This window comes from Neofelis nebulosa, chromosome 5, assembly GCF_028018385.1.
Source record: "Neofelis nebulosa isolate mNeoNeb1 chromosome 5, mNeoNeb1.pri, whole genome shotgun sequence".
NCBI lineage: Eukaryota > Metazoa > Chordata > Mammalia > Carnivora > Felidae > Neofelis > Neofelis nebulosa.
Genome location: NC_080786.1, coordinates 132,129,914 through 133,103,284, shown reverse-complemented (window position 1 = coordinate 133,103,284; position 973,371 = coordinate 132,129,914). Strand labels below are relative to the sequence as shown.

At 36.0% G+C, this 973,371-nt stretch overlaps 1 protein-coding gene, 1 long non-coding RNA gene, 1 other non-coding gene and 3 pseudogenes across 4 annotated transcripts; 3 read left to right on the top strand and 3 right to left on the bottom strand.

Moving 5' to 3' along the window:
* Positions 1 to 16,195: 16,195 nt before the first annotated feature.
* Positions 16,196 to 450,498, top strand: LOC131513198 (uncharacterized). The gene is made up of 6 exons (XM_058732542.1): positions 16,196 to 16,697; positions 24,365 to 24,529; positions 234,997 to 235,060; positions 368,577 to 368,718; positions 442,271 to 442,331; positions 450,092 to 450,498. Exons 1-4 carry the CDS (start codon positions 16,196 to 16,198, stop codon positions 368,692 to 368,694), a joined length of 849 nt encoding a protein of 282 aa, XP_058588525.1. The 3' UTR covers positions 368,695 to 368,718; positions 442,271 to 442,331; positions 450,092 to 450,498.
* On the bottom strand, positions 52,946 to 88,385 carry LOC131513024 (ribose-phosphate pyrophosphokinase 2-like; annotated as a pseudogene).
* LOC131513260 (U6 spliceosomal RNA) lies at positions 177,547 to 177,650 on the bottom strand. Its single transcript, XR_009262491.1, has one exon. It is a non-coding gene; the product is annotated as a U6 spliceosomal RNA (small nuclear RNA).
* Positions 353,833 to 354,665, top strand: LOC131513023 (nuclear ubiquitous casein and cyclin-dependent kinase substrate 1-like; annotated as a pseudogene).
* Positions 450,499 to 454,748: 4,250 nt separating the features above from the next.
* Positions 454,749 to 933,049, bottom strand: LOC131512712 (uncharacterized). Of its 2 annotated transcripts, XR_009262261.1 has the most exons (7): positions 931,876 to 933,049; positions 816,844 to 816,892; positions 750,199 to 750,278; positions 680,588 to 680,632; positions 627,391 to 627,451; positions 573,790 to 573,904; positions 548,678 to 550,155 (listed from the first exon to the last, which is right to left on the bottom strand). It is a non-coding gene; the product is annotated as an uncharacterized LOC131512712 (long non-coding RNA). The 2 variants fall into 2 exon arrangements; XR_009262262.1 differs by lacking the exons at positions 548,678 to 550,155; positions 573,790 to 573,904 and adding an exon at positions 454,749 to 454,802.
* On the top strand, positions 753,511 to 754,268 carry LOC131512711 (gametocyte-specific factor 1-like; annotated as a pseudogene).
* Positions 933,050 to 973,371: the final 40,322 nt, after the last annotated feature.

Genomic DNA, 973,371 nt, shown 5'->3' with positions numbered 1-973,371 from the left:
GTGATTCTGGGACTGAAGTAATAGCATCATGGTATAGCTTTAAAAAGTTCCTAGAATAATCTTAGTCAAACTTGTCCATTTAAAATGTCAGTTTCAGGATAAGTTAAATTAGAGGTTGCCTACATGATATTATTTTAAGGGGTGTTTTTCCTTATATCTCCTCAATCAAATGTCATGATCTTTGGAAACTTATTCCTTTTGATTCTTATTTTGTTTTCCTGCTGATTGGAATGTTCAGTGCAAATGCTCCTCAGAACATTAGCAGCTTTGACCCACAGCTCTGGCTCTCAACCCTTTCTCCACCTGTTCTGGGGCATTAAGTGAAGAACAGAGTTTTAGTGGACAATGAATTAAGAGAAGGAGCCTTCTTGCTTTAAGACCAATGACATCTGTTTGGAAATGATAGAAAAGGGTGCGTAATTCTGATGGCAAAAGGAGGCATCACCTCTGGTAATATCTGCAAATCCTTGCCTAGTAAAAGAGAAACTCAGCTCAGACAAGTTCAGAGATATCATTCTTGTGGGTATGCTCCTGTCTCAAACTTGAAAAGAGAATGAAAATATAATTATTAGCTTGAAAATTAATTAATGCTGGTAGCTCTTATTAGGCGTAACATGCTCTATATTCCCAAGATTAACAATACTGAGCGATTTTGGAAATGATTTATCTCCAAAATCTCTGTGGCATTTGACAGAGTTGATCACACTATTCATAATGAGAACTTTTTCTCATCTGATTTTTTTTAATATTATCTTGGCTCTCTATCTCTGAATATTAATTTTGTGTTTATCGCTTTGCTGTCTGTCTTTTCTGTGCCCTTTTCTTCTTACAACATCAAATTTCTTTCCTCATACCATCCCCCATACACAATTTGTTTGTATCCAATTCTCACCATTGGAGATTGTAGCAGCTTTTTATTGCTCTTGTAAATCATTCCAGGTTCTACTGCCCTGCTCCCTGACTTTGCTAAAAAACTCTAGCTACACATTTCCAGCTGCCTGCTAGACATCATTATTTGCATGTTCTACAGTTTCCATCAACTAAAAATTTCTCAAACCAGATTTATCACCTTTCTCCACAAAACAACTCATTGTTCCTAAATTTCCAATTTCTGCCAATTATAATACTTTTCTCCCATTGACTAAACATGAAAAATATGGAGTTTTCTTGAAGTCCTTTGTTTCTGTCTAACAGACATCCCCTTCCTTCCAGAATTTTTTTAATTCTGCTGAATTGTAGCAGAATGTGCCACCCCAAAATATGGCTCTTTGATGTAAGGATTATTTTGAGTTGATTATTTTTGAGAAAGAGCAGACACACAAGAAGTTCCACAAACAATTTACTCTTTTGTAAGGGAAATTTACATTTATAAGAGAAATCTCCATTTGTAAGGGTATCTCCCTCTCAGTACCAGGAAGAGAAGAATGACTCCAGATCACAAAAACTCTTTATCAGTGGAAAGGCCCTGGTTTAAATCTGCATAACAACTAACCCTTGTCACCTTTGTTACTGTGCTTTTCCTGGTAATTTCAAGTAACTGGCGTCTGCCACCTCAACCTCCAACATCTTTTTGTCTTTAGCTGAAGATGCTATTTAAGGTCGTGGCTTGGGCCATTCTGAATTTTATTCAGTTCTCCTGGGCATCTTCCATGTATACAGGAGGCATACACGTTACTAAACTTCTGTTTGTTTTTTTCCTGTAAATCTTTTATTACAAAAAGTCTCAGCCAAGGATAATGATGAAGAGAAAAATATATTTTTTCTCCTTTACACTGCCTATCACTACTTTAGTTCACAGCTTCGGATTCCTTCCCCTCTTGAGTTTAGGTGTTATTTTAAGGTCTGTTTGTACACTCAATTGACCCACATCAGGAGATTTATTTAGAACCTATTGTTAACCTTAAAATTAAAACGGCCAGTTATTTTGCTAGTAAAACATGGGTTTATTCTGGAATAAAAGAGAATTGCAATCTGGGACAATTATGTTGTGGCAAAACTGATGTGGGAAACAAAGGCAAATGAAAAACTAAATTTCCTTATAACTTCCAGCCCATTGACAAGTCCTTGACACAGGCAGAGTGACCTTCACCTGGAGCTCCATTGCCTCAATGATGACACATTGCTAAGGGGCAAAGAGAATCTTAGCTTAGCCTTATCCTGATCCACCAGGATCCTGTAAGTCTACTTTAACATATAAAAATTCCTTTGGAAACTTCCTTTATTCAACCACCGCCTCCCCCCATTCTCCCCCCCCCCCCCCCCCCGCTTTCCCCCAAGATGTATGTTGGCACCATACTCCAAGCTTATGGACCCCTGATATACATCTGAAGGGTCTCATGACTAAGTGTTTACTATACAGTAATAAATGACCTTTTCTTAACAGCAACTAGCCCCTCAAGGTCTTGGAAACCTTGTTTCTGAAATACCGTAGAAACTTACACTATCCCTAACCCCCTCCCAACCTGAAAGTATATAATCAGTCACTCATCACAATCCCAGTGCTGCTCTTTCTGCCCATGGTCCTGTCCCCATGCTTTAATAAAACCATCTTTTTGCACTGAAGATGTCTCAAGAATTCTTTCTTGGCCATTGGCTCTGAACCCCAACACTCCAAACCACATAAAAAATCATAGGCAAGCTCAGGGAACAAAGAAGAAGTACACTTTTTTTTTTTTTTAAGAGAAAAGGGGTAAATTGGGAAGGCAGTTATGATCTAAAAGTCCATTGGAGTAAACTGGGAGTCCAAAGTATGGTGGCTTTTCATTGGATGAGCTATTTGGTGGTGAGGAGAAGAGAAAGGAAGTATCTTTTCTTCTGGCTAGAGTTGTATAGGAGTATCAACGTGCAAGGCCAAGTCCATGTAAGGTCAAGTGTGTCTCTTCATGTTGGGTTTGCAATTGACTACAAGTGGTAAGGTGGAGAGCTCCTCCTGCTGAAACTTCCTGACTCTATTTTAGTGGGGTTTCTCAATTAATAATTTTCACACTATATAGTAAGAATTACAACTTCCTGCTTCTTAAGTCTGAGACACAATAGGATAGTATCTTAGGCCTAGAAGGTGCTTAGTAGATATTTGTTTAATTAATTATTTTATTATTATGAACTCCATATTATAGAATTAATAAAAAAGTAAAACATGAAAATAATGCCCAAACTTGGTCATGAAAAGAAAACATCAGAACAAAGCAAATATGAGTTTACTGGTTTGATTTGGGAGAGAGCCTTTGCTAGTCAATGTAAGTTCAAATTTACATCGGAATTTCTTTAAATTACTTGCCTACTGTGTGACAAATCCTGTCTCACAAGATTGACTTTAATAATTTAAATGTTTCTTTGGATTTTAGACTTGAAAGCTAAGTGTATGTGGGTGGAAAAGGATGATTCTGACTTGAATTGATAGGATTAAGAAACAACCCAGCTGAGTAAGCTTTTGTGGCTCCAATTCACTTAAAATGCAAAGGGTAGATAGTTGTATAACTAATGCTAGAGAAAGAGAATAATGTTAAATATAGAAGAGGGTTTTAGACTACTAAATAGCACCTTGCTTTTAGGCAGTCAAAAATAATTTCACTTTTCTTCTAAGCAAGAATTGGAAATGGCATTAGCTTTAAAGTAGCCAGTAAAACTAGTACAATGATCAAGTATCTTTGTTTTCCATCTAAATAAAAATCATATGACAAACTGGGATGGAAAAAAATGGATGGAAAGGCTTTGGGTTTTCAAATTGCCAAGACATGGGCTTCTTAATATTCTGGTCAGCTTTTGCATCTGGCAATAGTTTACTGTCAGCCCCTGTCTTCCCCAGTATTGATCCTCTAAAGTCAGAGAGTTCCAACATTTTTTGGTCCAGCATTATCCAGTTATGGAGCCAATTCTAGACCAGGCTGGCTGAACATTGATAGCTTGTGATCATCCATAGGAGGGAATTACTGAAGCCCAGTCTGTCTTGTGTCCTTTTCCTAATCAATATCTCTTCCCAGTCTTCATTTTTCTTCCTATCCAGCTTAGATTCCATGTATTAATAATTGTTTAAAATATTTTTTCTGCCTCTCGGCTAAATGGAGATGGAGAGTAGAATCAAGTTTGATTAGAGAAAAATAGAATGTTCTATTATTCTTCACAAATAACATACCTACACCAATTTTAATACCTCTCTGAAAATAGCAAAATTGCTTTGCCATCACATCTTTCTGGCAAAACACCTACTCTGCATCAAACTAAATATTGGCTTTCGTTAAGCATGCACATGAGCAAATGAGCATTACTAAAGAATATCATGAACTCAGCAGATTGCTTCCCACATAAATTCATTAGTTCCTTACTTAAAATTTTTTAATGTTTATTTTTGAAAGAGAGAGAGAGAGGCAGAGCGCTAGCAGGGGAGGGGAATAGAGAAGGAGACACAGAATATGAGGCAGACTTCAGGCTCTGAGTTGTCAGCACAGAGCCCAACGGGGGGCTCAAACCCACGAACCATGAGATCATGACTGAGCCGAGGTCGGAGGCTTAACTGACTGAGCCACCCAGGTGCCCCTTAAAATTTTATTTTTAGAGAAAGAGAGAAAGAAAGCCAGTGGGGGAGAGGAGCAGAGGGAGGGAGAGAGAGAGAGACAGAGACAGACAGAGAGAGAGAGAGAGAGAGAGAGAGAGAGAGAATATTAAGTAGGCTCCACATTCACATGGAGCCTGATGTGCGGCTTGATTGCATGACCCTGGGATCACGACCCAAGCTAAAGTCAAGAGTCAGACACTCAACCAATTGAGCCAGCCAGACGCCTCAGTCATAGTTTTTATTGTATTGTATTGTATTGTATTGTATTGTATTGTATTGTATTTATTTATTTATTTTTAAAAACAATGTCATTTTAAAATTTATTTATTTTGAGAGAGAAGGGGAGTGAGAGAGAGAGAAAAAACATGAGTGGGGGAGGGGCTGAGAAAGAGAGAGAGAAGAATCCCAAGTAGGCTGTGTACCATCAGTGCAGGACCCAATGCAGGGCTTGAACTCATGGACTATGAGACCATGACCTGAGCCAAAACCAAGAGTTGGACACCTAACTAACTGAGCCATCTGGGTGCCCCAGTCATAGCTTTTTAAATATCTGTTCAAGTGAAAAATTGTTTTTCTTTAAAATAAAAGAAAAATACCCTCATGCTTAAACAATTATAATGGCCTTTAATTAGTATGTGTAAATTAATAAATAATGAGTCAACATAATATAGATTAGCACACACTTTTTAATGTAATTGTAAACATTCTTTATTAACTGGGTCATATTTTTTTTTTCCAGAAAATAACATTGTCTTTACATTCCAAAGAGATAAATTTTCTTTCTTTTTTATTTTTTTAGTTAAAAAAATTTTTTAACTTTTATTTATTTTTGAGAGAGAGAGAGAGACAGAGCATGAGTGGGGAGGGGCAGAGAGAGAGGGAGACACAGAATCCAAAGCAGGCTCCAGGCTCTGAGCTGTCAGCACAGAGCCTGACGTGGGGCTCGAACTCACAAACTGAGAAATCATGACCTGAGCCGAAGTTGGACGCTAACCGACTGAGCCACCCAGGTGCCCCAAGATTAATTTTCTTTCAAATAGATAAACGATTTAGTTTTCTTTCCTAGTATTTGTGGATTTTCAAACACATTCAAGACTTTAGTCATGTTTGAAGATCTCAGCTAATGGGATACCACTTTTTCAATTATTATTAAATTATATTCATTTTCAGTTTAGTGTCAGAATGACTTTTACTTAAAGAATGCTTTTATTTAAAGAATTTATTTTACTAAAACAAATATTTGCAGGTGGGTTTACTAAACATGTATTTCTATAATTATAGTACTATGGAAACTGGGTTTTTACAGCTTGATAGAAGATCTCATTTTTGCTGCCTAATGGAAGAACAATTTTTAGAATATTTAAAAGAATTTTCTTCAGTTTATGTCATACAAATTCAATCTCTTCTTGCACAGATTTTTCTGTGACACAACCAATGATTATGCAAGGCCATTTATGTATGTGAATTGCTCAGTGATATTATCAGCCAAAATTGTAGGTTGAGGTCAAGTGATGTCAAGTCATTATTTAAAGAAACAAAGGCAAAAGGAAAAAGACAGATTGTAGAGCAGAAATTTAATACATTTTGGCAACATAAGTAGGAAGGTCAGTAAAGGACATGAAGCTAGAGTGATGTCATTATAATTGGCTGTAGTTCAGAAGTGGCAGGGTGGCAGTTAGCCAAAAAGGCACTTTGATGTTGTTTGTTTATATATTGCTATTTAGCTATCCATATCCAGAAGTATGGAGATTACAGCAGATAATTTTATGGTGGATGATGAATATTGTGGTTACTGCCTTATTTTAAATTTTGTTTCTAAAATGCAATGACTATAGCTTATTTAAAGCTTTCATTTTTAAGATGCATTTCCTCTGTACATGCCTGTCTCTAGAATCCTCTACAATCTCGACAGGTCAAACTTCTGCAGAGGTATTTGTTGAAGTGAGAAGGATAGAGATTTTGAGTTTGGACAAGCATTTAGGGAAGATTCCCATGATGTTTTAAAATTATGAAATAATCAGATCTCTGCTGTATTCAGTCCTGGCTTCATGGGTGGTATTTATGCCACACTTATAAAGAGGGAAAAAGGAGTCAGCTGGAAGGATATTTTCCTTTTTCAGTTTCTCATTAGATTGTAATTTTCCCCGTGCACACCATGGTTGCCTAACTCTTACTCCATTGGCTAAATCACAGTATTTAGCAACTGATGGCTTTCTATTGGTTAGAGATATTTATTTATTTATATATCTATCTATTTTTTTATTTTATTTTATTTTATTTTATTTTATTTTATTTTATTTTATTTTATTTTTATTTATTTTTTAATTTACATCCAAGTTAGCTAGCTTATAGTGCAATAATGATTTCAGGAAGATATTCCAGTGATTCATCCCCTATGTATAATACCCAGTGCTAATCCCAACAAGTGTCTTTCTTTAATGCCCCTTTCTCATTTAGTCCCTCCCCCAACCCACAGCTCCTCCAGCAACCCTCAGTTTGTTCTCTGTATTTAAGAGTCTCTTATGTTTTGTCCCCCTTTATGTTTTTATATTATTTTTGATACCCTTCCCTTATGTTCATCTGTTTTGTATCTTAAAGTCCTCACATGAGTAAAGTCATATGATATTTGTCTTTCTTTGACTGACTAGTTTCGCTTAGCACAATACCCTCTAGATATATCCACATAGTTGCAAATGGTAAGTTTTCATTCTTTTTGATTGCTGAGTAATATCTATATCTATCTATCTATCTATCTATCTATCTATATCTATCTATCTATCTATCTACCATATCTTCTTTATCCATTTATCCATTGATGGACATTTGGGCTCTTTCCATACTTTGGCTATTGTTGATAGTGCTGCTATAAACATTGGGGGTGCATGTACCCCTTTGAAACAGCACACCTGTATCCCATGAATAAATGCCTAGTAGTGCAATTGCTGGGTCCTAGGGTAGTTCTATTTTTAGTTTTTTGAGGAACCTCCATACTGTTTTCTAGAGTGGCTGCACCAGCTTTCATTCCCACCAACAATGCAAAAGAGATCCTCTCTGCATCCTCACCATCTGTTGTTGCCTGAGTTGTTAATGTTAGCCATTCTGACAGGTGTGAGGTGGTATCTCATTGCAGTTTTGATTTGAATTTGCCTGATGATAAGTGATGTTGAGCACTTTTTCATGTGTCTGTTAGCCATCTGGATGTCTTCTTTGGAGAAGTGTCTATTCATGTCTTTTGCCCATTTCTTCACTGGATTATTTGCTTTTTGTGTGTTGAGTTTCGTAAGTTCATTATAAATTTTGGATACTAACCCTTTCTCTGATATGTCATTTGCAAATATCTTCTCCCATTCTGTTGGTTGCCTTTTAGTTTTGCTGATTGTTTCCTTTGCTGTGCAGAAGCTTTTTATTTTGATGAGGTCCCAATAGTTCATTTAGTGGTTACAGATTTTAGATGCAATTTTTGTTGCATGCAGATATTTTAAAGGAAAACTGTCAAACAGAAATATAATGCAAGCCATAAATATGAGTCATATAGGTTATTTTACATTTTAAATAGCCATATTGAAAAAATTAAAATTAACTTAATGATATATTTTCTTTAATATATGTCCAAAGTAGTACCATTTTTTTTGGTTGTTGTTTGTTTTGAGAGAGAGGGTGCAAGTGAGCGAGGGGCAGAGAGAGAGAGAGAGAGACAGAATCCCACAAGGGGCAGAGAGAGAGAAGCAGAGCTCACCCAAAAGAAGGCTCATGCTCACTCAGAGAGGTGCTTGTGCTCACCCAAAGTGGGGCTTGTGCTCACCCGAAGTGGGGTTCGGGCTCACCTGATGTGGGACTCGAACTCATGAACTGTCAGATCATGACCTGAGCTGAAGTCAGATGCTGAACGACTCAGCTACCCAGGCTCCCAGTAGTACTATTTTGCAAAAGTAATCTCTATATCCAACATGGGGTTTGAACTCATGACCTCCAGATCAAGAGCCAGGTGCCTCAAAGTATTATTATTTAAATATGTAATTGGCACGCCTGGCTGGCTTGGTTCATAAAGCATGTGACTTGATCTTGGGGTTGTGAGTTCGAACCCACATTGGGCACAGAGCTTACTTAAAAAAAATAAATATAAGTAAAAAATAAAAAAAAAATAACTTTGAAGCCAAGACTACACTGTGTGTAAACCAACTTGAGAATAGAAAACATAAAATATGTAATAAAAAACTGCCCAATGCTGCAGCTGGTCTTGAGAGACTACAACTGATACTTACTATTCTACTCCTCTTCTACCCATTATAGATTCTCTTCACCTTTGGTTAAACACTTTTGCTAGTCTAAGTGGTTTATCTGATGGGTGATCCTGACCATCCATACCTTTCTCAGGACAGGCGGCAGCCTAACTACTTACTGTCAGATCCGGACACAGGCATTCACTTGGTCATTCCCACTGGCTCTTACCTTCAAAGTTCAAGCCACCAACCTAGAGTAAGGGTAGGAGTTTGCTAAATACCACGTATGTCTATTCCAATATCACACGAAGGATAGAGGGAATGATTACAGGGTTGCTTTGAGGGTCCTGTTGTACCTGTCGGAAACTGGACCCAGTGAATTTATTTTTACCCTGTGCACTCACTCTGACATGGAATCTTAGATGACTTTGCATTCCTGAATAATAACTATGACCTTGAAATTCCTAGGAATTGTCTTTCTCCAGTGTACAGTTGCCTGAGAAAATGGGCATAGGTTTCTGCAAGGAAGAACTGGTTGAATTATTACCATATAATGTTGCCTTGGTATTGCATGGTGATTTCTCATAGATTCTTGACCTCTTCTTCAGTTGCTGGAGGCCCATAGGGGATTTGGGGTGGATCTTGAGAAGGACACGTATTGTCTTGAGATGCAGAAATCTCTCTATTGTCTTCAAGTAAGGGGTGGGGGGAATGCTTTTTAGCAAGGAAGAATGGAGCACTTCTGATGGGTCAAAAGGGTCAAGAGAACCTGAGTATTCAAGATTTTTGAGTGCAAAGAGCTAGATATTTCCATTTCCAGGTTTACTAATCCAGGTCCTGATCTTAGCATTGTGGAATTGCCTATTGTAGAATTTAACCTTCTCTGGAGTTTTGCTAATTTTATGATTCAGTTCTGGGAAAAAAAATAAAACCCCTCAGCTTTCTTTGCCTTTCAGCTACAGCAGAGCAGAGATTCTTTATGTGCTGCCAAGGAATCCCTCTGGCTTTCACACTTTACCTTAAATTGGTGATTAATTATCTCTAGTTTTTCATTTTTTCTCCAGTGAATTGATAGCCCTCAGCAACAGCTACCCTTTCCACAGTCCATATAATTACTAATTCCCCCAAATCTCTCGAATGCTTGAGATGTTGCCTGTAGCTAATGCTTTCTCTTCCCATTCTGTTCACCCCAGGTGAAAGTCTTAACAATTGTATTGCTAAGTATGCCAGAGGTGGTTAGCACTCCACCTATCACCAGTGATAGAGTCTTCATTGCTAGCCATCAGCAGGTGATTCAGCATCAAACTCCCATTTTAGAATCTGCTTCTTAGGACCACTCCTGACTTTTGCTTTAGGTCAATATTCCTAGAAACCGACTTTGAGATGTAGATTTGCATGTAGGCATTTTATTGGTGAATGCTTTCAAATCTGATACTGCTGAATTGGATTTGAAGGCATTAAAAGAAGTAGGATTATGCAGAAGGAGAGATTGACAACTGTCTTGTAGTTGTAATAGTGAAGCTCTGGCTTTATATGGCTTTCTAAAGTTGTTCCTAATTAAGGCATGGGGGACTAGCCCTTTTATTTCCTATCCACACCATCCTAGTTAACCAGTCATTGGATGTGGACTGCCCTTGGGGAGAAGCACGACCTTGGGTTTGGTGGCTCCCAGATTTCAGGAGAGGAATTCAGCTACGAGATCTTAGTAGCCTATACTCCCAGAAGCTGGGATGTGAGTGCCTTGGTCTAGAAGGGTGCTTGTGGGTGGCACATGCCAGATCTATTCCATTGGATGCTAGGCATAGAGTAATCAACTTCTATGTAAAACACTTATATAAAACATTAGAGTGCTCAGAACAATACTCTCAGCCCTTCTTCTCAAGGTAGGGGGTAGGAAACTCCTTTTGGAGGCAACATCTGGAAAGTTAAGATCCAGACTTTGCATCTTGAACCCCTTTCCTCAACATGGATGGTAAGGGTGAAATTCCCAACAATTACTAAAATTCTCTTCTAATCACAGGGGAAGTTATGTTTCTGCAAAGTTACACTTTCATGACCTGAAGGCCCTTTCCCATTACAGTACCTGAAGGCTAGCATAGTTCATGCTGAGCATGTGGGCAGTCACTGACATATTTCTGTAAATAAATGGTGAAAACATCTCAGTGGAGACTAAGTATTCAAACATATGTGTAAAATTTATGGTAGGGTCATCACCCAGAAAATAGAAGCCTTACAGACCAGGCATCCCATTCAGTAACAGCTGTACATAAAGAACTTAATCAAACATATAGTGATTTACAGAGATAGATATATTGCATGCCCATTAGACTATCCCTGCAAACACAATATCACTCTGTACAAATAACTCTATGTTCAAAGAAAAATGAGATCATAGGCTAGATCAAAGATGAGACCCAATGATTCCATTTATTGTATGATTAAAATTGCTATCTCATTTTGTGATATACTTAGGTGCAATCTTCTGGCACAGACTTCGGTTATTTATATAACTTAAGTCCAATTTCTTTTGAACATGAGGCCATATTAACCAGAAAGTTCTGAAATTTCTGATGGAGTTTTGCTGATAGTAAGACATTTTAATGTTAGAAACAAGTAATTATTTGATATAAAATCTCAGTACCAAAGTATTTCATTTTTTTTTCCCACATCAGTTTCTTCTCCTCCTGTTTTGCTGTCTCATTTATTGAGTACAAATAGCTGTTGGAGAGCATGGACTAGTGTACAATAAACTGTAACACAAATGGGCACTGTCCTGTTTGTAACTTTTTGATGAAAGTAATGAACACTGAGGAGTCATGCATTTAAACCCAGATATAGTTTTGTTCATTAACTGCTAATGTATTATATAGTTGTCCCATAATTTTTAATAGCTGAATAAATATATTTGATGTTATTCAAATATGCATAACATAGAATAAATAAACTCTATGTTAAGTTCCTAGGATGTTTAGACACAGTTTTTTTTTTTCTTCCTTAACCAGTATTAGGCAAGGTCTCAAGTCATTGACAGCACAACAGACTTGTTGATTTAGGACTCTTTCTTCTTCTCTTCTCTTCTCTTTTCTCTCTTTGGCTTCAGGGAACATATTGTAATGGCCTCTTTTCTGTCTTTATCCTATGTTTTCCTCTGAAGAATTTGCCTGTGTTGATTGTTCTCTCTTTATAATGATTTCCCCCTCTCTTAGTTTTTCTTCAATCCTGGTCTCTGTATTACCCTCCAATCTGTCTGTTTCTTTTTTGTTTCTTCCAGTAATTTTTCCTCTATCCTTTAAATATGGATGTTACCCATGGTTCTGCCTTTTCCTCCTATGTTATTCTCCACTTTCTGCCTTTGCTGCTTCATCTACGTCCAAATGACTTCCAAATCTCTCTGTAAACATAGAGGGCCATCTTCACAAAGATGTCCTACAGGCGCCTCCATTCTACCCCAAATTGAATCACTATGCACATGGTGAAGTTCAGTTTGAATAGTCACAAACTGGGAGGCATAAATGTAACTTTATGTTCTATAGTATTTCATTTACCTCCCAAGAGATAGCATACTTATTTAGAAGACAGTAGGTTCTCAAGATCATAAAAGCCATATATAAAAGACCCACCGCTAATATCATCCCCAATGGAGGAAAACTGAGAGATTTCCCCCTAAGGTCGGGAACAAGACAGGGATGTCCACTCTCACCACTGTTATTCAACATAGTATTGGAAGTCTTAGCCTCAGCAATCAGACAACAGAAAGAAATAAAAGGCATCCAGATCATCCAGGAGGAGGTCAAACTTTCACTCTTCGCAGATGACATGATACTCTATGTGGAAAACCCAAAAGATTCCACCAAAAAAACTGCTAGAACTGATTTATGAATTCAGCAAAGTCACGGGATATAAAATCAATGTACAAATTGGTTGCATTCCTATACACCAACAATGAAGCAACAGAAAGTGAAATCACGGAATTGATCCTATTTACAATTGCACCAAAACCCATAAAATACCTAGGAACAAATCTAACCAAAGAGGTGAAAAATCTATATACTGAAAACTATAGAAAACTTATGAAAGAAATTGAAGAAGACACACACACACACACACACACACACACACACACACACACACACAAAAGGAAAAAGATTCCATGCTCCTGGATAGGAAGAACAAATATTGTTAAAATGTCAATACTCCCAAAGCAATGTACATATTCAATGCAATCCCTATCAAAATAACACCAGTATTCTTCACAGAGCTAGAACAAACATCTTAAAATTTGTATGGAACCAGAAAAGACCCTGAATAGCCAAAGCAATCTTGAAAAAGAAAACAAAAGCAGGAGGCATCACAAACCCGGATTTCAAGATGTATTACAAAGCTGTAATCATCAAGACAGTATGGTATTAGCACAAAAACAGGCACTCAGATCAATGGAACAGAATAGAGAACCCAGAAATGGACCCACAAACATATGGCCAACTAATCTTTGACAAAGCAGGAAAGAATATCCAGTGGAATAAAGAGTCTCTTCAGCAAGTGGTGTTGGGAAAACTGGACAGCGACATGCAGAGGAATGAACCTGGACCACTTTCTTACACCAGACACAAAAATAAACTCAAAATGGATGAAAGACCTAAATGTAAGACAGGAAGCCATCAAAATCTTCAAGGAAAAAGCAGGCAAAAACCTCTTTGATCTTGGCCACAGCAACTTCTTACTCAACACGTCTCCAGAGGCAAGGGAAACCAAAGTAAAAATGAACTATTGGGACCCCATCAAAATAAAAAGCTTCTGAACAGCAAAGGAAACAATCAGAAAAACTAATACTAAATTCCCGATGGAATGGGAGAAGACATTCGCAAATAGCACATCAGATAAAGGGTTAGTATCCAAAATCTATAAAGAACTTATCAAACTCAACACCCAAAAAACAAATAATCCAGTGAAGAAATGGGCAAAAGACATGAATAGACACTTCTCCAAAGAAGACATCCAGATGACCAACACATGAAAAAATGCTCAACATCACTAATCATCCGGAAATACAAATCAAAACCACATTGATATACCACCTCACACCTGTCAGAAGGGCTAACATTAACAACTCAGGCAACAACAGATGTTGGTGAGGATGTGGAGAAAGAGGATCTCTTGTGCACTGCTGGTGGGAATGCAAAGTGGTGCAGCCACTCTGGAAAACAGTATGGAGATTCCTCAAAAAATTAAAAATAGAACTACCTTACAACCCAGCAATTTTACTGCTAGGTATTTATCCAAGGGATACGGGTATGCTGTTTAGAAGGGACACATGCACCCCAATGTTTATAGCAGCACTATCAACAATGGCCAAAGTATGGAAGGAACCCAAATGTCCATCAATGGGTAAATGGATAAAGAAGATATGGTATATACATACAATGGAGTATTACCCGGCAATCAAAAAGAATGAAATCTTGCCATTTGCAACTATGTGGATGGAACTAGAGGGTATTGTGTTAAACGAAATTAGTCAGAGAAAGGCAAATATCATATGACTTCACTCATATGAGGACTTTAAGATACAAAACAGATGAACATAAGGCAAGCAAAAAGAATATAAAAACAGGGAAGGAGACAAAATGTAAGAGACTCTCAAATATAGAGAACAGAGGGTTGATGGATGGGTTGTGGGAGGGGAGATGGGCTAAATGGGTAAGGGATATTAAGGAACCTACTCCTGAAATCATTGTTGTACCATATGCTAACTAACTTGGATGTAAATTATAAAAAAAAGAAAAAGATAAACATTTCCAGGCACCATGAACCCCTTTACACAGTCAATCCTCACTATCCCAGAGGAAGCTACTATTAGGATTTCTATCACCACAGTTTAGCTTTGCCTAGCTTTGAATTTCATATATTTCATATAAACATGAGGTTCAGGGGGCGCCCAGGTGGCTTAGTCCATTAAACGGCTGACTCTTGATTGGGGCTCAGGTCATGATCTCTCTGTTGTGAGATGAAGCCTTCTGTTGGGCTCACTGCTCAGCATTGGTGGAGCCTGCTTGAGATTCTCTCTCTCCCTCTCCCTCTCCCCTGCTTGCACACACAATCTGTCTCTCTTGAAAAACAAAACAAAACAAAAACAGAAAACAAAAACCTGAGAGTCGTTCTAGCTGTTGAGAGGATCAATAGTTTGTTTTTTCTTATTGCTGAGGGTATTCCATTGTATAGATACATCATAATTTGTTTACCCATTCTCTTGTTGATGGGCATTTGGATTATTTCCAGTTTGGGTTATTTTGAATAAAGTGTCTATAAAATTTATATACAAAAAAAAAAAAAAGGAAGACAATAGGTTCAAAATTACCTCCCAAACTCAGAATTTATGGGCCATGGTACACACCCTAAGTAAATGAGTGAGGTCTTCATTAATTGTTCATTCGTTAAATAAATTGTAAGTTAACTGATTATGTAGGGTAATGTTTTTCCACATTTCTGTGATAAGAATCATTTGGAGAGCTGGAGATTAATTCCACTAATTACAACAGGGCCTAGTATGGGCCAGTAACTTGAAAATTTTTATATTTTCAAATATCCCAAGATGATTATCATGATCAAGGAAATGTGGGAAAACTGGCTTGTAACCTGCTTTTCAGCCTTTCGATTTTAAGTCTTGAACTACTATTCCCTGAATGACCAAAGGAAAAGTCTTGTCCAGTCCACTTTTAGGAAAGCAAAGTAAGTTTTCTAAACATTTGGTTTGATAAACTCTCCTCTTTGGAAGCATCCCAAATACTTTATTCCAGTTGTTTCCTAAAAGACACTATTTCTCATTTCCATTTTTAACCCAGCTCTTCTCAATCCCGTTTTCCTTGGAGGCTCACCCCTTGAGTTGAGATAGCAATCCAATCAAATCATTGTTAAAAATTAGTTTCTTATTACACGATTGTCAACTTAAGTACCTTTGCTTGCTTCTGTCTTGCTCCCTTATATCCAAAAACTTAACAAGTTAGGGTGCTTTGTATGGACTTAATACCTTTCCACCTTAAATCTCATATTAACAGCCCCATGTATGTCAGCCTGAATTTCAGCTTTTTTTTTTTTTTTTTTTTTTTTTTTTTTTTTATGAGTTCAATTCCCCTTTGGCATCCTGGTCCAGATAATGCCTACTTCTTCTATGGTCATTATCTTAGAAACATTGCTGATGATGTAGAAAATGGTAAAAATCATGGAGGATGTCACACCCTCCTGCCTGAGTTTGCCATTGACCTTCAGCCAGAGTTTAGGTTGTGAGGGTCAGAGATTTTCTCTTTGGGCACAATCATGCGGATGGCGCTGAAGAGCATGAAGCTCTTGGCAAGAATCAGGGAAGCCTCTTCTTCCACACGTCCTGCATATCGCTGATGGTCATATCCACGCACAGGGCACACAGCTGGCCATGCAGTCTATGGCTGCGGCCTCTGGGAAGACGCAGCCACTTTCGTCCCTCACCACACTCACCCAGTTTGAGCTTAAGGTGCAGGTTGTGGACGTAGTTGGGGAAGAGGATGACCGAGCCCTCGCGCGTGTAGGTGGTGGACAGCTTCAGGAAGAGCACCTGTCCTGCGCTGAACTACTCTCTGCAGCTCCAAGGTGTGGTCCGCATAGTTCCCGCCCACAAACACGGTATTCTTCCCCAACTCCTGGAAGCCGGACAGCTGCCCACCTGCTGCCAGGGCTCTTGGCGGTTGCCCATGGAATCAGACGGATTTTGCAGGGCCAGTCACCTGACGCCTACGGCTACCGGGAGAGGACGAACTACCTAGGCGTCTTGCTTGGCGTTCTGCCGGCTGGCACCGCCCCGGCGCTCAGCCTTCTGGGAGCCACTCTCCGGCGATGTCAGCACTTGGGCCTGGTCCATGGAGAGGTGGAGGTTCTAGAATATCTCCGTTTGTTCTCAGGTTTGAGGGCGGGTATTATGTTCTTATGCTTTTTAGACGTATAAATCAGTCTGTTCTGAGTATTAGTCTTTTTTTTTTTTTTTTTTTTTTTTGTAATTTCTCAGTCTCTCAAATTTTCCTCCTACTCTCAAGGATTCTCTTTTCCCTTTCCTCTTTCCCAAGAGGGCATTTGGGTGCAGAAGGAAGCTTTTATAACCTCACAGCAGTGGGGGAGGGGCATCCGGATCATAGCTCTTTTCCACTCTCTCTTGTGATGTCCAGCCCACTTCAGCAGGTCTTTGGTACCCGTCTGTGTCTTTTGCACATAGAATGGCTTGTTTACCTGGTCTGTTAACTCTCCTGAGCTGGTCTCCACTGAGGTGTGAATTGTCCCACTGTGGTTTGGAGGTGTGTTCTCTTGGTGATTTCTTTCTTCACCACTGCCTCTAATGGTGTGGTTGCCCTTGCAACATTTCTGGTCTCCTCTATAGCTCATCCTTTCTGCACCTATCATGCAGAGGCATAGTCACCTCGGATTGTTATACCCAGAATTCATGATCCCCAAAGACCACTAGGGAGCTGAGTCCGATGCAAAAGCAAAAGAGCCTTTATTCGAGCTAGCTCGAGCTCAATCCCTACCTGCACCAACGCAGCGGTGAGATACCAGGGAGAGAGAGCGAGTTTCAAAAGCACAATTATAGGGGTCTAGGGGCAATTGGTGAGGTAATGGCTGTGGCCTCAGCCAATTGGCTGGGGAAGGGTCGTGGCCTTGGCCGATTGGCTGGGGAAGGGTTGGAGTCCTGTTACGCAGGTCGCTGGGCGTGTTTTGATCAGGAAGTTTGAACAGGTGAGCGGGAGGTTACTCAAGGGAAAGAGGCGCTGTCAGAGGTTTCTGCGATTTTCCCGGAAAAGGGGTCATGTCGGGGACATAGTCACTCAAGGTGGAGGACACAGAACAAGATGGAGTCGGCCGGTGTAGGCCCGCCCTTTCTCCCCTCCCCTTGTCATGTAGCTTAGGGACCCAATCATGGGACCGACTGCATTTTTGGTGACAAGGGGAACAGAATTTGGAGGTTTACGCAAAGTTCTGGGAAGCAAGTGTCCCTGGGGTGGCTCTGGGAGGTCTGATTAAGTATTGTCCCCGAGCTGGTGTCTATGATCTGCCAGGTGATGTTTTGGGGGGGCGCAGGGACTCCCGGCAGCATGAGCAATGACAAGCAGAGTTAACAGAGTTACCAATATTAGGTGGGTCAAATGCGCTGTAGCTTGAGCTTGAGCGGGTTGTGTTGGTCTCGACTGATGGCCCATCGTGTGACGAAGTCCTTCCGGATCGAGGAGGGGTCCGCTGGCCGAATGTGGGTGTGATGGACCCAGGTCGCGATGCCGTCTACTTTGAGAGCGGTGGGGGTTGTCAGCACCACGATGTAGGGTCCCTTCCAGTGCGGCTCGAGGGTCTCTCGGTGGTGCCTCTTGACATAGATCCAGTCTCCCGGCCTGTACTGATGAGGTGTCGGGGTAGGGCCAGCCTCGTAGATGGCACGGAGGTGCGGCCAAATGTCCTCGTGCGCCCTCTGGAGCCCTCTCAAGGAAAGAAAAAGTTCTTGATCTTTAAACTCAGCAATAAGTTCAGCTCAAAGGCTGGGAATAACAGGGGGTGGCCTGCCAAACATGGGAGTAAGGAGTAGGGAGTAGGGAGTAAAACCCAGAGTATAAGGAGTGTTTCTAACCCGGTAAAGGGCGTACGGTAGGAGAGTCGCCCAGTCCCCACCAGTCTCCATGGTTAATTTGGTAAGGGTCTCTTTTAGGGTTCTATTCATTCTTTCTACCTGTCCTGAGCTCTGGGGCCTATAAGCACAATGTAATTTCCAGTTTGCCCCCACTGCCTTGGCTACTGCCTGTGTTACCTGCGAGATAAAAGCTGGTCCATTGTCTGATCCTACCATGGCAGGAAAACCATACCTGGGTAAGATGTCTTCTAGTAGCTTCTTAGCCACCGTCTGAGCCGTTTCATGCTTGGTTGGGTATGCCTCCACCCAGCCAGAGAAGGTGTCTATAAATACTAAAAGATATTTATAACCATACTTTCCTGGTTTGACTTCAGTGAAGTCGACTTCCCACTGGGCTCCCGGTCTGGTGCCTCTGAGCCTGGTTCCTTTTTTATTTGATGTGGCTCTTGCGTTGGTGAGTTGGCAGGTCTTGCAGGCAGATACAACTTGCTCTATTTTGGTGTCCTGTTGGTGAATCTTGATTCCAGCATGTCGGATTAAGTCTTTTAATTTTCGGGCCCCCATGTGAGTAGACCGATGCATGTGCTCTAATATTGAGACTCCGAGCCGGTCTGGCAGCACGAGCTCCTTGTTAGGTGTATACCGCCATCCCTTTATCTCCTGGGCCATGGGGAGTTTCTTGATCCGCTGTAACTCCTCCTGGGGGTATTTGGGCTGGTCTGGTAAAACTGGGTCTCCCGGGTCCGGTAGTTGTATGGTCATGGTGGGGACTGAAGTAAGGGCTACTGCCTTGGCTGCCTGGTCAGCCTTTCGATTACCTCTAGCTACTGGGTTATCAGCTTTTTGGTGCCCTTGGCAGTGGATATGGCTAGCTTGGCAGGAAGCCATAAGGCCGTAAGCAGGTTAAGTATCTCCTGCTTATTTTTTATAGTCCGTCCTTCTGCCGTCAGTAACCCCCTCTCCTGATAAATTGCCCCATGAATATGAGCTGTGGCAAATACATAACGGCTGTCTGTGTAGATGTTAAGCCATTTTCCAGCTCCCAGCATCAGCGCCTTGGTGAGGGCTATGAGCTCTGCTCACTGGGCTGACGTTCCAGAGGGTAGAGCCTCCGCCCATACGGTGTCTGTTTCGGTGACCACCGCTGCACCCGCATACCTGTGTCCGTCTCGCACAAAGCTGCTGCCATCAGTGAACCAAGTAGCCTTGGCATCGGGGAGGGGCCGGTCGGTCAGGTCCATCCGGAATCCATGTACTTGTTCCAGGATTCCCGCACAGTCATGTAGTGGAGCACCTAGGTCAGGGTCGGGCAGCAGGGTTGCAGGATTGAGGGCTGCACTAGGGTGGAACCGCACTCGTGGAGGGTTGAGTAGGAGGCTCTGGTAATGAATCACACGTATGTTGCTCATCCATCTATCAGGAGGCTGTTTTAGGACCCCTTCAATGGCGTGTGGGGTCGTGATCCAGATCTCCTGTCCTAGGGTCAGTTTGTCTGCATCCTTGACTAGGAGTGCTGTCGCTGCAATAATTCTTAGGCATGGCGGCCAGCTGGCAGCCACTGGGTCTAGTTTCTTGGACAGGTAAGCCACTGGGCGGTTCCAGGAGCCTAAGGCTTGAGTTAGAACCCCTTTTGCTATTCCCTTATGTTCGTCTACAAAGAGGTGGAAGGGCTTCGTAATGTCTGGTAGGCCCAGGGCTGGGGCACTTAGGAGGCCCTTTTTTTTAACTGATTAAAGGTAGTTTCTTCTTTTTCAGCCCATTTAAATGTTTTCCCTTCTTTGGTAGCTTCATATAGGGGCCTGGAAATCTCAGCAAAACCTGGAACCCAGAGGCGGCAGTAGCCAGCTGATCCTAGGAATTCCCTCACTTCTCTTCGGGAGGTGGGAGTAGGGATCTTTAGGACAGTTTCTTTTCTGGCATCTGATAACCGCCGCTGTCCACCCTCCAGGATATATCCCAGGTAACTTACCCTCTCCCTGCATATCTGAGCCTTCTTCTCGGATGCCTGGTACCCTAAGGCCCCCAGGGTAGCCAGCAGGTCCTGGGTCCCTTGCTCAGTCTTTGGCCGTGTCAGCAGCAATCAGGATGTCATCTACGTACTGTAGAAGGGTGAGGCCAGGGTGCTCCCTTCTGTACTCACCCAGGTCCTCGTGTAGTGCCTCGTCGAAGATGGTGGGTGAATTTTTGAATCCCTGAGGTAGCCGTGTCCAGGTGAGTTGCCCACTGTAGCCCTCCTCCGGATCATGCCACTCGAAGCGAACAAGGGTTGGCTCTGGGGTGCCAGCGGCAGACTGAAGAAGGCGTCCTTTAAATCTAGTACAGTATACCAGACCCTGGAGGGCGCCAAGGAGCTCAAGAGAGTATATGGGTTGGGAACAGTTGGGTGTATGTCCGCGACCCTCTTATTTACTTCCCGGAGGTCTTGTACCGGTCGGTAGTCATTTGTGTGAGGCTTTTTGACTGGCAGTAGGGGGGTGTTCCAGGCAGACTGGCAAGGAACTAGTACCCCTAGGCTTCGTAGTCTCCGGATGTGTGGCTGGATCCCCTTCCGGGCCTCCTGAGACATGGGGTATTGTTTGATCCTTACCGGACTCTCTCCTGGCTTGAGCTCTACCAGGACTGGGGTCCTGTGAGCGGCTAGTCCCATTCTCCTTGTCTCTGCCCAAACCGAGGGGAATTCTTGTAGCCATCTGTCTATATTATCCTCTCTCGGGAGCGCCTCCTGGTGGAGACGGTATTCATCCTCCAGTTTCATGGTCAGTACCTGGATGGGGTGGCCCTTGCCATCGGTGACCTGAGGCCCCCCTTGTCTGAAAGTTATCTGAGCTCCAATCTTGGTCAGTAAGTCCCGTCCTAACAGCGGGTAGGGGCATTCTGGTATTACCATAAAAGAGTGGGATACCCGGCCCGTTCCCAAATCTACTGTTCTTTGGGTAGTCCATAAATACTGGCTCATACCAGTTGCCACTTGTACCCAGGACTTCTTGCTGGCTAGTTTTCCTTGTGGGGTGCGGAGGACCGAATGTTGTGCTCTGGTGTCGACAAGGAAGGCAACAGGGGTCCCCTCCACCTTAAGAGTTACCCTGGGTTCGGGGAGAGGGTCCGAACCCCGACTCCTCTAATCACTTAGTTCATCTAGCTCTAGGACTTTTACTCGATCAGTCTTGCTTCTCTTCCTGCCGGCCCTTTTTGGACAATCTCGGGCCCAGTGCCCTATCTCCTTGCAGTATGCGCACTGATCCTTCTGCAGCCTCTGCTTTCCCCCCTTGGTAGTTCCTTTACCTTTTCTTGCATTGTCTGCCAGCTGCCGGAGATGGCGGTCTCGTTCCTCGGGGAAGTCAGCAGTGGTAGCTAGTAGTATTCTGGCCAGGTCTCGAGTCTGCTTACTGCTGGCAGCCGCCATGGCGCGAGCCTGCTTGTCCTCAGGAGGCTCCTGGTTATTATATACCTTTTCGGCTACCACCAGTAAGTCCTGCAGACTTTTTTCTCCTAGTCTGTTTTCTGTAATTTTCTCCTAATGTCTATGGCCGATTGGTTTACAAAGGCCATGATAACAGCTGCCTTGCTTTCCGGAGCCTCTGGATCCATGGGGTTATAGGTACGGAATGCCTCCATGATCCGTTCTAAAAAGGCAGCCGGAGATTCATCTTTTCCCTGTTGTACATTTCCTACCTTGGCCAAATTGGTTGACTTTCTAGCAGCCATTTGGAGACCCCCCATTAGAGTCTGGCGGTAGACCCGGAGCCTCTCCTTACCTTCTGCCGTGTTGAAATCCCACTGGGGCCGAGTTAAGGGGAAGGAGGCATCTATCTGAGCCTGGTTGGTGGTGCGATTCCCGTCTGCGCCCGGAACTAGTTTTCAGGCCCCATTGAGGATTCTTTCTCTTTCTTCAGTCGTGAACAGGACCTGCAAAAGCTGCTGGCAATCGTCCCACGTGGGCTAATGGGTAAAAAGAACAGAGTCTAATAAATCAATAAGCCCTGCCGGTTTCTCGGAAAACTTAGGATTCTGAGCTTTCCAATTGTAGGTCACTAGTGGCGAAAGGCCAATAGTGATGGGCTGATTCCCCTCCGCGTCTGGGGGTCCGGTGGCTCGCAGGGGCAGAATAGTGGAGTTGGCGGCGGAGGCGGATTGCTCCCTCTGAGCCCTTTGTCTGGTAAAGGGTGGGCTTCCCACTGGAGCGTTTCCGCCTCCCGCTCTCAGAACAGCGTCTGCCTCCCCCGGGGGGGGGGGGGGTAGGATGGTGTTCTTCCGCCATCCTACAGGGGTTATACGGGGGAGGAAAAATTAATTCTTCTTCAGTACACCCCTGTAAGACAGGGTAGAGGGGTGCTGAAGGCTGGATAAGACTTTTCTTCTTCTTTGTCCCCTGCAAAGCAAGAATGGGTTTTGGCTCCGGAGGGAGCAGGGCTAGGAAGGGCTTAAGCCAAGAGGGCGGGTCTTCTACAAGGTCCTGCCAAGTGATAATGTAAGGGAGCTGATCAAGATGGCCCATCTTAGGCCGAGAGATGATACTCCTGACTCGGTGGATGGTAGGGAGGTCGAAGGTCCCCTCTGGTGGCCATCCGACATTGAAAGTTGGCCACTCGCTAGAACAAAAAAACTGCCACCTACCCTTTCGGACTTCCACACTGAGGTTATTAGCTCTTCCCCTCACATCCTTAAAGTGATCAATCATAATACTTAGAGGAGTAGTCTGAGTCTGTCCCATAACGTCTGTCCAGTAAGTCCACAGAACAAAACAGAGAAACACAAAAACAGACAAACGGAGGGCCCCTAGAAAGTCTTCCAACTCCATAGAAGCAAAACTGAAAGCTAGCTTAGACCTTTGAGGGGATTCCACATCCCTCCAAAACCGATGAGGGGATTCCACGTCCCTCCCAAGACGACAGCCTCACGCCGACCAGCGGGAGCGACCCGCCTCGTCTCAGACCTTTGAGGGGATTCCACGTCCCTCCAGAAGGGAGAATCGGAACATCTTGCGAAACTCCTGGCCCGTGGTCCTCCAGTGCGTCCACTTAGACTGCGTCAGGCACTACCAGAATTCCAGAAATGAGCTCACACAGAAAAGACAGAACAAACAGACAGACACTAACCGTGGCCAGTCAGGCTCTCCAAGTCGGGGGTCCCTCATGGGTCTTGGGGATCCCGGACGAGCCCCCAAATGTTATGCCCAGAATTCGTGATCCCCAAAGACCACTAGGGAGCTGAGTCCGATGCAAAAGCAAAAGAGCCTTTATTCAAGCTAGCTCGAGCTCAATCCCCTACCTGCACCGATGCAGCGGTGAGATACCAGGGATAGAGAGCGAGTTTCAGAAGCACAAAGGTTTTATAGGGGTCCAGGGGCAATTGGTGAGGTGATGGCTGTGGTCTCAGCCGATTGGCTGGGGAAGGGTCGTGGCCTTGGCCGATTGGCTGGGGAAGGGTTGGAGTCCTGTTACGCAGGTCGCTGGGCGTGTTTTGATCAGGAAGTTTGAACGGGTGAGCGGGAGGTTACTCAAGGGGAGGAGGCGCGGTCTGAGGTTTCTGCGATTTTCCTGGAAAAGGGGTCACCCCTTTTAACTGCGATTCCCCAGACTAGGCCCGGGGAAGAATCAGCTCCAAGATTTTTAGATCTATCCTTTCCCTCCCCACAATGTATCCAGGTGTGTTTCTATCATGTCTTCTCCTCCTAGAGGGTCTTGGTTCCAGAACAAATCAGTCTTCAGTGTGTCATTCAGGGTCTTGGAAGATCCAGAGATGGCATACTTAAATTCGGCAATTTCAGAAGAGTTTAGCAGAGGGACTGTTTAGTAACGTGTGAGGAGACCACAGGGGACAGACAGTGAAGGACTCAGGTTAGAAACCGCAGGATGGCCAGGCAGAAGTTGGGTATCCTTGGTAGATGAAGACAGCCTGTGACAATCCCACAAGGAAGGAGATAGTATCTTGACTCCCTTTTCTCCCTGTGATCTTTTCTAGATGCTCCTCATTTGCTGAATTCAATAAGAAGCCAGGGGGACAGGAGCCTGTTAAATGCAGCCTATCCTTTGATAGAATCCAGCCAGTCTCTTGGGCCGTGGAGCAGGTGGAGAATGGATCTGAAGGGTCAAGTGGAACATACCCAGCTGACTCGGCTTCCTGGAGGTACAGAGAAGATGTGTGTGTGTGTGTGTGTGTGTGTGTGTGTGTGTGTGTGTATGCACGAGTGTGACAGAGAGAGAGAGGAAGAGAGAGGAATGTTCAGAGAAATCATTGACTATAAAGAAATGTTACTGATGGAACAGTTGTTTTTCGTGTAAGTTGTATCTTGGAAGAAAGAAAAGGCTGAGGCCACCTCACAAGATCCCATAGCTATATGACGACTATAGCTTGTCCTTTGTAGGTCTTATTCTCAGCACTTGTCATGGTAGCTAGCACACAGGAAATCTTCAGTAAGTATTTATTAATGTCTTTTTGTACTAGGGAAACAAATCTGAACTCAGGATGTGTTTACACAATGTGATGGTTAATTTCATGTGTCAACCTAATTGGCTAAGCGTTGCCTAAATATCTGGGGAAACATTTGTAGGTGTGTCTGTGTGGGTGTTTTTGGAAGAGATTAGCATTTGAATCTGTAGACTGAGTAAAGATCTGCCCTTATGAACTAATAATGGTGAGGAGCCAATCTGTTGAAGGCAGAGAGAGGCAGAAGGGTGAAATCTCTCTCTTCTTGAGCTGGGACTTCCACCTTCTCCTGCCCTCTCACATTGGAGCTCTGAGTTCTCAGCCCTTCTGATTGTGGGACTTGCACTATCATCTCCCCTCTTGTCTCACACGGCTTTGGCCTTGGACTGAATTATACTTTCTTGCTTCTCCAGCTTGCAGACGGCAGATCAGGGAACTTCTAGACTTTCATAACCATCCCAGTTAAATGCTATAATAAATCTCCTATGTGTATCTCTGTGTATCCTATTGGTACTATTTCTCTGAAGTCTAATACACACAGTTTGCTTAGTTGAATGTGATCCCTAAGTTGGGCTGATGACTCTTGGAAATCGTCTTTCAGCAGTGATTAATTATCCTTGCTTGAATAACCTGATTGCTTATTTAATCAAAGAGGAGTGTCTTTAAGAATGTTGCCCTAAAATTTGCTTTTACTTTGTTCTTTCTTTAGCAGAATTTGTCTGTTTACAACTCTTATTTTACAAACAAACTTTTTTTCTTTTCTTTCCTTTTAGAGAGAGAGAGAGAGAGCAGGAGCAGGGGAGAGGAGCAGAGGGGGAGAGAATCTCAAGCAGGTTCCATGCTCAGAGCGGAGCATGACATGTGGCTCAATTCCATTACTCTGAGATCATGACCTGAGATAAAATCAAGAGTCTGACTCTCAACCAGTGAGCCACCCAGGTGCCCTTTTGTTTTCTTTAAAAGTTTGCCTTTCCTGGGGTGTCTTGGTGGCTCAGTTGGTTAAGTGTTTGACTCTTGATCTTGGCTCAGGTCATGATCTCACAGTTCATGGGATTGACCCCAGTGTCGGTCACTGTGCTGAGAGCTCGGAGCCTGCTTGAAATTCTCTCTCTCCCCCTCTGTCTGCCTCTCCCCTGCTCACTCGTGTGCTCTCTCTCTCTCTTGCAAAATAAATAAATGAAACTTAAACAATTTTTTCCCCTCCTCTCCTGTTTCCAGAGCTCTCCCTGGCTGACTTAAATAAAAAGTCGCACTGCTTATGCCCATCCTTTTCCATCTTTAGAAACAGCCACATGATGATTCTGTAGTCTTCCTTGGAGATAATCTCCATGATCAGGCTTTCTCTTCTAACCTCTACTGATCTTGGTGGCCATCCTGGGAACCCTCCTCATTTTCCCTGTCAGCCTGTTTCTGGTCTAGATGGGTATTAAGGATGTGGGATGATTATACACCCTAATGCCTAATCCATAGCTATCGTATTACAGAGCTTGCTTTTAAAATCTGTCATGGGATATTATTTCTGGTATATTTTTTTCATTTCTTTCCTTGCCTAAGTATACACATCTTTTTTTTTTAAGTTCTATTAAAATACATCTTATTTCAATCTGTATGTCCAACTTACTTTATACCTGTAAAGATAATATTATTTCTTATGTAAAGCAGCAAACTCAGTTACTGTGAAGGTCAGTCAGGGAACCATACTGTGTAAAGCTGCCAGATCAGAGAAAGTGCGTGATGTTAGGACTCTGGAAAGAGGAGTACATGGTTTACCTAAAGGTATGAAAATTTAACTTAAAAACAAAAATGCCTTTCTGGGAAAAATCAGTTTAAAAGTTGTCTACAGGCCTGATTCCATCTCTGACCTAAATCATTGACCAAAATATTAATAACACGGAGGCTCTATTGACATTCTTGCTCATTTATTCATTTAACAAATATTTATATTGAATGCTGCAGAGTCCCACGCACCCATTTAGAATGTTGCCCCTCTAGGGACGCCTGGGTGGCTCAGTCATTTGGGTGTCCGAGTTTGGCTTAGGTCATGATCTCATGGTTTGTGGGTTTGAGCCCCGCATCAGCCTCTGTGCTGACAGCTCAGAGCCTGGAGCCTGCTTCGGATTCTGTGTCTCCCTCTCTCTCTCTGCCCTTCCCCTGCTCATGCTCTGTCTCTCTCTGTCTCTCAAAAATAAATGTGAAAAAATTTGTTTAGAATGTTGCACCTCTAAATATGAATATGAATACTAACACTAATAATGATACTAAGAATTTGTTTTTGGCTCTCAGGTTTTCTGGGTCTAGGAAAACAGGTGGAAAACTAAGTGTCTAGTTATAGAACCATATCATGGGCTTCCAGAGAGCTTGGGAACCTAAAAGAGGGATTGGGTGACAGTCGAGGACTTAATGCTTAACAGAAGAGCCAGTTTGTGGTATATGTTATGCAACCCTAGAAGTGTATATTCCAAAAAGTTAAAGTACTCATATTTTGCTCCCAAGGTATACACTATTATTTTTTTAAAGTTTTTAAGGGGTGCCTGGGTGATTTAGTTGGTTGAGCGTCTGACTCTTGATTTTGGCTCAGGTCATGATCTCATGGTTCATGAGATGCAGCCCCACTACGGGCTTCACGCTGACAGCACGGAGCCTGCTTGGGATTCTCTCTCTCCTCTCTCTGCCCTTCTCCCAGCTTGCACGTGCATGTGCTCTTTCTCAAAATAAATAAATAAGTGAACTTAAAAAAGATTTTTTATTTTGAGGCACTTGGGTGGCTTGGTTGGTTGAGCGTCCGACTCTTGATTTCAGCTCAGGTCATGATCTCAGGGTTGTGGGATCGAGCCCTGCTTTGGTCTCCCCTCTGACAGTGCAGAGCCTGCTTGGGATTCTCTCTGCCCCTCCCCTGCTTGTGCTTTCTCTTTAAAATAAAAAAAAAAACAAGTTTTTATTTATTTATTTTTAACGATTTATTTATTTTTGAGAGAGAGAGAGAGAGAGCATGAACGGAGGAGAGGCAGAGAAAGAGAGAGAGCAACACAGAATCCATAGCAGGTTCCAGATTCTGAGCTGTCAGCATAGAGCCTGATACAGACCTTGAACCCATGAACTATGAGACAATGACCTGAGCTGAAGTCAGATGCTCAACTGACTGAGCCACCCAGGCATCCCTAAAAAAAAGTTTAAAAATTTTAATTCCAGAATAGTTAACATGTAGTGTTATATTAGTTTTAGGTGTACAATATAGTCATTCATCAATTTTATACCTTACTTAATGCTCATCATAAGTGTACTCTTTAATACCCATCACCTAGTTTACCCATCCCCTACCTACCTCCCCTCTGGTAACCATCAGTTTCTTCTCTGTAGTTAAGAGTCTGTTTCTAGGTTTGTTTCTCTTTTTTCCCCCTTATTAATTAGTTTTGTTTCTTAAATTCTACATACAAATGAAATCAAATGGTGTCTTTTTCTGACTTATTTCACTTAGCATAATACTCTCTAGCTCCATCCATTTGTTACAAGTAGCAAAATTTCATTTTCTTTTGTGGCTGAATAATATTCCATTGTATATATAGAGAGAGACCATGTCTTTATTCATTCATCTATTGATGTATACACTTGGGCTGCTTCCATAATTTGGCAATAAATAATGCTGCAATAAACATAGAGGTGCATATGTCCTTTTAAATTAGTGGTTTTGTATTCTTTGGGTAAATACCCAGTAGCACCGTTACTAGATCATAGAGTAGTTCTATTTTTAACTTATTGAGGAACTTCTGTAGTGTTTTCCACAGTTTGCATTCCTACCAAATGCGTGAGGGTTCTTTTCCTCCACATCCTTGCAAACACTTGTTGTTTTCTTGTATTTTTGATTTTAACCATTCTGGCACATGTGAGGTTTTGATTTACATTTCCCTGATGATGAGTGATGTTGAACATCTTTCCATGTGTGTGTCTATTGGCCATCTGTATGTTTTCTATATTATTATATTTTTGAGTTAACATGTCTACTAGGTTGAGAATGGAATTAAAATGCTGCTTTATTTTACCAGGAGTCCTATTCTTTCCATATTAGAAGAAATTTCAGGTACTAAGGAGTTGTGAATGAAGACAGAGATGATGTAATCTAGTGATCCCCAACATTTTCACCCCTGGAACAAACATCAAGGATGATTATGTTGTACTCAGAACACTGTCATCCACATATTCTGATTTGAGAAATGCCAAAGAGTTTTGCAGGAAATAAAGCACATAGAACTATAGACTATTTTTTTAAAACCCCATCTAGCTTTCTCTTTTTTCTTTTAAAAACATATACATAGAAAAAGTCACTAAGAAATTTTCAGTTAGAAAAGTATAATTTATGAGAATTACAATAATTTGTAATCACCCAACTCCTAAGGGTAAATAAAGGCTATTATATGATATAAAGTAGCCTGTGTGTTATGAGCAATTTCATCTTTGTTGTCTGAAATGCTACTTCATTTACTCCACCTCAAAAGCAAGTGAAGTGCCAGTGACTGATTTTGACGTTATAATGGGGACAACCTTGGAACAGCTATACATTTTTAGAAGAAAATTATCTGTAAATCTTGATAATTTAACTATTACTAGGTTGAACTGCCTGTGACACATTGCCCAGTTGCTTGTGATACAACAGTATGTCATGACATTGGGGTTGTGAGTTAATGCTCTAGTTCAGCTCTATTCTTCTGTCAGAGGTTAAAACCGAGACCTAAAGAGTAACTTATAGAAGACCTCATGGTGCACTAATAACAGGACTGGGGCCAGGGGAGGGGAGTAAATCAATATAGAGTGCATGCTGTGCACCTGGTGTTGTCCGAGGCATTTTCTACACATTTTCCCCAATTTTCACAACTCTTCAAGGTAGATGTTAATTTTATCACTGTACAGAGGAGATAATAGATTCTCAGACAGTTTAACAGCTTGTTTAATAATATACAGCAGATAAGTCACCCAGCAGGGATTTAACACAGGTCTAAATCTCCTATTACGCTGCTATGCTTAAAAATAGAACCCATGTCTCAACTTCAGTTGTATGCTGTAAACTGCATTAAATAGCCTCTTTTTTTTTTTTTAAGTTTTAAAAAGGCAAATCTGTGCACTATTCTGGTATTGTCAGGTTGTATTCCCGCTTGCATAGACTTGTATTTGTCTCCATATTTTGTTACATATTTTGCTGATTGTTTTCAGATCAGAGTGGCACTCCCCTACGTGTTTGAGTCAACTATTGGTGTCTATTGACAAAAAATACTTGGATTGATAAAAAAGAGTCAGGAATGCTAGCAAAATCACTGAAAAATGACTTATCATATATTTAAGCACACCTAGTTGACAATTTTCTTTAATACTAGTTCAACTTAATTGTGATTTTGGAACTTTGTTGTATTAGCCTTAATTTAATCATCGAAAAACTGATTATTGAGATAATTTAAGTAAAATTGCCTTTAGTGAATGGCATGAGGTTTAAATGAAATCTTTTTTTTAAGTTTTTTTTAATGTAAGTGAAATCTTAAAAAAAACCCTAATACTTTACCTACATACTCAGTTACTCAGCCATACACATTATTTTGTCTATATAGTCTTTATAATAAATGTGAATTAAAACTGCAATGATAATAGATTTCTTTTTCTGTCATATCTCCATATAAGCAGCCATTAAATAATTTATTTTGAAAGATGAATGGCAAGCTATGACCTTTGTAGTTCAAAAGTTGTGTTCAATTACGTTGTTTTTACAATATCAAGAGTTATGGTCAGAGGTGTTAGAATGATTTTAATTTTGCTTATTTCATGTGTAAACCTTCTTTTGTGCTATTAGCATCCAATTTGTTTAGACCACAAATAGTTACATTATTTTATAAAGGATTCACCTTTATAAAAAAGTAGTGGAAAATTTATGTGTCATATACAAAATTGAATGAAATTTTCTGAGTTTTTTGAACAGTTATAATCTAGTGCAGCTTTAGCCAGGCTGAACTTGGTGGAAGTTGGAGCCTTTATTTCTGAATCCCATACTACACACAAAACAGGAGTTTGTTTGCTTAGTTGCTTTTACTGTCTGAATCAACCATTTATTTTTCATGTATGTGTTATATCTATAATTTATCTATCCATTCATCCATCTCTTATACAAACATATCTGTAAATAGTAGTTGATTTGTTGCAGTGATCCACACTTTACTCTATAAAATTCACTTCAGAAAGTTTAGTGAATTTGAAATCATAAGAGACTTCAGTGTATCTCTGTATAAAATAGAGGTGAAGTTATATTCCAAAAGAAAATTCAGATTTTCCTTAGGAATTAGTTTGATGCTATTGAACTAACAGAAACTTGTAAAGCAAAATTCTGAGTCCAGCTGCTGTAGACCATGTCAATTAAAGATTAAAATGTTTTGAATGATTCCAACTAAATATAATTTGTATATTTTTTTCTTCAGAATCAAATTATAAGTAATTAAAGTGAACACTGTTGTAAGGAAGGAAGAAACATATGGCTAATGACTGTGTTTCCTATAAGGCACACTACAGCATCGTCAAATCCTTTGTGGATTTGTCTAATTAGAAGGAAGAAAGGAAGGTAGGAAGGAAGGGAAAAATACATGAATGTGCTATAGTAAACCTCCTCACAGAGTGACTTGATACTCCACAGGAGTGCTTTCAAAGACTCTGTGGAGGTGTGAAGGCAGCAGGATTAGGAGAGGGAGAAGTTGAGCTGGGGTGCATTTGTAATAGAGATCTCAGCTCCTCTATGGGGAGATCTGGAAGTGTAAGGATTTCTAATTGAGTCAAAGGGCTTGGGTCTTTATACCACTGCATCATTCATTGGTTATAGGCTGCCCCTGAGGAGGGGTTATGACATAAGGCCTTCGTCTAAGGACATTTCCTGGAGAGGGACTCATGGGCAAGCTGTCTGCAGTCAACACTCCCAGGAGCTAAGGGAGTGACTGGGTGCTTAGAGTCAGACTTAGGCAGCACACAGTATTATCTACTAGAATGGAAGACTCTCTTGACATAAGCGTGTCTTGTCTTTTTAAAAGACTCTTTAATATAAACACCCTATTAGAGATAATTCAGTAATTCCCCTGGTCTCCTCTACAGTGAGAGCCCTATCTAAATTGATGTTGGATCTATTGCCTAGGAACCTGCTTAGATCTTTTGGATGTCTGCCCCAGGCCAATCTTTGTCACCTCTTTTAATAGGATGCAGGCTGGTCCTGCTTAAGAGGGAACAGTATCTGGCAATGACTGCTCACCTGACTTCTAATCATTGCCGATGTCTGTCTCTGTGAACTCCTAGATGCCCTGCTACTGGGTACCAAATAGATGAATGGGTACAAACAGTATAGTAAGAAAGGGACAAGAGATGTGATACTCTCATGCCTTCAACACCTTGCTAGACGTTTGACTGCCTGCTTCACTGTTAGCTGGTTATTCACCAGGTCTGGCCCTGCGACAGTGAGCTTTTTCTTTGGGACTTAGTTTACTTCCTGGTCTAAGGTAGTATTCAGACTAATTCTGACTTAGCCCTAGACTTTCTCTACAGCATTAAAACAATGGAAATATCCTGTGTACTGCTCTTACTATTCATCTGTAATGTCAAGTTGTAAGAATTTTGCAAGGCAAATTTTGAGCAGTGGAAAATTTATGTGTCATATATAAAATTGAATGAAATTTTCTGCGTTTTTTGAACAGTTATAATCTAGTGCAGCTTTAGCCAGGCTGACCTTAGTGGAGGTTGGAGCCTTTATTTCTGAATCCCATACTACACCCAATTAATTTTGCATACATTGAGAGTTTACAGCTGTATGGAAAATGAATGATTTGTTAGATTTAACACACTATGATTCTAAGTCAAAAGAAGAGAACTACTTTGATTCATTAAAGGACTCTACTTGTTACTGTCTTGATTTCTGCTCAGCTACATCATTCATAGAAAAGAAGGAAGGGGATATGTTAATTTGTTGATTCTTTTCTCTATTTTATTCCCAAGTTGATGGTTTATACCTCTCTGTTTCTGTCTCTCTCTCTCCCTTTTTTAAATTCTAGGTTTAGGCTCAGTCTACCACTTAAAGGGCAATAAGTTCAAGACAAAAGGCAATGCCTGTATTTCCCAATCAGATGTCCAATAATGATGTCATAATAGAGGTATACTTTAGAGGAACAAAACTATAATCTATATGTCAAATAAAAATTATTTGGTTGAATGTACATGACGAAGCTGGATTCCACCAAAAAACATTTTCTTTTAGTGATAGATGGTGAGACTTTAAGTACCTGAAGTATATAAAATAAAAAAAAAAAATTAAATGTTTATTTTTGAGAGAGAGAGAGAGAGAGAGAGAGCAAGCAGGGGAGGGACAGAGAGAGAGGGAGATAGAATCTGAAGCAGGCTCCAAACTGTCAGCACAGAGCCAGATGTAGGACTCAAACTCACAAACTGCGAGATCATGACCTGAGTAGAAGTGGGATGCTTAACTGACTGAGCCACCCAGGTGCCCCTAAAATTTTTAAACTGGCTTAAGTGCCAGTTGATTCAAAGCCAAATTATCAAAGTCTTGAATTCTGAAGTCTCAAATACATGAATATACTAAAAAAATTTTTTTTAATGTTAATTTTTGAGACAGAGCATGAGCGGAGGAGAGGCAGAAAGAGAGGGAGACATAGAATCTGAAGCAGGCTCCAGGCTCTGAGCTGTCAGCACAAAGCCCAACGAGGGGCTCGAACTCACAATCTGTGAGATCATGACCTGAGCCAAAGTTGGATGCTCAGCTGACTGAGCCACCCAGGAGCCCTTCTTTTTCTTTCTTTTTTTTTTTTTTTTAAAGTTTATTTATTAATTTTGAGAGGGAGAGAGAGTGTGAGTGGTGGAGGGGCAGAGAGAGAGAGGGAGAGAGCATCCCAAGCAGCCTCTAGGGAGCCTGACGTGGGGCTCGATCCCACAGCTGCAAGATTATAACCTGAGCCAATATCAAGCTTAACCGACTGAGTCACCCAGGGGCCCCTCAAATACATGAATATACTTTTTTTATTTTTTTATTTTTTTATTTTATTTATTTATTTATTTTTTTTTTTTAAATTTTTTTTCAACATTTTTTTATTTATTTTTGGGACAGAGAGAGACAGAGCATGAACGGGGGAGGGGCAGAGAGAGAGGGAGACACAGAATCGGAAACAGGCTCCAGGCTCCGAGCCATCAGCCCAGAGCCTGACGCGGGGCTCGAACTCACGGACCGCGAGATCGTGACCTGGCTGAAGTCGGACGCTTAACCGACTGCGCCACCCAGGCGCCCCTACATGAATATACTTTGACAGAACTATATCCTAAATTTATTCACTCAACAGATATTTAGCAAACACCCAATATTAATATACCATCAACATAGAAGTAATGTGTTTCTGAGAGGGATGTCAGCAACGTGGCTGAATGAGACGTCTCTAATCATGTTCTCCCCTCAACAAAAACAATTTGGTATCCATCCGTGGACAAAAACGCCTTTGTGGGCGCTGTGGCAGCCAGTATCATGTGCCAGGGGACCCAGATGGAGTCTTGTCCCCCTGTGCATTTGGTATTAGGCATAAAGACCCCCGTCTCAGCTGTGGACCCTGCAGTGGCCTGTGAACTGGCTATACTTCTAGGACGATCACCTACAGGTGCGAAAAATGAAAGGAAGCCACTTTGCCCTTTATGTGTCCTTGCTTCACTTTATTAATATTTTAAACACAAATTCTGTAATCTCTCTAGTTTCTGCCAAAACTTTACTAAATCTTGAGAATTTCTTGCCATGTTACTGTTACATGATACAAAAAGAATTCTTTTGTTTCTTTTCTTCTCCTTCATGACCTTCCCTTTCTCCTTCACGATTTTCTTCTTTTTCTGTCTCCTTTTTCTTCTTCATGAGATTTACCATTTTCATCATCTTTTCTTCATTTTTTCCTATTTTCTTTCTGTTCTTTTTTTCCATTTTTGTTTTTTTAGAGAGAGGGAGAGAGAGAGCACATGCAAGTGTGCACACAAGCAGGCAAGGAGCGGAGAGGGAGAGAGAATCTTAAGCAGACTCCACCTTCAGTCAGCACTTGAGCCCGATGCTTGATCCCATTACCCTGGGATCATGACCTGAGCTGAAATTAAAAGTTGGATGCTCAACTGACTGAGCCACCTAGCCTCCCCCATTTTTTTCTTTATTGAGCATGTATCATATGTAGGACGCTGCTGTGTATTGTAAGGTACACAAAGATAATAAAAATAATATATTGCCCTCAACCACCTCATATTCTTGAATGGTAACATTTATTACCAATAACTTTCACTGGAATTAAAAACCCCAGAGTTATGTCAAAAGAAAATTTATAACATTTCTACCTAGACAACAAATAAATTATATTATTTTGAATAATACTAGATATCTTTTAGAAAAGCAGAATCATTTTGTGTTCATTTTTAATGTCATATCTATATATCAAAATGGTTTAAATTCATTTTGAGAACTCTGAATTATGGCACTATTTGACATTCTGTGGACTGCTTAAAATCAAATACCCAGTTCTACTAAAAGTTAAGTTTAATGGATTTTTATCAATTTCATTTTCTATTTTGTTCTATCATATAAAAGAGCCACATCTTTTTTTATTCACATGTTGTTATTTAGAAATCTTTTGTTTCTACTCTCTAATACAATAGGTTGTCAAGAACTGTGACGATCCTAAGATTTTATCCTCCTTGCAAGATAAGAAGTTAGCCTACTGTAGTTTTGTGGATGTTGTCAGAAGATGCTAGACTCCTGGGTCGAAGTTTATTATTCACAGAAATAACAGAAATAGCAATAGCCAGAGGACCGTCAACATCCCATATCAGAATCATTTCTTTGAGACTAGGTCAAACTGGTTAGATGGGAAGGATTATTACCCTTACCTGAATTTTACAGGAAGAAAAGTTTCAGTGGCCATTGCTGATGGCCAACTTTCTGAAAAGAGCACTGAAATAATATGTTGGTTAACTGAAGTTTCCTATTCTCCATAAGGGAGGCCACGTTCTAGACAGAATCTTAGTAGTATCTTTGAAAAGGAGAGATTGAGGGCAGATATCTATAGGGATGCCTGGCTGGCTCAGTCGGTTAAGTGTCCAACTTTGGCTTAGGTCATGATCTCATGGTCCATGAGTTCGAGCCCCGCATTGGGCTCTGTGCTGACAGCTCAGAGCCTGGAACCTGCTTCAGATTCTGTGTAACCCCCTCTGCCCTTCCCCACTCATGCTCTGTCTCTTTCTGTCTTAAAAATAAATAAACATTAAAAAAATTTAAAAAGGGCAGATATTTATAAGAATCTGGGGTCTGGAGGTCTTTCAATGATTTGGCTAATTAGGACTGAACAGTCCTCATGATATAATAATTTAAGCTTAGTGAGCACAGCAAGGTGAGGATTTTGAATTAAGTTTTGATACATAGAGAGTCATTTAATAACCAAGTAATTTGTCCTTTTGAGTTATGTGTTGACCACAGGAGGAGCTATTTATTCTGATGAGCAATCTATTGTTTTGAGAGGGGCTAATTGAATAGTTGGCTATTTGGATAAGTGGATTTTCTTCAGGATTTTCTGCAACTTTATCTTACTGCACAAGAATTTCCCGCAATAGTAAAGTCATGTTCATATGCACAGTCTTAGTTCTTAATCCTATTAAGATGTTAGTTGTAGGCAGCTTGTTCTCTCAAGGCATTAATTCATTAGTCCAAGAAGATTATTTAATTTATTAAATGGAAGAAAATTCATGGGCAGGAGAGAAGATGTAATCTGGAAAAAGAAGAGATACAGGCCAAGCTGAGAGGTGCAGGCAAGGGTGCGATGGTGGAAGAACCAGCCTATTTGATGAATCATAAGGTGTCGAGCAAATAGAGTGAGCCTCAAAATCGGAACAGGTAGGTAGGATAGGATAGTTCAGGGCATTGAACCCTAGACAACAGAAAGTGTGGGAGTAGCTTGTGTGGCTACTCAAAGGCACCAGAACCAGCTAGACATGTGTGGTACAATAAAAAAAGTTGTCTGGTCTTTGTCCTGTGTTCCTGGCATGGAGCTCCTAAAAACCCTTGGAATCTCCTGAGTAATAGGACTATATTATGCTGAGGTGACTCATGGTGGGCCCCTAAATAGCTTCAGGATGGAGGTTGGTCACCAGAAAAACCAACCATGTGATTAGAAGGTTGTAACTTTGGGTTAGCCTGACTTCAGGGGAGAAGAGGATAGCTGGAGATTGGGTCCAATCATGTGGCCAATATTTAATCCATCATACCTGTGTAAAGAAAACCCAATAAAAACTTGCAACATTGAAGCCTAGTGGAGTTTCTTGGTTGGTGAACACATAGAGGTACCAGGAGGGTGATGTGCCCTGACTCCATGAGGGATAGCATGGAAACTCTGCATGTCCTTCTAGGCTTTGCTCCATGAATCTCTTCATCTGGTCCTCATATGTGTATTCTTTATTCTAAAATTATGGGGTGCCTGAGTGGCTCAGATAGTTGAGTGTCCAACTCTTGATTTCGGCTCAGGTCATGATCTCACAGTTTGTGAGTTCAAGCCCCACATCAGGCTCTGCGGTGACAATGCAGAGCTTACTTGGGATTCTTTCTCTCTCTCCCTCTCTCTTTTAATGCTTATTTATTTTTGAGAGAGACAGAGAGAGAGACAGAGTGTGAGTGGGGGAGGGGCAGAGAGAAAGGGAGACACAGAATCAGAACCAGGCTCCAGGCTCTGAGCTGTCGGTACAGAGTCAGACACGGGGCTTGAACCCATAGACCATGAGATCATGATCTGAGCCGAAGTTGGACACTCAACCGACTGAACCATGCAGGTGCTCCCCCCTGCTTGATCTCTTACTCTCTCTCTAAATGAATAAACAAACATTAAGAAAAGTGGTAATCATAAGTATAGCACTTTCCTGAGTTCTATGAGTTGTTCTAGTGAATTATTAAACCTGAGGGGGATTGTAGGGACCTCCTAAATTGGTAGCCAGTTGGTCAGAAGTGCAGGTGCCTGGGTGGCCCTCAGACTTGCAGCTGGCCTCTGAAGTGAGAGCAGTCTTGTGGAAAAACTTAAACTGTGAAGTCTGATGCTAACTTGGTGTCATAAATGAATTGCAGTGCACCCAGTTGGTGTTAGACCATTTGAGGTGGAAACAAGATAGTATACCACTGAGTAAATAATTTTCCCAGATTAAAGTGGGAAGAAGTTTTCAGTTGCCTTGGGTGTAGGAAGCAGGAACTGAGAAATAATTTCTTAGTAAAGGTAAGAAAAATAAAGAAAAGAGAATATAAATAATTTTTCTCCTTTTTTATAGTTTTTTTTTAAATCACTAAAGTCTACTTCATTTCCTTAAGAGTTATCACACTACTTTCAAATTCAGAAATATGTAATATGATCTTCGTTTTTTTTGCGGTTTTGCTTCTCTGATTGTTTCAGCCTTTTAATAATGACTAATAGAACTTTATAGTAGTGTAAAGCTTTATTATTATTTTTGTGACTAAGGATGTATTATAAATATAACAGAACAGTTCATAATTAACTTAATTTCCCCAGGTATTTTGATGCTTAAAAGGAAGGAGGAAGAGGAGAGAAGCAGAAGATGCATATTTAAAAATCCTATTAGGATACTGACAGCAGCCTTAATCACTGGAGGAATTTTACTTCTTTTTACACCTGCAGCTATATAAAGCAGTAGTTCCCTGGCTAATTGAAATAAAATGATACTGAAATTGCTAGAGGTGAAATGTTCAAATTGCATGCTTTTTTTTTTTTTGCTAAAAACATATCAGTAACATTTGAGATATTTTTTCTATTTTATTTTTATTTCTATAGTCAAGAGAAATACCAGCTCTCACAGATAGCAAGAAGAATGGAAGATAAACATACAACCAAGATTCTTTGCTTCTGTCTCACCTCATAAAATGTATAGAAATTGAGGAACTTTTTATATGCATTCTTGTCATTATCACAAAATCTTGGAAAACATTGTAAAAAAGCATCTTTCACTGTTGATTCTTGGGAATATGCATCTCTGTTGTTTGTGAAATGACTTGAAACAGAGACCTAAGCTATTTTCCAGACTAGATCACGACTTCTGAATAACCTCTATATAATTGCCAGAATTTTTCATTTGTATCAAGGTCTTCCCTAGAGAATGTGACCATGTCTTTGTAGTTCACCATACTTTTATCAGAACTGCTGCGCATTACAAGAGTTCACCAGGTTGAATTGGGGTGAGAAATATCAGCAAGCTTAAAATTATAAGACTAAGAATGCTAGTAGCTTTAATAAAATACGAAATATATAAAATGTATAAAAGAGTATAAAACATGTTTTAGAATCAATTACTGATTTTTGCCTGATTAAATTATGATATGGTTGCAAATGATCATTTTCTTTTTTTTTCTTATTTTCTTTTTAATGTTTTTATTTATTTTTGAGCAGGGGAGAATGAGCAGGGGAGGGGCAGACAGAGAGGGAGACACAGAATCCGAAGCAGGCTCCAGGCTCTGAGCTGTAAGCACAGAGCCTGACGCGGGGCTCAAACCCACGAACTGTGAGATCATGACCTGAGCCGAAGTCGGGCACTTAACCGACTGAGCCACCCAGGCGCCCCTGATCGTTTTTCTGGTTACCACACTTACTTTGTATTTTTTATCTGGCATCCTTTGCCAAATGAGAGGCTTCTCTCTCCAGTTTCTTTCTCTCTTTCTCCTTTTTATTGTTTTTTATTTTATTAATTTTTTAAATGTTTATTTTTGAGAGAGAGAGAGAGTGCAAGTGGGGGAGGAGCAGAGAGAGAGGGAGACAGAGACTCTGAGGCAGGCTTTGTGCTGTCAGTGCCCCCTCCGATGTGGAGCTTGAACTCATGAACTGTGAGATCATGATCTGAGCTGAAGTGGTTGTGGTGCTCAAATTTTCACCAATTTGTGTCTCAATCCTGTTAACAGCGTTATTGAGATATAATTGGCATATAGTATACTGCACATTTTTTTATTGGAGCAGAATTGACCTCCAATATCATATGAGATTCAGTTGTACATTATAGTTGATGCAGTATTTTTATACTTTATGAGACAATCCTCAGAATAAATCTGGTTACTGTCTGTCACCATAAAATTATTGCAGTATTATTGACTATATTCCCTGTGCTATACATTACATCCCCATGAATTATTTATTTATTTAAATTAAAAAAATTTTATGTTTATTTTTGAGAGAGAGAGAGAGACAGAGTGTGAGTGGGGGAGGGGCAGAGAGAGAGGGAGACACAGAATCCAAAGCAGGCTCCAGGCTCTGAGCCATCAGCACAGAGCCGACGTGGGGCTTGAACTCATGAACTGTGAGATCATGACCAAAGCTGAAGTTGGACGCTTAACCGTTGAGCCACCCAGGCGCCCCTTAATTTTTTGTTAATGTTTATTTATTTTTGAGAGAGAAGGAGAGAGAGCATGAATAGGGGAGGGTAGAGAGAGAGGGAGAAAGAATCTGAAGCAGGCTTTAGACTCTGAGCTATCAGCACAAAGCCTGACATGGAGCTCAAACCCACAAACCGTGAGATCATGACCTGAGCCAAAATCAGGACTTGGGTGCTCAACTGACTGAACCACCCACGTGCCCCGTCCATGACTTGTTTATTTTATAACTGGAAGTATCAACCTCTTAGTTCCCTTCACCTGTTTCTCCCATTCCTCCAATCTCTTCCACTTCTGGTAACCAGTAGTTTCCTATATCTGTTAGTCTGTTTTTGTTTTGTTTGTTCATTTTTGTTTTGTTTTTCAGATTCCACATATAAGTGAAGTCATAGTTGTCTTTCTCTAACTTATTTCAATTAGCACAATACCCTCTAAGTCTACTTAGTGTTGTTGCAAATGGAAAGATTTCATTCTTTTTATGGCTGAGTAATATGCCTTAGATTGCTTCCACATCTTGGCGCTATTGCAAACAACGCAGCAGTGATCATAAGGGTGCATATATCTCTTCAAATTAGTGTTCTTGAGATAGTTACCCAGATGTGGAATTGCTGTATTGTACACTGGCTCTCCTTTTAATTTTTTGAGGAAGCTCCATATGCTTTTCCGTAGTGGCTATACCAATTTACATTCCTACCAACTGTATAGGAGGGTTCCCTTTATTCCATGTCCTTACCAACACTTGTTATTAAAAAAAATCTTTTTGATAATAGCCAATCTGACAGATATGAAGTGATATCTTTTCATGGGTTTGGTTTGCATTTCCCTGATGGTTAGTGATGTTGAGCATTCTTTCATGGGTCTGTTTGCCACCTGTCTGTCTTCTTTGGAAAATGTCTATTCAAGTCCTGTGGCCATTCTTTTTAAATTCTACCTTGAATTATTTTTTTTTAAAGTTTTTAATTGTTAGATTCCAGTATGATTAAAATACAGTGCTATATTAGTTTCAGGTGTGCAATATAGCGATTCAGCAATTCCATACATTACTCAGTGCTCATCACAGTAAGTGCACTCTTAATCCCCTTTACCTATTTCACCCATGCCCTCACCCACCTAGCTTCTGGTAACTGCGTTTATTCTTTATATTTAAGGCTCCTTTTTGTTTGTTTGTCTCTTTTTCCTCTGTTTTGTTTCTTAGATTCTACATATGAATGAAACCATATGATATTTGTCTTGTTTTGACTGACTTATTTCACTTAGCATTATACCCTCTAGATCCATCCATGTTGTTGCAAATGGCAAGATTTCATTCTTTTTTATGGCTGAATAATCTTCCATTATTATTCCCTATTCCTCATATCTTTCTTATCCATTCATCTGTCGATGGACACTTGGGCTGCTTCCATAATTTGGTATTGTAGATAATGCTGCTATAAACAGGGGTGCATATATTTTTTGAAATTAGTGTTTTCATTTTCTTTGGGCAAATACCCAGGAGTGGAATTACTGGATCATATGGTAATTCTTTTTTAATTTTTGGGGGAACCTCCATATTTTCCACAGTGGTCGAACCAGTTTGCATTCCTACCAACAGTGAATGAGTATTCTTTTTTCTCCCTACTCAGGTCCCCTGCCCATTTTTTAATCAGATTATTTGTTATTTGGTGTTGAGTTGTATAAATTCTTTATATATTTTGGATATTAGCCCTTTATAAGATACATCATTTACAAATATCTTCTCACATTCAGTATGTTCTCTCTTTGTTTTTTTGATGGTTTCCTTTGAAGTGCAAAGCTTTTTTTATTTTGGTATAGTCCCAATGGTTTGATTTTGCATTTGTTTCCCTTGTCTTAGGAGACACATCTAGAAAACTGTTGCTATGTATAGCTGATGTCAGAGAAATTACTGCCTGTGTTCTCTTTTAGGATTTTTATGGCTTCAGGTCTTATATTTAAGTCTTCAACACACTTTGAGTTTATTCTTGTGTATGGTGTTACAAAGTAGTCTAGTTTTATTCTTTTACATGTAGCTGTCCAGTTTTCCCAGTACCATTTATTGAAAAGACCATAGCTTCCCCATTGTATATTCGTCTCCTTTGTCATAGATAAATTAACCATATAATTATAAATTTATTTATGGGGTCTCTATTCTGTTACATTGATCTATGTGTCTGTTTTTGTGCCAGTACCATACCGTTTGGATTACTATAGCTTTATAGTATATCTTGAAATCCAGAATTGTGATACCTCCAGCTTTGTTCTTATTTTTCAAGATTGTTTTGACTATTCAAGATCTTCTGTGGTTCTCTATAAGTTTTAATATCATTTATTCTAGTGTTGTGAAATATGCTATTGGAATATTGAAAGCAGTTGCATTGAATTTGTGGACTGCTTTGGGTAATATGGACATTTTGTCAATATTAAGTTTTCCAGTACATGAGTGTGGAATATTTTTCCATTTGTTTGTGTCATCTTTAATTTCTTTTATCAGTGTTTTATAATTTTCACAGTAGAGGTCTTTTACCTCTTTGATTAAGTTTATTCCTTGGTATTTTGTTGTTTTTAATGCAATTAAAATTGTTTTGTTTTCTAAATTTTTCTTTCTGTGACTTCACTGTTAGTGTATAGAAATGCTACTGATTTCTTGGTATTAATATCATGTCCTGCTTCTTTACTGCATTCATTTATTACTTCTAGTAGTTTTTTGGTGGAGTCTTTAGGATTTTCTGTGTATAGTATCATGTCATCTACAAATAGTAACTGTTTAACTTCTTTACCAATATGGATAACTTTTTTTTTCTTTTCCTGCCTAATTGCTGTGGCTAGGACTTCCAGTATTATGTTCAATAAAAATGGCAAGAGTGGACATCCTTGTCATGTTACTGACTTTCAAGGAAAAGCTCTCAGTTTTTCACCATTGAGTTTGTTGTTACCTGTGGGTTTTTCAGATAAGGCCTTTATTATGTTGAGGTATGTTCCCTCTAACCCCACTTTGTTGAGAGTTTTTACCATGAATGGATGTTGAATCTTATCAAGTGCTTTTTCTGTATCTTTTGAAATGATCATATGATTAAAACAATGTTTATTTATTTTGAGAGAGAGAGAAAAAGAGCATGAGTGGGGGAAGGGCAGAGAGAGGAGGAAAGAGAATCCCAAGCAGGCTCCGTGCTGTCAGAGCAGAGTTCCATGCGGGGCTTGATCCCATGAATTGTGAGATCATGACCTGAGCCAAAATCAAAAGTCAGATGCTCAACTGACTGACTGCCACCTGACTGCCACCCAGGCACCCTTGATCATATGATTTTTGTGCTTTGTTTTATTGATGTGGTGTATGATATTGATTGATTTGTGAATATTAAACCATCCTTATATCCTGGGCATAAATCCCACCTGTTCATGGTGAGTGATATTTTTAATTCTTCCAACCCATTAGCATGGAGTATCTTCCCATTCATTTGTGCTCCCCACCCCCCCCACCCCCTAAATTCTTTCATTAGTATTTTATATTTTTTAGTGTTCAGATATTTTACCTCCTTAGTTAAATTTATTGATAGGTATTTTATTCTTTTACGTATAATTGTCAGTGGAATTATTTTCTTACTTTCCCCTTTTCATAGTTTATTTTTAGTGTATATAAATGTAACATATTTTGTATATTGATTTTGTATCCTACAAATTTATTGCATTTATTTATTCTGTTTCTTGGTGGAGTCTTTAGAAATTTCTATATATAAAATCATGTCATCCTTCACTCATATGAGGATTTTAAGATGTACATAAGGGAAGGGAAGCAAAAATAATATAAAAACATGGAAGAGGACAAAATATAAGAGACCCTTAAATATAGAGAACAAACAGAGGGTTACTGGAGGGGTTGTGGGAGGGGGGTGGGCTAAATGGGTAAGGGGCATTAAGGAATCTACTCCTGAAATCATTGTTGCATTATATGCTAACTTGGATGTAAATTTAAAAATAAAAAAATTGAAAAAATAAAATCATGTCATCTACATTTTTCCCCCTTAGTCTATGTAAAGTTTTGCCAGTTTTGTTTATTTTTCATGGAACCAGCTGTTGGCTTCATTGATTGTTCTGTTGTCTTTTTATTCTGTATTTCATTTATTTCTGCTTTGATCCTTGTTATTTCTTTCCTTCTAATAACTTTGGGCTTCATTCTTTTTCTAGTTCCTTGGAATGTACAATTAGATTATTTATTTGAGATTCTTTTTTCTTGAGGTAGACCTGTATTGCTCTGAACTTCCCTCTAAAACTGCTTTTGCTGTATCCTATAACTTTTGGTATGTTGTGTTTTTCTCAAGATATTTTTTGGTTTCTCCTTTCATTTCTTCACTGTTCAGTAGCATGTTGATCAAATCTCCATATATTTGTGATTTTTCCAGTTTCTTTTTTGTAATTGATTTCTAGTTTTATACCATTATTTTTGGAAAAGTTGTTTGATATGATTTCAGTTTTCTTAAACTTACTAAGTCTTGTTTTGTAGCCTAACGTATGATCTATCCTGAGACTGTTCTATTTGGAATTGAGTAATGTGTATTCTGCTGCTTTTGGATGGAATGTTCTGTATATATCTATTATGTACATCTAGTCTAGTGTGTTGTTTAAGGCTGATGTTTCCTTGTTGATTTTCTGTCTGGATGATCAACCCATTGATGTAAGTGGGGTGTAAAGACCCCGACTATTATTATATTGCTGTCCACCTCTCCCTTTAGGTCTGCTAATATTTGCATTATATATTTTGGTGGTCTTCTTTTGGGTGTATAAATATTCATAAATGTTATATTCTCTTGTTGGTTTGACCCCTTTATCATTATGTAATGTTTTTTGTCTTACATTATAGATTTTGTTTTAAAGTCTATTTTGTCTGATATAAGTTTAGTTATCTTAGCTTTCTTTTTGTTTTCATTTACATGGAATATATTTTTTCACCCCTAATTTTTAATCTGTTTGAATCCTTACATTTGGAGTGAGTCTTTTGTAGATAGCATAGCACAGGGTCTTTTTTTTTTTTTTTTTTTAATCCATTTAGCTATACTTTGTCTTTTTGATTGGGGTATTTCATTCATTTACATTTAAAGTAAGTATTGATAGGCATGTACTTATTGCTATTTTGCTAACTTTTTTTGTTACTGTCTTGTAGTTCATCTCTGTTCCTTCTTCTCTTGTTCTCTTCTGTTAGAGTTTGATGACTTTCATTAGTGTCATGGTTAGATTTCTTTTTCATTAATTTTTGTGTGTCTAATGTATGTTTTTGCTCTTGGCTACCATAGTTCTTTCATGTAACAAACTCTATAACAGTCTATTTTACGTTGATGACAAGTTGAACACATTCTAAAACTCTACATTTTTATTCTTTTATGTTTTTGATGTCACATTTTTACATATTACATGTATTTTTAACTAATTATTGTAGTTATAATTTTACTAATTTTGTCTTTCAACCTTCTTAGTAGCTTTATATGTGATTAAACCACCTTCTTTACTGTATATTTACCTTTTACCCGTGTGATTTATATTTTCACATATTTTCTTATTACTAATTAAAGCCCTTTGTTTTCATTCTTAAAAAGTTCCCTTTGGATTTCTTGTAAGGCTGGTTTAGTGGTGATGAACTTCTTCAGTTTTTGCTTGTCTAGAAAACTTTATTTCCCCTTCAATTCTGAATGACAGTTTTGCCGGGTTGAGTATTCTTGGTTGCAAGTTTTTTCATTTCAGTGCTTTGAGTATTTCATGCCACCTCCTTCTGGCCTGAAAAATTTCTGTGAAAAATCTGATAGCCTTTTGGGGGTTATTTTGTAACTAAAACATTGTTTTTCTCTTGCTCTCACTTTTGACATTTTAATTGTAAAACGTCATGCTGTAGATTTCTTTGGGTTCATCTTATCTGGAACTTCCTTTGCTTTCTGAAGTGTTTGGTCCCTTCCCCAGGTTGAAGAAGTTTTCAGCCATTATTTATTCAAGTAAATTTTTTGTCTCTTTCTCTTCTTCTGGGACCCTGAAAATGTGAATGTTGTTCAGCTTGATATTGATATCTTCACTTTTTAAAATTGTTTCTTTTTGCTGTTCTGTTTAGATGAGTTCCACTGCCCTGTCTTTGAGATCACTGATCCTTTCTTCTGCTTTAAGTAATCTATTGAATCTCTCTAGTGTATTTTTCAATTCATTTATTATATTGTTTAGCTCTGTGAGTTCTGTTTGATATGTTCATTATATTTCCTATCTTTTTTCTTTTCAAATTTTTACTTAAATTCTAGTTAGTTGACATATAGTGTAATATTGGTTTCAGGAGCAGAATTCATTGATTTATTACTTACAGACAACATCCGTTGCTCATCGTAATAAGTGCCCTCCTGAATACCCATCACTCATCTAGCTCATCCCCTAGCCACCTCCCTCCATCAACTCTGTTTGTTCTATAACTTTAAGAGTCTCTCATGGCTTTTTTTCCCCCTCTCTCCCCCACCTTGCAATAATATGTTCATCTGTTTTGTTTCTTAACACATATGAGTGAAATCATATTTGCCTTTCTCTGACTTATTTTGCTCAGCATAATATACTCTAGCTCCATCCATGGTGTTACAAATGGCAAGACTTCATTCTTTCTTCATTCTTTTTGACGGGTGAGTGATAGTCTATTTTATGTATATATATGTATATATATATACATATATACACACATATTGTATATATATATATGTATATACACACACACGCATATATACATATATATATATATATGTGTGTGTATACACACACACACACACCACATCTTTATTTGGGCTCTCTCCATAGTTTGGCTATTGTTGATAATGCCACCATAAACATTGGGGTGCATGTACCCCTTCAAATCTGTATTTCTGTATCCTTTGGATAAATGCCTATTAATGCAATTGCTGGATCATAGAGTAGTTGTATTTTTAACTTTTGGAGGAACCTCCATTTTGTTCTCCAGAGTGTCTGCACCAGTTTGCTATTTTCTGCTTTTTGTTGAAGTTCTCACTGTTTATCCATTCTTCTTCCAAGTTTGGTGAGCATCTTTATGACTGTTACTTTGAACTCTTAGGTGAATTACTTATCTATGTTTCATTAAGGTTTTTTTTTTTCCCTGAGGTTTTATCTTGTTCTTTTGTTCAGAACATATTTCTCTGTTTCTTCATTTTACTTGACTCTTTTTTTGTGTTTTTTTCCCTCTGTATTAGGTGAAGCAGCTATTTCTCCCAGTCTTTCAGGAATGTACTCCTGTAGAAGATGAACCTTATTGTTTAACTTTGTCCTAGCTTTTGATTGTTTCTTGAATCTTTGTCTTTGTCCAAGCAGCCTGATTTATTTTTAATAGCTTCAGTTGTTGAGAATGTGCCAGCATCTAGTTTCAGGCTGATTGGAAGCCAGACCCTTAGGCAGCAGCTTTTAGTATGTAATATGTACAATCCTGTGGGACTGCCATTGTAGATCCTGCTGGCTTCTAGCTAGACTAGGAAGTCAGGTGTTGTCCCCTTTGCAACCGTTGCAAAAATTGGGCTCCAGAGGAGGGTATAAGCCCCTTTCTGGGAAGTACAGGTGAACTGTAATAAGGCAGAGGGAGAGTATAAAAATGATGTCCCCTCACCTACATTCCCTGAGAGTACCTCTGTAGCCTCAAGGAAATCTTGAAACCTGCCCCTCAGGCTAAAGCTCCAGGATAATAAATAGTCCTCTTACAGAGAAAGTCTGGGAGTGTGTTTTAGTGTGCTGGCTGTGCAGTGCTCTGCGGGTGGTGGCCTGCCAAGAACTGTCTCTCCGATTGTTATAGTCCCATGGGTCCCAGGGACTCAAGCTGTCTTGGTGATCCAGGAACATTTCTGTGTGGCTGCTGCAAATATTGGGGTACCAAATGTAAAACCTGGGATACCAAACACAAATAAGAACTCCCTTCCAAGAGACATTGGTTTCTGGAATGTGGTAGAGGGGGAGCATGAAGATAGGGCCCATCTTCTCTCTTGAAAGGTTTACAGTCAACTCTTAGATATGTATTTAATTAGAAGCCTACTTTTTAGGCTGTAGCTATGGCGATAAGCTTATAGGTACTTTTTGTGGAGAGACTCAGCTCCTGGTCTATTGCTTCTTGCTGTGTGCTGAGGGTGGTAGCTATTTGAAAACTCTTACTTTGTTGGTTATAGTCTTGTGGGATGCATAAATGTAAGACCTGCTGGCCTTCAGAGTCAGGTGATGAAGAGGTGTTCCTTGGCAGCAACTGCAAAAATCAAGGTGCCAGACAAGAGTACAAACTCCTTCTTGGGGATATCGGCAAGCTGGTGTGAGGCAGAGGCCTGCATCCCTTGGCCCCGTTCCCTGAGAGTACCTCGGTAGGCCGCTAAGAGTTTGCCAGACCAGGAGCCTGCTCATCAGGCCAGTGCTCCTGGGCAGACAAATAGGCCCCCTTCTCAGAAAGATGCAGTGTTTCAGTTTTTGATCTGAATACTGCCCTGGAGGTGGTACTCTGCCTCTCTGATTGTTATAGTCCCTTGGGACTCAAGAATGCAAGCCACTGTAGCCTCCAGAGCCAAGTGCTCAAGAGGCATCTCCTGGGCTTCCATTGTAAAAACTTGGATACAAGATGTAAAAAAATACTAGGGCATTAGATGTATGTAAAAGTTCCCCTCCAGGAGACACGGGCACTGTGGATCATGGCAGAGAGAAAACAGGTATGGCATGCATCTGTCAGCTTTAGCAAGGCAGAGAGCAAGTGCAGGGATGTTGCACGCCCCCCACTTTTAGTGAGGCAGGGGGAGAAGGGATGGCATGTGCCCACTGGCTATCGCAAGGGAGAGGGAGAGTGCAAAAATGGTGCCCACCAGTGTCTCCATCCTTGGAGAGATTCCCAACAGGTCTCTGCCCTTTTCAGTTGATGCTTGGAGATTAACAGATTAATCTGGGTACTTTCCAAACTGCTGGCTTTGCACTGGGCCCTGGGTCAAGTGAGTATATGAGTCCTTTAAGAGCAGTCTTTCAGTTTGCTACAGACTCCCAGGTTTTGTGAATGCAAGCCTTGTTGGTTTTCAAAGGCAGCTATTTTAGGAGCTTGTCTCTCAGGTACAGGTCTTTAGGATTGGAGTGCTTGATGTGGGTTACAAACTTTCATTCCTCTGGGAGAAGCTCGATTTGTGAGATCCCTCTCAATTGTGGTTTACCATGCCAGGGGCAGTAAATTTTTGGCATGTCTTAGCCTCTCCTATCCACCTTGATATGGCCCTTTTCTCATTTGATGTGAGGCAACTGTTCAGCCAGTTTTCAGGTCTTTTTTTCAGAGGGTATTGTTCTACATGTAGTTGTGGATTCAGTGTGTCCATGGGAAAGAATGAGTTCAGGGTCTTTCTGCATCGCCATCTTCTATTTCAAAGGATTTTCTAAACAATTACATTGTGAATAAAGATAGTTTTCCTTCCTCCTTTATAATCTGGATGGCTTTTATTTCCCTTTCTTGCCTAACTGCCATGGCTAGAAACTCTAGTACAATATTGAATAGAAGAGGTGGGAGTGGACACCCTTGTCTTGTCCCTAATTTGGGGTATAGCATTCATTTTGCCACAATTAAGTGTGATGTTAGCTTAAATTTTTCATAGATTCTCTTTATCAGGTTGAGAAAGTTTCCTTCTATTACTTGTTTTCTGCAAGTTTTTATTAGGAATAGAAATTGGATCTCTTCAAATGATTTTTTCTGCATGTATTGAGTTTGCGTTTTTTAGTTTAATGTGATGCATTACATTGATTTGCTTTCAGATATTAAACTAATCTTGCATTTCTTTGATGAACGCTTCTTGAACATAATGTATTATCATTTTTATATAGTCACAGCTTTTTTTCCTAAAATTTGATTAGAATTTTTAAAATCCAAATTAACAAGGGATATTGGGTAGTTTTATTTTCTTTTAATGTGTTTGTTTTTTTTTTAATGAAAGAAGTAACACGATTTTATTTAAATGTGTTAGTACAGTGTTAGACAATCTTAAAAGCTATATTCTTTTTTTTTTAATTGTTTAATATTGAGAGAAGGAGAGAGAGAGAGAGGCAGAGAGAGAGAGTGAGACAGAGAATCTGAAGTGGGCTCTGTGCTGACTGCAGAGAACCTGATATGGGGCTTGGACTCATGAATGCTGAGATTATGACCCGAGCTGAAGTTGGATGCTTAATCCAGGTGCCCCCAAAGCCTATATCCTAAACTAATACAAGCATTGAAAATTATCTATTTCTGAATCTAGTTGACATCTAAAAAGGAAAGTTCTAATATGAATATCTGTAAGTTGATTAGTATAATTTAAGTTGGAAGATGAGCAGCTTTGGTATATTTGTATTTCTCTGGCTCCCCTTTTTGACTGGATGTACATGAATCCAACCCCATATAGCGGAGTTGGGTGGGACTAATGTATTTGGTGGTTTCACTTAAATATTTCCACACAAGCAGCAAGGGATATGCACGTTCTGGGACTGCGCTGCTCGTAGGGCCACCTTCATCATCTTTCTTGAACTGAAACCATCAGATAGTTAAGGTCTGCACTGCCACTGTGTATAGCCAAGTCTAGTCTAATTAGTTAATATATCAGAAATATATTAGTTATATTATATATTAGTTATATAATATAATTAGTTAATATATCAGAAATCCTTGAAAGTAATAAAATTTAAGGTTAAATTATAGAAACAATCAGTTCTGAATTCAGAAAATGACAATAGATTTTTCAATTTTTTATCTGAAGATTATTTTAAAACTAGCTCTGTATCTTAGAATCAATCTTAACTTGAAATGATTACCTTTAAGTAAACTTCTATGAGTCATGTGAACATGTATGCCAAGACTGTCTTCCTATGTGTGTTCATAGCTACATTTTCATTTGTCTATGTATAGAAACTCCAAGAAAGAGATATCACTCATTTATTAAAACAAAAAAGTATACCTAAATAGGCTCTTTATATATCTTAAGTCAACTCTTTGTAGGTATAGACAATCTATATTGCATAGGGGGCTCTACAAAGCTACATAATACCATTTTTTTTTCCCTCAAAAGTCATTTTAAGGTATAGCAAAATGCTAGTTTCTGCAGTGACTGAAATGAACTTTTAACTTCAACCTCTGCTGTGGTGAAGTTTGAAACCTTAAAGATTGCCACTGAAATTTGTTAATGACTTAAAGATTTGATTTTTCTACCTGCAGAATGTAGATCAGAGAATTTCCTCTCTTAAAGTTTTAAGAGTCAGAAGAAGGGAGAGATTATTATTCTAAGGCTTTGTCTCTGTAGACAAATTCTCTTCTTTGGGGGCTGAAGAACTCAGTTGTTTGCACACAAGTGTGCGTATAACAAAGCTCACAGGGAGCCAGCGCTTGCCTTCTGCCGCAGGCAGGAATGCACCTCCCTGTGGAGGGTGTTGTCAAGGGCCATCTTGTGGAGAAAGCATTCTTGGCTTCCATGATTACTCTTGGGCCACCATTTGAACATTATCTTACTGGATCAAAAATTAATGCTTACTGATTTGTACTTTTTTCATAGGCTTGACTTGCCCACGTTTTTCATCTAACAGTTTTACTTAAAATAATCAGTTGCCTAAGAGACTTGCTACTTCTGATTACAAAAGGCAAAAGAATATGACATCAAAACTAAAGAAATAATGTTTAAATATGATTTAGGTGGCACTCACAAAAATTCAAATCAAAATATGTCCAAATTTTTTTTTGTCCAAATCAAAATAATGATCAGACTAGTAAACTTGAGGGGATTTAGGGGAGTCTTTATTTTGGTGGAAATCCACAACATGAAATTATTGCAAAAAAGGCAAAGTAAAGGCTAGAGCTAAAAATAGACCATAAAACTAGATGGCAGGACAGGAGGAGACACTCAAAGAGCTGTCTTCCTGGGATAGTCAGAGCACAGCAGGAATGGACCAGTGAGCCTGTAGAGTCTTTCTCTAAACATTTTCTCAGTCAGTCTATTGCTAAAGATAATTTTGAAATTTTAGAACATGACATTTCAGGTGAGTAATAGTTACATTTTTTAGAAGTTGCAGTAAAAAAAATAATGAACTACATTGCCTCTGATATGTCTAATGTTTATCAGAAAGTAAACATGTCAGTGGCCATCTTAAAGCCACATAAAATTTGGTCAGATTAAGCACAATAACCACAATGGTTTATTTGAAACCTGGTTACTGAAAAAAAAATTCAAAATTCAGGGTATTATAAATTTTCCAAGGTTCACTCAGTATAATTCTGTATACAGGGTTTTACCCAAATGTCCATTGACATTATTATTTACACAGAAAGCTTTAATCTGAAGTCATCTCTGGCACCTTCAGAATATATAAACTATGAATTTCTGCAATGTAATTATATACTTGAAACTTGTGGCCTCAAAGTACTGATAAAACAAAGAAAAAGGTCACCTATCCGACAAGTCAGGATGATGAAACATGTATCACTAACAGCAGGTCACTTAGAAAAATCAAATAACCACTACCCTCCCCTCAAGCTGAAAATAAATGGACTTGAGCTTGAGGAGAGGGAAACAATGGGTCTTGGGGTATACAAAGATTGGGTGCTTTTGCATTATCCTGTAATTGCTGAGTCCTGAAACTAAAAAGTCAGAAAAACTCTGGCAATTCAGAGGCCAAAGTGGGCTTCATTCATACCTTACATCTGGGATCTATAGTGGTATGTGGCTGAACAGGTAAAACACAGATTCACCATTGTGTGCCCTTTGGATTACCTCAGCCAAGATCATCAAGATATCAATAACCTGAATCTTGGAACAGTGTCTCCTTTTGACCCCATATGGAATGGTGTTTGTGACAACAGCTTCAAAGGCAGCATTATTCTGGAAATAGCTGGCCCAGAGAAGATCCTGTGGGTAAAGGACAGCATAAATTTTGGTGGCTTCTGCTGAGAGTAGCTGGTTGGAAGCACAGCAGATAGTGCCACGCATGTCAGCCATGTTGTCCACAAGGATAGCCATGTGGTCCCTCATGTGGCCCACAAGAACCATCCGGTCCACTTCATTTGCATTCTTTTTCTATTTGTGAATCAAGGCAAATTCCACATTTACCTTGTCTGCAATTGATGTGACCCTTTTAGCTCCTCTGGCATCAGGTGAACCGATAATACAGTTCCTCCACTTGGCGGTGTTCTCCTGAATCCACTGCAGGACTACAGGCTCTGCGTACAGATTATCCACTGGAATGTCAAAGACTCACTGGGTCTGAGAGGCATGCAGGTCCATGGTGAGGATGTGGTCTGCCCCAGCAACCAAGAACATATATGCCGCAAGTTTCACAGACATCAGAGCATGGCTCTTGTCCTTTTTACCTTGTCGAGAGTATGGAAAACCTGGGGTCATGGCAGTTACACTGGATGATGGACGACGTGATCTTGCAGGCGTTGATCACAATGAGGAGCTCCTTCAGGCTGTAGGTTTCTCCACGCCACCCTGGATGTTATAGACATCTTTGGCTTCGCGCTTTCACCGATCTTGACTCTGGTATCCCGGTTGCTGAACTTCTTAGTGACCACCTTGCCCAGCTTCAGGCCCAGCCAGTCAGCCACACACAGGGACAGGTCCTAGTGTGAGCTGCCGCTGAAGAGCATGTGACTGGGCGTGGCAGAGATGGCCGCGGCTCGGGAGCAGGAAAGCACGCTGTCCCTGTCCGGTGTTGATGTCAGGGTGAATCTGGCATTATATAATTGTCTGTGAATTATTTATTTCTTTTTAACTTTTTAGGAGCATATGTGCGGAAATGGTATTATTTTTTTCCTTGAATTTTGGGAGAAATGATCTGTAAAACTATTTGTGCCTGGAATTTTTGTTTTTGTGGGAAAGTTAACTACAATTAATATTTTTCATAGATAAAACTTTTATATCTTTTGTAGCCATTAGAAGTTGTGGCTTTTGAGGAATTTGTCCATTTCCTCTAAGTTGCCAAATTTATTGCCATAAAGATGTTCAAAATGTTCCTTTATTATCTTTTAAATATTCTTAGAATGTATAGTTATGTTACTTCCCTTACTCCTGATATTGGGAGAACTAGTGTCTACTCTCCTTTATTCTCTCCTAATAGACTGGTTAGAATGTATGTCAATTTTATCTTTGTTATTAAAGAACCAGTTTTTGGTTTCATTGTTTTTTTGTTTTTGTTTTTAATTCTGATTTTTAGATAATTTAGGCTCTGAAGTTTATTGTATTTCTTTTTTCTACTTTGGAAGCTGATGTCAGTGACTTGAGATGATTCTCATTTTCCAGTATTAAGCAATAAGTGCTTTAAATTTCTCCCTAGGTACTGTTTTTTAGTGGCATCCCACACGTTTTGATATGTCATATTAGTTTCATAGGGCTGCCGTACCAAAGTGTTATAAACTGGGTGACTTAAAACAAAAGAAATTTTATTCTCTCACAGTTCTTGAGGCTAGATGTCATGAATCAAGGTGTCAGCAAGACCATGCTCCCTCTGGGACTCTTGGTACGGTCCTCCTTACCCCTTCCTGGATTCTGATGGTAGCAGTGATCCTTGGTGTACGTTGGCTTGCGGGTGCATTATACTGGTCTCTGCGCCTGTCATCATGTGATGTCTTTTCTTTGTGTGTCTCTTCTCTTCTTGTAAGGGCACTAGTCATATTGGATTAGGGCCATCCAGTATTATCCAGTTTAATATTATAATATCTAGTATTATCTCATTTTGAGTTAACTAATTATATCTGTAATGACTCTATTCTCAAATAAGGTCACATTCAGAGATGCTGGGGGGTTTAGAACTTGAATATAATTTTGGAGGAAAACAATTTAACCCATAATAATTGATTGTATTTTCATTCTGTTTAAAATACATTCTAATTTTTCTTTCTACTTTTTTTTTGACCTGTGGATTATTTAAAATTATGTTTCTTAGTTTTTAAATATTAGAGATTCTTTCAATTTAATTAAAAAAAATTTTTTAATGTTTATTTTTGAGGGATAGAGACACTGTACGAGCGAGGGAGGGGCAGAGAGAGAGGGAGACACAGAATCCCAAGCAGGCTCCAGGCTCTGCACTGTCAGCACAGAGCCTGGCTCGGGCCTCGAACCCACAAACCATGAGATCATGGCCTGAGCTGAAGTTGGACACTTAACTGACTAAGCCATGATTTGGGTTTAAAAAACAATTTTCATGTCTTAATTTTTGAATATGTGGAATATATTTATAATAATAGTTTTTTTTAAGTTTATTTTATTTTTGAGAGAGAGAAAGAAAGCGAGCGCACAAGCGGGGGTAGGGCAGAGAGAGAGAGAGAGAGAGAGGGAGACACAGAATCCAAAGCGGGCTCCAGGCTCTGAGCTGTCAGCATAGAGCCCAATGTGGGGCTTGAACCCACGAACCGTGAGATCATGACCTGAGCCGATCATGACTGAGCCACCCAGCACGCTTATAATAACAGTTCTAATGTATTTGTCTCCTAATTCTAACAGTGGCTCTGGTTCAGTTTATATTGATTTATTTATTTTCTCAGTGTGACTCATATTTTCCTAGTTTTTCAGTGCCTGGTAATTGTTTTTCAGTTTTATTGAGGTATTATTGACTTATAAGAACTATACATATTTAAGATATCCAATGTGATTGGATACATATATATACACTATGAAATGATTGTTGTAATCAAGTTAATTAACATACCCATCATATAATTTTTATCTTTAAAGTTTGATTTGGGTTTAAAAAAATCTTCCTTAACTTATGGACACATGGAATATATTTGTAGTAACAGTTCATTCTTTCAGTTATCCCCTTTTTTGGGTAAGAAATCTTAGCAAGTTTCAAATACACAACACATTACCACTAATTATAGTATCCATGCTGTACATTGGGTCTCCAGAACTTCTTCATCTTATAGCTGAGAGTTTGTACCCTTTGACCAACATCTTCCCATTTACCCCCACATCCTCAACCCTTGATAACTACCATTTTACTCTCTGCTTTTATGAGTTTGGCTGTTTTCGATTTCACATATACATGAGATCATGCAGTATTTGTCTATTTCTGTCTGGTTTATTTCACTTAGCATAATGTCCTTAACGTTCTTTTATGTGGTCACAAATGGCAGGGTTTCCTTCTGCTTTAAGGCAGAATTAACATCACACTGTATAAACATACCACATTTTTCTTTATCCATTCCTCCATTAATAGCTATATAGGTTGCTTCCATAGGGCTACTGTGAATAATGCTGCAACAAACATGAGAGTGTAAATATCTCTTCAAGATAGTGATTTTATTTCCTTTGAGTATATACATAGAAATAGGATTGATGGATTATATGGTAATTCTGTTTTTTCATTTTTCTGAGGAAACTCCATACTGTTTTCCCTAAAGGCTGTACCAATTTACATTACCATTAACAGTGTACAAGAGTTCCCTTTCACCACATCCTCATCAACACTTGTTATCTTTTGGTATTTTGATAATAGCCATACTAATGGGTATGAGGTGTTATTTCATTATGGTTTTGATTTGCATTTCCTGGATATTAAACCGTCTTATCACACACATACACACACGAATAAATAAGTAGGGTGGGAGGCAACTTTTGGAGGTGACGATATGTTTATGAGATTGATTATGGTGATGACTTCATGGGCATATGTTCATCTTCAAACTCATAAAGTAGTATGTATTAAATATGTGCAACTTTTTGTATGTCAGTCATAGCTCAATAAAGTGGTTTTTATTTAAAAATACTTTACTAAAAGCATACTTTACTATAGTTTTAGTAGGGTTCCAGAAAATATTGTAATTAGATGCATATGCTCGGTCTACCATATTGAAATAGAGTCAACATTAGTAACTATTAGCTATTTTTTTTAACTTTATTTTTTTTTAATTTATATCCAAATTAGTTAGCAAGTAACTATTAACATTCTTGTAAGTATTCTCAGGATAAAAAGATATTCTCAAAATGTAGACTTGTAAAACTTCAAATTCAAAGTTAGTTCTTTTCCCTTTTTCAACTGAAAATAAGGAAAAGTCATCATTATTGAAATTAGGTTTCTCAATTTCTCACATTCTTCTAGAACAGAGGCACATTCAGAGAGGATTGATTATATGGGGACTTTCCTGTGCATTATCATTTTGAAAATGGTTTGGGTTATAGAGTTCTTCTAGAACTCATTCAAGAACTCAAAATATATAAAGAGAATGTTGAAAGTAGGTAGTGTAGTTCTTCAAACATTAATCTGTAATTCCTGGACTCATTCCTTTGTAGACTCAAATGCGTGCTCAATCAGCTTAGCCCTATTTTGTTCCAGGACAGGTATGCTAAATACTATGAAATTGGTCCCTGCCAATGACCTTTCTAGTGTGAGCTTGAAATGCTCCCTCCCTAATGTACATTAGTCTCCATGGAATTTTTCATTTAAAAGCAAGTCTTATCTATTTGTACTAACCTGGATAAAATGTTCTCATCATTATTTTGTAGTGTTGTTTACATTTTCCAGTACCAGCCTGATCAAGTTTACAAAGTTTTGGCGCTCTTTGTAGTGACAACCACTTAAGAAAGGAAATCAGTGTTGTATTACAAATTCTTCATTTCAAATATCCTCTTTCTTTCTTCTGACAAAAGTGCAATCAAACAAAAAAGATTGCTCTTAAGAATTAGGGATTAGAATAGTGGAAATTTGTAACTCTTAAAAGTTGTACCAATTGTAGTTTAATTTTTATTGATATTATAGGAAAGTGCTCACATTTTGTCTTTGATGCAAGGTTTCATTTGGAACGTCCAGACATGCACCAGTGAGCCTAGATGGATTTGCTATTTTGTTGTCTGGAAACAGTTTGGCTATTTTTGTTGAAATAACATTGACTTTTTTTTTTTCCCTTGTGGATATTTTTACTATGTGTTGCCAAGCACCAAAAAGATAGGCACTTTCAAAGTCCATGATAATATATACTCACTGTACAGATGACTGTTCCCCCTCATCTTTACCCTAATTCAGGGGACTAAAACATCATTTGTTAAGTTATTATTGGGAGAAATAACTTCTACATTCTTTGTAAGCCCACTAGGAGAAAGGACTTTTTATTTCTCCCTTTAATTAAAATATACAACTGACTTCTCAAAACACATATGAATCTAATATAATTTTCTAACAAAAAGGAGGAGCTGCAAGGGAGATTTTATATATGGTTTCTAAAACTGCTTAGAAATAAAAAGCAAATGCTATCTTCCTTGGGCACTTATTCCATGAAACTTTGTGAGTTTAAAAGAGTAAAGAATCAGAACAAATTAAAAACTAAATGTAGGGTGGAGTTACTTTTTGAAGCACTGCCATGGGTTTCCTGGCTCAGCTGGTGGGAGATGTCAAACAATAAACTGAAATAAATGAACACAATAACCAAATAAGAACCATAACTTACACAAGGATGTGTTTTAAGTTTGGGAGAAATAGTTGTTGCTTTGGCTGACAAGGCCCTGTTGTTCAATTTTGTTTATTAAATTAGAGCAGATATATTGACATGTACTTCGTCATACATGTATAGCTCTTCAAAGTGACTCTTCCTAATATTGGAAATTCTTGGCTACTTTTCAGTCTAAGGAGAGGTTAGCCAAAGACTAAAGGTTTATTAAGACCACCCAAAATACCAGACTCCACCCCTTCTCTGAATCTGTGCCACTGTAATACAAATGGAGAAAACTTAAAGGGATGGAGGGTGAAGTGGAGGGCAGATGGGAGAGAGGAAGGGAAAAGGGAGGCAAAAGAAAATGCAAGTTTTCATCAGATGAATTTAGTTCTCTTTTCTTTCTGCTTTCTGAATAGATGAAAAGACACAAAACCATTACATCAATTCCTTTATTTTATTTTATTTTATTTTATTTTATTTTATTTTATTTTATTTAGCGCAAGCAGGGAGGGGGCAGAGAGAGAGAAAGAGAGAGAGAGAGAGAGAATCTTAAGTGAGTTCTATGCTTGGCATGGAGCCCAATACAGGGCTTGATCCCACAACTCTGGGATCATGACCTGAGCTGAAATTGACTCAGGTATGCAGGCACCCCAATTCTTTCTTATCATAGATATTTTGTGTTTGTTGTGTGAGCAAGAAGAACACATTGTGATTTTCTATAATATTCATATGATGCCAACTGCAATGGGTGTTTTGGGTATTTCTCAGATTTTATTTTAAAGCATATACAATATTGAGGCACCTGGATGGCTCCGTTGGTTGAGTATTCTACTCTTGATTTTGGCTCAGGTCATGACCTCATGATTCGTGAGTTTGAGCCCTACATTGGGCTCTGCACTAACAATGCAGAGTCTGTTTTGGATTTTCTCTCTCCCTCTCTTTCTGCTCCTCCTCTGCTCGCCTGCTGTCTCTCTCTCTCTAAATAAATAAATAAACTTAAAAAAATAAAGCATATGGAATTTTATTTATTTATTTATTTATTTATTTATTATTTATTTTTAATGTTTATTTATTTTTGAGACGAGACAGAGTGTGAACAGGGGAGCGTTGGAGAGAGAGGGAGACACAGAATCCAAAGCAGGCCCCAGGCTCTGAGCTGTCAGCATAGAGCCCGATGCGGCTCTCGAACTCATGAACCATGAGATCATGACCTGAGCTGAAGTCAGACGTTTAATGGACTGAGACACCCAGGCGCCCCAAGCATATATAATGTTTTTTAGAATGTCTGTTTTAGAACATTAGTTATAATGTTATCTCTAAATTTATACTACAATATTTTGCATGGCAGGCAACTATAGAAATTCATTGCATGGTATCTTGAAGTTTTATGGAAAATTCTTGCTCATTTTAATGAATCTTTTTGTTTGAAGGTTTTTGGGTCAAGATGCTTGTCCAACTGAGATTTAGCTGAACAAAATTGCTTTAAAAGATTCCCACAAATGTTTGTTAGAATCAGTCAAGTAATTATATACTTCTCAGCAAAACATTCTTAACTGTCCTTTCCAAAGCTGTATCAATTCCTTTCCAGTGAGTCTCCTCAAAAAAAAAGTTTTTTTACAGTTAAATGGAGCAGCACAGTGAATAGAAATGGTAAGTAGTTTCATGTGCTGTACAGGAGGAGCTCAGTTACTTTTAAACATTTTTTTAAATTTATTTTTTGAGAGAGAGAGAGGTGGGGGAAGGGCAGAGAGAGAATCCCAAGCAGGCTCCATGCTATCAGCACAGAGCCCTGATGTGGAGCTCAGTCTCACAAACCATGAGATCATGACCTGAGCTGAAATCAAGAGTTGGATGCTTAACTGATTGAGCCACCCAGATGCCCCAAGAACTCAGTTATTTTTTTTTAACTAGCCATGAAATGAATGTGAAATGGAGAAGTACATCAGAAAATATTCCAGGAGATCAAGGCAGATCAAATTTAAGAGAAAGATTCAAGAAAGCAATTAAATAAGAGACAATGTGAAGAAAGTATTATGATGGGATATTAAAAAGAAAAGAACAGTGAAGGGAGGCCAGGCATGAAGTGTGAAGATTTGAACAAGAGAACTGGATAACTGTGTTCTCTGGAAGACACGGAAGATCCATGCCAATAAAAGAGGGATGGGTAGAAGTTGCAAGACTAACAACAAGAAGGAAGAGATTGAACATAATGATTGTGTCTTACACATGGTTCTCTTATAACTCTCCATGTGTGCTCCTCAGCTTTTACACTGCAACATTCAGTGCATAGAACTGGTTTATTCATTCCTGTGACTTATTGCTAATTTCATATAAACATCCCCCTAGTGGTTTAAATATGTCTGGAAGCAATTACGTTTCTTAGAAGTAACTCTGTGCTTTCTAATTAAGATACTATGAAAAATGTTGCCAGTCTTAAAAGTCAGACATTTTTTGTTGTTGTGAAGGATCCTAAAATTCTCATGAAGAAATTGTTGTCCATAGACCCAGGATCTTGGAAACTTCTACATGTATACATCTAAATATCTATCCACTCATCTATCTAAACAAATAGATACATGTGTTTTTAGATGCTCCCATTCTGTTATGAATATATGCATACTCACAAAAACTGGCCTTCATAAATTCATTTCTCAACATTCTGAACTTGGAAAAAAAATTAAAAAGACTTTTATTTTTTTCAAACAAAGTAGGTTTGAGTTAGAATATTTTACAAACAACAAACACTTCAAATGTCCAAATTTGAAAGATGAATTAAAAGACAAAAAATCCACCACTTTGAAGATCTATCATTTAAAATTGTGCATCTTATAACTACACAGTTAAGTTCACAATTTTAATCCTCAATTCATTGACAATGCATATTATTTGCCAGCATTTGGAAGTCAAACAGGGTGAGAGGGGAGAGCCTTTACATATTCCAGGTTTAATATCTAAGCACCAGATGGAAACAATTCTACAATGAAAGAAAGAAATCTGTTAGGATATTTTGGAGATCTGTTCAGTTCAGCAGCACGTCACTGGTTATGGAGGCCAATTTCTCAGAGGACTTATTTGAATTGCAGATACTGAAGTAGTGCACTAATTTAACCCAGAAAATGCTGAATTTTGGACTTATTTCAATTTTAATAGTTGTTAGGTTAGAAAAGTGCCCATTTTTATTTCAATAATGATTCTTGTATACCTGGAGCAAAGTATTTTGGGGCAGATAAGCCAGACGAGAAGGAGTGATTTTCATTGAAATTGAAATAATACAAAAATTGAAATAATAAAAAGTTTTATTGTTAATACATACAACTATGACCATTTTAAGGGAATTGTAAAATCATCTATATTAATTTTTGCTGTGAAAATCTTTATCCAGAACAATTTATGACATTTAATAATAAGGGATTTGAAACAGTTAACAACAATTAAAACTAGGCTATGGATCTTTCAAAGGGTGATTTTTAAGTGAATCTGAGCAGAAACAAAGAGCAAAAAAATCTGCTTGGTAAATAATGGATGGCTGAGCTTTGACAGTGAAAGACTGGGGACTAGTGGGATATTAAGCAATAAATCTCTGAGGGGGCCTCTTTCATATTCATACCTGTGTTTTCTGGCAAAATAAGTGTCAAAATTTGCAGCCATATGACAGCAAAATTATGCATTACATGGTGAATTATAGATTTTGGATGAAGTCCAACTCAAATACTTTCATAAGAACTTGACATGATAAACAAAACACATTGCTTTTCCAAATTGCAGCTTGTTTAAAATTAAAAAAAAAACAACAAAATATTACTATTATAATAGATGATCAGAATGTCAATGCTCCTCACTCCCACTACTAGGTTTTTATTTTATGAAAAATTGTGAGAGGACTGTACCTATATACAAAGTGCCAAGAGCTGAAAAGAAATGAGGATTGAACTAATGGAAAGCAGGCAGTAAGTGAAAAGCTTGTTCATATACTTTGTTGGGTGCAGAGAACAGGGAGAATCTTTATGGGGAGCAAAGAGAATTGAAAATTCAATCTTCACCTCTCTGATTTGTCCTAATCTCTCTGCTGTATATTTGGACTTTTTGGTAGAGAGATGGAAAGGAGAAATGGAAAGGAGTTCAGGAACAGCAAAGAGGAACAGAAGAGAAATGTTATAAGGGAATAATGGTGAAGAAATTCTTATTCTCTTGAATCATCCACAATGTTGAGTTCTTGGTTCTTAGGTAAAGGACATTATTCAGTGTTCATCTTCCAATGAGTCATGTCTTTGAGACAGTTAACCTACCTTTGTAGTATTACATTTAGGGAAAAATCTGAGACTGACAGGAAAACAGATTTCGTGGTGCTGGGGTTCTATCTGAGCAATTTAGAGGCTCAGGAGGAGTAATTTAAACTTCCTCATCTGGACTCTACTTCTAGGCTGCGTACTTTGTATTGTTAAAAAAGGACAAGTTTCTCAAACAATTTGCATTTGCTCTGAAGACATGGGAGCTAAAACTGCAAAAGGACAACTGGTCCATGAATAAAGAAACATGCATTCAGGCCCCACATCTGCAGCTAACTGTGAGCTAATCATATGTGTTTTTTTCTTTGCACTATACTTTTCTAGCCTGTAAAACACTGAGGTTGATTTGTTTGATTTCTGAGGTGTCTTCAAACTCTGAAAATCATTGTATGTTTGCTTTATTCTAAGACTGAAACACCTGTACTCTCAGTGTCCTGAATAGAATAAATAGCTGGCAGAGGCCTGTGAATATTTAAGTGCCCTTTCCCTCTTACCAGGCTGGCTGGCTGGCTTTCTTTCTTTCTTTCTTTCTTTCTTTCTTTCTTTCTTTCTTTCTTTCTTTCTTTCTTTCTTTCTTTCTTTTGTCTTTCTCCTTCCTTCCTTCCTTCCTTCCTTCCTTCCTTCCTTCCTTCCTTCCTTCCTTCCTTCCTTCCTTCCTTCCTCCTATTCCTTCCTTCTCCCTCCCTCCCTCCTTTCTTTCTTTCTTTCTTTCTTTCTTTCTTTCTTTCTTTCTTTCTTTCTTTCTTTCTTTCTTCCTTCCTTCCTTCCTTCCTTCCTTCCTTCCTTCCTTCCTTCCTTCCTTCCTTCCTTCCTGACCTTAGGGGGAAATCTTTCAGTTTTTCCCCATTGAGGATGATATTAGCAGTGGGTCTTTTGTATATGGCTTTTATGATCTTGAGGTGTGATCCTTCTATCCCTACTGTCTTGAGGGTTTTTATCAAGAAAGGATGCTGTATTTTGTCAGATGCCTTCTCTGCATCTGTTGAGAGGATCGTATGGTTCTTGTCCTTTCTTTTATTGATGTTATCACATTGATTGTTTTGCGGATATTGAACCAGCCCTCCATCCCAGGTATAAATCCCACTTGGTTGTGGTGAATAATTTTTTTAATGCATTGTTCAATCCAGTTGGCTAATATCTTGTTGAGGATTTTTGCATCCATGTTCATCAGGGAAATTGGTCTATAGTTCTCCTTTTTAGTGGGGTCTCTGTCTGGTTTTGGACTCAAGGTAATGCTGGCCTCATAGAAAGAGTTTGGAAGTTTTCCTTCCATTTCTATTTTTTGGAACATCTTCAAGAGAATAGATGTTAACTCTTCCTTAAATGTTTGGTAGAATTCCCCTGGAAAGCCATCTGGCCCTGGACTCTTGCTTTTTGGGAGATTTTTGATTACTAATTTGGTTTCTTTACTGGTTATGGGTCTGTTCAAATTTTCTATTTCTTCCTGTTTCAGTTTTTGTAGTGTATGTGTTTCTAGGAATTTGCCCATTTCTTCCAGATTACCCATTTTATTGGTGTATAATTGCTCATAATATTCTCTTATTATTGTTTTTATTTCTACTCTTTTGGTTGTGATCTCTCTTCTTTAATTCTCGATTTTATTTATTTGGGTCCTTTTTCTTTTTGATCAAACTGGTTGTGGTTTATCAATTTTGCTAATTCTTTCAAAGAGTCAGCTTCTGGTTTCATTCTGTTCTACTGTTTTTTGGTTTTGATAGCATCAATTTCTGCTCTAATATTTATTATTTCCTGTCTTCTGCTGGATTTGGGTTTTATTTGCTGTTCTTTTTCCAGCTCTTTAAGGTGTAAGATTAGGTTGTGTATCTGAGACCTTTCTTTCTTCTTTAGGGCCTGGATTTCTATAGCCTTTTTTGCGTCCCAGAGGTTTTAGGTTGTGGTCTTATCATTTTGATTGGCTTCCGTGTACTTTCTGATTTATTCTTTAACTTCTTGGTTGGCCCATTCATTCTTTAATAGGATGTTCTTTGGTCTCCAAGTATTTGTTACCTTTCCAAATTTTTTCTTGTGGTTGATTTCGAGCTTCATAGCATTGTGGTCTGAAAATATGCATCGTATGATCTCGATCTTTTTGTCCTTCTTGAGGGCTGATTTGTGTCCCAGTATGTGGTCTATTCTGGAGAATGTTCCATGTGCACTGCTTTTGGATGAAATGTTCTGAATATATCTGTTAAGTCCATCTGGTCCAGTGTGTCATTCAAAGCCAATGTTTCCTTGTGGATTTTCTGAGTAGATGATCTATCCATTGTCGTAAGTGGGGTGTTGAAGTCCCCTACTATTATGGTATTATTATCAATGAGTTTCTTTGTGTTTGTGATTAATTGATTTATATATTTGGGTGCTCTCACATTTGGCACATAAATGTTTACAATTGTTAGGTCTTCTTGGTGGATAGACCCCTTAATTAGGATATAATGCCCTTCTTTATCTCTTGTTACAGTCTTTGTTTTAAAGTCTAAATTGTCTGATATAAGTATGGCCACTCTGGCTTTCTTTTGTTGACCATTAGTATGATAGATGGTTCTCCATCCCTTTACTTTCAATCTGAAGGTGTCTTTAGGTCTAAAGTGGGTCTCTTGTAAACAGCATATAGATGGATCTTGTTTTATTATCCATTCTGTTACCCTGTGTCTTTTGATTGGAGCATTGAGTCCATTGATGTTTAGAGTGAGTACTGAAAGATATGAATTTATTGCCATTATGCTGCTTGTAGAGTCGGAGTTTCTTATGGTGTTCTCTGGTCCTTTCTAGTCTTTGTTTGTTTGTTTATTTATTTATTTATTTATTTATTTATTTATTTATTTAATCTTGTCTCCTCTCAGAGAGTTGCCCTTAAAATTTCTCTCAGGACTGGTTTAATGGTCACAAACTCCTTTAATTTTTGTTTTCCTGGGAAACTTTTAATCTCTCCTTCTAGTTTGAATGACATCCTTGCTGGATAAAGAATTTTTGGCTGCATATTTTTCTGATTCAGCACATTGAATATATCCTGCCACTCCTTTCTGGCTTGCCAAGTTTCTGTGGATAGGTCTGCTGCAAACCTGATCTGTCTTCCTTGTAGGTTAAGGACTTTTTTCCCTTGCTACTATCATGAATCTTCCCTTGCCTGGGTAATTTGTGAATTTGACTATGATATCCTTTGTTGATGGTCAGTTTTTTGTTGAATCTAACGGGAGTCCTCTGTGCTTCCTGGATTTTGATGTCTGTGTCTTCCCCCAGGTTAGGAAAGTTTTCCACTATGATTTGTTCACATAACCCTTGTACCCCTTTTCTCTCTCTTCCTCTTCTGGGACCCCTATAATTCTGATGTTATTCCCTTTTAGTGAGTCACTGATTTCTCTAATTCTTAAATCACGCTCGTTTGCCTTAGTCTCTTACTTTTTTCCTGCTTCATTCTTCTCCATAAGTTTGTCCTCTATGTTGCTGATTCTCTACTCTGCCTCACCCATCCTTGCTGCCGTGGCATCCATTTGAGATTGCAGCTCTGTTACAGCATTTTTTATTTCATCCTGACTTGCTTTTACTTCTTTTATCTCTGCAGAAAGGGATTCTAATCTATTTTTGACTCCAATTAGTATTCTTATTGTGATTCTAAATTCTGGCTCAGACATCTTGCTTGTATCTGTGTTGTTTAAGTCTCTGGCTGTTGTTTCTTCCTGATCTTTCTTTGGGGTGAATTCCTTCATTTCATCATTTTGAAGGGAGAAAAAGAATTAATGAGGTAGAAAAAAATTAAAGTAAAAACATAAATTAAAAAATTAAAAACAACACACACACACACACAAAAAAAATCAAATAAATGATGCTAGATCCTAGGTGTGTTTTGGTCTGGGTGTTGAAAGGGGCTTGATAGATTGGACAAAAAGGGGAAAAAAAAAGGAAATCATTTGAAAATATGAAAAAATGAATCCACTGAAATAGAATAAAATGAAATGATGGAAGTAAAATAGAATTTGAAAAAGTTTACACAAAAGTAAAAAATATAGTAGAAAAAAATTAAAGAAAAATATTTTTAATAAAAATTGAAAATAAAAAAAATATTTTCTTTAGTATTCAAGAAAATGAAAAGAAACTAAAAAGAGAGGGAAAAAAAAGAAAGTTGAATGGATGGACCAGTGAACAGACTTTAATATAATTGAAATTACTTCATTTTCCCCTGCAGGTCAAACTATGAAGTGCTTTATAGCCCATAAACTAAGCAGGCAGAGACTTGTGTTCCTGAAGAGGGAAGTTGGCCCAGTTGGGCAGGGCTTAGTGTAATGGCTCCATTCTCCACTAGATGGCTCTGCTTAGCTTACTGGGGTGGATTTTTGTGGTGCTGGTAGGTGTGTATGCATATGTGCAGGAGTGGTGAAAATGGCATCACCCAGCTACCCAGTTTTAGTATCAGAACTCTGTTCTCCCTGGTCAGCAATCACCCATTCCTCCTTTGTCTTCAGCTTCCATCCACTCCCTGCTTTTACACTGTCCATGACCAAGTCCCAGGCAGCACCTCCTTCCTGCGTTTTGTCTCAGATGTGGCTGTTTGTTCCGACCCCTTACTCCTGAGGGACTGCATCTTTGACCCGTTCTGCCCCTATGTGGGAGGGTCTCACAGAGCAATGGCCAGGTGCCGGCAGCACCCAGGAATGTTCATGGGACCATGCTGCTGCCAATGCCCAGAGACTGTGGCTGGGTGCCAGCCCGCCCCAGAAAAAGTTCATGCTATTGTGTAGCAGCAGCGTTTCAGGGATTATGGCAAATCACAACACACATCTGGTACCAGGCTTTACCCCCAATGACCTTGTTCCATCACCAGCGAATGTGGCTGTTCTCCTGGGTCCACTGGGGCCTTTGCCTTTGGGGGAGCCACACAGCCTCTACCAGATGTCCTCCCAGTAGGGGGACTGCCTCTCCTCATGTGGCTCAAAGACTGCTGGACTTCACTCTGCTTCTGGGGATTCGCCCTTCTCACCAGAGCATCGCCAGGTTATTGGGCTGCAGAGTTTCAGACTCTGTTTATAGATTCTTAATGGAATTTAAGCTTTCTCCTTTCTCCCTTTTTAGTTCAGTCCCTGCGGCTGTTTCCACTTTTCCACTTTCTCTCCAGCTGCTTTTGGGGGTGGTGCTTTTCCCGTATTCTCCCCATACCCCATCTCCATCCTCTCTCCCCATGCAAAAACAGCTGCCTGCCCTCCATGGCTTCTCTCTCTTCCCCAGTTCACCTCTCCACACCACATACCTGTTGAGTTCTGTGGTTCAGGTTGTGCAGATTGTTGTGTTAATCCTCAAATCAGTTTTCTAGGTGTGCAGGATGGTTTAGTGTTGATCTGGCTGTATTTCAGGGATGTGAGACACAAAAAAACTTCCATGTTGTTCCTCCATCCTGGTCCTTCCTCCCAGGCTTTCTTATTTCTGTTCTCTGTTCTGTAGAATTGTAGAAATCTGTGCCTTATAGATTTTGCATTTGGGAAACATTGATTGGACATCTCAGTTTTTACTACTTGACCTGTTGATTGACTTGATTGTTGAACATAGTTTTTTCTGGAATCATGGAGATACTTTTGTGAGGCAGATTGTAGAAGTGTTTGATGGAGTAGGGAGTTTTATTTGTGAAGGCTAATAATATGCAGTGTTGAAAAGTGGGGTACTAGTGACTAAGGTATGAATAGAGGAGTTAGGTCAATAGTGGCCAGTCTTATATATTGGAGGGAATTGTTTTTCCAGGGTTGAGGGGTGGGGAGGTATTTTCTTTTAAGCTGAGAACTACTCGTCAATGTGAGTTCAGAGAGTTAGCTCTTGATTCTGATTTTACCTTAAAGTCACTGGGGTCTGTTATTCCTGGTACCCACTTTGTTCCTTATTAGTAAGGTATAAACCTATACAACCTTTTTTGCACTAAACCATAGAATTCAGGAATTTTAGAGACGGTGTACCTCTTTTTGGTGATCTTTTCCAATTTACTGCTTAGATATGGCTATAGCATAGTAAAATGGTTATTAAAATGGGTTTATAATAGAAATAGTGTATTTCCCAGCTTCTTTGCCTTTTAGCTGGTGACTTTAGGCACTTTTTTGGTAATCCAGCTCTCTTTTATTTATTTATTAAAAGCTTTAAAATACTTTATTGAGATATAATTCACATGTAAAATTCACCCTTTGAAGTTGAGTAGCCATCATCAGTATCCAATTTTAGAGTATTTTCATCACTGCAAAGAGGAAAGCCCATGCCTAGTGTCAGTTCTCTCCATATTTCCCTACTCCACAGACTTTCTTTGATGTAGTGTTAACTTTTCAAGGTCATCCATGTTGTAGCATGTGTCAGTATTTCATTCCTTTTTGTTACTGAATAATATTCCATTTTGTGGATATGACACATTGTATTTATTCATTCATCAGTCAGTGGGCATTTGGATTGTTTCTACTTTGTGGCCATTGTGAATAGCTGCTGTGACATTCCTGTTCATTCCTGTAATGCTGCTGTGACATTCCTGTGCAAGTTCAGTTGTCTTGGTTATATATTTAGAAGTGCAACTGCTGGATCAAGTGGTAACTTTATGTTTTGTTTTGAGATATTTCGGAACCATTTTCCAAAGTGACTGTGTAATTTTAAATTTCTACCAGCATTGTATGAGGGCTCTAATCATTCCACAGTCCCACTAACCCTTGTTGTTGTTTGTGTTTTTTATTATAGCCATCCTAGTGTGTGTGAATTGATACCACATTGTGGTTTTGATTTGCATTTCTCTAATGACTAATGATGTTGGGTATTTTTTCCTGTGCTTATTGGGATATTTGTATAAATTCAGAAATATCTTGAAATGCTTTATTTTTAAATTGGTTTGATTATCTTTTTGTTGCCAACTTGTAAGAATTCTTTAAATATTCTGAATACAGGTCCCTTATGAGATACATGATTTGCAAATATTTCTTTCATTCAGTTTTTTTTTTTTCATTTTCTTGTTGGTGGACTTTGAAGCAGAAAGCATTTTAATTTTGATGAAGTGTAATTTATCTGTTTTTGTTGTTGTTGTTTGTGATTTTGATGTCACATCTAGGAAATCATTGTCTAATCTCAGGTCATGAAATTTGACTCTTATGTTAATTTCTTTTTTTTTTTAAAGTTTATGTATTTAATTTGAGAAAGAGAGAGAGAGAGAGAGAGAGAGAGAGAATGAGCAGGAGAGGGGCACAGAGAGAGGGAGAGAGAGAATCCTAAGCAGCCTCTGCACTGTCAGTGCAAAGCATCATGTGGGGCTTGAACTCACAAACGGTGAGATCATGACCTGAGCTGGAATCAAGAGTTGGATGCTTAACTGGCTGAGCCACGCAGCCGCCCCTCCTGTGTTTATTTTTAAGAGTTTTATTGTTTTAGATTTTACATTTAATTCTGTGATTCATCTTGAATTAACGTTTGTATATTGTATGAGGTAAGGATCTAACTTCATTCTTAGGCATATAGATATCCAGTTGGCTCAGAATTCTTTTTAAAAAGATTTTTTTTTTTTTACCTGTTGAATTGCTTTGGCACCCTTGTGAAAATTGATTGACCATAAGCAGAAAGTGTATGTTTGGAATTACAGTTCTATTCCATTCAGTACATACAGTACATTCAGTACATTCCATACAGTACCGTACTGTATTAATCACTGGAACTTTGTGGTTAAGTTTTGAACTTATAAGTGTGAATCCTCCAACTTTATCCTTCCTTTTAGAGATTGTTTTGGCTTGTCTGGGTTCCTTGCAGCCATATGAATTTTAAGATCTTCTTGCCAACTTTTTGTGAAAAGGGCAGCTGACATGGAGATAATGAGTATATTGAATCTAGATTAATTTGGTAAGTATAGCTCTCTTAATATTAAGTCTCAATCCATGAACAACATATGATACCTTTCCACTTTAGAGGGAAAGTGTGAATGGGGGAGAGGAGCAGAAGGAGAGAGAGAGAGAGAGAGAGAGAGAATCTTAAGCAGGCTCCATGCTCAGTGAGCAGCCCAGTGTGGGGCTCAATCCCCCAACCCTGGGATCATGACCTGAAATCAAGAGTCAGACACTCAACTGACTGAGCCTCCCAGGTGCTCCTCCATGTACAAGTCTTATACATTCTCTTGTTATATCTGTTCCTAAGTATTTTATTTTTTGATGCTATTTGAATAGAGTTGTTTTCTTAATTTCTTTTTCAGATATTATTGCTAGTGTGTAGAAGTATAACCAATTTTATGTATTGAATTTGTATCCTGTAACCTTGCTATACTTTTTTTTTTTGTGGATTTTTTTTAAGGATTTCTTAATCCTAGGTAAGATTATGTTTCCTGTGAATGGAGATCATCTTTTTTCATTTTAATCCGAATGCTTTTTATTTTTTTTTCTTTCCAATTGCCATAGCTAGGACCTCCAGTACAACATAGAAGTGTGAGTAGACATCTTTATCTTGTTCCTGATCTTAGAAAGAAGCATTCAGTCTTTTACAATTAAGTATGAGGTTAACTGTTGCCATTTTATAGATGGCCTTTATCCAGTTAAGGAAGCTCCTTTCTGTTTCATGTTTGCTATGTTTTTATTATGAAAGGGTGTTGAATTGTTTCATGTGCTTCATCCATCAAGATGATCATGTGCTTTTTATTCTTTATTGTGTTAATGTGGTATATCACATTGATTGTCATTTGTGGAAACTACTTTTCATTCCTGTGATAAATACTACTTAGTAGTATGATATATAATCTTTTATAATCATGATATAATCATGATATGGAATCATGGTATATAATCTTTTATTTTTTTATGTTACTCGATTTTGTTTGCTGCTATTTTGTGGAGGATTTTGCGTTTATATTTATAAAGGTCACTGGTCTGTAGTTGTCTTTTGTTATGGTTTCTTTGGTTTTAGTATCATGGTAGATGGTAAAATAGAATGTATTGGGAAGTGTTTCATCATCTTGTGTTATTTGGAAGAATTTGTGAAGGATTGATACTAATTCTTATAACACTTTTAACAAGTGAAGCTATCTGAGTCTTGGCTTTTCTGTGTGGGACTTTTTTGATTACTAATTCAATCTTTTTTACTTATTATAGGTCTGTTATGATTTTCTGTTTTTTCTAAAGTAAGTTTTTGTAGTTTGTATCTTTCCAGGATTTTGTTCATTTCCTCTAGTTTATCCAGTTTGTTAGTGTACTGTTGTTTTTAGCATTCCTTTTAAATTTTTTTTTTAATTCTGTAAGTTTGAAATTGATGTCCCTTCTTTTACTCCTTATTTTAGTAATTTTAATCTCTTGTTTTCCTTGGTCAGTTTAGCTAAAGTCTTGATATTTTCAATCATTTTTTGTTGATTTTTTTCTATTGCTTATTTTCTGTTTTCTATTTCATTTATTTCTGCTCTAACCTTTATTATTTCCTTCCTTCCACTTGCTTTGGTTTTGGTTTGCTTTTCTTTTTCTAGCTTCTTTTTTAAAAAAAATTTTTTTTTAACGTTTTATTTATTTTTGAGACAGGGAAAGACAGAGCATGAACAGGGGAGGGTCAGAGAGAGGGAGACACAGAATCTGAAACAGGCTCCAGGCTCTGAGCTGTCAGCACAGAGCCCGACGCGGGGCTCAAACTCATGGACCGTGAAATCATGACCTGAGCCGAAGTCGGCCGCTTAACCGACTGAGCCACCCAGGCGCCCTTAAGAAGCTCTTTTTCTAGCTTCTTAAGGTCAAAGTCTTGTATTATTGATTTGAGAACTTCATTTTTTTAATATAGACATTTACATCCATAACATTTCCTTTAAGCACTTTGTTAGCAGCATCTGCAAATATTAATGATGTTTTATTTTTTCATTCACTTCAAAGTATTTTCTAATTTGTCTTATGATTTTTTTGTTCCTTTTTTTTTAGGAAGGTGTTTAATTTTCATATTTGCAAATTTCCCAAATTTCCTCCTGTTACTGATTTCTAACTGTATTCCATCATAGTTGAAGATTATACTTTGTATGATTTAAATTCTTTTTAAATTTATTGAGGCTTGATTATGACCTAACATATGGTCTGTTGTGGAAAATGTTCCATGTATACTTGAGTAGAATGTGTAGTCTGCTATTATTGGATAGTATTCTATAGATTTCTTAGATATAATTGTTTTATAGTGTTGTTCAGATTTCTGTTTTCTTCCTGATACTCTGCCTAGTTGTTCTATTCATTATTGAAAGTGGGGTACTGAAGACTGTTTTGTTGAAGTGTTCATTTTTCCATTCAATACTGTCATGTTTTTGCTTCATGCATTTTGGAGCTCTTTTGTTAAATGTATATACATTTATAATTGTATGTCTTTCTAAAGAATTGCTCTCTTTATCATTATAATATGTCCTTCCTGGTCTCTGATTTCATTTTTTCTCTTAAACATTTGTCTCATGTATTTTTTACAATTTATTTACTTTGAGAGACACAGAGAAAGCATGAGTGGGGCAGGGGCAGAGAGAGAGGGAGACAGAGAATCCCAAGCAGGCTTCTCACTGCCAGTGTGGAGCCTTATGTGGGGCTCAAACTCATGAAACTGTGAGATCATGACCTGAGCCAAAACCAAGAGTCAGAGGCTTAACCAAATGAGCCACCCAGGTGCACTGCATTTTGTCTCATATTAATATGGTCACTCCAATTCTCTTTTTGCTTACTATTCACATGGTATATCTTTTTTCATTCTTTACTTTTGATTTATGTCTTTGAATTTAAAATGTGTCTCTTGTAGAGTGTCATTTTTCTTTTTATTCATTTTGCCAATTTCTGTCTTTTGATTGGAGTGTGTATTATATTTGCATTTAATGTCATTACTGATAAAGATGGATTTATGTCTACCATGTCCGTATTTGTTTTCTTTATGTGTTATGTTGTATTTTATTCCTCCATTTCTCTATTATTACCTTCTTTTTAAAAAACAGACATTTTCTAGTATATCATTTTCATTTCCTTATTGCTTCTTTTATTGTATTTTTGAGTTATTTTGTTATTAGTTGCTCCAGAGATTCTTCTTGCTATCTTAACTTCAAATATTATAGTTTGGATTAATACCAACTTGAGTTCAATATTATACAGATACTTTGCACCATTGTAGTTCCATTCCCTCACCCCTTGTGTTAATATTGTTGTAAACATTATAAAAGTATTTTTATTTTTATTAAATTTTTTTTAATGTTTTATTTATTTTTCAGAGAGCAGCAGGGTATGAGTGGGGGAGGGGCAGAGAGAGAGGGAGACACAGAATCTGAAGCAGGCTCCAGGCTCTGAGCTGTCAGCACAGAGCCTGATGTGAGGCTCGAACTCATGAGCTGAGATATCATGAACCGACCTGAGCCGAAGTTGGATGCTTAACCAACTGAGGAACCCAGGCGCCCCTAAAAGTATTTTTAAACTTTGGTCTCCTCACCTGGAAAAAATAGACATAACCGTAATTCTGATCCCAAGGTGTTACTGTTATTACTAAATGACACAATCCATATGATGCTAACATAGCACAGTTCCTGGTCTGGATTCAACAAAAATGTTTTATAAATTTGGTGAGGTATGCACCACTTAAAAAAATTCTTTAAATAAAGGGCCACTTGGTTGTACACTTTTTAAAATACTCTAAGTGAAGGGTGATTCCCCACCTAAGAGAGGTTTTTTTCCCCATTGTTAAACAGCCTTGTTTTCACATTCTCATTCAGATCCTTGTGTTTTCTACATATTGATTCTAGACTGATCTCCTGGAACAATAAAAATGAAGTTTCTCTGCCCCTGCTGCCTGGCAATGCTTCACTTGTCTTCTCTAAACTAAAATACTCAGTTTATCAGCTCTTCCACAATGGGCATAGTCCTTAGAATTCTCTCTCTCCTGATTATTTTCTTCCGTGTTGATCCAACTTTCAATGTATCCTATAAATATGAAGCTTAAAACTAGTTCTATTATAAAATATTATAAATATTATAAAATATTATATTTATATTATTATATTTATATTTATTTATTTATTTATAAATTATAATTATAAATATTTATAAATTATTTATAAATTATATTTATAATTATATATATATAAATATATATATAAATATTTATAAATTATAAATTATATTTATATATTTATTTATAAATATAAATATATATTTATAATATTTATAAAATATTATAAAAGTTTAAACTGGGACACTCAGAAGGTGTTTATGAGATTTCATACCCCCAAATCCCATGGACAGATATAAAAATAGACACTGAATAGAGCATGCATCATTCTGTAACCCTTGAAACTCCATGTATTTGTTCTTTCTCTGTCTCTACTGTATGGTTTCAGTTAAAAAAAAACCCACCTCAGAGATTATTGAAAATGTGTTCTGAGAACCTTGAGAGAAACTCATATACTAGACATCCATAGTAAAATAAGAGAGTGCATGTTTCATTGAGGCATAAAATTTATTAGTCATTCCCCTTCACAGATATAACTCATATTAACCCTATTTGAAAGTTATTACTTTTCTCTCTCGTGATTTTTTTATACACACAATATATCTCTATAATTTTCTTTTTAGCCTTGGAAAGCTACACTGAAAAGCACCCAATACTCTCCCCTTTATAGGTGGAAAAGGTGTTTATATTCAATTATATGTTAGAAGTCAGAATTCATAGAACTTTACCCATAAGTGAAATCTCACATCATTCCCTCTACTTACATTTTCTCTACCACATTCTTCATAGTTTACAGGAACCCTGGAATCCTGCAAATCCAACCAGTATTGGTGAATTTCCCCACATGGCTCCCCAACTTTCAGAGACTCCAGTGGTCTCATGGCTTTATGAAAATGAAAGTGGGTGCTTCTAGCACTTACACATGCTCAGAAAAGAGTGAAGGAAGGCTGCATTTTAACGTTACCAAATAGTGAACATTTTCATCAGATTCTAAAATCATGGAAACCAGGGACCATCTATGAGGCTCCAGAGGTTAGGCAAGTATCTGGCCTAAAAAAAGTGTTTAAAAAATTATTGTTGACAAAGCCAAGAATGGAAGGCTGTGAGTAGAAAGTCTAAAACCAAGGACACAAAAACAAAATCTACAGCAGCAGTTAGAATTGGCTGAGAATATGGGAAGGGATATAAGAGACAATCTTTTGTTAAGATTGGAAGACAATCTTTCAATGGCCTTTGCTTAATTAAATAGATGCAGTGTGGATTAAAAAAAAGAATAGCCTTTTTTTGTTAAAAGGTCCCTAAATTTAAGCCTTGCCATTTTCTAGGCATTTGAACATGGACATAGTAACACAGTGAGGAGTAGCAATTATGAATAAAAAGGAATAATGACCGTTTTCTAGACAAGTACTGGTAGTCCTTGATTTTTAAAATTCTACATAACAGAGTTCCACATTTATTTTTTAGGTGGAGTTCCCTGGAGTTCTGTTATAATGGATCACTGTTTTTTATAATTACAAGGCTGGCATGTCAAGTGAATACAGAGCTTTGTGGTTAGCAGATAGAATGTAGTAACCAACATGGCCTTAGACACTAGAGCAAGCTAAAACAATTGTAAGTATAGATCTGTGAGGTAAGACTGTTAATATAGTTTGTTTTAGGAATAGTTCAAAGTGAGATCTGTATTCATCTCACTCTTTATTTGACAAGTGTTTTAGAGGCCATTGATTTCATGACATGTACCATACAGAGAAATAAGACTGGATAGAGCAGTACTATGTAACTGATGCATTTTTTATGGTGTGCTTACTATGGGCACTAAAACCTTGACTTAACCATTAGAAGGTATATAGATCTCATTCAAAGTAGGTATCTGATAGTACTTATAGTAACCACAGATTTCTTTAATTTGTGATTCAAAAAAAACAAGTTTATGTATTTACTTTTGAGAGAGAGAGAGAAAAGGAGAGAGAGAGAGAGAGGCAGAGAGAGAGAGAGGAGAGAGAATCCCAACCAGGCTGTTAGCACAGAGCCTGATGTGGGGCTTGATCCCATGAGATAATGACCTGAGCTGTAATCAAGAGTGGGATGCTTAACTGACTGAGCCACCCAGGTGCACTTTAATTTGTGACTTTTTGCAGAATGCAAATGAAATCCTGTATTATGTGATTAATTGAAGCCTAATTATAAACAACAACTATAATTAATATATCTTAGGGTTCTGATAAAATTTGTAATTTATTTTAAGAGACATGAAAGTCATTTTCTAAATTTGATTCTGGTCTTGTTTGAATATCTTTTTCTTCTCTTGGTTTACTTCAGCCTTCTGAACTGGTTTTGTTCTACTCCCTTATATATTGTGATGTTAACAGTTTTTATTTTTTACCTGGGCTCTAATTTTCAGTCTCTACTAATGGACATACTCAAAGTGCACCCTTTATCACTTTTGTGAATTGCTAGAGATGATTGCCTTCTTCTCTAAGTTTGCTAGAATTCTTGTTTCTAGTGTATATACTGTCAAAATGAATTTCCTCTCTGCTCACATGGCACCCTCTTTTTCTCTATTCTGACCAGTATAGTCTTTATATGTGCTGCATTCTTTGCTGTACTACACTTAGGAGAGGTATTTTGAACATTTGAAAATGTTCTTTTCATTTTCCTGATTGGGGTCCAAGATGCAAAAGCATTCCTTTATTTGCCTAAGAATTACTTCTTTCTGTTGACATCATTACTCATACCCAAAATACAGCAGATCAGAGGATGCTTCTGTGAAAATTTTTTCTAATTAGTATTGTGAAAGTTGTACTCACTATAAGTAAGCCACCATAGGCTAGATTATACTGCATTGCAAATGAATCTCAGTGGCTTAAATTAATAAATGCTATATATCCATTCTTGTTGACCAGGGGCTCTCCTCTTTCTAGTTACTTAGAGCTACTGGCTGACAGAAGCACCATTTAAATAATGCTTTTGTAATTGCCAAGTTAGGAAGGAAATGTTGCAGATTGCATGCTGACACTTAAAATTTCTGCTTCAAAGTATTGCATGCCACTTCTATTTGTATTTTGCTGCCCAAAGCCAGTCACCTGACCACTTGGCCACTTCATATCAAGGAGCAAGTAAGGTAGGATCCACAAGTTGTGTAGAAGTGGGGAGAACCAGATAGTAAAAATTATAACCCTAACAGCAGATGAGAGATCGAAAGCCTAGTGGGCTTACCCCTAGAGGGTAAGCAACATACTCAAGATCATCCAGCTATATTAATTATCTCAGCAGCAGTGACAGGACAGGATCTTGAATGAAAATTTCTCGTGGCACACAACTTATGTACTTCGTGACTGAAATGGGCCTGATAAAGTCACCTGCTTCTTAAATGGTGAGCTGGAGGAGAACAATAACAACCCAAAATAATAGTTCAGGGATGCAGTGATATTCAATAATGTAGTCAAATAACATGCTATAACTGTGGCTTGCTGGAAAACAAGTAGCAAATGGGCTAGTTTGCACACAATATCCAAAGATGAGTAGAGGTTTCTGAACAAAACTTTTAGCTGTCCATAATACTCACAGGGAGAAGCCAAAAGACGACATGTGATGCAAAAAGCAGGTGCAGTGGGCTATCACAGAATTGTTTTCAAACGAATAGTAAATAAGAATGACTCTATGTTATGCCTCTTTTTTCCATGACCCCACCAGTCCCTCCATAGTAATCAGGAACCACTGTTCAGAATCCACTGCACTTTCCCTGAGGAAGAAGGATCACAGTCTATAGAGACTGTCTTTAACATATTGCCAGGAGCACACATTCCTCATAATGATACCATTAGAAAAGATCATGTAACAATGAGTATAACCTTAATTAAAATCTTTCCTGTTGTTAATTCTATAGTCAAAATGCAAAAATTAATAGCATTTTCTGTCACTTTTAATGATCTTTAGAATCTTTCCAAATTCTTCCTTCCTTCCTTCCTTCCTTCCTTCCTTCCTTCCTTCCTTCCTTCCTTCCTTCCTTCCTTCCTTCTTTTCTTTTCTTCTTTCTTTCTTTCTTTCTTTCTTTCTTTCTTTCTTTCTTTCTCTCTCTCTCTCTCTCTCTCTCTCTCTCTGATGATGATGAATCAGATTAGACTTGCTAAAGTAGAAATGTTTACATTTCCTAAGAAGCTGTATGTTTCCCTCAGTATTGGATGTGACATACTTGCCCTATAATATATTCAGGTGGAATTGAATTCAAACTTGAAATGTGTTTACTTTTATATTCATTACAGAAGCCTTAAAGAAGTTTGGCATCCACAAGAGTGCATTTTCATCTCACTAGATGGAGAAAAATTATTCCTAAAAAATGTCACCTCCTCTGCTTGATTTGAAATCACACCTTTCAGAAGTTCAGTTTAAGTTCATAATTATCAATGGATATTTTAAAAAAGTAGCCAGTTGATTTGGCTAGGAATTGAGTCTTTCTAATTTACTTACTCATTACTATTTTTACACACGCTTAAGTTTTTAATTTTTAAGTGTTTATAGAAACTGGAGATTTTTTTTTCATGGTACAAAGATTATTTAGATAAAAGCTGAAACATTTAAAATTGTAATATACTCAAGCATATCATTTGTATCACACTTATTCATGTTTAAAATGCTCTGACATCGTGATGATTTTTCTAACAAAGTTAAACTGAATAATATTTATATCCATACATTTAAGTTTAGACGAGGAATAGTGGGAGGTCTGCCTTCTTTTTGTCTGAAAACTTCTGTGCCTTTTTATATGTTAATACAAAATGTACTTTACTATAGATGATGCAGTTTTGTAATAGTCATTTGTAAAGCGATTCCAGTTGGTCTATTTCAGAGTATACAGCATCAGTTTTCTCTGTTCTTTCAAGATCAGTTTTGAGCACTCTTTTAATTACGCATTGCTGTGCTATAAACCACCTTAAAACTTAGTGGCTTAAAACAACAAACATTTTATTATTTATGATTCTGTGGATCAGAAATTCAGGTGGAGCCCAGTGGGGATGTCTTGTCTCTGTATCACTTGGTGTTGGCTCAGGTAGTTCAGCTGGTGTTAAAGGATCCAAGATGGCCTCAGTTAGATATCTTGGACCTTGGTGCCGAATGTTGGCAGGGCATCTCAATTCTTTTCTGGATGTCTTGCCTCTTTATGTCTCTCATCTCTCATCTTTAGTTGTTTTGCCTGAGTTTCTTCACTTGAAAGGTGAATTCTTAAGGAACAAAAACAAAAGTTCCAAGACCTTTTAAGACTTAACACTCCTCATTGCAAAGTCACTTGCACCATATTCTCCTGGTCAAGCAAATCATGAAGATATCCTAAATTGAAAGAGAGTAGAAATAGATTCTACTGCTTGATGGGAGGGGTGGCATAGTCTCATTGCAAAGGGGCACATGGGAAAGGAGCAGTTGTAGCCATTTTGGGAAACAATACACCACAAACAGAAATGAATGAGTTACATTTTTAAGGCTACTACTGTATACTCCTTTGCCCAAATTAGAACCTTTATTATTTGCTGTATGAATGTCTATATCTTTGTATTTCTGTTTGGGAGCTTTTGAATGTCTCATGTCTCAGTAAATTGAAGTGAACACTTTATCATCCTCTCTTTCGAATCTTTGGCAGTTTGATGTGATTTGGAGTATGCTTTATAAAATGGATGAGTGTAGGGACATGATTAGCAGTATCAGAGACGTTCTTTCACCAGATACATCTTGAATACTCTCTGTGGTTAAGTTGCAATTCCAGACATTGTATATACAAATAAAGATGGATAAGAGATGTTTTTTATTGCATGGTATTTGACTTATTGGTCACAGCTTTTCACTCCCTTGAATTGATTCTATGCATTCAAAGCCTTGTCTGGGGCTGATAGGGGTGGGATGTATTTCCCCGGCCCTCTGAATTTGAGTTTGTCTATGTGACTTGCTTTTAGTAAAAGGAAGAAAGTATAGTGCTTTCTATACTTGTGTAGTGGGGCTTGACTTATTTATTTTTCTTCCATGATTATGAGTAGAAACTGGACCTCAGAAGTAATACACACACATCTAGCAAGGATTCAGGCCCAGCTGAATCCATGGCTTGAAGCAGAACTGGCCAGTGGAGCAAGGCCCCATCAGCCAACTACCAGGTGACCCACAGATCTGCAGAAACATGGTTACTGTTGTATACCTTTGACAATTTGTGGTTGTTTTTCTATATACAAAAGCTTCTTGAAACAAATAATGTGCCATTTTGTAGGGAAGACACATAAACAGAGAATTGTACTACAATGCAGTACATGTAGCAATAGAAATCGCTATGGAAGTATACCTACTCCATTTTTTTCGGGGAATGTGTGGGTAGTAGGGAGGCATGAGGAAGATGTCCTGGAAGGAGGGGACACAAAGCTGAGCCTTAAAGAATAAAAGAAGGGATATGTAAGAGTTTACCAAGGAGGAGAAAACATCGTAGGCCAAAACTGAGCGTGAGCAAAGGGATAGGGTAAACCTCCAACATGGTGTGAAGACAGCTATAAAAGCAATTCATTGTAACTGTAAGCTTAGTAATTGGGACAACCCTATTTGCCGAGAGACCCAAACCCTTGAATTGGCTTTGCAATGGATTTTCATTCTGAGAGATTTACAGACTGCTAGTAACTAGGAGTGACATGAGCTTTGTTATTCTGGCTAAACATTGTAGAGTACATGCTCTACTAAAATTAATATGAGTAAAGTTTCATTGTTTCTGCCTTTACAAATAATGAATTTGTAATTTCAGTCAAGTATTTCAAATGCACGCTCAGTAGAGGCACAGATGGTAATTGTAGACATGACTTAAAGGAGGAAAATGGCCAATTGAATATTAACAAGTAACTTTACTGTTGGTATTTTATATACAAATTATAGGTAGTCCTCCTTTCAAATAGTAGTTTAAAAAAAAGTTTGTAAGTAACTATGTTGGATATCATTATAAAGTTATACCAGCAGGGAACAGTTTTTAGACCTATGGGTAATACGTTTGTTTCATAGGTAAAGTTGTCACATGATGCTTTTTTTATTAAATTAAAAAATATTTATTTATTTTTGGGAGAGAGAGAGAGTAGGGGAGGGATAGAGAGTGAGAGGAAGACACAGAATCCGGAGGAGGCTCCAGGCTCTGAGCTGTCAGCACAGAGCCCAACACACGGCATAAACTCATGGACTGCGAGATCATGACCTGAGCCAAAGTCAGATGCTTGAACGGACTGAGCCATCCTAGCGCCCCAATTCCTCTTTTAATTTTAGAATTGAAGGGGCCTTTCAACATCTTTTATTGATAATTTAGACCTTAATATTCTGGCCCTGCCATTTTTTAAATGTTTTTATATTTTAGAGAGAGAGAGAGAGAGAGAGAGAGAGAGAGAGAGAGAGAGAGAGAATGAGCGGGGGAGGGGCAGAGACAGAGGGAGACACAGAATCCAAAGCAGACTCAAGGCTCTGAGCTGTCAGCAGAGTCCGACGCAGGGCTTGAACCCACCAATGGTGGGATCATGACCTGAGCCAAAGTCTGACGCTCAACCGACTGACCACCCAAGCACCCCTGGCTCTGCCATTTATTAGCTATGAGAATTTGGGCAAGTTTCTAACCCTGTCTGTACTTCGTCAGTAAAATGGGAAAACAGTTCTTACTGTATATAGAGTTCTTCTGATGACTAAATGAGATCTTATAACATGCTCTGTAACATATACCAAGCACCCTATAAATGTTAGCTACTGTTATTTTCATAATCACAATAATAACATAATTAATAATTACTATTGTTAATTAATCTTATGGTTGAAGAAAGGAGAGGCCTGGAGAGTTTCAAGAACTTGGACAAAGGTGTATGCTTAGCAGCTTCAGAGCCTGAAAGAGATTTTGGTCACTGACTCCCATGTAGTGCTTTTCCCTGAAGGAGGCTGCCCTTCATACAAGGTTCTCAAGAAGTTCATGGTGAAGGTGAAGAGTGATGTGGAAAACCACCACACTGGTGAAACTAACTGCCTTTCAACTGAAAGGACATGAATTACTAAATGTCGATATCAAAAGGATTGGTAATTGTCCCCAAATGTATATATGTAATCAAACACAAACACACTAATTCAAATAATTGCATTATGATTAAACTTTTCTTTCTGGGAATTCTCCATTTACGATAAGCAATTTCACTTGCAATTTCAAAGGTTTTGGTCAAATTCCAACAAAAGAGGTAGAAAATTTTCACATCAGACTATCGGACCCCTTATTAAAGTTAAACAAAAAGAGCTGCTATTTAGTTTAAAGAATGTAGCTGTTTGGCACTTTCAATTTTATCCAAACGACTGCATGCAGCCCTACTTCAATTTCGTTATAAAAGCAAAATTAGAAAAGCTAAACATTAAATCTTATAAAGAAATATAATTTGATTCAGTGTCATTAGAAGCCAGTATAAAATAGAGGAGAATGTGGAGTTGGCTTAACTGCTTCCATGCTGAATAAAACATCAGCTCTTAAACCATTCACCTACACGCTCCCAGCTGTACCTGTCGAGACTCACTTTTACTCATTAGCTCAGTCATTTCATGGTATACCATTTAAGGATACATATGTCTCCTATTAGCAATAATGAAATAATGGGGAATGTGTGGTAATATGATAGCAAAATTCAGTAAAAATTCTATTTGAACTTAATTCTGTGGGATATGAACATAACCCACAAAGGAGTACTCTGATCTACAGTGAAGAATAATTTGCCTACCGCTCTGGTTTGCAATTAATGAAAAGTCCTCAGGAAATCCCAATTTCTGATTAAAGAGAGTTGATTATGATTAATGTATCCAAATTAACTGCCAAAAAGGAAGCCACCTCATAATTATCTACATTGTTCCTTCAGTTTTAAATTCCTAAGGCTACTCATATATGTGCTTTTTTCTTTAATCCTTAAAGATGTATATTTGGTTTTTAACTTTTTGATTAGCAAGACAACAATTGCCCTTTGTTTCTGTAGAAAATATTCAAGGTCTCATGAATTTTTTCTCCCCTTTCCATCCTTCTCTAGAAAATAGTGTAACTGGAGTTTTCAGCAAGTTTCCATAAACCAAGATGTCAACTTCAAATGTACTTGGTCTAACCTCACAAGCACAACTTCACTTGAGAGTACTTATTTTTCGCCATTGCACTGTGCTTCTTTCCATGGTACTTTGTTGAATGTTGGTGGAACAAAAGACATATTTCCAGACAGATATTGTAGGGAGGGCTACTATTTCATTTTTCAATCTAGTTCCCTAAGTAAATAAGTAAGTAAATTCATGCAGACCACATTTTTGTAGCATTATGTTTTTGCATTTTTCAGGGTATTTGCAAATATATATGTGGGAAATTTAGACACATTGGACCAAGGTCTGTTAACTGGATACTGTTTTAAGCTGGAAGCTTTCCAAGTATAGTATTTATGAAAGGGTCTATTTCTATTGAAATTACACACGTATTTTATTTTATTATTTCTTAATGATTATTTTGAGAGAGAGAGAGAGAGAGAGAGAGAGAGAGAGAGAGAGAGAGAGAACATGCACAAGTGGGGGAGAAGGAGAGAGAGAATTCTAAGCAGGCTCCAAACCATCAGCACATAGCCCCGTGGGGGCTTGAAGTAGAATTGTGAGATCATGACCTGAGCCAAGATGAAGCATTGGACCCTTAACTGACTGTGCCACACAGGTGCCCCTTGTAGACTACATTTAAAAATGTTATGGTATATATTGGATTTTTGCATAGCAATGAAAATATATCTATATATTTATTTTAGTGGCTGTATAGTATTGTCTTGCATAAAAGTACCATTCTTTATCTTGGTTCCATTGTTTTTGTGATTATAAGTAGAATTGTAAAGGACATCAGTATATAAACTGTCATGTAATTAAGTAATTATTTCCTTAGAAAATGTTTTAAAAATTGAATTTCTAAGTCACAAGATGTGCTTTAAAAATATTTGTAATGGAAAAATGTTTCTGAAAAAGGATGTCCTAGTGGGTATGACCAACAGTAGTATATGAGTCTCCACTTTTTTTTTTTTTTTTTTTTTTTTTGAATGAGAGCATGAGCAGGGAAGAGGGGCAAAGGGAGAGAGGGAATCTTAAGCAGGCTCCACGCTCAAGTGCAAGTCTCCATTTCTTTCTTTTTTTATTTTAATTTTTTTAATGTTTATTTTTGAGAGAGACAGAGACAGAATGAGTAGGTTGGGGGCAGAGAAAGAGGGAGACACAGAATCCAAAGCAGGCTCTAGGCTCCGAGGTGTCAGCACAGAGCCCAACGAGGGGCTCGAACTCACAAGCTGTGAGATCATGACCTGAGCTGAAGTTGGATGCTCAGCTGACTGAGCCACCCAGGCACCCTTCTTTTTTTTTTTTTTTTTTAAGTTTATTTATTTATTTTGAGAGGAAGAGAAAGTGCGAGTGGTGGAGGGGCAGAGAGAGAGGGAGAGAGAATCCCAAGCAGCCTCTGTGCTCAGCATGGAGCCCGATATGGGGCTCGATCCCACAGCTGCAAGATTATAATCTGAGCCAAGATTATAACCTGAGCCAATGTCAAGTTTAACCAACTGAGTCACCCAGGTGCCCCAAGTGTCCATTTCTTACTAGCCTTACTAATAATTGAGATTATTTCAAACATTTGACAGTTTTTTAGGTTTGACATCTCTTTGTTGCTTTAATTATCATTCAGCTGATTATAGGTTTACTATTCCCTTATTACTTTGCAAGAGATCTTTACTTTCCCCTTGTCTTTTATAATATTGTAAATACTTTTTCAGTTTGATGTTTATTTAAAATTTGTGTTTCTATTGTTTTCTGCCATCAGTATTTATTTTATTTTTTAAAAGCTTTCATTTTTATTTATTTTGAGAGAGAGAGAGAGAGAGAGAGAGAGAGAGAGAGCACATATGTGCATGAGCAGCAGAGGGGCAGAAAGAGAGAAAGAGAGAGAATTCCAAGCAGGTTCTGTGCTGCCAGCACAGAGCCTGACGTGGGGCTCATTCTCACGAATTGTGAGATCATGCCATGAGCTGGAATCAAGAGTCAGACATTTAACCAACTGAACCACCTAGGTGCCCTTCTGCCATCAGTATTTAAAATGCTTGCATTCTCAAGTCTACCAGCTATTTCTAGTTATCTTCAAAAAATTTTTTTTAACGTTTATTTATTTTTGAGACAGAGACAGAGCATGAACGGGGGAGGGTCAGAGAGAGAGAGAGACACAGAATCTGAAACAGGCTCCAGGCTCCAAGCTGTCAGCACAGAGCCCGACGTGGGGCTTGAACTCACGGACCATGAGATCATGATCTGAGCCAAAGTCCGACGCCCACCCGATGGAGCCATCTAGTGGCTTAATCTTAAAAGTTTAATATTGATGAAAACTATAAACTTAAGTGTAAGCTCTAAGCATTCATAGTTAGAGAAACTCAAAATGTTACATCATTTGAATTAGAAGCTGATCCCAGAAAGTGATTACAGTGGAAATGGCAAGCGGTGTGGCACAACAAGGAAGACTATTGGATGAAGAAGACAGATCTGAACGAGAGCAGGATAGAAGCATCATGCTTAGCTGTTCTTGGCAAGTGTTTCACCTGTTTCCTGAATGGAACCTGAGTAAAAAACAACACGCATGCAGAATATAGTATGTTAAATCTACTGTATTTACAATGTTTTTATTTCCTAGTTCATAAATGATACCATTTTTAGTCCAAGATATCCAGTATCCAATATTTTATTCCAGATATCCAGTGATTCTTAATTACTTTATCTTTTTTTTTTTTTTTTAACATTTACTTATTTTGAGAGACAGAGCATGAGCAGGGGAGGGGCAGAGAGAGAGAGAGAGAGAGAGAGAGAGAGAGAAGACACAGAATCCAAAGCAGGCTCCAGGCTCTGAGCTGTCAGCACAGAGCCCAACGCTGGACTCAAACCCACGAACCATGAGATCATGACCTGAGCTGAAGTTGGATGCTTAACCAGCTGAGCCACCCAGTGACCAACAAATTATTTTATCTTGATTAACTCTGTCTTAAAGAATGCCTCTGAGTATTATTACGCTATAAATATCTAGGAGGACCCCACCTGTTATTAGAACTTGTATTTTGGTGCCCAGAGTTTGTTAAATCAGTAAAAAGCACCAATTATAGAAGTCTGTTTCTGCCAGGGTGGGCTGTATGTGGCATAAGCACAGAGTTAAGTATCTGAGGAACAAATGCAAACAACGTTTAATGCGTATTTATTCACATTTTATTTTCCATGTTATGATTTGGAGATGCACCATTCACATATCCGTAAAATACTGAAGACTGTCAGGAATAGCTAATGTACACCCTGAAGATGTGATTTTGTCACCCAATAAAGTGCTTGCTATTATGTCCCCAGAATTGCCATTATTTCTAAAATTTTAGAAATCAATCTGGTATTGATGATTACTTCTCAAAAAAAGTGGATAGTCATAAATAAATTATTCCACTACTAGAATTAATTGGATGATAATGAATAATGGGTAATTTCAAAGTCTGCTTTGTAATGTATTCACTGAATCAGTGTTACATCTGTTACCGAAATAAGCTAGAAATATCTACTTAATGTAGCCACCTATTTTTTCCTGTTTTTATCTTATTTTATTTGGAGAAGGAAAATGTCAATGAATAAACATCTGTAGCCTCATTAACGAGTCACTGTCACCAGAGCTTACTGAAGAGGAAATGCGGGAACCTTTCTTTGCCTCAGTTTCTTCTGTAAAAATGGGAATAATAATACCAACCTTATAGGATTGTAATAAGGATGAAAGTGCTTGTAATGTTGATGGACACTTAGCAAATACCAAAAATATTAGTTACTATTTTCTTTGTCATCGTTGGCATTGTTGTCATCATCGTTGTCATCATCGTCATCATCATCATCACTTTTATTATGGTTCTTCATAAAGCAGACCTGAAACTAAAGGTTAAGAGTGAGCACTCAGTTGGGGTGTGTGACCCCAGAGATACAGGCAAGAGTGACAGGGAAAGGAAGCAGAGGCAGTACAAGGATATCTTATCAAGTTGACTACTGCTACAGGAGATCGGTTCCTTGATCCTACAAGACAACCTGGGAAGCAGTATAAGCTGTGCCTTGATATTCTCTGTAGGCAGGGGAGGGGATAGAGAGCATATCTTACTGTCTTCCACTCTTGATTGGTTAATGTGTGCCCTGAGAGAGTTGTTAACCACCATATACTTCCACCTTGTATGAATGTGGGCAACGAGCAGATTTCAGTGGGATCGCACCAACTGAAGCCCTTGGGTAAGGAGGGAGGAGACATATATAGACCTGAGACAAGGTGCTGTCAGGATGCACCTACAGGAGACTGGACAGAGTTTATACAGGCTGTTGCTGCCCAGGGCATAAAACCCAGATGAGACCAAGACAATTCTCTGTGATCCCTAGGAAATTGTTGATAAAATCATCGTCATCGTCATCATCATCATCATCATCATTGTCATTGTCATTGTCTTGATCATCATATACAACCATCACCTACTTCTAATTACCAGAATTTACCATTGTTTAAGAAAGAATCACAATGGATGAAAGACCAAATTGGCTTAGGTCAGTTTTTTTAGCAAAACAAATTGCTTTTGATGACATACTCTTCTTTGCTCTTAAAACATCTGGATGGTCCTGTCCTTTCTCGCTTCTCAAGTTGCCTTTCTTATCTGTCTTCTTTCTCAGAGCCACCATTCTGGTGCCAGAATCTATTACATCATATTTCAGACATGTTTATCCTTCCTGAGTTCTCTCTGCCCACGGTGCCTCTGGTAGTTAATTCTGTTATACTGTCACTCAATTGCATTTCCTAAAATACAGATTTTTTCAATTAAACAAGATGCAGTTGACCCTTGAACACTTGAACAACATGGAGGTTAGGAGCAGCAACCCCCCCGCAGTTGAAAATCCACATAGAAATTTTGACTCCCCAAAAACTTAGCTACTGTTGACTAGAAGGCTTACCGATAACTGATGAACACGTTTTGTATGTTGTATGTATTATATACTGTATTCTTACAATAAAGTGAGCTAGAGAAGAGGAAATGTTATTAAGAAAATCATAAGGAAAAGAAAATACATTTGTAGTACTGTAACATAAAAAAATCTTCTTGTAAGTGGACCTATGCAGTTTAGACCCATGTTGTTCAAGGGTCAGCTGAGACTATCTACCACCTGGCCTTAAATTGCTTACCAGCCTTGGTAGTTTTTCTGGTTAAGCAATGGAATATAAACCCTTTGTTCTCTGGAACACTTGTGAATTTCCCAGAATAAAGCATTGATGTATGCTGTTCCATCTGTCACATGACTTATGGTTCTGTGAGGAAATAAGTCCTAACTTATTTTGTCTGAGAACACCTTGGATCTTGCCTTGTTCACAAAATATCTAATTTTTCCCAGGCCAACTTCTGCTCTCCAATCTATAAAAATCTATAAACTGCTCAGAGCACTTACTGTTGGTATCATTTATTTCACATTCATAGACATACTGATTTATGGCATATCTTTTGTTATTATTTGAGCTATTAATTTAATAGCTATTCTTATATTGAAAGGTAATGAATTTAGTTTTTTCTTCATGGATAAGGGCCCGTGACTTAATTTTCTTAGTAACTCCCACAACATAACATAGTGCTTCTGTGTAAAATTTGGTATTTCTCATGTCAGTGGGCTTCAGAATTTCTCAGCCTTGACACTATTGATATTTTGTGCTGGATAAATCTTTGTTATAGAGGGATGTGCTGTGCATTCATTATAGGACAGTTAGCAACACCCCTGGCCTCTGGTTTCAAGATCCGGGGACATGCCCCCAGTTTATGATAGCCAAAATGTTTTCAGACATTGCCAAATGCCCTTTGGGGGGCAGTATTTGCTCCTCGTTGAAAACCAGTGGGTTACATGAAAAAATAGTGAAATTAGCATAATGTGGGGTTGGTCCAAGAGAAGCAGTATTTATTCCATTTAGAGATGAGTTGACTGTACTTCTCTTAGTAAGATTTTATCAGGGTGTTAGTGCCTTTTCTGTCTTTAATCTTCTACACAAGATTGAATGGTTGTCATTTCTGTTCTTTCCCAGGTTCTCTTCTTTTCTCTGGATCACCTAAGTTGTCTTCATCAAGCTGTTTCATCTTAATTAAAATTGCCTATCACCTACACCAATCTGTTCCCTAGCAGCTTTGTTGGAAATGGATTTGAAGGGAATATAAAACCAATGTATCATAGTGTGTTATATTATTTGTTATACCTCACATCTAACCAGTCATCAAGTTCTAGTAGTTTTATTTCCTAAATCTCTTTCAAATCTTTTAACTTCATTGTTATCAAATTGCTCTATTTCAGTCTACCATCATGTCTCATTGAGATTGTTGCCCTACTTTTTGGCCCTGGTACTTCTGTATGGGAACAATAATCAGATATTATCCATCAGGAAGAAGAGGTATCTGGGGGGCTTGTCTTAAAGCTGCACTTTCTTAAATTTTTATTTACATTTTAAATTAGAGATATAAATATAGAGATGTTTTCCAGAGAGGTATTTACTAAAAATTTACTAGGAAAGTATCAATTGTCTGCATAAAAGATTATTATTAGTAGTATTTGTGACAATGGTAATAACAGGTAATAGTTGTAAAATCTAGATAACAACTGGATAATAGTTGAAGTAACTTTATTTAAAGTGAATAGTGGGAACAAAGGGTTGATGGAAATCAGCTACTCCTTGGTGTCACCATGGATGATTTGCCTTCCAAACTGCCATTTGAATGTCCACATCCACCTTATCATTCACTCCTTATTTCTCAGTTCTGGCCCTTTGGAGGGCTTAGAGGGGATGGGAGTCATGCCGTTTTGCCTGGGAGACCCCCCCCCCCCCCAACAAATGTGAAAGTAGATCGTCATCACACTAGTCTTATTACGAGATGCAATGACCTGGGGTGCTCTGTGAATTTTTTAATGAGTTTTATAATATATTTTGAATAGCACTATTTTATGCAGTTGATCTTTTTATAAGTGTGTGAAAGTGTTGATATTTTTAATGGAAATATTTATTTACTTAATTGAAGCATAGTTGACACACAATGTTACATTAGTTTCAGATGTACAACATAGTGACTTGACAACTCTATGCATTATGCTGTACTCACCACAAGTGCATCTACCATCTGTCATCATGCAAAGCTATTATAATACCACTGACTGTATCTCTTGTTGTACCTTTTATCCCCATGATTTAGGATTATTCCATAACTGGAAACCTGTATCTCCCACTCCTCTTCACCTGCTTTGTCCATCTCCCTGTCTCCTTTCCTTCTGGCAACTACCAGTTCGTTCTCGGTATTTATGGGTTTCTGCTTTTTGTTTGTTTATCCACTTGTTTTGTCTTTTAGATTCCACATATAAGTGGAACCATATGGTATTTATATATCTCTTATGAGTTATTTCACTTAGCATAATATCATCTAGGTCCATCCATGTTGTTGCTAATGGCAAGATCTCATCTGTTTTTCATCTTGTGTGTGTGTGTGTGTGTGTGTGTGTGTGTGTACCCCATATCTTCTTTATCTTTAATGGAAATATTTAAAAGCATGCCCCATCTTTTCTAAAAATGTTTGGTATTTAAAAAATATTCTCTTATATGCTATTAACAGGAGATGTGCCTTATTAGAAATGGCTGCATTCAATGTTAGAGGTATTTCTCTGTAGAATTTATTGCGTGACACAGTGGTGATGGTTCTGATCTTTTCATATCTCTGAAATCATGATGGGCCTCCCATCTCAATTTTCCTCCATCTGTGTATCCTATAATTTTTAGTCTACTCTTCCAGGCTGTTTTAGCTGTAGTGCCCCCTAAAGCAGAGCTTCACATGAGAGCTTGTATATAGGCAGTTTATTTTGGAACGTGATCCCAAGAAACAGAGCTAAGGACTGGAAAGAGTAAAACAGGGGAAGAGAGAAAGTCTGTCCAAGCATGCTTCACTGATCTAATCACCTCTGTGGGCAACTGGAACTAAGTCCTCCTGGGGACCTTTGAGGAACTGTGTCAGATCAACCTTAAACCTATTCAGCTGAGACATGACAGAGGGAGTGTCAGGGAGTGTTCATCTACCAGTTTCCTTCTTTCCTCATTGGTCAAGGATTGACCTTGTAGTGTTAGTGCCTTCATACCTCAGGTTTGTGCATGTGTCAGATGGCTTAGTGGGTGGCAGCAGTAATGCCCCAGGGACAGAAATGAAGGATACAAGAGGTAGCTGAATCATTGGCTGTCAGGTTACAAATGCTTGCAGCTGATTGTTTAGAAATGACTGGAGTAAAAAGATGGGTTGTAAGAACGTAAGATGAGGCCTCTTCGGTATCCATGACACAGGCCTTAGCCATGATCATGATCTTCATAACATCAAAGAAGTAAACAGATTGACTGTTATCATTCACACTTGGAAAGCACTTACTTTACTGTAACTTGTTGATGGTCCTTAAAGAGAAAAATATTAACATCATCGTTTTTCTACAGTAATGGATTTGTGAATTTATGTAAATTTATAATTTAATATGAAATGTTTGTCAGCAATCAAAGATATAGTAATCTGGCATTGTTTGGAGTTTTAGTAAGGGAAGAATGCAGTATAAGGAACCTCCCCAAACAGAAAAAAAATAGAAGTAGAATTCCACTCTCAGTTAGCTTGCAGTAGACCAAAAGAGACCATTACTCTGTTGTCATGGGACAACATTGACTAAACTAAGAGGTCATATTTTTTCCATAAAATTATCAAAGAGTTGTGGAAGCAGAAATATCTAAATGTGATAAAATGCAGAGAAGACTGGCCCCTTCTTAAGTGAGCAGAGAATGGGAGCTACTTTCACCCTTAGCATATTTATTGCATCTGGGTACCCAGGCAGTCTGAAGAATATGCTTGACATAGGTAGAGAAGCTTTGCTGGGAGAAGAAAAATCTGTTCAGACTTTTATTAGGTGCACATGGGCTGGCATGTGGCTTAGAATCTGGAAGAGTCCCAGGCTTAGGGATCCCCAGACTCAGGAATTCCTGAATCCCTACAAAATGGTGATATGATTATGTTTTTTTCTCTGCTTAAAGTAATTCAACTCAAACTCCCAACACTTAGATTATAATGCCCTTTTATATTTGACCCCTTCTTACTTCTCCATGTTTACACTCACATTTCTTACCCCAACTATAATGAACTGCAACTAGATGAGACATGTCCTATGATACATATCCTGTGGAGTGCACAGCTCAAGAGAAAAGAAGCCCATGTGGGCTATAATGTCGGAGATTCTCCCCAGAGATGCAATATGGAAGCCCTGACTTTAGATTTATAAACATGTCTCTTTGCTCTCTCTGGTATGGTGTCAGTGACTTCTCTCCATCTGGAGCTTATTACCCTTCTTTGGCCAATTCTTATTCATATTTTAGAGCAATGTATAAATCTCTTCTTCAGGGGTATTTTTTTTTTCAACGTTTTTATTTATTTTTGGGACAGAGAGAGACAGAGCATGAATGGGGGAGGGGCAGAGAGAGAGGGAGACACAGAATCAGAAACAGGCTCCAGGCTCTGAGCCATCAGCCCAGAGCCTGACGCGGGGCTCGAACTCACAGACCGCGAGATCGTGACCTGGCTGAAGTCGGACGCCTAACCGACTGCGCCACCCAGGCGCCCCATTCAGGGGTATTTTTAACACTTTAAATCAGGATTAAATATTTATTTATGTGTTTCTACATACCCTGAATGCCCCCATCATAGTCCTTAGACTATTGTTTTTTTGTTTTTGTTTTTTTTTTTAATTTTTTTTAGCGTTTATTTATTTTTGAGACAGAGACAGAGCACGAACAGGGGAGGGTCAGAGAGAGAGGGAGACACAGAGTCTGAAACAGGCTCCAGGCTCTGAGCTGTCAGCACAGAGCCCGACGTGGGGCTCGAACTCACGGACCGCGAGATCATGACCTGAGCTGAAGTCAGACGCTTAGCTGACTAAGCCACCCAGGCGCCCCTAGACTATTGTTTATATAAATGTTTGCCCTTCTGTTTTCCACCAACCCCTGAGCTCTGTAAATATAGAATAGATATCTTTCTAATCACTGTTGTAGGTGAAGAACTTAGCATGGTACCTAACAAATCTTAGGGGATCAGTAAATACTTCCTAAATAAATGTATGAATGAATCTTGTGATCACATTTGGTACACTGAAGTTCATAGATGAAAAATAGAATAAATTACAAAGACATGCCATACAAGTTTTCCCCAATAATCACATTTTAAATTAATATGAAATAATATAGATCATAGACAATTGGAGCTCAGTGTTTGGAAATCTATGAGGACAACATTAGGATTCTACAGAGGGGACTCCCCCCGCCTCCATGTTCCAAGGTTAATGCATTATTAAGCTTATACTCGACAGAAATAGTTCTAGAGCTTACATTTTCTGGTTCTTGGTTTAATGGTTTTGAACTGTGATTTGTATCAGCTTGTGCAGTTTATAGTTCCAAGGATGAAGTAGGGCCCACGGTGACTTGTTGCCTTTTTTTTTGACCTGGAGGCAGAAGAGCAAATATGGAAGAGAAAATGAGGATAGCAATTTTATTCTTTTCTTTCTCATATTAGGGAAAAATTGCTTTAATACTGTTTTGTATTTGAATTTTCTGGAGTGTCTCTAGCTAAGGGAATAAAAAAAGATGGTTTTCCAAAGTTAAGAAGGTTTCAAAACACCCTATTAACCACTAAAATAGTTTCTTTTTGTTGTTACCAAAGGTTTAGCACTAGCCTTTGCTCCCACACTATTTCTTCTTCCTCTTCCAGACATTTTCCCTCCTTCCTCTCCCTCCATCCTTCCCTCTTCCTTCCTTCCTTCCTTCCTTCCTTCCTTCCTTCCTTCCTTCCTTCCTTCCTTCCTCATTTTCTTTATAGTTAGGGTTACCTGTTTTAAGTAACACTAAATTGGATCCATGGGTCATTTTCTAGTTTTTAAATTGTTGCTATAGTTTTTGTTAAAGACTTTGTTCTTTGGACTCTTGTTATCCTAAGAAGCTGCTAGTAGTGTGTCTTCTAATGTAGAAGAATGTAGAGAATGTAGAGAATGTAACCTAATATAAAATTTCCCATATTGTTTAAATCTGTTTTCTAAAAGTTTTGGTTTGTATCTCTCTCAAAAAGAAACGTTTGAGCAAATATTCATCTTGTAATATAAATACATTTAAAAGTTAATAACATGTACCTTGTAAATCTAAATATCAAATATTAATAAAGCTTGATTACTGACTTTTAGATAAATATTAGAAGTTTTAATATATTCTTCACATACCTCATGGCCTCTCTTGCATATCTTCTGGGGTGTGTGCCTCACATTGGATTTAGAAGCTGGTGTACTTTCACTTACAGTTTAGTTGTTGATTTTTCCTTCTGATAATACTGTGTGTAGAATGATGAGGAGAATTCCTATGTAACACCCTTTTCTACTTTATTGCCTATTAAAACACTTGATATAACTTGGTACATCAGATGATTCTAGCATTGAGGTGAAATTACATAGAGGGTTTGAGTAAAAATCTCACCATTCTGAGTTGCTTCAAAATAAATTCAAGATTTTTCTTAAATATCCATGAAACAATTAGAAATGGCAGAACTTTTTAAATGTTCATAACAATGTTTTAGAACCTCTGCTTCTATTAATACCATTAGGGAGCTGTGGCAATGTATAGCTTTCCTTGATAGACACATTTTTCTGGCTGGGAGAGCTGGAAATATTCCAGCATAATGATTTTCATATCTGTAGCATCCACCACTCAAGAATTAAAAAGAGAGGAGACAGAGAGAGAGAGAGAGAGAGAGAGAGAGAGAGAGAGACAGAGAGAGAGAGATAAAAGGATAATTATTACAACATGTGTTTCAGATTTTAAAGACAATTAGCTGGAGACCTCAGGCTTTACTTTCACATTCAGCACACACAATTTTAAAATAATGCTTCATATTGGATAAGCATTTTATACTTTATGAAGAACATGAATATTCATTGTTTCATTTGATGTTTACACCAATCATGTGAAGTAGCCAGGAATCATTATCTCAATTTTTCACTTGAAAGAATTGATAAAGAGGAGATAAATGACTTAAGGTTCATCCAGCAGATCTAGGTGGAACATACCCTCTAGTGCTCTGAGTTTTCCTTTTTTACAAAATTTATTTTCTTGCTTGGTAGCCTTTTAATTTGTGTGATTTATATGCCTATTTATGTAAATAAGATTTTCATAATGTTAATTATAATCATGAAAAAATTCTTAGCATACAAACTACTCTGTGTACAGGTGGAATAAATATTATCTGTAAGTCTGGGGCTGAGATGATTCTCCATTATGAGGACCAAAGAGTTAAAAGGAAACTTACTATTGTTTCTCTGAGTTCTGACTATAGTTACACCTTTTTGCATATCCACCTCTTAAAACTCACTTAGGGTGAAAGCCCCATGAAGCTTTGCTCAATATTCCTTCTGTATTTTAATAACAATAGAATGTAAATTTAAAACTAACAATTTGTTAAAATTTTTTCAATGTAATGATGACATTATAATATGTAACAAATAATGTTAAAGTGTGAAGTTGAATAGAAAAGTTTTATATCATCAAAAACTCAAGATGGTATTCTGGCTGGTACTCTAATTTGCCTGCCTTTGCAAAAGTAGAACCTTCTCCATAATAAAATCCTTAATTCATGGTCTACCTCAAACACAGTTGCAAGTGCATTTGAAGTCTAGAAAAATTATTTACTACCATGCATTTAGAATTGGTTAAATCCTTAAGGATTTATTGTATTCTATGTCATCATCCAGAATATGTATTCACTTATATGTGTTTTCCTTTATTAGGTAGATCAGATAATTTAGTTTCTTCAGTACTTATTATGAGAATTGCAATAATATTGAATCTTTTTTTCAAGGATGCATAAAATATGCCTGTCAATTCTTTTAGTGAATTTTATTTATTAGCTTGTGATAGTGATTAGAATATATAGTAAGTGCTGGTCCAGTTCATAGGTATGAGAATAATGTTAAAGGGAGAGTCTTCTGGTAGAGTGATGGGGGAAAAAGCTAAATTTCAGTAGAACCATGAAGTGTTGTCAGCATTTTAAGTCAAAATTTGATGAGTACCAGCTTCAGGAGAAAGTATGAAAATGAGAAAGAGCAGGTGAATTGGAGATAATGAGTAGTGTCTTTTTCTCTTCTAAATAATATTTTAAACCTCTTAAAATAGGCCTATCCAATTTAGGTTTTTAGCCACACTTTCACAGAGTTTCTTTGTGTTACCTTTGCTAACTGTTCATTATGTAAACTATTACTCTTAATCCTCAAGGGAGGAAAATGTGAACTGTCCCTATGATTAGGGGCAATTGTGGGACTACTACAAAGCCCCACAAGTCTGTGTTCTGTGTGCACCTGGGAACTGAAAGAAAATGTCAGGTTTTAAAAATGTTATTTATTTATTTTGAGGGAGAGACAGAGACAGAGACAGAGACAGAGACAGAATCCCAAGCAAGCTCCATGGTCAGTGCAGAGTTCATCACAGGGCTTGATCCCAAAACCCCAGGATCATGAACTGAACCAAAATGAAGAGTTGGTTGCTTAATGGACTGAGCCCCCCTGGCGCCCCCACCCCCAGATGTCATTCTTATACACTAAGAGCCGTGTTACATTTTATGAGCTATTTTTCCTATGTAGTATCATATTATTATGTTAAAGTTCTGCAATTATTTATTTTTTCTTTTTCTTAATGTTTTATTTATTTTTTAGAGAGAGAGAGGGAGAGACAGCGCAGGTGAGGGCGGAACAGAGAGAGAGAGGGAGACACAGAATCTGAAGCAGGCTCCAGGCTCTGAGCTATCAGCACAGAGCCCAACAGAGGGCGTAAGCTCATGAATTTAGAGATCATGACCTGAGCGGAAGTCAAATGTTTAACTGACTGAGCCACCCAGGTGCCCCTGCAATTATTTGCTTTGACAAAGGGATCCTGAAATTGTTGAATACGGTGTATTATATTCCTTTTGACAAAAATTATTATTATTTTTCATCACTAACACATTTCCACTATTAAAAATATAGAAGGAACCAGATTTGTTTTCTGGATTTTATTGCTGAAATAGGAAAACAGCAGTTTTATAGTGTGTAGTGTGCTGGTTCGCGGGGTAGCTGGTGCTTTCCTGAGAGTAATTACTATCTGGCCACAAAATAGGGATCCTCTGGGTACTGCCAAAATACTGCGTGGACATGGGATGCCCTTGACAGGTGGGAGCCTTCCTCGCTAAGGCTCAATCAGAAGAGTCAGTGATTGGAGAAGAGTTTGAAGCTCTACGCTTTTTAGGTTTAGGTAACATTAGTGGAGATAGTGGGAGAATTTCAGAAAGACAGATGGATAGGTCTTTGCTATATTTGAAAGTTGCCTTAAGCGTGTTAGGCATAAAGGCTTGAAAGAGCTCAGCCCGGGGAAGTATTTTCCTTTTTATTCAATGTGTGTCCTCCTCATAGTCAGGTCCCTGAAATGACCTGTGAAATGTGGTTTGTCAGTATCATTAACTTCCATGATTGTGATATGGGTGGAACAGAAAGAATATTTGTAATCTTTGGTAAACTTCATTGGTCTTCCATGAATGGAAAGCATCCTCACTTGGGTTGATCCATGTTTGTCTCTTTTATTGTTGCTTTATGACTACATTTAAAACTGATGCCTGGGGAAGGAGGATGGTGGGGAATGAGGAGGATTTTGAGTCTATTTTGTGGGCCCAAACCTGTAGGATGAGCAAAGTTTCGGTAATTGTGGTCCACTTTCCTTTTGGCTTGAAGTCCAGATCTCCAGTGGGTTTTTGTGGTATTCATTTAGGGTCAGAGTGACCTTGTTCTAAGATGGCTTCTGACATATTACATTTGACACCATGTCTTGTACTTGGCAATTTTTCACCTGCCATGAAAAGCTCTGCCTTCATGCCAACGCCGGACCTTGAGTTTCAAACCAACGGGATAACGGTTGGCAGCGGCTATAGTGACAAGCCAATTGTCTGCTTTGCAGAAGGTTGTCAAGAACTCTGATGACTAAGGGCTGGTCTGGAAATAGCTAGCATTGGCCATGGGCTCATTATAAGAATCACATCTTTGGAGGATTTCAGTGGCCTAGAAGTTCCCTGCAAGCATGCTTTTTCCTTCATCAGAGCAAAACAAGTCAAAAGATATGAGCAAGGCACATGTGAGTAATACTCAGAAAGCAAAACAGGTTAATGTGTAAAACACTCCTGGAAAAGAAAAAAAAATCCAACTCTTTATCTTTTATAGCACATAAAAACATTTTCCACTTGGCAAATTGTGTTTCTTTAAAAATAGCATGGGCTCCTGTGGTATGAAATTAGAAAAGAAAGAGGAAAGTAGTCTAGCATGCTTTCAGAAACTTATGAATTGAATTTTGCCTGTATGCTGAATCTGAAAATAGTTGTGTTTTTTCTCACTAATGAAAAGGCATTATAATTGCTTGTCCCAACAATTCTTTTAAATAAAAAAACTATCCCTAAAAGAAATTAGGACAAAGTTTTGGCAAGAAGCAGTTGCTCCACTTTGTTGTTCTGTTTCTCAGAATGTATTGTTTTTCTATTAGAATAATGTCAACAAAAATACTGTCACTGCCTTACATCAGTCCTTTCCTGCCATCTCTGTAACAATTTCTTTTCACTGGCTTTTTTAGTGATCATGATAGTAAATTTTAAATAGTGTTAAAAGGCTTTTTATTATGGGAAATGTTAAACACAGAAGTAAAGAGGGTAGTAGAATGAATCTGCATTATCCATCTTCAGAGTTTTCCACTCGTGGTCAACCTAGTCTCATCTGAAGTCAGACCTTCTACCTCTATTGGGTTGTTGGATTATTTTGAAATAATCCCCAAGTATAAAATTCTTTACTCCGTATTTATTTCAGTGTATGTATCCATAGAAGACACAGACTATTTAAAAATCCAACCACAATATAAATATCACACTTTAAATATTCTAAATATGAAATATCCACTCAATGTGCACATTTCCCCACTTAAAATTTTAAATTGGTGTCTGAATCAGTATTCAAATGAAATCAACACATTATATTTCCGAATATACACATTGCTATGTCCCTTAAATCTTGTATTAATTTCTAGGTTTCCTTGTTCTGTCTCTTTATTTCCCTTAGAGTTTATTTTTTGAAGATACTGAATCACTTTGTCCTTTGGAGTTTGCCACATTCTAGATGATGTTAATTGTATTCCTGTTGTGTCACATAATCTGTTCCTGTGTCTCCTATAATTTCTGAAAACTTGTAGTTATGTCTAGAGCCTTATTTTGATTCAGGTTTGATTTCCTGGCAAGACTCCTTCAGAGGTGGTATAGTGTCCTTACATCATGTACAGGAGGCATGTAATTCTGATGGTTCGTCTTTGCATTACTAGCAGCCATTAATATTAATTTCTTAGACTCATTATAGATGGGTCATCTAATTTTATCAATGCCACTAAGTTTCTGGATATGTATGAAGATAGACATGGTAACATTTCCAATTGTTTGGATGTGTGAGGTCTGAGAAAAAGTAGGAATTAATGATGACTTCAAGGATTGGGCCTGAATAGGATTGAAGAAGAATAGCGTTGCCATCAACCAAGATGAGAAAGGTTTGTAGGTTGAGCAAGTTTTGTGGAGGGTGAGAGTGGAGTCTGGAGTTTAGTTGTGGACTTGTTGACTTGGAGATGGCCGTTAGATATCTGTATCATTCAGGGTTCAAGCAGAGAAGCAGAAACCATGTGTATATATTATATATATTATATATATATATAATATATACACACTGGGAAATACAGTATATATATATACACACACTGGGAAATACAGTGTACTGTAGCCGGAATAGATAGATAGATAGATAGATGTCCAGTAATGAGATACATGAAGGGATTTTCATCTCTCTCTGTATATATATGTACGTGTGTGCATATATACACACACGTACATATACTGGATATAAATATACTGGATATAAATTCAGTAAATGAGATATACTCTACTTTATTTCTGGATATGGACCAAAGGTAGACACATAAGCTAGAGATATACAAAATAGAGATACACAGATCCCTTCATATATCTCATTATACTGGATATAGTTCTAGTATATATAGAGATAGAAATGTATGAAGGGACTTGTTAGACTTGACATTACACAACTGTAGGTGCTGTTTAAACAGTCTCTGTGTGGCTCCTGTCTTTGTGTCCTGTACTGAAGCTCGAAGTCCACAGGGTAGGCAGATTGGAGGTAAAGAAGGATGAAAGGTTGAAGAGTACAAAGAATAGCATATACTGGAATATATAAGCAAGGTCAGTTTATGGTACCTTTGACCTTGATGGTATGGCCTCCTGAAGAAGCCAGGGCCCTTTGTCAGAGAGGTAAACATAGACACTTGGCCCTGGGATCTAAGCAGCTAAAAGATATTTCAGGAGCTAGTAGAGTGCATCTGCCTGATGCACACATGGAGAACCAGCAGATACATAAAAACAGGTGGGAATTAGAAAATGGCTGCTGCGTCACTTCGGCCCTCCCAGTATTTCCTAAGAATCTATCTTGAGACCCAGCCAAATGAGAAATATCTGGAAAAGGAATTCTGGGAAATACAGTGTAGTGTAGCTGGATTGGTACATGACAAAACCACCACAACATCCAAATAGAAATGTTCAGTAGGTAGTTGAATGTATGCATCTGGAGTTTGGGAAGAATAAATATGGAAGTTGTTAGTATATATGCATGGTTTTTAAAGATTTGAGACTGAATGCAGTCACCGAGGGCATGAGAGTAGAAAGAGAAGGGAATACATCCAGGGACTTAGGTCTAGTGCTCTCCAATTTTAGGAGATTGAGGGGAAGAGAGAATATGAGAATAAGCACTGAGAAAGATGATGAGTAGGAGTGGTCTAGTAGCGAAATCAGGAGAGTAGGGTATTTTGGAAGCTTTGTGAAGAAATATGACAAGGAGGAAAGAGAGGCTAATTGCATCAAATTCTGCTGATGGAACAAATGTGATAGAGACTGTCATTGACTTTTGATGACCTAAGGAGAGTATGGAGAGAGATCGAGGACTGGTCAAGTGGATCCAAGTGGTCACTTCCACATTAAGAGGTTGAGTAGAAGAGGAAGAAGACTGGGAAGGCATGGCATGTATGGTAAGAGGAAAACCAGATGTGTAATGTCAAAAAAGTCAAGAGAAGAAAGTGTTTGAAGAAGAAATGGCAGTGAAGAAAAGCATACAATATGGTGTGCTAGCTTTGATTCCCCTGAAAAAAAAGCTGAAGATGAGAACTTGGGTGCAGTTAGTTTATTTTTAGGAGGTAATTCCAAGAAGTTGGATCTAAAGAGTGAGGGAAAAGCCAGGGAAGGGTAAAAATTAATAAAATTGTGCATTATTGAACTGGTTATCACTCCAGGACTCCATTTAGAAGATTCTTTAGAATCTTTCCTCCATAGAAATGGAGACTGTATGGAATATTGCCCTGGTTAGGTAAGAATTGTCACCAGATGGTGTATTACTTTGCTAGGGCTGATTATAACAATGTACCACAGACTGAATGGCTTAACCAACAAAAATGTATTTTTTCACAGTTTTGGAGGCTAGAAGGGTGAGATCAAGAGGTGTTGGCAGCATTCATTTCTTCTGAGGACTGCGAGGGAAGGATCTGTTTCTCCTTGTCTTGTGGAAGGCCGTCTTCTCTCTGTGTCCTCACATCGTCTTCCGTTTGCACATATTTGTATCCAAATTACTTCTTCTTATAAAGACACCAGCCATACTGGATTAGGGCCCATCATAATGAACTTATTTTATTTTTTTAAATGTTTATTTATTTTTGAAGGGAGGGGGAGGGGCAGTGAGAGATGGAGACAAAGGATCCAAAGCAGGCTCTGTGCTGTCAGCATGAAGGCTGATAGGGGCCCCGATCTCACAAACCGTGAGATTGTGACCTGAGGCCAAAGTCAGATGTTTAACTGACTGAGCCACCAAGGTGCCCCTGAACTTATCTTACCTTAATTATGTCTGTAAAGATCCTGTTTCCAAATATGGTCACATTCTGGAGTACTGGGGATTAGGACTTCACATATGAATTTACGGTGGACACAATTCAGCCCATAACCAGTGGTGTTAACTTTCCCATCCTTCTGTGATACCTCATGCTAGGGTTGAGCAAATTCCATGAATTAGTGAAACAGTTGTGGAAGACTATCTGGGTGGCTCAGTAGGCCCTTGAGGTGGTGTTCTGTGAGAGTGTGGAGAATTGTTTGCCACAAATGCAGGTGAATTACAAGTAAGCCAAGGTGATATGGTACAGGGCACCTAGAATATCTCTCAGATGTACTGGGATGCCCCGAAGTCATGATCACTAACCTGAAGTGGTCTTGCTGCCTGGAAGACTTGGCTACTCATTGTACGTTTTTCTACCACTGCTGAGCACCTATTTCATGTCTTCTCTCCTTGAACTCCTAGCATGTCTTTCTTCACCTTTAATCCTAGTTGATGAACTTGCTGTCAGTTTCACTGAGAGAATCACGTAATTCAAAGAAGACTTTCACAGGTGCATCCACCTCCTGTCATAGTGCCCACACCCCGTACCTTCTCTTCTGTTATATGGATGTCAGTGCTGCTAGCTGTGGCTACCCCATCCTCTGACTCTCACCTCCTCTTCCCCAGTCAAGGATATTTCTTTAGTTCTGCTTCCTCACACCCTCACTTTTTTGACATCAGTTTTCTACATTTAAAAATATGTCTAGAACCCAGATGCTTTTTACTGCTTTCACATCACCGTGCTTTCCATGCTACCATCATCTCTTTCTTGGATCACTTGTAATTGTACCCTCAGGCCTCCCTTATTTTGCATTTACTCCTCTACAGCTTATTCACAACACAGTAGCTGGAGTGTTTCTGTTAAATACAGATCAGATCCAATCTGTCCACTGCTTAAAATCTTCCAGTAGGCTTTCGTCTCACTTAGAATAAAAGCCAAGAAGAATTTCTTATGATCTGGCCTCAGTTTCCTCACTGACATCATCTCTTGCATCCTCTCTCCATCTTGCTCACTCTTCCCACAGTGACATTCTTGCTTTTGCTTAAACATGCCTGCCACACTTATGCCTCAGATCCTTAACAATTGCTGTTCCCCACTCCTTCTGCCTGCAATGATCTTTTCTTACACAAAGCAATGTCTTACTTTGGGTTTTTGCTCTAATGTCACCTTTCGGAAAGGCCTTTCTTGATCTTTCTAACATTTCAAGTCCCCTTTCCATATTTCATATTCCTCTTTTTCTACTTTATATTTCTTCTTGACTTTCATTACAATCTAGCATAGGATATACTTATTTATATTGCTTATTTTTGTCTTCCTAAGAGTGCACGCTTCCCACAGGACAGTGGTATTTGTCTTTTATTTTTCTTCCTAGCACCACCTCTTTGCCATCATAAAACTCCAAGCTCGAGCCTTCCCTGTTCTTTGAAGCCATGTTTGAATCAGCCTGAGAGACATGCTCTGCTCTTCCCTACAAGTCTCATTATCTAAGTGATACATTTTTATATACCTTGTTGGCATATGTGTGCAATCATTAGACTTTATACCAAAATCAAATTTTGAGGTCTATCTTGAGTGACACAAGAGTGTGGATACAGTGTACATGTGAATAAATGCAACCATTTGTGTAATCTATTACAGTCAGCATTTGCTACTGTGTATTAGTCACAAACAACACTCCCCCAACATGTCCCCCCCTCAAATCTCAGTAGCTTATAAAGATACATTTCTTACTGATGTTACAATGTCTTATTATGTGGTAGGCTTCATTCTAGTCCTGTTGGCTGTGACTGTGGCTATGGCTACCGATGTCACCACAGTAAGCTACTAGCTGCTATCAACATGGCTTCTTTGCATTCTGGAACCAAGCTGATGGAACAGCCTTCATCTGGGACATGCAGTTCTGATGTCAGAGGAAAAGAACAAAAGGGCTTTGACAAAAACATAATGGCTCTTAAAGTTTCTATTTGAATGTAGTATAGGTCATACTTTCTTATATGCACTTGGCCAAAGCAAGAAATATATCATGCTCAGTGACAATGGAACAAAAATAAAAACGTTTTCCACACAAGGCATTACAAATCACATGGCAATAGATGAATAATCCTTCATGGAAGGGAGGAGTGTAATTTGGAACAATAATATAATCTACCCAGGAACTTGTACAAAAAGATCAAAAGCTTTAAATTTTTCCTTAGTTTTCATCCACAAATTGTTTAGAAATTCAACCCAAGCAGACAAGATGTTTGAAAGTGAGGTGAATCATCATAGTCTTGTAGAAGAGACAATTTAATCAGTAGTGAATTTGTTACTATATTGTGATATGATATTGTTTATTCATTAAAATGATACTATAGAAGAATACTTAACAATGTAGAAAAATGTTCATAATATTGTTGTGGTAAAAGTTTATATACAGAGTATATACCAAGAGGCTAGTACATTTTTAAAAGTTTTAATGGTGGTACAAAAAACAAAACAAAACAAAACAAAACCAAAAACACAACCATACAATTTATTATCTTGACCATTTTTAAGTGTTTCAACTTATTTATTTTTAAGAAAACAATTATTTATATAACTGTGTATTGGGAAAATACCAGAAGGAAAGACACTTAAACATTTACAGAAATATCTCTGTGTGTTAGGTAAATTCTACTACCTTTTTCTACTTCTAATTTACTTTTATTAACTAAAATCTTAAAAGAACATGTGGCTTTTGCAATATAAAAGTATAAAAAACAAGAAGTGAATATTTGGAGATCTTTCATGTAAAGAAATATGGAAATTCAAATTTTTATTCAAGAATACCAGGGGAAAATAGGTAATAAAGTATGAAGTATGCAGTGCTTATGCAGGCTGAATTTGACCCCCGGATTATGATCTTTTAAAAATGTTGTTTAATGGATTAGTGATTTTTTTTCTCAGTTGGCACTGATTTGGATAACACTCATCAAAATGTCCCAAAGCATGCAGTGGGAATACCTCCAAATGATAGAGTTTAGACTGTCATTATCCTGTGAGGTGGAAAGGAATGTATGATCATTCTAGGGTCTAGATTTTTAAAATATGGACTATTTCCCCAAGAAGTAGAAGAAAAAAAGTGTAAAACACTTTTGGCTTATTGACATCAGTTGGATTTATAATATCTGGCTAGTTAGAAAACTCCCCTTTCGTGCATCAGCAGTTGGAAAGCAGGGGCTTTAATAAACTTGAATACACTGTATCAGAAGCCTTGACTGGGTCTGCATCCCTGAGGTTTGGGTGCCTGTGACTGACTGATGGCCAAGAGCTCTGCCAGGCTGTAGTAAAAGAGACCAGCAACTGCCTTAAAAAGTGTATGTTAAACAGCACATAAATTTAATTTTCAAACTGCTTTGTCAATAGTTAGGGGCTTCTTAAAGTTAATTCCCACATTTATTCCATAGAACCTACATTATTTGACTGCATCTAATACCTGAGGCACAGAGTAATTAAGTGGGATGTTTGGATTGGAATTGCAGGGCTTTGCAAATTATTTCTCCCCCTTAAATGCTAAAACAATGTAGTTTTCAATTAGTAAACTAAATAATAGTAAATTTCCAATAAATTAAGGGTAGGTATGATGCTATTCCACTAGACAGGAGGAAAAGGTAGAATAGAGACACTAACTTAATATTACAGTTTATGCTTTTGGGGGGGGTCCTTTTAGTGTAAGGGGCAGATGGCCTACAATGTACAGTGTTTTCTGGGCCATCAATATATTATATTTCATTCCCAGGATTCTAATATGAAGGTTAAGAGTCTCCATTTAAGAACAAAGGAGTATAAAATGCATAATTTAAAATGATCTATCAGTGGTGATCTCATGAAAAATAATTGCTAATATAAATAATTTTTTATTTAGAGAATTCTTCATATTTTATCTTTGGTTTCTTTTGTCTTAAAAAGTTCAGATTATTCTGTGAAGTGATGGGGGGAGAGTTTTGCTGTTTGCTGTTTTTCCCTTTAAGCCTCAGAATGATTTCTTCAAACAAAAGCTTATGTGAAAGTCTAGTTTATTACACGGAGCTGCAGTGGTGTAGGAAAGAGGTTTGGAGTCCTGTTCAACTGGCTTCCTTGACCCAGTGCTTTTTGTAGGCCCTGATGCAACTCCGGAGATCTCCGAAGCTCCAGGAAAAGCCAGTTTGAACCATTAAATTCAAGTATAAAGCAACACAGCTTTGCTCTCAGAAGCAAATCACCATATTATCCCTCCCACCATCAACACTTTAAAAGATAGCTCCCCTAAAACACTGCAAGCTTATAAACTGTGGTCAGCTTTCAGGAGTTTACAATTTCCACCAAGGAAATATTTGAATTTCAACATTTCCATTAAAATGATTGAACTGTATCACATTTTCATAGGGAACATCTGTTGGAGTTAAATTTAACATGGTCTTACCTGTAATTAAGGCCACAAAAGATTTATTCAGACACTTGCACACAGGGTTCAGCATGCCACACACACCAGCCTCTTATTTTAATGCGAGAGGATAATCTGTAGCTTGGTAATATGGAGCCAGAGGTTACAGAGTCCAGGTAACATGAGGAATAGAAGACATAATTTTTTTATGTATGGAAAGAGGCAGATTACCTAGAGTTTTAAGGCAGAACAAAGAAAGCTTTGAGACTTGCATAAATCACTTATTACAGGAATCACTGAATGTTTAGAATTAAGCCATGTTCAGGAGAAGACAACAGAAATGTGTTTGAATTCCTTCAAGGTTTTGATCTTCATGCAGCCCAATTCTGGATCAATTATTTTGTGCTCAAACCAGCAGCTCATAGGTGTGCAGGGCCATACATAATTTGTGGGGTCCAGTGCAAAATGAAAATGTGAGGCCCCGTGTTCAAAAAGCAGAAAAAAAAGTCTTGCTAAAGGCACTAACATATAAAGTTTTTTCCTTTCTTTCATGGTTTCTCTCTGACTTACCGTGATGAGTTTTATCTGCTATTTAATGTCATTCTAAGTAAAGAGAAATTAAAATTTTAAATCATTGGTATGAATTTTACTATTCATCTTTATCTTGTGAAATACCACTTTTTTGCAAATTTAAGAGCACTTAACTCTTAAGGAGAATCATCAAAATTATACAATTCATATTTTGTATCACATACATGCATGCATGTTTTATTCCTACCAGAACAGTGGAAACCCTACCCAAACTAGCTCAACTATTTCTTTATCATTTTTTAAAAATATTTTTATTTATTTTTGAGAAAGACAGACAGACAGAGAGAGAGAGAGAGAGAGAGAGAGAGACCATGAGTGGGGGAGGGGCAGAGAGCGAGAGGAAGACACAGAATCTGAAGCAAGCTCCAGGCTCTGAGCTGCCAGCCTAGAGCCTGATGTGGGGCTTGAACTCGTGAACTGTGAGATCATAACCTGAGCCAAAGTTGGATGCTTAACCGACTGAGCCACCCAGGCTCCCTCTTTATCACTTTTTGATAAGCCACACATTCTACCAATACCCTCTCCCTTCACTTACTGATAAGAAAGGATTGAAAGGAAAAGTCCTATGGATTTGACCATCTTCCCCTTCTATAAGATCACTGTCAGCTTAAGTGGTTGGTTAACACAGGGAAGCAATAGGAGGGAAGAATATTATGGGGTTCCTTTGCTATTTCTGTGTCTGAGAACACTATTGCCTTCTTCGTATGAAATATGTTCTAGTTTGAAGGGATAGCATGGCTTCCTGGAACTTGACATTTCCACTTAGTCGTAAAGGTAACACACTCTTTTGGATTCTCACTGAATCTTAACCGATCTCCCACACACCTCGGGTCTACCAGAATTCTCTGCTCAGGGGTATTGTGAACACTATTTACAAATGACAAAGAGGCCTAAGTAATAATTACCTGGGTAGTTGTTGTTACTATTACTAGTTATTATTGTTATTGTTTGGTGATTGGCTTAGTCTGTTTGGGCTGCTATAACAAAATGCCATAGACTGGGTGGGTTATAAACAGCAAACATTAAACAAATTTTTTTTTGGAATTAGGTAATCTCTATGCCCAATGTGGGGTTTGAACTCATGACCTCAAGATCAAGAGTTGCATGGTCTACCAACTGAGCCAGCCAGGAACCTCAAAGTAGCAAACATTTATTTCTTCTAATTTTGGAGGCTTGGGAGTCCAAGATCATGGTGCTGGCAGATTCAGTGTCTGGTGATAGTTTACTTCCTGGCTTCTAGATGGCCATCTTTTCACTGTGTACTCATGTGGTGGAAGGGGCAAAGGAGCTTTCTCTGTCCTCTTTTATAAGGGCACCAATTCTGTCCTTGAGGTCTCTACCCTCATGACCTGATCATCTCCCAAAGGCCCCACCTCCCAATACTATCACCTTGGATGTTAGGATTTCAACTTCCAAAGTGAGTTTTTGGGGGACATGAACATTCAGACCATAGAGTGATAGAATTTCCCCACTATGGATTGGCTATGTCTTCAAATACTTTTCATCATGGACCTGTCCATGCCTTCTGTTTCTTTTCTGCTCAGCACTGTCTATTTTGTTATCATGTCCAGTGGTTTTCATCCTAGCTGATTTTTTTTGGTCAAAGAAGAAAGCAGAATCAATGGGAAGTGCTAGATGCAGCTTGTCTAGAAATATTTCCCCTCCTTCTCCTCCCTCTCGTAGATTTCTTTTCGTCCTGCTACTTAGCATATTTAGGTTTTTCCATCCTGTTTAGAGTTTTTCCATCACCTAGAGAACTATTAGTTGTGATTAAGCTTTTTGTTTTCTCAAGATTTTAGATTTTAATATTCTTTGGATTAACCTCTTAGAGTAGGCTGTATAATAGTCCTCTCAAAGATGCCCATGTTCTGATTCCTAGAACCCGTGAATGTGTTACTTTACAGGGTAAAAAAAGGACTTTGTAACACTCAAAGTAAGAATCTTGACAATGGGGAGATTATCCTGGGATTATCTGAGTGGGACCACTCTAACCACACAGATCCTTATAAAAGGGAGGCAGCAAGATCAGAGAGAGAAAGTGAGAGAAGAAAAGATGGAAACAAGTCAGAGAAGAGGGAAAATACTTCACTGCTGACTTTGAAAGTGAAGGAAGGAGACCTGCACCAAAGAGTATAGTTGCCTCTAGAAGCTTGAAAGGATGAGGTAAATTCTGTCCTAGAGTCTCCAGAAAGAAATAGCCCTGATGATACCTTGATTTTAGATAATGAAACTGATATTGGACTTCTGACCTCTAGAACTGTAAGATAAATTTGTGTTTGTGTTTTTTTTTAAGCCACTGAATTTGTGGTGAGATGTTGGAGCAGTAATAGGAAGCTAAAACACCTCTTTTGATGATTTGGTAATTAAAAGATTTCCCCTCAGTGATGGATTATTTTTACTTAATAAATCCTAGTGTTATGATACTAACAGGAGAATTTTGATCTTAGTATATAGGCTGAGTATCTCTAGAAGGGTCTGAAGATTCTTTGTTACTATCTTTGTCTAATGGAATTATATGAAATAAGATCAATTTCACTAAATCCTTCAAAAAATTGCAAAACACAGTTGATGAAAGTGTGGAATTCGTTTTAGTCTGTTACCTAATGTTAACATATTTGATTATAAACTATGACCAAGAAGATGTGTATGATACAAAGAGAAATACTTGTCCTCATGTAGTTTATAATCTACTAGTAAAATAGAACAGTACACAAACAACTGCAGTACAAGTCAAAATATAAATGTCATGAGAGAGATACAATATGATATTGGATCTTAATGCAGGAAAATAATGTATTCTGGGTGACAGAATGGGAATGTTACCAGGTTGGATATCATGATATAGTTGTTACTTGCATTGACATTTTAGGTAGTGAATAGGGATTTGTTAGGTGGAGTTGGAGGAAATAGTGAGAGAAAAGTGTGTTTCAGGTGAGATGAGTGATGTGAACTGAAAGGTGGAAGTAAAATAAAATAGGTATTAATTTAGGAACAGAGTAAAAATAGTCTCTTCCAGAGAAGAAATAGATGGGCCTTTCTGGAATGTGGTATGTATAAAAGGACCTAACAGGAGCTAGTGTGGAAAGGTGAAGAGTAGTGAGTTCAGAAAACACTGAACACTGTTTTTAGAAGTTTTGGACTTGGGTTCTACAGGCAAAGCAGTTTGATGAGTTTGCAGAGCCAAAGGGAAACATAGGTAGAGATTTTTCAGTGGGGGTTAAACATGTGTACCTGAAAAGTAGGATACAAGAGAGACTTAGAGTCAAAAACCTAACATTTATTTCTGATTATAGAATAATCAAACTTGGATAAACCTTTTCTTGGTTTGCTCATTTGTAAAGCTATTGTTCTGAAATGGATTGGTGGATGAGATTACTTATAGGTTTTATAATCTCTGACTCTTTGATACTGGGATTAATTTTGGGGTCATGCAGAGATGCCATAGTTTAAATTGTGGGGATAATTGAGACTGTAAAGGAGTTGATGTAGAAATGAAAGGGAAAGTCTCAAAGGATAGAACATCCTGGAATATATAGATATATGGGAAGTATAGGAAATGGAATGGGAGAAGGTTACAAATGAGATGTCAGGGAAGCAAGAGAAGAGTTTGGGGTCAAGGAAGCCATTAGAGAGAAGGATGCCAAAAAAGGGCAAAGGTAAGGAAGTTTTAGCTAAATTTTGGAGTTGAAATAAAGGTGAATTTTAAATAACTAATAATAATAATAATAATAATAATAATAAAAAGAACTGAGGAAAGATTTCATATGGGGCAGGATTTTCCAAAGAGATGGAATAAATAAAACCAAGGATGCTGTGGTGAAGTTAGATATAGAAAGAAGGAGGTACTCTTCCTCTTTACAGAAGAGGAGAAAGAGACAAGGTAAGGATTGAGAGACACCTTCAGGAGGAACCTGGGAAAGTGAAGAATTTCAGGGTGAACAACTTCCATATTCTCAACAATGCTGACTAAGGTGATTGAATATACTGAGGGTGAAAAGAGTTGTTGAATGGTAGAGGGTTTGAAGGAAGAGGGAAACTGAGCCATCAGTGCTGTAAGTCCAAGGAGTTAATAAAATTAAAACTAATTTTAATTAATTAAAACTAAAGTAGTATAATTAACTAACAAATAATGACAATTTCGAAAGTGGTTTGCAAAGAAGAATAATGAGGAAAAATGTGTTTGATTAAATATTAAAACATGTTCTAAGGTTGCAGTGATTAAAACATTGTGGGTTTGCAGCAAAACCAGGCTGAGTGATATGTGGATTAAAATATGTAGTCCAGAAATAGAGTTGAGTAGATATAACTAGTTAGCTTATGATAAGGAAGATATTAAGAATCAGCAGGAGGAGGGATGGATTTTTCAATGTGTAATGTTGAATCAGTCTTATCAAATAGTTAACATTTTACATTTGTTAAAAACCAAGCTAACTTTGTAAAAACAATGAAGTCTAATTTTTCCTTCCTCTACATGCCCCAAGTTATAAACGACCCAGGATTAAAGTGTGAAAACAAAATTATAAAAATGAAGGAAACAAAAATGAATATTTGAATAACTCTTGAGTGTAGGTAGTTATAAGCATGAAAACATATTCAAATTTTAATGGAAAGATTGATAGATTTGATTCTCTCCAAAATATTTTTTAAAAGGTGGAGAGTGAGAATCATAAATACAGAAAAAAAAAGCTCGTGGTTTCCAGAAGGGAGGAGAGTGGGGGTATTGGCAGAATGGGTAAAGAGATTAAGAGGTAGAATCTTCCAATAATAAATAAGTCACGGGGATGAAAAGTAAATATAGTCAATAATATTGTAATAATGTTGTATGGTGAAAGGTGGTAACAGCACTTGCCACAGTGAGCACAATTTTATGTATAGAATTGTCGAATCACTATATTGTAACCCTGAAACTAGCGTAACACTGTATGTCGACTGTATTTCAGTAAAACAAGGAAAAAAGTGGAGGGTGAGAGAGATGGAAGAACTTTAACCAAAATGTTAATAATTCTCTCTGGATAGTGGGATTTGGGGTCATTTTTACTCACATTTGTATACTTTTCTGTATTTTCTCCAGAATAGGAATTCTTACTTGTAAACTAATGTTTAATCTTGGCAAAAGATAAATTAAAACTGTTCACTATTTGGAAGTGTTTGGAATGCAAGAACTTGAGGCGAAATGAGTCATTATTTGGTACTGCTTTGGCAGTCTAATCTGTTGAAGTGGGAAAGTAAGCTGTGAAATATTCTGAATATTAGGGGCTGAATAAAGTTGGTAGGTGATATATGGGCTTTTAAGATGTTGGTGAGAAACTGGTTACAGGGGCAGAATAGGAGAGAAAGCAGTGAGAGAGACAGAGTGACTAGGAGCCCAGAGAGTGGAGTCAATGGAGCCTGTGAGGGCAAAGGACAGGAGATTCATTGGAATGGACCTGATGGCCGGATAGGGAGATTCTGAGTTGTAGATTTCAGAAATGAAAAAATTCAGAGTGATGGTCAGGTACAAGGAATAAATGTGTTTTTTTTTAAATTTTTAAGTTTTTATTTATTTTTGAGAGAGAGAGAGAGACAGACAGAGTGTGAGTGGGAGAGGGGCAGAGAGCAAGGGAGACACAGAATCAGAAGCAGGCTCCAGGCTCTGAGCTGTCGGCACAGAGTTGGACATGGGCTCAAACTCACTAACAGCAAGATAATGACCTGAGCCAAAGTCCAACACTTAATCAACTGAGCCACCCAGGTGCCCCAGGAATAAATGTTTCTTGTAAGGAGTTGACGTAGCTTGGAAATGAATTTCATTTGAGTTGCATAGGGTAAGCTCTTGTCACCCAATGTTTTCATAGAAAGGAAGGATTTGCTGAAGAAAAAACTAAGTTTGCTCCTAAAAGCATAAAGAATTGGAATACCATGTTTTTTAGATTATTTGTTTATATCAATGATGTAATTATTTTAAAAAGGCAATGGCATTAATACAATATAAGCCATTGCACAAACTCTGTATGTACATAATTTGTGCATTTTGTAAACAGTCTGATTTTTTTCATCCTTTAATTTTGCATCTTCTCCACATTTCCTATTTCTTAAACTGCATTTAACATTCCTTCTGGACTCCTTTAGCAATACTGTTTTATTTGCAGAAACATCTATGCAGTTTATAAAAATAAATTAAGGGAGTGCCTGGGTGGCTCAGTCGGTTAAGCGTCCAACTTTGGCTCAGGTCATGATCTCACGGTTTGTGGGTTTGAGACCCGCGTCGGGCTCTGTGCTGACAGCTCAGAGCCTGGAGCCTGCTTCGGATTCTGTGTCTCCCTCTCTGTCTGCCCACCCCTCCCTGCTCATGCTCTGTCTCTCTCTGTCTCTCAATAATAAATAATTGTTAAAAATTTTTTTATAAAAATAAATTAAGTTATGCAATCTTCACACATGTCCGATGTATTTTAAATTGATTAATTTTAATATGATCAGCACTATCCCTATATTAGTTGACCTCTATGATTTATATTCATTGAAATAGAGTTGTATGATTTAATAAAGGATCCACTGAAAGGAATCTGAATTGAATGATTGAATTTGTTTACACATCTACAGTAGAGAAGAGTGTAAATGTATCTTGCAAAAATTAACAACCTTTCTCTGTTGATGGTTCATCATTCCTGCCAACCCCTCATAAAACTCAACTTTTATATTGTAGGGATCTTTATCTTCTGAAGTCAGCTTTCATCACATTTTATATGATTGCCTATTTACTACCCACTTTCAAATATTATTCTCTGTTAAAGGTGAAAAGTCTATCTTATTATCTTTTATGCACATAATGAAATTGAAGCTTGGTGAAGTTCACTGATTAGAACAAGGATACACAAAAAATGATAGTTATGTGCCTAGAGTTAAAAGTGTAACATAGGTTCATTGCACAGAACCACATTTTGAAAATGCTTCACACATAAATGTAAATATAGTTTTTCCTAATTTCTGTTGAGTCAAGATGCTTAATGAAAGGTCAAATGAAGAATAAGCCACAGATCTCTAAAGGCAAATAATTTTATTGACATAATTTCTTTAGTTTGATGAGGAGTATATTCTAATTCTTAATATCAGTTTTTACTTGGAATTTTTCTGTCTTTTAAATTTAATGATAATCAAGACTTAGCATATTCTGCAAAAAACTTGAAACATTTAATTGAAGCAATATAGGCAGTGTTCTAAATTTTCTATTCAAAGCTTTCTATTACAATTTTAAAATAAGCTTGAATCAAAGAAGATTTCTATAGTTACAGAAGTTTTTCATACTTAAGACTCTTTAAATGCCACTGTTGGGGAGTAAGTATACCTGTCTCTTTCAAGATCCTTCTAGCCAGACTAAGAGTAAAATTGACATGAAGAAAATCAAATTTAATTTCATACACATGGGGAATCCACACAGGCATGGAATTTCCAAAGACAGTAGGACAAAATGAGGTACATATGTCATTCTGAACTAAGAAAGAGCAGGGCAAAGATCTGGGACTTCAAAAGGATGGAATGCAGTTTATAGGAAGATGTAAAACAGTAAATGTTTAGTAAACAAATGTTTGCTGGGACACTAAGAAACAATGGGGCAAAGAGAGGATTTTGATCAAATAGGCCCTGCATAAGTTCCTCCCTTTCTACTATACCTAGTCCATAGTATAGTGTAATTATCTGTGGTGATAGCTGTCTCCCTGGAGCAGGTCTTCTATTTAAATTTTTTTGGGGGGCACCTGGGTGGCTCAGTTGGTTAAGTGTCCACCTCTTAATATCAGCTCAGGTCATGGTCTCATGATTTGTGAGATCTAGCCCTGCTATGTCTCTGTGCTGACAGTGCAGAGCCTGCTTGGGATTCTCTCTCCCCCTCTCTCTCAAAATAAATAAATAAACATTAAAAAATAAACTTTTTTAGGCAGTTGTCAGGGAGGTAAAGAGCTTTCCCTAAATCTTCTGGGTTTTGATTGCTGTTTGTTTATTTATTTATTCATTCATTCATTTATTTATGAGCGCATGAAAGCATGAATGCAGGAGGGTCAGAGGAAGAGGGAGAGAGAATCTCAAGCAGGCTCTAGGCCCAGCACAGAGCCTGTCAAGGGCTTGATCCCATGACCTTGAGATCATGACCTGAGCTGAAATCAAGAGTTGGATCCTCAACTGAGTGAGCCACCCAGGTGCCCTTTGATTGCTTTTAAGTCAAAATAATCTTCATGCCAAAGTGGTCAATCTGGGGGAGACTGCCCTTAGCCCCTACACTGCATGTAGGTTTCATAGTGTTGTTCCTTCTTACTTTTGCTTGCTAATTATTTTCAAATTGTAAATCTGAATTGCTAAGACACTGTAACAGGACTGTAGTGATGTTCACTGTTTTGGGCTGCATTTTGTCCTCCCCCAATTCATATGTTGAAGTCTCAACTCCCAGTACCTCTGAATATAACTACATTTGGATGTAGGACCTTTCAAGAGGTACTTAAAGTTAAGTGAGGTCAGATGCGTAGGCCCTAATCTATGTGACTGTATTTGGAGATTGGGCCTTTAAAAAGAAGTGATTAAGTTAAAATGAAGCCAGTAGGGTGAGACCATTATCCAATATGACTGGTGTTATATATAAGAAGAGAAAGAGACAGTAGTTATGCATACACACAGAGAAAAGATCATGTGAAGGCATCAGGAGAAGGAGAGAGGCTTCAGGAGAAACCAGACCTGCTGACACCTTAATATTGGACTTCCACAAGTCCAGTATCAAAACTATGAGAAGTAAATTTATGGTTGTTTAAGCCACCTGATGTGTGAAATTTTGTTACGGCAGTGCTAGCTGACTAATATATCCACTAGTAGATGACTTTCCCCCCCAGGTCATTCTGTAAGATTGCAGCTTCAGGTTCTGTAAATGAATGAGGGCTTCACTGTGTCACTGCTCTGAAGCAAATGGAAATTTGAATTTGCTGGACCCTTTGTGGATGGAGGGCCTGTGTTAATTGTTCTGGAGGATTTAATTGTTGGTGCAAGAATCTCCAGAATTCCTTCTGCCCAGGTGATTGTGGAAACATGAGGTAGGATTGCTCCCTAACTCACCTTAGTTTGTATAAAGTTTGATTCTGTGAAGTCACTGAGATCAGGAAGGATGGGGGTCACTGTTTGTTACCACACATTTATCCTTTACTTTATCCATTCTGATACAGCTCTGTGTTCTATTTGTTACACAAATGAGTGATAGCTAACTAATATTTTCCTGCAGTTAAAGAAGACATCCAAAAAAAAAATCAAGTATCAGCTTGTGGATACATGACCAGCAAAAACATTCCAATACCTTTGTTTATGCAAATTATTGTATCCACAGATAATTTGATCATTCCTATTCATCTCTGTGGAACAAGGTTAAAAATACTTTATCCATATCAGGGGAAGAATATTTGGGAGATTAAAGGCCTAGAGCTGGCAAATGTGATACTTCACTGTTTATAGAACAGTATTGGCAAGATTCCTAAACATCACCATTTATAAAATCATAAAAACCCCCTATTCAACATGAAACACAGCCAAAGTTCCTTTGCACAGTTTTGCTGCTGTAATTGAAACCACTTAGGGCTGTTTATTGTTCTAAGACCAGAAACAATAAAGATAGCATAAACAAGAAACTGACCCAGTGTGATGCTATCGGATGAATCAAAGAAAAACAACGAAGTTTTTACATACACAGTTGAGCTCACTCTCTTCCTGACTGTGATTAACATGCCAGCACGATGCTTTATATTATCTTTTTTGAAATTGGGGATGAGGGAAAGGGCAAGCCTGCGGTGGTTATAAAGATAGCTCTGTCTCAGTATGTTTCTCCTCTCTTCTTTTTAATTTATACACTGTAACATAAATCTGACGAGGGAGAAAATAAAGCTAATATTTCAGCGCAGCCAGTCATTCTGTACTTCATAAAGAAAAGACAGAACGTTTATCTCTTTATTTAAAAAGTTTGGTTAAGGAGTTGAATGGGCCTTACATAAAGAAATATATATTAAGAAATACAACAAAGACCCAAAGTTAAAGTGAACAGATTCCCAAATGTTCAAACTCCTAGCAAACTGGAACAGAGCTCATAAATTGAGAAGGCAAGGGAGGCCAACTGCGTGGTTTTTAGCCTTCCAAAGAAGACACGGGGCCATTACTTCTGCTTTGTTTTCAGCGCTTGTGTTGGTAAAATTTCAAATTCAATTCTGTTGATTTGTGTGACTAAGACTCAGGTAAGAGAAAAAGGAAGGCAGAAGGAGAAAGTGGTTTTAGGGTGACCTCCTCTAAATGGTTACAGAAGGTACCCATCTAGATATCCAGATGCCACTAAATGTATTACTTGGATAAAGCCATCAGCTGAATTCGTCAAGAGGCAACATTAGATATGGTCACCTGTAGTTAGATTCAGGAGAGAGGAGACTAGAGGTTCTACCAGCTGCGACTTCAGATGGGGATGTAGCCAGCTGTCTAGGACCCTGACCAGAGCAGCATCCAGTGCCAGACAAGAGCAAAGACCCGAAAGGGAAGTTGGGGGGGGGGGCAATGAGTGGGCCTTTCCTCCATCTGGACATACTGTTTCTTTGTTTTGTTTTTGTTTTATGTTTTTAAGGTTGGGGAAATTACTGCAGGTCTAGAATTTATAGTCTGGGTTTATTTGAAAGAGAATGTTTCATAATGGAAGGGGGTATGGTGATTATTTGCACTATTATTGTTACTCGTACTATTTCCTGTGATACCAGGGGAAGGTCAGCTCATGGATGATAACATTCAGACCCGTTTTGTAAATCAGAGAAGCAACAGACTTTTGCACAAGTAGAAGTGTATTGTGTACATTATTGTTCCTTCTACAAATGCGTGTTAATATTTGCTATGACTAAGATACTAGGCTAGTCATATTATTCATTAGTCATGTTAACTAAGAGATTTTTATGGTTAACTTTTTCAGTACACCATTAGGTGTAGGTTGCTCTTTTTACTGTTGTATTAAAAGTACATATGTTTACTTAGGTTTAATTTAAGATGAAAAGTATAATTTGCTATCTCTGTCAGGGAATATGTTCTATCTTTAGTGGTTTATCAGCGTAATGTGTTTTCACTTCTTGTTTTATCTCCATTACTATATAGTCCATGGCAGAATATCTGTTTGACATCCCTCTCCCCTTAAATATATTGCGCCTATTTTAATGTCAGCAATGTCATAGGTACCCCATAAATATTTGGTGAGTGAATGAGTGAATATATAATTGTTTATGTGAAGAAAGGCTGCAAATACTATATAACCCAGAACATACTCTACAATTCAGAGTAATCTTTAAAAAAAAAATAGGTTTTGATGACATATTGATAAATGTTAATTGTAGAAAATTAAAAAGTACAAGTGTCCACTTTCAGACAAGCAAAATATATATAAGTGTCCAATTTGTGTTGTCACCAACACACTTAATCATATTTTCACTTAGTCTTTTTATAGTGGTAAGAGACGTATACAATATTAGGTGATAATAGCTAAGACATAACTGTCCCTGGGAATACTTATAAAAAGCAATTTTTGGAGTCACAGTATCTCCAGGAGCCCATGAAATGATAGTGGGACAAAGGCTGTTGGATTCATATTTTGAGATGGGATTAAATAGTTACGAGAAGATAGAATATATACTGAATTGTATTGTTGCTGCATTTAAATATACTCTCTCCCAACTGATTTAACTTTTGTTTTCCACAAATATGCTCATATTGCAAATAAAGGAAATAAAAGTTCAAGTTTAATCTAAAAGACCAGCTGTTACTAAGAGACACTGTGGTATAGTGGTTCTCTAGAACCTGAAGGCCTGAATTCCAAGCCTAGTTCTGCTACTTACTAGATGAATAATCTTAGGCAAATTACTTAACCTTTCCATGCTCACCAGCAAAATTGCTAAAATGCTAGACTTGGCCTCATTGAGCTGTTGTGAGGATTAAATGGGTTAATAAATGTCAAGAGTTCAGAATAGTTAACTAATATTAGGACATCTAATCACTTCAGATTTGGAAACAGTCTTGGAGGAGAAGGATTCAGAGAAGAGCAATTGAAATAATTTACAAAATAAAAGAATCTTAAAAGGGAAAATAAAGGGTATAAAATATGCATCGCCTGGTGAAAGGACAAAGAGGGGAGGGAACATAATAACCACCTACTCATCTTTGAAAGATTCCAGTAGCAGAGAGGATTATTTAACATGGTATAAAGGAATAAAACTATAATGAATAAATCTAAGTCTAGAAAGAAAAACATTTTGACTACACATCAGGAAAGTGAAAAAAGAGGCACTTCTTCCAAATGAGAACAATGTAATTGTGGGCAGCCTCCCAAGAAAGGTGAGTGAAGCCTTGCTGGTGAAAGCATTTTGATACTCCAGTGTGTGAGATAATGTAAAAGGTCACTGTCCTGTTCAGTTTGGAAGAGGAACTCGGGCAGCTTTCAACATGCCAAATGTAAACCTTGTCTTCTTTCTTTCTGCTATGGCAGAGAGAAACTAGTTCATCAGTTGGAATATCAGACCTCTGTGCTCTTTATTATATCTGCAGGACCCAAACATTTAGTTCATGGCAAGAATAGACATGGTTAAATAAAGTAAAAAATGAAAATGAAAATGCACTTCCTTCCTAGACAAATACTGTAGTAACTCCAATCCCATAGGCTACAGGAGAGCCAGATCACCATCCTTTGGTCCTGAGTGTTGCTGTGGGTCTCGTACCTCTAGGCCAGCTCGGCATCCTGTCCTGCCTTCACACAGATAGCACATGTGTTGGCCTGCCTTTGTTTGTGTTTAACATGTATAATGAGAGAGACCAAGCTTTATTCTTGGATACTTGCTGTTCTTTTATATTGTTAGAAAAGGTGAAGCTAAATTTCCATGTCTTGTAAGAAAATTCAATAAACAAAACCAGAGATCCAAGTCAATATATATGGCTTCTAGAAAATGAGAACAATGGGAAACTTGTTTCCAATATACAATATATCAAGTGAAAAAGCAAAATAAAAAGCAAAGAGCAGACCAGAACTGAAAATGAAATACAACATATATTACCTGCTATAATAATATTTTTAGGTAATTTGATTACTTCTTTGGAAGTATCCATAAGGATTTGCTTCTAATACTCAGATAGAAAAAATATTTTAGATTTGTTTGCTTTTCTTCCTAGAGTTGACCATGTATAGATTCTAACAAAAGCAATGTAGTAAGCCACTAGTGCGGTTGGAACTTTGAAAAGAAAAACCTGGATGGCAATAGTTAATCTTCAGATGTTTTGGTTTAGTGCAGTTCAATAATAATATCTTACATGCTTATAGCATTTTTAAATTTTCAAGTGAATTCATGAATTTTTTTTTCATTTGATCATTTGATCATTTTTATTTATAATTTGGAGAGTTCAATTATGGTTTGGGAGGGAAGTCCAGTCCATGGGTAAGAAATACATAGATTTTGTTTCTACATGAATATATTATACAGAGATTTCTGTGCTTAAAAAATTAGAAAAAATTCCAGGGAAGAATATTAGTAATTGTATTTATTTTAATGCTTGTATTCCCAAAGCTAATTCAGTAAGTGATTTTAACCATTTGAAAGTGAAGGCCAAGAAAAGCTATTTTAAATTTATAAATCTTGTCTTCACACTATAAGTCAGAGTTCTCAAATATTTATATGTGCTAAAATCTGATCAGAGCCAGAGCATTAATTATACATAATGATTAATAAAAACAATTCAATATCTTCAAAAAATAAAATTACTTCTGTTGAAATTGATTTTAGTTATATCATGGTATTTTGCATGAAAACAAAAATGAAACTCAATCCAAAATAACTAATCTAGTCCAGGTGAAATTGTACTTGATAAATAAAAATAAACTACTACTGTGCTATTGATAATATTTAATATTAATTCACCCAAATAATTGTTTAAGCAGAATAATGTACATTTAAAGTTTATCTTTTATTTTTTAAATATAATTTATTGTCAAATTGCCTTCCATACACCAAACACCCAGTGCTTATCCCAAGTGCCCTCCTCAATGCCCATCACCCGCTTTCCCCTCTTCCCCAACCCCCATCAACCCTCCGTTTGTTCTCCGTACTCAAGAGTCTCCTGTGTTTGCCTCCTTCCTTCTCTGTAACTTTTCCCCCTCCCCTCCCCCATGATCTTCTGTTAAGTTTCTCAAGATCCACATATGAGTGAAAAAACATATGGTATCTATTTTTCTGTAACTTATTTCACTTAGCATAGTACCCTCCAGTTCCATCCACATTGCTGCAAATTGCCAGATTTCATTCTTTCTCGTTGCCAGGTAGTATTCCATTCTATATATAAACCACATCTTCTTTATCTAATCATCAGTTGATGGACATTTAGGCTCTTTCCATAATTTGGCTTTGTTGAAAGTGCTTCTGTAAATATTGGGGTACATGTACCCTTCTGCATCAGCACTCCTGTATCCCTTGGGTAAATTCCTAGCAGTGCTATTGCAGGGTCATAGGGTATTTCCATTTTTAATTTTTTGAGGAAGTTCCACACTGTTTTCCAGAGTGGCTGCACCAGTTTGCATTCCCACCAACAGTACAAGAGGGTTGACCTCAGCCACAGCAATTACTTATTTGACACATCCCCAAAGGCAAGGGAATTAAAAGCAAAAATGAACTATTGGGACCTCATCAAGATAAAAAACTTCTGCACTGCAAAGGAAACAATCAACAAAACTAAAAGGCAACTGACAGAATGGGAAACAGTATTTGCAAATGACATACCGGATAAAGGGCTAGTATCCAAAATCTATAAACTCACCAAACTCCACACCCCAAAAGCAAATAATCCAGTGAAGAAATGGGCAGAAGACATGAATAGACACTTTTCCAAAGAAGACATCCAGATGGCCAACAGACACATGAAAACGATGCTCAATGTCACTCATCATCAGGGAAATACAAATCAAAGCCACACTAAAATTTACTTTTTTAATGTTTATGTGTTTTTTTTGAGAGATAAAGAGAGACAGAGCATGAGTGGGGAGGGGTAGAGAGAGAGGGAGACACAGAATCTGAAGCAGGCTCCACGCTCTGAGCTGTTAGGACAGCACAGAACCCAACCGGCGCTTGAACTCATGGATGGTGAAATCATGACCTGAGCCAAAGTTGGACGCTTAACCGACTGAGTCACCCAGGCGCCTCATATACATTTTAAATAGAATTAGAAGTTATTGCTAATTTTAGTTATTGCTAATTCTGGTCTTTGGGAAGACCACATTTGCTAGTTGGCCTTCCCGGCTATAGTTTTTCCATGTTTGGCTATAGTTACATTGCACATGGAAGATGCAAGATACTAAGAAGTGGTTCTATAGCATTCCAACCCTCTTCTTGCCTCTTATGCTGGAGTTAACCTCTTAAACAAAGGGATCCCTAGGCACTAAGATTTCCTGTTTGAACACAGAGGAGTGGCACTTCACTGAAATAGCTTATTCAAATAATGCCAAACCAGAATAGTTTTGTTCTTTTTTCTCAAGCACTTCAGTGTTATAATCCCTCCTATGACCAGCCACTTATGGTACAGGTATTGTCTCACTCTACAATAATTGAGGGCAGTGAAGGGCAGCCTACAGCAAGGAGAGATTTACTCCTGTGATCTGGCCTATGGTGGAGGTCAGAAAAGCTTTACAGGAAGGTGCATTTGGTCTAAGTCTTGACGGAAGAGGAGAACTTAGTTCTATAGGAGGACAAGGAGGCATAATGATGTCTAAATGGTATAAAGCACGGTGTTTGGGGCCTTGGGTTGCCAAATAAGTAATTTCATGAGCTTAGGTACAAGTGGTGGGTCCATATGGTGTGTAGGCTTATGCAGGCTTGTTAGGTCAGTGGGTCACAGCAGAGTAGTAGTCCGTTGGAATTCAGAATTTAACTTAAATGTGTGTGTGTGTGTGTGTGTGTGTGTGTGTGTGTGTGTGATTTATTTTATTTTTTTTAATGTTTATTTATTTTTGAGACAGAGAGAGACAGAGCATGAACGGGGGAGGGTCAGAGAGGGAGACACAGAATCTGAAACAGGCTCCAGGCTCTGAGCCATCAGCACAGAGCCCGACGCGGGGCTCGAACCCACAGACCGCGAGATCATGACCTGAGCCGAAGTCGGACGCTCAACCGACTGAGCCACCCAGGCGCCCCGTGTGTGTGATTTTAGTATGCAATAGGAGTTATACTGGGCACTGGGGACACAGAGAAGAATTAGAGAGCATTGCCCTTAAGAATCCTGTAGTCTACTAGGCACGAATTGCCTCCTGTACACATTAAGTCCCTCAGTGTGTCCTGACAGATTGGATGAGAACATTCAGAGAAGAAAAGCAAAGGGAATTGGTACAAAATCATCCAACTTTGGAGAAATTGAATAGCAAGTATCTTATTCTGATGGCTGACCTGCAGCACCAACTTTTTAAAAAAATTTTTTTTTCAATATATGAAATTTATTGTCAAATTGGTTTCCATACAACACCCAGTGCTCATCCCAAAAGGTGCCCTCCTCAATACCCATCACCCACCCTCCTCTCCCTCCCACCCCCCATCAACCCTCAGTTTGTTCTGTTTTTAAGAGTCTCTTATGCTTTGGCTCTCTCCCACTCTAACCTCTTTTTTTTTCCTTCCCCTCCCCCATGGGTTTCTGTTAAGTTTCTCAGGATCCACCTAAGAGTGGAAACATATGGTATCTGTCTTTCTCTGTATGGCTTATTTCACTTAGCATCACACTCTCCAGTTCCATCAATGTTGCTACAAAGGGCCATATTTCATTCTTTCTCATTGCCATGTAGTATTCCATTGTGTATATAAACCACAATTTCTTATGCATTCATTAGTTGATGGACATTTAGGCTCTTTCCATAATTTGGCTATTGTTGACAGTGCTGCTATAAACATTGGGGTACAAGTGCCCCTATGCATCAGTACTCCTGTATCCCTTGGGTAAATTCCTAACAGTGCTACTGCTGGGTCATAGGGTAGATATATTTTTAATTTTTTGAGGAACCTCCACACTGTTTTCCAGAGTGGCTGCACCAATTCGCATTCCCGGCAACAGTGCAAGAGGGTTCCCATTTCTCCACATCCTCTCCAGCATCTATAGTCTCCTGATTTGTTCATTTTGGCCACTCTGACTGGCGTGAGGTGATATCTGAGTGTGGTTTTGATTTGTATTTCCCTGATGAGGAGTGACGTTGAGCATCTTTTCATGTGCAGCACCAACTTTTTATATGAAGAACAGTTCAGTAGATCTGAGGAACTAGTTTATGAAATAACAGTAAAGAGATTCCTTTAAGCTTGACTTGAGTCTCTGCGTTTTAATTTTTTTGTTTGTTTGTTTTTGTTTTTTGTCTTGGAGTAGCTCCTGTCAGACCATTGTGGTTCTTGTCCAACACAATGTGATGGAAGGGTACTGTTACTGGGGTCAAGGCCCAAGGGCCTGATTCCTTTTCTGTTACTTTCTACATGTCTGCACATGGGTCATTGATTTCCATTTCCCCATTGGTAACAGCAACATCCCTATCTTCTCCTGCCTCAGACTTGTGAGGATAAAATAAGATGATTGATATAAAGAAGTACATAAATTGCAAAACAAACAAACAAACAAACAAACAAACAAACAAACAAACAAAAAACCCCAAACCAAAAAATGCACACCAAACTGTATAGATATGACGAATTAGGGTACAGCTCAGACGTAGGGTATTTGCTTTAAAAAGTGGCAGTTAACCACAGTTATCACCTTCATTGTGGTGGATAGACATTTATAAACTGAGTCTAACAGTGACTTCTATGACTCCATCAGGTCATTGAGGAAATGGTCTGCACTATCTAAATACAAAAGTACCCAGATTATGAAGAAATACTATGTTTTAATAAGTTATCTTTCTTCAAGTATTTAGATAACATTTTGAGGGCCTCTGTTTTATTAACCTTCTCAGTGGATAAAGAATTGAGAATTACATTCCTGTGCTGGATGAGGAATTTCACTTTATCAACATCTGACATGACTTTAGAAAATGCTGATGATTCTAAAAGAATTTGTTGCTCAGTGTGTCTTCCATCACTGAAAGCATTAGAGACCCTTATCAAATAAGAATTGATTAAACTTACAGCTTCCCAGAAAGGCTATTAATGCAGATTAATGAGTTTCTGAGAGATTAGAGTTAGGGAGTTTTGATATTAAACATGTACCAAAATTAGTAGAATGCCATGTCAGGGAAGAACAAAGGAAAAATGACATTTAAAACACTCAATCTGATCATCTAGTCTTCATGTAGTATGCAGCTATAAGTATGCATACTTTAAACAGTGATGATGTTAAAATATCATTAATACTGTTTTAAAAACTAATTTTCTAATGAGTATAGATATATAATGTTACCCTTCAAGATGAGAAACTTTGGTTATCTTCTAAGTAAGCTGAACTCTATATATTGAAGATTGCTGCAATTTGCACTGAACTAAGAAACCAAAGCCTCCAAATCGTATCCTTCAATTTATTTCAACGTCTCTGCCTTTTATTGCATTTTTTTGGAAGAAGTTACCAACTACTCAAAGAGCGTAGGGTAAGATTCCCCAACTAATACTCCACTAAAAACTTTAGAGTCTGATGAACAAATTCCCCAAATACTGATGATGATTTTAAAACTTGGGTTATTTAAAATTTACTGGTAATTTTAAGAAAGAATCAATAATTCTTATTTATGAAGTAAGTATATCCATGAATATTAAATATCTTTTTATTAGGTTTTCTTTTAGGCCATTTTTAAGGAATGTTTAACATTTTCTCTTCAATTAGGTTTCTATAAATGTTTTATTAGATTAATTCCTGGATACTTTGCAGTTTGTTTTGTGTTGTAAATGGCATCTCATTTTTTATAATAGTTTCTCACTAGTTATTGTGGTAGTATTAGAGGTGGCTTTCTTTTTTTTTTCTTTTTTCTTTTTATTTATTTATTTTTTAAATATATGAAATTTATTGTCAAATTGGTTTCCATACAACACCCAGTGCTCATCCCAAAAGGTGCCCTCTAGAGGTGGCTTTCTTTACAGTCTTAGTACTGACATTTTGGGGTGGATAGTTCCTTGTTTGGGGAGGCTGTTCTGTGCATTGTGGGATGTTTAACAGCATCTCTGGCCTCTACCCACTAGATGCTAGTTGCACATTCTCTCCACACCCTGCAATTACGACAACAAAAATATCTCCATCTATGGTGAAATGTCTGCTGGCAGGCACAGTCCCCCATTTGAGAATGACTGGTGTGGAGGAATGCTTAATTTTTTTTGCATGTTAATCTTATATTTAACAAGCTTCATGAACAGTCTTAATAGTTCTAAGGGTTTGAGGATCCTCTTGCTTGTTATGTTTAAGAATTATTTACCAACAGCATGTATAAAAATATTTTTGTCTCTTCCTTTCCAATCCTAATTATTTTTTTCTCATACAGTGGGTTAAGCTAGGATTTTTTAAAAAATATTATTGCCTTAACTAGTTAGTACCGAACATCCTTGTCTAATTTCAGACTTTATAGGGAATTGCCTGAAGTTTTTCCATCGAGTATATTTGCTGCAGTGTATTATAATCTTGTTTTTCTCTTTTTTTTAATTTCTTTTTAAAAAATTTACATTCAAGTTAGCATATAGTGCAATAATGATTTCTTTTTTTCTCTTTTTTTATTTTTTTAAATGATAAACTTTATCAAAGCAGGGAGATGTCTGCTTTTAGTTTTCTAAAAGTTCTCCTCTTTTTCTCATAATCGTAAGTAGGCATTAAATATTCTTATATAATTTTTTTTTGCATTTGTTCAGAAGATGGCCTATTTTTCTCCTTTATTTCATTCTTGTGGTAGTAAATTACTTTGCATGTATGAGATTAAATCATCCTTGCATTGTTGGAAAAATTTCTGCTTGACTATCAATTTATATATCTATATACCTGCATATAAAATTTTGTGGATTTGGATTAACTTTTATATTATGTCCTATTCCATACTTAGTTGAAGTGGCAAGATTATACCAACTTCAGAAATGAGATGACAGATTTATTTTCCTATTTTCTTAAAAAAACATCATTGAATAGGTATTATCTGTCTTATCCATTTACTTTGCTTTTAAATGTTTATTGTCTTTTTTGCTTCATACTTATACTTCTCAGATATCTTTTATCATCCGTCCCTCTGGGTTGTCCTTGTCCTAGTGGCCATATTCACTAGAAAAGCATATCTGGTTGTTGTGTGGGGAGGTGTATAACCAAGTTATAGTTTGTTCTTTTGCAGATAATTTTTTGTTTTGTTTTGTTTTATTTTTTTAATTTAATTTTTTATTTTTTAAATTTACATCCAAATTAGTTAGCATATAGTACAACAATGATTTCAGGAGTAGATTCCTTAGTGCCCCTTACCCATTTAGCCCATCTCCCCCTCCCACAACCCCTCCCGTAACCCTCAGTTTGTTCCCCATATTTAGGAGGCTCTTCTGTTTTGTCCCCCTCCCTGTTTTTATATTATTTTTGTTTCCCTTCCCTTATGTTCATCTGTTTTGTTTCTTAAAAAGTTCTCACTTGAGTGAAGTCATATGATACTTGTCTTTCTCTGACTGACTAATTTCACTTAGCATAATACCCTCCAGTTCCATCCATGCAGTTGCAAATGGCAAGATTTCATTCTTTTTTGATTGCCGAGTAATACTCCCTTGTATATATCTACCACATCTTCTTTATCCATTCATCCATTGATGGACATTTGTGCTCTTTCCATACTTTGGCTATTGTTGATAGTGCTGCTATAAACATGGGGGTGCATGTGTCCCTTGGAAACAGTACACCTGTATCCCTTGGATGAACGCCTAGTAGTGCAATTACTGGGTTGTAGGGTAGTTCTATTTTTAGTTTTTTGAGGAACCTCCATACTGTTTTCCAGAGTGGCTGCACCAGCTTGCATTCCCATCTTGCAGGTAATTTTAAGGTGTTTGGGGACAGGTTTAGGGCAAAGAGCCTCCCGCAGAGCACACTGGGTTCAATTAGACCTCATTCACCTCATTCACAGGCTAAGCTCTTGTGGTGCTGAACACACATTGGGGTTAACTGCTGAGCCAATCATGTAAAATCTATGGAGTTTTTTCCTTTGCAATCTGTCTTTGAGGGATATTTCACTTTTAGTATTTCACTTTATAAATATTTTACTATTTTTTGGTTTATTTCCTGAAGAGAGATTCTGGAATTCTGATTTATTTCAATAATTTGCTCAAAAGGTTTATTGGTTTATTTGTATTATTGTGGGGAGGGGCAGTTATCACACACATTTTCTTAATTTCTGCAGGTAGTAAGGTGGTTTTTCCTGTCATGGGAATAGATCAGGGTCATGTCCAGACCCAGATTTTGAGTTCCTTTTAATTTCTAATAGCAATAAACAAGAAACTATGCAACATTAGGTAACTTCATGCAATAATAAAAAATTTTAAGTATAAATTAATGCTTTTATTAAATGTGGCACACAATCCTGTTAATATGACATATATTTATAATATGCACAATGATTATTGTACACATGAAGATTAACCAAATTTTAAGACAACAATCATTAAAGGATGCCATTAATCTATTTTTTTGTGTAACCAAACTAGGTTTGGAGTATGTTTATTTCATTATTGATCACAGCACTTAACTGGACATTTATCTCTGCTAAAGAAAAAAGTCCAGGTCAAAATGTACTATAGCCATGGTTCCCTCTTCTGCCATACACTGTTGGCACCCCCTTCCATTCACCTCTACCCAGATATAGGGTGAACTAGAATTCTTCACTGACTTTCAAAAGAGACTTTCATTTTACTTTTTGTACTGTCTCTCTTCAAAAGTCTTTCAGGCAGGATATCTAACTCTCCATCCACCACATGAAAGGACCAGGCACTGCCCTCTAGCTACTTTTGGTGGCATGAGCTAACAGAAACTTCAGGACTAGGTTCATGGATTCTGTCAAATGTTCAAAAGCACTGTTAGATTTGAGTAAAGATTTGCCTAGATGAAGCTGAAGTCCTAGGTATTGAGGGTTCCTTGGCAAGATGCTATTGCTTGGGAGAAAATACCTGACTTCCCAGTTTCCTCTGGGTTTAGTGGTGGTGCTGAGTATACACCATAGTTTGTATGCACTGAGGTTTTGGGCACGTGCTCTTATTTTCTGTTGTCATAAATACTCACTGGAATTGCTTTGGAACCAAAATAAGAGCTAAAGAAGAAGGAAAAACATTAGGTTCTGGTGGAAATCTGAAATTTTATGATTGCTCATTGTCCTCATTATACTAGCCTTGGTCTTGCCTCTAAGACCTTGTTTGTGTTTCTTCTTCTCTAACACACGTTTTGAAGATATTTCTCCTACCTACTTCAATCCTACCCACTTTCTAAATCTGTTTTACCTAATCCATTAACCTTTCCCTGCTAATTCCTGACTAAATTAGTCTCTCTCTTCTCTAACTTTCTTCAAAAAGTTTGAGTCCATGCTCTGGAATTCAAACTTAATGGTATATCCTTATACATAGATAATTCTTTTTCATTTTTATTATTTTCACCTTTTCAAATAACACATTGGTTCCTAGATTGGTGGTTGCCAGAGGCAGAGGGTAGCAAGTGGGTGAAATGGGTGAAGGTGGTCAAAGAGTGCAAACTTCTAGTTATAAAATAAATAAGTCACAGGGATGTACAGTGTGGTGACTATTACATATTTGAAAGTTGCTAAGAGTGTAGATCTTAAAAGTTCTTATCGCAAGAGAAACATATTTTGTAGCTATGGTGAATCATATTAACTAGAATTACTGTGGTGATCATTTTGCAATATGTACAAATGTTGAATAACTGTGTTGTACACATGAAACTTATGTTATATGTCAATTATATCTCAATAAAAAAGTAAAATGCTAAAAAAATGTTGGTTCCTGAATATGGAATTTGCCTAAACTTTTTTATACTCCCCACTACACTTAGTAGTAAATAAAAGGTGCAGTACATGCTAAATAAACACTCAGTGACAGTTGTTACTAATACATAGATAACTAGTTAGAAGATGTCACTCACTTTCTTGACATTTTCCAAAGGATACAAATTTTGGGGGAGGCCTCTTATGATTCAGTGTTTCAATTCAGTAGCATCAAAAACAAAGATATGTTTTGTTTTGTTTTTGCTTTTTAATATTAATTATTTTGAGATACAATTGACATACAACTATTAATTATTTTTTGAAGAGAATTTGTTTCTCAAGTTATTAATTTTTGCCCTTTGATGCTGGGAAAAGGGGTTTGCACACCTTCCTGTGTATTAGTATCTTACCTTAATACTCAACATCTTCCCATCTTCTCTCTTCTTTGACCTTCCTGCACATTAAAACAAGTGATTTGATTGGAATTCAAAGGAAGCACAGGGATTTATTCTTTTTCTTTGTCCTCTAGCTATGTCTTGTGACAAACTTGAATTCATTCAGGTGAAGAAATGCTTATAAAATGAGTCTATTTTAAAAATAGAACCATGGGGTGCTTGGGAAGGCTCAATTGGTTAAGTGTCCAACTTTGGCTCAGGTCATGATCTCACAGTTGGTGAGTTTGAGCCTCGCATCTGGCTCTCTGCTGTTAATACAGAGTTCACTCAGGATCCTCTATCCCCACCTTTCTCTGCCCCTCCTCTGCTCATGCACAAGCATGTGCACTCTCTCTGTCTCTCAAAAATAAATATTAAAAAAATAGAAAAGCAGAACTATGGATGATGTCAGTTCAACTTTATCATTGTAGAGGGGTAGGAACTAAGTCCTAGGGAGGTGGTTATTTTTCTAAAATCATCAAATTTGTTAGACATATTTAGCCTTGGAGCCCAGGTCTCCATTGATTGCATCTGAAACAGTGGTCATCACATTTATGTGTTTCAGAGTTGCGTTTAATTGGTGTATGTGTTGCGTAAAACTCTTCATAATGTAGTATGGAGATTATATCACTAAAGGTGAAAATACTTTAAACTGACTCATGCTCATTACCTTTCCTCCTACTGAAAAAGTTCCCTTTGATGGCTTTGACCTTCACTTGCTTTCTCTTTTCTGCATTATCTTCTGTAAGAGAAAAAGAGGTAAATGAAACAGCAATGCCCTTTTTTTAAAAAACGGTACTAAGCCAAGGATGCTAGTATTTAAATATATTTGCTCCTTTAATGTTGTTATTTTTATAACAATAGTTTTGGTAGAATATTCTTTTTTTAAATTTATTTTTATTTTTAATTTTTTATTTTAGAGAGAGAGCTAGTGCAAGCAGGGGAGAGGGGCAGAGGGAGAGAGAGAAGCTCAAGCAGGCTCCATGCTCAGCATGGAGCTGAAATCAAGAGTTGGACACGCAACTGATAGAGCCACCCAGGTGCCCCATGGTAGAATATTCTAAGACAAGTCTACACTTAGAACTTAAACTTATTCTGTACATTTTAATTTGGTTTCTAGACTGTTTTGTCCAGCTCTTTAGCATTAGGCTGTGTGATCAAAACCTCATAGTGGTCTCTTTGTAAGCAGCTTCTTAGAATGAGTGGTACCTCAGCCTTGAAAGGATAGTGTCCTGGGTATCTTTGGAAAGGCACCAAATATTAAGCATTTTTAACCATATATACAGGCAAAGAGATAGTAATTATTTTAGTAGAGCAAAATATTACTTAGAGCATAAGAATGTAAGTATTCTGATACAAATTCAGTGGATTAGCACACTTTCCCCCAACTCCTTGAAACTTATAACCTTATTTGTTCTCCTCTCTCAGTGATTTTGTCCTTTACTAAGTATTGATTATTTTTTTCCCATAGGTCTCCACTATGTATTGTAAAGCAATGCTGCCCTGTAGAAACTGATCCTCTCCTGGTCCTGTCTCAAGGTTCTTCTTGCCTTGTTGATCTATTCTACTTATGTCTACTAGAAAATTCTGCCCCATATATTACTTCAGTCATGTTATATCCCTGATAAGTAATCTGTAGGGGCTTTAATTTGCCAATTACTTCATTATCTTCAGTCTGGTTTCAGGACCCTTAAGAAATTCTGTCTGTTTTTTTTTTTTTTTTTTTTTTTTAAATGTCAATTTGAATTGAATGTATGTCAATTTGAATTTTCTCTCATGAATTTTTCACTCATGAACTTACATACAGTTTCTTTTTCCTTTCTCTGCAGATTGATATTTTACTCTGGAATTTTTTTTTATGTTTTATTTAAATTTTTGTGTGTGTGGGCTTCAGATTACCTACTATTTATAGGTTGGTAATTCATTCTTTGTTTTCCAATTCTATCATTTTCTCATTAGCATTTCCATTTCTTTTTTTATTTTCATATCTTGGAGTAGCTTCACAGATTTTTGCTTTCTGCAGCATCAGCTATGCTCTGACAGTATCCAGTGAGAGAAGATCATGTCGTTGGGGCTTTTTCTGAAAATTTTTTTTTGCGTTTTCTGTATATCATCTATCGTGGTTTTCCCTCATCTATTTCATCTCCATCTTTCCTTGTTCTTTGTGTTTATGTTGGGTGTTTGTTTGACTCTCAGACAATATGTTTACTTTCACTCTTTTCAGAATGGCAATTTTTTTTAAACTTCCTAACTCCTTAATTAAATTATTCTCAGAAAATATACTTTTCCTGTAAATATTCTAAGTGCTATCCCTTTCTTCTTATTCTGAAGTACCTCACTTGGTAAAGCCAAATGACTTTTTTTTTAATCTTTTAGTTTATCTTTAAGATGAGTTTTTTTTAATGTTTATTTATTTTTTGAGACAGAGAGAGACACAGCATGAACAGGGGAGGGTCAGAGAGAGAGGGAAACACAGAATATGAACAGGCTCCAGGCTCTGAGCTGTCAGCACAGAGCCCAATGCGGGGATCAAACTCATGGACCGCGAGATCATGACCTGATCCGAAGTCACACACTCAACCGACTGAGCCACCCAGGCACCCCTAATTAAGATGAGTTCTGTTCCAACTTCGCATTTACCTTCGGAGTTGATTGCATTTCAGTCCGATTGCAGCAGTTGGACTTCAGCCTCAGATAGTCAATGCAGATGGAGATGTAACATGCTCACCATGATTTCTGATTTCTACTTAGCTGTTACCAAGCAGACTTGTGTTACTTTGCTATTGTTAAAGTAAGACACCATAAAAAACAAAACAAAACAAAAAACCCAAAACCCCACAAAATCATAGTGGCATAGAACAATAAGCATTTCTTTCTCCTGTGGGTATTCTGAGCTATCCCATTGATGTTATTGGGGTTTGTTCATATGTCTGTATGTAGACTCAGAGTCCGCTCCATTCCACATGTCTCTCATCTATTTATACCAGTGGGATAGCCAGGGATTTTCTGCTCTTGGCAATGACAGAAGCCAAAGAGAATAGGTAGAAAACAGACATCCTGACACATTCACCTCATTTAATTGGCTAAAGCAAGTCACATGTTCAAATCCAAAGCCCAAACACAGTAAAATATACTTTTCTCCTTTAGTAAGGGAAACTAAAAAGCCACATGAGAAGGGTGAATATTAAGGGAAGCATGAAAAATAAAGGCAAATGTAGTTTGCAATATTTGTTTTTCCATTATTTACAGTATCAAGCCTTGCCTAGCTGAGCTAATGTAGTAAAAGAGTAACTCCAGCTATTGTAGTGGAATTTTATCAGGAATACAATAGTTTTTGCTAATATAAACAGTGCTTAACCTAAACCAGTTATTTAAAATGTTTTATTGCATTATTTCATGTAACATACATAGAACTTCTAACATGTAGGTATTACTACTGTTGGCAGTTTTACAGATGAGTCATTCCATTCAATTTATCAAATATTTAAGAAGCAACTACTCTTTCTGGGCACTGTTTTGGACTTGGGGATTACAACAGTGAACAAATAGACAAGATCCCTGTTCAGCCCTTGAGGTGTAATGGGAAGACAGATAAGCAAACTAAGAAGATAATTTCTGGAAAGAATATGGGTTTCTTTCTTTTTTTTCTTTTGTTAAGTTTTTATTTAAATTCAAGTTAGTTAACACACAGTGTAATATTAGTTTCAGGTGTAGAATTTAGTGATTTGAGACTTTCATACAATACCTGGTGCTCACCACAAGTGCCCTCCTTAATCCCCATCACCTATTTCACCCACTTCCCCACCCATCTCCCCTCTGATAACCATCAGTTTGTTCTCTATAGTTAAGAGTCTGTTTCTTGGTTTGCCTCTCTCTCTCTCTTTTCCCTTTGCTTGCTTGTTTTGTTTCTTAAATTCCACATTTGAGTGAGGTAATATGGTATTTGTCTTTCTCTGACTGACTTATTTCGCTTAGTATAATAGTCTCTAGCTCCATCTTTGTTGTTGCAAATGGCAGGATTTCATTCTTTTTTTATGGCTGAATAATATTTCTGTGTGTGTGTGTGTGTGTGTGTGTGTGTTTATGTGTACATGGTGTTCATTTTTTTAATTTTATTTTTAATTTTTTTTAATTTACATCCAAATTAGTTAGCATAAAGTGCAACAATATCTTCAGGAATAGATTCCTTAGTGCCCCTTACCCATTTAGCCCATCCCCCCTCCCATACCCCTTCCAGTAACCCTCTGTTTGTTCTCCATATTTAGGAGGCTCTTCTGTTTTGTCCCTCTCCCTGTTTTTATATTATTTTTGTTTCCCTTCCCTTATGTTCATCTGTTTTGTTTCTTAAAGTTCTCACTTGAGTGAAGTTATATGATACTTGTCTTTCTCTGACTGACTAATTTCACTTAGCATAATACCCTCCAGTTTCATCCACGTAGTTGCAAATGGCAAGATTTCATTCTTTTTGATTGCCAAGTAATACTCCATTGTATATATCTACCACATCTTCTTTATCCGTTCATCCATCAATGGACATTTGTGCTCTTTCCATACTTTGGCTATTGTTGATAGTGCTGATAAAAACAAGGGGGTGCATGTGTCCCTTTGAAACAGCACACCTGTATCCCTTGGATAAATGCCTAGTAGTGCAATTGCTGGGTCGTAAGGTAGTTCTATTTTTAGTTTTTTGAGGCACGGCATTCATCTTTAACCATTATTCAATCATTCTGTGGGCCCTGGGGCTGTTTCCATAATTTGACTACTGTAGATAATGCTGCTACAAATATTGGGATGCATGTATCCCTTTGAATTAGTGTTTTTGTATTCTTTGGGTAAACCTAGTAGTGCAATTGCTGGTTGTAGGGTAGTTCTATTTTTAAATTTTTGAGGAACTTTCATACTGTTTTCTTGAGTGGCTACACCAGTTTTTATTCCCGTCAACAGTGCAAGTAGGTTTCTTTTTCTCTACATCCTCGCCAATACCTATTGTTTTTTGTGTTGTTGATTTTAGCCATTCTGGCAGGTGTGAGGTGGTATCTCATTGTAGTTTTGATTTGTATTTTGGTAATGATCGGTGATATTGGGTATCTTTTCATGTGTCTATTGGCTGTCTGTATGTATTCTCTGGAAAAATATCTTTTCACGTCTTCTGCCCATTTTTTTAATGGGATTATGTATTTTTTGAGTGGTGAGTTTTAGAAGTTCTTTATAGATTTTGGATACTAACCCTTTATCAGATATGTCATTTGCAAATATCTTCTCCCATTCCATAAGTTGCCTTTTAGTTTTGCTGATTATTTCTTTTGTTGTGCACAAGCTTTTTATTTTGATGAAGTCCCAGTAGTTCATTTTTGCTATTGTTTCCCTTGCCGCATAAAGGACTAGTTCTTGACCAGCTTCTGGGAGATAACCTTTAAGTTCTTGGAATATATTTCCTGAGAGGAGTATCTTTGTATACCTGGGGCTTTAGGGCCCAGACAGTTCATGCTTACTCTGACTTATGGTAGATGTCTGCTTTCTTTGGTCCTGGTCCAAGATGTATCAGTTTCACTTCTGCAGGGGCTGGAGATAGAATAGTTAAGTTCTATACATATGTGACTGTGCTCTGGTAATTATGCTGGATGACAAGGCTTGGGCAAATTTTACTGGTTGGCAATATTTCATAGATGTTGTCAAACATTTTGTTAATGGGAACAGTAATTGCATATAGCTTTTATGGGTTGTTATAATGATTAAATGAAATAATACACATGATATGCTTAGAATAGGTACTGATCTTCTTCTAACAATAAAAGCTATGTAAGGTCTTGATAAATAACACTAAGGAGTGAGTCCAGGAAAGCCAGGGTTTAGAACCTGAAAACAGATATCAAATATCATATTTGAGGTGATAACGTTAGAGGAAACCACCAAGGGGACGAGCGGTAAGGAGACCTGGAGCAAAAATACACACAAATGCATACAAGTATGAAGTAGATTGAGGGCAATTGGTTTGGTTTAAGATATAAACCCTCATCCTAAGTAAGAGTTCTAGAACTCCATCTTGTTAGGTTCGGACCTATAGAGAAGTGAGATTAAAAGTATACAGCTTGGAATAGAAATTCCTCCTACGTCTTCCTTGCACTTCATTTTGCAAAAAAAATTTATGAAGCAGGGGCAACATCAGTGGTGACTTTGGTGAAGAGAGTGCTGTTCTTCTCTGCAAAGCCATGTTAAATGCCTATGATTTTTATGTGAGTACATGATCTAGTTGTACAAAATCAGCTTCAGAAGAAGTTCCCTATTTTTCTTCCCTCTAATAATCTTTTCCACTCCAATCCTTCCTATATATAAGTTCTGGAGCTTTTACCATTTGGTAACATAGTATGATAAGACATGATGGTCCCTAAATTTGTTGTAGAGTTCATTTTGTCATTAAGTCTTACTAATGTTAAAGCAGGAATATTTTCAAAATTTAAGGAAAGCATAGTTTCTTTTGTGCAACAGTTGGGCTAGGCAGGTCTTCAAGTCTCAATTCATTCAAAGTGTCTAAGAAATTGCTAGACATTAAAAATTTTTTCTGGTCTATCGGTATCATTATCTCATTATGTAGCAGCTGCAAATTTTGCAGGTAAGCTCTGTATCTAGCTGATCATTGGCTCCTTTCCTACCTTATTGGATATGTGTTCACCCTTTTTACTTGCTAAATATTTATAATAATGTATATGTATCAGCTCCTGATTGCTCTAGTCTATGACTTTGGGTCTCTCATTTCCTCCAGGTGGTTAAATCACGCTTCTTCCAAAATCCCTGGGGCTTTTCTGTGAGTAGGGGGGGAAGAAAAAAGGAGTAAGTTCAAAGTAAAACTGACAGTTACCTATAGTCAGCTACAAAAAGTAGAGAATAGAGAGCATAGAATATTTTAACACTTCATCTCATAGTAAGAGTAAGAACAGAGGCTGTGTCTTGTGTGTGTTCTGTTTGTGTCCTTCAGACCATCAAGTGATCTGAAACTGTTTCTGCATGGAAAGTATTTACTCTCTGAAGACCAGGAAAGGGACACAAAGGCCCACAGTCTAGTAAAGTATAGGAACTGAACAGATGGAAATTTCGTTCATTTAATTGGATTCACAGGCTCTGAGGGGAGGCAGAAAAAGTAATTTGAAGGAGGTCAACCTGGGAGGAAATCAGTTTCATGGTTAGTGGGAATGAATTTACCATGTAAGAAACATCATAAATATAAGAAATATACCCTAAGAAATACTATCTAGTGTCAGTAATATCAGTTATGTCTCATAGCATTCAAGAGGAACAAAAATTCCCTTGAATTCAGGAAGTCTTTGTTTGAGATTCTATTCTTTAAATCTGTGGAGTTATGGTTCAGATGGGATCTGTGGTAGCCATAAAGTGTGTACCACATAAGGAGGCATCTACTTAGGGTGATAGATTGTGATGTTGAACTTGAAGAGAATGGCTTCTGCAGTTCTATAGCCAATCTCTTATAGATCTGCTTATGGAAATCAAATTATGGGGGGTGGGGAGGGAGAAAACCATATGTCTTGGAATGGCAGATGTAAAGATTATGAGTTAGAGTCCTATTCTTTACCAAAAGATTGCTCTGTGCCTTTGGACAGGCTGCCTAATTGTTAGTGACTTCCAATTTCTCACCTATAAAATTTGAGATCCAAATTCATAATCCAAATGCATAATCCAAATGCATAACATATCTTAGAAATCTAATGATGAAATGGTCCTTGCAGTGCTGTTGAGGTTTGAGATGAGAATCACTCACTCACTGTCATGGAAACCACTAAAAATTATAAAGTATATAAATAAGAATTAAATTCTAGCCTCTAAGTGTACTAGTACCTAACATCTTCATTGAGTTATTTTAGATTTCCTTTGAGGGAAATTCTGATTCTAGATGGTAATGAAACATATTTGCCTGGTTCATTCCTTTGGTATTTTAATTTTAAAAGTTGGATTTCCTAGTGAAAATACTTGACATAAAGTTTAGAAATGTTTTCTGAGGAGTGCTTGAAAAAACAGATAATCTCACAAAACAAAGAAGGTTAAATGTTTATAATGCCACTTTAAGAGAGAGTTAAAAGTATATGAAGTCTTTAATACATCATTGGTTAAAAACAAATTATTTTTAGGCTAACTGAAGTTACCATGTTTCAATTTTAAGTGTATCTCATTTAAATCATTTTATTTTTTTAATGTTTATTTATTTATTTTGAGGGAGAGAGAGAGAGAGGGGAGAGAGAGAGAGAGAGAGAGAGAGAGAGAGAGAGAGAGAGAATGAATATGCACACAAGTTGGGGAGGGTCAGAGAGAGAGGGAGAATCCCATGCAGGCTTTGAGCTGTCAGCACAGAGCCTGACATGGGGCTTGAACTCATGAACTGTGAGATCATGATTTGAGCCAAAATCGAGTTGGACGCTTAACCAACTGAGCCACCCAGATCCCCTAAATTATTTTAAAACAAAATGTTTTTGAAATGAATGGCACTCCCTACATTCTATGTTGAAGTATACTGAGCATTATTTAATTGCTTTTTGATGACTTTTGTTATTGCTATAAACCTAAGTTATGCTCATGCTCTAATGCAGAGATGCTGTGAGACTTCTGGAAGATTTCTTGATCTTATTTATATAAATAGCCAGGTTCCTAAGCTTATTGTCTCAAGTCTGCTTTTTGTTATTTTTTGTTTCTGCCCTTACTGATGGCCATCATCATTAGATGTTACTTCTTACTGCCATAGTGTACCTTCTTGTACTCTCCATTCCTTTCCAATTTATTACTTTTAAAACTTGATAGCCCACGAATCCCAAAGTTAATGAAACTGTAGACTGAAATTTACAAAAATTTTAGACTTAAAATTCAAGATGAGGAAGACGAACATTAAGGCGTGAACCATGATGAAATGGATTCTGACACATAGAAATAAAGAGTAGCGGGGCGCCTGGGTGGCGCAGTCGGTTAAGCGTCCGACTTCAGCCAGGTCACGATCTCGCGGTCCGTGAGTTCGAGCCCCGCGTCAGGCTCTGGGCTGATGGCTCGGAGCCTGGAGCCTGTTTCCGATTCTGTGTCTCCCTCTCTCTCTGCCCCTCCCCCGTTCATGCTCTGTCTCTCTCTGTCCCAAAAATAAATAAAAAACGTTGAAAAAAAAATTAAAAAAAAAAAAAGAAATAAAGAGTAGCAGTAAGGGGTGACAGCATAAATCAGGGGGTAAAGAATCTTTCCCAAATGACATGCTAAGGTTGCCACCTCAAGGGCAATACCAATAATTAAAAGGCAAAGTGGTTTGTATTTGAGGAACGCAGTAGTTGCTCTCAAACTGCAACTGGAGTTACCTAGTGTATTGTATCACTTGCAGAAATTAAAAAGATAACTAGATCCTGTTCTGTGTGAGTAGCCCAGAATCCTCTTCAAATGTAAGTAAATATAGAAGAGGGGCGCCTGGGTGGCTCAGTCAGTTGAACATCTGACTTCGGCTCAGGTCATGATCTCACAGTTCGTGAGTTCGAGCCCCACGTCGGGCCCTGTGTTGACAGCTCAGAGCCTGGAGCCTGCTTCCGATTCTGTGTCTTCCCTCTCTCTCTGCCCCTCCCCTTCTCATGCTCTGTCTCTCTCTCTGTCTCAAAAATAAATAAAACATTAAAAAATTAAAAAAAAAAAGTAAATATAGAAGAAGTAATTAAGAGATGCTGGGGTGAATTCTCCATACATTCACCAACAACTCTTTGCTTAGTGTCTGCTGTGGATAAGGCACTCTGGTAAGCCTCAGGGATAACAGCAGTGAATGAGGCAGGTCTATTCCCTGCCCACCTGAAACTTACTGCTTTCTTGCGCACTTTGAACAATGTTTACGGACGTTAACATTAGGGGGAGCTAACTGAAGAATATATGGAATCTCTGACTGTTTTTGAAACTCTTTTATGGAAGTCTAGAATTTGTTTAGAAGGAAAAAAAATAATAGTAGTATAAGGAATGGACCTGTGATGCAGGCCAGCACTGGTGTTTGGGTGAAACTGACTGACACTCAGGGTAGCCAGACCATGGGGAATGAGGGGGTGAAGAGATGGTCTACTTGGCCATCTCCATCCTGGGTCAATGCTGTCATGACAAGGATGTTGGTAGCAAGGTTCTTGGAAAAGTGGAGCTGCTAATTCTTAACATGTAATTTTGGTCTGATCCTTTTTCCTTTCCTTTCAAATTATGTATTGAGTTATTGATGCAAAGCAGCTGCTAAGCCAAGGTTTACATTACACTTTACCTACTTCCCTTCTCATATAGCTAATAACTAGATTTTGCCAACAGAATGTGAGGCTATAGGGAATTGGAACTACAAGATATTAGAAGCCTGAGTCTCTAAATTACCACATGGAAGATACGCTCTTATCAACAAGGAACACTTGCATTAAACTTTGACTGGGTTAAGCCATTAACCTTTTGCATTTATTTATTACAGTAGCTACAGTTGCCTTAACCACCAGACATATTAAAACAGAGATACTTAAAACTTTTGGGGTTTAGTGTTGATTGTGAAGTTTCCAGAACATTAAACAACCCTGCTGTATGAATCTTGGCTCTTATTCCTTTACGCATGCTTTATTCTTTGTTTTAACTTAACCAAGTATTTGTTAAGTATCAACTATAAGCAAAACAGGCAACATAGCAAAGGAGAAATAGCCCTGCATTAGGGATGGGATGAATAGCATTCAGGGCCTTTTACTTATTGCTGACTAAGTGATACTAGATAGTATACTTATCCTGAGTTTCTCTTGGTATGTTGTGAATAGTAAGTAGACTCAGTATAGTTCTTTAGGTCTATTCAAATAGTTGTTTACATTTATTTCTTTTAAATATATGTATTCCTAAGTTTATTTATATTGAGAGAGACGAGACTGTGTGGGGGAGGGGCAGAGAGCGAGGAAGTCAGAGAATCCCAAGCAGGCTCCATGCTGTCAGCACAGAGTCCAATGCGGGGCTCCATCTCACAAGACTGTGAGATCATGACCTGAGCTGACACCAAGAGTTGGAAGCTTAATTGACTGAGCCACCCAGGCACCCTTATTTCATTTATTTCTTAAAAGAACTACTTATTTGAAGTAAATATTATCACCCTCTATCTTCTTTCACTGTCACTATTTTGTAAATAAGAAAGCTCTGATTGGTGATATCAAGCAATTTTTTTAACATTATAAGGCTGATAAATAATGTAGCCATGATCTTAATACATGTTTCCTGAGTCAAAATCCCATGCTCATTCTTCTTCCTCATCTCATCACCTACGGAATGTGAAAATAACATCAGGGAGGAAAAGAATTATATGAAAAATGACCTGATGTTCATTATTTTCTTTTCTGAGTTTTTAGCTTCACTTTCTATTGGCCTTCATCTCATATAATCATGCTCAAAAGCAAATGTATACTCAAGCCTCTTGATGTGCCTGTAATTTATAGGAAATGCAGTTGCAAGAGAGACAAGAAGCTGGGTGATGGGTACATGAGGTTCATTGTACTAGTTTCTACTTACTATGTAATTGAGAATTTCATTATAGAAAGGTAAGAAAAAGGCAAATACTAAAGGTAACAAAACCCATGTACATGCCATAGATATATCTGCATCCTTTACTTCTCAGCTAAACTTGCATGTACAGTTGTATCACTACCTCATTTTCCACTGTCTGTGCACACATCTTCAGTCTCCTACTGCCACTAGACCTTTGAAGCTGCAAAAAGATCACGAATAAACTCCAAATTCATAATACTACAAGATGAGTTAAGTTCTGGAGATCTGCTGTATGACATAATGCCCACAGTTAAGAACAAGGTACTATGCTCTTGAAAATTTGTGAGGAGGGTAGATCTCATGTTAAGTGTTCTGCCATAAACAACAACAACATAACAACAACAACAGCAACAACAACAAAAAGCAAAAGGACATGTGGAAACTTTTGGAGGTGATGGATAATTTCATTACCTTGGTTATGGTGATAGTAACAAGAATGTATACATACATCCAAGTTCACCAAATTGTGTACGTTAATTATGTGCAGTTCTTTTGTATAACAATTATACCTCAGTAAAGTTAGAAAAAAAAGAGAAGGTGCATGGAGATTCAGTAAGGATAAAATATCCTATAAAAAGAGTTTGGAGGAGATTTTCATTTTTATTTTGATGAAAAGCAAGAAAAGAAGTGATAGTGAGCAGTTACCATGAGATGTGGTAGAACTTTAGGGAGAGAATGAATAACAAGAAATTTTAGGAAGGCTCTGCATATGTTGTACAATATAACTTTTCCTTTGCTGTCTCCTCATGTGACATTCAGTTAAGACTATCTTACTTGAAAAAAAAGGAAAAAATTCAGGTATAACCCAAATCCTTACTTTATTTGATATTTTCTTGGCATTTTTTATTGTTGTCCAATGTCAAGGCATTCAGTATTTTCTGAACAAATACAATTTTTTCTCTTGGATTTTATGACAGGAAATTCTTCTCAGCCCCATTGACTGGCTCTTTCACTGTTTTTGCCTTTAATGGAGATATCCCCCAGACATCTATATTTGCCCCTGTTTTCTTCTCAGCCTTCACACAGAATGATTTCATTCTTGTCCACTATTTCCACCAGTCACAGCCTCCAGTTCTACAAATAGCTGATAATTCCCAAATGTGCATTTTTAGATCAAGATTCTGAACTTTAGACTAGCTACTGGATATTTCCATCAGTGTATCCCTCAAGAAAATGAAACTCAACATGTCTGTGATGGTTTTAAAATGCATCCACACTTCCTTTGGTATTGCTCATTTCTGGAGTTGGAGCTTAATTCCTTACCCTTCAAGGGTAGGCTGGACTTAGTAATTCACTTCTAATGAATAGAATATGGCAAAGGATAGTGATGACTTCTGAGATTAGGTCATAACAGGTATAGCTACTTCCTTCTTACTCTCTTGCATCACTTGCTTTGGGGCAGGCTTGCCACCATATTGTCAGGACATTCAGCCCCATGGAGAAGACCATGAGATGAGGAACTGAGGCCTCCTGCTAATAGCCACGAGTGAGTTTGAAAGGGATTCTTCAGTCTCAGTCAATTCTTCAGGTGCCTACAGCCCTAGCCAACATCTTGATTGCAATTTCATGAGAGATGGTGAGCCAGAATCACTCTGTGAAGCACCCCTGAAGGGTTTCTGGGGAGAAACCATGAAATAATAAAAATTTACTGTTTCAAGTCACTGTTTTGAGCCAATTTATGCTGAAACAAGAGATAATTATAAAGTGTCTGGAACTGAACTCAGTATTGTTTCTACATCACACCTGTCTGTTTTTCTTGATTTTTATAGCCCAAAGACAGAAGAAACATCCATTTCCCTCACTTTCCATACACAGCCAGTAAATCTTGCCAATGTAACATCCATATTGTAGATGCTTCATCACTGCTGCTACTAGTGAGGACCATATTACAGGTCCTCATCATCTGTCATTTATCATCTAGACTGTTTTGAGATTGGTCTCTTCACTAGTGGTCTTCTTACTCCTTACCGAAATAGTTTGGTCCTTACCAAAATTTTGGGCTCTGAAGATTCTTAGCTAAAATGTCAAATAGGTTAGCTGCTTCCATGCTTAAAATTCTTTAATATCTACCATCATTTTCAATCACTTATAATAATGGGTATCAAACATTGTGAACAAATGGCACAAGAAAATTTGAGATATTTTGGTAAGTTTTATTCTAAAATCTAAATTCAGCATAAAGGATCATCTTTTAAAGGATATAATCTTGTATACTTTTAGTATTTTAAGAAATGTTTTTATTGTAGATGTTTTCAGTGTCCTTATGTAGCAATATGAAGAATAACTCCAATTTAAGAGAACAAATTTTTGGTTCATAATGTCCAATAAAATTAAATTGTGTACCTGATCTTTCACCATTCCCACAAATGATTGCTATGTAGTAGAGAAAAAAAACCAATTCTAGTCTCTAAACATAAGGAGCTATTCCATGCCTTTATGCCTTTGAGTGTTTTAGTTCTTCTACTTGGAATAATTTTGCCCTGGCTTACTTGGGAAGGTATTATTCCTCAGGATCCAGCCCCATTGACCTCTCCTCTGTGAAACTCTACCCAACTGGAATTGATTACTGTCTGTGTGATTATATCTAACTTATTTCTATTACTATGATTATTTTGTTCTTTTGATATTTGTTTATACACCTATGTCTCATCCTAGACTGATGGCAGTTTAATTGCAGACTCATGTGCATGTGCAGGGTTAATACGTTATGAGGAAGATAAGGTTGAATAAGACATGTCTCTTTGTTCAGGGAAATATCACCTGTTAAGGAAGATAACATATGTATTTAAAAGCTGTAACACAAATGAATATCATGTTGGTGGAACAAAACATGTAATTCAGAGGGAATTTCTAGCTAAGAAGATTGGGAAAGGCGTTATGAAGAAGTTTGTCCAGGAACTGGATGTTGAAGAATATTCAGAATTTTTGAGATCAGGGAAGATATTCCATGTGGTAGGAAGGACCAAATGTGTCTTGGAGTTTGAAAGAATGTTGAGTCTTCTTTTGATTATGTACAGTGTTGGTGCTATAGAACAGTGTGAAACAACAGTTTAGAAATATAAATGGGCCAAGTGTGGAGACTTTTAATGCTAGGCTGAGAATTCAGTTGAGAATAGGGAGCTATAGAAACCTTTGTGCAGAAGGAAATGACTGATCAGAGCATGAGATAAGAAGATTAATTTGGAGGCAGTAGTGGGTTTGTGAAGAGCAAATCAGGGTGGGATGAGATTATAGAGGGGCATGTTAAAGCAGTCCAGGCAAGAATCAGGTAAGTTCTGAGATACAGTGAAAACAGTGGGAATAGAAATGGGCCCAGGATGCTGAAGACTGAAGAAATTGGCAACTAATCCAATATAGAAAATGTAGAATAAAAAGAAAGAGGGAAATCATATTTGGAAGTTTTGAAACTGTACTGTTTGAAGAAACAGAGAAAAATCATGAGGTGTTATGAGAGTAAAGGTGTCTTCATCTGACTTATAAATCTTGTATAATTAAAAAAAAAAAAAAGAAAGCTGTTGAGCAACAGTGAGAAGACCAAGATGGGATAAAATGTGTCAAAATATCTCATTTAAAAATAAATTAATTTAACCATAGTACATAATAGTGTAAGCTTTAAATTGCTCGTGTGTTTTCTTTTTATATCTAAAATGTCTATCACTGCCTCCCTACCCACCCTAGTTTCGCCAGGAATTATTATTGTTTTTTGCCAAATGGCAAGACATGTGGATGAGACCATCTGGGACTAGGCAGTCCATAGTTGACCTTGAAAATATCACAGGTACATGGTCAAGCCCAGGCCAGATTATTGAAATCTGGCCCAGACCAGCAAGGGCCCATTAGAAATGTGGGTTAACTAACTGGTTGTTGTTTAAAGTACTAAGTATTGGGAGAGATGACTGATACAGTCATCTTATTTCTTATTGTATTATAAGACTTGCTTAGTTTTATCCATGACATTGCCCTGAGGACAAGGATTGTCCTTTCTCAGTCTTTGTCTAAATGGGACAGATGGTTGATAGACATTGACTGGTACTTTTTGTCACCTAATTTTTTCAAAAAGATTCCCATTTGTCAGAATTTGAGCTAATATATTTTCCCATTACAAAATCATATCTCAACTCTTAGTCCAATTTTTTATAGATTTACCTTTTGGCTCTCATGTAAAGTAAAAGTTTTCTAAAAGGCACGGCACTATATTTAATAGCTAGTGCTAGGCAGAGGCAACCAGAGCATTACTGAAATCAAATTAATTGGCCAGAAGGGACTGAGCCTGGAAGCATTTTGGATTAAAACTGTTCTCTTCACTGCTGTCTGGCACAATATATTTCAAATAAAACTGCTTTACATAAAAATTCTGTTGCAATTCAATTCTATAGAGATTTTTCCCTTCTCACAAAACATCTAGAGTATTTTTTCAATAAAAAACAGTGAGTTGGGATTCTGTCTTATCTTCTTTCACATTAACTTTACATATTTCCCATGATAAAATTAAAAATAGCTCACCTGTTTTATGCATTGTGTTAGAGTGCTTTTATATAAGTACATTATAAGGGTCTACAGGTATATATGTGCATATATTTTAATATATGAGCCTATAACTAACTAGGACATTTGTGAGACGAGAGAGCGCTTTAAATAGCAAAGAAAGAAAAATCTTGGAGGTTATACATACTTGTTAAAATTTACTTGAGTTCTACTGAAATGTTATTGTGGCAGAAAATGCACTAGATAATGCAGATCTTTACCTTTGAAATAATTGAAAACGTGAAATTGCGAGAGAATGTTTTGAAGATTGCATGCATATCTAGTCACTTAAAGCTTTATCAATATGTATATATTATTTCGATGTATTTTGTCAGTAAGAATTATAGTGAAGCCTGTAAATGTAGAAAATGAGAGACACATTCCTTAAATGACTGTAGCTCTTTAGAAAGTGATAGCAGAGAAGGCTGCCACTCATTTCAAACCAGGCATTAAAGTGGTTTTTTTTAGGTCCTACTAGATGGACTTTGAGCCTCGTCTGTGTTCTTAGCTTCCGTTTTCTCCTAATCCTTCTGAAGATGGCTGATACAGAACTTTAATTTTTTACTTTTGTTTTCTTCAAAACAGTTTTGATTAGTGATCCTGATGGAATGAGGTGATGAGAAGGGAGAAAATACTGCTCAGAAAAGGGAAGTAAAGGCAAAGCTTTTCTTAAAATGATTTTTTTTAATACCAAAGAAGTTAAAGGCCTCGCCTTCTTTTCAGCCAGTGGAAGTAGTCTCTTTAAACTTAAAATATGTCAAAAGGAGACATTTAGTGAAAATTACTAGGGTTGAGATTTTATTTTGAAAGTTGTAGGAACTTGTCAGGGTGAAAATGACTATTTAAAAAAAAAGACTTGGAATGGAGTCATGGAGATTAGTTAAAATAAGTATGGTATTGTATTTTCTCTTAAAAATCATTTGCTTTTAATACTGAAAGGAAAAAGTTGGTGTGATGAAGGCCAAAATTAGAATTCAAAACAGTTAAATTTTATGAACATTGACCTTACTAAAAGGGCATTTGCAGATATTGAATCAGGACTTGGGTGAAACTTTGGAATTTCTCTCTCCATTATTTTGAAAAAAAAAAATGAAACCGATAGAAAAATTGAAAGTATAATGTTACAAATACCCATATATAACACTTACCTTGATTCACCAATTGTGAACATTTTGCCACATCTCTCTCTCCATGTGCTTTTTAAAAAAGAACTTTTGAGGGGTGCCTGGGTGGCTCAGTTGGTTGAGCGTCCGACTTCAGTTCAGGTCATGATCTCACAGTTTGTGGGTTTGAGCCCCGCATCAGGCTCTGTGCTGACAGCTCAGAGCCTGGAGCCAACTTCGGATTCTGTGTCTCCTTCTCTCTCTGCCCCTCCCTGCCCACACTTTGTCTCACTCTGTTTCTCAAAAATAAATAAATGTAAAAAAAAATTAAAAAAACAAAAAGAATGATCACACTCAATAAATTTAACATTGAGGGGTGCCTGGGTGGCTCAGTTGGCTAAGTGTCCAGTTTTGGCTCAGGTCATGATCTCACGGCTCATCGGTTCAAGCCCCACACCAGGCTCTATGCTGGAAGCTCAGAAGGAGCCTGGAGCCTGCTCCACATTCTGTCCAGTGCTCTCTGCCCCTCTCCTGCTCACACGCGCTCTCTCTCTCTCTGTCTCTCCCTTGCTCTCGCTCTTGCTCTCTTTCTGTCTCAAATATAAACAAACATTAAAAAAATCTGAAAAAAAGAAATTTAATATTGATACAATAATATATCATATACTCCTATTTTCCCAAAGGAACCCAGAATGTCCTTTTTAGCATTTTAGTTTTCAATTCAGGATCTGGTTAACAATCTTACCATATATTTGTTTGTCATATTTCTTTAGAGTCTTGATTTAGGACAATCCCCTTACAGTTTCATTTTTCATGATTGTGATATTTTTGAGGAATTCAGTCTAGTGGTCTCATAAACTATCTCACAGTCTGGATTTGTCTAGTTTCTTCCTTATGATTAGATCAAGTTAAACATTTTGTCAAGAATAATACATAGATGATGCTTTATACTTCCCATTGCATAAAATCAAAGGCCTTTTTTTTCTCTTATTTGTGGTATCAAGTTTCATCACTTGGTTAAGTTGATATTACAAGATCTCCCCATTGTAAAGGTGGTTTTATCCCTTGATAATTAATGTGCATACTTTTAAATTGTGTGAATATCCTGATCCTCAACAAGTTTTCAGCCAATATTTTTTAGCAACTGTTGATAACTCAGTCATTACAATGATATTTGAAATGATCTTTTAATTCTGTCATTCTGCATTAATTAACTAGCATTATTCTACAAAGAAAAGCTTCTGCCCACTTACCTTTTTAGTTTAGCTATGGCCTCTTGGATTCTTTTTTGTTCAGTACCTTAAAAAATGTTATCATTATTATTCTTTTTGGTATTTGCTTTAGCCCCAGATCAGCCAGTGGGATAGCTTACAGTCAGTCTGGTACCAGTGTCCTTTGACATGTCTCTGTCAGTACTTAATCCTTCAGTAATGGATGCTAATCTTTGTCACCCAGATCCCCACTTTTGGACTAATGGATTTATCACCAGTTATTCCAAAGATTGAGGGCTGACTCTCAGCTGTCCACTCTCTCTGGGAATTGTTCTTGACTGAAGATAGCTGCCTTATTTAAGATCACACTCCCTTTCTGGAGAAGGGTGTCTGTGTGTGTGAGAGAGCTGAGAATCTGCATCCAGTGAGTAAGTCAATGGAGGCATATAAAAGCCTTGCCCTTTCTCTTCAATTCAGGACAGTTCTGAAGAGCCATGCTAGTTTCAGAGCTCCCTGTGAATTTGGGTTGGGGCTTGTTGTGACTCCAACATAAGCTAAATTCTCCCTGTACCCAAATTTGCTTTTGTTCCCTTCTCCCACAGTTTTTGATTCCAAAGCATTCCTTAATGAACTTCCAATTTGCTAATTTTCATCCCAGAGTCTACTTCTTGCACAACCAACCTGTTTCAGTTGTTCTGACAATGGTCTGAGAGAACAAATGCTAAAATGGGATTTTGGAGCTGGATCATCCAGTGCTTAGTGAACAGTGAGATGGAAAACAAAGAGCCCCTGGTACAAGGTGGCAATTACAAAGCATTCACCGTAGGTAAAGTGAGGTGCACTATATTAAACATTTGAGATATGTGTGAGAGATAGTGATTATAAGGGCAATGGTATTGAATAGTGCCTCCTGGGGGAAATTGATGTTTTGGGAAGAGAGAATACAAGACTGAAAATTAACCATTGATAAAGGCTAAATGGGAAAGTCAGAGGGCCTCTTTGGAATCACATGAAGAGATTCTCATCTCCTGTAGCATGAGGACAGAAAAGGCTGAGGAACAGGCCTGAGACTTAAGGATAGCAGAGCTCTAGAGAAAGTTAAATTTTCCAACTAGTTAGGTCTGTCTGCCATGGCAGTGCTTTGGCCCTGATTGGCAAAGAATGAGACCCAAAGATATCAGATGATAACCTTTGCTTGTTGTACTTGAAAATCTTCAATCCTCAGATTCCTGAGGACCTTCTGAGCCTGCAGAAATAGCCCACCACTCTTGTGGAGAAAAATATATTTCCTCTAAAAATAGGGTGTGGCTTATCAATATTAAATTAAAAGCTAACTTTGAAATGTAAAAATTGGCTTTGATATAAATTTAATACATATGAAGGAAAATAGGCTTTGATGGGAGGGAACAAGTAACATATCATTGATTCAAACATTTAGAGCAATGTAAAACACAGGAAATTTAAGTAGAATTTCTATAATTCTCATGAGATAATAACTTGCTTGGGGTAGGAAAAAGAAGATGTTGCAAAGCATAAAATAATTCATTGGTATTAGGGTTTTCAAAGTATTTGGGGGGAAGTTTGCTTTGACATTTAAGTTCAGAGAAACATCTATTTATTATTAAAGTTGCCAAGTACTGTAACATATATAAGAATCATAAAAGAAGTAGAAAATATTTTATCTAAAGGAAAGATGTGCATGATACTTACAAGTGTATTTTGGGGGGGGGGATAATAATATATATTGATCAGTTTTAACGCTCAGCTTTCACTGGAAGGCATTTGGGCTTCACTGAAAAGTAATAAAAAAGTCAAGTGAGAGGTTGTATATCTGTCTCATTGCTTGACTAGATTAAAGCAGGCACAATATTATAAGGCTGTTGGCTCTAAACCTGAATTTTTCACGATTAAGGTTGATGGTTGTTTTATATAGAGCCAAAATTCATTATCTCTAGAAACAATATGTATGTCTTCTTCAATTATGGAAATTCAACATGATCCTGGATATGGTATTTCATAGAAAGTGCTAAGTTCATTTGTTAATCATTTACCTTAATGTGGCAAACTGATTAAGAAGAAAAGAGATTCTGACTAAAAAGAGGCAATGGTTAGGCAGCTGATATCCTGTACAAAGGCACAGAAATGCAAAAAGCAGATATTTTGACTTATGAGCAAGAGCACTACTAGTCTACAATTTCATCTGAACAAAAGCTCCACATTTAGAGTTTCCACTAAATAGCAGCCCCATGTAGAGACAGGACACTCCCCAACTCTTACACCTGCTCATGCACACTGCCCTCCCTTCCCTTCAAGCTGGTGTGGATGGGATCTGAAACAAACACATGGACGTAGGCCTGCCAGAATCCTCTTGCATGAGCTTGTATACACATTGAGCTGGGGTGATCATTTTCTCTTAAGAATTTGAATACAGAAGCAGAGAGGAAAATTTGACTGTTATTTTCCATATTTCCTTGGAAGTGGTGTAAGATTTCAGTTTGAGGAGAATAGAATCATTGTTCACAAGGAAATTGGTAGAATCAGAGGTGTAGACCTTGGAATGAGTGTAGAAACTGAGGGTGAAGGGAAAAGGAAAGAAAAGGAGGGATACAAAAGGGCTGACCTGATTGGAGCAGAGAATTATATATGGTGCCAAGTGAAAAATAAGACATTGTAGAATATATGAGCTCAGGTGACTGCCCGTTGAGCAGTATGAACTCTTCCCAGCAAGCAATAATTGAAGATAGTTCCAAACCATAAAGTAAGAGAGTGGCATATTCAGAGCATATTCAGGCATGAAGTAGTAGTGACATGCTGGAGAGCGGGGGAGAGAGGTACCTGCAGGAAGACCATCCTGGGGGTGAGGGTGATGAGCATCTGACCAGGAAAACCACCCTACAAAACAGAACCTCAATTTGACGTGTTTATGGTTGCCTTCTCATTATTTCATTTCTTCATTCCTTCTTCCTGAATTAATTCTACTCTTCCATGTTCCAGACTTTCTCTTATCCTGTTGTACTTCTTACAGCTGTTACTTTGTGGTCATGTTTTTTTATTTTTTTTAATTTTTTTAACGTTTATTTATTTTTGAGACAAAGAGAGATAGAGCATGAGCAGGGGAGGGGCAGAGAGAGAGGGAGACACAGAATCTGAAGCAGGCTCCAGGCTCTGAGCTGTCAGCACAGAGCTTGATGTGGGGCTCGAACTCATGGACTGCGAGATCATGACCTGAGCTAAAGTCAGATGCTCAACCAACTAAGCCACCCAGGCACCCCAGTTTGTGGTCGTGTTTTAAGCAGTATTCACTGTTGCAGAATTTCTCCCCTCTCCTAAATTGCTATTTCTAACTTCACTAGATGGGTTTTTCTGAAATAATTATCTGCAAATATTTTTTTTCAGAAGAATTCATATTAGTGTAAAATATGGGAGGTTAGTGTTTTTTCTCATATATAGAAATTTCATAAATTTTAAAAAATCATTAGGCTGTAAGAAAGTCAGCTCAATTTTCCAAACTTATTTTGACCCTGCTTGTATTTTCTCATCCATAAACATGCTTATCAACTTTGCTGCTTCATGTGTCAGTAGACTGAAGAATATTGAAAAATATATAAGCATCTGCTTGTAATAAGTAGAAACCAATATTAGAGAAGCCAAACCATAAATAAGATAAAAAATTAATAATAAAATAAGGGCAAGAAAATAAAGATATATTTAACTCTTAGAAAGCTCACTCTTTGATGTGTGTAAGTGAGTCTTAGAATTATGGCGGGATTATTCTAATGATTCCTCTGCAGGAATCCAATTGAAAAATAATAAGAAATGAAAACAAAAATCACTGATATTTTAATGAGTACACTGGAAATACAGAAATGGTTTACCAAAATTTTTTCGACTCATAGCTTGTTAGCACTTCTTTTGGGTGAGTTCAAGAACAAAGTTTATATTCATTTAATTTATCCACTGTGTAGACCTGCTTCATTTTCTTGGTTATGGAGCACATGGATGAGGCTGATTTTTATGATGGGGTGGTTAGTGGAGGAATTTTATTATGGGATTAAAGGAAAGTTATTTATCATTCTCAGTTCATCTATATCCTAGTTAGTAGTTATGAGCTTGCTTTTCTCAAAGTATCTTGCCAGTAAACTAACTGGCAAGGGACAGTTAAGGGACAGAGTGTTGTTAGTTGGTATCTCACCAGTCAGAGCTCCAGCTAAGTCATTTTGATGCCCACCACCTCACTTGCTTCATATAACTCTGAGGACTTTCAATTCTGTCTCCAGTGGGTCTCCCCTGTGAAACTGTACATGGGTTTTTGATTTCAGGAGTGGCTGTGGAGGGATTACATTGGCAAAGATGTTACCAGATTCATACTCAGAGGACCACTATAAAAACTTGAAACAGTATCAACAAACTGTAAAGTTGAGTTTATGCCTTTTATATTTTTTTCTTCTTTGTTCCCTGTGATTTTGTCTTAGCACGTTTTTAAAAGTTTGTTTGTTTGTTTGTTTGTTTGTTTGTTTGTTTGTTGAGAGGGTGAGCATAGGAGGGGCAGAGCGAGAAGGTGAGAGAGAGAATCCCAAGCAGACTCTGTGCTGTCAGCACGGAGCCCCATGTAGGGCTTGAACTCAGGAATCATGAGATCATGACCTGAGCTAAAATCAAGAGTCAGATGCTTAACCGACTGAGCCATCCAAGCGTTCCTGTCTTAGCACTTGTAAGACTTGCAGTTAATGTTGAATATGATTTTCATATTGTGCATTTTTTCTATTTTGTATGCCAATCCTTATCCTTCATCCTTGTCAAAACTCATCTCAAAATTAATTTCTTAGAAGAAGTTATTTATGACTATTTCATTTGATATTCATGATAACTTTATTGCTATAGTATCCAGAAAGGAATTTTTGAGCTGTATTAAGCTATTATTAATAGCTTAAAAGTGTATTAAATTCCCTTACATGTTATCCTCTCATGCGTACTGCAGTTATTGTTTTAGGTGTAGTAGTTCCTATGTGTATAAATAGTTTCATCAAGAGTCCCTGAAGTCAAGGACTGTGCCAAAGATTTATTATACCCTCCTGTGTCTCTGTAATGTCCTTTTCTCAATAAAGAAACATTGCTGGCTAATGGCCTGGGACCACAACACAGCAGCCTCTTTACAGAAATGACTCTTAATAAGATAAAGGTGCTTTAGAGAACCCTGGGGTTTGCTTGGGATTCCCCTAGAGGTCTCCTTCAGTCCTGCACTTGATTCTGCTGAATGCCATATTAGATGCTCACCTGACTATGCCAGTGGCTAGCCATTGAGGATGTCCTGGAAATTCTGAGCTCTGATTGTTTTGCTTTTTCTGCCTTTGCTTCAGTAGCAGAGCTCACACTGCTGATGATTTCCATAATATGACAGTTTGTGAATGTTAATATTATTCTAATTAAAATGCCTGTCTGTTTTTTGGTGCCTAATCCTCACTGATCCCCTGCAGAGTCCAACAACTGGGCTGTGAAAAGTCCCCCAAATTGTGCAGCTGTTTAATGGCTCTCACTTATTCACTTCAGCACTCGTGAATGACAGATCACAGAAAATCAGAAACCCAGATGTCAAAACAGACATTGAAAATTCTGTGAAAATCCAAAGGGCCAGAACCTTCCTGACTTTTGTTCTCTTAACTGCATCATTGAAAAGACAGCGTGATTTACCTGGACCACCACAAAAATAAAAGTGAGCATGAACTTGAAAATCCTCAAGAGAGCTTTTCTGAAATTGGCTAATGAAAATACTAGGGGAGACTGTGAGGTTCAGTCAAATCCTTCTTGATCATCTAATCCTATGCACCAGGCACTGTATTGGGCACTTTCATAGAATTGTCTAATTTATTAAATCAATTCTCTGTATATCCAAAATTTGTTTTTTCATTTTTCATCTGGGCCTCATCTTTTCCTGAGGGAGTAACCAGAGCTGTTTGTTGAGAAGAAATGCTTTAGGATCCTCAGAGGAGGTTCATGTACAAATACAATTGAGAATAACAGTATCCGTAGGGTGCAGTTAATGAGTGACAGCTGTTTAAGAGGAACGATACCAGACATAATAAACTTTTGAGAGAATTCTTGCACCATAAATGGTATATTTTACATATATGATTTATTTTTTAAAAATCCTCTTTATTACAGAATTAAACAACACATTTGTAAAGAATGTGAAGCAAAAGTGAGAAATTAAAAAGCATGTCAACACAGCGACTGCCGTGTTCAACAGTATATAGGCAGCTATTGCTATCCAACATGCACTCTGAAAGTGGGAGGTTTAAAAGAAGAATCATTTAAATTCACTCATATGTCTGCCAGCTAGCTTGGAGTGAAATGGTCTAGGCAGGACCTGGGTGGGTTCCAGACCTCAGGTCTGTGGGCTGAATGGGTGGCGCTCCTCCACATGTCTTTCATTTTCCTTGGAGCAGTGGGGAAGTCAGGGCATGATCATCTCATTGCACTGCAGAGGTGCAAGTGGCCAACAGGCAAGCACATTTCAAGTGTTTTCTTGAATCACTTCTCACATCCCATAAGTCAGAGTTAATTATATGGGCAATTCTGAAATCAATAGAACAGTGAAATATTATAGTGGGAAGGAACTGGGAAGGTCAGATTTCCTGAACAATAGTCCAGGGTATTTCTGCATATATATAGGCTTTTCTCTGTTTTATGGATAATACAAATATTATAAGGCAAACTATTTACTTGGATTTGGTAATTTGGTAATTTAGTTAAATGCATTTTCTAGGCTCCTACCCTTTCCCCTGCAGCGCCCTAGCTGACTAAATTCTACTTATATCTCAAAATTTCCTTAACATTATTTTAATCAGGAAGATTGAACTAAGTGTCTGTCCTATTTTTAATGTAGCTCTTAGCATATTATTTTTAAATACTCTAATTACATATTTGTTTCCTGTGATTGAAAAGTAAGCTTCTACAGGGTAAGTTTCAGGTCTTAATTCTAGATACTTAGTAAATTTTTTTGTGAATTGAAATAAAAGTGTATGTCCTATGTATGTTCTTTCCTTGTTTTGCTGTGACCTATAACCATTTTCCAAGTGATATAAGGGAACACACACGTAATATTCTAGTAATAATAAAGATAATGCCTCCCAAATTCATAGGGCTTTAGACTTTATAAAGTGCATCGATAGTCATATAATTTGAGACAAGAAACCTCTCTCTATTCTCAATTCTCATAGTTTTATTCCTGTCTATAATTTTCTTCTATTAATCTTTTTTTAAACTTCATTGTGTATGTTTTTATGTTTTAGTCTTTGATTCTAGCATTGACAAGTGATGCTGGAAAAATCACAAAACAGTGAGTACGTCGGGTTTTTAATTTTAGTTGGACTCTGGAAGAAAGGCATTTGACAGTCTTATCTTGTCAACAGTCTCTTCCAGTCTTCTTAGCCACTCCTATAATTCTTTGTAGCAATTTTAGTCTTCTAACTCATATACTAACCCATTTTTTCCCCCAAACAATTAGTAGTTGCCTGTAGAAACAAATTATAGGAATTACCTGTGTTGTCCTTATCAGAAGAATGTATGTAGTTGCTCAGACACACCATTTCTTCTTGTCCCTGGTGCATTGGCACTTTATCTTCTTAGTCTTCAGAATGTGATGCCTATCTTCTCTCTGAGGTGTTCTTCATCTACTATTCATTCGCCTTATTTTCTTTCTAAATATAATACTTTTGAAACACTCATGTCTGTGAATTATGATCACTTCTTCACATGTTACCCATTAGAAAATGAGTACCTGGGTGTGATAATTTTAGGACCTGCAGTACAGGTTACATTATAGTCTTATATCCATCCCCTAGCAGTGGCCTCTATTGCCCCAATCAAGATGGGGTCTGGAGTGAGATGGAGTGGTAATCCCTTGCTCAGCATTGAGTACCTGACCAGAGAATGAGATAAGCAGCAAGAGCGGAGATGGAGAACTATGTCTATTCAGGGTTTGAAGGCAGAGGTGCCTATGCTAAAGTTCAGATCAAGGGGTTGATAGTTGCAAAGGACAGATAAAAAGTATGGTAGGGTGCACTGGATTATCAGACCAGTTGTTGGTGAGTGTTTGAGGACCATTGCCCATGTGTGGGGTACTAGGTATTTCTTTTGTCAGCGTGTATGCAAGTATTATTATCCATTACTAGACAAGGCTCAGTTAGAATGTACAATGAGTAGTGCATAATAAAGACTTTGACTGATTGTGTGAATTGGGTATTACAGGTATTCTTTCTTTTTTAAAAAATGAATAAATTACTTTATTATGGGAGTCAAAACTAGGACATGGAAGGGCCTACACTCAAACCCAAGTCTTTATTCAAACTATTTTTTTCCATCTCATTTGGGACTAAGTTTTGAATTTATTTCAGAGAAGACTCTTGTCAGTTAGATGCAACTCTGTATCATCCTCCGTTCCCACTTTATACTCTTTCCACAAATATTTTATTGTCTTCTTAAATATATTGTGATAGGCACATTTCAAGAATAGTAAGATGTGTTTATGAGAAATTCCAGTCTTACAAAAATTTCACAATAGACACAAAAATATATAGCCATGTATTCTGACCTGGCTTTAGACCCATCTTGCTTTAGAATGAATTTTGAACTTTCTCCCACTGACAGATATAGATATACAATTTCAAAGCTAAGTTGCTTTTGTTTTATCTACCTGATGTCTTCTAAGAGGACTGTTTCTTTTCCTTCTTTATTTCTCTTTTGTTGACTTAGTTCTTTTTTAGTTGTAAGTATCTCCATTAAGAGTTATTTTTGATCACTCTACTCATTTTTTGGAAAAGATGTAGTGATATAATTTGACTTACATTCAATTTTAAGAAAGCAGAATTAACTCTATGTTGTTTACTCAAACTTTTCCTTTTTCCTGAAATGCTGTATCAATCTGAGACATTTCACAAAATTTCATTCAATTTTTATTCATATGATTTCTCTCCTTTCCCATTCAAGTAATCTCTACTCCTTTTATTCAAACCACCATTTCTGTAGTCTTCATATTGCATTGAACTAAATCATATATTTATCTGTTTCCCGAATAGATTGTGCTTTCTTTCAAAATGTCATGCCATGGCTTTGTATAGCCAGCACTTATTATATTTATGCTAAATAAATGGATGAAGGTGTAAGTCTCAAAAGGATTATTAAGAAATAGGTGCAAGAGGGAGGATCTTTGATGAAAACCAACTAACATCCATAGTAAATTTGTACGCCGTATATGATCACAAGCCATCATTGTTAGGAGCCTGGGAAAAATAAAAAGAACCTGAATGAACACATTGGTTTTCTTCCTGAAGTGATCACATGCTGATTGCACTATTCTGGAAAAATGAGTAAAAAAATCAATTTTGAGTTAATGTGCTGAAGATAGGGGTGGAGAACAATGTTCATTTCAGTCCCTGAGGCTGATTGAGGGTATGATCAGTGCTCATGGCAGAAAATTACTTCAAATTACCTGAAAACTTATTATTATCCAAGCCCAAAATAAGGCCTAGTTTAATGCAATAGGAAGGAAGTACATTTCAAATAGATTCGTTTATCTATCCATCTGCCTCAATCTAATTTACAATTTGCAATTATAAGCATTTCATTAATCAGTGAACAAGGCATATTTATAAGACACATTAATTCATAGGTTACACCAGTAAACTGACTTATTTTAAAGCCAACCTTGGTATTTTAGCAAGGAAAAGCTAATGTTGTTTATTCCAGTGCTTGGTTTTATATTCAAGTGTTAGATTGGGAATTAGGTTTAAGATTTAAATCAACCATTATGTTAATAAATACTTTAGTTTATTATTAATAGTTTAAAGAGGTGAATTGTTGATTGAGCCTGGATAATATATGATAGATACAACATGAATATCAACATTTCAAAAATACAGGCAATGGAAGAACATGATTAAAGAACTAATCTTTCATTTGGCATGTTGGCTTCCTGTCTTTGTCATCTCTGTGAAATGTGATTGTAATATCTTTGTTATTTTTCAGGGTCAAGTTTTAAAACACATAATCAGGGGAAGTGATAGAATTTTTAAGTCCTTAGAGGCATTTATAGTCAGCTATTCTATAATATTTAAGTTACTGAATAAGCATTTTGGAAAAGATAATGTAATCCTGGTTTCCTGCACTTTTGAAATATAGGTCTAAAGTGTGTGACTGAAGATGAATAATTATCTCAGGCAAATGTATACTCTTCCAGTTTAATAACATATAAGCTTTCTTTTCTTGGTCTGAAGGTCTGCTGATACAATAATTTTGAATCTCTGTATTAGTATATGAGTTTCTCTTCAAGTTCTCATTCATTAAATTGAACCAAAAGCCAGATTTTAGTCTCTTGGACAGTTTCTATTATTATATTTTTCACCTTTCTGAGTCAAAATAGAGTTCTCAGTTACTCTCTTACCTAATCTGACATTGACCATCTCATTATGTGTGAAAAATTTTATCAGAGGCATAATCAATGTTTGCTAAAACTCCCATCTCCTAACAGTTAATCCAAAGCCTAATGGTTCAATAGCAGATATTACCTGATAATTATAACCCTACTACCATTTTAAAGGAAGCCAGAAACATGTAAATCTGATTTTATATTTTCCATCCATCAGTGTTGCATATGATTAGCTTCTTTGTGCCTGAAGCTTTAACAAAAAGTATTGATTAGCTTTCAAATAATGCTACTGGTAGTAAAATGTTGAATTTTGCTGCAGGTGAAATGTGTCCTGTCATATAATAATCAACAGCAAATTCATGTGTGTATTTGAGAAGAGAATTCACATTTGGCAGGTCATAAACCAACATAGACATTAATATTGATTTGAGTATTCTTACTAGTTTTGGACACTTACCACACGCATTCTTAGCAACATCTTGGCTATGGATGTTTATTCATATTAATATTACTATATGCATTTCTTCAATTAAAAGCTTCACTAAAAATTATCATGTCCATACCATTCAATTTCTCACCTATGGAAAATAGCCATGTTTTAAAGCTGTACTGCATGTATTATTAAGTCCACATAGTATCTATGGAAGAATGTTTAGACATTATCTCAGAGGCTGCAGCTTGAGTGGGAGGTCACTGGGAAAAGAACTGTCACCTGAATCTGGATTCAGGCAATGAACAGGCTTGGGACTTCAGGGATGTCACTTTGCCTGTCTGAATTTCAGTCACTGCAAAGTGAGGAGTAATTTCCAGTTCCAAGAAAAAAAAATAATTTTCAAAACCAATATATTCTAATTTTCAAGCCATTAGACTCCTCCTCACTTTTTTCTCTTAATTATTTGCTGTGTTTTAGAAATTGCAATGTAATTAGTTGTTAAAGTGATTACTGTACTCCCTGGTTGACTTGATTATGACAACCTATTCTTTGTGAACTTTTCTTAACATAAGCAAGACATAAGCAGATTCCATGTGTTACATAAGGGAATGAATATGTGAATAAACTGAACAAAAAATATCTAGGACTCATAATTAAGACCTCTTCTCAGAAAAGCAAAGTTGTGCCTCAAGGTTCTGTTTTGATAATTCAGAAACGTGGAGAGTGATGGATAGCAGGAGGATTCAGATAGCTACACAATTAAGTCACATACCATAACCAAGTTGGAGCCTTCATTTTTCAAAAAGCTTTTGAGTAAAGGTCTGAATTGCTACCATTTTACCCCTAGAGAACAGAATACTTTCTTAATATTCTAAGCTATTTCATTAAATAGCACTTAATACCTACAATAAACTATATTGCAAATGACTAAGCAAAGGATATATATAGATTTAGGGCAGCTTATGACCCAGTCATTATCAGGTACAAAGGAAGAAGGCAATTTCTTTGTGTATAATTGCATTTAAATTTTATGCCATAACAGTTGAAATGAGAATTGTTAGCCATTTAAAGAGGCAGTTTAAAGATTAATTTAATGACACATACTTTGGCTCCTTAAAGAGGACTAAAGAATAATAAAAGGGCATTTTATTTGGAAAAATCCCTCACTTCTTTGCAATCCATCTCAGAATCTGTTACTTTAGCCTTGTAGTGAATGAATAGGTTTGTGTGGGTGGCAGGAGGGAGCTGGCTTTTTCCCAGAGGCCTTTCCATTTTCAAAAATTGAAGATCCTCTCTGTCACCAAGAGTTTAATTTAAATAATTTAGTATCAAATATCTAAAAACAATAACTAAATTGAAAAGGGGGGAAAAGACAAAGAGAGTAAGAAAAAGTGGCAAAGAGCTGAAAATCCCTTCTAAAACAAATAAACAAAAACCAACTGGACCCATAAAGCTCTTTAGGTAGTGTGTTAGTAATTTAGGTTGTTACTCATGCGTAGCCAACTCCAAATTACAAGGTGCACTTGGACAGCACCCTGCCTCAGGGTTATGGAACCACATCTCTTCCCTTTGGTTCTGCTGCTGACTTTCTGAGAGACCTGGAGCAAACTTCAAGGAAATTTACAAGGGCAACAGTTGGTGGGGTTGGTAAGATGAGGAGGGAAAAGGAAGGATGGGAGGTTACGGAAGGTTGGGGGGTAAGGGAAAATTTGCATAGTACAGAGAAGATCTGAGAGGAGAGAGAGAGAAAAACTGGGAAGTTGTGGCATAATTGAGAAAAAGGAAAAGTGATTCATATGCTTTTGGGTTCTTGACATTTGTACACTCCAGAAAATTTAGAAAAGAAAGCAACAGTGAGAGTCAATGAGTTAAGCAATTTCTTCCTAGAGAGAATTTGCCAATCTTAAAACCAGGAAATTAGGCTTACTTTGAAGTTACCATTATTATTTTGCTGGCAATGTGAGACCCTACTATGACTTGTTTATGGTGTATAAATACTGTTTTCAACATCACAGGTTTTGGCTACTTCCATTTAGTGAAAACTGCATTATTAGGACATTGTAAACTATAAGGGATTTGAAATGAAATAATTTGTCACTTCAATAGGAGTTTAATACTGTTTGTGTGTTAACCTCATTATCTGAATTTAAACACTCAGAATTAATTATCATGCTTTGTTTTAAAGCAATATAGTAACAGAACGTTCACACTCTATTGACTTTGAATTGGTAACACATGAATAACCTCGGCTCAAGTTTACCTTTGCAAAGCAAGTCATTTCTTTGTAAGTATTACTAATTCAATGGGGCAAAAACTTTGGTAAGGAAGATTTTTACATGCTAAGATAATTTTCTCCGGAAGTACCAAAGCACTTCACAGGTAGCCACTCCACTAAGAACAAGCATTATGCTAGTTAGAGATAACTTATATTTATTTTTCATGTAGGTTTCTAAAGGTCTTACTGAATCCTCTGTTAGCCTAGTTGAGTTGTGTATATGGCAGTAGGGAATACTTTTGCTACCCTTTAAATAGGTTACTATGGCAAATGCTGTTATTTGCTCACTTGGTATCTATTTTTCTCTTCTTACTGTTAACAAAACAAGAGTTTTGTTTGATGCAGCAATAACTCTAGGCATATACTCTCTTTCCCAATTTCCTTTGCAGCTAGATTTGGCCACATAACATAGTTCTAATGACTTAGAAGGTTAAAATGTAGCCAATGAGATCCAAGTGAAGGTCTACAAGGGTTTCTGGGAAAGCTTTTATGTTTCTTGGTGAAAGGGCAAAGCAAGCATGTACCGCTGTCCATATTTTCTTTTCTTTTATAGTGTTGATGTGATTTCTGGGGTTCCAGCCATTGGCTGGATCTTGTAACCAAGAGGTGACAAGCAAGAAGATAAAGTCAAAACCATTAAAATGGTAGATGATGAGGAGAATGGAAAAAGCCTGGGTCCCTGATGGTATCTCAGAATAGCTAAACTAATCCTAGAAAATGCCTATCTTTGGTTTTCTTATTATGTAAGAAAAATACATTTTATTTGTTTAAGTCATTCTTAGGTGATTTGTCATGTTGTCAAATCCACTCATGATACATTAAATGTTAAGAAGTGTGTGATTGTGTACATGAATATATATATTAGTTTGCCCTTCCATTTTATATGAATATGAGGTTTATTTAAATAGATAATGTTCATCTACCTTTCCATTAAGGGAAAAATGAGAGAAAGAAACAGCAAAAAGAAAAAAAAGAAGAGCTTGTGGGAAAGAATGATAGGAGAGGTTATCATGAAAGAAAAATAAGGGGTAAATTTTAAAAAGAAGCAAATTAAAAATACCACAGCAAACTTGAAAATGTAATATAATTATTTGCATTAGTTTCTGTGTACCTTATTTTATTAAAAAAGTTTTTAAATGACACATTGATTTACAAAGATACAGGTATTTGTTTCAGGAAGAAAGTGATGGGGTTCAGAGGAGTGAAGTCACATCTGATGACTGGGGGATGCATGTTTCCACAGGATGAGTCTGCCCACTCAGTGGAAGAGGCTCTCTTGAGCATTCTCAGCCAAATCAAGTGTTTCTCCAGTTTGTTAAAGGGAATCGTGTATGTAAAAGAAAAATCGTTCTTGAAGTGAACATGGTGAAATGAGGGGACTTAAGAACTCAGATGATACCAGCATGAAATATGGAGCCATGTGCCCTGTGGGATGTGCTATACAGTGTCTCAGAACTGTCTCTTCCTTCCCTGGTGCCAGGATGGGACAGGCCTGGTGACCAATGTGTACCTACCTCATAAAAGAAAAATACAACTGAATTGTGCATTTATTTGTTAGTGACAATTAGTTTTTATTCTCAGAGCATTTATAACTCTAAGAGATTTAAGTAGTACTTGAAAAGACTCTAAGGAGATTTAAATAGTACGCAACCAATCTTGTACTCACTTTCAGAAAAAATATGGTTCCCACTACTTCCTTCCTTCCCACATATTCCCACTCTTACACCTCTAGGTGGAGTATACTCTGAACACTCTTTTAGTGGGTATATACAAAAATATATAATTATTGCCCGAAGACAGAAATGTATTTTTAAAATTTTACCTATCCTCTCACTATTCAGAAGAATACACTGGAGATATTTGGGTATATTTCCTTTCAATCAGCTATCTCTGTGTCCATTTATATGTCTTTTCTCATTCTCACAAAATCGTATCCTACTGTAATTATGTTTTTATATCAGAGCTTATTTTTTGTAACTTTGCATCATGATCATATGCTTAGAGAAGTGTATTTTCATAGATTCAGGAGTGTTTTCTGGGGAATGAAGTAATGAGGAGCCCACCACCCCCCAGTAAATAAATAGAAGGAGGAGACAGACATATAGAAGGATGCATGTTCAGTGTAGAAATCATAAATGATTGAATGATGCTGGTGATAAACAAGGTTAGAAGTCACTAGTCTAGACTAGGACTTGCCAACTGATGGCTGTTAGCACATCTGGCCTGCAGATGTTTTTTTGGTTTAGGTCATAGAGCTGTTTTTTTGTTTTTTGGTTTTTTTTGTCCGAATTGAATTATGGCCAACATTTATAAATTGATAGATTTTACATTAAAAAATTTGATGTTACATTTTTATTTTTTAATTTATTTTTAGGGTTTTATTATTTATTTTTGAGAGAGACAGAGTGTAACCAGGGGAGGGGCAGAGAGAGGGGAAGACCCAGTATCCAAAGCAGCTCCAGGCCCTGAGCCAGTCAGCACAGAGCCCAATGCGGGGCTTGAAGCCACAAGCTGTGAGATCATGACCTGAGCCGAAGTTGGATGATGCTCAACCGACTGAGCCACCTAGGCGCCCCTGATGTTACATTTTTAAAAAGCCAAAATTGGCAAATCAAGGGTCACATTTCTACAAATGTCTAGAGTAGTGGATACTCAGTAAGGTGGAGCGTGTGTTCTCGAGTCTACTTATTGCCTCACAGTCAACCCAGTTTCTACAGGCCTTTGAATTTACAAAACTAGGGGCAAGTCTAGATAATTCCTTCATAATTATTTACCGGTTATCATTATTTTTGTGTGTGAGAGAGCATAACCTCTCACTGAGCTCAACCAGATATGGCAGAGAAGGTGTCATGGTCTTTTTCTGTATAGCTGTCCTGTCTTGTTGATGTACATTAGATTCTTAGTAAATATTTGAAAATTGGCCGTAGTTTTTGATGGACGGAAAAGTTTAGTCTAAAATATTTTAGCATAGGATATGATAAATTAAAACTCTATTTAAAAAATACCGTATTCACAGATAAGCAACATAGTAGCAAAATAGGCTATAGCTTCCATCAAGTTTCCGTACACATTAATTGAACTAACAAGAGGCCTCATTGAAAATAATTTTCATTTAAACAAAAACTTTAGTGTTTTATATTCAACCTGCCAGAAGAACAGGTCTTCTTTTCATGCTAGGTGTATGTGGGTGATGGGGGTAAAGAGTAAGGCAGAAGGGCTATTAAAAATTGTAATTTGTAAGCAATATAGCAGTGGTGACCTTTGTATCAAATGTTACATCTAGTCCTTCTGAGATGAAGATCATATTCCCAAGTAAATAAAGGTATTCATCAGAATGAACTATAGAGTTTCAGTACTGCTTTATAACATCCAAACAAAGGAGGAATGTAGGATATAAGACCAAAGAATGCCCTATGGAGCCTTAGAAATTAAAAACAATCTCATAGGAGTAATGATTTTTAAAATCCACATATGGATAATGATTTGGAATAGTTGAAACTTTCTCACGTCTTACAGCCCTCTTGACTCATTCTAAAGTTTCATGCCCTCGTTGTGGAGGAAGAGCGAACTGAGGGAGAAAGGGATTTTCTTTATATTCAGATCATCCATTTTAAATGCATACAATATGTTTTCCATTTCCCATTTCATGAAATCTACCTTTTTTTTTTTTTAGCTGTCTTTTTCTTTTAAGGAGAAACATAAAGGGGCTTTCTTTGGGACCACTGGCCTTGACTTTCTGGTTATTTGGGTCTTTGCTAAGTACCATTTGTCTATTGTGATAAAGCTAAGCAAAAACTATCCAACAATGATATATTTTTGACAAGATACATAGAAAAATCATTTGTTAAAATTATAATGGAGTACTTGTTAACCTCAAAATATCTCTATATAGATCTATATCTTGGAAGAAAATACCATCATAAGCAAGATTTCAAGAAATGCAGTATATGGGCATGGATTAATGTCTTTTTCTATGTTTTATCTCAATGTTTTAATTTAAGATCAATTTCTTCTCCACAAAGTTTACTTTCAAAGCTTAATTATGATGGCTTCAAACTGCTCCCAATTTGATGTTTAGAAGCCTTCAGCTTCTTACAATCAGAAGCCTTCATGAGCATATATACTCTTTTTTTTTTTTTTTTTTTGAGGGGGAGAGAGTGTGAGTGGGGAGCGCAGAGGGACAGGGAGAGAGAGTATCTTAAGCAGGCTCCCCATCTAGCGCAGAGCCCTATGCAGATTTCAATCCCACGACTATGAGATCATGACCTGAGCTGAAATCAAGAGTTGGTTGCTTAACTGACCAAGCTTCCCAGGCACTGCCCCCCACCACTTTTTTGACACATATGTATGACTCTAAGCAACCTCAGTACTGTTTTGAACAAAAGAATGACTTGAAATGATGTCAAAATTCGTTTCTCAGCTAACACCATTCCAACCAGCTGACTCCAACCTTTGGATATAGGGTAACAAGCTTGTTAATCAGCTAGCTTTATCTGAAAGAAGAGACATAAACTCTTCATCAGGGAGAGCTTTCTGTTATCCTGCCTTATGGTAAGCTTCCAAACTTAAATGATTGTTTTTTAAAAATCAGGACATAATTTTCTGAGTCTCATGTATTATGCACCACAAATGCTTATCAAGGTTTTGTAAAATCACCAGATAGGAAAATAGATGGAGTCTTCTGCTTTGGCCTCAGTGCTGGTTAGGAGATACAAGTTGGAGTAGAGTTGGGAGGTGGGCAACGGAAGGCAGAGAGAAAGAGACATGAACCAGGAGGGAATTGGGAATCAAGGTTGCTTCTGGGGTTTGGGTTCCTCAGGTAAATATTTCTGTAGGTATCTGTATAATTGATTTTATTACACATGTGTTACAAAATTCATGGTTCCATGTAAAGAATAGTGATTATGAATGATGGTTTAAAATAATAGAGTTGGGAAGAAGTACTTAAGTATTTGTTTATTGTTTAATTGGTACATGAGAAGATTCATTATAGGGTCCACGCATCATCTTTTTAAATTCAGATCTAGGAACCATCTCTTTATGTTCCTGGTGGTCAAATGCATCATTCTTGGTTAATTTTATTTCTCCCACCATGAGAAAAGGATAGCAATGCTGTTATTACTCAAAAGTATCATGGCTCTTTGGAATATGTTTGTATTGAATCAATGTCCTCATGCCCCTTATTTACTGTGGAGTAATACCACTTATGGTGCTGCATCATACGTCACGCTGCTCATAAATGCTAGCCTCTGCTGCCTCTGTTGAAAGTTTTACTGTGCTTTGTTGATGATGACCACAAATGCAAATCTTTCCCAGAGAATTCAGCAAACTGTAAATGGTTACTTGTTTTCTGGTCATGTTATATGTGCCATTTGGAATTTAATTGTGTAATCGTGGATCAACTTATCTTCCAGTGAGTGATGGTCACTCAAACTCCGTGTGCCAGCATTATTATGTCTGTCCAATTTCATACAATTATGCAAACAACAACAACAACAACAACAACAACAACAACAACAAAAATAACACAACCTTACCACTCTGGTGATCCACTTTCCATGCTGCACTTCTGGAACTATCACCTGGATGGGGCCTAGTGCCAAGTCTATAGGCAACAAACCCTAGAACTCCTTATGACATCTGGTCTACCCCGCTGTTTAGAAGCTTGGAAAGTACTCCCAAGAGGATTTCAGGCTCAGGTGCCCTCTTAAAAAGCACTACAATCCCATGCACAGGAGGGAGACTTGGGAAATTTCAAGGATGGCACTCTAAAACATAGAACTCCCTTAGTCCAAGGCTGGGGCAAAGTCTTGGATTGCCTGGATGACAAACTCTGTAGGTGATTCTTATGCATTTGAGAACCACTGATCCACAGTGGAAATGGAAATAAGATCTTAGAGACATGTTTAAAGTAAATAGAAATAACAAACAAGGCATTAGTCTTGTAATTATGTTGACAATGAGGAACACAATTTAAAATATATATTTTTCTGTAATTTGAGGTATACCCTCTTCATTTCTTTGTGGTCTGTATGTTTTCTTTCAAGCACAAATATAGAGCAAGGACTCCCAGGAGAGATGACCGAACTCAGTTAGAATAAAGGCTTCTTTGCAACATCAGTGAATAGATACAAGTATTTATAATTATTTTTAATTATATGGAGTTGCTTTATTTTTGTATTTCCTTTACAAAATAAAACCTATCAGGAATAACTTGCTGATTTTCATGATGCTCCTCTCTCTGGAACCTGATATTTTATTATGTCCTTACATTATCCTACCAAAGAAGGGCCTCCCAACCCCCTAACTCTGTTGCTGTAACAGTCAGATTTCACTTTTGCTTTCACTCTTAGGTCTTCATTTTGTGTTGGTTTGTAGTGCTCTGGCTCTGTTGATCATTAACCGACACAAATCTTTTTAAGCACCTATAGCAACACTTTACATGACTAATAGCTGAAGTCCATTCAGTGTTAAATTAAAAATTGCTCAGTGGTGGCTGTTTAGGAGGTTTTGAAATCTAATAAATGCTGAGAAATATGGTGTGCTTTAATGCTTTTACTGCTGTCATGCTGCTGTGCACAAGGGCCATGTGGCACACTTGTAGGTTCTGAACCTACGTGTCAGTCAGGAGGCAGAGGAAAACTTTCAGAAAACAGGGACTTATGTGCATGGAATTCAATTACTGCTTGGGGAAATAAGTATAATTTATATTTTGTGTATAAAGTAATGGTATCTTGAAAATATTCAAAGAGAGGCATAAAATAAAGAACTCAGGAGATTCTTAAGGAATAACTTGGTGGGGAAGAAAAAAAGTCTGAACTTCATAGCATGTATGAATGTTCAGATACTTTCTAAAATATTATTCTGATATATTCTGATACATTCCATTCTATTCCATCCTATTCTTTGGTTTCTAAAATTATTGTTAAAATTAGCTTTATAATTCACTAATACTGTTTTTTTCCCCTCACAATATAAAATACACTGTTCTAGAAATTAAAGATTCCACAGAGAAATCATGGGGCATAATAGTGGAGACCTCTTTGGAAGGAGATCAAGACAGGCCTTGAAAGGCAGTCAGAGGACACCTTTAAAAAGCAGTCTAAGTTATTATTAGGCAATTGTTAGGCAGTAACTTAGGAGTCACCATAGGTTTTTGAGTTGATGTAGCATTATTACTGCTTAGTTTTAGAAAGACAGTTACCGCGGCAAATGTGTAGACAGTATTGGTGAGTTTGTTAGCATGATATAGTGATAGTATAGATAAGAAATCTCCATTAGAGTTGATATAGAGAGTAGGGAAAAGTGTCACAGTAGCATTTACAGAAAATGTATTTGGATGGAAAGAGGAAAAAAAAAGAAAGGAGTCAAAAGGACTTTGAGTTTTGGGTGATTAGAATTTTGTGGTAGTTATGGGTTTGATCGTGTTCTCCAAAAATTCGCGTTGAAGTCCCCCCAGTACTTCACATTATGACGCTATTTGGAGATAGGACCTTTACAAAGGTAATTAAATTAAACTGAAGCCATTAGGGTGGGCCCTAATCCAGTACAATTTGTGTCCTGTAAGAAGAGGAGATTAGACGGGGGTGTAGGGGAGGACTATATATAGAGAAAGAAAATCAATGACCACTCAGTGCCCACTCAGACATAAACAGCCATGGGAACTTTGACTTCAGGCCTGAGCTGATTGTGTAAAATGTGGAATGCAATCCACACAAAATGTATTAAAAAATAAATGTTGTGAGTCAGTAATAAAGTTTATCCAAGGGATTCGTTTCTTTAAAGCATGCTCAGAAAATACATATTTTTCTTTCTTCTTTTTCTTTTTTTCCCTCCAAATTAGAAAAATACATTTTTAAAAATAATACTTTTAAATTTTTATTCAAGTCTGCCAGTGTTGAACACTCATAGTTGAACGAGGAACACTTAGCTACCACCATGTAGAAACGTAAGGAAAACAAGTGTGGGACTCTACGTTTTTCCTATGGTTGTAGCAATCATAGTACTTATTGTCATAGTATCCAAATTTGAATAGATATACTTAGTGGGGCACATCTTTATGTGCTGAAATTTAAAAAATTATGTTATAAAATGACAGTGAATGTCACAACTGATATAAACAGAGCATAATTGGATAGCTAAATATATTTTAGGAAACTAGGTATTATATCCATAAACCAAGAATAAGTAATTTCTAAAACTTATCTACAAATTTTAAAAAATACATACTTAAAAAAATTTCTCACTAAAAACTTATGTATTTCTATAATGTGTTCCATTCAAGTCTATGCACACACTTCAGGTTATTTTACAAAGCCAATGGAAATATGGAAAGGAAATTAGATGGAGTGTATTTGTATTGAGTAACAAAATCAAACAAGTAAACAGAAAAACCCCACCTCCAGAAAATATTAAGTTAAACAAACTACAGAAAAAAAGCCCAAGACTCAAAAAAAGTTCAAAGATTTAAATTTAATTGAATTTGAGACTTAAAGGAGTGAATTCTCATTTTTTTATAAATTTAAATGAACAGGTAGGCCTGTTTTCTAAAGTTAAGGATGGTTAGTCTTTGGAGGAATAAACATAATTATAGGTTTTATTTCATGACTGTTCTTTATTTAAGAGGAACCAGCTGAAAACGTAGATGTTTCCACCTATGGCTAGCTAATATAATTTTTCCCATAAAATCTTGCATTTGTGTAGTTTAGTTCAATGGGCACATTAGGCAAGGGGACAAGTTAGTGCAAGCTTCTATGAAATCACCATTTCCATAAATTTTGGAGTCCAACTTATCCAGTGAATGGGCCTTTAGATTTTAAAGACGCTTAGATTGTTTTATTGTAATTGGCACTTGACTCCGTATAGAAATTCAAATAGATATTCATCGCTAGGAGAAGAGCTCACCTCTAGTTCCTGAGGCAGAAATGAGTTTGCTGTAATTCCTTCCTATGTATTAACTGCCTATACAAAGTCTGAGGACCAAAAATAAACAAATGAACTGTGCCTCTTATAATTTATTTAAAGATAGGGGGTTATTAAATAATTTAATGTCATTAATCTGTCAACTACTGTTTTCTTTATTAAAGACAGCACTATTTGTTACAGCAACTTCATGGTTTAAAAGCAATTATATGCACAAATGGTTGCAGGAAAAGAAAGATAATGAGAAAATGTGGAACTCCTAGAAGTAAATCAACAAAAGAATTAAAACAAAGCGATATGCCAAGTTATCTCACACCTTTCATAAATTAGAGGTTCAATAGCTTGATACTATGTATGAAGATAGATGGTCAAGTACATTCTAATCCACTCTTTTCATCTAGGCCGAATACCTGGCACAAGGTGAGCAAAAGATTAGGGACTTATTTCTCTTACTCCTTGTTCACTCATTTACCAAACAAGTATTTTTTGATGCAACACATGGGAGATAAAAAAGGAAACCTGGATCATACTTCTGGGCTCAAAAGGTTTTTGATGATGTTGAACATGTGGTAGGTCAAAAGAGAAGAGTAGGGGATTTGCAACAGCCTGGTGATTTGGATCCTTAGAGCTAGTTTCTCTAAAACATTTGAGACAAAATCTAAGTGTTGTTGTTTCCTAACCCAACTACTTTGTGAATAACCTGAGTGGAGATGACATCAGTGAAGGAAGACGTAATAGTAGAATTTTCAGAATTGATGATATAAAAACAACCATTCCTTCTTTGAGAGTATCTTCATTTACAAAAAAGTCAATAATAAGTAATACAAACTGTAGAGAAGTCAAGAGAAACTCTGTTACTTTAATTCTGTTAACAGACTTTATCATTAATGTCATTTGATGCCTGTTTCTTTGTAACATAAGACATGGCAATTAGACATTTTAAAAGAAAAATATTTATTAATTTTTTATGTAGGATTAAAAAAATTATTTTTAATGTTTATTTTTTGAGAGACAGAGACAGAATGTGAGTGGGGGAGGGACAGAGAGAGGAGTCACAGAAATTGAAGCAGTCTTCAGGCTCTGAGCTGTCAGCACAGAGCCCATTGCAGGGCGTGAACCCACAAACCGCAAGATCATAACCTGAGCCAAAGTCGGATGCTTAACCAACTGAGCCACCCAGGCGCCCCTGTAGGATTTTAATTTAAGTATAATGAAAAGAAAAATTAAAACATTTTGAAACTATTTGGTCATTGTTGCTTTTAAATGAATAAAAGCTAATTTGGAGAAAATATTATATGTATTTTTGACTCTATAAATTTTTCACTACCTGTTTTTGTTTTTGTATCCTCTCCTGTACATAGACATGACAGAATATCTTTATCTCATCCTTATTATTCTATATACTTTGCTGCTACTAATACTCAAAATGTTGTCATCTATTCTGTGTCTGTTCTGTGAAGCTTTGAAATCTTCCTAAACTGCCCAGTTGTCAAGTCTAAAGGCTGCTTGAGCCAGGGGTTCATTCTGGCTTGTATTGCTATTTATACATCCAATATTGAATTTGCAGTCATGGCCCTGTGATATGTACTTGTTAATACCCACTGTTATCCTTCAGTTGCTGACAGTTCCTTCCTTAACTCTTCTCTGACTGCTTCCAAACTATTATTATCAAACTTGAATCCTTTGATGTCTTGGAATTTTGGTCCTGTCCATTCATGTGTAGTTCAAACATGGTATTAGGTGATTAACGTGACTATTGCAACCTAATGCAATAATACTCTCTTGGAAATCCTTACTTTAAACCTGGGATACAGTGGGTATTCTTTATGAATTTTTCATACACATAGAAACCAAGTCTATTTCTAAGAAAATGTATTAGAATCAAAAGCTCCAGGCAAGCTGTAACTCATTCCAGAGAAGTGTTTTTCTTTTTCTTTTCTTTTTTTTTAAATTCTAAGTTTAAATAGATTATCTACTTTTCAGGTTTTTTTTTTTTTTTGAGTTATTGCAACCATCCATTTATATTTTCATCACTCAGTCAATGTATCAAATATTGTCTGACCATCAGTCATTGTCTCAGATATTTTGGGGAAGAGTTAATAAATAATATCGAGGGGCGCCTGGGTGGCGCAGTCGGTTAAGCGTCCGACTTCAGCCAGGTCACGATCTCGCGGTCCGTGAGTTCGAGCCCCGCGTCAGGCTCTGGGCTGATGGCTCAGAGCCTGGAGCCTGTTTCCGATTCTGTGTCTCCCTCTCTCTCTGCCCCTTCCCCGTTCATGCTCTGTCTCTCTCTGTCCCAAGAATAAATAAAAAACGTTGAAAAAAAATTAAAAAAAAATAAATAATATCGATATTCTTATTACCTTTGGAGAGCTTGGAGTTTAATTAGCAATATGGATAAATATTGAAGATATTTAAAATTATCTGTGTGTGTGTGTGTGTGTGTGTGTGTGTGTGTGTGTCAAGGGTTTTGAGAGCAGAAGAAAAAGGTTCTTTGGCAATATGTAGGAGAGGCAACTATCTCTGAGGATTCAGAGAAAGCTTCTTGAAAGGACTATTTAAAGTGAACTCTGAGGTTAGAGTAGGTGACAGTGAGAGTGGGCTAGGGTAATGTTGCATTCAGAGAAAGCTGCATAGACATTTGAGGAACTGAACGCAGTTTGCATGGTGTGAGGTGGAACTAGGGAAGTAGGGAAAGAAGCAGGAAAGTAGACTGGAATATTAAGTGGGACCCTAATTAGGAAAGACCCTATAGGCAAAATTAAATCATTTGGATCTCAAACTAATAACAAAAGGGAATCATTAAAATGTCTTGAATTAGTAATGATGAGATAGAATAGAGAACAACTGCAGGGAGAAGGCATGGAGATGTGGGGACCTAGAAGGGGCTATTTTAGAAATCTAGGTAAGAGATAATGATGGTTTGAAGTAGGATGGTAGTTCTATGGATGGATAGAAGTTGATGAATTTGCGAAGGTTTTTTAGGAGGTATGCTGAGAATTAAGGAATGCCTTAATATTGGAGGTGAGGGTTAAATTGATTCTAATGACTGTTGTCTTGAGTAGACAATGGTGATACCATGTACTGAGAGAATATAGAGTATAAGGAGTTAGGGGAAGAGGACATGGTAGATAATTCTGGGACTTTTTGACTTGTATATGTGAGTGGCGCTGCAAAGTGGAAATACCAATTAAGTAGGATAGTATCTCCAAGCTCAGGAGAGAGCCCTAGACAACAGATAGTAGCTAGTAAAGCCTATAGAAGTTAAGGTAATCACACAGTGAGAGTAACATACAATGAAAAGAATTTGCTTAACTGAACTTTAAGGACAATAACATTTAAGGACAGGATAAGAATCTCTCTCTCTCTCTCTCTCTCTCTCTCTCTCTCTCTCTCTCTCTCACATACACACACACACACACACACACACACACACACACACCAAGAAGAGGCAAGAAAGGCGGGAAGAAAACCAGCAAAATGAAATGTGATGAATGAAAAGGAAGAAAGTGTTTTAAAAAGGGAGGAATAGATAATGTGTCAGATACTTCCAAGAAATGAAGTAAAATAATAGGTGCGTGCCTACTGGTTGAGGTAGACCATTATTGACTTTGGAGGAGTAATTGGGGCAGAACCAAATTACTATGAATGAGAAGTGGAAAATAAAGAGGTAGAAACAGTGAATATAACTGTGGATTAAGATTAGCTGTGAATGGGAATAAAGAGTTAGTAGGAAAGTGGCTAGATTAGGTTGCAAGACTATGGAGGAAACTTGAGTATAGTTGACCCTTGAACAACACGAGGGTTAGAGGTGTCAAGCCCCACACAGTTTAAAATCTGCATATAACTTTGCCCCCCAAACTTAACTATTAATAGCCTACTGTTGACTGGAAGCCTTATTGATAACATAAAGTCTATTAACACATATTTTGCATGTTACATATATTATATACTGTATTTTTTCAATAAAGTAAGCTAGAGAAAAGAAAATGTTAAGAAAATCATCAGAGAAAATGTATTTATGGTATTGTATTTATCAAAGAAAAATCCACATAGGTGGATCAATGCATTTCAAACTTGTGTTGTTCAAGGGTAACTATTGTTTATATTCTGATAAGAAATGGTTTCATAGATAATTATAGCATTTTAATTTTTGTAATAAATGAGTAAGGATGACAAGTTTCTTCAGACTAAATCTTCTTAGCACTACACTGTAGTGGGCATTGCCAAGGTCCATGGTCTGGTTATCAGTTACGTTCCAAAATTAATCTTACTTATATTAAAGTATGTGCCAATGGGTTAGTCAGAATATTAATTTTTAATTAATAGATTATTTTTAGAAAGGTTTTAGATTTACAGAAAGATTTAATGGATAGTACAGAGGGTTCCCATACATCCTTCTCCCACACCCAACCCCACACACAGTTTCCCCTATGGTTAATATCTTACATCAGCATAATCTATTTGTTAAAATTAATGAACGAATATTGGTACATTATTATTAACTGGAGTCCATAATTTATTCAGACTTCCTTAGCCTTCACCTCATTCCTCCTTTCTGTTCTGGGATCCTGTCTCCTTAATCTCCTCTAGGTTTTGATAATTTCTGAGATTTTCCTTGTTTTTGATGACCTTGAAATTTTGGGGAGTACTCAGCAAATGTATTGTAGGGTGAACATCTACTGGAATCGGATGTTTTTCTCATGCATTAGACTGGAGTTATGGGTTTAAGGAAGGAAGATCATAAAAGTAAAGTGTGTCATTTTTATCATATCTTATCAAGGGCACATACAATCTACATGATTTGTGACCATTGATGTTGACCTTGGTCAATAGGCAGAAGTAATGTTTTCCAGATTTTGTTACTGTTACTTTCTCCCTATTTTCTTTCTTTTTTTTTTTAAAAAAAATGTTTATTTTGTGTGAGAGAGAGAGCACATGGGTAGGTGAGAGGCAGAGAGAGAGAGAGAGAGAGAGAGAGAGAGAGAGAATCCCAAGCAGGCTCCACACTCTAAGTGCAGAGCCCAATGTGGGACTCAAACCCATGAACCATGAGATTATGACCTGATTCAAAACCAAGAGTCAGATGCTTAACCAACTGAGCTACACAGGCAGCCTTCTCCCTCCTATTTTCATACTTGGAAGGAAGTCACCATGTACAGCCTGCACTTAAGGATGGGGAGTTGTTCTCTGCCTTTAGGATGGAGTATCTAAATAATTTATGTGGAATTCTTCTGAGATTTGTCTCTTCTGTCTCATTTGTTAATTTATTTAATCATTTGTTTATATCAGTATGGACTCATGGATACTTACTTTAACCTTCGAGTTGCAATCCAATACTACTTTATTTTATTGCCCCAATTGTTCCAGCTTTGACCTTTGGGGATCTTTTAGTTGGCTCCTATGTCACTTTAACCTTTATCAGCTATTTTTTAAATTAAATTAAAAAAAATTGACCTCTGTGCTTTACCATTCATTCCTTTCACCCCTGAGCCCTAGAAACCATTGATTATTTATCTGTCACTCTAGTTTTATCTTTTCCAGAATGTATGTAATTGGAATCATGTACTATGTAGCATCATGTGGGCTAACTTCATTCACTTACAATATGCATTTAAGGTTCCTTCACATCCTTTATGGCTTAATAGATCATCTCTTTGTATCCTTGAATAATATTCTGCTTTTCTCATATAAATGCTGTACATATTTTGTTAGATTTATATCTGAATATTACATTATTTTCTTTTTCCTTTTTTATATGGAATACTTTGAAAATTTGTGTGTCATCCTTGCACAGGGGCCATGCTAATCTCTGTATTATTCCAACTTTTGTATGTGTGCCATTGAAGTGAGCACTATTACATTGTTTTTGGTGCCAATGTAAATAATATTGTGTTTTAAAGTTCAAATTTCATTTTTTTCATCATCAGTATAGAGGAAAGCAGTTGCTTCTGTATCTTAACCTTCTATTCTGCACTTCTGCGATGATCACTTATTTATTCCAGGAATTTTTTGTTGATTCTTTGTGATTTTCTACATAGACAATCATGCCATCTCTAGACAAGGACAATTTTATTTCTTACTTCAAAGACTGTATGCATTTTATTATTTTTTTTTGTCTTAATGTGTTAGGATTTATAGTGTAATGTTGAATAGGAGTTATGAGAGGGAATATCCTTTCCTTGTTTTCAGTCTTAGTGGTAAGCCTCTAGTTTCCCACCATTGAGTGTGATTTTAAATGTGGGTTCTTTATAGAAGTTATTTTTTATTAAAATTTTTTTTAACATTTATTTATTATTTAGAAACAGAGAGAGACAGAGAATGAGCATGGTAGGGGCAGAGAGAGGGGGGAGACACGGAATCCAAAGCAGGCTCCAGGCTCTGAGCTGTCAGCACAGAGCCCGACGCGGGGCTCGAACTCACAGACCATGAGATAATGTCCTGAGCCGAAGTCGGACGCTTAACCAACTGAGCCACCCAGGCACCCCCCCCCTTATATACATTCTTTATCAAGTTGAGGAAGTTCCTCTTCATTCTTAGTTTCCTGAGAGTTTTTATCATGGATTAGTGTTAGATGTTAGGATGTGTCAAATATATATTTTTAATATCAATTGATATGATCATGTAAATTTTCTTCATTAGTCTGTTTATATGATTGATTACAATAATTGATTAATATTTGTTGAACCTGTCTTATATACCTGGAATAAATCCCACTTAGTCATGGTATATAATTCTTTTTATATATTGTTGGATTTGATAATACTCTGTTGAGGATTCTTCCATCTATGTTTATGAGAAATACTGGTCTGTAGTTTTCCTTTCTTGTAATTAATGTTTTCATTTGGTTTTGGTATTAATTAAAAACATTTTTTTTAATGTTTATTTTATTTTTGAGAAAGAGAGACAGAGAAGAGACAGAGTGCAAGGAGGGGAGGGGCAGAGAAAGAGGGAGATACAGAATCTGAAGCAGGCTCCAGGCTCTGAGCTGTCAGCACAGAGCCAGATGTGGGGCTTGAAACCATGAACCATGAGATCATGACCTGAGCCAAAGTCAGACACCTAGCTGACTGAGCCACCCAGGCACCCCAGTTTAGGTATTGATTTTTAATGAAGATATTCCTGGTTTTTGAGTTAGGATTTGTAGCAGTACAATAACACCTATTTTATTCCTTCCAATTAAATTAAATTTGATTTATTTCAATTTGATTCAATTAATTCAATTCAGTACCGTTATTAAGTAATATGTAAGGCACTCAGCTATGTACTGCAGTGGATGATAAATAAACAGGTTCCAGCTCTTGGGTCTGACAATCAATGAACACGTTCCCTTAAGAGAACAAATTCTAGGTTGAATTAGTTGGTAATAGAAGAAGGAAGTTCTTTAAAAACAGTTTAATAAAACTTTGGTAGAGAAATGAATTTATGTATCTATCCTAGAATATTTGCTCCTGAAGATCATGGATTTTACCTGTTTTTGCTTTTGTGGTATCCACAGAGCCTAGAGAGACTTTTGGAATAGAATAAATACTAAATACATTTTTATTAAATAAAGAAATTGTTGGTATAATTCTGAATGATGATCTGCAACTGGCATTCTAAATCTAGGTATCTTCAACTGTCCTATAAATGTTTTTAAGTGCTTAATATGAGTGCTATCCTTGACAATTTTATTTATAATATTCATAGTAACATTTTATTTTCTTGTCACAGCATCTTAACATCATTGCAGGTGCCAGTTGTGAAAAATTTTTAAATTATGTTTTGATATATTTTTGATTGATTGCTTAGGAGGATATAAAGAAAAAAATTTCATTTTAAAATTAACCCATCTCCAAATCACATAAACAAGTTAATTCTTATTTTGATGATATTCTCACTTCACTACACACAGTGCCTACTGTCTGTCCTTCCCCTTTGCAGGGAAGTTACCTATAGAGTGTTCAATACAATGATAATGTTCATTACCATGTGTCAGAAGGAATATCTCTTCATTGACCCATGTACAAATTTTTCTTGTCTTAAACCTCTACTTTGCTCTTAGTTTTTGTGCTATATGATATGGTATACTGACCACATGTTCTTACTTAGCATTGAAATGTGGTTAGCGCCACAAGATAAAACTATATTTTTTATATATTGGGTTAAATAAAATGTATTAATAAATGAATTGTACCTATTTCTTTTGTTTAACATATCTACTTGGAGATTGAAAATTATGTGTGTTGTTTACATTATATTTCTATTGGGCAGTGTTGGAGATTGTTAAGGATATGTGGGGTTGCTATTTATTTGTCACTGGGAAGAAACTAATTGTGATTTTTAAATTGTGTATCATGCATCTACTGATTTTTTAGATGCCCAGAGAAAAGCACAAGCAACTTGCCACCTAAACGTTGATGTTTCCAATGGCTTTTCCAGTGGTGGGAAGCTGGTAACAAATTGGTTGAGTCCAATATTTATGAAAGAAGATGACCCTGATGGGTCAAATGACATATCTAGATAATCTGGGGGAATTATTGTTGGATCTCTAATTATGTGGTTTTATCTGGTTTTATTTATACATGAGTATTAATATTGTATTAGAGTTTATTCTTAAGGCTTTACCTGCTTTGGATCCCTAGACCACATTCCAATTAGTGTTGTTTCTCTGCTACTTTTTCAATAGGGGAGGGAGCTTCTGTTTTACTCTGAACATTCTCATTATCCATACTACTGACCCTTGAATCATACCAAGTTATTTCTCTAGCCTTGAGGTCTGTGCCTTTCATATTCTGCAGACCATCACACAATTTCCCCCATTATTTTTCTTAGCAAATTTGTCTCGGGTAATTTATACTTCATTTGTATTTCCACATGAGTAAAACGATCTAGCTCATTCATCATTTTGATTGCTATCCTTTGGAACATTTCCTATATTTAAACTATTCTGGATTAGAGAAATATCAGTACTTTTCTTTCCTGAAAATAAGTGCAATCTCCACTTCATGAACAGGTAATGTTCCAAAAGAGCAGGAATCATCACGGCTGGAGTTTCAGTCCCAAGGCTAGCTCACCAATCACAGTGTATACCAAAAGTATTGTGTCAATAATGCTATGAAATTTAACACTGCATACTAAAATATCCCTATGCAAAAATATACATTTTCAATTTGGGATGGCAATAGTGCATCATCTTTTACTGTGATGGAATTACAGAAGTCTCCCCAAAACACTCCTATCTTTTAGCAAGAAGAAGGGGAAATCTTTCTAAATTAATTGTTATGGGTACCACCAGAGCCAGTTTAGTAATTTAAGCAGCTGAAATGTTGGGGAGAAAACTCACTCTTTGGCACTGGATTCTGACTTTAATTTCTTCCCTTCCCTTCCCTTTTCCTTCCCTTCCCTTCCCTTGTCTCCTCCCTCCCTTCCTTCCTTTCTCTCTCTCTCTCTCTCTCTCTCTCTATATATATATATATATATATCTATATATAGATATATATATATAGATATACATATATCTATATATAGATATATGTATATATATATACATATATCTGTATATAGATATATGTATATCTATATACATATATCTGTATATAGATATATATAGATATATGTATATATATATACATATATCTATATATAGATATATATAGATATATTTCATTTTTCACATACTTTCTTTCACAGATCCATCCATGGCTTAGAAGTAGTTTCTGTTCATCATGGTTTAATACAGAAGAAAAATAGTGTTTTTTTCTTTGTTGTCCATTTCTAAAACACACTAGTGTTCTTTCTCATTATTTATTTGCCATTTGTAGAAATAAGGCAATAGCAATCTTTTCTATGTGACATCACCCGGCTCCTTTCACTTAGTGATTTTAGGGTGATTTTAGATTTTAAAGAACATCAATCCATGTTTCGGTGGTAGGCCATGCTGGAGCTTCAACAAAGGCACTGGCTATGGGATGAGAGAAGCTCTTATTACGGGCTCTAGAATAAAAGCTGAGAAGGACAGTGCAGTGCGAATGACCAGGTCTAGGGGAGGAGCAGAGTGGAGGTGTGGCAGCTTCTGAGACTTTAGCACTTCTTTTTTTAGATTTTTTTCTCTTCTGATCTTAAGATTTGTTCTCCTTGAAGAGCTTTGAATATCCTTTGTATCATCAACAGCTCCTCTCCTCCTTTAAAAGATACCTTACATATGTCATGGTTTGTACTCAGTCAACTCTGTGCTTATAGAATTCAACTTTAAGTTCATGGAAATGATATCCATTGGATGGTGACGTATAGTAGGTACCATTTCAGAACCTTAAGTAGGCCAAGGTATTTAAACTGGGGTTCTTGGAGTTCATGAACTTGTAATCCATATTAAAAAGCACGCTCCTTGGAATAGTCACTACAGGTGGAAAAAAACCGAAAGTGACCTGAGGTCACTTCTGATGCATATGAATAAGAAAGCTTATTTGCTGCAGAATTTTACTGATTTCTTGACATGATACACATATTGTAACTCTCCAAAAGGGAGATGCAGTGTTCATCATTCAATGATATTATTAGCCAGAGAATTCTTTTTAAAACACTACTTCCAAGAACTAGGATGTTTTGGAATACAATATGTGAAATGCTGAACTATATTTCATTTTGGTATCATTTTTCCACATGTTTTAAGGCTAGGCCTTTTCTAAAACATAAATCTGAGAGCTCAAGGAAAAAAAATCTTTATTTTTTTGGTGTTTGTCATGCTGCAATTTTATCAGCATTACTTATTTGAGATCAACTGAAGAATTTATTTGGAAAAAAGGAGTTCTATAAAAAAACAAAATATGATAACCACTAATCTAGCCAAGTGCCTTATTTTTGTAAGTTAGAAAACTCAGGGCCAGACATTCCTTGAAGTGATTTATTATAGATCGTATAACAAGCTAAAGCTCAGAACCCTATTCCAGTGTTCTTTTGTATTCCCCAAACTACAGTGAATACGTCCAGTAAAGCTCAAATATAATAAAAATGGGCTATATACAGACCCCACTCAGTGACAACAAAATTTAGTTCTTCCCAACCTATTCCTCAAGAGTATTTGATTATTTATTTCATGCATATAAATTTTTTCTCATGGTAAATTAAGGTATTTCACCAACATCTTACTCTTACACAAATTGTACTTCATTAGACTAATAAATATGCAATAATATTTTATTAAATTCGGTAATATTTTCTTTTTCTTTTTCAATTAAAGTGATTACACTAATGTATGTTAAGTAACTATTTTTGCTGCATATTCCAATTGTTCTTTGTTTCTTATGGCTCCATTTTCTCATTCTTGGCTTAAAATTCTTAGCTGCCAGTCATTGTGATGAAGGAGCATGATTATGGGCTTTGGAGTTAATCACAGCTATTCTTGAATTCCATCTCCATCATTTACTAGGTGTGTGACCTTGGGCAGATCACAAAACTTCTGTGAGCCTAAATTTTCTCAACAGAAATATGGTATGATGTCAGCTTCATGGGTTACAGTTCGCAGATTGTTCTGTTCAGATCTTGGACAAAGTCTTAAACCCCATGTCCATTCTTTTTGCTTCTGGTCCTGGAGTCTGCTTTTCTTTCTCTCCTTCCCTTCCTTCTTCTTTCTCTCCATCCCTCCCTACCTCTCTTTCTGCCCCTCCTCCCACATTGTAGCAAATAAAACCTAAAATATCCATTGGTGGTATTGTGGGTTGCTTTTGGAGATGTCTTTCCCCAACTTGCATTGAATTAGACACAGGTTCTTGAGCTATTAATCTATTTTTAGACATTTTAGACCTAAAATGACAAAGCTTTTTTTTTTTTTTTTTTTTTTTGGTTTAAAGCTAGTCACTTCATTAAAGTAGACGAGAAATTACAAATAAAAAAGGCCGTAGGAACATTGGAAAGCTTAAAAAATGTTATTTTGTCATAGTTTTTGTGCCTCTTCTAGAGATACCAACTCATTTCCTTTCCTGCTATCTTGAAGTCCATATTAGACTTCTGTTTTCAGCTTTCATTTCTAAAGGTAGGATTGATCAGATTGCACTCCCTTCCTTAATTCTACTCCAGGAATGAAACAGATTTTCAAACCCATCGTATTAGAAGTATACAGGTAAATCATCGGTTACTTCTTACTTCTAATGGGGAATAGACATTCTTGATAATCTCTGTACATTGTATCTTCCACCTCGACAGACCATTCCAAAGCATCCTTACCTTTTGATGAGGGAGCATAACGCAAACTGAGGGCAAAGTACAAGCTAGCACCGTCCTTCCCACCCCTCTGGGTGGAATATATGTGATATTTCTTGGACACTCCTGGCTACCCAAGAACAAAGGAAAGGGGTTTAAGTGCTTGCCATGGTGGTGTGGGAAACTAGGGCAAATGAAAAATTAAATTTCCTTACTGCCTACAGTCCAGCGATAAGTCCTTGAAACAGGCAGAGTGGCCTCCTTCTAGGAACTCAGCTGCCTCAATGATGACACTTTGCTAGGGGCAAAAGGGAATCTTGGCTTAACATTATCCTGACCCCTCAGGATCTTATAAGTCTACTTTATTTTATTAATTTTTTTTTAATGTTTATTCACTTTTTGAGAGACAGAGACAGTGTGAGCAAGGCAGGGGGCAGAGAGAGAGGGAGACACAGAATCTGAAGCAGGCTCCAGGCTCTGAGCTGTCAGCACGGAGCCCAACACGGGGCTTGAACTCACAGACTGTGAGATCATGACCTGAGCTGAAGTCTGACACTCAACCGACTGAGCCACCCAGGCACCCGATAAGTCTACTTTAATATATAAAAATTCCTTTGGAAACTTCCTTTATCTTAGCTCCCCCAAGATGTATGCTGGCAATTATACTCTAGGCTTATGGCCCCCTGAAGGGTCTCATACATCTGAAGGGTCTCATGACTAAATGGTAATAAGTGGTGTTTTCTGAACAACAGCTAGCCCTTCAAGGTCTTGGAAACCTTGCTTCCAAAATGTCTTAGAGACTTATGCTGTCCCTAACCCTCTCCCAACCTGAGGGTATATAATCAGTTACCTGTCACAACCCCAGTGCAGCTGTTTCTGCCCATGGGTCCTGTCCCTGTGCTTTAATAAAAACACCTATTTGCACCAAAGATGTTTTCAAGAATTCTTTCTCGGCAGTAGCTTCCAAACCCCACTGTCACCCCAAAACCCCATCATCTTTCATCATTATGAGGGGTGAACAACACAGCATGTTGTCTGTATGGCATTTTGCCAGGCTTGTGGTATGTTATTGGGAAGTATTAGTTTTCCCTTTATCCTTTTTCCTTCAGGGAGTTATGCCAAAGTGGGAAGGAGAACAGAGGCTGTCAACAATTCCGTGTAAAGAAAACTATTAGTGACTAATTCCATGAACTCATTTATATCATAATTTAATTTAGCTTTCTTACCACTTTTTCATGTGCTTCTGACTGCTCTGATTTAGGTTTTTGCTACCTCTGCTTTTTGGGAAGCTTACTGCTAGCACCTTCCCTTACATACATTTTTTATTCACTTTTTTCTCTTCTTCATGTTTTTTTCTGTTTGAAGTTGTCATTTGACTTTGCCTTTTACTCTCTCATTTATATAGTCTTCCAAGATGCAACTTTGCCTGAAACGTCAATTTTGTGATTTGCCAGTCCATAGTCCTTGTATATATATGAGTTCTCCATGATTCTTCTGTCCTCATCTTTTTTTTAATATAATTTGTCAAATTGGTTTCCATACAACACCCAGTGCTCATCCCAACAAGTGCTGTCCTCAATGCCTGTCACCCACTTTCCCTTCTCCCTCACCCCCCTATCATGCAGAAGAATGAATCTTCTATCCTCATCTTAATGCAGTCTCTCTTAGGTTTTTCTTTTTTTAATTTTTTTAATGTTTATTTATTTTTGAGATAGAGACAGAGCATGAACGGGGGAGGGGCAGAGAGTGAGGGAGACATAGAATCTGAAGCAGGCTCCAGGCTCCAAGCTATCAGCACAGAGCCCAATGCGGGGCTTGAACTCACAGGCTGTGAGATCATGACCTGAGCCGAAGTCGGACACTCAATGGACTCAGCCACCCAGGCGCCCCATCTCTCTTGGGTTTTATAAACCAGAAACAGCTGAATCACATCAACCCATATGAAAAGCAGGGGTTCTTTATCAACTTTCCTTTATAGATTCTCCCACAATTGCCCAAGATGCTATATGTCAAGCAGGTAGAGTCACAGAGCCCTAACAAGAGTAGTTATACCCACATCTTTCAAAGCTAAGCAGGTGTGTTATATTCAAACTCTACTACATATAAATGAGAAAACTTGCATCTGGACACTTGTCTATGTTGTGCTTCCAGGGAGTGTCTAAATATCCAACTCTTTGCTCATTACGAAGACATTCTGCCTTTAAAAACATTTAGATAGGAAAATTTTGCTGCAGCTATTACAAAAGTTGAAATTGAAGCCAAAATATTCAAGCCAACATTTATGCAAGTGTATCCTTTGCTGTACAGTTAGAATTTGGAATAATTACATCACTCATGAAAGATAGTTTAGTATGTCCCAAATGGCACTGTTTAAATTTCCATTTGCTATTGTGTAGAATCAGCTAAATAATGTAGTTAAAATTGAGCAAGTAAGCAAAATTAAACATAGGGTGACCATAACATTGTTAAAGCATTTTGGCACTTTAAATCCTAAATTTTTGTGTTCCCCTAGCAGCAGAGATCACTGGCATTATGACATTTTCTTTTGTCCTCTTGGGTTGTTGCTGCTATCAAAATTGCATCCTTTTAAAGTGTGCTAACTAAGTAGCTGAGGAGATCAACAAATAACTTGCAGTTTCTTCCACTGTTATCACATGTTGAGGTGAAAATCAGTTCTTTGTGTCAAATTTTCTGGTATGAGAAGAAGAAAAAAATTTTCTTTTGTCAAAATACTAAAAGAATCACTAAGGAGCCTATATAGCTTTAGTCTTACTAGGCATTCGTTTTGTTACCTTTAGTAGGATTCAGAAAGTAACAGAAAATGTTCAAGCCTATTTATATAAACTCTGGTCCCTCAGAGGGAGGTTGGCACTTTATATTAGGAAGAGAAGTCTGGCTATCACTTTATGTATTCTTAGAAACTTAAAAAATGTAGGACAGGACTACTGAAAAATCTTGACATTCTAGAATTTGGATAGAAGAGGAAGTATATCTGTGAAGTATCTGGAATTCTTCCATGTTCAATAAATGCCTTAAGGACCAGTGGTGAAGAGAAAGCAATACAGATTCAGTGGTCCATAGCATTCTGGAATTTCTGTTCTTCAGCATGCTCCATTTCTCTGTATTCCTTCAACTATTGTTTTTCAGTGCTTCCATTATTGTTAGAATTTTGTCCTAGAGATGAAGGCACTAGAATTCTACAAAAATTTAAGCTATCCTAGGTCAAATCTTTTTTTTTTCCATATATTTTTTTGAGAATAAAACTAAGGCATTTATGTTGAGCCTGGTAACTGAGCTTTATAATACAGGTATAAAAGGCTCAGGAGTACAACTAAAATTTACAAACCTATTTTACTAACTTCTGTTGCTTGTAATTATCTTAAGGTAATAATCCACATCCATCCAGGGCATAGACTATTTTCTACTTCTTGGAGTCATGAATATCACAGATGTACTATATACACTTTGAAAAAATATTTTTTTCTTTTTATTGACTCATTAATCCTGCCCCCTTCAAATATCAAGTGACATCTAAGTCCAATATTTTAAGACTTTCTGCATACTTTATTTTTTTATTCTAGCTACCTTTTAAAAATGTATTTACATTTTCAGATAACGTTATCTAAATTTTCCATCCTTAAATAGAAGTTCTTCACTTATTCATTGTGAATGCCTTTCTATGAACACACCTAACTTGGCTCCTTTTTTCCTGAGGTATAGATTCCAGACCTGCCAAAGTCAAGTGCTTATGTTGTTACACAAGCAAAAAATACCCTTCCTTATTAGGCTGTCTTCTAGGAGCAGTCTATATGATCTATGATTCATGATAATCACAGATAGAGTATTTTTCATTCTTTTAAATGGAAGCTCATCTACCACTTTTCTACCTTCTCATTGAGCTTAGTAAGATTTTTGTGTGTGTGCAACTTGTGATTTTTTTGTGTGTAAGAAAAGCTTATTGTTAACTGAAAATTGGGAGGTTTCCCAGAGTCTCCCCTCCTTGTCACTTACAACTATATTCCCTAAGGCCTTATCATCATTGGTATCTGTGGAAAAAAATCTACTTCTATTGTGATTCATTGCTATCTCTCAAGGCCATTTATGAGACAGAAACAAACATGATTTTATATTTATACAAAACTTGTAATAGAAAATGTAAAAGTGTGAAACCAACAATAAATCTTCCACGAACCTATTTTTAGCCCACCCATGAATCTTAAAATTAAAATGTACCCCCTGGTTCATGATGAGCACTGAGTAATGTATAGACTTGTTGAATCACTACATTGTACACCTGAAACTAATATAACACTGTATGTTAAATATACTGGAATTAAATTAAAAAACTTAGTAATAAAAAAAAAAGATGTATCCTCTTCCCCTTCCCGAGTGCACAATCGTGGGAACTTTGTAGTCATAAAGACTAGCAAAATAAATGTGTTCATGATCCCTTCTTGGTGGTGCTGTATGAAATAAACCTGTAAGTCTTTTGAGATTTCCTTTTTTTTTTTTTTTAAAGTTGCTGGTTTGGAGTTTTGACAGTTGGTGTGAAAATTCCCAATCTACATGTGAATACTTGATAGATAATGACTATATATACTACAAGAGCAGACATAAAGTAGGATTCCATCTAAATCTGTCAACTTAGACCATAATTAGTATAATTCTATATTGTTTTAGTTGCATTACATCATTCGGTTTTAAAGCAAACAAATATTTCATCAGAAGAAAAATGTGTAAATGTTGAGTCAGCAGAGCCTAGAGCAATTTCCTGTGCCTTAACATCAAGGAAATCTTGCAGAGACAAGTGTTTTAGCAATTTCTGAAATAAAGCTAAAATAACAAGGGCAAATGTCACATTGTTTCATTCAATTGAAATAAAAGTGAAGAACTCTTTTTATAGATTGTAGCAAAAAAAGAGACATCATGGCAAGATGTATATATTTCAATGAATGTCTGTAGCCTGCTAGACATATTTGGAGCATGCAACATGTAGCATCAAAGATGAGGTTAGGAACTATAGGAATTTGACTTTTTGGATTACTTTGCAGTGCTTTTCATTTTCAAAAAAGAAACAGACAATGTGTTTCCAGGGAATTCTTGTCTCTCTTGGATGGTATTTGGTGTGGATTCTCAAATATGTCATCACTATCCCTTGGTAAAGAAGTATGTCTTTTAAAGCAAAGGGCAAACTTCTGCAGCCAGATAACCATATATTTTTCTTTGCATACTGATTTTGGGGTAGGTGCAAGGATGGCCACTTTATCCTCTGAGACTGGCTGTGTTCTTTCGGATTCTCCCACACTCTGGGAATTGTCCTTAGGCAACTTTGGATGGATCCATGCTGGGCTTTTGAGGGTAGAGTTTTAAAGCTCAGAAGAGGAGGTTGAAAAACAATCTTTTTCATCTACAAATGAAAATGCAGAGTTTTTTTTTTTTTTTGAACAGAATGTAATTAGCCCAAGTGGAATTGGGCCAAGAAAGAAGCATTAACAGGCTAAACATGCCCCCAGTTCTTAGAGGATTCCAAAGATGGGCTCATTCTCAGCTGTCATGAGGGAAAGGTGAAGCATCTACAAAAGTCTAAAATAGGTAAATGGGAGACATGAAAAGAGAGAAACAATTCAATTTTCTCACAAATTAAAGATGACAACTGCAGCTAGCCACCCACTCCCCAATCTAAAAATCCATGTGACTAATTTTTCTAAACAGCCACTGGAATGTTCCTGCTGGGAACAGGACAGATAATATATGTAGCTGGCACTGTCAACTGAGAGAAACTATTGTTCCAGTTGGGGAATGGAGGCCAACTCCCTTTAAGATTTCAAGACAAGCTAATGTAGGACACATCTGAAGTAACTGAAATGAGAAAGGGGGGGGACCTCAAATTAACTGTGCAGTGTGCCAGCTGACCAAATATAAAAACGAAACAAAACAATACAAAACAAAATAATCTCCTTCCCTCAAACTAAAAGAGAAGAAGAAAAAGGAACATTTGCTTTGTGCTTGCTCTGTGCTCATTTTGGCTTGCTTCAGATACTTTTCCAAGTTTAAATTTGAAAGTTGATGACTCCCAGGAGCAGCAGTGTTCTTTTCTAGGTGTCATTTTTATCTATTTCTGTCAAAGCCCTTTAATAAGAAATCAAGGAGAACCGTCATTTAAGAAAAAGAAAAAAAAAAAAGAAAAAAGGGTACAATAGATGGCTGACTCCAGAATGAAAAGTAGTAGAGATATAGTAAATTTACCTAAAAAAGAGGGATTTCTTTAGTTAGTAGAAAGAAGTCTGAGAGCAATGCCTTTCAAAATATGACATCTGGAACTCACTAGAATTAACTACTTGCTGGGGAAAAAAAATCCTCTCCAGATTAAAAAAAATCCTCCTACCCAGAAGTTTGTTTTTTTTTTTTTTTTTCTTTTTTAAAAACAAAACTGCTTGCCATTTCATTTAGGTGAAAAGACCGTAGAAGTTTTGGAGATAAAGATGTGTTTATGCACTTTTGTAACTCAAAGGCAATTTTGACTTTAATATCAAACTCCTTCAGATTTTGGCTCCTCATGAGAGCAAATGCCCCAGAGTGTTTGTTTTAGCCTTTAACTGAACCGCTTATATGTGAAACTTGAAAGAGATCTTTAGTGTCTCTTGCAAGGACATTTTATACATGCAATATGGGTTGGTAAGCTGAAAGTTGAAAGAACAGGATTTGAATCCCCCTGCTGAGTAATGCTGGATAAATTATAAAACTGTTTGGAAAATGGTGATAATCATACTTGAATTCTTATATCATAGATTTATAGAAAAGATTACATGAAATAATGAATGTGAAAACACACTAAGATCTACAAAAACTTCTATAAAGTAAAGCACTCTTTTCCTTAGAGTGTGTTCTTTTATCAGTGCACTTGCTTTGTATTAGGAGTTTCTCTTCAAATCTTTATTTCCATCTCATCTCTTTGAGTCATACTTATATTACTGTAAGTTGACTTAAAAAGAATTAAATGGGCAGTTGTTTACATGGTTAAGTTTTTTTGTCTTCATATATTTTTGTCAGTTTCCTGAGTTCATTTCAGAGATTTTGACTCAAGTCAGGATACTAATTCTCTGAAACCACCTTTTGTCCCACTTGACCACAATGCACAAGAGTCCTGGATAGAAATGGAGGCAAGGGAGCCCAATATAATTTAAAGGGATTACATACACTTAACATTTTCTATGAGAATATGAACATATATGCGTAAGTGTGGGGAGAATACAAAGGAGGGGAATACTAGAGGAAAATACATGTATGAAAAATGGTAGCAGCTCCAGTCGAAAATATGCAGTGACATGGACTGTGGAATCAGAATCCAAGGGTATTTTAGAATTATCTAGTAATACCCAGGGCATGATAAAGGAAATCCTTTAAATTACATTTCTGATGAGGACTATTTGTATTGACTTTTACTTTTCAATTGAACCAAAGCTGTTGTCTCTTGAACCATGTTTCTTAAACGTTAATGTGCATGTAAGTCACCTGGAGACCTTATTCTGATCAAAAGCTCTGGGGTGGTGGCTGGGATATTGGAAGAATTCAGTGTTTCTGACAAGCTCTTGGTAAGTGCCAAAACTGCTGCTTCTCAGACAACAATATGAGTAGTCAGGCTGAATGTCACTATAATTATTTTTCCCTTACAAGTAACACTCCAAAAATATATCTATGGAGAAATTGTGGCTATGGAAATATTGTTCCAGAAAAGTTTCCGTGTTTTGTATGGCTTTATTGAGGTGAAATTGATGTACAACAAAGTGGCATTTTTAAGTGTAAAATCTGATGAGTTTTGTCAGATGGTATATAACCATGAAATCATTACAGCAGTCAAGATAATGAACATTTCTCTCACTCAGAAGTTCTTCATGCCCCTTTGTAATTGTTCCTTTATTTTCTGTCTCTACATCCCATGTACCCACTAATCTGCCTTCTGTCACTTTAGATTATTTTCCATTTTCTAGAATTTTACATAAAAATATTATACAATATATGTATTTTTTTATTGTCTAGTTTTCATTTCCTTCACTCAGCATAAATATTATGAGACTCATCCATTTTCCCATTTTTGAAAATTGGATTTTTTGTCTCATTATTGAGTTGCATGTACTCTGTTTATTCATGAGTAGTAGGTCATTGAATATATGTACCACAATGTTTTTATTCATCCAGCTGCTGATAGACATCTGCGTCATTTCTGGTTTGGGGCTGTAACATTGGACTCTTATGGATGTTCATAAACATATCTTTGAATGGACATACTTTATTTCTTTAGGAGAAGAATGACTGAGTTGTATAGCATGTGTATGTTTAGCTTTTTAAAGAAATGTATCAAAAGTGATAGTAGATAGACATTCCCACCAGCAATGTCTGAGGATTCTATTTGCTCCCTCCCCACTCGCTTAGTTGGCATGAATGATCTTTAATTTTAGCCATTCTGTGGTTTAATGGTGGCTTATCATCATGGTTTTAATTTGCATTTTTCTAATCACTAATGATGTTAAGGTTTTCATGTTTATTTACATTCATATATCTTCATTAGTCAAGTTCAAATCTCCCATTTTTGAAAATTGGAAGTTTATCTTGGTATGCTGCACAAGTTCTTTAGATCAGGGATTGGCAAATATTTTCTTTAAAGGGTCAGAGAATGAATATTTTAGGCTTTATGGGCCATGTGATTTTTGTTGCAACAATTTCAACTCTGGCCTTGTATCATGAAAACAACATATAAGACCTAAGTGGATGAATATGGCTGTGTGTCAGTAAAACTTTATTTACAAAAACAAATGACTGGTCAGAGTTGGCCAGTGGGTCTTGTTTTGCTGATTCTTGTTCTAGATGAGAGCTCTTTTTCAGATATAAGCTTTGCAAATATATTTTCTCTGGTTGTATCTTGTCCTTATATTACCTTAACATTGTCTTATAAAAAGCAAAGACTTTACATTTTGATGAAATCTAGTAGTTTATGATATTTTTATAGTTCATGATTTTTGTGTTTTATTTAGGAATCTTTATGTAACCCAAGATTTACTCCTAAATGTTTTTGCCAAGCTAGGGACTGTTGCTTTTTTTCTTAGTCCAAATGGATACCTACATTGTTCCAACACTATTTGTTAAAAGATTATCCTATCTGTGTGGAATTGCCTTGGCATCTTTGTGGAACTCAACTAACCATGTATGTATGGGTGTTTTTGAGGTCCTCCTTTATAGTTCCAATCATGTATATATCTAGCTTTACACTAATCCTGTAGTAACTTGATTATTGGACATTGAAAATAAGTCTTCAAATCAGGTAGTATAAGTCTTTCAATTTTATTCTTCTTTCTCAGACTTTAGCTACATTAGGACTTTTGTATTTCCAAATAAATTTCCATAATAAAACCTGCTGGGATTTTTGTTGGGATTCATTGAATCTGTACCAAGAGTTTGGGAACTATAGCCCATGTGCAGATCCAGCTCACAGTCTGTTTTTGTGCTGCCTTCAACCTAAGAATTTTTTTTTTTTTGACATGTCAGTCTGGGAAGAATTTTTACTTTATGTTTAATTTTCTGATTTCTGAGCATGCTCTATCTCTCCACTTTTATAAATCTTCTTTGAGGTTTATGTATTTATTGGGGTGAGGGGCAGAGAGAGAGAGAGAGGAATGGAGAGAATCCCAAGCAGGCTCCATGCTGAGTACAACTTGGGGCTCCAACCCACGAACCATGAGATCATGACCTGAGCTGAAACTTAAAAGTTGGACACTTAACTGACTGAGCTACCCAGATACCCCTGTAGTCTTCTTTAATTTTGTGAATATGCTATAGATTTTAGCATACAAATAGTCTCCATCTTTGTTAGGTTTATTTCTAAGAATTTAATATGTTTGATGCTCTTGTATATGGTATTTTTTTCGTTTCATTTTCTGGGGTTTTTTTGCTATATATTTTAATTTTTAAATATTGAGGTTGAGTCATGTGCTTTTGCTAAACTTATAATAGTAGCTGTTTTAAAGATTCTCTAGGATTTTCTATCTAAACCTACTTCTGTCAATAGTGTTACTTCTTTTTCTATTATTATAGTTTTTACCTTTTTTCTTCCTTTATTGAACTGAATAGTGTCCGTAGCATAATGTTGCATTGAAATGGTAAGAGTGAACAACCTTGTCTTGTTCCCAATCTTAAGGGAAAAGTATTCAGTCTTTCATCATTAGGTGTGATGTTAGTTGTTGGTTTTTCTTAGATGCCCTTTATTAAGTTAAAGAAGTTCATTTCTGTATTAATTTCTTAAGGCTGCTCTAACATACTATTATAAACTTGGTGGCTTACATAACACATGTTTATTCTCTTACAGTTATTCAGGCCAGAAGTCTGAAATCAGTTACACTGGGCCCAAACCAAGGTATCATCAGTGTCCAGAGGCTCTAGGCGAGAATCAATTTTCTTGCCTTTTCCAGCTTCTAAAATTCCATTCCTTGTTTTCTCCATTTGTAAAACCTGTGACATAGAATCTTTAATTCTCTGAGGTCATCACAAAACCTTCTTTCTTCTGTAGTAGAATTTTCAAACTGCTTCCTTCTTATATTAGCATTTGTGATTGCATTTGGGGCTCACCCAGGTAATCCGAGATAATCTCATTTCAAGATCATTGACCTGATCTTGCCTGCAAAGTACTCTTGCCATATGAAATGACATTGACAGGTTCCAGTGATTTGGAAGCAATTATTCAATCTATCACAACTTCTATTTCTAGTTTACTGAGTTTTACAATCATAAATGGATATTAAATTTTGTCAAACTTTTTTTTTTTTTTGCAACTGTTGAGAATAGCAAATGATGCTTCTATTTGATTCTGTATTATGGTGAATTATATTGTTTGATTTTCAAATGTTAAATACAACTTTCATTCCTGAGATTAATCACATTTAGCTATTATGTATGATCCTTTTTATATATAGTTGAATTTCATTTTCTAAAATGAGATTAAGAATTTTTTATCTGTGTTCATGGGGGTCATTAGTATGTAGTTTTGTTTGTTTGGTAATCTCTTTGGTTTTGGTCTTACTTTGCCTGGGGTTTGTTTGTCAGGAAAATTATTAAGTACAGATTCAGTTTAAAATAGATATAGGGCTATTCATTTGTCTATTTCTTCTTGAGTGAGCTTTGGTAGTTTTTTTTTTTTAAAGGAATTTTGTTCATCTAAGTTATTGAAGTAATCGTAATGTAACTTTTCATAATATTCCTTTATTCTTTTATTGTCTATAGCATCTGTAGTGAGCATCCTTTTCCTATTTGTGATATTGGTAATATGTATCTGACCAAAAGTTTATCAATTTTATTTATCTTCTCAAATAACCTGCTTTTACTTTCATTGATTTCCTCTCTGTTTCTCTTTTTCTCTGTATTTTATCCTCTTTCCCTGTCTCACTGTCTCTATATATACACGTATGTATATGTAACTTTATTCTTTTATTGACTTATGCTCTTTATTTACTTTCTTCTGCTTACTTTGAGTATTATTTGCTCTTCTTTTTCTAATTTCTCATTGTGGAAGCTTAGTATATTGATTTAAGACTCTTCTGTTTTTCTTACATAAGCATTTAAAGCTCTGTCATCTATGAACTATTTTACTTGGTTTTCACAAATTTTGACATATTATGTTTTCATTTTTGTTTAGTTCATATATATCCTAATTTTCTTTTTGATTTCTTCTTTGACTCATCAATGATTTACAAGCACATTAAAAAAAATTTTTTTTAAATGTTTATTTATTTTTGGGAGAGAGACACACACAGAGTGCAAGTGGGGGAGGGGCAGAGAGAGGGAGACACAGAATCGGAAGCAGGCTCCAGGCTCTGAGCTATCAGCACAGAGCCTGAAGCGGGGCTTGAAGTGACCAACTGTGAGATCATGACCTGAGCCAAAGTCAGATGCTTAACCAACAGAGCCACCAAGGCATCCCACATGTTTTTTTGTTTAAAAATTTTCTAGATTTTCTATATATTTTTCTGTTATTGGTTTCTTATCCAATTTAATTGTCATCAAACATCAGAGTTTTAATATTTTAAAAACTTTTGTATTCATTGAAACTTGTTTTATGGCACAAAATATTTTGGGAAATGTTCAAAAAAGTGTGTATTTTGTTGTATTTTTTATCTTTAGATATTTTATTAGTCTTAAAAAATTTTTTTCCATGTCTTTTCTTATTCCTACTTTTATCTACTTTCCTGAACATATGGAACATATTTATGACGACTTTTCTAACATTCTGATCTAACTTTTTCGTGGATGTGTATTATTTTTGAGTCTGTTTGTACTGATTGATGTTTTCCTGCACTTCTTTGCATGCCTGATATTATTATTTTTGATTGGATATTACATTGTGAGTTTTATATGTGGTATGCTAGAGTATTTACATTCCTTTTAGTATTTTTGGACTTTATTCTGGAAAGCATTAAGTTGCTTCAAAACAAATTGATCCTTTCTAGGTATGGCTTAAAGCAATACCCTTCTAAGGACTCTACCCAGTGCTCATGATGAAGGCTCAAAGGGAGCCCATTGCAGACTTCTGGTATCCTGTCTTGTGTAGCTGTCTTTGTGCCTTGCAGTTTCAAGGTATCTTGGCCTCTCTGAACTCTGAACTTGTCTTTCAACTCAAGAACACCTGCAGGCTCTCTTTGGGTCCCTTTTCCCTGTGCTATATTCTGGAAACTTCTTAGACAGCAGAATGGGTAAACTGTAGGACTTACTTTGTTTTTTCGCTTTGTCTCAGAGGTCATTGTTCTGTAACAGAGGAGTAAAGATGGAGGCAAAAGTAAGCAGATCACTTTTTAAATGGTATTTCCGCCCTAGACAAATTGAGACATCTGTTTCAGGTGGGTTCAGATTTTGAAAATGTCAAGTGACCAATTATTTTTAATACTATTGTGTATACCTTCGACTCAGTTTGAAGTTTTTTTTTTTTGTTTGTTTGTTTGTTTTCTGTTTTACCTATTTTAGGAGACAGTAACCCAGGTTAAAACCAACTTGCTGGCTACTTAGTATCTTCACCTGTGCAGTTAAACATTACTGGGAAAAACTACAAATGGAACAACTATTTCCCCTTAAAATCCATAATCATTGCCAAGTATCTATTCAGGTAGAATACTAATATTAAGGTTGTTAAAGAAAATAAAACAGTTAACATAATAATTTGAAGGGTCTTATATAATCTTTATCTTTGTAACTGTATGTAGTAAACTTTTCAGAAGTGAATCTAGTATATAGTTCCTTTCAAACCTGTGCATTTGCAAAGGAGCCTTCATGTAGGAGGTATTTCCTTAGTTGTGGAACCTGATTCAGGCACATGGAGCTGTGGGACAGACAGATAGAACTTACTTTGGCATATGGGATCCTGACTAGAGGGAAGGATTGAACTGAACTGGTGGGCAGCATTAAATCTACTGCTGCCACTGGCAGAATTTGTTAGAAGTGTGAGATCAAAACCTAGCTATTGGGCAAAATCTCATAGAACTATTACCTGTTAAAAGGGGAAAAAAGAAAAGAAAATGGACTGTGTTACAAAAAAAAGGCCTTTATTAAACTTTTTTTTTATGTTAAGATTTTACCGAGAATAGTAGACAGCATTTTATATTAATATATTAACTGCATTTCATTTCAAGTGGGATTGTACATTAACTTGTACAAAATAAATGTGAACATGCACATTATACTCCTTTTTTCTTATTCTCTAATTCTGACATTGACAGCTGAGTGTAAAATAATGCTAAGAAATGCACTTCTAGGAAGTGTATGAACTTCTGACATCTGTTTAAAATGAAACAAAACAAATATGTTATTGAGGGTAAAAATGGACTCTAGATTTAGAGCCCATAAATGGTGATTTTTGAAAAGTGCTTGCTTTTTTTTAGGTTACAGTGTTTCATACAAGCCTAATTTAACCAATACAACTATACATTTGAGTTATATTAGGGAAGAGAATAAATATTGCAAATTCAAGCAACAGTGATAATATCTTATGACGTATACTTACTAAAAACGGGAAGTTTTAGCACCATTTTCTGTTCCAATTTCTATCATATTGGATAAGATCTTTGATCATTGGTGCCTCAACTCGGACAATATTGTAAAGTTCTCTTGAGGCAAAGGTTTATTAGAGAATCCAAGGAATTTTCATGGATCAAGTAACATTAAGGTGGGTCCAGAGTGGAACAGCAGCAGGAGGTCTCTTTTGTCCACTAAGAGATATGAGCTATGATTTGCTACTTCTCCCCATCTAAGGAATTTGAAGTTATATGCAATATGATCTCATCCATCACTGTAATGTCTGGCAGGTAATGCTGTTAAAACATAACTGACCAATAACATAATTTCTGCTAAATAAATATATTGCAGCTGCAAAAAGTTTAGTGACTTTTTGCCTACGGTCAGTTACTGAGTCAGCATAGGGCCAGGAATAGAAATAGAAAATTCAATAACTTATATACCTTCAATATTTTTGCAGCACACAGAAAAATAGTCCCTAAGACGAATGACATACAACATGCTGAGTCTTTGTTCCTCCCACTAAATTGCATTAGCTTACCTTCATTGGTTTTTGCCCCAAGTTAATTTTACTTATTAGGTCTGTGAAAAACATGGCCATGTCCTTGGGGCCTCTGGACATGCACACCGAAACAAATCAATTATTTGAAATGCCACAGAATAAATACTATCAGAATAAGCTCCTTGGGAGAAGAAAGGTGTCATATAATTCAAAGCAATTTATAAATATCTACTTTCAGACACAGCGTGAGACCTGATCCAAACTTCTTTGAAGGAGATTTAAACAGAGCTGCTGATATTATGATTACATTTTCTCTTGTTTCATGCCTAGAGTAATATTAAAGCAACAGAGTTCAAGTATTTTCTCTAATATTGGTAGAACAGTGTAAAAAATAATGTATTTACTTATGAAGGGACATATATAGAAAATTACTTTGATTTAGATAGCTCCAGCTTGTAAAGTAGAGATTTATTCCCACTGGGATAGTGGAATCCTTGTTGAGATTTCAATGCTGTTCTTTTGAGTATTGAAAATATTTATAAAATAAAATTCTAAAGCAAGTGCCTTTTAGATATTATCTGGATAAGATCAAAGTTATAATATGTTGCCACCAAAAATGATGAGGATTCAGGGAAGGGAATTCTGAGTCAATATAATAGCAGTTACAAAGAAGACTTCTATGAAAATGAATATTAAAGAAGTGGAATAAAAATATTAATTAAAATATGTTTACATAGGTATTAAGGAAACTGTAATTATGTAGTTTTGGAATTAAAACACCCATCTGCACAAACATAAGAAGGAAAAGAAAATAATTTGAACTCCAATTATCCTGAAAAGTAACATAGTTTAGTATTAAGATGATTATATAAATCAGTCATTACAATTAGAAACTTGACATAAAGTATCTGACTTTCAACAATTTTTAAATTTGTTTTTAAGTTTTAATTTAAATTCCAGTTAGTAAACATATAGTGTAATGTTAGTTTCAGGTGGACAATATGGTAATTCATCACCTTCATACCACATCCGGTGCTCATCACAAGTGTACTCCTTAAAGTGCACCACCTCCACTGTGATAACCATCGGTTTGTTCTCTACACTTAAGAGTCTGTTTCTTGGTTTGCCCCCGGTCTTTTTCTCCCCTCTTTGCTCATATACTTCTTAAATTCCATATGTGAGTGAAATCATATGGCATTTGTCTTTCTCTGACTTATTTTACTGAACATAGTACTCTCTGGCTCCATCACTGAGCATCAGGGAAATACAAATCAAAACTACAACAAGATATCACTTCACACCTGTCAGAATGGCTAAAATGAAAAACACAAGAAATAACAGGTGCTGGCGAGGATGTGGAGAAGGGGGGAACCTCTTGCCCTGTTGGTGGGAATGCAAACTGGTGCAGCCACTCTGGAAAACAGTATGGAGGTTTTCAAAAAGTTAAAAATAGAACTACCCTACGATCCAGCAATTGTGTACTAGGTATTTACCCAAAGAATAATAAAAAAAAAAAACTAATTCAAAGGGATACATATATCCCTATGTTTATAGCAGCATTATCTGCAATAGTCAAATTGTGTAAACAGCCCAGTGTCCATCCACTGATGTGTATATGCACAATGGAATACTACTCAACTACAACAAGAATAAAATATCCAACTTTCAGTGTTAACATTGTACTATGTGCTACGCACATTAGGATCACACATCTCTATCCTAAAGGAGATCAACATTCACAACCTAGTGAGAAAATGGGCAAGAAGATAATTACAATAAAGTAGAATAAAAATATTTTTTTCTGATAGAAGTATGTAAAGAATTCTATGGGTCTCAGAAGAAATCATCAAATCTAGATTAGTTTGGAGATGAGAGATCTTTGGAGAGTCTTGATATGAAATGTATCTAGAAAAACATGCAGGAATTACAACAAAAAATGTGCCTCACCTGGCATATTAAAAATAAATCATATTCTTAATTTTAGTATTGTTATTATTATTATCAGCTAAAGAAAATGAGAACAAGGACAGTCTACTGAGGGTAAGTCACATGTATAAAGTATGACAAATAGGAGACGTCATGACACAGTTGAAATACATAAACTATTCTGTATGGAGGGTAGGGTATGAAGAAGGCAGGGGCAAAAGATGAGGTTGGAGAGAAACATCAATTTGTATTCTGAAGGCAGAGGTTAGATTTTATACCCAAATCATGTAAGAAACATTGAAGAAATGATATGAAGGGAATCATATTTTATTTGCCTAGTATTTAATTAAAAAAATAACATATTGGGGCACCTGGGAGGCTGTCAGTTAAGCACCTGACTTTGGCTCAGGTCATGATCTTGAGGTTTGTGATTTCAAGCCCTGCGTCAGGCTCTGAGCTGACAGCTTGGAGCCTGGATCCTGCTTCCGATTCTGTGTCTCCTTCCTCTCTGCCCCTCCCCAACTAATGCTCTGTCTCTCTCTCTCTCTCTCTCTCTCTGTCTCTCTCAAAAACAAAATAAACATTAACAAAATAACATATTCACGTGATTAAGAATAGCCATATCTGGGGCAACTGGGTGGCTCAGTCAGTTAAGTGGGTTAAGTGGGTTAAGTGTTGGACTCTTGATCTCAGCTCAGGTTGTAATGAATGAGGAAGGAAACACAGATGTCTTTTATTATGTTAATGAGGTGACAGTTGGACCTCACCTGAGGATGGGGGCTGGTTGCCAGAGGAACCAACAATGTGATTAGAGGGTTGGTACTTTTAGTCCCATCCCTTCCCCACCTCCAGGGAGAAGGGGGCTGGAGATTGAATTCAATCACCAATGATCAATGATTAGTCAATCATGCATAAGTAATGAAGCCTCCATAAAAACCCAAAAGCAAGGGCTTTGAAGAGCTTCCGGGTTTGTGAACAGGAGGGAGTACAGGGACACTGACACTCCTGGAAAGGGTATGGAAGCTCTGTGTTCTTTTCCACATACCTTATTCTATGCATCTCTTCCATCTGGATGTTCATCTGTATCCTTTTATAATAAACTGGTAAACAGTAAGTAAACAGTTTTCCTGAGTTCTCTGAACCACTCTAGCAAATTAATTGAACCCTGGGAGGGGGCTGTGGGAACTTCAGATTTATAGCCAATGTGTCAGAAGCACAGGTGACAAACTAGACTTGTGATTGGCGTCTGAAGGAAGGAGAGGGAGCAGTTTTGTGGGAATGTGCCCTTAACCTGTGGGATCTGACAGTTGTCTCCAGATAGTGTCAGAATTGAGTTAAATTGTGGGACACCAAGCTAGTATTGCAAAGAACTGCTTGTTATGGGGAAAAATCTCTACACATGTGGTGTCAGAAGTGTTGTGAGTGTTGGAAGTAGTGTGAAAGTAAAATAGGCACACAGAAGCAACACACTGAAGGAGGAAGCACTGGTTTTTTATTTTACCTGCACAGGAGTGAAGAATTGTCATGAGTTCAAGCCCCATGTTGGGCTCTGTGCTGAGCATGAAACTGACTTAAAAAAAAAAAAAAAGAATAACCATATCTATCATTCAAAAGGATATAAAATGAAAATTAAATCTCTTCCTCCTTATTGCTATCCTACATCTTAGTCCATATTCCCATTTAAAAACACTTTTAGTTGATTCCCTTTTAGGTTTCTTGAAGGTTATACAGACTTCTTTTGTATAATACTTTAAAACATCTCAGCCCCAGCCACTGCTCTGGCAATCCATTCTGTGCAGGTTTCTAACAACCTTATGCAGATATAACCTGAGAGCATTTCACTTCAGCCCTGTGTTTAATTGTCCCTTCCTGTGCCAAAGCTTACTGATGCTAACAGAGAACCCATCCAACATGGACATGTGTGGAACATGGATGTGTGGGTACTCCAAGCCCATAGGACCACTCTTTGGCCAACACTGGTTGGGAGTCAGTGCCTAATGACTCATTTCATAAGACTTGTCAGATCTTCTGGCAAGAAATGACACTCGCATGGGGCGCCTGGGTGGCGCAGTCGGTTAAGCGTCCGACTTCAGCCAGGTCTCGATCTCGCGGTCCGTGAGTTCGAGCCCCGCGTCAGGCTCTGGGCTGATGGCTCGGAGCCTGGAGCATGTTTCCGATTCTGTGTCTTCCTCTCTCTCTGCCCCTCCCCCGTTCATGCTCTGTCTCTCTCTGTCCCAAAAATAAATAAAAAACGTTGAAAAAAAAAATTAAAAAAAAAAAAAAAAGAAATGACACTCGCTTGCAGGAAAGCCAAATCCATTGTTCATTTTTTGTATTAACTTTATTTACTCCCCTCTTTCACAAACCCTATACTGAACTCCTACTTCCTGGGCTTACTTCACAAATAAATTCCTTGCACACACCTCTGTCCTAGACTGTGATTTGTGGAGAACCCATGCTAAAACAACTGGTTCTGGGAGTATCCTTTTAAAGAACACATTCTGGATGGGATTTTGGAGTGGTATCGTATGCTGGTAAAAAAGTAATAATCCTGTTCCTGGTATTAAGAGGATGGATATATCTTCTGCCCTTTAGTGGTATAAAAGTAGAGTCTCATCTGTGTTAGTCAGGATTCTCCAGAGAAACAACAAATAGGATGTATGTATGCCTATAGAAAGATATTTATTTTGAAGAATTGGCTTATATGGTTATGGGGGCTGGCAAGGCTAATTCTTATAAGCTAGTTCTAGTGGTGGAAAATTCTCTGGGTTTTTGTTTATGTGGTAAGATATTATCTCTCCTTCATTTTTGAAGGACAGTTTCATTGTGTATAGTATTCTTGGTTGGCATTTTTTTCTTTCAGTTCTTTAAATGTATCATCCCACTCTTTCCTTGTCTGTAGCATTTCTCTTGAGAAATCTGCTAATAGTCTCATGAGGATTCTCGTGAATGTAATGAATCACTTTCCCCTTGCTCTTTTCAGAATTTTCTCTTTATCTTTGATTTTTGATAATTTAATTATAATGTGTTTTGGCATAGACCTCTTCAGGTTCACCCTATTTGAAAACTTTCAGGCTTTGTGAATCTGGTTGTTCATTGCCCTCTGGAGATTTGGGAAGTTTTTAGTCATTATTTCTTTGAAAAGACTTTCTTCCTTTTTTACCTCTTCTTTCTTCTAGGACTCCCAGAATAGGTATATTGCTTCTTTTAATGATGTTCTATACATTTTGTAGGCTTCTATTTTTATTTTTCTTCCTTTTTTTCTCTTGCTTCTCTGACCAGATAATTTCAAATGAATTATTTTTGGGTTCATGAATTCTTTCTTGTAATTGACTGAGTTTGATGTTGAAGCTCTGTATTGAATTTCTAAGTTCTGTCACTGCATTCTTCAGCTCTAGGATTTCTGTTTGTTTGTTTGTTTGTTCTTTTGGCTTTTGTTTATTTGTTGAACTTCTCATTTTGTTCATATATTGTTTTCCTGATTTCAGTTAGTTGTTTATCTGTGTTCTCTTGTAGTTCATGCAACTTCTTTTTGATATCAGTTAGTTTATATATCTTCATATATGTAGGGCTAATTACTGAAGCTTTATTAGTTTCCTTTGGTGGTGTCATGCTTTCCTGATTCTTCATGATCCTTGTATCCTTGCACTGGTATTTGTACATTTAAAGATATGGTCACTGTTTCTTGTCTTTACAGGCTGGCTTTAGCAGAGAAAGGCATTCACCAGTCACCTGGCTTAGGATTCTAGATGAGCCAGTTGTGGTGTCCATAATCACATGGAACCTTTTACTGGAGGCCATGAACAGATAAATAGGGCCTGCTGATGGAGTCCAAGTTTGTGCAGGATCCTTTGTCAGCATCTGTGGTCAGATGGATTATCAGTGTTCCATGGTTGGGCAGGCCTGCTGCTGGGGCCCCACAGTCAGGAGAGGCTGGCTAGAGAGGCTTTTCAGTTAGGCAAGGCCATTGGCAGGGATTCACAGTGTAGTGAGTCTATTGATGGGTTTTGTTAGTTGGGCAGGACCAGCAGTAGGGCTCCACAGTCATACTGGTAGGGTTCCAAGGTGGGACAAAGCTACTGATGGGGCTCCTTGGTAGCGCTGGTAGGAAGGTTCCTGGGTCAGGTGAAGGTTTTATAATGGGGCCAGGCTCTTTATGGGACTACACGGTTGGAAGAGCCTAACAGGGCTTTGTGATTGGGCAAGGTTAGTAGAGAGGGCTCTTCAGTTGCAAGGCAGCTGGCAGGGCTCCCCAGTGGGACAGAGACTTCTGACAGCCTCCATCTTTGGATAGAGTGTCTTGTGGAGCTCTTGATCTTATGACGTTTGCAGAGCCAGGGGAGGCTCCGTGGCTGGGAAAAGCTGGTAAAAACCTGGGGGGCAGCAGTTACACAGTCCCTGTAAAGCCACTGGTGGAGGTCAAGAGGTCAAAGAGCTAGTGCCAAGATATGCACTTGCTGGCATCTAGAAGTTCTGTTCCTTTTATTCACTCCTAGCTGCTCCTAGGTGGTCAGCCATAATTCCCCCAATGTTCTTCATAAGTTGAGGCAGAAATGGGTCCACTAAGTCAGTGTCAAATGATGAGGAAGTTGGATGTTCATCTTGGTCTCTTTTTCCCTTATATAAGAAATTGTGGGCCTAGGGGATCCTTCTTGATTCTGTGCCATGGTGTCCTGAGGGATAGGTGAAATGGATAAAGTATTCCTCTTACCCATTTTAGTGTGGTTTTCTCGTTTATTTTGCTGTAATGTTGCCCTGAGTTTTAAAATTTTCACAAAGATACTCTCATTCACAGGTAGTTGCTTAATCAGTGGTTCTGTTGGTGGAGGTAGTGGGAGACTAGAGATGGGGACCTCCTATTTTTCTCTTTCTGACATCCTAAAGTGGTCCAGTTCAAAATATACAGGGTGGGCTAGCATATTGGAGACCCAGGAAGAACTAATGCTGCCGTTTAAGTCCAAAAGTTGTCAGGATAGAGACATAGGAATATCTAGGCTTGCAGTTCAAGTCCAAAGGCTGCCTGTTGATAGAATCATTTTTGCTTGAAGGAGCTCAGTCATTTGCTCTGATTGGATGAAACTCACTCACATTATTCAGGGCAACCCTTTTTACTCAAGGTCATCAATTTAAATGTTAATCTCACCCCAAAACACCTTCATAGAAACATCTAGAAGAATGTTTGACCACATATCTGTGCATCATGACCCATCAAGTTGATACATAAGACTAACCATCATACACCTATGAAGAAGGTAAATGAAGGTATGGGGGAAGAAAAGGTGTTGAGTTATGCCAAAACTGTTACACTTGAATGGGAAGAGACAATGAAAATTTTAAGGATTGTGGAGTTGTCTGGCTATTGTAAACTGCTTTGGATACACTGAAAAAAGAAAATGACTAGTTCAGTTTTGGTAATGATCAATTCAAGGCATACTGTCAAAACCAAAGGTGTTATGTGGCAGCTTCTAAGGAAATTTTCACCTATGTTTGCAAATTACATTATTCTGGAATGAGACCCAACATCTAATTGTAAGTGTAGCAGACCAATAAAGGATGTATAGCCTTAACAGTTCCCTATGTCAGAGACAAGATCTTCATAAGAGACTATAAGCCTGAGACTTAGGATGGAGATATTAGGACTGGCAAACTTGGCACTCTTGAAGAATCAGATTTCCCCAAATTCTCTGTGCCAGCAAAGAATCTGCATACTAGAGGAAAAAAGACTATTCTTGCTTGGAGAGCCTATGAAAACCCCAATCAAGACCAGTGACTTAAAACACGATGCTTTGTAGTCCACCACTTCTGCTCTTTCCATTCTCCATTTCTTCCACTCCACATTATGATATAAGGGCTCAACACAGCCTGAGCTAGAAGATCAAATTCTCTCTATCATAAGATTTGGCTAACGTGTGCCATCATGAACCAGAGGAAAGTGTGTAGGATCTTGAGGATGTTAGAATTCAAGGGATAAATTTTAAGCCTGGGTAGGAAAAAAACCTATTGACATGGGGATCAAGTTTTAATCTTTTGGTGAGTCTAACCTCTTCAAGGATGCCTCTGGGTTGGCTCCTCATAGATTGGATATAACAATGAACCACAATAATAGAGATATTGGTACTGCTTTGACATTGTAGTAAGGAAGGGGCAATGATAAAGTCTGAATGGTTTTATTATGTAAGACCAAAGAACCTATCCATTAACTGTTTCCCAGGAGGTCCCAGAGGACATTCCTTTACAATAAGAAATGCACACTGAAAAATATACTAGCATCTTAGAGAATCTCAGTGGTAGTTACCATCTGTACATTGGTATGAAAGGGTACAAGAAGATGCCATCAAACTGGGTTCCTTAGCATCAATGAGATAATGGGAATAAACAAGGCTAGATACCATCTTGAAACACATGACTTGCAGAGACAAATTAGATATAATTACTCAAAATATGCAGCAGAATTAAAAATATTGAATACCCAGATTTTCCTAAATTGTCTGTGCTGGCAGAGAGTCAGCATGCTAGAGGAAAGCAATCAGGGTGTTTTGTTCCATAATTTCTGGGCATAACTAATAGATATGGTGTCCCACAGTATATGATAGATGATCAACCAAATATAGTAGTATCTTATTTGTATTACCAACAACAATAACAAAAACAGAAATACAACATCAATTGAGCAAAAGTCTGAAGTTAGACTCTGCATTGGAAAAATTCTGTTGCTTCACTCAGTTTTCAGATATAAATTCACACACCACCACCCATTGCTTGAAAAAAGGCCAGATTCCACTGACAAAGATCTTTGCAATATCAACTCATAAATTTATGAGGGAAATTCAGAATTTCCCAGGTAGCTGTGTTATTTACAAAGGTAACTATTCTGGGGAAAAGAAAAACTAGACTATGAGCATTGTTTGGATAAATATTTGAGATTGCACAGATACCAAAGGACATAAAATACCATTATGGTCTTCTGGATAAAGTAGGGGCTTATGGAGTCCAGGATTTAAACAGAACTCTGGCCCAAGTCAGTTTCTTCTCTTTTCTTTTCTTTTCTTTTCTTTTCTTTTCTTTTCTTTTCTTTTCTTTTCTTTTCTTTTCTTTTCTTTTCTTTTCTTTTCTTTTCTTTCTTTCTTTCTTTCTTTCTTTCTTTCTTTCTTTCTTTCTTTCTTTCTTTCAAGGATATATATTTTTTAATGCTTATTTTTGAGAGAGAGAGAGAGCAACCTGGAGAGGGGCAGAGAAAGAGGGAGACAGGATCTGAAGCGCACTCTGTGCTGTCAGCATAGAGCCTGATGTGGGGCTCAAACTCATGAACTGTGGGATCATGACCCGAGCTGAAGATGGACGCTTAACCGACTGAGCCACCCAGGCGCCCCTCAAGTCAGTTTCTTGATGAATTCTATGGTCCATGTATCTACTCTGAGGGTATTTCCCACTGAGTGGATATTTTGTGACTGGCGAAACTCTAAAATTATTTTCCTGACTGTGTAATAAGGGGCTATCATTGTAGGAAGGCTCATGGGATGCTTCTTAATTTACTCCCTCATTCCTAGCAAAAACTGAAATTCAGAAGCAAAGTACAACCCCAGAGAAAGTGTCCAGCTTAGTGCCACCATGAAAGATTTAAAGGACTGAAAGATTTAAAGATTTACAAGGAGAGAGAACTTGTAATCATATTCCTGTTTAATTTGCCTCTGTGGCCACTGTAAACACAAATTGATTGTGACAGATTATGACACAGTAAATACAGTTAAACAAATGATACTCAACTCTCAGTTCTTTTCTTGGATATGGTATCTTGATTAGAAAATATAAACACAGTCTAGTAGTCAGTGCAGGAGAGGGAAAATTCTGCTAGGGGAAACTGATGAGGTATTTTGCCTTCTACATTTTTGATTGGTATAGTTTATGAAGAAAGACTAACTTTGCCTTCCCTTTTTTGTGTTTAGTCTGAGAGGGAATGCAAGAAAACAAGTCTTAGGAGGAAAACTGCTTTCATGATCTCATGTGTAAGCCACTAACAGGCTTTTCTGATAAAAGCTTCAAAGCTTAAAGAGATAAGAAAGACAAGCATGTATTTCATTAAACATTTCAATAAATATGCAAAAAAATCAGCAATTATGAACATGATTTTTGTATACTTGCAAATACAACTATTTTAATGCTTTGAATATTTTATCCTGATAGGAGTTTTAAGGATATTTTGTTCTAGAAGATGTAAGTTTTACTTACATACACATGCTCACACACACTATATATATATATATATATATATATATATATATATATATATATATATATAAAATCAGGAATTCTCTGTATGATTAACATTCTGGACTGTCCTAACTGGCAAACAAGAAGGCAAACATGATCACATCTGCATTACAAAGATAGCACTGAGAAGGAATAGTGGGAGAATGAATCACTGTTGTCTTTGTTTTATGCTCACTGCTTTTGATAAGTTCAGTAGATGATTGTAAAAACAGCAGTGGCTTGTTTGTGTTTCCAAATAGCCAGACCCTTCATGCTGGCTCTCCACCAATTACACAAGTGCTAGGTATTCAACAAAAGGCTGCAGATGACCTTTACTTCTCCCTGTCCCTTTACCAAACCTCTACTTCACTTATGACATTACTTGTTAAATTTTGCATTTCCGAAATATAGAGGTAAACACAAATTTGCAATTTTCACTTAACAGAATAAATTTTACTGTAGATAAAACAGTTAAATTCTCACAACACAAACCTTAGTTTTAATATTCATTAAAGCATTTTAGAATTACTCAAACATGAAAATTGGAAATGTGTATGCTTATTTGGGAGTGTGAAAAGCTGAGTGTGTATGTGCTTGTTCAGAGTCAGGACATTATAACAGGTGAGTTGTAGTAGTAAAGAAGGAACGAGAGATCCCTATTTAGAAATTATGCTTTGAATTCATTAGTTAGTACATCTTTTATTCTATTACTGTTTGGGTATAAACCAAAGTTTTTAAAATATCCATAGAGGTATATACCCTTATAAAACAACAATTTTCCAGTGTATCATCTATCATACAAGAATTGTTATGAGGGAAAAAAGTCTACACTTTCCATGAGTGATAGTTATGTCCTTTTGGTTCTATTATTAATTAAAACCCTGGTGCTCATGGAGACCCACTGTTAAGATTCTACAGTCTGTGGGATTGTATCACACTGATACGGGAAGCTTTTAGACAAGAAGTCATAGAAAGAACTGAAGGCACCAGGCCATGTTAACAGGTTATTTTGTGCAATTATTTGCTGAATAATGCCCATAATTATAAAGAATATATATAATATGTGATAAAGTAGCTAACTTGGGGGGTGTATATAGTAACCAGAAATATTTAGCCTGTCTACTGTCCTGTGATTCATGTTTTCTGGCAGAGAGAATAGAGAATGGGAAGAGGAAAAGACATTATCACCTAGAACATAATATCTTCTTAAAATATATTTTTTATTTTTTAATTGTTAAAATTTTAAAAAAATGTTTTATTTATCTTTGAGCAAGAGTGAGAGAGAGAGAGAGAAAATGAGAGAGAATGAGCAGCGGAGGGGCAGAGAGATAGGGAGACACAGAATCCCAAGCAGGCTCCAGGCTCCACACTGTCAGAACAGAGCCAGCCTTGAAATCACCAACCGTGAGATCATGACCTGAGCTGAAGTCCGATGCTTAACTGACTGAGCCACACAGGCACCCCTCAAAATAATTTTTAAATGAATGTGTAGTGAATCCAGCTTTCAGCATGATGTGTTTGCAGTTCATGACACGTCTAGATGGAATATTTAGCTATCATTTTAAACTGGTTATTTGAGAATTTGAATAATTCGTTTGAAAACTAAATGGAAGAAATTCCAGCCATGTAACAAAATCTTTGATTCAATTTTACTTTAGCATGGTATCTCATATCTTTTGTGTATGTATTTTTGTTCACCCTCAGTTTGTACTTCAAATTTTCAGGGCTTATTGAATCTGAGAACATGAGTTTTATTGGTCTTATGATGTCAGTGCCCTTCTCTAGCACATCAGGCGAATTCTAAGATAATACTGTCTCCTACCACCATACTCGGGCTTTGAGGTGAATATGTGTTCCTCAAAATTGGATATAAGACAGTTGTTTTCTTTGTATAGCTTTCTTTTTGCTATTTCTCTGGACTCCTTTAAGTTAGCTGATATTTGTAGATTTATTGGCAAAGAGGAGAAGGAGAAAGTGCATGGATTTGCTTAAATTATGATTTTTTAATTGTATTTTTATTCCAAAATTTCCTGAGGGTAAAAATTATTTTTTGCCATATGAAAGTGTAACAGTTATTAATTTGTTGTCTTTGTATTGTTTCAGATTTTGTCACAGGTCACATAAGAAAAACACAACACCGGTGTGGTTATCACCACTCACTGAACAAAATGTTCATATTTTTTTCTTCAGGTATTATACTAACAGTTCTGGGGGCAACAAGTAGTCAGTTTACAATCAGTATTTAAATAGGTGAAAAATATTCTCGTTAATATTTTATTAAGCTTTTATCCCTTTTTCCTAGATTTTAGCAGGATTCTGTTATGGCGCTCTCAGAGTATGTACATCACGTCAATATGACTGATGACAAACCACTCAATGTGTGTTATCTGTTTCCCCCGCAGTCTCTGGCAGTTTGTTATCTTGAACCACATTTGTAAGCTTCAAAATACAGAAATAGCAAAAGCATGCCTGATATTATTTATCTATTTTTTTTATTTCATAAAAATTAAAATGAAGCTAACGTGTGAAAGGCATTAAGGAAAACATGCCCTTAAAGATATTATGGGGATCAGGAAGGAAAAGAACCAATAGAGGATGGAATTGCAAAAATAATTTTTCTTTTTTTAATAAAATAGGTGAAAGGAAACAGTAATTTAAATGTTTGCTGTTTTGTAGAGGTATATGGTAACGTTTGCCTGTTAAAATTATTTAAACATTAATGCAATATGGACAATATATTCAAGCAAAAACAGTTATCCTTTTGGAAATATGTTGCTTTTGTCATTTTTCAATACTAGAACACACAAAAAAGTGAAATATCTCATTAGATCATCAGATTTCTAGTCTTATATAATATCTAATTTAATTATAAAATACAAATGCATATGATAGGTTTTTACAAACATAATAGTTGCATTGTTCTTCTGTGTTGTGCAGTGCAGTTTTTCCTGTATTCAGAGTACATGGCAACAAAATTAGTCTTAAGATATTTACTCTGCTTAGATATATCTTCTGCCTCTATATGTGCTATGCTGTGTGTTTGAAGGTAAGCAGTGAGACAGCTGTTATGTTTCTAAAGCGGTGGAATCTTCATCTAGCCATTGCAATTCAGGATAAGGGTCTCAGCTCTGTAGTCTTAGAAATATGAGAGTTAATACATGTAGCAATTAGAGGGCTTTGGGGCTTAACTGACTAACGTCATAATAACCAAATATATAAAACAATGCTAATTTTAAAATTTATAATGAATATCTGGACAGAGATCAGGATTCACTAGTTAGTATACTCTCCCTAAAAGCAAATCACATGCAAACCAAAAGATAATTAGAAAATTGGTGGTGGGAATAGAATCAGAAGAAGGTGAATTGGTCAGATGATTTTAATGGCTAGTGTTAAGGAAGTATGGAGTGGTCACTAGTATCAGATGAATCCTTTCATGGTCCAGGACATTCTTTTCCTTGAAGAGTGCTGTCCTATATATTGGCAATTCCCTTTTTGTTGGCATTCCACCTTCTATAATAATAATAGCCACCCCCCTTTGGAATAATAATAATTATTTATTTACTATGATAAAACTTTCCATTGAATTCCTGTGAAGTCTTCAGAAATCATTTGTATGATTTGGCATATCTCTTCTCTGATCTTTGTAAGTATAAGCAATCTTATATCTCTCTTTTAAAATTCTTGGGAAGGCACCTCATTATTGCATTTATTATAATACACAGCTTCTTACTTGGTCTCTTATATGAATTATTCTGCATTTTCTCATGAGTATGTTCTTTCCAAACACAAATTTAAAATTTATTTCCCTTCTAGTTTTAGATTGTTTTTTTTCTCTATTGATGCAACTCCCATATTCACTAACAGTGACTTCCCATTGTTTGTAGCAAAAATAATATGTACATACTATGTCATGTTGCTCTTTTATCAAAACTCCCTTTCTTATGAAGTCTGAATTTGGTCTCAGACGATCTTTGTTAGTATAGTTTATCAGAATTGGCATTAGAGCTGATATCAATTTACCATCTCTCTGGTCTACTGGATAAAATCTTAGTTTTTTAGCATCAACACAATTTACATTCTACTCCTAATCTGACTGTACCATTAAGAACAATGTTAGCTGTAGATTTTTTTTCTGATATACTATAACTTTTATTTATTTTTTACTGAAGGATAGTTGACACACAGTCACTAGTTTCAGGTGTACAACATAGTAATTTGGGACAACTCTATACATTATGCTGTGCTCACTGCAGGTATAGCTACTAACTGTCAACTTAAACTGTCATTACAATATCATTGACAGTGCTGTGCCTTTTATTCCTATGAATTATTCATTTCATTATTGGAAGCCTGTATCTCTCAATCCCCTTCACCTGTTTTGTCTATCCTCCACCCTAGCTGTAGGTTTTTCTTTTTTAAAATAAATTTTATATTTATTTATTTGAGAGAGAGAGAGAGAGAGAGAGCGCAAGAGTGAGAGTGAGAGTGAGTGTGGGCTGGGGAACGCAAATAGGGAGAGAGCAATCCCAAGCAGGCTCTGCCCTTTCAGCACAGAGTATGACATGGGGCTTGAACATCATGTACCTTAGATCATGACCTGAGCTGAAACCAAGAGTCAGAGTTGGAGGCTTAACCGACTGAGCCACCCAGCCACTCCTGTAGATTTTTCATAGATGCTTGTTACCAGTTTGAGGAAATTCCCTTCCATCACTAGTATTAATAGCTTTTTGTCAGGAATGGATGTTGAAATTTATCAAATGCTTTCTCTTCATCTATAAAGATGGTCATATGTTATTTTTTTTAAGATTATTAATGTGAATTACATGGGTTGATATTTTTTAAATATAAAGCCAGCCTTGCATTCCAGGGTTAAGCACAACGTGGTCATGATATATTATCACCTTCATATACTGTTGGATTTGATTTGCTAAAATTTTGTTTAGAATATTTGTGTCCATGCTTAGGGAGGATATATTATTTTGTGTGTGTTTTTAAAATTTACTTATTTAAATTCAAGTTAATTAACATACAGTGTAGTATTGGTTTCAGGAATACAACCCAGTGATTCACCACCTACCTACAACACCCAGTGCTCATCCCAATAAGTGCCCTCCTTAATGTCTATCCCATCTTGTGATGCCTTTGTTTAGTTTTGGCATCAGAGTAATCTTGGTTTTACAGGATAAGCTTAGGAATATTTTATCTTCAGTTTTCTAGAAGAGTTCATGAGAATTGGTGTTAATTCCTCTTTAATTATAGGATAGAATTCACCAGTGAAGACATCTGGGACTAGGTTTTTCTTTGGGGGAAGAGTGTTAGCTAAGATTTCACTTTATTTACTATATAGGACTATCCAGGTTTATGTGTTATTTGATACCCTGATTTAAATATTTTTGAATGTGCAGCTGTAAGTGGATTGCTAGGTCATATGGTAGTTTTGTTTTTCCTTTTTGTCAAATCTCCATACTATTTTCTATAGCAATTGCACTATTTTACAATGTAATCAATAGTGCAAAGTGTTCCAATTTCTCTGTGTCTTCATCAACACTTGTTATTTTCTTTCTTTTTTCTTTCCTTCTATCTATCATCTATCTATCTATCTATCTATCTATCTATCTATCTATCATCACCCTCATGGATGTGAGGTATTATCATGGTTTTGATTTGCATTTCTCTAATGATTAGTGACATTTAACTTCTTTTCATATGCTTGCTCACCATGTATGTCATCTTTGGAGAAATGTACTTTTCCCATTTTAAACTGGATTATTTGATTTTTGTTGTTGTTGAGTTATAGGACTTTTTTTATGTTCTGGTTATTAACTCCTTATCACATATATGACTTTCAAATATTTTCTCCCATTCCATAGGTTGCTTTTTTACTCTATTGGTAGTGTCCTCTGATATACATTTCTAAGTTGCATACAGTCTCATTTGTCTATTTTTGCATTTGTTGCCTGTACTTTCAGTGGTATATCCAATAAACCATTGCCAAATCCAATGTCATGAATTTTTTCACCTAATTTTTATTTTTTATTTTTAAAGTTTATTTATTTTAAGAGAGCACATATATGCATGTGATAGTTGGGGTAGGGCAGAGAGAGAGGGAGAGAGAGAATCCCAAGCAGTCTCTGCACTGTCAGCACAGAGTTTTATGTTGGGGCTCAATCGCAGGAGCCGTGAGATCATTACCTGAGCTGAAATCAAAAGTCAAGTGCTCAACCGACTGAGCCACCCAGATGCCCCACTCACTTTTTTTCTTTTAGGGGTTTTATAGTTTTAGGTCTTACATTTAGGTCTTTAATCCATTTTGAGTTAATTTTTGTATGTGGTGCAAGGTAAACCAACTTCATTTTTCTGCATGTGGATATTCAGTTTTCCCAATACCATTTGTTGACTGTCCTTTCTCTATTGAGTGGTCTTAGAATCTTTGTTGAAGATCATTTGATTACATACACAAGTGTTTATTTCTGGGCTCTATCTGATTTCATTGGTTTATTTGTCTTTATGCCAGTACTATACTGTTTGATTACTATGGTTTAAAGTCATTCATTTTCACAAGTTTCATATATATTCTGACAATGTTTTTATTGTAAAAATGTCTTAGTTTATAAATTTTCATAAATGGTCCTATTCTATAATCTCATTCTGTTTTTACTATAATTTTAAGATCTCTCCTTGTTACTTCTGCCTACTGCATGATATTCTCAAGTATATATCTGAGGTAAGTTAATTCATGATTTATTTAGGAAAAAACAGCTAGTTTATCTCTTTCTATTAATTTCTATCTAATTTCTTGGTGAAAATTGTTGTATATGTCCTCTCATAGACATGTACAATAATTTTTAGTATGTATTTACCTAAGAATGGGATCATTGTATTATAGGTCAAAAACATAATTAATTAAACAAATTCCAGATGCTTTTGACAGTGATTGTCATTTTATAATCTCACTGGTTGTGCATAAAAGTTCCCATCTCCTCATATCCTTAATGGTACTTGGTATTATTACCAAGGTATTAATTAGGGTTTATTTGTTGCCATTTTGGTAGATGTCAAGTGACAAGTTAATTAATGTTCTTTTTAATTTTTATTTTTATGATTATTAGCGATTTTGAACATCTTTTAATATGCTTGGACATCTCTTATGAATGGCCTATTTATATCCCTTGTCTATAATTTCTATTGGGTTTTCTACCATTTTTGATTTTTTTTCAGGAGTTCTTGGTATATTTCAGCTGTTAACTCATTGTCAGTTATAGATATTGCATACATTATCCCCAGTCTATAATCTGTGTATTTCATCTGTGATGACCTTATTTTGAGTACAAAATTTAAATTTCAATATGGTCAAATTAGGCTTTCTTTATCATTTGTGCTTCCTGAAGTCTTTGTTCAGCCATAGATCACAAAGGTGTTCTCCTATATTTTCATCTATTGGTTCTATAAATTTGCCTTTTACATGTAGCTCAGATAATTCTTTTTGAATTTTTCTTTGTACATAGTATATAAAGCATAAGTTCAGTTTTATTTTCTCCTTAGAGTATGCCAGCTCTCCTAAAGTTATCTGTATAAAACTTTATTCTTTTCTTGCTCTGTGGTTTACTTTTACCATGTGTCAATTCCTTGTACATACATGGTTTTATTTCTGACCTCTGTATTATATTTTAGTGGTCTGCTTATCTGTTCTACAATGTCATATTATTTTAATTATTTTGGATTTTAGTTTTATCAATTTGTTAATATCTGTCCCGATTCTTTGCTTTAGTTTTTCAAAGATGATTAAAACTTTACCAGTAATTATTTTTATGGCAATACAGTTTTTCCAAATTCCCCTAAAGTTCTTTTGAGATTTAGAGTGGAATATATTTAATTTAATTTATGGAGAATGTTTATTAATATCATTTGTAAACATATATGTTTCTCTATTTACTGATGTTATATTTTCTATCTTTTATTTAAAATTCTTCTGGGGGCACCTGGGTGACTCTTGATTTTGCCTCAGGTCAGGTCATGAGATTGAGCCCCATTTGGGTTCTGTGCTGAGCATGGAACCTGCTTAAGATTCTCTTTCTGCCTTCCTTGCCCCCACCTACTCCTCTCTCTCTCAAAAAATAAACAAAAAAATTAAAAAAATTAAATTCTTCTGTAATTCTTATGCATTCTTTGATTGGTTACTCCTTAGATTTTTGTTTGTTTGTTTGTTTATGAATTCACTGTAAGAATAGATTGCTATTTTTTCCTATATATTTTCTATGTTCGTTGGGGACACAAGGGAGTGTTCTAGATAGATGATCTTATCCTGTGAAAATGACAGTTTTACAGATTCCTTGCCAATCTTTAGAGCACCTATGCATTTTTCTTTCTTACAGGATTATCTGAGCATTGGGTCTTCCATTTATCAGTTTTCTCACTTCAGGTATAACCAAGAGTTAGAAACGACAAAATAATTTGAAGAAGAAATAATTGATATAAAGAATTATTAACAAGGGATTGGAATAACAGGAGATCGACTACTGAGGAGTAAAATACTTTAAAGAGTAAGGGATAGCAAGTGTAAGAAACAACCACCATCCATCAGCATAAGAAAGAACATCCAAGGAAGGAATAAATCTAGAAGACCCCTATACCCTGGGAAAGATCCAAACCTCATTGGAGGGAGTGCAGCCATGGCTTACTGGATGGCAGAGATGTTTGCTGAGGCTGCAGGGCTATCCAGGAGTGTTCTGGTTGGATTCCAGGGGAAGCCATCACAGGGAGTTGGCAGTGTTTGCTGGGAAACCATTCCGTAGCATGCCAGGGGAAGCTGCCCCGGAGATAAGCTACAGCTTAGAACTCTGTGTGAAGGTGCTCCTTGGGTACGCCTGGCAAAGCGCTTTACCAGGAAGCTGTTGGTTCACAACTCTCTTGGGGACTTCCCTGGTGTAAGAAACTGGCCCCTCTATAGCTGGGCATAGAGAGACTGAAGAAAGAGGCAGGTCACTCCACGTTGGTAGGTGACAATTTTAATAAGCAGAGGGAACTTACATCTGAGACTTGTCTTGGGTGGCAACAGGACAAATGGCTCTGCAAACTCGCCTGCCAAATCTTAAAAGTTTACAAAGAGGCCTTAACTGGGTTCAGTCATGTATATCATGCAGATGTTCTCCATGCCACATAGTTATGTGTCCTTGGAGTAGCCTCTGGAAACAGGAAAGGTAAGTGGAACTCACATTCCAAGGACGGGGAAGGGGGTGAGGAGCCCTCACTGTTGAGGTCCAGCTCAAGGGTCAACTGGCGGTCCCTTTTTTTTAGCGATCTTCCCCAACAGAAGCCCTGGGTTAGAAGCATTCTGAACCCCCCCGAGAGGATGCCTAGAGAAGCTGCTCACAGCGGCTGTCATACTGGTGACTCTTCACTAGAAAGCCCCCAAAGAAGAAGCTGTCCATAGGGAATTGCCATGTGCTGCTGCCTCGTGGGTGCTGGTGGAACCAGGTGCTGTAGAAGCCACATATGCTCCACGAGTCTGGTACCACCGAAGCCTGTTTAGAGTAGCACGTCAGAACCAGGAGGAGAAACCCCTCCCCTCCAGTATGCCATCAGCGCTTTTTACTGAAAAAGCTTAATACCTTACAGGCTGCACAGAAGAAATATTTACAGGGTGATACGGGTAGAATTGTGCTTTCCCAAGTTCATCTGTTGGACTAAGTCCTAACCCCTAGTACCTTAGAATTGATTGTATTTGAAGCCAGAGTCTTTAAATGGGTAACAAAGGTTAAATAAGGTCATTAGGATGGGCCCTAATCCAATATTTCTGGTGATCTTATAAGAAGAGGTTAGGATACAGACACGTACAGAAGACATGTGAAGGCAAAAGCTGAAGATGACCGATTGCAAGCCAAGGAGAGAGGCCTCAGAATGAAGCCAGCTCTGCTGACGCTTTATCTCAGACTTCTTGCCTTCAGAACTATGAGGAAAGAAATTTCTGTTGATTAGGCAGCCCAGTCTGTGGTACTTTATTGTGGCAGCCCCAGCAAACTAGCCCCAGACAAACACAGCGTCTGTTTCTGTTACTGAATAGTGGGCACTGAAGAGTGGATTTGAAGCAGAAACATTACAAATTGATAACTGACACATTAGGGTTATAGGCTCAGAAAGTTAAAAACATTCTCTAAACCTGTTTTCTTAAAAATGGAATCCTTGCCAAAATTGAAAGCTTTTTTCAAATTCCTAAAAGTTACTTCCATTTTCTCCCTATCAACCACCTAGAGGACTTTCTTATTCATAGAATTTCAGGTAGAGCCTAACCTTTGGAATCAGAAAAACTCACTCATTTTGGCACTTACAGGCTTTGTGACTTTGGCGAAGTTACTTAACTCTGTGAACCTCACTTTATTTATATGGAAATTGAAGGTTATAATACTTACCACATAATGATGTAAGGATGAAATGAGAAAATATATAGATATAAAACCCTTAGCTCTGTGCACGGCACATAGTAAGTCCTGGTTAAATTGCAGAGTGTTATTATCTTTGTCACTCCAGTATCTAACAGAATGGCTCTTAATAATCTGTGAAGCATGTATTTGTTGCTGAACAAACTGAGCTGTACTGAACAGATTTTCAATGGGAGAGCTACAGACATAATCACTGGCAGTGTAGGCCCCTGTGGGGGGTTGTATGTTTAGGTAGAGTAAGTTTTTACCTAGTACTTTTAAACCTCATAAAAATGTCTGTGATTACCTGTAGTGAATTAGGTGTGGATGGTCACACAGGAGCATGTTGCCATTCTAGTGTTACAGGGTATAATAGATCTCCCTGAATAGCCAGGAAAGAAAATAACAACAACAAACCCCAAACAAAAAACAAACCTCCTGAAACAAACACAGAAATGATTTAAAGATGTCATTCCCAAAGAGTGAAAAATAGATTTTAAATATCTGAGAGAGGAACTAGACAAAGAAAACCCCACAAAAACAAAAAACTAGAAACACATCAAGCCTCAACTTGTTTTCACAAAGTCCCTAATTAAATCATGAAGGTGAAATCCAGCAGGTACAAAATAAATCTGATTTTAATAGCTATCAACCTCTTAGCTTTTGTTTTGGGAGAACTTTAATAAGGGCACCCCACTGTCTCATATTTTAGAATCTTTCCCTTAAGATAACATGGCAGGAATCAATACGTTTATTTTAAATCTTACATCTAAAACAAGGTCAGGCAAGGTCTTATGTCTTCAATAAAGTGATTGTTTCAAGCTGAACTTGTGTATTCATGCCGAGGCGTGAACAAACATAGGATTTTTCAACACCAGGGCAGGAAGAGAAACACACGATTAGATGTTGAGATTTCTAATGCTAAATGAACAGAACTGATAGTTTTAAAATTAAAAATGTGGCTGCTAATTTTTGCTCTCAAGGTACAAACACTCACACACATAATTACAAGATTTACTGCTTAATATCCTCTTAACCACTGAAAGTGATTCTGTTTATGTTAGGAAAAAGAAGCCAAGTAGAAAGGTCATTATGTTGTGTCTGCAGTTCTCAGTCCTAATATGTGAGTCTCATTTATAAGTAGAGGAAAAAATCAATAACCCTTTTAAGTTGCCTTGGCTTCCAAGTGGAAAATGCTTTAACCCGCTGCACTGTGGTGACTTAGAGGCACTGTGAGATATTATGCAATGTTGTTTCACCAAGGATCCCAGCTCACTTCAATAGCTCTTAATTGCATTGTTGAGTCTGTCTTGTCTGGTGAAGAAAATGAATACTGTCACTGCTTCCCAAAAGTTTAACTCGTTTATTCATCAGTTGTTCTTTATCTTCTTGAAAGTTAATTTTGCTTTTATAGAAGTTACCTGGAAGATTAAAGTAGTTTCAGAAACACAGTTCCAGCAGCCCAGGAATGAAAACCTTCAAGCTCTTAATTTAATTATGTTCCACTAGTATTTACTAAGTCTTCCATACCAGGTAGAGTGGATGACAAGAAGTGAGTAAGACAGTTCCTGTTTTCAACAAGCTTTAATTAGCCATGGAGAATGAATTAAGAAACTAAATGCCTACAATTTGATGTTCTACGTAAACGCCATATGAAAAGAGGAAAAAAAACTATATCTAGTTCAGAGGTTCAGAGGAGCTTTGTCCTACACACATCTTGTTAAAGCAAAGTAAAGGCTTCGGGAGCCTTGAAGGATAGATGAAGTTTGGAGTGAAGAAGCAAGGAGATTGCCATGTAGGGGCATGACAATTTAAAAATGAAGGCATTCAGACCAGACCTTTTCCAAGTTGTAGCCCAGGCAATAGAAGCAGATGAATTTGGAGTGGAGTCCAAGTTGCGAAGGTTTAAATATGGTGCTTTCTTGAAAAAATAGTAGCATGATCCAGGCAAAAGGTCAGAAGGAAGATTTCCCTGGTAGTAGAGAAAGATTAGTCTAGTAAGTATTGGAAACAGAGAAAAAGGCAAGTAAAGACATAAAATAGACTAGATACGAGATGCTTTTGAAATATACAGAAAATAGATGTTGATTAATTAAAGGTATAACTAGTCTCCTGGAACAAGTTCTGAATCTTTGCACCCAAAACATGGGTTCTAAAGCCACTTTCCATGAAATGTGTGAGTTTCGTTAGAGTGTGGCAATGCGTACACATGTATGTACATGCCAACTGTGTGCAGACACTGTACTGGATACTCTACATGTTTCATCTCTAACATCCACAGCAATTCTCTGGATATACAGCAATGGCTTCATTGTACAAATTTAGGAACTAAGGCAGAGTTCAGGGAACTTGCCAAATGTCAAAGAATGAAATAGCAGAGTTGAGATTTGAGCCAAGTATTTCTAACCAAAGCCTATGCTCATCCAACTATAGGTTTGAATCAGTTCCTTCCTGCCTTGCCTTGACTCTACATCTTTTTGCATTTTGCATATTACTCAATATCTTAGTTTCTTTATCAATAAATTAGGGTCATAATTTCGAATATGCTGGGTTGTTTAAATTAAAATGACTGTATCATGTTCCATAAACTTACGTTTTGAAGGAGCATGAAATTAAGGAGACTCTAAAGAAGAATCTATAAAACTTGTTTAAATGATGATTCTTCCTTCTCTCCAAATTAAATATTACTATTTACCAGTGATTTAAAAAAAGACAAAAAAATATACTTTTATTTGAGTTCTTGTAGCCACTCCAATAACCCCTCTTTAGTTTTTATTATTTTGTTATCCCAGATTCCTTTTGATTTTAATTTCTATATCTCACACTGTATGTTGCAGATCAAGCAACTTCCCTACAAAATTCCTAAACGTGAACATGTGAATGTGCTAAGCATGTGTACTATAAGCACACTTAAAGTACTTCATTAATGTAACATACCATATATACCTTACTTTAATCTCAATTAGTGAGAGATTAGATGACCCTGAATTGATTTGCCTTTTATTTGTTTTCCCGTATACTTTGCAAATAAGAGAAGGAGGTAATGGTGAGTATTTCCAGGTGGTTCTGGGAGAAAATTTTATGCACACTATGGAACAATGTGTTAAATGTATACACATCAATAAAGATGTATTTTTTTAAATGTAGTGTTCACAAAAAATAAAAAGAATATGATATGAAACAAAACATAATTTATATAAATTAAAAATATGTGTGCACAAGAAAGAAGCATTTTGAAAGAACACATACCAACAAAACTGTGTTAAACCCATTAGAATGTTTGCCTTTGGTAGGAGGGGGAAGGGCCTGGGTTATGGGAATATAATGGAATGATAAATAAAGCATGTGTGGGTTTGTGTGGGCCAGTGCTGATAATGTACCATGAAATGAGTGCTATGATTAGTCAACACTCTGCACCAGAAGTGCTTTCAAAATTAGTTGAAGAATGGACTTCTGATGAACTTTCAAAGAGGAGGGTATGTAAGCTTGAGTCAAAGAAATTATCCTACACCAAAAAAGTGGGTAATATTTAAAAAGGTAGTTTTAGATGTCATAGGGATAAATAAGAAATCGCAGAATGGAGATTAAAATATAAGGCTATATCTGGGCAGTCTCCACAAAAACCTTACTTTTTTTTTTTTTTTAAATAAGCTACTTTCTGAGTTTAACTCTACCCATTGGAAGCATCAGGGTTCAGGAAGAGAACAAAGATCTTTGGAATCAAGAATTGTTTGATTTAAATTCCAAACTCTGTCACTTATTGTGAAGACCAGAACATGGTACCCAATCTTTTAAAATTTGAGCATCTTCATACATAAAAGTAGCTACTGTGTTGATGCAAAAAATAAATGATAAAAATACTTAACTCTCTAGCACAGGGCTAGGTTCAAGGTAAAACACACTATCGGTGGTAATTCCTGTGTGCTTCATTTTTCCCAGATGTTGCTACTTCTGCATTCGTTCAACAAACATTGACTGAGACACTACTGTGGTTTATGCACTGGAATATACAAAAATGGAGGAGACATACCTGTGCTTTCAAAATACTTGTAGTCTAGTGAAAGAAACCAGAGTTAAACCAAAAATTATATTATAGGCTGAGAAATACAATGATGAAGGCATTTGCTGGGTGGTAGAAGAACAGACAGAAAGGGACTCCAAATCAGATAACGTTTCTTGGAAGAGAAGATAACTTGAGGTCTGTCATGTAGATTTAGTGAGAGACAGTAAGGAAGCACAATTCCAGAAGAAGACTTTTGCATGAAGAAAAATCTCTAAACTCTAGTTCATGGCCATTCTAGGGTTTAGAACTGGTAACTGTATATTTTAGTAGGTCTTCCATTATAAGATTTTACTCTCTAGTAAATTAACTTGTAGTTCCTGAAATATTTAACTGTGTGATAAATTGCCTACTAGGCTTCCCAAACTGACCCATTTCCACAAAACTTTTCCTTAAGTTACTTATTTCACTATGCTTTGCTAAGAAACTCAATGGGACAGTGTGGAGCTAATCTTGTTTTCCGTAAGGTTTAGAAAACTGTTTTTTAGAGCTTTGAAAACCCTGCGAACTATTTTTCTAAACTCTGGTTTAATCCATATGTATTTGCTCAGTGTTTGTGTTTCATGCTTATTTTTGTTAAGTGAACATTATTTTAAACATACACTCATACATTTGTATACATTTATACCTTGCTCCCCATATATACGCATCATTTTCCTTAAAAAGAGAAAACAAGAAAGACTATGTTTGGAGAGGGCGCTATAAACTCAATATATGATAGTGATGTCAAAATTTTTTCCTTTACAACTTCTATTGAAATGGCAAGACTTTCTTGAAACAACATTCAGTGTTTGTTTTTAAAACAAACCCATGGGTTTACTTTGTAAAAACTCATGAATGTTTTTTTATTCATCCCATATCCTTTTCAGAGTCGCTCCATGCCAAAGGAAATATGATTAAGGCAGCTCGGGAAGAGTTTTGGTCGGCAATAGGACACAATGGATATATGTTGTGGCAGATTCAAAAGGGAGAATGGGAAAATCTGCATGGATATCCTTGGTGGAGGATATCTTTGCCCTCAAACTGATAGCAGTAACTTAAATTTAGCTCCATAGCTTCTGTTAAAAAAAAAACAAAAAAAAAAACCAAAAAAAACCCACAACCAACTACTAAGTCCTAAAATTTTTATAAAGCCCAGTGGTAATACTAAAGCTGATATTGACAAAACACTTAAATAGATCTATTCTGTGTGTGTTCACTTTCGTGGTTTAGATAGTTTTAAGATGTGGTTTACTCTGGGAATTTTTCTCTCCTTGCCTTAAATATTGACTGAGTTTGAAATAAAATATGTTTATGATGAAACCTGTGAGAAAAGAGTTCTATTGAAGGCTGCCTCTCTATCCCCAGACTGAAGAATGCATCAGGGTTTAGAGCTTGTTTTGATGTCAGTAGAAATGCCATATTCTGCAGAGAGAGATGTGGGCATAGAGTGAATGTGGTTGGGAAAAGAAAGTGTTGGTGCCAAGGATGGTTATTTAGCTTCAAAAATTTTAAGGTACAGGGGCGCTCAGGTGGCTCATTTGGTTAAGCCTCCGACTTCAGCTCAGGGCGTGATCTCACTGCTCCTGACTTCCGAGCCCCGCCCGCATCAGGCTCTGTCCTGATAGCCTGGAACCTGCTTCAGATTCTGTCTCCAACTCTCTGCCCCTCCCCTGCTTGCGCTCTGTCTCTCTCTCTTTCAACTATAAAAAATAAAATGTAAAAAAAGTTATATATATGTGTGTGTGTGTGTGTGTGTGTGTGTGTGTGTGGAGTATTACTCGGCAATCAAAAAAGAATGAAATCTTGCCATTTGCAACTACGTGGATGAAACTAGAAGGTATTATGCTAAGTGAAATTAGTCAATCAGAGAAAGGCAAATATCATATGACTTCACTCATATGAGGACATTAAGACACAGAACAGATGACCACAAGGGAAGGGAATAAAAAATAACATAAAAATGGAGGGGGACAAGAATAAGAGACTCTTAAATATGGGTTTAAAAAACAGAGGGTTACTGGAGGGGTTGTGGGTAAGGGGCACTAAGGAATCTACCCCTGAAATCAGTGTTGCACTATATGCTAACTAACTTGGATGTAAATTAAAAAAATAAAATTAAATTAAAAAGTTTTAAGGTACAAATGACATAGAATAAATACACTCTCCAAAATATATTCAAAACCATGTAAATCATAAAGATTCACATATTCCACCTTCTCTTTGGAAACCTAATGGTACACGTCCATTGTGAATATAACGAGTACCACATCCGACTTGGATTCTGCAGATATCTATTTCAATAGCTCAGTTGATGTGAACCAGTCAATTTTATTAACTGATTAAATACAGTAAAAAAGGAAGTTAATGGAAAAGTGGAACAGATTAGTTTGAAAAGTCTCTGTTGTAGTTTGAATATATTGTCTCTTTAAACTGGATTTGTAAGAGAAAGCAGATGTTATTTGTAAATTTTTGTGGCTTTGCAAGAAAATAAACATTAATGATGTTCGCTACCTCAAGTAAAGAACATTAAGAATACCTTTCTCTGTGTATGTGTATTTGTTTCAGGCAAACTATAAAGTTCACACATTCTCTGGAATGTCTGGAGGCCTACCTAGTGCCTGGCAATTTTTCAAAGAATGCTTGGTAACATGCTTTTACCTTGGCTTTGTATGTGCCTTCTTCATGTGTGCCAGAGTTCAACTTTGGTCTCAGTGATTGGCCACAAATATTTCATCAGCCTTGGGTTCGCTTCAGTATTTGTGAAACCAAATAGTGTATGCTTAATTCCATGTCATTTTTTTCATCTCCAATTAATATGTTATCAATTATCATTTGCTCACAGAGGTTATCATCACTTTCAGTTAATTTCAGGAGCACAAGCAGGTATATCATTTAAATTTATTTTTGACATCTTAATATGCATATTTAGATGGCTAAAACATTCTAGAGGTCAGTTGGAGTGGCAAATACCCTTAAATGTTTTCTATGTTGAAAATCCATTAATCATTGAAATGTATAGATATTATTTTGGAGTTAAAGTACATATAAAGTTTTATATTCATAAAGTGATTGAGAACTTCAAGTAATTAAAGTAAGGAAATAGCATTTACATCATTAAACTACTTTAATAATATTTTTGATTTTAAACTACTTACAATTAGGACATTAATTAGGACACGAGTTTTTCAAGAAAAAGTTCTTGTTAATTCTTTACATCTTGTGAAAATGAATTATAAGTAGGTCCAACCATAACTAGTTGGTTCTCATTAATTAAACCTCAAAACAATAGACTCTAAACAAATGGTTTAAGAAGATAATTCCTTCTAGATCTGAATATATAGAGGCTAAACATTTAATCAAGAGTTTGTCAAAATTATTGCTGTAAAGTGCTCACCATTTTCAGCAGTGAAGATAAAGAAATTCTGAGATTTGCCTAAGCTGTGGATCTTAGCTACAAAGTTCCACAAGAAAATTAAGGGAAAAGGTCTTCCAGAATTATATTCTGCTCTGCACAAAATCATTAGGAATATTATTAAAATTGTTGTTTATACCTTACGTATGGGACAGGGAAAAGTGACTAGCTTTTTTTGCCTTTTTTAAAAAAGAACTCAACAGCAGAATTAAGTAATGATGAATTCTATGCTTCTAGTTTACTCATTGATTAGGGATTTCTGAATCTTACAGAGGTTACATTGCACTGTACTATGACTAAAAATATATTTCCAGAATGGAAAACCGTTATAGAAAGTGTCAGGAGTTTGTCACTGACAGTGTAGCAAGCATGAGAATTTATGTGTGTGTTCACATTCATTAATTACATGTTCACAGAGTGATTGTTACCTATCATAAAATAATCAGATAACTGACATTAAGCCAAAGACAAGCTATGTGAAATACTGGAGGTGCAGATGGTCTCCAAGTGGTTCAACTTTTGATTTTTTGACTTTATAGTGGTGCAAAAGCCATATACATTCAATAGAAATCATACTTTGAATTTTAAATTTTGTTATTTTCCCAAGGTAGTAATATGCAATATGATAATCTTTTATGAATCTGGGCAGTGGCAGCAAGCTGAGTTCCCAGCCAGTCACATGATCATGAGGGGAAACAACTAGTCTGTACCCATACAACTGTTCTATTTTTCATTTTCAGTTTAATATTCAATAAAATTCATGAGATATTAAATGGTTTATTATAAAATAGGCTTTGTGTTAGATGATTTTGCTTGGCTGCAGGTGTTCTGAACACATTAAGTAGGCTAGGCTAAGCTGTGATGTTCAGTTGATAAGGTTTATTAAATGCATTTCAACTTACAGTATTTTCAACTTATGACAGATATATCAGGACATAACCCCATTGTAAGTTTAGGAAGATCTTTTTCAATGACTTTTAAGATATTATTTATGTATTATAAATACATGCCAACAAATTGGATAACCTAGAAGAAATGGATAAATTCCTGGAAACATATAATTTTCTAAGACTGAATCATGAAGAAGGAGAAAATCTGAACAGTAGTGGGAAGATTGAATCAGTAATCAAAAACCTCCCAACAAATAAAAGTCCAGGACCAGAGAGCTTTGCTGATGAATTCTACCAAGCATTCGAAAGAATTAAAACTAATCCTCAAACTCTTCCAAAAAGTAGAAGAGGAGAAAACACTTCCAAACTTATTTTACAAGGCCAGCGTCCCTGATTCCAAAACCAGACAAGGACACAAGAAAATTGCCGGCCAATATCCCCGATGAACATAGATGCAAAAGTCTTCAACAAAAGATTAGCCAACTGAACTTAAAAATACATTAGGGGCAGCTGGGTGGCTCAGTTGGTTAAACGTCCAACTTCAGCTCAGGTCATGATCTCATGGTCTGTGAGTTCAAGCCCTGCATCAGGCTTTGTGCTGACAGTTTGGAGCCTGGATCCTACTTCAGATTCTGTGTCTCCCTCTCTCTCTGCCCCTCCCCCTCTCACACTCTGTCTCTCTCTCTCTCAAATAAATAAACATTAAAAAACATTTTAAAAATACATTAAAAGGACCATACACCATAATCAAGTGGTTTTTATTCCAGGGATGCAAAGATGATTAAAGATCTGCATATTAATCAGTGTGATACACCACATTAACAAAATGAAGGATAAAAATTACATGATCAATAGACGCATAAAAAGTAGCTGACAAAAATCCACATCCATTTATGATAAAAATTATCAGCAAAGTGGGCATGGAGGAAATGTACCTCAACATAACAAAGGCCATTTATGGCAAGCCTGCAGCTAACATTATACTCAATGGTGAAAAGCTATAAGCTTTTCTTCTAAAATCAGAAGGCAAGGATGTCCACTCTCACCAGTTTTATTTAACATAGAATTGGAAATTCTAGTTATAGAAATTAGGAAAGAAAAAGAATTAAAAAGTATCTAAATTGGAAAAGAAGAAGTAAATTTGTGACTATTTGAGATGACATGATATTATAGAAAACCCTGAAGACTCCACCCAAAATTTGTTACAACCAATAAAAAATTCAGTAAAGTTGCACGATATAAAATTAGTATACAGAGATATGTTGCATCTTTATGCACTAATAATGAACTATCAGAAACTAAGAAATTAATCCCATTTACAATTGCATTAAAAAATACCTAGGAATAAATTTAACCAAGGAAGTGAAAGACCTATGTACTGATTACTGTAAGACATTGATGAAAGAAATTAAATAAGACACAAATAAATGGAAAGATATTTTGCACTCATGGATTGGAAGAATAACTGTTGTTAAAATCTCTCTTCTACCCAAAGCAATCTACGGATTCAGTGTAATGCCTATCAAAATGCCAATGGTAGTTTTTTGTTTTGTTTTGTTTTGTTTTAAGGAAGTAGAACAAACAATCCAAAAATTTCTATGGAGCCACAAAAGGCCCCAAGTAGCCAAAGCAATCTTGGGAAGAAAAGAAAAAAAAAAAAACTGGAGGCATGACACTCCTTGATTTCATACCCTATTACAAAGCTGTAGTAATCAAAACAGTCTGGCACTGACATAAAAACAGATACATAGATCAATGGAATAGAATAGAGGTCCCAGAAGTAAACCTACAATAATGGGTTTATTAATTTATAACAATTAAATTAATTTATAACAAAGTAGGCAAGAATATACAATGCAGACAGGACAGTCTCTTCAATAAACGATGTTGGGAAAACTGGTTAGCCACATGCAAAACAATGAAACTGGACCACTATCTTATGCTATACATGAAAATTAATCCAAAATGGATTAAAGACTTGAATGTAAGACCTGAAATTATAAAACTACTGGAAGAAAACATAGGTGATAAGATCCTCAACATCTGCCTCGTTTTTGAGTTTTTGGATCTGACTCAAAAAGCAAAGGCAACAAAAGCAAAAACCAACAAGTGGAACCACATCAAACTAAACTATAAAGCTTCTGCACTGTAAGGAAAACCAGCAACAAAATGAGTAGGTAACCTACAAATGGGAGAGAATATTTGTAAATTATGTATCTGATAATGGACTAATATCTAAAATATACAAAGTACTCCTACAACTCAATTGCAAAAAAAAATCTGATTAAAAAATGGGCAGAGGATCTGAATAGACATTTTTGCAAAGAAGATATACAGATAGGCAACAGGTGCATGAAAAGATACTTTACATCTCTAAACATCAGGGAAATGCAAATCTAAGCTACAATGAATGATCACCTTATACCTGTTAGATTGGCTATTATCACAAAGGTAAGAGATAACAAATGATCATGAGGATGTAGAGAAAAGGGAGCCCTTATGAACTGTTGGAGGGAATGGAAATTGGTGCAGCCACTGTGGAAAAAAGTATGGAAGTTCCTCAAAAAATTAAAAATACAATTATCATATGATCCAGGAATTCCACTTCTGGGTATTTATCTGAGGAAAGTGAAAACACTAACTTGAAAAGGATATATGCATCCCCATGTTTATTGCAGCATTATTTATAATAGCCAAGATATGGAAACAACCTAAGTGTCATTGATGAATGAATGGATAAAGAAAAGGTGGTATATATATGTAGGATAGAATATTATTCAGCCACAAAAAAGAATGAAATCTTGCCATTTGCAACAACATGAGTGGATACTGAGGGCATTATACTGAATGAAATAGGTCAAAGACAAATACCACATGATATCACTTACATGTGAAAAACAAAACAAAACAAAAAACAAAACAAGACAGTAGGCTCACAGGTACTGAAAGCAGATTGGTGGTTGCCCGAGGTGGGAGATGGGGAGTGGGTGAAATGAGTGCAGGGAGTCAGAAGGCACAAGCTTTCTGTTTAAAATAAATAAGTAATGGGGATGTAATGTATAGTATTCTGACTATAGTTAATAAACTGTATTGATACTTGAAAGTTGCTAAGAGAGCAGATCTTAAAAGTTCCCATCACAAGAAAAAGAAAATTCTGTAGTTACGTATGGTGATAGATGTTGGCTAGACTTATTGGGTGATCATTTAACAATATATACAAATATCAATTACATTGTAAACCTGAAAAGAATACATTGTTACATATGAATTATACCTTGGTAATTTTTTTTTTAATCTAGCTTGAACCAAGGAAATATTACATTATACATTGTAGTTAACATTATCAATATAGCAACACATAACCAACCAATAGTTGCCCACAGAGTACCATGGCTGGAACTTGCTTGTGAAGTAACAAGAGTGTCAATGTTTCTTACATGGTACCTGCAGTGAGGATCACCTTACTAGTTCTTTCTAGGATGGATGCTAAAATTGGTGTATAGGTAAGGAAAACTAAGCTAGAGAAAGATATTCTGATGATTTTGTTTTCTTGAAATCCAAGATTTCAAGATGTGGCCTGTTTCAGGACACATTTCCAGATCTAAGATTTAAGAGCAGAATTTCCTCAAGGGATAATTATGAGGCCACATGTTCATTTAAAAAGTATTAGAAATAAAAATGTAAGTGAGGGCTATAATTTTTTTGAAATTTTCTTTTTTAACAGCGTTATTGAGATATAATTCACATATCATGTCATTCACCCGCTTCAAGTGTATGCTTCAGTGGCTTTCAGTACAATTTTAGAACATTTTCATTATCCCAGCAAGAAACCCTGCACCCTTAGCTGTCATTCTCCAACCTCCCAACCTTCCCCCCACCCCCAGACCCAGGTAACTTCTAATCTAGTCTTTGTATATAGATTTTCCTATTCTGAACATTTCCTCTAAATAGGATCATATAAGTGGCCTTTTATAATGGATTTCTTTTACTTAGCATAATGTTTTCAGGGTTTATTTGTGTTATAGCATGAATCAGTTCTTCATTTTTAAAAAAACAGCAAATACTATTCCATTGTATAGGTATAGCATGTTTTGTTTATTCATTATTTGGTTGTTTCCACTCTTGGGCCATTATGCATAATGATGCTATGAACATTTGATTACAAGCTTTTGTGTGGATATATTTTCATTTTTCTTGGGTGCATACCTAGAAGCAGAGCTGTTGGTCATAGGTAATTCTACATTAATATTTTGAGAAGCTGCCAAAATGTTTTCTGAAGTGGCTACAATTTTGTTTCCACCAGCAACTAGGGGAGTTCTGATTTCTTTACATCCTTACCAAAACTCATTCTCTGTTTGTCTTTTTTATTTTAGCCATCTTTGTTGGTGGAAAGTGGAAGCTCATGTGGTTTTTTGTTTGCATTTCAACAATGACAATTGATGTTGAGCATCTTTTGATGTGTTTATTGAGTATTTGTATACATTCTTGGGAGAACTGTCTATCCAAATCCTTCATCCATTATTCTAATTGGTTCATTTGTCTCTGTATTGAATTGTAAGTGATTTTTTGTATATTCTGGATGCAGGTTCTTTATCATACATATAATTTGCAAATATTTTCTCACATTTTGTGGAGTGTCTTACTTTATTGATGATATTCTTTGACATCAATAATATTGTATTGTAATTATCAAACTTGCTAAGAGACTAGATTTTAATTATTCCAACCACTAAAAAGAGATGATAAGTATGTCATGTGATAAAGGTGCTAATTATCACTGCAATGGCAATCCTATTAAAATATAAATGCAACAAATTTACGTGTTGTACACTTTATTTTTTTTTTTTTTTGCAGAAGCACATATGCATTTAATTTTATGTGAATAGAGTTTTTTTGAAGAATAATATAGTATATTCACTTACACACAACTATAATCTTTACTTGTAATATTTATTTGAATACAGCTATATTGGGTAAGATACTGTTCTTTAAGAAATATCCAGAAAAATAGCCATCATCCCACCCCAAAATTTAACAAATTAAAATGCTGATGGAGGATAGCAAAGTAATTATGTTATTAAACGTGTACATCTAAATGTTCTATGTCAAATATATTTCAGTAAATAATAAATAACAAATTTAAGAAAATTAAAAGATGTTTTTTGAGGTACATGAATTTTTAATTTTGATGTTGCTTATACAACATCAAAGGTTTTGGGGTTGGGGCGCCTGGGTGGCGCAGTCGGTTAAGCGTCCGACTTCAGCCAGGTCACGATCTCGCAGTCCGTGAGTTCGAGCCCCGCGTCAGGCTCTGGGCTGATGGCTCGGAGCCTGGAGCCTGTTTCCGATTCTGTGTCTCCCTCTCTCTCTGCCCCTCCCCCGTTCATGCTCTGTCTCTCTCTGTCCCAAAAATAAATTTAAAAAAATGTTGAAAAAAAAAAAATTAAAAAAAAAAAAAAGGTTTTGGGGTGATGGTGGGGTGGTCCAGAGCCAACGGCCAAGAAAGAACTCTTGAAGATGTCTTTGGCACAAAAAGGTGACTTTATTAAAGCATGGGGACAGGACCTGTGGGCAGGCAATGCTGCATGGGGTGGTGACTGGTAACTCAATATATACCCTCAGGTTGGGAGAGGGTCAGGGATGGAGGAAGTCTCTAAGGAATTTTGGAAGCAAGGTTTCCAGGACCTTGAGAGGCTGGCTGTTGCTAGGGAAACACCATTATTACCCTTTAGTAAAACCTCAGTCCTGAGACCCTTCAGATGTATATGGCAGTGGGTGGGGGTGGGGGCATAAGCCTGGAGTATGACTGCCAGCATATATCTTGGGGCAGTTGAGATAAAGGAAGTAGACTACAGGATCCTTGAGGTTGGGATAACCTTAAGCTAAGATTCTCTTTCGCCCCTAGTAAAGTGTCATCTTCCAGTCAGCTGAGCTCCTGGAGGGAGGTCACTCTGCTGGTTTCAAGGACTTGTCAATGGGCTGTAGGCAGCAAGGGAACTTAATTTTTCATTTGCCTTAGTTTCCCACATCATCATGGCAAGCATTTAAACCTTTTTCCTTTGTTCTTGGGTAGCCAGGAATGTCAGAGGAATATCACACATATTCCACTGTGGGGGGATGGGGGAGGGGAGTGTGTGTATGCCAGCCTGTATTTTGCCCTCAGCCTGCCCCACATTCCCTCATCACTTACACTTCTGAAGTCATATCTAAGAAACTGTTGCTTAATACACGGTAACAAAGATTTATTTCTGTTCTTTTCTGAGTTTTATAGTTTTAGCTATTATATTAATGTGTATAATCCATTTTGAATGTATTTTTGTGTGTGGTGTGAGGTATTCTACTTTTCCATGTGGATATCCAGTTATCCCGGCATCAGTAATTGAAAATATTCTCCTCATTAAATTGTCGTGGTACCCATGTCAAAAATCAATTGAAAATAAATGTAAATTGTTAAACCTAACAAAATGGGTTTATTTTGGACTGTCAATCCTATTCCTTTTATATATTTGATATATAGACACATTATATATGTTTTATATATTCATGCCTGGACCACACTCTCTTGCTTATTATAATTTTGTAGTAAGTTTTAAACCAGGAGGAATGAGTGCTTCAACTTTTTTTTTCTCCAAGATTGTTTCGCCTATTCTAGGGCTTTTGCATTTCCATCTGAATTTAAGGATTAGCTTTTCAGTTTCTGCAAAAAAACACAGTTGGGATTTTGATAGGTATTGTGTTGAAACTATAGATGAATTTGAGGAGTATTGTTATCTTCACACTACCTCTTCCAATTTATGAACATGATGTCTTCCCATTTATTGAGATCTTTTACTTCAACAGTATTTTGTGGTTTTTGGTGTACCTGTCTCATGCTTCTTTTGTTAAAGTTATTTGTAAGTACTTTGTTCTTTTTGATGCTATTGTAAATGGCATTGCTTCTTAATTTCACATCTGGGGTATTCATTGCTAGTGTAGAGGAATGCAGTTGATGTTTGTATATTGATCCTGCAACTTACCTGAACTCATTTATTAGTTCTAACAGCATTTGTGTGTGTGTGCATGTGTTTGTAAATTCCTTAGGATTTTCTTTTCTTTCATACAAGATCGTATTATCAGTGAATAGAGATAGTTTTACTTCTTTCCTTTCAACTTGAATGTCTTCTTATTGCTTTTAATTACCTAATTGCCTACATTTTTCTTTCATGGCTTTTGGTCAGTTTTTGGTTTGCCCCAGTTGGTACTGCTGTTTCAGGCAGCTGTGATGTTATAAAATTGCCCAAGTTTTTTTTTTTTTTTTTTTGGTTTGGTTTGGTTTTTAAAGAAATGCCCTGGAGAAAGTGCTTTACACACTGAGGGGGGTCTTTCACAGCGAGGGGGCTCTTGTCAGTCAAGTCAAAGGAAGAGAAGCCCTATAAATGGGATTTTTCAGGGAGTTACCTGATAGGTCAAACACTGAAAGTTCTCTGATGGTGCAGCCTTGGGGAAGATTCCAAACCCCTTCTGCACTGACCCCATTGAGTGTTAATCTGTTGTTTTTCACAGCTCGCATGTTGGAGAGTCTTGCTGATTTCCAAGCATGGAATTGGAGAAAGGAGACTGGGATTGGGTAAGTGAAGGTGCCACAGACCTCATCATTGTTCTTACCAAGATTCAGCCTTTTTTTTTTTTCTTGATAAATGCTCCTTGGATTATTGTAAGCATTTGGTAAATTTCTAGATTCCTAAAAAAGTTGATTTTGACAATTCATCCAGTGTTTTTCTTGCTTATATAAAGGAATCAATTTTTGAAGTTCTTTCCTCTGCCGTTCTAGAATTGGTTGTCTTTGAGAGCTGTTATTTTAAATCTACTTCCGAAAATAATCAGAAGGCATCCTCGATATTGCAGAAAGCTTTAATTGGACGGATTGTGCTGGTGATGTTTCATCACTATCATCAACCAAATGTTTGAGTCCAGAAATGAAAAATAAGATTCATTATTTCATATGGAAAGAAAGTAATGCTGAATAACCTGGGGCGACCTCATCATCAGCAGTAACATATATAGTAACAGAGTGAGCCAAAAACTGTCTTGTTTTTCCGGTGACTCAGTTGAAAGTGAGCATATGCTTAGCTTCATAATGCACATTACTGTGCCTACAGGAGCGATCTAACTGTTCAGTATGCTGAAAAATCACCATTCTTGCATGGTCAAATCAAAATTCAGAACTCTAACTAGTAAAAGTTGAATAACAAATGATAATAACAACTGATTGTAATAAATTTCTGATTTTTTTTTTTACTCGGAGTTTATCCTATGTTGTTATTAATTGACTTTGGCTTTATCTTCAATCAAATATTGACTTTAATACTTGGTCGTTAAGCATTTTTCCAAGTTATTTTTCATTATACCTCAACTTTCTAAGAGTAGCTGCAAAATGTCATAACCAGGTAGTTGGTGTTTTTTGGATTTTACAGATTTATATACTTGTTTTATATAATCACTAAGACAATGGCAAGTGTTCTCATGTGACAATGTACATCTTGTGAGAACTCTGTGTCTGAGTTTTTTATTTTACTTCCTTACTTCAAAAAGAGCTATGTGTAAAGGTAGAAAAGAAAGGTTGTCTACAAGGTTTCCTGGCATGTGTTTTACAAACCCATAAGCCCTTAGGATAATGAAGAGGAACGGTTCAGGAGGTTAAAGAGAGATAGGGTTTCAAGATAAAGCAATAGCAGTATTTGGCATTAACTTTTAATTTTAAAGTAATTTAAACTGTTCATAAGAACAGTACAAAGAACTTCAGTACAACCTTATGAAGGTCAACTTTGTGTCAAGTTGACTGGGCTAAGAGATGCCCAGATAGCTGGTAACCATTATTTCTGGGTTTGTCTGTGAGAGTATTTCTGGAAGAGATTAGCGTTTGAATCAATGGACTGAGTAAAGAGATCTGCCTTCACCAGTTTAGTGGTAGACATCATCCAAGCTGGTGACTGCCTAAAAAGAACAAAAAAGAGGAAGAAGGTTAAACTCACTCTGTCTTAAGCTGGGACATCCACTTACTCTTGCTCTGGACATGAGAGCTCCTGGTTCTTGGGCCTTTGAACCAGGACTGGAAACTATACCATTGGTTCCTCTGGTTTTTGGACCTTCATTTTTTTTTTTTAATTCAAGATTTTATTTAAATTCCAGTTAGTTAACATATAGCATAAGATTAGTTTCAGGAGTAGAATTTAGTCTTGGGCCTTGAAACTTGTACTGAATTATACCACTGATTTTCTTGGTGCTCCAGTTTATAGATGGCATATTGTGACATATCTCAGCCTCCGTAATCATGTAGGCCAATTTCCATAATAAATCTCCTCTTTTATATCTCTTTATATCCTATTGGTTCTATTTCTCTAAAGAATCCTGACTAATACACTAATTCACTTCACTTGTATTTCACAATTTTTAGCACTTTACATTTCCTTCTGTCTCTTTCTGTCTTGAGCCATTTGTGAGTAAGTTGTAGATACAATGACCTGAATTCCTAAAATTTTCAGTGTTTTCTAAAAGGAAGGGATGCTGTCCTTCATAACTCTGGTATACCCAATAAAGTAAGGAAATTAACATGAGTAAAATACTATCGTCTGATCCCCAGGCATACAAATTTTACCAGTTTTTCTGATAATGCCCTTTATAGAGTAAAATAACTACTCCCCCTTTTATTTATTTCTTTTCTGGTCCATAAACCAATCCAGATTACACATTGCATTTGGAGGCCATGTGTCTTTAGACTCTTTCAGTCTTTCTTTATCTTTCATGTCCTTAACTTTTTTTTTAATTTTAAGGTGTATGTATTCTATTATGTTTTCTTATAATTTGTTTCCAGCTGTGCATTTTAGAGTAGGAATACCACACAAGTAATGTAGTGTTCTTCTTAGTGTCTTATTAGAGGACAACTGTCCTACAGTTGGTGAGGTTAATTTTACCAGTTGTTTAAAGTTGTGTCTGCCAGATTTTCCCCTCCTAGTGTTAATCAATAAGTTTCTTGTAATTATAAATAAATAAAAAATAGTTTGTGGGGAGGTACTTTGAGACTATGTAGATCCTGTTTCACATCAAACATTGATCTATTAATTTTAACATCCATTGGCAGTTCTTTCCTGAATCGATTATTATGATGATTGCGAAATGGTGATTTCCTAATTTCACTATTCCTTCTATATTTGTTAGTTGGTATTCTACTATAAGGTAGAGATTTTTCTCCCATTTTTAATTTTCAATGGGCTACAATAGATTATTATTATTATTTATTTTGATATTAAATTTTTCCCAGGTTTAACCAGTGAGGCAGCCTTAAGGTCAACTGCTCTATTTTTTTGAAATGGCCCTATTAATCTTTGACTAAGCTCTTTTAGTTTCTTTCATGACAGAATGGTTTAGGTTAATCTTATATTTTCCCAACTGAAGCCGGGCAACTTTGTTTTTGTTGTTGTTTTTTTAATTGGAGAATGGATTTAGAAATCCTAGTCTGGGAACCAGATGTGTGTTCATGACTTCCAGGGTGACACTCAAAGTCACTATACATGTACCTGTATTTCTTTATATGTAAAAGCCATGTGTTTACACGGACAGCTCAGATTTGCTCTAGTCTTTCTCCCCTTTCATATTTGTACCTTCTTTATCCAACCATAGAACCCTAACACCTATGATTCTGAACAGATTTACTTATGTGTTCAATTCTCTTGTCTTTAGCTAATCCGTCAATTCTCTGGGCCATTTCCTTAGTGTCAGTCAGCCTTGGGAAACTCAAAAGTCAGTGACTCATGCTGTAGAGCAGCTGGGTCTCCACAGGAAAAGAGAAGGGAAGGAGCTAGCTAGAGCATTTTGAAGAGGCATTTTTCTCACAGACTTATACAATTATGACATTAATGAAGTGAGAAGAAGAAAGCTGACTATTTGATAATTCTAGTAAAAAGAACCAAAGACAGCCTTTCAAAGTGACTGGGTCCCAATCAAGGCATGGTAGTTGAAGAGAATTGATGGTCCTGAAGTGGCCATGTGGTCAGGATTAAGAGATGTCTATGAAGAGAAATAATTGGTGAATAAGGAGTAACCCCTCCTATAATGCCTTGTGCTAAATCAAGATATTACAACCATAGAAAGGCCTTAAGTATGGGAGAAAAGCTGAGCATCTGTAGGAAAAGGGACTTAGAATCAGAAATAACATTGAGTTACAGAAAATAAAGCACTATTTCTTGAGCACTCAAGTTTAGGGTTGAGATTTATAGCTACTGCATATGGAAATGACATAAGATAACCACACAAATATAAAATAAGGAGTTAAATAATAATATGTAACTTGCAATGCTCTTAAAAATAATATGACTAGATTTTCTATGGTGAACTATGGAGTTAATGAAATTATTACATACTTGGCATAACCTGGTGAAACTGGAAGATATTTTTTACCTCAACTTCCTTAAAAAATTTTTTTTATATATAATTTTAAAGCATCCACTTTTTAGGATAGCTTGTCAAGTTTTGTGAAAAATTTAAGAAATTCCATTATGAAAAATTTAAATGATAGATTTTCTTTTTTGTAATGACCTACACATTCAGAAGTCTTTCTTTACCCTTTGTAAATCATAATCCTAGACTGAGTTCCCAGGTGGGAACTGCTATTCTTTGACATCACCTTGATAAATGCTCTATATTATGCACATCTCCTCTGCCTCTGTCAACATCAGGAACAGGCACTGGACTGTAGAATCTATTTTTGTCAAACAAGCTTCTCATTTGCTTTGCTTGTCACAGCAGGCTATCTTGGACTTCTTTTTGCTGACTCTGCCTTTTCCTTCTTGTTCTGCATAATGTACACACAATATGTCCCAGACACTTTAGCAGTTACAGAATTTGAATCACAAAACAATATGAAAAAGGGTGTTCCTATCCTGTTGCTTTGACCTAACCTTGCAGATTTGTTCCTGCTGTTCTAAATATCCACCTTGCTTCCTAAAACCTACCTTCTTTGTTCATGTAATTCCCTCACTAACTCTGAAATTTTGATTGTCAGTGCTTCAACTGTTAAGACTCTCTTTAAATTCTATTTTCTGAGAGGACGTTCCAGGTCCTTTCCATGTAAATTATTATTATTTTTTCCCGTTTGTGGTTCTTTTACCAGAATTTGTACCACTCATGGATTATAATTACTTGGATAAATACAACTATGGGGGGACAAATTCCAAAGTTTCAGAGAGAAACCAGGTATGATTTCGTGACTTTAGACTTTGACAAGGAAGACTGATTTTTGTGTACTTTCAAAAATGGCTTTGATGAAGAGGAATTTTCCAGAAAGGACCTAAAGAAACAAATATGATAAGCACAAATTCAAGAGTCTAGAATAAGGGTCAGCAAACTTCTCCACTAAAGAGTCAGATAGTAACATTTTTGCCTTTGCAGCTCATATAATATAGCTCTGCTATAACTACTAAATTCTACCATTGTAGTGTAAAAGCAGTCATAGACAATATATATAAATCAGTGGGTATGACTGTGTTTCAATAAAACTTTATTTATGTTTATACAAAAGCAGGTGATGGGCAGAATTTGATCTATGGGCTTACTTTCCTGACCCCCAGGACTAGAAGACCTCCCTAAAGAGGAAAAGAGAGCTTCAGTTGACTTTCTCATAAGAATGATTCCAGTATTGGTGTAACCAGTTTTAATCTTTCTCAGACATCTGGATCCATTTCCATTTTCTCACTGTATATTCTGTTACATGCCCTGTAGCCACTTCATATTTACCTTGCCTAAAACTAAACTGATTTTCTTACCCAGGAAAAGGGTCTCCATCTTTTACATCAAAATTACATTATTTTACTAACAATATAACTTCTTACATTATTTTACTAACAATATAACTTCTAAACAATATAACTTCTAATAACTTTTTGTTTATTCATATTTATTAAATACCTGAGTGCCCTAAGTTATAAATACCTATTAATTATTGTTGGGAGATAATTCTCCATGGGTGTCTCATTTGTATACCTGCAAGCAGAGGGATTCAGTTTTTTTAAGACTGTCTTTTTCAGGAGGTATGGATAGCAAAACAGCCTTCAAGGTAGAGGAAGAGTCTTTTCTATAGAGCAGAGGACAGTTTTCTTTGTTGCCAAGTATAATAAAGATAATGCATCTCTCCAAAGGGGAAAGGTGGAGCAGGATTTCTTGTACCCCATTGCAAAGAATTTGAGATTCCTAAAATCAGTTTCTCAGCTGTGACTGAATCAAGTATGGATGATTCATCCTGAGGTAAAATTCATCTCCAGCTGTGAACCTATAACCAGTGAAACCATAATCCACATATTGTATTATGTCCTTACAAAACACAAGCTTGTGACAGGCATAGGATAGACATTCCCATTCCAAAAGGGGTTAATTACAGCAAAGAATCTAGTCACAGGGGTGCCTGGGTGGCTCAGTTGGTTAAGCGTCCGACTTCAGCTCAGGTCAGGATCTCATGGTCTGTGAGTTTGAGCCCCGCCAGCTCAGAGCCTGGAGCCTGCTTCAGATTCTGTGTCTCTCTCTCTCTCTCTCTCTGCCCCTCCCCTGTTCATGCTCTGTCTCTCTCTGTCTCAAAAATAGATAAATTAATTAAAATAAAAAAAATTAAAAATAAAATTAAAAAAAGAATCTAGTCACAGTTTCCAAACAAGTCCAAAACCTAGCGGGGAAAATTTCTTTAGCTTTTAAGCCTTAAGATAATCCTCTTTGGTTCAGTGCTCTGTCCTGAGGCCCACAAGGGTGGTGGTCTCATCTACTGAACCCACAGGGATGGCAGTGTTGCCCCCTCAGCTCCAGGCAACTGTCCTGCCCTGCTGAAGCCAAGGAAGAGACCATGTTGTCCATAGGCCTGTATCCTCTGCCCCCATGGTGGCAGTGGCACCCTACTGATTTCTGCATCACCTTCTTGGTCATTCTTCCCTTTTCTTTAAGGATAATGTATATGCACAGGCAGATAACTCTGTTGTCCTGTCCTTTCTATTCTGACAGTTTTCCTTTCTTTCATTACCTCTTTGTTCTTTAGTTTAAGCTGGCAGTGTTTCTACTGGTATCACCATTCCTTTCTTCTGCTGAGATGTCCTATTGGATACAGCCATATAAGAGTCATATATGACTCACACATAAGACTCCTATAGGTCATACCCATAATCTCTTTATCAAACTATTGTTCAGCCACACCCTTGGTGTTCTCAGAATATACTTTTTCAGTTTTTAAAGTATGGATAGGCTGAGAATTTTTCAAAGCTTCAAGTTCTGCTTCCTTTTTGTTTAATATTTCCTTCAGTTCATTTCTTTCTTGCATTTTACTATAAACTGTAAGGAGAAATCAGACTATACCTTTAACATTTTGCTTAGATAGTGCCTCAGTTAAACATTAAATTTCATTTGTCACAAATTCTACCTTCCACAAAAACTAGAACACAGTTCAGAAAAGTTCTTTATAATAGGAATTGCCCATCCATCAGTGTCCAGTAACATGTTCCTCATTTCCATTGAATGACTTGACCAAATACATCTTTTATATTTTTATCAACCATCTCTTTTTTAAAGCAATTGTGGCTTTTTCTTTTCTTTTTTAATTTTTTAAAATTATGTTTATTTATTTTGAGAGAAAGAGGGGGGTGGAGAGCATGAGCAGGGGAGGGCAGAGAGAGGGGGAAACAGGATCTGAAGCAGGCTCCAGGCTTTGAGCTATCAGCGCAGAGCCCAATGTGGGGCTCGAACCCACAAGCCATGAGATCATGACCTGAGCCTAAGTTGATGCTTAGGCACCTAGGGCCCCAGTTGTGGCTTTTTCTAATGTGCAACTCAAAACTCTTCCACTGACCCATTACTCTGTTTTAAAGCCACTTCTACATTTTAAAACATTTTTTACAGCAGCACCCAACTTCTCAGGAACAAAATCTGTATTAATTGGCTCGGGTTGCCATAACACAATACCACCAATAAGGTGGCTTAAACAACAGAAAATTTATTTTCTTTCTGTTATGAATAGAAGTTGAAAATCAAGGTGTTAACAAATTTAGCTTCTCCTGAGGCCTCTCTTCTTGGATTGCAAATGGCTACCTTTTTGCTGTGTCCTTACATGGTGTTTCTTCTATGTGCATCATCACTAATATGTCTTTGTGTGCTCCAATTTTCTCTCTTATAAGGACACCAGTCAGACTGGAGTAAAGCCCACCCTAATGACTTCATTTTAACTTAATCACCTCTTTCAAGGCCCTATCTCCACACAAATCACATTCTGAAATATGGGACATTTTAGAGCTTCACAATATGAATTTTATGAGGATACAATTCAGCTCATAAAAAGGAATATTGACATTCAATGAAAACACTAATTTTGAAGAACACAGTTGTTGAAGCAATCTGGTATTACTCTATAAAAGCATTGACCCTCACAGTATTTCACTTTTGTTGTTGAAAACGGAGAAAAAGCCACCTGTGGCTCCATCAGGTATAGTTTTCATTTTTACCCCTATTTTTGGATAATGACTGTATAAATAAGTATTTTTGAGCATAAAAGACAATGATATGGATAGTACTTTAATTCATTAACATTTTCTCTATATTATTCTACAGATTGTGAATTTTATTTCTCCAATATAAGACTTCAGATTATCTGAAAGCTAGGTTGCTTATTGCTGTATTATAATTAACAGAGAATAAAATTTATTTTTTAATGCCTTTAAAATTTTCTTTCCTAACTTTACACACTAGGCTAATTTATTTCTCTCCTTTTTTTGGTTTAGCTTCTTGCTATTGCAGGTTGGTAGAGAAAATTAACCACAGGTTGAATGTAGGTTATTCTATTTAATATTTGTCAACCTTTTTATTCTTGGTCAATAATGCTTTAGTTATCACTAGATTCTTATATTCCCTATGTAATGTGTTTCTGGTATCTCTAAGTACTTCTATTCTGCTATGTTACCTTCATTATTCAGACAATAAGGTTATCTAGTAGCACAACCTTATTTTCCCATTTTATTGAGATAATAAAAGCTGTTGTGAGAAACTTCTCTGTTCTACATTGTATCGTAGAAGTGTTTTATATCCTTACTTTTGTTTTTAATTTCTTAGAGAAAGATACGTGGAGTATTTTTTCTCACCCTGGTTTTTCTCTCATTTATATACAAAATTAATTTTTTCTTTTGGGAACTTATTCCTTCATATATTCATTTTCTTGCATATAGTGGCCAATCTCAGCCTTCTACAAGTTCCTTCCCATTTGGAAGCAGTCAGGCTCAATCTCTTTATATCTCGTATCTCTCCATCCATCTAATGTCTATCTGTAATGTACATATTCATGATTCTGATATTTCTTATAGTATGATCTAATAAGAATATAAAAATATTTTCTTTCATGGGGCGCCTGGGTGGCTCAGTCGGTTGAGCTTCCGACTTAAGCTCAGGTCATGGTCTCACAGCTCATGGGTTCAAGCCCCGCATTGGGCTCTGTGCTGATAGCTCGGAACCTAGAGCCTGCTTCAGATTCTGTGTCTCCCTCTCTCTCTGCCCCTAACCCACTTGCATCTGTCTCTGTCTCTCTCAAAAATAAATAAAAAAAACATTAAAATATTATTTTCTTTCATTCAGATATAAGCTTCCTAAAGACCTGATCTAATGTTTTGAATTCTTCCTCATTTAATTTTAACCCCTGGGAATAGCAGCAATTAAATCCCAAACCCAAAAGATATTAGCTAAGAATAAAATCTACACAATGTGTTCTCGTATTAACTGACAAAGGTAAGCTGTCATGTAAGTAACTGATTCCATGAAAAAAATACATAAATAGGTAAGTAACTGATTCCATGGAAAAAATACATAAATAGGTGACTGAGGAGAGAGATCCTGGATATCCATTTTCAGTCAAAGTTTTTTCAGAAAATTTGGAAATTGTAACAGAAAATTAAATTTAACCAAGTTAGTTAACTGCTGTCAAAAAGAAGAACATATAAACAGAAGGGCAGTCATTAGCTTTAGTTTTCGAAAGGTAGAGCCTGAAACATCACAAGGATTTGCCAGGATGTCTCTAGCACTATCTAGGAGAAAGAGTAGCTACTTAGTGGGTGGATTTCTTCCAGGATTCAGGCTGTTCCCAAGCTTTATATGTTTTCCTTAGCTCCCCAGTTAACTCCAGGCTAAAGTATAAATTTCTTAGCATGTAAAAGCCTTGCCTTGATTTTGTTCCTGGCTATATGGCTGTTCTCATCCCTTGTCACACCCATAACACATACATCCCAGACATAATAGAGCAACTTGAAATTTTCTGTGTAGTCCGTACTACTTTTACATATAAAGTTGTTTCTGCTAAATATATTTATCATCCTTTTTTCCTAGTTAACACCTACTAATCCTTAACACTCAGCACAGGTAATTCCTACTGAGAAACTTCTTTGATCCATTAGTCTATGTAAGTGCCTTTGCTTGGTGTCTCATGCACTTTGTGTTTACCTCTGACATAGCACTTATGGTGAATTATATTCTCTGTGACTACTTTTTTTCACTGGAATATGAGCTCCTTGAAGACATGGGCAGAATTTAAAACCTTATTTTTTTTTAAAAAAAGGAAGAAGAATGTCACTAGTGAAGATGAGTTACATCAGGTCATTATAACTTTGGTGTTAATAACCATTGAATTCATCTAATGGACATACTTGTTCTTACTTCTTTTTTCATTAAGCACATTTCTGATTATAATTTCTCTTCCCTTCCTGTGGTAATTTGTCTTCCAATAGAAAATACTCTTCCAAGGACTTAAGCTTCTCCTACTCGTGGCACTTATATTTTTCATTGTATCCTAGATATTGAATTGTGATGTGCTGCATAGTTATGTTTTCCCTTCGAAATGTATTCTCCACTTGATTCTTTGTCTCAAGTGACTGATTTAAATAATAAACATCATTGAGTTCTTTTGTCCATTAGTTTATTGCTGTATTCGGCCAATGGGAGACCCTTAAATGTAGGTAAGAGGGTGTGACGGTTAAGGGGTCAGAGTATTTATTCCTACCTATGCTTATGACTTTCTGTGACACTTAGCTGAAAGTTATTAATTCTTTCAAGGTGGTCTTGTCTGTAACACTCTCCACTTCTGGATTCTGATAATAACTCTACCTGCCCTCCTTTTTCCTGTCCTGATGTGTTAACAGTCCCACTGTTACTAGGCCTGGGGTAATGCAGTGTTTCCTTATAGTTTCACTTTATCCAGGTTTTTGCAAAATACCCTAGGTAGAGTATGCCTTACTGGGACCATAGTGAAGATTAGATTAGCCATATTTGGTCTTGACTAATGCAGTAATTGCTTAAGGAAATAGCTCCAGGAAACAGATTTTCAAAATGGAATTCTAGAATGGAATCATTCATGTATGCAAAAACAAAAAAACAAAACAAACAAACAAAAAAGGATAGGGATAATAACTCTTTGCTAAGTGGGATGGGGCCTGGGTGATCCATGGCATAGCGTGGCACTATAGCTAATCAAATCAAATCAAATTGTTAGATGAAACACAGATGGAGGGAGATCAAGTGGCTGTGGCACTTAGTAGTTATGGCAACAATAGTGATTATACGATTGTTGGGTTTCTTGGATTTGGTTTATAACCTTAGAGATGTATGTATAGGAAAAACAAAAATATCATCTATGAACAGACAATTATGAACACCTGTGGAGATCTAGAAGGCCTGTTGGCAGTTTTGAAGGAATCCTTCATCTTATGAATTCATAGGGGATGTAAGATTGAAGACCAACAGCGTTTGATTGTAAACATCAATTAAATACTCAGCCTTGCTAATTATTTCACACTAAGATAAGGACCATAAGGAGGAAAGGGTAAGACTTCTATGTGTGGAATAGGGATATTTACATAGTAGGACAAAAGTGTACTTATCCTGTTTTGCCTCAAGGCTGTGTAAATCCACTCTCTTACGTGCTCTACTCTGGGGCAGTGATTCTCAGATTTTATTGTACATGTGAATCACCTGGGAATCCTTTTAAAATTTAGATTCTGGGGGCGTGAGCTGGGTGCTGCCTGAAAATAATCTCAATTCTTTACATCAAACACATTGTGCTAATTGAAAATGGTGAACAAGAAGTAACAAGCACTATAAATGTTTGAGTAAGCTCAACCAGAGCCAGAGAACGAGGAATAAATGCTTGAAAAGTTCAGTGGTGTGCCATACCAGTGAGATTCTTAGGGGTTCATGGTAAGATAAGCTTTCTAAACAACGAGACAAATTATTCCCCCTAACCTAGTGAAGGAAACATGGCTTGGGTGGGCCTCTTTGGATTTTGGAGGCAATATATTCTACATCATCTTCTTTCTTCAACCCATTTACTTCTCCAGACCAGTAAAGGTGCTAGTATTGATTCATATCTTGAATAACAAAGAGCTCTGAAACAAGAGTGGTTTTGGCTTAAGAGATCTTATAATTTGGGTCTAATAACCTAACATGTCCCAATGACTTTTTCAAGTATTTGTGACAGACACTGTTGTATGAGATGTTTCTAAATTCAAATAAGAGAAATCACAGATCAGGCACCTAGAGTTTAGGACTGATGCAATGCTCTCCATATTCTTCTGTCAACGATTTCTAGCTTGTTACTGGACTCTGGTAGAAAGTAGGTGCTTGGCTTTCTAAAATCCTGTAATTATGTGAATCAAATTGTCCAAGATGAACTGTATGTTATCAAATCAGCCCAGCTATAAAAGTGGATATGCACAGAAGCATTACCTTATACAAGAGGTGGTATATAATAGACTAAGCCCAAGCCAAGCTACTCTGGTAGACACAGTAAACGGCAACATGGATGAATCAGTTTACATGGTACCTGCTTTACTTCTTTGCCACCATGGAGAAGGAAAAAGAATGAATCTGGTTTACTGGTAGATCAGATTGTTATATCAGCACTAACTAGAAGTAGACAGTAGCTCTCAAGATGGCCCTGAAAGACAGTGGCTATCGTAGATGTCATGGTCCAATGACTGTCCTCTAAGACTGAAGTTTTCATTTCCTCTGCTCTTAGCAGTCTTGGCAATCAACTATTCTCAACTGAGGTCTTGTCCAAGACTTTGTCTTAGCTAAAGAGATTCTACCCATATAAAGTCGTGTCCCCTTTCTAGAGACACCTCAATTCAATAATTGATTATACAGAGGCATTAAGTGTGGCTCCCATGCCACAATATAGAACATCTCTAAAGCACTGTCTCAGCTCCAAAGTTAGCTATAGAATCAGCTAAGGTCTTTGTATGACTACACCACTATTTAAATTCTTCCTCTGCCCATTTCTCTTTCTTCACTTCATAGCTGTTGACATTGAACATGTCCAAGTAAACTTCCTGCATATAAATCTTGATCTCAGAGCTTGTTTTCAAGAGTATTCAATCTGTGACAATATGTGTCAAGAGTGGCTTGAGCTGAGTTGCTGACAGAGTGAAGGGGAATATGGAATAGGTTGTGAGGCAAACTATTATGTATAGTAACTCAGGGCTTTTAATGAGCTATAGGAGCAGAACGTTGCAGCCATTTCAATGTTAAATTACCCCTCCATTTACCTCCTTCAATTTTTAAAATGAAGAATATGAGTTTTAGTTAATATTTTAGGTTTCAGTTTGGATATATGGCCAAATTAATATCACCACAATGAAATGGTACTTGATGGTATCTGTATGTCTCCTTGCGTGGAATAAAACTTCAAACAGGAAGGATCAGAGTGGATTCTAAGTGGAGAAAGGATGTATCTTTTTTCTCCACTAGATTTACTCTCTATCCTCTCTACCCTAATCTATGTCCTGAGAGGATAATTCATGTGGACTACATCAGTGAGCTCTCTTGTCCTCTGGTTTATGATTGCTTTTATCCAATGGGAGTCTCACAAAAACATGAGGGAAGAGAAGGAGTTAAGTTTATTTAATTCCCTGGATTTATTCCTCTGTGTTCCTTTGGGCTGTTTCTCTCTACCAAAAACTCTTCTTTTCAAGGCAGCTCCTTGAACCTAGGCGTGTTAAGAGCCTCTGCCTTAAGGTACTGCATTCTTGTTATTTCCTACATTGTCTTCATTTTCAGCTTGGGTTTTCATTTTCCTGTGCAATCTGGTTGAACTGATAAATAATACTTAATTTTTAAATTTTGTGTAAAACTTCTTCTCACTTTATTATCTGTTAAGTTAATAATCTGATCTTGATTTTTCTAGTGTAAGTAATAATGATATTTAAAAATGTATATTCTACATGTTTGGCCTTTTTTTTTTTTTTTGAGAGAGAGTGCGAGCAGGGGAGGGGCTGTTGGGGGAGAGAGAGAGAGAGTGAGAGAGTCCCAGGCAGGCTCCACCCTCATTGCAGAGCCCAACATGGGGCTCCATCCCATGCTTGAACGTGACCTGAGCTGAAATCAAGAGTCGGATGCTTAACTGACTGAGCCACCCAGGAACCCTGTGTTTGGCCATTTTAACATTAATTTTGAAATGAATTGTACTAAATCAGAAGATTTCTATGATTTTCTGTAATCATTGAGCTTTTAAAAGCATCATTATGATCAGCTAATTATTGGCCAAATAACATATTGTATTTTTATTTTTTTTAACGTTAATTTATTATTGAGAGACAGAGCATGAGAATGGGAGGGGCAGAGAGAAGGGGAGACAAAGGATCTGAATCAGGCTCCAGGCTCTGAGCTGTCAACACAGAGCCCGACGTGGGCTTGAATTCACAAACCGGGAGATCATGACCTGAGCCGAAGTCGGATGCTTAACCGACTGAGCCACCCAGGCACCCCCAAATAACATATTCTTTAAGTACATTATATTATACTTTAGTGTTTATTTATATTTGCTTAATACTATTGATCATTTGCTAATTTTTGGCCCCTTTTATTTTAGTTCTCATAATGAATGTATGCTTTTTTTTTTTTCCTGTGTTAGTGAAGTTTCATATTCTAATTGAAAACCAAAGTGTTTCCAGTAAGAAGTTCAGACAAAATGAGTCTTAAAAATTGGTTGCAAAACATTTGAAAACAACCTGAAATGGGACATTGAACTCCATATTTCCTTACTTCATTTGAAATAATTTTGGTATTTAATAAGATATTAAATTTTCTACTGTGTTCATCCAAAAGTCTGCTCATCAGACTTTGAATCAGATCATGTTCAGAGAGAGCTGTTCTCATACCATGAGAGTGATGAGGTAGGCATTTTCCAGAATCATAATCAAATAAGCATAAAAACTAGGGGTTTTGTTTTTCTTTTCTCAATTCCTTGTTTTTGTGAATTTAATCTGTTATCTTCTAAATAGCAGGCCAGAGTTGTATTTGTTGCACATCTGATATGAAAATTCTTTCTCAGCCTCATTGTTTTGATCAGCAATAAAGTCTTTATTAAATAGAAAATTTTGTTTAACCTGTTCCCGGGAATCTGATAAAAATAATGATATTGCTAGTTCCCATTGTTTGGAGCAGTAATGATAGCTTTTTAATGATAATTTTTTAAAATAAAAATTTTGTAATGTTCTGTTTATAAGTTTTATGTAAATCATGCTCTGCAGAAGTCAGCTCCTTCTTGTTATTTCCTGTTTTTAAAAATCTGAGCAATCCTCTTCTTAGAAGATTTTTCTATTTCTTTTTATCTTTTTGTATTTTTATCTTTTTTAAGCTCTGCTTTTCTGTTTTATATTTCTGTCAAAGTATCAACTTGTACTGATTCTCAGTATGAAGGAGACAAAAAAATTAAATTCAATTATGATAAAAATTTATAAAATTTGAATATATCTTAATAAAAGTATTAAACACACATAAGAATAAAATATTAAAATTATTTTTCATGTATATTAAATGTCTATTCTAAAGTAAAAACCTGAGTGTGAAAAGAAAGTTGTAAGTTAATATGTATGAACATTTTAAGGAAAAATATTTAAATGTAATAATTTTGTTTTCATATTTTGGAAAATTTAATTAAATTATAATTTTTTTTATAAAAACACTTCGTAAAAATGCAGCTATTAACCATTCTAGAATTCAGTGTCTAGCTGGAAATATGAAAATCAGTATTACTGTTGAAGCATATTAGTTTTATACCAATGTATATGTAAGTTTAAGAGCAGTATAAATTGTAAAATATTGTCAAATGTTCCTTAATTACTGTTACAACTGCTGCAGATACATTAATTTATAAGTACCGCATACAAATTGTAATATAAAGCAGGAAATGGATATTTGGCATCACTAGGAAACCACATTTTGTAATGGAAGAATTTATTGCATTCATGAGATCTGAGAAGAATGATTTGAAAAGTTAATTAATTCAATGTGATTTTTCCTTTCCTAAACTCTTCTGTCATTCAGCTCCTCCCTGCATCCCATCCCATCTTTGGTAGTAGCACAACCCATTGACTTTGACGACACTGGGGTTCACTTGCCTATGTTTAGAGTGCATACAGCTATAATCAGAAATGTTTTGGGGTTATTAAAACTAATGTTGGGGGGGTACTGATCTTATCTTTATGGAACTGAGAGCCAAATCCTAAGAGAAGGAGTTGCCCGTGTGTTCTTTATTACAGTGTTATGTGAATGTGCTTGTGGTACAAAGGGTTGTATAGTGGTGTGAGAGGCCCTGCCTACCTAGATCTAAAGGTAGTACTCCCAATAATATCCTCATTGACAAATCCAATGGCATGTCTGTGTATTTTATTTCTTCAACCTCTCTGTTTATAAGGAAATGTACCTTGATTACCTCTGCATTCTTGAAAATCTCATTTCATCATGCTCTTCTATTTCATTATTATTTTTTTCTATTAACTCTTACTCTTACTAGATCATATACACATTCTAACAAATTTGTCTCCTTGGCTCTTTGTTTTTATACTCTCATTAACTTCAAATAATATCTGTAAGGGGATGACACCCAAAGGTATATCCTGAACTTGAGTATTTACAGTTGTCTGTCAGGCACCTCTTGTTCGATATCACATGAACCCCAAAGAACCCCAAAGTGGTACTTCTAAAATTGACTATACTATGCTCCCCAACATACTTTTATTTGTTGTGAACTTTATATCTGTTAAAGGTATCACTAACCTCCCAGTCACCTAGAGCTGAAAAGTCTGACAGCTTTGGCTCCTACCTGTCCAGTCACTTTCTATGATAAGTAGTGATGGGGCTGGCATCAGAGAGGAAACCATGCCATGGAGGATGGGAATACCAGATGGCTTGGGTTGAGAGCAAGGGTTAGTGTTAAGCAGACATATTTGGAGTGATACGTTTGGAAATGTTGAGGTGAGGGCTTTAAAACTGAGATTAGCAATTTACATTTTATTCTTTTTGCAGTGGAATTCACTAAAGGATATTAAGAAGAGGAAGATATCAAAGATTCTACTTTAAGTCAGTTTCGTTTATGGCGGTGGTTAGGTCAGAAATCTAATCTTCTTTGGGCATTACTAGAAATTCGAAAAATTAGGAATAGATGTTACTGTAAAAATTTGTTTTAAAATCCATACAAAAACATTATTTTTAAACAAAATGAAGATAATAGAGTTTAAATGTCAGTTCGTTATGATTTTAAAGATTTGCTAAAAGATTAAAGGTAACTTTTTTCTTGAATTTATTTCACTAGCTATCAAACCTCATCTAGCTGGAGTTAGCATGTATATGTCAACATTACACTTGATGCTGTGCTGAACAACCATTTATCCTCTACCCTACTTGCCATATCTTTTACTTGTTATGAAATAAATTCTTGGACAGGGCTTAGTTTCTATTCTGTGGATTTCAACTTCTCTGAAATTTAGTAAAAAAAATATAATTCAGATGGTTTGTATATAAACTAGATGTACATGGGTAACTGTGTGTGAATAATTCTTTCACACTTCCTTTATTATACTGTACATTTCTGTGTTCTCTCTTAAAATTTTTATTACATAAGAAAATTTGTCAATTTGTGCATATATGAATTCAGAAACTAAACCAAAGGCCATAGAAAAGGAAGTCATGACTGGAGGCAAAAAACGAATTGCACTGCAGGATTTGAACGTCTCTTATTAATCTATGGCATTTCAGAATGACATGTTGTACTATTTTAGAGTAGTTGTTTGACAAGGGCATTAGAAAGAAATGACACTCTCTCCTGATTTAAATAACATTCTTGTTTCACATTGAAAGATTTAGACATTTTAAAAATTCTGAATAAAAATGGGAAACAACTGCTTTGGCATTTAATGATGAGTTGTCCATTATATGCATATTTGCAAAAGTGTCCAGGTCATAAGAATTAGTGTAAACATCTTTCAAATAAATTCCTTTTAATTCCTGAGCGTTAATAACAGAAAAAGCTAAGAAAAGACTATTAATGTTTATATTTCTTCTGTCTCATTAAGTATTATAGCAACACACATTTCCTAATTCCAGCAATATTATAAGATATAATAGTGATTATTTGACTACAAATAGGTTGTTCTTCAAATTTTTCTGTCAACATACAAGAATCCATGCTTACTTAAAAGAAGGAAAAAGGTAAAAGAATCCAACTTAACCTATATATTTTTATCAGCAGTTCTCTTATTTTCTGTTAAATTTTGCTTCCTGTCCATTTCGTACTCAGAAGAAAAAATTATTCCTTTAATGTATGTTTTGAAAATGGCTGCTCATAGAGAAGAAACTCAGTTCTTTATATGACCTCAATCCAGTTAAGAAAGTAGATACAAAATGTATATAAATGGCAGCAGTACAAATTACTTCTTGCAATGACCTATTTGGTTAATCTGATTATTTAATATTACCAAATAAAATCCTGTAGTTAAATTTTTGCTCACTTTATTTGCTCATTAAAACCCGAGTGGATTATGTTGAATGCTTTCCAACAAATAAACATAGCATTTCATATTGCTGCTCTTGGCTCCAGATTTGCATGATGAGTTGACAGTTTATAGCCAATAGTTTTATTCAAACCTTCATAGTTATATTTCAACAAAGGGGCTCTTTGGTGATTTATTCATTCAGTCACAATTCTCAAGTCACCTTTATATCATTTATTTTTACTTTCAAGGTGAACTTATATTGTACAATAAGAAGTGTGGAGATGGGAGGTAGAAAAGTAAAATAATGAGAAAATGAAAATAAGATATTATGTTGAGAATTCTTCTAAAATATTATGAAAAAATTTCCTTGGCAAGGCATTTTAATATTCAGATTCACTGAAGCTATTTCTATATTTTTGAAGAAATGATCTATATCCATCATTCATGGATATAATGAAGAACTTTGTTTGCTACAATATAGTTTATCTCCAAATGTTCTTCTAAAGTCTTAGAAGGTACACTTTCTAATAATTCGTTATCTTATTATGTATCATTGCTATATTCATGTTATATGGTCAAATGTATTAGTATTATGATTTATATTTTCTATATGTTTATAGTACTTTGATTTTTCTATCATCAATATGGCTAGTACACTTTTATGTGGCTTCAACTGTAATTTTTAAGTTGTAAATGTTTTAAAGGTTTTAGAGATTTATATAATATATCCTTGCTTTATGAAATAATGTTCAATATGCATCAATAATGCACTCTATCTCTAACAGCTTTTATTATTCAAAAATAAAAGGAGGAAAATAAATAAGTATTCACCTTAGGAATTTGGAAAATTAATACTTAGAAGGAAGTGAGTAATAAAGATAACAATAGCATCAGAAAACATCGAAGAGGAGAATTCTAAATCTAAGTAAATTGTGAATTGTTAAGTAAGCAAATTCAACAGTCAGTTCTAAAAAAAAGTCAGTTAAATATACTGTTGCAATCAGGTAAAAAAAAAATAATGAAGGCAACTCATCACCACCCTCTGCAAAATTTGAAAATCAGACAGCGCATATGGAAACTGAAGAGGAGATTAAAAATACACATTGGATAATTTCCTTGAATTGGATAGGTTATGGATAAAGGTGTATTTTAAAATTAAGCCAAGGAGGAGTAGATAACTAAATATAACAATAACCTTGGGAAAAGTTTTAAAAATTTGTCAATTACCTCCACAAAAGGTTGTGGACTCAGTGTTGTAGAAAATTATACTCAAACTTTAATTGCAGTGCCCTTTAAATTGCTTTATATAGACACACAGACACACACACATCCCAATAGAGAGGTTTCCACATTGTTTTTACAAAGCTAATATAACCTAATATCAAAACTTGCCAAAGAATGTTCAAAACAAGAGAACTCTATAATCACACTTACAGAGAATAGAATAATCCTAAATACTTTGGACTGCAACCTGAATTTCACTTCCTCCAAAAGCATTCCTTGAGATAAGCGGTTGTATCTATTTAGAGAAGTATTTTTAAAAAACATTATCCCAAGTATGTAAAAATAAATGCAGCAAATATATGTAAATTATATATGTAAAGATTTAAAAAGGTATACAAAGTAATAAAGTATGTCATGTATGCATTTAATTGTAAGAAAAATCAAAATACTAACACTGTGATTTATCTGTAAAGTGGGATTGTAGGTGATTTCATTTTTCATTCACATTTGAAATTCTTTTTAATTCTTATTTATTTCTGTTATTATAAAAATACATAATTCAGATTCAAATTATGATGTCTGTCTCATGGAAGAGTATAATCCATAGTGTTACATGATTTCTAGGAACTCACAAGTGATAAAAATTATTACCCACAAGTTAGGTTTTGTTTGTTCTTGTTTTGTATTTTGCCTCTCTGAGGAAGAGTTATTGCTAACCGACCTTCCAAAAACTCTTTGTGCTACTTCTGTGCCTCAGGGTTCCTTCAAGGGAGAGGGAAAGTCTACCAGGGAAAAGTGGAATTACCAGTGTTGGAAGTAGATGCCAACACAGCAGGTCCTGATCATGTTGCCCTCTGGCTGTTCATTGACAGTTGAAACCAGCAATGGTATTTTCAGCTTCCGATGGCTGTTTGAGGAAGAATTCACTGACAGCTTTTTTATTTCACACTCCCTTGCTTCTTACTGTCTCCATTTAATATGGTTTTTTTTTCAGTTTCCAGATATTACTATTTAAAAAAATTTTTTTTAATCTTTATTTTTGAGAGAGAGAGAGAGAGAGAGAGAGAGAGAGAGAGATACAGAATGCGAGTGAGGGAGGAGCAGAGAGAGAGGGAGACACAGAATCTGAAGCAGGCTCCAGGCTCTTAGCTGTCAGCACAGAGCCCGACGCAGGGTTCAAACTCACAAACTGTGAGATGATGACCTGACCTGAGCTGAAGTTGGACGCTTAACCAACCGAGCCACCCAGGCACCCCACTATTTTTTAATTTAAATTGCTAACACATATGTATAGTAAAAACGAAAAGAAATAAAAACCTACCAAATGACATATTGTGTACAAGAATGTTGTCCTTAACCTGTATCTAAGTCCATCATACATCTTCGCAGAGGTAACCTTGCTTTCTAGTTTTCTATACATCATTCCAGAGATGTTCTCTGCACATATAAGAATGGGTGTATATATCTTTGTTAGATATAATTTTCTGAGAAAATTAATGTTACCATGTTATGCACACTATTGGACACTTTTTCCCCATTTTTAAAAATCGAAATATAGTTGATACACAATGTTACATCAGTTTCAGGTGTACAGCATAGTGATTTGACAAGTCTGGACTGTGCTATGCTCACCATAAGTGTAGCTACCATCAGCCACTATACAATATGATTATGATACCACTGCTGTACCTTTTATCCCTGTTACTTATTCATTCCATAACTGGAAGCCTGTATCTCCCACGCCTCTTCACCCTTTTTGCCAATTTGACATATTCTTAAAAATTTAACTGTATAAGGGTGCCTGGGTGGCTCAGCCAGTGAGGTGTCTGACTCTTGACTTTGGCTCAGGTCATGATCTCACGGTTTGTGGGTTTGAGTCCTGCGTCAGGCTATTCATTGACAGTGCTGAGCCTGCTTGGGATTCTTTTTCTCTCCCTCCCCCATTCTCTATCTCTCTTTCTCAAAATAAATAAATAAACTTTAAAAAAATTTACCTGTATGTATTGGAGGTTTTCTCATATTAGGTCATGTAGCATTCCATGACTTTTAGTAATAGCAGCCTATTATTTTATTAAATGGCTACAAAATAATATATTTAATTAGTCCTTTATGATGGACATTTAGAAGAATGGGCAAAGGATATGAAAAATAATCAGATGTCATGAAATAAAGGAAAATAGGTCAGCCACTCATGATGAGAGAAAATATACTGGGTTAATGTGAATTTGTGAATGTTTGGTGCGTTAACAAGTACTCTCATATATTGTTGCTGGAAATATAAATAGGTGAAACTTTCATAGATGTTTTGACTATAATTAACATGATCGTAACTTTTTACCCAAAACTTCCCTCTTTAGCACACAGCTTAGAGAAAAACTTACACAAGGAGGTTTATAAATAGTTACTCATTGTAGCATAATTGGTAAGACAAAAGAGTAAAATCATTTTCAATGGTTTTTAGGCTATATTTATAGACCAAATGATAGAACAAGGGAAGGAGAAGCTAAAGAAGACAACACAACTTTCTAGTTAGTAACTTTTACTTAGTGAAAGTTTTTATGATGAGAGTTTAGCAGAACAAAAAGTCAACAGTGTAAAAGAAAAACAATTTGGATTGGATTGAAGGGGAAATTGATATATACTTTCCTATTTCTTAAAATCCATTAGCTTCCAAACGTATCTACCTAACCAGTTTGGAGGTATGTACTTCTGGCTTTATTCCCACCCAGAGAATTGGAAAGTCTTTCCATTGGAAGACTTGTAGTCATATTGGATGTGATATATAGAGAGGACATGTCCATAACCAACAAAGATATTGAATCAGTTATCAAAAATCTCCCAACAAAGAAGAGTTCTGAGCCAGATGGCTTCTCAGAGGAATTCTACCAGACATCTAAAGAAGAGTTCTTCTCAAACTGTTCCAGAAAATAGAAATGGAATGAAAGCTTCCAAGTTGATTCTATGAAGCCAGCATTACCAAAACCAGACAAAGACCCCACTAAAAAAAGAATTATGGGCCAATATCCCTGATGAACCTGGATGCAAAAATTCTCAACAAGATGATAGCAAATCGAATTCAATATTACATTAAAAGAATTATTCACCAGGACCAAGTGGGATTTACTCCAGGGCTGCAGGGCTGGTTCAATATTCATAAATCAATTAATGTGATACACCACATTAATAAAAGAAGGATAAAAAGGATATTATCCTTTCAATAGATACAGAAAAAGCATTTGACAAAATACAGCATCCTTTCTTGATAAAAATCCGGAAGAAAGTAGTGATAGAATGAACATACCTCAACATTATAAAAGACATATATGAAAGGCCCACAGCTAATATCATCATCAGTGGGGAAAAACTGAGAACTTTCCCCCTAAGGAACACAACGAGAAGTCTACTCTGACCACTGTTGTTCAATATAGTACTGGAAGTTTCAGTAATTAGGCAACAAAAAAATAAAAGGCATACAAATTGACAAAGAAGAAGTCAAACTTTCACTCTTCACAGATGACATGATACTCTACATGGAAAACCCGAAAGACTCCACCAAAAAAACTGCTAGAACTGACACATGAATTCAGCAATATTTATTCATAGGATATAAAGTCAATGTACAGAAATCAATTTCATTTCTATACACCACTAATGAAGCAGCAGAAAGAGAAATCAAGGAATCTACTCATTTATAATTGCACCAAAACCCATAAGATTCCTATGAAGAAACCTAACAAAAGAGGTAAAAGAACTGTACACTGAAAACTATAGAAAACTTATGAAAGAAATTGAAGAATACACAAAGAAATGGAAAACATTCCATGATCATGGATTGGAAGAACAAATATTGTTAAAATGTCTATACTAAGGACATTAGGAGCAATCTAATGGAACAGAATAGAGAACCCAGAAATGGGCCCTCAAATTTATGGCCAACAAATCTTTGACAAAGCAGGAAAGTGTATCCAATGTAAAAAAGACAGTGTCTTCAGCAAATGGTGCTGGAAAACTTGGACAGTGACATGCAGAAGAATGAAACGGGACCACTTTCTTAAACCATACACAAAAATAAATTCAACATGAATGAAAGACCTAAATGTGAGACAGGACACCATTAAAATCGTAGGGGAGAAAACAGGTAGTAACCTCTTTGACCTCAGCTGCAGCAGCTTCTTACTAGACATGTCTCTGGAGGTACAGAAAATAAAAACAAAAATGAACTATTAGGACCTCATCAAGATAAAAAGCTTCTGCACAGTGAAGGAAACAATCAACAAAATTGCAGTCAACCCATGGAATGGGAGAAGATATTTGCCAACGACATATTGGATAAAGGGTAAGTATATAAAATCTATAAAGAACTTACCAAGCTCAATATCCACAAAACAAATAATCCAGTGAAGAAATGGACAGAAGACATAAATACTTTTCCAAAGAAAACATCCAGATGGCTAACAGACACATGAAAATATGCTCAGCATCACTCATCATCAGGGAAATACAAATCAAAACCACAATGAGATACCACTTCACAAATGGCTAAAATGAGCAACTCAGGAAACAATAAATGTTGGCAAGGATGCAGAGAAAGAGGAACTGTTTTGCACTGCTGGTGGGAATGCAAAGTGGTGCAGCCACTCTGGAAAACAGTGTGGAGTTTCCTCAGAAAGTTAAAGATAGAATTATCCTACAACCCAGCAATTGCATTACTACGTATTTATCTAATGGATACAACAATACTGATTCCAAGGGGTACATGCACCTCAATGTTTATAGCAACACTATCAACAATAGCCAAATTATGGGAGGAGTCCAAATGTACGTCAACTGGTGAATGGATAAAGAAGGTGTATATACATACATACAATGGAATGCTACTTGGCAATCAAAAAGAATGAAATCTTGTTATTTGCAAAAACGTGGATGGAACTAGAGTGTGCTATGCTAAGTGAAATAAGTCAGTCAGAGAAAGACAAATATATGATTCAACTCATCTGGAACTTAAACAACAACAGATGAACATGGGGGAGAGGGAAGGAAAAATGAGTTAAAAACAGAGGGAGGCAAACTGTAAGAGACTCTTAAATGTAGGGAACAAACTGAGGGTTGCTAGAAGGGAGGCGGGTAAGGGGATGGGCTAAATGGGTGATGGGCATTAAGGAGGGCACTTGTTGGGATGAGCACTGGGTGTTATATGTAAATGATGAATCACTGGGTTCTACTCTTGAAACCAGTACCACCGTGTATGTGAACTAACTTGAATTTAAATTAATTAAGTTTAAAAAAAAGATCTGAAAAATCTAAGGCTAAGCTTGCACCACCCAAAAAAGTAATTATTCACCATATTTGGCTATCAAGCAATTGAAATGTGGCCAGTCTGAAGCTGTTAATATAAAATTATTATTGGATCTCAAAGATTTAGTATGAAAAAAGGATATTGTATACTGTATTAATAATTTTTATTGATTGCTTATTGAAATGTTTTGGATATTTTAAATAAAATGTGATATTAAATTTTTAAAAAAGAGAAAATAAAGAAATGCTACTTTTTAAAAGAAACTCAGTTTTGTCATTGGTTCAGTCTTCACAACTGTTCAACTCCCAGTCACTCCCACCAAGAGGGCCTATTCCAAACCTGGTGACTCCTTATTCTCAGTACCTGAGGTCTACTTGAAAATCCCTCTCCTGGAATTCCTAAGGAATCTTGTTCCTTCTTTGCCCCTTATTACCTGTGTGATATAGAGCAGCTCCCTAAACTTTTTAGGTTCATAGTTTGCTCATTTCTAAAACATAACTGTATGGTCAATTAATCTTTGACAAAGCAGGAAAGAACATCCATGGGAAAAAGATAGTTTCTTCAACAAGTGGTGTTGGGAAAACTGGACAGCAACATGCAAAATAATGAAACTGGACCACTTTCTTACACCATACACAAAAATAAATTCAAAATGGATTAAAGACCTAAATGTGAGACATAAAAATCCTAGAGGAGAACACAGGCAGTAACCTATTTGACATTGGCCATAGCAGCTTCTTTCCAGATATGTCTCTTGAAGCAAGGAAAACAAAAGCAAAAATAAACTATTAGGACTTCATCAAAATAAAAAGCTTCTGCATAGTGAAGGAAGTAATCAACAAAACTAAAAGGCCGCCTGTGGAATGGGAGATAATATTTGCAAATTACATATATAATAAACAGTATCCAAAATATATAAAGAATTTGTAAAACTCAACACTCAAAAAACTGAATAATCCTATTTAAAAATGGGCAGAAGACATGAATAGAGAAAAGAAGACATACAGATGACCAACAGACACATGAAAAGATGCTTGACATCACTGGTTACCAGGGAAATACAAATCAAAACTACATTGATACATCACCTCACACCTGTCAGAATGACTAAAATCACATAATACAGTAACAGGTGTCAGCAAGGATGTGGAGAAAGAGTAGCCCTCTTGCACTGTTGGTGGGAATGCAAACTGTTGCGGGCACTCTGGAAAACAGTATGGAAGTTCCTCAAAGAGTATAAAAATGGAAATACTCTATGATCCAGCAACTGCACTACTAGACATTTACCCAAAGAATACAAAAACACTAATTCAAAGGAATACCTGCACCCCTGTGTTTATAGCAGCATTATCTACAATAGCCAAATTATGGAAACAGCACAAGTTCCTGCTGACTGATGAATGTATAAAGAAGGTGTGGTATATATATATATACAATGGAATGTTACTCAGCCATCAAAAGTAATGAACTCTTGTCATTTGTAGTGGCATGGATGGAGCTCGAGAGTATTATGCTAAGTGAAATCAGAGAAAGACAAATACCATATGATTTCATTCTTTTGTGGAATTGAAAAAACAAAACAAATGAGCAAAGGGAATAAAAGAGAGAGAGGTAAACCAAGAAACAGACTCTTCTATAGAGAGCAAACTGATGGTTACCAGAGAGAGGTGCGTGAGTAGATGGGTTAAATAGGTGATGGGGGTTAAGGAATCCGCTTGTGATGAGCACTGGTGTTGTATGGAAATGTTGAATCACCATAGTTATTGTATACATGGGATTATTGTTACCTGTATATTAGCTAACTGTAATTTGAATAAAAATTAAAAAAATAAAATGAAGTCTAGAGGACCACTAACTTTTCTTTCAGATTTGATCTTTCCTGATTCTGGCTTCTCACTTTTAAGGGGATGCAAGTCCTAAGGGGGATAATTATATCCACTGCATAAACAAATGTTGGTTGTACTGAAACAATTTGAGATTATGTCTTCTGCATGCCCTTGGATTCTAGATAAGAGAGAAACCCTAAAATATGACTACCTCAACACACATTTTCACTTTAGTTTAAGGTCATTAACCAAATGTAAATCAACCAATATCCAAAATAAATGACATTTATGCATGTTTCATAGTTTAATTTAAAAAGCTATCTTTAGGGAAAGCCATAGAATTGAGGCAGATTACACAGCAAATACCCACCTACTTGAGGATCCAGAAATAGCTCAGGAGCTTTCTTTGATAGTTTAGTCTGATGCTGTTTTATGTATATCCCTCTATTTCATTCCCATGTTGATTGTTTGCTGGCCTAACTTCAAATAGATGTCTAGGTTCAAATCAGGTCTCATTTAATTTTGCTATGTCCCTAAGGCAATCTAATTGTATTTTCACAGATTCAGGCTTTGGGTACTGAAATTTCAGACAATAATTTATATCATAAGAGATCACTATTATTAAGTGTTCTATGTTATAGGCAGGACACAGTGTACAGAAACACTATATTAGAAGGTTTCCTCACTGTTCATGATGATCAAAAAAGAGTTCAAAATGAGAATTAAATTCGTAATACATATCTAAAAAGAAGATAGGAAAGGATAAACAATTCTTTTCCCTTTTTATGTTCTATTGTTTTTGAAATGAATTGAACTTGAGTAAGTGTAAAATAACAGAAATTAACCAAAAGCTTCAAGTTTTTGTAATACACTCATCTATTTTCCATAAACATCCTATGGATCACCAACACAGTTCTTTAATTTGTTCTAGTCTTGAGAATGTACTGCTTTTATTCTGAGAAGGAGGTTTGCTGGACCTTTATGGTATCTGCATTCTGGGATTCTAATAAATTTGGCTGTGTGGGTAGACATGATATGTGTCATTCCAGAATGTTATTTTTTTTTAATTAAAAAAAATTTTTTCTTTCCAAGATTTTATGTAAATTCAAGTTAGTTAACATATAGTGTAGTATTGGTTTCAGGCGTAGAATCTACTAATTCATCACTCACATGTAACACCCAGTGCTCATCCCAAGTGCCTCCTTAATGCCCATCACTCATTTAGCCCATCTCCCACCCATCTCCTCTCCATCAACCCTTAGTTTGTTCTCTATAGTAATAGTCTCTTATGGATTGCCTCCATTTTCACTTTTACCTTATTTTATTTTTCCTTTCCTTCCCATATTTTCATCTGTTTTGTTTCTTAAATTCCACAAATGAGTGAAATCATATATTTGGCTTTCTCTGACTGACTTATTTTGCTTAGCGTAATACACTCTAGTTCCATCTGTGTCATTGCAAATGGCAAGACTTCATTATTTTTGATGGCTGAGTAATATTCCATTGTGTTTGTATATGTGTGTGTGTGTGTGTGTGCACGCGCGCGTGTGTGTATGTATATATATATATGTATACATATATATATACACACATATATGTATATATATATATGTATATATACGTATATATACACACATATATGTATATATATATATATATGTATATATATATGTATATATACATATATATATATATACACACACTTTTGCACTAAACGTTCTTTGTCCATTCATGAGTCGATAGACATTTGGGCTCTTTCTGTAATTTGGCTGTTGTCAATAGTGCTGCTATAAACATTGGGGTGCATGTGCCCCTTTGAATCGTTATTTTTATATCCTTTGGATAAATACCTTGTAGTGCATTTTCTGAGTCTTGGGATAATTCTATCTTTTACTTTCTGAGGAACCCCTATATTGTTTTCCAGAGTGGCTGCACCACTTTGCATTCCCACCAACAGTGTAAGAGGGTTCCCCTTTTCCCACATCCTCACCAACATCTGTTGTCTGCTGAGTTGTTAATTTTAGCATGTATGTGTGTGTATTTGACCCTTTGGGTGCACATGCCACCTGAGTGCAGACTTACTAGCAGAGAAGCGGCAGGCAGAGCACATGATATGCCTCAAAAAGGACTGCAATCAACTCTTTGCTCACATGGCATTGAACATATTTAAACATGAAGAATAATGACTATGTTTTTAGTGCAAAACCTGTGCTTCAGCTAACCTGTTATTTTGGAACTATGACAAAGTCTACCTCCATTTCTTTTGTTTATGTAATTATTTTCTTACCTCCAAGAATTTTTGGCCTCTTCTTCTTGGCTTCTAATAACATCTTGAATCTTATTTTTAAATCTCTAGGCTCAGGAATCTCTACTCTAAATCAGATACTACATGCCACTCCTTTGTTAGAATTGTTGGTAAAATGTTATATTATAATTTTCATCAATTTTATTCATACATTGATGTGTAACTGAGCATTTTGCTTTTGTGTCCACGTATGTGTGTATGTGTCTGTATATCTAGAAAGGTGGTAAACTTGCAGGGGAAGCAACTACAATTCCCACCTATGTGTAAAACCCTCTAATATTGGAACCTGGTATGGAGGAGGAACAGGGCAGGAATTTGTAATTCCCCTAAAAAGGATTCAGTTATTCATGATGTGGGTTTCCAGTTTATGCCTCAAACTTTCCAGAACCCCACACATAACCATTGATTCAACAGACATTTATTTAGTCTTTACTTTGGACCAAGCACTGCTGTGGATACTAGAGATATCACTGTAAACAAAATAGAAGCCTGTATGGAGTATATATTTTAGTGTGATATCACTAATACAGGCATCATTTTTTCTTTACCTATCTAAACATTCTCCTAATATTCCTAATATCTCTGGCCAAATGTATTAAATGCAGCAACTTAAGATTACTCAGTAATTATAGAATTCTGTGCTTAGTACTCTACATGTTACAAAAGTATAAAGCATGATCTTTATAATTAAAAACTGAACAATCAAGGGGAAAAACAAATACATGAATAAAAAGTTAAATAACCACAATTTAAAACTATATAAGATAGCAAAAAAAATCATGATGATTTGAAATTGACTGTTAACACTTATTGAGCCCTTGCTAAGTGCCAGGCAAATTCTAAATTATTTATACACAGTATCATGGCTCCCTCACAAAAGTGCTTAGGAGGTTGATTGTGGTGCCTTTTTTTCTGTGTCACCTTAGGTGGAAGCTGGAAGGGCATTTCTCTAAACGCCCTTCGGGTATGTTCCCAGGTTACAGTGGGCCCAAGAGCAATTTGCGCAGAGATTTTGAAGGTGGAAGCGAATCGGCAGACTCTCCTTTCTGAGTCAGTGCGGGGCACCAGATGGTACTGCAGCATCCTCATGTTGTGACTCTTCTAGCTCATCTTGTTGATCAGTAGCAGCACCAGGCTGACAAGCCTGTCCTTTCCCCCCACCCCCCAGATCTTACTGGATCTTCCGCTTCAGTATTTCCAAACTCTGGAGCCAAGTACATTAGCAACTCTGTGACATACGGCACCAGGTTCCTCTGCAGGTCCTTTATGCCAGGTTAGAGGCTGTGAAAACTAGATTTGAGTTCTCCTTTATCTTTGTGGGTTCCACTTGTTTATCCTTACTCCCTCCCACTCTGTCCAGTGCAGCTTTCCTTTCTAACCACTGGCCTTGATAACCAGCAGTGACTTCAGGCACAACATCTGACCCAGGGGACAGGCTTTTCCATGGCCTTCCTCACAAACTCTCATCATTGTGTAAAATCTAATCCTTATAATAAATTCCTTATTCCATGTGGTTCTATTTCTCTGATCAAACCCTCGCTGATTCAAGTTTCAAATTCATTTTAAGCTGAATTCCTTAAGTACTGTTTCTAATAATATTTCTATTGTCTTGTACCATTAATTTACTTCTCTGTATTACTTGTAGGTTTTTAATCTTAAATAGTTAAGACTATCTTGTTATCCCTGTAAGTTATAAATAGAAGATATTAATTATACTTTGAAATTATTTCATATGTTTTCCATTGTTCTAAACATAGGAAGAATAAATAATTATTAATTTTCGTAAGTAAACTAGGCCCTACTCAATAATAACTAATATGGAAATTAATATATTATTCCTTATAAAAGACCAGGCTACAGTGAAACACTAGACAAGGCTTGAGTGTATTAGAGTGTCAGAGAATAAAATAAAAAACCAAAGAACTGGAAAGAAAAAAAGAAAACAAAATGAAACAGCAAGATAAAGATGAAAAGAAATTGTCCCCAAATCTGGAGTTAGATCTAATGAGATTAGAATTCTGCATTGGTCTTCCTCCCCTCATGTTTCTGACAGCAGTCATCTTATGCCATCATCTCTATTCTTTATCCTGATCAACTCATGACCCTTTGTTTTATTCTTCACCAACTTAACTCTACCTCAGATCAAACACACATATACACACAATTACATTCAGGGGGATTTTAAAGTTTAGGGAAAATAAAAAGCTATTAATAGAGTGGTAATTCTCCTTTGTCTCTACTTCTGACACTTTTATATATTAATAACTTTTAATATATTTGTCCCTAAAGTTGTATATCAGTTTGTGGAGGACTTTTAGGGACAAGGTCTTCAAAATAAAATTGTACAGTTGTCAAGCTTTGTATACTCCACTGACTCAGCCCCCCAAAATGCAAGTTTACGCCAGTGAAGATAAAGAATTTTTCAAAAATCGCTAAGTCAGAATGATTTGGGGTAGAGTAGGTCTAGGTTAAATGGATCAATAAAACATGAAAGCAGAGAAACTTCTTTCTTAGCACCAATGTAGAATCAGTATGTTAAAAATAGAAAAGCAACACCCATTCTAGATTTAAAGAGAAGGAATAACAAGAAGGGGATGGATGAGGAGAGTCAGAGTTAGAGGAATAGGGAAAACACAGCTATGAGCAGTCAGACTACTAAATCATGTTCATTTATTCATATATGTAAAATGCTTCATTCATCCTAAGTACCATCATGGGTTGAGGCTACTAATCAAAATAAAATTCATGCAAATATATGTACATGATTTGCAGATGAGCCATGGCCTCCAGGTTTCTGGAAAGTTGCCAGTATTGTCCTTGATAAAGCAAAGTTTAGGCCTCTCCAAAGCTCTGAAATTGTCTCTTCTTTGTTAGAAATGCAGAGCTCTCGAAGAGTGATAAGGGGAGACAGTGAAGTAGGAATGAGGGATGTTAACCCAGCCACAATCTTTCAAAGAAGTATGCACCCAGATATTCTTTATACCACAGAAGAGTTCTGAGCTCCGGAATATTTATTATTTCCAGATATGGAAAAAGATCACATTCAAAACAAAATCAGTGTGAAAGAGTATGTTATTAAACTAGGTTTTTAAATTATATCTGCTTAGAGAATGTGATTTTTAGAATTTCTAAGTATAAAAACAATTTTATGATTTAAAATTTATCTCATCCATTCTTTGGGATAATGTCAGTTAGAACTGGGATTTTTTGCTCAAATGAAGGGCAGGTGCTACACAGCAATGATTGTGTGTCATTGGTTCCATATTGTTCTGGATTATTTGGAGATCTTGAAGGTGGTGACACTGTCTTAGAGAAATAGCGTAGTATATTTCTCAGGGAGAATATAAAGTAACTAAGTAGGAGTTAAGAGGAAGGAATTAATAAAGTTTTAAAAAACTCAATAAAAAGTTCATGAGTATAGGGTATATTTTTCATTCAACCCTTCATTCATCCATCAAGTATTATTAAATACTTATTGAGGTATGGTGCTAGGAATATAGCGATAAAATGAGACAGTTATTACCTTAAAAGTATTAAAAGTCTATGGGGTGCCTGGGTGACTCAGTAGGTTAAATGGCTAACTTCAGCTCAGGTCGTGATCTTATGGTTCATGGGTTTGAGCCCCCACATTGGGCTCCATCCTGACAGCTCAGAGCCTGGAGCCTGCTTCAGATTCTGTGTTTCTTTTTCTCTCTCTGCCCCTCCCCTGCTTGCACTTTGTCTCTCTCTCTCTCCCTCTCAAAAATAAATAATAATTTAAAAAAATAAAAAAAATAAAGTACTAAAAGTCTAGTAGAAAAGATAATCAAATTGTAGGGGCATGCAGTGAAAGCCATAACAAAGGCACAGGGTGCCTGTAGCTCTTCAAAGGAAAGAGCAAATCCTTTTACATGATCTCTAAAGATGGCTACTATCATTTTCTTCCTTCCTTGCATATATATATATACTTGGTGTTCCATCCTTCAAGAGGTGGAGTATCTTTTCCCCTCCTGCAGTCATTTACTCAGCAGCAATCAGTTTGGAGGCTTGAACTAGTCAGGATTTTCCAGAGAAACATAATGAATAGGATATATATGTATATATACGTATATATGTGTATATATATATATATGTATATGTATATATACGTATATATGTATATATATAGTATGTATATGTATGTATGTATCTGTCTATACATGTATATATATATGTATATATATGTATATATAGACAGATAGATATAGATATAGATATAGATATAGATAGATATAAAATAAGTCTTTTGGTCACATATGTCACTAAAAGATTTATTTATTTTAAAGGACACTTGAAGAATGCCACTTAGAGGAAGCCTGAAGAATGAGAAAGATCCAGTTTGACAGAGACTGAAATGAGTACTTCAGACAAAGGAATGGCAAATGCAAAGGTCCTCAGGTGGAAAACTTGGCAAAAACAATGGGAAAATGTCTGTGTTGCTTGAGCTGAGTAACCAGTCTCACTAAAGAGGTTTATTATAGGGAATTGGCTTATGTGAATAGGGTGTCTGTAAGTCTCAAGATCTGCATGGTGAATCAGCAAGCTAGAGACTCAGGAGAGCTAATAGTTTAGTTTCAGTATGAAGATCAGTAGGTTCAAGACCCAAGGAGAGCTGATGTTTCAGTTTGAGTCTGAAAGCAGGAAAAAAAAAGTTGATGTCCCATTTGAAAGGCAGTCAGGCAGGGAGAATCTGTTCTTACTCATGAGAGAGTCAGACTTTTTGTTCTATTCTGAGGACTTTCAACTGATTGGATGAGGCCCATTCACATTAGGAAGGGTAATCTGCTTTACTCAGTTAAGTGTTAATCTCATCTGAACATACATTCACAAAAACACCCGGAATAATGTTTGATCAAATTTCTAGGTATCCTGTGGCCCATTCAAGTTGACACATAAAATTAACCATCACACCTCCCTTTAAATTTGTTACTTGCTTTGGCCAACAGAAAGTGTCATGATGCCAATCCATTCTGGGTCTAGATTTTAAGAGACTCGGTATGTTTCATGTTCTCTCTTGAAACAGCTGCCCCATAGCATAGAACTAGCCTGAAACCTTCTGCTGTGAGAAGGCCCTTGCTAATCACACTGAATGGCCATCTGAAACAGGGCCAAATCACTAGACATTTGAGTAAGGCTTTATTTGTCCGGTTAGCCCCAGGCCAGCCATCAGGCCTCCAAGCTGATTGCTGCTGAGTGAATGACTGCACATTCAGCAAAGAACCACCCAGCTGAGCCTAATAAAATCAAGACACTTGAGAAGTAATGAATTTTAGTTGTTTTAAGCCACTGAGGTGCAGCAATAGGTAACCAACGCAGGACTGAAGACTACTAGTTAGCAAAAGTTTCCCAAAGAAGATCATATTTAAATTAAGTGTAAAGACTGGGTTGGAATTGTTTGGACAAGCAAAGAGAACAAATAGAGTGAATAGTATGTTCCAAAGGCACGCACACAAGAGTGAACACGATATTTTGAGAACTGCAAGTCATTTGGTGTTGGTGAAGTACTCTACTTATTCCCTTCAATAATTACAGAGCTTTCCATGTGTGTAGGACTCTATTTTAGGTTTTAGGGACTCAACAGAGAGCAAGTTTGTTTCCAATTTTGTGGAGCTTATATACAACTGGGGGTGAGAGATAATGGTAAACTAACAAATAAGATTACATCGAAGAATAGTGAATGTAATAAAGGAATAACAAGGATAGAGGGAGAACTGTGTGTGCACGTGTGTGTGTGTGTGTGTGTGTGTGTGTGTGTGAGTTACTTATTTTAATAGGGTAGTCACAGAGGTCTTTTGGGAAGGTGACTCAACCCATGATTTGAAAAATGAGGAAAGAACCAGTCTGACAAAGAGTAGGAAAATGAGCATTCTGGATAAAGGAGTGGTAAGTGTAAAGGCTTTCAGGTAGAAGACCCTGTCAAGTTCAAAGAATTGAGAGAATGTCAATGTTGCCTGACTAGAGTAACCAAAGAGAAGAGTGTCAAGGTGACATGAGAGAGGAAGGAGAGGCTTGTTTATGTAATTTCTTTTAGGGCTTGAGAAAGAGTCTGGCTTTTATTCTAAAGGCTATTAGAAATAAAGGGAGTGTATTAAGGTTCTATAGCTGCTATAATAAATTATCACAAATGAATTCTTAAAAGAGTACACGTTCATTATCTTAACAGTTCTTGAGATCTGAAGTCTGAAACGAGCTTCACTGGGGTAAAATCAAAATATCTGGGGGAGGCTGTGATCCGTTCTGGAGTCTCTTTGGGAGAATCTGTTTCCTTGACTTTTCCAGCTTCCAGAGGCCACCTGTATTTCTTGCCTATAGCTGCTTCTTCCACCTTCAAAGTCAGTAAGGTAGCACCTTCAAATATCTCTCTGACTCTGACTCTTCTTTCTCCCACATGTGATTACACTGGGCCACTCAGATAACGCAGGAGAATCTCCTCATCTCAAGGTCAGCTGATTAGCAACCTTAATCCCATCTATAAGGTAAACATCTTGAAAGGATTTTTTTTTTTTTTTTTTCCAAATTTTTGTTTGCCTTTTTATTTATTTTTGGGACAGAGAGAGACAGAGCATGAACGGGGGAAGGGGCAGAGAGAGAGGGAGACACAGAATCGGAAACAGGCTCCAGGCTCCGAGCCATCAGCCCAGAGCCTGACGCGGGGCTCGAACTCACGGACCGCGAGATCGTGACCTGGCTGAAGTCGGACGCTTAACCGACTGCGCCACCCAGGCGCCCCAATTGAAAGGATTTTTTTAATGCATTACTTCCACACTGTCCTTCTTATTTAATTGTGGACTTGCTGCTACAACTAATTAAATAAAATTTGCCTTTAAATGTGATGTTTCTTACATATTTTGTTTATTCAGTTCTAACCTGGTAAGAAGTAAGTATTTAGTTATGCAGCTATACAAATAGCCGTATCATACAATGAGCCAATAAACTCAGTAAAGGCATTTTGAATGCCTTTGGACATTGTACTGAACAATTTTCTAGACAAAACTGTAGGTACTATTATTATACAATACATTTGTGTTATTATCCTGCACATACCCTATATAGGGTTATAATCTATATTAAGACTTTTTGTAGACTATCTTTCTCGAATTCTTAGTGGTCAGTTAGAAGTTACAATGATAAAAATCTTCATTCCAGTTTGTACAAATTTATTTCTAAAATGAAGGTTAGATATAAGTGAAAAGAAAAGAAAAGGGTTTTTTTCTGTATAACCACCAGAATTTGGAACATATAAACAGTGCCATCCAATTTTTAATGAAAAAATACCAATTAGACTTCCCTTACCAGTTTTATTTAGTCTTGCCTAATTAATGTTTATCACATCAGAACTTGAGTTGGCAGTCTGCTTGTAGGAAGTCATCAGCTCCTGGTCCAAAGGTGTTTCGGAAATCCTGATGGAGTTCTCTGACACTCTCTGGCAGCTATCTGCTTGTACACTGGGAATACTGTAAACATAAATCTATTCATTTCAGTACCAAGTGTTAATGAAAACTAATGTAATCTTTTACTGAGACAATCATCCTTTTGAAGCTTTTTCTAAAACAAAACAAAACAAAACAAAAACAAAAAAAACCCAGCAACAACAACAACCAGAGTTTCTTTTCTACAGTTTGTATAGAATGTCCTTTAGGCAAGCATGTGTATGGAGGTGGGTAGCATGGACCACTTGATGATGATAAGACTGAATAGTATTGATTAATTTTGTAACAGTCACAAAACTATGAGAACTGAGAACATTGGAATTGCCTGTTTGGGCATCACTCACAATTCCTTAGAATCAAAAGAATGATTACCCTGAGTATGCAAGCATATTATGAACACTGACAGCGTTGAAAAATCTTCAGAGCCTCTGAGCCATCTAGCAAAATGTGTGTTATATGTGCCACCAGCTGAGAAGGGGTATTATAAATGTAGAAACAAAATATTTAAAGAATCAATTTGTTCTAGTAACCTGTGCCAGGCTTTGCAGAAGAACATGAGAATGCTTCAATTCATCCTGAAAGCATATATGATTGTGGAAACATGTTCATATTAATAATATCTTACTTGTACATAATTGACCCAGACACGGCTCAGCTTCTCTTTTGCTTTGACAGCTCTTCCTGTACTGTTAGTTTGACAAATAGAGTGGCTCTCTCTCACACAATGGTGTTGAGCTAATTAACATATAGAGAATACCAAACCTACCTAATTATTTCTAGCCACTTCTCTTTTAGAAAGTGAAAAAAAATGTTATTCCACAAGAGAGTGGGGGCTTAAAAGACATCCAAACAGTTTTATAATTTTCAGCTTGGCAAAGGCAATATCAAAAAGATTAATGAGAGGACTTTGACCATTATATGAAAATATGAGCATAAAAATTATTACAGTCTTGATTACTATTAATCAGAGTGACAATATATTCAAATAACATAGCAGAAGATAACTTAATAAGTAGCTTTAGTTCTTTCAGAAGTGAGAAACTTTTGTTTATTATCAAATTTTTTAAAGTATGATGAGAAAACAAGATCTCAGGTGAGAGAATTCTGTTGAGTTAAGGAAGCTGCTACCTGGATAGAATACGGAGACTAATTTATTATCTTTTAAAGAAAAGATTAAATCCTTCAAGACCAATTTTGAATTAACAGTCTTCTATTTTTTATCATAAGAAATCTTTATCTAATGGTTTGGATGTAAGTCTAAATAAAACTGAGCTGGCCAGGTGCCCCCAGAATTTTATTCTTATGATGAGAACTTTTACTTTGTGATGAGAAGATTTACTTTCTTTGCCACTTTCAAATGTGCAATACAGTATTACTAACTATAGTTGCCGTGTTGTACTTTACATCATGTACATTACATGACTTAATTATTTTATAACTGGAAGATTGTACCTTTTGACTCCTTCACCCATTCAAGAAGATTTTTGCACCTCTGTGTTTATTGCAGCATTTTCAATAGCCAAAATATGAAAGCAACCCAAATGTCCACAGATAGATGAATAGATTAAGAAAATGTCCATGATGGAATATTACAGCCATAAAAAAGAATAAACTCTTGCCATTTGCAATAATATGGATGAACTTAGAGGTTATTATGCTAAGTGAAATAAGTCAGACAGAGAAAGAGACCATACTATTTCACTTATATGTGTGGAACAACCCCCCCCCCCCCCCACACACACACCCCAAACCCAAACAGACACTTAATACAAAGGACAAAAGTGTTGCCAAAAGGGAAGTAGGTGGGGGCTGGGCAAAATAGATGGTAGAGATTAAGAGGTACAAACTTCCAGTTATAAAATAAATCACTCAGATAAAAAGTAAAGCATAGGGAATCAATAATAATAATCAATAATATTGTAATAACATTGTATGGTGACAGAAGGTGACTACACTTATCATGGTGAGCACTGAATAATATATAGAATTGTCAAATCACTATGCTGTACACCTAAAACTAAAACAATAAAAGTAAACTTAAATTTGAGGGCATTAAAAAACAACAACTCAGAGATACAGAGAATACGTTGGTGGTTACCAGAGGCTAGGAGTCAGGGGTGGGCAAAAAAAGCTTTTTTGATTCCAAGATCACCATTCAATTTACTGTGATGCATTGTCTAGTAAGCGGTTATGTGGCATTCCGGTGGCTGCTAAGTTCCAAGGTTGCTCTGTAACCACCATGGCCCAGTGTAAACCCTGGGAGAATAATACTCATTCTCCTTTTAGGTTTCTAGAATAGAGTTTCTCTGGTTTTCATTTCCTTTTAGAGAAATCACATTATTTTTGATACTCTTGCATTGTTTCCACTAGAATGCTTCAGTCCCAGCACTGATTTATTCCCATCAACGTGGCAAGAAAAAGTAGATCACAATGGTTAAGAAAGTTTTACATGTAAAATGAGTTACTGAAAGTTTTCCTAACAAGAAGGGGAAATTTGTTTCAAACTTACATCATTTTTTAAATTTAATATGCTCTATTAATGAAGTTAAAGTTTTTAAATAATTTAAATTCTGTCAAAATGTATATAATCCAGTCCTGATTTGGTTTGGGGGATAGACTTAATTTAATTATAATTGATGTAGACTTTGACGTGTGGGGGTTTTCTTTCCTTCTTTGTTTTGTTTTGTTTGCTTTTTGGGAAGCATGACTTTACTTAAAAAATGCAACTATTATTCAGTTGTTTTTTAATTTTATTTTTCATTTTTTAAAATACATCCAAATCAGTTAGCATATAGTACAACAATGATTTCAGGAGTAGATTCCTTAATGCCCCTTACCCATTTAGCCAATCCCCCCTCCCACAACCCCTCCTGTAACCCGCAGTTTGTTCTCCATATTTAGGAGGCTCTTCTGTTTTGTCTCCTTCCCTGTTTTTATATTATTTTTATTTCCCTTCCCTTACATTAACCTGTTTTGTCTCTTAAAGTCCTCATATGAATGAAGTCATATGATTTTTGTCTTTCTGTGACTGACTAATTTCACTTAGCATAATATCCTCCAGTTCCATCCATGTAGTTGCAAATAGCAAGGTTTCATTCTTTTTGATTGTCAAGTAATACTCCATTGTATATTGTATATGTATATAATATATATATTATATATATATATAAAATGTATTGTATTGTATGTATATTGTGTGTATATATATATATATATATATATATATATATCACATCTTCTTTATCCATTCATCCATCGATGGACATTGGGGCTCTTTCCATACTTTGGCCATTGTTGATAGTGCTGCTATGAACATGGGGGTGCATGTGTTCCTTTGAAACAGCACACCTGTGTCCCTTGGATAAATGCCTAGTAGTATAATTGCTGGGTCGTAGGGTAGTTCTATTTTTAGCTTTTTGAGGAACCTCCATACTGTTTTCCAGAGTGGCTGCACCAGCTTGCATTCCCATATTATTCAGTTTTGAAGTGTGTTTAAAACTCTAAAAGCTTTAGAATATTAGCAGTTGATTTCATTTCACAGTGAATGAACAAATGTGAGTTTCACAGTTACTTAGATGTTTAGGGCTTATTTTCTGGCTAGGATATTAGTGGTGAGTTGAATGTCCTATATAGTTAATTCTTTCCTAACTCTTATATTTTCAGTATATCATCTCATTAAAATAGTGTCACTTTTCAACAGTAGAAAGTGCTAATTCCTCAGTATGAATTGTGATGATGTTCTTGTGTTAATACCCTACCTTATTTTCAGGCACCAATAAAGAAATCATGCACATGTATTCACTACTGAAATGTAGCATACATCTAAACCCAAAAGCAACTTTTATTTTTCTTAACCTTCAACCTCTGAATGAGAAAGGCGGAAAAAAAGAGGTATTTTTCCGTAGCAGAGTACGCTCCAGAAACAAATATGCTACATCTGTTTTAGCTGGCATGGACGGGGCCCTGCAGGGTAATGCATTGCTTTAGATTTCAAAACTGACTGTCTTCAGACTGGTAATCCTCCATGTTGCAAAGCAGCGATCTCCACACGCAGAGATTTTATTTTCCAGCGACATTTACTTAGGATTTTTCACTGGGTGAACTGAGCTTGCCAGTTTATGAACTCTATTGAAGCAATTATCTCCCTAACTCAGAAGGAGCCGTTGGAATTCCTCATGTCAGTACCATGCAGCCAGCAGATTCCCTCACCACAGACCAACACAGAAGGCATTTTTTATGGTTTATTTGGAAGGCATTTTTATGCTAAATCCCATTTTTCAATACTTTGCAACTTCTTCAAAAGCTTTCATTAGCTTTAATGTGGAGTTAAGAGCAATTTATCCATTCTTTGAGAGATTGATGTACGAGAGAAAGTGTGCCTAGGGTATTTGGTGATGGGATAATATCAAATTAGGCCATGATAAGATACAGTCAAAGCCCAGCATTTGAAATTGAAGAACCATATGAAAGTATTAAATTCAGATATTTAGATGCTGAACAACACACAGGGAATATTTTACATTTACAAAGGATCTTCTTTTTAACCCCCCCCTTTCCTTATATCATCCACTCCCCAAATACAAACATGCACACATTCTTTTGAAGTATGTGAAGGTGAAATCATAGCAGGCATGCCCCACAGTCTGTGCCTGTGGGCATGATTTTAAACAGAAGCCTTGAGGGGGTTTATTTCTGTTAAAATGCATAGACAGGACCACGATTTTTTTGTTTTTTTTGTTTTAAATTTGCAGCACAAAAACTCAATAAAAGCAGAGTCAGTACATGTTTATATGTATGTACAAACATATTCAGGAGCGTAAAATATAAATATATAATATATTTATGCTACTGGCAGAGATGGGCAATTAAACAATGTGCAATTGGGTGTGTAAAAACTCAGGTCCAGTCAACAGATGTGAGTGTATTTGAGGGTAAAGCTGCCAACTCGTGCTATAACACAATATGCTTATCCTCAGAAAATTCATCTTACATGAAAGAAACAAAAGAAAAGTGTGCTTTCTTTGTTCTGTTTCAAAAGGAGATTGGTTTTTGCTATTGTTTTCCTTGCAGAAGAAAAAGCAATAATGATCTAATTGCCAGAAAACATGCATACAACATGAGACTTGGGAATCTGAGTTCCTGAAAGCCATATCCAGAGATTTTCTCAAATACCTTTATTTTCTGAGTATCTTTCCCCAAGGGAACAAAATAGTTCTATAGCCTTTATCTCATTAATCCTCACATGATCATTGTTAGGGAGTCAGGCAAGCAAGGACTTCTGTAGATTCCACTAGTGAAACAGACAGACAATGGCTGCTAGAGAGACTTGATTGAAATTATAGAACAAGTCGGGGGCACAGCTGGTGAAAAGATCTGGGTCTGCTGTTTGCCAGAGCTTTCTTTTACCCGACAGAACATATTGCCTAAAGCTGAGAATCCCACAGTGTCCTTGATTACGTATTTTCAAATTATAGTTCACTTTAGAGATTCCTATTAAAAATCAGATATGGCAGCCGGCCTGGAAATCATTTAGAAAACCCCAGGTATCAAGCAAGTGAGAGATTCAAGAAGAGCCGGAGGGATTGAATATCTACAACGTAGATGGGGATGGAATGTCTAAATGGCTATCTACTGTCTCTTGCAACATGGAGAGCATCATGCTAGGTGCTATGCTGGTAATCAAAAAAATACAGAAGTTATTCCCTAGCATGCATGTATGTGTATATGTATGTATTTACTTTTAAAAGTGGCTTCTTGTGAAGGTTTCTACTTTTAAGATGCTGGAGAAGGCAGATTAAGAATAGCAAGAAATATAGCAATTTTAGAAGCCCAAAGGGAACTTGAAATGAATTCCCTCATAAAGTGGAGGGAAGGGCTTCTCTCCTGGGAGAAATTCAGGAGGCTCCCTCTTGTCTCACTAGGATTTTTTAAGACATAGTCTAGTAGGGATAGACTTTTCCCTCATGAATTATTGATACTCTAAAGCAGTTTTAATTGTTTTTCCTTTCAGTGCTATATAGAGAAACCCAGTAATGATTCTTACTGCAATATTAGCATGTATTTTAAGCGTGCCATAATACCAAGGGAAAGCATCTAATTTTCCTGAAACAATATGCTTCTTTAACTTCGAGAAATATGATTTAAATTAGTAATAAAGATGAGAAGTAATCTAACTTAGGTTATGAAATTGCTTTCTGTGATGAAATATTCTGTAGGAAAATAAGAAAAAAATACATTTATGTAAGATTTAATTTAATCATTGAAAAACATGATTAAACATTGAAATATGGGATTTGAGGTAAACGATAAATTTCACTACAATATGACAGTCTCTTTGTCACAAATAAAAAAAATTAAGGAAAAACAGAATATAGAAATATTTGAAACACTAAATGCTTGTTAAGTATTTAGTAAATTTATTAATTAATATTTATTTAATGTTATTTATTAATTTTATTAAAATTAATATTATATTCAATATTTTTATATTTATTTAGCTAATACTATTTTCCTAATAGGAACAGAGCTTAAAAACATATAAGGTAAACATTCTTTAATAAAGCAGTTTTCAAACTTATGACCTTAAGACCCATTTTAAGTTGTTAAAAACTATTAAAAACTATTGAGGACCCCAAAGTACATTTATGTGGGCAAACCCATTAATATTTACTACATTAGAAATTAAAACTGAGAAAATTTTGAAATGTTTGCTGATTTATTAAAATAAAAATAATGAACATTGCATGTTGACATGAATACAATTTTGGGGAAAAGTATGTGTGTGTTTACAAAAGTACATGTTATCGAGGAGAGTGATATTGCTTTACATTTTGTAAATATCTTTATTGTCTAGCTTAATTGTCTGGCTGTATTTGCATACCTGCTTTTGCTCAATCTGTTCTGAAGTCATACACAATGTAGCCTCTGGAAAACTACTGCAAACTTGTGACAGAATGAGGGTGAAAAAGACAAAGAACATGTTGATATTACTATGGAATGAGTTTTGACCTTGTGGATTCTGGCAAAGGCCTCATGGATCCTTAGATAACACTTTGAGATCAGCTGAAGAAAAAAGCTCCAGAATGGGGTGTTTCTATTTCTGGTGCTATCATCGGCCAGAATTTTCTCTTTGGGCTGAATGTTCTTATCCGCAAAATGAAGCTGTTAGATCAGATTACCTCTCAGGTCACTTCTATACTCCCATCGTCCTCAAAAAATTGTTTTCATCATCATGTTAATCCATATCCACAAATACATTTTTTGTATGTGAGATTATAGTTTTGATTAAGGTGAAAAAAAGAAGCTTATAAGTAAATACTGATCTGTTAAATACTAGTCATTATTTCTATGTGGGTGCTTATATGGATTCTGCTGTAGATGCAGCTTGTTTAATTGAAGAAGTGAAAACAAATGGCAGATCTCTACCTCATTTAGCCACTGAGGTAATCCTCAGGAAGTGGATGATTCTCACTCTCCCCGTACTTGTGTCCTGAATATGAGAGCCCTCTCTGGAATTAAATATGTTTGCACACACATCCCAGCTCTCCTATTTAGTAGTTGTGTGATATTGGTCAAGGAACATAACCTCTCTAAGCTTCATGATTGCCAATTGTTAAAAGCTGATATAATAGCTGGTGGGAATGCAAAATAGTATAGCCACTTTGAAAGATAGTTGGAGATGTCTTAACAAAACTAAATATTCCCTTACTATATGATCCAGCAATCACACTCCTTGGTAGTTGAAAACGTGTCCACACAAAAATCTGCACATGGATGTTTATATCAGCTTTATTCATAATCATCAGAACTTAAAGCAACCAACATGGCCTTCAGTAGGTGAATGGATAAACAAACTGTAGTACATCTAGGCAATGAAATATTACTGCACAAGCCATGAAAAGACAGGGAACGACAATAAATGCATATTACTAAGTGATAGAAGAAAAAGGTGACATACTGTAGTTCCACTTATATCACATTCTGGAAAAGGCAAAGCTATGGAGACCATAGAAAGATCAGAGGTTGCTGGAGGTTGGGAGCAGTGAGGGATAAATAGGGGAAGCGCAGAGAATTTTTTGGGCAGTGGAAATATTCTGTATAGTACTATGACGATGGATACATGTCATTATACATTTATCCAAACCCACAGAGTGTACAACAGGAAGAGTGAACCATAATGTAAACAATGGACTTTGAGTGATTATGGTGTGTCAATGAGACTCATCAGTTGTAACAAATGTACTGCTCTGGTAGAGGATGTTGATCAAAGGGGAGGCTACGCAGGGTGGAGGTAGGAGGAATATGGAAAATCTCTGGATCTTCCTCTCAATTTTGCGGTGAGCCTAAAAGTACTCTAAAAAATAAAGTCTTAGTACATCTTTTTTAACTCAAAAAGATAGTAATAGTCCCATTTTATATGATTTTTATAAGAATTACATGAGAGAATCCACATAAAACACCTGGCATAACATAGCACTCAACGATTACAATGCTATTGTCACAAAATTTTCCCCCTACCTATTCTTTGTTGCTATTGTTTAGTGTATTATTATTATTTTCCATTTCAGTGCTTCAGTTAACTTTTTTTCAACCATGATTATATTCAATGTAGTAAACCTTTACCACAAAACAAAGAAAAAAAAGCTCAGAAACATCTATATTCACACTGTCAAGGAGTAAACATACAGTATTTGGATGTATACTTGTACTCTTTTATTTTATGTTTACATTTAATTTTAAATAGTATTTATTACACCTATTTTATAGTCTGCTTCTCCTTCTTATTAGTATGTTATCAACAATTTTTCATGCTAAATAATTCTACTGTAATGGGATTTTTATACTCTTAATTGAAATATATCACAAGGATGTTCATAATTTACTCAATTTTTTTCAGAAAAATTTAGGTAAATCACTCCCCCCCCCTTTTTTTTTTTACTATTGAGAAAAACATGCCAATGTTGACTGATCCTAGTAGATGTTTCTCATCGCCCATAGAATTCCTTTGAGTATGTCAGTGTCTTAAATAAAAATATAAAAGCATATAAATACTTGGCCTTCTGTGAGTTTATGTCAAATCATTTCTTAGGGCTCAGTTTTAAGCCTCATTGTGGTCTCTCCTTAAACTCTGTCCTTGAGTGATCTCATGTATTCTGTTATCTATTAACTCTCCCAAATTTATATAGCCAGCCCTGAACTTTCTCCTGAGATCCAGACTCATATATCCATCTCCCTACTTGATATCTCTATTTGGATGTATCACAAGCATTTAAAATGTAACTGATTCTTCATTTTCCTCTTCCCTTAAATCTTTTTCCTCCTTCATTTTCCCTTCCCATAAATAACAGCAGCATTTTCTTCTAAGTTGCCAAAGTCAAGAATATGGGAATCATTTTTGGTTCTTACCTTTCTCTGCCTACTATAACCATCTATTGTGGGTTGCCAAATGCTATTATTTCTGTTTGTTGTTGCTTATTACTAAGAAAATCCTCTCTCTCATCTTTATAGGAGAAAGGACTTTAGCTTCACACAATCCAAGATCAGTAATTGTACCTCATTTAGCAAATCTCATTTTATTTTGGAAGTATTCTTAAAAGTTTATAGATGATAAGAATCTCATTTTTATGTAATTCAGGAATATCTAGTTAAAACAGTTTTGGGGTGCCTGGGAAGCTCAGTCGGTTAAGCTTCCAACTTTGACTCGGGTCATGATCTCATGGTTCATAGGTTGGAGCTGGTCCAGCTGTGGGCTGACAGCTCAGAGCCTGGAGCCTGCTTCAGATTCTGTGTCTCCCACTCTCTCTACCTCTCCCCTGTTTGCACTCTGTCTCTGTGTCTCAAAAAAATGAATAAACATTTAAAAATTTTAAAAGAAGTTCTGTTGTTGAGGTGCCCAATGGGCTCAGTTGGAAGAGCATGTGACTTGATCTCGGGGTGGTGAGTTCAAGCCCCACGTTAGGTGTAGAGATTATTTAAAAATAAAATCTTAAAAAAAAAACAGTTCTATTGTCAAAAGAATGGAAAGGTTTATAAATAAAGAAATAGAAGCAGACTTGGCATGGCTTAGAGAGCAATGGGTCTTGTTTTGATTTTAACATTTAGTTGAAGCAGCCTGAAAAGTGTGTGACAGAAGAAGGTAGATGGAATAGAAATGATCTGCTGGCTTGTATGAAGTTTCATGATCTTCTGTTGAGCATTACTGTTAATTACTACTCAAGATATCTGTAAAAGTCTTTAATTTTCTCTCTTTTATATGGAAAAAATAGGTAGAAATATTCTTTAACCATAAACTCCATACCCCACAGTTCACTGGCTTATACAATCCAATCCAGTCTCAATATCCAAGGTTTAATGCCAAGAAAAATGACATATTCTGGAGGGAATAGGCACCATAAAATTTCCCTGGCTTGATCAAAAGTTTGATAAGATTCTTTCATTGTATGAATGTTAAATATTTCCTGAGAAAACAAATTGGTATACCTTTGCCTTCCTCAGGAGGGGATTAATAAATTATATTATATGATTTCTGAAATTTAAAGGAGACAAATTAAAAACTGAATATATATGTTTTAAATACGCTGTCCCTTAAAGAAAAAGAATCCTTCTCTGCATGTTCAAGAGAAGTCAAACTGTGATGCTACACGTTGATTTCTAGACATGAAATATTACTTTTATATTAACATTAAACCAATAACTAATACTCATTAAATAGGCCAGTGAAACCTTCTTTGAAATATTTAATATTTGCTAAATAAATATGGGAGAGTTGTAAGTATCCTCATTTGTGTAATATTTCTTTTATTCAAGGTAAATCTTTCTATGAATTCTATTGGCTTGTTGATTTTGGCTTAAAGGAACTGTGTATCTTTTTAATCTTGTCAGAGTGAGGAATATAGTCTATCAGCTATTAATGGATTGCGAACTACCTCAACAGTTAGTGGTTTCAAACAACAATAATTTTATTATTTCTTGTGAAATAATGGATTAGCTGAGTAGCTTTTGTTTCTCTGGCCTCTCAGCTGAAGGAGGATGGTGTAGGATGGCTTCAGCCAGTTAGCTTAACAATGTTATCTGGAGTGATGGAGGTGATTTTGCTGTCACCAACCAGCAGGCTAGCTGGGGTTGCATACATGGTGGTAATTGCAAAGTTTCAACTACACAGCAGATAGGAGCAAGTACCAATGTGCAAGTCCTTTAGACCTTCTGCTAGTGTCATATTTGTTAATGTCTCATTGGCCAAAGCAAGTCACATTACCAAGCCCATATTCAAGGACTGGATTCAAGAAATAAACTCTACCCCTTGGTGAGAGAAACAATAAAATTAATTGTAGGGATATGTTAAACAGATGAAATATTTGTAGCAATTGTTGTAATCCTCCACAGACTGCCTTCTAACCACAAATTATCCTTCCTACGTGTAAAATATGCTCACCCTTCCCAAATGCCAAAAGTCACTCCCATTTATGGCATCTGGCTTGAAGTCTAGGTTCTCATGATCTGCTTCTAGCCTAGATATGGATATGGCTCATTGGATGCATGTGCTCTGCACCCAGACAACTGTGAATTAAAAACATAAACTGTCTGCTGCCAATCGACCAAACATAAAAGAGTGAGATGGGAACAAAAGAACCACAATAGTTGCTTCTACTAAAAAATGAGAGGAATGGGAGGCACAGAGCAGTCACTGGTTTGTACCAATTCTGAAATCCATCCAGACACACATTAAAAGTTTCTCCTACTCTGGTTCTGGGAACGTTCTGTGATTAGAGTCCATGTGTGCTGCCTGAGCGTGATTTTCTTGTCCACTATTCTCTGAGTCTCTTGGATCCACCTCTGGATTTTCATATCTTTACATAAGAAGTGGTTATGGGGCACCTGGGTGGCTCAGTCAGTTAAGTGTCTGACTCTTGATTTCGGTTCAGTCCATGATCTTACAGTTCGTGAGATCAAAACCTGGGTTGGGATTCTCTCTCTCCCTCTCTTTCTGCCCCTACTCCGCTTGCTCGCATACTTATGTGAGCACAACACGCTCTGTCTCTTAAAAAAGAAAAAAAGTTGTAACTATGTATTGTGATGGATGTTAAGTAGACTTGTATCGCTTTTGTGATAATAAATATACTAAACACAAAATAAAATCTTAACATTTATTGGGTGCTCACTAGGAACTGAGCCCTCTGCCAATTGTGGTACATGTATTACAACCTGTAATACTTGGAACGGGCTGATGTGGCAGGTACTATTATAATTCCCACTTTAGTGATGAGGAAATCAAGTTCAGAGATGAAAGTAGATTTGCAGCTATTTTTATTAAAGCTGGGTTCAAGACCCTTAATAACCTCCAGATTGCACTGCCTCTTTGAAGGCTCCAGGATGCACATTCTGCACCGGAAGAGCACACATGGCAAACAACTATGAAATCTTAAAAAAGGGTCTTCATTTTGGTACAAAGATGAAAGAGAACAATTTGCACCTTATTTAAGGTAAAACTAATGCATATTCTTTCTACATCTATCTACAGGTAGTATTATTCTACTTACTGATTTATTATTCTATTTATCAGGGAAATCACTTGGTGAATATTTCAGAACTATAATAGTTATATCACACTGTGATGGGCTAAAATGTCAGCCTCTGCCTTGTGATGTCCCTGGATTTTAGAAAATTTTAATTTGGAGTTATATATGACTTTATAATTTTTCCTGACTGACAATGAAAACGTAATTTCCTACTACATTATCTGAGTGATGGGTAAGGGGGAGAAGAGGCTATGACTTGTAAAGACAGTCACTTACCAGGGTCACACCAAGAGGTTCTCATCTCAGAGTGGATGCTATACATGACAGTGAGACAGTTTGATCATTGTGTTGGATTTGCTCTGATTAGAATATTAATCTGTTTTGTGACCCTTTATAACAGGGATTCATTTCATGAACAAAATGACAGTATACAAATCGATTTTTTATAATTTTAAATTAGCAGTTAATAAATACCACAAAATTGGTATTTATCAAGTATATAAAAATAGACCATGGATTTTTCTTTAACTCCAATGGGAAATTCAAGATTAAAGGTTTATACCCCAGTGATCTGCATTTTTTGGTCCTAATTTTGATGCAACAGGTTATGATCCACCACTATCTTTTAATATTTGCATTCCCTTCCCCCAAATAAGTGTTAATAGTTTATAAGTTATAGCCATCCAATCATTCTAATATTATTCTTTCCTCTAGTGGAAAAGAACCAAAACCAATCTTTGCTTTTATTAAAAACACTTTTTTATGTTTATTTACTTAGAGAGAGACAGAGAGAGAGAGAGAGAGAGAGAGAGAGAGAGAGAGCACAAAAAGGAAAGGGTCAGAGAGAGAGGGAGACACAGAATCTAAAGCAGGCTCCAGGCTCTGAGTTGTCAGCACAAAGCCCGACATAGACCTTGAACTCACGAACCATGAGATCATGACCTGAGCTGAAGCTGGATGCTTAACCAACTGAGCCACCCCGGCGCCCCTACTTTTAACTTTAAAAACCAGAAATAGGAACTTCATCTTGCTATGTGCTTTGACAGTTGACTTGACTCTTTGGACTCTTCTTACAGAGTGTGCTCGATGTATCCTATGGATGATCTCCATACTCAACCCAACACCCCCGTACAATTTCACTGATTTCTGTGCAGCTTGTTTTATACTTGGGAGAGGGAAGGCATGGACACTCAGTGGAGAATCCCTGGGATGATAGCCTACTAACAGTAGATATATCAAATAATTTTGCCAGTTTCTTGAGGATTAGGAAAACAGACAAAATAAAAGTAACATCAGCATTCCCAAAGGTCAATAATGGTTAATTCATGGCAGGTAGAATAAAAAGAAAAATTGGGAGAGTGAATTCTGAGGAAAAATATATCAAATCACATGGCATATGTATGACCACTGTCTGAGAATCAGTCATCTCAGAGCAACTATTATGAGATGGCCCACAATCATTTTTTATAGAAATCATATTTCACAATCAATTCACCTGTGCTGGATGCCAAGGTCAGCCAGCCACCTAGGATAAACATTTACTGTTCTATAATTCAAAAATATATATGTATATATATTCATTCATTCATATATATACATATATATTCACTCATATGTATATATTCATTACCTGGACTATATATACAATTATATATATAATTCAACTTTGATTCAGTCAGGTCTCTGATTTTTCTGCATTGCTTGTTACAAAGTTTAAATTTTTCCCATCTCCTACTCCAGTCTATCTAATTATAGACCTTTTAAGAAATCTTTACTCTAGAAAGTTTAATCATAGTAAGCTAGAAAAGGCACTCCTACCTGATAATTAAGAAACCTGGATTTTATTCCCCATATCGACATGGGCCAGCCATCACTTTGGAGCAAAGCATTTAACCTCTTCAAACTTCAACTTCCTCATCTGTAAAATAGGTGGACTGAAACAATTACTTTTTAAGCTCTACCCTTCTGTGGTGATGGGTAGAGCTTTCCCTTCTATAGCAATTAGGTCATGGAAGCCCTAACCTTGTAAAGCCTACAAGGAATGAATAGAGATCTAGAAAAGTTAGTGAGTTGATATGTAAAGGGTGTTGAACCTTAAGCAAAGTGTTAATTTCCTTGGTGTCCTGGGGATATTCTTACTGGTTTTGTCAACTGTTTGTGAGCATCTCTCTGAGTATTTGATATTTTAACTCCTTAGTCTTCTTTAAACATTGAAGGTTACAAATACCAGAATGTTAATGAAGATGTCCTTGAGAAAAGACCAAGAAAACTAGTTCATGAGGTACCATTATTTGAAGCCATCATTCCTAATTTCAAACTAAATGAGCATCAAGAGAAAAAATTCTTTCTTGAAATACATTTGACTTATATTTCAAAAATTTTTATCATGTGAAGCATATTGCTTATGTTTGTGTCAGGGTTGCCCTTATTATGCCCAATTATTTTTCAACTGCATTTGGCTGAGCATTACTGTAGAATAACACAGTTCTAAAGTTATATGTTTGCATATGGTTCCTTCAGGAGGGATTCAAATGATACGTTTATTGTGTTTATAGAGAAGACAACTGTCTGTTTCCCCCAAGTCCAAATATGTTTTTCTAAATGCACCTCAAAATCAGTGCCTATTTCTACACAAGTAAACTACAGGTCTTTCTCAGTCCAATATTATATTGGAACTGGAGGCACTGTTTGGACACATAATCATGCTACTACTGACTGTCGATATAAAAGTGAAGTTTAATCTCTGCACAATTTCCATTGCTTTTCCTTTGAAATCTGGTGTTTATTGCAACAGAATTTTAGATTTTGCAACATGAGAGTCTGAAAGAGAGGCCAACACAGGCGGCGCTTTGAAAACAAGAGACCTGGTATTTCCAACAGCCAAAAAACTGGCCAAACACCAGGAAGAGGGGAAAGACAGATCAGGTAGGTTGTGTTGAGTCCCCAGACCTCTTTTGATTATTTGCTAGAGGGTTTCTTTTGACAAAGCATGGATACTTTTTTTTTTTTTTTTCTCTCTTTTTGGTTGTTCTGTGTTTCTGTTAACCATACTCTCCTGGAAGAGACTTTGGCCATCTGGATGTGGTTTTCATTTCTGTGAGAAGTAACTTTTGTGTCCTTGACATGCCACTAGCAAAAATAAATGTTCAATGAAAAGAACATGGATTAAGATGCTATATATTTCCAGGTCACTTTAGGACAACTACTACAAATTATTTGGTATATACAATTAAGCATGTAAGCATGTGAACATGAAAAAATGCACTTATTACAGATATACTTACAGATGTTTCAGAATAACTTGACAGCTAGTTTGGGACAGTCATAGTAAACATAACGTCTGCACACAACATGGTCATCTGTAGGATAAAAGGCAGCTAAGCATGTGTCCACGCACTATATAAATGAGTGAGAATTTTGTAATTTTATTTCAGGAGATCTTGATATGCTTGTTTCATTATAAAAACAATTATGTATTTAAGATACAGATTTTAAATTTGTAGCAAACTGTGGCAAAAATGATAAGGCAAATCAAAGAATAATGTTTGGGGAGCATATAATTTTTCTATTCTTTACCCTTTACCGGCAATTCCTTTGCCATAACTCATCTTCATATATTGCTGAGTGCTTTATCTAGGCAGTAAGGGTTTACTTTTTTTTCTTCTGAATTTGGAAATTAAACAGCTGGTGAGGGAGACTCCTCAATTAAATCAAATTATACATATTAATGTTGACACTGGTAAATACAGCTTTGTTTATTCTATACTTGAAATAAAGATCATTTTTCTGGATTGGGTGTTATTTTTACTCAGGTACTTATTTCTGTATCTTTGTTCTAAAGACCTAACTCTCTGTTGCATATGATGAAGTATGATCTCTTCTAGGTCTGTGTGTAAAATGATTTTGCTTTCTGAAGCTATGACTTTGGAGACAATGGCCACCAGGCTTCTCTGTCATTAAAGTTTTGCATTTCCCTGCCTGGGAGAGTGAGATATTATTGTAGCCCTTAACTCTGTTTTTGTGCTATATACCTTCCGTTACTTCACTCACTAATGAGTCTTGGATGGCATTAGAACTAGTTGTGTCTTTGCCATATTTTGTGAATTAAAGTCCCATTTTGAAGCATCACCATCTAAAGCCATACAAATCTTTTTAAAATTCTACCGTTGTTAAGTAGGGAATTATTTAGGGGCTTCTGGGTGGCTCAGTCAGTTGAGCGTCTGACTTCAGCTCAGGTCATGATCTCACAGTTTGTGGGTTTGAGCCCCGCGTGGGGCTCTGTGCTGACAGCTCAGAGACTGGACCCTGCTTCAGATTCTATGTCTCTCTCTGCCCCTCCCCTGCTCATGCTCTGTCTCTGTCTCAAAAATAAATATAACCATTAAAAAAAGGTAGGGAATTATTTAATCCATCTAGTTCATATAAAATATGGCTACTTTTTGTTACAAGTGGAAATATTCTGGATCACATAATTATGTAAAATCTAACAAATGTGTACTGAAAATTCCCATAAGGGAGTTGTTTTTGTTTTTGTTTTTGTTTTTAAGGTTCTGCATATTTAAAGAGTTTGCTTATAATTCTGGAGTTCTTAATCACAGACAACGTAGTTAGTTCTGTCCTCAAATACTAGGACTTTATAAGCACAACAACATACCTTTGAAATTAGTGTGAAAACAGGGTGTGCTGCACTTGAAGGGGATTCTGGTCTAGTCAATGTGTTTGATCACCTAGTTTGGATACACAGGTTATATCTCATATTAGAAAAGGTTTTGGAAATTAGAACAGAAGTTATAATTAGGTTTTACTTGAATGCCATGCACTGTGGGGTTATAAAACAATGAGCTAGATAAATGAGATTACATTTCCAGTTTTATTCTAAATATCAGTATTAGGCATTTATCATGAGACCCCTTTAAAGCCCCAACTTTTAAAATAGACATGGTGATGGATGACTTAAATCCAGACAATAGCAGACCATAAACAAGATAAACCACAAGGAATTACTTTCTTCCAGTTTAAGAAAGCTTGGACCTCTTAACAAATCAGTACGTGACGTATTATAATGACTTTTATATTAATATCTAGTTCTACCACTTGAACTGGTTGCATCATTTATAAAACAAAAATAGAAATGTATTTATCTAAAGCTTTATCTAAAGGTTGTTCAGTAGCATCTTGTTAAAAGACAGTGAGCCAACCCTTTTGTTATTTGTTACGCCAGTTAGGAATTGTTCAGGAATAAATGTAGCCTTGATGAGTTATGTTGCACATAAACAGTATATTCATGGCAAGACAATAATATTAGGCCTAATCTAAGTTTAGCCCTTTATTACTTATAATCTGCCACCGGGAATGTTTTTACTCTTCTTTAGTAAGCTCTGCTACAAATCATCAGAGTGATTATTATATAACAGAAAGTTCTGTAGCTGATAGTCTCATATTTTCCTTTCCACACCAGAGGAATAGGGAAATTCTATATGCTAAAAACAAACAAACAAACAAACAAACAAACAAACAAACACACAACAAAAGCCAACAAAGAAAATAAACCTCTGAATATAAGGGTGTTAAAACTTTAAGGACAGTAAAACACAGATTATTATACTCCACATGGATATATTACCTTATATGGGTTTATCAACATTGATGTATACTGAGGAACTGCACCCTACTTACCAGGTACTTTTCATTCAGGGATTTCTGTGTCAAGAGTTTCATTACCTGGACTTTTGGGCTGCATCGGGACAGAAGCAATTGTGGTGGCAGATGGTTGTGCTAAAAATGTACTAGTTACGTGAAAGTGGGGTGTAGGCTGGCAAGTAGCCTAAAAAGTCTTGAAATGCAAAGGACCACTTCAGTGAGGTAGGCCAAGGGAAAAATGAGTCTTCTGATTTTGTGGGTCTGGATAAGGAGGGAGTAAACTCTATAGACTTGAACCTTGAATTGGTAGATGATATATTATAATGATTTCATGTTAATATACTATTCTTATCATATTAATCTGGAACCTACTGTAATGCAATCATGAAAAAACTACAGAAAAGGAATTTCAGGCAGAGTATTGGAGCATAAAAAAGTGAATAGTTTAGTTTGGAGGATTTGAATAACAGGTGCATAATACAACTGTGAAAAAAAATTATTTGACACAGTGATACCCTTTTATTTATTGTTCAGTATTAGGCCTGTTGAGTGGGGATTGTCCATGCATTGGCTGTAGCTGTTTTATTGCCATTTGAGTTTATTAATATAATTATTTATTATTAGAACTTTTCTTCAGAGTACTGCTTTAGCTCTAACCTTAAGACTTTGATATATGGTATCTTCACTACAGTGATGGCAGTAATGAATAGTAGATCATCAGTGAGTGTGCTGACAAAGTATTTGATAAAATTTAACACCCATTTAAATAGAAACACTTGATAAAATATAATAGATGAATATTATACTCCTCCATTTAAAATGGTAAAATGTATCTTCCTCAACCTAAAATACAAAATTATTCCCGAATAAGTTAAGGAAAAGAAGGATTCAATATTATGGCTGTTCCTTAACCTTCACTGGCAATATGTGAAAGTACTTGTTTTTCTACGTCCTTATTAAAAGAACACAAAACTGTTAGGTTGCGAATTGTAGGGTAGTTTTAATTTGTAATTATCATGTGGAAAGTGATACTGAGATTTTTCATATTTAGAGTAATTTTCTTTTCTGTGAACTATATCCTCACAACTTTTGCCCATTTTTCTACTCAGTTGTTGAACTTCTTGATTTGTAAGAGCTCTTTAATGAACTTAAGATAAGTTTATCAGTTTTAAATCTGTCCCATGACTTTGTGGTAGTTTTGGCATCCTAACTTATTTTGGTATTGAAATTTATCAATTATATTTTTAATGACTTCTGGGTGTTTTCTGTTTACTTTTAAAAAATTTTTGTTTTTAGGGGCGCCTGGGTGGCGCAGTCGGTTAAGCGTCCGACTTCAGCCAGGTCACGATCTCGCGGTCCGTGAGTTCGAGCCCCGCGTCGGGCTCTGGGCTGATGGCTCGGAGCCTGGAGCCTGCTTCCAATTCTGTGTCTCCCTCTCTCTCTGCCCCTCCCCCATTCATGCTCTGTCTCTCTCTGTCCCAAAAATAAATAAAAAAACGTTGAAAAAAAAAATTTATAAAAAAAAATTTTTGTTTTTGCTTTGAAAGGGCATCCACACCTCAGAAGTACTAGTTAATTGAAATAGAAAACATGACAATAATACAAATATAACATTTTTGAAGAGAATGTAAAATTATTATATTATTTGTTGACTTTAATATTTTATACTTGGAGAATCTTGAAGAAACAACTAAACAAGTACAGATTTAAAGAATTCAGAAATGTATCTGAAATATAAAATTAGTATATAGAAATAAATACCAATAATACATATAATACACTAATTAGAAGCTATAACAAAAAATTCCATACTGAAATTAACCACTAAATAAATTTTTTTAAAAGTGGGAATAGCAAGAAATATGCAAGATGTATATAAAAAACTTAAAATGGTCCTCTGGGATGCAAAATGTGTCATAAATAAATGGCAATGGTGGACCACGTCCTTGAGAGGAAGCCTCAACATAGAGTCATAAAATGGGTTAAATGCCCCTAAATTAATCTATATATCTAAAGCAATCTCAATAGAAATATTAGAAACTTAAAACTTTTATTATAAAGTTTAGAAAAAGTAAATTGGAAAATTGAGAGAAAAAGACCAATGAGCTGTGAACACTCCTGTTATACATTTTTAATTTACTATAAAGCTACTGTTATTGAAAATGGAGTCAGGGTGTTGAAATAGATATATACCAATGGAAAGGAATATAAAGTTTAAAAATAGGTCTATATACACTTGAGAAATTAATATATGATAAGCTATCATTTCTATTAGTAGAGATTGGATTATCAAAAATTGATGTTGGATAATGAGGTGGCAATCCTTAAAAAACAAAAAGTTGGTGCTAAGCCTTAGATCTTGCACCAAATGAACTCCGAATTGAAATATTTACGTTTACTAAAGGGAATCATAAGAATTCTAGGGAAAAAAGGGAAAAATACTGATGGAATATAGTTTTCAAAGCAAAAAATAAATAAATGAATGAATTTCCTATAAAAAGTTTTGCTTAGCAATAACCACCCAAAAGAAAGTCAAAAGACATTAAAAACTGACGAAGGATATTTTGACTCATTGATGTGTTCTTGCAAATCAAGAAAAAAAAACCCAATACCCAAGAAAAAAATGGGCAAAAAATGTGAGCAGAAGAGAAATTACAAATGATTTTTAAGCATAAAAACATTCTCAGTGTTACACTTGTCATAGGATAATCACAAATTAGAACTGTTCTGTTGTGCTATTTGCATGTAGAAGTTTGGCAAATACCCAAAATCTTATTCATCTATTATGCTGGCAAAAATGTGAAAAAAAAAAAAAAAAACAACCAAGCATTTTCATGCATTATTTGTGAAGGTTGAAGTTGGTATAACTCCTTAGAAGGCTAGCTTGTCAATATCTAGCAAAGTTAAACATGTATGTATTTTTTTTTATCCCAGCAATTCCACCTCTAGGGCTTTCTGCTATGCATAAGTGTGTTTATAGGCAAAATTATATATGTACCAAGCTATTCAGTGAATAACTTTTTTCCAAAGGTCAAAGACTTAAAACAATTTAAAGTCCATTCATAGAGAATGGACTAAAAACATTACACATATTCAAAAAGCTACTTAAAAAAAAACGGGAAAATTTTTTCTCTGTAATAGTGATACATGAAGAACTCCAACATTTGTTATTACCTAATAGTTTAGTGTAGAGATCGTATTCTATAATTCATGTAAAAAGGCAAAAGTAAGTAATATCTTTTGAATTTTGAAATGTGAATAACTATTCAAACAGTAAAACAAAAATTTAAGGTTAATATAAATATTAGACATTACTATTCTTTAAAATAGTTGAAATTTTCTTCTTCTGAGACCCAACTTCCTGCTCTGTCCTCCTTTCCTCTTCCAAATATGCAGTCTTTACTGTCTGAGTGGTCTGGGGTTAAAACATATGGCATGACACACCGCTTCTGTTACTTTTTTACAATAAGGCATTCAACTCTAAATCTATATTACAGAGTAGCCTTTGGATCTAACTTTGAACCTCAGTAAAACATTTATTAAGGTGATGTATTAAACTGTGTGTAAACATTACTCCTTTTATCTCTCTTAGTATTTTTAAAGAAGAGTTTTAAAAATTATCATTCCAAAATATGGCCTTTTGTAGCAACGTGGATGGAACTGGAGAGTGTGATGCTAAGTGAAATAAGCCATACAGAGAAAGACAGATACCATATGGTTTCACTCTTAGGTGGATCCTGAGAAACTTAACAGAAACCCATGGGGGAGGGGAAGGAAAAAAAAAAAAAAGAGGTTAGAGTGGGAGAGAGCCAAAGCATAAGAGACTGTTAAAAACTGAGAACAAACTGAGGGTTGATGGGGGGTGGGAGGGAGGGGAGGGTGGGTGATGGGTATTGAGGAGGGCACCTTTTGGGATGAGCACTGGGTGTTGTATGGAAACCAATTTGACAATAAATTTCATTTATTAAAAAAAAATTATCGGGGCGCCTGGGTGGCGCAGTCGGTTAAGCGTCCGACTTCAGCCAGGTCACGATCTCGCGGTCTGTGAGTTCGAGCCCCGCGTCAGGCTCTGGGCTGATGGCTCGGAGCCTGGAGCCTGTTTCCGATTCTGTGTCTCCCTCTCTCTCTGCCCCTCCCCCGTTCATGCTCTGTCTCTCTCTGTCCCAAAAATAAATAAAAAACGTTGAAAAAAAAAATTAAAAAAAAAAAATTATCATTCCAAATGTGGGCCAAATAATTGCATTTTAAGAATTTTCTATCCCATTTAACAGAGGGCCATTAAAAAAAATGTTCCTGTTATATTACTTCTAGTTCTGGATTCCGTAACATTGATTAGTAATTACACAATACATTTAGGTTAATTTTAGAAAATACTTTCTCCAACTGTACCAATCTGTTCTTTTTTTTTCTTCATCAAATGCCAACTCTTGCCATTAGGTGATCCTATCATTAGTGTTGCATTTAGGTGAACACTGTTGAATCCTACACAAATGTGATTTTCCTACCTTCTCCACTGACTCTTCTACTTACCATCTGAAGCCTAGTAGGAGTAAAAGAGAAGGAGTGTGAGGATTTATAGCATAGTTCCAGTTTGGGCTTTTAAAAATTGAAATCTTTAATTATAGTTACCCAAGGATGGAAGACAAAAAAGACTCAAACTAGAAAACAGAATGGGAGTAGGTGGTATACATAGTAGGCATATTTTAAGCAGAGAAGTATAATGGAAGAGCTGAGCAACCTTCCAAATGATAAATTATCAGTTTGAAATGTTATGAATTCCCGGAATAAGTTCGTACATAAACGTAAAAGAAACCTCACACTTCAAAGTTAAATACAAATTGTGACTAATACACTTCAATTATCAATAGATAAACTACAGCAAGCTACGTATTATAAACTAATAGGCGTATGAGCTGATGTATCTGAAAGCTTTTGTTAAGCCCTAATGTCATCTACTAATGCTAATTATGTTTTTATTCTAATGATTAAAGTCATTGTTACAACAGTCAGTGGCTCAGCAACATTCATTGAGCCTTTCCTTTGTCTTGGAGCTCTGTTATAGGAGGTGTGGTGATAAGATAGAAATAGATCCTCTGATAAGTTATCTGGATAACACCGATGTCAAAACATGCATTCCTGCAACACACACACACACACACATACACACACACATGCACACACACACACACACACACACACAGTGTGTAGAGAAATACAAAAAGTTATTTTTGTATATGGTTTATTACAACTTCACAAAGCCTATTTACATTTTTCTCTTTTCTTGACTTAAACTAAATTTTTGCCTTTTTATGTATCTTCTGTGGGCCATATAGGAGTAGATCACCTTATAAATAAATAGTTACCTTCTTATTGAAAAAGTAACATAATGAGAATACTTCCATATTTAAAGTCTTCAATATTTGAATAGCTTTTCATGCTATTGCAGTATCAGAACTTATTTGAAAAACAAGTAATTTTTACAAAATAAATGATAAAGTTAAAAAATAACTATTTTTAAAAGGGATCATTTGATGATAGAATCCTTCCTTATTTTCAAAATATCTCCACAATATGAAGTCTTATCCAAAACATCATTAAGAATGGAAGGGACAACAAAGCCAGAGATGTCAGAGGAACAGGGAAACAATTACATACAGAGGATGAATAAAAGCCAAACCCTGGGGATGTTCAGGCACACATAGATTTCTGTGTTATATGTAGCTGGATAGCTTTTCTGTGTAGTCATTATGCCATTTATGAATTTGCTAGAATTTCCATGTTTTTAATTTAAAAGACTGATTTGTTTTTTTCTTTACTAAGACTGTGGAAAGCCATCCTTTAGTTTGTAACCATTACAATTATTCACAGAGCTTGGTTGTCTTGTCATATTCATGTGTTTTTACAAGAATAACCCCTCCTACTGTGTTTGCTACACATCAAGTTGAGTCTTTTTTTGCAGCTTCCCAAGGCTACCCTGCTGCTGAGGTTCCGCTTTCACTATCTCCCCATAATGTATCCCTAGACTCAAAATTTCCCTTATTTAGCAGACTCATTTTATACAGATTATTTAAAAAGTAGACTTTATTTTTTTAAATATTTTTAATGCTTATTTATTTTTTGAGGGAGAGAGAGAGAGAGAGAGAGCACAAGTGGGGGAGGAGCAGAGAGAGACGGAGACACAGAACCTGAAGCAGGCTCCAGGTTCTGAGCTGTCAGCACAGAGCCTGATGCAGGACTTGAGCTCTTGAACTGTGAGCTCATGATCTGAACCGAAGTCAGACGCTTAACTGACTGAGTCACCCAGACGCCCTAGACTTTATTTTTTAGAACAGTTTTGGATTTACGACAAGACTGAAAGGTACAGAGAATTACCATATACATACTGCCCCCAAACCTGCATTACCTCCACCACTACCTACACCTTTCACAGAATGGTTGGTTTGTGACAATCAATTAACCTATAATGACACATTACTGTCACCCAAAGTCCATAGTTTACATTAGGGTTTATTCATGGTGTTTGTAGATTCTATGGGTTTTGACAAATGATTAAAGATGCATCATTACAGTATCATCTAGAATAGTTTCACTGCCCTAAATTTTTTCTGTGCTCTATTTATTTCTCCCTCCCCACTTACCCCTGGTAACTACTTATCTTTTACTGTCTCCATAGCTTTGCCTTTTTTGGAATAGCATATAGTTTGAATCATACAGTACATAGCCTTTTAGACCGCTTGTTTCACTTAATATGTAATATGTGTTTAAGGTTCTTTCCTGTCTTTTCATGGCTCAGTATGTTAGCTCATTTCTTTTTAGCACCTCATGTCTGGAATTACACAGTTTATTATTTATCCATTTAGATATTCAGGGACATTTGGTGTTGTCAGTGTTCTGGATCTTTGCCATTCTAATAGAGGTGTAGTGGCATATCATTGTTAGTTTAATTGCAATTCCTAATGAAATATGATGTTGAACATTTTTTCATATGCTTATGTGTCATCTGTATTCTATAATGAGGTCTCTGTTGAAGTCTTTTCCTCATCTTTTAATCAGGTTGCTCATTTTCTTTTTGTTGTGTTATAGTTCTTTGATATTTTATTTATTTATTTATTTATTTTTAAATTTTTTTTTTCAACATTTTTTTATTTATTTTTGGGACAGAGAGAGACAGAGCATGAACGGGGGAGGGGCAGAGAGAGAGGGAGACACAGAATCGGAAACAGGCTCCAGGTTCCAAGCCATCAGCCCAGAGCCTGACGCGGGGCTCGAACTCACAGACCGCGAGATTGTGACCTGGCTGAAGTCGGACGCTTAACCGACTGCGCCACCCAGGCGCCCCTATTTATTTATTTATTTTTAAACTTTTATAATTTTTTTTTTTTTTTTTTTTGGGAGAGAGAGAGGCAGAGCATGAGTGGGGGACAGGCTGAGAGAGAGACGGAGATACAGGATCTGAAGCAGGCTCCATGCTCTGAGTTGTCCACACAGAGCCTGATGTAGGGCTCAAACTCACGAATTGTGAGATCGTGACCTAAGCCAAAGTCAGACGCTTAACTGACTGAGCCACCCCGGTGCCCCATGTTCTTTGTGTATTTTAAGAACAGTCCTTTATCAGATATTTGAAAATATTTGCAAATGTTTTCTCCTAGACTGTGGTTTGCCTTCTAATTCTCTTGAAAGTGTATTTTGCGGGAAAGAAATTTTTGATTTTAATACAATGCAGCTTATCAATGATCTCCTTCATGAATTGTGCCTTTGGTGTTGTATCTAAAGAGTCATCACAAAACCCAAGATCATCTAGATTTTCTCTTAGGTTATCTTCCAGGAGTTTTACAGTTTTGAATTTTACATTGGGGTCTGTGATCCATTTTGAGCTAATTTTTGTGAAGGTTGCAAGGTCTGTATCTGGATTTTTTTTTTTTGCATGTGTATGTCTAGTTGTTCAAGCCCCATTTGTGGGAAAGACCATCTTTGCTCTACTATATTACATATTATCAAAGATTAGTTTTCCATGTTTGTGTGAATTTCTATTCTCTTCTATTGATGTATATCTCTTTTCTTTCACCAATACCATACTGTATTGATTACTATAGCTTAATAGTAAGTTCTGAAGTCAGATAGTGTCAATTTTCCAACTTTGTTCTTCTGTAGTATTGCACTGACTATTCTGGGTCTTTTGACTCTCCTTATAAATTTTATCATTTATTTATTTATGAAAATGTTTATTTTTGAGAGAGAGGGAGGGGAAGGGGTAGAGAGATAGAGAGACAGGATCTGAAGTGGGCTCTATGCTGTCAGCAGGGGCTCCAACTCACAAACTGTGAGATCATGATCTGAGCCAAAGTCAGATGCTTAATGGACTGACCCAGGTGCCTCATCTTACAAATTTTATAATCAGTTTCTCAATATCCACAAAATAACTTGCTGAGATTTTGGTTGGGATTTTGTTGAATCTAAAGATCAAGTTGGGAAGAACTGACATTTGGCAATATTGAGTCTTTTTCTCCATGACTATGGAATATCCCTCCATTTATTTAGTTCTTTAATTTCTTTTATCAGAGTTTTTTCGTTTTCTTCATGTGAATCTTGTATATAGTTTGTTAGATTTGTACCTAAGTATTTCATTTTTGGCAGTATTAATGCAAATGGTATTGCAAATTTAGCCTTTTCATTGCTGGTATATAGGAAAGTGGTTGACCTGTATATCAACCTTATATCCTGCAACTTTGCCCTAATTCCTTATTAGTTTTTGTTTGGATTTGTCTGATTTTTTTTTTTCTACCTGTGCAATTATGTCATTTGCAAACAAAGACAATTTTATTTCTTCCTTTCAAATCTGTATACCTTTTATTTTCTTTTCTTGTCCTATTTCATGAACTAGGACTTCCAGTATAATGTTGAAAAGAAGTAGTGAAATGGGATATCCTTGCCTTGTTTCTAACCTTAGCAGGAAAGCTTCTAGTTTCTCACCAATAAGTAGAATGTGAGCTGTGAAATTTTTAAACATGTTCCTTGTCAAGTTAAGAATATTTCCTTAAATTCCTAGTTTGCTGAGAATTTTTATACGGAATAAGTGTTGAATTTTGTTAAATGCTTTTTGTGTATCTTTTGAGGATATATGATTTTTCCCCTTTAGTCTCTTGCTGTGATGGATGACATTAACTGATTTTCACATGTTGAACCAGCCTTGAATTCCCGGGATAAATACTGCTTAGTCATAGTATGTAATTCTTTTTATACATTTTTTGGTTTTGATTTGTTAATATTTTGTTGAGAATTTTTGCATTTATGTTTATGACAGGTATTGATCAATAGTTTTCCTTTTTTTTTCTTTTTTTTAGTTTTCTTTTCTTGTAATTTTTATCAGTTTTAGTATTAAGGTAGTGCTGGCTTCATAGAATGAGTTAGGGAGAATTTTGTTTTTAATGTTTATTTTTTTTATTTTTTAGAGAGACAGAGCATGAGTTGGGAAGGGGCAAAGAGAGGAGACACAGGATGGGAAGCAGGCTCCAGGAGCTGAGCTGTCAGCACAGAACCTGACGTGGGGCTTGAACTCATGAACTGAGATCACAACCTGAGTCAAAATCGGCGCTTAACCTATTGAGCCACTCAGGTGGCCCAGGAGTGTTTTCTCTGCTTCTATCTTCCAGAAGAGATTGTAGGGAATTGATGTAATTTCTTCCTTAGATGTTTGGTAGAATTCACAAAACTCAGAATCACTTCTCTGGGCCTGATGCTTTTTGTTTGGTAAGGTTGTTAATTATTGGTTCAATTTCTTTAATAGATATATTCCTAGTCAATTATCTATTTCTTTTTGTGTGAGTTTTGACAGATTGTGTTTTTCAAGAAATTGGTCCATTTCATGTAGGTTATCAAATTTGTGTGCACAGAGTTATTCATAGTATTTCTTTCTCCATCTCTTTACTTTTAATCTATGTGTCTTTATATTTTAAGTGGGTCTTTTGTAGATAACATAGTTGCGGCTGATTTTTGATCCACCCTGATAATCTCTGCCTTCTAATTTGTACGTCTAGATCATTGACATTTAAAGTGATTAAACATAGAGTTGGATCAATTCATTTGCCTTGTTTTTTATTTCTATTTTCTTCCTTTTGTGATTTTAATTGATTATTTAATTTTATTTTTCCCCTTTCTTAGCACAACAATTTTTTCTAAATTTTTTAGTAATTGCCCTAGAATTTGTAATAAACACAACTATTCCAAGTCTACTTGTAAATAAACCATGCCACTTCCTGGGTAGGGCATGTACCTTAGAATAACAAAATATTTCTAAAGTCTCCCTGCTTATGTTATTGTGGTTATTCATGTCACTTATACATAATTTATAGTCAGCAAATGCGTTGTTACTATTATTACCGTTATTATTTTGAACTGTTATCTGTTAGATCAATTAAGAATAAGAAAAATAAAAGTTTTTATTTACTTCCATCAATTCCTGCTCTAATGCTCCTCCTTTCTTTATGTAGATCTGTGTTTGCAACTTGTATCATTTTCCTTTTCTCTAAAGAACTTTTTTTTTTTTTTTAACTGTTCTTACAAGGCCGGTGTACAGGCAAAAAATTCCCTCAATTTTTGTTTGTCTAAGAAAGTCTTAATTTCTCCTTCACTTCTGAAAGATAATTTCATAGGATGCAGTTTTCTAGGCTGGTGAAATTTTTGTCTCAGCACTTTAAATATTTCACTTCACTCTGTTCTTGCTTGTATGGTTTCAGAGGAGAAATTAGATATAATTCTTATCTCTCTTCTTCTGTAGGTGAGGTTTTTTTCCGCCCTCTGGTATCTTCCAAGGTTTTTTCTTTACCTTTGATTTTCTGGCATTTGATTATGATATGCCTACATGGAGTTTCTTCAGCATTTTTCTTGCTTTGTGTTCTCTGAGCTTCCTGGATCTGTGGTTTGGTATATGACATTAACTTTGGGGAAATTCTCAGTAATCTTTGCCTCAAAAATTTTTTCTTTTCCTTTCTTCCTTCTCCTTCTGGTATTCCCATTATCCATATGTTATACCTTTTGTACTTGTTCCATAGTTCTAGATTCTGTTCCATTTGTTTAGTCTTTTTCCCCTTCGTGTTTTGTGTTTGAATTCTCTATTGACCTATTCTCAAGATCAGAGATTTTTTTCCTAAGCTGTATCCAGACTATTAATGAACACTTTCAAAGGGATTCTTCATTTCTGTTACAGTGTTTTTGATCTATAGCATTTCTTTTTGATTCTGTTTTAAAATTTTGTTTTAATGTTTATTTTTGAGAGAGACAGAGAGACAGAGTGTGAGTGGGGGAGGTGCAGAGAGAGAAGGAGACACAGAATCCAAAGCAGGCTCCAGGCTCTGAGCTGTCAGCACACAGCCCCGACACGGGGCTCGAACTCATGGACCGTGAGATCATGACCTGAGCTGAAGTCGGATGTTCAACCAACTGAGCCACCCAGGCACCCCATTTTTGGTTCTGTTTTAGAACGTTTATCTCTTTTCTTACATTACCCATCTGTTCTTGCATGTTGTCTACTCTCTGTTAGAGCCATTAACATATTAATCATAATTATTTTAAATTCTGGCTCAATAATTCAACATCTCTGCTATATCTATATCTGAGTCTGTTTCTAATACTTGCTCAATCTCTTCTAATTTTTTTTTTTTCTTTTTAGTATGCCTTACAATTTTTCGTTGAAAGCCAGACATGGTATATTTGGTAAAAAGAACTCTGGTAAAAAAGCCTTCAGTAAGGTGGTAAGGGGGGGGGAGGAGGGGAAGTGTTCTACTGTACTGTGAGTAGGTCTCAATCATATGCTGAGCATGTGTTTATGAGCTGTGAACTTCACAAGTGCTTCTTGGTTTCTCCCCATCCTCCACCCCTCTGGTGGGACAGGATGGCTAGAAAGGGCTAGAGTTGGATGTTTCCCTTCTGCCAGGTTGGTAAAGCTCTGATAAAACTCCAGTGGGTTAGGCTGTGGTGAAATAGTTTCTCCTGAGTATAGGGCTTGTTATAAAAACCAGAATGCTCTGGCTTATTAAAATGATTACTTTTCCCCTCCCCTGCCTGAAATATGAGGAGATTTTCTCAGATATTCACTGTAAGGACTTGGTAGATCTTCTGGAGGTAAAACTCATAAAAGTGTGATATCCTTCCACCCCCCCACCCCAAGACTGAGTCCCCTGGAGTTCTTAACTTTCAGACTTGTACACACTGGGCCTCCAGCAATTTTATGGCAGTTCAGGTTTCCTACCTTAGTTCTGGTTCCCATAGATGTTTCTGCTGGTAGGTTTCTGCTCAGATAAATTGTGCTTGTATCTGCCTGTCTATCCAGTTTTGTGGATAGCAGTTAGCCCTGTGACCTCACTCTGATGGATCTAAGAAGAGTTGTTCATTTTTTATTTTATTTAGCATTTTAGTTTTCATTAGGATGAAATGACAACCTCTAAGTTCCTTATATGTCAGACAGGAAATCCAGATTTTATTTTACTCCATGGATGTAATCATGTCTGAATTTTTGTATCAGGCCCATATTTGAAACCACCAAAACAGACTTTTTTGCATTGTTGAATGAGTTTCTGAATTTTCGTATCAGGCCCATATTTGAAACCATCAAAACACACTTTTTGCATTGTTGAATGAGTTTCCATTGGATTCTGTTGTTAAGTATGCTTTCTACCCCATGGGCGAAAATCAGGCCTAATCCTCAGTGGCCTACATACTTAATTATTTTATTAAAAAGCATACAAATCATATTGTCCCTATGACATGATTGCTTACCTTAAATTACTTAGGAGGAAATCAGAAAAGGAAAAAGGGATTGCTGAGTGTTTTGTTTAAAGCAGTTTTATTTTGGGGGCACCTGGGTGGCTCATTCAGTTGGGTGTCCAACTTCAGCTCAGGTCATGATCTCATGGGTCATGGGTTCAAGCCCGGTGTGGGCTCTGTGCTAACAGCTCAGAGCCTGGAGCCTGATTCAGATTCTGTGTCTCCCTCTCTTTCTGCCCCTCCTCTGCACTCTCTCTCTCTCTCTCTGTCTCAAAATAGAAATAAACATTTAAAAAAAGCAATTTTATCTTTTGCCTTTGTAGAAATAATTATTGCCCCTCCTTGGATAATGGACATTATGAGACTAAAGCTACAAACTCTTCCTCTAGAACCAAAGTTATGAAAACACAAAATTTTGTAGAAAATTTTAATATTTTTATACATGTGACAAAGCTTATGAAACCCAGGTAAAATGTCTTGATTTAATGTCTTCTTTCTTCCTGAATTTGCAAATAATCACCATAATTTCTAGTATTTATAGTAGGTATTTTCTTCATAACATGTTATTCAGTTAAATATTGCTAATTAGCTATTAGAACCTTTTCATATATGATTTTAAAAGTTACCAGTTTTTCCTAAGTGTAAATATATGATAAAAAATCTTTTCTCATTTGAGGTATATCTAAATCTCTATTTTTAATGGGAAATATCATGCAATTTATAAAATTCAGTTTTATATATATTTACATTTTTCAATCTAGATAAATTTAATTAAGACAGCTTTATACATAGGTTCAAATTCTCCCTTTCCTGTTCACTATCTTTACCAACTTTGGGCAAATTATTTTACCTTTTTTAGTCGTGATTTTACCTTTAGTAATAGGGAGAGATTAGAATGTGTACTTCATGCAATGGTTATAAGAGCGAGGTACTTAGCTTAAAGACTTCTCCTAGAGACTATTCCAAAGAATGCTCTCAGGAATTTTGAGCTTTTTATTCCATTTCCTTTCCTTATGGCTACTCCAGGTTTTGTTATCTGATATGAATATCTGGTGCCTCTCACTGGCAGCACGTAGCAGTGGGTAGAATTACAATCTTGTAGGATCTAATTGCAATTGATCCCACAGTGCCAAATAATGTCAAATTATGCTCATAGCTGACCTGTCTGAAATGCCCCTCAAACTGATGTTGACATTTGTGAATAGTCTCAGACTTAGAGCCATGGAAAGGTTGAGCTCTATGACCTCCCTGAAGACCTTTACAATGTCTGAAACTAAATGCTTCATGTAAGTAGCAGAAAAATTCTTAGCACAGAGTAAGTGAATAGGGAGCCCTGGCTTCTTGATAAATGTAAAATTTTTCTAAGTCAAATATGAAAAGAAGGTAAGACCAGAGAATTTCAGTGTTCTACTTTACAGAAAACAGAGGAAGAGGTGAAGGTACAGAAACAATGTGAAAACAAACAATATTATGATTTATCAAGTACTTGGCACATATTATCTCCTTTGAAACTCATAGAATTGTCACCTAGTAAAACAATAGATATCTGTAGCTCCTACATATGAGGAAGGAATGTCAGAGTAGCTTAGAGACTCACTGAGTATATATGACTCACGGACGGAGCCTCCCACTATTTTGTTCTTCTCCATAAAATTTAGAAATTTCAATTATAATAACATAATTTCTTATCTAATTTGTTTCCTGCTGTACTGTCACTTACTAGTTTTCAATTGTTTCTCATTGGTGCTTTTCTGAGAGATTTTTAAAAAATGTTCTAGTCTAGGAGACTATGGCCTATGCGGATGTCTATGAGAGCTTCTTCATTCTTTTTGCACATTTGGTGACGCTACTCTTTCCTTCTCCACTTTTATCCTCTGAGTTACCGCCTAGCACTAGCAAAAGACCGCTGAAGAATGGAGCCAGCACTAATCTCTTTACTTTTATATGTTCTGAGGATGGTCCTGATAATAATATTTTCTTAGACTGACATGTTTCCTTTAGAAAAATAACACCTTTTTCCTCCTCTCCTGTAAAATGTTCACTTTATTTTACGTAGGAAATAAATGCCTGTGCTTAAATGAAAACTCCTAGTTTCTTTGTACATAGGATGAAGATTTTATAATGTCAGATACAAACATTGTTGTTAGAAAATAAGAGAGAAGTTTAGGTTTTTTTTTTTTTTTTTAATTTTTTTTCAACGTTTTTAATTTATTTTTGGGACAGAGAGAGACAGAGCATGAACAGGGGAGGTGCAGAGAGAGGGAGACACAGAATCGGAAACAGGCTCCAGGCTCCGAGCCATCAGCCCAGAGCCTGACGCGGGGCTCAAACTCACGGACCGCGAGATCGTGACCTGGCTGAAGTCGGACGCTTAACCGACTGCGCCACCCAGGCGCCCCATGAAGTTTAGGTTTTAATAGCATAAATTTAATATATGTGCATTAGTACTCTATTCATTTTTAAACATAAGATCTTTATCACACTACCTATATCCATTTTCTGTTTAAAATTTATATGGATTCCCAGCTAGGCGTTATAAATTTCCTTTCATTATCCAGTGATCTAAAGAAGTGGACATAAATAAAATGCATCCAACCAGTCTTTTATAACAGGCAACAGAACTAGTGCTCATGGAGTGCCTACTATAAGCAGGACTCATTATTCAAATTTTACTTATTTAAGTTACACAAAATCTCCATAAAGTGTATCATCTTCCCTACGAAAATAACAATCAAAGAGGTCACAAAGGTAATGTGGCCAAATATAACCTACAGTCTAGGTTTTTCTGACTGTTTTTGAATTCCAAGCAAATCATTATCTTATGTAGAAATCCTAGTGTAGAATTTTTATATCTCAATGATAACAGCTGAAGTGTCTTCCCTTCCCTTCCCCTCCCCTTCCCTCCCTTCCCTTCCCTTCCCTTCCCTTCCCTTCCCTTCCCTTCCCTTTCCTTCCCCTTCCCCTTCCCCTTCCCCTTCCCCTTCCCTTTCCTTCTTTTCTCCTTCTTTTGCCTTCTAAGGAATCAACAACACAGTTTTCATTGCCTAATTTGCAGTTGTACTTCAAAGCCCACACAGTTTCCACTACAACTTTATTCTACACTGACCTCAGCTGCCATGCTACTTTTGATAAAATTTCTATGCCTTTAGATAGGGTTGGCCTAGTCCTTCACTTGGCTCTACAGCTGGGACAATGATGGAATCTGTAGATGAGTACCAATTGTAAAGAAACCTAACCCACTTTCATTCTTGTAGTTAGGCCTATTAGTAGTATAACACAAAGGGCACAACAGGGGAATTCAGACTTGCAATAGGAGTTTGAGAAGTGATGTCAGGGTCACACTAGCAATTTATGTAGCTATGTACAAAGAGAAAGGAAATATGTAGACCAAAGGAATAGAGGCTCTTTCTTTGCATGATGAAACTTCAAAAGTCCTATATTTTGATCAGACATTTGGTTTGCTATTTTATATGGGTTGGAAGGATATGTAGCCATATCTCCACAAAGCATCTTTCACAACTTTCAAGGTTCAATATACTTACTCATATTTTAGAAAAATGGTTGCATTTTGCTCATATGCTATCTTAGTTTGACATTAAATCCAAGTGTAATTGAGTCCAAATTATATTCAGTTGGTGATTATTGTAGGGATTTTAGTGTTTACTATGAACCCAGTGAAATTTAGTCAACTCCAAGATTCATATATTTACTTTATACTTTACTTCTGCAGTTATTCCCACTTGGTTTGGAAAATGATCTTATGTTTTATTAGATACTTTTTAAAGTTATTATTGTAAAGGCATTATATACTCAATGCAAAGTAAATCACCACACACACACACACACACACGCACACACACACACTCACATGGATGTAAAGCCTCCAGTTTATATCTCAATTTAAAGTTGGGTATCATCTCATGCATTTTAATTCCATCCAACATGGATCTTATCTCTCTCATTTACCTAGTTTTCTGTGATGCAGGCTAGTCTGCAAATCTAATAATATTAAACCTTTTGTGTAAAGTCTTCCAGAAAAACACAATGAAACTAAACTACACTCTGAGCTAATATACACAGAGTAATCTCTGTATTGCTCTTTAAATGTCCTTGTTAAGGCTATGGAACTCACTTTCAATCTTTATGATCTCCAGCTTCTCAATTTTTAAGACATTTTCCCTTAGGAAAAATTATTTCTCCCATTTTGGATCTGCTCCTATGTATTTTCTAGCCATTCGTAGGTTCACCATGTTTTATATCTCCTAAGCAAATCAACAGGACCTGTGAAATTGAATCCTTCCCAAGACAGATTCTTCCATCTCACCTCACTATTCCAAGTTCAATTCATACAATCCTTTGCAATTGATCCTTTCTTAAGATCAGGCAGTGTTTGAATATGAATAGTTCACAATGGCCTCAATTCTTCCTTTTCTAACCTTGTGGGCCTAGAGGAAAAAGGGAGGAAAGTGAGAAGCACCACCTCAACTTGCATAATGTGTCCTTACCTTGGGCCTGCTGTTTCTTGATTCTCTTGGGAGTAAGCATGCCACACTGGGAAATACCAACCTTAATTGTTCAGTGGACAAGTCCCTGTAGAGCATAAATATTTAAGTATATTTGTAAATATATATAGTATATAAATATACAATATATTTTATAGATATTTATGAATTCTTGTAAATATTTTTATAAGGGCCTTGAAGATGGGTACAGGAAATCAGGAAAGATACCAGGACATACTTCATGACCATGAGCTCTCCAGCTTTATTCTTTTTATGCTTCCTTAATCTAGGGTTGCACTGGCAGGTATATGCAGGTAGAACAAACATATTCAAAATTTTATCCTAACGTTTTCCCTAAAGGTGGAGGTGGGGTGCCATCAGACAAAATCAGGCTAAAGCTGCAGTCTTTATTGTGAGGGAGCCTATCAAAATGGGTTGGTCCTTTGGGAATTGGTCCAAGGCTTTCTGTAGCATTTTTTCCTCTGTCTTATTATTATCAGGAGCTGTCCTAACCAATTTAATACTTAAAATAACACACCAAAGCAGGTATTACCATTATCTTAATTTTATACATGTTGAAACTGACGCTCAGGAAAGTTAAGTAATTTGTTCAAGGTCATAAACCTAATATGTGGTTGAGCCAGGATTCAAACAAAGGCAACAAGATACCAGAACCTGGGCTTTTAAACCTCACATGTTACCTTCTCTAATATTGGATACTGACATACCATATTTTCAGTGTATGGTCTTCTTGTACTTTGGATGACATAGTTAGTGTTAATGTGAATCTGTGAAATGAAAATTGTATTATTGTGTTTCCAAAATTAACAGGTCAGTAGTGTTGTAGATGCTCTATAGAAAATAGAACAAACTGTAATTGATAATGCAAGCATCGCTGTGTGGGAAGTATTAAAGAAAAGAGCTTAGGGGCTTCTGGTACATTGTACAGGATATGAACAAAAAAGAGGGTATTGCAGGTGGATAATATGGAGAGTAATTTTATTTTCTAGAAAATTCATATTAAGGATCTGCCTTTACCCTTTTTCTTGCAGTATCCAATGGACTGAGCAGTATCTTGATTCACTAATCTGCTGGTTCCAGGTGTCCTCAGTTTGGGTCTTGTCTTTGCTGTCTGTCTAGGAGCTCTGAGCCCAGCTGCAGAGGAAGGGAGCTTGCTCACTAGCAAAGGTCTAATGGGGTATATGGCAAGTCTACAGTGGATTATTAACTATAATATGAAGCCATGTGGGCTCCCTTGACCTCATTGCATTTAGAGATAAAAAGGAGACCAGAAAGATTTGTATGACTCTAGTCTTTCATTTTTCTGTCAGATACATTTCTTTTAAAAGGAGAAGGTGTGATTGAAAACAGCTAATACAGACTAACTTAGGATGTAATCACTGTCTCCATGTTGTTCTATTCTTTAAAAAAAATTTTTTTTAATGTTTATTTAGTTTTGAGAGAGAGAGAGAGAGAGAGAGAGAGACAGAGCATGAGTAGGGGAAGGGCAGAGAGAGAGGGAGACACAGAATCCAAAGCAGGCCCCAGGCTCTGAGCTGTCAGCACAGAGCCCGAGGCGGGGTTCAAACCCACAAACCGTGAGGTCATGACCTGAGCCAAAGTTGGACATTTAACCGACTGAGCCACCCAGGCGCCCCCCTGTTGTTCCATTCTTCCTCCTCCCAAAACATGACTTTGCCATATTTTCTCATCAATATATTTTCTTTCTAAATGCAGATTGTTTACCTTCTTACATCTCGCATACAGACTCCTTAGAAATAGAGGTGAGGGCAATGAGAAAGGAACAGAAAAGGAGGCAGAAGACAAACTCCATATACTTTGAAGTTCTATGCTGAAATTCTGCTCTATTCGTAAACCATTATGGTTTTATTGTAGTGCTGCCCAAATCATTTTGGCAGCTATTAGATATTGTGCTGGCTGTATAAAGCAATTCATCCTTGTAAATCCTTAAGCACAGCAATAAATCAAGGCAATAAGAGCAAGGGAACCTGATGGGCAAGTGCATTGGTGGTAACATAGAGGGGAAATTTAAGAACATAAGGAGATCCATTTTGCCTGAAAGTAATCTACTTCGTGCAGCTACCAAGTAGTTGATCACCCACCACATTTCCACTTTCAGCTGGAAATACTCCTAGGCAGAAAAAGCACATTAGGTCTCTTAAAGCATACCGTGAATAGTGGCAGGGACTATGAACTTAGTAGTATCTGGAACAGGTAAGGCAAAGTGGTTGAAAGAAGATATATCATTGAAACTGTAAAACTTCTATAAGAAATCATGGGGGAAAAGACTCATGACACTGGTCTTGGCAGTAGTTTCTTGGATATTATACCAAAAGCACAAGCAACAAAAGCAAAATAGACAAGGGGGACTACATCAAACCAAAAGGCTTCTGCACAGCAAAAATAAATAATCAAAAAAATGAAAAGGCAATTTGTGGAATGTGAGAAAGTATTTGAAAACCATATGTCTGATAAGGGGTTAATATTCAAAATATATAGGGAACTCCTACAACTTAATAATAAGAAAAATAACTTGATTTTAAAATTAATCATCATGGAAATGCAAATCAAAACTTCAGTGAAACATCACTTCACACCTGTTAGGATGGCTATTATTAAAAAACAAAAGATAATAAATATTAGTGAAGATGTGGAGAAATTGGAGCTCTTGTACTCTGTTGGTAGGAATGTAAAATATTATAGCCACTCTAGAAAATGGTATGGAAAATCTTCAAAAAAATAAAAAACTAGAACTGCCGTATATAATCAAACAATCCCATTTCTGGGTGTATAGTCAAAATAATTGAAAACAGGATATTGAAGAGATATCTGAAATCCCTTGTTCATTACAGCATTATGTGCAATAGCCAAGAGATAGAAACAAGATAAATACCCAGCACCAAATGAATGGATAAAGCAAATGTGGTATGCACATACAATGGAATATTACTTAGCTTTAAAAAAGGAAATCCTGCCATAATTGACAACATGGATGAACCTAGAGGGTATTATGCTAACTGGAATAAGTCAGATATAGAAGGATAAATACTGTATGATTCCAATTATGTGAAGTATCTAAAATAGCCAAACTCCTAGAGACAGAGTAGAATGGTGTTTGCCAGGGATTAGAGGTAGGGGGAAATGGGGAACTTGCTGTCCAATGGGTATAAAAAGTTTTAGTTGTGCAGAATGAATAAATTCTAGAGATCACTATACAACACTGTACTTACAGTTAACAACACTGTAATGTGCACTTAAAATTTTGTCAAGAGGAAACTCTTATGTGATGTTATTACCACAATTAAATTTTTATTAACATTTATTCATTTTTGAGAGAAAGAGAGACAGAGTGCAGAGAAAGAATGAGACAGAATCTGAAGCAGGCTCCTGGCTTTGAGCTTTCAGCACAGAGCCCAACTTGGTGCTGGAACCCACAAACTCCAGGATCATGACCTAAGCCAAAGTCACTTAACCAACTGAGCCACCCAGATGCCCCTGTTACCAACTTAAAAGAAAGGTGATGTATCAGCATTCTGAATTCAAAGTTAAAGTCAGCATTCTGAATTGAAATGAGGCTCACTCTGGTAAAATTCTGGAAGCTATTTACAGAGCAGAGTTAAAGGGGACAGCAAGAGATATTCAGGTACTCAGGGACTAACACAGTGGGAGGTCATTACTGCCTAGGCCTGAAAAAGCAAGCAGAGGAAACTGTTACTGAAGTGGTTGAAGGTGAAGAGAGGGAGAAGCATGGCCTAACCAGATTGCAGTCGTAAGAGGGACTATGGCTAAACCTTGGGAGTGAAGCATGAAGGGAATGGGGAGAGAAATGCCCTGGGGGACTCTCTGCTGATGTCCTCTCCACCCCTATCATAAGGCACCATAGTTGTACCTCGTTTACCACTGAAGCATGCAGAGATTTGCTTGGAAACCAAATTATGTTTAGGCATTCTCCCTTCAAAGTTTAAGAGTAGTTGTATAGATAGAGTTGTTCATATGATGAAGGGAGCGGGTCACTCTTGTCTCTAGAGGAGGAATATTTTGTGTTTGATTGTTTTGAACAAAAAGGTGGGAATGTAGATGAGGTATTTTTGAGAAAGCTAAATTTCAGGTATCAAATCTTAAAAAATGTACTTAGTTTTAAAGATATTAGTATAAGAAATGCTGAAGATAACTTCATAGCAATTATGAAATTCTTTGTTGCTTTCACATACTTTTAGCTATGTGTGGGGGGACCATTTTTAATAGAAGTTTATGGAAAAAAGCATAATACTTGATTATTTAACTGAATATAAAATATAGCTTAAAATTTCAGCTTACATTTTCAAGCATTAAAGATTGTTCTTTTTTTTAAGTTTATTTATATTGAGAGAGAGAGTTGCTAGTGGGGGAGGATCAGAGAGAGAGGGAGAGAGAGAATCCCAAGCAGACTCTATACTGGCAGCACAGAGCCCAACATGGGGCTCAGTCTTAAGAACTGTGAGATCATGACCTGAGCTGAAATCAAGAGTCAGACACTTAACCAACTGAGCCACCCAGGAACCCCAACTTTAAAGATGGTTCTTACTTTTTTTTGATTAAGCAAAACTCAATTTATTTGTATGAAATAAGAGAACACCATATTGAAAGATTCTTAGTAGAGTTTCAGAAGGATGAAATGAGGGAATGATAGTTATAGATCTTGTGGCTAGGTTGAGTGTTTTTTTAATTATAATTCTTCCTATTTTTAATTTTTTGAGTACTAATTAGCTCCATAAATGTTCAATTATTGAGTTAGAGCTGTGAGACATAAAGTTGAGTATTAAGGAAAAGTCAGTATCAGTGTTCCAGAAGGAAGCAGATCACATGCTAAAAATGGGATAATATAAATGAGGCAACGTTGGGAAGGCTTTATCACCACTTCTGAGACTAACGGGAAGAAGAGGGAGCAGTTATTAAAAGTCTATGAGAGTGATAATTCTAGGCAAGGTACATCTGCCAAGAAATGTCTTTTAATTAGAGGAACACAGCCTCTGATAACTCTCAGCCATGCATGGAGGGAGCTAGGAGAATAAATACTCCTACTTTTCTCTCCTTTCACTTCCCTTGTCTCCCATAGCTGAACCAACTGGAAGTGCAAAGTAAAGGAACCAGAATGATGTAATCTATAGAGATCATCTGGGCATAGAATAAGGTAAAAACAAAAGCTGGAAAACTATAGAAAATTGAACTAGAGGGGATAGATCAAATTGTACAGCACAAGATGCCTGCTTAGAAGAAAAGGGACTCTATGGTTCTGATAACATCTGCTAGAGTTAAAGTCTTTGCATGAGGATATGTCTCAGAATGGAGATGACCACCAGTATTTGTAGTAAGGCAAGCAGTAAGGAATGAATACGTTTTCAAATTGAGCCAGAGTTTCAAAGTGTTATCTTTGGCTCTACATTGAAGAGAGATACAGTTTCCCATAGATAATTATTACTTCATAAAAAATGGAAATAAAGCGGAGTGGTCACCATGGGTTAATGCTCTGTTAAGAAACAAATGGGCAGCAGAGCCATAAGTCAATATCAAACATTACTTTTTTAGTGTAATTGCCAACAGGGCTTCAGAAATTTAGAGCAAGTAGTATCTGGAGATCAGCTTCATTAGAAAAAAGTTGATGGAAAAGGAATACCATCAAGAAAAGAAGTCAAGGAAAGAAATTAGGAAAATATTTTACGAGGTAAATATTTCAAGGAGAAAGAGTCTGAAAATAAAGCAATCTTTGATTCAAATCAACTTCAAATAAAATATCAATATAAAGAATCAACCCATTTCTGTTGCTATTATTTTCATTTCTGTTCAAGGAATCCCTGACATTTTGAGTTGTGTATTTTTGTGTTCGTGTGTGCACGCACACACATTCATGTGTGTAACTATATCTGGAACACAGAACAGTTCCTTTCATCAAGCAATAACTAGCCATTGGTCTGTGTCATTTAAGTAAAACTTTTTACCTTCATACAGACCAATGCAATGTGAAAATATCAAATTCAGTCAAGCACCTGTGAAAATTTCACACCCTCGTTTTATAATCCAGACACTGCATCTTACTGGCAAGAAATAACAACTGTGATAAACCAAAAAAAAAAAAAAAATTCAGGTTTAGGTTTTGGGAATCTCTAAGAAAAAAAAAATAAAGGAGTCTATCTTGAAGCTACAAATAGAGCTTGAAGTTCTTGATTACGAATAAAGAGCCAAAGTAAATGGTACAGAAAATATAATAAAAGCTTTTGGAATTCAGAAGAAGCAGGGAAGATTAGAGTGAACAGAAGAGCCTGGGGAAGGAGTTAGAAGGGCAGCAGATCATGCCCCAGATGTCAAGTTGTGTGAAGGTTTGGAGTGTGATGAGTGTGGCTATCTAGAATTTTAAGGCATTCCAGGAAGAATGCTCTCAATATAGCAATTTCCAGGAAACCGATGCGTTACTGAGGATTTTCCATGGGGGATGTCTATGCTAAAAGTGCTTGTGTAGAAAGGGTGGTCAGCAGAAGGAAGGTGAAGTTTTATAGGATTGTTCCTAGGCTTTTCCTTGAACTCAGACTTTTACATATTATTACCATTCCCTCCTAGTTGAAAATAAGAAGGCCTGTTCTAGGACATTGTTGAAAAGAGTAAATAAATTAACACACATGCAAGCAATTAGCATAATGCTTGGATCTCAACCAGCAAACATTAGTTATGGAACTTCTTTTCTTTGAGACTGAGATCAGGAAGATAGAGCAGACAATGACAAAGGAAGGCAGCAAAAGAGAAGTTCCAGACTTGGACAACGGATACTGGCAGTAAAATTTTTGTGAAGATACTAATGGACAATTGCTGCTCCTGCTAGGAATCTCTGTAAACCCCACAGAAAGGAAGAAGATAATTGGCTTCATTTTTAATTTGGAAAGGCTCCAAATTTAATGGAGGAACCTAATCTGTGATTTGGAATTTGCTTAATCCCTGCTGCATTTTATATACATCCCTTAGCAGTCTACTTTTCCTTGCTTGTTTTCTAGGAAGGTGCCATAGGACAATCCAGAAACTGAGAACTGAAACTTTATCTAGCATTTGGCACATCGCTGTCACAGCCCAGAATTTCTTTCCTCTCTTGTGTCAATGGCTTATGATGGTTTGACTTAGGTGTAAACTAAAAGGAACAGTCCACCATGACTGTTTTATCTCAATTGTTGGCTACACCAGCTAAAAGAGAGAAGGATGGGACACAGGGTAACTGCTGACAGAAGCATGTGGAACTGTACTAAACAAGGGAAATGAAGAAGATGGGAAAAGACCCAGATTAAGGTGTGAGGGTCTTCTGCTAATTACAGTATAAGAAAAGAGGGCCACCAATATAGAGCATAAAATAAGCAAGTGAAGTCATTTAACTGGAGTACCCATCCTCAGAAATATAATCATGTTTTTGTTTTTGTTATTGTTTTGTTTTTCCTGTAAGGGCTGCAACTGTATATGGGGCACAGTTTATTCTTGGGAATTATAATGCTTCTCAGATCTAGTGCTTACTAATAAATTCTGTCAAATTATCAATTTTTGTTTTTCCTTTTCTTCTCTGACAGGTTCTTTGTTGCTCTTTCATTTTCTTTCCCTTGCTTAAAGTTTCTTGTCAGATAGAAAGCCCTTTTATCACCTTGTCCAACCGTCTTACAGTCTGTTCTTTCCTGCTATCCTCTACTGTCCTGTATTTTCTTATTCTGTAACCACTCTTTTTTCTTCCAGTTGGTAATGGATCATTTGCTAATTCTGGAATATGCTTGTGTTTAATCAGTCATCAAGTATCCTTTAGCTGGTGCTCAGGAATATGTCTAAATGAATTCTTTTTTATTTGTTTTCCCTTTCCAAAAATTATTCTCATCTTTTTAATTGTTTTCATTCACATTCCAGCCAGTCCCTAAGCCAATTTCCAAATGTTATTTTCTAAAATTCTCTGAGGGATAAGAGTGTTTGTTTTCAGCCATTTTGAATAAAGTTCATTGTTCTTTCGTTAAGATATCAGACTACTTTTAATATCCATATTTGTTGGCTTAGATTGGTGTAAAAAGTGATATATATATATATATATATATATATATATATATATATTTGTCAAAACATGAGACTTCTTTAAATTAAACTGTTAATTGAAAGCCATCACCTGTTTTTTTAAAACAACTGTTGCTTAAAAAATTACAATTCACTTTATGTAAGAAGTAATAAGAGAATGTAGTCAAAGACATGTTCTCTTGGAAGTAATGAATTCTAGATGGATCAACACAGATTCTTATTCTGGGTCAGTCATTGTCCAAGTAATTTAACATGCCTTCATTTCTGTAAAATGGGTATGCTAATGCTGTTTCCTTACATGTTACAATTTTTAATTAATGATTATGTGCTTTTGCATAATGTGCATTCATATATTATTAGGTTAATAATGTGCATTCTCAATGTACTTTAATAAAGGACATTGGGAACTAATTAAAAGGAATGTAATTTGTGCTTTTGGGAAGAAAAGTGTTATCGAAGTGTAAATTAGGGAGGGAAGTGGCAGTTAAATCTATACAACATGTCTATTACCACACATTTGAGGCTTAACTCTAATTACAGATAGGACATGTGAGCAAACAGCATCTGGGAGACTTCCACTCATTTCAGAAGGTCCTTCTTCACCTCTATAAAAGAAGGCTATTCATTTAATAGCCAAGATTATTAATAAGCCACTTTCTGTTCGGAACAAAAGGTTAGAGGGAAAAGACCTCTTTCAGAGTCAGCGTATCAACAGTATTTATTGTTCTCTTTTGTAGACAATATCTGCCCAACAAATGTCATGAGAAAGGGGTTTGTTATTCAGTCCTTTAGACAAGAGGAAAGCATTTTTGTGGATTGATAACGCTACCCAGAAAGGGCATTTACACCTGATGGAAGAGGAGAATTCTGTAGACAGATCTGTGCCTGTCTTCAAACCTTTCAACCATCTGAGTAACCCCTGAGGTTAAATTGCTGGTAGACATCTGTAGGCAGAAGTAAGAGAAATGAGATCATCAAGGAACGGTATCGTGCTTACAACATGTGGTGAAATGAGTGGCTCTTCACCATCTGTTATTTGTGTGTGTATTTTATTATGTAAATGTTCGTACACACTGCATTCTAAACAAAGGAACATTACTTCCACTTTGTTGGTGCTGCCAAGCTTGCGTATGTGTCCTGGAAAAAGAAAGTGGCAGACAGAAAATTCAGGGTTCATCTAGCCACTTGGGTCCCCACTCCTTTCACCAAGAGGGTGAGAGACTCTAAGTAGTTGGATTCCTTTTCTGCATCCTGCTAACAAATACAAAGCTCGACTGTGAAGGGAAAACAATGTCTTAAATACTACAGTTATGGTCTGAAGCTTCTTTTGCCGGGGTCCACAGGACAAAGATACTGGAAGCTGGGGTGCCCTGGGATGGTTCCAGCGTAGACTAGTGATAAATCCAAGCTCGAAAATAAATTTGGACAGAGAAAACAGGCTCTGTTCAATTTTCTCTCATCTGCTTAATTCCTGGCACATATCTCTGGGTCATGGGAAGGTTCTGGTGGGCTCCTGTCATTGTCTCCCCCAAAACAAGAGGGGTGTGTGTATGCATGTTTGGGAGGAATGAAAGTGAGGAGATTTGGGTGACACATATTCTGGTTTAAATTTTCAGAAAATTACCAATTTAAATTGAAATGTAATTATCCTAACTGGCATCTTTTTGGCAGCAGCTTAAAAAAAAATCCCTCGGCTTTACTGTACCAAGCAAAAGCCCAGAGGAGTCCTGACACTGGCCTTTAATCAAAAGCTGAAAAGACACAAAAGCTTTCAGATAATCTATGCCAAGCTATCTTGGACAGCACGGAATTGCCTGGAGCACCCTTCTGGTGGCATTTAAAACACCTGGTGCCCTTAGAAAAAAAATACATCTGCGTCTGCAATTTCTCCTTCTGTAATTCCCTCAAATCTCTCTATCTCAACCCATTCTCCTGTCTTTATAAGTAGGGATGCTACAGTGACAGGAAAATAAAGCGATTTTATTTACCAAGAGAATGACACTTGTCATTGGCTCTGCCTGGAGGTGACAGACTCAGGTGCCCATCTGCACAAACACTTCCTCACTGTTTATTTCATGTGGTTTAATATAATTAAACTATCATTGTGCTCATTGATTCAGCTCAAATTTTAATTTGATAATTGGGGAAAAGGTGTGCATTTGAAATGGAGGCAATTAATTGACACTTTAAATGCACTGGAACAGAAATAATTTAAGTTACACCATACTTAGCGGTGACTTATACTGTTGTGTTTATGCAGATTCTTTTATTTAGCTCCTGTCATTAATGGATAGAGGTAAATAACGCTTCTCGGCCTACGTCCTTTCTAAACAGGCGGTCTGATTCTGCAATTTGGACATATTTTTGCCGCCACAGACAATCCCATTCATTCTGTAGTCATTGGCTTTTCTAAAATAAAGACGTTCTAACTTTGAACAACAATCTAATCATTCATAACTAGTCTCACATATATGCAACATAATTATGCAGATTGTCACATAATTTTATCAATAGACAGCCTGATCCTCATCCTAACAAATATCTTGCACAAGGAAATAATGAGAATAACAAAGATACAATTTCTCAACTTACAATGCCCATCTCTCCCACGATTTGAATAAAAAGAAGGGAAATAACCAGTTCTTACTTATTTACTTTTTCTCCAAGACGAGTTTTACTTTAATTTGCTTCAAGGGAATTTATATATTTTGGTGAACTTGCTGAAACCTAAGAAGCAACCATATTTATGGATAAAGCATTTTTTTGTGTTAATTATCTTCCATCTGGAAACAAATATGCTTTCATATTTTTTAAGAATCAAGAACAAAAGCTAGTTTGTTTTAGCAACTTACAAAATCTTCCTCATTTTTACTGGAGCTCTTTTATTCACAGAGCCTGAATAAATACTTTTAATCAAAACTGAAGCAAGTTCAATTTTGCAAAACGCTAACCACCACAAATTATACCTGTAGTAAATAATGTTACTTATTAAGAATTATTGGTTGTTTCTACATATGCCCTGAGACAATTTGTTCTTAATATAAAGGATTGGAGCAGCCACTCTGCCTTTTAGATGAAAGCTTATGCTCTTGCTTCAATCTATTATTCAATATTTTTAATATTCAGTGTAGCCATGGATGAACCTAAGAAAGTTTTGGCAGGTCATTTCAGTTAAGCAACCACACTCTTTTTATTAAAGCTGGAAACCTCATTAAAATAGGCTCTGTGAAGATTTTGTAAACTCCAGCTTCAAATCAAGGTTGGCAATAATGCTCCAAAAAAATCTTTTTATATAAATGTGGTTCTTTTGGCACTTGAAAGCAAGAAATGCTAAAAAGCAGAAAAGGGAAGAAACAAAGCAAACAAACAAAAAACACATGAAATGCACACACAAAACACACATACTCATGTACATAAGTGTGGGTGATGGGTGACCCCAAAACAAATCTATTTCTCGTATCTTCTTTTTCTGTTATCTACTTTCAGACAAAATTCTCCGAAAAACATTTTTGCTCTCTGAGCTAATGTAATCGTCATAAAGAAAGGAAAACACTATCCTTACCATAACCTCTCACCATAATTAAAAAGAGTCCTTGGTTACCAAGCCGAATTGAAGTCTTCTGAAAGATCAGAGTTTTAAGGCTAAAAGGGACCTGATGGATCAACTGATGAGATAAGTCAGTAACAGCAACAGATTATGGACCAGAGATTAAAGACCACAAACTGAACAACTGGTTAGTTGATGGGAGCAGGGTTGTAAAACAGATCTTCAGAATGCTCATTCTGTATGATGCTGTTTGTCATTTCAGTATTCCTGGTTGAAATGTTACCGATTTGACACACTCTGACATCGAGATGAGTAAATCCATTCATGATTAGTACAGTTTTTATTATTTATTTATTTGTTTATTTGCAGAAAACCCAAAGTTCAAAAATCTAATTCCTTGCTTCCTAAAATATCCTAACTTTCATTAATTAACTCCTTAAACATTAAGAACATTGATACGGTGGTACAAATATTCTTTACAATTTGAATTCACAACTTTAATCATTTTTCCTAATCTATGTTGTTTGTTAACTAACCCCCAGAAAGATTCTTTTGTTATTCTCCAGGATTTTCTCCCCAGTATGGAGAACCTTTTTTGAAAGTTTATCAATCACATAGAAATACTATTTAGGTAGGTGAAGATATTAAGTCCTTAACTCACAAATGATAGCTAGGTAATTAATAGGCAATTTTCCTTTGGTTCAGGCTCAGTATCTCATTAAAATAATTCTTCTTTTTAAAAATGGAGTATCAAGTCGAGTGATCAATATTTTCTGTTAATGCTTATTTAAATGGCAAAGACCATAGCTTATGAATGAAACCCAAAACTCCTCAGTTTGATGTTAGTTCAGCTCAACAGAATTAGTATCCGGCCCTGGTCTGGACTTTTAGGGGGGAAAAAACCAACCACGTATGGTAGTGTTACTCATCTAAAATTAGTTGAGCCGTTCATGCACATACACAAAACCTGCCATAACATTCAAGAAAGGTACAAGATAGAAATAAAAGGGGTTAAGTGTGCGGTGCCAGTAACAGTAGGTATTAAACTGATTAATATAGTCTTATCTGTTGAATAACTCGGTATGTTTTGCGTTAATTTTTTTTTTCATTCTAAATATCAAAATAAATTGTGTGAGGAATGTAGCTTCTGGTTCTGTTAAAAAAAACACTTTTTCTGGGACCACGATTAGCCATGAATGGTATTAGTTGAATAAAACAATGAGTTTGTGCAAGGAACCTACAACCTACAGTTTTAACTGTGATAGGGTGAAAAACTAAGAGCTGAGTCACTCATATTGTGTGGGGATAATTGAGGAAGGTATTTTGGGGCTATGAGGATATTTGGAAATGAGTGAGGAGTAGATAGAAATGAGTTAACATAAATTCAGTGCCTAGATCAAGACAGAGTTATCAAACAAGTCACAAATTACTTGTTGATATCAGTAATAGTTGCACATTGGCTACTATTTTACGTGTACATACAGTATTTCTCAGTTTGGGGGAATGTTTGGATTTTTTTCTAAAACTGGAACACATGGCAGTTTCTCAGAAACCCTAACCTTATTTACCAAATTATTTATTCAATTTAGTTAAAAAAAAAAAAAAAAAGTAAAATTGATGCATTCAGCAAATTGCAATCTTAATTTTCAGTGTTAAAAATAACCTGAAGGTAAGTTGAAAGAACTCACTGTGGCCACTAAAAGATAATTGGTACTCATGGAAACATTCCCTTAAATTTTCAAAACCTTGACATTAAAACAGCAGCTTCACTTAGTTATACTATCTTCTCCTCTCTCTGCGTATTAACGTTGGCCTGCTGTTTTAACAGGCTTTCCAAGTGTGCAGGAAATTTGGCTGAGTTAGCAGTTTTGTTTTAATATATTCCTGGAAATTTTATCTTCAGCAGTTCTGTGTGCTTTCAGCAAGTGGCTAAAATGGATGCAGGTTTTCTAAGTCCGACAAGGTCATGAGTAATAACACTGTCAGTTGCAAGAAAACTCATGTAACAGCAGGTTCTGATGGCATACGAGAAATGGCATGTGGGTCAACTTGCCATTTTCCCGCCACTTTTTTTTTTTTTTACATTAGTTTCATTGTAATAAAATCAAGGAGAAGATCTCAGGGTGCTGAAGCTACTCGTGCCACTTTTGAAAGCCTTAATAATTGTACTGGCAGCTCAGAGCCCTTATTAAACCAAGAGATGTAATGCGTGCATGACTCCCTTTCTAAAGGATTGCCAGTGGCAAAGACAGACACTCTGGAAAGCATCACACAGAGAGCGGTGAAACTCCTCTAATCAAGTGTTTGTCCATTTACCAGCGTTGCTCTCATTACCAGAATATGTTTACATGCAATCTCAAGGATGGCTTCTCTGAATGAATGCGAGGGTAACACTCACTTTGCAGGCTACAAGCTGCGTTTGGGTATCAAGTGTGCTGCCCTCTAATTTCCATGTTCAGTATCCAGTTCAGAGTTGACGTGGCTTTCCACAACACTGCAAGATTAGAGCCGTTTATGCCTTATAGTCCTCACAAGACAATTTCCAGGCCGACGAAGTTGGCCCTCAGTGAAGAATCTAGCAGCCTCCCTCAATTCTGCCTCCGCAGCCCAGGTATTGAACAACCTACTGAACACCCTCAAGTATTGGCTTATGTCCAGGTGGGAAGGTATTGTGTTGGCCGTGTCATTAGAGGAAAGACTCCCAAAGTTCCCACTTGAGTTGAAAGTATGAACAGCTGAAGCCGACCTGCAATTTAAATTTTATTCCCAAAGAGTTTAGGTTTAGTATGTTTTATACTGAGAGACAGAGTACTCTGAGATGAAAGCTATTGTTTTATGTGTTAATAAGGATAAGAGTGGGTTTTCTGTAGCTAATAACACTCCTCTGAATCACTGCCTTATTTACAGTGGAAGAATGTCATAGGTATCATATTTCATCACCAGTGATGGCTTGAATATGTTCCGCGAATAATTACAGTATCTTTTCATCTCTCTTTTGTTATAGGAAACCTTTATAGTAAAGGCTTTTAAAATATGCAGTGGGAGTGTGTAATCCAAGTATCAAGTCTAACGAGAAATTGTTTTGGCAAGTTCAGAACCCTCTCAAAATTCATGGGTTTGGAGTTTCATATCTAATTGGAACCTTTTAATGTTGGAATAGGTTTGCTCTTAGGAAAACAGTGTAAAGCTTTTAAGCAAGTGGGGGGGGGGAAGAAATCTTTGAGAAATACTCAGCAGGATTCTGTGACATTCAAATTATGTTTATTTAAAACAGAAACTCCTGTGTTCTGGTGTCTTAACATAAAGAGAATCAAAAATGGGAATTATACACACGTCTATAAGAATTACAAGGCATTAAAAAATTGCTTGTGCAAAAGGCTTTGTGAGTTGCTATTGAGCCAAATAACTGAAAAATATCTTTAGAGTGTCAGAGGTATAATGGGGGATTCTGTTCAATATGTTGCCATTTGCCAGAAATCTTCTCTCGAGTACGTGCTAGCTGTGTAAGACCTAACTCACATTGTCACTCTCCTAATATTAACTTAGACCATCCTGAGATCATTTAGTGATACATTCCTAGGTTTTCCAGTGAGGAGAACAACCTTCTCCCCTTTTTGGAAAATGGTTTCTAGCCCTCACTTTTGAGCTTTCATCTGTACCGCAAGGTAGGCACATTGGTCATGCTAAGTAGTCAAATAAAGGGAACTAGGAAATCTCTCCTTCCTTGTGTCCTTCCAGTCTCTGTATGTTCAGTGCAAATGATTCCCATATGGTTTCACCTTAGTCAGGATGTTCTGTGTATTGCACGTAAAGTGTCATTTCTAAACATCAATCTTAGAAAGAAGTTGTCAATATAAAATAAAATGTACAGGCAAACCTAGACCAAGAAACATTACTTCTTGTCAGTAACAAGCAAAACACTTTGGAAGCATCTATCAAATTGGGGTTTTGGAAAACTGGACCTCAAAGAAAGAATTACAAAAAAAGCCTGGGGTGGGGCAGCTCCACGGTTATACAGACAGGTTCTTGATGCCCATTCTGGGGCTTTATGTTTTAATTTTGATAAAGTTTAACTTATAAAAAAATGGTTCAAGCATTTTGCATTCTATCAAAGATATGTTTACCTATCTCAAAGATACAAAGACGTTCTTCCCATGTTTCTTTTAGAAGTTTTCTAGTTTTCATACTTAGGTCTAGAAATCCTTTCAGGTTAAGTAAGTGTCGTATATGGTTTTAGGTAAAGATCAATGTTTACTTGTTTTCCCAAATTAATATCCAGTTTTTGCAACATTATTTTGGAAAAAGACATTTCTTTTCCTCCCTGAAAGGCCCTTTTTACTTGAAAAAAATCATTCTGCCCATTTTGTTTGAATCTATTTCTGGACTCTACTCTTCCATTTATCTATACATCTCTTTTTCCTGCCCTACTACATTCTCTCAATTACTGTATATTTATAGTAAGTCATGAAATCAGAACATTTAAGTTTTCCAATTTTTTCTGCTGCTTCAAAAATTGCTTTGGCTATTCTTGTTCATTTGCATTTCCATAAAAAATTTAGAATCAGCTTGTCAACTTCTGTGAAAACACGCGGGGATTTTGATTGGGATTGCATTGAAATTACAAACTTAGTGAAAACACATTTCTTAACAATATATGCATAACCACATATAATTAGCAAAATCATAATATTAGCATTGGTAAGATGCTATCGGCTAATTTATAGAACTTATTCAAATTTTATCAACTATTCTACTAATGTCCTCTTTCTGGACCACAATGAAATGCAGGGTCACACATTGCAGTCAGTTGTCATGTCTCTTCAGTGTCTCTCCTTCTGGAACAGCCTTCAGTCTTTGTCATTCATGCCCTTTTCACCTTTGAAGGGTACTGTTATTTTGTAGACTAACTGCCAGTTTTGGTTTGTCTGATATTTCCTCATGATTAAATTCAGGGTATTCATTTCCAGAAGGAAAACCATAGAAGTGGTGCTACACTCTTCTCAGTGTATCGTGGTAAGAGGTAGATGTTTCACTGTGTCTTATTAATGACAGTGTCACTCTATCACTTGGTTGAAGTGGTGTCTGCCATTTTCTCCACTATAAAGTGATTTTTTCTTTTCTTGTAAATTAATAAGTATGTTATACAGGATATTATTTCTTGAAATTGGATGCATTCTAATAATATGTTTTCAAATTTACTGACCTTTTTAGCTCTATTTCTCTTAAGCCTATCCAGTGGATTTTTTATGTCAAGTACTGAAAATTTCAGTTCTAAAACTTCTAACTTTCAATATTTTTAGAGATACCTTATGGTTTCATTCATTACAAGTTTAGTTTTCTTTATGTCATGGAGTGTAATTATGTTTCCTTAAAGAACTTGTCTTAATAATCCCAACATCTGCTAACCTCAGGGTTGGCATCTGTTTAAAGCCTTTTCCCTTGAGACTCCATCACATTTTGCTGGTTATTTTTATGTGAGTAATATTGGACTTTATCCTGAACTTTCAGAATATTAGGTTGTGGAGAATCTGGATTCTGTTATATTGCTCCAAGAAGTGTTGATGCTTTTGTTTTAGCAGGTAATTAACTTGGTAAGACTCAAAGTGCAAACAGGCATGTCTGTGGTGGGCAGCAGCTTAGATCTCAGATCAGTTCCTTAAACCATAGCTGTGAGCTGCTTTCCATTTGTCCCATTCAATAAGTGGTTTAGTGGTCAGCCAGAGACTTGGGTTGAGTTTAAGCACAGAGATTGGGATCTGCTTTCTCTGGCTCTCTCCTTTCAATTCTCCTCTTACTCCCTGGTAACTCCAGTTGCCCTGTGCTTCTTACCTTATTTCCTTCAGCCAGTAAGCCAGTGGGATTTCTATCCATATTTGAACCATCCCTATACACACTATTGCCACTGGGACTGAGGCTTCTCTCAGAACAAAACTGCAAAAAATGAAGGAGCTCAATCTGTTTGATTGCTTTCCCCAAGGTTTGGCTCTCCTTCAGAATCTTTGGTCTCCAGAACGCTCAGGTAGTTAGGTTTGGAATTTTTTTCAGCTTATCAGTATTGTTTCTAGGATTGCTTTGTGAGATGGTCATTTCTCCATTAACATGAAGACTTAAGAGATGGTTTGGAAACTAGATTTTGAATGGTGAAAAGGTGTCCTAAAAATTATAGTGAATATAAAGAGCAAAGTAATTGAGAAGGAGACTCTCAGATAAAACTTCACTTCTATAATACAGCAAACTCCTTTGGGTATTGCCCAACTCATAATAAATCACTTAATTACTCTCGCCTACTTCAGACCTCTTCATACTCATACTGTTAGCATGTGGCAGCCATATTTATATAATGGCACCTTGAGTCTCTGGCCAGAATTAATTGAAAATGATTGGATATCCCACTTGGTCTGGGACCCAGACATGTTCTTGGGAATTAGGAATTAGGATCAAGGGAGTCTGTCTTTCTGATATGGCTTGAATTCTACCATGTATAGTTGTGTCTGTTGTGCTCTCCCACTATCATGTGACTTGAACTGGAGAAAAAACAGTCTGCCAAAAAAGAGAGATAAAAATGCACAGAGAGAAGCAGAATGAAGAGATGGTCAGAGGATGATCCCAGTAGCCACTAAGCATCTAGTGATCCTTCCAGTCCTACCTGACATCTGGCTACATTATTTTTTAAATTACTATTAAAGATCCCTGCATCCTAATAAGTCCTCCCTTTTTCCTTAAGCTGGCCTTTGTAATTTGCAACTTTAAGAATCTTGACTAATCCACACACTTTCCTTATGAGAAGGTTTACATAACTATAATGATGAGTATACACAGAAAAATGTGTCGAGGATATTAAAGTGGAAAGAAACAAGCTGATATTTCTTAGTATTTAAAGTGAAATAATTTTTAAATCATTATGTTAAAATTATAAAGTAAGTCCTAGGACAAAGATCTTGTTCATTTGAATGTAACCAAAAGAAAATAGGGGCCAAAAATACACACACACACACACACACACACACACACACACACTGTGGATTTTCCCCCCTTATTGAAGTAAATGCTAAATAGGATAATGTTGTTAGTTACAAACTCTGTAAATGCAATGTTTGTGTCCTGTCCTGGTGCTCATTCCCTTCTTCTGGGTCAATCCCATTACTGTAATTAAGTTTCTCTTTAATCAATTTTATTTCTGTACTTAATAAAAAGAGGCGATTTTTCTAGATGTCCTGTTTTTCCAATTATATAACCACTAAGAAATCAATTGCTTAACAAAAGTTAAAGTAATATGATTTGAACATGAATTACTCTCTAACAGAAGGACATAATGAGCCGGATGAAAAATCAGAACCTGTCTCCCCATCCCCTCAAATAAATAAATAAATTTCAGCAAAAGCAAATCTTGGGATTCTTTGGATTTGTCAAACATTTCATGGATCTTCCAAAACATTTTGGCAGGATAATTCCCTAAAGTGATTCATTATCCATCAATTCATATTTCAGTGTCACTTAATATTTGTTGAATATTCACAACATGCTAGCATTGCACAGCTGCTGAGAACATGATTCTGTCTTTCAACCTCACACTGCATGTTTTTTTAAAGATGAAAAAATAACATATATTTTAAAATTTGTCAAGAAGATAAGAGAAAATTGGTCTAAAAACAAATCAACACACATACCCTTCAAGAATTAATCTCATACCCTTATTAGGAAGGTTGTTATTGGTTCTGAAAGCACAAAAATATGCTCCTTATATCTATATATGTATAATAAATATATGTGTTATATTCCTTATTTTTATTTAGACAAATAAATGTATATACATACATTTATATATATATAGAAATTTTACTTAACTTTGATATTACATTTTTTGTATTTATGTATACTTTAATTCTACTATTACTTCTATAAAAATTTGTTTTATCCACAATGTAATTTTTATCCACAACCTAATCTTTAAATCTCTATTTAGATCTATGAATATTCCCATTTCTTAACAAATACTGAAATTTCCTTTTACCTGTTCCTTTTTTGTATTTGCTCCCTAATTTGAAAATGATTACATATATACTACTGTATTTTTTTTGGTTCTCATAAGAAGAAGCTCATAATCTCCATTTGCCCCATAAAATAACAAACTTCATTCCCTTACTTGAGTCAAGTATCTGCTTAGAAAGGCCTTTTCAGATTACGCTATCAAAAATAACATATACAGAGCGCCTGGTGTAGTTTTTCTAATATTTTGGTGGATTCTAAAAAGTTTCACTTAAGATAAAATACCAAACCAAAAAAAAAAAGGTTTTTTTTAAATTCTCATATAAAATCTCTTTTGATTTGAAAGAATGTTAATGTGTTTTTACATTTCATTGACCTAAGGGAGTCATAAGGGGATATAACAATATTATTAGCGACTATGTGGTGAAGTAACTGTTATTTTTTTCATAATAAAAGTAGAGACTCATAAAGAGCATGAAACTCTACAAGAAGGCCAAAATGTTGGCATGGGAAAATATAATTACATTTATTTACTGTAGTGATTTTATGAGATAAACTGATTCAGTATGGCTCTAGAACATCCCATTCACTGTTGTTTCTACCCCAGAATAACAGACTGCTTCTTCCTTCCAAAACAAAAGGAAATTATGTTGTGGCATCTGTTTTTTCTCCTTTTGTTTATTTCAAATAAAATAGTATGGATTTCAGCCCAAAGTTTCCTTAAAATGTTGTATTTACCAGTACACTTTACAGTGACTAGTATATTTTAAATTAACATTAAAAGGAAAAAATAGTGATGAGCCTTCTAATTATTTATTAATAGCCCAAACGACTGCCTGACTTTTTATTTTGTTCTTGCATGGAATTTCTTTTCATATTTCAAAGAGGGAAAGTGTGCAAAATAAGCTATTTGGTTGAAGCTATGTGTGTTTTCTGAAAATAGAGATGTAAATCATATTAGCTGGAAGTTTAGAAAACAGATTTTTTACCCTGTTGCCTTTTTCTGAGAACAGAGTATTATGTCCCAATAGCCTTTTTTTTTTGTTTTCCTGTTAGAAACAAGTTAAGGTGATGGTAGTTTTGGTGTCATCTACATAGATACCTGCCTATTTTTTTTATTAATTTCTTGACCCGAAGGTCTATGTGATATGTGATAATTTGACTACAGATAAATACTGCTGCTGTATATTCTCACAGCATCTTATTTGTACCCCTATCTCAGCACCTTCCTTATTTCAATTGCATTGATCTATTTATAAATTACCTTCTCATTAGACCATGTGCTCTTAGAGGGCAAAGTTTATGGTCACATAAACTTTCACACCAACCATAAGAACAGAATCTATATTACAAAACAGCCTGCTGGATGAGGCTTACCTGTTTCCTCCCAGGTACCTAGAGAATAAGTGGGTACAGTTAAATGAGAAGTTTTATATCAGAAATTTAACTGACATATAAGTTACTCCAAGAGGTTTGCAACCATAGCCAACCATTTATGTCTCTTGCATTTGAATTCTCACTACTTCAATGCAACAGATTAGAGTTCATGTCTAAATTACCTCTCTCTGGTAAAATAACATCATGACCTTAGAAACCACCATCTTCCATGGATGATGATGATGATGATGATGATGATAAAATTACCTTATTCTGTATCTCATTTTGTCTTTATAAATCATATGTAGTTGGCCTTGCAAAATTAAACAGGGTAATTTTACTTGTGATTATAGTAAAGGTTCAAAAATAGAAACTCAGTATTAATCAGTTAGGAACTATTGTTTATTGAGTGCCTCAGTGATAAGGACTTTTATATTTTCCCCTCATAATTACCAGTTTGAGATAGGTATTAGCGTTATTTTAACTGTAGAATTGGAAACCAAGACTCAGAAAGGTGCAAGACATTGTCTACATTTCCAAGGTTGTATATCATGAAGATGTTGAAGCAGGGATTAAATCCAGCGATTGTTTTTTTATTTTCTCAAATTAGAAAGGAAAAATGTAAGGCAATGACTTAAATCTGTGTCAGATGTGATTTAGTGTAGAATCAATTATATATCACAAAACTATCCCATAAATCAGCAATGGGAGTCATTCAAAATTTAAAACATGAAAGCGAAAAGCTCCTAAAAAGTGAATTTTGACAGTGTCAGAAGGAAATATTTTTCCAGCCTTTGTTGTCATTATTATTACAAACGTCAAAACTGGTGCCAACTCTGCCACTCACACTTTTACCTTTAATTTGGGATTCCTTAGAGATCATTGTGTCTATGATTTCATGTGCATTTTTTACCGAACTCTTTTCATGAGGTCTTCACTTTATAGCCTCTCATTCCTGAAAAATACTGGAGGTAGCAGTCATCTCAACAGAAGTAATTTTAGGGGCCCCTGGGTGGCTCAGTCGGTTAAGCATCTGACTTCGGCTCAGGTCATGATCTCGCGGTTCGTGAGTTCAAGCCCCGCGTCGGGCTCTGTGCTGACAGCTCGGAGCCTGGAGCCTGTTTCAGATTCTGTGTCTCCCTCTCTCTCTCTGACCCTCCCCCGTTCATGCTCTGTCTCTCTCTGTCTCAAAAATAAATAAACGTTAAAAAAAAGTAATTTTATAGCTATATAAATATACAGAGGTAAGATAAAATTTCTTAGAGAAAGATGAATGAAGAGAAATTCTTAAGAGGTAAACTTGACCAGAAATTTCTGTGCTCTTTTAAGAGTTACATTTCTATTGGTGATTGTGGAGATATAATAAAACCAAATTGTCCCTTTCTCCTGTGTTATTCCACAGCTTATATGCAGACATTGAATAAGAAAATAGCAGGGTTGATCCAGGATGAGGGTTTGGGCAGGTAGATGTAATAAAGCGATAGAGGTACAGAAAATTGAGGTGATTGGCAGGAATATTTAAGGAGAAAATGAAGGAGACTAAAGTAAAAGCAGAGAAGACTGAGAGATAATGAAAAGGACAAATATAAACATAAGAACATAATCATAGTAGAAATAGTTTGAAAAGTAAGCGCCTAGAGGAGAGGCGTTTGTGAAAGAGCTGGCACTTGAATCTACAATCTTGGAGGTGGAACATTTTGGATATGAAAAGTTCTAGGTCATGACCATAGGAATGTGTGATAAAGGGAGAGCTGGGGAGTCATATGAAGAACACAGGGAAGCAAGAGGCCTTGTTATTGGTTAGATGATCAGCCACATGGAATTTTGAAGTCACCCAAGATGGAAGAACTGGGGAAGAGGCATCATGTAAACCAGGGGCAGAAGTCTTCAGTGAATGAGAAGTGATTTGGAAGGTCGGTAGATGATAGAGATGACAGGGCCTGAGGCTGAAAGAATGACAGGGGTAACAAAAGGGTGGGGGGCTAATCGTCTGGGAGTCACAGTGTGGGATATCGAGGGAATGGCCTCACTTTTGGGCCTTGAAACACCTCGCTTGTGAAAGAATATATAGCCTTTACTTGTAAGGGGTTCAGGGAGAGTGCCTTTAGGAAATCAAGACTCAGCCAAGATCTACTGAGTTCAAAGATCTAGTGAGAACTCATGTGAAGATGAGCATCAAGACTGAGGAGCAGAGCAGACAAGCACCACAAATGTGCTCTGCCTGACCTCTTTGCGAGAAATGAGCAAGCTTCACAGTCACAAGGTCCCAGGGGCATGAAGTCTATCATTTCACATTTCGTCTAGTACCCACCAGCTTTAGTGTCTACCGACAGTCTAGTGCCTACCTATCAAGTAGGCCTGAGAATTCCACATTCGTGTTATCTACTAAAGACTTACAAATACTTCCTATGTGACATTTGCAACATTGCATTTGCATGTGACTAGATAAAAAATATGGTCTGCAGCAACTAAAAGCATCTCCCCTTGCTTTTCTTATTGTCCTTTTAAAAATGTACTGGGGCGCCTGGGTGGCTCAGTCGGTTAAGCGGCCGACTTCGGCTCAGGTCATGAACTCACGGTCCGTGGGTTCGAGCCCCGCGTCAGGCTCTGTGCTGAAAGCTCAGAGCCTGGAATCTGTTTCAGATTCTGTGTCTCCCTCTTTCTGACCCTCCCCCATTCATGCTCTGTCTCTCTCTGTCTCAAAAATAAATAAATGTTAAAAAAAAAAATTTAAAAATGTACTTCGTGGCACCTGGGTGGCTCAGTCACCTGAGTATCTGACTCTTGATTTCAGCTCAGGTGATGATCTCGGCTCAGGTGATGATCTCACGGTTTGTGGGTTCGAACCGTAGGTGGGGCTCTGCACTGACAGCATGTAGTCTGCTTGGGATTCTCTCTCTCCTTCTTTCTCTATCCCTCCCTCATGCACTCTCTCTCTCTCTCTCTCTCTCAAAATAAATAAACATTTTAAAAAAATGTACCTCAACCCCTCATGTGGAAGGAAAGGGAACAGAAAACAATTTTGTCTATGGACAAAGAAAGTTTTGAACAGCAATAAAGGCCTCCAAAGATGGACTGTGTCTCTCTAATGCTTTTTTTTTTCAATGTTTATTTATTTTTGGGAGAGAGAGCACAAGCAGGAGAGGGGCAGAGAGACAGGGGAATAGAAGATCCGAAGCAGGCTCTGCACTGAAAGCTGAGAGCCTGATGTGGGGCTTGAACTCACAAACCATGAGATCATCACCTGAGCCAAAGTCAGACGCTTTACCAACTGAGTCACCCTGGTACCCCTCTAATGATTTTAATTAAAAGTCAGATGTCACTGAGCTTTAAGGAGTGGTAAAATAATAAAGTACAGATTTTAAATAAAAACTATAAGAAAAATTCTTACTGCTTAAAAACTGCATTTAAAAAATCTTAACCTGGTTCTTTAGAATGGCTTTATCATTTTACATTTTCTTTTTTAGACCACAAGTTCTGCTGTATTCTTACCCATTCACTCACACACACTTACCATCATCTATCAATCAATATAATAAAGTAACATCAAATATATACATTACCACATGGGATCAGTGATTTTCTGTTGCAAGCCTGTCAGCAAAAAAATAAAGTCAGTTTCTTTTTAGAGTCAGTTTTTCTAAACAGACCATGACCATTGTAAATGACAGTAAGGCATCTTAAGTGCTTAGCAGAGAGGCTAAACTTTTGGCTCACTGGTTGCTTTTATAATCTACACTTGCTATCATCATGAGGTCTAGTTTAGGTTGCCTCAAGAATTACCTAACTCAGTGGGTAAGTAAATTATGCTGTTATAAATTATGAATACAGTGCAAAACTATACAGGCATTTTAATGAGACAGATATTTATATACTGACTAGAAAGATGCTCATGATGTGATGTCTTAAGGGAGGTTCCCAGGAAACACACTCTGGGAGAAGGAGAGACGTGTGCAGAATGTTTACTGGGGAGTGAGGAAGTGAGAAAGGAAGGGAGAAGGAGAATCTGACCTGTAATGGGATTATAACTGACACCTTAATTGATACGACAGAAAAATTTGACCTGAGATGGTCCTTCAAGAGTTACACCAAAATGTGGCAAAGCAAGGATGAGGATTGTGTTTCTGCATTTCTCAGTCATTGGTCATGACCTTCCTTGAAAGGGATCACAAACTTCAGGTAAGGGAAATCCCTGTGGCCGAGGGTAGCTCCTAGTTTGAAGTAGAGCTAAAACTGTCAGCAGCTGTCATCCCCAACTTCCATAAGTGACTCATTTAGCCCTGATGTACCATACTATTTACCACAGTCACGTTGCATTTCTCAGATTGGCTTCCTTTTTAGTTCACCCCGTTTGGGAAATGCTTCTTCAAGACTATGGCTGGTCAAATTTCCTAGGAAAAGTTAGAAAAGGAGAGTTAGTTGGATGGGTTACAAGCCCTCAATGAAGCTATGGATCTATATGTCATAACTGAAATCATCACACCCATTTCGAGAATCCGTTCTATATTGCCTTCACTCTTGGCAAGCATCTCTGCTATAGAGGTGTCTTACCTGGAGGGATGGCCCAGACCTATAATCATGAGCCACTATTAACAAATGCTTTTTGCACTGTGATTCTTTACTTGTGCCTTTAGCATTAAAACCAGACCTGGAGGGGCCCCTGGGTGGCTCAGTCAGTTAAGTGTCTGACTTCAGCTCAGGTCATGATCTTGCAGTCCATGGGTTTGAGCGCCTTGTCAGGCTCTGTGCTGACGGCTCAGAACCTGGAGCCTGCTTCCGATTCTAGGTCTCTCTCTCTCTCTCTCTCTGCTCCTCCCCCTCCCCCTCCCTCCCTCCTCCCCCCTCTCAAAAATAAATATTAGGGGCGCCTGGGTGGCTCAGTCGGTTAAGCGTCCGACGTCAACTCAGGTCACGATCTCGCGGTCCGTGAGTTCGAGCCCCGCATCGGGCTCTGGGCTGATGGCTCAGAGCCTGGAGCCTGCTTCGGATTCTGTGTCTCCCTCTCTCTCTGCCCGCCCCCCCACCCACCCCGTTCATGCTCTGTCTCTCTCTGTCTCAAAAATAAACGTTAAAAAAAAAATTAAAAAAATATATTAATTTTTTTTTTAAACCAGTCCTGGAAGCACTCAGAAGACCTACCTCCTCCTTACTGTTAGAATTAATTACTCCCATGAGCATGGTGACTCCTCTTTTTGTCTGCTAGTCTCTTAGAGCATGGAGCACAAAGTAACTGGGCGGCAGTCATAGTATCAGGTTGGATGATACTCTTATTGCCTCCCATGTATGAGGACCTCTGGAAGTGCAGAGTTTCCGTTTGCATAACAGGGGAAAAATTTCCCCAGTGGGTCGTTGGGAATGCTGATGCTAAACAGTGCCACTTCTGCTTCTGTACTTACATATTTCACCTACTAGAGAGACAGCACCATATTGTGGTCATTGATTTAAGTCGTACTCCACATCTTCTCAGGTTATCATCTTATGCTAGATCCTTACGTGTGTGTGTATTTCCCAGTTGATTGACACATAACATATCTAAGTTTAAGGTATACAGTGTGATGATTTGATACATGTATATATTGCAAAATGCTTATCACAATAAGGTTAGTTAACATATCCTCTGTTTTGTTGCTCACATAATTACTGTTCTGTTGCTTTTGTTTTGGTGAGAACATTAAAACTCCATACTCACAGCAAATTGCAAGTATACCACTACTATTGTTAGCTATATTTACCATGCACTACACTAGATCCCCAGAACTCAATTGTCTTGTAACTGAAAGTTTGTACCCTTTGACCAATATCGTTCCATTCCCCTCACTCCTTAGGCCCTGACAACCGCCATTCTACTCTTTGTTTCTATGAGTTCGATGTGTTTAGACTCCATATGTAAATGATACACTTATTTTATGTAGCAAAATGGCCTCAAATTCCATCCATGTTGCTGCACATGGCAGGATTTTCTTCTCTTTTTTATGGCTGAATCATATTCTGTTGTAAGTCCCTGGCTTACTTTTTTACCTTTATGATGGTGTGAAAGCAATACACATATGGTAGAAACCGTACTTCAAATCTTGAATTTTGATCTTTTGAGCTAACGATATGTGGTACTTTCCTATCTCATGAATCTGGGCAGTTGCAGCGAGCTGCAGCTCCCAGTCAGTCACAGGATCATGAGGGGAAACAATGGATCCACTGACAACCATTCTGTGTTTTGCTCTCATTACAGTATTCAATAAATTACACAAGATATTGAATAGTTTATTATAAAGTGGGCTTTTGTGTTAGATGATTTTGCCAAACTGTAAGTGTTCTGAGCACATTTAAGATAGACTAGGTTAAGCTATTTGTTTGGTAGTTTAGATGTATTTTTGACTTACAATATTTTCAGTTGATGATGAGTTGATCAGGATATAATTCCCATCATAAGTCAAGGAAAATTTATGTGTTTGTGTGTATATCTATAGGCCACATTTTCTTTTTCCATTTATTCATCACTGGACACTTAGGTTGTTTCCAGATCTTAGCTGTTGTGAATAGTGCTAAGCTGTGCTTTTAAGGATCCAACGTGCCAAGATATCAGGCTGACAAATTCTGGGTGGTGCAATACATGATATAATAAGTGGATCTCACAGCTGTGTCCATTTACACACCACTTTTAGCTTAAAGTAGTTTCTTTATTCTGAAACAATATTATATAATATTTCATGTTGGCGGATCAAATATGCCGCAAGTGCTCAAAAATGTTAGTCGTGGTTTTCTTAGGGGTAAAGGCAAATATATATTACAAAGAATATTTATCAGTACCAGGCAAAATGATTTCCTTTCCCTTTCAGGGTAGTTAACAGTAAGTTTTTTGAGTTCTAGAGGACTTAGAGACATTTTCCGCAGGGTAAAAGATAAAAGATTGCTTCTCAAAACCCCTGCTGCTGGAAAGCAACACAGTAATTGACAAGCCCCTTTGTATTCTGAAGGCAGCAAATTTAACAATTTGGAATACTGTTTCAACCCATTTACAAGGTGACATAAAAGATTGCTGGTACTGAGTGGACTCTGGGCAAAAAGGTGTCTGTAGCGGAAAGATATATATCTTTGGAATATATATATTTTTGGAACACCAGTTTATAACAGTGGTTACTATTAGAGACCAAGACTGGAGGGCTAAAATAAAAGATTTCTTTTTACTTATTAATCTTTAAACTTTAGGAATAATTAGTCTTTTTTTTTTTTAAGAGTCAATCAAAACAGAATTATTCAACTCAAATTTAGATTGTATCTGTCACTTGGCTACTGGCACACCCTCCCTCACTTAGTTCATCCAGGGCAAAGATATATTTCAGATATTGGAAAAATTTTTATACCAGTTCCCCCAAAGTTTTATATTTTGATTCTAAAATCTCTTTCTCTCTCTCTCCTTTTTTTTTTTTTTTTACATTTTATCAGACATTCTTATTTCAACTCTGAGTTTTCTACCTGCAGAGATTTTATTTATTTATGACCTCCTGTATTTATGGCATGATTCACTGTCACTAGTTTTCATTTTTCCACGTGAACTAATCTGTACATGGATATAGGTCATATGGATTTAACTTCTTTAGCAGTGAGGAGATCGGTTGCAGTGCCATCATGATGTCTTTTTCTCCATGGAATTTGTGTATATATATATTTTTTTTTTTTTAATTTTTTTTTTCAACGTTTTTTATTTATTTTTGGGACAGAGAGAGACAGAGCATGAACGGGGGAGGGGCAGAGAGAGAGGGAGACACAGAATCGGAAACAGGCTCCAGGCTCCGAGCCATCGGCCCAGAGCCTGACGCGGGGCTCGAACTCACGGACTGCGAGATCGTGACCTGGCTGAAGTCGGACGCTTAACCGACTGCGCCACCCAGGCGCCCCTGAATTTGTGTATATTTTGAATGACTGCACCTGCCCACAGTGGGGGTGAGGGACTTCTTTGCAGGGGCTTTGGGCTTATTACTCCTGACTCTCTTCAGGAGGACTAAGGGGAGTTGTCGAAGCAGTAGGAGAGCAGGTGACAGCTCTCTGTAGTTGCGGGCTAGCTGAGAGTGTGCCCGCCAGTTACAAACTAAAACAAACCAGATCTTTTCAGTTTACTACTTATCTACTTGACCTTGCTGACAGCTCATAATCACAGGATCCCATCTTTGAAAATTATGTGCATATGATGTCTATGATCTCACTTCCTCCTCCCTTTTTTCTCTGTTACTTAAATTGTTGCTTCCTGTCTTCTGTGCTTCACTAAGCCCATTAATTTTTCCCTCTGTAGAAAGGTAACACTGTGTCACCCTAACTGTCTCAGAAGAGGGAATGCCAAGGCAAACCAGAGCTGGAGAAGGAGAACATGATCGACTTCGATGGCAGAGAAATATCCCAGGCCTCTGAATTTAACTTAATGTGTGTCATTGGGGTTTCAAAGATCAGAATAATTAATCACTTTGCAAAAAATCTTACAAAGAAGGATTGTAAATTATTGAATCAGGAATTGATGTTGGTAACTGTCTAGTCTATTCACATCACAGATGAGAAAAGAAATGTAAAAATATTAACCACATTTCTTATGGCCAAGCAATCCTACAAGTAAAAAGTTCTGTGATCTGGAGCATACGTAAAATAGAATTGAAGGCTGGCATAGAAGCTGTAAGGTCAGGCTCTCAGAGTGACTTTTGGTGCCTAAGATACATAGGCCACTGAGTCAGAGGCTCTCCAGTATCCTGGATGGATCTATAGGTCAGAAAACCCTTTTAAGTCCATCTTTAGGGCCACAGGCTTGTCTGTCCACACTTCTGGAACTTCATGATCGATAATGACATTAGGCCCTATCTTCCCAGACTTAATCCTAACATTAAAGAAAACATCCTATGCCACACAAAATTCTTCTGACTCTTCATTAGAAAGCACTTGTTTTTATTCAGGGTTCCATCTTTGGGGTAGGGGTGGAGCAGAGAGAGAAAGAGAAGAAGAAGAAAAAAAGAGACCCTTGGTTCATGGGCAGTTCATTTTCAGGATATTCCCATAAAGAAGGTACGTGAAAATTATCCAAAGGACTTTGTCAGACTACATATAATTTGCTCATAGTTGAGCTTGATTCTCCTCCAATAATGTTTCTCAACCCTGGCTGTGTTTTAGACTGAGACAGAGAGTTCTAAAATAACACCTATGGCCAGGCCCTACCCCAGCCGAATTAAATCGGATGCCCTCAGGATGAGCTCTAGACATCAGTATTTAATATCAAAGAGATTCTCATGTGTAACCACAGTTGAGAATTTGAGAACCCCTTCCTGGAACAACATGTGTCTAATGCCCCTGCTATCCCATTGAAAATCCCAGTGATTTTGAGCCATGGTTACTAATTGAAGAAAGTTGAAGCAGAAAAAATGTCTGAGGACCATCACTCTCACTGTTTTGTTAAGGATGGGGCAAGAGCCTGATTTGAAGCTAATACGATGATGGAATTAAAAATATAATTTACCTCATAATCACTATTATTGCAGAGCATATTAATGACTAATTATTTCTCTCACATTTGTTAGAAACAAGATAAGTATTTTGCCATTTTATTTTAATAGCTAGATTTATTTTTGTGGGAAAGTGGTATCTTTACAAGTGAAAATTTTAGTTTCTTGAGGCTAACATCACTATTGACATTAAGTGATATAAATGAAAAATTGTAAAGAATTTAAAGAGACAGGGAAGCTATTTTTAAATTTATATAAAATTGGAAATCGAAACATTAAAATTTATAGTTACATATGAAAATAAGATTATTTAAAATTTACCTCTTTATATTATGAGGTCTCATAATGTAGAGAAACTACTTTGTTTAAAGGAGCAAATGTACAAATAGGTGCCAATTACTGTTGGAAATAGATTGCTTAGATGAGACTCATCCTTATAAATATTTTCTAAAAACATAAAATTTGAAAATATATTCCTAAAATTTAATATAGAAAATGATCAAGAAATGAAAATTATGTATTTTTGGTATTACTTTCTGTTTCTATTTTTTAAAAGCAAGATTTGGACTTCTCCCTCTTGTGTTATCCTATCTATATCAGCAGTTCAAAACTGGGTACAATTTTGTGTTCTCCCCAGGAGACATTTGGCAATATCTGAAGACAGTTTTGACTGTCACACTGAGGGAAAACAGAGCAACTGGCATTTTGTAGGTCAAAGCCACATGTGCTGCTAAATATCCCATAATATGAGCAGTCTCGCAAAGAGAGAAAAAGATCTGGCCCAAAGTGTAAATAGCATGAGGCTTAATTGTTTTGCTTTTTTAAAATTTCTTTTGTTTAATGTTCATTTATTTATTTTGAGAGGGAGAGAGAGAGAGAGAGCGAGCTTGAGTAGGGGAGGGGCAGAGAGAGAAGGAGAACCTCAAACAAGCTTTGGGCTGCCAGTACAGAGTCCGACGCAGGGCTTGAACTCATAAACTGTGAGATATGACCTGAGCCTAAATCAAGAGTTGGACGCATAACTGACTGAGCCACCCAGGCTGGCCCCAAGTCTTAGTTGTTTTAAATTAACTTGTTAAAAGCTTCATATTATCTTTAAAAAGCCAAAAAATTAGGACACCTGGGTGGCTCAGTCGGTTAAGCTCCGACTTCAGCTCAAGTCATGATCTTACTGTTCATGAGTTGGAGCCCCGCATCAGGCTTGCTGCTGTCAGTGCAGAGCCTGCTTTGGATCCTCTCTCCTGTGGTCTCTCTCTCTGCTCCACCCTCTGTCCTGCACTCTCTGTCTCTCTCTGCTCCACCCCTGCTCTCTCAAAAATAAACATTTTTTTAAAAAGCCAATAAATTGATGTTTCAATCAATAATGCAATTTAATAACTATTTATAAATGGCAAAGTATCAACTAGAGTATCTAAAATAATACCTATACTTTGTTGAAACTAAAACAGATATGTATCAAATATCTGCTAGAATGTCCATATCTTGTTTGTTATTGTCTAAAGTCACATATGTAATCTCTCTTCACTGGTAGAAAAGAGCAGGTGCATATGCTGTGTGATGACTGCTGTGAATGAGCTTGCTCAACGGGCATTCCAATCCCCAGCCCACTTTTAGCATATGAAACCAACAAAAATATACAACAAACTGCAGTTCCTCGATGTAATTTATAGTCCTAGTTCTAGATGTGATTTTATGTGTATAACTATATATATCTAGTTGTAGATATAATTTATATATGCATTGTTACATATATATGAACAGTCTTAAATGCAGGTTAAGTGCAACAAACAGGATTTTTAGAGCAATACTAAAAAGTCAGTGAGGAAAAGAATGCCTTAAAGATCATGTTAAAGAGGCAGGTGGAGGCCCAGAGATGCGAGGAGTTGTAGATCCAGCAAAGTGTTTGGATTTTAGTGTAAGTGTAAAAGGAAACAAATGAAGGGGTTTTTGTGGGTGTGTGTATGCGAGACCCCATATGGACATGTTGAAAGATGACGAGTGTGTAAGAATGGACTGGATGGTGGAAGAGGGGAAGGAGGCAGCCTGGTTAAGGGTTATCCCAGTAGCTCAGGTGGACCAGGAGAAAGCAGTAGAGCTCAAGTAGGGACGATGGATGAAAGAGCTCTTTGGAGCTAGAATCAATAGGGTTGGGAGGAGGATTAGATAGAATGGGGTGAGTATTATGGGTTGAATTGTGTCCCCCCAAAAGAGGTGTCAAAGTCCTAACTCCCACTACCTCATAACGTGACCTTGTTTTGGAAAGAGGGTCTTTGCAGATGTGCCCTAGTTAATATCATTAGGGTGGACTCTGATTCCAATACAGCTGGTGTTCTTATAACAAGAGAGAAATTTGGACAGAGATACAAACACACAGAGGAGAAGACCACGTGACGATGGAGGCAGAGACAGGAGTTTCCCTGGCACAGGGCAAGGAACACCAAGGATGGCTGGCAAACCCCAGAAGTCTGAAGAGACAAGGAAGGATTCCCTCCTACAGGTTTCAGAAGGAAGCAGCCCTGCTGGCTCCTGGATTTTAGAGATTTCTGACCCCCAGCATGGCCAAAAGATAAATTTATGTTGCTTAAGCCCCCCAGCTTGTGGTACTTTGTTATAGAAGTCCTAGGAAACTAATATCGTTGAGGGAGAGAGAAGCATGATGCATTCTCAAAATACAACTGACTTTTGGCCCGTGAATAGTTTCTGAAAGTTTCCTTTTTTTTGTGAAGCCTTCACAAAACATTTCCCCTTTATGATTTCCACTAACCCCTTGTACTTGCCCTGCTCTTTTTGGCACTCTTGAATTGATGAAAAATTATTATCATCCCATCTTGTGATAGAGACTGGGGAGAGACAAAGACCACTAAAGCAGAGCTCTGTATTCAAGTTCCCTTAATCATAAACTTTTAATATGTGTGTTTATACCATTGAAGTATAAGGCTATGTATTCTCAGAATTCGTAAGTACACTCATTCAGGGCTGGACACATAGTACGTAATGGAAATAATTTTAAAGACAATAATGCTGTGTAGTATTATACAAACATTAATAAAACTAGAAGGTATCAGATGAGCACTGGGTGTTGTATGGAAACCAATTTGACAATAAATTTAATATTAAAAAAACTAGAAGGTATCAAAAAGGCAATTAAAAATAAGCTTTGGGTTAAAAGAAATGCCTGAATTATTCATACCTCTATTGCTTACTAGCTGTATGATTATAGGATATTAATTTCTACCTTTATATTTTATGAGAATTAAATGAGTATTTGAACTATTTATTACAGGCCAGGCATATGGGAAACAGTAATACATGGTGCCTTATATTAATATTATTAATATTTCTATTTGTTGAATGGAATTGAACTAATAAATATGTAAAATGTCTCTTGTGCTAGCTGAAGTTAGGATGACATCTTCAGTATAATCTTCCAACTTTATAGTTGGTCTATTGTGGATTCTTCCAATTATGTGTTTTCCAGGAGTGTGCCTGAATGAATTTCTGAGTACCTTAATGAGTTAGTCTTATTCCACAATTATTCCTTTAGGAATTTCATATATCTTTTCTTAATTATTTACTACACTGTACATTTACTCAAATTACTTATTAAGTTGGTTACCAATTTAATGTTACATTTTCCTGTACTTTGTTCTTATCCATGTTTTCTGTTTATTACATGATTAGAATTACTTTCATCTTGTTCACGTTTTTATTTTTCCTATTTAAAACAAAATAAGATCTTGTCTGCTGCTTACTTATGAATTATTTATTTTTTGAAACATTATTGCATTTGATCATGAATTTTTCTCATCTGTTTTACCATTTCTCTACACTATCACTTCATTTTTTTCTCTCCCAGATCTCTTGATCAATATATGTTAATGATTAAAATAACATATTTCATGAAAATTGGTTTTAAAAACAGCTATGGAATGATATATAAAGGAATCCCCCATGGCACAAAAACGGACACTCAGATCAATGGAACAGAATAGAGAACCCAGAAATGGACCCAGAAATATATGGCGAACTAATCTGTGACAAAGCAGGAAAGAATATCCAATGGAATAAAGACAGTCTCTTCAGCAAGTGGTGCTGGGAAAACTGGACAGCAATATGCAGAAGAATGAACCTGGAGCACTTTCTCACACCATACACAAAAATAAACTCAAAATGGATGAAAGACCTAAATGTAAGACAGGAAGCCATCAAAATCCTCGAGGAGAAAGCAAGCAAAAACCTCTTTGACCTTGGCTGCAGCAACTTCTTATTCAACACGTCTCCGGAGGCAAGGGAAACAAAAGCAAAAATGAACTATTGGGACCTCGTCAAAATAAAGAGCTTCTGCACAGTGAAGGAAACCGTCAGCAAAACTAAAAGGCAACCGACAAAATGGGAGAAGATATTTGCAAATGACATACCAGATAAAGGGTTAGTATCCAAAATCTATAAAGAACTTATCCAACTCAGCACCCAAAAAACAAATAATCCAGTGAAGAAATGGGCAAAAGACGTGAATAGACACTTCTCCAAAGAAGATATCCAGATGGCCAACCGACACATGAAAAAATGCTCAGTCATCATCAGGGAAATACAAATTAAAACCACAATGAGATACCACCTTATACCTGTCAGAATGGGTAACATTAACACCTCAGACAACAATAGATGTTGGCAAGGATGCAGAGAAAGAGGATCTCTTTTGCATTGCTGGTGGGAATGCAAGCTGGTGCAGTCACTCTGGAAAACAGTATGGAGGGTCCTCAAAAAATTAAAAATAGAACTACCCTACGACTCAGCAATTGCACTACTAGGTATTTATCCAAGGGATACAGGTGTGCTGTTTTGAAGGGACACATGCACCCCAATGTTGATAGCACTATCAACAATAGCCAAAGTATGGAAAGAGCCCAAATGTCCATCGACGGATGAATAGATAAAGAAGATGTGGTATATATATACAATGGAGTATTACTCAGCAATCAGAAAGAATGAAATCTTGTCATTTGCAACTACGTGGATAGAACTAGAGGGTATTATGCTAAGTGAAATTAGTCAGAGAAAGACAAATATCATATGACTTCACTCATATGAGGACTTTAAGACACAGAACAGATGAACATAAGGGAAGGGAAGCAAAAATAATATAAAAATAGGGAGGGGGGCAAAACATAAGAGACTCTTAAATATGGAGAACAAACAGAGGGTTACTGGAGGGGCTGTGGGAGAGGGGATGGGCTAAATGGGTAACGGGCATTAAGGAATCTACTTCTGAAATCATTGTTGCACTATATGCTAACTAATTTGGATGTAAATTTAAAAAAATAAAATGAAAAAAAATAAAAAAAGGAATCCCCCAAAGAACTCATGTAGTTACAAAAAAAACAAAAGAAATTATGGATATGTTAGTTAGCTTGATTGTAATAATCATTTCACAACACATACATATATCAGACATGTTTTACACCATAAGTATATATAACTTTTGTCAATTGTACCTCAATGAAGCTAGAAAAATACTGGCTTAGCTGCTATGAAAGTTTACTAATTTGGCAACTGTAATTCTGAGATGGACCTATGTTCTTACTTTTAAACAATAATAAATTGCTTGCTTAAGATTTATCTATTTTACCTAGGAAATAATTCTACAAGTATGATACCTTAAATGGGTACTTTGTTACCAAAATCCAGGAAATGGATTTTGTGTACTTTTCAATATGCCCATTTAAAACATTTAGTGGAATTATTTGCTTATCGATTTACTGATTTAACCAGAAGTTTGTATCTGTGGCATGTTATACGATCAGGTGCTCATGTTCATTTTTTAAAGATAGACACATCATTAGCAAGTATCAGCATAAGGTCAATAGCTGGAAATACTGGTTCATTAACTTTATTGATGCTGTGTCAGTGGAATTCATGTGATTAATTTAGTTTAGTCCATGAATTTTTATTTATAACTTTTCCTTTTTTTGTCTTCTACCCTAGCCTACACTCAAGAAAGCATTACCTTATATTTTCCTATAACACTATAATATTTAATTTTATATTTTTCTTGAAGCACCTAAAATTTATATTTGTGAAAAGTCTGAGGTGAGAGCTAACTTATTTGTCCAAATATTCAACTAATTTTCCAACACCATTTATGAATAATGTTTCTTTTCTTCCCTGATATTAAGTGCCATCTTTTCCAAATACTTAATCATGGGCCTCTTTCTGAATGTTGTATTTAGTTTTATGGGTTTCATTGTCTATTCTTACATAAATACCATAGTACTTTTAAAGTATATTTGACATTTGGTAGGTAAGACAGATTCTCCTTATTGTTCATCTTCAAATTCCTACAGATTTATCTTTTATACGAAATGTAGAATCAGTCGACAAAATTCTATTAAATTTTTTTTTTTCAACGTTTTTTATTTTTATTTTTGGGACAGAGAGAGACAGAGCATGAACGGGGGAGGGGCAGAGAGAGAGGGAGACACAGAATCGGAAGCAGGCTCCAGGCTCTGAGCCATCGGCCCAGAGCTTGACGCGGGGCTCGAACTCACGGACCGCGAGATCGTGACCTGGCTGAAGTCGGACGCTTAACTGACTGCGCCACCCAGACGCCCCGACAAAATTCTATTAAATCCTAATGGATATTGATTTTACTATTTTACATTGCCATCGACTTTTTGTATTAATTAAGAAAAACTATGCTGAGACTTACCATCAATGAAGATGTTACACCTATTTATTCAGGAATTCTTGTGCCATTCCATACATTTTTATAATTTTCTCTTTAGAAGTCAAAATACTTTTTTTTCAGTTTTTAAATTTCTATTCTATTCTATCTCTAAATATATTTCTTTTTCATTCTGATATTTTATTTAATCCTTCTCTTACTTATTTTCCCTGAGTCACTCTTATCTAACATTTTTTGTTATTATCCTAAATATTTTCACGTAATTCAGTTTTAGTTTTGTTGGTCATGTTTGAATTTTTAATTTCATAAATTTTAGTATATTTTTACATTTTGTTTTCTGAAAATTTACTTTGAAAATTTTCTACTATCATAAGTTGAATACTCATCTTTCTAATGAAGTGTATCCCTAAGCACTTTACATTTGTTGTTATCACTGTGGAAGTGATTTTCTGTCTTCTATTGGCAGGATTTAGAAAAACTATTGATATTTTATACATTGTACTTTAATCCTAAAGTGCTAAACCCACTTTATTGGTTTTATTATAAATATAGTGGCTTTCCCCTCTCACATATATTAATAATATGTACAAAATTATCTTTCCAGTTTCACTTCTTTTCTTGTTTATTTTATTTATTTCTTATTCTTATTTTATTGCATTGCCTAAAACCTCAAGTATAGTGATAGATAGTAATAGCGATAGCAGAAATTACAGTTCTGTTTCTGACTTTAGTAGGAAAGTGTAGAATGTTTTCCATTAGCGGTTTCAAGCATTATATACATCTTGGACTTCCAATAAACATGCAGTGTTAGAATAAGAGAATTTTATTATCTTCCTAGTTTGCCAGATTTTTAATCTGTTTTTTGATTTGTTTTACTTGAATGGTTATTGAGTTTTATACTTGTTTTTTGCGTTAGTAGTGATTATAACTTGTATGCATAAAATACTTTTCTTAATTTTTACTTTTGGGGCTTTCTTCCTTGACTTCATATGTGGTCATTCTTTGTAAATACTGTATGTGCATTTCAATTTAATGTGTATTGCATTTTGAATGCAGTAGTGTTTACTTTTTATGTTACTTAAATCGTCCTTTTGTCTTGTAAATATTGGTCTATTTTATTTATTATTTTTTTTTAAATTTTTTTTAACGTTTATTTATTTTTGAGACAGAGAGAGACAGAGCATGAACAGGGGAGGGTCAGAGAGAGGAAGACACAGAATCTGAAACAGGCTCCAGGCTCTGAGCTGTCAGCACAGAGCCTGACACGGGGCTCGAACTCAAGGACCGCGAGATCATGACCTGAGCCGAAGTCGGCCGCTTAACCAACTGAGCCACCCAGGCACCCCAATATTGGTCTATTTTATCTACTAGTTTCTGGAAAAAGTACGCTAAATTTCCCATGATGGTTGTAAGAATGTTAATTTCTCCTTTTGTTAGGTTCAAAAAGTTTCACAGTTTTTAAATCATTTTCTTGGGCGGATCATTTCTTTTCCAGCATGAAATATCCCACTTTGTATTTTCTGTTGATCCTAACCTTAAATTTTAGTTTTCTGACATTAATGATACTACATTATTTTATGTATATTTAAAAAGCAAAACTCCACTCAGTGAATCAATTCCATGAGAGGCATTACCAGTATAGTACTTAGACTTCAGAAAATGTAGCTGATGACTGATTATACATGAAGGGATGTAAAAAAAAAAGAGATAAAAATATGATAAGGACTTGCATTAGTAAAAAAATAAAATGATATTTTCAGGAACAAGCAAAGGGAGGCTAATGAGTTTTGTTTTGTTGATGTTAAGATTGTGGCAAAGATATTTCTTTAAAAATTTTTTTAATGTTTTATTTATTTTTGAGAGATAGAGAGAGACAGAATGCAAGCAGAAGAGAGAGAAGAGAAGAAGAGAGAGGGGGAGACACAGAATCTGAAGCAGGCTCCAGGCTCTGAGCTGTCAGTACAGAGCCCAATTTGGGGCTTGAACCCATGAACCGTGAGATCATGATCTGAACTGAAGCTGGACGCTCAACTGACTGAGCGTCCCAGGTGCCCCTGGCAAAGATATTTCTATTATGCCTTTGCAAATAGAGTTTTAGAACTCAAGTTCACCCTGATAAAATGCTCAAAATAATTTTTGAATTCTTTTCAAGAATTTAGTTATCATCCGGGAATTCAACAATCCATCTTTTCCCCCCTCACCTTTACTTCTCTAGCATTTAAATAAAGTGTCTGGGAAATAGTAAGACCTCAGTCAAGGCATGTTAACTTGAACTGGGAGGGAGGCAGCTTTCTGATTCATACCTAGCATTAATAGTACTACTTTTCTTCATAATATATCCCTGCTCTACTTGGTTTAAGCAACACAGGAAGAAGGGAAATTTACTAAAAGTTTTTCATGGTCTTCAGTGAAGCAGCTTTCCTAGTTTTTAATGCAACAAAGAGGTCTAAGAGAGAATGTAGAGGGAGATAAAGCAGGAACAGAAACCAGATGGCAGTATGTAAGAAACTACAAAAAGAAAACATACGCTTTGGACATAAAATCTTTCAAATAATTTTGTCAGCAAATAATTCTTGTCTTTCCAATAAATTTGTCAGCAAATAATTCTATCAGCAGGGGAAGGTAGCTATTGGGAGCCATAGGTCAAGTGACATTTGTTTTCAAGGAAAATAGAGAGTGGGAGGAATAGTGCTGAACATAAACTACAGAGTTAGAAATTGAAAGCATAGGGACAGAATTTGAAAATACATAAATGGAAGGATGATTTAAATAGCGCTCAGAGAGAAGAGCAGAAAGCCAAGGATTAAATCCTGGGATGGGGAATACGAAGGTCCCTTCAAGGTGATAGAGGAAAAACAGTGAGGTGTGTGGGCAACTAAGAGCTTAAATACCCATGAGGTCAGAAACCTCTGGCGTTCTCGTCATCAGGGAAAACAAAAATGATTTGATATGTTTTGTAAGCAGATGTAATTCCCAGGGTCAAACAAAATTCTAAGTCTTCCACTTCCCTTTCTTTATTCCTTTTCAACTTAGAATCCCCACACACAACCCTTACTCACATCCTCCATGCCCTGATAGTGATTCGCTCATACGGAGGTCTGTATTTCATCTCCTCATGCATCTGAGTCAACTTTCAGACAAGGAGGAGCCCCTCAGCACAGACTAGGCTACAGTGCTGTGTTTTGGAGTCTAGGCCAAGATCAGGGAAGAGGCCAGGCTATAGAGATTGAAGCCAATCAAATGAGAGAAAACTTACAGGGGAGTAATTTATAGCCAAGTCACAGACTGGCCAACTCAGTCACTGTTCAGAAGAAGCCATACAAAGAGAATTAAAAAGCCAGGAGAAGAGAGGGAGAGTCTTTAAACGTGGGGGACTAAAGAAAGACTCTGAGTGTAAAAAGGACTAGTTGCTTTTTAAAGGGCACTTCAGGCCTACAGCATGTGCATGTGAGGAGTTGCTAAAAGCTTAGACTCTGACCTGTTTCCCTACTGTGTTTTTTGCTCCAAAACTGTCTGCTCAACCCTGATCCTCCCCACTTATCTCAGCTTTGTATTGGGGGGGGGGGACAAGGAATGTCTAATTAAAATGTATAATAGACAGCCTCCATAAGTAATAATTTGTAAGCTTAGAAAAGGATTTTTGTGTTTTGTTTTGTTTTCCAAACCCAGATGACTGTCTAATCAGCAGAATGTGTTGGAGGAAGTGAGCAAAACCCTGGCCTGAATGTTGGTAAATTGGACCAGTTAACTTATGGCTTCAATTTAACTATGTTTGAATCAGAAATCTGTATTTTATTAGTCCAAGCCTTTTCTAATTTTTCATTTTCTTTATTTTCCTTTACTTTCTCCTTAGTTCTTAGTAAAGTTATTTTCAGATTTTAGCTTTGTTAAGCAAGGAGCAAGATGGGAAGTGAGTTTTTTGTCCATTTTTGGGTCTTGCAGCAAGTAGACAACCTGGTGTCCCTTGAGGCTGAAATAAAGCCAAAAGAGAACCAAGAGGGAGGTGTAAATCCTGGGAAGAGAAAAATCATCCACACAGCCATGGTTTTTGTCTGTGATGATCTCGGTCTTAATCTACTCTGGCTGCTGTAAAAGAATACCATATACTGGGTGCCTTATAAACAATAGAAACGTATTTCTCATATCTCAAAGTTCTGGAGGCTGGGAAGTCCAAGATGAAGGCACCGGAAAATTTGCTGGTGAGGTTCTGCTTCCTGGTTCATATATGGTTGTCTTTTCTTTTTCTTCTTCTTCTTCTTTTTAAATGTTTATATGTTTATTTATTTATTTTTGAGAGAGAGAGAAAGAGAGAGAGAGAGAGAATGTGCACAAGTGGGGCAGGGGCAGAGAGAGGGGAGACAGCATCTGAAGTAGGCTCCAGGCTTCCACCTGTCAGTGCCGAGCCTGACATGGGGCTCAAACCCATGAACTGTGAGATGATGACCTGAGCCAAAGTCGGATGCTTAACTGACTGATCCACCCAGTCGCTCCTATATATGGTTGTCTTTTCAATGTATGTGTCCATGTGTGGTGGCAAGGGATCTCTCTGGGGTCTCTTTTTAATAAAACATTAATTCCATTCATGAGAACTCCACTCTCATGATCTAATCACCTCCCAGAGGCCCCACCTCCAAATACTATCACATTGTGTGTTAGGTTTCAACATACAAAGTTTTGGGGGACACAGTCTATAGCAATCTTCCATGTATACTTTTCTTTTTTATTCCACAGAATTTGTCTGTATTTATTTCTAAAATCTAGCTTTTTTGTAATGCTATTTTAAGAACCTGGCTGCATAGTCTTACTAAAATAGTTTTCAAGATAGGAAGCAAAATCTACATATTTATCAAGCTCTTCCCATGATGCTTAAACTTCCAGCAAGGCACACTCTACATGACAGTGAAGTAAAACTCTGAACAAGTCCTATTTTGTTTTTGTGCTTTCATTAAACTATCTGAGAATTGAAAAGGATTCAACTTGAAGAACATGACTTCAGTTATTTCATGAGGGCTAGGAATTTCCCAAACGAAAAAATCCCCCCAACTGTTATATCACCGATGAACAGTTTTCAACAGTTGATTTTTTTCTTCCATATTAATTTTCCTAATGTTCTTCCAGATGATAAAGAAAAGGGACCATACTAAGTTCAAACAGTATGTAACTTCCATGTTGCTACAAACGGCCATATTTCATTCTTTCTCATTGCCATGTAGTACTCCATTGTGTATATAAACCACAATTTCTTTATCCGTTCATCAGTTGATGGACATTTAGGCTTTTTCCACAATTTGGCTGTTGAGAGTGCTGCTATAAACATTGGGGTGCAAGTGCCCCTATACGTCAGCACTCCTGTATCCCTTGGGTAAATTCCTAGCAGCGCTACTGCTGGGTCATAGGGTAGGTCTATTTTTAATTTTTTGAGGAACCTTTGTAGCAACGTGGATGGAACTGGAGAGTGTGATGCTAAGTGAAATAAGCCATACAGAGAAAGACAGATACCATATGGTTTCACTCTTATGTGGATCCTGAGAAACTTAACAGAAACCCATGGGGGAGGGGAAGGAAAAAAAAAGAAAAAAAAGAGGTTAGAGTGGGAGAGAGAGCCAAAGCTTAAGAGACTTTTAAAAACTGAGAACAAACTGAGGGTTGATGGGGGGTGGGAGGGAGGGAAGGGTAGGTGATGGGCATTGAAGAGGGCATCTTTTGGGATGAGCACTGGGTAATGTATGGAAACTAATTTGACAATAAATTTCATATAATATAAAAAAAACCCAGTATGTAACTTAATTACCCAGTATGTAATTTAAGTTAGATAGCTAACTTAGTTAGCTATCTGCCATGACATATGGGGCATAGGACATCTGAGATTACAACGCTTAGAAAATAGTGAAAGCTCACCAAATAGTTATCTGCTGACTGATAAGAAGAGAAACATTTTAATTTTTTTTTTAACGTTTATTTATTTTTGAGACAGAGAGAGACAGAGCATGAATGGGGGAGGGTCACAGAGAGAAGGAGACACAGAATCCGAAACAGGCTCCAGGCTCTGAGCTGTCAGCACAGAGCCCGACGCAGGGCTCGAACCCACGGACCGTGAGATCATGACCTGAGCCGAAGTCAGACGCTTAACCGACTGAGCCACCCAGGCGCCCCAAGAAGAGAAACATTTTATAAGGAGGAAGAGATGAAATTGAGTTATGTGGTCACTAAAAACAAACCACTTATAATTTGGCTTTGACCTTCCCAGAAATATTTCAATGTGTTGCCTCTTAGTAGCTTCATGACGTATAATTCTACCTCCTATTACATTTTTTAAAGTATAATTTTTTAAATGTTTATTCGTTTTTGAGAGAGACCGAGCATGAGTGGGGGAGGGGCCAAGGGACAGAGGGAGACACAGAACTCGAAGCAAGCTCCAGGCTCTGAGCTGTCAGCACAGAACCCAATGCAGGGCTGGAACGCATGAACTGTGAGATTGTGATCTGAGCCGAAATGGGATGCTTAACCAACTGAGCCGCCCAGGCGCCCCTGAAGTATAATTTTTATTCAGGGAAATACACTCATCTTAAATGTAGAGTAAATGACAAATGCATATGCTTGTATTATCCTCATCCCTATCAAGATGGAATGTTTTCAGCATCCTAGGAACTGTCTTCCTTTTCTTTCTGAGTCAATTAAACCCTCAGAGGCAACTATAGTCTAATTTTTATCGTGACATTAGTTTTGTCTGTTATAAAAATTCATTAAATGGGAATAGATTTTGGAATCATCCAAGTTCTTAGGTCATTCTTTTTATTACTGAGTAGTATTCCATTGTATGAATATGCTATTTATTTATTTTGCTAATGATGGATATCTGTATTGTTTCTAGCTTTGAGCTATTATGAATAAAACCATTATGAATATTTTTAAACAAATATTTTGTTTGACATACATTTCAGTTTACTTGGTCAAATACCAATGAATGGGATTGCTAAATTAAAGGACAAATCTAGGTTTAACTTTGTAAGAACTAGCCATTTTTCCACCAGCAATGTCTGAGAATTTTGGTTGCTCCAAAATGTCAGTATTTCAGGTTATCAAACATTTTAAACATTTTAACCATTCTAGTTGTGAAATGACATCTCATTGTATTTTGAATTTTCATTTCCTTGATGACTTATGATTCAGAGCACTTTATAATGTATTTATTTGCCTTTTGTATATCTTCCTTATTTTCCTTTGTATGGTGTTTATCCAAGTCTTATGCCCATTTAAAATTTTTTGGTTCTTTTATTGTTGTTAATTAATTATAAGAGATCTTTATATATCCTGGATACAATTTCTTTACAAGTGTTCTGAATATCTTTCCCAGGCTGTGGCTTGCCTTTTCTTTTTTTACCAGGTGTTTTTAGATGAGCAACTGTTTTGATTTTGATGGAATCCAATTTATCTTTTTGTTTTCTTTTGGTGTTTCATGCATTTTATGTTCTAGCTGAGAAACTTAAAGGGCTTACAGAAATTTTCCAACAATTTTTTTCTCTAAGTTTTATAATTTTGGTGTGTATTTTTAGATCTACAACCCATCTCAAATTATCTTTTTTGAATGTAGTAAAATAGTGGTATGGGGGTCAATGTCCTCTTTTCCTTAGGAATGTTGCCTATTTAAGCATTTTTTGTCAGGAAGATTTTTATTCTCCACTATATTGCATTTAAAGTCTTTGTAGAAAATTCATTAATTGAGTATATATTAGGTCTATTTCTAAGTCTTTTTAGTTTTATTGAATATATTTTTTTCATCCTTACACCAATCTACATTGTCTTGATTAATGCACCTTATTCTAAATCTTAAAGTCACATAATATAAATCCTCCAACGTCGTCTTTGTCAAGATTGTTTTAGACCATTTGGATACACATGTTTACATACACAATTTAGAATCACTTTCCCAGATTCTACCAAAAAATTGCAAAAAAATTTCATGGAAGCACACTGAATCCGAAGGACACTATGGGACATCTTAGCAATATTGACCCTTGCAATATATTAAATATATTTTTCACTTATTTAGATAGTTCTTAATTTCTTTTCATCAGTGATTTTGCAGTTTTCTGTGTATAGGAGGTACAGATCCAACTCTGAGACAGATTAACTTGCAGAAAGCTTAGTGCAGAGTGTTCTCTTGCAGTAAATACCTACCTATGGTGAAAGTAGTGGAAGTGAGATTGATTATTAAGAGAAGTTGGGTGAAAAGGCATCAGCTCATTTGATGGGAATATCAAAGTCTGGGACAGACCTTCAAAGTTGTCCTGAACTGGAGCAAAGTGGTCAGATGTTTATGGCCCTGAATCAATCAGTTGTTGGTCTCAGGTTGCACCAGGAGGAGATGTAGCCTTGGATGAATTCGCTCTCTCTAGCTAAGAGCAGTGTGCAGAGAGGACTCACATATGACAGCTATCTGCTACCAACACTTCCAGCAGCTAGGAGAATAATTCATTCCTTCAGTACTACAGGGCTGGTATGCTGGGTTGCACAGGACTGCATCTATATTTCACTATATTTCATCATTCGTGCCACTTGAATTCACTTGCTTCATGAAATTTCTGGGAAAAGATCTATTAGGACTCCTATGGGCCTTATTTCCCAGAGGAAATATGTTCTAGGAAGTTTTGTGCTGAAGCCAACCTCTTGGCCACAACTGATCTCCATCTTATTCTAGCCATTCAAGATTTTCCTCACCTTTGGCTAGAAAATAAACTCATTTAGAAACTTTACTTAGGGGAATGATGAAGAACCTCATATCTGAAGGTACTGAGAGCCTGGTCACGATGCCATTCTTTGCATGTGGCTGCTACACTTATTCACTAACTGGTAAGATTGTGCAAATTGGGCACCAAAACATGTTCAAGTGCGTCCTCTGAGCACTAAACTTGTTCCTCTGTTGTGTAACAGTAGCTCTAGCTCCTTGTGATAATCAAGGACACTACCCCTCAGGTCCATGATTCCTCTGTGTTTCTGCTTTTTTTTTTTCTGGGCATGAGTTCAGAGTTCTCAGGTAATTGCCAGAGAATAAAATCTATTGAAACTCTTGCTGGTACCAATTACAACAGCTAACCATTCGGAAAATCAGGATCTACAAAGACCTTTACTGAGGTCAGTGTTGCAAAGACTTGATGCAGGAGTTAAGCAAAGTGATGATAAGCAGGTAAACACTTTCACTTTTACATCTTGATTTCTAGACCCATGATTTCTATTAATTGAAGACATAGTATCATACACTGGTTGCAAATTAAGAGTATATATTGCATCCTTGAAGGCGGTGCTCATCCTCACATAATAACATATCTGAGCTTGTGCCTCAGTCGCAACTTCAATAAGCCACTCTATTAAAAGGTCAGTCCAGCAGCTTCTGGTGGTGGTATATGCATTAAGATCAGTGTATTCCATTGTTGTGTGCCCACTGCCATACTTCTCACTGTAAAATTAGTCCTTTGGTTTTGCTTGTCCATTGTTTATGCTTGAAGATACAATGCTCTGTAGACATTTGGGTATTGGAGCTAGTTGAGGTTTTATGAAGCAGAAAATATACAGAATATATGTCAATGCTAGTCAAGATGAATCGCTGCCAGGGTGAAGGGGGTCTAATGTCAAATTGACACTAAGTGGCTCTTTGGTGTTTTCCTCAAATGGTGCCATATTGGGAGTTGAACATTGTTCTGTGTTTCTGACAGATTGGATATATGTTTTTGTTAATTGGAATGTCTAGTCTACTGGCATTTAATATAATTATCAGGACTGGTTTGATTCATCCATTTTGAAGAGACGGGGGAGTGGGGGCAGTGGGGTGCTTAATCATCTGATTAAGGGGTGCTGAATCAAGGGGGGGTCTGACAAGCCAGCAGCTTGGGGTTCTGCAGCCACGGCCCCAAATGCCAAAGTTGAAGGTGCGTGGCACCATGTGCGTGGGGTGGGGTGGGGTGGGTGGGTCCTGGTCTTTGGCTTCTGGATTCGGACCTGTTTTGGCAACAAACACGCCTCAGCCTGTCAGAAATCAAAAGGTCATTGATTCTTCAGTGTCAGGAGTCTGATGATGCTGATGAAGATTATGGAAGAGATTCAGGCTCTTCCAGCTAAGAAAATTTGACCATCTCTCCAAGAAGCTAAAAGTAACAGGCAGTCTAGAAAGAATTCACAGGAATACAGGGAGGACTCAGAAGAAAAATATGTGAAGACCAAGAAGGATGATTCTCACTCTGCAGAGGACAGTGGAGATGAAAGAGATCCTAAAAATGTGCACCAGCAACAGCAGGCAGCCTCTTAAGCAGCTTCCAGTCACAGAGAGATGCTCATGGAAGATGTGAGCAGTGGAGAAGAGCAAGAAGACGAGTCAGAGGCACCATTCCAGGAGAAAGATTCAGGCAGCAATGATGATTTCCTAGTGGAAGATGTTGATGATAGTGACTATGGCAGCTCAAAAAAGAAAAAGAAAATGATGGTTAAGAAGTCCAAAGCTGAGAGAAAAGAAAAGAAAACTCCCAGACCCAGGCCAAAGGCTACAGTGATGCCAAGCCCTGTGAAAGACAAAAGGAAAAGCAGGTGGCCCCATAGCTTCAAAGGCTTCAAGGGAAAAGATTCCTTCTCTTAAAGAAGAAGTCAAGGAACCAGAAAGCCTTCCAGAAAAGAAATCCTCTGAAGGCCCTCCACTGGAGGAATCTGGGGACAAAGGGTCTGAAGATGAAGCCTGGTATGGGGAGGATTAAAAAAGTGATGATGGTTTGGGAGGAGATTTTATTTAAAAAAAAGAAAAAAGAAAAAAGAGGGAAAAAGAAAGAAAACCTACTTACCGTACAACATGTTTTCAGCTATGGCTTCATGCTTTCAATGTTTTGTTTTGTTTTGTTTTTTCCTTTTCTTGAATATAACATTCTCTCTCTCCCTCCCTCCCTCTTAAAGAAAATCATTGTATGTTTCATTATCTTTTTGTCTATTGGTTTTCTCTTTGCCATCACCCCTTTTTCTATTCCTTCCCAATGAAAGCCATGTCAGAGTAATCACTGGATTGACTGCTTCGTCTTTTTATTTTTAATGGAAGGTATACCACAGTTGTAAAGCAATAAGATTTGAGATGAACGCTATAGAAATTTTGCTTTTTCTGAACGGTAGCAAGTTGAACAGCAGTCAAAACACGTAGAAGGATTTTAGTTAAAAATGATTGCTGGACTTAGAAAAAATAAGTTGTCATCTAATACAAGATTATATATCAATATACACAAGTATAGATGTCTAAAAATAATCAGGATGTTGAACTTCCACTGACTGGGCAGTTAGGAGATAAAGCTGAATCCTGAATTGTTACTAAAAGTGTTCATATTTTTTGCCTTGGGAGCAGGGCAGAGAATGGTATTACCTGACCTTGTTTGAGACTGTGGGTTTTTGCTTTTGTGTTTTGTTTTTTGTTTTTAATTTCAAGTCACTTGTTATCCCAAAGAGAACTGGAACCAGTCCAGCTACAGTCTTTCAGGGACTTGAAAAAAAAAAAAAAAGAAAAAAAAAAAGGTGAGGTCTGCCGAAACTTAAATCACTCAATTTCCTATTTCACTTTATAATGGTTCATGTTTTTGAATATATATGTATGTATTCTGTTTCTTGGGTAAAACTTTACCAAGGATCAGAAAAAACCCAAAACCTAGAATTTAAATGGCAAGATCTGTACCCGAGAGTGGATTTCTTCTTAAATGACAACGTTTAGGTTTTAAGAAAATAAAATACCAATTAATGTGAACCTCAAATACAAACCCTTGAGATTTTCCCTTATAAAGACAGAAAATTGAAATTATTTTATGTCATAAATATGCACTCAGATGACCCCCCCCCCAATAATATAATTATGATTATGGTTGGGTTTAAGTTTTCATCTTGTTATTGGTTTTCTATGTTGCCATTTGGTCTTTCGTTTTTTCCCCATTGCTTGGTATCAGGAGTTTGCTGCTTCATTAAGTAAATTGCCTTCTGTTGCATTATTCAAGTACCTTTAGAAATCCACCTATCTACACTTCCTTCATTTATCTTTATTTTAAAAACAAGGTACATCTTTAACTTATCACCCTCTGCTTCAAAGTAATGCTCTATCACCTCTTACTTAATGTAAAACATACTGACAATATACTTTTCCTTACCGCTTTTCTATTTCTGGGCTGTTGTTTCATACTCTTTGCTTTTAAATATATTATAAACTTCAAAATATGATGTTATTACTATTTACTTTAAACAGTGGTCTTTTAAAAATTAAGAAAGTGTAAAAGCAAATTTCAAATTAGCTATGTATTAAGCCTTCCTACTCTTTATTCCTTCACATAAATTGAGTTTCTATAGGCTATCTGTTCCTTCAAAAGAATTCTCTTGAACATTGAATTTTAGTCTGCTGCTAACAAATTCAGCATTTTTTTGACAAAAATGTTTTCATTTTCTCTTTATTTTTGAATATTTTTTGGTGCAATATATTGAATTCCAGATTGACATGTTTTTTTTTTTTTAATTTGAGCATTTTAAAATGTTGTTTCACCATCTTCTGAAATGTATAATTTCCTATTTAAAAAGTCAGTGGTTTCTCTTGTCAGTTTTTGCTGTGTGTCTATAATGTGTCTTTTTTATTTGGCAGTTCTTAAGATTTTTCTGGTTATCATTGAGTTTTAGCCATTTGACAATGATATACCTAAGTGTGCTTTCTTTGCATTTATGTGAATTGTGGTTCTTTCATGCTGCTGGATACATGGGCTGATATTTTTAAAAACATTTTTACACATATTTACCAGTGCTTGATATTGACCTGTAGATAACTGAGGCTTTGTTTGTTTGTTTGTTTTTATTCTTTTAAAGTTTGTGCTTCAGTTTGCATCATTTTTATGGGCTGTCTTCAATTCATTCTGTGCTTTTTTTTTTTTTTTTCATTTCAGACATTGTATTTTTTAGTTTTAGAACATCTTTTGGATAGTTGTCCTTTCTCTACCAAGATTTTCTCAGATGTTTTTTTATTATATCCATTTTGTCCTTTAAATATTTGAACATGCTAATCATAGGTATCAGTGTCTTTCTCATAATTCTGCTCTTTGTGTCATCTCTGTATCTGTGTCTACTGACTGTTCTTCATTTTTCCTGATTTATTCACATGCTTCATATTTTTGTTGGTATACTGGGTACAGTGGATATTATATTGCTGAAATCCAAATTATCTGACCTCTTTTAAGGAATATTAAGTATTCTTCTGGCAAGTGATTAATTTATTCACAGATCAGCTTGATCCTGTAAGGCTTGGGCATATCTGGAATAGACCTATTCCTAAATTTGGTCTTTCTGAAGTCTGAAATAAAAGTTTTCTAGTGTTTAGTGAGGTTTATCTACTCTGCTTAGAACTCTAGTATTCTCAGCACTGAGAAACATCTAGAATTTTCATTCAGCTCTCGTTCAGATCTCTTTCAGATCCCAAGATATCACACCTTGAACAAATGCAACTTAGTGTTTCGTAAAAGAGTCTAAAGAGCCCCTGCAGGGTGCTGGGTGGCTCAGTCGATTAAGCGTCTGATGCCTGACTTCGGCTCAGGTCACGATCTCATGGTTCCTGAGTTCAAGCCCTGCACCAGGCTCTGTGCTGACATCTCAGAGCCTGGAGCCTGCTTTGGATTCTGTGTCTCTCTCTCTGCCCCTCTGCTGCTCATGCTCTATCTCTGTCTCTCAAAAATAAATAAATTTTGGGTGCCTGGATGGCTCAATCCATTAAGCGTCGGACTTCACTCAGGTCATGATCTTGCGGTTTGTGAATTCGAGTCCCATGTTGGGCTCTGTGCTGACAGCTCAGAGCCTGGAGTCTGCTTCAGATTCTGGGCCTCCCTCTCTCTCTGCCCCTCCCCCGCTCATGCTGTCTCTCACTTTCTCAAAAATAAACACTAATAATAATAACAATAAACAAATAGATGTTAAAATTTTTTTTAAATAAATAAAATAAAGAGCCCCCCGCAGATTTCTGGATTTCCTTCTCTGTGTATGTCTTCTCCCCATCATTCTGTCTCATAAATGTCCGTCTCAAGCAGCAGCCCCAAGTCATCATGAAAAGTTTTGTTTGTCCAGCAGTTCTCCTGGTCTATATTTGTCTCCACTTCTCAACCACCCAGTTTGGAAGGTATCCCTAGATAGGAAGCTAAGGTAAATGTGGAGTTTACTTAACATGTGTTCCTTTTTTTAAGGATCATATCTCGGCACTGTCTGTGCATTGATAGCACCATTTCATAGATGTTTATGGTTGGAGAGTAAGCCAGCACCTGTTATTCCCTAATGGCTATAATCACGATTTCTCTCCTTCCTCTGTAAAAACAAATAGCTACCTTTGCATTATGGCTTATTCTTTTCAAAGCCCTTCCATGTATTATTTAATATGTTCTCACAGTGTTATCAAATGAATTACCACTCATGATGATAATCAGGGAAGAAGGAAAGTAAATTCCATATTTTTTATGAGGATACTAGCCTCAAGGAGAATAAGTGATTTTAGCTTAAACCATCTGGATTGGTCTTGATTTTTCTAAGTTTTATTTCAGTACTCTGTCCACTGTGCAATGCTGTCTCAAGGAAAACCAAAATTCTTTACTTTTTAAGTATAATAACTTCTAGGTTTTTATTTTATTTATTCTATTTGTTTAAGCATATGCTTTCCCTTTACAAGTTACAATTTATCAGAAATCTGGAGATGTTTTACCATTTTTTTCCTTAGGTTTTTCCTTTCCTTGTTTTGCTTCTGTCACACATTCTAAGAAATTCAATGTTAGATGTGTCTATTTGTATGACTGACCTTGTTAGCAAATTATATGAAAACATGAATGACCACTAGTTTCATTTTAATTACACTTTTGATGTGGATGTTAAAAATACTGACATAATTTACGTTTTTGTGATAAAATTATACTGTCCAAAGGAAGACATTTCATCCATCCTATTCTTTTTTTCTTTCTATTTTTATTTTATTTTACTTATTATTTTTTAAATATAATTTATTGTCCAATTGGTTTCCATACAACACCCAGTGCTCATCCCAACAAGTGCCCTCCCCCATGCCCATCACCCACTTTCCCCATTTTCCATCCTATTCTTAATATAAAGTCACCACAGTTGTAATTTAATATTAATATGATTATCTTTATCTCAATCCCAGCACTATGTTTGACTTTAAGCCTCCAAAGGCAAGTACAGACTATGCATCTTGTTTAACCACGAGTCCTTGTTATAATAACTGGCTTATAATAGATGCTCATTAAGTATTTATTGAAAGAGTGAATCATGAATACTGATTAGTTCATATCTGGAGCTTTGCATTCAATTCTAAGGATCGCGGTTTAACAAGGTCATGACAAAATGGATGAAATAGAGGGAAAAATGGCCTGGATGGTCAAGGATAAAGAAAGAATGGTTGAAATTGAAGATATTAAGCTTAAAGTCTAACAAACTTTATATAATGCTACTTTATTATATAGTGCTTTGTATAATGTATTAATGTGAATATAATGACTGATTTAAAATGTTTGTGCATATAATGCATGCTTTATGTATATATGGAATGCATATTGATGACCGCTTTAAAAGATTTGAAATCATCCTAAATAGGTTGGGAGGTATGGTAGACATTCTCTGTGATGCTTTGTATAAAAATCATTAGGCCTAGTGGGTGATGTTTCAGAGAGGCAAATTTTCAACTCAGTGTAGGTAGGGACTCTCCAGATAAAGATAGACAATTTGAATAAAAGGCCTTAAGGATATAGTGGGACCTATGAGGTTTCTTAGTTCTAGAAACTGAATTTGCCTATTGGGCATCATAGAAGCAATTTTTTCATCATCTTGGAAAACAGATCAGGTGAGCTTTACATTTAATCCCTAATTAAGTGTGTAAAAATGTGATTTCATCACTCAACAAATGTTTATTGAGCTCCCAGTATGTGCAAACCCAATATGTGCAAAATAGGAAAAAACTTTATACTATAGAGAGTGCTTATTTTCAAACTCTCACTTCAGAGGAGATTGTGAAATTCTTTTCCTATACCCTTATTTGGAATTGTGGCTTCCTGTGAGAGGTGTTACTACCAGAAGTGTGTGATGCATGCAAGCACATGTACACACACACCTGCACACATACACACTTGCACATATACACAGAGGGGGGAAAAAAAAAGAACAAAGAAAGTTCCAGAACAGCTGTTGACTTGGCATGTTCTTTGCCAAAAATTAGAGTAATTATATTTTCAAAGGATTTTCAAGATTTAGAAAATAAACTATTAGGACAAAAGATCATCGAAACAGAGATCGTGGAAAGCACGAAACACTTCAGTAAGGAAGGATTGTTCCCTGTGACGTAATCTGAGAACAATCTATGTAACATGTTTAAGCTCAGTTTTTAAATTATACCCTTTCTGAAAGTTTTACATTCTCTGGTTTGCTTTGCAAAAATTTACAGAGGACCCAAACTGCCTCTTGAACTGCCATTAACAAATATACAGCATATTACCTCTCAGTTTGAAAATGCCGACACTAAGAAATTTGAACTTTCTCAACCTCAACAGCTTATAAGTATACATGAAGTCATATACATATCTAAATTAATAAGAAAGTTGTCTGGGTGGCTCAGTCGGTTAAGTGCCCAACTCTTGATTTTGGCTTAGGTCATGATCTCATGGTCAAGGGATCAAGCCCCATGTCAGGCTCGGTGCTGGGTGTGGAGCCTGCTTAAGATTCTCCCCCTCCCTCTCCCTCTGCTCTTCCCTTGTGCATGCTCTCCTCTCTCAAAAAAAAAAAAATTAAAAATTTAATAAGAGAGATGATTGTCCTATCTAGTAATAAGACACATACTTTAGCTTCTTGCAAAGACTTTGGATTCATATATGTTAGTCTTCCAGGGTCTGAAAATGTTTAAAAGTAAATACACATGTAGATATGCAACTGGACAATTTCAAAACCTGCCCTGCATGGTGTAGCCATTCCCTGCTGTGATGGCCACTGTCCAAGCTAGGCGTCCTCAGATCTGGAATGTTCTGCCACTTCTCCTTGCCTCTATGTTGGGTTTATCCCCTGACAAGTGCTCCAGTTCCTCCATAGACAGTGTACTTACTGTTTCATAGGTGCGGTGAGCACCTTTATTGCTCTGTACTACCTAGATCCAGCATCTCCTTTCTGAAGGTGCTTCCACTCTGCCAGTGTGGTGTCGCGTGCACTGGCTGACTTGTTTTCCACTTCAGAGTGTGGTAATCTCTCTGTGGCTTTTCTGGGCAGAGATATCATCTGTTAGTGGTTCCTTCAGCCCTATGGGACCCCAAAGCAGTGTGGAGACCATGGAGGAGATTATAGGGAAAAGTTCCCTCCTGTTTGTGAGGTTCAAACACAGTGTTTCTTGGGCCCAGGTATGTGACAGAGTTCAGTAAATCCACCCTTTTAGTATACCCTAAAATTTCTTCCTCCTTTGCATATGGATATACATTCAAGGACGTGGGCCAGCAGCAGATTTCAACAACAGCTCTCAAACTGTCCTGAGAATCTCTATTCCCTGTTAACTATTAGGGTCTTATGACTAAGTCAAAGTCATGGTTACATGATCCATGTTACCCTAAGAGTAGATTTTTCCTCTAGGAGAATTCTTACCCTCCATGTAAATACATGCTTCTTAATTTTGTCCTATCTATCTATCATCTATCTATCTATCTACCTATCTGTGTTTATTTATTTATTTTGAGACAGAGACAGAGCAATGGGGGGGGGGGTGCAGAGAGAGAATCCCAAGTAGGCTACACACATTGTTAGCGCAGAGCCCAATGTGGGGCTCAATGTCACAACAGATGGAGACCTGAGTCAGAATCAAGAGTCAGATGCTTAGCTGACTGAGCCACCCAGGCGCCTCTGTCTCATTTATAATCCCCCAAATGCTCAGTTATGTCTAGATGTCCAAGAGTAAACACAGTATAGATATACACTGTAAGGCAGGATATAGGATACAGTAACATTTCAGAAGAATCTCTGATGTTCAGAAACCATTACTAGACTACTTGAATTTCCTGGTGTACATTTAGAAATACTCTATAAAGCATACATGAAGCTCAAAGGAAAGAGATTTCATGTCATGGAAAAATCAAATAACTATGACTGACTATAAAAATAATTATAGGCTGGGGCGCCTGGGTGGCGCAGTCGGTTAAGCGTCCGACTTCAGCCAGGTCACGATCTCGCGGTCCGTGAGTTCGAGCCCCGCGTCGGGCTCTGGGCTGATGGCTCAGAGCCTGGAGCCTGTTTCCGATTCTGTGTCTCCCTCTCTCTCTGCCCCTCCCCCGTTCATGCTCTGTCTCTCTCTGTCCCAAAAATAAATAAAAAAACGTTGAAAAAAAAATAATTATAGGCTGACCTTAGTTTTTTCTTTTTTCCAGAGTATCTGCAGTGTTTTCTCATTACTTTCTAAAAAAAAAAGCTAGTACTGATTGGGTAAAGAAGGATCCATTTCCTACCCTGTCTCCTACCCTTGTAATATGCTCATTTGGGGGCAGATAATCTTGGAACTGCTGACTCCCTACACCAAGTGTGAATCATGGCACTAAGTAGGAATCTGATCTTTGATTAAATGATCTTCCTACTAGAAAATCTGAACATACGATATCTTGATAACACCTTTTTAAAGTAAGTAAAATTTGTGTTAATTACTGGGAGATTTTATGAGTGGCATTATAGTTTGGATTTATCCAGCACTTGCTCATGCATTCTCTCTCTCCCTCTTTCTCTTTGTGTATGTGTGTATCCTTTTATCCACACACACACACACATACGCATGCACACACACACATTATATACATAATCTGTATATGATTTTCTTTTCAGATACACTGTTGGCCTTTTTAGACATAAACATCAAGAAATATTAGGCTAGGCTAGACACAAAGAGGACACCTGACTTCATAAAGTTCACAAATGTAAGCGTCAGAGAGCAAATGAATTTAGATAATATATTCTTATCTCACTAAGGGACATGTTAGGGTGCATTTCTTCCTGATTACTTGACTGATAGCCTCTTTCCATGTCTTATGCTATGAAACAAGGGCAATATCCAAGTGTTATGGACTAGATGTTTGTGTCAGTTTGTATGTTGAAACCTAATCCCCAATGTAGTAGTATTGACAGGTTGCACTTCCCTATGCTTCTGGGTGTTTGGGGGGACCATATTGTTTTACCCTGATGAATTATATGTGAGGGGAGATTATGTTTGCCATTTCTGGGCAGAAATTTAAGGAAGCTATGTGTTTTGCCATATTGCCCTTTTTTCCCTGTCTCAGTCACATGGGATCATGTGTTGAGACGGAGGTTCTATCAACCTGTAATGTGGGTGACTATGATGAGCACAGTCTCCATGCTACCCTGCGAGGCATGGACTAGGTGAGTAAAACATAAACTTTGCTTATGAAAAGCCACTGAGATTTGGGTGTGCTTGTTAGTGCACAGCCTAGCTTATCCTGATTAGTATACTCATTAATGTAAATTAAAAAGCTAGTTTCTTGGCATATGATCCCATTTAATTTACAATCACTTATTGAAATCTTCTGTGCATAAGGAACAGCACTAGGTATTCATTTGAGATGCAGATATAGAAATCAGTAAAACTCAAGTCATTGCCTTTAAGATGCTCACACTTTATTCTCAGGAGAGTTTGACCCTTAATAGCAGAATACAGGTTATGTTATGCTGCGTAATTCTATTATGTATGTTGGAAAATAAGCATAAGAATTATCAAGGGGTAGTGTAGTCTGTGTGTGTGTGTGTGTGTGTGTGTGTGTGTGTGTGTGGTGGAGGGGGAGGAGATGTAGCAAACAAGTCCCTAAGTGTAAAGCAGAGGAAATGCAAATTCAAATGATACAAAAAAAAAAAAAGGCAGAAATTGGTAGAAGGTATTACCAAGGATTAGATGTCTACCTAGGTGAAATGAAGCCAATAGAGAAGGGGAAGAATTAGTTGCTTCAACCTGCAATATTAGGGTTCAATGCAAGTATAAGTGTAGTAAGAGATCTGGGGTGGGAACTAGAGTTCCAGAAAGAAGAACAGTCAGGAACATCTGCTGTATAAAAGGTGGGGGTTAGATAGGGAAGCTGTAGCCCAAATGCACAGAAATACTCCACGTGAAAAGAGATCATGGGCCCAAGTAGACAGTGGGCAGCCAACCAAGTTCCTACAGTATATGACACTAACGTAAAAAATGAGTTCTATCTTGGTACTACCATTTCCTTGTTATTTAAATTTGAGCCCGTTACCTAGTTTCTTTAATTCCTTAATCTGTACAATAAGAATAATTTAATTAGTGTCTACCTCGTAATTGTCATGTGAGCATTAAGTGAAGTAATCCCTATAAAGATTATATGATGGTGTCTGACAGATACTAAGTGCATAGCAAAAGTGAACTATCATTTTTATTATGGCTATCATTGTGTGATTATCCTTTCCCTAGAGTTCTAAACAGTGAGTGTCCTGGGTCACAAAATTTGGGTGACTCCATTAAAAATAAACATGTGAAAAAAAAAAAAATAAACATGTGAAATAATACTGAAGCCTGACTGATTTGGTGGAACCAATGTGCAATGTTAAGCCTAGTAATTAAGTAATTATTTTTCTTTATTTGCTTGATGTCTGGTTTCATCATTTTGATTATATGGAAGTACATTATTTGGTTTTCATAGAACTTTAGCAATTCTCTCTAAAGGGAACAGAAAAGCTTTTGGTGAAGCCATTACAACGGTTCCTTTTTCTGATTTTTATTTCATCCTCTTTAATCCATTATGGGTTTTTTAATTCATTCAGTGTATTTGGTTAAAATCTTTCTCTTTCTTCCCACTTGCTTCCAAAAATGCATTTGCTATTAAACTCATTTTGTAAATGTGATACACTGATATGAGTTTTCTGCACATTTTTATGATGCTGACACCAGTGAATACTAAGAGGAGGTTGAAACTGTTGGGGTTTTATGTGACTTTGATGACAGATATCGTTAAGGCTTTCTTTTCTGCTTTATGGTTTGAACAATGGTACCTCTTTTTTCAAAATGTGAAAGATAACGTTTCTATAATGTTAAGAAGAAGAAACAGTGATTCGAAAGAATAAGCAGACACCCTGGCTCTAAGAAATGAAGGCGTAGGAAAAATGAAGGGTACAACTTAGATTTGACTAAGGGTGTTTCAGGGCTCATGTCTGTTTTTGTCAATGATTATTTGGGTAATAAACGCTTTATCTTCTCTCATGACAAACCCAGGCCTGCTTCTGAGTCAGACGTTTGGCTAAACAATGAGCAAGTATTTTTAATTCTTTGCTCTCTTAAGGGTTGTAAAAGAGAAAATGACATCTATGTCTTTGCATATGTTTACTTTGAAGTCATATTACAGAAGACTAGTATTTGGGGGGAAGAAGGGATTTTTATAAAAGGAAGGAGGCAGATGGGTAGACAAATTACTGGGAATGTGTAAAGGCTAACTAATTTGTGCAATAAGAAAAACACTAATATTTAGCAGCGGTGCTCATCTTAAAAACTGTATTCCTCTTACGCCTGTCTCCTCTCTCTTCTTTCTAAATATGAGGCATGCACTTTTGTTTATGTGCCTATTTAAAATTCTCTCATTTATTTACATGAACTTTTGTCCCCTCCCCCACTCCCCCCACCTCCCAAATCCACTCAGATGTGTTGTATGTCTGTGAATTATACCCCAAGTGTGACAGACGATGACTATTTGGAGGATGCCAAGTAGCAGTTGCCCTAGCAACAATAACCAGGGGATGTTTCTCAGAACTTCTGTCTCCTCTCTTCCCAGTCATTTTCCCTGTTTTGAGAGTTAGATAACGTGGTTACCAGAATTAGTGGAAGCTGGTTCTTCCCGCAAGCCCACCTGCACCCAGCATAATGAAAGAGAAAACTCAGAGATGTCTGCCTTTTTCTTACTATCAGGGGAAATTGAGCATACCTCTGCTCTGCAGTCAAGATTGAAAGGAGACACACTCCTAGACGGAAAAGAGCTGTGTGCTCTCATACCCTAATAAGTGCTTGATGGTAGGAGAATTGTCAGAACTGCTACTGAAAACTACCTGTGAGGAATAAAAAAAAAATCATTGTTGAATTTCCACACGTGGGCTAAAAGAACAGTATGTAAATTGGACTGCAAGTTGCTATGTCCTGCAAGTAGACATTTCTGGGCTGTTCTGAATCTGATGTGGCAGATTTCATATTACTTTCTTAAATGAAGAAAACCTAAAACAATTGGAGTGTCATCTAGATAGTGAAATGGAAAACTTGGTTTAGTTACTAATGGCTTTATTGATATGTATATCCTCTCCCCCAAATAAATACTCATATTAAACATAAAGAATGAAGTTTAAAGAAAATACTATTTGGCTAGAGAAACTGAGTGGATTTCTGTGAGGCAAAAGAAGCTTAAGTTTCTGGGTCTCTCACTTGCAAAGGCCCCTTCCAAGTCCCTGTATGTAAATTTGCATTTGTAAATACATTACTATTATTCTTAAAAAGCCACTTTGATTATATGTACTCTAAGCTCCACAAATTCTGCATCCATCTCTCAAAACAAGAGGAAATATAAGTGACTTATTTGATCACATCTTGCCTTTTTATCACTTTTTCTGATATTTACATTTGCAACCTTGTAGCTTTGTTTTGAATCCTCATGTCTGCTTTTACTGTTTTATCTTTTGCTTTGGGAGATATTATAGATCTTCCATTAATCTCAGACTTGCACATTTTTAAACAAAAGCAGCAAAAAACATGGAGTGTGCATACACCATTGTACCTTCAAAACCATTAAATAAAAATTATGAGTAGAGAAAGAAATGCTTAATGATAGCAAATAAACAGATCTAGTTTTATTTATTTATTTATTTATTTATTTATTTATTTATTTATTTATTTTAATGTTTATTTATTTTTGAGAGAGACAAAGAGACAGAGTGCGACTAGGGGAAGAGAAGAGAGAGAGGGAGACACAGAATCCGAAGCAGGCTCCAGGCTCCGAGCTGGCAGCACAGAGCCCAACGCAGGGCTCGAACTCAAGAACAGTGAGATCATGACCTGAGCCAAAGTCAGATGCTCAACCGACTGAGCCACACAGGCGCCCCATGATCTAGTTATTTTTAAAAAGCTAATTTATCTCTTAACCATGCTATTTAGGGTCTATTCTATGTAATTTTCTGTGGCAAACATCTGATTGCTGACTGGAAGAAGTTTCTGTATAATCTCAATGATAAACACAATTAAATAAGTGTTTAATGCAGGTTTGTTCTGAATTCTTTTTCCATATCCCTTGAATGAACAGTTTTCATCATATATATGCCAATAATATTTGAAGGGTATGCCCCATGATGATGCTTTAAGTGTACATCAAATAAACAGTATTTTATAAATAATATACAAAATATAGAAATATAGAAATTTTTGGTAATTATTTGAACCTAATACTTCATGATAACTGTTACTCTGGGTAACTAGTCATGGTAACTACCCTTTGAAAGGGATGGTAAAACTGAAAAGTCTTTGTACTTCTTCTAATTACATTTAACACCATTTACCTTTTGTAGAAATTCCAGTTCCTCGACCAAAACGTATGCTTCTAAGAACAGGGTCTATATTTGGATTTTATATCCCAAGAACACAGAACCTTGAACCTAATAGAATCTAATGTGTATTCCTTTTTAGTTGGATCTTAAATAATGAATTTCTCAAGTACTTTCCTCTTAGACCCTATAACTTACAGGGCTGATCTTGTGAATCCCATAGTAGACACTATTTATAAATATAAATATTTATCTTTATAAAAATATAAATATTTAAAAGTAGGTAATATATTCATGTAATTCAAAATTTAAAAAGTACAAAAGGAAATATGTGCACTGAAAAAAATTCCACTCCACTTTTTTCAGAGCTATTTTAGGTATATGCAAACAAAAATATACACATTCTCTTTAGCTTAGTGTATAAACTGTACGGTCTTAATATTTTTTTAACACTTTTGTAAATTGCCTCATATATGCAAACAAACAAAAAACTGTGTTTTCATTCTATGCTATGGTTACATTGCATCTAATTTATTTATACATGTAGTATAATTTATTAAACTGGTATTTTGTTGATGGATATTTTGGCATTTTCCAAATCTTGCTTATTGAAACTGCATTGCAATGAATAACTTTGTACATGACAACACATATTGTACAAATGAGAAAAATACTATAAGCCCTATTTCTATTTCTGAAACAAGGGTCAAAAGTTACATGTTTTTGTATATTGACAGATATTGCCAGATTGTTTTCCATACAGGTTGACTTAATTTATATTCACAATCAAAATACTCGTTTCTTTTATTCTTACTCACAGAATGTGCTATCAAATTTTCAGTCTTTGCCAATAAGTAGGTACAAAAAACAGTCACTATAGTCCTAACTTATATTTGTTTCTATATTTGGAGGTTATACTGTTTTCATATGTTTAAGAACATTTGAATTTATTTTCAATTTATCATAACACTGTTTATCTCCTTTCTTGCACTCAGGCAATCTGTAAATATTGTACTTATTTATTTATTTCTGTCCTTGGTCATCATTTGTCTTTTTGATTATTGTACAGGCTCCTTGAAGGTCAGTACTTCACTTTCTTGTTCATCACTGACTCATCAGCTCCAGCTCAGCACCTTTCCCAGCAGGCATTCTGGAAATACTGTCGGACGAATGATTTAGTGGAATAATGTGAGCCCACCAGAAGGTCTCTAGTAAGTTGCCACGGATCTCTGTCCTTGACGCTATGCCCAGTTACCTCTGAGTCTCCTAAACAGTGTCCTTTATGATTATTTTGAAAGTTTGCTGAGCTATTTGAAATAGAATTGAGAAGCACAATACTTAAAGAGATTCCTACTTCATATTTTAGAATATGACTTCCTTATTTATGGCTTCTTCAAAATAACTAAATTGCAATCATACTTTTGTTTTCCATAAGGGAGAAGGTTCTCTAATGGCAATTTTAGGTTACTTAATTTTTTCATACTTTCATGGAAAGGGAAAAAAAGATGAATATGGGAAATAGGTAAAGAATAAATATGCTTATTTACAGACCTCAATATTGTATATTGGGAGCTGAAAAACTTTTCTGTGAAGTAGCACACAAAGTTTGCTACACGGAACTTTGTCATTGAATAAGACTGTAGAGTTTTCAGGAATGTGATTGTTTTAAAAATTAATTGTCAGTTAAAATACTGGGTTCCAAAGCTTGCTTGGTACAAAGTGTTTAAAAGGCATTGTCAGTTATATAGAAGTCTGACTTCATTCTGAGCAGGGCCATACCCCTGAGATGTTGTCTTGTTAACTGATTTTGGAATTTGCCCAGAAGAACCCAGAAAAGGGAGACTGGAGATCTAGGTAGTTGGGCAAGACGGGTTTCTGATTCTAGGAGAAGACAGAAGGGCCTTGTAATGTGTCTTGGGCAAAAAAAAAAAAAAAAAAAAGCAGGCATGGGTGATATACTCAAAGAGACATGCTACTTTATAACCAGTTTTAAGGTTTTTCTTTCCCCCCCCCCCCCTGCATTATAATTCCTTGATGGAATCCTCAAAACTTCAGTTCAATTTCTCAAACTAATATAGTCTCAGGTAAACTGCTATAGGGAAGACAAAGTGTGGATATATATTCATGACTTGGGGTGAAATTTTACAAACAGAACAAGATCAGCCAAGAGAAACAATGATGGACAGAAGCAATTGTTGAAGAATCCCAGCTGGTCAGAATTGAGAGATGACAAGTAACAGCCTAGATATATAAGTGCAGCCCACATTGTGGGGACCTCAGAAACAACAGAAATGGGGTCTGAACTTCCCGTATTCATGAGAATGGGACTTGGATTATAGTTAAATGGTAACAAATAAGCATAGAAGACTGGGAACTTTGGGGTATATGCAAATGTGGTTTAAAGACATTGCTTATGGATATTTGTTACAGGTCCTCAGTGTAGTTCAAGAGTGGTTCTTGTCTCATATTTCAGTGCTTACTTTGTACACTTTCAAAAAATTACTGCTACGTGTTCATGTGCATTAGTATTTTTTCCCTAACCAGATTGTAAACTCCTTGAAAAAATAAGGATTAATTCTTATACATCAAGCTTATCTCTCATTGTACCGAACATGATAACCAATATTATGGTGCTCAGCATATGTTTATTGAATGACACTTTATTGAACAGTTCTTTTTTAGGACTATATGGCCTATGGCCTCAAATGATTCTCATCACCTGAAATAAGATCTTAAATATGTTTTACATCTCCGTTCTTATGATAATGTGATCTTTTCACTTACGATGGGTTTGCTTTTTTTCATTACCATCCTCACTTGACTTTGAGTGTCTGGCCCCCTCAGTAACACTTGAATTTCAAGATTGCTTATAAAGAACAACAAGATCACTGAACTGAATTCTTCTCTTATGCTAAAATAAAATCAACAATGAATTCATATTTCAAATCTATGCTCATGTTTTGGGCATAATTCATGAATACTTAAGTCCACATGTCCTGTGGCTATCCAGAGACTTATGCAAACATGAAGTACAAACATGTTTTAAAGTTCTGAGCAGACCTGTGACCAGCTCACACATCTTAAGAAATCTCTTTTTTTTCCTCCCAAAGGATCCTGTTCTCAAACTTTTAGAAGTTTAACTTATTTAAGTGTTCTCAAAGCTGTATAAATTACACTTGTTTCCTATGACTGCAAAAGCTTACCAATTAACAAGTGAATAAAATAATACACATCTGACCTCCTCTATGGGGTGGGAAGGATTGAGGAGAGGAGGAGAGGAAAAGAAAGCAACTGATTCCTCAGTCCCACACACACACAGTCCCCTCACTGACCGCATTACTGAGTTTGATCAGAAATCCTGCCTGCAGCTCATGAGTTAAGAAAACAAACCACCCCAAGGATGGAAGTGTTATTTACTTTTCTAAACATTTTCAAGAATAACACAACCAGTACTTCCAATCAGGCTGGGCATCCTAGGTGGCTCCATCATAGTTTTGAATAGTGAGTTTCCAGGATTGGTAGCAGAGAAAGTCCTTCTTAATAAAAAATTAAAAATGGGGGAGAGGGGGGAGATCAGGGGTTGGTTATTCCCTCTGCTTATGCACAGCACGTTCCCAGAGACTGTGCAGCTGACGCACAGCAGACTTTTAGTTTTTGTTCAGGTCTGGTTTTGATCTGCAGTGTTCAGGGATAAGCAATTCCTTTCAAGTTATTTGCAAACCTTGTCAAAGTCTGATTGCAGCATGACATTGATGACAGACTGATTATTACTTGTCTCAAAAAGCAGTGTAAGAACATATTGGCTTTCATGCCAACATCCAGCTTGTCATTAGCGTACCGTGCAAATGGCAGCGGTTTTATGCCGGAATCCTGGAAGCCGAGGCAAAAGGAGGAGTCTCTGTTTCTATTGGTTCTGGAAAGATTTCAATGAAATTTTAGGGACAGTTTTTGTTAAGTGAAATTCCTTAGACGAATGGTCTAGCTTTGAAGTGCCGTTGGTTATCTTAAGAGACATTTGTTCCTATAGGCTAGACAGAAAAAAAATAAAGAGCATATATAAAGTAATATTAAAATACAAACAACTTGTTTTCATAAAGCAGATCTACTAAAGCTTAGAAGTGAATTCTGTTGCAAAGCTGTGCTTACTTGGAAGTGCAAAGTACTAAGCTTTGGTAACGTCTCGATAAATTAAGTCAGATCCAACCAGATGAATAAATTGTCTACTGGGGGTGTGAGTTCGGCCTTGCGGTAGGTACTTTCCTTTCTGAAACCTCAGAAGCTCACTCGCCTTAGGGAAGCATATGTGTTCTGAATCCTTTCCAGGAATGAAGAACTCTCTAATTTCAATTTTATGCAGGAGTCATGAAAGCTCCCTACAGGCCTCCTTCATACTGAGGGAAAAGTTACTTGCTGGCGGCTAACTGGTCGTATCGGAAATCCTGATCTTGTGTTCCCTCCTCACACATGTTCCTTTTCCTATTTCTTGCTTCTCTTGGTAGAAAGGTAAAGCGATAATCTCATTAGGCTACAGCTGTTCATTCACAGAAGGAACAGCCACCTCCATACCTTTAAAAAAAAATTAACCCTATAATGAGATAACTTGCTGAAGTTCATTGGAACTTTTAACTGAAAAGCAGTATGTGTACATGAAAAATTTTAAGTTAAATGTGTAAAACGGTATTTGATGAAAGAAAAATATACCCCGAAAGGGAATCACTGATATGTACATGTATATGTTTATTGTCCCCCGATTTTTACATAAGTTTAAGTAGAGCTCAACACAGTATTCTTACCTATGTTTTATTCTCCTCACAGTATCAGGAGCCATGGAGATAGGACTTTAGGCAGTCCTGTATTCCTATCTTACTTGGGGTGGTTAGGTTCCAGACATGACTGGAGTTGACATTTGATTCATGTAAATCTGATACGTTTGTTTATGAATATGCTTGAGCTGGTCCATGTTGGTTCACAGTTTGCTAAAAGAGATAAAAGTAATCATTACAAGAATAAGAAAAACTAGAACCCTGATACATTTGAAATGGTGTGTGGTGGTTAATTCTAGGACAGATGGAAAAAGAACACTCTACTCTCACCCTGAGCAGGACCTCAGCTGGCCTTTCTGTGACCCAAAATGATCATCACCTTTCTCATCTTGCTCAGTTACCATCATCCTCAGAAGGAAATCTTGCAGGACGTGGGAGCTCACATTTCTGACTTGGAGATTGTAGCCGAACCTCTAGCTCTATGCAATTGGCTTCATGTAGTTAAAACCTCATTTCCTTTATCTAAATAAAAATATCCAATATATTTTGCCCGTTGGAATCTATCAACCACCTCACCTTTGTAATAATCATTCAAGTGCTGTGCTTTTAAACCTTTCCCTCCCTAATCAAGGTTATAAAACAGAAGCTTCCAGTTCAAAATGGCAGACTCAGTATACACATCTAACTCCCCTACATTCCTAAATCTCAATAAAATGAGAAATAAATATTCAAAAATCATAAATATATTTTAGAATCTGAAAATAAAAAATCAGAACCCAGAACTAGATTCTTTCTGAAATTAGAATTATGTGGTTTTATATTATGAATATGATAGTTAAATGTATGTGTCAACTTGGCTGGGCCACAAGGTGCCCAGATATTTGGTAAGACGTTATTCTGAGTGTTTGTGTTTTTGGATGAGATTAGCATTTAAATTGGTGGATTCTGAATAATGCAGATTGCCCTCCATAATGTGGGCTTTATCTAATCAGTTGAAGGCCTAAATAGAACAAAAAGACCAGCCTCCCCAACACAAGAGATAATTCTACAGCAAGGGACCTTTCAACTTAAACTGGAACATTGAGTCTCCTGGATCTCCACCTACTGGCCCACTGGGCAGATTTTGGATTTGCCAGCCTCCATGCTGGCTTATTATGAATTCCTTATAATAAATCTCTTTCTCTATATATACACATCCTGTTGGTTCTGTTAAACTGGAGAAAATTGGCTAATACAATGGACTGTATTAGGCAGAGTTAATAGCCTTCTTAAACACACACAGTGTTAGGTACATTGACAATGAGAGTTGTTTTTCCTTTAAAGTTAGGAACTTGTTTAAGTATCGAGCTGGCAGGTAGAGAACAAGAATGGGCAGTGACACCAAAGTCCAGATTTGATAATCAAAGTGATAGATTAAAATTATGCTTGCAGTCTAGTTGACAAAGTCAACTGTGTTTGTATGTGTCTGTGTGTGTCTGTGTTATATCTTATCTGTCTACTATCATCTATATAAACAGCTCATATCTGAAAGCTTACTGTGCCAGGCACTGTATTGAATACATTACATAGATTATCCCATTTAATTTTCACAACTACCCTATAAAGTAAGTACTATTATTATGTTTATTTAACATATAAAGGTAAATTTTAACATAGTGAATTAAAAATTTAATATAATGAATAATGTTTCTAGGCTTACATAGCTACTATGATCTGAGATTTCTGACACCATTACCTGGAATTATTTGGTCAAAATTACACAACTAGTAAATCATGGAGCTGAAATTAGAACCCAGCAGTCTGACTTCAGAGACTATGCTGTTAGTCACCATGCTCTGTGAAGAATGGAGCCAGCATATCTTTAATAGCAAATCCTGATTAGGACATTACCAGGAAAGAAAATTTTAGCCAAATTCTCTCATAAACATGTTCACAAAGAATTCTAAGTGAAATATTAGTAAATTGAATCCATATATGTATATTAAAAAACCTAGTAAATAATAATGTAGTGTGGCTTACCAGAAGGTTGCGAGGTTGGTTTTTAACACTCAAAAATCAATAGTATACTTCACAATATTAACCCTATAAAGGAGAAAAACAATATGGCCTTTTTTTTATCTTACTTTTTTAAAAAAAAAATAAGTTTATGTATTTATTTTGAGAGAGAGAGAGAGAGAGAGAATCCCAAGCAGGCTCCATGCTGTCAGTGCAGACCTGGTCACGAGTCTCGAACTCATAAACTGTAAGATCATGACCTGAGCTGAAATCAAGAGTCAGACGCTTAACCAACTGAGCCTCCCAGGTGCCCTGAATGTGATCATCTCAATACATATACAAAAAGCATTTGATAAAATTCCATACCCAGTCATGAAAAAACTCCTAAGCAAATTAGAAGTAGAACAGAATTTCATTAATCTAATAAAGTATATCCAGAAAAGAACTTATAGTCAGCATGTTAGTTTGTAGTAAGTATTATTATCTTTTCCCCAGGAGTGGAAAGTGACAACGGTCGCCATTTCTAATTTTATTCAGTATGGTACTAGAGCCAATGCAATAAAGCAACAAAACAGGTGTGCCTGGGTGGCTCAGCTGGTTAAACATCCTGGCTCCTGATTTTGGCTCAGGTCATGATCTCAGGGTTTTGATATCGAGCCCTGCCCTCTTCAAGCTGGGTCTGGAGCCTGAGATTCTTTCTTTGTCCCTCCCCAACTCATGCACATGTGTGCACACAGTCTTCCTCTCTCTCTCTCTCTCTCTCTCTCTCTCTCTCTCTCTCTCTCTCTCAAAAAGAAAGTAAAAATAAAAAAATAAAACAACAAAGCAAATTAAAGTGATAGAGATTGAAGAAAACTTTAAACTGTCATTATTTGAAAATGATATGGATATGTACTTAGAAAGTTCAAGAGTTCAAATGAATGTACAAAAATGATTAGAATGATTTCACTTTAATAATTCACTGGATATAAAATCAATACACAAAATATAATTGCATTTCTATAAATTAGCAGCAAATATTAAGAAAGAAATTAATAAATGCCATTTATAATAGCACAAATAAAATCCCCAGATACTTAGAGTTCTAATGAAAAACATTCAAGTTCTCTGCATTATAAACAACAAAAAAGAGTGCCAAGAAAAATTTTTTTAAAATCCAATAAATAGATGGATAGAACATGTTCTTGCATGGAAGAGCTCAGTATTAAAATGTAAGTTCTTCCAAATTAATATACATATTCAGTATTCTCTCAATAAAAATAACACAAGGGTATTTTTTTTCCCTTGGTTTTGTTTTTTTGTTTTTTGTGGAGGAGGGGTAATTGTCCTGCTAATTCTAAAATATGTATGGAAATGCAGAGGACCTAGAATAGCATGGCAATCTTTTTTTTTTTTTAATATTTAATATGAGAGAGAGCACATGCACGCAGGGGAGGAGCAGAGATAGAGGGAGAGAAGAGAATCCCAAATAGGCTCCATGCTGTCAGCACAGAGCCTACCATGGGGCTTGAACCCATGAACCGTGAGATTGTGACCTGAGCCGAAATCAAGAGTTGATGGCTTAACAGACTGAGCTACTGAGGTGCCCTGCAAGGCAATCTTTAAAGGAGAACAGATCTGTCTGCATTGTACTGACAGAGATCCAGTCTTATTATAAAAGTGAAGTAAAACAATGTGGTATTGAACGGTATTGATGTAGAAATAAACAGGCCAATAGAACAGAGTAGGATATCCAAAACCTGACTCGACTCACACATATGGTCACCTGATTTATCAGAAAGATGCCATAGTGTTGAATGCAGAAAAGATGGTGGTTTTAATAAATTACTGAGTCAAATGGATATCAATTTGAGAAATAAGTTGGTCTGTACTTCACACCATTCACAAAATTGAATTAACAATGGAATTTAGACATAAATATGCAAGGCCAAAAAAAGACACTTCTAGAAGAAATTATAGGAGAATGCTTTCATGAGGTTGTGGTAGGAAGATTTCTTAACTGGGATAAAAATAATTGGCTATCAAAGAAAAGATTAATAAGTTGAAATGCATTTAAATGAGTTAATTCTCTTCATTAAATGATAGTAGTAAGAGTATAAAAAAATCATATTATCAAATAAGAGAGGATGATTGTATGTATTATATATATATCTTATATAAGTTTTATAATTTATATTTTATATATAATTTGTATTTTATATATTTTATATTATACATTATTTATATTATATATTATTTATATTTTATAAGTTATATGTATATATAATTTATATTTTATAATTTATAAGTTATAATGTAAAACTACATGTAAATAATTATATCAGTATATATATGTAAAATCAAAGGACTTCTATACAAAATATATAAAGAATGCCAACAACTCAGAAAAAAATTTTTTTTAGTTTATTTATTTATTTTGAGAGTGAGCACAAGCAGGGGAGGGGCAGAGAAAGAATCCCAGGCTCTGCAGTCAGTTCAGAGCTGGATACAAGGCTTGAACTCATGAACTGTGAGATCATGACCTAAGCTGAAATCAAGAGTTGGACACTCAACCGACTGAGCCACCCACGCACCCCGAGAAAAAGATTTTGATGAGCAAAATGCTTGAATAATCACTTAACCAGAGAGGATATTCAGATGGCCACTAGGCATATAAAAAGTTCAGAATCATTAGTCCTCAACTAAATACATTTATAGCCTCAATACAATAACACTACACCCAGGGAGAAGGACTAACATTTTAAAAGGCTAAAAATAGCAAGTGTTAGGGAAGATATGAATCAAGTAGAATTCTCAAACACTATACAAATTAATACCCCAATTGATAATTGCTTTGTTGGAAAATTGTTTGGTAGTATTTACCAAAGCTAGATACACACATAATCAATTCCTCTCTGAGTTGTATACACAATAGAAATGAATGTTTATGGCAACAAATAGCATGTACAGTAACATTCCCTAACTTTATTTATAGAAGTCCCAAACAGGAAACAACTCATTTATGCAGAATCAGAAAAATAAATAAATACATTAAGGTGTATTTATAAAATAAAATGTTTAGCAGCAATGAATAATAATTACAGTGAACACCGACCGATACTATAGAAGAAAGAAATTGCTTGATAGGGGTGGGAGGGTCAGTAAGAAGTATGTGTGTATTGTTTCATAAGGAACATTTAAAATTATAAAACATATTTCATATTTGAGCTTACTGAATATGAATTAAAAGCTGCAGGACTCCCATTTTGCTAATGTTGATGTATATACAGCAGGACAGCCACCAGAAATATCGCAGAAGCCAAAACCTGTCCAAGTCAAGACTTCAAATAGGCCTCAGCTGAAAGTATTCTCACCTACTAGGCTTAATAAAGACCATTCTCTGGAACCTTACACAAACAAGCATATGCATTAGTCAGTGCATGAGATTCAGTGGAGAAGACTTGGCAGAAAGACAAAAAAGAGTCTCCAAACTTCTTTGGAAAGTGTTTTGCCACTTATCCTAAAGCTATAACTCTGCCAACTGGAGTCAGTGGGCTATTATAAATTTATATATGCATTTAATCTGCCTGGAGAATTTTTTTACTTATATGTATATCAACATTTCAAAACAACCTTTTAAGATACAGAATCTTCCAAGAGGAAGGTTCTTTATAAGTGAGAGGCAGCTTTCCTTCTGAGGGACAGCAATGACTAGTTTGTTTGAGTACAAAACTGACAGTTGGAAAAGTCTGAAATATAATTCTGGCTTTTCTACTTCCTTAGGTTCGCCATACAGAATAAACACGAACCTGTTAAGCAAGCAGAATTTTGGAAGACGTACATACACATTTTAAAGAAGAGCGGGAAACTCTACTGTAATAGGGGTTAGGGAAATCCCTTGACCATTATTTGAGTGACCCTGTCTGATTAGATCTGGATGGAAACCATTGGCAAAATTAGCACACAGACTTCATGAAGCTTTGCAAAATGAAATGAGAATGAGATAATAGGATTCTGTAGAAAAAGTACACAGTTATGTGAAATTGTTTGGCCTTTATAATCTGAAAGGAAAGAAGTTTAAAGTATTGCAAGTGAGTGATTTTTTTAAGTTAATGGAAATTAATGGAAAAATTAATGAATAATGAGGTAATATTATAGCCTGAAAGAAAAGTCTTACAGAAATTCATTTTGTTGCATTATGGAGGAGGCATCTTAGCCTTTTCTAAGTCTCCTATATAGATAGTGTTCCCTATCAGGATATAGCTGTTAGCCTTAGGCACCTCAGAGATGGTAATCACTAATTGCTGGTTGATGTACATTACACAAATAGTATATATAGTTATTTATGGGGAATATTTGCAGTCTTTTTAGTTTAATTTGCTGTAAGGGGACAAAGTTCACCATAGAGTATGAGAAAAGTTACCTCAAATTGAATCTGATGGAAAATGGAAATAAAACAAAGGGATCAGTGCTCTCAACAGGAAGTAGTTGGAGAATTGTGGGATCAAATAGAGGATATAGTAAGTAGGTAGAGGAGTCCGTAGAAGGATTCCAATACATAGGAGATCTTTTCTTTCAAATGGGCCTTCTAAATACTGGTTTAAGAATTGGTGAAATTATGAAATACATTAGTCAGTTTATGGGATTATTTGTTAGAGAATCAAGCTTCTCCAAAATGGAAGCCTAGTCTCTTAAGAGGTGATTAGCAAATTCAAGTTTTAGCCAAATTCTTGGAGTAGGCTAAGATATTGGAACAGAAAATGAAAAATAATTGACATGATCATGTGTGATTTTGGTAGTTTTAGGTCCATAATTTACAAAAGATATAGGTTAGTAACTAAGAAGTAATTTGTGGTGAGGTTCTTTGAGACTCCGGAAATGTCTTCATCAAATTTTCACCCATTATTTTAGCAGTCATCGATTAATTCCATCATTATATATTTATTAGTTTGTAATCTACTGTAAAGAAAATATTCTTTCCTTCCTTCCTAATCTCCTTTTCTTCCTACCCTCCCCCCCCCCACTTTCTCTTCTCTTTTTCTTTCTTTCCTTTCTGTCTCCTTTCCTTTCCTTTCCTTTCCTTTCCTTTCCTTTCCTTTCCTTTCCTTTCCTTTCCTTTCCTTTCCTTTCCTTCCTTTTCCTTTTCCTTTTCCTTTTCCTTTTCCCTTTCCTTTTTCCTTTCCTTTCCTTTTTCTCTTTCTACTTCAGTATAAAATAGGTATTCTTATTTTCTTCAGTATGTTGATTATTTTGTATTTTGATTTTAGAGTGGGGCCATATTTGGCTGGTGGGAGCCCCTTTAAATGCTTTGTCTTTCTAATATATTTAGATCATTTTTTAGTACTTCCTCATTTTCTGGCCACAAAGGTGTCCTAAGAAACTTTCTCTTTTGTTAAGATGTCCTGGAATCCAGCCTGTCCTTGCCACTTTGCAAAAAAGGAGGTTAGTTTCTGTTTGGGTCTTGATTTGATGTTATGTCCCAGCCAGGAGAATCGTGAGTCCACCCCTTTTGTGATATGAAATAATTTACATTCAATCTGGTAGATTCCTTAAAGAATCTAGAAGGCTTTGATATCCTTATTAATTTCTTTAAAAGATTCAGACTTGAGTTGCTTTATGTTCTTTTGGTCTTTGAGTGTCAAAGGTGGAGGCAGTTAGACAATCTTGTTTACAATGTACCAGAAGACAATTAATCAATCCATGGCTATCCAGTGGATTATTTTATTCAAGGCCACTTGAATTTAAATTTAAAAAATGGTCACATTGTTTGTCATTTAGGGTGCTAACAGGACACTGGATTCATCTTAGATGGTTCATATGAAAAGTTTTAAACAAAGAAATAACATATAGAGTTGTAGCAGGGATAAGAGAGCAAGCAAGATTTTGTGAGGTAACCAAATACTAGCAATATGCAGGAGCTTTGGCCATTCAAAGGGCCAGAAGGACATTGGAAGGACACAGTTATGGTGGGCCACAGGAGTGAACACCATGGAGAAAGACTGATGAAAACATTAGTTGTAGAGGGATACAGCCACTGCCTCACTTGTGGCAGGCATCAAAGAAAGGAGAAGAGGGAGAGTAAATGCAGTTTTTTTCTCTTTTCCTACCTTCTTCTACTGCAGGTGATCTCAGTGGCCAAACCTAACTGAAGGTTATCCTGCAGGACATAAGCAATCACTTGTAGGAGCACTGTATTGGTAAGGGTTCTCCAGACAAACAGAACATATATATGAATATATCTAATATATCTAATATATATCCTATTATATATATATATATATATATTAGAATCTATATATCATCTGTACCTATATCTATATCATCTATCTAGCTATATAGATAGATAGAGAGATAGGAGATTTATTATGGGAATTGATTCTAATGGCTATGGAGACTGAGAGGTCCTATGGTCTCCCATCTGCAAGCTGGAGACCCAGGAAAGCTGGTGGTATAATTCAATCCCCATCCAAAGGCCTGAGATTGGAATGAGGTGGGAGGCCTATAAATCCTAGTCTGAGTCCAAATACCCAAGAACCAGGAGCACAGATGACCAAGGGCAGAAGACGATAGATGTCTCCGCTCAGTTAGGGAGAGAGTGAATTCACCCTTCCTCTGCCTTTTTGTTCTATCTGAGTGCTCGATGGATTTGATGATGTCCACCTTCCATCTCAGTCCACCTGTTTTACTCAGTCTACTGATTGAAATGCTAATCTCTTCTGGAAACATCCTCACAGACACATCCAGAAATAATGTTTTACCAGCTATTTGGACATCCCTTAACCCAGTGAAGTTGATGCATAAAATTAACCAACGCAAGCACAATGAGGTCAGACAGGGGAGAGAAATGGGTTCTGTGGGCAAATGAAGAAGAGCCTGTGCTTGTACTCAGACACAGTCTTCTTCACCACCACCTGGGAACTCAGTGCAATTTATTCTGTGGCAACGTTCTGGATGCTGAGTTTCCTATGCTTGATGCCTCAGAAATGTACTTTTAACTCAGTTCAAAAGATTCTGCCACACACAAGTGGTATCATATTTACTTTATTAAAAGGAGCTCGTACCTTTCTCCTGCTCCTAAAAAATCCAATTTGTTGTTCCACTGAGAGAAAGAATGTCAGGTGCATATGTGGATAAGGCATCCATAAACAAGTCTACATTCAGCTCACACAATCTAACCCTGTTAGAAGCTATCAGTTAAGGTATTTTCAGGGGGACTAAAGTTGATTATGAGAGAACAAAGAAGCAAAAGTCATACTGCATAATAAAAATGGAAATTAGTTTAAATTCTCAGCTCCATTTCCTGAGCCAATGAACATAAAGTTCATGTTCTGCACATCTGTTTGCTGAGATGGATCTACAGTTATGTTAGGGTAAACGAAAATACATCCCAAATAGGTTTCCAGGGTCATCCTCAAAACTGGAAACATACATCTCGGTCTCTCTGTGGGCAGATTTAGGGACATACTCTTTGAGGTTTGTGCGGGTTGTGATTTCCTCATTTTTACAAAAACTATAAAATTATAGTATTTTCCCATTGTATTTTCCCTTTTAAGCTTGGCAAGCCTGCTGTATGGATCCGGTGCCAGTATTACATCCATGAGATACTTAAGGCCAAATGTCTACATTTTAGAAAATTTAATTATAAGGAAAAGAGGAATTTATAAAAAGCCTGCTACCAATAGAAATGTTTTCATTAAATATATTTCCATCCAATTATGAACCAAAACAGCTTTCCTTTTCCTTTTTTTCATTTTCATTCCTTGAACCATTTTGCTGCTGTGTTTACAGCCTGGTCCTGCAGCGCCGTGCTAGCAAGGGAGACCAGAAAGCAGACGTGACCAGACACAAAGGTGATAAAGGCTTGTCTCATTTCAATGTTCAACCTGAGTGGAATGCAAATAGCAAGCAGTGCATGACAAAAAGTAAATTAAATCTTTAAAATCCTTCTTTTAATAATCTTATATGGTATTGGCGGCTCAGGTAAGGCTTTTCTACAAATACGGGATTTTTTGCTTAGCAAAATCCCCTTAAAAGCCAGACAAGAAGTAATATAACTTGGTCTCTTCAATATAAATGGCATTTCTTCCTTTTCCACACTGCGTTTTCAACACACAAACACATATACCCCTATAGTTTTCTAATGGCTTCTCATTCTTGTATCACATGACTACACACTCTCTTTGCAAGTGTTTTTGAAGACCTACATGACAGGACACTGACCTGGATACTGGAAGCTTAAAGGTCAGCAGGATACACATCTGTGAGATCCCAACTTGCCCGGAGGAGCCATGCACATAGACAAATAACAGTCCAGTACAACATGACAAAGTGCTCTAATACAGGGGCAAATACAGTTCTTGTTGGAGCACTAGCAAGGGAGCAACGAGTTATCCCTTTTGGAATTAAATAAAGAACGTGTCTAAAAACATACATCAGAACCAGATTATGAAAGCTCAAATGAAAGGAATTTGTCAGATGTAATAGAGAAATGCATTCCTGGCAAAGAGAACAGAATATTCAAATACATGAAGTCCTATGATGTTCAAGTCCATTCAAATTTGCACCCATTTTGTTAATTTCAAGATGACCTGACACCTTCAAGAAGGATGGAACCAGCTCTACATTCTCTTGAATTCAGGTCAGTGGAGCTTTCAGACTAGCGTTGAGGTATATATTGAGGTAGACCTACGTCTGAATTTTGACCCAGGCTTAAGCTGGCCAGCTGCTATGAGTTTTAGTGTTCTAATATCTGAAATAGGATAATACTCCACTAAAAGAGTCATTTGCAGTTGAGTAAATGACACAGGTTGTAGAAGACAGGGCACCTGGGAGACCCTTGCAAAACTGACTTATTAATGAAAGAAGTTACAGCTTAGTGTAGTGTGATTAGTACAGGTTTTAGAATTGGATAGACTTGGAACTAAATCACCCTCACACTAATTAGCTGAGTGCGCTCGGGCACATTAAGTAACTGCTCTGAATGTCACTGTTCTTACTTGTAAGATGAATACAATGGGGCACAGTTAGTAGCCACAGTCGGGAGGAGAGGGAATCCTGAACTGAAGGTAACGCTTCCAGCATACCTCCTAGCCCACAGCAGCTGCTCAGTAAATGAGTGATAGGAGAATGATGCAGTCTAAACATTTTATTTATCCTAAAGCATGATTCAGAGAATGAGGGCAATATAGTACTTATATGAGAAATTACCCATTCCAACTTTAGGGAACCCACACCATCCTACCTTCTTTCTAAAATAATATCTTGTAGCCCCCAGCACTTCTGAGATAGCATTAGCGTCTGCCCACTCTATTCCTCAGTTTGTGGGGAAGATGGTTGTGAGCAGTATGGTAATTATGAAGAGGAGGTTAGAATTAAAGAGGAAAGGCAGGGACAGGATGTTCTTGGTTTTGCCCTTCTAGAACCTTCTTCCTCCTTTTCCAGCTTCAACAGAACAGGTTTTCTACATAAGAACACAATGATTTTGATATAATAGATTCCTAAAACACGTATTTGCGGTAGATGAAAATTAGTGTGAGGATCTCCTCTCCTATTTTCCTCTTGAAGCAGCTTTCTTTGTCTCCCGCAGCCTTGCTCAAGCTGAGCTTGTCAGCAGCAGCAGAGAGAGATTTGCGATCTGAATCTCAGGCTTGAAGTTGTTTACTGTTGGGTATATTCAGGCATCACTGCGTTTTCCTCTCTCTTTAATATGTTACTGGCAGTCGGATGGCTTACAGCATCTCTGTCCCAATGGAAGCTTTTTTGCTTTGTTCTCTCTTCCCTCTGCCTCAGACACATGGCCACCTGGCATATGCTGTGTGTTCTCAGTGCAGGGCCTGCCAGCGCGCAAACAAAGCCCGGGTGGACGTGCGCGGCCAGAGCAGGCACGGTGGCTGTGAACTCCGTCAAACCGCTGGTCATTCAGTCAAAAATTCAGATCAAATGGTTTCTTTGACTGAATTAACCATATGAACAGTAGACCTGTCATGTATAGACACAGAAAAGAACAGTAGTAATTCGCAAGTTTCTTTTCAATGCATCGCTGAAAGACAGTTCCCTAACAATTTTGATATCTTAAAAATTCAAACTAGATCATTATTGGCTGAATGCACTCCAATTGCTTTATAATTTGCAGAGGAAAGAGAGGGAGAAAAGCCAAAATATTGGTTTAAAAGACAGTCTCTGTATCTGCCTAGAAATTACAAGGATTTTTAGAAAGCTTTGTAATAGCTATTTTAGACATCGCAGGCAGTATTCAAGATTGGTATATTCGAGCAGGTAATTTCTCTGTGTGTCTAAATTATAATATAAATAGTTTGGGGGAAAAAAAGCGAACAAACTTGCAAATAGAAGCAGCTAATAGGATTTTTTAAAGTGGTAGTCACACATATTTTTGGCATGCCTTTTTTCTCGAGGTGATACTTTATACCACACAGCTTGTTTTCCACAAAGAGAAAACATAATAAAGACAGCATAAAAGATTCAGTGTCTTAATTCCCCTGGTTTTCTAAATTTACATTTCACTATTTGAAAGATAAATACAGTACTTTTTTTGGAGCTTTACATGGATGCACAATTGTTGCTATTTCTGTTAAGAATAATTTGTTGGCAAACAGGGTGCATCTCACTAAGTTTAGCATAAACCAGTGGATTTACTGTTACAATAAGACAGTGCTTCCTCAAGCTGCCACACTTTTTTTTTTTTTCATGTACAGTAAATTTAAACAGCAGAGGCCATTGAACTATGTAAGAACATTGAAGCTAAGTGCCGTGGTTTCAGGTCTTTGGAAGGATAGTGTATGTATTTGATTTATGACCAGCACTCACAAGGAAACCACAGGCAGGTAAGTCTAACACAGCCACGCCCCTGCCATGACCCACGGGATCCAAATTTCAAAGAAAACAGTCAAATGCCGTAGATGGCAGCAGCTGTAGGCAAGAGGTCATATTAACTATCCATCTGTGGTCAGATCAGTTCAATTTTGTTGATTGCCCCAAATTGACCACACTCTCTGTTGAGTGGTGGGGTTTCAAAAGAGTAATGAAAGACCCTACCTTTAGTAAGCTTGTCTGGCTGATCCAAAGGAAATTAGTAGTACAAGATAATAGGTAAGCGATGCCTAATCAGTGGGTATTTTGACTCATCTCTTTCTGTTCTGATTTTCCCTTTCCCTTTGCTCCATTTTCTCTAGCCGGATACTGAGTTATGAATGCTGATTGTCTCTCCTAGAATTTTATATACTCTGAATTACAGTTGTCCAAATTCAGGTTGTTAAAACCTTCTACATTTTGTCAACATCCTACTGTTTCATTTCTTGGCTTTAAATTTGTGAGAGTATCCATGTCAATGTCTATATCTGCATCTATATCTATAGCTACAGCTATGGCAGTATCATCTATTTATCTATCTGTCTCTCTCTCTCTATATATATATCCAAATATGTATGTACCAAATATGTAAATATAATTCCATATTTTCAAGAGGAAAACAATTGTGTGTGAATTTCCATAATATATTAACTAAGTTAACTTTTCTAGTTAATTTATTAAAATTCTTTTTCCTGACAGAATATACGTGTTCATGTGTGTGTGAAGACAACAATCCTTAAATATATGTATATTTTATTTCCTAGGGAAAAAAACCCATAAATTTATACTCTTTAGCCAGATATTCATGAGTTTTACCAGTCTCTTCTCCAAGCTAACTTTTCTATCTTATTTATTATAGTTATTTATATCACGTTCATATTCTATCCAGATCGGTTCCTCACATACAGGAGATATTTTTTCAGCTTCTTGTATCGATCATACAACTCCCTAACCTAAGCATTTTCTCCCTTCCATTTCCATGTTTATAAATTTATGCATTCTTTTTTTTGTTTATCCATTTATTTACTGAGAGAGAGAGAGAGAGAGAGAGGGAGAGAGAGAGAATCCCAAGCAAGCTCCACACTGTTAGCACAGAGCCCAATGCAGGGCTCGATTCAACAAACCGTGAGATCATGACCTGAGCCAAAATCAAGGGTTAGATGCTCAACTGACTGAGCCATCCAGATGCCCCATAAATTTCATGTATTCTTTTATGTTTGTCTCGAGTACACCTTTTTGAAGTCTTTCCTGATTTTCTCAGTTGATATACTCTCTATCAACTCAGGTATAACTATTACAGTATTTTCCACATGCTATTTTGAGTTGTTACTTTATAATTGAATATTTAATTCAGTATTTATCAAGTATTTATTGTGTGTCCAGTATTGCAGCAAGATCTTGGGATATGAAGGTGGAAAAAACCCTCATACTATTTCTACCCTCAAGATGTTCATAATCTAGTAGTGAGACAATCATGAGAACAGATACAATAGCATGTTGAAAAGGCTCTGAATGTGTAGAACAACAGATGCTATTATATAAATAAATGGCTACATTATTATCTGAGGTATAATGAAATATGTTACAAAGGGAAAAAATGCTTGGACTGAGAATGAAGGCTGAACAAAAGTTCACAGTGAGTCACACAGGTTATAGAGTAGGGTGGCACAGAGCATTGCAGACAGATGTACACGTGCAAAGGCACATGTTTAATCACGTGTCTGAGTACAAGTAAATAATTCCGAAAGACCAGAACTTCAGTTGCATGGAGGGAAGTGGTGAGAAGATAGGACAGGCAGTAAGGAGTAAGATGAAAGAAGCTTACCCTCTATGCATAAGAGTTTGGAGCTCAGCTTGAAGGTTAATGAGGAGGAAGATCAGATGTGCATATTAGAAATGTAATTTTGAAGAAGCTGTGGATTAGGGAAACCAGTTAGTTGGAGAGAAAAATTAGGTTAGTTTCTGAGCTAAAACATAGGTACCAGGGATAGAGAGGTAAAGACAGAAGAAGGGATGAGGAAGGTTTCTGGGTATCTGTCCTGAGAGGTACCATAACTAAAACAGGAAATGTGTGAGAAGGCACAGGTCTGGTCCACGTAGAATGGGGACGGTTCCAGATTGGGAAGTTTAGTTTTCACTATGTATCCAGGTGTTTATGTAGAATTATTTACCCTGCTCATAGACTATTTGATCCTTCAGGGTAGGATCTGTAGCTTTTCCTTCTATCCTTTTCCACTTTACATAATCCGGTGTCTTGAATGTAACAGTTGAATTGGGAATCAGTAGACCTGGAAGGGGTTATGGAGGTCTCAGAAACAGCTCTGATTTGTCCTGTTAGGCCCCTCTGTTCCACAATAGACCACTGCTGCAACTTCAAAGGCAAAGAAGTTTCAAGAATTTATTCCCTTCTGCCCCAGGATTTCAGGTGAACTCAGTGATTAGCACAAAGTTCCTCCAAGCAAAATGTGATCTCTTCCAGACAGTGTGGAATTCCTGAAAGACTTTTGCAATTTCATGTGTCCTGCGAAATAAGTTGGTTGATGGTCAGCTATGGTTTTGCTAAACTGGGTCATCAATTTCTAGATCCAAGATACCAGAAAGTACTGAGTGATTTTAAGTGGTAAAAATATTGATGGACCAATGTCTCAAAGGTTGTATCACCGCTGGAGATACCAGAGTATCCAAGTTTAAATCTAAATATGCCTTGAAAACATACATCATAAAGATTTCCTGCATAAATATATTTTGAGCAATGAAACCAGGACAGTTTTTATTGAAGTGGAAAATAAGGAAGCATTAGGGGGACATCCAGTGCAGTATGTTTTTCTTTTCAGCTTGTGTGTATCTCAGATTAACACCACGATTCATTTATGAATCTAATTATCATATATAATATTTGAAAACCCAGATCAACTTTCTTTGATTCTGGTCTACTTTGGAAAAGGACTGATTTTGTTTCTTATGCCAATGGCTGTCCAATTTTATTAACACTGTAAAATAACATTTTAGTTTTAACTATTTCTCAGGAATGAAAACACTAACTTTTGAATTGGTGGGATTTCAATTTCCCAAGAACAACTAATTTCAATTATGATGTTTAAAGCATTTTTTTCTACAAAGCTACTTATCCAAATAAAACATTTTCTGAATGTTGGGAATACTGAATACTGGGAGCAAGAAAAAGAAAAAAAGTAATTGAGTAAACTGAGGCTTAATTTTTTCTTTCAGTTTTACTGAAAATTTTATATAAACTTCAGAGGACAAATAATTTGCCAAATCATTATTGCAGTATTTCATTTTCTAGAATTGTTTGTAATAACGTGACACATTATTCTAGTTTGGATATAGTTGTAATAGGTTTTTACACAGGAATAATATGGTAATTTAACACAATAAAGAATAAGGGGGACAAATATAAAGAATGTATCTATGGAAATAACTCCTTAGATACACTTTATGTATCTTTTACATGCTATAAACAAACACAAATATGTTGTATGATGGAAAACCAGTCAAGGAGTAAGAGTAAGAAATTCAAAGCAGGTGATATCCATGATAATTGAGGATAATTAGAACAAAATTCCTGTGAGGAGAGCAGCCCAAATTTCTGTTGGTTCACGTGCTAAAGCAGCTGTGTCCGACCTACAAAGAAGTGAAATGCAGTTTCATTGCCCTTGTTTTGAATCTTGTTTTGATTAACATGCTCCCTCACTGACTAAAAAAAAAAAAAAAAAGTTCAATTCTGTCACTCGGATTTTAGGAAGTTATGCAGTTTTATAGGCAATACTGATTTACAAAAATCACAAAGTATATACTTTCATGTATGGGGAATAAAAATAGTGTATGAACTTGTAATTGTGTAACAGTGGCAATATGCGGGATGATTTATTTAGGAAATGCTGATTCTGACTTCAGTGTCAGATTTGAAATGTTTTTATCATTTCCTAGACAAGAAGACCACAGTTTCAGAAGAGTCCCCATGGAAAACAAAGAATACATTTAGATTAACAAAAAAAAGAAATATAGTAAGGAATTACCAAAATGGCCCAGCAGCCATATTCCATGTTTCCAGAGGATATATATTGTACCGAGTGTTGTAGTCTAATTTTCAGGAAACTTCGTTCAATATGCATTTTGAGACAAAAGCCATTTATAATAGTCACAGTCATCCTTCTTTTGCTAGTAAGGGAAATACTTGGGTATCAAATACCCCTTGGATAGAAGAACAAAAATACCATTATAATAGTTTTTTCCCATGTGAACATTTTCTTGTATAAATGGTGTGATCTTATGCCTGGGACATTCATTCTTTTGGGGAAGAGCTATTGATCTTGTAGATAGGAGAGATTTTATATACTTTGCCTATTCTTTTAAAAATTTTTTTTAATGTTTATTTATTTTTGAGAGAGAGACAGAACTTGAATAGGAGAGGGGCAGAGAAAGAGGAAACACAGAATCCAAAGCAAGCTCCAGGCTCTGAGCTGTCAGCACAGAACTTGATGCGGGGCTCGAACCCACAAACCACGAGATCATGCCCTGAGCAGAAGTGGGATGCTTAACTGCCTTACTGACTGAACCACCCAGGTGCCCCACCTATTTTTTTTAATTGCTCATTTACATCAAGACAGGAGAGTTTAGAGGTGATCATTTACTGACAGGGCTACACCTGACCTTCCACCTCATATCTTTCCTCCTATCATAGGTCAGTCAAGATAGAACTGTATTTGAACCCATATTTGTATAGAATAGCTCTGTAGCATGTGTTCTGGAAGTTGTGAAGGAAGTACATGAGATCTTAATCTAAGGAGTTATTTCCGTAGAATGCAGAGACAGGAGACAGAATTCAGGTGCATAGCTATAGGAGTAACGTAAATCATACTACATTATGAATTGCTAAACAACTTAGAGGAAGAAATATTTCACCCACAGTTTTAATTGAGCTTAATTTTACAATAAACAGAGAATTTCCTGGGGCTTACCGAAAGGCCACATTGCAATCTACAAAAGAATAGAAAAGTAATTTCTGTGAATTTAAATATAGATACTAAAATATAATTATGATTTTATTATGATAGTGAAGCCTAAAAGGATAATTTGGTGTGTGTGTGTGTGTGTGTGTGTGTGTGTGTTTAGGGAGCTTTCCTGTTGTCATTTAGTTTTGGATCCCTTTGAAGAAGTGATATTTCTTGAGTTTTCTAATATTTATTCTTTACATGACTCGATTAATTCCAATTCTAGAATAGGAAAAACAGCCATTCATTATTTGTGTGTTGCAGGGAAGCCGAGGAGAGGGTACTGATAAACAGGTTGACTAATGGCTAGACTCCAAAACTATTTTCCTAGGCCACAGTTTGATGAACACTATATTAAATCATAGACACACAGAATATTAAAGGAGGAAGGAATTTGAAGATCACCTAATCCAGTACCACGTTTTTTACAGATCCGGAAAGTAAGCCCAGGGGATTAAGTGACTCAGCCACAATTACATGCAAGTTAGTAACTGAACCTGAACCAAAACCCAGATCTTCTATCTCATGGTTCAGTTTGTTTTTCCAAATCATGCTAGTTTTTTTTTTTTAATTTTATTTTAATTCTTTGAAAATGTAGTATAACCGCATCGTTCAAAATTTATAAAAGGCATAGAGTAGGGTGTTTTTCACTCTTTACCTATTTTACATACTTCCCATCAACCCCTCTCTCAACACTCCTTGTCTCTTTTGCCTTCTCCACCTACACTGAAACCCGTACCCCAGCGCTCTAATTTCTCTATGGAACCAATCATATTCTACCATACTGTGTATTTTCCTTTTTCTACTTGCTGTTTCTCTTTTCACACTAGAAAATTAGACACACAGAGGAAGGAGTCTGTGTGTTTCTTTAACTATTATATCCCCAGTGTTTAGTGGGAGTTCAATCAGTATTTGCCGGATTGAGTTAAATTGAATAACTGGATGTCAAACTGCTAGTGTGTTTAGAACATTTATGCTTGAATATTCTGTAATTTCTGCCTTCTGAATAATGGCAGTATGCTGCTTAGTACATGGATATTTATAACTATCACATCTTCATTGTGACCTGTACCTAATATGATTATAAAGTTCCCTCTTTTGTGCCACTTCGTGTTTTCGCTGACTTCCATCTTATTTGGTAACAAAATCATGCCTCAGCTTCTTTTGACTGGTGTTTGCATGGTACACTCTTGCCCATCTTTTTGTTTTCATATTTATTTCATATAATCTTGTTTTCTGTTTTTCCCCCCCAGTGTTTTTTCCCCACAGTGTTTTTTGTCACTGTGTGGTCTCTTTCATTTTGTTATACTTATGAGGTGTGTGTGTAGGTGTGTGTATGCTTGCATATGTATTTAATATTTAGGAATATTTGGATTTTACCCCTATTGCTATAATTACAATTTTGACACCCCTTTTTTATTGATTCAGACAGTGTCCATTAGTTTCCTATAATAATGATATTAGTACATTTTTCTCTTTCTTCCAACATTTGATTATCTTTTTTTACTCTTTACCTTTGTCCTGTTAAATTGCATAAACTTCTATTATTTGACTTGACAAAATGATGTATTAAGCTTTTAGGTGTTTTAGGTGAAATAATCAGAAAAACTTTTTTTTTTTCTAAGTTTACTTATTGATTTTGAAAGACAGCATGAGCAGGGAAGGGGCAAAGGGAGATGGAGAGAGAGAATCCCAAGCAGGCTCTGTTCTCAGTGTGGATCTCGTGACCATGAGATCATGACCTGAGTTGATACCAAGAGTTGGACACTTACTGACTGAGCTACCCAGGTGCCCCAACAAAGAAAAACTTTCTGTATGGGCAATTAACTTTTTTGTATTTCCCAATGAATGTTTGTGTCATATATATATTACAAAAGGTTGAAAAAAATGGTGAGAAACAAATTATACAAATTTGGGAAATCAATAACCCTTGTGTATTGATTTCCTAATGCTGCTGTGACAAATGACCACAAACTTAGTGACTTAAAACAACCCAAATTTATCATTTTATGGTTCTGGAGGTCAGAAGTCCAAAATCAGTCTCACGAGTCTAAAGTCAAGATTTGGGTAGGGATGGTTCCTAAGGGCAGCTCTATGGGAGAATCTGTCCCCTTGCCTTGTCCAGCTTCTCGAGCCTGCCTACATTTCTGGGCCCACGGCCCCCTTCTCCATTTTCAAAGCCAGAAGAGTAGTATCTTCATATCTCTCTCTGCTTCTCATCACACTACCTTCTCTAACTCTGCCTCCATTTTATAAGAACCCTTGTGTTTACTTTTGGGCACACCTAGGTGACCTGGGATAATCTCCCCATCTCAGGATCCCTAATTTAATTACATCTACAAAGACACTTGCTATATAAGGTAAAATATTCACAAGACCCAGGATTATGATGTGGATATCTTTGAGGGGATATTATTCAACCTAACCTTAAATTATGTTAGTAAGTGGCAAAACTGTCACTTACTATAAACCAAAAAAACTTTCAGTGTACTCAGTGATCTTGTGATCCCAGGCAGAATGGAAGGTTGGGCAAGATGGTTTCAGGCAGAATGTCTGAAACATATTTTGTTTACTTTTAGTTACATATGATAAGGTACTACAAGAAAGAGATGAGCTTAATAAAGTGAGAGCTTCCCCCCCCCCCCATTTAATCGTTTTTAAAAAAGGAACTTTCAAATATGCAATATGTCATATTTGACATAGTCATAGTCAAGTTCCTATAGTCACCATGCTGTACATTATATCCACATGACACTTATTTTATAACTGAAGTTTGTATCTTTTGACACCCTTCACCCATTTTGGGAGGGCTGTTTTTCCAAGCTAAAGACATAAGAAGCTTCATGTATTTCTGAAGCCTCTTCCATAACCATAAAATCATGCCTGACTAGCTAGTCCACTGTCCTGCAAAAGATAATAACCATATAGAGAAGGCTTGGATCCACAGACTTTCTTCCTGAAGCAGAACTGCCCAGCCAAACTGCAGATTCTTGAAAATTAAAAGATTATTGCCTTAACCGCTGATTTTTTGCATGATTGCAGTAATGGGAAAAATATACATATAAAATGATATTACAAATATTAAATTTTACATATTCATATTTTGTCATCTATAAATGATATTCTTTGGCTTTCAGATATATCAGAGGAGGTCATCAAGAAACTCTTCTTCCAATCTTTCCCTACCTTCTCTTTCCTAGTTAAAAAAATTTTTTTAACATTTATTTATTTTTGATAGACAAAGAGAGACAGAGCATGAGAGGGGAAGGGTCAGAGAAAGAGGGAGACACAGAATCCGAAGCAGGCTCCAGGCTCCAAGCCATCAGCACAGAGCTTCATGTGGGGCTCAAACACACTAGTAGTGAGATCATGAGCTGAACCGAAGTTGGACGCTTAACTGACTGAGCCACCCAGGCACCCCTCTTTCCTATTTTTTATTATTTTTATTTTTTTCTTGTCAGGGAATATTTCTTTGCCTGCTCTGACTTTAAACCTAATCTTTGCCGTTGTTTTGCAGTTAAAGATATACAGTGTTTTCTTCCAGTTATCTTGTCATGTTTTCACCAGTCATTCCTTAATTAGCTACTCTCTTCTTCTGGCACTTTTCATAAAAAGTTCTCTTGGAAATAAAATTCCATGTTTCTTGCATGTTTAAAGTAAGTATCTGTAACTTTCATTCTTCAGTATGGCTGTTCTGAATATAAAATCAGTGGTTCATGCTTTCTCTCCTTAAGTATATTTTAGGTATTGTTCCAGTAACTTCCAGTTTGGAAAGTTACCGTGGAGAAATTTGAGACCAGCTTGATTTGTTTTTCCCTTTACAAGTATTGATATTTTTGCTGGTGTCTGTTCGTTTAGTGTCCAGTGTTCTTCACAGACTATCTCTTAGCCTGTTCTAGGTCAACTTTTAATAACACACAGTGTTCCTTTTTGTTATGAAAAGACAAAACCTCTTTCATGATTTTTTTTTACTGTGATAAAATATATATAACTTTAATTTTATCATTTTAACCATTTTAAAGTGTATATAGCTCAGTAACAGTAAGTATATTTACATCGTTGTGCAACTGTCACAACCATCCATCTCCAGAAATTTTTTTCATCTTCCCAAACTGGAACTCTGTCCCCATTAAACAAAAATTCCATTATTGCCTCCTCCTCCACCCCCGGCAACCACCGGATATCCACTGCCCTACTTTCTGTCTATGAATTTGACGACCTTGGACACGTCACGTTAAGTGGAATCGTATGGTATTTTCCTTTTGTGATATTTCATGAGTTTTATAAAATTATCCTTCTGAATGTATTTTTCTGTTTTTTGTTTTGTTTTCCTTTTATTGGGGCTTCATCAAGGACTCTAGTCATGAACATATTGGAGACACCTCCACCTAATTTAAATAGCTAACATTTTAGGTTATTTTTAACTCTTCATCTTTAATTTTTCACTTCTCTATTCTCTACCTTACTTTTAACTATTTTTTCTTTTTTAGTGACCATCCTCTGTGGCCTTCATATTTCTCTTTATTTCTGCGATGATTGTTTCTACTTCTTTTCTGAAGTAAGATGGTTCATTTCAGATCCAAATTTTCTTGACATCTTTTAGCTGAGTTCTTTATTTGGGTTCCCTGTCTAGTGTTATAAAGCCTCTTGTTTCATGAAGTTTTTTTTTTTTTTTCCCAATCACGCTGAAATATTTGTTCACAATTTTCATAGAGACACCATGGCAATAAAGTTACTCTGTGGTGGTTTTACGCTTCATTTTGTGTATGATTTTTGTATAGCTGTTCTTCTGGTTCCTTTTGCATTGCTCATCACTGAAGGAGTTGAAGTTTTTTCTGGACAAGATGTTTTCAGAAAGTTTCTATAGGGTTAGAGATTCCAGAGTATTCTTTGAAATTTCAAAATCCAGATGATCTCTCTCCTCTTGCTGACAAATATCTTTCTAGAGTACTGGAAAATTTCTCTCCTGGGAAATTTTTGTTAGTTCTCCCTCTTCTGCTTCTTTCATCCAAACCATTGCGGGTTAGGGTTGGGCACAAGTTTGCCATAGGTGCTGCTTAGACCTGTTTCCACTTCTGTGACTGCAAAAGGGGCTATACTTTCACAGTTCACAGTGAGCCTCTCACCTCAGGAAATATACTTTTGCTGATGCCTTCTGATGTGTGCTGTCACTAAGCAATTCTATGCCTCCCATATTATTCTCCACGATTTCTTCTATGTAGCTTCTCCTCAATACATACATTTCAATTCTGCTGTCTGGTTTCCCTGAAAATGCAGTTAAAGGGGTCTTTATTATGATTGTAGCTTTTGCATCATTTCTAGGAGGAGAAAGGGAATTTATGTGCTGATTTATACAGGGAGAGTTCCTTAATCTTTCCTTAGCTGAGCTCCAAAATGTAATACAAGTTTGAATTGGGAAATACATGACCCTCGTATTGTATTATACAGTACGTGAGGTTAGGTTCCATGACATTATCTGGAGTAAACTTCATGAATCACTTCTAATATTATCTTTGTATTTATGTTTTTATTTATCTCTGTCTTCCACAGAGTGCTTATTACAGTATCTGTTGCATAAGAAGTGCTTAACCAATGTTTGTTGGAATCTAATAGATGACTCAATAGTGGATAGTATCAAAATGATGATGCAGTTTTTTTGCTCGTCTTATACAAAATATGAGAAATTCTCTACCTACCCAAGAATCTTTTGCTGACTCAGTTAGTAGACAAATTTATCTAACCAGTCAACACTGTATGTACCCAAGTTTCTCTTAATTGATTTTTGTTTAAACAGTAGAGCAATATTTTTAAATATAATCATTGATAGACCACATGTTTAGATAGCAGTAGTACTGATGTATAAGGATAGCTCCTATGTGCTGTGAGAGGTATATTTAGTTCACCGTATAGATTTAATTTGAAATACAGAATAAACCAATGATATAACAAATGTCTTATAATTATATCTGAATCTGAGAATTAGCATAATCATTTATTCACAACATTTGAATTTATCTGTTCCTTTTCATCTAGTTCAATAGTTCACATGGTTTCACACTGTGGAAATGAACTGATTAAGAAAGAATTAAAACTCTGGTATTTTCTTAGTAGAGGACACAATATGCCCTTTATATGGACTTTTCCCCAGCAGTTAAATGATTGTTTGTTTTAACTTTTTTAGTTTTCTTGCTCTATCTTTATGTAACATTTAAATTGACATGATATTAGAGAGGCAATTTGTGTAATTACAAAGACTTTTCTAATCTCTGGATTTATACTGATATATAATCTTCTCAAGATGAAATAAAAGCCCTTGGTTAGTATGCTGAGTAAGAAGATGTCAATTTTCAATTAAAATCCAGTATAAAGTAACCCTACTGAGCATGAACACTGTATTTTGTGTTAATTATCTTAATTTAATTGCTTTTTATTAATCTTAATACTTAACAAATGGTATATCTGCAATGAATATTTCAAGAAGCTTTGCAGAGGCTTATCATCTCTTGCCTTGTCTTGAATTTGATTATAGTAAATATGAAATGTAAAAAAAAAGCATTACATATTCTTCACCTTTGCATATGTTTTTAGAAAACATTCAGTTTCCATTTCTTTTTTTTTTTAACTTTTTTTTAATGTTTATTATTTTTGAGAGAGAGAAAGAGAGCGCGTGCAAGTGGGGGGAGGGGCAGAGAGAGACAGACACACAGAATTCAAAGCAGGCTCCAGGCTCTGAGCTCAGCTGTCAGCACAGAGTCTGATGCTGGGTTCAAACCCACATACTGCGAGGTCCTGACCTGAGCCGAAGTTGGACACTTAACCGACTGAGCCACCCAGGTGCCTCTGCATTTCTTTTTTGCTCCTCTTGTTTACTTATTTATTTTGAGAGAGACAGAGACAGCACAAGTGGGGGAGGAGCAAAGAGAGAGAATCCAAAACAGGCTCTGCACTGCCAGCTCAGAGCACAATGTGGGGCTAGAACCCACAAAGCTGTGAGATCATGACCTGAGCTGAAACCAGGAGTTGGATGCTTAACCAACTGAGCCACCCAAGTGCCCTTCAATTTCTATTTCTTGAGAATAAGAAATATTTTGTTGATGAAAGCTAAGAATATCCATTTTTAAACATATTAATATTAATATTTATTATTTCTAGAACATTTACAATGTTAAATACAGAGGCCTTACTTGATTTATTTCCGTGTAAGAAAGTATACAGTATTTCTTCGTACCCCATTTTGCCATATGAGGAATATATGTATACATACATATTTAGCTGAACTCCAGAAGTAATATGTTTCCAGCTGAGGAGTAAATAACATACATCTTATATTAGAAACTCGTAAGAGTTCAGCTTCCATATCTTATTTATCGTGGTATTCCTTGGACTAATTTCCACAGTGTGTGTGTGTTTGTGTGTATTTGTGTAAATTTAAATATTTAAATTTAATGTTAATGTGAATTCAAAAAATTTAGAACTGAGAGAATTTACCCTCATAATCCGCATTAATGTCATTAGGATCACTCTTGGTTCCTGGGCTAGATTAGCCTCTAAAATGGCCCCCATAATCTCTGCCCTCTAGTACATAGAGCCTTCTATGAACTCCTGCCCTTGAGTGGGTTGGGCTGATTGACCCCCTTTATTTTTATTCTCTTTTTTCCTCTATCTTTTTTGAGGTAGAAAAGACAAATAAAATTGCATATATTTAAGGTGTATTATGTTATGTTTTGATACACGTGTGGTGAAATAATCACCACAGTTGGGGCGTCTGGGTGGCTCAGTTGGTTAAGTGTCTGACTTTCGCTCAGGTCATGATCTCACGGTTCGTGAGGTTGAGCGCCATGTCAGGCTCTGTGCTGACGGCTCGGAGCCTGGAGCCTGCTTCAGATTCTGAGTCATCCTCTCTTTCTGTTCCTCCCCTGCTTGTACTATGTCTCTCTCTCTCTCTCAAAAATAAAGATTAAAAAATTAAAAAAAAATTTTTTTAACATTTATTTATTTTTGAGAGACAGAGAGAGACAGAGCATGAGCAGGGGAGGGGCAGAGAGAGAGAGAGACAGAATCCAAAGCAGGCCCCAGGCTCTGAGCTGTCAGAACAGAGCCCAATGTGGGGCTCCAAAACATGAACTGCGAGATCATGACCTGAGCCGAAGTCGGACACTTAACTGACTGAGCCACCCAGACGCCTCCCCCCCAAATTTTTTAAATTAAAAAAAAAAATGACCACATTCGAGCTAATCAACAAATCTATCATCTCCATAGTTACTTTGTGTGTGTTTGTGGTGAGAACACTGAAGGTCTACCCTCTTAACAAATTTCAAGAATGTAATGTAGTATTTAGCTATAGTCACATTGTTCTACATTAGATCTCACAGACCATATTCATCTTCCATAACAAACTTTTTATACCTTGATCAACATCTCCACATTTCCCCCCTCCCAGAACCTTAGTACCTACCATTCCACTCTGCTTCTATGAGTTTGACTGTTTTAGAGGTGATAGGATAGCACTTCCAAGTTTAGCTTTTGAAAAGACTGTGCCTTCCATCTGCAGTGTTTTCTGTCCTTCTCTCTCTCATTACTTGTAGTGCTGGGGAATCCAGCTGCCATGCTGTCAGCAGCCCTGTGGGATGACCTTGGTAGCATGGTGAAGAAATGAGGCCCTCAGTTCAGCGGGCTGCGAGGTATTGAAGCTTTCTGATAACCAGTAGAGCGAGCTTCGAAGCAGATGTTTGAGTCCCAGTTGAGTTCTGAGATGCAGCCTTGACCTACAGCTTGACAGCAACCTCATGAGAGACCTTGAGCTGGAGGCACACAGTTAAGTTGTGCCCAGATTCCTGACCTACAGAAGCTATAACCTAATAAATGTTTTATTGTTTTAAGGTGCTAGGTTTAGGAGTAATTTGTTAGATAGCAGTAGACAACTAATACAACTACCAATACCCTTACCTCCCTAAATTGGGTAATTTTTATGATACAAGATTACTGAACTAACTTTTTAGAGATTACAGACAAGTGTTTTTTCACAAATATACTATTAAGTGGGTCATCTCTTCCCAGCATCCACATTTTAAAAGTATATTTTCCAACATAAATTTTAGAAGTTAGTAAAATGGATGGAAAAAGCCTCTCTTATAGCACTTGATATTATTATAAACTATTTTAGAAGAATGTGTGTATATATATATATATATATATATATATATATATATATTCTTTTTTACTGATGTGCAGCTCGTTTCAGAATTGTATCAAAGTTTATTTTCAACTCTATTTTTTTAAACTTCCGGATCCATATATATAGCTACCTACTCAACATCTCTACTTGAATGCTTTCAAGTTATCTCAAATTTAACATGTTTATAACTAACATGATTATAACATAATCTTTTCCTTTTCCAAATCTGCTTGTCTCTGTTTCTTCTCTTAGTGAATAGTCTCATCATGCCTCCATTTCTGCACTCGAGAGAGTGGAGAGTTATCTGTGACAGTTTTTACATTAAGTGAAAGACATTAATTTGCTGCCACAAATAGTAACTAATTTAGCATAGGTTAAATAACATAGAAACACATTTCTCTTTCACATGGTTTCTAAATAAGTGACTCTGGGTCGTGCGGGCAGGAGTGCTATCATCAGTATATGACTTCTATTTCTGGTTTCGAGGCGGTTTGTCCAATGCTGACCCTCTCTCAATGGAAAGAGAGAAAAGCAGGGGCCGAAACACATGACCAAACATAGTATGTACCACTATTGTTCACGTGCCACTGGCCAGGGCTTACATACAAGAACACGTCAAACTACCAGGGAGTTGGAATCTGAGAAATGTAATCTCTAGCTGATTGGCCATGAGCTTAACTAAAATTTGAAAAAGCTAGCATGGTTTGGGATTAAAAGGACAGATTCATGGGGCGCCTGGGTGGCTCAGTCGGTTGAGCATCCAACTTCAGCTCAGGTCATGATCTCGCAGTCTGTGGGTTTGAGCCCCATGTCGGGCTCTGTGCTGACAGCTCAGAGCCTGGAGCCTGCTTCAGATCCTGTGTCTCCCTCTCTCTCTGCCCCTCCCCCACTCTCACTTTGTCTCACTCTGTCTCTCAAAAATAAATAAATATTTTTTTAAAATTTAAAAAAAAAAAGGACAGATTCATAGGGCAGACTGGCTGGGTTCAAATCCCGCTGACCAACTGTGTGATCGATCTTTCATGAGTGAGTCTGCTTTTTCTCTGTTTCAGATTCCTCATGTGGGAAACGTAAATGATCTCATCTACTTTAGAGAAAGATATTTATAAAGTATTTAGAACTGTGCCTGGGACATTTAAGTGTTTTTCAGTTAAAATAAGTGTTATTAAGCAGGAGATAATGGGTATTGGTGAACAGCAAGTACTTAAATTTCAATTCCCCACATTTATTCTCCATATTTAACCTATCACCAAATTTGTCGATTTTTCTTCTTAAACACTCTCCATGTCTACTCTAACCTCCTTGAATCTACTTTTTCTTCTCTCTACCCTGAAACCTGCTCTTCACACTGTAAGAAGATTCTTTTCAGACTGAAAGCATGACATTTCATTTTCCATCCATCATTCTTTGTGGTTTCTCCGAGTTTCTTCCTTTTAGAATGACATTAGGAAAAAAGGAAGGGAGAAAAGAAGGGAGGGAGGAAGGAAGGAAAGAAGGAAGGAAGGAAGGGAAAAAAGAAGGAAGGGAGGGAGTAGGGGGGACTCCTTTTATACCCTACAAATCTCAAAGCTTCTCCTGGTTTTTAGAAAGAAGGAAAGAAAGGAGAAAGGAAAGGAGACTCCTTTTTACATGCTAAAACCCTGCCTATGCTTTTGGCTCCCTCTTCCCCTCTCAACATTCTATATGTCTTATTTTAATTTACTTCATAGATATACTATGCTTCTGTTGATCACAGTTTCCTTGCACACATTCTTCCCCTGCTCCACTCTTCCTTAAATTGACTCCAATTCTTTTCTTCAGGTTTAATTTAATTGTCGCTTCCTCTGTAAGTCTCAGTAACCACATATGTAAGGCCAGGTTCCCTGTCACTTACTTTCAAAGTAATGTAATTTTCCCTATAAAACGGACATCATAGTTTGTTTTAGTACGAACTTATTGTTGTCTCTGAAAAAAAGATTTTCCTCTCTTACTATACAATAAATGTTTTAAAGTTAGTAATCAGATCTGCTTTATTATTATTATTATTATTGTTCAAAATTCTGTTTTTTGCTCATAGCACATGCTTGGCACATAGGAGGCATTCATGATATACTTGTGATGGAAGAAATAAATACCTAGAAAGACAATTATGTTATATTAGTGATGAAAATGAATACAAATAAGCTGCTAAGAATAGACTCAGGAGAGGGGTGCCTGGGTGGCTCAGTCGGTTAAGCAGCCGACTTGGGCTCAGGTCATGATCTCTCGGTCCGTGAGTTCGAGCCCTGCGTTGGGCTCTGTGCTGACAGCTCAGAGCCTGCAGCCTGTTTCAGATTCTGTGTCTCCCTCTCTCTGACCCTCCCCCGTTCATGCTCTGTCTCTCTCTGCCTCAAAAATAAATAAACATTAAAAAAATTTTTAAAAAAAGAATAGACTCAGGGGTATTTTTTAAAATTTTTTATTAATTTTTGAGAGAGAGAGAGAGAGAAAGAGAGTATAAGCGGGGGAGGGGCAGAGAGAGAGGGAGACACAGGATCTGAAGCAGCCTCCAGGCTCTGAGCTGTCAGCACAGAGCTCCACAAAGGTCTGGAACCCACCAACCGTGAGATCATGACCTGAGCTGAAGTCGGATGCTCAACCCGCTGAGGCACCCAGGCACCCCAGGAGTATTTTGTTAGTAGACAAGATCCAAAGCTATCTACTGAGATGGATTGTGCATAATAAATTAAAAATGACTCAACAAGAACTTTATCTTTAAAATTGTGCTATGACTTTTTTTTTTAATTTTTTTTTTAACGTTTACTTATTTTTGAGACAGAGAGAGGTAGAGCATGAACGGGGGAGGGTCAGAGAGAGGGAGACACAGAATCTGAAACAGGCTCCAGGCTCTGAGGTGTCAGCGCAGAGCCCGATGCGGGGCTCAAACTCACGGACCGCGAGATCATGACCTGAGCCGAAGTCGGCTGCTTAACCGACTGAGCCACCCAGGTGCCCCCAAAAAATTGTGCTATGACTTTTAAAACATTTCTCCAGTAAGCAATGAATCAGTAGTAATTATGAAATATACTCACTATTAAAACAATGAAGGATTTCTTTTTATTTGTATCATTAGAAAATTTATAACCATATACAAAAAAAGACTATAATCAACTCTCATAAACTCATTAGTACCATCAATGATCATCTGTAATTTCATCTATCTATGCACCTTTAATGGAGTATTTTGAAGCAAATCCACAAAAGAATGTTATTTTATTTTGAATTATTTAAGTATATTTCTTTAAAATGACAGCAAGAGCATTTTCTTACATAACCTCAGTGGCATTATCACATGTAAAAAAAATTATTCAGTACTCAGCTTATATCCAATACCTAGTTCGTATTCAAATTTCCTCTCTTGTCTGAATTTCTTTTTACAGTTGATTTTTCAGCTGAGGAGCCAAACAAGATTTGTTCATTTGTATTTAGCCATTATGGAATTCAGAATGTTTAAAAATGAAAAATAAAGCTTATGTTCAGTAATAGATCTCATTACTTGTGACTCTCTACCGGATTGCGAAGAATATATAGATTTTGAATTGGCACATTTACTTGATTTTTGTAACCACAAGCATGGCAAAATTAAAATAACAAATTTTTGAAATACTTCTCACTAAGAAGTGGTACCTATGTCCTCTGCCCTTGAATCTTTGACAAATTAAATATGGCAGAAATGATGGTGTGGCAGTTTAGGGGCCAAGCCTTAAAAAACTGGAAGCTTCTAGGGGCACCTGGGTGGCTCAGTAGGTTAAGTGTCTGACTCTTGATTTTGGCTCAGGTCATGATATCACACTCTTGTATTCAAGCCCCACGTGGTCTCTGCGCTGAGTGTGGAGTTGCTTAGGATTCTCTCTTCCCTTCTCTTTCTCCCCTTCCCCTGCTCATGCACATTCTCTTTCTCTCTCAAAATAAATAAATAAACATTACAAAAAAAAAAAAAAAGGAATTGGAAGCTTCTAGCTTTTGTCTCCTAGAACACTCTCTTTTCAAACTCTGAGCTACCATAGAAGCAATCTGACTACCCTGAGACCACCATTATGGAGAGGCTATGCATAGGTGGTGTACTTCCAGCTGAACCCAGTATTCTAGTCACCCCAATCAGGACACCAGATACCTTGGACTATTTGGGCCACCGTGACAGAATACCATAGGAAAGGTGGCTTATAAACAACAGAAATTTATTTCTCACAGTTTTGGAGGTGGAAATTCCAAGACCAAGTTATCAACAGATTCAGTATCTGGCAAGGATCCACTCCCTAGTTATGGATGGCCACTTCTTCACTGTGTCCTCACATGGCAGAAGGGGCAGGGAACTCTCTGTGGTCTCTGTTACAAGAGCACTGATTTCATTCATGAGACCTCATCCTCATAACCTAATTAGCTCTCAAATACCTCAGCTGCAAACACCGTAATATTGAGGGTAAGGATTTAAACATATGAATTTTGAAGGGATACACACAGCCAGTTCATGGCACTAGAAATGTGAATGAGGCTGTCCCTTATCCTCCAGACAAGCCCGTCTGCCAGCTGAATAGCACTGGGTGACCTTAGTCAACACCATATTAACAGAAGAATCACTCCACTGAGCATTGACTAAATGCTTGACTTACAAATTGTGAGGTATTATAAAATGATTGCGGTTTTAAGTGGCAAAGCTTCAGAGTTATTTGTTAAGTAGCGATAGCTAACAGGAACCTTTTCTCAGAGCTATTCTGAAGCCTCTAATTATTGTATATTAACAGTAGGTCAAAATTCAACTAAATTTACTAAACCTGTTTACTACAACCCACTAGTATAATACAAGAATATAATCCTTTAACTTTGCCATTTTTCCCCTTGTGGAAAAAAATCTCTCCCAAACCCTTATTCTGGAGTGCATTGATAGCAAGTTCAGTTTGGCTACATCTTTTGCCAAAAGTTTACCTAAACAGGTTTTCCTCTTTGTTTCCAAATTCAATATAGCTATATTTTAAATATACATCTGAGTGAATACTTGGTAAAAATGTCCATCTAGATGGAGGTGAGAGAAAGATGAAGGAAAGAAATAAAAGCTAGAGAGACAAAAATGTTTAGCAGTTAACTTATAGATTGCTTTATGCTACGTTAAGTCCTAATATGGGCTTCTATTTGCTTCAACTCCCAAAGTTTAACCCATTTCATCTTCTGAATATGTTGTTTTAATCTTTGAGAAAAAAATCATTCTAAAATTTGAATGTTTTTAATATTTTTCCCATGAAGAACTTATTCTACTTGAAGGCTACCAAAGTGTTAAAGATCGAGAAGCTAGTTAAGTCAAAGATTTTTCATGGTGTTTAATTCAGGAAGTGAGATTTCAAATCAAATAGAGTCCTTGCAGTATCTAAGTCTGTGTATTGTACTCCACTGACACGATGCTCTGGTGTTCTTAAGACTCCTCTGATGCTCGTCCAAACAGACTGTTCACCTCAACATCTCTGGAAATACAGGTATATAGAAAACGTTCCTTTCTAATTGTCCCTCATAAGTTTAGTTTTTTTCCACATAATCCCCAAAGTTATCTCCTGAACAATTGTGGCCAATTTATTTCTCAGTGACCTTGAAGAACTTAACATTTAATATTTCTGAGGGCAAACTAATTTTTTGAATCACAGGTATATTGTAAGTTTTTATTGTACAGTATTCATCCATAAGGTTTTTTTGTTCGTCTTGTTTGTTTTTTGTTTTTTGTTTTTAATTTCTTCAGTTCTCTTCTCCTCTTTCATGAATTTCCAACAGCTTTTTTTTATGGTCATTTCTTTGCATTTTAAACAACTTCATTTATGAATCTAGTGACCAAGAGTAGGGCCTGTAACCAAAGTACACAGTATCTGGTTCTCTTTCAAACAGACAAAAATGTATTTCTCTTTGGAATGATCAAAGGGCCAGTGCAATTGGCAACTTTCAAAGCATGATTATGGGTTAAACATTATCCTGTTCCTTCTAAGGCCAACCGCTGAAAAGAATTCTTTGGCTAAGAAAGAGTCTCACTGTTTTTTGGATGAGGTTTATGTTTTAATTTTATCTGGACAGTTATAAAATGCAATTCTTTCTTGTGGTTCACAAATAATAAATTTCCAATATATATGTCAATAGTAGAATGAAAACATTAAAACTTATAGTACATTTTCCAGGAACCAAATAGCTGGCATTCTGCTAAGGTATCCACAGTTAGAAACCACAACTGAAAGCCCTGTGGTGATTCCCAACCAACAGCAAGTGCTAGCAGGTTTTCTCTCCAATATCCCTCATAAAAGACAGATCTAGGCACTCCATAATTCTCCATCCCTGCCTCCCTTCTAACAAAAAATATCTGGAAAGCACCAGGATTGCATCTAAAGCAAAAATAGTCACCGATTTAATTTATATTGCAAAACAAAACAAAACCTCCTAGTAAACTTCTCAATGAATCGGCAACGTCTCATCTTCCAACAGGCAAGCAGCTGACTTCCTTCTTCTCTTCGATTTATGGTAATATTTTACCTCCTTTCAGAAATCAGGGGCACATTCATGGACTAGGATAAAGAAAAAAAAAGCACCCCTTATTTAGCTTTCTTTCTTTCTTTCTTTTTTTTTTTGCTAAAAAAATTTGAAAAAAATATATACAGTAGAAGTATGTAGGGCTGGAATTATTGCACTACTGAAATTAATTTACAATGGTGAGATAACATTTGCCATGCTTTGTGTCTGCTAAGAAAAAATAGTATTAGTTACTTAAGAAGGCATTTTGGTCAAGTAGCCAAACATCTCTTGTTTCTACTATGTGCAAAGCCTAGGCTTTGAAGCTATGGGAGCAACTTATAGTTATAAAATAAATAACTTATGAGGATGAAGAGTATACCACAGGGAATATAGGTTAATAGTATTATAACAACATTGTATAGATATGATAACCATACTTATCGTGGTGAGCATTATGTAACGTATAGAATTGGTGATTCACTATGTGTTGCACCTGAAACCAACATAACACGGTATGTCAACAATATTTATATTAAAAAAATTTTTTTAAAGACTCTATGCCCTTGATATATTTTAGAAAATAAATATCTCTATAGATGACCGTACATAGGTCCTGAACTGTTGACCAGTTCTTTCAAAGACAGAGAAGACTAGAAGAAAGCAGAGACATCAATTGCATTTTACTTGGATTTATGTCTCTGGAGTCAGAATGGTTTGAAATCAAATCCTGCATAAGCCCATAGCAGCTGGCATTGCCTTGGGGCCTGTTACTGAATTTCTCTAATCATCTCTTTACCTCTATAATGGGGTTCAAAGAACATTTTTCTCAGGGTGGCTGTGAATATTATATTACTGGAATAAAACACATTCTGAACAGCATGTTTTACATTACCTAACTAGGAGTTTAAGTTGTATAAACCTCTATTTAACATGAAGTTATTTTACTGAACTGGAACCGACAACACCTTAGTAAAAATTTAATAGCTAACTAGGCATATCCTTAAAGTAACATTTCCTCAAACAGAACTTTTGCTAAGCTTAGATTGTCAAGGTATTTAAAAAGATACAGGTGGCTAACTTATACTGAAATTTAAAGCCAAAATCTGAAAAATGTTTCAAGGTGATTGAGTTTTAGCTGATTAGTGGGGCAATTTACAGCTACCCCAGTATGTCAGATTGGGTACATAGGTAAGCAGTGTGTAGCAAATGCCTATGACAGACTTTTGTAATCAAACTAAGCTAAGTACAACTTTCTGAATTTCCTGGATTTACTTTGTTTCAAAAAAAAAAAAAAAGAAGAAACACATCAATATGAGACCTTGTTAAATGTGGATTTATTTGGAGTGATATGCAAGGCCCAACAAAATGTAATGTAACTATAACATTGTAATTTGAATTAGTTATAGCTGAATTGTGCCTGGATCTTTTGTATATTAGTACTTGAAATCACATAATATTGTAAACATTTTATAGAACATATAAGACATTGTTCTACATGATCTTTGGGGTGTTTCCGATTGTCTGATATATTTCTTCTTGATTACTCTCAAACTAAGCTTGTGGCACTTCAACTTCAGTTATAACATTAGTAAAATCAGGTATTAAATATCTGTGTCCATATGTTCAAGCTCCTCTAAAGGATTCAATACTGGGATTTCCTGTGATAAAACAATAAGAACAACAACAGGAGAAGCAAAATATAAAAGAAATAGTGGACTCGATTTATAGAAATAAGTTTCTTTATATTCAGTGTGTTACCTGGAAATGGGAAGTGGTTGGGAGTGGTTTTTTGTTTTTGTTTTTTTGTTTTTGTTTTTTGTTTTGTTTTGTTTTCAGGGAGCTTGTTCCTACTAAAATAATGGCAGCTAGCAGATTTACCTGGTCCTTCACCCAGGAATCATTCTATGCTCCTTTAGCCATCAGTCAAAAAGAAATAATATTGTAAGCATTGTTTGGTAGTAGCATATTTTACTCATATATTCTTATCTAATTATAATCCTTGTTATCATACTACTTTTCCCCAAAGCTAGAGGGAAATAAGAAACAGGAAAAGGGGTGGGGATGACTTATGAACCATAGAAGTTTCTTTATGGTTTACTTAAATAAAATCTGATCTTCTGCCCCCCCCCCCAAATTAAAGTTTCTAGATCTTTGGGGAACACTGTCATTGAAACACATGTCTTAGAGTGACAATATATAGCATAGAAGCATAGAAGATAGAAGAAAACCACTGAGATCAAGAAGATGATGAGAATAATTTTTAAATCTCATTAGGAAAAAGAAAACAAATGACGCAGAGAAACATCAGTTTATGACTTAAAAAACTGTTATCAAATAAAGCACACTGCTTCTAGAATTACTGACCTATGAATTTAGCACCAAGATGTTGGTATGTTGCATAACACTCTCCTGAAAGGTGTAGAGTTTTTTTTTTTTTCTTTTTAAAGAGTTAATGTTTATTTATTTTTGAGAGAGAGAAAGAGACAGAGTGTGAGCAGGGGGATGGGGGGTCGGGGGGTGGGGCAGAGAGAGAGGGAGACAAGAATCTGAAGCAGACTCCAGGCTCTGAGCTGTCAGCACAGATCCCAACCCGGGGCTCAAAGACATGAACAGTGAGACCAAGACCTGAGCTGAAGTCAAGAGTCAGATGCTGGAGCACCTAGGTGGCTCAGTCCTTTGGGCATCCTACTCTTGGTTTTGTTTGTGAGTTCAAGCCCCACATCTGGCTTTATGCTGACAGTGTGGAGCCTGCTTGGAATTCTCTCTTTCTCTCTCTCTCTGCTCCTCCCCTGTTCACTCCCTCTGTAAATAAACTAAAAAATTTTTTTTTTTAAAGTCAGATGCTTAACTGACTGAGCCACCCAGGCACCCCAAAGTGTAGAGTTTTTAAGTGATATCTGCTAAAAACAGAAAAAGAGATCAGTCTAAAGTAGATTTCCAAACACCATAGGGCTCTAATGGTGATAAGCTGAATATCAAAAGTCTGATTTTGGCCAAAAGGAAATAAATAAATTTTTAAAGCCTTGATGTGATAATTAAGTTCAAATCATGGTTGGGTCAGCATTAAGCACATAAAATGTAGTCATAATGTAAGGAAAAAAAATGACTGGATGAGATGTATACATGTTTTATTAATTTCAAAATAAATGGTAACATTGAACTATAAAGGTGTTTTTTTTTATAAATTATATTCCTATCTGTCTGTAAGACATAGATACAAATTAATCTGCATTTGTATAAAGATAGATGTTGGAAGGGGCGCCTAGGTGGCTCAGTAGGTTGAGCGTCCGACTTTGGCTCAGGTCATGATCTCGCGGTTTGTGAGTTCGAGCCCCGCCTCGGGCTCTGTGCTGACAGCTCAGAGCCTGCAGCCTGCTTCAGATTCTGTGTCTCCTCCTCTCTCTGCCCCTCCCCTGCTCATGCTCTGTCTCTCTGTCTCTCAATAATAAATAAACGTTAAAAAAAATTTTTTTAAAGATAGATGTTGGGAAAAGTGAGTAAGCAAACTAGTTCCAGAAAATGTAGAAAATCAAGTTGGGAAATGATCACCACTAGTGGTCACACATAGTAATCAAGTGGGAAAAGGATCCAACCATGTGTGGCAAGATGATGAATTGGCAGTTTTGGGAAGACAGTGACTGCATAGACTCTAATTAATCCACTGTCCTCAGAGATGAAACTCCTGAATAAACATGATTATTACAGGGAGATGTTAAGGGAGTTAAATAATGAACTGAAGTGGGCATCATTTGAACAGCTGTTGATAAATGTGGCAGTGACAAAAGGAGACAGTGGAGAAAGAAACAAGGGCAGCCTTGGAGAGAAGACGGAGGGGGCCACTAGATCTTTGGGAAGGATGAAGGTGGAATTCATTACCAGCTCAGTAACCTCACAGAGGTTTTAGGCTCCCTGGTGAAGAAGTAAAAGGAGATGCCACACGATGCTTTTACTTGGGTTAGCAGGGAATATATATAGCTGACTACATGAGGTATGAGTGTGAAACACTCTTTTTTTTTTTAACTTTTTTATAATGTTTATTTATTTTTGAGAGAGCGAGCAAGCAGGGGAGGGACAGAGAGAGGGGGAGACACAAAATCTGAAGCAGGCTCCAGGCTCTGAGCTGTCAACACAGAGCCCAACGCAGGGCTCGACTCACAAACTGTGAGATCATGACCTGAGCCGAAGTCAGAGGTTTAACCGACTGAGCCACCAGGTGCCCTGAGAAACACTCTTTATGTCAGAATTGATTTGGTAACAGTGGCTTGGAATTTTATAAGGGTTTAATGCTTGGGAAAGAGGGAGGAGGGTCAATGAGATATTATTTATAAAACATTTACCTATTTGCCTCAGTTTCTGGAACATAATAGATCATGTTTTGTTACCTTTCCTTTTATATATGTATAAATATAAATATAAATATAAATATAAATATAAATATAAATATATATTGGTTATGTAGATATGTTTAGTTAAATGCACATTTAGTTTTATATATGTGTGTGTGTGTATATATATATACACACACACACATATACATTTAGGTCTAAGCAAGTCGCCTAATCTTATTATTCCTAAATTTCCTCATCTATAAAATGTTTATTTATGGGGACTTTTCTAGGAATGAAATATTTGGTGATTTTTGAGTCACCTATACTGTAATTAGAAATCATGAGTGAAAACACTTTGTGTTCCTCCCAGGAAAGATTCACTTTAAAGTTAGCATTGCTTCTATTGTACCTTTAAAGTGTCTTCTCTCCTCTGAAGGATTTTATATAATCCAAAGTGCAAGCAAAAAGGAAAAATAACAACCTAACCAGCAAAATAGCCATTTAAGCTTAGCTGCATTTCATTACGTTAAGGATTCTCTAAGAATAACAGACACCACAGTAGTATAAAACTACCTCGACATTAAGAGATAATACAATATTCATTACCCCAGCTAAAATAATGCATAATAGATGCATTCAGCACTTTCTGTACTGTTTCACTTTCGATCTGGCTGATGGCTTTTGAACCATTGTTTATGTAAGTATACCAACTTTGAGGGAGAGAATACATATCATTAAATCATTATCAGTGTATCAGCATAAGCCATCCATTTTTGAAAGGTCTAGTAGTGTTAGGCTTAGACATTTCAATTAAATTAACCATTTTGAGTTCCATTCTATAGCATAGTAACTCTTTGAAATATCAAAACTGAAACAAAGTTAGTTTTATTTTGAATCACCCTTTTACTTTTAAAAAAAAAATGAAACCAATTGGGTAGATTTCTGTTATCAACATCCTCTGGATCACTAGTTGAATAACAACCAGGATCGGCCTCTATTCAGACACAATGTCATCTGATATCAAACATTAGGGGAAATAAAACCCTCCAAATGATTTGATCCTTACTTGTCTCTCTAACATACCAAAAGGAAGAAAGCCATAATAGAATAAATAAGCATAGTCAAAAGCATAAAAACATGTTGTCTTGCACAAATTGTGTCATTACAGACAGTAAACAAGGATAAGTCTTTCCTTCCTAAAATTAGAAAACTAGAGAATGAGCTGCCATAGTTTCTATATTTGTCACTTACGGAATACATTTCCTCAGTGACTACACAAATTCTGAAGCTTTAAATCATTTTGAGTGGTTCTAAAATATCAAATACATCTGGATCTGGCTCCTATTACTCAGCTGGGAAGAATGGAGAGGATGATAATACATGTTTTCCTTTCTGAATTTGATGTAGACCACACTTCCTCTGGGCATTGCATGATGAAATGGAAGCAGGGAAGAGAATTAAGGTAAAGAGAATGGTCATCTTGGCTAAACAGGCAGGATAGATGAGAATGGAAGTGGAATGTGGGTGATTCTGACAACCAGCAGCAGTGCTTAGGAAAAAGAACCAGGAGTAGAGTGCAAAGCAGTTGAGGTCAGGCATTTCAGGATCCAAATCCATCACTCTGGGCCTTCTCTCTGTTCTCAACTCAGTGCATCTTGGCAGGGTTATGGCAGCTCTTTTTTTTTTTTTTTTTAAGTTTTTAATTAATTTATTTTTATTTTGAGAAAGAGACAGAGAGAGAAAGAACATGAGAAGGGGAGGGGCAGAGAGAGGGAGAGAGAGAGAATCATTAGCAGGCTCCCCGCTGTAAGCGCAGAGCCTGATGCAGGGCTCAAACTCACAAACCACAGGATCAAGACCTGAGCTGAAACCAAGAGTCAGCTGTTCAGCTGACTGAGCCACCCATGCACCCCGGTCATTAAATCTGACCAGAGCTAGGAAAATTAAGATTTTTGAACAAATATGGAATGTAATATTCAGTGACAGCTTGGAGATAATATTGTGCTCAGTTTATGAAAACAAAGTAGGTAAAATTTAGAGGATATAGCATAATGGAGGAAAAAATTTAAGTAAAATTGGACAATGTGACATAGAAGGTTTAGTCAATGTTCTAGTGTGAGTGTAAGTTTGATGCTAGGAAGTTACAAAAGTGGCAAGATTTTGCTGCCCATTTAAAATTTATGTACAAAAAGGTAGAATCATATAAATCCCTTTTCATCCATTTTTGAAAGGTCTAGTAGTGTTAGGCTTAGACATTTCAATTAAATTAACCATTTTGAGTTTCAAGGAAAGGATGGTAAAAGATAGGTATGTATGTTTAAATAAAACAGTCAAAACTCTGGCAAGATTATATTCTTTGATTCCGGATTTTTCTTTCTTTTATTGCAAAATTAATATCAGGCCCTGGACTTCCACAAGGACTATTTGTTTTTGTTCAGGAAACCTCAAATTCATGACTGCCAATATGGCTTATAATTGTCTACTAGAATGAAATAAAGCATTACTGAAATGTTTAAGTGATCCTTCAGAAGCTTAATGAGAAGTACTGCTTAGCTGATAATGTCAAAGAAAAGAAGTTCAAAACTCTCGGCTGAATTCAGTTGAATCCCAGCAAGAGCATTCGTTGGACAATCTTATTTATCTGCTTAAGTGATTCCTTTTTTGCATGCTGACCTTTATATTCATGACTTAGCAAAATGGAGCATGACAAAATGGCATTGGCCTCTACAGCTTGGTTTTCAGTTCCCAAATCTCAAATATTAAATCAATGAATGCTGTGGCCCACTTCAAGGCATTACATTTAAAGGACATTTTCTGAAAATCCATTTTGTGTCTAACAAATCAGTTTCCACTCAAATTAAACATTCATTGGAAGATCTTATACTATGTGTTAAGGAATTACTTCCTGAGAGTTGGAGTAGTACTCTATTAACATGATGTTCATTTAGGTATTTAATAAAATGATCAGGTAACATTGTAGTTTTGGTTCTGTATTCACAATTTTGTGTAGAAACACAAAGTTAGGTATATAGATGTATATATAAATGTATGTATAAAGGTCTATGTAATATGTGTATATGTACATACACAAAGTTGTGTACACATATACACATAAATATCCACATTCATACAGATACATGATAGATTAGATAGATAGGTAGATAGATAGACAGATAGAATGATGATAGAGTTCCACTGAAGTGATTTTTGTTGGATGTTATTATTTTTTTTTAATCACAGATGATGCTTCTGTCTATATACACTGTTAGGCTGATGGAGAAATCTTAAGAGGGTTATCTAGTTAGTGTATTGTCGTTATTGCCTATGAGCGTTATACCATTTATCCCAGGTAGTTAGCTACAATATCATAGGCTATTCCAATTGAAAATAATCCTTGATCCCTTTTCTCCCATCTAAACATTGGATCATCATGGTAACATTCCAAACAAAGTTTAATGAAGTTTCTGTTTGAACATACCCAGTTTGTTTTTGAGGAAAATGCTTTGTCTTATGAATCTAAAGTACAGGAGCCTGAGGTCCAGTCTTCAAGCCCCTAGCCTTGTGCCCTTTTCCTCCTCTGTATAAAGTGTGTGCTGGAGAAACAATTACTAAAATCTTGTCTGACTCTGATTTTATGAATGTCTCATTTTCTGAGAGCCAAGGAATCTATTCAAACCCTGTACTGTTCTTGTTGTTAGAAGGGTATTCCTTGGACCCAGCTGAAACTCATCCCTGTGTCATTTCAGCATCCGTTTGATGAGTTATCCTTCGTCTTCAGAATTCTAACACTACTCAGGAACAAGTTCTAAATTCTAAAACTCTTTAAGAACCAGGGCATTCTTATCTATGTGTAACAATACTCTTTTGATTAAAGTGAAGCCAGTCTTTGGCTCTTTTCTTAAAGGAGCTAAAACAAAAGAGGGCCATCAGATACTCTCTCTGCTGGATTACACAAACTATTATGTATGATGGAGTAGACCCCCATCAGTAGGCATGGAGATCACCTGGAATGTCCAGATGGTTCCTCAGAATGGGGGTTTTCAAAAGACCATTGCTAGACATATGTGTCTGGTTAGAATGTTTAACCTTCATGGTCTTTAATCATGTAGCATTATGTGAAATGCCACTGGCTGAATGGCTTGATGGAGTGTTTTGAGATTGTAGAGTTTCCAATCTCTTGACCGCCACCAGAGGCCCTGCAGCCACTGGGAATGTTATTCCTGCAGTCTGAATGCCTCACTATTGGTCTATGAGAAAAGAGGGCAGATGGGAGTCAGCCTTCACATTGTGTAGATGGGCACTGGAGTGCTGTGATCAAACAAATGTATGAAAGAGAGAAAGAGAGGGAGAGAAGAGCGAGAGCAAGCGATCAACTGCGGGAGTGGGCAAGGAAATACCTGAAGTGATGTGCTTATGTTCCAGCTCTTCCCTAACTGATGATAATCTCAAAGGCTTTTTCTCCTCAAAATTAAATCCATGTGTAGAAGATCCTCTTGGGATTTTTAATTTTCTGAGGGCCAAAATCATGTTTTCTGGAAGTTTATTACTTGACACGCCATAAGTACTGATAACACCAACGAGGATAAAAGCCATAGTTGTTTTCAGGGCAGCTGAAGTATATGGGAACAGGTTTTACAGTAGAAGACATTTGCGTCAGCCTGTTCTGACACTGAGGACTGACTCAGCCACTAATACATGAAGCGAGCGACTAAACTTCTCTGAACTTCAGTATTGTCAGCTGTAAAGTTGGAACCATTTCAGGGTTATGGTGAAAATTAGATAAGCCATGTAAAAGGCTTATCATGGTGCCTGAAACCTGGTCAACTCATAAAGGGTAGCTATTCTTAACTATTTATTAGGATTATGATGATCATATTAAGCTTGTGAGAAATAATAATGCTTTAGCAGCAGAACTTGACCTATCACCCTTCTGTGCATGTAAATGCCTTGTCCTCTATGTAGTGATGATTTAGGCCATTTCAGTATTCATCTACCTGTTGGACTCATAGTTCAAGCTTTATAGTTTTTTTTGTTTTTTGTTTTTTTTAATTTCAGGGTTTTTTTTTTTTTTATGTTGTTTACCACACCTCACTGTGATACTTCTGAAAAGCACTGAAGCTTGGTGGCAACATCTCCTACTTGCTTTTTAGGCCCTGATTCTGCCCAAATAGAAGCATATGAGCTCTCTCTTTCATTTCTTGGGGGTCAGCATCTTTGTTATTGTTGCCGAAACCCTGGAAAGAGACTGATACGTGGGGCTGTGCTAGCCAATTTGGCAGCGTGCTTTTTCAGCCCACTTGGCTGTGCACAATATTCTGTCTGAGTTTGGGAAGATCTGTCTGCTTTTTTCCTTTGTAGAAAGGCTATGAGGAATGAGGCAATGAATTTGTCTTATACAATGGCCTGGAAAAATAGGCCGTGGCCTAACAAATAATGAGAGTTACATGGCCTCCTTCCAGGGAGCTCCTGGCTGGAGACTGGAGGACAGGTTGAGACGCCTTCTGATAGATTTTTCATTAATTGCCCTCTTTCCTAAAAGAAGTCCTGTTTAAAATAAAAGGTTGAGGGGTGTTGGGGGAGGTGTGGGTTCTCATATAGTAAGAGATCCTTTAAAGAAAAATCAATATTATGCAGAGTTAGAGGTCACAGGTCAAATCGTGTATCCCAAAGCATAGCAGTAAACCATATAAATCCTCTCTATATGGCAGTGAGGTGTCCTAGGTTGTAGGTTTGACCTAGCTCCAAGTGTTCCTCATTTGAGACTGGCCTAAACTATTTCCTTGTCATAGATCTTCAAAAGACTACACACTATCCCTTTTTGCTATATATTTTTTTTCCTTTTTGCTATATTTATCTATGCAAAGCTCTTCATCCTCGTAGGGCCCACCTGTTCCAGATAACTTGTTATATATATTTTTTTTTGTTTTGTTTTTCTGTCAGAGAGGAAGCCTCAGACATGAACTCTAACTGGTGTTTTTGACTCTGTACTCCACCCGCCTCTACACACACACTGTCATTTTAATTACCTTTTCAATGATGACCAAGTGATGTCTTTCCTACGGGACACTCTTTTGTCATTTTGGTTTAGAATTTGTGCAGTGGGAGAGGCTGGAGTATCATCAATCTCCAGAGGCAGCTGATCTGACTCAGCGTCTGCACCAAAAAATATTGCTCTGAAAAAGATGCAGTCCGCTCATCACTGCTAACACCTGGAGTTTCCGCCTTCCTTGTGCACCATTCACTTAACTCCTTGACTGCCTGCATTGCTTATGATGGCCATGGACGGACTCTCCCTTTCTCCCCAGAGCTGCTTTATGGAGCTGTTCATAGATAAGAGCACTAATGAGTCCAATGACATGACTTCCTTGTCTGTATTCTGTGACATTCTCGTGTCAGCCGACTGTGTCTGGCAGTCACACAATGAGGCCCTGCATGTGTCAGGGAGATGGATGTTATCTGCAGTGTCTACATCTCAACACTGACTCAGTGAGCTCCTATAGAACCTTACATCGGGGATGCTAGATTTTGTGCCATTGAATTAGAAAGGCAAACCGCCCCCTTTCAAGTAATGTCTTATTTGCTCTCAATACAAAATACTTTAATGGAAATAATGACACGCATTAGGTACTTTGATAGATGGCACATTGTGCTTTCATCCTCAATATTCCTGATTATAGGACTCTTTGTTTTTGTCTCATTGCTCTGTTATTATTTTTTCAAAGCTAAAACAAAGAGCCTGCTAGTATAGGTAGTAGCTCTTTATACGCTTCACACACATCTTTGCTTCCTTCAATGGAATGGAATTGGGGAAAAAGAAATTATAAAGGGTACTCACGAGCCCCATTTCCTTATCAGGGAAGTAGCCAGTTAATTTTAGGAAAGTCTGTTCCGATCTAAATTGACTGGTTTTTGTTTCAGCATGAAGTCAGTTCTGAACTGTGCACAAATGTGCCGCAGCGGGGTCTTTGGTAATGGATTATCAATAAAGTCTCAGTGCTGCGAGGACCAGTTAGGCACATCTGAGAAAAGTGGGATTATTTGGGATATGAACCAAAGGCCTAACAATAATGACTACTTTCACCATCTGCTTTCTGGGGTTGACTTCATGCACATGTAACTTGCACTGCCACACAGGGCCCTATGCTTAGATGGGCTGTTTAAGGATTTGCTAGCATCATCTTGAAATTCTTCATAATTGGTGAAGAAGAGGAGCTGAATATCCATTTGTACTGGTCCAGCACATCATGTAGCCAGTCCTAGTACCAGGTACTTCTCTATGCTTTATAAATAATAACAGGATTCCTCCTCAGTTATCCTTCTTCCTCGGCTGGACTGAAGTACAACAAGGTAGATATCAGAGTACATGCTAGGATACCAGACTGAGCATGAATCAGCTTGCCCACCTGAGGAGGGCTTACACTGGAAGTAGCCGTAAGAACCTGTTCCATGCATCTTGGATCCTCAACAAGACCAATGGTCTAAAAGTAGGCCAGAGAGAAAATATTTGTAAGGATACCTCTTCAGAGACAGCAATCCCCTTGTTATGAGTCCCCCTCCTTTTGTGGTTGAGACGATAAGGGCTTAAGGGGGACATAATGGACTGATATCTGACTCATGACTGAGAGAGCTGCACTAGACTATGGCTTAGATCCAACTCATACTTCTGCAAGCTAAGAGAGAGGCTAAATAGAGGATTGAAGGGAGGTGATCTAGTTTGTTGGAACAAGGGACAATGCTTGAGAGTTGAATGTGGGCCATCTGGAAGACAGCCCTGGTATAAAATTATCTTAGGTCTTCCAAGATCTGTCTTGGGGCTTCTGGAGGCATGAGAAGATGCCAGGGGAAGGGTGTTCTGCTGGTGAGTAGTAGCTGAGGCAGGAGTCAAGGCCCTACAATAGAAATGTATCTGTTGAGACCAAGAGAATCAGGAGAGAGATTGGCCAAAGATAACATTTATTTTTTTTTTTAATGTTTATTTATGTGTTTTTGAGAGAGCACAAGCAGGGGTGGGGCAGAGATAGAGGGAGACACAAAATCTGAAGCAGGATCCAGGCTCTGAGCTGTCAGTGCAGAGCCTGACACAGGACTTGAACCCATGAGCTCTGAGATCATGACCTGAGCTGCAGTTGGATGCTTAACCAAGTGAGCCACACAGGCGCCCCCAAAGAGAACATTTAAATAACTCCCTAAAGTAACCATGAAGACAAGGGTCAGCTGTAAACATTTGCATGGCCTTCCACTAATGGCTGCCAGCTTTAACTATCTGCCGAGACCAGAACGCATAAAGACCTCAGATATTACTTTTTTTTTTTTTTCACTCTCTTCAACTTTGATTCTGAAATGCAGCTGAGGTGAACAGGAAGGGAGAAATACCAGAGCCCTTGTACCATTGTTAAGTTCCAGCTGGAAACAGGTGCTAGTTGGTTGAGGGGTTAAGTTGCATGTTAAATCATACTTGTAGTTTTCATTATCAGACTATAGTTTCATTACAATCAGACTAAACATTTTGGTGACTGAATTGAGCCTGTGTTTTTTTGTCAGTTTATAGTAATAGCTGGATCCCCTTTAAGGAGAGTAAAAACAGGAGAAGCTGAGTTCCTTCCAGGGACATGAGAAGGTATATGTTCTCCCACTATTCCATTAAATGTATTCAGTGATCACATCATGCTTGTCAACACATTGGTTACATCTTTATTACTCATTCAGTCTTCCCAGTGCTTTGCAGAAAGTACTACCTAAATGTTCAAAAGTAAACAAACAAACAAACAAACAATAAGGAACACAGAGGTTAAGAGATCTTAACCAATTAATAGATGATAGTGCTAGAATTTAAAGCCAGGTTTTTGTTTCTTATGGTTTGTTCTTTTAATCATTAGATTTCATTTTCTCTCCTAAGTTAGGAAAAAAGACACTATTTATACAGTTCTTACTATATGCCAGGAATAGTGCTAATAGCTTCACATATATGAATCATGAGTTAGATGCCTTGTTAGCTATAGGGGAAAACTGACATTTAGGGGGTTTAAGTAGCTAATCTGTAACTAGTCAGTGATGAGTGTGAAACTACCTGGGTAGCTCTTGTCTTCCTCACCCCAAATCTGGGCAGTTCATCAAGAGAGTGAGGCAGAGAAGACAACAGACAGATACAGAGACATTTTTCGCTCTACTTTTCTTCTCAAATTAGTAATAGCTTTGCTAAAATAAAATATATACAGAGGTCTTTCTAATTAGATAGCCAGTAGTAGTCACCCAAGCCAACAGTAATATGATTATTAGCTAGACATAGTCCCATTAGTAGGCTACCAAAAATCCAGAAAGAGAAAACTAACAGGATAACATTAGCAAAAAATGAAGTGACTAGGGGCGCCTGGGTGGCTCAGTCGGTTAAGCGGCTGACTCTTGATTTCAGCTTAGGTCATGATCTCACGATTCATCGGATTGCACCCTGCATCGGGCTCTGTGCTCACCAGCGTGGAGCTCGCTTGTAATTCTCTCTCTCCTCTCTCTGCCCCTCCCCTGCACATGCTGTTTCTTTCTTTCAGAATAAATCAAGTGTAAAAAAATGAAGTAACCAACTATGTGTCACTCACTCTAAAGTGAAATTGTAACATGAGAGAGAGGGATTCTCTCCAATTTCAAGGAATATTCAGAGAAGTCATAGAAGAGGTGAGTCATTAATAATAGTTTTATTTAGCTCAAGGACAAAAAGCAAAGCATCTAGGTTGGGGGTGGCAACAAAAGCAAAGTCAGAACTGGGAATAAATATAACTGACTAATGGAGAAGACAGGGAAAGACTGCCATTTGTTCTAGAAGAGCAGGACATGGTGTTGTGGCCATATTATTTATGCAGAGAGCTGAAGTGAGGCTGATGTGTATGAACATGCTATGGTAGGAAATGAGAGTTCAGGGTGGGTTCTTCAGCAAGTGATTAAGCAATGAAGGTGAAGTTTTTGAAATATCTGTAGGAGGATGGGATGCCGGATAAACTGGAGTGAAAAAAAGAATAGAGCCAGTGATGGTAACTAGAAATGTGTTAAAATTGTCCTGATTCAAGATGGCATCTCCTTTGATACTTCGAGTGTCCAAAGGTCATGACCCCAGGGTTGTGGGACCAAGCCCCACATCAGACTCTGCACTGAGCTGAGCATGGAGCCTGTTTAAGATTCTCCACCCCCTTCCTCTGCCCCTCTCTCCAGCTTGTGCTCTCTCTCTCTCTCTCTCAAAAATAATTTTTAGAAGTTTAAACTCAGCATACAATTGTAATTTCTTACCTGTGCACTTGTAGTCAGTAGAGGATTTAAAGGAAATCCTGAATGTACTGAACATTTATGGGTAAATGACTTTTATTTAAAATTCCCTGACATGCTGGCTCAGTTGGTGGAGCATGCAGCTCTTGAGCTCAGGGTTGAGAGTTTGAGCCCCAGGTTGGGTGTAGTGATTAAAAAATTAAAAATATTTTTAAAAAATAAAAAAAAAATTAAATTCTCACACATGCTTTCTGGAGCTGGAATGCTGAATCAAAGCTTATCATCAAAAGCCATGTTGAAAAAAGCCAGGATGCCATGCCATTGAATAAGGTAACAATAAGGCAGGGCGGGGACTGTTAATTTGTCCACAGCTTCTCTTACAGTATCTTTATAATAAGCTCTGATGTTCTCTTGGGGAGAGGGCAGCAGGTGTTGTGGGGCATGGGAGAGCAGAGGGGTAAGTCACTGATGTGGCACATTTTCCAAATCTCTCACTGGTGATATTCATATTATGGTTTCTGTTTGAAGTGTTGATAATGGAGGAAGCATTGCTAAGAACGGCTGTGGTGGATGAGCCAAGAAAGCCCGAACTGCCCTTCCCTTTCAGATCCACTTGTCTCGTGTGTCTCTGACATGAAACAGAATCAACTCAGAAGGGGCAAAGTAAGGTTACCTAGGATCCCAGACAAATTTCTTTTAAGTTTGGCTTATTCCTTTGAATGATTTCTTAAAAATTGACCTTTCTGTTGAGGCATTTTCTAGAACAGTAGGATGTCTCATTGAAGCATGCCTGTTGAGAGTCTTTGAACGCTCCCCCCGCCTTTTTTTTTTTTTCCACAGCTGCACAAGTGTACTTCGGCTTCAGACCAGAAAAAACAATGTGATACTATTTTTCCTCTTTTCCACAATACTCAAGTTTCCATTCTCATGAATTATAATTTATTTGAAGTAATGAAGTATAAATGTATCACTGAAATCAGAGGTTAATTTTTGCTGTCACTTTTAAAACTCCTTTTTGTTTGTTTCCTTACAACTTATCAATCAGTTACATCCCCATGGGTATAATGCATACATGGCTGATTTCTTCAGGGATTTATATCCGTAAGGAAGGCATGCTGCCCTCACAAACCTGCTCCTGAACTGGTAATAGGTATATTCAATAATTTGGTCAAAATCAAAAAGTTCTCAGGAACATCATATAAAGTACTTGAAAGGCAGTTTTCCTTCGGTTGAAATGATGAATCTTTATGAAAACCCTACAACTGGCTCAAACAGATTGCTCAAAACACAGGGTCTTGTAGGTTTTATTTTTCATAGTTTTTATTTTTTTTATTGAAACAAGCAATATTATTGAAATAAATATTGTTTGAGAAATATAACTGCAAATAAATATATTAAATAGCTAGTGGAAGAGGAGAGGCTAGGATAGTAGTGAAGGAAGTAAAAGCTTAAAGAAATCCAGACCTAACTGTAACTCTTATGACTATAAGCTTTGTTACCGTCACTATCTCAATTCATTCTTAGTACCTTAAAATACTTAGGTCACCATCAGTAACCTGTTATGCCACAAAAATGTTCCATCTTGTGTTTTGTAGTTATTCTTGAGCAAAACAGAAACCAGGCAACTTATCATTAAAAATTAAACAAGATCAATATGAATAGCATTTTATAATAGAATTCTCTTCCTAACACCCATTTCCTATACTTTTTCATATTCGACTACTGTTCTCTTTCCAAGATTATTGCTAGTGTAATACTTGACACTAATAATAATTAGGAGTGGCTAATTGTATGGCTCCTCACACAAGAGGAAAAAAATTCCTTAGTCATCCCTAAATTATAACGGCAGAGATAAAACTTCAGAATTATTTTAAAGTTAAGATGAGTCATTCTAATATTATGAGATACTATTTTATATTTGTCAAGTACTTTATCATTATCTAGTTATGTGTGTTTTGTATATAAACATGCTGTTTTACTGAAATGTCCAGTAAATATTTATTGAATATTCCCCATTTATCAGCATTATACTTGGTGATGAGCATATATAATGATGGATATGAACAGTCCTGTATGAATACTGTCGTCTCCTTAACCCTCCTCAGGCAACAGGAGGGAATAGTTTTATTAGCTGAAGTCCAGAAATCAAATAGCTTGCCAGGCTTCAGAACTAGTGAGTATGTAAGGCATCCTTATTCCCAGCTCAGAGTTATATTCAATACACTTACATTTCTCAAATTGTGTTGCACCACGGATATTCCACAAAAATAAGTTTGTATTGTCAAACAACATTAGAGACATCTTAGGCTTTGTCTTCTTAGGGGAGATTCAAAACACACATTAGCACATTAAACATGTTGAGAAGCAATTCAGTGGAAAAGTATAATTTAATTCAGTGACTCCCACACTATTAATATCTCACTGTATACAGTTTTTGCATGCAATGTGTCATGCTTGTATTTTCAAGAACTAATCTCATGAATACGTTTGCTTGGTCTAGTAAGTGAGAGGCTTCTGAAACCCAGTTGACCTCCTTGCTTGGCAAACCCTTTGCCAGAGTGGCACTCATTGTCTTCACATGGTAAGTCAGTATAAAATAAATCACAGAACAGCACAGTATATAAACCGCTGTGCTTCTTGCCAAACTTCTTTGTCTCTTTGGAAAAAAAGAGAAAGTCTTTTAGAATTAGATTTTATGTATTTAATATTAAATATTTTTCAAGGAGTTTAATTCTTCAAATATTATATGATGACACAGTATTTTATAACTAGGCGACAAATATTCAACCTTCTAGTAAGGGATGCCTGAGACTAATTGCGGTTTGGTTTCTTTGCCATTTGGGTGGATGGTTGGGTGAGAGGAGCCCACATCTTTGTGGGATAGTGCTGTGCCTTACTATCCATAACTTTATCCCACAGAGCCATCCTAAGGTTTGCATCATGCAATCTCTGTAATAAAGAACCCTGTCGTGACAGTTTGTATCACAATTTTCTCTGCAGATGATAATGAGCCATACCCAACGAAGTTCACTGTAGCTAAGTTTCAGTGTAGTATAATATTTACCAGCTTTATGAAATTGCATAATTGATTTTTAAAGCTCACTTTATAGTGGTATGGTGGACATATAAAAAGTTGTCATATTTAAGGTACACAACTCAGTGAATTTGGGGATAAGTATACACTTGTGAAACGATCACCACCATCAAGGCCACAAACAATATATCCATTATCTCCCAGTTTCCTCCCACCCTATTATTATTATTATTATTATTTGTGTGATAAGAATAACATAAGACCTACATCCTTAGCATTACTATTGACTAAAGGCACCAAGCTATATTATTATAAGTCTCCAGAACTTATTTATCTTGTGTAACAAACTGTATGTTTTGACCGTTACCTCCCCATTTTCCCCTCCCTTCAGCCCCTGGCAACCACCATTCTACTTTCCCCTTCTTTGAGTTTGACTATTTAGATTCCACATGTAAGTGAGATTATACAGTATTTGTCTTTCTGTGTCTGGCTTATTTCTCTTAGCAGAATGTCTTCAAGGTCCCAAATGGCAGGAATTCCTTCCTTTTTAAGGCTTGATAATATTCTATTGTGTGTATATACCACATGTTTCTTATTTTCTTTTGTTTTTTTTTTATTTTTATTATTAAACTATAGTTGACATACAATGTTATATTAGTTTCAGGTGCATATTCTAGTGATTCAACAAGTCTACATTATGTAGTGCTCACCATAGTAAGTGTCGTTACCATCTGTCGGTATACAATGTTATTTCAGTGTTATGGACTGTGTTCCCTATGCTGTACTTTTCATTCCCATGACTTTTTGTTTTATAACTAGAAGTTTACACCTCTTAATCCCCTTCACCTACTTCCCCTGTCCTTCGACCCCATTGCCCTCTGGCAACCACCAGTTTTTTCTCTGTATTGTTGAGTCTGTTTCTGGTGTTTTGTTATTATTGTTGTTGTCTGTCTTTTAGATTCCACATGGCATTTGTCCTTCTCTGTCTGACTTATTTCACTTAGCATAATTATACCACATTTTCTTTACCAGTCATCTGTCCATGAACATTTAACTAGCTCCCATGTCTTGGCAATCATGAATAATGCTTCAGTAAACATGGAAGTACAGGTATCCCTTTGAGATCCTGATTTCAATTCTTTTGGATAAATATCCAGAAGTGACATTGCTGGATAATATTATAGTTCTATTTTGAATATTTTGAGGAACCTTCCTGTTGTTTTCCATAATGACTGTACTAATTTACATTCCCACCAAAAGTGTACCAGTGTACCTTTTCTCCATATCCTTGCCAACACTTACGATCTTAAAAAAAATAATAACGACCATTCTAAAAGTTCTGAGGTAATACCTCATTGTGGTTTTGATTTGCATTTCCCTGATGATTAGTAATGTTGAGCATCTTTTTATATACCTCTTGGACATCAGTATGTCACCTTTGGAGAAATGTCTATTTAGATTCTTTGCCAATTTTTTAATCTGGTCACTTTTGCTATTGAGTTGTAGCAGTTTCTTGTATATTTTGCATAATAATCCATTATCAGATACGTGGTTTGCAAATATCTTATCCTATTTTGTTGGATGTCTTTTCATTTTCTTGATTGTTTCCTTTGCTGCACAAAAGCTTTTTAGTTTGATGTAGTCCCACTTTTTAAATTTTTGCTTTTGTTGCCTGTGCTTTTGGTATTGTTGCCAACACCAATGTCAAGGAGCTTTTTTCTGTTTTTTTTTTTTTTTTCTTCTAGAAGTTTTAGTTTCAGGTATTCTGGTTAAGTCTTTAATCCATTTTGAATTGGTTTTTGTGTATGGTGTAAGATACGGTTTCAGTTTCACTCTTCTTCCATTGGATATCCAGTTTGTCCAATACTGTTTACTGAAGAGACTACTCTTTCCCCTTTTTGTATTCTTGACATCCTTATTGAAGATTAGTTGGTCATTATGTGTGAGTTTATTTCTGGGCTCTCTATTTTGTTTCATTGGTATGTTTTTATGTCTGTTTCATATGGCTTTGATTATTGTAGCTTTGTAATATAGTTTGAAATAAGGAAGTGTGTGTGATACCTCCAGCTTTGTTCTTCTAGCTCAGGATTGCTTTAGATATCTGGGGTCATTTGTGGGTCTATATGAATTTTAGGATTGTTTTTTCTAGTCCATGAAAAATGCCATTGGAATTTTGACAAGGATTGCATTGAATCTGTAAATTGCTTTGGATAACATAAATATTTTGATAGTATTAGTTCTTTGAATCCATAACCATGGAATATCTTTCCATTTATTTGTGTCTTCTTCCATTTCTTTCATCAGTGTTTTCCAGTTTTCAATATAAAGATCTTTCGCCTCCTTGGTTAAATTTATTACTAAGTATTATATTGTTTTTGATGCTTCTGTAAATGGGGCTGTTTTCTTAATTTCTTTTGAAGGTAGTTCATTGTTAGTGTATTCAAATGCAACTGATTTTTGCGTGGTGATTTTATATTCTGCAACTTTACTCAATTTGTTTATTGGTTTTAACAGTTTTTTTAGTGGAGTCTTTAGGGTTTTCTATATATAAGATCATGTCATCTGAAAACAGAGAAAATTTTAATTTTCCTTTCCAACTTGGATGCTTTTTATTTCTTGGAAACAGCATACCAGAACTTATGGGATAAGGCAGAAACAGTTCTAAACTTCAGAGGGAAGTTTATAGCTATAAATACCCACATTAAAATAAAGGCAAGATATCAAGTAAACAACCTAACTTTACACCTCAAGGAACTAGAAAATGAGTGAACTAAGCCCCAACCTAGCAGAAGGAAAGAAATAATTATAGCAAAAATAAGTAACATGCAGACTAGAAAACAATGGACAATGTCAACAAAACTAAGAGTTGGTGTTTTGAAAAGATCAACAAAATTGACAAACCTTTACCTAGACTAAGAAGAAAAAAGACTTAAATAAAATTAGAAATGAAAGAGGAGACCTTACAAGTGATACCACAGAAATGCAAAGGATTATAAGAGATATACAGTGAAAAATTATATGCCTAAAAGAATAGATAAATTCCTAAAAACATACAACTTACCAAGGCTGAATCATGAAGAAATGGAAAATATGAACAGAAGAATAATGAGTAAGGAGATTGAATGAGTAATGAAATACAAGCTAACAAATGAAAGCCCGGGAACAGATGGCTTCACTGGTGATTCTATGAAACATTTAAAAAAGAATTAACCCAATCCTTCTCAAATTCCTCCAAAAAAACTGAAGATCAGGGAACACTTCCAAACTCATTTTACAAGGCCAGCATTATCTTGATACTAAAGTCAAACAAGTACACTAAAAGAAATGAAATTGCATAATTTCTACAAAAAAAAAACCCTCTTGAATGATGGTAACCAACCTATGGGCCAGGATCACATTTGGCTCTTTTGAGATTTCACATATAACCTTTCAAAAAGGTTGAGTATAACCTAATCATTATCTATTAGACTGATACTGTATTTGTTTGAAATATCCTAAGTTATCAAATAAAATGAAATTCTCAGTTTATTCAAAAACATAAAATTATAAGTAAACTATTTAGAAAAATAACTCCTAGAAGTCCTGAAAACCCAGGTTTCAGAAAGCATATTGACAAGGAGGAAATAGACCAAAATTTGTAGGACAAATCTGCTGCTGGCTAGGCATGCCATGTTAAGTGGTTAATTTCCTTAACCATTTTTTTTTTTACAGTTTATTTATTTATTTTAAGAGAGAGAGAGGGAGGGAGGGAGCACAAACAGGGAGGGGCAGAGGGAGAGATAGGGAGAGAGAATCCCAAACAGGTTCCACACTGTTAGTGCAGAGCTTACTTGGGGCTCTATTTCATAAATGGTGAGATCTGACCTGAGCTGAAATCAAGAGTTGGATGCTAACTGACTAAGACACCCAGGCACCTCTTCTTAACCACTTTAAAACCAAGTTCCCTTGTCAGCAAAGTATGGATATTACTATATCTCTGCATAACTAAGGCATACCAGAAAGAAAAATTATGTTATTTATGAAGATATTTTGTAACTTAAAAATTACTGTAGTCTTGTGGCGCCTGGGTGGCTCAGTCTCTTCAGCGTCTCACCCTTGATTTCAGCTCAGTTCATGATCTCCTTGTTTGGTTCATGATATCGAGCTCCACATCCAAGTCCATTCTGTCAAGTTCGGATTCTCTCTCCCCCTCTCTCTCTGCCCCTCCCCTTAAGTCTCTCTTTCTCTCTCTCAAAATAAATAAGCTTTTTTGTATGCTTATTGAATAAATAAGTAAATGATTCTGAAGTTACCCAGGAGATCCCAATCATCCATCATATTATAGACATACAAAAGACACACCAATCACTCAGAAGATTTCAAGATTTAGCCAAATTATGGAAAGAGCCTAAATGGCCATCAACTGATGAATGGATAAAGAAATTGTGGTTTATATACACAATGGAATACTACGTGGCAATGAGAAAGAACGAAATATGGCCTTTTGTAGCAACGTGTATGGAACTGGAGAGTCTTATGCTAAGTGAAATAAGTCATACAGAGAAAGACATATACCATATGTTTTCACTCTTATGTGGATCCTGAGAAACTTAACAGAAGACCTTGGGGGAGGGGAAGGAAAAAAAAAGTTAGAGAGGGAGGGAGCCAAACCATAAGAGACTCTTAAAAACTGAGAACAATCTGAGGGTTGATGGGGGGTGGGAGGGAGAGAAGGGTGGGTGATGGGTACTGAGGAGGGCACCTGTTGGGATGAGCACTGGGTGTTGTATGGAAACCAATTTGACAATAAATTTCATATTAAAAAAAATAATAAACACTTGAAAAAAAAAGATTTAGGAGATATGTGCCAGGAAGAGGGACAAAGACCAAATATGTATTTTTAATTATACTATACATTTTAAAACAAGTAGAACTCACTCCATATACAAAAAAATAACCCAAAATGGACGAAAAACCTAACTTTGGAGCTAAAACTATAAAACTCATAGAAGAAAACCTAGGTATAGATCTTCATGAGCTTGGATTAAACAATGGTTTCTTAAATATGACACCAAAAATACATGTAACAAAAGAAAAAAATGATAACTTAGATATCATCAAAAGTAAAAACTTACATGCCCCGTATTCAAATGACACTATCAAGGAAGTGAGATGACAACCCACAGAGCAGGAGAAATTTTGCAAATCATAAAGGACTGGTATCCCAACTTGAAAAGGGCAAAGTATCTGAATAGGCATTTCTACAAAGAAGATACACTAATAAGCAATTAGCACATGAAGAGATGCTGAATGCCATTAACCATCAAGGAAATACAAACCAAAACCAAGATGAGCTATGTCTTCACACCCACTAAGATGAATCTAACAAAATAAGAAAATAATGACAAATGTTGGTGAATATCTGAAGAAATTGGAATCTTTATACATTGTTGGTGGGAAAAAATGTAGAAAAAGATAAAATGGTACCTCCAAAGGCTAAACATATGTTGCCAGATGACGTAGTAATTCTACTCCTACATATATATCCAAGAGAAATGAAAATATATGCCCATATAAACTTGTACATGCATGTTCATAGTGGCATTATTCAATATAGCCAAAATGTGTAAAGGACCCAAATACCCATCAACTCTGAAAAATGGTATATCCATACAGTGGAATGTTATTGGGCTAAAAAGGAATGAAGTACAGATACATATTACAATATGGATGAAGCTTGAAAATATGTTAACTAAAAGAAGCTCATTAAAGACCACATATTTTAAGATTCCATTTATATGGAATGTCCAGAAGAGACAAATAGAAAAGGAATGTAGATTGCTGATTGCTGAGGGCTGGGACAGGAGAAAGGAGAAGTTGGGGAGAAATGGGGAGTAGCTATTAATGGATACAGGATTTTTCTGTGGGATGATGAGAATGTTCTAAAATTGATTGTGACGATGTTTGAAAAACTCTATAAATATACTAAAAAACACTAAATTGCACACCTTAAACTGGTGAATTGTATGGAAGCTAAATTATATCTCAAATAAAGTTGTTTCCAAAAGTAGCCCCAAGAGAGTAAAAAGTAAACATGGGGGGAAATTGTATTTGCTCTGAATTCTCTTCCATTCTACTTTCTTATACTTTAGCGTAAGGGTATTTTTCAACACAGCTCTATCCATTACCCACATCAAATCCTTTGTAGAGCATAATGCAGGTATTAAAAGAGAACATTAAAAAAAAATTTTTAATGTTTTATTTATTTTTGAGACAGAGACAGAGCATCAGTGGGGGAGGAGCAGAGAGAGAGGGAGACGCAGAATCTGAAGCAGGCTCCAGGCTCTGAGCTGTCAGCACAGAGCCCAACACGGGGCTCTAGCTCACGAACTGTGAGATCGTGACCTGAGCCGGAGTTGGATGCTTAACCAACTGAGCCACCCAGGTGCCCCGTAAAAGAGAACATTTTAAATTAATGCTTTCTAATGTTATAACAGATAAAATAAAACTTTTACTTATATTTATTTTATATTAAGATAAAAGGAAAGAAATCAAGTTTTATGGAAATTTAATATACAAATTGACATGCACATTCCTACTTGTCCACGGGTGAGCCGAGGGTCTCAAGCACTGATTGATTGATTGATGGCAGTCAGGATATTTTGGAAGCAGAGAGTGGAAGTTCAGCAGCTCAGTGCCCCTTTTAGATTCACCCATCTTTCATTCCTTAGAATATGTATTGTAAGCTACTTACCTGTGTGATTTAGATTATAGCCTCTTAAAAATAGGTTTATTGCTTTTTTAAAAAGCTGTATTATCTGAAACCTTAAAAAGTAAACTTAGATAACAGAATTTTGTAACTGAGTTACTAAGTTGTAACTGAATGGACATCCTCATGTGAGTTTGAGAGTTACACACATTAGCAGCATGGGTGAAGGTGTGGATAGAAAGCTAAGGAAGTAGAAAGAAGAGGGGAAGACTGGGAGACACAGACAAAGAAATAGATTGATGGAGAGAAAGAAAGTGTACAGGGACACAGCAATGATTCAACAAATAAGATTCACTTACCTATGACTACAAATGCATTGTGACAGTTTCGAGGATATTAAAAAAATCACATGAAATACATGGTTTGACATGGAGGTTTGGGGTTTCAAATAATTACAAAGTATATTTTTATCATAAAATGAATTTAATATATGTAATTAGATAATTATAACATAATTTGACTAATGGAAAAGTGAGTTCACTTTGGAAAAGTCGAGGTAAGATCCAAACAGTGTTGATGCTGGATTTGCTGTTCCTGGATGAGAAGACATTTTCTAGGCTGAAAAAAAGAGGGAAAGGTACTAAAGCAAAGAGTTTACTGCATGCTAAGGCATAGAACAAGATGCATAGAAGAAGATATTTTGTGGGTGTTTTCAGTGTAGCCAGAACCCCTAGGATTTGATGAAGTAGCTAGAGATTCTGGGATGTTCCATATACTCTGGATTAGAAAATACTTTGCACTTATCATACATTGAAAACAACAGCATAAATAATCTATCACAGTTGAGTAAACTGTCTCATATTCTACAAACACCTTATAAATAAAACTGCTCTTTGGCCCCAGAAGCATATAACTTAGTGTTTTGCTCTTTCCATTGCCTACTGTTTTGCAAGACAAAAATCTTGATTTTAGCTGATTTCTTCTAAAGCATTTTCATTTGCAAATTTCTAGGTATTAACTTACATTCCAAATATTTCACAGCCATTTAATTTCATCACTTGCCTTTAAAAGCCATTTGACCTTAGCAGGAAATTGCTGGCTCTCAAAAAAATGTGTTCTTGCAAAGAACAATCCACTTATAAGACACATAACCAAAACCTGTTTGTCTGCAGTCATTTTCCTCACAGATAAAGGGATCACTTTAGATAACTGCAGTCATAGCTACTTAAGGTAAATATTATTAACATTAGAGATTAAGCTGTATTACGACCTAAAAAGAAATGAGATGTATAGAACAGCAACAACAGCAACACACACACACACACACACACACACACACACACACACACTTTCACTACTCTAAAGCTTTCCACAGAAATTAATTTACTCTGAAAAGTTTTTATTTTAGGTCAAATATTCTGGTTATTTGTATCTTGAGGAAGTCAAGTGAGTGTCACAAATCGTCGTGATTATGAGCATCAATCTGTCTTGGAGCAGGAAATTTCTATAGGCCTCTGGCACCAGAGAAGATTTTCTAAGAAATATGATGTCTGGATGTCGTGGCTTCTTACTCAACTCTCAAATAATTATAGTTCAAGTATGAGTTATAGAACTAATTCAGCCAGAAGAGTGAGAGACTCTCTGCCCTCACTAATGTGCTCGTCCTCCCAGCTGTCCTGGTGATTCCTTTTGGCTCAGGTCATGTTCATTACAACATCTTCCGAGACATGGAGTAGCTTGGCATTGAGAAATCTGCCATGTTTGGGCACCTAATTTCCCTCCTATGTCATGATTTAACATTAACAATACATCTGTTACAAAGAGCACTAGATGTTGTTTATAAGTGAGGAATCACTGAATTTCTATTCCTAAAACCAATATTCCACTGTCTGTTAACTAACTAGAATTTAAATAAAAATTAAAAAATACATCCATGTGTCACGTAAAGTAGAGCAGATATTTTAATAAATATTTAATTACTATGCCAATCTTTTGTCTCATTTACATGGATACTTGAGAATGAATATTTAGATTATTTTTAAAATAATTTAGCCTACGAGGGACTTTCCTATCTCATATGAATGCACCTACATTATACTAAACTTCTGATAGAAAACTTAAGAGAATATATTAAAGAAATATAAATATTAAGTATTTACATTTCTGAATTTAACTCAGAATGTAATAAATTGATAACCTGTAAGTGAAAGTAGAGTTTTTGAATAACCAGATATTATTTTGCAAGAACCAAAAAGAAAAAGGAAGATTTTATTTTATTTTTTATATATAAAAGAACAAAAATAAAAAGATCTCTACCATATGGAAGTAAAAAATATCTAAATTTACATCATGGGAGATTTCTATGATGGAGTCAGAGATGAAAATGTAATTGTTAGGAAAAACAAAAACACATTTTAATTACTTTGTGGTTTAAGATGAGCTTATTATCCTAAGAGTACTCTCTCAAGATGGTTATATAGCAGCCATATCTTCTCCTTTGGCCTTCACAGGGAGATCAAGAATGGAATATTTTATAATCTCGAATTTTCATGGAGCATAACATGCCAAAATTGTAATTATGGAGGAAAAACATAAAAACAACAACTAAGTATCAAATAAACAATATCTCCTTGAAAAGTCTGTGACTTCATCAGGGAAAAGTAGAGATGGGATAGCATTTGAGGTAAAACTGATATAACTTTTAATTACCTCTGCCTCTCCAGAAGCTCTTTATTGGAAATCAATTCAAAAGAGAATATATAAAAACCAGTAAAACTATAAACCTTTAGAAGTGTTTTTAGCACTACCCAATAAAATTTCTACAAGTCCAGAAAACATTTTGTCTTACACAAAAATAACAAAAATAAGCAAATGCCTTCCAAAATTTACTCGAAGCAATTTACCTGAGTTATTCACTCAGTGAGGGGAGCAGAAAGCAGGGTTCCTCTCTGCAGGAAGAATTAATTAAGATGACTTAAATGAAACCCTGCGAGGAGACTGAGGAGGTGACTGATATTTGAATAGGATTTTTCTCAAGAGCTAAAAGTATTACGGCATACCATACTGTAAGTTGGGATATTTAGCACTTATCATCTTCAATTATTTTCATATGTGTGTGTAGATGGTTAAATATCATCTATTTAGATATGGTATCAATGGTTTAACTGGACTAACGTGATGTCTTAGTTTTGTCAATTTAATAACTGTTTAAGTAGAATGGACTGGTCTCTAAAACAGCAGGGAAGCAGTTTAGTAAAGGAGTGGAGTGGATAGGGGATGTACTATACCAGCTGGAGTGAAGTACAGGCATTCATTTATTATAAACATGGGCTGAACCACCCCTAATATCTGTGAAGTCTGGGTCAGGAGTGCAAATGGGGGCACGCATACACTATATCTAAATATTTAAAAAAATTATATTTCTTGCTAACCAACTGTGAAGTAAAATGTTTTATCATATACAACTGAATAATAACAAACTAGAAAATATGTTTAAATCTGGGGTATTTGAATGATTGAGTCAGCCAAATACCAGAGTTTGCTAAATTCAATTATTAATGCATATTCCTTTGATTGAGAATAGCTGGATATGTATAAAATAATATGTAATTCATAAGTTTTATATATGTATTCCAAACATTTATTTGTGCTGTTGTTTCAGCAAAAGCATGCATTGTGCTGTTATTACCAAGATTTTCACATCATTTGTATTCTAATGATACTTAATGATGTCAGTAACACTTAATTACATCCAGAGTTCACAATAGTTGAATTATCTTCATCAAGAAGTATACATTAAAGCAAACTTAATAAATTAACTTTAATTGCCTTTCATGTGTTCTTCAAAAAGTTATTTTTTCTCTAAAACATTTGATATTATCTACTAAAATTATCGGCAAATACACTTTATACTGGATGAATATAATCATCTGGAAGTCCAGATTTTATATATGGCTGAGATTTTAAATTTAACTTAAAAAAATGAACTGACTCTTACTGAGTTATTTTATAAAAATAAAACTATTTATAATTCTAACATTCAGTAGTAACCCAGTAAGCCATGTAGAGAATAACCTTACATGCCACACGAAACTATTGCAAATATGCTCCTTCATGAATCCCCTCCACCCTGTACTATAAATGAGAACACCAAGAAGTGATATTTTACAAGGTAAGAATTTGTCATAGTCATGCTTTATGAGAGAAGGACTTGGCAAGTTTCTTTGTCTTTTTCTCTTGCCGGAGTGCTTCAGCAGATTGCCCCCTCCCCATACTCTGAGTCAGTGTCTGTCTTCTGTGTCAGCAGTCCAACTACCCCCAAGCATGGCTTTGGATAAAGGACTCAGAAAAAAAAAATATTACAGAAGTATTTTTCCTGGGGCCAAAGCAGTATACAGTCAAGAGAGCAGACGTTTTGGCTCATAGATGGTGCTATGCCAGGAATAGAAGCCTCCATGTACTCTTCAGTGCTTTTGTTTCTGGTGTATCTCTGTGACATATGGCCTGCCAAAACACTGGGCAAGGGCCACTGTTGCCCAGGTTGAAGGATGACACTGACTATAAGATCTAGAGTCAGAGGTGCTTGGGTGGCTTAGTCGGTTGGGCGACTGACTTCAGCTCAGGTCATGATCTCCTGGCTCATGGGCTCAAGCTCCTTGTTGGGCTCTGTGCTGACAGCTTGGATCCTGGGGCCTGCTTGGGATTCTCTCTCTCTCTCTCTCTCTCTCTCTCTCTCCCCCCACTTCCCCTCTCGTTCTCTTTCTCTTTCTCAAAAATAAATAAACATTAAAAACAAATTTTAAATAAATAAAAAAAAATCAAGAGTCAGATCACTAGTATTTGAATTAGGGTTTCACCATTTATTTGAGGGACACATCAAGCTTTTCTCACACACCTTTGCAGATCCTCTCAGCCATACCTTCTCCAGGGCCTTTGGCTGTCATTCCATCCAAGTCCCTGCTGCTGTAACAATCTATGCATAGGCTTCAAATGGCTCCAGAGGGAAGTCAAGCAACTTCATCTTGAATCATTCCCCTGCAGTGCCCTCCCCCCCCCCCGCCCCCACTGCCCAGTACCTCCTTCTCTAGTGCATCCCTGTTGACGAAAGGAGCATAATAAAATGCCAGGGAATCCTTTTGACAATGGTCCTTGCCCAATCCAGAAATAAATGTGGCAAAAACATTTAATCTATAGGACACATGAACTCATGGATAATTCTTCCCCTTCCCTCTTCCTCAATGGAGCGACAGTCCTGAAATGCATTCATTATAAAGCCTCTCAGAAGGTGGTCCTGGGAGATCCAGAACAGTTGATACCAAGTGCTGAACAGCTCAGTAATGCTACCTGATATTGAGTCTTGGCCCCTTAGTCTCAGCCCCTTTTCCCTAACTCCCACTTCCTGGGTTTCGCACTCCCTAATAAAATTTTAGCACTTAACCCTTTGCCTCAGGCTGTTTGCAGACGAATGCAGACTAAGAAAATGTATGATCTTAAGCACATAAACTCGTCTATGTCTCAATTTCTTAACATAGAAATGTATACAAGTAGTATTCACCTCTTAGGATAAATGCACTGACCAAATGTATTCATACATGAAAAATACCTAGGACATTTCCAGACACAAAGAAAGCAGAATGCAAGGCACAATTTTATATACCAATCACTTTTACATCCCCTTTCCCAGCTGCAGAGTTTTTTTCAAATAGAAGCCAGTGTTCTTGGTTCCATGACTATTTTTTCATTCCTCTACATATGTTATGCATAAATCTTGGGCAAGACACTATGCTATATACCAGAGATTTGGATAAAGAACATAATCTTTCTCTTTAACAAGCTCATAGCCTTGTGGAAGAGGAAGAAAAATAAAATAAAAGACAATAAATACAGAGTAACAAATACTGACAAGGAGATTTACAACACTATGGAAGCAGAAAGCTGTTACCTGAAATGAGAGGCTTGAAAACCCATTTTAGGTGAAACTATGGCTTAGCTAAATTATGAAGGGCACTGAGATAAGTAAAACATTGAGATCATTTTAGAGAGAAAGCAACAAATGTACAAGCATCCAGGAGACATGGAAAAGAATAGTACATTCAGGGGTTGCTCAGCTAAATTGCTAAAGCTGCTCTACCTTCTTGTATGTAAAGCTCAGAGTGAGGAGAAAGAAGAAAAAGAATAGCAGGGGAAAATATCATGAAGAGCATGCATATTATCTCAAGATGTTAGTTTTTATCCTGAAGGCATTCAAGAACCATAGGGGGAGTTTAGAAGAGATGGACTTTTGGAAAGAATCACTCTGATGGTAGAATGAATTGGAAGGGGCAATGCAAGAGGCTGAATTCAGTAACTCAGACCAAAAAAAGACGTGAGCCCAGGAAGTGGCAAAGGGGGTGGGGATGGAGAGGAAGGAACGCATTTGAATTTTATTAAACAGAAAAATAGACATATAGGTAAACAAATAAATATACGACAGAAAGAAAGATAGATATTACATATAGGTAGGTATACATGGTAACTGTTACAGATAGATGAGTATTCATGTATACATAAATATATAGAGACATGTTCGGTGACTTACAGAGTGGAGGATTGAGAGAGGATTCCACGCCATTCTCAGATCATGGCTCAGAAGTGGTGGAAGACATACCAATAATCAATATAAGGTTTATCAGAGGAGGACTCAGTAGGCATGGGGTTTGGAGAGTATGTTAAGGGGTCAGTTTTTAACATGCTGAATGCGAGAGGTCTGTGTGACAATCAAGAGCAGATACTCAGAGTTCTGGAGTAGAGAAGGTAGGCATTGCGTTGAGTTTCTGGCTAGAGAAACGAGACAAATAAGACCATACTTAAAAATCCTCTCAGAGGCTTTGAAGACTTGTTCTTTGGAAAATCTTCCTATAAATTTTAATATATAACCAAGTATAAATAGATGCTAGCTCTTTAGGTCCTTTGACCTTATATATTCAGCTAAGAAAATTGGAACAAATTGTTTTGTTTTCATTAATCTTTCCTAACATTCCAGAGAGTCAGGAAAGGGAAACAACTTCAAAATGTCAATAAACAATTAGCTGAATTACTCAGAGCAAAAACAAGAAGAGCAGTTGATAGTTTCCATATATTTGGGGCATTTAAAAATATGTTAATGTTAAAATATGTTTAATATGTGATAAATATATTATGACTTAAAATAATTTAAGGTAAAAAATGTCAAAGCTACATACATCCTTCAGGAAAGGTCTCTTACGAAGTGACGTTTAAGCAAAAATCTATTAGATAAAGAACAAGCTGTGCAAAGGCAAAGGAATGTCATGTAGAGAGAACCATGTTATATAGAATATTGAATGGAAACATCTTAAAAAACATACTATTTGATGGAAATTATTCTCTCCACAAGGAAATGCTTAGGGACAAAATTATTTCAGTAGCATGGCTTCAAGGAACTGAAGCCAAGTGCTCAAAAATAAAATTCAGCTTCTTAATCATATTCAAGAATTGAATCCTTGGGCAAAAGACCAACTTAGAACCAAATCCCCAGACTTTGGTTAATTATGAAATGTCAGAGTTCCATAGACTATGGCATGGGAGTCAGCCACAGACTTCATTAGACTAACTTGTGGTATCTATTAGGATACTGAAATGTCTCAACAGTATGGGAAAACACAAATTAAATATATTTTAAGACATACAATTTTATATCCCAGGGTATATGCTATGGATTTCATTTAATCTGTATCAAAACCAGAGGACTATTATGAAATGAAAATAAAACTCTACACCCTGGATAAATTCTGACTCTTACATATGCAGCATAAGAAATTAGATAAATTTGTTACAGCCACAAGTTCATGGTAGCCAAATAAACTCGCTGTTTGAAAATGTGAAGTTTTAGCACTGCCATTTTCTTTGGCAGGGATGGGATCAGTTCTAAAATAAATAGCAGTAAACAGTCTTCCCTGTTAATTACATGTGCAACCACCAGCTGTTGGTCTAAATTAAGGTCCATTTTCCTTTAGTTCTCTATGCCCCAATCCCATGATCCCTGAAATAACTGGAAATAATTGAAGAAAGATAACAATAGTAAAAGACTCAAAACCAAAACCAATCAACGTAACTCCAGACAGCAGTACAGTGTGACCTCCATTCTTCCAACACCTATTCCATATCTAGCTCCAGTTTTCACCTGGCAGCTATTACATTAAAATGCATATAATATAATACCTAGCACATTGTGGGTGTTTGTTGAATGGACTACTATGATGAAAAACGTACAAAGGTAGCCCTTAATTAAGAGCTTTCAATCTAAGAAGCTTCATTTGAAATTTTTGGGGCCAATTCTTATAAATGTAACAAAAGATAGTCTAGTCTCATTGTGACTTAGTAGTAGTCACAGACATATTTTGAAACAAAGTCAGTGTATTTAGGTACTGACCAGGTGGCTGAAACATTGAAAAGATCTAGTTAAATTAACTAAGGAATCTGAAGTTTGGAGGCAGAGTCAAACTGCATTATAGCGGTAGGGGTAGGGAACATTAATGAGTCTGTGCCTTAGGTTTTCTCAGTATAAGAGCTGCACTGTACATTAGTACATATACTGAAAAAAGAAAACCTGATTCCCACACAAGTATTCACCCCACCCAACAAAATTAGTTTGAAGTTTTTATTCATTCATTTATTCATTTGTGCTTAAAAATGACTTCTATTACCTAGAATAATTTTAAATCAGATTCTCATTCTTACTGATCCCCAATCATTTTTGGAATCCTTGGTTAAGCCTTACCTGGCAAATTCTTCCCAGCAACATTCATTCGTTTCCTCATCCACCACTACTTTAGGTGTGCATGTTGTGTGTGTGTGTGTGTGTGTGTGTGTGTGTGTGTGGCTTTATCTGACTCTTACAAAATGCCTAATACACACCACTCTTCTTTACATATCTTGACTTACATATGTGTGAATCATATCGATTCATTTAACCTTCATTTAGATTATGAAATCTATGTGCTTTATTATTATGCCTATTTAATAGATGAGGAAACCACGAGGTAGTTTAACCAGCCCAAAGAGACCCAAATTGTAAGAGAATGGGAAAAGAAGGCTTCGAACGCAGGCAAATGGCTCCTGAGTCCACTCTCATTGCCACTACACGCTGCTGCTTCCTTCTGACCCTTGTGTTTTATATGGTATCGCAATATTATCTGTTACATCATGATTTCCTCTTCCACACGAGGGTTCTTAACAAAAGCTTCCACCTTTTTCCTCTTTGTCTTCAGAGCTAATTATGATATGTTACCTGGCAGGTGTGCAACAGCTATTCGTTGAATAAATGAATTCATTTACCTGGAAGGGGCATTCTTGTCAAAAGCACCTAGGTTTTAAGGTTTCCGTAAAGAAGTGAAATTAGCCAATATAATACAACTATCGAGACAAAGTGTTGATTGCTGAAACTTCAAAATTCCTATCAGATGCAATGGTGCTTTACTAATGGTCAACCTGCTCTAAAAGTAATAAAATGTAACAGAAAAAAACAGTCCAATTGCTACCTAAACACTATTTTCTATCAAATATTTGAAAACAATTTTTTAAGTTATATTTTCAGTCTGGCACAAACTCTAATTCTTCTTTTCCCCTTAAATTCACCATCTTAGAGCACCTGTGTGGCTCAGTCAGTTGAGCATCCGACTGTTGATTCCAGCTCAGGTCTCAATCCCTGTGTAGGGTTCGGTGCTGAATGTGGAGCCTGATTAAGATTTTCTCTCTCTCTCCTTCCCTCTGACCTTCTCCCTATATCCTTCTCCCACTTGCACTCTTTCTCTGTCTCTAAAATAAATAAAATAAAATAAAGTAGAACTTTCATGAATGAATAAAGAAATTAATTAATTAATTAATTAATTCACCATCAGTCTAAGCTCTGATGAGAAAAGCCACTCTATTTCCAACTACTATAATCCAGATTAGTTTTTCTTTCCTGCCATTATTTTTTCAGCAGGTTACAGTGAACATTTTGTTGCTTTCAGCTGTGAAGTTGTCTGCTTCCTAAACCAGTTGTTCCCATTCTCTTCACCCTGGGTTAACTGCTTGGTTTTCTACTCTCGTGCATGTCTTAAATAGACATGTGTATGTCCAGATAGACTGTGTATGTTCTTGACCTCAATTCTTTATTATGTAAGACCCTTTTGAAAAAAGAAGCAGACTGGGGCGCCTGGGTGGCGCAGTCGGTTAAGCGTCCGACTTCAGCCAGGTCACGATCTCGCGGTCCGTGAGTTCGAGCCCCGCGTCAGGCTCTGGGCTGATGGCTGGGAGCCTGGAGCCTGTTTCCGATTCTGTGTCTCCCTCTCTCTCTGCCCCTCCCCCGTTCATGCTCTGTCTCTCTCTGTCCCAAAAATAAATAAAAAACGTTGAAAAAAAAATTAAAAAAAAAGAAAAAAGAAGCAGAAGCAGAACCAGAGAGGATTCCATATCTTCTGGGACTGTGTTGTCACGTGATATCAGGTTCTGGTCCATACTAAGTGAAGGACATTAATTCCTTATCAGGAAACACATAGTTCTGTAAGTATTTTTCCACATAAAATGTACTGATGCGTACATGTACGCGTACATGCGTACATGATGCGTAATTTTTCTCAAGACTCTTTTTTAAATTAATTAATTAATTAATTAAACTTTCTGGTTTTTCTGTTTCTACTGGCTGCACCAAGAAGTAATAATACAATTAAGTGAATACACTTTTATCTACAGTGCTTCTGGGGTCTAAGCACACAGCACTGCTTTGGAGGGGTAGTCAGTGGGAGATGGGAAGGCTTGAGCTGCAGCTACGTCACCAAGTCAAAGACAGTCAAAGTTTGTAATGGGCCTTTCAGGCATACATTTATTTTTTTTAATATTTATTTATTTGCTTTGAGAGAGAGAGAGAGAGAGAGAGAGCATGCACATGCACATGAACGGGGGAGGGGCAGAGAGAGGGTGAGACAGATTCCCAAGCAGGCTCTACGTTGTTAGCACAGCAGAGCCTGATGCGGTGCTCAGTCTCATGAATTATGAGATGATGACCTGAGCTGAAATTGAGAGTCAGTTGCTTAACTGACTGAGCCACCCAGGCACCCGGCAGGCATACATTTAATATTTGGTGGAGAAAAAAAATCTAGAGTCTGTAGTTAAACAAAACCTGGATGGACTCCTGGACAATTGAAATATAGAATGAATTTTATGTAATGGGATTTTTTTTTTGTCTGTTGACTTTTTAGTTATAAAGCAGTACCATGTTCTTTGTAAAACATTTAGAAAATGTGGAAAATACAAAAAGGAAAATGATGATAACCCATAATCCTACTATACACAAATAACCACTGTTAATATGATAATGTATTTTTTCAAATTATTTTATGCATATATACAAATGATTCAGACCTATATCTTTCATTATCTATTTTGCTCACTTAATACTATGCACAATTTGCCAAAGCATTAAATATTCTCCTAAAACATGTTTAAATGGGTGCAAAATATTTTGTCATATAAGCAATCCACTATGATAACCAAACTCTACTTTTGTATATATTTGGTTTATTAGGTTATTTCTCAATTTTTGTTCATAATTTAAAAATAACCATCATAATTAGTGCCTCAAATGCCTCTGATGTCCCACTACTATTCTCTGGACCTCATTATTGATTCCAGCAACAACTGTAGTAGACAGTTCTGTTGGGGCTTTAATTCACTGCAGGTTGGTAGCATCTCTGCTAAAGCAATATCTGTCTCTCACTATGAAGCCAAGAATGCCCAAGAATTGGCACTAATCCATGCAGAGTATAGGGGGATGGAGAACAGAAATGATGCCTTCAGAGTAGCCCTCAATCAATGGGAGATGAGCCCTTATGGATGAATGCTTCTCCCAGTTGATTCTCAAGAGAAAAATGCCGAGACTCATGTTACAGGCTCTTGAGGAGATCCTAGGTGGGATGAAGCCCCAGTTTGTCACCTTGACAATGGGCACTTTTTATGTTTTTTTTCCTCCATCCCTCAGCATCTCCTGCCCTTCATTCCTGCATGGCGGTATTACCACACAAACATAATCCTTGTCTCAGACTCTGCCTTGAGGAGTAGGGACAGCCAAGCAGTTCAGTTCGTGTCCTTTCCATAATTCTTTGTCCATATTTCTAATTATTTCCATTGGACTTATTGTTACAGGTAGAATTGGTGGATGAAAGCCAGAAATTAAAACAAGCATTTTGATACATGCTGCACACTGGTAAGTTTTAATTAAACAGAAAAATACCCATTTCCTAATTGCTATGTTTCTCCTAAATTGACCTATTTTTATTTTTTAGCTTAAATTTTTTTCCATATTTATTAAGCAGATAAAAATTTTATTACCTTTAGGATTATCTTTTTTTTTTTTCTTTTTTTTTTTTTCAAATTTTTTTTCAACGTTTTTTATTTATTTTTGGGACAGAGAGAGACAGAGCATGAACAGGGGAAGGGCAGAGAGAGAGGGAGACACAGAATCGGAAACAGGCTCCAGGCTCCGAGCCATCAGCCCAGAGCCTGACGCGGGGCTCGAACTCACGGACCGCGAGATCGTGACCTGGCTGAAGTCGGACGCTTAACCAACTGCGCCACCCAGGCGCCCCTAGGATTATCTTTAATTGCAGATCAGCCATCCAAGGAAGAGACATTTGTGTTCAAACTACATGACAGTGCCTCTGATTTCTATGAAATCTTTCTCAATCAAGAATTTCACTGACCTTTCAGATTTGAACACAACTAATCTCCTCAGAAAGAATAAAATGCCGTAAAAAGCTACCAGTATTCCATTTGTACTTTTTAGAAAATTAGTAGAATTTACCTTTATTCAGAGATATCTATTGGTAGAATTTTCCATTTGCCCATTCTTAATCAATTACTATGTGGTTTATAATATAATCTCTCTGTAAAATGTATTCAAAAGCAGGGTATTTATTTGAATAGCTTTGTAAGTGCTGTGCTTCCTTTGCCTGCAGAGGCCTAGCTTAATCATCCCCTGGACAGCTAAGGTGCAACACCATGATTTTTAACCCACCTGCTCTGGCTCACATCCAGTGGTTGAGCCACACATCCAGTGAGCCACACCACAATAGGCCCATACTGATGAGCTATTCCGTGTATTCTGGTTAGAAATGTCTTATAACAACTGCTACTGGATCTCAAGGTTCATGAGGGCCTTTCCCTAAGAAAATGGACTCTTTTACTTGAAAGAGAATTCAACTGTATATAATCTCTTAGACTTTTTTGAGCATAATTTTTATTGTTGCCCTCATTCTCTGTGGTTTCTTATAAGAAGTATGTGCATCTTTAAGTAGTCCATATATAAATAGAAATGCTCTCTATTTGACATTGTTGAAAGTGTATATCTTTTTAGATAGGATACTTGGACATACAATTTGTTTTGACTAGGTCCATGGTTATGGGTTCTTTGGATTCCTTTATGCCATCCTTCAACCATAAGATAGCCAATATTGTTCATTGCGTATTTAATATTTCATATTAATTATATACATTCTCTTTCCCACAAGGATTTAAGGTATTTCACAAACAAGGCATAGGTATAAAGGAAATGGAAAAGGAAAATACAAGTGATGGTAAAGAGAAAAATGCAAATTTACCACCCACAATGGTTATTATGGGTGCCATGACCAGTGTAGTGTCATTAAAGCCAAGGAGAAAAACTGTTTCAAGAAGGAAGTAACGGTAAATCTTGTCAAATGCTGCTAGCAGATCTAATAAGACAAGGACAGAGAAATATCCTTTGGATCTAGCATTTTGTGATTATAAGTGACTTTGGCAAGAGTAGTTAAATGGCATTGTGTGGGCCATGCTTGGGAACGAAGCCAGATTGGTGTCAGTTGAAGAGTGAATAGTTGTTGAGAAAGGAGGGACAGCAAATAGAGATAACTCTTTTGAGACAGTTTGCTTTGAACAGGGTTAGAGACGATGAAAGTGTAGTGGAAACATGGTGATCAGGGGCACTGAGAATTCATCTTTAATTTGGAAGAGACTAGAGGGTGCTTGTATGAGCATGGATATCATAAAATAGTTTCTTTTAGTGACCTCCCATACCTTCAAAAAATTATTGAAGCAAACAAAAATATCATCATATTCTCCTTTAAGAAATTTAATATGCCTTTTTAGAAACAAGTAAAACATTTCATTTCAGTTAACTTGAGGATACCCAGTAGAACATTTAGGACATACTGGGATAGACAAAAGCACCATTGAGGAAGTGTCTTGACCAGTGCCTGTCATAAACAGAGGAAACAACCCAAAAGGAAATATCATTTGGCTTTTTTCCCACCATGAACATACTACCAAGCTACCACCTGTGGCCCTTAAAGTTGACAGAAGTTATCAACCCAGTGGTCTTCTAACCACATACACAGTCTATCTGGACAGAGTATATTTACTCTGGGGTTAATCTTCTAACCCCAAATGCTTCTTTTTAAATCCATCTTTCATTCTCTCATTGTCCGTTGACCCAGTTGCATGCTAGATATCCTCCAAAACTGGTCCTGGTTATTTGCCAAGGTATCCTTGTATAAGAAACCAAAGATTTCTGCACTCCAGAGGCTGAACTTGCAGTGAAGATATCCACAGTCTGGCCTGTGCTTATCTCTCTATCTTCTCTCACACTCTATGCTGGAGATTTCTATACAGCAATGGAATACAATTACCTTTGTGTAATTAGCATTATTTTATTTAAAAATGCATATAAACAGATATTCTTATCCCTGAATCATTTTCTATTATCCTTTGATAACTGACTTCTCTACCAAACTTTCTTGCGTTTCCATTGTACTCATTATGATTTCTCATAGACATGCAGTGAAAGAGAGAAAACAAAGCCTTATATAAACTGTCTCTCATTCCAAGACTGTAATTTCATTCTTGGCAAAGACCACATGTTATTTATCCCTGTGTTCTCTGAACTTGTACATAGTAACGCTCAAAATGTATTAGTTGATGAAATGAAAAGAATTAATGAAAAATAAGATAAGACCTTTTCAGTGTTTATAAAATGGTCGTTTTCTTATCTTATTTAGTCATCCAGTATCTTCTATTTAATCCATTAAATAGATTCAGCTATTCACATAACTCCTCCATAGCCTCTCACCAAATCTTTTATCACATTTTTTCCTTTCTAATAAAAACCAATGGAAGATTTTTATTCTTTTTCTGTTACAGTTATATGCTTACTTTCTTTGATGTTTTAATTCTCATATAATTGTCCACTGTGAATAGTGATTTATATTTTCAATGACCATCACATAATACATTTACAGTTTTTCTTCATCTATTACATTACTATATTATTTTGTGAGGAAATAATCATATAACTATTAAAATATGGTCTGACGTGACTTCTGAATGAAGGAATTAATTAGGCGTATCTGGAGGTCCCATTGCAGGCCAGAGGTAAGATGCTATTAAAATAACTGACAAGTAGTAGAATAGCACTCAGAACTGGAGGACTGACTTAGGAAAGAGAGAACATTCCATAATTATTTGTGAAATTAAAGCCTTCATAAACCCAGAATAAAGGTAGTAATGGGATTATTTGGAAAGAATATTAGATTAGAGTCAATATGGTGAGAACATATAAAATAGCTATATTCTAAATCTAATACAAATTGTGTAAGCCATTGGGGCGCCTGGGTGGCTCAGTCGGTTGGGCGTCCAACTTCGGCTCAGGTCATGATCTCGCGGTCCGTGAGTTCGAGCCCCGCGTCGTGCTCTGTGCTGACAGCTCAGAGCCTGGAGCCTGTTTCAGATTCTGTGTCTCCCTCTCTCTCTGCCCCTCCCCCGTTCATGCTCTGTCTCTCTCTGTCTCAAAAATAAATAAACGTTAAAAAAAAATTAAAAAAAAATAAATTGTGTAAGCCACTAAACCAGGAAAAGAAGGTTAATAATGCTTTCTTTAGTCAATTGATAGTGATTTTAAATAAAGAGAAGGGTTGACAGGCTCATATCGAAATGAGAATACTGAATGACAAAAAAGTTTGGAAGCAATGAGATCTCTATAGAATGGTCTTCTCTGATAAAGGTAACATTTTTAGGGCAGACATCAGGTCTGAAACTTGCTCATAGGGAAAAATTAGATGGGCTCCCAATAGTAGAAGGAAACCTTAAGGAAACAATCACAAGTTGATGAAATTGAATTCCTTTCCCTGAGGGAAGGGAAAGGAAATGTCAGCAAGATTAAGAAAATTAACTTTAGGAAGCTAATTGTATCAAGTTCAAAAATTAGTATGGTGAATCTTTGGGTTTCCTCTAGAAAGTGGAGTTCAAGGAAATTGGCTATCAAAAAGAGTATAGTTCTGCCCATTCAAAACAAATCATACCAGGATATTTGAAATCCAAGCAGAGAAACAAGCCAGTATGACTAAACCCAGACTTTGGACAAAGTTGAAGGGCAAATGAGAAGGTCACACATAGTTAAATTTAGAGAGAACATTACAAAAGGGAATGGTAGAAAGAGCAAATTAAATACCCAATAATTGGATATAAAATACTTAGAAAGAATTCTCTTTCTTCAGAGAGGGATAAAAATCACAACTAAAATGATATGCATATTTTCCTCATTTATTCATTTCTTAGATATTTATTGAGAGCCTGCTGTGTATAAGGTATTTGTTCAGGCACTGGACAGTCACCAGTGAACTGAACAAACAACCCTCCCTTGTGAACTTATATTCTTAAAATACTATAAGTACATCATAAAAATTCATTAGAACATCTTCCAGGATATTTTGTGATATTGTATTAGTTCAATTCTCCACACTTTTACATTATTTTTTGTAATGGTGATTCATGCTAATGAAAATTGATAACCCTGGGGACAAAGCCCTTTATAAATTCCATTTACTTAAGAAGAAATAATACATTTTAGCATAATATTCGGTAATAAAAGTTGAGATGCAAACTTTTGTTGTTACTGTTATTGATTCACTTAACCATATCATCACGATATAACAGACACTACTTTTTACCTTCATAATATCCTTTTTTTTCTTTCTTTCTTGATTTTTTTTTCTTCGGGCAACTACTACCCCGCACCCAACACACACACGGCTAGATATCTTGATGAAGTAAAGCCCACTCTCCCTCCAGGAAGAGAATGATGGTCCAAGAGGGAATCCCATCCCCCTTGCCAGTGATTGGTTCGGGAATGGACATGTGACCCTACTTAGGTTATGAGGCATTTACTCACAGAGGCCCCCAATTATTCTTCAAATTTTAAGTGAAACTATTGAGAGTGACATATTTATCATCATCTAAAAAGAAATAAATACATGGAAGGGAAAATAAACCTTTAATAATGTCCCTGAAAATAAAGTAGGGCATATTTTAAAACTTTACTTGAACAAGTCTGTGGATGTTTTTTTCTCATCTATCAGTTAAATTAAAAAAATATATACAGTATGAGAAGGTCATGATTGCTCAGTGGAACTGATTTAAAACTGATTGATGTTCTATTTGACAGTCCTTTCCTAACTGATTTTACTCACACTTCCCAGATAGTTCCCAGGAGACCTATGACCCAAACCCTGGCCTCTCTTAAGTTTCAGATTTACACCCTCAACCATTTCTCTGAATGAAAAAAGCATGTCTTGCTCAGACAGCAAACCTAAAATGTCTCAAACTGAGCTTTTTGTCTCTGTCAGCCCATCCGCCTTTGTTTTCCACCATGGATTATACTCTCCTCTAGATTAATCAACCAAAGAGCACTCCTGCAATTTCCTTTGTCTCATTTGTTTCTGCAGACAGATTGGCTATTATGACCTGTTATTTCTAAATCTGATTCTTCTCTCAAATTAATCCACCAATGTTCCTTTGTGTAGCAAATGCGTTGTTTAGGAGCTTATCCATTTTCCTGGACTTCACAGCGGTGATCTAGCTGGTCTCTCTCCCTCTTCTCTCTTCCTCATGCTATTTCCTAACCAGGCGTGTGTGTGTGTGTGTGTGTGTGTGTGTGTGTGTGTGTGTGTAATACCAAAAGCTTGGCAGAACATCAAGGTCATGCAAGATGTGACCCTTACAACTTTTTCCAGACTTGTCTTCTGTTTTATTCTCCTTCATGAACCCTGTATTATACTCAACCTGGGACATTCATCATTTCAAGAACATGTTTTTCTTTTTTTCTTTGTTCACAGTGTTCTCTGGGGTGCCATGTCATAAGATCTCTACCTGTTGAAATACTATATTTATTCCTGAGATCCCAAAGCAAACTTTACCTCCACTTGGGATTTTTTTAATTAACTAATCTATTTATTTATTTTTAGATTTCCAAGGACAATCATTCTCTTCCTCCTTGGCATTACCACAAGGTTTTCTTTGGGCTTTACCAGGCACTTAGCTGCCCTCTCTACAATTCATATGAATGTGAACTATTAATTCTAATCTAATGTTATTAGATAAAAAGCCAGCTTGTTTCTAGAAATATAATGATCATGAGCCAGATAACAATACTTGTTCCATATACTACATTAATATAATAATAATTGTAATCCCATTTTGTCAGTACATTTTATTAAGTTTATAATAAATCAAAAAGGGCTTGGAAACTAAAAGAAACATCAAAATGTTAGAAAACACAAGAGAAAGAAAATTCTAGAGCCAGAGATATAACAGGACCATTGTACCTCCCTTTAAGGTTTGTAAGTTGACTAGGCTACTAGAAAATATTTTTCACAATATATGTGCCTTCCCTTCCCTAGAGTGGGCCTTTTTGGTAGTCGTGACCCTCTGAACTCCCTTTTTGATACTTCTGACACTCTTGATATTTGGCATAACTTAAAAGAAGACATAGAAAGACCTGACTCAAGAAACTTAAAATAAATATTTATTGATTTCAGATGGTATCTGTCATACCATAAGACTTATTATGTAGTTACTTGTTTGCACATTTATTTCCCCTCTTCTACCCCCACAAGAATAAAATCTCCATGAATGGAAGGGCATTAGCTAGCTATTGACTACAGTATCACCAGAACCCAAGACAGTGCTGGTTCCATGGAAAATCTCATGAGTATTTGTTGACCCAATTGATGAAGCAATGAATTGCAATATACCAGTCCAAGCATGAAACATAGAAGACTTCTTCTATGTTCACTTTCCCTCCTATTGGTTTGGAGCACACCAGGGAAGAGTTCTTAGCCCTTGGGGGGCTTGTAGACAGAATTCAGAGGATTCATGAACTTAGATGGGGATGAATTCTGTCTTTTAGCTAGCTCTAACTGAAAGTTAACATTTCTTTCACTTATGATGACAATCAAACAATCCCACTAGTATTAGTGCTACTGGTTATTTGGTTGCCAAACTCACAGGTATCTCATATCACATTTCTGCTGCTACAGATATCTTGAAACATTATTTACCCTCATCACTAGTTCACAACTATGGTGGTTATTAGAAATGTGCAGCTAAATTTAGTTAATGTTGATTAGAAAGCACATACTTTGGGGCACCTGGGTGGCTCAGTAGGTTAAGCGACTGACTCTTGGTTTAGACTCAGGTCATGATCTCATGGTTTGTGAAATCAAGGCCCAGGTGGGGTTCTGTGCTGATAGTGCAAAGTCTGCTTGGGATTCTCTCTCTGCCCCTTCCCCCCTCACACTTGCTTTCACTCTTCTCTCTCTCAAAACTAAATGAACATTTCGAGAGAGACAGAGCACAACTGGAGATGTAGCAGAGAAAGAGGGAGACACAAAATCCAAAGCAGGCTCCAGGCTCTGCACTGTCAGCACAGAGCCCCACAAGGGACCCGAACGCACTAACCGTGAGATCATGACCCAAGCCGAAGCCAGACACTTAACTGACTGAGCCACCAAGGCACCCTTAAATAAACATTTTCAAAAGCACATGTATTCACTGTGGCATAAATTCATTTTATACACATTTTAATAAATTATGACAATATAATTGTCTCCCTTTATACTCCTGTGTCTTTTATGTATTTAAAATTGTTGTACTTAGGCTTTTCCAGAGTGAAAGATGAGTCCATGGCACACCCACAAAAAAAAAAAAAAATGAACAACCATGCTTCTAAATTGGCAGAGTCACAAGGCATAAGGAGTGTGGGTCCTTGAGTTACCACAAGAAGAGAGCTTCCAGCTAAAAAGTAAGTAGCCCCTTCCTTGAACTGTTAAGGGTATGAAGGAAAAAATTTCTATTGTTTTTGATCCCTTATTTATGTTGGGGTATATTTATTAATGCAGACTATCCTACCAAACTGATACTACAATATTTTCTTCAGTCTTCAATCCCTAAGTAATAAAACCCTATAAACAAGAACAAGTCAGGAAATAGCAAAGATGTTTCAAAGAATTATATGTAACAAACAGAAAAAAAAAGAAAGATACTCATCTAAGTATTTTGCCTCTTCAAGATCATTTGACTCAGGCCAGCTTTATTATAATCCTATTTGTATAATAAGTTTTCTTGTTAATGAGAGCTTCCATCATATTAAGTCTTTGAAAACTTTCCTTGCTAATTCGCATTCATAGTTAGAATGAAGAATTCTATTTTTGTTATAAGAGAGAAAAAAATGGTTCTCTGCACTATATGATTGAAACAGCTCTGCCATTTGGTGTCGTGTATCCAAATGTCAGCTTTAGTACTTTGTGCTGATATTAAAACTGCAAAAATAATGAAATAATGTCCATAATATCAAAATTATATATCCTTTTCATATCTTTTTTCTTCTGCACAAAGCCAGCTAACACATTTTTAGTTCTCATTTTATATTGAATGCTTTAAACTGGTCACAGTTTCCAGAAAACCAGATGTGATCCATTTTGGACAAGACATAAACCTATAAATTTCATATGAACTTAGAGGCCACTAAAGTCAAGGAAGAAGCATCTTGACTTATAAACATAACCCATTCTGGGCGAGTAACCAGTTAAGATGATAAGGGCAACAGAAATATCTGAGAGCACTTGAGGTGAACTCTTCTTGACTAAACTGTAAACTAAATTTGTGATTATTTCACATTGTTATAAAATTTCTTTTTTAAATTTAAAACAGCAAAATTTGATTTATTATTGTACTCTCTCTTACTGTAGCCTCTCCTGTAGGCGTTGCCCTGTGTGTTTGCACCAAGTCCAAATATCAATCACATTCCAGGCATTTCTTTTGGCTTTGTGTGTTGTTCTTCTCTCTCCACCCATCTTCCAAGCCTACTTTACCCTACAAGATTCAGACTTTCACAATTCAAAAATTATAAGGCTTTTTAGAAGCTAGGTCTGTAATAATTTTAATATCAAAACAGGTTTCATTGTGTGGGGACATGAGAAACTATTTGAAACTAAATGTAGTGTGTGTGTGTGTGTGTGTGTGTGTGTGTACCTTAAAGGAACAACGTTATGATTGAGCAGTCTATTTTTAAAAAGAATTACTGTTATAAAATTTTCCAAATTGTACATTGAGGAAAAAAAATTGGCTCGACTTAAGACTCTATCAAATTACATCACTATTCACTTTCTTTAAAAATAATAGGGATATATATTTTAGATTTTTGATTGGGATTTTTAAAAATTCTTAGCTTCATTGAGGTAAGTTCAGTGTATTACTTAGAAAGTTTTTATTGTGAGAGAAATCACTTACAACTGGAGCATTTACTCATACTTGGATGGTAAAGTAATATGAGGGAATAAATTTTTTGCAGACATTAAATATATCAATGTATTAGCATTTGTAAGTATAGTAGGACACTCATTAGTGAAAGGGTTGACCCCTGATGATGGGAATTTTATCATGAAGTCAACTATATTGTGGAAAGCTGTCTCCTAAGGATAAAAATGTGAATTTGGGGTCATTTTGTCTTATAATATGGATGACATTTGGTTTTGTGGAAGTTTTTTTTCTTGATTCTGAGCATTTCTTGACACAGAGCAAGATACATGTGGGACTTGGTTGAGGAGGAGTCTTATTACCACGATCATACCGTGACTCATGAACTGATTTACCTCTAATGGTCCCGTGGTATGGGCCCCAAGAGCGAGGCTTCTGTGTAATAGCTTTAATTGACATTCCTTTTTGTAATTAAAGCACAAATAACAATACTATATGCCAATTAAATGAGAAATAGAACATATAGGGTTGTTTCTGAGATTAAAATCTCATCTAATTAGCATGAGGAAAAATTAGAACTAAAACACTGAAGGATTTCTTGGTATTTTTAGAGCTAGGAGAATACTGTTAACTTCCCATTTAGAATTATTTGGCAGTCATAGATCTTGTCACATATTTTGAAAATTTTCTTTGTGAAGAATCTGGTTAGTCCACAGTTCACATGAATGTTGTGCACATTCTAAGAAAGAATGAAAAATTGCTCATTATAATTCAAAAATTTCTGAAGTAGGGTTTGTCCTTCCTTGTCCACTCATTTTCTCCCTCCACTTCACTGCCAGAAATAATAGCAAATCCTTCAACAGATTTAGAGTTCGTTATTCCAGTATGGCACCAAATAGCATAGATTTAAATGTGAATAAAGGGTAAGGACAATCTAAGGTAGTGTGTTTAGATCCAGTCTGCCATGTTAAAAAATATTGGTTCTAAAATATTTAAGTAATATATATATGAATAAAATTAAATATATCTTACATAAAGCTACTGTATGACTTGAAGATGGCTGGGAAGTTTGCTCTGTTGATTTGGGTAAAACATATTAAAGTCTTTATTTAATGATTGTTGAGTTTTTAATTTCTCTTGAGTTTTTGTCAGTGTAACTTTTTTTACAAAAAAATTCTCTTCTATTTGAATCTTTGAATCTTACATATTATTATATCTGATATTAATATTGCCCAATCTATGGTGAGTGGTTTGATAAATATTTGCCTGGTCTATTGCTTCCCATCCTTTTACTTTATTTTCAACATTTTTATTATATGTGCCTCCTTTGTTTCTTTCATCTGATGATTTGGAAATTATATATCCTATTTCCATTCTTCCTTTTTCCCTTTTGAGTACAAATGTTTAACAATAATAACAAATATTTAAGAACAGATAAATCAATATCTAAAGTTTATCAAGAAATGTATTTTCTGCCCAAATAAAGCAAGAAATTCATCATGCTTTTGTTTGCCTTCCCTGTCACTTAATTCTTACCATCACCCATGTCCAGATCATATCTGGCTTTTTAGTTTTAGTTTAGCTGGTTAGTCAGTGTTATACATCAGCATTTAAATGGTTCTCTCTTTACCATTTTCCTTTGCGTTCCAAGTCTTATTTATTTATTTATTTATTGCTCTAGAAATGTTTTTAGAGAGTCTTCTTTATGATTTCTCTCCTCACACTCTTATCTACTGATTCTGAACTTAGAATGCCCCAGAGCTATTCTTATACCTAATAGTAATAATCATTCTTAGAACTTCAAAAGTTTTTTTTTTTAACTAAACCCAATATCAAAGCACATTAGTATAACTTAAAATTATCTAGATAGATTCAAATGCCTATCAAAATTTTCATAATAATTAAAAAAAACCTGAAAAACGAGTTGAGTTTGTGAGTTAGAAGGAAGAACATTGTGCTCGAAAAGACAGTAAACCTCATTCTGGCATTCAATCAACTAGTTAGTTCTGTGAGGCTGAGAAAATTGGTAGATTTTTATGAATCTAAATTTCCTCATTTGAAAAATGAATGACTTCTAACTTAATATTTTCTAATATTCTTTATAAATGCAAATTAGAATGCAGAATATTAGGTAAGATGCTACATTGAATTAAATTGTTACTTTACTTGGATATCTAGGATTGGGTGTTCTTTAGTTTAATGTTTCTATGTTTCGATACCTTAATTTTTAGAGCACGATAGTTAAGAATAAAGACAATATTACGGTAGTTAATATATTTACATAATATGGATATGACAAGTAGGTAGTTGAAACTTTTATTAAGATTTGTTCTAAACAACTTTTTACTTTCTATAAACATATCATGAAGTAGACTGAAGAACATATTATATGTCCATTGTTTTAAATTTATTAAAATATCAGGCTTTGGCCACAAATGGGGCAAAAATAAGCCATAAATATTTAATAAACTGAAAGCAAAAAAATAATTGCATTGCAAGCATTTCATTTACTTTAAGCTAAATTTGCAATATTTACTTTTTTTCTTCAAAATGGCAAAAGGCATTGTGCTCAATGGAAAAAAACAGAGAAACTGTACTAACCAAAGAATTCTTGATCTGCAGATAGCACTGAAATAAAATCACTCATCATCAGGATTAGTTCTAACAGCATCTGCAGAACCAAAGGAGAGGATGATGTGACAGTTCCTTTGAAAACATCCGTCAGTGTCATCTGCTTCCTCTTGTTATGTCTTTCCTTTTCAAAAATTTCCTTCAGCTTGTACATCTGGAGGATCTCCAGCTCTGTGCTAAATTATCTTTGTTTCATGAAATCCATGAAGTTTTTACAGCATCAACGATCGTCATTAAAAGAGACAACACCCTGTCTGGGTCCACAGATTGGGCCACTGAGTGAACACTTATCATTCATTTGTAGCCCTTTTGATAATGGATAACGCCACTACCACAAGACTTTCAGCTTATTTCAAATAGCTAAACATCGTATGGTTCACAAATCAAAATGACATAAAAATAAGTCTTGTTCCTACCTGTTTCCGCCCCCGACCTTGTTTCTCATCTATTCTTCTGGCTTCCTTTGACAAACATTTCAGTTCTGCAATTTTATACTTCTTGAATTATTACAATGCCATAGCTATTTTTTACATACCTGATGATTTTTAAAAAAAAATTTTAAAAACATATTTGGATACTTCAGATCTTTAGAATCCTGAAAATGAAATTTTACTGCCATTTATTCATATGCCAAACTAAAATAAAATAACTGATGTTGACTTTCAAATGTTATAGATAAATATCAAACAAATGGTTAGTTTTCCTTATAATCCATAGTAAATATAGCAATGTACTAATGAAAAATAAAAATGTCTGCATAAAACTTTTGTCACAGTAGGCCAGGCCCTTAAAAGGCCCTAAAAAGAAAATGGCAAATGTTTGGGTCCATTTATACTAATTTGCATTGGCTTCAGAATGATAAATATATAAGAATAAATGTTCCCATATATAATACACACACACACACACACACACACACGCATGCACACACGCACACACACACACACACAGCTCACATTTTCTTTATCCATTCAAGCATCAGTGAACACTTAGGTTGTTTCCATTCCTTGGTTATTATATATAATGCTGCAGTGAACATAGGGATATGTTATGTATTCAGATGTCGAATGATAATGTTGTACACCTGAAACTTATATAATGTTATACACTAATTTTACATGAATAAAAAAGAATATGTGTTGCTAAAAATGAACATTAAGAAAATATAACTAGTTTGGAAGTATTTGTTGTGTGGAAGAGAAGTCTCAGGGTCAGAAATAAAGTGACCAGAAGTATGTGAGCTTGTAAAAAACACTAGTATAAATGAGCAGGCACAATATCACTATATCAAGTCATAAGGTCTTACCGCTATGATGTACTGCTTGCTATAACTTAGAACTACAGGGAGAAAATGGTTCAGGATGAACTATCCATTCTCCTTTGACGATTTGAAGCAATACAACACCAGTAATATTTCAAAATGAAATTATGGTACAGATAAAGTCCTGTCTCATTTAAACTAAACAGAATCAATTACCACATGTGTTTTAAAATACTCTTAGTTATTTAACCTGGGTCTTTGGAAGCAAGCAAATTCAGAGTGAGCAGTTAAGTTTTTCAACTAAATCTTCAACTTTTCCCTTGTGTCTCTGTATAGTTAATAATACAAATCTGCCTCTTTATCCAGAACAGGGTTTTCTTCAAGGTCTGTAATACCAGGTCTCCAAATAGCAGGTACAAAGTCAACTGCTATGTTGACAGCCTTAATTGAATATTCTCAACATTAGATTAAAAAATTAAAAGTATAATTTCCTTCACCTTGCAGGGATGTTTTAGATTTAATTATATAAACTGAATAAGGGAAACAGTCAGCCTCATCAGGCATTAAGAATTGTTTTCAACATTTCCCATCATTCATTAACAATCATGTCATATAATTTATTCCCTAAGTATTTAAATTTTTTTCTTTTTTGTCAAAGTCCATTATTAAACCAACTATCTAAAAAATGGTAAGATTCGTCTCCTTTCCATGGAATTTAATTTGGCTTACACATTTGAACGAAAAAACTAGAAGTGATTTATTTTATGATACACTATTGTGAAAAGAGAAAGAATAGACATTAAATGAAGAAGAAAATATCCCCCCCTTTGCCTCAAGTTTAACACTCTATAGAATGCTTTGTACTTCCCCGTAGGTCCAGGACTCTAATTTCTTTTGGGTTATGAGTGCTTTTCAAGACAGGAGATAAGATTTTCTTTCTTTATTATTTATTTTTAGTGTTTTAAAAATTCTATAAAAATAATCAATCATATATATATATGTGTGTATATATATATATAAATATAAATATAGATATAGATATATAAATAATATCTATGTCAGAGGCTGCTTTTTCAAATATGTGTATAAGTACCCTTCGCAAAAGAATGCTACAAATGTAGATTTTTCTTAGAGAATAAATAGGTTTAAGTGTGGAACTAGGAAAGCTTAGTAGTAATAAACCTTGGCAGGCTATTGTACATCTTGAATGCAAGGAACCAGAGGCAACAAGAACTGAGAGGTGAAGCATCAGTGTGAAGAAACAGCTTGAAAAAGAGCATCAGGTGAGGGATGAGAAGCTGGAACCCAAACTTATGTTTCCTTAAGGCTAAATAAACCTAGACTTCCTGTGTTGCAGTACTTTAGTAGTTGGGAAGAGGAACATGGGGATAATGATTCTTTACAGCTTTGCTGAATGCTCCGTAGATCTCTTCATGGAGATGGACATAACTAACATAGAATATTCTTATATGAAAAGTTGGGCAGTAAGTAAACTTTGTCTTGGCTTCTTTCATCCATAATTGTGTTGTATTTTTATACTCTGGTCTCCCAGAATTCTCTGCTTCAGTTCTCTACTCAGTTTTACCCTTTAGGACGATGTTCCTTTTTAAGAAGTCTTATCATCACTTTCATCCACACTCACCTGAAATTCCACTGCTATCCATGAAAGATTAATTGCTATGGGAATTATATTTCTATCAAAATGTTTATACAATTAGAAAAAATATTTATTAATAAACAATTTCACACATCAGACAATAGGCAGTGCCCAGCTGTGATCTCTGAGACAATAAGTGAGGTGAATTCCAGTTTCCCCTCCTTATATCCCCTGGGGCAGTTTGTGGATCAGAGGACATTGAGGGGGTATTCAAGCAAGACCAAGCAAGCTGGCTGAGTTGAACACAGAGATTAAGGGAAGAAGTTGGGAACACAGAGATTAAGGGAAGATTAAGCTAAGGGAAGAAGTTGGCTAAATTCTGTGGGGGAGAATATCCAAAAGGCAGGGGTTACATACACACACACACACACACACACATACACGGGAAATCTGCATAAGCTTCTTCTTGGGTCTTTGAATAGAAATCTACAATGCGTGGAACAAAATTTCATGAAGCCAAGAAAAACACCAACTGTAAAGTAGTACATTGAAAATTCTCCAGAGTTTCTCTCAAGTGGGGAGGAATTTGTGCTCCCACCAGCCAGGGTTGATAAACGGATGCATGCATCCCTGGTTAGAGAGCTTAGAAGAGCCATGCCTATGTAACAGCCTTAAAGGCTGTTTTGAAACTTTAATTAAAAAGTGAAAAGCATGCCCTAAAAGGATCAGACTTATTCTAGGTAACTTAACTCCATGCCAGTAAAGCTCAAAACTATTTAAAGAAAGAAAATCACCATTCAAAACCACACAAATCACAATTTCTCACATCTAATAAAAAATAACCAGCATGCAAAAGTACAGGACTAAATGGCCTATAACCACTAGAAAAAAGAATCCATAAAAACAGACCCGGATCTGATAAAAATGATAGAATTGTCAGACAAAAATGCCTTAAACACCTAGCTCAAACTATTTATTTATTTATTTATTTATTTATAGAGCATTTACGCAAGTGAATGGGGGGGTGGTGGGCAAAGAGAAAGAGGGGAGAGAAAATTCCAAGCAGACTACAAACTCAATATGGAGCCTGATCCCATGACCCTGGGATCATGACCTGAGCCGAAATCAAGAGTTGGTCACTCAAAGGACTGATCCCTGTACAAACCTTTAAACATATTAAAAGATATTAAGAAAGCATAATGAGGTAAGAAACAGAAGATAAAAAAGGAACACTTCAGAATTTCTAGAGACTAAAAATATAATATCTGAATGATAACTTGGATGCAATTGTGGATTGGAATTTACAGAAGGAAATATCAGTGGACTTGAAGGCATACAAATGCAAAGAGAAACTACCCAAAATAAAGCACAAAGAGAGAAAAGAATGAAAACAAAGTGGTTCACCAGGGGCCTATAAGGTAATACCAAGATGTCTAATATATACAAAATTGGAGTCCAGTGTGTGAGGGTGACATTTGAAGAAAGAATGAGCAGAATCTTTCAAATTGTCACATAGAAAAATAACACCTAAGGTGAATAAATACAAAAAACACTACACCATGACATTATAATCTGATTACTGAAAACAAGTGATTAAAAAATAAGGAGGAACCAAAGAAATGGCTCACATACAAAGAATCACATACAAAGAGATAACTTTTTCAGGTGAGGGAAAGGTTCTGTGCTTGACTATAGTGATAATGACAAAGTTATCCATTTTTTAAATCTCATCAAACTATATAGTAAAGTGAATGAAATAATCTTATGCGGACTGTTCTTAAATAAACTGATTATTTACAAACACATGATCTGTGTTCTATTATTTATCTAATTTGACAAATTATAATTTTAGGACCAGATAAATAAACTTTTCTAGGGTAATTTTATTTCAAAACAAATTTTGGAATAAAGGTTTTAACCTCAAAGACAGAACTTTTAATGATGCTCATTTTAAGTGCCATGATGAAAGTATTTGGGAGCAGATAGATTTTCTAGCACTTATCAGATCTCCCCATAGGACTACATAAGTAACTGCCGTCCGGCACAAATTGGCCTAAGTTTAAAATGTCAGTTCTGGCACTAATAGGAACAAAAACCTGAAGCTATTAGTTATGGCAGTTCAGCCACTTCTCAATAATTTGTCCTAATGAAGCACAGTGCCACTAATATTCCACAGTAGCCTCGAGTCACGAGAAAGTTTCTATTTGGCTTTGTAATGTACCATCTGATTTTTAGCAAAAATTTCCCCCAAAATCCATTTTTTGTGTGTCAATGTAGTGATATCAAGCATAGAGCAACTTACCTGCACAGAAGAGAGGGAGACCAATATAACAACAAACATTTTAAGCATGCTCTGTGATAGGTCTCTGTGAAGGACCCTGGGAGTAAAAAGACCTATCCCCTTAGTTATAGCAATTAGCACAATGTCATTTATTCAATATCATCTGTGGAAGAAGTAAATATAGTAAAAACAATATATGCCCTTTTATCCATGGGATACAGGTGTGCTGTTTTGAAGGGACACATGCACCCCAATGTTGATAGCAGCACTATCAACAATAGCCAAAGTATGGAAAGAGCCCAAATGTCCATCGACGGATGAATGGATAAAGAAGATGTGGTATATATGTACAATGGAGTATTACGTGTCAATCAAAAAGAATGAAATCTTGCCATTTGCAACTACGTGGATGGAATTGGGGGGTATTATGCTAAGTGAAATTAGTCAGAGAAAGACAAATATCATATGACTTCACTCATATGAGAACTTTAAGAGACAAAACAGATGAACATAAGGGAAGGGAAACAAAAATAATATAAAAACAGGGAGAGGGACAAAACAGAAGAGCCTCATAAATATGGAGAACAAACTGAGGGTTACTGGAGGGGTTGTGGGAGGGGGGATAGGCTAAATGGGTAAGGGGCACTAAGGAATCTACTCCTGAAATAAGTGTTGCACTATATGCTAAATTGGATGTAAATTTTAAAAAATAAAAAATAAAATTAAAAAATATATTCAATGGCCAAAGCTGAAACAATTTGATCAATGTAATGAATAACTACAATGTTGATGTATAATCTAAAGCATAAAATAAATATCCATTTGTTATACTGATATAAATAATTGAAAAATAAAAATAAAAATAAACAATATATGCCTTGTCCCCCACAGAACCATATAGTTTTGTTGGTTTGGGAGTATTGCAAAAATGAGACGTTTCTTTGGACAACCTGTCACAGATTTAAATGCCCATTTTTTCATTTCAGTATACATTTCTCTCTTTGAGAATGCCTGCTTCCCTTATATGTTTATCCAAATCAACCTGGTATGAGACATTTTGTTTAAAAAAATCTACAAAGTAGAAAATATGCATATGAGATCTCAAAAATTGCCCAAACAACAAAATAAATTCTGATTAAATAATGTCAGAGTGCATCTATTATCACCATCAATCTATACCTCTGTTAAAGATAAAATTGTTCTGCTTGAGGTCCAATCAACTTCCTCTTGTATTCTGTAAGCTTAGGATTAATTTGCAAATAGTACCAACCTTACTAAAAGGACATGGCTTACCAAATTAAAATGCTAACATACAGCATTTTCAGAGAGATAGATGCTTTGTAGGTTTTAGGTGAAACAAGTTTGCACTTGTTTCTTTCAAGAGGCTGTTTCCAAGAAAACACATGGAGGAGAAAGTGGGTGATATTTTTGGGGAACTTCTATAGATAGTTCTAACTTCTATACAAGATTAACTTCTCTAGGTAAAGTCAAAGAAATGCTATAGAGAAATTCAGGAAGATTACCAGAGTAACTTTGTAACACATTTCTACTAAATCAGCAATATAAGAGCAAGAGTGTAAACTTAAACTTTCAGAACACACATTGATAACTATAGCCACAAAATTAGAAGTCCTATGGTAAAACCCTTTATCAGGAACTTGACAATGGCTTTGAATTAAACATTCTGTGTCATAATATACCTAAGGACTTAAAGCAATGACTTTTTTTTTTATTTTTTATTTTTTAATATATGATATTTACTGTCAAATTGGTTTCCATACAACACCCAGTGCTCATCCCAAAAGGTGCCCTCCTCAATACCCATCACCCACCCTGCCCTCCCTCCCACCCCCCATCAACCCTCAGTTTGTTCTCAGTTTTTAAGAGTCTCTTATGCTTTGGCTCTCTCCCACTCTAACCTCTTTTTTTTTTTTCCTTCCCCTCCCCCATGGGTTTCTGTTACGTTTCTCAGGATCCACATAAGAGTGAAACCATATGGTATCTGTCTTTCTCTGTATGGCTTATTTCACTTAGCATCACACTCTCCAGTTCCATCCACGTTGCTACAAAAGGCCATATTTCATTCTTTCTCATTGCCACGTAGTATTCCATTGTGTATATAAACCACAATTTCTTTATCCATTCATCAGTTGATGGACATTTAGGCTCTTTCCATAATTTGGCGATTGTTGAGAGTGCTGCTATAAACATTGGGGTACAAGTGCCCCTATGCATCAGTACTCCTGTATCCCTTGGATAAATTCCTAGCAGTGCTATTGCTGGGTCATAGGGTAGGTCTATTTTTAATTTTCTGAGGAACCTCCACACTGCTTTCCAGAGCGGCTGCACCAATTTGCATTCCCACCAACAGTGCAAGAGGGTTCCTGTTTCTCCACATCTTCTCCAGCATCTATAGTCTCCTGATTTCTTCATTTTGGCCACTCTGACTGGCGTGAGGTGATATCTGAGTGTGGTTTTGATTTGTATTTCCCTGATGAGGAGCGACGTTGAACATCTTTTCATGTGCCTGTTGGCCATCCGGATGTCTTCTTTAGAGAAGTGTCTATTCATGTTTTCTGCCCATTTCTTCACTGGGTTATTTGTTTTTCGGGTGTGGAGTTTGATGAGCTCTTTATAGATTTTGGATACTAGCCCTTTGTCCGATGTGTCATTTGCAAATATCTTTTCCCATTCCGTTGGTTGCCTTTTAGTTTTGTTGGTTGTTTCCTTTGCTGTGCAGAAGCTTTTTATCTTCATAAGGTCCCAGTAATTCACTTTTGCTTTTAATTCCCTTGCCTTTGGGGATGTGCCGAGTAAGAGATTGCTACAGCTGAGGTCAGAGAGGTCTTTTCCTGCTTTCTCCTCTAAGGTTTTGATGGTTTCCTGTCTCACATTCAGGTCCTTTATCCATATTGAGTTTATTTTTGTGAATGGTGTGAGAAAGTGGTCTAGTTTCAACCTTCTGCATGTTGCTGTCCAGTTCTCCCAGCACCATTTGTTAAAGAGACTGTCTTTTTTCCATTGGATGTTCTTTGTCAAAGATGCTTTGTCAAAGATGAGTTGGCCATACGTTTGTGGGTCTAGTTCTGGGGTTTCTATTCTATTCCATTGGTCTATGTGTCTGTTTTTATGCCAATACCATGCTGTCTTGATGATTACAGCTTTGTAGTAGAGGCCAAAGTCTGGGATTGTGATGCCTCCTGCTTTGGTCTTCTTCTTCAAAATTACTTTGGCTATTCGGGGCCTTTTGTGGTTCCATATGAACTTTAGGATTGCTTGTTCTAGTTTCGAGAAGAATGCTGGTGCAATTTTGATTGGGATTGCATTGAATGTGTAGATAGCTTTGGGTAGTATTGACATTTTGACAATATTTATTCTTCCAATCCATGAGCAGGGAATGTCTTTCCATTTCTTTATATCTTCTTCAATTACCTGCATAAGCTTTCTATAGTTTTCAGCATACAGATCTTTTACATCTTTGGTTAGATTTATTCCTAGGTATTTTATGCTTCTTGGTGCAATTGTGTTAAAGCAATGACTTTTGACCCAACATATTTTCTTCAAAAATGAAAGGGAATCTCATGGTGTAGACTAGACAGATATCACTAAAGAATTTCAATTGTATTCTCTATTGTAAATCTAGTTTTTCTCCCTACTTATGATATAAGCAGCATTAAAATTATTTAGGTAAGTTTTCAAAAAGAATAGATATTAGTGATGCAATGAAAAAGCTGCAGTTTTGTCTTTTGTTATCACTTACCTATTCAAATGGCCTGGTCATGCCTTTTGATAGTTTTAGCTGGATTTCATTTGGACAAAGTAAGTAAACTGTAACTTAACTCATTGATGCCATAAACCTCACTGCAATGCATACCCATGACATAGACTCATGGGCGTAATACATTTCTATTACACACTTGCTCTACCTCTACACAGTCACTGATATAAAATGCATTTACTGGAATTAAATTTATTGACCCAGTGGGTACATATAGTATGAATTGCTTTTGTAAAATGCATACTCAGGTTCAGAACCATTCTTGGGCCAAATGGTGGCTTAAATTCCCCTGATACCCACTTTTGTAAAACCTTGGCTAAAATTTTTTCCCCTATCATGATCAATAAGAAAAATGCAAGCAATAAAAGGCCAATGTATGATCCTATATTTTTATACCTGTGAATAAAAAAAATCATGCCCCAGCTTAATATGACTTTTCTACCCATATTTTTCCCTTTTCTCTTTTTAATCCTTCTTCCTTTCTTCCTTCCTTCCTCTCTCTCCTCTCTTTCTTTCTTTCTTTCTTTCTTTCTTCTTTCTTTCTTTCTTTCTTTCTCTCATTAACTTTCTTTCTATTTTTATTAACTCTACTTTCCTTTCTGTACTGTTGTCTCATCTACAATGAATGCATTCTTAATTTTAGCACACAAATTGAATCTTCTTGTGTTACTTCTTCTTGGCAAGTAGCTTTTTTTTTTTTTTCCTGTGTCTCTAAGTAAAAGCTAGCAGGTTTGTGTTGGGACTTTTCAGGAGTCACCTGAAAGGTGAAAAGATTAATAATATGTGAGCTAAAGTCTGGGGTTACCAGAGATACAAATGTTGCTGTTTAAGATTCTTCAGTTTCTCCTTGGCATAGATAGTCTGGTTCCCTGGCTTCACAGATATGAATCTGAACCCTTTGGATCAGTATCTTTCCTGCAGCTGAGCTACTGAACTATTACTGAAACTGCCAACATAACCATACAGTGTTTCTTGCTCCTCTTTATCTTGCATTTTAATTGTGATTCCCTGTTTTGGATCTGCAGGTAGTTTCCTAACTTGCCGGGTTTGGCTTCTATTCTACTATGTAAGTCTGTCCTGAATATAATTACCTCACCATTAAGAGTCTTCAGTATTTTGAGTCCCCATTGCTCCAAGAAGCATTTCAACATCTTAAAATGACTAGCTATCAGGTAACAAATTGTTTTCTTTGTTTCTTCTGGCATTGGAACCCAGGCATCAGGGCTGGGTTACTCCAATGTGAGACCAAATACTTCCGTGTCCCATCTTTATCCAGTATCATCACTTGTACTTTCTAGAATCCCAATCCAAAATGACTACAAACTATCAAATGATAACTTTTGGCAGATGTCAATATTATCTTTAAAAGCAATAAAAGATTGGAATGCCTGGGTGGCTCAGTGAGTTGAGCCTCTGACTATTGATTTCAGCTTAGGTAATGATCCCAGGGTCATGGGATCAAATCTTGCATTGGCTCTGTGCTGAGTGTGGAGCCTGGTCAAGATTCTCTCTCCCTCCCTCTGCCCCTCTCCCTCACTTGTGTGCTCTCTCTCTCTCTCTCTCTCTCTCTCTAAAATAAATAAATAGGGGCACCCAGGTGGCTCAAGTGGCTCAGCCTCTGACTTTGGGTCAAGTCATGATCTCGCAGTTCATGAGTTTGAGCCCCTCATCAGGTTCTCTGCTTTTGGATCCTCTGTCCCCTTCACTCTCTATCCCTACCCCACTTGTCTCTCTTTCTCTTGAAATAAATAAATAAACTTAAAAAAATAAATAAAAGTAAGAAGAGAAGAAAGGTATAAAAATGTACAACATACTGTGAGTAAGTGGGAACTCTACTTTCTGCTCAATTTATTTTATTTTTTTATTAAATTATAGTTGAGACAAATTATACTTTAAAGAAGATTGTTTCTAAACAATGTATCTGATGCTATATATAGCACTAGATGGCATTATAATGATTATCCAGGAGATAATGATGATAGTACTTTGGATGTGTTAATATTGATGGTATATTGGATACGTTAGGAGTAAGGAGAACTCAGCTGTAGTTTTCCTATTGTGCATCTTTCTTCTGGCATTATTTAGATCTTAGAAATCCAGTCACTGCCTCAAGCCTACATTGTGGTAGACTGTATCAATGTCCCCTATTGTCCCCTCCTCACTATATCCATACCCTTTGTCTTGTGACCTTGCAGTCCCTTCCAAAAAAAGGGAGAGTGTGTTTCACCACCTTTTTATTCTGAATTTAGCCATATGCCTTGCTGTGGTCATGGAATCATTCAGAAGTGAAAGTGTTCCATTTGTGAACCTAGAACTTAAGAGGTCTTGCCTGTTTCAGCTTACTCTTTATTAAGTCTCTGTTATTGTCAGAAGTTAGTCTGGGTCAACCTATTGGACTTAAATGGCATGTGACAAGTGCCTAGTTGCCCTAAGTGGAAGCCAGACTACATGAGACAACAGCCAGTATTAAATCATTAAAAAATCATTAAGTCATTTAAAAATCTCAACAACCCTATTAAGAAAGCAATGAAACTATTTTCTTTATTTACAGGTTAGAAAATTTAGGGAGGGAGAAGCAATTTCACAAAACAGCAAATCTAGGTATTTAATCCAGTCTGTCCTGTCGGTTCCAATGGTCATCACCACAACGCTATACTGTATTTATGCATATATAAAGATAATTTACACACACACACACACACACACATATAAAGATGCATCTAAAGATAGTTGACATATGTATTTATATATATAATTTTTGAACTTATCATAAAGATAAGATGAACTTATCACAAAGAAAAAATGAATGCTTTGGGAAACATAAATAATGGTTAAGATTAAAGTCCTTGCATAGGAAAGGAGGAGTGGAATCAGATATACAAGTGGAGGAACTGGCCTCAGATAGGAGCAGGGCAGTTCATGCACTGGAGAGACAAGAGTACACGAATTCTGGGAATTTACTAGATTTGGTGCTAGAGAAATAAAAGAGTTCTCTACTGCTTTCTTCTATTTTCGAGGAAACAAGAACTGAAGTTATTGGCTGAAATAAAAGCAGATACTTGAGATTTGAAGAGAGGGGAAAAGAATTTGAATGAGTCATTTAAGAGGTAGGAAAAGTAAAAGAAACATGATTTCTAGGCTCTAAAGGAGAACCACCTTAGATTTGTAAAATAAATTAAAAGAAAGACCAATCGGCGCGATTGCGTTTTTCTTCACTTCTGAGTGGAGGTGTACCAGAGCAGAAAGTTGGATTTAACCTTGGTTAGGATTTGTCCAACTAATATAATGGAGGAAAGTATGTCTAGGGAGTTGAGGGTGGAAACTAGAAAGTGATCATAAGTGATTGACTTAAATTGGGTAAGGAGCACATTAATGACAAGGTGCACAGTGAAAAAGTAGTAAGATGGTCGATGAATTGGCAGTTCTAACGGGCTCCAGAAATTGTTGGGATGGGATGTGAAAGGAAGAGACCTGGAATGATAAAAATATGTGGTCAGAGAGTGATGGCTGAAACCGCAAATGTTGTTACAGTTAATGCCAAGCTTTAGGCTATGACCACAGAATTAAGTGGCTGAAATGGGCTTTAGGAAAAATATTGAAAGTGAGGTCAAGGAACTAAGAAGCCTAGGTGTTAGATTACTTTCATATATGAATTTGATATTTCAGAGAATTATAACAGAAGTAGATTGAAAAGGAAGACCGGGATCAGCTCAAATCTTCAATGAGTGAGGGATAGCAGTTGGTATATCATTGAGCCTGATGGTATGTGCTTCAAAGTGGCTGGACTGACTGAGGAACAAAGATAAATATTCTGAAAGCAGCAATGAGAGGCAAGAAGGATGCCACTGCCAGGCAGTCTCACTTGTGTGGCGCTGGAGGAAAGGAATTCTCTGCTTGGAAGATGTGCATGGACAGCAGTGACCTCACAAAAACACAAGGTTCTGATTAGAGCAAGACAGTGAAGAGAATGCTCAGGAAAATGTTGAGTGTATAGACAGTTTTTCTGATAACTGAAAGGGCATTCCCAGGAATTTAATGGAAGTGTTTGTAGCATTTGGGAAGGGTGGAATATTGGGTTAGCAAAGTGGGGAGGAGGGTGTTGATTAGGTGTTAGTGTGCAGATAATGGAGATGGATGACCTATGAACTCTTTGTGGTCAATGATATAAACATGAATATAGGCTTACTGAGATTATTCCTAATGGCTTCTTATGGCAAGATGAATAGTCAACATTTTTATAACCTGCTTCTTGGGCTCAGTGTCCTAGGAAATTTTAGGGTAGTTGATGGAAAACCACATGATAGAGATTATCCTCACCTGATTTATCTTTCTTTGGATTGTAGTTCAGATTGTTGAGTGCTTGCACCTGTAGAGGAACCCTTGCCATAGAGCCAACTCCTGTTCTTTATGCTTTATTAACTTAAGTGGATAAGAGTTGTAAAGAAAGATAAAAGTGATATCCTTTCCAAGAGAACTCCAACTCGCAAATCTAAAATTGTGGCTGCCAAGGCATTGGTATCGAAATCAAAGTTTAGCCTAATGGGATTCACCACAATGTACGATGCATCATACCAGCCATAAACTCAGAAACGCAGATACATATATTAAAAAAATCAAGTTGTCACCTCATGGGTCAAATATACCGTTTGTTTTTCTCTTGTAAGAGTGCTTCAATCAATTCTGTCATAAATCTCTTTAAATGTAGTCTTAGATCTCTTTAAATGTGATCACATTTAAATTCAAAGAGATTTTAAAGAGAAAATTAAGTTTGGATATTAAGCTCATAGGAAGAGGGAAGCATGTGTTTGTTTGTTTGTTTTTTTTTTTCTAGTTTATCTTTAGCCACATGCATGACTCCTACCCAACTTTCAGGATGAAGCCCAGTTGTCTTCTCTGGAACGTTGCCCAAACTTTTATTGTAACATTTATCACAAGGTATTTTAATTGTCTTTTAAAATATACGTGTCTATCCATGGTACCATAAATTCCCCAAAAGGCAGGGAACAGTTTTCTCCTTTATCTTTGATTCTGTGACACCTGGTGTAAGCTGCAGCATGTGTATGAAGTATATGTTATAACTGAAGCTCTTAACACGGTCTCATTTAAACTCCTTATCAGATTAATCAGAAGTCTTCATTCTCTTTGTAAAGTATGTTGAATAATGTAACAGCCTATTGAACTTACTGTTCTGCCCACACAATTCTGCTTCCTAAACTGCTTAATGGCAGTTGGATTGATTCATTTATTTATTCATCAGATATTTATGTGCTGGACAGTGTTCCACTGGGGATAAAGTAGTGAACAAAAAAGACAAAAATCCCTGTCTCAGGAACTTTACACTCTACTATACTTATATATTTATACAATTTTTATAAATACTACTATACCAATTAAATATAAGTGCAAAAAAGTGAGTTGTCTCTATTAAAAGCATGAAAACTGTAAATGAATGGGGACATTATTGTAATAAAACAGAAGAATTCTGTCTTCTTTGAGGTGCAAGTGTGTTCAAAATGGAACACATACCCAACCCAACAGGGAGTAGGAAATCTTGGATGATTCAATATGGGTGTGATTTATGCAAGAAGATGACTTAGAACTCCATTTAGAATACCTATATTGAAAGACATGGCCTTGGCTTTGCATCAAAACTTTGATGAATGGATATGTATTTATAAGCTTATGTTAAAATAAAAAAATTAAGATACAGATAGATAGTTATCTATCTATCTATATATATATAATTCCATGATGTTCTACTTTAAGTATGTAATGACTACTGATCTTGATTGCATCAGATGAGGGTTTTTCTGCTGAGTTACTAAGAGTTACTATTGACTTCATATCCACCATGTACCACGTACTATGATTGGCATTTATACACATATCTCCTGTGTCTTCTCATAGTCCCATTAATCTCTCAATTTTTTATGTAAAGAATCTGATTTTTTTTTAAATCAAGAAATTTGCTGAGTCATCTATCTATTACTAATGAAGCCAGATCAAGTCTATGCCACTACTACCTAAGATTGCTCCTTTAAGGTTGAGGTCAAGCATTATTCCATCTGAGACGCTTTCCTGATTCTTTCCCTACTCAGTCTAGGTCAATTAATCATGTAATAATTTAATGCCATTTTTGTTACAGATAAAAGCTATCTATCAGAGAAGGAATTCCCAAGATTGGGGAAAAAGGTCCAGTACAATATCCTATGAGGGTAGAGACTAGGACTCCACTTTCATACAGTACCTCTGAGGTCACAGGGGCTCAGGGACTAAATGTGACTTGCAAGAGTAACTGCCCCAAAAGACATATCTGCCTTCATGTGGACCAAACAGGTGTGGACAGTCTACCCTGGGGATAGCAGACATAGTAAGATGAAGTCATACCCCCTTCTTCGGTTTCCTGGGTATGTCGCAGGATTCTTCTATGATCCCACAGTATTAGGGAGAGTCCTGAAAAAAAAAATTAAGGCTTGACTTTTCATTAATCTTGGTAAGTAGGTGCTAAGAGGGATTAAACATTAGATACAAAGCATAAAGAAATGTGGCGCCCTACTGTCATAGAGTAATTCCTACCCATAACATATATTTAACTGTGTACAAAACATACATATTTAAATACACATGTATGAGGTTCTGTGTATGTTTTCTGCCAGTGACAGAAATCTAATGTCAAATAACCCAAGATAAGGCTTATTGGAAAAGTAGGGACAGCTCAGGGGATTAAAGAATGGCTGAAAGGACCAGGGCAGATGTGGAAAAATCTGTAATTTTTAGAACCTGGACCTTGAATGCTCTCACTGCTGCTTTTGTCACTGTTGCCTTCATCTTTTCTCCTCTGCAGGTAAGTCTCATTCTCTGTCTTCTGTGCAACAGGAGACATGGCCAGCAGCCACCTCAGGATGCTTGCTTCCAAGTTCGAGATTAGAAAGTGAACAGAGTTTCAGCTTCAGCTCCAGCTCAGGACTTCCCAGGCAAGGGCTCCAGTTGGCCCTCTAGCAACTGCTTGAAAAGACTTTAGTGGCAGGGTGTCCAGGACGGGTGTCAGCTCACAGGAGCCACTTTCCCACATGCTGATGAGTTCTGTGAAAGATATAAGTTGAGCTGGGGGGGTGCAGAGTGAGAAGAATTCAAGTGAGTGGTATGGGTTAAGAGGGAACACGCTGGGGGCAGCCACAGTAACACATAAGTGCCAGGGATGCAAGGAAGGTGACTTAGTTAAAAAGCAGCTGTTTACTGACTACCTGGGATCTCCTGGGTAATGACTGGTGCTTCATGGATATTTCTCCCTTTAGCCTCATGGACAAGTGTGGATGCTTTTGGCTACTGGTAGTAAAATCACAAGTAAAACTGGATTACATAGAAGAGGAGCTGGCTCAAATAAGTAACAGAGGTGAGGAGGATTTAGCCCTGGCTGAGCCAGTAGCTTGAAGATCTTCTCACAATTCCACAAGTGCGTTGTCTTATTTAACTGCACTGTGTCCCTGCACTGAAATGGAATGTTCACACAACTTTTACTTAGGCTTCTGTGTTTAGTTGATATGCTAACTCTGCACTAACTAATTTAAATTGAATAAAACAAAACATTCAGTCCTCAGTCACACTGGCCACTTTCAGGTGCTTGACAGCAAGTGATGCTAGGGGCTGCATGTTATATAGCACACAGGATCATTTCCATCATTACAGAAAGTTCTATGGGACAGTGCCAGTCTACCTCCCCGAAATACTGTCTGAGATTGCTCACTTTTTTGCATGTTTACCTCTCAAAGCTAAGAGTTCTTTTCTTTTTTTTCTTTTTTTTTTTTTTTTTTTTGTATTATCTCCTCATTTTTTCCCTTAATTGTGCATTTCCCTTGGTTTTTCTTTTAAATATTTCTGGCTTATACATATTATCTACAGAGGATAGTACATTTCAAGGGCAAGGAAATTTTCCATGCTGCATGATGAATAACCACTGTTGTTTTGAATTCGAACATATTACAAAGATTTCAAACTGGCATCAAATACCCAACATGAATTACAGAAAGGAAGACTTTTTTAAATGAAAATTTTATTTTGGATTAATTTTAGATTTATAGAAATATTGCAAAGAAAGTACAGAGAGTTCCCATATACTCCTCATCCAGTTTCCCCTATTACTAACAATTTATATTATCATGGCATATTTGTTACAATCAATTAAGCAATGTTGATTCATTATTTTCTAAAAATAAAATTTTAGTAAAATTTTATTAAAGTTCATTATTTTGTGAAAATCCATACTTTATTCTGTTTTTTTTTTTGGTTTTTTGTTTTGTTTTGTTTTTTACCTAATTTTCTTTCTATGTCCCAGGTTCCCATCCAGGATACCACATTATGTTAAATAGCCATATCACCTTGACTGTGACAGTTTCTCAGACTTTTTTTTTTTTAATTTTTTTATGTTTATTTATTTTTGAGACAGAGAGAGACAGAGCATGAACAGGGGAAGGTCAGAGAGAGAGGGAGACACAGAATCTGAAACAGGCTCCGGGCACCGAGCTGTCAGCACAGAGCCTGACGCGGGGCTCGAACCCACGGACCGCGAGATCATGACCTGGGCTGAAGTCGGATGCTCAACCAACTGAGCCACCCAGGCGCCCCAGTCTCAGACTTTTGTTTTTGATGTCCCTCATCATTCTGAGGAGTACTGGCCAGGTATTTTATAGAATGTCCCTCAATTGAGATTTATCTGATGTTTTTCTTATGATTATAATGAAGCATCTTGACCATTTAAAGGTTGCTTCCCAATACTTTTCAAAATAAAATTAAAGTGAAATAAAAGAACAGATGTTGAGAAATTGAAATCACAATGAAAGGGTTAGAGTCATGATTGGTATATAGAACATGGTGTCACAAAAATATTTGTACAAGTAATAAAGCTGAACAGTTAGATAGAACTACTTGAAATCCTCAAAGACTTGGGGTAAAGGGTGGCCCTAAGTCTTTATACAGGGAAATTATAAACATGAGATGGTGGGAAAAAATCCCTAAATCTTGCATTTTAATAAACTTTCTTCTAAATCTTCCATTTTCAAGTTCTTCTGAGTAAAAATTTCTAGGAGGATAAATGAGTTCCTGCCAACATTTAAGTAAAAGTAAGGTAAATATGATATTCTTGAGTCAAATTTTTCCAAGACAAAAAAGGAATATTGGTTTTTATTAATCAAGTAATTAAAATAGTTATCTTAAAACATGCCTAATAGAGATTAATAATGGGCTACACAGATAATCATTTAATTTCACTTCTTCTTATGCTGCCATGCCATGCATACTTCAGTTTTGAAACATTGTGGTGATGTGTTTATGGAACCACATCAGAAGCATCAATACATGTATGTTTAGGTCAGTACGGTTGGCGTAGTTCCTAATTTTCCTGATTTATCACATTTTTGTCATTACTACTAAGTGTAAAAATACATACCTAAGAGACCCAAATATCCACGATTATGTGAATATTTTGATATAAAACTCATACATTTGCCTTAAAATATTTTCAGACATGGTAGCCAGAGTATGTGCATGTGGAGTGGTTAGGCTTAATAGGAGAGCACACAATCCTTGAGAGGAGTGGGAAAAACAAGTAGAAAATGGGTCAAAGAAGGAAAGGAAATGCAGTTATAGAAGAAAGATGAAAAACATTTTAATTTTACATCATTTTTATTTCACTATTCTCATATTATTATTTATCTCATCACTCTTCAAGTAAGCCTACTCTCAGAACCCAGACTTCTCTTTCCTTACACTTATGAAGGAAGAAAGCTCATTTTATTTTGGTACCTAATGTGTGCAACTTGCTGTGTTAGGTATATTACAAACTTTGTCCATTTTAATTGTCTCTACAAACTCTTGGGAAGTTTTGTTAATTCCATTTTATAATGAAGAAACTAAAGCTTTAAGAAGTTACATAATTTGCCCATTGTCTGAGAACTGGTAAGTGATGAAGCCCAAATTCAAGTCTGGGTAATCTCAAAACTCATGTTCTATCTACTGATAAAACACTTCTAAAATGATTGGATTGAGTCAGACTAATTCCTAAAGTATAGATTCAGGGGCAATATAAATTGTTTACTCTGATAGTTATTGTTTTTTCAAAGATTAGGGAGCAGAGAAGTTAAATTTATGGTTGGTTAATCCAGTAACTCAAGTATCTACTCATTGTCCCACAGGCATGGTGTTTCAATGATTTATATTCAGTATGCCTCACAGTTGAGACAGGGATTCAGCTAGAACTCCACGGCAGACCAGACAGGTTTGAAGTAAGGGTTTCCATTGCCATGAAACAATAATTTTTCCAACACAGAGGATTCCTTTTAATTCATTGAGTCACGTGCTCAGCAGGGCTTTAGAAAGTAATCTAGTATACACAGTTATCTTCAGAAAACTAATTCCACCTGAACAAGTGTGTGAGTAAATCACCTAAAGAGTGGAGGACACAAGTTGTTTTTGGCTGGTCATGTAGAGTCCTGTTTAAGTGCTTTGCCACAGTTATTCTAGCCTCTTGAATCATTTTCAAACTGAGTTCATATACTTGCCCTTGATACAAATGATAGCTCCAGCAGGGAAAATGATCTTGATTAAAACATTGGATGTGTTTTAATCCTGTTTGTACAATGTTTGATCATTGAAATGTGGTTAAATCAGGGGGTAGGAATATAATTACTCCCATAATTTCAAAAGCCAGTAGAGAAATTACTAAGAGATTTTTACATGGTGTGTGGGAGCGTGTGGGGAGAATGGGGTGTGTGTGATATAGATACCCTGCAGAGGGTATCTGCACCTAGATAATTATAACACCCTTTGAAAGCTACATGGTGATTTTGATGACACATGTAGAAATAGAGTTTAAGAACATGAAGGATTTTGTAAAACTCTTACTTTTGTTCCAAATTCAAAATATAATTTCACAGTCCTTTTCAGCAAGGAATAAGAAAACCTATTCAAAATTTAATTTGTTCCATATTTTAGAATTTATATATCTTTTGCACTGTACTGAATTGGCAGTTTACTTGTTACAAAAAATTACACAAAAGAAGTATTGGGCATATCTACCTATATTATCCTGGTTGACTGTGAACTACATCAAATATTATTTGGTCATCTATCGGGACAAGCATAATGATTATGGGGGAAAGTTCATGATTATTTTGGCTCTTTATTCTAGCACACTTTAAGAAATTGACCTGGCTTTAACTTTCTTTGGAATGCTTGTTGAAAAGCGTAACTGTAAGTTTTAAAACTTGGATTGAAACTTAATCTATATGGTAATAGAACTTGGAAGAGTCCAAGCTCAATTCAGACTAAAATGTTAGAACAGTTCTTGAAAATGGCACCTTATATACAACCTAAGCATATAAAAAAATAAACTATCATCTGACAGTTTTCAATAAAGGGCACAATGTGTAAAGAAAGGAAATACATTTTCAATATATTTGATTTAGCATACGCTTGTCGCCTTTATGGTGTATTTCATCTGTGAAAAATATAAAGGATGGATTACATAATGGTTCACATACTCTTTTCTGATTCTAAGGGAATACCTTCCAGATCTTCATTAAACACTTTTACTTTGTTTTCATGCCAAAGTCTCTGTTACACATGTTCCACCTTTAATATAAGTTGTAATTACATTGCTTTTATACAGAATCAAATAATTGTATAATTGCTTTTATACAGTAGCATTTGCTAAAATTGCAGTTGTATTCTTTCCCTTCCTGCCATCTTTTCCACCAACTCCCTATCTCATAAGAAACAACACAACAACAACACAAAGTACCAGTGCATCTAAACTACAGTCTAAAGCACTAGTTCTCAAACTTCAATGTATGTAAACTGATGTTCAGCATAACTTTGGTTACCCGTTAGTTCTCCAACTTGGCTACCCATTTGGAATTGTCTGGCACATTTTTAAAATGCTGATTTCAGGGTCTCACTCTAACTGTTTTGATTGGTAGGGAGTATGGTTTGGGAGTTTTTAAAAGAAGTTTTAAAAGCTCCATAGATAATTCTAATGTGCAAAGAAATGAGAGCCCCTAGTTTCGAGTAATGGTTCTTAATCTTACACACTGGAAACTTCTAGGAATTCTTAAAAATATTGATGCCAAGTTCCCACATTTCAACTGCATGCAATTAATCTGGGGTGCAGTCAGAAGGTGAGTTTCACACAACCCCCAGGTGTTTCTAATAAAAAGCCAAGGCTGAGAACTACCGATTAGCATTTCATTTTTTGGTGGGTCAGAAGAAGATCAGTATAGTTTTTTACATTTATCAAGTTTCTTACATTGAATTCTTAAATATATAATATAGAAAATTTTAGTTTTAAAATAGACTTATTTTAGTATAGTTTCATGAATTAAGGCAAAGAATAACTGATAATTACATTTGGAAATCTCCCAGAAGAAAATCTTATCCTCATTGTAAAAGTGTAAGATTCAAGGGCAAAATTATTACTATTTGAGTAAAGAAAATTATGAAAAGTATAATCCAAAGAAGTTATTTTTAATGCAATATGACAATTAAGATCACCTTGGGGAGAACCTTATTACTCATAAGTAAAAATGAGATAGAGAAAAGGCACTTTTAGCTGGATTCACCACTTTTAAAAGAGTGTGATCCATTCTCAAATATATATTTTTAGATGTGTAAAAGCCACCCTTACATGTTTATTTTACTTAGAATTTTCTTAAAAACACAAGCTCTTGAAAGCTAATGTAAACTGTCAATTGCTGAAAAGTGGAATGTAAGAAGGAATATCTATTTAAAGATTACAGATAGCATGCATCTGAATGATAGGTACAGTGTTGATTTTTCTTTTAAGGAAGGTCTTGATAACGTATCCAGAGAGAAGCCAGGTGTAAACTGTTAAAGATTTTTCCACACTTGTGCAATAGGTTTATATGGTTCTTTTACTGTAGCTTGCTGAAGTGTTGTGTAAACACTGGATGAGTTATTTCTTATAACTTAATTTATACATGCTAATGCCTAAAGTATTTTTCCTGTCCAGAAACATACCCAATTGCTTGCAGTCAAAATGATTCATGTTCTCATTCTCTAGTATCAACAAGAAAATTCTCCTTAAAAAAACACTTAGAAAAAAAAATTTGGATGATGTGTGTGCATTGTATTTGATGATGGTGGGGATTTTATTTCTCTGAGCAGATTATTTTTCTTAATAATTGTTTCTATAATTCTAACATCTGCAATGTAGGATAGATATTTTATTAACAAAACTACTATTAACCCAACAATGTTTACTTATGAGTGATAAAATGCCTATAAAATGATATGACCAGGGTATAATGCATGGGGAAATTAATAGCTTCTTTATTCACCATTCATTAAGAAGAAGAAGAAAAAAAGGTTAAAGTGGAGAATAGATAAAAGGTCATTAGCATCAGAGTGGCCATTTAACTAGTGTTGGTAAAAAAAAGAAACTTTGTGTGCCTGGCAGACGTAGGGGAATAGATTCTTTAAGGAATTAACTAACTTTGAAAACTTTCTTAAAGTAATAGACTAAAATTAAAAACTACAAATTAGTTAAAGGGCAGCCAGGATAATTCTGGTATTTTAAAGCAAAAACATCTATCTATTTAAAAAAAAAAACACATCAGTCTATTTGATTTTATAACTTTGTTAAAAGTCTCTTTGTGAGGCACCTGGGTGGCTTGATTAAGCATCCACTCTTGGTTTTGGCTCAGGTCATGATCTCACAGTTCATGAGTTCGAGCCCCACATCGCTGTCAGCACAGAGCCTGCTTGAGATTCTCTCTTTCCCTTTCTCTCCCTGCCTCTTTCCCACTCACGTGGTCTGTCTCTCTCTTTCAAAATAAATAAACATTTAAAAAAAATTCTTTGTTACGTCCATTCCTTTAATTATGTTTAATTATGGGGTCTTTTTGGTTGATCTGCCTTTTGATACATGTTCCAGTATTTTCTATGCTACTAACTGAGCAAAATGTAGGTATAATTAAGACCCTGTTTCCAGTTACACAGACATAATAGACATTTGCCTAGTCAACTGTTGAGTTATCTCTATGGAAGCCAAATTTCCACCTGATTATAAAAGTCTGTGTCATTAACATATATATATATATATATATATATATATATATATATATGTTAATCTTGTTCATATTGTTAATCTTGTCGACTGTGTAAGGTAACTAAAATAACCACAATACAGAATGGTCAATTTATTTGTCCCTTCTAGACATGGATTACTAATTGGAAAATGTCAAAGTTCCATGAATTTAACAAATTTTTTGGTCACAGACATTGTGTTTGACACCAGGAATACAACAAAGGAGATATGAAAGAAAGTTCAGAAAGTTTCTTCTTTAGCAGGGTCACAATCTAGATGAGTAGAGAGAACAACAGGCAACTAAGATGTAGAATGATGTCAGGAGATTTACACAAGTCATATGGAATCACAGAGAAGAGGCATCTGTCCCAAACTGAAGGTCATGGGGATGGAGGCAAGGTAATAGGGAGCATTCTTGAAGGATATGAGACTGAATTGGAATATTAATGAACTTAAAGAGGCAACACACTTGTATAGTGGGGAGATAGCCAGTAGATTTGGAGAAATAAATATTCTAAGCATAAGGGAGCCTGGAGATAAGAAGGTCTCAGAAAGGAATGGATATTAGGTGAAAGGAACTGGAGCACTGAGTACAAAGACTTGAAGGGCAGGAAATATTTGAAAAAGCAATAGTCAATTTGCTATCATAAGGATGAACAAATGAAAGCTAACAAAACATTTTAAGCATTTCTGGGAGGGACAATGTTGTTGATGATATTGATCAACTTGGTCATAGCTGCATTTAGAAAAAAAAATATCTGGCAGCACATTAGAGATGGGAAGTGAGAGGTTTGGTTAGGAAGGATGTGGTGGTAAGAATTCCAAAATGATTCCCAATGTCCTTCACCTTTGTATAACCTGCCTTATTTGTGAGTGAAACGGTGACTCTGACCAGACATCCCTGATGACGTTGTATTATATGACAAAGGGATTTTACAGATATAATTATACTTCCAAGTAATTGGACATTAATGTAGTGATACTATCCTAAGTGAGCTGGACCTAATCAAGGGGGTCCTTAAAAGGACTGAGCTTGTGATGAAAGAGATTAAGAGCATGAGATCAATTTAATGACAGAGAAATGCTCTGTTGCTTGCTTTGAGGATGAAAAGGATCACATGGCAAAGAATGTGGGTGGCTTCTAGGACTGAAGAGTGGTCTCTAGATGACAGCCAGCAAAGAGACCTCAGTCCTATAATCTCGAGGAACTGAATCGGGTCCAAACTATGTATTTAGAAGAGGATCCCAACCCTCTTCTGAATGCAGCCAAGATAACAGTCTGGTTTTATCCTTGTGAGTTCTTCAGCAAACACCTCAGCCGTGCTATGTCTATACTTTTGACCTACAGAACAATGAGCTAATAAATAAAACACTGCTAAATATGTGCAGATTTATCACACAGCAACAGAAAACTAATACAAAGGAGACACACGATTCAAAGAAGAAAATGAATTTATGTTATAACTTAAAATACTTTACAGAGCCATTTAGAATTATCTTGTAGCAGTTTATCGTGAAAAATTAGTCATCACCCATTAAAAACAAAATAAGACAAAAATTTTCTCATATCATTCAATTATTTACTACATTTTGGGCCATTTCTATAATTGAATCATGTTTAATTTTGAGGACTGTCAAAAATTTTCCTCCTAGTTTTATTGGGAAATAATTGACATACATTACTGTATAAGTTGAAGGCATCCTGCATGATGGTTTGATTTACATATATTGCAGAATGATTACCACATAGGTTCAACTAACATCCATCTTCTCGTATAGACACAACAAAAAGAAAAGAAAGAAAAAAAAGGAAAGAATATTTTCCTTGTGATGCGAACGCTTAGGATTTACTGTCTTTAACAACTTTCCTATCTATCCTACAGCAGCATTAGCAGTAATCATCATGTTGTACGTGACATCTCTAATACTAATTGGAAGTTTATATCTTTCTACCACCTTCCTCCAGTTATCAAAGTTATTAATAATGTATGCATCAGCCATTCTCCCTCCCACTAACCAGACTCCCCTCTGCAAAAACGTTTCTAACTGTATCAAAACTTTTATGATCTTTTGCCCAAGGATCTGGATTACTTATCACTATTCTCATTTTTATAGTTTTTTTTAAATAATCTTTCCCCCCTAGTATGAAAATCTTTTTCCAGAAAATCTTCCTGTCATTATGAAATACTCTGAAAGGTAATACTCATCTTAAGTTTTACTATATAATGGTAAATTTGAGTCTTTAATTTTAAATGGGTTCCATTCTTCACTTTGCCACCATCATCAAAGCCATTTCCACTGGAAATACACACAAAATGGGATTAAAAAAATACACACCCCAAGGCGGCTGGTTGGCTCAGTTGGTTAAGCATTCGACTCTTGGTTTTGGTTCAGGTTATGATAAGCCCTGCATCAGGCTCCGTGCTAAGTATGGAGCCTGCTTGGGATTCTCTCTCTCTCTCTCTCTCTCTCACCCTCTCTCTGTCTCTTTTCTTCTTTGTCCCTCTCCCCAACTTGTGCTCTCTCTCTCTAAGAAAAAAAATACAAACCTTACAGAGTTTGACCTCTAGAGAGATTACCTTTCCTAATCTCTGCTTGTATTTATTATTTTATGAATATTAATACTTATTAATATTATGTGAAAATTATATATGGGGTACTCATAAAAATGTATATAGGTTGAAAAGCAATATGAAGTATTTCTTTCTAGTAATATAAGTGAAGCTATTTATAAAATATTATAAACATTCTATTAAATAATAGCATCTAAGGATATATTCTAATATTTATATTCTAGTGATGATCTGTAGAACAATACATATTGACACATACATTTCTTGACTATCCCTAAATTAATACTACCTTATTATTCTAAGATGGGACATTAGAAACAAAAGTAATATGCGATTTCTTGGATTTCTTGGGTTTCCTTTATAATGAAAACATTTCTTCCCCATTGTTTTTTGTTACCATTAGATAATTTCCGTCCTATGCCAAATATTTTTTTTTTCATTTGGTCATTATGAGCAAGTGAAATTTTTTAAAAGTGTAGCATGCAGTTTAATTTCATCTCAAATAAGGTTTATTCTCTGAAAATATCAAACATTTTTATACATGACAAATTATATCATTATTGAAATTTATTGTCTAACATAGATATATTAGGCAAGAGATTTGGAACTAAGGAATACAAATACAAAAATATGGAAGGGTGATATCTTAAATACGTGATTAAGTATCACATTTAGTATTCCTTTTCCCTTTGAGAAGAATGTGCTTTTAGTTTGTTACTTTGGTCACCACAATTCATTTTATCAATAAGCTGTCACTGCATTTAAACATCTGGAAACCATCATACTAAATAATGGCCAATGCTCACAACCAATTAGTGACCTTTTATTGTGAAGGATAAACATTAGGAATATGATCCTAACTTTGTTATAATAATTATGTGATAGAAAATCTTCAGTCTCATATTCTTATATCATGCTTCATGAAGAATTATTATTGTCACTCTTTTGAAACTTTAAAAATCATCAACCATTGTATTCAATAACTCAATTTGTATAGATTTTTTCATATTCTAAATGATTTCTAACAATGTTCTCTCTACCACAAAAACTAAAGAGTAATATGGTAGGAATATTGTAACTTTACCCAGAAATCTTGAGTGAGAGACTCCATGTAGTTAATTTATAAAAATTTGGCCTTAATACTTTAAGAAACTACTTAAGAGAGCCTTTTAACTGCTCACAGAATTCCATTCTACTTTTATCTCTGGAGAGGATTTTCCTATAATTCTAGCACTTCAGCCAGATTGTTTGCACACGGCTGAGCAGAAATAACATATATTTTTACATCAGCATATTTAATATCACAGGTTCTTCAATGTACTGACACAATGTTGGCAGTATTAACAATACAGACATCATTAGCTTTCCAAAAGATCCATAATTGAAAAGTCAGACTGCTGAAAAATGTCACCTTGTATGTACTATGCTAAGGGAATAAAGCTTTGCCTAAGTCCTTGAAAGGGCAAATAAAGACTCAATTATGGCCTGCTTTAAATCCATAGGCACTAAGTTCTATTAGCCTCAGTGTGCTCTCTGGAATTTCCTTCTCCAATGAACCATTTCTCCTATTGCAAAAACCGTTCAATCTCCATCTCACCTGTGCCTATGTTCAAGCCAAGTTAGAAAGCTACAAAGATATACACAGTAGGTTTGAAAATTATATGTTTCAATATGTTAAGGTATCAAGTATAAAATTTTCTTGAGTCTGGGAAGAAAAATGACATTTTGTAGATTTATTTGTTTGCTAGAAGTAGAATTCTTGGCAGAATCTATCCAATTACTTTGCCAACTCAAGTTATGGATGATGTTTAAGATTTAATTTTCATTTCATATTTTTATAGTTCAATTGAAATTATGAGTTAAAAATTGGTTCTGGGGGGATTGCTTTTAAGTTAAAATTTTAGTTCCTATTTCCTCCTCCACATTCCTCTTTTCTTCCCTTCTTTTACCTATGCTCCATGCTTTCATGGAAAGAAAAAAGAAAGGCTTTGAAATTTAAAAAAATAGATGTGAACACCATGAATTAACATAGGCTTTTCCACATGAGCTCTGTGGATGCTCCAATTTAGAGAGCTTTGAGTTCCACAGGCAAGTGTGGTCTTGAACATGAGGTGAGTCTGAACTGGGATGGGACTGAGTCCACTCAAAGCTCAGATCTATAATATGTTTACAGGAAGGAGTTGAAATTGTCTATGTGCTATTAATTTCACTCTAGAAGACATCAATGTTGACTTTTAAAAGTTATAGCTCCACATCTTTTTTTCACCAGGGTTTTTTTTTTTAAGTGTAACTGAAGTCCAGGAATGATGGATTTTAAGTGAGTTTAAGTATTGTGATATTATGAATCTTTCCCTGGCACTGAATACCTAACGGGGGGTATTAATACTCTGTATATTTTTTTTCTGAATTGTATATACAGATGAATTCAATAAACCCTTGAATTCAACTAGCCCTTTAGCCCAACCATTTTGGGTATATCTGACAAATAATGTGAACAAAAATTGTGGAGTCAAGACTGTGGAGGTTTCAATCCCAGTTCTCCTTATTAGCTGTTGGATTGACTAATCAAACATTGGTACTTCCTTTTCCCCATCTGTAAAAAGGAGGTAATGATAATTCCTATTTCATGCATTTGTTCTAAGGATCAAATGAAAAATTTATCTAAAGCAGTGGTTCTCAAACAGGGACACTTCCCCTGCCCTGGACCCAGGTGATAGGAGAGGGGTACAAGCGGCATCTTGTGGATAGAGGTCAAGGATGTTACTATACACTCTATAATTCACAGGACAGCCACTCACAACAAACTATTCCACCCAAAATGTCAACAGAGCTGAGGTTAAGAAATCTTGATCTGAATCACTTGCAACAGTTCCTGATGTAGAATAAACATTAAGAAAAGTACTAAATCTGGGACACCTGGGTAACTCAGATGGTTGAGTGTCCAACTTTGGCTCAGGTCATGATCTCACAGTTTGTGAGTTCGAGCTCCTCATTGGGCTCGGTGCTGACAGCTCCAAGTGTGGAACCTACTTCAGATTCTGTCTCTCTCTCTCTCTCTCTCTCTCTCTCTCTCTGCCCCTGCCCCATTCACATTTTGTTTCTCTCTTTCACTCTCTCTCTCAAAAATAAACATTAAAAAATATTTTAAAAAGAGAGGCAGCAGGAAAATAAGGCTCTCATCCTAGGAGCAGTCTGGTTGGAAGGCCTCCCAGCACTACAGCAGGGGACGTGGCTTTCTGAGGATATGTGACGCCACAGCTGCTGCATTCTCAATGGCACAGGTAACCTTTGGTCATGCTGTCAAGATTATAAATCTCATACCAGGTCAAATGCTCAAGCTGTAACTGCCAGAGACAAGAAGACAAAACATCTGACTATTAGATTTCTAGAGTAAGACATGAGAGAAAATTATCAAGTAAAACCTTTAAATAAATAAATTAGGTATTTCCCAAAAAAAGAAGCCAATCTAAACTCTTGGGGTTTCAAGATATAGTTACAGTGCTACTTTGGGGGGGGGGTGTCATTCAGTGTTGAGGTATGGCCAATTTATTAAATGTGCTCCTGGAGAAGGGAAGACTTTTTCAAAGATTGTATGAAGGAGTTGTAGTTTGCATTGATTGTATTTTTTAAATTAAAAGTTTTCCTTTTTAAAAAAAATTAATATAATTTATTGTCAAATTGGCTTACATACAACACCCAGTGCTCATCCCAACCAGTGCCCTCCTTAATGCCCATCACTCATTTTCCCCTTTCTGCCACCTCCATCTACCCTCAGTTTGTTCTCTGTATTTAAGAGTCTCTTGTGGTTTGCCTCCCTCCCTTTGTGTTTGTAACTATTTTTCCCCTTCCCTTCCCCCATGGTCTTCTGTTAAGTTTCTCAAGATCCACATATGAGTGAAAACATATGGTATCTGTCCTTCTCTGACTGACTTATCTCACTCAGCATAATACTTTCCAGTTCCATCCATGTTGCTGCAAATGGCATGACTTCATTCTTTTTCATTGCCAAGTAGTATTCCATTGTATATATAAACCACATCTTCTGTATCCATTCGTCAGTTGATGGACATTTAGGCTGTTCCATAATTTGGCTATTATTGAAAGTGCTGCTATGAACATTGGGGTCTGCATCAGTATATGCCCCTATGTATCAGCACTCCTCTATCAGTTGGGTAAATTCCTAGTAGTGCTATTGCTGGGTCATAGGATAGTTCTACTTTTAATTTTGTGAGGAACCTCCACACTGTTTTCCAGAGTGGCTACACCAGTTTGCATTCCCACCAACAATGCAAGAGGGTTCTTGTTTCTCCACATCCTTGACAGCATCTATAGTTTCCTGATTTGTTCATTGTAGCCACTCTGACTGGGGTGAGGTGGTATCTCAGTGTGGCTTTGATTTGTATTTCCCTGATGATAAGTGACATTGAGCATCTTTTCATGTGTCTGTTGGTCATCTGGATGTCTTCTTTGGAAAAGTGTCTATTCATGTCTTCTACCCATTTCTTCGCTGGCTTATTTGTTTTTCGGGTGTTGAGTTTGGTAGGTTCTTTACAGATTTTGGATACTAGCCCTTTATCTGATATGTCATTTGCAAATATCTTTTCCCATTCCTTCAGTTGCCTTCTAGTTTTGTTGATTGTTTCCTTTGTGGTGCAGGAGCTTTTTATCTTGATGAGGTGCCAATTGTTCATTTTTGCTTTGTTTCCCTTGCCTTTGGAGATGTGTTGTGTAAGAAATTACTGCGACTGGGGCCAAAGGAGTTGTTGCCTGCTTTCTCCTGTAGGGTTTTGATGGTATCCTGTCTCACATTTAGGTCTTTCATCCATTTTGAGTTTATTTTTGTGTATGGTGTAAGAAAGTGGTCTAGTTTCATTCTTCTGCATGTTGCTGTCCAGTTCTCCCAGCACCATTTGCTAAAGAGACTGTCTTTTTTCCATTGGATTCTCTTTCCTGTTTTGTCAAAGATTAGTTGGCCATACATTTGTGCCTCCAATTCTGGGTTCTCTATTCTATATCACTGGTCTATGTGTCTGTTTTTGTGCCAATACCATACTGTATTGATGATTATAGCTTTGTAGTAGAGGCTAAAGTCTGGGATTGTGATGCTTCCCGCTTTGGTTTTCTTCTTCAATATTACTTTAGCTATTCAGGGTCTCTTGTGGTTCCATACAAATTTTAGGAATGTTTGTTCTAGCTTTGAGAAGAATGCAGGTGCAATTTTGATCTGGATTGCATTGAATGTGTAGATTACTTTGGGTAGTATTAACATTTTAACAATATGTATTCTTCCAATCCATGAGCACAGAATGTTTTTCCATTTCTTTGTGTCTTCTTCAATTTCCTGCATAAACTTTCTAGTTTTCAGCATACAGATCTTTTACAACTTTGGTTAGGTTAATCCTAGGCATTTTATGGTTCTTGGTGCAATTGTAAATGGGATCAGTTTCTTCAATTCTCTTTCTGTTGCTTCTTTATTGGTGTATATAAATGCAACTGATTTCTGCACATTGATTTTGTACCCTGCGACTTTGCTGAATTGATGTATCAGTCTTTGGTGGAGTCTTTCGGGTTTTCCAGGTAGAGTATCAGTTGTCTGCGAAAAGTGAAAGTTTGACTTCTTCTTTGCCAATTTTGCTGCCTTTATTTCATTTTGTTGTCTGATTGCTGATGCTAGGACTTCCAACACTATGTTAACCAACAGTGGTGAGAGTGGACATCCCTGTCGTGTTCCTGATCTCAGGGGGAAAGCTCTCAGTTTTTCCCCATTGAGGATGACATAAGCTGTGGGCTTTTCATACATGGCTTTTATGATGTTTAAGTATGCTCCTTCTATCTGGACTTTCTTGAGGAATTTTATTAAAGGATGTTGTATTTTGTCAAATGCTTTTTCTGCACCCATTGACAGGATCATATGGTTCTTATCCTTTCTTTTATTAATGTAATGTATCATATTGATTGATTTGCAAATATTGAACCAGCCCTGCAGCCCAGAATGAATCCCACTTGATCACGGTGAATAATTCTTTTTATAGGCTGTTGAATTTGATTTGCTAGTATCGTGTTGAGAATTTTTGCATCCATGTTCATCAGGGATATTGGCTTGCAATTCTCCTTTTTTTTATGGGGTCTCTGTCTGGTTTGGGAATCAAAGTAATGTTGGCTTCATAGAATGAGTCTGGAAGTTTTCCTTCAGTTTCTATTTTTTGGAAGAGCTTGACAAGGATAGGTATCAATTATGCTTTAAATGTCTGGTAGAGTTCCCCAGAGAAGCCATCTGGTCCAGGACTCTTATTTGTTGGGAGATTTTTTTTTTTTTAATTTTTTTTAACATTTATTTATTTATTTATTTATTTATTTTAAATTTTTTTTTCAACGTTTTTTATTTATTTTTGGGACAGAGAGAGACAGACCATGAACGGGGGAGGGACAGAGAGAGAGGGAGACACAGAATCGGAAACAGGCTCCAGGCTTCCAGCCGTCAGCCCAGAGCCTGACGCGGGGCTCGAACTCACGGACCGCGAGATCGTGATCTGGCTGAAGTTGGACGCTCAACTGACCAAGCCACCCAGGCGCCCTGGGAGATTTTTGATAACTGATTCAATTTCTTCATGGGTTATGGGTCTGTGCAAATTTTCTATTTCTTCCCGTTGAATTTTGGTATAGTGTGTGGGTGTCTAGGAGTTTGTCAGTTTCTTCCAGGTTGTCCAGTTTGTTGGCATATAATTTTTCATAGTATTCTCTGATAATTGCTTGTATTTCTGAGGGATTGGTTGTGATAAATCCATTTTCATTCATGATTTTATCTATTTGGGTCCTCTCTCTTTTCTTTTTGAGAAGTGTGGCTAGGGGTTTATCAATTTTGTTTATTTTTTCAAAACACCAACTCTTAGTTTCATTAAAATTTTTTTTTTATTTTGTTTTATTTTATTTATTTATTTATTTATTTATTTATTTATTTATTTATTTTTTAATATATGAAATTTACTGTCAAATTGGTTTCCATACAACACCCAGTACTCATCCCAAAAGGTGCCCTCCTCAATACCCATCACCCACCCTGCCCTCCCTCCCACCCCCCATCAACCCTCAGTTTGTTCTCAGTTTTTAACTGAAATATGGCCTTTTGTAGCAACGTGGATGGAACTGGAGAGTGTGATGCTAAGTGAAATAAGCCATACAGAGAAAGACAGATACCATATGGTTTCACTCTTATGTGGATCCTGAGAAACGTAACAGAAACCCATGGGGGAGGGGAAGGGAAAAAAAAAAAAGAGGTTAGAGTGGGAGAGAGCCAAAGCATAAGAGACTGTCATTAAAATTTTTTTAATGTTTATTTATTTTTGAGTGAGAAAGAGAGAGTGAGAGAGTATGGGAAGGGCAGAGATAGAGGGAGACACAGAATCTGAAGCAGGCTCCAGGCTCTGAGCTGTCAGCACAGAGCCCCACGCACACGGGGCTTGAATTCACAAACAGTAAGATCATGATCTGAGCCGAAGTCGGACACTTAACCGATTGAGCCATCCAGGTGTCCCTAATGGTTTTCCATTTGAGCAATTGTTCTTGTCACTTGTCTGTAATGTCTGTAAACATGGGTCAACATTTTTTTTTAAAGGACTTAGATTCTTTGTAAAATAGGAATGTTTCACATCGGATGAAACATTGGCAGAGTTTGGCTAATCACTCAAAGACATGAGCCCGCATATGCTGCTGACTCAGACAAATAAAACAAAGAGGCCCAGAAGACAACACTAAAACGTTATTTTCCTTTGCCATGTAATCTCAGTTTACAAAAGCTTATATTAAAGTTTTTCACCAACTGTAAAGTCTATACAAGTACATTGCTAACAGATGTAATTGTTGGACAGATAACACACTTGTAAGCCGTTTTATTATTTTTTTAACTTGAAAATGTGTCTCGAGGCCATAGTAGCTGTGATGGTAGCCAAGGGTGTATATACATCTATCATTCTTAGTCTCAAAGGTAATGTGAAAATGACCTTCACACAATTTTTAGTTGAATTCAGCAAGAGTAACCAAATGCTAGTATTTAGACTGCAGTTCCTAAGGGCAATTTTCCTGGATAGGTGATTACCAGTTCCTCTTAGGAGAAAAACAATAGAATTACAATTTTGTCCAGTGGGATTGGAGGGGAACAATTTGGTGTTGACATACAAAGTCTAGTTTATAGAGTCCTTAAGTGGGATTTCTCCATCATTTTTTGTTTTGAAAGTTTCCTAATGGCTGGAGGCATCCTATACTTATTATCAGTGTCATGTTTATTATATCGTGGCAAACCATCACCAGTTCTCCACAACTAATTAGACATTTTACCAATAGGAGTCTCTTGAGATTTTATCTTTCCTCAATCAGTTATATTACCTTAAGTATTTTATACATATTTGTTTTATATTTTCTTAGTTATTTCAGCATCTGACAGGTTAAATTATTTTCCTTTTGCTCCTATGATTTCCCAATTGTGGTAACTTGCTTCTTTGCATATTTGGCATTAAATCTAGTTGCTGGTTTTGGGGCGCCTGGCGGGGCTCAGTTGATTGAGGATCTGACTTCGCCTCTGTCTCTCAAAAATAAATCAATGTAAAAAATTTTTAATAAAAAATAGACCTAGTGGCTGGTTTTAATCTCTAAGACTCTTGCTACTAGATTAAGGATCTTCAGAGAAGAATTGAGGTAGCTTCCGCTAGTACTAAAAAATGCTAACAACTTGGAACTTTTATTTCTGAACTTGAGGGGTCCTATACCTCTCCAGGTAGTATAATTGATGAAGGCCTATGTTTATCATGTTCAGGAAATACTATTTTTACCCCACCCAGGGTCATAGCAGAGATACAAATTTGTTAGATGGTCATGTGAATTTCACTTTTACTCTTATATAATGGTATAAATTATGTTGTGTACTGCTTTTTCCTTTGAATTTTACCTCATCTAAGGTAATTGCTCCTCATTTGTTTTTGATTTTCATTTCTCTGTTATACATTTCCCAGTCGTTATTTCCAATCTCTAAGTGAGTTTCTTTTAGGGGATTCTTTAGCATACACTATATAGATGACATCTATAATGATCCAAATGGGAGTGTTTTCATCTTGGTAAATGCATCAGTCCATTCATAGTTTTTTTCTAATTTTTTAAAATTTTATTTAAATCCAAGTTAGTTAAAATATAGTGTAATAACGATTTCAGGAGTAGAATTTGGTGATTCATCACTTACATATAACAACCAGTGCTCATCATAACAAGTGCCCTCCTTAATGCCCATCACCCATGTAGCCCATCCCCCCACCCAGCCACCCTCCATCAACCCTCAAATTGTTTTCTGTATTTAAGAATCTCTTAGGGTTTGCCTCCCTCTCTGTTTTTATCTTACTCCATCCATTCATCAGTTGGTGGACAGCTGGGCTTTTCCCAAAATTTGTCTGTCATCAATAGTGCTGCTGTAAACATTGGGGTACATGTGCTCCTTCAAATCAGCATTTTTATATCCTTTGGATAAATCCCTAGTAGTGTAATTGCTGGGTCGTAGGGTAATCCTATTTTTAATTTTTTGAGGAACCTCCATACTGTTTTCCAGAGTGGCTGTACCAGTTTGCATTCCCACCAGCAGTGCAAAAGAGATCCTCTATCTCTGCATCCTTGCCAACATCTATTGTTGCCTGAGTTGTTAATGTTAGCCATTCTGACAGGTGTGAGGTGGTATCTCATTGTGGTTTTGACTTGTATTTCCCTGATGATGCATGAGGCTTTTAAAATCAGGCTATTTTCATCTTAGTTCTGTTCCAAAATACGTAATTATTTTATTTATATAGTTTTCAAACTATCTCTTTAGATATTTTATGATCCTTTTATTTGTTTTCATTGTTTTTGCTGTTTGTGTGCATGCTGTGCTTTGTGCATTTTTTTCTCTGATGTTTACTTTTCAAACCAGAGGTGAACCCAGGTTTGGGGACCTAAAGCTTATACAACCTGGGGAGAACTTCTTTAAGAAAAAGAATAAAAAAGGAATGAAGCAAGAGTAACTAGGCAAGTGAAAAATTTCTTTAGAATTTGAAAAAGAACCAAAATAAAATGTAGGAGTCTGTGCAAAGAAGAGCCTTGAAGCTTAATCTTCATTAACCTCATAGTAAACACATCACAATTTATTACTTTTTAAAAATTATCTGTTTAAATTGTGGTAAAGTATACAAAAGACACAATTTACTCTTTTAACCATTTTTAAAAAGGTTTATTTATTTTGAGAGAGAGAGAGAGAGAGAGAGCACTCAAGTGGGAGAGGGCAGAGAGAGAGAGACAGAATCCCAAGCAGAGCTCGATGTGGGACTTGAATATACAAACCTTGAGATCATGACCTGAGCCAAAGTGCGACACTTAACCTTGTGAACCACCCAGGTGCCCCCGTTTTCACCAGTTTTAAATGTAGTCAATGACATTAAGAATATTCACTGTGCTGTGCAACCATCACCACCATCCATTCCAGAACTTTTTTCATCTTCCCAAACTGAAACTTCACACCATTGAACACTAACTCTCTTCCCCTCTGCCTCTAGCAGCCACCATTATACTTCTTCTCTCTATGAATGTGATTACTCACCATACCTCACATAAGTGGAATCATACAGAATTTGTCAATTTGTGACTGGCTTACTTCACTCAGCGTATTGTCTTCAAAGTTCATCCATGTTCTAGAATGTGTTAGAATTTCCTTCCTTTTCAAGACTAAATAATTATTTTTTAGTGACAATTTTTTAATGCAGCATTTATTGACTCCATACTATAAACAATGATGTGATTATACATTGATTTTTCTTATTCTCTTTCCTTTTTTCCACCACTTAACTTTAGTTGATGATGCTATTTATTCGTGATTTTTATAATTTTATTATTTAATTCTTTAAATGAATCCTCTCTATGGATTTGTAGCTTTAAAATGAGAAAACCACCTATGGCTTTTTCATTCCCTTTTCTTGCTGAATACTATCATTTATATCATTTTGGCTTTGTCAGGTTTATAATACTGATACTCTTTTCTGTAAGCATAATTACTTGATTCATTTGTGTTTAGTACTATGCATGGTCCATTTACCATTGTTTCTCAGTTCATATCCTGGTTGATGCACATAGGGGAAGGGATGGAAAAATAAGAAAAAAAAAACCAGAGAGGCAAACCATAAGAGACTTAAATAAAGAGAACAAACTGAAGGGTGATGGAGGAGTGTTGGATGAGGGGATGGGCTAAATGGTGATGGGCATTAAGGAGCGCATTTGTTGGGATGAGCACTGGATGTTATATGTAAGTGATGAATCACCAAATTCCACTCCTGAAATCATTATTACACTATACTTTAACCAACTTGGATTTTAATAAACTTTAAAAATTAAAAATAAAAACAAAACAAAAAATGAAATTTATCCTCAAGTATTCTAAAAGAAAGCCTCCTAGAATACTGTTCCCTGAGTTTCTATGTGCTAAAAATGTTTTTTGTTGCTTTGATATGTGCATATGCATTGGCTTTGTGTACATTTATTTCCATTAGTTATTCATGCCATTGTTGAGCTAATTTCTAGTCCTGGATGTTGGAGAAATGTGAGGTCAAACTGATCATTTCCTCTTATGGAAATCTTGATTTTAATTTTTTTTCAGTCTGACTGTAAGCAACTTTCCTCATGAATTCTTTATTTTTCCTGGGTCAATATGTAAAGCTGTTCTTCTCTGACTCATTAGTAATTTTCTCAACTTCATTTTAACTCTTTTTCTGTTATGTTATTTCACTTATTTTTTCCTGGGATATAAATTATGCATATTGAATCCTCTTTGAATTACATGTGCATCACTTTTTGTATAATCCTTTATAATTTTTAATTTCCATCTCCTTTTTTTCCTGAGTTATTTTTGTTTGGGTTCCTTTTTTGAATAACTTCTTTTCTAATGTTTCTTTATTTTTGAAAGAGACAGAGACAGACAGAGCGTGAGGTGGGGAGGGGCAGAGAGAGAGGGAGACACAGAATCTGAAGCAGGGTCCAGGCTCTGAGCTGTTAGCACAGAGCCCAGTGCGGGGCTCGAACCCATGAACTGCAAGATCATGACCTGCACCAACGTCTGATGCTTAACCGACTGAGACACCCAGGCACCCCTCAACATACTTTTACTTTTTTATTCTGGGATAATTTTGGATTTGCAGAAAAGTTGCAAAGATCATATGGAGAGTTCCCAGGAATCCCCTGAGTCAATTTCCCCACTGGTTAGTATCTTTTAACATTTTAAAAACATTTTTATAGTACTTTTGTCAAAACTAAGGTACTGACTTTGGTACAAGGCTCTTCACTTCTTTTTTTCTTTTATTTTTCTAGAGAGAGAGAGTGCACATGCATGGGGGAGGGGAAAAGAGAGAGGGAGAGAGAGAATCCTAAGCAGGCTCCACACCTACCACAGAGCCCTATGTGAGGACTCCACACACAGCTTGATCTCACAACACTGAGTTCAAGACCCTGAGATCATGACCTGAGTCAAAATCAAGAGTCGGTCGCTCAACCACTTGAGCCACCCAGGCATCTCCAAAACTCTTTGCTTTTTAACTGTGAAGTCCAGACTTGATGCAGGTTTCACTAGCATTTAGCTGTCAACCATCCCCAGTGTCTCTGTGAGTATTTCTCAGGTTTTGTTCTTGTTTTAACAAATTGCTTGAGGAGAGCTGGCTAGATATCCTCTAGAATGACCCTACCCTGAAGTTGCTTTTTGTTTTTCTTTATCTAATCTTTATGATTAGAATGGAGTTATATGCTTAAATAAATACCAACAAAGTGAAGCTCCATTCTTACCGATTGTATCAGGTGTTACATGATATTCACATGAAAAATATCTTGGAAGCAAGTCACTAAGTGTAACCCACTCTCTGGTAGGGGGTAAGATGAGAATTACAGATGAAATAATCTGTATATATATTTGGGATTCTTCTGTAAGGAAACTTTGTCTCTTCTCCCTTTCACCTATCAATAATCTATTTATATAAATATGTAATCGTTTATATTTATTTTATACTTTGATTTATAATTCAATGCTACATTTTTTTTTTGCTTATTCTTTAAAAATACTGTATTGTATAAAATATACCATGATTTGTTTGTCCCCTCAGTTCTTGCTGGACATTAATTAGGGACGAACCCAGTGTTTGACTATTATGAATAAAACTGTTTTGAACATTTCATGCAAATTTTTTGTAGGGACATATGTTTTCATTTTTTTAGGTACCTACCTAGGAGTGGAATTTCTGGGCCATGGCAATTCCATGTTTAACCACATGAAGATTTGCCAGACTTATTTCTAAGGTGACTGTAACATTTTACATTCCTGATGGCAATGCATAAAGCTTTTGATTTCTCTATATCCCCAGCAAAAGTTTTTATTATCTAACTTTTTGATGATTGCCATCTGTGGGTTTAAAATGGTATCTTTTTGTGATTGTGATTGTTCCTGATTGGCTACAGCCATGCACATGTGCACAGACTGCCCCAAACCCAGAGTTGCCTGTGATCCCAGAAGGGCTCGCCTTGGCCATCTCTTTCCCTGGTTTTCTCTACTGAGCTTCTGGGTGGTGTGCTATTTTGCTGGTAGTAGAGCCACCAGCTTTTCCTTAATTATTCTTTTCTAAGATCTCCATATTTTTTTCCCCCTACAGCATCGTAGGTATTAGATTACTCCATTCTGTTGTTCTAAATAAAGTCAGTCTCTCTAGGCCAAGCAAGAGAGCTTTTAGCCCTTACGGCTTGTCTTTTCCCCTGGAAAATGCTGTGTCACTGCATGGGAACTAGAGACAAGAAGCCACTTCTCACGAAGTGACACCCAGCTCTAAAAGTGGACATTGGAGGGCTGTGGCAAATCTTGCTCTTTTTGTCTTGCCTTCCTGGTGTGGAGCTGGTGCAGTGATGGTGGTCAAGTGTCCCACTACTTTGGGCTGCCATCACCTCTCAGACGACCTCTGTGCCCCCTCCCCACTACTAGGAGAGGGGTCAGGCTGAAAACATCTATGGTGGGGTGATGGGATGGAATTTGTCATGCTAACCCTGTGCCCTAATGGGCTAGTCCTGTAGCCTGAGGAGGGACTAGCCTGCAGGGAGCCCCGGGCTTGGGAACGGCAGAGGAGAAACTTCTCCTTTGCCACTACCTCAGGAAGAATCAGTCTGTCTCATATGTTGACAAACAAATGCCCTCATATGTTGACAAGAGGCCAAATGAGAAGTGAAACAGAGCAACAAAGTAGAAAATGTGCTGTTCAACATTCACAAAACTGTAAGATAAAAGGAATTTAAGTACATTTTCAAATGATGTTTGAAATCATTTTTATGCCTGTGGTTATTAAAGGTTTAACTGGTCCCTCCTTAGGTGAGAGGTGGATCTGAAGGACAAGTACTCCCTGAACCCCTTCACCTCCTGCTCTTCCTCAAGGACTTGCTAGGGAGCCAGCACCCCTTCCGTGGCCTTCCTGGGGCTGCTTCAGGTGGTGTCCACACCACCTAGGTGGATGGGGATGTGCAGGTCCAAGAGCGTCACAGAGACTCACAGGTTTCTCCTGTGGGACCAGTGCCTTGATTTGTTTCTTCCTTCCTATTGAAGTAAGGAACACACTCTTCTTGCAATATAATGTCTCCATAATGGAGACCCATGTAGTGTAGGGAAGAAGAAGAACCTAACATGTGATGCTGCGAGGCAGAGAGGAGGGGTGTTAATTTGGGTCACGTAATCAGAGATCCCAGAGAGCAGCTGATATGGTAGCAAACGGAAAGAGCTCTGCGGGTGTCTTCACCTGTAACTAGGAGCTGTCTGTCCCCAGAATCTTCAACAGTCATCCTCAGGTCCCATCTCATTGCCAAACCATCAAATGACCAAACAAAAACAATTTGGCGATGAGTTTGATGCCCTTTATTCAAAGGAGAATAATCCATGGGTTGGGAGAGTACAGTGCCTCACAAGCAGTAGAGTACTCTTTCTGAGGGATTTTGGGCAAGAGGGAATTTAACAAAGTGTGAGAAGGGGCATCTCAGGGACAGGGCATGATTCTGTTCGGTTGCTTAAATTCTTTGTCATATTGGCTGTTGGGGTCTTTGGGGCTGGCTCTTTGGTCTCTTTCGTAATATCCTCATCTTTTTGTTTTTGAGCACTTCCTTACTTTCTGATACTATAAGATGGTCCAGGCTCATCTTGTATTTTTCCTACGTCAACCCTAGAATCAGCCACATCTGATGTTTTCAGTAAAACACGGAAGGTAAAAACCGAGATCTAGGTGCTCGCTGTGCTTGTTGCCACTGGGGTACCGTTGCATAAAGACTCTCTCAGCATAGAGAGTTAAGTTACACGGATGTGTGATAATTAACAAATGCGCACATATCTATAGTTGTTTCTATATCTATCCCCCCGTGTGAATATTAAGGTAAGCCTGAGTTTGTACTGATATCGCCAACTCTGGTCCAGTACCACAGGGTTCATTCTAGCCTTCCTTTCTGGTTTGTTTATAGTTTCTCTCTCTGACCCTGAGAAAGCTGGCTCACCCTCCACCATCCCTTTACTCATTTATTCAACCCCAGTGTGTCTCTATAGCAAAGTTTAAGAGGGGCGCCTGGGTGGCTCAGTCGGTTGAGTGTCCAACCTCAGCTCAGGTCATGATCTCAGGGTTCGTGAGTTCGAGCCTTGCATCAGGTCTCTGCTGTCATCACAGAGCCCACTTTGGAGCCTCCGTCCCCCTCTTTCTCTGCCCCTACGCCACTCATGCTGTCTCTCTAAAAAATGAATAAACTTAGAAAAAAATGTTTAAGAATGTTAGCCCACACCCCCATGAGAAACGAATGTACCGACTGAAGTACAGCCTATGGCCGGTGCCTTTTGTTTTCATCCTGAAGATGCAAGCTACTGCATGCATTTTCCAAACTTACTTCCAGAGTCGGCTCCCTTTTTCTCTCCACGCTCTTCAGTCAGATTATGCCATGGCTGTGTAACACAGTCGAGTCATTTGTAACATGTAGGTCACCTCTACATCCTCGTGGATGTTTCTCATTGTTTCCACCCCCCATACATTAAAATTCACTCTTTGTGATGCAAAGTTCTACAGATTTTGAAAAATGAAAATGATAGGGCATCCGTCATCCTCACACTGTACATAAGTTCCCTTCTGTGTACGGAAAAGTGCCATTAACAGTCAGCCACTCCCTGGTTCCTTCGTGCCTGACAACTTGCTGATCTGTTTTCCATCCCTATAGCTTTTGCCTTTTTGGGGGCCGTATAAATGGAATCATACATAGCTTTTTGGATCTGGCTTCCTTCACTTAGTAAAAGGCACTTAAGATTCATTCATGTCATTGCATGAACTAACAGCTTGTTTCTTTTTATTACTAAATAGTATTACATTGTATGGACATTCCGCAGTTTGTTTATTCATCTCCTCCCCTACCTTCCAAAGACATCTTGGTTGTTTCTAGTTTTTAATGATTATGAATAAAACTGCTATAAACATTCACATACAGGTTCTTATGTGGCCATAAATTTTCAAATCACTTGAATGCTGGATAGTGTGCTGTGTTTCACTTTATAAGCTACTGCCAAACTGTCTTTCAAAGTAGTTGTACCATTTTGCATTCTCACCAGCAATGCAGAAAAATTTCTGCTGCTCTGCATGGCCAGTGTTCGTTACTGTCAGTGTTTGAAAAAATTTAGCCATTACAAAATTAAGGATTAAACTGCGATACATGAGCTAAAGCGCCTGGGGATTAGACGGTAATAGGTATTAACGGCAATTTTTTGATTCGATGGTTGTTTTGTGGTTACACAGAAAAAAATGCCTTTGTTTAGAAAATAAAGTTCAGGAGTGATTGGCTCATCAAGTTGGCAACTTACTCCCAGGTGGTTTTGTACTTGTAACTTTTTTTTTCTCAGAATATTTCAAAATAAAAGTTTTAAAAAGTGCAAAAAAATTATTTAGACATCCTAAAAAGTGTTCAGTGATATCTCATTATGGTTTTAATTCACATTTGCCACAATGACAAATGATACACTTTTTAATATATGGTTTTTTTCCATGTGTATATCTTTGATGAAGTGATTGTTCGGATCTTCTATGTTTTGAGTTGTTTATTCTTATTGTTGACTTCTAAGAGTTTTTTTTTATATATATTATGTATACAATTACTTCATTAGATATGTTATTTGCAAATACTTTCTGTCTCTGATCTTTTAATGGTGAGAAAAAGTTTTTAATCTTGATAAAGTCCAGCTTTTTTTTTTTCTTTCATGGAGCTTACTTTGGTATTGAAAACTTTTAATTTTAAAATACTCTTACCATATTTTGAGGAACCTCCATACTGTTTTCCAGAGCAGCTGCACCAGCTTGCATTCCCACCAGCAGTGCAAAAGAGATCCTCTTTCTCCGCATCCTCACCAACATCTGTTGTTGCCTGAGTTGTTGATGTTAGCCATTCTGACAGGTATGAGGTGGTATCTCATTGTGGTTTTCATTTGTATCTCCCTGATGATGAGTGATGTTGAGCATGTTTTCATGTGTTGGTTGGCCATCTGGATGTTTTCTTTGGAGAAGTGTCTATTCACGTCTTTTGCCCATTTCTTCACTGGATTATTTGTTTTTTTTGGGTGTTGAGTTTGATAGGTTCTTTATAGATTTTGGATACTAACCATTTATTAAAAATAGAACTATCCTATGACCCAGCAATTGTACTATTAGGTATTTATCTAAAGGATATAAAAATGCTGATTTGAAGGGGCACATGCACCCTGATGTTGGTAGCAGTGCTATCAGCAATAGCTAAATTATGGAAAGAACCCGAATGCCCATTAACCGATGAATGGATAAAGAATACGTGGTACACGCACACACACACACACACACACACACACACACACAATGGGATACTACTCACTGGTCAAAAAGAATGAAATCTTGCCATTTGCAACAATGTGGATGGAAATAAAGTGTATCATGCTGAGCAAAATAAGTCATGCAGCAAAATATGTCAAGATAAATATTTTATGATTTCACTCATATGTGGAATTTAAGAAACACAACAGATGAACGTAAGGGAAGGAAGAAAATATAAGATAAAAACAGAGAGGGAGATAAACCATATGAGTCTCTTTTTAAACATTTTTTTAATGTTTTTTGTTTATTTTTGAGAAAGAGAGAGAGAGAGCAAGCAGGGGAGGGACAAAAAGAGGGAGACACAGAATCTGAAGCAGGCTGCAGGCTCTGAGCTGTCAGCACAGAGCCCAACGCAGGGCTTGAAATCAGGAGCCTTGAGATCATGACCTGAGCCACAGGCACTCCAACTGTAAGAGTCTCTTAAATACAGAGAACAAACTGAAGTTTGCTAGAGGGGAGGTGGGGGGATGGGCTAAATGGGTGATGGGCATTTAGGAGGGCACTTGTTTGGATGAACACGGGGGGTTATATGTAAGTGATGAATCACTGGGTTGTACTCCTGAAACCAATACTGCACTGTATGTTAACTAACTTGAATTTAAATAAAGAAACTTAAAATAAAAAAAATACTCTGCCCATATTAATCTTTAACATTGAGCTTGTCTGCCTGTAGGGGTGCCTATTTCAGATGACTGGCATACCTCCTGATCAAGGTTCACCTCCCAATCTAAATTAATATATGGACATTTTGGTTTGTGAATTTGGTCTTCTACATTTGGTTAATAGGAATCATCAGTCCCCAGGATTTCTTGTAATCTGAACCATGGACTTGTAGTTCAGGCTCTCCACCAGACCTTTCCATTTATTGTCACACTAGATATTAACACACTAGATATTAACATTGCCTGATACAGCTGGCCGGATTCTTCTTGATATCACAAGCTAACACATGCTCTCCAAGAACAGCTTACTCCTCTATAACTGAGGCATCTATAATTCATCTATAACTGAGAGGGCATTGGTCTCAATGATCTCTGAGGGGTCTCTCAGATTTAGCTTTCTATGACTTGCTGTGTGTGAGGCATTTGTCAAACTATACACTACACAGTGCTCATTACCTCTAACATCTTATTTTATTCTAGTCACTTCTGGTTATGAACACTGGAATGTTGTTCATCTTAGCTTAAGAAAAAAAGAAATTTCTTTATGATTATGACTTGGAAGAATAATGAAAGAACTAAAAATAAAATTGAAAGAACTCAAGAACTGGATCAAAAAGCTGGAATTGGACAATCAGTGTTATCAGCTTCCTCTCAATCTTTTCTCAGACTCTGTCCACATAGCAGGAACTGGGTCTCATATGGCCTCATGTCTACATGTTTACAGCCTTCTGTCCCAGAAGAATCAAGAGATACCCTCATTTACTTCCTTTTTATCAAAAATTTTAGGGAAGTTCTCTGGACTAAATATGTTTAACTTTAAAATAATTTTAAGTGCTTATTTATTTTTGAGAGAGAAAAAGAGAGACAGTATGAGTGGGGGAGGGGCAGAGAGAATGGGAGACAGGATCTGAAGCAGGCTCCAGGCTCTGAGCTGTCAGCACAGAGCCCGACGTGGGGCCGAACTAACAAACTGCAAGATCATGACCTGAACCGAAGTCAGACTCTTAACCGACTGAGCCACCCAGGTGTCCCTAAATATGTTTATCTTTTAGAATAATCATTGTGTTTAAGGGATGCATTATTGTATCTAATCCAGCCTATATCACTTACTAATCTAAAATCCTGGGGGGAGAGGGGCACCATGATAACTCCATGCAGAAAGGGAGGAATTCCCTACTGGTGACTGGTACTCTTAACTCAAGGATGATGATCATAAGACTTCTGGGTAGTTCAAAACCATTGCAATAATAATAATTATTACTATTATTACTACTTTCGCTACTACTATGACTTATATACATTAGCATGTGTGCTGGGCAGCCATAGGTGGGTTATAGTGGATTGTAGAAGCTGATCCTTTTATAGAACTTTGCATTTGCCAAGCAGTTTATCTTTGCCATGTGCTACACAGACTAGCCCTTTTATTCCTCTCAGCAACAGTATCAGGGAGGTACTGTTACTGGTGTTGTTATTTTTGTAATTATCATTACTAGGTTACAAATAAGATCTAGAAAATTAAATTATTTGCCCATCATTACACAAGCCAAGGCATGAATATTCAAGAAGACCACTCTCGATTTTTGCTTGAGAAACTTGAAAAGAGGAACATTTTTCTCTAGACGTTGAGGTGGTAGGATATAAATCTGGACCTCCTGACAAACATCTTTTTTCTCTGAATAAAGGAACCTTTCTGAGAATTGATCAAACACAGAAGGAAGCAAAGTGGGTAGACAGAAAGAAACAGTGTCAGAAGGACTTCATTTGACTCCCTGGATCTACAGCCAGACTATCACTGGAATTTAAGTTCTATAAACCAAGAAGTTACTTTTTTACTCAAAGGAATTGGACTTGGATTTTATTATTTAAAATTTGGAGAGTTCAACCTGATACCAACAGGTCTATGGGACAGTTCTTTCCCATCTCTTCAGCTCTTCTCTTTCTGTCTTTTCTTCTTCTGGCCAACAATCCAGGACCACTGGGGATCATGCAGTTAATGTTTCTTGAAAGATGAACAGTTTCTAATAATTTGTCCCAAGCTAAGTGAGGAGAGACAGAGAAAGAAGAAATGGCAAGGTCCCTCAACAGACCTCTATGCTACACCCTTTCTAATTTGGGATGGGCCAGTTTATATAAAATCTTGTGTCATTTGTTCAAGACCTTACTGAAGGGAAGGATTTGAACCTATCCCAAGGGTTCTGATATTTTCCAGTAAATCTCTTACAGCTCCAGCCTCAGTAAACACACAAAGCCTAAAGATTCAACATGTAACTTTTTAACCTGCTTCTTGTGGCAGAGCAAAGCTTCCAATTTCCATCCTGGGATAATGGAATAATCCTTGTAACTTAGTTCGCTTCAACTCAGCCAATTTTCCATTTTAGGGTCTTCTTTTTCCAGTGTAACTTTTGGTGTTAATTTCTACCCCAAGTTTGTTTTGGTTGCAGATAACAGAAATCCATGTCAAATTTCCTTAAACAAGAAGGGTTTTATTGATTTATGTTGAGTAGGAGCACAAGGGTTGGAATTGGAAAACAAATGTCTTTCTTTGCTTCTCTATCTCTCTCCATCTCTCTCTCTCTCTCTCTCTCTCTCTGTCCCTTAACTCCTGTCTGTAAATCCTCTCCACATCTGTACTTGTTTCTCCCATTCTCATTGTCTCCTTCTGCAAAGTGGATTTTTCCATATGTCATGGAAATCATGGACACAGATGGCTCCAGAATTATACACTTAAAGCTCGCAAAGAAAAAGGAAAATAAGGCCGTAGCTCTACCAGGAATTCAGATAATTCCAATAAGGAATTTTAAATACTTCAGTTTGAGCTGCTCGGTCACAACATGTACTGAACACATCTGCGGAGATAGATGACTGTTTCAGGTTAGGTCACATGTGTTTTCCTATTGACAACCCATGAGAACCACATGGAAACAAGTAGAAGTTTCCTAAAAGCTAGCAAGATGTGCTCGGGAAAGAAAGGGATGGAAAAGTTCCCAAACAGGTTAAAAAAAAAAAGAGGTTCTCCTAGTTCATCACATCTTAAAATGCAAAGAATTTATTTTTGCTCAGTAGTCTCCCTCAGAAAAAAAAAAATTAAATGTCAAATACCAGGGTTTTGCAGGGTGGGGGGGGTGTTGGCTGAAATATATATACAACTGTGAAAATGATTCACCTAAACCCTAATTAGATTCCGAGAACATAGATGTTAGAATGGTGACAAGAAAGAGCACTTTTTGGTTTCAAATTAAAAATACATGCATGAGAAAGAAGTGTGCAGATAATCACAAAAAAAGAAGATAAAAGGAAAAACCAAGCTCATTTGCTTATTTTAAAAATATCTCTGAAAGTATTCCTAGGTTTAAATATCAGCATGTTTGGAGGGGAGGGGGGAGAACTAATCTGTGTAAACCTAAGAATAATGTAATAAAAAAAAGCATTTAGATATCTATAATTTCCAGTTTTCTTTGGGTGATCATGTAAGGAAATTTATTCCTACCTCTATACAATGTTATTCTTAAATGTACATGTATAAAACATGGGGTGTGGGTAGAAAGACTGTCATGGTATGTGGATTATAAATTGAAAGGCTTTTTTTAAAAGATGAGTACTAAGGAATAGAGAATAGAAACTTTTGGGGCTATAGAATTTCACAGTATTATATATTACACATCATGTCATTCCTTTGCTCAAAATTGTCCAATCGTTTCCTACTGTACTCCAATATTCTCTAAGGACTTAGATCATGTGACTCCCTATTAATTCTGTGAACTTTTTCTTACTCAGCTTTAACATTCTTGACTCAGGGCCTTCAAATGGACTTGCTGTTCTCCCTGCCCAGAATGCTTTTCTCTCAGATATACTCAGATATGCACAAAACTGACACACACATAAATTCACTAATTTTTATTGTTTATTATCTGATCCCCCCATTGGAATGTAAGCTTTATGGAAGCAGAGATTCTCTACTTTATCCCCACTACCTACCTACATGGTGTCCTGTACATAGTAGGTTCTCAATAAATAGTTTTTTTAAAAAATTTTTAAATTTATTTATTTTTGAGAGACAGAGAGAGACAGAGCGGGAGCAGGGGAGGGGACAGAGAGAGAGGGAGACACAGAATCTGAAGCAGGCTCCAGGCTCCGAGCTGTCAGCACAGGGCCCGACACGGGACTTGAACTCACAAACTATGAGATCATGACCTGAGCTGAAGTCAGATGCTCAACCAGCTGAGCCACCCAGGCACCCCTCAATAAATACTTTTTGAATTGAATTAATTAAAGAGAGATCCATGTCAAGCAACATATTATATGGGCACTGGACTCTGTGAACTTCTCTTGGCACATAGAGGCACATTTAATCTCGATATCACATTATCCTGTTGTCATGAGAAAGGAATATTTGTGTCACAGAAACAATGGATAAGTATTCATTTTATTATGTGCATCTCTGAGGGGAAAGATGTTTAGGATGTTGTAGGTGATAAAACAGATATATGAAAAACAAAATAAATTGTTGTTGCCTCGTATTTAAAAGCTTTAGACATAGCCCCAGAAATCTGCTATACTGAGTGGTAGTCATGCAATTCACTGATGTGAGTGTGGCAAACTGCTCAGGAATGAGGCGAGCAAGTCAGAGCTGGCCCTTTCATAACAGAAGGATTTAGGATGGCCAGGGAAAAAGAAAATGAATACTTTAGAAAGGAGGACATGAGGAACAAAGGCACATCACAACCACATATATATTTTTCTCTCTTTTTTTTTTTTTTTTTAATTTTTAAAATTTCATTGTCAAGTTAGCTAACATACAGTGTAGTCTTGGCTTCAGAAGTAGATTCCTATGATTCATCACTTACAACACCCCGTGCTCATCCCAACAAGTGCCCTCCTCAATGCCCATCACCCACTTCCCCACCTTCTCAACCCCCCACCCCCCATCAACCCTTAGTTTGTTCTCTGTATTTAAGAGTCTCTTATGGTTTGCTTCACTTTCTGTTTGTAACTTATTTTTTTCTTCCCTTCTCCTATGGTCTTCCATTAAGTTTCTCAAATTCCACATATGAGTGAAATCATATGATATCTGTCTTTCTCTGATTGACTGATTTCACTCAACATAATACCCTCTAGTTCCATCCATCTTATTCCAAATGGCCAGATTTCATTCTTTCTCATTGCCAAGTAGTATTCCATTGTATATATAAACCACATCTTCTTTATCCACTCATCAGTTGATGGACATTTGGGCTCTTTCCATAATGTGGCTATTGTTGAAAATGCTGTTATAAATATTGAGGTATATGTGCCCCTATGAATCAGCACTCCTGTATCCTTTGGATAAACTTCCAGTAGTGCTGTTGTTGGGTCATAGGGTAATTCTTTTCTTTTTTTTTTAAATTTTTGAGGAACCTCCATACTGTTTTCCAGAGTAGCTGCACCAGTTTGCATTCCCATCAACAATGCAAGAGGGTTCCCCTTTCTCCACATCCTCACCAATATCCGTTGTTTCCTGAGTTGTTAATTTTAGCCACTCCGGTGTGAGGTGGTATTTCAGTCTGGCTTTGATTTGTATTTCCCTGATGATGAGTGATTTGAGAATTCATGTGTCTATTAGCCATCTGGATGTTTTCTTTGGAAAAGTGTCTATTCATGTCTTCTGCCCATTTCTTCACTGGATTATATGTTTTTTGGGTGTTGAGTTTGGTAAGTTCTTTATAGGTTTTTGATACTAATTCTTTATCCAGTATGTCATTTGCAAATATCTCCTCCCATTCTGTTGGTTGCCTTTTAGTTTTGTTGATTGTTCCCTTTGCTGTACAGAAGCTTTTTGTCTTGATGAGGTCCCAGTAGTTCATTTTTGCTTTTATTTCCCTTGCCTTCAGAGATATATCAAGTAAGAAGTTTATTTTTTTTCAATTATAGGTTTCCAATAAGCAATTATTTACTTTTCACTACTGTATTTTTACAAGCTTATTTAAGGAACTAAGATGTGTCCTGATGCATGCTAAAAAAAAAAAAAAAAAAAAAAAAGCATTTGTTTCTTATTTCCTAAACTGGATAGATTTATGTTTTTTCTAGACCCAGTATTAAAATAGAGCTAGCAAGTAAAATTACAGCAAGATTAGCTCATAAATTTATTAAAATTTCAAGCAAGGTAATAGAGATACATATTATCCAAGAAAGAAAGTTCAAAGACAGCCAGTAATATGTGACTGGTCATACAAAGCTCTCCACTGAAATTAAAGAATCCTTAATTCTCTGAGTCGGTGAGTACAATAAACCAAAACATTTTTTCTAACTTTTAAAATACACTAACAAGGGGCGCCTGGGTGGCGCAGTCGGTTAAGCGTCCGACTTCAGCCAGGTCACGATCTCGCGGTCTGTGAGTTCGAGCCCCGCGTCAGGCTCTGGGCTGATGGCTCGGAGCCTGGAGCCTGTTTCCGATTCTGTGTCTCCCTCTCTCTCTGCCCCTCCCCCGTTCATGCTCAGTTTCTCTCTGTCCCAAAAATAAAAAAAAAATAAATAAATAAAATAAAATAAAATAAAATACACTAACAAAAAAAAAATAAAATAAAATACACTAACAATTTTATTAATCTCAATTTTTAACACGTTAAGGGACTTAAAAGCTTAAAGTTTTGCAGTGACTCTTAAATTTGTATCAGATAAAAGTCTTTAATTAGAAATTTAATCGGAAAAAGATATCCTGACTTTTGAATGTTTTTTTTTCAAATTGTTGAGAAATACGAGGGTGGCAAAGAGGGGCAACCAAGAGCCTAGGTCTTTTGCCAGCCATTTCTAATCCAAGATCTTTAGGAAAATCCCATCCCACTTTTTAAAGTAACATTTCACTGGAATTTTATTTTTAGTGTTAATAATATTGATGAGTTTGAAAATAACAGGTTTTATTTTAAGGCAGAAATTGGTAAATTCATGGAAAAAAAGAGCTCTGGAATCAGGGACAGGGCTATGAACTAAAATCAAGCAAGAAAAATTCTATTTCCTGCTTTTGTAAGCTAGACAATTTACTGTTGGCCAGCCAGGGCATTCTAAAGTTTCTAAGCAATTGACTGAGGATTGAAAATCAAGACATGTTCCTTTGATGCATTTTAAGAAATATGTCTGTACTGTTTTTTTTCTAGTTGTAACTAAGATACTGAGGGCTTCTCACAGACATATTTTATTGTCAACCTCCTGACTTTGAAACAGGCATCATCATGCTGGGGAAAAATGCCAATAGTAAAAATGAATCTTTTACTGAACATTTTGTGTGAAGATATGATAGAAGGTTTTAACCATATGCCATATAGTAAAATTCCATTACAATTTTTTAAAATATATCACTTCCATAATTTGTCTCTGCAAACCATTTCATCTCTCCTTTCTCTTCCAGTTCTGAATAATCTCCTTTACTGTGTTTCCCTAGCATTTGAACAAGAATTTGGCTTGCATTTTTACTCAACAAAATGAAAGATCAATGACTAGGGTGAACCAGAGAATCTAGCATTCCTCAGGCACGCCCTTGGAAGACTGTCTATATCCTCTCACTGCCTGTGCCCTTGACCTCCATTATTACCATCAACATGAGCAGAAGGAACAGCAGCAGCATCTATTTTTTTAGCATATGCCTCTAATAGCCTCATCTTACACAGTGAAAGAAACCTTGGCCATATTTAATCCTCCAAAGTGAAACTAATCCTTTAAAATGAATGAGCTCAACACAAAATAGAAATTAAACAGTACATAATGATAAGCTGCTAGTCACAGGAAACTACAGTTAGAAATATAAATTTTACAGCCTATAAACATGAAAAGAGCAACATGTTAACATAGGAGAAGAAAGAAAGATCTTGTGCCATTTCAAGGGGTTTGCGAAGAAAGAGCATCAGTATCCAGGTGCAATTATGGCAAGGATTTCTTAATAAAAATACAGCAAATGAGTCAAGGCAAGATATTCAGGAAAAACAACATGGCACTGAATTATATCGCACGTGTACAAAGTTTTGTAGGAAAAAAAGCCTCCTTCTTAGCATTTAAAAATAAGTAACAAAACTGGAAAAATTGTTAAGGGTACAGCTAACTAAAGAAATGAAAGCACCCTTGGAACAGTGACTCGGGCCAAGAAATAGGACATCACAAACCCCGAGAAGCTCCCCTTCATGCCTTTCCAATCACTTACCCTCCAGAGATAACTAGAGGCCTACCTCAGAGATGGTTCAGGTTTGGTTCCAGACCATCCGAATAAGGTGAATATTGCAATAAAGCAAGTGAAATTGGGGTAAGGGGGAGATACAAACTACAATATAGAAGATCAAGAACCTAGGATTTTTTTTTTCGGCAAGACAAAACTGGCGATCTCGTAAAATGGAGCAGGAATACAGACAGAAACACAAATTACCAATATTGGGAATGAAAAAGGGAAAATCATTATAGATCCCAGTGATGTAAAGGATGATAAAAACATTTGAGACTAGCTTACATCAATATATTCGATAATTTTAGATGAAGCAAGACAAATTCCTAAAATTACAACAGTAGCCAATGGTCACACAGAGAATTAAAAATCCGAATATATCTATTAAAAATTTTTATCTATAATTACAAATATTTCTATAAAGAAAACTATAGGTCCAGGTGTCTTTACAAGGCAATTCTGCCAAAATTTTAAAGACAAACTAAAGTGCAAAATACTGATAATAGCAAATGTTGGCAAGGATAAGGATGGACTTGACTCTAAAAAGTTATGAATTTATTTATTTATTTATTTATTTATTTATTTAAAAAAAATTTTTAGGGGCGCCTGGGTGGCGCAGTCGGTTAAGCGTCCGACTTCAGCCAGGTCACGATCTCGCGGTCCATGAGTTCGAGCCCCGCATCAGGCTCTGGGCTGATGGCTCGGAGCCTGGAGCTTGTTTCCGATTCTGTGTCTCCCTCTCTCTCTCTGCCCCTCCCCCATTCATGCTCTGTCTCTCTGTCCCAAAAATAAAAAAAAAAAATAAAAAAAAAATTTAACGTTTATTTATTTTTGAGACAGAGAGAGACAGAGCATGAACAGGGGAGGGTCAGAGAGAGAGGGAGACATAGAATCTGAAACAGGCTCCAGGCTCGCGGGGCTCGAACTCACGGACCGCGAGATCATGACGTGAGCGAAGTCAGACGCTTAACCGACTGAGCCACCCAGGAGTCCCTAAAATGTTAGGAATTTAAATGGGCACAACCAGTTTAGAGAACTGGCATTGTCTACTCAAATTAAATGCACTCATGTACTAAATTTATACTCAACAAAATGAGTGCATACAGATGCATCAAGAGGTAGGGAACAGTAAAATATTAAAACCGCTCAGTTATTCACCAATATTAGAATGGATAAATCAAAATGTGCTAAGTCATACAATGAAATGCTATACAGCCAGGAAAATGCATGAATACATGCATCAACATAAACACATTTCAATCATCTGAAATTTATTTAGTTATTTTCCTATTTCTACAAACCAGAAGTTAAAGCTCCATAAAGGCAAGGATTTTGACTCTTTTGTGTAAAGATGTATCCCCAGCATGCAGAATCTTGCCAGGCACATAGCTGGTAACATTTACTGATTTTTTTTTTTATTTCAGTTATTCTTTTTTTTTTTTTTTTTTAATTTTTTTTTTCAACGTTTATTTATTTATTTTTGGGACAGAGAGAGACAGAGCATGAACGGGGGACGGACAGAGAGAGAGGGAGACACAGAATCGGAAACAGGCTCCAGGCTCCGAGCCATCAGCCCAGAGCCTGACGCGGGGCTCGAACTCACGGACCGCGAGATCGTGACCTGGCTGAAGTTGGACGCTTAACCGACTGCGCCACCCAGGCGCCCCTATTTCAGTTATTCTATTTTTCAGTTCTAAGAATTCTAACAGTTCTCTGACAAATATGCTAATTCTTTATTCAAGATATCAAACCTCTCCTTAACATCATTAACATATTAAAAGACTTTAATCTATTAACAGTTTATATATTGTGTTTAATAATTCTAATTGATCATTTTGAGGGGCTTAATCTTATTTTCTATTCCTCCAGACTTCATATCTCTAGCTCATGGTAATATGCATGCCTGTAGACTTGTTGATTTCTAAAAGTTTTCTGCTGATTTTTTTGGCATACCAATTGTCGATTTTTTTGGAGGATAGAGGAGCCTGGAATAAATATACAGTCATTTCTACTACTTTTGTCTTTGATTTATTAATATTCCTGTACCACTTCAGGCCTTATATTCTGCATTTCAAAATACCAATGGCTACAGTCTTTTTCAGTCTCAAAATGCAGTGTGCTTGTTTCTAATAACTCTTATAATAACTTGTTCCTTATATGTTTAGTAATGTTTTTTTTTTAATTATGAAGTCCTGTGTCTTAGAACTTTGTGAGAATTCTTTAGGGAATGTGTTTAGAATACATTTCTCTTTTAAGGATTTGCTTTTCCTTCATCCAGGTAATTATAGGGACAGTCCATGACCATGTTCAGCTAAGTGTTTAAAATGGGTTTTTCAAGTTACCCATATGTACTTGAGGGCAGGTTCGTGGTTATGAATTCTCAGGTGAGTGTTTATTTTTTATCCTCCTCTATGCAAAAGTAATTCCAAGAAGGTAAACTGGATAAGCTTCTGTGTGTGTGTGTGTGTGTGTGTGTGTGTTTGTGTGTGTGTGTTCATCTACTGAAAATATTGTTCTTCCTGCGTCTCACATTGGCAGGCATCTCTGGTCTGACTTCCCGCACTGACTGAGGCTCAGACTCTGTCTCTTGTCCTTTGCATTCAGTGTCCAACTAAAATCTAGGTTCTAGACCACCAGGGACCAACAGATGCCTTTAGGATTAGAACCAATTTTAGAAATTTCTTGGCCTTGAGGCACCTGGATGGCTCAGTCGGTTGAGTGCCCAATTCTTGATTTTGGCTTAGGTCATAACCTCATGGTTTGTGAGTTTGAGACCTGAATCGGCCTCTGTGATGACAGTGCAGAGCCTGCTTGGGATTCTCTCTATCTCTTTCCCTCTCTCTCTCTCTCTGCCCCTCCCCTGCTTGCATGCTATCTCTCTCTCTCAAAATAAATAAACTTAAAAAAAAGAAATTTTCTTGGCCTTGTGTTACCATATTTTTTTATTTGTTTATAGCCTCAAATTGTTTTCTTTACACAAGGTAAATAGTTCTCTTGAAAAGCTTTTTAAAAATATTTTTGCCAACATATTTAGATGCTCTATATTGGGAGAGGTTTTTTTTCACTCTTCTTGTCCACCTTTGCTTAATGATTTTTCTATTACTATAAACATTTAACAACTAAGGCTTGATAATATAAATTATCCTAAGACAAGATCTGTTCTTTTCCATATAAAAATTGTTTTGATAAATCCTTTAGTCAGTAAATACTAGTCTTAACTTTTGAAAAGTAGTCAAAACTTTGAGGAAATATCCAAATGATAGAGGCAGTAGACTCTATTTTGAAAAAAGAAAAAAAATAGTTCTTTTTCTTTTTTTTTTTTTTTTAAATGTTTTTATTTATTTTTCAGAGAGAGTGAGAGAGAGAGAGAACCAGCTGGGGAGAGGCAGAGAAAGAGGGAGACACAGAATCTGAACCAGGCTCCAGGCCCTGAATTGTCAGCACAGAGCTTGACGCGAGGCTCGAACTCATGAATCGCGAGATCGTGACCTGAGCCAAAGTCAGATGTTCAATCGACTGAGCCACCCAGGCACCCCAAAATAGTTCACTTCTTAATATATTTCTACTCTTATGAAAAGTAACTTACTACCAGATAGTAGTAAATATATTTCAGAATCTTATAATCAAAATTTCAAAATGATCTCCATGGTAATATTTTATCTATCAGCTGGTAACTTTGCTTACAGGTACCAGAATAATTTGGCATTTACCAGTGAAATTACTTGCTCTGTTGACACACCAGACTTGAAACTTAATTTTAGTGAAATGTGAAATCTTGCTAACTGCTAACAAATAAGAAAGCCCAATATTTCCTTTATAATGGTAATCACTGATCATGTTCTTCTTACAAAAATATATGTCAGACACATACATACAGTAAGTACTAATGTAAATTTTTCAAGGAAGGAAGGGCTGTACTTTTCCTTAGCTATTCATATATCTTTGCATTCACAAAACACATATGAAGACACATATAATATGAAAATACTTGTCATATTGAGCATGAACTACAAAAAGTAATGGCTGTGATTAAACAAATAATATCCACTAACTTCTGGAGTTGTTATGATATTCAAGAGAGATAATGAGCATGAAAATCCCATGGAAAGTGTAGGATGCTCTTATTAAAAATATCATTATCCTAGTAGTAGTATTTTTATCTCATCTTAGAAAAGAGATGTGTCCTTCAGTGTTATCTCACAGAAGTAAAGGATTCTTACGAATAAGGCTTACTCTAAGTTAGCTAGGTTTGAGTGTTACACAGTAGTAAATAGTTATGATTTCAATGAAAGAAATATTTGACTAAACATTTTTCAAGAAAACATAATGATCTCAAAAAAAAATGTTACCTGAACATTCTCTCAAGCTATTTTATATAACATATGTCATTTAGTACATACAATATCAGTACATAAATTTAGTTCCATTGAAAATTAAAGTATGCACACTATGTCAGTTCAGTGATCAAGATTAATATCAAGAGTGGTATGTCATGTAATGTAGCATGTAATGTAGATAGCATGTAGATAATGTAGCATGTAATGTAGATAGCATGTAGTGTAGCATGTAATGTAGATATGATTTGCTAAGGTTAGCTTATTATCTCTGTGGTCTTCTTCCCCAAACTAACAACCCCAGTCAACTGATGACGAAAACATCAGAAAATTCCCAGCTGAAGGACATTCTACCCTGCCTTCCCAGTACTCCTCAAAACTATCAAAACCAAGGAATGTCTGAGAAACTTATAACCTAAGAAGATATGACAAAATGTAACATAGTATCCTTCATGGGATCCTGCAATAGAAAAAAGACATTAGGTAAAAAATAAGTAAAGCTGCATAAAGTATGGACTTTAGTTAATAATAATGTATTGATGTTGGTTTACATCGGGTGATAATATGCTATATTAAAGTAAAATATTAATAATGTAATGTGAGATATTAAGAAAACTAGGAATGGCGTATACTGGAACTTCTTGTACTGTCTTTCCAATTTAAAAAAAAAATTAATGTTTATTTATTTCTGAGACAGAGAGAGACAGAGCATGAGTGGGGGAGGGGCAGAAAGACAGGGAGACACAGAATCAGAAGCAGACTCCAGGCTCTGAGCTGTCAGCACAGAGCCCGACACGGGGCTCGAACTCACAAACCACGAGATCATGACCTGAGCTGAAGTCAGACCCTTAACCGACTGAGCCACCCAGGCACCACTGTCTTTCCAATTTTTGTAAGGCTTAAACTATTCTAAGTAAAAAGTTTTTAAAAACTAATTCCTAGCAGCAGAAATTTTGTCTTAAATGATGTAAATAACCAGTTTGGTTGGTTTTATTTTTGTTTGGGGAGAATTTGTTAGTTAGTTCCTACTTCCTAACTCAGCAGTCATTCAATAATTTGCATGGTTTTATGAGTTTCAATAGATTGTGATCATTTTGGGGTAACATGAACACACATAATGAAATCTAGCTACTGGAGGAAAGTCCATGTATATGAATGTTTTTTCTTTTCTCAGATTCAGAATTATATAGGTTTAGCTCCACCCGAGAAACTCCATATTAAGGCACATCAAAATGAAGCAGAGCACTTTGACCTGATTCTGTCAGCCCAGCCTCAACTTTATCTTAGCTCCTGCTTTCCCGACAGAAAAGCATACAGTTCCCAGGCAGTTCTAAGGCCCCACTAATCTCTTTGTAACTCTACAAAACCATGACTTCTTCTAGTTCACCATGAACTCTAAGCCTTCTCTCTTAAAAAGTTCCAAAGTCTCCATTCTCAGCATCAGCCAGGTTAAGTTACTGTTCAGGCTTGATGCATATCCAGATTATATCATGCACAAATTGGACAATCTAAATGTATCTATATTTTATAACCAGAGCCAGGATTAGAAAATTCTGTAAAACACCTGGAATTCAATGAAAGATTGTTTCAAATCATATTCTGAAGGATACTGCATTTTTTCTAAAAACATGAGATGTTCTTTTATTTCTTGCATTAATTTGAGAAAGCAAAATATTTTAATGCAAGTTCCTTCTTTCTGCAAAGTACTTGGGAGTCTTTTACTGTGAGAACTTTTTTATTTAGTGATGTCTCTTAATGTTCATTCAGAAAATGTATTTTGTGTTGTAATTATGTTCACTAAAGGAGGGATTTATTAAAGCATTACCATAGGGTTTCTCCACCTTGGCACTATTGACATTGTGGGCTGGATTATCCTTCATGGTGGGGGACTGTCCCGTGCATCATAGGATGTTGAGCAGTATCTCTAGCCTCTCCAAAATGCCGGTAATAGCCATTCTCCAGTTATGACAACCAAAAGCGTCTCCACATACTGTTAAATCACCTCCATTTGAGAACTGCAGATCTAGTGTAACCGTCAGACTTCGATTTTATTTGAACTGTCGAAATATTTTAATTGATTTGGCTGAGAGAGGCAACATAGTCCATTCCCAACATGGAGGAAAACATGCAGGAAGGGCACCTAACTCATTACCTTTGCTGGGTGAACACTCGCTGTATCATCCTGTGCCATGCACGTTGCAGCATCACTGTGGAGCTGAGCAAGAGGGCAGATGTGTGGTTAGAAGGAGGCCTATGGAATTGGTATTGATGCTTTCTCTGTGTTGCCGGGAAACTTTTTCCTTAAAGATGTTTATTAGCAGAAACTATGGGAGCTGGAGTTTGGTCTTTCCCTTGAAACCACTTTCATTCCCACTCCCCAGAGTCACGTTTTGGCTCAGGTCTGGTAACTGATGCGAAATACTTTAGAGCAGAAGTTGGCAACAGTGTGGCATGCAGGAACACAGCCACACCTGCTGTTTTACATATGGTCTATTGCCACCTTCCTGTTCCAGCTGTACGTTTGGGGAGTAGTGACAAAGTATGGCTTGGAAAACCTAAAATATTTACTGTGTCTCCCTTTACAGAAACAATTCACTGGAGGGCATTAGGACAACTCCTGTTTTAAATCCTGAAATCTGCAAATTATCTAAAGTGTCCAAACTAAACGCTTTGTCTCATACATACATTGTATCAGTTCAGCCATAATAGCAACAGCCACGTTTGTAAAATTATCAGAGCCTCTGCAATTCATGCCAGGGGCAGGATTAATTTAGACACCAATCCTCATCCTCATGGGAATAAGCGGCTTGCCACTTCACAAAGACAATTTTTACACCTGTGCTTATTTTTCCTTTCCATAGGGCTCAGCAAATGTAATACCTTTTACCTTCTGCTGTAGGTTTTCTTCTTCAGGCCCTTGGGGTCTTTCCTGTCATGTTGGGGAGAGAGTGTAGTGGGGGATTGAGGCCACCTAAGAGTTTATTAGTAGATGTATTCATTTACCTTCTAGTCAGGATTGGGTGACAGGAGGAGCAGATGAACTTGGTATAGGAAAGAGTAGCTAAAACATTCTTCTTCCTTTTCCAGAATCCCTGATTACTCTTTTCTGCATTGCTTTGTTTTTGTTGTGGAAAAAGGAGAGGAGACATTTCTGGAAAAGTTTGCCTACCAAGTCTACATAATTTGTATTTTGTGTGCTTCTTTTCTCTAATAATCATGGCTCTGGGGTGGTTTCCCTATTATAACCAGCTAGTGCTGTCCTCTCTTGCCTGGAGTGTATGCTATGCTCTACAATGTGGGACTTTGTAAAATGTTCCTTCAAAATGTGTAGGCTTGAAAAACAAAGCATGTGTATGATGCTTGATCATTTGTGGTCATGTGATGTGTGGAGGAACAGACTCAGGCAGGGAAATGGATATGCACAATGTACCACAGTTTATACCATGGATTATGCCATAAAGCTGCTTTCATTGTATTAAAAATAACCATTGTGAAGATATTGTGACAAGCTTTTAAATCCTCATTTTTGTTCATTTTCAGAAAAGACTAAATTGGAAATATTAAGAGTAGATACAGTGTTAAAGGCAACTTTGCATTACAATGCTTTTTTTGCACATGTATTTTTCTTGTAAAATAATGAGTGGTTGAGGGAAATATTCCAGTGCTGTAGCTTAGAGAATATTTATATGACAAAACAGTATGCTTCAACTCTTACTCCCTCAGTCAGCTGTCCCTGCCCCACCCTAGCATGTCTAGGGGAAATAAACACTCACTCTCACATTTTGAACAGATCTTTGCTAAATATAAACTTAAATATGCTTTGCATTCCATTATAGTAGGGTTGGATCTATACAATATATAGAAACTCTACCGATTAACCAAAGGAGTATTCAAGTATAGTCAACATCTAAATAGGCTCTGGGTTTGAAAGAAAGAGAACACTTACTTGGTGGTACTACTTCTGTGTATGGCCCACCTGCAAGGATGTTCATCTAAATGACAGTAGAATCACTATGGTGATTTTTTGAAAATGACTTAGAGAGGGAGGAGGGAAGATTTTGAAATTTGGGGAGGAGAAGAAGACATGCAAAAGACTGGGGAGAGGTTTTGAATCTGCAGAGGAGACTACTGGAATGACCAAGTTGGAACAACCTTGGAGGAGTGAGGCTTGGAAGTAGAAAAAAAGCTAGAAGAGATAAGCTCATTCCCATCCCATCTCCCAAAAATAAGAGGGTTTTCATTCCTTGTAAGATAAAGGTTATAATTCTGCACCCAAGTTTAATGTGTAGGGGTTTCCCCACACACCCAAACAATTCTCTGTCACCAGTTGAGTGTCCTACCGTTCAACTCAATTCTGACACTTTCTACCCAAAGATAGCATTAGATTCCACAAGTTAAGGGCTCAGTCTTGTAAGATCGTCCACCACTTCCGGGGCTGGTCAAAAGTCAGGTTGTTAGCTGTGCTCCTGACCCACTGGCTCTAGATTGGAGGTTCCAACAACCCTCTCCTTAGGTTTGATTAATTTGCTAGAGCAGCTCATAGGACTCAGAGAAATTTTACTTACTAGATTACAAGTTTATTATAAAGGATATAATTTAGGAACAGCCATATGGAAAAGATGCACAGAGCAAATATGGGGAAAGTGTGCAGAACTTCCATGCCTCCTCCAATCTCTCCAAATTTCCATGCATTCATTAACTTGGAAGGTTTCCAAATCTTCTCCTTTTGGGTGTTATGGAGGTTTCATTACACAGACATGATTGATTAAATCTGGCCATTTGCCATTCAACCTCCAGCCCCTCTCCCCTCTTCTCCTTAGATGCTTTCCAAAAGTCAACATTAACATAGCAAAAGACACTATTATGCTCTCCTACTTTGGAAATGCCAAGGGTTTTATGAGTTCTGTGCCAGCAATGGAGACAAAGACCAAATATATACTTATTATAAATCATAATATCATAAAGGTAAACTCTTATCTTAGATTTAACTCCTAGTTCAGTACCTAATTATTGAATTTTCTACCTCTTCCTCCTGAACACCATTCCCATGCCTACTTTTGAGCCTTTATTCACTCTGGTCTGTCTCCCTTTTCTCTTCTGAAGTGTCCTTCTTTTGGTCCTTCATAACTCAAGGCCCTTCCCAAGCTCCCTCTTATTTAATGAAAACTTTCCAACTGAACCCAGACTTCAGATCTTTCTTCTCTAAATTTACATACCCGCCCATTTTACAACCACTCAATTACCACATTTGGACATCTGTTAATTTGTTCGCCTGAACAGAGCTCTATATTTTTGTGTATTCATGATTTATTACTAACTCTATGGAAGGAGAGTATTATGTCATTCTTTTATGACTATTATAGCAGATGGTTTAAAGCTGTGTACAAAGATCTAGTCAAAGGAGTTGGAGAAAGAGAGATAGAGAAGTTTTTTTTTTTTTTCTTCGTGATATTATAGTCATTTCCTGGAAAGCTGGATTTCCCAGTCACACTTTCTAATCAGCTTATAATATGAAATTCAAGGGTTTGATACTAAATGACACTCTTTTCATTAAGTATAATAGTGGGTTAAATTGTGGTCTTCAAATGATATATCCACTCAAAACCTCAAAATGTGACCTTACTTGGAATAAGAAACTTTGCAGGTGTAATTAAGTAATTTCAGGATCCACCAGATGCGAGAAGAGGCAAGGAAAGATTCTCCCTTTAGAACCTCTGAGGGCAAACGCAGCTTTGCTGACAACTTGATTTGGAGCTTTGGGCCTCCAAAATTGTGAGAAAATAAATCTCTGTTGTTTTAGGCCATAAAATTTATTTATTATGGCAGCCTTAGGAAACTAATACAGGTGGGTTTTTTTTTCCAAGTGGATGACATATAGCAAACTCTGAGCCATTTTTATATTTTAGGAAAATTAATTAGGTAAGACCTGCATTGAAGAGTTTAAGTCTATTGGATAGAAATATAGATGTTGTAAAATCTCCTGGTAGAGGGGGAGGAGGAAGTGGAGGAGAAGGGGGGAGGGATAGAAGGGAAGGTAGAAGGGGAGGAGGAGGGGAAGAGGAGAAGGAGGAGGGGGAGAGGCGGGGGAGAGGAAAAGGAAGAGAAGGAGGGAGGGAGAGAGGGAAAGGAGGGTGGGAGAAAGAGGAGGAGGATTTCTGCTTCCATGATGAAATAAAAAGAACTAGATTTTCTCCCGTGCACTTAGCAAATAGAAAACTGGACAAAGTATATTAAAGTAGATTAAACTGTTATTTATTTATTAATTTATTTTATTTTATTATTTGATTTTTTTTAAATTTACATACTGGTTAGTTAGCATATAGTGCAATAATGATTTCAGGAGTAATTCATCCCCTACATATAACACCCAGTGCTCATCTCAACAAGTGTCTTCCTTAATGCCCCTTGCCCATTTAGCCCATGCCCCCTCCCACAACCCCTCCAGCAGTCCTCAGTTTGTTCTCTATATTTAAGAGTCTCTTATGTTTTGTCCCCCTCCCTGTTTTTATATTATTTTTGCTTCCCTTCCCTAATGTTCATCTATTTTGTATCTTAAATTCCACATATGGGTGCAGTCATTTGATATTTGTCTTTCTCTAATTTTGCTTAACATAATATATTTGCTTAACATAATATATTCTAGTTCCATCCATGTTGTTGCAAATGGCAAGATTTCATCCTTCTTGATTGCTGAGTAATACTCCATTGTATATATATACCACATCTTCTTTATCCATTCATCCATTGATGGACATTTGGGCTCTTTCCATACTTTGGCTATTGTTGATAATGCTACTATAAACATTGGGGTGCGTGTGTCCCTTGAAAACAGTATACCTGTATCCCTTGGATAAATACCTAGTAGCGCAATTGCTGGGATGTAAGATAGTTCTATTTTTAATTTCTTGAGAAACCTCCATACTGTTTTCCAGAGTGGCTGCACCAGCTTGCATTTCCACTAGCAGTGCAAAAGAGATCCCTTTTCTCTGCATCCTCGCCAACATCTGTTGTTGCCTGAGCTGTTAATGTTAGCCATTCTGACAGATGTAAGGTGGCATCTCATGGTGGTTTTGATTGTATTTCCTGGATGATGAGTGATGTTGAGCATTTTTTCATGTGTCAGTTGGCCATCTGGATGTCTTCTCTGGAAAGTGTCCACTCATGTCTTTTGTCCATTTCTTCACTGAATAGTTTGTTTTTTGGGGTGTTGAGTTTGGTAAGTTCTTTATAGATTTTGGATACTAGCCCTTTATCTGAAATGTCAGTTGCAAATAACTTCTCCTATTCTGTTGGTTGCATTTCAGTTTTTCTGATTATTTCCTTTGCCTTGCAGAAGCTTTTTATCTTGATGAGGTCCCAATAGTTCATTTTTGCTTTTGTTTCCCTTGCCTCCGGTGACATGTTGAGTAAGAAGTTGCTGCAGCCAAGGTCAAAGAGGTTTTTGCCTGCTTTCTCCTCAAGGATTTTGATGGCTTCCTGTCTTACATTTAGGTTTTTCATCCATTTTGAGTTTATTTTTGTGTATGGTGTAAGAAAGTGGTCCATGTTCATTCTTTTGCATGTTGCTGTCCAATTCTCCCAGCACCATTTGTTAAAGAGACTGTTTTTGTTTTGTTTTTTTTTTTCCCATTGGATATTCTTTCCTGCTTTGTCAAAGATTAGTTGGCCATACATTTGTGAATCCATTTCTGGGTTCTCTACTCTGTTCCATTTATCTAAGCGTCTGTTTTTGTGCCAATACCATACTGTCTTGATGGTCATAGCTTTGTAATACATCCTGAAGTCCGGAATTGTGATGCCTCCATCTTTAGCTTTCTTTTTCAGGATTACTTTGGCTATTCAGGGTATTTTCTGGTTCCAGATTAAACTGTTATTTAAATGCAGGTGGTCAAAAGGTATAAACTTCTAGTTATAAGATAAATGGAGGATGTAATGTACAACATGGCAACTATAGTTAACACTGCTGTATGGTATATATGACAATTGTCAAGATAGTAAATCCTAAGAATTCTCATCACAGGCAAAAGAAATATTTCTTTTACTTTTTGGTGTCTGTATGAGGTGATAGAGGTTAACTAAACTTATTGTGATAGTCATTTGATGATATATGTAAGTCAAATCATTATGCTGTATACCTTAAAGTTATACAGTGCCCTATGTCAATTTTATATCAGCCACACTAGAGGAGGGACACAGATAAGGTGGTATCAGATAAAAAATACACTAAAAATACAATTTAATTTTTTTTAACTACTATTTCTGTACATTGGACAAGAGCCAACTCATGACTGCGATCCTTGAGAAAATAGAAACAAATGAGGTAAGCTTTACAATTGCTCTAGATTTCTACCTGGACTGATATTCTAGAACGTGGAGCAGGGAAGATGGTTCTAAGCAGAAATAGGCTGTTAAACCAAGTAAAAAGAAAGAGAATGGAATTCAGAAGGTCTAAGAAGGATGGAAATAGTGAATTAAAATTCCAGAGAAGAGGAAACTATGCACAAAAGGAACACTAGAAATCTTAGTAAAGCTCCCTGGAGACTTAGCTAAATAATAAGATGTATACATATAGGATGAAACGCCATGAGAATAGGTAAAAATTGACTGGGAGAGTTGGGGATCCTCTGGGTTCACTGCAGCCAATGTGGAGAGCCTTTGCTGGTCACTCTTGAAATTCAGTAGCAATATCAAAAACCACATCTCAGTAGTAGAGCTAAATTCTACCTAAAGTAAATGCTGCTACACTTATATCCAAATAAAATGAAACAGAAACCTCAAAAATAAGAAGATAAATGGCAAGGAATTAAACTGATTTCTAAAACAAAAGCCACTGCTCTTTAAAAGGGGGCAACGATTGCTGATCACAACCACTTCAAATGTACACATCCACCATCCAGTGAAAAATTACTAGGCATGCTAAAAACTAGGAGAATGAGACACATAAGTAGGAGAAAAATTAGCCAATAGAAGCAGAACAAGAAATGATATTAAAACAGCTTTCTTCCACAGAGAGGAAGGCAATAATGAAAATATTGAAATGCATTTCAGTGACCTACGGGACAACGTTAAACAGTCTAAAACGTGTACAATTGAAGGCCCAGAAAGGGTGGTAACCAAGCAAATATTTGAAGCCATCATGAACAAGTTTTCCAAGTTTAACAGGTTTTAAGAAATATTTAAGGATATAAGATGTACCACAAACACTAAGCGGGAACCATACAAAGGAAAATGAACTGAGACAAAGTGAAAAGATATATGTCAACAATATCAGGAATGTAAAAGGAGACATCATTTTAAATTTTACTGACATTAAAAAGACAGTAAGTGAATACCATGACCAGTATTAAGCCAAGACATTAAAAAAAATAGATAACTGAACAAATACCTTAGAAGTTACAAATTACTCAAACGATGCAAAAAGAAATAGAAAAAGAAAATCTGAAAAGCCATAAATCATTAAAGAAATTAGAATTATCATTTCAAATAATCCCACAGGGGCACCTGGGTGGTTTAGTTGGTTAAGCAACCGACTCTTGATTTCAACTCAGGTCATGATCTCATGGCCAGTCATGATATCACTCTTGGCATGGAGCCTGTTCTGGATTTTCTCTCTCCTTCTCCCTCTGCCCCTACCCAGCTTGCAAGGGTGCATGCTCTTGCTTTTGCTTTTTCTAAATAAATAAATAAATAAATAAATAATAAATTAAAACAAAATAAAAAGATCCTACAAAGAAATCTCCAGATTCAAGATGGCTTCACTGGTGAATTCTATCATAAGCTTAAGAAACAATCTTACATAACTTTTCTAGAACGTTATAGGAAAGAGGAACATTCCTTAATTCATTTTATGAGACAGCATTACCTTGAGTCGAAATATTACACAAAAACTACTGACAAATATTCCTTATGAACTCAGACACAAAAATCCTGAAAAAATATTAGCAACTTTAATCCAGTAAATCTTAAAGAAGGATATATTATAACCATATGGGTTTTTTCAGGAATGCACAGTTAATTTAACTTTTTAAAATCAATCATTATAATTCATCAGATTAACAGCATAAAGAAGAACCATTAGATCATTTCACTAGATCTAGAAAAGCACTTTACATGGGGTACCTGGGTGGCTCAGTTGGTTAAGTGCCCAACTTTGGCTCAGGTCATGATTTCACATGAGTTTGTGAGTTCGAGCCCCACATCGGGCTCTGTGCTAACAGCTTGGATTCTGTGTCTCCCTCTCTCTCTGCCCTTCCCTCACTCACACTCTGTCTCTCTCAAGAATAAACATTTTTTAAAAGTTTAAAAAAAAGAAAAAGAAAATAAAAGCACTTTACAAAATTCAACACCCGTTTATATCTCAGTATATTAGTAATAGAAGGGAACGTTCTCAATCTAATAAAAGTTATCTATATAGACCTACAGCTAACATCATACTGAAGAGTGAAGGATTGTTTTTCCCCTAACATTAGGAACAAGGAAAGGATATCTTCATTCAACATTCATAACCAACATTGTAGTGAAGTGCAATAAAGTATAAAAAAAAAAAAGAAGACACACAGTGTGAAAGTTAAGAAATAAAACTGTTTTAATCACCAAATGGCATGATGATATATGTAAATCCTCCTAAGAAACCTAGGGAAATGAAAAAAAAAAAACCTAGTACAATTAAAAAGTGAGTATAACAGGGGTGCCTGGGTGGCTCAGTCGGTTAAGCATCTGACTTCGGCTCAGGTCATGATCTCACAGTTAGTGCTGACATGATGTGTCAGCACAGAGCCTGCTTTTGGATTCCCACCACCTTTGCCCCTCCCCCACTTGCTCTCTCTCTCTCTCTCTCTCTCTTAAATAAACTTTCTTTAAAAGGTGAGTAAAACAGGGGCGCCTGGGTGGCGCAGTCGGTTAAGCGTCCGACTTCAGCCAGGTCACGATCTCGCGGTCCGTGAGTTCGAGCCCCGCGTCAGGCTCTGGGCTGATGGCTCGGAGCCTGGAGCCTGTTTCCGATTCTGTGTCTCCCTCTCTCTCTGCCCCTCCCCCATTCATGCTCTGTCTCTCTCTGTCCCAAAAATAAAAAAAAATTAAAAAAAAAAAAGTGAGTAAAACAAAACTTGCACAAGACAAGACCAATATAAAAATCAATTGTCTTTATGTACTAGCAATGAACAAAAGATAATTGATATTTTAAGTATTTACAATCCATCTAAAACCATGAAACACTTAGAATTAAACAAACTGTAAAACATGAAACATCGCTGAGAAATTAAAGAAGACCATTATGGAGAGTGATAGATACTATGTTCATGGATTAGTGTACTCAATATTAAAACTCTACCAGTTCTCCCTAAATTATCTATAGATTCCATAAGATCTCATTCAAAGTCCTGGCAAGATTTATTGCCAAGAAAAATTGACAACTTAATTTGAAAAGTTAGAGGGAAATGCAAAGGATCTAAATAGCCAAACGACTTGATAAAAGAACAAAATTGGAATACACAGATTGCAAGATTTCCAACACATCTACTATAATAAAGACAGTGGTATTGTGAAAAAAATATACATATAGATTAATAGAATAAAATTAACAGTTTGAAAGAGACCATGCATATATGGTCATTTGATTTTAAACATGATAATTTAGACAAAGTAATTCAATGGGGAAAGGAGAGGTTTTTCAACAAATGGTGCTAGAAAAATTGGAAGTATCTACAAAAAAACAAATACCAATCTTTACCTCAAATATGCAGAAAAATGATCTCACAATAGATCCAAAATGTAAAAATGAAAACTAAAATCATAAAACTTCTGGGATAAAAATAAAATATTTTTATATTGGTATAAAGATATTTTCATAAATAGTTCAAAATGTATTGATCATAAAAAAAATGGATAGAAGGGATTTCATTGGATATAAAACCTCTCTTCAGCTGAATGTTTAAAAATGAAAATACAAGCCACAAACTGAGAAAAAACATTTGCTATATATATATATATCTATATATATATCTATATATATCTGATACAGGAGTTGTATTCAGAATATATGAAGAACTCTTACAACTCAATAATTAAAACAACCCAATTTAGGGGTGCCTGGGTGGCTCAGTCTTTTGAGCGTTCGGCTTCAGCTCAGATCATGATTTCGTGGTTTGTGAGTTCAGGCCCTGTGTCAGGCTCTGTGCTGACAGCTCAGAGCCTGGAGCCTGCTTTGAATTCTGTCTCCCTCTCTCTCTGCCCCACCCCTGCTTGTGCTCTCTGTGTTTCAAAAATGAATGAACACACACACACACACACACGCACACACACACACACAAATTAAAAAAAAAAATTTAAAAATGGGCTGCCAGAGGGGAGAAAGGCAATGAATGAAATAGATGAAGAAGATTAAAAACTCTAAACTTCCAGTTACAAAACAAATCACAGAGATGAAATGTACAGCATAAGGAATACGGTCAATAACATTTTAATAACATCATGGTGTCTACACTTATGGTGAGAGCATTGAGTAATATATAGAGTTGTCAAATTAATATGTTGTATACCTTAAATGAATATAACACTGTATGTCAGTTATACTTCACTAATAAAGTAAGTTTAAAAACTAAAAATGGGCAGCGGTGCCTGGGTGGCTCAGTTGATTAAGCATCTGACTCTTGATCTCGGCTCACGTCATGATATCTGCCCCTCCTCTGCTTGTGCTGTCTCTCTCTCAAAATAAATAAATAAACCTAAAAAAAAACTTTAGAAATGGGCAATCCATTTAAACACACTTCACAAAAGAAGATATACAAATAGCCTGCCTCGAGGTATATAAAAAGATGCTTCACATACCTAATATGTACAAGAGAAATGCGTATTGAAAACAATAAGGAATACCATTGTATTTCCACTCAAATGGCTACAGTTAAGCTGACACTTTCAAGTGTTTGTGGAGCTATGGAACAACTGGAACTCATATATTCCAGTGCATTGTTAGGAGTCTAAAATGGTAGGATAACTTTGGAAAGCATTTGGGGAAGTTCTGCATTCAGATGAGACACATAGTTTCTACATGACCCTGTAATTTCACTCAAGACAAATGAAAGGTGCCCACATGAACACTTACACTTTGAATGCTCATACCAACTCTTGTTTCCTTTCTAAATAATAGTCCAACCTAAGTGTTAACCTAGGTTAACACTGGTATTAACCTGTGTCTACTTAGAATTGAATGGTATATTCATATAATGGAATACTATTCATGGTGGTAGGTAGCTTCTATGGTAGCTCCCAGTGATCCCAACTACCAAAGATATTCACGGCTTTGTGTAATCCCCTCCCTTCTTGAGTAATTTCTTTCTGACCAATAAAGTATCTCATTGTTGAGGGGATATCACTTCTGTGATTTTATTACTAGAGATTGTAGCATCTCACTAGCGACTCTCTTCCTTGCTGGTGTTGATGAAGCAAACTTCCATCTTGGGTATGGGGGCCCACAAGGCAACAAACTAAAGGTGCTTCTGGCTAACAGCTATCCAGTATCTGAGGCCATCAGTCTAACAACCCCAAAGGAACTGAATCTTGCCAACAATCCCATTAAGCGAGGCTGAAAATGGACCTTTTCCAAATTAACTTTCAGATAAGACCTCAGTGCTGGCTGACACTGTTTGCAGGCTTATAAGCAACCCTGAATCAGACGATTATTCACGTAAACCATGCCCAGGTTGCTGACCCACAGAAACTATAAGACAGTAAATGTGTTGTTTTCAGACACTGAATTGTTGGTTTGTTATACAGTAATAGATATATAGTCACCAATAAAAAAGGAATAATATAATGATATATACAATATATTAGCTTTCTATGGGTACATAAAAAATTACCACAAACTTGGAAGCTTCAAACAATGTCTATTATTAATTCACAGCTCTGTACATCAGAAGTCTGGGCATGGCATAGCTGGGTTCTCTGCTCACCTGTCACCAGACTGAATCAAGGTGTTGGACACTGCTGTGGTCTTACGACAGGAGATTCGGGGTCTCTATTAAGTCCATGTGGCTGTTGACCAAATTCAGTTCTTTATAACTGGAACACCGAGGTCACATTTTTGTTAGCTGCCAAGACAGGGCTGTTCTCAGCTCCTAGAGGTCGCTTGGTGCTCCCTACCTCACGGCTTCTCTAATAACATAGATATTTACTCTTTAAAAGCCAACAGTAAAGTTTCTCTCATGATTCAGGTTCATCTGCCTAGGTCAGTCTCAACAAAGAAAATCTCCCGACGTAAAGAGAACATATTAGAAACTCTATTACATCTGAAAATTTCCTTCATAATAACATCTGGATTAGTGTTAGATTGAAGAACTGAGAGAAGATGTGGATAGCAGGAGGCAAGAATCTTGGGGGTCATCTTACCACATCAACACACATCAACAGTATGGATGAATTTCAGAAACAGTTTGCCAAGTGAAATAAGGCAGAGTTAGAGAGGATACATATATGGCTCCACTTATTTGAATCTCCAGGAAAGATAACCGTGACCTACGGTAATGAAAAAAAGATCAGTAGTTGCCTGGATTGGGGGCTGGAGGACTGGTTGGAAGAAGGCACAGGGGACTTTTTTTGTGGTGAGGGAATTATTATGTACCTTCATATTGATAATGGCTACACAGGTCTATAAATTTTTTAAAATTCATCAAACTATACACTTAAAATGTGTGCACTGTATTCTGTATAAAGTTTTCCCCAATAAAACTCATTAAAAATAAACTATCAGTCAGCCGTGTGACCTTTTGCTCACTGTCACCTTCTCAATGCTATGTGAGGACATCTGGTTGGTCATATATAATCTCACTCAGCAACCAAGCTGCAAAGGAGTCTAGCAAATGCAATTTTAGTTTTGGGTTCCATTCTCGCCAGTAAAGGATCAGATACTAGAAAGCACATGGTACAGATGTTGAGCTAAGCCACCTTTTTCAGTTCAAGGAATAAATATTTCTCCTCATTACTTTGGTATATTCAAGAGACCAGAGCTAACAAATCAAGCACACACACACATACATGTGCATGTGTATAAACATTCACGTATACACTCCCCATGGAGAAAAAAACTTTGCTCAAAGACAATGAATTATAATATATAAAGAGAAACATAATGTATGTAATGAGAGCTGCCCAACACAGATATTCTTCATGTGAATATATACAGCGGTCTTCCTCCTCTCTTTATGGTCTCATGAGCCAAGAAACAGCAGGCCTGGTTTTTGGTCCTCAAACTCACTAACCAGAGAAACGACCTCTGTGGATAAATGCCATCACAGACATAATCACTTCTTGTTTTACAAATGTGTCCCAGTGTTGATACTTAGGAATGGAACCTATTCTAGGATCATAGGATTCTTAATGGGGGGTGGGGGTGGGGAGGAGGGTGGATTTATACACAGATCCTACAGAAATCATTAAAATAAAGTACTTTTCCCTTTCAGTTTTGGATCAGCTAAATTTATAGGTCAGGGCTTTCTTCAATAATCTCTATTTGAATAATAAGGGTGGAGTGGGCAGGGCACAAATAAATTATTCTCAAGGCCAAATATAAACCTCTGGGATTAAAAAGAAGGGTGTTTTCTCTTTCAGTCACAAGCATATGTACTTACTTATCAAAAATAAAATATAAAAATTAATGAAACGTTTTCAGAACATCTGGAAAGGATTTTCAGACGATGAGAGGCAGAAGCAGACCACTTAAGAACCACTGACACAATAAATTATATAAATAGGACAAAAGAGCAAGATTTGAGCAAATTGCCAATGTTCATTGATTGTGCTTCCGCACTATGTATCACACCCTGAGAGAAATAAAACTTAAAGCAATATTATGTGAGGGATGTTGCTTATTTGACTTTTGTCAAATCTAGGCATACGTATAGTAATTAAATGTATCCATTGATGTCTGCTGAAATTACATATTTACCTCAAGACAACTTCCAAGGGTTCTTTAACTCTAGGTTTCAGGAGAAACTTAAAAAAATAAACAAAATGATCAGACATCATATGTCATTCATGGCAATTCCCTTCCACCAGGGCTGAGATGGAGTTGTTTCAGGAGAGTGGTTTTGGCCGCATGAGAGTCTCATCAGACTTCACAAGTCATGTCCTACCCTTTTCCTTGGACGGGCGAACGTATCAGAACTGTGTTTGGTTTTAAGAAAACCCAACAGTGAGTTAAATAAATAAGGGGTTTACTTGTCTCATGCAACCAGCCCATGGATAGGAAGATCAGGATTAGTACTGTGGCACAAGGTCATCAAGGATCCAGATTTCTTTTGTGTTCTTATTAAAACCAATCCCAGAATGTGGCTTTAATCCTCATGATTGTAAGATGATTGCTCCTCCAGGCATCCATCTGGGAGGATGGTAAAGGGAATGAGGGAATTAAATCATTGGCCAAAATTGGGTCACCTGACTTACTTCTATCTTCACTGGAAGCTGCCAAAGCAAGATTTTTAGCTGGACACATTACCCCTTAATTGGCATGGCTGCTAAGTAAAAAAGGGAAAGTGGATAGTGAGTAAACATTGGGCAGTGTCTGTCACAAGTGACTATCAGACAAGATCCTCTTCCTTGATCCAAATTTCTCCAATCCAACCTTCATATTACACACACACACACACACACACACACACATGCACACACACACACTCTTAAGCCACCTTTTTTTACCCACTTACATTCAGCTTCTATGAATTTCCTCAGTAGATTCATTCTCTTAAAGAATAAGTATATTTTTTGAAGAATATACAAATCTAAGTGTTATTTACCCGGGTTTCTATGCCTCTAAATCAAGCAATAAGAAGTTCTGAGGTTCAAAGGATTGCTGAACCAGAATCAAAATAAAAATACATTCTGAGAGTCCTAACCTTGTAGCATTTTTCCAGAGTGAATCAAAGGTTAATATTAATTTTAATAGAATGTGCTCGAGCCAATGAACATTTAATGTTCCAGGCCCTGTGCCAAAGTTACCAAGAAGAGAAAGACTAAGTATCTCCCACTAGGGAACTCACTACTTGATATAAGAGATAGATGGGTGAACACAAAAGTGTGATAGAGGAAGATAGCGTAGACTAGAGGATAGCGCCATGGAATAATGTTTACTGGGGGGCAGTGGGGTGTGCGAGAAGATGTCTCCAAAGACAACATATCCAAGCTGGGTGAGCTGACATCAGGTCCAGTTTTCATGTTTGCTGATTTTTGGTCTAATGCATTTCCCACAATATAAAAATGGAAATCAAAAAGTGGCATTGAGAAATGTGCTTTCAAATATTCAAAAATATATCTTGAAATAAATATACAACCCAAAGTGTTGGCCCGAAGTTTAATGAAATGTTTTCACTACTTCTTTGGCTCACCCAAAATACATTGTTATCTTCACGGTTTTTTGAAGTTTCAAAAAACACTGAACATCTCACAATATGCTTGCACCTACTGAAAAACAAATAGTAAACTGACTAATAATCCAAGAAATTGTTGTCCACAAAATATGCTAGATATATATACATGATTATCTTGAGAAATACTTAAATTCTTATTTTCTGTACCAAGTATTTGACAATAAGAGAGATTAAATATTTTTAATTGGCTCTACTATACAATAATGGTCTAAATTGGGTGTTACCGCCCTGTGGTTCAAAGGCTTGATGATCAAGTTACACATTCTTAAAGGTATTTATACACATTTCAGATTTGGGAGGAAGGATAACTTCATGGCAGTCCTAAATGATTATGAATTAGGACATGTTTCCCCTTCTCCCAAAGACTCTTTATTTTCCTCACTACCTTTTCATTCCAGACACATTCCCAAACCCAATCCTGCATGACTGCCTGGAAAAATAATTAACATTTATAAAAAATGTATCAAAATTCTTCAGAGCATCAAAAAATGCTCTTCCTTTGTCACAATGTTCTTGAAAGTTCAAATGAGCCATTTTAAGATACTTGCCTAAAGTATTGTTGTAAAGTACTTGCTGTAAAGTCATACAGCTACTAAATAACCAAGCCAACCCCAGTTTCTTTATCCTCAACTCAGCACTCTAATACGTCCCTCAATCCCAATGAGGTATGTGGGGGTATACTGTATGCCACACAGTTACAGTCAATTTTTAATTACTGACACAGGTATTTTTTCTGTTGTCTCACCTAAAAACGAAGCATTTCACTAGGTATCCTTTTAAGCACGTTGAAGCTCAAATAATCTCTCACTTTGTAAATGTAAACTTGATGAGTTTCCTTCAGACAGGCTCCTCAAAAGTTCTTGATACAGTAAATATAATACTTATTTCAGTAATCCAACAGTTTTTATTGAGCATCTATTTATATCCCAACCGCTCTAAGAACAAGGAAGACACAATAAACTTGGGTTTCTGACTTCAAGGAAATTACAGCTTATTTCACTAAGTTCATACAATCGTCGTGATGGCAAGAACTTTAGTTACTACTGTATTTTTAATGCCTAAAACAGTGCCTGGCACTTAATGTAATTTTAATAATTATATACAGTAAGACATTTCATATTTAAGTGAATTTTCAACACTAGAAAGCATATGATGAATGTAACTACAAAGGCACAAATGTAGCCAATAAGATGCAGTGTGTAAAATGGAAAAAGAGTACAGTTGTAACTGCAGACGTCCAAAGAGCATGTCAGTGGGGATCAGGGACATTACTGGGATAATTAATAATTCCTGGCAGGCTTTTATAGCCAAAGTAGAGAGAAGCCAAACCTCTTGCGGACTTGTTTATATTATGGATCTTAACATAAGCTTTGAGCTATTACAAATTTTAGAACATTTTCCACAATGTTGACACAATGTGTGCTTACAGGCATGAAAGTAACAACATATCATCCATCAGTCCAATCCACTCATAAATATGAAGGTAATATCTTCTAAACCAGGAGGGCTAGAAGAGAATGAGGTTCTTAAAAAAGGAAGAAGGACTTGCATAGTCAAATGAAAACAAAGCAGATTAGAAAGAACATAAATATTATTTTAGCTAAAATTGGTGCAAATTTCTGGGCTTGGATAAATTGAAAACTTTACCAAATCTCATTTTATGCCAATGAAAGCTATATGAGGTTTGACTATATACTGCAAGTTCTATAAGAACTATTCATTTTTTTCATTTCCAGTATGGACTTAATCATGCCCAACCAATTCTCTGTTCTCAAAATGTTACTTTCTGTGTGTTTTTTAGAGATCGATGCTTAGACCAATCTTGCCTGACTACTACTGCATCCTTTGCAGAATGTTGTTTCAACTATGGCATTAGCTAAATTTTACTAAACACATTTTTTAAAATGTTATTTATTTATTTTGAGAGACATAGAGACAGCACAAGCAATGGAGGGACAGAGAGAGAGGGAGAGAGAGAATACCAAGCAGGCTCCGCACTGTCAGCACAAAGCCCAGTGTGGAGCTCAGTATTAGGAACCGTGAGATCATGACCTGAGCTGAAACCAGGAGTCAGACACTTAACCAACTGAGTCACCCAGGTGCCCCTGAATGCATCCTTTGTGACGGGCAGATAAAGATACTGAGGTACAGAGGGTTTCTCAGAGTCCCATAACAAGTAAATGATGAATTGAAATAGAGCTTGGGAAGTCTGGCTCCAGAGTTGATACTTAACTCTAAACCCCTAAACAGGGCATATACCAATGTCTATTTATGATACAAGTATATAGTCAAAATTCACTTTATGCAAATATAGTGTGCCTCTTTGGTTGACTTTGCATGACATGAGTTTAACTTGAGAATGATGTATTTCTCGCCATGCAGTGTGGATCAGTTTGTATTGCCCAATATTATCAATTTTGGTATGCCTACATGATATGATTTTAATGCTAGCCTGAAGTCAGCAAGAAGGCAAATATAAGAGGGGGAGAAAGGTATATATGATAATTTCAAAATTCCCCCCTGAAGGAGATATGAGGGCAGCTGACTAATAAAAATCTAATTTGTTTGATTTCCCAATCTTGCAGGAATGATTCAGGGAAGTGAGAACCTAACACCTCATACAAAGTGAGCATGAAATTGTTAAACTACAAATCCGGTTGACCAGGAAAGCTTCATCCCTGGAATGGATGAGTTCCCCATGGAAGAGAAAATGCCAATGAAGCACAAGTTTAAAATGGCATGAGGGGGGCGCCTCGGTGGCTCAGTCAGGTAAGCATCTGACTTCAGCTCAGGTCATGATCTCATAGTTGGTGGGTTCGAGCCCCATGTTGGGTTCTGTGCTGACAGCTCAGAGCCTGGAACCTGCTTCAGATTCTGTGTCTCCCTGTCTCTCTGCACCTCCCCTGCTCGTTCTCTCTCTCTCTCTCTCTTTCTATCTCTTTCTCTCTCCCCAAAATAAATAAACATAAAAAATAAATGCAACGGCATGAGCAAAATATATTGGAGTAAAGGAAGAGAGAGTTTTAGGAAATCCTCAGCCAAGATGGTTTCATTGACAATTGTGTGCAAACTTTATCATACAAGAGAATCACCTTGTTAAAACAGTTTTCTGGACCCATCTCCAGATTTTTTGATTCAGTGGGTCTGAGGGTGGGCCTAGGAATTTTCATTACTAACAATTTCCTAGGTAATGCTGATACTGCTGGTCCAGAGACCATACTTTGAGAACCACTACTCTACTGGCTTGACAGTAATTGCTCTCAATATATATACAACCACCAGAAGGCGTGTTCTGTATAATACCTACATTGTAAGATAATGCCTTTACAACTAGGATCAGAGTATGTGCTAGAGAAAAAAGCTAGAATAAGTAAATAATAAGCAATAGAAGAAAAAGAGAAAGAAAATCTACCAAAAAGTGCATTAGTTCCAAGAATAGCAAGCAACCTGCCTGCTGAAGGCTGCTCAACTATGATAATATAAAGATACCAACCAGAAAAGAGACACTGACCACCCTGGTTGACATTGTCACCAGTAAACCAGTGAGATAGAATACTATCCCTATATTGATTATATTATAGGTAAACCTATATATTAGTTATAATTAGATAAAAATTTGTACCTTGTCCTATATGAAAGGGTGAGTCCTGAAGAGTTTTAAGCAGGAACATGACCTGTTAGATTTGAATTTTAGAAAATGAAAATATATATCAATAAGGAATCTTCCAGTTGAAAATGAAACTCAATTCAGACCAGTTTTAACAAAATGGGAAGTGTATTATCTCATATACCAGTAGTCAGTTGGAAAATTTATCCATGGCTATATCTACATGCTCAAACAATATTCTCAAAGATTCTTGCCAACTTTCCCAATTGTTTCTGAGACTGTGATTTACCAGATTTTAGTGTGATGTACAACCATGAACCAATCTCTATGCTCTTAGGTAATTGGAAGGTTGGGTTGATCAGAGTCCCAGAACCTTGGTACATGAGCAATTCTCTTCCAGTTTACCCCAGTGTTCCATAGAAATATTATCTTTTTTTTTATGCCTTTGACATTAAAGTGTTTGGAAAAGGCTGCTCTAGAAAATGTAGTAACACAGGATAGAAAATAGGCCACGTATTTTTTAATTATTCCTATAAGATTCCAGTGAAAAGAACCTCTTGGTGTCAAAGTCAAAAGCAGGCAGAAACAACCAACATTCTTAACTGCTATTACCCAAGTTAGATAGATAAAAACTAGAAGTGGCTTCTATACTCTTGGAAGGTGGAGGAGAAGGGAGGTAGGTGGATATAAAAAGCTCACATAGGACATTAGGCCTCTTTCACTACTGTCCCCTCATCCTTACTTCCACCTGAGTGATTTGGGATATATTTCTTTCTATTTTATGTATAACCTTTGCTTGAGGTCAGGGTTCACTGGCTGAAAAGAAAGCTCACAAAACACCACCTTTGAAATAGCCCTTTATATAGAGACTTTCCCATTGTAATTATGCCAACCTTCACTACAGAACCCAGAAATATTCTGAGATTATATGAACCCTATATTTTACAGACCCCTACTGTAAAAAGTGCGGGGAATAAACTCTCTGGGACTGAATTTTTGATGTAGATACAGTGCAATAGCTTCATTCATTTTAAGGACATGAATTTAACTACAGCTCAGAAATCAGCTTGTCGTCTTCCCCAGGCTCAGGAAGAACAGGGCTTGCATACACACTGGTTTGGGACAATTCTGGCAACAGTCCAGTGAGAAAATATTGCATGCCAGGTTCACACTCAGTTATCTACAGTTTGAAAAAATTTTTTTCCCTGAATCAAAAAAAAAAAAAAATGGTGAGAGAAAAAAAAAACTCATAAAAAAGATAACCAACACGGTCTTTAGGCGAACTTTTAGCTTTTAAGCGCCTCATTGCAGAATCACACAAAGATGATTTTAAAAGCCAAGTTTTGGAGTGAGATGTACAGTGCTGGGTCTTCAACAAATTCTGACAAGATTTCACACACTGTCAGAAAGGTTCTTTTCTCTTGCCTGGTTTCCCTGCGGTGGGAGAGGGGACAGAGCCAATGCCCCAACCTCCTTGCACTCAGGGAGCCACTTTGACCCAATTCCAGAAGCCCAAGGGCTGTCCTTAATTAGCATTGTAATTTATATTGCACAATTATGCAAATTGGGTACATAAACAAAATTATCCTTTCAGTTTGGCTTTGCTACTGGAGAAATGCAAAGCCAGTTAAAGATAAGAATAAAGAAAACAGAATACATTTGCTTTAATGCAGTGCACCATTTCTTAATTTATCCATTCTTTTGTTTTACACTTTCACCTTGGACTTTGGGGTTTTAAATTTTTTTCTTTTCTCCCATTTTGTTTTTTCTTCCTTTTATGCTATTTTTTTTTCTTCCTTTTACTTGGCTCCTTTCCTTGAGAAATTTTCCATCTCATTAATTCTGCTGCAGCGATTCATAACTCTTCAGGCCATTTGTTTTGTTTTGTTTTGTTTTTTGTTTTTGATATGACTACTATCTTGACTGTCTATAGTTTCCCTTTTCTTTTTGCTCTCAGGTTCTTTCCTTTCTCTTGGCATCCCTTTCTATTTCACTCCATTTTCCCATTAGCTTCACTTGCTTTTATAGCTGTGGGATGCTCCTTGCCTGAGATCTAGTAAACACCCTCAGGATGCAATAATTTTTACCAAGAAAACTGAAAACAAGCATGGCAAATAACAGAGCTTGGAAGATAGGGAATTTAAGATACAAAGCCCAATGAAATGGAGGTGGAAGCCAATGCCTAGAGGCAACAGACAATATTTAAGTGGGTATTAACCACCAGGTAATCAATCAACAAATCAGCATTACAAAGATAATATTCCAACTCTGGATAATATTCTAATTGAGATAGCCCCTTTAGAAAGCCTTAAAATTGCATGGAAGATCAGAAAAAGTAAAATATTTAAACTAGTAGAAAATACAGACTTTTAGATAAAGCTGGCTTTGCAAGAAGAGTGGCTTGACAATATATGGGGAATAACAGTTAATGGAATTTATAACAGAAATGCTTGAAAAGAACTGAGAAGAGAACGGAATTGTTCTTTGCTTTATCTGCCCAGAACGATGGCTCCCATGGGGAAATACCACCCCCCAACCCACCCCTCCTCCTCCTTCACCCCCTTCAGCCCTCTGGCTACAGCAACAGCAGCCACATTAAAATATAACCCAAGGGATACCAGGCCTAACTTGGGCAAATCAGAGCACCCTCCCTCTGGCTACAACTTTCCCACTTTGAATAAAGTCAAATGCCTCCTCTATGGATTTTTTAGTTCCTATATCTCCCTCTGACCCCTAACTCATCCACTACCTTTCTCCCATCCACTTACTAAGTTCCAGCCATCCTGGCTGACCAGTATTCTCAGCTCATTGCTTTTGTACCTTTCATCTTCTTTTCCTGCAGTGGTCTTCCTTGATTTTTTGATGGCTGGTTTCTTCTTGTCATTTGAGTCTCTGCTCAAATGTCATCTCCAAGAAATTTTCTTTTATATTTCTACCTATTACTGTTGACCTCCATCCCGTTGCTCGCTATATATTTTACCTTGTTTTAATTTAGCATCATTACAAATTGGCTTATCTATTTATTTTATATATGTCCTAGACTCTCAGGTATTCATACTTTAACTTACGTACTACCCGTTTCTCCCCACTAGAACGTAAGATCTTGAACTGTCTGGTTCACCACTGTATTCCTGGTATCCAAGACACTGTCCGACACATGGAGCGTAAACCAAAAGAATTTTCATTTAAGTGAACGAATTAATGATAGTTATAGAATGAGCAATGACCCAAACCTGGTCAAAGTTTTCCATCCCCTTGCTTTGTGTTTAAAAGACAGTCAAGTTCATCTTTTGGGCATTGAGTTTGTGACCTAGGAGATATAAAGCTCATGGTAACTGGTTTTCCACCATGTGAACTGAAGTGAGTAATCTAGTGATGGCGAAGGGGGTAGGTAGAAGGGGAGGGATTAAGTACGGGGTGTGGGAAGGGATGATGTGGTAAGAGTGGAGATGGATGGAACCTGAGTTTGGACAGGGTTCAATGCCTGGTTTCTGATGATCCTGAGACCCAGCTACATTCCTTTCTTTGGTTGGTATGAAACCCCTCAGGTCTTGTCTATGTTTTCTGCTTTTTCTTAAACTGTGAATTGGATTTCAGTCCTATCCAGTCAATAAAAGTAACATATAACAACATTGTAACATTGTGCTTAAGACCTTCAAGTCCGATGCAAAATTAGGATTTGAATCAAGCTTCTGGTATTTATTGTCTGTATCATGGAGGGCCAATTTCTTTATTTTTCGAAAGCTTGGTTCTCTTCTCTAAAATGAAGGGCAATAACAAAACGTAACGGATAGGGCAGTGGAAAGATTAAATGTGATTATATGTGCACATTTCTTATGCACAATGTGTGATATATAGTAAGTTCTTAATTAAGGAAGGAACCGCAGCCTGCCTCAAGGGTGAAAGTCTACTTTGAACTGGTATTTCAAATCTATCCTCACTGGTGTATCTTATTTTTTGTGGCACATACTGCATTCCAACTTATTTTAGAATATATTCTAAAATTATTTTTACGATTGAATACATTTAGAGTACAACTTCTTTACTTTCCTCTATGAACATTCGTGTTCATCTCATCTTTGATATATCAGTTTCTGTTAGATATCCCAGGTGGGGCATTTGTAAATGAAAAGCTACTTGGTGCTAAGAAATTGAGCAAACGATGATATAGATTGATTTTCTTCAGGTGTTAAGTTGGCAAGTGTGAAGTATCCCAGTCTAAGAAGAGAAAAGTTCATAGGGTGAGATGCTGGAAGACAGTGGTGGAGTATTGCCCCTCCTAATGTTCTTGGTGATGGTTCTCATTGCCCATTACGCCACGTGGGTTAAGTAACTGTAAAGCTGTAGACAAGCATGAAATCTGGAAGGACTTGGACTGGATCAACCTTTGTGGATAAGGCTTCAGATACCACTTTGCTGATCCCGTGGTAGAGGCCCCTATCCTAATGTCCAGTCTAAAGACATCCTATGAGGGGCGCCTGGGTGGCTCAGTCGGTTAAGCGTCCGACTTTGGCTCAGGTCACGATCTCGTAGTCCACGAGTTCGAGCCCCGCATCGGGCTCTGTGTTGACAGCTCAGAGCCTGGAGCCTGCTTCAGATTCTGTGTCTCCCTCTCTCTGACCCTCCCCTGTCCATGCTCTGTCTCTCTCTGTCCCAAAAATAAATAAACGTTAAAAAAAATTTTTAAAGACATCCTGTGAGTCAGAGCTGCCCTCACCACACCAATAAAACAGCCACAGCAAGTAGGGGAGATGGAGGATGGTGTCTGTGGGGAAGAGGCTTTCCAAAGAGCATTAAACCTAAAAATCTAAGGAGTAATGATAGGATAAACCAATGCAGCAGAAAGTAAAATGTGGGTCTCTAGTAAGTTAACACGTTTTTTTTTTTTTTTTTAAGTAGCAAGTATGCCAAAAGTAAAAATAAATAAATAAGATGAAGCATTTTATAAAGTTTTTATAAAATGAAATGAAAAGTATATGTAAAAAGTTTTAAAACCTACCCACAATTACATGAAATTCCCAAAAAAATTTGACATCTTTAAATATATTCCTTTACCTGAGCCAAAAACTGGAATTCAGATTCTGCTAACTGGCAGATCTGAATCTTTACTAGGCTTGCAATTGCCAGGCAATATTTAGGAAGAGATTATGGGAAGGGGGAAATTATGATCGGAGGATTGAGTATTTTCTAACATAGCAGATCAGAGTAGATTTAAAGAGATAGAAACTGTTTTTCTGTCAGAGTTTGGGTGTGGATTTGAGAGAAAGACTAGCTTATAGGTACTATATTCTCTGCTGACATTCAAACTGTAGTGTGTATGGAATTTTGTGACTTATGTAATTCAGGAATAACCAGGTAAAAATTTAATGGAAAGAAATGATTTAGATTTGCACAAAAATATACAATTGTAAGAAAAATACTAAAGACATATTTATGGGACCTATAAGAAAACTCGAATACATGGAGAGACACAGTAAGGTCAAATACTAGAGACTGGTCACCTGAATGATCTACATATGGCTGAGATAAATGGGAGTGTTGGTATTACCAAGTATTATTTTAATACTCTATTCAAATTATATTTGCTTGTACAATAGTCCCCCACTTATCTGCAGGTTTGCTTTCTGCAGTTTCAGTTACCCACAGTCTGGAAGCTGTGATCCTCCTGTCATATCCTCAGAAGGTCAATAGTAGCCTAATGTTAGGTCACAACGCCCACAGCATTCGTCTCACTTCATCTCATCACACAAGCATATTATCAACTCACATTATCACAAGAAGTCTGAGTATAGTACAATAAGATATTTTGGGAGATAGCGGGAGAGACCACATTCACATAACTTTTATTACGATATATTGTGATAATTATTCCAAAATTTTATTTTTTTACCTTTATTTATTTTTGATAGGAAGAGAGAGACAAAGCACAAGTGGAGGAGGGGCAGAGAGAGGGAGACACAGAATCTGAAACAGGCTCCAGGCTCTGAGCTGTCAGCACAGAGCCCGATGCAGGGCTCGAACTCACGAATCGTGAGACCATGACCTGAGCTGAAGTCGGCTGCTTAACCGACTGAGCCACCCAGGCGCCCCTATTGCTATAATTATTCTATTTCATTACTAGTTATTGCTGTTAATCTCTTGTAGTGCCTAATTTATAAGTTAAACTTCATCATGGATATATATGCATAGGAGAAAATATAATAAATATAGGGTTTAGTACTATTGGTGGCTTCAGGTGTCCACTGGGGGGGTCTTGGAACCACAGATAAGGATACTACAGTATTTCACCAAGAAAGTTGCAATTATCTTCGTAAACAAGATTACCCTCTATGTTTTTCATTTCCTATTTTTAATTCTCTTTCTTGTTTCTATTTTTTTTTTTTTGCTTTTTGCTCTTTACATAAAATTAAAGATATTTTTCCTGGGGCGCCTGGGTGGCTCAGTCGGTTGGGCGTCCGACTTCAGCTCAGGTCACGATCTTGCGGTCCGTGAGTTCGAGCCCCGCGTCTGGCTCTGGACTGATGGCTCAGAGCCTGGAGCCTGCTTCCGATTCTGTGTCTCCCTCTCTCTCTGTCCCTCCCCCGTTCATGCTCTGTCTCTCTCTGTCTCAAAAATAAATAAAACGTTAAAAAAAAGATATTTTTCCTTAAAAGTTGATTTAGTGCATGATTTGCTTCTTGATTTTACATTTCTCCAATTAAATTACATTTATATTGCTGCTGTCTCTAAGTTTTGTCTTTGATTTATTGTCATCTACTTATGATCTTGAGATAAAGACTTGATTCACTTATATTTATTTTTTTATGTGGTAAAGGCTAAAGCCTATGAATTTGGTACTTTACCTATGTTAACGTGTGGTGCTGCAATGTGAGATTTCTAAACAGTCTATGATTATGGTTTTATTTTCCAATTTGTCCCAACAGTTATTTAAGCAAATGGTTTGTTTAATGTCACTTTTGTTTTAATGCTTATTTTTTAATATTTTAGAGATTTTTTTAAAAAAAATGAATATTTTAGTACTATTAAATTGTGACCATATGCGGTTTACATAATTTCTATTATTTATCACTTAGTTGCTCTTGAATAATACTGTTCTATTTTGCTAAATAAACCATAGATGCCTGCAAAACGTGTAGTGTCTGTTTGTAGGGTATAAGTACTTATATATATCAATTATTAACTTTTTGTCTTCTTGACTTTAATTATTTAAATTATGTAACTCTTCTCTAGTGATTTGGTAGTTACACATCATGTTTAAAGTTAATACGTGTTTATATTTCCCCTTAAAATATCTCCATGCATTCTTTTTACCTTATACTTGAGTCATTATCAAAGCCAAGAATGAAACAGTAGAGTTGACTCCTCCCAGTTAAGATGCAAATTATGGTACATTTTTCCTTTTTAATCCTCCTACTCCTCCTTCCCTCTCCCATGGCCATATTCCCTAATTTCTGTCAACATAAGCCACATTTTAATACCAACTGATGATGTTAACTTTTTAAAAAACACTGAAGTCTCATATTTTGCCAACAGTTTTCACACTTGCATTCAGTTTTCCAAGCATTTTACCAATGGTTATTTAAGTTTACCTTTACTTTCATTAATGGCTGTGTTCCTGTCCCTGCACAATGGCTGGCACATCAAATGTTCTCAGGAATTCTGGTTAAGGAACCAATGCAGTAGAAAAAGAGAGAGAAGATAAGAACCTGACCAAGTGAGACGTAAGCTCCCATAATAAGTGTTTCAGTAAGTGCAAGTTACCATATACACTTCATGACCAAGATTATGATACATCCATAAAGCACATTTTACTTTGATAGTCCCAGCTCTGCCACAGTCACAGTCACAAACACACACATGCACACAAATCCATTCTAATGGGAATGAACACTTTACCATTTCCCATGTGCTAATACTCTTGGAATGTGTGGTACTGACACTGACCTCATTGTTATTAACCCTTCTAATGGATTCACCTGTAAATAACTGTAAACATTGGTCCCAAACTCAGCTGCACATTGTAATCACATGGGAGGATTCTTAAGCACTCCTAATGACCTAGCTACTCACCAGACCAATTAACTCCAAATCACTCTGGTTGAGACCCTGGCATCAGTACTTTCTAAAGCCCCTCATCTGAGTACAGGGTACAGCCAGGAATAAGAGCATGGGAGTAGTCAGTAAAGTCTGAACCCTCAGTCTAATTTTGCCTGTGGATAGAACACAACATAAGAGCTTTTTGGGGTACTTAAAAATTGATCCTGGAAGACAGAGCTCTCTTTAGGACTATGACAACCATATCAAAGTGATGAAAAGCACTTACTTTCATTGCAATAACTATTTCATCATTTTAACATGCAGATGAATGGAGCATCCAGCTTTGTTTTGCGGGGGGGGCGGCAGTGAGAGCAGAGATAACAAGAGAATCCAGAATTTGACGGACAGCTCAGCTAAAATCTACACTGAAACAACAGAATGTAATCCAATTTTTCAATATTAAGAACTGTTTCATAAATTTGGTTTGGGATCTTTTCCACAAGAACATTTGAAGTTATTGTCCTAATACTGAGGTCTTATAATATTTTTCTGACTGCCACATAGATATTGCCTTATTTTATGGAGACTCAGGCATTTGAATTCAGAACATAAACCAGATTATCTAATTTTGAAACCTACATACATAGAGTCAAGAAAATGTCTGGGAATGCCCTTTGATCATTGTTACCATAACAATTATAATGCTTGACTTGAGAAAAAAACAGATTTTTTTTATTAAAAAAAAAAAGGAAAACAAAACTCGTATGCAAACTTTGGGTGGCATTTTATTGTACACATCTTCCTAAACACACTTTTAGGTAATAAATTGACAAAACCATTCAAACTATACCTGATATTACTTTACAAATGAAAGGAATCAACCAGTTGTTTTATACATGATAACAATATTCATTCAATTGTTAATTTTTAATTTAAAGTTTGAGGGCTTCATTTTATTATTTTTTCTTTCAGGTTTATTGAGGTATAATTGGCAAGTAAAACTGTATATATTTAAAGTGTACAATATGATGATTAATATACATTATAAAATGATAACCATAATCAGGTTAACATATCCATTACCTCACAAATTTCCTGTTTTGTGTGTATGTGCGTGATGAAAACACTTGAGATCTATACTCATTAAATTGCATGTGTATGATCCAGTATTATTAACTATGGTCACCATGCTGTACATTAGAATCAATTTAGTAGTTAACTCAGACCTCTTAGGAAAGAGATAATATCTACAGATAAGAAAGCTAAATTAGCTTCACAGAGCTAAAACTCATTATTTTTGCCTTCTTCCCCGCTAGGTAGTATCTATTCATTTTGTCGTGTGGTTGTTTTTAAATATGTTGTTAAAAATATGCCCAATGCACTTGTCAGGCAGATAGCCTTAATTGTATTTTAAAGGCAGCTTTCTTCATAATAGAATCTGGATTTCTGATGATACAGAACTTGATTGAAAAATATCAAGCAGAGTATGGGATATATGGACTTTAATTGTATAGAAAAATAATACAGATGATAATATGACTTAAGTGTCCTTTATAGTGATTTTCACATAGCCCTGTAGTCTTCAAAGAGCACCTGGACCAGAGCATCAGCATCACTTGGAATTATAGAAAGGCAAATTCTCAGATTCCACCCAGTCCTACTGAATCAGAAACTCTGAGGTTGGGGCCAGCAATCTGTTTTAACTAGCTCTCTTAGGGCACTTGGGTGGCTAAGTTAAGCATAAGACTCTTGATTTTGGCTCAGGTCATGATCTCATGGTTGTGAGATCAAGCCCTGCATCTGGCTCTGAGCTGGCAGTGCAAAGCGTGCTTGGGATTCTCTCTCTCCCTCGCTCTATGCCCCTTCCCCGCTTGTGTTCTTTCCCCCCTCACTCTTCTCTCAAAAGAAATTCACATTAAAAAAGCACCCTCTCTGTGATTCTGTTACACTCTGAAGTTTGAAGATCGCTGATATGACAAAAGTCCCCCCCCCCAAATAGGTAATAAAACAAACACAAAAAAAACCCTATGACACTTCTCTGCCTTTTTGTTTTATTTTGTTTAGAAAACAATTTGTCTGCATTAAAAGATGATATTCGCCCAGGAAGTTCATTTTTATCTTCAGTAGAATTAATCAGGGTAATATCATTCTATTATATTTTTCCATTACATGTCAAAGATTCATGATGGGTTTTCAACATCTTTCAAAGTACACTTAAATGATCATTAATTCCTCACATTTGCTTTCAAAAATTCTTTCAAGCGGCAGAGTGTTAGATTTCACGTGTGCTTTACTTACCTCATTGAGATAATGTTACTATAATGATCTCACTTATATGTTGCATAATTAGATCTAATATCCCTCTAATGAGATACACCATGTTATTTTGAACCAGCTGCTTTATCATGGATAGCAAAGGACACTCTACACTAAATTTTCCAAGATATTCAAGAATAATGTTAAGTGGTCATTTCATACCAATTATTCTTCCTCCTTTCTTTAAGAATCTGTTTCTGGATAGATATTAACGTTCACAATTACTCAAAGACTAAAGGAGTCAGCTGGTTTTGGCATGAGACATAGTATATAACAATTATTTGCTGGGATAACAAAAACTTTCAGTTACCAAGAAAAAGCAGTTACCCAGAAGATAGACCTGGTTGCTCTGACATTCTTGCATTTATACATTTATGGCGGATGTTAAATTCTTGTGATAGTATAGTTTAAGAAAGAACATTTTCCTTTGAAGAATATATTTATTAGGAAAGAGCTACATGTTGGCTTAAGAATGTGGTAGTCATTTCTTTAGTGATTGCTTATGTATGTTCAATAAATATGAGCTGGAAATAAGTACATATATATGGTAGGAGCTTGCTTTACCGGTTATTCGCTCATATAAAAAGACCTATGTGCATATTTAATATAGACAAGTGAATACACAGTAGACATATGTAGATACACAAAGTGAGCTGCATGGAGCATACCCACTAGTTTATATTCAATGGTATTCTCATCTCTGCTGAATGCAAACACATGACTATTTATCTAAATTGTATTTGCTTGTTAATGAAACCAGAGCGCGCAGCATTTTATGAAAGTGTGGTGAATTAATGGCTGAGATTACTTCACCTCCCTACAGCCTTCTGAGTCTCTACAGAAGAGGAAATTAAGGGAGACAAACTGAACTGTGATGCTCGGGGACTCCCTTGATTCCGCCTGTCACTGTTATAAGCCAGCTCAAGGCCTCGGGGGAGTCTGCCTGCTCTAGCCTTCCTCAGCCAGCCAGACGGTGACGGCCCACTGCTTTTATTCATTACCCTGAGTGTAATGCACTAAATTTAACAAGTAACACACTCGGCGGGAATTTATTGGCCTCTTGCAGCATGATTGCAAGTTAGGATATGGATATGGATCCCAATTACTGGTGACACCAAGGTAAGACGAACAAAGCCTGTATATAATTATTAATCAAAGCTGATATTATAAGGAAATGAAAATAAATAAATAAATAGCTCCATACTATTTGAAGCAAATGTTCCCAGGTTGAAAGAACTCTCCCTGGTTACACAATAGTAGTATTCCAATTAAATATAATAGCAATAATAAAATAGCAACATAGTGGCAAAGTGATCCTATAAAGCAACAATTTTCACATAAAAATAGTTGTGTGGAGCAGAGGTACAGTAGAGAAAAGGCTAACAAAGTCCAAACATAGACTTGTAATATGTAAATGAGTGGCAAATAAATGGTAATCTTTAAGGATTTAATATTTGAGTTAAATAAAATAATACATTTAACATTGTTATTCCAGATGATAGTTACGTACAGCTAGCTCTATTAAAATAGGGTAGGAGAAATGATTGTAAAAATGTAGGTGTCACGCTTTCATGTCTATAGCACAGGAGTTACCTGACTGTGAAAATTAAATGTTGTTGGTGTATAGATAATTTGTGATGAATCTCAAAGTCCTTGCGTTGCAATAAGAAAATGAGAAAAGGAGCTAGAATTTTCACTCACTTTGGGCAAGGGTTTGTTGTTGTCATTGCTTGTTTCATTTATAAAGGCCATAGTAACACAATAACTGTAAAGGCATAGGAAAGAGAGGCCATGATTTTATTTTACCAGACTGTATATGAATAAAAAGTGTTGAAAAATATAAGGAATATGAAAACAAAGGGAACATCACCTTCCCCATGATTAACCCAAGTGGCCAACTTATTATTGAAATAAGAGGCAACATGCATCACTGGCAAAGGCTTGAACTCTCACATTACAAAGAATCATATCCTGGCTTTAATAATTACTAGTACTCTGACCTTGAGTCACTAATTTAATCTCTCTTAGCCTGTTTCCTCAAGTGTAAAATAGGGATGATTATAGTAGCTACCTGTGTAGTTATATTGATAATACAGCATTATATACTTCAAAGTTGCTAAGAAACCAGATTGAATGTTCTCACCACAAAAAAGAAATGATAATTATGGGACATGATGGTGGTGTTAGCTAATGCTATGGTGGTAATAATACTGCAATTTACAAATGTATCAAATCAACATGTTATACACTTTAAACTGACACAATGTCATATATCAATTATATCGCAAAATAGTTCTGGCAAATCAATATAGTTCTGAGCACAGAGTAAAAATTCAATAAATATTAGCAAATTTTTTGTTATTTTGTATTATTTTAATCTACTTGGTATTAAAAATCACTAAACCAGGAAACAAACGGCATCGCAATCTTTTACACCCAGATATGCTTCAGTACAAGTTTGAGCTCAAATACTTTTCAGTGGAAAGAAGGCGTATTTTATTTCACTGGTTAGTTTGGAGTTGACAGTCATAATCTTATGGCAAAGTCTTGTCATGTAACTGTCTGGTTAAACAAAGTGCATTTCTGGTACTCAGCATGCTAAAGTATAGCAGTGGCCTAATGCCTGTGAGGGTGTATGGTAAAATTGAAGAAAACATGTGAAACTCAGCACATCCCGTACATCCTGGTACCATCCAAAAATGGAGATATTTTTTACTTAGCATCTGTATCTGGACACTTGTATTTAGTTATCATTGCAATTCTACTTAGAATTCATCAACATCCCCATTACTTAGGAAATGAAATGAAGGATGAAACATTAATTGGTCTTTTCAAGACCGTAGAATTAATGGCAAGAGCCTCACTCACCTTAGGTCAAAGTGACCCTAAGTCAGTGTTCTTTCTACTATAGTAACCTCACTTTGTAGGTGAGAAGATAAAGGTCAATCACTGACAAAATATATTTGGGTGTGTGTGTGAAACAGGCATGTGCTGTTGGTAGTTGGTACACAGTTTTAAAACAGAGTGGGTAAATTAAAATCATCTATGCTATGCCACGGTTTTCTGTGACTTTCCTAAGAATGTCATGGAGCTTACTATTTAAGGACTAGGTATACTGAGAAAAAGGTATCTGCAGAGGCATGAAAAAGTACTTTTACCTTAATGTCACCTACTGACTGAGGGATTGGTCTTCATAGGGCCCATAATCCAAAGGAAGCAGTTAAGTAACATGAATTGTATCATAACAATTACATGATTGCTTGAACTGAATAACTGAACTAAAACTGCCACAGAGTATTTTCTCTCTATATATATACACATATATATTTTAGTACTATTACTATTGAATTCAATCACTTTTCCAGAACAATTTTTACTCCACAATAAATTGGATCCACATGTACAAGTTGTTCATAGAACTTGCAGATAGAAACCTAGTCTTCTAAATCAGAGAAACATGAATAACATTGATTTTGAAAATTAAGGAAAAAGAAATTAAGTTAAATGATTAAAGTAAATCATGTTTCCATTGAATGCTTACATTGAATGAAATTTTTCAACTGATGAATGGATAAAGAAGAGGTGATATATAAATATATATATATATATAATAGTAAAATAAATACACACACGCACACACACACACACACACACACTGGAATATTACTTGGCCATAACAAAGAGTAAGTCAGTCAGAGGAAAAACAAATACCGTGACTTCACTGACATGTGGAATTTAAGAACTGAAACAAACAAGCAATGGGGAGAAAAAAGAGAGAGAGAGAGGGAGGTAAACCAAGAAACAGACTCTTAACTCTAGAGAACAAACTGATGGTTACCAGAAGGGAGGTGGGTGGGGGATGGGTAAAATAGGTGATTGCGATTAAGAAGTACACTTGCTGTGATGAGCACCGGGGTGTTCTGTGAAACAGCTGACTCACTAAATTGTACACCTGAAACTGATATTACATTGCATGGTAACTGAAGTTTAAAAACTTAAAAAACTTAAAAAAAACACAAGACTCAAAAAAAGCAATTTATCCATTCCCTCATTCATTCAACAATGATATACTGTCTCCTTTTTGCAAGTTCTATACTAGTACTAAGGATATAGTACTGAATAAGTTAGATAAGACCACTGCCCCTGCAATGGTGAAGTGAGATACAAAATAATCATAGAATTACAACTTTAATGAGGATGTTGACTGTGATGAGAGCCTATTCAAGGATTTCAATCTGCTCTTGGGCAGGAGTCAGAAAGAGCTCATTAGGAAATAACTTCACATGTGCTAACTCACTCAGTCCTCATATCAACCCAATGAGATCGGTATTGCTATAATCATCCCATTTACAGATAAAAAAAAAACTGAGGGAAAAGTATTAACTATCTTAAAAATCAGATACCCCATATGGGGTAGATCCAAGATCCAAACCCAGGCCATCTGGTTTGAGACTCTGCTTTCGACCACTGTGCTATGGACGTTCATGTACATCTGAGAGGGGTCATGAACACACTCCAGAGAGAACAGCACATGTGGAGAGTGTGAGATGAGGAACCAGTGCTCTACACAAGAGAAGCACTGTTAAATAGAAATGTGAGCCACATATGTAATCTTAAATTTTCTAGTAGCCATGTTACAAAAAGTAAAAAGAAACAGGTGGATACAGAACCCTGGAAAAGTGATTTGGCAGTTTCTTATAAACTAAACATGCAAATACCATATGACCCAGCAGTTGTACTCAAGCATTTACCCCAGATACACGAAAACCCATATTCACACAAAAATCTGTACGGGAATGTTTATGGCAGTTTAATTCATAGTAGCAGAAACGAGAACCATCCCAGGTGTCCTTCCACGGGTGAGTCGTTAAACAAAGTGTGGTACATCCCGCTCATGGGATGCTGTTTGGCAATAAAGAGGAATGAACTATTGAGGCAGACAGTGACTTAGATCAATCTGGAGGGAATTATGCTGAGGGACCAAAGCCAGTTCCCAAAGAATATGCCCTGAATGATTCCATTTACACAACACTTCTAACATGAAAAAAGTATATAAATGGAGAATAGACTAGTGGTTGGTAAAGGTTGGGGCCCCGGGGAGGGATGTAGCACAGATATGCGGTGGGTGTAGTTACAAAAGAACAATACAATGGATCTTGGTGGTGAAGAAACTGTTCTGAATGTTGACACTGTGGTACCTATATATGTGACAAAGTTGAATAGATAAGCATACACACACACATACACACACACACACACACGAGTACAATTAAAACTAGAGAAATCTGAGTAAGATTGTATCTCTGTCAATATCCTGGTAGTCATATTGTGCTGATAAGACATTACCACTGGGAAAAACTAGATAAAGGGAACACAGGATTTCTCTGTATTATTTCTTACAACCACATGGGAATCTAGAATTATTTCTAAATAAAAACATTAATTAAAAGAAAGGAAAGGGATGAAGTTTATTTTATTCTACTTAACCCAATATACCTGAAATGTTTTCATTTCAACATATTAAGCAATATAAAATTATGGAGATATTTCACTTTTTTTCATACTGTCCAACTGAACTAGCCACATTCCAAGTTCTCAATAGTCGGATGTGGGGTATTGGCTACCATACTAGGCAGCACAAGTGTAGAGAAGAAAAAATAAGAAGCAAAGACAGCGGTTTAAGAGGTAGGCATGGGTCAGGTTACTGAGGTGCCACTTGCAATAAAATCCCGTCTTTTCAGTGGCCTATGGAACCCGATAATATAGCAACCTCCTGCCTTCTCCCTCCCTCATTCTTCTCAGCCACACTTGCTCCTCCTATAAAATGCCAAGCATGCTCCAACTCAGGAACCTTGCTCTTGCTGTCTACTCTGCCTGGAACCCTCACCCCAGAATATCTCCCTGACTTGTTACCACACGAAGATTCCTGTCTGCTCAGATGTCTGTCAGAAGGTATTTCCTGACCGATTTACATAAAAGAGCAAATTCGACTATTCTCCAACACTCTCTATCACGCATTATACTGCTTTAATTTTCTTGATGGTACTTATACCACTGGACATTCTATATATTTACTTGTTTATTGTCAGTTTCCCACAGAGCCTGGAATAGTGCCTGGTGCACAGAATACATCCAATGAATATGTGCTGAATGAATTGTTTGATGAACAAATTAATTATGTTTAAGTCTTTCGCTACTCACAAATGAACTGCCTGCCTTAAATAAAATCTATGTTTTCCTGGAATTCAAAAACTGATATAATAAATATCAGAAATTGGGTTAAGTCTACTGGATTTTTATTTTTTAATTTTTTTTAGTCTCTGAATTTTTAAAATGCAATGAACAGAAGCAATCTCTTTACATCCCTTAAAATCAACGAGCTATTTTTATTACAAAGATTAAGCTTTTAGTTAAAAGTTTTTTTTTTTAACATTGCCTCTTATTTTTAGAGAACTTATTTCTGATATAAGATAATTTGATTTATGATCTGTTCCTATGTTTATGATAATTTTATATATACCTTGTCATAAAATTCACTTTTCACCAAGTAAATACATTTATAAATTCTGAAAAATGGTATTCACTATTCCTAAAAGTGCTATCAAAGCCTGCTAGTACATTGGGCCTTTCAGACATATCACCTTCTTAGGGAAGCATTCTCTAATAATCCCAGTCAGACTTTCTTTTTCTCTTGCACTTCCATCACTGCATCTGATATGTACCTTAATTCAACACCTACTGCAGTCTACTTGTATCAAAGATATTAATGAAAATGTTCTCATTCCAGGAAGGCTGAAACTGCCTTTTTCTAAGTTGCTAGCATAATGCTTTACACTTCTCAGTTGGATTTAGATAAATATTTGATAAATTGAATGAATTCTGTTTTGTTTTAATAATGTATGCATACATCAGTCTAGAAGACTGGATAGGCAAACCTTGCCTAAGATAACCCCTCAAACACAAATTCATATCATCCAACATTTTTTCCAGACAAGAACTAATATTTATTAAGGTCCTATGATACATTAAAGATTTTACATGTGATCCCATAATATATGGAATATTATTAACTCTCTATGAAAAAATGAAAGCTCAGAAAAGAATAAGTAGCATTCACAAGGTCTAATGGCTGTTAAATGTCAGGATTCTCTCTGTCTGTCTGACCCCTGACTCTAAAGTATTATTTCATACTTTACAGTAGCAATACTTCAATGTAGCTTGTAGTGACAAGGTATATATTTTGTTATCAAAGTTACCCTAAGTCTGGACCCCAAAAGAGAACATTGATAAATTAGGACTTATCTACAGAAATGCAACCAAGATATGTTTAGCTTCTAAAGCTATATTTCATGTCACATTAAGGAATCGGAGAATTTTACCCAAGAAAATAGTAAATGATATTGCATGGTGAGGAAATTGGCCTCATCCAAAAGAGGTGTGGCCATTTTTGTACATAGGTCCTGGGAGGTAACCTCTAAACCCTTGGGATTTTCCAAGTGACAGACGTCTCTGTTTTTCATGGTGGACCCTCTGGAAAACCTGGTAAATCAATCGATCATGCTTATGTAATGGAGCCTCAATAAAAACTCTGGATGCTGAAGCTCACAAAAGCTTCCCCCTTGGCGTTACCACATGCGTATTGTCACAGATCAATACTAGAAGGGCAACAGGTCCTGGGAACAAGGAAAGCTTCACATTTGGAACCCTCCAGACTCTGCATTGTGTCTCTTCCTTTGGCTGACTTCTGGCATCATTTCCCTGTAACAGCTATAAGTAGAGTAGGTTTCAGTTAGTTCTATGAGTCTTTCTAGTGAATTATCAAAACTGAGCATTGATTTGAGAAACCCTACACATACAGTTGATGTCAGAAGTAAGGGTGATCTGTGTGGACTCTTTAACTTTGTAGTTGTACCCTAACTCCTTGTAGTTGGGTTCAAAAATCTTGGGCAGACTTGGTGGTCTGGAAGACTATACCTTTAACTCTGTATACTAATAATAATACAATAAATTTAGAGATCTCTAAAAATGTATTATAACATATTAAACATTTGTTGGGGAGAAGGGAACGTAAACTGACCTCAAATATTCAAAGTATTAACATGTAGACATACCTGGTATTGCTCAGAGACAAAATTTGGCTCAATGTAAGAAAGAACTTTCTAAAAATTAGAGTTATCCAAATACATCATTAGCTTCCTATAAAAGTAGTATGCTCCCCACCTCTGAAAATATTAATTCCCAGTGTAGAATGCTATAAGCTAGATGTAGTGGTAAGGGATTCCAGCCTTGCAAGAGACGGTGGATGATTTTTGAGGTATCTTCAGACTCTGAAATTCTGCTGTTTCATGTTATTGCTTCAAAATAGCAACTAATGAAGCCACTCTTACATGTTTAATAGATCAAGGTATTCAATTTGACTCTTACAAAAATCTGTTAATTTTGTTTAGCTTAAAAATACCAGGGAAGGGGCGCCTGGGTGGCGCAGTCGGTTAAGCGTCCGACTTCAGCCAGGTCACGATCTCGCGGCCCGTGAGTTCGAGCCCCGCGTCAGGCTCTGGGTTGATGGCTCGGAGCCTGGAGCCTGTTTCCGATTCTGTGTCTCCCTCTCTCTCTGCCCCTTCCCCGTTCATGCTCTGTCTCTCTCTGTCCCAAAAATAAATAAAAAACGTTGAAAAAAAAATTTAAAAAAAAAAAAATACCAGGGAAAAATGGGGTGCCCTCGGAGAGACCATTTCAATTTATGTAGTGCTGGCTCAAATTTTCCAATATACGTTTTTGTCATTATCCGGGGAAATTAAAGAATACTTACTTTCAGACATTAATAGAATGTTTACCTTCCCTGAAAAACCATTCTACAATGAATATAAGAATTTTGATGATGTACCATAAGTATGTTGTTACAAATCAACCAAATCACAGAAAAGTCTTTTGAAATGAATCATAAATGCATATAAAAAAATCTAAGATTGTCACACGAGAACAGAAACTACACACGTAACAATTTAATTTAATACAAAATATATTTACATGCACTCCATGAAGCTGTTTTTTCACCTTATAACATATCGCTAAAAGTTGTTCACATCAACAGATCAGGATATGTACCTTCTGAAGCTTTCTGAGTAATTGCCAGTTCTTTATACTGACCTGAATTTTTTTAGGTTCTTAAGTAAAACTCTCAGGGGATGGGTTTTATTGAATCATCAAAAATTAACCTGTTCTTTAGTCTAAGTTGTATTTCACACTTTTCTGTTCATAGTCTAATCAGCACAGAGTGCTGTCAGAGAAACTAGCACTAAACCACCTTACTTAAGACAGTTAATTTTTATGGACCTGTGTATCATGAAATATGAGATAAAATAATAAGAATCCCATCATTTGAGAAGTGTAATAATTCCTGACCCAACCTTACCCAGAGTGTCTTACTGCTATTTCTCTGTAGAGACTACAGGTTTGGGGTTGCCTCGGGCTCACCTTGTCGATTTTGACAACATTTTGCTCTAAAGGCTCAGCCTGTTCCAGGTTCCTAACTTTACAGTCACAAGAAAGATATTATATAAAATAATAATTTAAAAGTTACACATTAGATTAAGGAGCTTATCTAAAACAAAATTCTTTTAAAAATTGGTAACAATAGGAGCACCTGGGTGGCTCAGTCTGTTGAGCGTCCAGCTTCGGCTCAGGGCATGATCTCGCAGTTTGTGAGCTCGAACCCCTCGTCGGGCTCTGGGCTGACAGCCAAGCCTGGAGCCTGCTTGGGATTCTGTGTCTCCTCCTCTCTCTCTGCCCCTCCCTCGCTTACACTCTGTCTTTCTCCCTCTCAAAAATAAATAAACATTAAAAAAAGTTTTAAAAAAATTGGTAACAATAATATGTCATTACAAAGCAACATGTCCACCTTCTTATTTGGGAACAGAAGTAGCAGGAAGAAAAGAAATATAAGAATTGGGTCACAGACTCCCACATTTCATTTTGTAGATTTACGTCCCTTCCCGGAAAAGCTTCTCCAATTTCTGATATGGTATTAAAATATATTGAGGGAGCCACAGAAATTGAAGAGAACTTATTAAGGTAATGCAGTTCTCAGAGTCTAAGTAAGATATTCTCCACCGGTTTTATGATAGAATATGGGTCTAATTTTTGTGATGTATTATTAAATAACTGGAGTATTTTATACATGATACCATAGATTTGAATTAAAAGTACCCACACACATGGAAAATTATTACTTATTTATCCCCAAGAAATATACAGTAGAAAGATATACCTTCTTCATATCTGGCAAGAGGTATGAAATTAGAGTTCTATCACAAAGAGATAACTATAAATTCAAAATCCCTAATTTTCCAGTTTTTTAAGCTTATTTACTTTGTGTGAGAGAGAGAGAGAGAGAGAGAGCACAAGTGGGGGAGGGGGAGAGAGGAAGAGAGACAGAATCCCAAGTAGGCTTGGCGACATCAGCTCAGAGCCTGATGCAGGGCTCAAACTCACTCAACTGTGAGAACATGACCTGAACCAAGATCAAGAGTCTAACGCTTAATCGACTGAGCCACCTAGGCACCCCTCCAGTTTTTAAAAAATGTTTATTTATTCTTGAGATAGACAGAGAGAGCATACATGAGTGTGGCAGGGGCAGAGAGACAGGGGGACAGAGGATCCAAGCAGGCTCCGTTCGGATAGCAGAGAGTCCAATGTGATATTTGAATTCATGAACCCTGAGATGGTGAGCTGAGCCAAAGTCAGATGCTCAACTGAGTGAGCCACCCAGGAGCCCCTCCAGTTTTTTTAATGAGAGGAAACAAAAAGGCAACCAGAAAGACGGCTATTTTAAAATCCATACATTTCTGAAAGCCCATGAACAATCACATACTTTTATTTCCATTCCTAAGAATGCATATATACTTCTGTTTTTAAAAGATAGTTGAGATTTCTTATCATGCTTTCATATTTTTATCTCAACTCTGCACTCCAGCATAGACAAGGATGTACATCTTCTTGGAGTAGGCGGAAACAGTTCACATGCTTCACCAGAAGATAATTCTGATGCTTTGAATTGACCTCAAAATCTAGTTCCATATTAGTCTTCCTTAAAGTTCTTATAAAGTGAGGGGTCACCACAACAGTCTGGTTCTAATACAGTGCTCCTCACTCTTTTCCGAGAACCACCAATGATTATTTTAAGTTAGAGAAGTTCTACATATATGCCTTGTATTTGTGCAAGGTTATGTCCCCTGGAATTTCTCCATAATTTAATCCAATTTCAGACATATGGGGGGAATAATCCATAGTCTGATATTCACTAGGGTAATGGTGCTCATACTTACTCAGTTGGTGGAATCACTAAAGATTAAGTTGCTTTTTTTGAAATATCACAAAATAATGACATATTCAATTCTAACATATGAGTTTGTGAAATTTTGTTCCTAGGTGATACAACCAATATATACTTATGAATTCACAAACATCCTCCCACTTAGCCACAATCAAGACGAGCTTTCTATGTGCTTCTTGGTAGGATATACACAATACCATTTATGAGTAAATCTTGGTAAAACAAAAACAAAACCAAAAGCAAAAAGAACTTGAACAAAGGATCTCATTCTAGCTTTCAGTTTACAGGAATTACCAGTAGAGAAGAACATGGTCAACAACACTACAGGGATGCAATTCAGCAAAACCTAGAATAAGAAAGACACTGAAAGACAAATGACTCCATTTTACAACAAATAAATTGCGAACAACTAAAAGAAGAGGAAACTTAGAGATTGAAAGTGACTTTAGAAATATATCAACCAAATGCCATGTGTGACCTGTGTTTGAATCTTCATTCAAACAAATTAACTGTAAAAAAAAATAAGACAATCACGAAAATGTATACACTTATGCAATGTTTGATGATATTAGGGAACTACTATAAATGTTTGCAAATGTAATAATGCTTTTATAGTTTTAAAAATAGTGCTCTATTTTTAGAGGTACACACTGAACTATTTATAGATGTATGTATATTATATGATGTATGGGCTTGCTTCAAAATAATCCAGGAACTTAGGAATGAGTGAATGGTAGGTATAGATGAGACCAGTTTGGCCATAAATTAAATGAAAATTGAATGGAAGGGAATATATCTGAAAGAAATGAAATCACTATGTTAGAGATTTATCTACACCAGCATGTTCATTGCAGCATTATCAATAGCCAAGATATAGAAATAACCTAAGTACCTATCGATTGGTGAAAATGTTGTAAATGTTATATATATATGTATATATATATGTGTGTGTGTATATATGTGTATATATACATATATATGTACATGTACATACATATACATGTATATGTACATACATATATATGTATACATACATATACATACATATACATATATATGTATATATACATATATGTGTGTATATATATGTATATATACACACACACATATATACATATATATATATGTAATATTATCCAGCCATAAAAAGAAGGAAATCCTGTCATTTGCAACAACATGGATGAACCTGGAGGGCATTACACTAAGTGAAATAAGTCAAACAGAGAAAGACAAACACTGTATGATCTTATATGTGGAATCTGAAAACAGATTGTAGGTTAGTGGCTGCTAGGGGCTGAGTAGTGGGGGAAAAATGAGTGATGGTGATCAAAAAATACAAAATACCAGTTATAAAATGAGTGAGTCCTGGGGATTTCACATACATCGTGGAGACTGTAGTTAACAATACTGTATCATATACCTGAAAGTTGCTAAGAGAGTAGATCTTAACTTCTCGCCACCAAAAAAAAAAAAAAAAAAAAAAAAGAAAAGAAAAAAAAAGAAAAAGTAACTGTATAACTATATGAGATGATGGATGTGTTAACTAACCTTATTGTAATCATTTCACAATATATTACATAATGTTATATGTCAAATATATCTCAAATATATCTCAATATAGCTGGAGGAAAAAGATATCAGTTGCCCCCCTCCCCCTCCAAAAAATGTTGAATAGTTAAACCTCTATGGGTGATGAGCATGTAGAAGTTTGTAGCGCCATTCTTTCTAATCTGTATCTATTTGGAATTTTCATAATACCAGAACTTTTAAAAAGAAAGATGATTATCTAAAATATATTTCCATTAATAGTATAAGCAGAAAACCAAAAGAAAATATAGCAAACAATACATATGGAAGCATTCATTGGAACAGAAAATTCAGCTCATTTAGTAATATTTGGGGGCTGGGGGGCATTCTGACCAGGGTTTGGGCTGAGGTATTCCACCTAAAATGAGTCTTCTAGAACAGAGGTCACTGAAGAAGCAGAGCAGGAAACCACAACGAGACCAATATATTTGGCTTATGTGTTCATAGAAGCAAAGAGAAAAGATTAAGATTAGCTGGAAGGTTGAAAGGAATCCTCTCCTTCAGACCAAATGCTAAGTCATACCTTTTATGGAAGTACAGAAAACTTTATAGATTGAAGGGAATAAGCAGAGGAGATTAGAAGGTAAATAATTCAAAAAGCACTTTTATCATATTCAGAACAGCATATATTAGTCTTTTCTGTGAAATACTGAGTGTTTAGACATAGGCTGTATGTTAATCTCTTTAAGGGTCCATATATATTTTCCCACTAATCCTTTCAGATTGATGTTGGTTTTACTGTCTGGTTACCCAAACCATTGTCAATATTTTGCCTGCTGTTTTGCTAGTTTTCCTAACTTGAACGGAACTGTATTGTTCATGGCCAAATAATAGAAGACATCCATGTTACTAATTCAATCTGAGTGTGCATCAAAACTTGAGCGAAACCTTTACCCTTTTGTTGGCCCATCCCTGGTCTTGAACTAAATGGAGTGTATTTGTTTGGATTGTAGTCAAATTGAACCCACTATTCAATCAATAATTGAACTATGCTCCTAAAATGCATTCTGTTTAAAATTGAAGGAAAATAACACAGAAGTGTTATGAAGAGCTGGAGTCAAGTGGAGGCTTTTTTTTAAATTCGGTTTGAGTATTTTGTTGCTATCTTAACCTTCTGCTGGGCAGAGTCACGGATAGCTACATAAAATTCCTTTATCATCGTTGCTTCAATGTGGAGAGGTCTTATTAACACAAGGACATTAAAATTGGATTGAGTCTGTAGCTAAACATTTAATTTTAATGCTTAGAATAACGTAAACTGAGAAGGTAATAGCTATCATTTACTGAGTATGTATTTTAACCAAACACTGAGCTAAGGGCTTTACATAAGCATTGCATTTATATACTTTTTCATTATTTACTGATTGGCATTCCAAGAGATCATCTAGTCAGTTGTTTCTGTCAAACTCACCACTGTTTGCTCCAGACTTTGTGATGGCAGCGAGCAAAATTATTGCAGCTTTTAAATATGTATCCTGCTGTGGGCTGGAGCCAGCTCATACTGATTCAGGAGACTATTCTGTGCATCTTTTTTCCCTATTTTCCCTAATTCCACGTTAAGTGACATCATATTGATAGTTTAAATGGCCGTGGTGGGAGAATGTACACTATGGATATTAGTAAATGTCATTATTTCCCCCCAGAGAGCCAGTTGCTAGACATTTACTAATACACCACGGTATGTATCCTTTCATTTTCCAAGAATTGGAAATGTCATTGGGAGGACCTGACATCGCCCAGTTTATTGCTATTGTGGTAACAGTTAAAGTTAGGATGAACTTTGAACAAATAAGAGGAGAAGGGAAAGAAACTAGCACCAGTCGAGTTCCACAACTAGCTAGCCCTGCCCCAATTTGTTTGATTTCTTGAAAGGATGAGATATGAGGGCCGTTCTTCCAGTAACTGGGTGGGAGGTAGAATTAGGGAAAGACTCTCTACTTTGGGGTCAGCAAACTATGGCCTGTGTGTTAATGTAGCTGACTTCCTGTTTTTATAAGTAACATTCTACTGGAGCAGAGCCACACCCATTTGTTTATGTGTTGTTTATGGCTCCTTTCACACACTAGTTCACAGAAGTGCGGAGTAATTGTGACCCAGCCTGTATGGTCTTTGTAAAGGCAAAAATATTTACTATCTGGCCCATACAGAAGAGGCTTTCCAAAATGACTGGGGCTGTGATATGTTTGACAAATGGATGATATTTTATGTGAGGTTAAATTCTTGTGGGGATGAGGCGGAAATAAGCTCAGATTCCTTGTTTTCTTTGTTTTACCTTCCTCTAATGAAAGCAGTCCCCAAAATATAAGCTACGTCTCTAAATTTTATTGTATCCACTCATGTGAATTCATAATGTAGGGTAAGATTTCATTCATTATGTCAGGAACACTCATTACTGTTCTCACTGGATACCCAGGCCCTCTACCTGAATCTCTTTATTCAATTATTCATTCTACAAGTATTTAGTAAAGGCTACTAGGATCCAGCCTACCAGTTTCTAGGCACTAGAGGTATGCTCATGAATAACCAAAGTTCCTGTCCATATGGAGCTTATATTTTAGTGGGAAAGGCGTATAATTGCTTGCATGTTGTCTAATATCGTATCAAGACATGATAACATTATGAAGAAAATTTAAATCAGGAAAGGTGCTAGACAATGAATGAGGTACTTTTTAAGATGTTTAGGGAAAGAAAGCATCTCTAAGGAGGTGACATTCAAGTAGAGAGACCAGAATAAAAGTAAAGGAGGGAGCTATGCATTTTTGGTGGGGAAAACAGCAGAAGCTAAGGCTCCCCAGGGGCCTGCCCTCAGCTGTGAGAAAAAGCAAGATGGAGAATGAAAAGAGGGGATGATGAGGTCAGCAAGGTAGGCAGGGACAAAGTAATAGAGGGCCTTGTAAGCACGGTGAAGAGTTTGTATTATATTCTAGTTACATGGAAAACCACTGGGAAGTTAGGAAGAGGGTGCTGACTTCAAATGATTTGCCTTTAGATTAACATCCTATCTCCTGTGGATAGTAGAGACTAGAGTGGGTAACAAGAAGGAAGAAGACCAGTTACAAGGCTATTGCAATAATTCAGGCAAGAGATGACCCACGTGTATAGGCCTTAGGGGTTATTGGGAACCATGGAAAGATAGTTCAAATGATCTTGGATTGAAAATTCTTGTAGGCTTCCTAAGTCTTCTTTATAACTGAGTGCTAATTTAGCTCCTACTATACAGAGTAGAGACTAGGGAAGAATTCGAATATTTATTCAACAAACATTGATCGTTAATAAGAGAACAATAGGTGCTATATACTTGAGATAAGAGGTCAAAAGAAGTTCAGTTCAGTGGAGGTAACTGGCAACAACTGGGTTCCTCATCTATAGGCTCTCTTAGTTCATACAAACCCCCCTGACTCTGACCCCAAATCCCTCCACACTGTATTCATGGCACAATCCAGGGCCACAGCTGCTCATACTCAGGATATCTGAGGCTGCTGCTATTCAAGATACTCTTCTCATCTGGAGTTTGAGGATGGGTGAAATGGATTAAAACAGAATACAGTTTATGTGTTGTGTACACACATGCACACACACAACACACACATGTATCCTAGTTCCAATATACAAGGTTGAATCTTCTAAAGTCTTGCCTTTTATGAATTTTGCCTATCTCTATTGACACAGTTATACAGTTCTTCAGCCAATTAAACTATGGAATTTCTTTACTTAATGTTTTAATTATGGTGGTCTCACCTGTCCCTTGTTCCTTTCTTACCTTTTCATTGTAAGGTTTCAGGTGAAATGCACTAAAATTTTCAAACATTCTCTTAAGGGTCTTTCCTATTGTTTGACAGAGAGGGACATATGTTCTCAGATTAACCCTACAGCTCTCCATGTTGCAGTGAGTATTCAGTGTCTGCTCCAAAAGTTATGATTCTTTCTTTGTCCCAAACAAAGGGCAGATCTTTGCTGGTTTCCCAAACCAACAAGATTCAAGCCTTGAGAGAACATTTGGACATTTTATTAGAGTGGTGGCATTGTTCCTGGTAACATAGACTTGCTTGTCGACTCCAAAGGAACCTTTCAATGTCAGCTAAAATCTGGGTTTTATAAAAAGGAGAGGGAGGGGTGTGAATCAATTGGCAGACAGGTCCCAAAGCTGAGAATAAGTGTACCAAGCTAATATTCCTGAAAATACGGTTTTTGAAATCTAAACACTGTGGAAGCCAAATTGCAATACAAGGCACTTTGATGTGACTTAAAAATTATTTAAAAAGCAAGGAAATGGTAATGACTATGGCAAGTTTTTATATATTATATGTTATATATAAAATACATAAGTATATATATATATGTATACACACACACACACACACACACACACGTTGTTGCTATATTTTTAATTTTGAAAATGCCCTAAGCGTACAACCTTGACCATATTTTCCATAGTATTATGGTGAAGATAAAAAATAAAATGGAGACATGGTAATCCTCTACAAGGTATGACTTCCTCCACCTCACAAGCAAGGCTTCAGAGAGTGCCTTGGGAGCTCGGGAAGGGTTAAAGTTTTGTCTGTGACACTGAAATTGAGGCCAGCTGTAGGTCATATTCACGTCCCAGTCACAGGAAAATGAACCTGTGAGACAGAACCTAATTATCTGCTAAACCAAAAGCCAGTCTCAGTTCAATAACTTACGACAGAGCTAGCAGCCAGATATAGTGTTACCATGGCAACGCTGGAAAAAGCTCCACTGCGGTTGAGAATAAGGAGGAAAAGAAGGAGACTGTAACCCTAAATGTGCTGTAGCCGTTTGATCTCACACAAGTGGTCCGTCTGGAAAACCAGGTTATCCTATACATGTCTACCATTGTCCATTCACTTTAATATCTGCTACAATTATTGAAAAGGGAAATGCAATCACAATGTCCTCTGGGTTTAAAAACAGCCCACTAACAAATGGCTAACTGGGAATTAATTTTAAAGAGAAAATACATAAGCTTCCTCTTTCTCCTCCTCCACGCCATCCCCAAACACAGATCAAGCAGGACAAAAAGGGTGCGGATTCTTGAATACTTCATCATTGTAATGAATGAGCTCCGTGTCTACAAAATGCACTGTCATCCTATTTTCCTCTTATTCCCAAATGCCAACATACTTTTGAGAGAAAACTTTTGGGAATTAAGCAATACTATTTGCCTATTGAAGGGGTTGGGGTAGAACCGAAGAGTAAGGGAGAGCTAATATTCCTTTGTGAACTCCACCTAAACTTTCAAGTGAAATAATTTCCTGGAATATCCAGTTAAGAAGAATCAAACATTAGAGGGAGATAAGCCTGACAGGTTGGTCATTTTTCTTTTGGCCAGTTCATCTTTGTAGTTCTTTCTAGAACAGCACTGGATTTATGAATTTAGGAGATGATACAGCTTATGCACATAAAAACTTCAGAAGCCAGTTATCGTAAATACTGAGAAAATGGCATCTCACTAAAAATATTTGCAGAAGAAGAAACAAGAGCTTACCATACAGTCATATGCACTTGGAAGAGAAATTCAGAAGTACATTCCTTTCTCTCTTTTCAATCCTTCCCAGTGGAGATAAATCGTGCTAAAACTTGTCAGTTACAATTATTGGATTTCACCATATTTGACAATTTTGATATGCCATTAATGATGTAATAAGACACATCTAGCACATAATGTTATCACTTGGGCATGCTATCCAGTTGTAATACCAAATTTGAATCACATAGATATGTATGTATAAATATATAGATACAGCAGTGTTTCTTCATGTATAACTCATAAATATATTGGGTTTGGAATATGGACAGGAAGGAATATGGAGATGAATAATATCCTCTTCATATGCATGAATAACTCTGCAGTAATGCAAATGAGAAAACACAAAATGGAAAGTAGGTTTCTTCTAGCAGAAATATGACTAAGAACGTAGCCTGAAATTTGCCAATATATTATAGTCACTTACAATTTCAGTGAATTTTCTTTAAGATGCCACATCTTTTAAAACATTTTATCCTGCTCTATTATATTTTCACTATATAATTACCTAAGTACAAACTTCAAATTTCCTTAAACTACCGTGATGCATGAAAAGGAGTCTTAGTGTTTTAAAAAGATAAAAGGTGGTAGTAGTGGGGTGAGGGGCAGACAGAAAAGCAACATCAAAGGGTGAAATGAATTTTCTGATTAATTTCCAGGTAGAAGTAACCTAACCTCTGCTCCTGACCCTAACTTAATTCCTTTTCAAGTAAATGGAAGCCAGAAAGTATACCTCTTTCTAAGACAGATGTTTCTGAGATCTGATTATTAAAAGGGTCTTATTAGTTGCAAAGATGCCAACAATACAGTCCAATACACTCTTTGGGTCCTATTACTCATAATGTAAATAAGTTTTTCTTTTAATCTTTCTCCTTAGATGAATTAATTAGTTAGAAAAGAAAATGAGGCAATTTTATCAGAAAAGCATCTGAAAGGGCTATTGATTTAAATGCTTTTACATTTTAGCCTTATCACACATGGTTAGCTTGCAGATATGAGCCTAATAATGTTGCAAAGCACCAGATTTCACTAGATTCTCTGTTCCACTTGGATTCCCAGAAACGATATTGGAAGCACTAACAAAGAAATAGTACTGTTTTTCTCACGATGTTCCTTTAGACAATCTTTCTAAACTATTCCATTGCACACTTTGTTTAAAAGCATCAATCTTTCCTGTATTTTTGTAAATAGGTGTGCTTGTGCTTTTGTTTATTTCTAACTATAATCCTAAAATCCATCCATAAGCAAGAATCGGGTGAAGCATATGCTCCATCCAGTATAAAGGCATTAATATGTTCAATTAACCTTAACCAAATACAATAAAATAAATTATAGCTGAAACTAAGTTTAAAATTAAAACTAAGTTTATAGATTAAAATAATCTGCTTGCCATATGGAAAGTCCTCAATGCATTTGTTGATTGAGTGAATAAACTAGACTATCTCCTAAGGACTAAACCAAAAGGAGAAAAAGCAAAGTCTTGAAGGAAACTTAACAACAACAATAACAACAACAACAACAACAACAACAACAACAAAAAGCCAGATTAAATCATATCTGGATATGATACACAACTTTGGATACACAACTTTGCATGAAAAAGCTTCCAATTTTAAGACATTCTAAATTAATTCACTAGGAAGGAAAAAGAAAACCTAGAAATATAGTTGTCACTATTGTCTCTACCATTTTAAAATGGACTAGAACATTCTAGAATACATAAGAATTTAGTGTATAATGAAGGTTTCTCATCTCTGATTTCTACTTTCTCCCCATTAAGGCTACCCAGTTTTCTGGTCCTCACTAACCTCTGCTAATATGTCTCTTCGGGTATTGGCCTTTCACCCTTGAAAAATTCACAAAATTCTTCCCTCAGCAGTAAAACTATATAATGTTACTCTCCAGAAGTCTAGCTTGTTGATTAAACCTCTCCATATTGGTCTAGCTGGTGCTTTGGATCCTCTGAATTTCCGCAACATCCTCCTGTTGTGTCAGCTAAATCCTTGATGCTTCTTGAGGACATGGAAACTTCTCCAGAGTTTTTCCATGCTCGGTTAATGGACTTTCTTAGGAGATGGTGATGGGTGAAGGGTTAGAGGGGAAGGGTGCAGGTTCAGACTCCCTCTCGTTCTCCCCCGATGTCATTTCTACAAGCATCTACAAAGCTGCCTCCCAGGGTTCCGAGTGGGCAGTGACCATAACCCCTCTGGCCCTTTTGTCTTTATACTCATCTAACAGGAATCTGTTACTCGCTTCCCTCCCATAGAAGCTGCAACACAAGGAGCCGGATATATGATGTTCTTCATCTACATCCATTTTCCTCCCTTTCTCTTAGACTCTAGGCTGGCTTCTTACTGCCCACAGCCCACGAAGTTTCATGTTGTCCTCTGTGATAGAAAACTACTACTAGTTCATCCTGAACCCTTCTCTCTTTTATGGTTAACCTTAAAAAATTCTACAATCCAGGTCTCTAGCATCAGGTTAACATTTCTGGCCATGTCCTTTAGGAATTAAAAATAAAGTCATTTCCCTCTCAGGAACCTAGCCCTTCCAAACTAGAGCAGTTTGTTTTGAGCTTATTGACTTGCTAACACTTTTTGAACACATAATCTGCTAGGCACTTTAAATCTTCTGTTGACTGGTTCTTGATTGTGTTTGCCTTCCCCATAAAGCAATAAATGTCATTTATTAAATGAATAGAGAAAACTAAAGCAACAAGCATGATTTGGGGAAGGAATAACCTTGGTTGAAATTTTCTAGGCCTCATCCCCCTATACAGTTAACTATGGCTCCATCAATTCTATCTTCTAAATATTCCTCTGATCTCTCCTTGTCTCTCCATTTCCACTGCCACCACTTTCATTCAGGCCATTGTCATCTATCCCAATTAATATCCCAAGGGAATCATTATACATAATTATATAAAATTGTATTTATCATCAGAATACTATTTATATTAGGGAAAAAAGGATGGAAGAAAACTCAATTTATACTTCTGAATGGGCGACTTATATTATACCAAAGCAATAACATAATGAGCATATGTTAAAATGACAATATGTGGGAAAGTGTTCATTTGGTATTGACCAATTAGAAACCAAGTTAGAAATGATTATGAAAATACTGAATGTATGTGTGTGTGTGTGTGTGTGAACAAAAGGGAGAGACAGAGAGAAGGTATGCGTATATACTACATGATAATAGGTGTTATTTTCTGAGTGATGAGACTAATACATTTTTCACTTTTTTATTTGTGTTCAATTTAAAAATTTTATAATATGAGCTCTTGTTATCATTGTGCAGGTAGAGTTATATTTATTTTGTAAATAAACTAGCTGTATTTAGAATAATGTGAAAATATTTTTAATTGGCTTAAAATGGATTGACACTACAGGGTTTAATAACATTGGAACAGTATGTTTAACTCCATTTGTAACCAGTAATACCATTTCTCCAGTTGCATATAAAAAAATTCATTATTTTCAGGAAATGAGTCACTTGAGGAGGACAGGAGTTTGAAAGAAGATATGTTTTCATAAAACAATGTTATAAAATATTTCTACCTCTTTCCAATAAAAATATATTATTTAGGCTAATGGTTGAGATATTATGATTTTGTTTTATTAATTATTGAAAACTTCAGGAGCACCTGGGCAGGCTCAGTCGGTCAAGCATCTGACTCCGGTTCAAGTCATGATCTTGTGATTCGTGGGTTCAAGCCCTGCATCCGGCTCTGTCACAGCTAGGAGCCTGGAGCCTGCTTCAGATTCTGTCTCTTTCTCTCTCTCTCTCTGTTCCTCTCCCACTCACACTCTGTTTCTATCAAAAATAAACATTAAAAATTAAAAAAAATCATCGAAAGCTTTAAGGTTATGTTCACAATGACAGAGATTGCTAGTTTTCCTGCAATATCTGTTGTCTTCATCTCCCTCTAGTATTTAACTGGGTGAATGACTATTCACCCAGAATAAAGTCTATATTTCTATGCACACACTGCCCAAAAGCTTTGTGTACCTGGTGACTAAGTTCTAAAGATATAGTGGAAGATGTGTAGAAAAATTCCAGAAATGATCTTTTTTTTAAAAGAAAAAATTAACGCTTATTCATTTTTTGAGAGACAGAGTGCAAGTGGGGGAGGGGCGGAGAGAGAGAGGGGGACACAGAGTATGAAGCAGGCTCCAGGCTCTGAGCTATCAGCGCAGAGTCTGATGTGGGGCTGAAACTCAAAAACCATGAGATCATGACCTGAGCTGAAGTCGGATACTCAACCAACTGAGCTACCCAGGTGCACCCGGAAATGATCTTTAAAAGGAAGTGCAGTGTCTTTATTTTTCTCTTTTTATTCCTACTGACTGAAAGTAAACAATATGATGGACATCCAATGGTCATCCTGAGATTACCTGGGAAAGAAATGTCATTTGTTTTTTATTTAATTTATAATAAAATTAAAAAAAAATTTATTTTTAAAAATTTTTAATGTTTTATTTACTTTTGAGAAAGGGAAAGAGACAGAGCACAAGCAGGGGAGGGGCAGACAGAGACGGAGACACAGAATCCGAAGCAGGCTCCAGGCTCTGAGCTGTCAGCACAGAACCCGACGCGGGTAAAATCCACGGACAGTAAAATCATGACCTGAGCTCAAGTTGGATGCTTAACCAATTGAGCCACCCAGGTGCCCTGGAATGAAAGTCATTTAAAAAGAGCATCGAAATAGAAGCAGCATAGGTTCCTGACTTCAAAGTGCTCAACTAGGTTTCTGGGAGAATGATTTTCAAAGCTATGTAGCCACCTCCCAATTTTCCATGATTTGTTCACATCTACCTCTGAATGTCACAGTCACACCATAAATCCAATGTGTCTGATGTCAAAGCTCTATTAACTGAAATGAGAACCAAGGAGGGTCTGATGCTGGTTCACAGAAGGATTATCATGATTCTCTCATTCTTCTAGTGTCAAAAGGTGGAGAAATTTAATGTCATCTATTCCTTTTTTTCCTTACCACATTTTGTATACCAATGCAATCTACTTAGTCATTAAGTCCTCTTTAGTATACAGTCAAGAGATTTCTCACATTTACCTCCTTTTCACACTAACTGTGGATAGTGGTTCTTAACTTTGGGGTGGTTAGTCTTTATTGAGAACCTTATTAATACTATTAGATTATTTCCCCCAGAGAAATGGCATGCCTGCTTGAAATGTTTCATGTAATCCAACGGGAACATAAAACTTCAAAAGACCCAGGGTATGGGGACCCAGGTTAGGAACCTCTGGTTTAGATCTTTTTGTTGTTGTTGTTGTTGTTGTTGTTGTTGTTGTTTATTCTTTTGTCTAATTGTCCCCAATATCTTCTCATTTCAACATTCTCTATCCAATTATTTCTCAACTGGAGTGTCAGTCGACCATCTAGGAGGCTTTACAGAATGCATCTCTCTGTGTAGGCTCTATTCCAAAACTAAGGAGTTGGAATTTATAGGATAGTAAGAGTGGTGTATCTTCATAAGTAGTTCTGATATGTCCTCTGGGTTGAGGTCTTAAGTTACACTGACCTCAGATTAATCTTGTATCTTTCATTCTTGCATCTTCCCCCCAAATATTTAACAGGTTCCCAGTGCCTACCACACTGTAAAACTGCACAATTGCCAGAAGAGCCCCTGTGAGCACTGTACAGCCTCCTTAAGCTGCTCTTAGCTTGCTCTCCAATTGGCTTTTTGTAAAAATATACTCAATCTTCCAACAAAATTGAAAGCCAAACATAGCCCATCTTTTTGTTGTTGTTGTTGTTCCTGTACGTTTGCACATAAGAGTATATTCTTCCTGAAATCCAGCCCTTCCATCCCTTCTTCTAGAAACCCTTCCTATCTATCACATAGCTGCTAACTACAGTCTCTTCTAGGGAAATTTTCTTGATTCTCAATAACTAAGTAAACATGTCCCCAAACACTGCAAATCCCAAAGCATTGTGTTTTTGTATTCTTTCTGGATCTATCACATTATAGCTTGGTAAGGTTTTTTTTAGTTTTTCTTATTTTCTCATAAGAACATAATATCCTGTGAAGAAAGGCTACTAACTTCATTTTGTATTTCCCACATACGTAGAGCAGATTCTTATTTTGTATAGATAATGAAAGAATATATGGATAAGTAGAACGATGGATAGAAAGATTTAAAGGTTAGAAGTGTACTGTTTATAATGATCTGTAATCCTACTTGTCTGTGTGGCATTACAAAATAATGAATTTAGCAATCAAAGAGTATTCCTGCTTAGAAGTGAGATTTAGGACAAAGCTGAAGATTAATGATGAAGATAAAGAAAAATCATGGGGCGTCTGGGTGGCTCAGTCGGTTACACGTCCAAGTCTTGGTTCCGGCTCAGGTCATGATATGGCGGTTTCATGAGTTCAAGCCCTACATGGGGCTCTGTGCAGGTAGTAGAGTCTGCTTGGGATTCTCTCTCTCTCCCTCTCTCTCTGCCCCTTCCCCAGTCAATCTGTCTCTGTCTCTCAAAATAAATAAATAAACTTAAAAAAAAATAAAGAAAAATCACTACCAGACTTTGTGGTAATATTTCCATACTTGACAAACACAGAGAGGTGATGCTCAAATTTTCCATTAATAGTGGAGAAGATCTAAGGCTTCATTGAATTTAGATCACTCTTGTGGAGGGAGCAAGCAAGCAACAATACTAGGGAAGCAGAAGTTTCTTCCTCTCTATGGTTTTAAGGAAATGGTAGTGTTCTCCTAAAGGTAGAAGGTGTCACACAGTAGGTTAATTTTTTAAAACTTTCAATGGCAACCTCCTAAAATATCTAAAAATAACTTCTTTTACCACTAGTCAAGTGTGAAGTTATTTTTGTACCTCCTGGGTTGAATGTTCAAAATCATTGAGGCAGAGTTTAATGGTTCACCCACCTAATACAATTAAATGCACGCTATTCATAATAAGATAAAAACAGAGAGGGAGGCAAACCATAAGAGATTTCTGACTGTAGAGAACAAACAAGGCTGCTGGAGGGGAGGTGGGTGGGGGAATGGATTGAATGGGTGATGGGTATCAAGGAGGGCACTTGTTGGGATGAGCACGGGGTGTGATATGTTAAGTGATGACTCACTGAATTCTACTCCTGAAACCAAAACTATACTATACGTTAACTAACTTGAATTTAAATAAAATCTTGGAACAAAAAAAAAAAATAAATGCATGCTATTTTTTATTGACTTTAGAATATATGAACCTGGCGTTTATATGCAAGAATATAAAAGTACAAATTCTTTTCAGAGGATTCTTGGCTTTGAGACCCACTTGACTGAAGTTCAAAATCATTCCATAAATGACATTATGTATTATTAAATTATCAAAGGTTAATCTGTATATGTGTGTACACAGCTTATATTTTTAAATCACAGAACATATTATAAAAAATTTGCTAAGCTAAATAGCAGTTGATGTTACTGCCATATTTTTAAATTTTCAGTATATCATGGTTAAAATAAACTCTGGCTTATTGGTGATTTTTCTTCTTATATAAAATTTTAAAAATCAATTTTTCCATTCCAAGATTGAAGAAGGAAGTAAGAATGTGGTTTTATAGCTAAAAGGAGCAATAGTATGACTGAACTAATCCTCTGATGATCATGAAACTCTCAAATAAGTCTCAAGAAGACATAAGAAAAGGCTTGGAGTAGTAACCCAAGATTTGTGCAATGAAATTGATTTCCATTCAAATCAGGTCTTTTACTCTTCTTGAAAATGTCAAGGTGTCAGCCTTGGCCATTACAAGACTGTGATTTATAGTTGAGACAAAGCGATAGTACCAGCTGACTGTCTGGAGCCACAGCACAGTGTCTGGAAAGGCTGCTGATGACAGTCATCGCTTTTCTTAGCCAATCAGCAAGCCTTAACTAAAACCCTGGTCTTTCCGCTTCCATCGTGATAAGAAAACGCTAAAATGCAATCTGGAAAATTTACTTTGTGGGAAATAAACAAGCGTTGAGGGAGGAAGTAGGTATAGTACTTTCACAGAATAAATAACAAACATTATTTATGGTAATCTATATTTCAGACATTTAGAAACACATATTCATAATAAGTGCATAAACAGATGTTTCAAATATGACAACTTATTTTAATATACTTGAAACCACAGCATAATTTTGTAGTTTGATTAATTAAGGAGAAGAATTGTGAGTGTTAAAATCAATTTTCAAACTCTCTAAATTATATTTATAGCATTGCTCATCTGCATCACAAAAAAAAACACCCAAAATGTTTTGCATTAGAATCATTATTCATAGCAAATTAATCTTTTTCTTATTGAGAAAGATCCCTAAATAGTAGTTCTTGATAGTATAATGTTTAAAACTGCCCAGGTCATACCATAATAAACAACAGGCAAGAAGGGAACAGTTTGACATCCTAATCATATAAAACCATATAATGGCTACAAGTATATATAGATATAATTATAGATATAATTATAGATACATATATAATACATATATAATCATATAATAGACACAATTATATAGAGATATAATTACATCTCTCTCTACAAATATAGCCAAATAAGTTGTCATATCTGTATATAATTACAGCCATTATATAATTTTATATGATTAGGATGTCAGCAACATAAAACTCCCTAATATTAGAGGCGAAAGTGGAAGGGATATAAAATTTTCTGCAACAGAACAGCCTAAACATATGGTGGCTGAGGATAAACACTGGACTACAGAATATAATCACTATGGCTTCTTTACCAAACCCCCATTTGTAATGATCTTAAATAATTTTTAAAATGTCAAATTCCCACGAGTCCAAATGCTGACCTTCCCGATGTATGCCATGTATTAAATGATCACAGAAAATGTTAAGAAAATGCAATTAATCTCCATGATACACTCAAGGTTGCAATTTGCTGCTGCAAATGTTTTATAGTTATGTACAGAGCACATTTGGACTAAATAAGTTAATATTGCCTGTATGTATGTTCATAGGCTCCACGAAGTTTACCAAGACAAGCATGTTTGATAGAAGCCCATAACATATCACTCTGCTTAAACAATTTGGAAATTTGTGGTGTTTGTTGGGAGCCCTGTTATATTTTGCCTGTTTAAATTCTCTTCAGCCTCTGCTATTGACATTAACCTTGCTATGTTAATCTTGCTCTTCCTCCCCTCATAGTCTGTCCAATCTGAGTAACTCTCATCTGGACAGAGTAGTGGCTCCAAAACAGAACCAATCAGAGCCTTTCTGAGAAATGAAATTAATGGAGGGGCAGAGAGAACCTTTTTATTTTTTTCTTCTGGAATCACAAGCTCTAGGAATGATGCACGATGCATGTCTAGAGTTGCCAGTGGCTATCTCTGCCATCACACTGAGAGAATGTGAGAATGAAGTCAACCACCCAGGAATGAAGTTAGCACATTAGAGAAAGAAAGAGAGAGGGACAGATATTGAGATGGGGGTGGGGAGCACCTGGGTAGAAGAGAAGAGGAGAAGAAAAGCAGGAGGAGGAGGGCAGGGAAAGAGGAGGGGAAGGGGGAGAAGGGGGAGGGGCAGAAGGAGGAAGAGACGATGATGATGTACATACACAGTTTCCTACTCTGAGCTCGATTTTGAGCTTTTGCTATCAAAAGAGTTCTGATTAATGCTGTGATTTAAGTTAAGGCTATTCTTTCCTGTGGAAATGTCCCCTGTGGAATGGAAAAATACCCAACTGTCTAATCTGATGCTAATTTTTTTTCCTGAAATCATTTTACAATCATTTTCCTCCACATCTTTATTTTATAAATCAGTTGTAAATGAGGAAAATGAAAAGGAGAGAGGTTCAGTTCCACAAGATAACTAATGGTAAAACTGGTATTAGAATGTGGTCTTCTACCTTCTACTTCACTATTCAAGTTCAGTGGTGGCACTTATGATGCAAAGGTGGAAAACTCCAAGTTTATTCTGCATATTTTGTTAACTCCCAGAGACCAGTCCAATTAGAATGCCTTGGTCCTTTGACTAAGTAATGTAATTGCTACTTTATGAAACTGAATGATCAATGTTATTGTATTAATTCACTTAAAAAAAGAAATTAAATAATATTTTTTTTTAGAGGGATTGAAGTCATATGTAAATACTGCATTTTGGTCCAATTATTCTGGAAATAGCATTTTTATAAACCATAATTATTAACATTTTCATGGTCTATGGTTTTTAATCACCAGACCTTTGCATAGTATAGGGAATCATAAGAACAGAACATAAGCACTGCAAAATCCTAACAATACCCCATATCTTGCCCAAAGCAACTCAAAGTATATGGGTAGTTATTTCAGCTACAACTATAAAATAGGACACACCACATAGAAGTCTCATCTATAAAGTATAAAAGAGAATAAACTGCCAAATTACAAGACTTATGAAATGCTAAGGCACACAAAAAGGACAAAGAGTGTTAAATAAGACATATCTTTTGTAGACCATAAGCTATTTGAAACGAAAATATCTCTTTTTCTATCCTATAGGTGGCACTCAGGAAGCATATGATAAACACATTTATAGTAAATAATTTTTAAGTGCCCCTGGATCTGAAATAATTTCCCAATGATGTTTGCCTCTCACAGTTTGGGACAGTGTATGCCCAGTAAATTTGGGTGATGAAAACAATAGTCTGTATAGCAAAGGCAAATAGTAAGACCCAAACAGGAAGAAATTAATATTCACTGAATGTTTTCTCGGTGCTAAAGACTAGGCTAAGAAATTTACTCAGATTATTTTATTGATCAATCATTAAGCCTACACAAGCCCTTGATATTAAAAGGTCATAAAAACTTAAATCAATGGGGGCACTTAGGTGGCTCAGACTCTTGATTTCAGCTTAAGTCATGATCTCATGGTCATGAGATCAAGCCCTGCATAGGGCTCTGTGCTGGGTGTGGAGCCTGCTTAACAGTCTCTCTCTCTCTCTCTCTCTCTCTCTCTCTCTCTCTCTCTCTCTCTCTTCTCTCTCTCTCTCTCTCTCTCTCTCTCTCTCTCTCCTCCTCCTCCTCCTCTCCCTCTTCCTCTCCCCCCACTTGTGTGCATATGCATGCACTTACTCTCTCCCCCCAAAAATCTTTTTGAAAAATTAAAAAAAACTTAAATAGATGGAAATCAGTTTAGTTGTATGGTAAATGACTCAGGCTACATCTAAATGCATTGAGGGCAACAATTACTTTTTATCATAATATCTAAAATTCTATAGCTAATATTCATACATCTGACATTTCATTTTAAAGCCAGTAAAATTTGTTAAATGATCAAGTCTTAATTGACCACAGTGATCCCACATGTTGATGTAGCCTTAATTCACTGAGACTTTTTTTTAAGCTAGGTATACATTTGTGAATAAATGGATAAATTCATGGATTACCAGCTCATTTTGAGTTGATAAATTATATTTATGAACTGGCAAATCCCACATGAGTTTCATTCTCAAGCAGGGTCTCTCCACAACAGCAACAATGATGTGTTACTAGTGAGTCCAAGTTTCTATCCTCTTTACAACTTGTAATTCCTGAGACAGAGAATGGCAATCTTTTCCCAATATCTGTGTCAATTCTAAAGGAGAACATTAGGAGAAAAGCTGCTAGAAATTTCAGTCCCGAATAGGTCATACTGGCCTTTAAATGGATTTTATAAGCAGTTACTTATCTCAACATTAGGGCTAATAAAGTATATATTCTTATAGATGTGCGTACTCTTTATAGATGCACCTGTCTTGTAGATAAATCAAGGGTAAAGAACAAGGGTAAAGAACTGACTAAAGTCAGTAAGAGATATGACAGGGATCATTTTTTATCTTTCAAATGTAGCATCATACAGTCTAACTATTTATCAGCAATTTGCTCTTTCAGAATCACTTTATTGCATTTATTTAAAATATTATAAATCATAGAAATGAATGGGAGGAAATGAGCTGAAAAGAAGACATAAGTTGAATATCTTTCTCTCAAAGTAGCAAGAGCACTTCTGTTATGGTATGTCTAATTGTTGAAAAATACATTATCTCTTTGTTTCATGTATATACTTAAGTGATTTTAGTCAGTGCACTAGGTGGCCCTCAATAGAGCACACCCTATGGAAAGAAAACACATTTTCTTTAGATATAAGATACAATTCCTTGGAGATCCTGTTAATCATTTTTCCTTTCTAATTGAAAAAGTCACCACAGAAATTAGAGTACGAATTTCATTATTCTAGAAAGAACCTTAAAAGTTGACATGTCTTTGAACAATTGTCTCAGAAATCCTTTTTTAAGTACATTTTCATTTTCTGGCATGGCTTGAATTGAATTCTAAACTTTCTGCTGCTTGTCCTCTAAGCCCCTCTGGTGAATTTAAATAGGCTTCCCTATATATTTAGTACATTCAAGAATTCTTTGTCGCAGTGCCTACTCTGCTTTATTATTAGAAGGCTGTCTCGGAAGTCCAGCAGCCAGTTTGTTTTCTGCCATTAATAAAGAGTCTACTTTTTTCCCCCACTTCTTTGAAGAAGTTGAAAGGACTCCATGTTGTGGGAGGGTGGGGGGAGCAGGAAGAGAGACAGAAGTGAAGTGAACCGACTGTAGTGTAATCCTCCAACAAAAAATGTTGTCTCATGTAGAAACCTCCCCAAGGTTTACAAATGCATAGGCTGGGTTTCTAGTGTGATATATAACAGAGTAATAACTTAGCCACAGCTGGGTTGCCCTCTCCCCACTAAGAAGACGAAGTCTACTAGGAGAAAGACATTACAGTTTTGGATCCTACGGAACCAAATACTCCCACCGTCTAGTGTTTCAACACAATCCAACTCTCTTACTGAAGATGTTTGGAAACTGGAAAGAGAATCACAATGGAAGTCTACAATTTCTCAAAATTCACTTATATGTATAGGAAAATAAATAGAAGGGTTTCAAGAAAGACCTACCAATCTGGATGTACAAAACATTGATGTTGACTCATGGCCTAGGGAAAGCTAATTCAAAGGCAAGGAAAGATGATTCCACAGAATAGTCACTTGGTGCTCACAAATCATCAGACACCTACCAACAGAGAGGGAGAAACTTCTTAGAAAAAAGGAATGGTTAAATCCACCTGCATAAAAGAAGCCAAAATACCTTAAAAGACTAAGATGAAAAGTGGAAGTCACTATTCTTATTTCATTAACCTAACTGATATGCAGTCCACGATTATTCATACACTTTTTTAGGAATCAACTATTAAGGTAACAAACTTAAAATCACACTACTTATATGAACAATGAAAGATTTATGTCACCATATGAGAATTTTTCACTTTTAAATTCCCCATAAAACATGCATGAAATTAGCTGACTGATTATAAAAACAAAACTATTTAATCTTACATTCACTTAATATCATTACCTTCAAGTTCCACCTGCTTTTAAACTTCCACAAGTAAAACATTACATACAAGTTAACAGTTCTGGATAGTAAGGCACTTCATCCGGTAAAGCTACATTTAACATAAGAGAGATTTGGGGAAGAGGCAATGAAAGTTGAAGCCAGCTCACTGAAAAACTGCTGTGGATGATTTTATGACAATATGTCAATTTTTACACTGATTTTATTGAGACTTTTAAAAAATGAAGATATATACATATATAATAAATATATGCATATATGCTTCAGTGTGTATTTGACCACAAATCATCAGAAAACTAAGTATGGAGATGACAGACAATAATAGCACCTAAGTTTCTGCACACTAAACATGTATTTGCATAGCTACACAAAAAAGTCTATTTTTCAAATGCTTACAAATGCCCAGGATTTTTTAAAACTTCTCTATATTAGAAACTTCATTTTCCTTTTCCAAATACAGTTACTAAGAGATCAGTGGAATTTGAGTACCGAGTTAAATGTCTAGTAAGAAATTAAACAAAAGAATGCAAGTAATCAAAATGATGCCTGTGCTTGCTGCCTACGGAAATGTAGGCAGCACTGCATGTGTAAATGGCAAGAAAACTTGGGCGTTAGCTAACCCTTTATGTACTGTTTTCTCAAAACCTATCCAAATATGACAGCTTGTAAAACCATTTACATATTTATCAGGTGAATTCGACCAAACTTAGGCATGCCCATTTGGAAGAGAATGGAAGGCAGTATACACCTTTTCTGATTTCATTAGTAATTAACTTATACCATAATTCCCCTGTGATACTTATACCTCTTCTAGAGATTATTAATGTAGCCTAAAGCTTAAATGACTTAAGAATATCTCTATATACCTCTTCTTTAGCTTCTGGAACACTAAAGTGTTAAGGACTTTCATACGAAGAAAAATATTGATCCCATGAACCCTGCAATGAAATATAATCATATTTAGATTTGGCAAAATTCCAGAAGTGGCTGCCTTGATGGATCCTAAAAGACCTAAAAAAACAATGCCATTTTGGAAAATTGACATTTTCCTTACAGAGATTAAAAGTTAAATGCATGAGTATCACAATATTAACAGAGCAATACAAAAGAGACAGAAAAAAAACTAATACTTTATTGGTCTTTGGTAGATTTTAAACTGCTAAGTTTAAAGTGAGTGATGATTTTTAAAAAAGGAACATGAAGTTCATAGTAAATTAACAAGCAATCTGAGAAAGGAATAAGAATCAAGCGGAGGTTAGTATATTTATGTAAAACAGTGATTTGCTATTTCAAAATTAAAATGTGAAAATAAGCTGGTGTCAGAGAGGAGGTGATTCCTCATTTCCACCGCATTGAGCAAGCTCACATCGGCAGCAGACAGCTCTTAATATATGCGTCTGGCTCAGGCTGGTCTCCCAACCAGGAAGCCATCGAATTGTTAATATCACTGCTTTTTTTTTTTCCGTATGCAACACACATCATTTTCTCGTTCTTTGTTGTAGACCTCTCCTTTTATTTTAAGCTTAGTATGATCTGATTTTCCAAATCATATTTTATACCCCCCAAACAATATTATTCTGTGACAGTTTAGGTAGAAATGCAGAAAAAGTGGCATTCATCTATCCATATACAGCATAAAGTAGTTTTATATAAACAAAGTCACCCACTTATATCTCTACTCACCTTTATGGAGTAAGAGAAAAGCTTTATCAATGATGTTCTCAGAAAAGGTAGTTTATATGCAGGAAGGTTACATTGAGAGGGTTCAACGAATGCATGATGATTAGTAAAAAAGCAAGATAAACATCACTGCACGCTAAATTCAGCTCTGGTATCTTTCTTCTATGAAACAGAAGTTAATATATAGTGCAGTTCATAGATATAATAACATAGAAAATATTACATTTGAAATAGCTTATATCTGATATCACTATAGCCAATAAACAACCATCCCTTATATTATTTTAGAAGTAAATTTATGAAACACCTTTTACGTATTATTTATGATTGTGTTGAATCAGGTGTCTGTAAACATATACCTGTATGTGACATTGTTTTATATATGAGGTCCTTCCTGATCTGATATATAAACATTGCTATTAAATATAATCAAGTCTCTATGCACTTGTACATACATACACATAGAGTTCTTTGAATTGAGAAACTTGTGCTTTTAAAGCTGTCTAATTACAATGAACACGTGGTTAAAACAAGTAAAAGATAAATACTACCAAAAATCTTCACTGTTTATATTACCTCCTTTCAGATGGAGTTTTAAAACCTATGTTTATACACACACATATACACACTTAAAATTTCAGAGATTCTAGATAAATGAAATAGGTGATATAAATAAGGAATCTGAATAGGTACAGTGTGGACGCATACGCATGCTTAAACATATTCTATGTGGCTCGTATAGATGAAGAATATGTTTATAATATTGTAGTATCAATTTTTCAGGAAATACAAGTCATGGGTGATTAGGATCCTGGGATATTTCAAACATGAGTAATTGTAACAAATCCAATGAAAAGGTGAACAAAGACTCCATACAGTGTTCTAAAGTACATTCATAAATTTATTTTAACAATGCAGAAGATACATATAATTTATAGCACTCATGTAAAGCATTAGAGTTAAGAGGATGAAATCATTTTGGTTCCTCTATTATGGAAAGTCTGTCATCTCCATTTTGAATCTTAGTATCTGCAATATTATTGTAAAATCTGTAAAGGGGTTTAATATACTGATTTCCACTTACAAGAAATAAATATGTGATGTGGTAATGGCTAATAATGTTCAAATATGACACGGTAGTTATAGTTGAAATAGTTTATAAAACTGAAATTCTTAAAAAACGAAAACTATGCAGTTCAGATTCAGCTGACAGATGAATAGAGCAGTCTGACTTCATAGGTGGTGTTTACTGATTTATCTCACATAGGTTCATGATATATATACAAAATAAAATGTAAAGATGAAAAGGTACCATATTTTTGCTAATTACTGACGACTCTTACGACCAGAGTATGCCTTATTATAATATGGCATATAAAGTATTTCGTCTGGTTAGTAGACTAAGGAAAACTCTGGGAGTAAATACCAAGTATAAAATAGCATTCTCCTTAAATCAGTAGTAAAAACTAATAGGGTCAGTAAAGAAGATTGTAAATGATTTATTTCTAGGCCTCAAGCATGATTATAGCTATACATTACATATTCTGAGCCATAATTACATGGAGACATATAGGATTTATGTAAGTAGCTAATGTATATATTTCTTTTTTTTTCTTTTATTTATTTATTTATTTATTTATTTATTTATTTATTTTTTAATATATGAAATTTACTGTCAAATTGGTTTCCATACAACACCCAGTGCTCATCCCAAAAGCCAAAGCATAATGTATATATTTCTATGCATATGAAAGAAGTTTTAAGTATAAACCACTCTCTTCCTTATTAACTAAGGAGGTATTCTCTTAGACTCTCTCAAAATACATTAAAAGAAGCATTTTAAAAACACCTGTATTTTAACTTTGCTTCTCACATAGTTATCTATTGCTTTCATATGGTCTTTATAACATAATACAAATGCTACTCAGTGCAACTCTATAATCACTTTTGAGTACAGTTTCTGAAAATAGTATATTTGGGGGTGGGTCATGATGAAAACATTGCTGATTATAAAGAAAAGCATTGTTTTTTTCTCCTAGGCAGAATCTATGTATGTTCTTTTGTTCTGGTGGTAACTGCAGACAATCAATAAGGTCCAAAGCTGCTGGTTCCCCTCCGCCTAGGTCCCAAGAGCCTGACTTGTGATGTTACTAAAATACCTCACAAGTTAGGGTCTCAGGGACTAGGAAAAGTCTGGTTTGATGCGGTAGAATTCTTCTTCCAGTAATAAGGCTAGCTTAGAAATTACAGTTGGGTTCAGTTAAACTTTTTCCTCTAAATACTAATTAAAATACATACGTAGAAATATATAGGATATATAAAAGTTAGGATTAGCTGAATATTCACGACGACCATTTATAGACTAATTCCAGACCTTAAAATAATGAAGAATATGAGAAACAATGCAGACAATGAACAGTTAAGAGTCATTCCATCAGATCCAAAGAAAGAGACTAAAAATGGGTTAAAATCTGTTTCTAGCAGATTTGTACAGAAACACCATAGCCTCTATTACATTAAAGAAGGATTATATGCCAGTTAATGGGACCCTAATTGAAATTCTGCTTCCCATTACACTTCTTTACAGTACAACTGTTAAGGTGGGCCAAGGACATATAACACTTTAAATCTGATTTAAATATATACTGTTGCAGCTAAGAATAAAACGAAAACTTTTTTGCATGTCATAACTTAATACCTCTGAAGCTTGATTTTTCTCTTTGAATCTCCAAACTATTCAGACAGCAAATATTTCCATGCATACTCTGTAGCTATTTGAGCAATGCCACTTAAAAAACATGTAACTTAAAATGCTGGCAACATGAGAAGAAAAAAAAAAGATTCTATTTCTTAAATAATTGCATTATAAAGCTCAATACTTTTGAAAATACACAATCCCAATCCTGCATATTCACTGAATTTCCTCCGATCTTTTAGCCTTGTTTGTGGTTCAAGAACAGAATTGGTACTTTAGGAATGATCCAAGGTTTAGTAGCATAAAACGCAGTGTATAACAATCGGACCAGCCATAACATAAAAGTCCTGGCCACAGAAGTGGAATCTGGTTCTTCTGAAGTGGTTGATCTTAAAAGGGAAAAGAGGAGGAAAAAAAATGGAAAGAATTAGAATGTTTTCCTGTAGAACAGGTGAATCATCCATTTCCAAGTAAGCTGCAAGGAAAGCTGAACAAAATATTTGCTAACTGGCCCCCCTCCTCCACCCTAGTACCACACCCCTTTCCAAACCACCACCCCCCACCCCCTGTCCAGATCTTTACTTTGCCTTGCAAGACTTTAAATATTCTGCTCCATGATGTAATGCATCATTATATAAGATCTCTTTCTGTTTATCATTTGATTTTCCATACTGAATCCGTTATGGCTTAAAATAGTAAATAGTTAAAAAATAAAATAAAAAAGCAGCACTCACAAAAAGCAAAAAATAAAACAGTCCTTAGATATAAGTCCATGCTTTTCCTTAAAACTGAATATGGCTTTACAATTTTTGACCATAGCATTCAACCAATTATTAGAATGAAAAATCTCACCCCTCCATAAATATGACATTAACATAATTATACCACCCCCATCACGGAGACCCATCCTCCTTAGGGAATACATCTGATGCTCCAAAGATGGAAATCAGTCAGATTTTAGTTGCTCTCCAACGTACCTTTGCTTCTCACTGACTGACTGGCTTTTACCCTCCACGCACTCACACGCCACCCCCTCCCCTCGGCTAGACACGGATGCCCGAGCGAGCACGCGCGCGCACAGGCATACAGACACCCAGCGAGAGGCGAGGCAAAGCATCTGATGCTGACTCAGAGCGCTTCTGTGTGCAGGGGGTGGCGGCGGCTGGTATTTTCACTGCGCTCATCATTAACATTAACTCACAGTCTAGCATCCACCCTCTCCCAGACCTGCGGGACTGCAGCATTTGCATGACGCTGTCACTCTAGCCTTTGCAGGTCAGATGATGGGGGGGCGGGGGGGGGGGAATAAAGAAAAGAAAGAAAGAAAAGGAGTGAAAAGAAAAAGCCCCAAGACTCTCATAAAGAAATGCCTTCATTTCTTCCAGGGGCTCCTTATGTTTCTACCTTTCTACTTCCTCTGTGGCTATGTCTCAGTTGTTTGACATCTTTCCGGAAGAAAATGTCCTGTGCTTCAATAAGCCAGTAGTCAGTTGGCCCTCCCCTCCCCTCACACTCGGATCCCCACCCCTTCTCCCCTCTAATCAATAAGACAGATCTCCAAATGCAGTTGTGGACACAGGCTCCGACACAGTCTCATCCTGGATCCACTACCTCAGAAAACAGGCAACCAGGCTCACACGTGATAGAGAGATAACGCCAGCAATTCTTTAACAGTCCTAGACTTCATTCTACGCCTTCTTTTTCGGCGCCCCCCCCCCCGGCTGAAGAAAGAGCAAAAGGAGTCTTCCCACTTCTATATGAAGCCCCCAAAGAGCCCAAGGGACACATGAGTGAGACCCATCTGCATAGATCAATCATTTCTATTTAATAATAAACAAAACTACAATTTTAATAAAAATAATTGCTTAATATTTTTATTAGCTGTGCTCTCAGTTCGCAGGAATTATAAGATCTGCCAGGATCTGAGTCATCAATATGATTTAAACTGTGTTGAAATCCTAATTTGCTGCAATAAAACCAACCAACGGGATATTGGTATATTTTTTATTTTTATTTGATTTAAGAACTTATAAAAATAATAACAAATAGCTGTGTGGTGGTGAATGTGTAAAAGTTTTTAGGATTAAAAAACGCTTGCAGGCTATAACTATTAGAGATTGAATATATGTTTACATAAAATATGGATTTGTGTACATATATGAAAACCGTCTACTATATACGTTGTTACAAAAGGGTCTAAAATATTTGGCTGAACACAGCGCTATTTGTGCTACAGTGTTTCACAACATGAAAGACGGTATGTAAGTATTTATCCAGTTCCTTTGTTCTTCGGAGGTTCTTTTTAATGACAGAATGTGGTAAACTGCCTACCTTTCCTTTCTACATGCGCACTATTTCTGAATTACTTGCCAGACAGAACTAGCCATCGATGACTCTGCAGCATACAAGAATTACATACAAAGGAAAGTACGGCCATTCGCAAGCCAACGGTAATGCTGTCTGGTGCTGTAGAAATTTCAGTTTACTCACACAGACAGATCCCAGCATGCACTGCAGCACTGCAGGACCAACTAAGGTAGCAGTTTGGCAACAGATCTGTGGCAACAAGCGCGAAGCACAACCATTTGCAGAGGTTCCAAAGAAAACATCACACAACCCATAAAGAGAAAGAAGCCTCTGAAGCAGGAGATGTGTGTCTGAAATCAGCTCCGACAGGCTCCTGATTTGAAAGAAAAAAGAAAAGAAAAGAAAAAAAGAAAAACTTAAGTGCAAAAACAAAACAAAACAAAAGAAAACAAAAAAGCACAAATGAAAGAAGGGGGCACCCAAAGAAAACATGGAATTAAGTACACATTCTCATGAGAGAAAGGCAGGAAGGAAAAGCATAAGAAAAGGAGAAAGAAAAGGAAATGGAGAAATAGGAAGAGGGAGGGGAATGATGAAGGAGGGGAAGAAAGGAACAGGAAGTAAAGAGCAAAGAATCACCGAGCACTGAAGGAACAAATAACGTATGAAATTAGATTTCAGAAACTCAAGATTCAGGAATTGTGTTCAAGCTTAGAATTTAATGAAAAACTGTAACAGAAATTAATGCGTGTACAGCAGAGCTTAAAATACATATTGTCAGTAATAGAGATGCCTTCTGACTTCTTCCTTCCTGTTCTACCTGTATTAAACTGGTCATCTCTTAAGGTCTGTTTGCTCAAACCCGTCTTTTTTTCTTTTTTTCAAGCTCTCTAGCATCTTTGTCCTTTATGCTATTTTTTTCTAGACTGTGCCCACAATACTCTGGATAAATTAATGCCATGACCTCGCTATGGCTATCAGACGTAAAATGTCGACTATTTTAATAATTGAACATGCGCTTACAGCAAACTGCCTACTGATATCTTAGCTCCGTGCACTGTCTGCAAGAGCACCTCATTCCCAGCTCTGTGAATCAGAAACAACAGATGCAAAGACAACTTTTTCCCCCCAAAATCTATGTCATCTCTTTCTCTTACATTCATAGACAGACACGCACAACACTCAACTTTACAGAAGGCATAAAAGCACTTACTAAGGAGGTTAGAAAATCAAGAGGAATAAAGGTTTGATGAAAAATAATGATTATGACTGAATGGCCATGCATTTAAAATATTTATATCCAAACAGGAGTTAGCCAGTTTCAAGTGTCCAGGCTTCTGTCAAGACCACCATTAGGGCCAATGGGAATGCAGACTTGATTAAATCAATATTTGTTTGAAAGAAGATGTTGTAATCAATCAGTTCGATTGCCGCTGTCATAGATATGGGTTTAAGGTCTCTTCTGATTCTAATTTCTCATCACCAGTACTAAAACATCCCTAAATGAGGCTTTGACTATGGCTGAAGTATTTACAAGGTAAAAATTTTACTATTTTATCCTTCATTTAAGCAATGCAAGTATGGTCTTGCTAGATTAATTATTTTTACATGTTATTTGAGTTTTGCTCTGTTTCTTAAAAAAATAACCAAGATAGATCTGGATGTATATCAAATGAAATATTCAGTTAGAGGAAGCAATAACTACTGTGAAATACTTTAATATAACCTGTCCTCCACCTTAGTGACAAGGCAGGGATATTTTATTTCTTACAGAGGCCATTTGAAATCAGGGTTATTATGGGAATCATATTTAAAAATATTGGTGGGGCTTGGGGTAAGAGACGAAAAACAAAAAAAGATCTGATTCAAACTCTGATTCAAAAGTCTGCATGGATATGCAGAATATATTGCTTTTTGCTAGTTGTATAATATTTTCATTGTTTTACTTAACCTACACTCTTCTAAAAAGGTGCGACCTTTTTAGAAGAGTGTAGCTGTTTTTAAAAATGTGAACTTAAGGGAAGGGAAACAAAAATAATATAAAAACAGGGAGGGGGACAAAACATAAGAGATTCTTAAATATGGAGAACAAACAGAGGGTTACTGGAGGGGTTGTGGGAGGGGGGATGGGCTAAATGGGGAGAGGGCATTAAAGAATCTACTCCTGAAATCATTGTTGCACTATATGCTAACTAATTTGGATGTAAATAAAAAAAATTAAATTAAAAAAAATGTGGCTATTTAAAAAAATTTTTTTAACGTTTGTTTATTTTTGAGAGAGAGAGGGAGGGAGGGAGGGAGGGAGAGAGAGAGAGAGAGAGAGAGAGAGAGAGAGAGAGAATGAGTGGGGAAGGGGAAGAGAGAGAGGGAGACACAGAAGCTGGAGCAGGCTCCAGGTTCTGAGCTGTCAGCACAGAGTTCAATGAGGGGTACGAACCACAAGATCATAACCTGAGTGGAACTCAGATGCTTAAACGACTGAGCCACTCAGGCGCACCCACATGTACCTATTAAATTAAAATTAAGTAAAAGTAAAAATTCAGTTGCCTTAGCCATATTTCAATGTATAATATAACACACATGGCCGGTGGTTACCATCCAGGACAATGCAGCTATAGAACATTTCTACCCTTGCAGAAAGTTTTATTGGATGGGCTGACTTAAACTGTCTTTGTGAAAAGTTTACACATAACTGATCATTGGGTCCCAATACTTTCTTTCGAGTCTATTTTTTTTTAATTTTTTAACGTTTATTCATTTTTTGAAAGGGGGAGAGTATAGGCAGGGGAGGGGCAGAGAAAGAGGGAGACAAAGGATTCCAAGCGGGAAATCAGAAAGCCCAATGCAGGGCTTGAACCCACGAACCACGAGATCATGACCAGAGCCAAAGGCAGATGCTTACCCGACTGAGCCATCCAGGCACACCCTTTCAAGTCTATTTTTGGAGAATGAATCTATACTGATTTACTTAAGCATCTAAATTTCTTCTAACTGAAGAACATCTAGTGCTTTTGTTTACTAATAGTTTTGAAATATGCAAGATTAATTGCGGGGAGGGGTTTTCTTGCAAATGACTCTAAGGTAGTTGGTAACAAAACCATTAGAAGACACACACAAAACACTCAAGCTGAAGCCTCTGAATAAATCTGAGAGATGCTGATTTGTCTAACCTTTCCCGATATGAGAGCCATGCTCTTTCTTTGTGTCAAACAACATATCTTACATATTTTTGTTTTCAATAAAGAAGGGATATAATAGTAGTGAGTAGCAAAAATCCAGAGAAAAAGTAATTTTTAAAAATCCTAATCATATAAGGAAGGAATAGCAGTTAAGAGCAGCAACAACTATGGTTAGAGTTTATATTTTTTTAAGAGAAAACAAATAGTAATTAAAGTGTAGGGGAGACAAGAATCAGATGACAATATGGGGCGCCTGGGTGGCTCAGTCGGTTGGGCAGCCGACTTCGGCTCAGGTCATGATCTTGCGGTCCGTGAGTTCGAGCCCCGCGTCACGCTCTGTGCTGACAGCTCGGAGCCTGGAGTCTGTTTCGGATTCTGTGTCTCCCTCTCTCTCAGACCCTCCCCCGTTCATGCTCTGTCTCTCTGTCTCAAAAATAAATAAAAACGTTAAAAAAAAATTAAAAAAAAAAAGAATCAGATGACCATACACAATGTTGATCTGGTTGGGAATTTTCTACTGACTAAAACACTGACAAAAACAAACAAACACAAAACTGGCGCGTGTGCGTGCGTGTGTGTAGACCTAGTTTAGGTAATTTTGAGTTACCAATCAGATTCTAGAACTAATTATCCTAAACAAAATGAAAATATAGTAAAATACAAATGTATATGAATTACTACTCTAAAAATGTTATGGTGAGGGATATAGCTAGTTTTTAACCAGGAAAAAAATCTGACCTACATTTTCCTTTCAAAGATTAGTATTTGGACTACTAGAGGAGGATTCAGTGCTTAACTCAGACACTTTTGACTGGGATGCAAAAGGTTTATTTGTCAACCTGGAATTATTTTTTTTAAACTCTCTTTTGATAAGCACAGAGCATTACAACTGACATGGAAAAATAATCACACAGATTTCCTTTCAGGGGTGATCCTTTAGTTGCTGGTACATGAAATCTAATGTTCATTCTTCTAGTGAAGAAATGTATGATAGTAACTCTCTGTGGTAATCTCTCTGCCTCTCTCTTTCTTTCCCTCTTCCCTTCCCTGCCTCTGCTTCCCTCAAGTGAGCAACCCTTGCCGATCCAGCCTGTCATCAATATCCACAAGGGGACCCCATTCCAAGCCACACCAGTGAGACGAGACTTGAGGAAAGCTTGTCTGAGATGGGGTAATTAGAGCAAGAACATGAACTTGAGGGAGGTCTTGAAGGGAAAGTGGCAGTAATAGCCACTGTTGTACAGCCACGCACAGGAAGGAATAGAAATAGGTCTTGAGGATGCTGGTGGAGTATCCGTCTTTCATGAAAAAGGCAGAAAAAAAAGAAAAATGGGTATGACAATGAGAGGCAATTTGGATATCATGAAAAAATGATGCCATATCAAATTATATGTAAATCTCGAAGAGTATTTTTCAATAGTTAGCAGGATACATACCAATAATAAAACAACATTTCTGCTGTGTTGATGTGCTTCCTAGCAGGTGAAAGAGAACAGAATTAATCTTGGCTTTTTAAGATGGGACATGAGTAGAAAGGATTTAAATGGTATCAAATGACTTCAGAATTACTGTCATCTTTAGAGCTTGAACATTATGGCAAAGAAGCAATAATAGTTTATGTTTAAGCTAACGTTACTCTAAAAAAGTACTGTTTTCCTTATGTTCTACACACAACACTTTGAAACAGAGTTGGGAAATGGGAAGGGAACTGATCTATGAGTCAGAAAACTGGGTCTAGTGCCAACTCAGTAAATAATAAAGTTTATGGTCGCAGATACGTCACTTAACTCTCAGAACCCTAGTTCCTGTATCTTTAAAATTAGGAGGGATACTAGGTTAATCATCAAGGCCTAATTCAGCTCTAAAATATTGTGCAATGGAAGGGGAGTAAAGTTGGAAACACATGTCAGTCATTACTACTTACTATTTAGATATTTGCATACATAATTATCTGATTTGATTTTCATAGTACTGTTTGTAGCATCTATCTCCAGAAAGATCAATGACACATCTTCTTTATGTCCCAGTGATATCTCACCTAAGAACTAAGTCTCAAAAATGTATCATTTCAGGGGCACTTGGGTGGCTCAGTCGGTTAAGCACGCAAGCCTTGACTTCGACTCAGGTCAGATATGACGGTTGGACTCAAGCCCCACATTAGGCTCTCCACTGACAGAGTGGAGCCTGCTTGGAATTCTCTCTCTCCCTCTGTCTCCCTGCTCAAATAAATAAATAAATAAATAAATTAATTAATTAATTAAAAAAATGTATCATTTCATATTAGCTGCATAATATGCTAATGTTAAAATGTTGCATTAGATATTTTATGTGGTTTACCCTATTTAAATTTAAATTTTCATTTATTTGAAAAAATATATAAAATCTTCTCATTTTAGAACTAGGGAGGTAGCAATTTTCTAAGATTTAGAAGAATGTGTATATACTGTTATGGTACATGCACTAGGGAGAAGAAGTCATAGTTTCCTTGGATAACTCATTTTTAAAAATTAGCCTATATAGATAAAAAATGTTTTTGATTAATGGATCAAATAGACATATTTCAGCTTTAATAATGCATTCAACATGTTAGGCTAAAACATGTCAGTTTATAAAACTTCCTTCAGTAGATTTTAGAAGTTTTAAGTAAAAAAATCAGGGGCACCTGAGTGGCTCAGTTTGCTAAGCGTCTGACTTCAGCTCAGGTGGTGATCTTGCAGTTCCTGGGTTTGACAGCTCAGAGCCTGGAGCTTGCTTCAGAATCTGTGTCTTTCTCTCTGCCCCTGCCCTGCTCATGCTCTCTCTCTCTCTCAAAAATAAATAAAAATTCTTTTAAAAAATCAGAAAACCAGGTGAATCATAGGCTTAAAAATCTGTCAACTATCAAAAACTTTTAAAACATCTTTTTGTCTTTTAAAAGTGCACATTTTGAATGCTGCTTAATTTGGGTGGAATAAACTTATTAATGGATAATTATTATTCTGATTGCTCATAATTATTCATATTCTATATTTTTTAGAGTTTCCTTCAATATGAAAAAAATATGCTGATTTCATATGGTTTGTTTCATCATAAAGAAAAAAAGTCTTTATCTATTGATCATAATAGGTAAAATAGAGCAATAATGATTAAAAATGTATTTTGTTTATACTTTTATTTCTTTTCTTAATTTTTTTCTATTAAAATAATGTATATTTTTGAAACCCATTATCATTTAATCATACATATTCTTTTCAAGACTGAATTTTCACTTTGTTATTTATATGCTCAATGACAAAAATTGTTTCTGGATTAATATATTTTTAGAAGTATAAATGCTGTGAGACAAATTTAACTTTTCAAAACCTATTCTTTCATGAAGAATGCCACAAGCTATACTCTCAAATGTTATTACATAGGTTTTCCACAGAAGTTGAAGAAGGTTCCATTACCTGAGAACAGAGGAAAATGCTTCTAGGCATGATGAACCCCATTTAAATATTTCTGAACAGTGAAGGTTCAAGTGTATCCTGCATCCCATGCTTTGTTCCCATCCTTTCCAATCAATTGTATTGATTTGTTAAGGGTTAGAGGGTACACTTTCATTGATCAAGGAAATAGCCTGACACAGCAAAACCGTCTGACAAGTCAAGGCAGATCAATCCCACCTTTGCTTCTTTTTGGATACATTATGGTTATTCATTCTGCATCACCCAAATTCCATAAGATATATCTTAGCCTAAGAAAGGAAATGGAGAAACTTAACAGAAGACCATGGGGGAGGGGAAGGAAAAAAAAGTTAGGGAGGGAGCCAAACCATAAGAGACTCTAAAAACTGAGAACAATCTGAGGGTTGATGGGGGATGGGAGGGAGGGGAAAGTGGGTGATGGGCATTGAGGAGGGCACCTGTTGGGATGAGCACTGGGTGTTGTACGGAAACCAATTTGACAATAAATTTCATATTAAAAAAAAAAGAAAGGAAATGGGGAAAGAATCACCTATTTTCTTGGGTAAAAAATAATACATTTCTGGATATTCCCCACACTGAATTGCTTTTGAACTTGGTGGTCACTATATCACCTGATCAAGTGCTTGGCTTCATCTTCTAGTTCATGCGAAAATTCTGTCCCTTTTCAGGATTTTGCAAAGTATTAGGGAAAATTTTTTTCTTAAAAATGTTGAATTCATTTAGAAAACCAGTGTCTGTTTGAAAACATATCATTGTAGCCTTCTTTTCCAGAGCCATCTACCCATTCATTTTTTTATTGCCTTGGTGCAACCGGCTGAGCTGCAAATAGTCCACTGGTCCTGACAGCTTCTTTGTCACTTCAAGAAACTGGAGGACCCACTTTAAGTTGCCTTGGAAAATAACTTAAAAAAAAGCCTTCATACAGGGGCGCCTGGGTGGCTCAGTCGGTTGAGCATCAGACTCTTTATTTCAGCTCACATAACGATCTCGCAGTTCATGGGATCAAGCCCCGCTTTGGGCTCTGAGCTGACAGTGCAGAGCCTGCTTGGGATTCTCTCTCTGCCCCTACCCCACTATCGCTCCCTCTCTCAAAATAAATAAGCAAACTTAAAAACAAACCTCCAAACAGTGTTATATCGGCATATTAATACACTTAGGAGGGTATTTTGTAAGACACTGTACTCTAAACCTCCAGGAGTTACTAATACTTTGATTTTCACTGTCCTGAAAAGTTACATGCTATTTACTATCCTTCCTACCCTGTAAATTCTACTTTGGTAACAAAGTAAATATTTACAAAAATTCAAAGCCCTCCTAGCCCAAATGGCCCACGGGCCTGTCAACTTTTTTGCAGTCATGCTTGATTATACTTCTTTATTTAGCAATTTAATTAATTTATTTTCTCTTATGTGCCACAAGCCATAACTCATTAAGGAAAAGGGCTAGAGTTTATGTTTAGATACTTTGCCATTCTAGAACTTTGAATTTAGGAGAAACATATTTCCATTCCTGTGCTGGAAAAAGACATGTTTTAAAGTACACATTAAACAGAAAAGAACAGCTTTTCCATTACTAACTGCAGTAGGACAGAAAACTTACTGGTTCTCTTAAATACTACTAAACCTTTAAAACATTTGCTAGATGACAGCATTATAGAAAAAAATAGTTTCTTTAGCAAAGAATTAAAGCTGAATATGCAACATTTCTTAGGAGCATTGAATAAGTCTATTTGTCCAGCTTACTTTGCAAAGATTGCGTAGAAAACAGCACCATAAACACTTTCAGTCCCCACACAAGGGCTAAACAAAGAGTCCTCTTTCTAGCCATCTAATCGGGTAATTTATTTTTTCAACCATCACATAAATCGAAACACAGCTGTAACCAATGACTTGCAGATCCAGTTCCCAGCCAGCTGGAATCAGTTCTGCTGAAACAGCAAGATTTTTACATTGTTCACTTCTGTACATCTGGAGAAATCATTGAGGTTCAAAGGTGACCAGAAAAGCTCTTTAAATAAATTCAACCGACAGTGAAGATTTGCCTAAGGATCTACAAACTCCAGATTCACTTTTACAAAACGTTCATTTCATGAAATTAATTCTTATAAGGCTATTTGCATCCTCATCTGTATAGACTTTATGAGTTGCTAATTGAATTACGCACTTAAATGCCTGTTTCTTTCAAACAACTTGCTTAGGGTGCTTCCAAACTTTTCATAAGAGTTGTAGCTATTTAAAGATGGTTACATTAAAACATTATGTTACATGCAGAAACATGGACTACACAGACCTGGAACAAAAGCAGATGCCAGAAATGTACCTACTCATATCTCAAGTTTAATCTTGTTTAGCTAATATAATCCTCTATTTAGATCAAAACAAAGGAGAAACACTATCCGAAAGAAAGCAGAGCAGAAACACCCCCATCAAGCCAGGCAGGAAAATCCCTAAGGAGCCAGAGTCCTGGGAGAGACAAACCTCGATTAGGAATGTTCCACATGAGGTATTCCAGGGAGGTGATTCTGGCATAGAAAAGAAACCCAAGAGTAGCAGATACTTGTGCTCCGCCCTGGAAGCATATATGCGCACACAGGGCAGAAGCTGACATTCCCAAAACAAAAACTGACGCAGCCAACACTTGATGTAAAGAGCCTTCCGCAACAGTTGGATAAACTAAGAGCAAATAAAAATCCAGAAGAATAAATGTAGCTTAGCATTGAAATTGCACAAAATATATCGATTCAAATGCATCATTTTCTTCACTAAAGCCATCGCAAAGATAATTCATCTTGGGAAAATGAATGTATATAGGTCTGCCAAACTTTTCAGTAGTTTTTCTTGTGTTAAAAAAAAAAAAAACAACACGTACACAAACTAAGCACCAATACATTTTGTTCTTCCTTCTCTGGTTAGGTCTATATACAAGTAAACAAGTTATTTTCCTTAGCTGTCTTATGCAAATGTGTGGCTATTTCAATTACAGTGGATGAAGAAGAGTCAGTAACTTCCTTATGAATTATACCTCTAAAAAATAAATAAAAGTGAAAAAACAAATAGTACTAAAGTATACTTTTAGTTTTTACTGAATGACAGATGGTGTTCTCATAGTAAGGAGCGATTCCCTATTAGATGTTGAATTCACATAAAGGTGTATATAAGTTCATTCACTTGGTGAACATATGCCTGATTTTTATGTGTCACTGTGCACAAAGGCTATAGAAAAATAGTCTGGAATAGTTAGAAATGTGATTTAATAAATAATAAAATATTCAGTGTCATGAGGATTACATTTATGATTTTAAGAATTTCGGAATCAGAGAAAATCGAATCTAACCAAAAAGGCAGGAGACCTGCCCTCTTGTCCTCTACTGGTTATTGACTGGCTGTGGCACCTCGAGGAAGGCATGTAACTGTATAGATCCCTGTAAAATAAGAATTTAATGTCCCTTTCAGCTCAAATGCCCACATTCTTATAGGTAATTTTTGAAATCCCAATATATGTCTGTTTCTCCTGTTGCTCCTGAAATGTAAAATCCTAGATTTTCTTTTTTAATTTCATCACTTTGGGGATGAACACTATTAAACAACAACAACAACAACAACAACAATTATCTGTCCATTTTTAGATATCAACCACTAAATCTAGAAATAACCAGAATCGACTACATCATATTCTTGATGAGTAGAGGGAAAGTTAACTTTATGGGAAAAAATTCTTTAATGGACATAGCTTAATTTTATGAATACATCATTAAAAATTAAGCAACCAGTTAAATTTCACATGGTTTTAAAATAGGTCTAAAATTAGGCAACTCCCACACTCTGTTCCCTACTGCAATATTAAAGCAGGTTTCATAAGGAAATTCACATGACTAAAGTTTCCAGTGCTATTTGTAAACATTTTAGTTATTTGAATTCATATGTTTCCCAGAATCCTGTGATCTGTGATGTCTATACATTGATTCAAATGTGCAGTGTTTCTAAAACATCTGTAACATATGACATATTTACCACATATATATTCACATTTATACAAGTGAACATTATATTTGTAAACAAAAAATATCCAAAAATATTCATAAGCCGTGAGAGAAAATCACCTGTACCAACAGCGTGAAAAGTTCTCATGTTCCACAGACACTTGTTCATAACAAGACAAAAAAAATAGACTTCCCATAATAATTTCAACTGGATAATAAGAGGAGGGGTAAGTTCTTATTAGAAAGTAATTTGTCTTAGGTGTTTCCTAACTGATGATAGCTTGTAATATGCCCCGCTTACAACTAAATTTAATAAAAAATGAATTAGTCATGAGGATTCCCTTTAAGAATTTCAGGGTAATAGAAATAGTTCCTTACTTAGATCTACCTACTACTATCAAACTGTGATTTTTTACCCATTTTCTTTCCTCACAATTTTTCAACATTTTAGTTATAAAATACATATTTGTAAGTGATTCAGGAAAACTTGATAAAAAAAATGCCCTATCTGTGTCATTCTGAATTGTTAAGCTCCAAAAATGTTGACATCCCTCATTCGTCATCAAGAACTAAGAATGGGTTTTTCATTGAATTTTGAGCTGGTTAGACTATAAAGGCCTAAAATAGGCAAAAATTCAATGCCCATTTGTGAATTTTGCTTTTATTATGCTAAAGGATTATTTTGTCCATTGATATTAGCCTGACTCTTTTTAAGTACTAGCCAGACATGGTATTCATCAATATTCCAAATCCTTTGTTAAGCATATTACATACAATCTTGTGTGATAATAATAGTTTTAATTTCTTTGGACTAGCTGTTTAGACAGTCACGATATACATTTTAAAAGTATGTCTTTAAATATAACTACCATTAAAATAGCCAGAAGAATTATAGTTGTAATTTAATAAAGGCTTTTAAAATCCTAGTAATTGATTTTTTAATCATCTAGGCAGCATTTATTTATATCAGTTATTTGCTTATATGTATATTTCATTTGCAATGGTACCCAAGTTTCATCCAGTCTCTATGGGGAGATGGTAGAATTTTACATATTTAAAAGTGGTTTGAAATGTGGTAAGGTGGAAAGTTATAAGAACACACACTCAGGGAAGGGTGAGAAATCCAGTTTTGTCACATAAAGATGAGCGTAAGGAGAATGCAGGGATATGAGGCAGGAGAAGCGCCATGGGGTGAAACAGAGAAAGAGCTCATAAGACCAGATGATTTTCCACACATGTTCTAAAGCCTTCTTGACTCAAATAATACTTCCAAGTTATGATTATACATGAACTAATTTGTCTCTTTTCTATATAAAAAATATGTAATATTTAAACAATTTCTTCTCTATGTCTGATGAAAGAAAACTGGATGTTACATTCACTTGCAAAATATGATGGATTTATCTTTAAATTTTAAGCTCACCACTGCATATAATCAGGAATAAAGATTTTTGAAAGTCTACTCTGACACTGGAATTTTAAATTTTGATGGGTTTTCTCTGTCAGAATCTGGCCGGTCCAGTCACTTCTCTACCCAGCTTTGGATATTGGTAATATTCCCTTCATATGAAATGTTGAGAAAGTAATCAAGATATTTAACAACTGTAAGATTATGATCAAACATTTTGATTCTTTGACTGGATTATCAGATCTATGGACCCCTTGTCAGAAAGTTGAATATCATGAACCATTTTAGAATGTTTATACAAAAGGGTTTAGCCAAAATCTGGAGGCCAGGAAGGAATAGACTGTTAATTCATGTATAAATTCTTTGGGAAAGAAAAAGACTACAAGTATATATAATGTATGTGTGTGTGTGTGTGTGTGTGTGTGTGTGTGTGTGTGTATGTTTTTTATAAAATATGTATGTATATATTTATATATTGTATATTTATTTATTTATTGTATATATTTATATGCACATATATATGCAATTATATATTATATTTTATATATTATTATATATGATATATATAATTATATATATAATTGTGTATATATATATATATATACATTTATATATATGTATATATATACATATATACAATTATATATATATATGTATATATATATATATAATTTTTTAGTTTAATCCTTTCAGTCACTCAGAAAGTAACTTCCTGTTAAAATGGCTCCTAATTTATAAAGATATGAAGAAATCAAAAACCTACAAGGTGAAGCTTGATTTGGAAGCTTGATTGATATCACCTATCAATGGGTGAAGTTACATACCAGGCTACTACTAAATAAAATTATTTTAATTAGAGTAAAACTAGGAACTCTATCAAAATATGCTGACATTCATGTTAGGGCCAGGTTTCATTTTTTTCTTCTTTCCCCCAGTATCACCACCCTTAATCAGTTTTAAAGACCCAAAATTTCTTCCTTCCCAAAGAAAGGATTGTAAAATATTATGTTTGAAATCTTGAGTCTATTTTCTTTCAAGTGGATCTACAAGTCTTCCAAATACACCATGTTAGTCAATACATTTATCTTTCCGTTTCTTTAAAAATTTCCCCAAATGTTATAGGCACTGCCATAAGCAAGCCAGGGGCAGAGCTTTTGACCTACATAAAGGCTATATCCATGAATTAGCCTAGACAGAAGGCACATTACACCAATATTACTATAACTATAAGCTTTATATCTATGCAATAAATTAAAATAAAGTTAGGGGAAAGAAGGGATTTGGGGTCAAGTATCTCAATACTTTTTGCCTTTTTTAGGAACCAAACTCACATAAATGAAAATTTGATACATAAAAAATTGGCAAAATCACATTCAATTGGACACCTCAAATAGTACACATCTTTCAAGAAGAGTTACGTGAGGCTATTTCTAAGCTTTCAGTCACACACAAATTTAATTTGACATGTATTTTGTGAACATCCACTGTGTACAAGTGACTGCGTCGCTAACAGAATTAACAAAATGAGGGGAGAAATGGTATCTGTCCTTGAACACCTTAATAAGTAGGGGAGGTGTCAGACACAAACAAGATTATAGTGCATGAAAATGTGAAGCATGCTATTTTATACAAAATGCTCTGAGAACAAAGGGGAAAGAGATGATTAATATCGAGCACTGCCGAGAAGGCCCGTGGCAGGAAGCTCCACTTGAGTTGAGCCTTGAAGGAGAAAGACACTAGAGGAGGCAGAGTTAGAGAAAAACAAAACAAAACAAAACAAAACCAAAAACAAAAACAAACAAAAAAAAACCCATCTAGTCTGGAGGTAGAGAAAGAGGAGAGGCTCAAAGTGGGGATTCATGCAATGTTTGGGAAAATGGCCTGGCGAGAGTGACAGAACTCTGACTTACGCAAGGAATGCTATTAGGAAAAGTGGCCAGGCAGTTGGACTGGAGCACAGTTATAACGGGTCTTTAATTTTATACTGGGAGTTAATTATTTAGGCAAAATAACCAACTAAATTCTTCTTGAATAGGGTTTTTTTTTTTCAATTAGAATAATGACCCCATAGTAGTAATACCAATAATTGTCATGGATTCCAACCCTGAATCTCTATCTAGTCCTGTGCTGATATACATCATGCCATTTTATCATACCAATGACTCCATGAAGTAAATGGCATTTCTCATTTGCAATTTATTGACAGGAAATCTGAGCTTCAAAGAAAGTTATGTACACAAAGTCATACCACTAGTAAATGGCTAGAATTTGATCCTCGCCTATGTGATTCTGAAGTTTGTCATACCACCTCTTGAAATTAAATTGGCCTCTCTTAGAGAACACTTTTGAATCTGGATCTCACTACCCAAAAATGTGGGCAGTCTACAGCATGCCAGGAAGATCCTCCAAGGAACTTCTAAGAGGGTACAGAGATCCCTTAGTATTCTGGACAGTTTGGAAGTGACAAGGATTCAAACATGGGTCTTTCCAATCCCAAAGCTCATGTTCTTTCCTTCACTGCATGCTTCTATTTGTCTAATTGATAACTAAGCAGCTGTAGAAAATTTCATCTTGGGAATGTACCACAATTTGCTTAACTATTTCCCAACTGCTGAAAGTCTCTAGGGGTTCCAATTTGGGTACACTGTGAATAGTGTTGAAATCAATACTTTTTGTCTCTTGTTCTCTATTCGCATTTCCTCCTTTGTGTAATATTGCAGAAATGGGAAGGTTAGAATGCTTTAAAATAGCCGAGTAATTTTGGCATAACTGAAAAACTGGTAGCCGAGAGAGGTTTTCCATTTTTATCTGTAGAATATCTCAAACATAGAACCATAGTAACTAATATGATTTCTTTAAAGCCTTTGCTTATAGGTTTCATTCATGCATTCAATTTTCCATTGTTTTATTACTCAAACACTTTTTTTGCTGATCTATTTCTGATCTGACAACACATTAAATGAGAGATCAAGCAAAGATAATTTTTCCTCTACACGGCAGACTTTGAGAGTAGCCACTGAGTACTTTAATGTTCAAAGAATATATCAAAAAATATTCTATTTTCTCCTGTGTGGTAAAGTCTGAAGTTACACAATAAAAGAACATTTAGCAATACACCAGTATGTCTATCCCAAGGAATAAGGTCAGTTGGTAGAACATCAAAGTTTGTACCAAAATCTCCTATGAGGATTTTCTTGAAACAAGAAATCTACCAGTTTGGAAGCTTTTATTTGCATTCTATCGAATTCGCATTTCAAACATTTTTAACCTTTTGAAAATAAGCATTGAAATCACAGAAAAGTATGGATAAGTGTATCACAGGACAAGGTTTCTGAGAGGTCTACATTAATTCTGAAAGCACACAGCGCTTCTAATTTGAGAATTGGATATATTTTTAAAAGCAGATAAACAGTGCGCTGAAACTTAGAAACTCTGAGTTCTAATTCTGCCTCTGCCATGTTCATTTTGAAACTACAGACAAGCTACTTAGCAGTGTGGGGTTTTGGTTTCACCATTGAAAAGGCATTAAGCTACCACATTGGATTGGAATGTCATTTCTGCAACTCTCAGCCCAATGAAAATAAAAAGTACCATATAAATGCAAAATAACATTTCCATATAACAGATTGATATAGGCTTATTTTAGCCGCTATTTTAAAATCAAGTTTTGTGAAATGAAAAAAATTTCCCAATTCATCTCTGCTTCTTAAACCAGGCTTTACGCACCTGGATGTGGTGACAGAGTTTCTGGGTTTTGAAAATGTGACGCAGCACAAAGAGTACAGGAAAAAGCCTGAACTTTTTCCTTTGATTGAGGTACATATGGTCTAGTGGGGTAAAAAGAAATAGAGACTGCTAGTGGAATTTTCAGGATGTGAGGGCACTGTTATTCAGAGATGAAAAATCAGATAAATTAAAATTTCCAAACTGTAGTAATGCCATCCCATCACATATCCCTTCCAAAAAAGTTTTAGATTTACAAACCAAAGAAAAATATGAAAGGCATTTAGACTCCTTAAAAAAGATGACCTTATAATAACGTTTAAAGTAACTACCTGCACATAGAATCTAAAACACATGTATGCTTATGGGAAGGAACAGGTGGTGAGGGAACAAATCAGGGAAATGTAATATGTATGGGTCCTTTTACTGGTTTCTTCTATGCACCCTGGTGTTTCTGTACTAAGAGAAGCAGCAGCGGGGCACTTCCTCACCAAGATAGGAGGGGATATATTGGGTGGATTCTCAAATAATCCCAACCAGTTTTAAATGGTGCTGACTTGTACTGCAATAATTTATCCAAACCTCAGACACCCAACTTTTGCAATTGTAAAGTGAGTGGTACATGCCCATATATCTTGGATCATTTTCACATTTCACATTTCACAGTTTCTTTTCGCTTTTAGTCATTATTTAGGGAAAAAAAATCAACAAATAGTGTGGAGAAATATAAGGCATATTTTTACTCAGACTGCTCCTCATCTCCTATTCAGGTAGGCTTGAGAGTATTGGAAGGATTTTGACCAATATTCTAGACAACACTCTCACACAGATCTGTTAACTAACTAACTATATATATATATACACATATATATATGTGTATATATATATGTGTGTATATATATATGTGTATATATATATATGTGTATATATATATATATATATCACATTGTTAGAAGTGAAAGGATTTCACTAATGTTTATTTCTTAGAGAGAACTGAATATGTTGAGTATTGCACAAATTAGGAGCATACAGTACAACAACAAAAGAATAGCAGCGATAGAACAAAGTGGAGCTTGTTTAATAAAAAATGCTTCTTCAGTCATTCAATCCGTATGGTCAAAAACTCTTTTCACAAAAAGGCTATCTTGAACAAATCACAGAGGTAGAATTTCTAAATAAAGAGGCAAAAGTTGACCTTCCTAATTTTCAGGACAACTACCTAAACTATGCCTACAATTCTTGAGGATCCAGGCACTTTAGACTTTTATGTATCCCAAACACGTCTGGAATTTCGTATTCCTTTCTTCAGAACAGTTTGCCCTATCTTGAACAATGCCGAGTTAAGAATTTAAAGAAACCCTGTAAATTTTCCTTGAGATTAAGTACAAAATGTGTTAGACACTATTTTAAAACATATGAAGATAGGAAAGAAAAGTCACGGAACAGTCTGTTCTTGAGGAGAAATAACAATGGTACATAATAATAAAAAAAAGATGAAATTACTAAGGGCTTCAAAATTTAACAACACATGAGGTTCAAACATGTTTCTCTCACATTCCTCACTCTCCTGTTTCACCGGCTTATATCATTTTCCTCTTGGGATTTACCAGACAACTTCCATATCACCCGCTACTCATCCACTGAGTGGATGCATTGTGATAATGTGAAAACCATGCCTTCTACTGCACAATCACTAATGCAGCTATGAGTGACAGAAATCCTACTACACTCGACTAGTTGAGCCGACTTCTATTTCTACCTATATTCAAGATGCTTTTTGCTGCCATTCCTATCATTTCCATCAGCTTTTAACCAACTACTAAATGGTTCATTCACCAGACCTACTGATTTTGTGATTGCCTCTTTTTCTTTTGAGACTGTTGTGATAAATTCAGAAAACACTTGGTTATTTTTACTCAGTTGTCTTTGTTTGACTATTAGATGGTAGTAGTTTGGCATGTGTTTTGTTAACAAATATAGATAGATCCTATTTATTGACCTTCTTTTCAAACAATAATGAACCATTAAAAGTATTTGCACCTTTCTCTACTTACACATGCAAAATTCATTACATGAGTTTTCATTACATCCATTACATTTTCTAGCTGTGACTGCAGCAATGAAAATCTTTTAAGTCTTTCCCAAAGTGCAGCAGTAACACAGCTCTAAGGGAAGATAACTTGAATAATAAAGAGTAGCCAGAGAATTGAATTTCATAAATGTGATAACAATTTGGAGCTTTAGGTCACACTAACCATGTTTCTGATAATGAAAGAAAACTTTTGTACCTTGAGTCCTGGTTATCAGAGAACATTGCTTAGTTCTAAGTTAGGAGTTTACACCAAGGACATCCTTACCTATTAGCCTTACTTGGTTTTAAAAATAATTTATTTTTAGAAAAATTATTAGGAAAGAACATACTGGTTTTAAAATTGTTATTGAAGAATGGATCTAATTCATGTATGATTTGAGTAATATGTACACATATATTACATAGAACAGAATACAACAAGGCTAGTATCACAAGGCCTCTCTCCTTTGGTCAAAATAGTAAATGGAAAAGAAAATGCTAGCAATGGTAAAAGAGGTAATATGCATCAAGAGGAAGGCCAGCTGCCCATAGTTCAAAAAGCAGAGCCTTAGCTCTTCTGAAACAACTTGTGAATTTAACAAGGATCTAAGAGCTGTCACCTGATGTAGACTTACTGACCAGACTATCTGCCAAGTCCATCCCTATTTTTCCTGCATGGGACTGGACTGACCTTTGCTATTACCACCTAACAGGCAGCTCGGAGTGGGTGGGATAATGTTTAATTGGAATAAATCACGTAGGTAGCACTGAACAAGTCTTAAATATTTAAAGAACTATTTAACTGTTTGAAGATCAGCTCTAAGTAGGCTGATAAAACTGAGTTTAACCTAAACAAAGAAAATAAAATTAATTCAAGGCACGGACACCAGAAAAGGAAAATTCATGAAATAGAATCAGTAATAAAATGTGCAGGAAATATGTCCTTCTATGAAAGCCTAATTATATCATGTTTGGGGTTTGTACACTGATGATGTGATGTGAATTTTGGCTGCCAGAAGAAATAGGGATATTTCTGAAAAAATGGGGGCAAACCACTTAAGCCATCTCATGGGCAATCATTCCTTTTTTCTTCAAAGTATGTGTAAATATACAATAAATATAAAGAACAGAACCATTATAATTATTTGAATATTAACCTTTGCAAAGAACTACACATAAGGCTATTCACAGCTATTCAAAATTAAGATGTTCTATTTTATTGAAATAAATGGAACTCATGGAAAGGAATGTGCATTATTTTTTTAAAAAAAATGAGTAGTACAGACAAAACAAATAACAGGAGAGTTTGAATCTTTCAGTAGCAAAAGGGACAAGCAGGTAATACAGTCTTCATTTTGAAAACCCATCATTTCCCTGCAAATAGATAACGGGTGTTAAAATGCCTGTTCAAAATCTCAAAATAAAATAACTCTTATCCACAAAAACTATGACTAAAAATGTCCCGGATAGGAAACTTTTCACATACAAGCATCCTAATTATAGAATTAAAAATAAGCATTGTACGTTCAAATACAAAGAGTTTATTATATCATGAGTTTCCATGTAGTCCTCTCTAACCCGTACTTATAGGACAGTTTAATTCATTGTAAGAGGCCTTCCTTCTCATATTCACTTGGTTTTAGTTTAGTTTATTAGATTCAAGGGGGAAATGTGCCTCTAATCAGACCTTCACCCCTAGATCCACCAGGAAAATATATACAGGCAACAGTTTTTGAGGCATTAAAAGTAGCAGCCTCAGGATGGTAAACACAGACTATGAACATTCACACTACATATTGTAGAGCGTTAATTGAAGAATGTTTATTTGGCACAGAAGCCATCCCTTTTTTGTACATTCCATAAGATGGAGGTGTCATGTTTACATGGCTATGCCACCTTGCAGCAATGCATTCTTCAAAACAGTTTTTAGATGTTTCTAATTACCTTTCTCTCAATACTGAATTCATACACTTAAGTCGATCTATTTTTTGAAACCCTACATGCAGACAACGTGTATCAAATAAATAGCTTAGATGCCTTTTACAATGTTTGAAAGACAGGCATCAAATACAAACTGGTTTCACTGCATGCACGTAAGTGAGTTGACTGTCCAAAGGAAGTAAGTAGGGTAAATATATTTTCTTATACAGGTAGGATACTCACCTTTTCTTGATTTGTAAGAAATACAAAGCTTGAAGTCATTCTTTCATCTAACTGAACAAGTTAATTAACAGAGAGCTTTATCTAGGCCAAATATGAAATCAAGAGATGCATATAAACATATAGGGGGGATTTTTTTCATAGGAAAAAATATTAGTGAGCATGTTGAAGAAATTATCATTACTCATTTTAAGGAAGACCTTCTAGTATTGATGCATGATGTTGTGCTGTTAACAGGCAGTGTGAAAATAGGAACACCAAAAATGTGAAGGTTTGAATAAGTGGTCTCAGAGCAAACCTTATAGAGTTTCAAAGACCAGGGAAACTTGAAAGGTACAAGGGTCTTATATTAGTTTTAATAATTCAAAGTAAAACTGTTTGTTTTTAGTTTACATTAAACTTGATTTAAAATTTAAAGTTGATTTAAATTTAGTATACATTAAATGGGAATGAAAGTTGCTAGTTATAAAAAAAACCCTTTTTAATTAACTACTTTACAATATGGATTTATAATTTTCCATTTCTTGAATAGTAAAAGCAGTTTTTACAAAAGTAATCTCTTACTATGGGAACAAATAGGGCATGGTGGTTCCACTTAAAATTTTGAAAATCTGAATTCTCTCCTTAAAACTCGTTTTAACATAAAAAAATAATAAGCCTGATTTTTTTGACAAATGATATTATAGTATCATAAAGTTATACACTCATAGTATTTAACATGACCAAAAAGCTCAGACTGCCAAAAAACCCCTAAAAGCCTCTTCATCTGTATCTTTCTAAGAATTTTTAAATAAAAATTTTACTGATAAGAGTTGGAAAAAAATGACTATGTGGGATCCACACTCAAATTCCTATTTGATGGCAGTTACTAATGTTTTAAAAATACACAATTAAGTTACACAATATTTAGCCAGAGATAATCATAATTTGACAGTGGGATCCTGTTAACTACTCCGTGTAACTCTTTCCTGACTAACTATATTTAGTATTTTATACACTTTTCTATGGGCATAGCTTTAGGATATAGCATTTATTATTTAAAATTTTATATTCACTTTTTAATTTTTAATTTTGAGCATATACAATAATTCTTTTGAACTTTAAATTATGGTGTGTAGAACATTCAAAATATGGTAACTCTCAATTTACTCTCCCACTTATCTCTTCTATCTACATTGTTTTTCAAAAAGCAATCATGTCTCACACACACACACACACAGACACACACACGGGATTTAAGGGCAGACTATCACGTAAAAATGGGAAAATAAGATTGTAGGAATGAAAAGTAAGAACAAAGTCATACCTAGAATGGCATATATGAGACGTTAGACTAACAAGTCACTGCTTTCAACTCCACAATGTTATTCAGAATTTTGCAGATATATGCTGTCCTAATTCTTTTTTTTTAATGTTTATTTATTTTTAAGAGACAGAGAGACCACAAGCAGGGAAGGGGCAGAGAGAGAGGGAGACACAAGATCTGAAGCAGGTTCCAGGCTCAGTTGTCAGCACAGAGCCTGACGCGGGGCTCAAACACAAGGACCCCGAGATCATGACCTGAGCCGAAGTCAGACACTTAACTGACTGAGCCATCTGGGCAACCCATATGCTCTCTTAATTCTTGATGCCTCTCAACTGGCCAACAGAAGTAGATACATTTTCATCGGAGGACCTGAACTGTGATTTATTATATTTCCTGTAGATAAGTAGTAAAGGTAAGATACTTAAGTACTAATTTATTCTACCTAGGGATGATAAAAAGCACATACGCCAAGAATTTAAAATATATACACAAAAATTCAGGATTACATAGCTGTAGTATTAGGAAAATACCATGCAGGTAAAACCCAAGGACATACATTTGAATAGCATGAAGAAATACAGCTATTTCAGGAAAAGTTTATTTTTAGCTTTTGGTCCCATAAAAATAACTTGTCTTATTAGCCATTTTTCATATGAAGGACAGACTGGAAAATACTGCCTTAAAAATCTGAGTCAACTAGAATTAGTATAAAACTCACTTTCAATAGCAAACAACATGACAAACAGTGATAAATGCCATTTATTTTAGGGTACTTTATAATGTTTACATAAAAGCAAGACTGAAATATGCCCAGGGTTTGTTCTGAGGCAAACACACGCTTCCATCTTCCTACATCTATAATTTAGAAAAGAGAAGAATTCTGTTTTTTAAAAGAGAGGAATTATGAAAAGCAGGATTATAATCTCAAATTAATATATGATCGTAATGAAAATTAAATGTTAAATTAGGTCCCCCCAAAAATATGAAGCTATAATATAAAGATTTTCTCAAAAAAGATTGAAGCATGATGTCTATCTGGTAAAAAAAAGATCAAATATGTTTTGTAACAGGTGTTAATACATAAGGACAATGTAAAAAAAGCATGAGTTACAGTGAAATCATACTAAATACAGATAATTACTAGACTTCCGTACAATTCTCTTGCTTTATTAAATTTTTTTATGTGAAGCTCATTTTTTAAAAATTTTAGAATCTTGCTAAAGTTTTATGAGAACATTACTAAGAAAAATAGATGATACTGATAGAAAGTAAAGAAATTGGGAGCAAGTCCCCTCCATGCATATGAAGTTCTAGTGTCCCTTGAGGGGTATCTGGAGGTATCTTCATAGCAGTACAAACTAGTGACATAGCACAACTAATGCACTTTGCTGATCGACTTCTGCTTATCAGGGATGGAATGAGTTTCCTAACATTCTTGATTTGTGCATAGCAAACAGATGGTTTGTGAACACTGGTTAAGAGCAGGGTTTTTTGACTACTGAAGCCATTAACGGTAGTCAACCGTAGGTGAGACAGCCATAAGACAGTTAAACACCTCCTCCTCCATTCTTACACTGGGAAAATAGGAGCATCATTTGAGGGTAGTCAGATGGGGATTTAACCAAAGAATTATAAAGAGCATCCAAAAGGAAAAAAAACATCTAGCAAAATCTATGTGGGTTACTATGTTTATCCCTGTAGACCTCTTCACTTCTTTTATCAAAAACCTGGGTCTACACTTTTCCCCTTCTCACAATGGGCTTATGACTTGCTTCCTCCTAATTACAAGGGAATGGGTTACCAATGTGGACAATTCCAGAAAAGCATCTCCTTTTTTCTTCCCGTGTTAATTTTTGAACAAGGCAGTTTGAGGTGGATGGCCCGGGGGCTGAGCAAAGTCACCAGCGGGGGAGGTGCTCCTGGAATGTGTAGAATGTGCATTCTTTAGATGCTTGGAAGGGGTGGCTGCCCTCTTGGCTTCTACCCATTTTCACTGGCTTGGATGCTTCAGTAGAAAACAGGTACTACTTTTAACCACACAGTGGGTTCCCTAGCTCTTAATCACTGACAACTGATGTTCTTAGGGTTTTGAAATTGAAATCAGGTTTTTAAACAGAGCTATGTTTTATCCACATATGGTTTAGGTCTCTTCAATTTTTGGTTTGTTTACTCTTTTTTCTTTTTTTTTAATTTTAGAAGGAGGGTGAGGGCAGAGGGAGAGAGAGAGAATCTTAAGTGGGCTCCATGCTCAGTGCAGAGCCTGACATGAGATTCAACCCCACGACCCTGGGATCATAACCTGAGCCCAAATCAAGAGTCAGATGCTCAACCAATAGAGCCACCCAGGTGCCTACTTTTTAAAATTCTATTTCTTTTTATTTTAAAGTTTAGTTATTTATTTTGAGAGAGAGAGAGAGAGCAGGGGAGCGTCAGAGAGAGAGGGACAATGAGAATCTCAAGCAGGCTCTGTGTTGTCAGTGCAGAGCCCCACTTGGGTCTCGAACTCACAAATTGGGAGACTGTGACCTGAGTCAAACCAAGAGTCAGACGCTCAACCGATTGAGCCACCCAGGTGTCGCATTTATTCTCTTCCTAAATTAAAGAGTGTTGAGAGAGTTGTCTGGTCTTGGTTGAAATCTTTTTGGCAATGAGCAACACAGCATACTTAGCACTGGAAATAGATTAATAAGGCAAGACCACTTTCCTCAAGGAACTGGTGTGTTCATGGCTTGTTCTTCATTTGGAGTGACTTGGTGATTAGTAAATAATGCAAACAAACTCAGGCTATTTATTGGCATTTACCTATATTTTCCATCTATTCAGTAAAGTACTTTTGCCATTATAAAATACTACTCTTTACCGTGGCTACTTCCTTTTCTCTGAAGAATAATTTAAAAACTCTGAAAAATGAAACAAATCTTTTTATCCAGTCAACTAGTTTTTCTTGAAAAGATTTTTAATGAGCGCCTGGGTGGCTCAGTCAGTTGAGCGTTGGACTCTTGATTTGGGCTCAGGTCATGATCCCAGGGTCGTGGGATTGAGTCTCATGTCAGGTTCTGCTCTGAGAATGGAGCCTGCTTAAGATTCTCTCTCTCTCTCTCTCTCTCTCTCTCTCTCTCTCTCTCTCTCTCTCTCTCTCTCTCTCTCTCTCTTTCTTCCTCTGCCCCTCTCCCCCACTTGCTCTCTCTCTCTAAAAATATAAAAAAATAAATAAATAAAAAAGATTTTTAAAAACAGCAGATGAGCTTCTGATCAAAACTCAGGCACACAGCTGCTTTCTAGAACAGTCTCATGAGTTCCTGACTCACCCTAAGCCATCTTCATGCCATATTGCACTCCTACCTAGTTCTTCCACTCATCAATTCTTGCTAATATGCTTATGGTAATTCTCTTGAGAATTATCTTAGGATTTCAAGTTATATAAATGACAATGATGATAATTTTGCCTAAGCAAGGCATTTAAAACTATCATAGATTAATCTCTGTATAGTCTTCTCTCTGATACCCAAATTAATGTATAATATGAACAACAATGAAGACTAGTTTGTTTAGAAATACTACTGCAATATTTACAATTTCATTAATTTGCACAGGCCTTTGCCTTTTTCTGAATTAGAAGGGTTATATACTACACATTGAGACACAAATGAGTATTCAAAGAATATTAAAAATTAAAATAGTGCAAATGAATATGCACAATCTTTATTCCTTCTTTGGAAATCCCACAGCACAAGAATACATTGTTCTGTGAAAGCCCTTATCACACTGTATTATAATTACTGTTTATAGTCTATTTCTCTGACGAGGCAGAGAGCTTCAGGAGGTCTTAACCTATTTATCTTTGGATCTCCAGCTCTGACATAATGTCTGGCACATAAAGGATGCTCAGCACAAATCTGCTGAATGAAGGAATAAATGAGGAAAGAGAACAGGCAGGATTTCCTTACTCTGCCCATTTATGGTGTGTGACCTCCTACTTCTTAGCCTGCACAAGTCCTCGGCTTCCTCATCTGTAATATGGGTGAAATAAGGAGTCGCAAAGAGCTTCAAAAGATGCCCTGTGTATGTAAACTAGGAAGAATTACACAGGTTTTGGTTAACTTTAGTGTATTTTAGCTCAATCGGAACTGTTCAACTTACAATGTGTGAAACTCTGGGCCAGGTTGTGGGACACCCAGCTCCTTTGCTAGTAGAGTGGAGAGTCTAGTGGGAGATAATGCCAGTTAAATGGGCAACTGCAGGAACACACATGACAAATGCTGGGCAAATTACAGGACCCTGAGGAGCACATTGGAGAGTCTTTACCACAGCCTCGGGTATCTTGGGGAGATATCCTGGGGAGGATTCTTGGAGAATGTGATATTTAAGACCGTGTATGGCAGGTAAATATTTCAGGAAATGGAAGAGAAGGTGAAGAGACCAAGAAGGAAGAGTGAGACTACAATGTCACATGTGTGTGAGGAGGGCTTTGTAAATTCCTCGTGTCTTAGTGTTGTTCCAAAAATCATGCAGGAATGCTTTTATAATCTTCTTTTATCTGTTTCCAAATCATACAGAAAAATATCTAAGCTAAATTACATTTTTTTTCTTCCATCCTGTAGGAAGTTTTCTCTTTGGAACTACATTTCCAAAAGTCTCCTAACTCATATAACCTTATTTATCACTTTTGTGATTTAGCAAATGTTTCTAATGAAAAAAAAATAATAGCAGAATCCCATCTTTACTATGCAAAAAAAAAATCTTGTCAATAATGTTGCTGAATAATTGTGTATAACAAAATTAGTTTTAAAAATCTGAAAGTGTTTTACCACGGAGTGGTTTCACTTCTTATTAATTGCTGGTATTATTTGGCTTCCTTAAGGTAAAAAGAATACTCTTCACAAAAATATTTATGTTAACAGAATTAGCAACTTAATGAATGTTTGTCACATTATGTTGCTACTTATGATTAATTATCATATATTGGATGATTTGTATGTTTCATGTCAATACCATAATCCTGTGATGTCTATTTCATGCTAACAAGTAAAGATTAAACCATGTACTAAGGTCAGTTGTTTTAAAACTAACCTCTTTAAAGGAGTAATGAAAAGAACATAGGCAAATCAGAAAATCTAGGTTTGATTCTTTGTGTAGCCACAAACTAGTTCTGTGGCTTTAGGTGGGTCACTTAACTTCTATTTTATTTAATAATTGTTTTCTTTAACCTTCTCATTTACACTTTAAACAATGTAGAAATAGTATTTGACTTTTCCAAGGAGACTAATTATAAACTACATACTTAAAGTTTACTGAATAAGTATGGGTAAATCCTAGAAATTAAAATCAAAACAAAACAAAAAACCTTCTATAACATTATCACCTTCTATTTCAGTACCTGAATTCTGAACTCCGAACTATCTCCTTTAGTACTGTTTTAAAATACAAATGTAAGTTATATGTTTTACTGAATTATTTTTTACATTATAACTATCCTCAGATATCAATGTTTAAAATGGACTGTGGCAACGTCAATAAAGAAAGACATTTAAAAAATAACATTAATAGATCCACATATCCAACATATTCAGTAAAAATAAGATAGAATTATGATGTTATGACAAGATTAGAACCTTAGGTATTTCTCTAGAAATTGTGATTATAAATATGTTTAAAAGAACAGTTTTATGTGTTGAAGGGAAGAAATTAGCTACAGAATAATCCCCATAATATTCACACCCTAAATGAAACAGTTCACTTTGCTCAGTATGACCTATCTAAAAATACACATACTACTCTCCCTGAAAAGAGCATGTAGTAGAAAAATCTGGTGCCTTCCTGGTTGCTGAAAGAATTGAATGCTAATTACCTTGGAGGATAAATGTGGCTTCAAATCATGTATTTATTATATGAGTTATTATTTTTCCATCCCCAAATTTCCTAATGATAAGAAACAGCCTATTTTAATCAAATTGGCTTCCATTATGCTCCTTAAGTGAAAGAGACACCCATGTGGGCCTAGAGATAATGATGCCATGAGATGGCAATCTAAGTTTTAGGCCACAGTGTCAGGGCAGTCTTCTAAAAATAAGTGGCCATTTAAATGCTACCATATCTTGTTTTGCAAATCTATCCTCACACAGCAAATAATCATTTTTGGTGCAAAAGTTAGTCATAAAATTCTCCATTAGTGGTTGGTAATGGACCATAATATTACATGTTTGTAAAAAGTGCATTTGGAAAATGAAATGCTGGAAGTAATGGCCAATAAGGAATATTAATATTTATATGAGATAACTTCGTAGGAAGAGATTTCCTTTTTACTGTCAACTGCCTGCACAGAATATTTTCTATTTTCTTGAGGAGGAAGAGCTTTGAAAGTCTATCATTTGTCAAACTGTATTAGTACTCTGCTTTGTTGTGTCCTAGCTGCTTCAACAGAAAAATGGGAGTGATTATAATTGTTAGTTTTACGATAGATGTGATAAAATAAATCAGAAAGGAGTCTTGGAATGTTAAATATATTACAGGCAAACAATATTAACCTATGTCTATGTCAATGTGAATGCTTACAGCAGATTTCCATCCTTCATTATTAACGCACAAACCCTAAAGGGATGAATTTCAGGCAACTATCGAGAGGGGGGTCTGGCACTTGTAACTGCACTTTCCACTTCAACATAAGGTTATTTACTTTCCTAAAGTGGTGCCATCAACGCGAGAGACGTGTTCAGTTTCCATCAGGGTCAAAAACGACAAAGATGCTTTTACTGAAAATAAGATGAACCAAAATCACCTAATTATATACAAAGAAATTAATTCCAAACACTTTTTTTCCTATTTTAAAAGTAACTTGTTTTTATTCACGTAAGGGAAAATACGATCATATTGTCAATGATAAACTCAGATTGGATGAACTGTTGCTTTTCAGTTTTGCAAAGTCATGAATAATAATAATGACTAGGAGTAGTATTTACTGAGCACTCACTATGAGCCAAGCGCCATTCTATTTGTTACTTCCTTCGCCCTTTTCCACAACCTTGCAGTTGGCTTTACACACGAAGCATCTGAGAGGCACAGAGAAGTTAAAGAACCTGTTTAAGGCCATACATCTAACAAGCGACCCCAGATCTGACAAACCGATAATGGAACACACTCTATCTCTGTGTGTTGATCCTTCTCTCCCTGAACAGGGAAATGAAAGACTCATTGAAGGTTATTGCTCAGTTCAAGTGCTAATTACCAAATGCTGCGTTGCATTCCTAAACCACAATCTGAACCAGCCAGCTGTTTATTTTCAGGAACTGAAGGGGCCTTTAGCATGGGGAATCAATGAGTGTATAGCCCATGGCTGTTCTTGGAACTTACATGGAAGAATATTAGGTTTCTCCTACTGGTATAAAATAAATATAGAATATTGTACTGGTGTAGAATAGGTCAGCCACAGATCAAAGGCCGACCCAACCCAGCAATGAGAAGCAAAATTATGCAATGTAAACTCTAGGATGGGAGAAAGGAAATCTTAATTCACACCAAATCTTAGTTTCTTCATCTATAAAACATGGACCCAAATAATTTCCCTGCTTCTCCTTAGGTTATTATAGAATAGAAACAAGGTTAACAAGCATGAAAGTAGTCTGTGGACAGCCATGATCAATTCAAAATAGGCATTATTGTGAGGTCACAGTTGAGACAATCAGTTGTTAGGCAAAAAAAAAAAAAAAAAAAAAAGGACCACTGAGTTTGATGTCAAGGATAGAGGATCCACATGTCCAGGAACTTTACCAGGAAAAAATAATACCGCTTCAACTTCAATTTTCTCTGGGCCTGCCTCTAGGAGTATGAATCATTACAACTCAAAGTTAAGTGGCTGCATTATAGAACCAGAAGAGCTCCTGACTCTTATAAGGATCATCTTTATTTAGACCACTCCAGGACGATCAAAAAATTTCAAGAGACCATGAATCTTTCAGTAAGCGAATTTGTAGAAAAAGATGAAGTTTGACTGAAAGTAAATACAGTACAGTACAAAAACACTAAGTTAGAAGTTCAGAACTTTGGCCAGAAGTAGTTTTACAACGTTCATTTTTTCCAGAACTATCCATCACTGTAGGTCTACCCTGAGCCAATCACTGTGGATACATAAACTGATCATGCAGACACCATTTTCTACTTCTTAGAAATTCACAGACTACTATGGAAGCACAAATTATACAATTAATTGTAAAAAAAATGTTACTAATGAGTTTGAACTTCAGTTTTCCTATTTATTAAATCAGGATATTGGAGTAAATGATCGTCAAAGCTCCTTTCACTCTTCTTACCTATGACTGTTTCCAGAAGTGATGAAATAGAAAATGATACCATACCAATGAATACATAAGGGAGTAGAAATGCCAAAGCATGCAAATTAAACATTATTAATTACATATTAATGTGAACATAGGGGATAAGCAGATCTTGAAGAATAAATGCAATTTTGCCACAAATAAAAGTAATTCAGAAGCTTTTAGACAGAAGGAACAAAATAAGCAAAGACTTCTGAGTTCATCTTTAGCACATCACAACAGCTTCCACGTACTGCCTTCTATGCAACAAGCAATTTATATTATTACTCTGGCTTTGGACAAAGCAAGTGAGGCTTATAGAGACAGCTCCCACACCTGTAAAATGATACGGCCACATTTGTTCTCTGCTTATGTGCCTTACTGCCTTCCATTACACAACACAGGTGAATGGAGCCCCAGCGGGGGTGGATATAGGGCAGTGGTAAATGGGCATGACCTGGAAAGATAGGGGGCCAGGACATGGAGGGGGAGCCTGATATGGTTTATACTGGTACACTGGAAACAGACTTTAAAGTTCCTTAACGTCCTGTAGAGGAATTTAAACTTTATTGTGTGTACAAGATAATAAATTTTTTACAAAATATGCACTAGTCTTTGAGCAGGGACTTAGGGAGAAGAGCAGGAGCTTTGGGAGGCGAAAGAAAGCCGGAGGCTGAAATGAGGGTCAATGTGAAATATTGTGAAACTGAGTAAAAATCTAACTCAGATATGTGGGACAATTTTTTAAAGAATCCAATTACTTTAAAATATCCCATAGTTGACTTTGAAATATCCATAGAAACCATATAATACGTCTATTACTTTCAAATGTGTCATTAAACAGCCAGAAAATAATAACAACATTGGATACTACCATTTACTCACATATTTATTCATTTGAAAATACCTACTGAGTTACAAATACATGCTAATTAATGACTCAAACTTTAAAACAGAAAAATTATAGAATCATAAAATCACAGAACATTACTGTATAGCCAAGAACTATGTCTAGAAACAGAAAGATTAAATAAATTTGTCAGGGTCAAAAAGCAGGCTAGGCAGAGATCTGTGAATGAATGGAATTCTTAGCAACCAAAGCAAAGTCTCTTAATAAATGTTATTAATAAATTCTAATAAATTGTCTAACAGTTTAGTGAAAATGCGGAGAGAAAACAAACATTTTCTGAAAGCCCACAATAAATAGTTTGGCTAGATACTTTAAGTTCTCATTTACTTTTCACAAAGACATTATTCTCTGGTCATATGATCCTATAAGACAGAGGAAAAACTTAAGTCTCTGAGAAGATTGATTTAATGAAGGTATCAGGGTTCCAGCCTTGACTTGTAAGTGACTCCGTGACTTTGAAAACAATCTCTTGATCTTTATGTGCTCGTGTCCTTCTGTATAAAATAAAGGAAATGGGGCCAAGATGACAGGACAAATTGCCTCATTAAATGAAAAGATTCATGGTGTGTGAGCACGTGGACAAGCATATGTGTGCCTGGTGGGACTTGATGGGTGACATCGAAAGTCTCCAGGTCTGTGATTCTCTGCCCAAAGCTGCAAGAACAGGAAGGAACTTGGTGCTGATGAGTGTGGGGAGAAGACCCAGCCGGGCAGCTTGGCTCCCATGGGGGTTTTGAGCAAAACTGGAAAGCGTGGGAGCTGCTGAGCTGGGTGGGGGCAGTGGGGATGGTCAGGAAGGAGCGGGTTTGGCTGGGGGAGACAGTGATGTGACATGGGCAAACATAGTGAGGGAGTCAGTGTCACTGACTGCTAAGGCACCATGTCAAATTTTCACCGAGTATAAGGAACACAGACCCAGTATAGGTTATCTGTGTGAGATTTATCTTGTCATAGCAACCGAGGCTGCAAAAGTTAAAGGGACTGACACAATAGATCCTGTGCAAAGCAAGGGAGGATTTACATTAACTCAGAAGTGAAAGTGCTTTAACCGGAGTGTTCATCTTTTGGGAGAATCTCCCTCCAGAACTCTCAACAAACAAACAAAGAAACCCCACAACAACCCCAAATTCTGTCATAATTAATGCAAAGGCCACTTAGAACATCAGAGAATGCACCAGGTAATGCGGCTTCGACATTATAACAAAATTTTAGTTCCCTGAATTTTATGCTGATGCTGTTGACTGGCTCCTGCTTGTTCAACGTCATTTGCTAAACTGCTTTGTTTAATCACGCAAGGTAATAATAGCCTCATACTTATTTTACTTGAGTTTAACATTTTGAAGAAAAAAAAATTATTTCCAACTATTATTTTAACATAAGTTATCATATTAATTTTGTATGCTTTTCCCTGGCATATCTTAAATCTCATTCTTATTTCTTTACTAGCTGGTACTACTCCCCTTATTTAATGAGAGTGCAAGTATATATGACAATGGTATGTGACACTTTATTTTGGAAAATGCTATCTAAAAAAGAATTGCCAAATAAAAATAATGTTTCTTCAGGTAAACAATGAAAATAGCATGAGCTGCCAGACCTAGTGATAGTAAAACAATTATTCATTATGTACCTAAAATTCAAATTTAATTGAGCATCCCATATTTTTATTTGCTAAATCTGGCAGCTCTCTATCTCTAAGGCCTATGTTTTATAATGAAACTATCTAAGTGAAGGTCTACCTTCCCTGTACCCAACAACCATCCATCAAATCTGAGATCTAGTGTGAAGGCCACAGTACTTTCAAAGCCATCAGTAAGATAATCGGCATTTTAAAATGGGCAAGTTCACCATCTCAGCTCCTGAAATCTCTGCCACCTACTTAGGGCCACGTAGGTAAAGATGCTATCTCTTGGAGGGTATTCAGGCCCTCCTCCAGGACCCAGGAATGTGATGTGGCCTGTCTGTAGATTTGTGGGACAGGATCAGAACCCTGGCTAATGGGTGTCAGGCCCCAGATGCCTTGCACAATTGAACTTTAGATGCTTATGTTGCTTCCTCTCTGGAAGAAACCTGCTTTGGGAAACTATCCAATACCCTGACAAAGAACTGTATTCAGCCTGCCGAAAAGAGGGAAAGAGAATCAAGTTCAAAACTTCACAAACTTTTGAACCCAGTGCAGATACCTCCTATCTAGAAGATGGTCTCTGAGAACCATCATCCCAGGTTGCCAGCTTCCCGAATAAAGCAACCTTTCCTTTCCCACCAAAATATTAAAAAATAAAAAGACTCCTGCTGTCGATTACCTAGAAAGACAATAAGTTACAATAAAATTACTGAAGATGCTTTCACTAAACTAACATGGAAGACCGAATTTAGTTTCCATAGGTTAAAAAAAAACAAAAATAACTTAATCATGAAACATAGAGATCCACCCAATTTTCTGTTGAGAAAAATTTAATGTAATCATTTTTATCGCACAGGCATGGTGTGTATTCACTAGCTCAGACAGAAATGATTGGCTTCATAAGAAAGGAATGTGTTAGGACGAAATTACAGGACTAACTTAGCTTCCAATGGCATCACCTGAACAAGATGATGACCAAGATTGGCCAACAATGAATGTTTTAATTATACTATAGTTAATACCTTCCAGTGTCATATGAACTAGAAAGTCTACATTTCTAGCTGCTCTCATTGATTTAATTAATTCAATAAATCATTCATTTATCTAGTGAATATAATGTTCTTACTTTTGGCATTTGGCTAGATACTAAAAGAAGTAATTTATATGTAGTGATGGAAACAGACATTTGCAGAGAATTAAGCAATAAAAATATAAGCAGGGCCTACCTACACAAAAGAGAGAAGGGAAGAAAAAGGAGAGAGACAGAGAGACACAGTCACAGTAAGAGAGACAGAAAGACAGAGGTACCAAAGAGACTGAGAGAAGGACACAGAGAGTCACAGCAATAGAGACAAAGAGAAGACAGAGGTACTGAAGAGACTTAGAGAGAGGGAGAGAGGGAGAAAGAGAGGGAGAGATCCTCTTCTTGGGGGAGGAACAGGTTAAGAATACTTTGATATTTCTCCTCCCCTGGGGGTCTATTTATAAAATTTCCTAGAGATAAGTTTAAATGAGTTAATTTTCTATTATATATATATATATATATATATATATATATATATATATATATATTACATATGTATATATACACACCCACAAATTAATCTTATTTATTTTATATATAAATTAATTTTATATTTTATATTTAATTTTATATTTTAAATGGCTTAATTTCATATTTGTATTAAAAAGCTGAGGGTTTTTTTCATTATATATTTTACTTTTTCAACATTTTGCACTGGAGAAATGCAACAAGCAGGGATTATTACTCTTATTTTACAGATGGGAAAAGGCTCTTAAGCAAATTATCACTTCACTTTATTTGTATATACACAGTAGTGATGAATTGCTTATGTTTACAAAAATATGAATTATACAAATAGGAAAAGAATTAACTTCAGACATATGTAGAAGAACTGTAATTTCAGAAGGAAGAGGTGAGACTTCCTCACTATCATGCCTGACAATGAGAATATTTGAAATGTGACATATTCAAAACAAATCTTGGCAGCAAAGCCAGGATGATCAAGAATCTAAGGAGAGGTCTTAGAGAAAATAACCACCTCCCAGTGTTTCCTGTGGTTGGCTCTGCTCAGGTAAATTCCACAGCTCTGGACTTGTGGGACCTTTAATAAATAAACAATACACTGTACAGTTTCAGAAGGCAATGATGGTCATAATAATTATATTCTTTCCACTCCTATTATCTGCCAGGTCCCATGCTTGCTAAATGCCATATACATATAATCTTTTAATCTTCACAAAAATCTTGCAGTACTGGTATCATAATTTTCACTTTACAGATGAAGATCGTAAAGCACTGATGAAAAGCTCTGTTTTTGTAGTAGTTGTTGACTCAAGACTTGTTATAAATTCAGGTGTGTCTGACTCTAGGGCCGGAGTTCAATTCCTTTATTACTGGGGAGTGGGGAATAGTCAATGACTGTGCTGTAAGTTTAAGGTGGAATGAAAAAACAAGCGATTTCAGAGCAGGGGTGACCTTTCTGAGGCCTCTGAAATCAGACCGCATAATGGGTGCCTATTGGAATGGGTGCCCATGCAGATGGAAAATATGAATAATGCTGAGAACTTTTTCAAACTACACCCACTTCCCGCCCTCCATTCCTTTCCCCCTTCAGGTCCTCAAGAGATACAAATTTGAGAACCACTGTTCTAAGAGGTCTTAAAACTCAGAGAAAGTCACGGAATAATAAGCAAGTGTCAAGCTAATATTTTTAGCGGAGGGAGACGGAAAAAGGAGGTCTTCTTAAATGCCTAGATTATGTAACGAACAATGTTAGATACTTCCCAAATATTAATCAGCTAATCTCAAATAATACTTAAGGTTTATTGTACTCCCATTTTTAAAGTTTATTTATTTTGAGAGAGCGAGAGAGCCTGTAGGTGGTGGAGGGGCAAGGAGAGAGAGAGAGAGAGAGAGAGAGAGAGAGAGAGAGAGAGAGAGAGAATCCCAAGCAGGCTCTGCACTGCCAGCACAGAACCCACGAACCCACGAACCTTGATATCTACCTGAGCCCAAACCAAGAGTTGGACGCTTAACTGACTGAGACACCCAGTTGCCCCTATCGTACTCCCATTTTTGAAATACTTTAAAAACAGAAGTAATCATTTATGTAATAGCGAGATGCTGTTCAATGTTTCTCTTTGCCATTAAATAAACATTTAATCACACTGAGCTGATAAATTTCCATTAGAAATAAATATATTTGCTGTTTTTAGGTAGGTCTGGCAACCTTATGCTATTCAATGTTTGAAAAAAATCAAACAGAAAAGAGCCCATCGAACTTTTGTTGTGTGGATCTCTAAACTGAAAGAAACACTGGGCCAGAAAATCCCTGGAAGCACAAAAAGGGCTGGCCAGCTCAACAAGTGAGGCTGTACTTTCATTTTAGAAGAAGTAGAGCAAATCTTACTTTCAAATTTTACTGTGGATACCTACTGCTTTCAAATTGCTGAGTCTGTTGTGGGAGGCATCACAACAAAGTAGTTGAAATCAACTCCTTTGGTGTAAGACGCATTTCAGTCCCAGGATTTACCATTTATGTGGTTGTAGGACATTACATAACCCCCTGACTTTTTTCTCACTTCTGAAAGAGGAGTAACCCCAGGGGAGCCTGGGTGACTCAGTCGGTTGAGCGCCCGAATCTTGGTTTTGACTCAGGCCATGATCTCACAGTTCATGGGTTCCAGCCCCACATGGGGCTCTGCACTGACGGCTCAGAACCTGCTTGGGATTCTCTCTCTCCGTCTCTCTCTGCCCCTCTTCTGCTCTCCCTCTCTCTCTCAACATAAATAAAAACAAACATTAAAAAAGAAAAACAGGACTAATACTGTTATAGTAGAGTCCATCCTACCTGATGTGTTTGGACCAGTAGTTGATGCATTAAACAAAAATACTAGTCAGAAAGGGACACGTTAAAACATAAATACCTTAATTTTTCTTAAAACACATAAAGTTCAATTTTCTACTTTTCCCCATATTTTCATGTCCTTTTATTGAGTATAGGTCTGGTGACAGTCTTTCTGTGTTTCATAAATTATACTGCTTTAATGGACCCAATCACTCATAAGCAGAAAATTTGCAAACACACTGATATAATAAACTGAGAGATGGTCTAATCTATATTTTTATGATTTTTCCAATAATTCACAGTTGAATATTCACATTTCATATGACAGTGATTTTAGCCATCTAATTTTATTCAATCCTTCCAAAGAATTATGCTATTCTCTTTCTTAACTATGTTCCACAGGTTTAGCCAATTAATTAAATTATACATATAATATTAATTAAAATACATATAAATTATATATTGTGCAATGTTTAATTAGAATTTTACATATTTAATTACACATATAAACTATATAACTTGAAATATGTATGTGGATGGATGGATAGGAAGACAGATTTACGATGTTTGTAAGAAAAAGGCTTTCAATTCTATGTATTTACTACTTAATTAATTTCTGGTCCCTCAAAAAGCATTAAACAGCAACCTCCTGAAGTTATTCTTAACTTTTTCAGGAAATCATGGACTGCTAGGATAATCTGAGAAGAGCTGGGACTTCTTCCTCAGAAAAATAAACACACCTACATACCTTTAAAGTATTATACATTTTTTCAAAGACCCCAGAGACTCAACAAGTTCATTCTATGTCTCTTATGTATCCATGATCCTAAAGTAAGAACACATTTTTGTTTTTGTTTTGCTACTGCAATAATGCCATTTGCTTTCTAATTAGGTTTGTGTTGACTGAATGCTTCAGAAAGAGTTGCAAACCTCTGTAGTTTCAAATGTTTTGGCGGCCTCTTTTTGCATAAATTTTTAAAATCCCATCAAATTAAATCTATACCCAAATAGGAACAAAATAAACAAATAAAAAACAATAAAACAAAAATGAAATCCAAATCAATTAGAGTTTCCCAAGTTATTCTTCCCCTAAATATTAATTCAGCTACCGAGGAAATACTTGTAATCACTTACCACTTCACAGATTAGCTGACATTTTCAACAGATGCTCCAGCATGCTAAATGCAATGTGATCCATTCCAGAACTGCACTGTCCAATACATTAGCTACTATCCACATGTAGCTATTTAAATTTTAATTAACTAAACTTAAATTCACTTCTTCAGTCACATTAGACATCTTTCAAGTGCACAACAGCCTCAATTGGCTAATGGTTACTGTTTTGGACAATGTAGAGAACATTTCCATCACCTCAGAAAGTTCTAGAGCACTCAAGTATTTCTGCTCTCATCAAGTGATTTGTATGCTTGCCAGAAATCTGTTATGTTTGTTCCCAAATCAGTTTATGCCAGTTAGGTTAATGTGAAATTGTATCATTTATTTAAATAGTATATAAACCAATTTAAAGATGAGTGAGAAAAGAATGAAGGGTTTTCTAAACCTTAACATTTTGGAAAGACTTTATAAAATATGATCATATTTTAAAAAATGCTAGAGAGTTGGATGTAGGTAAGACAATGTTAAAAGATTGGAAACAATCATAAAGAAAGTAGTATTCTGCTGTTAGATTTCTTGGCATTAGATGTGCACTTAAAGACGTCTGAGCAACAACAGAAATTAGAAATCATAGATGATGCATTAAGGGATTTACAAAAACAAAAAACAAAAAAAAACATGACTAAGATCTGTAATCAGCAACCAAACTCAAGAGTAGTTCTTGGCTTGCGTAAAAATACTGGCAAATATACATTCAAGCTTTCAAATTTAAACAAAATGTGTATTGTATGTATGTGTTAGTTTTTAAGATCCATTTCTCAAAAATCTTCATGGTATCAACGGCTAATCCTAATTGTATTTAATAGGAAGGTTTCTACTACACACAGCAACACTGCAAACATGAGTCTTCTTCATTACTACAAACTCAGTGTTTTCATAATTGGTTGTGTCATTTCTATTTGCCACATTTAAGTTCATTGGATTAAATTATATTGAAAAATTTATGGACAGGAACCTGATCTAATTCCAGATGTATGCATAACTGGTCTTTTAATTATCACACAATAAAATACAATTAACAACACCACCAGTTACTTTATTCTTGAACTCTACTCAGTTGCCCTAATCTAAGATATTATACAGAGATGAAAACACTTGAACTTTAATTGTGTTCACTCTATTTAACCTTTTGATTTTTTTCTGACTTCAAAAGGTTATATATCCATCTATTTACAGTATCAATTATTTGGGAAATAAAAAGTATAAGGATTTCATTGTTTTGCACATTGAGATTCAGAGACAAAGGGAAACCTAAAACTACGTAGTACTACTGGGACTACTATAATCACTACCACTACCTTTCTTTCATTAAAACAGCATCAAACAAATATTGCAATTGATAGTTGTTGCTTGATCAGTAAATATTTTCCATTAGTCCATTAAATTCAAGGAAATATTTAGATTATCATGGATCAGACATCTCTATTTGAAATAATAGCATCGGCATAGAGTATCATAGATACTCCCAATTATCTAGGTCAGCTGTAAGAAAAGATGTTTCTAGGTTTATTAAAGGAGAAGATTTATTGCAATTTTGCTTTACTGTCTGATATTTTCATGTAGGAGATGGAAAAATGGCTGCCCTTGGGAGCCAAATGACTCATGAAGTCAGTTTGAAATACCTTGAGAGTGACTGTATCTTTGGTCTACCACAGTCCCTGTTACTTCCTCTTGTCTTCAAGTCTGGCTTACTATATTGCCTAGACCCTGAAGCTATTCAAGTGCATGATCCCTGGTAAAAGTGTTTTACATAATGCTATCTTGTATATCTTGGGGAGGATACAAGCAATTGAGCTCTGAAGGTGAGCTTAGTTATGGCTACCATTTCATATTAACTTTCATTCTTCCAAGCAACATAATACTAACAGGTTAACCAATTCACAATTTCTTCCCTTTTACTTAGGATATATCACTAACTGCTAGGCCATACTCCTTTCCCCTAGAGAAGGGTTCTGGAAAGAAGGGAATTACCATAGTGGACTAGAAAGTAGATAAAATTTTCTCTATGCCTCCATAGTAAGAGTGCATTTCTACTTGAAAAGAAAAAATGAAATGGATACAGAGTTCATTTTAAATGATATTAATTATATCTATCATATTTGAGTGTGCAGATAAATTATTGTGTTATTTGTAGTCTTTTAAAAATAAAACTTTATCATCTTATTTCAAGCAATTACAATTTGTTTAATGATACTACCTAAAAATATATTGACAGCATACATAAAATACATCTTCTTGCATAGATCATTGACCTAGATAAAAATTTAGGCTGTGTCCATTACTAGTGGATTGGTTCTGACAAAAATCATTGAACATTCAGTTTCATTATCTGGAAAATGGGTTATTGATCTCTAAGGTTCTTACCACTTATAAATCCAGATTTAATTTTTAATTTCAATCAAGTACTACTTAAGTTCTTACTAAGTAAATGTAATGCATGAATTATACAGCTTACAAACTAACGTCACTGATCATACCTAAACCTACAAAATGTAATGGGAAAAACGAGGTTGAATATGATTAGGGTCAAGTAAGAGTTCCAGGAGTCCAGAATGAAGAGAAACAGAATAGGATTTAAGAGGGATCAGAGACAGGAGAGAGACATGGGTAGTTTATTTAACTCACACATTCCACATGGAGTAGAAAGAAGTCACAAATGAAGGCATACACAAGACAATGCCAACTTAAAAATCAACAACTACCCTCCAGTAGACTTCTCCAAAGTTAAATATGATATTTCTAATTTCTCTTAAATTCTAAACTTTAAAATCTTGAAGAAGTATACTTAAATATAGAATTACCCTAATGTATCACATAATGTTTTTGTTTCACTTAAAAATGTTTTGTTCATTCACCAAAGATTTCATCATGTATGCAGAGCACTAGGGTAGGGAGTTGTGAGTTGGGAAAAGACAGCTATTTCTGTACACAAGGGGCTTAGGTTTAGTATAAATAATAGAGAGTAACTAATTTCATAAATCACCTTCAAATCGTATATCACAGGCTTAACTGAACGTCATAGACTGTGTTTAAAAAAAAACCCCTTATCCCATAATGATATATTCTGAAGAGTCTAGAAATATCTCAGATAACATAGGACTTTACTGCTGAAGCATAGTTTATTTTAAGGTGTGTATAGTTTCTCACCATTGCCTATAAATGATCTACAGTTCAACCCAATCCAACAATTCAAAAACAAGTATATACAGTGCTAGTAAGTCACAGTCCCCTTGGACACTTGGACTTACTGCCAATGGAAGTTAGAAAAAGCTCTGTAGGAAAAAAAAGTTTCAATGGCTATCAGAATTTGAAATTGAGAAAGTCCTTAGAGAAAGAGTAAGGACTTGGGGATGAAGAAGTGATATCCACTAATCTTGAAGAACATGATGTTAACATGGAGCAGGTTTGTTTGGAAATAGTAGTGGATGGTAGCAATTAGTAAACAAGTAAGAGAAGAATGCTCTCTCGGTATGTCAGATCCTTCACCTCATGGTCTTTCATAGGCATTCCTTACAGGTCTTTTAGGGACATATCAGTGCTCCCCAAGATCAATGTGAGTCATGCAGAAGTCATAATAATTCTGAAAGGCAGAGGATATAATTAGTGACTTCAAGAATTATTCCTACATTCTGTGGAAGAGAATCCAGGCATGGGTACAAAGTAAGGTTCAGGGTGGCAGAATTTCGTATCACATCTTTTGGGGAATCTTAGGGAATCACCTATGCTCATGAGTCAGTACTTGATAATAGGGAATAAGAGAAACAATAATTATTTACAGAAAGAGACTCATTTATTCTAATAGCATAGTTCATGGACTTCTGGATTGTTTTCAAAAAGGCTCAGTTCAACTGCCAAGTAATTTATCTGATTCCCTCATAGCTCACTGAACTAATAATAACAAGTAATATAAGAGTATTAACATGAACTGGTGTTATAAACTAAATTAGACTTTTCTAGCATGGTCCAATTGACTGATTTGCAGTTGGTTTTCCTTTTCCTTCCTTTCTCCCTCCCTGATTCCATGCTTCCAGTTCCAACTCCTCCTGCCTCATTCCACAAAGCATCTAAACAAAATCAGCTACTCTGAACAAAAAGTCTCAAAATATCAAGAGTGATAGTGGTTAAGTGAAATTTGCCGATATTTAATTGTTTCCTGAATTTTCATACTTCTTTTGTTACTAAATATGGAAATCTTGCTACATAGTAAAACTTGACCACTTCAAATTCTTACAGGAATTATTCAATCTACACAGTTGTTCCCTCACTGAATTCTAACTGTCTAAATGTACGATATTTCCCCATGGTTTATTGGGCATAATTGAACTATTCCTAGATATTTGATACCAGCAGTGGTCCTGAATCTTGGCTTCTTTGAAATAATCTTATCAATCTGTGTATTTGTCATCCATAATTTTTTTATAAAACTGAAGTAAGATAAATAACCTCCATAGTTGGAAGAGCAAATTCATAATCACTAGTGAAAGCATCCCCATGTAGTATTCTCACCCTAAAGAAGAGTTTTTATTTTCTTCATTTATGCTAATCATATCCTCTGCCTTTCAGAATTATTATGACTTCTGTATGACTAACACTTTTGATCACAGCTATGTCGTTGTAAGTTTTAAACTATTCTCTCATGATAACAGTTCACTTTAGATAAGGTAGATAAGAGACCACAATTCTATGCATTTGACATGGTATTTTCAGAAGATTATCACTGTACACCACAGTTGACTTCTGTGATACACTTAACTCTGTTGCAACACGTGGAAACAGGCATTTCTGGGCAATAGTATTCTATTTGGCCCGTCAAAGATGCTGACTTGGTCTTCAAAGCTATACACAAGAGTGTTGGGATACACACACACACACACACGTGTGTGCAAAAGGAACTCCAGGCTCTCAAGGGCTACACTATTTACAAAGATGTAATTGTTTACCACTCAGTTGTCTACTTCTTACACTTTTGTGTAGAACTGCTACCATTAGGCACAACATTGTTTTTCTTTGGTAGGAGTACTTTCCTTCTCATCTCTTCATTTCCTCTGTCTCTTTCTCACTCTCTTGTCTATGTCTCCTGCCTCTTGCTCACTATCTTTTGATTGGTCCTTAAAAAGACTCTTCCTTCTTAGCAACTACTAGTATTTATTTATTTATTTATTTGGGCGGGGGGGGGAGAGGGGCAAAGGGAGAGGGAGAGAATCTTAAGCAGGCTCCATGCTGAGTGGGGCTCAATCTCACAACCCTGGGATCATGACCTGCGCTGAAATCAAGAGTCAGATGCTCAACCTACTGAGCCATCCAGGAGCCTTAAGAATACTAGTATTTAACCTCTGCGTACTACTCAAATAACTTTGCTTGAAATTATTGGTATTCAGCTTTCTAAGGCTCATGTGTTCTTCCTTTGGTGATTCAAAAGTTCCTTCTTCACCACTGTTGGCAAATTCTAGATTCTGAGATATTCTGGATGCCAGAGTGTTCTATAGGAAGCTTATCACCACATTGCCAGTATCTTAGGGTTCTTAACATATTTATATCTAAAAATCTTTTCTAATGTATTCAATGTTTCATACATAGAGTTTAAGGTTCCAATATCTACAACTATTTAATTCTGTGACTGAAAGATGATCTACATAAACTAGTTTCTCTATATAAGTTACACCATTAATTGCCACTAAAATTTATGACAGTTTAATGGACTCCAAAGAGACTCATTTGCTTTGTACAGACAGAATATTACAGGTACCTTCCTTTCAAACAAAAGTGTGATCTAATCCTCTATTATACTTCATATACTTATTATTAATTTCTTACATACTTATTATATTGCTGTTTCTGGTTTATTCAACAGATGTAGCTGTACAAAAATAAAAGGTAGAATACAAGGGAAGTACACAAAACACAAAAAGCTGATTTGTAAAATTGATGCTGAAAGAAAAACTATTTATCTAGAAATCAAGGAATTTAAAAATTCAAACGAAATACGCACAATCTAAATTTAGGGTTATAAACTATAATGAAATTATTAATAAAAATGAATCTGCTCTATTTTTATTCCAGGGAAAGAGTAATTCTAAATTTTAAATTGTATGTCTAGGATGAATGGGCACACTCAACACAGTAAAAAAAAAAAAAAAAAAAGCAAGTATATTAACTGATGCAGAGCAGTGTGGGAATTAAATTTAGGTAAATTTCAGGACCAACACACAATACTCAAATTTGTGACTATTTTTGTAATTCATTCAAATATTCAGTAGAAACTCATCACAGGGTGAGATCTTATACTCCATTCATTCATCCAATAAATATTTAGATCTTATGTGTAAACCACTGTAGGGGATACAATGAAAAATAAGGCATGGACTTTGCCCTCAAGGGGCTTACAGTCTAGTATATACTGGGAAAAAAATAAACAAGCACATAGATAACCATAATATAAGGGAGAAAGTGATGTGTCATAAGAAAGACTCAGACAACGTGCTATTAGATCATTGATACCAGCAGACTTGTTTTTTTATTTTTGGTTTTGTTTTACTGTAGTGTCTAAGTAGCCAATAGAATAGAAAGAGAGACCAATGATCCCTTTGCAAAATTAAGAGCCAAATTTTGTGAATCTGTGACTGAAGAGTTGCAATACCAATGCAGTTTAAGTCACTGCTCACCAGTTCCTAAAAATGTTCACTCATAAAGTAACAACCTATTAAAGTACCATCTTGCCAATTTTTATAAGAAGATTCAAATGGAATAATCTAGTATTTAGGGATGAAAAGATCATTTTAATGTAATAAAGCCTCAAATTAATTATCCAAAATACTCATGACACATTACCTTCTTGCACAGAAATTGGCTTGATCAGATTAAAGTGGTGAAGGATTCCTCGATGGCTCAAGTGTGCTCCAAGGAAAGCTAGAAGGTTGTACAGTTAACTCCCAGGGTGTAACTCTAAACCATACAACCTACTACCTCAACCCGGATGCACACAGCTTCCAATGTTGCTTCAAACTCCTTATCATATCTTCAGTCAGCTCCTCCAAATATGGCGGCCATACACCTACAAAATGTCCTCTGACATCTCTCCTGGCATAGTTCTCCCAGTAATTAATAATATTAAAAAGAAATAGCATTCAACTTCATTTTTCAAGAGAAAACAGCTCAATAGTAATACATAAATCCCAGTTATAACCTTTAATTTCCTTATTGAAGTCGATGAGGTATACTAACCACTATAATGTGAACTTAAGTATCTGAACAGGATCTATTCAGACCATGTTTCAAACCCTGCTATAAAGATTCAAGTTTCTTAAGTAATTTACTATACTTGGATTCAAGCTTAAATGGCTATGTTATAAACCCTTCCTAGTGTTCAACAATTGAAGCCTGCCTCTAAAGACAGATGAGGGTTAATATATACATGAGAAACAAAGAAAAATATAAATTCTTCAAAAGTAATCAACTGAAATTTAACAGGAGCTTGACTAAAATTTATTTAACGGCATTTGTCTATAACATTTTGTTAGATTACCACACTGACAAAGACCCATAGAAGCGAGCTTGTGCAGTCCACTTCACCACAAGATCGGATCTACGGGTTTATGCCAATGGGCAACATCTCACTTGGGCTCCCTATTAATGCAGAATTTGTTGTAAATATCTGATGAAATTAAATGAAAATAATCATATCGATCTTTTAGTATAAATATTTTAAATGCTAAAATGCTTTTAGTATACATATTCCCAGTTAAAGGCCTTCATAAATATCCTACACTAAATACAGGTTTCTATACATGAGAATTTAAAGACTAGTATATTGAAATATTTTTCACAGATAACTTTTGTTTTAATAGTGAATATTTTGTATTTGGACTGTTCTAATTAATGACGAGTTTTAAAAGAAAAAAAAAGGATATATACATGCATGTATGAATTATGTAATTGTGAGGCATGAATGTAGTACTACCAGCCTATAATTAAGACCAAATTAACTATTAAGCTAATTGTGTAAGAGTCAGACTCTGCTTGTTTTAACTCTTTTATAAAACCTCGGTTAGTGGTTTTAAGGAATGGGTAACATTATAACTTTCTCATAAAACAAGTAAGATTCTGTTGACTAGGCAGAGAATGCAGGAAGTTATTGAAAAGTATTAAATGTATACATATGTGTCTATAGTTGGAATAAAACTGAAATGAACTATATTTGGATAAACTATTATCAGAAAACCAAAATTAATGACATACTAACAAGCATTATTACTACTAGCAATGTTACTACTACTAAAATTTATACTCCAAATCTATTGCATAAAAGAGAATATATCTTGCCTCTTCAACACAATATACTTAAATTTATTTTTCAAAAAAAGATATTCTTAAACATACTATATAGCTACATACAACTCTTACCTGGTCAACAGGTTGGGCAAAAATAAATTGTCACTAAAAAAATTTTAAACCACCAGACAATAAGCAAACACACAAAGAATAAACCTAAAGCCAGCCACACTCACGTTTTTTAAAAGATTTTAAGCTCAACAGCAACAAAATTGTAAGTTGTACAATCATTAATCGTATCACTCATATCCACAATATTTAGCATTTCTAAATTATATCTTCATTGTGAAAAATAGTAACACTACATAAAAATTACTTAGTGTTTTTGCATGTTTTGAAATAAATGAAATGTGTTTTTTAAACTTTAAATAGATGATTTGGTCTACATAATTTTTGCCATTATTTGTTTTCTAATTATTGCCATACTTATTAAAAACCACAGTAAAAAATCAACAATCATGCATTTAATTATAGTAAAAATGTCTCAACATATATTAATAAATTTAGATGTGAAATAAAAAGCAACATTTGTTTTGGGTTTTATCATAACTATAAGAATGTATATTTTGGTTTCATTATCTTAGTAGATCATTTTTTGAAAACAGCACAACTTTATTCCCTCCCCCCAGATTTCACTTCCTTTTATATGGTATGACAAATGAAAAAAATATATATTTTCTTTTTCTAAATTACTTTCTATTCAACCGTTCTATGAATGGATGTATAGCTACATGAATGGGTATATAGATACAGAATTCAAAGGGACTCAAACTGCACACTGATCACAAACTCAGACAAAAATTTTTCACACAGGTAGGTAACAGTATAAATTCTCAAGCCATCAATGAAAATTCCAACAGCTAGAGCCATAGAGAATATGAAACGAATTCTTATCACTAAACACAGTCAAAATTGTTTTATTTTTTTCTTTAAAAATATTAAATATTAATTGCTCTTTTGCTTTTTGTTTTTACCTGAGATGATTTTCTCCTATGATCACTTTCTTCACTTCTCATATCCATTTTAAGTTTTTCCCTAAAACAACCACAAAAGGAGAAATATCAGACAACTGCTGTCTAGGAGAATCATCTGGCTGGATGGTGGGAATGAAGGTAGACGGTCGAGAACAAAACACAATGTCAAAATGGGCAAAACCTTTTAAAGTATTTTTTTTTTAAAGGCTTGGAAGACTCACAGAGCCCCACCCAAGGCTACTCATATGACATATAATGTGGTTTCATAGTTTGCATTTATGCGTTCATTTTGGTTGGTGTTGTTTTCACAGTAACAGTTTTGAAAGTGAAAGGAGGCATGGCTGTTAAAGAAGCGACTAGGTTTTGCACAATGAACTAGTGAAAGCTGAAAAGAGATTTGGATTTGGCATGGAGCTTAATAAGATAATTAAGAGTGTAGAGATTAATGGCTCCTAAAAATAACATTTAAAATAATGTTTTTCAACTAAAGGATCTTGAAACATGAAAACAGGTTTATAAATGTTAATTAAGCCTGTGAAAGTTGATGCTCCATTAGCTGAGGCAGCATGAAGGAGCAAGGGCTATTTTTTAAATAATTAGTGAACAATAACCGATAAACTTAATAAAACGTTTTATTTGAATACTATCAGTATATAGGGTAATTGCAATTTCCCATAATTCTTCATGGAATAACAAAAAAGAAGGTAGAATGCATCAGTTCTATAATATTTTCTCTTTGTTTACCCTACATATTTTCAATATGATAAAATATGATTTTAAAAGCACAACAGTTTGCTTAAAGTTTATTCTTTTCGTGGAAAATATTATAGCACCAATTCTTAATATGCAAATCATAGTCTTCATTCATATACGCTGTATTTTTAAGAAGCACTTTCTCTTTTTAGCAATTTTTGAACATGTTTAGAAACAGTTTTAATCAAAATTAAAATAGGTGGAATACATCTGCTAATCCTTTCCCACTGAACCAGGCAAAACTGGGTTTTGTTATGAAATGCTTAAATTGCTTAGCAATTTACTTGTACAAATAGACAAAATAATTAGAATGCAATGCATTTATCTACTGAGCCAATCATTGCTTTAAACTTAAAACAAGTTTGTATGTACTTTTTCCACTAAAATACTTAATGGATATTTCCAGCGCTCTCTGGAACTGCCCTAAGACAAATGCTTCTTTTAAAATATATTTTAAAAGAGAGTATTATTGTGAAACAAGCTTCTTTTTTACTTAGCAACTGAGAACATGATCTTTACGTCTCTATTTCGGTTATACTGAAATCCTGGTAAATAGTTTAAATATAACTTCCCCCAAACTAATTTTATTTGTCAGTAGTTTAATGTATCTTCTAATATGACCCTTTTTTTTTAGAAGTTCAAAAAGTTTCTTCTTCCACATTTCAAATTATGAGTCACAGCAAACGAAAGCTTTAGTTTCTTTAAACAGCTAGGACTAAACGCTCACTTTTCTTAGATAGCAAAAACTAATACTGTACATGAAAAGCATAGATAACATATTAATGTCTTTCCAAACTTCGATGTATAACAAAAGTAAAAACATGTACCGTCCTTTCCATAGACATTTTTCTATTTTTACTTAAGTTTCTATTCTAATCAGGATTAGAGCAAGACAGCAAAAGGAAAAAGTTAATAAGAGTAAAGTGGGTGATGAGCTAAATAAGAGTACATTGAAAGTTCAAGGTTCCCCTTTTATATAAGAGTAGGCTTAAAAAGAAACAACAAAAAAAGTTATACCTGATATGAAAGGTGCGATTTCACCAAGTGCAATATATTGCTAATTATGCCATATTTTTTGAAATAATAAAAATAAGGAAGGCTCATTTGGTTATGTTGCCTTACAAAGCTGCTTTACAAAGCCCGATGTCTCTGTAGGTATACAAGCCAATGTTTGCTTTTTTTTGGTTTGTTTTGGTTTGGATTTTTGTTTGTTTGTTTTTGTTTTTGTTTTTGAGCAGGAGCGTCTCATTTTTTTTCAGCACTGTTGCATGAAGTAGGACAAACTCAGATTTTTTTTTCTTCAGGGCTCCTGTTATTTCTTGGAAAAAAAGGACCAGGGTGCTTGTCTTCTTTTTCTTCCTTCTCGGTATTCCAGGCACAAAGCACTGCGCAGAAGCTGCACCAATCCTTGCTGTCCCTGGCAGCAGAATGGTAGAAGGTGGGAGAGACCAGGAATCCTTCCAGGCTGAGCTGACTTTAGAAATGAGGATTGCACACGTTTGTCTCCTGAACCAAAAGGGTGAGAAGGCAGGGTGCCAGTTTGCTACTCTGCTGCAATGATCTCATGCTCACTGCTGCGGCCGTCCTGTTTGCCCTGTTCAAATGCCTGTTCATTATAAACCAAAAAAAAAAAAAAAAAAAAAAAAAAAGTACTTGGATTCTTCAGCAAGCAGAAAGGGTATTAACATTAAAAAAAATCAGCAGTAAGAAAAGCCAAAAAACAAAAAGCACATACAATTTTAAGATTCACTTGTTATGCCTCAATATTCTGTTTATATTTTTCTTTCTTTTTTTTTTTCCTATTTAGAGATAAGCAGCAGAATTTATCAGGCGTGAAAGGGACAGCCTCCTGGTGGCCTGCCAAAAACCCAGAATAAAGGCGAAGTTGTGCTTCAAAGCTCAGTCGCTTGCTGAGTCTGGCTAAAGTCAAGTATTAAGATCCACCATTTTCTGAGCCATGCTAGAAAAGAAGAAAAAAGTCAGGACGGTTGCTGCTTTCCAAGTCTCCGTTGGCACCATCACAAAATCTCAGTCGTAAGGTCACATGATTCTCTGCCAAATGTAGAGTGCATTCCCATCAAACCATTCTGCTGATACTGCGAAGGCAGCTATTGTCTCGTTTAGACCCAAAGTTCAGCCCACTCTTCATTGAATTAGCTGAAAAACGCATCACCTTTGGGGGCTGGGAGTCATGGAAACGTCTACCTGGCAAGCTGCCCACTTTTTCTGCCCATCAACCAGAGATGGAATTGTGCTGCCTGATGCAACGAGGACTTGGAATGTGAAGACTCGTCCAAAGTGAATCTGATTCTTGCAACGCCTGTTTCAGTTTGCACAGAAAACTCTGGCTTCTTTTATTTAAGGTGGTGGGGGGGGGGGGGAGTCTTTCCTACTAACTGTAGCAAATAAAGGTCTGAACATGCCTACTCTGCAACTTTATTTCACAACACACCCAAATGGTTCTCAAATGAAAAGACGGAAGCCCTGCAAGTGTTCTGAGTTAAAGGCATCCCAACCTCTGTCTCCTACTCCTTACTAATACATGCAACAAGCTCAGGACATTTGTTTTAGTCTCTCACATTAAGATTTAAAATCTGTGTGATTCTTCTTGCTTTCTATTACTTTCTGATTTTATCTGGCACACATTTTGTACTACATGGCCACAAAATCCACTAGCAACAGTAGGGATGCATTATTGCTTCAATCTCCTTCAAAGTGGTCCCCAGAGAGAGCTAGTTGTCTCTTCAACCACACAAAACCTTGCAACTGGGTTCTGTGGTAATCCTCATCAGTACCTAGCACAGCTGCTGTGCTGGTTTGCTGAGAATGACTCATGTAAGTAGTGCTCTTTCTGTTCCTTCGCTAGCTACAGTTTGCCTGTTTGGCATGAAAGATGCCTTTGAAAGATGTAGGGAATGTTATCAACACCTCTCAGGCAATAAAATGAAATGGTTTCCCCTCCCCAATGAATTTCCATTCTAGCAGGCGACCAAAGTTCCCATGGAGGAACATTTCCAGACTTTCTAACAAAAGTACAGTGAATTAAATCTTTCACCATTTCCTTAAGCAGAATCTAAAGCCAGGCGGGAAAACAAGCATTATTAGTATTTAAACCAAACATACTCAGTAGTACTAAAAAGAATCATGTTCTTCTCCTCCATTAAAAAAATGGTTCGGTAATGGGAGATCTTTATCTAAAGTATAATTATGCTTGCAAAAAAATTATTTGCAGGACTTTACCAAACGATGGGCTAACATTATCCCTCCTCCATGGATATACAGCCACACAACACACATTACATGGCAAAGGTTTAAAGATAATCAAACCACGATTTAACTAAAAATCAATCATCGTCATCATCAAAAAAAAAAAAAAAAAAGATTCAGGGATCTAGGAAACAGACCCTAAAAATAGTCTAGGTCTTTTTTATGCCATGTTCTTTGGGTCACTTTCTTTTGAAATGATAGGAGGGAATATGCACATGTGCACCCATGCGCACATGCACACACACACACATACACATACACACACGGGAACCATTCTGGCATCTTCCCCATTTGTAATTCAAAATACAAACAATTCTAAACCATAAAACAAAACTGACACATGTGCTGAAATTAAAATTGCTTTCTTCTAGGTTGCAAAATTCTGGGCAAATTTTGCTAATGCCCTAAGCACATGCTTGGAGTGCCTGGTGGAAATCAAGCATGGGCGACAGACACATATGTCTCATGCTTCAGCATAGCAAGAATCAAGTAGATATGCTCTTACAGAAAGAAAAATTTAGATTTTCAGTTCTCATTCACTTATTCAGCAGGTATTTATTAAGTACTAGAATGTGGGTTGGCCTTGTGACAGGCACAGGGTAATAGCAATGAATCAAATGAACCTCCCCTTCACCACCCCCCGCCCCCCGCTCGCCCATACGGGAGTCATTCAGAGAGAACTTTCAAGTGAGAAAAGCTCACTTCTAAATGTAAGTGTCTCAATAAATGCTAAAGGAGACTATATTGGTGATAAAGGAATCAAGAAACAAACTAGCAGAAATTGGAAAGTAAAAGTGAAATGGGTATTGAAAAGTACATTACAGATAGAGATGTGTTGTTTCAAGTTTTCTCTTTTTTAATAGAAAATTTATTAGTCAGTTTTTAATCATTATGTTTAAGTTCCTTAAAGAAACTACTGTGAAAATTGAATATGCTGCCTTCCCAATTAAAAAAATATATAAAAAAGAAAAAAAAGAAAGAAACAGGTGAAATTCACTTCCAGGAAGATGTAGTAGATAGTTTTTCCTAATCCTTCTACTAGGTACAATGAAAAAACTCTGGACATCATACGTAAGACAAATGTAAGGAGACTCTGAAAGATGAAGAGAAGAAGACAGAACAGCTAGGGACCTCAGGACCCAAGGAACAACATCGTGGTTAATTCCTTGGATTTTAGTTTTGCCTCAAATATCCAAACTTAAAGCTGAAGAAGCTGACAACCCAGAGACACCAACTGGTGCAGACCAGAGAAGCCCCCAACAAAAGCCTGTTCTCTGTAGCCAAAGAACCAAGAAAGCAGCAGCACAGAAAGACAGAAAGCACTGGGACAATACCACTTTGCTCCAGTCAGACTCCACACACGCAGCCATCCCTAACCTGCAAAGGCCCAATGAGGAGCCTCCTACTGACCCTTGTTAGGCTAGAACAAAGCATCCTAACCTCCTCTCCCCAATCCTAGGGTGGTGTAAGGAAGTCTGAGTAGGGAATTGGGATTGGGACTTTTGTCCCTGTCAGCGGATAACAAAGTCTCTAACCTGATGTATTATCATCAGTAGACTCCAGATAGGGATCCTGGACTTCCACTGCAACTCAGTAATAATGAGGCACTCTTCTCTCTCCCTACTAAGGTTGTGTTGGACAGAGAAGGCCAAGTGGAGAGTTGGGACATTAGAAACTGCCCAACCCTACAATTCCCCAACCTGTAAGGTACCAGCAAAGGCCATCATGGGAGCAGTAACAAAGCACTCCCATTACTCCTAGCCAATAAAGTATCAATGGATGCCTAGTGGGGAATAGGAACGCTCACCACCACCCAGCAGTAACACAGAGCCCTCCCACTCAGGAGTCAATGCTAGCCAGGAGGGAGAGACCTGGACTTCCGTCTATACCTGCAATGACAAGTGTACCCCCTTTCTCTGCTGGAGTAGTGTCAGAGGAATCTAGATAAAATCAAAAGTTTAAATAATAGTAATAATATAATTAAATAATAATATAAAACTGAAAATAATCTGTCATACAATGAAGCAGAAACATCTCTAAATAAACATTAACAAAATTAAAAAAAAAGGGGGGGCACCTGGGTGGCTCAGTTGGTTAAGCATCCAACTTCGGCTCAGGTCATGACCCCACGGTTCGTGAGTTCAAGCCCTGCATTGGACTCTGTGCTGACAGCTCAGAGCCTGGAGTCTGCTTTGGATTCTGTGTCTCCCTCTCTCTCTGCCCCTCCCCGCCTCATGCCCTGTTTCTGTCTCTGTCTCTCTCTCCCTCAAAAATAAATAAACATTAAAAAAAAGAAACATCTCAAACTAAATGTAAAAAGACATCAGTACTTGTGAACACCAAGATAATAGAGATATTAGAATTATCTCACAAAGATTTTAAAGTAGCCATCATGAAAATGCTTCAGTGAGAAATTATGAACATGGCTGGAACAACAAAAAAAATTAAAAGTGTTAGCAAAGACATAGAAGCTTTCTAGAATAACCAGATGGGAATTTTAGAACTGAAAAACATGGTAACTACGATAAATAAAAAAAAAAAATGCAGGGAGCAAAGGAAAGAACCAGTGAATAAGAAGAGAGAACAATAAAAATTATCCAATCTGAACCAGACAGAGAAAATATACTTTAAAAAAGTAAACAGAGACTTAGGAAACTGTGGAACTATACTAAAAGATAAAACATTTGTGCCATTGGAGTCCCAAAAAGAGAGGAGAAAGAGGGTAAGGCATAAAATATGCTAAAAATGGCCCAAAACTCCCAAAAGTTAGCAAAAGGCAGGCATGCAGATTTAAGAGTATGAACACACCACAAGCAAGGAAAAAAGCAAAGAAATCCACACCAAAACATATCATAGTCAAACTTCTGAAAACTAAAGACAAAGAAAAAAATCTTGAAAGCAGCAAGAGAAAAACATAACCTTACCTTCAGAGGAAAAACAATTCTGACAAGTAAATTTCTCATCAGAAACCATGGAGGCCAGAGGAAGGGATACAATATTTTTAAAGGCTGAGAAAAAGAGCTGTCAGTCCAGAACCCTATATCCATGGAAAATATCTTTTAGGAATGAAGAGGAAATCAGGACATTATCAGATGAAGGAAAAGTAATATAATTTTTCAACAGTAGACCCACATTAAAATAATAGCAAAGGAAGTTGTCTAAATAGAAAGGAGATGATAAAAGAACTTTGGACTTTTAGAAAGGAATAAAGAATTCAATAACAAATTTATGAGTAAAAACAATAGACTTTCATTCTCTGAGGTTTTCTAAATTATGTTTGATGGTGGAAACAAAAATTTAACAATGTCTAATGTGGTTCTAAGTGTATGTAGAGGAAATATTTAAGACAATTATAAATGGGTATGGACACAAGTACAAAAAGGGAGGTAAGGTTTCTGATTTCACTAGGACTAGTAAAATATACACCCGTTGTACACTGTGATAAGTTATGTATATATGATCTAATACATAAAACAGCCTCTCTAAAAACTACATAAAGAAATACACTGAAAAATACTAGGTAAGTCAAAATTCTAAAAATTCTAAAAATTGTTTCAAAAACCCACAGGAAGACAGGAGATATGAGAAACAAAGAAGAAAAAAACAAAGAAGAAACTGGTGTGCTTACGCTATAACATATCAAAAATTAAATTGAATGTAAATTGTCTGAATATACCAATTAAGTGGCAGAGATATGCTTAGTGGATTTTTAAAAAGATGGCTGAATTATATACTGTCCAAAAGGAACTCAATTCAAATACAATGATATACACAGGTTGAAAGTAAAAACATGGTAAAACATGTATGTGTGTTATGTGTTTATGTTATACGTTATACCTATACATAGATATATTATATCTGTTTTATGCAAACATTAATTAAATAAAGCAGGAGTAGCAACATTAATATCAAGTAAAAGAACTTCTATAAAAAATTACCAGAGACAGAAATAAACATCATAAAATGATAACAAAGAATATCCAACAAAACAACATAACAATCTTGAATGCACATACACAAAAGAGCTACAAAATATGTGGAGTAAAAGTGGTAAAATAGAAAGAAAAATAGACAAATCCATGATTACAACTGTAAACTCAACGTACCTCTCAACAATGGACAGAACTGACAGAGAATTAGCAAGCATATAGGAACTTAATATCATCAACAAACAGGATCTAAACGATATTTCTAGAATGTACACCCAACAAAAGAGGAATACACGTTCTTTTCAAGTGCCCATAAATATATTCCAACATAGGCCATATCCTGGTCCATAAAGCGATTATCAACAAATTAAAAACAAGTGAAATCATACAATGTTTTCTGACCAAAATAGAATCAAACCAGAAAACAGTAGTAGACAGATAATAGGAAAATCTCTAAACACTTGGAAACTAATCAACACACTTCTAAATAATCCGTAGGTCAAAGAGGAAGTCTCAAGGAAAAAAAAAACACTGGAGTAAATGAAAATGAAAATAGAACATAGTAAAACTTGCAGGACACAGCTATAGCAGTGCTCAGAGGGAAATTGATAGCACTAATTGCATACATTAGAAAAGTCTCAAATGAATAATCCAAACTCCAACCTCAACAACCAAGAACAAGAAGAGTAAAATCAATCTAAGGCAAAATACTACTATTACTACCACCAGTACTACTAAGGATAAGGATAAGAGCACAAATAAACGAAATTAAAAATAGAAAAACAATAGAGAAAATCAATGAGGCTATGAGATGGTTCTTTGAAAAGATCAATAAACTTCTTGGCAAGGCTCCAGGCCAATAAAATTCTGGCAAGGCTCCAGGATTCCTGACAAATAAAAAAGAGAGAAGACACAAATTGCCAATCAGGAATGAAACTGGTATATCACTACAGACACGTAAAGACAATACTGGAAAACTACAAACACTAAACACAGAACTTAGATGACTCAGATGAAGTGGACCAATTCTTCAAAAATACAAATTACCCCCAACTCACCCAATATGAATAACCATTTAACTATTAAGGAAATCGAATTTATAATTTAAAACTTGTCTCAAAAAGAGAACTCCAGGCCCAGATGGTTTTGTTGGATAATTCTAACCAATATTTAAAGATGATTTAACACATATTCAATACAATTGTTTTTAAAAAATCCAAGAGGGGAAAATTTCCAATTTATTTTATGACTCTAATGTCATCCTGATACTAAACCCAGCCAACATAGTAGAAAAAGAGAAACACATAGACCAATATCCCTAACAAACATAGACTTAAAATCCTTCATACTATACTAGCAAATACAATTCAGCAGTATGTAAAAAGAATTATATACCATGACCACTTGAAGGTTATTCCACAGATGTAAATCTGTTCCAATATTCTGAAATCAAACAACATATTCACCATATTAATGGCTAAAGAAGAAAAATAACATGATGATACAAATAGATGCAGAAAAATTCAGCACCCATTCATGATTGAAACTCTCCGACAACCAGGAATAGAGGGAAACTTCCTCAATCTGACAAAGATCTCCTATATAAAAAAACCCCACTATAGTTAGTATTCTACTTCATGGAGAAAAACTAAATGCTATCCCCCAAGATCATCAATAAAGCAAGGATGTTCACTATTACCATCTGTTCGATTTAGTGCTTTGAGTTCTAATCTAGCTGGTGTAAATAAGGCAAAAAGAAAATAAAATAAAAAGGAAATAAAATGTAGAAATATAAACACAACATTATTAAAATCGCTCAAAATTTAAATACTTGGGTATAGATCTAACAAAATGTACAGAACTTGTATGCTGAAACCTATAAAATGCTGATGGAAGAAACCTGAGAGATCTGGGGCGCCTGCATGGCTCAGTCGGTTAAGTAACCAATTCTTGATTTCGGCTCAGGTCATGATCTCATGGTTTGTGAGATCAAGCCCCCATGGGTTCTGCACTGACAGCACAGGGATTCTCTCTCTCCCTCTTTCTCTTCCCTTCAGCTGCTCATATTCTCACATGCCTATGAGCTATGTCAAAAAAAAAAAAAAAAAAAAAAGAACTTAAAGAAAAAAAGAAAGAAACCCAAGACCTGGAAAGACATATCATATTCATGGACTGCCAAGTCTCAGCATATTAAAGATGTCAATTCTTCCCAAATAGATACAAAGGTTTAACAAAATTCTCAACAAAATTCAGAGATATATATAAAATTATTCTAAACTTCACATAGAAGAAACTAGCATAGCTAAACCAATTTTGTTAAAAAATATGTTGGGATGAATTGTCTAATTTCAAGACTTATTTTACAACAGTATATCATTTAATATACTAATATTACATTAATATTATATATCTATATAATAGGATATTATTATAGTAAATACAACAATAGATTACTATTTGATTGTAATCAAGACTGTGTGGTATTGGCAGACGTATAGGCAGGTCAGTGAAACAAAACATGGAATTTAGAAATAGACCCACACATATATGCCCAACTGACTTTTAATAATGACACAAAACCAATACAATGGAGGAAAGGTAGTTTTTTCAACAAATGGTATTGGAGTAATTGATCATCCACAAGCACAAAAATAGGGAGAGAGGGAGAGGGAGAAGGAGAAGAAGAGGGAGAGAGAGAGAGAGAGAGAGCTTTGACTTACATCTATACAAAATTTATACATCTTATAAAAAAATTAACTCAGAATGGGTTGCAGACTTAAATGTCAAGCATAGAACTTTTCGTTAATAACCTAGAACAAAATTTTTGGGATCTGAGGCTAGCTAAAATGTTTCCAGAATTGACACCAAAATCACAATCCATAAAACCTAATACACTGGTCTTTGTAAAAATTAAAAAAAAACTTTGCTCTATAGTAAATTCTATTAATAAAATTAAGTAGATAGATAATAGATAGATAAAAAGACCAGTTACCGATTGGAAGAAAATATTTTCAGACCACATTTGAAAGGACCAGTATCTAGACAATGCAAACTATCTAGATAATGCAAAGTACTCTCACATCTCAACAAAAAAAAAAAAAAAAAAAAAAAAAAATTCAAATAATCCAAATGGAGAAAATGGGAAAAAGATAAAAAAAAAGACATTGCATCCAAGAGCATATACAGATGGCAAAGAAGCACACTGGAAGATGCTGAACATCAGTAGCCATCAGGTAAATGCAAATTAAAACCATGAGATATCACTACACTCCTATTAGAAGAGCAAAAACAAAAAGCAAAATAGTGACCACACCAACGTTGGTGAGGATATTGGGTCACTGATATTACTGTTGATGAGAGTGTAAAATGGTACAGCAACTCTGGAACACAGTTGGTCATTTTCTTTTAAAAAGTAGACATATGCTTACCATACGACCTAGTAATTTGGCTCTTGGGCACCTATCCCAAAGAAATGAAAATGTATATTCATGCAAAAACCTGCACACAAATATTTACAACTCTTTTCACAAGAGCTCCAAACTGGAAACAACCCAGATGCCCTCACACTGACAAGCTGTCGAACAAACTATGGTACATCCATGGGATGGGATACTACTCAGCAGTAAAGAGGAGCCAAGTATTGATATAGTCAACAACCTGGATGATTTTAAGAGAAATTATGCTGAGTGCAAAAAAGCCAACCCCCAAAGGTTATATTCTACATGACTACATTCTAAATTCTTGAAATGATAAAATTATCGAAATGAAAATGGATTAGTGTTTAAGGGTTGTTAAGGCGGGGTCGGGCACAAGACAGAAGTGGGTGTGGTCAGGGGAAGGAAAAAAAAAAAAAAGAGGTTAGAGCCGGAGAGAGCCAAAGCATAAGAGACTCTTAAAAACTGAGAAAAAACTGAGGGTTGATGGGGGGGTGGGAGGGAGGGGAGGGTGGGTGATGGGTATTGAGGAGGGCACCTTTTGGGATGAGCACTGGGTGTTGTATGGAAACCAATATGACAATAAACTTCATATATTGAAAAAAAATAAAAATAAAATCTAGGTTGTCTGATAAAAAAAGGGGGTCAACATGAAGAATCCTTATGATGATGGAAATATTCTGGATCTTGAATGGATCCATGTCAGTATCTAAGTTGTGATATTACACTATAGTTTTCAAGGTGTTATCACTGGAGAGAACTGGGTAAACTACACATGATATATCTTTTTTTTTTTTTTGTTTTTAAGTAACAAATACACCAAGGCAACTGCTTTTACTGGTGGTGTGCACCGCTCTTGTGTTACTGTAAAGAAAACTCTCCTGGAAAGATCTGAATGTCCTAGTTGCTTATTGGTTTGTTTAGACTTGAAATCCCAGAGTGCTAGTCAATGAACAGTGATTTGATTGGCTAGGAAAAATTAGCTTGGGGAAATGTTCTCAATCAGGGGGATGACAGACTCTTCTGTAAAGGGCTGGGTAAGAAATGTTTTAGGTGCTGCTGGTCATATGCTCTTTGTTGCAATTACTCCTCCCGCTAGTGCCGTATGAAAATAGTCCTAGACGATGCATAAATGAAAGAGTGTGGCAGTGTTCCAATAAACTTTATTTATGGGCAACAAAGTTTTAATTCATCAATTTTCACATACAAAATGTGTTTGCCTGCTTTTTCAAACACGCATAAATATAAAAATCATTCTTAGCAAATAGCCTACAAAAACAGATCCTGGATTTAGCCCGTGGGCTATAGTTTGCTGCCCTCTCAGCAAAATAACTTTTCTGGAATCATCTACTGTCTCATGATTCAGTTTCATTTCCTTCTCTTCTTGAACATCTTCTACATTTCAAAGCTGCTAACTGCTCCCATTTAGGAATTCCTCATCACTGTCTTTCCATCTATATTTCCCCTGCTCAGGGTATCAAGCGATACAAACACAAGTTTAACTGTTAAAATGTGGAGCTTGGGACAAAGTAGAAAATTGGATAACTATCATGTTTTGTTTACATTTCTTCATATTTTCAGTGAGAAATAATGATTCCTTTTGCATGCCCTGAGAATCTTTAAAAGAGGAAACTGTATGAGCAAATGACTTGAAACATTCGAATTTATTTAGACCAGAAGTTGAAAAAAAAAAAAAAGTAAAAGATAGAAAGGCAAAAAGAAACAGTGTGGCTTCTGTAGGATATAGAACAAAGTTGTTCAGAGAGTAAATCCTAAAAGTTCTCATTGCAAGGAGAAACTTTTTTTTTTCCTTCTTCCTTTTCATTTTATTGCACCTATATGAGAAGACAGATGTTAGCTGAACCAGTTATGGTAACCATTTCACAAGAGATGTAAATCAAACCACCATGCTAATTGCTTTAACTTAAAGAGTGATATATGCCAATTGTTTTCCAATAAAAGTGGGGGAAAAAAAAGAAACTGGTATGTTGTGGTTATAGGTGTCACTTACATGGTAGTGGTGGGGGTTGGGGGGTAAGAGATGGCATTAAAAAGCAGAAAAGAAGGAGCTCATGAAATTAAAAAAAACAGATTGAAATTGTTAAATTACTTAAATAAATTAATTAGACTGAGATGGCTTAATCCTAGAAGCCTTTATAAGCAAATCAAAACACGGGTTGCCTGAGTGGCTCAGTAAGTTGAGTGTCCGACACTTGAATTTGGCTCAGGTCATGATCCCAAGTCATGAGATCGAGCCCTGCTACAGCCCCATAGCTGGCTTCGTGCTGAACGTGGAGCCTGCTTAAGATTTCTTCTCTCTCTCTCCCTCTCCCTCTCCCTCTCTCTCCCCCTCCGCCCTTCTCCTCCCCCACTTTCTCTCTAAAATAAAATATTGATATTTGTATTTATATTTATTTATATTCACAAACCAAGACCTATGCCCCAAGGTTAAGAAAGAGAAAACTGGGGCATCTGGGTGGCTCAGTCATTTAAGCTTTGGATTCTTGGTTTCCGCTCATGTCATGATCTCATGGTGCATAGGTTTCAGCCCCACGGTCCAGGGCCTGCTTTGGATTCTGTCTTCCTCTCCCTCTGCCCCTTTCCCTACTCATGCGCTTGCACTCTCTCAGTCTCTCAAAAATAAATAAATAAACTTAATAATAAAAAAAAGAGAGAAACCTAAAGACAACCAATCACAGACAACTAGGTGTTTTCAAATAAGGCAACTGCTTAAGCAATGGCCAATCAAATAATTTCTTGCCCTGCTTCTGTATCTTCTCTATAAAAGTCTTACCCCTAATGCCCATTGATGGAGCCCTTCTGAGCACTTCTAAGTGCTTTTGGTCTGGGGCTGCCTGATATGAATCAATTTTTGCTCAAATAAATGATTAAAATTTTTAATATGCCTCACTTAAATCTTTTAACAAAATTAAACTTAGGTCAGGAGAAAATAAAACCACACCAAGCACAAAGTGAAATTTAAAAGCAAAGCCTAGATGGAGTAAGGATCGTATATAATAATTTGTATATTCCTGTAGTCAAAATTTTCACTGAGGTCATGAGGTAAAGGGGCAAGCTTCTAATGGAATTATTATTTTCATGAAATATAAGATTTTTTCCACAAATTATGTTTAAAGACACTATAGGCCGCAGTTATTAAATCATATAAATGAAGGACATCCTGGAGTCCTTAGACAATACTGTCTAGAATTTCTTTAGAAAATTAGAATAGACAAAGAACAAAGCATTTTTTAGAAATTAACTTCAAGTATTTATTAAATAAAATTAAATTGATTATTATTTTTACCCTTATGATCAACTAAAAATGAAGACACATTAAGAACTAATGACCGTTCATTATCTTTTTTATCAAATGATAAAAATTGATGAAAACATTTCAATTGGAATGAGAAGTTTTAAATAAACATAATTTCTTAAAATACTGACCATAAAGTAAAATGAGATTTATATCATACTGATATGAGTTAATATGTATATTTAAAAATCCTGTTAAAAAGCTCTTTAATAGAGGAGCACCTTGGTGGCTCAGTCGGGTCAGCATGTGACTCTTGATTTCAGCTCCAGTCATGATCTCAGGTTCGTGAGATCAAGCCCACATCGGGCGGCATGGATCTCTCTCTCCCTCTCTCTTTGCCCCTCCCCCACTCATGCCTTCTCTCTCTCCCTTTCTCTCTCAAGATAAACTTAAAAAAAACTCTCTAATAGATAGATATGCATAAATATGACTTTTTATTGAGAATTCTCAAATTATAGGTCTGGTGCTAAGCAATTTATGTGATTCAGTTGATAACTCTAAGATGGACTTCTCCAATCCAACTTCTATGAGAATGAAGAGTATCATACATGTATGGTTATCTTTGCTGGTACAACACTACTCATCACATGTTGGAGAAAAGAATGCTATTTTTAAGTGTGTGCTAACATGGGTGTTTTAAGTGGCTTAGGGTTTTAACCATTACTTTTGCAGTAACCATGGAATTGTGCATTTCAATTTTCATTTTTTCAAAACAAGAACCTGAATAATTTGAAATTTTCAGCATATGGATCTTTTCTAGGTAATTTTTAAAAATGCCTTTTTTGCTGCTTTTGGCTATCTGGGCCTCCTCAGATCTAGAGGTTTGGCCCACAAGTAATTAGTAGATTCTTTTAAACTTTGGCTAACTTACAAATTTGAAGTACCGAAATCATCTCCTGAACATACCAAATAGATTATAAGGACCTGAAATAAATTAATACCAGATTAAGAAAAATATCAAGCTCCCAAATTCAAAGTGTATGTTGTAAATGCTCTCTTTTCTTGGGTCTTTTAAATTTTTTTTAATGTTTATTTATTTTTGAGAGAGAGGGGGACTAGGGGGAGAGAGATTGGGGGAGGGGCATAGAGAGAGGGAGACAGAATCTGAAACAGGCTCCAGGCTTTGAGCTGTCAGCACAGAGCCCGCTTGACGTGGGGCTTGAACTCACGAACCATGAGATCATGACCTGAGCTGAAGTCGGACGCTTGACCAACTGAGTCCTTTCTTGCATCTTTTAATAGGTTCTAGTAATATATTAAGAGAATGAAAAGGTAAATCATATCAAGTTTAAATTAGTATATTTGGATAGTTAAAAATGCTACAGACTGGTAAAACCATTGGTTATCTTATTAATCTGATTTTGTCTAAGAAGAGCATTCTCTTGGGGCGCCTAGGTGGCTCAGTCGATTAAGGCTGGGTGGCTCAGTCGACTAAGTCGATTAACCTATTCTTGATTTTAGCTCAGGTCATGATCATACTGTCGTGGGGTTGAGCCCCATCTGGAGCCTTGTGTTGGCTCCTCGCTGGGCATGAAGCCCACTTGGGATTCTCTCTCTCCCCTCCCTCTGCTTTTCCCCCACATGCGTGTGCACAAGGTTCTCTCTCTCCATAAAAGAAATAAAAGGAGAGCATCTCAAATATGGGTGATATTTTATTTCTTGGCTTACAAACAAGTGAGGCTCACATATTAAGCAGTCTTGTAAGTCTGGCATCTTTTTTGCGCACTTAGTAGGTATGCTTTTTATATAAACTAATTTCAGGTTTCATGGGAATGAAGAGCTAGAACTTCTGTTTAGCAAAATGAAAGTTTTTTTTTATTAGAGTTAAGCACCAAAGTCATAAAACCAAGGCATTCCTTTCTACTTAATGGGAAGCACCATGAGGGCTTCCTTGACTTAATATTAAATGTTCAGATAACTTCACTAATTGTATCTCCAGAAGTAAGTGGTAAAGCTTTTAGAAACGAGCAGAGCATAAGCCAAAGAAGTCCAGTCAGGATCTGATCCAAGGGGCACCTTGGTGGCTCAGTCGGTTAAGCATTGGACTCCTGATTTCGGCTCAGGTCATGATGTCACTGTTTTGTGAGATCAAGCCCCACTGTCAGTGTGGAGTCCGCTTGGAATTCTCTCTCTCTCTCTCTCTCTCTCTCTCTCTCTCTTTCAAAATAAATAAATAAACATTAAAAAAAAAAGATCAAATCCTAGATCTGAGGCAATATTGGGAGTACTGCTGGGAAGGACATGACTTCACTATTCCCTTTTGGCAACTGGAACTATTTGACAGGACTCTTTCTCCACATTCAAATGAATATGCTCAAGTGATGTCCCAGTGTAATGTAAGGATGTTTGGTGAATCAAAACCAGAATAATAATTAATTAATGCCATCCCAGAAAGGTAGAAGCAGTCCATTTTAGAATGGATTCAAGTGTCTCAGTGCACTTGAGAGGCTGCACCTTGGTTTTCTGTTCACCACATCTCTCCAGACTTTTTCCAGGGTCTGTTCTCAATACTTTTGAAGTCACGTATGACCTGACTTTACTCTCACACATGTACTGCCTATTACCGGTACTTTAAAATAATTTTGATTTCAGATAAAATTGTCCTCAACCTCCCTGCCAACTTGTGGTTGTGCTGGTTGGTGTTGTGCCATTCTGCAGGTCTGCATATCTTCTGTATGTGTGATGACAGATTCTCTTTAAAAGGGGTGTGGTTGAACCAAGAGTGGGCAGAATTAGCGAAACATGGATTAGTCATATGCTGCCATCTGTAGTCAATTGTGATAAATTTATTCCAGATCCATAATGGGAATTCTCCAGATTATTCCCATATTGGTGGTCTGACTGCAATCATTTTTTTACATCTCTCCAGGAGAAGCAAATGAAAATTCCACGGGATACTTACATTTGGAATCATGTCATGGGCTACAGAAGGAACTTACTGTTCATATTTTGCATGTAATCTTTTCTCTATTATGATGTTAATATGAGTGACAACTCTGTTTTTTGTTTATCAACAACCTTCATTTGTGGGTAATGCAAGGATAATTTTATTCATATTTCCTTTATGAATTAAGAGCATTTTTAATTACCCAAAACACTATGTGTAACTACAAAAATAGAAGTGATTTGTACATGAATTGAAAACACTTTAATCTGTTCTTTTCCCTATTGTTCCCAAATTCTTTAGCAGTAAGAAAGATATTACAGATATCGTCAGAGAATGCAATATACACATATTACTTTTCAGTACTGAAACTTTGTTATATGAACAGGGAAATCACATTTAAAAACATGATATGTGATAGATGTGTGTGTGTGTGTGTGTGTATAGCATATTTTAACTTACCAAACAGAACATATTATCATAACTTTAGTTTTACAGGTAGGTTTAGTTTTATAGGTGTCATTATTAAGAGCTTTGGTTATTGAACTTTGGTTGAACACAGTGTCCCAGTTCTGTAATGGAGCATGACAGTCTTTCACAAACAAGAAGGTAGATCAAGAGAATGAAAGACAAGCCACATACTAGGAGAAAATATAAGCAAAAATCTATCTGAAAAGATTATATATCTGTATCTATAGACATAGATATAGATATAGATCTATATCTATATAGATATATAGATATATAGATAGATATAGATCTATATAGATATAGATATATAGATTATATAGATATAGATATATAAGATTATATATATCTATATCTATATAGATATACAGATATAGATATATACCTGTTATCCAAGATGTATAAAGAACTCTAAAACTCAACAATAAGAAAACAAACAACCTAGTTAAACAATGGGCCAAAGCCCGTAACAGACACCTTGCCAGAGAAAATATACAGACGGCAAATAAGCATATAAAAATATGTTCCACATCCTATGTTATCTGAGAAACGCAAATTAAAACAACAATGAGATACCACTACACACTTACTAGAGTGGCCAAATTTTGAAACACTGACAACACCAAGTGCTGACAAGGATGTGGAGCAATGGGACCTCTCCTGCATTGCTGGAGAGAATGCAAAATGGTACAGCCACTTTGGAAGATGTTTTAGGAGTTTTTACAAAACTAATCATACTCTTATACTATATGATCCAGCAACTGCGCTCCTTCGTATTTACTCAAAGGAGTTAAAAACGTACATCCACACAAAATCTACACACATATGTTTATAGCAACAGGTTAGAAGGAAAGAAGGGGCGATAAGGCCCAGCACAGTGAAACTACTCTGTTTATTGTAACAGTTACAGCTGTCATTATATATTTGTCCAAACCCACCCGAAGTACAACACTGAGAGTAAATCCTAGTGTAAACTTCATGAACTTTGGGTGATAATGATGTATTCATGTAGGTCCTTCAGTTGTGACAAACGCACCACTATGCTGGAGGATGTGGGTAATGAGGGAGGCTATGAATATGTGGGGGAAGGTGGTATATGGAAAATTTCCCTAGAAAATCTACTCACCAAGAAGAATGTGTTCCCTTAACTTGTCAAGACATCAAGCGTCTGTGTAGCCCTACTGGACATAGTATAAAGTCAATATGAGTTTTCAAAAATAGACTTTGGTTATTCTTCTCTAAACTACATGGTTTTTATATATTTCTATTTTTTATTATATTTCATATTGTATGATATATATTTTATAATTTGAGTTTCAACAACTTTGTCTTTCTTTGTCTCTGTCAGGATGTTAATGTTTTCCTATCTGTCAGGGTCTATGCCAGCTCCTTATTTGCAGAATTTAATCTGCTGTGGCCTAGAAATAAACATATAACCAAAACATTATAGTAGTGTCCAGGTTGCCATCATTCAATTAATAGTTAATAAATAATGAGCATTATATATGTGCAAGGTGCTATGCAAGAAATAGGCCCATATCTTCAAAAAGCTCAAAATCACGTAGAAATGATAAAACACGTCAGAAAGTTCTTTAACATAGGCCAAATGTTCTTCCTCCAGCAGGTTATGACAGTAAGACATAGGTACCTTTAAAAGTTGACAGGAGTGCCTGGGTGGCTCAGTCGGTTGAACTTCTGACTTCGGCTCAGGTCATGATCTCACGGTCCGTGAGTTCAAGCCTCGCATCGGGCTCTGTGCTGACAGCTCAGAGCCTGAAGCCTGCTTCGGATTCTGTGTCTCCCTCTCTCTCTGACCCTTCCCTATTCATGCTCTGTCTCTCTCTGTCTCAAAAATAAATACACATTAAAAAAATTTTTTTAAATGTTGAATGTGATTGAGAATAAGTAGAAGGTTGAGTGAGAAGGGGTGAAAACACGAACTAGAAGAGCTTTATGTGGACCTCGACACTGATGGTTAAGTTAAATCTGGAAATTAATTCTGTGACATATTTTGAAATTCAATCTATGCTTTAAGTATTACAAAAAAAATCATATACTTGATGGGATGTGCGCTACAAAATTTGTCTGACATTTAGTTTGAAGGTATCTAGAAGGCACCAAAAGAAGTAAGTATTTGGTGTAATAACTATTTTACCCCACAACCAATAACATACACAACTTCACGCCAAAGACAGAAAAGAAGAAGATAAAGTTCAGATATAATGCATATACCTGAATAAAATAATTATTGCATATTTTGTTTGATTAAATAGTTCACATATGACACGGTGGACCTGAAATCCTTGACTGCTTTGAAAATAATTTTGAGTCGATTTCTAATGAACAAACTCCATGTACTGCTTGTCCAAATGTGTGTTTTCTTATTATTTGAAAATGGAAAATGATATAAAAAGAGAAAAATATGTATGTTTGTGTAGTGTTATTTACTTATAGTTGAGTAATTAAAGGTATTCCTTATAATGGTTTCAATTTTAAAGAAAAGGAACATGCTATTATTTGTTATTTTCATTTTAATGTAGGAAAGAAAAGGAAGAAACTAGATCAGCAAAACTAAAAGTAATATTTACATATGCTAAATACATACTTTAGTTAAAATAATCTGAGACACCTTAAAATAGAATCTGTTTTAGAAAACAGCTCATAGTATAGTCAGAATTGGGTCAGGGTTGACTGTTAATTTCACTTGCTTTATTCACTTCACAAACAATGCATCAATGATCACTATGTTTAACTGAACATACCTGAACCTGATAATGGTGGTTCCTAAAAGATAAATTCCCAGGGTGTGGAGAATAGATCTATTTAGCTATTCAGTCTGAGCTTCTGAAATGTTAACATGTGCATGTGTATATACAAAAATTTTGTACATATGTTGATCAAGCATGGTCAATATGTTTTATTTCAAAAGGTTTATTGCTTAGATTATACTGCAAAAATGTTTTCCCCATATACATAATAAGCATCTCAGAACACATTTAGACAGTCCTATCATTATATTTAAAAACTTATTCTAGAATTGACCCTTCCTATTCCCTTCATTATCATTTACCCAAATTATATTGAAATTCCTTTCTTTAATAGGAGTAGTGAATTGTGGAAGTAGTTTTCCTTCTACAGTTCCAGGTATTCATGCTCGCGAGTAACAGGGAATTAAGTATCACCTTAAGTCAAGGAAGTGCCTTTTAAAGATTGGGGAGTCACTACAGAAGGAAGTCTCACCACGATCAGCACACCCACAGGCCCCTCTCATTTACTTACATTTCAACAGAGTCAGGAAAACTAGAAAGAGGGATCCTATAAAAGAGATGGCCTTGCTGACACAGGGTTGGCCAGATATTCTGACACCCTTTTTTGCACTGTGACCCTGAGTAAGTCACTTAACCAATGTATGCTGACTTTCCTCCCCTTTGCAAAAGGGATAAAGACAATAATTACCCTGTTAGCTTATTGAAAGAATTAAATAAGTTAAATAACCTAAATGGGTTAGAACATGTCTAGTGCAGAGTAAGCATTAAATAGGAGCTATAATAGTCATTTCTTAAGACTCAGAACTTTATGCCCAATTACAAAAAAATAACAACAATCTATTTAGCAATATTTCCCAGCAACATTTCTTTTTCTTTCTCTTTTCTTTTCTTTCTTTCTTGTTTTAGAAAAGGAGCTTTTTTAAGTTTATTTATTTATTTACTTATTTAGACAGAGAGAGAAAGAAAGGCAGCAGCAGGGGAGGGGTAGAGAGAGCAGGAGAGAGAGAGAATCCCAAGCAGGCTTCACACTATCAGCACAGAGCCCAATGCGGGACTCGAGCTCACGGTTCGTGAGCTCATGATCTGAGTTGAAATCAAGAGGTGGACGCTTAACCAACTGAGCCACCCAGGTGCCCCCTGCCACCGGCAACATTTCTTATGAATTAGGAGTACCAGTGATACAACCATGATTGTATGTTTATGTGATGCTATATTTTACACATACCATTTCATAATCATATCTTTAAAAGTTAAGCAGAGCAGGTGCTATGGTGCTCACCTACAAATCAGTGAACTGAGGTCAGAGTGATTAACATGCTTGCTTAAAGTAATATATCTGGGATATAAAACCCAGGAACCCAGGTCACCTGATTCCTATCCAAGGGCTAGTTTTTTTTTTTATTATTATTCATTAGGCATGATGTTATTTAAAAAGTAAATATATTAGTTTGTTCTATTTTTTTCTTTCTGTTTCTCCCTTTCTCTCTTATGTCTGTCTCACTCCTTCTCTTTGCTCCCATCCTCACCCACCACCTGTGGGGTAAAAGGAATAGGAGGAGGTATAGAATATAACATTACTTTTCCTGTATAATAATATTTAATATTTTTAGTCTTGTTTAGATCATTAAATGTTGGGGGGGGTTGTTGTTACTCTTTTACATTCTTTTTCTTTTCTTTTTTTTTTTTTTGAGGGCGAAGTATAAAATTCACTTAAAATAAGTAAAAGTAAATAATTTTAAAAGTTTGGTGAATTCTGATTATGTGGACTGCTTGCTTTATGCGGAGAAGAGCATGAGGAATGTAAGGAACGTCCAGAGTTCTGTTTTGAGATAACTTCTGAAAAAGCAGCCGGTCAAGAATTCAAGTTGAATTATACTGTCATCCAGTTTTATCAACATAATAAACACACCGAAAGACGGCTTTTGGTGATTATTTTCATCAACAAGAGGCCTAGTTTTAAAAAGCATTTCTCTTACAGATTTTCGTATATAATCTTGAATCTTTGCAATTAAATTTTATTCTTTGCAAATATAGTTAAATCATTATTGTTAACAACTTCTCCAAAGATCAAATTAAATCTGTAAGAATCACAGGACCACATGTATTATAGAAGAGGATTGTACTAACTTAAATGTCTGTGAAGCTTAGATTTCACAAAACTCCGTGTGTCATTCTTAAATGGAAACGACATTAAAACCAAAATCTAACCAATATTTGTATATAAACTCAGGCTAAACGTTTTAGTAAGCCACAAATAACAGGTAGGATTCTTAGAGATTTTCAAACAAAACCTCCTTTCTATCATAATTAAATAAAATTTATTTAAAATATGCAGTGTGGTCTGATATTTCATTTTTTAAAATATTTATTAATATGTAATATAGATTCAATTAAGGCAAATCAGAAATCCAGAAAGTCCATAAGAAAACAGATAAATATCCTATTAGACTGAATTGCAAATACTTGAAGAGTAATTACAATTTGGAAATGATGGAGAATCATTAATCTGGGTTTATTATCAAATTTTTTCTTTACTACGGGAATAACATATTTTCTGTTCTAATCTACATCAAGCCAGTATAGTTGAAAAAGTCTAGATCTTAGACAGAAAGAAATGGTTTACACTTGAAAGTTACCATGAAAACTCGTATCTGGACAAAGTGTCATATGTATTAGAAATAAAATTATTATGACAAGCAAAGGAGTTGTAGAGTTTGAGTCATGAAATTAGCATCATTAAGTTAGTCTGTTTTTTTAATGGCTGATGATTCAGTTATATTCAGTCATACAATGCAGATGCATTAGATAAGAAAAGTGACTTATGATGCATTGATTACTACAGGTTTCCTTGAGATAGGGAACAGAACAGAAGAGAAAAGAAGGATTCCAAGAAGGATCAAAAGAGTAATATCTAATCATTTGTTTTCATAAGGAGAGTTTTCTGCAGGTTCTAAAACACATAAAATCTTTGTCCTGGTATAATCTTATAATTCTTTTTCCCTCTGAAAAAGAGTATACAAATGTGTTTAACCAACCCAAATCCTCCTACCTCTTTATTATTTACTCAGCTTAGGAACACATTTGTGGGCTTTTAATCCTATAATGACAAAATATTTTTATTTAATTAAATTTGGAAGGGAATTACTTCACAATATTTGAGAAGTAGAGGAGGGATTAGCTTCTCTCATTTGAATGCAAACTCCATGAGGGTAGGGATATTTGTCTGTTTTTTGACAGCTGTATTGCTGGTGATTTGAGGAGTGCAGGAACAAAAGAGATGCTCTAAATATTTGTCAAATTAATGAATATTGAGTTGTTCTGACTTGTATAACCAAGTTAAGTTTCCAAGACAGTTTTTCAACTTGGGAAAAAAAATGCTGTTTTATATCAAAGTTTGAACTGAATACCTTCATTGGCCTAAGTAATACTCTAAAAAAAAATTAACAAATGTGGAGTCAGCTGTATGTATTTATATACATATATACACATATGTGTATATATATACAAAAATACACATATGTATATATATACATATATACACATACATACACATATATATATTCACTCATCCTCAAAGTAACAATTGTAGCAACGCAAACATATTCCTAGCATCTATATGTGCAAGAGTATAAATGCAAAAAACTTTTATTATTTATACAACATGAAAAATGTCCTTTTACGTACTTATGGCATTCCATGCATTTGCTTTTTTTTAACAGACATAACTTGAGAATAAATTCTCTTTGTAATTATTTGAACTAGACAGTATAAAATCTTACTTCAAAAAATTTGGTTCAACTGTGATTTTGATGAGCATTTCCCAAACTTAAATTTACCAAACACCAGTTACAGTGAGTGGCATTCCTTATCAAAAGCATGAGAAACACTGTGATAAAGTAGAACACTGAAGAGCTGAAATGCATTGTGGTATTGTGAATCCTCAAGAGGGAACATGGCACACAGTGTTTAAAAGATATATTTTCATGGGGTATTTCATCAAACTAAGGTTATACTGAGCTTATCGTTTGTGGTAATAAACCAGTAAAACGAATTATTTCACCAAAATATTTGCTTCGAATATGACTTTTCCATCATGGTATGTAGATATTTCCAATTTAAACATTTTTTTATAACCACGTATCTGAACACAAGGTGGCAGCCATCATGTGAACTATCCACCCTCAGAAATATGGTAGACCGTAAGGAGGACCACCACACTACAGCGCTACATTGAGTCTCTAAAAGTTTGAGTATTTATCTACTACAATGTACACTCCACTATGTGTACATTGTAGTTTCTAGCATTTTCCCTGCTTTTCAGCTTACAATGGCCATTTATTCAACTGAAAAGATTTTGTGTAGATAAGGTTGGGGGTTGCAGGAATAATTTTTCATTCCTGATATTCTCTTCATATAGAACAATCCAGCCTCTCTCCTCCTCTTAGTCAGCCTTCCCAGTGACCCAATATGATTGATATGTCTGCAAGAAAAACTGTTGTACATAAATCAATCCCCCTTGCTGCCCTATTTTCTTGGGGGGTGATCTTCCTATGAAAAGAGCTATCAGGCAAAAAATGGGGCCTGTCCCACAGGGGACACCTAGCTTTTCCAGTCTGAATAGATGGGTAGTATAATCTGAGGTTACTGTAAAAAAGTCACACACGTGCAGATTATCCTCTTATCTAGTCTTTACCCACAATAAATGTGATATTTTGACCAATCTGCCTCTTACTCCCCATCTTTTGTCTTATTTCACAGTTGGTTTCTGAACCAACTCAAGGGAAGCCAGCCTGTAGGGTGTGTTTGTATCAGATCTTTTAAAGACACTTATCTGTTGACAAAAAATCAACATGCGGAGTTTTGTTTCACTTGCAGTTGGAAATAGATTCGATTTGTGGTTATAAATTAGTCTATTTTCCATGCTCTCTTTATATAATTCTTAGTCCTGTTTATTCCTCAATGTGTCACTTGAGGCCACAGAAAGTTTCCTGTGAGTCCGTCTGTGGCAGTACTGAGTGCATAACTGATGCTTCTCTTCATACATGAATATTACTGATAAATCATTAGTAAGCAGATACAACGTGTAGTTGGGCATTTCTTCCAGGCATGTTGTTGGACTTACTTTCTCTTGTCCCATTTCCTTATGGTCAGTGGCATGCAACTTTGAGAATGTTGGCCTGAGCCTGAACTGTAGTCTGGAACACAGGAAGAGAGCAAACCTCACCAGCCCACACGGGGATCAAACCCAGGCTTTGGCTTCATTAGCCCCATGATTCAACCAACTGAGCTAATTAACCACAGATGCACAAGTATTATCAACTGCTGATCCCACTTCTTGAAGAATTATGGGTTGACAAATTGTATCAAAATGTCTGTAGGATAAACTTGGATGTGTTGTCTGAAATACATGTGCAGAAGTAAAAATTTTTCATTGTCTTTTCCTTTTCTTCAGAAATCTTAACAATTGTGGTAACTATATCCAAATAGAAAACTGATCCAGAATAAAAAAAAAATGTATGCCAATGCCTCCCTCTTTTTCACCACCCCCCATGCCACACACACTCATACATGGACAAAAATGTGCATCAACGTCCAGTGGCATTTATAAGCTCTCCTGTGGATATCCACTACTGTAAAGTTACATCAATGACATGGTTTTGGCAGTTCTCTCAGTTTTTACCACCAATTTCTCTTCTTTATGAAGCAGTTCCCTCACCTTTTGTAAAGGTCTTCATAGTCCTTAGTTCATTCGCGCACTACCCATCTTTTATTTCTCTTCTCTATTTTCTACCTACTACACCAGACTGATGGGAAAAATTCTTTTATGACAAAATATGTATTTTTTTGGAAAAAAAGCAGTAAATCTAAATAAGTCTAGCAAAATAATTTTTCCAATTAAAAATGATTACTGACAGTGGCCTGAGAATACACATCCTGTCATTAGCAAATCAATTTTATTAATTTCATTATTAAGATCTATTAAACGAACAAAAACCCTAACTGCGTGCTTCATGATGATTAAACTACTTGGAAGATCTACGCTGCATTGTAAGTGGTAAGCCACAGGCAAAAACGCCATGCACTCCCAGAAATCCCTTTTTCCTATTTTGTTCTCTGCTGGTGAGACAATGAAATATTTGTGCTTTTTAGAGCCTAAGAAACACATAAGATTCTCTTTGTGGCATTCTCCAAATGAAAATTAAATTATAATACAAGAAGTTCCAACGTGCCTAATTTAAGGATAGTTTCTCACACTGACTTTTTAAAATTTGTATGAACTTTTCTCATGGAAATAAATTACCAAAGAGATTTTTAGAAAAACGTCATCATTATATACTTTAGAGTAAGAATTTTAAGCCCCTGGTTTGAATCTACTCCAACTCGACTTGTATTAATTCAGCATAAGTTACAATTTGTAAAAATAGACCTACTTTAAGGCTTTATCTAAAATAGCTGCTTCATTTTTTTTTCCTTTTAGTATGGTGCAATCTGGTGCAATCAATTCTTGGTCTTTGAATTTTGATTTAATATCTTAAATAGCTTTATACTTGTCTGCTCAATAGCATTCATTTCCTGAAGTAGTCCTAAAAAATATCAAACACTTATTAAATATTGTCATACAGTTTTTTCACCATTTGCTATTTTTGGTATCATAAGAAGCTTATGATGCCTTTCCTCTCCATGATCCTGGCACAACTTCCCTTTTGCTATCTTCATGTTACTATCTAAACTATTTACAATTTCTCTTCATCATAAACAAAGAATTCTTGTCTTTTCTTAAAATAGGTAATCACCACATTGATGTTTTAATTATCCTTATATCTGCAAAAATTTAGATAAATTGGCCCTAAACAGTAAACTATATAATTTAAATCCACTTTTTCCCTTAAGTTTTTTAGGCAGTTAGGGCCAAGGGCAATTAGGCTACCTGTCAGGATTCTACCAAAGCTCTAATTCAGACAAGTACAGCTTAGAAAGTGAAATATTATCCTCCCTTTTAAAAATGAAAGGTCTGGGGCACCTGGGTGGCGCAGTCGGTTAAGCGTCCGACTTCAGCCAGGTCACGATCTCGCGGTCTGTGAGTTCGAGCCCCGCGTCAGGCTCTGGGCTGATGGCTCGGAGCCTGGAGCCTGTTTCCGATTCTGTGTCTCCCTCTCTCTCTGCCCCTCCCCCGTTCATGCTCTGTCTCTCTCTGTCCCAAAAATAAATAAAAAACGTTGAAAAAAAAATTTAAAAAAAAAAAATGAAAGGTCTGCATTTCTGAGAGCAAATTCCTAGAGATTTTCAAACATGGGTCACTAATGTCCAAAATAGAAGTTGCAGCTACAGGGTTCAAAGCTCCCTGAAAATACTTACCTCATTAAATAAAATTCACATAATATTTTTACTTACATCCCTATAATTTGTCCATGATTGACAACGTAGAAATAACATATAGTGACACACATGGGTCATGAGTTATGCGTTCTAACAATTTAACCTATAAATATATGTTGTGCAAATAACATTCTTTTTAGGGAGGTATAAATGGCAGAAATAGACTAACAGATACACAGACACTTAGCATAAAAGTCTACAAATGTCGAAGGGGAAAAGTGTATTAAAAACAATCTTTTGATCAATCAAAAAAGCTTATTTGGATTACTTGTCAAGTTATTGATATAAGAAAGTCAGTTTTTAAAACCGCAGGACTAATGGAATTGACCAGGCCATTTTGATACAATATATACATATAGCACTGATATGTCAAAACTACCTTTTATTGAACCCCTTAGTCAGGTTAGAGTCTACACAGCAAAAGCTATACATGGTTACGACTCTTTGGTCCAAGTCTAAAGCCAAAACAACAATAGCAGCAGCAACAAAAAAAGCAAAACACTGTTTGTACGGCTGACACTCTAATTACAGAATGGATCTTATTCTTCCAATGGGCAGAAAAGAAAATTTCCCATTTTGTGGAAAGAATCCTTATGCTTGTTTTGCTGAACTCCATCTTATAAATGACCTCTAAATGGCATTTCAATTGGCAAGCACAGTATAAGTTACTAGTTTAACATGGGTAATGTATTCTTCTATCACTCGTAAGATTCATATAAGCATCAAATTCATGTCTTCATCAAATATGCTGTTAGTTTAATTTGGAGCATGCGTTCTGATAATTTACAGAATTAGTGAAGAGTGAAAGGCCTTCCTAGAGAGCTCTAAAAGAATTCTGTTTAACTTTCTACCATCTTTCTGGTAGCTAGCTTACCCTCCATGGTAGATTGGTTCAGCAGCTTAGTAGATGACATTTATGATACTATAGGGGGATGGTACCCATTATGTACCTGCTACCTTTTATTCCATAGATACAGAGTCTTCAGCCCCAAGCCATTAAATGGGTCACTAACCCTTGCCAACAATCTCAAAATACTGGCTGTTGTTCACACATACTGGCTTTGTAGAGGATCTGCCTGGTTCAGCAAATTCTACTGCCACTGCTGGAAAATAATTCCAAGTACATGCTTTTAGTGAATTCATAATATTATGTAGTACTATCTTTGTATAGACAGGACAATGTGGATTTTTAATAATGCCTTTAACTGAGAGAGATAAGGAATGCATTAACAAAACCATATTTTGTTCACAACTAAACCAACACATTTCAGACCAAACATATGAGGTAGTTATAAGATTAAAATAGAGATATATAGTAAATTAAATGCCTTAGGTATCCTCTTTTCTCACACCATACTAATTGCCACCACCTGAAGCTAAAAGCTTATCACCGACTCCACACCTGCATTACTGTAACTTCTGACTCCGGGTTGCCTCTTGTCTTTCTTTACATCCGTCAACTGTCACCCATATATTGCATACTACTTCCAGACTCATCCATTTTAAATACTACTTTCATCATGTTGTGACTCTGCTTAAAAATCAATTATGGATTCTCATGTCAAACTACACCAAACACAGACTTTTCTATCTAGATGTAAACACCATACATAAACTGTTCCATCACCCTCATTTAAATTCACTTACTGTGATTCACCAACAAATACTTCCAGGGCACCTTCTCACTGCCTCATTAAGGGTAACATACACTGGGGCACCTGGGTGGCTCAGTCGGTTAAGCACCTGACTTGATTTTGGCTCAGGTCATGATCTCCTGGTTCGTGAGATCGAGCCCTGCATCGGACTCTGTGCTGATAGCTCAGAGCCTGCTTAGGATTCTCTCTCACTCTCTCTCTTTGTCTCTTCCCAGGTCACACTGTCTCTCTCTCTGTCTCTCAAATAAATAAATAAATAAATAACCATTTAAGAAAAAGATCATATCCACTGAAACTGCATTCTCTTGTTGGTGAGATTCCCCTCGCATAAAATGCCTTCCACTGTTAGCCATAACATACCCTTTACGTTAACAAAGTTCAGCATGGTCTTCAACATTATAATCCTGGTATTTCCATGAAATACTTTCTTACTGCCACCATCATTAAGGCCCATCTCCTCTCAACGCCTATATCATTTTTTTTTAACTAGGCCCCATGTCCAGCGTGGAGCCCAACATGGGGTTCAAACTCAAGACCCTGAGATCAAGACCTGGGCTGAGATTGAGAGTTGAATGCTTAACTGACTCAGCCACTCAGGTGCCCCTCAATTCCTATATCCTTAATAACGCTTCCTGGTTATTATTCACAATTCTTTCGTGTGTTTTAGTCACGTTTTACAGAATGATATAATAACATATTTGAGAAAAGATGCTATGTTAATTACTTTGGTATCTTTTACTATGGCAAAACCTGTACTAAAATATAGAAAGCACTTAAAAATTATTGATTAATTGTAGTGCATTTCCACAAGTAATAAAAAAATTAAAGCATTATATTTTTGCTCACTTCTGAATTCATAAAGCATTTTTTCCTTTTCCAGTAATGGAGGTGGTTTTCAAGACACAATCGAATTTCTTTTTACTACGAAATTTAAAATGTGTAACATGGTCATGACATTAAAAGAACTCTCGCATATAATAACTTATGAATTGCCATACATATGTAGCACAGTATTTCAGAATCATGAGAAGACATGCGAATAAATTTCCGTTTACTTAATTTCTGCTTGAAAATGTAGAAACTAACTTCCAAATACTACATATGCTTAAGGGTTTTGGTAGTTCTTCAAAAATAAGTACAACTATATTAATGGTATAACAGAGCTTGGCCATCCATACACCTTCAATAACTTTTTATTAAAGTATTATACTTGGGTTTCTCAAAGAATTTTATTTTTCTGGTTCTTTTCCTTCCTTTAAACTAAATAAGCTAGCAATTAAAGCTTTTAAAGCTCTGTGATCAGTAACAATGACACACCTCAGGAGTTACCAATTCTTGTTAAACTGCACTAATGAGTATTGATAGATTTAACCATTTTGAAAGGCTTGTGTCCTTTTGTAAAAAATTCAGTTTATTATTTGCCTATGCAGTTGTTTATATGCCACTCATATTTCTAGAAGTAAGTTCCCATGATCATGCTTGTAGAATTTTTACAGACTTATAAAGAAGTGACTTTCTAAAGGCAAAAGCTAAGGCAATTCTACTATGTAATCACTACTTTGAGATGCTAGGATTACTGGTCAGTTATCCCAACCAGCCAGAATAGCAACAAGGGGTCCAGTAAAAGCTGTCCTAGATGAGAATTCTAATTTCTCCAAACCTCATTATTTCCTTGTATTCACACAGCTCTATCCTGTCCCTTCTTGCTTAGTGATTTAATTTGCCTACCTTAACGCTTTGCATATATGTTATCTTTGAAGAGCATAATGAATATTGATATTATATCAATAATATTAATATTGATAATATTTTGATACTCCTGATAGTTGGAGTATCAGGATGGTTTATTAATATTTCAAATGTTAATATGATAGAGAGATGTCTAGTGCTGTGGAAAGAAATGCAGCTTAACAGTTTTTTCAAAACAAGTAGAGATGGGGACTGAAAAGTATGAGAGTTTGTACGACATAGAATGGAAAGGTCAAAGTCATGGGATGGTCTGGGGAAACTAGCAGACATGTCTTTCTGCTGTATGTAATACAAATGTGCAAAGTAAAGAGGACAGCTTTGGTAACTAGTTTATTTTTATGTATGTGTTCATTTTAGCATTGCAGGATTATTCCCTGAAATATGATTTTTTTTCTCACCTCAAATTCAAATAAAGCATTTTCAAAAAACAACAATCAAAAAAAGGTGTGTTGTCTGTTTCTTTGTTGAATACAGGGCTATCTTTCATCTTTTATACAACTGGACTGAATAGGAGAGGCTCCCAAAACACAGAAATAGATTAAGAAATCTCCATAATCTAAAATAAAACTTCTTTTTACTTCTTCAAATGACTTCAGTGTTAAATTTAATATTATATTTCTAGGGGCGCCTGGGTGGCTTGGTCGGTTGGGCGTCCGACTTCGGCTCAGGTCATGATCTCACGGTCCGTGAGTTCGAGCCCCGCGTCGGGCTCTGTGCTGACAGCTCAGAGCCTGGAGCCTGTTTCGGATTCTGTGTCTCCCTCTCTCTCTGACCCTCCCCCATTCATGCTCTGTCTCTCTCTGTCTCAAAAATAAATAAACGTTAAAAAAATTTTTTTTAATTATATTTCTATTTTTCCTGCTCTTAATTTTCTAAAATAGCTGCTATGTCTATGTCAACAATAAAAAGAGAAGTTATACCAATACTTCTTTGTTTCATCTGCCATGAGAAAAACAATCTCAACTAATGACGCAATGCCTAACAGTCCCCTTTCTTAACCTATGCCCAGCTCAGCAGCCTTTTAATGAAAACCCAAGTTCAGTAATACGAAGGCATCCATTTCCCTGGAATTGACTACATCCAAATTATCCCTTTAATGAACTAAATATACTGGTGCCTGAAACTCAAATCATTGACTTAGTACAGTAATGAGTCTGCTTTTTCCCCAGCAATACTGCACATAATTATATTCATGAATTTCATTTTGCAAGCTCTATCTCATACTCTCCTCACATTAAGAAGGGCAATGTTTAGTTTTGTCTTATGAATTCAGTTACCATTTCCACGTGTCAAGGCAGAGAGGATGGTAGCATTGGCCAAAAGACACTGTCCTTTGAAATGAGTATTCGCCTCTTTGCTACAGTATCTGCCTGAATGTTCTGTTCATCTTGAAAAAAAAATTTTATTTGATTTGCTCTAGTTAGTTGGCGTCCTCTATCCCTCTATAAGAACGGCGTTTCTATGATTAAAGCATATGTGTTGGATACCAAAACTACCAACCCAAAAGTGAAAAAATAAAATATTTTGGAAGGGTTATATTTTCATTTGTTTTTGGCTATAGGATTAAAAAAAATGGCAAGTTTAACTGAATTGTTGATGAAGTACACTGTGTGGTCCAAAGCACTGTGGTTTGGTCCACCTAACCAGATGACTTCCCAGTATACTTAGGCCCTCAGATGTTTCTATATTCCACGGCTCCAGAGCTCATTTCCTACATAATATCTCTTTTCGTAATAAAGCAAAAGTAATTCATAGTGGTATGTGATGAAAGCACTAGAAACACATAATTTAAAGATGGAAACTGTCACTTTTCTGGGAAATAGGAAAGGATTCTAATAATCAACATTTGTCAAAGGTGAGGGTATAGGTAAACAACACTCCAGATTGGTACTGAGAATGATAAGAAAGGGTATGTATATGGAGAATATTTACTCAAATTTCATCTACCAGAGTTTCATAAATCAGTAAAGAGTGGAAATAGGACAAAGGTACTGAGAAATGTCCACAGTTTTGTCTATGCATGCTTATGTCAAGCAAAGTTTTAGACTGCTGTAAGGTCTAATCATTAGATTCAAGTGTGAGCTTTTAGAGGAGGGTGAAGGAAAAGGGTGATGGGAAAAACTGATTACACAGAAAAAGAGGAAAATTAAAAGAGACCCGAGAACAAAGAAAATAATAAAAAGCGAGAGACGGGCTGATTAAAAAGAGAAATGCTGTTATGCAGAAACCCCCCCCCCCCAAAAAAAAAAACCAGCAACACATAGCACTTAGGTTTGGCAAATTTCATTTTGTTTCAAATGGGAGCTAAAGCAAAAAACTGAGGTTTGAACTGTTGAAAAGCCAGCTTATGAAGCTCAGGATTTAATTTCAAACTCAGCTTTTCCCCATTTTTCTAGCATGGAGGTTTCCTTTTTTCCTTTTTAAAAAAGTGTCTTTGATCTTTTGCCATAACGAGCCTGGTCAATATGTAAAGAATCAAAATTGTGAGTGCTGATGCCTCTATTTTGTAAAATCAAGTATTAAACAGGGCACTATTTGTGTGGTCTGAAGACTATTGGAATTATATACTTTGTTTGACTGAAGTGTTTGAAGATTCTGGAAACAAAGTGCCTAACCAGAAAGCCACAGTGTTTTGTTTTGTTTTGTTTTGTTTCCAAAAAGACTTCTTATTTATTTTGATGAATTAAGCTGAATAATATAAAAATAATCAATTCTCTATATCAGGGTTAATTGGTAATGACATCTGATAAGTCAAAGTCATTAATAAATGTGGATCCTAGTAACCCAGTATATGACCTAAGAATCTTTATCATTTTTCACTCTAAATTCAACTAAACCAATAAGTATACTTTCTTTCAGCCCACTATCATAAATTAATAAACACTTTAAAAATTCAAATTCTACCTAGATTAGAGAAATAGCAAGTCTACTTCAGAGAGCTACTTAAAAAAATGAAATAATTTAAGTATTACTGATTGATTCTGTATATATAGTTTTTATGATTGCGCTTACCACTGGTTATTAAGAGGACTACCACAGTTTACTGATCACTAGTTGCAAATACTATGCTAAATAAGATATAAATATACATGCAAATGCAAATATAAATATACACCAAATGAGACAGGTGATATTAACAGATGGAAGAAAAAACTCTCGATTTATTTTCCAGTTTTTGGTTACAGCTTCAAGCATGAGCCGGTGGAACTGATTATCAAATCAGTTGTTCTATTTTTCCATCAATAATTAACTTGTAAACTGAGTGCATATTTTGATTATTATGTTCTTAATTTTTTCTTTGGGAAGAAACATGTGTTTGGCTGAATGGAAGGCAGATTATCAAAAAAGAATCACATGTATCTCAAGAAAGCTACAAAATTAAATAGAGTTTAATAACCCCCATTTGGTGACAGTTACACAAAGTTACTTTGCATAATTTTTAAGCTAAACTTAAATGTACACTCATATAGAACATAACCGCCATATCTAAATTGTTTTAAATTATCTTAACTGCCTCAACTACGTATCATTTATATCTCTTAAAGCTATTTTTTAAAGACTCAGCAACCAGATACGATAAACATTACTGGGAAGTTCTAGATAGGTAGATCTGAGGTTATTTTGAAACACAAGATTTACAATGGGTCTACTGTTTTGTAATTAAAGCTTACCACAGTAGAACATTCTCTCAAAGTCTTTTGAAGTGCCAGCATTAGACTTTTCAGGCAAAACTGAATACTGAGAACAAGAAACAGAGAACTAAATACAATATTAAATAGACAGGGATCCCATATACATGTTAGGGCATATTTATCAAATGCTAAAACCGTAGGTAGGATTTCAGGTGTCAGAAATGAGAGAGAAAGGTTTTGTGGGGAAAGGGGTTGAAATATACCAGTTTTGCACCATTTTAGGGTATGTGAGGTGGAGCTGAGACATTTAGTGAGGAAAAAGGAAATTTTGACTGGACTGTTAAAGGAGATAGTTTCTGAACCATGAATTTGGAGTTTATTTAGTGGATTACTCGGAATTGTTGATATTCTCTGCACAAGGTGGTCAGAATGTGCTATAGTTACAGGTAGCACTGAGATAGCAGTGGATTAAAGGCAAAAAGTGGGAAGACAGGAAGACAGAAGACTCATAAAAATGGTGTTAAACATTTAAAAACTTTATCCACTAATTAGCATAAATGAAAGAAACCTAGTTTAAAATGATAAACTGCAAATTTTTATGCTTATCTAATTAGCCAACATTAAACATCGTAAGATTTCCCAATATTGGCAAGAAAGAGGTGAATTTGGAAGTCTTGCAAATTTCTCATGGTAATATGATTTGGTATTATCTTTCTGGAAAGAAATTTTGCAAAACATATCAAAAGTTCTACACTGCAGGATTATAGTAATTCCACTTCTAGAAATATATCCAGAGGAAAAATTAAAATACAGATATTCTATAAAATAGGAGTCAGATATACAGGTGAAATAAGATATTGAGCTGCTGAAAAATTTTTACATACCAAGAATTTTATTTCATCAGAAAGTACTTATGGAATTAATATTAAAACAGTGATAAAAGCAGGTAAAATGTGTTTACTTTAAAAATTTTTTAATGTTTATTTGAGAGAGAGGGAGAGTGTGAGCAGGGGTGGAGCAGAGAGAGAGGGGGAGAGAGAGAAAGAATCCCAAGCAGGCTGCCTGCTGCCAGCACAGAGCCTGATGCAGGACTTGAACCCACAAACCATGAGATCGTGACCTGAGCTGAAACTACGAGTTGGATGCTTAACTGACTGAGCCACCCAGGCACCCCAAAATGTGTTTAGATATTAACTAAAAATACATATATTTCATTAAAACCAGACAGTACCTGAAAAAAATAGCATAAAAATGTGAATAATTGTGTTTTTTTTTCCTGGATGATGGGATTATCCATTTATTCACACACTAAGTAGTTATTGAGCATCTAGAACATACCTGTCATCATGTCGTATGCTTCTGGGAATACAAAAATAATTCAGTTTATAAAACATTAGGGAGTTAGATACTAAATAAGTGTAGTGCATTGCTCTGCTTGCTGTCTAATCACGGAGTGGGATTTATAGAGGAGAGTGTGGACATTCTTAAGGGGACACTGACCAGGCAGTACACTGAGGCAAGGATAGGGGTTTGCAGGGTGGGGAAAGCATAGAGAAAGGAGGAAGAAGACTGAAGAAAAAAAGCCTATGTTGGAGAAGGTGGTGAGGCCATTGTTTGCAAGTTGTACAGGGAAGGATATCAGGGGCAAAAAATGAAGGATATGTTGTAATTAAAATAATGGAAATCTCAAAGGAGTAAGGAGAAGCTCGTCATGAATCTGGGAAAAACTGAGTTACTTCAAGCTGATTGGAATGAAAGTGTCAAAGCAGAAAGATGTATATGTAAGTTGATAAATGAGACAATAAACATCTCAAAAATGCTTCCTTCAAAAAAGTCAAGATCTGATTCATGTGGCTATAAGAGGAAAGGGCTAATTTTACAAAGAAAGCATTGCTTTTTCTTAATGCAATTTATTGTCAAAAGCGTTCTTACACATTTTTATCTCCTATTATGAACACATGAACTTCTTATTTTAAACCGAGGATGACAAAAACTTTCATATTCTAATGGATTATTGATGCTAAAAATACAAAATTTTTTTCTTGCTCATGAAATTCTAAGCTGGAAAAATATGTTAGTAGTTAAACTTAAGGAGTGATTTATTTTTGGATACTAAATTAAAGATAAATTCCATAAAATTGGACACAAGCTTCTTGCTAAAAGTAGATTGGAGCAATATTAAAATACGCAAACACTTACTTTAATTGTATATTTCATCAAGAAACTCATGTAAATACCAGCCTTGGATGACATACTTCAACATTCATTAAATAACCACACTGTCCCTTTTCTCCCCCACCCTGCTTTCCCGGTACTCCACTCTTTCCTCACCCCTACCAGCCTCTTCCCAATCCTCAAGGTCAGATTCCTGCAAACTTATGAGATCTTTAGAACCTAGGAAGGGAGTGTTTTTGGTTTTGTTTTGAATCTCCTCCTTTATAAGGTTTTGTTTTTTTTTTTTTTTTAAAGGTTCTCTTTTGAAAGGACTGCAAATTCTCTTGATATTTATTGAGCACACATAGGACAGAGCTATATGTGACTGTTTAGTCAAGGAAATATTCTACCAAAGAAAGAAGTTTGTGCAGGAAAGAGAATGAGAGGTCAGGATCAGAACTGATAAAGGTTCAATCCATCCAACGTATTCATGAGAAATAACTAATCTTCAAATGATCGCAAATGATAATATATTGATTTTGTTTGTGATGCAAACTTCTAAAACATTCATTTTTATATGGAAATGACTATTATAAAAGACAGGCTTTATCTGTTTTGATTTGGACATGGCTCGATATAAATATATTTTTAAATGACAATTACAATAACATAACGAAAATAATGATATAAATTTTCTGACACCATAAATTAAACGAAATCCATTATCCAATTAAGTAATTAAGTTTTAACTCTAGTTTTGATAAAAGTTTATTAATTCACTTGAATAATATCTTGATGATGACAAAATACAGTAAAATCTGAGTAATAATGAATCCTACAGATATCTCACTAATGCGTATAGGTCTAATTAAAAGTTGAATATAGCTTGGCTAAAATATTAACCTAAAATATATTTTATATGATTTAATAGTCACCTAAAACCTATTTAATTCTCAAAGAAAAAAATGTCTTCTCAAAATATGTTTCTTTCTGTGGTCATCTAACCTTTCTATAACTTTGCTTTACAGTGTTAGATAATGAAATCATTCTTCTTAATTATGTTAATCATATGAAGGTGACATTAGACAAAATAGGAGCTGAGAAATATGTTATTAATATGAATATTTAATTTATTTTTAATCCCACTTATTTTTATGTTATTGGCATTATTTCTGATGAGCTAATGCAGGAAAATATTACCATGGCTAAGTGACTTAGATCACTGAAAATTTCACACTTTGAGAAGGTTGTTCTTAAGTGAGTTGGGTGCCATAAAGTTATTAAAAAAACAAAAAATCTGATAGGAAGAAGTAGGATCCTGAGTGCAGAATAAACTTTAATGATGTTTTTGTGCTCACACTTGAATGAGGTGGGTTTGAACATCTGTGAAGCAAAATATAAAGTGGACAGTTTAAAAAATAAAATTTGCAGAACCAGAACAAATACCAAGAGTTGGGTGCTCTTCTTTTTATTTTGGAAAGATTTTTCCTAGACTTTAGATTCTTGTCTTTCAAAATATAAGGCATCTATTAAAGAAGTCACCCCACATTAATGTTAAAAGACAATAAGATTATGGTCCACCATGGTTTCAAGTTCTGTTCACTTCTTACCATAAATATATTGCAAGACTACCCTATTTACATCAATGAATCAACTTGTACCTACATCTTTATACTGATTATACCCAAATCACTCTTTATGCTAGGTTTTTCTCTTAAGGGCCAGATTTATTCATTCAATAGTCTACTTACATAACTAACTGATTGTTGCTCAAACAAACATATCAACCTCTCAACATGTTCATAATTGAACTCATCTTTCCCCCAACCTGTTTTTTGTATTCAATTAATGGCATTTTCATCTGCCCAACCTTTCCTGTAAAACTTGGGAGTTATCCAAGTTAACACTATTCAGGTAGTGTTAACCTCCCACACATGAACGGTGAAGTCTTGTCAATTTGATAGCTAAAATATCTCTTGAATAACTTACATAACTATATCTTCTCTCATTTTTTTTTCTTCATTGATCACTCTTCTTTCTTGACCCTTTTTACTTGATCAATTTACTTAGCTTTCACGTTTGCAGAAACTTCCAGAGACCATACTAAAATATACATTCATGCCCATTCTTAAATTTACTCATTTGTTCTCTCCTATCTTCAGAACTTAATTCAAAGTCATTAGCATTGCATTCAAAGCTCTTACAGTCTGGCACATGCTAACTTGTCTTGCTCCTCCCCTACCTACCCTTTGCATTCCAAAGACCATATTGTTATTCCTCAAGTGTGCTTTTGTTGCCATCAATATTTGTTTATGGTACCTGGTACTCCCTTTTCCATTTTGTCTGTCTGTCTAAGTCTTCAAATCTTCCCCTATTGCCCCTTTCTCTGGGAAGCCATACTTGAGGTTTTTGGCTGTGATTAAGGTTGAAAGCCTATCCATGCTTTTAGATCTATGGTGCATCTCTCTGAGGACAGATGATCTCACTTATGACTGTGAGTCTAGTATACAGTATATGACATGGGCAATACACATTGATGAAATCCACAAATGAATAAACACTTGAAAGGTGAAAATAAATGATGGGAAAACTACCTGCATGCTTTATAAATTTGGGTTGTTAAATATTTCTGAGTTTTAAAACACTCAACTTACATTCACACCTTTTAGATTCTATATATTAAAATTTTTTTTAATGTTTATTTATTTTTGAGAGAAAGCAGGGAGGGGCATAGAGAGAGGGAGACACATCCAAAGCAGGCTCCAGGCTCTGAGCTGTCAGCACAGAGCCCAATGCGGGGCTTGAACCCACAAACTGTGAGATCATGACCTGAGCTGAAGTCAGACGCTTAACCAACTAAGCCACCCAGGCGCCCCTAGATTCTATATATTTTAGATAGTTAAGTGAATTTGACTACTAAAACTTAACATCTGTGCTCATCGGGTACAGAGGAAAAGGAGTTGCATCACATAAATTTTGTCTACCTTTTATGAAAGATAATCCAAAAAGGTAATTTGAGAAAATCATAATTTATTCATTCAGTACTTTACTTTCTGGCTTTTCCATTAACTGGGATGAAAAAAATTACTGAGTAGGTATTATGGTTGAAGTTTTAAGGACATAATGACAGCTATGCTGTTAATGTCTCCATTTAGTTGAAATCCTTAGGTTTTGGACTGTTATTTGGAAAAAACGGAGTTTGTGGTTAGGAGACTGAAGGATAAGTATTCTCTTCCAACTGACTATCCACTTTGAGTTTCACTGCAGGTGCTTGAGTTGGCTGGCGACCTAAGCCTTCATGACAATGATTCGAATATATGGAGAGTTCAATAATCTATTTGGTTTCTTTGGACATTTGAAATCAGAAGATTTCAAAGACTGGCAAGACTCAGTCACTGAGGTTTGTTGTGAAAAGGAATAAGAGGTGACAGAACTCTCACATGATGACAATGAGGTAAATACTGGCTAAAGTTTTCCCTTTGCTCAGTATATTACTCTCTAAACACAGAAGCCTATAATGCTACTGCTCTGAATTTTAAAGTATATTTTAAGTGTTTTCTCTGAAACCACCAAAACAGGAAGTGAATTTTCCTTTCTAATAATAGTGGAACATGAAAATATACCCACAAGCAAGGCAAAGCAGAAAACTAAGGCAATTATAAGGGTAAATTAGGCACAAAGGTTGTTTCTGCCTCAATAATCCAGGTAATTGAAACTGAAACACGTTCAGGCATGTAACTGGCACAGTTTCCCGCTTTGCTTTGGTAGTAGAGACACATGACATTTTCACAAGTCTGGAACCAGTTTTAAGCTACAGCATTTTTCTCTGTGGTACATTTTCAAATATGGAATGAATCACTAGAGATTCAAATGATATATTCAAGCAATAAGTTAATTTGACAGCAATAAATCAATGAGAAAACAAAGCTTTCACATGATTCTGTGTAGACAGAATAGACATATAGAACCCTTGCTATATAGGCATACCTGTAATACATAAACATAAATACTAAAAAATATATATATACATACTCTTCTCCAGTTTTGACCTCTCTTCCTCAATGGGCACCTCAAATTTAATGTCTAAAATTGGATTCCTTTTTATGTCTCTCCCCTGCTTTCCAAATACTTACTTGTCCTCTGATTTACATTAGCTCAATTTAGGATATCCCCTAAATTGGATTCCATCCAGGAATCCAAGTCATAAATAAGGGGAACCTTCCAAGCTTTCATTCTTTTTCTTCACACTGTGATTGAGTCCTCCCCCTTCCACTATCCATTAACTGAGAAGTTCCACTGATTCTGCTTCTCAAGGGATTCCTGAAGCTGTGCGCAAATGCCCTTCCCCTATTCTCCATCCCTTCCTTTATTGCTCTATGTTATGTCTTTGTCTTTTCTTGCCAAGATGAGTAAAATGGACTCCTAATTATTATCACTGTGTCTGTCCTTCTCCCCTGCACTTAGTCATCTATAATTATACTACAATACAATCTCACAATGTCTTGCTCCTATTACCCATATATAAAGCCTGGGGTCCTAGTATTGCAGAGATATGTCTCCATCACCTGTCTGCATTCTCCATATACACCTGTCTGTCATACAATTTTTATTCCACTGCAAAAGACTACAGATCTTCCCTTTCCCCCTACTCAGCATTGCTATTTTATGCTTTCGTAACTTTGCCTAATTCTTCTTCCTAGAGTTGTGTTTACCTCTGGTTGGCCAGCTAATTTTAATGAATGCAATTGTTCATTCATTCAACAAATATTTATTAAGCACCAACAGTGTACCAGCTACTGGATTAAATGCTGATATCAGATTGTGCTCCTTCCCCATTCTGCTTTTCTAATCTAGTTTAATTTTCATCAAGACCTTTCATTGGACTCATCTCCTCCAAGACACCTGAGAGGCTGATCTATCACCCAGGCCTGTAGGTCTTCTATACCTACAGATATCCCAATGAATGTCCCAATCACTACACTGAAAACATGTTTGTTTATCACTGTGGTCATTGCAGGGCAAGTTCCTGTGTCTTATTCTTCTTTTCATTTCCTGAGTCATGTCTGGTCCATGACTATTGCTTAATAAATATGTTTTAAACTGAGTTGAATGTTACTGAAATCGAAGACTGCCAATGTAAATGAAACTTAATGCAATCACATATTTCCTTCCTTGCAGGTCCCTCCCACCATCATTATTTTTTATCCTCGTGCTATTCTTTCTCACATCAATTTTTCTCTTTTCTATATACATCTCACTATTCTTTATTTAAATATTTGGAAAACTGTGCCTAGACCTTGTCATCTAGCAGTGGTATTAGCATTGGCCATTTTTTTTTGGTCAGAGGAGCTTATTTGTGTTTTGCCAGCAATGGGAATTCTAGGTTTCAGGTGGCTAAGAGAGAAAATGAGTTCATAAAGGAGAGGAAGAACAAGAAAATGTTCTATAGAGGGGAATACTACTGGACCCAATGCTCAGGATGCAATGAAATCAGATGTGGGAGGAGTTGCTATCACCCAGTATTGGAATCATGAGCTATTAGTGTCTGTTAAGGCTCTGACTTTTGATACCCACTCAACAAAAACAAGCACACATACAAGTGCACAGCCGCACAAAGGCACACACATGCACTCACAATACATATGCATACTTTTCCACTTTATTATTCTTGAATTGCCCATTTCTCACTTTTTTATAAAGTAGAAAAATCCTACTCATTCCTCAGGTCCCAGGTCAAGCTCACATTTATTCCACTCTACTCTGATGGGAATGACCAAAAACTGGGGTAAATTGACTACATTTTAAATGTCTAGCTCCTTGCGGATCAAAAATTATGGCAAATACAATGTAAATTTGTTACTAGCTAAATTGATTTAAAGTCTCAGATAAAATATATCTAATATATAACTTCAGAATTATTAGATTCAGCAGAAATAGAATTACTTTGTCAAAATGCTAAAAATGATTTCTAAGTGTTTACTGCCAACCGCTCTACTATGTTACCATGAACCAGAAATAGCATGTAAACTGGAAACAGCCCACAAACCATGCTCTGAGAAACACTGCTATAATGAAATCAGTATTAACTTACATAGTGGCCAATGTATGCACACTCACTAAATAAACTAAAGAACACACTTCTACACTGCTACGAGGAAGACACCAGAGTTTGTTGTTGTTGTTGCTGTTTTCCTATTTTGGACATATTTTCTATTTTCCTCTTTAAAGTTTTGAATTATTTACTATTAGCATTAGCCAAGTGATTCAGAGTCAGTTTCCCAATATAGGTGTTTATTCCTCAACTAGCATTTAATTTATTGAGCACAGCTTATACCAGACGCTGTTTTACATACGAGGATCCAAATTTATATAAGCTATGGTCCCTGCATCAGAGAAACCCAAATTAAAGGTCTACAAAACAACTGGAAAGTAATCTTCAAAAAATATCAGGGTCAAGGAAGTCTGTGGAACTTTTCCACACTTACAGAGACTATTAAAACATGATTACTGAAGGAGATGTATCATTTGGAAACAAATTCTTACATTCTAAATGATAGCAGTTGGAATTTATCTGGACACCTGATAAAACGTGAGTGGAATCTGAGGATTAGATGGTAGTAATATCAAGGTTAATTTTTTGATGTGTCAGTCAGCTCAGGCTACTACAACAAAATATCATACACTGGGCGGGTTAAGCAACAGGAATTTATTCCTCACAGAGGAAAGATTTGGGGATAACTGAGTTCTTAACACCTGAGGTTGATGACTTTATTGTCCTTATGTGGAAAATGTCTTTGTTTGTGAGGAGACAATAGCTGGCAATGTACTTTCAAATGGTTTTCTGTGTTGTACTTTTAAATTTTATATAAGCTTATGATTGTTTTCAAAAAAAGTTTTAACGATATTGTTTCTTGTCTCAAGATTCTTCATTCTATTTGGAAAGACAGATATGTGAGCAACTGCAATTAAATACCACTGGGGCGCCTGGGTGGCTTAGTAGGTTAAACGTCCGACTTTGGCTCAGGTCATGATCTCACGGTCCGTGAGTTCGAGCCCCGCGTCGGGCTCTGTGCTGACAGCTCAGAGCCTGGAGCCCATTTCAGATTCTGTGTCTCCCTCTCTCTCTGCCCCTCCCCTGTTCATACTCTGTCTCTCTCTGTCTCAAAAATAAAAAAAATAAAATGTTAAAAAAAATTAAAAAATAAATAAATAAATACCACTAAGTGCAGTGAACTGTGTCATAGCATAACAAAGTGTTGAAATAGAAGAGGGAGGGGTGAGTGTGCCCAGAAGGAAAGCAGGACAGATCTCAAAAAGGGAGTAAATCTTAAATAGGTCAGATTGGAAAACAAACCAGGATCAGTTGGATCCATGTTTACTTAGTAATTATGTGACAGGATTTGCAAGTTTAATTTTTATTTTTGCCATGAATTTGACTTCCTTTCGATCTATCATCTTTATTCATCATTTCCTTTTTAAAAAATGTTTATTTGTTTTGAGGCAGAGAGAGAGGGAGTGGGAGAGAAGGAGAGAGAGAACACCAAGCAGGCTCTGCACTGTTAGTGCACAGCTTGCCACAGGGCTTGATCTCATGACTGTGAGATCATGACCTCAGCCAAAATCAAGAGGCAGATGCTTAACCGACTGGGCCAGCCAGGTGCCTCAATTCATCATTTCCTTTTAAGGTTCATGAGACAAAATATTTGCAGAAATCTTGAGAAAGAGAGAGCGGCGTAAGGTAAGTTGGGGGTCAGATAAAAGTGTCTAAAAATGATGTTTCTTAGCCATCACCTTTTAGCATATCATGATACATTTTAGCCTTCTTAGCTTACTTGGTTCACCCTTGCTCTCCCCCTTCTGGCTTCTGGAATCCAGAGATAGATTGAAAAGGCTTATCTGGTAGGTTTCCATACTTAACACTGTGACTATACCCCTCCTTAAAATATTATATGAAATTTCTAATGGACAAGGGGGATGAAGACTAGAATGTTCTCTATCTATTTCTTATAGAAGTCTATGACTCATTTAGTTTTTTTTATGGCAGTTTTTCTTTTTGAAAATATTTATTTTGAGAGAAAGAGAGAGAGCAGGGGAAGGGTAGAGAGAGACTCCCAAGCAGGGTCCGCACCATCAGCAGAGCCCAATGTGGGCCTGATCTCACGAACTATGAGATCATGACCTGAACCGAGATCAAGAGTCAGATGCTTAACCAAATGAACCATGCAGGTGCCCTATGATTCATTTATTGGTCAGTCAAAAATTTCACTTTGTCCATTCAAAGTCAGAAAATTGCCTACCTAAGGCATATCTTAACTCCTTAAATGGTTTCCTTTTATTTTCAATGTAAAAAATTTAATCTAACACTCAAAAACTTTGAGATTTTACACAAAATTCCAGTATCCAACTCTCTATACCTCCAGAAATTATGGCCACTAGAACATACAATGAAATAGAAAATTTGACTGGAATGAGTAGAAATAGCTCTTGTATGCTGAGCATATGATCACTTGTTCCCCAGTTCACACCACTTCCTATTGAGTGATAACTGGTTTGTTACATTCACTTTTATTGTATGTGTGAGTCCTGAGGTACTTGCATATCCAATCCTGGCCTAATATATAACAATTCCCGGGAGCACTTTGAGAATAAAGAGAGCAGAAGTATGAATTTGGAATACTAAGTTTCAAGCTCCAAATTTAAAAAGGTCAGCAATGAGCTCAAAAAAATATTTTTTTAAGAAGACTGACCAGGATCCTTTCCTCCTTCCCAACCTGCCCAGTAAAAAAGCATGTGAAATCAAAGTCGGGGCTAGTAGTCGGAGTAGGAGAAAAACAATTATGCACTCAGCATTGTAATCAGTTTCAAAAGAGACTTTTACACCCACTAATTTTTAATTTTTCTGTAATGGAAATTGTTCTTGGTAAATCTGTTCAAATATTTGAAATTTACAATTCCACTGAATTCAGACTAATGTGGGATCAGAGGATTCCTTCAAGCATAATTCCAACTATGAATAGCCCTACTTGTGCTGGTTGAGACTATGGTAAAGATTCATTTTAATGGCATGACTAGCAACTTGCATTATACAAAGTACTAAAAAGATACTTCCTTTCTTCTAACAGAATTCACATAAAGAATTCTTTCACTTATTACTTCAATTTTGCAAATAATCATCCATGTTAGTAATCCATAGAGTCAACGCTATGACTGCATTATTATTACAATAATACTGTTTAACCTATGTATAATGCTTTAAAGCTAGCAAACTCTTTTTAGGCCTGTATGAGGTAATGTGTAAATTCACCATACAAATATTTTTTCATACATTCATAAATATTTTTCTGCAATATTTGACCTGTATTTGTGCTTTTGAGCATGAACATCACAAAAAATCATTAAAATGTGATTTAAGGTAATTTTCTTTTTTTTTTTTAAGTTTTTTTTTAACGTTTATTTATTTTTTTGAGACAGAGAGAGACAGAGCATGAACAGGGGAGGAGCGGAGAGAGAGGGAGACACAGAATCCGAAACAGGCTCCAGGCTCCCAGCCATCAGCCCAGAGCCTGACGCGGGGCTCAAACTCATGGACCGCGAGATCGTGACCTGGCTGAAGTCGGACGCTTAACCGACTGCGCCACCCAGGCGCCCCTAAATTTTTATTTATTTTTGAGAGAGAGAGAGACAGAGACAGAGTGTGAGCAGGGGAAGGGCAGAGAGAGAGGGAGACACAGAATCTGAAACAGGCTCCAGTCTCTGAGCTGTCAACACAGAGCCCAACGCGGGGCTCGAACTCACAGAACGTGAGATCATGACCTGAGCCGAAGTCGGACGCTTAACCGACCGAGCCACCCAGGTGCCCCTAAGGTAATTTTCATTATATATCAAAAACCATGCGTTTTTATATTATTTGATCTCATTCATCAAAAGCACTGATTATTACTAATGCCAGAGATAATAAAAAGGCAGATAGGGGCACCTTACAAAATTTTGGTTAAGATTAAACATTTTTGCCTAATTCCTCCCCTTTCTCATACTTCAGTCCAATTTAACTGAAAGACCATCGGTTCAGCATCTACAGGTTCAAAGATAAATAGTACACAGTCATTATGGGTTAGCAGGCGAGTAGGAAAAAAAAGACACAACCAAGGGTACCTGGGTGGCTCAGTTGGTTAAGCTTCTGACTTCGGCTCAGGTCATGATCTTGCGGTTTGTGTGTTTCAGCCCTGTGCCAGGCTCTGTGCTGACAGCTCAGAGCTTGGAGCCTGCTTCCAATTCTGTGTCTCCCTCTCTCTCTGCCTCTCCCCCACTCATGCTCTGTCTCTCTCTGTCTTTCAATAAAAAATAAACGTTAAAACATTTTTAAAAAAAGACACAACCAAGATGAACTTTTATATCTGACATAATGTGATGAGATGTATTTTTCACTAAAGTGTTATGGCGATGTAAGACAACAGGAGAGAGTGAGGATGTGGGGGAGAGTCTCGTGGAATGCACACAGAAGGAGATGTGGGATGAAGCTTGAAAAAAAATCAGTAGAACTTTGGTTTTACACACCTGCAAGATAGATGCATGAATATTGCTATTATTAGTCTTTCGCTATCCTGACCTTTTATGTGCACTTACCAAATAATGTTTTGTATCCTTCTTTACTGTAACACTTTTTCTTCATTTCTTAATTTCCTGATTCAAAGTACAAATGGGAATAATTCTTTTGTGTGCCTGTCAAAAGCATTATTAAGAAAGGCTATCTCTATTTTAAAGTTCTACTTCAAAAAAAAAAGGTTAAATAAGATACCTAGGAATAAACCTAACCAAAGAGGTAAAAGACCTGTACTCCGAAAGCTATAAAACACTGATGAAAGAAACTGAAGACAACACAAAGAAACAAAAAGACGTTCCTTGCTCTTGGATAGGAAGAACAAATATTGCTAAAATATGTACACTACCCAAAGGGATCTACACATTTAATGCAATCCTTATCAAAATACCAAAAGCATTTTTCACATAACTGGAAGGAATAATCCTAAAATTTGTATGGAACCACAAAAGACCCTAATAGCCAAAGCAACCTTGAAAAAGAAAACCAAAGCTGGAGACATCACAATTGAGACTTCAAGTTATATTACAAAGCTGTAGTGACCAAAACAGTATGGTACTGGCACAAAAAAAGACACATAGACCAATATACCAGAATAGAAAACCCAGAAATGAACCCACAACTATATGGTCAATTATTCTTTGACACAGCAGGAAAGAATATGTAATGGGAAAAAGACAATCTCTTCAACACATGATGTAGGGAAAATTGGACAGCAACATACAAAAGAATGAAACTTGGGTGCCTGAGTGCTCAGTTGGTTAAGTATCTGACTCTCAATTTTGGTTCAGGTCATGATTTCACGGTCATGATATTGAGCCCCATGTGGGGCTCTGCACTGGGCATGAGCCTATTAAGATTCTTTCCCTCCTTCTCCCCCCTTGCCCCTCTCCCCTCCTCACCTGTGTGCATTCTTTCTCAAAAAACAATAAAAAATCAAAAATAAAGAATGAAACTGGACCACTTTTTTATACCATACACAAAAATAAATTCAAAATGGATGAAAGACCTAAATGTGAGGCAGGAAACCACTGAAATCCTAGAGGAGAACACAGGCAGAAACCTCTGCAACATCACTTGTAGCAACTTCTTACTAGACATGTCTCTGGAGGCAAGGGAAACAAAAACAAAAATGAACTACTGGGACTTCATCAAGATGAAAAGCTTCTGCATAGCTAAGGAAAGAGTAAAAAAATACCAAAAGGAAGCCTACAGAATGGAAGAAGGTATTTGCAAATGACATATCTGATAAAGGGTTAGTATCCAGAATATATAAAAACTTACCAAACTCAACACCCCAAAACAAATAATCCAGTGAAGAAATGGGCAAAAGACATGAACAGACACTTTTCCAAAGAAGACATCCAGATGGCTAACAGAGACATGAAAAGATGCTCAGCATCACTCATCAGGGAAATACAAATCAAAACCACAATAAGATATCACCTCATACCCATCAGAATGGCTAAATCAACAACACAAGAAACAACAGGTGTGGTGAGGATGTGGAGAAAGGGGAACTCTCAAGATATGGAAGCAGCCCAAGTGCCCATTAACTAATGAATGGATAAAGAACATGATGTGTATATATACACAATGGAATATTATTCAGTCATAAAAAAGAATGAAATCTTGCCATTATCAATGACATGAATGGAGTTAGAGAGTAGAATGCTAAGTAAAATAAGTCAGTCAGAGAGGACACATACCACATTTTCCACATATGTGGAATTTAAGAAACAAAACACATGAGCAAAGGGGGAAAAAAGAGAGAGACAAACCAAGAAGCAGAATGTTAACTATAGAGAGTAAACTGACAGTTATCAGAGGGGAGGTAGGTGGGTAGGTGGGTGAAACAGGTGATGGGGATTAAGGAGTGCATTCGTTGCGATAAACACCGGGTAATAAAATTAAAACTTAAAAAACACAAAAGGTTAGAGGATATATTACATAAATCATGGCAAATGGGGAAAAGTTGTCTAACATGCAGCCATTAAAAAGGATGAAATGGATAACATATAGTGACTTAGAAAGATGTTCACCATGAAAAAGCAAAAAACAGAATCACGTGTATGTATGAAAATAAGGTAGAGGGGCGCCTGGGTGGCGCAGTCGGTTAAGCGTCCGACTTCAGCCAGGTCACGATCTCGCGGTCTGTGAGTTCGAGCCCCGCGTCAGGCTCTGGGCCGATGGCTCGGAGCCTGGAGCCTGTTTCCGATTCTGTGTCTCCCTCTCTCTCTGCCCCTCCCCCGTTCATGCTCTGTCTCTCTCTGTCCCAAAAATAAATAAAAACGTTGAAAAAAAAAAAAATAATAAGGTAGAGAAGCTGAATACACTCCATTTTAGAAAGGATCCATCTCTGCTGTTTTTATGCTAAATTTTTACTCATGCTCCATATTTTGCTTCTGAGTAAGCTAAGTAAACTCTGTTCCCACTTCAAGGGGGAAGCAAGAAAGTTAATCCTTCTCTGAGTTTTGTCTTAGGCCCCAAACACCTTTTAACACCTAAGAAAAGCCAGATCCCAAACACATTCCAGGACATTAGCTTCAAACAAACCTGGGCTGATGTTGGCATTCATACCACTCCTTCTGTGATTTATGGAGTAACACCTATTGTTCACCAGACACTTGCCTTTGATTGGACCTTACCCTGGATTCCTAGAGGAACACGTACCCTAGACCCTTTTCTAGCATAAACCCCTTGCCCCAAGAAATGATGAGACTCATTCTGCTTCCCTTTCTGAGTATCCTGGATATTCCATCTGCTATTCTCTACATGTCACTTACACTATTGAATAAACTCTGTTTCCACTTGCGCTGCCTCATGTTTGATTTCTATCCTGGGTGAAGCCAAGGACCCTATTGGCTGGTTCTGTGGGACCCTTCTCTGGGTCTTTGGGCCCAGTCTGTCTGCATAAAAAGCATTATGTGGGGCACCTGGTTTAGTCAGTTAAGCGTCCGACTTTGGCTCAGGTCATGATCTTGTGGTTTGTGAGTTCAAGTCCCGCATGACGTCTCTGCACTTGATTTTCTCTCTCTCCCAATCTCTCTCTCTGCCCCTCCTCCATTTGCATTCTCTCTCTCTCTCTCTCTCTCAAAATAAGTAAATAAACTTGAAAAAAAAGCATTATGTGCACATATTGATATTGATGTCTATATGTGTGTGGGTGTGTATACATATATACACACCCACCCACATATATAATGTTAATTTATATAAAGAAAGGATTTGGTGGATATAATGCTCCAGCAAAACTTTTAGTACTAGCTAATACTGAAGGAAATAAATAATTTTCTGTTTAGTATAATTCTGTATTTTTTTATTTTAAATAATTCAAATAAAAATATTTCCATTGAAAGAAGAAAAGTACACACCATCTGTTTTCCCCATTCTATAAACTAGAAAAATTGCTATTACTTTTAATCTCAGTAATTTAATTCAATAATTACCATGAATGAATAATTTGATTCAAGATAAACTATAGAAACTGTTAAAAATTATAAATTATATGAAAATAGAAATTCAAATTATTCAACAATCAAATTCCAGTGAAGAATGATAATTTTAAAAATTATTTTTATATTAAGGCAGGATTTTAATTTTATTAGGATTAAACCCAAAATAGTTTTTCATCAGTAAGGAAGGTTCACAATTTTCTGTCAATATGCGAAAACATTGGCAATAATTTCTTAAAGATAAAAAACAACAACTGTAGCAAATTCATGAAGCTGCTTTATCACTTTTCAATGCTTTAGTGGCTGGAAATAAATCTTTTTCTTTGAAAGTATAGTTGACAACATATAAAAATTAAATACAGTCATAAAACCTCAATGATTTATGAGAAAATGATACAATGCTCCATCACAAAGGCTGAATATGGAATATAACAGCTGGAAAAATGAAGAATTTCTTTAGCTTCCACCACTACAGTATATCTCGGTTGGTCTCACCCAGAGCTACACAAGATATTCTTTCCCATCTGTGAGGCTTCCTCCTTGTTCTTCCCTCAACCAAACCACCAAAAATAACATGCTCTTCCCATATGGGATTAGAGCCATCACACATTTATTTTACATTCCTTGTTCTACTGCATCCTCATTGCAGTTCAACAAGTGGGCAAGAAAGATATTACATGCAATTTGCAGATGAGGAAACTTAGTATTCTAGAGGCACCATGCTTTGCCAGCCACAAATCGCATGAGCAGTGAGCAAACTATTGTGTACAAACACACAGCCAACACAAGAGATCATGAACAAAGGTATAGATCCATGCAACCTGCTGTACCGTCTTCAGGAGAACTTTCTGACTCCTGGCCCACTGGTGGTTATGTTATTGTTGTTTTGAATTTAGTCTTATGTCTTTAATTTGCACTGTTCTGTCTCTTTTAAGCATCGAGCAATTTGTCTTGAATTTAGCAAAAAGGTACTGGAATGTGGGAGTGGGGGTTGACCTACATCTGAACGATTTGCATATGATTCACCACAGTTAAACAATTGGGTTTGAAATAGCTACAATTAAGCTATTATCAGAGAAGTATTTACTAGACTAGAAATTCTAAATTTATCTTCACATAGGTCCTAGCCAAGAAAGGGACCACCTTTTCTGGCACTCATATTAAGTAAAGCTAATAATGAAGTAAATTCTTCCAAATTAATATTTATATTACTAAATCACTGATAGCTAATTATACTTGTGGTTACTTGGTTGTTTCTTCAAAAATTATAGGCTTAAAATAACAAGAAAAATATGAAATTAGGGTAGACAAAAGAATCTCAGTTTCTAATAATATATTACATGTATTATTATACACAAATGTACATATTAAAAACTGCCTTCTTGATGTGTGAAAATTGTATATGATATGTCACACCACCCTAAAATTATGGAGAGAGTAATATAAAAATGTAAAAGAAAGACTAAATTCTGTCTACCGTAAACATAAATTATAATACTATATTATAGTATTATACATAGTGGTATGTATATTATATATAGTGGTATGTAATAGTAGGGAAGAGAAATTCAAACTGATGATTAAATACTATGTGTTGGATGATCTCAAGTTTAGGAAACAAGTAGATGTAACAAACTTTTCGGTCATTCAGAATAAGCAACATCAATTCTAGCTATGTCTGACATGATGAATAAATTATTGCAACACAGCTAAAACAAACACAACATATTTTATAACCAGAAAAGTTTCTTTTTCCTACCTTTACAGGTGCATGAATATTTCTCTGATTAACTTCAAGAATACCCTACAAGAGAAATAGAACGTAGATGAGATAGAGAAGAATAAAACAGCAGGATTGTTTGAACATTATAACCAACACCATGTTAGTGGTCTCTTTGCTGGGGGGGGGGGGGGTGGCGATGTTTTTTTTTTTTTTTTTTTTTTTGAGAGAGAGAGGGACAGAGCTTGAGTGGAGCAGGGGCAGAGAGAAAGGGAGACAGAATCCAAAGCAGGCCCAAGGCTCTGAGCTTCAGCACAGAGCCCAATGCGGGGCTCAAACTCAGGAACAGTGGGATCATGACCAACTGAAACACCCAGGCGACCCCCCTCTGGGGGGGCGGTGAGAGCTATTTACTGTGGCAAGGCATTGACTGTTTCATCCACAAATACACATGATTCTGGCAACACTGAAGGTGACATAGTGCACACAAACATTAGAGTAAAGACGTGTGGATGGAGCATTTTTGCTATCTGTAGCGTGTGGATGTAGTGATTAAGACTCTTGTTCACAACTATAAGCCAATTTAGTAATTTTACTATTGACAGTTGGTAAAGGTGGCAAGGAAAAAGTAAAATTACACCATATGGCTAAAATGAAGAAAGACAACTTACAAAACTTACAAAACAAAGACTTCCAGATTTAATAACATCTTTTTAAATTTTTTTTAACGTTTATTTATTTTTGAGACAGAGAGAGACAGAGCATGAACGGGGGAGGGGCAGAGAGAGAGGGAGACACAGAATCGGAAACAGGCTCCAGGCTCCGAGCCATCAGCCCAGAGCCTGACGCGGGGCTCGAACTCACAGACCGCGAGATCGTGACCTGGCTGAAGTCGGACGCCTAACCGACTGAGCCACCCAGGCGCCCCCATAAAATTTTTTTTTAACTCAACTGGTCCAACATCATCACTTTACAAAGCACAGAAAGGTTGCACAGCTAGCTCAAGGCAGGATGAAGCGTCCTCAATACCTTATACTCATACTCATCCCACAGCATTACAATATTTAATCCTTTGTAACTTTCCAGGATTGGAAGGAAGTAGAGAGAGTGGGATTGTGTATTCTGCTCTTGGTAAGTTCCATCTCCTTGATGAAGCTTCATACTCCTGCCTGAATAAATGACCTGTGTCATCAATATGTATTACATCTACTTCATTCAAAACTTCTTTCCTTGCTGAAGGGAGATACCAAAGAATCAGATGACAGGATTCTGTTCTTAAGCTGCTTACAAATCAAGGGGAGCAAGCAGGAAAAAAATCAAGAGAAAACGCACACGAATAACACCACTAGCTGGATAGGAGAGAAGCCACCCAGTAGTACTTCACATAAAATCTGCTTTCTAGGCAGCATTCAAAGAAAATCTACCATTGCTCTTTAACAAATGCTTTCCCTTCCCTTTCTGAACCAACCTGTACTATTATACATAGTCATAAAATCAATCCCCTTTGCTTTCTGGCTAGGCCTCTTTTTTTAAAATATACAATTAACTTGTGATTCTTAATTAATACAATATAATTTCAGTAACAACAACAATAGCTTATTAAACCATTTCTTGTACATGCTCTCGAAAGACAATAACCTCTGGCCCAGTTTGTTTTGAAGTTAGCAGTAACCTCTGTATCTTCAGAAAGTTCAATAACAGAATCAATATTACATACACACAGAATCCACCTCTGTTCTATCAAGACCTAGAATTTTAAGAGACTGGGACCTGAGAAAGCAGCAATGAATCAGCTGTGGGGATGTTTTCTTGTGCTGGAATTGCAGAAACAGCTTGCGTGTGCCACGATGGAGGCTCACAGCATCAGTAAGATACCTGTGCCCTTGCTGGACAAACCCAATGATTAATTCATGCTTCCTTTGCAGAATGTCAAAGGATAAGTGTCATAAATGTAAAAGTTGTATCAGATATAAAAAAACACATTAGATAAAAAATGTTTCCAAAATGAGAGATTTAAATTACTCGAGTATTTGCAGTAGATCTAGCTAAAGTAGCTAGTGACTTTAAGAAAATAAAGCATTATTTAGTAAAAAGATGTATTTGCTGGATTTTATTATTCCAAGTTTTCAATTCTGCTTAAATCATGAAGGAAGAATGCTGAGACAACTTTTTTAGTGCCAAAGTTTAAGCAACTTAATCCAACCATATTTAAGAGAAATAAAGTCACAGAATAAATTTCGAAGAACATGTTTCTCTGAAATTTCAGTAATCAGTCAAGTAGAAAGTGGTCTTACATTTTTCTGCAAGAAGCCATATGACTATGGTTCAGCCGTCTTATTTTATAGATATACAAATATAAACACAGACACATATAGACACCATAGTGGGTGGGCACAATTGCATTGTATATAAGCAAATATAGTTAAATATCGAAATATAAATTTCTATCCATTATGTATTTTATGTTCTTAAATATGTTTGACTAAGGACTAGAGTTTTGGCTTTTTAATATCTCTAAAATCAGGTAATTATGGTAAATAAACATGTCTACAAGCTTCAAAGCGACATACATGGTCCCAATGACTGCCAATTTAAGGCAAGATTACCATAATGTAGAAGACAGGATTTTGTAGACAGTTGGAGGACAAAGAAGTAAATGTCAAGTTACTATCTTTAATATAAAATTAATTAGAAACTCTTCTTGCTCTTTGCTCTCCTCTTCTTCCACTGAAGAGACTATTTCTTACTAAGATGCTAGCACAAACACTTAAAAGATCTCCTGTTTTAGAAAAATCCAATTTAAACAACCAAGAGAATTTAAAATATGGTATAAATGTATTTAAGCTTTCATTCCTAAAGGCTTTAGTTCTTTCATCAAAATAGGAGGTCACAACACATGTATATTGTACAAAGAGAGCAAGGTGTTCAATGCATTTGAAGAATAGGAGCAAAATTAGACGTTAGCATTTCCACAGAAGCACACAAGAAACACCAACTTTGTTTTGTCTACACTCTACACCTCTAACATAAAATAAGACTGATCTTCATAATGGACATTAGAGAGTTAGACTTAACACATTTATTAAGATAAAATTTAACAGTATCGTTAAAAGCTTTTTGATTGACTACATAAGTCCTCTTATTTTACAGATGTATAAATGAATTAGACATATACTATAATGTCTGTGAGTAAAGCCGAACTTTATTATCACAGCATATGTTTTATTTTGATTTCCACTAAGCTTAGTATAGCCATTTTAGGAAAAGTGAGCATTAAAACTGTCATATTTTTAGCTCTGAGGCTCACTTCCAGTCTCTCTTCAGGATTCACATTAAATAATGTCCATTACTAGATTCTCTGCTAGTATATTTTTTCTTGAAAACCTATAGTCTTCTATTTACCCAACAAAATATAAACACAAGATTAAAATATAAAGCTGTATTTGATAATACTAATTTTTTTGACCTTAACTATTCACCAAGCATGATATTTGTTCATAAGAAATAAATATATTGTTTCCACCTGGCCTCTTACACACTCCATTTTCTCTTCTGTTCCCACAGTTTGAATGGCCCCAGTCTACACTTTGAATCCAAGTTTGGGGTAGGTGAGGGGTATGTTAGTGTCTAAGTTTTGGTCTGTTTAATAATTACATCAGGAAGTTGTGGCTTAGTTAATGGCACTAACAGATTCTTCTCACAAAAGGGGATAAGACCCAAAGCTTTTATAGTATTATAACCCTTTCTACTTCTTAACAATCATAAGATGATCTAAATCATTATAAAGGTCACTCCTGACCTTTCAAAAGTCAAACTTCCTTGCATGGTGCTAGATAGCATGTTTTGAGAATAGTTTCAACAGTAACTTCATGTCCAAGGAATTTGATAAGGTCTTTTTCCCCACAAAGGCTCAATTGGAGAGAATGATATGACTGGTTTTCTGCCAAAAGACCCGCTGTAGAGAGATTGATCTCTAGTGATCTTTTTTTTTCTTTTTTTTTTTTCCCACCAAGTGACAGTTGGAATATGCCCATTAGGATGGTTCTAGAAGTGTTCTTAAGCAACTTGTAGAGGCCCAGCTGAGGTCTTGTCAGTTGATCTGAGAAAAGCGGTGAAGGCATCCCAATGACAGAATGTCAGACTGTCATGTTTGATACCTTTCTGGAATAAAAATCTCCACGCAAGTAAAATGTGCTATACTTTAAAATCACAGTTCCAGGAAGTGGAATTTTGAGCTATGTTTGTTACATACACGACAAAGTAAGTTTAATGCCATTTATTAAAAACACACATGCACATACCCTCTTTAAATGTACTTTCTTTTGCAATAAATGAAATTCAAAGTATTTTATTTCTAAAAATATCTCGACATTTGTTTTGGAAAATACAAAATAATTGATGGTTTTCATTAAGGGAAGTTTACATCTAAAATAATAAATTTTTGTTCTTACAGAGCTTATAAACTACCAAAAGTAATTAATTTGTAAGTAGACATATAACATGACAAATGGTGGTAAGTGCTATGAAGAGAAATAAAGTAAGGAAGTGGGGAAGTGAGGAGTTGGTGGTATGATTTTAGATAAAGTGGGAAGATTAAGAAAATCAGGACGGAGAAGAACACAAAGAAAAGATCACACTGGTTCCTAGAGGTTATCATCAATCACCCTGGTTCTGCCATTATGGATGTTTGAGCCTGAAATTCTCCTTCATGTCACCATGTGATCTTTCCGTAAAATGGGATAACAACATACACCACAAATTTTTGTAGCACACAATTGATTGCAAAAATATTATATGTAAATATCTGGAAATAAAATACAGTGAATAAAGAGAATGGACCAGAAAGGAACTCAGCGAGCTGCATTTCACTTAGGCCACTTCCACATGTTAGTCGAAGCTCATTATTATTATTTCCATTTCATAGATAAGAAATAGATACTTAGGAGGAATAAGTAACTTCATAACATGGGAAAGACCACAGGCAAAGGCAAGGCTTTGATCTGGGTCTCTGTCACTCTGAAGCCCAGTTCCTGCAATGCCACCTTACTGACCCTCTGAAGGCTAAAACACAAGGTTCCTTCCACCCTCATGTCAATTCTCTCAATCCCTAATATCTAGTGTAATAACTGCAATACTTTATGTTTCCATCATATCTTAAAAGTCTTCAAAACATGCTCCTTAATTACTTAATGTCACTCTTATAAAAGTTCTGGAGTAGGTGTTATTCAAGAAAGTGAAGGCAAAATGGTTATATAATCATTATGTCACCTCATCTAATTGTTAGTGAGAAAGGTGGCACTAAATCTTAAGTTAGCACACTATGAATCCATTTGTTTTTCTACTATATGGTCCTGCATTAAATTTGAGTTAGAAAAGTAAGGGAAAAGCTCTTCAAATCAGAAATGCAATTCTGTTTTTTCCTTGGGGTTAACCCATGTGGTAACAAATAAAAGAATTAAAAAGCAAGGTCCCCCATTTTCTGATTTTAGCATTCCCACACTTAATTTTTCACAATCTTATTTTACTCATCATTTTGTTCCCTGGCCCCAAATAAATTAATTTAATCAATTCTAATTTGGGGACCTATAAAGTTATACTTACTCAAACTTGGCAAATGCCAATTAATTGTTTATATTATCCATGATTATCTTAAAAACAAATGTCAATATTAGCTATACATTGTTTTCTTTCTCAGAATTCCTCTATAAGTATTACAGTCTCGATGCAATAATTTGTTTTCAAGAATAATTTGTTTCCAGTTTTAGATGCTCCAAAGATTAAGGTTTAATAGTCTACCATGACCCAGAATGATAATTGCTCTTGTTTTGTGATAAATTTAAGGTGGTTTAGTCTATACGGTGTCCACTTAAATAAAATCTAAGTTCTTAAGAAATTAATGCCTAAGTCAATAAATCACTTAAGACACTGAAGAACGTTGGCAGCTCCATTTTCTACAACTGAAGAGAACGGGTCAATAACTTCATTTGACTAATATTCACTTTTTCTATATGGCAAACAATGAACTTCATCTGTCTAAGAAGTATATCACTTAAATTTTGTAGAAAATGATAAAACACTAGGGGAATAACATCAAATCAATGAAAAATTTCAAAGTCAGAAAAAAGTGCTCAAGATTCTAAACCAGTCCTTTGAAATTACTTGACATCCTTTCATATATTCATATACTCTCATCAAGAGTTCATCTTTATCACTTTTTCCATGTCCTCAGCAGTAGCAAATCACTTACGATATGTTTCTTAGCAAATCACTTACAGTATGTTTCTTGGACAGAAGACACACACTACCTCAAAAATCTTAAGTTTCCTTCTCACTGATACTTGAATTTTAAATCCCTTTTTAGTATATGTACAAAGTTCCCATTCTCAAATGACACTGCAAAGGGATATTTTTTGTTTTGTCTTGTTCAGCAATGAATATGCCCCTCACATAGTTCTTCTGTCCTTTGCCTTGGACTCCTTGGCCTTGAAATGTCAGGAGCCTCAACTTTGGAGAAAAATCATAAATATTATATGGATACAATAAGAAACTGGAAAATGGCATATAAAAAGCTACTCAATTACACAAAACAATTTTTTTCTCCCCATTTAATGAACTAGTGAGTTACTAAAATTCTCAAAGCCATTAAAATCAAGGTGATTGCCCAATCTTTCTCAAAGATTTGCCAATGTTCTCAAAGATAACATGCAGGTTGCTGAAGATGCAGAACAAACTGACACATCTCAAAATATCTAGCCAGTGAGCTCATCCATAGATGACTACAAAAATTTTTCCCGTGTCTAGACTTCCAGTTCTCCATGTGTAAAGACCTGTCACTACTATGCCTCCCCATACCTAGCATTGAGCCTGGCAAATGGTAGATGCCAGCTTAAAATTTCTTAAATATATGGGGCGCCTGGGTGGCGCAGTCGGTTAAGCGTCCGACTTCAGCCAGGTCACGATCTCGCGGTCCGTGAGTTCGAGCCCCGCGTCAGGCTCTGGGCTGATGGCTCGGAGCCTGGAGCCTGTTTCCGATTCTGTGTCTCCCTCTCTCTCTGCCCCTCCCCCGTTCATGCTCTGTCTCTCTCTGTCCCAAAAATAAATAAAAAACGTTGAAAAAAAATTAAAAAAAAATTTCTTAAATATAAATTCTTAAGTTCTTCAAAATGCAGATTTAATCCTATACTCCTACTCATGCTTAAAATCCTTCAATGCCTTTCCATTGCTCTTAGACTGAAGTCTAAAATCCTTAACAGAGCCTACAAGGACCTGCTGGTTTAGCAACTACCCCATTCTCCAGGCATGTCCCACATGAAACTCCTACTTTACTGTTGGTGCTAACCTGGATTTTTCCAGGACTTTGTAGACACTAGGCTTTTTCCCACTGACTGAAGGCATATGCTTTATGTAATTATTTTACAAATACTTCAAAATGTATAGAAGTATCAAAACTTATAAAGCAAGCTGTAATTATCCAACCAATATTAAATAGGCATTACCATTATGCCATGCTTGCCTCAGTTATCCTTTTTTCTCTAGTTCTTAAAAAAATAAAACAGAACATAGCTCATTACCTCATTTTATTCAGGTGTCTGCCCAGAAAGAATTTCCCCTACCACTCCACCTGAAATGGCATCCCTCCCTAGCCTTTCCATCTTGTTTTGCTTTATTTTTCATAGCAATAACTACCACCTATTACATAATCTATTTACTAAAATGTTTATTATCTGTCTCCTTTTCTAGAATGTAAGCCTCATGCTAAATAAATACTTTTTTGTAACCTAAGTTCTACCCAACACATTCCCTGTCCCGTCCAGTGCCCCCCAGATAGCCATAACAGTCTGAGGTTGGCATGTATTTTCTATGTGTAGTTTTTACCTTTCCTACGTGTCTCAATAATAAAGACACTGCACAGCTCCCTTCCCCTTCTTTTTTGCCTGATGTTTATCCGTCCTCCAAATTTTAACTGTTGTGCTACTTCTTCAGACAAGCCTTACTCCACTAGCCCATTTATTCCTTTGCACTCCTTCTTTTCAATACTTGTGACAGCTAACATTTTCTTTTTCTAACTCCCTGTGCTACTAGACTGTAAGCTTCATGGAGGTGGGGTCAATTCTGTGTTGATCATTCCTGGCACATTGTAAGTGCTCAGGAGACACCAGGGAATAAGTGAATCGAGCAGCAACACAATCCAGAGGAAATGATTCCTTGCTTACTAAGGCCAGGAATCAGTCATTTCCTTGGCCAGATTTTTCTTCTCCATTTTCCTACAAATGAAGTTGTTGGCCTAGCTAACATGAAATAAGGATAACAGGGTACTATTTCTCTTTGTCACACAGACATTTTCTCCATGCAATGTTTTGTTATACTTCTGGAGAGCCTGCCATTTGTCTCTATGAATTGGTCAGTGCCCATATTGTTTCATATTTTAAGATAAACAACTTTATTTCAACACATTCCAAATCTAGGAGTCACCAAGTTAAATTCAGACACCAAAGAGAAAAGTACTTTGTGGTATTTACTGATGTTTCAGTGAATCAAGTGGAAATATTTCAAATTGTTGCCTCATGATTCTCAAAAACATTCCATATAAAATATGAGATCCAGTTCACCTAAGTTTCTGCTCAAAAGCTCATATAATACTGGATTAAATTACACAGCATGTGTACTTTGAAACTGAGCCTTTTTTCCTCTGGCCTTTTTTTTTCTCACATTCTTTCCACAGAATGTATACATACACACACACACACACACACACACACACACACCTTGATTAAGAATTAAGGCTCAGACAATATGGAAATATCTATATTAGCATATAATCATTTCTATTTAGTTTTACAAAAAAACAGACAAGTAAAAGTTCAACAAAACTTCAAAAATTTTTTTGATTGAGGACTCTAAAAATATATTTATGTAAGAATGGATTTTAATAGCAAATTTCTCCAGGTCACATAGAATTCTTATACCTACTTTCACATCTGTGAAGTTATTTCTTTAGCTTATTACTAAGAAGAACAGAAAAGTAATATGAATTATGTTTTCAAAGTATCTTGAAACACTTTTATTAGATATTCTGCAACCATATAAAAGCAAAGCATGTCTCTAGGGTGAATAATTCTTACATTGCACAAACAATCAAGTCAATATGTATTCTTTTAAACATAAGCAAAGACAAATAAATATAAAAATGTATCTAACTTTCATATATGATGTACAATACTAATCCATGACCCCCCCCCCCCCCCGCCATGATAATTTAGTATTTAGGAGCAACTTCCAAAAAACAAGTTTGCATTCTCTGATGTCATCAACTCAGTCATTACTTAAAAATATGTATTTTTGGGCTACCTGAGTGGCTTGGTTTGTTAAGCATCTGACTTCAGCTCAGTTCATGATCTCACAGTTCATGAGTTCGAGCCTCACATCAGGCTCTGTGCTGACAGCTCAGAGCCGGGAGCCCGCTTCGGATTCTGTGTCTCCCTCTCTCTCTGTTCCTCCCCTGCACATGCTCTGTCTCTGTCTCTCTCTCTCAAAAATAAAAAGAAACACTAAAAAAATACATATTTTTCCAGAAAATTTACTTAGTGTTTCTATTATATACCCAGATGTCTAAAACTCATATTCCTACAGAAACCCAGCAACATAAATTAATTATATGAACTAAGGTGAACTGTATTTGGCTCTAGAGTGTGTATCAGGAAGTTGTGACTTTGCTTTAAAGAAAGATGAAAACATCTCTGACGTATACCTATTTTCCCCCATATGCAGCAATACTTTTTTAGTTAATTAATTCATCTTACATAGCGCTTGCTTATATGCAACTTATTGCTTAAGGTGTCCCAAAGTTGCAAAGAATAATAAACCCATGTTTCTGTTTCAAGGTGCCTATCATCTAGTGGATTAGACAAACTCATAATTGGAAAAATGATAACTGAGCATAGTAACAGCAATGATAGACATAGAGAGAGAGATACACAGAGTATTGTGGGAACATGGATCAGAGTCATCATTTCTCACTGAAGACAGGAAGTGAGTGAGAACAAGCTGGCTCTACAAGGACAGGTAAGAATTAACCTGGAACTGGAACTGGCAAAAAGTTGGGAGTGTGAAGACAAAGTCTCCTGACAAAGGGATCAGCATAATCAAAAGCCCAGAGACAAGAAACAGGATGGTGTAAGAAGGAAATTTCTATCACTGAAGTGTTACACGGAATCTGAAATACGGACTGCTTAGAGATGAAACTGGAGAATTTGACAAAGGCTAGATCATGGATGACCTTATGTTGTAGTAAGGGGTTTATCCTAATCGTTATAGCAAGTGAATTTACTCTTATTGCCAAATTTTGCATGATGTAACTAAGTGGCTTAGTTTCTGTTTTGAGAAGGATTGAGAGGAAATATTAGGACTTTTTAGAATAGAATATTTCAGTTAATTACTAAATTTTCCATAGATTTGGGAATGGGAAGTCATGGCATTGATATGATATTTCCTTTCCTTGTTATACACAGCTGATGTCTTTCAATATATGTGTGGGGTAATATGTTAAAAGATTTCTTTTTAATTGTAGATTATTCAGGAAAGACATGGAGTGGAGAAAGACATGGAGTGGAGTGGAGTGGAGTGGAGTGGAGAGGATTTTGTGGTATTTCAGAAAAGAGAGGATGAGAGTTCTATACCAGGGCAGTGGGAATACACAGGGAGAAGAAGGAAAGTTTCAAGAACTCTTTAGGAGGCCATATTGGAAGGAGACAGTTATGGATGATGATGTTGAAGGAGCCACAGATGACTCTCCAGATTCAGGTTGGAGAATTGGTTCCTTCTGATGCACCACCTAAGATAGAAGGTATAAGAGCAAAAACAAATTTGGAAAGAAAAATGCTAAGATGTGACTTTGAGATTTAAGATACTGGTAGAGCCAACCTAGAGGGCAGTGAATATGTGGCTAAGGTAAGAAGTTGTTTTGTTGGAGATAAAATTGGGGGAACTATCAGCATACTAGTAGGAATTGAAATTACAGAAATCAATTTGCTCACCTAGAAATAGTGTTTGGGGTTTAGGGAGAAACATCCAGTAATGATAAGTAATAGTGTTTGTAGGAGAAAGGAGCAATGGAGGGAGGAACAGTGAAAGATTAGGGGTAAAAAAAAGAATGCGGACAGTCAGAAGTTAACAGAATTTCAGACAGGGTGGTTGACCAAGTCAAATGCACCAGAGGAATCCAATAAAGACTCTTATGACCCTTGCATTTGGCAATTTAGAGCTATGAGGTGACCATAGGGTAACAGAGTAGTTTCAGTAGAATTATAAGGGCATAAATTATATTTGAAAATTAATTGACAAAATTTTTCTATATTTATTGAATAAATAAAAGGCTACGGTTTATTCCTTTACATATAAGGCACAAATAAATATTAATTTGAAAATAAACCATTTCTGTACTATTTTAGATATACAGAAAAATTAATCACATTTTAATTGAAATATGTATGAGTTTCAAGGTGCTTAGAGTTTAGTGGGTTAAATTCTAGATACAAAGGTGCTCTATAAGAAATAACTATAATTATTATGCATTTTTAATGACTTATTTTTACCTATTGTTATTTATTTCATTATCATTGCCTTTTGCAAATATTTATCTAAATTTTAATTTCTTAAAGAAGCATACAGGATGTATTCTTTTATATCACTGAAAAAAGCATCTTTTAAAATAAATTAGTAGTGGGAGATATTTTACATCATAAGACATCCTCTTTGAAATGTTATTTAAACATGAGCAATAAATTTAGGGCTTTGATTTTGTATAAGGTGTGAATCACAGGTCCAAATGTGAGAAGGTAGCAAGTTAGGTTATTCTACATACAAAGCTTATAGGGTGGCAAGTCACAATTGTAAATAATGGAGTCCCTTAACACTGTGTCCAGTGGTGAATTCTCCAAATATTAGGGACTCTCACAATGTGACTATGAGAAGAAAATTCTAGATCTGTGATTTCTAATCCAGAAAGCATAGTGGCCTTACCCGGGAGTCTTTTCCAAGCAAGCGTGCCAAAGACTCACTCTAGAGCTACTGAAGCAAAATATCCAGGAACGGGTCCCAGGCACGTACATTGTGAGAGGCCCTCTGAGATGACGCTGATGTTCGTATGTAGATAAGAATCACTGTCCTACATGGGAGTGACGAGTCCTCAACCCACAGATAAGCCCGCCTCTATTTTAATGTATTCTGCTTCAATCAAATGTCATAATGAACACAGAATTACTCCTGAAATTCCCTCATCAATCAGAAAATGAAACTTTTCGCCTGTACCAGAAAAGCAACAAGGTGGCCAAAAGACTGATATGGATTTTCCACTTCTCCATTAGGAATTAGAAAGAGATCCTAGGAGTGTCGCTGCTAGGTTTCAGCTACTTTTTCTAAAATTTCAGTTTGTTACCTTCTAGGCTTTCCAATTAAACCAGGGTTGATGGGGTGGTACACTCAGATAAACAAACCGAATCACACAGTTTCACAAGTTGGACTTAGAGTAAACAAATTTAGTTAAAACCATTTCAGTCCTTTAAAAAAATTTTTTTTAATGTTTATTTATTATTGAGAGACAGAGACAGAGAGTGAACAGGGGAGGGGCAGAGAGAGAGGGAGACACAGAATCTGAAACAGGCTCCAGGCTCCAAGCTGTCAGCACAGAGCCCGACACGGGGCTAGAACCCACAAACTGTGAGATCATGACCTGAGCCGAAGTTGGATGCTTAACCAACTGAGCCACCCAGGTGTCCCAAAACCATTTAAGTCATTTAGACACATGGCGCAATTGTACGAACTATACACAAGTATATAGCAATACAGTTTCAAAAATCAGAATTTTGAATATCACATGAATGATTTGATTTCAAATGGCCAAAATATTTAAATGACTTCTCAGTTATGCCTTTCCTTAGCCATACTCCTCCTTTTTCAAATAATAGAATGGAATCTGAAATAAGGTAGAGATGAACACTCAGCAGAACGTCCCCCATTCTCTCCCTCGGCTTCCTCACTTACTCTCTCCCCATGTAAAATGCCAGACCTCCTTTGCCTTCAAATGTGGCCACTAGGACTGTGCCCTTGAGAGCAGTGATTGGCAAAGTGTGTGTGTGTGCACGCGCTCATATGTGTGAGTGTGCACAGTGGGGCAAATTTCCCTTCTTGATGAAGGAAGCCTGCAGTCCCAGTAGTAACAGACAGAATAAACTGCTTACAGTGTAATTATTAAAGGGAAGGAGGGGAAGAGACGGGAAGGGTAGAAGGGAGAGAGAGAGAGAGAATTTCTAATACGCTGGCATTTTTGCTGATTCATAATATGTTCTAAGATTTTTACAAATGTAATCACTCAGTATTATTTTTACCATGTTTAATTAGCAAACTGTGCAATTCTTTCCCCATTGGTAAAGGAAAATGGAAAATATAATGTAGGCATCATTAAGAATTGATAAACAGAGAACTGGGAGAGCTGGTAAAAGGGAGCTATCTCCTCGTCTAGGAAGACAGATCCCACTGCTAAGAAAGTAATGCTCCACTTCTTGCTTCGGTGTAAATGGCTGGGACAGACAGCTGCAGAGCTTTTTTGAAATATCCATCCTATTTCTACTCTAGCTTCCTGCCCGCATCCTCAAGAATTACTGCCTTAAGGAATCCAATTTCTCCCAGAATTATCTGTCCTTACATACACAGTTATCGAAGTCATTAGGTCATTCTTCCCTGGTGCTCCTGATCCACAATTCTGAGAACATGGAAATCAAAAATCAGCAAAGACAAAAATGATGGTCTGGATAAATTTTAGACTCCCTTAACCAAAAAAAGGGTTGGATTTACTTAAACATGTATAATGTGTTCCCCAGTAACAGAATAAAAAGAAACTGTACGAAGCTTGTGGAGGAACAATTTAGATTTTACATATGTAGTGATTGAGGCTGGCAAATTGACTTTAAAGTTGGTAAGCCCATTCTCATTGGTTTTTCTCAATGGAACCGTTCTCTTGCTCACTTTGATTCCAGATTACTAGCCTCCTTTTCAGCTCCTTAACATAATTTACTTACTCTGAGTCTAGACCTTTGAACATGATACTCTCTTTTTCTGACAGTCACTCACAACCAATTCATTTACCCTGCATGTATATACTGAGCACCTATTATATGAGGCACATTTCTAGGCGCTGGGAATGTGTCCGTGAAAAAAGAGGGGTGCCCCTGCCATCATGGACTTGTATACCACAACTAGGGGTGGAATTATTTCAGGATTTCTCAACTTCAGCGCTATGGACATTTTGACCTAGATAATTCTTTGTTGTGGGGTCCTGTCCTGTGCAATGTAGGATGTAGAACAGTATCTCTAGTCTCTACCCATTAGATACCAGCAGCATTCCTCCAGTTGTGGCAACTCAGAATGTCTCCAGACATTGCCAAAAGTCTCCTGGGAAGAGCAAAGTCCTCCCAATTAAGAAGCACTGGGGTCACTTACTAGCAACTGTTAGGCATTTCAGATTTTGTATTTATTGTAGTAATTATTAGAATACTCTCTTCTCCCACAAAGAGACACCTGTTCTCATAGAACACAAGGTATGTGTTTTTATTTTCCCCTTAGTATCCCCAGCTTCTAGGACAATAACTAGTAAACAGTAGACACTAAGTAAATACATTTTAAGGGCCTGAATGATTAATCCAATTGGCAAACGGTTTCCTTCTCTCAAGCCCATTAGATGTTTTTATGTACTCCATTAGCTCTTCTTGCTTACCCCTTCAGCATACTTATTATACTGTATTATAATTGCCTTCTCATCCCTCTCATCCACCATACTGATCATTCCTTAAGGGTAAAGAATGTGTCAGGTCCATCATCATTTTCTTACTTCCTAGCAGCGTACCTGACAGAGAAATACCTAATGAATAGATAGATGAATAGCAACACTGATAATTACTAAGCATTCAACCTGGGGCAGGCACCAAGTTAGCTGATATGCTATACATATTCCATTTCCTCTTTACAGGAAATTTGGAAGGAAATATATAATCTCCACTTTCATAGAGCAAGAGCCTGAAACTTAGATATTAAGAAACATGCCCCAGGCATGACATGTTACAGTTAGAATCTGAACTTTCAAGGTCTGATGCAAAAATCCAAAGCATTACTCTGACTACATAGGTGGAAATTTCTTGGCTGTGTCTATGAGAACTTGTAAGTAAATGAGTCAGAAAATGGCACAGGAAAAGCAATCCACTTTTTTTTTTTTCAAATGAGATTTGAATAACATTTCAAATTACTATCTGGACCCAAGTAGTTTCAGAAGAAACAAACAAATCACTGTACGAATGAGATGGTTTCCTGTTATCTAAGTTTTTTGGGTGGGCAAAAAACTTTCACTTGAAAGTTAAATTTACATTTCATAAACACTAACCGTGGAATGCCAATTTGGTCCAAATTAAATCTTTTAAGTCAAATTTACATTTGTTTAGCTAATAATACTCCTGCCACGTAGCACTTTATTCTGGAATCAACCGTAAGTTTGATTATACAAAGATAATTTTTTAAACTTAAAACATTTGTTTTCAAGCACTTCGACAGACTGAGATTTTAAGAAATGACATGGTTTTGAAATCTAGTGCTTAATAAACCATTAAAAAGCTCACAGGTTATAGGGGCGCCTGGGTGGCACAGTCGGTTGAGCGTCCGACTTCAGCCAGGTCACGATCTCGCGGTCCGTGAGTTCGAGCCCCGCATCAGGCTCTGGGCTGATGGCTCGGAGCCTGGAGCCTGTTTCTGATTCTGTGTCTCCCTCTCTCTCTGCCCCTCCCCCGTTCATGCTCTGTCTCTCTCTGTCCCAAAAATAAATAAAAAACGTTGAAAAAAAGCTCACAGGTTACATTTTAATAATTAATTCTTAAGTTATTTTCCCATTATTTGGTCCACAGTTACATTTTTTTGTAGTGACTGACTTTATAATTATTTTCAATATGCCTTCACTTCTCCTCCAGCCACAGATTGAAACAATACGTGCATACATCAGACAAGATTTTTATCAATTTTATTAGAGAACCAAAGACTAGAGAAAGAAAACTAACAATTTCTGTCTACAGAAAATGGATTAAAAGGTGGAATTCAAAACATACATTTGATTTTTTGATTATTAGAAGGAAAATATCATAAAGCAGGTAATCTAATGCAATGACAATGTCTCAAATGTGGGCTTTACATTTTTAGAGCATACTCATTTTAGAGCATACTCAAAGAATCTTACAGCATCTTTACAGTTCTGGAAGTTAGGTTTGGTTGCAATTATTATTTTACATGTTGTTGCTGAGAAATCTGAGATTTATATGACGTGAAACAGATTTCCAAGTTCACTGAGAGGGTAAATGGACTCACTTGAAGCAATTCACATTCTCTGAATGTCAGTTCCAACCTAATGTTTAACTACACCTGCTGCTTTCTCAAATGGATGATTATATAGATAGTACCTAAGAAAAATGGGGAGAATTAAGGGCCATTAGGTTAATATCCCATCCAAGTTCCCGTCTTACGATGTTGTACTTTCTTGGTATTTATTCATTTTCCCTTTTCTTAGAATGTAAGCATTCACTTCTATGACTGGTTTTGAAATTACTAAATAACGGTTGTTTTTAATTTTAACACAGTATAAGTTTACCAATTTTATTTCACAAAAATCAATGACCCTATTTAAAGGCAACTTAAAGTTCCCACCAGAAATGCCTTTATAAAACTAAAGCTCTTCTAACTTAAGATCATCACTAGAAGATCGTCCTTGTATCTTCTGCAGGGAGGTTCTTTTCTGCTGTGACAGGAAAATTTATTGCAATCTACCCATTGCTCCAGTTTCATCTTCTTTTTATTAAGTGATTATCTGCTCAAATTGTTTCAATTACTTTCATTGCCTGGAGCAGTGGTTTTCAACTTGCATCTGCTCAGAATGCACCCGAGGGCAAATTCATCTTCAGAGTTTTCTCCCATTAAAAGAAGAGGTGCCAGTACTGGGTAGTTACAAAGCCAGGACTTATGGAAATTCCTGGGCTCTGAACTTCCAGAGGACTTTGTACACCTTATCACTCAGTAAGCATTTATGTGTCTAAGGCCTGATATTTATTAACATTTTGAAAACTTAATATTATTTCCCAACATAAATATAAACTATCAAGGTTAGAAACCTTGTTATATTTCTTAAGCACAAGACTCAGCACTAATAAATATAGTCGGTGCTCAGTAAAAATTTGTTAAGATTAGCTAATTTGGCCATAAACTGATTTAACCAAAATGAGCTGAAACTCTCTCCATTTAAGATCAGAATCAGGATTATAATGATCAAAGCATCATATTATTTGCTACAAATGAAGTTCAGTTTCATTCAGATCATTAAAACAAACCTAACAAATTCAGTTCAATTCCAAACAGACTAGAATCCAAATAAGTGTTTACCAAAACATACTGTTTTAGGACATAAGAGAAGTGTAAGATGGAAAATAAAAGAGTCTGGGACTCTCACAACATCCAGTTCCCCCTGAATGTACTTGGCAATAACAATGGCAGGATGGAATTTCCATCCAGGGCATTTCTATTCAAGGAAGAGCTCCCCACTCATATCCCTTTAGTAGCCTTTGCAAAAATTATGAGAAAAATGATGTTTGATTTTCTTCTCACCCTAAATTCAAACAAAATACTTCTTTCTCTTTGTTCTCTTTTCTTGTTGGGAAAAAATTAAGGGGGCGGGAAATGTTGACAGGAAAAAAAAAAGATTTTAAGTCAGGCAAAAAATAAGTACTGTATCATTCTTTTAAGTTCTCCTGTTCCCTCAGTTTGTTTACCTGCATGCGTGCATGTACGCACACACACAGTATATATTCATTTCATATATATATGTCATCAACACGTGTTTAATAAACATGGCCAAAATCTTGCTTTAACTGCTATCGGAGTTATAGTCTGGAAAGGTGGAAAATATGTGAATCTACTCAGAAGCACTTGAATACCACAAAAAATGCCTTTTTATTGATGAATTAATATCAGATATTCAATCTTTAAATCTTCTTCAACAGTGGAAATATAGAAACAGATACAATAAGAGAGTGCATATTAATATATATTGATTAAATTGTTATAAAAATTAGCTTGATTCAAACACCATTGGAAAGCCAAATGGGGAAAACCGTGACACAAAATTAAATTCAGAGTTCAGATTAGTCATTTGAATGCAAATAACCTAGTTTATATATAGACATACACATATAGATACGTAAACACCTAGATATACTTTGTGTTCTGAGAATGATTACTTATACACAGGTTATATAACTGCTCTATACTGAATTGTCTACTTCCAGTATTTTTTTTAATAGTCTGAAAAACAAATGGAAGTGAAAGCACTGCAAAACAGACGTCCTTAAAAGAGTCTCCATGGGACATCTGGCTCAAGCCCTTACTTTAGAAATGAAGAAACTGGGATCCAAAGCAGTTTAACTGACTTTCGTTTGAAACCTGAAATATAAATCCATTTGTGGATTCCATTTCTAATAAGTGAGGAGTCTGGTTGGCAATTCTTTAAATAGCGGTGTTATTTACAGCATCATTTCACTGAAAGAGATGTCCTTCATCTGCCTGGCAACTTGTTTGCCAGAGTCATAAGGTTTCACCAATGCTAACTCCTGTCTGTAGTTTTTGCTTTGTTCCTGTGCCCATTCTTCAAAGGCTTACTCAAATGCTACTCCTTCTTAATGATGTCTTCTTTGGTCATCCCAGCTGGAAGTGATCTTTACTTCCTCTGATCCCCTAGAGCAATTATCACATTCTGTCTTGTAATTCAACATGGCTTAGTAGGAGTGAATGGATGGACTCCGAAGTTAAGCAGATAGGGGTTAAAATTTTGGTTTTGCTGCTCACACCCAAATAAAAGGTAGGCATGTCAGCTTCTCTGAGCTATAGTTATGGACAATTATAACTAGTTTGTTTGTTCTTACCCCTCCTGCAATATGGTAATGAAACATTAAATTGCTAGAGAAGTTTTAAATCAATATGTCACATACACTTACAAAATATTTACTAAGTATCTTCAACATACCAGATACTGGACTAGACTTTTTCAAAATAAAAAAAGTCACATGGTCATTTATATAACTGTATTTCCTATCTCCCCAACCAGAAGATTTGCATCTTCAAAAGAGGGACTACAGAAATTATATTTTATGTTCCATGATGCTACAGGAGGTATTTGACAAATAGTTGAAAAAATGAATGAGTGAATAAATGAATGAGAAATCAAATTGATTATTCCTCTTTTTTAAAACTTGATCAGCAGGTTGTCAAGAAGTATTACAAACTGTTTAAGAGCTAAGTATTCTTTTTGCACAAGAATGAACTATTTTTGTTGCTAATGTTAATCCACCTTAGATGAAAAATAAACTTGTTCTGTAGATGTAATGAATTTAGATCTTTTCCCAAGGAATATACATTTGATTCCTTAATAATTTCACATGGAAGTTGTTAAAGGAAATTAAGCTTCTATTAAAATTTCTACATGGACTGAATGTTTGAATTTATAAATGTAAATAGACCTGCAGAATTGTTCACTCAATGGGAGAAAACACGATTTCTACTACTACATACATTTATGATTTATTTTTCTCATATCAGCATATCATAACTCCTTCAATACCCAAAGCCATCTAATAACTATGGATAAATTACAAATGTCTGCCAGGGCCTGGCACAATGCTTTGCATATTTAAATGCTTCAACACTCAGACCCCACAACCATAAAGCAGTGTAGTCAACATAGGCAGATTCATCTTTATGATGGGTTTTATTTTCTAAAAGGGTTAATGCTCAAAGCATCCTTTGTTTTGTGACAAGTATAATGTGAGGACCCTCAAAACCCTGATTTATCATTGCTCCTTTTTTTTCTCTTTCTTTCCTGGTGTTATTTTTTAAGTGCTCGCGATCCACATTGGATAAAAAAAGACATTTGAGGTCGAGAGCCGTGGAGGTTCAGGGTGGGAGGGGGGACGGCTATTTTGAATCTTGTGACAGTGAGGTTTCGTTCACTAAGGAGCTCTCTGTGGGTTTCTGGCATTGTAAGTGTTTTGTCTGCTTGCAAGCGAGCAGCTGATGGATGGGGAAAATGTTCATTGATTTGTAGTGCCTGCACTGCAGCCAACCAGCACTAGAATGAGGTGGTACCATCATGAATCTCTCAACTATGCATATTTATATGCAGCTGCTGTACTTCTAAACCTCCAGTGAATACAAAGTACTTGTGTGGCCACCAGTTCACACAATGCCGTCCTGCCGCATGCTCTGATTTAACTACTGTATGGAAGAATAGACTTGGGGGGCTCGGTGGGATATAGAAAGGAGAGGTAAGCATGGAGGGAGAAAAGACTCTTGCACAATTCCTTTTTCTTAGATAGTCAAGAGAATGAGATGAATGTGGGAACAAGTAGGGAACATTCTAATAAATGCTTTACGTGCTCGAATCTCAAGTTCTAAAATTGATTAATGGAAACGGAATCCTTTTAAAGATGGTGTGTTCAGTGAGCGAAGCTTTAGGACTACATGATAATGATGTGGTTAAAATATGCTGGCACCATTGAAATCATCATAGCACTGAGCCGTGTGTATGAGAAAGTCCCTCCCCTGGGGAAACCACAGCTTTAGTACCGAGAAATAGATGAGATGCTATACTTGATGGGGGGCGGGGGGAAGGGGGAGAGGGAGAAGGAAGGCGAAATAAAGAATATTTAATAGCTTTGCAAAGAAAATGTAAGTCAAATGAAAATACACCGTTGTTAAAAAAAATACAGATGAAAGAGAATTCACTGTAAAATAGAAAATGGAGCAGGAGGGGTGGTTCGGAAGCAGGACAGCTACAGGGCAAGGTTCGAGAGCTGACCGCTTAGAAAAGGCGAAGGGGTACACTGTGAGCTGGAAAATGAAATTCAAGGGATACAAGAAACAAAGAGAAAAGAAGAGTCAAAATGAGACTCCTTTCTTTCAAATAGCACACAAATATTTACTTGCGACATGAAGGTATATATTTAGAATTACAGGGTTTAAATAGTTTTATAAAGATGTAGTTTTATTGGGCTGTAAAATGTGTGGCACAATAAATCTGAAAGGCTGGAGATTTTAGATGTGATGAGTACATTTCATTTTCCCAGCGTTTAAGGAAAAAGAATTAAAGAGGCAAGAAAGGAATTGAGGAAAATTGAAAATCACATAAAACTAACAGATACTATAAAATTTTTCTTGTTCATAAAGTTCTGAAGGCCAGATTCAGGTAAAAGCTACCGACAACAATAGTCCCACAGTGTATCTGACAGAAGTTCATTTTATTATAAGATTAAGGCTCAGCTCCAATATAAGCCATATCAAAGCAACATCAAATGAAAAGTCAAATTCAGTATCAGGGTACAGTTTGATTCCATTATCAAAAATAAGCTTTATGCTTTTCCATGTAGAGTTAAAGCACTAATTCAGCCCAAATTGCAGCTGCTCTTTTGACCAGAACATAAAATGGCCTTTTTCTAAATAATTTTCTCTGAGTTTTCCAGGCAGGGTGTCAAACCTTATCTCCCACGGGTCTAGGCAAGATGGATCGAATCTTGAAAGTTATAATGCCAGAGCATAGTCAATGTTGGTATTATATTCCAGTCATTTAGCCTTTATTAAACATGTTCAGATTTTTAAAACAATACACAAAACCTCAAAATTGATTAGGAGTTTCTCTCTTCTGGCACAGAAACACCCTTATAATACAGTAATATTAGACTCTGGGCTAGCAATGTACTCCACCCAGTGGTGTGTCAGAGTAAAAATGCCTTTTATAAAAGCTAACCCTGACCTAATTTCTTTCCACTTTTCACCCCCTAGAGTGGTACAATGTTAGATAAACATGTGAAATGTAACATGAACCCTACTCTTCAAAATGACAAAATAAGAAAGGCACATTACCATTTTTGAAAGACCATATCTTCCAAGTTTTCAATTAAAAGTAAGTAAAATCTTTAATACAGCTCTCATATAAGGATTACAAATAATCATCTTCACATATATGTGTGCGTGCACACACATACACACACATTGGTAAAAGTGACAGTTTCTGAGGTCATTAAGTTGCTGCCTTAAACTGATAAATGAAAAACACCATTTTCCTGATAGAGAAACAAAACTTGAATGCTAAGCAAAGAAGCAAACAGATAAAAAGGCAAGCCAAACCACTGGTGACTACTAGAATACATGGAGCATGGGCTCCTCCCATTAACTAAACTACCTGGTTTACTGGTCTAACCAGAACATCTTGCCCAATACTATTGAAATACCTAAAGTTCTGTTTGTTTATGCCCTTGTCCTAGTTGGCAGAGAACAGAGGAAATACAATGGCATCTTTCTTTTGTGATTTATCTTTATGATGATCGAAGACGATTACACATCAAAGATACTATGACTGAGATTAGGTCTCCCCCAGGAAAGTACATTTAAAAAATTCTGGTTGTCATTTGCTTCTTATAAAAATTGAGCAGAAATAAAAACTGAATTAGTTTGGACATCTAACGCTGGGTTGGTGTTTTCCCATTTTAAACATGGAGGCATATAAAAGCCCATGTTTCCATTTAACAGACGAAGAGAATGTAGTTTGAGTAAAAATTGAAATGATATTAATGAGATAAATACATGGTAGAAAGCAACTTTGGACTATGTCAAATGACCACTTATTATTTCTATTCTAAATCTGCATTAAACAGATACGTAACATTAGGCAATTCACAATATTTTTGATTTACATATTAAAAAATGTACTGCTAAAACTAATTTACTCCCATTGCCAAGGAAGAAGAGGATTAGTAATTCTTGACTGTGTTAGTTTATGAACCTTTGGAGAATCTGATGAAATCTGTGAACACCGTCCATAGCAAAATGTTCATATCCATAGACCCACAATGATTTGCATATAATTTTGGGATTTCAAGAATCCCCTGCCACCTATTCATATACTTGTATGATGACCATGAACTTCATGTCTGGATGAAGGTCTGGAAATTTTTATTAATTTGTATACCTCAACCAGTAGACTAAATCATTTATTTCTGTCCTCAACTCTCAAACAAGGTGCCTGACCCAGAGCTGGTACTCAATAAATTTGGGGCATATAAAGTTGTTTTAAAATTAAAGCTCTGAGCTAAGGACTTAAGATCTGAAGAATTTGAGTTAAAATGAAAAGTAGAAACCAGGAACCACATCAACACATACTTAGTTCATTGAATATTCAGACTTTAAGTGCAATTTGACAAAAAGAGAATATTGGACCAAAATATTCACATGCATGGAAATATGGAGTATATGGCATCTTTGCTGAATTTTACATTGTCATCCTCTTTAGTTTTTATATAATGTGAATGTCTCATAATTTTCCCATTAGAAAAAATATAATTACTCCATCAACACCTCATGGAATACAAAAGTTTTTCTTATAAAACATTATAAAAAGGCAATGCAGAATGCATACAGTCATTGTTCATTAAATAATGGACTCATGTTATATGTGACATCATCTGTAATTTCACATTTATAACTATACCACTGTGAGTCTCATCAAATATACAGTCCTGTTCAATATAACAAAGTAGAAAAACCAGGTATAGTCTAAGCCCATTACAAAGTGGCTCACTATTAGACCCAGTAATACCCAGGGTCAAATGATGTCCCCAAGTGAAGCATAACATCCTCACTATGACTCAGAAAGCTCAAAGAGTTAGCATTACTCTTATTTGTTGCACTATATCATGATTACATTGTACTATCAAGGCAATTTTCAAAGATTTAGCTTGACCAAGACAGAAGACATCTGTAGAGAGGAGCATAAATTATGGAGGAATAGAACTTTGGAGGAGTTACCTAATTCTTCTCAGAGGCCTCTGCTTACACAAAATGTTCAACATAATAGTAGTTGTGATTTTTAAAAGCCAAGATCAAGGTAAAGGGTACAGCAACATGCCTGGTATGAGGTAAATATTGAATACATGGTAGCTGATACATTATCATTCTTAGCATTATTAGTACAATCAGACAACTTACTTAGTATGATCACAGCAGAATTCAGTCATTAACGTTTGCCTGTGCCTTTCCAGTAAAGTAAAAACAACAACAACAACAACAAACCCTGAAACTATCCTCTAATAGACAGCACTTCTTATAAATTCAGAACATCTATTCACCAAACTAATGTTTCAAGAATCATTCTTACACGACCAAATTTAGTTCCAAAGTCTATCCAATGTTTGTTTTTGAAAGGATAGTGGGCATAAAAGATACTGTCATGGAGCCTTTGCACCAAATACAATGTTCGAAACAACTGGTCTTTTAAATATCGTTAAAAATGTGTATAAGTATTATTATAACTACAGTGTCTACTTTCTTTGAATCGGGATCTTATGACAATGATCTCACTTCAAATCAATAGTTGTGCAAATAACTGTCCACTGGTTATAAGTACCGAGCAATATAGCAGGGCATTTTTGACACATTCAAAACTGAATGTAACTTTTTTGTTTGCATGTATCTCTGGAATACATGCCTGAAATACATGCCTTTTTTGTTTGCATATATCTCTGGAAATGTTGCATATGTCACTGTTGAACAGGCATCTGTTGAACAGCTAAACATCTGTACTTCAATTTGATATTTAAATATTTATGGAGATGCATGATTACCTCTTAAGTGAAATAATTTTATTGATTCTGCTTTAGTTTTATTTATAGTAAGGACTAATAAAATAGTGGTGGGATATTTCATTTTATTTCAAAAGACGGAACGATCTTATAGTTTTTCTTTTGTTTAATATTGACATCTGTTATGCTTGAATCTCTTTGGATTTTTTTTATCTTCTGATTTGGAGTACAAATCGACAAAACTTGCTTTATCTTCAATGAGTTAAGGTGCTTCTATTGAATAAGAACAATTTGGCTCATAATTCTTCCATAAAGTTTCTTTGGAAGATATAAGAATATTATCAGAGGACAGATTTAGGAGACAGAAACATTATCAGAGGCTATAAAATGACTCACTGATAAACTCCAACTGTGCCCTGCTCCAGGGCAATAATAATTTGGTCATTTTTCAAATTAGTGTAATTCTCCTGACTTTTGCTTTGCCTCCAATGGCAGAAGGTGAGGAACTCGGAAATCAGGACAAAGGAGGCTCTGTGTTTATACAAGTTATGAAGGGAAATCAACAGTTATATTTATACCTAAATTGAAAATTAGTTTTGTAGAGAAATCTTGGCCTGGAAAATGAAGGCAGATTTGAATTTCTTTTCCAGCCTCTAGATCTCTCAGAGATTCATAATGATAGCCTGAGGCACAGCGCTCCCTAACTCTGTCTCTATTTCACCACTGAAAAAAATAAGACCAACACTTTCAGGCTTCCACCTTAGCTACACCAGAATAATTTTGCAAAAATGAATGTCAATGTGCAAACACGTAGTATCAATCTTAAAGGATATATGAATACCCTCTGAATTACTACACTGCATCTAGTTTCCAATCAAAAGAGATGATAAATAATTCACCTACCAGCTTAACAGAGAAACTACCAGCCAAATGCAATCCACACAGTAATACTGCCTATTCTTATCCTTTGTAATTTGTGGAGAATTGCAGGGATGGAACACTTTCATTTGTCAGTTTGGATGAGACTTTGGTCTAACAGTTTTGTACAGTAGGCCCAGTTGAAACTGAAGGCTGAGGCTTTAGCAAAACAACTAAAAAACACTCAGAACAAAACTCAGAACATGTTGCCCCACCTGACATGAAGTGATGTTAGTTGTTTTGAAGTTTAGGAAACTTCCAAACAATTAGAGCTTGGCTTCCAATTAATATTTCTGTTCCTTGAATGGCTTTAATGGTGATAATTCAGTTGCACGATTTTCCAATAATCTCTTTTCATGTTTCTTCTTGGTATTTTTCTTATCACTCACTATCTTTACTAAGTGCCCAGATACCTACAGTATACAAAGTTTGTTTTTGTGGTTTTTTTATTGTGAACAAATTTGTTAAACAATTACACCCTTTGGCTTTGTTGATAATGGTTATTTTAGATGTTGGTACAGCTCCTCTGATTTATTTTGTCTGGGAAGATAAGAATGATAGATTTAAAGACATTTTAATATTTTACCCAAGATAGATTTTTAATATTGCCCATTTTCTACCTAAGCATGTTCTAAATGGTTGAATACGAGGCACCTGTGTGGCTCATTTGGTTAAAAGTCTGACTATTTTGGCTCAGGTCATGATCTTACGGGTTGTGGGATTGGGTCTTACATTGGGCTATGTGCTGGCAGCACAGAGCCTGCTTCGGATTCTCACTCTCCTTTTCTCTCTGCCCTTCCCCAGCTCATGCTCACTCTCTTTCCCTCTCTCTCTCTCTTTCTCAAATAAACATTTCAAAAGATAAATAAATGGATGGATATATACCATGATCATCAAGTCAAAATCCCAAACGTCAAGAACAGGGACATTCACCAGCAAAGCACCATAATACATTTCAGTACATCTCAACTTCAAAGTGATTAGGTTAGGAACTAAACATTGATTAACAGGAACACTTACAAAACTAAAGGGCTACATCAGTGGTTTCCTTATGTAGTTCCAGATTTTCTACTTGTGAGTTCTCAGGCCACATCCAGACACACCAAACCAAAATCTCAGTGCTAGGGCGCATGCATCTGTATGGCAAGCTCTTAATATGATGCACAGCCAGGTTTGGGAACCACGGGCTAAATTACAATTAAAAAATCTATTTTTTAGACCAAGTGTTTCATAATAATACACATAGACAATTCTCATATTAATAACCAGTACAGAGTTGGTATAGAATTCATTTTGAGGTAGGATAGATCTGTTTTGAATTCTGTCAAGGGGATTTATATACTGAAGAATTAATAGGATCTTATTTTTATGCAGACCAATAAGGTAATTCGAATGCCTCCTACCATTTTGTTAAATCAGAAAGATTTATGAATCATCCATGGAGTCAGACAGCTGGGAAGAGTGTAATGAAATACTAACACTGTATTTATGAAGCAAAATCCACCAGATGTGAGAGGAGGAAAAAAAATTTGCCACTCTCAACACTAGACAGAACAAATGAACAAAAAGTAAGACAAAAGATAGAGGATCTAGCCAACATAACCAAGAGGATAGATCTAACGGCTATACATTAAACTCTACCCTTAAGAATGGAGAATACACATTCTTTTTAGGTACCTAAAGAATGTTCACAAAAACTGATCACATATTAAATTGCAAATAAAACATCAGTGACTTCAATAAAATAAAATATTATGAATAATACTCCATAATTATAAGGCAATAAAATGAGAAATTCTATATATAGTATTTAAAAACAAACAAGAAAGACCTTTCTACTTGGACATTTTAAAAAAAAAAACCTTTTTATTAAATAGCTTGGGTAAAAGAGGAATTTATAAATTGAAATTATAGAATTAAAAAAATGATGATAATGAAAACATTATACACCTGATAATGAAAAATCACTGCACTAAACATTTTCATTAATGACAAAGAAAGAATGACAGTAAATAAATTTAATTCCCTTCTCTAAATACAAAAAAAAGAATAAATAGGAAACAAAAATAAAGTATCATAAGGATGAAAATAATAAAATAAAAGAAGAAAATGATCAGAGAGTAAGATAACAAAAAAACAGTAGGTCTGATTAAAATCTTATTTTTTAATAACAATAGAGAAAAAGCACTGGCTAACCTGATTCAAGAAAAAGCAGTCAGAAAGTAGGAAGAAGAGGATGTAAAATAAATCATAAAAGGGAAGGGCACCTGCGTGGCTCAGTTGGTTAAGCATCCAACTTTGGCTCACGTCATGATCTTGCTGTCTGTGAGTTCAAGGCCCATGTTGGGTTCTGTGCTGGCAGCTCAGAGCCTGGAGCCTGCTTCTGATTCTGTGTCTCCTTCTCTCTCTGCCCCTTCCCCACTCATGCTCTGTCTCTCTCTCTCTCCCTCTCTCTCTCAAAAGTAAACATTAAACACAAACAAATAATAAAAGGGAAGAAGCCATTGAAATAAAAGAAGTTAAAACACGCACACACAAACACAACTGCTCTGTAGAACTCTACTTAAATAAATTTGAAGAACTAGATAGATATTATCAAATTGACTCTATTTGAATTACAAATCTTAAACAAAAAAATTTCCATAGAAAAAAACAAGCAAGTTATCTAGGAATTACTTCACAAAAAAGCACTGGGCTCTGATGGTTTCACAGAAGATATATATATATATATATATATATATATATATATATACAGATATAGATAGATGTAGATATAGATATAGATATATAGATATATCTGCTTAGTTTCTATGACCTCATAGTCTAAACTCTAGAAATTATACCAGTACATTGAAAAGGAATTAAATTTTCATAATACTTTTTATGAAACAAGCGTAACAATGACATCTAATGAAATAAAGACATTACAAAGGAACAGAAGAACTCATAATTAATTCAAGAATATAAATAAAATATTAACAAATAGGATCTAGTACCATATTAAGAAAATAATGCACTATGGCCAAATAGGTTTTATTCGAGTAATGTTTAATCACTTCAATATATAAAAAGTTATTACTATCACATATTATGTTATATCTAAGGGGGGAAAATCATATTGTCTTCTTAGATGCTGAAAAAGCCATTACAATAATTAAACACTCTTTCATTATTAAATAAACAATAAGAAATTAGAAATTTAAGGTTATTTTATGTGCATATATTTATGTGTGTATATATATATATATATACACATATATATATATATATATATATATATATATATACACACACACACATATATATATAGCCAAAAGCCAGCATCATTTTTAATGAGGACAGTAGAAGCATTGCCAGTAAAATTGGGAACAAAGTAAGCATGCCCACTATTTATGCTGCTATTCAACAATGTACTCAAGATATTAGCCAATGCAATTAGATGACAGAAATTAATTAGTGACACAAAAACAAACAGGAAGTAAAACTATCTTTATTTGTAGATAATACGATAGCATAGCAAGAAAACATACAAAAATAGCTGAAATAGAAAATAGTTATTTTATAATAATAATAAAGAAGATTAAATATTTAGGAGTTGATTTAATGAGAAATATGGGATATTTAAAAATTACTTTAAATACCTTTTAAAGACATAAATACAGACTTGGACAAAGTGAAAGACATACCCTGTTCTGGACTAAGACAACTCAACATTATAAAGATGCAATTCTTCCTAACTTAATACATAAACTCAGTGAAAGCCTAATAAAAACATTAGCAAGCTATTTTATGGAGTTGAGAAAAGTTGACTCTAAAATTAATTTTCTTTTTAAATTTTAGAGTAAGAAAAATGGGGGAGAGAGGCAGAGGGAGAGAAAGAGAGAGAGAGAGAGAGAGAGAGAGAGAGAGAATCCTAAGCAGGCTCCATGCTCAGTGAAGAGCCTGACATGGGGCTTGATGCCATGACCCTGGGATCATGACCTGAGCCGAAATCAAGAGTTGGACGCTCAACTGACTGAGCCACCCAGGCGTCCCAGACACTAAAATTCCTTTTAGAAGTAACCATAAAACAATAGTCAGGAAAACTAAGGGACACTAGCCCTACTAAAAATTAAAACATACTAGAAAACCTCTATAATTAAACATGTAGTACTGGCACATAAGTAGATAAATAATCCAGAAAAATAAAATGCAGACAGTCTAAAATTTGGCACATGTTAAAAGTGGCATTTCCCATCATTGGAGTGAAGATAAACTTTTAATAAATGGTGCTAAAACAACTGGATAGTCATTTGGAAATCGTAAAAACATTAGATCTATATCTCATAGTATACACCAAAATAAACACTAAATAAATTAGGGATCTAAATTGAAAAACGAAACAATATAGGTGCTAGAGGAAAACCTGAATGAATACCTCTAGTTGTGGATTAGAAAAAGGCTTTCAAAATATGAATCAAAATCCAGAAGCAATAAAAGAAAAGATCCTAAAGTTCTCATCACAAGGAAATAAAATTTTTGTGACTATATGAGGTGGTGGTTGTTAACTAAAGTTACTGTGGTAAACATTTCACAATGTATGAATGTCAAGTCATTATGCTGTACACTTTAAACTCACAAAGTTTTGTACATCAATTATATGTCAATACAACTAGAAAGAAAAATATCGATAAATTTAAACAAATTTAAAAAATCTAAAAGCATGTAGGAGAGAATTTGCAAAGTCAAAGACAACTGAAAAGCCAAAAAGACAATATTCATGACACAAACCACAAAGAACTAATATCCACAATCTATCAAGAACTCCCAAAACTGAGGAACAAACACCCAAAACATAAAAGTTGGAAAAACATTTGAACCAACTATTTTCACACAAAAGTAAAAAAAAAAATCCCCAAGTATATGAAAATATTTGAATTTAGTCACAGTCACTGTAGTGCAAATTAAATAAAACACCTGATGTATCATTTTTTAACTCTGAGATGAGCAAAAATTGACATCACATTCTGTTCACGAGGATGTGGGGAAACCGGCACTCCCATTTATTACTGTTAAGGATAAAAATTGGTCCAACTCTTGGGAGATAAAATACTTTACAAAGCTATGTATGTAATTACCTTCCGATTGAGCAATCCAATTTCTATGACTCCAATGGTTAGAAACCACACATATACAATGGTATTCATTGCAGGCTTGTTTTTAACTGCAAATATTTGAAACAACCTAATGGGGGCACCTGGGTGGTTCAGTCAGTTAAGTGTCTGACTTCGGCTCAGGTCATGATCTCACAGTTTATGAGTTTGATCCCTGCATAGGGGTCTTTGCTGTCAGTACGGAGCCTGGACCCTGCTTCAGATCTGTCTCCCTTTCTCTCTGCCCCTCCCCCATCTCCTCTCTCTCTCTCTCTCTCTCTCTCTCTCTCTCTCTCTCTCTCTCAAAAGTAAATAACCATTAAAAAAAAAAAGAAACAACCTAGTACTCATGCACAGGAGACTCATTACATTTATTAAAGCAATACAACAGAGTACTATGCAGCCTATATAAAAGAATGAGGAAGATCTCTGTGAAGTCAACTGGTGTAGTTTCCAGGAAAATTTGTTAAATGAAGTAGTCAAATTGCAGAAGAGTACTTATAGTAGCTACCTTTTTTTTTTCTTACAAGAAAGCAAAAGATATAAGAAAATAAACATGTATCTATCTTGTGCCTTTGTACAAAAGAGATACAGAAAGGATAAGCCAGTAGTTAAAAAAAAAAAAAAAAAGTTACCTACAGGGAATGGAAAAGAAAAGAGTGGGAAGAAAGGGGAAATGAGAACCTGGTAGTAAGAACCTAGAGAATGGAACACTTTTTTTTTTTTTTTTTTAGAACTATAGCACCTTTTAGAACTACAGCAATTTTCACATTCCCCTCCCCAAATTAATGAAAAATAAAAATTTTAAAAATTAATTAAAATGAAAATAACCCAGGATATGAGGTGAACATATGAAAAACAAATGAACCTAGATGTGTTATAAATGAATAGCATAACGTTACTGAATAGGATGGAGAAGAAAATCATGAACCAAAGAAACTTTATGAAAAAAATATTTTAAAATACTGTGAGGCAAAAAGAATGGTACTCAATTAGCTCATTCTGATTAGTTAACCAGTTTCTCACGCGGGTAAGGGTTGTCAATTTTGTAGCTACTTGGTATGTGTATCAGGACTGAACATGTAAGTTAAGTGTATTACAGATGGTGGGAGATAAATTTTTCACTGTTAGAGAAAAAAGTGACAAACAAGGAAAGGCTGGAGGCTACAACCTGTTGTATTACATTAGAATTAGAGACATCAGTATTAACTCATAATTGTTCCTATATTTACAGACATAGAAATAAATATGGGTAAATATCCATACACAGATTAGCATACACACATACATTTCCTAGCTCTATTAAAGAGGGCTAGAAGCAATAACACCCCAGGAGCAACAAGGATACCTAGCACCCAGATTTTGGTTTCTAAATACCATTCTCCAGTTAAAAGAATAAGTACTCTGTGAACAAGTAGCTTATTTCAGGGATGAGCAGGAAAAATAAGGCAAATCTGGAATATCTTACCAAAATATAAGAAAGTACCCAAAAAAAGAAGGGGGGGAATGTCAAATAGATACTGAAGCCAGAATGAAAAAAATTCCCAACAGCCAGAGCTGGAATAATTTGAACAAAATACATAATAATATTATTGAATTATAACCCCTAAAATAAATAAACACCCATATGCCCACACTAGTATAAGTATGTAATTAAATAAATAAGCAAAAGGGAGAAGGGATATACCTTGTTTAAGAGAATTCTAATTAATAAATGTGGATGGAATGAGGAACATACAAAATCTCATTAGGCAAACACATTAGTAATAATTGTTAGAGACAAGAAAGATCTACTAACAATTATCAAAATCAGTGGGCAAAAAGACTGAAGAAAAACAGGATATTGGCTTAGTCTAAAAGTATCTTCACCAAAGTATATACTAATTATGAAGGGAAAAATAATAAACTTGCATTGGAAAAATCTGACCCACACCACCTGCCTCAAATGATGAAGGTTAATATCATCAGTAATAAGACACATGATACCATGCATTCCCTGACATGGTGCATGTTGCCTAAAAGCACAACCTCAATGTACACATGAGAAAACATCAGATAAATCCAAATTGAAGGACATTCTACAAAATAACTGAGCAGTCCTCTTTAAGAGTGTCAACATCATAAAAGACTGAGAAACTATAAAATACTGAAGGCATAAAGAGACCCAACAACAAAAGGTAATAAGGATTTCTGAATTTGATATTAATTTCCTAGTTTTGATCTTTATATTATAGTTGTGTAAATTATCAACATTAGGAGAAACTGAGTGAATGGTATATACATGTATCCTCTGTGTTATGTTTGCATCTTTTCTGTAGGTCTAAAATTATTTGAAAATAAAAAATATTTTTAAAAATCATCGCATTATAAGTCAAGATTTTACTTTTACCTTGACACTGGGTTCTGAGCTCTAGTCCTAGTGTTGATGCTAAGAGATAGGACTTGAGTTTGTGTCACTTAACATTTCTGGGCTTCATTCGTTCATTTATTTTTTATTTAAAAAAAAATTTTTTTAACGTGTATTTATTTTTGAGACAGGGAGAGACAGATCATGAACGGAGGAGGGTCAGAGAGAGGGAGACACAGAATCTGAAACAGGCTCCAGGCTCTGAGCTGTCAGCACAGAGCCCGATGTGCGGCTTGAACTCACGGACTGTGAGATCATGACCTGAGCTGAAGTCGGCCGCTTAACCGACTGAGCCACCCAGGTGTCCCAATTCGTTCATTTATTTATTCAATTTACACTTATAATGTAATTGAGTAAGATCGCATCTACTAAATTTTTTCTATTTTAATATTGTATGGTCTAGAAACAACTGAGAAACTTTTAGAAACCTTATTTGTTACCTCAATGTCTCTTAATACAATAGTCATACTACTCTAGATATTTTATTCAAGTTACTCAAATTCATACTTTGCAAGCAAATCTTATTTCCTTCCTAAGTTTGGTTCTCTCTTGTCATTTTTTCTCTATCATTTAATTTCAGGGCAAAAATAAGGCAGCAGAGAGCATAAACCACTGTTTGGGATCATATGTCATCTCATCGTAAATATATTCTTCTAAAAGACTGGTTTAATTCTTAGAAAGATCAATTAGCTTTCCATCAAATGCCAACTATGAAAGGCAGAATAGAAGATGGTGGGAATACAGAAACGAGGAAGAAATAGTCCCGGCTGTAAGGAGCTGACAGTTTAGTCTGAGAGCAGACATGTATGTAAGTGAGTATTTGTAAGGCAACGTGAAAGCGTTGTGATAGAGATATGCAGCATCCCAGAAAGGAACAATCAACTGCCTGGGAGAGTAAGAGAAGAATTTTTCAAAAGAGATGTCAGGGTATTAGAAGACCAGCAGACAAGTTTCAGGCAGAAAAGAAAGGAAGAGGGGGTGCCTGGGTGGCTCAGCTGGTTGAGCGTCCGACTTTGGCTCAGGTCATGATCTCGCAGTTTATGGGTTCCAGCCTCACATTGTGCTCTGTGCTGACAGCTCAGAGCCTGGAGCCTGCTTCAGATTCTGTGTCTCCTCCTCTCTCTGCCCATCCCATGTTCATGCTTTGTCTCTCTCTGTCTCTCAATAATAAATAAACGTTAAGAAAAAAAAAAATTTAAGAAAAGAAAGGAAGGAATTTTCATGATGTAGAATAGTATGTGAAAATGTATAATTCTATAAAAAAAAACTGATGAGTTTCACACCAATTGAATCATATGCTATAAAGGCCTTGCTAAGCTGAAATAAAACGGATGGATTAATATACTGGCTTTCTTTAATTCTTGTCCTCCTTCCCATTGTTCTCTTGTTTGCTTGCTTGTTTTCTATTATACCATAATTCATCAAAAAAAAAAATAAAAATAAAAAAACCAGCAAAGAAAAACTAAAACCAAACATAAAACCAGACTTCTCTCACAAGCTTTACCTTTACTTTGCAGACAACAAGAAGCAAAAGACTCATTCTTGCTCCTAATGTCAAATTCTATTCTGTGACATTCATGGGGAAAGCAACTTTTATATAAAAGATTCTGGATAGATATAAATAAGAAATAGTCTTTTCCTTGGAGATATGTAAGAGGGAAGAAGCATGGTCAAAACCTTTTTTTATAAAAAAGAATATCATATCTTCAGAAATAACTTCTTCCTGTGTACATCTCCAAACAATCCACTTCTCTGTCTGTAACACGTTAATGGAGACCTATGAGCTGATTTGTCATATGGGGCAGCTAGGTGGGTGTCTTAGGGCAGCTCTCTGAAGTCATTCACCAAACTCAAATGTAGAAAATCATCAGAGCTCTTCTGGAAGCAGAAAAGCTAGCTGGATATTGGGTAGACAATTTTCCCACCATTCTGTGGGGCAAAGAAGAGACTGCTTGTCCAATTCCCAGTTCTTCCAAATAAGTATTGTTTTTAAGTTTTTGTATTTATTTGAGAGAGAGAGAGAGAGCAAGAGAGAGAGAGAGAATCCCAAGCAGGCTCCATGCTGTCAGTGCAGATCCCAATGTAGGGCTCAATCTTTCGAACCGTGATCATGACCTGAGCCTAGATCAAGAGTCAGACACTTAACCAACCAGCCACTCAGGCATCTCAATAAGTATTTTTATCATTCTTTTGCTCAACTGCTAATACTTCATGCTAAAGCAGGTTTTGTATTTTTTTTTTTAAAAAGCTATACTTTGGTGCATATGATTAACTTCAACAATAAAATATATGTAATCACTAAACTGTGTCTAATATTAATTCAGCTTGAGATCTGAAACTCAATTAAATTGAAAATTTGTATTTGGTATATGATGCTGTGCTGACATTTAAAAATAGGCATACTGAAGGGCTCTTGTTTTTGAAGGAAGCATATAAACTACAATATAAGCAAATAAGAAAAATACCACCTCTAGATTCAAATGACAATGCTTGATGTTCTGAAATCTTCATTTTCAGGTGACGTTTTATTAAATATGAAATTGGTCATATCATTAAGTACATAGCTTTTAGGTCTAACATATAATTCCCAAATTATCCTTCATTTGCATATTATTACAACTGCATTTAGACAGCAAAAGCTCTCAATAGCCAAAAGGTAGATAAAACAACTTGTACTGTTCTCAAAAGGCGCATGCAACAATCATGCAGGAGGTGACAGCATTGTTTTGACCATGATATAGAAATCTGTCATTATTCAAGCTAGTTTTTATTGAAATTATTATTATTCTTTTTGTTGGAAGCAAGTATAATTTCTGAAGGACACCATTTTCCCCAAATAGCATAAGAACTATAGCACTGAGTACTTTAATGTACAAATGTGACAGTCTAGGATAGTAAGGCAAAAAAAAAAAAAAAAAAAAAAAAAAAAAAAAGTTAAGCCAGTGATTTTTATAGATGTTTAATACTACAGAGTTTCATTTCTCTGTTTTCTTAATTTTACATTTTAATTGACACATACAAGTTCAAAAATTTTATCATGCAGTATTATTTCTGAAACTCTGACTTCTATGATTAATCAGAATATTCATTTAAAATCCATTATTGTCAATATTTTACCATAGGTCTCAGCAAAGATACTTTAAAAGCAAACTCAATTTATTTTTTTAAATTTCCTTAAAAGTATTCTGGGTGTTATTTAAATAGTGAGCAAACAATAAATATCATGTTACAGTGGTAGTTATTGGTACTACAATAATTCAGCAATAATAATTTCTTCACAGAGTAGATGATTACTAGAAAATAGTTATTGAAATGAAAATTTTATCTCCTTATTTAAACTGTCTTCAAAAAATAAACATGCATTTAAAACCACAACATATAATTTCTATATTTTGGTAACTAAACAAAATCAGTTTATCATTCTTTTTAATCTTTACATATATATTTCTAAGTTTATAGAGGTTGACTCTGAGGAGAATTTTTAAAATTTTAACAGCTATGTTTTTAGTCAAAGAATGACCTTGGAGGCCCAATTCATGGTTTATACATAAAAGTCTTCTTGGAGAGTGAATTATTTCCTTACCATTAATAGTGGTAATCATATTTTTAAAATGGAATTTCTGAAAAGGATAAAGGTAGATACTTAATGAGGCAATTTAAGAAACACTAAATTCGACATAATGTGGCTGCCCTACATCATGCCATCACTTTTCTCTCTCAACTTTATTCCTCACCTATTTCATTACACCTCTGAAGATCTTTCAGAATCTTTCTGCAAAATTTCTGTGGAGCATCTTATGTGCCTTACGTAGTCTAACTTACAAAACAACACCGAGAAATGTTTCCTCACAGAAATTTTCTCCAAGATCAATTTAGTATTATTAATCTGTTAATGACACCCAATATGCAAGTTTTTTTGGGAGGAAACAAACTTCAGGGGTCATTAAAGGTTCCTAGAAAAGAGGTAATTTTAAACTTTTTAAAATACTTATTTATTTATGTATGTTGATTTATGTTGATTGCAAGCAGGGGAGGGACAGAGAGAGAAGGAGAGAGAGAATCCCAAGTAGGCTCCACATTGTCAGCGCAGATTCCGACAAGGGCCTCAATACTACAAACCATGAGACCATGACCTGAGCCAAAATCAAGAGTCAGAAGCTCAACCAACTGAGCCACCCAGGCATTCCATTCCGGAGATGTGATCTTAATTTTTGAAAGAAACTTCAGGCAAAAGGGGAAGGGTACAAAACATAATTGAAGGGATAAAAATTTGGACATCAGTTGGAAGATTGCTATACTATTCCAGCTCCAAAGTGCGGATGTATTATCACGGTGGAAGTCTGTCTTGTAAATAACCTTAAATCTGGGTGAAAACAAATTTAATTTCCTTAGGAGGTATAGTTAGATACTGCTACAAGAACAAAGTGGCAGTAGGAAACGACAGAAGACTTTACTTCCTTATCACTTTGGATGGACAGCACACAGATGTTCTCAGGAATCACTAGATCAACTGGTAGATAGTCTTTATCCTTTTTTAAAAAATCAGGCAACACCTAGATGCAAGGCATATGTTCGTTTTACTGCACTCAAGAATTCTGGGTATCCTTTGTTATACTTCACCCTCTAGTTTCTGAAACCTGGTTGCATTAATCTAAAGTACCAACACCAAATCATTTCCTTTCCCAAAGCATCCACTCCTTCTTAAACTTTTACTTTCAGCTAATTTATTTCTGATTTGTGTCTCTAGCTAAATCTTGAAGGCAAAAAGAAAAAAAAAATCTCACCATCAGGGCTTATATTTCTGTGAGAATTTGAGACAATAGAAACATGGGTGTTTGAGTATCTGCAATACAAGAGATCCCAGATTGGAAAAATTTATATTAGATCAGCATAGATTACATACTGTGCTCCCCCCCTAATAACTACTCATCTGAAAATGTCTGTTCTGCTCTTAAAATTGATGTTTTGGACTTTGGATAAAGAGATTGGATTAGAGACAATAAGATTTTCCCCACTGGAAACTAATTAAATTTTTCAAACATTAAATAGATCAAACCATATAGTATAAAAATATTTTTAAGTAGGGCAAGATACACTGACACTAATATATCTTATTGAAAAATTGTTTAGCTTGACTTGGAACTCTACTTCATGTCTAAACAGCTGAATTAAGCTTAAGGGTTGTTCCAAATGTAAATATTCAGCCCTGTACATAAAAGACAATAATTAAGTTAAATACTGATTTCCTTTCCAAACTTTAAAAATCATACCAGGTTTCATCTGGTATTCCTTTCCCTTGATTTACTATACAATAGAATTAGCATCACAAGGAGAAAGAAGATAATTGTGAACATCATCCAGCCTTTTGACAGTAATCAAAATAACCAGTTACTGCAGAAAAGAAGACCAAGAGAAAGTGACAATTGATTCCAGAAAGAAACAGAAGAGTTGAGAAATGTATGTTTCATCATCTCTCAACTGGAAAGCTGGGAATATATGAAACTTGGATTTTAAATTAATTGCTTTTTCTTATGTATACTTATACTATGAGAAGTGAAATGGATCCTTTGAAGTTTTTCCCTGGTTTAATTAGTGTGCTTATGGTTCCTTGAAGAAATATTTCAAAAGAAAATATAAATGGAAGATAAGGCTGGCATACCCTCCAGTTAATGTTGATTAAAAAAAAAAATGAAGCAGGAAACAGTAACTACTTTCCAGTATTGTTAGAAACTTGCCACTCTGTTCTCTGTTTTAACCTCCATGATGCCAAGACATTGGGTACTTTGATGCCTCTTTCAGTGATGTTCTATGAGCAAAGAGTAGCATCTCAAAAAAACATGCTTCCTTTCCCATTTGATTCATGTCCACTCTCATCTGCACATTAACTTCCACACATCTTCACTTAATTGGAAGAAAGGTTATTATTTTTTATTAAACAAATACTGTTAAAGCAGCTGTTATTCTTACCAATTTGCAGGTAAGAAGAATAAAGTGAAGATCGATAACTAGCAAATGGCAGAAGTGGGATTTGAATCTAAGCAATCTGCCTCTATTATCCATCTTTTTAAAATTTAAATCTAAGTTAGTTGAGATAGAGTGCAAAATGATTTCGAGAGTAGAATTTAGTGATCCATCACTTACATACAACACCCAGTGCTCATTCCAAGTGCCCTCCCTAATACCCATCACCCATTTTTGCCCATCCCCCCACCAATATCCCTCCAGCAACCCTCATCTCTGTACTTAAGAGTTTCTTATGGTTTACCTCCCTCTCTGTTTTTATCTTATTTTTGCCTCCCTTTCACCATGTTCATCTGTTTTGTTTCTTAAATTCCACATATGAGTGAAATCATAGGATATTTTCTATTATCCATTCTTTTAACGATACTCTATTGTTCTAGGAGCCCCATACAGACTCTGAGGGAGGGGTGGTCTTGGTAGCTGCTAGCATTATTTTTGCTGTTAAAATTATTTGCCCACAGCTCTCTTCAATTTCTTTCTTTTTGAGGAAGGAGAGGAAAGGTCATGGGTTTTATACCTGTTAGAAATATATAGTGAAGTACTTCAGTCTTCATACATTTGACCTCTGCTATATCTCCAGATCTTCCTTGACTTATGATGAAGTTATGCCCCAATAACTCTATCATAAGTTGAAAAAATCATAAGTTGAAAATGCCTTTAATGCATACAAACTACCAAACATCGTATCTTGGCCTATCCTACCTTAGTCATGCTCAGAATGCTTACTTTAGCCTGTAGTTGGGCAAATTCATTTAACAAGATGATACTTTAACTATGATACAATACAAGGAGGCCAAAAATAGGCTGCACACAGTTTTACATCTCAGTTATTACCTGATTTTTAAATTGTATTATAATCTAAATTTTTAAATCTTTGGTGACAGTCTTCCTTCTTTTGTGGACCAGATATAGCCACGATTCCAAGTTCCTACACAAATAGATCCTCAGAAATTGTCAATTTCATTGGCTGATACTATTACAAAATGAGAATCAGAGTGATTTTTCAGAATATTTAAGCTTCCACCAGATGTTATTCCTTTGCAAAGTAACTGAATCATCAAAAGATAAGTGTTCCAGAGGCAGCTTTAAGAATCTGTCTTTAAGGAAATGAGCTGTGTTAGAATGGGAAACCCAGTTAGAGATACAAATATCCATTTCTATTAGGATCGTTCATCATTTATAAATTCAACATGTATTTATTAAACAACTATTGTATGTCAGTTCCTGCTCTGCAACAGAAATAGGAATGGTGCCAGATACATTTTCAGGGTAGATTTTACACAGAATATCAATTAATGCTTTTGTTGAATTCAGTTACCTTTTTCAACAGGCTCGTATGGCACTTAAATGTTCATTTTTCATAGAAAGTTGCTCAAAGAGATTTTTGCTGGCTTTGATTTATTTTTTATTCTTTTAAGTACAGCATAGGATAAAGAAACAAAACAAACCTACTAGCTCAGTTAATTTAATATAGTCTATTCTCTATTTTTCACATGCTGGCTCATTACCGTTTAATATTCCCAGCCAGGTTATAATATTCATGGAAATAGAAATGCACCCAAATGTGTTCTTAATAAGGGTACAGACATGTGTATTCATTACATGGAAGGTTGTTAGCTAACTAACTACTCTGATTACAGATTGATTTTTATTATTCCAGGGAAAAGGTAGGTATTAGTATGGTTTATGGATGTATCATGTCTTCGGTTATCATTTCTTTGCTTGAATCATTTACCCAATAACTTGCACCCATAAAATGTTGGAATAACATACGATGACAAGCTTATCAGTCAGTGTGCAACATTTCCTTAAAAGACCGTTTGCTTTGGTAACCAAACAATTAATGCAAAAGGACGGGATAATCTGTATCTCTTTATCTCTTATAGCTTGAATTTTATTTAAATTTTCAATACAACTCAAATGACATTATTAGTTGTGCATCAGAATGGAATATTATTTCCTATCAATGGCCATCAGGGCCTACAGTGAATACAGAATAAATAGTTCTGACAGGACTGAAGAACATTGTTCCGTGTACGGCAATTTTCTTATTGGGTTTGGGTATCATTGTGGTCCATATTGGTCAGAATTGCCATTTAGTTTTCTATAGGCTAGTATTTCTTACATCAAGACAAGGAAAAATTTAAAGAAATAGCATATACAACCAAATCCTCCCTTCAAAAGAAAACTTATTGATAAATTATCAATTATAACTATGCTTATAGAAAAAGAGCTACTGTAGACAGTAAATTCTGTGCATCTAACATGCTAGAAATTTTGTATTTTATCATTTTACAGTAACTCTAGACAAAATAAAAATATATTTAGCTCTTTCTGTTGTTCATCATAGTTAAATATAAATTCATGTTTCTTTAATTAAAAAATAATAATATTGGGAAAAATGATTACCTTTAATGTACTCCCTCTTGCTCTATATCATACTAACAAAAAATGTTTTCAGAATATAATCATCATAGTTTCAAAATGAACTACTATTAATAAAAAATCATTTATTATTGCTTTCTCCAGGAGATCTTTGTACACCCACCAAAAATAACTTGAGATTTAAACTATTCCACATACAAATTCCAAAGCATCAAGTAATTTCTAGCAGTTAAGTTTAACTCAGTAAATATATATGTATAGGTTTATGCACATGTACATATATACATACAAAATTATTGTATAGGTTTATGTACATGTCCATATATACAAACAAAATTATTGTACTATATATATATATATATATATATATATATATATATATATATATATAATACCATGACTAATAAACACACGCACATATTCTACTATTTTTTTACTTGTACTTCGGCAAGTCATACTAGTCTTATGAATTATAAATCTTATTTCTGATGACCATAGTATAGCAGTTTTATTAAAGCAAACAAAGAGAATTGCAAGAAAACAGAAATAAGGGCTGATGAATTAAGTACTAAAAACCCTTCAAGAAAAAATTGCTTAAATATCACAGCAGGATACATAGGTATGTGGTGAGGAGTAAAAAATCCTCAAAACTTATTGTGAAAAGTTCAATGCATTCTTCATGACGAAATGGCTATGAAGTGAACATATTTAGACAAGGATACCTAAGTGGAGGCACTTTAAAAATGTCCTGAAGTAATTCTGTAGTTTCCTTCTTGATCTCTACCTATTTCTGAGAACTCAATGTAAATAAACATTTACTTTTTCAAGATCAGTTTCTTCCTCTAAGGTAATTCCTTCTGCTGTTCTCAAATCCAAGCTATGAACCTGACCTTCTCCATAGTGAGATCAGAATAACTCCATCCATTTTCACGGGTCAGTAAAGGCCAATTGCTACAAGGTGACACCCTGAGTTAAAAAGAACAATACTTTGAAGTCAACCAACAATATATAGCATGGTGGTATGACAAACTGGTCTTTTTTAATACTGGTTTTATTTATTTGTTTATTTGGGGACCTCTAAACATTATGTACATTAGAAAATGTATTTAATACCTAAGATAAAATTATGGGGAAAAAAACCGGCCTTGCAGAAAGTTGGTTTTCTCTTCTTATTAGATGCAAATACATCTAATTAAGCAGAAGCACAGCAGTGGAATTTTGTAGAGTCCATTACATGTTTGAATTGTGAACAGGCCATTTACGAATTCATCTGAGAGGGAAGCTTACTGCCAGCTGGTGTCAGAAATGGAATCATTATCAGGCATTGTATAGTTGTCAAAAATAATAGCAAGCACCATTGACCTTGGCCAAATTTGAACTGGTTATTTAAAAAGAAAAATACTAGAGAGTGGTATTACTGTTTTTAGGGGTATAATGTCTTTAAAATATAACCCCCAAGAAACCTGTAAAACAAATTGTTATTTATTGTTGCTAAATTTCCAGATTATAAAGAATTTTTTAGTGCAATAAGTACAAATAAAATCAGTTTTCTTAAAAGGAAAGATTTTAGAAAACTGTAGTAAGCTACTTGCTCACCCTGGACCTCTTATATGAGTTTCCATGATTTACAGAAATTTAGTTTCTTATAATCACAGACAAAAGTTTTAGAGTGAAAATAAATCCCAGTACAGGTCACCAAACAGTCTTTACTAGCTATAGGATACTAATTATTTCACTGTTTGAGGTGGAGGCGTGTGATACCTTCTCATTCCCACAGTTAGTGTGTGTATAATGTCATAGGGCTTTGTAAGCTACATTTTAATATACTACTTTAATATTAATATTATTTATTTTATTTAAAGTAGTTGCTTATTAGTAAGTGTAAATAATACCCAGATGATGACACCAGACTGTTTATCAATATAGCCAAGGTAATAAATATATTCATTAGCACTTGGGGGATGCACTCAATAAAAGCTTGTAAATAGCTCAATAGGTGAATTGGATAATAACATCTAAATTACTTAATCTTATTTTTTCAACAATAAAAACTTTTTTCATTTTTATTAGTAATGTTTGTGTTTTCCTAATAGAGTAGATCATCTTAAATCTGAATATGGAGTCATAGCTACTGTGGAACTACCAGAAATAACATAGAAAGTAGTAACAAAAATTTCTCTAAAACTATTCCCATCACTTTCAAAGAAGTCTTTACCCTTATTGTCAAAATATGGGATCTTATTTTGCTTATATATGAAATTATGAGGTTAAATATGTTCAGAATTGTTTGAAGTTATTCTTTAGCAAAGATAAATTAATTTATCTTGTTTTACACCAGAACATTTCAGCAATCTACACAAACTCAAAAAAAGAAAAAAAAAGAATTGATAATTGAGTTTAAAAAGATGTATATCTGGGCAACCTATAATATAGTTACACATATGTAATAAATAATAAGAGCAAAGGAATAGTGGTCGAAAGTTTAAATATTTTAGAGATATTTCTTCAGCATCTTCTTAGAATAATGGATACTAATTTTCATTTTTAGAAAATATTTCCATGAGGGGCACCTGGGTGGCTCAGTCAGTTGAGCATCCGACTTTGGCTCAGGTCATGATCTCATGGTTCATGAGTTTGAGCCCCATATTGGGCTCTGTGTTGACAGTCCAGAGCCCGGAACCTGCTTTGGATTCTATGTCTCCCTCTCTCTATGCCCTTCCCCCGCTCATGCTCTGTCTCTGTCTCAAAAACAAATGTAAACATTTAAAAAAAAATTTAAGAAAATATTTCCATGAATAACTCAGTAATACTGAATCCTTACTGTTCATGGTTCAAGTGTGCATGAGTCAGTTATCACTTAAAGCAAGCACTGCTTTTAATGGTATACTTAAAATGATCCTATTTTCGTATTTCATATATTAGAGAGAAAAACTGACCACTACCTTTTTAGCACTGATCTACATTTTAAAAATTATGTAAAAAGATAACTGGAAACAACCTAATAAAAATGAGCAGCCTATTGACATATGCAAATGCGAAAATTACCTGGACAAAATGTTGAGTAACATAAGTTAGACAAATGTGCATACATGGTGTGTGATTCTATTTATGTGAAGTTAAAAAAAAAAACTGGTAAATCTAATCTATGATGAGAAATATCAGGAGGGCATGAAATATTCTTCTGGAATCTTAGAAATGTCTATATCCTGGTCTGTGAGATGATTACACACACACACACACATATATATATAGATATAGATTTATATCTATATCTATATCTATATCTATATCTATATCTATATATAGATCTATATCTATATATATATATCTGTATGTATACATACAGATATATATATATGTACGTACACACATATATATATATATATATATATATATATATCTGTACGTATACATAAAATGTTCACCCAGCTGTATGCTTAAGAATTGTACATGTTAAATGTCTCCATTAGAAGAAAAAAAAAACACTTTTAATCTCATAAAGAAAGAAAAAATCCAAAGAACTATCTTCATTTTTCAGAAAGATGCTAAGTGAACATTTCAGCAAAACTCATTAAAGGATCAGAGTGTCCTAGAATATAAATCACAGATAAAATTATAAACTAGAAAATTTAATAATGTGACTTTACAGAAACAATAACTTATGAGCAAGTTTATATTCAGTTATATACTTTTTATTAACTTTTTCTATATTTAACAATGAAGCTGAATCCTCCTTCCATTATGCTTCCATACCACTAAAGTTAAAAAAAAAAAGAAAAAGAAAAGAAAAACATAATATTTGCTAGCTGGGTAAAAGTGATCATAAGCTAAGAGGCCCTTATGTAAGAGGAAGGAATACAAAACTAGAAGGAAAATCTGTATTCAAAGCCAATCCTCCAGAAACTAGTGTTACTACCAGGAGCAAAAAGGCCATTTTTTTTTTTTCCCTCAAGTCACCATTATTTCTGCAAAAAAATGAGAGAATTAAATAAATATCATTCAATGGTCACAGCTCTAAAAGCCAATGAATTGAATATCTGAGTGCTGGAAAACTGATATTGTACCCAATTTTTCAGTGTTCATCAAGATATTTTGAATCATAATATCGGGATTACCTGAAACTTAATTGAAATAAAATAAACAATTTTATACATCATGTCCATATATATCCTCATTTCTTTTAAGTTGTAGTCTTGTCAACAGAGGTTCAAAATCTACTGTTTAAAAGAGTTACCCAGGGCACCTGGGTGGCTCAGTCAGTTAAGCGCAGGACTCTTGGTTTCAGCTCAGGTCATGATCTCACGGTTTGTGAGCTCGAGCCCTGCGTGGGGCTCTGTGCTAACAATGTGGAGCCTTCTTCAGATTCTCTCTCCTCTCTCTCCGCTCCTCCCCTGCTCATGTGCTCTCCTCTCAAATAAATATACTTTAAAAAATAATAAAAAAATAAAAGTTACCAACAATTGGTCTATAATATATTTCAAGTTTCTTTCTGCACAGCATGTGATATAGACAAATTGTACATTATTTTAAGGAGACACAGATAGTTGTCTAGTGGGAAACACCTATTTCAGAGCAGTGGAGCACTTTGGGGAAGGATTCTGAGTGCTTCTGTGGGATGCCATCATGGAGCACTGCTTGGGAGCAGTGGATGGTTATCAGTGGCCACAGTGACAAAATCACTGTGCCTCTCTAAATATTGCACCTCTTTGGTTTTAATAACATATATGTTAACAAAACAAGCTAGTGAAATCTCCTGACTGAGAGATTTCTTCCTATTGTGCTATTCCACGAGTTTTAATATTTTAAGCCACTGATGTGCTAAAGAGCCTCAGTAGAAATGCAATTGTTGCCTATATATATATATTTTTTTGTTTTGTTTTGTTTTGTTTTGTTTTGTTTTTTGTTTGAGAAAAGCTGCTTATGACCAAAAGTGTTTCAAAAGTCACTGGCTATTGCTGAACTTAGAATAATATTAAAAGTACTTCAAATATTAAAAGTACGTATTGTATAAAAAACCTGTATCTGCCGCTACTATCCATCAAATGGCTGACTTTAATATATTTTTTTGTTGAAGAGCATTTAAGTCAAAAGGTTACAGTTAATGTTCCTAATACCCTCAAGGTCAAGATCATTAAATACGTAGTACAATGATGTAGAAGCACCACTAACACAGGTCCAAATCTTGACATCAACACTTACTAGTCCCAAAACTCTGGAAACATTACTTAAGGAGTCTGAGCCTCCCATCTGTACAATAGGGATGATTATTCCCACCTTTGATGGCTATTTATAGGAGTAAGTGAGATGAGATATATGAGGAACTGCACAGGATCTGAATCATTGCATCAATGACTGGTCTGTATAACACTTTCAACAGCAGGGCTCAGTCACTTGAAAAAATGTTCTAGATAGGATAAAAGGGTTCCATCAGCACAGTAGTAACAAATGAGTCAGTTTTCTAATTACCTCCGAGGTCAAATTTTTGAAATTCTTTTAGTAATACTCTTAGGAAAGCAAATTATTGCTGAAGTAGTAATGAGTTGATTATAATACATCTGTGAGCTTACACGGAGTAAAACTTCTTTCATTCCCTGGTCCAGTGCAATCCCTCACCTTCCATTTCTCCTTCTTCCTTTAACTATCAATATGGCTTCCCAGAAGAGTTGTAGAAAAAACTTGTCTATTCCTGACTCCAAAGAAGAGAAATCTATTTCAAGACCAAGAAAACGTGCTCAAGAACACGTCTTTACCTGACGGAAAAGTTATGAATGACAGTAGTTTACCACTATTAAGTGTGTAAGTAGCACCAAGTAAAATGCATAGTTAAAAAAAAAGCTGATTTTCCAGAAATGTAGGTTGATAGTTATTGTTTTTAATCCAATACAAACAAGCAGTTTACCAGTATTCCCTATCTAAACCAATGTACCAACATCTTACTCTTGTTATTTTCTTTGTCATTAGGCCAAGAAAATATAAACATTTCTTACACATGCACACACACATGTGCACGCCATCTTGTGAACATGCATATAAACATATACACACTTTTTCCAGCAATAGCCAAATCATTTTTGCACATCATCAGGGACTATATAATATAAATGGCATAAAGGCACAGCGTGTGTAGAGGGGGTCTACGTACTGACTAATCAATGTTCACAAACGTGCTGTAAGTTTTGCTCTGGGGTTATAATTTCCAATACTTCAATGGTTCTGCCACCGAAATAGAAATTGTCCCAGGTATTCCTAAGTATTAATTTCCTTCATCTAGTAAACCTGGTAATGATGCTTCCAATCCAATTTAAAATCCATTAAAATGTGTGACTTTTAAGCCCATTATAATTTAGCTCATTTCTGTGAAATTTAGTTAGAAGAAAACAGCTGTGCATTTGCACATCTGTAAATTACTTTTAATTGCACTTTTCTCAAGTGAGAAAGGAGAAGCTTAACCTACAATGCAATTTGTATACCTGACCACACGAATGCTAGTTAACACCTGTGCTTTAGGTATAATTTCATTTTGGGCTACATAATCTCATCTCACTATTAATCCAGACTTCTATGTGATTTAGCTACTCCACATTTGATCTCGAGCAGACTTTAAAATGGAAAGTGGAGACTATAAGATATTTGATTACCTTAAGTTATTTACTTATCTAAGAAAGAACAAATTTCATAGGTAGACATGGCTAATTCTGTTATATTATATTCATTTATATTCATTTCGAATGATTTGGATATTGAAAATTAAAACGAATTCCAGATATGTGGTAGCTTGATAACTTACATTTTTTTCTAAGACCTATTCATTTAATAAATCAGCCCTCTCTCTGTCTTATATCAGGCATTTAGAACTACTGATTAGCAAAGTCAATTACTGCCTTCCAGTCACAAATAGCAGTTTCCAAATTAAATTGGTTGGCACAAAAATATGTCAACAGAAAAATGTTATCATTCCATAAATATTTCTGAACTGATTATTGCTGGGTTTCATCTGCCAAAATTACAAATCATTCTCTTTCTACATTCTTGTTGATTCATTTCCTGATAATTGAAGATGTTTTAGAAATAGTTAAATCACACTTGAGTAGGAATTTTCTGTGCATCAACCTTTTTGAACGTCCTCCCTGAATGTATTTAAGACTGACTCTTGACCTAAAAAAAAAAAAAAAAAAAAAAAACCTCTCTAGAGAATATCTATGAATGGCGGACTCTAGGAATGGAGAGAAAAGAACATGTGATCGGGTTAGGATCCCAAAGCACAAGCAATGGCAACAGAGATATAATTTTCAAAAATGCTCTACTAGCAGAAAGTACGCATATCTAAATCAACATGCTTCATGAAAAATGTAAGAGAAAAATTTTTAAAGAAATGCTTTTAAAAAGTAACTCGCAGATGACATCTCAAAAAGAATTAATCTTACAAGTTTAATTTCAGGACAATAGCTTCTATCATTTAAATATTTCGGACACACAATATATATCGATGTATATTATTTCAAACACAAGACAGTTTATAAACTCACAAGTAGAGTATACACATTGTACAGTTTTTAGCAACTCAGCCTTTCATATACAACTGTCTGTGTTCTCCAGGAAAGTGCCCAGGTTAAGGGAAGAATGAAGAACTAATTATGTTTGCTAAGGGTGAGTTAGCTTGGTTATTATGTTGATTTGGTCATCCGGTTGAGCTGACCTACTCAACCTGGTGATTTTCCTCAAAAAATCACCATACACAGCACACGGCCTCTGCCAAAGTATCCACAACAACGTACCGTCCAATGAACGATAACGATGAACGTGTTCTGTTGCAACCCCTCTCTCTAAAAAAATTTCTGAGATTAGTGATGTGGAGCTCTGAAGTAAGACTATGGGATTTAACATGGGAAATGGCTGGATGGACCATCGATCATATAGCCTGGACCACAACCATCCCCTTGCTGCCTTTTTCTCAGCTGTTCCTAAGTGAAGAGTAAATGAAGGCTGCTCTTTGAGCCCACTGATCATCTCTCCAGTTCGTTGTTTATGTGTGAACACAAAGTTGCGATTATTTGCTATAAAAATATACCATGTCATTAATCTCAATCTTATTTTCTATTTTAGTTTTATGACTGATGTCCACAGAAAGCCCATGTATTCCTCATGTTTAGATAACCATTCAAAGATACAATCGCTCCTTTGAAAATCTCCACAAATAGTAAAGTAGTTGATAATCCCAGCAGGGAAATTTTTTAAAAATATTTTCAAGCATCTCCCTCCCACTACACATGTTGACTTCTTATGTTCATGGGAGAAATAGAAAGTAAGGCATCGCTTAGTCGTATGGTATTTTTAAAGAGAACTATTATGCAACATTTTAATAATAGCAAAGTGGAGGCACTTATAAAATGAGTAAATATTAATAGTGTTTGAGGCAAAAGATGGAATTTCGTATTTTCTATCAATTAGTAATTATTTAAAGCCAGTAGTAATCAAATATCTAGAATCCTCCCTCAAGCACGTAGATGACCAGTCACTTGCACTAAATATTCAGTGCTTTAAATGATCCCAATCACCAGATTCACTGTGTTTGCCTATACTGAATCAAACACAGACTAGACTTCAATAAGATACTCAAACTTTTGGCTTATTTAGAGCAATATGGAATAAGAATAAACTTAGGGATTCTTACCACACTTTCTAGCCTAACGCTCATAAGAGAGATATCTCAGGAGATAGGCAGAAACTTAGATTGACAAACCTACCTGAATACATAAACAAGAGAAAACTCACTGTTTTTAGAAAAAAATATTGAGCACCAAAAGGAGATCCCTTTGCTGATCATGACTTTGAGAGAAGAATATACAGATAGGCATAAATCATCATTGTTCAAATATATAATAGGTCAGATTGCTTGTAAAATAAGCCCTACCATGTTTAAAAACTTTATCAAATAGCAATATTTACTTTATGATAGTATTTAACCAGATTAAATCAATATTCAGTTAAAAATGCAACAAGTGTAAATCAACCATTCTTTTATATGAAAAAGACTTAAACTCGGAAAACATTATTCTTTTATTCAACATTAATTACATTTAAGTCAAAGTGCAACCTTTCAAAAATTACTTGGTTACTTAATGTTAGTTACATGTTGGTCATTTTGAAATAGGATAGTTAAAATACTGCAGTTAATTTTATGGAGAAAGTCTTCCACATGCATTACAAATTGTGATTTTTTTTAATATTCAAGATGTATTGCATTAATGAAATGACAAAATATTACTATCGGCAGTTTACGTGAGAAGTATCTCCTTTTTTTTTTTTTTTGCACATACTTTTCTCCAGAACAACAAAGGTTAGTGTCTCACGTGTTTCACTTATTTACTTTTGTTATTGCAAATCCAAGATCATCTCACATATACTAATCTTTTATGGCAGAGGTCACTGAAGTCGTGCCAAAATTCAATAATGATGTTGTATCTACTGTAGCAACACATTTATCTCATCGCTGGAATTCAGACCATTTAGAACAAAGCATTTCATTTAAATGATGAAACACTCATCAAGAATGCCCTCTTGCAGACACTTCTCACATTTAAAAAATTGTGGATAAAATACTGCAGTTGTAAAGCTGTCTTTTCAATATAAAATTAAAGTTAACACTTAATTATGTAATCTCTCTTTTAATTGGGGGACAGAAAGAATTTTATGTGCCTGTTGCATAATTGAAACAAACAAAACTGTCACACTTAAAATGGTAAAGGCCCATAATCTAAATTGACAAATACAAATGAATTTCACTTTTTCTGAAGAGTGAAGAAGTTTCTGCTTGTAAAGTGTTTTTAACATTCCCGAAAGGATGGGAAAAATGATAAATGAAACGGACTATTCAAGTTGTTCTTCACAAATAGAATACATTTAACAAAAATATTGAACTATTTTTATTTTTAACAGAAATCGTATTCAGAATATTGTTTTAAAAATGTCAACTCACCAAAGACAATGTAATCGATATCTTGTATTTATGGTCCCAAGGAAAATTAGCTAATAATTCTGCCAAAAAGCCTACACTATTGAAATGCTCAATTACAATTAATAGCTATAGCAAAAGAAACTAAATTCCTTAGCCTTTTTAGTAAAGAGTATGACAAATTCTTCTCAGTACCTACTTTTTCTACCTCAACTCAAAAATATTTTTCAGTAATCATGTACAATTAAGTTTTTTTCTGAACTTACATACTAACATATCTGTGTATTCTAAAAGTTCTATATTTTGTGTCATTTACTTTGCTATCTATTACCTCTAATTAACAACAACAACAAAACCTGAAATTTTCAGTAGAAAATTTAGTATATCTTAGAGAAATATTCTGCCAATTTCAAATAAGTGAAATAATTGATTTAAAAATAATAGAAAATGAAAACAAAAAAGTGTTGTTATGGCAGCTAAGATTAAAGTAAACATAGAATTCAAAAATAATTTTTAAGCCCGAATCATGCTGAATAAGACAAGCGACCTTATTGTTCTTGCACCTGTTTGACAATAGTTAGTGATAACATGTTCCTGTTTTATCCAAATTTTGTAATGCTATGTATTAATTTCTTTTTAAAAAATATCAAAGATTGCATTAAATGAGGACTCCACTGTCAATTCACATAGAACTACAGAACTTCTCCAGGTAAATTTCTATAAATAGCAGATACGTACTGTCTTTTCTCACTTGAAAATATCTATATATTTTAATGTTAACTGATGTAATTTCAAACACTCCTTGACCTAGTGCAACTAGCAACAAGGTATAACAGGATCATAATTCAGCCCACAGCAACATACACACAAAAATTATATGAACATAAATTATATCTAAACATAAATTGATCTGAAGGAAATCAAGATACATTTCCTAATGCTAAAATTTACTTCAAGTTAATTTCCACTGTTTCTATGGCCCAAATTAGCAACCTTTGTGTAATAATAAAGGGAACATAGACATAATGACATACATGGAAAACATACCTATTACGACAGCTCTAAATCATATTTTTTCAAAGGGGGACTAAATCGGGTTCTCATTAATATTTTAAAGAGAAATATGATTATTTCAAAGTAATAAATAAAGTTTCACTCTAGATTACTTTCGAGTAACATATAAGGCAAAATAATATTTAGGACAGGGATAATAGGATTTCTTAAAAAGAAACAGCAACTGAGATCCTACTTTTCTGCTTTTAAATATTCTGCAGTGCATACTTTTAATGTCTAAAGGTACTGCTGAAAATGGCTATATAAAATCTGAGGTTGTTAATGTCTGATTACTGTAGTATTGTATCGCAACTTAAGAATTTAACTCTTAAAATACTGGCGTGTTAAATAACGTATCGACTCACATGACCAAATTCAGTTATAGTAAAATCAAAATCAACAGTTCCAAAAATTGGGTGTAAGGTGCCTTTCGGCTTCAGAATTTCTTTCATGAAAAATCATCTTTTTAATTGCAAAAAGCAACTGAATACAATCATTTAAAGTTATCCAGTCATGTTTATATAACAAACATTTCTTTAAAACATTTGTTAGAAATACTATCAAGGTGTTCATAAATTTTTAATATTATAAACTAAAAGGTAACATGTTTTAGAATCCAAAGGCCATGACATTTAAAATATACAAAATTCCTATTGAAACCATGTGAAGCTTAATTGTGCGTACAATGAAACTTCTAGAAAACTTCATTACTTAGTGTTCATTGAGTATTACTTACAGAGATGAACAGTTTTAAGAATTCATCTGTTATTTATCTTGAAGTGTTTTGAATAACCCTTTCGTATGGTATACATCTCAGTGAGATGACCACCCCTACTCTGATCTGCTGAGAAAAACAAAAAATAAATCGGTAAATTTTCTTCAAGACTGTTCTTGTTCTAACCTATTGTAGGTGGCCACAAGCAGGAATTCATAACGAGGAAAAGCAACAATATCAGGAAATTTTTTTACGCACTTGTTTCATATGAGCTGTATAAAGTCATTTTGACGTGCCTACACAACTGGTTGTGGCAGCTTTCAGACGTGATTGCTAATCAAAAAAAAAAAAAAAAAAAAAAAAATTTGCTCCGGGTTCTTTACAGAAAGCTTGCCGCTGGGAAGTTGATTTTGGCCAAGTGCCAAAATCATGTGCAAAGGGGCCTCATTAGGGATTCATGGCAGCCTTCAGCGCTAACAAAAAATGTGACCCAACAGGCTAAATCAGCGACTAAAACTAAAAAGTAAGAGACAAAGACAACTTACTTAATATTCCTTCCAAAGCAACATTAAACTTTTTTTTTGGTAATTAAACCCTTGTTAGTCTAATGCAGTGTTCCTCTGTCCTTAAATGATTGTACAATTACTCTTTAAAACTTGTCAATTTCCCTTCTAAATACACTTTCTTTCTGTGGCAGTTTACACAGATTTTGCTATATAGTAAAACTCTATATCCACTATAATCAGTTGAATAGCAGAAAACAAAATCGTAAAAATGCAGACCACAGTATCCCCTTAAGATTTAAACAAACAAACAAAACATAGGCAAACAATACGCAGTACCTTGTAAACTTCTCCAAAAGTGAACATGCACACTCCAAAGTCATGTCGATTGTGAGGAATCATTCTTACTGCCCAACTTTTCCCCCAAAAAGTAGATTTGATATGTAGCCTTACCTAGATGTCTTCTGGCTTTTCTGCAGATCAAAAAGTTTCCTGCCTAAGCACACAGATATTCTTTCACAAACCATAAAGGCCCTTTTATGAATCCAGCACTGTAACAGGCTGCTTTCCACACCACGTTGAGAGCCCAGTGCGTCAGCTCCCAAGATAAAATACATTGCTAATACACAATTAGTGGGAGAGGTTGTCTATTGGAGAATTTATCTTAACGAAAGAAGGAAAAAGAAGGGTTTTTTTTTTCTTTTTCTTTTCTTTCTTGTTTTTTTTTTTTTTTTTTTTTTTTTTTTTGGAAAAAGCAAAGAGGGTGCGGTCAGATGTTAGCTTTGCCTGAGAAAAGGGCCCTACACTGCACTAGTACCTAAATACTAGCAGAAGCTGCCTGGGAAGAGAGCCAATGGAAGGACTTTGTTTGACCCAGCTGCCAATCTCCCCTGAAGCCGTGCGCCAGACTAAACACTCACACTATTTTAACTCAAATCAGGCTACAGCAGCTGTTTGCTTTCCGGCTCTGAGCTCTGCACCCACCATGGCCTGTGCAGTTCACCCACCCGGCGAGCTCTGCTAGCTGCCTGGCTGAAATCTGTTCCGGGTTGGGATTTGTCACTGGACAGCAAATTTTAACCCTATTCCTCGTGGTAAATATGGACTGTGCCCATCAGCATTTGGATCTGACAATTTGGGATCATTTTAATGATCTTTTAAAAGAACAGTGATATTTTATCATAGATGAGAATTGAGATTTGAAGGACTCATACATTTCTTTGAAATTCTAACCTAAACTCTTCTGATGTGTTCAAGTTAACCCATGCATCTCTAAGAACAAAGATGGTACCTGTTCACCTTAATGGCAAGATAGAAAGTTGAGGTCACAAGACTGGAGAGACACATCATTCTAAGAGTTAGTACTGACTACTTAATGCTCTGGAAGGTTCCTCCAGAAGCAACACTGAGGCACGCAAGTAGTTTGTTTTCTTTGTATAAAAAAGTGCCGAGGGGCCCAATTTACCTTTCCTAAATTTCTAAGCGTATTTAGCTATTAGGCTGAGTGTAAAAATTATATCCTGAATTGTAAAACAGTAAAATTTGCCCACTGGTAATCTCAAGTGGAAAGGAAAGAGTAGTTAGTCAGGGAAGTACAGTTTAAGCAATCGTCAAAATTATCTGAAGTAGCAGAGAGAAGAGATGTGATAACAAAGGTCTATTGCACACTAGACAGGAGCCAAACATTGTATATGTGGAGAAAAGAAGTCAGTAAGCCATTCAACGTGTGGAAGAGACAGGAGTTAAGAGGAGTGTGATAACATGGCTGTCACCAAGTTATTCTTACTCGTGACCAAACCCCTAATTATGGACAACAATGGTGAGAGAATTCATTTAGAGATTTTAGTTTTTGCTGCTGCAGTAGGGTAGAAAGATGTCTCTTCATTTAGGTCAAATAGCCAGTAAGACTTTTATTTTATTTTTAACCTGAATTGGTTCACTCTGTAGTCAGAAGATGAGCGAAAAGAAATGTTTTCAAAGTACTGTGAAAGTATGTCCAGGAATGTTTTCAGAAAGTTCTGTTTTAAGCAGAGTTTACTTTGTTTCTATTCCTGCCCCCTAATGATATGTCTGTTTTCTTATCTTAGAAACTAGAGATCTAAGTTACAAAAATTGTAATTTTATAATAAAATGTTATTTCCTCAGATGGGAAGTGGTGAATATGGTTATAGAGAGGTTGAACTATTAGGTTTTATGGGTGCACATAAACTGAAAGACCCAATTCATTAAAAATGCATGTCAAGATAATATTGTAGAACAGGTAAGATACCATCCTTCTTCTGACAATAATACATGTATCAACCCAGAAGATTCCCATTGGATCTGGTTTCCTACATAGCACAGTACACTTTGATGCTCAAAATTCTTATGGAATCAGATAAAATGCTGGGAAATTGTTTCTTCTGTGCCCTTTTCATTCAATTCGAGAAAATATTCAACACATTTCTCTGAATGGTCTATCACAACCTATCAAGTATGTGCCTCTGCAACAGCTATAAAATGGTGAACCTGTAGTAGCATTTGTTCATCTCAGTGGTTACTTCTCTTATACTGCGTTCTGCATTTCAATCTTCTCCTTAGATGCCCGTGCACAAACCAGTTGGTTCGCATCATGAGAGCTATGGGCTGAAATGTATTCTCTTCCCCCATTTCATATGTTGAATTGCTCACTCTCACGACCCCAGAATGTGACTGTATTTGGAGACAGGAACTTCATTAAAGAGATAACTTCATCCAACGGGGTCATTAGGGTGGGCCGTTATCCAATAATGACTAGTCAATGTCCTTACAAGAAGTGATTAGGACACAGATACAGAGGGAAGATCATGTGAAGACACAGGAAGAAGTCCAGCTGCAGCCAAGGAGAGGGGTTCAAAAGAAACCAAATCTGCTGGCCCTTGATATTGGACTTACAGCTGCCAGGACTGTGAGAAAATAAAAAGCCAGCCTGAGGAAACTAATACAATACCTATGTAAAAAGGAGTGAAAAATTGTCTTATTGCTGGAATACAATTTGTTTCTATACTCAGGTGTTTGATTTTGTCCAAGAGATGAAGGAAGTGCACATAATACTACTTTCCAGAAAAGGGGAAAAATTATGTGTGTGCTGAAATTTTATATAAAAGTCATACATGATGCTAAGAATGAAGGACAATATAATACAATTGCCACTCTTCCGCAATACTTCTCAATTCATATTTTGAACAGGAATATTGTGCTTAAGTCATTGTCTGGCACATGATAAAATAGTATGTGCACAATTTATATGCACAGGCTTTGCAAAGAATTATGGAAGACATAGGTGCTTAGCTTTTCCTTTAGGACAATAAAAAATGGTGTGTAAATCTTTGAGTTTGTAAGACAGTTTTGATGCATGGGCAATTATAATCAAGGCTTGATAGTAGACAAAAATTTCATATCAAGAGTTGGAAACACAAAAGGACAGTCTTTGAAGTGGAGAGTTCAAATAACTTTTACAAAGGGAAGAGGCTCTAAAGGGAGAAGAGAAATGTAGAAGAAAGTCTGGATAAAGGTAAATGAAGTGAGACTGAAGGTAATCAAAGATAAAAACCAGTCAAGGATTAATGAGACTATCCCAAAGGGAAACCATATTTGTCCAGATAATTAAGGGAAGGACACCCCACATACATGAAGTTGAAAGCAACAAGTTAACAATGAGAAATGGATTAGTGTAGAAATACTTTTGTTATTGTGGCAGGAAGAACTTCGAGTTGCCCACAAGATTCCCACTCCCTCGTGTACACTTGTATAATACTTCCTCAGAGGTTGGGTAGAACCTGTGAATATGATGAGATGGTTGCTCTGTTTGTTAAGGTATCAGCCTATGAGCATCAGTGAGATCTCCATGTAAAGTTAGTAGAGGGAGAAAGAAGTCAATACTAAATGAACACACTTGACCAGAAGACGTAAGGAAAAGGTGACTAGAATTACCACTGCAAGGAGATAGTGTTTTACCTAGCAATGATCCCCACCAGCTGACATGAGGATGTGACTATTCATTCATCTTTTGATTCAACTCATCCTCTCAAAACTTCTATTTAATGCCCACGTTGAGTAGAGCATGGGCTAAGCGTGTGGGATAAAAAACACGGCCGCAGACGTCATGTTCCAGATGGTCTAATAAACAGAATGTTGAGGTAATGTCCAGTGGTTTTGTGAATGTGACAGAATGCTACAAAAATATTGATATTTATCACACACTCAAGCACTTAAACATGTTACTGTGAAAGACATTATCATGGAAAACAAAAATAGTTTTTGTCCCCCCATAGCTTCATGGTAACATTGTCTTAAGGTACCTCCATATGTCAATGCTTGTGTGCAATTATGACTGTTAGTTTCACTTATCTTTTTTGGTATACATTTCCTTTATTATTTCCCATGGTAGTTGACACCAGAAAGACCATATACCTTTTGAAATGCTAATATTTGATAATAAGATCCAAGACATAATCCTTGTCCACAAAAGCCCTTTATTCCTCCAAAGTAAGTAGCAAACTGCACTATAATGGCTTTCACTTTAAGCAAGATATGCTACTAATAACAGTACTACCTTGAGAAAAACTATTTCAAATAAACGTCAAGTGTAAATTGAATGTGATCATGGAAAACTCCAATTATTATAAGGAAAATGATCTTAAATGACTATGTAAATATTTTCCATGAAGATCCTTAGCAAATATTTAAAATAAAACATAATACAATATATATTTCTCAAAATGGAAAGAACTTTTTTAAAAACTTCCTGCCAGGGGTAGCAAATGGAAGGGCACAGAGGCACATAGAACACACATACAAACAAATATGATCTCCCTCTCTCTCTCTGTCCTTTCCCTGCTCATGCTCTGTCTCTCTCTCTCAAAAATAAGTAAACATCAAAGAACTTCTTTAAAAAAAAAAAAAAAGAAAAACAGAAGGCAGAAGAGTGGTTTCCAGGTGCTGATGAGGAGATGTGGTCAAAGGGTAAAACTTTCAGTTATAGCATGAATACATTTTAGAGATCTAATGTACAGCACGGTAAGTATAAATATCAATGCATTGTAGACTTAAAATTTGCTAGGAGAGTAGATCTTAAGTGTTCTTACCATACATACACACACACCGGTAACCAAAGTAGGTGATGGATATGTTAATTAGCTTGATGTTAGTTAGTAATCATTACACAAGGCATACTCACATCAAAACACCACATTATACACCTTAAATATATACAACTTTAAATTTGTCATTCCTCAATAAAGCTGGAGAAAAATAAAAATAAATTTTAGAAAGAACCCAGTAGAGTGGTCTTTCTTTCTCAAGTTGGACCCCAAACTTTGTATTTGGATTTGGAAATCCTCCCTAAGTCGTTCTACTTCTTTTTCTTCTCCTTTTCATATACTTAGAAATAGATTTGTTATGCTACATTCTTTATAACACAGTGTTGGATGACCACCTAAAATAGGAATGATATGTTCTACCTTAATACCTGCCATAACAATATCAGCCATAATAATGGCTAGTTTTTTTTACAAATTTGTACTGTGCCAGAATTACTAGACCAAAATTCTTTTACTTACTTTTTCTTTTGCATAAAAAAAGTGTGCAAAGGACTAGAACGATAGTGAGGATGAGATCTAGTGAAAAGCCTGCAGATGCAGATATTTTCTGAGAAAACCCCAATTTACAACTTTCTAAAAGTAATATAGGAAATTTCTTTATTTTTTTAAATGTTTATTTTTCTTGTTGTTTTGAGAGAGAGAGAGAGAGAGAGAGAGAGAGAGAGACTGCACAAGTGGGGGAAGGGCAGAAAGAAAAGAAGAGAGAAAAATCCCAGGTAGGCTCTATGCTGTGGAGCCTGAGGCAGGGCTTGATCTCAGGAACTAGTGAGATCATGACCTGAGCAGAAATCAAGAGTTGGATCCTTAACTGACTGAGCCACCCAGATGCTTCCCCCCAATTTATAGCTTTTAATGGCAAGTTCCTAAGAATGTGCCTCTTATAATTATGCTTCCAATAAACCAGTGGAGAGTGATCTTAGCTAAAGAGCAATAGTAGCAAATAAAATGCATTGTTCACTAACTACTGAACTAGTCCTATGACTTAATCTCCTTAAAATCTTCACTCCAGTACAGTGAAATACATTCTATTGTATTGAGTTGAATAGTCTCCCCAATATTCATGTACCTCTGGTACCTGTGAATTTGAAATAGGGTATTTGCAGATGTAATCAAGTTTAGGTGAGGTTATACTGGATTAGGTCCTAAACTCAATATGACAGATGTGCTTATAAAAAATGGAGAGAAACTTAGAGACTGACACACACATGGAGAATGCCATGAGACCATGGGAGGCAGAGATTGTAGTGATGCACCTACAATATAAAGAACACCAGGGATCGTTGGCAAAATCATCAGAAACCAGAAGAAAGTCATGGTTTCCCTAGAACCTCCAGAAGGAACCGATGCTGCTGATTCTTTGATTTCTTACTTCTAGCCACCAGATGTGAGAGAATACATTTCTGTTGTGCTAAGCCACCCAATTTGTGGTAATTTGTTATGGTAGCCCTAGGAATCTAATACATTATTATTATTATTATTATCATTATCATTATATTATTATTATTATTATTATTATTATTATTATTATTATATAGATGAGGAAGTGAGACTTAAAGAAGTTCAATATTGTTCAAATAAATGGAAAAACAGAATTAAATAAAAAAATCTGACACCAGAGCATAGGCTCCTGATCACTATGTATACTGTCTCTAAGGTAATCTTTAATTGTGTGCTCATTATACAACAGGCATCTACTCTATAAGTGTTTTGTGTAGTATAATCATTGTTCAGGTTAGCTGTTTTATAACATTTCTTGCGAATTATCCATATTATCCCATTAGTGCATGAAACTAGGTTCATTGTCATGTTCTCTCTCCCCATTCTGGACACTTGTGGGGATGCCCTTCCTTCCAGCACTTTGTTTGGCTCTCTTCCATTTGGAGACAGCATGGGTATGAACTCAATTAGAAAGATTTTCCTGACTCATTCCTAACCAAAGTCTAATTTAGCATTCCTTCTATGTGTCAGTACAATACCTAGATCTCAATAACATAAAAAAATCTATTGTGATTTGCTTTTCTCAATTTCCCAAGACTTTAAGAATGGGGGACTGTGCTTCCTCATTTCTACTCTCAGTAACCCACACAGTCTTTAGCATTGAGCAAGCAGTCCTCAGTGTCATGTATTACTTAAAGAAAAAAATTACTAAGTGGAATATTAAAGTTAAATAAAACAGAAGTCTTGAATTACACAGAAAATATAGATGGTTACAGATTAATTTAAAATTTGAAAATATACAGAAAAATACAAATTCAAATACAAGAAGAAACTGGATTCTGGAGAGTGGACAGCATTTTTGAGTCATTTCATACTGTCATTAATAGACTTGAGATTTATTTTAATGAATGAATAATGTAACACTCCACTTAAGTGATTTTCTTATTTAGAACGTTTGTTCCTTTCTCATGGGGTAAGTATATTTTTGTCATCCAGAGTATTCTTATGTTTGAGTTTTTTATGGGTTGAATTGAGTCCCTCAAAATGTTATGTTCATGTCATAACCACTGATACCTGTGAATATGAACTTATTTGGCAGTAGGGTCAATGAAGAGGTAATTAGTTAAGATTAGGTAATACAGGAGCATCTGGATAGCTCAGTAAGTTCAGCATCCAACTTCAGCTCAGGTCATGATGTGGTTCATGAGCTCGAGTCTCGCATTGGGCTGTGGGCTGACAGCTCAGAGCTTAGAGCCTGCTTCAGATTCTGTTTCTCTCTCTCTCTCTCTCTCTCTCTGCCCATCCCCTTCTCGTGCTCTGTCTCTCTCTCTCTCTCTCTCTCAGAGATAAATAAACACTAAAAAAAAAAAAGATTAGGTAATACAGAAGTAGGGTGGGTCCTTAACTCAGTATGACTAGTGTCCTTATAAGAAGAAAAGACACATAGACACAGACACGCAGAGGAATGACAGCCATGTAAAGACTCAAATTCACAAGGGGAACACCATGGGACAATGGAGACAGAGACTGAAGGGATTTCCTCCAAACTGAAGGGACCAAGGCTTGCTAGAAACTACCAGAAGCCAACTGAAAGGCATGGAAGAAAGAGTTCAACGGAAGCATGGCTTGCTGACACCTTCATTTTGGACTTCTGGCCTCCAGAACTTTGAGAGAATAAATTTCCGTTGTTCAAAGCCACCCAGATTGTAGTACTTTCTTATGGAAGCCCTAGCAAATTAATACAAGTGTCTTTATCTTGAAATGTAATCACAATGAATTATATTATGGGTTCCCCACTTTCTAAAGCACCTACTTTGGGTTCACGGACTTTTAAAATTTTAACTTCTTAAATGTTTACAATCATTACAATTTTTTGGAATCTAAAACAAATCACAATAACAAAAACTTGATATCTTAACACATTATATATGTTCTAATAATAACATCGTTGTTGTTAAAACTTGAAGATAGGTATAAAATTTATTGAAATGGAACATAGATCTCTCAGGAAAAAGACACTGATGGCAAACAGACTTGCACTTTTATCTGGCCAGCCCCCAGCCCTTTCACCACAGCATTCCCCACACATGAAACAGATTACATTTCAAATTTATAGCCTTCAGAAGAAATCTGAAATGCTCAATTGTGGGAACGAAAGACCCGTTACAGTTCTGATGTATCTAGTCCATACTTCACAACACCCATGTGAAACATAACGTATGGAATGCTGATGAGGTTTTAGGGTTAAAATCTCAAGACAGCCAAAAACGTGATTAATATTAGCCTTTTGGAGCAAAGGTCTAAAATAGAAAACATTTTATTTTATTAATAAAACTAGTGGGACGTAAAACTGAGCAGATATGCAGGTATAACCCATAACCTTCAGTAGTCCTCTCTGAAGGTACCTCTAATCTCACAAATAATATCACTGTAATTAAATGTAACAAAAGCAGAGATCAAGAATGTGCACGGCCACTAGGGACATTAGCCAAAGTGCAAAGTATGCTATTTGTCTTGGGAAACTTCTCACCTCTTTCTTGGTAAACTCTCTTAATCAGACCTCAGGCATCCAGTGCCCTCATGCTGCCCTTTGGCTGTCCTAGGCTCCCCTGGCCCATTGAATGCCAATGTCCCCTCCTCCTTGGAGCAGCAGCCCTGTGTTTTAAAATCAAACTTCCTGTCAGAAAACTCCAGTTTCCTCAGGCTGCTGCTTTTGGCAGGCTCTAAGAACAATCCTAATTTGATAATCTGATTAAATTAATTCAAAGTAAGTTGTGAATGGCTAATAGCCTAAATTTTTGAGAAGCTGAGTTCTTGACAATCTAATTTGTCGAATATGCAAAGGACTTGAACTGGAAACTTTCTTAGTGTATTTCCTTTATACTCAAATTTCCTCCATTGCTTGCCTGCTTGCCTTCCTTGCTTCCTTCCTTTTTTCTTTTCTTATCCATCCATCCATCCATTCCTTTCCTTCTTTTCCTACCTTCATTTCCATTCTCTCTCTTTCTTTTCTCTCTCCTTTTCTCTCCCCCACATCTCATTTCTCTCTCTCTCTCATTACTGAGCCAGTAATGTGACACTTGCTTTTTGCATGTTTAACTTATCCATAAATTAAATTCCAGACAGGAATAAAACCAAGGCAAATGCTTGCTGTCTTTCACAAGGTAAATGCAACTTCCTCATTCACCAATATTGGCAGTATCTATACTCAGTATTTTCCTCTGCTGGTGACTTTTTAAATCTGTAATGAGATGAAGAAATTATTTAAGTAATACTCAGGGTTATATTTTCTACTACTATAATAATCCATCACCTATTTAAAATGTAAATAGTGCACTTGGAAGTACAATGAGCCATTTCTATTACTATTACTATTATTATTATTATTATTATTCAAATACTTAACCCTTCACAGCTACTATTGATCAGAATGCCTTTCCCAGAAATATTAGGCATCTTTTATCAATAATTATTGATATTTGCATCAGACCATCAATGCAAAGCACATGTATGTCATATATTTATTATGATTAATTTTCCTTTAAAATAATCATTAATAAGGAATATCATGGTTTATATTTTTCTATAAACAATCAAAATAGTTTATATTTATTTCATGGTTTTCTGTGCCAGATGCTATTCTAAATACTTTGCATACAACGATTCATTTAATCCTCAAAAAATATTACGGGTTGGATACATTTTTTTAAGTTTATTTATTTTTCAAGAGTGGGGAGGAGGGGAAGAGAGAGAGGGAGAGAGCATCACAAGAGTGAGATCATGACCTGAGCTGCAACCAAGGATTGGATGCTTAGACAACTGAGACACCCATGTGCCACTGGCTTGGGCATTTTTATATACTTACTTTCAACAGGTGTAGAAGATGAAGGCTTGATGTATTTAAGGCGTGGACTTTCCCAGGATCATACAATAAATAGGTAAGTCATATTTAAAAATCACTGCATGAATACATAAAAGAGTAAGCACTATCTACTCCTCCAGGAATATGCATGTTCCTTTTTTTTTAAAAAAAGTAAGTTATATAGGAATATTGATTCTGTTTTAAGAATGGATGGAAGGTAGAAGGTGAGGGACTGATAAGAGGGAGTTAGGCTGATATTGAAGGACTGTCTCATGTGGCAAACCAAACAATTTCTGAGAGTATCTTATATTAACCTGGAGGACGGCTAGTGAATGAGATCTTACAACTGGGAAGAGCAGTAAGAAGTATTGTTACTTCCAGATCACTTCCTTTAAGGGGTGGTCCAGAGTAGTGGTAGGGCCATTCAAGCCAGGCTTTGGCAAGTTTATGAATGACATCTCTGGTGGTGGCGAAATGGCTAACAGAATAGATAAAGACACATGAGAAGTAATGTCTGCAGGTGTCTAACCAGTTGGTGAAAGAGAAAATCAGTCACCCTAATTGCTATAAAATAGGAAGAGAAAAATACAACTTACATTCTTATCAGAATACAGCTGTATGTAATCTAATAATATAGCCCCAACCCAATATTATTTCATTTGTTTCTATTGAATAAATTGGGACTTTCCAAGACGCATTGCTAAGCAGAATACTATTAGCAGGCCAGACAAGAGACACTTAAACAATTGTTCAATAAATATCATCGCTGACTGTTTAAAATTATATAAGTAATACCTTCTTGAGGTTAAAAAAATCTAGTAACACAGAAGCATATAAAGCGGAAAATAAAGAGGACTTTCTGTCTCTTCTCTATCATTCTATTCCCCTGATATAACTAGTAACCCGTGTGTTTTCAAAACATTTTACTGCATGAACAAATATATACTCTTTTGTCTTTATGTAAAATAAATGGACTAAAATTATAATTCTATATATATGTACATAAGGCTATAATGTAAGATTGATATTTTTTTCTATCAGAAAAGAAATCTTATCATACACATGCTATTACTTGATTTATCTCATTTTCCCCCAAAAAAATATATCATGGAAAACTTTTCAAGCCAGAACATACAGTCCTACCACAGTCTTTTTTAAAAAAATTACAGAATATTCCATAATATGGAATCTTATAAATCATTAAACTATTCCATAACATTTTATCATTTTCTCAAGCTAGATTTTCACACAATTATATATATATTGCCATGTGTATTTAGAGACCTAAGTTCCAACTCATTACCAATGCAAGCTTTTAATCATAGAAATACTGTCTATTTTTCTCTATTATCTGGAATAAATAAGATACTAGGGATTTTTTGGAAAAGTCACTTTATCCCATTCCTTTTCATACATTTCACGCTAAATATATTGGGGGGCAAGAAAGTGGATGTGAAGCCAATTGGCTGAGTTTAATATACCCTGTAGACCATAGTTAAGTACGTAAAAATTTAATAAACTCAAATTTCCAGTTACTCTGGCCAAAAGTTTATGTTCAAGAAATATTAACTGACCATCTTAAAAGTAAATCCTAAATGTTGGGATAGGTAGTTAGGCAAAGCATCCCTCCAATGATTCTAAGGAAAACTCACTGAAGGAGTCAGTGCAGATGGGGTCATCCATGCAGCAGCAGCTATATTTTCTTTTCCTTTTTGCTTATCCCCCCTTGGCACTAAAGACACCCTTGTGTACAGAGAAATTTTGCAGCTGGGCAGAAGAGACAAGCATCTGGCTAAGAAACAACACTATAACTCAGCGCAACTGTTGGCTTTCTACATTGATCTTATTAAATTTCAACTTGTTCTTCTGGAAAAGAGATTCACTAAGAGAAGAAAAAATATTACACAATTATTTCTGGTGTAGTGGCTTAAGCTAATAGGCTTCACATAGCATCTAGGTGGGAAACACATTCACCATCAAACGGGGACATGGCCGGCATGGGAAGTCTTCTTGGGGTCATCAAAAACCAAGATAACCTACCCTCTCTTCCCACCAAAAAATTACCAGGATATCTGGACTACTCCTTTATATCTGGCATATTTAGCAAAAAGGATAAAATTAATAGTCAGTTAGTATAGACACAGGTTGAGAATCTTTGTTAACAGAGTTCAGTGAAAGCAAAATAGTTTGCTGGAATACCAAAAAATCAATATTTTCATTAGTGTAAATGGAAACGTCTACACTTCTACTAATGTCCATATTATTAGGGATAAGGATACTATCCAGAAAGCAGAACAAATAATTTCCCAAGCCTCAAGCTAAGGTAAAGAAAAATTATGACTAGGTCAAAGTTGGTTTTTCTATTTATAAATGCAAACAAAAACAAACAAATAAAGCAAATAAACAAAAACAAAACCCTGGAGGGAATAGAGATCAATATTCATATAACAGATATCAATATCAGCAGAATATTTACATAGTATAAATATTATAATATAATTATAAATAATATAAAAATCTATGGCCATCATAGACACGCACCACTTACTCAGGCACTGGACGGGGTAGGATGGGGTTAGGCAGAGTACAAAGCCATTAGCATGCCTATACTCATGTTCCAGAAATGACTCTGGAACCCTCTTCTCTTATCTTTCCTATGCTCTTTCAACCCTCTGTCAACTCATTCTCTGAGAAGCCCTTGAGAGGGTCTTCTGAATAGGATGAGAAGAGAAAAGAAATTGTCTGCAAGATGCTTCTAGTTCCACTGTAGACAACATAGCAAGAAAAGAACAATCCAAGGCACTAGCAATTCTTATAAAGTAAATAAAGCTAGCTTGCTTTTGTAAATCAATCAAAAGCCCTTTAATCATCAAGATATATTTATATAACTGTTGCATGCATCAAAACCATAATGAGGTACCACCTCACACCTGCCAGAATGGCTAAAATGAGCAACTCAGAAAACAACAGATATTGGCGAGGATGTGGACAAAGGGGAACACTTTTGCACTGCTGGTTGGAATGCAAAACGGTGCAGCCACTATGGAGAACAGTATGGAGGTTCCTCAAAAAATTAAAAATAGAGCTACCCTATGACCCAGCAATTGCAAAATGCTGATTTGAAGGGGCACATGCACCCCAACATTAATAGCAGCACTATCAGGAATAGCCAAATTATCGAAAGAGCCCAAATGTCCATCGACTGCTGAATGGATAAAGAAGAAGTGGTATATACATACATAATATATACACACATATATATACACACACACAAAATGGAATAACACTACTTGGTGATCAAAAAGGATGAAATCTTGCCATTTGCAATAATGCGGATGGAACTAGAGTACATTATGCTAAAGAAATAAGTCAGAGAAAGGCAAATATATGATTTCACTCATGTGGAATTTAAGAAACAAAACAGATGAACATAGGGGAAGGCAAGAAAAAATAAGATAAGAACAGAGAGGAAGCAAACCATATAGAGAACAAACTGAGGGTTGCTGGAGAGGAGGTGGGTGGGGGAATGGGTTAAATAGGAGATGGGCATTTAAGGAGGGCACTTGTTGGGGTGAGCACTGGGTGTTATCTGTAAGTGATGAATCACTGGGTTCTACTCCTGAAACCAGTATTACACTGTATGTTAACTAACTTGAATTTAAATGTAAAAAATTAGCAGTAAAAAAATATATGTTGAATAGTTTGAATACCCTAAAAAAAAGAACGAAATTTTAAGAAATTATAAAGTCTTTGCCTGCTACTTTATAAATCAGTATTATGATCCTAAATATCACCTTAAAAAATTCCATGGTTGTAGGAGCACGAACATGTGTGTCCTAGTCATGTAAGCAATCTTGAATTCTCCCTGATTAAAAATCAAAGTTAAAATCACCTGCCACAGGGTATAGCCAAGTGTCTTTTATTCCAAGTTTATCAAAAGAAGTTTATAGTAGTAAACAAAGTTTAATTCAAATATGGTTATGTATCACAACTGCTTGCAATAGTGACAACCACAATTATGCATTTGTTTACATTTTACTTATTTATTTTTATTTTTTAATGTTTTTGATTTATTTTTGAGAGAGAAAGAGAGAGCAGGGGAGGGGCAGAGAGAGAGGGAGACACAGAATCCAAAGACAGGCTCCAGGCTCTGAGCTGTCAGCACAGAGCCCGACACGGGGCTCGAACTCATGGACTGCGAGATCATGACCTGAACTGAAGTCAGACGCTTAACTGACTGAGCCACCCAGGTGCCCCGCATTTGTTTACATTTTAAATTGTAGTAGAATTTAATTGGAGAATTGACATATAATATTATACTAGTTTTAGGTGTACAACTTAGTGATTTGACAATTATAAACATTATGAAACATGACGATAGATGTAGTTACCATCTGTCACCATATATTGTTATTATATTACCTCTGACTATATTCCTTATGCTGTACTTTTCAGCCACTATGCTTACTTATTTTAACTTTGTGCCTCTTAATTCCCCTCATCTGTTTTGTCTTTTTCACCCCTGCCACTATCCTCTCTGGCAACCACTGGTTTGTTCTCTATGAGTTTGTTTCTCTTTCTGTTGTTATTCATTTCATTTTTTAGACTACACATATAAGTGAAATCACATGGTATTAGTCTTCCTCTGTCTGACTTATTTCACTTAACATAATAGCTTCTAAGTCTATCCATGTTGTTGTGAATGGCAAGATTTCATTCATTTTTATGGCTGAGTAATATTCCATTGTGTATATATACCATATCTTCTTTATCCATTCATCTTACCAATGGACATTTAGGTTTCTTTCATATCTTTACCACTATTAAATAATACAGAAATAAATATAGGGATGCATATATCTTTTTGAATTAGTGTTTTCATTCTTCAGGTAAGTACCCAGAAGTAGAATTAACTGGATCTGTATGTTACTTCTATTTTTGGTTTTTTAAGGAACCTCCATACTGCTTGCAAATTATATGTCTGATAAGGGGTTAATGTGCAAGTTACATAAAGAACTCATACAAATCTACACCAAGCAAACACGTCTGATTATAAATGCACAGAGGATCTGAAAAGACATTTTTCCAAAGAAATACAGATGCTCAATCGACACACAAAGAGATGCTCAACATTACTAATCATCAGTAAAATGAAAATCAAACCACAACAAAATATCACCTCACACCAGTCAGAATAGCTAGTATCAAAAAGACAAGAAATAACCAGTGTTGGCAAGGATGGGGAAAAGGGAACCCTCATGAACTACCGGTGGGAATATAAGTTGGTGCAGCCACTCTGGAAAACAGTAGAGAGATTCCACAAAAACTAAAAAAATAAAATAAAATTTAAAAAGTATGCATTTTATATGTGCGCAACTTACAAATGATAGCTACACAATAGAATTAGAAAACTGGCCACACTGGTCTATTTGCAAGTCACTTACCATTTTGTATATCTCATTCTCTTCTCTATTTAAATCTTGACATCGAGAATTTTCTTTATCTCAGAAGTAGCAACAAGCTCCTGAAAATTATTTTTATATTATAAAAGATTGCATTTATACATATACATATATATATTTACCCCAGAAAATGGTCAATTTTTTGAAACTACCCTTCATATTTATTAAGAGATATAGGCTCAAAAACAATCAGCAAATTAGTATATTGTGTCTATGAACCCTTGATTTTTTTTTTTTTTTTTTTTTTTATTTATTTTTGGGACAGAGAGAGACAGAGCATGAACGGGGGAGGGGCAGAGAGAGAGGGAGACACAGAATCGGAAACAGGCTCCAGGCTCCGAGCCATCAGCCCAGAGCCTGACGCGGGGCTCGAACTCACGGACCGCGAGATCGTGACCTGGCTGAAGTCGGCCGCTTAACCGACTGCGCCACCCAGGCGCCCCGAACCCTTGATTTTTATTGAATGTTGTCAAGACATCAAATGTGCAGGTTCACCTTTGAAAAGTGCTAAATTTGCATTTATTCTTTTGTCCCTAGGCTGACAGCTGAGTGTTGTTTTTTAAAGCACCCATTTGAGGTGCTAAGAGGTCCTAATTAGATGAATTAAACAAACACAACATTAAGTTTCAGAAATGAAGTGTCAGAACAGATACCTTTTGATCTGCAGATAACTAGGGGAGCAACAGTAAATTGCAAATAATGTGATTGCATTTCCTGCCTCAGTATATTGGGTTTGATAAAAAGTTTTACTTTAGTAACTGCCCAAGATATTGCTCTGAGTAATTGAGAGGGAATAGATTATATTTTAGGGACTGCCAGCTGCTTTCATTCTAATTTTTCCTGCCCATGTCAGGAAGGAAGGAAGGAAGGAAGAAGGAAATAGAAAGGCTTCTGTGTTACAGCATAGCATTGTTATCCTTAAGAGGAGTATATTGTTTGTAGGGCCACTAAACAAAGTAAAATAGAACAAATAAACATAAAAACAACAGCAAACCAGGGGTGATGCAATTTAAGTCAGTTCAATCAACCAATATGTAAGTAGGCACTGGGTTCATTTTCGAGGGCCACCAAGATCACTTGAGGGATTTACAATCCAATGAGGAAAGGAATACAGATATTTCTACAACTAATGATAAAACATGAGACAATGAAATTAATTATAAACATGAGCATCTTCTAATTATCTTTGAGGTGGTCAGGGTAAGCATCACTGAGATAAATTTCGACTGTACCAAAATGAAAACTCAGCACATAACACATGGGAAAAGAGAAGAAGAACAATCCAGATTAAGAGAATAACGTGGGTTAGGACAAAGTGTGATGGGAGAATCTAATTCGAGATTTCACCCAAGCCCAAGTCCAGGAGTTAGGGTAGGAGAAAGAAGAAGTTCAAGTTGAAGGGTGAATTAATGATTTTAGCTTGATGGCTAACTGAGTTTGAAGTCTATGGGAAATTCAGATATAAAGCTCAGGGTGGGTATCCAAATTAGAGGTAAAGATGGAGTCATCCAGACAAAGATGGTAACTGAAGCTCTGGGAGCCTTTGGGCTAGCCCAGAGCTTATGCATCAGTATTGTTAGAGAGTAAACCCACGGAATGCCTATAGTTAAACACAAGTTAGAGAAGATGAGAATAATAAAAAAAACCTCCTTGGAAGCAGCAAGACAACCAAGAAAGAGTGTACCTCAGATACTGTAAGAGGGTAAGCATTTCACAAAAGAAGAGAGTGGCCAACATTGTCAAACAATGCACACCAGCAGCAGACTCAGCTATGAGAAAGTCATTTGCACTCTTGGAAGGGGCAGGTTCAGTGACGCGGTGGGGTGAGAAACCAGACTGCAGACTGACTTGGGTAAACTGGTCAATCAAGTCATGAGTGAAGAAGTTAGCAAAAAAGCAGGATGGGAAGTTTTTCCAGTGGAAAAGCATATTAGAAAATGGAGAACAGAAAGGCAAATACATCCAAAACAAAACAAAACAAAACAAAACAAAACAAAACAAAACACCTCTAACAATATCAGTTATAAAGTACTATATTTTAACTGTGGTTTCTGTGTGCTATTCATTGAAGAGGTGCCTCAGTAAAAGCCTGAGATTTTCCAGGCAGAGCAATGAGTAGATCACTTCAAACAATTAAATTTTGGCATCTTGAGTTGTGTGATACCGCCTAACTACTGATTTTTAAGGAAAAATATGTGATGTGTGTAATTAAAAAAAAAGTTTCATATTTAAAAAATATTTTTTGATAAAAGATGCATATTCATATCCATAGAGACTTACGAAGCTCTGGAACACAATCTCATTATAAGTCTTTCAAAGGACTAATACAGGACAAAACATCTGCAAAGAAGAAAAATAAGACTTTCTGCCTTTTTTCAAAAGTCAAATTTAAAAGTTGAATCTTAAAAGTCAATTGAGCCTGGGTGGCTTAGTCAGTTGAGCGTCGCATTTCAACTCAGGTCATGATCTCGCGGTTCATGGGTTCAAGCCCGCACTGGGCTCTGTGCTGACAGTGCAGAGTCTGCTTCAGATCCTTGGTCTCCCTCTCTGTTTGCCCCTCCCTCCCTCTCTCTCTCTCTCTCTTAAAAATAAACTTTAAAAAAATAAAAAAGATCCACTCTTATACCACATGGAAACGAAGGCTATCGTTCACCAAATATTTGAAGAAATAAATGTTTTCCATCCAAATAATTCTCACAAATATTCCTAGATCATGAATATATTTCTCAAAGGATATAATTACTGCTTTCACATCAGATGACCTGAAATTGACATTCTACAAAATAATTGGCTCATGCTCTTTATAAGTGTCAAGGTCATGACGGACAAAGGAAAAATGAGGAGATGTCAGATGAGAGGAGACTAAGGTGACTTGAGAATTGGATCCTGGACCAAGAAAAGGGACCTTAATGAGAAAACCAGGGAGACTTGACCAGGTCTATAGGGTAGTTAATAGAATTGACTCAGTGTTAACTTCCTGGTTTCAATAATTATATCCTGGTTATGCAAAATGGTAATGTTTAGGGAAGCTGGTGAAACCTATAAGAGAATTTCTACAGTATTTTTCAAACTCTTTTGCAAGTCTGAAATTATTTAAAGTCAAAAGTTAAAAAAAAGATTTCTAACTATGAAAAGAGTGAAGAACCATGTCTGGAGAGAATACGAAACACAAACTTGACTATGTAGTTATATGTATCTTATTGCTTTAATTTTTTTTAAAAATTTCAACCAGCTGAAAAGTTGCTAGAACCAAGTGACAATAAGAAAGACATGCTAAAGCTGGGTCGCGGATGTGGGGAGAAAGCAACTGTGGGGAGAGCGTGTCTCGACCAAGCACTTGGATTCAGCTCCTGTATTTCCAACATGGAAGAAACTTACATGGATTCCTTGGACCCTGAAAAGCTATAATAATGTCCCTATGATAAAAACCACTAGCTCAGGGCCCACAGATTTCCCTATCATCTTACCAGGAACAGAAAGAATCATTCTGATGTCGCAAACAAATTGGCTACTTGTCTCCCTCCACCAGGTTCCTTGACCCAAAATCATTCATCACATTTCAAGCTGTGACAATAAAAGTTGTATTGAGCAGGATGTTGTCAACAAAACCAGAAACCTTGAACAAGGGACTCTAGCTGGGAGCACGTGGCAGTACCCTCCTTGTGATGAAGACTAGGATAAAGATCTATGGGAACAGACCAGCATCCCATTTGCCTGGGACACAGTCAACTACTGTGGCAACAACAGCTCTGAAAGCAAGCAACATAGTTATGGAACATTAGAGTAACCTGGCTTCAGGCATGCATGTTCCCAAGTCTCTGCTGTATGTTCTGCCATGGAAAGACAATGGAAATGCACAGTAACTGAATATCTATCTCCTCAAATGCCAGATCCTAGAAGACTCATGCTTCTTCCTGCTACCAGTGGGTTCTTCATTTTTTTTCCTCCTAATCTAATTATAGAAAGATAAACCGTCTATGACTTTAAAACTGAAAAGAGAGAGAGAGAGAGAGAGAGAGAGAGAGAGAGAGAGAGAGAGAGAGAGAGAAATATACTAAAAATGCTTTGGTCCTAGAGAAAGAAATTTCTTGTTTACATGCGAAGTACTCTGTGTATATTTCAGTAAGTAAACTAATAAACAGAAACTCAGAATGTAATTTTCAATCTGGTTTCTATGTGACTTTATAATGTGAAGATGATGATAAGGGCCAATTTTGAAGTTGCCATGCCATTCAATTTTGAGTATCTACTCTATGCAAGACACTATCATAAGCAAAACATGGTCTTTGATTATGAAAAGAGCCTCATAATGTTGGTACACTATTATACATGTTTCCCAACAGCAGTATTTCATAGACTGTTATAACAAAGAGGCAAGCCAAGTCCTGTTAGGACATAGGATTACCTTGCAGTGGCCTGGGCTATCCACCATGGAGAAAATGAGTCAGGGTCACTTGAAGGCAGTAAAAGATTCTGATGAACAGTGATGGAGGCATAAAGGAAAAAAGCATTTTGGGAAGAGAAAAAGCCTAAGCAGAGTCACGAGATAGAGAAGTACAGGGTTGTTTTGATTATCTAATTCAAATAAGAGGGGAAGAGCTCCGGGAGTGAAATTTCATTGAGTGATAGGGAGTGAACAAGATAGTCTGGAGCTTAATGAGCCTTGGGACTGCCAGAAAATTATGCTTTGTAAGTAAATATACCCCCTGTCATGTTCAGGACCAGTACTGTTAAATACTGCTCAATACCTTTCTGTCCCTGAATTCAGATTATTTTCATAGTACCAAAAGTATGAAATATACATTTTAGTTGTCTACTCCAAAATGGTACTAGAAAATTCCAAAGAATCTAGATCTTAAAATATGTTCCAGGTGCACTGTTTTGCAAGTAAGCAATTACAATTCACTGTCCACTTCTAAAAGGTCAATAATTCAGATTGCTCTACACGATTCTAGACCCAACATCAAGCTGTCCACTGAAGTTTTACAAACCTGAAACCTTCTTTGCTAACTGGATAGGAATTTCATTCTAGCAGCAAATGCTAAAGTATTCTAGCAGCACTTTCCTCTATAAAACAGTAGTTTCAGAACATGTTAATGTTGGTGTGATGTAAAAAAGTATCTCTTCAGTAAATAAGTTTGGTAAACACTGGATGAAGGAAGGTTAATCAGATATCTTTGCTGTAGGAGTTATCAGAACCTTGGTAACGCTAATGAGAAATACAGTACTCAATGAGGAGGGAGATAATACCAATTGTTGAACCCATAGGAGTCTAGTGATACAAGTGTTGCAGAGAACTGCACATTTGAAAACTGCACCAGATGCATTTCTGCTTCCTCTTATTTTAAGTCTATCACACATTAAATGGAATGGCTTAACCAAAAGTCTATAAGGAAATAGAGGATTTCTCCAAAACAATTTGATTTCTGCATGCCTGTGGTTATTGTAATATCACCTTCTTCAATTAATTCTATTGGAAAATTTTCTCTCCTTGAGAAAATATCTCTGGTTTTAAAGTGCAAATTAGTGGGGGGGGGTGGAAATCATGAACATATATGCCCTCTTCTGCTAACTTCTCTGAGGGGAAGGTTAATTTGTTAATAAGAAATGTGAATTTTATTAATCTTATAACATGGTTAAATCACTGGCAATGATCGTGTAAATGATGATGTAGACACTAAGATAGAATAGAAAATTCTACTGCAATAGAAAATCAAAGGGGCGCCTGGGTGGCTCAGTCGGTTAAGCGTCCGACTTCAGCTCAGGTCACGATCTCGCGGTCCGCGAGTTCGAGCCCCGCATCGGGCTCTGGGCTGATGGCTCAGAGCCTGGAGCTTGCTTCCGATTCTGTGTCTCCCTCTCTCTCTGCCCCTCCCCCGTTCATGCTGTGTCTCTCTCTGTCTCAAAAATAAATAAACGTTAAAAAAATTTTTTTTAAAAAGAAAATCAAAGAAGCTAGATACACTTCCAAAAATTAATGTGTAAGAAGGGAGTAGCAGTTTGAAAATCTCTGTGTACTTCACAGATCTCTAGGTCCTGCTACAAGCCAGCAACAACATGGTACATCCATAAAATATGGCTATGTTATGTCATGGCTTGGAATTGGTTTGTATTTACAGGCATTTGGATCTAAAAGAGAGTAGCAATTTCTATGCGATCTTACGATGGTTCTGTAGCTTGAAAAGTGAAAGCATATGTAAATACCCAACACTAGGGTCTGGATCAGCAGAAAGGACGACACGTTATTACTCTGTCAAACTTCATTTCACAATGCCAATGTGTAGTCATCTGGGTGCTTCACAGAGATGCTCTTATTTTGTGATTGTAGTAGGGACTAAGGCAAAAGCTACTTATCTATCTGCCACTATATATATATTTTTAAAAAATTTTTAATTTTAATTTTTATTTTTGAGAGACAAAGAGAGACAGCATGAGTGGGAGAGGGACAGAGAGGGAGAGAGACCCAGAATATGAAGCAGGCTCCAGGCTCCGAGCTGTCAGCACAGAGCCTGACGCGGGGCTCGAACTCACAAGCTGTGAGATCATGATTTGAGCTGATGTCGGACACTCAACCGACTGAACCACTCAGGTATCCCCCCCTTTTTTTTGATGGGTGGCAGAGGGGGCAGAGGGACAGAGGGAGACTCTCAAACAGACTCCATGCTTAGCATAGAACCTGACACAGGGCTCAATCCCATCACCTTGGGATCATAACCTGAGCCAAAATCAAGAGTCGGGCTCTCAACCAACTGAAGCACCCAGGCGCCTCTGCTATTATATTTCTTTTCTTTTCTTTTTATTTTTTTTTTAATGTTTATTTAGTTCTGAGACAGAGAGACACAGAGCATGAGTGGGGGAGGGGCAGAGAGAGAGGGAGACACAGAATCTGAAGCAGGCTCCAGGCTCCGAGCTGTCAGCACAGAGCCTGACCTGAGCCAAAGTCGGTCGCTCAACCGACTGAGCCACCCAGGCACTCCTTTATATATCTTCATCATACTATGTTAGCTAAGGATTTTTGGCACTTTCATCAGGCTATTTACAGAATCATAATTATTTTTGGTTCACAGCACTCTCAATTAAATATTAACATTATCCCTTCTCATGTATATGATCAGAATTGCCAAACATACGCGAAACATTATATACTCTTCAAAAAAGGCATGAGGTGTGTTTTAATACAATTTGTTTGTTTGTTTGTTTTAGGAGTTTATCAGTTGTAAAACAAACAAACAAACAAAAACTCCAAAGGACAAAAAAAAAAAAAAAAAAGAAAACACCACACACACAAACAAAACAAAACAAAGAAACAAAAATACCAGCCCTTTGCTAATAGATTTCTATAATCAGGTACTCCCACACAAACAGTAATTTACTTAGTTGGGATAGTTCCATCTCTCCAGAAAGTGAAATGTTTTCAGAATATCTTGGTGTTGAGGCAAATTTAATTGTTTTTCCTAATGACAAGTGAAGTTTGATCATCTCACCCCAACTCTCCAGGTTGCTATTACATTTTTTTCCACCATTTTGGTTCATCTTCACTTTCGACTATACCAAGCAAACTCACACACAAGAAATATTTGCCACGGTCTCTAGAAAAAGCTTTCAGTAGAAGTTTTATGGTTGGAGTGAAATAGCATTTTGTTTTAAAATACTGGAATTTTTAGATATAAGACGACATTACCTAGAATATAGAAATAAGATGTTTGCTAAGTTTGCGAAGTTAGTCCTTTCTCCTTAAGCAAGGAGTGTTTGCTTCTTGCCCCCTCCTTCCCTACCTTGAAAGCTAAGTGCAAGCCTTGTGTGAACAGCCACTTGTAGTAAAGAAAATAGCCTTCTGTTTCTCTTCCCTGGAATGTTCTCCCAGATACACATGGCTAGCCCCTCACACTTTCCAGATTTTTACTCAAGCGTTACCTCCTCAGTGAAGCCCTCACTGGCTAACCTATCTACAATTTTTATCCTCCTCCTAACATTTCTTTCTCCCCCCCTCCCAGTGTTTTTTTCTTTTAGTTTTTATTTAAATTACAGTTAGTTAACACACAGTGTTAAGATTAGTTTCAGGTATAGGGGCTCCTGGGTGGCTCAGTCAGTTAAGGGTCCGACTTCGGCTCAGGTCATGATCTCACAGTTCGTTGGTTCAAGCCCTCCATCAGGCTATGTGCTGACAGCTCAGAACCTGGAGCCTGCTTCCGATTCCACCTCTCCCTCTCTCTCTGCCCCTCCCCTGCTTGCAGTCTGCCTCTCTCTGTAGAAGAATAAATAAACATTAAAATAATGTTTTTAAAGATTAGTTTCAGGTGTAAAATACAGTGATTCAACACTTCCATACAACATCCAGTGCTCATCATAAGTGCACATCTTAATCCCCATCACCTGTTTTACCCATCCCCCTACCACCTCTGGTAGCCATCAGTTTGTTCTCTATGGTTTGGAGTCTGTTTCTTGGTTTGCCTTTCTCTCTCGTTCTCTTTCCCTTTTGCTCATTCATTTTGTTTTTAATTCATTCCATGAATGAAATTATACAGTATTTGTCTTTCTCTGACTTATTTCACTTAGCAAAATATTCTTTACCTCTATCCACATCATTGCAAGTGGCAAGAGTAATATTCCATTGTGTGTGTGTGTGTGTGTGTGTGTGTGTGTATCACTCTTCTTTACCCATTCATTAATCCATGGCTTTTGGGCTGTTTCCATAGTTTGGCTATTGTAGATAATGCTGCTATAAACATTAAGGTGCATTTATCCCTTTGGATTAGTGTTTTTTGTATATTTTGGGTAAATACCTAGCAGTGCAATTGCTGGATCATATGGCAGTTCTATGTTTAACTTTTTGAGGAACCTCCATACTGTTTTCCAGAGTGGCTGCACTGTTTCCCACCAACAGTGCAAAAATGTTCCCCTTTCTCCACATCCTTGTCAGCACCTGTTGTTTCTTGTGTTGTTGATTTTAGCCATTCTGACAGATATGAGGTGATATCTCATTGTAGTTTTGATTTGTGTTTCTCTGATAATGAGTGATATTGAGCATGTTTTCATGCGTCTGTTGACCATCTATATGGCTTCTTTGGAAAAATGTCTATTCATGTCTTCTGCCCATTTTAATTGGATTATTCATTTTGGGGGTGTTGAGTTTTAGAAATTCTTTACATATTTTGGATAGTGACCCTTTATCAGATATGTCATTTGCAAATATCTTTTCCCATTCAATCGGTTGACTTTTAGTCTTGTTGATTGTTTCCTTCACTGTGCAGAAGCTTTTTGTTTTGATGAAGTCCCAATAGTTTATATTTGCTTCTGGTTCCCTTGCCTCCAGAGACATATCTAGAAAGAGGTTACTGCCTATGTTCTCTTCTAGGAATTTAATGGTTTTATGCCATACATTTAAGTCTTTAATCCATTTTGAATTTATTTTTGTATATGGTGTAAAAAAGTGTTCCTGTTTCATTCTTTTGTATGATGCTGCCCAGTTTTCCCAATACCATTTGTTGAAGAGACTGTCTTTTTCCCATTGGATATTCTTCCCTGCTGTGTCAAAAACTAATTGACCATATAGTTGCAGGTTCATTTCTGGGTTTTCTATTCTATCCTATTGATCTTTATGTCTATTTTTGTGCCAGTTCCATACTGTTTTGATTATTACATATTTGTAATATAACTTGAAATCTGGTATTGTGATGCCTACAGCTGTGCTTTTCCTTTTCTAGGTTGCTTTGGCTATTTGGGGCCTGTTGTGGTTCCATAAAAATTTTAGAATTGTTGTACTTCTGCGAAAAATGCTATTGGTATTTTGATAGGGATTGCATTAAATGTATGGATTGCTTTGAGTAATATACATATTTTAACAATGTCTGTTCTTTGATCCAAGAGCATGGAATGTCTTTTCATTTTTTTGTGTCGTCCTCAGTTTTTTCTTCATTGTTTTATAGTTTTCAGAGTACAGGTCTTTCACCTCTTTGGATATGTTTATTCCTAGGTATTTTATTGTTTGGGTGCAATTTAAATGGAATTTAATCCCTTCAATTCTCTTTCTGCTGCTTCACTACTGGTATATAGAAATACAACAAATTTCTGTTGACTTTATATCCTGTGACTTTACTGAATTTGTATCAATTCTAGCGATTTTTTGGTGGAGTTTTTCAGGTTTTTCTATGTAGAGTATCATGTTATCTGCAAATAGTGAAAGTTTTACTTCTTTCTTGTCAATCTGGATGCCTTTTCTTTTTGTTGTCTGATTGCTGAGGATAGACTCTTCCTAACATTTCTATACCCCCGTTTTCCTGCTTTATTTTTTCTCTTTATTATTTTCATTACTTAACACACAGTTATAGTCTACCTACTCATTGTTTATTACTCACTTCCATCACTAAGATGTAGACTCCACAATGACAGAGAATTTTGTCTTTTTGTTTTATTATTCATTGCCAGGACCCAGGACAGTATCTGACATAAAACAGATGCTCAATAAATTGAATAAATGAATCTCCACCATCATATGAAATCTCCTCTATGTACACAGGTAAGCTTTGTTAAACAAAACTATCTTCTCAAAACCCTTTATCAGTTCAATGACAAGGACCAAAAGCTGACAAAACAGATGATACAACATTAGGCAATCAATAAAATGTTATAATGTGATGAACAAATGTTTATGTCACATGAAAAAAACTTAAAAACAATTTAAAAAACAGTAAAAAAAAAGACAGATATTGGATGGAAATATTAACAGTCTATATCTTATCTATACTTCCCTAAATTTTACAAAACAGACTCTTTTTTTTTCCAACCTTACCTCTCTATAAGCCTCCACGGACACACTCAAGTTGGTTTGGTCTAGTCATTTCATCGTTTATCCAGATTACATATTAATTTGCTATCATTTCATGGCTCTTCTCTTTCCAACTTAGTTGTAAACTCTCAGAAGGCAAGATTATGTTTTAAACAACAGTGATCCTACTACACCTCACTCAGTAATAAATGTATGGCCAACTCTTATTACATATGTGTATACTGACTGGCTGGTTGATTCACACCCGGGATTGTGTATCGTATCTGCAGATACAGCATAGCCTCTGCCATCTTAAGGTCAGTTGGCTCTTTAGAGTAACACTACGGTAACAAGCAAAAAAAAAAAAAAAATAGCATAGCAGGCATTATTCTACATTCGCACGAAATTTTAGGGTATCATGAACAGCTCTAATTTAAAGGGCAAGAACAGCTCCATGTAAAGGGCACCTGGGTGGGTTAGTCATTTAAGCTTCCACTGTCGATTCTGGCTCAGGTCATGATCTCACTGTTCAGGAGACTGGCCTGCATCAGGCTCTGCAATGGCAGTGTGGAGTCTGCTTCGGATTCTCTTTTTCTAGCTCTCTCTCTGCCCCTCCCCACATGATCTCTCTCTCCCTCTCAAAATAAATAAGTAAATATTTAAAAAAAAGTTAAGAGTTACATTTACACAAGTGATACATATCTACAAGATGAAACGCACTCTCCTTTGAAATAATTTTCAAAGATATTTAAAATTTTTTATATATCACATGTAAAAAATTAGGAAAAATGATAGTCTACATTATTAATATTTGTTCAATGCCACAATGTATTTAATCAGAACCTCAGTGTCCAACATTTTGATTATTTCTAATTTTTTTATTATAATTAGGCCTGTAAAAAATGGACTTTAAGATAAATTTCTGTGTGATTGCCATGTTATAAAAAAAGAAATTCAGGGGCGCCTGGGTGGCGCAGTCGGTTAAGCGTCCGACTTCAGCCAGGTCACGATCTCGCGGTCCGTGAGTTCGAGCCCCGCGTCGGGCTCTGGGCTGATGGCTCAGAGCCTGGAGCCTGTTTCCGATTCTGTGTCTCCCTCTCTCTCTGCCCCTCCCCCGTTCATGCTATGTCTCTCTCTGTCCCAAAAATAAATAAAAAACGTTGAAAAAAAATTAAAAAAAAAAAAAAAGAAATTCAGATATTTTTACTTAAGAAACCTTTTAAAAAGATTATCAGTAATACCGTTTCAATCCATATTCTGAGGCTTGCTCAAAATTTGGAATTAAAATTTATAGATTAAAGATTATACTTGTTCAAGGGATTTTCATGATAGTGCCAAATGTGTGTGTGTGTGTGTGTGTGTGTGTGTGTGTGTGTTTTCATTTATAACTTTTTTTTTTTTTTTTTTTTTTTTTTTTTTTTGTGAGCTCCTTTCATTTCCAGGCGGGGACTTTCAGAAGACCAATGAGTCAGCACTTGGGATGTCTGTGGTACAGTTTAAACATGTGATTATATTAGAATCCTAAGGGCATTTTGATTTTTTATTGGGAATAAACATTCCTGCAGTGATTAAAGTACATGAAATATGATGCATTTTTCCACTAAGTGATAAGTAAACATTACCAGAGACATAAGCTTTTTCTTATGACAGAATTTGTGGTGAAGTTTAATCCTCAAATGGTGAGAACATATAGTTTCTTGAAATAATAATATTTAATGTAGTTGTCTCAGAATGGCCTTATAATGATCATAAAATGGCTGCCTTTTTTTCCCTTTCATACCAAAAGGTCTCTGTCGATTAAGTTCAAAATCTGAAGGGATTAACTTCTAAAAATCAACTCCTTAGAAAAAAGGTTTTGAGAAAAATCTGAATATTGTCCCAAAGCACAATATTCTGACAGCCAAAGAGAGAACCCAAGCTAAAACGGCAAGGGTATTTACCAGTAGCAAGAATTTTATACCAAAGTATAAAAGAGCCAGTAACATAAAGGTTACTTTTAAGCCATGACTAATTTAAGAAAAAGAGTTATGACAATTTAAAATATGTAAACCATCTTGAATGTTATTCAAGCAAATAAGGGTCAAGCATGTAGACATTTTAAGATTTTCAGATGCTCAGCATTTTTATTGGTGTGTTCAAAATGTTCTCTTTTTAATTAAGGAACTCAGTTTTAAAAGCTACTAGCAGAATGAGTGGAGCTATATTAAGTTTTACAACATTTAAAAATGTAATAGCCATACATATAATTTCTTTAATGCAATATTAATTTTATATTTTTAATAGATCATATTAAGATCAACTTTCAACATAAAAAAAATCAAGTCAAACAACAAAAATGTTAGTGTATCTAAAAAAGGCTTATTGAGAAACCGAGCAAGGAAAAATAAATTTCACATTAGTAGAATTCCTTGGGATTCTACTTGAAAAGTCAATAACTAAAACATAGAAAGAAAGAAGGAAAGAAGGAAGGAAGGGAAGAAGGAAGAAAGGGAAAAAAGAAAATAAGAGAAAAAAGAATTAAAATATAAGCCTCCATGTATCACTAATACGTATTATAAACAGTGTATCCCAGTCATAAAGTTTAGAAGTTTAAATAAACAGTGGAACTGTAAGGTACTCTGTAAAACAGTAACATGGCAAGGTACTTTGTGAAATCTTTATGGATGAATGATCACATGGAAGCAACCTGTGTCATAAACAGGAGAGGGTAAATTAGGGGAGGAAGCTGAAGTGAAAAGGGATGTCAAATTTTAGATCTTATGTTCAGATTCCAGAAAGAACAATAAATCTGCTCTAGATAAATCTGTTCTAATTCTAGGTGGGACACAATTTAGAGAAACTTGTTTGATGCCAAAAGTCCCTGTTTTTGTCCTGATCAGAAAGGTAGCACTTGTAAGCAAATACATTTTAAAACAAACTCAATAAAAGCAACTTTTAGCTGCATACCAGATACTTGCTGGAACAGAGGAGATAGTTTTCTTCGTGTATATTAATCCATCTGTTTTGGCAAAGGAGGAAAGCAGTTCCTTAAAAAGCAAATTATCTACTACTTGACATCTCTTCTTTTATTATGAAAAAGGGGTCCTTTATTAAAGTTAATATATTTCCAATAACTAGAAAACCTGTGGTGAATCACTACTCCCCAAAAAATACATTTAGTAAAGGTAAATTATAAATTTATCTTAAAAGGCACTTTATGAGCAAAGTATGGGCACAAATTACTATAAGTAACTTTTCTTTAGCCAGATGTCTTAAATTCTAGGGAGCCAAGGTCTTGAGTTGGGCATGGATGAATAAAAAGAATCTTCCCATTCACCACTGTTACACTATTCAGAGGTATCATCTTCAAAACATATTAAATTTTAATTTGCAATTATAAAAAGATGATTATTTCAATGTGAAAGAATTCTTCATAATTAGGGAAAATGGGTATTTGGGGAAGAGGCCAGCATTTGCAAACAATAAAATTGAGGATCTTCTCATGTTGACACAACATCAAAGCAACTAGCGTTTTGTTATGCTGGATGCCAGAGGTCCAAAAGCAGAAGTCAAAATGTCCTCATGAGATCACCTGGCATTTATTTCAATATCTCTTGTTTGAGACATGACAGCAATCAGGCACAAAGCACAGCAATGCATTCTACCTTATAAAAACCTCATCTTGTAATAATTGTTCTTTTTTAGGAGAAGTGTCCTTAGTTACATAAATGAGCATGATTTTGGAACAGAAAGGACTAACCACAAAGGATAGCCATGTCCTCTGGACTGACACAGGTTTCAAAATATTTAGAAACTAGAGGTTATTTGAAATACCTCTTCTCTTCAAATTGGCTTTACAATAAAAAACTTGGTTTAAAGTAATAGTTTTTAAAAAATGTTTATTTATTTATTTTGAGAGACAGAAAGAGAGAGAGTGGGGGAGGGGCAGAGAGAGAGCGCGCGCGAGAGAGAATCCCAAGCAGGCTCAGTATTGTGAGTGCGGAGGCCAATGCGAGGCTTGATTTCATGAACTCTGAGACGATGACCGGAGCCAAAACCAGAGTCGAATGCTTAACCCACTGAGCCACTCAGGTGTCCCACAGTAATAGTTTTAATTCATCAAATTTCTTGTCGCATTACTTAGTACAATACACTGAGTATAATTTATTAGATATCATCTGGGGCCTGATTATATCTACCACAGTGTCTGATCTGTATTAAGATATTATTTTTATTGTTATTTTATGACAGATGATTTAAATAAAATTTAAATAAAATTAAAAAGGTAAAATATGTAGTTAGGTTAGATTTGCAAAAAGTTAAACTAGCTGAAAATACATTTACATAGCCATGAATTATCCAGGCATTGAAGGCATTTACTTTCTGGTTATTTTCAAAGTAGTGTGGGATGACTTTTCATTTAAAATATAAAGGGTTTTTCCTTTAATTGTCAAGGCAGTTGATAAAGTATGCCTTCTCACATCTATTTTCACCTCTGCCCCATGGCACCAAGACCTGTTATGAAGAGTTAGAAAGCTCTGAAAAAGAGACAATTCTCTTTAAGTTGAACATAAATGGATTTTTTCCAGTAGCTAATAGGACTCAAAGACACCCAACAAACAAAAAATACAACTCATGTGCTTGAAGCAATCACACTCAGAGCAAATTTTTGCAAGTAATATATCAAATGCATCAACTATTTTATGCATGCAACCTTTTAGTTCAATGCAGATTACCATAGCACAAGGGTTGGCACTGAGCATAGAAAGAAGATCAAGTGGGGACACAGAAACAAGAAAGTTTCATACAGATATAGAAAATAGTGCCTTAAAAAGAAATCTCTCCCAGTTAAATGTTTCATCAATACCCTAGATGGAAGAATTAATAATAAACCTCAGGACCACACAGTGGTTCTGCAGCTTTGGATTTACTGCAGTTAAAGAATTTTCATATATGTTTAAATTAACTGTTTAGAAAACTTTAGATAACTTAGTCTGTAGAGTCTTTTTCCTCAATTAATTTTTTCTGTTTGTACCAAAACCCAACTGTGACATTTTTGGTACCATGGTTCAGATTCAGAATATTCAAAGTAAAAAATTTCCCTTACAGATGCTCATGGAGCCAATCATATTCCCAGATACATATACCACATGTTCTATCAAACCTTCTAATTTGGCAGTGTTTCAACATGTCTTTAATGCTCATCATCAAACAGTATCACCAAAAGCAGTTTTCATTAACAGAGTTGAGGAATTGAAGTACATCATTCTCTGGGATATAGGTGCTCAATAGCTTGATAAATAGAATCACCCTGAAAACAAATGGAAACCATAAAAGTGGCCTTCAGTGTGGTGCTTGGCAGTCATTCTGGTGTTGGGAACAGAGGTGGGCTCTTACCTCCACGTGCCCTTGGGCACAGGGCATGGTTACAGGGCCTGCCTGCCTGACCTTCCTTGAGCTGAGAGTGAGCCAAACCAAAACTCCCAACCATGGGCCCAGAGAGTGGTATTCAGAATCTGGGTCATTCATTTAGATGAAAAGAGCAAGTGTTAACCAAGTCTGAAAGTAGCATGATGTTGGAATGATCTAGAAAAGTCTGGATTTTTTGAAGTAAATTCTTCATGTTTCACATTGTTAATATCCTAAAAATTTGTTAAATGTTGAAAGAGTTATTATTATTTTCAGATCCTTTCAATAAGCAGACTTGTTTTAATACACACACACACACACACACATACACATGCATAAAGATAGAAAACATATACAGAACTATCAAAATCTGACAAGTATTTTATGAAAATAAGTCATTATTAAATAAGCTATCACTTTGTGCCTGTAGTGGGCAGACAACTCAGAAATGGGATAGAAGCCAAGAGAAACGAACATAAAAGTAATAGCTGAGGGAAAAAATGATGTTCTAGGAAAAGTATTTAAAATTAGTAGCAATCTGGAGTTGGAGGCCGGAGCACAGATGACTGCTCCGAGCTGCATTCATAAGGAAAGAATCTGGTGAACAGACACACACATCTAAAGGTAGAGCCTACAGGAAGGAATGTCTTCTTCAGGGTGCTGCCCTACCTCCTTTTCTCACACGTAGGAAGGAGTTATATTTAACTCCTTTCTGGAAAAAAAATCCTACAACTTTCCCAAGAGAGTTAATGGCTCTTGGTCAACATTTTTAAGAATTTGGGTCATGTGTCTAGATTGTAATTATTTATTTCTCTTTCTCCCAAACCAGAATGTGGGCTTTCTCAGGGTTGGTACAGTATTTTAGTCATCTTGGTATTTCTCAAGCCTAATAGCAGGACTTCTAGTATCCGTTTGGATCTTTCCTCTTTTTTTTTTTTTTTTTTTTTTTGGTCAGAAAGACATACATTTACTGTCTTTCCCTCAGTTTGTTTTTTTTTTAGGATTATATTATTTTTTTCTCAGATTTATTCCAATTATTTTAGGCTATATATGAATCATGTAGTATAAACATGTTCAAGGCTCCTTTACTCCTGAGCTCTTCCTAATAGGCGGGAAGAACCCACGCTCTACCTGTAAATTTTATTCCATTATTTCTAGACGCATTTACTGGTTCCTTGTTACAAGGTCTCTCCACGATTGGAATTGACATACTCATGCATCCGGAAATGGTTATTACAGTCTTTATCGTCTCTTGGCATTCTGAATCTTCCAACTTCTAGTTCTGAGATGACGCAAAATAAAACAGTATGGCAGAATCATTGCTAAACCTTCAAATCACCAGATAGAATAGTGCCACTCTCTCAATAACCGGAATGACATTGAGGTAAACGGGCAGGTTGTTATGGGCAACTCCGTCATTGAATCAAAAATGTTACCAAAGGTTAGCCTTTGGAAAGGGAGGCTAAAAATAGCTGCTAATCTAACAAAATGAAAGATGAATATATACTGTGTATTTTTGTGTACAGCATGTGTGTATTCACACACATACACAGTTGTATAAATTTTTGGTGTGTACACACACACATGCAGATACACATCATGAATATTTATATAAACAATCACAAACAGTGCTAACTAGTTAGCATTATGTTAGCAAGTGCTTCCCAAAGGAAAGCAAGACCATGCTGGAGAAAAGAAGGGACTGGAAGAAATTATTACATATAGTGCACAGTGTTAGGTCACTACTTGAAAGGACAAAGTAAGTCTAAGGCAGGGTAAAAAGGGAAATGGGATAAGACAAGGGACTGTTCTCTCTATAACATTAACAGTGTGCAAAAATGCCAAAAGCATAGGCAGGGCTTGGACTAATGGAGGAATTTTTTTTTTTTTTAATTCTGTATTCTTGACTCACAGATGGAGGAGAGGGTGAAGAGAAAGTGGTGAGAGGCTGTGGGGGCCCCTGACTGTTGATGCTGGACTGCTTCCTTCTTTTGGACACTGTGGCTTTCTCAGAGGTGGTGAAGGAGGAAAGCCACTAAAGAGCAGGAATGGAAAGCAGTCAAGTCCTGCAAACCCCGGACGCCTCAGATGTGGCGCTGGCAGGCCGCCATCTGTGGGCCCCGTGGTTGCGGCACCGGAGTGCCAGTCTTCATCCAAGAGCAAGCTCAGAAAGCTCATCTGGTGAGGCTATGACAGGGTGGCCGTGACATTCAGATGGCAACATCCTGAGGTTTCACTCAGGGGCATTAAATAAGGAGGGAAAAGTTCTTCCTCCCGTCTGTTTACCAAATTTTTTATACTCAAAATAACCAGTCTTGTCATCCTCAGAGCTAATGACTTAAGGCAGTGATAAACAAAGTGTCTGTTTGAAATTCAGAGTTTAGTCTCAACGGCCAGGGGGCAACCTTATTTAGCAGCACAAATTATGTCTAAATATGGAAAAAGACAGGTGGTCAGGGTAGGAAATTATACTGAAAGATCTTTTTCCTTGGGCTGACAGAACTGCTCTTCGCAAGTGAGAGAGAACTGGCCACGTATCAGAAAACGGTTGTTTCGGGAGACGACAGGTACACCGGAATGTTCTTTAGGACCAGGGAACATGGTCCAGTGTTCACTCCGTTAAGTTCTATTTTGAGTCTTTTGTTACTTTACATGACACAGATGTCCCAATAAAATAAAAATTTTAAATGTGAGTATAATCCTTGATGTTGGTTTGGCAATACTTGGTTCCACAGCACAGGCAGGCTGTGCTGCCCACAGCCAACACTTCTTATCAGAAGAACACATCGTCTACTCTCCTTAAGTCCTTTTTCACTCATCTATAAAGTGTGGACGATGATGATGCCAGCCACTGATGGCTGTTAGAAGACTCTGATGAGAATATGCAAAGGGAAGGATAAAATGTTATTCGGGGGGAGAATTTTATTCTGATAAAAGCGTTTGGAATGCCTAGTGAATAGTGACGGTAACTACAAAACTGTTATATGTACTTGGAGAAGAAGAAAAGTGAAAGATAATCTTGAGTCAAGCATTAAACAGAGGTAACACGCAACCCAAGAAATGTATGATTTAGTAATGTCTGCTATGGTGTGTACTGTTAGTGATAACTCTATATTCTGTAGATTCTATAGAGTATGAGATTCAAGCCTCGTGTCTATTTTAGAGATTAAAAAAAACGTAAGTTCTCAGACCTCAATTTTTATCTGGGGTTATGTTCTCACAGAAAGGTCTTAGGTTATGATTGGTTTGGTTGCCTGAAGTATATACTCAATACAACTGACAAAGAAGTGGTGGGGGGGGGGGGTGGGACTAGTGAGGATGTATGAGGACATCAGAGGCTGGGGTTCGTGGAATATGTTCACATTCTTCATTACAGGTAAGGTAGAACTCCAAACTGAGGACAGAAGACCAAAGGCCAGAGTTCAGAGGAAATTCTACTCCCAGAAAAAAGCCAGAAAGCAAATTACCATCAAAGACAAAGCTCTGAGTGCTCCCAGAGTTAGGAGCCACTCACCTGGCCCACAAAAGACAGATGGAGCTCATTTGGGAATCAGTATACCTTAAACTATACTTAGCCATAAAAATTATTAGCTAGATGGAAAACTTCCTTGATGCACATTAAATAGCATAAGATATTTTTCAGATATCTCTAACCCGTTATCTCATTGTCCTGCTTTATCCGAGTGATCGCACTAAACAGAGGAAATAAAAGGCCTTCACTTCATGCTATTAAATCCTGCATAATTGGGGCACCAGGGTGGCTCAGTCGGTTGAGTGTTCAACTCTTGATTTTGGCTCAGGTCATGATCTCATGGTTCGTGGGATCAAGCAAGCCCCATGTCGGGCTCTGTACAAAGTGGAGCCTGCTTAGGTTTCTCTCTCTCCCTCTCTGCCCGTACCCATCAACACTCTCTCTTTTTCTCAAAATAAATAAACTTAAAAAAAATAAATAAAAAAAACCCCACTTGCACAGTCATTTTTTTTTCCTCCAGAGCAAATTTTATAAAGGCTCCTAAATATTTTCAAAAGAGTTTCCTCCTTTGCATACTGATCATCTTGTGTCCACAGCTACCATACTAATATAGCAGAAAACTTAGAAGCCCCAAGTTAAATTTGAAATCATAACTATAAACTCTTGACACAAAACAAACCAAAACAAACCAAAACAAAAAATGAAAACAAACATAACAAAGGAACACCAAACAACAAATTGATGCAACGGAGTAAGTAAACTAGGAAAACAAGAAGTTGTTTTTTGAAATCTTTAGTTAAAGTGCTAGTCAAAAGGGGAAATTTCAAATAGTTAGTGGTCTTCATTTGTGTTAAACTTAAAGAGATTTTTTGATGTCTGTAATTAATATATTCGGCTCTTTTGTATGAGAATTTAAATCGAGTGTTAGAATAAATGTTGTAGATAGTGTAAATTTATATTGGACATTGCTTATTAGAAGATATGTGAACATTCATTTTCAAAAAATTCCTTTACACATAATAAATATATCCAAAAATTCCCTTGCTCTTGTAATAGAGTTCTTCATGCATCCTATTTTTCTCCCTTAAATGAAAGAATGTTCTGTTTTGAATCTTTTGTTATTTTGTATTCCACAGGTTTTCCAATAAAATTTTTTAAATTACAAATATAAACATTGATGCTGATTTGTAATATATATTACATAGTGTGGGTGGCCCCTAACAACTTCCCGTAGCCAATACTGGTTATCAGAAGAACTATTTATTATCCCTCACAAAGATTTTTAAAAAGGTAAAGATACTTTAGTTTGATAGATGTGCCTGAATCAATATTAGTATCTCTATATCTCCACTGTGAATAACATGCCCATTAGGTTTATCACAGAACACCCAGTATCAGTATATGATAAAATTTAAAATCACCTAGTAAAGCAGTTTTGAAATTGTGGCTATACCTATTACTGAGAAATTTTTGGTGGGAAATGGAGCACCTTAAAAAAATATATTGAGGGGCACCTGGATGGCTCAGTCGGTTAAGTGTCCGACTTCAGCTCAGGTCATGATCTCATGGTTCACGGTACCAATTCTGATACTCCTTCCTATGTAAAGTTTTCTTAAATGCATATGCCAATCTTCTATTTACTATCTCCTGATGGCTTCTGTTGCCTTTGCGATACAATTCCATCTCCACAACATGGCATACAAGGCTCTTTGTGATATGGCTCTAGCCTCAATTATGAATACATTTTAATATAACTAATAATAATTTATAATGTATCAGGCAGTGGGCCAAAATGATAAATCAGAGAGTCAGGGTCTCTCTCATTGTGGAACTTGCATTCTTTTCTTTTTTAAAGATTTGTTTTTAAGTAATCTCTACATCCAACTTTGGGCTCAAACCCACAACCCTGGGATTGAGTTTTATGTTGTACCAATTAAGCCAGCCAGACGTCCCATGGAACTTGCATTCTAATGGGAAAGACAGATGAGAATAAAAAAAAAATACATTGAGAAGATAATTTCAGATAGTGCTGTGGAGAATATAAAACAGGAATATATAACAGAGTTGAAGGGAGGGGGTGGATCAAGACGTCTTTAAGAAAAGGATGTTTCAACAGAGCCTGAATGATCTAAGCCAAGTTTGAACCCAAGGGAAAAGTATTACAAGGAGGAACAGCAAATGTCAAAGGCAGGAATGAGCTAGGTAAAACATATGGTTGCAGACTGGCTCAGAGAAATAGTCAGGGCCAGGTCAAGCAGGGTCTTACTGGCTAGGCTGTGTGAAATTTGGATTTTCTTCTTAGTGTATTAGGAAGCTACAGAATGGTTTTAAGCAGAGGAAATCATGCTCTGACATATTTTTACATGATTATTTTGGCTGCTGTGAGAAGAATGGATTTTAATGTTATAAAAATAGAAGTTGGGATTGGAAACCATTGCAGTAGTAACTTCATCTCCAGCCACTCCTACGTTATCTTCTCTTTTCCCTGGATGTAACTTTGCAGAATAGTTTTTCCACTGACTAACATAGAGGAGCTGGAAATGGAATTCTGTTTTATGGGTAAAGATTGTATTTTGAGCAGTGATATTTTAGTGATGTGGAAGTCAAAAGATATAAATGTTTTTGTTTTTTTTTTAATGTTTATTTACTTTTTGAGAGACAGAGACAGAGTGTGAGCAGAGCAGGGGCAGAGAGAGAGGGAGACACAGAATCTGAAACAGGCTCCAGGCTCTGAGCTGCCGGCACAGAGCCCGACGCGGGGCTCAAACTCACGAACCGTGAGATCATGACCTGAGCCGAAGTCGGAAGTTTGACCAACTGAGCCACCCAGGCACCCCAAGATATAAAGGTTTTAAAAATGTAATATCAGTTGTGTTAAGTGTAATATTCATTAATTCATTGCACACATTCATCTGGAAAATATCGGTTGAAAGTTAAGATGTATCAGGTACAGTGCTAATTTCTGGGATTGGAGGGATGGCAAAAATAATAGCCAAATAATACTAACAGTAGCTAAAATATATAGGACATTTACTAGGTATTAAGCTTTTCACATACTCTATACATATAGCAACTCATCTTTTCTCACATCAGCTCTATGAACTGTATCATTATTTGCCATTTTATAACTGAGGCAGCAAAAACAGGGAGGTTAGAAACTTCCCCATTGACATTCAGCTAGTACATATATAGGGTTGGGACCTAGGGAGTCTAGCTTCAGAGCCTACACTCTTATCATCTACTCCATAATGCCTCTTTGAAAAATAAAAGAGACACAGTACTTATTTGCATGGAACCTACTATCTGGGTCCTTAAGATAAATGTTAAGATTATGAGGAAACATGGTCATGGCTATTGCAAGAGTATTATTTTTTGATAACCCGAGATATTGACATTCCCTTAATAATTTCAATGAGTTAGGAAAGAAAAGATATCAGGACGTATAAGCAATGGGTTTGGCCATTTATTTGAGAAATTGGCCAATTAAAGCAAGAATATCATAAAATAGGAGCAAGAGTTGGAAAAATTTTTCTTTACAAATGGAAGGCTCTGAATAAATCTGGAGGTAAAGCGAAAGTGTTATTTGGAAAGTAAAAATAAAGAGTTTAAAAACAGGAGGCAATATTATATACAGAAGTCCCTCCAGGTAGGGATGATCTAACTTCAGCTAAAGGAATTACATAGAGGATAGGGCAGAATATTTTGTCAACTAGACTTGAAGCAAAGACGAAGAGGGGTGATCAGAAATAAAATGAAGTAAAAATTAAAGAGAATAAGAAATTCATATTATACGGTCAATACATAATAGAAACATCTTAGATGTTAATAGGTATTTCTAGTTAAATGGCCATATAATGGGACATGATAACGTAACAAAGATCATTAAATGGTATTGAATCTCCACAAAGCTACAACATCATATGTCCCTTGCTGAATCAATACTGGAAGATAATATCAGAACTATATGTATAATATAACTTATATAATATATAATATATAATATATATAAGATTCATACTTATATTAAGTATTCTGTGTATGAAATATAGAGCACACCATCAGACATTCAGCTCTTTTCATTTTGTTTTGAGATTGTCTTTATAAAACACCACAACTTAAAACCCCTTCAGCCATTCTCAAATAGAGTCAGTCTAGTTGAAAGGCCTAAGAATTTCAATCAACATCAGACTAAGTGAGAGAACAGTGGTGTTTCAGATGGGATTATTCTGGTATGGAATTGCACTTGCCAGTCACCTCGGACTTTGGGTAACCCAACTTTGTCCCGTGTGGCTAACACACAGCCCCATGTATACACCACTTATATCTGAATATACACAGCTCCGAGCTGATTGTGAAGTTCGGAATGGATGGACGAATATAGAAGTAATCAGAGAAAAGAGCGAGCGAGAGAGAATGCTACCAGAACTCCTGCGCAAACCAGTGTAATTGGTGAGATGTGCACCAATGTGTCTGAATGCTTATTACTCCACTGGGGTTGGGTGTCACGCATCATCGTCAAGAACAGGTGTTGGCATCATTTACAGCTCATTCATCATCAGGCTGCAGCAGTGTTAACATATGCCGCTTTACTGCTAATCGTGTTTGCTTTTACAATCAACGTTGATCTGCCCTTCATCATGCCAAAGAGATAAATGTTAGCTGAGAAGAAATAAACCTGGAGCATCACATTATTTACTTACCCAGGTTCATGCTCTCTCTCCCTCATCCCCCCAGGCAAATTCCCATGCCTGAGACCTACAGAATCTCAAAGATTTCAAATTCAAGATATTGAGACAACTTAAAATTGTCTCATAGACAATTTCTCTTATAGAGAAAGCATTTTTTAAGAATTATACTTGGGGCGCCTGGGTGGCGCAGTCGGTTAAGCGTCCGACTTCAGCCAGGTCACGATCTCGCGGTCCGTGAGTTCGAGCCCCGCGTCAGGCTCTGGGCTGATGGCTCGGAGCCTGGAGCCTGTTTCCGATTCTGTGTCTCCCTCTCTCTCTGCCCCTCCCCCGTTCATGCTATGTCTCTCTCTGTCCCAAAAATAAATAAAAAAAAAAACGTTGAAAAAAAGAAAAAAAAAAAATTAAAAAAAAAAAAAAAAAAGAATTATACTTGACATGAATTTATCAGAGAATTCCTGGTTAAACCCTTAAATTCTAATATTGATTGTATGTCACTGATTTAACTATAGATCACTGGATCAATGGCATTCCATTTAACAGAGACTATTTAGAGATTAGGATTTAAAGATAATTAAATCTGAATTATGGACAGCCAGTCTTGGTATTCAATTATTAAAGTATAAGATCAGAATAAAATGTTTAGCATTTTAGTAAAAGCAGAAGGCATATAATCAGATCTATACAGCAATATGCTACACATATTTATTGATTAGGTTCTGTCAGATTTAATGAAAAGACTCAAATACAGAACTTTCTCCCCTTCTAGTATGGCTGTGGTTTTCATTAAGCTTACCACTTCAGTTCAGCTTAACAAACTAAAATCTGTTAATTAAGTAGCTCATTCAGGATCTCTAACTTGCAATTTGCATACCAACTGTTAGTTCTTAAATAGATTTTCTAAAACTTTCAGAGAAAGTTTCTCCTGAAATGTTTTATCTCATTTTTTTATGCCAACAAAAGTTTTGCTAAGTAAATTTCAATGTAACCTCATCGCAAATTTAATAATTTCTAAATTGGGAGTAAAAAATTGAGGCTGTAAACCAAGTAAATTTTACCAGCTGATTTGTTATTGTTGTTGTTTTGGCGTTTTGTTTTTGTCTTTGTTTTGGTGTGTATGTGTGGGCTACACGAGACTTGCTTATGCCTGCAACTCCTTTCTCTTTTAGTTTTTTGCCAAGTCTTTCTCATTGTGTTATTTTTTCTTTCTGTTTCTGGCTTGGATTCCACTTTCTGTGGTTTTTGCATTTGACTTTCAGGTCTCTGATTGTAGCCAATTTGGTATCTGTTACTCTTTTTGTCTTTCCTGTGCGCTGGTATAATTTGTTCTTGAGATAGAGCATTGTTTATTTGATGAACTTCTAGTATCTTACACTTCCCCTTTTCTGTTAAATTTTTCTCAGTGACTTCTTTCTTTGTAGTCTAATTTTATGACGATCTTCTTTCTTCAATGTGATTATTTTTATTTTATTCGCTTTACTCTCTAAGATCTTGAATCTTGTCATTATGTCCATGAGATTTTATGAACATTAGTGCTATTTTTTACTTTGACCTAAATAGTACATAAATCATTGAAGCAGAGTATCTGTCTTAGGTTATTCAACCACTTATTATAAAGAGTCATATTTTACTATGAAGTTGAACTGTCAGGCAGTTTGGAGTAGTGATTAAGGACACAGACTTTGGAGTTAGATTATTCAGGTTCAAATTCTGGCTCTTCTACTAGTAGTACCAAATGATAAACTGAGGCATATTAAACAGTTTATGTTTATTTGGGTAAAAATTGATTCATTTGAATCAGGCAGCGTCAAACAAGACATGGTGTAGGAACACTGCACTGTCATTAGCTAGGGAAAGACTTTTATAGAGAAGGTGCAGAAGCAAAGAAAGGAAATGATATTTTGGCTACAGTTCAAGCATTTGCCTTAGTTGAGAGAACCTAGTTGTGATTGGGTGTTCTTGGGTTTTGATTTCTTAACCTTGGGTAATTCCAGGCTTAGGTTTTGGTTTACTTACACAGACTACTAAGGCTTTAAAACCACCTCTTATAGCCTCCTTGTTTCATTCATTGAACACCAATTATGTATTCCTGGGCATTTGACTTAATCTGCCTGTTTCTTAAATGTCCTTAACTGCAGATAGTGCAGTTGCTGTGAAGATGGAGTAAAAATATATAAAACACTGAAAATAGTGCCTGGAAATTTTAAGTTTATTTTTGAAAGCATTTAATTAGGTTTGAGTTTTCTGACTTATCATTATTATTTAACTATTATTATTATTTATTATTATTTCAAAGATGAAACATTTGTCTTTATATAACGTGTGTGTGTGTGTGTGTGTGTGTGCATGTGCGCTGCTCACAGTGTGTTGAAGGGTACCATTTAGGCATCCAAAATGCTCTCTTAAGTTCCAGGAGTGGTTTCAGCCCATAACGCAATACTTGCCCTCATTTCTGCCTGGATGTCCTCTACTTGCAGTCCCAGAGAGCTTACTTTTGCTCAGTAAGCCTCAGTGTTCTCTGGAAAGATTATTTATTCTAACAGAGATGAGACCCCATACATCATCTCTGGACCCTTAACAGTCCTTCATAGGACTAAATGAGAGATTTCCAGCATCCAGAAAAGAAAATTGCCTATCAGGAGCAATGTGGACCAGAAGAGCTAATGATGGTGTATCGATAAGCACAAGTTCACTCACACTTCCCAAGCATTCAGATACCAAAAAATTCAGGCTGACTATGGTGTATGTAACTCCTATTCAGCCTGTTTTTTCTATGAGATTTCCAATTCCGGAATATATGGACACCTATCATAATTCTTTACATAAATGTTAAAATGCTACTGTGATTGATAGCTACCTATATCCCTGCAGCACAATCATACCAAATTAAACCGGAATAATGCACTGTCTGTGCTTCACACTGTTTCTGATTACTACAGGAGAAAACTTGTATTGAAATGAAATGAAAAAATAAGCCATGTCACTAAGTTGAGAGTGAGGCATTCTCTCCCACAGATCTTTAAATAAAATTCCTCACCTTTAGCAATCTTAATAGAAATCACACAATAGGATAATAACACTGGTTCCTTCACTTTGTGTATACTGCAAACAAATTAATAACTAAAAACTAATTTTAGCCCTAGATGATTTTGCAAATGCATTTATCATCACAAGACTATCATCTCCCATAGAGCAGGGAACCATGACCAGTCAGCCCCATAATCTAGAGTGATACATACTCTGTAAGTATTTACTGATGAAGCGAATGAGAAAACAAAAGCATACAGGTTCTCAGAAAGATCTCAATGGTAACTAACTTATTAAGGACTAGGTATTACCATAGTAAAGCCTACTATCGTACTCTATATTTTAATTTTGTATTTCCTTTTCTTGTTGCATTCAACTTTGTCTTTATGAACCCCATTTCATATTTTTCCATGATTCTATGATTCACAAAGTATGTATCTATGAGGTATGGGTTTGACTTGTTAGAAGAAATCTGGTATAAAAATGCTCATCTGTACATTTAAGATTTGCGAACTTACTGGCTCTGAGTCAATGGAAGTTTTACTCTACAAAATGTTTGGAAGCCTGCCCATGCCTTTCAACTAAAATGTGTTTGATATTACTGCTTTCCTCGTTCCTTGCTGAGAGTCTCCATATTTCATTGTAGGTTAGAGAAAGAGGTCTGAGTAATCCGAGAGTGACATAACATCTTGGTAGAAAGTAAGATTTGACAGAAACAGAGTCACTCGTCAGGTCAGTGTTTTCCATTCAATAAAGTTGATATTGTTGACAACAGCCTTTGGGCATTGCATCACTTTGCTAAAAATAGGTATAACTTTTGTTTACATTTTTATTTTCTTCTTTTTTTAAAAATACAAATAGTTTATAAAATAAAATATAGTTTAAATTTTTCCTCTTTGTGACATCATCTTGTCCTCTTCCAGACGTTTTACATTTAGAATTTGTATTACCCATTTCTACATCCTTCCCTCTTGGCTCAAAGTCACAGTTTTATGGAAAGAGCTAATCCATTCAATATAAATAATAGGAAATAGAGATAGAATTATTGACTTAGTTTAAAATCTATGCCATCTTTGATTTTCACCACAAATTTCTCCAAATGTGGTGGCAGAGGTTTTCCAAAGATGGAGGAAAGGGAGGGATGTGACTACTTATCATATTTATAGTGTACATTATACGTTTGTATTTTAGCTATCAAAGACTATCATGAGTGATGTCACATCTAACCAAGGCAAAATGAACATGATTATAAACGAGAGATTTGGCTTTGTTACAAAAAATGAGATTACATTTTCTCAGAATCTTTTTAGTCTGTCTTTAATCAATATGAATTCTATATGGATAGCACACATAAAATCCTAGAATCTCTCCTAATCAACAAATATCACAAACAATGCCTTCCAAATACCGTCTAAACATTCAAAGGTTATGGAAAGCAAAGTGATATACATAAAATGGTTTAATATGGTACTATGTCACTCACGTACAATGCTATAGACAGTTTGATTTGGAGATATAAGGTTAACAAGTATCATAAAAGACTTAAGGAAAAGGAAAAGTAAGGTTGATTTAGAAGGGTTAAGCAAGATTTCAAAGATAAGGAGGATAGGAGAGAACAGAAAAAAAACCCAATAGTAAAGTGAAAATAAGCACAAGATAATAGAGAACATAAGTAAGTGAATAAAATAAGAAAGAAGATTACGTTTGAAATCTCTTAGGGGTCTATGTTCTCATCTTATTTTATCTTATCTCCAAAGGCAAAAAATTACCTTTGAACACCTAATTATCAACCTATTAAGTAGTAGAAGAGAAATATTGTGTCTTTAACAAATCTTTTATGTATATAGTATTTTTGAAATTGAAAGACCTACAAGTATCTTAGATGAATTTTCCCTTGCACATATTCAAATAAGTTAGGTTTGTTAGTAATTAAATTGCTTGCATAATTTATTTTCTCATTTATCTTCATCATGGGAAAAATATCCACAGATGAACATTTTCTTTAAATACTTTTTCCCCCACTTTGTCTCAATAAAATGCAACTTATTTAAGTAAACCTTAGTGGTCAGAAAAAAGTTAATTTGGTTACAGTTAGTGGGACATTGCTTGATTTGAGGGAATATATATATGTATATATATGATATACATATATCATATATATACATATATATATACATTCATATCATATATATATGATACATCTATATTACATATATAACATATATTACACATGTTATATACAATATATATATATATATTATATTATATATATGTACACACACATATACATATGTCATGTGTGATGAGAAAATAGAGGTCCATGGGACAATCTTTAGTGCATACCACAGCACACTCTAAGGAAAAAAGAAGAAGAGGGAGAGGTTCAGAAGGGGAGAGAAGGAGAACAGGAAGAGAGAAGGAAAAGTAGAAAACAAACCCAAAACTGTTTCTCAAATAGCAATTTTTGTCAGGTCCCATTTCCTCATTATGTGCTTGGAATACTTGGAAGTCTATAAAATCAATTGCTTACTACTTTCATCTGTAGCCTCTTAAGTATTAAAGGTTACTACTTAAGGAGATTCCATTTTGCATGGCAAATAAACCATTTAAGAAATTACTTTCAATAAAATATAAGTTGAAAAAGCTAAAAATTTCTTGGAACACACATTAAAAATACAGAGATTTAGAACAATGATTGTTTAAAAATTTTGGTTATTTCATATTTTTAATTACAAAGCCATCTCTTTGTTTCCCCAAATATTAATGGACATATTAAATATTAAAATAGAAATATTAATTTCAACCTTGGAAATTCTCACTGTCACTTAAGAGACAGCTCAAAAGTCATCTTTCTCATTTATTGCTTGATTCTACTATCCTGGTTTAAAAATTATTTATGGTGAATTGCAGACTTCATTTTGTCCTTCTACTATTAGTACGTTACAAAATCTGATGTCTCCGAAACTAAGAATCACAATTTCTTTGATGCTGCTGTTAATCTCTTTTCCCAAAGCTTTTGTTTGGATAGGATGGAAGAACCAAATTGAAATTAATCTCAAGAAAAAAATTAAAAGCAAAAACCAGGGTAGAGCCAAAAATAACGTAAGCGGGTCCTCCGGCATTCAATCTTCCTTAAGTGTTCTGCCAGTGTACTCTCAATGTGTATATTCAATTACTATCAAGGGGCTGTAAATTATGTGACACATTTTGAGTGGTCTAATGTCCACTAGGGAAATGAGATGGATGCTGCAATGATTTCCATTTGCTCACTGACTTTGAACTTAAACTACCAATAGATCTCACTTGACTGAATTTTCTGCTTGAAAGATTTGAATGTATATGTCATAAATAAAAAAAAAAGATACTATCTGTAAGTATATAAAATTTTTTCATATGGTTTTCTGGTTTGGTGAATGAGAGTTTCGCTATGTCCCTAATACTTTAGTCATGACCAGTTAATGGCTTCACAACTCTTGTATTTTTCTGTATAAAGCTTGCAAAGGCTTCCCCTGCCCTCTCTCTGCACAAGGAGTACATTCAGGGCTTTTGGGAATTGTATTGTGGAAAGCCTTGAAGTGGAGGGAGGTAAAGAGGGGCTGCCAATCAGGCCCAAGGGTTTTGTTCATTCCAAAGATAATGTAAAAGGCAACCATCAGCCTTGCTGATGAGGCTTCTGATTTGTCTCTTAGAAGACTATTAGGACCCAGCTGTTTGATTGCCTCTTCCATCCAGAGACTATAGGGAACATTTCTGCAGCTACCAGTTGGTACGAAACATTACTTTGGTTCTAAATTTGACAATCCATGAGTCACATGCCCACACTTCCGCGACGTACAAGCTTTGAGTCTCAAGATGTAGAACAGACTTTGAATTATATTTTATGTGTATATTCAATGCCTGCTTTGAGCTAAATTGAGAGCTTTTGTGGGAGACATTCTAATTTCTTTGTTTTATATGCCAATAATTTTTTAAACAAAATAACCATTTCCCCAAATGATTATAAAAGAACTGAAATGAAGCTGAATGATTATGAAGTTCAACACTATCATTTTATAATTGAGGGCATTCAGAGTTGTGAATTGATTCACTCAAAGTTGCGTTATGTTATGCTGTTTCAATGCCAGATTTACCCTGATAAATTAGTTGTTTCTACCTTCCTATCCACTAACCTACTCATCAGCAGCATTAAGAGTAGTCAAGAATATCTCAAGAGTATATCAGTCTGTGGGGGGGGGGGGCGGCGGGGGGGAGTCGGGGGGTATTATTAAATTATTCCTACCTGAAATTCAAGGTATTATTTGAATGAATTTAATTTTTTTTCTCAAAGTAGTCATTAAAAAAGTTGCCAGAATGCTCAAGATTAAGGACCCAATATAAATTTAATCAATCTGAATAAGAATTTTACACTCTTTCATTGAAGATGCAGCAACAGCTAATTTTACAAGTTGTGTTAGGAGAGTTTTTAATTTGTAAAACAGTGATATTTTATATTCAACACATAGCATTACAATCATTAGCTATTGTTAATAATAAAATCCTCCTTTAATCTATACAGCCTATAAATAAGGAGTGCAGACCCTCCCAGAATCAATAATCCTGGTCTTTTGTAAATAGGTTAAGACATTTCAATTCAGAGAGTAATAGGACTTTGGTAAAATTATGTTACTGTATTGCTCATGTATTTCAATTCATCTGTGGAGGAAAACAGGTCCTTTATTTTTCTGATACTGTATGGCATATACATACATACATACTACTCCTACATTTGATCTTATTTTCCAGATGATGGTTATCTAGTTCTTTTATACCAGGGGAAAAACAAAACTATCATATACACAAGAAAACTGCTTTTTGGAAGTATGAAGTTATCACTTAAGAGGAGACGGTTGATCATTTTATTTTTGTATATGGAGATACTTAATTAGGTATCTAAACGTTTTTATTTTTAGCTTCAATTAAAATGATAGCTGTATACATTATCATACTTGGATTAAAAGCAAGGCTTGTATTACAAACTATCTTCCTTTATAAAACGGAGTATAATAATGATATATCATGAACTCTTGCAATTATACAATTAAGACTGCAAAATAAAGTTATAAAATTTATAAAATAAAATAAATTTATTTTTTTAATGTTGATTTATTTTGAAGTGGGGAAGAGTACAGGGCAGAGAGAGAGAGGGAGACCTGAGCCTGACACGGGCTTGATCTCATGTCCATGAGATCATGACCTGAGCTGAAATCAAAGTCAGACTCTTAACCAGTTGAGCCACCCGGGCGCCCTGTAAAAGTCAGAAAATAATTTTAAATGGTGTGCTCAATTCATTACAACAAATATTTCATATTTATATCTTAGTCATTTCTAATTATTTGAAGAAATGTTTTAATATTTTTCAAACTTGAACATTGAAAAAAAAACTTATAAACCTAGAAAATATTGAATACTTTTAAACTTAGAAATTTCTCATATTCAAACTTTCGCTTGTCAATTAATATCAAGTTTGATCCCCAAAACATACACTTGGATTATAAAAAAATTGTCTTTCTAAGTGCATCATTTTGAACTTTGGGTCTATTTCTTAGTTTCGACTAGGTTTAGACTAGAACGTATAGTTAACTAGAAAAAAAAGATGATGCAAAAGTAGCCATCTTAATTAACAGATTAAAATTTTACAGAACATACAAATATGTGTGGTGAAATGAATCTTTCAAACATGAACATTTTATGCAATGATGGCAGGGAAGATCATTGGTAACGATCAAATATACTTAGCACTTTGATGTAAAATATATCACAATAACATGCCTTGCAATATTAAACACATCATTAAAGGATTGAATTCTGGGTTCCTTCCAATGTTCTAATTGGCACTGTTCCTGTTTTCTTCATTTATTTCAACCACCTGACAGTTCTCATCCACATCCCTAAGTTCAAGTGTCTGAGATTTAGAATCAAACTAAATCTGAACAATCTTACAATTATTTTTAGTTTATAATGTTAATTAGGTTATTAATTTCCTAGTTTTACTCTTCTACATAAAGATGTGCTCACATATAAGTATTAAAGAAAATCTAAAGGAAAACATCATGTCTTAGGCTTATTTCCAGCTCCCCCACTGGGGGAGAAAATGATGGCAAAACTGTTTTCCCCAAGGTTACTCATTCATGCAAACATTATGAGTACAACTTCAAACAAATAAAGATATCAAGAATTCTCATCTCTCTGTCAGAGTTTGAGTCTCTGCTTATATTACCTGAGGTTATACAAGGGCAAAGAACTATTTTCTCAACAAACTTAATAGGAAAAATGGAGAGAATGATGACCCAGAACTTCTCCTTTATTCAAGAAAAACTCTGACATCTTTAAATCCCAAGACGTACTTCCAACATTTCTTAAGATCCATGTCCTAATAGTATTTAGTGTCAACTGGATGAAAAAATAACACACTCTTAATTGCAATGTCTTTACATTTTTTACATCCTTCCTTTTTCTTTTCTTTTTTTATGTTTATTTATTTATTTGGTGGAGGAGGGGCAGAGAGAGAGGGAGACGGAATCCCAAGCAGGCTCTGCTATGTCAGAGCAGAATCCAACGCAGGGCTCGAACTCACCAACCGGGAGATAATGACTAGAGCTGAAATTAATCATCAGACACTAAACCCACCAAGCCATCCCATCCTTTCTTTTTCTAACACTCATCACCTATAGGTGCATACTTCCACTCCCACCCTCAAGGCTGGGAACTCAAGGGACAGTTTCTTGTTTCCTTAAAATCAAAGTCCTGCAAAAAACTTTGTAGGCTTTAGTGAGTTTGCCAGACCAAGGAGATGACTCCATTGCCGGGATTACCTTTAGGTGACAAAGTAACAAGTGAAGGAGCACTAATTTCATTGTAGACAATGACTCTGTTTTACAAAATTGTCAGGATGTGATCTGTATTTATCTGAGATCTATCATCTAAATCTAGGTAATCTTTTACTTATTTATAAATAAAATGTATAAATTACTAATCAGAGTGTCATCTTTCATTTGATTTTTATTACATCTCAAATCTTCCACCAAGCGGCGCCTGGGTGGCTCACTCAGCTAAGTGTCTGATCACCTCAGGTCATGATCTCACGGTTCATGGGTTCGAGCCCCATGTCAGGCTCTGTGCTGACAGCTCAGAGCATAGAACCTGGTTTGGGTTCTGTGTCTCCCTCTCTCTCTGCCCCTCCCCTGCTCATGCTCTATCTCTCTGTCTCTGCTTCTGTCTCTGTCTCTCTCTCAAATATAAACAGTAAAAAAATTTACAAAATCTTCTAACAAATCAACCAATGACTAATTCCTCTGCAATGAAAAGGGTGTTATCTTCACCTCCAATTGACACATACTTATACATCAATCTCATGGTCTCAAGATTTAACGTTCTATTCATATTTCACAAATGCATAAACTCAACTCAGTAAAATCCCAACAAAATGAAATACTATGGGAGTGGAAGGGACCTGGTGTCCAAGCTAAAAACCTAATGTTCACAATCGACTAGCGCCAATGTGTTTTTGAAATAATAGTTATAAAAGTACACAGGAGGAAGATGTTTCTACAGGAGAATTTTCAAGCTTTACAAGAATTCATTCCCTCCTCCTCCATGCAGGGTTCTATTGAATGCATATGGAGTGTCGCGCGTGATGCTGGCATAAGTTCACTTATAGATACAATCAATAAAATGGTACTAAGCATTTTAAAATTACTTGACAAGGCTATAGGCCAAGTGACAGCCAAGCACAGTTCAAAATATCAAGCTCAATGTTTTGGGGAAAATATTATTAAAACACATGAAGAAATAGACATCTGTGAAATATTTTAAGACACTGCAGTCTGTAACAGCAAGTTATATTGAAATATATATTTATAAGCAAAATTCCTCTGATGTCCTTGAGATGCACATGTAAAAACACATTCCCAATGGATTCCATATGCTGCTCGACACTAATTACATACGTAGTTATATTTACACAAAACTAAATAAGAAGTCTCATTAGCATTAGATTAAATTTATGGAGCCAATCTTAGTCTTCTTTCCTTTTTTCAACTATGTAAGACACTGACACTCTTCAAAGACATTAGATTCATTCACAATATAAAAGAACTCTTAAAATACTAGTACTTCTTATCTCAAAACTAAACTTGGTCTCAAGTCAGTTGTGGAATGCACATGATGAACTCTCAAACCAAGTGGCAGGTTTTCAACAAAAGACTTTTCAAAAAGGACAGTTTAATAAAAACATACATTTTGAACTTTAATTTAATGTAAATGGAATTTAAATTTTGGTTGAACTTTACTGCAGAATTATCAAATAGGAATTTCAAATGAATGGGCCTGTGTCATCAGTATCTAGAAAGGACTGGTTTATTACAGTTATAGTTGATGTCATCTATTGCCTTTGAAATATACATCTGTACACAAAGTCTTTAAGTAAGTACTTTACTATAACCTTCCATAGTTGGTTACTTTATGGATTCTGTGTCTTCTCAAAAATAATCTTAAATTTCATGACATAATAGTAGGTTTACCGATGTTAGGTTTCCAGAGAGTAATAAAAGTAGGAATAGTTAAGCTTTTACACATTAAGCAAAATTCATCATCCAATAAATCTTAAATTGTTTACATGCTAATTAAAAGCCACTGACAATTCCTTTCTTTACATACAATTGCATTTAACACTCATTTTATTTTTTCTTATATAAATAGATATTGTATATAATTTTTTTGCTTTAACACATTTTACTATATGTCACTATGTGACTTGTCATGAGAAGATACTTTCACATAGATACAGATTGAAATGCATACACATTCATAAATAGGCATGTATGTATTCATCCACCACATATATATTGCTTTTGATGACTCCTCATGTTAATATTTATTATTAATCTATGTCAGATTATGGGACCATAAAATAATGTCACAAAATCTAGAATAGTGTATTTTTTCAAAACCTGTTTTCCCTACTTGATATAATATGATTATATACAACAAATGTTTTCTCCTTTATCCACTTATTTACTGGTTCCTGAGCCTAATGATGATAATCAGATTCGGGTTATGGTTTTCAATACTCTGCATGCTGACAGAATCCAAATACATTATCTGGAGCATGGACCTCCCCCCTAAGCCCCAAACTCCAAATAAAATGCCAACTAAACACTGCCACATATCCGAACATGTTCAAATCTGAATTGTAAACTTCTACCCAAAAACCGTTCCACTGTATCCATCCGCAATTTCGGTGACTGGAATACATAGCGATATAACTCTCAGCCAGTTGCTCAGTCTAACAGGTTTTTGAGTCATCCTTAACTCCACCCAATACATTAAAAATTGGGGCTCTATTTCCAAAATTTATTTATCATTTCTCAACATCTCCACTACTAATAGCCTGGGCCAAGTGTTATCACCTTACAAATTATTTTCTTGAAGTGGCTTTCCAATGGGGCATCCCATTTCTACCCTTGCTTCCTTCCTTACTTCTTACTAAACTCAGCAGCTAAAGTAATGCTATTAAAATGTAAATCATATCATGTGAATTCTTTGCTCAAACCTGTAATGGTGTAGCAACTCACTCAGACTAAAAGCCAAATCCTTAAAATAGCTAAGGCCTTAAAAGACATCACCCTGTGACCTCGCCCATCTTTTGCCTTGTTTGTTAGTCTTCCTTTTCTTTTTCAGCTTTCAGCCTTCAGCCTTCAGCCTTCTTCAGCTTCCTCTTCTTCAGCCACAGCTACCTTCTAGTATAATGTATGCATAGCAGGATCACTCACGCAATCAAAGGGAATAGGTATTATAGAATGTACATCGTTGTCAAGCTAATTCCTTCTTAAAATAAGCATCACTATCATGTAGAAAAATGGGTAGATTCTACCATGCTTGATCAACAGTTTGAAATCCTTGGCCTGTGGTCAAATAAACTCTTAAATAGAAATGTTAATAGTACCAATTCTGGAAGCTGAATTTGTGGATCTCTGCCTTATTTCCAAATACAACCAGTGAATAATAGAACTTGTAATGTGTTAAATTAATAGATTCTATCCTCTTATTATGTGATGTCATCAAAATTCATCTAATCCTTAAAAACAAATGTGATATTAGTCACAGTGTGAATATATTTTTACTTAAGCTTATTTATATAACTATTCTCTTTAATGGAGATACAATAGAACTTTTTTTTTAAAAAGTAAATAGATGGGACGCCTGGGTGGCTCAGTCAGTTGGGCGTCCGACTTCAGCTCAGGTCATGATCTCGCAGTCCATGAGTTCGAGCCCTGCGTCGGGCTCTGGGCTCACAGCTCAGAGCCTGGAGCCTGCTTCAGATTCTGTGTCTCTCTCTCTGACCCTCCCCCATTCATGCTCTGTCTCTCTCTGTCTCAAAAATAAATAAACATTAAAAAAAATAATAAAAAATAAAAAAGTAAATAGAGATAATCTGAAAAATTCTAGAACAAATTAAGTAAAGTCAACCCTTTAGTAAACTTTGGAAACACAATTTAACCATTCAGTTGAGTATGAGTCATACAAGCTCCTATCAAGAAGACAATACTTCTAGCCAATTATTTTAACTCTAGGTTGTCATCATATCAACAATAGAGCTTTGCAGTTGTATAGTGCCTACATAATTACTAAGATCTGTTTATGTGACATAAGAAATAAACATAAATGGGAAAGTAAAATGTTAATATATCATATTACTTGTACCAGGGTAGCAATTCAAGCCTTCCTAACTATATATACTTCGTGCTTTCCAGAAGCTAAGATAGAGATTACTCTACCCACAGAACAGTAATTTCCCTTACAAGTATTGCTAATCTATGTTAAATAAGTAGAAATTTAGGCATTACATGCCCATGCTTATTAAAGTCCTTGCTGTAATAGTGAAAATTAGAAATAATATGCTTAAAAATTGAAGAATGATAGAGGCACCTGGGTGGTTCAGTCGGTTGAGTGTCGGTTGAATGTCCGACTTCGGCTCAGGTCATGACCTCACAGCTCGTAAGTTCAAGCCCCGCATTGGGCTCTGTGGTGACAGCTCAGAGCCTGGAACCTACTTCAGATTCTGTGTCTCCCTCTCTCCTACCCCTCCCCTGCTCGCACTTGGTCTCTCTCTCTCTCTCTCAAAAATAAACATTGAAAATATATTTTAAAAAATCCAAAAAATTTTTTTAAAGAATTGAAGAATAATAAAATAAATGGTGACAGACCATTAAGAATTTAATTATATGGTCATTAAAATAAAATTTTAGACAATGTTCAACAATATTCATATAACTGTGTCATATACAAAAGGATAATATATGCCTCATTTTTCCCATTAGGTACAAAATATTTACTTGTAAAAACACTAGAATGATTGAAATAAAAAATTAATATTGTTTTTTTACTAGTTGATGGAATGATGAATTTTCCAATTTTTCATATTTTTTAATTCTTTACAATAAGTATACTTCATTTTATAATGATTCAGCACCTCGCATTTGTATTATCTTTGTCAGATACATAGGAAAAGAATCATTGGTTATTAAAACACATTCTGAAGAACAGAAACTTCTATAATAACATTACCTGAGACATTTTTAATTTTGTTTTTTGTTTTTCCTTCTTTTGTCTTCAAAACATTTCATGATATAAGTTTTGAAATAGACCTGACTCATTACCAAAAAGACTTCATTCTATCTCAAATAAAATTGGCTGCATCAGAAACAATATAATACCTTTTGTCGTATTTGATTTTAGTTATTGTTAATAGTTCATTTCTTAGTCACTGAAAGCTTTAAAACACTAAACAGGTATTCCAGATATGTTACAATGTTTCTAAGCAATATAGTGCTGAAAGGGAAAAGAGCGATCTGTACATGAAGCTATGAAAATCCTGTGCTGATGGTCCTATACAGCATCACCAGTTACAGGACACAATAGTGAAGCCAAATGAGCAGAAAGTGGGTTTTATACATTTATATTTTGCAGTTGCATTTAGTAATCAACCTTCATTATCCAAGGAAATCACTAAGTTTCACAAGAGATGCATAATTTGTATATTTACATTAAACGTGTGTTTGTGTATACAAGGACCAGAGGAATTGCAGGAGAACACAAGTGATCACTAATGGTCAGTGAAAAAGATACTTATGCTGAAACTACAAGAAAATAGAGTCCTATGTTCAATATACACAGGTCACACTACTAACCTACCAACTTCAGCAAATGGACGGACTATTCTAAATTACTGAAACCTCTCTTTGACCATGCATCTCCAGAGACTGCCCTCAATAGCTGCCGTATATATGACGAAACAACAAAAACAGCAGGAGCACTATTGGATAACTACTTATTAGGAAACGTTATTCCTGGAAAGCCCAGTATCACAAAGTAGTAATTAATATTAACAATGAAACAATGAAATAGAAGCAAATGCCAGGACTTCTCAGCTATAATAAAAGGGATGGCCATAAAAAGAAGTAATTTTAACCAAGCCCAAATTATATATTCATTTTATGGCTATATACAATATAATATTCTTCCAGAGGGAAAATTACATTTCTATTTTATACTAGCTAATGTAATGATATGGAAATTCAAATCAATGAATTTGAAAATGTGAAAGTAGGCATATTTTATATTAGCATTTTATCATGCAGTAGTCATGTAGCAATATATAAATATATTGTATGTAGCAATATATAAATGTATGAAACCAACATGTTTTACACCTCAAACTTATACAATGTTATATATCCATATATGTCAATATATTTTATGTATCAATAAAAATAAATAAATAAATAAGTCTTATTAATCCTTATACATTCATTACATGTTGGTTTATTAAGATGCTGTTATTTGCATAATATTGAGGAGATTCTTTAGTCAGAAGCACGCAAGGAATGAAGATCAGAAGAACTAATGTCCTAATCACTATTTTAGCACTATTTGCATTACAACCTGAGAGAATGCAAATCCAGAACGTAACACTTGGAGAGACAAACAAGAACAAAGGGTTTAAATGCCCAAGTCAAGAAATGAAGCTTCATCCTAAGTGCAATGGAGCCGCTGAGCAGTCTTCAGCATGAAGATAATTCCATTTGAGAAAGAGCACTGTGTGGAAGGATGGAGAATAGATCGGAGGAGGCAAGGCTGAAAACAAGAAAACTAATAAAATGTTTCAGTAATTCAGTAGAAAGATGTTAGCCTAATTTAGGAGAGTGAAAGTAACGATACAAATAAGTAAATAGAATTCAGATCTATTTAGGAGTTAGATTCAAGTGATTGATTAAATACAGAATTACGGAGTTGAGAAAGAGGGCAAGGATGGCCTGTAGGCTGTAAACTTGGGCATCTACTGAATTACAAACAATAGGAGAAAGAGTGAGTTTGGGGATGGGTGAGGAGTTCAAGTCTGGATATGGAGGATTAACTTCAGAACTTACATAATGCAAGAAAAGGAGGAATTCTTACCAAATATAGAGCAGAAGCATGAAACCAGTTGCACAGTGAAGCAAGAATTTCAAGTATGTGTCGACTTGGGATAATTACATTGTTAAATATACAGTTCTCTTTCTTTGAAGTGTAGTTTTAATTTCTCCAAATCAACTCTTTAATTCAACAGTTCTATAATTAAATCCCCCCAGAAATTTACACTGACTGTTGGTTTGCAAAGTATCATCCAGAAACCAGAGGGGCTAGAGGGTTCGGCAAGTATTTTATTCAGATTTCATGCTTTGGCAATTATGCATTTGGAAGACTTTAAAACATTTTAACACTATGAATGCTTACTCAAAGGTGACAGGAGGATGATGCGTTGGTGACAAATCAACAAGAAAGTCACTAGTGCAGGTAGGTTTATAAACTCATTTGTGCAGTTATCAGAGGAAAGCTTCTGTTGTCATCTTAATATAAGATGTCTGGTAAATGTGTCATTAATTAGGTGGCTGCATAGCCACACTGGTCTGTTTTTTAAATCAAACTCTTATTACCTTGTCTGTTGATAGAGAATGTTGTAAGCAAATATCTTCCCCTGCACTCAGATGCCAGGTAAGAAGAGTAAGAGGCCTCTGCCTGATGCTAGCTAGCATGATGATATCATGGCATAATAACCATCTAAAGTGAAAAGGGGACCTTATGAAAACTTTAAAAAGCAGGTTTAGTGTTTATTGTAAGTTTCAGGTTTTTTTTTTAATTTTTAAAAAGTCAAATATAGTGCATCATTCATATCTTTTTTTGGTTTTCTTTTTATGAGCAGCGCATGTTTCTATTAAATTGCTTCTGAACAAACCAATCCCCTAGACTCAGAGATGAGCATATGACCCAGGTACCTCCATTTCTCTTAGTAATATTGGTGGAAAAGAAAAAAAAAGGGGGGGGCACAAATGTTAAGCAGTCTTTTCCTGTGATTGACATGGATAAAGCCTATCTACTATAGATGAGAATGAGGCAGACCCTTCAGCGAAGCAGAAGCGAGAAATGGATGGAGGTATAGACTGGTAAAAAACTGAATCTCCAGTTCCATCTCATCTGAGATTCAGTCTTCCTTTGAATGTATGAGTTACTATAGCAACATCCCCAATTCAGTGTTCCAATAATTCGCTTTTTGTTTTTGCTTAAACTACTTCGAGTTAAACATCTCTCATTAATGCTGAAAGAGTTCTGACCAGTACATTAAGCAACTGTAATTTGGAATTTAAAGTTGAATTGGTATTAATCAACAACAATCAACAGATATTTTTTGGTATCCGATGAAAATATACCAGGTACACTGATAGCATTTTTCAGATGCCAATTCATGTAATTATCACAGCAACTGTATCATGAAGATACCTCTATTATCTTCATTTAACTGATTAAGGAAATTGAGACATAAAGAGATTTTTTAATTGCCCAAGGGCACACACTAGTAAAAAGAAAACTCTGAATTTGAACTCAGACCTTCTGTCTCTAGTGTCTGGACTCTTAATCTTGACTGTATACTACGTCTCTTGACATGAGCTGAGTTCTGATTCAGCCATCTAACTGTTGAGTGCCTTAATCTTTCTGAAACTTATTTTTTTTTTTAATCTATAAAAGAGGATGACTATTTCTTATGCAACGATTGTTCTAGGAATCAAAAGAGATAATGCTTATGAAAGCATTTTGAAAACTGCCTAGCACTAGAGAAATGTCAGTTCACATTATAAAATTATAAACTACATTAAAGTTTTATCAGCTATGAATCCTGTAATTGAGTTAGTGCAAAATTTAATCAACATGTTTCAGCCAATAATATCTCAAAAAAGTAGATACAAGAGTCAATTCATGTCAGGAAGCAGCTTTTAATCTAAACTAAAATAAATAATTCTGGTGTATAAAATGCCTTTCTTCAATAACAATGATGATGATAATGACTAAGATAAAATTAACTTACATTTCAATATCACTTTAAATTTTCAAAATTATTGCACATTTTTTACCTTGTTTAGCATATTTCAATGCCTTGGGAAATGGATTACATTTATTTTTTTCCCTGTTAATGTCAATCCACTGTCACTGGCAAGTTTTAGTAATAAGTACCCTGGATGACAAAGTTTTGTGCAGCTCATCATGAAGCTCTCAAAAATGGTAAACGTGGAATATTTATTCAAACCTGCTTTTGAATGCCTTTCTTTTACCTCTCTTGAAGACTGGCTAAAATCTCAGAATTTCCCCCATAATGTTACATGTAAATGAAATGAAAACATAATATTCACTACAAAGCCAACAACTTGCACATTTGTACCCAATTCCTTATGGCTAATATGAGATAAAAGCTCCCCAATTCCTTATTGTTTACATAAAACAAAAGTTCTATACAGCATATTCATTCATGCATTTAATCATTTCTTCCTGCCTGGCACTTTCAGGTGATCTTTAGATGGTTTTTGTTTTACTTTGTTTTGCTTTTCGACTGTGCACCAGCAGGGGAAGAGGAAGAGGAAAAAGGAGAGAGAGAATCCTAAGCAACCATCGGGCTGGATCTCATGATGGTGAGATCATGCCCTGAGCCGAATGCAAGAGTCAGAAGCTTAACAGACTGAGCCACCCAGGTGCCCCTTTGTATTTAGAAGTTTTAGTTCATGTTTATTTTTATTTATGTTGTTGTATACTTGACAATGGGGCTATGCCAATTAATCCTACAATAAGGAAGAAGGTCTTTAATATTACTAAATGTTATGATTTAGTTGCCAATTCTAAATCTTATATTCATAATTAATATTTGTAAATATCAAAATATCACACAATTTTGTAGAGCTCAACAAGATTTAGAGAAGATTCAGGGTTGAATAAACATGTTTTGGCTTGCATCACATACTGAATAATTTACTCTTTTAATGTAATGTTTTATGGAGTTTGTAAAAACATTCTAATTAGGTCACTACAACTAATAACATTCAATATATCTAAGTCTTAGAAAAAGTCAGAGAAGAGAAGCAGAAAACAGGAGAATGTGAGCAAAGAATGTATTAGGATGTGTACATACAAGAAACAACAATAACAGAAAAGCTAGAAATTAAATGTATATGTTCTGAACTTACACATGATAAATCTGATCTCCATTTAAGCCCCTAGCAATTCTAAATTCCAATTTCTTATTGCCAATAATATTTCTCAGAAATAACCTCTTTTCACATTTACATAAGTCACAGAGGTCTATTTTATGAGAACACATAATCAGGCAAAATAAAATGTTACATAAAATGGAAAAAATATAATTTGTTTTTTAGTAGTGTGTTAATGAGCCACAGCAGAGCAATTCTTTTATCATATCTTAAAATTAAAAAGATACAAGTATAGCTGCTGATTTATATGTCCCTTATTTGACTTTTTATACATATGCAATATTATTTTTAAGCTCATTTGTATTCATGTGAATTGGATTGCAATTTAAAGTCTGGAAGGTTTGATTTCATTAAACATTTTTGCCTCAATCAAAAAGTCTGTACACACATGAATATTTCAAAACCAGTATCCATTTCTTTTAAGACTTTCAATATTGCATTATTAACCATAATGGTAAGGAAAATACACAATAGGTTCTAACATAAAATTTTGTGAACAGGTTTATTGAATGACTTGGAATTAGTAGGAACCAAAGTCCAAAATAAAAGAACTTTATCATCTCTCTATCTATCTGTCTATATCCGTTTTTACTGTTGTCTTTAAAAATTCATGCTACTCTGAAATCTACATACTTTCTTCCTGGAAAAAAACATCTTAGGAAGATCCATAACTTTTGTAGATAACTTGTGTTACAATTTACAATCCGGTCTTTCATCTCTTCTGGCTGGGTTTGCGTCAGGCTCAGAAAATGCAATGGTAGAGAAAGAGGAAACGTTGTACATAGTCACATATTTCTACAATTCATACCTTGAGTTCCTTTTCCCCACTTTCTACTCCATCTCATAATTACATAAGAGAAATGGAGGACAGCTGAAGGTGCAGAGAGGATCTTTCTTAATTAAGCCAGTTGTAACTTATGTTGGTGACATTTTTTATGGGATTTTTTTATGAATTCAATGACTATTTCTTTGAAGATGAAACAGACAAGTTACTTTCTCTAGTGTTTAATTTGAGGGTTTGGACTATTTCTTTAGAATATGTGGACACATATACCATGGTTCTCAGGTATGAAACCTCATTCAAAATTCTAGATCACCAGGAAAAGTCCCACTTAACATCCTGCTATATATATATATATATATATATATATATATATACACACACACATATACATATATACATATATATGTATCTGTACTATATATATATAATATGTTATAAAACTTTATTACACTATAAAAATAAAAACATATATATCTATATATATAATATATACATATATATATATAATATAGATATACATAATATAGATATATAAGTTTTTATTTGAATAAACTATATTTGGGGAAACCCTGATTAAACATAATTTTTAAAGAAAACATTTAGAGATTTCATTCTAGCAAAAAAAGAGAATTTCACTCAATATGGTCCAGTATTCACACTGGGATATATTTCTATCACTTCAAATACACAGCAAGGTAAAGAAAGTATAGGAAGAAAAAAAACAACCCAGAGACAGAGATAGGTTCAGTAACAGGATAAAGTCATCGGGCACCTCGGTGGCTCAGTGAGTTAAGCTTCTGACTCTTAATTTCAGCTCAGGTCATGATCTCAAGGTTGGTGAGATGGAGGCTCAGGTCCGCTCTGCCCTGATAGCATGGAGCCTTCTTGGAATTCTCTCTCTCCCTTTCTCTCTGCCCCTTCCCTCTTATGTGCACACACAGATGCTCTCTCTCTTTCTCAAAATAAATAAACTTTAAAACAACAGCAATAGCAAAAACAAAAACAAAAACAAAACAACAACAAATCCACAAAGGCAGGATGAAGTCTCAATGAATGAAAACCAAAAGAGAAATGCAAATCAGCAAGTGGAGTTAAAGCTTCAGGTCCACAGTTTGAAAGTAAAGGGAGTGATCGGGTTATTTAACCCCTGATGATAGAAAAAAAATCTTCCACATGAGTTGGGGGACCAAACACAGCCATGCCCTTTGCTTCAAACCAGGGAACAAGTAAATAGAGCTCCCTTATTGAGTGAGAGGTTGAGTAGGAACAAATAACAAACAACAACAAACCAAGACAATTACAGCTGAAGCTGTCTAGGGAGTTAGCTTCACAGAAGGACCAGGGCTTAAGTTAAAGGGAATACAGAGCCTTTTTTCAATCACAAATTAAACCAAGCTATCAATGGTTGTATGGCCAAGATAATGGGTTCCCAACCTCATTGGGGGAAGAGAAAACGGGAGGCAACTGCAAACATATGGACAGGAAATTGACAAGAAAAAGAGAATGGGAGACTGAAGGGGAGGAAAATCCCGTAACTCGGCTCTCACTCAGAATGAGCCTGAAGACCTTAATACCTAAACAAATACACAAGTATAAAGACAGAAAAGACAAGCAACAACCTCAAAACTGGAATTTTATTTCTCTTCAGATTCAATTGATCTTATGCAACAACCTAACAAAGAGTAACAATAAGTATGCTTAGTAAAAATGTCCACTTAAAAAGAGCATATAATAGCGGATATATATATAAATAGGTTGATATGAAAAATGATTAGAAATATTAGTAATTAATTACATAACTATTAAATTAGAAACCTCAATAAGAAGGAAATATTCTAGATTTGATACTGGCTAAAAAAAGAAGTAGCGAATTGGACACTACTTAGCAACTCACCCAGTTTTACAAGTCAATTTTACTCTCTTCAAAGAACAGATGTTCTCTATTGTTCACAAAATGCTTCACAGATTAAAGAAAAAAAAGAAAGCTATTCAATTCACTTCATAAAGTTAATATAATTTTGATAATAAGGCCAATAAGAATAGTACAATTAAAACAATCATAGCCCAGTCTCATTTATAAGCATAGGTGAAATATCTTAAAACAAGTATCAATAGTCAAAATAAAAATATATATTAATGTGTTTTGCATATAAAAATTAATGTACTAAAAATTAATGTACTAAAATTACCCTAGAAATAAAAAACTATTTCTTTATCAGATAATACAATCTTGTAATTTACAAATTAGCAGATCACAGGAATTAACCTTATACAATCATCACAACAGAGGGGTGACTAAACATTTATTCATTGAAAAACAAAATTAAAAACAGAAAAAAAATGTTAAACCAGAAATCAAAAGACATGCCCTTAAATTTCTTTCCCATAACCCCCCAACATGCTCTCCTTATCCTTTTTGTCAGCTTAATATTTCTCTATGGAACTTACAACGATGCCATGTATTATATGTTTTACTTCATTTACAACTGCCTTTCTCTAGTACAATGTAAACTTCAGGGTGGAAGAAACTTGGGTTTTTTCATTGTATGTTTCATACCTACAAGTTTCTCTAGGATCTACCAGTTCTCTCTTCCTGATCCAGCTGTGCGTCATTTTTACATCCAATGAGACAGTGCTACTGCAAGTGTAATTTCAAGGTCTCTGCCTCTTATCAATCTTTTTACCTTTCTTGGACAAAATGGAGTACAAAAATTAAATAAGAATTTAGAAACTTTAGAAGAAAATAATTTTTAAATCTGTGAAACAAAATAATAAATGGGAATTATATCTTAAATGTCTTATTTTACTTTACTTTTTCTAGCAATATAATTTTACTATATTTTCTAAAATTATTAGTGTGCAAGGATTTAATTTTTTTTAATTTTTTAATGTTTATTTATTTTCGAGAGAGAGAGAGAGAGAGAGAGAGAGACAAAGCATGAGCGGGGAGGAGCAGAAAGAAAGGGAGACACAGAATCCGCAGCAAGCTCCAGGCTCTGGGCTGCCAGCACAGAGCCTGATGAGGGGCTCAAACTTATGAACTGCAAGATCATGACCTAAGCCTAAGTTAGATGCTCAACCAACTGAGCCACCCAGGCATCCCAAGGATTAAAACAATTTTTTAAAGTCTCCTTCACCACAGGTAGTTTTGAGAAGTACAAATTTATCATATTGCTTTATTTTTCTTTTCTTGGGTTCTCAGCTGGACTCCTAGTTCTTCAGTGAAAGTATCTTTTATTTTGTTTTCCTTAGTACATACTATATATTTGTGAAAGCATGAGTGCAGTTGATTTCCAGCTTCTTTTATTTTCACATTATTAATATAAAGTATAATATATCCAACTCAGGAACTTTTATTTTAAAAATATAGATGTAAAACACTTTGGCACGGTTGGATTCTATTGCACTTCTGTGACCAGAAGAAAGTTGGTGCCATTATTAGGATTAGGAAAGTAAAGAACAATGGTATTTTACAGAAAAACATGTATTTTATAATTACATTGAAATAATATAGTACTTTTAAAGTGGAGATTGGGGGGACGGGTGGTTTGTGCAGTAGGACTAAACAGGAACATGAAAATGTAAGGTACAGTAACATAACTGTTTCTAGATGTTAAAAAGGTTTTGTCTAATTCTAGAACTGATTTTAGGCCAACATACAAGTTAAGTTTCAAAAGGTATAACCATTGCTTTGTAAAGTACAGAGTTCTCAGTATTAGCAATATCCACACATAATTTGGAAGATTGTCTGCTTTTAAGTAAAAGATTAGACTAGAAGTTATTTAAGACCCTTCCAAATGTAAGCTGTTAGGATTCCACGAACCATACAGAAATTGACTGAATGACCATGGATGAATTGGATGATAGCTAAAATTTGGTATCTGTTTACATTAAAAATCAACATGATGTTACAAGAAAACTACAATTTGGAATAAGATGGAGATAAGAGAAAGCAGTTGACATTTATTAACATTCTACTCTGCCACATATTGTGATAGTTTCTCTAGAATCTCTTCATTTGAGACTTTTAGTAGTACAGCAATGTAGCATTTCTATTTTCTACTCGATGAAACCAAGACTCAGAGAAGTTGAATTACTTGAGTGTCTATAGCTGGTAAATGGAAGGGATAAAACTCAATCTGTCTATCCACAGCCAATTTAACTGGTGAAATGTTGTTCTCTTCATAAAACCAAGCTGTGTCCAAACTTAGGATTTCTCTAGATCCATGAAAATTACACTTTTACCCACAAATGATCTAAAACTAAAGATCATGATAATAGTATGTCCATTACCATCCAATATTTAATGATAGTAGCCATTGTAAAAATTCCTAAACAGATTATTACAGCAACATTCATAAAAAACATTTAAAAATTTTAAAGGTGTGTTACCTTATAAGGAAAATCTAACAGTCCCTTTCAAAATACCTGATGTAATTCTAAAGCTTAAGTTTTCAACATCAAGTACCTGGAACTGACTTTCTCTGATATGGAAGCCACAAAGATAGAACAAGTGGAGGAGACACAAGGGAGCCTGGGTTTGGACAGATTGTTAAATTCATCATTGTGATAGCTGAGGAAAGATGTGGGATAGAAGACAAATTTCTACTCTGTAGCATAGCTACTTCATGTTATGAAAATGCATAACTAAGCAAATTGACTCAAAGCACCAAGATGGTGGCAGAGCATGAATGATCTCAGAGCCCAAGATCATATAATAGAGGAATTCATTTTAATTTTTTTTTAATGTTTTATTTATTTTTGAGACAGAGAGAGACAGAGCATGAATGGGGGAGGGGCAGAGAGAGAGGGAGACACAGAATCGGAAGCAGGCTCCAGGCTCTGAGCCGTCAGCCCAGAGCCCGACGCGGGGCTCGAACTCACGGACCGCGAGATCGTGACCTGAGCTGAAGTCGGCCACTTAACCGACTGAGCCACCCAGGCGCCCCGAGGAATTCATTTTAAAACAGAACTTGAAATATAAAATTTCAGACTACCCAAACAGATAATCTATTCTAAACCTGGAAAACTAAAATCTGCTTTGAGTTTCAGGCTCCAGAATCCAATCCTCATTGGACTCTACATACCAACTTCAGTTCACTGGACATGTATGAAGTGACTTCCTTCCAATGATACCACTAGGTAGTAAAGTGATTTTACTATAATTATTAACTTCTAAAAGGTACAATTTAGTTCCATTTATCCAAAACTGCTCCCAAGCAGAATTTGCCATATATTTAATGTCAGTATACATATTAAAGGCAAATTCAATTTCCCAGCTTTTTCCACATGAGACTGAAAGTCAAAATTTCTGGGGAAGATAAACGGCCTGGTATCTTTGATAAACAGAAACAGAAAATAATAGGCATTTTTGGTAGACCATATTTGGAAATACTTGACTAAGAAAAGCCAAAGACCATATGGTACATACAAAGAGAAGCCCTTCTCTTTCCTCTGAAATGATGCGAATTAAAAATGAGTCCATGTCTAAACTGCCATACTACTATATATTTTCAGATCTCTAAAAATGCATGCAAAAACACTGTTTGGCCTTCACATTAAATAGGAAATACACTAGCAAAAATTATGGAGACCGTCAAGTAACCTATCAAAGAATAATCATTTGGTACTATTTTGTATATTTGTAAAACTAAGCATCAATTATCTGCAGATGGCTTGTATTAATACAATACTAATAGCAAACATCATAGTACGGTGAGAAAACTCCCATAGTATTAATCAAAATAATTTTTTAAATATCATTTTGACAAGCTGAGTTGATTCCTCCTCAATCCATATCAATATTTATTAAATAGGAGTAAAGCACGTTTATCTTACAAGTTCTAGTTAATATCTACATAAAACATTTTTTCTTTCATTTTCAAATGGAATCAAAACAGTAATTATATAATCCACATTTGGAATTGTTCAGTTAATAATTCATAATGAAAAATTTATTGTGTTTCTTTAGTCACTTTATTTCTGAGATATCAATTTGTTTTTATACATAATTTCTATATCACATTGATAGAATGATCAAGTTATTGGTAGGTGATCATCTTGTGGCTTTGAAATCAAACAAAGGTTTTTTTGTGAAAATTAAAATTTTATGTATGAATTGAGTGAGGCTAGGTAAGATAGAGATAATTTTTCATCATAGATGACTGGAATCATTAGTAAAACAGGATGTGAGGGGAAAAAAAAATGTTGTGACTACTGTTTATTATTGTTATTGATTTGGGTTGAAAATCTCCAAATTGTAAAAACTAGTGTTGTGACCGCCAGACTTTTAAAATGTCACAGAAATCTGAAGACATATGCTCTCTAAGGCAACACTGTCCAATAGAACTCTCTGGGATGATGAAAATATTCTACAGTTTTTTAACACCCAATATGATAGTCAAAAGCCCCAGGTGTCTCTTGAACATCTGAGATATGGAGAATACAATTGAGAAGCTGAATTTTACATTTTATTTAATTTTAATCAATTTAAATTTGAACAGTCACATGGGTCTAGGATTGTCAAAGTGTATGGATTAGAAAGCTCTTTGTTCATGTTCCTGTGGTTCCAGATCTCTAGTATTTCTAAGAAAGTGCGGTCAGAAAGAGAGTGAATGTGGTTATCTCTAGGACAGCACTTTTCCATCTAAAAGACCTGATGAAACTATTGATCCCACCACAATTTCAGATGACTCTGACATAGCTCAAGTTCGTCACAGTAAAATACATTACAGGCCTGGGATGGACCCAAATAAGGGTATATTTGGTATATACCCTTATATATATTTGGTATATTTGAGTTGCGCTAAGAGTAGCACTCTCTCAACCCTACTTCTACTTACTCCCATCTCCCCCCACCGAAAGAAAAAAAAACCACAAAAACAAAACAACATTGCCAGACTCATCAAAATCCCTGAGGCCTGTACCTCATGAGCAACTTCCAGACCAACAGATTGGAACTGCCTTTTCTCTCTACACACATGGTTGTGACGAGGTTCCACTCTATCCTCACTGACATGCCTGGGCTTGCTCTTCCCATGCTAACAGGGTGACGTCGTCTCCAGTTGGACCCTGTCAACTTTACCTTTGAATCCTTTTCATAGTTTCTCTTTGCCATGGTTAATAAGACAATGACTTCTGACTTTGGCCTTCTTTTTATTATTATTATTTTTTGCTTTAAAAATTATCTTATCTCCTCTCCCTGCCAATCTTACCTACTCTCACAGCCTTCATTGCTGAGTTTACACAGGTGTATCTCCTGAATCTCCACTCCTACTCTTTCCTAAGTTCCAGTCCTGGATTTCTAGCTAACAGCTACATATTTTGCCCTGAATGCCTTGGCACCAGTTCCATTTCAAGACATTTTAAATTGAACTGTTCTTCCTTCCAAAAACAATAGCAACCAAAAAAAATCCGCAAAAAAAACAAAAAACCAACCCTTTCATAGTCTGTACCTTATTTTTGTAATGACTCTAGTTATTCGTGATCAAAATCCTTGTCTTTGACTCATTTGTTTCATGCTTAAAGTTTGAAGCATCAAAGTGGTTAAATTAAGAATGCAGATTCAGGAGAAAACAAAGCTGGACTGGACTCCTGGTTCCACCATTTACAGCTTGCATAACTTGGGTATATTACCTAAATTGTCTAAACCTTATTCTTTGGCACAAAAAAATGAAACTAATAATAACTGACATTTGTAGGGTTCATTCAAAATACTTTACGCCTATTAAAATAGTTAGTCTTTACAACTCTATGAGGTAGATCCTATCATTACTTCTTTCCTATGGATGAGAAAACTGAAACACAGAGAGTTAAATAAATTGCCAAAAGCCACAATAGTAAGTGGCTGGGATACAATCCCAGACATTCTGGCTCCGAGACTGTAACCACCATACACACTGTCTTCCTGATAATAACAGCTTATCTCATACTGTTGCTGTGAGGCTAAACTTCAATGAAGCTTATAAAATACTTGTCAATATCAGTTGCTATTGTCATCATAAATTTCTAGATTGCCAAAGTCAGAAGTCATTACATGAATTCCTATAGCACGTACTCCTAGATCACATGGCATATATACTGCCTTGTACTACCTCACTGGACAATCATGTCTTATTACACTGTATAGATTATAAACTGCTTGAAGCTAGAGATAGTGTGTAGTCATCTCATGCTCAGTAACTATGAATAGAATTAATAGATGGGAAGGACTTTTAAAATCTGTTATTATGGCTCATATCTATTTTATAAAGTCTCTTAGATCCTGGACCTTAGTTGTCATCGAGTTTACAGACAGACGAACTGCACACTGTGACAATTCATGCTTCTCCAATTTTTGACACCTCTGCCTGAGGTCATCCTCCCTAATATGAAAGTACTTTCTAGTTCCTCTTCACGTCCCTTTGAAGCAGGCTTATCCCTATATTCTACATGTCCTTCAAGTTGGCTGGTCTCAGCTCCCCAACATGCCCAATCTCCACTGTCCACAATGGTTTTAAAATGTGCTCAGGACCTACAGCTTAAACACAGATGCCATGCTGGAAGGTTACACCCACAATCCCCTGGGCTGCAAGGAACGTGTGTGGGGTTACCAGGAAAACACTATGTCGGAAGGTACTTTCCTATCTTTTCCAAATAGATATTTTGTGAAAATCAACAGGGAGGGGCTACATTCCTAAGTATTAATTATGTTGCTTATGAAAAAATACTCAAAATTCTCAACAACTATAGATATCAAAAGTTATCTCTAGTATACATTAAAAATGCTGATTATAAAAGAATGCATACAATATGGACCAACTGATGTATGTAAAGATGTATATATGCATAGAAAAATGTATGAAACATTGTATACCAAAATGAGTATAGCTTACATTCAAAGCAGTGATTATGAATAATTTCCCTATTTCTTGTTCAGCTGCATTTTCCATTTTCACCATAAACATTTACCATTCATAAAACAGATACAATATTTAACAATTTATTGAGCAACATTTTCATTAACTCTTGCTATTATTTTGGTGTCATATAATTAGCACACTATCTAGCAGAATTTTACGTCAGTAATCGGAAGCAATAAACTTTGCTTCTATGTTTTTTTCTTTAGGATCTTACCTAAAGTCCATTTTTCAGGTTAATTTTAAATTTTGTCTTCTTCCTGTCATCAGCTACATGGATCATTGATGATTTATATGCTGCTTTAAATGTATTCTAAATTTCAAGGACACTTTCGCTCAATCTTTAACTATACATCTTTCTCAGGCAGCCAATTTTGCTGGTCCCTGGAGTTGTTGCCTAATACAAGATTGGCTGTACACATTCAGGTTTTTTATATCATCTATCTAGAAAATGGAGTATTCTAAACGCAGGGGAAGTCATTTGGGTTTTACACAGGTATTTTTAAAGAACAAAGTTTCCATTTCCTTTGGAGAAATAATAAACTTTACGGTGGTATGGAACAATTAACACAACAAATGACAGTCCCTCTCTACACCCATACTGAAAAAAATTCTAATCTTACAAAGAAGTACAAAAACAAAATACGTAAACGTTTATACAATAAATGTGGTCTTCAAACCATTGCTCACCAACATACTGCATCAGCACAGCAATCCAGTTATAAAACGTTCCCACATAAAACCAAACCAGTGTGTTTTCTAAAGTAAAATAATGCTGATAACCAGAGTTTCAGAGCACTGATCATATATGAACAATTCTAGATGGAGGTGTGATGGTAAAAATCTGCCTGCACGTCCATAAAGTGAAACCTTGGGGAATAGAAATGAAAGAGCAATCCAAAATAAGAAGGCAGACAATGATTATACTGCTTAGACAAATTTGTATGTGGAAAAATATATATGCATAGCAAAAAAAATTTTAAAGGAGATATTCAAAATTGTGTGTATTATGTCTTTCCATGGTGGCATTGTTGAGAGATTTGCAATTCAACTCTTGCTACCAGCTTCAAAACTGGCACTTTAAAATTTAGTGCTAAAAATTATTTTATCTAAAATCTGCTGAAATTTCAAATCTCTGCCCCTTAGGATTGTCAAAACTGAAGCTGCTACTGAGAAGTATGAGTTTCCATTGATTGGAGCACCTATGTACAAGAATTTCTGTCCAGGGGTGCCTGGGTGGCTCAGTCTGTTGAGCATCTGACTCTTGATTTTGGCTCAGATCATGATCTCACAGTTGGTGAGTTTGAGCCCTACATCAATCTCTGTGCTGTGCAGAACTTGCTTGGGATTCTCTCTCTGTCCCTCTCTCTCTGTTCCTCCCCCACTTGTGCCCTCTCTCTCAAAATAAATAAACTTAAAAAAAAAAGAATTTCTATTGAAAGAAACTTTAAGTTGTGAATTAATGTATTCTTTGTCACCATTTTTACCTTCAATAAACTCATGGACTAAGAATCCAATATGATGAAAACACAAGATTTCCAATATTTGGTCCATACCTACTGTACAATATGCAGCAGGGCATGAAGAAGATGTTGGACTTGGAATGAGAAGTCCTGATGTTCAGTCCTCACTGTGTCACTTACTAACCTTATGACTTTGCCAATCGTATCTCTGCTTTATTTTGGGAATTTTTATTGTTATTTTTTTATTGTTTTTTTACTATTTATTTATTTATTTATTCATTTGAGAGAGAGAGTGTCAGTAGAAGAGAGGGGCAGAGGGAGAGAGAATCTTAAGCAGGCTCCACGCTCAGCAGGAGTCTGATGTGGGGCTTGACCCCACGACCATGAGATCGTGACCTGAGCCGAAATCAAGAGTCTGACGCTTAACTCACTGAGCCACCCAGGTGCCCCTATTTTTTAATGAATTTTTAAAATAACATTTGCCCGGGTGCCTGGATAGCTCAGTCAGTTAAGTGTTTGACTTTTGATCTCAGTTCTGGTCCTGGTCTCAGGGTCGTGAGCGTAAGCCCCATGTTGGATTCCATGTTGGGCACGAAGCCCTCTTTAAAAATAAGGTAAAGTGACGTTTGGTCATAGAGATTTTGAAGGGGTTGATGTGATGGTGAAATGAAGTCACATGTGAAATTACATAGTAAGCTGGAAATGCCATAATGGAATATTTGGTGATATTATTATTAATTCTATCTCTCTGATAGTAGGGATGGAGTGTAAAAGGTAGGAGTGACCTTCTGGCTTTCATACTTGTGTTTAATCTTTTATAACATATTTGTATTTTTGTCCTAAAGCACATTTTTGTGACTCTATACTCCATACATTTATGGAACAGTACTGAGTTGAATTTATTATTTATGCCAAATTTATATTTCTATATCTTGAAAGCTCCAGCAGGAACAATTACAACAGCGGGGAAAGAACAATTATAAGCATTCATCATTCAGAACTTGCTATGTGTCTGAGATGTTGATGGGTGTCTTTAATTCTCCTGTAATTTCCATAGTGTCCAATCTTATAAAGAGGAAGCTGAGATATACTGAGTGCTAATTAATGTTGCCCAAGGGGATTCAGGTAAGTGCTTTCCTGCCTTACTTTCTACATTCTTTGTGTGTGATCATATTCACTCTTACTCTTTATCATAGAAGACTGGCACTGAACTTTGTAGAGAAAGCTTCACTTTCTTTTTTTTTTTCCTTTATCTATCTTAACATGTGGCAAACATAAATTCATACTCAAATTTGGGAGTACAGGTATAAGACTAGACTAATTTTGTTTTGTTTTGTTTTTTTGATGAATTGTGTAGTTCCTAAAAAACACCTCTATGTGGTATTATACCTGGGACTCTTAGTCTTTTTTAGAATGTTATTAATATGCTAAAATATACATAATATCATAGAATTTATCAGTTTAACCGTTTAAGTATAGTTCAGTGGCATTAGGCACATTTACACTGTAGTGCAACCATCACCACCATATATCTCCAGAATTCCTTCATCATCCCAAGCTGAAAATCTGTACACATTAAACAGTAACTCCCCCTCTCACCCTTCCCTGGGCCCCCGGTAACCACTGTTCTACTTCCTGTCTTTATGGATTTGACTATTCTCCTTATATAATTGGAAACATACAGTATCTATTATTGTATATCTGGTTTATTTCACTCAATATAATGTCTTCAAGGATCATCCATGCTATACTATGTATCAGAATTCCATTCCTTTTAAGGCTGAATAATAGTCTAGCATATGTATATACCACATTTGGTTTTTTCATTCATGCATCACTGAACATTTGAATCTTTCAACACAATAATGGTTTTCACAAATAATATTGCTATAAACTTAGGTAAATAACTCTGTTCAAGTTCCTATTTCCAATTCTTATTTATGCATCCAGAATATTATGTATCTGAATATGTATCCAATACAGATCCCATGTATTGCATCTTTAGGGACTAGAATTCAGTAAGCCTTGATCCCTTTATATAATATCAGCTTGAATTACATCATCCAGTAAATATGGTTTAATAATTTAACTGCATTAGCCTGTCCATATGGGATAGATTACATTTTTCTTGCCATTATCCTTGCAACTTAGAACATGAGTCATTAAAGTACATGGTAATAAAAATTACTTTCATTATAAAACTAGTTTTTAACTCACCATTTATGTACATGAAATGGTTGGAAAAATTTCAAATTCTCAAATTTTAGAGAAAGAATTTTCAGAGTTAAAATATGTTATGTCTCACTTGAAGCATGTATAAATACTCATTAACATAAATTTACATTAATAACATCTTACCCTGACTGTAACCCATAATTTAAAAATTTAGATTTTTGTAATTCTTTACATACTTCTCTCCAGTTCACCAACAATACTTTATAAAAGCAAAAATAAGTACACTTAGGCAAAGCTTAAAACCTGAGAGTCAGGGGTGCCTGAGTGGCTCAGTTGGTTAAGCGTCTGACTCTTAATTTCAGCTCAGGTCATGATCTCATGGTTCATAACTTTGAGCCTGAGTCAAGCTCTGTTGACAGTGTGAATCTTGCTTGAGATTCTCTCTCTCCCTCTCTCTGTCCCTCCCCTGCTCGTGTGTATACACTCTCCTCCTCCTCTCTCTCTCTCTCTCAAAATAAATAAACTTAAAAAACAAAACAAAACTGAGGGACAAAATTTAAAAATATCTATTCATATAAGCAAAGGTACTAACTTTACTCAAAAGAAAACAGAAATTAAAAAAATTAACTAGAAATGACTTCATCTAAATGGATGAAAGTTATTATCGTTTCATCAATTACAATGCTAAAATCTTATTTTTTGAAGCAAAACTATGTAAATATGAATAATTTATCACACATTTTTATAATTAAGCATACAACAAAGAAATGTAACATAGCTTATTAAACCATGTAAAATATAGCATAAGAAAGACATGACAGCTCATATATTTGATGGCCTGTTTTCCTACAACAGATTTATAATAATATTAAATTTATCCAGAATCTATGCCCTTTTATGTCCTTACACTTTATATGTGCTGCTGCGTGATATGAATTTGGTGATGAATAAAAATACATTTCCCAGATCAATAAACTGTGGTACATCCAGACAATGGAATATTATTCAACACTAAAAAGAAATGAGCTATCAAGCCATAAAAAGACAATAAATGTATATTGCTGTGTGAAAGAAGCCAATCTGAAAGGGCCATATACTGCATGACTCCAACTATATGACGTTCTAAAAAAGGCAGAGCTATGGAAACAGTCAAAAGATCAGGGGTTAATAGAGAGGAGGGGGATGAAAAGGCAGAGCACACAGGAGGTTTAGGGCTGTGAAATTATTCTGTCTGATACTCTAATGGTAAATACATGTCATTATACATTTGTCCAAATCTATAGAACACAATAAAGAGTAAGCCCTAATGTAAACTATGGATTTTGACTTACAATGACGTGTCAACATAGGTTTATTAGCTGTGACAAAAGTACCACTCTGGTGGGGACTTTAGAAATGGAAGCGTCTACACTTGTGTGGGGGTAGGAGATATATGGGAAATCTCCATACCTTCTTTTCCATTTTTCTCTGAACTTAAAACTGCACTAAAAAATTAATGCATTCTGGGGTGCCTGGGTGGCTCAGTTGGTTCAGTGTCCAACTTCGGCTGATTTCGCGGTTCGTGAGTTTGAACCCTGCGGTGGCTCTGTGCTGACAGCTCAGAGCCTGGAAGCTGCCTCAGATTCTGTGTCTCCCTCTCTCTCTGCCCCTCCCCTGCTCGCACTGTCTCTCTCTCTCTCTCTCAAAACTAAATAAATGTTGAAAAAAATTAAAAAAAATAAATGCATTCCACTTCCCTTCCAGACTAGGTTCCAGGTAGTACAAAAAGGCAAAAGTAAATAATCCCAATGTTTCTTATTGAATATGGTTCTTTTTATTTCCCACACCTAACCGGATTTGTTTACAAGGTAATTCACAAATTTCTTAGCCATTTTATCTTTCAGTGAAACCTCAAGGCAACGTCTCTCACATGTTTACATCAAGCTTTTTTTTATGGAAATTTCAAATTCTCTCTTCTTTGAATACAACTTTCAAGAGTGTGAGTATACTCATATGTCCAAAAATTTACTCTGTGACACATGTTGGTGATACTAACATTTATCAGCCACTATGTGTGTTAGACATTATGCTACATAATGTAAACAGTTAGTTTTAACTATATAAAATTGTGGATGCTTATTTTTAATCTCTAAAAAGGGAATTTCCTATGGCTTGTTATGAGATTTTTTAGCGCATTTATTCCCCATAAAAACCATGGGATGCTGGTATGACTGCTATTTTATTTTACCGACTATGAAATTGAGGCTTAGAGATGTTAGCTACGTGTCTTGCCCAACGTTACCCACATAGTAAGCAACAGAGTCAAGAAACAAATTTAGCAATTGGACTCTACAGGCCATTGAAAGAACTACTCTACTAGATTATAACAAGATGAGATACAGTGAAGTGTACTTTGTGGGGGGTCTGCTTCATTTCTGGACACCTTCCCCATGATAACCTACTGAAAGGATCTAACTGCTCAAAGTATGGCCTCATCACAAACAGCAACATGGACATCACTTGAGAGCCGTTAGAAGTGCCAAATCTCAGGCAATGTGGTATTGAGTCTGAATCTGCATTACAATGATATTTCTAGGTGATGGATTCCTATGTCCCTTAAAGTTTGAGAAGAACTGATCTAAGGTATCTTAATTTTTAAGACAAAGCATATGCAAACCACTTAATCTACATTCCAACAGGTAAAAAAAAATAAGTATACAGTAATAAAAATGTTCTGTAACCTTGCTATATTCAGTGGGGCATCACATTTTATGTGTTACTTGGTTCTACACAAAATGAATCCTAAATGCACGCACCCCTTCACACCCTTTTGTCTCCCCACAGACCTCTTTAACTCATTCAGGGACTAGATATCTATTATGTTCCAGGGCATACCTTTGTTTGCTGTTTTACTTCCTGCAATACGCACACAAGGTGGTTTTCCCTTTAGTCCTAGAACTTTAGGGCTTTGGATACAATCCTTGACATGGTGACATGGATTATTTTTTCCCACTAGATGGCAGTAACAGCAATTTAATAATACATTTTATAAAGCAATTACCAGCTTGCCACACGCACAGCAAACAATGACTCTTTGTGAGGGTTTCATGAATTGCTGGTTTTAATATAAGAGCAAGGACTTAGTGACAAATTAGAGAACACTTTTCTCTATTGATGTCTATGTTTAAATTTCGTCTGGCTTGCTTTCCAAAATTAAAAGGAGTCTTGTTTGCATATCTCTTACCCTTAGCTGTAAGAATCAGCTATCAGGAATAATTTTCACTTGTAAGAATTGGAAAACAGACAAGTGGTTGCTAAAATAAGATACTTTGTAAACATAACGGTCAATAAATTATTTCCTTATTCCGGTTTATGAAGAGATCTTTCAATTTTTTGGTCTTTATCCAAGACCATACATGTATAATTTCTAAGTGCAGAAATTCAAGATTTTCAGGAGAAATCATATATTGAATTCATAAGTTAATATTTCTTAAGTTTTGTAATAAATTTTTAGAGATCACCACATACAAATACTATGTACTCTAGCAGTTAAGCAGTAACAGCAAGGAGAAATTGGGTTTAAAGTAAAATAAAATTAGAGTTTTATAAATGCAGTTCTATTGACATTCCATTTAGTGTTTAAATATGACTTCTTGCATGCAGAATGTTCTCACATAAATATTTAACAATTATCTTAAAGAAAGGAAGAAATCTGTTAATCAAATATAAGATCCTTTGGGGATATAATTAAGCAACTTCATTACAATCTTGATGCTTAGAGGTAGTAGAAAAACAATACACTTTACTATTGATCAGATTTAGCCCAGTGCTTCTCAGACTAATCCTGGTGAAGAGCCAGACTATTATTCTTTCCCAAGTAGTCATGAACTGATATTTTAAAATTCACACTAACAATAAATAGCTGAAGAAATAAAAAAAAAAAATTAACACAGCCATATTTTATTGAGTCAACAGGCACCAAATGACTGTTAAAGTTTTATAAAAATTTTTAAATGGTTGCTCTTAATTTTCAAACTTCTGTGTTTTCTAAGTGGTATCAAACCATTCTCAGAAGGATCTGGCCAATGGACCACAGTTTCAGTGGCGTGGCTCTCATTTCCCAGCAGGTGAAGCTGCATCCACTGGGAGCTGGTAAGGTTTTAAGCAACCAAATGTAGTAAAAATCAAGACTTGTTAAGTTTTACCATTGGCAAAATCTCTAGGGAAGGGGCCAACTTGAAGACCAAGTGGAGGTGTTTCATTCAGTCTAAAAAAGGTAGACTATTTTACTTTTCTTTTTTTTTTAATGTTTATTTATTTTTGAGACAGAGAGACAGAGACAGAGAGAGAGCAAGGAAGGGAAAGAGAAAGAGGGAGACACAGAATCTGAAGCAGGCTCCAGGCTCTGAGATGTCAACACAGAGCCCAATGCAGGGCTCGAACTCACAAACCGTGAGATCATGACCTGAGCCTAAGTCAGATGCTTCACCGACTGAGCCACCCAGGCGCCCCTTTACTTTTCTTTTTAAATGTGGTTTCTTTGGTTATCCAGAATACTATAGTTAGTTTGCATTTACATACCATGTATGTAGTAAGAAAATAGTTCTATTTCAACACTGGATTTACCCGTACCATGAGATCGATGTTCACCATCTGAGACTCCCCGGCACAGAGGTAGAACCTTTCCTCCCATCTGTGGTTCTCTTGAGCCCTTGCCTTCCTTCTCTCTGTCCCCCTCTCCCACCCTGACTCTGTCTTTTCGTCTCCCAGATGAGTACTCATGACCATAACCTCTTCAAGGGCCAGATCTAGAGATTAAACAACAGCAATTTATACTGGTTAGCAAGAAAAGCAGAATCCTTGTCTCTGCGTGCACAATGTAACAGCTTCTAAGACATCAGCTGAACTGTATACACTCGTTTGCTAGCAGGATGAAAGGCCAAACAAACACCTCTCCATGGTGATATCTTTCTTTCTTTCTCTTTTTTTTTCATGGTGACATCTTTCAGAAGACACTTTAGTGCTAGGTTGATGGCAAAGAGGCCTTAACTCAGGATTTTATTTGTGAGATCTCAATTCTGTTTGGACATTGTCATAGTAACTTTCTAAAGGCCAGTAATTTAATTTTAGGATCATTACGCAAAGACTTATGAAAGTGGACCTAAATAAATATTGATATATACAGCTTTGAGGTGTTTCACATATGTGAAACCAGCTTTTGCCACATATGTTTTACATTTAAAATCCAAAATGAGTTCAGTGTCAACTTTTATTAGTTAATCACATGCAATTTAGCTGAGACCAGAAGGAATTGCAGCATCACATCAGACTATTTCAAATTTGGCCTTAGATATGCAAATGTATTTATCATTAAATTGTAAATGTTTACTGAAAGACAAGCACTCACAAAGTTGCTTTACGTTCCAGAGTATTACTAACACCTTCTATGATTACAAATATAAATTCCACTTTTTTCTTCTACTTTAATGTAAAAAATATGGAATATGTTGCAATTATCCAGTTCATTTACACACAAGATAGGTAAAATTTCTAAGGTATATAAATTGGGTTATCAGACCTAGATCAGAAAACTGGAACATTTTATCTATATTATTTCTTCATTTGGCTTAATGGTCTGTTTTTGTTTATTTTGTAACCACATTAAAGGTGTATGTTATAAATATCAATCAGTATTTGAAACTTAAGTTAAAATTAGCACTACTCATCAGGCTAAAAAGAACGTAACACCGAAAAGAACAAAACAATACACACACACACACACACACACACACACACACAAAATAAAAAACCTATTAACACTGATTTGTGTACCAAATAAACCCTTTGTTAAAAAGCAGTCCTCAGGAAACTAGACTAAAGAAGCAACAGATTTAAATCATTCTATTTAAAAGCACCTAGGGGCGCCTGGGTGGCGCAGTCGGTTAAGTGGCCGACTTCAGCCAGGTCACGATCTCGCGGTCCGTGAGTTTGAGCCCCGCGTCAGGCTCTGGGCTGATGGCTCGGAGCCTGGAGCCTGTTTCCGATTCTGTGTCTCCCTCTCTCTCTGCCCCTCCCCCGTTCATGCTCTGTCTCTCTCTCTGTCCCAAAAATAAATAAAAAAATAAAAAAAAATAAAAAAAAATAAAAGCACCTAGCCTAAAGAAGTCTACACTTCTGAAGTACTATCATAAGTATTTAACTAATCTTCCCTTTCTCTCTTAGGCTATTCTTTACACAACAAAGTGAACTCTTAAAAATCTAAATCAATTCACATCTCTGATCAATAGCCTCTGATGGATGGCTTCCCATTTGACTTAGAAAAAAAATCCAATTTTTTTTTTTTTTTTAATAAAGTAGGTGAATCACACTACCTGCTTTTTGAGACTTCTTTTTTTTTTTTTTTTTTTTATTTATTTTTGGGACAGAGAGAGACAGAGCATGAACGGGGGAGGGGCAGAGAGAGAGGGAGACACAGAATCGGAAACAGGCTCCAGGCTCCCAGCCATCAGCCCAGAGCCTGACGCGGGGCTCGAACTCACGGACGGCGAGATCGTGACCTGGCTGAAGTCGGACGCTTAACCGACTGCGCCACCCAGGCGCCCCAATCCAATATTCTTAACAGGACCAAGAAGAACTTTACATGGGCTTGCCCCACCATATTGGACACTTGCTCTAATATGCCTCATACTTTCTCCTTGGAAACTTGACTTGGGTTCTTCCCTCTGCTGGGATGCTCTTTCCTAGACAAGTGCATAGCAAGTCTCTTCTCATATGCTACTAACTCAGAAAAGTCTTCCCCAGCCTCAAAGAGAGGATACCTTCCCCCGTCTCCCACTCAACTTTATTCATCACAAAACAGTATGATATTTTTTATCTGTTTGATCGTTGGTTTAACGTCTGCCCTTCCTCTGCCTCCATCATGGCCATAAGAATGTAAGATCCATGCTTGTCGGGACTTACATCTATGTAAATGCACCACTTAGAAGCCTATGTAGTGCATAGTAAATGTTCAATAAATATTGGTAGACCGAATTAAATCATTCTTGTCAATTTTCTCTTCATACTTCAGCTGGGCTAAAACTGCTTGATCCACAGTGTTAACTCCAAATGTAGGCTCAATGCTATGAATACATACGCAAACACCATACTCTCACACGGAGACTTAAAACTTATTAATTTGAAAACCTTTTTAAAAGTTCAGTCTAGGTTTGTCATACTGTCATGTTAGGATTTGAATTTTATAAAATACAAATATTCTATGGTCAAAAGTCAGATGCATCTATCAGTATGGAAGATATAGAATATAGAAAATATATAAATATATAATAAATATCAGTATATATGTACTATATTTAAATAATGAATATATATGTTATAATAGTTTATATTATACATATCTATAGCTTTCTAATGACCAATGTCATTCTAAACAAAATCGCTTAATGTTTTAAGTAATGTTATTTACCCTCAACTATGTTTTCACTGTTTATTTTCCTTGAATTATGTTCATTTATAAAAGTCTATGGCTTAATTTATTTTTCTCTCTTTCATATTGCCTAATTTTAAAGAAAATCCTGAATAGTTTAACCACTGATGGTAGTAAAACAGCAAATCCATTCTCTAACTCATTCCTTTATACTGAAACACATAATTTTATAATGTGATTCTTTTTTTTCATCAATTGTGGTATCTGAAGAATGCCACCCTTACATCAGAGCAGCATGTATTCTATAATAAGGATCAGATAGTATTGGAGATGGGTAACAACACATCACAGAAAGATCAGGACAAGAACTCACGTTTACTGAGTTACTATTCACTTCAGAAATCTTGCTATCTGTTCTAACATAGGCCTTGGAGTCATTTTCATGCCTCTCAGAGTTGGAATGAAAACATCACTGAGATTTGCCATTCATGGCAATACAGGTATTTTCTCATCTCTGGCTGTCATAAAAAAAGGATGATGAACATCCAGATTTTTGTTTTAATTAAAAGTAGTGTGGCAAAATATGGCATGTTATGCATATTAACCTGAAGGGATGGCTATGAAAGACAAGGTGAAGAGCAATGTTCTTGATATTTTGGTCATAAAAAAATATATCAGAAGCAAAACTACTTCTTTCTGACAAAAGAGATATGCATCTGTGCTTTCTGAGGTTGGAGAAACTCTCCTGAGATACAGGGGAACATAGCACACTTTGACATTGACTATCTCAGGGAGGGGGATGGAGACTAAGAGGAGGAAAAGGTTAGTATGAGTCTGTTTTGAGTTTTACAACATATTGCTTTTTTAATTATATGTCTATATAGTCACATATATTTAAATATTTACATATACTTATATAATTTACTTATATGTACTTATATAATGTATTTAAATATATTCTATATCATTATATACTTATATGATACATAATTACATATCTATAAGATATGCAATGATATATTACTATTTAGCCATTTCATTTCTATGTGTGTGTATTTGTGTGTGCACACATATATTTAAATTCACCCACTATTTTGCATTTAATGTTGTTTTTCTGTGTTTTACTACTGAGGCTATTTTGTTAAGTGCATTTTTTTTCCAACTGTCTTTGGGTAGAAATGTTACAAACAGAAAAATATATTTTAATGTCAGGAGAGAAAATAAATCTGTTGCATTAAAATAATACTGTGTTAAAGTATTGGTTAATAATTTAGCCAGAGCAGATATTTTAAATTATTCTAATGAATAACCACTAGACAAAATATTCTTCTAGTCTATTGTGTAGGATATATGTCCATTTCAGAAGAAAACATATGGCTGATTAAAATAGCTTATTATAAATATGAAACATATTAAGATTCATGGCTTAAAAGAGCAATGATAATATATAAACATGAAATATAAGTGTATTACCAACAGGGATCATCTAACTCTAATAAAGAAAGAAATCTTATCATATCTATCTCATCTGGTTTAGTCAGTAGATCTTCGGACTGACAAAAGTTTAAATCCAACATAAACATTAATTATTTTCAGCATAGCAAAAGAAACAATGTATTATTGTTCCTGTAAAAACACTAAGTTCATAAGCCTTTGCACCAAAAGGAAAAATTGTTTCAGGGAAAATAAGGATATTGAATTAGAAGGGAAACACTTTGTTGACTTTTCTCAAAAATAGGACTGTACTACAGTTTGCCAAATCCAAAAATTATTGACTAGCACAGTTTAGTTAAAAATATTTTGGCTTCAAATAAAAATATACTTTGAGGTCTAGGGGTTTCTGTTCACATTCTATGCCCTATACTAGCCCACAAAATTAGAACGGGAAAAAATGCCAAATATGCTGTCATACGTTTTAGTACAATATTAAAGTATGTCTTTCAAATAATTAAGACTTACTGTTATTTCTGAATCATCCCTTTACAATGCCATTTTAATGATCAATAACCTGAAAGGAAAAGAAATGAATCAAGACGTGGTCATCATTAAAAATTTCTACAAGCTTTGCTAAGAGAGTAGAACTTAAATGTTTTTATAACAAGAAAAAAATAAATCTGTGCGGTGATAGATATATTAATTAATTGGATGGGGGAATCCTTTCACAATGTATATCAAATCACTACAGTGTACACTTTAAATCTCTTACAATTTTATATGTCAATTATACGTCAATAAAGCTGAAATTTAAAAAAAAATATTCCTGAACTAACACACATCCAAAATGTTTTTACTTTTTTTCAGAAAAAAATCTTAAACCAAAAATGTACATCCTCGTCAAAAAGAGATGTCTAAAAAAATTAAATATTTCACTTTAAATCCCGTCAGTTGGAACCACCTTTCCTATAATAAAAATAGTCATTCTCTTAGATTCCCTAAAAACTATTACATAATAATATGATCACTAATATCAATAAATTACTTTGCTAGGAATAACCAATCCAAAGGTCTGTAGGTCTGCTTTCTAAATTTGGAAATATATGACTTCCAAAAATCAAAATTCACAGGAGTCAAAATTAATAAAAATATTAAAACAGGTCCAGCCAAAATTAAGTTTACATAAATTAACTATGAAGGCAAACTGTGCTCTTGTTACCATTGTTACTGTTTATAAAATGCCATAAATTAATTTTAGAGATAAAATGTTGTCACATGGGTAAACATATGAAACACCACCAGTTAATTAATTAATTAAAAAAAAATTTTTAACGTTTATTTATTTTTTGGAGACAAAGCATGAGCACGGGAGGGGCAAACAGAGGGGGAGACACAGAATCTGAAGCAGGCTCCAGGCTCTGAGCTATCAGCACAGAGCTCGACATGGGGCTCGAACTCACAAACTGCAAGATCATGACCTGAGCCGAAGTCAGACACTTAAGCGACTGAGCCACCCAGGCACCCCAACACCACCAGTTAATTTAATATCTGTAACTTTATAAACAATATTTTTTGAATCATAGGGGTTATTAGTGGGATGCAATTTTTAAAATAGTTTTATTTTAAAACGTTAATATTGAAACATATCATCATAAATTACATCTAATGTCTAAAATTTTAATATTCAAGACACAACTCCAGATTCTTAAGAATATTTTTCAGTCATTTTATAAGCTTAGATAAATTAATTTCCTTTCTAATCTTATTTGCTCTCAAAGGCATTCAGAAATTAACTTACATGTAACAGTAACTAACAGAATTTGAAATGAGGTAACTATTTGGGGAAACATACTAACTGATGGAGTTTTACAAGTAGTTATATTCCACCTCTGTGAGAGAGAATCTACAAATATTAACAAAATGATTGATGGCCTAGTTCAGTTTTTCGAACAGCAAAATATTCATGTAGGCTGTAGGAAGAATGTTTTCCTTCGTTGACCTAGTTCATTCACAGTTGGCAAAATATTTGGAAACTAAAACATTAAGGAAGGTTAGTATCCTTTCCAGACCATGAATATGCAGAAAGAGGACAGCAGAATCTAAACTTACATCCCAATGTTTCAAGATTTTCATTTTAAGCTGATATAGTCTATTTTTTGTTTTGGTTCCAAAAAAATTCTACACAACATAAAAACAGTTCAATGATATTTTGTTGCTGTTTAGTAAGTACAAATAGTTATTGATCTATTAAATACTGAAGGAAACTATAGAAATACGAAAAACTTCACATCATCTAAAGTAAATTTAAGCCTCAAGTACTATTACATTTGTATTTGTGAAGTAAAATAATGTAAGTTTTTGTCAGTTTTATGTTTTTTGTACTCCTAGTAGAACATAAAGGTAAATAAGCAAAAATCCATAATTAATTCTGTTAGTGCCTATAATTTAGTTTAAAGCGCTCCACCAGGTACAATATGAAGTACATTAGTTTACCTTTAACTTACAAACTAGAAAAAAATTGATTAAGATTTGAAGAATTCTAGTTAAGGAATCACTCTCTAGGTTGGTTAGGATTTCAAGTTTCTTAATGAACAGCTTGGACTCTAGGGGTAACTGTAACAAATGCTTTGAATTTCCACATATTGCACTGTGAAATTTTACACGGAGTGGGGTGTTGGTAATTTACAAAGGATGTGACCGCTTTTCATTGGCGAGACAGGTGGCCTTCAAGATGCTGATTGGCTAGAAATACTGGGCAATCATCTCACTCCGTGGACAACATATACAAATCCTAGTAAAAGGCCAAGAGGCTAACATCTTTGACACTTGAGATTTGGAATTCTATTTAATTTTTACTCACTCCTTCTTATCAGGTGCTGCATGGCATGCTGAAAAGGACAGAGAACAGAGATTACCTCCAGACGTTTGGAATGGGCTGTTTGATGGATTTTGTAACTAATGTAAAAGTTTGTATGTTTGCACAAATTGGTCTGTAATTTATTTGGGGGATTGGTTTTTCTGTTTGTTTTTAAAAAAAAAAAATTAATGTTTATTTATTTTTGAGACAGAGAGAGACAGAGCATGAACAGGGGGAGGGTCAGAGAGAGAGGGAGACACAGAATCTGAAGCAGGCTCCAGGCTCCGAGCTGTCAGCACAGAGCCCAACGCGGGGCTTGAACTCATGGATAGTGAGATCATGACCTGAGCCGAAGTCAGACGCTCAACTGACTGAGCCACCCAGGTGCCCCTCTGTTTGTTTTTTAAAACAAGCTCCTTGGTAACAAAGTTGCAAGAGAAGAGACATATATATTTAGTTCCTGCCAATCTTTTATTGTCAAAGATTAATATATTGACAGAAATCCCTGACAATTACCTTAGGTCAGTTCACAATGTCAATCTGTTGAATGGAAGATAACTCTGGTCCAAGATAACTGAGTTTTGTTAGAGAAAATTGATTATGCTGCAGTAATAACCAATCTCCACCCTAGCAGCGTAGAATTACAAAGGTTTTTCTCACTCATGCTAAGTATCTATTACAGATTGGCAGAGGAGCACTGGTAATCATAGTAACTCAGGTAAATACAAAACCAAGGTAGCTTCCATCTCAATTATGAAGAAAGATACAAGAAAGATGAAGGAACACTTGAAATGAAATATTCTGGCCCCAAGCACAATACTTACTGGCCTCAACACCTTTTCTGTCCTATGTAAATCACAAGGAGACTATGAAATGCAATACAATTCTATCCTGTGTCCAGAACAGGGGAGAATAAAAAATATTTAGCAAACTTTTAAAAGTACCAGAGCAATTCAACGTCTAAAATTAAAACTGAGGTTTTTTGGTTTGAATATATCTTAAAGTTGCAGTATCCTAAAATTGTACTTTATGCAAGAAAAAAGAGGATTAAATTTGATTTTACTATTGAGTTACTTAACTGAAGACCAAAATCTTTATGACTGAAATCATTTCTGTTCTAATCTATGCAATCTAGAATATGAGTGGGCAGGTTTAACTATATAAATGATATTAATTGTCATAAAAATTTTTGCAAATGGATATTCTTAAAAAGGATAAAAAGATTAAACTTTAGGGGTGCCTAGGTGGCGAGTTGGTTAAGTGTCCGACTTTGGCTCACGCCATAATCTCACATTTTGTGGGTTAAAGCCCCGTGTCGGGCTCTGTGCTAACAGCTGAGAGCCCGGAGCCTGCTTTAGATTCTGTGTCTCCCTCTCTCTCTGCCCCTCCCCTTCTCTCTCTCAAAAAGACATAAAACACTTAAAAAATTAAAAAATACATACTATACTTTATATTTACAAACTTTATCAGGAATGGCCAAATCTTTATGTGCATAGTAATAACAATGAGTATTTGTTACAACGTGGATACTTGGACCTTGGGCTAATATTATTATTTAACACGTCTAGTATTTGAATGCAGGATTCTACATTTTAAAATACACCCATTTAGGGGGCCTAGGTGGTTCAGTTGGTTAAGGGTCTGATTTCTTGATTTCAGCTCAGGTCAGGATCTCATGGTTCGTGGGTTCCAGTCCCACATCCAGTTTCACACTGACAGTGCAGAGCCTGCTGGATTCTCTCTCTCTTCCTCTCTCTCTGCCCCTCCCATTCTCTCTCTCTCTCTCTCTCTCAAAAATAAGTAAAATAAACTTAAAAAAATATTAAAAAATTAAAATACACCCATTTAATTCTGATGCAGGCAGTTCTGGGTCCTGGAACCAGATTTTGAGAAGTTATGGCTAGAGCTAACTGGTTCCAAGAAGCAAAAAGCTTAGGCAGGAAATTGAACTGGGGGAGGAGCAAGTAGGGCTTCAATCCATTCATGGCATAGGATTTACTTAGTTGCTTAAATTATGAAAAAATGTAACAAGAGACCATCTGAGTCAGCAGTCTCCACAAGATGCAATAGCCACGCATTGACATTGCTTCTCTGATTTGCATGAAAACTCTCAATAACTGGTATGTGATCAATCCTTATTTAAAATTTGAAAAACAGGGCACAGCATTCTCTTTACAGACAATTCCCAAAGTGACATCTCTAGTCCAGACTCCTCTCCCGAGTGCCAAACTCAAACATCCAACTTTCTACATATCTCCATTTGGACAGACCCAAGAGACATCCGAATCTTCCTATCTCTGAAACCAAATTCCTGACACTTGCCTCCAAAATTGGTCCTCCTGAGTGAAGCCATTTCCACCTCAATCAATGACAGCTATTCTCTCAGTTATTTAGGTCAAGAACCTGCAAGCCATCTTTGATGTGCCATTTTCTCAGTCAGCAAAGCCACTCAGTGATTTCTTTGGAGATTCCTTCCAGAATCAGATGACTTCCTATCATCTCCTTCACTACTACCCTCGTCTAATCTAAGCCGCCATCATCTCTCACTTGAATTGTTGTAATAACCTCCTAGTGCTCTCCTCCAAGATGTGCTCGTAAATGTTTATCAACACCTTTATTTATAAATAATAAAAACTTAGAATGTTAGAAAAAAAAGGAAGGAGGAAGAGAAAGAATACAAAGGAAGGAAGGAAGGAAGAAAAGGAGGAGGGATGAAGGAAGGAAAGTAAGCAAGGGCAAAATGAAGAAGGGGCAGAGAGAGAGAGAGGAAATTCCTGATTTGGAGCTTTTGCACACCTCCATGGTGTAAACACTCCTACCATGACTATTGTAAAGTGACATGACCATGTGTCAGGGAAGAGGTAAGCAGAGTGACTTACTGGGAGTTCTAGATACCACCAGTGCTCGCTTCTGTCACCCTTCCCAGTTGATCTTCATCATAAGGCAGCAGGAGTGACCTGAGTCCGATGGCGTTACTCTGCAGCCCAAAGCCTTCCAGAGATGTGCAACTTCACTCAGAAAAATCTCATATCTGAAGCCTGTGTGATAGAGCCCAGGGCCATCTTTGCTCCGTGGTCCCATCCCCTCCTACTCAGGCCTGGCTCACTGTCCTTCAGCCACCGGTGGTTCCTCCTCACTTGACCTTAAAAACATCAAGCATGCCCCCACTTCAGGGCCTTGGCACTTTCAGCTCTCTTTGCTTGGAACACTTTTTCCTTCAATATGCCCCTCCCTTCCCTCCTTCTGGGCCTAATCAGGGGCTCCTGCCCTGAACATCTGACACAAAGTGGTATAACATCCTTCCTTCTCTAACCTGTCAGCTTGCTTTTATTCTTTATAGCACCTCTTACCCCATGATATTTATACATACAGATAGATATTATTATCAATAATTATTATGGCCTGTTTCCTTAAGGGCACACACATCCGTTCAGTTCCTATTTTGCTGTCCACAGTTCCCATGATACCATCCGTCACATAATGAGCTAATAAAATTGTGGTGGCTAAACAGACATACAATATACAAGCAAATAAATGAAGAAGGTAATTTTAGTAATCAAACGTGCCATAAAGCAAATAAAGGAACATGGCAAGTGATCCCACGGCGGGTGCAGTAGCCACTGGGTGATGGTTACCTCAAGAGCTGATATTTAAGCTAGTAAGAAGGACAATACAATTAGTACATCCTACACATAGAGTGGAGCACGTGGGTGGCCCAGTCGGTTAAGCGTCTGATTCTTAGTTTTGGCTCAGGTCGTGATCTCATGGTTTGTGAGTTCAAGCCCCGAGTCGGGCTTTATGCCTGCATGGGATTCGCTCTCCCCATCTCTTTCTGCCCCTCCCCCTCTCAAAATAAGTTTTAAAAATTCATTATAGCATAAAAGAGTAGGAGCAGCTTCATGGACGATTTTAGGGTTTTAAAAAAGAACAGGCAAAACAAATAGTTGGATGTGTTCTCAACAAGTGCACACCAAGACCTAAAAAGATGTTGTAAAAAGACAGGATTTCATTTAAAGGAGAAGGAAAAGGAGGCCGAAAAGATCACCCCCTCGAGTGTCCCACCTTGGAGGGGTACTGAGGAATAGAAAAAGCTAAGGGAGAATTCTTATAGTTGGACAGTCCTTGATATTTTCCAAATTTATGATTTTCAAATTTATTTATCATATTTATCTCTCACAATGACTTTGAAAATAGGCAGAGTCGGGGCGCCTGGGTGGCGCAGTCGGTTAAGCGTCCGACTTCAGCCAGGTCACGATCTCGCGGTCCGTGAGTTCGAGCCCCGCGTCGGGCTCTGGGCTGATGGCTCGGAGCCTGGAGCCTGTTTCCGATTCTGTGTCTCCCGCTCTCTCTGCCCCTCCCCCGTTCATGCTCTGTCTCTCTCTGTCCCAAAAATAAATAAAAAACGTTGAAAAAAAAAATTAAAAAAAAAAAAAAAAAGAAAATAGGCAGAGTTTATTATTCCCATCATTAAGAAAGAGCGCCTAAGACTCACAGAGGTGAATGCCTTCTTTAAGGTCAACAGACTAACAAGTTATTAAACAAGGACCTAGCAGCCAGGTGTCCTCACACAGTCCATTATACTGTGCCCAGTATGCTTTGCCCACTTGGTGAAAACTGGCAAAAGATTATCTGGAGGGTTGCCAATCTGCTCCATCTGAGCTCAGTTCTTACAGTGGATTTGTATTTAAATTCCAAAGACTTGAATTAAAGGTTGACTTTGAATGCACAGCAGAGGGGCCAACAGTAACAGTAACAATCAAGGTTTCTTCATGTCCCCCAAACTGAGTACAGACTCCTGTAGGTGGCATCTAAGGCCATCACAGTGTGACTCCAGTGACAATTTTCAGCTTTCCCTCATGCATACCTAAAGAAAAGTTCTAAAATCTTTTTGCCCATGTCAGATCATTTGCCCAAGTCATTCACCATGAATAAAAGCTGAGAGGAGAAGGTATGATTTGTTCCACATGTAACATCCACCCTTTTCTTCCTCTCATTTCCTTCTGTCACGGCTTATAACATTTATTTATTTATTTATTTATTTATTTATTTATTTATTTATTTATTTATAAGTAGGTGCCATGCCCAGCACAGAGATCAAAATGGAGCTTGAACTCATGACCCTGAGACCAAGACCTGAGCTAAGATCAAGGGTTGGATGCTTAACCTCAGCTCAGGTCATGATCTTGCAGTTCGTGCGTTCAAGCCCCATATTGGGCTCTGTGCTGACAGCTCAGAGTCTGGAGCCTGCTTCAGATTCTGTGTCTCCCTCTCTCTCTGCCCCTCCCCTGCCTGTGCTCTGTCTCTCTCTCAAAAAATGAATAAACATTGGAAAAAAATTAAAAAAAAAGAGTTGCATGTTTATCCAACTGAGCCGCCCAGGCACCCCTGGCCATTTTTAAGAAGGCTTTATACATACAGATAGATATTATCAATAATTATTATGGCCTGTTTCCTTAAGGGCACACACATCAGTTCAGTTCCTATCTGCAGTTCAGTTTCCTGTTGCAAAGCTCTCAAATCAGCTGTTTTCACCTCTTAAGCAACCTTTTCACTATTCATCAGAGTCTGATGACACTAGTCTCATCCTCCTTGTACTGTAGTTACTAGAGAAGTCACAAAATATCCCATTCCTTAAAGAGAATGCAACTGATGTAATAAAAGGACTGTCCTTTCTTTAACTTCTTCAATTTTATATTTCTTTTGCAGAGAATCTGCCATATAGGGCGGAATCAATGAATATTTCTGGAATTGGATAAAACTGATTTTAAAAACGTAGCCTTCAGATTAATGATTCCAACACTCTATGGAAGACAGAAAGAAGGGTAAGAGAGGTACAGAGTGTAGAGTGAAATCAATAAATGAAATTATTTGAGACAATGAAGAAAAGTAGGAGGAGGAAGAAGAAGCCAATCATATCTTCAGAAGGTGGCACAACTCATACTGCATAGTAGCTGCTCGATAAATATCTGTTGAAAGAACATGTGAATGGGTAAAAAGGCGGGGAGGGTAAATAAGAACAAAGAACTATTGACAGATAAGATTAAAGCTGGCTCCATCATTTCAAGCTAAATGGGCAAACACCAACAGAAATTAGGGTATAAAATACACTATTCCAAGGATAAGACGAAATATCTACAAAGCATTTTCCTAATTAATTTAATTTCAACCACAGAGCAATTCTGTGAAGAGCAGGAGAAACATGAGTCCACCCATTTTATAGATGAGGAGCAAAGTCAAGAGGAAAAAGTCTCTTGGTCAAGATCAGCATCTGGGGGCAAAGCCCAAACTGGAACTCCATAATTCTCTAACTCTTTGACATTCTAACTGTGCTCCACAGACCAGAAGTATTTGTCACTCCTGGGGTCTTAGAAATGCAAAATCTCAGACTCTACCCAAGGTGCTTGAATCAGAATATGATTAGCAATATCTCTAGGTGATCGGTATAAACCTGTCTGCCTTCATAGACAGATAGATAGAGCATGGTTCATGCTCTACATGCTCTATCTATCTGTCTATGAAGGCAGACAGGTTTATATCGAGTTTTGTATCAGGTAAATAGTTAACTACTTCAGATCATCTAGAGATATTGCTAATCATATTCTGATTCAAGCACCTTAGGTGTATATATATATATATATATATATATACACATACACACACACACACACACACACACAAGCTACTGAAGAAACATCATATAGATATGTTACCTTTAGTTAGTAACATTGAATATTATTATAAATATATTATTGTAAATAATGATCATTATTAAATCATAATATGTTTTCTGTAAGATATATGATAATAAATATAAATTGGAAACGAATATAAGTTAGGTCAATGGATACAGCCCTTAAAGAAAAGAAACACTTAAAAGAATGAGTGTCTTTTTAATTACAGCAAAACTGAGCATTGTTGTTGGGCATATTAAGGATTCAATTACGTCTTTGACAAAAAAGGAATGCAACAGGGAACACAAATATAGCAATATATTTGCTATATAGTAAGCACAATAGTTGGCATCCATTTATAAAAACAAAATACTGAGAGATGCTTATTATACAAAATACTGAGACATGTTAACATCAGAGGGTTCTTAATATACATGCACATACACTCACACACACACACACACACACACACACACACACTCAAAATAGCTCAGTAGAATGGATTTGATGCTTAACAAAAATAGCAAGATTGTGATATGCAAATTAAGGGAAATTGCTTTTCATAATCTTTTGTTAGTAATAATAAACAACAATTTTTGGAATTTAGGCGATAATGGAGCCTAAACATGGCTTATTATAAACACATGTACACCTCATGCTTTAAAGTAGGAAGTTCATTTCCCCTTTCAGAAGGGTGAGAGATTATTTTTATTTTGCATTTTTTTAAGGTTCAGACAAAGCATTTCTTAAAAAGTGGTTGAAAGTTCAGAGCTGAGTTTTATATTCAGTCACTACAGCTCTCCAGTGTGAAGATTTCTGCATATATCTTAAAGCTTTTCTATTGCCATCTATTTTTATTAGTATTTTACCTTAGTAAAAATGTAAATGGTACAGATGGGAAGGAAAGTGAGTGGGTGAGAAGGACAGAAAGGCAGGAAACAAAGATGTTCCAAAGAGAAGGGAAATACTTAACAGAAGCGAAGATAGTTAAGCTAGGTCAAGAAAGATGAATTAACTTTTCCAGAGAGAAAGTAAAAAAAAAATTTTTGTGTTATCAAAAGGAAAGATAGCTTCTAAAAACATATATAAAAGGACTACTTTTATTTATAAAACTGAAAGACAATAGTGCTTATAAATGTATAAATATAATCATGCTTATAAATAATCTATCAAAAATCAAAAGTATTTTCATTAAAGACCTTACATCAAATAAGTCATTTAAAAACCTTTCATGTGTGAATATTTTGCATTAATATATGATCAACATTGTGAAGTACTGTTTGAAATAAAGAAGGGTTCCAAGTTACGTGGCATTTAGAGAATTGTCCATTGCTAAAATTGTATTATTATGTTCAATAAGGTTAATATAATAACAAAGTAATGCCTTTTACAACGTTTTATATGTTTTAGAGTTCTTGGAAGCATATGTTAAAATATTTTTTTCCAACTGTCAGAAGCATCTTATTCCATGAGTATTCAAACATGTCATACATACACACAACACAAGTTGTGTGTCCAAGTTGAATGTCTGTGAGAATTCACATTGGGTTTACAAGTGATTATTACATGTTGGTCTTATGATAATGGCTTAGCATCCTTTGAGAATCCTGACTTTATATGACCTGCTTCCTTGCATTCATAAGTAGGATGTAGAGCTAGTTTCTGTAATTTATTTGTCTTCACTAACTCTTTACTTAGGTCTATATTAAGAATCATGTCCTTGCCATCTTGACTATACAGTTTGTAATTGTATTTGTAGGTATGGAGCTGTGATGCACCAGCATCTAATATGTACTGAGAGTAGAATACATAAAGTATATGAGATTCTGGGATAATTATTGGCATTTGTAATATAGGTGTATATTAGATTTAAAGTAGACAGAGTTAGGGGTGCCTGGGTGGCTCAGTCAGTCGAGTGACCCACTTCGGCTCAGGTCATGGTCTTACACGATCATGTGAGTTCGAGCCCTGTGTTGGGCTCTGTGCTGACAGCTCAGAGCCTGGAGCCTGCTTCAGATTCTTTGTCTGCCTCTCTCTCTGCCCCTCACCCACTCATGCTCTCTCTCTCTCTCTCTGTCTCAGAAATAAACATTAAAAAAAATAAACTAGAGTCATATTCAAATGGTTTTCTCTCATGATAGCAGCATATTGAAGATGCTTTCTTCTTGCACTTGATGATGGGCTCCAGAAAGGCAGAAATCATGTATTAGTCATGTTTGGATTCCCAAAGAATAATACAATACTTGGACCAAAAACAGATGCTCAAATTAATGAACTAATTTGAGATCCATATAAGCTGAAGTGCAGAGTGTTTGGGATGTATGATTGGGAAGCCAATTAGAAACATAATATAACTAGAACCATAATATAAGTCATCCCATGTATTGTCACAAAGTAGATCGCAGAGATACTTGAAAACATGCCACCATAGAACTCATTTCTTCAACTAAAAAAGAATGGATTTTTATAAATAATTATTCATATCAATATATTGATATAAACTTATTACATATTCCCATACAAATATAAAATATATTTAGATATTTTGAATATATATCTTGTATAAATATAAAGTATATTTTATATTTTAAAAGTATATACATTTATACAGGTATTTGTAAATATACAAATTTTATAAATAAAATAAATTTATTTATAAAATAAATAAATCATTTATTATTTCACCAAATATCTATACTTATAATCCACCCACATTTAGAGATTTTTACCTATAACCTACCCAGAGTAATTTCATAGATAAAAGATGAAATGGGAATTCACTGGCTTGTCTGTCAAAAATGTGTATTTCATTTCTCCACTCACAGATTTCCCATTTTTGTTTTCCACATAATAATCTCATTCAAGAGATCGAGTGGGTTAATACTTCTCATAAAATGCCTGAGGTTAAATGATATGCTACACAAAAGTATAAATTACTTCAAGATATCTCGTCTCAGTTTTGTAAAACTTCACTGAGGGGCACCTGGGTGGCTCAACCAGTTAAATATCCAACTCTTGGTTTCCGCTCAAGTCATGATCTCACACTTGGTGAGATTGAGTCCCGCAGCAGGCTCTGTCACCACTGTGCTATCAGCGCAGAGCCTGCTTCAGATTCTCTCTTTCTCCCTGTCTGCTCCTCCTCCCCTGCACTTTCTCTCTCTCTCAAAATAAATAAACTAAACAAAATTCACTGCTAATGAAAGGAGTCTAAGTTAGAGACCCATTTAAAGGATGTCTGGAAATTTTCAGAACCCTGTTGTCACTCACTTAAAAATCAGCTGACAATTACATATCCGAGTATGTAAATATTTTGTTAGAAAAGAGATAAAGGAATAAACATAGATGTTTATTCAGGTAAATAAGAAAAGTCAGAAAGATAAATTATGTGACTTTCTGATATAAAAGGTAAGTATTTAAGAAAAATTTAGAGTGTCTAATATTTTCCACAGCTGTCCCTCTCTTTTATATCTAATCTACATAATTAATTTAAATAGTTTTATATTTTAGACAGGTTGATGAATAGAAAATTTCTAACCCTATTGACCTCTTAGTTGTTATAATTTACCTACAAAGATGGATTCAGAGGGGGAAATTAGGCAATAGTATGCTGGTAGATTTTTAACAACAGCTTCTAAAAAAAGAAGGAAAGGCCCTGATTTACGGTATTGGCTGATTTGTATGGTGCAAATACTCCTGCTGTCTCTGATTTCAAGTTAAGAGATGGATGTCTCTTAAAAGTGGAATTTGGGGGGGCGCCTGGGTGGCTCAGTCGGTTGGGCGTCCGACTTCAGCTCAGGTCACGATCTCACGGTGCGTGAGTTCCAGCCCCGCGTCGGGCTCTGGGCTGATGGCTCGGAGCCTGGAGCCTGCTTTAGATTCTGTGTCTCCCTCTCTCTCTGCCCCTCCCCCATTCATGCTCTGTCTCTGTCTCAAAAATAAAAATAAACGTTAAAAAAAATTAAAAAAAAAAAAGTGGAATTTGGAAAGGAATAGTTACAATGAGCTCCTCCAAGTTGGTTTTAGCCAGCTTCAGCACATCATTGAAATTAGGTCATATTAAATTAATAAATATTGTATGGGGAAAGTTGATTAAATACATACATACATATAAGTTAATAAGTATTCATGAAAAAACTAAGTAACTTTGGAAAATGGTGTCAAGTGTATGCCTCTCTTGGGGATACGCTAGATGCATTCGTTTTCCGATTGCTCCAGAAAGTATTGCATATAAGCAATCCATTCAACATTGCATTAAGTTAAGCACAGACTACTGACAAAAAATACTGATTTGTGCAGAAAGATCTAACAAAAAGTTAAAAAAAGATACATGAGAAAGTAGATACATGTCCCGTCTTTTAGGAGATTGTGTTATATTTAGGTAATTGTTCCATTAGTGCAATCACAGGTTTATTTATTTGTTAGAGACGTATTTTATTGACCACCTACTATATTCAAAGCACTATCAGACACTAAAGCACTGGAAAAGTTCAGTCTTTTTCTTTCAGATGCTCCATTAGGTAAGACAAATTTAGTTTTTCTTTTTCTGATTTTGCAGTAAGGAAGGTGAAATACATTAATTATTCTAAATATTCTAAGGAATATTTAAATCCAACACATCTTGCCATATGAGTGGAGTTTTTGTTGCAAACTACATGGAGTATGGACATATTATCCAGCTATTTATTAATACTTCAGATATAGAGAATCTTTCTTAAGGAAAGAGCCTGTCATTTCCCCCCTAAATACTCAGTATGAAGTGTCCTATCTGCATATTTATGTGCTAATAGGATTTTAATAACCACCAATCTGATTCTATGACAATGTCTCCAAGTGTTTACATATATCCACATTTAGCAAGTTAGGGTAATTTTATGTTCACACATAAATATGCACAAAACTGAGTATGTTTTGAAAAACAAAAGAGCAGACTAATGGCTAAATGTTACCCGAAAAAAAAAAAGTCATCTATTTTGCAACAGATTTCGTGCAGTAGTCTCATTTTCTTTTAACTACAATTTACAAATTATCATGTACTATGTAAACCTTAGTGCATTTGCTTTTGTTTTGTTTTCCTTTGGAGAATTGACAGGTAGATTTTTCCACTGAAGAACTAACTGGCACTTGACCTTTGCCAACAAGTATGATCTGTTGTTATATCAAACAAACTCTGATGTTGAATTATCTTAGGAGTAAGTAAATCATTTCTTAAAAACTAGAACATCTTTTTAGATAATATGTTCGTTACTTATAGCAGTGTATGAATTACTACAGTAAAACAGTGACACCACGATAGTTTATTTTTTACCCCATATATGCTTTTTTCACCATCCAAGCATAGAAATTAATGTATCTCAACACACTGAAAGAAATAAAACTGCATGCATACGTTTAGCCATGAACCTAGCTCAAAACCCGGCATCAGTATGGAGGAACACGCCAAAAAAATTATATTCTGATTTCTCAGTTGAGAGCATAAAATTGTTGCTATCATGGTCACCAACACTTAATCGCCATTGTAAAGCTACAAGATAATTTTCCTTCGAGGTTAAGTATATAAAATGAGTATCTCCATACAAGCAGACCATATAGTGCTCATTTATAGTAATATACAAAGCTTCTGCAAAATTAATTTAATGAAAGGTGTTTTATGCCTTGCCCTTTGGAGCATTCCTTCCTTTTTCATTCCCTAATTTTAACAATATACTTGTGAACAAAAATTGCTCAAAGGATAAATTGCATGGAACATCGATAGTTAATTGTACGTCACTGGAAGGTAATAGACAGGAGCTCCTCTAATATTTACTTATGGTACACTGTTAGAAGAATGTCTCATCTATGTTAATTATTCATATGTCTGCATTTCGTGTGGTTATTATCATAGACCTATTCTCAATAATACAGAGTATGCTACATTTTATATTTGTTAAATTTTTATTCAAATAGCATCAGCTGCTAGTATGTCATATGACAAGATTCAATTTAACAACTAAATATCTCACAGAAAGGGGGGAAAAACTTTTATATTTGAATTTACAGACTCATGACGTAGCAAGCAATGGATAAAATATCAATGCGTGAATTAGAAATAGAACTATTGTCAGAGGCTAATGGTTTTGACATAGATTTGAATTTTGAATATTTCAAAAGGCAGAGGAAACCCTACCCTTTCTTAGAACAGTAACACCACACCAAAGAAGTTTCTCACCAAATCTCCTACCTTCCTCATGAGATCTAACCACACAAATGAACATAAACATGGGAAAATCCAGGGCAGGAAATCAAAGAGAATCAGGTTAGAGAGAGAGATTCACAAGAACATATATTCAATGTCAAGGTCTGGCAAAAAAGAAAAAAAAAAAAAAAAAAAAGGAAATATTTTTAAGTGATATCCATAATAAAGCTATATTAACAAAATTCTACATGGTCCTGCCATGGGAGGGTGGGTATTATCTTGACTCTTGACCTCTTCTCACTTAAGAGCCTGAGAAATAAAAATCATCTTCATCATCTCTGTTTGTTTTATACAAATTTACCATCTTTATTTAAACTGGTATAAGGGAGGAAAAATTCTATTCTGAAGTAGCCCAAGTCAGGTTCTTAACAGTCATGTGACTTTTTTTTCTGGCAGCCATGTGCTCTGTATCATTTTACTCTGAAATAACTATGTGGATTTCAGCTCAACCTGCCTTTGCTTATAATGCATGGCATACCCCGTGAGGGAGCCTGAGAACAGACTCCCTTGAAAAGCAAGGTTCTCATAGTTGGCCTGTAACCATGGAAGCAGATGCCGGTTTCTTCTTACCCCTGCTTACCTCTTTGCAGCCTCGAGCTGCTCCCTATTGTTAAAAGGGGTACGCCTTGATTTTTCTTCATCATGACCGAACTTGCCTCTTCTTCAAAGGGCATGATGCTGCAGGTCATTGGTCTAGACTGTTTGCACGGTCCAGAGAACAGCCTTGATGTAACCCTTGCTCTGTCGGAGCCACACCACCAGCCGCGCATCTGTAGACTGTAGGGGACATTGGAGATCTGTATTTGAAAAGAAGTCTGTCTGATTTTGCCATTGTGCCTTTTCACTCATCGATCGAATGAATATCGAACCTTCTGTCGTTGCATGTGTGAAATAGATAGCTTAGCAAGCACTTTTGTGCCCAACCTGTGCGGTGGGCCAAAAGGTTTTCCTTTAGTCTCCAGAATTTTTTCTTCAGATTTTATGAATTTCCTGATAGCTTACATTATTTATATCCTTTTATTTTATCCAACTGTTATGATGACTGTTTGCGTTAATTCATCAGCAGTGACTTTCTTTTGCTACTAGAAGGAGTATTTTCTTTTCTGTCAACTATGGTTTTTTTTTTTTTCTTTTCCTGTCGTAGCTTTTTAAGATCTTCTAGCTTAACTTCGTAACTACATGTGGTGTAAATGTACCCTGTTAAGCCAAAAAGTTAAGATGTCATCTTAAGAAGATGATTAGATGATTTCTATCATTTAACAGATTTAATTCCAGAAAGGTGAACTTGAACTGCCTCAAGGTATTTCAGTGCTTTGTAAGAGTAAGTAAATCAAATAATCACATTGATTTTAAGTTAAACAAAATGTCTGATAGACTCTGTTCATGGGGAAATTTTTGTTTGTTTTTCCCCTTTCAAAAATTTGTAAAAATGTTAGTCTGCAGTATTGAAATATACTTTAAGGCATGTGAATTTATTACTGTGATTTGGTATGTTCAATAAATACCATTTATTTATAATATGTATCTTATGACATGATTTAATTAGAAAGTATTCCATAGGAAAATACGCTGTTTACATTTCATTTTTAATACGATTGCAATCCACTGCTTGTCCTCAATAACCAATGGCAACTATACTACCCGCTCGTTCTGAAATGTATTCTCTTGCTTAAAATCAGTCACTTCAAGATGCCTCATATGCTTGTCTTCAGTATACTGCTTAGCAAGCATTGTTTGTGTGTGTCATCAGTTTTTGTTGTGTTTTGTTTAAAAAAAAGAACCACTATCTCCTACTTCAAGCCATACCTATTTTCTCTAATTGCCACAGGCGAAGGGGAGGTCCATGACAGAATAAAGAAGGTTATTGTGACAGATGAAACATAATTCACAATGAGTACTCTTTTCATCCAGCCTTAAGTAGAAGAGGATTACTTCCAAGCTGAATTTGGTGGCAGAATGTATGTGCTGATTTTATTAACATATGAGGACAGGCCAAAGGCAGAAAACCTATTTCTCTTCAGCTGACTGGTGGTGATTTTGTGTGTCTGTTTGGGGGTATTATTTTGTTCACCTCAAAGAGAAGAGATGCTGAACAGAAGACAGTCTGAAGAAGCGGAGGGAGTAGGTGGGGAGGGCAGGAAATAAGAAACTTAAAGCAATAAAAGTTGGGGTTTTCTAGACCAGATAATGAAAAATCATGAGATAAGTATATTTCTATATTCTTTGCCATGCACATGAAATAAAGTCATACTTTCTTTCAACAAACATATGAGCTGCAAAAGTAGGTATATTTTATTTCATAAACTTGACTTACATTTCTTTAGGTAATGATTTTCTTGTCTTTCATAGTCTTAATTTCAAATGGTTTGTTAGATTTCTAGATACTGTTTAGTTTTATATGAAGGCTTAATACTGAACTTCAATCAAGTGGTATGTGCTTATTTGGATATTTTCCTTGCTTTTAATTGTTTGTTTTGTTTCTAGTGACAGGGATTTTATTTGATCTTTATAGAATGTTTGTATTCAAATACATATAACTTTTTCTTTCTCTTTCTAATGAGGTCAGATTTTAAATTAACTAAAAGATGGGCAAAATATTGTACTTGATAGACATCTATGCACCAGAAGAGAATTCCAGACTATAAAATCCATTGCATTTCGTTTGTTTTAAACACAGTTTTATTCACATTAACCATGTTCATTTTGTTATTCCTGGAAAAAAATTCTATTTGCTTTATTTTCAAATACTTCCTAGGAGTTGTAGTTGACGTTGGGCTCTATTTGTAGAAGAAAAAGTAAGCAGTTGTTCTGTCTGCTAGCACATCTCTGTTACAGACCTCACTGCTATGTTCTTGTCAGTCCTGGTTTGTTATTCCAGAAAGTGAAAAAAAATCCAAATTCTAGATTGAGGTTTTTCTCAATATAATGGATACATTTCATACTTCAAATATTGCAATGAATAATTCAGATGCAACGAGTTTATGTAGGTATTTCCTGGAAGAAGGCATAAAAATCAGAATCTGCACTTTTTCTTTCATATATATATATATATATATATATATATTTTTTTTTTTTTTTTAAAGCATAATACTATGGTTCTGTTCTACAATATCAAATAGATGACTTATATTAACCAAAATGATTTTACTTATTTAAGTTGGCTTTCTAGCTAAAAATTTTATAAAATATGCAATCAGATTCTTTCATCTTAAATTTGTCAACATTGTTAACAAATACTTATTACTCCTTAAACGTTTGCTTCTTGAAACAGATTTTAATATCTGTTTATGTGGCGATTGAATTGTTACTATTCAAAGAAACCGTCATTTTAAAAACAAAGAATGAACTATTCTAAAACTTCAGAAAATATAAGAAATCATATAATTATTATCTGTTGGTTAAAATAGAAATCTTTCCTTATACCCCCTGCAAAAAATTACTGAAGTAAACCACATATTATGGAATATTTTAGAATACATGTTATATGTTTTTATTAATACAAAAAAGAGATAATCTTTAAACAATATAAGAATTTCAAAGTAAAAGTATAAAAATATGTATATATTTATTATTGCCAGATCATCGACTCAGATTTCTCAATTGTAGATTTTATATCCTTGCTAATATTTACTCTGTAGAAACATGCCAATGCACATACCTTTTGCATTTGGTAAAATTTTGCACTTCTTTCATAATTACTGCTTTATATTTTTTATTTGAAATAACCTATGTGATTTATTACTAGGACATATGAATGAAATTAATGAGGACTAGGGGAAAGAAGAAAACGTTAGGAATGAAGAAGTTGATGCAGAAATTATTTAAATTAATTAATTATTTTAATTAATTAATAAATTTTTTAAATAACATGTTTTATTTTATACATGGTCTGCACTTCAAATCAAATGGGGTATGTTGAAAGATCATCTCTAAAAGCAGAATTCATTTGCACTCACCGAATATTATAAATTATAGGAAAATAATTGTATCAGTCTGAGCATGAGATTTTCATTTGCAATTACATGACACTTTTTTTTAAATAACATTATGCAACTTCAAAGTGGTATCACTGTAGGTATTTTTAAATTAAGCTGTATATTCAGCAGAGGGTCATGAAAAATAATAAAAAATAGGGGTAAATATATTGAATTTTCATGTACTATCTTTGCAGAGTCAATCTGTTTTATTTAAAATTTGTTTCCTGTGTTTCAGGCCAGAACATTTTTCATATCGCTTTCTTCTTCCTCCCCCTCCCTAAAACACATTTTGCTATAAACTTCTGCACCAATCACTAGGAAAGACACAAACGGCAGCAGCCGTTCAGGAAGCAGCCCTGTGAATGTAAAAAAATCACAGACTTTGATTTTATAAGACAAGTTGGATAGGAGTCAAAACTGCCACATGCGGTGTGAAAAAATGCCACCCTGGTGTGAACAAAAGGTTTAAAATGGAGTCAAGAAGCGTGCAAGCTCGATGTCTAAGCCTTTCCTGTGAATTGTCTGCTACAACCTGCAGGGTAGCGAGGGGGCTGGAAGAATAGAGGGCTCTTGGAAGCCCCAACTGAGAAACATAGGCAGTCAAATGTGTTAGTTTTTTTTTTTTTTAATTTTGTTATGTTTTGTTTTGTCTCATCTAGGCATCATTATACTAAACTGTTTTACCCAAAACATAAAACAAATCCCAAAAAAGTCACATAATGTGTGAAGAAACTGTTGCTTACAAATGAATTGTTAGATTTTTTTTTTGCATTCCTTCATTTATAGCAAAGGAAGTTACCAACTGTACTTTATATTTAGATTCCTTGTTTTGTGGGCCTGAGTTTTATTTACAGAAGGGTGAAGAGGGAGAAATGCTCATAGAATCCTGAAAACTAGAGTAAAAAAATCTAAGTACAGTACTCATGTCTGATTATCTTCCAAATAATGACAATGGAGGAAAAAAGCTAGCAGTTCACTATTGGAAACAACTATTTCATATCTTAATAAATAGTACAATGATAATTTTGAATGAATATTCAGCAGAAATAGTCCTTCAGAAGAAATACTACTGCAATATACATAAATTTACACCTTTCCTAATATACTTTAATGCAAAAATTTACTCCACAGCCAAAAATGTTTGTTAACCAAAAAATAGTCAAATAAATCCAAACTTAAACCACCATCATTTACTTAAATAACTAAAAAAGGCAATTCAATTTTAACTAAAAAAGGACAATTAAAATGTATACCACCATGTCATAACCACCACTTAAATAATCTTACTCTGTTTATAAAGCCACATATGAATGCTAATTACATGATGAATTATGAATAGCATTTAAAGAAAGTAACATTTCCTAGGTGATTGTGATCTAATCAATACAAACACATCTAAATGCAACAAGAAACATCTTTGATGAGCACTGAAAAGATCCTTAAACTTAGAAGCCAGTTTTATTACATTTGCATCTTATCTCTTATGAAGGATTGGGTCTAAAGCTAGCAAATCCCATTGGTTATGAATGCAGGTCAAGACGGGAACATTTTTCTATTTACTCTTTGTAACACTGGATAGAAATCAATCTGTTACTTTCATTACAACCACACAATCAATTCCATTTAAAGTATAATACAACAGCCAAGTCCAAGGACAATATGGATCCTTGGAAAAAGCTCATACCATTTGCAGGGCTGTATTTGATATAGCTCCTGGTGAATTGTTTTCTTTCTAATTAGTGTACACGGTCATTTAAAACAAACATACCTAAACTGGTTTTGCAGTGTAGAATCCAACCAAAAGTAAGTATGGTTTTTGTCAAAGTTGCAGTAAAAAATTATTCTTTATAAACAGTAAAAACCTTACAAGGAAAGATTCTCTCTTCATTGCCTCTAATGTGAGCAAAACATTATTACAGAGCCATTTTGATATTTCAAGAAAAAAAGTGCACACACCAAAAATTCTACCTTGAAATTAGCATATGAAATCCTTATTTAGAATGCCACCTTTCTCTCATCTCTCAATAAATGACTTTTTTTCTGATCAATTGTATCTTGCCTTAAGATTACCAAGATTTTTGCTTCTAGGAGTTTTCTTACACAAAGCACAGCTCAATAAACAAAAGAAATACATCCACTATGTACTCCATTTACACATCATAAAATCATCACTTCAGTTATTTTTAAATATAAAAACTAAGGTAATCTCCCTGCTGTAAATTACTTGAAAGCACCAGATAAACCACTGAATACCAACACCAATAGTAGTTGAATGAATTATCTTCTACTTATTTTATAAGTGAGGATATTTTCCTTTTTCATATTAGATTTAATCATTTCAATTTACATAGCCTTCTGATTTCTTCAAACATACAGTAAATAAATGTCCTCAAGAAGAGCACAACTCTTACAATTCTCTCAAATATAACATTTAAAATACATGTGTTATTCAAAATGCATTCTGCCCCTTCCATATAAGTGGGATAATTCAAATTTAAATCAAATCATTCTTGATTGTTTTATTAAAAATACTATTTTATTTATGCAAATTGCATGATCTTGAAATTTTGGAGTTTGGAAAAGTTTTCTCCACTTAGAAAAATGTATTTCAAATTTAGTGTCAACATTTCATTTTTCTGCAAAACTGAAGACCTGCTTCTCTGTCACCATTCAGTATTGTAACTGTTGTTAATGAATTCTCTTTTTGGTGACAAGAAGTTGGTCCTGGGACTGAGCTCTCCTCAAACACAGCCTATAAATAAGCTCTCAGATGTGAGGGTGCTCCCATATGTTCTAGGAGCCTTACAGGTTTCTGAACAGAAAGGGGTGTGTTTAGTGCTATATTCCCTGCATAAATAAGCACAGGACAATGAACCCAATGTCAAAGTCCCCAAACTGTCACTGCCTAGAAGACATTCTTCATCACCTCCATTACCCAAATTCTGATGGCTTTGAATGGCCTTGAACGAGACTCCTATACAGTTTTGTTCTCTTGTTTTCAATGCCTGACAGCCTCTAACCCTATGTCCTGCTCTCCGGCCTACCTACCAGGCTATGCTTTTCAGACTAAGCAGGCACCACACTCACAGATGAGTTGTAAAGATCATGCTCTGAGCCACAATGAACTTACAGTAGATTCATAATGCAGAGGTCAAAGATGGGTAGACTACACCACTGACAGCAACTCAGAAGACACCAGGATGGACTAGGACAAACAGAGTCATTTCGGAGTAAAGGGTACTTGGGCTTAAATACACAATACATAAATCATACAATCACTTAAAAAGGCAGTAAAGTCATTTCAAGGAGGCAGGCCAAAACCTAAAAGGAAAATAGATATCACTATCATCTTTAAGCACAGGCAAGTGAACTAAAAAACCTTATGTGCTGATTTTTATATGTTATTGGCTTTTATTCCAACTGTCACGTTGTTTTTAAATGTTTCTGAAGATACACAGGGTGTTCCTAAAAACTACAGCTTTTAAACTTGTATCCCTGACATCATATTTAACATTTTGTTTTAAGTTTTGTATTCAACTCCATCATTTATCCTTATAAATGAGAGGTAAACTTCCTGAAAATTCAGAAATCAGCTCATCCTTCATACTCTACCCAAGTTTGTCTGGAATGCAGGACTTCCTAAAGTGAGATCAGAATCACTAGCTGTATTGCCTTAATTTATTTATTTTTATTTAACATTTGAAAAAAATGGGCTAAAATGTATTTTTTTTCTTTTTTACATTTAAATTTGTTCATGGAAGCTCATTTTTTATATATCAAATGATATAAGGCACAATACCTTCTACACTGGAGGAATTTTAAGTTAAACTAATATATATAATTTACCTTTAGTTTTCCATTGGATGCATTACATTTTGGCAAAAGTAATGAGCTTGAATTACTAAATCCCTAAAAATAAGCTATATAAAATATATTTTTTAAATGTCAAAACTTGATACATAACATTTCATGTGTCACAAAATTATAGGTCCATACTAAATGTGGTTACAATATGCTTACAATATGTCTTAGTAGGCAATAAAAACTTCATATGCTTTCATTGTTGATCTGGACTGTAGGTGAAACCCCATGTATCAGCTATGAGTTCTCTAATCAAAGAAAATATGTGTCGCTGTGGTTCTGGGGAAAAAAATATATCTTAGTCAATATTATTTCTCAAAGCAAAATCTCAAGTTCAAGTCTATTGGTAGGAGCCCAGTGCACTGACTCATACTTCTCAATTTCTACTTAATAATTTAAAAAACACAATCGAGATATTTGTAGTATTATAATATTTGCTATCAAAAGCCAATCTACTTCAGTTGTGTATATTTGATTGTGAAATATTGCTTTAAAAATGGGTGGCTCAGTGGGTTAAGCAGCCAATGTCGGCTCAGGTCATGATCTCGCAGTTTGGGCGTTCAAGCCCCACATCAGGCTCTGTACTGCAGCTAAGGGCCTGGAGCTTGCTTCAGATTCTGTGTCTCCCTCTCTCTCTCTGCCCCTCCCCTGATCATGCTCTGTCTCTCTCTCTCTCTCTGTCTCAAAAAAAAAAAATAATAATAATAATAATTAATTAAAAAAAGGAAAAAACATAGATCTCTAGACACACATTTTACTTTAAAATATGTTGATTAAAATTTGGAACATTATAGTATATCTAAGGACCATTCATTCTTCCATAGATTTAGACAAAAAAGTTATATACAGTTTGAAAGATTTATATGATAAACAATGTAAACTGCAACAAAATGGCAACTGTTCTTTGGGGATGTGAATCATTTAATAGAGGCCTGCTCTCAAAAAGACATTTCTAAAGTAACTCATAAAGTGAAATAGATATTGACAATATTTTATGTCAAGTGGTCCTTTGGTTTTAAATCCATTCATTCAGTCAACTAATGTATGTTTATTGCCTTTGTGCTTTCCCAGGTTTTGAGGGCATTTATACATTCAAAAAATATTTACTGCACATCTATTTAGCAACATTCCAGATGCTAATACAAATTTTTAAAAAGTAATCACTTTTTTAAAGGACTTTTTCTAGAGGATTATGTGCTATGATGGAGAACAAATGAGAGTTAGAAGGAGAAAAAAGAGTTCCTATGTAAACAGGACAGTCAGAAAAGGTCAAAGGGAAAGATCTCCAGAGGCATAGGTAAAATGAGGTTTGAAAGTGGGAATCACTCAGACATGGGAAGAACAACATGTAGTTTCTCCACTAGAAAGAATAGCTTCTCTGAGGGACCCAAGGCAGAAAGACTCAGCATATTGGAAGCAGTAACACGAGACCCCATCAGTCCTAGAGCATAACCTGAGAGCAGGGGAGGAGTGACCTGAGGTTAGCTGGGATGGGAGGGCAAGAAACTCACGACTCAAAGACTTAGAAGACCACAGGGAAGAGTTTGAAGTTATTCCCAGGGCACTGGATCCTTCCTGACGCAGAGTCTCTCAGGAATGACATGTCGAGATATGACTTTTTTTATCCTTCTTAGATTTGGAAACCATCAATTGTAACCCAATATAGTAAGCAGTTCTTAAAAATGTCAAAAACAACAACAACAACAACAACAAAAAAAAACCCTGTCATTATGTGATGAATATTTCAGGCCTCCTTATTTTTCTTAACAGAAAACTGCGTGTTTGGGGGGCGCCTGGGTGGCTCAGTCGGTTAAGCGTCCGACTTCGGCTCAGGTCACGATCTCGCAGTCTGTGAGTTCGAGCCCCGCGTCGGGCTCTGTGCTGACCGCTCAGAGCCTGGAGCCTGCTTCCGATTCTGTGTCTCCCTCTCTCTCTGCCCCTCCCCCGTTCATGCTGTGTCTCTCTCTGTCTCAAAAATAAACGTTAAAAAAAATTTTTTTAATTAAAAAAAGAAAACTGCGTGTTTGGGATATTAAGTTTATGATGTTTGTTCCCAGAAGCTAATGAAACAAGTACCTTCCTAAAAGCCAGTGTTAACTTGTGTTACTCTGGTTATCAGGTAAGGTGCATGATTCTGGAAATGAACGTATGTAACATTCTCTATCAAGAACAGCTATATCCCAAGTTTGCCTACTCACATGGAAAAATAATTCACCAAATAGATTTTATTTAACTTTATATGTATTTAAGTATTTAAGTGAAAAGTTTAAGGGCATCACACTACACAGTAAAAAAATACTGAATCAGGAATTCTCAATTTATTAGCAATTGAATGAATTGAATAGCACATAGGTTGCTTCTTTATGTTACAAATAAACCTTATACTATTTTCTACTGAACAATAATGAGTAATATTCAATTAAAATATCCTTTAAGTCTATTGGTAGGAGGCCAGTGCACTGACTCATACTTCTCAATTTCTACTTAATAATTTAAAAAACACAATTGAGATATTTGTAGTATTATAATATTTGCTATCAAAAGCCAATCTACTTCAGTTGTGTATATTTGATTGTGAAATATTGCTTTAAAAATGGGTGGCTCAGTGGATTAAGCAGCCAACATTGGCTCAGGTCGTGATCTCGCAGTTTGGGCGTTCAAGCCCCACATCAGGCTCAATTAAATATCCTTGTAAAAGTTAACTGATTAGACCTATTTGGGAAGATAAAATATGTTCACTAAAACCAAAAGGAGCAAAGGTCTAAAGATTGGACAAGCAGCTGGAATCATTACTAAGAAGCTGTGGCCAAGGTGGCAACTTTGAAAATTAATATAGCACAACTATGAAGCTAAACTACAAGGTGTTTCTGCTGGGATGTTTAATCACAAGTTTCATTGTACTTTTTCAGCCCCTTAAAGAAAAATCATTACAGCACTGTAAATTCCAGATATTAAAATACATGACTAAAAGCAATACACTTTAAACTTACCATAAAGTACTATAGTTGACATTTCTTTTTTTTTTTTTTTTTTTTTTTAATGTTTATTTATTTTGAGAGAGAGACAGAGACAGAGCACGAGCCGGGAGGGGCAGAGAGAGAGGGAGACACAGAATCTGAAGCAGGCTCCAGGCCCTGAGCTGTCAGCACAGAGCCAAATGCGGGGCTTTAAGTCACAAACCATGAGATCACGACCTGAGCCCAAGTTAGACGCTCAACCAACAGAGCCACCCAGGCACCCTTATAGTTGACATTTATAATTGAGGTTTCTTTTTAGTGAAGTTTTTCCCTAGTAAATATCTTCCACCTCTTAAGAGAATAATACACAGATCATTTCTTCCTGGAGATTTATGTTTAACCCGGTATAAAATTAAATTAGCCTTCAACGAATGCTTAATACACTTACATGTGGAATTTTTTATTTATCACTGAGAGTGCACTTTTATGAATGCATTCAATATTTTGGTTTCCATTAAAAAGTTTTTCGATATGAGACACCTATACTAATCTTTACATACTGAAATGTCTTTTAAGTATTCAATTTGATAAATCTAATTTAAAACCAGGCAGTTAAAATTGTCACTTCATATAAGATCTTATCTATTTTATGTACATGTCAATGCATTACATTAAAAGGTTTTACTGGCATAACAGTACGTAAGGGATATTAGATCACAAAGTGAGTTTCAAGACAGACTTCCTTGTAGCAATTCCAATGTAGGTGACCCTGAACACAGCGAACCTAGAAAAGGCTCAGAATAAGGAGATATGCGAGGATTTTCTGAACATTACTTTGAGGAGCATTCTACGTGCCTGCCCCTCCAATCAATTTTAGTGAGGGGGTTTTCAGACGACCTGGAAAGCTGAAGTTGGGAGACAGAATAGAATTACTCCTGCCTGGATTCTGTAACTGACACACATTGATGAGGTAACTGCTTTAGCATTACATTTAAAAAGAACTTCCTACAATGCTGATGGTTGGTTGGTGCAAAAAATGCATGCATGAGTGAATATCGCCTGTGAACCAATGCAGTTCAGTTCCAACCATGGAAAGAAACTGCCCAAAGAAGCACCTGGAAGAATGGCGGATGTCATTAGGGAGTTTGAGTGGAGTAGATCCTTGAAAATGTGAGGTGAGGACGGCACAGCTATCAGAGGAAAATCTTATTATGCGAATGCACAGGAAGTATAGTAGAATGTTCCCAATGGTGACCTCTGATGTGCATCCAAAACGCCCTGACAGAATCAGCCAACTACATACCCTAGACAGCAGGAAGCCCACGTAAGACAGTAACAGAAAAATGAGTATCTCTTGGTACCCTTTCTGCTCTCTACTGCGGCATTGATACTATGTAGTATAAAACTACCCTTGGAAGATGCTGGAAGAGGAATGCAAGCCTAAGGTAGGAAGGAGCAAAGGTTCTCCCTTCTGTTTCCTGGGCCATGGATACCTTACTAGCAGCAGATCCCCTCTGAGCAAAAGGAGAGGTGAGTTAAGAGGGATAGGCGGTACCCAGCTAATATAAGGCTGGGCCATTTTAAAAAATTAGACTATATTTTAGAGCAGTTTCAGGTTCATGGCACAATTAAGTGCAAGATACAGAGATTTCCCATATACCCCTGCCCCACACGTGCATAGCTTCCCTCGTTATCAACATCACTCACCGGAGTGGTACCTTGTTCTAACTGATGGACACATCATTACAAACCAAAATCCATGAGGGTTCACTGTTCCTGTTGAGCATTCTATAACTTTGGACAAACATATAATGACAGATACCCACCATTACGGTATCATACAGAATAGTTTCACTGCCCTAAACATCCTTTGTGCTCTACCCATTCATCCCTCCCTCCTCCCTGATCCCTAAAAACCATAATCTTTCTATAGTTTTATCTTCTCCAGAGTGCTTATGGTGGTTGGACTCATACAGGATGCAGCCTTTTCAGATTGGCTTCTTTCACTTAGTAATATATACACAAGTTTCCTCCATGTCTTTTCATGACTTCATAGCTCATTTCTTTTTAGCATTGAATAGTATTCCATTCTCTGGATGTACTGGAGGGCATTTTTTTTTTTTTAAAGAAACTTTTCATTCTGTGTACAATGGAAAGACTTTGTAAAGTTTTGAGAGGAATGACATGATGAGATCTGCAATTTAAAAGTTTAAATCTGGCTTCTATATAGGGAAGAAGTTAAAGAAGTATGAGGACAAAGTCCAAGAGAGCAGTGCGTGTGCTACTGCAATAGTTCTGGTGGGAAAGGGGACAGCGGCACTCTGGGGGGATAGCAGTTGAGATGAACAGAAGGAGATGGTTTGAAAATATATTTACGAGGTAAAAGTAATAGCATTTGTTGATGAATCAGCTATCCAGAATTATAGAAAGAGAGGTCAAGTATGAATTTTGTGTTGTGGGCTTGAGTAATTGGGTGGATGAGGGTATTTAACAAGGGCGGGTGGTGAAATAAGGCTGGAAGTCTGACTGGAGAGGGTTGATGCCAAGCCAAAAACTCAGCACCTCAGACATTTTCTATTAGAGGCATATAAAAGTCCTCACCAAACATAAATCTCATTTCCTTTTCCTTGCAGATTGTTGGCCACTCCTCTTAGGCTCCAGGGACATGAATAATGTCCTTAATAATGTCAAAGAATTCCCAGCAATCCTTAATTGTCCGCTAATCTGTTTCTACTGTCTTAACCATCTCCTTAATGGTGTTGCCAGCCACTGCTAAGTTTGACAGTTTATATCTGGCAATACTTTCTCAGTTTGTTTCTTTAATTTTTCTTCTTTTTTTCTTCAAATTGTTGTTGTTGTTGTTGTTGTTGTTGTTGTTGAGAGACAGAAAATCCCAAGCAGGCTCCTCACTGTCAACACGGAGCCCCATGCAAGGCTCCATCTCATGAACCATAAGATCATGACCTGAGCCGAAATCTAGAGTCGGACGCTTAACTGACTTAGCCACTCAGGCGACCCTAATTTTTCTTTTGCTTTCTTTTTTTTCTTTCTTTCTCTCTTTCTCTTTTTCTTTCTTTCTTTCTTTCTTTCTTTCTTTCTTTCTTTCTTGCTTTCTTGCTTTCTTTCTTTCTTTCTTTTCTTTTCTTTCTCTTTCTTTTTCCCCAAACTGCTATTATTTGCAAACATTTATGTCAGTCAAAATGTCAAAAATATTTGTTGGAACTCTAAATAAATAACATAAAAGTAGTCCATGACAGAGTGCTAAGATCATTTGCAGCAGGTTGTGTTCATAATCACTGGCTAACATGATAGAGTACAGTCCATCATATTAGCTCTCATTGGCTAAAAGATTAAAATAGCACTCAGCATATAAGTAGCTTATTATATTATTCTTTCTATATACATTTTTAATAAAAATGATGGACAGACTAATAGCATTAAAATCAATTAGCAGTACCAATGTTAATTTCTTGGTTTCAATTATTGTACTATGATTATATACGAGAGTAACATTAAGGGAAGCGGGGCCAAGAATATATGGATACCCTGTGTATTATTTGGTAACATTTCTGTGGTTCTAAAATTATCTGAAAATACAAAATTAAAAAGTAAATCATTACTGCAAGGGCAGAGTTAAAAGGGAAATACATTTGTAAGATATCTGAAAGAAACAGGTATTCAAACATCAGCACTAAAGGGATATAATTCAGTGTTGTGCCTTTACATATTCTTGATTAAATGCATGAGTTCACTTACATTTGCAAATCAAATCCAATTAATTTATATGAAATAAGATAAAACAGGAATACATGAATAAATATATGCCTATATAAAACATCTTGGATCTTAATGAATAAATAAGAATTAATATTATCTTTAAGAATTGTAAAGGAGTTGAGAATCCACCATAAATCTAAATTCAATGTGCTTAAATTCTAGACCAGCTTGCCCTTGTTCTTAAGAAAGAATATTTTATAAATGCCCTGAGTTCTAAGCCACGTCTTTTAACTATACCTAAACTGTCCATCTCAACACCATTTTTCTATTTACTCAGAGTATAAATAGAGTCAGAGTAAAAATGTCAGAGTCCTCTTTTACTCCTCCTCCTCCTTTTTTGCTTCTGTGGAGTCTCCACATCATGCCAAGTCTTTGTCTTCATTATCTTCACCTTTATCTTATGTTAAATCCTTAGTGCTTCTCTAGGGTGCTACATAAGAATATTTTTCTAAATACCATATTTATTTTCCCTGACTCAAATGGTCCTTTCCATGTATACAAGCTAAATCATTCATTATAAATTACAGACCTGGTCATGTTCAAAGCCTTCAAAGGAAACATATTACTTTAACAAAGAAAGGTAAAAAAATGAATTTAATAAAAAAAGATAAATAAATAAAAAAGGAAAACAGAAAAAAAACACCCTCCTCTAGAATCTCATCTACATCATGACTCCTTTGTGTCTTATAAACCTCAACTCACCCCCTTTGTTCCATGTATGCTCCCTGCCCTCCTACCAAAATCGATTGTCTGCTGTCCCCAAAGAGGCTCACACTTTTCCATCCATGCCTTTGTTCATGTTGTTTTCTTCCAGGTGAATATTTTTGTTTTCTCAGTCATTTAAAGGACCAGTCTTAATGCAGAAAATCAAGACATAACATTCAAATGACAGAGTGCTCTTGCCTTTGAAAGGCTCCTAAAGAAAGATCACTTCATACATGGAACTTTCCTAATTCATCTGTTAGTATATAGACTTTTCTCCCATTGACCTGCCTTCTTTATTGTGAAGGCATCAATACGACTGTACCCTGATATGTACACATATTGTTTTCACAGGTGCTAATTTTACAAGGCCTGAATCTGTTTACACACTTTTTTACACCTTGAAATGTTCACCAGAGAACTGGGTGCTCAGTAAAGATCAACAGAATTAAAGTGAACACTGAAGGCATTCTCTAAGACGCAAGGAGAATTCAAACTCAGTTCCCAATCAACTCCTCCCTTTCCTACCCTAACCTCCTTACTATAACACACTTATCTATATATTTTGTAGCCTTAAAATATTGACAAGCCTAGGGGTGCTTGCTTGGGTGGCTCAGTTGGTTAGGCTTCTGACTTCAGCTCAGGTCACGATCTCACAGTTCCTGAGTTCGAGTCCCAACATCAGAGTCTCCATTCTCAGCAAGGAGCCCACTTCGAATCCTCTGTTTCTGTCTTTCTCCCTCTGTCTCTCTCTCTGCCCCTTCCCCGCTCTGGTGATCACTCTCTCTCTCTCTTTCTCTAAAACACAAACATTTAAAAAATATATTGAAAAGCATGCTACTTGGCTAATAGTGCCATTTTAGAGTTTGGATTAATAATAATCACTGACCCACAATTAAATATGACATGATTATAGTTGTAGAAACCAAATGTCTCCTTCATTCTGCATACTGTTCAAATTTCCAACTGAAGGAAAGCATAGCTGAGCTGGAACTATGACCCATCTTTAGTTCACTCTATTCAGAATCCTATTCTGTCATCATATTTATTATTGAATATTTACAGAATCCCTGCAAGTGGTTGTTCGAGCTGTGCCCTATGAAAGGGACACTGGCCAGGCAAGTAGGTGAAGCTAAAATCTAGCCCATACTCTGCTTCCCAAACCATAAGTATGACTCCAATTATACTTACAAGTATGCATGTGTCATCTGCAGAGAGGAAAGGACACCTTTTTACAATTCACAGAAAGTGCAAGGGGGGAATTAAGGTAGCCAATAAACTTTAATATATTGTATAGAAAAACTTTTTAATACTGAAATCCTTGGTGTGTTTTTTTAAATCCAATTTTGTTGATAGGAGTACAATTTTCATCTAAGTGTATTCTGACATAAAAGCAGTGAAGAATTCTATGAATTAAACATACACACTCTCCCTAGAAATAATAAAAAGATACATTAGGTCATTGGATCGATTTCTTTTCCAATGTAAGATTGTTCTCTCTTGTGTATTTTTCATTGCTCTGTCCCATATGAGTCTAAACTATTTAAACTATGGTTCTTATTCTATTTCCCAAGGGTGTTTATTCAAGAATCTAACAGACATCCATGATGATGAATTGAAGGGTGGGTAGTTTCATTTTATGATTTTTTGATGAAGTAAACTGGCCTAGAATTCAGGGCACTTTTTATTATTATTGTTATTGTTATTAACGTCGATATCCATTGGCCAACTCTTATATTCATCATGCTCATTATCTGTAATCCTTTCTACAAAGTAGCCTAATACGTAGTGTTATTTCCAGTTTTTACAAAAGAAAATTCAGGTGTTTAGTGATATCCTCAAGTCCAGATGGTAAGTTTGATGTGTTCAAACTCAAACTTAAATCCAGTCTTCCTTGCTACAGAAGATTTCCCTACTCTTTTAGATGATATTGTGCAACCCATGTTCCACTTTCTTAAGTAAATTTATTCAACAAACACTTACAGAACACTTCTTATGTGCCCTGCATTTTCCTAGATGCTAGAGTTGAGCAAGAGAGACAATATTTGCTCTTATGGGACTTACACTAGGGAAAGAGACAATAAGCAAATACCTAAATACATCAGTTCAGGTATCAACAAGTACTATGCCATAAAACACATCAGGGTAAGGGAATGGAGAGTAATGAGTTGGAAGCAGTGGCCGGAAGGTCAGAGAATGTCTTTCTGAGGAAGTGATATTTTAGTAATGGCCTGAATGTAGCAAGGAGAAAGACACACGGACGTTGAGTGGATGAGGGTCCCAGGTTAGAAGAACCATGGCATTTCAGAGAAACTCCATGAAGGCCAGCATCACTAGGACAGGATGCATAAGTGGGAGAGGGGTAGGAGGTCAAGTCGGAATATAGGTAGATCTCATAATGCACGCTCAAGTAGGCAAGGGTAAGAAGTGGGATTTTCTTTTCTGATGAGAAACCATTGGAGGGCTTTATCTAATTTGCATTGTTGACGAACCACCTTGACAGCTGTGTAGAAAATTAACTCTAGGGGGAAACGAATGGAACAGAAATACCAGTTCGAGGCTATTACAACATCGCTTCACCAGGGATGACAGTGGCTCAAGGAAGAGTGGCAGCCCCAGAGGTGGGGAGAAGTGGCTACATTGGAACAGAGTTGAAAATCGAGTTGGCAGGTCTTGCTGATGGAAAGAATGTGGGTGTCAAAAAGAGAGAAATGCAAGATCACACCTAGGTTTTACACAAGATACTCATGGGGTTGTTGGTGCCCTTCAAATTGGAAAAGAGCAGGATTTTAGGAGTGGGTAAGTGGGAAATTAAGAAGTCTGTTTCATACATGTTATTACTTCTTATGGCATTTTATACATGTTCTTTGTCTGTTTGGGGCCTATGATATATCAAGTACATAAGAAAAGATCTAAAGGGTGTTGGCAGATCCCTCCCACAGATTTATGTAAGATGTGAAAAAAATGTCTCCCTACACATATCCACTCACCCACAAATACAAAAGTGCCCCTACTATTTTATATTATGCCTACATAATTCTTCATTGGGACATAGTTTGATTTGGATCATCAAATCAGTGATTACGTCTAGCCAGAGAAGAAACATGCAATGAATATTAATCTTTTTGCCATAGATCTTTCCTATGATGTCCAAGGGCAATTTTCAATGGGCCCATTTTCTCTATCTAAAATGTGTGTTTTCTTCTGGTCCTGAGATTGGAAGCAGAGATACAGAGTTCACTGAGATTTTTTGCCTTCGTTGGTTTTTCTGTCTCTGTCTTTCAGAATAATTCTCAAAACACGTTTCTTCTAAAAGCCTTCTCTGACTGTTCCAGACAACACAGAAAAAAGCTCAGCTCTCTCCCGGAGCCCTTAGAACAGCCTTACAACTCTTAGTTTTACTTTTATTTCTAGGTGCTTTCTACCTAGGAGTATCACAAGCTGCTTAAGGTAAGAAGTGATGTCTTTTTGTACGCTCAATATCACTCAGTGTTGATCACAGAGCTCACGTAAGAGGACTTTGACTATATTTTGCTGATTTAAAAAGAAAAAATGTCTACTCTCCAAGATTCAGAAAGGATACAAAATAGTTGTGTGTGGACGTTAGTCATGTATTTGTGAAATCATCATCTGCTAACTCTGGAAGCAATATTACAAATAATCTTACCCAATTCTGCTCTGCCTTTGAATCTTTGCTAGGTAAACTGCCACCTGCTAAAATCAAAAGAGACAAACTGACAAACAAAAAGGACAAGAACGTGCATCTGTGCCTGACAGTGAAATGCTTTGGTTTGCTGGTGACTGACTTATTCTTTGGAGTTTTACCTTTTTAAGTTATTTTTGTCTATTTTGAACTAACATTCCTATGTTTATATTACCTGTAAATAGTGATTATCAGCATGAATAGTAAGAAGGGAGGAAATAACAAAACATTTGAAGGAAGCTTTTCAACAACCAAGTTAAAGACTCCTCTCCACCTGACTGGAACTTCAGGTGATAATTATGTGGTGATAGTCATTAGGGTTAACGTGCACTATTTCAATTTTTCAATCTGTAAGGGTCATCCACACACTAACCACATTTCCTAAATAGTCTATTATACTGAAAAGAAAAGCTTTTGACCAGCAAACAAGTACTGGTGTCCATGTACCCATGGTAGTTTGCTTTTTTCTATTGCTTGTCTCTTACAAACTTGAATTCGTGAGGGTTAAGTTTCAAAGACTTTATCATCTTTGAGTAAAATGATCAAGCAAGTTTTCAGGCCAAACACGGCTGAGCCCTGCCACATTTAGACTCAACTAAGGTACAAATCCTTTTTGAGGTTCAGCCTAAAATAGTGAGCTTTCATCTTTATGCACCTGATTTACTGGAAAAAAAAAAGACATGAAAGATTTACCGTGAAAGGAAATGAGGCAAGAAGTCCATGTCTATATTTTAAGACTTTTCCAGTGACGCATGGAAACACCAGAAATTGTTTTCTCAAGCCACAAGTTGAACGTAGAGTGGCCCATTTCTATTTTACATCTATTCCTATTGATCAACGTGGCCAGATAATTCCACCTCTCCTTTTCCCACCGTTTTGATTCAATCTGTTATAAGCCCATCTTTTAGAATGCTTGCTGTGCCCAGTGGTTAGAAACAAATTTGGTTCAATACTAAACTGAGTAATTCAATTGGACAGCCAAATAGCTGATATTATACTCATCAGTGACTGAAAACAAAACAAAACAAAAAAACCCCACAGGGATAAATTGGATTTGGTGAGAGAGATGATAAAAGACCTTGGTGAAAATATAGTGGGCAGGTTTGTCAACATGGAGAATTTCTATTTCCCTTCTTGAGTATGTTCTTATATGTATGATGTTTCAATACATCTTATACTTTTAGTATAGTATCTCTTAACCTTCTACCACCAAAATGTCTTGTCAAATTCCCATGTGTAGCAGACCATCAGGAATTCTCAAAAAAGAACCTTACTTAGCAAATGAGCTTGCATCTTCTAATATAAAAATCATGAGCATGCTAATGCTAATACTAATCACCTAGAAATGGTCTAAGGGGAAACAGAAAAATAGGGTCCTGAGTCTTTCCTCTAGAGCAACAGAATCTCGATGAAGACAGAATTCTCAAGAGGTAGTTCTAAAACATGCAAACTCCTCTTAATGGTGAGAAGAATACAGAACTAGCACTCTGGTGTCTGGGAAGATGAAGTCTAACTCATCTTGTGTTAGAAACAACTTCAAATATGACACAAAAATTCATGGATATTTTAGCATTCATTCACCTCCTCTCATGTGCCAGGCACTGTGGACAGAAAGATGATGAATAAGACAAGAAACTGCCAATTCCAAGGCAAGATGATAGAGTTGCTCCTTTAATAAGGCATCTTGACTTTTCCATAACGCGAGGGTATTTCCTAAACTTTCTCTTTGATTTAAGCAAATAGAACTTTTGTGGACCTCAGGTTCATGCCAAATCTAAAACCTAATTTTATGATTCCAAAGAGTTGACAACATAGTTACAGAAGAGGAGTAAAGTATGAAAACTAAGAGAAGAAGAGACAGTGAATGAGCCAACAATACAGAGAATGGATTTAACTGGAACAGAGTTTCAGTTGGAAAATATCAACTTGAAGTTGCCTTAGGCTGATCCTTAACAAAAATACTGCTAAGACTTGTAAGTTGGAAAAGGATAATCTATTTAAACTATATGGTAACGGACTGCTGAAGAAACATTCTGAACCTTGTTATTAGGCCAGAAAGCCATGCAGAAAGGATATTGTTTCTTTTAGAACTACAAAGAACAAGATAGAGAGACCAAGAAAGACAGATACTAAACAGAATCCTGCACACCTAAGATAGACACTAGGTGATTATAAAAATTAATAGTAACTTGTGTATAGTTTTCCAGTTTGAAATTGTTCATACCCTGCATTCAACAAAATGCCTGTAACATCACGTTAATTCAATAATAAATGTAGAGCAGATGTTTAAAACTGTGATTAGAAGACTATTCCTGTTCCGTAAACTGTAACGTTAAAAGTGAATGTTGGAGAGAAGGAACTACCAGAGATTTGGTATGGCTTCACCCTTTAAATCCCTTTGGCGAACATAAAATAAGAATGGAGGCAATACAGAAACATTCTGTTTCCTGAGGACACCCCTCATACTGAGTCAGCATGATGACTTCAGCAAACATTCTTTGATCATCTGCAATTGTTTTTTACTTCACAATGCTGATGTTCTAATGCAAAGAGAGCCTATAAAGCGAAGATAAACAACAATGAGGACTTCAATGTAGCTGAAGGCAGCAAAAAAGTTTTAAAAAGAAAAAGAAATGTCATTGGCTTCTGGCACTTAACTTATCCTGTAAATTGCAACCAAAGTGTTTTTTTAAAGAATTGAAGAGGAGACGGTGTTTCCACAAATATTAGGTTATGTATTCTCCTGGAATTGAACATGGAAAGTTATAATGTATAAGATCCCAATCTCTGTTTCTGTAGATTATAATTACTTGTACTTTTTTTTTTAAAGTCTACCTTCTGAAATATTTTAAACTCCGTAGGTCAGTCACGGAATGTGGTCCATCTTAGAAACTTGCTTTTCAGCAGCACCTCCTTGGACCTAAGAGAGTGGAAAAGCACTCCACCCCCATATTAGACCCAAACTAGCTTAAAAGGTAATTAGGAGTGACGGAATACATTATGGCAATTCCTACCTTACTGGGAGAAAAAAAAAATGATTATCCTAGGACAACAAGGAGTACTGGCCACACCTTCTCTGAAATAAGTTAAATGACTTGTACTAATCCCCCCTAAAAATACACAAATACTTATATTCCTGTGTAATGCTGATTGGGCACTTAATGATTGTATAAGGCTATAAGATCTAACCCATTATACCCTCAACCAAAGTGTTGGTGGGTTTTAGGAAGGATGCATTAAACAGCCTTAGCACACACTAAGTACATAATTGAAAAAAAAAATCATGTGCAAAATTTAGGATGAAATTTCTCTCTCACCAGAAAGACTAATTATTTATTTTGTTTCAATCACGGGAAAAAAAATCTTTTACTTACTACTATCCTTCATAGATGTATTTCCCTTAAATAGAGGCCGGTTATACCTTGATGTATATTTGAGGTAAGCTTTGATACACAAAGGTGGGGTTTTTTTAATACTACTTAAAACTTGGCCATAGAAAGGGGAAAAAAATGTAGACAGCCATATCCCATTACAAGTGCATACATTAAACTTTCGACAATGTCTCTTAAGGCTATGCATGTACCAGCCTTACAAGATTTTATGGGTCTTTTTAGCTTACTGACTGGGTTACAAAGTGACCAGTAGCTTTCAGTTAAATTCCCAACTAAATCATTTGCTGGTGCCCTAACCCTTTGTAAAATTAGCAAATGACTGGTTATTGCTCAGTTTCCTGCTGCTCTTTAACTTTAGGGTTAAAGCATGATAGTTAAAACATCTTTGACAAATACAACTTGGATTAAGACCCAATACACAGAGTTCCTTCCACAGATGAAATTTTAGAACAAATTTCTAGTGAACAATTGGAAGTCTCTTTTAATAAAATATCACACGGATTGATAAATTAACTTCTGTGAATGAGGAACCAGAAAAAATCTGACTCACAGTGCCAGGGCCCAAATATGTTATTTTTCTTTGCTTACATTCCTTTCATAAATGACTGAGCAAGCTTATTAGAGCAACAAATTTCTCAGTGGCAAAACCATAAAGGAGGATTCAGGATGAAACCAAATGTGTGTGATACCTCCTCTGTGCCAAGGACACAGGACAAGCCTAGGGGGTGCATTTCTGCGTACTTAATCCTGTAATTCTGTTTTGTTATTTTTCAGATCAAGAAATTAAGGTTTAAACTGGAGGATGTATGTATCTTAACCAAAGTCACATACCAAGTACATAGGGGGGCCTCGACCTTAACATATTGGTTTGATATTAAAAGTCTTGCTTACATTTTTATTTCACGCTGTTTTTCAGTTTGCATTAATTATCAGAAGCTATAACCTTGATTAGAAAATCCTGAATGCTCATATTGAATCTGGTATTACTTTGGGAGGAACCAAGGGAGTCTGCTTATCATAACCTGCTGTAATGGGGTCTATTTGCACTAATTATTGTAATTTCTTAAAAATAAAACACTTTGCTTATATGAGTTGTTAGATTTCCAGCTTCCCACACCCATGAATTACCGTCACTTGTCATTATAACACTGGGCAGCAAACATGGGGGAGTGATGTAGTTAAGGAAAAGCATATCACCAGGAGTAAGATCAGAATTGATACAGTCCTGAGGTGAGATATTTTACTCACAATAGCATACTTCTTTGTAGCATAAATAATAATGAGAATGATTGATTTATCAACGATAAAACACCTTTACGTGCTATGTTTGTTTTGCCAGCTTTACAATCTCCTTGCAAAAAGATCTACCTAGAATTATCAGCCTATAAAAGATGAGGGGAGAAATTTTCATTTTCTCATACTTCAAAAATGGCATGAATTTGACTAAAGTCTTTTTCCATGTGGCTCATTTATAATTATCTTGGGCTGATAGGAGAATGATGATAGCTCCTAAGTGTTGGAAAATAATAAATTAAGAATAACTCTCTCTTAAATCCCAGGAACCCTTCCCATACCTCAACAGAAGTACTCTGTATGAGAAAATAAGTGAAAATATAAACATAGTATGTTTGACATTTTGGAGCATCCTTGGAGAGACATTGATTTGTAATTCAGATCACATAGCATCTTTGATTTCTCCCACTTGCCCATGCCCCCCCTCCCCAAATAAAACACAAAAGCTTTATCTGCAATGGATGGAGAGCAACCCAGGAATCTGTGCAGAGACTATCCATCACATTTCTGTCTTAATTGAATGACACCAGAATGAGATCGATAAAATGTAACAAGAGACAGCTTTGCATTTCCACACTCACTTATTTCCCCTCTCTATTACTCTCAGCCACCACCGTGACTAGAAAACCCAAGTACAGGACACGAACCCTGCTGCCAGGCAAGCTGTTAGGATATGAAAAAACTTGTCAGAGAAACAACAGAACTTATAAATGTTGGAAGGGAGCTGGGGGACAAAAGGTTATTAGAGAAGTAGCGAATTGGGTTCTTTAAAAAGGCAATTTCATAGATGTATTCTCAGCCCTAAATAACCTCCTCAAATGCAACGTTGCAGTTAGATCATCTCTACAGCTCTCCCTCTGTACCCAATTTCTTGAGAATGCATGAATGTCTGTCTCAAAAGCAGATGTGGTGACATCTCAGCTCAAATCTGCAAGTCCTAGAATAAATGCCAGGCAGCTGTGATGTCCGTATGTACAAGGTTCCTGAGATCTCCAATGCATTATTGATAACCTCATCACTCTGCTAAAAGCAAAGGCTGACATTGTTATAATCTCAAGCTCTGGCTTTGCCTTGGAATCGATCACAGGAAGAAGTAAACCAAAGAACAAAACTGTACATGTAAAAATCAAGAAGGTTAAGAAGTGCCTACCACATTCACTTCACTCTGAGTGTGTTAACTAAAATCACACGACCTGCTTTGGTGTTTTTACACCTTTGACAGGTTATAGTGTGGCCGTAGACTAGGCTATATGCTGTAATAATTCATCAGTGTAATATGCCATATCTCGGGCTTGTTAGAAGGAACAAAAGTCTGTATTTTAAAATAAACGGAAGTCTTTTAATGTAGTTTCCAAGAAGGCATATTTTTTTTCTTCATTCTAGTAAATTTTCTTTACATCATTTTGAAACTTAATCAGACATAGGTGACTGCCCTGTCTACACACAGTTTCTTTGCATCGCCATGTGATACGTTATGAAAGATGTGCCTCCAGAAATCTTCTATATAATTTTACTTTTATTGTTTTAAATAATAATGCAAGATCATAGCATATTTTAGTGCCTCACTTCTTTATAATTCTTACATTTTTAATTATTTTCAGAAATGATATTTGAAAAATATGATAAAATATAAAAGTCACATCCCATCCCAAGAGAGAATTAAAGAGAGAATTATAATGTATATCCAAACCATGAATCACAGCTTGAGTATTTTCCATGATCACACTTGGAGATAAAACCTTAAGTAGCCTGTGGTTGCTGTTTTTTAAAAATAAAAGCACTATTTTCTTTGCTGGAAGATGGCTAAGTAATTTGCAAAATAATCATTAGTTGCAGGTTACTCCTGAATTCTTGAGCAAATGAGCATGCAGTTAAGTCATTATTTGCAAACGAAAACATGGGGTCATATGGAACAAATGGCAAAACATACACAATTGCATTTCACCTGCAGACACCGGTCACCTGAGGCAGGATTTGACTGCTGCCTGACCAGGTAAGAGACAAGGCATGCCTCAGTGAACTTGCTTCATCCACCTTGTACTTGTTGAGGCTTGTATTTGATATCATGTAAAATTTCCCCAAGTTACAGATTGTGATATTGCCCAAACAGAACAAGGCCCCAGAAAATGTAGATATAATAGGAAGGGCACTATGCATTTGTATACATGTATGCATATATTGGGAAACATGAAAAAATTGTTATTGGTATATTCTAAGATAATTAAAACTTAAAGCCCCTTAAGCCTTATCACACTGTTTCATTATTGCTTATGCTTTTCAACGAGTCATTGCCCATTTTCCCAAGTACTGCAGGAGCCTAACCCCGGTAAAGAGACAAGTTTCGTGGAATGTGGAACTTACTTGAGCGTCATAAACTAAAGCTAGGTTAGAATAAATATGTTCTACCTCGGATCATTTTTGATTTCACTCATTGCTTTTGCTTTAGTTTGTGGGAGGTTCATTTGGCAATAAGAAAGTGAGGCTATTTCTGCTGTGAGCATGCACATCCCTGGGAAAAACAAAAACAAAACAACAACTACACTAAAATACAACAGACACCACAAGGGTTTGGGAGCACCAGAGTGGGATCTGGTCATACTGATAAGTGTGCACTTCCCACTGGGAAAGTTGACCAGCCCCACGGAAGCCATCCATATAGGTCAGAGGCTGGAGCTCAACGCAACTGTCACAGAGTATGACTTCACACAAAGAACACAGCCAATGCTGTGGGGTGCTCCTTGTTGTTGCTGTCATTACATGTGCGTTGTTTTTAACTTTTAAAATGAGTGTATGGCTAATTAGGGGTGTTGGCACAGCTTGGACTGATGAAGAAAGTGATTACAATTATAAAAGACTTCTGGGGTCAAAGCAGTCAAAGATGCTGACTATTCCCCATACTGGCCCCAGCCATGTCTAGATGGCTGTCAAGTATGATTATGCTAGAAGCAGCCTGGATTTATTAGGGTTTTTGTTTGTTTGTTTCCCTATAGGATTCAAATGCCCATGGATGTGGCTCATGATATTACCAGTTCCTCTCTTATGTTTTCTTCCTTATGTTTACTCCTAGTTCCTCCCTTATGTTTTTCTGAACATTCACAATACTCAAGAAACAAAAACCCCATCCTACTGTACTCTCCAGAGGCTGTGATAAGGCAGGATGAATACAAGAGAAAAACCATCTTCCCTAAGTAACTTTTATAATACTTTATCATTCTAAAAACTCAAAATCAGTCTCAAACTTGTTTAATTTTCATATTCTATGTGTGTGAAACTGGTAAGAAACAAGAGAACACATTGGATATACACCCAATAAAGTGAGAAAGGAGCAAACGGAATTTTACTCTGGAGCATTTATTTGGCGGGGGGGGGGGGGGGCACACAAAAAAGTAAAGGATAGAAAGAGAACCTTTGTTTAATCCTATGGTGTAACCTATTGAAATGCAGCATCTAAACATAGTTTATGTTTGAGTCCTTCCCCCCCACTCCGGCCCCCAGGAGTATTCTTCATTTACGAGGTGTGCATTTATTACATCACATTACAAAAGAGCCTGAATGGCTATTCAAATAGCTGCTGTAATCAAAAGATTCTTTTTGCAAGGAAACAACCATAGATTTTTTTATAGTTTTTGCATTTAGCTATGGACATCCTAAAATGATAGAAAGATTCTCATTTGTGTTTCCCCCCACTGGAACCTATTGAATTGTCCTGGTTTTGTACAGTGTAGAACAATCCTGCAATAATAAAACATTTCAACTTTGTACAAAAGGTGAAGCTTTCCATTTGAAGTTTTCCTTTAACAGGAAAAAAAATAGAGAAAAATGGGTTGACAGCTTTAGAAAATTTAAACAATTCCCCTTGCCAAAATACGTATTTCATGAGTTTTCTCTAATTTCAGATTTGGTGCATATGTGTCGTGCTAACAATGAGTGCTTTCAATTTCAATGTTCAGTTTCTTCTCTCCCTGCTCAAGCCAATCTTCACCTTTTAATAGGCAATTATTTTTCTAATCGTTTCTTAAAAACTTTTTTTTTCAGGATTGTGAGACATGAGCTCCAAGTTATACATTATGGATGCATTTCAAATAAACTGAGTGCATTGTAAACTGTAAAATGCACTTGACTGGTAAAAGTATCTCAGAATAAGGAAAAGAAGGAAGGAGGCTATACTTTAAAGTATGATAAAACTTTTGTAACGTACAAATTCATAAAAATCACAGGGGAATCAATTGAGAAGAATTCTTTTAAGCAAAACAAATGAGCAAAGTAGTATTGGTTGCAATTGTATTAATGGGCTATGTAATGTTTTTACTATTTTCTCCCATCGGCATTAAACCTCTCTTGACAAAATAGAATACTCTCCCATTTTCCCCCTTTATTACCTATTACTTACATGGAACATACTTTTCCACATTGCAAACACAAAAACAAAACATAAAGTCAATCCTTTATAATCTCAACTGTTCATATATATACTTTCATTTGAAATACAGTGCTTCGGAAAACATTCTCTTGTGGCAAAACAAAGCAGAAGAAAAAGTAGTTAGAGAATAAATAACATGCTCTATTTTATGAGAGTCAATTTAAATATGAGGCATGTACAGAAAGACAATGCCATCCAGCCCTGTGATACCTTACAAAAGCACATGTAGCAATACTCGTTTCAATGTTAGAATAATTAAAATTCATGTGGCTCAGCAGCTGAAATTTCTAAAGGTGATATTATAAAGATGATTCCAACAGCATTCAATCCAAATCAGAAAAATTAGTTGATGTTCCATGAAACCAACTGAACAAACCTATAAGAGCTTCCGTCAATGTTTTAAAATTAATTTATGACAGGCTGTTTAAAAGACTTGTTTAATTATTAATAGAAACATTTTATCTCATAGATTTTTTTAAAGTTGCACTTGATAGTATCTACCACGGATTCAACATAGAAGGTAAAATACAGAAAGGGGCTGAGCCAATACTGCAAAGATCCTAATTAGTATCATGCTATAGAAAAACAATGAAGTGATTTTGTCACCAATTACTGACAATTAGCCTAAGTACAACAGTTAATTTCATGGAAATAAAACCACTATAAAATGAAAGGAACAAAACCTATCATAATTAATGGCATTTGCCTGCATTCCTCTACTGGTTATTTAATTCACAAACCATAAAAGTTTTGAAACAACTTGAACAGCTAAACACATATGCAAAAATCAAGTCTGGGTATCTGGATTTTCTGATTTTTAAGCATCTGTGGAAACACGTAATTTAGCAACAGAATTATGCATACCGAACTTTTATCCCCTAAATCTAAATATATTATACTTCCAGCCTGTGCATTTGTTAAACAATAAAATTTAGTGTATTAAGTTGCAGAGAAATATCTTGTGATAGCTTGCCATTATCCTGTTGTAACGTGTCTAGATATAGTGAGCTGACAATATTGTAAAAATGTTACAATGTTAAAAGTTCCCCTCTCCCTTGCACTTTTGACTCTCTCAAACTTTTCTCTCCACCTGCCTCTTTTTTTTTCAAATGAAGCCCTGTTTGTGCTCATGAGCATGGGAATGTCTGGGCTTGTGCCCCCCATGTCAGTTTCATCTCCTCCCTTAACTCTGCCACAAGTTTCAGACCTGCAGTCAGGAGGCATCCCCAAGTCAAACCAAGCTTTAAAATGTTGATCTGGCTTCTCCTAAAAGCTGGAAAAGCTTCATTTTGTAAGGTACCGACCAATCAACAAAGTAAAAGCAATTCAAGGCCAGTCACATCTAAAGCTAAAACTTCAACAACAACAACAACAAAAAATGTACCCTTTGCAAATATTTTTCCAGTTTCAACAAGTTCCAAAAACAAAACTTTCAAACCTAACAAAAACATCACTATAAACTATTGCTTAATAAATAGCCACATCGATTTTAAAACTTGAGGTATACAAATAAACATTTTAGAGGTTTTTGGCCACGCAGAGATAAGATCCTCTCTGGGGAGACCACGAGAAACTGCTTGGTCTTTTGTGCAGACTCCTGGAATGTGCTTGCTTTTCATTTCTTTCTTTGTGTCTGGCACACTGGCCTCACAGGCAGTGTCTTAAGCCATGCAGGGTCAGGGCAAACAGAGAACTGCATTCATGGACAGATCAAGTTTATGTGAGAATCTGCTCCTCCACTGCCCTCAATCTCCATATGAATTGTTAATAAAATCTCAGCCTGAAAGCTCTTCACCCCAACAGTGGGGAAGTCATGCAGAGAATCCTCTAGTTCAGAAAAACAAGATTTCTTTATCTTTTTCATCCTTCGCCAGCATTCGTGGGAATTCTGCCATGTAACCTCCTCCTGCACCAACCACCCCCGCACACACACACCCCACCTCTCTCCTCTGCTCTCTTGGTCGCACCTGATCATCAAGGAAGGCCAGGAGCTAAGAGACAAAAGAAACATTCTGACACCCACAGCAAAGCTACCACAACATCAACTTTGCCTCTGCAGTTATTTGCTGCTATAAAAACCTTCAGGCAAAAGGAAATATCAATGCTTAATTTTTTCCAGTTTGTGTCAAATAGCTGGAAAGACTTTCCCATAGCTTTATGACACCACAGGAACTAGAGAGCCACAGATATAATAAAAGGTCACATATAAAGTGAAGAACAGAGTCATACCCTAATTAATTTGATATCTCCATGCAAGTACTGGACAGGAACAATACTCGATGGATGTTGCAGGCAATCTTGTGTGCATCTTCTAACCTTGCTACAGGCCAGCTGGGCCTCTTGTTTCCTCTGCTTTTGCTCCTTGCAAACTGTTTTAATATCGAACGCTTTTCAGAGGGATGGGCTGATGAACGAAAACATGAATTTCCTGCTTGCCCTTTAAGGTGGGTTAAAGGGGGTGCTAGCAATCAATTACAGAACAAAAGAACAAAAAAAATGACTTAAGAACCTAAGGAGTGAATGTGTTACATTCCTTGCAGTGTTTTTTTTTTTTAAACAAAGTGTTTCATTTTCATTCACCCTTATCATGAAGAGTAAACAATATCTATTTCATTAAAAAAAATAAGACAAGTTTACCCCAGTAGTAGCTCCTGAAGGAAATCTGTTTTCTGTTCAAAAAGGCTTCAAATGCACCAAACTTCCATTTCAACTTGATAATGATTTTACAAGGAATAAAAAAGTTTGAAATTTCGTCTGAATTTGTGCTTTAGATTTTCAAATTGCTTTAACACAGTCAGGTCCATTTCAGAATAAAAAGTTATATTTGCTATTCTGATTGACATTTTAGCCCTATTAAATCTTTGTTTCCTCATTTTATTTTGGTTAATAAAGCAACTATAACTTGTAAACTCTTTGCACATAAATTGTTCCAAGATATCTTCCACTGAACTTTTCTCTCCTGTAACTGCACGTCAAAAAAGTTCATTATCATTTAAACACAAATATTTCTAAAGTATACAGAAATAAATCCAAATATCTATCACCATATATCTAGACATGCCATATTTGAAAAGGTAAAAAAAAAAAAAACACACACACACAGACAGGCACAAACACAGAGTGTCTTAAAGTAAAAGGAACACCAAATGATCCTTGACCACTCACATAGTAATGTCATATAAATATACAGACTCACTTTATCTAAAACAAAGTCACTATTATAAACAGCACATTCTTTAGGTATCATATCCTATCCATGGTTATCACTTTTGTATGTGAAATATAGGAATCGGTAGTTCAAAGTATTCTCTTCCATAAAATGTACGTCACAGAAGTTGGATAAATTTTCAAAAGAAAATTAAATTTAGTTTATATTAAACATCCCAATACTTAAGGGAATTCTGCTTAGGTATTATGGCTTAGAAACTCATTAAACTACTAAGTTAAACTCCAAATGCAAAATAAAGTTCAATATTATCCTTTAGTGCTGATGTAAGTTATTATTATAATTAATACGTATTAAACTGTTTCTAGAAATGTCAAACTCTCAACTGTTCTTCCCAATACACCTAAACTAAATTAGTCTTTAAATAAATAAGTCAGTAATTCAACAAATGTTAAAGACTTACACAGTCCTATAAATATGTGAAAAGTGTTATTTTAGGAAATGGAGAATGATCTGAAATATTTGTTGTCCTTTTACATAATAGTTACTCAAAAAGCTAATTTTATAGTAATGAGTTTAACATTTAAGTAGGACTGTGTGAACTCAACAATTTTTATTCATAGACTGTGTTTTTCTATCACCTATACTCAAATTAAAAAAAAAAGGCTGTGTGTTACTGAATTGTATCACCTCAAAATTTTAATGTGTTGATTCGCTTCCATTAATTTGCAGAAGAATACTAATATTTTAGTGCAGAAGATGTATTACCAAACCTCAATTTCTATCGTGATGGTTATTTTCTGAGAAAGGAATTAATGGTTTGGTAAATTCCCCTTAAGAGTTTGCTTTTCAAAATATGTGTGTTCAAAATATGAGTGTAGTTGTAGATTCAGGTTTCTCATCAATGTTCTAAGGAATGTGTCTCACTGATGTCCATGGGGCCCTGCAATTCCTAACAGAGTGAAGGAAGAGGCCAGGGTGAATGTGCGTGTTACTGGTAGGTCTGGAAGGTGGCAACCAATAGCATTTTCACCTCTCACAGGAAACTCGATGAGCCACAGACACAGGAGCTGTTTTCCTGAGAAACGGCCTGGAGATAGCAATAAGATGAAGCAATTGAGAAATTTAATCTGGACGTGTACATTTATATTCAGACTATATATATCAATGTGGCCATCGTATGAGGTTTGTCAAGGCTTTTAGGGAGGCTCCAGACAAACCCAAAGACAAGTTGAGGCTCTCATATTGTTATGGACTGAATGTCTGTGTCCCTCCAAAATTCATCTGTTGAAGCCCTAACCCCCAGTGTGGTTGTACTCAGAGATGGGGCCTGTGAGGAAGTAATTAGAGTTAAATGAGGTCATGAGAGGAGGGGCCCCGATCTGATAGGATTAGTGTCCTTGTAAGAAGACATACCAGAGTGCTGGCACCGGCTCATGTTCCCATCTCTCCTCTCCCTCTCATTCTCTCTCTCTCTCTCTCTCTCTCTCCACATGCTTTGAAGAAAGGCCAAGTGAGGACACAGAAAGCAAAGCTCTGCAAGCCTAAAAGAGAGTCCTTACCAGAAACTAAATTTGTCCTCACTTTGATCATGGACAAAGAGTCTCTAGAACTATGAGAAAATAAATTTCTATTGCTTAAGCCCCCCCGGTCTGTGATATTTTGTTATAGCGGCCTGAGCAGATTAGTATATATGTTAAAAAACAACAACAATAGCAAATTGGAATAAATAATGAACTACATTCTAAGGATAGTTATGCTTTACCTATCATCTCTTACCCTCTCAGAGATGGTAATTACCCTCTGGATCTGGACAAGAATCTCTGTTTCCCTGCTTCTGTTGTTAAGTGTTGAGCCTTTAACAAATTTGAACTTTGAAGAAATTTTCAGGCATTACATTAAAAACTCATTCTATGCAGGTGGGTCTAGGAAGGCATTAAAGTTATGTGAATCCTTGTGAATTCAAATTGGTGCGGCCACTATGGAAAACAACAGGGAGGTTCCTCAAAAAAATAAAAAATAGAAATACCATATGATCCAGTGACCCCACTTCTGGGTATGTGTGAACATACCCAAAGGAAGTGAAAACAGGATCTCAAAGATATAACTGCACACCCATGTTACTGCAGCCTTATTCACAATAGGCGAAATGTGGTTAGATACCTAACTAGAGAGTGTAATGTTTAATTTCTCATAGAGTCATTTTCCTTCAAAATACCTGAGAAAAAATCATTAGAGCATAATGAGTAAGAGCATGGAGTTTAGAGTAAAGGTCTAGGTACAGATGTGCTTCAGTTACCTACTTGTTTTTTGACTTTTCAGGTCACTTGCCCATCCAAGCCAAGCATCCTGAGTTGCCAAATGGGAACACTATCACTCACGCCAGAAGACTGTAAATGGTAGGTGCTGCTGGTAACACAGTACACATCTTCAGTATGATTCTGATCATTATTCTCTCTAACATAGCAGAACTAAGGTGTCAGAAGTTCAACTAAGGTACTGGAAGTCTACATTTGGATTTGTATATTCTTGTTTAAAATTTCAGTTTTATTGAGGTATAAGGGATACATAAAATAGTAAGATATTTAAAGTGTATATCATGGTGGTTTGATATACATACACAGTGTGAGAAGATTCTCTCCATCTATTTAGGTTAATGCATCCAAGTTCTACTCTTTCAGCAAATTTCAATTATATAATACGTTGTTATCCACTTACAGTCACCGTGTTTCACATTAGATCCTCAGACCTCACTCATCTTATAACTGTACATTAGTACCTTTTACCAACTTATTTCTTCCACCCTGCTGCCCCTGGCAATCACTGAATTTCTACTTTCTCTTGGTATGCGTTTGACTTTTGCTTTTTTTTTGATTTCTCGTAAAAACAATACACGTATTTGCCTTTCTCTGTCTGGCTTCTCTCGCTTAGCATAAGGCCCTCCAGTTTCATCCATGTTGTCAAAACAGCAAGATTTCTTTTTATCTCATGGCTGAATAATATTCCATTGTATATACGTACCATATCTTCTTTACCCATTCACACACAGATGAATACTTAGGTTGCGGCCATATTTCGCCCATTGTGAATAAGGCTGCAATAACATGGGTGTGCAGATATTTCTTTGAGATCCTGTTTTTGCTCCCTTTGGACACATACCCAGAAGTGGGGTTGCTGGATCATGTGGTGTTTCTATGTTTGTATTTTTTGAGAAACTTCCCTGTTGTTTTCCATAGTGGCTGCAACAATTTGTATTCCCAAGGATTCTCATAACCTCTAATGCTTTCCTAGACTCATCTCCATAGGATGAGTTTTTAATATAATGCCTGAAAATTTCTTCGAAGTTCAGTATGAGAAAGAGTGGTATCTCATCCTGATGCTAGAATGTTTCTGAGGACTCTGTCCATTACATGATCTTTTAAAAGTGACTGGTGGGAATCCTCTATTCATATCACAAATGTGTGTGTGTGTGTGTGTGTGTGTGTGTGTGTGTGTGTGTCTCACACTCTGTTTTCATCCTGGCTTCAATCATCATATGTTAAAAGAAAAATAGAGAAGGTTTTTGACAGTTTGGTATGTGATTAATTTGTAAATGAGATAGACACACATACACACACACACACACACACACACACACACACACACACACACATAATAGGGTGATGCTTAATGATTTCCAGAGTGAGATCTTTTCAGATAGTAGACTGTGCTAATGAGTTACTTCTGATGCTCTGATGAGGGATCGACGTGGTAGTAGGAAATAGTATGTGTCTTTTTGCTTAAAAATGAAAGTTTAAGGAAGGTTAACGATGGTTTAAGAAAATTTTGAAAAATGATTATTTGAGCCATAAAGACCATACAATTATCAAAATAATATTTGGTAAAAATGGCCACATCTGCAGGTTCTACGTGGGATATTTTAAAGCCATTTAGGCACTCCATGGAGCCATTTAATAGAGGATATTCTATTTCTAGCTCTATTTCTGGATTTTTTTTCTATTACTATCTATTGCTTTAAAGGTCATAGTGAAGATTTCACAGGTATGGTTCACCCTTGCTATTAATATAGATATTGCCCTCTATTCTCATTTAAGAAAGAAAATATGTTACATGTGAAATATATAAAATGTCAAACAAAATGTATAAAATCTTATTCTATTTTATATTCATGCTCCACAGTGTAGAGCATTTAAGTGAGTTATTTCAAATGAAACTCTAGGAGCTAATTTGATTGTAAGATTATATAAATATTGTAAGGAAAAATGAGGTACGATTCTTCCAAATTGAAGCTGCCAAACAGGGACCAAAATGATTAAAATTGTGCCTCCTGAATATAAGTACACCTCCAAAATTGTTTAGTTTTACATAACATATGCCTCCACATTGTTGTACAGGAAATTATTGTATCTAAATTGTAAAATTAATGTGGCTAATGTGATTTTATTAAAAAAAATGATCACTGTGCAGAAATAAATGCATCCAACAATAGAATCAATGTATTAGCTTAGGTTTAGGTAACATAAAAATTACATGCTGGAGAAAACCCAACAGCAATGAGAAATAGTTAAAACAAAAATATTTCCCTAAACCTTGAAATTTTTTTTCACCAGATTCTTTTCGTTGGTTTGAAAAAAAAAAAAAATGAAACACAAAAACCTTTCAAATTATTTTAGAAATACTTAGAATGTGGCAGTTCTTAATTTGTATATGCCATGGATACTACTCTCATTTTTGAATACGCGGACAGTTGAGGAATTCAATTACGTACATGTTGCTTATTCAGCTTTATTTAACTCTGGAGATGTTTGCTCTCCACAGAGTCCCAAGGTCTTTGGGCTTGTGCATTGAGTCAAGAATAAATGAGAACCAGGTCACAACAGGTTCAGATGCAGAGTCTAGACAGCTCTATTTGATTCTGTTTGGCAAAACATACTCTCCTACACCTAGTTCTCATAACGATGATTCAAAGGAAGCTCTAAATATAGAGGGCTCTGGAAAAAATTATTTAGTGGAAGTTAAGCCAAAACCTTCATATTATGGGAGGAAAAAAGCATGGTTTATAGATGGCAGTGATAAAGTTTCATTATCTTTGTGGAATATGAAATTCACTAAAATGTGGGTTACAATATGTATTGTGTATAACATTTTATGGTGTAACTGAACAGCACATGTGAACAAGGAAAATATAAGAAAACCAGTTGAAGTAAATTTAAGAAATTAAAGAATACATCCATTTCACAGAAAGAGTAGTTTAAATGATATAAAATTTAATAAGAATAATTTAGCAAGTGGAAACGTAACTATTGCCATTACCAGAATAATCACACCTAACATTGAGCACATATGTTATTCTGGAAACTGTTCATTGTAGGACGTGTAATATTTATTCCATTTTTAAACTGTTGTTTCTTACATGTGTATTGTGTCCTAGGTAAATCATTTACTCCTAGGAAAGAGAAGTAAGACATGATAAGATCTTTGCCTGAGATCATGAGGGAGCCATTGTTTTCTCCATATTTAGAAGATTTACGAAGTGAGGGCTATAGTGGTTGAATGACCTGTGAAATGTCACACAGCAAGTGAGAGAGAGAGACGGGCTACCAATCCATTGCACCTGACCCCAAAGCCCATCTTTTCATAGACCTGTTGGAGGAGAGAGATGACCGTTATTAATGCAAACTTCTTTGTTTTCCTACATCAAGATCTTGGTCATTTATTAATTCCGTCCCCATGTTCTCCTGATCTTCTGTGCATGTGTTCACATGCATGTGCGTGTGTGCAGTGGTGATAATGATCATGGTTTTCTGTATTTTCTTTGACATAAAAGTTTAGGAATTTGATAAGGATGGGAAGTTACTCGAAAGAAAAATTCTTGTACTCCATTTAAAGCCTAAGGATTCTTATACCTGCTTTTATAGATTTCTTGGTTTCTTTTACATGGTTTCCTAAGACCACTATGAAATGAAGGACAAAGACCCTTTAACAAGAAGGAAACGACACATTAACTATTAAAATCTTCTTCTCTTTCAGCATATGATATTCTTGTTTCAGAAATTCTTTCATTTTCATTATGATACTTTCAACTAATCTTCACAAGAATTTTTCCAAAATATCTTTTAATGTGAAGCAATTACTGGCATTATAAAACGCACCATATATTACCCAGCATTAAAGGGTCTCAAAATAGGGCCACTAGTTGTGGTGATGCCCGCTGGTGGCAGAGGACAGTCGAGAAGACATCTCAGTGTGGTTTTAGGTTTCCTACAAATATGAAGAGCCATATTCTCTACAGTTCATTAGTTAGAACGGATGTTTTTCCTAAAATTGTTTAAATACAAAAGTTTTACTACCATAGTCAAACACAAATGAGATATTGTTCCAATGTGAGATTTAAGCTCAACGTTGTACATGTCAGAAATGTCCTTCTAAGAGGTTTATTGAACAGTATCTTGGAAGGTTACCACTTAAGAAAATAAGATAAAGATTTATACACACAAGATGAGTTAAGAGCCACTTGATTCAGCAAATATGATCTTCACAGGGATATCTAGTGATCTTTCAGTTTGATTAGCGCTCATTCCTTTTTTTTTCCTCCTGATTCTCTTTATTTACTAATATGCAGAGAAATGTCACATTTTTCTTCAAATTTATTATTTATCCTGTGCTTTCTAACAGTTATTTGTAGAGTATTTGTTGTGCTACATTCACTGTGGCAAAGATACGGCCTAATGTACTTTATTTTGTGGCTTACATAATTTTTACTGAAACATTTGTTTTACCTTATTTACTCAATGAAGGTACCTATTTTTTGTAACCACTAATTATGATACGTAATATTGGTATAATATTGGTATTTGTCTGTATAACTATATTTACCAATTATTTAATACATTGTGTTGTTGGTTTCATAAAAATATTTTCAGATTCCAGCAGTTTTGAAAACCTGTGGTATGTTATACTTTATTTTATAGTAGATAGAATATTACCACATTGTCAGAACATATAAATTCCTATTGGATTAAGTTATACAATTTACTGTATGATTTCACCACCACCAATATGCCATTAAACTATTTGAAAATCACATTATAGACTTGATCTTAAAAAACCCCCAGTCCCTATATAATCTTGATATAGATCAAATGTACCAGCATTTCTTACTCTCAGAAATTTAAAATGATTTTTAAATATGCCTTCTCAGTGACATTTCTCTACTGTTAGTCTGATCCTTACCATTTGGTTCTCATGAACCATCAAAAACTAACCGGATATTTCTCTCTGCCACCATATTTTAAATTTGTAGGTATGAAAGGTACTTATTATTATAAACTTATGTTGTCAATAAACTAGCCATTAGTGAACATGTAAAATATTAACTCTGAGAACATGTAACTCATTGGGAAAATTATTTCAAGGGTCTAAAAAGTAAATTAACTGTACTCTTTTCCTTTGCATCCCTTAGGAACAACTGTTCTAAATATTTTTGGATTATAGACTTCTCTGAGAAAAAACCCACAAAACTCTAGACCGTTCTTAAAAAAAAAAAAAAACACCTGTTTATGAACAAGTTGGGATATCAGAACCATGGGCAGCAGGAGCTGAGACAAAGAAATCCAATACAGAGGAACAGTGACCAGACTTCAGGTAGAAGTTCCAGGTTGAGCAATCGAGAGAGTGTCCCAATGGGGTGCCACGAGATTGGGTTAAATGCAGTTGCAACTGGAGCCCAAGACTTAGCACGAGTGTTGGACACTGACAGTGGGGGGCTTCAAGAGCAACACAATTCCAGAATCTAATCATTGAGATTCGAGTGATAAGGATTTTTATAACATTCCTCTATGAGGGATAAGGGGTTTAAGGAACTGGTTCTAGCCCGCCCTGGATAGAGCATAACAGGAATGTTAGCACCCTGGCTAGGCTGGCTGTGCTCAGGGTTAGGCTATAGCACCTACGAGGAAAGTCAGCATGACTGTACTGACACAGCAGAAGGGGAGAAAGTAGCCGAGAATGTTGTACTCCCCAGAAAAACAGTCGTGTGTGGATCTCAGAACTTGTCATATTACTCAAAACGGCTGAACATGGTGACTGTAGTATTTCTCAGAATCTAAGTGGTATCCCAACTGCACACTTCTCTTACCCAGGACCTTTGGAATACAGTTAAAATCTATGATAATCACAATTTACTTCACAGTATGGCTACATATTAAGTGTACAGACGCTGAAGTTGGCTTGCCCAGCTTCATCTTTCAACTCAATCAACAACTAGCTATGAGACTTTAGATCCTGCCTTCTGGACTCTAGTTACAAGTCTGTAAGATAAATATGCAAATAATACCCGGCCCAAAGGGAAGTTGTAAAGCTAAATGAGAACACGTGTAAAGCATTTAGAGCAATACCTGACACGTAGCATGTGCTCATTTAATCTGTCACATATATGTTACATTTTGCTCAGTAGATTACTTTCATTCTGTCTTTGAAATGGTAAATAGTGCACAAAGTCCCAATTTTCAGATACTTTCACCTGACAACCCATGTATTATTAGACTCTCGTTAAGAGTTTTGGGGATCTGGATTCATTCCAAGGCATATAATTTCCTGGTGACAGAGTCACCAGGCCCACTAAATTATTATCCCACGTTGATGACAACTTAAATGTTCTATGTGTCATCTGGGTGATTTTGCGTCATGAACAGACTATTTATTCTGTAAAACTTCAAAATTTTAAAACACGTTTGAATGGAAAACACGTAAGACTCATAGGGTCATAGCTCATACCTGGCAACAGTTAGACAGGAGCCCCTCTACAGAATGGCATATTTTCACCAGAAGCTGTCTTAAAATTTTGTAACTAGAATGTAGGCATCAGCATAAGAAAAAAAGGAAAGAGATTTCCGAGGTGACTCCTGCGACCATCAATGTGCAATAAATTATATAACATTCTTTTCCATAGAGCTTCCAAACCCAATGAGCTCCAGAGAGACTAAAGTCTGCTTTTTGGTGATGCCGTGCTCTGCCTTCGTCTCATGTGCCTTATCTCCACCTCCCAGCATGGGTATTGTGGACGGTATCCACATGGTATCTTGGGTTCCAAGAAGATTAGACAATCAGGTGCCCAGTCACAATGCATTCTATGCTGTGCTCTCTCTTAATAAGCACTAATTGAATTTCATCAAGTAATCGTAATTCCAATTATAATGGCGATAATACATTCTCTGAAGAAAAAATATTTGTTATCTTCCTGTCTCCCAGAGAGAGCTATTACCTCAGGTGAGATGTATGAATAGATTTAAACTAGCCACATCAGCAATATCTTAAATACCAAATATTGTAGAATTTCCTGGAGAAACCGAAGACCAAATTTAATTTGTCTTTTTTCAATTATTTTTAAAGGTTTTTAACCGCAAACAGAAATCTCATTTTGCTATTTCCTTTTGTGCTTATGGTCTCACCTGAAAAACTAGTATTTATATGTTGCCCAATTTTTTTTCTTTTTCTTGTCATTTTTTTCAATTCTCTTATTCTTATTATTCTATTATTCTCCTTTAGCATTTTTTCCATTTGTAGAGAAATTAAACATTTGAAATGCTATTCTGTTTTCCTTCTCTTTTTAAATGTACACATTGGTTTGTTTATATGTATCATTTCTTTGCCAGCTAAATTATGATATTCTAACTGGAAAAGTGATTTTTTATGAGTTTGAGCCACAACATCTATAAAGATTCAAGATACATTATAATTGTTCAGCTAATTATTTCTGACAAGACTGTTAATTATAAATATATGAAATGCTTTCATTTTCTTGTAATAAAATTAACACTAAACACTAAAACATTTTATATTAGCCCTCCATTACTGTTAGGATATATATTTCCTTTATCATATGATGAGTCACGTTTATTTAAGAGGTTGGTATTTTGCAGTGAAAATACAAATTTTTAAGAAATGGAAAGAAAAACTAACCAATAAATCTTATGAAAGGACCAAAGCTTTGGAATGTCATAAAAATCTCTAGTGATAACCGTAATGAGACATGTGATAAGTAATACTATAATGACATACTATAAGAGGGACTTTACATTTGAAAATCCCCAAGTGTAAGAAAACAAAACAGAATATAATCATGTTAACCAGTTGAAAAATAGCACTGAACTTTCAAAAAGACTGATCCTCAGGCATAATTTTGTCCTTTCATGTTTCAGTTGAGAAACATTGTCCATCTGGGTATGTTTGTGTTCTGATGGGGTTCATGCACCCCCTCGTACATGCTCAGTGGGAGGCAGGTGGAAGGATGTGAAGTAAAACCTTTCTTTTCCCCCAGAAGATTGATGTTTTGGGACCTAAAGCAAATATGCTATGTGTTTTTTCATGAGAACATATTCCTTGCCACCATTACAGATCTACTTATTTGAAGATACATTTAATTTTCGTTTGAGAAATAATATGAAAAAAACGACATCATCCACTTTGACTTGTTGCTTTAGGTGTTCTACTCACCTCTAGTGCATAACCCAAGTGACCCCCAAAGAGCCATTCAGTAAACGCAGGTGAGAATCACAGGTGTTTTGCTCACAACTGTATCCTCAGTGTGTAGCAAGGCTCTCAAATGTCATTTAACAAATATTTTATTAATATAGTCAAAAACACATCACTGAATGAATGGAAGGACTCATAGTCAATAATTTTATACCAACTCTCTTATATGATAAAATAACAATATAAGTACGTGCACAAGCATCACTCAGATTTCTGAACTCTGTAACACAGTAGAGAACAGAAGTTTGGGGACTTAGGTGCTGCATAGATTTTCATTCAAATTCCTTCACTGGATGTAAAAAAGCAAAAAATCCTCATATGAGAAAAGGAGACTCAATATCCCCCCTTAGCTTGCTGTTGACAGGATTAACATATATAATACCGAGTTTATGAAAGCCATCCAAATAGTGGACACTTTTTCCCACATCAAAGTTTACATATCTATATTAACATTTTAAAGAAATGCCTAGAATTGAAGATATTCAACAAAAATAACTGACAAATATGGTGCAAAATTTATTTTCAAATAGAATTAAAAAACTGGCATAGATTTTAGAATATTATTTGATCCATTCCATACATGGTAAGAGGCAATGTTCCTAACTATAAAAATACATCCTTTTAAGCTTGAAGATATACACATAGACATACTTTGCCTTTTCTTGTTCAACAATGACTTCCTATCTTTTTTTAAATGTTTTCTTCACTTTTGAGACAGAGAGAGACAGAGTCTGAGCAGGGGAGGGGCAGAGAGAGGGAGACACAGAATCCGAAGCAGGCTCCAGGCTCTAGGCTGTCAGCACAGAGCCCAATGTGGGGCTGGAACCCATGAACGGTGAGATCATGACCTGAGCCGAAGTCGGAAGCTTAACTGACTGAACCACCGGGTGCCCCATGACTTCCTGTTTTTAAGTACCCTCATTGGTTATTTACATAGAGAATAAGCAGTCATTCTACTCAGAACAATAACAATACTAGCAATAATTTTAAGACAATGATCTGTTTATTATTCTTTTCCCTCTAATATTGGAAAAGTCCAAATTAATTTGCCTTCTCCTCAATGGAAATGTTTATGCTTTCCTTTCATATTGTAAATTTGATGACTGACATAATTCAACTTTTACTTATTTTATAAACACTTGGTTTCCTTGAATGAAAATCAAATTAATAAGATTTTCTAATTTTGTTTCTTTTGACATTACCTCTGTTCCAGCCCCCCCCCCTCCAAAATCCAGTTAGGGTCCTACGAATTGCTTTTCCAAATACCTAGTGCAGAATGCCCAAGTCCACCCAACAGTACTTCATATCTGCTATCAAAATGAAGAAATTACTTTCCTAGTTTGGATGTTTTAGGACAGTAACTGTAACACAATCCTTCCACTTACTTCCTTTTATTTTAGCCCAGATAGTGACTGTTCCCTGAAAGCTGCGTTCTTGGGACTCTCCTTTTTGAATTACAATTGTTCCCATAATATTAGCTAAATCCTTGTAGGTCAATGAAATTATAACTCCAAACCTGCATAAAAGTCTTTAATGTCTTGTTTACCATTTCTTTTATCTTCCTTACTAAGTACACCTTTTTTTGAGGATCTGCTATATGAGAGAAGTGCTAGAATAAACTTAAGGCATTTTCCTGACACCAAAGGATTAGAAACTAATGAATAAATCACACACATTCCCTAGGAAACATTTGAGAAAAAAAAATTGAATTGAGGCCAAAAAACAAAAGAAAACAAACAAACAAAACAGTGGTTATTTCTTGTTTATATTCTACTACCTTTGTTACATACAGACAATTCAGGAAGCTATATACAGTCTGGAAAATGGTGGATAATAAGACAGATGGAATCTGGGATCTTAAATGTCTTCATTGAGCAGAGACAACTACCTTCTCTGGACAACCTACCTTCTTCGAGACATTTAAGTGAAACAGAAGTAAATTTCTACCTTGTTTGATCCACTGTATGTGGGTGTCTTTATAACTGCTGCTTCAGGCAGCATGAAGTGTGCTTTCTAATATCAAAACCTGGAAACTTTCTAGCTGATAGAACTTTCCTCTCTAGTTCCATCTCCCAACTACTGCATTATGGTCTTTGTCACTCTAATGTCATTTCCCCTTTCTTCACTGGGAAAAATTCTTCTCCAAGCTCAAATATTATAGACAGCTTGTCCCTAATTCATTCAGACAGCTTTTCATTCAAACCATTCAGTTCCCCAAGAATTAGCTACCTGATGAAGAATCCTACGATAAAATACAATTTTGAGACATAGTCTAAGAAAGTTTGAGGCGAGTGACTTTTGTTTAACTCTTTAACTTTGTTATTATGACACTTATGTAATATAGACTACAGTATTCCGTGTAAATTAAAAACAACCCAACTTACTTGAAGAAAAATCAAACACACATTGTGTCCAATCTCTCAGTGTTTGGGTGTCAAGGCTGATAAGGCTATCTCATAAATAAAAAAATAAAATGAAAAGATTTGAATCATAGTTCAAAGTTGAGAAGGAATGCCATCTGTGCCTACAGAGCAAATACTCCGCCTTCAAGCCAAGAGTTCATTATTCCTCTACGTCACTCAGCATCTCTACCTGAACACACGTGCATTTAGCTCTGCATCACGGAAAACTGTAAGAATGATTTACACTTTGTCAAAAAAAATCAGTTTTTAAGAAAATTCCTTCTTAAAATACAAATCTTTGTTTAAAATCAGCAGGTATCTACTACATACACACATATATGTATATATATATATGGCATGTTTCATATATAAAAAGGAGTAGACTCCTATTTATTTTAAATATATATATACTTATATTATGATATATATATATATATATATATATATATATATATATATATATTTAAATATAAAGTAGCATGAAGAAAATATTTGAATATTTGAAGGTACCAATGCTATTTTGAACTGTATTTGGTCATTCTAACTCAACAAAGCTTTCTAAGGATACATCATATAAAAAGATGAAGGGGTGCCTGGGTGGTGTCCAGCTTCGGCTCAGGTCCTGATCTCACAGTTCATGGGTTCGAGCCCCACTCCGGGCTCTGTGTTGACAGCTCAGAGCCTGGAGCCTGCTTTGAATTCTGTGTCCCCCCACCCCTGCCCTTCCCCCACCCATGGTCTGTCTCTCTCTCAAAAATAAATAAAAATTTTTTAAATTAAAAAAAAAAAAAAAGAAGAAGAAAGAAGGGGCACCTGGGTGGCTCAGTCGGTTAAACATCCAACTCTTGATTTTGACTCTCACTGTTAGTGAGATCAACGAGCCTGGCACTGGGCTCTGCACTGACAGCACGGAACCTGCTTGGTATTCTCTCACTCTCTCTCTCTCTCTCTCTCTCTGCCTCTCTCTCTCTCAAAATAAATAAATAAACTTAAAAGCAAAAGAAGAAGGGGTGCCTGGGTGGCTCAGTTGGTTAAGCATCCAACTTGGGCTCAGGTCATGACCTCACAGTTTGTGGGTTGGAGCACCGCATCGGGTTCTGTGCTGACAGCTCAGAGCCTGGAGCCTGCGTCAGATTCTGTGTCTCCCTCTCTCTCTGCCCATCCCCCACTCACACTGTCTCTCCCTCTCTCTCAAAAAAAATAATAGTAATAATTAAAAAAAAAAAAGACAAATAACAATTTCAGCCAATTAATTCTGAACGAAGGTAAGCCTTCGGTCATTCAAAAGCCTAGCAGACCAGATACCAGCTGTCAACCAGGAAAGAGAACATTATAGAGAAAAAATAACAAGGTCCTATAGCAGAACAAAAAGAATACGCGAGAAATTTCTTGAACCAATCTGGGATATGGGCAGACCTGGCATAAGAATCTTACTTAGCTCAAAGCACTATTAAAAATTCCTTAATTGGTGTAAGACCATAGACAAAACTTTGGTCCATTCACAGACCATCTTGTAGTTCTCAAGTTCATAAATCATCTTCTCATATTTTTCAGGTCTATTAAGAGCTGAGCAAAAGGGAAGGTTTTTAGTCATTTGAATGAAAAATAATAACAGTTAACATGTTAGAGTGCTTCCTTTGTGTCAGGATTCACATCAACTGCATTATCTCTAATTTTTTAAGAACTGGAAAGTAGTAATATAAGTATTCTCACTTTTACAGATGAATAAACTGGGTCTTAAAAAAGAATTATCTTGTTCAAGTTCATAATGCCAGTAAGTGTTGGAGGTTGGTCTATCTCCAAATACCACTCTCAGAAGTCCTACCATATATTACCACGGGTGCTTACATACAGTAACATGCATAATGTGGGGCTGACATTTGATAATAGGAACATATAGTGATAGTCTCAAAGCTTCCTTCCAAAGACTGAGAGTTTTAAAACTATGTACAATGAAATATTGGTTAAAATCTCAAATCTTTCTGCTGGAACCCACAATTTAGTCTTAAGTTTCAAAATAGGGAAATTAAAATTATATTAAACATAAATTGTGTAGGAAAAAGATAGTATCACTTTATTTTCTAAACAAGCTAAAAAATTAAAAGGAGCTGAAAAGCCCACATTTGCAAACCCTACCTGAAATATCTTTATGTGAACTACTCACACTTTACACATTTTTATATAAGCGCTGTCAAAAACTGCACTGCTTTTTTGAAGCTGGAAATAAAATTGCAAACCTTGGAAAGAAGGGTTTTATTACCCATCCATAAAATTCCAGTTTACAAAGAGCTAGAATATATGCTATGGTAACCTGATCGTGCATAAAAGGGGTGATACACTCAATGGCTCACATTACTTTAATTAAAAACCTGCTTAGGATTACTTCAGGTTGGACAGAAGCACAGAAATAGAAGTCACAAGATTTATATTCTTGATATTTCCCCTAACAGGAATCCTGCATAATATGAAGATTGGCTTATTTCCATGTCAGAGAGCAATCAATATAAACTAAATGTGAGATGCACAATGCTTGTATTTGAGGGAGGGAATATTGCATTATCCATTCATAAAGTTCCTTTCAGGGCTGACTGACTGGTTCCTATCCAATCACTCCCACAAGCTTATAAAATTTTACCTAAAAGTAATCAATGACTCCCCCAACAAAAAATACTTCACCTAAAAATACATGGGAGGAGTACCCAATGAAAACTATATTTAAAAAAATGATTAGAGAAAATACCATAGGGATATTCCAGGGGGTGGGGTGAGGGGGTTGTTAACAAAGAGAGTTAAATTGGGAACACCTCTGCAAATAAACAGAATGTGAGTCTCGAAGTGAGAACGTGACCAAATGGAGGGGGAAAGGAAAGTGGAAACAGATTTGACTAGTGAAACAGAATCCTGGAAATTAGAAAAATTAGTTTTTACACAGATCCACTGATTAGTAGAACACCTCACACTGGGGTGTAATTTTTCACAATCCATTTGTTAATTCTTCCTAATTATCGTAACAACCCTAAGAGTTGCAAAAGGCAGATAATATCATCCTCATTTTACAAATGGAAACAAATCCCAAGAGCTCAGATGGCCCACTTAACCTTTCTCCAAAGTTACAAATGGACAGAGGAAACCTTCAAACCCACAGTCCCTTACTTCAGATCAAGGACCCTTTCTAAAATAATAAACTATCTCATCAACATAGTCTAATGTTGAAAAGGAGGAGAATGGTATTCAAAAATGAAAAAATTAATCAACCTTCTTCACTTTATGACCTGAAATAATTAAGACTTAGTTTCAGTAACCTATGGAGGGTCCAAGAGACTAACAAGAAACATCCCTCATCTCTGTTATTATTACAAATGGAATAAAAGAAAATGTTTAATACTGGGCATGATGATGTGTTACGTTTTAATAGACTATGATAACAATCTTTCAGTTACCCATTTAAACTACAGTGGATTAGGATCAGGCTAGTTTCCTGACTTGCTTACAATTTGAAGATAATAAGCAATCTTGCACTAGAATTGATCTTTTCTTTCACTGAAGTCAATTCCAACTTCCACAAACCATGATTTCACATGTGGTGATGCCCCACCACACGAAGGAACTATACAAAGAACTGGGACAAAAGATAATACAATTACTACTCTCACTAAGTAACAGTCTATTGATTCTAAATTAGCTAGCTATATACCAGTTCATTAATATATTTATGACAAGTCAACAAACCACAAAAAGGACCATTCTATGCAAACCCTGAAGATGGTTATTTCTAAAAATATGTTTCAATTACTACTGCACTTCTATTTCTAAAATGTACTTCATTCTATTCTCTTTCTTCCCAGATTTTACCTCAAAGTCAATAAGGTTGATGAATTTTTCATTTGTGAGTGCTAACTCTACTCTTCCTCTTTGACATTAGACCATGTTGATCAGATAGTATAATTATGTAGAAAATGGGGTGGAAATGACACCTACAATTACTTTCCCGTCTCAGGCATCAATATATATGGGACCTTTTGGAGGCTTTGCTTATAAAGTTAAATGGACTTACTTATTCTAAGATAATGTGATATTTATTTTTCCAAATGAAAAAAAAAATTAAACATCTCAGAAAAGTTTGAAAACTGACACAATAGCAAGGCAATTTATTTAGTCCTTTAATGAAAATATACTTTTACTGGTCAAAAATCTATGGACAATAAAGGATATATCAATTATTCTTAAAACTCAGCCTCATTATTCAGCAGGAAATTAAGCCTGAACACAGGACAGTATGACCAAAATTACCAGATGCTTTCATAGAATGCAGATACTGCTCTAATGAATTCTGTTCTCATGGAAAATTCCACCTCATTTATAAGATTCAAAATTGGTTCTCTGATGGATTGGAAACATTGGAGTTGCTGGCTAACAGGCAGAATGTAACCTTACTTTATGAAACAATTTGTTCAAATATTTTTTGTCTAGGAAGTACCGTTCCTTGTCAATAGCAGGTTTTACAATATCTTGCGTTTCTTAATTTTTTAGAAGTTTTTATGTTCTAAGATTAGAAAGATACTGAAATGTACAAAGTAGTGAAGAAACCATCCATATCTTACATATCCCTACTACCCAGAATCAACCACCAGTAATATCTTAGCATATCTGGTGTTAGTATTTTCCTTAAAGAAAATCATTTTATCCCTCTGTTTAAGAATAAAATTATGAAAAAGCAAATAAAAGAAATAAAATGGTCAAATATGTTAAGCCACTATTTCTTAGAAAAACTACATGAAAGGGTGTGATCCAGTATGATTGATTCTTCACTGTGAAATATGAAGATACTAGCAGTTTCAATGTGCCAATCTTGTCTCTCCTTACTTCCTAACTTTTAATGTGAATATGCTTAACTTACCTTCTCTTGGTTCTAACATTTTAGTTGTTTCTGTTAAAATATTACTGTGTGTTGCTAAGTTTTAGGTTTATATTTAAATAGATGCAAGCTTGCCATTATTTTCCCCTTTGTGGTCTTTCTTTTTCTGCATTCTTTATTTTGATTCGAACATCACTTGGCTTGATTTTATTGCCATGATGATTTTGGATAAACACACACACACACACACACACACACACACACACACACACATACACATCTATAAATATATATAATCACTTTAAAAGAAAACAACAAGACAAATAAAAAGAAAACAAATTTAAAAGAAAACTCCAAATATTAAATTGTGCTCTCAACTAATTCAAATTCTGTAATTGACCTTTAATTAGCTAATATCAAAAAAATTAATTAAAAGGAATACCATGTTGGCATGATATTTCTAATTTTAATTTCCAACGTTTACTTAAAAATTAGTTAAGGAAGTGAGCTATTTTTAAGACTGGTCTTGATGCTGTACTGATGCTGAAACTTTGATTCTAATCTTCAACCCTTCTGAATTTGTAGAACACACGCAATTATGTTAGCGTATCAAGATGAATTATACTGAAATTACAGGTTCACCTTTCTAACAGACGTACTAACACACAAGGCAGGAGAGTAAGAAAGGCAAACTGGAGATATGATGAAAAAGGGAAGAAAAAGGAAGAATCTCCTGCCTTTGTCACAATTCAGCAGTTTGTCATCTGAACAAACTGCTTTCTTCAAACTCATTCCACAGTAACCCAATACAAGAACAGGTCGCAGAGTCTGCCCCGTGAGAACCCATGTCCCGCAGTTGATTTAACTGATTTGCAAGGGCTGATTATGGCAGTCTAATGCTCATACGTTGGACCCCATGTTATTAAATAAGGACGGAAGAATCATCTGTGATTTGTTGGGATCCCCATTTTAATTTTACATGCACTGATTTGAAAATGATGTATTCTGATTCAAAGGGTGTTATGGTTTTGACAAGCTATAAGACCACTTCTCAGCTACTTGCCCAGGCACATGACAGTCCACATTAAAGCTCAGGATGAAATAACACGTCTGACAAAATGGATAACCTGTGACAAAACAGCTCATTGTGCTTATGAATCAACCTACCAACAGACATGCTTAGTACCCAAGAGGCCAGCAGTATCACCAGAAGAACATTCCCAACCAAGAATAATTAGATTTCTCTGGAAGCAGCTTTCAGAATAAGCTTTCAGACTGTCACAATTAAAAGCAAAAGCTTAGTATCAGATATGGAAGTATTATAACGCCCTTTCAAAGTAAATAAATGTGTAAATATCACATGGAAGTAAGGGTTTTGGTAAGTTTTCAAGATGATTGGGAAACAAATTTTACCTATCCCTGGAATGATAAGACAATAAGTAACTGAAACCCCACATCACCCAGGAACAGCATATGGGGGTGGGGTAGCACAACTATTCATGCTTCTCTTCGTTGAATGGCACAGGTTCCCAAAAGGAAAGAGGCAGCGGTCTTTGACAAAACTAAAGGCAAAACCCACAGATACAGATCCAGCCTCACTTAATCCATCTTCAAGGTATCGATAAAGGAGATGCTACCAGGTTCAACAACCTAATTGAGAGGTGGTATATAGGCACAGAAAAGTAAAGGTACGAGCACAGTCTCTAATGGTAAGAGAGGTATAAAGAAACTAAGTCATTGGCTGGTGTTATAAAGAGTTTGATGCAGTGATTATTCACACACACACACACACACACACACACACACACACACACACACACACATGCCTTTAGTACAGTTAATCAGACCACCACTTAAATATTGGTCAATATACTAGATATATTGCAAATGACAGGTAGAGCCACAATTCCATACATGTTTTATGCAGTTGGATTAAGAGAAAAAAGGTGAACACATTAACATTACTCAACTGTAAACGTTAGCTTTATCATAAGACAATCTGTGGTAAGGAAATATTTAAGAAATCTGTTAGTGATTATCTTTTAAAATTGTCCTCTAGTCTGTATAGACTTGGTCAGCAGAAATATTTGGAATTGAGCAGTTGAAATTTTCCAAAATTACTTCTAAATATCTAATTTTTTAAAAAAGGAACAATATAAGATTGTCAAGATTAATTTAAATATTAGCTTCATGTGAACTTAAGGATGCAAAAAGCTACAGTGGAATTTTATGGAGAGTTTATCTCCTAGCAAGAAATCCATCAGGACTTGTGAGGTTTGTCCATTTTTTAAGTGGCATGCCAAAAGCAAATTAAAAAGAAAACTTTTAATTTTTATTCAAATATAAGTACTTGCCAGAGATGAATAGCTGATTAATAAGTTGCTTATTCATATTTGAACCTACCTTTCTGACAGTAACTGTTAAAAATAATTACTGTAAATTTCATATCTTGATCATTTATGCAGAAGGATACTGGTTATAATGGTAGCAGTTAACCTCCCATGTGCTTTTACTAAATTTTCTGCCTTAAAAAAGTATATTCAGCTTCAAAAGCTGCTCTGTTAGCTTTAGAGATAAGTAATCACTCAAGAAGGAACTGACAATTGACTCCTTGGTTATAGAAAAGGCTTTTACATGTCAATTCAATGTATTCATTCTTCAGTTCAAGTTCAGTATTTTTTTTTTCGATTTGTAAATGTGCTGGTAGAAGATATGGAAACTTGGTAACTGCATCAATATAAATGTCAATATATTCTGTATCTGTCCATTTGGGTTAATTTACTGCCTAAGATACATTAAAAACATTTTTCACTTACCTTGCTCAATGTGTCCATTTTGGTACACCACCCTTCTCTTTCCCTTAGAAATACCTCAGAAGCAATAAGGTCATCTTAGTAAATCAAGATTTATCCTTTTCTGGTCATGCTATTTCACAGTACTGATTTCTAACTTACAGACAAAGACAATCAAATCAACTAGGCATGGCCATCTGGAGTTTGAAACAACCAAATAACAGAATAACTGTTAAATGTATTAGTGTAGCTCTCTGAGTGGCATTTTCCCTTGTGTCATCATGCTAAGTACTCAGGGATATATCCATCCCATAATTTGAGACATCTAAGCCTGCAGGCAAGAAGTAGATAGAAACCAAATGAAGTTTAAAATACAGAAAATTGATTAGACATAGAATTGAATTAACACCTAGAAATTAGATTGCTTATTTAATTATTTCATTTAGTTTTCATTTTCCTTCAATTACTTTGCAATCTTTTATAATAAATGAAGCCAAATGATAGAGAGAATAAGTTTTGGCTTTCCCTTTTTTATAAAATTCACCCATTGCATAAACTAGAAATGTTAAAATATTTGGTTAACTATTAATGTGTTTTAGGCAGCATGAATGCAGCTTGAAGAAGACCCAGATAAAGGAAAGTGATTTTGCTAATGATTTCAAATTTCTTCAGCTTTCAATGTTAAAAACAAATGCCAAATTATCTAAAAAGAATGTTTTTGAGGCAAAAGTGGTTTTAAAAAATTAGTATCAACTGACATAAAATGCTATTACAAATTCTATATAAGCAAGGCTCTTGGAACTGATGTATTTATGTCTTTACTGGAGGTATTAAAAAGAATGTTCTAAATATGTATAACTAGAGACAAACATAAATATGTTGGGAAATGAAATAGAAATAGCAAACATTATGGTAGAATTATCTCACACACACACACACACACACACACACACACACACACACACACAGAGTTAAACAACTCAGGAATAAGGTAGAATATTAGATCAAAATTACCACCACTAGATTGTCCATGTTTATTGGTAGGCCATGCATCATAACCTATGTTTATTGGCAGGTCATGAATCTTTCAGACAGAAAGAAAGAATTTTGGTATTTAATCATAAAACATAGATGATCAAAACCTCTGCTTACCTAGGACTAACATTTGAATTGAAAATATACGGAGATGAAGGTAAGAGTTGCACTTAATCCTACTATATGCATGTCTTGTCTCTATACCCAAGTTGGAGTAGTGGTTGGCCCAGAAGTCTCATGACGTAATCAAGTTAGCATGTACCTGCCATGATCTCTGGGACAAACACCAAGATGCAATGTCAGCTCCCAAATGCCAACCTTCTTCAAGCAGCCATACGGCCTTGCAATTCTATTCTAAATTTAGCCCACTGGGTTAGAATTAGAGATCTGTATTTTTATTCAGTAACTCTCTATCAAAATAAAAATCCTAGAGGGGCGCCTGGGTGGCTCAGTCGGTTAAGTGTCCTGACTTCAGCTCAGGTCACGATCTCACAGTCCGTGAGTTCGAGCCCCGCGTCGGGCTCTGGGCCGATGGCTCAGAGCCTGGAGCCTGCTTCCGATTCTGTGTCTCCCTCTCTCTCTGCCCCTCCCCCGTTCATGCTCTGTCTCTCTCTGTCTCAAAAATAAATAAACGTTAAAAAATAAAATAAAATAAAATAAAATAAAATAAAATAAAATAAAATAAAAATAAAAATCCTAGAGGACAATGTTTGATGCTACTACAAGTGACTAATGCTAATCTCTTTCCATCCTACAATCCCAAGGGACATGGTGTAATTCCATCATTAATGGTTATCTACAGCAGAAATTCTCTATATCGTGACTGCTATAAGTCATACAACACACTCTCCAGATGAGGATCACTGGCTTAATTTAAATCAATGGATGAGGTTCCTTTCCAATAAGGAACCTAGCTGAGAACAGGCTCCTGTGCAGCCTAAGACAGGTGAGATGGAGAGAGATGGTTCAATGCATGGGCATTATCAGTGAACAATACAGGTGTATTGATTGAACTAGACTTATTTTCCATTTAATTCTGAATTATTTAATATTCTTATTTCTATATACATATCTATTTTTCTATTCTCTCCACAAAAAAAAGGGAGACAATATCTGTTTGTTTGTTTTTAATTTTAGAGATAAAGAGCAAGAGTGGAGAAGAGGGGCAGAGGGAAAGAGAAAGAATCTTAAGCAGGCTCCAAGCTCAGCATGTAGCCCAATACACGGCTCAATCTCACAACCTTGAAATCATGTCTTCAGCCAAAATCAAGAGTTGGCCATTCAATTGACTGAACCACCCAGGCGCCCCCCCAACCCTATTTTATTTTATTTTATTTTATTTTATTTTATTTTATTTTATTTATTTTTAACAATATCTGTTTCGTATTCTACAATTTCTATACGATAGCATAATAAAAATCATCTACCAGCATACTTCTGTAGGAGACTTAGGGGAAACTCAAAGACATTTTAATGAAGTAGAAACTCCTTAGCAACATCCAGCAACAAAGATGAACTGTCCCATGGGTTAGCCTATACAATTTCCATATAATCATCATAACAAATAATAACTGGAAAATTTAATATCTTTCCTGACAATTTTCCCTAAGTTATATTTGGTAATTCTTAAAGTTAATTATGGAAGAATAAAGTGGAAGAATATTTTTGAAAATTTTTTTTGATGTTTATTCACTTTTGAGAGAGAGAAAGAGAGAGAGAGAGAGAGAGAGAGAGAGGATGAGCGGGGGAGGGATAGAGAGAGAGGGACACACAGAATCTGAAGCAGGCTCCAGGCTCTGAGCCAAAGTCAAACACTTAACCAACTGAGCCACCCAGGTGCCCCCCCTTTTTTATTTTTTGATGTTTATTCACTTCACACACACACACACACACACACACACACACAACACACAGAAAATGGCAGAATATTTTTAATAAATATTTGCTCCTTAGATCAACATTTTTAAAATTCTAACTAGAAGATTTAATTGAAGAGTTTCATGTCTTTTGAAAACTATATTTTAGGAGAATTCCAATATATAAGAGGATAGGATCACATAATCATTCATATGGAACCATTTTTAAGGAATCAAAACATCAAATGTTCAAGTGAGTTCTTTCTAAAAACCTTCTGCCTTTAAGGAAATTGAAAGGAGTCCAAGACCAGGATAGGACATAATGAATGAATTCCATGCCCTACAAAATCTTCAAAAAGAGTGAAATAAATTCTATTTATTCTATGGATAAACACTTGCATTTGCAGTTTTTTGAAACTATTTCTGAAATTTTTTTCAATGAAATTAACAGATCTAACATCTTCATGGCAATAATGTACAATAAGGTATCTACTGTGTGAATAGCCATGTTGATGCAACAACCCATGTCTGTGAAAATCTAAGTCTGAATCACAAAACTTTCCATTGTGAAGCCATTAATTGCCATTCAGATCATCCTAGATAGATGTAAACTGAAATACACTTAGGTGTTCTAGTGACAGTAAGAAAGCCTTTGATAAGTACTGAAATTTTGCAAAGATGTCAAGTATCTCCATCAGGTCTCTCAACCTGACAGTGAATCAGGATATCAGTGGAATCCTTACGGAAAGCTGTCCTACAGAGCCTACAGCTACAGCTGCTATAGTCTGGGCGACTGTGCTTCCAAGAAAACAGAGAGAAGAGCTAAGGAGTGATTGCCAGAGAGTCTGTCTATTCCTCTCTACTTAGGTTTAAGAAAATTGGAAAGGAAAATTATTTTGATTTATTGACCTCTGAAAATACATATTCCCCAGTGATTTAAAAATTGGTACCTAACATCTTATTTTTAGCTCACATGGTTAAAATGTTTTACAAACGCAATGATAAAATACTATTCAAAAGAAAGTTATACTGCAAAGTTACATGATATATACTGTGCTTCTCAAGGAGTGGTGTAATTCAAATTATTTATATTACTTTACACTTGGAAATCACCTGTGATGTTTTTGACTGTACCTCCTGTCTCAAGGAAGCTGATAATTAACAATTTCAAATGATCTATTAAAATGGAAATAAACTCAGAAGCAACAGATCTTCCAAAGCATTGTCTAGGTTACTTTTTAATACTGTCACATTTTAAAAAGTATGTTTAAACTAAGAAATAATGTAGCAGTTCTATGTTTTAGATACAATTTGAATGATTTGAATTTAGCTCCAAATATTAATATCACTAATATTATTTTAAATTATGTAAAACAAAGAAATGTATAGTCTTTTCGGAATCTCAAAAAAGGTTTGGGGCTTCTGGATGGCTCAGTCAGTTAAGCATCTGACTTCAGCTCTGGTTATGATCTTACAGTTCGTGAGTTCAAGCCCTATATCAGGCTCTCTGCTGTCAGCACAGAGCCTCCTTTGGGATCCTCTGTCTCCCTCTCTCTCTCTCTGTCTACCCCTCCCCTGTGTGTTCTATCTCTCAAAAATAAATAAACATAAAACAAAGAAATAGTCTAATGCACTTTAGTTAATTTTTATCACAAAGGATATACTATAATTTAATTGTAAATATTATGACATAATAATATGAATCCCAGTGGCTTGGAACAGCAACTAAATTAACATATTGTTTAATTGAACCAGTATATCAATTCACATTAGACCTACAAATAGTCCAGGGCTTCTAATAGATTTCAGTGACGAATCTAGTATATACAAGTTTTTCAGAGTTCACAGAGATAATATTTTATAATTTTGATCATAATTTAAATCAACTATGGCAAAGTGTTCAATCTCTCTGGATGGTACTCTAAAAATGACCAGTAATAACTGAACTTCCATAAAAGGTCATATTAAGATCTATTATCTGTTGAAACCTGTATTCTAAAAAAGTTAAATATAATATGTATGATGTTTATAAAGTATCTTACTACTTTTAACTGGCATATAATGAGAGTATTTGTTATTCACAAATATGCAGAAGTATGTAATGGGTTTTATTTATTTTTAATTTTGTTTTGTTTTTTAAAATTTCTTTTCCTTGGGGGCACCTGGGTGGCTCAGTCGGTTAAGCGTCAGACTTCAGCTCAGGTCACGATCTCGCGGTCCGTGAGTTCGAGCCCCGCGTCGGGCTCTGGGCCGATGGCTCAGAGCCTGGAGCCTGCTTCCGATTCTGTGTCTCCCTCTCTCTCTGCCCCTCCCCCGTTCATGCTCTGTCTCTCTCTGTCTCAAAAATAAATAAACGTTAAAAAATAAAATTTTAAATTTCTTTTCCTTGTTACTTTTATATCATTACATCATGGTACTGTATTATTTTACTTAGTGGACTTCAATATTCATTATGGACAATTTTTCTCTGTCTTTATATACATACATACATACCCTCCCACACCACACCACTGGTGTGGTATCTGTATGTGTACCATATACGAAGATAAGTATCCTATATGTATATATGTATATATAATATATATGATAAAAATACCAAAACGTGTTATTGAGTGTCATATGTTATAGCATTTGTCATACAAAAACTTTCACCATATTTAAAATACATTAAACTTACAATGAGGTATGCTGGACCAAGCGGAATATTCTGGATCTTTCTAATAATTATTTTTATAAAAATAAAAAAAATCTAAGGGTTAAAAGTTTTGAAGTGAAGATTTTCTTTTAGGCTTAATCATTGACACAGTTTATAGAAATGCACATTCCTTTCTTTCATCCTGTACATAAGTATTTATCAGAGTCATGCAAATGCTCTACATAGCAGTAAAAAGATGGAAGCCAGTGACCAAATGGAGTGAAATTTTTAAAGACTAATGTCCCTCTTATAGGAAAAATGTATAAAATTATTTGTGCACTCTGATTCCAATTATAAAATCAGGACATAGGAAAAAATGGAAAGAAACATCAAAACAACAGTGGTGATAACTGTATCTAGTTCATAGCTTTTAATACTATATATTTTGAATTGAAAAACTCTTCAGGGTAAAGACTTGGTTCATTTTTCTTTTTATGGTACACAAGGAATTAGATAAATAAGTCACATTTGCTTGAAACTATTCTAACATCCCTGAATATGTGTGAGTTTTCCAGACTTTCATCAGTTTGTGCATGTATGATCACTTTAATATTAGAACCGCCATTGTGCATGAGAGAGTTAATGAGGGTATCTTCACCTCACCCCACAGCCCATTCTTTAAGAAAGCAGTACAATTCTTCCTGAGAGAAATACAGATTCCAATGTTTTCTATACTTGCTGAAAAGACCCACAGATATTACATTTACACAGCATACACCATGACAAAGAGAGAGATTTTTAGTACTCTTCAAGAACGGTAGAAATGACAGCAGTTCAACAAAACTGCTGTTCCTCGCTTGGTCCCCAGTAAACTTAGTGGTTGTTCTTAATTCATCAGGCTGCTCTTCCTGACCTTGCTTAGAGCCTCAAGAGTTCACGTAACTCCCAATAGTGCCTTATTAGTCTAGGGAATAGCTTGGCATTAGTTAGTAACAATCAAGTGAAGAAAAATAGCTAGAACTGTCCTACCACAATGGTAAGAGAGGTTTTTTTTAATTTTTTTTTAACGTTTATTTATTTTTGAGACAGAGAGAGACAGAGCATGAACGGGGGAGGGGCAGAGAGAGAGGGAGACACAGAATCGGAAGCAGGCTCCAGGCTCTGAGTCATTGGCCCAGAGCCCCACGCGGGGCTCGAACTCACGGACTGTGAGATCGTGACCTGAGCTGAAGTCTGACGCTTAACCGACTGAGCCACCCAGGCGCCCCAGTAAGAGAGTTTTAAAATGAAACCCTGAAACCTTTTTTCAAATCTTTGATCAAAATACATAATAGAAGCAACCCAGTTGTGCCATGAAATGGCTCTTGTCTAGCCTGGTTGTATTAGCTACATGGGAGAAAATCTGCGCACTCTGGGATCAGTACAAATATATGCATTTGAAAAATGATTTTAAAAATATGTTCAAATTAAAATGCTTGACATTTCTAGTCAGAATAATAATTATAGAGTACCTAAAGCTGTTATATAAAATACTGTTTCATTACATAGGGGAAAAATGATGTAAATACACATAAAAATTATCTATCATCTATCCAAATATATATGCCTGAAATAAGATAATATAAAATTGTGGCAAAGAAGTTCAACTATTATGTTGGAAAATCCGAGCTCCATAAAAGTAATAAACTACACACTATAGACAAACTGATAGCAAAGACAAAAGAAAAATCAATTAAATAAAAAGAAATCACTCAAACAATGGAAAAATACTATCATTTGTTCCATTTTGTAATGTAAATATGTAACTAGGAAATGGATTCTATATGTTCCTAATGGTCTGTTGTATATTCCACATTTACTGTGCTCATTTTCCATTAAAACCCTGTGTATATATCCCAATTGTATGTTCCTTTGAGCTCCTTTTCTAAATCTTCATCTTTTCTATAGAATAAAGTTAGAATATAAGAAACACAGACATTATGTATGCCAAAGTATTACTAACACTTATTTAAATATTTAAGACTGTTGTGTAATATATTTATCAGGTAATGTTGACTTATGCATCCTGCAAGATTACTTTTACATTTTATAGTGAAAGTCTCTCTTGAGAGATTTGTTAATTACTTTCCTCAGAATCAGTATATGTTCTCACTATAATACAGGGTGGGGATTTTTCTGGGATTAGGAACAAACACTTCAACCTATAAAATAACTACATTATGGTATAAAAGTAATAACCAATATTCATCCTGAATTAATTTCAGACTAATCGGAATTCCAACAGGCTGCCCGGGAGCAGTTTCACCCCGACCTCTGCCCAGTCCTCCGGGGTTGCCAGAGGAAGCTCTGTGAGTTAGCACTGAAGCCCTTCTCCATGCTACCTCCCTTACCTCTCACCCCAGACCACTATAGAAACACTTCAATTTTGGAGGTACCAACGGTTGTGAGGAGAAAAGGCGGCTGAGGGTTCCCATGATTCAGCACTTTAATACCTGTCTGCCGTTGGACAGGATAAAACATCGGAGTCGCTGAGATGTGGGCACTTGTGACTTCATGACTTCTCAAAGTCAGTTGTATATTTAAATTGATAAAAAATGGTACAGAAGTCAGTTACACAGTGATCATCTTCCTGCTAACTGCTACCACCCTGAAGGGCGGTTTTCATCACTGTAATAAAAACTTTGGCAGTTTGTGTGGGTCTGTCATCATCTTTCACCCACCATGATATTCTCATGATTTAACTCAAGATTTTCACTTTTCCCATTAGTTTAGACCGTTTTATCCGACAGCAGCTACTAGCACCCGTTTTATTGTGATCTATGGGTAAGAGGGCCATCATGAAGACTCATGACTGTATTCTAATAATACAGTAAACCAAACAGTTAAATGGCTGCACACAACCAAAATCTAATGAATGCTATCTTTATGTCTTTATCAGTTGTTCTGGGACTTTTGGATACATTTTTCCTTTGTACATACACCAGCTGTAGCAGATAGCTCTGGTTATCTACATAACACTAATTCCCACTTTTTCCTTTCAGAGCCCTGATGAGTTTGAGACATCAATGTATCCAGAAAAAAAGAAGGAGCCTGGAATCTAAAGGGCATCCTGGAGCCCCTATATTAGCCCCGTGGCTTCCTGTAATGTCGGACAAGTAAATATGCTTCTGTTCAAGCCACTGTAGTAGGATCTTCTATTACTTGCACACAAATTCCGAATTAACACGCTGTTTTTAAACATGATTTAGTGTCACTCTGTGATATTTTAGAATAGTACATGTGCCCCACTTGAATAAAGAGGGAATTCACATATTCATATTTTTATTCACATGCTTAGTACATGCCTCTTTAAGCAATCAAAAGAAAAATACCCAAATGTACACTTGAAAAAAATCAAAACTGTTGAAACAGGCTTTACTAAGAATGGCTAACTTTGATACACAGCTGTAAGTTCAAAAAGGCTATCCTGTAAGTATGCACATAGGTTATTTATACACATGTCTGTAAATAAGGGTCTATATATTTATTTCCACAGAACCATTAGGTCCTACCTCTTGGTGAAGACACCAATATTTCATTAACATGTCTTACCCCCGCAACAAAAGAAAGAAAGAAAAGAAAGAAAGAAAGAAAGAAAGAAAGAAAAGAAAAGAAAAGAAAGAAAGAAAGAAAGAAAGAAAGAAAGAAAGAAAGAAAGAAAGAAAGAAAGAAAGAAAGAAAAAGAAAGACTATTTCCAGGATTGACAACACTGGGCATCCTATATTCAGACAACGTAGGCCATGTTGACCAACATTTTCTAAGGTGTAGTGTTTAATAAAAAAATATTTTATTATGAAAGATTCCAGACATGCACAGAAATAAATAGTATAATGAAATAAGTTCCCATGTATCCATCACCCATTTTTAGCAATAATCATTTCATGATCAGTTATGTTTCCATTTCTACCCAGTCTACTTCCATTCCCCTACCCACCCAGGTCATTATGAAGCAGCTCCATACATCCCATTGTTCTTAACCATAAGCATCTCAGTATGCATATCTAAAACATAAGGCTTTTTTTTAAGTTTCTTATCAGAAAAACTTTTATTATCAAGGGATGGAAGTTTCTGTCATTGTTTTTTGTTGCTATTACCCACCTGTTAGATCCTAAATCTTTGTCATAAGGTTCTGGTTACCACTGAGGATCTTTAAGCTCCAAATATTATGCTGCTATAGTGGCTTACGTCTAACTATTGCAACCATAATTTATGAACTAGAAAGAGGGACAATTTTCCTGAAGAAAAAATGTTTTTATGAGTGGAAGTCTGGGAGATCTAGTTTAGATTCTAAAAGTAGCTAAAATTTCTGTGATACTTCTATTATTTATGGTATCAAAACGAAAGCATGATTAAAATCTAAATCACCTCAGAAAATCTACAGTGATACGTCCTAAAACAGTAACAGAGAATGGCAAAATTTGCTGACAGAAATACAGGTGCTTGAGTTCAAGAACGTAGCAGTCATTAAATCTGTTTTTGAAGATGTCATTCCTTAAAAGATAGTATGTGATTTGATGAGACTTTAGAGTTTCTTTATATGATGTTTTTCTAATTAAAAGATGCAAATTTGTGGTAATAAAAAATTACATGCCAGGGCACTTGGGTGGCTCAGTCAGTTAAGCATTAGGTTATGATGTGGTTTCTGGGTTCAAGTCCCACATCAGGCTCTATGCTGAAAGCTCCGAGCCTGGAGCCTGCTTCAGATTCTGTGTCCCCCGCTCTCTCTGTCCCTCCCCTGCTTTCTCTCTCTCTCTCTCTCTCTCTCTCTCTCTCTCAAAAAAAAACACTTAAAAAGTTATATGCATAAAAATGTATGGTTTAAACAATATTTTAAATAATATGGTCCATGGATTATCTATATCAGAATCACTTGGTATTGTTCCTAAGAAATCAAATTCAAAAGACACACTTAAAACTTATTTAGAATCTCTGGGCATCTGGCTGGTTCAGTCAGTAGAGCATGTGACCCTTGATCTCAGGGTTGTAAGTTTGAGCCCCATGCTGAGTGTAGAGATTACTTAAAATATATAATAAAATCTTCAAAAAATAACTTATTTAGAAATCTCAATTTCTGAGAGTCAGATTCAGGATTCTCATTTAAAATAATTTATTCTAGCGATTCTTGTACTCACTTTTATTCAAGAACCTCTACCATAGTGGACACAGTAGAAACCTCAATGTCTTGATTTACAATTTAGAGATGACTTCTAGCAATAGCTTAAAATGCTCAGTATAAACCTTGGAATTCACATCAAACACTCAAAATCAATTTCTTCCATATTTAATTTTAATGCTAATGTCCCTAGGAAGTAGGAGCCTACTACATTATCATATGTGAGATATTTTCATCCATAATATACTGGTGGCATAATGAGACAAGGTCTTTTGTGATATTGCTCTTTAAATCCATAGCTGTTTTTTTGTTGTTGTTGTTTTAAGACAATTATATCCAGTATAATTCATTTGGCTTAAATGAGGGCAAGAACAATAGTGACATTGTAAAATGAGATAACTGGAAAATGAAAAAGAAATTTCCATTTAATGAAACTTAATATCACTAATAATGTAAAGCTTGCTTGAGATAAATCATCTTAAATAGAAAGAACAAAGCAAAGATGTTTCATTCCATGTGTTGCTGTAAATTGTGGACATAAACATTAAAGACACTGTAAGACTGATAAAGAAAAAACAAAGTTTCTAACAATTATGCATAAAGCATATAAATTAGATATTGGCAAACATGAAAAAAATGGCAAGGCATTTAAAAATCATGTTAAAAATGGTTCATCTTAGTTGTATCAAAAATGGTAACACTTTTTTAAATTATCAGCTTGCCAGAGCAGTTTTTTTTTTTTAGCAAGAAATCAAGAAGTTAAAACTAATTCCCAACCAACTGGCTAAACTCTTCAGGAAATATCTTTCTGAATCTATTCAATGCTTCAGTTGAAATAGTCATACATTATTGATTGAGAATTACCATTAAGATTAGATATAGATCTATTCTACTTTAGGATTTTTACAGCATGGCATTATACTAAGGTTTTAGCGGTAGAACACTGTTATACAGACAATATATTGATATTTTTGATTATATGATTTTCATCTAAATAGAGCAAGTGATAAAAAAATAAAGATGAATAGATACGCTGTGTGTTAACTTGATAGCATTAATATTCATACTAAACTTTTATACTAAAAGATAATATAAAAGTAAATTGAAAGAGAGACAAACTCTAAATGTGATTGGAAGGACTGTTTGTCTTGGAAAACCTCACAGAATGGAACTATAAGGGTAGATTAAGCACATTAGATTTTATTGTAGAAAATTAAGGATGAATAATATTTAAAGGGACCAATAAGAAAACAGCTCAAGATATTTACAAGTGACAAAAGATAATAATGTTAGATATAGAACTTCTGGTGGCAATTAGAACATTTTTTAGAAGTTGCCCATCACAAATATTTTCTTTGTGATATATTTATGGCCCACTTTCACATCCCTATAGTACAGATGTAAAATTTTATCTTGTGGTAAAAAGCAGTATTTTCTTCAGCTCTTTCCATACAGTCCAGTATTATGACAAATCCTTCAGAAAATCATATGATATCAGATACATTATATTGCCTCAAAACAAGTTTGACAATATATCCAAATTCTTAATGGTGTTAATAGATTTACCTCAAGTCTTACTAACTAGCTTGCACATCAATAAGATATAAGAAGTTTCCTGCTGTGTGTTCAATTGTTTTTGAACCAGCCCTGAAACAGTGTCTTAATACATTACATATACCATTAATCATATCCTTGTTCTAAGAGTTGGCACATCTTATGGAAAGAAATGACCTCATAGAAAAAACAACAAAAATATGTTTCTTTATTATTAATTCAAATTAATAGTCATCCTTCCAGGTAAAAGCATTAATTGTTTCTAAGTCATAGCGAGATTATTTTATCCTCGAAAAGAACAACAAAGCTAAGCTTAACCTTTTAAGATTGAAATAAGATGAATTTTGCTGTGATTATTTTTATGAAACAATCAGAATATGGTTAAAAATAATTTTTTCCCAATCTGGAATGGACTGTCATAGCATTTAAAGCTACACCAACATGACATAATTAATAAGATGGGGGATTTTCACATTTCATTTACTTGAAACTCAACATACCAAGCTTTATAAATTGTGAGATTAACAATGAATTACCCTTCAGGGTTTACTTTTAATTATTTTCAAAGTAAAAATTAAAATAATCAATGTTTATATATAGTCAATTAATCTTCAACAAAAGGGGTAAGAATATGAAATGGAAAAAAGACAGTTTCATCAACAAATGGTGTTGGGAAAGCCGGATAGCTACATGCAAAAAAATGAAACTGGACCACTTTCTTATACCATACACAAAAATAAACTCAAAATGGATTAAAGACCTAAATGTGAGGCCTGAAACCATAAAAATCCTATAAGAAAACACAGGCAGTAATTTCTCTGACATCTGCCATAACAACATTTCTCTAGACATATCTCTTGAGGCAAGGGAAACTAAAGCAAAAATAAACTATTAGGACTACATCAAAATAAAAAGCTCCTACACAGTGAAGGACACAATCAACAAAGCTAAAAGGCAACCTAATGAATAGGAGAAGATGTTCACAAACGCCATATCCAATAAAGGGTTAGTATCCAAATTACACAAAGAATTTATCCAATACAACAATTAAAAAATTAAAATCCAATTAAAAATTGGCAGAAGACATGAACAGACATTTCTCCAAAGAAGACCTACAGATGGCCAACAGATACATGAGAAGATGCTCAACATCACTAATCATCAGGGAAATACAAATCAAACCACAATGAGAAATCACCTCACAGCTGGCTTGGGATTTTATAAAATCAAAAGCACAAGAAACAAGTGTTAGTGAGGATATGGGGAAAACAGAACCCTTGTGCACTGCTGGTAAGAATGCAAACTAGCACAGCCATTGTGGAAAACAGTATGGAGGTTCCTCAAAAAGTTAAAAATAGAATTATCATATGATCTGGTAATTCCACTATGAGTATTTACCCAAAGAATACAGTAACGCTAATTCAAAAGATATATGCACCCCTATGTTTCTTGAACCATTATTGACAATAGCCAAATTACAGTAGCAACCCAAGTGTCCATCAATAGATGAATGGTTAAAGAAGATGTGGTATAGATATACAATGGAATATTACTCAGTCATAAGAAGGATGATATCTTGCCATTTGCAACATGGACCGATCTAAAGAGTACAACGCTAAGTGAAAGAAGTGAGTCAGAGAAACAGAAATACTACATGATTTCACTCACATATGGAATTTAAGAAACAAAACAAATGAACAAAGACAAAAAGAGGAAAGAAAAAAAAAAAAACAGAACGAACAGGTGGTTACCAGAGGGGAGGTGGTAAAATAGGATGTAAAATAGGTGGTCAAATAGGATGGGTAAAATAGGTAAAGGGATTTAAGAGTATACTTATTGTGAAGAGCAGTAGGTAATGTATAGCATTGTTGAATCACTATATTGTACACCAGAAACTAATATAACATTGTATGTTAAGTATGCTGGAATTAAAATTTTTTAAAAAATCAATGTTTAATATATATTCTCATCCCAATCTAGTTAGTAAAAACATTTTGAAGTTCTCTACAATTTTGTAGCTTGTCATCTGGAATTATAAAATGATACTGGGACTTTCTTTATCCAATCCTCTTACTTTCAGATGCCACACCTGAGACCCCCTAAGGATTAAAATAACAAGTGTACAGTTAGTGGCAGCTCACACTCTTCCCTGGCCAATGCAACTCAAATGAACCAGTGTTTAGTTTGTGGCTATTCTCATTTTTCTTCATACCTAACTTATTTGACTAAATATATGTTTTAGCCATCACTTATTTCTACAAAACTATCAATAACAAAAAGTAAGTTCGCAGAAAGAAACTTGTACAAGTAACTGAAGAAGTTTTATTTTTCAGAAGTTTTAGTTTTGAAACATCGTATCCTAATGACCTTTACTTAGTTTTACGCAGAGCAGAAGTTTAAGAAAATTACAAATTTCTATCAGGAAAAGTAACAGCAAATTTTAGTTATTATAGCAATAACAAATGGGTATAGAAGACAATTTACAAGGCTAAAATGGAGAGTTTATCTTTTTTAAAAAATACATTTTATTTAAAAATATATATTATTTACTTTTTAAAATAGAAATAAGCATTTTTCGTTAATAAGCACATAGAACATAAACTTGGAGGATGGGATAACATCCCCTAAGACCTAAACTATCTATAAACAGTAAGTTGTTCTTGTAAAGCCCTCAGCCTATCAAATGCCCAGAAACACTGCTGGCAGCAGCAGAATCTTATCACTGAAACTCAAATTACTTGCCAACATTTCTGAGGTTACTGGAGGGAAACCATCTCAACAAAAGCATGTTTTTCACTAGGTTTGTGTTCTTGGATGCTTTATCTGTTATATATTAACTTCCTTAAGAGATAGAAGAAATTATATGAGGCCTATTTGATAAGTGCACATAGAATAATAGCCAACTTCTTATGATTGAAAACAAGTTCTTTTAAGTGAGAAGCTACGTTTTAAAAAATCTCCAAATGCAGTAATAACTATTTCTTTCCTTGTACAATACTACAGCATGTAGATTTAAATACATTTAATTTTAATTTGATAGCAACTGCTTTTAAGATAGGGGGAAAACATGGTATTCTTTAATTTAAAATTCTTTTAATTAAAAAAAAACACAAAGGGCATTAAAATACCAGTACTTCACTAATATTTCAAAAGTTGTTGTATTCTTTTAAGAAAACATCTCTTTTACAGGAGTGACTTTCTATTTCTTTGCCCCTGGGAAAACCTCAGAGAACAGAGCATTAAACAAAGGTAGGCTTTATAGGCATTGAGTTAGAATATATTATAAGCATGTCTAATTCACATAGAACAATGCCTTTTGAACAAAAACAAACCCCAAACCACAGGACCATATATCTGTACATGAAGTTTTTATCATAGTCACTGTGTAAATACTAAATCAGTATTTAAAAAAGTAGATCATCACTAAAAAAAAAAAAATTGAATTTTCCAAAGTCGTTCTATCCAAGCTTAAAAGTTCATGATTCAACAAATTATTATTCTATTACTTTTTATCTTATAAAGACAAAAAAGTACTTAACCTTAAGAAAAGTTCAAATACTGTAAGAAAAATCATGCAAATGTACTCACCATTCTGGAACTGATGACTTTATTGTCACATACAACATATTTGTCATAAAAATTCAACTTCAAAATTACTTCCTAATTGTGATTATTAAATCAATCAGTAATTATCCATGGGAGTGAACATATGAAAAGTATGAGTATAATTACAAATGATAATTTATATCTAAGTGAAAGTTGTATTTCAATCTTAATAAAACATTTCTCTTATGGCAGTAGATTTTTCCATTTCATTATGCTAATAACAATCTTTAATCAATAATTATAAATTTTCTATCTCAAAACTTTAGTTTCTCTTAACTGTTTCTTGAAAATGTGTTTTTTAGAAAATAAGATTAATCACTAAATTCTAATTCTTCTATCTACCTAAACAAATTTTCAAGTGCCTCATGTAATTTTGTAAAAAATATCTATTCAACTAAAACTTGCAAATTATGTATTCATTAAGTACCACCCTGCTAATTATTTCTATGTTCTTTATATAGTCGAAGAATAAAATTTTTTCACAACTAAACCAATATATAACTTTCACCACTATTCATAATCCCACCCCTCCGCCACCAAAACAAACAAACAAACAAATAAATAAATAAAATAGAAGGCGGTGTAGAGTTTACATTTCAATGTAAATGGGTACCTTGAACTGTATAATTTTAAAACAGAAAAATTTAAATTCATAATTTTTATCTTAATTTTAAAAATCATTAATTATGCCAATTAATATTTGGTTACATTTTCATTTATTCCTCACACCATTTCTACACTGCTAAGAAATATAAAAAAGATCATGTTTACATTTAAAGCTAAGAAATCTACAAGTTCTTCTAAAAGATGGGTATTACAACATTTTATTGTAACGTAAGATATTCTTGGAAATTTTCTAAATATTTATTCTGGATGTTTAAATGCAACTTTATAATTTTGGGGAAGGGATACAATTTTATTTGAAAATATTATAGAGGAAAATATTTCAGCCAGGAATTTTGATAGTACTTCACATGATTAAACATGTTCACAACAATGAATGCAAATAAATGTAGGTCCTCTAAACATCTTGTGTGCTCTGATAAATATTTATCCTTGTCTTTTGTGATAAGGTCTATTGTCTGCAGTCTCACCAAGGCAGAAGGCAGGGAGGGACACCTCCCAGAGACTTCAAAAGACCAAGGTTGTGGAATGGGTGTTTCTGTACAGAAAACATTTCATTAAGATCATTTCTGATTTTGAATCTCCCTCTGTGCTGATGAAAAGGAGAGCTGTGAGGAAGAGAACCCCCCCCACACACACACACTCCCCAGGCTGTAAACAGGGTAGAACAAACACCCTGCAGCTCCAAACAAGGAAACATGGGCCCCCCTGCTGGCTAGCCCTGGGAGGAAGTTATCTCCCACAGACTTCAGAGATAAGTCCAAGAAAGGGATATAGGTATGAGAATACCAGGCACCGGGAGAAGGAAGAGGAAACGGAGCTAAACCATTCATCATGATTTAGTTCCACCATTGTGTCATGATGCAGTAGGATTCCTGGGCACAAAATGGCTGTGACTTTGTTTTAGAAATCATGGCTGTTATATTTCCAAAGGGGAGGGGGTGGGGGGCCCTCTAACACTTCTACTACTTCAGCAACTGAATCACGTATCAATAAACTGCATTTGTGCATCAAACGATGAAGATTATGGCTTGTTACTACCTCACATTGATGAAAAACTTTTTTCCACTGAATTTCAAACACTAAATTATCATAATAAAGCACTTTATTAAATGGAGTTCTTAATGAAGAAAATAGAATGGAATCCACATGTTCCAAAATGTCAAACACTTGAAAGAAAAAGTGTGGCAGCCCAATTTGTAGTTTTGAAGCACACTGTTTTCATGGAAATTAGAACGGTGTTCTTAAGGGAAAACCTGACTCATCTCTCATTTGACAGTTCCTTTGCTAAGTTACAGAAAATGAACTTGAAAAACCTGATACATTATGAATCTGTCTAACAATATTTGCTTCCATAGGCTTTTACATTTAATCTCTGAATTTTACATATAATCTCGAATAAATACATGCCCACAGCCTTGCACCAAAAAATAATTATAAATCATATTTGATTCATTAGGTCTTCTGACTTATTCCTAGTAAGATAAAATAAATAAATACCAATATTCCAGTGTAGTATAATTACATTAAATAACTCTCTGCAGTAGCTGAGCTTTCCATATTGAAAATACTTCCCTCCTATCCCTTCAGAAACTCCATCAGCAGGTTGTCCTTGTTTCTTTGTGTTGTTGGTTGAAACTTTGGGATTTCAACCAAAATTAAATCTTCCTGAGAAACAACATCATTCCCAGTGATACAACAGTGGCACTCTGGTGGCAGTGGTTTGCTTTGCTTTCCTACTTAATAGAACATAGTTTTTTAGTGAAAATCTAAAGATGGGGTAAAAGGTTCAGATAGTTTTTGATGCTAAAACATTGTCTAAAGAAAAATATAGGAGACAAATGGGTAGTAATGGTTAGAAATTTATACTTTTCAACCTAAGAGTGCATGTTTATTATAAATTGGCTCTATATTTGACTATAAAATAAGGTGGCAGTTAGGCAAAAAGACCAGAGAGCATAAAGTAGCAGAACACAATAAAGGTTTCCTATCAATAAATACAAGAAAAAGAATTATGCCAAAAAGGTATAATAAACTTGATTCCCCTGTGGGTGGATAGTGATGTTGTGCAGGAGTTCTGATTCCTAGCTTCTCTATCTGAAAGCAGCAGCAATAATATTCTACTTTCTTTACATTACAGGCTTATGCCGAGAAGGAAAACATATACTATCATCCAGGACCATCAATAACTCATTCCTAAAAATATCTTATCCAGCAGAAAATGATTGTGGTTCTCACTACAACTCGTGTAGAAATACTCTAATTCTTCTCCCTCCCAGACACATAGTTGCGATCTACCTTCTCACGGCTTTTAAACTAGATACGCCCATATGACTTGTGTTGGCCAATGAAATGTGAGCAGACATGATGCTTTAAAAATCAGTGAGTCATTCACTGGTGTCCCTTTCTCTGCTACATCAGTCATGATGGTCCTCTATCAGCCTGGGCTCCTCAGAACTGAAACATGCACCGGCTTGTTCTATAGCACGAGTGAAAAGTAAAAATTTATTCAGAAAAACCAATAAAATGTGGGATATCTCATTACTGCAGAATAACCTAGAAGATTCTCACTCACAAACTATGTAAATTCCAAAAGGTCAAATTTATCAAGGTCCCAAAGGGCTAAAAAAAATGTAAAATCCCTCTTGCCTACACTTTGCCTATTAGGCACAAATTTGACAACATCCTCATGTCAATTATGCGTCATTTTTGAGACCTACAAATTCAGCACGTTAGTTTTTTCTGTATTTCACTCATTTTCACAACAGGAAAACTGAATCAAATGGTCAATTAGTATTATTTCTAATTAATTAAACAAATATTGCTACACAGACTAAAAAGTGACACTACCAAAATTTAACTGTTAAAGCAAAACTATATTAAAATTGTATAAAATTTCATTCATAAACTGATGTTCAAAGGAGTAAATGTGACACAAAAAGGAAAATCTGAGGACATGAACATCTAAGTCCATGTGCAAAGACAGAGAGATGTTAGTCAATGACCATATATCATATACATAAAAATGTTTTGTAAACTGTGACATATCTTATAAAATTAGGCTTTTCAGAAAAATAGGTCTTGTAACCATAAGTAAAATGAAAACTTTGCCTTATCATACTTTGATCAATCTTCATCAATTTTTGTCAGTCTTCCTTCACAATGGACTGTAACTTACAATGTAGATTTGGTTTTATGATGTGTCTTAGTCAAGATGTTTGCCTAAAGGACTGTGGCATATCTACATTTGGCATAAAATTATTTAGAGAATACTTCCTTTTAATTAGAGTGCCTCCGGTATAATTGATACAATTTGAGGCTTTTCAATGTGTTCAAGCTTCATTACTTGTGAGTGAATGAATGAATGAATGAATACAAAGAAGACATGTATTCAGTTCAACAATGATAATAGCTATTTTCTAGAACTTACCATATCCAAAGTACTTTGATATGTGCTACAGCAGAGGTTCTCAATGCTGGATTCACATTTACCGCAGGAGATTTAATAAATAAAAGTGCTTGAGCCTCACCTAACACCAATTTAATTAGAATCTCTGCAAGGGGGACCTGAGCATTCCCCTCCCCCACCACATAGGTGGATTAGTGGGTCAAATGATAAGTATGCGGTTACTCATGGAAAAAAAAAAACAAAAAAAAAAAACAAAAACAAAAACCCTACACCTGTCAAAGTATACAACTTGATCAGTTTTGACACAGGTATACATACAGTGTCAACCCAATCAAGTTTCTTTGTCTATTCCTGAGTATTTTAAAAGTCTTCTTGGGTGCTGCAAATGTGCAGCCAGAGTTGAGGCACATAGTGTTAGAGGGGGAGAAAGAGATAACTGAGGATGATCCCTCTCTAGTAGCATAACATCATTTGTGGGAGACTAGCAATTAGATATTTGTAACTAAATATAAGGAAGACTAAAGTCTAAATATAGAAACGAGCACTTTGAAAAATAAGTATAACCTGATGAATATTTCTATTTATATTTAAAATCATTTATATTTTATAATATTGTTACAGGACAAAAAACATTCAACATTTGAAATAAAACTTTAAATACTCCTTTCAAAACACTCTTCATATAGGGGCGCCTGGGTGGCTCAGTTGGTTAAGCATCTGACTCTTGATTTTGGCTCAGGTCATGATCTCACGGTTTGTGAATTTGAGCCCCACATTGGTCCCCATGCTGATAGCACAGAGCCTACTTAGGATTCGCTCTCTCTCCTTCTGTCCTTCCCCTATTCACACACACACACACTCTCTCTCTCTCTCTCAAAATAAATAGATAAACAAAAAGTGTTTAAATTAAAACTCTTCATATAGATTACTCTCCTTTGAATCACATAACAATAATAGTGTTTCAAAATAGTATTTAATATTCAAGATATATTTTAATGAAAATAAATCAATGTCAATTTTTGCTGTTAATTATAATTACCTATCTACAAAAAAGTACTTATTAGAGGCTATTTCAGAATTGCATTAATTGAAAAATTTAAGAAAGCCTACACCAAGCACAATTTCATTTTGCTTCTAATATTGAGATAGTTATTTTAAGTATTCTTGTATGTAGTTTGATTTGACCCAATTCCCTTGTTATAATTAATTTGCAGCTATTATGAAAGACTTTGTCATGCTTAACTGTATGTATTTATCCCTATAGTTATGGTCCATCTATCAGTGACTGATAGATTCACATAGATAGATTCAGAACTTGATAATTCACATAACCTTTCTGGCACTCTGTTATATGATATGGACAATAAGTTAGACGCTCTCAAAAGCAAAAACAAAACTGTCAGATAGATAAAACTATCACTTTCATAATTCTGAATATAAAAAGTCACCTTTTTACAGTAGGAACTCTCAATATTTGGAGAATGAGGGCCATTTTCACCTATTAGCTCTCATGTTGTGTTTCCCAATCTTGAACAGTAAAGTTCCTTCTTAGAAAAAAACTGTTTGCAGGTTTACAGTGTGAACCTAAATTATTTTTTCTACATTTAATTATGAAACTAATCATAAATTTCCAGGGCTTAAAATACCAATAAAGCTATAAAATCAAGAAATATGCATAAAATAGATAACAAAGCTACACAGCAAAAAATCTCCCCCACTAATAGAACTAGAGAGTTGAAGATTTTCTTTATTTCTTAAGATATAGAAAAAAATATCTTGATAATGACTAAGTCAATTGAGAATAAATGTTTCCCTCATCAATTGTTGATAAATCAGTGCAACCATAAGACATTCAATTCAGCTTCCTTAATTACTGAAACGACTGAAACAATCTATCAACTATTCAAAGGCTGTCATTGACAATGTGTGTGGAGTACTACATATCACACTATTAAGAGCCAATATACCTTGATGCTTGCAAAGAAGTGACTAAGACCAAGCAGTTAAAATGTAAAAGGATAACTGCAAAGGCTAACTAAGCATAATTACAAAGACTTAACATTTGGCTTAAGAGTTTTAACTAGGGGCGCCTGGGTGGCGCAGTCGGTTAAGCGTCCGACTTCAGCCAGGTCACGATCTCGCGGTCCGTGAGTTCGAGCCCCGCATCAGGCTCTGGGCTGATGGCTCGGAGCCTGGAGCCTGTTTCCGATTCTATGTCTCCCTCTCTCTCTGCCCCTCCCCCGTTCATGCTCTGTCTCTCTCTGTCCCAAAAATAAATAAAAAAACGTTGGAAAAAAAAAAAAATTTAAAAAAAAAAAAAAAAAAAAAAAGAGTTTTAACTAAACAGGGGCACCTGGGTGGCTCAGTCGGTTAAGGGTCTAACTTCTGCTCAGGTCATGATCTCGCAGTTTGTGTATTTGAGCCCCACATTGGGCTCTGTGTTGGCAGCTCAGAGCCTGGAGCCTGCTTGGGATTCTGTGTCTCCCTCTCTCTCTGCCCCTCCCCTGCTCCCACTCTGTGTGTGTGTGTGTGTGTGTGTGTGTGTGTGTGTGTGTGTGTGTGTGTGTCTCTCTCTCAAAAACAAAACATTAAAAAAAAATAAAAAATAAGAGTTTTAACTAAACAAAAATATGATAGGGAAAATCTAGCTTGAATGCTTTTTGTATGAAGACAAAGAGAAACAACTTCTATTTGATCTAAGTTATATGATGTAGCTGCTAGACTCAATCAACCTAGTATCAATCTCTCCATTTCAAATCTTCTATGACATCCTCATGACTCTCTTATTTCTACCAGCACAGACCTACTTTTTGAGTTTAAGAAACAAATGTGCAATTACATGCTTTAAGAATGAAAATTACATAATCACAAACACTCCATTATGAACATCAGAAAAAACATCATAATAATATAGCCTTGGTGGTGAGTTATTTGGTGGTGTAAGTATACAGCCATTTTGAATCACATCAGAAGACTCTATTTGTACCACCTAATAGTTACAATTCACCACATCTCTTTAACACCTACTCAGGACTCAAACTATTATTTACTATAGCCTCCATCACTTTGGAAGCAATCTCAGAGTATCAAACAGCTATAAGCATTATTTTGAATAAGTCCCTGATACTTTAAGCCTGTAACATCCAGAAAAATATAATATAATATAATATAATATAATATAATATAATATAATAGTACAAGCTTTATTATAAACCTGAATCTTCTCAAAATAAGCATCAGCAAACATTGGTAGAATACCCACCATGTGTCAGGAAATGGTCTAAATAGAAAGGAAGCCATAACACAGTGATAGAATGTGATTAGATTCAGGGGTGTGGGCACAGGTAATAGCAAACAAAAGAAGAGACAGACTTGGTGCCAGGTTGTGAAGAAAATCGAATGGCAATGCCAAGGAGTTCAGCTTTGTCTTCTAAACAAGTCATCAAAAATGTTGAATGGGTGACTATCATGGTCACATACATATTTTAGGAAGTACTCTGATGGTAATATGGTTGGTGGACAAAAGAGGGAGCAACACAGAAATAATTAGGAGCTTATAAAAAAATCAAGGAGCAGATCTTGTAGTTCTAAAACTAAAGTGACGAATACAGAGGTAAAGGGAAGAAGTTTGGGATTCAATGTAATGATGTGATCAATAGGATTTTGATGAAGTTTGGTTAAGAATAGAACAGAATAAAGAGTATAGATAAAATATTAATTCAATAAAAATTAAATATTGAGAACCTATTAGGTTTCTAGCACAGATTACTATTAACCATCAAACAGGACAGGAAATGGCAGGAGGTACAGATCAGAGATACAAACTGAGCTCATTAAAATTTGGGTGCCTTTAGGTTATCAAATAAAAGATACACTAATGCCAACTGGAGATATTGAACCTTGGAGAGTTCATCCAGAAGATGAAAATCTTTTTAACATAGAGGTGAAAAGTATTAGCTGTGTAGGGAGATAGCTTTTATACTTTTTAGCATAGTGCCTAGAGCATAGTTGATTTTCAATAAATGTATGTCAGATGGCTGGATCAACATTGAATATCAAATTCTGGTAGAAATTTATCTTGACTTTTAAAAGCTATGGTGAAGTTGTTAAAAAGAAAAGGGAGGGGCAGCAACAATAACTCACTAGATAAAAAAAAAAAGTCATTATATTTTGTATTTAAGAGTTTAGTGTCAGAGGGGGTCAAAAAGTCCTGAGATGGAAATCTGACAGGGTAAATGACCTGGATGAAGAAAAAGTGGGAGATAGTGGGACTACCCTTGGGAAAGAGCTAGAACACTGAGTAAGTACTTGCTGTAAGACAGGAGGGTATTTCTCAAGGCCAGATTCCTAAAAGTGGGAATGCCAGCTCTATATAGATTCTTAATTCTTATCTCTGACCCTAGTGTTACTCCTACTGTGGCCAATCTTCCCCACATTCCTAAAAGATTCATCTTCCTATATAAGGTCTACTACTATAACTCACCAGGTTATATTTGATAGCTTTACCTCTAGAGTATGAATCCAAAGGGATCACTTGGGCTTTGTAAGAATTTGTACAAACTAGCCCCATCTCTGTTTAGTATATAGAACATAAAAACATGAAGCCTGTACAATCCGATTTTTTATTCTAAATTGATAAACCTGGATCCAACTTAGTATACTACATGAATTACATATTGCTCTCAAACATTCCCAAAACCTTTAAAAAGTTAATCATAGTCAAACCTTATTATAAACAACCCAAGATACACCTAGAGACATGTGACAGAAATAAATCTCAGAATTTAAAAAAATGGAATGAGAAATAGTGTTCAGTGGAATTAATAAACTAGAAAAAAGAAAAAATAGCAAGAGAGCAAAATGCCAATTTTAGCTTTTTGAAAGGACTAATAAAATTTATAAACTGTTGACACACATAATCAAGAAAATTAGAGAAAAATACACAAAAATTAGGAATGACAGAATCTATCAAACTTATTGAGCAATGATTTTGCAAGCCCCAAGCATATACTATATAAATATATGCTAATAAAATTAAAGGCTTAAATAAAATAGGCAATACTTTAAAAAGTGTCAGACTGAAAATTAACTCAGTAAGTAAATTCCAACAAAATTTAAAGAAAACTGGATTAAACACTTTTTGAAAATTGCAAATACCACTTCCAAAATAGATTCTGTGGATTTATTATTTTACTAGTGAGCTTTTTCAAAATTACAAATAATAGAAATATATACAATTATATAAAATTTTATATATGTGTAATACTTCACAAGGAATACTATAAATGTTTCAGTGTGAATATAACATCCTTAACAATACCAAAAGGATGGCAAGCAATTAAAAATACTATAGACCATCTTTATTTGGGAACATTCTCCCAAATTCACAAGTAAATGAAAAATAATTGAATTAAGGTATGTAATAAAAGAATAAGCTTGCAGTTGTGCAAAGGTCACATAACATTAGTAAGTCAACTGGTCAAGAGAGGAAAGCCAAATCATCCCTTCAATAAATTCAGAAATATATGTATATATAATTTCAAGTTTTATACAGCATGAACAGAAATTTCTGATAATCTCACTTAGTTCACTAAGAATAGGAAAACTTCTTCACAAGAAAATAATAAAACTTACACAGTCAACATTATACTTAAATGACAATTATGAGAATCATCCCTAATAAAATGAAGAGAGTTGTTCACTGTTATTCAATATTGAGCTGAAAGCTGTAGCCAAAACAGTAAGCAGTAAATTCAAAATTCAAAAGTATGTGGGATATTATAAAGGAAAAGGTAAAATTATTTAAAAAGTGTTACAATATGCTGATAATGTGATTTTTCATCTAGCCTTCAAAAGAACAGACTGAAAGATAATTACAACTAATAAAGAGCTAAATGAGGTGTCAGGATATAAAAAATGTGCAAATTAATATTACCTTTCTGAGTTTGAAAAAATGATTAAAATAATGGTTAATTTTATAATATCTAACATTTATAAAGTAGACACCTATATTTCCTTCCTTAATCCTAAAGACAACCCTATTAGCTAGGTATGGATTATGGGCTCCCTTTTGCAGAAAAAGAAAGACCTAACATCACACAGAGAACAAGTGGTGGAGCAGGGTTTCAAATCCAGGCTACAGAGTCACTGGGGGTAGATGGGGTGATCCTAAATATTATGTCATCACAATTGAAAACTTAGGTCATTTTTTGAATTCTTACAGTAGGCTGTGTGTTCATATAATATGCCACACTGGTATAGATACTGACTATATTTGCCCCCAAGCTAACAGTTACTATATGTCTAAAATAAGACAATCAATTTCTTTTAATAATGTCTTTGCAATTATATAGTTACAGAAAGGGAAAAGAACAATTAAGAGAGAAAAGGGAAGGAAAATCCTAATAATGGTGACATTAGTCATCATTTGCCACAGATCCACTATGGTTATCTTGAGTTTAGGCCAGAGAATGAAATGACTTGCTTAACATTTTTATGACATAATTCTGGCTGCTAAGTGAATAAGAGATGGGGAGGTGTAGACAGGGTGGCTTTAGATAAGCAGGGAGAAAAGTTAGAAGGCTACTGTTATGCCACAGGACTACATATTGACTCTTTCAACTAGAATGCAGTCCTGGAAATGGACAGAAGATGCAGTGGAGATGTCTGGAGAAAGAACCATGAGGAGAATGAAGGATGGCTCAGGTGATAGGCCTGAGCAACAAAGCAGACTGTAGAGTCTCTTATTAAAGAGTGAGGGGAGGAGTGCCTGGGTGGCTCAGTCATGAGTGTCTGGTGGACTCGATTTCAGATCAGGTCTGGATCTCACAGTTCATGGTTCTACACTGACGGTGCAGAGTCTGCTTGGGACTCTCTCTCCTTCTCTCTCTGTCTGCCCCCCTCAAAATAAATAAATAAACGACAACATAAAAGATCTACTCTTTAAAAAAACACAATGGGTCTATGGAGAAACACATTTGCAAATGGTGGAGCAGAAAAAAGAATGAGAGGGAAGACCACTATTTTGACCATTTTGACTATGTGGGTTTAAAAATACCCTTTTTATAAGTCACAATAAAGAAGATGTCCTGAGAAATACCGTAATTCAAGCTTTTTCAATCATAATTTCCTTGATATTTAAGGACAGCAGCCAACTCTCCATTCCTGCTGCATCTTGTTGAGATGCTTCATGAATATTTCTCATATCTATATTCCCAACTTTTCACTCTACCAAATCCTTTTGGAAAAATCTTTAATAATGCTTGTGTGTCTCTTATCTTAAAATCAATACCTTTCTCTGTCCTGTGAAGCCCGCTAGTTATGCTTTCTTCTCCCTTAAATAGCTAAGATCCTCAAAAAAGAACATAAATTTGTTACTTGAACTTTTCCACTTATTTTTACTTCCACTATGCTAGGGAGTGGGTGTTTCCACATCCACTACATGACTGAAACTGATCTCATGAAGGTCCCCAGTAAAGCCCTAATTGTGATACCTCAAAGGGTATTCTGGCAAGCTCTTTCACTGGCTTTTCCTCCTTTTCCATGTTATTTTTCCACTCATTGCTGACCCTAAATTTATTCTTTCTCCTCTCAACGTTTCGCCTTGAGTAATATTAAACTGCTGATGACTGACAAATCTCTATCTCTAATCCACTCCTGTGTTCTGACCAGTATTTAGCTGGCTATTCAACTGGCTATTGGCATCTCTACCTCGCAGCCCCGTATACGCTTCAAACAAAGCCCGGCTAAACACCGAACTCCTTACTTTCCTCCTATCCCTGTCGGTAGACAGCATCACCACCCACCCATTCACTCAAGACAGCTGCCTAGGAGTTCACCCTTTACTACTGTATTTTCACATCCTCCAAATGTTGTCCCTGACCAGTCTTCTCAGTACTACCTTAATATCCTACATCAACTCTTCTCCATCTCCACCACTCTGGCTGTTATTTCATGCCTCAATATTACCTGAATGAATCATTTCAGTTCTTCGTATTGTGTTTCCCCCATTCATCCTCTGCATTGCTGCCAAAGGTTTCTTTCTAAAATGTATTTTTTTAATTTTTATTTTTTTAAGTTTTTATTTAAATTCCAGTTAGTTAACATACAGTGTAACATTAGTTTCAGGTGTGTAATATAGTGATTCCACACTTCTATACAATACCCGGTGCTCATGAAAACAAGTGCCTTCCTTAATCCCCATCATCTATGTACAGCTCAGTTGCTCTCCTGCTGAAAACCCTTTAAAAGATCTTCACTACCTAAAAGAAAATGGCCATGGACTTTGGTGTGTTGTTTCCAAGATCTGACTCCTTCTTTTTCTTCTCTTCTTTCTTATTTCTCACGAAGTCCTATTTATATGTTCACCCATGTACCAGGCATGTTACTTCATGCTATCCCCTCCCCTTACTGCTTCATATAAGAAATATGTGTCTATCTCTGCCTATGAATAATCCTGGGTCTGTCCATCCAGATTCTGCTGGAACTTCTCCACTTATATGAATGCTTCTTGATGGTCCTGGTAGAGGGGTTCTTGATTATTTTACTCCTGTTTGTACAAAGTTCTCAAATAGAAACTCTAATATCGGGGCACCTGGGTGGCTCCGTCGGTTAAGCGTCCGACTTTGGCTCAGGTCATGATCTCACAGTTCGTGAGTTCGAGCCCCGTGTCGGGCTCTGTGCTGACAGCTCAGAGCCTGCCTGGAGCCTGCTTCACATTCTGTGTCTCCCTCTCTCTCTGCCCCTTCTCTGCTCATGCTCTGTCTCTCTCTGTCTCAAAAATAAATAAACATTAAAAAAAAATTTAAAAAAAAAGAAACTCTAATATCTTATGGAACTCCTTGATTTCAAACCTCTAACCTCACTAAACTGGTGTTATCTTAATAACAGCAATGACGTGGGTGCTGTTCAATAAATGATTGATGCTATTCAAGAATGAATAAAGAAGACTAATGAATTTATTACTGACCAAATGATTTGGCCCCAAACCTTAAAAAATCCTAGCACTTCTAAATCACTGTTGACATTCCCTATGATTTTTAATCTTATTTTAAAATAAAGCCCCTTGAAAATAATATGCCTATATTATATAAATAGCCTAGTAGAAAAAAACAAATGTCAATGCAGGACAAATCCATTAGGCCAACTATTGACACACATAAGCCATTTCATGGACTTTGCCTACAGCTAAACTTGAAAAAACAATTCCAAGTTAAACTTTGAACTTCAAAATTTAGAGAAAAGGAAATACACTTAAATAAACTGCATACTCAGCTTCAATTCAATCATTACCAGTTCTAGATACAGCTTAAAGTTCTGTTGGCTCTCTTGTTTCTTATTGCCAAAACTGACTATTGGCAAAGCATGTAAATTATTTAAGGTCTATAGCATATACTGATTTTTAAAAATGTATGTGATGTTATTCATGTGGTTGAGTCAGAGCTACTCTTATCCAATGGTAAGGACGGAAGTAATTTGTTCTGGAAACTGTGATAATTGTATTGTTTTACTCTTTTTATCTACAAAAATAAGTTCACGTGCTAGTGCATATGAAGAGTCTTAGACCATAGAATACACCCAGACAATTTGAATCAGGATGGCATCACATTACAGCTTTCACACTGTTTACTTTGTGCCTCTATAGTAATGATATATCCCTACTTACTCTATCCATGGATTGTACCAAACAAATGCAATGATGGAAAACAACTATTGCTGTTATTTCTACACTACCATAACCTCTGACAGGAAATAAAATGGTGAAGATGATTATGGTTGAAGAACTTTTTATGACCCAATTAATGCTACCATTTGGTTCTTACACCTTTTTTCAGCCATGTTTTAAAGAGATATTTTCCATGGGGGTGCAGTAATGGCTGGATGGTGAAGGAGAGCCCTGACTGCTAATAGGCAGGGACATATTTTGCCTTACATTAAATAAAACACAGAAAAAGAAAGACTTAGTAACGTAAATTTCTGGTCCCACTTAATCACCTACATACCTAAGCCACCCCTTAGTTACAGAAAATAATAAGGGAAAGGAACTGAAGGAAAGCTGAGCTATACAATACCTGGGAAGTAGAGACCACATATACACATATCAGCCAAACAGGCCCGTGTGCCAGGTTATTTAAACATCATTAATGAAACGAAGGCAAAAACACTAGGTTTCTAAATATTAAAAAAAGTTGGGGTGGGGGCTTAAGAAAAGAAAGTAACTGAGAAATGCATTTAGAAGTGTGATATAGGGGCGCCTGAGTGGCTCAGTCAGTTAAGCGTCCACCTTCAGCTCAGGTCATGATCTCATGGTTCTTGAGTTCAAGCCCCACATCAGGCTCTGTGCTGACAGCTCAGACTTGGAGCCTGCTTTGGATTCTGTGTCTTCCTCTCTCTCTCTGCCCCTCCCCGACTCGCTCTCTCTCTCTCTCTCTCTCTCTGTCTCAAAAATAAATAAACATTTAAAAAAAAGAAGCGTGGTATAAATATTAAAGAATATTTACTTCCTCACAGAGTATTAGAAAAGAGATGGTGATAAATAATTTACTTGGAGATAAAAAGAAGCAATTATTCTGTAATTAAAGATAAATTCACAATCTTTATATAAAAAAGATAGTTTCAAATGTGGTACTTTCCTAAAAAATATCATTTAATCTATTTTATATGGTCTCCTTTGAGATGAAAGACAGAAAAGCTTACCTTTCCATTTCTCGTGAATTATCTTTTCAAAATCATATTTAATTAACACATCCTTAAACTGACAGCTCACATAAAGTATCTCATTTAATTTTCTCAACAGCCCATCAGGGTAGAAATTATTGGCCTCCATTTTACTGATGATAAACCAAGGTTCAGATTAGCTAAGAAACTTGCCTAGACATAGCCTGCCACAACATTCAGAGTAGGGATTTGGATTCCCATTTGTTCACTCCATATTCAGCACTTGGGTTTTTTTTTTTTGGCACATCACATTTGCTTTAAAATCCTTATATCAGGGTGATGGGTATTGAGGAGGGCACCTTTTGGGATGAGCACTGGGTGTTGTATGGAAACCAATTTGACAGTAAATTTCATATATTAAAAAATAAATAAATAAATAAATTAATTAATTAATTAAAAAAAAATCCTTATATCAAAATGCCATGAGAAAGGACGTGAATACTTTGCATTTATAGTGTTAGCTTTTACTGATCAACAGAATCATTCTCATTAGATATTTTAAGGTAGTATTTATATACTGGGAGTTATATTAACATATAATAACTACTGTTTAATAAACCTACTTGTATAAAGTTATCAGATATATCACATTCTTCCCATGTGATAAGAAGGATAAGGAGGCTCTGAAATGAGTTCCTTATTGCTGTGTTTTTCCTATGGCTGGGTTTCTCTGCTTAAAGAGAAATTCTCTGTAATTAAATAGCAATCAGGCACTTAAAAGACAAGCTGATCTTAGTACTGTATTTACATAAAGCAGACAAAGATTACATTTTCCATTTTGTGGTCTGGACACCTCGTGCACGCTAGAGTAAGAGGGTCAGCGTAATTGAAACCATCCTTCCTGTGCCTGTCTTGTTTAGACTTCGAGTTTGGAAAATTCTGTATAACAAAAAGAGATATTTTTTTTTTCACATTACTATTATGAGTGCCAATGCTTCTGTCCTTTGGTGAATTGTTCTTGTGGTCATTTCCATAACTTTTTAAACATTATTTTTCACTCAATAAAAGTACTTTGCTTTAGCAAGACCTAATTATGTTATGCAAAAGCCACAGGGATAATTATAGTTCATCCAGACATTCTTAATCTGTATTAGTGGAAACATGTTACAGGCCTGATGAGAAGCTCACCTATCATTATCCAATCTCAACAGCTGCTTAGCTCAATCTTGCTATAATCAAATCTAAGTCATCATCCCATCATTTCTAACCTGCCATGTTATTCCGCATTTCTACTGATTTAAGGATATATTTTAAGTCACCAGATCTATTTAAGGCTTTGCACAATGACTAAATGTGTTTCACTAAACCAAACATGCCTTTTTTTTTTTAATTTTTAAAATGTTTATTTATTTTTGAGAGAAAGAGAGAGAGAGAGGAAGGTGGGGGGGGGGGGGGGAGTAGGGACAGAGAGAGGGAGACACCAAATCCAAAGTGGGCTCCAGGCTCTGAGATGTCAGCACTGAACCTGACGTGGGGCTCGAACACACAAACTGCGAGATCATGACCTAAGCCGAAGTCAGATGCTTAACTAACTGAGTCACCCAGGCACGTCAAACATGTCATTTTCTTAACATAATTTAAGATTGCCCTGTATACATATTTACAATTCTATTGCACTAACACGTGTTTGCTGAAGACCCACTGTATCATCAGTATTAACAGAACTAGGTAGCATATGGGTGTTATGGAACCTGCTATATATTCAAAAGCAACCAAATCCCTCCAGTAAGAAAATAATTAATTTACTGTATATGTCTGATTCCCATACCTCTTGATTTGCCGAACTTAGTTAAAAGTGGCAATAAAATGTTCAAGTTTCTGCTCATTAAGTAATTATAAGTGATATGGGAAGCATTCCATTTTACAGCAATATTAAATCCTCACCAAATGCAATTTAGCACTTTGTCCAGCTGGATTTCACTTATCCAAAGTGCCTGTTATTTCCACCATTTCCGCTGGAACTTTCCTTCATAACTGAACAAATTTCACTGCTAGATTGTATTTCCTGCCATTCAGTTCATCTTCTTCCTGATACTTATTAAGCTGGAGGCAGTTACCTCAGATCTGTAGGACCAAAAATTAATTTGCTTTGTTTTAACAATCTAAGAGGGTCAATAGTCATGTGTAACTTTCCTGTGAATAATAAGCTGTTCTTATCTGTGAGGTGGCCACATAATTGTAGCCATTTTGGAGTAATAGTAATAATATTGCCTTGTCAAGCAAGAGAAAATTATAAATCAGTAGCTAAAATATTTAATCTTTTTCATATGCTTCAGGAAACTTCAGGTTTGCCTCTTTAGGAGAAAAAAAAAAAATGCAGGTGAACGAAAATCCTACTCTTGTTAAAGAACCAAAAGATATATCCTGCCACTTAAAGGAGTTGTAAAAGACAGGAAAACAAACCATACACGTACTCATTCATCCTAATTAATATTTTGACTGATAACCCACCAAGTCCTTCAGGGTTTTCAAGACACCTAGCAAATGTTTATTTTTCTTGCTTTAATGTATACCTATAATTCCTAACTGGGAAATGTTTTCCATCAGTCATGAATATTTTAGCCTATTCAAATCATGCCTATATGAAATTCACTCTATTTTACATATAAAATTCCTGTACTACCCAATGTATTCACCAAAAGATTTTCCCAGTTATTATACACACACTTAGGTTCAAAAGCTGTTGTTATTCCTCCTTTTCTACTGTTTTTTTTTCATTTTTTCTGCTTTGTTTAAATAAGTTGTGTATTCTAGATACTTAGTCCTTCCATAGTACAATCTTACAGAGTAGGAGGGAAGCAAAATAATAATAATAATAAACACAAAACTCCCCAATGCATACTATTTAAAAGTCAGTGGGAGTTAATCTTTATAAAAAAAATCAAAAGTATTCTTAGTTGCTGTTTTTCTTGAAGTCAGCAAATAAGCTTCAGGAACACCTGATTATTACACATTTTCAGCATAATCCACAAATCAGTTTCTAGTACACGAGCTACATTGGAAAAAATACCAAAATCAAACACCAAGAGATTTGAAACATAGTAATAAATGTTTTCATGCAGAGTGGCATGATACAATAAGAACTGCAATGTGGGGGAAAAAAATCCTGTGGTAGCAATCACTTATAGCATAAGATATCCTTCTTTCTCTTTTCATTGTTGTCACTGTTTCAGTATTTTACTGAAGCGGTGAAACTGTATCGTTCTTTCATTGGTGAAAGCAGAGACCGGTAGGGTTGGTAATCCTTTAAAGAGCTATGAATGATCAGAAAAACATAGCATAGGTCGTAGGGATGAAGTAGGTAGAGTTAGGCCACTGTAGCATGAAAATAGTAGAAAGACCTCAGGAGTATTTATACTTCTGTCTCTGGATCTGAACCTTGTAGCAATGAGTCCTAAGGATAAGGATAAGTGGGTGGAGTGGATAGAATAAGGAGAGTGGATAGAGTGGTTATCATGGACAAAACCTGAGAACTCAGACAAGTTTTGGGGCCAAGAAGAGAATAATATTCTAAACCAAATCCATACCTTCTGATAACTAATCAGTGCTTTTTCTGCTTATTGTACCCAAACTCTGCCCACTCTCTGAACACCCTTAATGAACAGGAACTAACAGATGTAATCCCAGAGACTTTCAGGATGTCCTGTCCTTCTCTTTTTAATATTTGAAAATGTATCCATTACTAAAAGGAAAGCTACACCTTACATCAAAGCATTTCAAGAGGACATAAATACGACCCATTGTAACTAAAATCCATTTGAAAACCATATTGTTAGATGGGATTTCTATTATTATTAATGCAATTTCATTTCAATTCTGCCACTATACTATATTTCTAACTGGCAGTTTCATCTTAATTAAACATATCATACAGTATGCTAAATGGAAATAAGACGATTTCTCCAAAAGTTGGAATAATTTTAAGTAAGTGATCGATTCAAAAGTTCTGTAATTAGAACACCGTGGCTGTCATTTAAACTTTGCCACCTCCTGTCTGCAGGAATTGATGAGGATCTTTTGTTTTGACCTTGACAAGGGCTAGGCTTGAGGAACATTTTCAGTAGCTAATGGAAAAATATTCTTAGGGCAGAACACCTGGAAACCAGCCTTCAAATATTCTACATGAACACTATTGATGTTTTACATCTGGTAAATTGTTGCTAGCAGGTCTAATGGGAGTTCAAGAGGCTATTTTACTCCTTAAACATTTAAATATTTCCTCTGCACCATCAAAATGGGCAAAAGTGGCCCTCCAAACGCTCATTGCCAGAGAGCATTTTAAGTAATGAATATTCTTGAAATGGAGGAGACTTGCATGTGCCACTTGAGAAGCACTCCGGTATCACCCTTTCCTTCACTCAAGCCTCACAGTATTCAAAGGACTCATGAAGGCTTAAACTCTCCACAGTTTATTTACCTTTCTGCATAATTTCAAAAATACCTATATCCTGACAGTAATTCTAGAAGAGCATGTCAAGTAAGGATTTTGGTCAAACAAAGGCACTTAAAGATAAAAGGAATATATTTGCCAAGTTAGAGCTTAAAGGAGCAGGCGGGGTGATCTGTCTTGCATAGTTTCTTATTCAGAAATGGTTTTTCAAAATGTGGTCATTTGGGGAGCCTGGGTGGCTCAGTCAGTTAGGCATCTGACTTTGGCTTAGGTCATGATCTTGTGGTTTGTGAGTTCGAGCCCCGCATTGGGCTCTGTGCTGACAGCTCGGAGCCTGGAGCCTGCTTTGGATTCTGTGTCTCCCTCTCTCTCTTTGCCCCTCCCCGACTCGTACTCTGTCTCTCTCTGTCTCTCAAAAATAAATAAACATTAAGAAAAGTTTTAAAAACAAAATGTGGTAATTTGTGGCTACCATAGAGGATATCTGTTGCACTTCTCTCATGTTCAAGACTTCCAGAGACGTCATTGCTCAAACCCTGACAAAGTTCTTGCCTTGGCAGATTTTAAGTCCCTTAGCTAATGAGATCAACTGTAAGTGCTCTTTGGAAGTCATCAAAAAATTCCCGAGGATTAACAATTGACAACACTCTGTAAGTGAAATACAAAATCTCTTGATTACTCACTAACATAAATAATCTCAGTCTTTTCAAATCTATTTTGTAAAATGTTTTGCCTAACTGTTCTTTCATTTTTGTCTCACTGCCTTAGTTCAAGTAGCCCCCTGTTACTCCTGTCCTCAATTTCTTCCCATTCTAATGTGCTCTGAATACTGCCTTCTTTCTCAAGTCTATGCTGCAAGTCTATGCTGCAATTTTAAAATGACTCCTAAACTATAAACAAGGTAGTTAGGGTCTGTCGTGTGGTGGTCCCCAAATACCTCTTAGACATCTTTATTTCAATACCTATTGCAGACTCTCGTCTCTTGCCACCGAAAGATACTTGTTGTCATGTCATTCTCATGTAGTGCCCCCCCATCTCTACCCGGTGGTGAGCCCCTATCTGTGCATCAAGCCCTGCTCAAATACTGCCTCTTCCAAGAAGTCCTTCCTTTGTAAGAGATCCTTTTTTTTCCCTCTGTGATAGAACCAAACACATTTAGTCTTGCATTAACACTTATGTATAGTGTTAGTTTAGTTGCCCTATTTTGAGGGCAGAAATTGCGTCTTGTTTATTATAGGTACCTTCCACGGCACGACTCAAGCTTTGTGCGTAAAACAGGAGTGTGTTAACTAAGTAAGTGGTCAATACTCCTCTTGGGGACACAGAGAGATGTCATTTTTCAGATTCACTTGAGCAAGGTATGGCAACAAGCAGAATGTGGGTGGAATTAATGTATGCCACTTCCAGGTCAGGACCATAAAGCCCTTCCATGTGTGAACTGATAATGTGAAGCTGTGAGCATTGATATTGGTAAAGTTGCAAGATGGGAAGCACCTGAGTCCTTGAATCAATGAGCAGAAAGCTGCCCAAGGCACACTGCCCTGGACAGTAAGTTCTCAACTTCCAAGATTCTGGGGTTTTATCTTTCACATCAGCAAATGTAAACCTACTAGCATAGGTCTGCTGACTGCTCAGTCAGTTATTACAATGGAGAATAACAAATAATGCCATAGTGTTCTTATTTTTGGATGGATTTGCTGAAATGACCCTACCTTGACGGGAATGGCCATCTCTTATTTTCTCTGGGGCTTAACCCATCCCCACGCTCCTGCTTGGATGTAACTAACAGTTTTTCCATTTGGACATTATTCGTCTCCAAGTATTTGCTACATCTGTATGGAATTGGCCTCTAGATGTTCTGACTAGCATTGAATCCATTTGGCTAGACTTTTAAATTTTTAACCGTATGCCCTAATCTTTCTCATCACTCGAGGCCAAGAAGATGTCTTGTCTTACATACACTTCATGATCAATCCATTCAAAATGTTTTCACCCCACTTGTACTTCCTTTGGTAAAACTTTATATTCTGAATGAGTCTTTATAATCTGCCTTTTCCTAAAAAGAGTTAAAGAAACTCTGTTAACTCTCTGTAATGCCACTCAGCTACTGGTGAGCAGAAATTATGACAGATATTTCTCTCATAGATCTCAAAGCACCGTCAGAGTGGCTGGAAAGAGATTAAGAATGTAAGGACTCGTCCTGGGTTGCTAATAGGCAACAGGTAGCATTTCTCTCCTACAAGTTATAACAATTAGGCTCATCCCAAGGAAGTCAATCTAGACTGTAGTCATTATTTGCAAAAAATTTAAAAGAAATGGGGTATAGTATGATTCTAAGCAACAGTCACAGTTTCTGCAAAATGAAATGTAATGTTCAAAGAGCTTGAGAGAGGCAACCGTGTCTTAGTGATCTTTGCAACTCTGTGTCTAGCAAGTGAGGGAAAGATTTAGATGCTCCAAATTCATAGTGAATGAAAATTTTCCCTATTTAAAAACAGAAGCCCTTGGGTTTAAAAGAATTAAAGAAAGTCAATCTCCCAAATTTTCCTCAAGATTAATATTATTTTGAAATTACATGATTCATTAATAGTCTTTAAAATAAAATTTTCAAGGAATACACTTCTGCTTCTTCCTTTTTATTGCTATGTCATGGGATTTTCAAACACAAAATTCATTTTGTCTTGATTTAATTCAAAGCATTTCAGGAAGCTATACAGATGAAACAAGAAATACAAAATTCCATAGTGTGTGTAAATATCTATATCTCTTATATCTATCAATCTATATGTGTGTATTTGTGCATCAAGCATCAATGTTGCTTTTCTAAATTTCTGTTTATAACTAGTCATTTCTAATCACCCAATGAATAATTAAATTGATTTGCTAAATGCATAACAGTGATTAAGGGGTTACTAACACTTAGTATTAATCATTTTTCTATTCACAGGAGAAAACAATTCTAAATGTTGATTAAAATGTTCTAAACCTAGGGGAGCCTGGGTGGCTCACTCGGTTAAGCGTACGACTTCGGCTCAGGTCATGATCTCACAGTCTGCGAGTTCGAGCCCCGCATTGGGTTCTGTGCTGACAGCTGGAGCCTGCTTCAGATTCTGTGTGTGTCTCTCTCTCTGACCCTCCCCCGTTCATGCTCTGTCTCTCTCTGTCTCAAAAATAAATAAACATTAAAAAAATTTTTTTAATGTTCTCAACCTAGATGATTTGAGCCCTATTCTCATGATATTCTCCCCTATGTAATTTCTAGCACATAAATAGTACAAATGCATATTGACTGTAAAAAGTCTTGCTACATTGTGTTGTCTTGCCATCAGGAACATATGAAATCTAATCTTATTAATTTACATCTGACATGAAAATATTGATTGAGAAGATGAGAACAACAAGAAAGCCAATTGTAAGTGAATATAAGATATCAAAATTTACCATAGAAGATGCTGATGTAAAAGAATACCATATTTAGTTTACAGATTTAAATGTTTACCTCTCCTTTATTGAGGGAGACATTTTACAGAAACTGGGATAAAATTTCATCTGAGGGGACCATGTCAGCAACTGGGTATAGTGTGGGAGAAACTTAAAGCAGCAAGAAATGGCAATACAAGTAGGGTGATGAAGGAAAGATTGTTACAGGGATCTGAAAACAAAACTGGAATTTTACTTTAGTAAACAAATTCTGAGATGGGAATACAGAAATTGGCTTTATCTTTCAGGAAGAAAGGTAAGAGAAGCCAGATAAAACAAGTTAATGCAACTTGGAGGCCAGAAGAAAACCTTAAAGACACTTTACTGCCTTTACAGGAAAGACAAGCTAATAAATAAAAATATTCTATAGAAAATAAACACTAGAAAGAATACACTTGCTTGGAAACAAACAAAGGACAGCAACAACACCCCAAAAGGTCTAAATTAGATATATCTTGGGAATAATCTGAGAACCATAAAATTAACAGAAACAATGAACAGTTTCATCAAAAGATAAAAACTAAAAGATCTGAGACAAGAGAAAATGTCACGATGTCAAGACATTACTTTCAAAAGGCAAAAACTAGGGATACCTCTGGCAACGGCTTCTCTATGTCTCATGTCATTCCTGATAAAAGGTGGGAGTAAAGGTGGGAAAATGCAAATATCCACATATAAAGGACAAGAAATGGGGGAAAAAAACCATAATCGAGTTATCAAGACTTAAATGGTATGCCAAGAAGGGCTGAGTGCTCTATGAGGTTGCATCTATGGAAGAATGAAATACAAAAGATGATATATGTGATGCTAAGCATTTAGTAAATCAACCAATAAATAGCTTATAAACTATATGTTTCCCCCCCCAGAAGTTTCCATTTCCCTACTTTTTACATGAAGTAAAGTAGTAATCCCACCAGGGCCTAGGCAGATGTTCAAGAAAACTCAAATGGCAAGGCTCCAGGAATTCACTTAAGATTTTAATTTCTTAGTATTTTTATGACTTGTCTAACCAGTTTCATAACTGTAACAGTGAATTTACAACCCTACAAAACTATCTTCACAATAAAAACTAGAAAGTCAAGTAACTAGAAATTTGGCATTTTTGAATATTAAATTGTAAAAGAAAAGACTTGTCCTGAAAAATATAAGCTGAAACATTTACCTCTATCACTTTACAAACTCAGGCATAATCTAGAACTGGCCATGTGGTTCTCTAGTCAGCTCTCTTCTGAAGGGGTATTGCTTTCGCTTTCTGGAATGAACATTATATCTCATCACCTAAACCACTCTCATTACCATCTTTTCTTACCTGGCACAGGCAGACTATTCCATTACCCAGAAAAATCCCAGCACAGAAAAAACTCCATGCCACACTTCTCTCCTAGATTTGGGCTTCTCATATCCGCTGGAAATTTTCATCACAACTCCATAAGTTCATAATTCTCATCAAGAACCGGACATAGCCTGAACTCTCAGTAGTTTCCCTGATTTCTTGCTTAGGAAAAAGTGAGGTCATCATATATGAACTATCGACACCTGTGACCACCATTCCTTTCCTTCCAGCACTAGGACTGGCACCAACCTTATCTCTGTAGGGCATCTTCTCTTTAGGATATAATCATGGCCAGTTTGATCCCCAAACTCACCAAAAGCATAACTCTCCTTTAGGTCTGAATCTACTTCCCATTGCAGCTCTCCTTATCCTATTCAACTAATATTCTAGGCTTGCAACTGAAATGCAAATTCTCCTCCAAAGAGGGAGACCCCGGGGAGCCTGGGTGGCTCAGTTGGTTAAGCCTCTGACTTCATTTTGGTTCAGGTCATGACCTCATAGTTCGTAGGTTCGAGCCCCACATCGAGTTCTGCACTGACAGTGCAAAGCTTGCTTGGGATTCTGTGTCTCTGCCCCTCCCCTGCTCATGCTGGCTCTCTGTCTGTCTGTCTGTCTGTCTCTCTCTCTCTGTTTCTCTCTCCCAAAATAAATAAAATAAAACAAAATAAAATAAAATAAAATAAAATAAAATAAAATAAAATAAATATAATAAAAAAACAAAAGGCTATTCCAGTATTTTGTCTTTCAAAGGATCTTTTTCAGTTTTTACCATAATAGATCTTTTTTAACTAGTATATCTAAAAATAACACCTCTGTCCTTTTACTTTGTTCTTCCCCTTTAGTACTTATTACTTCTTAATATTATATCATATAGTTTTTTGTTAATTTATTTAGCACCTATCTTTACTTTCTAAAATATAAGCTACTAGGGATGCCTGGGTGGCTCAGTCAATTAAGCATCTGACCCATGACTTCAGCTCAGGTCATGATCTCATGGTTCGTGGGATCAAGCCCCATGTCAGGCTCTGTGATAACAGCACAGAGCCTGCTTGGGATTCTCTCTTTCCCTCTCTGCCTCTCTCATTCACTCTCTCTCTCTCTCAAAATAAATGAATAAACATTTAATACAATAAAATAAAATATAAACTACTTGGTAGCATTTTTAACGTCTGTATCCTTATCACATAGAATGATGACCAAATAGGGGCAACTGCATGGCTCAGTTGCTTGGGCATCTGACTTCAGCTCAGGTGGTGAGTTTGAACCCCACGTCAGGCTCTGTGCTGGCAGCTCAGAGCTAGAGCCTGCTTCAGATTCTGTGTCTCCCTCTCTCTCTGCCCCTACCCCACTAGCACTCTGTCTTCTCTCTCTCTCTCTCTCTCTCTCTCTCTCTCTCTCTCTCAAAAATAAGTAAACATTAAAAAAAAAGAATAATGACCAAATATAGCAATCTCTCATTAAATGTTAAATGACTATATAAACCTATGTAATCACTACTTTTTTTAACTTAGAAAGTTGGTGTGACAACTGCTGGATATTCTAAAATTCATTTTCCCCTCTTCCTAATCACATGGCCTCCCAGAAAGAAACTGTATTTTCCAGCTTTTCTCATACCCAGTTGTAGCTGTGTGGCTAAATTTAGATGAGTAGAATACAACATAAATATCATATATAATTTCTAGACTCTCTTCAACTTAAAGACAGGCTGCCATCCCTAAACTGTTGCTCTTTTTCTATTCCTGTTGTGAGCTTAGCTATGCCTGTAAACCTATTAAGGCAACAAGAGGGAAGGAACTTGGATTCTTGAATGACCTTGAAGAGCAGAATGAGTCCACTAGCACAACATGGCTTGTAATATGAGACAGGCAAATTTCTGTCTTATTCAATGGACTTTATTTGAAATTATTTTTCTTATAGCTACTAAGCCTTTAACACTCTTGGCTTCCACAATTCTCTCTGCCATTTCTCTGAGCGTTCTTTCTATATCTTCTTTTGACCTCCTTCTCGTCTTCTATATACTCCTTAAATATCGATTTTCTCAAGTGTTCTTTTCTAGCCAGCTACTGTCTTTTTTTTCCCAGCTTTACTGAGATATAATTGACATATAACACTGTATAAAACTTTAAGGTTATACAGCACAATAATTTGATGGATGTATATGTCATGAAATGATTACCAAAGTAAGTTTAGTTAACACCCATCACCTTACATGCTTTTTTTTTCTTGTAATGAGAACTCTGAAGACCTTATTCTCTTAGCAACTTCCAAATATGAAATACAGTAGTGCTAACTATAGTCAAAATGCTCTGTTATGTCCCAGAACCTACTTATATTACAGCTAGAAGGTTAAAGCTTTGATCACCTTCACCCATTTCCTCTCCTCATCCCACAACCCTGTCAATCTGTTCTTTATTTCTACAAATTCAATTGTTTTAGACTCCATACATAGGTGAGATTATACAGTATTTGTCTTTCTCTGTCTTATTTCACTTAGCATATTGTCCCCAAGATTCATCCATTGTTGCAAATGGCAGGAATCTCTTCTTTCTTATGACTGAATAATCAACTACTGGTCTTAATTTAATCTAGTGATTCTTGAATTTTTTCATCAATGACGAGCTGAGAAATATATACACACACACGCATACATACATATTCAATATAAACACTGGCAGTTTAGACACAACCTGAAGCCTATTTTGGTGGTAAAATTGAGACCACATGGATCTCACAACAATTCCACTTTTGCATATATACCCTAAGAAAAATTCAACACATACATTCACAAGGGAAAATATACCATGACGTTCTTTGCAACATTGGTTGGAATAGCAAACACTTGGGAAGAACTTAAATGTCTTCTTAAATGTACACTGCAGATGATCTTGGTGTTCTATTCATATACCCTTGGCACTCACATTGTCCTTCCACAGTGAGGGTGTTTCACTGAAAGCACTTGCCATTCCATGCCTGAGGCTGTTCTTGAGCCAAAAATATGTTTGGGTTGCCATGAGGTGGGCTAGAATTCCAGAGCTACACAGAGTAGGAGTGAATCTCAGCCAATGCCAGATAGGAGTTGGGGATACATACATACCCCAACGTCCTTGTCCTTAATGGATAAACTCTAAAGTGGTTTTCAGTATCAGTCATATGGTAAGAAATGTAGAGAGGAAACTGGAGAATGATTTTAAAAAAGAAATACTCAGAAATAAGATCAGTCTTTCCTAGAGCTTAAATGTGTGGGGAGAGAGAAATATGGGAAAGGTGAGGTGTCATGTCCTGATCCTGTTTGGGGCAAGCAGGTAGATGGCAGACCGAGACCAAGAAGGTTTCTGGCAGGGAGATGATGATTCAGATTTGGGCATGTTGCATATGAAGCACCAGTGGGTAACTGGAAATCCGGTTTAAAGTTTGGGAGAGAGAAAGGGGCTAGAGGTTGGTTAATAACGGTATCTGGAGTCATGGTGATGAATGATGAACAAAGGAGAGAGGATAGTACGAGAAGAAAAGGCAGTCCAGGAAGGAGCACTGAAGCTTATGAATATTTAAGGCGTGCACAGAAGATGTTCCTACAAATAGAAATGAAAGAGAAGAAGCTAACATGGTGGAGGGAAGCCAGTGGTAAGAAAGGAAAATAAAATGCTTCTTTCATAAACGTTCTACTCGAGGACATACTGGCAATAGCTTCTTACAAACATGTCTCTTTCTCTGTTTTCAAACTCTAAGACTAATTCCAAGCTGCTGCTGCTTCATCTTCAGCCTCGTCTTTTTCATCTTTTAAAATCTTTTGGTTTTCAGAAACTCATGTCCTACCCAGCCAAGCATATGTTCTGCCAATGCTACAGATTTGAAGCCTAGTCCATCAAAACTATGGTCCATCAAAGTCTGCTTTACACTTCTTAGTGTGTTGCCATTTATTCACTACCTAACTGGTAGCGTCTGGTTCGGTTTTGGTTTTGGTTACTTTCCACCACCACCCCCCCCTAAAATTTGCACATTGATATGGTTAAGCACAGAGCTACATGCTGCATTATCTCATTCAATGCTTAGGACAGCCCTATGGGATAAGCATCGCTATCAATATTTTTGATGGGAAAAAGGTGGAGACTTTTAAGGAATTAAAGATTTTGACTAAGGTAACACAGCTAATAAGTGAGTTAGAATCTGAACCCACATTTTCTGATTCCAAAGCCCCCGATTTGGGAAACCTGTTAAGACGGCATTGCAAGAATACGGTGTGAGTTCCCTGTCTTTGCCACCAACATATAATAAGAATAGATAAAATATGAAATGAGCTCATGCAAAAGTAATAACGAAAACAAGGTAAATATCAGAGATAGAAGAGAAACAGAAACAGAAAGCTACAGTGTACCACCTGGTCTTTGGAATGAGTGGCAAACATTTCCCTATATATCTGAGGGAACTGGGGTGCCACATTTGCCCTCCAGGGAGTGAAAATCAGTGCCAGGTTTACTGGCTGAAACCGGAGTGTGGGATAACAGGAAGCTGAATAACGGGTTACGCCCCTGGAGCCGTGGTTTACACAGAGCTGCTTACGTAGGCAGGCCAGAGGCAGCAGTCATAATCTGGCTGTCAGCACCTAGGACAAACTGCTGTTTGACTTCGTGGCTTACATCTATGCCCATTATCAGAGATTCTGAGTTGGGGGTTGGGAGGGTGTAGGGCCAGCTCTATGACCATAGGACTGAGTGGGGCTAGCAAAGAGAGAACTTTTAAAAATCCTTCACTCAAGTTGAGCCTGAAAACAAAAATTCCAAGACAAGTGAAACCATACACACACACACACACACACACACACACACACACACACACACAGAAAAAAAAAAGGTAATAAAGTAATTCCAGATGACATGAAAGTAGATCAATTTCAAAATAAGCATGTTAGTATCATTGAGGAGATAAAGTAAGAAATAACAACAATACAATTTATAAGAAAGTAAGTAGAGATACAACAATGAAAGTGGCTATGAGGAAAGAATCGATTAAAATTCCTAGGGGAAAAAATACATATACTCAAAAAAGTTCTAGTGGACATAGTCAAAACAAAAATTAGTAAATTGGAAGATATCTCTGAGTAATTCACCAAAAATGCAACACAGAAGAATATATAAAATAATATGAAAGAGAATTTAAGGAATATGTATGACATATTGTAAAGCTTCAACATATATTTACTAGGATGTTCCAGAAAAAGAGATCAGAGCTAATGGTAAAAGAAGCAACATTTGAAAAGAAAATTCTGGAGACGTGCACAATGTAGAAAGATGTGTATCCTAAGATCAAAGTGTCTAGAAAGATGAACAACCACTCTGCTCTCTTCCCTGTAAAAAGAGTAATAAAAACCATATTGCCACTCTTTAGGAAAGCCTTTAAATGACTCATAATTTGTCAGAGATGATAGAATCCAATCCTATAGATCCTGCTCTATATTTGCATAGAAAAATCATCTTTAAAACAAATTGATGAATGTAACTGAAACAAGAATACACCCAGTATTATACTCCTCACTGAAACAGATGTCTACTGCTACATGGGTGGAGAAAACCCCTGATATTTAGTGACCATGAGAATTAAGGAAGTCAAAAAGTGTCATAACCATAGCATATGTCCAGGCCACTCAATCTCCTCTCTGTGAACTCATAAGTACAGATGTAAATACACACATACACACACTCCAATCTGGTGTAATATAGTAATATGGGTAAAAGTACAATCAATTGCCAATATGTCTTATATATAAATAAGAGGGAGAACCGTATATTAATTTGTGAACTTATTTCCATTACTTCCTATTAATTTAACACATAATTCAAACTTCTGTGGAAAATCAGCCTTATATAAGAAAATATACACCTTTTCAAAATCATGACTTTAAAATAATGCTAAGTTCAATTTCAGTTTTTAAAAGATTCTTTCACTCCAGTAACCAATCAGTAAGTAAATATGACCAGAAAAGATGGGAAATAGTAGTTTAAGGTTAAATGTTAGGAAAATTAAGCAGATCTTTTTAATTTGTTTTTATAACGATTATGTACTTCCATTAGAGGGAACTCCATTTTTTGCAGCCCCCCCCCCCCCCCCATAGCATAGAAACTTCCTGAGTTGTGGTTAGACTTTATAACTGAGGAAACTAATGAAGTTCCCTTTAATTTTTGGTCTCGGGATTGGTTTGGAGGAAATAGGTGAGAGGGTAAAGTTTTTTTTTTTTACTGAAAATGATACCAAAAGGAGAAATTTTCCAAAGGTTACTCTCTTGGCAAAGCCTTCCATAAATCCACAGCCACACTTAATTTTACTAACTGAGCCATATTAAAGGGAAAACTCAATTTATATCTCCTTTCTTGACTGTTCATATCAAGATCATAACAAAAGCCGTTAAGAACACTGCGTGATACTGATGAGAACATAATCTTAAAAACCTCAAAATGTTCATGCAAACCAAAACTTCAACATTTTCTCTCAAAAAGGTTTTCACTCTCTTGCAGCACTAACGAATAGCTAGTAACCGTGTATACGAGCAAAAGAAAGAACGGATGTAACAGGTGACAAACATAATGAACTTGTTCTCTTAGAAAAGGATTTGTCAGGCACATTTTGCAATTGCTGAAAGAAGCTTATATCAAATCACAGGAATAACTAAAAAGTAATTATCCTTGAACTATGTAAATATCCGTGAACTATGTACCCTTTATGCATAGTTTTTGTATTAAAGTCAAGAGTATTACTTGGTTCTGCAACAGTTGAGAGTTTTCCATAAATCTTTGGGAAAGAAGAGTTAAGTAAAGCTTCAAAATTGCCCTGTAAGCGAAAACACATTCCATCTTCCTTAAAAGCTTTCTTGTCTTTATTGTAAAGTTTTATAGTTTCACAATCACTTCAATGTATTGTTTCCAATTATTAATTTACTTTAGCAAACAGAAACTATAAATTTCAAAATACAAAGAGCTGACTTTATTTTTATTTTCAAAATGATTATTCAAAATTTGCATTACAGAGCTGTTCTTTAAAAAAAAAGTTTAAATGAATGTGAAACACAATCATAACACGGACCTCTGTATTTTCTCAAATCAGCATTATGGAAGACACATTTTTCACTTCATTCATTTGGTAACATCGAATGCAGTCACCGTGTTCATAAAGCTGCTTTTTCAACAAAGTCAACAACGGCAATAATGTCCTGGCACTTATTAAAGCTGTAATACTGAACTTGCAGTTTTTCCCTAAAGCCTCTGATTTAAACAACAACAACAACAACAAGCACACTTAAAATATGATTATAAGTTTGGTTCAACTAGGAATTAAGCACCATTTACTCTCTGAGGTATTTTTCTCCAGAAAAAGCAAGCCAACTAACTTCCAACATATTTGCACCGAAATAAAAACTACTCGGTATTGTTTCAAGATAATTAAAATTCAAAACAACAACAACAACAACAAAATTGTGTGCAAAGTTTCTACAGTGAAATGTGAGCAAACAAGGCAAAAAAAGAAACAAAAGAAGTTTGCATGCTCCTTCTCAAAAGAGGTTTAAACAATTTGCCAGGAATAACACACATAAACTATAAGAAGGCAAATGCTGGACTCAAAACACACTTACTTCTTAATATGTAAAGATGCACTTTTTTTTTTCCTATTTTAGGTTAAAAAATAAGAGGACACCCCAGTGAGTCTTGCTGGCCGTCAGATAACGCACAGGCCCTGACCCTTTAACTGGCAGGAATTCTCGCACAAAGCTCTTTTCACACAGCCTGGGCTGTATATTCTTGAGATAAGGCGGCTGAACACGAAGCCGTGCGGAAGGGACACGAAGTGGGACCAAATGAAATGTTTACATATATTCTGTCACACCGCTGTTCCTTCATTATCTATTCCACAGACGATTTGCCTAAAACAATATTTATTCAGGTCGAAGAGAAGCGTGATTTCAACAAAAGGACAGTTTTAAGAAAAAGGACACGCGAGACAAGGCACATACTGTCTTTCTCTGTCAGCACTGCCAAGTTTAATGGGAAATCAAGCAGAAACAAAACCAGATCACCTAAGAACTCAAAAGAAATGATCCTGCTAGAATCTCCCTCCAGGCACAACAGATTGTCGTTACTTGTCTCACCACACAGAAAGCATATTTTAAATAATATCTTAAATCTGCACTCACCATGCGAAAGCAACAGTTGCGTGGCGTAAAAGTGTGCTATCTGCTGCCCCTGCTCCATTTCTGTTTTGCCTACAGTTGTCCAGCACCCACTAGCCCAGCCCGGAGCCGCCACCCAGAGGGCCCTTCCACGAGCTGGCTGATTTGCCTATCAATCTGAGTCCCGGCTTCGGTATTAGGCAGCTGTGCACTTTGCTGAAGTTCTAATAGCGTTTCCATACGCTGCCCACCGCCTCAAGTAGGTAATTTGTTCCTTCAGTTCGGTAAACACTCAAATCACCTTTCGGGGACCTCTCTGGGAACAGGCTTTAAGTTGTTCACCTTCAAATTAAGTTCTCGGTAAGAAGTGGGTGGAGAGAAGTAAGCTCGCTACAAGGGAATTCAGAGAGTAATCAGAACGCGGAGAAACTTCCTCTCTTTTTTCCTTCCTTGCTAGCTGAGCGGCCAGTGCCTCTTTCACAGGACTAAGGAATGTAAAGAGAGGACGCAAAGAGGCCCCGCCAGACAAGCCTTTCTCAATCAATTAGCTTGCGGCCATTACTTGTGACCTTAGGTCACGCAGCATAAGTGTGTGGGGTGTGCCTTCGGGGGTCCCAAGGCTACTTATTACAGCTGAGATAACCAAAACGAAGCAGACCCTAAAATCTAGAAACCTTTTTTATAGAAAATAGGCTAAAGATAGGAAGGAGACCAAAGGTGAATTCCAAGTTGCTTTTTGCAGGAACTATTTCATTCAGTCAAAGATACGATTTTTTTCTAATAAGAAAGCCCCCCAAATCTATTTCTTCCATGGTGGATCAGACACGATTTAGGACAAAGTAATGAGGTATTTCTTTTATGTTAAATTCCAACTTGGGAATATAGAACTGACAAAATAGCTAATGTGTCGCACAGATACGGGTATCACTCCATCCCTGAGTTCCTAGGTTTTGTTTCAGTTTTTTGAAGATACTGACTTCTATCAAACTGCAAAGTTAAACCACCGTAAACAAAGTTCTCTATGCCTAAGGGAATCAAAATCATACCACTTTGGGAGACAGAAATTGCTATTTTTAAACTCTTCCAAGATTACATGTTATCTTAATGTCATGATTTTTCTTTTCTTGTAACTACTTTAATTAGAAGTTCATTTTGTTCTCAAGTTAAGACAAATGCTTCCTTTCTTTAATCAATATCAAAAAAGGAGACGTCAACATAAAGGAAAATAAGCGAACATGAAAGAGGAAAGCATGTTTTTACAACTACAGATGCATTTAAACTTCACACATTAAGTTTGTGTATTTCTCAAAAATAATAGCCACCATCATTATCAATAAGTTAATGATGCAGAGATATCAGGGAATTTTGTGGCAAATCAAATTCATGCTAGTGAATACTATAATGCAATTAAGGAACACGTGCTTTACAGTGATTATATTAGCAAAGTGCCCTGCCCCAGACACACACAAAATAGCCATCACTCAAAGGTGGATTTGCCACAACCACATTTTCTCGCCCTTAATGATGCCACAAAGCCTCATCTGGTGCCACGCTCTATAGGAATGACAATATTCCATGTGGATGCTAAACTTAATGTTTCCATCTCATTAACCTTTACTTGGCCAGCTGAAGTATCTTTCAAATTGGACATTGTCTGACTTTAATAAAACAAACCAAAAATCCAAGAATGAATAAGATAGGTGAAAGACACAGGATGAGAGAATACTATAAGGTGGATAAGATCATTTTGGGAAACTGTAGTAACAGAGAATGTGGTAATTAGAGTGTCAAAATCAGTTATAGGGGACAGCTAAAACAGAAATTGGGGGTTTCCACTTTCTCCAATATTCAAAAGGAGTCACTGACAGATTTGGAAAGGAGGTTGACATTGATTCTAAATAAGTATAAAAAATAAAACAAGTTAGTGCAAAGACTGAATCATTATGTTATACACCAGAAACTAATATGTTATATGGCAATTGTAACTCTATAAAGAAAATCAAATCCCTCCCCAAAATTCTTCTCATGTAGTGACAATCTTTTTAAGTTAAATAATAATTACAATAATGACTTGACACCATTTCGTGATTCAGTTGTGGTTGTTTCATATTTTGAAAACAAGCATTATTCAAAAGCATTTGGGACTCTTTAGCTACCAGATATGTAGAATATCAAGAATTCTAATCACTGCTTGAAAGATACCTCATCTTTAGAAATTTCTCTGACTCAATGCCATTCTATAATTCTATGTTCCATTTTCACGTGTTATAAAGAACAAACTCTGTTTTCTTGTTTCCCTCATTTAAGACTAACAACTAACTCCTGAGAGTCAGTCAACAAAAACGCCAGCCATATGCATCAGGCGTCTACAATCATCCGCCCCAAGGATCTGGCCTCTGCTACAACAGAGCTTCTACCTGCACTAAACAAAGGACTTTCAGATAAAGTGTAGAAAGGCCACCAATAACCTTCTTAAAAGACAAGACATACACCGGCATTCGAAACAGCTTTGCTGATGTCATAGTAGATAGTGGCCACTTGAGTAAAATGACCACAGACATTTCTGAATTACACACACCTTATGAAAAAGAATCCCCTTTGCCCAAGTGTGGTATCTTACATTGAGAAGATTGCTAACAGGATGCTACTGAAAATAAGTTTGTCAGTTTGACCCCACTCTGTTTCCATCTTCATTTTATGCAGAGGAACTGTTACTCTAGATGTCATGGTGCTTTAATCAAACACTGCAGATAATTTTTGCCAAATTCATCTAAAGTATTTCAATAGCTCAAATAACTTTATCACCAAAACTCTGTCCTATGTTTCCATTAGTTAAAAAGCCATTCAAAGTGATAGGATATAATATTTCTATATGAAATGATAAAGATGTCATTTCTAAGCATTACATAATAACAACAAAATATTAGCCACTTGTTATATGATGCTGACATTTCCCATAGTAATTCCATGCTGCATCTATGTATTTTTCCCTAATCATCTGCAATATTTTGGAAGATAGCCAATTTGGGATAAAAGAATAGATGAACCAAAATGAGTCTTGAAAAACATTGCTATCAAACTTGTAGTTTTCAAGACATTTGATTAGCAGTCTGCCATCACAAATTGCTTTCAGCACAGTTTCTTTTAAAGCACCTACATAGAAAAACACAGCTTACGATAATTCTAAAAACTAAGATTAATCAAGGCAATTTCTTTACCATCCCTCTAAAGTTAATGTTACTAAACTACAAGAAAACAACACAGTCTATACACATAGACGAACTAACCCTATTCATTTGAAAGTCAAGAAAACATTTTCAACATTTCTTAATTAACTAATTCAGATCCATGGACCTCTTCCACTAAAACCTTGGACTGCCATGAAATCACTTTGGAATCAATAGAAGGTGCTGCTTCTTGAGTTACATAGAGTAGTATCCCTATAATACCATCTCTTCATATTTTGGCCTTAGAACCAGAAAACAGGAGGGAGAGGCCTGGCATGTGACACATTAAACCTCCCCAAATTTAGTGAAAGCAATGTAGGTGGTAGCAAGGGTAGGAAGATGGGGAAGAGAAACACATATTACAAAGTATAGCTTTTCCTGCTTGTGAAACTATCAGTTTGGGGACCGAGGAGACCACTCACTGTAGACAGCAAAGTCAGACTTCATGTCGGCTTCCTAGTCTCTAGCTGGGAGGTCTGCACACCAACCTGTCACCCAGATGGGGTGACAGGAAGGGTATTTAACCAGCATAAATGGGTTTTAACCAGAAAGAAGTGGATAGTAAGAAAACAACAGGTGTCATCTGGTTGTAAACATGACATTGGATCTAGATCTAGGCTGATTTATTGTTGAGCAAGTAGAAAACAAATATAAAATGAGGGCCTATAGATAAACACAAGAGACAATGGGAAAAGAAGATTATCAAAAGGATAGCAATAACTAAATGTATCATCTATTAAAATAAGTGAGAGGGGGCATTTTAAATAGAATACATGAAGACATGAGCCCTATCATCCAAAACAAGAAGGAAGAAATGGCCTAAAATAAAAGCAAGATAATACAATGGAAATACATACTTTTAAAAAGAAAACGGAGGGGCGCCTGGGTGGCGCAGTCGGTTAAGCGTCCGACTTCAGCCAGGTCACGATCTCGCGGTCCGTGAGTTCGAGCCCCGCGTCAGGCTCTGGGCTGATGGCTCGGAGCCTGGAGCCTGTTTCCGATTCTGTGTCTCCCTCTCTCTCTGCCCCTCCCCCGTTCATGCTCTGTCTCTCTCGGTCCCAAAAATAAATAAAAAATGTTAAAAAAAAAAAATTTAAAAAAATTAAAAAAATAATAAAAAAAAAAAAGAAAACGGAATCATGTGGATAAAGAAAAAACTGAAAGATTATAAATAACACTGAAAAAGCATGAATGATATGGATGACAAACTTAAAAAAGTAGGGAGACAAGTTTGAAGTCTATAGCAACATTGCTGGTGAGCTCAGAAGAAGAAATCTTGGAATGTTCTACTCGACACATTTTTTTTGCCTAAGATGTCATAAAACATAAGGAAAATCTAAAAGAATACTATGAAAGAGGAAAATGTCCATAAAAATGTGAAAAATCTCAACACAATGCATATAAGCTCTTGCACATTATTTTAAAGAAACATTTTAATGAAAAATATAAGAGGCACAGATAATTCTAAGAAGAAATTTAAAAAAAATGAAAACTAAACCAAACACTGAGATTTAGTATATGTTTTTTCCTATTATTTGACAATTTTAAAATTAATATTCAAAGTAGATTATTCTGTGCTTATGAATGTTTAAATTGGAACAAGCTTTCTGGAAAAGAACTAGCTTATAGGTACCAAAATTCCTACTTTTTTCTTTTTATTTATCTGTTTATTGAACAAATATTTATTAATTCACTTACTCTGTGCCAAGAACTATTTGAGGCACTGTTTTGTTTGACAAAATAGACCGTATTTCTTCTCTCATTTAGCTTAGGTTCTAAAATGTGGAGACAGAAAATAAAATAAACATAACACATTGGGTCCTATTGAATACTAAGATGAAACATAATGCATGATTACAGAGGTGGTGGATATGACATTATTTTATGTAGGTGCTCAGGGAAATGTCTCTCTGGTGTGGTAACATTTGACCAGTATTCAAAACACAGTGTAAGAATCCAACAAGATAATATATGAGAGAAAACACTTCTAGAGAGGCACCCACTGTTGAAAAGGCTCTGAGGTGGGGCATGATTCCCAGTAATATTATATCAAGGATATACTGTATCAAAGATTCTTTTTTAAGAAACTCAAGACTCTTTAGCAAGAAAGTCTTCAGTGAGACAGACCAACATTTTTGTCCAAAGCTGTTTATAACTGCCCCATAAAATTGAAAATAAGAATATATCAGTTTTTAATATGGTATTTTATGTAGCTATTTAAACAAAAAGCAGAATGAGACCTATAAATACAGAGAACAAAGTTATGGTTGCCGGGGGGGGAGGACGGTAAAGGATTGGACAAAGTGGGTGAAGGGAAGAGAGATGCAGGTTTCCAGTTATGGAATGAATAAGTCACGGGAATTATAAGGAATACAGTCACTGATATTGGACTAGCGATGTAATGAGACAGATGGTAATTAAACTTGTGGTGAACACAGCATAATGTCTAAACTTATCAAATCACTAAGTTGTACACCTGAAACTAATGTAACACTGTGTGTCAACTATACTCGAATAAAAAATTAAAAATATGTAAAAGAAAATAATGATTATATAAAGTTATGAGACGTGAACTTCAGGTAAATCAAAGCAGGAATAAAACAAACCCCACATAATACATGACTTAAATTTTGTAAAATAGGTGTCTGTGAATATAATAAAAGTATCAGGTATCCAAATGTTGATATCAACTGTCATCTCTGTATAGCGGAATCCTGGATTGTTTTACTTCTTTGTTTTCTTTCTAAGTTATTTGTAATTTAACTGTGTTTCTTTTATAAAAGAGAAGCATTCATTAAACAAGTAGAGGCAGGCATTACTATCTTATGAATTCGAGGATTCTGTTTATCACAAATCTTGATGCTTTCAACTTATTTTGGATTATTTACTCCCTCAAATGTAGTCAGTCAGTAGTTGGAATGAGTCTTCCTTTATAATTAATTGAAAATTTTCCCATTCCCTTCCATTTCACTGTTTCTAATTTGGTACTTAGATCCACAAGAAAAACTTAAAATTATATATAAAATCATTTTCGTGTATGCAAAAAGCCTTTGTTTTCTCCTTTGAGAGCCTATGGCAACAGGCATCTTTCACTCAATGACAATCACCCTCCCCCAGCATCTACTACTTTGACCCTTAATTAGATCTTCCCAGACAATCTAAAATAACTCATGTCTGAGACCCTCCCAATCTGTGTGGTTCCCAATGCATTGGTGCAGCAGTAGGAAAGTAAGAAAGAACATTACTGTAGTTTAGGATATGTGTAGCAAAGTGAGTGAGCAAGTAGGGAGTTGAGTGAAGTTGTTTAAAAAGAAAAAAGAAGGAAGGAAGGACGGACAGCAGTGAGGGAGGGAGGGGAAAGGAAAAGAAAATAGAGAGAACTCTACATAAATGGATCATTAATAAACAGTGAAAGCTGAACAAAGTATTGAAATATAAAAGCAAAATCTCCTGCTGAGGAACAAGTGTCCAGGTTGTCCAAAATCACCTCATTCAACAACTTTGTTGTTTCAATAAATATATAAAAGCAGTCTGGTGCTGTTACTTAAAGATGTTGTTAAAACAAAAACCATAAAACAAGGAAGTAAAATATGGAGATTAGAAATAGAAGAAAAGGGAGGAGAGAGCAAAGGGAGAACAGAGACAGAGACAGAATCAGAAAGAGACATGCACACACACACACACACACACACACACACAGATAAACTGGCATAATCTGAAAAAATAAATGAATGAATAGACTGGGAGCTTGGAAGGAAATTGAAAACATGGCTCCTGAAGAGATATAGGCAATGCATGTATGTAAACAGTTCTGACATAAGTTGCTATATCCTACAAGCAGAGGCTTTAAAAGAGAATGTAGAAAATAGCCTAATTGGATTGGAGATGATGGTAGATGGGGTTGAGAATGCTAGAGTGGTTGGAAAGTATGAGTTTAATTCAGATCACAGAAAATAAAGAACTTTACAAATTACACACACACACACACACACACACACACACACACACACACAGTCACAAATTGGGACAAATTGGGATGGGTTGTGCGTCCTGCATGGTGAGAGGTAAAAACTGAGGCCTGATTCCATAGGAATCCATACAAGCAGCAAGTGTTGAGTTCCTCAGGTGAGGATCTGCTGTGAGGCCAAGGCTAAACTGAGGTCCTTTTATCTGAATTGTTTTTGATCACACATGGGATACTGAGTATTCCCCATGCACCCTGTCAATAGATTCCATCGAGTTGAGTCATTGCTCTAGCTGCTGGCAGCTAAATCTGCGTGGGCCCCAGAAACACCTGGGGAATATAGAGTGGTAACAAGTTCAATCAAGGAAAAGAGAGCAGAAGCATTAGGCACATGCATGCTAGTATATCAAGGCTCACATAGGGTGGCTGAGCTCAGGCAAGAACTAGAGAGCGAGATTCTATTTGGCCCTTGTCGAAGAATGTCTGAGATAAACCAGGGCTCTCACAAGCAGGTAGTGAAGAACACGCTGTATGCTACAGCTTGAGAAGTGGGGAAGGACCACTCCACCCAATGTTATCTTTCCCTGTGGCCCACCTTATGTCCTCCTTCTTCCCTTTGGAGATTTTGGTGCCCCAGATCCCTAGAGTGTCAAGACATTCATTCTAATATGGGTGAAATACTCTGTCTGAAAACTCCTACAAAAATAAAATTATACAACACGTGAAATGATATTCACCTCTTTATAACTATTGTCAGGCTTTAGATAAGGATATTTGGTACTATCCAGGGGGAATTCTGGGTCAGAGGATATTGCCAAGAAAGGCAAGCCTACCAGGATCAAGGATGCTGAATTCAACTGAATACTCTATACCACTGGCTCTAAAATCCTTGTTAGGCTGCAAAACTCTGGTTGCTCGTGCTAATGTTAAAACTTAGACTCTTCAGTTAGATAATCCTAAAGAGCTAACCCTAGGCAACATACTACTTTGCCGAGCTCTTTGAGCTTGTATCCCAATGATCAAAACTAAACTTACAATAGAAGGGCATATGCTGGTTTACTGAACACAAAGGCAGAAAAAGTTCCGTGATTCCAGTTCAAAAATGTTCAATAAAGATTTGTTTTTCAGATCCTAGCTGCTATTTAATTAGATTGGGGAATTGTTACCATGTTTGCGATTTTTGTCCCCCAATTCTTGGCTAAATTAATTAACTTTGAAGCTTTTATGGAAAGGAAATTGATTCTAACCATGGCATGTACTTAAAAAGTTATGTAAATATCTTAGCTGAAGCACTTTGGGATATATTACACAGATTACACATTACAAAGTTTATTCTTTTCTTGCTCCCTAGAACATAGTTCAAGAAGAAATATTCAAATGTTGCAAGATACTTGTAGGTGCATAGAACAATGAAGATATGCTATGAGGTGTTGTCTTTTTTCTTAACACTTGTCAAATAAGAGAACATATTGGTGTACTTGTATTCCAGTGGAAGCCATAGTATCTTGGCTATTCCTTTCAATGGGCTAAATGTGTGCTGAATGAATAAATGATGCACTATAAACAGATAAAGCAATAGGATATAATTTTTTAATCTGTACAAATCTTTACAAATTTCTCCTGAGAACATGAAATTGGGATGGTTGTCCTGGCAGATAGAAGTTCTGAGTATATTTTAGAAGGAAGAAAGTACAGCCACTGGACAAAAACTGTTCCAGGCATAAAGATTGGTAGAAATGTAAAAATGAACACTTGGGGAAAGAAAAGATGAAGAAAGATAACCGGAGGTTTCCACTCACTGTTTCCTTCCTTTGTCACACCCCACTGGAATTTCCATACCAGCACTTGGATGCCACTTAGAGCCGATCCAGTAGCCAATCTGTTTCTCACATCTATGCCATTTTTCAGATTGTCTCTGGTGTTTGGAGAGCCTTGTTGCCACAATCTATTTTCCTGATCCTCTTCTTCAAATAACTTGTTCCTTCTCTGAATAAACAGCTTTGGTGTCCTGTCCTCTGCTCCTCCCAGATTCAATTTGATTCCTCTCCCTCAGTACCCAATTGCACTCTGTGACAACTACCTTTGTACTTAACATTCCTACTTAATGGTAGAAATTCCATCACTTTGCCAATTTTGTTTCATAGTTATCTCTTCATTCTGTTCTCTTATCGCCCCATTACCTCTGCTTTGACTCAGGTCATTGTCATCTACAGCTCACAGGGTCTCTTACAAAAGACTTGTAGCTGATCTCCCAGCTTCTCTTCATCAGTGTGATAATCAAACTGCTGACAGTTTTATTCCTAATGGACCATGCCAATTTCGTTCTTAAAGCCCATTTCCTCCCATTTCTAAAATAACAAAAATCTAAACTCTTTATTTTACTTAGCATTATTATATCTTCTCAGCCTATCCATGTTGTTGCAAATGGCAAGATCTCATTCTTTTGTATAGTTGAATAATATTTCAGTGTGTGTTTGTGTGTGTGTGTGTGTGTGTGTGTGTGTGTATCTCACATATTTTCATACACAGTGTTAGTTTCAAGTGTACAAAGTAACAATTCAACAATTCTATACATTACACTGTGCTCACCATGAAAAATGCAGTTCCCATCTGCCACCAATGTTATTACAGTCTTATTGACTATATACCCTCTGCTGTACTTTTCACCTCCATGACTTATTTACTTTGCAACTGGAGGTTTGTACTTCTTAGTCTCCTTCATCTATTTCTCCCATCTCCCCCCCCCCCATATGACAACCAACAGTTCATTTCAGAGTATGTTTTTTTGTCTCTTTTTTTCTTTGTTTATTTGTTTTGTTTCTTAAATTCCACAGATGAGTGAAATTATATGAATACTTCAATCAAACAAATCTAAACTCCTTAACACAAGCAAAAGAGTGTTCATCATAATTTGACTCCAACCTTTGTAGTCAGTCTCATGACTCCATCCTCCCCCACCTTTAATCTATGCTCCAAGCCTATTGGCAAAGGCCAAAGCAATCCATGCTCTTTAACATATGTGTGCCCTCCGTAGAGGCAGTGCCTTTCCATAAAATGCCTTTTCCCTGTTTAGTTCTTCATAAAATCTCAATTCATCCCCTAAGACCCTGCTCAGGTACTACTTCATAGATCCCTTCAGTTTCTGTCAAGTAGAACTCTTCATTTCAGGTCCATGAGACCACAGCATTTTGCTGATGCATTTAATTTAACACCTACAGTATGGTATTTCAGTTGTTGATTTTTCTTTCTGTTTTTGATTTTATGTTTTGTGCCAAACAAATGTTATTTTTATTCCTTTTCTATATCAATAGAAGGAGCTCTTGGAAGCTCCTTAGTAAGCTCTTGGAAGGCAGTAGAAACAGCTTTATTGGCTCTATATTCTCAAAGCTTACCACAATGCCTAACATTAAGTAAATAATCAATAGGTTGTTGGAAAAAAGAAAGAAAAGAAAAAGAGGGGAAAGGGAAGAAAGCGAAGTAAGTAAGATCTGTTTAAGAAGAGATACTATATAGTAAGAAGGGGAGAAAAATAAATGAAGACAGTGTTAAAATTCCATATCTGGGAAAGCTCCAATACTTCTGAAAGTGAGCATCCTCATTATGAAGGTATGAAATTATGAGAAGTGAAACTATCCTAAATCAAAGATTTAAATGATTCCAGTTTTAAGAAAGTGAAATAAATATCTCATTCTTTATCCTTTTAAAAATTATCATAAAGCATAAAGGAGAAAAAGAAACTCTAATACAAACTATGTTTGTTTCCTGTGACTGCTTGAACAAGTTCCTAAAAACTTGGGGGCTTAAAACAACAGAAATTAAGTTACTTACAGTTTTGGAGGCCAGGATTTCAACATCAATTTCACTGGGATGAAATAAAGCTTTTGTGCAGGGCCATGTTTTCTCTGGAGGCTCTGTAAAAAGAATCTGTTCCTTGCTTCTTGTAGTTTCTGGTGGCTCCTGTATTTTCTGGCATTTTCTGGGTTGAAGCCACATCACTCTAATCTCAGCCTCCATCTTTGTATCGCTTTCTCCTGTGTGTGTGTCAAATCTCCTTCCTTTGCCTCTCTTACACTAATGCCTGTGGTGGCATTTAGGGCCTACTTTGATAATCCAAGATAATCTCCTTATCTCAGAATCCTTAATTATATCTGTAAAGACAATTTTTCCAAATCAGGTAATATTCAGAGGTTCTGGGAATGAGGACCTTGACATATTTTTGCGAACCATCATCAGCCTAACGCACAAACTCAAATATTTTCTTAAAATAGAGACTACTATAACTCTAAACCATAATATATACAAAGACAAAAAGTGGAATAATAGCATTTAATTTAACAGAGTAGAAGAACAACAAATTGTGTAAATAGGAGATAATCATTAAAAGTAGCAAGCATACTCACATAGCAATGTGCAAGGAGAGCTCATTGGAATATCTGGGTATTGTCAAAGGTGGGGTTGAGGATAGGAGTTAAAAAGAGACTGAAGGATTTAAAGAGACATAGTTAGACACCTACCTATGATCACACATCCACTATAAGGGGGTCAAGGGACTAACCCTTCTCACTCTTAAAGGAAAACAATGGTATATGGAGAAATTGAACTAGAATGACCCCCATCTATAACAGAAAAGGCAGCAAAAGGATGTGATACCAAAAACTGAAAGGTTACACGAAAGTCTATGTACATTGAGAACTGTGATGTTCTCAAAGTGTTTATATCCTCAAACAGAAGATTAAGACTTTTTCTCTTGAGTAAATAACTACTGCAAAGGGGGGAAAAAAAACCTCAGATACAGATGTTAATGTGCCTGTCCACCAAAAAAGCCAACTGCTAACCCAGTAGATCACAAGTGAATCCAACCTGCTGACAAGTACCACCCCTCTGCACAAAATTCCAGATAAGATTTTAGTGTACTCCAATGTTTATAGCAGCACTTTCAACAATAGCCAAATTATGGAAAGAGCCTAAATGTCCATCAACTGATGAATGGATAAAGAAATTGTGGTTTATATATGCAATGGAATACTACTTGCAATGAGAAAGAATGAAATATGGCCTTTTATAGCAACATGGATGGAACCGGAGAGTGTTATGCTAAGTGAAATAAGTCATACAGAGAAAGACAGATACCATATGTTTTCACTCTTATGTGGATCCTGAGAAGCTTAACAGAAGACCATGGGGGAGGGGAAGGAAAAAAAAAGAAGAGAGGGAGGGAGCCAAACCATAAGAGACTCTTAAAAACTGAGAATAAACTGAGGGTTGATGGGGGGTGGAAGGGAGGGGAAAGTGGGTGATGGGCATTGAGGAGGGCACCTGTTGGGATGAGCACTGGGTGTTGTATGGAAACCAATTTGACAATAAATTTCATAATAAAAAAAAGAATATGATTGAAAAGTCAAAGATCATCACTGAGAATCCATCAAGGAAAAACTAGGAAACAAAATTAAGTGAAAGAAAAGAAGGAACCCAGGGAAATAGAGAATATACAGTAAGAATTGTAAGGAAGTAGTAATAATGACCCCACATATCAGAAAAGGTGTTGTCTTGATGAAACAAGACAGGATGCAATAAAACATAAGAGAAACAGGCAGAGAATAAAAGGATAATATTAATTTAACATATGATCATCGAAAGTGAAATTTTAGTAGAAGTATTAGAAGATAATAAGGAGTAAATTCAAAAAGACTAACAGAAGAGAGAAATGATTTTTTTTTTTTAAATTTTTTTTTTTCAACGTTTTTTATTTATTTTTGGGACAGAGAGAGAGACAGAGCATGAACGGGGGAGGGGCAGAGAGAGAGGGAGACACAGAATCGGAAACAGGCTCCAGGCTCCGAGCCATCAGCCCAGAGCCTGACGCGGGGCTCGAACTCACGGACCGCGAGATCGTGACCTGGCTGAAGTCGGACGCTTAACCGACTGCGCCACCCAGGCGCCCCATGAGAGAAATGATTTTTTAAAGTTAGATCATCAATAGAGGTCATTCAACACTCCACAACTGGCAATTCAGGAAATGGAGATTAGAGAAAATGCTAGTAAGTAAATTATTAAGGATATAATATAAGGAATTTCTTTTTTCTTATTTTTTTTTATTTTTGAGAGAAAGGGGGAGAGAGAGAGAGAAAGAGAGAGAGAGAGAGAGAGAGAGAGAGAGCATGAGCAAGGGAGAGGCGGAAAGAGAGAGGGAGACACAGATCTGAAGCAGGCTCCAGACTCTGAGCTGTCAGCACAGATCCCAATGGAAGGCTTGAACTCACGAATCCTGAGTCATGACCTGAGCTGAAAGTTGGATGCTTAACTGACTGAGCCACCCAAGCGCTCCAAGGAAGTTTCTTATAATTGACAGCATGATTCTCCAGATTGAAAGGATCTATCAAGTGTCTCAAGACAAGGGATGAGGAAAAACCCACTCAGACATATTCTGATAAAATTATAATACCAGAAATATAGAGAAGATCTCAAAGTTTGTTAGTGATGAAAGTAAATACTAATCAAAATATCAGGATCAGAATGACATTGGTCTTCTCAGCAACAGCATTGGAAGTTGGAAGGTAATGGGAAAATGCTTTTATTTCTGAGTGAAAAATGTTTTAAATCTATAATTCTATTCCCAGCCAAAATTTCAATCAAGAATCAAGTAGAATAAAAACATTTCTCAACATGCAAGTTCATAAAATGTTTATCACCTGTAGAACCCTTCTCAAAACATTACTAGAACATGAGTTCCAGCCAAAAGAGAGAGAGAGGGAGAGAGAGAGAGAGAGAGAACTAAATAAAATGAGGACATACTTTCTAGAAGAGGCTACAACATCATAAGATGGAAATATAAATTTTTAGGATGATATCCAAAAAAACTCTGGATAACATCTTCTTATAGGTTACTTTACAGAGCAACCTGAGAAGATAAAAGTTGGAGGAAAGTGGCTCCCAGGAGGGTGTTCTTCAAGATAAAAGAAAAAAAGGAAAAAAAAAAAAAGAAAACACTAGATTATGTAACCAACTTACCTGTGTAAAAAATTGAATAGAGAAGCATCTTATAAAAATTTTGGAGCCTTGGGGAAGACTTAGAAAAGACAAGAAACTAAGAAAGAAAAGGAGAAAGAGAGGGAGGGAATAAGAAAGGAAGACAAGGAAACTGGGGAAAAAAGAAAAATAAATGAAACACTTGTTATTAAAGAAAAAATGTCTGGGGTGCCTGGCTGTTTCAGTCAGTTAAGTGTCTGACTCTTGATTTCGGCTCAGGTCATGACATGATGTCACCGTTTCATGAGTTCAAGCCCCGCACAGAGCTCTGCACGCTGGCCCTGCGAAGCCTGCTTGGGATTCTCTGTCTCCTTCTCTGTCTCCCTCTCCCTCTGCCCTTCCCCTGGTCATGCTCTCTCTGTTTCTCTCAAAAAGAAAAAAGAAAGAAAGAAAAAGAAAAAAGTTCTACAATAATTTTTTGTCATATCCCGTCACCAGGTTCTGCAGCAAATCTATTTGTGTAGTCCTAATAATTAAAAACCCAGATATGGATTCAAACTAAAATGTGACATAGCTATAATGGAAGAATAAAGTAAAGAATGTGGGGATTTTAAGAAAGCTTAAACTTTCATCTGTACCAGCAAGAGTCAATCAATGAGATCTAAGTTGAGGAGTCATGACCCAGATGGATGCACAATATGCAGAAACACAGAAAAAAAATAAAAATTGAAGTTGAAAGTGGTTGACCCCCCGCACTAGTGCCAAAGGGTTTATTTCCTTTGGTATTTAACCTCTAAACTTATTTGCATTCTAAGTAGGTGTGTATATAGTTATGTGGTGGAAATAAAAGATACTTTTTAAAGAAACTAAGTGTACCTAACCCCATCCTCTTTTCTTTGTTTAGGATTACCCAAGTTAAATCAAATAGGCATATGTCCTCTTTTTCTTCAAAATATTTCCACAGACATAGATAGTAGTACTAATATGACTTTACTAAGTTAATGAATGCTTTAGAAAACACAATGCTCTCATAAAACAAATGTTAGATGCAGAGTTTGTACACGAAGAAATATATAAATTTGATAGTAAATATCTTCTTGAGCAAACTTTCTTTTACAAAGAGAATGTGCATTCCTAATGGTATCTGTATTTTATCTTTACCTGATTTCCATAATATTGGAATTTCTTCAAGTGAAGCACTGGGTGGATATTGTTCTTTCCCATCTTTATATCACCGGGGGCATTCCAAATAAAACTGCTAGAGAGAAAAAATGTTGACCTGTAAATTCAGAATTAGCACTCATTCAAAAACTTCCTATAGGTATACTAAAGCCAAGTTTTACAAATTTGTTAATAATATCTTATTTTTCTTCCTTAACTCTAAAACAAATGTAATGCAACGTAATGTCTTCCAAAGTACAATGGCCCTTTAAAAATAATATTCCCACAAAACTCACAGAGAGCAAAGTACAAAGAGTTTACAAAACAGGATGAGATTCTCCATTATTATTTCTGGAGTGCCTCCTAGTCTGATATTTTTCCTTCTGCCATTCTTAAAGAAAGTACATTATCCATAAGTCAGTCCAAGTCCTACTTATTTCCTCAGGAATAAGGGTCAGGCAACATGCAGTATCCTCGGGAAAGTAGCCTAAAATTACCAAAGAGGCCATCTCAGTAAGACATCAGGAAGCACAACTGTTTCCATTGACACGAACATAATGAAAACAAAATGCTCTAGAACTATGTGCTCTGTGAACCATAGTTTATAAAAATATCACACATGCTGTGTTTTGACCACCCAAGAGGAATCAAAGTCACTGTATCACTCTGCAAGCATCTTGAGTCCTACTGATGTTTATGATTCTAAAATCAGGAGCATGTTCCTGGGATACAATTAGTCAGTATCTGCTAAGGCAATGTTAGAAAAATAGCTTTAAAATTCTCCCTTTGTTCCTGACCTGCTATGGGAATTCATGGTATGCAACATCAAAGAGAAAATTCAGGTCACCTCTGTTGGATGTAGCCATGGGGGTGTGTGAATTAAAAACATGCAACAGGGAACCCGACAGATTCCTGTTTCAATCTGGTCTCTTCTGCGACTCCTCTAAAGGTGATCCCTATTGATAATCAAAGGACAAGCCTTAGACCATTTTTAGGATGTGCTGGTTCTCAGAGAAGTGGTTTAAAGTGGTCAAATACCCCAAACCCTTCAGGAAATGACCAATAAAAAGGCAGGCCAAAATCTTGGTAGCTCAAAGGAAACAAAGAATTTCTGAGAATATTTCTGTTCAACATGAAATGGATGAGAAATCAAGCTGTTCAGGCACAGCTGGACAAGGTGTGGAAGTGAACCGTAACACTCCTGGTTTAGCTTCTCAAGAAGCTAAAAATTTTGGTGCTCTTAGGACATAGCTTCATGGGATGATGTTTCATGGCGAGCAAAGTGATCAACCATCTAGCAGCTGAGATCAGTGGGTCTTGTCAAGTGGTTAGACCCTCAAAGAAATGGGTCACTTGTGTCCAAGAATTCAAAGCTTATGTCTTACACCTGATAACAGTGCAGAGATATTAAAACACGTTAGTCTGTACTTGTCAAAAACAGTGGTCAACTGATAGATGTAAAGTAAGAAAAATATATAAAGAAGACAAGATTTTGTTATTTGAACAAAGCTTCCATTTTAGGCAATCTGATGTCTCTACGAAACATATCTTTAATAAGCCACTTCTGCAGATTGATGTACATTTTCCTTCCTGTCCAAAAGGTTGTGTCACCTGCTTTCTACCTAACAAAACCCTGTTCCTCTTTGAAGCCTCCTCTCAAATTGCACGTCCATGGAAGTGTCTTCTGAACTCGTCTGTGCCTCATTCTTGGCAGTTATGATATCTTGAGATGTGATGTATGTGTATATATCTCTGTTGAAGCCAATGCCTTATGTTCTTCGTTACAGTGCAAATCCCATGAGACTGAGAACAAAGCCTTCTATTTTCTGTTTTAATTTCCTTAGCTCTCACCTTAATCTTACACAATTAACATGCAGTAGTTGACAAAAGACTCAGCATAATTTTTTTTTCATTTAGCATAAGTAATATTAGACAGCTCCTGTTTGGCTTGTATTACATTTTAGAGGGAGATTTATGCTGACATTATAGAGAAATATTATCCAATCATCTAAAGCTTTTTCTTGCAAGTTATTTAGGAGTTTGGCTTAGAATAAAATGACAAACAATAGATGGACAATTCCAAGTTGTTTGTTAGGAATTCTACAAGTTCCTTAGATATTTATGGGCTTAGTAATGACTTCTTTTGTAATTTGCTCCATCTACACAGGAGTAGCATAGGTCTTAAAATTGTATCCAAACATGTTATTTCATTCAAAAAAATTTTTTTTAATTATATTGCTCTTTAAATGATATCAAATTAGGGGCGCCTGGGTGGCTCAGTCAGTTGAGCATCCTCAACTGAGTTGAGGCTCAGTTCAGCTCAGGTTATGATCTCACAGCTCGTGGGTTTGAGCCCCACGTCGGGCTCTGTGCTGACAGCTCGGAGCCTGGAGTCTGCTTTGGATTCTCTGTCTTCCTCTCTCTCTGCCCCTAAGCCACTCGCATTCTGTCTCTGTCTCTCTCAAAAATAAATAAACATTAAACATTTTTAAAAAAATTAAAAAAAAATAAAAATAAATGATATCAAATTCAAGGTAAGGTATTAAAACTGACTTTCTTAAGCATGACTGAGTTTAGTTCAAAGTCCACGTATCTCTTTGAAGATTTTTTTCCCCCAGTGAAGATTCAGATGATGTGAGAAAAATGGGTCTTAGCCTACAGGAGAACACAAAGCTGTGTAACCTAAGAAATATTATCAACCATGCAAGAATAAAATACAATAACTACAAGTTAAACTTAGAAAACATAAGAAACTCCTTTATATTCCTGACCAACTTGAAAATATAGCAAGTTTTTCTGAAAGTTCCTTCATTATTCATATATTTTCTTTTTTGCTTACAGAGAAAAACATAAGATTTCCAACTATGAATATATACCTTGTTTTAAGTGAGTAAAAATGGGAAAAGCATAAAGGGCAACATTGCCTGTGAGTTACTCAAGGACTCCTAAAAGCAGAATGAGGCCCAATAGGAGGCCAACTATGTGACAGCTATCTCAAAGGATAAAAATTCTCATGATAGAATTCTCGCCATCAATGAGATGAAAAAATGAAATAGACCCACCTAGAGGGAAAGACACCTGAGCACAAAAAAACAGGTTTGGGTGCAAAAGAGAGAAAGGTTTGAATCTATGCTCTGCTGCTTTCTACCAGAAAGACTTTGTGAAAGTAACTGAAATTCACCAGACCCCAGGTTCTCCATCTGTATATCAAGCAAGATAGATCCATATTCCTTGGTTGCTATGTGAATTAAATGAGACATATAATGTAGAACACCTAGCAAAATCCATGGAAAATGAGGGTCATTCAATGGGTGTACACTCCCTTTCTGTCCTACTTACAGATGTAATCAGTTTAAGATAGCAGATGCATAATCTTATTGGAAAGAAAAAGATTCCCACTCGCGGAAAAGGTTTATAAAAAAGGGAGGATTTTAATGGCTCTCTAGGACAGGAAAAAAATTGGAATACAGTAAAGGTGTTCAGAGAAAGTAAAAAATTGAAGCAGTTAGAAAAGGTGTTTGGAGAAGTAAAAGGTTTACATGAAAGTAAAGTATAAGTAAAAGTGAAAAAAAAAGGTAGTGGAATCCACATAATTGGAAAGATGAGCCTGGGTGGAAAGAAGGTCTTATGTGAAAAAGTGATTATACATAAAAGTAGTAAAAATGTAAGTTGAGACCTGGACTGTGAATTCCAAGTGAGAGAGTGGAGACATCATGGAAAGTCAATGAAACATCAAGGAGAAACCATTTCTCTAGAGGTAAGTGGTGATATTCTTATGAAACTCAATTATTAATATTATAACTATAAAGCCCTTCCTATTGGAAATCTAAGTTTCTTTCAGTCATTACAAATAAAAACTTAACCTTCATTCAAGTTTAAACTGAACTTTTACCTTTTAAAGAGCATCACATTTACTCCAATTATTTTGCACCTTTAAGAAATAGCCAACAAGGCAACGAAAACCCTCTTAAACTATTGTATGCAGAATTGGACCAGGCCTGATCTAGACATGCATATATCAGTGTAATACTGCATAAAATGAGCACGGTTTGGGAAGCAGAGCAGATCACTAACTAAAAATACTATAATGGATTTGTAATGGCCCTCTGTGGAATTCTTCAGATACAATAAAAATTCTTTGTAATGACAATAAATTGCACATATTATACTTATTATTCAGTAAGAACATATTTTATTTGCCTGCAACATTTTTGATGGAGAGTGATGCAGTCTGAAAAGGGCCTCCAGACATGCTAATTTACGTATTCTTTTTGCTTACAATTTCACCACATTTAAGGTGGTGAGACTCTTTCTGGTTTTGGTGTATGAACAAATCTATTATCATCCCATAGCCTATACGTCAGTCTTGGAGATCTGTTTTAGAGATGACTTAACTAGTCTGAAAAGCAATTTGGGAGGGGGGAGGTGGTATTCAGAGCAACAAAAGGCCAAAGAGCCGTGGGGTCTACCATAAGCCTGGAATGACATTCATTTTTGAATAGCTCAGATACACAAAATTTACTCTCACTGAATAAAATTAAAGCATATTGGAAGCCCAGTGATGATTAACAACTACAACATATAAATGATATATAACTAATAATATTAATCCAACTTTCTTGCATTAATGCAAGATCTCCTGGGCTGCTTAATTTTATTGAAGGGGGAAGACCAAAACCAAAACTACTTCTGTTAAATGATGAAAACAAATAATGTAGTAAGATCTTAATATTTTATAGAATACTAATATTACTCATAACAGTTCAGTTCTAATTGACCTTGGCAATGCAATAAAATCAATAACAAATCCATCACAGATTTTGCTTTTCTCTTTGTCATTTTTTACTCTGATTTTAAAATCCTGGATCACTGTTAAATTTAGTTTAATAACAAGAATAGTTTGCATTTTACAGTGATTCTCATTCTAAATCATTATTTACATTTTTTTAATGTTTATTTAATTTGAGAGAGAGTGCACATGTGCATTTGCACGTGTGAGCAGGGGAGGGGCAGAGAGAGAGGGAGACATAGAATCCCAAGCAGGCTCCAGGTTCCTAGCTGTCAGCACAGAGCCCCTTGTGGGGCCTGATCTCACAAACCTTGAGATCATGACCTGAACCAAAATCAAGAGTCTGACGCTTAACCGACAGAGCCACTCAGGCGCCCCTAGATTTATTTAACACATAACCACACAGGTCTGAAAAGAAACAACTGTCAGAGTTGATGGTGGAGAGAACTATTGCAGTAGAAGAAGCAATGGCTTCCCAAACGGCTCTTTCTGGGAAGCAGAGTGTTGTTTCCAGAACACTCAGCCCAGTCTGGGACTTGATGCTCTAAACCATGCTCTAATCCCTCTAATTTAGCTGAGCCCCAATTTTGTCTTCACAAGTTAAAAAGGAAGTAAAAATCTTAATGAAATCTAGAGAAGACCCATAAAGATTAATAGAGTCTTCCAAAAATAAGATCTGTGAAGAAGCATTAATGAAAATTAGATTTTCTTTTCAAATTGGGGAGTGTGTTGAGATAAGGGAATGACTTGATAGTTCTTGAACTACTAAACTAAACGAGGCATCTGAAAAAAAAAAAAAGCCCTTGAATAAATGCATGGGTAAGAAGCAGATTTGGAGGGGAATAGTTACCATTTTAAGGAAAAAATGAACAAGGTAACAGAACAAAAACATTGGCGTTTGGTTAGAACAAGAAGCTGTGATTTAACATGGAAAGATTTGAATGTGTATTTAGATTCAGATATGTAATCATAGTGAAATATAGATTTTGGCAAAGAGAAGAATGCATGCTCCTTGTAGAAGACGTTGAGAAGGACTAAGGTCATCCCAAAAAGAAGCAGCATCACTCACGGAGGCAGAAAGAAGACATCATAAGGGATGAACAGAGATTCTACAAACTTCCTCTATTATACAGTAACAGCAACATCTACAACGATTTATGGACTGCTTAATATAGGTCAAGCCATATTCTGTATTAACTTTTTTAATCCTCAAGACAACTCTGGAAGAGAAGGTAATGTTATCCCCAAAACCTAGCTGCAGAATTTAAATAACTTGGTCAAAGTCACTGTCAGTGGCAAAACCAAGACCTAAACATCGGCTGTCAGCATCCAGAGTTCACACTATTAACATTTCCTGGCTTTCAATGTTATTATTATTTTTATTTTGGCTTATATAATTTGTCATAATTCTGTGTCCTTAGAGTTTATGTTAGGATATGAATGGCATCTGGAATCCACATGGTATATTTGTAAGTCTAAAAAAAATGGGGGGAAAAAGAGCTAGGAAGACAGAAGACATGTCAGAATCTCCAGAAAGCTGAAGAGGGATGTGTCATTTGAAAAGGTCTGCTTGGTGTATTCAATGCTATAGTGTAAACATCATACATTACTTACTTTAGAAGGTAGAGACTGACTTCATTTGGTTGCTGGAACATGGGTGGAAATGTTGGAGAAGCTCTTAAAATGTCTAATTCAGACTTTGGGCACACAGAAAGGATCAGAAGTGACAAAAACAAACCTGGCCACCTCCCTTTTTCCCTTATTAAAAAACCCCTACTTCCTTTTATTTATAGTATGAAGTTTTAACTACTCGTAATATGAAGTTTAAATTACTTAGCCTGGTATTTAAAAACTCTTGGTAATTTAGTTCCAACCACCTTTCTGTCCACACCTCCTATAACCTATGACCACTCTCCACAAAACATGGGTTCATCAATCACAAACATTCCATAAACTGGTATGTTACCTTTGTTAAAAATGTGCTTTTGAAATCTTATTTGTTGTTGAGCCTGCTCAGCTGAAATGTCAACCACTCTCTAAATATTTCCATGACTCCTCTAAGCAAAGATTTTCCTACTCCATTGAATAGTGATACATGTATCATATTTAAATATATATATATATTTAAATATACAGATTTGTAATACTGTACTCTAATTACTTCCTTCAGTATATCAACACAATCACTGAATAAATATTTCTGAATAACTATTCAGAATGACTATTCTGGTACCAGGCACACTCTAAGTTCCCTAAACCAAGGACTATTTGTCATTTTGTTATGTTTTTAAGAGAGGGTTGGTGGGAGTGGTAGGTATTTTCTATTGCTTTCTCACCGCCCAATGCATAGTAGCCATTAATTAAATATTTGTTGAATTGCACTACCCACAAGAAGTTCAATGAGCATCATAGTCAACAAATAATCATTAAGAAATAACTGATCTTATATTTTCTTAGGGAGAAATAATTGGATGTAGAAGAGTATAGATGTAAAACAGCAGACCTTTAAATTTGGCAGGATCTCAGATCTGAAACTTTTATAATGTTAATTAGAAAGGGAGTAATGAGGAAAGGCACCATTTTGCTGCTTTTAATTCCTTCCTTCAAGTTTTAAGTGGATTTTAATCTCCTCCAGACCACCAAGGTAGACTCAGAACTTTAAGTTTCTTAAAACTTCGAGGGCAATTTGAAGCCATCCAGTCCAAGTCTTACATGTTACTGATGAGGAAACTGCCAAAGATTAGCAAAGCTGGGTTAAGAATCCAGGCCTCTTTTCCCCATATCTCCCCCTCAGCATCTTGTCACCATATATTTTCATCTCTTTCAACTTTTATTCTCTGGATGTTCAACAGAACACTGGTAACAGGCTGTTGGCCATTTGGGAGAATTGAAAGATTTGATGGTGGAGAAAATATTTCCTTCTTTTTATATCCCAAGATCTCTCCCAACGTTGGAATCTTTTGTAGTTAGAACATAAGCAGTGCTGAGAAATCTTTCTGTTACTAACAAGAAAAAAAAAAAAAAGGAGTTCAGATTAAATCTTTATTTTCCCTTTCATCCCATTATTCTCCAACTTTATGGAAACTCAAACCTGTTCATTAGAATGTCGTATGTCTAGCCTATATATGTACATGTGTATACATACGTGTAGGTATGTATGTGCACACACACATAGACACACACATTTCTTTTCATTACGGGAAACAAACATTTCCACTCCTCTTATCTAGAAGATTCCCTGAAATTTCCTTGTTTTATGGTTGGATGTGATTAATTTATCAAATTCTCTTTTGGTATAGAGCAGACTGATCATGATTAATGTGTTTATCTGCTAAACATACAAAAAGAAAGTTCTTTTAGGCAAGCAAGTCATTGTGTCCTGCTTATTAATAAATCATTTGTCCTTCAGAGTTTTTGCCTCCTGGGTTGTTTACATTTTGAAGTGAATTCGACATTCCTTTGTTCAAAAACAAATAATACTTCAGCTACTGCCAATTTTTAGTCATTTTTAAAAGAAATTAAAGAGAAGTTCCTTTCTAACTCTGGAAGATGATTGCGAATGTACAGTGTGAGGAAAGAACCTATGCTCCCTTGACTATTAATGCGTCTTTGAAGCTCACAACCCGAGGTAGAGTGGTTACAGATGCCTTAGTGTGAGGGAGGTCCTATGTTAAGTATCTGTATTTGAACTTAGCTAAATATCAGCTAAACAAAGAGCAGGGGCTACAAGAGCGGGACATCCCCTGTGTGCGCGGCGGGCTGTAAGCTCACCACCCAGCCTCGACAGCACAGCCTCCATTGTTTCCGCTCATAAGAAGCTTAGTCTTGATCTCATTACTGAGCCCAAGGCCCTCCTCCAATCATCTTGCCTCTGCCATCTTACAGTATTTTCTAGCACGGGCTGAAAATAGACACAATTTCCTCCTTGAAACCGGCCCGCTGCCTGGCACCGTTTCGTGAAACAAATCGCTATGTCATTCCCGTCTAACAGGCAACTGGCAATTTCAAAAACAAATTCAGCTGCAACCGCTTTTAAACCGTCTTACTAGGTTACTTTTCTATCTTACGTCACCCAGGTTTCCAGAAATCTACTCAAAATGCCTAATGAGGCAATAAATTTCTTTACTGACTGTTCAGAACGTGGAAACAAATTGGAGTGACTCACTCAGGCCTTTTCTTAACCCTCTTATTCAGCAAAACAGTTTATTTTACTGAAAGAATAGAAAAAAAAAGAGCTGACAATTTAGAAATAAACTAAGTAGGTCCACCCTCTTTTGTGCCCCTGGGACATTCAGGACTATCTTTTTCATGAGTGTATGTTACAGCTTAATTGAGATTGTAAAAGAGGAAAATCTTGGCTTATTTATCATCCTTGTGAAAATAACTTCCATGTTTGCCTTTTCATTTATTATGAATTATTACTCTAACTCATTTTTTATGAAAAGTTTTGTTTTGTTTTCATTGGTTTTATGTTTGGTTTTAAAATGCAATGTTCCTCTGTTGGTAATTATCCACAGGTAGAAGTTTACCTACTTGGGAGGTAATCTTGAAAGTAAGTCCTGCTTATGATGTTTTCTGAAGGATAGGAAATAACAGAAAAGGGAGAGTACCTGAAAGTTTACATTTCTTTCTATAATTTGCTTAAACAAATATTCAAATTTTTTGCTTTGGAAATATTTGCTTAAAAATATTCGAATTATTTGCATTCCCTGAGTCCATTCCAGATAATAGAGGTAAAGGTAAAACTACTTTGGGGGACTAAAAGCATAATAGCTACATGCAGAAAAATTCTGTTTATATTACATAACGGACATATATCCCGAAAGCAGTATATTTACAGTTAAAAGTTAGCTTAGGAGTAAATTTAGTCCAGACTCTCCAATTTACAGATATTGAAAGAAAAAGTAGGGAAATAAAGAGACTTAATGAATATCACTGGAGGGCTGGCATACCACACTGTATCTGGAATGCCCATTTCCTCAACTCGTGTTTATTTCAGTATTGCAGTCTTACCTTTTCATTGCCGGACCTGAAAATGCCGTTCAGTGTTCATTTTTTCTCTTGTTCACTCATTCATAAAAAAGTAAGTCTTAATGGCAGGCATCAGGGAGCAGAAGATCATCTCTACCTTAAAAAGTTGGGAGTCAGCTCTTCATTTTCTCTTTAAAAATAGTGACCTTCCCCATAGTTAAAAATAGTATTTCATGTTCCCCTTTTTCCTCTTTTAAATTTCAAATCTTCTAAACTGCCTGCTGAAAGCTCAGAATATTATTAACATGAATAGGACTATGGGAAGGAAGTGAAAACAACATTGACTAAGCAGCTATTGCATCATAATTTCTAGGATGCTAGAAATCAGTTCTTAACCTTGGTTTCTGAAATCCTTTCTGGAGTTCTTGGAATTCCCTGAGAGGGCAAAGAGGGGAGAGTAGAGATCATTTACAATGGGAGACAATGGGATACATAGTTATTCAGTTTGTTTCTACCTTTATCTAAGAAACTGCGATTTATGTGTATATATACAATTAACATCTATCATAGAAATAGACCATTAGAGCCAAAGGGACCTTAGATGGGGGTTTATGTGTATATATACAATTAACATTTATCATAGAAATAAAGTGTTAGAGCTAAAAGGAACCTTAGATGTTCCTTAACCTTAACATCTTATAGCTAATGCCTAGGAAAGTGGTTTAAGTCACACATAGGAATGTCATAGGAGAGAAGGAGCTAAGCATCTTACTCCCTAATCTTGTGTTTTTTCCTCAACACGCAGCCTTTTACCTGCACAAGGACACTTGCACGTCCTTATGCAAATAATTTGAGTTGTTAAAAATAAAGGTACAAGTGAACTAATTCTACCAAGGCCTTCATGGACTGAATCACTTTTCTCAGCAGCCCTGAAGTTGCAGGAAAAAAGTGTACCAATCCCCACAATGTGTTAATACTGCAACTTAAGTGCCATTGTGTTACTGAAAACCATTGCCATGGTCACAAATCTTTTATGCTCAAAATAACGAGCATAAATCTGAAAACAATTTTTTACTAAGAAGCAAAAATACTGCAACATTCATTCTGGTGGAAGACTTCAAATTTCAAGTCAAAGGCAACTACAACCAAGAAAACCGTACCAAAAGTAGGATTCTTCCTGAAAAGAATGGACTCATTTTTTTAATAATTCAACTGGAAAAGGAAGCTTTAAAATACAGTCCTTACTATATCGGTTTTCCATAAAAAAGGGTCATCTGCATAGGCTTTATTGAGAAAGCTGGCTTAGGCACTCTGAACTCATTTCTGCATACTCTTTTTTCTTAAACAGCTTAGAAATGGGAATGAGCTGAAAACATGGAGTCCGGAGAAGCCTACACAAAATGCTAATAGATATGTATTCGATGTACCTCCATATATATTTCCTAATTTCAGTACTTACCAGGAATTTCTTGAATCAGTAAAAAAGATGATTGTTTAAAATTTAATAGGAGGACTGGGGCACCTGGGTGGCTCAGTCGGTTGAGCATCCGACTTCAGCTCAGGTCATTGACCTCCTGGTCTGTGGGTTTGAGCCCTGCATGGGGCTCTGTGCCAACAGCTCTGAGCCTAGAGCCTGCTTTGGATCCTGTGTGTCTCTCTCTCTATGCCCCTCCCCTGCTCGCACTCTCTCTCACTCTCTCTCTCTCAAAAATAAATAAACATTAAAAACATTTAAATTTAATAGGAGGATAAACATTGTATTGATAGTCCTTAAAGCCCCCAAGATTCTCTCTCCTCAAAGGGAAACCTCAAGGGGACAGCATGACAGATTTGTTAATTTGTTTTTCATAGAAAGGGCAAGCACAGGAAAAACAATGAGATGGGTACATAGGGGGAAGAAGAGATGTAAGACAGAAAATATTTCAGTAGGCATTAAAGATCCAGTTCCAGCCTCTCCTAAAGAGCGAACCACTTTCTTGCTATTAGATTGCATCACACAAACCAGCAGACATTTCATAAATAGATTTTTGGTTTAAGGCAGCTCAAGTTAACTTTTGGTACTTGTCTTCAAAGAGCGCTAAGTCTGGGCTATTTGAGTAGTTTTGTTAAAACCATTCATATAGACTTCAAAAATTAAGACCTCTCAGAATCCTCACTGTGAAATAGACTGGCACTAAAAGCATGATCTATACTGATTATAAAATTATGCTTTTGAAGATAGAGTATCAACCAATCTGTTACATAGAAATATCGGTAGTACCATCTAAGTGATGCTTAATGTAAGTTTTAAAAATATTTTATTGTATTTGGTATCACTAGACAATTTTTGTAGCCTTCCTCACTTTAAACACAACTCAATTGTAGTGTATATTATGTTAAAAAGGAGATTAATTTGAATGTTACATTTTGCCTCGTAATATCTTCTAGAATAAAGGACGTTCTACTTTTCAGCCCTTCGGTAAACATAATATGTGTTTCACTGCCTACTCTTTTAAAGCAATGTTTAAATTAGCTTACCTACCCTTTACATCACATCTTGTGTTTTAAGAGCTCTGTGAAGCAATGAAAAGAGTATAATGGAGCCATAGATCAAGGCACCTCATTCATTAACTTTTAAAATATCACCTCATTTATTTAGTCTTCCTCTGGAGTTTCTCTTTTGATAAGTAGCAATTTTATTAAACATCCTTTTAAGTGAATGAGAAAGAATGACATACTTTGCTCCAATACATATAAAGGCTATATTCTTACATCTAAATTTACTTTAGCCAGGAGCAGGGCAGTGTAATCACTACATCTGTTTTTTGTATATATAAGGAGTGGGAGGAATACTACTGGCTTTTAAATTTACAGCACACCAAATAGCTAATACAGATTTTGGCCATGTGGGAAAACTTTGATGAAATTACCCTGTCTGGGGGAACAAAAAGGGTGAAATCATTGGATTAATGGCAGGCCAACATATTTGAAAGGTGAAAGCATGCTTCAAGAAATCTGCAGGAAGAGAACCCAGTAACCAAATGTAATTCATTAAAAGTAACAGTACATGTTGTCCTATAATTGGTATCAGTCTGAGGCTTCAACCAAAAGTCAGAAACATTACATCCTTGAAATGAAAGAATAATGTCATAGCAGGCAATATACTGCCTTGCAAATATAGTATGTTTTGTAATGAAAATATAAACTCACTCTGAGAGAGTGTTTGAGGAAGGAACCTCTTCAAAAGAGTGGTATACAAATCTTTAAACTTTTAGACATAATATTTCTAATAAATAACCAATTCACAAAGATGGGGAAATCAATGGACTGTTAGATCTATGAGAAGAGTCTAAGAAAAAAAAAACAAAACACTTTCTATTATAATATGTAATGAAACGTCATAGATTCTAAGTTAGTCCAATGATCACGTCTTCTATGATCTTATTCAGTAGTAGGAAAAGCATAAGGAAATGAAATCTAGAATCAAAACTTCAGCCTTGTTTGCCCCCAGATGTTCTTATATAATTATCTTTCCTTTCCCATTAGTCATTGGGTCATGTTTTTTCAAATGAAAATACTAAAGTTTCCAGTACCATAACTTTTCAGAAGTGATATTTAGGGACAAATTAGCCCCAAATTCCCAAAATAATCACCTTTTCTCTTTGCTCGAAAGTCCCCGTTTCTTCTTAACAGGACAGTATTTTGCCCATCAAAATACTTTTCTACAGCTGGATAAAAACTTTTCCGACTTCTCTACATTCTCTTTTTCAGTTCACACAGGAATAAAGATGAACTATTCAATGAGAAGGGAGAAAAATCTGCCGGCTTTCCCCATATTCTGAGATGTTTTTGGAATCATAGTTGACTCGCCCACTTTTGCATGTGGCTAGTTTGCTTTATAAAAATTAGGCACATAAGTTTTATAGTTTGATATATATTTGAGTAGAGAATAATTACTCAGCGATATTTATGCACAACTTGGTGTCACATTAGAAACATCTCAGAGAGAGGCACATTACCATGGGATAAAGGTCAAATGCAAACCAATATCTCAACATGTTTCTTCCCATGGCCAATCCCTCATCGACTCCAGAAGGATCACACTGAGAATCTGAAGGTCAATGAATTTCTTTCTGCAACATGCCAAGATAGAGAAAAATTTTGCATAAGATGTAGTTTATTTTATTGATTCACTCTTTCATATCAAATAGAAAAACAAAGTATTGTTATTTTAGATTTTCATTCCCAATGCAAAATATTTAAAGACTGACACTTCCTGTAAATCATAGTGAAATAAATCCTAATTGGGGAAGAAAAATGGACAAAAATCCTGTAATGATTTCTTCCCCTCCAGCAGTGATGCTCTAACTTGACTACAGATTGAAGTTACCTGAGGAGCATTAAAAAATGCTATGACTTAAGTTCTACCACCAAATCTTTATGTTTGATTGGAATGTGGTGGCCTTGTTATTAAGGTTTTAAAAATAGGGGCACCTGGGTGGCTCGGTCGATTAAGAGTTTGATTTCGGCTCAAGTCATGATCTTACAGGTTCATGAGTTTGAGCCCTGTGCTGGGCTCTGTGCTGATAGCTCAGAGCCTGGAGCCTGCTTCAGATTCTGTGTCTCCCTCTCTCCGCTCCTCCCCTGCTCACTCTCTGTCTCTGTCTCTCAAAAATGATTAAAGTTTAAAAAAATTTAAAAATAAATAATAAAAAAAATAAAAACAGGGGCACCTGGGTGGCTCAGTCAGTTGAGTGTCCAACTCTTGATTTCAGCTCAGGTTGTGATCTCAAGGTCCATCAGTTCAAGCCCTGTGATGGGCTTTGCACTGACAGCACAGAGCCTACTTGGGATTCTCTCTCTCTCTCTCTCTCTCTCTCTCTCTCTCTCAAAAATAAATAAATAAACATTTTTAAAAAATCTCCCCAGGTGATTCTTATATGCAGCCAATGGTTGAAAACCACTGCCCTAGAATACAGATTAGTGTTAGGTTCTGTTAATTAAAAAAAAAAATGAGAAGTTTTATTGAAAATAAACAAGACTAAAGGTTATTTGATACCATCACAAGTTAACTGACATGCTCATAATTAAAATCAGGGAAAAAATAGATAATAAAAAATTGGGCAAAGTCAGATTTGAATACTCAATCTTTATAAATCTTTTATAGAATATGGAATAAGATATGTAGTAAGACCACATACACATGGGTAAGCAAACCTAAATTTCAGAACCATGCCTACGTTTAAGTTACACTAATTCTGGGGCACCTGGATGGCTTAGCCAGTAGAGAGTACAACTCTTGATCTCAGCTCAGGTCATGATCTCACGGTTTGTGGGTTTGAGCCCTGCATCTGGTTCTGTGCTGGCAGCGTGAAGCCTGCTTGGGATTCTCTGTCACCCTCTCTCTGCCCTTCTCTTGCTGTCTCTCACTCTCTCTCTCAAAAATCAATGAATAAACATTTTAAAAGGAGGAAAAAAATGTTACACCAATTTTTCTTTTCTACCTGTGGGAGATCATGGAGGAAAATCTCATGATTACTATTGACAATTGCCTCATATATTTTCTCAAAAAGCAAACTTGAATTCTCTGGAGTCAACGAAAATATCCTTTCCAGAATTACAAGATGAGAAATGGCATTTGAGATGCTCAGATTGTTACATTTCTTCCTAAAATGAATGCCTCCATTATTATATTTCAGAAATGAAATAAGTACAGTTAATATGTATGGATTCTGAAAGAAGTTTAGTCAGAATTAGGAGCTATCAGAGTAGTATTAATGTTATAGAAAAAAAGATTTTATTGTATCCAAATGAATCTGAACAGATATTCCAATACATAGATGAGATTATTATTATTCATTATAACAAAATGGTGGCAAAAGACTTCAAGCACCCAAGTGTTTAGCAATGGGAGACTAGTTCTTTCCACACAATGAACACTCTGTTCCAGGGGGAAAAATTATATATATAATAAATTATAAAAATTATATGTGTACACACACAATCTGCATACTATGTGGAGAGAGTTCTAGGACAATTACACCATTTCTTTCAAAATACAGAAAAATAATTATACTTTCCTACCTCTCTAAGAAGAAAAAAAAATGAGAAGACAACATCTATGTTCATATTTACTTATATTTATATTACAAAATGTAGAGAGTCTATAGCATAAACAAAAATGGTAGAGGGACACAGAATCCAAAGCAGGCTCCAGGCTCTGAGTTGTCAGCACAGAGCCTGATGCCAGGCTTGAACTCATGAACTGTGAGATCATGACCTGAGCTGAAGTCGGATGCTCAACTGACCTAGCCACCCAGGTGCCCAAGACAATGAATATTTTAAACAACAGAGGAGACATTTAATAAATTATCTTGTACAACAAGAAAATAGCATGAAAAGTTAGAAAAAGATATTGTAAGAGAAATTTTTGCAACCTAAAAAAAGGATATTTGTGATAACTTTTTAAGTTAAAAGAAAGGCAGGTTAAAAAGAAACATAAGATATGATCATCTTCATAAATCATAAATGTACATACAGAGTGATAAATAATTACAAGCTCACTAAAATCTTTTTTTTTTTTTTTTTTTTTTATCTTTGGGACAGAGAGAGAGACAGAGCATGAACGGGGGAGGGGCAGAGAGAGAGGGAGACACAGAATCGGAAACAGGCTCCAGGCTCCGAGCCATCAGCCCAGAGCCTGACGCGGGGCTCAAACTCACGGACCGCGAGATCGTGACCTGGCTGAAGTCAGCCGCTTAACCGACTGCGCCACCCAGGCGCCCCACAAGCTCACTAAAATCTTATCAGCAGTTTGTCTTGGGATGTCGCAATTGAGTTTAATGTTCATTTGCTTAGTGATCTTGGTTCTCTGCCTCCTATAAACTGGTGAGTGTTCTAAATGCTGGATGTGACACTGAACATGCATTCGTCTTTCTCCAGTAACTGGAATATTCCATCACTTTCTAGCTATCCTCACTGGGACTCTGGAAGAAGCCTCAGGCTATACGGGCACTACAGGGAGACTTCGGGAAACTGATGTGAGATCCACTCAAGGTTCAGAGGAAAACCCAGATTATTCCTTCACAGTGCATTCCTTTTGTAAAAATGAGGGTCATCTTGGGCACAATGTCACAAGAGCTAGGTTGGAGATTCTACCACGAAAGCTGGACTAACTTGAGTTGGTGGTTAAACACTCAGGACACAATGCTGGTGATGGACAAAACAGTAGGAGCCAGTAGGACAGCCCAGGGATTTATGCTCTCTCGTTCCTTTTCTCATCATGGGCAGCCTGACCACCATAATTGCTCTGAGACAAGATGAGTCTTGAGAACTATGTGAGAATTGGACATTAAGAAAGGGATCTCGTAGCAGCAGAGATATTAGTAGCCACATCAGCTGTGGCAATGAGGTGGGTACATCGGGTTTTGGCTTGGTGTTCTCCTGGCCAAAAAAAGTTTTACTCAGGCAAGTACTTGACCCCCAGTCTCCTTCCAAAGCTAACTTTCGTTCTGACTCAGGAGGTAGGAAAGTCAAATAAATGAAGTAGTCATCAGGTTAACTTCTCTGGCCAAAGCCTAATTAGGGAGAGTTAGAGACTAAATGATATTACGGTAGAGAATGCGCTGCAAGATCCAAAAGTGGTATACCAAGGGCTTTTCAATAAATATCAAGCTTTCAATAAAACTTTTTGATTGTATTGCCTTAAAGACTAATCACTTCAAATCTGAAAAGCTTTCAAATATTTGTCTGCAATGCAGGGCAAAGTCAAATCTAAGATTTATACGGATACTCTGAGCCATTGCTTAATGAGATTTAACTATAAAATAATGAAACAGATTTTCTTGTTAGTTACAACATGGCCCTGAGACAAATTCTTTAAAAGGAGTTGAAACAGCAGCAGCCTCACTCAAATGAGGGTATTGTATCCTAAGGTAAATGAAGGACAGCATTCACTTGGTGTGTAAGGAATAGGAAAGTAGTTGGCCTCATTAATTGTGGTTCTCAAACTCTTGCACATCAGAATTAGCTGAAGAGCTTGTTAAAACACAGATGATTAAGTTCCCCTACATAGATCTTCTATTTCAGTAAATATGAAGTGGGTTCCAAGAATTTGTTTTTCCATAAGTTTCTAGATAATGCTAATCTGTTGTCGTAGGGATACATTTTGAGAACCACTGCTTTAGAATGGTATTATCTTGTAATCTACAAAAGTTATGCTCTTAGAGGATTTCACATGTCTATAGGAATTATTAATTTTGCTACTTTAAGTTTGATCATCTCCTAAAGCCATATTAATATTTGCATTATTTTATTCAGTGGTCAAGTTGCAATCAAGTTTTTCTGTATGTTTTCAGTTGCAAAAATTTATATTTGTGTTTTACAATCATTAGTGAGCACCAAATTATCATATAGTATTAATTTTTGGAGCAATGTTTCTCAAACTGGGTCATTACATGCATTCTAGGGTTCCATGAGTCTCTACTTTTTATAAACACTGGTTTACATGCTAGAAACATGTTCTATGGTATAGCAAGGGTACAAATTTATCTAACAGAAAAAATTCACATGAATTTTCACAGTTCATGAAAATTCACTGATCATGGGTCTGTAGGTTTAGTTTTACTAAGTAAGACCAGTAGAAAGTGGCACTTAAGAGTATGCTTGGTGGGATACCTGGGTGGCTCAGTCGGTTAAGCATCCAGCTTTGGCTCAGGTCATGATCTCACGGCTGATGAGTTCAAGCTCAGCATTGGGCTCTGTGCTGTCAGTGTGGAGCCCGCTTTGAAGCCTCTGTTCCTTCTCTCTCTGACTCAATCTCTCTCTCTCTCTCTCAAAAATAAATAAACATTTAAAAAAAAACAGTGTGCTTGCCAACTATTTCATGTCAAGGCACATAGAGAAACCTAAGTTCATTTAGAACCCTCTGGCAAAAGTAAATGACACTGCTGGTGGCCTGGCAAGAGCGCACTAGCTGCCTTGCCTTGCCTGGACCACTGGGGGACCTTGCTCAGTGTCAGAGTGTACTCTATCCATGGACTTCAACAAGTTGAGAAACTCTCGGTAGGGTAACTTTTGTTCCAGAATTACCTAATAAGGATACCATATCCAGATATTTAAAAAGCAATGGCTTTTGCAGAACTGATGTATCACAATGCCTGAGGAAGGACTTTTTTTTAAGGTTCTCTTCAGATTTTACCATTGCCCCAGGTTCTATTCTTAAAAGTCAGGGTGGGTATGGATAGCTTCCTGTACCATGGCCCCCACTGCTGCACTCATCGATATGGTATAGTAAGCCTGAGTCGTTGACAAGGGTGTCCCCTATTCCTCAGACGTGTTAAGAAAGAAAATAAAAGTTGCAAAATATTAAACCTAGTTACTAGTGTCCAATGGTGACTATTTCCAAATTGTTCAGTGAGCAGTGTGCTCAGAAATAAGTTTATTAAACCTTCTTCTAATTAATATGGTTTGGGAGTTGGGTTATGCAGGATAGTATATATTTTTACATATAGACATCCCAAAACACATATACATATAGCAGTGAGATAATGTGAAGCTTGCAAATAAAATTGACCTAACTTAAAGGAGTAATGTAACTTTTCTTTGATGATTTAGGAGGAACCCCAGGATTTTATAAGACCTCAAGTAAATACTTAAGAATTAACAATATACCAAAAACCAGTCCCAAAGCTTTAAGTAAGTTTTTACAAATTTTTTAAAGATTATTTATTTATTTTCTTTGAGAGACAGAGCATGAGCAGGGAAGGAGCAGAGAGAGAGGGAGAGAGAGAATCCCAAGCAGGCTCTGCACAGTGCAGGGCTTGAACCTCTGAACTGTGATTTCAAGACCTGAGCCGAAATCAAGAGTCAGACACTAAACCAACTGAGCCACTCAGGTGCCCCCCAAAGCTTTAAGTGTCTTGACAGGCTTATTCCACAAAACAAGGCTGTGAAGTAGATACTTTTATTATCACCGTTTCACAAATGAAAACAAAAAAAACAAAAACAGGTTGTTGTTATGTAGCTTGCCCAAGGTCACACAGCCAGTAGGTGTCGGACCTGGGGTCCAGATCTAAGTATCGAATAGGTACCAGTAACTTTTGAAAGACAGCCAAACGGGCAGATGTAGCTAGTGAAAGCATGCTGATTAAAAGCATTTCTTATTTTCCACATCCACAAAGAGCATTTAAGATGCCAGGTATGGTTACTCAAATCATAAGACTACAATGAAGTGTGATGCAGACACTAAAAATTAAGTGGTACGTCTATATTTATTGATGGAAAGATGTCCGTGAACTAATTGTGGGGGGCAAAAGGTCAAGGACCATTATATAGATATTTTAGAAAGATATATTTATATGGGTATATCTTAATAAGGAAATATGATAGTTATATTAATAATAAACACATCAGATAGTAATATTAAAGTGGATTTTTATTTTTTGCCCTATCTTTCAAAATTTGTGCTAACAGTTATGAGGTTTTTTTTTTTAATTTTTTTTTCAACGTTTATTTATTTTTGAGACAGAGAGAGACAGAGCATGAACAGGGGAGGGGCAGAGAGAGAGGGAGACACAGAATCTGAAACAGGCTGCAGGCTCTGAGCGGTCAGCAGAGAGCCCGACGCGGGGCTCGAACTCACGGCTGTGAGATCATGACCTGAGCCAAAGTCGGACGCTTAACCGACCAAGCCACCCAGGCGCTCTGATATGAGGTTTTTTTATAATGAAGATATAAATATTATTTTAAGGGTCACCTGGGTGGCTCAGTTGGTTAAGCATCCTACTTTGGCACAGGTCATGATCTCACGGTTCATGAATTCGAGCCCCACATTAAGCTCTGTGCTGACATCTGGGAGCCTGAAACCTACTTTGCGTTCTGTGTCTCCTTCTCTCTCTCTGCCCCTCTCCCACTCAGGCTCTCTCTCTCTCTCTCTCAAGAACAAACATTAAAAAAAAATTTGTTTAATTATCTTAAGAAAAGGTGCTCTAGTTAAAGTCATATAATAGTAACAGCAAAAATTTATTGAGCACTTATGTGCCAGACAATGACCTTAGAGTTTTTCAGAGGGAATCTCATTTAATCTACATTTAAGAAAATTTAAAAAAAGTTGAAGTAAGCATTGTTAGCATTCCTATGTTTTATTTTTATTTTTACTTTGTATATATTTTTAATGTGTATTTATTATTTTGAGAGAGAGAGAGAAGGGACAGAGAGAAAGGAGAGAGAGAATCCCAAGTAGGTGCCACACTGTCAGCACAGAGCCCGACACAGGCCTCAAACTCATGAATTGTGAAATCATGACCTGAGCTGAAATCAAGAATCAGACACTTAACTGACTGAACCACCCAGGGGCCCCTATCATACTCATTTTATAGATGAACAAACTGAGGAAACTCAGCTACGTGTATATGTGAAATCCTGATGATTGATAAGAGGTCAACAAAAGATAAAAATAGTGTGGACAAAAGAACTCAACTCTGGAGGCCAAAACCAGAAAATTGTTTCTAAGCACCAAGAAAACGAATTTGGCTGTGTTATTAGCATTCAAATATATAATGTGCTCATTACCGATGATTAGTATTTATTTTATTTAGGTCCAGACGTTTAGGAAATACACCTAGTCCCATGTTCTCTGGTTTCCTTCCTTGATCCACTGTATTTTTTTATGTAATAGAAATAAATAAAATGTAATTTATGTAAGGAGTTTATCAATTCATATTTGTCACTGACGGGCTGGTAAACAAAACCTCTCCCTTGCTCTCTCTTGCGCTGAATTTACTCCCTTCCTTTGCCCACTAAGGCTCAGTGGGAAACTTTACCATAATTGTAGGATAAGTGCAATAGCACTTCAGGTTCTGATAACAAGCAAATAAAACACTGAACCTCTTCTTACTATCTTCCTACAATAACAATCCAATCTGAAAGAAAGAAACAAGTCCAAAGCCATCTTTTATATTATTATTTTTTTCTTCATTAAGATTTGGCTGGCTTCAATGAGGTTTATCCCCCTCCTTTCTCTTCCCATCCTGGTGGCTTGGGTAAGTGGGTAACAGAGCACAGAGACACTAGAATGACCCTAACTATTTGTAGCAGGTATGTGATGGACAGCTGAGCCAACATTCAGAAGCACCCCAGCTTTCCCCCAACCTTTTGTGGAATCTCTCACTTAAATATAAATTTTTAAAAATAATAGCTGATGTCTTCAGTACCACTATAGGTAATAGCATTCAAAAGTACAAATTCTGTAGAATGTTTTCCAATTTTTAAAAAATGCTCAGAAGTACTGGAGATGCTGGGAAGGTGCTCCATAAAGCTGGCTTTGGTGGGATACAATTGTTTCAAACACTTGCCTCTTACTTCACTCCTTAATGAACATCCCTGGAATAAGTAATTACTGTGGGAACACATCTTTAGAGCTATTCTCAAAGAGCAAAATTGGCAGAGGTTGGTTTTATAAAGTTCACAAAATGAATGGTGCCTTATTGCTATAAACAAAGGGATTTTTAACAACCAGCTTTAAAATACCCAGCGAATCACTGATAAGTGAATCAGTGAATAAAGATAAGTCTTTAATTGACAAGAAAATGAAGGATTAGGCTAATAGCGTATTTTAGCAATATGCCATGAATTCAAACTTAGGCCTTCTTCCCTATTTGGACTAAGTAATTATAAGAGCTTTTCTTTTCCTTTTCTTTTCTTTTTTCTTTTCTTTTCTTTTCTTTTCTTTTCTTTTCTTTTCTTTTTTAAGAGAAAGACTATTTCTTCTGCAACATTTCTGCTTAACATCTAGTATGTGTGCTGTTGGTATTAAATCTTAGCATGAATCCTCCAAGTAACTACTGTATTCTCACAACTGTGTATCTGAGGTGACATACTGTAATTTTGTAAAGTTGCCTTTTAAAACCTGAGAGTTCTTTATAAAATATACTTGTCTACTAAATATATCTGAGTAAAAATCATTGTACTTTTAACTAAGAAAATATTTGTATATATGCTTTAAATTTTTGATGTCATAATTAAAATATTTAAAAAGAACAAATCTATTTTCTATCTCAAACCAAGATAAGAAAAACCTAGGTACCAATATCAAAATTATGAAAAATAATAAGAACTTTAAGAAAACCAATGGAAGATTCATGTTCAATTCCAGAAGTGAATATATTAGCTATATTGGTATAGATAGATATAGATAGATATAGATATAGATATAGATATAGATATAGATATAGATACAGATATAATTTTTTTTCCTAGAAGATATGTCAATTGAACTAATCCATAAACTCTGATTATGATTTAAGGTTTGACAATGCATTCTTATTTAGGTAGTAGTATTTTTTGTTACCACAGAAAACACTCTGTGCATTCTGGTTCAGGGAATATTACTTCTTGTTACCAGAAAAAACACAGAATAACATTCTAAAAAACCTTCGGTTTTCATATGTACTTGTATTCCCTGGTCAGCCAAAGGTCACTGAGTATCTTTCATCTGACTCCTCATTTTAAAATGTATCTCTCTAGGGGTGCCTGGGTGGCTCAGTCGGTTAGGCCTCTGACATCTGCTCGGGTCAGGATCTCACAGCTCGTGGGTTCAAGCCCCGCGTAGGGCTCTGTGGTGACAGCTCGGGGCCTGTAGCCTGCTTTGGATTTTGTGTCCCCCTCTATCTCTGCTTGCACTCTGTCTCTCTCTCAAAAATAAATGAGCATTTAAAAATAAATAAATAAAATAAAATGTATCTCTCTGGGAAAGATATCTCCAAGATTTTCTTAGGAAGTAAAGAGAATGATGCTTTCCTTAAGGAGGAAAGACCAAACAATATAGAAATCCAGAGGAAAGACCCATAAGCAGACATGGGTGTGGGGAGTTAATAGTGACAGGTGGATAACCACAGGAACAAGAAACTAATAGTGAGCCTTGTTTTCATCTATTTGCTTCCTGAAAGTGAAAGCATGATTACAAACAAAACAAAACAAAAATATTGGAGATTTTGCCTTTAGAACCTGGAGCAAAACCTACCATTTTGATTAGGCATTCCATATTGTAGTGATCTAAAAACATCATGATCAGGAATATCTTAGGACACACTCTATCTCTATATTCTAATTTAATTAATAATGTCTCTATCGTCTCTCAGTGGAAAATAAGTCATTTACAAATCCAGGTAAATTTAGTACTCAGGTATTTTATTAAGTACTCTCTACTTTCTTTTTCCCATATTGAATGAATGAATTAAATACAGTGGGATATTATATAGGTTCTTAGCACCCAACTGCCCTGGTAGTAGGGTATTTCCCCCCGCACCACCAAGCAATTTTCTGAGCACCAACTCAATTCTTTTTTTAAGTTTATTTATTTATTTTTGAGAGAGAGAGTGAAAGCACAAGTTGGGGAGGGGCAGAGAGAGAGGGACAGAGAATCCCAAGCAGGCTCCACACTATCAGCGTGGAGTCTGAGGCAGGGCTCAAACCCAAAAACTGTGAGATCGTGACCTGAGCTGAAGTCAGACGCTTAACTGACTGAGTCACCCAGGTGCCCCTCAATTCAATTCTGACACTGTCTGGAGGTAGCATCAGATTTCACAGGTAAAGGGCTGAGTCCAACAAGACTGTCCATTAATTCAGACGCTAGTCACAAGCCCAAGTTATTACCTACCAGAATATCAACTGGATATAAATCAGAGATTCCCACGATCCCCTCTTTGGGTTCGATTAGTTTGCTGGAGTGGCTCATAGAACTCAGGAGATCTGTTTACTCATCAGTTTGCCAGTTTATTATAGAGTATATTAAAGGATATGAATCAATAGTCAGATGAAGAGATACACAGAGCAAGGTATGTGGGAAGACGTGGGGAGACTTCATGCCTTCTTCAGACACACCATTCTTCCTGCATTTCCATGTGGTCACCAACCTGGCAGCCCTCTGAACCCGATCTTTTTGGGTTTTTACAGAGACTTAACTACATAGGCATGGCTGATTAAATCATTGCCATTTGTGTTTGGTTCAGTTGCCAGCCCTTCTCCCCTCACTGGAAACCGGGAGGTGGGACTGAAAGTTCCAACACTGTATTCTTGGTTGGTTCCCCTGGCAACCAGCCCTCATCCTTAGGTACTTTCCAAAAGTCATCTCATTAACATAAACTGGAAAGGAGTTTGCTGTGAATAACAAACACCCATTTCATCTTCATGGCTCTGAAGCAATTTCAGGAATTTAGGACCAGGGACTAAATATTATGACAAGAGATGCTCCCATTGCACTTGTAAGAGATACATATCTGAATGACCAAATACATATTTCTTACAAATCACAATATCACAAATACTAGACCCTGTGTTCCTATTTTTTTTTCTAATTCTTTGTCCTTGTTCTCCTCTGAGCACTCTAAATTTTTTACTAAACTTAAAAATTGTCATCTAAATATTGTGTATTACTTTTTTGAGCTTTATTGAGATGCAACTGACATATAATATGATGTAAATTAAGGTGTACAATGTGATAAATCGATATACATATTATGAAATAGTTATGATAATAAGGTTAATTAATATACCCATTATCTCACATAGTTATCATTTTTTCCTTGTGGTGAGAACTTTTAAGATTTACTCTCTTAGCAGCTTTCCAGTATACACTACAGTATTATTAACTATGGTCACCATATTGTTTGTTAGATCCTTAGAACTTATTCATCTTATAACTGGAAATTTGTACCTTTCGATCACTTTCACCCATTTCGCCCACTTCTCCACCCTTGGCAACCATCAATTTACCCTGTTTCTAAGTGCTTGGGGTTTTTTAGATTCCACATAAATGTGAAGCCATTCAGTTTCTTTGAGTTATTTCACTTTTGCATAATGCCCTCAAGATTCATCCATGTTGTCACAAATGGCAGGATTTCCTTTCTTTCCATGGCTGAATAATATATATACATTCTCTTAATGCATTCATCTCTTGATGGACACTTAGTTTGTTTCCATGTCTTGGCTATTGTAAATAATCTGCAATGAACATAGGAGTGCCGATATCTCTTTGAGATAGTGATTTCCGTTCCTTTGGGTATATACTCAGAAGTAGGATTGTTGGATCACATAGTAGTTCTATTTAAATTACTTGAGAGAATTCCATGCTGTTTTCCATAGTGGCTGTATCAACTTCCATTCCCACCAACAGTGTGCTAGAGTTGCCTTTTCTCTACATCTTTTCTAACACTTGTTTATCTCCTTTTTGATAATTGTCATTCTAACAGGTTTGAAGGAATATCTCTTTGGATTTTGATTTTGATTTTCCCGATGAATAGTGATGTTGAGCATCTTTTCATGTGCCTGTTTGCCATTTGTATATCTTATTTGGAGAAAAATATCTATTCAGGTCCTTTACCCATTTTTAAGTCAGATTATTTGGGGTTTTTTGCTTTTGAGTTGCATGGGTTTCTTACATATTTTGAATATTAATATTAACACTT

Excerpts from the sequence above, each read along its gene's own strand:
- LOC131513198 (XM_058732542.1), top strand. The coding sequence starts at position 16,196 with ATGCAGTCTATGGCTGCGGCCTCTGGGAAGACGCAGCCACTTTCGTCC. Across the intron at positions 16,698-24,364 it reads ATATCTCCGTTTGTTCTCAG|ATGCTCCTCATTTGCTGAAT; the intron begins GTTTGAGGGCGG and ends GATCTTTTCTAG. Across the intron at positions 24,530-234,996 it reads GCTGACTCGGCTTCCTGGAG|CTCGCATGTTGGAGAGTCTT; the intron begins GTACAGAGAAGA and ends TGTTTTTCACAG.